At 43.1% G+C, this 1153433-nt stretch overlaps 6 protein-coding genes, 1 long non-coding RNA gene, 1 other non-coding gene and 1 pseudogene across 17 annotated transcripts; 5 read left to right on the forward strand and 4 right to left on the reverse strand.

The window, feature by feature from the left end:
* Positions 1-3587: 3587 nt before the first annotated feature.
* LRPPRC (leucine rich pentatricopeptide repeat containing) lies at positions 3588-113624 on the reverse strand. Its single transcript, XM_062209360.1, has 38 exons — positions 113438-113624; positions 99998-100197; positions 97830-97952; positions 92931-93052; positions 92760-92818; positions 91946-92032; positions 89832-89958; positions 89362-89506; positions 88925-89070; positions 88577-88682; positions 88388-88495; positions 79395-79513; positions 75036-75129; positions 71194-71260; positions 62954-62981; positions 60268-60325; positions 59241-59347; positions 58949-59026; positions 58563-58607; positions 58093-58206; positions 56979-57109; positions 56203-56288; positions 54588-54795; positions 46375-46499; positions 45485-45591; positions 38786-38854; positions 37950-38040; positions 30069-30211; positions 29829-29937; positions 25905-26031; positions 19089-19177; positions 16228-16429; positions 14109-14248; positions 13872-13987; positions 11380-11454; positions 9562-9646; positions 6831-6973; positions 3588-5807 (listed from the first exon to the last, which is right to left on the reverse strand). Exons 1-38 carry the CDS (start codon positions 113584-113586, stop codon positions 5751-5753), a joined length of 4185 nt encoding a protein of 1394 aa, XP_062065344.1. The 5' UTR covers positions 113587-113624; the 3' UTR covers positions 3588-5750.
* Positions 113625-284548: 170924 nt separating this feature from the next.
* On the forward strand, positions 284549-362889 carry PPM1B (protein phosphatase, Mg2+/Mn2+ dependent 1B). 2 transcript variants are annotated; one of them, XM_062209362.1, is made up of 6 exons: positions 284549-284966; positions 334602-335461; positions 343714-343831; positions 351744-351855; positions 352251-352308; positions 361139-362889. In XM_062209362.1, the coding sequence occupies exons 2-6, from the start codon at positions 334616-334618 to the stop codon at positions 361166-361168; spliced, it is 1164 nt and encodes a 387-aa protein (XP_062065346.1). In that variant the 5' UTR covers positions 284549-284966; positions 334602-334615; the 3' UTR covers positions 361169-362889. The 2 variants fall into 2 exon arrangements, with proteins under 2 accessions (XP_062065346.1, XP_062065345.1); XM_062209361.1 differs by lacking the exon at positions 361139-362889 and adding an exon at positions 359243-360370.
* A 34831-nt stretch (positions 362890-397720) lies between these two features.
* SLC3A1 (solute carrier family 3 member 1) lies at positions 397721-439260 on the forward strand. Its single transcript, XM_062209374.1, has 10 exons — positions 397721-398154; positions 402975-403154; positions 403301-403455; positions 408493-408618; positions 420530-420649; positions 423675-423799; positions 425278-425473; positions 433031-433198; positions 434418-434534; positions 438819-439260. The coding sequence occupies exons 1-10, from the start codon at positions 397749-397751 to the stop codon at positions 439257-439259; spliced, it is 2034 nt and encodes a 677-aa protein (XP_062065358.1). The 5' UTR covers positions 397721-397748; the 3' UTR covers position 439260.
* On the reverse strand, positions 434499-436005 carry LOC133772640 (uncharacterized). Its single transcript, XR_009867797.1, has 3 exons — positions 435780-436005; positions 435355-435480; positions 434499-434582 (listed from the first exon to the last, which is right to left on the reverse strand). It is a non-coding gene; the product is annotated as an uncharacterized LOC133772640 (long non-coding RNA).
* PREPL (prolyl endopeptidase like) lies at positions 437315-491691 on the reverse strand. Of its 8 annotated transcripts, none has more exons than XM_062209364.1 (15): positions 491298-491399; positions 488799-489318; positions 472422-472544; positions 471276-471342; positions 469882-470088; positions 467446-467581; positions 458107-458323; positions 457341-457526; positions 450791-450988; positions 447403-447578; positions 445866-446082; positions 442124-442273; positions 441267-441390; positions 440371-440444; positions 437315-440044 (listed from the first exon to the last, which is right to left on the reverse strand). In XM_062209364.1, the coding sequence occupies exons 2-15, from the start codon at positions 489015-489017 to the stop codon at positions 439955-439957; spliced, it is 2184 nt and encodes a 727-aa protein (XP_062065348.1). In that variant the 5' UTR covers positions 489018-489318; positions 491298-491399; the 3' UTR covers positions 437315-439954. The 8 variants fall into 8 exon arrangements, with proteins under 8 accessions (XP_062065348.1, XP_062065350.1, XP_062065351.1 ...); XM_062209366.1 differs by lacking the exon at positions 491298-491399 and adding an exon at positions 490925-491055; XM_062209367.1 differs by lacking the exon at positions 491298-491399 and adding an exon at positions 490542-490767.
* CAMKMT (calmodulin-lysine N-methyltransferase) lies at positions 491019-958642 on the forward strand. 2 transcript variants are annotated; one of them, XM_062209372.1, is made up of 11 exons: positions 491019-491272; positions 507680-507852; positions 521212-521276; positions 895645-895705; positions 897683-897737; positions 898809-898872; positions 907048-907114; positions 933747-933821; positions 942848-942911; positions 952340-952471; positions 958037-958642. In XM_062209372.1, the coding sequence occupies exons 1-11, from the start codon at positions 491135-491137 to the stop codon at positions 958112-958114; spliced, it is 972 nt and encodes a 323-aa protein (XP_062065356.1). In that variant the 5' UTR covers positions 491019-491134; the 3' UTR covers positions 958115-958642. The 2 variants fall into 2 exon arrangements, with proteins under 2 accessions (XP_062065356.1, XP_062065357.1); XM_062209373.1 differs by lacking the exons at positions 897683-897737; positions 898809-898872; positions 907048-907114.
* On the reverse strand, positions 578839-578945 carry LOC133773121 (U6 spliceosomal RNA). Its single transcript, XR_009867895.1, has one exon. It is a non-coding gene; the product is annotated as a U6 spliceosomal RNA (small nuclear RNA).
* Positions 958643-1036337: 77695 nt separating the features above from the next.
* On the forward strand, positions 1036338-1036454 carry LOC133773098 (small nucleolar RNA SNORA40; annotated as a pseudogene).
* Positions 1036455-1123254: 86800 nt separating this feature from the next.
* SIX3 (SIX homeobox 3) lies at positions 1123255-1126998 on the forward strand. Its single transcript, XM_062210194.1, has 3 exons — positions 1123255-1124275; positions 1126032-1126191; positions 1126533-1126998. The coding sequence occupies exons 1-3, from the start codon at positions 1123458-1123460 to the stop codon at positions 1126620-1126622; spliced, it is 1068 nt and encodes a 355-aa protein (XP_062066178.1). The 5' UTR covers positions 1123255-1123457; the 3' UTR covers positions 1126623-1126998.
* The last annotated feature ends 26435 nt before the right edge of the window (positions 1126999-1153433 follow it).

A 1153433-nucleotide genomic window follows, 5' to 3' on the forward strand; every position in this document is an offset into this window, starting at 1 on the left:
TTCTTGTCTTGATCCCAGATTAAACAGCTAGCAGCAGAGATATTTAAGCCTATGTCAAACTTGGGTGTTCACAGACAGGGGGTCCTGCTGAGATGCAAATTAGCCCCTTGGCAGAAGAGCTGAGGGAGCCTTCTGGAACCACTTTCCTCGGGTCTGACGCACCCATCAGCTCCCACGAAGTTTGCAGGGGGCAGGTCATGAGGCATTTAACTGGTTGGCCTGCACTTGTTGGGAAAAGAGAACCAATGCTCGTGCCTGAGACAAGGCATCTTCCTTACTCGCAGTCTGAGCTCAGCTGATCCAAATCTCAGCTCACCTGTCATCCGAGTCTCAATTCAGCTGTCATCTGTATTTGGTAAACAGATGGGCTCTCAATGAAGAGAAGTGGCCCACGCTCTTGCATGTCCACCTCCCGTGGCCTGTCGTGAGGCAGCTCCAGCAGGGGCAGTGGGTGGAGTTCAGGCCATTTCTTGCAGTGCCTTTGAGGTTAGCAGGTAACGATAACAACAGTTTATGCCTGGGGTGAGATTTTTAGGCACATACCAGCTCATTCACTGGAATAGAACTACCATGTATCTTGTATATGATTGTAAAATCCGAAGTACTCTCACTTCCCAAATTGCTGAAAAGCTCCACTCTCCTATGCTAAAAAGAAAGCTCTCTTAATTCTTTCACTAGTGCACAGAAAATTTGCCCCGTGCTGGGGCTCAGCCTGACACTGGCTGACCTCACCTATACAAGAGGCCTCCTTCTTTTCTTCCCGACAATGAACTTGGAAATGTTCTCATCTGGACCCTTAGGGATTTTTTTTTTTTTTCTAAATTTTTAAAATTTAGTTTGACAGGCACACAGAGAGATTAAGAGAGAGGTAGAGACAGGTAGAGATAGCGTCAGTTCTCATCCACACACCAAATGTCCACAGCTGAAGCTGGGAACCTGGAACTCATCTGGGTGGCAGGGACCCAAGCACTTGAGCCATCACCTGCTGCCTGCTAGGGTGCACACCGGCAGGAAGCTGGGACCCAGGCACTCTGATATGGGCCACAGTTGTCAACCGTTAGACCAAACACCTGCCAGGAGCACTCGGGGTTTGAACTCTTTGGGCTTCAATTCCTAGCGCCCTAGTTCTGAGCTACAGATGAATGACTGGGAAGTGGCATCTTTGAATCCCTTATGGAAGCGAACATGCACACACCATGCACACACCACACACACAGCGCAGACAGAACAAGACCTGCAAGGGGAAAGGCAGCCATGTACCCACCAACTCCTTCAAGGATGCCTGATGGGTGCCGCCCAGTGCCAAGCTCTGTTCTAACTGGGAGGGCTGGCGGGCACTAGGGAAGGTCCCTTCCTGGGGGAGCAAGCAGAAAACAAAGATATAATGCAGAGACTTTCAGCAACTGCACCCCCACCCCCACCCCCACGGGGCCAGAGCGGGGAAGGCACTGGCTTGCAGAACTCCATAATGCCTCTCAACGGCCAATCGTTGTCCGCACAGACGCGTGGGGGCAGCATATCTGGGGCTGATTCAGTGCTTTCACGCTACCCGGACCTGATGATGTTTTCTTCATGCAAAAAAGGGAAAAAAGAGAAGTGCCTATTTTGGATTTGCTAATGCAGACATTTCCTTTATTTGCAAGAAGCCTGCATAATGCATGCTTTGTAAAGTCCCCAAGTCTGAAAGCAGGATACATTTCTAATGGAAGTACTCCCTCACAGGCTTGTACAACAGCAAAGCGATAAATTACCGTGATTTCGTACCCCCTGCAGCTACTAGTCCCACCATACTTTAGGAATGTTGAGAATTTCTACAAATATTGGTTTGTCAAAAAGACAAATAGTCAGTGAAAATTGTGTTTAAAGACGAGAAAAGTGTGCAGGTACACACATTTCAAGTCTGAGAAATAAATTGTACCAGGAAGAACAATTTGCTATATAAAGCTTGCTCAGTAATTTACTGGAACCATGAACTTGGTGATTGTGCCAGGCACCGGGGATTTGATTAAACAGAAGAAAATATCCTTATGGTGTAATGTGTCCAGAAACCAAAGCACACGTAAAATGGGAAAGGTTTTTGGGTTTTTTAAAAAACATACTCTTCGATTCCAATTTGACTGCTACTTGGGATTTTAACTGACATAAAAATGGATTGTTTCAGTCCTAATCACGTGACTCACAGCTAGGATTCTGGCTGCAGACTCCCCTCTGAAAGCCCATTTTCTCATGTGAGTGCTGGACAGGAGGATGCCTGACACATGGCAGCCACAAAATCCACTGGAGCTGCTTCTCAGTTACTGAGCCTGGAGCCAGGATCGGGCTCGGTCTGAGCACAGATGAGCGCAAGAGCTGGTCCTGAGAGTTCGCTCTGCTTGAGTGCCTGTGGGAACCCGGAAGCGGCAGACAAGTCATGAGATGGGGGCTTTGGTGAGCACTCAGAAACATGGGTGAAGAGACCCGGGACCCTCTGTGCAGACAGCAACCCACAGAGACCTAACACACGAAGCTGACGTCACACGACACCCATGATGGAATCGCAGTCACTCAGGGGTCAACTTACCACACGCCGTAACATGGGAATGTTACCAACCTCGTCCCTCAGGGACCTCAACACCTGCTCGTCCTTAAGACAGGTAAGCAGTGACTTCACGGGTTCCCCATAAGCCTCATATAAACTGTAAGACACTTAAGAAGGGAATTCTGGCCACACCAGAGGTCACCACGTACTTTAAAATTGTAACACTGAAAGACAGGTGTTGCACTGTGGGTTACGCTGCTGCTTACAACACTGGCATCCCACATCGGACCACTGGTTCCTGCCGCCTCTGATCCAGCTTCCTGCTAATGTGCCCAGGCCACCCACATGGGAGACACAGGTGTTCCTTGTTCCATGGCTTTGGCCTGGCTCGTCTAGGGGAATAAGCCAGAAGATGGAAGAATGAAAGATTTCTCTCTGCCTCTCCCTTTCCCAAATAGTTTTAAAAGAATAAATGAAATTACAAGAGCAGGGCGAGCATTTGGGGCAGAGGCTGACTGCCACTGGGGATGCCCACACTCCGTGCTGCAGTCCCTGTGTTTGAATCCTGATTCTGCGTCTCAGTCCAGCTTCCTGTTGATGCGCATCCACAGAGGCAGCAGTGACGCGCAAGTACTTGGGTCTTGGCTTTGGTCTGGCCCAGGCCTGGCTGTTGTGGGCATCTGGGGAGTAACCAGCATATGGAGGACGCATCTGTTGCTCTTTCTCTGCCTTTCAAATAAAGTGAAAATTAAAAAAAAATCTTAAATACGGACTCCAGTTTGAATCCTAGCTGCCCCACTGCCAATCCAGCTCTCTGATAACGTACATGCCTGGGAAAGCAGCAGAGGATGGCCCAAGTGCGTGGGCTCCTGCACCCACATGGGAGACCTGGATGAAGCTCCTGGCTTCAGCCAGGCTCAGCCCTGGCTGTTGTGGCCACTTTGGAGAGGTGGAGTGGGGTGAAGCGGATAAAAGCTCTGTCTCTCCGTTTCTGTAACTCTTTCAAAAAACAACAACAAAAAAGGCAGCCCACAGTTAACTGAGGTATACTTTATTCAAAGCATTTCACATTTGTATTAGGTTCAAGTGCATTAACATACAATTACATATAAAATACTATACCTTCCAGAAGTTTACAGTGACAGTTTTACTTTGAAGAATTAGTTTTATGCTTATAATTTAAGTCTAGTAAATTGAGCTGTATTATTTTATTTATATTGCTAATGTTTTCAGTTTAGCTATTACCTATTTAGAAAGCATTTAAACTCACTTAGAACATACAGTTTCACTTTACACATTTACATTCAAAAGGGGAACCCATACAGTGCTAAGGATATTTGACCAGTCAGTCCCTTGTAAACAATTTGCTTCGTGCCCCATCTGCTGTTCAGAATGCTAGATGGGGGTTTTGAACAATCTCTTCTTTACTGCATTCACCTTTTTCAGAGTCATAAGCAAGCAGTCACTTCATGCAAATCAGATTTTTTACTTTCTGCTTTCCCTAAATTGACTGGCAAATTCAGGTTATGCCCCAAGGTTATGTATGCCTCACTTCAAGGGTTGATTTTAACGAACATCAATAAAACTTAGCTCAACTAATTTGTGGTTAGCATGACCGCAAAAAATAAGGCTGGCTTCAGTGCAATCACGAGTGACAGGTGAACAGGAGGGAGGCTCCCAGTGAATCAGTAGTGAAACCTGTACAGGTGCTGGGCCTGGGTTATGTCTCCTAAGACACAGCATTGGCCAAGGCACCTGCCTCCTCAGGTCGAACTCTGAAACAGTGGAAGTAAAGGCAAGGCTAGTGCCATGACGACATGCACTTGTCTTCCGCCATCGAGCCTCCCTTCTCCCTCTCTGAGGCAGGCACCGGATGGAGGAGGGCTGGTCCTTAACACAAGGTCAAAAGCACAGAGGAAAAGGTCCACCTACTTGCCCAAGGCAAAGTCTTCCCTTAACTTAGGAACCAAGTCCACACTGAACCACAGAAGCTGGTCACCAAATTCAAATTGACAAGGAACACCCACAGTGGAGGGTAATCCTCAAATAAAATATCTTCAATATTTTTCAAAATTAATTACCTACCCCACCTTTATAAACTGTCTTGATTTCCCATCCTAAACCTTATTAATGTACTTATGCTATAGATATTAAAAGGCACAAGAGCCAGCATGAGGGTAACTTTTAACCTATAAAAGTGAACACAAACCAGTAGCTCACCCCTTCATACATGGAATCACATATTTACAGGATACAAGCGTAATGTTGCAAGCCTGGGGTAGGTGTGCTTTGTGCTAACAGAGTCCTGGAAGCAAATGAGAGGACCTGGGTTGGTGCCGCGGTACAGCCAGTAAAGCTGCCACCTGTGACAGCAGCATCCCATGTCGGAGTCCTAGTCTGAGTCTCAGTTACTCTGCTTCTGATCCAGCTCCCTGCTAATGGCATCTGGAAAGGCAGTGGAAGGTGGCTCAAGTGCTTGGGTCTCTGCCACCCATGTGGAAGAACAGGATGGAGTTCCCGGCTTCTAGCTTTGGCCTGGCCCAGCCTGGGCTGTTGCGGCCATTTGGGGAGTGAAGCAGTGGATCTCTCTCTCTGCCTTTCTGATAAAGAAATAAAGGTTTTTAAAAAATGGGAGGACATGACCAAGACTCAGACTTCATGGGTGCCCCTGGAAAAAGGGAAAGAACGACCATGTGCTGAACGTGTGCATCGGGAGCTGGCCAACAGCACCTGGCCGAGGGCAGGTGATGGCGACAGTGACTGGACTCTGCTGCTCGCTGGAAAACCACAAATGCTAGATTTGGTGATTTACAGAACTGGAAAGTTATCCAGGACTTCACACACACAGCAGAGTTATAGAATATTAAACAGTGGGAAGCTAAGTATTGTTTCTCTAGCTCCAAAATTTTTCAGATAAACAATACAAACAAGCAAGTTTGAAAGGAATAAGATTTTAATGAAAATAACAAATGAAACAGAGCAGGAAAACTGATGGCATCAGCCGGAAGAACCCTGAAGAGTTACGGCTTCATACAGAGGAGCCGTAAAGAAACAACACAGACGTATTATGACTCAGTGGACACAAAATCAGCAATAAGATGCTGAATGTTCACATTTTACACATGAAAGTATGTAAAAAAGTAATTTTTCACTTTATTTTTTCTAGTACATTTTACAAATAACATTTAGTCCAGAATCATGAACATACATGCAGCAAAGTGCCTCCTTAATCTCACGAGAGCTTCTCTGTTGATTCCTTTAGCTGCTTTGCATAGAATTCAAAGCTTTCCTGTTAATAAGGAAAAAAAAAAAAAAGGGAGAGAAGAGGGAAGTTAGAGAAAGAGTTCACGGCAAGAGGTAACGTCAGGGGCTGGCACGGTGGCGTAGTGGGTAAAGCCGTTGCCTGCAGTGCTGGCATCCCATATGGGCACCAGTTCGAGTCCTGGCTGCTCCACTTCCGATTCAGCTCTCTGCTGTGGCCTGGGAAGATGGCCCAAGTCCTTGGGCACCTGCACCAGGAGGAAGCTCCTGGCTTCAGACTGGCCGTTGTGGCCATTTGGGGCGTGAACTAGCAGATGGAAGACCTCTCTCTCTCTCTCTGCCTTTGTCTCTCAAATAAATAAACACACACATCTTAAAAAAAAAAAAAAAAGAGGTAACAGTATAAAATCTAAAAAAATTATAAAGCAAACTGGTAGTTAAGACTGCTGGTCCTGCGGCCAATGCCACCCCCAAGCTTTGGCACAGTCTTCTGTTTCATGAAATCACAAGTTCAAGTCTCCAAAGCAGAGTTAGCGTCAGCAGCAGAAGCCTCTGCTGTGTGCATGTGTGCACGTGGGTACGGAAGGTCAAGGTGTTTGAAACAATCCAGGTGCAGTGACTTTCGGCTCAATGAACAACAAAAAGGAATTCTGCATATGTGATTTCTCTTACTGAAAGCAAACCAAATTTCCTAGATGAAGAAATCCAAGAAACCCAATTCATTTACAGCAAACAAGTAATTAACAGTGGCATATGTTTGGCTACTGAAGTCCAGGCCATCAAAGCCTGTTTCAAATTGAAACAAGGAGAGAACTGCCCCAAGGACACCGGAGAAATTCCCTCCTCTGGCTGGAGGTCTGCCACAGCCCTGTCCACAGCCTCGCCTGGGGGGCCCTGTCTCCCAGAGCCTTGGCCACCCCCCCCCCCCAGGGCTCCGCGCACAGACCTAATCCTCGCGTAATTAAGTATTCAACTTATGTTCTTTCGCATCACTCGGAGGCACGCGTCGATCTGCAAAGGTATTTTCTGCCCATAATTAAGAAATACTCACAGGGGGCTCCGTGAAAGGGACTGGCTCTCCAGCGCCCTTCAGCAACACCGCGTAGCGCTTCAGAAACAGATCGTTCAGTTTTGTCTTCTTTGCCGTCAAATGTTCATACAGTGCTTTAGCAGACGCGACGTCTTTGTCCAGGACTGACAAAAGTTACAGAAGAAGGTGTTAGCCACAGGCAGAGACCACCTTTCCCCCAAAACTCTCAGCTGCTCAGGGCTGCTGGCCCCTTTACCCCACGGCATGTGACTAAGTAACGACCTGCAGCAAGAAGTCCTGTGTACAATCTCTACCACCCACTCGGCGCCAGGCACTGCGGAGGCGAGGGGAAAGGACAGGTGTGGCTACACTCAACCGCCTTCAGGAGAGCGTGAATGGCACTGCGTGCCCTAGGTATCCCACGGAGAGTCAGTGACCACACTGCCGCCCCTGGTTATAAAGTAGTCAGCACACGCCATTCAAGCCCCTTCTGCTTACAATCCACACTTTGAATTCAAGAAAACCCAGCCTGCCGCGGTGAGGGGCGTGGGAATGATGTAGAAGTCTGCATATCTGCACCCATCAAGATTAACAGCTAAACGTCCACAAAGAGACTTCAATATATTTTCCTATTTTCAAATAAGCAAATTTGGAGAGTATAAGTAGCTACGATGACAAAGCAAAGCTCTAACCAGTCAGACTCATTCTGCACTTGAAGGACACAGGGGCCTAGCAGCTATGACGAGCTGGCCCTCGCCAAGTTTTGAAATATTTATTTATTTGAAAGGCAGAGAGACAGACCAAGAAGATCTTCCATCTGCTGGTTCACTCTCCAAATGCCTGCAACAGCTGGCGCTGGGCCAGGCTGAAGCCCAGGAGCCCCATATAGGTCTCCCATGTGGGTAGCAGGGACCCAAGAACTTGGGCCATCATCTGCTACCTCACATGGTGTGCAGTAGCAGGGAGCTTGACAGGAAGCGGAACAGCTGGGACTTGAACCGGTGCTCCGATGTGGGATGCCATAACCCACTGTGCAACACTGCTGGCTCCCGGGGACTTTGTATGAAGATTGTTAACATCTAAGGAACTCCACCATGAAGCCAGGGTGCACCCACAGGACCGTGGTGAGAAGCTGAACAATCAATTGACAACAGCTCTCCCCCACAAAGGGAACTCATCTTAACACAGATCTGGATAATGTCCATGTCCTTGGTCTACACCTCTGCTCCTCTCCCAAAGGGGCCAAGAATTGCTTCCCTCCTACCCTCAGGGGCTCGAGCTCCATCTTCTAGGAAGCTGTGCTGAAAACTGTAGCTCCGCGTTCTCCCCTTCCTGAACTCCTGCCCTCTGCCCCACGCTGGGTCACCTCATTTGGCAGTCAGGCACATGAATTGTTAAGAATTGACATCATTTCATGCTAGTAGTTACTGGAAATTCGATAAGGTTTTTGACTATAGTTGGAATTTGAAGAACAGTATATTTCCCTCATAAGGGAGGCAAAATGGAGACCCAGTTGACTCATTTTGACGACTGAGTCTGTTGTCATGCCAAAAGTAAAATCAGCAAAGCAATGTTTTCCATACTCCAGGCCCCCAGTGAGCACATCAGTGAGTGGAAGTGGGATGGGTGATTGTGATCACTCAGCAAACCTCACCCTGGCTCTCTGACTCAATGCCATTTCCTAGCAGTCAGGGAAGTTCGACTGGGACTTCATAATTAAGGGGTCTGTTATTTCAAAGGTGTAGGTAGGAGTGGGGGAACTGAGGGAGCAAGAAGATAAATCAAGGACCTGGTGCTGTGGCTTAGTGGGCTAAGCCTGCAGTGCCGGCATCCCATCCCACATGGGCACTGGTTTGAGACCCAGCTGCTCCACTTCTGATCCAGCTCCCTACTATGGTCTGAGAAAGCAATGGAAAATGGTCTAAGTGCTTGGGACCCTGTACCTGCATGAGACCCAGAAGAAGCTCCTGGCTTCAAACTGGCTCAACTCCAGCTGTTGCAGCCATTTGGGAAGTGAACCAGTGGATGGAAGACCTTTCTCTCTGTGTCTCCCTCTGTCTGTAACTCTGCCTCTCAAAGAAATAAATAAAATCTTAAAAAAAAAAGACAACAAATCAAGTGATAGTCTCAAACATTAACTTACTTCATGCTCCGCACCACGTACAGGATCATGGAAGACCCGAATTGGTTTCTACTTTTTTTTTTTTTTTAATATTTATTTATTTATCTTGAAAGTCAGAGTTACAGAGAAAAAGAGTGATCTTCCTCAAATAGTCACAAGAGTTGGGACTGGGCCAGACCAAAGCCAGGAGCCTTGAACTCCATCCAGGTCTCCCGTGCGGGTAGAAGGGCCATCTCTGCTTTCCCAGGCTCACTGGCAGGGAGCTGTATTGGCAGTAGGGCAGCCAGGAATTAAATCGGTGCTCACATGGGATGTGAGTGTCCCAGGCAGGGGCTTAACCTGCTGTACCACCACGCTGGGCCCCCAAACTGGTCTCTAACACATAAATGTAAGTGGAGGTCCAGCTCCTTCAAGGAGCCTGGGATCCTACAACATGCAATATTGTATTTTTCTTAAATACAGCTTTAAAACATACACTCTAGAACTATGTGAATTACTTATATCATAAGTAGCTATCTGATATTTAACCTGGTATTTAGATTACTGCTCTGAGTTGAAGAGTACAACTTAGTTGACTATACCACAAGAATTTAAATCACTTAAATAATAGAGTCAGAATAAAATTATTACCGTAGCTTTTCATGGCAGAAGCGTATGCTTCTTCCTTTTCAGTTAATTCAGGAATCAATTCTAACAAAGATTTCAGAGTTGGTGCCTGGGAAATTAAATAGAGGCAACATTATCACTAGCTCAAAATAGTAAAATAGAACTGATATGTCAGTACTGTATCAGAAAGTCCTGACGGTGATTATAACAGATCTATTTAATCCAGTGGCCTTTTCTTCTGCATATTTTAGTGATTGTGATTCAGTAATTTACTGCCAAAACCAACCAGCAGCTTTCAGAAGTGATGCAATTCTACTTAAAATTCTGTGACTACTTTCCTAAAATATCTAAATATAATAGGATCTATCTAAATACAGTATTTCCTAAACATCTAAAGATTGTTTTTTTGCCGGCTGGCAGGCCATTACCAAGAAGGTACAAGATCTCCAGGGCAGAGGAGATCTGGACTTCAGGTGTCAACATCTTTGACGAAATGAGAAGAATTCAAACATTCTGCCGGAAATGCCACCCGTGTGGCATTCAGAGCGAGCATTTTCAGATCTCACTGAAATCGTTACTCGACTGCTTCCAAGGGCGTGCAGACACACTCCAGTTTTGTTTCCTGTAATCAACAACCGCGGAGTCTTTCCACACACACTCCACTCCTGCTGGAGAGATCACCGGCCGACTTTATCCCACGCACGGGCCGTTCCCATCCCACAGAGAGCCTCCAAATCTGGCTTCACTGTCCTCTCTCAAAGAGCAGGACGCCGAAACTGACGTTTGAAACATCGCAGCTTCCTTTTCGCCGTGGTCAGTCAGTCTACTCCCAGGCCTGCACCTCTCCTCGACAGCTTGCATTTAAAGCCTCCTGGGCAGAAGGTGCCGAGCGATGTATTACTGTACGTCACTGTGCTGACCGTCTCCTGAGAAAGGCAGGAGCCTGGCACAGTCCCACACCTGGCTGGGCACTTTTAGATCTCTCATGCTTTTTAATCACAGAGTTTAAAAAATAGCCTCTTTGAAAACAAAACAAAAACAAACAAGTATTAAACAATATTTCCTAACAGTTGTTTGTTGTGAATAAATACATGTGAGGCTTTTTAAAAAACTGCAATTAATTATTTTAAAAAGCATGTGTGGAGGAATGGGGAGCGTGTGGAAATCAGGGAAAACTAAACCTCCTGGCCTGGAAGCAACCTGTATGTTTCACAGCAAACATCGCTGGCACCCACTCAGGAACTTGAAAGTACCCAAGTAAACTGGAGTTTCTGGTGCTCACCAGGTAAAATCAGATCTAAAATAAATGTTTGGAATATGCTGTTATCTGTGTTTTAGACATCGAAAACAGGACTTGACTCTGTTATACACATGAGCCTATATGAATGAGAACGTTAACTTGGGATGTTAACTGGTCTATTTTAAAAACCAAAGAGCCCATCTACCTGGTGGCTGAAACCTGATAAACGGTCTAAAGGAGGCACCCAAAGGGACAGACATCTGTAGGAGCAAGGCTCCTTCGGCAGGGCCTCCGCACCATCAAATGTACCGGGGTGGCCTACACTTCCGCTTCTGAGGGCCCTTTCTTGGGGCTCTCAGTGCACACTTAGACGAAAAGAGAATTCACTCCATGAGCTTCCTTTTTGTTTCCTTCTAGTCCAACTAAGGAGCTAGAACTCACTCTCAGCTACATTCTACAAAAAGCAGGCGGTACTGACAAGCAAAGTCCTCAATCTCAATAGTGCTTTAGATAAGGCCTGGAACCCCCAAGCTCTTACGTTAATCCATGGAGCAAGAGCGGCTGACAGCATCACTGATTTGATAACAAGGAGAGCACAGTACCTTTCCCGGTTTCTGAGCGCTCCTAATACAGAACACCAACAAAATTGGGATTTGTTCGGCAATTGCGCCACATCTCTAAAAATTAAAACATAACGCAGCAAGTGAACATTTCTGATAAACAAGCAGATCAGGGTGAATATTTCCAATTAAGGAAGCTCACAATAATGCACCAGTGTATCATTAGCAACAGGAAGGCCTGACAGTCAACCACGATTTTTGAAGGGGAGGAAGGAAGAAAACAAGTGTGAGCTATGCCGAGCTTTGGTGAGTGCTGCCGTTGGCACTGCGAGTACAAAGTTTGTTTAAAAAGAAAAGGGAAAAATTAAACTAATGCTTCCACAACCACAGAATAAGGTTTAGGACTGCAAAGAAAGAGGAAAAAAAGAAACACGATTCCTCTCCAATTATACTGCCAAGCATTCACAAGTGAGCTGGGGATCATAAGGTTAATTATACATTTAATAAGGTGTCAGGGAGATAACTGCTCGTTTCTTTATAAAAATTAAAATGTACAAAGCAAGTTCTCTTTAAAGTATAATTACCTACACTTATGCATACAAAAGGACTGATTTCAATCTCTCTATTTTATAAAAGGCTTTCATTGCAACAGACAGCCAGTGCTTGAGAAAGAGACAAAAGTTAAACTCAAAAAAAAAGTTTACATGACAGACCAGATAAATCAAGTGTCTACCCAACCTGAGATGCTATAGTAAAATCAAATATGGCAAGACACTATTTTAGTTTACATTCATCACAGATGTCACTCTCCTAAGTTCCTAAAAGCACACTGCTCTTTCAAGGCTTTAAGACACTGTCAATACTAAAACGAAGGTATAAAAGCACTTTTGGGGACACACAGTACATTTACATTATAAACTGCTGTTTTCGACATCTGCGAATAAAGTACTCTTTACTACGGCAAGAATCAGCTTTTACTGTCTGACAAGCAGGTAGAGGATGGGTAAAGTGTTGCTCATCAGGAACCTCCGTCTGGTAGAGAAAAGCACAAGGAAAGGCTGCGGCTCACGCCTCAACTCAGAGCTGCGCCCAAGAGCCCTTGGGTAGGGCCGCCGTGGGCGCCGTAGCTGGAAGGGGCAGGCAAGAGCCCCAGCGCTTGCACCCAGTGCTGAAGAGCTGGCGGATGGAGCACAAGGGCCGCTGTCAAAGGAGTGCATTAAAATACGCAGCACACAGCGACCGCGTATGATTACACAGTTAGGCACCTGCTCCCCTCCTGGCTGCTGAGACACACGTGGACCAAGATAAAGCTAAGAGTTCATTTCTTTAGAAATAGAACGTTCGCCACTGAAAGCAGCAATGGGAAGATTCCTGCAGTCCCTGCCTACCAGATACTGCCTTTTATCCTTTAAAGAACAATAAAAAGGGGGCGGGGGGAGAAAAAAGTAGACAAACCAAGCCAAACAAAAAAATCCCAATAAACCAGAATCTCTGTTCAGAAACAAATGAAAAACCTTAGAAGCAGGGCCAACTTACAGGTTTTTTTATTTTTAAATAAAAACTGTGTTAATGCTGAGAAAAGTCTTTTTAAAATGGAATGGGTTTCTTGTCAAATCTGATGTGCTTTAAGGATCCAAACAGAAGCTCCAGCAAAGGGGTACAGTCTTACCTTCCCAATCTCCCACTTACGGTCTTGGCAGCTGGTAGACATGTGAGTGAATATAATACTATTTACTATCCGAAATTGGCCCCAGGCCTCAATTTGACACAGGGAGTCTACACAAACACAGTCGTGGGCGGGATCGCGGTGGCTGTTTGACTGCCACCTGCTGGGAAGGGCCCCCGGCGGCGCCTGTTTGTGTACACTGCCAGTGGCAGCTCCGCTCACCCACCGTTCCCTTGCACTTGGCGCACGCAGCTTTATATTTAGTGCTGTTAAAATGGCATGAATGCGGTTGTCTCCCTCCCTGAAGATTGCTAATTTAACTGAGAGTGCAGGCCACAGAGACCTGCATTTGTCATTTAATGTGTCTGTGACACACAAGTGAATGGAAAGCAAATTCAACTCTTAATAAATCTTGAATAAGGCGCTGAGAATGTTTGAGTATTCAAGTGAGGAGCTGTACTTGAAAAGCAAACATTTCCTACTTTTTGTTTGCAAACTGCGTTGCCATGGTGATGCACAGTATTTAGAGCATTAGAGAAATTAAAGTAGGAAATCAAAGGAATTGTTGTTTTACATTACCTATCTGCACGGACACATTTGTCTTTAAATCACTTCACTGAGACCCGTCTTCCTCAGCGCCCACCCCTTGTTAATTATGAGGATATTTCCAGTCCCACTTGGCATCTGGAACACCAGCCGCCTACAACCTACAATGCAGTCCTTGTCAGGCAACCTGGACTCACGCTGAATTTAAATGTGGAGCAGTGCCACACTTCCCTGCCAGTGTTCCACCATACACTTGTCTAGACATTTCTCAACGTACTTCTCACGAGCCGCAAGCCCCTGCTCCACGAGGAGAGGGTCGTACCTGTAGGAGGGCTCTGGCATCATCTGTCTTGCCTGCATCCACAAGCTGAAGGAAGAAATCGGTGACAGGTTTGTAAACTGCAAACTGATTGGCCAGTCTCTCTGCCATGATGCTTACTGGAAAAACAACAGGTAAGAAGACTCCTTCGTCACAACAGTGGTATAACGAGCCCACCAAAGAGATTTGCCTGGGCTCAGCAGAGAGAAAATGTGCTTTTCTGTTCTTTCTTCAACTTACACTTTTCCGCTGCTGGATCCAATCGCTCCTCTATTACTTTTCTGAATAAGTAGGCCAAGCCAAAGAACTGGGGCTCCACGGTCGGAGTCTCTGAAGTAAGCATATTTTCAATGTTTTCAACGACAACATCTACGTTATTGCTATAAAAGAAAGCAAAATAAATGTACAAATGTTTGTTTTTATATTAATATTGCAGGCAGTTTTACTCTAAGAACTTACTTTTAGACATTCTGATAGAAAAACATTGAGGAAAAAAAAGGAACTGTGTTTACAGTTAACTAGATAAAAACACCGTGGAACACGCGTCCACTCACATTTAGGTAGCAGAGGAATCACTGGGTGGTTCATGCTACAGTACTTCCTTACTTTATTCTTTACCACACTTAAAACAGTTGCTTGTTTTAAAATACTGCTCTACTGACAGTATCAAACAAGTGTACACAGAAGAATTAATGGAGATAACTTAGAAAACACTATCTTAAATACTTAAATTTGATTTTGTGTTTCTCTGGATATAAAGTGAATACTTTATATCTCTAATTTGTACTTTATAATCTACAATTGGTCACTAGTGTATCAAGTAGGAACATCTTAGGATTTTTAAAGAGGATGATAATGTCTTCAAAAAAGGTATATGTTTTCATATGAGCCCACAGTTGTATGTTTCTCTTTGTCAGGTACATTTGGGATATACTCAACTTATAGTAAAAGTCCCTGAAGCATTTTCATACTTAAATGTGAAAAAAAATCCAACCATATGGCCTCATTTAATAAATACACTTCATGTGTATCATTTTGGTTGAGCTCATCTGTATCTGATAGTTTATAGTTACAGCATTCCAGATTCAAATAATTTCATGTTAAAAATGAGTGCTCTTGCCGGCGCCGTGGCTCAACAGGCTAATCCTCCGCCTTGCGGCGCCGGCACACCGGGTTCTAGTCCCGGTCGGGGCACCGATCCTGTCCCGGTTGCCCCTCTTCCAGGCCAGCTCTCTGCTGTGGCCAGGGAGTGCAGTGGAGGATGGCCCAAGTGTTTGGGCCCTGCACCCCATGGGAGACCAGGATAAGCACCTGGCTCCTGCCATCGGAACAGCGCGGTGCGCCGGCCGCAGCGCGCTACCGCGGCGGCCATTAGAGGGTGAACCAACGGCAAAGGAAGACCTTTCTCTCTGTCTCTCTCTCTCTCACTGTCCACTCTGCCTGTCAAAAATAAAAAAAAAAATAAAAAAAAAAAAAAAAAAAAAAAAAAAAAATGAGTGCTCTTTTAAAACACATTTTTCTTCTGTGTTTCAGAGAAAATATAGTGAGTAAAAAATACGTTCTCCAAATCATATAAAACTGTGTAACAATTAAAAATTCAACTGGCTCTTACTTGGGTAACTGCCATATCTTGTAACTTAAAAGAATCACATTTTCTTACGAAAAGGGAAAGTTTGAAGTTCTATTTGGGGAAATAGTTTTAAAAAGTAAAGCAAAAATAACCTTCTCTGCTCAAAGAAACAGGAGTAAGCAAACAAAAAAAAATACTGCAAAAGCAAACATTATATTTTAAAGTCATATGCCATTAAATTTATACATTAATTGTTACAGAACATTTCCCCACAAAGGTACTAAAAGTGCCCTTCATCGTGAACGAAATGCCTTGCAAGTGAGGTTACTAAAAAATCAATTTTTTTCATCTCACTTCCTTCTACAGCGGTATTAAGAGACTCCACTCTTAAATATCTCCCCTTTTTGTGGGTGAGCACCCTATGGGAGGTGGGGGATATGGAAACGCATATTTTTAAGAAGCTTGCTCTGTTTCACCATATTCTAGGAGGGGGTCACTCCCAGGACTGCTGACAAACATGAGATTGTTTTTAGCTTTTGTAATGGAAGTGTTTCACCAAGAAACCCAGACAAGAAAAGTGAGTAACTATGGAGCAACTTATAGAAAATTGACAAATGCTGTTCATTCTAAAATTTAACTAGGAAACAATCAGAATATGGAATTTCTAATGCAGATGACGTGTTTTCCAAATGCCTGAAAGAGTTTTTTAAAAAGTAAAAACAGATATTGCTCACTCACTCCAGGGTATGACAGAGGAAAAGAAAGCTTAAAAAAAAAAAAAATACTCACTTCTTTATTTGTGCCAAAGCAATGTTATTGATGAAAACCATCCGCGAAAGTCCAATTGATTCAAGTCCATGCACCATCTTCTGAATTGCTTCTACGCTTTGTACATCACCCTTCAGGGCAAATGCCTGGATGAGGCGGGTCACTGCTAACCTAGAGGGCATCTGCCCCAGGTCCAAGGCAGCTTTTAGCGTCTTCAGAGCCTCTGAAATCAAAGAGCAGAGCACAGAGCTCTTCTCATATGATCCATACTGACGAATGCATTTTGAAAACCAGCTTTTAAGTATGAGCACCAAATGGCTATATATGAAAGACCATGAATAATTTACTCTGGATCACAAAAATATTAAAACTTCATGAGAAATCTAAAAAAATGACATAAGATATTGAGTGCAGAGAAATTTCTACTTTAAGTCACAGAAAAAATACAAGGTTACCAACAATGTGAGTTCCATTCAGGGATAACCTTTTGTAACCAATTTCAAGTAAGTTGACAAGTTCAGAAAAACATAAAAAAGGAAGAATTTAAAAAAATTAGCCATACTTCCCCAGACTTGATTCAATCAGAGATCATGTGATTAAGAAAGCTTTTAATATCCCACAGATTGTTTCTTAAAAACACTGTCTCCCTCTAGTTCAGACAGAATCACTCACACAGGATACAGGCAAACCGGAATACCCAATTTTTACACTCCCAGATTAGATGCCTTGCAGGTATTACTGATTATTTGCTGCATGCAAGGCATGGTACCCAGTCTCACAATCACAATTACCCTTCTAAAGTTAAGAACCAATTATACAAATGAGACATTGAGGCAGAATGTTCAAATATTTCTCCAAAGTCAAGGTCACATTGCTAGCACCAATCCTAGTCTAACCGTTCCAGAGTTTGCACCTAGAGCTGTATGTGTACATGAGAGAGTGGAGGGGTTCAAGAGAACAGATCTTGGTATGTCCATCCGAAGGCAGCATGAGACCCTGTGACCTGAATCATATTCTTATACAAGACTTTCCTTCTGCACAGTTAATATCTTAAAGGACACCATATGCGGTATCCACCCCTCCCTTCCCTGACTCCTTTCCACCCCAGTCACTCACTCAACTACTCACTAGTGATACTAATCACACTGCAAAGGTGCCAGGTACCTTATTAACTCTGCCACAGTGTAAGCTTACAAAATTAAGTTAACATTAACTGGCATTATTTTTTCTCCCTACTTTAGATGGGGTTGAGAAAAAGAAACCTCAAAGACGGGACAGGAAATGGGCCAGCACTGCTCCCATCCTCATAGCAGCTCACTGGTTAGTGTGTGCTGAACATGGGGAGGGGTGGTGTCGCTAGAGGGGCAACAGCGGGTCACTGTGTCTGCTCTCAGACAACCTCAGTCAAGTGGAACAGTTAAGAGCAGGCCAGACACCACACCAGGTACGCCTCCCGTGCCAGTAAGAGATGGCAGTCAGTGAAATTCACATCAGGTTCAGCTCAAAAATGAACTCCCTGAAATTAAGACACTGTCTTTATCTTATCTCCATTTCTACAGAAACATAAGCTACTGACAACAATAGGTTTATTTATGTGGGGGAGCAAGATCAACTTTTCAATGCCTTAAAATTGCCTCTCATTTTTATATAAAATTTCAACCTAATGAAGTCTTTTTTTATGGGAAACATAATGAAGGCTATTCATGTTTTAACAACAAGCATTACACACCACTTCAAGGATGACCTACTGTTGTTCAAAAAGCCTGTCTGGATGGTGTGCTTGGCCTGTAGGGTGCTGGGGTGCAAGGGCTGTAAAGGAAGGAGTTACCACGTCCAGATTCAGTGCGAGTCACTCAGGAGACAGCTAGATGCCCGGCGTGTTCACGTACTGACAGGCAACCCCAAAGCTGCACAGATGCTAACTTTCTCCCTCTCCAGGATGCGAATTTGTTCAACAAACATGCAAACGAGGACTTAAGGCCATTGTAACAGACTGAGAAGATCCAGGTAAATGCATGTAACAGCTTAAGAGCTTCTTCAGCTTCCCTCACAGCTCTCCTAAGAGGGTTTTGTTGTATTAGCAAAACTGTGGTGGAACTATATTGACTAAAATTCAAATGGAAAACTTTACATAAAAAGCTGCCCACCTAAACTTAAGGGCTTCATCATTTCTCCTTGGGAGCTCATTCATCGGACCTTCAGATCCAAGTCTACCCCACTGAGAACCCACAGTTCAACAGTCCCTATCTCTGTCCTCACCAAAGTCACTGCCACATATCACTGTTGTTACCTTAACATTAATTTAAAAACTCTAAACTTCAAACACACACCATATTTTATTGCTGTTGGTATTATGAACTACTTAAAAGTATTGGATTAAGTTTTAAAAATCAATATTATAATCATTTGGTGCATAATCCCACACATTTAACACTCAATTTAACTCATTTGCTATCTCACACACAACCAACACAATATGCAAGAAACAACTGCTGGGAATTGTTTCAGATGCTCTAAAGTATGTTAATTTCCAAAGCAAAATGACTTGCACTGTGAATTTTAACGCACTTGAAAGCCTGTACTTTCTCTCGTTCTGGAACACAAATTTTGCATGTCTGAAGAGCTGTGATTCATCTTAAGAAAACCCATCTTGTGTTAAATGGAATGGAAACTGGACTAAGTGGTCAAATGACAAGTACATTCATATTCAAGCTGTATTATAAATGCATGTACAGTAATTTACGTCTCTCAGCTACCACAAAAGGCTCTTGATAAGCAGGTAATTTGCTAAATGGACTCCTTTATCCAAGTATTCGAAGGGCGTTACAAGAAAAATCTGCAGAGGCATTAATGTGACGTAAAGGTCAAGCATTGTGACATACCTTTCAAATAATCCCGCCTAACTTGCGTTATGATGAGGAGGCTGTTGGCAGCATCGTTCAGTGTGAAGCCCTTGATGTGGGTCTCAGCGCTAAAAGAAGCAGACATTTAGAAAGGAATTACTGACATGCTTCTGATACGATAATAAATGGTTGAGCACCAAGGTGAAATTATAAAAACTACTGTTCGTATGTTAAAAATATTGCTGCAAAATATCGACCTGGAGACAGCTTTTGTGTTATCCTGTCAATGGTTATAGAAGGATAATTTTTTTTTGCATTCTGACAGATGACAAAGTTGGAAGTGAGCAACAAAAGAAACAAAGTACAAGATTTTTTTTAAACAATCGGTTCAGATTCTTGAATGCTGACATATTAGATGACTAAAATAACTGCAGGCCCTGCATTGTTCTGCCGCACCCGAAGCGGGATACTTTTCTCTCTCTTTTTGCTCCATTCACCATGATGATAAAATGTAAAACTATTCTTCCAACAACAAAAATGAACATTTATTTTCAGCACTGTATATTTAAAATATAAACCAAAGCATATTACTAACCAACACCATATCATTTGGTTGATTAATTTTCAAATTTCTGTCAAGTAGATACATACAGTTTTTAAAGCTTTAAAACCTACCGTTGAACTAAAGCTGCTGTTACACGAAAATTAAAAATTTATTATAACAATCTTTCTCAGCCCTTAAATTTGAAACAAAACTCCCAACTTCTTAAAACTTAAGAGGAAAAAAACTGTTTTTCCTTATGACTAAAACCTACAGAATTTAGGAGAAAAAAAGAAGCCCAAACAAACAAAAAAAGCTCAAAACCAAGCTGCGGTGATTTTTGTGTGCTACGCTGCGGCACAGCTCCTGTGAGGAAATTTCAGCATCTCTGATGCCCTCGGGGTTCACCTTCCAATTAGGAAGTCGCCAAAGGCCAAAAGGAGCAAAAGCCATCGCTGCCATTTGTCTTGGGTGGTCAGGGATGACCTTGGTCTGCCAACACGAACACACAAACCGAGCAGATTGTGAGGGAAGCAGGGGCGCTGCTAAATTATTCTCATCAATCCCAAGAAAATCCTCCAGACACCAGGGTGTGCCTGACCTCTCAGTCACTTCCAGTCTCTAGGGTTTACCCCTGCAGTCCCTGGTCACAGGATTTCCTTATTCCGCCACCAATCCTCTTAATCCCACAAAGCACCCCTTGCTCAGTTTGACGTTTTTCCCTTTGTCCCATCTGTCAAAGCTCTTAAGTCAACAACGTATGCGTGAGACTATAAACTGCAGAAAGCAAAGGATTTACTTTCTCAATCTTTGGCATGATTAAATAAAAATTAGACACTATTAAAAGCTCACTTCTTATGGCAATATTATTATACATAGTATGCCATATTTATTTACTTAAAAATATTATCTAAAATTCTAAAACCATGGGATAACAAAACTTGTTTTAAAAGTGATAAAGCGTAACCTACAAAGCTTTCCAAAACTTCAAAACACATAGCACCCTCTTTCAATAATCTCTTCCCATCTCAAAAAGCTGACTATTCGTTACAAATATGAAAGTGAAGATAAATACCAACAACAGAAAACTCCAAATCTATTACATAATCATTTATCTTACATATGTAGAAACTGACCACTCTCAATGAAAATATATTCCAAAGTGGCTAAAGGAGGAAAACTAAACAACCCACTGATAAGAGATCTCTGCATTGGAATCATTAATATGCTATGAGGAAAGAAATGTACTTTTGACTAATTTTGATCTTTCCTTTTGGAAAAAACCTTGGACAGTCTAGAACTGTCAAAGCAAACTTCCTGTGATTATGGGAGTCCAATAGAGCCAGCCACAAGCCACATGGTACTATATGGTTACTGCGACAGGGGAACAGAAATGAATACAGTCTTAGTTATATTGAATTATAACTCATTTAAATTCAAATACTGTCTTATGGCCAGTGACTACTGAACTGGACAGCACAGGCACCAAGACATTTTCTTTCTATCTGTAGAATTGCCAGAATAGAGAGGAAAAAATTATAAGGGAAAAGGGTATCAATCTTTGAACATATAACCCAAGGTAAAAATTAATCCACCTCCATGAAAGAAGACTGTATTACAGGGAGTTTCATATTAGACATTTCAGAGAGATGAATGATGCGTGGATTGTGCATACGTAATACACAGGACACTGGCCAGAGATTATAATTTGTAATAGGTTTGGATAACAAAACTGGGTTGCACAATAAAAACCATCAGGGATACATTCAGCATTATTTCTAGATAGAAGAAATAGAAAGCTAACAGGGACAAGGAAAAATAAAGTGTTACTATCAAAAGATAAAGGGCTGTTGTTGCAGGATTCTCAAAGCCCCTAAGAACATAATATTATCAGAGATTGAAAGCAGCTTCCCTCCTTTGACAGAATCAATCATAGGTAAATTTTGATTTCAAAACATGAAGAAATTAAAAATGAATGTTTCCTTAAATTTTTAAAAGGCAGCTATGTTATTTTTGAGGTTCTATTATTTGTTGGAAAGGTAAACTGACCTTGTTAAAAAAAACCGAAGAAAACTCACGAGAAGTCAAGTGCATCTGAAGCACATTAGAGACATCAAATGTACAATAAAAACAAAGTTGGCATTCTTTATTTCCCAGGAAAACTACTGCTGTTGAGGTTGAACCAGTGACATTAACTAGGTAATTATAACAGGTTGCTATTTATGGACTCAAAAAAAGGGTGCTAGAATAATTCTACTAGTGGAACTGCCACTTGCTGTAGGGGCTCATTTGGTCACCGTGTTACAATAAAGTTACCCATAAAAAACCAATTCTTGTTTACTCTGATCATTGATACAGAGCTGAAGGGGAAACAGATGACCCGGTCTAATGTTGGCAGTGAACTAGGAAATAAAGCTACAGAAGTTACATAATACATTCCCAGCTAACCCAAGATACAATCGTACACAGAACAGATATGAATCCAGTCTCCAGACTGATCTGAGGCTTTAGACCTAGGATTGTCTTGGGCCAACACAGCTACCTGGGGAGGCTGCTACGGAATAAACTTAGACGGATAACACAACTCATATAAAAGTGCCCTCAAGATACAGAAAGTCTCACTTATATCTGGACTCTAAATAGTGAAACTCAGAAACAGAGTGGAATGGCTGCCAGGGGCCAGGTGGGGAGGAAAAGGAGGGAGATGATGTTTAAAGATCTGCTATGCGATCAATAAGTTCTAGAGATCTATATGTCATAATGCTTACAGCTAATAGCAGTGATAATATACTTAAAATCAAACATGCAAAATTCAATAATATAGTAGTAGCAATAAAGAAGGCGGGGGAGACCCTGGGAGGTGACGCATGTTTATAGCATTTATGGTGGTGACCACTTCATGGGTCATCAGAAAGTTCACAGAGGAGCTGGTACTGTGGCACAGCTGGGTAAGCTGCTGCTTGTGACACTGTGTGCCAGTTTGAATCCTGACTGCTCACTTCCGGTCCAGTTTCTTGCTGGTGTACCTGGGAACACAGCAGAGCACAGCTCAAGTGCTTGAGACCCTGTCATCCATGTGGGAGACCTAGATGGAGTTCCTGGCTTCAACCTGGCCCAGTACTGGCTACTGCAGGCACTTGAGGAATGAACCAACAGATGGAAAAATCTCTTTATCTTTTGCTTCACCTTTCAAATAACTATTTATATAAAAAAAGACCATGGAAAACACTGAAATGAAAAAATTATGCACATATTTCAATTTTTTACACCAAAATAATCTTATCTTTTACTCTCATTTTCTATTAACTTATCCACAAACTCATTGAGATACATACACATTAAATATGTATTTAAATATGTACATCTGTTTTTATGTCAATTATACCTCAGAAAGGCTTCATGAAGATCTAAAGAGCAAGGGAAGGAAAGAAGATAAGCCTACATTTTGCAGATTGTGAATATAAGGGCAAATAGAAGGATCATGCTTATAGCTATCTCCTCTGTCAGCATTCAAACTTATTAGATAAAGATTCACAGTAATCTCTCTCTCTCTGCCTCTGCTTGTCACTCTGCCTTTCAAATAAATAAATAAATCTTAAAAAAAAAAAAAAAAAAAAAAAAAAAGAACCATGGTAAGACTACAGCAGGAATGATGTGACACTATATCCCAGTATACAGACACATACAGGCACACAAACTGATGTCAAAGTTGTGCTTTGTTACATGAAATGCTTTGATAGTTTCTATTTCATTTTGAAAAGTGCTGGTTCTGTCTCACCAAATAGGCCATATGGACCACGAACTGGGTGCGTCTTGCAGTCTGGAAACTACATCAGTGGGGTCTTCAACGAAAGGCATACATACTGCATGAATACACTAGGGTATGTAAAGCATAAACACTTAATCCCGTATTTTAAAATATATTTTGTGGATTTTTTTTGACTACGTATTATACCTACATGTGATATATCAGCACAGTTCATTATTAATAGTATGTGATCAAAATCTTTAACGCATGATTGAATCACTTAGGGATTCAGTAAAATGCACATCCCTGGGTCCTGCACCAGCTGAGAACCTTTGGGGTAGGTTGGGGGAAACTTTTACTACTACTTTTGGGAAGCATTTCAGAGGTCTCTGTGAACAACCTCAGGACTCGGGGCTTCGCAGAGTTTTCCCTTTTTGCGTCTATTGCCTCACTTAGTCACATCCAACTGTCAACACAAAATGCTCCTGTCTTCTTTCTGTCTCCCTTTTTCCCAAGTCACTGTCACTTCAGAACACCTCTGATCATTCTGAGTAATACCAGGATAAAGAATTTCATAATAATTTTCTGAGAAAGGTAGTTTTCAGAAGATAAAACACACCCTTGACCACAGTGGCTACAGATCACAGGGCACTGCTCAATGTCAAATTTTCTAAGACACTAATTGAGGGCATACTGAGTATTGTAGCTTAATTAGCAATTGAGTAAACACACTTGAGACACAGAATACAGGAAAAACCTAAAGTGGGGGCTAGGGGGAGGCACAGCATAGTGGCATGATTCAGCTTCCTGCTAATGTGCCTGAAAAGGCAGTGGATATACTTGTGCCCCTGTTACCCATGTAGCCGACAGGGATGGAGTTTTTGGCTCTTGAATTCAGCTTGGCCCAGACCTGGCTGTTTTGGTCATTTGGAGGGTGAATCTGCAGATAGATCTCGCCTTGTCACTTCACACACCCCCACCCCCACAGTCTCTCTCTAAAATAAATAGATCTGGGGCTGGCATTGTGGCATAGCAGGTTAAGCCTCTGCTTGTGACACCAGTATCCCATATTGGCACTGGTTTGAGTCCCAGCTGTTCCACTTCAGATCCAGTTCCTTGCTAATGTGCTTGGGAAAGCAGCGGATGGCCCAGGTGCTTGGGTGCCTGCACCCAAGTGTGGAACTTGGAAGAAGCTCTTGGCTTTGGCCTAGCCTAGTGCCAGCCATTGAAGCCAGCTGGGGAGTGAACCAGCAGATGGAATCAATCAGTCTCTTACTCTGACTTTCAAATAATAAATCTTGTAAAAAACTTACTGGAATACAAACAGTAAATACAGCTCTATAACGCACAACTTCAACAGCCCCAGTATAAACACCAGGTTTTCTAGTGACCTGAAAGAATGGCATGCACCCATTTCCTATTGAGGATTCTAATATTCCAAAAGTACTATGACTTAACTATTCTCTATAGCCTGGAAATTCTTTAAGAACTCACAATGTATAAGAAAAAGTTTTACTTTCCCATTGAAAATAGAGATACTGACCCATCAAAGACAAGTGTACGTTCCAAAGCAAGTACCCTTGATCTACCCCTTTCTAGGTCCTTTTGATTAGTAACTAGAAACAGCAGTCAGATAACAATACATTCAGAAAACCTCATTCTCATTTTGATTAGTAAAGTATATTAATCTAGGGGAGTAGCCTGAGAAACAAAAACACTACCCATTGCCCCACCAAAAAACAAAAAACAAAAAACAAAAAACAAACAACCTCACAAAGGGCATATAAGATATGCTAAGCACCCAGGTTTCCTTTAAATCCTTCAATATATTATCATGTGTTCATCATGTGGAAGAAACATTGAGGCTCAGAGATGGGACTTCAAATAGGATTCAAGTTGCAATCTAATTCCAAGTCCCAGGGCGAGCATTTGCACAGCGGATATTAAGTCGTCACTCGGGATACCCACATCCTGTATCAGAGTGTGTGGTTTGAGTCCTGGCTGCTCTGCTCTAATCCAACTTCCAACTGACGCATACCCTGGGAAGCAGAAGGTGATGGCCCAAGTACTTAGGTCCTTGCCATGCCATGTCAGAGACCCAGATTGAGTTCTGGAGTCCTGGCTTTGGCTTGACCCAGCCCTGGTTGGTGCAGACATTTGGGAGAGAAGCCAGTGGATAGATCTTTCTCTGTCTCTCTGTTTTTCAAATCAAATGAAAATAAATTAAGATAATAATAATTTAATGTTCCTGGTATCTTCATTGTATCAGGCTGCTCCATTTACCACAAAAGGCACATGGATTCCATTTTAGAAGCAGAATACGTGGATATCTTAAATGACTCAGAAGGGCATATAAAAGAAACGGAATGGACTACACTGTAGGTGGTCAGCAAAGGGAAAATTTTTTATGTGTTACAGAACTCATAAAATTATTTAAGATTTTCCTATGACATTATGAGCAGCTGAGGCTAATCAGGCAACTGTCACTGCAGTAAAACATCATCAGACAAATCCTAATGGTAACCAACAGTGTTTTAAAATAAGAGGTTTAATAAATAATACTTACAAATCTTTCACTTGCATTGCTTGTATAAAACCGTCCTTTGACAACAGTAATTTTATAAGACTGTTGTAAGTTTCACTGTTAAACACAATGTTTTGCCTTTCCGCTTTCAGGAATTTATTATATGCATCTGCAAGAGAAAAATGAAACAAAAAATGAGATGACATTATTCTGGAATGGCTACAAGAAGGGGAGGTGTGGTGGAGGGGAGCCCAAACAAAGGCCTAAACTTACTTGTTTCTTTGAATATCTACCCACGATGACCATTTTACCAACACATACATTGACGTGGCAGGCAGACAAGTGCCACTTTGCAAATCTTCCAAAGACAAAGTTACAATTTTCAAAATGACTATTTAATCCAACTGGATGGTACCAAAAATATTTCTTTTTAGCATTAATTTGCATATTAGCTTTCTTAAGTTGAGAAATTATTTTCATACCAATAAAAAGAGAAATAGTTCTTTTGAATTTGCTTATCAAAAGTTTCAAAATAAACTGCAAAAATGTATATTAAAGTCCACATAATTTAGACTGAGGGGAGCAGAAGACTCACATTAAAGCAATCTTTAATCTCTAAGTGGGTGGTTACAATGGCTAACATCTCCGCACAGCAGCAGTAGAGTGAATATAGCCTATAATTCTAAAATTAGGAGATCAAATTATTTGGCTACGACAGGACTTATACAAAAACATACAATTTTCAAATATACAGATATCTAACAAGTAAACCAAGCAACATTTGTTTGACTGATTAACAGTTTTATTTCACTTGTTCACAATAACTGTCAGTGAATGAAAAGATGTTACCAAAAGAGAAGTAACTACACTTTTCAGTCACTTACTTTTCTGAAATAAAATTGCCAGGCTATAAACAGCTAACTGAAACTATAATCCACTGTTGTGTGCATAAAACAAATGATGATAAAGATGGGGCATAAACGGACAACTATCACGTGTGACCCTTCACAAATATAAGGAAGGCTCCATGTAAGAATACATAACTAGAAAAGAACACGCAATTAAATAATGTTCGAAAGAACGTTCTGAGCTACTAAAGAGTTCTCTGAACAAGCAAAGATTGTTATGATTATACACAGAAGTTAGGGAAATTTGTATTAGTCCCTCAATTGAACTGAAGTGGCAATATCAAAACTTCAAGCTTAACTCTGAGAAAAAATGTATGACTATTAATATTTGCATCTTAACTAAGAAGAACAGTCTAGGCAAGTGCAAGTAACTACAGCACAAGTTCATCATATTATAAACAAGCCTTTCAAAGAACAATATCTGGCAGTCATTAAATTGCCAAGAACTCTGCATCATGGTTTATATTTCTAAAGACCTGTATGTTACAGGACACTGGCAAAAAGTAGAAAATAAAAACACAAACAGTATTTATCTTGGCTAAGTACTTTAAGTCATGCCACAACAGTATACATGCAAATATATTCTTTTCAAGGAGGCTAAGAAATTAAAATATAACACAATCATTGTCTGTTTCCCAACAGCAATGCATACCATTCATTAGTTTGTTGAATGAAGAGAATATACAATAAATACTATTTGAATATTTAAAATTAACAAAATAAATCTATGCAGGCTTATTAGCTGTTTTCTTAAAACTATGCTCTTCACATTAATTGGTATTAAAAGCAATGTGTTGGGGCCAGTGCTGTGGCGTAGTTGCTAAAGCCACTGCCTGCAATGCCAGTATCCCATATGGGCGCCGGTTCAAGTACGGGCTACGCCACTTCTGATCTAGCTCTTTGCTATGGCCTGGGAAAGCAGTGGAAGATGGCCCCAGTCCTCGGGCCCCTGCACCCACATGGGAGACCTGGAAGAAACTCCTGGCTCCTGGCTTTGGATTGGCGCAGCTCTGGCTATTGCAGCCAGTAGGGGAGTGAACCAGCAGATGGAAGATCTCTGTCTCTCCCTCTCTTGCTGTAGCTCTAATTTTCTGTGCATAACCCAGACTTTCAAATAAATAAATAAATAAATAAATCTTAAAAACAAAAAGCAATGTGTTAAGTCCGTTCTCATGGGTGTGTTTCTGGTGGAGTAAGTGCAGTCTCTTTAAGGAAACTGAAGTATCAGCTAAGTCCTCGTGCAAGCATTCAGTTTTAAAACATTCATGTCTGTTAAAAGCATTTGAATCCTGAGATCACAGAAAAATGCTCAGACTGAAGAACTGATAAGATAAAATCGACTGGATAAATGAGAATTACATATTAAATCCTAATAGAGGTATACCTTTATATTTATCCTAAATACTACATCATGTTGAATAAGTAGGCAATTACAAAGATCTATACATTTCCAAACTGATTTTCTTTCTTCCAAAGAGATCTCAAAACTGTTAATACTAAAATGAAAAAATGAAACCTGCTGTATTTATGTCCTTAACAGTTAAATTTTCATAAGCATACTTGAGATCCAGATAAAAGTGGAGGGAATTAAAGCATTTTCTAGAAAGAAATTAACAAACATGGGTAAAACATGGTAAACATGGGTAAAAGATAATTTGGGAAGGATAAAAGGAAATCTAAATAAATACAAGGGATTCAACTTGCAATTTCCTACCAGAGGGTAAAAGGTGGTTACAACAGTTTTAAGGCAGTCTTAGTAACAAGGGTGGCAATGTCCTCATGAAAGTTTACTGAAGAACAGAAAGGAGAGCGAGAAACAGGGCCCACTGTTGAGATACTGCTTGATTGGTCAGCACACATCAGCATAGTAGTCAACGCCTTAAGACATTTTTTGCTTTCAAATAAAAAGATTCTAAAACTGCCCTCATAATTGTGAATGTTATTTTTAAAGTATAATTTTTGATAAAAACATATGCCCAAAATGGGTTTTATTATGAAAAATTTCATGGCTGGCGCTGCGGCTCACTTGGCTAATCTTCCGCCCGGCACCCTGGGTGCTAGTCCCGGTTGCTCCTCTTCCTGTCCAACTCTCTGCTGTGGTCCGGGAAGGCAGTGGAGGATGGCCCAAGTGCTTGGGCCCTGCATCCACATGGGAGACCAGGGGAAGCACCCGGCTCCTAGCTTCGGATAGGCACAGCGCGCCGGCCGTAGCAGCCATTTAGGGGGTGAACCAATGGAAGGAAGACCTTTCTCTCTGTCTCTATCTCTCACTGTCTAACTCTGCCTGTGGGGAAAAAAAAATTTTTTTTTCAAAAGAATTTAAAAACAGTATAATGAACCTCCCACATACTCATTACCCACATCTAATACTTATTATTAACATTTTGTTAGATTTGCTTCCTTTAGCCTAATATTTTAAAATAAATTATAAAAATCTTGATTTTTTTCATCCCTCAATACTTCATATGGATCTCAAAAATTAAGGTTATTTTTTGATAAATTCTTTTTTTTTTTTTGAGAGGCAGAGTGGACAGTGAGAGAGAGAGAGACAGAGAGAAAGGTCTTCCTTTTTGCCGTTGGTTCACCCTCCAATGGCCGCTGCGGCCGGCGCATCTCGCTGATCCGAAGCCAGGAGCCAGGTGCTTCTCCTGGTCTCCCATGAGGGTGCAGTGCCCAAGGACTTGGGCCATCCTCCACTGCCTTCCCGGGCCATAGCAGAGAGCTGGCCTGGAAGAGGGGCAACCGGGATAGAATCCGGCGCCCCAACCGGGACTAGAACCCAGTGTGCCGGCGCTGCAAGGTGGAGGATTAGCCTGTTAAGCCACGGCGCCGGCCTTTTTTGATAAATTCTTAACACCAATGTCGTGTCTTGTAAAAATAAGAGTAAGTCTCCATTATTACCTACCACTCAGGTGATGAATACTGCCAAATGTCCCAAAATGTTGTGAAGGCAAAGTATGGAGAAAAGCAATCCTTATTTGCAAGTTAAGTTCCATCTCTCTTCTAGAGCACCTGGAGCCTGTCAGCCTACCAGAGAGGCACCCCCGGGAGTGCTTACCTTTGTTCTTCTTCATTTGGCAGGCTTTCACCACATCTTTCTGGATATCAGTTTCCAAAGGTGAGGGCGATGAGGAACTCAGGGAACCTGCTTCATCTTCGTACCACAACTTTAAAACACAATTGTTTAGTTAACCCAAATCCAGTAAGTTCAGTGATCTTCCCTGCATGAAAGTGGGCTTGCTAGGCCCCAGTGATATACTGAAAACAACATGTTATGCATACGTTAAAAACATATTACCTCCGGAACATCAAATGGAACTTCCTGATTACTGTTTCTAAGGATATCTGCTAATAATCGTAATGTCTTCTCACGAGGAATAACATTTTCTTCTTGCATTTTATTCCAGACAGCGTCAGCTTTTTGCCAGTTACCATTTATTTCTGTAGAATTCGATTAAAGAAGTTAATGAATACGCTAAGTAGAATTTGTGAAAAATGTTTAGAACTTTTCCTTATTTAATGCTGAACAAAGCATTATTCCAAATGTTGCCTTCAGGGAAAAGTCAAAGTTACTACCTAAACCCAAAGGTGAGGAAGAGAATTTTTTGTACCTTTCAAATTGTTAGCCATAGAAACAACTTATTTATTAAAAAAACCACAAAAACCTGTTACCCCACATTTTATTGAACACTCTAAACATCATGCTGATAATCTTTTTGAAGTAACTGAGAAATTTCCTATCATCAACATAAAAATTAAAAGCAGGTAACAATTCAAGTAAGCCCTTTAATCTTTTAAAGATGATGGATACATGTATACTATACAGTACACAAAACTGTGGGTCTAAAATGATTCAAAGTGTTCAGAATTTTCTTTAAAAGTAACAACTCTAAGAACCCTTTTTACTTATTTGGATAGAGAGAACTGTCTGTTTCCTCTGTTGACTTGACGAATTTCCATGATATCGTGTAACAGGTTATATATTCTTAAAGAAGAAATCGGACCAAGTAAGTATCAAAGGGGGATAGGAAATCTGCTGTCAACCGGCAGATTAATTCATATCGAAAACCCAGCTACTTCTAAGTGGTAACTTGGCCAAGTCCATTTAATAAATTAATTTATGCTTGTGAAAAACTACAGCAAGATATGGAAAATGCTACATGATGCCAAACTCAATAAAGTCCAAAGAAATACTGTTTTAGATATCTTCTTGTGAATTTGCAAATGCATGTGAGAATTATCTCCATTGTATAGGGATGAGTTCTAGAAAGGGGGTTTGCACTACAGGACATACTTTGATAATATCATCATTCCAAAAAATATGAAAACCCCCTAAAATTTACAACCAATTTTCACAACAGGACTCTCATAAGCTAATTTACGTTGTTCCTTCATTCTACGTGGGGCAGGTGTTTGGCCTAGTGGTTAAGATGCTGGAGAAGACACCCATGGATCGTACTGATGTACCTGAGTTTGATACTCAGCCCCACTCCTGATCCCAGCTTCCAGCTATGCAGCCCCTGGGAGGCAAAAGTGATGGCTCAAGCCAATTAGCTTCCTGTCACCCATGTTCTCAGCCTAACTGAGTCCCCAGGGAGGGATCTTGGCAAGCATTTTGGGAGTGAACCAATAGATGAGGGGAGGCTCCCTCTGCCTCTCAATTAAATAAACTTTCAAAAAATTATATAATGCAAAATTCAAGTAATTCAAGTATGTGAAAGTGTAAGACTTATTTGAGTTAAAAAAAAAAAAAGAATGCAAACCAAAGAATCTTTATTCTGAGGTAGGAAGAAAGTGAAACACTTCTGCTCATTGCCAGACTACTTGTGGATTATGGGGAAGACACAGGGATGGTTTCCAAGAACTGGTAACAATCCTCCTAATGTACTTTTAAAAATTATTCATTTTTAAGGGAACAAAATTATTCCAAACAATGAAGAAAAAAGGTGGGTGGACACTCTACAACTCTGTGCCTTCAGACGGAAGAACTCTGGAAGATAATTTCTTCTTTTAAAAGGAGCACAAAATGATATAAAAAGCTTCTACTTTGGGAGGACAAAGACATCACAGAGATGCAAAACTATTAACATAGACAAGCAAACTTGTGAAAAGGAAATATTTCACAATACTAAGGAGAATTCATGTTATATGGCATAAAACAGCTCAGTAAATTAGCTGTTTAAAAGGGAGAACATTTCCTGGAAATGTACCTGGGTTGCCAGATACAAAACAAGAATTTGAGGCAATCAAACCAAGCAGTGTGTCGAAATGTGTAAAACTGACAGAAGTACCAAGGGCCAGATTTTTCTTTTCTAATATCTCTATGGGCTTAAAATCCTTCCACGGAGACAATACTGAGCAGACCTTAGGAGTCAAAATGCCCAGAAAGCTGGACTGGACATTCTGCCCCTGTAACTACATCACAGTACCCTCATTAACAGACACAAGGGTGAAGTGTTCTAAATGCCCTCTGAGAACTCTGGGGCCATGACACCAGATGTTTTGACACTAGTATTGAGTTTTACAAGAACAGACCTATGAAGGGGCTTCAGCAAGTTCATGGAAAACAGAATTTAAAGATAATGTGAGCTTTCCATTAACTTTTCAGAGGCCGGCGCTGTGGCTTAACAGGCTAATCCTCCGCCTTGTGGCGCCAGCACACCGGGTTCTAGTCCCGGTTGGGGCGCCGGCTTCTATCCTGGTTGCCCCTTTTCCAGGCCAGCTCTCTGCTATGGCCCGGGAAGGCAGTGGAGGATGGCCCAAGTCCTTGGGCCCTGCACCCGCATGGGAGACCAGGAGAAGCGCCTGGCTCCTGGCTTCAGATCAGCGAGATGCACCGGCCACAGCAGCCACTGGAGGGTGAACCAATGGCAAAAAGGAAGACCTTTCTCTCTGTCTTTCTCTCTCACTATCCACTCTGCCTGTCAAAAAAAAAAAAAAAAAAAACCAAACAACTTTTCAGAGCTCTAAAGTGGGACTCTCTTTTATGGCTCTCTGACTAGGGTGTAAGAAGGGGGAATTCATGCATGTTCTCTGTGGCTGACAGTTTTTTTTTTTTTTTTTTTAAACATTTATTTATTTATTTATTTGAAAGGCAGTTAGAAAGGCAATGGCAGAGAGAGAGAGAGCGAGCGAGCGCCTTCGATCTGCTGGTTCACTCTCCAGATGACTGTAACAGCCCAAGGACTTGGGCCATCTTCTACTGCTTTCCCAGGCCACAGCAGAGAGCTGGATCGGAAGTGGAGCAGCTGGGACTCAACTGGGGCCCATGTGGGATAACTGGCATTGCAGGTGGCGGCTTTACCTGCTACACCACAGCACCAGCCCCAGGCTGAGAGTTTTTATACTGTATTGTCTCGACACATCTGAAAACATGGAGCTACTACTACAGCTGGGGGGGGGGGGGGGGGGTGCACCAGACATCAGTGGAGCCAATGTGAAGGGGTTCCCACTGGTTAAAGATGGGACAGTTTGGGCCAGCGCCGTGGCTTAACAGGCTAATCCTCCGCTTTGCGGCGCTGACACACCAGGTTCTAGTCCTGGTTGGGGCGCCGGATTCTATCCCGGTTGCCCCTCTTCCAGGCCAGCTCTCTGCTATGGCCCGGGAAGGCAGTGGAGGATGGCCCAAGTCCTTGGGCACTGCACCCTCATGGGAGACCAGGAGAAGCACCTGGCTCCTGGCTTCGGATCAGCGAGATGCGCCTGCCGCAGCAGCCATTGGAGGGTGAACCAATGGCAAAAAGGAAGACCTTTCTCTCTGTCTCTCTTTCTCTCTCTCTCACTGTCCACTCTGCCTGTCAAAAAAAAAAAAGGGACAGTTTGGACAGTTTGAACAATAGAAAGAATAATGACTGAAACAAGTTAAAACACAAATATATTTTTTAAACCCATGAATTCAATTAAAAAAAAAAAAAGGAGTCACCAACTTTGGAGGTTTCAAAGTCATCAGCACTTAAAATTGGCAATTAAAGGGAGAAAAAGAAGTATTTGTCTTTTCTTGTGAATTTATTTCAAATTGTTAAGTGAAAAAAAGGAAGCCACAGAACACAGTGTAGAATACGAAATATGGCGAGAATAAAACAATCCCAACAGAATGTAAAATAAAACGAGGACCACAAAGGTAAAACATTTATGGGTGTAAAGGTGACTGTGTGACACAGTGGCCAGCACGCTGCTTGGGCTGCTCACAGGCTGCCTCACAGGGCATGGGCTTGAGTCTCAGCTCTGCTTCCAGCACCGGCCACCTACGAGAGCACACCTGAGAAGCAGCAAATGATGGCTCAGACTTGAGTCCCTGTCCCCAATGTGGGAGACCCAGACTGGACTCCTGGCTTTGGCCTGGGTCAGCCTTCGTGGCTGCAGGCATCTGGAGAGTGAATCAGCATGTGGAAGATCTCTAACTGCCTTTAAAATAGTAACCTAAACTAAAATAGAGTAAAGTAAAAACTCATATATTTATAAATGTAGAGAGGGAACTGGAAGAATGGCCAATTGACAAAGTTACCTCAGGAAGTTTGGGGAAGGGGTGGAAGCAATGACATTTTCCCATTTTGCAAGTACTCTATTATATTGCTTGAATCTTTAGTAATTACCTTGTGTAATAATGGAGGGAAAAGATCATATGGTACAAAAAGAAATGTCAATGGCTACACATACTTGCAAATTACAAATGTAAGGCAGCTTGATTTTTAACTTTTGCCTTGTATATGTGAAGAAGAAATTTAAATGTTTAGAACATAAGAAAACGTTTGCTAAGATGTCAATATTGTCACTTAGAAAACAATAGAATATACCTTACCTTGCAAAGGCAAGCAAGTTATTTAATTCAGGTAATGTTTGTTAAAGGTTCTAGAAGCTAATTATGCCTGTCACAATGAAAGGTCAAAATGTACTGAAAAGGATAGCACTAAAGTTTGAATTATGACAGATTCTTTTAATAGTTCACGAATGACTACCACATTGTATTCACTCAGTAAAGCCACTGTAGAACAGCTAGTATTTAAAGGTATGGGCGGTGGCTGTGGTAGACCACTGATCTAACTATCTGCTTTGTTTCTGTAGTATATTGTCATTAACAAAAACACTATGTATAGGTTTGTGAGAGGTACTGTTTTAAAATAAACAAACACTCTAAACAATCCAACCACTTTCAAGGACTAAAATCATATCAAGAAAAAGAACAGTTCATAAGGAAGTTCCTGGTGCCTGCACTGCGGCATGGAGGGTTAAGTCAACTGCCCATGACACTGGCATTCTTTATGAGCACCAGTTCACGTCCTGGCTGACTTGCTTCAGATCCAGCTCCTGCTAATGTGCCTGGCCAAGCAGCGGAGGATGGCCCACATATGTGGGAGACCCAGGTGGAGTTCTGAGCTCCTTGCTTTAGCCAGGCCCAGCTCCTGGTTCATTTTCATTGTCGGTTCATTTGGAGAGTGAACCAGTGGACAGAAGATTTCTCTCTCTGTGTCTCTCCCTCTCTCTCTAACTCTGCCTTTCAAATAAGTAAAATCTTTTTTTAAAAATTTTTTTAATTTATTTGAAAGACAGAGTTACAGAGAGGTAGGGACAGAGAGAGAGGTCTTCCATTCGCTGGCTCACTCCCTAGATGGCTGCAATGGCTGGAGCTGTGCCAATCTGATCCGAAGCCAGGAGCCAGGAGCTTCCTCCGGGTCTCCCACGCGGGTGCAGGGGCCCAAGGACCTGGGCCATCTTCTACTGCTTTCCCAGGCCAAGGCAGAGAGCTGGATGGGAAGAGGAACAGTGGGACTAGAACCGGCACCCATATGGGATGCTGGCACTTCAGGCCAGGGCTTTAACCTGTTGCGCCACAGTGCTGGCCCCTTTTCTTAAAAAAAAAAAAATTCTTATTTAAACTCTTTCTTTTAATTCTTTTTTTTAAAATTCAAATAAAACATCTGTCAAAAATCTACAATCTAAAATATAGAATTTTCAAGTATAAGATAAATGCATTTCACATTCCATCCCTTATTATATGTTCCTATTCAAATAAATCAACTTATAACAATATTAAAGTAGTGACCCAAGTCAGGAGGCAAAGTGGAGAGGGGCAGCAAAGGGGACAGCTTACTTTTTCTGCAGTAAGGAAACAATTAGGACTACTACAACCAGATTATCTATTTACAGCGCTATAGGTGGGAAGTTACGAAAAAGACTTCCCTAAAAGTATTCCACTGGCTTCCAGACTCCTGAGAGGCCACCCAAAACCAGCTGAGCTCCACACACTACTGGATCAAACACAGAGCAAGAAGAGATTGGAGGCAGGTGTCTAACAGAGCAGATAGAAGGGATGAAAAAGGAAATTGTATTAACCTTCAGAGACTGCTTATCCTTAAACAAAACTTTAGAATGAATCTAGAAGTTTTCTTTTTTTGTTGTTTTTGAAAAATAAGTTATCATTAATTTCTTCAAAATTGTTATTTTTATATTTGAGAGGTAGACACATATATAGTTCTCATATCTGCTGCTTTACTCCCTAAATGCCCACAATGACCAGGGCTGGCCCAGGCTGGGTCAAAGCCAAGAGCTGGGAATTCAATCCAGGTCTCTCCCATATGGGTGGCAGGAACCCAACTACTTGAGCCATTACTGCTCCCTCTTGGAGTCGACATTTGTAAGTTAGTCAGGAGCCAGAGATGGTTATTGAACTCAAGTACTCTGATTTGGTACACAAGCATCTTAACCACTAGGCTGAACACCAGCCCTCTTTGTTTCTTTAAAACAATAAAGTTACTAAAAGTTCATCTGAATAGAAAAAAGAAGTTTGTGTGGCTGGCTGCCCCTCATACTTCCTGGACTACTATCATGTCCTATACATTCTTACACACTGAATTTTAAGTATTGGTTATGAATCTTTCAGTAGAGCTCTACTTTTCTATCTGTAGAGTCCAATATAACGCCTGGCATTGTAAGGGCTTCATAGACTTCTTCCCCACCCCCCAATAAAAGCTTACACAGGCTACTTTTTGTAACTATTGAAGTTTTTTTGGTTGTTGTAGTAAATTTTTGTGGTGATGACTACTTTAAATGCTAAGACATAGTTGTATATAAAAATTCAGTATTTTTTTGAAGTTTACATAAAACTAGAACTTAAGCATAAAATAATTCCTTCAAAGGAAGAAAAAGTAGATAAAGGGGTGAATGGGTACTCAAACATGGGTTATAACCCACAATTTAAGAAAAAAATGCTTAAAGCATAAGGCTTTTATCCTATATATTTAATACTAGCATCAGCACTGTGTTCAAGAATCTGATCATCATCCAAGAAGTACACTGTGAAGTGCCTACTACAATGTAACCAAAATTTGGAATATGTCAAGATACAAGACAAGTCTTCTAACAAAATATTAAGTTCATAAAGACAAATCAGTCAAATTTTTCACTGCTGTCTATGTGTGGTGAAGTAAAATTTGCCATGACAAAAAGAGAACAAATCTAAGTCAAGTATCTAAAGCACAAAGGGAAAGCTTACTATTTTATGAGTAGGTGTTTCCTCAGCCTCAACACCCCAAAAGACTACAGAGCTCCCAAGTATGTACTCTTCTATAAAGGGACTTGAGCACTATCTGATAACAGAAATATCAATTACTTTTTACCCATAATACCAACACTAGGAATTCATCACAGGGAAATAATTAAGGGTATGAACAAAGGATAAGGTATAAAGTACACACAGTTGGTATTCGTCATTTGTAGGCAAAAGATAAATAAATAAAAGTAATATGTAATTGAATAAAAAAATTGAATAAAAAATTGAGAAAATGAAACTAACCATGAAATCTATATATAGATGTGTACCTTTGTGCACAAAGATCTATACACATGAATATGTTGATGGTTACCAATTTATAGAAGTGCTGATAATTCTACTTGAGGATTTAAAAGAAAAGAAGAAAAAGAACAGTCCTCCACAAAAAGCCCTATTGAACTCTGCGGCTCTGATAAAGATTTTATCTTCTCATTATTACAGTCAGATAGCAGAAATGATGAAGTTTATACAGTGTCTAACGATACAAAAGATTCTGTGGTAAGTTCAGTTTCACCTCCACTTGAGCCTCTGTTGAAGGCTCTACATTGGACAATCCCTGAAGCTTCTCCTTTTCTACCACTGCCTTCAGAAGACTGACTAAATGGAAGCATTAGGAACAGCCACATCACTCACTGTAGAGTTTCAGCAGACTGTAGTACATCTGGTCTCTGTCACATTCAAACAGCTTCTGTGTCAGCTCCACTAATTTTTCCAGAGTTTCAACCTTAACAACAACAACAAAAAACATAAACAGATGGATCTACAATGTATATAAGAAAATCTTAAAGTTGGCAAACAGTCCATGAATAATTCTTCAAATAAGCTTCACCAAAGGGGTAGATTAATTACTCTTCAAAAGGGCAGAACACAACAACAAGACTTTGCTTAATGCCACACTGAAATGTATGTTTGAAAATGCTTCAAAATGACAAATTTTGTTACGTGAGTATATATTTTTACCACAATGAAAAACAATTTTTTTTTAAAGCTGGAGGGCTGAAGGGCTCATTGGAGACAAGAACACAACATGAGTAACTGTGTCATTGAGGAAACAGCACTTCTAGAGATCTCGGAGGCATTTAGGGCAGAGAACACCACTGGCTCTATCTTACATGAATAAAAATACGCCACCCCAATCCTGAAGGTCTTCTTTGGCATGCAGTTAGCAGGTTGGTAGTGGAGAGACAAAGCAGAGTTCACCGGGCTCCATCTAGCTTCCTCCAGGAGCTAAAGTCCTGCTCAAACCCACAAGTGCTATGAGGCAAGTTACAATCTTCAGGTCTCAGGAGAACACTTTTACAGTTTCTGCTACATCTCAGGAATAAGAAATAAGCTATTGCCAATTTGGAAACTCACTAAGATAACACAGTGTTCTCTGTCCCCAAATCCCTCATGTTCATAGAACATGGAGGATACTTCTTTCTGCTCACAGTTTCAGGAGCTGGAGGCATTAGAAATGAAATACAAACCTGATTACTTGAAATACATCTCTCACAAAACCACTGAAGTCTTGTGGGTCGTGCTCTAATACCAGGTGTCTGTAAAAGAACCATAAAGACATGAGCTCAGATGTGGGATAAAAAGGAACTTTTTCTCAAGACACATAGTCTTCCTTCTAATGAATTTGCTGCCAATCAGACATACTAAAAGAAATCACTAACTTAATCCCACAATTATCAAAGACCTTTAATTAGGATTAGGATAGAGCATAAAATACAATCTATTTTTAACCTGCAACTGGAAGATTTGGATTATTTTAAATGCTGCTCTGCAGATCAATGTTCACTCTATAAATCTTTAATTAATAAAAATGGTTACATCTTCTTTAGTTTAAAAAGATTTATGGGGGGGGGCATGGCGCTGTGGCGTAACGGGTAAAGCTGCTGCCTTCAGTGCCGTTATCCCATATAGGCGCTGGTTCGAGCCACAGCTGCTCCACTTCCAATCCAGTTTTCTGCTTTGGCCTGGGAAAGCAGTAGAAGACCCAAGTCCTTGGGCCCCTGAACCACATCGGAGACCTGGAACAAGCTCCTGGTTCCTGGCTTTGGATAGGCACAGCTCCAGCCATTGCGGCCAATTGGAGAGTGAACAAACGGATGGAAGACCTCGCTCTCTCTCTGCCTCTCCCCTCTCTGTGTAACTCTTTCAAATAAATAAATAAATCTTTAAAAATTATACAAAAAAGATTTATGGACTAAATTCCAAATTACATCAAATTAAACACACATGTGCGCGCGCTTGCACGTGCTCTCTCTCTGCACACACATCTTCAGAGATCCCAAAAGATTCATGAGACAAAAATGTAAAATAGAATTATTAACAATTACCATAAAAATAAACCAAGGGCTTTTATTTGGAAAGGAAATATGCTTTGTAAAATTTATAGTGATACAGCTACTTGACTACCACAAATCGAAAATGAAATGTTTAAAAAGGAAAACAAGTGAAGTACTTAAAATCTGTTCAAGACCTAGTTTATTTTAATAATTGATACATACGTTATATCCTCAACTAGAAATTACTAAGGTTTAGTCAATAACTCTGGCTTCAAGTGCTTATTTTACAATTTTGGATACTGGAATAGAAGACAAACCATTTCAACTCAATTCCAAGGAATTGTCACTCTAACTATAGTATTTTCATCATCTGCAAGAGGGTTTCACCACTAAATACTACATTTCAATCACAGCATTATGAAAAGAAAACTACATACTCATTAGCACTGGCTGCTCCAGTCTAGAGGAGGTACCTTTACTGCTTTTACCACTCGGCTCTGTCGATGAAACCAGGTACCCCTTGAATCTGATCTCTTATTTATAAGCCCCCATTATTTTTAATTTTCAAAAATAACATTGTACAATGTTAAATTAAGAACTCGAGCAGAAACTAACAGCTTGCAGTTTGGGTAACATGACAGGAAAATCAGTAGAGTAGAAGTCGTAGAAGTGTTCTCATTCTCACCATGGCAGTATCCACATTTTGGGATATAAGAAATAAAATGTTGAAAAAATTAACTATTGAAATATATTCTTAGGTACCATTAATATCTACATTCAGAAAAAGGATTTTCTCACATCATCTAGTTTGTCACATGCATTACACTGAAAATGAAACCAACATCAATGTATGCAAAAACTAGCAAATAATCCTCTTTAGAACACGGTGAAACACAAAGGCTACAACCACTAACAACTTTCAGTATTACTGCTGATCCAAATGCCACCAATCTCAATCACACAACTTTTATGGCAAACTCTTCCTGTCTGTGCCTGATTAATCTGCCTTTCTGTGGCAGGACAGCTGACTTATACAGCAGATCTCCCTAGGCTGCATTTTGAAATTGAGAACCGTTTTCACATACAAATCTCAATCATCAAAAGAACATCTAGGTCAGATTAACTAAATCTCCTAGGCCGCTATAGTAGTCAACATTCCTGGCTTATCTCTTAACATCTTATTGAATTTTACACAATCCAAGTTGAAGGCAGAAATAGAAGATGTAATAAAAACATGCAGAACAGAATTCTAATTGGGATGTTAAATGTAACACAAACACTAGTTAACATTCATAAAAACAACAAACCCATTGCTAGTTTTGTTTTTTTTATCATTTATTTAGTGGACAGAGAGGATAAAATACTTCTTGTAGTAGGAAAACTGGCATGTTTGTTTCTACCTGGGTTAATGTGCTTCAAAACACAACCTTCTGCAGTAATAGTTCAATACTACATTTACTTATATAGGGGAGGGAGAGGAGAGAAAAGACAATCCAAAATGAAAACTAATTGTCATTACTTGGATTTTACGACATTGCCCTGATGTAAGCTTGCTGGGATTAAAAAAGGCTTCTATGCATATTAGCAAAAATAGACATCGAAAAATCAGTATGTTTTAAGTGAAAGGAAATACAGATTTTCCTATTGTATTTCAAACTCTATCTCAGCAGAGATCATCTTAAATTTGACTCTGACAGAAATCTTTTACCTGTCTGGATTTTTCTTGCTATTATTGCTGGTAATGTAAAATGGGGAGAAATATCATAAAACTCCATCATAGTTTCATATCCTCCAATTACCATAGGAGGAAATTTCACATGCACAAGGACTTTTTAAAATATTTCTTTCATTTATTTGAAAGGTAGTGTTGCAGACAGAAAAAGGGAGAGGCAGAGAGAAAGGTGTCTTCCATCTGTTGGTTCACTCCACTAATGGTCATGACAGCTGGAGCTGGGCAAATCCCAAGCCAGGAGCTTCTTCTGGGTCTTCCACGTGGGTGCAGGTGCCCAAGTACTTGGACCATCCTCTGCTGCTTTCCCACGCCATAATCAGAGAGCTGCATGGGAAGAGGAGCAGCCAGGACACAAACCAGCGCCCATATGGGATGCTCGAGGAGCAGGGAAAGGCTTAGCCTACTACGTCAAAGTGCCAGCCCCATACACAAGGATTTGGAAAGACCAGACCAACAAAACTAAGAACCTGGGGCTGGTGATGTGGCATGGTGGGCAAAGCCATTGCCTACAGTGCCAGCATCCTATATGGCCCCAGTTCAAGTCCTGGCTGCTTTACTTCTGATCCAGCTCCCTGCTAATGCACCTGGGAAAGCAACAGAAGATGGCCCAAATACTTGGGCTCCTGCCACCCACGTGGGAGACCTGGAGGAACCTCCAGGCTCCTGGCTTCAGCCTGGCCCAGCCCCAACTATTGCACATTTAGGGGAATGAACCAGAGGATGAAGATTCTGTCTCTCATTCCATCTCTTTCTCCGTAACTCTGCCTTTCAAAATAAATAAATATTAAAAAAAAAAAAAAAGGAGAGGAAGGAAGGGATGGAGAAATTGGTCATTCTAGGAGACTACTGAAATACTATCAACCACCTTACTTAAAGACCTTCATTCAAGAAGTGCCAAATGAAGAAATCTGCCTCTGTCAACTGTTAAGGGTTCACAATAGGGGGCACAGTATTAGATCTAAGTCAGAGGTTAGTTTATCTCACGCACCTGTTAATGCACTGTCCCTTCTGTTAACCAAGATCACCATCCTTCAATCATCATGTATCATTAGAGATGTCCTAAAACTCCCTATGACCACGGGCCTCATTCAGCTCTCACTCATCTTACTGCCTCAAACCCCCTGACATCTACTGCCACCTTTCTACTGGTGTGAATTTCTTTCTCATACTTATCAGCGCCCATTGTCCTCTGAATTAACCTCAATTTCCTCATTCAGAGACGGAGGGTCTTTAAAATCTGGCAGCAATCAATCCATCCAAAATAATTCTAAGAAATCTTCTGTCTCAAGATGAACAGCTTTGTTTCCTTTCTCCAGTTCTCCAACCTCATCAAACTCGGGAACATTAAAGTGCTACCACAACCATCACACCTCATCCCCCCCAGAATCTCCCCTAATTTCCTATACTTGGAATAAATTCCACTTTTGAATTCTCAGGGCTATGTGTCCCTTTCTTACAGCAGTTAACCCCTGGCGGTCTTAAATGGCAGTTATCTGCACATACTCATTTCAAGTCCAAGAGGCTTCACTTAGCTCTTGAGAGTTAAGTTGGTATGATTTACTTTGTTCTCTTGTTTTCTTTACTTTGGAAAAAAAAATAACATTTTTTTCTGAGTATAAGAATATCTATGTTGGGGCCAGTGCTGTGGTGTAGCGGGTAAAGCTGCCGCCGGCAGTGTCAACATCCCACAGGGGCGCCAGTTCGAGTTCTGGCTGCTCCACTTCCTGTCCAGCTCTCTGCTATGGCCTGGGAAAGCAAAAGATGGCCCAAGTCCTTGGGCTCCTGCGGTCCGCGTGGGAGACCCAGAAGAAGCTCCTGGCTTCTGGCTTTGGATTGGTGCAACTCTGGCTGTTGTGGCCAGTTGGGGAGTGAACCAGCAGATGGAAGACCCCTCTCGCTCCCTGTCTAACTTGGTCTTTCAAATAAATAAATAAATCTTAAGAAAAAAAAAAAAGAATATGTTTATTACAGAAACCTCAGAAAATATAGCGAATATAAAAATAAAATATGCTGAAAAAATTAGACTACATAAATGTATTATGAATATATATTACACCAATTCATTTTTAAACAAAACAAGTCATATCTACATGCTGCATCCTGCCTGTGTCTTTCCTTAGTTAATGTGACCCGTTTATTTTAGCTCCCACAGGGCTTTGAATTCAAAGAAGTTTTGGAAATTCCACTGCAGTTACTCTACCTGTTCACAAGGCACTATTAAAAAATGTTACTCAATGTTTAGTTTTCTTTCATGTGCTGACAGAGTTCAGGTTTATTAATTTTTATTACTTCTTATATTTTCAGTAATCCTTAGCAAATTATAAGAGAGAAATGTAGGTCTTGGATTTTAATGGTTAAAAAAAGCCAAGTTCGTACTTTAATTCATCCCCAATTAACCATAAAAAAAATCCTTGCAAATATGTTTCTCACTGTATTCTCACATATCACCTATGTTGCTATTCTACACCTGGGCCTCACAGTGGTTCTGTAAAGCTGTTCTTTACCCCTAAAGCCGTTTTTTATACATTTACTAAGAAAAGCTCTGTCGTTAGCAGTCAATCCTTAACAAGGCTGCTGCACCTTGGCAGAGCTCTAAAATAATTAAGAAGCAGTCCTCTCCTGTCTTCATGTGGCAGTACGCACCTTATGGAAAGCATCATACTGCGAAGTATGTGCAGTAAAAAGAGACAACACAACCCCGCCTCTAAAGGGCAGAGAGAATTAATGTTATTGATTACTTACTATAATCCAGGAAACATGCAAGCTGCTTTACATACATTACGTGATTGAATCTTAAAGACAAATACTAGATTCTCTTTGAAAGATGAGGAAGCTTAGAAAGGTTTAGTAACTTGTCCATTATCATCCAAGTGGATGGCAAAAGAACTCAGTGTATGCCTTCGGTTCCGGTACATCTTTTTTCCTGTGGAGCCTCTGCTTTTATTTGAAAACTCAAGCTTCATTTCAACTCTCTTAGTGATGCCAGGCACACCTAAGAGCAAAACTTAACAGGCAGACAACTCCCTTCGTTTTCATATTTGCTATGCACTTTGGATGTTAGAATTTTTAGCACATTCTAGAAAATACAAATGATATTTGAGCTATGGGAGCACCTGTCAGAGATACGTATGTCTCTCTGTCATATGACAGATTTGGTCTCATGACAGAAAGGGAAGAAAATTCTGAATTAACTTTACAATCTTCCTTTCTCATACTGAGCTTTTCTTTGAAAAACATCAGGAGAAATGAACAATTTCCTAGGTTGTGTGCCTACATTTTCAGTTTCCTGACAAGCAGTCATCCATAAACAAATTAGGCCAAACAACACCTTTGTGTCCATGGGCATTTCTGGAAAAATGAAATAGAGTAATTATATGGCGTGATCTAAGAGAAAATGATCATATAAGTTAACAGTTTTAATTACAATAAATAAATTTTCCTAAGGTGATGGGTTCCTCTTTTGTGGAATGTTTTGTCAGTGGACACAGAATTGTTTAATAGTGAAATTAATCACAATTTGGACAGACTTTAGGGTTGCCCTTTGCCTTATCAATTCCAGTAAGGAAAATTTCAGTAAAGCCCTGATAAAATATACTAATCCTAAATAGGCCAGGTTTGTCACCTACCATTTTCCATAAGCTGCTTACCATGGTTTAAAAAAAAAAAGAAAGAAAAAGGAGAAGAAGAAAATTTAAATTAAATGCCAAACAGTTGCAGACAGCACTTGTTTGGCTGATTAACTTGTAGACAAGCATTACAAATAAATCTGAGCATGGTTTGCAGCAAATTAAATTCCACTGCTTTTAAGAACAAAGAATTCTTTGGCAAAGAGGATTAGCAACTTTACACCCAGGAATGCCAGTTTAATTTAATTGTTCCACAATCCAAGATTTAATATGCAAATATCATTTTGATATATAATAGTGAATTTAACAAAGTGAGGAAACAAATTCAATATACAACCAGATTGCCTTTTCTGAACTGTAATTATATACAATAAAGAAGCTGGCCGAGTTTTCCCCCCAGCCCCCACGATTGGGGCTGAATTCTATTAAAATGAATCAGAACAAGTGTAATTAAAGGTTAAAAATTTTAAATGTATTCTAGTTAAAGAGTCTACATAGCTGTACAATTAGAATACTATAGTTAAAAAATCATACCTCAATGATCTTCTTGGCCTCTTTGTAATTTCCTGTTTGTAAGAAGGCAAAGAAGAGATCATAGAGCATTGTCATTTCACCTTGTTCTTGGCTCACAAAGTCCATTGCTATATGAGAGAAGAAAATATATGTATTAGAAGAAATAAAACAGGAACACAGTATCACATGAAGTTCTGAACTAATACAAGAAAACTTTATCTTTCAACTTTATACTAACAATAAAGATTATAGCAATATCAACTGATTTTGTCTATATCCCTTATCTAACAGCATACACATATGACATTAAGTACCTAAAGCTAGCTTCAAAAGGCAAATCACAAAGAAGTAAAGTACAAAAAGAACACAGGGCAATTTTTCAAAATAAAGTTATTAAAATCAGACACTTATAATACTGAAAATCTCTAAGACAGTCTCCAATTCACAAGTATAACAAAGTTTTTCTCTGAATGTGCTTGCCTTCTGTTAAATTTTCTCTTCAGAACAGTATATTACCATTAAATAAGCGAGTAAGGAAAAAAGTCCAGGGGCCAGCGCTATGGTACAGTGGGTAAGCTGCTTCCTGCAATGTGGGCTGTCCTACAAAGGCGCCAGTTCGATTCTTGGCTGCTCCACTTCAGATCCCTCTCTTGGCTAATGTGCCTGGGAAAGCAGCAGAAGATGGTCCAAGTACTTGAGACCCCCTGCACCCACGAGGGAGACCAGGATGTAGAAACTGGCTCTTGGCTTTAGCCTGGCCCAGCTCTGGCCATTACGGGAATGAATCTGTGGATGGAAGATCTCTCTGCCTTTGCCTTTCCCTCTCTGTAACCCTGCCTTTCAGATAAATAAATCTTTGGAAAAAAAAAAAAAAGATGCAACTACACGAACACATTAGAAGGTTGCCTAACCTTTCTGAATTAGATCAGTCTCGCCTTTCTCTATCAGTTTACATAAGATATCATGAATCCTTGGCAGTATTTTATATTTTCTATAACAGTCAATGGCGACTTCAAGAGCAGCAGTCAAGTTGTCCCTTGAAAACATAAAAAAAAAAAAAAAAAAAATTAGCCACAAACAAAATATATCTAATTCAAGTTAGACGCATAATAATCAGCAAAAAAGTAAACACTGGCCTTTACCTAAGGTAGAAAACCACAAAGCCAAAATGGGGGGGGAAAAAAGAGAGGAAAACATCCTATATAGATAAATGTTCAGAATATATGCACACCATTAGCAATTCCTGGTTGTCCTGCTTGATGTTTTATTAGTCTCCTCGCTAAAATGGTACTAATAAAGAAATATTGGAACAGATAAAGGCATTCTGATATTATTATATATAAAATCCGATTTTATGTCAGATATAAGTTGCTATAAGAAGACACAAATTATTTCTTGGCAAAGACAATTGTCAAGTATTTTTTTCCAACTACTTATTTGTCTTTATGACTGAGCAATTTCAGATTTAGGAACCTTTCTTAAATATCCATTGATGGCTATAAAGGAATTCTCAACCTCTTTTTAACTTTATAATACTTTTCTTACTGCCACCTTCCTAGATAAATAAGGAAATAATCTCAGCTTTCATATATACAGGAACTCACTAGTGCTAAAATGAGGATATTCCTGTGGGCCTGATGAATTCTAGGAAAACTATAAACATTTCTCACTAGAGGGCAAGACTTTAAAAATTACTTCCAGTTATAACATCAAGGCTTCTTTTATATGGTGATAAAAGGAAATAAAAAAATTAAGTCAGTTTCTTAAAAGGGTGAGAATATATTCTTGTAAGTCTTTAAAAAGTACTTTTTTTCCCTTTAAGAGGAAAACGACAATGTGGGAAACAGTTAAGACCCTGAAAGAGCTAAAGATTATGTGATTCAGTTCTACTTCTACCCTCTTTATCTTCAACAAGATGAGGATGCTGAAGTATCGAGATCTGCCCAGAGCTACTAAGTAAGCAGAGGAAGGGCCCAGCGTCAGGTCCCTGAACTCCCCACTTTCAGTTCGCTACATCTAATTAAAGGCTATGCTCTGGAAAGCACTGTTGTTTGAATAACCTAATAAGATGGTACAGTTTGGAATAAGAAGTTGAAGATTTTTGAAAGGCCAGTGTGAAATATATTTAAAAAGAAGCAGAGTATAAATTTCTCTGATACATGAGAACAGTTTTCAAAAGGAAGAGAGCCTTTGAAAATTTTCTCTCACAAGTATGAACATTTTTGTGCATTACACAAATGTTACATTGTCTTAGACAGAATTGCTATTTTATCTAGATTAAGATTTTAACCTGTACTAAAAGTAAAATATAATGAAGAAGAGCTAATTTCACTATAGTAGTATTGACACAGTGAGAAGGAGCCTATCCTGCCGGAGCTCTACCTTATCCCCTTACTAAGCCCTGTTTACAGTGCATCTTCTGGCACCCCACGGAGTCATTTGAATTTTTGTCATTTGGGGTGAAGACTAAATTACAGGTTAATTTCAAAACGGCAAGTAGATGTTGCAGGCTAGATTACTGTCATACAAGAGAAATGCTACAGGAGCTACCACATATGATATAAAGCTTCATATAATCAGTATTTTCCCTTACTTCAGATGCAGGTTCAGTTATTGCCGTTCCACAATTCCACTTACATGGAAAACTACTACAGCATTTTTAAGAGCAAAACTAACATGTACTGCTTTTTTTTTTTTTCTTAGCAGCCGATGAGCTTCTTCAGATCAATTCCCAAACTAGAATAGTATTATCTCAATTATATTTCCCCTACATTAGGTCAAAGCTATCAATAAATGAATGAATAATTGTTCTGTCAATCACAGCGACAAGTTAATAGTCTTCAGTCTCCAAATATATGCTTCTGAAGATTATACATGCTCAGAACAACAACAGAAAAGACAGGAATAGCAAAACGGAAATAATTCATATATGTGTTAGTAATTTTCAGTGCCAATGTTACTGCTCTTGGGTTGCCAGCAAAATGAACTAAAACTGTAATGAAACACTTCATACAAAGTGGACTGAAGACAGAAATTAACTAAATGACGAGTTGGCTCTTTTTAGGACCTATTATCTACATGCTGACTTATGGGTAGCTTATTTCACATCCAAAAGATATTTATATCCATGGAGCTAGTGTTGTGGTGTAACAGGTTAAGCTGCTGCCTATGATGGTGGCATCCCATATGGGCACCACTTTGAGTCACGGCTATTCCACTTCTGATCCAGCTCCCTGCTTATGCCCTTGGGAAAAGCAGCAGCAGATGGCTCAAGTATTTGGGCCCCTGCACCCACCAGGCTTCAGCCTGACCCAGCCCTGGCCACTGTGAGCATTTGGGAAGTGAACCAGAGGGAGATCTCTCTCTCTCTCTCTCTCTCTCTCTCTCTCTCTCTCTCTCTCTCCCTCTCTGTAACTCTGCCTTTCAGATGAAATAAATACATGTTTTAAAAAAAGATATTTAAATCCTCATGTAATTTGTCATTATTAATCTTTCATGTTAAAGTTTGAAAACCTCAATAATAGAAATGAAAAAAGTATTCTGGGTTTCAATTCCAACTGAGGACCACACATAACTAATCTGTAGCCATGTGATACATTTCTACAAGCAGTGATAAAAAGCAGCTGATCATCACAATGGCTGATCTCAAGGACTTTTGGGTTCCTCTCCAATTCTAATCCTGTGAGGTTCTTCTAGGAATCTGTGCTTATTCATCCATAAGTAGATGAACATCACCAGAGAAAACCATGACATAAAACTGCCACTTTTATTAGGCAAGATGTACTCAATAAGAGCAGCAAGATCCCAGAAGGAAAAGGGGTAGAATACAACCAAAATGTGGGACAACACCTTAGCCATCAGTATTCTTCTGACTTCTGTGACCTAAGATGGTCTGTGATTTCCTTTGTTCACTAGAAATGATTTAAAATCCAACTTGGAAATAAATAATCCGTTGAAGAAATCTTGTTGGTATGTTAATTCTGCATTCAAAACATTGATTCCATGCTTATTTCAGTAGCTATACACGATTCTTAAAACATTTTATAAATGTTTACAAGTCCATTCCTGACAAAAATTCACCTACTGCTTTTAAAAACCTCAAATAAAACAATAAAAAAATTAACTTTACAACATATTATCTTTAAAATAATCCGTTGTGATACATATTTTTTTGACAGGCAGAGTTAGACAGTGAGAGAGAGAGACAGAGAGAAAGGTCTTCCTTTCCATTGGTTCACCCACCACGTGGCCGCTATGGCCGGAGCGTTGCAGCCGGTGTGCTGCGCCAACCTGAAGCCAGGAACCAGATACCTCCTCCTGGTCTCCCATGTGGGTGTAGGGCCCAAGCACTTGGGCCATCCTCCACTGCACTCCCGGGCCACAGCAGAGTGCTGGACTGGAAGAGGGGCAACCGGGACAGAATCCGGTGCCCCGACCAGGACTAGAACCCGGTGTGCCGGTGCCACAGGCGGAAGATTAGCCTAGTGAGCCATGGCACCGGCCTCCGTTGTGATATTTCAAAAAATCAGATTCCCCTCTCACCCCCAAATTTCAACAAACGAGAAAGGAATTTTCATGAATAAAACTATGCTAATACAAAAGGTAGTATTTTATTTGATGCAAAGTAACAATGCAAGCTTTACCAAAAATTCCATGAGCCTATGAAATGAAGAACTGAGGAAAAGAAGATTCTAAAATTTTGTTGGAAGCACCTATATATAAAATGGGCAAGGTCCAGAAAGCAATTTGAAAACTTAAAGACAGGTGGAAGCTTATATGGTCAATGTGAGGTTACCGCCTCTTCTTGTCCTGAGTATGGAATTAAAGAGTGCTGTATGTCAACGACAGAAAAATAAGCGCTAGAGAAGACGTGAGCTTACTGGCCGTATAGTCACGTGAAGCAGCCACCACTGATCACAAAACATCTGTTTCAAGGAACCAGCAAACAAAGTATTCTTAACTCAACTAAATTCCTCAATACTATTATAATACATCTCAGACAATGTTAAACTGTTAAAAAACAAGAATGACCAGTGTTAACTATCTTTCTACCTATCAGTAGCTTAAACGTAGTCTCCTTATTTATGGTAAATAACTTTCCAATGCAGAGTATAGTTAAGCAACAACAACAAAACGACAAATATTGATTTTTAATTGGAATAAAGTGCTTCAACATTAAGCATAAAGTGTTAGTGAAGTAGCAATTTACCTAAAAGACTTCTGATTGAAAAGCTCTCAAATCTGAAATCACTAGGGGAGAAAATAGGGGGCTGGTGGAAGGAGTTTAAAAGGAAAAACAAGAACCAAAAAACAAAGTCAACACCTTAAAAACAAACGATTCCATAAATCTTAAGCATATGTTTTGTGTGGTGAGAAATCATTTCAGGAGAAGTCATCATCTTCACAAAAATTACTCTGCTAAGAGAATCAGCCCTTGAAAGAACTGGTTTTTTTTTTTTTTTTTTTTTTTCTGTTCATCATCTATAAATGAAGAATCTTCAAGGAGACTGGTGTTGCAATTACAACTAATCCTCCCCAAAAAATTAACTGTGTTGAAGGCTTTGTAATTTCCCTAGGTACAATTTAGCTGTCACTTACTTTAAAATTTACTCAAACATGCGTTCCGAACAGCACTAACTTCACATGTCAAGTGCTTTCCAGCCAATTGAGTCTAAACTGGAAGTCGGTGTTAAACAACTGAATGATTAGACAAGATAGCTCATTTCCCTGCTCTTTTGTTCAGAATAAAATGCCACATTTACATTATCAGGCTCAACAGGATTTTCTGACAGAGGGAGAAAAAAACCCTACTGCACACTGTCCGTACTAAGCACATGAAGCCTGTCATTTACCAATCATCCTTCAAAAAGCAATAGCCATGAATGTAACTTAATTACGACCCAATGATCCTTGACGAAAAATCATCTTATCACTGTCCTGTCCCCCTAGGGCAAATGAACCACTTTTTTTGTCCTTTGGCACTGATGATGCTAAATTCTTAATTGCAATAATGGAGTAAAAGAGCCAAACCTCCTTAATTTCCTTTCAGCATATAAAGAGTTTTACTCTAGAAGGCAAGCATTCCCATAAATAATAAAAGTATCTAGTACAAATGAAGATGCTAAAATTGAAGGGGAGTGTGTATGACAGCATAACTACCATTTAAAAAACATTTATGTAACATATTAAAGTAATACAGTGAGTTTCAAAACTTATACTGCCCCAGGTTCATCTTAGAGAAACCTTTATGAAGAACTCCAGATTAGCTTAGCAAGAGTTCTGGGAGGATTATATACACATATACAAAGTCCATGATGTACTTAAATGAAATGCATTATGTGCATATACAGATTATAGCACAAATTAGCACACGTAAACACACACACAAATCCTTAAAGGAAAACAGAAATTAAAGCTGCTTTGATCATTTGCACTAATATAATCCAGGAAAGCAGCTTCAGATATTTTTCACATTCAATGAGACCAAAATGGATCAGCTATAAAACAAGGGAATCTAAAACAGCATTATACAAATTTTTATGCATTTAAATATAATGGCCTAGGTTTTATTAATTTCATTTTCTTTACCACACATGAAGATTAATCAAAAGCTCTTTTAACCTATTTAAAAACATTTCTTTCTTGCCTAATATGAAGGATTCCTGTCATCTCCTCAAATTGGGCATAGTCTCAGAGAAATAAATTTCAAAATGGTTGCAAAAGAAAATGTTTAAAATAACATTCAGTCAGAGTATATATAGATATGCAGCTAACAAATTGTAATGTAATGTAAATGAGACAGGAAAACTAACTCTGCCTATTTCTTTTCTGTTCAGTGCAGTTTAGTTTATTCCTAAAATTTGAAAACCTGTTACTGTTTTACACTTTGCTTGGCAAACAAGTAAGAAAGAAATTGCATTATTTCCAAACACAACAAAGCTTTTCTACACTAACACAAACTGACATAATATTAATTTCTCCTGTGTTTCATCCAATGCTAGAAAAGTTGTTCAAAATTAAGATCTACTAAATCTTAGACTACCTTCCTAACAAAATCAGTCTCACAGATGGGCTTAAGAAGTACAACATGAAAGCGAGACCTGCTTTCTAGAGTCTTTCACGGTGATATGCCAAAAGAGACACTAGCCTTTGAATGAAAGAATGAAGATGTAGGATGTTCTGTAATGTTTTTTGTAACTTAGATCCCAAGTTTGACACACAGCTCAATTCCCAGATGGGTTCATACCTGCTGAGGTCAATTATATGATATTACCAGAGATTAAAAGTACTTAATCAAATCAAATACATGTGGATTTTTTGGCAGGCTAGAGTTAATCCTAGTACTTGTCATGAATCTGAATTAATTAGCTCTCTTCCATCAGTTGGGAGAAAATGCAATTTAAAAAAGTTTCAAAGTCAATGTTTTATTCTACTGTTCCTTGCAATTTTATAAGTATGAAATTTCCTTAATCTTCGTTTTGTCATGATTATTACGATAGATGAAACTGAAAGCCCTTGTCATGGAGATTGCCTCTGTAATGCAAAGGCAGCAAACAAAAAAACAAAAACCTCCCAAAAATCAACAACAAAAACTCTAAACAAATAGAATAGAAGGAAATAATCCTTTTAAGTATCTGAAAGCAGTAAGACACTGTCCGGGAAAAGACATTAATTTAGATCAGGGACAGCCACATTTGCCCGAGGCATACAAGTATCTGACTACTGAGTACTCAGAGGCAGAGGCAGCTTCAGGTCACCCTCTGAATTCCATGCGGTTTCCATTTTTCCTTGGCTAAGCTCTCCTTAGTTCATCAGCCCCATCTGCAGACCTCTTTTGGAAAACTTTCACGTCTTCTCTGCCTTCAAAGTATTTCTATTCGCACAAGACTTTTCCACCATGGCCTCATTTTCATTGTAAATGATTTTACTTTTGCCCAGTAGTGTAGGAGGGCCTAATTCTTCTGGGCACTGGGCCCATTTCTTTCAAATCCCTATGCAGAGTTCCACATGCAATTTGCAGAGATGGGTCTTTTAAACAATCAAAAAATTCTAGTAGGAAGCATATTAATTATAGGATTTCTATATAAAGTTGGCTGTGAATATGAGAACTCAATAACTCAGTAATTGTTTGAATCGCTATTTCTTTAAAAGGAGTGCTGAGATTGTGGAGGTTCAGATTTGGCCAATCATCTAACCTGAAAACTGCTTCTGATTGGATGGCAAAAGAATTATTTTATGTGTGCATGTTTATGTGTTCATATTTGTATACACACATTTCCTAACAGAGCTCGTTAAAAGATATGTGTTTTACTCTACACTTTAAATCCAATGTTAAATTATTCACTATATTCAACATAACCCCTAATAAATAAAGAAAAAGCACAGAAATTTGGAGACAGTATGAGAACCTTTAAAATATAAGTAGACTACAAAGTCCATTAAGCCATGGGAAAGATGACAGGGAGGTAAGATCTAGGAAACTAGATAAGGAAAACAGAAAACACAAACAATTACAAAAGGAAAAGATTAAAATAGAGTGATTAGTCATCTTACTAAAATGCTTCATTCATTACAAACGATTAGATTGTAGGATTTGCATTGTAAATGATATCTTACAGTGGGAACTTCAATGGAAAAACTTTCAAGTTTAGTAAATCTGGCCCTATCAACAAAATTCATCTTTTCCTAAGACAGAGACAGCATCTACAGCATTTATTAAAATTAGAATAATTCTATTCGTAGACATCATTAAAATACCACATAGAAAAGGGACCAGTGAAAAGATATTTCTATATTTATCACCTGTACAACAGTCAAGATGCATAATCAAAAGACCTATCAGATCTTTCTTATTGTAATAATCAATACTCAGGTTCCAAACTGGGAAAAACTGAATTCAATTTTGTGTAATATCGCATGCTCTTACAAAAAAATCACCAGAGACCATTCCATTAAGAAAGCCAGAGGACTTTAAAGGTAACCTAGTCCATGTTATTTTCTTATTCTGTGCCAAATGAAATCCAAGGCTTCCCTGTCACCAGAGTCATCATAAAGTATAATCCTCAACTGATTAGACTCATACTTTCAATGCCAACATTAAAATTTTAAAATTCAATCAACTTACTTTTCCAGGTATACAGTGACCAATGGGGAACTGATGTTGGTGGATGGTTTTGCTAACCCTAGAGTCACGATGGCTTCATGCAACTGTTTTACTGTTTCAATTTCACCTCTTAGAGCTGCGCCATTTAGGATGTGGAAAAAGGACAAGACTGTTGCATCTTTGATAAGAACATCCTTCTCTTTCATCTCCTTTAGAATGTTAATAGCATCTACAATGAAGTAACACAAAAGACCCTTAGGTAATTTCATGTAGGGAAAACAAACTGCTATTAAAACAGCATTTCAAGCCCAGCAGGAATGTAAATTCTAGTGTATAATGCCGATTTCAAGTTAATTACTACTTGCATTTCTAAACGAGACTACAATTATAAATCCACAATAGCATGGTTTTATCATTTCCCTGCAACTTTGACTACAAATTACAGATAGGGACTGTGTGCCCACTCTGCACCACATAACCCTGTACGGTCTGCCCTATAGCTGTGAGATCCTCCTAAATGGATGCTTTTATCGTGCAGAGCTAACATCTGCTAAATCACACCATTGTTTCTTCAGCAGATGGCTTGTCAGGAGGCCAGATAATAAAGATGTGTTTACACTGTATATACAGCCAGACTAATGGTCTGATACCGATAGGGCCTGTTTGCTATGTCGATACTAATTAGCCAAGCAGAGCCAATGAAAGCTTTCCAAAAGACTGCATGCTAATACATTAGATTCATTAAGCTTCATTAGGAAGGCAGAAACAAACATTTTAGGATATGGAATAAGTGCATTTTTATAATGATGTTCTTCATTATTACAGAGACAAAATGTTTTGACCACTTTAGAAAAAGTGATTTTTAAAAAGCATGCTAATCTTTATAAAGAGATTTCTGTGTCAGAAAAGGATTCCTAGGAAAACGTAATGTTCAAATAAAACATTTTCCCCATACATTTATCCCTATAATAAAATTAAGACAGATGGTCTTTTTGAAATATAAATGAAGGTTAAAAGTTTCAAAATAAAGCCAAAGCACAAAGTCAGGAAATAAGCAAATACTAAGAATGTATTATCAAGTGTAATTAGTTATATTAGGTTTAACATTATCTCAAAAATGAGACAATTAGTGTATGCAAATCAGCTATATAATCAGCTTTTATATAATGCCTTTCCCAAGACCTCCTAAATAAAAAATTTAATTAAGGTACTTTATTTTGTTAATGTTATTAAAAGAGAAAGACTGCAAAATTCAGATTCTTAAATATGAGATTCTGTTTATAGGTTTTATGTTCAGCCTTCAGATCTTCTTAAGCAAAAATAAAGCCATTAGTACAGGCATAAAAGCAAATTGTGCCATAAGTCATGATCTTCAAACTCAATTCAAACAGCAATGCTAATAAAAACTAGCTGCAGAAATGCAAAAAGCACTGAGCTGTGCAAATGTAAATGACAAGCTTGCCAATCCATTAAAACTAATGGCCTACACTGTCCATGCAGCTTTGGTTGGATTCACATGCAAATTTGCATGCAAAGTGTTCAAGCACTTTGCATGACATGATACACCATTAATATCAATTCACATGTTATTCCAGTGGCAAGATCCTTGCATCACCTGTTTCCTTTATGTGCTTACCTTGGAGCTTGCCATGTTTTCCCAATACTTTTACAAGGCCTACGTACTTGTTGGTATCAAGGACGGCAGATGAATCTAAACGGTCACTAAAATTAAAACATTTATGTTATAAGTTGAATAACTACAAAAGGACTGCAATATTCATTTTATATCCATTTTAACACTTAACAAAAGCTCATCAGATCTTAAGTGTTATTAACATTGTCCTCTATACCTCAGCTTTATTTTTGAAGCCACACAAATTCATACATAACTGAAGTGACTAGAGAGGTAAAAATCTAAATCTACACACAGATTGTATCATCCCATTTGCAATGAAGAACTCTTGGGCTTTCCAGTACTTTAAATGATTCTAACCTTCATCATGAATGCTGAAACTTCTGAAAAGACACATTTTTATTTGAGAAATCGACCAGGGTAGGGAGCCAAAGATATTTGAGAAATGGACAGAATTTTGTTTATAATACTGAAAGGAAAATGACACAAAGCCTTATAAAAAGTTACCATCACCACTGTTGTAATACACAGTTGTATAAAGCCAATTTTGGGGGGAAAAAACCTTTGGCTTTAATAAGAAGATACCTTATATTCGAAGATACTTGGCTGAAAATGAGCCACAATTAATCTAAGAGCCTTTTATTATGAAATCTCAGAAACACTGACAACAAAAGTATTTTGAAACATCATATAAGACAGCAATACTCAATGCAGGCGAACCATCAGGGACTGCACATCAGCCTGGATGCTGATGACTTCTTTCAGGTCAGGGTACTCACAATTCCCGTTTCAAGTTCAATGCATCCTCTGCATTATCATGTCGACAGCACAAATTTATTAAAGCTGCATAGCCACCAAGAACCATGTCTGATTCATATTTTGCTTTCAATTCAAGAGCTTTTTGCATATTCTAAAAGGATAAAAGAAAAGAAAAAATTAACACAAAGGTAAAAATGTCACATCTGTAGTTTTAACATTTACAGTTTAGAAAAAGTTAATAGTAATTTAAAAATAAATGGTAACAATATTTCACCTTTATCCTGTCTCTCAGTATTTTTATTCACCCTTTAAAATGCAAGCCAGCCAGGTATTTTTATATGGTTTAAAAGATTTTATCTATGATATAAAATAGGCCACTATTTATACCAAATTTGATGTTTAGCTTTGTTTATTATGTTATTTTTAGGACTTCCAGATTAAAAATTTCTTAATTTCCACATGTAGAAATATATATCACCGAAAAGTTCTTTAGTCTAGTCTTGTACCAAAGTAATGTGAAGAAATATTTCAGAATTTAATAGAACTGTGTTACAATCTTAGTTAGTTATGATTTTTTCCCCCTAAAACCAAAGGCTTATGACCAAATCACACTGAATAGAGACTGAAAAAAAAGTCTTGTGATAGCCCACAAATTGCAAACACACTAAAATGCTCACAAAGTACAGCTGGATGCCTGCTGTAAAAAGGCAAGAGACCCTTTATCTCAGAAAGCGCTTTCTTCCAGCAGGAAAATGGAATTTCAATCCCTGCATTAACAACCTCGTAATATTTGACTTGCAAATGACTACTGCATGTATCAGTTGCTTGACAATCTAGATAGAAGAGACCGGAGCCATGGCTTGAAAGGACATTTGGCATGTATGATAAACCTATCACAGCTGTTACTATCATTCACTTTGCAGATTATTGTAAACAAACTACAGTAACCCGAAAACATGCCATTCAAGGTGTAGCTGAAATTAGTTAACTTTTCATTTAATTGCATTCTTTGTAAGCATGATATATAGTAATAAACTGTAAGAATTATAAATTACATTTAGCTTTGCTTCTAGTTATCCATAAAGAATGTTTTTTAACCTTAAAGTTTACTTGAAATATTAAAACAAGCGTTACCTCTTCTGAACAAAGAATTAATATGAGCTGCTTTAGGACATCTCCTATAGGTTGATTTTTGGCTTTCAGTTTTTCAAGTGTAGACTCTAAATCAGATGATGCAGGCTGGAAAGTCTACAGAAATAGGCAGAAAACAAAAACTTGCTATAAAAAGAAAATGCAGATGTTGCCACAGTCCCCTTTAAATTGACATTCCTCTTTACTTTTCTAAATGTCATAAATGGTATCAGGGATACTAATCTGGACATCGAAGGATGGACTCCAGGAGTTAATGAATCTCTTAAGATTATATGTAAATTTCTCAGATGTGGGTTGTTTACTTTTGAGATGAGGAATAGGTTTTACTAACTTTGTAGAGGAACTCAAGATAATAAAATGTTAGCAATCATTTTGTTTATTAGGACATAATCTAAAATTCTCACCAAATGTGTTTGTTACAGCATGTTGAATCCACTCAAAAACCTACTTACTTTTTGAGAGTCTATCTTCTCTCTTTCAACCAACATATTAACATCCTAAAATTGAGATTTAAATTAGCACAGAATTAAAAAAGAAACATTGAAAATATAATAGCAAGTGTAAAAAGCAATTTGGAACTTCCACCACATTTTACTAATTTTCCGCCTTTCTACAGAAATTCTGTTGTCCCTTTTATTAACCATTCTATGCTTTAAGAGTATACTTCAATATATAAACAGTATTTATCAACAATCAATATTCTCATGGTTGTCAATAAAATAAAACTTTTTTTGGCTGAAGCTTCGTATTTAAATATAACTTTAACATGCTTTTATATGTAAATTAATCATTATATATATACACACACACACATATATATATGCTGTTTCCCACACACCTTAATCAATTCAGGAACATGGTAGCTATCCAGGAGATTACGGATGCCTCTGTATATATTTTCAGGAATTTTAACATTCTGTGTGAAGAAAAGGAGGAGGGAAAAACAACCCAGAGTTTTAGACAACTAAACTGAAATTTGTCTAACAGAAATTATCTCAGACATAATTTAAAACTCCAACACTTGCATGTCATTGAGAAGTGGTCTGGTTGTACTTAAAAGCAGCAATTTCAAATCTAATAGATACATGTCAGGCAGGACAGGCATTATATAGCAAAAAATGAAATGGTACCATCTCCTTCAGCTGATGGAAGTATTGTCTCAAACGCTCCTCCTTGGCCTGTACCTCTGAGTCACTCATGCTGTCAATCAAGTTATAAAGAAAATAGCCAACAGCTTCTGTGGAAAAAAACAAGAGAAAGCATTCCACTAAAATTACCGAGACTGTCATGTTATCAAGATTAATTTATAAGAAATCATTTTGGTGTGAGATGTCACCCTGATGAGAGGCTCTGAAATGGCAACAATGATCACTGAGGCATAGAGATTATGTGGTGTGGGAGCACATATCTAACTGGTGAGTGAAAGGAATATTAATTATTTTCAGACCGAGTGACAGCTTTTCAGTACTGAATCTTACTTCATCTATTTTTTTCTACCACTCTGTGACAGAAGTGGTCCTGCCAAAGGCCTTACCCCTCTCCTGTCCAAATCACAAGCCATGAGAATAAATGAACACCTTTACACATTTCTATACTAGTTTTGAGTGTATGGTATTTGGGAAAACATGTAACATTAGAAAAGATTATTACAAAGTTAAATAATTTTAATAGGCAGATACAGTAATCCTGTGGAGAGCTGCCTATTAGCCAATGAAAAATGAAGATTAACAAAGATGTTTTGTAACAACAGTAATTTTCCTATGCATTCAAGCATAAAACGTGTAGGGCCACGGGTTAATACCTAGGATAGAAAATCTGAACTTTCAAAATGGGCACCTACTTACAGAAAACTATATATTCTAAGCTTCGTTATACAGAAAATGAAAATCATGAAGTACCAAAATAATGTATTTTGGTTAATAAATTATATTTATGTGGGAGAAATCCACAAGACCTTTATCCTGCTTCATATGAATAAAACCAAACACTTCATAGATTTCAAAACCTAGAGGTTCTCTGTACAGACATTTATAACCAAATGTTTTCAAATTTCACTTTCAAAAATAAAGTGTTTACTGCTGTAAATCCTCCTAACCCATCATTACTCTGGAGAATGGATTTGTGGATAAGTTACAATCAGCGAAATGGAAACACTACCCGTGGGTCCTGGAGGCTCCTGGCAATACCGTCCATCCTTGTACAACAATTCTGTTATCTGGGAAGACAGAGAAGCGGCACAGGGCAGTGAGAGATGCAAACAAGAACAAACACAACCTGAAACTGGATTCTTGGAATGATAAAGCCCCTCCCCAGTAAGGTATTATTCTATACCACAGGAATTCAATACCTCCCACACCCATCCAGGAGGTGGTTTTGTTTTTAAATAATAGGTTTGTCAGATAAAAAACAAAAATAAACCCATGGCGAAGGAAAACAGCAATGTTCCATGAAATGCCACATAGGAAGCTCTAAACTGACTTCTTTACATATGATTTGAAAAGGGTTGTCATAAATAGGTTAGAGGAATTATCAAACTATTATTTCCCATCAAACTGGACCAGTTTCCTCCTTCTGAAAAAGTTAGTTTCTTTATTTACTTATTTGAGAGGGAGAGACAGAATTCCTATCTACTGGTTCACTCCGTCAAATGCCTGCAACAGCTGGGGCTAGGCTGGGCTGCAGCTGGGAGACAAAGACTACAACCTAGGTCTTGTTTCCTTCTTTTATATGAAGTTTTACAGAAATAATGAAGTAAAATATGCTGGACAAATAAGTAATTTCTTTTTTTAGCTATTCAGTGACTTTTTTTTCCCATTCATTCTAGTGGTGTTGAAACAAAAGAAGTCTAAGTTCTAATGTGTGTTCTTGTGGATTTTCATGCAACATAAGAGATAACTCTTACTTTTCAAGATTAGCTCTATCACCAGCATTAAAAAAAATTCAAATATGTACTTCACGATCAAAATGATTACCTAAGCTACAGTTCTGAACACAGTATCTGACTATATAACCTCAGGCTGATGAGAACAGAAACATATAGCAGTTGTCCAAAGGGATATGGGTTGGGAATTCTGAATTTATGTGTACACCATCATTTAGTCTCTTTACTCCTAGTGCCTGGCATATACTGTAACTGACAACTCAAACTGTAGTTGCTTCTATTATTTATTTGTTACTAGGGAAAATTAGGCAACAGTGATCATACGCCACTATGAAATATCATGCTGTACTTTATGGTAACTCAAAGGGTAGCTAAGGTAGAAAGGTTTGCTCAAAAGAAAAGCAAAACAAATATGAGGAGTCTTTCAAAAGTTTATAGAAAATATTATGAAAAAAATATGCCTGGATTTCAAAATTTTTGTACCAAAATAAATTTACCTTTCAATTATATTTTCCACGAACCTTTTAAAATACTTTCATACTCCATACCTACAAACTATTTTTTAACCAATGCATGCAAGGGACAGTAAATTCTATCATAAATTGTAGCCATGCACTAGATTTAACTGAGTCAAATTTAATAACAAATTTTAGACAAAATGCATTTAACAACGAAAATCTCTAAGAAGAATTACTTCTAAATATATATTGTCCCTACCAAAATTAGAATGGCTACATAGTTTCAATGGCAGTTCTATCAATACAAGAAGAAGTGAGTGAAATTTAGATTTCAAAAGGTATTTAAATTGGAAATTGCAGTTAATACTATACACTCTCAGAGTTGGTGCTGCAGTGCAGCGGTTTGAACTGCCACTTGGGCTGCCGGCATCCCATAATGAAGTGTCTGGTTTCAGTCCTGTCACTCCACATTTCCAATCCAGATTCCTGCTGCCTTTAGGAGACAGCTGATGATGGCCCAAGTACTTGGGTTCCTGCCATGCACATGGGAGACCCAGAAGGAATTCTGGGTTCTTGGCTTTGGTCTGGCCCAGTCCCAGCTTTACGATCATTTGGGAAGTGAATCAGTAGATGGAAGATCTCCATCTCTGTGTCTCTCCCTCTCTCTCTGTTACTCTGCCTTTCAAATATATAAATAAGTATTTTTTAAAAATATATTCTGACTTTATTAGATTAAAAATCATTCTTGAAATTTACTATAATTCTGGCATAAAATCAGTTTACTTCTTTAAAAGGTAGCAGTAAAAAGTTGGCCAGCATTTCATTCAAATATGATAACATACACAAGTATATGTACATAGATTAAGAAAATTATTCAAACTTTAAGGTCATATAGCTTTATACTAATGTAAACAGTATTTTTTTGGAAAAGTTGAAAATCTCAGAATTTAGGACTGAGGAGCTGGCGCTGTGGCAGAGTAGGTTAATCTTCCACCTGCGGCACCAGTATCCCATATGGGTGCTGGTTCAATACCCAGCTGCTTTTCTTCAAATCCAACTCTCTGTTTATGGCCTGGGAAAGCAGTAGAAGATGGCCCAAGCGCTTGGGCGCCAGTACCCATGTGGGAGACCTGGAAAAAGCTCCTGGCTCCTGGCTTTGGATCAGCCCAGCTCCAGGCATTGTAGCCATTTGGGGAGTGAACCAGTGGATGGAAGGCCTATCTCTCTGTTTCTTCTTCTCATTGTCTGCAACTCTACCTCTCAAATAAATAAAATCTTAAAGAAAAAAAATCAGAGCTGTGATCACTATTTAAAAAAAAAGAATTTAGGACTCAGTCAAGGACTACCTTGATCATAAATTTCATGCTGTTTAAAACTAGCATTTTTAAAGTTTCTAAATCGATTAACTTATAATGGTACATCATAAATGTGTGAAGCTATTAAAACTTTTGCTCTTAATGTTTTTTTATATATCACCATATGGTGTGCAGTATTGAGTACTTACCTTGCTCCAAAGATTTACATCCATAGACCTGTAGAGGGCAGCAAAGGATTGAAAATAAACCCAAAGGTTTCAATAACATTTTAAGGTAAAATGCATTAGCAGTTTTATTTTATGAAATATGAAATAAATACATATAAGTGTTTGCAAAAGCAAGTTGAATTACCAGGACAATGTAACTTAGAAAGTTTGACCCTTATTCATTTTGAATCTTTAAAATCAAGACCCGTTTACATAAAAATATCAAAGAACCACCCCTATATCTTATGGGCAAAGTTAAATGGAGAAGATCTGCAAGGTCTCAAAGTGTCTGCCCACAGAATGCTTATTCTTTGTAACAGGAAGAACAGTAACTACATAACAGAGAAGTGAACACTTTGACTGACTGAGCAAAATCAAACTTGACTAGTGAGATGCTGAGGACAGTGAATGCCTTTGGATAAATTTCCTGGGGAGACAATCGCTCATGCAGTACTCCAGGTGCAGGTGCACAGCCTGCATCCCATCATGAGGAGTCATCCCGAGGAACATTCTGAAAGTAACTGACCTGCAGTCTCCAAACATGGTGATGTCTTGACAGACACATGCTGAGGAACTATTCCAGATTAGAGACAATTAAAAAGAAAAACCAACTAACACACACCCCTGGACAAGATTCAGTACAGAAAGGCAGAAGGAGAAGGGGATGTCAAAAAGGACATGAGAATATGAACTATATTACAAAATATGCCAGTGATGTTAAATTTCCCAAATCTGCTAAATGTTCTGTGGTTGCCTAAGAAACTGCCCATTACAGACACATGAAAGGGTAAAAGGGCAGGGCTGGCGTAGTGGCTTAGTAAGCAAAGCAGCCACCTGCAGAGCCAGCATCCCATATGGGAGCCCCGGCTGCTCCACTTCCAATCTACCTCCCTGGTAATGTGCCCAGGAAAGCAGCGGATGATGGCCTGGTGCTTGGGCCTCTGCACCCATGTGGGAGACCAAGAAGCAGCTCTTGGCTACTGGCTCGGAACAGGCCCAGCTCCAGCCATTGTAGCCATTTGGGGAGTGAACCAGCAGATGGAAGATTTCTTTATCTCTGCCTTTCTTTCTCTTTCTCTTTCTCTTCCTCTCTCTCTCTCTGTAACTCTGTCTTTTCAAATAAATAAATAAATAAATCTTAAAAGAAAAAAAAAAAAGTAGGCACCAGTGCCGTGGTGCAGTGGGATAATCCTCTGCCTGCAGTGCAGGCATCCCATATGGGTGCCGCTTCTAGTCCCAGCTGTTCCTCTTCCCATCCAGGTCTCTGCCTTGGCCTGGGAAAGCAGTAGAAGATGGTCCAGGTCCTGGGGCCCCTGCACCCGCATGGGAGACCGGGAAGAAGCTCCTGGCTCCTGATCAGTGCAGCTCCGGCCATTTGCGGCCATTTGGGGAGTGAACCCGTGGATGGAAGACCTTTGTCTCTCCCTCTCACTGTCTGTAACTCTGCCTCTCAAATAAATAATAAATAAATAATCTTAAAAAAAAAAAAAAAAAGGTAAAAGGGCACGAATCACACAACCTAAGCTCAAATAATTCAGAATAGTTTTGTATGTGTTAATTGATAGGTATATGGAGGGATAGGTACATGGGTGAATGGTAAAGCAGCAAAATGTTAGGTTGGCAAACGCGGTACATGTGAGTTCTCTGTACTATTCTTATAATCTGTAAATCTGATACTGTTTCAAAGAAATAAAAAAACAGCTGGTTCAAATGTCAACTACTTAAATGAAAAACCACACAACAGGACAACAAATGGATATTGGTCTTAAATTATTTCTAAGTTTTGTATACTTGATGTATATACACTATGTATACTTCATTCAAACCTCATTTTAAGAAGACTAATTTATATGATTTAATGGTAAGTTTTAATTTACATGTTTTAATGGTAAGTTTGCAATAAACACACAGTAAAATTACGTATGTGTCCAAGGTGTTTTTACACTTGAGATTGAGCAGTCTGACGTGTACCAACTTTAGATATAGTCAAGTTGATAAAAAAGCACTTATTGTTAAAAAACATAATCGGTAAAGTTGATTTGTCACTGCTAACTAATCAGCAGAAATAGGAAGCATATCTGGATTTTAACTGCATTTAAAAAGTTCATTGTGAAAAATCAAATCTTTTCTGTTATTTAAATTGTTTACCTTTTTGGGCAGCTTTGTGTAAAATAAACCCAGAATAATAAAAAAAAAAAAAAAAAAAAAAAAAAAAAAAAACCATAATCGGAATGAACCACTAATAACCTGCAAAAACTTTGAAGGATTTTAGGTGCAATATGAGCAGTGAAAAAGTCAAAAGACAACACCTGCTTTATGTCTATTTGCAAAGTAACAAAAGTATAGAAATTGTTCACACAGGTCCCTGCACCCTGCACCCCGAAGCACTGGCTTCGGATTGGCCCAGCTCTGGCAACTATGCTCATTTGGGGAGTGAACCAGCAGATGGAAGATTTTCTCTCTCTCTGCCTCTCTGTAACTCTGCCTTCCAAATAAAATAAATCTTTAAAAAAATAAATAAATAAAACAACTTTGCATGTGTGTATTTAAAACTCCTTATTTCATAGAAGAGGAAAGAGACTTAGAAAGGCAAAGTCAAATATCTCCACTTGAAATTCCCCAAAGGATTCCACAAAATGTTAATTATCTCTTAATGTTGGCTGTTCCCCATTAACTCTTACTCCCTCCCCCCCCCCCCAATAACTCTCATTCTCATCTCATCTTGACTCGAGGTCTAAACCTCTTAATTGGGAATGAGACCATTCATGAGAAACCCAAGCTCCCATTTGGGCTCTATTCTGCCATTATGTCATGGTTTGCTGAGCTACTATCAACCCACCTTGGGCCCCCAGACACACTGTGCTCTCAGCCTTGGTGCCCCTGCCTGAAATACCCTCTTTGTCCTGCATAAATTCTTACTCATCCTTCAAGATTCATCTCAGCACCTTCTCTGGACACCAGCCCAGATTGATCCCTTCTCCAATCTTGGCAGAAACAGAGTACCTTTTCCTCGAAACATTCATAATTATGAAGATGGGTTTGCACAGAAAGAGTATTCTTATTTTCTGGTCTCCAATGGAGAACAACTTGGGGGAAAGAAATTTCCTGTTCATTCTTGAATTACCTATTATCTAGCATTCCTAGCCCTTAGCAAACACTAATAAGAGCCAATATTTTCTGAGCACTCACAAATGCATTAAGTGCTCTCCTAAAGCACTTTATTTTGTTAACTTCTTTAATGGTCACAATATCTCTGCTTTAAGCACAATTATCAGAGCCATTATAAAGATGAAGAAACTGAGGTACAAAGTACTTAGCTTTAAAACTTACCCAGGGGCTTTCTAAGTTAACTGTGGATGCTAGACTAACAATTTGCATCTAAATTTGCTCCTTTCCCAATATCCCACTTCAATCAAAGGATTTTTTTTCAACAACACATAAAATAAATGGAAGTGCAGCTAACTGAGAATAAATACTACAAGTTAAAAGCAGACAGACAAGTAAAGAGAATGTCAAATCCCAAGACATCAGTAAGGAAACCTGGGACCAAACCCATTTCTACAACGGAATCTGCTTTACCAAGGGAGAGGAAAGGGGGCTAACACAAGTAGGCCTGTAGATGCCCTCTCTCACCTCCACAGTTGGGATGCTGTCCCTCTGATTGAAGAAGAAACCTGAATGACTCTTCTCTGGACTATAAAACAATGAAGCTCTGGACAAGGGAGAAGTCTGTAACCATATGCCCTAAATGGTACCCACAGGGGCTCTCAGCACTCTCCCTCATGCAGTATCCTGGGAGAACACCCAGCCTAAGAGGAAAGCCACACAGACACTGCTGCAGCAGATCTGCAGGTGGCGCAGGGTAAAGCTCCAAGTGTACAAGCCCCACAAATGCCCTTGGAGCAGCTTCCAACCACTTTTACATTGCTACCACTCTTGAGCATAGATCCTCAGACATTTTGGAAAAAGAGAAAAAAACACAACAAAAAGGTATGAAAGCTGGGAGGATGTACACAATAAGCATGGAGTGAAAAAGCATTCAAAAAACCTGTTATTAATAACTTCTGAGATAAATATTTGATACCTATAAATACTCATATATTTTATGAAAGGAACATCTACAGAATCCTAAAGAGATTCAGAAATAAAAAAGTGACAGCAGGGGCAATACACTGTGGCACCGCGTGCTAAGCAGCCACTTGGGATGCCGATATCCCATAATGAAGTGCCAGTTGAGTCCTGGATACTCCCCTTTTAATCTAGCTTTCTACTAATGCACTTGGGAAGGCCCAAGTGCCTGGGTCTCTGCCACCCATGTGGGAGACCAGGTTGGAGTTCTTCACTCCTGGCTTCTGTCTGGCCCAACCCTGGCTGTTGAGGGAATTTGGGCAGCAAACCCAATGGATAAAAGATCTTGCTCCTTTTCTCCCTACCACACTGCATTACAAAAAGAAAAAAAATGATCAAAGAAATGAAAAACTCAACGGAAGAGGTGAAAAATAAAAGCTGAGAAATATCATCAAAAGTAGAACATACAAACCAAATCAAACCCAAAGGAAAATAAAAAAGGAAAGTAGGATAGAAAAATACACCAGTCCAAGAGTTCCAGGAAGACAGTATTTTAAAAATAAATCTTTCCAGGATTGAAAGATACGAACAGTCAAGTTGAAAGGACTCACTAAGCACCCAGAAAATGGACACAAACAAAACCACATTCACAGGGTTGCTTTATAGTGACATGTCAGAACAGGAGTGATAATGAAAAGATTCTTCCCAAATCCCTGGAGGTTCTGGAAATTTCCAAAACACTAATAATAAACATTCTACAAATTTCTAAAAGTAACAAAATAAAGCTACATAGAAGTTGCTTTATTGTCAAATGTCAAAACACTAGTAATAAATAAAGGGAAGATTCTACAAACCTGCAGAGGAAATTCTACGAGTCCCAGCTCTGGCTCCTGACCACAGCTTCCCATTAAAGCAGACCCTGGGAATAACTGGTGATGGCTCAAGCAGCTGGGTTCCTAACAGCCACATGGGAGACTGAGATTGCATTCCCAGTTCCTGGCTACAGTCAAGGTAGGCCCAGATGTTGTGGACATCTGTCTCTTTCTAACTAAATGTTCTAAAAATAAATAAAAAATAATAAAAGATTTTGTAAAAAATTTATCCTCCACATGCTTTTCTCAAGAAGCTATTTAAGAATGTCCTCTACCAAAATACAAGAGTAAACAAGAAAAAGGGAAGAATTAGACACAGAATTAACTTGGAATAAAACAGAGACTTTCCCAGATGAAAGTGGAGGGAGAACTAATTGAAGGAATAACTAGACATGAAAAACTGCCAACCAGTCCAGATTGTGGGCCAGAATCACCAAAATGCCTGTCACACATGATCTGTACTGCTTAGGCAAACTCTAACAGTTATCAGGTTTAGACAATTTAAGTTATAAAACAAAAAACTCTAGAAAGTCCTAACATTTAATTGATGTTCAATTCTCATTTCCTTAGCTTATCAAATTACAGAAATACTAGTTTGCTATTTAAGACCTATTAATATTTGGTAGTTTTAATAAAGGCAGATAACACTATATTACAAGTTGTACTTCAGTAATAAAATGCATATCCAAATTTCCCTTAGGTTTGCTAAGATGACTATGATATCTAAATTGCAACTCTACTGACTACATTTTAAATTTTTAGTAGTTTCGGGGTGGGACAGAAAGAAGAAATCACCTCGTCACAAATGCTTAAGTATACACATAACCTAAAAATTTTCTCTATCTACAATGAGAAAAATTAACCAACAAGATACACTTTTAGAAACTGAATGTTTAAACATGATCTTGGAAGGGATTGGTTGAAATATTTTGACTAAGAATACAGCAAGAACAAAGAAGGATCTGCAAATGTCCACACACTATATGCACCTAGATAGTGAGCTATTTTATGTGGCTATTTTAAAACTCAGAGCAATTTATGCATTTCAGATGCTAACAAACAGTGAAATGACCAAAGAGGATTTAAGTCGCACAAGAAGTAACAAATAAACTGTTATCTGGCATATAATTCAATCATGCTAAAACACCAAGATCTTCAGAGTTTCTAGTCTGGTTTCCTCATGACATTGCCTTCAGAACACTACAGATACTCAATGACTTTCCCAAATCACATAGAATACCCTCTTTCTTTATGCCTATCTCTCCCCTGTGTCTTTATCACTCACACCACTGACCACAATCTCCTTTCTTGAAACTACTTTCTTGGCTTTGAGATTCTCCAGGTTCTCACTCTCCTCTTCCTTCCAATATCTCCCCAGGGTCTTTCCCTTACACTTCCCCATCGTTTCTCTACAATGAAACTAAAAACTAAAGAGCACTTCTAGCTCAGCATCATGATGCAGTGAGCCAAGCTGCCCCCTGCAATGTCGTATCCTGTATTAGAGTACCAGATCTAGCTCTGGGTGCTCCACTTCCAATCCAGCTCTCAGCTAATGCACATGGGAAAGCAGCAGAGGATGGTGCAAGTACTTGAGCAGCTGTCACTCATGTAGGTGGGAGACCAGAACAGAGTTCCTGGCTCCTGGTTTCGACTTGGCTCAGCCCTGGCTTTTGCAGCCATTTGGGGAATAAACCAGCAAAAGATCTCTCTCTATATGTAACACTACCTTTCAAATAAACACATAAATCTTTTTTAAAAAGAGAGAAACCAAACACACACACACACACACACACGATTAATATGTATAATTTTTTTGGTTTTTTGATAATGGCAAAAATTAGAACCAATTTCAGTCTATTAGGTAGTGATTGAAAAATTACAGTATACCCACACTTTTAAATCTTCCAAAGGTATTAAACAATATTAACAATCACATTTATACTGGTAGACCAAGAGGTATCTAGGTAGTATTGTAAAGTAAAAAACAAAGACTGAGGAGTAGAAGTATAATGTCACTCTTGGTTAAAAGCAAACAAAAAACAACTTCAATTATCTTTTACAATTATCTATGTCTTTTTTAAAAAAAAATTATTTATTTTACTTGAAAGGCAGAGTTCTATTCTAAATCCTATTCTCTATCCCCATCTTGGTTAATGTTCTTTCTCCTTACCACCAAACTCTAACATGCAGAAGGGAGAAACGAGAGAGGTCTTCCATCCACTGGTTAACTCCCCAAATAGCTGCAACAGCTGGGGCTGGGCCAGGCTGAAGCCAGGAGCCCAGAGCTGCTTCTGCGTGCAAGGGCCCAAGCACTTGGGCCATCCTCAGCTGCTTTCCCCTGCACATCAGCAGGGAGCTAGATCAGAAGTAGAGTAGCCAGGACTCGAACAGGCACCCAAATAGGATACTAGCATTGCAGCTGGAGGCTTAACCTGCTACACCACAACAGCGGCCCCAAGTACCTATTTCTATACAGAAGAAAACAATCTATAAAACTACTGCCATATGTTTACAATGCACAAAGAAAACCACAACTCACGATGAAGAGTCATTATTCTACACTGCTTTGCTCAAAAGTGACCATGGCTTCAATCACACCCTCACCAGTAACACTGAACTCCAACTCTCAACTCCATCAAATAATACCATAAATACACAAGGGGCCAGCGTTGTGGCATAGGGAATAAAGCTGCTGCCTGCAATGCCAGCATCCCATATGGGCACAGGTCTGAGTGTGGGTTGCTGGCATTAAGCTGCCACCCACAACACAGGCATCCTGAACAGGAACAGTCCCAGCTACTCTGCTTCTTATCTAGCTCCCTGCTAATGCACCTAGGTAAGAAGGCAAAATGCTGACAGTTGACAAATCTAGAGAAAGAGCATGTGGATGTTCCTTTCACTATTCTCTCAACTGTTCTTTAGCTTTGAATGTTTTCAAAATACCAAAACTGGGCAGAAGAAAGCAACAGAACTACTACAGTGAATAAAAATATTCCGTGATGGGCTATTCAAGGACTTAACTGAATATACATGCAAATTTGTCCACAACTCCAACAGTGCTTTCTTCCTGGATCTTTTCCACATCAGTGTGTACTTCTTGGAAAACATGATATAGAAGGCTACTTAAACTCAATTCAACCACTTGGAAGAATAACACTGGTAATGTTATTTCAGGTAACTTATATAATAAGAATATATGTAACTTTCCTCATGCAATAGGTCAAATGGACAGGAGCTATCAGTCCAGATTCAGGCAAAGAGCATTTCAGTTGATTATCTTACCTCCTAAAGCCAAGAATCAGGCTGCCCCTCAAGGAATTAAATGGGAAAGGCGTTGTATTTGACTCCACTGCAAAAGAAAATAAATATCAATAAATCCCACACCAAACAAAAATATATTTAAAGAACCCCTAATGTATCAACTTATTTGAATATCACTATCTTTCAATTTTCATTTTAGAAATTTTTATTTTAAAATGTTTTCATACAAAATTAGATAATGCAAAAATATATCTGCAAAAAACCTAGCTTTTCAAGGTATTTTCACGAATTTATATAACAAATGAATGTATACCATAAATATATGTTTGTGTAAATGGCAATTACTGGCCGGCGCCGTGGCTTAACAGGCTAATCCTCCGCCTTGCGGCACCGGCACACCGGGTTCTAGTCCTGGTTGGGGCGCCGGATTCTATCCCGGTTGCCCCTCTTCCAGGCCAGCTCTCTGTTATGGCCCAGGAGTGCAGTGGAGGATGGCCCAAGTGCTTGGGCCCTGCACCCCACGGGAGACCAGGAGAAGCACCTGGCTCCTGGCTTCGGATCAGCGAGATGTGCCGTCCGCAGCGGCCATTGGAGGGTGAACCAACGGCAAAAAGGAAGACCTTTCTCTCTGTCTCTCTCTCACTATCCACTCTGCCTGTAAAAAAAAAAAAAAAAAAAAAGGCAATTACTAATATGCCACCATACTCAAGTCAGTCTGGTACACATACAACAGGTGGACTCTGGCTCTAGGAATAGAGACCAAGTACCCAACAGAAGTTTTGTTCTTTAAAGATAGTAGGTGAGGGGAAAAGTTCTTTTCTGAGAATGGTGGTGACTTCTGTTGAACTATTTATACTTTCTCATTCCATTTTCCACCATGATCAAAGAACAGCATTCACCTAAGAATGTCAACCTAAAGTCATAATAAAATAGGAATTCACGTCAGTGATATACTGATTTATACTGATCTTTCAATCCCTTGATCATTTCTCTGCTCTCCTACTCATTTTGGTATTTAATAGTTTACAACTGGGGCCGACACTGTGGCTTAGTGGGTAAAGCCGCCACCTGCAATGCCGCCATCCCATGTAGGTGCCGGTTCAAGTCCTGGCTGCTCCACTTCCTATCCAGCTCTCTGTGATGGCCTGGGAAAGCAGTAGAAGATGGCCCAAGTCCTTGGGCCCCTACACCCGCATGGGAGACTAGAAGAAACTCTTGGTTCCTGGCTCCGGATCAGCCCAGCTCCAGCCATTGCAGCCATTTGGGGAGTGAATCATTGGATGTTAGACCTCTCTCTCTCTCTCTGCCTCTCTGAAACTCTGTCTTTCAAATAAACAAATACATCTTAAAAAAAAAAAAAAAAAACAAAACAGTTTACAACCTTATATGTTTCAAAGCTGACACTGTGAGCCTGATTGGCTTTACTGTAAAAAAAAAAAAAAATCAGGCCTTACATGGATTTCTTACATAATGCTTACTGTAACTAGTAAAGGGACCTGTTCAGTTTATTTTTCCCACAATTGTATTAAAGTGGCATCATATTGTAATTGATTTCATCTTTTCACTGAAAGTGTAACGTAGCTACTGAATGACACAGACATCGGCAAAATGTGAGTGCACAGAACAGGCAAATGCAGAAGACAACGGATATACTTTAAGATACCTGGTTTAATTTAGTAGGAAAAAAAAAAAAAAAACCAAGAAAAAACCTCATGGGACGAGTCACAGTCAGTATGACTTGTTCAACCCTCGTAATTCTAAATAAAAAACTACCCTCCACACATAAAGACAATGGTTTGGGATTAACCTGCCACTGTATACTCTGAACAAGGACTTTCTTTCTCAGTAGTTTTATCACATTAGAAAATCTAAAAATAATTTTTTAAAAAAGATTTATTTATTTCCTTACTTGAAAGTCAGAACCACAGACAGAGAGGGAAGGTTGGGGGAGATCTTCTATTCACTGGTTAACAATGGCCAGGGCTGGTCCAGGCTGAAACCAGGAGCCAGGAGCCTCCTCCGGGTCTCCCATGTGGGTACAGGGACTCAAGTACTTGGGCTATCTTCCCCTGCTTTCCCAGATGCATTAGCAGGGATCGAGATCGGAAGTGGTGCAGCCAAGACTTGAACCAGTGCCCATATGGGATGCTGGCACTGCAGGCAGTGGTTTAGCCCACAGCGCAATAGCACCAAGCCTCCTAAAAATTATTTTTAACCCATTAAACCCAAGGTTTTCAATTCTTCAAATATTTCAATGACATTTACTTCAAATTTATAGGTGTCAAATTTTATTGTCGTGCTAGTGGGAAACATTTTCCCACTTGTGTTTCCAGGCTTGGAAAATGAGTTTGAGCAAACAAAATTAAAGATAATTGAGAGATATATAGTTATATCCACTTCAAAACTCTTCGGGATAAATTGTTCTACATTCAAAGAATTTCAAAGTGAACGTAACTATATGCCTCTTAATTATTTAAAAAAATTTTTTTTTCTTAAAGATTTTTATTTATTTGAGAGATAGAGTTACAGACAGAGAGAGGGAGAGACAGAGAGAAAGGTCTTCGGTCCATTGGTTCACTCCCCAAATGGCTGCAGTGGCCAGAGCTGCACCGATCCGAAGCCAGGAGCCAGGTGCTTCTTCCTGGTCTCCCACATGAGTGCAGGGGCCGAAGGACTTGGGCCATCCTCTACTGCTTTCCCAGGCCATAGAAGACAACTGGCTAGGAAGAGGAGCAGACAGGACTAGAACCAGCACCCATATGGGATGCTGGCGCCACAGGTGGAGGATTAACCTACTGTGCCACAGTGCCAGCCCCGTCTCAATTATCTTTAATTGATCTTTAATAATTGATAAATAATTGATATTTAATTAATCTGAGACCAGCCTAAAGCAAATACCAGCAATCAAACAACTGACTGCTCTTCAAAGACCCGTGAATCACAGCAGAAGGGAGGGCACCGACAGGAGTGAGTTCAAATATTCTTTAGTCTTAAAGTTCCCGGCATTTTTCCAAATAAACAATGTCTTGAAAATTTACTTTTATACTATTCCACCAAAACAGTATTTCACAGAATACTGTCAGCTGTTAATCATTAAAAAGGTGACCAGAAACATATCAGTACGCAGCTGACAAAAAGCATTCAGTTTCCTTAGCAACAAACAAGACTTTGAAAACGAAGCGGTTGAGCTGGCATGATAAAAGGAAAAGGCAGCTCTTCTGTATGCACCTTGTGATCCTAGATTCCTCTGCTAATGCTTCTGTTTTCATCCTATCAGTACAGACAATCTATGTCTTATACACAGCAGGAGGCAAAAATCGACACCCCCAGACAGCAGATAGCAGTAAGATTCAACCTTTGACTCATAATTTAACAGTCACCATTTTTCATACTGGACATTTAGTGTTTCCCTAACAATATTTCAACTATTTCAAGTGACATATACATAGATAATATATACCAAATCGGGATTTTATAAAGCTTCTATCTAGATAATTGCAAATACTTTCAGAAATAGTTTCTCAACTGATTTTCACAACACCCATAACTTAGTCCTAGCCTCATTTAATGAAACTGGAGAGGTGAGAGGCCTTTTCCAGGTCACATAATCAGCAAATAAATTATAAATAGGACCCGAGCCTTGTGTGTTTGGGGGTTGCAGGAAATAAGGAGGGTTCCCATTTTATCTCCACTGTAACACTATGTTTTAAAAATTCCCAATTATCCATGAGTTCAGCTCACAAACTGTCTTACCCACTCTGGCTTTAACAAAACAAAAGATTTCCTTGTATCACTACTCCACAAGCCCTCAATAGTTACTAAAATTGATATCTGGCAAGTTACTGCTAATGTTGCATACTTACAAAATGACAAAATAAAGGCTAGGTTCCCATTTAGTGCTTCATGTCTCACTTCAGCTTGAGAAAACGTATCACTTTCAGGTAGACATCCATTTTCCTAGGGATTAAAGCATGTATCAATGATAACATGTCTCAGCTAACAATAGTTTGATGTAACATTCAAATCTCCTGTTTTTTTTTTGTTGCTTTTTATTACCATATTCTCTCATAATCTATCATTTAAGAAGATTATCTTCTAGAACAATACATACACTAAATAACTGAATTTTGACAAAGCTTTGAAAGGAATTCCAACACTACAAATTAAATGCTTATTGCCAAATATAGATAATATTTTACTTTTAGAGTGCTCTATTTCTAGAAGGGTTTCCTACTAAAGACTACTAAAACAATTATCACATTCAGAAGAAAACAAAACTTCAGGGGCTGGTGCTGTGGCATAGTGGGTAAAGCCACTGCCTGCAGTACTGGCCACCAGTTCGAGTCCTAGCTGGTCCACTTATAATTCAGCTCTCTGCTGACGTTCCTGGGAAAGCAGAAGAGGATGGCCTAGGTCCTTGGGCCCCTGACATAAGTGGGAGACCTGGAGGATGCTTCTGACTCCTGGCATCAGATTGGCACAGTTCCAGCATTATTGCCATTTGGAGAGTGAAAGAGATGAAAGACCTCTCTCTCTGCCTCTGCCTCTCTCTGGAACTCTGTCTTTTAAATAAAATAAATAAATCTTAAAAAAAAAAACCTTCAATGCATCAAGCTGAAATGATACTCTGGGGGCATGAATTGAGCTTAGGATCAAAGTTAATTTTACTTAATTCCAAGTGCCCTCACTTGTACCAATATGATTTGTTTGAAAATAATTTCACATGAACCAAAATTTAATTTTTTAAAAAGATTTATTTATTTATTTGAAAGTCAGAGTTACACAGAGAGAGGAGAGAAGAGGTAGGTCTTCTATCCGCTGGTTCACTCCCCTATTGGCCGCAATGGCCAGAGCTGTGCTGATCTGAAGTCAGGAGCCAGAAGCTTCTTCCGGTCTCCCAAGTGGGTGCAGAAGCCGAAGGAATTGGGCCATCTACTGCTTTCCCAGGCTATAGCAGAGAGCTGGATCAGAAGTGGAGCAGGCAGGACCAGAACCAGCGTCCATATGGGATGCCAGCACTGCAGTCCAGGGCGTTAACTGGCTGTGCCAAAGCGCCGGCCCCCCAAAACTTAATTCTAACATATTTTATAACAGCACAATATAAACACCACCCAGATAAACAGCAATAAGCAACAAAAAAATAAACTATAGATGGGGATGGCATTGTGGCATAGCAGGTAAAGCTGCTACCTGCAGTGCCAGCATCCCATATGGCTGCTGGTTCAAGTCCTGGCTGCTGCACTTATGATCCAGCTCTCTGCTATGGCCTGGAAAAGCAGTGGAAGATGGCCTAAGTGCTTGGACCCCTGTACCCATGAGGGAGAAGCAGAAGAAGCTCCTGGCTCCCAACTCTGCATCGGCCCAGCTCTGGCCGTTGCGGCCATTTGCGGAGTGAACCAGCAAGCAGATGGAGACCCCTCTCTCTCTTTCTCTCTGCCTCTGCTTCTCTGTAACTCTGCCTTTCAAATAATAAATAAATAAATCTTTTAAAAAATAAGTAAGTAAATAAACTATGGTATATCTATGCAACAAAACTGGGTTCAAGCATCAAAGACAATTTATAGAATTACTGCTATGGAAAGACATCAAATGAAAAAACCTAAGTTGTTGGGTAATAGAATAATGTAATCCACTTTTTCGTAAAAGAGATTTCTCAGATACATACACCTGAATGAATATACATTAAGCAATAATGATTATCTCAAGGAACTGTGGATGAGTTGTGAAGTCTTATCACTGACTTGTGTTTTCAAATTAATCAATGAATATATTACATAATTTTCAAAAACTAATAAAAACTGCATTTCTTGAGGAACAGCCAAAGATAAAAAGGCAAACCATGAAACAGAGTAGTAATTTCCAAGCCAACAATACATAGTACTGAAATTCCGGAAACAGAGGTGAAGAGTAGTTGAGATGAGAATGAATAAAATCAAATTTAGGGTAAGTATCCAAACTAGATCTGTTTCTCCCTAAAATAAGTCACCAGTGAGATAGCAAAGTTAGTACAACATACTGCAATTTTGGGCTATATTCCTGTATAGAAAGAAAACATTTAGAAAAATAAGAGAATGTGGTAGAGATTTTTTTTAAGATTTATTTATTTAAAAGTCAGAGTTACACAGAGAGAGAAGGAGAGGCAGAGAGACAGAAGGGATCTTCCATCCGTGGGTTCACTCTCCAACTGGCCACAATAGCCGGAGCTGTGCCAATCTGAAGCCAAGAGCCAGGAGCTTCCTCTTAGTCTTCCCATACTGATGCAGGGGCCCAAGGACATGGGCCATCTTCTATTGCTTTTCCAGGCCACAGCAGAGAGCTGGATTGGAAGTGGAGCAGCAGGGTCTCGAACTGGCACACATTTGGGATGCTGGCACTGCAGGCAGCAGCTTTACCTGCTACACCACAGTGTAGCTCCTAAAACTCCCTAAAGTGGAGTTTTAAAATAATAACAGGGGTCGGCGCTGTGGTGCAGTGGGTTAAAGCCCTGGTCTGCAGCGCCAACATCCCAAATGGGCACCGGTTTGTGTCCCGGACGCTCCACTTCCCATCCAGCTCTCTGCTATGGCCTGGGAATGCAGTAGAAGATGGCCCAAATCCATGGGCCCTGCAACCAAGAGGGAGACCCAGAAGAAGCTCCTGGCTCCTGGCTTTGGATCAGCTTAGCTCTGGCCACTGCATTTATCTGGGGAGTGAACCAGCAGAATGGAAGACCTTTCTCTTTCTCTCTTTGGCTCTATCTCTCTTTGTAACTCTTTCAAATAAATAAAATGTATCTTAAAAAAAAAGAAAAGAAACTCTACTAATTAAAAAAAAAAAGTAAAACATGTATAATACAGGCTCAAATTACTCTCCTAATAACTTAGAAGGAGAGGTAAAGACAATCAAAAAATTAACCCTAACTTTAAGAGGATTATAATTATGTAATTACTTCATGGACAGGAAGGAACACTCTAATATTATTAGAAAAATCAACATATCATATGAATAACTGCATAGGGAACCGATCTCTTATTCTGCATTTGGTGCTCTGTCCTGTTGTTCCTAACTGTACAGTGCTTTGTGTAGAAAATGGTAATGTGACCCTTGTTGACCCAATGTGTTGTCCAGGACAATGTCTTCATGTGCCCCTTCACAACACTTTGACTATTCTGGAGGGAACAAGAACTATTTGGCAGGAAAATAACATTCTGTGGTCACACAAAAGATTATTATTATTATTATTAAATTTTTTTTTTGACAGGCAGAGTGGACAGTGAGAAAGAGAGACAGAGAGAAAGGTCTTCCTTTTGCCGTTGGTTCACCCTCCAATGGCCGCCGCGGTAGGCGTGCTGCGGCCAGCGCACCGCGCTGATCCGATGGCAGGAGCCAGGTGCTTCTCCTGGTCTCCCATGGGGTGCAGGGCCCAAGCACTTGGGCCATCCTCCACTGCACTCCCTGGCCACAGCAGAGAGCTGGCCTGGAAGAGGGGCAACCGGGACAGAATTCGGTGCCCCGACTGGGACTAGAACCCGGTGTGCTGGCGCCGCAAGGCAGAGGATTAGCCTAGTGAGCCGCGGCGCCGGCCCAAAAGATTATTTTTTAAAAGAGAATTCAGAATAATGTTCAAAAAATGAAGACTGCTAGTTGCATTTTACCGTGGGATTGAAGAGTGAATATTGTTTTAATTTTTTCTGGTATGGTCAACTTGCCTTTTCAACATAAGAAAAATGCTTTACCTTTTAAGTTAAATCACTATAAATGTTACGCTAATGAATACTTTTTACCAAGCTTTAGAAAACTGTATATAGAAACAGGCATTCGGCCCAGCAGTTAAGATGCCACCTGAAACCCCCGCATCTCATATCTGAATGTTTGGATTCCAGCCTCAGCTCTGCTCCCGATTACTCCTTTCGCTAACGTGCACCCTGAGAGGCAGCAGGTGATGATTCAAGTACTTGAGTTCCTGCCACCCCTGTGGGAGACCCAGATTCAGTTTTGGGTTCCTGGTTATGGCCACGCCCAGCCCTGGCTGTGCAGGCATTTAAGGAGTGAAGCAGCAGTAGATGGAAAAATCTGTTTTTCTGACTTTCAAAGTAGGTAATTAAGAAATTTGAAAAAAAAATTGCATACACAGTTGAGCACCTGCAGTCATCAGCTCACTGGCTTTCTTGTGTGTGACCACTGACCATTAGGGAGGAATGATACTCTCTTTAATTATGAAGTTAAACCATACCTCTACTCACCTGCAAAACAGTACGTACTGACTGTACATTATCAAAGGATGGGAACACATAATTGACGTAAGTCTCCTGATCAGGAACTACTCCCATTTCATGCATTCCTTTGAGGACTTCAATTATACCTATAAGATAAAATTCAGAAGTAAAGAAATGAAGACTAGGGAGTAAACTGACAAAAGACCAGAAGGTTCAATTCAGTTATTTTCAGAAAATCAAAATGTAGGAAAATTACTCAATATTTTGTTTGTCTAAAAGAAAATGCAAACAAAAAAAGCATGTGAACTATAAAATTTAATTTTTTTAAAGAGGCTGCAAAGGGGGTTGTGATACAGAGGGTAAAGCCATCACTGCTGATACCTGCAACCCATTCTGATTGCCAGTTTGAATCCCAGTTGCCCTGTTTCTGAGCCAGGTTCCTGCTAATGTGCCTGGGAAAGCAGAAGATGGGTCCAAACACTTGGGCATCTGCACTCATGTAGGAGACCCAGATGGAGTTCCCAAGTCCTGGCTTCAGCCTGGCCCAGCTCTGGCTGTTAGCAGCCATTTGGGGGGTGAACCACTGAATGGAAGATCTCCTTCTCTCTCTGTCACTATCCCTTCCAGATAATAAAATCAATCTTAATAAAACATCATTTCATGTTTGCAAAGCTATAGTTAATAAACAGCACAAACTGAATTCTTTATATTAGAACCTATCAAACTGTACAGGTTTAATTAACTTGACAAAGGCTACCATTTAATAAAAAGATAGGATATACTTGTTTTCCCTCATTTTTTCTTTAAACGTAGTTATTAGCTTGAAGTTAGAGTTACAGGAAGAGATGGAGAGTCAAAGAGAGAGACATCAATCTTCCATTCACTGGTTCACTTCCCAGATGGCCTCAATAGCCAGGCCTGACCCAACCTGAACCTGGGAGCCAGGAGCTTAATCAGTATCTCCCACATGGGTAGCAGGGCTGAAACACTTGGGCCATCCTCCACTGCTTTTCCCAGGCATCAGCAGGGAGCTGGGCTCAAACTGGCACACAGATGAGATGCCAGCATCACAGGCAGTGGCTTTACCTGCTATGACACAATAGTGGCCCTTTGTTTTCCTATTAAAACTTACATCTTCACCTTCATTACTTTACATTAAAACTTCCCCTACGGGGCCAGGGCTGTGGCACAGTTGGTTAAGCCTCTGCCTGTGGCCCCAGCATCCCATATGGTCACTGGTTCGTGTCCCAGCTACTCCTCTTCTAATCTAGCTCTCTGCTATGGCTTGGGAAAGCAGTGGAAGATGGCCCAGGCACTTGGGCCTCTGAATCACTCTGCACTCATGTGGGAGACCCAGCAAAAGGTCTCGACTCCTGGGCTTCAGATCAGCCCATCTCTGGCCACTGCAGCCATCTGGGGGAGTGAACCAGCAGATGGTAGACCTTTCTTTCTCTCCGTGTTTAACTCTGCCTCTCAAATAAATAACTAAAATCTTAAAACAAAAGAAAAAAGCCTCCCCTAAAAGTATTTTTGATTTACGGTATCACCTATACAGAAAAACTGTATTTCTATAAACTTGCTATGTAATATGCTCTAGTATAAATAATTGGTTGTAAAGTCCCACTGAGTACAGAAAGACCCAGGCAAATCTAAGTATTCCAAGTATCTGCATGTTTCTTCCAGGTAAAATTCAGATTATGGATCAGAGTATTTCATTAAATATTAAACAGTATTGGCATAAAAGTAGACACATAAACCATAATGATGAACTCAAAAATAAACTCTCATACATATAGACAATTTTTACAAAGGCATCAGGAATACAAATGAAGAAATAATGGACTCTTCAATAAATGACACTGGAAAAAACAGAAAAAAAAAAAAAAAAAAAAAAAAAAAAAAAAAAAAAAACCAGAAATTCACCAGCAAAAGAATGACACTGGTTACTTATCTTTACATCAGGTATAAAAATCAACTCCAAGTGGATTAAAGACTAAAACCTGAAACCTTAAAACTTCTAGAAGAAAACTGTGGTCTTAGTTTTAGATATGAAATAAAAGCACAGGAAAAAAAAAACAAAAACAAAAAACAAAACAAAACAAGTAGGACCACATCAAGCTAAAGTTTTCTGCACATCATAGGAACCTATCAACAAAATGAAAAGGCAAAACAGTATCTGCACACTGATTTTCATGCACCATTGTTCACAGTAGCCTAGATGTGGAAAAACACTGTCAACAGATGCAAAGAAAGAAAAATGTGGTGCCTAAATATATATAAAAAGGAAAAAATGTTCAGCTATATGGAACTCTAGTCATTTCCGACAATATAGACAAACCTTGAGGACATTATGCCAAGTGTAATATGCCAGACATAAAGACAAATACTCCATGATCTCATTTACATGTGGAATCTAAAAAAAAGTACTCCCTGTAACTGGCAGTAGAATGCTGGTTACCAGGAACTGGGGAGGGGAGACAGGGCAAAGAGGGTGAAAGGGTGAGAGATTTTGGCTGAAGAATATAAATTTTCATTTATAATAAGTTCTCTAGACTTCATGCACAACACAGTGAGTATAGTTAATACTAAGGTATACTTGAAATTTGCTCAGGATAGATCTCAAGTATTCTTACTATTGGGAAAAAAAATAAGTAAGACTATGGACATGCTAGTTAGCTTGACTGTGGTAATCATTTCATAATATATATCTCCAAATGTTATACTGTAGATCTTAAATACATTTATTTGTCATTTATGTCAGTAAACCTGGGGCAGGGATAAATAAATAATATATTCAGTATCTTAGAGGTTTAGATATATTTTTTCAAGATGGAAAACAAAGGGGGCAGGTGTCTTGCCTAACTGTTAAGATGTCTACATCGCATGTCAGAGTACCTGGATTTGAGTCCCTGCTCTACTCTGAATTCCAGCTTCCTACTAGGTGCACCCTGGGAGCAGGTGATGGCTCAACAAGTTGGATCCCTGCCACCCACATGGGAGACCTGGATTGAGTCCCAAGGTCCTAGCTTGTCACAAGCATTTGGGAAATGAACCAGAAGACATGAGCTCTCTGTCTGCCTATGTCAATAGAATAAGTAAATAAGAATTTCAAAAACAAAGGTGAAATTTACTTATAAAGAAAGATCATCCCACAAAAGCCTGTGCCTACTTAAATTTAGGAGAACGTGCAAGTAGAGTTAATTCACATAGTATAAAAAAAAAAAACCTATAAGCAAAATTTAGAACTATTCCTTTAAAATTCACCAGGAATCAGCATTAATAATTACACTTAATATAAAAGATGGTGGGGCCAGTGCTGTGGGGTAGGGGGAAAGCCCCTGCCTGCAGTGCCAGCATCCCATACGGGCACCGGTTTGTGTCCCAGCTACTCCTCTTCCAACCAAGCTCTCTGCCTGGGAAAGTAGCAGAAGATGGCCCAAGTCCATGGGCCCCTGAACCCAAGTGGGAAACCTGGAAGAAGCCCTAGCTCCTGGCTTTGGATCGGCCCAGCTCCAGTCATTGTGGCCATTTGGAGTAAACCAGCGGATGGAAGACCTCTCATTCCCTCTGCCTCTGTAACGCTGCCATTCAAATAAATAAATAAATCTTTAAAAAAAAAAAAAAAGATGGCAAATCATATAGTCCTCTTCTGCATATGCAAAAATTACTAAGCACTTGATAGGAGGATATAACTAAATTGCTTTTTAGGGCTGGCGCCATGGCACCCGCATGGGAGACCAGGAGAAGCACCTGGCTCCTGGCTTTGGATCAGCGAGATGTGCCGGCCGCAGCGGCCATTGGAGGGTGAACCAACAGCAAAAAGGAAGACCTTTCTCTCTGTCTCTCTCACTATCCACTCTGCCTGTCAAAAAAAAAAAAAAAAAAAAAAAAGATTCTTATTTCTACTCGCAAAACTTGACCCCATCGTCTACGCCTCAGATATTTCATTCTCACTCAGATGATCTCTGTTGCTGGCATTTTTGACCTGCAGGGGAGGAGACTGAACACCTTTGGCACAGCAGTTATTAAATCAGTGCTTGCCACTCCGAGATGCCATATCTGAGTGCCTGGTTCAAGTCTCAGCTCTTCCACTTCTGATCCAGCTTCCTGTTACGGTATGTGCCGGGGAAGCAGCTTATGAAAGCTCATGCCCTTGGGCCCTGCCACCCATATGGGAGACTCAGAGTTCAGGGACCCTAGCTTTGGCCTTGCTTACCCTGGCTGTTGCAGACATTTAGGGAGCTAACCAGCAGACAGAAGCTCGTTCTCTCTCTTTCTCTCTCTGCCTTTCAAATACAATGAAAACAAATAAAAATTTTTAAAAAGAAAATCCAAGGGACTGGCGTTGTTGCATAGAAGGTTAAGCCACCACCTATAGTGCCAGCATCCCAAATGGGTACCAGTCTGAGTCCTAGCTGCTCCACTTCTGATCCAGCTCCCTGCTAATGTGCATACACTAACCCAGAAGATGGGCCAGGTGCTTGGGTCCCTGCACCCACATGGGAGAGCTTGAAGTTGTACCTGGCTCTTAGCTTCGGCCCAGCCTAGCCCAGCCCCAGCCACTACACCATTTGGGAAGTGAACCAGTGGATGGAAGATCAATCTCTATCTCCCTCTCTCTAACTTCACTTTTCAAAAAAATAAATAAATCTTAAAAAAAAAGGACTAAAGTAGTTGAAATTATTGGGAAAGATATTAATTACCTGAAGAACTTTCATGATTACGACTCTTGGCTTTGATTTTTATACTCTATTTAGTGTACTCACTTCATCAGGACGCAATTTCTTTCTCAAAAGTAAGTTTCCTATATTCAACTACTTCTCCCAATTGGCTGCTTTCCTTATATATTTTTCCTTTTCAAAAAAATTTTTTCGTCCTCAACAGCAAGAACAGGTTTATTTAGAGACAAATCTGTGAGAAACTCACTACCAGCAAAGGAGGAAAGTGCCTTCTTCATACAGACTAAATCTTTATATAATAGTCAGTTACTTCTTATCAGTACCCATAATCACTATAGGTTTTTTCATTTAAACTAACTTGCTAAAAATATGTTATTCCATGAGATGACTTTTCTACTTGTACCACAGAAAGAAATACCAGTAAGATGAGCATTGAAGAAATATTTCTTAGAGGCTAGTGACAGCTAAACTTGTAGGCAGAACATTTCAATGGAAATTTGATCACCCTGGTGTTGAAAATTCTTGGCTCAGTTTTATCTGACCTCCAACTATCTTTCTTTGATGTCCTTTACTTATTTTTTATGAAACATTCCTTTACATCTTTCAACACTGCAGCCATGATTTTCTTCTATTACTTCTTTTTTTAAAGATCTACTCAATTTTATTTGAAAAGCAGAGTTACAGAGTGAGAGGGAGAGACAAAGAGAAAGAACTTCCATCAGCTGGTTCATACACCAAATGGCTTCATCGGCCAAAGCTGGGGCAGGCCTAAGCCAGGAGCCTGGAAATCCAACCAGGTCTCCCATGTAGGTGGCAGGGGCCCGAGTACTTGGAATATCCTCCACTATGTTCCTAGGAGTATTAGCAGGGAGTTGGATCAGAAGCAGAGCAGGGAATAGTGCTGTGGCACAGTAGGTTAATCCTCTGCCTGTGGTGCCAGCATCTCTACCTCTCTCTCTCTCTAACTGTCTTTCAAATAAAATAAATATAAATAAATAAATAAATAAATCTTTTCAAAAAAAAGAGAGCAAAGAAGTCTATTAAAAAAAAACGGACTTTCTTTGCAGGAAGTTTTGAAAGATAGTATGTAGTATATTCTACAATCTTTTTTCATGTAACAGTTTGTTTAAACTTCTTACAGAATAAACTTGTTCTTTATTTTGAAATAGTCATATGTGAACTGTTAGAAGTAATAGAAGAAGCAGCTGGCCTTGTGGCACAGCAAGTTAAGCCGCCTGTGATGCCAGCATCCCATATGAGCACTGATTGGAGTCCTGGCTGCTCCACTTTTGTTTTTTAAGATTTTATTTATTTGAGAGGTAGAGTCATAGACAGTGAGAGAGGAGACAAAGAGAAAGGTCTTCCATTTACTGGTTCACTCCCCAAATGGCTGCAAACGGTCAGAGCTGCGCCGATTCCAAGACAGGAGCCAGGGGCTTCCTTCAGGTCTCCCACAGAAAGGGGCCCAAGGACTTGGGCCATCTTCTACTGCTTTCCCAGGCCACAGCAGAGAGCTGTATTGGAAGAGGAGCAGCCAGGACTAGAACTGGCACCCATATGGAATGCCAGCACTTTAGGCCAGGGTTTTAACCAGAATTACAGAGGGTGGGGGGATGAGGAGGGAGTTGGGAAGGGAGGAGAGGAGGGGGTGGGGTAGGGAGAATCTTTGAAACACTGGTTCACTCTTCAAATGGCCATAACAGCTAGGGCTGGGCCAGGCCGAATGCAAGAACCAGGAGCTGCTTCCAGGTCTCCCATGTGGGTGCAGGGGCCCAAACAATTGGGCCATCTTCTATTGCTTTCCCAGGCACATTAGCAGGGAGATGAATCAAAAGTGGAACCACTGAGACTCAAACTAGCACGCCTATGTGATGCTGGTGCCACAGGCGGCTAAGCCACAATGCTGGCCCCAAAAATCATAGTTTTTAAAAATAGTAAAACAAATGACAATGTCTTGTACTCTCAAGTTACATTTTTCAGTAAAGTGTAAGTCTTTGCATCTTTCTAAGTAAAATCTTCATTAAGAAATTGGTGCTTCTTTTTTTTTTTTTTTTGACAGGCAGAGTTGACAGTGAGAGAAACAGAGAGAAAGGTCCTCCTTTACCGTTGGTTCACCCTCCAATGGCCACTGCGGCCGGCGGTGCTTCTTTTTAAAAACATCCTTAATGTAAATTTCTAAATGGTACCTAAGAATTTTTTTAAAAATAAATACAGTGTAATTATTTACAAAAGGTATTATGGCATAAAAAGATAATTTTCCATTCAAATCCCAGCACTATTGACAGCTACATATGGAACTTAAGGTCATTAACTGAATTTCATGAATGCTCTCACTATTCTCCTTAATGTAACATGAGCTTTCAACAAGGCAACTCCAAAATCTAAACTTTCAGATTCCAGCAAAGATCATTCAAGACAAAGCCCACTTGTTACTATTCAATTAGTATAACTACAGAAAGAAAGAAATTAGCTAAATTCTTTCATATTTACTAAGTAGCAAAAATATGGCAACCAATTCAAGTCTAGATACAGTAGTAAGGTTGGGAAAAGAAATTTACATGATAAACGTTTCACCAGAGTACCAAAACTGTTTTGGGACAATACTAACAAGCTGCAAGGGTTTGAGGGAGTAACAAATTTTCAGTGGTTCAAAAACATTGGGTTAAGGGTTATCTCTTGGAGCTTTCAGAAATGGAGGATATACAAAGAGTTAATCAACTAGCATATTGTTTTCACAAAGATTTTTCTAAAAAGGATTTAGAGACTTTTATAGCCGAAACAATTAGGGAATACTTGTTTCACTATTTCCTTTAAACCATAAGACGACTATGTATTTAAAATAAAATTGCAATATGAAAGTCTGCTAAAAGCACTTTTTGTTGTTTGTGCCTTTTGTTTGTCACCCAATGTCATACTAACAACTCTGCATCTCATTCCAAAGCACATTATACTGTGAGGTAAAATGAAAAAGACCATTTTTTGTTTCCCCAAGGGGGAAGTACTTCTGTTAAAAGCATCTTTTTTATGAAACTATTTTTTCTGAATTACCAATAATGCAAACCAAAGAATTAGATACTGTACTCTAAAATTTAATATTTGTTCAATTCTTATTCATATCCTATAGACATCCCATGTGTACAGGGAAAAGTATGGTAAGTGCTTAAACAACTTAAGAACCTGAAAGACTGAACGTTTTTGTCCTTCAATCAGCAGGCTGTCAGGTCAGGAGCCCTCACTTTGCAATAAAAGTTTTTCTGCTTTTCCTATTAAACTCCGTTAAAAAGAAATGCACTAGTCCACAAAGGAAACACTCACACCCTTTTTTGTTTCCATGAGCCTGATCATCTACAACTTTATTAAGGCTAGGCAAACTAATTCCAAAAACTTTATGTAAAATCAAGTACTAAAGAGAAGATTTCTTAAGAAATTAAAAACAGCAAACTGCTTAAAACTACTCTCAAAAGTTTGAATATCAAAATGAGAGGTGAATTAAGTAAGATTAAAAAATCCACTTTCATTTTTGTAAAACATGTAATACTTGAGGCCACTCTTGCAGCATAGCGGGTTAGGTCCCCACGTGAAGCACCAGCATCTCACATGGGTGTTGGTTCGAGCTTCAGCTGTTCTACTTCTGATAGTTCCCTGCCAATGCTCCTGGGAAAGCAGCAGCAGATGCCCAAGTGCTCGGACTCCCACAGCCACGTGAGACCTGGAAGAAACTCCTGGCTCCTGCCTTTACCTGGTCCAGGTCCAGCTGTTGGGGTCATTTGGGGAGTGAACCAGTGGATGAAAGACCCCACTCTTTCTGTCTCTCCCTTTTAGATAAATAAAATAAATCTTTAATATTGGGAGCCAGCACCATAGCACAGTAGGCAAAGCTCTGTCTGTGGTGTCAGCATCCCATATGGGTGCCTGTTCATATCCTGGCTGCTCCTCTTCCAATCCAGCTCTCTGCTATGGCCTGGGAAAGCAGTAGAAGATGGCCCAAGTCCTTAGGCCCCTGCACCCACATAGGTGACCCAGAAGAGGCTCCTGGATCCTGATTGGCACAGCTCTGGCCATTGTAGCCATTTGGGGAATAAACTAGAGCATGGTAGACTTTTCTCTTTGTCTCTGCCTATCTCTGTAACTCTACCTCTTAAATAAATAAATCTGTACAGAAACATTAAAAATAAATTTTAAAAATGCAACACTTTAAAGATTTAAAACCATTTTATTTTCTCACAAGATATAATACTCAGGAATAAGTACATTTTCCCAATGAACCCAGTTAGATGTGTGTACCAATTATTACACTGGCTTTCTAAACTATTATAAATTGGTAAAAGACAAAAATCTAACCTTGAACATTTTTCTTCTTCTGATTTCCAACTAGCAATGGCCAGAAATAGTGAGTTCGCACAGGAAAACCTTCTTCCTTCAAAGCCTTCATTAGAGCTTTTGCCAAATCTGAAAGAGACACCTTAACATATCACCAAGCACCCTCAGCGAATCTTGTTGCCATGGCTGTTAACTGTAAGGAGACAGTACCAGTTTTGTTGGCTACTAAAGCACAATGGAGCGTGAACTGCAAAGGAGATGAGTGCATCTGTGCTTCCTTTAGCTTCTTGCAGTAGTCTATCAGCTTGTCCACAGGCTGGGGAGAAAAGAATCACCATGTTAGCCACACTGGCAAATTGCCTCCTAGCTGACCTTCTACAGATATGCTACCACTTTACGGATGAAAAGTTTGAACACTTTATCCTCTTTCTGCCCCCAAAAATCAAGATTTTTACAATGTTTACAAATGGCTTCATCTTGCAAAATTTCTTGCACTGTTTTAAAGAATCATATTTCATTGCCAATTACAAAGTCTGCAAAATTAAATGAAAAGAATACCGTATCCACAGTCACACAGTGTTTTAAGAAGAAACTGCCAAAGTCAGTCAGGTTGTCTTCCTTTGATATAGGACATGCTAATAAAATTTGCAATGCAGTATCTTCCAATTTTTCAGTGACTAAAAGCAAAATGAGGTTCATTGCATCTGGGAAGAAAACAGACATCTTTTGTTACTAAATTGAACAATATTTTTACACTGCAATCAATGCTAAAGACAAAATTAAGGACTGCAAACACCAAAAGGATGTCTGCCTAAGTAACACTAAAACACTTCCCTATCAAAACATCCCCACGTATCCATAAAAGACATTTCTTACCTTGTTCGTCTTTTGTAAAGAATCCTATGTTTACCTATCACAACCTCCTGTTGTTAGAAAACGCCCTTTCTATCATGTAAGAAAAGCACTTTAGATTTTTATAAAAATTAGAAAACTACCTGGAATATATCTTCTTTCATATGTAATCTTTTCCAAAATTTCTGAGACATACTGAGGATATCCAGCTTTACTGAAGCTAAAGATAATCTGCAGTAAGTCACGGTCCATCAGGTAAAGATCAGATTTTTCCACCTTCTCCAGGGTCTGCAGACAGTTCCCAGAAAGTGGAAAAACAAGTTAGGAAGCTATATTTTTAACATAAGTATTAAGAATTGAAATATGAAGATTCAAAAAATTAGGAACAGATATCTCTGAAAAAGTTTAGGACTTCTTTTCTAAAAAAGGAAACATTCTATTTCAAACTAGTATGATGTACCAAAATGCAAGAATTCTCCTTCAAATTATATTTTCTACAAGGAGACATCTTTAAAAGCATGTATAAATGACACTTTTCTGCTTCATATAAAACATAAAACAAGCTTATACAAATGATTTTGAAGTACATTCATTTATTTCTTATAGGTCATACCTGCTTAACACGGTCAATGTCACCCTTCTCGGCGTATGCATTCAATAATGCTAGGTATGTGTCTGGGCCAGGCTCAATGCCGGCCTCTTTCATCACTGTGAGAATATTTTCTGCATTCTCCATATCTCTGTAAGTTAATTTATTACAGAGTAAAGTATTACTATGCTATGGTCAAATGTAATATAATTATTTGATCTGAAAGATATTATTTATGGTTACTAAAATCAATAACTTTAAATTACCATTTGGAATCATATAAAAAGGCTAAATACATATTAAACTGGTTATATGTCTCTGAAATACTAAACATGAAAAACATGTGAAATTTTTACAGTAACTTTCCTAAAGCCCTAAATTATATAATAATTACAGAGAGTAAATATTGTACCCCGCCGGCGCCATGGCTCACTTGGTTAATCCTCCACCTGCGCCACCGGCATCCCATATGGGCGCCAGGTTCTAGTCCCGGCTGCTCCTCTTCCAGTCCAGCTCTCTGTTGTGGCCCAGGAGGGCAGTAGAGGATGGCCCACGTGCTTGGGCCCCAGCACCCACATGGGAGACCAGGAAGAAGCACCTGGTTCCTGGCTTCAGATCAGCCCAGCGCCGGCAGTAGTGGCCATTTGAGGAGTGAACCTACGGAAGGAAGACCTTTCTGTCTCTCCCTCTCACTGTCTATAACTCTACCTGTCAAATAAATTAAAAAATAAAAAAAAAATAAAATGGCAATAAAAAATATTGTACCCATGTCTACTACATTAAATATGACTCAGAAGGACAGAATAACACTAAGTAACACTTGAAAAATAAAAGTATTTTCCAAAGCAGTTAATAAACTTGACAAATTTGGTTACTTTGGATGAAGCCCAGTATTTCAAATTCAATTATATCAAATAAAACTTTTGTGAAACAAATTCCAGAGCAAGTTATAGATGTTGGCGCTGTGGTGTAGTGGGCTAAACCTCTGCCTGCAGTGCCAGCATCCCATATGGGTGCTGGTTCGTGTCCTGGCTGCTCCTCTTCCAATGTAGCTCTCTGCTTATGGCTTAGAAAAGCAGTAGAATAGTCAACTGCTTGGGCCCCTGCATCCCCATGGAAGACTTGGAAGAAGCTCCTGGCTCAGGATAAGCTCAGCTCTAGCTGTTGTGGCCATCTGGGTAGTAAACCAGCAGATGGAAGACCTCTCTCATTGTCTCTCCCTCTTTCTGTCTGTAACTCTCCCTCTCAGATAAATAAATAAATCTTTAAAAATAATAATAAAGTGGGAACATTAACATTATATAAAAATTTTAAAAAGAGCAAGTTATGAAAATACTAACATGTGGGAGCCAGCACGGTGGCGTAGTAGGCTAAGCCTCTGCCTGTGGTGCCAGCATTCCATATGGCTAGTTCTAGTCCCGGCTGCTCCACTTCTGATGCAGCTTCCTGCTAATGTGCCTGGGAAAGCAGCAGAGGATGGCCCAAGTGCTTGGGCCCCTGCACCCACATGGGAGACCCAGAGGCAGCTCCGGCTGTTGTGGCCATTTGGGGAGTGAACAAGTGGATCTCTCTTTCTCGTTCTCTCTCTCGTCTCTCCCTATTCGTAACTGCCTTTCAAATAAATTAAAATCTTAAAAAAAATTTTTTAAATACTATCATGTTCTACTTTACACACTTCAGATTTATTTGTGAAGGTGTATATATACATGCTTTAAAAATTTGCTGCAGGGCAGGTCATTAAGTCAGCACCTGTGATACCAGCATCCTCTAAAGGCACTGGTTCAAGTCCTGGCTGCTCCACTTCTAATCCAGCTCCAGGCTAATGGCCTGAGAAAGGCAGTGGAGGATGGCCCAAGTGTTTGGGCCCCTGCTACCCATGTGGAAGACCCAGCTGGAAGACGCTCCTGGCTCCTGGCTTTGGGCTAGCCTAGCCCTGGCTATTGCAGCCATCAGGGGAGTGAACTAGCAGATGGATGATCTTTCTCTCTCTTTTTCTCTCTCTGTGTCTCTCCCTTTCTCTCTGTAACTCTCACTTTCAAATAATAAATAAATCTTAAAAAAAACACAACAATTTCCCACAATAATTTTCTATAAATTTAAACCTTGCTTAAGAAACAAAACATTAGGTTGGACATTACCCAGCTCTTGCATGTCCTGTAACAAGAGCACTGAACACAGCTTCTGTAACAGGAAGATCCTTAGTTTTCATAAATCCAAGAATCTTGCTGCAAAGAAAGAGAAATGAAAATACTCTTTGGAAGTATATATCAAAGACACTTCCCACAACATGTACAGAATTAGGCTCCGAGTTCTTTATTTTATTTTGAAATATAAAATCCTTGCTTTAAAAACTACAAAGTGAAAACTGATCTGTTTCCCACGAAATCCCACTCCCCGAGTATCAATAGATTTTAAATACTCTTGTTAAAAATCCAAAGTAATTTTTAAAAATCTGATGGCTCTACTCTACTAATTAACCTTTAAAAAGCATAAAGTTCAATAAGATTCATTAAGTTAAAATCATTTCAATTTGTCTCTTATCTCCCAAGTCTTCAGTCTCAAAGTGGTAATAAGTTTCTTTAGCCCACAATTAACTTTATACTAATATGTGATTTAAGGAGAATACTCTCAGCTTTGTAAATGAGCTGATGAAATACCCTTAAGAAATGTTTCTTTTTTTAAAAAGTAAGGCCAAGCTTATATCTCAGTGATTTTTCACTTCTGCTCTAATAAATCAAGGTTTTAATTAAAACAGCAGTTTTTATTTATCTTTCCTTCTTACACAACAATTTATATTTTTTCTGAGTCTTATTACCAAATTTGCAAGGCTGAAATACTTGTGAAAGAATTTCCTTACGAAGAAGAAATTTTAAAATCAAGGTGTGGATATATTGTGGGTATACAAAATTTACAAATGTGTTTGCTTAAACATAGATTTCTAGAGAGCCATACCTGGCACCTTCAATATCTCCAACATTACAATAAGCAGCAATCAACCTCTGGTATGTTACCTGTCAATGAAATGTGCTGGTTATTTATTTTTTTTTTTTTCATATTTTTCTGAGTTAAAATTTTTTAAAAAGTGGATTTGACCAATAAATATTCTTAACAGGGACCACCTACTCGATTTGGTTGAATATTTGCTTCCTCCATTTTTGACAGGAAATCAGTTGGTGAGAATTTATATTCATTTTGAAGATAGACTTTAAGTAAAGCATTGTAGTGACTCACATCATACACAGTACCTATAAATAAAATTTAAATCAAAGTTTTAGAAAAGCACTTAAAATCATATCTTTATCAAAACTGAAATCATGTACAACTAAATGTAACAAACAAAAAATTATCTATCACCTTAGCATTTCACCCATCTATGGGAACACTTACACCCACTGATAGAGCAAGTGAAACATGGAAGACAGTAATTACTGAATTATTGTAATTACAAGTCACCACGTATTCAGAAACCAAAAGGTCTCTTACTTATGAAGCATAATATTCTATTCCTGTGAGAAAATGTTGACAATACTCCTGCATGTAAAAGTGGCTTAAGGACTTATCTATACAAAACTCATTACTGGCCAGATGGATGGGTTACACCTGAAGTTCTTTTGTACCAGTAGAGCTGTGTTGGCAACTTGATTATTTACTAACCAGGCCACTCTAAACCTTCTTCTTTGAAAGACTCATTCTGTTTTCAGTTGCTAAATATCAGTTCTGATCTGCTATCATCAATTATCTGTCTTCTTATGACTTTTGCTTGCTTTCTGCATTCACACTACCTACAGCCACTATAATGGAAGGTTATCACTCAGCCTAAATCCACCTATTCACAACGTCATGGTTATCCTATTAATCAAGTGCAAACATGCTCATTAAAATTCTCATGAATTAAATTTCGATATTCAATTAATTGCTGGTGGCCACACAGTCCTAGGGTCAATATCTAATGTTAGACTATGAAATTTCAGGCACCAAAGATTTGTCCTAGTATATCAATGCTAACTACTGTAAAAATAGTCTCGGGGCTGGTGCTGTAGCTCACTTGGCTAATGCTCTGCCTGCAGCGCCGGCATCCCATATGGGCACCGGGTTCTAGTCCTGGCTGCTCCTCTTCCAGTCCAGCTCTCTGCTGTGGCCTGGGAAGGCAGTGGAGGATGGCCCAAGCGCTTAGGCACCTGCACCTGTGTGGGAGACCAGGAAGAAGCACCTGGCTCCTGGCTTCAGATCGGCATAGCTCTGGCCATAGTGGCCATTTGGGGGGTGAACCAACAGAAGGAAGACCTTTGTCTCTCTCTCTCTCTAACTCTGTCAAATAAATTTAAAAAATAAATAAAGTCTCTTCACAACACCTCTGAGGCAGGTGCTATTACTCCCATCTTATAGATGAGGAAAACGGATTCTTTCTCATGTCCAAGGTCACGTGACCAGTAAGTGACCACGGATTGGAACCTAGATGGTATAAGCCTTGAGAATCCAATGTGTTAACTACTGTAAAACTTTATGCAGGGCCTTAAAGGGGAACACTGTGCAAGTGAACCTCTGGCATGCAATTTTCAACAATGTCTGAAAATCCATTTTTTTTTTTTTTTTTTGACAGCAGAGTTAGACAGTGAGAGAGAGACAGAGAAAAAGGTCTTCCTTTCTGTTGGTTCACCCCCCAAATGGCCGCTACGGCCAGTGTACCGTGGCCGGCAAACTGTGCCAATCCGAAGCCAGGAGCCAGGTGCTTCCTCCTGGTCTCCCATGTGAGTGCAGGGCCCAAGCACTTGGGCAATCCTCCACTGCTTTCCCAGGCCACAGCAGAGAGCTGGACTGGAAAAGGAGCGGCTCACTTGGCTAATCCTCTGCCTGCAGCGCCGGCACCCCAGGTTCTAGTGCCGGTTGGGACGCCGGATTCTGTCCCGGTTGCTCCTCTTCCAGTCCAGCTCTCTGCTGAAAATTCATTTTTAACAAATCCTAACTCAAGCTGAACTCTGCTAATAACAGTTAGCCTCAGCTCCAGGGTTGCAGGAAATAATATTCTAAAATCTTATGAAAGGTGAGTTCACTTGTTCTATTAGAGAAGCTGAGGAAATTGTTCAAAACCCAAGTAAGTAACACCTATACTGGCTTTTCCTATAGATTTTAGTTAAAATCAGCATTCAATACAACTCTTTCAGTTTTCATGCTTTCTGTTACATTGGAATAACGTAATTCCATATACAGCAAAAATGTTTCTGTAAGTCTCAGTAAAATTTTTATCCCTATACTTACTTATTATATCCCACTAGTTTCATGGGTCATTTCTTTAAAATAAGGTTTTTAAAAACTGAATTTTGTAGTATGAATTTTAAAGTCCAAATCTATAATTTAAATTAAAAACTCAAAGTTTGGGGATATAACCCTAAAACCTGTTACCTTAATAAACAAAAGCTAAAATAGCATCATCACCTAGTGTATTTTACCCCATGTCCACAGACCTCCAACAATCTTTCACAGTTTGGCTCTGCTGTCCACTGTTTTTCAGTGTTTTGCTACTATATTCTTATTCAGTCTTTCATGTGGTAACTTTGTAAATTATCATCCACTGGCATTTATTTTATACTTCTGTTATTAAACTTGAAGGCATGTTCAAAACTCCTATTATTTTGGGTCAAAGTCTTGCCTAGATTGAAGCTTACTCTTCTGCTAACAGTATAACTAGACAGCCATTGTCTCTTCTGCGTGTTGTCTTGGACTTGTCCACATGAAATTTTTGCCCCACTTTTCTATCAGCAGAACTTTAAAAATTATTTCTATAGCTACGTTAATGAGCTTGGCATTTTACAGTTCAGGAAAAAGGTATCACCTGAAAACTTTAACATGTCAATATATAGCTCTCCCTGTCAAAATCATATATAGTTATAACAGAGTGTAATACACTATCTTTCTATGGAATTGTTAGGGCTCTTCTGCATTTTAGAATAAAATCTTTGGCTCTCAGATCTTCACTGAGATGTCCACCTCGTCTGTCAGGTGTATTCTTTTCATTAAACCTGGCTAGCATGCTTACTGCTCCTGTCTCACATCTGAAACTTTTTTCTTGCACGCAGACAAGGATCTCTGAGCAGCTGTCTCCTATAACAATTGGCAGGGCCATCCAGCTCCAGATGGTCATGAAGCAGGGCTTCTAGCCTATCCCAGTGGACTATGTGACCAGCCCTCTGAACCATGCAGGACAATCTTTCCCAGGCTATCCCCAAACACCATAGGACAGACAGCACGAGAAGAACATCCATAATCAGCCCTATGTCCACAAACCAGCTTGAAGAATAAACACAAGAAAGACCTTCACCCATTCTAGCCTCCATAAGATTATGGGTTATTTTCTTTTGAGGGGGGAATTTTAGGCAGTAAGGTAGACAATAACCTATGTGTATAATAGGAGCTGTGGAACAAAAAAAAGAATTTTTGTGTGCCTGAACATTTCAGGAAAGAAATGTAGAAGCAAGCTTTAGAAGCATAACAACATTTACATACCAAAAGTCTTACCCTTTTTCAATAACCTTGTTCAATAACTCCTGCCCATAGCCAAGAGAGCTATTAGATCTAATATTGTGCTGAAAAAGTCCTGGGAGGAATTTCACAACTTAATTCCATGCCCCAAGAAGTCCTCCACACAACAACATCCCAGAGTAGGGGAGGGGAAGGAGAACTGCCTGGCTGTACCCCTATCTATAAAAACAGTAGTCTGAATGCAGAGTGGTTTCTCAGTTCTTTATTGAGATGCTGACCTGCTGTGTCATGTGTATTCTTTTCATTAAATTTGGGTACCATGCCTACTGCTTAAAAACAAAAAACTAAAAAGCAATTTTTCTCACAAATATTTTTTCATAGCTGTATTTAATTACATGACTTAATGGCACATGAAAACTTCTAATTTGGGGTAACTTTTTTATCTCTACTTTTCTAGTGAATTTATATGTATCTACTTTTTAAAACTTATTTTAAAAATGAACTTGTCATCAAAATAAATTATGAATGGATTAAAAACTATGAGGTAGGGTCTACAGTTTTTTTCCTTATAGGCCCTATATATTTTTGAAGGATATAACCCTAGGAATTTTATATATTGTGGCTATATTTAATTGTATTCTTCTATTTTATTTTTTAACTAGAAAAGTGATGGATTCTGAAACATTATGTCCAGCTAATTTTTATAATTATAATTTTTCTGGGATTTTATAATTGTATCACCTAAAAGATAATAATTTCTAGCACTGCTTCATATCATAGATCATTGTATTCATGGGACAGTTGATTTTAGATTTTAACATGTTAAAGAACATCTTTCAATTAAGATTTTTAAAAAATCAGGAAGGAACATCAAATTTTATCAATACTCTATGTAACTATTTTTTTGTATGTACTATATTCATATGGCTCAAAATTGAAAACATATAAAAGTAGAGTAAAAATTATATCCAGTAGTTTTCATTCTATAAGAAATATTTTTATAAGTACATGAATTTTAAAAATATTTTGCTACAAAATGGTAGCATACTATACCCACTGTCCAGTACTTCAATTTTTATTGATACTTTGGAGAACACCTCCCCTCCATGAGCATCTTTCTAACCACTACCATTCTATTATAGATGCTCCATAAATTAGATATCTAATCCCCTAAGTGAAGGACATTAGAGCTGACTCGAATATTGCTATTACAAATAAGCTACAATGAAGATATTCTTTTGCATATACGACTATATTTGTATCTGATTTCTAACAAACAGAATGACTCGGTCAAATTGTTCATTTATAATTTTAACAGAGCAAACATTTTTCTGATTTTCTTTTCAAGTTACCATACTTATACTGTTTTAAAAGTTATTTTATTCTTAATTCCCCTAGATGTCACTGTAACTCACCAAATAAATCATATTACCAAAAATTATGAAACAAGTAGCCATCCCATAAAATTAACAGTATTTATATAAATACTTTTTTACAAAAAGAAAGAACATCTTTTATACATATCATATATTCAGACAATCATACCCAATTTCTGAAGCTTTCCCCATATCCTATGAGCAAATTCTGTTCTCTCTGCGAGAGTTAGTTCAGGCAAGAGAGAACCACAGCTGCGCAGCAGAAGCAAGGCTTGATTACTCCCTGGGCTACCTATGGAAAAGAGGATAACAGACAACGTTGAATACAAAACCAGTTTCATTTTGATAGACATCAAAACTTAAACTGAAGTCTATAAATAGTAAAAAATTTTGGCCCACCAAATAGCGATAGCATCTGTAAATTAGAAAAATCCTAATTCACAATGTTAATAACAATTAAAAGCAGAATAATACTGAACATTTTTCCGCTTTTTTAAGGAATCTAAGGTTATGAAATCCATGTAATCTGCATGGTTGTACTGAAAACAAAATATAAAGAACCCAACTTATAAGCAGTACTTGCTGCAATTCAGACTAAGTTTCTTAGTATCTTTTTTTTTTTTTTTTTTGACAGGCAGAGTGGATAGTGAGAGAGAGAGACAGAGAGAAAGGTCTTCCTTTTTGCCGTTGGTTCACCCTCCAATGGCCGCTGCGGCCGGCGCATCGTGCCGATCCGAAGCCAGGAGCCAGGAGCTTCTCCCGGTCTCCCATGCGGGCGCAGGGCCCAAGGACTTGGGCCATAGCAGAGAGCTGGCCTGGAAGAGGGGCAACAGGGATAGAATCCGGCGCCCCAACCGGGACTAGAACCTGGTGTGCCGGCGCCACAAGGTGAAGGATTAGCCTGTTAAGCCACGGTGCCGGCCAGTTTCTTAGTATCTTATGAAAAGAATACAAAAATGTATAGTCAAAGCTTATAAGCATCAAATTTAAATCTATAATCAGTTATAAGATATAAACTTCCTTCTTTCCATATTCATAACCATTATCTACATGTCCCTAAAAGCTGACTTTAAAATAAACCCCTTATTATATAATTCAACTTACATGAAATACCGAAAATAGACAAACAGTGGCAGAAAACATACTAGTAATTGCACAGGGCTGGAAAGGACTCAGGGCAACAGTTTGGGAGCCAATGCTCGAGGACAAGGATTTCCCTTTGGAACAAAAATGTTCGAGAAGCGATTGTAGCAATGGCTGGGAAACTGGATAAACCTCCTGACTCCAGCTTTCTGCTAATGCAGTGGTGATGGATTCCTACCACCAACAGAGGAAACCTGGATTGGGTTCCTGGGTCCTGGCTTCACTCCCGACCCAGTCCTGGCCATTTTGGAAATTTGAGGAGTGAAGATGGGAGCTCTATCTGTCTCTCTCAATAAAAATAAAAGAAAATATTCAATATACACAACTATAGTTATAACTAATATTTCTTTTATATTCCTCATCATCAGATTCTTAAAAAAGATTTTTATTTATTTATTTATTTATTCACTTGAGAGGTAGAGTTAAAGACAGAGAGAGAGAGAGACAGAGAGAGAGAGGTCATCCATCCACTGGTTCATTTCTCAAATGGCAACAACGGCCGTAGCTGGGCTGATCCCAAACCAGGAACCAAGAGATTCTTTTGGGTCTCCCATGCAGGTGAAGGGCCCAAGCACCTGGGCCATCTTCTACTGCTTTTCCAGGCCATAGCAGAGAGCTGGATTGGAAGAGGAGCAGCCAGGACATACACAAACAAGACAATTTACCACTGAAACATGACTCTAAAACAAACACCTAGGGGTCCACGTTGTGGGGCAACAGGTAAAGCCTCTGCCTGGGATGCCAGCATCCCATATAGGTGCCAGTATGATTCCCTGCTGCTCCACTTCTGATGTGCCTGCCAAAGCAGCAGAAAATGGTCCAAGTACTTGGACCCCTGCCTCCTTGTGGAGATCCAGAAAAAGCCCCTGGCTCCTGGCCCAGCCCTGGCTGTTGCAGTCAGAGCAACAATGAACCAGCAGATAGAAGGTATCTCTATCTTCGTAATTCTGACTTTCAAATAAATAAATATATCTTAAAACAACAACAACAACAACAACCAACCAAAGCAAAATGTTTTAGTTACTCCACACTTTGTCTTGATGACTTAGACAGGGATCATCACTATAGCATAGAATCATGATGATCAACAGAATACAACAAAATTCCAAAGAACAACATACACGGCAATAAGCTTACCCTCAAACAAGTATGTATTTAAAAAGTGAATTTTTTGAACAGAAAATTTTGAAATACCTGAGTGGCATGTGCTATCAAAGACTCTCTGTAGAAGCATCTTTGGAATGCGGCCAGTTCTTCTTACAGAATTATCTAGTCTCATGAGTGCCCAATCAAACCGACTGGCATTCCTTTTGGAAGACAAAGTGGGCTCCTCTTGAAGAACATTCTTTTTTTCAGCAGCAATGGCATACAGCCTGGCTTGGCTCAGTAGACCCCTAGAAAATGAAACAAAATTAGGTATAAACTAAGTCAATCATGCTATATGTCATCTTTCTGAGTAGAATTTATGTAAAACTTTTGGCCGGCACCGTGGCTCACTAGGCTAATCCTCCGCCTTGCGGCGCCGGCACACCGGGTTCTAGTCCCGGTCGGGGCACCGATCCTGTCCCGGTTGCCCCTCTTCCAGGCCAGCTCTCTGCTGTGGTCAGGGAGTGCAGTGGAGGATGGCCCAAGTCCTTGGGCCCTGCACCCCATGGGAGACCAGGAGAAGCACCTGGCTCCTGCCATCGGATCAGCATGGTGCGCCGGCCACAGCGCGCCAGCTGTGGCGGCCATTGGAGGGTGAACCAACAGCAAAAAGGAAGACCTTTCTCTCTGTCTCTCTCTCTCACTGTCCACTCTGCCTGTCAAAAAAAAACTAAAAAAAAAAAACAAAAAACAAAAAACTTTTATTAGTTATTAATACCTTAAAAATGGCAGTACAAAATGAAAAATAATCAGAACAGGAAGTTTTGACTTTTTGCCTAAGACAATTTACATATACATACAAGTCATACACACAGTAACTTTCCTAAATAGCTGAGTGTATCTTGATAGATTTCAACATAAATCATTTCTTTTTTTTTTTTTTAAAGATTTATTAAAGGCAGAGTTACATAGAGGCTGAGACAGAGAGAGAAAGAGGTCTTCTATATACTGGTTCACTCCGCAGATGGCCTCAGTGGCCAGAGCTGAGCCAATCCGAAGCCAGGAGCAGGAGCCTCTTCTAGGTCTCCCATGTGGGTGCAGGAGCCCAAGACTTGGGCCATCTTCTACTGCTTTTCCAGGGCATAGCAGAGAGCTGGATTGGAAGTAGAGCAGCCAGGACTCAAACTGGCATCCAAATGGGATGTGGGCACTGCAGGTGGAGGCTTTAACCTGCTACGCCACAGCACAAGCCCCAGAGAATCATTTCAAACTAAGATGGTAATATGTTGTGTTTTGTATTTTTTTAATCTCCTATAACCAAAACAAGGTTAATGAAGGAAAAATGAAACAATTTATGCTACAAAGCTCATCTCACTTCTATTAATAACACAGAGATCTAAAATATATCCAAAATCTGATAACTTATCTGCTTTCCATCCATCAAGATGTTAGTTTTGACACATTGCTAGTTTTACACATTTCTAATTATTTAAGATAACTATAGCCGTTAAAAATAAATTAGATCTCTGGTGTTTAACATCATTAATTTTAGGTCAAACAAGAAACAAAAATGTTTACAAATTACGTAGTCAGAATAAGTATAAATGTTTATAAAAACATATCGTTTACAAAAATGTAATTTTCAAATTGCTCAATATTTTAGTAAGATAAAACCTAATATATACACCAAATTCTCTAAAACATTAATTCAGAGGTTTTCCTGGGTGTAGGAATATATGCTTTCCCTGATTCACTAGAAATTCCAGCCAGCTTTGTAGCACAGTGGTTAAGCCACAGCCTATAATACCAGCATCTCATATGCACAAGAGTTCAGGTCCTGGCTGCTCCACTTCTGATACAGCTCCCTGCTAATGTGCCTGGGAAAAAGCAGCACAAGATGGTTGAAGTACATGGGCTCCTCCTACCTATTTAGGAGACCTATGATGGAGCTCCAAGCTCTTGGCTCTGGCCTGACCCAGTCCAGCCCCTCTAACTGTACCTTTCAAATAAACCAATCTTAAAAAAATAAATAAATCTCTGACATATGCACAGAGAGTGGTAAGTTCAAACATAAAATTATTGCTGGTTTTTTATGACTCGAAAACAGACACAAATCCAATGGTAATGTGTGTGAAACTGCAGAAAAGGGAGCTAAACCAGAGATTTCCTCACAAGGTTCTGTAAAGCACAGAGGTAGTAATGGATACTAGACTGGAAATTCTATCACAGTGATCTGGGATCAAAGTCATGACTGCGGTGACCCTCAAGATTTCTACCCATGCAAACAGACTGGAAAACGTCAGAATACAAAATAAACAGACAATATCTTATCTTTGCAAACCTAACAATCGGCACATTGTAGATTTAATTGAGCAAAATTTGTGAAATGAATGGAATTAAATTATTACCTATAGAAGATATACCCTTACAGGTATTTATTTTCTAAAGGCTTCCAAAGCCATTTTTTTAGCTACTGTAGCAGTTATTCCTAATACAAAGTATCATTATTTTACCCCCCCCCCCCAACAACATGTCAAATTCAGCTGTGTATAATAGTGCTCAATAACGAAAGCTGATTAATATAGAAATTTCAGAATTCTGGTGAAGTATACCTCTTTGCCAGTTTTTTTCATTTGACCTAAATCTAGTAAGTTGTTAAGAGAACACAAAAACAGAACATTTGCTAAAATGCAGTTTTAAAATGTAAGAACAAACACAAAATTCAGGAAGACAGAGATGTTCATAGCACATCATTCTGAACGTTCTGAGGCCGATTACTCTTGTAAGTCCTTACGGCAGTCAAGCTTCCTTTGCCTAAGTATGCTTGACTTGAATTAGTTAAATAGAAATATGAAGCTACTTTAAAATAAACTGGAATAGGGGAAAGGATCTATCTTTAACCAAAAGATTCTCCATTGCCTTTTCCACTAATTATATGGCCCGGCATTTATTTTTAAATTCACTCTCAAGAGGCAGGCACAACAGTTAGGTCTTGGGATATCTGCATCCTATATGGGGATATCTGATTTGAATCCCAGTTCTGCTTTAGATTTCAGCTGCCTGCTAATGTACGCCTGGGAGGCAGCAGGTGAAGGATCAAGTACCTGGGTCCTTGCCACCCATATGGGAAATCTGGATTGAGTTTCTGGCTCCTGGCTTCAGCCTGGCCCAGCCATACCTAGTCACACCTACTGCAGGCATCTGAGTGAGCCTGCAGCTGGGAAGTATCCATCTCTCCCTGGCTCTCAAAATGAATACTTTTATTTCTTAATTTCCTCTCATATACCTTGAAGGGAACATGAACACCACAGCCTGAAAGCAGTGGATAGGTTATGGCAGAAAGGAAGGGAAGAAACGAGTCTAGGCCTTAGGGTGCTCCATGCAAGGTGGGAACCTGCTTCTCAGGCTGCACAACCTGGAGCGCACTGCCTTGAAACCCTAAGGACCAAAACTGACCCAACTACCCAAGGGAAAACTATTATTTTATCATCTCATCCAAGCATCAGGATGACTCTTTTTTACTTCTGCATTAAACATTTCAGTTCCCTCCTTAGCATACTCACCAAAAATGTTGAAGTTATTCATGAATTTCCTTTGACAAAATGACATTTTTAAAAGTTGTTTTTCTCTATTTAAAAAAACTGTCATGGTGATGATTTTTATTTTTAGTCTTAGTACAAGAAGAAACTAATTTCATAGTTGAGCCACAATATTTTAAAAACAAACAAAAAAACCCACAAGGGCCAGATTACTATAAGCTGGCTTCCACAGTTCTACCCTTTCAGCCTGTATGTATTTTTAAAGATTTATTTATTTATTTGAAAGGCAGAGTGACAATCTGCTGGTTTACGCTGAAGCCAGGAGGTCAGCATTCCATCAGTTCTCCCACATAGGTTGCAGGGGCCAAAGTACCTGGGCCATCTTCTGCTGCCTTTCCAGGCTCATTAGCATGGAGCTGGATCACAGCAGAGTAGCTAGGACTCGAACCAGTGCTCTGATATGGGATGCTGGCATCACAAGTGGCGGCTTAACCCACCATGCCACCACGCCAGCCCCCATCATGTGCCTTTTTAAAAAAATTAACAGATCAGGGCCAGCGCCGTGGCTTAACAGGCTAATCCTCCGCGTTGCGGTGCCGGCACACCGGGTTCTAGTCCCGGTTGGGGCACCGATCCTGTCCCGGTTGCCCCTCTTCCAGGCCAGCTCTATGCTGTGGCCAGGGAGTGCAGTGGAGGATGGCCCAAGTCCTTGGGCCCTGCAACCCATGGGAGACCAGGATTAGCACCTGGCTCCTGCCATCGGAACAGCGCGGTGCGCCGGCTGCAGCGCACCTACCGCGGCGGCCATTGGAGGGTGAACCAGCGGCAAAAGGAAGACCTTTCTCTCTGTCTCCCTCTACTGTCCACTCTGCCTGTCAAAAATTAAAAAAAAAAAAAAGTTCTACATCTCTAAAAAATTAACAGATCATATTTATTTTTTGAAGGCCACCTGACTTCACTGATTTAAAAACCTTTGAGGACAGTGACCATTCTGCTCAAAACGGAGCCAAATGGCACAGACTGGTGAGGGAAGGGTCCAGGAATCCATTCAAGAAAGTAGGAAAACTGTCACTGTGGAACTGGCAGGTGGAAAATGAAGGAGGGGAACTGCATGCAAGAGTGAGAATCCCAGAAAAGGTGAAGTGGTGAGGGCAAGAAACGCCCCCAAAGGCCTGGGAGGACATCAGAGGTGAATATGACAACAATCTTCTCCTTTGATGAGCACAGAGTCCCCACCTAGCTGCTAACTCTGGAAGATCAATGCTGGGGCTGGGGCTGAGGGCTCCGGGACAGCATCACAAGATGATACACCACTCTGTGTAGTCCTGGGATGGCTGGGCATTGGCACCACATGTGTCCTTCAGCCACTCCTGGAAGAGATCTTCATCTTTCTTTTGGACCATTAACTGGCCAAGGACCATGTAGTCTTGTCAAAGCCCCTTTCCTCCAGCTTCTTCCCCAGAACTGTACCAATCCTGGCCAGGCTGCCCAGTGGCTTCTCTCCCATGGGCTCTGCCATGAAGTCTCAGTGCTCTCGGGACATTGTCATCAGGCTTAAGTGTCAGCTCTGGCTCCCGCAAGCCACTAGAACTTTGACTTCCACTCAACAGATAATACTTTTTACAGAAGTTTTAGGTTTATAGAAGAACCATACAGAAAGTGCAGAAAGGGGCTGGCCTGTGGGGTAATAGCCTAAGCCTCCACCTGTAGCACTGGCATCCCATATGGGCATCAGTTCATGTCCTGGCTGCTCCTCTTCTGACTCAGCTCTCTGCTATGGCCTTAGAAAGCAGTAGAAAATGGCCCAAGTGCTTGGGCCCCTGCACCTGTGTGGGATACCTGGAAGAAGCTCCTAGCTCCTGGCTCCTGATGGGCCCTGCTATGGCTGTTGAGGACATTCATGGAGTGAATCAGTGGATGGAAGGCCCTCCTCTCTCTCTCTCTCTCTCTCTCTCTCTCTCTCTCTCTGCTGTAACTCTGCCTTTCAAATAAATAAAATCTTAAAAAAAATAAATAAATAAGTGCAGAGACACTATATACCATATTCTCCCTCTAGGTTCCTCTATTAACAACTTGCATAAGTCCCGGTCGGGGTGCCGGATTCTGTCCCGGTCGCTCCTCTTCCTGTCCAGCTCTCTGCTGTGGCCCGAGAGTGCAGTGGAAGATGGCCCAAGTCCTTGGGCCCTGCACCCGCATGGGAAACCAGGAGAAGCACCTGGCTCCTGACTTCGGATCAGCGCGGTGCGCCGGCCGCAGCGGCCAAAAAATAAAATAAAAAAGAAATGATGAACAACAGGTTCACATGATTATTATCTAAGGTCTTAAGTTTACATTAGGGTTCACTCTTGGTCTATAATATCTCTACTTTTCTTTGATAATTTTTGCTCTCCAAATGCCAAAAAGGGCCAGGGCTGGGCCAGGGTCAGGGGCTCCCACATGGGAGATAGGAACCCAATTATTTGAGCCATCACACTGCCTCTCAGGGTCCACATTGGTGGGAAGTTAGTCAGGAGTCAGAGCCGAGTAACAGACGCAGGCAATCCGATGTAGGATGCTGGCATCTTAAATGCTAGGCTAAACGTCCACTCTAATCCATATATATATATATACATATATTTTTTTTTTTTTTTGATAGGCAGAGTGGACAGTGAGAGAGAGACAGAGAGAAAGGTCTTCCTTTACCGTTGGTTCACCCTCCAATGGCCACCGCAGCCAGCGCACCGCGCTGATCTGAAGCCAGGAGCCAGGTGCTTCTCCTGGTCTCCCATGGGGTGCAGGGCCCAAGCACTTGGGCCATCCTCCACTGCACTCCCGGGCCACAGCAGAGAGCTGGCCTGGAAGAGGGGCAACCAGGACAGAATCCGGCGCCCCGACCAGGACTAGAACGTGGTGTGCCGGCACCGCAAGGCAGAGGATTAGCCTAGTGAGCCGCGGCGCCGGCCATAATCCATATGTTTTGATAACTACATGATCCATATTTACTACTATGGTATCATACAGAATAATTTTACTGCCCTAAAAATGTGCTCTACCTCTTCAAACCTTCTTCCTTTTCTGAACCCCCACAATACCTCTTTACTCAGCTCCGTGACCTTGCCCTTTCTAGAATGTCATGCAGCCTTTTCACAGCAATTTCCTTCACCTGGTCAACAGAAGGGTATTCCCGAAAGTTCATGGAAAATGGGACCAAAAGAGAAATTCATGGGGCCAGAGTTGTGGCACAGCAGATTAAGCTGCCACTTGCAACACTGGCATCCCAGATGAGTACCAGTTCCAGTCCCAGATGCTTCTCTTCCAATCTAGCGCCCTTCTAAAGTGGCTGGGAAGGCAGCAGAAGATGGCTCAAGTCCTTGCATCTTTGCCTCTTAAGTAGGAGACCTAGATGGTGTCCCTGGCTCCCGGTTTCAGCCTGATCCAGCCCTGACTGCTGCAGCCATTTGGGGAGTGAACCAGTAGGTGGAAGACCTCTCTCTCTACTCTTTCAAATAAATCCAGTTTTTCAAAATATGCATTTTTGATGAACATTTGGAAGTACTCTTGTATATTTAAACTTCTACCATGTCTTTTCATAATATGACAATTCATTTTATACTGTTTAATAATATTCCAATGTAGGGCTGCCACCGTAGCATAACAGGTTAAGCTGCTATCTGCAACATCAGCATACCATTTGGGCATCAGTTCAAGTTCTAGCTGCTCCACTTCCCAAGCAGCTCCCTGCTAATGCACCTGGAAAAGCAGCAGAAGATGGCCCAAGTGTTTGGGTCCTTGCCACATACATGGGACACCCAGATGAAGCTCCTGGCTTCGGCCTGGCCTAGCCCCAGCCATTGTGGCCATTTCGGGAGTGAACCAGCGAATGAACATTTCTCTCTTTCCCTCTCTCTGAAACTCTTTCAAATAAATAAAATAAATCTTAAAAAAAAAAAAAAAAAAAAGTCCAAAGTATGAATGCCCACACTTTGTTTATCCACTCACCTACTGAAGGACATCTAGGTTCCTTTCAAATTTGGGCTATTATGAAAAGCTTCTATAAACATTTATGTCCATTTCATGGACATAAATTCTGAACTTATCAGCAGTGAACTGCCCCACATCCTCACAAGCATTTGGTGTTTTCAGCATTTTGGATTTTAGCCATTCTAAGAGGTATGATGGTATCTCACTGTTGTTATTTATAAAAATTATTTATTTTCATCTTACTTGAAAGGTAGAATAGAGAAAGAGAAACTCAGAGCAGAGAGGAGATCTTCTATCTACTGGTTTACTTTTTTTAAAAAAAAGATTTATTTATTTATTTGAAAGTCAGAGTTACAGAGAGAGGAGAGGCAGAGAAAGAGAGAGAGAGGGAGGGAGGGAGGGAGGGAGGGAGGGAGGAGTCTTCCATCTGATGATTCACTTCCCAACTGGCCACAATGGCCAGAGCTGGGCCAATCTGAAGCCAGGAGCCAGGAGTCAGGAGCCAGGAGCCTCCTCCAGGTCTCCCACGCGGGTGCAGGGGCCATCCTCTACTGCTTTCCCAGGCCACAGCAGAGAGCTAGATCAGAAGCGGAGCAGCCGGGACTTGAACCGGAGCCCAAATGGGATGCCAGCACTTCAGGCCAGGGCATTAACCCGTTGCGCCACAGCACCGGCCCCTACTGGTTTACTCCTCAAAGCCCACAATAGTCAGGGCTGGGAGAGGCCAAAGGCGGGAATCCAGCATTCCACCTGGGTCTCCCACATGGGTGGCAGGGGCCCAAGCACTTGAGGCATATCTGTTGCCTTCTACCACATTAGCAGGAAGCTGGATGCAAAGAGAAGGTTTCAGGACCCAAGCTGGCATTCTGATATGGGATGCACATACCACAACTCTCACCCCTCACAATTCCCCAATGATATATGATGTGGAACATTTTATATATGCTTATTTGCAATCTGCATTTCTGCTTTGGTAAAATGTTCAGATATTTCTGTCGTTTTTTACTTGGATCATAAATTTTCTTATTTTGAGTTTTTTTTTAAACTTGAGTCATAAGTTTTCTTATTTTGAGTTTTTAGAGTTCTATGTTTTAGGTAATCTCAGTGTTTATTCTTTCAAGTAAACTTTTTATTTATTTTTCTAGAGAAGATGGGACAAGAGGAAGAGATTTCTCTTATGAAGTAGAAGATTTTTTTTTAAACACCTGTTTATTTATTTGACAGGCAAAGTAACAGAGAGGCAGACAGGGGAGGGCAGGGAGGGGGAGACAGAATCTTCCATCCACTGGTTCATTCCCCAAATAGCCACAATGGTCAAGGCTGGGCCAGACTGAAGTCATGATAGGATCTTTATCTAGTGAATAAATCTGACACCCAATCAACTTTTTAAAAAAAATCTACCAATTATAGTATTATAAAGAAGCAGGGAATTATGATAAAGGAATAACAGCAATACTGTAGACAGAAGGTTCCAGGAAGACGACATCTGAATCTCGCTAAGGATAAAAAGGAATTACAGCCAGCAGGTGATGAGCACACCAAGTGGTGGCAGAACAGTCAGCAGGTCAAGGGAGTGAGGTGAGCAATGTCAGGGCTGGGGCTGAAAAGACTGGGCTAGATCAGGAAGGACGCTGAAGGCAAAGAGTCAAGTTTTATTTTAGGTGCAGATTTTATTCCATGTATAGCACTGAATCAGAACCCTATGAAAGGTTTAGAAGTAGGAGCTGTGGCATAATCTTTCTCTGACAGGAAAAAAAAGAATCAAGTCTAGCTACTAGGTGGAGGAGCTAGAATTAAAATAGATATTGGGGCTGGCGCCATGGCACAGTAGGTTAATCCTCCGCCTGCAGTGCTGGCATCCCATATGGGTGCTGGTTCAAGTCCCAGCTGCTCCTCTTGCAATCCAGCTCTCTGCTATGGCCTGGGAAAGCAGTAGAAGATGGCCCAAATCCTTGGGCCCCTGCATACGCGTGGGAGATCTGGAAGAAGCTCCTGGCTTCAGATCATCTCAGCTCCAGCTGTTGGGGCCATGTGGGGAGTGAACCAGCAGATGGAAGACCTTTCTCTCTGTCTCTCCCTCTCTCTGTCTATAACTCTACACCTCTCAAATAAACAAAACAAATCTTTAAAAAAAAAAAAAAGGGAGATCATGTAGGAAGCTATTGCAGTAGTTCAGGTGACAGAATGACTGAAGTTTAGACCAGAGAAGGCAGTGAAGAAAGACAAACTACCTTTGTGGGGGGGTGGGGGGAGACAAGGTCTCACCTGATTTAATCACAAGTTCTAGGCAACAGGAGCCATCAATATTTGTTATTTCTAGTGTGTATATACTGAAGAAAATGTCAACTAAGCCTAGAGCGGCTGACTTAGCACTCTGTTTACTTCCTACCCACCCTGGTGTTTTTATAAACACTTGATATGGGGCCAGCGCTGTGGTGCAGCGGGTTAACTCCCTGGCCTGAATTGCCGGCACCCCATATGGGCTGCAGTTCAAGACCCGGCTGCTCCACTTCCTATCTAGCTCTCTGCTATGGCCTGGGAAAGCAGTGGAGGATGGCCCAAGTCCTTGGGACCCTGTACTCACGTGGGGGACCCGGAAGAAGCTCCAGAGTCCTGGCTTCAGATCAGCGCAGCTCTGGTCATTGCGGCCAATTGGGGAGTGAACCATAGGATGGAAGACCTCTCTCTCTCTGCCTCTCCTCTCTCTGTGTGTAACTCACACTGAAATTCAAATGCCATTGGGGCAAGTGTCATGGTACCAACAGGTTAAGCCAGCATTTGGGACACCTGCACCCCCTAAGTTGAAAGAGTTACGGATAGAAGTGGAGCCAGAGAGAGGTCTTTCATTTGGCTGGTGCACTCCCCCAAATGACCGCAACAGCCAGAGCTGAGCTGAGCAGGAGCTTCTTCCGGGCCTCCCACGCGGGTGCAGGGGCCCAAGAGTTGCACCATCTTCTACTGCTTTCCTAGGCCATAGCAGACAGCTGGATCAGAAGTAGAGCAGCCAAGACTCGAACTGGCGCCCATATGGGATGCTGGCACTGCAGGCTGGGGCCTTAACCTGCTGTGCCGCAGTGCCGGCCCTGAGAAGTACAGATTTAATGAAATTTGCATAAACTAAGAAGAAATAGTTAGGAAGTAGACATTTGGGATCAGTATTAGTATTGCAGATTAGAGGAGAGTGCACAGAATTGAAGATACTTTCTTTTCTTCTTGAGAGACCAAGACACTGATGCAGGTGTTAGAATTAGGAGGAGCTGGCCGGCGCCGCGGCTCACTTGGCTAATCCTCTCTCTGGCTCTACTTCTATTCATAACTCTTTCAAAGAAATAAAATAATTCTTAAAAAAAAAAATCTGTGCTTCTCAAAATCTTCAATGTCTTCCAACCATCCAATAACCAAGCTTCAAACCAACCATGGCAGCTTCAAGGAATCAAGTGGCCTTTGCACTATCAACTTTCACCACTGCCACATAGCATGGAAGGCTGGCCTCCCCGTCTCTTAGTGGACTTCTGTACCCTTGAAACATCCTGAATATCTGTTACCATGTGTCCTCTGAAATTCAAGCGACTCTCTACCACAAATGCAGTGTGACTGCTCCTCTCTCAAATGCCATTATACAGCAGGTATGCAGGTGCCTGAAAGAGTCTTCTTGTGACTGATAAGCTTATACATATGGGGAGCAGAAGCGGAATCGGATGGATTCCTGACAGCTGTTAAGAAGATTTTTCTAAAATGAGAGGTAAACACTGGAAAGTCTTTCTTCCTGGAACCAATGACAGACACAATGCTTAATTATAAATTAGAAAACAAGATGGTCGGGGCTGGCGCTGTGGCGCAGCAGGTTAACAGCCTGGCCTGAAGCGCCGGCATCCCATATGGGCGCCATTTCTAGTCCTGGCTGCTCCTCTTCCAATCCAGCTCTCTGCTGTGGCCTGGGAAGGAAGTGGAAGATGGCCCATGTCCTTGGGCCCCCACACCCACATGGGAGACCCAGAAGAGGCTCCTGGCTTCGGATTGGCGCAGCTCTGACTTTTGCGGCCTTTTGGGGAGGGAACCATCAGATGGAAGACTTCTCTCTCTGTCTCTACCTCTCTCAGTATCTCTTTCAAATAAATAAAATAAATCTTAAAAAAAAAAAAAAAACCCACAACATTGTCAAGTTACCAGGGAAACTAGTGAATGCTGATGGGGTTGAAGGAAGAGAATGGGATTCATTCCAGATTAAAGAGATCAAACAGTATTTAATCACACTTCGTTGCTTGCTATGATCTAAACATACAGTTATGAACCCAAGTTCCACTCTCATTGTAGCTTACTATCTACTAAGGAAGCAAATAGAACAAACAAGTAATAATATCAGACAAGTGAAATGTGCCATGGGTAAAACCAAAATGGTGGGGGTGGGGAGGAGGGGAGGTGTTGTGGCACAGCAGGTTAAGCTGCAGCATGCAGTGCCAGCATCCCATGTGGGCACTGGCTGGTTCAAGTCCTGGCTGCTCCACTTCAATCCAGCTCCCTGCTAATGTGCCTGGAAAGCAGTAGAAGATGGGTCATGTGCTTGAGCCCCTGACACCCACATGGGAGACCCAGATGAAGTTCCTGGCTCCGTCCCAGCCCAGCCCCAGCCATTGTAGCCATCTGGGAGAGTGAACCAGTGGTTGAATATCTCTGTGTCTCTCTGAAACTCTAATTTTTGAATAAATAAATAAACCTTAAAAAAAAAAAAAAAAAAACCTCTTTGAAAGACAATGATGCAGTTCTCTGAAAGTGGAGGCATGATTTCTGAAGGTTAACTGTTCAGGCCCAAAAAGGAAACACAGGCAGGCTTCAAATAATATGTAGGCCACATCCCAAAGATTTATAGTGAAGGTGTTAGAAATTATAAAACATTTCCTCCATTGCAGAAATCCCATTTCCAGGCTGGTCCGTGGAGATCCATATAACCATAGCCATTACTATTATAGTAACTGATAAAGCACTTACTATGTATCAGGTCTCCCTTTAAGTGCTTTACGACCTTGTGCAATACTCCTCACAACACTATGATCACTCCCACTGTACAGCTAAGCAAACTGAGGTTGGAGGGTAAATGACCGGCCCAGCGGCATAGGGCAATAACTTAAGGGTCTGTACAATGCACACCAGGCATACTCCAGGTCCTTTGCTTTCAGGTCTTCTGTTAGCTCCTGAATGACCTCTATTTATAAGCACCAGTCTTTCAAAACCCGCTTTTCTCCAATGCCAAAACCTCAGCACCTACTTTCTTTTCTCTGGTGGTTAGAATATTACTCAAATTAATATTTGCATCAACATTCTTCATCCCCTGCACCTAAAAGCCTACACCAAACCTATCTTCGGACACACATCAATTTGTGAGGGTATTTATACACACAGTGGACATTCACTAAGAGTGTAACTTGACATCACAATTTCAGGTCCCACGATGCCTTACATTTGTTCGCTTACTGATCCTACTCTGACAATTTCCAGCCCATACAACACCATGAAAAACACTGAAGGAAAACTCCATTGTAAAAATAAATAAATAAATAAAATACCGGCAAAACCCCAAACTGATCATCTCACTTCCAACAGCACTCACCCCAAACTCCCAACACACCACGTACCCTCCAAAACACTAAAGCTCTTGACATCTAAATACGGATGGCTACTGATCACCGGGAGTGATCCCACGTGGGACAACACACAGCTGGCCGACTTTAAAGAGGGGATATCACTCGGCTCCCGTAGCAGCCTTCAAAGCCCTTCTCAGCTTCTCTGACCGTGGGTCGCTCAACTGCAGAAGAGCCAGTCAGAGGTGGCGAAGGCAGGAATCCGGCCGGAAGCAAGCCATGCCGGCGGCCATGACCTTCTGCAGGCGCTCAGTACTGTCGCACGAAAACCACGATCTGGAGCCCCAGGACGCTTGGTCCGGGGGCGGCGAGGAGCGTGGAGCTAACACAGGTGAGACCTGGCCCCCGACAGCGCCGACCACCCCGGGGGGACCCCAGCACTACAGCCTGGCCAGAAGGGCCGACGCACTCACCCTGCGATCGGCCCAGAGCGAGCGGCGGGCAGACAGGGGACGGCGTGCGGCAGGCCCGAGCAGCCCGCTAGGAGACGCAGGGAGAGCGGGAGGCGCGCGGCCCTGCCGGCGCGGAGAAGCCAGCGAGCGGGTCTCAGCAGGGCTGCCATGGCTTGGCTGTCCCCACGGCGGGATGCACGTTCCTCAGAAGGACAGGAGGAGCACGTGACGGCGGGGTCGACCGGCGCGGGACGGACCAAAGAGCCGGCGCGCCAGGCGTAGGGGGAGGCCGTGGTTGTTTGGAATTGCAAAACGGGAAAACCTATCTGTGTGAAGAAATAGTTGGCCCTATTCGGCATGGAGATGAAAGCTATTGTTTGATTTATGGCGGAAGGGGACTCTGTTTTCGCCCTAGTCCCCCCCTCTCAGCATGGTCAGGAACTCCACCCCTACACTTTTCAGTTGGTAGAGTCTCAAGAGGTCGACTCCTCCCAGGTGAGCGCAGAGGCTTGCGGGGGGCCAACTAGCAACAACACCTGGGACACTGGGAGAGAGCCGACCGTAAAGATCCCGAAGTGTGGGACAATTTCTCCGGCGAGCGCGGCCGTCGCTGGCTGACGTTCAGCTGTGCCGGCTCGGCGCCGCCGCCGTCGCGCTCCCTCAGAGGAACGCGCCCCAGCCGTCCGTCGTGCGGGCCAGGGAGAACGTTGAGACCCTCTGCCCCATGCTCTGGGGTCCCCCAAGGTTAAATACGCTGAGACTCGTACTACTGGGGCCTGGAGCCCGTGTCCCGGAATACGCGGTGCTTCGCTTTAGGAAAGGGATGCTCACAAAGGTCGTAGAGTTTAAAGCTGGCCACTCCCGCCTTTCCCCCTCAGTAAGTGCACCTGTCGTGATGACGCGTCTGCACCGGGGTCTGGAGAGAGAACAGGCACAGAACGGGGCGTGGCCTCGCCCCGGCTTCCAAGCCTGCAGGCAGACTCGGGGGGCGTGCGGTGCACGTGGGGAGCGGCCCGCACCCTCGGGTCGGTCCCCTGGAAGCCTCGCGTGGCGGTTGATCCCGGCGGACGACGAGAGCCGGCGCTGTGACCCCTCACTGTAGCCGAAGCACCTCCCCCGTGCCAGGCACACAGTAGGTTGTTTAAGTGTATGCTGAGTTAATGTGTATGTTTACCTATGCGCTAGCTCACCTCTGAGAAATGAGGGGGCTGAGGGTAATGACTTAGTCTGGGTCGTGCTCCTAGGCCTTGGGAATATAATTTATTATTCATTCATCCTTTCTTGCCTGAACAGCCAGTGCCAGGCACTACTGGAGAGTCTAGGGGTACAGCAGCAAACGCCTGGAGTTTAGTTAGGGCAGGTAAGTAGGGGTAACAGGCTGGAGAGAGGCCTGGGCTGGGGCAGAGTGGCAGTTAGTTGCTGTTTTAGGTAGGATGGCCAGAGTATAGAAAAACAGTCTCTTCAAAGAGTCGCCATTTGGGGGCAGGCATTCTGCATAGCTGGTTTCAGAGGGCTTGGCTTTGAGTTGGGCTCTGATTCAGATTCCAGCTTCCTACTAATGTGCACCCCGGGAAGCGGCCATGGTGGCCCAAGGACTGGGGTCCCTGCTACCCACGTGGGAGATCACCCAGATTGAGTTCTGAGCTCCTGACTGGCCTGGCCCAGCCCTTGCCCCTACCATTGTAGGCATTTAGGAAGTGAACCTCCCTCTCCCTCCCCCACCCCTCCCTCTTTTGAATAAAATTAAAATAAAAAAATTTTTTGACAGAGTTAGAGAGAGAGAGTCAGAGAGGAAAGTCTTCCTACCATTGGTTCACCCCCTAAATGGCCGCTACGGCCGGCATGCTGTGCCAATCCGAAGCCAGGAGCCAGGTGCTTCCGCCTGGTCTTCCATGTGGGTGCAGGGCCCAAGTACTTGGGCCATCCTCCACTGCCTTCCCAGACCACAGCAGAGAGCTGGAATGGAAGAGGAGCAACCAGGATTAGAACCTGGGGTGCCGGCGCCTCAGGCAGAGGATTAGCCTAGTGAGCCACGGCACCGGCCAAAATTAAAAAAATTTAAAAATACTAGTAAGAGCTGGTGTTGTGGTGTAGTGAAGCCAGTGACACCAGCAACCCATCTGGGTGCTGGTTCCAGTCCCAGCTGCTCCACTTCCAATCCAGCTCCCTGCTAATGTGCCTGGGAAAGCAGCAGAAGATGGCCCAAGTGCTTGGGACCCTACACTCATATGGAAGACCAGGAAGAAGCTCCAGGCTCCTGGCTTCAGCCTGACCCAGCCCTAGTTGTTGTGGCTATTTGGGGAGTGAACCAGGGGATGGAAGATTTCTCGATCTCTCTCTCTCTCTCTCTAACTCTGCCTTTCAAATAATTAAAAAAAAAAAAAACATTAAGAGTTACTGTTGGAACAGAAAGCTGAATGAAGGGAGGAATTCAGGATTTTCACTTTTACAAAATTGCCCTGGGTTTAGCTAACAGTGAATACCAAAACCCTGAGGCAAAAACAGATGTAGCCCACTCCAAGCACAGTGAGGGGGGAGGCGGGGTCAGAGGGCAGTTCGGAATCCAGACTATGCAGGGCGTCAGAGGGAGCCTTGGAGACTTTGACTTTTATTTAGAATGAGATAGGAAACCATTGGGAAGTCAGGTATGTTGCTGTGGAGTGAATCCAGTTGTATTATTTTATTTTATTTGTTATTTGAGAGGTAGAGTTACAGTGAGAAGGAGAGACAGACAGAAAGGTCTTCCATCCACTGGTTCACTCCCCAAATGGCCACAACAGCTGGAGCTGTGCTGATCTGAAGCCAGGAGCCAGGAACTTCCTCCGGGTCTCCCATGCAGGTGCAGGGGCCCAAGCACTTGGGCCATCTTCTATTGCTTTCCCAGGCCACAGCAGAGAGCTGGATCGAAAGAGAAGCAGCTGGGACTAGAACCAGCAACCATATGAGATGCCGGCGCTGCAGGCAGACGATTAATCTACTGCACCCCAGCGCTGGCACCTCCAGTTGCATTTTAAGGGGTCACTCTGGTTGCCATTTGGGCAGATTTTTTAAGGAAAGAAGAGTAAATAAAAGGGGGGAGCGGAGAAGAGGCTCATGCAGTAACTCAGACTGGAGATGGCAGTGACTTGCTCGAGGAGGTGGCAGGTGAGACGATGAGGAAGAGTCAGGTTCTCACTCACATAGTGGAGACCCATCTGGGTCTCCCATGTGGGTGGCAGGGGGCAAACACTTTGGTCATCTTCTGCTGCTTTCCCAGGCACATTAGGAGAGCTGGATTGGAAGTGGAGCGGGCTGGGACCTGAACAGGTACTCACATGGGATGCTAGTGTTGTAGGTGGTGGCTTAGCCCACTGTGCCACAATGCTGACCTCATTGCTGTGGGGAACCACAGGCTGGCCACCTGTGGGAACCTCCTCTACATAGCTTGCAGCAATCGGTCCACCACAAGTCCTACGAAAATCAACCAGGTGAAACAGTTGAAACAGAATGAACTCTGCATAAACAACTAGGAGGAACCAGGTGAAACAGATGAAGTTGAGGCAGGATGGACTCTGCATAAACAACTAGGAAGAATCAGGTAAAACAGAGGAACTTTCGACCTGAGGCTATACGCGCCCTTTCATCTGATTGGACGATATCAGCATAAAGGGACATTGGGATCTGGGCGGGCGGGGCGCGGCCGCCGCCTCGGCCCCCTCCTCTCTTTTTCTCCTCTCCCCACTTTCCTTCTGCCCCCACAAGTAAAAGTTCCTTGAGAACCGAGAAAGAGTGAAAGTTCCTTGAGAACCGATGAACAGTGACCGTGTCGTGACTGCGTTGGACCCTTGCTGGCGAGGGTCCGACAATTGCTTGCTGTCTTTGTAGCAGCTCACTCTCTCAAGAATTAAGTCACTCTACCAGACTAGCAATCATCTCTTTGAGGGTGATGCACTAGGCCCCACCTCTCATAGCTTCCACTACCTCTCAACATCACCACACTATGGACCAAGTGTTGAGTTCCTGAACCTTTGGGGGACTCACTCAAACCCTAGCATGTCTTAGATGACTAACTCAGGCATTCAGTTAAGTAATCAGCGTATGCAAAGTGCCTGGCAGAATCCATTTCATGGCAGAGGAGTTATGCGTACTATACTTAATGGGCTTAGTTTACAGGGAAGGATAAGACATGCATATTGCACACAGATAACCATTACCTAAGGTCAATGTTGAGACCTACAAGAGGCAAACCAGATGACAGCTGGGTGGGACAGCAAAAGGAGTCCCATGGTAGGAATGGCATTTTAGCCATTGGAGGCTGGGGAAGTCCTAGACTAGCATAGATGGTCAAGATGGAAGTTCCAGGCAGAAGGAACAACAGGAGCAAGGATACACAGTTCCCCTCCCTGCACTATACATTGCTCTTTAAACTGTGGATAGTGTGGTTTGGACACAGAACACCCAGAGCATTTCAAGTAAAGGAGAAGATCACTAACCCAGTGGCTTGCAAACTTCTATGGCTGTGATAAGTGGTAAAAAATAGATTGTATACCTGACACCAAATGCACGCATATAGAAGGATACCTCACAAAATAATAACTGGCCTTACCCAATGTATTGCCCTTGGATATTGTTCATCTATTTTCTTTTATTTGAATTTTTAAAAACACTTATTTATTTGAAAGGCAGAGTTACAGAGGGAGAGGAGAGACAGAGATCTTCCATCCGCTTGTTCACTCCCCCAAATGATCGCAACAGCCATGCCTAGGCCAGACTTTAGCCAGGAGCCTTGAATTCCTTCTGGACCTCCCATGTGGGCAACAAGGGTCCAATGACTTGGACCATCTTTTGTTGCCTTCACAGGTGCATTAGCAGGGAGCTGGATGTGAGGTGGAGCAGCTGGGACTTGAACTAGCACCCACGTAGGATGCTGGCATTGCAGGCAGCAGTTTAACCTGCTGTGCCACAATGCCGGCCCTGCCTTTTGTTTGATTCTTTTTTTTTTTTTTTTAATTCATTTGAAAGGCAAAGTTAGAGGGGAAGGGGGTGGGGGGAGGGGAGGGAGGGGAGGGAGAGGGGGGTGGAGAGAGAGGGGAGGGAGGGGGGGTGGAGAGAGAGGGGAGGGAGAGGGGGGAGGGAGAGGGGGGAGGGGGGAGGGAGAGAGGGGAGGGAGGGGAGTGGAGGGAGGGGGGAGAGGGAGGAAGGGAGAGAGGGAGGAAAGGGGGGGGAGAGATGGAGCTATGCCACACCACCAGCCCCCTGTTTGATTTTTTTTTTAAATAATTTATTTATTTGAGAGGCAAACAGAGAGCTCCCATCTTCTGATGTACTCCCCAAACACCCACAATGGCCAGAGCAGAGCCATAGCCAAAGCTGGGAGCTAGAACTCAATCCAAGTCTCCCTTGTGTGTGGCAGGGACCCAATTCCTTGAGCCATCATGTTGCCTCCCAGGGTTCACCCTAACAGGAAGTTGCAGTCAAGAGCCAAAGCCAGGTGTTTAACCCACATACTCTGACAAGGGATACAGACATCTTTTTAAAGATTTTTTAAAAATTTATTTATTTGAGAGGTAGAGTTACAGACAGTGAGAGAGAGAATCTTGCATCTGCTGGTTCACTCCCCAAATGGCCACAGTGGCCCGGAGCTGAGCCAATCCGAAGCCAGGAGCCTGGAGCTTCTTCCCAGTCTTCCACTTGGGTACAAGAGCTCAAGTATTTGAGCCATCTTCTTCTGTTTTCCCAGAGCATAGCAGAGAGCTGGATCAGAAGAGAGCAACCGGGACTAGAACTGGCACCCGTATGGGATGCCAGTGCTGCTGGCAGAGGATTAACCTGCATCACAGTGCTGGCCCCGGGATGCAGACATCTTCACCAACATCATAACCACTAGGTAAAGATCTGGCCCTTTTTTATGTTTTAAAGTGCTGATTGAACCTAATGTGAATAAACCAGCTAGGGCTGGCATTGTGGTATAGCAGGTAAAGCCACCACCTGTGGTGCCAGCATCCTATGTGGGTACCAGCTTGAGTCCTAGCTGCTTCAGTTCTGATGCAGCTGATGCACCTGGGAAAGCAGTAGAAGATGGCCCAAGTACTTGGTCCCCTGCATCCACATGGGAGCCCCAGAAAAAGCTCTTGGCTTCAGATCAGCCCAGCTCTGGCTGTTGCAACAGCCATTTGGGGATTGAACCAGTGGGTGGAAGATCTTTGTCTATCCCTCTCTGTAACTCTGCCTTTCAAATAAACGAATACATCTTTAAAAAACCAGCTATAAGAAGACATTTGAGATACTTGATGAAGTTTGATTGGTTATAGACCATATTTTGGCATCCCAAGTGGTGTCTTATCCATTCCACCCTGACAATAATCTTGATAATTGTTGAATCTCCTAAATGAGTATATGGAAGTCATTTTACTATTTCTACTTTGCATTTAAATATGTTCATGAAGAAAAAGAATATAGGGGGAGGGTGTTTTGTTCTAGTGGTTAAGATACTAGTTGGGCTACCTGCATTCCATATCAGATTGACTAGGTTTGAGTTCTGACTCCAGGTTTCTGCTAATACAAGCCCAGGGTGGAAGTGGTGATAGCTCAAGTAATTGGGTTCCTCCCACTGATGTGGGATTGAGTTCCTGCCTCTTGGATTCAGCCCCAGCTAAGGTGCATTTGGGCACTGAACCAGCAGAAGGGAGATCTCTTTGTCTCTTCCTCTCAAATAGATAAATATTCAAAAAAGAAAAAGGTTGGCCGGCGCCGTGGCTTAACAGGCTAATCCTCTGCCTTGCGGCGCCAGCACACCGGGTTCTAGTCCCGGTTGGGGCGCCGGATTCTATCCCGGTTGCCCCTCTTCCAGGCCAGCTCTCTGCTATGGCCCAGGAAAGCAGTGGAGGATGGCCCAAGTCCTTGGGCCCTGCACCCGCATGGGAGACCAGGAGAAGCACCTGGCTCCTGGCTTTGGATCAGCGAGATGCGCTGGCCGCAGCGGCCATTGGAGGGTGAACCAACGGGAAAGGAAGACCTTTCTCTCTGTCTCTCTCTCTCACTATCCACTCTGCCTGTCAAAAAAAAGAAAAAGGTTTAAAATCTGATTGCATTTTGATTTCACTGCTCTTTAACAGCTTAGAGTTTGAAAAACACTGCATTTCAGCATGTCAATATAAATATAGACAAGATACCAGGTAGACTGATTTACTGGACGTATCTCAGGACTGGATACAGGAACATATCGTTGATTGCCTTCTTCCCCAAATACTTGCTCAAACATCAACATTGGCTGTGTTGCTAAACCATTTTACATAACATATTATGTATATGAGATTGTAACCATTACACTGTAAGGCAAACATTTTCATTTAAGAGCAAACTTTTTTTTTTTAAATTTAATGAATATAAATTTCCAAAGTACAGCTTATGGATTACAATGGCTTCCCTCCCCATAACTTCCCTCCCCCCCCCCCCCGCAACCTTCCCCTTTCCCACTCGCTCTCCCCTTCCATTCACATCAAGATTCATTTTCAATTCTCTTTATATACAGAAAATCAGTTTAGTATATATAAAGATTTCAACAGTTTGCCCTCACATAGCAACACAAAGTGAAAAAATACTGTTGGAGTACTAATTATAGCATTAAATAACAGTGTACAGCACATTAATGACAGAGATCCTGCATGATATTTTTTTAAAAAAGATTGATTAGTTTTCTATGTAATTTCCAATTTAACACCAAGTTTTTTTTTTTCATTTTCAATTATCTTTATATACAGAAGATCGATTCAGTATATACTAAGTAAAGATTTCATCAGTTTGCACCCACACAGAAACACAAAGTGTAAAAATACTGTTTCAGTACAAGCTATATCATTACTTCACATTGGACAACCCATTAAGGACAGATCCCACATGGGACGTAAGTACACAGTGACTCTTGATGTTGACTTAACAATTTAACACTCTTGTTTATGGCGTCAGTAATCTCCCTAGGTTCTAGTCATGAGTTGCTGAGGCTATGGAAGCCTTTAGGGTTCGCTGACTTCGATCTTATTCCGACAGGGTCATAGTCAAAGTGGAAGTTCTCTCCTCCCTTCAGAGAAAGGTACCTCCTACCTTGATGGCCCCGTTCTTTCCACTGGGATCACACTCGCTGAGATCCTTCATTTAGGTCTTCTTCTTCTTCTTTTTTTTTTTTTTTTTCCAGAGTGTCTTGGTTTTCCATGCCTAAAATACTAAGAGCAAACTTTAAAAAGAAAGAGGGGTGGGTGTTTAAAATCCCAGCTGGGACACCCATGTCCCACATCCATGTACCTGAGGTCAAAACCTGGCTCCAGTTTCTAGCCCTAAATTCCTGCTAATTCACACCCTGGGAAGCAGTAGGTGATGACTTAATAGCATTCCCAGCTCTTGGCTTCAGTCTAACCCAGCCCTGGCAGTTGTAGGCATTTGGGGAGTAAATCCAAGGAAGGAAGCCCTCTGTCTATGTCTTCTCTTTGTGTTGCTCTGCCTCTCAAATAAGTAAAGTTTTAAAATTAGAAAATAAAAAGAAATCTTTCATCTTAAATTCTGAGCTAAAAGTTTGGTTAATACCCTAATAATGAATATTAGTCTTGTTTTTCATTGATCAATGAACTTTTTATTTTTTTGTCTCATAACAATTTATGATATATCACCAAGAATCAGAAAATAGAACTGACCACTCAAAACTGGTTATCGCCCTTTTGGAGTCTTCTCCGATTTTCACACACATTCAAAATAGTATAAGCAGAGGACCAAATGATTGCCTTGAATTTAAAAGCTTGTTTTGCTTAAAAGCTTTAACATGTTTTAAGCAGCAGATTTAATGCTTAACAGTGGTTGTGTTTACTCTTAAGGCAACTTGTCTGATGAATCAAGGGCTTCTCCCATCTGTAACTTCATTTTTCATATCCAAATGTATTCATGTATGTAATTCCCAATTATTCAAAAAACATTGTGCTCAGACACTTATTTGCATACAGCCCCGAGATCCTCATTACACGATTTGTCATCATACCCTTCAGCAACACTTCTGTCAAACACTGATTCTTCCATAAGCACACGAACCAGGAAGACAGATGCTGGATCATTTATCATAAGAAAGTAACCAACTCTGGCAAGAAAGACTTGTTATTTTCCCAATGTTACCATGTGTGAAGGCTGCAAAATTTGTGTGTTTCCCACAGGGCAGATAGTGTCTGGATAAATCAATATGTTGTAGTGGTCAAACATAATGGGCGTTGAGACGTACTATACAACTGGGTCCCTTTAAGACAGAAAATGGTTAGGAAAGACTTAGGTAGTCTTTATTGAAAAGTCCTTGTTAATTCCTAAAATGTCACATGAGCATGTAACATTTTCTATTGATTTTTTTTTGTATATTTTGTTTTTAAGGATCTAGGAGATATATATATTTCTGAGCAATATATAATGTGGAATTTGTTTTAGTTTGTGTCTGTTTAAGGACTGAAAAATAACTTACTTTGGATACTTTATGCAAACTTTATACTAACTGATAATTTCAGATTAATTGGGAGAGGGAAGACAAATAGATTATACTTGGGCTTAGTAATATATGGATTTCCCAGTGCATTAAGTTGCAAGACACTGGTATGGCTTTTGTTCTTAGCTGTTCATCTTGCTTTCTTTTCTACCTTTCCTTCTAATATGCCCTAACCTCTGAACTCAGAGATAGGCACAAGGCCAGGACTGACTAATAAATCACCCTGGATGATTGTGCAACAATCCCAAATATGAGATCCAGTCTAGCCTAATCAAGCTTTCCCCTAAAGGAACCAGTGGGGAAAGTGATTTGCTTGGAGTGTGTGAAGCCCTGCCTGTAGGCAGCCTCTACTCTACCATGTGGAGAGAGCCCATTTGCATGGGAGATAACCTGGTCAGCATACAGAAGGTATGATGAGATGAGAGAGAATGTTCTGATGATCTCTGATTCCCTGGGTCCAGTAGGACTTAAGTTCTATTCTTGGGTTCCTAGTAAAATGAGTTACTAGATTCCTGTTGATTCGCTCAACCACCTTGAGTACTATTGCTGTTATCTACACCTGAAAGAGTCCTGACTAATACAGAAATTGGTATAAACCAGTATAGAGTGATACGATGTCCTTTCAGTGGCTAGAGTTGTAGGGGATTCCTTGGGAAAAAATGTCAGGATATTAGAGTTTGGTTTTAGCCTTTGTCAGAATTCTGAAAGCAAAGAACAAACTCTATTCCATGCAGAGTCATCTGAAAGCAGGAAGAGAGGGGCGTGCAGCTTTCTCAAGCTGTCGCTTTCTCAGTTGCTCTTGATCTCAAGTCAGATGATGCAGGCCTTGGAGAGTTGCCAAAGCTGAAATCTCTGCCTTAGCTTGAAGTTGATGTGGGGAAAAAAAAAAAAAAAAAAGGAAATGGATATTACGAAAGGAAATGACCAAGATCCAAGAGGAGTTATAAAAAATATAGGGAAGCTTTAAGGTTCAGGTTGCTTCCAAACCCTCCTTTTTCTGCACCCCTTACTTGATAAAAGCAGTAATCCCCTTCCCTGTAAAGCACCATCCTCTACTGTTCATCTTGTCTTACATGGCCAGTTCATAAGTGGGGTTCCCAGGGAAACAGATTCTGAGACTCCAATTTGAGCATAGGAGCTCTACTGGAGAGTGGTGTATAGACTACCTCTGAGGAGTGAGGGCAGCAGGAGGGAGACCCGGAGACATCCAATTATGAGGCAGTTGTAAACAGGGTCTCATATCTTACAAGGAACGCTGCATGTGAGAAGACCTTCAAAGATACCCTGCCTTCAGCTAAGGTGACAGGGCCTTTCCACCCTCTCATTGACCAGTCATTAACTATAGACTGTTCTCAGGAAAGAAGATGGAGAAGGAAACTCCCAAAGAACTCAACCTATGGCCATCAGCTACCAACGCTGTCAGCAGGTGAAGAAATGAACAACTCAGTCCCCAAGGAGGAAATCTGCATGATAAACCCTCTCACCACTACCCCCATCTGTTGTGTCACTTCACTCAGAAGGAAAGTTATGTCGAAGCTGTTATGCTGAAAACAAAAGGTAGAAATTACAAGGACAGATTCAAGCACTATGACTTGACAAGATTTTGGCACTGGCTGGTTACTAAGTAATATAAACTTTAGAAATCATGTAGTTGGTTGTCTAGAGTTCTAATGGCAATGTAATATTAGAGAAATTGTGACCCTGATAAATAGGAACTTATAATTGCCCAATGCCTAAGGTAATCCCCAGGTCCTCTGAGTACATCAATACGAATTCTCTCCAATATCGGTCTCAGATATGGTCATGGAGAGTAATGGAAAAGAAAATTGTCCCATCAGGTAGAACTGTTACATACACATTGCAGGTTAAGAAAGTCCCCTCCCTGCCTGAGAACTGGGAAATGGTGTGCGCTCTGTGACCCCTGTGGGTTATTTTTCCCCCTTCCCACTCATAAATGTGAATTTATACATTGTGATTATCTGCGTTCCTTTCCATCACTATGTGGTGGATATGTTGGTGGAGGTAAATTTGTAAGTTAGCCATGTCTTATTAGATCTTGAAGAGCCACACCGAGGCCTGAATGGGGGAAAGACAAGTCTTCCGGAAATGACGTACAAAGCAGGACGTAGAGACCCTGTATATCTCTGGGTTGCCTCCACTGGAGAACGAATGGTGTGCTTTCAGCTCATGTGGTTCAGTTGAATTATGTCAGAATAAAGCACTTTTTGAATTATATGGAGAGAAAGAAACATGTTGATTGCCGCATGTTAAAAGTCAAGGAGTAGACCACGTCAGCATTTTGTTCTGCAGTGATCGCCCTGCAAGCACACTGCTTCTGATGTCCATGATCGCCCCCACCCCGACTTGTGCTCATGGGGCCCAGCACATGACGCAGACCTAGCCTGTAAGAGAATTCCCATCTTTTTGGCATGAGTGATTGTTTGGAGGCGGGGGAGGGGAGATCCAAACTAAACCAGTCAGAATAATTCATTGGATTTTACTAACTGTAGCTAGTAAGGATGTCTGAGTGCAACATGAGTCATAAACCATGAAAACACGAACCAGTAATCGCTGGTGGTCACTCTGCTTATCCCCCAACCCCAGGAAGACTCTGTGTAGGAGGAGAATGAGGACACCATGAACAGAAGCAGAGCTGAGGGATGCAGGGAAGCCTGATGCCTTCCCTGGGTCTCTGTATCCAGTTATACTTGAAGCCACATTTACCACTGGACTTCCCAGTGATGTGAGCCAAGGAATCACCCGTGCACTTAGCTAGTTTGAGTGTGGGTTTGTTGCTTGTACTAGAAGAAGACCTGACTCAAGACATGTTGAGTTTTGCACAGGACCATCATTCTTCCTGGCTTTGGATTCAATTCTTTTTTTTTTTTTTTTAAAGATTTATTTATTTTACTTGAAAGTCAGAGTTACACAGAGAGAGAAGGAGAAGCAGAGAGAGAGAGTGAGAGTGAGGGGGGGGGGGTCTTCTGTCCACCAGTTCACTCCCTAAATGGCCACAATAGCTGGAGCTGCGCTGATCTGAAGCCGGGAGCCAGGAACTTCCTCCGGGTCTTCCCACATGGGTGCAGGGGCCCAAGGACTTGGGCCATCTTCTACTGCATTTCCCAGGCCACAGCAGAGAGCTGGACCGGAAGTGGAGCAGCCGGGACTTGAACTGGTGCCTATATGGGATGCCGGCACTGCAGGCGTTGGCTCCAAGGTTCACTTCTTTTTTTTTTTTTGACAGAGTGGACAGTGAGAGAGAGAGAGAGAAAGGTCTTCCTTTGCCGTTGGTTCACCCTCCAATGGCCGCTGCGGCCGGCGCACCGCGCTGATCCGATGGCAGGAGCCAGGTGCTTCTCCTGGTCTCCCATGCGGGTGCAGGGCCCAAGCACTTGGGCCATCCTCCACTGCCTTCCCGGGCCATAGCAGAGAGCTGGCCTGGAAGAGGGGCAACCGGGACAGGATCGGTGCCCCAACCGGGACTAGAACCCGGTATGCCGGCACCGCAAGGCGGAGGATTAGCCTAGTGAGCCACGGCGCCGGCTTGAGGAATACTTTAAAACTAGAGGGAAGAAAGAAAGAAGGAAAGAAAGTGGAAATGGAAGGAAGAAAGGAAGGAAGAGAGGGAAGCAGGGAGAGTGGGAGGGCACAGATAAAGTATTTTCTGGTGCCCACATGAAGTCTGGATTAGCCTAGTGAGCCGCGGCGCCGGCTGCAAGGTTCAATTCTTTAACAGCATGTTTCCTCTAACCATGAGTGAGTTTTCAATATTATTAATGTTTTAATTAATTTCTCTTTTTCTATAATTTTTGATAATTTGCTCACTATAACTATTACATTTAAGAAAGTCTGAAATTAGTGAAAAATTTATAACTAAATGAAATTTCAAAGTTTCAGCAAAAGGGAACAATTCAATGATAAGTGAGCTTTAAAAAAATCATATACTCTAAATTGAAACTAATATATCAAAAATATTCCATAGCAAAACAGTGCCAGGGTTTCAGGAGGAGATACCTAGAAAAAAGTGACCAACTGACAAAATGCCTTTGAAATGAGACTTTCAACCAGAAAGCTCTCACATTCTACACTACCCATTACTCTGTCTCCCTAATATAATTAGATGCTCTCAAGGGCTTAGTTTCTCTAATCTCTACAAACCTAAGGCATATGTATTTTATATAAACTCCCAGGTGATTCTGTTGCACAAGAAATTACAAATTTATTGGGCATATTATATAAATTCACTCATAAAATTCTACAAAGTGAAGCCTATTAACCACATTTTACAAATGAGTAAACCAAGGCACAGAACGAATAAGTTGCTGGAGATCACACAGCTCAGTGGTTAAGCCGTATTTGAATGACCTCATTGGGGTTCCAATATCCAGTTGTACTTGAAACGTGGACTTCCCAATTCCATGAGCCAGTAAGTCACCTTTGCACTTCAGCTCTTTGAGAGTAGCAGACAGGTTCCAAAGCCAATATGTTTACCCGCTGCCGTCAACGATTTGAAAACAATGGCTTGAATGTAAAGGTACAACTGTAATGGTGGCAGTTGCAAGCAGGCCAGGAAGAGACATTTTCGAGTTCATTTGGGGTCTTTTGCTATTCTTCCTCCCAGGAATTCTTCCACCTCAGCCAACACCAATTTCTCTCATTTCCAGATTTCTTATACTCAAAATCAGTATTTCACAATTTAGCATTTAATCAATTTGCCTTTCATTTGTTTAGTCTTGCCTTCTCTATTGTATCAGAACTTACTAAGAACTCGGGCCAGTGTTACCTCTCCCCTTGTCTGTAGCACCTGCTACAGTGCACTGTTATTGACCAGATTGGGAAGTGCCAAATTGGCTGTTACTTGTGAATTTCAGATTCATTTAGAATTGAAATATTGATATTTACATTACATTTGATCATTTCCTACCCTTCTGAAATTCTAGATGTTTAACCAGATACTTCTTTCCTTCAGCCCCATCAGATATCCTTTTGTTGATCTGCGTTACTCAAAATCCATTTATTTTTGCTTAATCAAATCGATGTAGGAGCATTCTCTTCCTGCAGTTCTTGAAAGATTTTCCTTTTGAGAAAGCTTCCAGCCAGCTCTTTCCTGTTTGACTTTTGTTTGCTTCCTAGACAAGCCCATGCTGGGACAAAATTACTTTACCCAGATGCCAGTGACTGAAAAGACATTCTAATTATCTGTCAATGGTAAATCATAAAACTTGTTTGGAAACCCATTTGTTGGGCTTGTGAATGTTCAGGGGAAAGGGTGGTTTACCTAGTATGTTAAAGTACGCCTCCTATTTGGAAATGCTGTAGGCTTGATTGCATTGAATTATAAATTGAATCCTCTGGGAGGTTTTCTGTGATTGTTTTATTCAGCTTTACTGACTATGCTGCCCATAGCAACTCTGGCAATGATTCCCCCAGCGGCACGAAGGAGCTACCCAGCCTTGCTGCAGAAATTCATGCGGCTGTATTTGCCTACAGAGTTTGGAAAGATCTAAAGTCTTTGGAGACTGGAAATGTGTTTTTTCCTTGTCTTAACGGGCAGTATGAGCCTCTGGCATTTCAAAGTGCAAGTCATTAGTGTCCACCAGGGTGATGTTAATCTGTCTGTATTTCAGTCTCAGGACATTTTCCAGTTGCTTCTGCCACAACAATCTCTGCCATGCCAGTGCCTCCGAGGCCCCCTGTGAATTCAGGAAGCTCTGCAGAAACTGGTCACTGACCCTTCTTTTTCTTTCATCTTTCAAAGGCATTCTTAAAGAAGCCTCCCGGTTTAGAAGGTGGGGTTTTCTTTGGCATTTTCAAATTTGAGCTCAGAGAAACCTCTTGTTGGCTGTTGTTGAATTCTCAGTAGAAAGGGACCCTCTTTTATTTTGAGTTTAGCCTGGGGAATTTAAGCTGGTGTTGATCGCATCCAGGAGAAATAATAAAATACTAGGGAGATGTGAGATTGTCAGAAAGCAAACAAAATAAGGCTTTTGAATGGTTGGAAGGGGCTCGGGAAAGAGAAACCAGGTGACACTTGAAATGGGTGGGAACTGTCACAACGCGGTGTCCTTCTCTGGCCTCCTGAGCTGACCCTCCCACTGTCTGAGGGACCAGACTGGGAGGGTGATCTTCTTTCATCAGATCTTTCCAGACTCCCCAGTGTGTTAATATGACATGAAGCCAAACCGAACTGAAGAGCTCGTTAGTGATGGTTAAGAGCTTGGCCTTTTATTTAATCATCAGAAAAACCAAGGCTCATAGATGCTGGTAAAATGCCAGATTAATTATTCAGAAACAAATGCCTGAGATTGGACCAAGTATTGTCTCATTAGCATGCAGTGTCCATGCTGAAGTCTGGTTAGAAAAGTCACAGAGACTACAGAAGGGAATGGTGGAAAGGGAACCAAAAGAAAAATAAAACTAACTTTCTCTATATTGTGCTGTGAAATCTCACACTCATAGGATATCCTTCCCAAAGCTGAGTACTCTCTGGTAATGTGCCTTTGTCCAGGCCCTGTGTTGGAATATGCAAGACATTTATTCTGTGCAACCCTTTGCATCTGTGCCCATAAACTTGGCCTTCTTTCCTCATATACTCCACTGTGTCTGAGGCCAGCTTTCCCATTTACATTCAGATTTCACCTCCTCCTCCCACCTGCTCAAGGACTCATTTTGCTTCTGAAATCCCGTCTTCTGGGGCCTGTGCTGTGGCATATCAGGTGGGAGACCCAGAAGAAGCTCCTGGCTCCCGGCTTCAGATTGGCTCAGCTCTGGCCATTGCGGCCATTTGGGGAGTGAACCAGTGAATGGAATACCTCTCTTTCTCTCTCTCTCTCATTCTCTGTCTCTCCTCTGTGTAACTCTGCCTTTCAAATAAATAAATACATCTTCTAAAAAAATAAAGAGCCTATGGGGGAAAACTATTGAAATCTTAATATATACTAAACTGATCTTCTGTATATAAAAATTAAATAAATAAATAAATAAATAAATAAATAGCGAGCTGGCACCGTGGCTCAACAGGCTAATCCTCCGCCTTGCGGCCCCGGCACACCGGGTTCTAGTCCCGGTCGGGGTGCCGGATTCTGTCCCGGTTGCCCCTCTTCCAGGCCAGCTCTCTGCTGTGGCCAGGGAATGCAGTGGAGGATGGCCCAAGTGCTTGTGCCCTGCACCCCATGGGAGACCAGGAGAAGCACCTGGCTCCTGCCTTCGGATCAGTGCGGTCTCTCTCTCTCACTGTCCACTCTGCTTGTCAAAAAAAAAAAAAAAAAAAAAAAGAAAGAAAGAAAGAAAGAAATCCTGTCTTATTTCTCCTACACTGGTAAGTTTTCTGTCTCTGCTCACTGACCCTATCAGCAGGCATTCTTATACCTTCTCTATATCAAAAAATTAAACAAAACCAAACCTTTCTAATCTCTATTTCTCCTTCCAGCAACTCCTTCTTCGCTCCCTACCTTACAATGAAATTCCTTGGAGGAGTTTTCTATGCTGGTTTCTCCTCTACCTCATCCATTTCCATTCACTCATGAGCTGCTGCTGCTTTTTTTTTTTTTTTTTTAAGATTTATTTATTTGAAAGGCAGAGGCCGAGAGAGAGAGAGGAAGGGAGGGAGGGAGGGAGGGAGGGAGGTCTTCCAACTGCTTCTTTACTCCCCAGTCTGCCACCATGGCCGGAGCTGTGCCTATCCGAAGCCAGGAGCCAGGAGCTTCTTCTGGGTCTCTCACGTGGGTGCAGGGGCCCAAGGACTTGCGCCATCTTCTACTGTTTTCCCAGGCCATAGCAGAGAGCTGGATCGGAAGCAGAGAAGCAGAGTTCTTGCTACACAAGCACCGGGCACTTATGAACTTCTAAAATTCAGATATTTATCCCCACCATTCCACTTAATGATAACTTTGTGTAGCCAAATCCAGGGGATCTTCCTAAGTCTGTTTTACTGAAATTCTTACTTTTTTGCAGCTTCTAAACATTGCAGTGTCCCAGGCTTCAATGCTTAGGTTTCTATTTTCTTTTCACTTCCTCCCTTACCAATCACCATTGGCCTATGACTTCATATAACATCTTCCTCCCCTTTCCCCTTTTAAAACTTTTTTAAAAAGATAATATTTATTTGAAAGGTACAGTTATAGCAAGAGTGATCTTCCATCTGCTGGTTCATTCCCCAAATGGCCACAACAACCAGAGTTGAGCTGATCCAAAGTCAAGACCTAGGAGCTTCTTCTGGGTCTCCCATATGGGTCCAGGGGCCCAAGCACTTGGGACATCTCTGCTGCCTTCCCAGGCATACCAGCAGGGAGCTATATTGGAAGTGGAGCAGCTGGGACTCGAACTAGCATTCATATGGGATGCTGGTGCTGCAGACAGCCTCTCCACCTGCTATGCCACTGCTCTGGCCCCTTGATAGACATCCTAAGTCTCACATGTGCAAAGCAGAACTCTTCATTCCCTGCTTTCTGACCCTATTTGTTTTTCACATACTCTTCCTTGTCTCATTCAATCCTCTTCCATTTTTTCCATTGCTCCAAGCAGAAGCCTAAAAGCATCTTTTTTCCTCCACTTTTGCACCCCCAACATATCCAATCCATGAGTCAGTCAACTCCCCCCAACTCTCTGAAGACATCTTTCATTTCGACCCACTTCTCCACCTACAGCATCACCTCCCAGCACCGTCAGCTCTCACCTGGACACTGGAATGACCCCCTAACTGCTTAGCTACAGTCAGTCTAGTCTCTAGATGGTAACCAAAGTCATGTTTTAAAAACACAGATGGGGGCTGGTGCTGTGGCATAGCAGGTAAAGCTACCACCTGGAGTACTGGCATACCATATGGGTACTGGTTCGAGTCTTGACTGTTCCACTTCCAATCCAGTTCTCTGCTGTAGCCTGGGAAAGCAGTGGAAGATGGTCCAAGTCCTTGGCCCTCTGTACCCACTTGGGAGACCCGAAGGAAGCTCCTGGATTCTGGCTTCAGATCGGTGCAGCTTTGGCCATTGCAGCCAACTGGGGAGTAAACCAGTGGATGGAAGACCTCTCTCTCTATCCCTCCCTCCCTGCCTCCCTCCACCTCTCTGTAACTTCCTTCAAATTAATAAGTAAATCTTTAAAAAATACTACAGGTAGAGGGGCTGGCATTGTGGAATAATGGGTTAAACCACCACTTGCGATGCTTGCATCACATATGGGCACCGGTTCAAGTCCAGCTGCTCCACTCCAATCCAGCTCTCTAATGCACCTAGGAAAGCAATAGCAGATGGCACAAGTTCTTGGGCTCCTGCACCCACATGGGAGACCCAAATGAAGCTCTTGGATTCAGCCTGGTCTAACCCTGGCCACTGAGGCCATCTAGGGAGTGAACCAGCAGATGTAAGATCTCTTTCTCTCTCTATCTCCCTCTTTCTCTCTGTAACTCTGCTTTTAAATTGATACAATAAATTTTAAAAAAATTAAAACACAGATAAAATAATTTCATTTCTCTAGTCAAAATTCTTGCTCTTCCATCACAGAATCGAAAGTCTTTCCTTGGATATGAGAAATTATGCCTGATATGGCCTTTACTCATTTCTTTATCCTCACCAAGTTGCTAACTGTTGGTCCCTCTTTCCACTCACTTTTTCACTTTCTGTGTTGTTTCTAACACTAGAAGTTCTCTCAGTGCCCTAGTTCCAGTTTTCATTTCTAATAACAGCCTACTTCTTTTTTTTTAAATTTTTTTTTAATTTGAGAGGTAGAGTTACAGACAGTGAGAGAAACAGAGAGAAAGGTCTTCCTTCTGTTGGTTCACTCCCCAAATGGCTGCTGCAGCCAGCACTGCACTGATCTGAAGCCAGGAGCCAAGTGCTTCCTCCTGGTCTCCCATGCGGGTGCAGGAACCCAAGCACTTGGGCCATCCTCCACTGCCCTCCCAGGCCACAGCAGAGAGCTGGACTGGAAAAGGAGCAACCGGGACTAGAACCCGGTGCCCACATAGGATGCCAGCACCGCAGATGGAGGATTAACCTAGTGAGCCAAGGCGCTTGTCCCAACAGCATACTTCTTATTGAGCTTCAACTATATGCCAGGCAATACATTAGGCGCTTACTGAACAAACATACTTTTTAATCCTAACCATGATCCTTCCTCCTAGATATTACTATCTTTGCTTCACAGATTAGTAAGCTGAGGCTCAGAGAGGTTAGGTGATTTGTCCAAAGTAGTAGAGTGAAAGTGGCAGAAGTGGGATTCACCCCTAGATGTCTGATTTTTAAAGTGTGATCTTTTTCCACTGTTCTAGGTTACTTCTGTGTGACCAGGGTACTCCCAGTGCTGACTTAATACTCATTTTTCTTTTCTCTTAGAGGATGGGGAAGAGGTTGGGCTGATGTCCTGGTTTGTGTTCACTATAAAGCTGAGCTAGGGGTGGACTCAGGATGCTCATGTCCCATGAAGGAGTGCCTGGGTTTGAGTTCCAGCTTCCTGCAATATGCACCCTGGCAGGCAGCAGGTGCTGGCTCAAGTACATGGGTCCCTATCATCCATGTGATGGACCCAGATTGAGTTGCAGGTTCCTGGTTTCTACCTGGCCCAGCTTTTGCTCTTGTGGGCATTTGGAGGAGCAAACCAACAGATGGAAGACTTGTATCTTTCTGCCTCTCTCTCCCTGTCTGTCTGTCTCACTCTCTCTGCCTTTCAAATAAAATGAAAATATATTTTAATAATTTAAAAAGTTGGCCTACAAGCTTTGGAAATTGGCCATGTTTGTAAATTCCTTGGCTCTCCAGGAGAGTGTGGAGGAGAGTAGAACATCTTTGCACCTAAGTGATGGGGCCCACTGGACTGGGAGGAAGACAAGCCCCTGGGGAAGGGTTGCAGTGAAGGCTTCCTTTTGTCTCTGAATGCTCATAGTTCTGGATTCAAAATCTTTTCTCTCTTTGACTGGACGCAGATCAAATAAAACAAAAAAAACCTTACAGCATATAATTTGGCATTTTACTGGTATGGTAAGCTCACAAAAATTTTGTTCTCCCTGACAAGGCTCAGCTAATTCTATCAAAATAAATCTCTGAAAGAAAAAAAAAAGCATTCTTTTAAAGTCTATGAGAAGCCTTTTTAAGAACAAAAATAACACTTAAAACTGATATTCTGTGTATCTTCTTTTTCTTCTCTCTTTCAGAAGAAATTCTGCCCTTTCTTGATACTAGAAAATTTTTAAAAATGTCAATCTGGCATACTGCGAGGAGTGGAAATTTCCTCCAACGCTACACTTGGAGTTTTAAGGGGTTGTAGACACAGGTGGTGCAGGAGTCGGGTTTCCATGCCCACATGTCCTCTCTACAGGTGCCCATGCCCATGAATGGCTTCAGTGATGGACACCAATCACTAGAACTTGACTGAGAACAAAACCATCATGAGCATCAAGTATTTCAACACCTTCTCCAGCTGGTCTCCTTTATGTTTGCCCTCTCCACCTCTGTGGACATGTTTCTGTCCAAATTGTGTCTGATCAAGATCTTTTTTCATGCAGGTGGATCACACAGTAAGATTAAGTAAACAAGCTGAATTTTGTATGCATTTTAGTAAAGCCACCTTTACTATGTACTGGGTGGTGTAAAGGCCACAGTGAGGAAGGGGAAGAGCAAAATTATTTTTATCAAGAGCCAATTGTATGCCAAATATTGTATACTGTTTAGGTAATTTTGTGATATGTAGGGTGAATGGTTAGAGAAGAAATAAGGCAGTGAAAAGTAACTCATTGGCAAGCTAGGAGGAGTTAGCATTGAAATCTAGAACTGTCTGATACCAAAACACTTGCTCTCCCATTGAACTACACTGGCACAAAATTCAAGTTGAGTTTCCCTTTCAAATATACTCTAGCAGAAGAAGGTACTTATTTGCCAGATGCCATTGATAAATTCTGGAGGAATTTGGAGACAAGGAAGAACTAAAGGTATTTGGATTTCCAAGGAAGGATTCAGGAAGGAGGCACAGTAAGAACCAAAAAGGCCTCAAAAGCAGAGTGAGGCTTGAATAAGCAGTGAGAAGAGTCAAAGCCGGTGAGAGGAATGACAGACTGGGAACTAGAACGAGCTAAGAAGTAGAAGGAAATGACAGAGGGGTGAGGAAGCCATTTCCCTGGCTGCTGCCAAGGGTGTGTGCTGAAAGCAGTAGGAGATAAGACTATGTAGGTACAAAGACCAGATTGTAAAGCACTTTCAAAGCCAGGCAGAGTTCCAAGAAGAGAGATAGGGGAAGGTGGTACCATGGATTGAATGTGTCCCCACAAAATTAATATGTTGAAATTTAATCCCCTGTGTGATGACTTTTGGAAGTAGAGCCTTTAAAAGATAACTAGGTCATGAGGATGAAGCCCAAAACAATATATTAGGGTCATCTGCAGCCTACAAGAAGGGCCTCACCAGAACCTGACCAGTCTTGAACTCCATTCTCAGAGTTCTAACCTCCAGAGCTGTGAGGAATAAATGTATGGTGTTATAAGGCACTTTGTAACAGTATCCCAGTGGATAGAACATGTGCCCTCCAGAGGGGAATGCTTTATAATTAACTGAAACATGATAGAATTCTCTGTGTGTATGAATCCTCTACATATATTGAGATACATAAATCTTATTTTGTTTTTTTCTACAATATAGTAAAAATTACAGGTTACTATTCAGATATAAAATAAAATACACACAGCTGTGACCATGTTGATATAAATGCTTGATGGGAATCTTTAAAAGAGAAACCACCACGTCTGCTTAAAGGACAGTGATGTGTCAGCACCATGGACAGCAGCCCAGTGATGTCTAGCTCAATTTGGGCTGAATGTGGTAGGTCTGTTGCACCAAACCGATGAAATCCAATCTTTCTCTGAATTTCAATGACTAATCTTTGAGCTTTCCTTTCTTTGGACTTCCACTTCTCTCTGAGGAAGTCCAGAGAGACTTCCTCATGCACACACATACCCATGCACACACACACGAACACAATCCAAAGCGTTCAGAAAATTGCTACTACCTCTTACAAGTATTTAGAGCTCTGGATGAAAAAAAATGGAGATATTTACAGTGGCACTTTTGACCTGTGAACACAGCCTTCCTTGAATACCAAGTCGTGGATCCAAGATGGACATGATATTGAGCATCCTAAAACCAGCTAATCCTCCCTGATCTGAGGCCCCTAGCTTGCTTTTTGCTGAGGACCAGGTCAGAAAGAAACAAAAGCAGAGTTTAGGTGGCCTAATTCTAAGAATGTATTTTGAGTTTTTGATCTTCTTACTATTTATTTCTTTTTTTAAAAAATATTTATTTATGTGAAAGAATTACACAGAGAGAAAAGGAGAGTCAGAGAGAGAGAGAGAGAGGTCTTCCATCTGCTGGTTCACTCCCCAATTGACAGCAATGGCTGGAGCTGTGCCAGTCTGGAGCCAGGAGCCAGGAGCTTCTTCCGGGTCTCCCACATGGGTGCAGGAGCCCAAGCACTTGGGACATCTTCTGCTTTCCCAGGCCATAGCAGAAAGCTGGATTGGAAGTGGAGCAGCTGGGACTTGAACCAGAACCCATATGGGATGCCAGCACTGCAGGCAGCGGCTTTACCCGCTGGCCCCACTATTATTTATTTTTTTGTTCTCATTAGCAAAGCTTTATAAACAGGCTGAGGGAGCCAGGGTAGAAGAGTATTATTTGCCAAAGGAGGTAAAAGAAAAGGATGGACAGAGGAGCGTGAAGGGATTCATGATCTATGAAACAGCATCTGCTGCACTTCTGCCTAAGAGGGGGAGGGCCATTCTGTTATTGGAGACAGTAACACACTGTGATATGACTAGTTTCTAACACTCAACCTTCAATGGATAATGCAGACTTACTGTTCTAAGTCTTTAGCATGGCATTCATGGGATATTTTTCTGTTTTCTAGGCTGATATAATAGCAATTGGAAGGTTAGACTTCTCTCATCTTTGTAGAAGAACAGAGAAAAACAGACAGAACCTGACAGGATTGCCACCGGTCCCCTCCTCTCCTCCACCTTCCTTAAATGTCTTTGTGGCAGAGACTTGCAGTGTTAGCTTCCTCATTTAATCATCACTGTGGTTTTTGAGTCTCTTAAAATTAACTCTACCCTAATGCTTTCCTAAAATGCCACTTGACAACAGTGTACAGGTATTTTACATAAGTACTGTATTTGGGAGTTGTCTTAAATACAATGCAGTGATCAAATCCAGATCATAATTATATCCCATCAGTATTTCCATTATAAGCTCCTCTCAGAAGGGTCTGTTACTCATTTGTTTAATTTGTACCAGGCTTCAGGCTGACATACAACTTCTCAGTCCCACTGAGAATGTGGGAATTCTTTTTTTTTGTCTCAATATATTTTAATAAGGATAGGAATTCTGTATCTGGGATACCATGTCTCTTTGCCAGGGAGACCACAGTTACCCACAGTGGAACCTCATATTGCATCTTTGACCACTTGGGGGCAACTCTGATGGTCAAGGCTGTAGTACTGCTCGGGATCCCCCTCGAACCATCCTATGGATTGGGTGTCATTCCTTTGCCGAAGTGCCCCAAGCAGGAACTTGAGCCACCATGAGTATTTCTCATCCAGAGTCCTGTGGTTAATGTGCTAAAAACAAGGTAACCTCCAGGCATTCTCCGGGCACAATGTGTGGCTTCTTCTCATTTGTTCCTTGCTGGGATGGCAGTGGGTCCTTGGGAAACCCAGGGGCTCTCTGATCCCCTGTCCAGGAATCGGATCTTTTATTTTCCTTCCTCTGGGTTTTCCTTGGCCTTTGGAGGCCCCAGTTTATTATCCCTTCACTCCTCCTAATTCTGAGACCCTTGCCCCTGGCAGAGCCAGGGAAGAAGGAGGAACATGCTCGCTTTTCACAGGTCTGCTTTGAGGTAGAAGCTGTTCCCCACACCTGGTCTTCTTCTGCTCCCTAGTTCCCTACCCCCTCCTGATATTTGATTTTAGGCATCTCTGGTGAATGTTGCCTTCTTCATCTTTACATTGCATTTTCCTAGGTTACTTCAGTAATATCAGCTGGCAGAGCTCTGTGGGTACTGGGAGAAGAGAGGGGAGATAAAATTAAAGTTGGCTCTTTTGTGTTTTTTTTTTGTTTTTTTTTGGTTTTTTTTGACAGGCAGAGTGGACAGTGAGAGAGAGACAGAGAGAAAGGTCTTCCTTTTGCCGTTGGTTCACCCTCCAATGGCCGCCGCGGTAGGCGCGCTGCGGCCGGCACACTGTGCTGATCCGATGGCAGGAGCCAGGTGCTTCTCCTGGTCTCCCATGGGGTGCAGGGCCCAAGCACTTGGGTCATCCTCCACTGCACTCCCTGGCCACAGCAGAGAGCTGGCCTGGAAGAGGGGCAACCGGGACAGGATCGGTGCCCCGACTGGGACTAGAACCTGGTGTGCCGGGGCCGCAAGGCGGAGGATTAGCCTAGTGAGCCGCGGCGCCGGCCAAGTTGGCTCTTTTGTTGATCCTCACAAGCTTGCCATGGGAATTATTCCTAGAACAATTTCCACGTAGGAACTCCCTGCTGTGGGAATCCTGCTGGAGGACTTGCCACAGGACTCAGGCCAGTCCCTGAGTTGTCTGATTTCCTCAGGTGTCGTGGAGAGGATTCATTATTTAACATAATCAACAAACACTGAGCCAGAAAGGCAGGTACAGGCCTGATCCTTATCCTGCTTATAAGCTGACAGGAGTAATGAACGATTAAACAAGCTTTGGTAACACAGAAAGGAAGCAGAGATTCAAAGGGAAATAAAATAGGAGCTGTAACTGGGAAAGGTTTCCCAGAAGAAATAACATTTTGATGGCGGTAACTTGGAAAGAAAAGGAGATGAAAACCAGGCTCAGGTCCTGAGGCTGAGAGAGCCTGGGCTGCAGTAGTGTACCTAGTGCATGGAAACGCAGGGCACATTCTTTGGTTTGCTTTGTTTTCTGAGAGGTAGACAGAGACAGCACACTCCCATCCACTGCTTCACTCTCAGCATGTCTGCAACTGCTGGGACAGGGCTTAGCCAGAGCCAGTACCTGGGAACTCGGTCCAGGTATCCCATGTCAACGACATGAACAAAACTGCTTGAGCATTACATCCCAGAGTGCACATTAGCAGGAAGTTGGAATTGGGAGCAGAGCCAGGACTCAAACCCAGGCACTCCAGTTTAGGATGCAGTTCTCCTAACCTACATCTTAACTGCCAGACCAAACGCACACCCCCAGAGTAAGTTCCTTTTAAATGCCGCCTCCTCTATTCAGCACAATTATTTAGTAATAAAATAGAGAAAAATGCAGATAGTGAAAATTTTATCTAACATTATATTTGAGGTCTGTAGCATTTTACATAAATAAAATAGATAATGCAATACATAAAAGGAAAAAAATTAATAAAATGGCATTTTAAGTTCATAAATGCATATTACAAAAAATAAAGACTTTTACCTTTACTTTTACTTTTTAGTCTGCAGCTGAATGAATAAAAACATTACGGTTTCTGTTTTTGAGATTTAGCTTCTGCATATTTGTCAATGGCTGTGTCAAAACTGGTTTTCTTGGCATATTCCTATTCAACAATCAGGATAACCAGATTTGTCAGTCTATCTTCATTCATAGTTGATCAAATGGTGTTTTTATTAATTTTAATTTAGACAAATTTACACAAAGCAACAAATATGTGAATATTAGGAAAAGTCTTAAAAGAAAATATAAATTTGGCAGAGATTCATAAGAATTCCAATTTAGGGGCTGCCACCGTGGCACAGAGGGTTAAGCCCTGCCTACAGTGCCAGCATCCCCTATGGGCACTGGTTCAAGTTCTGGCTGCTCTACTTTCCATCGAGCTTCCTGCTAATGCACCTAAGAGAAATGGCAAAGGATGGCCCGAGTACTTGGGGCCTCTGCACCCATATGAGAAATGGGAATGAAGCTCCTGGTTTCAGCCTGGCCCAGCCCCTGCCATTTGTAGCCATTTGGAGAGTAAACAAGTAGATGGAAGATCTCTCTATCGCTCCCCCTCTTTCCCTCCTGTCCTCTCCCTCTCCCTCTCCCTTTCTCTGTAGTTTTGCCTTTCAAATAAATAAATCTTTTTTAAGAATTTTCATTTTATAATAAATTTCAGCAGCTAAAGTATTTTCCATGTCTTTTTCACCCTCAAGATGAGCTGTAGAGATTTTTAAATATTTCCATTGAGAAATTTGTGTTTAAAAGTTTGTTTCTCCTACTTTAAAATCACTATTCTGTTATTATTTCAAATCTGGCAAGAGACATTAGTACTTTGTACATCTGGATGACCTCATTTCATTAGAATATGCCATGGAATTTATATCTACAGAAATATGTAATATGATAGCAACTGAAGATTTTTAAAAAGATTTTATTTATTTGAAAGACAGAGTTAGACAGAGGTAGAGACAGAGAGAAAGAAGTCTTTCATCTGCTGGTTCACTCCCAAAATGGCCTCGAAGGCTGGAGTTGGGCCAGTCCAAAGCCAGGAGCCAGGAGCTTCTTCAACACCTCCCACATGGATGCAAGGGGCCCAAGGACTTGGGCCATCCTCTGCTGATTTTCCAGGTGCATTAGCAGGGAGCTGGATTGGAAATGGAGCAGCCGGACACAAACTGTTACCGATATAGGATGTCAGTGCTGCAGGATGTCAGGGCTTTAACCCACTGTGCCATAACTGCCACGTCAAAATTGAAGTTTTGTGAGCAATGGTCCCAAACTGTTACAAAGTTACTCTTAAAGCAAATGCATGTGACTGGGTTTATATGCATGAGACAGGACTATATAATTGAGTGTTCCAAATTGACTATCACACAAAGAACAATGTTTATTAAAGGGTAAATAATAAAAACCAGGTTAATTTGAAGATTATATATATGAGAGAATCTTCAAAAAAGTTCACAGAAAATGCATATTATGAAAAACATGCATGAATTTCAAAATTTTTTGCATCAAGAATCAACTTTTTCATAAGCTTTTTGAAGTACTCTTATATTTTATAAAAATCCCAACATTAACCACAGAAGTTGCTTAGAATTTAGACTTAAAAAGTATTTTTTGTCGGCTGGCGCCGTGGCTTAACAGGCTAATCCTCTGCCTTGTGGCGCCGGCACACCGGGTTCTAGTCCCGGTTGGGGCATCAGATTCTATCCTGGTTGCCCCTCTTCCAGGCCAGCTCTCTGCTATGGCCCGGGAGTGCAGTGGAGGATGGCCCAAGTGCTTGGGCCCTGCACCTACATGGGAGACCAGGAGAAGCACCTGGCTCCTGGCTTCGGATCAGCGTGATGAGCCGGCTGCAGCAGACATTGGAGGGTGAACCAACGGCAAAAAGGAAGACCTTTCTCTCTGTCTCTCTCTCTCACTATCCACTCTGCCTGTCAAAAAAAATATTTTTTGTCTTTTATCAGCGTTCTCTAGCCAAAGATGACCAGAAGCACATCTATGGTTGACCAAATTGTTGCATAGAGGGAGCACATGTGCCATGGGGATCCATGAAATGTCTCAGAAAGTAGGGCATTAGAAAGAACTTATTTGCTTTGGAATTGGGCTTTGCTTGGGTAATTTGGGAAAGCTTCTAAGAAAGCAGAGGCTCACTGTGATTTAGGTGCTATTAGAAAAAAGTGGGGGCAAGCCGGCGCCGCGGCTCAATAAGCTAATCCTCCGCCTGCAGTGCTGGCACACCGGGTTCTCTGGCACCCTGGGTTCTAGTCCCGGTTGGGGCACCAGATTCTATCCCGGTTGCCCCTCTTCCAGGCCAGCTCTCTGCTGTGGCCCAGGAGTGCAGTGGAGGATGGCCCAAGTGCTTGGGCCCTGCACCCCATGGGAGACCAGGAGAAGCACCTGGCTCCTGCCTTCGGATCAGCGCGGTACAGCGGCCATTGGAGGGTGAACCAATGGAAATGGAAAAGGAAGACCTTTCTCTCTGTCTCTCTCTCTCTGTTAAAAAAAAAAAAAAAAAAAAAAAAAAAAAAAAGAAGTGGGGGCAAATCTATGATTTGGCATCTCAGTAAGTCTTATCCACAGTGAGGCTGTCCTGGTCCATTTTCTGTTGCTGTAACAATCCCTAAGACTGGATAATTTATATGAACTAGAGCTTTATTTTGGTTCATAGTCCTTGAGGCCGGAGGGCCAATAGCATGGTGCTGCTCCAACTCATAGTGGAAAGTGGCAAGCCAAGAGGACAGACAAAACATGAAAGGTTACCTTGCTTTGCAAAAATCTGCTCTCCTGGTGACAAATCCTGTCCCACCAGAGCAAGAGGCAGGTTTGATCCATTCATGTGGGTTCTGCCCCCATGACCTAAACACCTCCCACCAGACCCCAGCTCCCAACACTGCTGCTCTGAGGAATGAAGCCTTAATACAAATTTGGGTGGGGACAGACCATAGCAGAGGCCAGAGCTGGAGCTGCTAAAGTAGCAGCAGGGATGTTAACTAGAGCAGGGCATTTTGTGGAGCTCAGTGGCCATGTCTGAAGTAGATGTCCTACAAAGTGTTTATAACCAATAGGAGACTAACCTAGCTTGGCGCTCGGTGTCCAACCTGCCTCCTGAATGATGAGAAATGTGTGTCTTTTAAACTGCCAAGTCTCTTTGTTAGAGTAGTCCAAACTCACCAAAAAAAAAAAAAAAAAAAAAAAACACTCAAAAAAATAACTCTTACAGACAATGCATCCTGCTCTGCCTTCCCCCTGGCAGACTGCTCTCACCCCCATTCCTGGCCAGCACTGCTGATCAGTTGAAGGATGAATTTTTCATCTTGTTGGATCAAGAGGTGAAGTAGATGGGGAGGAAGATGACAGAAGTTGGTCACAAAGGACCCCACCAGGAGCTGGTGCTGTGGCTCAGGGGGTTAAACCACTGCCTGTAATTCTAGCATCTCTTATGGGTGCCAGTTCAAGTTTCAACTGCTCCACTTTTGATCCAGCTCCGTACTAATGTGCCTGGAAAAGCAGAAGATGCTGTAAGTACTTGGGCCAAATGTAAAGGTCATGCCTAGTTCCTCTTCCATCCATGTGTGACTTCCAGAAATACAGGTGCTCCTTGACTTATGATGGGGTAATGCCCTAGTAAACCCCTTGTTAATTGAGAATACCATACATTCAAAAGGTATTTAATGCATCTCAGCTAATGAACACCATGGCTTCATGGCTTAGCCTAACCTAGCTCGCTCGCTCTCTTTTTTAAGATTTATTTTATTTATTTGAAAGGGAGAGCTACAAAGAGAGAGAGGGAAACATAGAAAGAAAGATCTTCCATCTACTGCTTCATTCCCTAGGTAGCCACAATGGCTGGGGCTGAGCCAGGCTGAAGCCAGGAGCCAGGAACTCCGTCTGGGTCTCCCATATGGCCTCCCACATGGGTGGTAAGGGACCAACTATTTGGGCTGTCCTCCAGTGCTTTCCCAGGCACATTAACAGGATGCTGAATCAGAGGCAGAGCAACCAAGACTTGAACTCAGTATTTGGCCATGGGATGTGGGCACTGCAAATAGCAGTTTAACCTGCTGTACCACAATGCCAACCCCAACCTAGTCTATCTCAAACGTGCTCAGAACACTTGCATTAGGCTATGGTTGGGAAAGTGCATCTCCCATGAAACAGTGTTGGATATCTCATGTAGTTTGTTCAATCCCATACTGAGGAAGACAAAATGATTGCATGCGTACAGGAGATGCACTGGGTATTTTGTAGACATGATAGGATGTGAAAATGCGACATTCAGAGTTCAAAAAACACTGCCACACAGCACACTGGCAAGTGTCCATCATTTCCCCTGTGACCACAGGGCTGAGCGGGAGCTGCAGCTCCCCACATTGCCTGGCATCACAAGGCAGTACTCTTTCTGCTGCAAGTCGCTAACCTGGGAAAAGATCAGAATTCAAAGTAGGGTTTCTACCGAATGAGTATCACTTTCACACTATCCTAAAGTTGTAAACTCGAAAGTCAGACCATTCTAAGTGGGGACCATCTCTTGGGGGAGGAGGGGATGAAGAACGTGCCGTGGCTCTCAGCCAGCTCTGTTCTCCTAGCTCATCCTCAGGGTCCCCCTGCTCTAACCAGAGGACCTCCAGTGCAAGCCCAGAGACGAGACAGAGGAAGAAAATTTCCTTTCAAAATGGTGACAATATCCCCAATCTGTGCTCACCCTGGAGGCCTATTTTGAAAATCACAGTGATTTAGCTTGTTAGCAGTTTAATTCACTTTTTAAAAGATTAACCATACTAATTACTCATCAGATTTCACCATCTTTTGTCAGCCTCAATAAGGATCTTTTGTTACAACGATTAATGTGTTTTAATTGTAGCTTCTCTCAGAGCAATAATTCGATCTCCCAGTATTTGCCGAATCTATGGAAATCCTGGAAATGCTTTGACAGCTGAGCTATTCTTGGGAAACGATAGTAAAGGAATATATGTAACTAACAAAAAGTGTCTTTCTAGGCCGTTGGATTTTCCCCTCCCTGCCAGACCTTCTCTGCTGCAGTCCATGAAGCTATCTGCTGGGCAGTCCGTTGTGCCTCCAGGAGCGTCAGGGGATAGAGATCAGTTGATCCGGGTGGCTGGGTCTCCAGCTGGTACCCTCAAGCCTATGCTAGTCCTCATAATTCTCACAGCACATCTGCAAACATCACAGGGAAGGCCAGTCAACTAGCTAGTGCCCATAAGTCGCCATCCAGTGAAGAGGCTAGGCTGAGTCCTGTGTGCTGTCCATTCTGTTTTCCGCCCAGTGGGTCACTGTCATTCATTTAACTGGTGGCTGCTCTGCGAGTTAAGCACCTTTACAACATCAGGAAGGTGTTTGGGGGCAGGTACCGTTGTAGCCGTGAAGACGTCACTTGGGATGCCTACATTCCCTATCAGTGTGCAGGGGTTTGAGTCCTAACTCCGCTTCTAACTAACTCCAATGTCCTGCTAATGTGTACCCTGAGAGGCAGCAGGTTATGTCTCAAGTTCTTGGGTCCCTGCCACAGATGTGGGAGGCCCAAACCGAGTTTCTGGTTCCTGGTGTCAGCCTGGTCCCACCTTGACTGTAGTGGGACTTTGGGGAGTGAACCAGTAGGTAGAAGATATCTATCTCTGTATGTCTCTTCAAATAAAATGAAAGTAAATACATTCTTAAAATAGGTATAGTAATACAATCTTATAATGAGAATTAAAATGAGGTATTGCATTTAAGACTGAGTATACTGTCTGGAGTATACTATGCCTTCAATCAATTAGTTTTGAAAAACTGCAGATCTTCAGTGTTTAAGATTATCATATGTACATGAGCATTTCTGATTCTTACAGTAACGCTCAGGCAAGTAGCAAAAGGTGTGCTGCTGTTATTTGTTGTTTCTGTTCACACAAGAAAGCTAGGCACAGAGATGTGGTAACCTTGGTGCATATCATGTATATGTCCATCAGCTCATTCAAGGACAAAGCATGCTCCAAAACCCACAGATTCTAACTTCTATTCCAGAGCTTTTTTGATGGCAACCTTAAAAGTACGAATAGAATAATGAATTTATTATTTGTTGACAAACATTAGCCCCACTGTTGGGATATATGTGCACCAGCAGAACAAAGCATAATCTCAATTAATTCAAGTACCTACAGATAAATATCACTATCACTCCCCTATTTATGGCTGAGGACACTGAGACTTCCAGGTATTGAATAATGTTCTTTTTTTAAAAAAAAAAAAGACTTTTTTTTTTTATTTGAAAGGCATAGTTATAGAGAAAGTAGAGACAGAAAGAAAAGACAGATCTTCCAACCCCTGGTTCATTCCCAAATAGCTGTAATGGCCATGTCTGGGCCAGGCTGAAACCAGGAGCCTACAAATCCATTCAGGTCTCTGAGGTGGGTTCAGGGGCCCAAGTATTTGGGCCATTGTCTGTTGCTTTTCCTAGGCCTTTAGCAGAGAGCTGGATCAGAAGTGGGGCAACCAGGTTTTGAACCAAAGTCCATATGGGATGCCATAGTTGCAGACAGTGGCTTAACCTGTTGCACCACAATTCTGGCTCCTGGGTGACTTTTTTTTTTCCTCTCTTAAAGACTTATTTTATTTATTTGAAAGACAGAGTTACTGAGATAGGTAGAGACAAAGAGACAGAAAGGTCTTCCATCTTCTGGTTTGCTCCCCAAGTGGGTAGAGTTGGGCTAGGCCTAAACTAGGAGCCTGGACCTCCATCTGGGTCTCCCACGTGGGTGGCAGGCACCCAAGTACTTGGGCCATCTTCTGTTGCTTTTCCAGGCACATCAGCAGGGAGCTAGATAGGAAGCAGAGCAGCCGGGACTTGAACCAGTGGTCATATGGGATGCCAACATCAATCTGCTACACCACAACACCAGCCTCCAAAACACTGTTTTAAAGAAGGCATGTTTAAAAATGAGAGCTATGAGTTCTATATAGTAACCAATTTTCATTCTTTAAATTACTGTCCTAATAGTTCAGGCACCATGACTCAAAAGATGTCTTTAACTTGTCTTTCCTTTACTTGGGCATCATCACTGAGAAAAAGGTGTGTGAGGTCCAATATTAGAAAGTGAGAGTTGGGGCGGGGGTGCTGTGGTGTAGCAGGTAAGGCAGCCTCCTGCAGTGCTGGCATCCGCCTGCTCCACTTCCAATCCAGCTCCCTGCTAATGTGCCTGGGAAAGCAGCAGAAGATAGCCCAAGTGTTTGGGCCCTGCACCCGTGTGGGAGACCTGGAAGAAGCCATGGCTGTTGCTGCCATTTGAAGAGTGAACCAGCACATGGGAGCTTGCTCTCTTCCTCTCCTCTAACTCTGCCTTTCAAATAAATATTTTTTAAAAATTGCAACAAAAAGTAAGACTAGGGCCAGTGTTGTGGTGTAGCAGGTTATGCCACTGCTTGCAAAGCCACATCTGAGTGCCAGTTGGAGTCCCAGCCACTCCACTTCTAACCTAGCTCCCTGCTGATGTGCCTGGGAAGGCAGCAGATGTTCCAAGTACTTAGGCTCCTGATACCCATGTGGGAGATGCAGATGGAGTTCCTGGCCTCTAGCTTCAGCCTGACCCAGCCCTGGCTGTTGTGGCCATTGGAGGGGGTAAACCAGCAGAGACAGGATCTCTCTCTTTCTTGGGTCTTCCTAATATATATTTGCATAGAGAAAGCCCAGAAAAAAACACTATGATTAGGACAAATTGTTTGTGTTAAATCTGGTTCCTCAACTTATTTGAACATTGAAACCTTCTTTTTAGTACAATCATTAAGATCCTGCAGGAACCCAGGCAAGTTCACTTAGTAATCAGGGCCAAATTTGTTTAGCATTTAGGATACCCCAGAGACTGTTCTTAGAACTTTCTGCATTTTAACTCGTGTTGTAATAGTCTCATCAGGCAAGTGTTTTTGGAATAATCTCCTGACAGGGCTATTTTTGTTAAACAGTTTCCTAAGATCAAACACTGTGTAGTAAGTGGCAGAGCGGGGACCTGCGTGTTCTCTCAGCCTCGATGGAGGAGCTGACTCAGCACTTCATGCTCCAAGGTATGCCATTATTTCTTTCTAACTTAAATCTGGGACAAATGTGCTACACAGCATTGCCATTTGATGACCTTGACCCAACCAAGGGGAAAAAAAAAACTGACAAAACCTCTTCTCTGATTCAGATACTCCAGTTAGATTTGTCTCCCTGATCTTCATAACTACAGATTTTCCCTAGAGTGCTATTTAGATATTTTCATTTGTTCTAGTTCCAGACATCTACTTAGGTTTTATATCAGAAACAAAGATGAAATCTTCTTATTGCCACATCTCTTTCCAGGTAACATCACTTCAGTTTTCCTCCAGGCCAAATGGACCAAGATCAGAGAGAAAAGAATCCTCACATAGAAATAATGAGATGAGGTTGAGCGTTCGACAGAGCAGTTAAGATGCAGCTTAAGATGCCCGCATTCCATCTGAGTGCCCAGGTTTAAGTCCTGGCTCTGCTTCCAGTTCAGCTTCCTGCTGGGAAGCAGCAGATGATGGGTCAACTGATTAGGTCCCTGCAACCCACCTGGGAGACCTGGGTTGAATTCCAGGCCCCTGGCCTCAGCCTAGTCCATCTCAGTTGTTGCAGACATTTGAGGAGTGAACCAGTAGTTGGAAGATCTTTCTCTGTCTCGCTGCCTCTCTTGCTTTCAAATAATATGAAAGTAAATAAATAAGCATTTTTTTTTTAAAAAAAAAAAAGAGAAATAGCCAAGTGATCACTTACCTGAAATAACAAAATACAGTTTTCTCCAGTCTGGCAAAAGGCACCAGAATTTTCTTCTGGATTTGTTGCTTTTTCTTTCCTTTATTTGGGATTAGATGGAAAAATGACTGATGTGATGAGGAGGTTTTGGGAAGGACCAGGAAAAAAAAAAGCACCCCCAAAGGTGCAGAAAGTCCCCAGGAAACTATCCAGGACTATGTTGCCACCTTCTTTTGATCCTCTGTCCCCATAGATAGAGTGGCTTTTTTTTTTTTTTTTTTTTTGGTACGTGTGTGTGTGAAGCATACTTTTCCAAGTTGTTACATTAACAAATCTGCTCTGGTTTCTTTATCCTTGTCCTCTAAAGACCACCTTGTCGGGGGACAGTGAACTTTCCCTTCATGCCAGGCCTGCTGCACCATCTAATGTCACAAGTGTCTGCTCACATTAGCTCCTGGAGACTGGAGCAGGTTCTGCAGCAGGCCTTTCCAGCAAGTGGATTTGACAGAATGAGTCCCCATGCTAGCTCATGGCACTTATCAGTTAGTCAGTCTTCCTTGGGGACGAGAATTTAGAGTGCACCATATTCAGTTTCCAAATCAACTGCTGTCGCCTCAGGAAGCTGGGTGTTGCATTATTAAAAGAGATGCCTTCAACTACAGTACCTGCTTAAACATTCATCCACATTAAAAAAAAAAAAAAAAAAAAAAACGCTAGTGGTAGCGGGGAGACCACACAACAATGCCCCCAAACCTTTACTGTGTTAACTCTTTCCCCCCTGACTTGCATGTCTCCCTGGAACTTTGGTGAGAACAAATACTTGCTATTTTGTGAATCTTAATCTTTATTCAAAGCCAGATGCTTTTGTTTAACTTCAGATGGCTATGAAATGTTACTTTATGTGATAAGATTGTGGGACTGAAGTCCACAAATTTTCCAACCTCTCCTTTTCACTAAGTACCCAATGCAAAATTAAATCCAACAATTTAGCTGCAAAAAACAGCAGTGACTTTGCTTTACCTGTTACATACCTCTCCCAGGGATTCACATGAAATGAAAGAATTAGTTCTCCGTGCAAATCAACGGATCTGAAACTCACACTTTAGGAGTTATAACTTCAGGTTTCTCTAAGTTTTGAAAAATACGGTTTGTTCATTTTTATCTTCCCAAACCAGAAATCGACAAGATTGCTGGAGAAAAGGAGAGATCCTTTTTTAAGACTGCATGTTGATATAAATATGAAAATGGCTTTAACTCTGCTTCCAATTTCCGAACATGTGTACTTCAATGAATATTAAATAGCAGGCTCCTATCACCACCATGATTTATTTATATACCAGCGTTTTCATCAGGAAGGAACTGGAGTTGCCTGTGGAGGCGTGAGAGTCTCCTATAATTGAGTTTCGAGTGGCGAATCCACTAAACAGGCCACGGCCCCAGAGACACCCCCGAAACCCACCTGTCAGCTGGTGTTAGATCACAGCTCAAACAAGGCATAGCTGCAGCTCCTCTGCTAAACTGCTGTGGCCCGGAAAAAAAAAAAAAAAAAGTTGTTCCCTGGGGGATGAAGGAAGGCTGGGGGCAAATCGTGGGGGTTGGGAGGGCAGGCAGAAAGCTCTCATCTAACAGCTGCCTGATGTCAGCAGGAATCACGATCTGAAACCCAGCCGGGAGGGGGGCTGGGGGGGACCTCTGACGTGGAGGTGTCATTTGCTTACTTTAACAGCCGTTACATAGGGGCGTAATGGAGTGGACAAGGAGCTGTTTCATCATGGTTGAGCCATGGAAATCAAAGCCCAGAATTTCAGTGGGGATCAAGATACAGCAGGCTTCAGACATGCAGACAAGTGTATATCTGGAAGCAGAGGGAGACAGGCTTTGGATGGAGACAGGCTGGACCAGCCAGGGCTGAGGGAGTCAACATTTTAAACCCAGGAACCAGTGTGCATCCAATAAGCATCTGTTCAGTGTTCACTAGTGCTGATTACTATATCTGTTGTTGAGTGCATGAAGATATAGGCTTAGTCCTGAAGGGGTGTAAAATGTAGCTGGTAAAACATTTAGGTGGGTCCATTCATATTATGGTGTCAGAGGCCATGAGAACCAAAATATGTGCTGAAAACAATCAGTTAGGGGAGCTTCCCAGAGGAAGTGACATTTGAGCTGGGTTTTTTCAGAATAAGTAGGATTTAGCCAGGCAAAGGAGCAGAGCAGGGAGAGTGAGGCATGGTGGTAGGAGTGAGGGGGTCTCGCTATGAAGAACAGAGACCCTCTCGAGAAGGATAGAACATGACATCCTCACAGGGCTCCCAGAGACTTGATGTGGCAACAGGCGTGGGTGATGGGTGTGCATGGGAGCCCAAGGACGATGGAGCTAAAGAGCTAGAAAGACAGAAACCAGATGATCGAGGACTTCATGAGCCTGGCTAATAAGTCAGGTTTATTTTCCTTAGCCATTGGGGAGCAATGGAAGGATCTGAGGCAGGGGAATGATGTGGCCTGATTGCTTTGTAAAAAGGCCAGTCCACCTGCCTTGTGTAGTGTGAATCAGAAAAGGCCAGGCTGGGAACAGGAAGGCCAGGTGGGAGGCGGACAGATACAGGAGTCTTTGAGGGAAAGGGTGGTGGCCTGAACCAGGGAGGGTTCAGTAGGGATTCAGAGGAGGGGGCAGATTGAGCAATCATAAGGAAAAGGACAGTAGGACTTGGTAAGCAACTGAAGATGGGGAAGAAGGGAGGAATCCAGGATGACTCCAAGGTTTCTGGCTTGGGTGTAGGGTTTCTAGCTTTAGGAAAGAAAAATACATGGAATATTTGGGACATATGGATGCTAAAACGTTATTCAATGTTTATCTGGAGTTCAAATTTAGCTGGGAATCCCAGACTTAATCCGGCAACCCTACTTGGGTGATTGGGTGAATAGTGGGTCAGTGGTCAAGGTGGCGATTGAGCAAGGCACCACTGTGGGAGAAGGGGCCAAGAAGATGATTCTACTTTGATTTACATTGTGTGTGAGGATACAGCAGGCCTCTGATTTTCTCCCTATTCCTTTCTGCCCTTCTGTGTAAGGATAGCTCTATCTGGCATATAGCCAGTCAGCTACTTTACTTCCCAGTCTCTACTGTGGAAAGTGCAGCCAGGTGGCCAAACTCTGGCTAATGAGATATGAGAGGAAGCAGTGTGTGTTTTGTTCTTAAATTCTGACTGTGTCCTCCTTTCCACTGGATGGAAGGTAAATCACAACTGAAGTAGCCTCTTGGGCCCAGAGGTGAAAAGCAGCAATTGCAGATGGCACCTGTCTGTGTCACCTACCCCCGAATTGTTCTGTGAGAGAGAAATAAGCTCAACCTGCACCCTAACTACAGTAAAACACCCAAGCAGAAATGCCCGGTGGGCCACTGGATATGCTGACTTAGTAGGGAGCAGACTGGGGGGAGCTGAGAGATGGAAAGCACTGGGGGTGATTCCTATGTAGGCACGGAATTAACATGTATGGGCTCCAGTTTCGATGCGATCTCTTAGGGAGAATGTGTGGTGTGAGAAGAATTGAGGACAAGAAAGTCACATGCCATTTTTTCTTCTTGTGACACCCATCCTCTTTGGAGACTCAACCTTAAGCTTTATCCTCAAGTAAACAAAGCAGTTCTAGGAGTGCTAGAATGCTGTTTCAGAGTGTTATTTTCATTCCCCCAGACTTTTTTTGTATATAGCCGTGCCTTATTATTTAGTGCTGTTGAATCCATTTGTTTCTATCTGGAAGTGTATCTCAGCACTCTCTGGGAAGTGGGTATGTTCTCATGTCCTGTGGGTATTTTTTGGACATTTGAACGTGTCCTGATGGCTGTACTGGGGCCTATGCAAAGTCATTTTACCTGTGCGTGACTGTTCTTGTTGACTTCTATGGGTAAGGCAGCCCGTGTGTTCATCCAGGTTCCAGCCCATTGGTGTGAGGCCTGAGGGTGGCTTTACAGGGGTGTCTGTGGGAGATACTGGTTGTTTTGGCTTTGGTAGTAGCCAATCCCCAGCACTGGCAAGACACAGCCTTCAAGATTCCTTACTTAGAGGAGTCTTCTGGGTCATTTTGGAGACTAGAGAGTATTTTTTTTTTTTTTTGACAGGCAGAGTGGACAGAGAGAGAGACAGAGAGAAAGGTCTTCCTTTGCCGTTGGTTCACCCTCCAATGGCTGCCACGGCCGGTGCGCTGTGGCCGCGCACTGTGCTGATCTGAAGGCAGGAGCCAGGTGCTTCTCCTGATCTCCCATGGGGTGCAGGGCCCAAGCACTTGGGCCATCCTCCACTGCACTCCCTGGCCACAGCAGAGAGCTGGCCTGGAAGAGGGGCAACCGGGACTAGAACCTGGTGTGCTGGCGCCACAAGGTGGAGGATTAGCCTATTGAGCCGCGGCGCCGGCCTTAGAGAGTATTTTTTGAAGATTATTTCAATTGTCTTTTCAAATCTAAAATATTTGAAGGAAGAACATCTCCCAAACTTCCCTGGGGGCATTCCTTGCCTCTTCTAAGTCTACCTGCTCCCCAGACACCAGACTGAGGCTGAATTTTACATGATATGACATGAACTGTGATCTACATGACAGTCAAGGGCACCACAGTGTGTGTGTGTGTGTGTGCATGTGTATATGGAAATTTCTAAACATACTCACTGTCAGAAGAAAAAGAATCTCCTTATATTACCCAGCTTCAGTAATGATCAACATTTTGCCTATTTCGTCTTCCTCTCTCTTTTTCCCTGCTAGTATTAGGCAAAAATTAGACAGATTGTCACTTTATATGAATGTGTCATTTGTATCTCCATTCCACGATGGCAGTGTTTACATAACAAAATCAACAGTTCCTCAGTATGGTCTAAACTGAATCCATATTCATATTGCCTGACTATCTCAAAGACATCTTTTTGTCAGTAGGTGTTTTCAAAACCTGTGTAGGGCGTACGACTGTGTCTCTGTAGCCCCTCTCACTCTGAAGCAGTCCGCCCTTGCTGTGGATTTGAGGAGGGACCAGTTGATCTGTTCTCATAGCCTCTTATATTCTGTGTCAGTCCGACTGCTCCTTGGGGAGTTGCTTAACGTGTTCCACCACCTCCATGCTTCCTGGCGGTTATATGTAGGCCTTGGTTAGAGTCAAGATCTGTATTTTCAGAAACCAGATCTCCTTAGGATGGTGTTACTATGAGGCATACGATGTCTACTTGTTTCGCTTTTAATAATGTCAGTGAGACTGGTCATAGGGATAGGGTCATCCCGTAAGGTTCCCTGTAAACTTTCACTTGACAATTCTAGCAGCCATCACTTTTGGAGCAGCAGAACATGATATGTCTCACCCAGATTTCTTGGTTCTGGGCATGGCAGCTGCTCAGAGCTCAGGTCGAGCTTCCCATGGATCTCCTCCCCCAAACTCCCCTCCTCCCCCAGCTTCTGCAGCCCTTCAATAGAGCGGAGGGTGTTGAGCATGACTAGTACTGAAAGTCTGGTTTATGTCTAATAAGAAATGGTGATGGAGGCTGGCACCATGGCTCACTAGGCTAATCCTGTGTCTGCGGCGCCGGAACCCCGGGGTTCTAGTCCCAGTCGGGGTGCTGGATTCTGTCCCGGTTGCTCCTCTTCCAGTCCAGCTCTCTGCTGTGGCCCGGGAAGGCAGTGGAGGATGGCCCAGGTCCTTGGGCCCTGCACCCACATGGGAGACCAGGAGAGGCACCTGGCTCCTGGCTTCAGATCAGCTTGGTGCACCGGCCACAGCGGCCACTGGGGGGTGAACCAACGGCAAAGGAAGACCTTTCTGTCTGTCCACTCTGCCTGTGAAAGAAAGAAAGAAAGAAAGAAAGAAAGAAAGAAAGAAAGAAAGAAAGAAAGAAAGAAAGAAAGAAAGAAAGAAAGAAAGAAAGAAAGAAAGAAAGAAAGAAAGAAAGAAAGAAAGAAAGAAAGAAAGAAAGAAAGAAAGAAAGAAAGAAAGAAAGAAAGAAAGAAAGAAAGAAAGAAAGAAAGAAAGAAAGAAAGAAAGAAAGAAAGAAAGAAAGAAAGGAAAGAAAGGAAAGGAAAGAAAGAAAGGAAAGAAAGAAAGGAAAGAAAGAAAGGAAAGAAAGAAAGGAAAGAAAGAAAGGAAAGAAAGAAAGGAAAGAAAGAAAGGAAAGAAAGAAAGGAAAGAAAGAAAGGAAAGAAAGAAAGGAAAGAAAGAAAGGAAAGAAAGAAAGGAAAGAAAGAAAGGAAAGAAAGAAAGGAAAGAAAGAAAGGAAAGAAAGAAAGGAAAGAAAGAAAGGAAAGAAAGAAAGGAAAGAAAGAAAGGAAAGAAAGAAAGGAAAGAAAGAAAGGAAAGAAAGAAAGGAAAGAAAGAAAGGAAAGAAAGAAAGGAAAGAAAGAAAGGAAAGAAAGAAAGGAAAGAAAGAAAGGAAAGAAAGAAAGGAAAGAAAGAAAGGAAAGAAAGAAAGGAAAGAAAGAAAGGAAAGAAAGAAAGGAAAGAAAGAAAGGAAAGAAAGAAAGGAAAGAAAGAAAGGAAAGAAAGAAAGGAAAGAAAGAAAGGAAAGAAAGAAAGGAAAGAAAGAAAGGAAAGAAAGAAAGGAAAGAAAGAAAGGAAAGAAAGAAAGGAAAGAAAGAAAGGAAAGAAAGAAAGGAAAGAAAGAAAGGAAAGAAAGAAAGGAAAGAAAGAAAGGAAAGAAAGAAAGGAAAGAAAGAAAGGAAAGAAAGAAAGGAAAGAAAGAAAGGAAAGAAAGAAAGGAAAGAAAGAAAGGAAAGAAAGAAAGGAAAGAAAGAAAGGAAAGAAAGAAAGGAAAGAAAGAAATGGTGATGGATAATTAAAAAAAAAAAGCCTTCTTTCTTCTGCATTTATTGGCTGGTATTCTTCCAGCTTCAGAATTTGCTGATTCTGGGGAATAGTGGAGTTGTCAGATACTCAGAATCAAGTGGGAATCCAGTTTCCCTAACTTCCTTGTGTACTTTTTAAAAAATATATTTATCTATTTGAAAGTCAGCGCTACAGAGAAGGTGGGGGAGGGAGGGAGGGAGGTCTTCCATGCACTGGTTCACTCCCCAAATGGTCGCAATGGCTGGAGCTGTGCCAGTTTGAAGCTGGGAGCTTCTTCTGGGTCTCCCATGCAGGTGCAGGGACCCAAGGACTTGGGCCATCTTCTATTGCTTTCCCAGGCCATAGCAGAGAGCTATGTCAGAAGTAGAGCAGCCGGAACTCGAACCAGCACCCATATGGCATTCTGGCACTGCAGGCGGCAGCTTTAGCTGCTATGCCACAGCGCTGGCCCCCTCCTTGTGTATTAAGACAGATAAATCCACCTCTCCAAAGGGATCAGGCCTAAATCCTGGCCTCATTCCAACCCACGTGAACTTTTATGCTGACACTGTTGAAATCGGCAGGTGTGCTGAGAGAGAAATCTACTCTTTGCTCCAGGATGAAGGGGCTCCAGGGATAGCAGGTGAGGCTTTGTCCCAGAGCCCAGGGGACTCAAGGCTGCTTAGGCATGGCTGTCTGACCTCTAGAGACTGGTTTGCTTGGAGAAGACTCTCTTTGGCCTTCCCCACTCCCACCCCAGCCAGGCTGTGGCTCTCCAGCTTTTCTCCTGTTCAACGCCCTTCCCAAGGACCCAATATCAGTGTCTCTTCTGCTTTGACTTTCTGGTGCCCCTCTCTCTGTCCTCAGGTGGGCCTCTGCCTGTGTCATCCCTGGCCCAGGCACTGGGCTGCTGTCACCTGCAGGTGTTCTTTCTGGAGGCACAGAGACAGAGTTCATCTCCTGCTTGGTGTCCCTCCATTAGCTCTTTTTCAGATCTGAAAAACATCTATAAGACAAATACCCCACAGCAGGGCCCAATTTCTGGGTTTTGGTGCTCCAAGGGATCCTGGACTCCATCTTGGGGCTGTGTGGCCAACTCTGCACTTAGCAGCTGACTCATCTAACAGACCAGTCTTCATTTCTTAAAAAAGATGGGACTGTGTGGAAAAGGTGATATTGATACTAATTTCCAAGAGGAAACATAGTTTAAATTCTGGATAAAATGTCCTTTAGGGGTTTGTGTGTTTGGGTTTAGCTATAGCTGAGGGAACCCCCATCAGAGTGCCTGGTTAAGTCCCAGCTCCTCCTCTTTTGATCCAGCTTCATGTCACTGTGCACCCTGGGAGGCAGCAGGTGATAGCACAAGTACTTGGGTCCCTGCCACTCACATCACTCACATGGAAAACTCGAATTGATTTCCAGGCTCCTGGCTCAATTTGATGCAGTCCTGGCTGTTGGGGGCATTTGGAAAGTGAACTAGCAGGTGGCAGATCTCTCCTCCCCCCCTCTGACTTTTAAATAAAATGAAAATAAATAAATAGAAATTTTTTAAAATGTGCATTACTATGGTTCCCTACATATTATTTGCATTAAATGGTGAGACTCTTAATCCTTCCCGGGATGTTAAGTATACATATTTGTTCTTCAAAGCAGTCACCTGGTTACAAGTCACAGGAGAAAATGTGTGACAAATTCTAGATTATTTCTTTGTATTCCCACCAAGAACTGTTTGCCCTAGAATTACATTTAGCTGTTACTAAAATCCAATCAACTTGAAAAGCAGGGTAGTTCCCCCTCCTAGGCGGCAGGCAAAGAAGACTCTGGCGCCAGCTGGGTGAGGTCCATGGCTTGTTTGTCCCAGCACAGCACGAGCTCCGTCACTAGATGGCAGGCTTACCTTCCAGATGGAAGCTTCTGTCACCTTCCAGATGGAAGTGCCCGGCCTTGGCAGTCCTAGCTTAGCTTCCAGAGTTCAAGTCCCCCAGCAGAGCTCAGGGGCATCCAGTGAGCTTCCCAAGGAGGGGGACCCCAGAGGTATCTGCTTTAGGAACACCTGCCTGTCCTTGACAGCAGGGTCAGGATCAGGGTCAAGGCCTACTGTAACCCAGACTTCGTGGCTGTGGCTATGGTGACCCCTGGGCTGCCAGCCACACCCTGGGCTACCTGCCTGCACCAGTGTGAGGCTTGGAAGTGTCTCCAGCTTTTCTTGGTCTAGCTGAAAATGTAAGCTCCCAAACCTGAGGAGGTTGCTTTTTTTTTTTCTTTTTTAACATTTTTTTAAAGATTTATATTATTTATTTGAAATACAGAGTTACAGAGAAAGAGAGGTAGAGACAGAGAGAGAGAGGTCTTCCATCCACTAGTTCACTCCATAGATGGCCACAATGGCCGGAACTGAGCTGATCTAAAGTCAAGAGCCAGGAGTTTCCTCTGGATCTCTCACGTGGGTGCAGGGCCCCATGGACTTGGACCATCTTCCACTGTTCTCCCAGGCCATTGCAGAGAGCTAGATCAGAAGAAGAGCAGCCAGGACTAGAACTGGAGCCCATATGGGATACCTGTGCTTCAGGCCAGGGCTTTAACCAACTGCGCCACAGCAGTGGCCCCTCTTTTTAAATATTTTTAAACATTTTTTAAAAAGATTTATTTATTTATTTTTGGAAGAGTTACAGAGGGAGAGACAGATCTTCCATCCACTGGTTTATTCCCCATATGGCCACAGTAGTCAAGGCTGGGCCAGGCCAAAGCCGGCAGCCAGGAGCTTCTTCTAGTTCTCCCACATGGGTGACAGGGCCCAAACACTTGGGTCATCTTCTGCTGCTTTCCCAGGCACCTTAGCAGGGAGCTGGATTAGAAGTGGAGCAGCCAGAACTCAAATTGGTGCCTGTACAGGATGCCGACATTGCATGCAGTGGCTTAACACAGCACCAGCTCCTGAGGGGGTAACATTTTATACAAGCTTTTGTCAAATAGAGCCTTGCCCCTTGCCCTGCATGTTGGGATTGCTGAGTGCCAGGAAAGACATGTACACAGCTGCGCGTGCACACACTTGCGTTGGCCGCTGGGCACAGGTCATTCTTAACCCTCCTCTGCTGGCTGCCGTAGCCCTCCTCCCATCCCAGCAAGGGCTTACATAGCAATATGTGGAACTCTGCCTGGGAGCAAGCCCCTTCACCAGTTTGCCTGTGGATGCCTGGTGCGTGGCACACAGTGAGGACCCAGTGAATATTCGCTGTGTGAGGGATAGGGCAGATGGGACATGATGAGACTGAAAACCCATTTGGTTCAGCTCTGAATTCTAGAGGGATCTCAAACGAACGGGGAGGTATCATATCTTCTAGAATACCTGCTTTCTTTTTCACCTTTTTTTGACATCCACACCGGGATCTCAAATCGGGAGTCCCTGCCTTTTCTTTTTTTAAAGATTTATTTATTTATTTGGAAGGCAGAGTTATAGAGAGGCAGAGGTAGAGACAGAGACAGAAAGGTCTTCCATCTGCCGTTTCACTTTCTAATTGGCTGCAATGGCAAGAGCTGAGCCGATCCGTATCCAGGTGCCAGGGGCTTCTTACGGGTCTCCCACATGGGTGCAGAGGCCCAAGGACTTGGGCCATCTTCCACTGCTTTCCCAGGCCATAGCAGAGAGCTGGATCAGAAGAGGAGCAGTGACAGGCCGGCACCATGGCTCAACAGGCTAATCCTCCGCCTTGTGGCGCCGGCACACCGGGTTCTAGTCCCGGTTGGGGCGCCGGATTCTATCCCGGTGCCAGCTCTCTGCTGTGGTCTGGGAGGGCAGTGGAGGATGGCCCAAGTGCTTGGGCCCTGCACCCCATGGGAGACCAGGAGAAGCACCTGGCTCCTGCCATCGGATCAGCGCGGTGTGCCTACCACGGCGGCCATTGGAGGGTGAACCAATGGCAAAAGGAAGACCTTTCTCTCTGTCTCTCTCTCTCTCTCTCTCACTGTCCACTCTGCCTGTCAAAAAAAAAAAAAAAAAAAGAGGAGCAGTGGCACCACAGGCGGTGGTCTTACCTGCTACACCGCGGCGCCGGCGCACTGCCTTTTCTTCCATCCAGCTGAAGTCCCACACACCGCGGTTCGAGGCAGAGCTGTTTTGTCCCTACTTCAGTGCCAGTCAGGCTGGGGCTGAGGAATAATATTGCATGGGCTGCATTGTGTGTGCACTCCCACCCTGGGCCCTGAACTTCTCCAGACTCCGATGGAGTCCCAGCCAGTGCCTCCACATGCGACTGCTCAGAGAGGCGTTCAGGCACTGTGAGGCCATCGGGCTGGGCTGTCATCCAGTGTGATTGGTGCCCTCATGAGAAGAGGAAATTTGGACACACAGAGAGGCCCTGGGATGCACATATATAGTCCATGTGAGGACACAGGCGAGGGGCCTCAGAAGAAACCAAACTTGCTGAGATCTTTTGCTCACACATTTCTCTTTTGTTAAAGATTTATTTATTTATTTGAAATGCAGATTAACAGAAGGATACACACAGAGAGAAATATATTCCTGCTTCACTTGCTTCACTCCCCAAAAATGGTTACAACAACCAGGACTGGGCCAGGTTGAAGCCAGGAGCCAGGAACTCCATCTTGGTCTCCCGCATGGTTGGCAGGGGCCCAAACACTTGGGCCATCAACTGTTTCCTTTCCCAAGCACATTAGCAGGGAGCTGGACTGGAAGTGAAGCAGCCAGGACTCAAACCGGCACCCCTAGGCCAGTGCCATGGCTCACTTTGCTAATCCTCCGCCTGCGGCGCTGGCACCCCAGGTTCTGGTCCCAGTTGGGGTGCCAGGTACTAGTCCCAGTTGCTCCTCTTCCAGTCCAACTCTCTGCTGTGGCCCGGGAGCACAGTGGAAGATGGCCCAAGTGCTTGGGTCCCTGCACCTGCATGGGAGACCGGGAGGAAGCACCTGGCTTCTGGCTTGGGATCGGCACATCACCGGCAGTAACAGCCATTAGGGGAGTGAACCAATGGAAGGAAGACCTTTCTCTCTGCCTCTCTGTCTCTGTCTCTGTCTCTCTCTCTCACTTTCTAACTCTGCCTGCCCCCCCCCCAAAAAAAAAAGAAGCAGCAGCCAGGACTCAAACCGGCACCCCAATATGGGACGCAGGCGTTGCAAGCACCGGCCTAAGCTGCTGTGCCACAACCCCCTGGCTCCACCTACCAAGATCTTGATCTTAGACTTCTCGCTTCTGGAAGAGGAAACACATTCTGTTGTTTAAGCCTTCCAGTGTGTGGTGTTCCTTTTTGACAGCCCTAGTCAGCTAATACAAATGTGAAATGATAGATAATACAACAGACATGCCATGTGTGGGAAGAGGAAAGGAAGACCTCCTAAGAAAGGAGAGATGTTCACAGTATTAGCAATAGTGGGGGCTGCCCCTCCAGGTCCTTTTTAGCAAAGCAGCTTCAAATGTGGTGACGAATGGCTTGCCAGGGCCCCAGGAGGAGTTAACTTACCGCACACTGCAAAGCCAAGCTCCCCAAATAGGTCATCTCAGCCTCAGTGGTCCAAAGGTCAACACATCAAAATAAATCAGATTTGTCAGAGAGAAAGCAGCAAAAGAGGCTGCTTGTCAGAGATTAGATTAGACCAGAGAAGACCATGTCAAGGCTGCACAACCTGGGAATTGAGGACATGGGATGTAAGGAGGGAGGGCGCAGGGCGTGCTGAGGAAGCCAAGAGGAGAGGCCGAAACTCCAAAGCAAGAATCAGCTCAGTGAACACAACGCCTCGGGGTCAGACACGGCTGAGCCGGGAGCTGTGAAGAGCAAGGCGAGGTCTCCCTCCTGCCTCTAAGAATCAGCTGAAAGCAGTTCACTCTATGTACAGAAATTCCAGGCCATGCTGGAGGTGGAGGGGCCAGGATGGACGAGTGGAGGGAGCTAAGCTCTCCTGGGGTCACGGCCACAAAGATGCTCCTGCACTGTAGTCAGGTCCTGCACCCCAACCTCTACCCCATCCTGCTAGAGATCATCTCTCTTCTCCCACAATGCCCTTGTAAGGAGCTGTCATGGAGGAACAGAGAACTTCCCTAACAGGAACACAGGGAGAAGGGAGACCAGCATCCACAAAGAGTGGCTCCTACCTTGGCATTGGCATGCAAGAAGGGATGTGGGGCACAGGGCCCGCAAGGTCCATCTTTCTCTTCTGCTCCTAGTTTCCAACTTGGCCTGGCTCAGACAAGGGAACTAAGAATGAATCTTGGTCCTGCCTCTCTTAGTGCTGTGATCTCTTGGCCCTGGACTCAGAGGACAGCCCCCTCCCCCACCCCGCCATACACATGCTTCCCCACGGTCTCACCACACCCTTCACTTAGAGAAGAGGTGGGGGGGGCAACTTTGAAGCTCTGTGTGTCCATGGATGGCTGAGCTGGGAGTTTGCACTTTAGAAGTGGGTAACACTTGAGACCCTAAGAAAGAAGAACCAATCATGAAAACCTTTGAGATCATCACATTTACACTCCCATCTTCCTGGTGAGTTTGTTGCAACCCAGAATGGGGAAAGGAGCAGCTGAGGGGCACCCAAGACTGATCAAATTTTTGAACAATCTAACCAAACAGATCAAAGCCATGTAGGTTATCTAAAAGCACATCCCACACAGTAATAGATGAAACCCAGCCCATTTTTAAAAAGCTAGTTCTTAAAGCACTTCATCACCCCCAAAACGACTTTATGTCAGATAAAATTCTAACACGTTCATGAGAATAGGTAGCATGTGCTTCACTGTAACCACATCAAGGTAAATGATCACCTCTGGGTCCTGGCTTTTGTAAGGCATGTCAACACTGTAGATGAGGGACGGGCTGACTATGGTGGTGAGGAACCTAGACACCAGCTCGTTCAAGGGCAGGGGAGGGTGCACATGGTGGTGCTGTAGGTTAAGCTGCTGCATGGAATGGCAGCATCCCACAGCAGAGTGCTGATTCGAGTCCTGGCTACTCTGCTTCTGATGCAGCTCCCTGCTAATGCTCCTGGGAAGCGGTAGATAGTGTCTCAAGCACTTGAGTTCTTGCCCAAATTGGAGACATGGATGGAGTTCCTGGCTCCTGGCTTCAACCTAGCCCTATCCTGGCTGTTGCAGCATTTGGGGAGTGAACCAGCTCACAGATGGAAGATTCTCTCTCTCTCTCTCTCTCTAAAAGATATAATTTATTTGAAAGGCAGAGTTATAGAGAGGCAGAGAGATAAGTCTTCCACCTGCTGGTCCACTCCCCAAATGGCTGCAATGGCCAGAGCTGGGCCGATCCGAAGCCAGGAAGCAGGAGCCTCCTCTGGGTCACCCACGCTGGTGCAGGGGCCCAGGTACTTGGGCCATCCTCCACTGCCATCCCAGACCAGCAGAGAGCTGGACTGGATGAGGAACAACCAGGACTAGAACCCGGCACCACAGATGAAGGATTAACCTAGTGTACCACGACGCCAGCCCCCACTTATTTCTTAACAAAGACGCTTTCCACTCCCAAGAGGAATGAGGAAGAAAGAAAATTCTATTTTGTCACACTTTAACCTGGGAAGTTTTTTTTTAAATTGTTACTAATTTATTTAATTAAGAGGCAGAAAGACACAGAGAGACAAACAGCTCCCAGCTGCTGGTTCACTCCCCACATGCCCACTGTAGCTGAGGGTCAAAGGGAACTAAGGCAGGAACCCAACTTCCTGAGCCATCACCACAGCCTTCCACAGTCTGCATTAGCAGGAACCTGGAGCCAGGAGCCAGAGATGGGTATCAAACTTGGGTACTCTGAAGTGGGACAGGGGCATCTTCACTACCAGGCCAAATGTCTACTCCTTTTTGCTTATTTTCCTCTGCATCTGACATCCAGTAGGCTTAGATCCTAGGTAGCTCCAGCCATTGCGGCCATTTGGGGAGTGAACCAACGGAGGGAAGACCTTTCTGTATGTCTCTCTCTCTCTCACTATCTGTAACTCTACCCATCAAATAAATAAAAAAATCTTTAAGAAAAAAGAGATAAGTGATATGCACAGAAGAATGGCCATTACCTTGTAGATGTTTCCCTTTGAGGGGCCAAAACTGTCTCAGGGACCCCAAGGAGCTGAGTTACTCCCCATGCTGGAGCCAGCGTTCTGTGCAGAGGGCAGCAGAGGAGTGGGGAGGGGAGAGGAGGGGATAGGGCTCCTGGACACGTGGTAGTTGTGGTATTGCTTAAGCAGCAGGAGCTGGTGGTTCAAACTCAGCTGAAGGTGTGCAGGCTGTGGCTGTTCTGGTGATGACGAAGCTCTGGGGCTCCCTGTGTGGAGCACGGGAACCATTTTCTGGGGCCTGTGAAAGCAGAGCCCACCCTTCTATTGTGGTTTCCACGGTGCATCATGGTTAGGCGTGCAGCAGTCAATGTCATGCATGGATATTGTTGAGCAGGTTGATGATGTCCTCAGCCCTTTGCAGTGGAGTAGACAAAAAGAGACTCAGTGGGGGCCAGTGCTGTACAATGCCAAGTTAAGCTGCCACCTGAGTACTACTAGCATCCCATATGGGCAGAGGTTCGAGTCCCAGCTGCTCCATTTCTGATCCAGCTCCCTGCTAATATGCCTGAAAAACCAACGGAAGATGACACAAGATCCCCGGGCCCCTGTCATGCACTTGGGAGACCTGGAAGGAGCTCTTGGCTCCTGGATTTGGCCTGGACCAGTCCCGGTCATTGCAGCTATTTGGGAAGTGAACCAGCAGATGGAAGATCTTTCTGTCTCTCCTTCTCTTTCTGTTTAACTCTGCCTTTCCAATAAATAAATAAATAAATTGAAAGAAAGAAAGAAAAAAAGAGAGACTAAAGCGACTCAGTGGCAGTAAAGGCAGGACCACTGTTGGGGGAAGAATCTCAAAGTATTTATATTCTGGGGGCCGGCGCCAAGGCTCACTTGGTTAATCCTCCGCCTGCGGCACCGGCATCCCATATGGGCGCCGGGTTCTAGTCCCGAGTGCTCTTCTTCCAGTCCAGCTCTCTGCTGTGGTCTGGGAGGGCAGTGGAAGATGGGCCTGCACCTGCATGGGAGATCAGGAGGAAGCACCTGGCTCCTGGCTTCAGAGTGGTGCAGCTCTAGCCGTAGCGGCCATTTCGGGGGGTGAACCAACAGAAGGAAGACCTTTCTCTCTCTCGCTCGCTCTCTGTCTATAATCCTACCTGTCAAATAAAAAAAAAAGTATTTATACTCTGTTCTTCTCTTTCACCCATATAAGTCGCATTCCCCGAAGGAGGGCTGCAACATATAGTTGAGTAGGTTGTGCACTGCACTACTCCAAGGGGCACCATTCATAGCCTATGCAGCTCTGCCAGCTCTACATGAAGGTGGAGACCACGGGGAGCCAGGAGCCAACCCGAAATGCCCAAGCTCCTTGCCTTGAGAAAGGCAGCTGACTTGTTCTCAGGGATTGATATGAGACCGACGAGACTGCATCCACACAGCTGATGAAAGAAGAGTGGCCCTCGCGGTTATCTCCGCGTTTGGAGATGAGCTTCAGGAAAATTGCAGGGTCCGTTGTTCTCAAGTTGTCACATTCGACAATTGATTTTTTTTTTCCTTTACCTTGCTCAGAAGCAACTTAACCAGTAAACTAGACTGGTGGGAAATGTTGAGTACTGCATCCCAGAGTATAAGCTATTGTCCTAGTTTTAGCCTAATGCGATTTGAAATGGGAAACATTGTAAGTAGCCTAGAATGTGAGCAAACACCAGTGGGGGTTGGGAATAATGGAGACATGACCGCGCCCTCACAATAGCTCTCTGCACACAGTAGGCTAATGAAATTATGTACCTGGCACACAGCATATTTTCTGAAAACTGAAAATGCGCTTAACATCTCCAAGGTTGATATGCCAGTTATTTTTTTTCCTATGGAGAAGAACATTAACTTTTTAAAAATTATTTGTTGTATATTTTTAACTTGCCAGGAAAACTTCTGGGATCTGCCAGTACTACTTACTAGAGAATATATTGTTATCCTGAATAAAGCCCCCTTCCTGTACAAGTTAATAAGAAAAATGTAGAAGGAAGAATATAAATTGGCCATGATGTTTAGAAGAGGTAATGCTGGTATGGTATTGTGTGTGTGTGTGTCTGTGTGTGTGTGTCTGTCTGTCTGTCTGTGTCTGAACGGCAGATGAGAAAGAAAAAAAGAGAGAGAGACCTTCCATCTGCTGGGTCACTGAACAAATGACCACAATAGCCAGGGCTGGGCCAGCTTGAAACCAGGAACCAGGAAATCCATCTGGGTCTCCCACATGTGTGGCAGGGGCCCAAGCACTTGGGCCGTCTTCCACTGCTTTCCCAGGCACCTTAGCAGGGAGTTGGATAAGCAGCAGGTAGTCAGGACTCAAACTGGTGCTCTGATAGGGGATTCCGGGGTTGCAGGGTTTCCAGGAGGCCATTTAACCCTCTGTGCCACAACACAGCCCCCAAGACTGAGCTTTCACTAAGGAGTAGCTGGCCTGGTTTTCAGAAGAACTTGTGATGGAAATTCCTTCAGCTGCTGGAAGTTCAGCAATAGACTTTCTTTGGGTACAACCCTGACATGCTGCTTGTCTCTGGGAGAGAAGAATGGAAGGAAGTAGAGGGTGTCAAAAAAAGGTTTTTGAAGACAGTTCTTTTTCTCTTAAAAATATCCTTTTGATTCCACTACTCAATTTCATGATCTGCTTCTATTTACTTATTTATTTACTTGAAAGGCAAAAGACAGACAGAAAGAGATCTCCCATCCACTGGTTCTTTCCCCAAATGTGCCTGGAGGTGGGCCACATGAAGCCAGGATCCTGGAATTCAGTGCAGATATCCTATTTGGGTGACTGGAGACCCAGCTACTTGAGCCATCATCTTCTTCTACCTCGTAGGTTCTGCATTATCAGGAAGCTAGCATCAGGAGCAGGGCTGGGTTTGAACCCAGACACTCCTATATGGGATATGGGCAAAACTTCCCTTTATTGCAAAACTCCTCAAACATGTACTATTCCTTCTCGAAACCTTTCCCTTCAAGTTCTTGCCTTCACTGCTTCACAATAACCATGCTTGCCAAACTCACCAAAGGCCCCCATGAAATGAAATGTCATGGTTAGTCTTCATCCTACTAGAACTATGAGGGGATTTCAAAATATTCATGGGGAAAAGACAAGTTTATTTTGGTTAAAAAAAGAAGTTGAAATCTGTGCATAGATTTTGCATGAACATCTGGAAGACCCCACGGGGCATAGCAGATATGCTTTCCTCCTCCAAAGACCTTCTCCCAGGACCCTGCCCTCTCCTTGTCTTCTTCCACCTGACTAGCCATTCTCCATCTTGACATCTCCACTTGGATGCCCAGTAGACAACTTTAATGTGTCCCAAATAGACTTAAAAATTTGTTAATTTATTTGAAACTCAGGGTTACATAGGGAGGAGGAGACAAACACACACACACACACACAGAAATCTTTCATCTGCTGGTTCACTTTCCAAATGGCTGCAACAGCCAGGGCTGAGCCAGGCTGAAGTCAGGGCCCAGCAGCTTCATCCAGGCCTCCCACATGGGTGGCAGAGGCCCAAGCACTTGGGCCATCATCCTCCACTTTCCCAGGCACGTTGCTAGGTAGCTGGATTGAACAGCTAGGACGTGAACCAGCACTCATACGGGATGCTATGCCATGCTGCCGCTCCCCCAAATCGACTGTTAATATCTACCATCTAAATTTGTTCTTTCTGACTGTCAGTTAATGCTCGGGCCAAAAATCCTGTAGTCATTGATGACTGCAACAGTCTCCAAACTGCGTTCTGCTCCCCACCTCCACCTTCCAGATTATTCTCAACACTACAACCAGAGTGAGCTTGTTATGATGCCAGACTTGAGTTCTTTCTCTAACATCCTCCTGCCCCCCTCCTTCTAAGGAGGGTGCGGTCACCTCTAACTGGAGCACACGGAAAGGATTGGTGTACTTAGGACTCAAGCCAAGCCTTGAATAACAGGTAGGATTCAAAGGGACGAGGGAGTAGAATGCACCCTGGGAAATGCCACAGGCAAAGTCCCCAAAGCAGCGAGTGTGGCGATGTGGTGAGGCGTGCACATCTGGCCTTCTTGTTGAGGAGTGCCTGGAAAGCTAGATTTGGGTCAGATGGTCTAGGTCTTTGAATGCCACACTCGGGAGTTTGGCTTTTGTCCTGCGTTTTCCAGTAGGCTTAGGCAGAAGGGGAGTGGGAGCAACTATGAAATTCAGTTAGCATAGTTATCTCAGCTGCCTGCCAAGTAGTCTATTTAGTGCAATTCACGGGCAGAGCTTTGTTGAGCATTGAGAAGTCACTTGCTCCGTGTGAATCCAATCACCACGGCAGGCACACCTCAAAGAGGGAACACACAGCCTCTCTGAAAAGCCTGCCCCACACTCTGGCGACTCAATTCATGAATATGCTTTTCCAATGTCTGACGCCGCTGCTTAGCAAAGATATTATGGGACAAATCCTTGATTTGACCTTTTGTATCTCTATCCATCCCACTGTGCTAAAAGCAATTATGTGCATCTTGTGTGTGGCTGTTGGAATGGGGAGTCACTTAGCCACGGGTCCTTTTCACACTTCAACTGTCCTCTCGCTCATTCCTTTCCCTCTTTCACAACGGCCTGCACAGCAGGTCTCCCGCGCTGCTTGGCAGCGCCTAAAATGGCATTAGGGGGAGGAGAGCAGGGATGTAAACAGGTGGAAACAGCTCCTGTCATGGCGATTAGCATTCCCCTTGGCCAGGCACAGCTACTGAGGAAGAAATGGGGCCATAAGGGGTCAGAGAGGAGAAAGGTGGCTGGGGTCAGGAGCCGGAAGAGAGATGAACTTATTGTCAGAAGCAAAGGCAACTTTCTACAAAACTCCCTACAAAACAGAGCAATCCCAGTGTCTGGGTGGTGGGTAATGGGCTCTGCTGAGGGCAGAAGCCCTGCCAGCTATCTGCTTTGCCCATAATGGATCTATGTGTGCTTAGGTATGTGCAAGAATGGATATCAATGTGGGTGAGGATGTGCAGTTATGGCCGTGGTGTTGGCGTGATGGCCACCGTATTCTCATGTCTGTGTGTCATCTATGTGTGTATGCCTACACGTATGGCTGCCTCAGAGAACCCATGCTGCTGTGTCCTAAGTTGTATATATGGAGGTGTGTATGTCTTTCTGGAAGATTCCTGTGTCTGGGTACAGGCGGGTGGGGGTGTACGTGTCGACATGTATGAGAAAAGGATTGTGTAGAGACAAGCTCCCGTGTCTTCCACATTAATGGAGCCATTGCACATGGCTATGGGGGCCACTCTGATCCTGGCCAAAGACAGGCACCCTGGTCTTACCAGACAGTCTGAGGATCTGGCTCCTCAGGAACCAGGGACTTTCATCCCACTCCCTACTTCCCCCAAGCTCCAAGTCTAAGGGTAGTGAGAGATCCCAGAGCTAGAGAAGATGTGTAGGAAGACAGCAGAGGGAGAGAGCCAACTTGCTGGTGATAAGAACCTGAAGGATTTGGAGGGAGGAGATCAAGGATTTTTTTTTTCCTGAGCTTTTGAATCTAAATAATTTACAGTGGAAAAGTGAGCTAGACTCTTGGGCAGGAGGTAAATGCAATCAATGAAATAATAGTGAGTAAAGTGATCTGCTCCCAGCCCAGGCTCACCCCCGCCTGAGGTGAGACTCACCTACAGAAGGGGAGGAAATAGAACGGGCAGGTGGGGGAGGATTGTCAGAGCTGGGCCAGCGCTGTTGCCCAGAAGAGCTGAGGACCGAGTAATCCATCCCAGGACAAGTCACCTGATGGGGACACCGGTGACTCTGGAAACTAGGCAAAAAGAGACACTTAGCATTAGCTGCAGTCGGAACTACACCTTGTTACCCAGAAAGCCTTCCAGATACAGCCGATGTTTCCTGCAGTTGGGAGCTTCCTGCCACACCAGCTTCCAACCAGCCACAGGAGACCTGGCCTGGTCTTGTCACCCTTTGCACGTCACCTTTCAACCTCTCAAATTATTCTCAAGGGAGTGGGGCGGTGATGAAAGCTCAGGGTCAGGCTGCTTGCTTTTAAAATCATCTCAGAGACTCACTCAGACCTTTTATGATTACTCATTGATTGCACATTGTATGCAAATGAAGAGTGAGAATAAAAAATAAAAATTAAACATGAGGACAGAACCCAGAAATAACCAACATTTAACACTTTGATGTGTATCTGCCTAGGCAATTTTTTTTCCTTTCTCTCTTTTCTGTACACATAGCTATCCACATGTACATAGACATCTGAAAGCTATTTTATAATTATTTTTCACTTACTAGTGTGTCTTAAATATCTTTTCATGTCAATAAAAATCTACACATTTTATTTTGTTTTATTTTTTAAAATTTATTTATTTATTTGAAAGAGTTACTTCCATCTACTGGATCACCCCTCAGATGGTCACAACAGCCAGCGCTGGGCAAGGCCAACATCAGGAGCCAGGGGCTTCTTCCAGGTCTCCCATGTGGATAGCAAGGGCCCAAGCACTTGGGCCATTCTCCACTGTTTTTAAAGGCCATTAGCAGGAAGCTGGATGGGAAGTGGAGCAGCCAGTACCTGAACTGGCATCCGAATAAGATGCAGTATTGCAAGTGGCAACTGCACCCACTATGCCACAACGCCAACCCCTACGCAATCATTTTAAATGTCTGCTAAAGGTGCAGGCATTGTGGCTCAGCAGGTAGAGCCACTGCTTGTGATGCTGGCATCCCATGTGGGCCTGGTTCAAGTCCCAGCTGGTCTACTTCCCATCCATCTCCCTGCTAATGGCCTGAGAAAGCAGGAGCCCAAGCACTTGGACCATTTTCTGCTGCTTTCCCAGGCATATTATCAGGGAGCTGGATGGGAAGTGGAGCAGCTAGAACTTGAACTGGCATCATACAGAATGCCAGTGCTGCTACCGCTATACCACTAGACTTTTTTTTTTTTAAAGATTTATTTACTTATTTATTTGAAAGTCAGAGTTGCAGAGAGAGAGAGAGGAAGAGAGAGATCTTCCATCTGCTGGTTCACTCCCCAGATAGCCATAACAGCCAGGCATGAGCCAAGCCAAAGCCAGGAGCCAGGAGCTTCATCTGGGTCTCCCACATGAGTAGCAGGACCCAAACACCTGAGCCATCCTCTGCTGCTTTTCCTAGGCCATTAGCAGGGAGCTGGATGGGAAATGGAGCAGTTGTTATGAGAACCAGCGCCAATATGGGATGCCAGCTTTGAGGGAGCAAGCTGCCACAACACCAGCCCCTTTAGTCTGAACTTCTTAAATAATGAAAATCAGTGAGTTTCTTTTTCAAGGAAAAATGAGATCTTTCAGAATCCTTTAGGTGGTGCTAGTGGCAAGATGACAGAAAAAGCAGAGTTTGGGCATGAACATTTGGCCTAGTGTTAAGCGTCCGTGAAAAGCATTGAAATGCCTGGGTTCCGTTCCCGGCTCTCGCTCCTGACTACAGCTTCCTGCTGATGCAGACCCTGGGAAGCAGTAGTGATGGCTTTAGCTGGATTCCTGCTGCCTCCTTGAAAGACCTAGGTTGTGTTACTGACTTAGCTTTGGCCCTGGCTCAGCCCAGCCATTGTAGGCATTGTAGGCATTTGGGTAGTGAACTAGTGGATGGGAGCTGTGCATGTGTGTGTGCACCTCTCCAGTTAAAAAAATAGAAGCAGAGAATTTGACCCTAAGGTCTCATCACCTAATCCCCACCTTGAGCATAATCCGGGGAGGTTGGCAGGTGACCTGTGTTGGGTGAAAAGCTCACGCAGGTCCCACACAGCTGCACTTGAGTGAAGCTGCCAGACTTCGTACAATCCGTGATGTTGCAGGGTTTTCTGGAAGTGACATGTGTTATCTGATCTCAGGCACTGCTAACTTTCTCTTGGAAACAGCCTCCCTGCTCACTGATTCCAGACACAATGGCGACAGCATGGAGAACCCCCTGGGGAGTAACTGCTCTGCCTTCAGGCCTTCCAAACAGCAGAGAGGGCCAGGCCAGAGAGCTGAGACTTCAGCAGATGTGTTCAATATCCATAGAGACTTAAACGTTTTCATGATTTTATTTATTACTTTAGATTTATTTGAAGTCAGAAAGAGAGACCTTCCGTCTAGTGGTTCACTCCCCAAATGTCTACAACAGTCAGAACTAGGAGAGGCCAAGCCAGGAACCCAAAACTCAATCCAGGGCACCCATGTGGGTGGCAGGAACCCCAGTATTCTAGCCATTACCTGTTTCCTCCCAGGGTGTGCATTAGCAGGAAGCTGGATCAGCACCAAAAGAGCTGGGACTTGAACCCTGGCACTCCAATATGGGATGCAGGCATCCTAAGCAGCATCTTAACCGCTATACCAAAACGCCCAACCCTTTCATAAGTTTTAAGTAACTTATGACAATGTATTATTATAATTGACGTGTTGTGATTGGTTCATGTGGTTTATCTCTTACTGTGCCTGATTTGTAATTTAAACCTTAGCATGCATGTATACTCACCTGTATGCGAAAAACCTAGCATGTTCGGGTTCAGTAAAATGCATGGTTTCAGGCATCCACTGAACACCTTTAGGGTACCCCCACAGATCAGAGAGAACCATGGTGCACGTCTTTTGCCTCTGTAAAAGTAGCCCTCCCCTTTGAGCTGCTCTCTTCCACCCGGCAGAGAGCTGGACCACGACTCCCTGGAAGTTACGAAGCACAACACGACCTGTGCTGAGCTCCTGGCCTCCCTTGCTGTCCTGCGTCAGACAACATTCTTGGCCTCTCTCAAGCACATGTTTCAGGGACCAAAGGACGGTCTGTGCCCTCCCACCCTGTGTAATTGGGATCTGACCACTGGCTGCAAAATCACCTTGAAAACTTTTCCCCAAGGACCCTAGAAGCCCCACTCATGACAAGGTGGTGATGGCCCGCAGTGACACCGAGAGCTTCTGAGGCAGGTGCGTGGGCTCAGTGTCGCACTGACTCGCATCAGAAGAAAATGACATGTCTTCCAAGTTGTGTGCCGAGGCTTGTGTGTGGGCTGCATGGAGTTGTCCATATTTTCAGAGTCCTTTGTGATGTCTGGTACACTGTTTAGCAGGGATTTGGCTGGACTTAGAAAAACTGTGGGACTCAGGCAAGGTGAGTCCTTGACCACATGTGAAGGAGCTCAAGTCTGGCTGCAGTCCACTGATCCATCCATTCAGGCCCTGATTACTGATTCCGGCAACACTTTTGAGTGACTGCTGCATGCCAGGCAGTGCCTGACCCTGGGAGAATGAAAAGTCCAGCATGAGACCTGTGCACTAGGGGCCCACAGGCAGCTGGGAGATTCAGGTAATGAGCACATCTTACAATACAGTGCATTGTGTGTTCAGGGAGGGAAGTTCAAGGAGCTTGGATCATAGATGTCAGGGGCATCAAACCTAGACTGAGATGAGCAGGGAAGGCTTCCTGGAGGAAGTGGTACCTGAACTGAAATGTGAAAGATCAAAGGAGGCAGGCAGCCGAATGCACAGCACAACATCTTTAAAGTCCAGAAAGCAAAAGAAAACAATGAACGGGTGATGATGAATGTGAAAGATGTTGAGTGCTGCAGGATCTTAGTGGGCAAGAAAGGTGAGAGGCATAGCTGGGGAGGCAGGCAGGGTCCCAGGGAGAGGAGGGATATTGTGAGCTGTGTTGAAAAGTGGGGTTGTAGTCCTTGTCCCTCTGGTACTTGCCTGGGTCCCCTTGGCTCCTGATTCCCAGCTAAGGTGTCTGATGAGAAAACCTGGGTCTGGCCCAGCTCTGGGGAGTGAACCGGCACATGGAGGACCTTCCCGGCCTCTGATTCTTCCCCTCTCTAACTCCACCTTTCCTATAAATAAATCTTTTTATGTAATAATAATAATAAAAAAAAGCATACAAAGGGTATGGCGCTTGGCACACTAGCAGGTGGTAAGGTGGAAGGGCTGCATCTGAGGGAGGAGGGGGAGTGAAGTCAGTGCACTCTCTGGCCTAGAGACTGCTCCTCTCCCTATACCGCGGGCAGGGGCTGCCCTAAGCAAAGCACATGATCTTCCTTAAACTGAAGCATGGGGTTGGGGAGGGGGTGTCTGCCAGGCCCCCCACAGCCTGCCCAAAGTGGATATTAAGAACAAGGGGTCCCCAGATTGAGAGGAAACTGCTGTGAGAAAGCAGCCCGTAGGGGGCTGACTGTGACTGCCATGCAAGTATGGCGCAGAGGCACCGGCTGAAGGGAACAGACGAAGCGGGGGGTCACATCTGGATTCACTAAGGTGTGTTGACCTGGCGATGACGAGAAGGTAATGGGGATTTCTACTGGGAAGTTTACCGTGGATCTAAATCCAAAATGCAAGAGTCTCCTCCTGTTTTCTAATGCAAGACAGCTCACCGATGTGAAGACTTCGATGACTTTATTTTTCTTCTTAGGGAAAAGATTATAGCAAGTAAATTTGAAAGCAGAAACCTGTGCTTTTCGGTTGGGAGAAGCCTGGATCAGGTCTGGGTAGGTTGGAGGGGGCAGAGCCCAGCCTCTGCCTCCACTTAGCTCTGCCAAGTGCCAGCTGCTACCTGAAAAAAATAACTTTCATTAATATACTTATTTATCTTTGTTTGGCTTTTACCCTAAATTGTTGAATACTTTCATTTTAAAAAATAATTTTCTGTTGGTTATTTTTAAATATTTTTTAAAGATTTTATTTATTTATTTGAGAGACAACAGCCACAGAGAGAGAGAGGACAGAAAGACAGTGAGGTCTTCCATCTGCTGGTTCACTTTGCAAATGGCTGCAATGTCTGGAGCTGAGCCGATCTGAAGCCAGGAGCCAGGAGCTGCTTCTGGGTCTCCCAGTGCCTGCTGCATCCCCAGGCCATAGCAGAGAGCTGATTGGAAGTGTAGCAGCTGGGACTCGAACCAACATCCATATGAGATGCTAGCACTGCAAGCAGCGGCTTTACCTGCTCCGCCACAGCGCTGGCCCCTGTTGAATACCTTCTAATGTGCTAGTGTTGTGTCAGGTTTTCACACTCTATTGGCAAATATGGATTCTTCTACAGTGAAACTGATTACAAGTGATAATTGTTTCAGTAGTGGAAGAAACACAGTGAAATGGGGGAATTTTTTTAAAGTTTACTTATTTATTTGCAACACAGAGTGACAGAGACAGAGACAGAGAAAGGTTTTTCTACTGATGCATTCCCCAAATGCCCACAGTAGCCAGGGCTGGCCTAGGCTTTGGCCTAGGCCAAAGCCAGGACCTAGGAGCTTTGGTAGGAACCAAATTACTTAAAAAAAATTTTTTTTTAAGATTTATTTATTTTTTTACTGGAGAATCAGAGTTACACAGAGAGAGAAGAGGTAGAGAGAGAGAGAGAGGTCTTCCATCCACTGGTTCACTCTCCAGCCGGCCACAACGGCCAGAAGTGCGCCAGTCTGAAGCCAGGAGCCAGGAGTCTCCTCCAGGTCTCCCACACGGGTCCAGGGGCCCAAGGGCTTGGGTCATCCTCCACTGCCTTCCCAGGCCACAGCAGAGAGCTGGATAAGAAGTGGAGCAGCCAGGACTAGAACCGGCGCCCATATGAGATGCCAGCGCTTCAGGCCAGGGCATTAGTCCACTGTGCCACAGCGCTGGCCCCCCCTAAAAATGTATTTATTTGGGGCTGATGCTGTGGCATAGTAGGCTAAGCCTCTCCCTATGGAACTGGCATCCCATATAGTTACCTGTTCATGTTCCTGTTGCTCCACTTCCAATCCAGCTCTCTGCTTATGGCCTAGGAAAGAAGCACAAAATGGCCCAAGTACTTGAGCCCCTGCACCCACATGGGAGACCTGGAAGAAGCTTCTGGCTTCAGATTGGCCCAGCTCCAGCCATTGCGGCCATTTGGGGAATGAACCAGTGGATGGAAGATCTCTCTATCTCTCTCTCAAATAAACAAATTAAAATTTTTTTTAAAGATTGATTTATTTATTTGAAAGACAGAGTTACAGAGAGGCAGAGAGAGATAGAAATCCTCCACTCAGTGGTTCCCTCTTCCAAATGGCTGCAACGGCCAGGACTGGGCCAGGCTGAAGCTAGGAGCCTGAAACCCCATCCAGGTCTCCCACATGGATGGCAGGGGCCCAGACCCTTGGGTCATCGTCCTCTGCTTTCCCAGGCTGCATTAGCAGGGAGAACCCAAGTACTTGAGCTATCATCTGCTGCCTCCCAGGTGCACTGGTGGGGAGCTGGATCAGAAGTGAAGGAGCCAAGCCTTGAACTGGAACTCCAATATGGGATGTGAGTGTCACAAGCAGCAGCTTAACCCACCATGCTCACAAGGCCTGCCTCAGCAATAGGAGTTTAAAGGAGAGGCTGCAAGCTACGCAGCAGAGTGGAGGGCCGACACTCACTGCCTCTCTCTCTCCTGAGGCCAACCCTGGGGGGCAAAGCAGAGTCGACCAGGAAAGAATACCGCCTCTAGAGGGATACGGGGAATCAGACTTGGGGATGAAGCCTGGGTTAAGTATCTCAATCTATTGGTGTGCCCACAAATAGCAGCCGCATTCACATCATGTGTGAATGCACACATATGTCTGCTGGATGTTTTCATGTAGGGATCAAGAGTGAAAAAATAAATGTGTGGGCTGCCCCAGGGAGCAGCCTAACTGATCTAACTGAAGAGGTCAAAAAGATGACAAACTTCCCATTGCTGCTTCTTGGGGTTGGGTGCATGACAGAGGGGGACAGACACTTTTTAGCACGATTGGGTACAGGGCCAGTGGACAGCCATGCACACTGTGCACCGCACAGTTTGAGTAGAAGCCACTGACACAGTGGGTGATGCTGCAGGAGGAGCTCCAGGCAGTACAGAAGGTCAAACAACATTACAGGTACCATATATATATATAGCTGTTCTCGTTCCCCAGTTCCACTCTTCTAACTGTTGGCTGGACTGACCTTACTTGTTTTCTACCTCTCAAAAATCATTGTCTTAGCTACTCTGATTTCAGTGTCTTGGAAACCATAGTTTCATGTATGCATGTATGTGCATATACACATACGTGTGTACATGTGTAGACATATACACATTTTCTTCCCACATGTTATTCCATCTTGGTCAGGAACACAAGACCTAAAAGGACAGCCTTCTAGGAAACCTTGATAATATTAAAATATATATATTTTTTGGACAGGCAGAGTGGATAGTGAGAGAGAGGCAGAGAGAAAGGTCTTCCTTTGCTGTTGGTTCACCCTCCAATGGCCGCTGCAGCCAGCACACTGCGCTGATCCGATGGCAGGAGCCAGGTGCTTCTCCTGGTCTCCCATGGGGTGCAGGGCCTAAGCACTTGGGCCATCCTCCACTGCACTCCTGGGCCACAGCAGAGAGCTGGCCTGGAAGAGGGGCAACCGGGATAGAATCTGGTGCCCCAACCGGGACTAGAACCCGGTGTGCCGGCGCTGCAAGGCGGAGGATTAGCTTATTGAGCCATGGCGCCGGCCCTTTCAATTGTTTTGAATAGCTTGAGAAGAATTGGAATTAGTTCTTTAACTTTTGGTAGAATTCAGCAGTGAAGCCATCCAGTCCTGGGCTTTTCTTTGTTGGGAGGCCCTTTATTACTGATTCAATTTCTGACTTGGTTATGGGTCTATTTAGGTTTTCTATGTTTTCATGACTCAATTTTGGTAGATTGTATGTATCTAGGAATCTATCCATTTATTCTAGTTTTCCCAATTTGTTGCCATACAGCTCTTTGTAGTAATTCCTGATGATTATTTTTATTTCTGTGGTATCTGTTTTTACATTTCCCTTTTCATCGCTTTGTATTGATTGGGGTCTCCCCCCCCCCTTTTTTTTTGGTTAGTTGGGCCAATGGTGTATCAATTTCCTTTATTTTTTCAAAAAGTAAGCTCTTCATTTCACTGATCTTTTTTATTGCTTTTATTGTTTCAATTTTATTTATTTCTTCGCTGATTTTAATTATTTCTTTCTTCCTACTAATTTTGGATTTGGTTTGTTGTTTTTCTTGGTCCTTGAGATGCATTGATAGCTCATTTATTTGGTAACTTTCTAATTTCTTCATGTAGGCACTGATTGCTTAAACTTCCAGCCTTAGCACTGCTTTTGCTGTATCCCACAAGTTTTTTTTTTTTTTTTTTTTTTTTGACAGAGTGGATAGTGAGAGAGAGAGAAAGGTCTTTCTTTTTGCCATTGGTTCACCCTCCAATGGCCGCTGCGGCGGGCGCATCTCGCTGATCCGAAGCCAGGAGCCAGGTGCTTCTCCTGGTCTCCCATGCGGGTGCAGGGCCCAAGGACTTGGGCCATCCTCCACTGCCTTCCCGGGCCATAGCAGAGTGCTGGCCTGGAAGAGGGGCAACCGGGGTAGGATCCGGCGCCCCGACCAGGACTAGAACCCGGTGTGCCGGCGCCACAAAGGTGGAGGATTAGCCTGTTAAGCCACGGTGCCGGCCCCCACAAGTTTTGATATGATGTATTGTCGACTTCCTTTGTTTCCAGAAATTTTTTGATTTCCCTTTAGCTTTCTTCTATGACCCACTGTTCATTCAGGAGCATGTTGTTCAGTCTCCATGTGTTTGCATATGATCTAGAGATTCTTGAGTTGTTGATTTCCAGCTTCATTCCATTGTGGTCAAAGAAGATGCATGGTATAATTTTGATTTTTTTAATTTGCTGAGACTTGCTTTATGGCTTAACATATGGTCTCCTAGAGAAAGTTCTATGCACTGGTAAAAGAATGTGTATTCTGCAACTGTGGGGTGAAAAGTTCCATGGATATCAGTTAGGTCTATTTGGTCCTTAGTGTCAATCACCTCTGTTATTTCTTTGTTTATTTTCTGTCTAGTTGATCTGTCCATTTATGAAAGTGGGGTGTTGAAGTCCCCTGTTACTATTGTATTTGGATCCCGGTCTCCCTTTAGATCCATTAACATTTCTTTTAAATAGCCAGGTACCTGTGATTTGGGGGTTGTGCATTTATTATAATGACATCTTCCTGTTGATTTGATCCCTTAATCACTACATAGTGCCCTTCTTCATATCTTTTAACAGTTTTTATGTTAAAGTCTATTTTGTCTGATATTAGAATGGCAACACCTGCCCTTTTTTGCTTTCCATTAGCATAGAATATTTTACTATTCTTTCACTTTCAGTCTGTGTGTATCTTTGTTGGTGCAATGTGTTTCTTGTAGGCAGTAAATGGATGGGTCTTGTTTTTCAATCCATTCAGTGAGTATATACCTTTTGGCAGGAGAGTTAAGGGCATTTACATTCAAGGTGACTACTGATAATTAATGTCTTGGCCCTGCCATTTTTCCATAAATATTCCTATTATTTACTTTGAATTTTTTTACTGGGGGATTTTCTGCCTTCATGTTCTTGCATAATGATGGTATCTTTCTGTCTTTCTGTTTGTAGCATATCCTTTTCTTTTTTTAAAAAAAAAAGATTTATTTTTATTTATTTGAAAGACAGTTACAGAGAGAGGAAGAGACAGACAGGAAAGAAAGGTCTTCCATCTGCTGGTTCACTCCCCAAATGGCCTCAGCGGTTGAAGGTTAGCCAATCCAAAGCCAGGAGCCAGGAGCTTCTTTGGGGTCTCCCACATGGGTGCAGGGGCACAAGGACTTGAGCCATCTGCTGCTGCTTTCTCAGGTGCATTAACAGGGAGCTGGATTGGAAGTGGAGCAAATGGGACTTGAATCAGCACCCACATGGGATGCTGACACTGCAAGCCAGGGCTGAAACTCGCTGCGCCACAGCGCTGGCCCCTGTAGCACATCCTTAAGCATCTTTTTTAAGATTAGGCGAGTGGTGACAAATTCTTTCAATTTCTGTTTGTTGTGGAAGGTCTTTATTTCACCTTCATTCATAAATGTGAGCTTTACAGGGTGCAGTATTCTGGGTTGACAGTTGTTTTTTTCTAAGACTTGGACTATATCTCACCATTCCCTTCAAACTTCTAGGGTTTCTGATGAGAAATCAGCTGTGAGTCTAATTGGAGATCTTCTGAAAGTAATCTGGTGTTTTTCTCATGCACATTTTAGAATCTTTTTTTTTTTTTATATTTTACTGTGGAAAGTTTGACTACAATGTGTTGTGGTGAAGCTCTGTTTTGGTCATGTCTGTTAGGAGTTCTATGTGCTTCCTCTGTCCTCCCTTTCTTTCTCCAAATTGGGGAAGTTTTCTGTAATTATTTCACTAAATAGGCCTTCTAGGCCGGCGCCACAGCTCACTAGGCTAATCCTCTGTCTTGCGGCACTGGCACACCGGGTTCTAGTCCCGGTCGGGGCACCAATCCTGTCCTGGTTGCCCCTCTTCCAGGCCAGCTCTCTGCTGTGGCCTGGGAGTGCAGTGGAGGATGGCCCAAGTGCTTGGGCCCTGCACCCCATGGGAGACCAGGATAAGCACCTGGCTCCTGCCATTGGATCAGTGCAGTGTGCTGGCCGCAGCGCGCCTACCGTGGTGGCCATTGGAGGGTGAACCAACGGCAAAAATGAAGACCTTTCTCTCTGTCTCTCTCTCACTGTCCACTCTGCCTGTCAAAAAAAAAAAAAAAAAAGGCCTTCTAGTCTATTCTCTTTCCACACCTTTAGGAACTCCCAAGACCCATATATTGGGTCATATGAGTATATCATATATAGCTCCAACACTGTTTTTAAGTTTTCTGTTTTCTTCTTTTTTTAATTTCCAAAGATTTGTCTTCTAGTTCAGATATTCTTTCTTCTGCCTCATCAAGTCTACTGTTAAAACTTTCCACTGGATTTTTCATTTGATCTATTGAATTCTCATTTCCAATATTTCATTTTGATTTCTCTTTAAAATCTCAATTTCATGGGAAAAATTTTCATTCATGTCATGCATGGTTTCCCTCAGTTTGTGGATTTGCTTCTGATTGCTTTTGAGTAGTCCTATGAGTAATTTTTTGAATTCCATTTCTGGCATTTTTTCAGCCTCTTCATCTTCACATTCTAATATTGAAATGTTGATGTGATGTCTTCCTTATTCTTGTTTCTTGAATTTCTGTGCTTGTTTTTAGGCATTTGTGGGGTTAATTTTGTTTTTTTTTTTTTTCTACTAATGGGTTTTATCTTTGAGCATGTCTCTGTGGCTTAGTGAGATGTCTGCACTTTGAATATCAAGAGGCTTGTGGTGGGTGTGGCCACAGAGCTCTGGTCAGTGCTCCAGGGTGGGGCGAGTATCCAGGGTAACACCCGAATTGGGCGTGGTAGATCTCAATGCCCAGGTGTCAGCCCCCAGTATGTTTCGTGTCACTGTATGGAGATCTCTGCAGTCCTAACTGTGGGCACAGTTTGTGTGTGGACCCACTCCTGGTGATTGCCCAAAGACCCAGCCACTCCCCGCACCTTGTCATGTAACTACTAAGTCCCCACAGTCTCAGAGCGCAGGGCTCCTGCAGACACTAGGTGCAGAAGTTTCTGTCTTCCCTGCCAGCCTGCCCAGTCAACAGAGAGGCAGATGTTCCCAAAGACAGCTCCTTCTATGTGCCTTGATCCTGGGAGGGTGCGGGTGCCTCATCGTCCTACCTGGTTGCCCAGCCACCTCCCAGCTAGGCTCTGAGTCACTGGGGACTGCATATTGTTCCGTCCACTAGAATCACTGGATCACATGGGTACACAAGGGCCACTGGCCGAATGTTGCTCCGCCACTGCTGCCAGTACTGCTGTGAAGGTGGCGTCCTGCTTTGGCCAGGTGCTGTGCATGAGCCCATTTCCCAGGTAAATTAGCAGGGAGCTGGATTGGAAGTGGTGCAGCCAGGACTTGAACCAACGTGCATATGGGAGACCGTGTTGCAAGCAGCGGCTTTACCCGCTACACCACAATTCCAGCCCCTGTAACTCTGCATTTCAAATAAATATTTAAAAACAAATGTATCTGTTAATTCCATTTTCCGCAAACTTCTTTGAAGATCCCTTCACATAAGAAGGTCAGCTCTGGCTGGCGCCGCGGCTCACTAGACTAATCCTCTGCCTGTGGTGCTGGCACCCTGGGTTCTAGTCCCGGTCGGGGCGCTGGATTCTGTCCCGGGTGCTCCTCTTCCAGTCTAGCTCTCTGCTGTGGCCCGGGAAGGCAGTGGAGGATGGCCCAAGTGCTTGGGCCCTGCACCCGCGTCGGAGACCAGGAGGAAGCACATGGCTCCTGGCTTTGGATCGACACAGTGCACCACCGGCCGTAGCGGCCATTTGGGGGATGAACCAACGGAAAAAGGAAGACCTTTCTCTCTGTCTCTCTCTCTAACTCTGCCTGTCAAAAAAAAAAAAAAAAAAAAAAAAAAAAGAAGAAGGTAAGCTCTGGCCATTTGCAAGCATTTGTGGAGAGAACCAACAGATAGGAACTGTTGGTCTCTGAAATTGACAAAAAATAAAAAATAAATAGATAAGTAAATAAGCTGTTAAAGAGTATATTGTCCATCTTAAAAGAGCCGTATAGGGTACTTTTCACAAGCATTATCTGGTTTCATCCTCGCCTGAGATTAACTGAGGGTCAGAGAAAACCTTGTTCAGTATCAGACAGGTGTTAAGTGGTGGCACACTTTGACTCCGAATCCCATGCTATTTCTGCAGTCAAAGCTGTCTCACATACACACAGGAAGCGCAGACCACTGGAGGATTGCATACTTTCATTAAAGAAAAAAATGTTTTAAAACTATACTTATAGGATGATCCTCATCTGATCAAAGTATATTTATATGTGCACATGTGTGCTCAGAAAACAGGGCACAATATGTGGTAATAAAGGACTTTATTTGGTGATTTTTTTTCCAAAAAAAGTTTCATTAATCTATTTGAGAGGCAGAGTTACAGACAGAGAGAGGGAGAGACAGAGAGAAAGGTCTTCTATCCACTGGTTCACTCCTCAAATGACTGCAACAGCTAGAGCTGGTCTGATCTGAAGCCAGGAGCCAGGAGCTTCTTCTGGGTCTCTAACGTGGGTGCAGGGGTCCAAGCATATGGGCCATCTTCTACTGCTTTTTCAGACCAAAGCAGAGAGCTGGATTGGAAGAGGAGCAGCCAAGACATGAACCAGCGCCCATACAGGGTGCCAGCGCTGCAGGTACTACTCACAGTGCTGGCCCTCACTTTTTTCTTTTTAAAGATTTGTGTATTTGAAAGGCAGAGTGATAGAAATAGAGGGGAGAGAGAGAGATTTCCCATCCACTGGTTCACTCCCCCAAAGCCCACGAAAGCCAGGGCTGGGCCAAGCTGAAGCCAGGATCTAGGAACTCCATCCAGGTCTCCCACCTGGGTGGCAGAAGCTCAGGTACTTGGGCCGTCATCTGCGGCCTCCCAGCTGGATCAGCAGCAGGAAGCTGGATGGGAGGTGGAGGCGGAACTCTATCCCAGGCCCTCTGATATGGGATGCATGTGCACCAAGCAGCAGCTTCACCCACGGCACCACAGCATCCTGTCCAGTGACATTATCCTCGTAACACTCAGTGTAATCTACAGCAGTGCCGTTCAACAGAGCTGTCTGCCATTATGTTCCCTCTGTGCTGTCCTATGTGCTAGCCACTAGCCACAGGAGCCCACCGGACACTTGAAATGTGACCAGTCCTAAATGAGATGTGGTCTAAGTATAAATTACGCCCTGGGTTTTTAAGATTTAGATGAAAGGAAGCATATGAAATATCTTACTTGTTTTTTATATTGATTCAGTATTAAAATGATATTATGTTGGCTATATTGGGTCAAATGAAACATCATCAAAATAAATCTCACTTGTTTATTTTTACTTTTATTTTTTAAAAGATTTTTATTTTATATATTTGAGAAGCAGAAATACAGAGAGAGGGAGAAACAGAGACAGAGAATCCTCCATCTGCTGGTTCACTCCCCAAGTGGCTGTAACTGCCAGCCAGGGCTAGGCCATATGGAAGCCAGGAGCCAGGAACCTCTTCCTGGTCTGCTACATGGGTGTGGGGGCCTGAGTCCTTGGGCCATCTTCCATTATTTTCCCATGTGCATTAGCAGGGAGCTGGATGGGAACTGGAACAGCCAGGACTCAAACTGGCACCCATGTGGGATGTCGTCGTCCAGGTGGTGGCTTTATCCACTAAGCCTTGACACCAGCCTGTCTTTTTACTCCTTTTAATGTGGCCACTAAGGAATTTTAAATTATATATGTGGCTCACAGTATATTTCTACTGAACAGCACTGGTCTAGCGTTTAAGAGCATGAAATTTGTTATCAAACAAATGAGTTTAGAGGTGGGCGCTGTGGTGGAGCAGGTAAAGCCACTGCCTGCAGTGCCAGCATCATATATGGAAACTGGTTTGAGTCTGAGTTACTCCACTTCTGATCCAGCTCCCTGCTATGGCCTTGGATAGCAGTAGAGGATGGCCCAAGTCCTTGGGCCGCTGCACCCGCGTGGGAGACCCAGAGGAGGTGCCTGGCTCCTGGCTTCTGATCTGTGCAGCTCCGGCCTTTGCAGCCAATTGGGGAGTGAACCAGTGGATGGAGGACATCTTCCCCCTGCCCCGCCTCTGCCTCTTTGTAACTCTGCCTTTCGAATAAATAAATCTTTAAAATAAATAAGTTGTAACTTCCAGTCTTCATTGTTCTGATTAGGTGACCTTGGACAAGTTACTTAACCTGTCTCCTTTCAGGTACAGAACAGAGATAATGGCTGTGCCTAACTCAGATAGTTATTAGGAGGATTAAGTGAGTTAGTCTCATAAAGCTCCTGCTACAGACAGTGCCTGGCACCTAGCTGCTCAATAAGAATAGAAGCTATTCTGATTTCTAAATTTGCTAAAGTGCATACGCATTTCTTATGTAATAAAACTCTACAAAGAAAATTAATTTTTTTTTCTTATTAAACTTTTATTTAATGAATATAAATTTCCAAAGTATAGCTTATGGGTTACAATGGCTTCCCCCCTCGCATAACTTCCCTCCCGCCCGCAACCCTCCCCTTTCCCGCTCCCTTTCCCCTTCCATTCGTGTAAAGATTCATTTTCAATTCTCTTTATATACAGAAGATCAGTTTAGTATACATTAGGTAAAGATTTCAACATTTTGCCCATATAGCAACATCAAGTGAAAAAACTACCATTGGATTACTAATTATAGCATTAAATAGCAATGTACAGCACATTAAAGACAGAGATCCTACATAATTTTTTTCAAATTAATTAATTTTCTATGCCATTTCCATTTTAACACCAGGTTGTTTTTTTTTTTTCTTTTTTTTTTTTTTCGTTTCCAATTCTCTTTATATACAGAAGATCACTTCAGTCTATAATTAGCAAAGACCTCATCAGTCTGCGCCCACACAGAAACGCAAAGTATAAAAATACTGTTTCAGTACCAGTCATAGCATCCCTTGGCTTTAGACGACACATTAGGGACAGATCCCACATGGGGTGTAAGTACACAGTGACTCCTGTTGCTGACTTAACAATTTGACACTCCTGTTCATGGCGTCAGTAATCTCCCTAGGCTCTAGTCATGAGTTGCCAGGGCTATGGAAGCCTTTAGAGTTCGCTGACTTTGGTCTTATTCCGATAGGGTCATAGTCAAAGTGGAGGCTCTCTCCTCCCTTCGGAGAAGGGCACCTCCTTCTTTGATGGCCCCGTTCAGAAAATTAAATTTTAAAATAAAAGCAATTTATTTTTAAGCAAGTGAGAAGCTGAATGTTTATTTTGTTTGAAAGCTGCAAAATAATGTTTGCTTTGTTATGGGAGTTATGTGTATGTGTGAACCAACAAACCTTGGATGAGAGTGGAGCTGGGGACCATGACAAGTGACCAATTATTAGGTAATTCCATTCTTGCCTTCTGGCCCTGGTCCCCCCCTCCCCCGCGAGGGGAGGGATAATTGCATCATCATCTTCCCTGGCACTCACAGCACACTGAGTGTTCGTCTATATTTAGCCAACATGAAGTCACTGAAACTCTATGCCCACTCAATGCTCTCTTGTTTGTGGCTCACATGACAGATATCCTGACTCCTCTGCGTAGTCTATGTCCTTAGATGAATTTAAAAGGACTTAAAAACCTTTTGTTGCTGGAAACTGTACTTGGGGAATAAGAACTGGAGTCCAAATCAATGAGCCCCCCTGGAGAAGGAACCCTGGGGTGAATAACTGATGCCATGCAGGCCAGGGGGACCTCCACTCTCCTCTGAGTGGCTGGGGAACAGGGACTGTCTACACTGTGCTGAACTGGTCAAGGCAGTGGGTCCAGTCAATGGCTCCCAGTGGTGGCCCTGACTCCACTCTCCTTCCAGCAGTCAGAAGTGACATGTGGACACGGAAGCACAGGGCAGCTCAGCAGAGTCAACGTCACAGGGACCCACGGGTGTGCGTTCAGAGGTTCCACTGTTGGCTGTCGCCTGAATTTTATACTTGTAGTCTCCTTCCTTGTGTGTGTGTGTGTGCGTGTGTATGTGTGTGTGTGCATGTGTGTGGTTGTTTACTTGGGTTTGGGAACATTAGCTGAGTCTCAGTCGCCATTTGCTTTTCTCACTTTGGATGGCAATTACAGGAAAGATTCACTATCAGAGAATCTAGTGTTGTTCTGTTTAACAAATAAAACAACTGCAGGAGAGTGAGCAAAGAAATAATGTAAATGCTGTTAAAAATAGCTTTAAAGTAAATAGGTATTCAAAAAATATTTTGCGTGGTAAAATTTCTGAGGCCAGTGGCCACTTCGTACCTTCAAGCACTACTAATCCCTTGTTTTTCTGTGCTTCATTTTGTGACTTTGCACTTATGCTGTGCTCCCCCAAATAGATCATTTTATGAGGAACAAAAGGGATGTTTTAAAAGAATTTTAAACTTTATTCTGAAGAAAAGCCTTTGAAATTATTGTTTTAACACCACAGATTATTATCAAAAGTTGAGTAAGTCTTTCAGAATAGCATAAAAAACTCTGTCTCATTTATGAACTAAACAAAAATAGATTTTAATGTTCTTAAAATATATTTTCTTTATTTGAAAGGGAGAGAGAGAAAAAAAAAAGAGAGAGAAAGAAAGAGAGAAAGAGAAAGTGAACCATTTCCAAAAAGCCTGCAATAGCGAGGGCTGGGCCAGGCTAAAGCCAGGAGCCGCCACTCAGTGTGTCTCCCATGTGGGTGGCAGGGATCTAAGCACTTGAGCCATGCCCTGCTGCCACCCAGGGTATGTATTATCAGGAAGCTGGAATTGGGAGATGACCTGGACCTCGCACCCAGGCCCTCTGATATGTGATTCTGGTGTCCAAAATGGTGTCAGCCACTGTGCCAAATGCGTAGCCTAGATTTTAATAAGTTTTAAATATTCATTTATTTATTCATTCATTCAACAAATACTAATTTAGTGTGAGTAATACCAATACACACCAGTTTTGCCATCATTTATCTCTCTCATTAAGTGGTCATAATTTTCTTTATTATTTCATTACTTTACATCTTGTTATATTGATAATTGATTACAATGGATTAAGTTGACAGTTTATTGTATATATTTGTGAATAACATAGTGATGTTATGATTTACGAGCACAAATGGAATAATTAAATCAAGCAAATAACATATCCACCAAATGCCTTTCTTTTGTGGTAAAAGCATTTAAAATTTTTTCTCCTAACAATTTTGGTGAAAAATGTATTTCCAGCATTATTCTCCTTTAGTTGCAAGGTAGATTTGATAAACTTATTAAAAATTTATCCTTGGACAATATTAAAAAGAAAGTGAGGGGTGGGTATTTGTCCCAGCAGGTAACATGCCAATTTAGACATTCATATTCCATACTTGAGTACCTGGGTTTAGTATCCAACTCTGGCTCCTGACTCCAGCTTCCTGCTAATACAGACCCCGGGAGGCAGCAGTGATGGCTCAAGTGATTGAGTTCCTGCCACCCCATGGGAAACCTGAATTGAGTTCCCAGCTCCCAACCAATGTGGACTTTTGGAGAGTGCACTGTGAATGGTAGTGTCTGTCTCTCTCATTTTGTTTCATTTTTCTTAAATATTTATTTATTTCTTTGAAAGGCAGAGTAAGAGAGTGAGATCTTCAGTCTGCTGACTTAGTCCCTCCTTCCTGCCTCTGGAAAAAAAAATGAAATGAAATGATAGCAACCTGTAAGCTCGGCCCACAACACAGTCTGCAGTGGCCGTACAGCAGGCCCATCCCTGTGTCCCCACGGGCTGTGGCGGAGAGGTCACGAATACTAGCATACCTTTCCTTTCACAAAAGAAGCATGCAAACAAAAGTCAGGTGAATTCATTTGTGGAGAAAAACTGGCTTAACTTGGATTTACTAGAAAGCAAATATTTTGAGCTTCAGCCCTCTATTTTTAGTAGCAAGTTAATTACCTTGTTCTCTAAGGAGCACGGCTGTGTTGGACAGTAAGCAGTCATCAACACCTCACTGTGAATGAATATCTGTGAGTGCTTCTGAGAGAAAAAGCAAAGTAGAGAGAAGGAGAGGACGTGGGCAACGCAGGGAGAAGACGTTTCTAACTTTCCCACTTTCACAAGAACTGTGGTCCCAGGAACAACTCCCAGATTCTAGTCCAACTCGTCACAAAATCACAGACAGGAAGTCCTTCAATTCTGTGATTCAGCACAGGTATTTGGCACAACTGTAAAGACGGCGCTTCAGATACCGGCCGAGAGCTGGGTTTAAGTCTCAGCTCTGCTTCTGACTCCAGCTTCCTGCTAACGCACCCTGGAAGGCAGCACATGATGGCTCAATTCTCGGGTCCCTGCCTCCCATGGGGGAGCCCCCAGTGGAGTACCCAGCTCCTAGATTCAGCCTGGCCCAGCCCTGGCTGTCAAAGCATATGGACAATGACCCAGCAGACAGAAGATCTCTCTCTGTCTCTTTCTCTTTCAAATAAATACATTTTAACAATTGTGATTTTAAATTCCATTTTCTTCCATTAATTTTACTTGTATTAATTGCTATGATTCCCACTTCTAAATAACCATCATAGTAAAGGAAGTCCATTCTTGCTGAAGCTTTAATGTTGACAGTTATTATAGTGACTCTTCATGACCAGGAAAATGATGGTATTGAGGTTGGGGGTATGTATTGAGGCTACAGCTTTAAAATATAAGTTCACAAAACATTAATCCTATTAGTGCAGCAGTTAAAATGTGCAGAGTGTACAAATTTTTACTACCACTGGCATGTAATAGAGTGATTCTCTAAAAATTTTGTAGAGATGACATTCTTCAAATCTGGGTGGGAAAGGTAACATACTCATTAAATGGAGACCCCACTTGAAACAGAAATTAAAGATGACTCTCCATCTCTCTCCTCCTATAACATACGTTTCAGTCTATGACTTATGTATGACATAAATGAATCCATTAAATTCCAGAAGATAAATGAGTATTTTTATCAACTTGAAGTAAGCACCGGTCAGTCAGAAGTCCCCAAGGACCAGATTATCAGGGAATTTCAGTTGAAATTTCTCCACAGCAAAAGACATAAGAAGCAAGATGGCAGCATTACCTCATAAAATATTCGCGATGTTGATGACAGGGAGATAGGACCCGGTATTCACAAAACCTTTACATGGAGTGCCGTAGTAACTTCTGCACTTCAGAGCAAACAGTCCTGATTTTTAAAATGGGCAAAAGACATGAAGAGGAGTTAGAAGAAGGAGCACGGGGTCCCAGAGCCTTTCAGGCCAGTGAGACTCTACAGCCTCGGGGCAGCGCTGTGGAGACCCCCAGAGCCTACCACCCGCTCCGCTTCACACAGGAGGGGCCTGGGGCTCCCAGGTCTTCACTGCTGGGCGCCTCGCAGCACCCCGACCGACTGGTTAGTGTAGAATCAACTCAGCCTCGCCTCGTAAACAAGAGAAGGGCAGGTGGTGGCCCTGCAGGTCCATGCGGGCCGAGGGGCTCTTGGGGAGGCATCAGGGAGCCCAGGGCGGGAGAAAGTGCAGGTTCCCGGTGCCCTGCCTGCGCTCTGGGCTGCGGCATGGGGGAAAACGGGCTCATCATGCTCGCGCTGCTCGTGTGGTGGTTTCAGAGGCTGGGATGTGAGACACTGAGTTAAAAAGACATTCCGGGTCAGCCCCATTTGTTTGCACGACCGCCTCCAACCGAGCTGAGCGAAAGGTCACACCTGCAGGGCAGGACTGTAGCTGATGGTGAACGCAAAGGCCTGGCCTGTCATGCAGCGCTGGACACTGATACATTGTGAACAGAACCAAGAGTGGGCGCAAAGACAGCAAATCTGTGTAATCGTGGTGGCTCGAGCCAGCATCCTGCTCAGGGGTTCCCTAAGCCTGCCCTGCACGTACCTGAAGCAATGGGAAATACGAACTTTAGGTATCACACAGAATAATGTTAATTTCAATTACTTTGTATTTGTTTCAATATGTATAAACATATAACTGGTACATCAAAGTCATGATTTCACACATACAATGGGTCTTCAAAAAGTTCACAGATGGGGCCCGCGCTGTGGCCTTGTGGGTTAAGCCGTGGTCTACAATGCCAACACCCATTATGAGCACCAGTTTGAGTACCGGCTGCTTCACTTCCTATCCAGACTCCTGCTAATGTGCCTGGGAAAGCAACAGAAGATGGCCCAAGTCCTTGGACCCCTGCCATTCACATGGAAGACCCAGAGGAAGCTCCTGGCTCTTGGCTCCTGGCTCCTGGCTTTGCCTGGCCCAGCCCCAGCCCCAGCCATTGCAGCCATTTGGGGAGTGGTTAGAAGATCGATCTTTCTCTCTCTGTCTCTCCCTCTCTATCTGTAACTGCCTTAAAAAAAAAAAAAAAAAAAAAGATGTTGGAGGGGCCCCCATCGTTGTGGCACAGCGGTGGCAGTTTGAGTCCTGGCTGTTCACTGCTGATCCTGCTCCCTGCTAGTGTACCTGAGCAGAGAGCCCTTGTTAGCCCAAGTGCTTCCACCCTGCCACCCATGTAGGAAATAGGATGGAGTTCTAGGCTCCTGGCTTTGGTCTGGTCCAGCCTATCCTTGTGGCCATTTGGGGAGTAAACCACTGGAGAGAAGATCTCTCTCTTTCTTTCCCTCTTCCTCTCCCTTTCTCTCTGTAACTCTACCTTTCAAAAATAATGAATACATATTAAGAAACCTCCAAATGGAAAGGCAAAGAGAAAAAATTTTAAAAAAAGTTCATGGAATATGTGCAGGTTTTGGTTGTTTTTCATTTGAAAGGCAGAGAGAGAGAGAGAGAGAGACAGACAGACACAAAACTCCCATCTACTGGTTCACACCCTAAATGCCTGCAATAGCCCAGGCTGGGTCAGGTAGAAGCCAGGAGCCCAGAACTCAATCTGGGACTCCTGCACAGGTGGCGATGGCCCTAGTATTTGGGTTGCTACTGCTGCCTCCCAGGATGTACATCAGCGGGAAGCTGGACTGAGGAGTGGATCGAGGCACCCGACATGGGACACAGGCATCCCAGTGACAGCCTAGCTACTGTGCCAAACAACTTGCCCTATGCACGTTCTTTTAATTCTGTTTCCTCACTAACTTTTAAGTACCCTTGAAGGTTTTATATATATATATATATATATATATATATATGAAGAATAAGCCTGCAGCAGGTAGGTTTACACATTGACTCCATTTAAGGAACAGCACAAAGTAATTAGTGGTGCCAGATGAGACTCTACAGCCTCATCTGTATGGTAGAAATTGTGAATTCAGTTTTTCAGTTTGCAACTGATCTGTTTGGGAAGCAGTAATTTAGCCCATTGTGTGTGTGTGTGTGTGTGTTACCATCTCTGGAGATAAATACGCCTCCTAACACTGCAGCCCCATGCCTGTATCTCCACCGCCGCAGTGAGGAGCCCGTGATGCAGTGCTTGCTTCCTGTGTGCCACACTCTGGGCCCTACACTTACCCTTTAAAAAACTGTATTTATTTGAAAGGCAGAGTTAGAGAGAGGGAGGGAGAGGAGAAAGAGAGGTCTTCTATCTGCTGGTTCACTCCCCAAATGGCTGCAACAGCCAGGGCTGGGCCAGGCCAAAGCCAGAAGCCAAGAGCTTCTTCCTGGTATCCCACCCAGGTGCAGGGGCCCAAGGACTTGGGCAACCTTCCACTGCTTTCCCAGGCACACTAGCAGGGAGCTGGGTCAGAAGTGGAGCAGCCGGGACTAAAACCAGCGTCCATATGGGATGCCGGCATTGTAGGCAGTAGCTTAACCTACAATGCTATAGCACCAGCGCCCCCCCCCCCCCCAACACACACACTTACCCTTGGCTCCTTTCCCCCTTATTTCCCATCTCATATTTTTTTAAAAATTTATTTAAGTTATACAAGTTTCATGTATTTCACATGTACAGATTTAGGAACATGGTGACACTTCTCCCCCCTCCCTCCTCACCTCACGTAATTGTGTCTACATCCTTTCTGTCTGGTCTTGTTCTAAAGGCTCTTTTTGCGTCCTCCTTTCCCGTCTCCGGAGCTTCAAGCCTACTCCCGTGCTCCCATCACCTTGCACCTGTGCCTTCAGCCTGATTCACCTCACTCTGCCCTCCACACCACGGTCAAAGGCTTGGATCCGGTCCTGGCATGTCCTAGTGCCCAAGGTCAGGTCCTCGCTTCTCAGCAAGACTCCCAAGGCGCTTGGTTGTGGCCCCTGCTCACCGTTCCAAACTCAAACACTGGCAGAGTCGGCAGTAGAGGCGCAGCTTTCTTGTGCCCAGTGCTCTCAGAACGTGGTGCTGCATCCCCAAAGGAGTCTCTCCCTGTTGTTTTCACTCCACAGAGGGACCTGCACCTGGGAGTCTTGCCTCTGTGGCACAAGATGTCTTGAGGAAACCCCGCCATGAGATAGGATGTCACAAAGTGGACTAGACACGGACATGGGTATCACTGAGACCCTGAACACAGACTGGATCCATGGTTGTCATACAACGAGCGAGTGGCTGATGCTAATAGGAAAGGGAATGTTTCTAGGCGACATTGTATCGGAGACCGGCAGTGCTGCAGAGCCAGGGTCCCAGTCATCCTCACCTTGCACTTCTCCCTCTAGAAGCAGACGTCTCCAGTGAGGAGACAGTGACCCATCAGCTGGATTCCAACCTGGACCCGCTGACAACTAAGCCGTCACCTCCAGTGTGGTCTCCAGGATTTGAGCCGCCCCTTGCCAAGGACAGCAGGGTGAGCTCGGAGACTCCAGGCCTGCGCTCTCCCAGGGGCCCTGAGTATTTTTGTTGCAAAGGGCATGAGTGTCAGAAACCTTTGAGCTTGAAATAGCCACAGCTCCTTTAGGTTTAGGTTTACTTTATTTGAAAAGAGAGAGAGAGAATTTTCCATCCATTGGTTTATCCCCTAAGTACCAGCCAGGAAAGAGTCAGGCTGAAGCCAGAACACTGGAACTCAATCCAGGTGTCCCATGTGGGTGGCAGGGACCCAGGCACTTGAGCCATCGCTGCTGCCTCCCAGCGTGTACATCAGCAGGAAGCAGGAATAGGGGCAGAGCTAGGACTTGAACAGGCACTCCAATATGGGATACAAATGTCCCAAGCAGTGTCATATCTGCTGGGCCAAACACCCAACACCCCCACCCCCACCAACTCTCGTCAGGCTCCTGAACCTTCTCCTCCACCCGTGCATGGAAATTCTTGCAAAATCCAATTTTGGCAAAGAACCCTGATAAGTCAATTTAGCAAGACTCCTCTGCCCCCAGTGCCTGGTCACCCACGGTATCTCCGCAGGTTCCTCATGCCCAACCACCCCTCAGGGATGGCTGGCCGGTCTGGCCTATCTTCAGCAAGATTCCTTCGGGCTGGTTTCACCACAGTGCTCCTCCTCCCCGTCCTTTCATCTAAGGAACTTTCCAGCCATTGACATTGACCCCCACATTGTTCCTTGGCTGTCCATGCCCGCTTGCCCATGCTGTGGTTAAAAAAACAAAACAAACAAAACCGCTGTACCCAGCTCTCTCTGCTGCAGTGGTCCCATCCCTGGTACAGCGGTCCTGAATAAAGTCTCCCTTCCCGGCCTTTAACAAGTGTCACGGAAGAAGTCTGTCTCGGACCAGAGGGCAAATCTCTCCGGTGGTTTCTGGGAAAAGCTTTCCTCTGTAGATTTTTCCTCCTCAGTGAAAAGCTGCCAGGGAGGAAGCGTCGTTTTTTGAAGCTACACATAGTCACGTCTAAATGTGATACGTGGGACCCAGGCAGCTGTTTGGTGACTTACCTAAGGGCAAGGAGGTTAAGGACAATGAAGAGGAAAAGGTCCCCTGTCTTTGGTTTTGTGTTGTAGGAGATCATCAGTATTCTTAAAGTCACTTCTACTTGGGTATGCTGTTACTTGTTGCATAACAAACAAAACCCCTCATCAACGAACCCTTCAATGTTTGCAGAACGAGCATCAGATACTTCTGTGGCCCACAGGCCCTGTGGATTCATCCTGAGCTGTGCCCTTCCATTCTCACATTGAAGCAGCATCACCTTTCAACTCATCCTGCCATCACAACGAGGCTTTTTTTTTTTTTTTAAAGAGAGATTTATGCATTATTTGAAAGGCAGAGAGAGAGAGAGAGAGAGAGAGAGAATCTTCCAGGCATTGGTTCTCCCCAGATGGCTACAACAGCTGAGGTAGAGTCAGCCCAAAGCCAGGAGCTGAGATTTCATTCAGGTTTCCCACATGAGTGGCAGGGACTCAAATACTTGAGCCATCATGTGCTGCTTCCCGGGTGCATTAACAGGGAGCTGGATTGGAAGCAGAGCAGCCAGGACTCATACCAGCACTGTGGCATGGGATGCCATTGTCCCAAACGTCTGCTTAACCCACTGTGCCACCACACCTGCTGCACCCCACCCCACGCCTGAAACCCCTGTCCTTGGCTCTTCTCCTGGCTGATTTCTCCTCCTTCAGACCATTACCTGCTGTCCTTCCTCAGAGCTCTCTCTCTGGGCTACAACATCTTAATTACAAGGCAGTAAGAGAGGGACCAGGTGGGATGCAACTGGGCACCTGGGTTGCAGTCAGTGTGGACATGAGATGACGTGCGGAAGGGACCCGAGTCTGTCTCTGGCAGCGGGGTCACCACGACGGGGGCTGGGCAGGCAGCGAGGCAGGTCTGGTGAGCTGGAGGTACCAACAGGGCCGCACCCACCACCACCACTCCACCCCCACCACGGGTAAGTCTATCCTCCTTGTCAATCAAAACTCCCTTTCCCAGGATGCATCCGCTTCACCCGGGAGTTGGGGGAAGACGCCATGAAAATATGGAAACTGAGCTCCACGTGGAGCTTGTGAAGGTGCCCTGTGATTGCCGGGGTGGTTTCATGCCAACAACAGGGAGGGCTCTCTCTTGTCTGCAGACTGTGGCTGGAGAGGCTGCCAGGTGCTCTCTCTGTCTCCCTTCTCCTTTTGGGCAAATTTCTTCTGCCCCACTCTCCCTTCGTGACGGGTATCTCTCTGTGTGGGGCAACCTATGCTCACGTGTGTGTGTGTGTATGTGTGTGTGTGTGTTCGCCTTCTCACCTGATTACAATTCACCTTATATATGTCAGCACTTAGAATTCTGGCCTCTGTGCATGACAAGAGCCTGGGAAAAAAACTGAATGCCCCTTGCTTACCCACATCAACACAGGGACCCAGACAGTGAGACCCTGGAACCAAGATGGAACCTCTGGGCTTGCCATGAAAGCTGGATTCTGGTGGAGCTTCTAAAGATTTATTTTACTTATTTGAAAGAGTTAGAGAGAGAGGTAGAGACACACAGAGAGGTCTTCTATTGGCTAGTTCACTCCCCTAAATGGCCACAATGGCCGGAGCTGCACCTATCTGAAGCCAGGAGCTTCTTCTGGGTCTCCCACGTGGGTACAGGGGCCCAAGGACTTGGGCCATCTTCCACTGATTGCCCAGGCCATAGCAGAGAGCTGGATCAGAAGGGGAGCAGCTGGGACTCAAACGGGCTCCTGTATGGGATGCTAGCGCTTCAGGCTAGGGCTTTAACCCGCTGCGCCACAGCGGCGGCTTCTCTGGTGGAGTTTTTAAAAATGTCTTACCCACATAGAAGACCCAGACTGAGTTCCCGACTCCTGGGCTGTGGTCAGGCCCAGCCTTGGCTGCTGAGGGCATTTGGGGAGTGAACCAAGGGTTCAGAGTGCTCTCTCTCTCAAAGAAATAAAATTTTTAAAAATGTCAAACATATACCTGCTATATATTTGTACCCTTACTTGAGGGCTTCTCTAATTAACGTCGCCCCCTCCCCCACGGGAACTCCTAACCCGGCACCTGCTTCAGGAGGCGGGGCAGAGGCTGTGTCACTGGCCATTGTGTGCCCAGCACCTGGCACACGGCGTGTCTGCCGCAAGCTGAGTGAGCCAACAAAGAACTGCACATTTAATCTGGCTTAACTTGAGGAAGGGGAGCTGGGCTTTGAGGGAGAGGCTGGAGAGGTAATCCTGGATCAAGAGGTTCAACCCTCCTCCGGAGCACAATGAGAAGTCATTTAAGGCTTTTAAGGAGGGAAATGGGGGTTCTGAAATATGGGACTGCCTCCTGTGAGAGTTCTTGGGCCTTGAAAGCGGGGCCTCCCAGTCAGTACTGGTGCCTGGAGCCACACTGGCCCAGCCGTGACCCTGAGACTTCCGGTGGGAAGGGAAGGCGGTACTCCCGTGGAAAGCAAGGAGCGGCCTGAGAGACCCGGCATCCTCCATCGGCTTTCCTGAATTCTGTAGCCTGCAGGGAGCTGGGTGGGGACAGGAGACCAGTGCTGGAGGGGAAGGTGTGAGAACAGGCGACCCTGTCACTTGTGCCCAACCCTCCAGAGCTGTGCACTCTGAGGACCCAGCTCCAAGACAGCAGTGGCTCTGTCAGCCAGGGCCGCTGAATGACAGGTGCACCAGCCCCCTTAGGACAAGAGGTAGGAGTGTGCCTTTGTGTGCTGATGGGAAGCCTCCTGGAGGGGAGGAGAAACTGGCCAGGCAGGAAAGCAAAGGGACGCCTCTGGGAGCAGAGGGGCAGAGCCGCTTAGTTCTCCCAAGGTGCGCTCTCTCCCACAACATTATAGGCCCCCATCTTTTGACAGATCTCTGTTGTGTGCGCCCCTCAGTGGCGGCCTCATCCAGGACGGACCAAAGGTACCAGAAGGATCCCATGCCCTGACCTATACTCTGGGGTCCAGGCTGTGGCAATCTGCTCCAATTGTGCTTCCTGACACCCCAAGATCCCTCTGCCCTTCATTTTCTAATGGTCAAAAATTCTACATCTGAGTGCCCTCGTTTAAATACGTATGTATATGTATATTCCTTATGTGTATATATGTATATATGTATGTATGTATGTATGTATATGTATGTATGTATGCACACAAAGGCACACTCCTACCTCTTGTCCTAAACTCTCCCTTGATTGCTCATCCTCCTCATCCTCTTCCATTTCTCTGACACCCTTCACAACTAAACTTCTTTTAGTCATTTATTTTGCAAGGGAGAGGAGAAGAGGGGGAGGGGTTGGTGTTGCAGCACCATGGGTTAAGTCACTAAGTGCAACAACATCCCTATGAGCACAGGTTCGAGTCCCGGCTGCTCCACTTTATTTTTTTTATTTTTTATTTTTTTTATTCTTTGACAGGCAGAGTGGACAGTGAGAGAGAGAGACAGAGAGAAAGGTCTTCCTTTTGCCGTTGGTTCACCCTCCAATGGCCGCCGCGGTAGCGCGCTGCGGCCGGCGCACCGCGCTGTTCTGATGGCAGGAGCCAGGTGCTTCTCCTGGTCTCCCATGGGGTGCAGGACTCAAGGACTTGGGCCATCCTCCACTGCACTCCCTGGCCACAGCAGAGAGCTGGCCTGGAAGAGGGGCAACCGGGACAGGATCGGTGCCCTGACCGGGACTAGAACCCGCTGTGCCAGCGCCGCAAGGCAGAGGATTAGCCTGTTGAGCCACGGCGCCGGCCACCGGCTGCTCCACTTCTGATCCAGTAACTTGTTGATGTGTCTGGGGAAGCAGTGGAAGATGGCCCAGGTGCTTGGGACCCTGTCACCCACACAGGAGCTCCAGATGAAGCTCTTGGCTCCTGGCTTAAGCCTGGCACAGTCCCTGCTGTTGTGGCCACTTAGGGGTGAACCAGTAGATGAAAGATGCTGTCTCTCCTTCTGTCTCTCACGCTGCCTTTCAAGTAAGTAAGTAAATAAATATGTAGAGATAGAGTTCTCCCACCTGCTGGTGCGAATCCCAAATGCATGAAACAGCAGGGTTGAGCCAGGCCAAAGCCAAGAGCCAGGAATTCAATGCAGGTCTCTCGTGTGAGAGGCAGGGACCCAAGTCCTCAAGTCACCACCTGCTGTCTCTCAAGGCACTCATTAGCAAAAAGCTGGGATCCGGAGCGCAGCCAGAACTCAAACCCAGAAGCTCCAAGCAGTGTCTTAACCGCTGTGCCGAAGGCCACCTGCAGCTGAACTTCATGAGAGCGTTGTCTGTGGATGCTTCTTCCTTCGTGTTCTCAGCACAGTCCCTCCTCATTTCAGTCCCTACCCAAGCTCCTCTTTTCAGGGTCAACCACACGCTACACGTTGCTTCATCCCGTGGTGGTCTTCCTACAGTTCTCTCAGCCACATTCCGCCGAGCGGGACACTCTTCATGTTCACATGTCTTCCTTCCTTGGCTCTCTGGATCTTTTGGACAGATAATGCCTGGGTGCTCAAGAGCCTCCAAGCCTGGACTGGCTTCCGCTGTACCAGGTTGTCAGCCTATCGTGCCAGTGAGCCCCTGGGTGCTTGGTGCGCAGAGATCAGCTCCTGACCATCACGGTGTCTCGGGAGATGTAAGGTCTTTGGGGGACCCTTAGCTGCACGGGGCTGGGGGAAGCTGAAGAAGGGGAGGTGTGGGTCCCAGGGGAAAGCCTGGAGATGTGCCAGGGTAGTCTCTGGTCTGCCTTGCCCGGCAGCATCTGGGACCTGGGAGGTCACAGAAGTCAGATGCCAACATCTGCTCTGTGCTTTTATTATTCTGTTTTACAAGAGAAGGAAATAGAAGCAGAGAGCGGACAGGATTTATTAATTTCTTTGGTCAGGGCCACACAAGGGGAGGCACAGGGCTTGAGAAAGACAGGAGGGCCCGCACCCTTCCCCGCCTCTGCCTGGCAGGGTCTCCAGGGAACAGAACTGAAGCCTGTGCCCCATCAGCCCTCTCGTGCACGAACAAAGTGAGAATGGGACAGAGCTGAGTCCCACGAGCTTAGCAGCCCCGCGTCCCCAGTCTCTACTGGGCACCATCGTTTGAGTTTTTTTTTTTTTTTGGGGGGGGTACCGTGAAGGGAGAGCAAACAGGAAGCAGAATTCTTTCTGCTCTTGTCCACAGAGACTGTGCTAGGAGTGGGAGAGCCAGGATTTCCCTCAGTGAGAAATGCCTGCGCGAAGCCAGTGTGGATCTTTTTTTTCATTATTATTAAAGATGTATTTAGTTATCTGAAAGTCAGGATTACAGAGAGAGAAGGAGAGGGAGAAGGAGAGAGAGAAAGAGAGAGAGAGAGAGAGAGAGAGATAGAGAGAGAGCCTCCCTCCACTGGTTCACTCCCGAAATGGCTGCAATGTCCAAGGCTGGGACGCGTTAAAGCCAGGAGCCAGGAGCTTCTTCTGGGTCTCCCTCCTGGGTGCAGGGGCCCAAACACTTGGGCCACCTTCTGCTGCTTTCCAGATGCATTAGCAGGGAGCCGGATCCGAAGTGGAGCAGCTGGGACTCTTAACCTGCGCCCATATGGGATGCTGACGTCACAGGAGGTAGCTTCACCCGCTGAGACACGGCACCGACCCCCAGTGTTGATCTTGAGCCCCACAGACTTTCAGTGCGAGGGTCTGTCTGGTGCCCTGATATCAAAGTGGGTGAGGCTGTGTCCTGCTCCTCCTTCCTGCTCAGGTGCAGCGACCAGGACCCCGGCAGTGTTTACTTGGGCAAGGAGAGTGATTTCATCCCTCCCACTCCGCCCCAGGCAGTTCCTGTAGTTTCTGTTCCTTTAGTCCTTCCACCAACAGACCAAGCAGTCTTCCTCTGCTAGCTTTTCCTTGTGTCTTCCACTGCGCCTTTGGAAAGCTAATGAGAAGAGGAAGGCGGAGAAAAATGTGGAGTGAGACTAGATCTGGGTTTGAATGTACGCTGCATTGCATGTAATCGGGTGATGAATGTGAATGTACTTATGCTCTCAGAGCCTCAGTGTGCTCATCTACATAATGCAAAGGACAAAAGTCACCTTGGAGGGGCTGGTGCTGTGGTGTAGAAGGTTAAACCTCTGCCTGCAGTGCTGGCATTCCATATGAGCACCGGTTTGAGTCCTGGCTGCTCCACTTCTGATCCAGCTCCCTGCTAGTGCACCTGTGAAAGCAGTAGAAGATGGCCCAAGTCCTTGGGCCCCTGCACCCACTTGGGAGACCCAGAAGAAGCTCCTGGCTCCTGCCTTCAGCCTGGCCCCAGCCGTTGTGGCCATTTGGTGAGTGAACCAGTAGCTGGAAGACTCTCAATCTCTCTCTCTCTCTCTCTCTCCCCCTCTCTCCCTCTCTCTCTGCCTTTCAAGTAAATGCACGATGTTTAAAATTTAAAAAATCACCTTGCAGAGTTACTCTGGTGATTAAAGTCAGCATGGCCCTGGGCATGGCTGGTGCACGGTAGGCAGTGACTGTTCTAATACAGCACCCACTAGGCTGGCCTTTCCCCTCAATGCATGCAAAAAGATCTAGCTAATCACTTTTGTCAATTAGGATGCCTTCAGCTATAAGAAACAAAAAAGCCAACTGAGAACGGCTTAACAATAAGGAATAAGTATCAGCCCTTTAGCAAAACATCTGGAGGTAGCCTCAGGATTGGCTGACAGTGTGGTTCTTCCATCTCTCTGCCCTATACCCTATCCTGTCTGCCTCGGCCCCAGCTCGTCTCCTCGTGGGCACAGTTGTAGGTGTCACATGGAGACACAACAGCATCCACTAGCAAAGGAAGAGGTACCTCCTCCTCCTCTGTCTGCCTACTTCAGCAAGGACATATTTCTGCGAATCCCCCAGTGGACTTCCCATGTTATCTGCTTATGTTTGACTCAGGGGAATAGTAGGACTACAATTGGTTGTTTTACTCAGGTTTTATTCCTGAAGCAGGAGGATGGTTGTTGGATTCAGCGACCAACCAATAATGTGCTCCACTACTTAACAGCATCCTTCCCCAGAAAATGTTTACTGAGCACCTATTACGTGCTCAGGCTTTGGAGGCACTGACAGCACAGTTTGCTGTCAGCTGCTGCAAACTTAGAACCTCAGTGCTGGAAGCCTTAACGCACAGGCTGGAGGTGCCAGGAAGCGTTCTCTGAAGTAGAGAGCTAAAGGGGAAGCCCGAGGTGTCTGGGCCCAGGTTCATGAGCAGCTCGGGCCGGGAAGCCGCTGTCTTGGAAGCAGCCTTGCCGAGGAGGGACGGAACTCGCCGTGTTTCAGGCTGGCGCTCAGCTCTCAATTACGATTGCAGAGTTATTAGCTTTGATTCTGTGAGAAAGGAACACATCAAAGCCAGAATCCTATGAATTAAAACATTGACTAATGGAGCTAATTACAGCCCAGTCATCCGAGTTTTCACACAATGAGCTGAGTTCTCATGAAAGCCTTCTCTTGGGCAGGAGGCTTTGAAGATGAAGAGCTGTGTGTGTCGCAGACCCCAGTCTTCCTCTCTCTGGCCAGGGAACCCTCGCTGCCGTGCCCTTTGCCCACTCAAACCCCTCCTGGGCTATTCTCCATGTTTTCTGAGAGCTTGCAAGCTCAGCTGAGGTGGAGATTATGAAGACATTGAGAGCTTGGTTCCTCTCCCTGGGGAAATATTCATCCAGTGTGTCAGGATGTCATGATGGGATTCTTCTCATTTTCAATTTTATTCCAGATTTTAAAATACTTAGGTGATTTACATAGCCTAATTATACTTTAGGGAGAACCTTCTCACTTAACATGTCTCAGTTATCAGATGCACAGTGGTATAATAAATTTTAATCACTGTTTAGATGTTCTTTGCTGTGGAGTTAATAATATAGACTAAGCCTAAATCCTTGATGAATTAGACTAGGTGAACTCCAGGTGGAAGGCAGCTCTTTCACCCTATGTTCAAGGGTGAAAGTTTTCCATTCAGCACTTGTCACACCTTCAAGGGGATAATATCTTTTTTTAAAATAAAGATTTATTTGAAAGTCAGTTACACAAAGAGAGGAGAGGCAGAGAGAGAGAGAGAGGTCTTCCGTCTGCTGGTTCACTACCCAATTGATGGCTGGAGCTGTGCTGATCCGAAGCCAGAAGCCAGGAGCTTCTTCCAGGTCTCTCACCCAGGTGCAGGGGCTCAAGGACTTGGTCCATCCTCTACTGCTCTCCCAGGCCATAGCAGAGAGCTGGATAGGAAGAGGAGCAGCCAGGTCTCGAACTGGCACCCACATGGGATGTCGGTGCTTCAGGCCAGGATGTTAACCTGCTGCACCACAGTGCCGGCCCCAAGGGGATAATGTCTTTACTAAAATAGTGTTACTTTCTCCCAAAAGGCATATCTGGGCAGGCTCCTTTACATCTAGCATTTCATAAAGACAGCAAGGAATAAAGAAGTGGGTTCAATGCATGACAATCCTAGTCTCAAGTCGTGTGGAAGACCATTAATTTCTACTCTTCAGTTGCGTGTTCTCCAGGTAGCTGGTGATTCAGAATAACAAGAGATCTGCTGGGACCAGTGTTGTGGCACAGCAGGTTAAGCTGCTGCTTGCAACACCAGCGTCCCACATCAGAATGCTGGTTCAAGTCTGGCTACTCTAATTCTGATCCAGCTCCCTGCTAAAGAGCAGCAGAAGGTGGCCTAGGCAGTTGTGCCCCTGCCGTGCATGCGGGGGACCCGGATGGAGTTCCTGGCTCCTGACTTCAGCCTGGCTCAGCCCCTGCCATTTGAGGAGTGAGCCAGCAGATGGATGATCCTTTTGTCTTGGTCTCTCCTTTTCTCTCTGTCACTCTGCCTTTCAAATAAATAAAACAGTTTTCTTGAAGTTGCTCCAGGCTTCATTCTTTTCTTTTTTCCAAAGATTTATTTATTTATTTGAAAGAGTTACACAGAGAGAGAAGGAGAGGCAGAGAGAGAAAGGAAGAGAGATCTTCCATCCGCTGGTTCACTCCCCAGGGCCGAAATGGCCAGAGCTGCGCCTATCTGAAGCCAGGAGCCAGGAGCTTCTTCAGGTCTCCCATGTGGGTGCAGGGGCCCAAGGACTTGAGCCATCTTCTGCTGCTTTCCCAGGCCATAGCAGAGAGCTGTATTGAAGTGGAGCAGCCAGGACTCAAGCTGGTGCCCATATGGGATGCTGGCACTGCAGGCGGTGGCTTTACCCACTATGCCACAGCGCTGGCCCTAGGTAGGCTTCATTCTTGAGAAAAAAACCTAACACACTAAAAGTGATACAGTTCAGCTCTTTCCTTCATGATTCCTTCCCTGTCTCCAAATCTTCTTTCTTCTTCTGACACTTAGACATTGCCACATTTTAAATAATATGCATATACAATTCTCTTTTTCTTATTTAAAGATCTATTTCTTTATTTGAAAGGCAGAGTTACAGAGAGAGTGGGAGAAACAAAGAGAGAGAGATCTTCCATTGGCTGGCTCACTCCCCAAATGGCCAGAATGGCTGGGGCTGGGCCAAGACAAAGCCAAGAGCCTAGAATGCCATCCAGGTTTCCCATCTGGGTTCCAAGGCCCAAGCACTCGGGACATCTTCCACTGCTTTTCCCAGGCTCATTAGCAAGGAGTTGGATCAGAAGCAGAGCAGCTAGGACTGGAACCAGCTCCCATATGAAATACCAGTATCCCCGTGATGGCTAACTCGCGGTGCCACCATGCCAGCCCTACTATTCTCTTTTGATTCAACAATTTAGATATTATTTTCCCTTTGTGGTAAATGAAAATTTCACATTCTTTTCAGCCATTCCCTTTGTTTTCCCTCTCTATACATAATTATATCATAATTTTGAGTTAAGTCAGCATTTGGTGTCCACTTCATCATACACATGCAAACAATGCAGAGCGATTTTAGCAATTTCTTTGTTACTTTTGTTTCTCCTGAAGTTAATGATTGCCTTGTTTTTTCATCAATGGCTACCCCAAGTTTTCTTCTCCACGGTCACCTTTGGTCCAGAGTATCATTCATATGACCTCACTTCTCCCTCCTTGTGGAGGCCAAATGTAGCTGGCATTTTGAGTCTTCAGCCCCTGAATGCCATCCACTTTGTGACTCACCGAAAGGACACTGACCTAGAGATATAGCCCATTTCCCGTGATCAGTTTTATTTTCCCCAAATGGGCCAGTCCACAGTCAGAGGTTTTCATTCCCACGTACAAGCCTTGCTCTAGCTAACCTTCTGGACTTCTTGTTGGAGACAATTAAAAGTACGTGTAGCCTCAACACTACAGTTTACCCAGTAACTCATCGAGAGGAGTTCTTACACACTCAGCACTGGTTCCTCAGAAGGTCCCAGGGGCAACACTGGTTCCATTGCAGGTGAGCACAATCCAAGCAACTTCTAGACACTCCGGCAGGCGTCATTCACAATTGGCCACCTACAGTACCTCTAATCTTTTCCTTTCCTTTTTTTTTTTTTTAAGATTTGTTTATTTATTTGAATGGTAAGAGTTACACGCAGAGAGAGAGAGAGAGACCTTCCATCTGCTGATTCACTCCCCTAAGAGCTGCAACGGCCAGGGCTGGGCCAGACCGAACCAAGGAGCTTCTTCCAGATCTCTTATGTGGGTGCAGGGGCCCAGGGACTGCTTTCCCAGGCACATTAGCAGGGAGCAGGATTGGAAGTGGAGCACTGGCACCCACATGGGATGCTGGCACCGCAGACAGCAGCTTAACCTGCTGTGCTACAGCATTGGCCTTTCTCTTTTCTTTTCAATCCTCTTCCCTTCTTCTTTTTTTTTTTTTTCTTCCCATCTCTTCTTGATTGGGTTCTTCTTCTTTTCATTTATCAATTATTGCTAAAACAAAATCTTCGTTTTGGTGTATTACAAAGAATGAGGTTAGATATTTTCAAAGGGATCTAGCATCAGATTCAGCTGAATAATAAACATTTGTTCTTGGAAATAAAAAAAATATTTATTTATTCACTTGAAAGAGTTACAAAGAGAAAGGGAGAGACCTCCATCTGCCGGTTCACTCCCCAGATGGCTGCAATAGCCAGGACTGAGCCAGGCCAAAGTCAGGAACCTGGAGCTTCACCTGGGTCTCCCCCAAGCATGACAGGGGTCATTTTCTGCCACTTTTCCCAGGCCTTTAACAGGGACTTGGATTGGAAGTGAAGCAGCCGGGTCTCAAACCAGAACCCATGTGTGATACAGGCATTGCAGGCAGCGGCTTTACCTGCTATAGCACAATGCCGGCCTCTAGCTTCTCCTTTTTGGCTTTATGTGTTAGAAGATGTCCTTTGGTTCCTTGGGGGCCAGCGCTGTGGCGCAGTGGGTTAATCATCTGCCTGAGGCACCGGCATCCCATATGGGCGCCGGTTCTAGTCCCAGCTGGTCCTCTTCCCATCCAGCTCTCTGCTATGGCCTGAGAAAGCAGTAGAAGATGGCCCAAGTGCTTGAACTCCTGCACCCGCATGGGAGACCAGGAAGAAGCACCTGGCTCCTGGCTTCAGATCAGCCCAGTTCCGGCCATTGCAGCTAATTGGGGAGTGAACCAGCAGATAGAAGACCTTTCTCTCTGTCTCTCCTTCTCACTGTCTGTAACTTACCTCTCAGATAAATAAATAAAATCTTAAAAAAAAAAAAAAAGTAGATGTCCTTTGGTTCCAAGACCCAAATCATCCTGGACTTTGAACAGTCCGGGAGTTTGTTTAGAATAGCAACCTCTTCTGGCTTCTGCTTTCACTGAGTGTGGGTTATCACATACCAAGGATGTACCGCCTTATTCCTGGTCTGTTAGTATTTGCAACCCCAGGTTAGTATCTAGCTCTGCATTTTCAGTGGATTTATTACCAGTGATGAGGACTCCAATGTTGGTGAGAGCAAAGCTAATAAAAATATGTATGGATGAGGTGGAAACTATAGCACAGTGGCTCAGATTACCTCTTGGGACACCCTCATCCTATATCAAGGGCCAGCTTGAGTCCTGGCTGCTCTGCTTCCAATCCAGCTTCCTGCTAATGGATCCTGGGAGGTAGATTATGGCCCAGTAGTTGAGTTACTGCCACTCATGTGGGAAACCTGGGTGGAGTTCCAGGCTCTTGCTGCAGGCATTTGAGGAATAAACTAGCAGATGGAAGATTGCTCGCTCTCTCTCTCTCCCTCTCTCTCTCTCTCTCTCGCTCTCTCTCTCTCTCTCTGTCATCATGCCTTTTTAAGTAGATGAAAATAAATAAATGAACATTTTAAAGCATACACATGACTTTGGGGTGAGTGGTGCAACAGTTAAGACACTGCTTGGGAAGCCCACATCCCATATCAGAGTACCTGGGTTCGAGTCCCAGCCCTGCTCCCAAATCCAGCTTCCTGCTAATGCACACCCTGGGCGGCAGCAGGTGATGGCTCAAGTAGTTGGCTTCCTGCCGCCCACATGGGAGACTTGAACTGAGTTCTCCATTCCTGGCTTCAGCCTGGCCTAAGTAACCCTGTTGTTGTAGGCATTCGGGAAGTGAACCAGCAAAGGGCGATCTCTACCCCTACCCTTACGCCTTTCAAATAAGTGAAATAAGAAATGCAGGGTTCACTTCCTCCAGAGAAAAGGCTCCACTCGGCAGAGTGTCTCCGTCCAAAGACGCCCTCTCCCAGAGCACGCAGGCCTCTCCAGGTGCTGATGGAAGCTTCTTCCCCTCTCTGGTCGAGCTTGGGCCATCACCAGGAAGCTGCTATGTTCTTGGAGGATGCCTACCCATGTCACCACTGTCCTACGTCTATTCCTGTACTCTTTCTTATACAATTTTTCCCCACCCAAAATTAGGCTGTTGAGGACAGAAGTCAAGCAACCCACCTTATAAAATCTTGCATCCTCAGATCTCTCCCCCTACTCAAAGAGGAAGAGAGAGGCACGCACGCACAGACACTGCTAGTGCCACAGTGTCTTTTCCTCAAGGACAGCACTGGCTCTATTTCTATGTCTCTGCTCAAGTCACAACACGGGACAAAGGTATTTTTGTGGGGATACACACATCCCACATTTCTCGTTTACAAAATTTGTTTTTAGCCAGAGCTGCATTTAGAAGAATATGAACAACTCTGCTAGTGATAAATAGGAGGAAGAAGAGAAGGCGTGTGTGTGTGGATTCATTTTCCTGGAGATGTGTGGCTCAGGTTAACATTTCAAATGGTCTCAAATTCTCGGAGCACACATGGTCTGTCTGATGGGGGAGGTGGTGAAGAGAGGGACAGGTGGCATCGGGAAAGCTGACCTAGGATTAAAAATTAATTGTGCTCAACTTTCAAATTAGGTCTTTTGTAGGCAGATGGCTATGCATTTTAATGTGATTTTTGCATTTAACTTTTCTTTTTTGGAGGGGATTTAAACTCTATTATTCACCAACTAGGCAATTTATGAACTCACATTTCAGCTTTAATTCTACCTTATCACAAGGAGAATTACAGGGCTGGAAAACCTCCACCAATCATCCTCCGTCACACAGAACCACACCCAGAGCCAACCAAAGCAACAGGGATGCTAGCACATTTTTTAAGACTTCTAATTTAAGGTAGTCCACAGCCAGGCTCCCTTAGGAGCAAATTCTGGTGTTGCACTTTTCCATTCTGTCAGCCTCTGCTGGAGTTCTTCTCCTTCTCCATGTCACTGGAGAGACACCGAAGCCGCCACCTCCCACCCCAGGCTCCGTCAGCTTCAGCCTCAGCCTTCCCCTGTTCTGTGGGCTGTGAAGCCAGGCTGGCTGGGTCGAACCACAGCCCTGAGTAGATGACGAGGGCCTGCCCACTTGGTGTCTGGGGTTTTGGATGGAAGGAATGAGCCCAGTTCCAGGGGTTGACCACAGAGGATTCGTGGTCTGCTCAAGACACACTTCCTGGAGGGAAAAGGAAGTCTGGGCAAATAGCAGCTCTAGGGAGTCCTGTCTGGATGGTGGTGCTGGGCTCCGAGATTGTAGGCGGCCCAGAGAGTGCAGGAACTGGATGCAGCTGCATTGTGGGTTGGAAGAGTTGTACACTCATGGAACGCAGAAATGACTGTGCAAGAACAAGGCAGGAGATTAGCGCCCTGAGTAGGTAAGGTGGGGGTCAGAATGGCCTTCGAGGTCTGGCGGGAAAGCGGGGTCTCTTCTAGCGTTGCTTACAGATGCAGCTCTCCTCGTGCGCCTGCTGTCTCTGAGCGCCTGACTGCATCGTGGAAGTCAATGACCACCTCCATGAGTTCCGTTCCTACGGCTTCAGTCTGGGCCCCTTTCCTGGACTCCAGACCCTCCCTTTCAGCTGCCCACGAGAACGCTCCATTTATTTGAAGGCATGTCCAAAATTCATGAGAGATGCTTATTCTGGGGCAGGCATTCCGCCCAGTGGGGAAGTTGTTGGTCAAGGCACTTACTTGTATTACACATTAGAGTGCCTGGGTTTGAGTCCCTGACCCGGCTCCTTGCTAATGCAGACCCTGGGAGGCAGAGGCTCAAGTACTTGAGTTCCGCATATGCACCTGGGAGACGTGCATTAAGTTCCTGGCTCTGAGCTGCAGTTGCAACCGTTTGGGGAGTGAGTCAGTGACTAAGAGCACTCTTGCTTTCTCTTTCTCTCTTTCTTTCTCTTTGCTTCCCTCCAGCCCCCCCAAAAAGGTATGCTAATAGGCATGCTACACATCCCACGACTGGGGTCCCTGCCTGTACAACCCCAGCGCTAGGAGCTCAATTGTTGACCAGCACTTTGTTACGCAGTACAACTCTGACATCAGCTGTTGGCAGTTGATGGACTAAGGGTGGAGACTTGCTCTAATTATGGCGTCTGGGGGGTGGGTCTTTAGGTCATAGGGGGCTTGCCCTCGAAGGTAGTTCTTGGGAGCGGGCTGCATATTTAAGCTGAGTTTGGCCCAGCCTCTCTCTCTCTCCGCTTTCACCGTTTGCTGTTCGCCGTGTGGTTGTTTCTCCTCACATGCTCCGCCTTTGCCAGCCTCACAGGGCCGCCGGATCCTGAGAGTGAACCTCCAAACAGTAAGCTGGAAACCCCACCCCGTCCTCCCCAAGAAGCTGCTCCCAGACGTTTTAAAGTCACAAAAAGCTGACTTCTACATTGAGTGTCACATTCCATTATCTTTACCGTCAACTAAGGCTTTATCTTTCTGCACCCAGATAAGCCTGTCCCCTCATTCAACTTTTCAAGAACTTTGTGAAGTATTCTTGTAGGCACAAAGAAACTCGCTAGTTTTCCTTAACCTACTCCTATTATTATTATTATTATTATTATTATTGACAGGCAGAGTTAGACAGTGAGAGAGAGAGAGACAGAGAGAAAGGTCTCCCTTTTTCTATTGGTTCACCCCCCAGTTGGCCGCTACTGCCGGTGCGTTGTGCCGATCCGAAGCCAGGAGCCAGGTGCTTCCTCCTGGTCTCCTATGCGGGTGCAGGGCCCAAGCACTTGGGCCATCCTCCACTGCCTTCCTGGGCCACAGCAGAGAGCTGGACTGGAAGAGGAGCAACCAGGACAGAATCCAGCACCCCAACTGGGACTAGGACCCAGGGTGCCGGCACTGCAGGCGGAAGATTAGCCTAGTGAGCCACGGTGCAGGCCTTCCTATTATTTTTTAATCTCAAGGACAAGAAACATTTTTAACTACTCCTTCTTCCCTTCCCCACTGTTAAAACCTCTTAACTCCTTTATGCATCCTTTGCAAACCCGTCCTCCTCAATACAAGTACGATTTGATGTCTCTTTTGTTTAAGTTCCTTCGCTGGCACCAGGGTAAAGAGAGGACCTTATTAGCACAACTTATCAACTCTTGCCCTGTCCCAAGTGCCTGCCCGTCTTCAGGTCTTGCCCCTCCCTGCCTTTTCCGTGTTGGTGTCCTGACACTTTGAACTTCTGGCAGGTCCTTGAAGAAGTTCTGTGTTCGCTGCGTGCCGCAGCTATGTCTGGGGTTCTTAGTCTCTTCAGCTGAGTAACTTCTATACAGCTTGTGGGATTTGATTGAAAGTATCACTTTCCCCAGGAATCCTGCACTGATGAGGTGCCCCTGCTAGCTGCTGCTGTAGCCCCAAGCCTCCCTCCAACCTCGTGCTTATGCCCCGTACGGGTGATCAGCCTAGGCTGTGAATGTTTTTGAAGCAGAAACCAGGTGTCGTCCATAAAGAAGCAGCTTTGCAATGGGGAGACCATGGCTTTGGAATGAAGCAGACCAGTGTTTGAAAACCAAACCTGGAGTACGCCGTGACGGGCAGCGTTAGCGTTGCAGGATCTCTGTGTGCTTAACTGTAAAAGGCCAACCCTTGCTCCTATGAGCTGTTGAGAAGATTAAACACAACATAAAGCACTTTACACTGAGCCTGACTCACAGATCTCAGTATTATTGGATGAAGAGATGCTCTAGGTGGCCTATGGGCTCGTGGTCATTCATGAGGGAGGCCCATGTGTGTCACCGTGGCCTCAGCCACCCAGGCAGAGAGATGGCCAAGGCAGGTGGACATAGAGCAGGTTTCTTGTCTGGAGAGGATGTGTGGACTGTGAGTAGCAGCCTGGCAACAAGAGGGCCACTGAGGAGCAAGACGGGAGGGGTGAAAGTGAGTGCAGGGGACCTCCATGGACCTGAGAGTCGGCGTTGGTTTGGGACTGTCCCTATGGCCCAGCTTGAAGGGACGGACGCGTTAATTGATTTAAGTTGGTATCGGGCTTGAGGAAGCATATTTTTGCCTTCATTGTTTTTTGTTGTTTGTTTTTAAAGACTTATTTGAAAGGAAGAGTTAGGGGAGACAGACCTTCCAACTGCTGGTTCACTTTCCAAATGGCTGCAGTGGCTGGGACTGGGCCAGGCTGAAGCCAGGAGCCTAGAATTCCATCCAGCTTTCCCACGTGGGTGGCAGTGACCTGGGTGCTCAGGCCCTCTTCCACTGCTTTCCCAGGCGGGTAGCAGGGACTTGGTGCTCATGTGAGATGCCGGCATCCATGGGAAGCGGTGGCCCAAGCCGCTGCATCACAACGCTGGCCCCCACGGGGCAGCTTTGAAAAACACACCTGCCTCGTCCCCATCTCCAGGGTTCGGGTTCCAGAGCTCTAAGGCAGACTGAGGACCCGGCACTTTGACAAGTTCTGATGCGGCAAAGACTGAGGATTCTGGCTCCCGAAGGTAGCCTGGGGCCGGGGTGGGGGCGGAGGCCCACCTCACAGGCTACACGGGCACTGCGTTTACCCCCAGTGCCGAGAATGTTCTGGCTGAGCATCACCGATAGAGTTGGGTGGGCGGTGGGGGTCGGGTTCGTCCTTGCTCAGGTGCCCCGGCGAGGAATGGCTTAGCACCAGGGCTAACCCATGCACAGATCAAGCGGCAGGGAAAGGTGAGGCGAGAACAACGAAGCTGGGATGGACACACAGTTGTCTTCTCAATCCAGCCCACTGCCCCAACCCCCTGCAGAGCCTTCCCTGGGAGGTTTGGGAGGTGACAGGGTGGAGGCCGCCTTTTCCTCTATGTTTCAGTCCAGTGGCAGTCGGGGACAGAAGCCCCTGGGGAACTGCGCCTACTTCTCTCAGCTCAGAGACAGCAGCCTAGAGCTCAAGGCCAGTCTAAGAATTTAAAGAATTTTCTTAAAGATAAGAAATGAATCCCCAGCCAGCTGCAATGAGCTTTTAATTTGAAGAGGTCATAGAACAAGAATGAAGGGGGTGGTGTGTGGGAAGGAAGGTAGGAAGTCTTTAAAGTTAGACTCAACTGACATTGACTTGAAACAAACCTACTTTTCTGGGTGTCTGCCATCTTTGTTCCTGTTCTTTTAAAAGGTAATCAGGGGGCAGATGTGTAGCACAGCGGTTAGGATGCTGCTTGGACACTCATGGCCCATGTCAGGGAGCCTGGGTTCAAGTCCCGGCTCCACTTTCAGTCCAGTTTTCTGGGAGGCAGCAGTGATGACTCGGGTATTTGGGTCCCTGCTGCCCAGATGGGAGACCTGGAGTGAGTTCCAGTGTCCTCACTTAAGCCTAGCTCAACCTCTGGGCTGTTGTGGGCTTTTGGGGAGTGAAGCAGCAAATGGAAAGATGAAATCAATCAGTCAACCTCTTTCTCTCACTGCCTTTCAAAATACATAAATACATTTTAAAAATCAGGATGATGATACCTATATAGTTCATAAGGAACAGGCCCACCGTGAGGTGACATCATGAAGTGACATTTCATAAAAACTGTCCTTTGTTGTGTCACCTTGGTCCTCACTATGCCCGCCGAATGTTCAGTGGCACAAACACAACCAGAAGTCATTGATCACCAATCTAGGAAATGCAAGCAGCCTGTTTCTTAGCCCTGGCCTGGAAGACAATAAAAATAATATGACCATGAATCAGTAAGGAGTACAAGTGGCATCTCCTCCCCTCAACTGACAGTGCAGGGGCCAAGCCTGGGAAAAGGTAGCAGACAAAAAAAAAAAAAAAAAAAAAAGGCAAGAGGTCTGCCTGTTTGTGACCTTTATGTGTCCTCTGTAGGTACAGCTAACATGCAAGTGTGAGTGCAAGTATACACTTAAATATGTTATTGAGATTATTTAAGGTGTACCTTGGCACTTGACACCATGAGCATGTTCTACCCAAAAGCTCAAGCTTTGGGTCAATAGAGCACCTGCCACCCAAACCAAGAAACTTTATAAACTGGTTCATGCTCTTCCTGGAACTTAAAGACCTAAGACCCAAGGGACTTCAGTTTTGTATGGGCAGAGAACAACATGGACTCTTTGTACTCAATGATCTGGTCCCTTTTGGAAATCAGCAGCTCCAGTCTCTCTTGATTTAATAGGCTGGGCCTATGATTCACTGAGGGTTTCACACAAGCAGTGAGGACAGGCCGTTCCGCAATTATTTCATCCTCTCGTGCTTTGTTTGTGTCATTTTCTCTAAACGATAACTCCAGTGCTGCTAGAGGGAGGGGGCCCAGCATCTGCATTTACTTTAATTCTTTGCACATATAGAAATGTGCTGTAGAAACAGGGAACTTCTGTGTGTCATTGCACCATGCTTCCAAGCCACAGATATTCTTGTAAAAGAACAGGAGCAAGAAGCAAGGGGCTGGGCAAGGAATAGAGGCAGGAATGAATATACTCCTTAAATTGCTGTCTTGGGCCGCTGGCCCTTTGTCTTAGAGCAGTCAAGGGCTGTGCTTGCTTGCGATGATATCAGCTTGCTGTGGGTAGAAATGATGACGGTGGCCTAAATTAGGCACCATGACTTCAGTGTCAGAACAAGGAGGAGGAGGAGGAGGGAGGGAAGCCGAAGCTGCTGTTTAAAGTACAGTAAATAAAGTCGCTGTCACACCGATCAACTGCTTTACATAAAGTTGAATGGACAGGGGAGAGACTCCCCTTTGTTTTGAGGAAGGAAGAAAAAAAGTCCTTTATTTTTCATGATTCTGAAGGCAAGGAAAAGTCTTTTTTTCTTTTTTTAAGATTTTGTTTATTTATTTGAGAGGTATAGTTACAGTCTTCTGTCTGCTGGTTTACTCCCCAAATGGCCACAACAGCCGGAGCTGGGTGATCTGAAACCAGAAGCTTCATGTGGGTCTCCCACACAGGTGCAGGGGCCCAAGCACTTGGGCCGTCTTTGACTGTTTTCCCAGGCCATAGCAGAGAGCTAGACTGGAAGAGAAGCAGCTAGGACTAGAACCAGCTCCCATATGGGATGCCAGCCTGCAGGTAGAGGCTTAGCCTACTATGCCACAGCACTGGTCCCAGTAGTCTTTTAAATTATGAAAAAGGGAGAAGATGGCCGGCGCCGCAGCTCAATAGGCTAATCCTCTGCCTGTAGCACCGGCACACCGGGTTCTGTCCCAGTTGCTCCTCTTCCAGTCCAGCTCTCTGCTGTGGCCCGGGAGTGCAGTGGAGGATGGCCCAAGTGCTTGGGCCCTGCACCCGCATGGGAGACCAGGAGAAGCACCTGGCTCCTGGCTTCAGATCAGTGCAGTGCGCCGGCCACAGCGGCCATTGGAGGGTGAACCAACAGTAAAGGAAGACCTTTCTCTCTCTCTCTCTCCACTGTCCACTCAAAAAAAAAAAAAAAAAAAAAAGAGAAGAAAGAAAAGTCTTATTACTCAAGTTGCCTAGCAAATGTTCAGTGAATACCTACAAAATGTAGAGGCCTAGGCTGACAAAGGGGGACACCTTGTCCCCTCTGTGGATTAGGGAGTTACATGGGTGGAGAAGTCACTGTATGTTATGGTTTCAATGTGGCTTGTCCCCACCCAAACTCCTGTCGAAACTTGATCCCCAATATGGCAGCATTATGAGGCAAGGGCCTGGAAGAAATATCAGAGTCATGAGGGCTTCACCCTTATGAAGAGATTAATGTAATTCCCCCAAGACTGGGTTAGCTATCACCAGAGCAAGTTGTAGGGCATCCAACTCCATTCTCCTCTTCTTGCTTTCATATGCACCTGCTTGCCTTCCAGTTCCCACCATGAACTGCAGCAACATGAAGCCCTCACCAGACATATGTGCCCAGTCTTGGACTCCCCAGCCTTCAGAACCATGAGCCAAAATAAACCCGTTTTCTTTGTTAATTACCCAGTCCAGGACATTCTGTGACAGCAACAGAAAACCGATTCAGACACGGCATGGCATCTCAGTTTGTGCCCTGCTTAAACAGTGTTTCAGCCTCACACACTTCAAGTTCAGTAAAACTTGGCTCCAGCACTCTCCTGCCCATTGTTACTTTGTCTGGGGGTTGTCCCTGTGTGATTTGTCAACTCTGCTGACTTGCAATCTAGACCCTTCTCTTTCGTTCTCGCCTCCCCAAGTCCATCTGAGTTCCTCCTCTCACTTAAACTCTGAATGGGGCAGTGGAAAGAGCACTAGTCTACCCTCACTGAGTCATTCCACTTTGAGGACACTCAAGTTGTACAGTAAGTAACAACAGTAACACTTACATTATGGATGTTAAATGAAGTGATGGATGGGAAATTCATCACAGTTCATTTTCACTGGGGAAGGAGCCCACACCAACACTGTCACTGTGTGAGATGCTCTATGTATAAGATCTCATGTTGTCTACCAGCAGCCATCCTCCATTTTTTAAAAAAGATTTATTTTATGCAGCTCAATTTGCAATAGCTAAGATATGGAATCAACCCAGATGTCCATCAACTGATAACTGGATAAGGAAATTATGATGTATATACACACTATGAAATACTACTTAGTGGTTAGAAAAAATGAAATCCTGTCTTTGCAACAAAATGGATGCAACTGGAAACCATTATACTTGGTAAAATAAGCCATTCCCAAAAAGACAAATGCCATATGATTTCCCTGATCTGTTAGTAACTAATAGAGTATCTAAAATGTAATATATAGGAGTAAAATTGACATTTTGAGATTTTATGATTGTTTACAGCCCTTGTCTCTACTGTTGAGGAACAGGTTTTTTTTTTTTTTTTTTTGACAGGCAGAGTGGATAGTGAGAGAGAGAGAGACAGAGAGAAAGGTCTTCCTTTTTGCCATTGGTTCACCCTCCAATGGCCGCTGCAGCTGGCTCATCGCGCTGATCCAAAGCCAGGAGCCAGGTGCTTTTCCTGGTCTCCCATGGGGTGCAGGGCCCAAGCACTTGGGCCATCCTCCACTGCCTTCCCGGGCCATAGCAGAGAGCTGGCCTGGAAGAGGGGCAACCGGGATAGAATCCGGCGCCCCAACTGGGACTAGAACCCGATGTGCCGGTGCCGCCAGGTGGAGGATTAGCCTGTTAAGCCACGGCACCGGCCACAGTGTTTTTTCAATACTATTTGTTGAACTTTTAAAAAAAAAAAAAAAGATTTATTTATTTATTTGAAAGGTAAAGTTAGAGAGGCAGAGGGAGAAAGAGAGCGAGTGAGCGAGTGAGAGAGGTCTTCATCCACTGGTTCATTCCCCAAATGGCTGCAATGGCTGGAGCTACACCAATCCAAAGCCAGGAGCCACGAGCTTCTTCCGGGTCTCCCATGTGGGTACAGGGGCCCAAGGACTTGAGCCATCTTCTACTGCTTTCCCAGGCCATAGCAGAGAGCTGGATTGGAAGTGGAGCAGCCAGGTCTTGAACTGATGCCTATATGGGATGCCAGCATTGCAGACTGTGGTTTTAACCCACTGCACCACAGTTCCAGCCCCTTGTTGAACTTTTTATTACTGTAGGGTTACTCTTATGAGTATAAAGGAAACTAAAACTAGATCTCTGTAAAAATTTAGAGTGGGAATAGGAGAGAGGAGGAAGGGTGGGAGTGCGGGCAGGAGGGAGGGTAGGGTAGGAGGAATCACTATGTTCCTAAATTTGTATATATGAAATCCATGAAGTTTGTATACCTTAAATAAAATTTTAAGAAAAGATTTATTTATTTGAAAGGCAGAGTGATGGGGGAGGGGGTGATCTTCCACTCACTAGCACGTTCTCCAAATGGCCACAGCAGCCTGGGGCTGGGCCAGGTTGAAATCAGGAGCCTAGAACTCCATCCAGCTTTTCCATGTGGTAGCAGGATCTAAAGCGCTTGATGTATCATTCGCTGCTTCATGGATGCATTAGCAGGAAGCTGGATTGAAATACAAGTAGCCCCGACTCAAGATGCCACTCCAACGTAGAATATGGGTGTCCCAAGCAGCAGCTTAACTCACTGCACCACAGTACTCACCCCGGCCATCCTTCTCATCCCTGTGTGCAGTGAGGAAGCGAGGCCAAGATGGATTAAGTACCTTGCTCAAGTCACACAGCTGATTTGTGGAGGTATCTGGTTTTGTCTTAAAGTCTGCGCTGGTAATGAGGACAGTACCCTGCCTTTGTGAATGACCCTATAAAATACTGTGTCATTACCGTTCCTTATTACACAGATTTGAATATGCCAGAGATCAAGTCACAGAGCAGAAATGCAGGGAACCACAGACTTTGCCAGGTGAAAGGGACCTTTGAGATGGCTTTGACCTGTGCTTTCCAAAGTGTGCTTTTTGAGGTCCCTCGCTAAGTTCTGCTTTGATCTGCATTAACGTTATTATTTCTAGGCAGCATTTTGTCTGGCGTGTTCTACGGCTCATTCTCCTTATTTACTCGCTGTCATTGCACGGTAACCTTTCTGCGAGGCATTTTCCTAAAGGCTTCAGAGATGAAGAGACTCAAGGTTTCCTGACTTCTACCCTGGGCCCTCTTCACACCTCAGACCTGTCACTGGCACAGTCTGTCCAATGTCAGAAAGCATTGAGAACATTAAAAAGAAGTGATCAAGGGAGACTTTTTCAAAGAGCTATGTGAGCCTGGGGGACCCTCCAAGGCATTCACCCATGCAGCCACCCAACTGTCCTTTATGAGAGATCTACTGTATGCCAGGCTTTGCTAGGCAGGAGGACCACCAGGTGAACAAGACAGGGTCCCTGCTCTTGGGGGCTCACACACTGGTGTGGGAGGCAGCCGGGTTGCAGAGGGCTAACACAGTGGAGCAATGATAAAGAATCACAGAAAGTTCTTTTTAAAAAAAAATTTTAAGTTATTTCAAAGGCAAAATGACAAATGACAGAGGAGCAACAGAGAGAAAGATTGAGAGATTGAGAGATACTCTATCTGCTGGTTTATTCCCCAAATGGCCACGATGGCTGCGTCCAGGCCAGAGCCAGGCCATAGTCAGGAGCTCCATCCAGGTCTCCCATGTGAGTGGCAGGGGCCCAAACACTCGAGCCATCTTCTGCTGCCTTCCCAGGCAGATTAGCAGGGAGCTGGACGGGAAGTAGAGCAGCTGGGTCTTAAATCAGCACTCAGAAGGGATGCCTGTGCTGCAGACCCACTGTGCCTCAACACCCGGGCCCTCACAGAAAGTTCTAGGAGTACTTGGAGAAGGGGCCATCAGTGGGGAGAGAGGCTTTCCTGGCAGACATACACCTAAAAGGACTTGAACCGAGAGAAGATGGTGAGTAGCCTTGTTCTGACCTTGAGAACTGGACTGACTTTCTCTCTCCTTTTTCTGGGGAGGCAGGGATGGGCCATCCAGTGAGACTCCCTGGCCACAGCCCCAAACCACATTGTTGCAGAGCTGCTGTCAGCTGCAGGTTCTGCTTTCTGGAACCGTGAACTGTGCCTTAAGGTGGTTTCCTCGCAGGTTCAGAGCTGCGGAAGTTTTCCTGGGTGAGCCCTTAGGTCGTCTCCTCTGGATAACTCCTAAATAAGCATATGGCATGGTAGCCACACCGCCTGTGGGATGCTAGTAAGAAAGAACACAAGAAGGACTAGCTCTGGGAATGCTGCTGAAACAAATGGACTCCAGTACGGTGGAGTTGACTGCTTGGGAAACGGGGCCAATGTTCCAAGTCACCGCCTGGAGCATCATGGCCCCAGGCTCCTCCAGCGCAGCCTCGGCTTCCCCAGGGCCTTGATATCTGTCGGGGTCCAGTTGGAGGAAGAGGGGAGGAAGGTGTGGGCATCTTCCTACAGGGCTGCACTCGGGACGGCGCACACAATTTCCTGCAGATTCTGTTGGCAAGAATTAGTCACGTGGTCATGCTTGGCTGTAGGGGTTGCTGGAAAACTTAGCCCCAGGCTGGGCAGCTGCTTCTAGTCCCAGCTCTATTGCTGTGGATGAGGAAGACTTTGATGAGCAGCTACTGTCATCTTCATATAAACTGAGGGAAGGAAAAGGGGTAAAATGGATAGTCCCAGAAAATCCAAATCAAAAAGTTGGTCATCGTTGGGACAGACATTGTGGTGCAGAGGGTTAAGCCACCACTTGCGACGCTGGCATTGTGTATCAGAGCACTAGTTCAAATCCCAGCAGCTCCACTTTGGATCCTGCTCCCTGCTGATGTGTCTCAGAAGGTGGCCCAAGTGCTTGGTCCCTGCTGCATACATGGGAGACCCAGGTGGAGTTCCTGGGTCCTGGCTTCAGCTTGGCCTAACCCTGGCTGTTGGGGCATTTGGGGACTGAACAAGTGGATGGAAGATCTATTTCACCCTGTCTCTCCCTCTCTAGCAACACTGCCTTTCAAATAAATAAATCCTGTTTTAAAAAGTTAAGAATATCTTTCAACTCCAGAAGGTTTTAGAATTGTTTGCTTTGTAATATCAATACTTGGCAAATGTACCCATCTTAAAAGCTTCACATGGAAGCCTATTCATGAATGGGCCAAGACCAGGTGATTATAGAAAGTTTGTCCGTTAAACTGCTGATGAGAGCAGAGGGCATTGTGGCACAATGGGTTAAGCTACCACCTGGGATGCCTGCGACCCATATCAAGTCCGGGCTACTCTGTGCTTCCGATCCAGATTCCTGCTAATGTGCCTGGTAGGCAGCAGATGACAACCACAGTGCCTGGGCCTCTGCAACCCCTCTGAGGGCTGTGGTCGGGGTTCCAGATTCGTGTTTGGCCTGGCCCAACCCCCAGTGTTGTGGGTATTTGGGTAGTGAACCAGCAGATTGGAGCGCCCTCTGTCTCTTTCTGTCTTCCAAATAAATAAAAATAGATTTAAAAAGAAAATATCTTTAAAAATTAAATATTTTTGAAAAGATAAGTTCACCGAATAACTATGGTAGGCTGAATTCTAAAGATAGCCGTCACGATCCCTGTCCTCTGTTTTCCAACCAAACAATCTAGCAATGCTGTGAAGAGCTTCTGCAGATGTACTCACAGTTCCAAGTTAGCTGGTCTTAAAATACGGAGAGCCCTCTAAAGGGCAGGCGTTTTCTCTGGCTGGAAGCAAAAGAGGACATTAGAGAGATACGAAGTGTGAGAAGGACTCAGTGAGGGTACTGCTGGCTTTGAAGGTGGAAGAGGTCTCTGAGGCAGGACTACGGGCAGCCTCCAGGGGCAGAGAGTGGCACCTCAGCCGCAAGAAGGAGATTCTGCCAACAATCCGAATGAAGTTGGAAGCGGAGTCTCTCCGAGAGGTTCCAAATACAAGTCTGGGTTTGGCCAATGCTTTGATTTTGACCTTGTGAGAGTCTAAGTAGAAAGCCCAATGGGGCCTGCCCAGACTTGTGACCCACAGAACTGTGAGCTAACAAATAAATGTTCGGAGCTGCTAGGTGGGTGGCAATTTGTACAGCAATAGGAGACTAATGCAGACGATGCATGAGTTCAATTCCAGGAGAGGTTCTGGAATTCAAGACCCCGTTCCAGCCCTCCATGAAAGCGTTCCTGGCCGCCCCAGGCTGCTGCTGCTGCTGCTCTTCTCTCTGCTCCAGGGGGATTTGATCTTGACCGCTCTGGGGTCAGATCCCACCTATTACCTGGCACTTTGTGTGCATAAATTGTATTATCCACCTAGATGGTAAAAATAAACTCTTCTCAGTTTCTGTTCTGAGAGTGTGAGCGCACAGGAGGAGGCGGCGCGCAACCCTGGTGTTCAAGAATTTTCCACCAACAAATGTGGTTGAAATGGTCTCAAAGTAAAAGCCCAAGGCTACTTTTTCTCTCAAAAAGGAAGAACCTGGGACAGCATTCAGTTGCTAAGATCAAAGTTAAGTATCTATGAGTGCTGACCTGACCAGGGTGCTATCACTACTACATTATGGGCGGACCAGAATGGCTGGTTTGGCTCATAAAGGTATAATTGAGATCTTCCAGTTACGAGTTTGTTTTATTCTTAGTGCCAGCTATTCCTCCATGACCATCATCCTCTCAGTCCTTGCTTACCGCCGAAGCTGTGACCACAGCAGGGGCATGAAAGCCTGGCTTCCACGCTCCAACGTTCTTCCCTTAGACACTCACCAGCTTCTCCAGGCAGTGGAGATGTGGTCTTTATTTCTGGGCCACTCCTGGATGCACATCGATTCAAGATCTGAGTGAAGCCTCTGATACAAATCATTTGGATTTTTTTTCTTTGTTTTGTTTTTTGACAGGCAGAGTGGACAGTGAGAGAGAGAGAGACAGAGAGAAAGGTCCTCCTTTTGCCGTTGGTTCACCCTCCAATGGCCGCTGTGGCCGGTGCGCTGCGGCCGGCACACCGCGCTGATCCGAAGCCAGGAGCCAGGTGCTTCTCCTGGTCTCCCATGGGGTGCAGGGCCCAAGCACTTGGGCCATCCTCCACTGCCTTCCCGGGCCATAGCAGAGAGCTGGCCTGGAAGAGGGGCAACCGGGATAGAATCCGGCGCCCCAACTGGGACTAGAACCCGGTGTGCCGGCACCGCAAGGCGGAGGATTAGCCTGTTGAGCCGCGGCGCCAGCCCAACTCATTTGGATTTTAAAAGTGGTCAGCATGGGTTATACACCTGTGGATAGGTTCGATCATGTGTTGGCAATGTGCTCATAGAGATCTGGAAGAGGTCTGGGAGCCTGTTTCAGGACCCAGTACCAAGTCTTCCTTTTCGCATGAGTAGCAAAGGAAGAACATTTTCCTTCTGATGCACCCCGCAGTGCTAGAGGAGTGATCAACCTTTAATCTGAGGTTAGAATGCCTGGTTTTAGGAAACTGACATGACATTTGACATGGTGACTTGGTGTGGTCAGTGTCAGAACATAAAGTGGTTTTCTGGTGGCAGGTCTGATGCAGTGGTCAACATGCTGCTTGCAATGCTTGCATGCCATGTCAGAGTGTGGATTCAACTCCCATCTCCACTTCCAGTTCCAGTTGCCGGCTAATGTGTACTCTGGGAGGCAGCAGAAGATGGCAAATGCACTTGGACCCCTGCCGCCCATGTGCAAAATCCAAATGGAGCTCTGGGCTTCTGGATTTGACCTGGCCCAGCTCCAATTGTTGTGGGCATCTGGGGGGTGAACCAGCAACCGAGGGAATCTCATTGTGCATGTTTATGTCTCTATCTGCCTTCCAAAAAATTTAAAGGTATTTTTTAAAAATGTGGCTTTCATTTTCTTTTTGTCAATTAAAGTTTTAAAATTTACAAGCCACATTTTTTTACTGGATTTATTCAATACGACATATGCCACAGTTATCCTTTTGTTTTTTGACTGACCTATCCACTCCTTTTCCAGTAATTCACAATGAATCCTCAACTACCCATCCCCCCTGCATCTCTATCACATTCAGGTATTGAACAAACTCAGGATGTTGTTTCTCCAAAGTGTCTTTCTTTTTCTTTCTTAAGATTTATCTACCTGAGAGGCAGAGTTAGAGAGAGGGAGAGACACAGAGGTCTTCCATCTGCCAGTTCACTCCCCAGATGGCCACAATGACCAGAGCTGGGCAGGTCTGAAGCCAGGTGCCTGTAGATTCCTGAGTCTCCCATGTGGATGCAGGAGCCCAAGGACTTGGACCGTCTTCCACTTCTTTCCCAGGCACTTTAGTAGGGAGCTGGTTAGGAAGTGGAGTAGCCATGACTCGTATTGGCACCCATATGGGATGCCGGCACTGCAGGTAACAGCTTAACCTGCTATGCCACAGTGCCAGCCCCATGATTTGCCACTTATTAAAGTGACATTTCTGGGGCTGGCCATCCCATATGGGTGTCGGTTTGAGTCCTGGAAGCTTTACTTCCAATCCAGCTCCCTGCCAATGTGCCTGGGAAAGCAGTGGAAGATGACCTAAGTGTTTGGGACCCTAAGCCCACATTGGAGACCTGGAAGAAGCTTCTGGCTTCTGGTTTTGGATCAGCCTAGCTCTGGCATTGTGGCCATTTGGGGAGTGAACCAGTGAATAGATCTCTCCCTCTGTGCCTCTGCCTCTCTGTAACTCTGCCAACAACAACAACAACAACAACAAATGACCATTTCTTAGGCCTTGGCTGAGGTCTATGGAAGTGGAACCCATGGTGGCAAGAGCCAGAAATTGGCATCATTTCTTTTATTATTTATTTTTATTTTTATTTTTGACAGGCAGAGTGGACAGTGAGAGAGACACAGAGAGAAAGGTCTTCCTTTGCCGTTGGTTCACCCTCCAATGGCTGTCGCGGTAGGCGCTGCGGCCGGCGCACCGCGCTGATCTGAAGCCAGGAGCCAGGTGCTTCTCCTGATCTTCCATGGTGTGCAGGGCCCAAGCACTTGGGCCATCCTCCGCTGCACTCCCTGGCCACAGCAGAGAGCTGGCCTGGAAGAGGGGCAACCAGGACAGGACCGGTGCCCCGACCAGGACTAGAACCCGGTGTGCTGGCGCCGCAAGGCGGAGGATTAGCCTAGTGAGCCGCGGCGCCGGCTAGAAATTGGCATCATTTCTAACATCTGGAGTGATTCTCAGGCAGCATGAACGTTGACAGCTGTCTGTGGCCTTCCCAGAGTATTTTAATATCCCACATCGTCTCCATGCCTTTGCTGGGGGTTGGGACACGTGCTCACAGAACGTGGTACTTCAGCATTTGAGGAACCAGGTAGAAGTAAGCCAAAGAGACCAGAAAGAAGCCCCCTCATTCCACCTCCCCTGCAACCACAAAACCTACCTGAGCTCCCCGGAAGTAGCTCAGGAGACCTCAAGCCAGAGGGGCTGCCCCTACCTCTGGAGGAAGAGAATGCGCCTGTTTGCAAAGTCACAGAGATGCCGAGAAGAATCTCAGCAAGCAGGCCTGGCTTATTCCCCCGGGGTGTGTTAGCATCCCGCCATACCGTCTGTTTCCAATCACACTTCCGCCCCCCATCCATGATAAATAGATTTCCCTGTTTCTTTGATTCTTCACTTCTAAAGACTCCTGTGTCATAGAAAAACTTAAATAAGTTATTATGCTTTGCTCTCGTTAATTTGCCTTTTTTTTTTTTTTTTAAATTTGAGAGAGGGAGCACATAAGCCATCTTCTGGTTCACTCTCCAAATGCTCACACAGCCAGGGCTGACCACAGGCCAAGAGTGGGAACAAGGAACTTAATTCATGTCTACCATGAGTGGCAGGAACACAACTACTTGAGCCATCATCACTGGTTCCCAGGATTTACATTGGCAGGAAGCTGGAATTGGGGGCCAGAGCCAGGTTCTGAACCCAAGAACCCTGATAGAGGAGGCCAGTGTCTTAACCATTAGGCCAAACACCTGTCCTTGCTGATCTGTCTTTTGTTATGAACTGTGTGGTGAGAAGACATCACTTCTCTTCCATATTTTGCTTCGTGCCCTGCACACACATACTACTTTGCCTGAGTTTGTACTGTGCTTCTTGAATAGTCTAAAATTCTCCTTAAGGAACTTGCATTGTGACACCGTGGGTTAAGCCACCATTGGGGATGCCCACATCACATGTTAGAGCACCAGTACGAGTGTCAGGTGCTCTGTGCTTCCTATCTGGCTCCCTGCTAATGTGCCTGGCAAGCAGCAGGTGATGGCCCAAATACTTCAGTTCCTGTCACACATGTGGGAGACCCAGATGGAGTTCCAGGTTCCTAGCTGTGGCCCGACCCAGCCTCAGCTGTTGCCATCATTTGGGGGGGTGAACTGTGGATGGAAGATATCTCTCTCTCTCTCTCCCTCTCTCTCTCTCTGCCTTCCAAATAAATAAATCTTAAGAGTGCCCTATGGCAAGCCTTCCCTGCCTCCCATGAGCTGGCTGAGGAACGAGACTTTGCCTTAGCCTCATCTCATGGTGCTTGTGTTGAGGTTTGCTATGGTTTCAGTTTTTCCTCATCTGTTTTCTTACCTACAAATCAGGACTGTTTTTTCATCTCTGTCCCCAGAGCCTTGCAGAGGGTTGGAAATGTAGTAATCCTTAATAGATATTCGTGAATGTGTGAATAAATAAAAGCACAACTTTCAAATCATAGTAAGAAAACACACTCAGGTTGGTGTTGTGGTGCAGTGGGTTAAGCCATTGCCTGCAATGTGAATGCTCGTTCAAGTCCCGGCTGCTCCTCTTCCAATCCAGCTCCCTGCTAATGTGCCTGGGAAAGCAGATTTCCCAAGTACTTGAGCCCCTGCCACCCATGTGGGAGACCCAGATGGAGTTTCTGGCTCCTGACTCCAGCCTGGACCAGCCCCAGCCATTGTATCCATCTGGGGAGTGAACCAGTAGATGTCAAGATCTTTGTTTCCATCGCTCCCCTTCTCTGCCTTTCAAATAAATAAATCTTTTACAAAAGGAAAACACATTCTGCTTTAAGAGTCAAAAAGTTAAGTTTCTTAAGCTCAGAAGCTTTTGCCTTTCTCTTGTAGACAGTCACAGGTTGTACTAATAAGATCGATGACTCTAACAGCAATCCCAGGTAGATTTCAGGCTTTTTTTTTTTAAAGATTTATTTATTTATTTGAAAGGTAGAGTTAGAGAGATGTTCTATCTGCTGGTTCACTCCCCAAATGGCTACAACAGCCAGAGCTGGGAGGGTCCGAAGTCAGGAGCCTGGAGCTTCTTCCAGGTCTTCTACATGAGCACAGGGACCCAAGCACTTGCGCCATCTTTTGCTGCTTTTCCCAGGCACATTAGCAAGGAGCCGGATTGGAAGTGGAGGAGCTGAGTCTCGAACCAGCACCCACACAGGATGCCAACACAGCAGGGCACAGCTTAAGCTGCTACGCTGCAGTGCTGGCCCCAATTTCAGTTTTATGGGTTGATATACCAGCTTCTCTGAACACATGCCCTCCTAATAGTGTCCTGAGAGTTGATGTAATGTTCGTAGGAAGACAGATGGATCTGGGAGTTGGCAGCCCTGGGTTCAAATCAGGGCTCTGTCAAATACCAGCTGCAGCACACGTGTGATTCACGAGGCTAAGAAATTCTAAAGTGACCTATGTTTAGGCCAAGAATAGAGGTTCTGGACCCCATGGGTATTGCCAGACTGCGAGAGCCCCATCTAATTTGAGAGTTCTGGTCAATCGCTTGTCACTTCAGACAAGAACTTCCCTGCCACTGGCTGGAGTCCTGGGCTGAATTTCAGAATCAGGTAGCCCCAACATCTGAGTGAGGTTTTTCACCTGTCGAAGCAAGAAATGACTTTCTACACATGCATAGAGAGAATATTATGTACTTGTAGAGGAAGAAGAAGGTAAGTAGCAAAGCAGAGTGTGTATGACATAGCACAGAGTGAAGAGGCTTTTGTTCTCTTTCCATTATAGTAAAACAGGAACCTAGATTGCTAGTGAGTTTCTGTTGTACGTCAAGTGTTTTATTAAATGTCGGGGGTAGAAGAGGAATGTAAAAACTGTGAAGAGAGACTTTCTACTTAGAGAGGATAAGTGACTGAGTAATATAAGCAAATGGGTGAATCAACTTCCTGAATTTTTATGGGAAAAAAGAACCCAGCTACAAGGAGATTGCAAGTTGTGCCCCAGAATCCAATCCATTCTCCCCTTAGTCAATAGTTGACCAAACCCTAGTTTTAAGCCACAAATTGGCCACGGGAATAAAGATTCCATTTCCTAGCCTCCCTCACAGTTGCATGTGACCCTGTACCTTGGTTCTGGCTGATGAGATATGAAGAGAGTGAGACAATTCCAAGAAGCCTCTTTAAAGACAAAGACACTCTCCTGTTTTCTCCTTTCTTCAGACAGGCTGTGGACTTGGTCATCGGAGCTAGAGAGGTGGTTTGGGGCCATAGTGTAGAAGCTGTGTGTTGAGTGTGGGGGAGCAGCAAAATCGAAGAATCCTGGTCCCCAGTAGTCCCATGATACCATCAGCATATCAACCCTACACTGCCCACATTTGTTTGAGAGACAAGCAAACTTTAATCCACTCTTTGAGGTTTTCTCTCATTACATCTGAAGTTAACCACAAACTAATAAACTGTCAGCTTGAGTTTTTAGTGGAGAAAGGTTTATGTCAGAATGGTGAGTGAAAACAATGCAGGAGTCACAAACATACATGCAAAAACACAAAGAAGATATATAGCAAGGAAATATACCAAAATATTGGTTTAGGATATTAGAATAGGAAATTTTTGTCAAATTTCTCATGTTCCTGTTTTTTCCCAATTTTTAAATTTAAAAAATCACATTTTCAATCTTTTTGAATGAATATATATTTGAGCTCAGAGGGTAGTTGCCACTGTACCTACCTAGTGTCTTTGTTTAATCACCTAGGTGATTTCTATCATTTCCTAGATCTGTAGTAGATAACAGCAGCGTGATCAAGAGCATGACCAACCAATCAGCCAGCCCTGATCCGCAATTGCAGGCTGCTTCCCCGTTTCTTCATGGGCAAGCTAGGCGCGATCATTTTGTCTATTTCACAGGATAATAGTCTGGATTAAATAAGGTAGTGGATATAAAAATCACTTAACACCATGCACATCGTAAGCAGGCAATAAATCCTACCTGGTATCATCATTGTATCTGCACCTAGTCACAGTGTGCACCTGCTGGCATTTTCATTAGCCACTTAATGTCAGAATTTTTCAGGTTGCCTAGCTGTGCTCTTACCATTAGAAATGGGCGTTGTTTTCGGTTTTCTCCTAGTTGATGAGATAGACTTGAATTACCCAAGAGAAGAAGCTCTCCCACACGGGAGGGTCATGAACTGTGACAATGAGAAAACCACAGCGTTTATAATAAGAACTGTTTCAGAAAACCTGGAACAGTATCACTGCTCACAGCTCTGCAAGCGGCTAAAAACACATGGCGTAGTGTCCCCATCCGTGTTTATTAATTTGTTTTAAATTAAAAATAGTTCTAGCGGAAACAAAATCCACCTCCCATCCGTTTTCAGAGAAGTCAGGTGATAGACTGGGCGGGGTGTGTGTGTGTGTGTGTGTGTGTGAGTGAGTGTGTGAGTGTGTGATGAGAGGGGTGAGATAATGACTGAGCGTCTTGAGCAGCAGTCCGAAGGGCTGGGTTGGATATACAAAGTGTTCTAGAATACATATGAATTCATTTTTTCCCTAATGTTCCCCTCAGGGTGGTCAGGGCTTTATTTTCATTGGAAATTATATTTTAACAGAGCATAAAGTAATAAATGCTCAATGATGAAAGCAAAACCGTAAATGTGCTCTCAAGAGGGCTGAAAGTTAACACAAGGAGAGAAAGCACGTGTTTTCTTTTTAACAATGGAGAGCATTCCCATTTGTCGTTCATTAAATACTAATGAAGTCTTGCTTTATAGATAACTTGCTCTCTAGTAAGAGAACCCCACGAAGGGGGAGATACCCTTGTTTGTTTTATGGAATATAAGGAAAAATTATAGAAAACCTTAAGTGCCAAGTACTGTTATAAATAGTATATTGTTCTAATGCATAAATCTCTACATTAATTAAATGTATTATCTCATATCCTCAGAATAACCTTGCAGAATGACTATTATTAATATCCATTTTATAGATGAGAAGACTGAGGCACAGGTGGGTTAAAGATTTTCCTAAGATTACACAGATGATAAATGCCAGAGCCAGAATTTGAAAATAGGTAGCCTGACTTCAGTCTTTCTGGAGCAAGACTTAGATCCTTTGCCAACTACAAGCCAGAAAGATTTTTTTTAAAGATTTATTTGTTTATTTATTTATTTGAAAGGCAGAATTACAGAGAGAGAGAGATGGAGAGAGAGATCTTCCATCTGCTGGCTCATCTCCACAAATGGCCACAATAGCCAGAGCTGGGCCAATCTGAAGCCAGGAGCTTCTTCCAGGTCTCCCATGTAGGTGCAGGGGCCCAAGCTGTTGAGCCATCCTCCACTGTTTTCCCAGGAGCATTAGCAGGGAGCTGCATTGGAAGTGGAGCAGCCGAGACCTGAACTGGCACCGACATGGGATGCCAGCACTATAGGAAGTAGTTTTACCCACTATGCCACAGAGCCAGCCCATGCCAAAATGTTTGTTAATCTATGAATTTCATGGTTGGAGTTGTGTGATTTGCTTTTAATCCCTTATTTCTTTCATGCAGAGGTTGAGTCATGCTTCTTTGATGCTTTTCAAGAGTGACTTTTATTTTGTAAACCAATTAAAACCCTTGCCCTAAAAAATTATGTGCTCCAAAGCATGAATAAACATGTGTGAACTGAGGATCAGTACTGTAATTCCAACCAACTCAATTCAAAAGTATTTTTTTAAAAGAGAAAAAGCAAGATTTATTTAAGTCAGAGACCTCCCCTCAGAGCGGCCAGGAGGGAGGCTCCAAGAGAGGCAAAATCCGAAGGGGCTGCTGGCAGTGGGGTTTTTAAGCACAATTTTGGGGAAGAAAAAAAAAAAACTTGACAGGTTGACATTCAATTACAAGGCAAGGACAAAACCAAAAGACCTGGTCCATAATCTTATTTGTTAAGGGGTGGGATAGGTAACTTTTTTTTTTTTTTTTTTTTTTTTTGACAGGCAGAGTGGACAGAGAGAGAGACAGAGAGAAAGGTCTTCCTTTTTTGCCGTTGGTTCACCCTCCAATGGCCGCTGCGGCCGGCGCATCGAGCTGATCCGAAGGCAGGAGCCAGGTGCTTCTCCTGGTCTCCCATGGGGTGCAGGACCCAAGCACTTGGGCCATCCTCCACTGCCTTCCCGGGCCAAAGCAGAGAGCTGGCCTGGAAGAGGGGCAACTGGGATAGAATCCGGCGCCCCAACCGGGACTAGAACCTCGTGTGCCGGCGCCACAAGGCGGAGGAGGATTAGCCTGTTAAGCCACGGCGCCAGCCAAGGTAACTTATTTTTACAGTAAACTGTGAGCTCAGAAGGATGGAATCAACACTCCCTTGCTGTACTCATGGTAAAATTGGAAATTCTAAGAAATGCGGTAGGCACTTTTGAGCTTGCTAAAGGTAACTTTTGGGGAAAGCAAGCACTTTGCACCCTAAATTTCCACCTGGAACTCGCTGACTGCCTATTAGCCTGTCTGACTCCTCACATTCCCTCCCCTTAACTTCCCTTAACGGACCTTAACTTCTATTAGGGAGTATGAGACGATGACCGCTCTGGCTTCTTGAAGCTGTGTAGGGGCGGAGTAGGGAACGGCAGTCAAGACAGGGTTCCAGCAGGTGGCCTCTCGAGGGGGACGCAGTGCCAGTTTGCAGAAACTGCTTCCATCCGAGGTTTCATGTGTGTGGCCATCTAGGATTTCAGTGATTCAAGTCTGGGGGGAATGAATCTAATAAGCAGATCAGACTCACGGGGTCTAAAACAAAGGACAGAGTCGTTAATCGAGGACTAAGAAAGGAGCTCCCTAACCATGGGGAAGTTTTCCCATTGAGAGGCAAAGAGAAACTGACGGAAGGAGCCTGATAATAATCAGGTGGGCTTTAAGGCCTGGTCAGGAATGAGGCCCAGACCTATCTATCTCTTCACAGGGGATGCTGGAGACGCATCATAAGGGAGATGTGAACCTCCTTAGGGGAGGCACCCTGCTGACTTCCATTACCTATAGGCCTGGGAGGAGAGCTGGCCTGAGTGGAAGGCAGGTGGCATCTCTAACAGGAAATTTACAGTTCTGCCTGCAGTGTTACTGACCATATTTGGCCGTCCCCTCAAAAGTGGTGGTTACTTTGGAAGCTGGGCCAAATGAGGGCTTTTTTCAGCTTTGAGCCAACAGTGTCTGCGGCTCTGACCCTAGAGTCCTTCAACCCCCAGGGCAGTTCCATATCCAGTGACCCAGCTCTTGGCTGGCAGAGCTGCCAGAGCCCTTCATGAGCTGACTTCTGTGTCCATCTGAAGCCTTGGCTTTCCACATTGAAAATCAATGCCATTTGTGGTAGACTGGCCTGTTGGGTCTCCTTGATGGCAGATCACTGTGTAAAGCAGCCATTAATTGGCCCGTCCACCTATCAACAAAGTATTTTCTAAGGAACTACTATGTACCAGGCCTTTTGTGTGCTGCGAAAACAGTAGAGATCCTGTCCCTTGCCTTGTAGGACCAACCTGCCATTGCTGAGATTATCATATTGTTCTTAGGTATGCTGAAGAATAAGGAGGAACTTTGAAAGTTCAAAACTCTGTGCATGTATTGAAAATAATGATGAATCCATTGCATGTTAAGAAAATAATACATTTTTATGAAAAACAATTATTTAAACATTTGATGAGAAGAATGACATTGGTTTTCCACCTCTCCCCACCACCCCCCTTTTTGGGGGGTTGATCCCCCTAATGTCATACTTAATAGAAAATACATAGCTTCTCATATCTTCTTCTACATCCAATCTTTTTCAAAGTGTTATTTGAGGTGAAAGATATGAAGAAAATCTGGCTTTTCATGGGCAGCTGGGAAAGGAAAGGTTTTTAATAGTCTTTCAAATAATTGTGGTTATTCCCTTTGATAGTCCAACAAAACTTGACAAGCAGTAGTTTCTTAAAAGTTGGTTGCAATCTGAGATCTGACCACTAGATACTCTCTTTCAAGTAAATCTTTTTTTGTTTTTGACATGCAGAGTTAGAGAGAGAGGCACAGAGAAAGATCTTCCTACCGTTGGTTCACCCCCCAAATGGCCGCTACGGCTGGTGCACTGCGGCTGGCGCACTGCGCCAATCTGAAACCAGGAGCCAAGTACTTCCTCCTGGTCTCCCATGTGGGTGCAGGGCCCAAGGACTTGGGCCATCCTTCACTGCCTTCCCGGGCCACAGCAGAGAGCTGGACTGGAAGAGGAGCAACCAGGACAGAATCCGGTGCCCCAAACAGGACTAGAATCCGGGGTGCCAGTGCTGCAGGCGGAGGATTAGCCAAGTGAGCCATAGCGCCGGCCTCAAGTAAATCTTAAAAAATAATTTATACTGCTTCAGTGAGGACATTCTTAAGTTAAACTGAGATTTTTAATTTAAAGAATTAATTTTATTTACTACTCATACTTGCGGTGAACATTATAATGACTGTTGTTACAGTTTGGTATGACTGCCTTTGTTTGCACTTATGTGCCAATAATTGTTCCTGCTACAGCTTTGGTACCATCAGTGCTAATGTCGACAGAACCAAAAAAGAGCAAATAATGCCTAAAGTTGAGAGCTTTCACCCCTCGGACTCCCTGAGTGGGGTTTGGTGCCCCCCAGGGATATGCAGCCCATACCTTAAGAACTGCCACCATAGAGCATAGCTGTATTTCCTCACAAAGACACTTTGATATCTGAAATTGGAGACTGGCGTAAATCACTGATGATGATATCTGCCCTTTTCATAGGATAACTACTATAAAATCACGGATGTGAGAAGACTAAAGGATTAAGTACTAATTTGGCTCTTCTAATGAATGTGCTTAGAAACAAACTTAGGATCAAAAAGTTTTCCATGAACTTTCTAAAGTTCATCTTGATGAGGATGAAGCAAAATCAGACTCCTTTCAGCTGCTTGTAGAAATCTTCTATGTTGGAAAACAGCCCAACAATTCCTCAAATTATTAAATACAGAATTGTATCATCCAGCAGTTCCACACATAACTATACACCCAAGAGAATGTAACATGTGTTCACACAGAAATTTGTTCAAAATGTTTATAGTGACATTATTCATAATTGCCAAAATGTGAAAACAACCCAAATATCCATCACCAGACGAATGGATAAAGATACATGGTGTACCCATTCAGCGGACAGCCATTTAGCTGGAATGAAGGGCTGATTATGCTACAGCATGGATGTTCCCTGCAAACATGGAACTACTTGAAAGAAGACAATCACAAAAGACCACATTCTACATGATTTCACCCACACTTAAACCCAAAACAAGGAAATTTATAGAGACAAAAACAAGATTACTGGTTACTTAGGACAGGACCAGAGAGGGAAATGTGGGGTAGGAGGTGGTGGCTAAAGGTTAAGAGATTTCTTCTTGACATGATAGAATATTCTAAAATTGACTATAATGATAGTTGTACATAACTCTGAAATATATAAAAAACCACTGAACTATATACTTTAAAGTGGGTGAATTGTGTGGCATATGAATTATATCTCAATAAATCTATTAAAATTTGTTACATTATAGAAAATCATGAAAAAATTTTTAACAAAATCGTTTTATATTTGGGTAGACAGAAGCTCCAGAAATATGCAGGGACTAACTTAAAATCGCATAAAGCTGGGACAAGAACGCAGGTTCCGGTTCCTGCAGCGGAGTGCTGCTCAACCTCTAGAAGAGTGGTGCAATGCCCCTTTCACACAGGGGGAGAGAACTCCAGTGACCAAACCAAACACATTCAAGCTGGAGTGAGCCTAGCAGGAGAAAAGAAAGTATCAGCAAGCAAAGTCCTCGCTCTACAGTTCTGCTCTGAACAATGTTGCTCTTTGTGGAAAGAAATAGGAAACTGCAGAAAAGCTAAAGGCAGTAAGAGATGAGAATAGAATTCACCTTCTTGAAACACAGAGCCATTTTTAGGCAGGCTTGTAAATGTAGTCACACCGTTTGCAAAGGCTTTTGCCAACTCCTTTGAAAACAACTACCCGTAAGAAATAGTAAACAAATACAGAGCTAAAGTTTCAGTAGGTTTACTGGGCTAGTGAGTTTCACTCCCATGTATGGTCATTTTTATAGTGGATAGCGTGATTCTTTTCTCTCAATGCTTTGGCTCCAATGCTAGACAGAACTATAGTAATACCTTTGATTTGCGTCATACTTGGAGTTTCAACCCGCTTTTACATAGTATCACGTCTGATGCTTAAAACAGCCCTGTGAAATCAATAGGGCAGATAGGAAACTATTTTTAGGTAAGTAGGACAAGGTATTATTACCATCTTCATTTTATGAATGAGGAGACTTCTCTTACACAAGCAGTGTGATATGAATAGCTACAAAAGAGAACTTAAGCCAGTAGCTGGTACATGAAATTGGGGAAACTATTTCAAATTGGAGAACAAGCAAACAGAGTGCACAGTTGGGATACTCATGAAAATGACAGGTTTATTGCTGCTTTCCATTTATTACGCTTTTGTAAACTGCTTTTGGCAGGTAAGACCCTGGGCCTCTAAGCCCTGGTATGCTAGAGGATGATTGACAGGGCTGTCTCTTGCATAACTCCAGGCGACACCATTCACATGGAGGTGACACCATCCCCAGAGCATTCGTTTTGAGTGGCAGGTGCTGCCTGGAGTTGACAAAGCAGAGTCTTGACCCTAAATCAAAAGTGCTATGTAGCTATCACAGGTTCGAATCAGGTGAATCTCAAGATATGTCTTAAATCCCATCTTCTCCATGTAACCTTCTCCAGGAACTTATTCCATCCCTAACAGTCCATTATGCTCTTTTATTTTGGTATGGATGTATAGACCATTTTAACTGGAATTTATTCTTTTATATTATTCTTCTCTTTCATACTTAAGTATTTGACTTACCGAAGTTTTATGTCCTTCAAAGGATAGTGACTCTTGGAGGTTAGGACCCACACTCTTTTCCACTCCTTTATGCTTCACACTTTCTTATGCATTGTGATAAGCACAGTAGTTAATAATTTAATTGAGCTAGCCAGTTTACCTTTAACAATTCAAACCATTTGGTTTATAAGGACAATAAAAGAATCTGAGTGGGGCAGACAATGTGGCCTAGTGGGTTAAGCTGCCACTTGGGATGCCCGCATCCCATATTGGAGCACCAGTTTAAGTCCTGGCTACTCCACTTCAGATCCAGCTACCTGCTAACATGTCTGGGAAGCAACAGATAATGGCTCAAGGGACTTGAATCTTTGCCATCCGTGGGAGACCTGGATGGAGTTCTTGGCTCCTGGTTTCAGCTTGGCCAAGCCGATGCTATTGTAGCCACTTAGGGGAGTGAATCAGTAGATATAAGATCCCTCTCTGCCTCTGTGTCACTTTGCCTTTCAAATATGTACTTACACACACACACACACACATGCATACATATAAATCTAGTTACCCCATGAATATTTCCCTTTGAATGTACTAATTTACTTACATTCCATGTATGTAGCCTTCTTTTTTCTTTTTCTTCTGGATATGTATCTTTAAATTTTTTTTATTTAATGAATACACATTTAATAAGCACAACTTTAGAGATATAGTGGTTCTTCCCCACATACCCACCCTCCCACCCCTACTCCCATCCCATCTCCTCCTCCCTCTCCCATCCCATTCTTGTTTAAAATTCGTTTTTAATTAGTATGTAGATTTCTGATGTTTGAATTATTGCCTTGGATTTTTGTGCCCTAATTTAGTGAATCACATGGGCAAATGAATTTGAATTCTATTTACCAAGACCATCCATTTTCAAGAGCCTGCTACCAGTAAAACAAATACTCAGTCATTGAACGCTACATCTGGATTTCACTAAGAAAGAAGACATTATCTATCTAGCTTACCATTCCAGACAATTTATCTAAAAGTTAATGCTTTAAGGAAAAGCCTAAATTAATTTAACACAACTATTTTTTTAAAAAAAAAGTTACATCAGTTAGGGGCCAGTGTTGTGGTGCAGTGGGTTAAGTCACTGCCTACAATGCTGGCGTCTCATATCAGAGCACCGGGTCAAGTTCTGGTGGCTCCACTTCCAATCCAGCTCCCTGCTAAGGTGCCTGAGAAAGCAGCAGAATCTGGCCCAGGTGCTTGGGCCCTTGCTACCCTCATGGGAGAACAGAATGGAATTCCAGGCTCCTAGCCATTTGGGGGAATGAACCAGCAGATGGAAAATCTGTCTCTCCCTCTCCCTCCGTAACTCTGCCTTTCAAATAAACAATTAGATAAATCTTTTTTTAAAAAAAGTATCAGAGGTTGTCTTCAGTAATATGTAACAGAAACAGCTATGGTAGTAGCTTAATCGAATACAGTTTTAATGTTTTCAAAGAACAAAAAGTCTGTAAGTAGATAGGGTTGCCAGTTTAACAAGTAAAAATACAGGGCACCCTGTTACGTTTGAATTTCAGATTAAAAAATTTAAAAACATTTAAGCATCTCTCATGAACAAAATGAGGTAGGCAACCTGCATTTTTCTGGCAATCCTAGAAGCAGGCAAGGCTATTACAGCTGCCCAAAGATGCCTACAGCTTCCTTCATCCTATTCTAGTATCCTTTCTTCATGATGTTTTTCCTCAGAGCTGCAAGATGGATGCATCAAGCCCATTTCTTAGGTGAGATGAATGGTGTGTATGGATTAAACAGGATTTGGCTCCCCAAATTTGTGCACTTAAACTCAAAGTCTTATATTGGCAGTTAATGGATTAATGATACGCTTGCTGGATTAGGATGAAGAGTTGATCTAATTATGGCTCCTGGGAGATGGGGCCAGCGGAAGGTCTAAGGGTCATTGGGGGCAAGCCTGTGGAAGGTAGTTCTTCAAGACAGGGGGGTACTTATGGTTCCTCTCTCTGCTTCCTGGCTTACAATATGAACCTCCCTCTGTACCTGCTCCACCATTGCCAGCCTCTAGCAGATGCCAGGGCAAGGGGCTGCCCAATCTTGAGCTATGGACCTCCAAAGTATAAGCTGAAATAAATCATTTTCTTCATCTGACCCAAGCCCTTCTCGGGAAACTCCCTTTGAATTGGGAAAACAATAGCTTTTCTGCAAAGCCCACCCAGTTTACTTGAGCTTACGTTTTCTGTGCTAGAACTGGGTTGCATGGCCAGGGTGCTGAATGTTGTTCATTGAGTACTCTGCCACTTGGAAAAAGTGGGTTTCTATTAAGAAGGGAGAAGAGGTTAGACATGGGGTAGGCAGTTTGCAACATCTGCCAGAAAGATAAATGTAATTTTTGATGTCTATTTTGAATTTTATTTTGACCATATAAATGTGCACTGTGAATTCGGAAGATGATAGAAACCCCAAAGTTAAAATTTCTCATTGTTAGTTTTTTTTTTTTTTTAACAGGCAGAGTTAGACAGTGAGAGAGAGACAGGTCTTCCTTCTGTTGGTTGGTTCACCCCCAAATGGCTGCTACGGCGGGCGCCCTGCGCCAATCCGAAGCGAGGAACCAGGTGCTTCTTCCTGGTCTCCCATGTGGGTGCAGGGCCCAAGCACTTGGGTCTCATTGTTAGTTTTAACTTACTTAGAGCCTTAAGGATGGCCGGCGCCGTGGCTCAACAGGCTAATCCTCCGCCTTGAGGCACCGGCACACCGGGTTCTAGTCCCGGTTGCCCCTCTTCCAGGCCAGCTCTCTGCTGTGGCCCGGGAAGGCAGTGGAGGATGGCCCAAGTGCTTGGGCCCTGCACCCCATGGGAGACCAGGAGAAGCATCTGGCTTCTGCCATCGGATCAGCGCAGTACTCCGGCCGCAGCGTGCCGGCCGCAGTGCGGCCATTGGAGGGTGAACCAATGGTAAAGGAAGACCTTTCTCTCTGTCTCTCTCTCTCTCACTGTCCACTCTGCCTGTCAAAAAAAAAAAAAATTAAAAAAAAAAATAGAGCCTTAAGGATATCCTTGACCCTAAAAAAGTTGTGGGAAAAACTAATAGTTTTGGTGGTAGGTATGACCAAAAAGGGGAAATGAATTCTGTAGAATCATAGCCCAAAGACTACTGCCGGGAAGCTGTATCTCTGAGCTGGAAAATTATAATGACTGTGTTAATTTGCTGACATCTTTAAGCAAAATTCACCTACACACCAGTTAGTCAATCTTATCTCCATGTCTAAAAGCACTCCCACCTGACAAAACTAAAGTCCTTTCACCCTACACAATTTTATAATGAAACTATGTCCATGACCCTAAAGTATTATGTACATAGTTTTCTTGCCAAGAGATAATTAACACCGGACAATATCCCCTCTCTCAACCTTTCTAACAATTAGCATCAGATTATTTCTTCTCTTGTGGAACTTAAAAAAGAGAAATCACTGAAAAATCATAATCAATTACAAGGTTTTTTTTTTTCTATTTAATAGTGATTTTAGAAATGTTCTTATGTTTTTTGTTTTGTTTTGTTTTTTTTTTTGTTAAACCAGGAGAAATTTCACAATTTTGATAGGACATTTTCTGTTAATAACAAAACCATGTGTTCATCTAATTTGGCATTATCAAAAGCAGTGTTATGTGGTGACCTTAGCTTGTTTCACCTTTTTAAGCAAACAAACAAAAAAAAGATTTATTTATTTATTCAAAAGGCAGAATGACAGAGGGAGAGCGAGCCAGAGAGAGGGGAAGATTGATTTATTTTTCATCCACTATTCCATTCCCCCAAATGCTCACAACAGCTAGGACTGGGCCAGACCAAAGCCAAGAACTAGGGAACTCCATCTGGGCCTGTTAAGTGGGTGGCAGAAACCCAAGTACTTGGCCATCATCTGCTGCCTCCCAACTGCATTCGCAGGAAGCTGGATTAGAAGCAGAGGCAGAACTGGATCCCAGGCACTCCGCAATGAGATGCAGGCGTCCCAGACAACAGTTTAACCCAGTGCACCACAATGCCTGGCTGTGCCGCAACACTGGCCCCATTTCACTTTTCTATACTAATAGAGAATCATTTGTAAAATAAGAATAAAATCTCCATGCTGACTATTATAAAGATAAATTCTCAGGGGTGGTGTTGTAGCACACAGAGTTAGGCCACTTGCAATAATGGAATCCCACATCTGTGGGCCAGCTGCAGTCCCAACTACTCTCCTTTATATCCAGCTCCTTGTAACGCACCTAGGAACGCAGCAGGTGATGGTGCAAGTCCCTGGGCCCCTGCTACCCACGTGAGAGACCAGGACAGAGTTCCTGTCTGCTGGCTTCAGCCTGGCCCAGTCATCCTGGCTGTTAGGACCATTTGGGGAGCAGGCTGGTCAGTGGTGGGACATCTTTTCTCCATCTCTCTCTGTCTCTCTCTGTCACCCTGCCTTTCAAATGAATAAACAAATCTTTTTTTTAAAAAAAAAAAAAGATAAAATCTCAGAGAAAAATAGAAATTTAGCTTTAGTAAGTGTTTTTTTTTTTTAGTTTTGTTTTTACAACTTGGATACTTTGTCTTTATTACACTTATTTGATGTCTAGTTAAAATGTTTATGTCTAACTGAATAGACAGCATAATTGCTTTGTTAGAGAGCAATGAAAATGAAGATTGCCTCCGTTTTTGGAGAGGTATCATTTTTAAAAGTTCTGCAGAAGGTATCAGATAAGGTCACACCAAATAGGAGTTTCGCTCATTGAAGTAAAAATAGATCAGCTCAGTGACTCAGCAGGTAGCTTATTGCAGTTGCCTTTTGAGAACATCCTAATTCTTCCCTCTAATGCATCACAGCGAGTACTCATGTGGCTTTATGGGGATTAGCTCATTTAGCTATTAGAAATAAGATCACAGTATATCTAGGACATTCTGTGAGATGCGATGACACAGTATTACGAGTCAAATTCTGGGGAAGTAGCATGTAAGCACATATTCATAGACATATTTAATTTAATTTTCTTTTTCCTGCAAGTATTAAAGACCAGATTCAGGTTAAGTATAAGTGAGATACTCAAAATGATTAAACTACTTTTAATAAACTTATAGTAACTCTATAGCTAAGTTGAAAGTGAAGAGTAGAATCAGGTTACAGAGAGTCCTTGCCTGTGCTCTGATTTCTAGAGCAAATGCCTGCTTTATTATCCCATGAGCTTTCCTGCCTGACTTCCCCTGCTGTGTAGGGAACCTGAGTAGGGGGTAGGGGACTTTCATATATTTCCCTTTTTTAAATACAAATGAAGGGGATTAAAAAATGCCACTCTAAAATATGCCACTTTGTCATAAGGAGTATGTTGCGCTCAGCACCATTGAGAAACAAGATGAGCTGTTTGCTCTTCCTTTGCCTAAAAGTACAGCATACATTTCCATTTGTTAAGAGTCTGCCACTCGCACACACCAGAAAGAGGAGGATGATTCCAGAGGCAGCCTGGGTGTGCAAGACAAATGGTGCCAGGCAGCCCTTAAGGACCAGACATTTCCGAAGCAGCGTCCTGCAGGTTACCTCCCTTTTCTTTCTCTAGTCACATCTCCATAATTTATTGCCTTTTGTATACATAGCATATAAGCCCCTTAGGTCTAATCATCTCTTTGGATTGTCCTTTCTTTTCTGTGAAATCAGTCTGCCTTTTCTCCTGTTAGTCTTTCTTGTCTGTTTAATTTGCAAATCCCAAAGTAGCGAACACCACATTCAGGCAGTGACCAAGAAAAGCCATCCCCAGCTCGTGCGTAATCTGCCGTGGTCTGATGCGCAATGGAGCTGGGCATTCTTCTGGAGGGAAACGCGAGGAATAGAAGGTGCTGTGGTTTGAATGCGTCCCCTGAAGTGCTTGTGTTGGCTGCTTAGTCCCCAGTGTAACAGGACTGGGATGCGGGGCCTCCTAAAAGGTGTGTTGGTCATGAGGGCTCGCACCTCATCAATGGATGAGTGTCACCATTCGAGAACTGGTCCCTTATGGAGAGACGGAGGGTCTGTTATAAAATTCAGGTTAGCACTCTCCTGTTCCCGTGCCTCTCTCGTGGCTTCACCATAGGAGCAGGCAGCATATGGCCCTTGGCAGGTGTCATGGTGTTGAACTCTTGTGCTTCCCAGCCTCCATATCATGAGCCAGATCAAATTTTTTTTTTTGCTTATGAAAGTGTAATCTGTGTATTCTGTTGTAACAACACAAAACAGAAGACAGACATTCCATCTTCCTTCCCAATTATTTGCCATCAACTGGGAAACATTTATTTTTTTTTTTTTAAAAAAAGGATTTATTTATTTGAGAGGCAGAGTTACAGACAGAGGGAGAGACAGGGAGAGAGAGGTCTTCCATCTGCTGGTTCACTCCCCAAATGGCTACAACAGCTAGGGCTGGGCCAGATAAAAACTAGGAGCCAGGAGCTTTTCCTGGGTCCCCTATGTGGGTGCAGGGGCTCAAGGACTTGGACCATCTTCCACTGCTTTCCTGGGTTATAACAGAGAACTGGATCAGAAGTGGAACAGCTGGGACACAACTGGCCCCCCATGGGATGCTGGCATGGCAAGCGGAGGTTTAACCCACTACGCCACAGTGCCAGTCCCTGGGAAACACTTTAATGGACGATAGAAATCTTCCATCAATGTCTTAGTAAACCAGTATCTCCTTAAAAATCACCCGTCGGCGTCAGTGCAAAAGATAGAGATCCCTAAAATTAAGTCTTGATCTCTAGGAGCTTCTTTTAGCCCCTCACCAAATCCCTGAGCATGCAGACTGGTAAGGAAAAGTCAAAAGCTGGGAAGGTGGGAGAAGGCAGGTCTTTGGCAGCCCTGCCCCGGGAGTCAGCCAGGGAAGCAGACTTGGGAGAAGCAGCAGCTTAAGGGACCTAATGGCTCTGAACGGAGGGGAAGAAACCATGGCAAGAGCTCTCAGAGGTGCAAACAATGAGCAGTATTCTAATTTGACCTAAATCTAACGTTGGAAACACTGCCTGGTCTGGTCTGTTAAACCAAAACTCTTGAGCCCATGGGTCTCTGAAATAAAGTGGTTTATTTAGCTAATCATTTTTATATTTCATACTTATTAATATTCTATATTAATATTATGATTAATACATTAATAATTTTAATTTTTTATTCAATACTTTAATATTTTCTATAATATTATATTTATCTTAATGTGTTTATATTAATATATTAATAATTATTAATATATTGCATTTTGTGTTTATTATTTTTATATTAATTTATTTCTGGCTAGCCCTTACAGATGCTAGCCAGAAAGAGGAGGAAGTTCAGGAACAACTTTCTGCACCTTCCAGCTGTACAGTTAGACAACAGTTGGAAAAGTGTCCTTTAGTTCTAGGGCTAAGAGTATTTTTATAATCAAAATTTGAGGAAGAAAAGCATAAGTTTTTTACACTGAGTCTACATTGGCTACAGATACGAGGGGTGGGATAATACAAATCAGGGAAAGCTTTGGGCTCTGAGGACAGTCCATAGACAGAAGAAGGACTTGTTCCTTCTGCATTGATTAATAGCCCATAAAGTTTATAAATAAACACGGTACAAAGGCCCTGGTGGTTCTCCGTGATGGGATTTTTAAAAAATTTTGTTTATTTTCTTTTATTTGGAAGACAGAGGGAGATAGAGATATAGACTGAAAGAAAAAGGGAAAGAGAGAGAGATCTTCCATCCAGTGTTTCACTCCCTAAAAAAAACCTGCAACAGCCTAGGCTGTGCCACTGAAGCCAGGGAGTCAACCTGAGTCTCCTGTGAGTGGCAGGGACCCATGTACTTGAGCCATCCCCTGCTGCCCTACAGGGTGAGCATTAGCAAGAAACTGGATTTGGAAGCAGAGGCAGGACTAGAATCCAGACACTTTTATATGGCATGTGAGCATTCCTAGCTGTGGCTCTTTCTTTCTCTCTTTCTTTCTCTTTCTTTCTTTCTTTCTTTCTTTCTTTCTTTCTTTCTTTCTTTCTTTCTTTCTTTCTTTCTTTCTTTCTTTCTTTCTTTCTTCTGTTAAGATTTATTTATTTTGAAAGGCAGTTACTTACAGAGAGGCACAGGCAGAGAGAGAGAGAGATAGGTCTTCTATTCGCTGGTTCACTCCCCAAATGGCCACAATGACCGGAGCTGGGCAGATCCAAAGCCAGGAGCCAGGAGCTTCTTGTAGGGCTCCCATGTGACTTCAGGGGCCTAAGGACTTGGGCCATCTTCTACTGCTTTCCCAGGCCACAGCAGAGAGCTGGATCGGAAGTGGAGCAGCTGGGATTGGAACCAGAGCCCCACATGGGATGCCAACACTACAGGAAGCAGCTTTACTTGCTATGCCACAGTGCCACAAACCACCCCTCCCCCAGCTTTCATGAAAGATGTTTATTAGCAAAGGAGCAAGGGGTAGATATGGGACATGGACATTATATTGGCTAACTAAGAAAGGGAAGTTTTTGGGTTTTCTGCATAGGTATGTGTCAGCTACATGCCTCTTCCTGCCTAACATGTTCAAAAATGGCATCCTTAGCATCATGGACAGGGGAAATTTTATCAGTTCATCTAGCAATCAGTGGATCATCAGCCTTTTTCTGTCTCATGGTTCTGATTGGTTTGGACCAGTTTTGTCTGGGAGTCTCAACAGTGCAACCATGCTCCGCAACATCATCCCAAGATTTGGGTTAGTTCCCTTTTTCTTAACCCTTTAGGATACAATGTCATTGACTATCTCAAGTCTCTGTCCTAGGCTACCTTATTTTACTTCTTTCAATATTATCCCTGTAATTTTCCATGTATTTTTCAGAGTTAATACTGTTTTTTAATTATTAATACCATTGAGATCATTTTTTAAAAAGTTTTATTTATTTATTTGAAAGAGTTACACAGAGAGAGGTCTTCCATCCACTGGTTCACCCCCCAGATAGCCAAAATAGCCGGAGCTGCGCTGATCCAAAGCCAGGAGTCAGGAGCTCCTTCTGGGTCTTCCACATGGGTGCAGGGGCCCAAGGACTTGTGCCATCTTCTTCTGTTTCTCAGGCACATTAGCAGAGTGCTGGACTGGAAGTGGAGCAGCCAAGACTTGAATGGACACCCATATTGGATGCCCACACTGCAGGTGGCAACTTCTGCACATCCAGTTCAGCTTTGGGAGGCAGTAGTGGACAATGGCCCAAGTACTTACAGTCTGGCCACCCATGTGGGAGACCCAGATGGACTGTTGCAGGCATTTAGGGAATGAACCAGTGGAAAAGCACTTTCGTTCTCTCTCTTTGTCTCTTCTCTCCGTATCTCTCCCCTCTGGTGGCCATTTTAGGGGATGAACTAAGGGGTGGAACATTCTCTCCCCCCGCCCCCACCAGTCTTTACCTTTCTCTGTCACTCTGCCTTTCAAATAAATAAATAGATCTTTTTCAAAAAAATAAAAATAGGTTATTCTCAAAAGGACATCATTCTTTAGAAAGTTTTTTTTTTTTTTAAGATTTATTTATTATTTGAAAGGCAGCGTAACAGAGAGAGAGGAAGAGACAGAGTGAGAACTAGCTTCTACCTGCTGGTTTATTCCCCAAATGACCACAACAGCCAGTACTGGGCCAAGCCAAAGCCAGGAGCTCCATCTGGGTCTCCCACACAGGCGGGTCCAAGCACTTGGGTCATCTTCTACTGCTTTCCCAGGTTATAGCAGAGAGCTGGATCGGAAGAGGAACAGCCAGGACTTGAACTGATGCCATTATGGGATGCCAGCGCTGCAGGCAGAGGCTTAGTCCACTATGCCACTGTGCCGACCTCTTTGTGTTTTAATATCTATCTATTTATTTAAAATGCAGCATGACAGAGAAATCTCCCATCTACTACTTTACTCTCCAAATAGCCCCAGCAGTCAAGATCGGGCCAGGCTGAAGTCAGGAGCCAGGAATTTAATCTGGGTTTACCACATGAGTTGCAGGGACCCAAGTGCTTGAGCTCCCATGCACATTAGCAGGGAGCTGGATCAGAAACCAGAGCAGCGGGAACTCCACTCAGCACTCTGATATGGGATGCAGGCCTCGTGGCCCAGCAGGTGAAGCTGCCACTTCAGATGCCTGCTTCTGTGGAAGCCTAACCTGCTGCACCATGATGCCTGCCCTTGCAATTTGCTTTTTTGTTTGTTTTTAATTTTTTTAAAGATTTATTTATTTATTTGGAAGGCAGAGTTACAGAGACTCAGAGGCAGAGAGAGAGAGAGGTCTATCACCTGCTGGTTCACTCCTTAAATGGCTGCAATGGCCAGAGCTGGGCCGATCTGAAGCCAGGAATCAGGAGCTAATTCCAGATCTCTCACAAGGATGTTGGGGACCAAGCTCTTGGGCCATCTTCTACAGTTTTCCCAGGCCATAGCAGAGAGCTGGATCAGAAAAGGAGCAGCCAGGTCTCGAACTGGCACCCATATGGGATGCCGGCACTGCAGGCAGCGGCTTTACCTGCTATGCCACAACACCAGCTCCACAAATTTGCTTTTCAGTCCTAATATTATGGGGTAGGTGTTGTGGTACAATGGGTTAACTCACTGCTTGCATCCCCATACTGGAGGACCTGGGATCAAGCACTGCCTCTGCTTCTGATCCAGCAGCAGGTGAAGCTCAAGTTCCTTGGTCACTGCCGCCCATGTGGGAGACCCAGATAGAGTTCTAGGCTCCTGGCTTTGCCTCAGTCCAGCCCTGAATGTTGCAGGCATTTGGGGAATGAACCAGCAAATGGAACATCTCTCTGTGTCCGCCTTTCATTTAAAAGAAACATCTAAACATATCATTGATATATTTCTGTGTCAAATAATATAGAACAATTTCATTCTTTATAAGTACATGGTATCTAGTAACACGGATTGCCTTGATTTATTTAACCATCCCTTATTGACAGATATTTAGTTTATTTTCAAATTTCCAGTCATTACCTATTATTTTTAGATGCTTGAAAGAGAGATCTTCCATTTGCTGGTTTACTCCCCAAATGGCTTCAGTGGCCAGCGCTGGGCCAGGCTGAAGCCAGGAGCCAGGAGTTTCTTCCAGGTCTCCTACGTGGGTGCAAGGGCCCAAGTATTTGAGCTATCTTCCACTGCTTTCCCAGGCCATTAGCAGAGAACTGGATTAGAAGCAGAGTAGCTCAGTCTTGTACTGGCACCCGTATGGGATACTCATTGAGCAGGTGGCAGCTGAACCTGCCATGCCACAATGCCAGCCCTGTCATTACCTGTTTTAAAACCATGGTGCTCTAAGCCTTTGAAGCTTTTGTCTATTTTAGTTTGCAAGTGGAGCATTTAAGAATTTGAAAACATCTGCCAAATTTACACACCCCCAAACAGGGTCATTTTTCTTATACTATTGCCAATATGTGATATTTATTTTCATTGTTGCCAATTGGAAAGACCAATAGTATTGCCTAATTTTTAAAATTTATATGTTTTTGATTCTTCATAATTAGGGATATTTCTATATTTTTTGGTCATTGGTATTTATTCTGTGAAATGCTTGTTTCTATTATTTGCTTCCCCTCTCTTATGTTTTGTTTGTTTTTTTATTGATTCTTAGGATTCTTTATGTAGACTACCATCAGTGTTTTCTCTATCCTATAGCTCTGTTATGGACTCTTTAGCTCTCCTGGCTTTGGATCTGTCCTCACCCCTCTAACTTTGCAACCTGCTTCTGGTTTCTATTCTGCATACCTGCAGCTCTGGTGTCCTAACCCTCCCCTGTTTGTCCTGTCTGAGGCACTCTTTGTGAATTTCCACTTTTGATCTGAGCCTTGGACTTTTCCCACTGGGAGCCACGAAGACTGGGGAAAGCGGAATTAAAGAAGGCGGAGGAGAGAGAAGACAGAGATTTCCTGGAGCTCTGCCTCAGCTTACGTGGATTCCTTCTCCGGTTGTGCCCTTTCCCACACTTGTACTTAACTTTCAGCCAGACACGACCTCCTCTGAGAAGTCTTCCGTGGCATTTGCACTTTCTCCTCCATCAACTTGACCATTTGCTCCTTTGCTCTTTACCAGACCTAGACTCATCACACCTTTGAATCTCTATGACACCCATTGTCAGCCTGGACTCTCAGTTGTGCGGGACAAAAAACTACAAGTTCAATTTCAACTGACATTCATCCTACAATCTAAATGGCTACTCTCCACCAGACACTATGTTAGGTAGGGAGGTATAAGAGTGGGCAAAATCACAGACAGCCTCTGTCCTCTGAAGCTTACACTCTATCAGGGGCACAGTCATTTATAAAACGCATGCCTCTCATGTCACCTGAAAACTCATGAGGCAGCTATAAATCTTAACTCAGAGAAATACTACAAAGGAGAGGTGCACTGTGCTAAAAAGTTTACTAAAGAAAGGTGAAAAGCCATTCATTCATTCATTCATTCAACAAATATATATATCAAGAGCCAGCTCAAAAAAGATGCTAAAGAGTTAAGACATCAGTTTCCCAACTGCCAACTCCAGGACACCTCTGCCTCCCTGGTGCTCTAGAGACTCACGTTCAGGAAACAGGTGGTCCCAGGAATGTGCCACCTTTGCTATGATTTTGGGACATCAGAAAGCCCCTCCAGAGCCTATAATAGACTTGGGGGTCATATTCAATGAATGAAGTAGACGAAGATGCCACAGAACTCACATCCTAATAGGATGTGGTAGGATGGAGACAGTAAACAAATATATAGCAGGTGATGGCAACGGCTAATAATAAAATTAAGTAGGAGAAGTGGACAGCTGGTGACAGAGGAGGTGCGTGCTATTTTAGATAGGAAGGTCTGAGAAGATGTCACTGAGAAGCTGTCATTTGATCAGATACCTGGAAGGAAATGAGAGAAGAAACCCTCATTTGAGAGAATGTATCAGGAAAAGCTTTCTAGACCAGGGAAAGAGCAAGGGGAAACCCTTTAAGCCCTTGGCAAGTTCAAGGAATATGAGGAGACAAGTGTGGTGGGGCAGAGTGGGCAGCAGGGAGAGAACCCGAGGAAATAAAGGCCAGTTCTTGTGGATCTTTGTAGACTGTGGACGGTGCAGTAGACCAGATGGCTCAGCAGCTACTCCTCCTCTTCTTCTTCCTCCACCTCCTCTTCCTCTTAGCATACCATTCTGTATTTAACAATTTAGAAGCATTAAAGACCTAATTTCCCAACTCCTTGTTAGCTGAGGTTCTAGTTGTGGCTTAAATTTTACCAGTCAGACCCAGGTATGCCAAACTTGAACATGAAACTGAGTTGAATGGACACAAAGGTGATATGAGAGGCATCTGGTTTGGTGAAACCAACAAAGGGGTTGTGTTCATTTGCTAGGCCAGCCATAAGAATACCACCAACCAGGAAGCTCAATTAAGAGAAATGAATTGTTCACAGTTCTGGAGGGTGTAAATCCAAAATCAAGGTGTTGGTGGTGTTGGCTCCTTCTGAGGGCTTAGAGGAAAGATCTGTTCCAGGCTCCTCTCCTTGGCTTGTGGAAGCCTGGCATCTGCCCATATCTCTTTGTATCATCTTTTCTCTATGTTTCTCAATGCCCAAATAGCCCCTTCTTATAAGGATACCAGTCAGAGTGGATTAAGGCTCACTCTAACAACCTCATTTTAACTTCACTGCCTCTATGAAGATCCTACAACAAAATAAGGCCCATGGGGTGGGTGTTTGGCTCAGCCCTTCAATTGCTAGTTGAGATGCCTTGTATCCCAAATTGGAGCAACCTGGTTGCTGATTCCAGCTTCCTGAGGATAGTGATTCTGGGAGGCAGCAGTGATGGCTCAAGTGGTTGAGTTGCTGCCACCCACATGGGAGACCAGGACTGAGTTCCCAGTTTTTGGCTTCAACCTCAACCCAGCCCTAGTCCTTGTGGGCATTTGGGGAGAGAACTGGTAGATGAGGGTTGTGTGTGTGTGTGTGTGTGTATTTGCCTCTCAAATAATTTTTGAAAACAATTCGAAATAAGGTCACCTCTGAGGTACTGGGAGCCAGTCCTTCAAATAAATGTTGGGAGTGGGGGGCACAATTCTACCCATAATAAGGCTCTAACACCAACAGTTCTGGAAGAGCTTTCTGAAGCCCCATATCAGAGCCAAGGTGGCATGTCCCTGGAAACATCAGCTTCCTGATCTCAAGTCCCCAAATTGTTACTGAGGCAGAGTGGTCCTGGAGTCAGCAGTTGGGAAAGTGGATTCTTTTTTTTTTTTTTTTTAAGAAAAGCAAAATTACAGAGAGGCAGAAGCAGGGAGAAAGGTCTTCCATCTGCTGGTTCACTCCCCAAATGGCCGCAATGGCCAGAGCTGGGCCATTCCAAAGCCAGGAGACTGGAGCTTCTTCCAGGTCTCCCACTTGGGTACAGGGAGCCCAGGACTTGGGCCATCTTCTATTGCTTTCTCAGGCCATAGCAGAAAGCGGGATTGGAAGTGGAGCAGCCAGGATTTGAACAGGCTTTATCAGGTATACCATGGTGCTGGCCCCAGGAAAGTGGATTCCTAACGCCCCAGCATCATCACAGTGGTAGATTCCTGGTGGGACATTTCTGAGGCATTGTTCTGAACTGTGTCATAGTTCATTCCTGCTGCTTCAGCACAATACCCTAGGCTTGGTAAATTATAAACATCAGAACTTTATTGCTAACAGTTATGCAACCTGGGAAGTCCAAGATCTAGGCTCTATCAGTTCAAGGTCTGGTGAAGCCTTGCTCTTTGCTTCAAAAATGTAGGCACCTTGTTGCTGTGTCCTTGCACAGTAGCAGGGATAAACACTAACTATGTCCTCCCATGGCAGAGGGATGGAGGGGGCAAGGGGATTTACTTGAGTCCCTTTTATTATTTTTTAAAGATTTTTTTTATTTTAAAGGCAGAGTATCACAATAACTGGGATATGTTAACTAGGATATGTTATACATAAAACTGAAGGCTGAAACCAGAAGCCAGGAATTCCAGATGGGTCTCCCACAGGGGTGGCCAGAATCCAAGTACTTGGGCCATCATCTGTTGCCTCCCGGGTACATTAGCAGGAAGCCGGATCAGAATTGTGGAGTAGCCCAGACTTGAACTAGGCACTCCAGTATTGGGACGCAGTGGCTTAACCCACACTGAGCCTGCACTGAGCCCCTTTTATTAGTCCCATTTATAAGGGTGGATTCCTGATGACTTAATCACTTCCCAAAGTCCCTCCTCCAGACCACAACAAACTCCTTCCTGGAGGCACAGCCTAGAATCTATTTGACCAATCCTTCCAGTATTTTTGTAGGCACCCAATTCTTCACAGTATGTTCCATCCCATCTACTAGCCATTTACTTCCTCAGACTACTAAACACTCTTCAGTTAGTTATATGCATAACATAGCCCAATTAACTCATAGGCTAGGGCAAGAATTTGGAATTTATCTAGGCAAAGAGAAGCTTTGATGGAGGAAAGCTTCTCTGAGGAAGTGAAGTATGAGCTGAATTCTAAAAGATACAAACTGGTTAATTAGAAAAATGCAAGTGGGGTAGAGTGTTCCAGGCAGGGAAATTAGCATATGCAAAGGGCCTGTTGTTTCTGAGGAAGCTGGGAGAGAAAAACACAGATTGAAGAGGCCCACCCGCCGGGAGCATAGTGAAGAGGAGGGCAGTACTCCATGAGGAAGAGAAATAGGAACAACAGAAAGTAATAAAGGGGAAGCAAAACATTGGATCCTCGTTCCATTGTGAAAATGTTTCTCTGGCTTTGGTGGGAAAAGAGATTGGACAGGAACTGGAGAGGATGAAGACGTTATCAGTCTTAAAGTCTCCCGGGAAATACAAGACGAGATCTTAGACAAGAGGATCACTAATAGGTGAACTCACGCATAAGAGTTTGGTAAGGCTCGGAGATGGTAGTGAGGGAGTGACAAGTATTCAGGCTAACTCCTCGGTTTCTAGTTTGCCAACTGGGCGAAGAGTGGTGACATTCACCAAGAAGGGAAACCTTTCAGTAGGACAGGGTTACTAAGATGGCCCAGGTTCTTGGGCCCTGTACCTGCATGGGAGACCAGGAGGAAGCTCCTGGCTTCGGCCCAGCCACTTGGGGGGTGAACCAACGGAAAAAGGAAGACCTTTCTCTCTGTCTCTCTGTCTCTCATTGTCTAACTCTGCCTGTCAAAAAAAAAAAAAAAAAAAAGCATTTCATGCTTAAATAAGAATTCTAGGAGTAATTTGGGGATTTGCTTCAGGAATGATGCAACCAAAAGTTCTAAAAATTCCATCAGGATATACTTTCTCCATTCGTAAGATAGGCTCTCTGTGCACGTGACAAGGACTATTGTCATCAAATGTCTAAGACTATGTTCTGACAACACGCAGCAGGCAAGCTCAGTGTTTGCATCCTGATGGGCCCAGCTTGGTTCACATGGCCCCCTCTGTAGACAGAGAAATGACATCCTTGACTAATCAGTCCTGGGTAATGTGTTCAACGCTTTCATGATGGGGAGACAGGAGTTCAGGAAGGTAGCCCTACGTGAACCTTGTAGAAAGGGCCCCCAGAATAAAGAGAGGCTCTTCTTCAATTGCTAGAATTACAAAGGAATGCTTGGCAAGACAGAACAACTGATAGCCAGACCACTGTTTATCATCCACTACTCAAATGCTAACCTTGAAGAATTAGACTATATCTTGCTTTATAAATGTAGTGTCCAATATAGTACCTGACACTCAATAGGCATTCAGTAATGTGTGTTGAGAAGGAATTAATAAATATAATAAGCAAAGTTTCAAAGATCACAAAGCTAGAACGTAGAATATAGCAAGGGATGGCATTGTGGCATAGTGAGTTAAGCTGCTGCCTTCTATGCCAGCATCCCATATGGGTACTGGTTCAAGTCCTGGCTGCCCCACTTCCAATCCAGCTCCCTGCTAATGCACCTAGGAAGGCAGTGGAAGAGGGCCCAAGTACTCGGGCCTCTGTACCCACATGGTAGTCCCAGATGAAGCTCCTGTCTCCTCGCTTCAGCGTGGCCCATCCCTAGCCACTGAGGCCAGTGAATCAGCAGATGGAAGATTCTCTCTCTCTCTCTCTCTCTCTGTAACTTTGGATTTCAAATAAATAAATCTAAAAAAAAATCATTGTTGGGGCTGGTACTGTAACAGAGGGCTAAGCCTCTGCCTGCGATGCCAGCATCCCATATGGGTGCCAGTTCATGTCCCTGCTGCTCTTCTTCCAACCCAGCTCTGCTGTGGCCTGGGAAAGCAGTAGAAGATGGCCCAAGTGCTTGGGCCCCATACCTGCGTGTGAGACCTGGAAGAAGCTCCTGGCTCCTGGCTTTGGATCGGTGCAGCTTAAGCTGTTGCAACCATTTGAGGAATGAATCAGTGGATGGAAGACCTCTCTCTCTGTCTCTCCCTCCCTCTGTATCTGTAACCCTACCTCTCAAATACATAAATAAAGTCTTTAAAAAAGAAAGAATCATAGCAGGAACTATGCCTGGGCTGTAGGTTAGGGCCATATGAGAAGACATAAAAACTAAGCTGAGGAATGTGCGCGTTACTCTGCACAGTTGGAGGGCAGGAAACAATATGAGCCGAGCAAAACCTTCAGAAAAGTAGATCAGTGGAATGTCTGGGATGAATTTGGTGGTAGGATTAATACAAAGGGACTTCAAAAAGCTTGTTGGAAGGAGGGGTGCTGCCGCTGGGGACACCGCGTGCCATATCAGAGTTCCTGAGATTGCATCCTGACTCCATTTCAGGTCTAGATTCCTGCTAATGTGCAACCTGAGAGGCAGCAGGTGATGGCTCAAAGAGCTGGGACCATGTCACCCATATGGGAGACCTGAACTGAGTCCTGGGCTCCTGGCTTTGGGCTGGCTCAGCTTTGGCTGTTGCAAGCATTTGCGGAGTGAACCTGCAGATGGCAGATCTCTGTCTCTGTCTCTGTGTCCATCTCTCTGTTTTTCAAATATAAATAAATGAATAAATACAAATTTTAAATGAAGTTTGTTGAAAAATGGAATTAAGATTGGTTTATTTTGAAGCCCATGCATAGCTTTTTCATAAGTACATTTTTCAGAAACCCTATGAAGATCCCTTCTAGATAGGAAGATAATCCTAACAGAGGGCTACAGCAACCATATAAGTTGCATGGCTGGGGAACATCAGGCCTGCCCGCAGGCCATACAAGGTCCAGGAAATCACTTGATCTGGCCCTGCCAAGGCAACAACAGGCAGGACTTGAAATTCAATACATCTATAGCAGGCTAATTTTAAAGCTGATCATTTTGTATGGCCCACCAATGATGTTATAAATATCCAAATGGCCGTGGACAGAAAAAAGTTTCCCCACCCCCGAGTTAGAACAAGTGGTTCTCAGCTGGGCTGGCTTTGCCCCTCAGGGGACATTTAGCAATGTCTAAAGATGAATTTGATTTTCACAACTGAGAAGGTAAAACTACCTAGTGTGTAGGGGCCAAGGATGCTACTAAGTACCCCGCCTTGCATATAAAATGAAAATAAATAAATAAAAATCCCAAGCTCTGGCAATATGCAAGCCACCCCCATAACAAATAGTTTTCCTGTCCAAAATGATCATAGGGCCCTGTTGGAGGAATCCCGGGTTAGAGGTAATTAGAGAGCAAGAAAAGAGAAGCTGATGTAGATCTGAGCAAGATTGTGAAAGTAAAGCACACAGAACTGTGAAAAGGTATGGGGCAGAGGAGAAAGCAGGATTTAAAATAAAAAAGACAAGCTCAGGCATTTGGTGCAGTGGTTAAAACTCATTTGGGAGGCCTGTGCTGTGGCATAGCAAGTAAAGCTGCTGCCTATGGTGCTGGCATCCCACATGGGTGCCAGTTTGAGTCCCAGCTGCTCCACTTCCGATCCCGCTCTCTGCTGTAGCCTGGGAAAGCAGTTGAAGTTGGCTCAAGTGCTTGGACCCCTGTGCCGGTATGGGAAACCCAGAAGAAGCTCCTGGCTCCTGGCTTTGGATTGGCCCAGTTCCGGCCATTTCTGCCATTTGGGGAGTGAACAAGCAGATGGAAGATATTCTCTCTCTCTCTCTCTCTCTCTCTCTCTCTCTCTCTCTCTCTCTCTCTCTCTCCCCCTCTCCCTCTCCCTCTCCCTCTCCCTCTCCCTCTCCCTCCCTTCTTCCCTTCCACCTCTCCATAACTCTGTCTTTCAAAAAATAGACCTTAAAAAAAAAGACTCATGGTGTTGTACAGCAGGTTAAGCCACTGCCTGTGAAGCTGGCATTCTATATGAGCTCTGGTTCAAGTCCTGGCTGCTCCACCTCCAATCCAGCTCCCTGCTAATGCTCCTGGGAAAGCAGAAGATGGCCCAAGTATTTGGGATCTTGCCACCATGTGGGAGACCCAGAAGTTCCAGGCTCCTGGCTTGGGAGACCAGGATGAAGTTCCGGGCTCCTGGCTTGGGAGACCGGGATGAAGTTCCAGGCTCCTGGCTTCAGCCTTTGGCAGAGCCCAGCCCTGGCTGTTGTGCTGAGTGAACAACAGATCCCTCCCTCTCTCTCTCTGTAACTCTGCCTTTTAAATAAATAAAATAAATTAAAAAAAAGAAAAGACAAAGGCTTGCTTGGGATGCCTACATCCCATATCAAAATGTCTGGATCTGCTATTTCAACTTCTGCTAATACACACTCTGGGAGGCAGTAGATGATGGCTAAACTACTGGAGTCCCTGCCACCCACATGGGAGACCCAAAGTGAGTTTCTGTCTCTTGCATTTGACCTAACCCAGCCCTGGTTGTTTTGGGCCTTTGAGAAGTGAAGCAGCATGTGAACACCTCTGTCTCTCTCTCTCTCTCTCTCTCTCTCTCTGTCTCCTGCACCCCACTCTGCAGGAGGATGTCAGGAACAGGAACAGAAAAGCCAGCACGGGGAACAATGAATTTGTTCTGAGTTTGAGATGTCAATTGTACACCTTAGGGCAGTTCCCAAGGCCATTGAAAACATGCTTTTGAAGGCTGGGATCTTCAGAGACATTTGCATTGAGTTACTGAGTGGTGGGCTGTGAGGTGCAGGTTCTTCCTTCCACACATGAAAGAATTCAAGGTGGGGGCATAAAGGGATCCAGGAATTCAGGATTCACTTAGAACAAAGCAACAGTGCAAACTCAAGAACTAAGTCAGGCCAGAGAGAGAGAGAGAGAATGAACAAATGAACGAACGAACAGCCAAAACACAAAAATACCAGAAACAAGAAAACCCCCTCAACAAGGTTAAAAAAAAAAAAAGAAAAAGAAAGAAAAGCTGCCTCAACAAGGTAAGGCCTTCCTTTACACCAGCAGTGGCAAAGGTGCTGATGTCGAGGAGGGTGCCCAACTGAATACTCAAAAGAAGTAGAGTTTGGGGTACAGCTTGAACACCACCCATTTCTATGCCAGCTTTTAGAAATATCAAAAGTGTCATAGTGTCAGATGCATGATGGAAGTGGGAGTGCCCCCCCCCTTGTAATTTTATTATGACATTATAATGACCTTGTGGTCATGGTGGTGGTCATGGTGGTGGTGGGTGAGGGGCCACATCTTGCAATCATATTGGATATTCCTGGCTAGCAACACTGGGCAACTGGGGGTTTCCACCACACAGGAGATAAGCGGAGGGGCTTGGTAGTGCCTGCAAGGCAGGCCTGATAATGCCCAGAAAAGGAGGGGAGTTTGGACAGTGCACAGAGAATTCTGCAGGCTGGGGCTCAGCTGTCCCATGGCAGGGGAGGGGGTTCCATGGCCATCAAACCATGGATGGTCTGGAGCTTCTGACAGTGAACCTGCTGGGGCTGTCAGACCTCAACTCCTCCCACTATCTACCTACCTTCCCACGGCAATTAAAGCAGAGCAGATGAGATGGGAATGCTGAAAAACAACAAATAGAAAAGGCGTGAGAACAGTTTTGAAAGACTGGGAGGGAAATGCTAAGGTCTGTTACTCTAAGAACATGGCTTACATAAAATCATCTTATTTTTCAGACTATTTCTCCACTTCAGCAATTAATTTACACCCACAAATCCATCCTATTAATTAGGCTACTTGGAAGTGAGCCTTTCCTAACTGTTCCTGAACTCTTCTTAAATTCATATCAAAAAGCCTCTTGTTCTCTTGTTTTTAAATCACTTTTATTAAATCCTCAAATCCTCTTATAAATCCCAAACATATTCTAAAGCTTGACTCAATAGAATAGTGTTTTTAAAGCATTCTTTTCCTTTTATTGTGTGACTATCTCTAGCATTTAAGAATATTTAAAATTATTTTCAGGGCCAGCCCTCTGCAAGGCTGAGAAGTAGGTTATTTGATTTCAGAGCATGGCAAGCCTGTGGCATTTTTCCCTTCTTCACAGAGGCAAGGAGTGTCAGCACGGGAGCATCTATCTCCATTCTGCCACCACATAATCTTTGGTGATTTCTTTTTCACTCATTAAAAATTTTTAAATCAATATCCCTTCCTCCCTCCTTCTCTCCCTCCCTCCTTCTTTCCTTCTTTCCTTCCTTCCTTCCTTCCTTCCTTCCTTTATTTCAAAGAATGAGGGATCAGAAAGTAGAGATCTACCTTCTGGCTCACTTCTCAAATGACTGCAACAGCCAGAGCTGAACCAGGCTGAAGCTGGGAGCCTAAAACTCCATCTGGGTCTCCCATGAGGGTGGCAATGACCCAAGTACTTGAACCACCATCCCTCAGGGTGCACATTAGCAGGAAGCTGGATGGGAAGTGGAGGAGAGGGGAATCAAACCTAGTACTCCGATATGGGATGTGGGCATCTCAAGTGGCAACTTAACCACTCTGCCAAATACCTGCCCCTGATTTTTAAAAATTTTTATTGACTTATATCACTCCTACAAAAATGACATGAGTTTAAAAAGAAATTAACATAAACATGTAACTTGGTGGTTGCCCGCAGATCTGTTGTAGTGTAATTCGTTGCCTTTACCTTCAGTGTAAATTCCTAGGCACAATTCGGAAGCCCTAAAGATTGTTTGAAAAATTTCCCAAAGCTTTTATTTTTAAAAATGTCAAACCTCCAAGAAGTTGGAAAAAAATAGTACAAAGAGTATTCAAATATCGTTCACATGTGTTAGGAAATTGGCGCAGTTTTAGCCAGGTGGCCACATGGCTCAGCTACCTGTGCCAGGCTCCACCCCCATCCTAATGGGATTTGCTGCTCCTGCTTCCCTACCCGCCCTTGGGTGAAGTTTTAAAAGGGCCTGTTCCTGAACACGTGGCTCTCTTGGCTCTTCTCTCTAGCCTCCTCCTCTGGTCTCTTGGCATGTCTCTCTGCTCTATCCTCTTTCCTCTCTCTTCTCTCCTTGCTAGCTCCTCTCCTCTCTGTTTCTCTCTTATACTCTTTCTCTCTCTTTCCCCTCACCGCCCCTTCATTCTGGTCTGTAGGGTGTTCCCCAATAAACCCTTTCCCTTACTCCGGTGTTTGGTGTGTTTTGTGATGGCTAACATTAATATATAACAACATAGACTCATTTATTAACTTATAACATTTGTAATGTTAATTTAATATTAATATTGTAATATTATTAACTGTATATTCAAAATATTAATATTGTTCTTCAAATGCCCTTTAAAAATCATTTATTTCTCCAACCTGGTATTTAATTAAAGTCCATGGCTTTCTAATCTCCTTTAATTTGGCAAAGTCCTTTGCATATTTTGGTTTTTCATGGTATTAATACTTTTGAAGACTATAAGCAAGCTATTGTATAGAATGCCCCACAATCTGGATGTGCCAGACTACTCTGAGTAGTCTCAGGTGAAACACTATCACAGATATTCTACACAGATGGCCTTGTGTCCTCCCACTGTGTCACTTCAGGAAGCTCAGTAAAGTATAGCTTTACCTGCTATTCCACAGCGCCAGCCCCTCCTTTTTGCTTTTAAAAATGTGTTTATTTATTTATTTGAGAGGCAGAGTTACAGAAAGAGAGACACAGAGAGAGAGAGATCTTCCCTCTGCTGGTTCATTCCCCAAACAGCCCCAACAGCCAGGATTGGACCAAGCCAAAGCCAGGAGCCAGGAACTCTATCTGGGCCTCCCACATTGATGGCAGGAACCCAAGTACTCAGGCCGTCTTCCACTGTTTTCCCAGGTACACTAGCAGGAAGCTGAATCAGAAGCAGAGTAGCTGGGAGTCAGACCAGCATGGCGTCACAAGCAGTGCTTAAACCCACTGTGCCAAAACGTTATTCCCTCAGATCCCTCTTTTGTGAAGGTAGCTTTCCCCTTTTAATTTTTTTAAAGATTTATTTGTTTATATTTGAAAGGGAGAGGGATAGGACCAGAAAGAGACTGGTTCCCTCCCCAGTTGAACGCAACAGCCAAGGCTGGACCAGGCTGAAGTCAGGAGTTGGGACTTCTGTTTTTATTATATTTGAAAGGCTGAGAGTCACTGGTCTCCCACATGGCTGGCAGGAAACCATGCCCTTAGGCCCTCATCTTGCCTTCTAGGTGTATTGATGTGAAGCTGGAGCTGGACCAGGGAGTGAAAGGGCTAGTCGGGACTCAAGCCAAGCCCTTCGATATGGGAGTGGGCATCCCAGGTGGCAGCAGCTTAACCCTCTGAGCGATAACATTCAGCCTTTGGTGAGTTTTTTAAATTACACTGTTTATTGTATCAACTTTAAACACATAGCAAGAAGCAAGGGCAAAAAGCATGGAGTAAGTCGCCACTCTTGAAATAAGACACAGGTTGCATTCTGTGTGCTGCAGCACTCCTATACTCTGGACCTTTTTCATCTCAACCTTCCCTGCTGGTGTGGCTAAGCAGAGGCGCTGAGCAGATGGAAGAGGTGGTGCACACTGCCACTGTGGGAGAGAAGCAGGGGCAAGTGCACCTGGCCTTCAGCCGTAGCTCATCAGTGATGCGGGAGGCTTTCTTGGGTTCTGTCTACCTGTGAGGGCCAAAACCACACTTCCACATGAGAGAAGCTAGGAACTATGGTTTGGAACCTAAGTGACACAGCTTTGGTAAGCAGTCAATCATCTTGTCCCACCAAGGCTGCACGGGGCTTAGGAACTCTCCACTGGCTGCTGTTTGCAATGCCTAAGGGACTCTGGAGCCTGAAGTCTTCTGCTGTCTTTGGCTGCTTTGTCCCCACCACTGTAGACTTGCACTTGAATTAAACCTATGATGGTGAGTGCTGTACATCACGCTGGCCTCACACACCCTTCCTTGGCATTACTTCAGTAATTTAACAGTGTTCCCACTACTTGTGTGACGTTTCTTTAGAAATGGGAAAGGCATCTCTGGCTAGCACCTCACTGTGCAGAGCGTGTGAGCTGTTCATTGAAGAAGCAGAGCTCAGGGGTGCACAAGTGAGAAAGTAACCTATCCACTATCGCCAGTCTCAGTTCAGCATCCCTGTGCGTGTCACCTCCAGAGAACAAAAGGTGCTGTGCTGCCTCTCAAACAAGAGGGGGTGCAGTCCAAATTTCCAGAGGAATGTGCACCCTGGAGGAAAGTGACACAGTTTGGTGAGCAGACAAAAGGCTGCAAGATGTTTGGTAAGCAGCCCCTTGGGTTACAACTAGACTGAATTGTATACATTGAAAAGGGATTTCAAATATCTGGCTGACTGGCATGCTACCAGGCAGTGACTGAAAACCAACATGAAATGAAAGCAAAAATTCTAAAAGGTAAAAAATTCTAAAAGTAAAAAAGATGGCTTAGCCATAAGATTTCTGCAGAACTCTGGGGACCTTGACCTTCTACTTTGATGGTTGCACAGAGCCTACTTAGTAGATTTTACCAGAAGATTCCCCAAAGATCCCAAGCAGAAATAAACTTACAACTCCAAAGTGGACAGCAAGATATCTTGCCTGTCTTGGAGTGAGCATGTGGCACAGCGTGTTAAGCCCCTGATTGGGACACCCTTATCCCATAGCAGGGTGCCTGGGATTGAGTCCTGCGTCCACTTCCGGCTCAGCTTCCTGGTAATGCACAACCTGGGGGTAGCAGATGATGACTCTTGGGTCCCTGCCACTCATTTAGGAGACCCAAATGGAGTTCCTAGCTCCTGGCTTTGACCTAGCCCAGCCAGGGCAACTTTAGGCATTTGGGGGAGTGGAACAGCAGATGGAAGATCTGTCTCTGTCTCTCTATCTCGTGCTCTCACTCTGTCTTTCAAATACATTTTAGAGAGAGAAATCTTGCCTATGTTGATTTTGACCCTGACTAAGGAGAACAAGATAGAAAAAGTTCCCTGAGAATTTGTTACCAAAAGCTGGCTTAGCATAGTGAGTAAAGCCGCTGCCTCCCAAGCCAGCATCCCATATGGACATTGGTTCCAGTTTGGCTGCTCCACTTCTGATCCAGCTCCCTGATAATGCTCCTGGGAAAGCAGGAGAGGACGGCCCAAGTGCTTGGGCCCCTGAACCCAAGTAGGACACCCAGAAGAAGCTCCTGGATCCTGGCTTTAGCCTGGCCCAACTCTGATCGTTGTGGCCATCTGGGGAGTGAACTAGCGGATGGAAGATCTCTTTCTCTCTGTGTCTTTCCCTCTCTCTTTGTAACTCTTTCAAATAAATTAATAAGTCATTAAAAAAAAATAGCTGGCCTCCCCATGGATATTCGTTCCAAAACTGTGCTCCATCCACATGAGGTTTGAAAGCCTCACGTGATCATATAACTTGACATAGTCCCATGTTGGTAGCGTCCCCAGGCAAGAGGACTGCAGTTTCAACCTGGACCTCAGGAAACCTAGCAATGAAATGCTAGGGCTAATGGTTCAGCCCATAGTAAAACAATTAACAACACAAGGGAAAAAGACACTCAAGAAGAGGAACAAAACAGCAGAATCAGATTTGCAAAGATTTCAGAAGTTATAGCTGTCAGTCCTAACATAGAATTGCCATACTTAACATATTAAAGGACATAAAAGACTGGCTTGAAAATATGAGCAGGGAACAAAAAACTAAAAATGGTTAAGCAGATAGGATAGCCAGTCAGATGTAGTTTCTAGAGATGAAAATTTGAAATTGAAAACTCAGGAGCAGGCATTTAGCCTAATGGTCAAGACACCTGCATCCCACATCAGACTACCTGGGTTTGATTCCTGCCTCTGGCTCCTGACTCCAGCTTCCTGCCTGTCCAGTCCTTGGGAGGCAGTGGTGATGGCGCAAGTAATGTTGGGTTCCTGCCTCCAATTAGGGACCTGGGTTGAGTTCTCACCTTTGGCTCCTGGCCATTGTGGGCATTTGGGAACTGAAGCAATGGGTAGAGCTCTATCTCTGTCTCTCTTCCTCTCAAGTTAATCAGTTAAATAAAAAATAAAACCAGTGAAATCAAACTTAAAAAAAAAAAATGCAATTGGCAGGGGCAGGGTGGTGGTGGTGTGGCCCTGTGTAGTGGGTTAAGTCACAGACTAAGATGCTGGCATCCCATATGGGTGCTTGTTTGAGTCTTGGCTGCTCCACTTCTGATCCAGATTCCTGCTGATTTGTCTGGGAAAGTGGTGGAGGAGGGCCCAAGTACATGGGACCCAGCACCCACATGGGAGACTGAGTGAAACTCCTGGCTTGGCCTGATCCAGTTCTGGCCATTAGACACCATTTGGGGAGTGAATCAATGGCTGGAAGATCTCTCTTGCTCTGTAACTCTGCCTTTCAAATAAATAAGTAAATCTGAAAAAAAAAAAAAAATGCAATTGGAGGCTGGTGTGGTGGTGCAGCAGGTTAAACACTCTCTGGTGATGCCAGCATCCCACATGAGACCACTGGTTCCCCTCCTGGCTATTCTGCTTCTGATCCAGCTTCCTAGCAGTGTGCCTGGGAGGCAAGAGAAGATGGTCCACCCCACCCACCTGGTAAATCAGGCAGATGCAGCCGTTTGAGGTGTGAACCAGCAGACAATGTCTCTCTGTCTCTTCCTCTCTCTGTCACTCTGCCTTTCAAACAAATATTTTAAAAATAAATCTTTAAATAAACATAATAAGCAGTGGAAAATTCACTAGTTAGATTAAGCATCAGAAGAGAAACAGTTGAGGAGAGAGCTTGTAGGCCAGCCCAGTCCACATTTACAATCACGTTCTCACTGAGGGCAGTTTCAAAATCCAACATGTGTTCAAAGCTAATCCCCCCCCCCCCCCCCCAGCTCAGGCCCCTCGCAGGCCTTGGAGCTGATGGCCTCAGGGGCAGCCCTGGGTCCCGCGTAAGCCCTCCCCCACCTGCCAACCACTGCTTTCTGCCTTCTCCAGCCGTGCCACGAGGAAAAGATTCGGGGCAGGAGGAGGGGAGAGACAGTTCCAAGTATCTGGGACGGTGACACCTGGCGTCAGTGCCCTCTGGGACAAGGAATGTCCTAAGCTGACGCTTTCCTCAGAAGTCGTCCTGCCTCCCTGCATGCACCCGGGGCCACCACTCCCTGAGGCAGCAGAGGTTTCTCCACTGCCTGATTCCTCCCTGCACCTGCCAGCTTCCACTGGTTCTTTCACCCCTGGGGGACCAGGGAGCAAATTCCTTTTCAGATGATGTCCGGCCAGCGCTTGTGTGGGTTCCACTGTGTTACCCCAGGACCCTGGACACGCTAACACTCAAGGTGACTGCGCATATGGCCACTCTCCAGTTTCGTGCTTGGTAAAGAGCAGACCCAAGCACTCTGCCTGAAACTCCAGGAACAAACTCTGGGAGGTCTCCCTGAGGCACCTCTGCTTGGCTGGAGATGAGGAGAGGGCCCGCCCACCTCCCTGCCCCCCACATGAAGGAGAGAGGCTGAGAGCACACTTGCCAAGGAGATCCTTATTCTCTATCTTTTCTCCTTACGTTTTGAAGGTCCATGGTGGATTTGTGAAGGCCACAAATGTTTATGTGCTCCTAGCAGGTCCACAGTGACTGGGAATATTGCTCACTCACTGGGCTAGTTTCAGCACTGGGGGCCTGATCCAAACACAGAGAAGCATAGATATCAGAGATGACCCCCTAAAATCTATACAAAAATGTGACCCTTTAAAGTTCCCCAAAAGCACCATCTGGGATGCCACATATGCTACCTGAATTTGGGGTGCCATATGATATCACCATATGCTTATTAATAAATCCCCAATATTAATAAGCCCGGGATGGTTCTTGCCTAATATTTAGAGAAGAATTCTAAACACCAGCATAAATAAACGAGGCAGCATGGTACATTTTAAGCTTTTATTTAGTGTGAAAGATGCATAGGAGAGTGAGAGCTTTATCTAAGAGAGAGAGGTAAATCTGGGTTCATACCGAGCACCAGGAACCAGCCATGTGAGGAGCATCTAGGCCAGGAAGCCTAGGCCACATGCCCTGAAGGTGCAGGGCTACAGCCAGCCCCCTCCTGGCAAGAGGCCAGGGAAGAAGAGAAGGGCGGGATACACCTTGTCCCAAGCTTTTAACCCACTTCCAAAGGGGAGTGGTTAATTAACCCGATTGGCTGGTGGGCACCCAGGTGTGGCCAGGTAGGGGCATGAGGTCACACAGGGCGTGGTGAAGGCGTGGTCTTCCAGCTCACAAACCTCATCGATTTTAACCTATATGCTTGCCTACTTTAGCATCATATGGGGATGCTGCCACATTGGATATTGTCCCAAATCATTTAAATGATCAGGTTTTCAAAAGAAGAAGGAAGATGCAAGATGTCACAATTTCTTTGGCGTCAAAAATTCAAGGCTGGAAATACAGGCAACTTGGGGCCAGTGCTGTGGGGAAGTAGGGTAAGCCTCCACCTGTGGCACTGGCACCCCATTTGGACACCAGTTCATGGCCTGGCTGTTCCACTTCTGATCCAGCTCTATGCTTATGGCTTGGGAAAGCAGTGGAGGATGGCCCAACTGCTTGGGTCCCTGCACCCCCATGGGAGACCTGGAGGAAGCTCCTGGCTCCTGGTTTTTGATCTGCTCAGCTCTCGCCATTGTGGCCATTTGGGGAGTGAATCAGCAGATGGAAGAATTTTCTGTCTCTCCCTGTCTCTGTCTGTAACTCTACCTCTTAAATAAATAAATGTTTTTTTTAAATGTAGGTCACAGAGGAGAAGATACTTACAATACACATTATAATGGGCTTGTATTCAGAACACACCAAGAATTCCTGCAAACAGAAAAAATGGAGGTGCTTTGGATTAGTGCCTCTCTGGCCATTGCAGCCATCTGGGGAGTGAACCATCAGATGGAAGACCTCCCCCCCCCCCCCACAACTCTCTGTCACTCTGCCTTTCTAATACATAAATAAATCTTTAACAAAAAAAAAAAAACACTTCCTCAGAGGGTCACTGTGAAGGTGAAATGACAGAAAGTCTATAAATATACTTAGAAAACTGTCATAAGCATCAGTTTTAAAGACATATATTTAAATGACAAAAAACTTCCAGTCAAATTTTCTTTTATAACTTGTTCTCTTTCAAGAAATTATCTAACAGCCAACTGAGAATCAGGTAACCAAGGCCTCCTATACTATTTAATCCTCATGAGTCAGCAACAGATGTGTTATATTGCCACACGGATATGTGAGTCTACAGATAAATTTAGAAGCTTTTCGTGGCAACCAAATACTGGCGTCTTACACAACTGACTTGTCTCAATGGACAGGCATAGCGAAGGCTCGCTCTTACTTTTCATCTGGATGTCTCAGTTACAACTGTTTGGGCTGCAAATAACAGAAACCAACTCAAGCTAATTTAAGCCAGAAAGCACATGAGATGTGTCACAGAATTCAAGGGCAGAAGAGTAATTGTGCTTCTGGAATCAGAAACTTCCCAGCTTTGAAGAACTCAGGCAGAGCCTGCTGCCTTCTCTCAGCACGGCTTCCTCTCCCAAAACAGACTGGCCTTCTCTCCTCCCCATGACACAGAAAGGGGAAAGATGGCTCCCAAACAGTAGAACTGACAGCCCTTCCTTTCAAAAGAAGAGCCTAATCAGATGGATGGGCATTTTCTTGGCCTCAAATTTGATTTCCTGGGAGAAAACTAGTTTGGCCTGGGGGAAGAGTGACCATGCTGGTCTGATCAAACAGCCATAGGCACCATGTCATTTAGTGCTAATGTAGCTGTTCGAGGACGCTGCTTTGGATACGTGCATTCCTACCCAAGTTTGAGTCCTGGATCTGACACCCAATTCTAGTTTCCTGGTAATATGCACCCTGGGAAGCAACAAATAATGGCTCAAGTAGTTGGGTTCCTGTCACCCAAATGGAACACCTGGGCTAAGTTCCTAGTTCCTGGCTCCCACTTGGCTTAGCCTCAGTCATCGAGGGCATTTGGGGAATAAACCAGTGGATGGGAGATTTATCTCTCTCTCTTTGTCTCTTTGCCTTTCAAATAAATAAAGTTTTAAAAGAGCTTTTATTGCAATTTCCTATACATTTTTTTTTTTGACAGGCAGAGTGGACAGTGAGAGAGAGACAGAGAGAAAGGTCTTCCTTTTGCCGTTGGTTCACCCTCCAATGGCCACCACGGTAGCGCGCTGCGGCCGGCGCACTGCGCTGTTCCGATGGCAGGAGCCAGGTGCTTCTCCTGGTCTCCCATGGGGTGCAGAGCCCAAACACTTGGGCCATCCTCCACTGCACTCCCTGGCCACAGCGGAGAGCTGGCCTGGAAGAGGGGCAACCGGGACAGGATCGGTGCCCCGACCGGGACTAGAACCCGGTGTGCCGGCGCCGCAAGGCGGAGGATTAGCCTGTTGAGCCACGGCGCCGGCCAATTTCCTATACATTTTTAAAAATGTTAAATTGACTTACATTTTTAAAAATGTTTCTTAATTTATTTTCATTTTATTTGAGAGAGAGAGAGAGAGAGACAGAGAGGAAGGGAGAGAGATGGAGAAACAAGAGACTCCTTCCATTTGCTGGTTCACTAGCCAAATGCTGGTACCAGCTAGGTTTGGGTCAGGCTGAAGCCATCAGCCTGGAACTCCATTTGGTTATCCCATGTATGTGGCAGGGACCTACATACTTGAGCCATCATCTGCTAATTCCCAAGGTGCTCATTAGCAGGGAGCTGGATCAGAAGCTCAACAGCCAGGACCTGAACCAGGCACTCAAATATGGCGTGCAAGCCTACCCAAGCTGCGATTTAACTGCTGTGTGAAAACCAGTCCCTTCATATAGATTTTAACTGTAGTAGTTTCATCAATCAAGATGACTATCCACTTTGTCTTTTCTCTTCTTTGACAGTTGTTCCCATAACCCTGCAGAGAATGGTTATAAGGCCATATGATCCTGGCTGTCTAAGTGACAGCTGATTGGGCCAAAGATTGATATCTAACCCATTACAGGCCAATCACAGTTTTTTCCTGCTAGAAATGTGGAAATGGAATGTTGGCCCGGAGAGTTAACTAAGGGTCCTAGATTTGTAAGATCATGGAAATCTGGTGCTGGAGAGTCACACTGGTAAGTATACAGAGATGGGAAACTGGCCTCCATGTACACAATGAGATAAAAGCAGTTGGACAAAGAAACAGAAAAAAAAAATCATGCTAACTTTTAGAAAAAGAGAGTGACTGCTTTTTTTAACCTTCCAATTCCCAGTTTCTGTCCCATGTGGTCTTAATCACCAACTTGCAATTGGGTTCCCTGAAATCCTCCTGTCTGCTTATTATAGATGCCTATCTAGCTAAACCGACTTAAGTAGATTTATGTTCACTGTAACCAGAGGATCTGAACGAATTTGAAAACATCCAGGTCCAGTCAGAATCCTTTCTACTCTACAAAGACATGAAGCCATTTGCTCTGAGCTCTGGCTACAGTTGTATAAAACCAGTTGCTCTTTTTGGATTTGGCTATAATCAACAAGACATAACCAAACAAGTGCCTTCCTTGTTTAGCATAAAAGCAGCGGAAATGTGACACGTAGTCTAGCTTCTGGGATTGTAATCTAGTTGAGAATATATAACATACCTAAAGCAATTAGAGACCAGCAACAAAGAGTATATAATTAAGCATTCAATTGCATGGTCCACAAACATTCCTGTTGTAGTTCGAGAAAGAAAGAGGAAGATCCTTGAGGCTATAATCAGTAGGGATGAGAGATTATGAGGAAGAATTCCAGAGTCAGCAAACCAGCAGGAGGGGGGAAAAGCATTCAGGTTGCTTATAATTGGGAGGAAATTTTCTTCAAATGAATTCTCTTATTTCTGATTACTAGCGTTTAGTTGGTGTTGAGTTCTGTTGTAATATTGGGGAATTGTAGAAGCCCACTGCTTTAATTGAAGCTGCTGTTCTCTGTAACTGTATAGTATTTTCAGTGCACTGTACTCTCACTTTAGCTTGGTATAAAGAGATTAGATTTTCTGGGGTCAATCAGCTATTTGTCCTACTGGATAAAGAATTTTGAAATAAGCATTAATAATTATATCCAGTGCCTCATGTTTGTTATTCTACTTTGTGCTGCATGATCATGATTAATAGCAAACAAATTATAATACAGTCATCTGAATATGAACAAGGGTGCATTCATAAAGCAATTGGAATTCACCTAAGTGCTTAACTATAATATAATCACCTTATGGTAAGTAAATAAAAGTAATGCTATGAAGTTACAGTAAAAAAAAAAACCATTATACTAATTATATGTTATTTTCTAAAACATACAAAGAGTATATCCAGGAAAAAGAAACAAAATTATACATAATTCTTTAATGACTAATTATTATAAAATTATTATTATAGTTCTAGAGTTGACCTATATAATTGTGAACAGTGACCTGTATTTGGTGTTTGCATGTCACAGACTGTAGGATGAAGAAACTGTATTTATTGTTAACAAAACAAAATAGTTGTTCTTCATGGATAGATAACTATTAATATATAGTTTGAAAATTATTTTATTGTTGATAACCAATTATGGTCCGAAGTAATAGAATGAAAACTATTCTTTATAAGATGCCTCTTTTTTTCCTCACTGCATAGCTATTTACTGTGTCAAAATTAACCTTAAAGTGTAGTGATGAATGAAAGAGAAATCTAAATAGAGAATTTTCACAACTCAGTCTAACCATTGTGTATCCTTTTTCATAGTAATATGGTTATGTTAGTAAGCTTTTTACTACTTTAACTGAAATACCTGAGAGGACCTAGTTAGGAAGAAAGGTTTAATTTAGGTCAAGGTTTTGGAGGTTCACAGTCCAAGATCAGCTGCCCTATGGGTCTGGTGTCTGCAGATGGTAGTGGATGGCAAGATGCATGCAGAGGGAGAATTGCCTGGTGATCCAGGAACACAGAGAAAAGTGTGGCTGAACTTGGTTTCAATAACTTATCCACTTGCAACCAGCTTCCTAGGGCAAGGCGCCATGACTAAAGACCTCCCATTATGCCCACCTCCCAGGAGCCATAATTAGATCATATGTCTCCACACTTAATCCATTAATCCTTAACATAAGACTTTGGACTTAAAACATCTACATGCATTTGGGGAGTCAAATCCTGCTCAAATCATAATAGTGCTCTGAAAAGGATAATTTTCTTTTACTCTTTAGTGTCTTATTGATTTTCCCATTCAAAAATAATCAGTGTGCCGTTATCCTGACAGGATGCCTGTGTCCAATGTTGGAGTACCTGGGTTTGATGCCCAAACCTGACTTCTTTTTTTTTTAAAGATTTATTTATTTATTTATTTGAAAGAATAACACAGAGAGAGAAGGACAGGCAGGGAGAGAGAGAGAGATCTTCCATCTGCTGGTTTACACCCCAATTGGCTGCAAAGGCCAGAGCTACGCCAATCCGAAGCCAGGAGCCAGGAACTTCTTCCGGGTCTCCCACGTGGGTGCAGAGGCCCAAGGACTTGGGCCATCGTGTATTGCTTTCCTAGGCCATAGCAGAGAGCTGGTTAGAAAGTAGAGCAGCTAGGTCTCAAACCAGCACTCATTTGTGATGCCAGAACTGCAAGTGGTGGCTTAACCAGCTACGCTACAGCGCCAGCCTCCAAATCTGACACTTAACAATAGCTTTCTGGTAAGACACCACCTAGGAAGCAGTGATGATGGGTGGAGTGCAACGTGGGAGACCTGGTTTGAGTTCCTGGTTCTCAGCTTTGGCCCAATCCTGGCTGTTGTGGGAATTTCAGGATTGAACTGATGGATGAGAGATCTCTTTCTTCTGTCACCCACCTTTCAAATAAATAAATACATCTTTAAAAAGAAGAAAATTAGAATTATGTTATGTATCTCTTTAAATTTTTTTTTGACAGAGTTACAGACAGTGAGAGAAAGAGAGAAAGGTCTTCCCTCCTTTGGTTCACTCCCCAAATGGCCCCTACGGCAGGCGCTGCACCAATCTGAAGCCAGAAGCTCTCTTCAAATTTTTTAGAAGGAACATGTATCAAAGGTTTATTGATTCATTAATCAGAGAAACAGCAAGATGGTAAGTTTGTTTGAAGTATATCTCTTTAATTTTCAAAAGATGCCCAATTAGAACTACATCTATACTTTCGTGCAAGTAATTTGAAATTGTAGGGGCCGGCGCTGTGGTGTAGTAGGTAAAGCTGCCGCCTGTAGTGCTGGCATCCCATATGGGTGCCGGTTGGAATCTCAGCTGCTCCACTTCCAATCCAGCTCTCTGCTATGGGCCTGGGAAAGCAGTAGAAGATGGCCCAAGTGCTTGGGCCCCTGCACCCACGTGGAAGACCTGAAAGAAGCTCCTGGCTCCTGGCTTTGGATCGGCACAGCTCTGGCTGTTGTGGCCATTTGGGGAGTGAACCAGCAGATAAAAGACCTCTCTCTCTCTCTCTCTCTCTCTCTCTCTCTGCCTCTGCCTCTTTGTAATGCTGCCTTTCAAGTAAATAAATAAATAAATAAATCTTTTTTTTTTTTATAAAGGAATTGTACTTTTAGAGGCCACTGCTGTGGCGCAGCAGGTTCAGCTGCCGCCTGCAGTGACAAATCCCATATGGGTGCTGGATCTAGTCCTGGATGCTCTATTTCTGATCAAATTCCCTGCTAATGTGCCTGGGAAAGCAGAGAAAGATGGTCCAAGTGCTTGGGTGCCTGAATTCATAAGGGATACCTGGGTGAAGCTCTTGGCTTCGGCTTGGCCCAGACCTGACCATTGTGGCCATTTCAGGGGTGAACCAGCATATGGAAGATCTCTCCCTGTCTCTCCCTTTCTTTCTGTAACTCTGACATTCAAATACTTAATAAATAAATCTTAGAAATTATACTTTTATGATTTTTAGATGACATATCGTAAAGACATAATCCTTGCAGAAATATAATTAAGAAAACTGAAACATTTATATTAAAATGTTAATTTGAAGATACAATTTTTTCTTAAAAACTTTTTGGAAGTGCTTTTTAGAAATTATTTTACGTAATAAGATAAAAATGAAGGTATACAGGTACTACTTTCCAAACACAAGACCAAAGCAAGGTACACACAGTTTGGAGTTTGTAACATAATGTTTTGCAATTGACTTAGTAACAAAATAGTCAAATAATCAATCTTGGAAAGTCTTTTTTAAAGATATACTTTATTTGAAGGTAGAGTTACAGAGAGAGGTAGAGACAGAGAGGTCTTACATCTGCTGGCTCACTCCTGAAATGGCCCTAATGACAAGGGCTGGGCCAGGCCAAAACCAGGAGCTAGGAGCTTCTTCTGGGTCTCCAACATAGGTGCAGGGGCCCAAGGACTTGGGCCATCCTCTGCTGCTTTCCCAGGCACATTAGCAGTGAGCTGGATCAGAAGTAGAGCAGCGAGGACTCGAACTGGTGCCCATATGAGATGGCAACGCTGCAGGAATGGGCTTTAACTCACTGTACCACAGCACTGGCCCCAAGCTTTGAAAATTTACTAATCTGGAAAATATCTGTTTCTTAGACCAAAATTTGAGACTCCCAGACAGAGGGAGAAATTAACATTTATTAACTATCTACTTTATGCTAGATGTTCCCATAATTGTTTGATAATTTTTACTTATTCTGCCTCTTAATGTATCAAAATTAATCTCATAGCAGCTAAATAACTTGTCCAACAAGTTGTAGCTAGTGATTGTTGGAACCCATTTATTATCCTGTAAATTCACAAACTTTTCTTCTTACCCTTCAGTGCCTAATTATCTTATTTAGTATTTTATTTCATTTTATTTGAACAGAGGTATATAGAAATATCCTATCTACTAGTTCACTCCCCAAATACCAGAGGAGCCATGCCTGGACCAGGTCAAGGCCAGGAGCCAGGAACTCTGTCTGGGTACCCCCGTAGGTGGCAGGGACCTGAGTACTTGAGCCATCACCTGCTGCCTCCCAAGATGCTCAATAACTAGAAGTTAGAATGAAGACCAGAGCTGGGACTTAAACTCAGGCACTATAATATGGAATGCAGACATCACAAGCAGTTGTTCAACTACTGTGCAAATGCCTGTCCCCTTGGTGTATATTTTATTTGGGACCATTCAACTGATAAGGAGGTGAAATTTCAAAATCTTATAGAATCTCAGAACAGGAACTTTTTTTTTTTAGCGAGGAAAATAAATTGAAAAATGCACTCTGGAACTGGTGTTGTGGCTTAGTGGGTAAGGCCACTGCCTGCATTGCCAGCATCCCATATGGGTACCAGTTTGAGTTCTAGCTGCTCTATTTCCCATCCAGCTCTCTGCTAATGGCCTGGAAAAAGCAGTGGAAAATGGCCCAAGTGTTTGGGCCTCTGTACCCGTGTGGAAGACCCAAGGGAAGCTCCTGGCTCTTGCTTTGGCCTGGTGCCACCCTGGCCATTGTGGCCACTTGAGAAGTGAATCAGCAGATGGAAGACCTCTCTGCCTCTATAACTCTTTCAAATAAATAAATAAATCTTAGAAAGAAAGAAAAAATGTCCTCCCTGTAAAGTTATTTAATGTCATTAAAACTGTTTCTACAACAGCTTATGTCTTTAAAAAAAAGTCAATGTCATAAAAAAAGGAGGGAGACTGTTTTAGATTAAAAGCATATAAAGAAAAATCATAGTCAAAAGCAATGCCTATAACCTTATTGAATTTCATTTTGGAGGAAAAACATGTAAGAGACATGTTTTGGATAATTCAATAAGAATTGGATAGTAAGGCCGGCGCCACGGCTCAATAGGCTAATCCTCCACCTTGCGGCGCCGGCACACCAGGTTCTAGTCCTGGTCGGGGCGCCGGATTCTACCCCGGTTGCCCCTCTTCCAGGCCAGCTCTCTGCTGTGGCCAGGGAGTGCAGTGGAGGATGGCCCAAGTGCTTGGGCCCTGCACCTGCATGGGAGACCAGGAGAAGCACCTGGCTCCTGGCTTTGGATCAGCGCGGTGTGCTGACCGCAGCATGCCGGCCGTGGCGGCCATTGGAGGGTGAACCAACAGCAAAGGAAGACCTTTCTCTCTGTCTCTCTCTCTCACTGTCCACTCTGCCTGTCAAAAAAAAAAAAAAAAAAGAATTAGATAGTAGATGACATTATTGAGTCATTGTTAATTTTATTTTTTAAGTTTATTTACTTTTTAGTTGAAAGGTAGAATACAAGAGAGAGAGGAGGGGGTACACAGAGACAGAGACACACACAAGGACAGAGAGAAAGAGAGAGCTCCCATATGCTTGTTCACTCCCCAAATGCCCACAACAGCCAAGGCTGGGCCAGGCTGAAGCCAGAAACCTAGAACTCCATCCTGGTCTCCCATGTGGGTGGAAGGGACCTAAGTACTTAAACCAACATCTGCAGCCTCCTAGGGTGTACATTAGCTGGAAGCTGGTTTGGAAGCTGAGATGGAAAGAAATCCTAGGCATTCTGGTATGAAATGCAGGCATCCCAAGCAGTGGCTTAATCCATTGTACCACAATGTGCACCCCAATTTTACTGGGTGTGATAATGGCATTATAGTTATATAGTAGAACCATGCGTGCTGAGCTATTTATGGGGTTAAGTGTTGTGATTTCTAAAATTTATTTTTATTTTTTAAGGATTTATTATTTTTTTAAAGGCAGAGTAACAGACAAGTTAGACAGGTAGACACAGAAAGAGAAATCTTCCATCTGCTGATTCATTCTCCAAGTGATCATAACGGCCAGGGCTGGGGCAAGTTGAAGCCAGGAAAAAGTCTGGAATTCCATCTAGGGCTCCCACAAGGGTGGCAGGAACGTAAGCACTTAGCCATCTTCTGCTGCTTTCTCTGGAGCATTAGCAGGGAGCTGGAGCTGAAAGAGCAGCTGGAACTCAAACTGGCACTGTGATATAGGATGTTGTATCAAGTAATGGCTTAACCCACTGTGCCAGAGCACCAGCTCCTCCACAACTTAATTATTGTTATCTAATGATAATATAAAATCTATATAGATAAATGATTGGAGAGTAATGAAATACGTCAAGATGGTAACAACTGTTAAATCTAGGTGGAGGGTGTACTGAAAGATATTCATTGAAATTTTATTTCAATGTCTCTGTATAGGAAAATATGCATAACAAAAAGTTTGTAGAGATAAAAATTTAGGCTGTAAGCTCCTGCTTACCTTCAATTTTTTGTAAAAGGACACTATATGTCTTGTACATTAAATAGATGAGTTTCCATTAGCAACTGTCCTATAAATTCAAATCAGCTCTATTCAAAAAGTGAGTTTCATTTACTTGAGTGTTCAAGACATTGAAAACATTGTCAACATCACTAACCATTAGGAAAATACAAATTAAAACCACTATGAGATTTATATCACACCCTTTGAGATGGCTATTATGAAAAAGACAAAAGATAACAAGACTGTGGACAAAAGGAAATTTTAGTTGTTGGTAAGACTGTAGATTGGTTCAGCCTTTGTGGAAAACACTTATAGAAGTTCCTGAAGAGATTAAAAATAGAGCTATTATGTGATCTAGGAACCCTTTTTCTGCATAGATACCCAAAAGAGATTAAATCACTACCTCATAAAGCTATCTGCATTCCTACATTCATGGCAGCACTGTTCACAGTGGCTAAGAGATGGAAACACCCTAAATATCCATCCATGGTGAATGGATAAAGCAAATGTGATTCACACACACAAAAATATATAAAACAGGAATGGAAAATCTTTTTCTCCCTTTCTGTCACTCTTTCAAATAATTTAAAATATTTTTAAAGATTTTTTACTTATTTGAAAGGCAGAGTGATGCAGAGATAAGGACACATACATACACGTGGGGGGAGAGAGAGAGAGAGAGAGAGAGAGAGCGAGCTTCCATTTGTTGGTTGCCTCCCCAAATGGCTGCAACAGTCAAGGCTGGGCCAGGCTGAAGCCAGGAGCCAGGAGCATCTTCCAGACATGGGTAGAGCAGCCCAAGCACTTGAGCCATCTTCTGCTGCCTTCCCAGGCACATTAGCAGGGAGCTGGATTGGAAGTGGAGCAGCTGGAACTTGAACCGGTACCCATACAGGATGCCAGGACTGCAGGCTGCAGCTTAACCCACTGTGCCACAGCACTGTCCCCAATAGATAAAAATCTTAAAAAAAATGGATAACAGGAATTCCCACAATTTTCAGGAAGGACATTATTGTTATCAGTATTTTGTTGTTTTGTTTTACACTGATTGTGGTTTTGCAAAGTTCCTATTTTTACTTTTCATGCTCAGTTTAGCTTCATCACTATCAATTTGCTCTAGGGTTTCAGTTAACTTAGTACAGGTGGTAGTATTTATTTCTTCAACAGCGTTTTTGCATGGACTTGTCCAATATTTAAATTTTAGGATATGTACACATTGTTCAAATATAAATAAGCCATATTACAATTGTAAAAGTAGATACATATAAAATCTCCTTAGATTTGCCATTCATCATTGTTATCATTAGCTCTTGTTCCACTGGAAAATAAGCATGAGTAGATAGGGAAGCAAGTATAGGCTGTAGGCTGGTCTAGTTTTTGTCCTGCCTAAAGCTGTCATTGGAAAAATCGTTTCAGACCAACTACTTTATTCAAATTGCCTGCTATGAATGCCTGCATATTTCCTCTTTTTGTCCAAAGAGTGGTCTAAATTGTGCAGGGTAATTTGACAAATACTTGATCTATTAAAATATCCATCTGCTTACATTTCTTTGGTATAGTAGAAAATTATTTATTTATTTGAAAGTAAAAGTTAAGGGAGGAGTGGGGAGACAGAAAGAGATCATCCATCTATTGGTTCACTGTCCAAATGGATGCAATGGCTGGAGCTGGGTCAATCTGAAGTCAGGAACCAGGAGCCAGGAGCTTCCTCCTGGTCTCCCACATGGATGTAGGAGCCCAAGCACTTGGACCATCTTCCGCTGCTTTTTCATGTGCATTAGGGAGCTGGATTGGAAGTGGAGCAGCTGGGACTCAAACCATAGGATGGGATGATGGTGCACCATGGGATGCTGGTGCCGCAAGCAACGGCTTTACCTACTTTGCCACAGCAGTGGTCCTGAAAATTATTTATTCAAGTTACACACTGATGGCACCCAAAACCCAGAATTCTTCTGAAAGGATTATTCTGATTATTAACCATTAAAAAAAAAAAACCAAGCCATTATAGTAATGTGAGAATTATTTGTCATGGTAGTGGTTACAAGCAACAGGAGGATTTACTCAGGATTCATATGTTGACTTAGTATTTCTGGGTAGCAACTATTTAAAGTGTTGGATTGTGGACTGGGAGTTCAGTCTAATAGTTAAGATGTCAGTTAAGATCCCTGCATCCCACACTGGAGTACCTGGGTAAGTTTCCCAGCTCTGGCTCCTGACTCCACCTGCCCTCTAATGCAGACCCTGGGAAGCAGCAGTGATGGTTCGAGTAATCAGGTTTCTTCCACTGCATGGCAGATCTTGGTTGCATTTCCATGTCCAAGCGTTGGCCCTGCCCAGTATTGTGGGCATTTGAGGAGTGAACTGACAGAAGGAAGCATGCTCTCTCCCTCCCTCCCTCTCTCTTTCTGTCACTCAAATAAATAGAAAATTTTAACAAGTGTTAAACCGCAATTTTATATCTGAGCATGTATTTTTCATAAATATATAAACTACACATGATATTAACTGTTATATACACTGGACAAATGTCTTTTTTTCTTTCATTATGTATTTTATGATCCCTAAGTTCTAGAAAATTCTTTATTCAGGAAAGGGTTAGGGCCATGAAAATTCTGGATGAATAACTTCTCACTCTTGTATATAATCTGCATTTATAACTGTTTATAAAGTTAAAAGGATGGGCCTTAAATGATGTTATTGATAAACTAAGTGATTTAAGACTGGCAGTCCAAGATGTGTGTTAGTCCAGGCAATGTTTTATTGAAAGTTTAAATAAATATCTAATATTGAAGAGCCATGAAATTTGCATAAAAATCCAGATTTGAGACATCTCTTTCAAAAAACAAAAGAGGAATGTTTTGGCCACAATGGGCCTATGTTCAGCATTCAGCCGAGCCCTGAATCAGCTGGCTGTCATTCACATAAGGGTCTCCATTATTCCCTGACAAGGACACTGAGGATCCATTGCCATTCAGCATTGCGCTAGCACTGTATGTTTTCTACACTCATTTACTTCCTTACCTCTGCAGGCAGATGACTGTGTGATTTCTGAGTGAACCCACAGAGGCTCTGGGACATTTATGGAATTTCATCGACAGTAGTATCATATAATATCATTACCATGCTCAGTTCTATGTAAAGGAGACGGGGTTCCAGTCTTAGAATATTGCCTGTAGCCTTGTGAGAAAATTCGTCCCAAATTGATTTCTATTCAAGTATGATTTCACTTGTTAGCCAATGGTGTCATGTTCATTGAAAATTACATCTCCTTAGCACTTCCTCAGCTAGGCTGTGGAAATGGTGGCTGAGAAGCATACTGAAGGCCCTGAGAAGTCCTAAAGCAAGTTTGTTCGATGGTTAATGAAATATACAAACTTAAGTGGCAGATTTCTTTCATTGAATAGTTATTCCCAGCAGCCAGTGTTGTCTGCACAGTGTTTTAAGCTGTAGCCTACGGCATCAACATCCCACTTGCAAATGTCGGTTTCAGTCCCAGCTATTCCAATTCTGATCCAGCTCCCTGCTTCGGCCCCTGCCACCCACGTGGGAGATTCAGGCTTCTGGCTTCTGCCTGGTGTAGGCCCGGCTGTTGGAGCCATTTGGGGAGTGAACCAGCAGATGGAGGATCTCTCTCTCTCTCTCACCTCTCTCTCTCTCTCTCTCTCTCTCTCTCTCTCTCTCTCTCTCTCTCATAACTGTTCCTTTCAAACATAAATAAAGCCAAAGACAAAAAATTACTTCTTGAAAAATCTTCGTTTGGGAAATGCCTCATCCATCCATCCATCCAACAAATTTGTACTGCATGCCCACTGTATGCTAGATTCTGTGAATAAGACAGAGATGACCATGGCCATGACCAACACCTTCACATTGTGTGAGCCCCTTACTTGTCACAAGGACTTTTGTCTTGTCACTAATATAAATTTTACTAAGGAAAAGAAAAAAACTGGAAGAAAACATTGCCAAAAGGCAGTGGATATGGGGAATTAATATTGTGATGCCTTAACAGATCAAAAAACTTGAGTGAGCTCTAGGGAGAAGAAATTTGGTTTGAGGCATATACATTAATCAGGCTGCTTTGGGCTGCAAGTAAGAGGAAATTCAAAGAGAAGAGGCACACACAGTAAAGAAAATTAAATCACTGGGTGAGCAATTCAGGGGGAGGGGAAAGGGTTGTCCAACTTAGCAGCTTGACGGCATCCTTGATGATTGAGTTCTTCTCCACATGTCCACTCTTTCATACATGGTCACTTGGTCTTTGTCCTCAGGCTTGTCCTTTCAAGGTCACAGCTCCAAGTATCATATGGTTGCAAAGCAGTAACAGTCATCATAACTTAAATTTGCGGAGCACTGTTGATAAGCTGGACACTATGCTAGGCACTTTACCTATATTGATTGTTTTGATGCTCACATCAACCCTTTGAGTTGTATTAGCCCCACTTATAGAGGGGGAAACTGAGGCCCAGGACATTTAAGTAACCTGCGTGGAGTCATTTGCTGGCCGATGGCACAAAGGAGGTAGAACTGTGGGAATCTGGAATTGAGGAAGGAAGACAATGGGGATCTTTTTCATCTTCCTTTAAAAAGTAAGGAAAACTTTTGGGAATGCCACCCCCTCCCCCCAGTTTATTTCCTGTCAAGTGTCATTGGCCTGATTTGTGGCACATGCACATTCTGAAACCAGTCATTAGGAAGGGGGAGTGAAATGGTCAGGGATAGCTTAAACCAATGAGGCTTAATCTCTGGGGGCCAGTGCTGTGGCTTAGCAGGTAAAGCCGCCGCCTGCAGTGCTGGCATCCCATACAGCCGCTGGTTCAAGTCCCGGCTGCGCCACTTCCAATCAAGCTCCCTGCTAATACGCCTGGGAAAGCAGTAGAAGATGGCCCAAGTTCTTGGGCCCCTACACCCACATGGGAGACCAGGAAGGAGCTCCTGGCTCCTGGCTTCACATCAGCCCAGCTCTGGCCATTGCAGTCATTTGGGGAGGGAACCAGCAGATGGAAGATCTCTCTCTGCCTCTACCTCTCTGAAACTCTGACTTTCAAATGTATGTGTGTGTATACACACACACACATTATATATATATAAGATTAACCTCTGGGGCCAGGATTAATTTCTGAGGCCAGCCTCCCTCAGACATATGCCTTCCCATACCTCAATTTACGTGAGGTTGGGAGCAGAACAAGAGGCTGCCAGGAAGGGCCACCAACAGTGTCTGCCACAGTCTGAAGAGCATGGGACATTGAAATGAATAAATCCAGTAGGCAGCCGAGGACACCTCAAGAAGATGGGACAAGTGCTTCGCACTTGGGCTCCGATGCACTGAGGCAGTAGCTGAAGTTGTGAGAATGGGCACATTTCCAGGGAAGATGGTATAGAAATTGAGGGATAAAAATGTAACCTTAAAAAAATTGGTGGCGTGGGGGAATGGTTGAAGCCATATAGCAAAATGTTGAGAGTTGTTTAAGCTATGCGATAGGTATATGAGGTTCATTATATAATATTATTATCTCTATGTGTCTGAAAATTTTCTAATAAAATATGTTTTGGGGAAGAAACTCACCAACACAGAACCTTTAGAAACTCTCACTGTGAAGTAGCTACCAGTCCTTGGGCCCCAATCCCTCTGTAGCCTTGTAACTTAACCCTTGTATAAGGGTTTTTTTTTTTTTTTTTTTTAAGATTTATTTATTTGAAAATCAGAATTACACAGACAGAGAAGGAAAGGCAGAAGGAGAGAGGTCTTCCAACCACTGATTCACTCTCCAATTGGCCACAATGGCTGGAGCCGCACCGATCCGAAGCCAGGAGCCAGGAGCTTCTTCCAGGTCTTCCTTGTGGGTACAGGGGCCCAAGGACTTGGGCCATCTTCTACTGCTTTCCCAGGCCATAGCAGAGTGCTGGATGGGAAGTAGAGCAGCTGGGACTAGAACCAGCACCCAATTGGGATGCCAGCACTGCAGGCAGCGGCTTTACTTATAGGGCTGGCCCTGTAAGGTTCGAATCTACCCCTGTGCTTTTGGACAAGGTCTGGTCTCAGGCAGCAAGAATATAGGAAACCCTAGTTTGGCTTCTCATAGCTCATTTTCTCAGACATTTCTGTCATTGCTCTGTTCTGACTGATCTACTAGGGAGTCTCTGGCTTCTCCCATCACTGTTTGTCCCTGCATCTCAGATCCTGAATTTTTCAGCCCTGATCTCCACTCTTCCAATGACCAGGTCCCGATAAGAAACCCACCTCCAGGCCAGTTATTTGAGTGCTAGGGTCTCTGCCATTTGCCAGAAACATCAGCTTTAACTAAAGGACATTCAATCTGGACTTTATTATGAAGCCTTTTAAGCTAGCAGTGCTCAAGTCCTGTATGTCAATTTCGTGAATTTCTCATTTGCAAGTTTTCTATCTGACTTTATTTCAATGCTCACCTCCTGAATGTCCACTCCAGCCTCAAAGAGTCTGCCTAGATTCTTAAAATCAGCCCTCCAGCCAAGCTTCAACAGCAGAAGAAAAAGCCCTTTCAGACAAGGAAAAAGGGAAAGAGACTTTGCAGAGGAACAAGAAAGTAAGAAGGAGACACAATGTTTCCTTTAGGTTTCTGAATCATGAGCTAACCACCATTTTGCATGAGCAGGTGGCAAGGCCACTAAGAAGCGATATATAGTTTATTGTTAAACAGGACAGAACAAAGCAGAGTGAATAAATAATGTAAATGAACTTGGGCATAAATGCTAACCTGCAGACATAGCTAGCTGTTTTAGAGTTTTCCACAGCCAAGCCTATTTTGCAGTGCTTAGAGCTGCGCTCCCTGGGAAAGGTTTTTCTGATACCACCTGCTGTGCTATAATCATCATCTCAATCCGCCTTGTGCATGCCACGCACAAGGAGGATCTGGCCTTGAGGCAGTCAGTCTGGGCCTGTTAGGCTGTGTGGACTGCATGCAGGATGGTGATCCTTTGATGGACTTCCTCCTCTTAGGGGGAAGTGGAGTTAGATGGCAGGCCCAGCCTTGGGGTGGTGACACTGAAGAAAGGCAACCAACTACTTGAGACCCTCAGCTTGCAGTTCAACACTTACTGAGTGTCGTGTAATACAAACAGAAGAAACACTGAGCTTGCTGAGTTGGAGGTTGCCATCCAAAGCAGGGCCCGATCCCATCCTTCCCCTTCTTTTTTTTTTTTTTTTTTTTTTTTTTGCAAAAGGTCTCCAGTAAATCCTGTGTGCTCCATTTCAGAATGTTTATAATTACATAAAGTTTGGGCCGGTGCCACAGCTCAATAGGCTAATCCTCCGCCTTGCGGCGCCGGCACACCAGGTTCTAGTCCCGGTCACCCCTCTTTTTTTTTTTTTTTTGACAGGCAGAGTGGACAGTGAGAGAGAGACAGAGAGAAAGGGCTTCCTTTTTGCCGTTGGTTCACCCTCCAATGGCCGCCGCGGTAGGCGCGCTGCGGCCAGCGCACCGCGCTGATCCGATGGCAGGAGCCAGGTGCTTATCCTGGTCTCCCATGGGGTGCAGGACCCAAGGACTTGAGCCATCCTCCACTGCACTCCCGGGCCACAGCAGAGAGCTGGCCTGGAAGAGGGGCAACCGGGACAGGATCGGTGCCCCGACCGGGACTAGAACCCGGTGTGCCGGCACCGCAAGGCGGAGGATTAGCCTAGTGAGCTGCAGCGCCGGCCCTGGTTACCCCTCTTCCAGGCCAGCTCTCTGCTGTAGCCTGGGAGTGCAGTGGAGGATGGCTCAAGTGCTTGGGCCCTGCACCCCATGGGAAACCAGGAGAAGCACATGGCTCCTGGCTTCGGATCAGCGCGGTGTGCCGGCTGCAGCACGCCGGCCACGGCGGCCATTGGAGGGTGAACAAACGGCAAAAGGAAGACCTTTCTCTCTCTCTCTCTCACTGTCCACTCTGCCTGTCAAAAATACATAAAGTTTGTAGGATTATGAAGGAAATCAATTATATTGAACGTTATCAAACTCTTAAATTTGTGATGGCAATAATACATATACTCCTTCATTAAGGCACTAATTACCAAGATCTAATGGTGGGTCTAATAATTCCCATAATTTCAAAATACTGATGAGTGTAAATGATATTTTGAGACATGTGATATGAAAATATCAGTAATTTCTATTGGTGGCAGAGTCATAGGTGCTACTAATGGTATTATGTATTGTTATATATTCCTGATTAAAATACCTAGTTTCAGCAAAAAATTAACGTGTAACTTTTTTCCTGCCCACCTTTAAAAATTCTTGAGTGTATTTCACTCTGTGGTCCCAGGCTAAAAACGTCTCATCTTGAGAATGTGCACACACTTGCATGCGTATGTTTATGTGTGTGCATCCACGTCCCCATACATATGTTGGAAAAATAAAATTACCTAACAACTAAAACAAGATGTCAAATAGGACAAGTGATCTAGGATTGGGAGAGGAAAGTGCTCTAGGCTTTTAAAGGAAATCAAGGGCCGGCGCTGTGGCTTAACAGGCTAATCCTCCGCCTTGAGGCGCCGGCACACCCAGTTCCAGTCCCAGTTGGGGCGCCAGATTCTATCCCGGTTGCTCCTCTTCCAGTTCAGCTCTCTGCTGTGGCCAGGGAGTGCAGTGGAGGATGGCCCAAGTGCTTGGGCCCTGCACCTGCATGGGAGACCAGGAGAAGCACCTGGCTCCTGGCTTCAGGATCAGTGAGATGCGCCAGCCGCAGCGGCCATTGGAGGGTGAACCAACGGCAAAAAGGAAGACCTAAAAATCAAGGAGAGGAAACAATAGACAAGGCTTCAGATGAGGCAAAAGGGAAGAAAACATACAGGAATGACAGGTCTTCCTTTTCTTCCCTCCCGCCTCCCCTCTGGCTCATTAAATGACTAAAAAGCTGTCTTAGCTTTGGAACCACACTGGGCAGTGTATGATTTAGGACAGTTTTTGGGACATTTTGTTCTGCAGACCCCCTCTTACTATTAGTGAGGTTCCCAAAGAGCTTCTATCTATATAAATTATATTCATAAACATTTGTGGTATTAGAAGTTAAAATAGGGGCTGGCGTTGTGGCATACCAGGTAAAGCCACCACCTGTGATGCCCACATCCCACAACAGCGCTAGTCTGAAACTCTACTGCTCCACTTCTGATCCAACTCCCACTAATGTGCCTGGGAAAGCAGAGGAAGATGGCCCAAGTCCTTGGGTCCCTGCACTCATGTGGAAACCTGGAAGAAGATCCTGGCTCCTGGCTTTGGATGGGCTCAGCTCCGGCCGTTGGGGCCATTTGGGGAGTGAACCAGCAGTTGGAAGATCTTTCTCTTTCTGTAAACTCTGCTTTTCAAATAAATAAATGAAAAAAAAATTTTTTTTGACAGGCAGAGTGGACATGAGAGAGAGAGACAGAGAGAAAGGTCTTCCTTTGCCATTGGTTCACTCTCCAATGGCCGCCGTGGCCGGCCCACTGCGGCCGGCACACCGCGCTGATCCGAAGGCAGGAGTCAGGTGATTCTCCTGGTCTCCCATGGGGTGCAGGGCCCAAGGACCTGGGCCATCCTCCACTGCACTCCCGGGCTACAGCAGAGAGCTGGCCTGGAAGAGGGGCAACCGGGACAGAATCTGGCGCCCCGACCAGGACTAGAACCCGGGGTGCCAGTGCCGCAGGCGGAGGATTAACCTATTGAGCTATGGTGGCGCCGGCCAAATAAATGAATTTTTAAAAAAACAAAAAATTAGGCCGGCGCCGCGGTCAGTAGGCTAATCCTCCACCTGCGGCGCCGGCACCCTGGGTTCTAGTCCTGGTCGAGGCGCCAGATTCTGTCCCGGTTGCCCCTCTTCCAGGCCAGCTCTCTGCTGTAGCCCGGGAGTGCAGTGGAGGATGGCCCAAGTGCTTGGGCCCTGCACCCCATGGGAGACCAGGAGAAGCACCTGGCTCCTGCCATCGGATCATCGCGGTGCGCCGGCCACAGCGCGCTGGCCGCAGCGGCCATTGGAGGGTGAACTAACAGCAAAAGGAAGACCTTTCTCTCTGTCTCTCTCTCTCACTGTCCACTCTGCCTGTCAAAAAATTAAAATAAATAAATAACAATAAACTCATTTGTGTCCACAAAATTTTTTTTAAAATTTATTTATTTGAAATGCAGATTGAGAGAGGGAGAGACAATGAGAAAGAAGTCTTCCACCTTCTGGTTCACTCCCCAAATGGCCGCAACAGCCAGGGCTGTGCCAGGCTGAATCCAGGAGCCAGAAGCTTTATCCGAGTCTCCCACTTGGGTGCAGGGGCCCAACGACTTGAGACATCTTCTGCTTCCTCAGGCATATTAGCAGGGAGCTGGATGGGAAGTGGAGCATCTGAGACTCCAACCAGCATCCAAAAGGGAGGCAGGAGGTGGCTTAACCTGTTATGCCATAGTGCCCCCCCCCAATATTTTTTTAAGATGAAACAACTGTATTTTCCAAAACAAACAAAAAATTAGGAATGCAAATTTAACAGCCGGCTTAACAGAACATAGCTGAATTCCCATAACTGTTTTTACATTCAGTCTGTTAAACACACACATGCTATTGTAGCCTCTGGAAAGCTACACTGTATCTTGTGAGACAGTGTGAATCAAACAGGCAAATAATAGCAGTGTTGTTATGAAAATAGTGTTGCCCTTTGGACTCTCAGGGGGCCCCCAGACTATGAGATCTGCTGACTTTTTCTACATAGTTCTCTTCTTTCCTTTTACAACGTCAATATTATTTAACTACACGGAAAGACCAATTTGGGGTTTTGGCACAGTGGTTAAGATGCCATTTGGGATGCCTACATTCCACATCAGTGTCTTAGGTTTGAATCCTGACTCTGCTGATTCTGGTTAATGCACACCCTGGAAGGCAGCAAGTGTTGGTCCTAGTGCTTGGGTCTCTGCTGCATACATGGGAGACCTGGGTGAAAGTTTGGGCTCCTCAGCTCCTGGCTTTGGAGCCTGGCCTACCCCTGGCTGTTGTAGGCATTTGAGGAGTAAGCCAGCAAATGGACAGTATCCCTAACTCTGCCTTTCAAATACATACATACATAACTCTGAAACAAATAAAAAGCAACTGCTTTGAGACCCTTCTGTGGTTGCTTGGAGTCTCAAAGACAAGCGTCCCCAGGTGTTCACTTTTTGATCTCTAGCATGGTTCCTATTTTGGAAGTTGAGGTACTAGATTTTCTTCCCCTTATAATGAGCTAAGTCAGGCAGAGAGGTGCCATTTAAGGAAATATATCCAAAAAATCATACTATTAGTACTTCATGACAGTTGTATGATCCCATATTGATGATAAATACTACTTTTTCACTCAATGTATAAATGTGGGGAAGTGGAATTTCCACTCATGGCTGCCTCTCCCATTCCAGTGAGTTTCAAACGTTAGTATGATAAAATTCATCTGGGGAACTATTTAAAAATTTACCTTTCTGAGCCTTATCCCCGAGTCTCTGATTTTGTGGGCATGAGTGCATTTGAGAATTTGTGCCCCAGCTGATTCTGATGTTGGGTGTTTATTCCACTTGCTGTAAGAAGCACCATCCTTCCTCATACAAACCTGAGTAGGTTAAAAAACAGCCTGAATTGAAATCAAGACTTAGTTTTTATTTCTGCTATCCTCACCATGGGCCTGTGCAATTGTCTATTCCCAGATTTGCTCTTCTTCCGAAAACACGGACAGCTCCTAAGTGGAGAAGCCCTTTGTTGCATCTGAGCATCTGCCAAGACCAACTTACAAGAAGGTGTGACTGAGGTTTAAATCCTTTTTCAGGGCATTTGCATAAAAAATAGCCTAAGGGAAGTACTGAAATGCCTCTTTGGGGGAACAAACTTGGCAGCAGCTTCTAGTCTGAGTCGGCCGCAGGAGGAAATCACCGTCACTTCCATCTTCTGCCTACTGAGCCCCACCGCCATTCGTTCTGGAGCTCTCCTCGGCAAACCCATGCCCAGGATAGGATCCTTTATGCCGTCACCATCCTTGAAGGGTTTCAATTATTACCTATCCTCTTGCACCGCCTTTGCCTAATTTACTTTCCTATCTCCGGCCCGGCAAACAGCAGGCGTTCATTAACAGCAGAAGGAACTAGTTAGTCAACGTCAGAGCCAAGCTCAGGAGTTCTCGCTTAAATCCATGCTGATTGGAAAAAAAACCAAACAAGGAAATGTCTGGGGGTGAACGCCAGGCATTAGGGGGCATAAGAAATGAAAGTAACCCCTCGCAGCAGAGACTCCTACTGACAGGATCACCTGCCCCACGTTCTCAGCTGGCTGCTCCTCAATCTCCCGCCCACTGCCTTCCCTTCCGGAGACAGGTCCGGCAGGTAGCCTGGCCGAGCGGCTCTGATTGGTCGGCGATGATTTCATTGTTAGGAAACATCCGGGTCTTTCTCCTCCCCGCAACACCTCCCCAGAGCCCTGCCTTCCCCGTTTCCCACCCTCCACCCGCGGCCGCAGCAAAACAACCGCCTCTTCCCAGCCCACTTCGGGGCTTCGTCTGTGCGGTCGCTTCCCGTCTCTGCGCCGAAGAGAGGCGTTTATTTCCTCCAATGAGGGGCCTAGGAAGACTTTATTAGCCAATCACTAGCCAGCCCCCTGCAATTGCGGGTGGGTCTAGGCCTCCACACCTATAACTGGCCAGCCCGTCGGGTCCTTTATGGCGGTTGTTTAACTCAAGGCTTAGAGGTCAGAGTTGAGGGGGCACGGCTCTGGCAGAACGGGAAGGACCCGCACACTTTCTGGGGTTGACCGTTTTTGACGGCCAGCCAATCGCTTTCGGATACCTCCCCGCCTTTTGCGCGTTCATTTAAAAAACGTCTGTGTGACGGACTTGGAAATTGATTCAGTGACGGACACACACAGAAAGCCAATGACTGAGCGTTCGGACCACCGTTTGGACCAATAAGGAAAGGGAGCTGTTGAGGCTCGGGCTGTGAGGGGCGGGGCGCAGGTGGGCGTAATTTGATTGACGGAGTCCCTCGCGTATGGGCGGTAGGGTGGGCTGGTCCACGACGTCCGGGAGGTGGTGCGCAGCGGAGGCGGGGCTGAATGAAGTCAATGGTAATGAAGGGTTGGGTCTCACTCAGTGGGCGGTGTTTGATGGATAGTTGGCCTTGCCAATTGAATGTGGTCACTGATGTCCAATGGGAAATTAGGAACTCAGAGGCGGGGCCGTGTAGGCGGGGAAACTAAGTCTGGAGGTACCAGGTGAGCCGAATAGGGAGGGGAGCGGTGATTGACAGGCCTCTCAACAAACCGGAGGCCGCGAGAGGACGCGTGGTGTCCCAGTGGCGGGCGCGGGGGGCGGGGCTCGCCGAGGGGCGGGGACGACCGGGTACGGGGAGGGGGTTGCAGAAGGAGCCGAGCGGCTGCTGCTCAATGGCGGAACAGCCGCCGGTGCTCTGACCGCCTGGTCCCCCTGGCAGTTGCGGGGGAGTTTCCTGCCGGCGCAGCTGGAGTCTCTGTTTCTCAGTGTTCGCTGGCTGGAAGATGCTCCAGAGAGACGAGGCTGCGGCGGAGGAGGTGGCGGCGGCCGAGTCGGCAGCGGTGCTAGGGTGGAGAGAAGGCGGCAGCGGCGGCGGCGGCGGCGTGAGGGGCCGGGCGGTGTAAACAGCCCCGGAGGCGGCGGAGGCAGCGGCCGAGACCCCGAGGGCGAAGCGACGGCTGAGGCTGGGCCGTGCCTCGGTTGGACACCTGGGCCGAGAGCCGCAGGGGGCTCGGCGGCGGGCGCGAGCGAGAAGCCCTAGACTTCGCCTCCCTCCCTCGCCCCAGGTAAGGCCGCTGGGCGCCTCGCCGAGGCCCGGGTGCGTTCCTGGGTGCGCCGGGCTGCGGGCCGGGGCCTCCGTCCCCGCTCTGCCGCCGGGTCCGGGCAGCGGCATGCCGGGCCTGGCTGCTGGGTAGGCCCTTCTCCCCGGCCGCCGCCTCCGCGCTCTCGGCGTAGGGCGCGGGGAGGGCACCGGAGTTTGCTCGAACGCCGGGAAAGTCAACCGCTGCCCGGTGTCCGCCGCAGTCTGCCGGCCTCTCGTGGGCGAGAAGGCGCTGGGCTCCCGCTGCCTGGTGCACGGCTGACCGGGGGACGCTCGCTCAGCCCGAGCCTCGCGCTGCGCCCCGCCGCACTTCCTCGTTCAGCCCCCGCTCCGGGCGTCCCCCCGTGCCCTTCCTCCTGGGCGGCCCTGAGCCGGTCTCTCATCAGCCTCCCGGCCTTCCCAGCCCCGTCCTTTTCGATGTCATTCTTAGCAGCGGAGTTCCTAGTTGGAGCGGCTGTGGTCAGGACCCCGGTCTGCCAGGGTCCCGTGAACAGGAGGCTGATGAGCTTTGTCGATCCGTTTTATGTAATGCTTTAAACCTGGTGTTCTGTACAGACAGTAGTATTTAACGTGGGGTGTGTACATGACACTGAAGTAATTTTAAAGATGAAGGACCCAGCGAGTGTTGCAAATAGTTGCTTCTTCGTTGTTTTTTTTTTTTTTTTTAAAGTTGCGTGACCTCTCGTGTCAGCTTTAGCAGATCTAGGACGTTGGCCCATCCTATTTGGCAAAAGTGTTTCCTTAAGCGTTTGATAGCAGCCCGAAGTCGTCGGGATTCGAGTCTTCCAAAACTTAAAAAAAAAAAAAAAAAAAAAAAAGACTGTAGGCTAAAGCTAGAAGCTGTTTGGATAAAGTCGCCGTTAAAGAGCCTTTAAAATAGTCTCCACATGTTTAACCTATCAAAATAAAGTTGGCAGGAGTCTTGTCGAAGGATTATTTAGGAATTCTAGTAGTCTTCGTGTTATGTAGCTATTTTGGGAAAAACATTCTTTTTCTGTCAACAAACGTTTACAACTCCTGTGATGTGAGAATTACTGCGGTTTATTGTGGGATTAACACAGGAACTCTTTTTATGTGAGCTACTGCATGGATGGAGAAGTGGTAGCTGGTTCAGGGAAGACATTGTAAGTCACGGTATGTCCTGGGAGATGGAGAAACTTGCCATGGACGCTGCATGTTAATAGATATTATTTCATTTACTTTCTCTGTTGTGCAATAGCATAGTCCTATTGTTGGCCTACTTTTAAATGGAGCATTTCTTGATAGTGAGGCAAGTTGTTCTAATTATTATAATGGACTTTTTCAAGAGTACAGGTTTTTAAAAGAAATGTTTAGTTGAAGTAATATTAAAATGGTGATTTTTTTTTTAAAGATGAGATTTTGTAGGTCTCCCAAATGGACTGTGTATTATTATAGAAGTTTTAAAAATTAATGTTTGGAACAGAATTTTTTTCAGGATTAGCTTTTTTTTTTTTTTTTTTTAGCTGTGCTTGCTTTCTCTCAAAGCTGCCTTTGTCTTTTTTTTTTTTCCTTTTAATGGTTGTTGTTTGTGTTTTCCTCTCTCCATTTGTTTTTGCTCTCATAATGTCTTATCACAGTTTTCTGCAGTGGTTTTTATGTTGATGTATTATTAGGAGTAGTATATTTTTATTTGAGCTTTTATATCAATTTTTAAAAAATTTCCCCAGTTTTGTACCTTAGCCTTTGGATTTGTTTGCATGTATGTTTTTGTTTTTTTGTTTTGTTTTGGTTTTTTTGACAGGCAGAGTGGACAGTGAGAGAGAGACAGAGAGAGAAAGGTCTTCCTTTGCCGTTGGTTCACCCTCCAATGGCCGCCGTGGTAGGTACACTGCAGCCGGCGCACCGCGCTGATCCGATGGCAGGAGCCAGGTGCTTCTCCTGGTCTCCCATGGGGTACAGGGCCCAAGCACTTGGGCCATCCTCCACTGCCTTCCCGGGCCACAGCAGAGAGCTGGCCTGGAAGAGGGGCAACCGGGACAGGATCAGTGCCCCGACCGGGACTAGAACCCGGTGTGCCGGCGCCTCAAGGCGGAGGATTAGCCTAGTGAGCCGCGGCGCCGGCCTGCATGTATGTTTTAAAGAGTATTTTTTTATTTACTTGAAAGGCAGAGTTACAGAGAGGGAGGGAGAGAGAGATCTTCCATTCATTGGTTCACTCCCTAAATGGCAGCAACGGCCAGGCTTGGACCAGGCACAAACTAGGAGCTTCCTGCTGGGCTCCCACATGTGTGCAGGGGCCCAAACACTTGCGCCATCTTATGCTTTTCCATGTGTGTTAGCCGGGAGCTGGATCTGAAGTGGAGCAACTGAGTCTCAAATCGGCACCCATGTAGGAAGCCTGCCTTGCAGGCTCTGGATTTGTTGGTGTGATTGTTTTCTTAGAAGTGACCAGCAGAGCTTTAAACACACTGGGTGTCTGATTTCTTTCTTCTTCTTTTTTTCTTTTTTTAAAGATTATTTATTTGAAAGTCAGTTACACAGAGGGAGAGAGAGAGACAGAGGTCTTCGATCCACTGGTTCACTCCCCAGTTGGCAGCAATGGCCAGAGCTGCGCCGATCCAAAGCCAGGAGCGTCTTCTAGGTCTCCCACACGGGTGCTGGGGCTCAAGGACGTGGGCCATCTTCTGCTTTCTCAGGCCATAGCAGAGAGTGGGATTGAAAGTGGAGCGGCTGGGACTTGAACTGGTGCCCATATAGGATGCCAGCACTGCAGGCAGCGACTTCACCTGCTACACCACAGCACTGGGCCCCCTCCCCCCTCCTTTTTTTTTTTTAAAGATTTATTTAATTGAAAGAGTGAGGAAGAGACAGACAGATCTTCCATCCGCTGTCACTCCCCAGATGGCTGAAATGGCCAGGACTACTGGGTCAGGAATCAGGAGCTTCTCTGGGTCTACCACATGGGTGCATGGGCAGGAGCCCAAGCACTCGGGCCATCTTCCACTGCTTTCCCAGGCACGTTAGCAGGGAGCTGGATTGGAAGTGAAGCAACAAGGACTGGAATCAGTACCCTTTTGGGATGCCACTGTCACAGACGATGGTTTTACCAGCTGTGCCACTGTGCCAGCCCCTCGTATCTGATTTCTATGAGTACTCCAGGAACTAGGTGAGAAAGCATTTGCAGTTTGGTGGTCATGTCAGTAAATAACATTTTATGTTAGTAATTCACATAATTACTAAATCCTGTAAGATTACATCATCTGAAGGAGTGGTGTAGTGTCTTAAATAGCCAAGCTTCCAAGAACTGCTGATTCACAAGTTGAAAGGTAGAAAAAGTGGCTCTTGTGAAAAGTTACACTTTGCTGTAGTTCATGTCTTTTAAATTCAAATGTGATGCTGATTGTTTTTTGGCACTCTTGAAAGAGGAGAATTTGCCAGAGTATACCTTGGTGCTTATGGAGATTCATTAAAAGCTGACTGAGCCACTAGTGGAGAGATTGCAGACATGCCCTTGTAAGTAGGCTGGTGAACATTTATTGTACATGATACCGGGGTGATATTTCTTCTACCTCACATTGATGCTAGTTATATATATATATAATTATATTTTATTAATATTTACATATTATGTGTAATTGTTTTAAAGCATTTTTTATATTAGTGTAGAGAGAAGTGAAATAGTTTTCTTTTTAATTTATTTGAAAGGCAGAGCTATATAGAGGGAGGAGGAGAGGCTGAGAAAGAGAGACATCAGTCTTCCATCCCCTGGTTAACTCCACAAATGCCTACAGCAGCCAGGTCTGGGCCAGGTGAAAGCTAGGAGCTAGGAACTCCATCTTGATCTCCCATGTGGGTGGCAGGGGCCCAAGTACTTGGGCCACATTCTTGCTGCCTTCCCATTAGCATTAGCAGGGAGCTAGATCTGAGGCTGAGACTCCAACCAGTATTCTGAGATAAGGCATTACAGTGTCACAAAAGGGGCAGCTTACCCGGCTGTGCTGCAACGCTGTTCCCTGAAATAGTATTCTAACAGTGGCCCATCAATAAGCTATGTAACTCCTTAAAATACAACACAAAATATTTTACATTTTCTGTGAAACAAGCCTTTCTGAATTCACTGATTTAAAGAAAAATTAGTTGGCAAACAAACAGTGGTATCAGAGAGTAGAAGTTTCTTGAATTCTAAATTTTTTTTTGACAGGCAGAGTGGACAGTGAGAGAGACAGAGAGAAAGGTCTTCCTTTTTGCCGTTGGTTCATCCCCCAAATGGCCGCTATGGCCGGCACGTTGCACCAATCTGAAGCCAGGAACCAGGTGCTTCTCCTGGTCTCCCACACGGGTACAGGGCCCAAGCACTTGGGCCATCCTCCACTGCCTTCCCGGGCCACAGCAGAGAGCTGGCCTGGAAAAGGGGCAACCAGGACTAGAATCCGGTGTGCCGGCGCCGCAAGGCGGAGGATTAGCCTATTGAGCCGCGGCGCCGGCCTTGAATTCTAAAATTTTAATATCAACTTTTTTTGAGTAATAGCTTTAATTATATATCACCTACTGGTAAGGGAATTTTTTGGTATAGACGGTATTTCTGGATTTTCAGTGATTCTTCACATTGTATTTAAATTTTTCCTTTTAGTGAGCTAATTTCAGAATTTGAATGAAACTGCCTACTGCTATTTATGTTAGCATCCTAAAGTTTAATTGAAGAATATATCTTGCATACCATGTCAACAGATTTGTTGATTAGGAAAATTGATTATTTGGGGATATGAAATAAGATTCCTTGAAACTGGGTAGATCCCAAATATATTATCTTGACTACTTCCAATTTCACTACCCTGTATTCCAACAGTGAAGGTAAAATAAGTAGATGTTGTGAATATTTGGGTTTTGTAGTTTATACTAAAGTGATAGGGCTTGCCATTAGCTACTGGCAGCTGATCTAACAAGTGTACAGGTAAAGAAAAAGGTGTACATGGGACCTGCACCATGGCGTAGTTGTTAAAGACGCTGCCTGCATTGCCAGCATCCCATATGGGTATCAGTTTGAGTCCCGGCTGTTCCACTTGCCATCCAGCTCTCTGCTATGGCCTGGGAAAGCAGTATAAGAGGCCCAAGTCCTTGGGCCCCAGCACCCACGTGGGAGACCCCAGAAGAAGGTGCTGGCTCCTGGCTTTGGATTGGTGCAGCTCTGGCCATTGCGGCCAATTAGGGAATGAACCAGTGGATGGAAGACCTCTATCTCTCTCTCTGCCTCTCCTTCTCTCTCTATGTAGCTCTGACTTTCAAATAAATAATAAATAAATCTTAGGAAAAAAGGAAAAAGGTGTACATTAGCTTTTATAATCTGTATTTTAAGACCTTTTATTTTCATTTATTTGAAAGGCAGAGGGAGAGAGTTATTACCATCTACTGGTTCACTTGCTCATCAAATGCCTATACCAGGGCAGGGCCGGGTTAAAGTCAGGAGCCTGCAACTGGAATCTGGGTCTCCCATGTGGGTGGTATGGACCCAAGTACTTGAGCTATCATCTGCCTTCTGGGTGCACAGCAGCCAGAAACTGCATGGGTAGTAGAGGAGCTGTGACTGAACCAGGCACTTGAAATGGGATATAGGCATCCCAAGTGGCGTCTTAACTGCCTTGCCAAATGTCCGCCCCCTAAACTGCTTTGTTTTTGTTTTTGTTGTTGATACTTTGTTACATCAATTCATTGTTTTAAAATAACAGAGTAACTTTTCATCCTTTTGACTGAGTGTGCTAATATGTATGACTAGTTGTCTTGAATTTTTTTTTGTGAACATTTCTTATGGATTAGTTTCTATGTAGACTTGAGTTAAGAAGATTAACACTTTTCATTATTCCATCTATAATCCTTGCCTGAAACACAATCACTGCTTAGACTATCCTGATTTGACCAGATAGTTCAGTGTTCAGATGTAAAGAACTCCACTAAATTCTTGATAATGTATTGCAGTTTTCCAAAAGTGTAATCTATATATAGTACACATTTATTTCTCAGGTTGTTTAAAGATTTTGAGATTTAGTTTAGTAACATCTAGCATTCTAGGAAATGTAAATACTATGATAGTTTATAATTTTTTTAAGTTTTCAAATTTCAGGGTGCGATATTTCTCCTAGTAATTTTTTTCTTAAATTTATTTACTTGAAAGTGTTACACGGGGGAGAGAGAGAAAGAGGTCTTCCATTTGCTGGTTCACTCCCCAGTTGGCTGCAACGGCTGGAGCTATGCCGATCCAAAGTCAGGAGCCAGGAGCTTCTTTCAGGTCCTGGGTGCAGGGGCCCAAGGACTTGCCATCTTCTACTGCTTTCCCAGGCTGTAGCAGAGAGCTGGATGGCAAGTGGAGCAACTGAGACTTGAACCGGCGCCTGTATGGGATGCTGGCATTGCAGGTGACATCTTTACCCGCTATGCCACAGCACTGGCTCCTCCTAATGAATTAGTAGCAGACATAGACACATTACTTCTGAATTGTGGTAAATCATGATACATGAGAGTTCCCCACTAAGCTTTTATCTTTGTATTTTACTACAGTCAACTTGTGACTACATCTAGGATATCTTAGCATAACGTGTGTCTTCTATATTAACTTTTGTAATAACTTGGAGAACACAGTAGGTTGATCAGTGGTAGTGCAGTCTTGTGCTACTTAGTGACAGGGACAGGTTCTGAGGAATGCATCGTTAGGTGATTTTGTTATTGGGAACATCTCTGAGGGTACTTAAACCTAAGTAGTGTAACCTACTATATACCTGCACTGTAAGGGATAGCCTGCTGCTCCTCAGCCGTAGCCCTGTAAAGCATGTCACTGCATGCAATAGTGTAGGCAGTTATAGCACAAGTATTTGTGTTTCTAAATATAGAAAAGGTACAATAAAAACAGGAGGCAACAGGAATTTTTCAGTTCCATTATAATCTTAGGAGCCCACTGTTGGATATGTGATTCCTCACTGAAACATGTGGCACGTGACTATTTTAATTTGTTAGTGCATTTATTAGATATACATTTTACATGCTTTTTATTCATTTATTGACAGAGTTAGAGAGACAGAGAGAAAGGTCTTCCTTTTTCCGTTGGTTCACCCCCCAAATGGCCACTACGGCTGGCGCTGCGCCAATCTGAAGCCAGGAGCCAGGTGCTTCTTCCTGGTCTCCCATGTGGGTACAGGGGCCCAAGCACTTGGGCCATCCTCCACTGCCTTCCCGGGCCACAGCAGAGAGCTGGACTGGAAGAGGAGCAACCGGGACTAGAACCCAATGCCCATATGGGATGCCGGCGCTGTAGGTGGAGGATTAATCAAGTGAGCCCCGGCGCCGGTCCCCTTTACATGCTTTTTAACACTTAGAGCACAGCTTACCAATTTAAAGCTTTTTCTGGCTTACCAAATATTTTAATATTAACTTGCTAAAAATAGATTCAAAGTTGTCTTTTGGAGTGTTTTAAAGTACCAAGATTATGCTTATTGGCATTAAATTGATTTGTTTCTTGGAAATTTTAAAGTTTCAAAATATATCACTACTTGAAAGCATTTTAAATTCTGTGAACAAAAGATGTGATCACATATGATTTGATACTAAAGGAGAGACACATAGGAAGGTATCTGTTGATTATTAAGGAGCTTGTCTTACAGTGATAGAAGGAGGTTAAGACCTGCTCTAGGGTGGTTGTTATTTTTGTCTTAGAATGCTCTTCACTTCAGAATAGGCTTGAATGAAAAGTATATTTGTATGACAGAAATAGAAAAAACCCTTTTTCTTTATGGAAAAGTTTTTTTTTTTTTTTCATTTTTTAAAAAGATTTATTTGATAGATTGGCTGACTCTCCACCAATGGAGAGTTTACCCTCCAAATGCCTGCAATAGCCAGGGCTGGGCCATGTGCCAAAGCCAGAAGCCAGAAACTCCATCCAGGTTTCACATATGGGTGGCAGGGACGCAAGTACTTGAGCCATCATATGCTGCCTCCCAGGCACATTAGCAGGAAGCTGGATCGGAAACAGTAACAGAGCCTCGTACTGCCACTCTAGTATGGGATGTGGACATCCCAAGTAGTGGTTTAACCCTCAGTGCTCCAACACCCATCCTCTTTACAGAAAATTTTTAGAATGTATTATTAGGTAGAATCAAATTTTGTAATGTAAAAGAAAATAAACAAGTGAATACATTTTGCTTGATAGGAGGTACATACCTGAGACGAATCATGTTTGATAAAGGACAATGTAGAATGACCTGTAAAGCATTTTTAAACTTGAGAGTAATGTCATGTATTCTTTAATTGCATTTTCTTTTCTTGATACAGGTATCAGGAATACTCCTAACATTGGAAAGGGATGGTTAATAGATTTTTAAAAATATTTATTTTTATTTGAAGGACAGAGCAACAGTGAGGGGGAGACAGATTACTTCTCAAATGGCTGCAACAGCCAGGGCTGGGCCAGGACAAAGCCAGGAGCCAAGAACTCCATCCTGGTCTCCCACGTGGGCGGCAGGGGCCCAAGCACTTGGGCCACCTTCTGCTGCCTTGTCAGATGCATTAGGAAGCTGGATCGGAAGCAGAGCAGTTGGGACTGCAACCAGCACTCGGATGTGGGTTGTAGGTGTCACAAGTGGAAGGGTAACCCACTGCACCACCACACCAGCCCCTGGGTGCTCATGGGTGCTTCCTCTGCTTAGGCAAGATGTTTTTATTTTCTTCTGCGGGGGTGGGAATATCTGGCTTCAGGTCCATGAGGCCTGCGAGGTCATCTGGTCTTGCTTTGCCAGTCTATAGTAGACTAGTTTTTAGGTTGAAAATTTGGTATGGCCTGTCAATGATGTTATAAATATTCAAATGACCCTTGGCAGAAAAAAGGTTCCCCACACCTGAAAGTTTTCAACTCAGAGGTGAGGAATTGTCATACTCTGTTGAACACAAGTGTCCCCCTCCCCCCGCCTTTTAATTTACTTATTTGAGAGACAGAGTGGCCTTCCATCTGCTGGTTCCCTCCCCAAATGGCCTCAATGGCTGGAGCTATGCCAGTCCTAAGCCATGAGTCAGGAGCTTCTTCCGGCTCCCCCACGCAGGTGCAGAGACCCAAGGATCTGAATTCTCCACTGCTTTTCCAGGCCAGAGCAGAGAGATGGACCAGAAGAAGAGCAGTGGGGACACGCACCCATGCCCATTTGGGATACCAGCACCGCAGGTGGAGGCTTAACCTAGTACACCACAGTGCTGGCCCCCTAGTTCCTTGTAAAGAAGGAATAAATGCAATGCAAGCTCCAAATGATAGAATGCATGGGAGATGAAGTTTAGATTTTGGGAGGCTTTCTGTTACTTTTGTTTACTGTAGGCTGCCAACCCACTGAGGAGTAAAGAATTAAGAATAATCTAATAGTGTTTGGTCTATAGCATCCCTTACCCTGTCTCCAAACCCCCAGCTATTCTTGCATTCACTGAGTGCCTTCTGTATGCCAGGCACCATTTCAGGCTGGAGTCTGAACAAAACAGACAAAATCCCTGCCCTCAATCTGAGATTCTGATGACTAACAGCTCTTCCTCAATTTACATTACAACTCTGCTCCCTTTGTGTTGTCTGGCTTAAAAAATTGATGGGGAATTTGAGATGTATGCATTTAAGTGCTTTCTATACTATACTTAAAAGCTGTGGTTAAGAGCTTTATTTTTAACAAAAGGAAAGTAAGAATAATGTTTGTGTAATTGAACAAAACCTTGAGTGTGAAAGGAGAAAGAGGAAGATTGTTGTAACTAAGAGAAGATATTGCTTTTATTTTATTTGTTAAAATACTTGAGGGGCTGGTGCTGTGGCACAGCTGGTAAAGCTGCCGCCTGCAGTGCTGGCATCCCATGTGGGTGCCGATTTGAGCTCTGGCTGCTCCACTTCTGATCCAGCTCTCTGCTATGGCCTGGGAAAGCAGTGGAGGATGGCCCAGGTTCTTGGGTCTCTGCATCTGCGTGGGGGAACCAGAAGCTCCTGACTTCGGATCAGCCCAGCTCTGGCCTTTGCGGCCATTTGGGTAGTGAACCAGCAGATGGAGGACCTCTCTCTCTCCTTCTGTCTGCATCTGCCTCTCTGTAACTCTGCCTTTCAAATAAAATAAATTAAAAAAAAAAAAATTACTGGAGAGGCAGAGAGAGACAGGCAGAGCTCCCATCTATTGGTTCACTCCTAAAATACCCACAACAGCAAGGGCTGTGCCAGGTGAAACTAGGAACCAGGAACTCAATTCCTGTCTCCTGGCGGGGAGGCGAGGAAGGGACTCAACTACTTGAGCTACCACCTGCCACCAGGGTTTGCATTAGAAGGAAGCCAGAAAAGGGTGCAGAGTGTGAACCCAAGGGCTCTGATAATGGGATGGGGGCATCTCAGATGTCATGTTAACTGCTAGGCCAAACGAGGGCTCTGAGACATTGATTTTCGCCTAAAAGTTGACCCAAAGAAAAATGACCCCTGAATACATTAGGAAGACATGACAGAAGTCCAGGAGCTTCATATGTTTTCATTTATTCTCCAACCTTGGTACATGAATTCCTGGAAGGGAGGATGGGAGAGATGGTGGAATCATAGGAGGAGGGTGAATAAGACTTTGAGCAAGTCTGTTTTAAATATTTTTAAAATTTTTTTTAAAGATGTATTGATTTGAAAGGCAGAGTTAACAGAAAGGCAGAGGCAGAGAGAGAGAGAGAGAGAGAGAGAGAGAGAGAGGGGTCTTCCATCCACTGATTCACTCCCCAAATGGCTGCAACAGCTGTAGCTGAGTCAATCCAAAGCCAGAAGCCAGGAGCTTTTTCCAGGTCTCCCAAGCGGGTGCAGGGGCCCAAGGACTTGGGCCATCTTCTACTGCTTTCCCAGGCCAAAGTAGAGAGCTGGATCAGAAATGGAGCAGCCTGGTCTAGGTAAAGCATAGCTTTACCCAGTCTGCCATAGCACCAGCCCCACTTAATCTCTGTTTTCATTTATCTGAAAGGCAGAGAGACAGAGATCTCCCATCTAGTGGTTGACTCCTCAGATCCAGGCTGAAGCCAGCATCCAGGAACTCAGTCCAGGTCTCCCATGTGGTGGCAGGGACCCAGGTTCTTGAGCTATGACCTGCTGCCTCCCAGGGTGTGCATTGTCAGGAAACTGGGGTTAGGAGCAGATCTGGGACGTTAACCCAGGCTTTCTGATATGGGATGTGGGCAATACACGTGGCATTTTAACCACTACACCAAACACTTGCCTGTATTTAAGTAATTTGACATGTACCTATAAAATGCATATTGTCATTTGTGTTGGGAAAATACCTTATTGCTATTTTTGCACTTCCATCAGTCGTTGACTGATAGTGTCTGATAATACTGTCAGTACTTTTCTTGCCTCCTCTTCTTCTCCAGTTATTTGATAGTTCTGTTAAAAGATGGCTAATGGTGCCCATTTGTCTCTGGTTTATTGTGATCTGATTAGTCTGTATATTACTGCTTTTTATCTTGTTGCTGTCACATTACTTGTTGTGCTTTTGTTGTTTCTATATTGTGAATTTCTGCATGAGGTTGTATTTCACAGGGATGTGAAGCAGGTGCTTAGTTTATGCTTTTTGTTCTATAGCTTTCCTAAGGATGATCCAGTTTGATGAAGATGCCTTGATTTTCTATAAACATTGCACACTTAGGTACGAGAGGTCTTTAACCATTTGTTTTTAATTCTTCTTTTGCTTTCATTTATAAGTTTCATGTGATCTTGATTTCTGCATTGAATCAATGTTTTATTTTAAAGCAAATTGACTTTATTTTAGTGCCTCAGTATAAAAAAAATACATTAATTGCATTCATGACCTGAGACACCCATTTACTGCACCCAAATAAATCCTCAGATGACTAGTTTTATTTTTTAAGGTTTATTTATTTATTTGAAAGGCAGAGAAAGACAGATCTTCCATCTGCTGGTTCATTTCCTAAATGCCTGCAACCGCCAGGGCTGGGCCAGGGCTGGGCCAGGGCTGGGCCAGGGCGCAGCCAGGGCGCAGCCAGGGCGCAGCCAGGAGCTAGAAGCTACATCCAGGGTTCTCGCTTGATGGCATGAAGCCAAATACTTGGACCATTCACTGTCTTCCCGGGCACCTTGGCAGGAAGCTAGATTGCAAGTGGAGTAGCTAGCTGGGACTTTAACTTCCTCTTCGATTTGAATGTGGATGTCTGAAGCCTTCTAAATTGTAACTCCAGTTGTAAGGGTAGCAGAGGTTTGGAAGCATTTGTGATTTACATGATGTTATTGTTCTTATTCTGTCTTTGACTCTTTCTTAGTGATAAGTTTGTGTTTTGGTTCAGGTTATTTGCTCTTCTCCTGTGCTTTTGCTTTGTGTTGCTTCTGCCTCTGTGGTTGTTTGCTTGATTTTATTAAAATACAGGGTGGCCACCAAATTTAGAAACACAGATGGATATGCAGTAAATTGTTTATGGAAGTTACACTGTAGAATAGGTTAACATAATATGTATGTTTTCAGATTCTATAACCACCCTAAAGAGGGGAGTTCATGTAGGTGTGGCTGTCTTTGTTCAGATTTATATTACATATCCAAATTATGTGTAAGCTATATTTTGAATATAAAGGATTAGAAATGAAAAGTTAATTGTGGAAAAGTGACTGTTATCACAGTGGCTCTGTGTTTTATTCAAGAGGATTGAAACTGATCTGACAATGTAAAAATAAATGATATCTAGTTGGTTGTCAGTTTGGCAAAAAAGTTTGGGAGATGCTAGGTAACAGTAGTTTCAGAAGTATATGTGAAAGACAAAGGGAGGGGCCAGCGCCGTGGCTCACTTGGTTAATCCTCCGCCTGCGGCACCAGCATCCCATGTGGGCACCGGGTTCTGGTTCCGGTTGCTCCTTTTCCAGTCCAGCTCTCTGCTGTGGCCCGGGAAGGCAGTGGAGGATGGCCCAGGTGCTTGGGCACCTGCGCCCGCGTGGGAGACCAGGAAGAGCTCCTGGCTTTTGGATAGGCACAGCGTGCTAGCCTTGGTAGCCATTTGGGGGGTGAACCAATGGAGGGAAGACCTTTGTCTCTGTCTCTCTCTCACTGTCTAACTCTGCCTGCCTAATAAAAAAAATTAAAGACAATGGGAGAGGTTGGCAGAATGTGATGACGTTGGTATTGTTTTACAAATGTGAATGAGACATCTCAATAGATTTAGATAAATATTTCTGAATAATTGCCACTCTGTACTTTCAGGTCATGCTGTAAGATGCTTAGCACTGTTTCCTGCTGTATGTTTTTAAGTGTGTGTTAAGTGTAAGAAGCTTTATACTTGCAGTGAATGATGTTTCTGGAAAAGCTCCAGAATGGTGGTTGGGAGCCTTGACTCTATCTAAAGTTAGATACTTCTATTTGAATCCTTGTTCTACCACTTTTTTTTTTTAAAGATTTATTTCTTTGAGAAGCAGAGTTAGAAAGGGAAGGGGTGTGAGAGAGAGAGAGACAGAGAGAGAGAGAGAGAGATCTGAGAGAAAGAAAAAGAATGAATTATCTTCCATCCACTTGTTTTCTCCCTAAATGGCCACAATGGTCAGGGTTGGGCCAAGCTGAAGCCAGGAGCTGCATCCATGTGGGTGGCAGGGTCCCAAGACTTGGGCCATCTTCCACTGCTTTCCCAGGGGCATTAGCATGGAGCTGGATTGGAAGTGAAGCAGCTGAGACTCGAATCAGTGCCCATAATGGACTCTGGCATTGCAGGCAGTGGCTCATCCTGCTATGCTGCAATGCCTTCCCCAGATAGGTAACTTAAAGCAAGTTACTATTTCTAAACATCATTTCTCATTTGTAAAGGTGATGATAGTGTATTTCTTAAGATTGTTGGGTTGAGATAATCCATGTAAAGCTGTTAATGTAGCATCTGACACATTGTGATTGATAACCTTTGCTAAGTGCTTTCTTGTTGCTTTTACTATTATTATTACTACTAGTACTAAATGACCTATGGTAAATTGCAGGAGTACTAAACTCAGGACCAGAAGACTCTGAGAGTCCCTCTCAACTGCTTAATGATTCCGTGGTTTATGAGATACTTACTCCATGGTTGAGTAGCCTTAAACTGTAACCTAACATTTTGATCTGAGGTAAGGCAGAGTTATGGCAGGGGGCTGGACCATATGATATCTTGAGGTCCTTTTGACTCTAAATTCAGAAGTTCTAGTCTACTAGAGTATAAGCTAAATAAAGGTAGTCACTGTTAGTATTGTGTGCTGATTTACACATGCACCTGTACTGTGTTCCATAAATATTGGCTAAACAAATTTTTTTCATAAAAACAGTGCCTTTTAGGGAGCAAAGGGGAGTAGGCGATAAGAAAAGGGAAGTTTACTTGCCAATGATATGAGCACAAATATCCTGCTGTTCATTTTTATTTAGCTAATGAATATTGTCTGTTAGCATTAGGTACTGTAGAGAACAAAAATTATTTAAGACTGCCATCTGAGGGAGCAGGTATATGAATGATCCTACTAGATAAAAATTAAAAATACTGTGGCCGGCGCCGTGGCTCAATAGGCTAATCCTCCGCCTTGCGGCACCGGCACACCGGGTTCTAGTCCCGATTGGGGCACCGGGTTCTGTCCCGGTTGCCCCTCTTCCAGGCCAGCTCTCTGCTGTGGCCCGGGAGTGCAGTGGAGGATGGCCCAAGTGCTTGGGCCCTGCACCCGCATGGGAGACCAGGAGAAGCACCTGGTTCCTGGCTTCGGATCAGCGCGATGTGGCCATTGGAGGGTGAACCAACGGCGAAAGGAAGACCTTTCTCTCTGTCTCTCTCTCTCACTGTCCACTCTGCCTGTCAAAAAAAAAAAATTAAAAATACTATTTAGGAATTACAGGCATATTTTATAAACAATCTCCCTAAAATGAATAAAAAGCAATATATTTTTAAAGATTTATTTGAAAGGTAGAATTTATTAATATTTAGAGAGAGAGAGAGAGAGATCTTAACATCCATTGGCTTACTTCCCAAATGGCTGCAACTGCTGGGACTGAGCCTGGCCAAAACCAGGAGCCTGGAGCTGCTTCTGGGTCTCCCATTGTAGGTTCAGGGACCCAAGCACTTGGGCCATCCTCTGCTGCTTTCCCAGGTGCATTAGTAGGGAGCTGGATCGGATGCAGCCGGAACTTGAACCAGCCCTCGTGTGGTACGCATGCGTTGTAGGTGGCGGCTTAACTTGGTATACCACATGCCAGCCCTCCAAAAAGCAGTCTTAATCAGAGTACCAAATACTGTAATTTCCAGCTAGTTATTACTTTCAGTAGAAGTCAGATGCTTAAAAGGAAAAATTATTTGCTGGCATTATGACGCAGCTGGTTAAGTAAATGTTTTAAAAGAAAAAAAATTAGGGCCATGACCTTCTGGAGGAAAAATTTTTTTTATATTATTTATTTGAAAGGTAAAGCAACAAATGGAGAGACAGAGAGAGATATCTTCATTTGTTGGTTCACTCCTCAAATGACTTCAACAGCCAGGCCAAAGCCAAGAGCCAGAAACTCCATTGTGGTCTCCCCTGGGGAATTTATTTAGGGTATTTATTTATTTATTTATTTTTTTGACAGGCAGAGTGGACAGTGAGAGAGAGAGAGAGATAGAAAGGTCTTCCTTTGCCATTGGTTCACCCTGCAATGGCCGCCACGGCTGGCGCGCTGCAGCCAGCGCACCGCACTGATCCGAAGACAGGAGCCAGGTACTTATCCTGGTCTTCCATGGGGTGCAGGGCCCAAGGACTTGGGCCATCCTCCACTGCCTTCCCGGGCCATAGCAGAGAGCTGGCCTGGAAGAGGGGCATCCAGGACAGAATCCAGCGCCCCGACCGGGACTAGAACCCGGTGTGCCAGTGCCACAAGGCGGAGGATTAGCCTATTGAGCCACGGCACCGGCTTAGGGTATGTTTTGATGTGCAACCTTAACTTGGGGGAGACTTAGGACTACCTTAATATGATGTGGGAGTGTAATGAAGAAAATTTAATAAACTAAAAATCATACTGTATGTATTTTGCCCTTTTATGAAAAATTTTAATCCTACAGAACGTAATAGCACACTGAGCACCTGTGTGCCAACAACCTAAATTCAACAGTATTTTGTGTCTTTATGTCTTAGTTTTTTGGGCTGCTGTAACAAGCTACTCAGTCTATGGTATTCTAAATGATAGAAACTCATTTCTCTCAGTTCCGGAGGCTGGAAAGTTCTAGATTCCAGATTCCAGCTGATCTGAGTCTGAGGGCCTTCTTACCGCTTTGCAGGTGCTGGTGTTCTAGTTGTATCATCTTTTGGCAGAAAGCTGGAAGGCTCCCTGCCTCTACTTTTATAAGGACCTAATTATCTCCCGAAGGCCCCACCTCTTAATACCATTGTGTTGGGAGTAGAATTTAAGCATACAGGTTTTGGGGTAGGAGGAGGATAAACATTGAATTTGTGACATTGCTCTATTTGCTTCATTTATATAAACATAATCTTTGCTGACTCATCTAAAATTAATTATAAACATCATGTCACTTTACCCATAAATATTTAAGTATAAATCTCCAGAAAATGACATTTTCTTCTGTACCTACAATATTATTATCTCGCGTAACAACATTTACTTCTTTTAAGTACTCTGGTCCCCATCCATATTCAGATTACCTCAGCTGGGTCAGAAATACGTTGCTTCTCTCTAGCCAAACCAAGGATCATGAGTTACTGTATTTGAATGCCTACTTTTAAAAAATGACTCATTGAAGAGGTTGTTTATCTTGTAAGTTGTTCTATATTCAGAATTTGTCTGATTATTTCTTTAATTTCTTGTTTAAAACTTAAGCTTTGACTTCTTTAATTTTTTGTTGTATCTAATGGCTGTTAAATTCATGTTAAATGTTTTGGTCAGGATACTTCTGTTCTCTTACATCAGGAATCGCAAATGCCTGTTGCAGTATTAGCAGTGCTAAGCTTGAACTCCGAACTGTGATGATTGACAAATGTCTTCACAGAGATGGGACATTGTTTGTTATTACCAAGTAATCCATGGAGTTATTTTGTTACTGTGCAGTTTTATTTCCTCTTCAGATTTTTACCTAATAGATTTACTGATTCTTTTTCAAAGACAGATCTAGACAAATGTTTTCTAGCTATAGTCCATTGGTCAAATTTGGCTTGTTGCCTATTTTTGTAAATGAAATTCTACTGGAAGATAGTCAAGTTCATTTGTTTACATATTGTCTCTGGCTGCTTACCTACTACCATGGTGGAAGTGAGTACTTGGGACAGGGACCATATGATCCTGAGAGCCAATAGCAACTACTATGTGACTATGCAGAAGTTTAGGGTGGATATTTGGCCTAAAAGATGTTTGCATCCCAAATCAAAGTGCCTGGGCTTGATGCCTCACCTGTGGTTCCTGACTCCAGCTTCCTGCTAGTGCAGACCCTGGGAGGCAGCAATTGCTGGCCCAAGAAATTGGGTTCCTGCCACCTCTGTGGGAGACCCGGATTAGGTTCTCAGCTACTGGTTTTGGCCTCAGCCCAGTTCTTGCTATCTCAGATATATGGGGAATGAGCCAACAGTTGGGAGCTTTTCCTCTGTCTCTGTCAAATAAATGCATAGTTTTAATTTCAAAAGTCATTTATTGACCTCTGATCTGTAATTTGTGTTTTTTTCCTTCTGTCATTGTAGTGGTATAAAATTGGTATTGTATTTATATAGTTGGTGCTTATATTATTGGTATTTTTATAATTTTTTTAAAGATTTATTTATTTGAAAGAGAAATCTTCCATCTACTGGTTCACTCCCCAAATGGCCACAACTGCTAGAGCTGAGCCCTTCTGAAGCCAGGAGCCACCTCTAGGCATCCTGCGTGGGTGCAGGGGTCCAAGGACTTGGGCCATCCACTGCTTTCCCAGGTGCGTTAGCAGGGAGCTGGATTGGAAGTGGAGCAGCTGGGATTTGAACCAGTGCCTACATGGGGCTTTAACATGCCACGCCACAGTGCCAGCCCCTATAATTTTTTAAAAAGATTTATTTTTATATATTTGAAAGGTAGAGTTAGAGGGAGACAGAGAAGTCTTTCATCCATTGCTTCTCTCCCCAAATGGCCGTAATGACCAGGACTGGGCCAGGTTAAAGCCAGGAGCTTCTTCTGGGTTTCCCATAAGTGTGAGGGACCCAAGCTTCTGGGCCTTCCTCTGCTACTTTCCTAGGCGCGTTAGCAGGGAGCTGAATCAGAAGTGAAGCAGCCAGGACTTGAACCCATATGGGATGCCAGTGTTGCCGGCAGTGGCTTAACCCACTGTGCCACAATGCCAGCTCTTGTATTTATATATTCTCTTCTATCCTGATACTATTCAAGGGATAAGTGCTTTTTAAAAAATATATATATATTTATTTATGGAGAGGCAGAGTGATAAAGAAAAGGCAGAGAAGAAGATCCATCTGCTGGGTCACTCTGTAAAGGCCTATAATGGCCAGAACTGGACCAGTCCGAAGCCAGGAACTCCTTCCAGGTCTCCCACATGGGTGGCAAGAACTCAAGTACTTAGACCATCATCTGCTGCCTTCTCAGGAGCATTAGCAGGAAGCTGGATTGGAATCACGGAGTAGCCAGAACTTGAGCCAGGCACTCTGATATGGGTGCAGCTGAACCTGCTGCACCACAGCACCTGCCCTGGTAACCGTCTCTGTCTTTCCTAATCTCTTTCTTTCTGTCACTGTGTGACAGAAAAATCTTAAAAAAAAAATTTTTTTTTAAAGATTTATTTATTTGAAAGAGAGAGAGAGAAAGAGAAAGGTCTTCCATCCACTGGTTTATTCCCCAAATAGCCATAATGGCCAGAGCAGCACCAGTTCGAAGCCAGGAGCAGGAGCTTCTGCTGGGTCTCCCACACAGGTGCGGGGTCCCAAGGACTTAGCGCATCTTCTGCTTTCCTGGGCTATCGCAGAGAGCTGGATCAGGGTGGAGCAGCTGGGACTTGAACTGGTGCCTATATGGGATGCCGGCACTGCAGGTGATGGCTTTACCCAAGGCACCACAGTGCCGGCCCCCAAGTGTTTGGATTTAAGTGAATGCTCGTAAGGTTAGTACTTGAATGGTAATACGGAGGTGGAAGGATAGTGACTGTTTTATGCTTAAGGTAAATAATCCTGTATATATAGTTCTTTTCCTCCATATGTGTCTCCCTTTCTTCTATTTGATCTTGCTCTATCTTTCTTTAGCCCTAAGCCTAAGTACCCTAGAATGAGGTATGCTGAATAGATTCTGGCTTAGGGCCAAAGATGTTCTCTAAAAAGGCTAGGGCTCCACTAACATAGGAGTTAGAGATCCTTTATGTAAATCATCAGGAAACAAATAAATGACATAAGTTAATTAGTGTACCCTCTGTCTTGCAGCAAGAGGGTGTTTTAAATGTGAATTACCAAAAGTAAAATAACTGGAAATCAAGGACTGCTTGTATTTAATAAATGTTACAGTAGATTTTTAGATTCTTCAGATTTAATATTTCTGGGATGATTGCAATAGCTGCTTTAGGATATCCTTTCTTGAAGTATCTTTCAAGTAAACATTTTATTGAATACTTGCTATGTGCTAAGGTCACAAGTTAGAATTAGAGGGTAAAAAATGTTGCAAGGAATGTGTATGATTGTCTAGGAGTGATGAGAGGGTGGGGTGAAGGGTTGGGGATGGTATCAAGGAGAAAGGGTGATTTTATATGTACCTTGAAAGATTTGGTTCACTTAGCAAAAGAAAGTAGGCAAAATTTGACCGAGGAGGGTTTGAGTATTATATTGTTGAGCTGTGTGGGCCTAGGCAGGGTATGTTAAAGTGGAAGGTTCCTGATAAGTAAATCCAGAAATCCAGACTGTATACTTAATGTGTTTTGGGAAGTGGGAAACAATTATATCTTCTTGAGTCAGGATATTAAATTTCTAGGGAAATTTAACCAGTAATAATCTGCAAGGTGGATTAGAGGAAGGAGATTGAAATCAGGGAGACCAAGTAGGAAGCAGCTGTATAATCAACGTATTAGGTTATGATGTTTAAGATTAGGATGATTAGGATGATAGGGTAAGAGGCAAGATGGTTGGAATGTAGGGACTTAATGTGTAGTGGCTAGATTTTCATCAGAAGACTTGTGGTTTCTGCCCTGGGTCACTAGAAGAGGAATTCTGTTTTGTTTTTTAAGATTAAGGATCAGTAAATTTTGTCTTTTATTTTTAGATTTATTTATTTATTTGAAAGTCAGTGATGGAGGGAGGGAGGGAGAGAGATCCATCTTCCATCGTTTGTTCACTCCCCAAATTGCAGCTGGGGCTGGGCCTGGTTGAAGCCAGGAGCCAGGAGCTTCATCCAGGTCTCCTACATGGGTGCAGGAGCCCCTTGGGCTATGTTCCACTGCTTTCTCAGGCACATTAGCAAGGAGCTAGATTGGAAGTGGAGCAGCTGGGACTTAAACTGGTGCCATATGGGAAGCCAGAACCTCAGGTGAGGCTTAGCCTTCTATGCCACAGCGCTGGCCCCAGGAATTCTGTTATTAATACAGATAGATTAGGCTGTGAAGATGGTTTGGGTCCAGAGGTGACGTATTCAATTATGTTTCAAGAGATATATAGCATAGTCAAGTTCAATGTTTGAAATGTAGACTAAGGGCTGGCACTGTATTGCAGCAGATAAAGCCACTGCCTGCAGTGCCAGCATCCTATATGGGTGCTGATTCCAGTCCCGGGTGCTCCACTCCTGATCCAGCTCTCTGCTATGGCCTGGGAAAGCAGTAGAAGATTGTCCAACTCCTTGGGCCCCTGCACCCACGTGGGAGACCCAGAAGAAGCTCCTGGCTTTGGATCGGCCCAGCTCCAGCTGTCGTTGCCAGTTGGAAAGTGAGCCAACGGATGGAAGACCTCTCTCTCTCTCTCTCTCTCTGCCTCTCCTTCTCTCTCTCTCTTTCTGACTCTCCTTCTCTCTGTGTGTAACTCTGACTTTCAAATAAATAAATCTTTAAAAAAAAAAGAAATGTAGACTAAAATTAATCCCAGAAGTCATTATAGAATTGATAGCTGAAGCAGTGAAATGGCACTAGAAGACAGATACCATGTTTTGGGTTGAAGGTGAATTGTCTGGGTGGGCCCACTTCCCTCTTTGGGACACTGAAAGGAAGAGAATAAAGGTGAGTGGGTTAAAGCCACCATCTGTAGTGCTTGCATCCCATATGGGCATATGGGAGCCAGGAAGAAACTACTGGCTCTTGGCTTCAGCTTAGCCCAGTCCCAGCTGTTGCAGCCATTTGGGGAGTGAACCAGTGGATGGACCATCTCTCCGTGTCTCCCTTCCTCTCTCTCTGTAACTCTGCTTTTCAAATAAATAAAATCTTAAAAAAAAAAAAAAAAAGGTGAATTATTGTGTTTTGAAAGTCAACATACATGTAGTTTCCAGAAATGAGATGATCAGCTCTATCAAGTGTCAGAAAGTACTTAAGTACCTATTACTAATTCTATCAAGTGAAACATTGGTGTTTGAAGTGTTTTACCAGGAATATTAGTAATTTGGATACTGAAATGGCCATAATATGAGAGGCGGTAGTGCTGTCACGCAGTGGGTTAAGCCGCTGCCTGCTAGTGCTGGCAATCCCATATGGGCTCTGGTTCAAGTCCCAGCTGCTCCATTTCCAATCCAGCTCTCTGTATGGCCTGGGAAAGCAGTGCAAGATGGCCCAAGTACTTGGGCTTCTGCACGCACGTGGGAGATCCAGAAAGAAGCTCCTGGCTTCTGATGGGCCCAGCTTTCTCGTTGTGGCCATTTGAGGAGTGAACTAGTGGATGGAAGTCATTTCTCTCTCGCTCTCTTCTCTCACTCTCTGCCTCTGTTGCTCTGTAACTCTACCTTTCAAATAAATAAATATTTTTTAAAAAATTAAAAAATTATGAGAAATAGCCTGCAAATGAAATATTCTAGCCATGTTGGACATACTATGACCATATTCCAGAGTAAATTTCCTTTTATGATTATTAGCACTGTGACTGTACATCAGGGTCATGTTTATCATATTGCACTAAGTGCTTTTAACAGCACTAACATGGCTAAACAGTAAGACCTATAATTAAATTTTCCTCAGAATACCACATGAAACCTTTATTATTCCTTTCTCCCCTTTTTGTATAATCTAGTTCTGTTCATCTGAGAGAGAGGAGGGCAGTGAACAACTAGAAGTTAAACCATATAGTCCTGAACTCACTTTATTCTCATTGCTAATTGAAAAACCACTGGGAGTTGGAAGAGCAGTTATTTTATTCCTGGGGTTCTTTGCAGAAGTTAAAAAGGTGATTCTCTCTCTCTCTCTCTCTCTCTCTCTCTCTCTCTCTCTTTGTTTGGATCAGTCTTGTAGAAATAATAAGATCAAGCATAAAAGTGTGGTGGCATCCAAGGTAACCCTACCCTTTATTTCATCATTCAGGTAGTCACATAAGAATGGGAACTTGAACTCCAGCTGGTTTCAGCAACATTAGCTAAAAATTTTAGTGTTTTGATTAAGGGAAGGAATTCTTTTACCTTATAATAATAAGCTGTTAAAATTTTCATTTTAGAAACAGGAAGACAGAGTTCCCACCTGCTGGCTTTAATGTTGCCGATAGCCAGGACTGGGGCAAGCCAAAACCTGGAGTAAGGAACCCAGTCCAGGTCTACCACGTGGGTGGCAGGGATCCAACAACTTGAGTCTGTTAATGGACGTATATGTAGGTAGCTAATGGTATTGTTCTGTAATCTTCCTTCTTGAAGGCTTTGCCCCAATCTGTGTTATGATCTGTTAAAGTTTGTGTGTGTGTGTGTGTGTGTGTTTTAAGATTTATTTATTTGAAAGGTGGAGATAGGGGAAGAGAGAGTGCGAGCGTGAGAGCAAGCTTCCATCTCCTGGTTCACTCCCCAAGTGGCTGCAATGGCCAGGGCGGGGCCAGGCCAGAGCCAGGAGCTGCTTCTGGTTCTCTCACATGGGTGGCATCTTCTGCTGCCTTACCAGGCAATTAGCAGGGAGCTGGATCAGAAGTAGAGCAGCCAGGACATGAACTGACAACCATGTGGGATGCCGGCACTGCAGGTGGCTCCTTAACCTTCTGTGCCACAGCACTGACCCCCAGATCCAAAGTTTTAAACAGCCATGGAAGCAGTAAAAAGGAACCAACTAATGATAAACACTACATGGATAGATCTCAAAGACATGCTAACTGAAATTAGCCAGACAAAGGAGGGCAAGTACTGTAATACTTTTGTGATTCCACTTCGATGAAATTATCTAGTAACAGCAAAAATACGGAAAGCAGACCAGTGGTATAAGTCTGGAGGGGCCAAGAGAGAGTGACTTCAAATGGGCACAAAGGACTTCTGGAGTGATGGAAATGCTCTTGATTTTTATTTGGTGGTAGTTATACAAGGTACACGTTCGTCAGTACTCATCAAGCCATTTTATTATACGTTAAAAAGCAAAACCAAACCACCAGGGATCTTCAGCAACAGAGAATAGTTGGACAGCACAGTGGAACTTTATGGATTGGGCTCACACAAAATAATCTGTGATTTTCAAAGTGAATTAAGCTTTTTGATAGTAAAGCTATTTAATGGTTTGATAACCCTTAGTATTTCTTTTTTTTAAAAAGGGAATGCATTTTTTTATGTTCATTTGAAAGCAGAGTTGGAGGGAGAAACAGAGGGATCTTCAGTCCACTGGTTCACTACCTAAATGGCTTCAATGGCCACGACTGGGCCAGACCACAATCAGAAATGCATCCAGGGTTCCCCTGTGAGTGGCAGTGGCACAAGCACTTGGGCACTGCTTTCCCAGGTGCGCATTAGCAGGGAGTTGGATTGGAAGTGGAGCAACTGGGACCTGAACTGATGCTCATGTGGGATGCTGGTGTTGCAAGTGGTAGCTCAACCTGCTGTACCACAATGCCAACCCCAACCCTTAATGTTTCTGATAGGTGATTATAATAAGAAAAGGTACAATAAGAGAAGGTAGTTCAAATAAATGCAGTGATTTTATTGCACTTGAAATAAAAGCAAGATTATGTATATGTGTGAAGTTATTGACAGGATTTCAGAAATGAAAAAACGTTGAGGGGTAGAGTTGTGGCACAGCAGGTTCAGCCACTACTTGAGACATCCTCATCCCATATCAGAGTGCTGATTCAAGTCCTGACTACTGTGCTTCAATCCAGCTTCCTGGGAAGCAGTGGATGATAGCTCAAGAAACTGAATTACTGCCACCCATGAAGGAGGCCCAGGTGGAGTTATTGGTTCCTAGCTTCGGCCTGGCTCTGTCCCGGCTATTGTGTCCATTGGGAAGTGAGACATAAGTGGAAGATATCTCTCCCTCTCTTTATTTCACTATTCCATTCAAATACATCTTAAAGTTAATGGGATATTAAATATAGTTGATCCTAATTGGAAAAACAAAGTACAAAATGTTGTTATAGCATAATCATTCTAAACATCAGATATTTTCTCACATGTCACTATATATTTGTTTTTATTTTTTTATTTTATTTTATTTTATTTTTTTATTTTTGACAGGCAGAGTGGACAGTGAGAGAGAGAGATGGAGAGAAAGGTCTTCCTTTTTGCCGTTGGTTCACCCTCCAATGGCCACCGTGGTAGGCACGCTGCTGCCGGCGCACCGCGCTGATCCGATGGCAGGAGCCAGGTGCTTCTCCTGGTCTCCCATGGGGTGCAGGGCCCAAGGACTTGGGCCATCCTCCACTGCGCTCCCTGGCCACAGCAGAGAGCTGGCCTGGAAGAGGGGCAACTGGGACAGGATCGGTGCCCCGACCGGGACTAGAACCCGGTGTGCCGGCGCTGCAAGGTGGAGGATTAGTCTATTGAGCCATGGCGCCAGCCTATATATTTGGATAAATAATCTGGGACACAAAGTATAAATTTTTTCCAAATCGAGTACATCTGATTTTATTTATATACTGTGTCATCTATTCTAGATTAAGATATAATTTGTGGATTATAATGGTAGTTAATCAGACACTGATCTGAGCAGTTAACCCGTGCTATCTGGTTTGGTTACAACTACTTTGGGATGCAGGTGTCTTTATTACTCCTGTTTGTAGGATGAAGCATCTAGGTTTTTAGAAATTAAACAGTTAGGCCAAGGTTACATAGTAGTACATTGTTGAGCTGGCTTTTGAATTCACATCTCTCATGCTAAAGCCCAGACTGCTCTATTTTTGTTGTTGTTTTGCCTTTTTATTTTTTTTAAAGTAAAGATTTATTTATTTGAAAGGTAAAGTTACAGAGAGAGAGATCTTCATCCGCTGGTTCACTCCTCAAATGGCCACTTCGGCCAGGGCTGTGCCAGACTGAAGCCAGGAGTTTCTTCCACATCTCCCATGTTGGGTCAGTGGCCCAAGCACTTGGCCATCTTCTGCTGCTTTCCCAGGCGCATTAGCATGGAGCTTGATTGGAAGTGGAGCAGCTGGGACTTGAACCTACACCTGTATGAGATGCAGGCACTGCTGGCAGCTTAACCCACCACACCACAATGCCGGCCTTGTTTTGCCTTTTAAAAAGAGATTTTGGAAAGGAAGGTTGTAATTTGAAAGAGAAAGGGTATAATTAATATTTCTGCAAAATCTATGATTCACAATTAACGGTCATACCATGGAATTTGGTACTTCTAGATTTCCACAGCCCGTGATAGCAGGCATGGGTTGTGAGCTCTCATGCTGGGTGTTGGAAGTAAGGTTTGTGCTATTCTCAAGGTCATTTATGCAACAGTCTGGCTCTTTGCCCTCTGTACATCCCTTTTCTTCCTCTTCCATAGCCTCCTAGATGTCTCCCTGTCCTCATGTCATTGTCTCAGTCAATGTCCTTGTAAGGACTCCTGGGAATAATTCTTCGAGTTCTTGCATCTTCACAATTCTTGTTTATGCCCTTTTATACTTGAAAATCCATTTTGCTCGATGTAAAATCTGTAACAAGTATTTTCTTTCATTACATATCTTTCTGGCATGGAACATTGCTGTCACAGTTTGACTATCTGATTTTCTTTCCCAAATATGTGACTTGATCTTTTTGCCTGAATGTTGAAAAGATTTTCTTTTTCTTAAGATGCAGTGGTTGAATTAGGACATGTTTCGGTGTTGTATGCACCAGTTTCTCTTAGATGCATAGTATGCTCTTTCAATGTGTAGGTATAGGTTTTATTTCAGGAAAGTTTTCTTGTCTGGTTTTTAGCATTTGTGCCATCACTGCTTCAGTTTCTTTTTTTGTGCTGTTTTTTTAAATTTAAAGATTATTTATTTACTTGAAAAAGAGAGGAAGAAAGAATGATTCCAAATACTGGTTCACTCCCTAAAATGGCCTGAAACACCCAGGTCTGGGTCAGGCTGAAGCCAGGAGCCAAGAACTCAATACTGGTGTCTGACATGGGTGGAGGGCCTCAGTACTTGGGTCATCTTACCCCGCCTTTCCAGGCACATTAGCAGGAAGCTGGATTAGAAGCAGAGTAGTTGAGATTCAGACTGGTACTCTGATATGGGATGATGGCTTAACCTGATGTGCTACAATGTTTTCTTATTTTGTCCATATTTTATATTCATCTCTTTCCCTCAAATTCTTTTTGATTTTTTTTTAAAGATTTATTTATTTATTTGAAAGAGAGAAGGAGAGACAGAGAGAAGTCTTCCATTCTGAATTAGGGTTCACTCCCCAATTGGCCGCAATGGTTGGAGCTGTGCCAATCAGGAGCCAGGAGCTTCTTCTGGTCTCTCATGCAGGTGCAGAGGCCCAAGGACTTGGGCCATCTTCCACTGCTTTCCCAGGCTATGGGAGAGAGCTGAACCATAAGTGGAGCAGCCAGGACTCAAACCGGTGCCCATGTGGGATGCCAGCACTGCAGGTGGTGGCTTTACCTGCTACACCACAGTGTCGGCCCCTCTTTTTGATTTTAAAATTTTTCTTTCTGTATTTTTCTCATGACATTATCAGTTACTGTTCTTGTATATTCTCTAATTTTGCCTTTATTTTGGAAATATTTTTCTAATTCTTTTCACTCTTTTTTCTTCATTACCTAATGTCTTTCTTTTTTTAGATTTATCTTAGAGGCAGAGAGGAAAGAGAGAGTGTGCACAAATGCTCACCTATTTGTTGGTTTACTACCCAAATGCCTGTGATGGCCTGGGCTAAAACCAGAAGGTAGAAGTCTTCTGTCCAGGTCTTACATGTGTGTGGCAGGAACCTGAACCCAATAACTTTAGCCATCACTTCTTCCCAGGGCCTGGCATTAGTAGGAAACTGGAGTCAGGAGCTGGAGCTAGGAACCCAGGTACTCTGATGTGAGATAAGGTCATATTAACCATGGGCTTACTGCACACCCCTTTATTACTTAATTTTTGCATTTTAAAATTGTGACTTGTTTTTGTTTCATAACTTTTGTTTCCTTTAATTTGTTTTGAACTAATAGGTTAGGGTTTCTTCTGTTTGGTAGGTACTTCATTTGACTCTAAGGACTTAATTTTCTTATCTTTTTTGTTAAAATTACTTTGTATAGAATTGCACTTCCTGATTTTTTTTGTTGTTGTTGTTGCCTATTCCTGTGGAAAATTAGGAAGGGGAAGTATGTGCTGTCTTTTATAATTTGGATTCCATTCCTTCCAATTTCTCTTTAGTGTAGAGCTTTATGTAACATGCCTTCTTGTTTTCAGAGTTTATAGGACATAGCTGGCTTCAACACCGTCAGACCTTGTCAGACCTTGTGTTGTGGTTTCCTTTCGCCAACTCACCTCTTGGATCTTGAGGAATCACCTCCTAGTTTTGGTTATTCCATTGTTCTGTCGCACCTTCCAGGGACTAGTGAAGTTGGGGTCTTATCATCTCGATCTTTGAAGCTTGTTTGCCTTATACTTTTGCACAAATGCTTCGCCACATAGGTCTTATAGCGGTTGGTGGCTTACGGGAATACAATACCTTTGTCATTGAGATTTAAATATTGTTTGTGGTGTGTGTTTTGAGAAGGATGTTTTAAAAATTACTACTGTTACCACAATCATATTGGAATTCTCTGTGTTCTCAGCTACTCTGGTGTACTTCTTGCCAGGTAGTATGATGAAATTCGGCCGTTTCAATAAAGAATATCCACATTCTGTCCTTGAATATTCTTCCCACCTGGTTTTGTGGCCATAGAGTAGATAAGACAAAATAATAGATAATTACTAGTTGGAGATTTGGCCTCCAGAATCAAGTATAGCATTTTTGAGCGAATTCTGAGAGTCAAGGTGGTGATTAACAGATCTGATATTGGGGATGGGCTTTTGGCGCTGTTTGACACTTTTCATATCCCATGTTGGTGTCCTCGAGTTTGAATTCTAGCTCCACTTCTGATTCTAGCTTTCTGCTAATATTCACCTTGGGAGACAGCGGGCGATGACACAAATATTTGGGTCCCTGCCACACACATGGGAGGCCCAGGTTGAATTGTAGGCTCCTGGTTTTGGCCTGGTCCAGCCCTAGCTGCCATGGACTTTTGGAGAATGAATCAGAAGATGGGAGATCTCCATCAATCTGGCTTTGGAATTGGGCCACATTAGTTGGTGTCTTAGTTTTACCACTTACTAGCTATTTCTACTTGTCAAATTTCTTAACATGTTTCTTCATTTGTAATGTGAATATAATAGTGTTGTGAAGAGTTAGATTGTAAATATGCAGGGACTTCAAAAATTCCTGGGAAATGCAGTTATCTTTTAATTCCATTTTCCTGTGAACTTTTTGAAGTCTCCTTCAAATTGTTGCTCTGAGTTCCACAGTTGTTCTGACAGGACTCTGCCTTAGTGTTTGGCACAGTTGATCACTTCTCTTCCATGAACACATTTTTCTTTTGCCTTCCGAGGTACTGCACTCCATATTTTCTTCCCACAACTGGTGGCTGGCTCTTACTGACTTTTATCTTTTTCATCTCTTGGCCTTTAGATATTGGAGTGCCTATAGAACTTAGTTTTTCAGTCTCCCTCTTTTTTTTTTTTTTTGACAGGCAGAGTTAGAGAGACAGAGAAGTCTTCCTTCCATTGGTTCACCCCCCAAATGGCTGCTATGGCCAGCGCACTGCGCTGATCCAAAGCCAGGAGCTTCCTCCTGGTCTCCCATGAGGGTGCAGGGCCCAAGCACTTGGGCCATCCTCCACTGCCTTCCCAGGCCACAGCAGAGAGCTGGACTGGAAGAGGAGCAACCAGGACAGAATCCTGCACCCCAACCGGGACTAGAACCCAGGGTGCCCGTGCTGCAGGCGGAGGATTAGCCAAGTGAGCCACTTAAGATTTATTTATTTATTTGAAAGGCAGAGTTAGAGAAGCAGAGGCAGAGACAGAGGTATCTTCCATCTGCTGGTTCACTCCCCAAATGGCCACAATGGCTGGAGCTGGGCTGATCTGAAGCCAGGAGTGTGGAGCTTCTTTTGGGTCTCCCACATGGGTGTAGGGGCTCAAGGATTTGGGCCATCCTCCACTGCTTTCCCAGGTGCATTAGCAGGGAGCTGGATTGGAAGTGGAGTAGCTGGGACTTGAACCGGTGTCCATATGGGATGCCGGCATTGCAGGTGGTGGCTTTGCCCACTATGCCACAGCACTGTCCCCTAGTGAGTATAATTTAGATGTGTGAGACTGAAGAACTAGGGCCAGACTGTGGTGTAGCAGGTTAAGATGCCATCTGCAGTGCCAGTATCCCACATGGGTGCCAGTTCATGCCCCAGCTGCTCCATGTCTGATCCAGCTCCCCAGTAATGCATCTGGGAAAACAGTGGAGGATGTCCCAAAGTGCTTGGGCCCCTGCACTCATGTGGGAGACCCAAATGAAACTCCCTAGCTCCTGGCATTGGCTTGGCCCAGCCCCTGTTGTTGTGGGCATTTGGAGAGTGAACCAGCAGATAGAAGATCTGTCTTTATTCCTCCCTCCCTCTCTGTAATTCTGACTTTCAAATAAATAAATAAAATCTTTAGCAACAACAAAATTCACTCTGTGCCCATGGAATTTAATTACTAAATGCTTCTAGGATTTCATCTTCAGCTTTGATCCCACTCCTGAACACCTTATTTCTATACTTGTCTGCATTATCTCCTCTTGTATCTGTGCTAACCTCGTATTCAAATCTGACCACCTGATATATGGAAGTTCCTACTTTCTGTCCCACTGTTCTTGTCGCAGACTTACGCTGGGGCCTACAGGCAACTCATGGGGGAGCACGTTTTCGTTTTCACTAATCTCTAACTGAAATTTATCATTATCTTCAATTACCAAATCACAGTAGTATAGCAGCACTTTTTGACTTGTCTTCTTTAGAAATCAGATATTTTTGAATCATATTGTACTTGTTGCAGGCATCTCAAAATGTTGTTAAGCTCATCAGTGTGTCAGAGTTATGATGTTTAGATCTGCCACTAGACATTGTTACTGTTTTGAATATACATATTAATTTGTCAAGTTTTTCAAGATATTTTGATAAGTACTTTGACATAATTGGATTTGTCATTATCCTAACTATTGTATGCATTGTATGCTCTTTAAAAAATTTATTTTAAATGGAATCATACATTATATACTTTGATGTCCACTTTCTTTCAGTGTTGTTAATGAGATTAATCCATGTTATTGTCTATAATAGTATCCTTGTAGTTTCAAGAGTATATGTACAACTTTAAAAGGTAGGCCTAATCTCACAGAATTTGAAAAAACACCACAAGTGATCAGGAATTACTTCCTCTCTGTAGGGTATCTTGTCTGATTGAACAGCTGATTGAAAGTTTATTAAACCAGGGGAGGGCATTTGGCTCACTGGTTAAGGCATAACTTGAGACACTGCATTGCATATCAGAGTACCTAGATTCTGGTCTTGGTTCAATTTCCTGCTAATGTGCACCCTGGAAGACAGCAGGTGATGGCTCAAGTACTTGGGTCCCTGCCACCCACGTAGGAGACCTGGATTGAATTCCTCGTTTTGAACTGGCCCAGTTCTTGTTGTTGCAGGTATTTTTGGAAGGAACCAGGGAGGGATGATACCTCTCTTTCTGTGTTTCAAGTCAATGAAAATACATAATTTTTTTTTAAAAAATTCCTCCTTTTTGGGCCATCTTCTGCTTTCCCAGGCCATAGCAGAGAGCTGGACTGGAAGAGGAGCAGCCAGAACACAAACCCATATGGGATGCTAGTGCCACAGGTGGAAGCTTAGCCTACTATGCCACAGCGCTGGCACCAATACACCCCCCCCCCTTTGTTTTAAGGTTTATTTTATTTATTTGAAAGAGTTACAAAGAGGGGTAGAGACACACACAGAAGTCTTCCATCCACTGGTTAATTCCCCAAATGGCTGCAATGGCCAGAGCTGAGCCGACCCAAAGCCAGGAGCCAGGAGCTTCCTCCAGGTCTCCCACAAGGGTGAAGGGGCCCAAGGACTTGGGCCATCCTCTTCTGCTTTCACAGGCACATTAGCAGGGAGCTGGATTGGAAGTGGAGCAGCTGGGACTTGAACCGGTACCCATATGGGATTCTGGGTGCTGCAGGCCATGGCTTAACCTGCTGCACAACAGTGCTGACTCCAAGAGAGGACTTTTGATTGAATTTGAAAACATTAAGAATGAGAAGAAAGGACTAGAGCCAAATGCTCTGTGTGTTTCTTTGAGTTTACTGTTATGGCAGAGAGTGTTCTTTTTTCACTTCTCATTCAAGTCATTGGTATCAGTGTTTAGAATTTGATGCCAGTATTAGTGAATGAATATGTTCTTTATTTGAAAAGCAGAGTGACAGAGAGATTGAGAGGTTGGGAGGGAGAGAGGGAGAACAGGAGTGGGAGAGATCACTCCCCAGGCGACTGTAATAGCCAGTTTCCTACTTGGATGGCAGAGACCATCTGCTGCCTGCCCGGGCACATTAGCAGGAAGCTGGATTGAAAGTACCAGGCATTCTGATATGGGGTGCTGGCATCCCAAGTCGAGGCCTAATCTTAATCTGTGCCAAAACACCTGCCCCAATGACTATTTTCATTTAAAAAAAAAAAAAAAAAAAACAACCTCACAAAAGAGTAGCTACTGGAGGGCATTTGTAAGTAGGTTAGGTATAGAGAAATTTGAATACATTTTGTGAAAATGTGAAACTCAAAGTCTCATATCTCACTTCCTGTATTACTTTTGAAGCTTTTCTCCCCTTTGCTTGCTCCTGTTTTTTAAAGTACTTTTTCTCATTTCTTTTGAAAGTAGCTTAAGAACTCCCAGAAAATTTAGTAGACAGACAAATTTAAATGAGTTGGTCTTTTATTTGCAAGTGTTAGACCAGGCATCTGTTAAAACAGAAGTGACATTTATTTTGGCTAAACAGTTTCTGTTCTACATATGTGTTTATGTAGCATTTTCACACTCCACAAATTGAATAGAACAAGTACTCATATTTTGGGGTTGACTAAGCTTTGCTATGTTTGTCAAGGAAATGGGTATTGATGACCATTTAATAGTAAGAAAAATTGGTACAGAATTACTGTGTTGAAATTATATTTTTCTGAGATATGAATTTTATGTCAGTGTATGCAGCTTCTCAGTAGTTTTATAACATGAAAATTCTTTTTTTAAGGTTATTTTATTTATTCGAAGGAGATATAGACAGAGGCAGAGACAGAGAGGTCTTCCAATGGTGTTTCATTCCTCAAATGGCCACAATAGCCAGAGCTGAGTCGATCTGAAGCTAGGAGCCAAGAGCTTCATCTGGATCTCCCATGTGGGTGCAGGGGCCCGAGGACTCGGGCCATTCTCTGCTACTTTCTCAAGCTCATTAGCAGGGAGCTGGATCAGAAATGGAGCATCCCATATGGGGTGCCAGCACTGCAGGCCGGGGCTTTAACTCTGTGCGCCACAGCACCAGTCTCATAACATGAAAATTCTCAACATAAGGATCCATGTTCCCATCATAAAGTTTAACAGACACTAGTGTTTTGCTGTTTGCTTCAAACTGCTTTCAAAAGAAGAAAAATATTACCAACTTTATCCAAATATTATCACTCTATCACTTTTCTTTCTTTAGTTTCTCAGATGTACCTCTTAGAAAAATTGGTCTGAATGGTATTTTTCACTTTTATACTATACAATCATATTTTTAATACTTCCCCTACATACTCCTACATCAAAACTAATCTGTTGTTTTATAAGTTTTGTAATTTTACATAATGGTATCACACTGTGTGTTTTCTTTTCCAGTTAGCTTTGTTTTTAAGATTTAGTCATGGTGATAGAATTATAATATGTACTTTTAACTCTTGTAAGGCATAATGATATTGCATTAGCATCTTTGTCTGCTTCTCCTTTTGCGTGTGTGAGAATTTCTCCAGGGCAAATACTCAATAACCAAGAATTCCACAGAAATTATGCACATCTTTATCTGATACTACTCTGGAGACTTCTGATACTGTTCTGGTTCTTGATTATCTGTGTGTGACTTATTTTTTCCCCTCTGGAAAGTTTTAGTGTTTTATCACCGATGTTTTGAAATTTCAGTTACTTTTTGTTGTGGTTCTATTTTCAAGATTGATACTCATATTGTTCGGGGAAACCTGTCTGAATCATTTCCTTCTCTTTCCTTTTCTTCTCTTTCCTTTTCTGTACTATTAGTTGGAAGTTGTTCCCTGGACTGATTCTACAGGTTTCTTAGTTTTATTCTGTTATTTTGAGCTTCTTGTGATATTTTTGAGGGTAGGATGGTAGTGAAGAGGAGGTAGCAAATTTGTCTCTTTTTCATTGACACTATATTCATATTTATGGAATACAAAGTGATCTTACGATGCATGTATAGTGTGTGATGATTGAGTTAAACTATTAACATTCCTTTTCTTAAGCCCTCAATCACTTATTCTACCTGTCTGAATTGCAACTTTGTATCCTTTGACCAGTATTTCCCTCTTCTTCCCACCCCCAGCAACCGCTGGTAATCACCATTCTACTCTCTGCTTCTGAGTTTAGTTTACACTTCCACCCACAGTTGTTCCTTCATATCTACAAGTTTTGCATTCATGGATTCAATGAGCCACAGATCAAAAATGTTAGGGAAAAAAATTCCAGGAAGTTTCAAAAAACAAAACATATTTACAACACACCAAGCGCTGTGCTGAATTGATGCGAGTGAAGTGATAAGTCAGCATCCTGTGCTGTCAGTTTCTGCTGTTCCAGAGGCACTCAGTCTCTGGCCAGCATTTGTTTGAGCATTGTTTGCCTTGTGTCTTGTTCTTTGGTCATGTCTTTATGGAACATGTGCAGGCTATATTTTCAGTCATTCCCTAAACAATATAGTAATACACCTTTGTGCATAGCATTCATATTATATTAGGTAGTATTAATAATCTCGGTGTTTTAAAGTACACAAGAGGATATACTTAGGTTTTATGCAAATACTATGCCATTTCCTATAAGGATCTTGATTATCTAAGGATTTTGGTATCTGAGGGGGTCCTGGAACCTGTCCCATGTGGAAATCAAGGGATGACTGTGAAAGTAAGAACATGGAGTACTTGTCTTTCTGTGCCTGGCTTATATCCCTTTAGCGTGATGTCTCCAGACCTAATTTTGTAAGTGACAGAATTTTCTTTTTTAAAAGGTGAATAGTATTTCACTGTGTACAAATACCATATTTTTCTTATCTATTTGCTCTTTTTTTTTTTTTAAGATTTATATTAAAGGTAGAGTGACAAAAGGGCCAGCGCCGCGGCTCACTAGGCTAATCCTCTGCCTTGCGGCGCCGGCACACCGGGTTCTAGTCCCGGTCAGGGCACCGATCCTGTCCCGGTTGCCCCTCTTCCAGGCCAGCTCTCTGCTGTGGCCAGGGAGTGCAGTGGAGGATGGCCCAAGTGCTTGGGCCCTGCACCCCATGGGAGACCAGGAGAAGCACCTGGCTCCTGCCATCGGATCAGCGCGGTGCGCCGGCCGCAGCGTGCCTACCGCGGCGGCCATTGGAGGGTGAACCAACGGCAAAAAGGAAGACCTTTCTCTCTGTCTCTCTCTCGCTGTCCACTCTGCCTGTCAAAAATTAAAAAAAAAAAAAAGTGACAAAAGGGAGAGACAGGAGAAAGAGAGCTTATTATATTCCTTAGATTAAATCCTGGCTTCCTGGTTTCGGCACAGCGCCAGCCGTAGTGGCCATTTGGGGAGTGAACCAACAGAAGGAAGACCTTTCTCTCTGTCTCTCTCTCTCTCACTGTCTATAACTCTACCTGTCAAATAAATAAAAAAATTATATAAAAAATAATGCTGCAGTGAACATGATCTCTTTGATATATGGATTTCAGTTCCTTGGAATATATATACCAAAAGCAAGATTGCTTGACCATTTAGCAATTCTAATTGTAGCTCTTTTGAGGGGTCCTCCTTACAGTTTTCTTTTTTTTTCTTTTCTTTCTTTTCTTTTTTTTTTTTTTTGACAGGCAGAGTGGACAGTGAGAGAGAGACAGAGAGAAAGGTCTTCCTTTTTGCTGTTGGTTCACCCTCCAATGGCCACTGCGGCCGGCGCATCTTGCTGATCCGACGCCAGGAGCCAGGTGCTTCTCCTGGTCTCCCACACGGGTGCAGGGCCCAAGCACTTGTGCCATCCTCCACTGCCTTCCTGGGCCATAGCAGAGAGCTGGCCTGGAAGAGGGTCAACCGGGATAGAATCCGGCGCCCCAACCGGGACTAGAACCCGGTGTGCCGGCGCCGCAAGGCGGAGGATTAGCCTGTTAAGCCATGGCGCCGGCCCTTACAGTTTTCTATAATGGCTATACTAATGTATGTTCTCACCAACAGTGGAAGGGCACCTTTTCTCGACATCCTTTTCAACACTTATTATCCTTGTCTCTTTTGATAATAGCCATTTTGACAAGTGTGAGGTAATGTTTGTGGTTTTAATTTCCATTTCTGTAATGACTAGCGATTTTGATTTTGAGCAATTTTGCATGTGTCTGTTGACCATTTGTGTGCCGTTTTAATTTCTAAGAGCGCTTTTTTTCTCTAAATATTCTTTTTAAAATAGCATCTTATTCTTGGGTCATGAACACAATACTCTTGTTTTTTTATTGAGGATATTTCTCTCCTATTCATTGCATATTTTTCCCTTTGATCTTTTAATTTTCTTTGGTTTATTCTTCATGTTGAACGTTTTCCTTCAATATCTGATGATCTTTGGATGTTTATATAATTTTTTTTTTTAATTTGAAAGGCAGAATTACAAAGAGGCAGAGGCAGAGAGAGGGAGAGAGAGAGAGAGAGGTTTTCCATCTGCTGGTTTACTCCCTAAATGGCCACAATGGCCAGAGCTGGGCTGATCCAAAGCTAGGAGCTTCCTCTGGGTTTCCCATTTGGATATAGGGGCCCAAGCACTTGGGCCATTTTCCGCTGCTTTCCCAGACCACAGCAGAGAGCTAGATTGGAAGTAGAGCAACTGGGACTTGAACTGGTGCCCAAAGGGGATGCTGGCATGGCAGGCAGTGGCTTTATCTGCTATGCCAGTGTTATAATTTTTATATATAATTTAAAAATTTTTTTAAATAATTTTTTTAAAAGAGAAGATTAATTTATTTTGAGAGGCAGAGTTACAGAGAGACAGAGATCTTCCATCTGCTGGTTCATTCCCATGGCTGGGGCTGGACCAGGCCAAAGCAAGGAACTTGGAACACATGGGTGCAGGGTCCCAAGTTGTTGGGCCATCCTCCACTGCCTTCCCAGGCACTTTAGCTGGAAACTAAATCAGAAGCAGAGCATCTGAGGCTCAAACCAGCACTCATATGGGATGCTAACATTGCAGATGCCAGCCCAACCCACTGTGCCACAACACTGGCCCTAGATGTCTTTTTATGTTTAAGTTCAAAAGTTTTGTGTGGGTGAACAGAGATGTTATTTGGTAGGTCTTACTATTGTACCAGGTGATTGTGGAGACCTGAGCATTTTGTGGAGTATTCCTATATGTAAATGATCTATAAGTACTTCAGCTGAAACTATTAAATTTTCTCAGAGAGCAATTGAATTGCCTGACTGAGGCTTCTAAAATTTCTGGCAGTTGAGTTTGTGCAAGAAGGCTGATCTTTTCAACATTTACTATGCATACTTGAACTTTAAGTCTGGTTTGCAGTGAGACTTCTCACCCTCGTTCTCAGCTAAGCCTGTTATCTCTAAATCCAGAGCCTCTGTGGTTTATCCCTTTCGAGGTAAACCTGAAGAGTTTTGCTCTGTATGGTAGTCTCCATAAATTCCCTATTAGTATTCCCCTTTTTGAGATGGGGCCTATGTCCCTTCCCCTTGAATCTGGATGATCTCTAGTGACTTGCTTGTAACCAACAGATACAAGTGACACTTTGTGGCTTCTGAGGGTAAGCCAGAAAAAGCCAGGTATTGGGCTTGGAACATTCCCTCCAGGGGAAGTCAGGTGCCATGTAAGAAGTGTGATAATGTGCAGATCGTCAAAACTGGAGAGGCCTCTAGACCTATATGTGGCACTTGTAGCAGCCTATAGTCAACAGCCTGTGTCAGCTGCCAATCATGTGAGCTTTCAAGTGACTCGCTCTAGCCAGTATCTGTGTGCAGTAACAGTAAAAACCCAAGTGAGAACTGCCTAGTTGAGCCCTTATGATTAATAGGCCAATATTGATAACATTGTTATTAACTGAAGCCTGTAATTTATGCACATTTAATACGTTTTAACCTAATGTCCTTTTTCTGTTCCAGGATCCCATTGTATTTGGTATATTACATAAATGAAATATATCACATTTACATATTATACATTTACATGATTTGGTACACATGTAGCTGTACCAAATTATATAAAAGCCCCATATTATATTTAGTCATCCTGTCTTATAGGCCCCTCTTCCTGTGACGTTTCTTGGACTTTTCTTTGTTTTTTATGATCTTGAGAGTTTGATGAATACAGGTATTTTGTAGAATATCCTTTTTTAAAATTTCTTAAAGATTTATTTATTTGAAAAGCAGAGGGAGGGAGTGCTGTCTTCCATCTGGAGTCTGCCTCATGAGTGGCAGGGGCCCAACTTTTGGGCCATATTCAGCTGCTTTCCCAGGTGCGTTAGCAGGGAGATGAATTGGAAGTGAAGTACCCAGAACTTGAACTGGTGCTATAGTATGGGGTGCAGGTGTCACAGACTGTGGTTAATGCACTGTGCCACAATGCCAGCCCTGAGGGGTCTTTATTTTATATTTTGGGTTATAATCCAATGGTGCTTTGTTTTGTTGCTCAGATTGTTTGTTCATTAAAAGAAATGTGTATCTACCACAGGCCTACAGTGGTGATAACTTCTCAGAAATAGAACTTCTTGGTCAGAGTTTCCAATTATTATTTAATTTTTTTTTTTTTTGACAGGTAGAGTTAGAGACAGAGAGAAAGGTCTTCCTTCCGTTGGTTTACCCCCCAAATGGCCGCCACGGCCGGTGCGCTATGGCCGGCGCATCGTGCTGATCCGAAGGCAGGAGCTTCCTCCTGGTCTCCCATGCAGGTGCAGGGCCCAAGCACTTGGGCCATCCTCCACTGCACTCCTGGGCCACAGCAGAGAGCTGGACTGCAAGAGGGGCAACAGGGACAGAATCTGGCACCCCGACCGGGACTAGAACCTGGGGTGCCTCCGCAGGCGGAGGATTAGCCTATTGAGCTGTGGCGCCAGCCTAGTGGTATATTTTTAAAAACAAAACAAACTCCATCTCTGTTACTGTTCTAGGTAAATTCCAAACTCTATTTGGATTTCATCTGTTTTTATAGTAATCCCCCTTATCTCTGTCAGTTTCAATCCAGAACACTTCATGGCATTTGACACCTTATCTTGGGAGCCTCCTGAGCATTTATTAACTATTTTTGATTTAAAAAAAAAAACAAAACAAACTTATGCATTAACCACTTAAACCTAAAGTTTAAACCTTAAACTTAAACCTAGCTCTAGGGTAATCAGCTTTGGTTTGAATCTTGATTTGCCAGTTAATTGTATTATCTGGATATACCAACTTTCTCAGGAGTCTCAGTTGTATAACGACAATGTTAATAGTGCTAATCTTACCTTTTAGGTTGTTAGTACATATTAGTCTTTGGAAACGTTTGGGAAAAATCTTGTTCACGAACATGAAGTACCCCTGGGACCACCTCCTTTTGATTAGAAGCAGTTGGGATTGACAATTTAAGCATGGCTTGCTATGTCCATGTGCCCCTCTAACAAAAAGTGTGCCAGATATTCTAGGGAGGAGAATTCTGCAGAATCTGAATGTCCTTTGAAGTTCAGTGGTTTACCTTGTCTAAAAGATTTTTGGTTAAAGGTCTTTGAAAATTGCTTGCTTGCTTTTTTGATGCTTCTTTCCTTTTTCATTTTTATTTGAAAGGCAGAGAAACAGCAAAAGAAAAAGAAAGAGATCTGGTTCCCACTTCAAATACTGATAACAACCAGGATGGGACCAGGCCAAAGCCAGGAACCTGGAACTCCATTTGGCTCTCCCACATGGCCAGCAGGGACCTAAGTACTTGAGCCATCTCCTGGTACTACTTAGGGTGGTGTGTTTCCAGGAAGCTGGATCTGAAGCAGAGTAGCCAGTACCCAACCCAGGCCCCCTGATACGGAATGTGGGTATCCCAAGCACAGACTTAATGGCTGTGCCAGATGCCCTGCAGTTGTTTTCTAAAGGATAGAATTTAAGTGAGTTACTGTTAGTAAAGCATTTAAATCAATGCATGCCATGCAATAAACATTATAGAAGTATTTGGTTACCCCTTAGCACCTCAACCAAGATAAAAATGACATTTTGATTACTTGTTACAATGATCCTCTCGCAACAATTAAATGAAACAATGAGGCAGAAGACCTTTAACTCTCAGATTAGCCTCCTGGTTGTTCCTGTAGGGGCTTAGGGTCAGACCAAGCCTCTCTGCAATGTAAGTATTTCAGGAGACCACTGACTGGAGGTTCTTGTTATCAAGCAAGCAGGAATTCAGACCTAAGAGTTTGGCTGTAAGTGAAGTAGCAGAGTTTGATGAACAAGAACGCACCTGACAGACCAGGTGGGCATCTCAGGAAAGGACTCAGCGCAGTCTGTGTTCAGACTGGAGTGTTTGGATATGAGTATTTGCCCCCTCCTCCAACCAGTGTCTTCTCCCTTTCCTGCCCTTTCTGGGATATAGCTGGGTGGAGGGCTTCTTGGGCATGAAATTCTTGAAATCATTCCTAGTATTTATCAGCACAGTGTCATTGGACGTGATATTCTCCCTGTTGCAGGAAGGGAAGAGTCCCCAGATTGCCAAGGGCTGGAACCCACCTAACAAGGCTGGCAAGGTTACCCAACAAGAGTGATACTTTAGATGTGTAATTGCTGGGCTGCTTTCAAGGCTTGTTCCACCACACAAAAATTCCCATTTTTTTCATCCCCTCTCACATGCATGAGCTAATCTCTGTGTTGCTATCTAATGTAGCCATTAGCTTTGGCAATAGGGATGGTAAACCTCAAATAATACCTGATATTAGTGATTATTGGGAATACATGTCCTGAAGTTCACATTTCATTGCAATCAAAAGTATCCAAGTGTTTTTGTGGTCATTAAGGAAGAAGTGGACCTAATTTTGATAGAACTAAGAAGCACAACATTGGTTTCTTTTCAAAAATTCTTTAAAAAGTTTTGTTTATTTGAAAGACAATAAAAGAAAAAGTGAGAGACTGAGAAAGAGTTATATTCCATCTGCTGCTTCACTCCCTAGATATTTGCCTGCAACAGCCAGGAGTAGGCCAGGCACAAGCTAGGAGCCAGGAACTCTGTCGTGGTCTCCCACATGGGTAGCAGGCGTTAACCACTGCCTGCCAGGTACATTGTGGGAATCTGGATGGAAAGCGTGGGCTCTTCTGATATGGAATGCAGACTTTTAAACTGGCAGCTTAACCTGCTGTTCCACAGTGCTTGTCCCCAAATGCTTGTCCCCTAATTTTTCTATAGCAAGCCACAAGTGTCTGTGATATACCTGCTATGGCCCAAGTATTGTTTATTAAATTTGGCAGTGAAAAAGGAAGATGTAGTTTTCTGTTCTCATGGAGCTTACATTCTGGTTAGGGTAAATAAAGGAATTTTAGCAGGCTTCGAACAAAGTAAAACAGGAACATTAGGTGTGATAGTGTTTGGAAGGTAGGTTAAGAGATTTCTTTGTGTTGTCATTGAGGCTGATGTCTAAATGTCAGGAAAGGAAAACAGTGAAAACAGGATCCACAGATGGGGGAACAAGCTCGCCATATTGGGAGAACAGACAGAAGGCCACTGTAGTTGGAGAATAGTAACCGGTGATGGGAAACTTAAAGCAGTGAAGTTCAAGAAGTAATCAGGGGTAAGATCATACAGAGCCCTAGTAATTTTGCAGTTTCCTTTCAATTCAATGGGAGTGAGATAAAGAGACTCTATGTTAGCTTTTATTATTCCGAGGATTTTTGCGTGGGTAATTTTGAGTCTGCTTGTTAGTCATGTGGAAACATTGTTTTATGTTTTCCTCGAGGCATATGTTGCTGAGTCAAGTCTGCATTAATACTGTGTATTAAGCTTCTTTGAGAGTATGCTTATATTGCAGTGCTTTCAACTTAAGAAATGTCTTGCAGCAGTTATCAGACATGTTGGATTTTTGCTACATGTTTCATGTATTGATACTGGTATCTGTTAGTTTTATTCACTTTATCTCTTACAAAATTTCAATTCAGTTACTTATGGTGGAACAGCACTATATATTTTGTCCTATTCTAAATTGTTTCCAGAAAAGTTTTTCTGTTACTGCAGTATATGCATCACTTCATGAATTTATAATATCCTTAGTTTGCTCTTGACTTGTAGAAGTCATTGTATCCCAGTTCTCATTCTGAGTTAGGTGTAAAGACTTCATATTTTTTATTGATTTTTAAAAGTTTTATTTTATTTATTTGAAAGGCAGAATGATAGGGGAGAAGGGAGAGAGATCAAGATCTTCCAGCCTCTAATCCACTTCCCAAATGACTGCAGTGGCCTGCCAGGGCTGGACCAGGCCAAAGCTAGCAACCTGGAACTCCATCTAGTTCTCCCATATGGATGGCAAGGGCCCAAATACTTGGTCCATTTTCCTCTGCTTTCCCATGCACTGGATTGGAAGTAGAACAGCCCATACTCTAAACAGTGCTCCAGTATTGGATGCTGGCGTTGTAGGTAGTTGCCTAGCCTGCAATGCCACAATGCCAGCCCCCATGCTATTTTTAATAGTAAGATTTTTAGTAGCTTTACTTTATCAAGGAAATGATGAAATATTTTAAGAAATACGTTCTTATGATCACTGATGTCATAAATAGGGTCAATTGTTAAATCAACAACAGGAGTCACTGTGCACCTGCTCCCCATGTAGGACCTCTGTCCTTAATGTTTTGTACTCTGAGAGTTAATGGTAAAACTAGTCTTCAAACAGTATTTTATACTTTGTGTGTCTGTGTGGGTGCAAACTGTTGAAATCTTTACTTAGTATAGAGTTGATCTTCTGTATATAAGGATAATTAAAAATGAATCTTGGGCCTGGCACTGTGGCACAGCGGGTTAATGCCTTGGCCTGAAGTGCCGGCATCCCATATGGGCGCCGGTTCAAATGCCAGCTGCTCCACTTCCAATCCAGCTCTCTGCTATGGCCTGGGAAAGCAGTGCAAGATGGCCCAAGTCCTTGGGCCCCTGCATCCACATGCAGGAAGAAGCTCCTGGTTCCTGGCTTCAGATTGGCGCAGCTCCCTCTGTTGCGGCCATTTGGGGGGTGAACCACTGGATGGAAGACCTCTTTCTCTCTCTCTCTCTCTCTCTCTCTCTCTAACTCTGACTTTCAAATAAATAAATAAATCTTTAAAAAAAAAAAAAATGGGGCTGGTGCTGTGGCGCAGTGGGTTAACTCCCTGGCCTGAAGTGCCGGCATCCTACGTGGACGCTGGTTCTAGTCCAGGCTGCTCCACTTCCTGTCCAGCTCTCTGCTATGGCCCGGGAAAGCAGTAGAAGATGGCCTAGGTCCTTGGGCCCCTGCACCCATGTGGGAGACCCAGAAGAAGCTCCTGGCTTCGGATCAGCACAGCTCCGGCCGTTGCGGCCATTTTGGGGGTGAACCACTGGATGGAAGACCTCTCTTTCTCTCTCTCTCTGCCTCTCCTCTCTCTGCATAACTCTTTCAAATAAATAAATAAATCTTTAAAAAATGAATCTTAGAGAGGGAGTAGTAGGAGGTGGGATGATTTGAGGGTGTGAGGGTGGGTATGGGGAACCACTATAATCCAAAAGTTGTACTTAAAAAATTTATATTAATTAAATAAAAGCTTTCTATAAAAAATGTTCTTCATGGTTCACTCAATATGTATGAGTGATTGTTTCTTTGTAGAGAAAAAAGACGATTATCAGTATATTGAGATTTGTAATGATTTAGATTTTTATAGGTTACAGCTTCTGATTGCTAAAATACAATTCACTCAAGGAATTTTCCTGGTTGAATTAATCATTAAGTGGCACTAAATTTTTAATTATTTTTATTATATTCAAAAGTATAGATGGAGTATATAATGGAAAGTCTCCCTGTCACGCCTGCAGGGAATTGAATCAGAAGTGGAGCAGCAAGGGCTCAAACCAGATGCCCATGCTGTAGGTGCTGGCTTTACTCACTGAGCCACAGTGCCAGCCCCTTAGGTTTGTTTTATGGTTATATTTTTATGTTATAAAAGCTGTTTTATTCCTCTGTTATTTATTTCCTTTTAATAATAATCTGTTACTTTGAAGATCCAAAATATTTTCTTATTTCTCTGAAAGGTGTTTGCTTGTTTGCATTCTCACCTCTTCCTATACATGTTCTTTCCTTGTAGTTCCTTTTCTCTTCTAGTATGCTTCTTTCTGGCTTGGGTTGGTCTGTGAGTCTTGGGAAATTTCTTCTCTAATTGACCATGGACTGTATGCTTATATTTTAAAAGGGGTGAGCTTGTCTGTGGGACTTACTGGCCATGATGTTCACTGCAGGATGATTGAGTAGCCTCTAATGTCAGATGGGTTTTTTGTTTGTTTTTTTACTTTTTTTAAAAGTTCATTATTTTCATCTACTTGAAAGGCTGAGAGAAAGATCAATCTTCCATCCACTGGTTAACTCCCCAAATGCCTATAACAGCCAGACTGGGCCAAGCCAAAGCCAGGAGTCAGGAGTTCCATCTAAGTCTCCTATATGGGTGGCAAAGGCCAAAGCATTCGCACCACCATCTGCTGCCTCCTAGGATGCATTAGCAGGAAGCTGTATTGAAAGTGGGACCACTGGAATTCCAGTATGGGATGGGAGTAACCCAAGCAGTGCCTTGACACAGTGTATCACAACACGAACCTCAGTGTCCTTAGATCTTTGCTTTAGGGCTATTGAGAGTCTCTAAAGACTCTTCTCATTTTTTGTTCAGATGGTATGAATTGGATTGCCAACATTTTGAGAACCAAGTGTCTGCAGAAGTAGATCATACAATAAGTATATACTCCTTCACTTAGCTAACTTTTTTTTTTTTTAATTTTTGTTTATTTATTTGAAAGGCAGAATTAGAGAGATTCTATGTGGTAGTTTTCTCTCCAGATGGCCACAACAGCCAGGTCTGGGGCTAGCCAAAGCCAGGATTTTCTTCTGGGTCTCCCATAGGATTCAGGTCATCACCCTCTGCTTTCCTAGGCTATTAGCAGGAATCTGGATCGCAGGTGGAGCAGCCAGGACACAAACCAGTGCTTTCATGTTTTGTCAGTGTTGCAGGCAGCATCCCCTAAGTTAATGTTTAAAATCTGATTTCCTGCCTTCATCTCTGCCCAGTGTTTCCAAATTCAGAAAGTCTCATTTTACCTTCTTTAGAAATAAGCTACATGTCTTTGGGGCTGAAGGAGTGGCATTCATTCATTGAAGCTGCACTGCATGGGAGGGGAGAATGTGGGCAGTCAACTGCTTTTTAAATAGACTTTCAGTCCGTCCATCCTAGTTTTAATCCCAGTTTTACCTCTACTTCCACAGATGCCACTAAAACCTGTGCCTTCTGGTATGGTCTACAGTTTAAACTTGGTTCTGGCTTTCCTCATAGCTCATTTAGTATGGTAGCTTCATATTTCTGTCCAATCAGTTGGTCTTGGTTCTTCTGGTCTCCTGTCTTCAGAATTTATATCCAGAAATTGAGATGTATAGTTAGAATCTTTAAATCTTTTTTCAGATAAACAAGTGTTATTTGGGTATTTCATATGAGACGGGAACATCCAGTTGAATTGTATTTGTCCCTTGTGAGCCATATTCTGATTTCACAGTGTCATTGTATACAGTGAAATAGCTGTTAAGTGCAGTTGGTAATCCAACCTTAAAAGCAGAGTTTCAGAACAGGAAGGAGCAGCTCTTTTTCTAGGAAAACAGATGCATGGTGTAGAGCCGAGGAATCAAGCACAATGCTTGAGTCATTTGTTTCCTTGTTTCCCACATTTCATTGTTAGGATGCTATGTTTATCCACATGTGTTTGTATTTGGGATTCAGGTTACTGTGCTTTTATTTTTCTGGACACTATGGATTTCTTGTTTGGGGGAAGGACCAATTTGTGTTTTTTAAAGTCTAGTTCTATGTGTATATTCAAACACATCATTTGTTTGCTGAACTCCCAGTAGTATAAAACTTTTCCAGGTCATTTTTAAAAAATAAGGCTCTTGATTCTAAATAAGTTTCTCTAATAGATACTTGGTATTTCTTATGCATAAATTTTCATGACCAAACGTGATACACAATCCTATGAAATGGACTAAACAGTGAAAATGACATTATGAATGTAATTGTAAGCAATTCTTTTAAAAAGATAAAATCCAAGGGGCTGGCACTGTGGTGTCGTGTTGTGGTAAAGCTGCCACCTGCAGTGCTGGCATCCCATATGGGCAACGATTTGAGTACCAGCTGCTCTACTCTGATCCAGCTCTCTGCTATGGCCTGGGAAAGCAGTAGAAGACCTAGTCCTTGGGCCCTGCACCCACTTTGGGGACCCAGAAGCAGCTCCAGCTCCGGCCGTTGCAGCCATTTGGGGAGTGAACCAGCGGGTAGAAGACTTTCTCTCTCACTGCCTCTGCCTCTGCCTTTCTATAACTCTGCCTTTCAAATAAATAATAAATAAATCTTTAAAAAATAAAATAAATCTAGGTTCAAGCAGGTGGAAGTTTCCAGACCTCTCATTCCAAGCTGTTTTGTTGAAGCCAAGATCTCTTTTTCTTATGGGGCCCTATTCCTTATTACTGCTGCCCCTGCCACCAACAACAACTTAAGGGAGACAGATTGATTTTTCAGTGCCCTCTCTGGAACAAAGACATGAGACTTCCTTCTTCATTTGACTCAAGATAATTAAGATAAATTAAGAACTTTTAAACTTTATTGAAGGGCAGAGGATATCCAAGAGGAAATAAATGTAGATTATAGTAACTGAATACAGAAGCTAGTCTGTGCTTGTTTTCTGGGATACCCGGCTTCCTTTGTGTCGTTCTTGTTCCTGGATTGCCTCCATGTAGCCGGTACCTTTTTAGATTCATTACCCCAGATCCCATTCGTTGTGTTTTACAGCTCAACTTTAGGGGCTTGTTTGTTCCTGGATGATTTTCCAAGCTGACCTTCAGGCTCCCTTTGACTTTTAGGGTCTCTTGTTGCTTTCTATTGAAGACTCCTCCAGCTCCCCTCCTCCTTTATTCCTATATTTAAAGAAAATTTGAGAATGGCTAAACTTTTTTTTAAAGAATTATTTATTTGAAAGAGTTACAGAGAGAGAGAGGGAGAAACAGATTGATCTTCCATCCATTGGTTCATTCCTCAAATGTTTGCAATGGCCAGGGCTAGGCCATGTGGAAGTCAGGAGCCAGGAGCTTCTTCCCAGTCTCCCACATGGGTGCAGAGGCCAAGGACCTGGGCTGTCCTCTGCGGCTCTCCCAGGCACATTAGCAGGGAGCTGAATCAAAAGTGGAGCAGCCAGAACGCAAACTGGTGCCCGTATGGGAGGCTGGTGTCACAGGTGACTGCTTTACATGCTGTATCACAGCACCAGCCCTATAAACTGTTTTGTTTTGGTTTTTTTAAAGATTCATTTATTTACTTGAGAGGCACGGTTACATAGAGAGGGAGACACAGAGACAGAGAGGTCTTCCATCTGCTGGTTCACTCCCCAGTTGGCTGCAACGGCTGTAGCTGTGCCAATCTGAAACCAGGAGCCAGGAGCTTCTTCCGGGTCTCCTATGAGGGTGCAGGGCCCAAGCACTTTGAGCATCTTCTACTGCTTTTCCAGGACATAGCAGAGAGCTGATCAGAAGTGGAGCAGCCAGGACTCGAACTGGCACCCATGGGGGATGCTGGCACCTCAGGTGGATGCTTAACCTACTATGCCACAGCACTGGCCCCTATAAACTGTTTTTAAAAAACTTCTAAATGGGGCCGGCGTCACAGCTCACTAGGTTAATCCTCCGCCTGCGGCGCCGGCACACCAGGTTCTAGTCCTGGTCAGATCACCGGATTCTGTCCCAGTTGCCCCTCTTCCAGGCCAGCTCTCTGCTGTGGCCCGGGAGGGCAGTGGAGGATGGCCTAAGTGCTTGGGCCCTGCACCCACATGGGAGACCAGAAGAAGCACCTGGCTCCTGGCTTCGGATCTGCACGGTGGGTCAGCCACAGCACGCCGGCTGCAGCGGTCATAGGGGGTAGGGGGTTAACCAATGGAAAAGGAAGACCTTTCTCTCTGTCTCTCTCTCTCACTGTCCACTCTGCCTGTCAAAAAACAAAAAACAAAAAAAACAGTGCTGTGGTGTAGCCGGTAAAGCCGCTGCCTGCAGTGCTGGCATTCCATATGAACACTGGTTCAAGTCCTGGCTGCTCCACTTCCTATCCAGCTCTCTGCTATGGCCTTGGGAGAGCAGTAGAAGATGGCCCAAGTGCTTGGACCCCTGCCACCCATGTGGGAGACCCAGAATGATGCTCCTACCTTTGGTCTGGCCCAGGCCCAGTTGTTTAAGGCATTTGTGCAGTGAACTAGTGGATGGAATCTGTCTCTCTGTAACCCTGCCAAATACATAAATAAATAAAATCTTTTTTTTTTTTCTTTAAAGACATTTGCCCAAGGTCACACACAATATATAGGAAATATGCCAGGGAACTCTTATTCTCCTTTTTGAGAACTACTACTCTGGTCTGAAGCTGAGAAAGCTTTATAATAATGATGGGATGGGCTGGGGTGGGGGGAGGAGCTGATGCATAGTCATATTTTATAGGAACATTTTAAGTCTGTCGGCCAACATTGGATAGCTACTTTCTGGGTTATAAAACTCAGCAATATGAAATAATTTTTCTTTCATTATCAATTTATTTATTTATTTGAAAGGTAGCATTACAGGGAGGGAGACAGATCTTCCATCCACTAGTTCATTCCCCAAATGGCCCCATGAGTTAGTGCTGGGCCAAGGTGAAGCCAGGAGCTTCATTCAGCTCTACACATGGGTGCAGGGGTCCAAGTACTTGGGCCATCTTCTAGTTTCCCAGACATTAGCAGAGAGTTGGATCAGAAATGGAGCAACCAGGGCTTGAACCAGTATGTGATGCTGGCACTGCAGGCCAGCTCTTTAACTTGCTGAGCCACAGTGCTGACCCCAGGAATTTCTTTGGCACCGTATTAAAATTGTTTGTTCTGACAGAATATAAGTGATGAGTATGTATTTTTTAATTTCATGTGCACTAAAGCTTTGATAAAGCTGAATGTTTATAGAATGGAGATTTATGTTCTAGTTGAATTTTGAAGTTGTCTTTAAGATCACTAAAGTTAAAAATTAATTTCAATAGTTAACTTCTGGAAGTCTTTCTAAAATATATTAGCAACTTTTCAACCTTAATTTATTGAACAAGATTACTCGTTTATGAATTCTCTTATTGTCCGGTCTTGTATTGGTAGGCTTGTATGTTGAATATGAGACTGATATATTGAATTTTATAAAATTATTGAAGTTTCTTGGCTTTCTTTTCTCCTAGAACTATGGTCTTCAATTTGGCTACACATAGGAGTCACCTGAGAATTTTTTTTTTTTTTTTTTTTTTTTTTTAAGATTTATTCATTTGAAAGGCAGAGTTACAGAGAGGCAGAGGCAGAGAGAGAAGGTCTTCCATGTGCTAGTTTACTCCCCAGATGGCTGCAATGGCCAGAGCTGTGCCGATCTGAAGCCAGGAGCCAGGATGTTCTTCCCGGTCTCCTACATGGGTGCAGGGGGCCAAGGACTTAGGCCATCTTCTGTTTTCCGAGTCCAGAGCTGGATTGGCAGTGGAGCAGCCGGGACTCGAACCAGCACCCATATGGGATTCCAACACTGCAGGTGGTGGCTTTACCCACTAAAGCCACAGCACCGGCCCTGAGGGTTTTATTAAAATACTTATATCTGGGTCCTACTTCCAGAGTTGTTTATTTGATTTATCTGATGATTCTAATGTGCTAGAGTTGAGAAATCATTGTTCTAGAGGAAGGATGAAAGAGGGGGTGGGGAGGGAGTGGATTTCTTGATTGGTCTTTTTGTTGTTGAAAAACCTGCTTGAGAAAGGAGTTATAAAGAGTAGGTAGATTATTGTAGGTACATTTTTGTCAAACTTAAATATTTAACAGCTATGGTTTTTTTCTTTCAGATTCATTACTAAACATGGGTGCATTTTTGGATAAACCCAAAACTGAAAAACATAATGCTCATGGTGCTGGAAATGGTTTGCGTTATGGCCTGAGCAGCATGCAAGGATGGAGAGTGGAGATGGAAGATGCGCACACAGCTGTTGTGGGTATTCCTCACGGCTTGGAAGACTGGTCATTTTTTGCAGTGTATGATGGTCATGCTGGATCCCGAGTGGCAAACTACTGCTCGACACATTTGTTAGAACACATCACTACCAATGAAGACTTTAGGGCAGCTGGAAAATCAGGATCTGCTCTCGAGCCTTCAGTGGAAAATGTCAAGAATGGCATCAGAACTGGCTTTTTGAAAATTGATGAATATATGCGTAACTTTTCAGACCTCAGAAATGGGATGGACAGGAGTGGTTCTACTGCAGTGGGAGTTATGATTTCACCTAAGCATGTCTATTTCATTAATTGTGGTGATTCACGTGCTGTTCTCTATAGGAATGGACAAGTCTGCTTTTCTACCCAGGATCACAAACCTTGTAATCCAAGGGAAAAGGAGCGAATTCAAAACGCAGGAGGCAGCGTCATGATACAACGTGTTAATGGTTCATTAGCGGTGTCTCGCGCTCTGGGGGACTATGATTACAAGTGTGTTGATGGCAAGGGCCCAACAGAACAACTTGTTTCTCCAGAGCCTGAGGTTTATGAAATTTTAAGAGCAGAAGAGGATGAATTTATCATCTTGGCTTGTGATGGGATCTGGGATGTTATGAGTAATGAGGAGCTCTGTGAATTTGTTAAATCTAGGCTTGAGGTATCTGATGACCTGGAAAATGTGTGCAATTGGGTAGTGGACACTTGTTTACATAAGGTATGTAAGTTTTTTTGTTTTAATTAAAATACCATATTATAAAAGGCACAGTAAGTAAATTTAAGCAAATTTTAAGTTTTTAAAACTGTTAATATTTTCTTTAGGGAAAACATACATTTTTGAATACTTCCTCAACAAGAGTGAAACTACTTTTTGTCCCAAACTTCTAGTTTGCAGATTAAGTTTGATATTTTGAGACATTTGTTATTAAATACTTGATGACTTGGTGTGGCAGAGGCACCTGTACAGAATTGTGGCATTTGGTTCAAATTCTCAACACTGACAACTGCTATCTTGTGACTGATGATGAGTAGCTTGACAAAATGTGCAGATGTGTGGGTAGTAGAATTGTGTACTTTATACACTTAAAAAAAAAAAAAAACAACAACCCGCCACATAAAATATTGGAGGATGTTCCAAAAGTATACCTAGGTAAAGTTTGCTTCTGACCTCATAGCACCAAAGACAAAACCTGAAAAAAAAAGTAGGAACAGTGCATGTCTCATGGTCTAATAAAGGGAACTCTTTGTTAGCAATACAATGTAAAGGGTATTTTCATGTAACTCTCCATGTAAGTAGTATAGGACTTGATGGATCGGATCGTATTTTTAGAAGATTTCGAATCTTTTTGTGGAGATGTTTTTATTATCACTGATTAAAAGCCAAAGGCTTATATAAAGTGTAATCCCATGAAGGATGCCTGTGGGCCACTGAAATTTATTTAGATTTCTAATTTTTTGGTGAATTAGAATTTTATGCAGTAATGGAAAAAAAAATATCCAGAATAACAGATAATTGGCAGTCCCCTTGAATGTCTTTAAAGTATTCAGTTGTTTCAAATGGGTTCTTGACAGCATCTAAATAGAAATTGATTAATACTGGCCGGCGCCGTGGCTCAATAAGCTAAAAAATCCTCCGCCTTGTGGTGCAGGCACACCGGGTTCTAGTCCTGGTTGGGGCACCGGATTCTGTCCCGGTTGACCCTCTTCCAGGCCAGCTCTCTGCTGTGGCCCAGGAGTGCAGTGGAGGATGGCCCAAGTGCTTGGGCCCTGCACCCCATGGGAGACCAGGAGAAGCACCTGGCTCCTGCCTTCGGATCAGTGCGGTGCGCCGGCCACAACACACCAGCCGGGGCGGCCATTGGAGGGTGACAAATGGCAAAAGGAAGACCTTTCTCTCTCTCTCTCACTGTCCACTCTGCCTGTCAAAAAAAAAAAAAAAAAAAATTAATACTTGAGTTATCTGGCCAATGCGCAAATATTCTTTGACTCTCTAACTAAACAGATACAAGGCAAAACTGACCATTAGTTTTATGAAATACAGTTTGACTTACTCTATCTACACAAGGAACCATTTTGCCTCCCTGTCACATAAGTTGTTGTGGAAGGTACAGGCATAGCCAGAGGCTTTTCAAGAAGGATCTCTGGGTCTAAATAATTGCCTAGGTTTTGGTGAATATCTGTTAGAGTTACCAGTGGGCAGCTTTATTCTGAGAGGATTTTAATGATGGTACCTCTGGCTGCACTGATTTTTTTCTTTAACACACTATTCAGGACAGAGCTATTGGCGATTGGCAATGATCAAATAGTAAGTGGCTCTGGAAATTTCTTTATCCTTGGACTCCAAATGGAGTGATTCTGACCTGCAGCTTTTTGAAATGAAAACAGGCATGCACTTTTTTTTTTTTTTTTGCTTCTAATTACCAAAAACAGAGTATATGCTATTGAAATAAATCCATATAATACAAAAACATTTTAAAAGGGCTCAAAATTTTGTTACACTTTATCAGCTACTTTCATTATTATGATATTTATCTTTCTAGTCAGTTTTGCCTGCCTGCCAGTGTGGTGTGGATGGTTTTTATAAAAAATGAGCTGATTATACTTGTGCTACAGCCTGCTTTTTCCAACAATATATTGTAGTGAGATCTCCATTTTTATAAGTATTGATCTGCATCATTTTTCATGGCTGCATAGTCTTCTGTTAAATAGATAACATACAGTTGTGAAGAAATAGCCTTTTAAAAACCTATTAAGTCTCTAATTTGGACTAAAGAAAGTTTGTGTAGTAGATAAAATTGCACTCCATTGAAAGGATGCTAGTTTTCAGGAAAAAAATTTATTGTACTATTCCACTTATTACTTATTTTTGAGGGACACAGAGAGCTTGCTCTCATCCACTGGTTCATTCCCTAAAATTTGCTCATTCACTCCCAAAATGCAGGCAAGGCATGGCTTGTGCAGAACCAACGCCAGGGACTGCACGCTGAATTCAGGTTTCTGGAGTGCATGGCAAGGATTCATCCACTTGAGCCCTCACTTTTGTATCCCAGGGTCTGCATGAGCAGGAAGCTGGAGTCAGGAGCCAGAGCTGGGTATTGTATGAGGCACTCTGATAGGAAACATGGACATTCCAACCTGCATCTTAACTACCACGCCAGCTACCACCCCGGTTTCTGGAAATTTTGCCTCTACGCTTCTGAATGAAATTTTAAATTTTCTGATGACATATCTTTACTTGATAATTTTTGCCACTTTAAAATGGTTAAATGTTCATATTGATGATGTTAAAAAAATATTCTAGGGACCAGCATTGTGGCACAGTGAGTTCTGCCTGGCCTGTTCACGTCCTGGCTGCTCTACTTCCTATCCAGCTTCTTGCTGATGCACCAAGGAAAACAGTTGGAAGAAGGCCACCTCAAGTACTTGGACCCCTGCCTCTCATGTGAGAGACTCCGATGGGGTTCCTAGCTCTTGGAGACAATTTGGGGAGTGAACCAGCAGATGGAAGATCAATCCCTTTCTGTAACACTCCTCCTTTCAAATAAATACATCTGGGAAAATAAAAGATTCTAGATGGACTTGTAGAATCTCAGAAGTGAGCAATAACAACAGACAAGAGGTTGGGGCCTGTGACCAACTCAATTTAACTCCATAATTTTGTCATTCCACTCATTTGTATTGTATTACTAAGGATTAGCAGTATTATAACATAGAATATAATTATTTAGAATTGAATCTGAAAGGCTGAATGTAGATTCTGAAATCCATGGAAAGCACTAAGTAGTTGCTCAATAGGTGTTAACTTGTTGAAGAAAAGAGGGAGGGTCGGCACTGAGGTGTAGTAGGCTAAGCCGCCTCCTGCAGTGCTAGCATCCCATATGGGTACCAGTTTGAGTCCCAGCTGCTCCACTTCCGATCCAGCTCTCTGCCTATAGCTTGGGAAGGCAGTGGAAGATGGCCCAAGTCCTTGGGCTTCTGTACCCATGTGGGAGACCTAGAAGAAGCGTCTGGCTTAGGATTGGCCCAGCTCTGGCCATTGTTGGCCATTTGTGGAGTAAACCAGTAGATGGAAGACCTTTATCTCTATCTCTCCTTCTCTCTGTCTGTAAACGCAACCTCTCAAATAAAAGTCTTTTTTAAAAAAATCCAGTTATTAAGTAGATGATTCCCTAATAAAAGATTTCTGGTACTTGTCATACCTTAGTAGTTTATGAGCACTTTTATATGTTATCTCCTGAAATACTGGGAAGGTGTGATAATCATCGTTGCTGCAGTTGTATGAGGCTATTGTTGGTTTCTTTCTTTCTTCCTTTCTTCCTTTCTTTCTTTCTTTCTTTCTTTCTTTCTTTCTTTCTTTCTTTCTTTCTTTCTTTCTTTCTTTCTTTCTTTCTTTCTTTCCTTCCTTCCTTCCTTCCTTCCTTCCTTCCTTCCTTCCTTCCTTCCTTCCTTCCTTCCTTCCTTCCTTCCTTCCTTCTTTCCGTCTTTCTTTCTTCCTTCCTTCCCTCCCTCCCTCCCTCCCTCCCTCCCTCCCTCCCTCCTTCCTTCCTTTCTCTTTCTTCCTTTCTTTCTCTTTCTTTCTTTTTTTCTTTCTTTTCTCTCGTTTTCTTTTTTCTTTTTGTATTTTTTTTCTTTGTTGTTAGGAATTATTTTATGTGAACCAACTAGTGGTCCAAGCAGTTTACCCATATTTAACTTTCACGACAACTATGTGAAGTAGTTAGAATTATTCTTATGAATAAACTGTAAGTGTTAGGTGGTTCTGGTCAGGTATTACCTTATTTTAAAAATTAGATACTTAATTCTAGAGGAGAATGGTCTCTTAAAGCAGCTTTCCCTCTTCATTGCCAGTGCTAGCATTCATGGTACTTACTGCCAACTAGTTACATGTTTCATAAAATGTGTAGCTGCTATTTACCACAGCTTTTCATAACTTATAAATTACATATTCTCAAAGTAACCTTCTGAGGTAGACAAAATAAAACTTTATTTGCAAGTAAAGAAATGAAAGTTGTTTGATATTAAACGGAAGTTGTAAATCTAAGCTTTCTGATGTAAGTTTATATTTTTTGTTATCAGTGTTTCTCAGAATGGTCTGATAAAGCATATTGTGTGTGTGTGTTTTGTCTTTGGTTCTGAAAAAATTTTCCCCAAGGGAAATATTAAGACATTCCCTTTTTTTAATTGTTACAAATTAATGCATATTTTTGGTAGTAAGTACAAAGATGCTTTATGTAAGACCGTTTACATTTATGTTCAGCCTTTCCAGCCTCATTGCCTTAGGTACCCACTGTTCACCGTTTGCTGTATCCTTCCAAGAGACTCTCTGTGTTTGTTAATATAAATATAAGCATTACAGCAGGCTTTTTTATTTAATTTGCTGACTTTTTTAATTTGCTAGCTTACAGAAATGGATCATGTTATGCTTCTTACTTTGCCATCTGCTTTAGTTTTCCTAAATCAAAAAAGTCAGTATTCCTTTAAATTGGTCTTTTAAAATATTATTTAATTTCCCTAAATTTTGTATGCCACCTGTCAGAAGCTTATTTACTTTGTTTTTATTTATTTTTAAAGATTTATTATTTTATTTGAAAGGCCCACAACAGCCAGTATGGGGCCAGGCCAAAGCCAGTAGCCCAGAACTACATCCAGATCTCCTGTGTGGTGGCAGGGACTGAAGTACTTGATCCATTTCACATGCTGCCTCACAGGATGCACATTAGGAGGAAGCTGGATGAGAAGCAGAGTCCCTCAAACCAAGGACTCCCAAGTGGGATCCAGGTATCCCAAGGGGCAGTTTAACCCTGTACCATATGCCTGCTCCCCTTCTCTGTGTTTCAAATAAATAAATAATTTACTTTTTAAACCTTGAAATCCTTTAACACTGCTACCTTCATTTCCTGTATCACGTTGATTTTTATGAGGACTTGTTTTTATCTGAGCAACCCCTAAATCCCTACTTTCACAAACTTGCATGTCATTGAGAGAAACGTGGCATCTAGTGTTAAAGCACGTACTCTCTCAAACTAGGTTATGGCATGTTCACAGAAGTTGAATATTGCTGTTTGCCTCTCATTTAAAATATTGCCGGTGAGCACAGTGTGACACCTTAAGGCTTCTTGGTACACTGTTTGAGAACCATGGATTTAGTGTTAAGAACATAGTCTTTTGAGCCAAGCAGTTAGATTTTACATTATCCTATGCCCCTTGTAGGAATTTGGGCAAAGCCTCAGTTTCTTCATTTTATAAAAGAAAGATAATATTATCTTCATGGAGTTGTTAAGAACAAAGCTCTTGGTGTGTGCCTGACAGATCTGGTTTATAAGTTTATAAAACTTATTGATAAGTTTTAGTTAGGAGTGACATTGTGGTGTAGCAGGTTAGGTTGCTTGTGCCACCTGTATCCTATAGGAGTGCCAATTCAAGTCCAATCTATTCTGCTTCCAATCTAGCTTCCTGTTGATGAATCCAGGGAGGGAACGAGAATGGCTCAATTATTCTTATTCGGGCCACTGCCCCACTTGGGAGACCTGAATGGAATCTCATGGCTTTGGCCTGCCCCATTCTTGGCTATTGGGGTGCAAATCTGAAAGTGGAAGTTCTCTCTTGGTCTTTTTCTCTTTGTTCTGTTTTTCTGCTTTCCAAGTAGAGGAAAATAAATATTTTACATATGCTGTATTGGTGGTTAAGAAACAGGTGAATTTATATAAAGGAAAAATGCTTTTAAGGGATGAGAAAATGGGAACAGCAGTGACTATTCTTGGAAAATAGTTATAGGCTTTGTGTTTCCATGGATAGATGAAAATTTGGTCTGTTCAGCTTGACTGGTTTCTGAACTGTATGTAAATAATACCACTACAGTGAGTGCCAAGTTAAGCAAACTGATATTAAGAAATGAATATTGATGATTCATTTATCAGGTATTTATTAATAACCTTGGCAATGATAGAGATTCTATTCACAAGCTATTTCATATGTTGTGCTGGACACTTCTTTGTAACCATGCAATATTCACCTTTAAAACGATTTTCAGCCGGTGCCGCGGCTCACTAGGCTAATCCTCTGCCTTGCGGCGCCGGCACACCGGGTTCTAGTCCCGGTCGGGGCACCGATCCTGTCCCGGTTGCCCCTCTTCCAGGCCAGCTCTCTGCTGTGGCCAGGGAGTGCAGTGGAGGATGGCCCAAGTGCTTGGGCCCTGCACCCCATGGGAGACCAGGAGAAGCACCTGGCTCCTGCCTTCAGATCAGTGCAGTGCACCGGCCGCAGCGCGCCTACCGCGGCGGCCATTGGAGGGTGAACCAATGGCAAAAAGGAAGACCTTTCTCTCTGTCTCCCTCTACTGTCCACTCTGCCTGTCCAAAAAAAAAAAAGATTTTCAAATTATTTACTGTTTAAATTTAGATGCCCATACTTATATCAGGGCTTCTTTGATCTATTACTATTACTTATTATTGCTCTAATCATTATAGTGTTACTGTGCTATAGGAAAAAGCAACAGGACTGTAATAATCAATTTTTAAGTAACTAGGTAGTTGCTTTAGTTGTCCAACCCGGATTTTTTTTAAAAAATGTGTTGGATTTCTGGACTTAATGAAAACTTTATAGATTATGCAAGGGTGATTTGTCTCTAGGAAACTGAAGAGACAGAAAAGGAAGGACATTTTTTAGTTGCTGTATAAAAACTGTTGGAACACCCTAGTACTTTGTATTTGGGGAAAAGTCATCTTTATAGGGAAAGAAGAGTGATATTGAAATCACACATATCTGAAGTTTAAATTTAAATTACTCTACTTAAATATCTTTGAGGTCCATAAACGTTTTGAACCTATCTTGCAGCTGATTTTCCAAATGGTAGGATCTGTGATCTATAACTTTTAAAAGTCTAATAGAAAAAAAAATCTAATGGAAATTCCATATATATAGTATGCTGATTAAGAATTGTTAAAACAGTGTTCATGCTGTTACTGAAATAGAAAATAGTTGGAAGAAACTAATTTCTAAAAATGTTACCTGTTTATTCATAAAATTGTTTTTAAAAATATAAAAGAGGCTTTTATTTGGTGTAGCATTAAGGTGCTACTTAAGACACCCAATTCCACATTGCAGTGCTTAGGTTTGGGTATTGGCTGTGGCCCTGATTCCAGCTTCCTGCGAATGTGCATCCTGGGAGGCAGCAGGTGATGGCTCAAATGATTGAGTCCTTGCCACCCATGTGTATGTCTTAGATGGAATTCCTGGCTCCTGGTTTTGGCCAGACCCAGCCCTAACTGTTGTGGGAATTTGGGAAGTAAACTAGTGAGTCAGAGATCCCCGTCTCTACCTTTCAAATAAATATCGTTAATTAATTTTAAAAATGACTACTATCCTGATGCTTGATTTTTTTTTTTTAAATATCCATGATATAGTCCAAATTTTTGTGCGCTTTTGCTTGACCTACACAGTTATATCTCGGCTCTCCGGTTCCTTTCCATTGTTTGGAGGTGTACCTCTTCTCTGCTTGTAGTTGTGCAGTTTTGCTTCTTGGTTGTCCTGCTGGTCAACAGTATTTTAGCTATGTTAAATTCAATAGCATTGTGGCATTTCTCTGATGGAAGTTAATTAGCTGGAAAATGTTTGCACGTGTTTGAAAGGATGTGTTTTGGGCTTAAGCCGCTCTGGGAATATACAATCTGGAGTGAGACACAGAGCATAGAAGATTTCATATGAATGGAGATGTCTTCATTTTTCAGGCTGTGGAATGGTGGTGGGTAAGAACCGTAAAGCAGAATTAAAAACTCAAAAATAGTAACAGACGTACCCATCCCTAGACACCTTGTTTCTTCAAGTTGTACTTTTTAAATAGTTCTTTGGAATAAAATGTTTTTAATGTGTGTGTTCTGGATGATTAAATAAACTATTAATTAAGGTGATTAGCTCTGTTTTGAAGTGATTATAGAAAAATACTTTTTTTCTTTTTCTTTTGTTAATATACAGGGAAGTCGAGATAACATGAGTATTGTACTAGTTTGCTTTTCAAATGCCCCCAAGGTCTCAGATGAAGCAGTGAAGAAAGATTCAGAATTGGATAAACACTTGGAATCACGGGTTGAAGGTAAGAAATACGCCTGTTTTTTAATTTGAAGAAAAGGAAAAGTATTCTTTCTTGTTTATCAAATAATTCTTTTAAAATTCCTTTAGGAGAAACAATTACTTCAAAAAAAAAGGCCTAAACAAATATCTATCTGCATAAGATTTACTATCTTGAACTATTATATGGGGGTTAATTGACAGAGAAATGACAGATATGTCTGTAATCCCACCAAAGAGAAAGGTAACATTCTGTTGCTCTTCTCTGTCCATTTGTTACTATTTTTTTCCCAAATGAATTGAGAGCAAGTTGCAAATATGATACCCCAATAAAAGGACACATCTTCATAACAAGTTAGCACTCGTGAAAATTGGAAATTACTATTGATAACAGCATTACTGGTAATGCATAGATCCCATTCACATTTCCCTAATTGTCCCAGTATTATTTATAGGAACATGGTCCAGTCCAGAGCACATGCTGCATTAAGCTGTCGTGTCTCTTCAGTCTCCCTCACAATTTAAGAAGTTCCATATTCTTAGTTTTTACAGACCTTGGCGTCTTTGAAGAGTACTCATTGGTTAGTTTGTATAATATCCTGGATTTAGTTTATACACTAGCAGGACTACCCTAGAAGTGATTTTGGACTTCCCAGTGGTTTGTTATCAGTACAGGCATGCAGTCTTGAGTATTTCCATCATTGGTGATAACTTTCATCACTTGCTTGAAATAACTTTCAGATTCCTCTACAAGTGGGGTCAGACTTAATGAATAAGTATGCGACCCTTATTAGTAAATATTGTGTGGGAGAAACTTGGAGATTGTTAATAACCTATTCCTGTCAGTTTTAGCATCCATTGGTGATTCTTACCTGAGGCAGTTGCTACTAGGATGATAGTCAAAGGGTGATTTTTCTAATTTCTTCCTTTTGTGTTTATTAGCATTTTTTTGCAAGGAGCAAATGCGTAGATTCCTTCTATATTCATTGTGTTAAAAGCTATTGTTAGATTATTTTGATGCTTGTGTTACCCTAAATTGGTTGCTGAGAGCTTCTTCAAGGTTAATATAATGACTTTTTGTTCTATGTCATTTTTTTTTTCTTATAAAAAGCTTTATTTGTTTAACAGGCAGAGTGAGACAGGCAGTTGGAGGAAGGGAGGAGGGACAGAGTTGAGATTCCATCTGTTGCTTCACTTCCTAAATGGCCACAACATCCGTGGTTAGTCTAGGCATAAGCCAGGGCCCAAGGCTCAGGCTGGGCCATCCTCTGCTGCTTTCCCAGGCACATTAGCAAGGAACTGGATCGGAAGTGGAACAGCAAGGACTTTGATCTGACACTCCCATATGGGATGCCAGTGTCAACAAATGGTGGCTTACCTTGCTGTGCCACAACACCCCTTCCCCCAAACCCCAGTCATTCTCTGAGTATTTCCTTTCATTATGATAATGAGTTAAGACAGGCTCATCTTTAATTGCTCATAGTACCCTAATCCTTCAAAGAACTTTTTTCCAATGATTCCTCTGTACTTTAGGGAAGAGCAGTATTTAGTAACTGGGATTTGGGTATTAGGTGGGCTATTGGTGTTTCTATTCTGAGACCCACTGAGGAAATAACTACACATGTATCTGTAGTTATTGTATTATCCTCCTGTCATCTTTCTGTTATTCCTATGATATGTTCAACTCTTCTACAATACTGCAAGATTTATTCTAGTTTTCTCTTTTCATATTTGTATCTCCCCTTTCTGCAGTGAAAAACCAGGCTTCTAGTGGTCAAACAAACCTGCTGATAACCCTGTGCAGATGCCTTCCTCACTGTACACTGGCTTTGATAATGCATTCTACACCAGTCACCACAGCCAGTGCTAAACCATGTGCCTAGGCACGATGCCCCATGTTGGTCCCTCATGCAGCTACTGGTGTTTCCTCTGTTTCCTGGAAGATTTACTTTGCTTAATCTTATCTAATGATTTTGGACTCAATTATTCAGAATGAGGGACGAGAGAAGCTAGTCTGTAGAGTTTTAATGTAGTGGCAGATAAACTTTGATGTAAGTCTACCATCAATTATTTTCTATATGTTTCATTTATTCCTTTTTACTTTTTCTCATTTCTTTTGGATTAGTCAAATATTTTCTATTACAATTTATCCTAGTATGTGTGTGTTTGTTATATATTCTTTAAATTCACTTAGTGGTCACCCTGATAAATTGAGAATGCATGTCATAGTCTTAAGGTCGTAGAGATCAAGAGGATACCTGACTTAGGACTACCTGTATTAGTTAGTTACTACAATGAAATACTTGAGGCAGGCTAAGTTTATAAAGAAAATAGGTTTATTATGGCTCACAGTTGTGGAGATGCAAAGTCTGGATGCCTCTTGGTTTTTTGTTTTTGTTTTTTTGTTTTTTTTGTTTTTGACAGGCAGAGGGGACAGTGAGAGAGAGAGACAGAGAGAAAGGTCTTCCTTTGCCATTGGTTCACCCTCCAATGGCCGCCGCGGCCGGCGTGCTGCGGCCGGCACACTGCGCTGATCCAAAGGCAGGAGCCAGGTCTCCTTCTGGTCTCCCCTGGGGTGCAGGGCCCAAGCACTTGGGCCATCCTCCACTGCACTCCTGGGCCACAGCAGAGAGCTAGACAGGAAGAGGAGCAACCGGGACAGAATCCAGTGCCCTGACCGGGACTAGAACCTGGTGTGCCGGCGCTGCAAGGCGGAGGATTAGCCTGTTGAGCCACAGCGCTGGCCGTCTGGATGCCTCTTGTGACCATGACCTTCTTGATCCCAGAGTCCTAAGGCAGCACAGAGCACTGCAAGGCAGGAGACAAAGAGCCTGTGTGGTCTCTGTCTCCCTCACTAAAAACCACTAGAAGGACTCACTTTGTGGTGCAGCAAGTTAGGCTGCTGCTTGTGATACAGTTCGACTCCCAGCTGCTCCACTTCCAATCCAGCTCCCAGTGAATGACCCTGGGAAAGAAGCATAAGGTGGCCGTGGTGCTTGGGCCCTTGCCTCCCTCGCAGCAGATCTGGAAGAAGCTCCAGGATTCAGCCTGGCGCAGCCCCAGCCAATGCAGCCATTTGGGAAGTTTACCAGTGAATGGAAGATCTCTTTGTCTCTCCTTTTGTCTGTAACTCTGCCTTTCAAATAAATAAATAAATCTTTAAAAGAAGCAAACAAACAAAAAACCCACTAGATTCAGTCACGGAGACTTGACCCCAGTGACCTGATCCAATCTGTTCGTTTTCCAAAGGTTCCACATCTAAACCATAGAGGGATTGAACTTCTACTTTCTTAATACCATTAATATAAAACTCTGGGCTTAAAGTCCTGCAGCATTGGGGTGGGGAAGAATCAAATTATATTCAAGCCGTGGTACTACATTTTGATTTTGTGTGTGCTGTTTTTTTATATTTAGGTTGAATATCCCTTATCTGAAATGCTTGGGACCAGACATGTTTCAGGTTTTGGAGTCTGAAGTTTTGGAATATTTGCATAGACTTTACAGTTGATTGTCTCTAATCTGAAAATCTGAAATGTTCCAAAATCAAAATACCTAGAGCACTGATGCTCTGATTTTTGGACTAGGGATGCTCAACCTGTGTGAAATTACTTTTTCTGAAGTTACATTTTCAATTCTTTCTCTTCTCCTTTTCTTTTCTCCACCCTTTCCCCCATAAATATAATATAGAGTTCTTTCCCCATCTCAGGGTTACGTATTGATCTATGGAGAGTCTTCAGGAAGTTTGTATAAGATATGTAATATGAAAAAAGATGCATGGATATAAATTATCTGCACCAAAGTAAACTCTTAATTCTATTTCTTTCACAAGTTCTTGTAGTACCCTTATCACTTATAGCTTGGTTCTTTTTATATATTTAAATGCATTTGAGTGATCAAATTTGTGGTTGTGATGTAATAGGCTTGTTGAATTTGGCCAATTATGAATCATTTTGTACAGAGTAGCCATAATAACTAACAAGGATTTTAAAATGTAAAGATTCATGATTTCAAATGTGTGGTTACCATAGGAAAATGTCATTTTTGCAAGTTTGGGAAGAATAGATGAATCTTTTTTAGCTTTATAACTATCCAGCCGCATTGCCTAAATGCTGCTTTTGGTGTATAATTTCTTTAGTTCTCAATGAGTCCTAAATAGGTTTCAGTTCAGTGCTTTTTTCTTTTCTTTTTCTTTTTTTCTTTTTTTTTTTTTTTAACAGAGAGGGAGGTCTTCCATTGGCTAGTTCACTCCCCAAATGGCTACAACAGCTGGAGCTGAGCCGATTGGAAGCCAGGAGCTTCTTCCCGGTCTCCCACATGGATGCAAGGGCCCAAGGAGTTGGGCTGTCCTCTGGTGCTTTCCTAGGCGCATTAGCAGGGAGCTGGATCAGAAGTGAAGCAGCTGGGGCTTTAACCCACTGCACCACAGCACTGGTCCCTAGGTTTCAGTTCTTTTTAGTCTCAGTGAACACTGTTTTTTTGGTGATGGGAAGATGGGAAATAACGTGGGAGCACATTGAAGACCATGTCATAGGAACTCATTCCTTTTGATAATTACTAAGGGAGTTATTTATAAGAGTTATTAATATAAATTTTAGATGAGCTATAGTGTATTGAAGTGGTGGATTGCTGACTATAGTTTATCAAAAGGCAGAAAGAATTTATTCATAAACTGAGTTTTGGAAGTTCTCCAAATTCATCAGCTGCTTGTTATGTGATCTTATCCAACTTGCTTAACTTCTCGAGACATCAGTTCCTTTATTGGAACTAAAGATAAAAACACCAACCAAAGAGGCTGCTTTAGTAAGTTGTGAAAGAAAACAGTTTGTACATGACACTTGTTAAAGATGGTGAAGTGGAATTTATTCAAGGGATTCCCTCAGATAGATAACAGGGACCACTAGGTAAGATCTTTCAATGGTGGAATGAAATTGTAATAAACATCAATAAGGACAAATGGTGATTAAATGGATGGAAAATTACTAAGAGGAAACGTCAAGGGGTAAAGAGGTTGTGGCTAAACTGACTTGATAGGATTATCATTAAGGGTAGGGTAGGGTGTTAAAGATAATGTTGGTGGGCTAATACTAGTTGGGAGCAGGGTACTAAACTGATGACTTAGCAGGATTCTTGCTCAAATTGAGTTCTACAAGGACAGAGAGGGAAGCTCAAAGTTAATCTAGTCAGGACCTAAGAGCCTGACTAAAGTTTTGATCAGATGAGGGAGTCTGTCAGAAAGGCAAATGAGAAGGGCTGGCATTCTTACCTAGTGGGTTAAGCCTATGTCTGGAAGACCTACATCCCATATGAGCAATACAGCTCCCTGCTAATGTGCCTGCGAAAGCAGAAGATGGCCCAGGTGCTTGAGCCCCTGCACCCACCTGGGAGACTGGAAAAAGTTCCTGGCTTATGCCTGGCCCAGCCCTGGCTGTTGGTGGCCATTTGGGGAGTGAAACAGCAGGTGGAAGATTCTCTCTCTCTCTCTCTCTCTCTCATTTCTCTTTCTCTCTGTACTCTATTTGAAATCTATTGAATCTTTAAAAAAAAAAAAAATGAGATATTTAAGCACCTAGTACAAAACTTAGCAAACTGTAGCTGTTAATAATTTTTAAACTGTAACAGCTAATTTGTAGCTTTTTAAAAGTGTGGTCAATTCAGTTCAACGTGGATTGTTAACATTTAATACTTGTATTTTTTGTAACTTTCTGAAGTAAATTTTATGTGGCAGAAATCACAGATTTGTAATATAACCTCTGAGATCTGGAGCAAATGCTTGATTATGATCACTCAATCAAACATTTAAAAATCCTTAGCAAGGCAGCCGCTACAAGTCAATTATACTGAAACTTAAATTGTCTTATAAGTCAGTGTATTTCAAGGGTGTTGTTTTTCTATTGGGATTTTAAATTATGTAATCTGATACTAAATTTTTGATGTAAAAATATTCTGTTGTATTGAGTAAGTTTTTTACTCAATGTAAAAAATTTGTTTTTTACATTGTATGTTTTTAGTGAGAGTGTGCAGGTGGGAGAAGTGTGATGTTAAACTACTATATGAAATAGTATTGAACCAAAGGTGATCGCTTAGATATTTAGTGAACACTTTTTACATATATTCATTTATTCAGTGTGTGTTTGGCATATTTATCATGAAGGTTATAGTGAAAACTAGAGTAGTCTCATGGAGTTCATATCCTAGTAGAGACAAATAATTTTTAAAAATAGAGAAAAAAACAGAAGTTAGTAAGGAATGTTGATTGGGAAGGTCTCTGTGAAGCAGGATGGAGAGAGCACATATCTGGGGGGAGATTGTTCCAGACAAAAAGAACAGCATAGGTTGAGTAGGGAATGCTCTTAATAAGTATTACAGTGAGTCAGTAGAGAAGTAGAAGAGGATTAAGAGAGGATGCTTAGAAGCATATCATGTAAGATTCTATAGACCAAAATAAGGACTTCAGACTTCATTCAATTTATGATGATAATCCATTGCAAGATTAAAGCACAAAACTGACTTGATGTGACTTCTTTCAAAGAATGTCTTTTAGTTGCTGTATGTATAAGATTGTAGAGAACAAGAGAAGACAAGATAGCAATTAAAAACCACTCATGACTGCAGGTGGTAGATGATGGTGGTTTATTGGACTAGAATGGGACTATTGGTGAGGGCGCTATACAAATTGGTAATGTTCTAGACTGCAGTGATTCTCAGTTGGGAGAGATTGGTCCCCGAAGGACATGAAGCAGTATCTGGAGACATTTTAAGTTTTAGAACTGGTGAGATTCCTCTTCTGGTGAGTAGAGCCCAGGAACGTTACTTAACATTCTGCACAAACAACCCCCACAACAAACAATTGTCTAGTCCAAAATGTCAGCAGTGCAGAGGGTGAAAAACCATGTACTATAGAGATAGAAGTCTAAGGTAGAAAAATTTAATCCTGCTTTCATGAAGTTTGCGGTCTGGGATATAATAAACTTGGTATAAATGGGAGTATGTAGCAGTGTGGTATACACTAATTGTATGGTACCAAGTATAGCAGTGTACTTATTCTAGGCTTGATCACAGAAGGATTTGAAAAAGTTGAAGTCCAAAGATGAATTAGGAGTTAACCGTACAAAAAAGTTGGATTGGTGTGAAAAGTGTTCTAAACCAAGGAAGATCTCAAAGCAGGAGGCAGCTTCATTGATTGGAGCATTTGGAGATAAGCAAAGTTAAAAGGGAGTTGTGAGCTCTAAGACCAAAGTCAAGGTCTTTTTTGGTAACCAATTTGGCTTTTGTGTCTTGAGGACTGCTTATTATATTGCTTTTTTTGTTATCTTAAAAGTTAGTTGCCACTGTTTGATTTTTGAGGAGTTTGCCTTGCCAGTGTTCTAATAATCATACTTTTAACTAAATCTTGTTTTTCACAAATTTTAAATAGAAATGGAGATTAACTTTTTGTTAAGCATTAGCAAATGCTATGATTTATTTTCCTTCATTTCAATTGTAAAACACAGTAGAACATAAATATTTAATTATCACAAAACCTGAAAATTGGTTTTTAATGTCCCTCTTTCTTTATAATCCTTGTCATCCATTACTTTTCTTTTCCCGTAATTGTGGTATTATTTATATTATTTTTACTTAATTAAAAGATGTTTTTTCATGTATCTGTTAATGTTTATTGGGATCATTTTTAGTGATAATCAAGTGTTTTACTCATTGACTGTACTGAAGTTTTCTTAACTGCCTCCTTATTGTTAGACATCTAGTTTGCTCTGTTTTTTGCTTTTATAAATAATAATGGAATGAACATCTTTGTGAAAATAACTATTTCTTTTTGTTCCTTCTTGTGACAGTGTTTGTCATTTATATGCTAAAGTAATTACTGCCAAATTGTACCTCTTGTTTGTGAATATTGCGTTAACACATTGATTTAGGAATTTTTTTTAAAAAACCTGCAGAAATTATGGAGAAATCTGGTGAGGAAGGAATGCCTGATCTTGCCCATGTCATGCGCATCTTGTCTGCAGAAAATATCCCAAATTTGCCTCCTGGGGGAGGTCTTGCTGGCAAGTAAGTAGAGCAAAAAGAGCTAATTTTGAGTTCATTTATAAATAGTAATTAAATAATTAGGGGTATGAAAAGTTAAATCAGAAGTACATCAGTTATCTAGAGAAGAAATGGGTTCATTTTTTGTTTAATACTAGAGAGGAACTCTAAAACTTCATCCAAAAATGTTTTTAAAAAGGAATTATTTATCATACACTTTGAGGATGAAGGTCCTTTCTTTGCTAATTGATAACAAATAGGTTTTGCAGGATCATATTATGAGTAAAATGTAGAAACTATGTCCTCTGTACGAATTTGTGTGACAGTTAAATTTTTAGTGTAGTCTATATACTATTTCAAATACTCATGAGCTTAATATTGTGTGTAATTTAATGAAACAAAGGCATAATTTTTTTTAGGCGCAATGTTATTGAAGCTGTTTATAGTAGACTGAATCCACATAGAGAAAGCGATGGGGTGAGTTTTATTTTACTTTTCTATGCATTTGAAGTGATTTTATCATAAAGTGCTAGATATGAATATGTTCGTGTAGTAAAATTTCTGATAAATTTTTACTGCTTTTCATTTTAAGAAGTCAGTGAAAAACTTAAGGAAATAATTGAAATGTAGGTAGAGATAAACAGCTATGTTGTAGACAGCTTTGTTCTCACTTTTTCTAGGCATGTTTGGGATGTCCTTACCTTTTCCCTGTACATCTGCCTTTTCTTCCCCTTCTCCCTTAAACTTTAATTTTGAAGTGAGATTGTGTTTATAAATATCTCAGTTTCTCTATCTTGCAGCAGACGTTAGTGACAGTGATTATTCTAACAACCATTCTCTTTAGTTTCCCTGTGTACTCAGTTTGAATACCCGAGGGAAGTTTTTTTAATATTATTATATTTTTGGTATATGAGTATTGAACTGAAATTACCATGTCTGTTGTACCTTGTGATACTTGGAACAATACTCTTTATCTCCTTACCTTTCACTGTGCTATCCTTAGAGATACTAATGAACTGCCAAACGCTTCTTTATGTATTGTTTTTGTATTAGTGCCAAGAGACAAAACAGACAAATTATTTTTTAATTACATTCAGTTTCACAGTAATTCAAATATAAGTATTTTCTCATGAGGTTTTCAAATTTTTGGACATCTGAAAATGAATGACCTAATTTTTGCATGCCCCAAAGCTTTAAAGAACTTCGAAACTTAGTAATGAAGTTCACTGGAGGAAAAAAAAATAGGTTCACCCTACAAGTCTCAAACTCCTCTTGGCACACCTTAGGAGAGATAGCAGTCATTGGGTAGAAATTATGTGTTATCTCATTTGTGGTGTTTTCCAAGTATTCATTAGTGCACAATATAATTTATTTTCCTTAACAATGAAATACATCCTGGCAAAAAGGGAAGAATTTCACAATTAATAAAATTTTAATGAGTCAAGTAAAAGTGGTGAATAACTCACAACAGAATTTATATCATCTAGAGCAATGATTCTGAATCTTCCTTTTGCAGCTAGTACCTCAAAATATTAAGAATTATGTCCAAAACTGTGAAGGTTAATTTTAAAATGTCGAGTGATACATTTGGAGAAGCCTCACTCAAGCAGATGTATATAGGTTGTTGACATAACTAAAACTATGCTGATAATTTGGGAGGTAAAAGAGACCTCTTTGGCTAGATCATAGATTCCACATGGTACCCACTGCCTTGGTTAGTCCTCAGAAGGTATTTATTGATTCATGATGAACCATAAAAATACTCTAGTTTCCCCCAATATTTCAAAATGCAACACTAAGTGTGTAATCTTAAATTATTATTTCTTGTTGAATTTCTTGGTCCATTAAAGCAGTCAATTTTTACTTCAAACATGATGTAAAAAATGTTGAATAACCCTAAATGTTCATTTAGCATTTAACCAAGGATTACCTTTAAAGTTTTTAAGAGAGAAAACAAGTATACATAGTACCTATAGAATAGTGAAGACACAGAGAAGAGCTGTGGAAATGAGGTTAGATGCCTATGTTATAAAACCTGCCTTGATTAAGATGATTATATGGCTATATAAATATGGGATATAAACTCTTAATTACCATCATATATATGCTGTTGCACTAGCAGATCATGCATGGGCAATCTGTCATGCAGTAAACTGATAGATGGAAGAGACAGCCAAACATAAGGCCTTGTCTCATCTGCTAAGTGCAGTGTACAGTGTAGTTACAAACACATCAAGTAATACAATGTTCCACATAGTTTAGTAAAGAATGAAATCAATGATAAAGTACAGAATGTGGAAATCACCATGTGAACTATACAGTGATTGCCGTGAAAGTTCAGCTAAGGAGGGAAGATCAGATTCCCACAGAAAAGAGAAATTTGAAGGATTTGAATGACAGAAATGAGATGAAGAAAATAACATTTCAAGTGGATGAGAGAAAAGAACAAAGTATAGGATGTCTTTGAGAGAAAGGACATCTTTGGCTGAAGCAGAAAACTGCTGGAGTGAAAATAAGAATTTAGCTTGCAAAGTATTTGCTGAGAGATTGGCCTTTTGAACCTTATTGTAGAGTGAGGAATCACCAGATGTTTTGAGCTTACAAATGATAGACATACAGGGATAGCTATGGCATTTTAATCTGCTAGAAATGTTTTCAGTATTATTTGAAGAGATGCTGGAAGTCAAGTAATTGTGGAATACTTATAGAGATCAGTGATAAATGTGTAAACTCATTAGTAGGTGTGTGTCTAGATTAGAGAAACTTCTGTGTATACTATAAAAACTCACTCTGTAGCCCAGAATCTTATTTTGGGAAACATTACCATACCCTTTAAGAATAATCACTGCCTTAAAAAAATATTGAACTATGGCCGGCGCCGTGGCTTAACAGGGTGATCCTCCGCCTTGCGGCACCGGCACACCGGGTTCTAGTCCCGGTCGGGGCGCCGGATTCTGTCCCGGTTGCCCCTCTTCCAGGCCAGCTCTCTGCTATGGCCCGGGAAGGCAGTGGAGGATGGCCCAGGTCCTTGGGCCCTGCACCCCATGGAAGACCAGGAGAAGCACCTGGCTCCTGGCTTCGGATCAGCGGCCATTGGAGGGTGAACCAACGGCAAGGGAGGACCTTTCTCTCTGTCTCTCTCTCTCTCTCTCTCTCTCACTGTCCACTCTGCCTGTCAAAAAAAAAAATTGAACTATAATCACAAGGAGCAGAAATGTCCTATGAGGAGCAACCAGGACTAGAACTGGTGCCCATATGGGATGTTGGCAGTGCAGGTGGAGGCTTAGCCCACTACTCCATAGCACCGGCCTCCTCCCCCCAAATTTAAAAAAAATGTTTGTGTGTATACACATATTGTGTAATGAGGAGATCATATCTTTGGCTTGCTTTCATCAGTTTCTCAAAGGGATAATTTCTGAAAGAACTCCCTCCATCTACCACAAAATCTCCAGAAAAATTAAAACTGCATTTTGCTTTTAGTTGTTCTTATATTAAGCAGGAACCTGAAAGCATACATTCTGTGAGATACAGGACTTCATCTGATGAATTTTTTTATGTTTATAGTCCTAGCACTGACAACAATCCTGCTGTATAGTGAGAACTCAAAAGAACTTAACTTGTTGAATAGGAACTGCTTTTACTTACTCATATCTAGTAATTTTCTGAGACTGTCCTTAAGTAGTGTATTTTAAAAAATAAGTTGCAGTTGCTAATTGGTATGAAAGTGTAGTTTTTAGAGTTTATATTTTCCATGCACAAAGTTTGTTCTTCTAAGAAGATTCACAGTGCTTTTGAATTCCACTGATCAAGCAGCTGTGTAACTTGACGATTTTCCAAGGGTAAAGGGAGAACTTGTACTTGCCCAACTCCTGCTTGTGCCAAGCTGTGTGTGTGTGTAGAGTCATAGGTGGTCTCTTCAATAACCCTTCTTTTACATGAGACCATGATAGTAAGAGAGATGAAGCAGGCTGACTCCAAAACTGTTCTCTGTATGTTCTTCATTTCTAAGTTATTTTTAGAGATTATACATGTCTGTACCCAGTTTCTCTTTGCTGTCCAAGAAAAAACATTTTCCATTCTTTTTGTGAATCTCATGCAGAATAGTCTTAAGATATTCTGTTTTTGATAAAGAATATTAATAAGATTATTTAAGCAAAATAATCAAGCCTGGTAACTTATTGGTAGTTTTCATTAAAATATACAGACTTATTTATCTTAATCCAAAAACTTTTAAGACATGGGAATTTTTGAAAAGAGCAGGAAAAACTGAACAAATTGGGTTCTTCTTAAGCCGCAAAGAATTTCCATGTTGTTTTCACATTATTCAGTTTTATATGCAATCTTTTGTTTTATAGTAAACATATAATTGCAATAGAAATAGTTGGTTTTACATTTTTTTAAGATTTTTTAAATCTTCCATCTGTTGATTGACTCCCCAATTTGCTGCAGTGGCCTGGACAGGGCCAAGATGAAGCCAGGAGCTTTTTCCAGGTCTCCTACAAGAGTGCAGGGACTCAAGCACTGGGTCCATCTTCCACTGCTTTCCCAGGTGCATTAGCAAGGAGTTGGATTGGAGAGCAGCCAAGACTCCGTTAAATATTACATGACCCTTTAAATAACACCTGATTTGGGGCCAGTGCTGTGGTGTAGTGGGTAAAACCACCGCCTGCAGTACCAGCATCCCATATGGGCGCCGATTCAAGACCTGGCTGCTCCACTTCCAATCCAGCTCTTTGCTGTGGCCTGGGAAGGCAATAGAAGACGGCCCAAGGTGTTGGGCCCCTGTGCCCGCATGGGACACCTGGCTTCAGATGGGCACAGCTCTGGCCATTGTGGCCATCTGGAGAGTGAACCAGCGGATGGAGGACCCCACCTCCAACTGTGACTTTCAAGTAAAATAAATAAATCTTTACAAATAAATAAATGGCCAGCACCACGGCTCAACAAGCTAATCCTCCGCCTGCGGCGCCGGCACACCAGGTTCTAGTCCCGGTCAGGGCGCCAGATTCTGTCCCGGTTGCCCCTCTTCCAGGCCAGCTCTCTGCTGTGGCCCGGGAGTGCAGTGGAGGATGGCCCAGGTCCTTGGGCCCTGCACCCGCATGGGAGACCAGGAGAAGCACCTGGCTCCTGGCTTTGGATCAGCGTGGTGCGGCGGCCATTAGAGGGTGAACCAACGGCAAAAAAAAAAAAAAAAAGGAAGACCTTTCTCTCTGTGTCTCTCTCTCACTATCCACTCTGCCTGTCAAAAAAATAAATAAATAAATAACACCTGATTTGTCAGGGTCCTGATTCTTTAGTCATTGGTAATTGTGTCACATATTTGAGAATTTTCAGTTCTAAAATTTTTTATTAGCTGATAAATATAGCATTGGACTCCACAAGCATCATATTTTTATTAGCATTCTTTTTCGCCAGTGCTTTAACTAGTCATTTAAAGAATTTTGCACAAGAGACGTGTGTTTTAAAAAAATACATATTGTTACAAATACATATCAGCTAGTTAAGTTTTATTTTTACATGTTCTCCCTTCTCTGTTTATCTATATTCCTATGTCTATTTTGTATAAGCCGCTGTTTGCATAGTGAGCATTGATCCTAAAGTTGTGTTAGTCTAGCTGACAATGCTTTCAAAAACTGGAGCAGAAGAACTAAATTCTCATCTCACTAATTATCTTAAATTTATTTTACAGAATAATTGTGTATCAAAGAAATACATTATAGATTTCAGTATAAAATAACCTGTGTTAACAGTCCTACAATAATTTTCACCAATATTTCTTTTATAAGAGTCTACTTATATGGAATATTTCCTATTCAAAAACTGTTTCTACCGTAATATATTCAATGAACATTTAAATAGACATACACATTCAAAAAATGTATTTATTTGAAAGGCAGAGTTACAGAGTGGTAGAGGCAGAGAGGGAGAGAGATCCATTTTCCATCTGCTGGTTCACTCTCCAAATGGCCACAACAGCCAGAGTTGGGTGGAACAGGAGCCAGGAGCCTCCTCCAGGTCTCCCATGTGGGTGCAGGAGCCTAAGTAAATACTTTACTTGGGCCATCTTCCACTGATTTCCTAGGTGGTAGTAGGGAGCTGTATTGGAAGTGGAGCAGCCAGGACACAAACCAGCACCCATATGGGATGCCAGCACTGCAGGTGGTGGCTTTACCTGCTATACCACAGCATTGGCCCTATTCCCCCCCACTTTTTTTTAACTGAATCCTTTGAAAACAAATTGTAGACATAATATTTTATTTAAAAACCTTTCAATATGCAGTGCTTAAGAATGAGATTTTTTGAAATCATAATATCCTTATCAGGCCTAGGAAAATAAATGTCTTACTGTCATTTAATATCAAGTTGAGGTTTACCCAGTTATTCCTAGAATTACTGTTATAATTTTCTTTTGAATCATGGTCTAATGAGGTTAAGTCATCCGCCAAGCACATTAAACAAGTCTTTAATCAAACCCCCCCCACCCCCACCCCTTTTTTTTCTTGACACTGGTTTTAAAGAGTCTGAACCAGTTTTTTAATAGGATGTCCTACATTCTGGAGTCATATGATTATTTTCTCTTGGTATCCTTCAACATGATCCTTTATTTCCCGTTTCCTTATAAACTCAGAATTAGCTTTACTAGATTGATATTAATGTTTCTGGCTGGAATATAGAACATGACTCTATACTTCATAATGTAGCATATCAGGAAGTATATAAGGTTGTCTTTTATTTTGTCAGGAATAACTATGACCATACAGCTTATGCTGCTAAGAGGGTTAAGGTGCTGCTATTGTAGAAGCCTGTGGATTTTCCAAAGGTTAATAAAATATAAAAGGATTGAACAATTGATTATTCATCTTATATTTAAAATAATAGATACTTTATTAAAATATTGTTTAAAGGCATAAGTAAATTTTTTATCCACAAAAGCTTTAAAATATTCCAAAAATCCATAGTTTATCTTTTCTATCTTCTACTTACCACTCAGCAGAAATGAAGAAACTAATATTCTGATGGCCTCCTCTTCTATCAGTTTCCTATCACTTTAAACATTAATTTTCCTTTGTACTAAATCATTATAGCCAGTTACTGTTTTTTTTTAGTTAGCCACTTTTAGGAAATGGTTATGTTGCTGTTGAATTCTAAAAGCAGAATAAATTTGCAGATTAAACTTCAAATGACATTAAACTAGTTAATGGTAATTTGCTAAAGATGACTTTTGAGATGCTACCATTACAAGTTTTTTTAATTGACACAGGTAAGAATTGATGCTTTATTCATAAAATGTTTTCATGCTTAGACTATATTACTTATAATAGAAAATTAGTGTTTTGCTGTAATTTGTTATGAAATACATGTGATATCCTAGTTTGTCTACTGACACTGGGGTCTTGAATCTTAAAAAAAGGCCTCCGATGAAGCAAAGGAAAGTGGATCACAGGGAAAATTGGTGGAAGCTCTCAGGCAAATGAGAATTAATCATAGGGGAAACTACCGACAACTTCTGGAGGAGATGCTGACTAGTTACAGGCTAGCTAAAGTAGAGGGAGAAGAAAGCCCTGCTGACCCAGCTGCTGCAGCCACTTCTTCGAACAGTGATGCTGGAAGCCCAGTGACAATGCAGGAAAGCCATTCTGACTCAGAGAGTGGTCTTGCTGAATTAGACAGCTGTAATGAAGATGCAGGGACAAAGAGGAGTGGTGAAAAAATATGACTTTTCTTTTGGGGAATAGTTTTGTGATCTTTGGTTTGATGCCTTTTACTTAGGAGGTATAATGTATGCATTTATATATAACTGTTTTGTTATTTGAATCTTGGAAAACTAGTTTTATTATATTCATATAGCCTTGTTTTTTAAAAAGGCCTTTGCATACACCTTTATGAGAGTTTTAAATTGACTATTTATAGTACCTTTGAATTTAATGAAATTATATGTCATTTCACACTGTATGCCAGAAATTAGGCTACCAGTTAAGAAAGTCACTAGTTAAATTAATACTGGATAGGATTAGAGATTACTGATTATAGAGATTACACTATATTATGGAAAAACTTGTTAATGTAGAATTATTCTGATTCATATGATTTTACATATAGTACATTCATAGTTAGCTTTGTAATTTGTGTTTTCTTTACTAATTTTAGTTCTTCAAAGAATGGTTGATGCTTACCTGTAATTTTTCTTTCAAGGATGATAATTTGTGTTGTTTGATTTGTTTATATTTCCTATTTCTACAGTTTTATTTTTAGAAGTTGTTAGATAATGGATGTGTGCTTATTTTTCCTTTCTCTGTATTCTTTATGAAACATAATTTTTGAAAACCTATGTATTACTCATACACCTTTGGTTTGTATATTCTGTATAGTCTACCCATACATATCAAAAATGTATGTCAACAAAGTGTTTAGAATGAAATTATAAGTGTTTAAGTCCAAATAAAGCATGTAATGTGGAATAATCTATGCATGTTGTACTTATTTTTTAATTTTTTTAAACAACCAGCCTTGGGATATTGGAAAGACACCCTTTGAAGTTCATTTGTATTTATTTAAAAGTTAGCACACTTTTGGCTTACCTTTTTTCATGAACAAAAAAGGAAAAAATTTAATATTAAACACGAGTTTTGTTCACTTGAATTAAATCTAGTCTTTTTCTTATGTCTTGTATGTGGTACAAAATATTATTCTTTGGACAGTATGAGCACATGTAGACATAAAAAATTGCCACATGAGTATTTTAAAGATTGTAACATCTTTTTTTGTTTTAGTATTCATTAGTTATTAATAAATGCAAGAATTATGAGCTATTTTTGAAATAGTGGCAGATAGGAGTTTTTATTTTTATTGCAACAAGATTTTTAAGTTACAGATGGCTGCTAGTCATGGGAAAATATTCTTTAAAACAATTACTTTTATAAATATAGAACATTAACATATCTTCTGTATATTTTATATAACATGTTTAAAATTGCTTAAGGTACCATATAATTTGAAATTTTGGAATCTTCAGATCTGGTAGCTGATGTTTTGATCTATTTTTTCAATGCCAGAATATTTTTAAGCGTTTTGAGAAAGAGGAAGGCATTTGGTGGAGAAGGGAGGAAAAAAACAACCATTTTTATCTGTCTGTAATAGATAGATACATGTGTATACACACAGTGCACAGCACACACATCTCTGTAAAAGTACCTTTTCAGACAAAGGAAGGTAATTGGTTCATTTAACTTTGTTTTCTTTTGAAATTCAATCCAACCTGGAAGTAGTATAGGTAAATAATAATATTCTTCCTTTTCTCTTCCTGTAGGGTGCTGGAGATCTAGAAGACCCATGGTAGCCTTAGAAACCTTCTAAAATGCTTTTGATTCTGAAAATTGGGGGAAAAAAACTTATAATCACAATTTTCTTCAATACAAGGGAAAACTACTCTTGTGGATTCCCAACGTTTTGTGATACATGAGCAGAAAATCATTAGCATTTCCCATCATTTGTTCATATTTGTGTTTTCTGATAATTGCCATTTGTAGCATTGCCTGTACTACAGTATTTTTTGCCAACCTCAGGCATACTGGTTACATCTGTATTGAACTTCTGGCCCTAGAAACCAATGAAGTTATTTTAACACAAATCAATAAATGTGCCTGAGGTGCATGGGAATATAGTTAGCTATACTCTGAAGATACATTATGTTTTTTTTTTTTTTAACAAAACACACAAACATATAAGCATGTAAGAGTAAAGAATTGTATGATCAGTTCCTTTTTTCCATTCACCAAGTTGGAAGCCTTTTGCAGCTCTGTGGCTTGGAATTTCATTTGAGCAATTTACTATAGGATATATATTTATTATTAATTGTTATTTAATTTTTTTCCAACTTTACTTGTATTACCAAACTGGGTTTTCCAATAATGTCCAAATTGTCATGTTACCTTGCTTCAAGATAAAGTGTATTTGGCAATAATATAAACCCTTACAAATTTTATGCATGTTATCTACAACATCCTTCAACTCTCACAAGAAATCTTTTGAAACAAAATGGATTAATTTATGGCTACTTATAATTTGCTATGACATCTCACTGCTGCAAATTATTTTAAATGATAAGATTTGCCTTTATAATGTAAATTGTGATTTTTATTTTACATGTGGGTTTCTATAGTTTTTCAGCTTTTAAGATACAAGTTTTGTGTAATTTGGAATAATTTTTAATTGTTATTTTAAAAGCTCAGAATATCACATTGAAATGACTATAAATACATTTTAAATTATCTATTTTAGATCTAAGGAAATATTACAGAGATATTTTCATGGGTTCAGTAAACCTTTCATTTTCTAACATTGGGCACGGTACAGAGTGGCTGTCACATAAGGTACTTGAAGATTATTAGTTTAATTCTATTTTTACAATAACCTTGGATTCTCGAATTCGTTTGAGTTTTGCATGTATTAAATCCAGTCGATGCTGAACATGAAGAGTATAAAGTATTTATAAGAAGTAACTGGGCTAAGAGAAGTAATGAATGTATCCATTTGTACATGGTTTACATGTTGTGGATGCTTTTGTAAACATTTTCCTATATGTTTCAGTTGTGTTGCAGCAGGATGTAATTGCCCTTGTGTGTAGTTAAAATGAGTCATCGCCTGGTCCTGTGTGAAATGGAATTCATGGTATTTTCTGTAACATTTTCCTGAAGCTGTTTCTGGAGAGCCACACTTTAGAACACAGGCAGCTTTCCTGATCGTTTGATTTATTGTGCACCTGATTTTTGGTCTAAAAAGAATTATTGCCACAATATATTTTATTTATTCTTAGATTTTAGCCTTGTAAGTTAAAGTGCTTTACATAATGATGTTAAGAGCTATTTGTCCCTTTACTGGGTTTTAGGGGGTGGTTAAAAGATAGGGAATGAAAAATGCAAAATGGTTTATTGTTCAGACTGTCCACTCTGATCCAAATCTGTACTGCTAATATCTTTCCAGTATGATATTGTGATGTTTCATACAATGCAGTGAACATAACCAACTTGTTACCTAAATAAAGAATTGATTTAAAAAACAGTGTGACATATTACTATTTGGTATGGTTTTCAAAAATAAAAACCCAGTTTTGAATGTTACTTTAAACATTTTGTATAGTTAACATACTTGTGAAAATTTTCTTACAAAACCATGTAGATGAATTATAACTCTAAAGAATTATCCAAACTGTATAAGGTAATACAAATAACCCCTTCTGTACTCCAAATACATTTTTTTTATTCTACAATTATTCTACCATTTGGAAAAAGTTTTCTTTGGCTTGTGGTGGTGGTGGTGGTGGTGGTGGTGGTGGTGGTTAGTGATCCTTGAAGTACAAATAATGTATGACTTAGCAAAGGAGAAACCCATGTTCAGTGTTTACTCATTTGAATTCCTTAATCTGTTTGTTCTCAACCATTTGGATCTCAGGACCCATCTATATATTGCTATTTTAGAAATTAAAACAAAAATGTTACTGTACTGTTTTAATTCACTAAAAATAACCCTTATGTTCTTATGAGTAACATTGTTTTATGAAAATCAATTTTCTAGGTCTGAAAGTTTTAGTGTACAAGTGGTAGTGCTTTTCATTTACGTAAATGCTTTAATGTTGGACTAGATTCTCTGATCAGATTCTGCATTCAGTCTGTCACAGTGAGGCACATTGATTAAAATATATGGAGAAATCTGGCTTCATGCAGATATGTAGTGTGAAAGGAGTATTTTAATATCTTCAGGTAATTATGAATATCAAAATTTAACAACTGGTAGTCTCTTAATGGTTAATTGCAATGTGAAATCTGAAACCTTATTAAAGGACTATTTGTACTATTAAATTAAAATCCACTGGGTCTATCTTGCATTTTAAATGGATTTTCTACCTATGCATGATTTTGTAACACCATGAATTGGTTATTTGGAAAATTCTGGTTTGCTGAATTACGCAGTTCTTCTGAATAGTGACATGTTAATAAGTAGTGATTAAAAGTTTTTTGTTAATTGATCTTGTCAGAAAAATCTTTTTTTAAGTATTAGGAAGCTGTCAAGTTCATGATGGATACAGAGTTTTCAAAATTCTATATTCCTTTAAAAGGTGAAATTTTATCATTGACAACAAATATTGTCAGTTGTTTTCTTTAAGTGACAGGCTCATTTAGTTTATTTTAGAGAAAATGTCTAATGAGTAACCATAGTCTGTCAGTCATTCCAGTAACCATGGTATTGCATGAAAAGTGGCTAGTTGTACGCAGCTCAAACAATAGCACTGGAGACAACTGTCAAGCTTTGATATGTCGTGGAACTGGGACATCTCATTTGGTCATACAGGATATTTGAAAAATGTGTACACTAGGTAGACACTTAATAAAATTTTCTGTTGCTTCATCCAGGACAGGACATTGTTAACTGAGGCTGGCTGAGTGTGTGGCAGCAAAGATCAGTGATGACTATTTCCAATGGTGCCACGGTCTTACTTTTTGCTCAGGTGCCTGCACTTTTACTGTTTTGGAAAATTAGTGCAAATGTCATCTTGAAAAAGACTAAATCGTAGTATGGAAATTGTTTTGACTTTATGGACCTCCTTAAAAGATTCTTTGGAGCCCCCCAAGAATCCCTGTCCTACTCCTTTTGGACAGATTTACAATTTGTTCATTTTTCCAAAACCACAGTATAATAATAGTGAGTCTTAAGACACGTAGGGATCTGCTAACAATTTCCTCAGTGTCTGTGTGGAGAGGGGACTAGCTAAATGATCAGTGTAACACCTGAACTTTGAAAACAACATAAACAAGGTAGATAATGTATTCCCTTCCCCCAGAATTTTCTGTGATGTGTTTAAATATGGTAAACTTGTAATATTTAAGGTTAAATGTAATAGTTTAATTTTCATATGCATATATGAGGTTACATGAAAATAAGTTTGTTTTGGTGCCAAAAAAATTGAAATAATGTATGCGGGATTTTCACAAAGTTCTTGGAAATGCATAATAAAAAGTATGCATGGATTTCAAATGTATCAGAATAAATTATATTTTTCCATTTTTAAAGTAACCTCATATTCAGATTGTTGAACCTTTCAGTTATTGCTCAGTAGACTGTATTGCTTCTTTGAAGATGTCTCATTATAATTGATTTTTTAAATTCGTATTTTATATATGAATTTAATATGTGTTGCTCTTCAGATGTCATGTCCGGTTGGCCAATTAAAGGCAGGACTTCTGACTTACAAAAATCATAATGAAGTGAATTAGAGCTGTATGCTGACTTTTGTTAGATTTTTCCATTTTTTTGAACAATAATAAAAAGATTGAGGAAAGCTTTCATGGAGGTGTAAATTTTTTTAAAAATACTCAGTTTGTCACATATTGATGTTTTTTGACCAGTGATGAGTCTGTGTTTCCTCAAAATTCTACACTTGTTACTAGGATTGGGGGTTTTAAATGTTTTTTATTTCTGATTTCTCCTTATGTTAGTTCCGATTTCAGATGTGTGGAATTTGTTTGGGGTTTGATGTCTTGTAGCGTGGTTCTCAGATGGTTAGTCATTATATATAACTAGCAAAATTTAAGATGGACACTTCCCGTATAGAAGCAAAATACTCAACTATCTAAAAGCTTCGTTTACATCATCTCCTTTAACATAGCAGATACTGAAACATCCAGTTGCGTAGTTTCTGAGATTTAGTTTTGTAATAAATCTTATTGTGAAAGAAAAATGCCTACGCGACAAGAGCTTCCCAGCTTCCGCCTCATTACTTTATTTACCTGAGCTCAGTTTATGACCGAGGGTTATAATTTCTTTATGCAAAAACTAGAAGTTCATTGAATATCATTTGGAAGCAAATGTTTCTAAAATGTTAAACTAGAATATAGTCTCATTAGTTTATATTTCAAGCTGATTACAAAATTAGATTATTCATAAATCAGTAACTAACTCTTCTGACATGTATTATGGGTCATGTTTTTGATTCCAGATTACAAATTAGTTACACAGACAACATGTATTTTCAAAAACCTTGGCAAATGCACTCAGTGACACATGTTTGAGATAAACTGAGTTTGTATTCGGTTTGTCATTGAACTTAATCTGAAGGTATTCATCAGATTTCTTTTGGTAGCCAAATGTTTTTGAGATCCAGGGTGAGAGATCTCACTCACTTTGACTCTCCAAATGTCTGCAGTGGCCAGGGATGGGCTGTGCCAAAACAGCGGAACTTGAGCCATCACTGCCTGCCTCCCAGGGTCTGCATTGGCTGGAAGCTTAGGGGTCAAGAGCTCAGAAGCCCAGGTACTCATGGGATGCTGGCATCCTAACCACTCTGCCAAATGCCTGCTCCCATAGGTTACGTTTTAAAATGACATTTCAGGTTTGCATTTCCTCTTCAAGTTGACTTCGTGTGTCTTTCTAAATTAATTTGGTTTAGGTAATGAAGCCATTTGGTGAGATTTGGGGCGGGGGGAGGGAACACATGATTTTGGGCAGCTAAATTGTATTTATTGAAAAGTAAAATACTTTGTTTTTGACATTCTCTGGGTGTGCAGAAAATCCACTGTGTTGTAAGATTGTCAAATGCAAATTAAGACTAGAACAGTGATGATGCCCTTCCAGAGTAATTCTGACGTTCCCTTCACTTTGAGTAATTCTTAGTGGGCTTTATAACAATGTTATGCTAAATTGCTTTAAGATTTCCTTTCTGTTCAACTTTGGAATTATGTGTATCTTAAAGTGCTGAGTAGGTGTGGTTTGGTTTGATTTTCTTGCCCATTGTTCTGGTGATTTGTGTATGTAGTAAGGTCTGTAGCAATGTTTGAATTTTTAATAAAATTTTGAATTTATAAAATAAAATGTAGAAGCAAATTCATTCAGTAGTCCTGAATTGCCTTCCAAGATGAGAATGCCAACTTTTAATACCAATAATATTCAAAAATGCCTTTTTTTTCTTTTTTTCTTTTTTTTTTTTTGCCAGTCTGGAAGATAAAATATTTTCTGGTACTTTTCTTGATTTAATTTTCAAATACATGATTTCTAATGAGTGAACACTTTTCCCATATTTGACTAGTTCTATGTCTTATGAAAGCCTGTTTACATACGTTGCTTGTTTTTTGTTAGAACATTTTTCATTTTTGTTGACATGGAATTCTTTATAGGAAATTAACTATTCCTCTGTTCACAAACATCATGCATTGTTTTCCCCAGGTCACCATCTTGCTTTTCAGTACCGTAAGACTGGTGATGGTTTTTAAATGAAGGATCTTAAGGGATGGGACTGTGTACAAAAGGCATTTAACCTGAGATGTCCACATTGAAAAACCAGACTTGACATCACAGGTTTCCTCCCTTTCCAAAAAATTCTTTGTGCCTGTTTCTGTGCATCTTCCTAACGTGACGGCTTTTTGTTTCTCTTCCAACTTTTCCTAAGTGCAGAATAGGGACTTCCTCTTTGCTTTCTGGGAAGGTTCTGGAGGAAGTTAAGACGCTGAGGTCTGAAGAGTATCAGATAGACCCCCTTTGGTGAAAAATACTCTGTTTTCTTTCCGTATAACAAAGTAAAATTTGAAAGAGGGGTGCCAGCATTGTGACACAGTGGATTAAACTGTTGCTTGCGTGGCCAGCATCCCATCTCAGTGCCAGTTTGAGCCCTGGCTGCTATGCTTCTGATCCAGCTCCCTGCTAATGGGCCTCAGGAGGTAGCACGTGATCACCCATGTGGGCCCCTGCCACCCATGTTGGAGAGCCAGATGGAGTTCTAGGTTTCTGGCTTTGCCGTGGCCCAGCCCAAGCTGTTGGTGCCATTTGGGGAGTGAGCCAGTAGATCTCTGTCTCTGTCTCTCTCTCCTGTTTGTGTCACTCTGCCTTTCAAATAACTAAATCTTAAATACGATAGATTTATTTTGTTGAATTTTTAAGAAGTTGAAGTAAAATTTACATACTGTAGTTTGCAAAGAATTTTAGGTGTTAAGATGAATTTCTACAAGTGCTGTTTAATATTCAAGATTTAGAATTTTATCATTTTCTTTAACAGTTTCATCAACCTTCAGTTGCATACACAGACAATTTTTTCACATTTTGAGTAAGTATTTACGTGTACTTTCTTTTATACCTTTGGCCATTTAAATAAGCACTTACAAATATTTAATGTAACTGGAACTTACTACTGTCTGCCAAAAGTCTAACATGACTTCTCCCCATGACTTTCCCATTATTCCATTATAGCTTTTGTTACATAAACTGTTGTTGGAAATGGCCCTTTTTAAATGCCCCCAGTATAGTTTTATAGTTTTCTTCATATGTTCTACACCTTTCTGAAATTAGTTTCTTGTTATTTCATATTTCTTAGTGCCGTTACGAATGAGCTACCTTTTCAGCCCCTCCCCCATGTACTTGTAATGTATACCTTAGTAGACAACTGCCTTTATTCACTTATTCTCCCCTGCCCCACATCATTTCAGTTTCTGTCATTTCCACCAGATGGCAGTCTTGGGCACATCCATTTGTAAACTGGCTGAGAGCTCTGGTGACAAGGCTGGCAGACCTATGAGGAGCACAGAAGTACAGGACAAAAAGGTTTTTTTTTTTTTGTAAACCTGAAAGAAAAATGAACCCAATATTATATAATTATAGTATTTATGCTGCTGTTAACCTTTAATCTTATAGTGCATTAGAGGCAGAAAAGAACTGTCAGTGTGCGCGTCGCAGTGTTTTTCCCTTTCCACGCGATAAACACCTGTGGCTTCTTGGCAGTATTTCTGGTTTTATCCCAGGGTCTTCCATGGTTATAGGCAGCTGTAATCTGTCATTGTGTCGTCTCCTAAAAGCACCGTTTATCTCAGAACTTACTGGATTTCTAAACATTTGTGTAAGACCGTGTTGGGACTCTGTTTTTTATCATCCCCAGGGCCCTTCTGAAATGAAAGTGTGTTTGTGATGAACATGAAAGGAAGTAAGTTTCTAACTGACTTGTTCTTCATGAATCAAATTTAATAACTTTTTAATTAGACCCCTTTGGGCTTAATTTAGGTGACTTCCAAGGCCTCTGTTTAAATTCATGGGAAATAATGGATTCTTGGTCAGGCAAGGAATTGGCTCCAGTATTTTCTCAGATATTCTTCCTGTTGGCAGAAATTAGTATTTTTGGATAACAGTACTTCACCTAGGCAAGCTACCCTCTTGTAGTTTTTACTGTTATTCCATGTTTAAATCATTTTGCTTTCTGACCAGAGAGTGGCAAATAGCTGTAGCTGTACCGTTACTCTCAGTGTTCACAATTTGAAAGGTGTTTGACCCACTCAGATGGAAAAGTGTGAAGTTTGTTAAGAAAAAAAAAGGAACATATTTTTGGTCCTTGAGCCAAGGGATATGTGCCAATGGTAATTCTTGTTTTTCCAAAGAAAATTGATGTAAATGCTCTAGGAGATGACATAACAAACTTTGAAGGCTAGTAGCTAGGTAGTGTCTTTAAGAAAAACCATGTTTCCTCTTGTTTTGGATTCCTGGATAATTCTCTTATCTTCTGTGGAATGGCAAGCCTCTTTAATGTGTGTTAGTTTAATCTGAGAGTGAGTGTTGAAATTGCCAACTGGAATCTCAACTGATTTGTATGTACTAAACCATACCTTTAATTGGAGTTGGACAGAATTGGAGTTGATTAGAATTGGGTTTTTCCCACACATTGTAGAGTATGTATGCATACATCCATTTATTTTGATGGCTTTTGGTTTTTTCAAGAGCTGGAAATTAAGATGGAATTTCCCATAATGGCACAGAAGTGCACCACACCACACATGTGAAATATCTTTCACCATTAAAAATTTACATGCCAATCTTGATTGCTTTCATACTAGAAAGGAAATAGGCTGAAATACATGACATGTTTTAGATTTACTTCACATCAAAAACACAGCACACAGCTGCCTGTGCATTTGAGAGAGAAAAGAGTAGCCAGTGCAACCTACTGGGCATGATTGTTAGTTTTACATCCTCAGTAGTTTTAACATCATCTCTGAAGATTTGTTAGTTGGGTGTCTTTCAAAGACAATAATAAGTTTATAGATGGGTAGATCTTTACTATGGGATTTCAGAGCTGGAAGAAACTGCACGCCACAGGGCCTTTGAGCAGCTTCTCGTCGACCCAGGTGGGAAGTCCACTTCTATCTTGGGGCAGCTGTGCCTGTCCTGGTCGTGTCTTCTCATTTGTTTCATTATCCCTTGGGGTCAGCCACTTAAGCACAGCTGTGATGAGGACGACCACCATCTGCTGTTTTGTAGTTTTATTTGAGTCAGTCTATTTTGTGACATCAGCTGCATTTACCGTTCAGGACGTGAGACACGTTCCTCCAAGTGTGCACTAGTGTTCTTGATTTGAGTAGTAGAACTGTCTCCTTTGTACTAGGTAGTACTCTTCTGTTCTCTTTAACATCCAGATCCTGGACTGACTGTTCTGACACCCATACAGTGCAGTGCTGTTAAACATTCTTTTCCCATCCCACGCTTGCACACATGGTGTCTTGGTGAAACTACTTTGCAGGACCTTTATTCCTAGTTAAGTGTGCTTGGGTTAAATTCTTCGACCTTTTGAGTTGGTTTTGGATGCATCTAAGACACAAGCTATCCAATCAAGCCCAAATGGGGTAGATAAGCCTCTTATATTTCATGAGAGAAATTTGATAATTAACCAATTAATAGCTATTTGGTAAGATTTTCAACAATAGATTGATCTACCTATCAGCGGTGTCTCCAGGCTTTTTGTAAGGATAGCATGGGATTTTACATTGTCTGCTGAAACCACTTGGATATGACCCAACTTATTTGGAGTTTTCACTTTAACCCTATTCCTGCAGGTTCATGCAAATTTCTGAGGTTTTGTTTTGTTTTGTTTCTTGCTTATGCTGTTCCTTGCATCATTTATGCATTTTTGAAATGCTGAGCATGTTGGGTTTTTTTTTCCTATACTGCTGGTGGTTTCTTTTATTGTTTTTTAGGTATATCTCTATCATCTGTGTATGTGATACTTCATAAAACATTTTTTTAAAAGGTCTCTTAAGTTTTTTTAATTTTATTTTATCACGACTACACCTTGGTCTGCTGTCTGAGGTTCCCGTGGAGCCATGCAGGTTTTCCAGGGCAGAACAGTGCCTCAGCCAGAACACATCCCTCCAGACCAGGGGACTCGCCTGTGACAACTCTCCTGCAAGCAGCAGGGAGGTGTTCGTTTTCAGTAAAGCTGTATAGCTACATTGCAGCGAATGTCTAACAGATCCGAAGAAAAACAACGAAAAACGAGTGGTTTGGGGGCAGTATTTTTTCTAACTTATGGGCAGCAGTCCTAGAGTCTTAAATTGCACTGGGAAAGGAGATAGTGTAGTTTTTTTTTTTTTTTTAATATCCTTTTTCTTAAAAAATAAAGAAAAGGAAGGAAGGAAGGAAGGAAAGAAAACATAGGAGTGTGTCAGAGGAGTTGAGATGCTTCCTGGTGAGTGCACACTTCCTGGAAGGACCTATGATTTAATTCAGGGTTCCCTTTTACCTGTTATTGTCTTGACTTCCTCAGTCCCCACGGCTCAAAAGATAAGCAAGTGATTAAGAAATAGTGGAAAAGAAGGGAATGCCCCCGATGTGAGCAGCTTTGTATATTTCTGCAGATATATGTACCACATATGATGTACACATCAATAGTATATTTATGTGTGCCTATTTCTGTATTTGTGGTATACTTCAATAAAATTTTAAGAAAAACCTTGACTGATGCCAATGGAATACATGAAAATGGTTGGATAGATGTGCCATGCTTTGAAGAATATGAACTAAAATTTAAGTTACATGTTTTATGGAAAAATTTTCAGCGGGGGGAGACCTTTAAGAGATGGGCAGCAGATTAGTCCGGGTAAGCTAAACTGTAGCAGCACCAAACCTGCAGTGGTTCAGACACCATAAGAGTTGGAGATCTTGCTTACATGTGCTCCAGTCAGGGCCCTATTGTCTGTTCTCATCTGCATCCAGATGGCAGAACGGGAAAGGTACCCCTGCTTTTTCAAAGGTTTGCCTTTGTTTTCATGGACAGTTAAGTGGTGTGAATGAGTCACATGGCCCTGCCCACCTGTTAGTGCAAGATGTGAGGCTGAGAAATTGTTAGTCCTGGTTGGGTATCCCAGCTACAACTCAATTACTGAAAGATAGGGAGCACTGTTTGAGAAAAACAATCTACTTTGGGCATGGGCAGCCGTTTTTCAGAGGAGCTAAGACAGCTTCCGCTGTTTGGGAGCAGTGTGATATACCTAGTAAAGATACCATGGACAGAAAACAGAGTGATGCAAATATAAGTTTGAAAAATGACACACCTAGAGACTAACAACTCCATCTTGGCAAAAGTGTCTAACTAGAATTGTCAGCATCGTTGGTGGAAGTGTAAATGATACAATCATTTTGAGGAGTTTTGAAGTTTCTTACAAAAGAAATTCTATACCTACATAAGTCCCATTAGCCCAGGTAGCAATCTATAGGATGATGTCAAAAGGCAGAATTCCAAAGATTGAGTTATAAAACTTGGCCGGCTTTTATTTGCAATTTTAGAGTAAGCGTTGTAGTAAGCTGAGCAGAGGAGATTGGCTTTATAGACAGAAGGCAAGAAAGCAGAAAAAACAAAAAGCAGATCCATTATTTAAGAAGACTCTTGTAAGGATTAAAACAGAGGGAATTTCATTATGCCAGTGAAGCGGGAGTTGGTTATTCATCCTCTTCCTTTGTTCTCCCTCCCCCCATTTCTTGGAAGATCAGATGAATAGTTTATTTTCATCCTGGTGACATGGAATTTAGCCTGAGTAACTACATTTCCAGCTCGTCTCTTGGGCCTAACGCATGAGCTCAGTCCAAGCCAGTGGCCTTCTATGAAGTTTATTTAACAATGGGTAAAGTATGTTGCAATCATAAAATGGAATGCTACTCACTGTTGGAAATGAAAGGACTATCAGTACATCTCAAAACATGCTGAATAAAAGGAACTTTACGCCAAGAGTATATATCATGATTACATGAAGTTTCAGAAGAGGGGGAGGGAAAATCAACAGTGGATGTGGGTGTGGGGGGGAGGGATTTGGAGGTTGACCCAGAAGGAGCATGAAGGAACTTTTCTGTTAGGAATGTTGTGTATCTGGATAAGAAGTTTGAGTTACATGGGTCTATGCACTGGTCAAAGTGCAGCACATGTTCAGTTAAGATTTATGTATTATATGTAACTTTTACCTGGAAAGATAAAATTTAAGAACAAATATTGAACTTTAGTTAATGATACCCTGACTGAGTTATTTAGGGAGAAGTGTACTGTTATCTTCTACTTGTTTTGACATGCATAAAAAAATAAGGTAGATTGATGGACCATATATACTTATCAGTCCATTTATCTGAAATCCTGGAAAAGGCAAAATTACAGTGATAGAAAGCAGAGAATTTGTTGCTGGGAGTTGGGTTGGAGGAAGGAGCACATGGGATTTTTAGGGAATGATTAAACTGTTCCATATCATAATTATGGTTACCTAACTGTATACATTTGTCAAAACTCATCAGATTATACACCTGAAATGGTGAGTATGTATTTCATACCTCATTAAGATTCCTTTAAAAAGGAAAAAGGTGTTATACACTTTGGATGAAAGCCGTGATAAAAGAATACTCAAGATTGTATGTCCTGAGTTCCTTTTCTCATGAATGCCTGTATGTGACCTGCTTAGGGTAAGTAAGATGAAGAATTTACCATTTATAGATTTCTTTAGTAATTGTGTGTGTGTGACTGGATTAATCATCAGAGTGATTTACTTATTTTGTTTAGTGATTTTTTTTCTTGAACAACTGCTGGGATGATGGTGGATTTGGAATGAGGATCAAAACTAGTATAAAATGCTATGTCAGGTAACCCATTTGTATAGGCTGGATTATATGAGATTGATCAAGATTGCTTTATTTTACAATCCCATGTGCTGCCATCACTCAACAGTAAGGAAGGCCTATTAATAGGACCTAACTTTACAATGTAAAAGTAATTAAAATGCTATTGAAACCAAATGGTAGGCAATCCTTACAGTTAATTTCTTTTAATCTCTTCTGCATGGTATCCTCACTAATGCAACATTGCCAAGCCTAAAAACGCTTTGATTTTGTAATTTATATGTATCTTCAAGTTTGGAGAAGTGGGATCCTGCCTTTTAATCAAAGATTACTGTCTTGTAAAAATGTACTGATTTAGTGTAGCACCCTTTGAGGTTTTTGGAGTGAAGAGTTTTTGTGGTGTTCCTTTAACATACATGCTAATTCTTTATTCTGTAGATCAGAGGTCAGTAAACTTTGTAAAGTGCTAGAGAGTAAATATTATAGGTTTTGAGGGCCATTTGGTCTCTCTGTATTCTGTTGTCACATAAATGAATGAAAGTGGTTGTGTTCCAATATAACCTTATATGCCAAAAATAGCTTTGGGGCTGGATTTAACCTGGGCTAACGTTCGCTGACCCAGCTATAGATCATAAATACCATCCAAAACAAATGTGCAACCTGCTGGACCAAATGTTTAGTCAACTAACATAGGTACTTCCATGAAGAGAACTAAGGTGTATCAGAAAATCATGTGTGTGCGTAGTATAGAACCCTGTGTGATTACTGTTATACAGAAATCTCTGCAGAAATGTTATAAAAATTATGAAAATATTTAGAAATATTTCAAAATATTTAGAATATTAGAAATATTTCAAGATAGCTTAGAAATGTTCCATGAATTTGATTACCATTTTGATTGATAAAGTGTACCTTAGGCTGGTCCCCAGTGCAGTACTATTTAAACTTAATTGGCCGGCGCCGCGGCTCAATAAGCTAATCCTCTGCCTGTGGCACCGGCACACCAGGTTCTAGTCCCGGTCGGGGCGCCAGATTCTGTCCCGGTTGCCCCTCTTCCAGTCCAGCTCTCTGCTGTGACCCAGGAGTGCAGTGGAGGATGTCCCAAGTGCTTGGGCCCTGCACCCGCATGAGAGACCGGGAGAAGCACCTGGCTTCAGATCAGCACGATGCGCTGTTAGCAGCGGCCATTGGGGTATGAACCAACAGAAAAAGGAAGGCCTTTCTCTCCGTCTCTCTCTCTCGCTGTCCACTCTGCCTGTCAAAAAAAAAAAAAAAAAATTTGATCACAATCAGTTATAGGTTGCATCCTTCACTTGCCTAATCTTAAAAGAAAACAAAATATACTTTAGTTATAAATGTAAAATTCAGAGAGTAGATAGGTCTTTCTTTATAGGATTATACATTTTTCTACTGAGCAAAGCATCTCAGGTGGCCATTTTTCTTTTTAAAATAATACAGTAAGTTCACTCCTATTGAAGATATAGTTCTGCAGTTTTTTATTCTTGGTTGTAAGGAGTAGGTAAGGATAGTGATGAACATCTGTGACTAGAATTCATTCAAGTTGTGCTGTTCCCTATATTTAGATCATTTTCCCTAACTCAGCAGACTTACTAAGGACTTCCAAATGATCAGTCATGTAAGCAAATGCACTGTCATTAGGTAGAATTCAGAAGAGCTAATACTTCTGGTTCTTATCATTTATATTAAGTATGTTTTAAAGGTGGAAATAAGATCAAAAGGATACTATGGTAAATATTCTGCTTCTAGTCTTTCTACTCAGCATTTACTATCAAAATTAATATTTTTTTCTTATTTAATGAATGAATTTTCTAGCTGCCTGTTAGGTAAGTGAAAATAGAAAATTTACTTACAAGCAAACTGTTCTTGTTTGGTGAAGAATGATTAGAGAAGCCCACTTTAGTTTAATTGTAGTGACAAGACCCCATTGTTCTGAGAGATGGACCTTAGTAGTAATTTTATAATCATAGTATTTTTATTTTTACTATTACAGTAATTATATTAACAATAACGATGACATAGGCTTCGCTATGCTAAGCTCTTCACTAAAGCAACTGACCAGTTTTTCCAAGAGGAATCCATTACCACTGGTAGGTAGTCTTAAATGACATTATGTTTAATCCTCATAACAATGCTATAAAGTAAGTATTACAAATGAAAAGTCTGAGATCCAACAAAATTTACTAATACATCCAAGACCACAAAGCTCAAAAGTTGTTAATCGAGAGTGACAACTGTGCCTATCTGGGCCAACACCTGTCACCATGCTGAGTGAAGATTAATTACCAGGAACTGTAACTCCATCAGCAAGAACAGTGGGAGCCCTGGGCTGTGCCACTAAAGCATGAGACCAGGACCAAGCTGTACAGCTTTTGTGTGTCTTAGTTTTCTCATCTGTCAACAGCAGGGATAAGGTAATCAATCATTTCTCCCAAACCAAATTTGGGTCAAAATTTACTCTTGTCCACTACGAAAAGCAAGAATGATAAAGTACTATTCTTTGATCTAAGATTATGATCTTCCTTTTGATGTGATACAGTCTTATAATAACATACCAGGAGTAGAAGTCGATGGTAAGTTATTTTTTTAATTTGCACTTAAACCAAAGCCAGTTTTAAGGAGTATTCTCTCCTGTTGGTTTACCTTCATCTCAGAACTACAAGAATATTACAATGCATAGGAAATAATTGTTTATAACATTTCTACCAGTTTCAATTGCATATTAGTCTTGGCATTTCTTGACACTATGGTTCTCTGTGATGTCTTATTGTTTGCGAGGTTTTTTTGTTTTATTTTTAATAACTAAGTGGGACTATAGATGTGTTTCAGTACTGAGTTCTTTTCTCAAATCCCCAAATTTCTGGTTTCCATTCAAGTCTTACTCTAAATTTTTTTTTTCTTGCTGAGTAGCAAAGGGTTTTTATTTTCCACTTTTCCTATATACCTACAAAGGATGGACAATGTGTTTCAATTGACTGTACTGCATACTTTTTGGCTGCAAACCTTTTCTGTAAACAATTGCAGTTTTGTTGTGAACTGACTTATCATAAGATGTACTGTTGATATGCTTTCTGATGTGTGTTTGATAAGAGTGATAAAACAAAGCTTAAAGAAAAGTTTTTTTTATTGAAAGTGTTAGGGAGAGATGAATATCTTCCATCTGCTGGTTCACTCCCCAGATGGCTGCAGCAGCCATGGCGGGCCAGGCTGAAGCCAAGAGCTTCTGAGTCTTCCATGCCGGCTCGGGGCCCATGCACTTTGCTCTCTTCTGCTGCTTTTCCCAAGCCGTTAGTAGGGAGCTGGATCGGAAGTGGAGCAGCCAGGACTCCAACCAGTGCCCATATGGGATGCTGGCATCACATGTGAAACCTTTACCCTATATACCACACTGATCCTTGTAAATTATTTTTTACTATCCTTACTGAATAAAATAAAATGTTAGTACCCTGTTTTGGTTTCTAAAATACTGTAATGGGATCTTTGGGTTTGTTTTATGCTTTGAAATTTTCCTTGCCTATGAAATCCCAAAGTCTGAGAACCAGTATTCTAACTGCACATAAAGCAGCCAATTAAATATCTATCACTTAGACAACAATTATTTTTTTGTTAAAATTTTATTGGGGCCGGCGCTGTGGTGGAGTGGGTAAAGCTGCCACCTGCAGTGCCGGCATCCCACATGGGCGCTGGTTTGTGTCCCAGCTGCTCCACTTCCGATCCAGCTCTCTGCTATGGCCTGAGTAAGCAGCAGAAGATGGCCCAAGTCCTTGGGCCCCTGCACCCCCATGGGAGACCTGGAGGAAGCTCCTGGCTTCTGGCTTCAGATCGGCTCAGCTCCAGCTGTTGCAGCCAATTGGGGAGTGAACCAGCGGATGGAAGACCTCTCTCTCTCTCTCTCTGCGCCTCTCCTTCTCTCTGTGTAACTCTGACTTTCAAATAAATAAGTAAATCTTAAAAAAATTTCAGTTTGAAGAAACCTGCTCTGGGGTGGGCATTTCATAGAGTATTTAAAACCCTGCTTGGACACTTGGATCCCATGTAGAAGTGCCTAGGTTTGAGTCCTGACTCTGCTTCTGATCCAGCTTCCTGCTCATCCACAGCCTGGAAGGCAGCAGAAGATGGCCCAAGCAGTTGGGTTCCTGCCACCCACGTAGTAGACATGGATAGAGTTCCTGGCTCTTGGCTTCAGCCTGGCCCAGCCCTGGCTATTGTAGGCATTTGGGGAGTGAGCAAGTTGGTGGAAGAGCTCTTCCTCTGTCTGTTCCTATCTCTTTACTTCTGTCTTTCTGCCTTTCAAATAAAATGGAAATAGATAATTTTCAAAGTTTATGGAAAATAGAATTAAAAATAAGCTTGTTTTTAAAAATCCTGTTCTATAGATAAAGCTAGCTATATAAAGCTAAAACAAGAACTAAGTATGAACCACCCACACAGAAGGCCCTTTTAAATCAATTCAAACATGGATTTGCATGAATTGCCAACATTTAAAATTGGGGAAGTTTATGTGCTAGTACAGACTGCAGGCTTCTCTGGGAACTGAGCTCTGGCAGCCTGGACTTGAAGGAGCAGGCTAGCGGTTGCCCGCAGGGCATGGCCTGAACCTTTTGGACTTCCACCTTCCCCACTGTTCTCTGCTGCAGCTGCCCTGCCAGCTACCCTCACTCATGTGGGTCATCCCAATCCTGCAGGCAGTGTTTTCAGCCTCACACGCGTATGGTCCAGAGGCCACAGCACTGACATCACCTGGGAAATGGTGCACACACAGCATCTCTGACTCTGCTCAGAATTGACTATATTAGAATGTTTGGTTTTTAACCCAGATTTCCAGGAGATTTGTATACATATTAAAGTTCGAGAAGCTGTGCTCGAGTTGATCTTCAAGGTCCTTTCCCCAACAAAACTACTGGTCATGAGCTAAGCCCCAGACTTTCCACTTGGGTAATAGGTACAAATCTCAGATGGAATAAAATATATTAAAGTAATCCCCATTACAGGGGTGACTGCACACATGGACAGCACAGACAGGGCTGGATCAGAGTCCACTGGGGTGATGATGGGGGGTTGGGGGGGAAGGGGGCTGGGCTTCACAGAGAAGCAGAAACACAAATCCGCACTGAGCTGTTCACAGTGCACACCGCTAACTGGCTGGACACAAGGCCTCATTCTGGAGATAGTAAAAAAGAAATGATTGGAAATACTGTAACTCAGACTTTTGGCTAAGGTATTTGGACTATGCTCTTTATAATGAAAAGCTATTGATAGCTTTAGAATTGTGATAATTTGTGTTCTAAGAAGATCAATATTCTGACAGATTATGCCATGTAAGTGGATTTTATTTTATCTTTAAAGGGTGTCTCCCTTTAAAAAAAAAATTATTTGATAGAATGACAGAGACAGAGAGCTTCTGTCTGCTGTTTGACTCCCTGAAGGGCCAGGGACAGGCCAGGCTGAAGCCAGGAGCCTAAAACTCAATCTGGGTTTCCCACTTGGTAGCAGGGACCCAGCTGCTTGAACCATCATCTGCTGCCTCCCAGGGTGTGCATAGCAGGCAGCTGGATCAGAGGCAGAATGGGGACTTCAGCTCAGGCATTCTGATGTGGGACGCGGGCATCCCGGGTAGTGACATAACCACGGTGTGAAACACCCACCTCTGGGCTTTATTTTAAAGAGAAAAATTCAGAAGGATTTTATGTACAAGCCCGGTGGGTAAAGCAAATTCCTTAAAATGTGACACATTTTGTGTCTTCCTACCTTTATTGGCATTTGTCCTCTGAAAAGTTTTCAGAAACCCCGTCCCAGCACCCAGAGCCAGGCTAAATATTTCTTGACTTCATGTAGGCCTTGCCATGAGAATGTCCATTAAAGGTCAGGGAGTCATAAAGCCTCTCCCAGGGATTCTGGGTCTAGCAGGAGAGTTGAGGAATTCACTCAATATCATTTCCCTGGCTGTAGAAGTCAGAATAGGATGTTTGTGTCTCACTGAGATTCTAACAGTGTTCTCAGTTGACTGGCAGCATTTTGTTTTAAAAGATTTATTTATTTGACAGAGTTACAGTGAGGGAGAGGCATAGTGAGATCTTCCATCTGCCTGTTCACTCTTAAGGTATCTGCAATTGCCAGAGATGGGCCAGGCCCAAATCAGGAGCTTCATCCAGGTCTCCCGTGTTAAGGCAATTGGGCCATCTTCCTCTGCTTTTCCCAAGCCATTAGCAAGGGAGCTGGATTGGAAGTAAAGCAGCCGGACACAAACTGGCGCTCTTATGGGATGCCAGCATCTCAATGGTGGTTTTACTCACTGCACACAACACCAGCCCCAACTGGCAGCGTTTTGAAAGTCACTTAGGACTGCCATTCGTGCCTTTTGAGTTTGCAGTGAGACTCTTCATGGAAGTGAGTGTGTAATCAGAAGTTTTCCCTAACAGCTCATTGTGTCTGAATTTGAAATATTTGTCACAGGCTGGATGTCTTGATCCACTTTGTGCTGCTGTAATAGAATACCTGAGACTGGGTAACTTTAGAAAAGCAGACTTGTTTCTTACAGTTCTGGAAGCTGGGAAGTTCAGATTTGAGGGGCTGTCATCTGGAAGGGGGCTTCTTGTTGTGTCTTCCCATGGCAGAAGGGCTAGACAGCATGCACGCACAAGCGAGAGCGAGCCAGGGTCACTTCTATAACAAACCTCTCGGGATGACCAAGCCACTCCCATGGTAGTGATGTTCACATCTTGCATGTGCTAGTCTCTTCAAGATATCTTAAAACTATTGCACTGGGAACTAAGTTTCCAACACATGAACTTTGGGGGAACATGCTCAAATGATATTAGTAGGTAGCATGGCATTTAGCTATTGAGTAGTTTTTTTGTTTTTAATTAAAAATTTGTAATATCTAAATACACTATGGTTTTAAAAATGAAATTGTAAGTATATATCTGTGTTCATAAAGATGAGTATGTTAAATGGAAAGCTATAGGGGCCAGCGATGTGGCACAGCTGGTTAAAGCCCTGGCATCCCATATGGGCGCTGGTTTGAGACCCTGCTTCTCTACTCGCTTCTGATCCAGCTTCATGCTAATGCACCTGGGAAAGCAGCAGAGGATGGCCCAAATCCTTGGGTCCCTGCACCCATGTTGGAGACTCAGAGGAAGCTCCTGGCTTTGGATATGCTCAGTTTCAAGCTCCAGCTGTTGTGGATATTTGGCAAGTGAACCAGTGGATGAAAGACTCACTCTCTCTCTCTCTCTCTCTCTCTCTCTCTCTCTCTCTCTTTGTCTCTACCTCTCTCTGTAACTCTGTCTTTCAAATAAATAATTTTTTTTAAATGGGAAGCTATACAGCAATGAGCAATATTAGTAGCAAATTCAACTGCAAGTGAAGATGTTATCAGTGCCTGTTGGAAATAAAAATTACGACATTATTTCAACAACAGAATAAGCTAATGAAAAGATAGGTGTAAGCTTTAAATGTGTTCTAAATTGAATAGGACCTGGCTGCCCAAACTCATGTAGATATTTGAACCCCAAAGTTTTATGTTAAGAGTTAATGAATTGGGGCCAGTGCTGTCGTGTTGTGGGTAAAGCTGCCTGACGCCTACAGTTCCAGCATCCCGTATGGGCACCATTTTGAGTCCCAGCTGCTCCACTTCCAAGTCCAGCTGGGAAAGCAGTGGAAGATGGCCCAAATCCCTGGGCCCCTGCACCCAAATGAGAGACCCTCAAGAAGCTCCTGGCTCCTGGCCTCGGATCAGCACAGCTCTGGCCATTGCGGCCATCTGGGGAGTGAACCAGCGAGTGAAACTTCTGTCTGTCTGTCTCTCGCTCGCGCTCTCGCGCGCGCTCTCTCTCTCTCTCTCTCTCCTTCTTTTCCTCCCTTCCTCTGCCTCTCTGTAACTCTGCCTTTCAAATAAATAAGTCTTAAAAGAAAAAAAAGTTAATGGATTAACTATAACAGCTGATGGTTTAGGGTGGAAGTTTGATCCAATTACAGTGTCTCCAAGGTGGAGTCTTTAGGAGGTGGCTGGATTAGGTTTCTGGGGTGGAGCCCCATGGTGGAATGATGATGGCATTACAAAGAAAAGCTACGTGGAAATTAGGAGAAGAGCATGGAGATTAGGAGAAGAGCGTGCTTGTTCTGCTTGCTGTGTGATCATTCCTTTACACCACTCCGCCATTGCCAGCCCCCACAGATGTCAAACTGATGGGGCCATCTGATCTTGAGCTGTGAAACTCAAGCTTTGTAAGCCAAAAAGCAACCTTCTCTCCTCTTAAGTTACTTCCATCAGGTATTTAAAGTAATGAAAAGCTGACTCGCAACATGAATAGAAATTTCTCCAGGGACTGATGCTGTGGTGTAGCCAGTAAAGCCACTGCCTGCAGTGCCAACATCCCAAATGTGCACCAGTTCCAGTACCAGCTGCTCCACTTCTGATCCAGCTCCCTGCAAATGCACCTGGGCAAGCAGGGGTGCCATCCACCCACGTGGGAGACCTGGAAGATGCTCCTGGTTTCAGATCAGTTCAGCTCCAGCCATTGTGGCCATCTGGGGAGTGAACCAGCAGATGGAAGATATTCTCTCTCTTTCTGTCTCTGTCCCTCCCTCCCCCCCCCCCACTCTGTAACTTTATTTCAAATAAAATAGATAAATCTTCAAAAAACATGTCTCCAAAGATGATATACAAATGCACATGAAGCATACAAAGAGGTGCTCAACATCACTAATCATTAGAGAAATGCAAGCTAAAACCACCAACTCACACCCATTAGGATGGCTGCTATCAAAAACAAAAACAAAATGACAAGTGTTGGTAAGGATATGGAGAAACTGGAACCCTTGTGCGTTATTTGAATTGTAAAATGGTACAACCACTATGGAAGTTCCTCAGAAAATTAAAACTAGAATGAGCATATGATACAGCAATTCCACTTCTGGGAATATATTCAAAGAACTGAAATCAAGATCTCTCTGAGATATTTGCACACTCACATTCACAGCAGTATTTGTCACAATAGCCAAAAGATAGAAACAAACCCAAATGTCCAACAGTTGAGTGGATACGCAAAACATATTAAATACATACAGTGAAGATTGTTCAACCTTAAAAGAAGAAACCCTATGACAAGCTGCAGCATAAATGAACCTAAACACGTTATCTAAGTAAAACAGCCAAGCACAAGAAGACAAATCCTGAATGGTTCCACTCAGATGGGGTCTCTTCAGTGGTTACAGTCATAGAAACAGACTTACAGATATGGGTTGGGGGGAAGGGAAGTGGGGAGTTCAGTGAATATCCAGTTTCAGGTTTGCAAATCAAAAATAGCCTTAACACTACTGAACTGTATAGCTTAAAGTGGATAATATAGTACATTTAATGTGTGGGTTTTTTTTTATCATAGTAAAATATAGTTTGGGCCAGCATATGGTACATAGATTAAGCCCTTGCCTGCAACAGTGGCATCCTATATCAGAGTCCTTGGCTGTTCTACTTCCAATCAAGCTCTCTGCTAATGAGTCTGGGAGAACAGTGGAAGACAGCCCAGGTATTTGGGTCCCTGCCACCCATGTGGGAGACCAGGATGAAGTGCCTGGCTTCAGCCTGGTCCAACCCTGGCTGTTGTAGCCATCTGGGGAGTGAACCAGTGGATGGAAGATCCCTCCCCCTTTCCCTCTGAAATAAGTAAATCATTTAAAAGTAATTAAATTACACAATAGATTGCTTGCATTAAGTGTCCATGTAATTTCTTAGTCCTTTCATACACTGACTCCATGCTTGTCAAATACTAAGAAAAAAATTTTTAAGGTTTTTTTATTTGAAAGAATAGCCAGGGCTGGGCTACGCCAAAACCAGGAGCTTCATCCATGTCTCCCAAGGAGTTAGGCCATGCTCTGCTGCTTTCCCAGGTGCATTAGCAGGGAGCTGGATGGGAAGTTGAGCAACTTGAACCAGTGCCCATATGGATTGGTGGCACTGCAGCCTGTGGCTTAACCCACTACACCTCACACCAGCCCCTGTCAAAACTTTTCTATGTGACTTAGGAATTAGGGCTCAGAAAGAACACAGTTTCTGCCTTGCTTCCTCTCTTGATTGATCCATTTGCGACCAAGCCAGCAGGCTGTGAAGAAGCCCAAAGTAGGTGAAATGGAGACGCTGCATCGGAGAGATTTAGGTACAACCGGGGCCTCCCAGCTAGTTGCCAGCATCAGTGCACCAAGGAGAATACATGGATGGCAAATAAGCACAGGGGAGATAATCAACCTTGTTACTGGAGAAGTACAAATTAAACCAAAATGAGCTAACTACTACCCATCTACCTACTAGAATCCTAAAACAGACTTTGCACAGCAAATGCTGGCTAGGAACAGCCAGTACCGTCATGCACCATTGAAGGTGTAAAATGCCACAGCCACTTACCAAGATAGTTCTTAAAAGACTAAACGTACGCTTAACCATATGATGCAGCCATTCCACTCCTAGGTATTTAAGAGAAAAGGAAATTAAATCCTTATAAAGACTTGTACATCATTGTTCATAGCTGTCTTATTTATAATAGGAAAACTAGATTAAAAAAAAAACACAAATGTCTACTTATAACCTGTGGTATGTCCTTAAAATGAATACCACTCAGGAATAAGAAAGGAATGAAACAGTGAGATACCACTGCACTTCTGTTAATATAACTGATGTCCAAAACGTTGACCACAGTAGGTGCCAGCAGGGCTGTGGAGTAAGCCACCTTAGGGGGACAGCCTGGCAGTTTCCTATCAAGATGAATATAGTCTTGCACATGACCATGAGTCATGGTCTTTGATATTTACCCAAATGAGTTGAAAATTTTATGTCCACAGAAAAACTTGAACATGAATGTTTACAGCGGCTTCCTCATCATTGCCAAAATCTGGAGCAACTAATAGGGCCTTCAGTAAGCCAGTGAGCAAACTTGTCCATCTGTACAGTGGAATGTTCTTCACTAAGGAAAGGAATACTCTGCAAAGCCATAGACACGTAAGAAGCTTAAATGCATATTACCAAGTGAAGTCAGCCTGAAAAGGCTAATACTGTCTGATTCCAACTGTACAGCATTCTGGAAAAGGCAAACTATAAAGACATGGACTAGAGGTCAGCAGTTTAGAGGTGAGAAGAGCGAGCTGACAGGTCAAACACAGGATTGTTAGGGTGGTGAAACTGTTTTATGTGATACTGTAATGGGGGACACATCACTGTATTGTACAACACTGAGCCTCAGTGCAAACTTGAGCGTTAGTTAATTACCATATCAGTATTCACAAATTGGACATGATCTGCACCACACTGATGCAATATACTAATAAGGTAAACTGTGAGAGTTGGGGGAAACAGTACATGGGATTTCTGTATTTTCTAGAAACCTAAAACTACTAGAAAAAAGGCTTATTAGCCAATAAAAAAGAATGAACTAATGGAAACCATAAAATGGGAAAGTCTCAGGATAGTGTTCCTAAGTAAAGGAAATCAGGCCAAAAAAGGGAAAACTATTAGTACTTTATATGGAATTCTAGCAAATACGGACCATATTGATAGTAGATTAATGATTGCCTGGTGGTGGAGAGGGTGTCGTGCATGAAAGGGCAAGAGGGAAAGATGGAGAAGGGGCATGAGGAGCTGGCATTGCAGTACACTGGGTTAGCATCTTTGATCAGCTGGCAGTTTGGCTGGAACCTGCCTGATTCTGGAAGACTCTGGTTGGGAAGGCTCGGCACTCCCTCCCACATCCTCAAGCTGGCTAGCCAGAGCACAGTCTCATCGACAGGGCTGCAAAGGAGGGGCAGAGATGAACAAGCACTTTTCGAGCCTTTTTTGTGTCACTGTTCCATTGGCCAAACTCAGGCTCAGTGTATGAAGGACTAAGAGGTTATGGGCAAAAAGCATGGAAAGATTAATTGGGCTATTGATGTAGTTATGTATAGTGTGCCTTCATAATTTTTTTTTGACAGGCAGAGTGGACAGTGAGAGAAACAGAGAGAAAGGTCTTCCTTTTCTGTTGGTTCACCCTCCAATGGCTGCTGCGGCCAGTGTACCGCGCTGATATGAAGCCAGGAGCCAGGTGCTTCTCTTGGTCTCCCATGCGGGTGTGGGGCCCAAGCATTTGGGCCATCCTCCACTGCCCTCCTGGGCCACAGCAGACAGCTGGACTGGAAGAGGAGCAACTGGGACTAGAACCCAGGGTGCCGGTGCCACAGGCGGAGGATTAGCCTATTGAGCCGCAGCACCGGCCTCATAATTTTTTTTTTAGAAAACTTTTATTTACTAGATATAAATTTCTAAAGTACAACTTTTGGATTATAGCAGCTTCCTTCACCCGCAAACCATCCCATCTCTTACTCCCTTTCCCATCCCATTCTTCATTATGATTCATTTTTTTCATAATGTTTTAATTTGTGTATCTTTTATTCCATCAAGAAGGTACTTTTTTTTTTTTTTTTTTTTGACAGGCAGAGTGGACAGTGAGAGAGAGAGAGACAGAGAGAAAGGTCTTCCTTTACCGTTAGTTCACCCTCCAATGGCCGCTGCAGCCGGTGCACCTCGCTGATCCAAAGCCAGGAGCCAGGTGCTTCTCCTGGTCTCCCATGTGGGTGCAGGGCCCAAGCACTTGGGACATCCTCCACTGCCTTCCCAGGCCACAGCAGAGAGCTGGACTGGAAGAGGGGCAACCAGGACAGAATCCGGTGCCCTGACCAGGACTAGAACCCAGTGTGCCAGTGCCGCAAGGCGGAGGATTAGCCTATTGAGCCGCAGCGCCGGCCCAAAGAAGGTACTTTTATACAGTGATGTTATCAGTACATACACATTCCAAAATTTTTTGCACCAAAATAAACCTATCTTTTAAACTTTAGTAAATATAAATTTCAAAAGTACAACTTTTGGATTATAGTGGCTTTTTCCCCCATAACCTCCCTCCCACCCACAACCATCCCATCTCCCACTCCCTCTTCCCATCCCATTCTTCATCAAGATTCATTTTCAATTATCTTTATATACAGAAGATCAACTTGGTATATACTGAGATTTCAACTGTTTGCACCCACACAGATACACAAAATGTAAAGTACTGTTTTAGTAGTAGTTTTACTGTTAATTTGCATAGTACAACACATTAAGGACAGAGATCCTACATGGGGAGCAAGTGTACAGTGACTCCTATTGATTGAACAATTGACACTCTAATGACGTCAGTAATCACTCGAGGCTCTTGTCGTGAGCTGCCAAGGCTGTGGAAGCCTCTTGATTTCACAAACTCTGACCTTATTTAGACAAGGCCATAATAAACCTATCTTTTAATTCAATTTCTACAATGTTTTTGAAGTTCTTCCATATGTGACTTATAGATAATTTGACAGGCTCTTTTTATGTCTTAGTGGGATTTGGCTATTGATTTCTGTTTGCATTAATTCACATTAATTAATGTAGGTTTTAGTGACATTTGTCACATTTACATTTTCTATTTACATTCTTGGCAATTTGTTCCATTTGGTTACCAAAATGTTTTAAAACAGCTTAACTTTCAGTAAAATCATGTTTATTCTTCTTTGATTTCACTGGCTGTGTAAATTTAAGTTCCTTTTCTAAGTTGAGAAAGTCTTTTCTGTTTCAAACTGGTTTTAAAGATACTTTATCGTCAACTGTATATAATGTTAACCCTGAAACCAAATTAAATTTTATAGCTGAAGTCATAGTGGCTTAGAAAACCAGATTTGTCCAAGACCACTCAGAGAGCAAGTGGTGGAGGCAGGGCTTGCATCTCACTTCCTCTGCAACCTCAGTGAGCCAGTTTGGTATGTGCACACAGTTGTTTAAAATATGGTATAAAATTAGCTTCAAGCTATGTCTAAAAGCTGTGTATGAAACATAAGTGAATTTCATGTTTAGACTTGGGACCTTTTCCCAAGATAGCTCATCATATGAGTCATATGCAAATATTCCAAAATCCAAAAAAAGTCTCAAATCTGACGTACTCAGATCCCAAGCTTAGCAGATAAGGGATTCTCAGCCTGCATTTCATCCTGATTTAACACTTTTTTAGAAAAGGTTTTATTTACTTAAAAGGCAGAGTTACAAAGAGAGGAGGAGAGGCAGAGCTTCCATTCACTTGTTCACTCCCCAAATGACTGCAATGGCCTGGCCTGGCCAAAGCCACAAGCCTAGAATTCCCTTTAGGTGTCTTACATGTAGGCCATCTTCCACTATTGCAGACTTACTAGCCCAGAGCTGGCTACAACGCAGAGCAGCTGGGACTCAAACCAGCGCCCATGCGGGTTACCTGCTGTGCCACAGTCCTGGCCTCCATGTGTTTTATCATGGTTGTGTAACTCAGGATTAGAGTTTGCTGAGCTGCTTTATCTTTATTATCTCTGATTCGTTTTTCTGATTATCTAAGTCAGCTCTTAGGACTTCCTTAGTGTTTGTGTTCCTTCTTAGTACTTACAAGTTTTAACAATGCTGAGTTCAGGTTTCTGTAATCAGTATTTCCTTTAAATAAATCTCTTTGAAAATGATACTGTACCTTTGTACTTGCTTGCAATTCATAGTTTTGTGAAAGTTTTTCTCCAGATAACTGCCAATTTCCTCTTCCCTTGCAGTGTTTCAATATTTGCCAATTGAATTTGTTTTCGTTCTTTTCTTCAGCTTAGATAGTAATGTGATAGTTTGTGAATTGGGAAAAGCAGTAGAAGATGGACCAAGTGTTTGGTCCCCTGCCCCCATGTCTGAGACCCAGAAGAAGCTCCTGGGTTTGGCCTGACCCAGTGCTGGCTGTTGAGGTCATCTGAGAGTGAACCAGTAGATGGAAGATATCTCTCCCTCTCTCTCTGTATGTCTTTCAAATAAATTAATAAATTTAAAGAAAGAAATATAACACCTGCCTGGGAAGTGCTAGGCCGACTCCCAATCCGGGGATCCTAACTAATGAAAATGACCCACTGTTCATTCAGGAGCATGTTGTTCAGTCTCCATGTGTTTGCATATGTTCTAGAGATTCTTGGGTTGTTGATTTCCAGCTTCATTCCATTGTGGTCAGAGAAGATGCATGGTATGGTTTCAGTTTTTTTGAATTTGCTGAGATTTGCTTTATGGCCTAGCTTGTGGTCTATCCTAGAGAAAGTTCCATGCACTGGTGAGAAGAATGTGTATTCTGCAACTGTAGGATGAAAAGTTCTACGGATATCTGTTAGGTCCATTTGGTCTATAGTGTCAATTAACAAACTCTGTTGTTTCCTTGCTAATTTTCTGTCTGGTTGGTCTGTCCATTGCTGAAAGTGGATATTGAAGTCCCCCATTACTATTGTATTGGAATCTATGTCTTCCTTTAGATCCATTAACATTTCTTTCAAATAGCCAGGTGCCCTGTAATTAGGGGCATATACGTTTATGATAGTCATATCTTCCTGTTGAATTGATTCCTTAATCATTATATAGTGCCCTTCTTTGTCTCTTTTAACAGTTTTTGTGTTAAAAGTGTATTTTGTCTGATATTAGGATGGCTTTTATTTTCTGTTAGAATGAAATATCTTTTTTCCATCCTTTCACTTTCAATCTGTGTGTATCTTTGTTGGTGAGATGTGTTTCTTGCAGGCAGCAAATAGATTGTTTTTGTTTTTTGTTTTTTTTTTATTTTTTGCCAGGCAGAGTTAGGCAGTGAGAGAGAGAGAGAGAGAGACACAGAGAGAGAGAGTTAAAGACAGTGAGAGAGAGACAGAGAGAAAGGTCTTCCTTCCGTTACTTCACTCCCCTAATGGCCGCTACGGCCGGTGCTGCGCCAATCCGAAGTCAGGAGCCGGGTACTTCCTTCCCTTCTCCCGTGCAGGTGCAGGGACCCAAGCACTTGGGCCACCCTTCACTGCCCTCCCGGGCCACAGCAGAGAACTGGACTGGAAGAGAAGCAACCGGGTCTAGAACCCAGGGTGCCAGCACTGCAGGCAGAGGATTAGCCAAGTGAGCCACGGCACTGGCCGGGTTTTATTTTTTAATCCCTTCAGCCAGTCTGTGTCTTAACTGGAGAGTTGAGGCTGTTTACATTCAAGGTGACTATTGATAAGTAACGAGTTGGCCCTGCCATTTTTTCATAAATATTCTTATTGTTTACTTTAGATTTCCTTTGTATTTTTACTGGGAGACTTTCTGCCTTCACCTTCTTTCATAGTGATGACCATGTTTCTGTGTTTCTCTGTGTAGCACATCCTTAAGCATCTTTTGTAAGGCTGGATGAGTGATGACAATACTCTAGGTTGACAGTTTTTTTCTCTTAAGATGTAGAATGTACCTCGCCATTACCTCCTAGCCTGTAGGGTTTCTGATGAGAAGTCAGCTGTGAGTCTAATGGGAGATCTTCTGAGGTAATCTGGTGGTTCCCTTGTGCACATTTTAGAATCTTTATGTTTTCCTGTAGGGATTTGACTACAATGTGTCATGGCCAAGTTCTTTTCTGGTGTTGTCTGTTATGAGTTCTGTGTGCTTCCTGTCCTTGGATGTCCCTTTCTTTGTCCAAATCAGGAATGTTTTCTGCAATTATTTCACTAAAGGCCCTCTAATCCATTCTCTCTTTCCATGCCTTCAGGAACTCCTAAAAATTGTATGTTGGGTCATTTGATAGTTTACCATAAATCTCCAACACTGTTTTTTAGTTTTATTATTTCTCCTTTTTTTTTTTTTTTTTTGTCTGACTGTAAAAATTTCCAGAGATTTGTCTTCTAACTTGGGTATTCTTTCTTCTGCCTCACCAAGTCTATTGTTAAGGCTTTCTACCGCATTTTTTATTTGTTCTATTAAATTCTTCATTTCTAATATTTCATTTTGATTTCTCTTTAAAATCTCAATTTCATGGGAAAATCTTTTATTCATGTCATGCATGGATTTCTTTAGTTCATAGATTTGCCTCTGATTACTTCTATGTAATCCTATGATCAGTTTTTTGAATTCCGTTTCTGGCATTTCTTCAATTTCTTCCTCTTCACATTCTATTAAAGTGGTGTGTTCTCTTGGGGATGTGATGTTATCTTTCTTATTCTTGTTTCTTGAATTTTGCATTTATTATTAGGCATTTGCAGAGATACTTGTTGGTTTTATTTTTCCTCCATGTGATGGCTTTTCTCTTTGGACTATTCCTCTGTGGCTTAGTGGAGTGTCCATTCTTTCAGGGAATACTCAGAGGCACGTGCTGGGTATGGTCAGGGAGCTCTGTTCAGTGCTCCAGGGTGACAGGACTGTTCAAGGTGATACCAAAGTTGGGTGTGGTAAATCTCTTTTATATATATATTTGAAAGGCAGAGTTACAGAGAGGCAGAGGCAGTGGCAGAGAGATCTTCCATCCTCTGGTTCACTCCCCAAATGGCTGCAACAGCTGGAGCTGAGCCAATCTGAAGCCAGGAGCCAGGAGCTTCTTCTAGGTCTCCACATGGGTGCAAGGGCCCAAGCACTTGGGCCATCTTCTACTGCTTTCCCAGGCCATAGCAGAGAGCTGGATCGGAAGTGGAGTAGCCAGGACTTGAACTGGCGCCCATGTGGGATGCTGGCACCACAGGTGGTGGCTTTACCTGTTACACCACAGTGCTGGCCCCTCTTTTTTTTTTTTTTTTTTTTAATCAGGGGAGATTTGTTCTACTCTGTAAGGAGTAGTCTCATGCTCACCTCCTCTCCTCAAATGAGACCAATATCTGAGCACTAGCCCCAGTGGGTACAGTATTCATCTGCTCTGCCACAAGAACCACACAAAGGATCCACGCAGTCCTTGGTGTGAGCACAGATCCCACAGCAGTGACCCTCACCAGGAATCAGGGAGAGCCCTATGTGTGTGGAGCCACCTACAGTGACCGCCCAAAGTCCTAGCCACACCCTGCACCCTCCCATGCAGCCCCAGTGTTTTCATAGTCCCAGCACTCAAGCCTCCCACACTCACAAGCAGCCAGCCCCCTGTCAGTTATCCCAGTCAGACTCAGGCTTCTCCTCTCGGCTTGTTGCTGGGTGCTTGGACACAAGCTGGCACAGCTGTTATATATGTCCAAAATGGTGCCTGCCATCTCTCAGCTAGTCGCAGGATGCTGGTGCTGGGTAGTCAGGGAGAGAGAAACTTGCCCCATTTTCCCCCCTCTCGGTTGGCAGGTACACCCTCTCCGACAGGGCTCCGAGCCAGACACACAACAGGCTCTTCCCACAGCTTTATTGCCAGTGGCTTAGGCTGTTGCAGTCTGGTCTCACTTCACTCCAAAGCTGGTGCTGAGGCTCTCAGCTGCCGGGGTCCTGAGCTGTGCATGGCCACACCTTCCACATAGGGCCACAGTGTCTCTCTGATTTGCGTGGAGTATCCTCTGGAGTTTTTCTCCCTAACTTTTCCCTGAGATTGCACTCTCTCCACTTTTTTAAACTATCTTCATCTAGACTAGAGCAATAAGCTCCCTCCCTACTCTGCCACCTTGGAAACTCTCAGATTTCAATTTTTTTTTTTTTTTTTGGTACCAAAATAAACTTACCTTACAATTCATTTTTCCGGAAACTTTTGGAAGTACCCTTGTTTATCTTGCTGGGTACATCTCCAAGATAATTTTTATCAGTGGAGTTTCTGGGTCAAAGGCTGTGCAATTTATAATTTTCTACTATATGTACTCCCAATTATTCAGTGCAAAGGTTGTGCTAGTGAACACTCCCGCCGTGGCATGTGTGATAGTATTGTTCCTTTATATGACTTTGATGCTGAATATTATAAAACTTATTTTTGCCGGCGCTGCGGCTCAACAGGCTAATCCTCCGCCTTGCGGCACCGGCACACCGGGTTCTAGTTCCTGTTGCGGCACTGGATTCTGTCCCAGTTGCTCCTCTTCCAGGCCAGCTCTCTGCTATGGCCCGGGAGGGCAGTGGAGGATGGCCCAAGTGCTTGGGCCCTGCACCCCATGGGAGACCAGGATAAGCACCTGGCTCCTGCCTTAGGATCAGCATGGTGTGCCGGCCATGGCGGCCATTGGAAGGTGAACCAACGGCAAAGGAAGACCTTTCTCTGTCTCTCTCTGTCCACTTTGCCTGTCAAAAAAAAAAAAAGATTATGCAAAAATAAGTTTTTGTTTGTTTTTTGACAGGCAGAGTGGACAGTGAGAGAGAGAGACAGAGAGAAAGGTCTTCCTTTGCCATTGGTTCACCTTCCAATGGCCGCCATGGCCGGCACATCATGCTGATCCTAAGGCAGGAGCCAGGTGCTTATCCTGGTCTCCCATGGGGTGCAGGGCCCAAGCACTTGGGCCATCCTCCACTGCCCTCCCAGGCCACAGCAGAGGGCTGGCCTGGAAGAGGGGCAACTGGGACAGAATCCAGCGCCCCAACCGGGACTAGAACCCGGTGTGCCGGTGCTGCAAGGTAGAGGATTAGCCTAGTGAGCCACGGCACTGGCCTGCATAATCTTTGATTTTTGATTTCTGTCTCCAATTTTTAGTGAAATTTGCATATTATTTTTATTAAACACTTGTGTCCTTTTTTCTGTCAGCTCTTTATAGTCATTGCCTCTTGTTTTTTTTTTTTTTAATTAATTAATTTATTTGAAAGGCAGATTTACAGAAAGAGAAATATCTTCCATATGCTGGTTCACTTTCCCAAATGACCACAATGGCCAGGGCTGGGCCAGACTGAAGCCAGGAGCCGGGAGCTTCTTCCAGGTCCCCCAGGTGGATGCGGGGGCCCAAACACTCGGGTCATTTTATGCTGGTTTCCCAGGCACATTAGCAGGGATCTGGATCCAAAGTGAATCATCCGAGGCCGGCGCCATGGCTCACTTGGTTAATCCTCTGCCTGTGGCGCCGGCATCCCATATGGGCGCCGGGTACTAGTCCCGGTTGCTCTTCTACCAGTCCAGCTCTGTGCTGTGGTCCAGAAAGGCAATGGAGGATGACCCAAGTGCTTGGACCCCTGTACCTGCGTCAGAGACCAGGAAAAAGTACCTGGCTCCTGGCTTCAGATCGGCATAGCTCCGTCTATAGCGGCCATTTGGGGGGTGAACCAATGGAAGGAAGACCTTCCTCTCTGTCTCTCTCTATCACTGTCTAATTCTATCTGTATTTAAAAAAAAAAAAATGAATCAACCAAGAATTGAATTGATGCCCATATGGAGTACTTGTTTTGTAGCTGGAGGTTTAATCTGCTCTCTCTTACCCTCTGTCTCTGTAATTCTGCCTTTCAAATAAATAAGTAAATAAATATTTTAAAAATAATTTTTTTGCCAGGCAGAGTGGACAATGAGAGAGAGAGAGACAGAGAGAAAGGTCTTCCTTCCGTTGGTTCACCCCTCAATGGCTGCTGCGGCTGGTGCACTGTGGCCAGCGCATCGCGCTGATCCGAAGCCAGGAGCCAGGTGCTTCTCCTGGTCTCCCATGCAGGTGCAGGGCCCAAGGACCTGGGCCATCCTCCACTGCCCTCCTGGGCCACAGCAGAGAGCTGGCCTGGAAGAGGAGCAACCGGGACAGAATCCGGTGCCCCGACCGAGACTAGAACCTGGGGTGCCGGTGCCGCAGGTGGAGGATTAGCCTAGTGAGCTGTGGCGCTGGCCTAAAAATAAATTTAAAAAAATAAATTACCTTGTCATATATGTTATAAAAATTTCCCTTTAGTTTGTTATTTGCCTTTATCTTTGTCGGTTTATCTGTTCGTTAGTTTTTGGACTAAAATTTATTGGTCTTTTCCTTCATGATGTCTGTTTTATATTTTTTGTTTTATTTAGGAAAACTTTCCAGGATGATTGTTTCTTTTTTTCCCTCTTTTATTTTTTTTATTTTGCTCACAATTATCTTTTCAAAGTATACAAACTTCTGTCACTTTTAGTTTTGTTTTATACTTTTAACTCTGACTTAAATAGAACTCATTTTGGTATAGGGAATGAGGTAAGCTATATAATTTTGTCTGTCAACTAAATAATCTTTCTCTCTGATTTGAAATGTTGTTTTTCTGTGTTTTAAACCCTCATATATTCCCTTATATTGGAGTCTGTCTTTGTCACTTCATTATATTTAATAGGTCATTTTGCTCTATCATCTTTAGTATCAACTCTTTTTGAGAGTTTTTGTTTTAAAATATGGTGGGGCTAACCTTACCATATTACCATGAAACATGTTAACACTTATGATACACGTTGCCAAATTACTTTCCAGAAGGATGTAATTTATATTGGTCCTTCTCAGCACTGCTATCTTTTTAAAACAATTTTTATTTTTGAGAGCAGAGACAACAGAGACAGAGGCAGAGAGCTCCCATCCTCTGGTTCATGCTCCAAACGCCTACAACAGCTGGGACTGGGCCACACTGAAGCCAGGAGCCTGGAATTCAGCCCTGGTCTCCCAGGTGGGTGTCAGGGATCCAAATATTTGAGCCATCACCTGTTCCCTCTTATGATGAACGTTAGCAAGAAACTGGAATCCGAAGAAGAGCTGGAACTGGAACCCAGGAACTCTGATATGGGGTGCAGGGATCCCACATGGCTTCTTTACTCCTGTGCCAAATATCCAGCCCCCAGTACTATTCCTTTTTTTTTTTTTTTTTTAAAGATATATTGTACCTAGTTCAAAGATAGAAGGAGGGATCTTCCATCCACTAGTTACTCCCCAAATGGCTGTAATGGCCAGGGCTGGGCCAGACTGAAGCCAGGAGCTTCATCTGGGTCTCCAACATGGGTGTAGGCAACCAAGCACTTGGACCATCCTCTACTGCTTTCCCAGGCCATCAGTAGGGAGCTGTATCAGAAAGTAGAGTGGCTGGGACTCAAATTGGCACCCAGATGGGATGCTGGTATCCCAGGCAGCAGCTTAACCAGCTATGCCATTTTTGAGTTTACAGTTCAGTGGCATTATGTACATTTACAGTGTTGTATAACCATTGCTTCCTATCCATCTCCAGAATTCTTTCATCATCTCAAACTGAAATTCTGTACCCATCTACACAGGCCAGGAAAAAGCCAGGAACCAGGAACTGTCCAGGTCTCCTGAGTGGGTGGCCAGAACCCAAACATTATAGCCATTGTCCTCTGCTTCCCAGGTGCAGTAGTAGGGAGCTGGATCGGAAGCTGAGGAGCTAGGCCTCAGTACCTCCTTGCTATCCCTTTCCCTCAACTCAGGGTTCTACCTTCCTACTGTTTGTCTCCATGAATTGGACCATTCTTGGTACTTTTTAAGTGGAATCATGCAATGTCTGTCATTTTCGTGGCTCATTCCCCTTAGCATCATGTCCTCAAGGATTTTCTATGTTGTGGCATCAGAATTTCATTCTTGGGCCAGTGTTGTGGTACAGTTGTTAAGCCATGGCTTGTACGCCACCAAAATGACAAACAGTACTGTTTTGGGTCCTAGTTACAACTGCTTCCAATCTGGCTCCCTGCTAATGCAACTTTTTGAAGGCAGCAGAAGATGGCCCAAGTACTTGAGGCATGAGACTAGGAAGGAGCTCCTGGCTCCTGGTTTTGGCTTGGCCCAGACCTGGCTATTGGCAGTCATTTGGGGAGTGAAAAATGTGGATGAAAGGTCCCTCTCCCTCTCCTTCTCCCCCCCCTCTCTTTTACTCTGCCTTTCAAATAAATAAATAAATAAATCTTTTTTTAGAGAATTTCATTTTTAAATTTTTTTTTTAAAGATTTATTTATAGCCAGTGCCGCGGCTCACTAGGCTAATCCTCCGCCTTGCAGTGCCGGCACACCAGGTTCTAGTCCCGGTCGGGGCACCGATCCTGTCCCGGTTGCCCCTCTTCCAGGCCAGCTCTCTGCTGTGCCAGGGAAGTGCAGTGGAGGATGGCCCAAGTGCTTGGGCCCTGCACCCCATGGGAGACCAGGATAAGCACCTGGCTCCTGCCATCAGAACAGCGTGGTGCGCCGGCCGCAGCGCACCTACCGCGGCGGCCATTGGAGGGTGAACCAACGGCAAAAAGGAAGATCTTTCTCTCTGTCTCCCTCTACTGTCCACTCTGTCAAAAATTTAAAAAAAAAAAAAAAGATTTATTTATTTGAAAGGCAGAGTTACAAAGAGGCAGAGAGAGAGAAGTTTTCCATACACTGGTTCACTCCCCAGATGGCCACAGCAGCCAAAGCTGTGCCAATCTGAAGGAGCCAGCAGCCTCTTCCAAGTCTCCCATGTGGGTGCAGGGGCTCAAGGACTTGGACCAGCTTCTGCTTTTCCAGGCCTTAGCAGAGATCTGGATCAGAAGTAGAGCAGCTGGGACTCGAACTGGCGCCCGTATGGGATGCTGGCCCTGCAGGTGGCGGCTTTACCCGCTGTGCCACAGCACTGGCCCCAAGAATTTCATTCCTTTTTAAGGCCAAATATTATTTCACTGTTTGTATACTCCATATTTTATTTGTCTACCCATTCATGTTGGACATTTGGATTGTTTTCACCTTTTTTTTTTTTAAAGATTTATTTATTTATTTGAAAGAGTTACAGAGAGAGAGGAGAGATCGAGATCTTCCACCTGCTGCTTCACTTCCCACATGGCAGCAATAGCCAGGGCTGGGCCAGGCCAAAGCCAGGAGCCAGGAGCTTCATCCGGGTCTCCCACATGGGTGCAGGGGCCCAAGTACTTGGGCCATCTTCTACTGCTTTCCAAGGCACATTAGCAGGGAGCTTGATAGGAAGTGAAGCAGACAGGATTTGAACCTGTGCCCATATGGGATGCTGGCATTGCAGATGGTGGCTTAACGTACTACGCCACAGTGCAGGCCCCTGTTTTCATCTTTTGACTAGTGTGGATAACATCACTGTGGATGTTTGTGTACTCATCTGAGTATCACCTTAAATTGCAATGGAACCCTTCCTCCTCTGTGCCTTGGCCTCACTTTGGGACTAACCCTGTGAGTGGTGTTAACTGTCAGCCTGACAGGCACAAACTCCCTTGACCTTTACCCTTTCTTTATTGGCTGGACTTTGTCCAGCCAGGTTTATTTATAAACCCCTGTAGTGCTCATTAACAGGACAAAGCACTCAGCAAGCCACTTGTCCTTCCTCACTGTAGGAAGACAGGAGGCTCAAGCAGGTGAGACATGGCTGAGGATGGAAGCAAGAGAGACTCCATCCAGATGAATATGAAAGGATGCCAGACAAACAATGGCTTTGTGCAAAATGAAGACATCCCAGAGCTGGACCTGGATCCAGGCAGCTCAGAGCACATCCTTGGGCCAGAGGAGCCCAATGCCAAGAGCATCCAGCCCTATGCAGGAATGCCCAAGGAGGTGCTGTTCCAGTTCTCGGGCCAGGCCCGCTACCGTGTGCCCCGGGAGATCCTCTTCTGGCTCGTCGTGGTTTCTGTGCTCGTGCTCATTGGGGCCACCATAGCCATCATCGCCATCTCTCCAAAGTGCCTTGATTGGTGGCAGGCAGGGCCCATGTATCAGATCTACCCGAGGTCATTCAAGGACAGCGACAAGGATGGCAATGGAGACCTGAAAGGTGGGTGTGGGACATAGCTCAGGGAGGCAGCTGGGAGAAGGTTGATTTATTGTTTTCTCATTCCTTGAAAACAGACTGTGCCTGGGTTGTGTGGTAAGCACATTCCAATCTGACTGATCAGCCAAGTTTCTCCTTGCTGATGGTATTAAAATAAACATCAACTCAGCAGCATCCAACAGTTCTCTTACTTGATGAAAGGCTATTTGCTGAAGGACTCTGAGCCAGAGGAGTTGTTTAATTTATTGCCCACCAGGTCCATTTGCTTGTTTGGTCATCGGCTCTGACTTCTCATGCAAAGCGGGTTTCTTCCTGTCGTCTCTCCTCTGCTTGTGTGTGCTTTGTGATTGAATATCAGACCGATGACTGTGGATCCCTCAGTCATAGTGTAGGATGTGGCTTGTTTAGCAGTCTGGCCGAGAGTTTCTTAACGAGTAAAGAGTAAATAATATTGTAGAAAAAAATCAAGTAGTGTCTTTAAAAGGGTGTAGACTGTCTTAAAGTGTAAAACCTGAGAAATGAAGGGAAGAAAAAAAGGCATAGCAGTGCATTGTTCTCTATATGAGTTCAGAATGTTTGAAACAGGGGGCTGCATGGTGGCACAGTGGGTTAAGCTGCCACCTGCAACACTGGCATCCCACATGGGCGCTGAGTCCACTTCTAATCTGGCTCCCTGTTAATGAATGCACTGGGAAAGCAGCAGTAGATGGCCCATGTGCTTGGCCACCCACATGGGAGACCTTGAAGAAGCTTCAGCTTGCTAAAGCCTTTGTTGTTGTGGCTGTTTGGAGAGTGATCCAACAAATGGAAGATCAACCTCTTTCTCCCTCTCTCACTCTAACTCTGCAGCCTGGACTTGAACCAGCACCCATATGGGATGCCCGTGCTGTAGGTCAGGGTTTTAACTCGCTGTGTCAAGCACCGGCCCCAATACATCTTTTTTTTTTTTGAAAAAAGAATGCTTAATATCTGTATTAGTAGGAAAATAGAAGTGAAAATATATTTTTTAAAAGTTAAGCTAATAATTCCCTTAAGTGTTATATGTAGACCATCTTTATAATTAATTGCTCAAAGAAGAACACTTTAAAATTTAAAAAAAGATTTTTTTTTTTAATTTGAGAAGTAAACAGAGACACATAGCAGTCAGACTAGAGAGAAAGAGAACTCCAGTCTGCTGGTTCATTTCCCATACGTTCACAAAATCCAGGACTGGGCAGGAGTACGCGCCTGCCTTCCTCCCACCTTCCCACCCGGCTCTGGTGGGGCTTTTACTTTTTTCTTTTTGTAAAGATTTTATTTATTTATTTGAGAGGTAGAGCTACAGAGAGAGAGAGAGAGAGAGAGAGAGAGAGAGAGAGAGAGAGAAAGGTCTTCCATCCACTGATTTTTCTCTCATGGTTACAATGGCCAGAGCTGAGCTGATCCAGATCCAGGAGCCTGCAGCTTCTTCCGGGTCTCCCACGCAGGTGCAGGGTCCAAAGAACTTGGGCCATCTTCTACCATTTTCCCAGGCCAAAGCAGAGAGCTGGATCAGAAGAGGAGCAGCTAAGACTAGAACTGGTGGCCATATGGGATGCCTGCCCTGCAGGCAGAAGCTTAGCCCACTACACCACAGCACCAGCCCCTGCTTTTTTTTTTTTTTTTTTTTTTTTTTTTAAGAGTGAAACAGCCAGACAGTAGGCAAAAGCTGGGCCTGTCCTGGGCACATTGATTGCTGCAGCATCCTAATAATGGACCACAATAAGAAACAAATACATAAACAAGCTGATTTTTTACACTGATAATTGAAGAAAATGAAACAAGATGCTGTAAGTGTGGGAGGTAGGAATGGGCTTGGACTCTCTTTACCGTGTTATGCGAGAACTCTTGAACCTCCAAATTCCCTGCAGAACTAGGGACAGACTTGATTCTCTTTCACATTCCTGTTGTTTCCACCTCACTCACGGGGGCATAGTCTGACTGTGGGTAGGGTGCAGCTCAGACATGGCCTTCACTGGTCTCTTATCTCCCCAGTCAGAGCGTGGACTCTCCTCCCTGCATTCTTGCCGTGTGCTGGCCTGTGTTTATGGTGCTCTCTGAAACTGCCTTGTTTCCTTCCCCCCGGCGGGTGTCCCCAGCACCTGCTGCCTTGACACAGAGTGCTTAACAAAGTGAGGTTTTGACTGAATAAAGCCGAAATCTGTAAATCCAGAGATACGCTCCCCATTGCTTGGCCCTGCCTTCGTGATCTCCTAGATAGACCCCAAATTCCTAGATAGACCCCACATTCCAGCAAAGATAGCTGTTTCTCCTCTCCTCGTCTGTGTGTCCCTCCTGTTAGCTTGTCCTTGAGGGGCTGGCTGCTTCCTGTAATCAGCAGGTAACTATCTTTGAGGATTCAGGGGGATTTAAAGTGCAGCTTCAGTTTGGTTTTGGTTATATCCCCCGCCCCCAGATTGTGGGGCCAGGACCCCTTGTTTACTCTGTGTCTGCAGCAGCTGTTTTATCATCTTCTGTGCCTGTTCTTAAAATCCAGTGCACTGCTGTTCTGGCTTCCGTCACAACCTTTTTTTTTTTTTGCCTCCTGCTGATGCTCCAAAACCTCCTGGGCACCACCAAGAAGGTAAAAATAGCAGACACAAGTCTCTGAATCTGCATTTAGGGCTCTGAACTGGAAGCGAAGCACAGAGTATTTGCTAATTATCCTACCAGGTCCCAAGTACAAAGAGTTTGACTTCCATAATCTGTCAGGCGAGCCTCAAATTCTCCTCTGTACAAATTCCTGGCTTGCTCTGTGTGACAGCCAAAGAAAAAAGATCCACATTCAGCTAGTTTACAGACAGTCTGGGAATGGGAGAAAGTGTTGCTACAAACTTACCGTCTGTGTCCTCGCTGTACTCCGAGCAGCATTTCTTAGCCTTTTTTAGACAAGCCCTGTCTGCCTGGCTACTCCTTTCCTTTGCTTTGTCTGCAAACCCTTCACTTTGGCCCCCTTGGCCCGCACCCTCCTGTGGCTTTTTCTGTCTCAGCTCTCAGCTCCCTCTGCTCCAGGTGGTCAGAGGCTAACTTCTTGGCGTCCTTAAAGCGCTTTTTGCAGCTCTTCCAAAAGTGTTAACCTTGTCTGGTCAGCATCCCGCTCCTGTCCATTTACACATCCTGGACCGGCATCGTCCAAAGGAAAAGCAATGTGGGCCACATATGAAACTGTAAGTTTTCTAATAGCCACATTTTTAAAAACTAAAAAGTACATAACTGAAATTAATTTTAATAATGTATTTTAATCCAACATATTCCAAGTATAGTATTAACATGTAATCAATATCAAAATGTAAATGAGTTAGTTTACGTTCTTTCTTTCTGTATTAGGTCTCAGAGCCTGATGTGTGTCTTACCCTTAGAGGCTGGTCACATGGCAAGTGCTCATTCACCACATGCGGCCGAGTCTCGTAGCCCCTAGGATGTTAGCCCGCAGCTTAGACCGTGTGAGCATTCAGGGGCCATGGGCGAGTCGTCTTTGGTTTTTGGCACTTAGCCTAATAGCTGATCTAGATCAAGTGCTGGAGAACCATGTATAGAATACATTAATAATAATGTGGTCTTGGTTTTCAATGTAAAATATGAAAAAGCCATAAATTTAGAAAACTATTTGTTTGATAGAAAGAGACAGATAAACAGAGAGCTCCCATCTGCTGATTCATTCCCCAGATGCCTGCACCAACCAGAGCTATAGGCCAGGCCAAAGCTAGGAGCTGGGAACGTAGTTCAAGTCCTCCACATGAGTGGTAGGAACTTAGCTACTGAGCTGCTGCCTCCCAAGTGCCTATCAGCAGGAAGCTGGAATTAGCATAGCTGGGACTTGGATCCAGGCACTGTGACATGATAGGTGCGCATTTCAGCCAGTGTCTTAACTGCTAGGCTAAACACCCATCCCTGCAGATGTTTTTTTTTTTTTAAAGATTTATTTATTTATTTGAAAGTCAGAGTTACACAGAGAGAGGAGAGGCAGAGAGAGAGAGAAAGAGAGAGGTCTTTCATCTGCTGGTCCACTCCCCAGTTGGCTGCAGTGGCCAGAGCTAAGCCAATCCAAAGCCAGGAGCTTCTTCCCATGTGGGTGCAGGGGCCCAAGGACTTGTGCCATCTTCTACTGCTTTCCCAGGCCATAGCAGAAAACCGGATCAGAGTGGAGCAGCCAGGTCTCGAACCGGCGCCCATATGGGATGACTGTGCTTCCCGCCAGGGTGTTAACCCGCTGCCACATTGCCAGCCCCCCTGCAGATGTTTTTAATGTATGGCTGTGTTGAAGGGCAAAGGTTGTTGCTAGAAAACTTACTTGATGTCATTTGTAGAGCTAGACCTTGCTATTTGCATTTTACTCAAGTTCAATAAAATTCAAAGTATGTATGCCTTTTATACAAACATTTTTATTTTTTAAAAAATTATTTATTTGAAAGGCAGAGTGACAGAGACAGAGATACACACACACACACACACACATATACCAAGAGAAAGAATATGTTTCATCTGCTGGCTCATTCCCCAAAAGGGCTTTATAGCCAGGGTTGGGTCAGGTGAAAGCCAGGAGCCAGGAGCTCTTTCCTGGTCTCCTGCATGGGTGGCAGGGGCCCAAGCACTTGGGCCATCTTCTTCTGCCTTCCCAGCTGTGATTCAGGGAGCTGGATCAGAAGCAAGCAGCTGGGACTCCAGCTAGCACTCTGCTACAGGATGCTGGCATGGCAAGCAGTGGCTTCCTCTGCTGTGCCACACCGCTGATCTTTATTTTCAACCCTTCAACTAAAAAAAGCAAACACAGTAGGATATATTTATAGCCTTGAATTTTTCTTCAGGTATTCAAGATAAACTGGACTATATCACAACTTTAAATATAAAAACCATTTGGATTACTTCATTTTATAAATCATCCCTCAAAGATTTTAGATATGGTGTTGAAGATTTCCGAGAAATTGATCCTATTTTTGGAACAATGGAAGATTTTGAGAACCTGCTGGCAGCCATCCATGATAAAGGTAAACCTCATGGAAGATGGGTGGGTTCCAGGTGAGAGATGGAAAAGAATTCCTACTCCCAGTGCATACTTAAAACATTTCCCTGTTGACTGCATGTGTTATTCTAATATCTTTTCCTGTCATTTGCAATGTTTTTTACTTATTAGGTTTAAAACTAATCATTGATTTCATACCAAATCACACCAGTGATAAACACGCTTGGTTTCAGTTGAGTCGGACACGGACTGGGAAGTATACTGATTATTATATCTGGCATGACTGTGCCCATGAAAATGGCATAACCACTCCACCCAACAACTGGGTAAGTACCAACCTACCTCATTTACAGAGAGAAAGTAGAGAGATTGGCAGCGCTGAAACTGGTTATTTGTAAAAAGCCCTTTTACGGAAAATCTTGAATGGTTGTGGTTTCTGGGAAGGGAAAAATATTTCCCAAGGAAATAGAAAAAGTTTCCCAAATGACATCTAGGTTTCAGATTTCATTGTATGACAAATTAAAACCTGTGTACTCAGGGCTTGCGCTGTGGCATAGCAGGTAAAGCTTCTGCCTGCAGTACCAGCACCCACTATGGGCTCTGGTTCGAGTCCTGGTTGCTCCACTTTCAATCTAGCTCTCTGCTGTGGCCTGGGAAAGCAGTAGAAGATGGCACAAGTCCTTGGGCCCCTGCACCCGCATGGGAGACCTGGAGGAAGCTCCTGGCTCCTGGCTTCCGTTTGGCCCAGCTCCAGCCCTGCAGCTATCTGGGGAGTGCCAGCAGATGGAAACTGCCCCTCCCCCCGCCTCTCTGTAATTCTGCCTTTCAAAGAAATAAATATTAAAACAAACAAACAAACAAACAAAAACCCTATGTGCTCTGCTGGCCTCTTCTTCCCTCACTTCTGTCCTGCCTACATTTGGTTCTCTGTCCCATGTTTTGCTACTATTCTGAACCCTCTGCCTTGCTGACAATCCCATCAAAACCTGAACTGGCCGGTGCCGCAGCTCACTAGGCTAATCCTCCACCTGCGGCACTGGCACCCCGGTTTCTAGTCCCAGTTGGGGCTCCGGATTCTGTCCCGGTTGCTCCTCTTCCAGTCTAGCTCTCTGCTGTGGCCCAGGAGTGCAGTGGAGGATGGTCCAGGTTCTTGGGCCCTACACCCGCATAGGAGACCAGGAGAAGCACCTGGCTCCTGGCTTCGGATCAGTGCAGTGCCCTGGCTGCTGCGGCCATTGGAGGGTGAACCAACGGAAAAAGGAAGACCTTTCTCTCTGTCTCTCTCTCTCACTGTCCACTCTGCCTGTCCAAAAAAAACCCTGAACCATAAATGAACTCAATTATCTACATTCTTTTTGATCAAACCTTGGTATCTGAAGAGGCCACACATTCATGTCCCCACCAGAAGTGTCATTCAGTCTTAACAATTTTACTAAGTCCTGCTGAACAACTCACCCTCCCTCCATTTCTTTGAACACTGTACCTGCCTCCTCCTCCCCTCCTTCCACACGCAGCAGCAAGCTGCACTCTACAGAGAACAGAAGCTGTCAATCTGCCTGCCCCCTTTCCTTCCTTCTTCCTACACGCATGTTATACAACAGAGGCCTTGTCCTTCCTGCTGGGATAACTGGGCTTAGCAAACAAAAATTCAGGATACCCAGTTAAATCTGAATGCCAGCTAAGTGATACACACTTTTTAATATAAAATTCCGCATAGATCATACTTCTAAGAAATTATGCATTATGTGTCTGACATTCAGATTTAACTGGCCATCCTGTATTTCATCTGGCACCTCACCTCTGACCTGGCCCGATCTTCCACCATTTCTGGTTTGCTTTCTCTGTAGCCTTTTCTCTGGACTCTCTCTCCCCACTCCAGTCCCTTGTCCTTTCTTCTTGGCCTTCTGCATAAACATTTAAGCATGCTGGTCCCGGGCATCACGTTTTAGATGACTTAGAGACACTTGGAAAGACCACATTTCAAGGCCGACTGTATGATCTTCTCCCCCAATCTCCTGTCTTCCAAATTCAGTGAAAGGGGCCAGCAGGGAGCCTGAGGGTAGGCCAGCAGCAAGTCCTGGCAGTTTTACTGGTTTCATTTTTCTTTCTCCAACTAATCACTTGTTAAAATAATAATAATAATAATAGCAAATATTTACTCAGCAATCACTGCATTGTTTATTACTTCATTAATCCTCACTTTGCTCCTCCCAGGTTAGGTCTTTTTTTTTTAAGATTTATTTTATTTATTTGAAAGAGTCACAGAGAGAGGTAGATTCAGAGAGAGAGAGAGAGAGAGAGAGGGAGAGAAAGATCTTCCATCTGCTGGTTTACTCCCCAAATGGTTGCAATGGCTGGAGCTGAGCCGATCCGAAACCAAGAGCCAGGAGCTTCTTCAGGGTCTCCCAGATAGATGCAGGGGCCCAAGGTCTTGGGCCATCCTCAGGTGTTTTCCCAGGCACATTAGCAGGGAGCTGGATCAGAAGTGGATCAGCTGGGACTTGAACCAGCTCCTGTATGGGATGCCGGCACTGCAGCCCAGGGTTTTAACCTGCTGCACCACAGCACCAGCCCCCAAGTTAGGTTTTAATCCCTATTTTGCAGATTGGCAGATGGAGGTCGCACAAGTAGCAATTTAAAGGTTAAAGACTGGGTGACGTTTGTCCAACTCGCTAGTCTGCTTTTGAAAATTGCCACCCATACTTCAAACTACATTATCTCTTGCCCATAAGACAGTAACAGCTGCCTCTTCTGGCATCTAGTTTCCCATCATTCCATCAGCTCATTGGGTTGTGTTTTCTAAGATAATAGTAAACACATACAAACCTAAATGTAATGTATGATAAATACCCAGTGGTGGGACCACACGATGGAAGGCCACTCAGCCGGGAAAAGGAATGAACTCTTGGTGCCTGTGACGACATGGGTGACCCTCCAAATATGCATGGGAAAAGGAGTCTGGCAGAAGAAGGATTTGTACTTTATGATCTCACTTATGTGATTTTCTAGAAAATGCAGATTAATCCATTGTGCCAGGAGGCAGATCCGTGGTTGTTAAGTGATAGGATGGATGTAGGGACAGGTGAGAGGAAGGGAAGGGCCACAGGACAGATACGTTCACTACTTGACTGTGGTGCTGGTCTCACAGGTGCACATATGTCACACTGGTCAGACCATAGACTTCAGATAAGTGCAGGTCATTCAGTTATACCTGAATAAAACTGTTTAATTGTGTATCTCACCTGAAAGATAATGACATAGCTGGTATTAATCAATGCCCAGCCCCCTGCCCCAGTTGAAAGCTTGAGCATTGCCAATACTGTTGGTACCACCTGCGCACACTCCCTTGTCCCTCCTGTGCTTCCTCTCAGAGGCAGTCACCACCTTGAATTTTGGATTTTTCCAAGTCTTTGGCTTTTGTTTTGCCTATATGTCACGTATGTTGTATAAGTTTTAAGGAATTGTGTTTTAGTTTGCCCTGTTTTTAATTTTATGAACATTTCATGCTACATGTAGTCTTCTGGAACTGGCTTTTTCCCACTCATTGTTTTTAAGATTGATTCATGTAGTTTCCAGTAGCTGTGGTTCATGCATTTTCATTGTTGTATGATATTTCATTGTGTAAATGTTCCATGATTTACTTTTCTTTTTCATTTGTGGGCATTTGGACTGTTCCCAGTTTTTTCCTGTTATTAATAACATCACGTGAACATGTTCATTCTTCTGCTTATCTCGGGGCCCATGAAGGTAGATAACTAGGAGTGAAATGACTACTCAGGATACTTTATGCTCATCTGTAACAGACAATGTCAAATTCATTTATCAAAGTGTTTGTTCCCGTTTCCATCCACTCCAACACTATAGAAATGCAGTCTTGTTAATTTCTAATATTGCTAGATTCTGCGATTTTTGCCATTCAAATGAACTCAAGGTGGTACCTCATTAAAGTCTTAATTTTACATTTCTCTAATTACCAATGGTGATTTATCTAATTACAAATGTAGTAATTATCTAATTACTAATGATGTTGAACATTTATTTGTGCTTATTCACTGGAACCTCCGTTTCTGTGAAATACCTGTGTATGATTTCTTTCCTCGATTTTCTTTTACATTGTTTGTCCCTTTGAAATTTAATTTCTGGAGTCTTTTTGTATTCTGGATACCAATTTGTTATATTTACTGTACATATCTTCTCCTGGCGTATGCCCCAGTGGGCCATGTGGTGATTGGCGAGGATATATTTCCTTGAAAAGCAGCAGCTACTACTCAGTTTCCATCAGTGGTTGTCATGGAAACGTCCCAATATGACTAGGTCTTCCAACTAAGATTTGTGCAGAACACCCCAGTTTTTAAATGTTTTCCAGATGTTGCCTCTAGTGTGAAAGACAGAGCCCCAGTAACTCTCACTCATAAGAGTCTGCAGAGGGGACAGAGAAGTAGGAGCCAGAGAGAATCATGTCTTGGAGGAAGTGAGAATTTCTTTCTTTTTTTTTTTTTTTTAATTTTTGACAGGCAGAGTGGACAGTGAGAGAGAGACAGAGAGAAAGGTCTTCCTTTTGCCGTTGGTTCACCCTCCAATGGCCGCCGCGGTAGCATGCTGTGGCTGGCGTTCCACGCTGATCCGATGGCAGGAGCCAGGTGCTTATTCTGGTCTCCCATGGGGTGCAGGGCCCAAGGACTTGGGCCATCCTCCACTGCACTTCCCTGGCACAGCAGAGAGCTGGCCTGGAAGAGGGGCAACCGGGACAGGATCGGTGCCCCGACCGGGACTAGAACCCGGTGTGCTGGCGCCGCAAGGTGGAGGATTAGCCTAGTGAGCCGCCGCGCCGGCCCGAGAATTTCTAAACAGAGGGCGTTTCAGCCACAGTGGCATGCTCTGCTGGGTGGCAGCACGTGAAGTTGCTAGGTTTGCTTATTCCTGAGAGCCAGTAGTTTTTAAGTGAAGGATTCTGATAACTTTTCTGGGGGATACACTTGAAACGTTCAGTGGATCTGGGTTCAAGCTCCAAGACTAGTGGGATGTATTTTTCTCCCAAATTCCCCCCATCATTTGTTTTTCTTCATAAACAGGAGTCAAAAGCTTGGACAGGAAGTGGAATACAAATATGTTAATAATGTCTGTTTCTGAGCTTGGTCTTGTCTTGAATTTGAGAGCATTGGTTTGCTGTTCTGATGGTTGTGAGCAGCTTCTACTGTTCAAATACATCACAATCACTTATGTGGGACGTTACTCCTCCCAGAAGGAGGACTCAGGATCCACACACTCTGCCCGCAGGGGGCCGGGTAGGACAATGGTAGCTCCTTTGTGGGCAGTTCTAAATAATTGCAGATAACTGATGTGCTGTTTTCGTTGTTTGCTAGTTAAGTGTTTATGGAAACTCCAGTTGGCACTTTGATGAAGTGCGAAACCAGTGCTATTTTCACCAGTTTTTGAAAGAGCAACCAGATTTGAATTTCCGCAACCCTGATGTTCAAGAAGAAATAAAAGTGAGTATAGACACCACACAGACTTCTCTATTAGTGTGAAGATAAATGGTTGCATTGAGCAGTCATTATGTAGGCAAAATCATTAAATTCTGGGATAAATTGTTTTGATGCCAATATAGACACTTAGCTGTGTAAGTGGCTCCTGCCTTCATCTAACCCAGAATGATCTAAATGGAAGAGAGGCAGAAACTTCTACTCTAGCTCTGGATTACCTCTTGGCCTATGACACGGAGCTGGTATAGGGAGGTAAGTCACACTGTGGGCTTTGGCCTCAGGCTCCTGCATCTCATCTCTGGGTGTGTACTTTGGCTGTTCTGTGTGTCTGGTCTCTCACCTGGGAAACAAGTTGATGGCCTTATTTGTCTCAGAGGGCTCCTGGGAAGAATAGCTGAGATAACTCATACACAGCACTTCTGTACTCACTCAGTAAATATTAACTTGTTGTCTACTTGATGCCAGATCCTATTCAAGCACCCAGCAGACAGCAGGGAATAAAAGAAGCCCCACCCTCAAGGAATCTCCAGTGTCTTGACAGGAAAGCAGATGGCTAACAGATTACATCTCAGGTGGTGGTGAATGCCAAGGGGAAGGGCATCGAAGTGCCAGTAGAAGGATCTTTTCTTTTTCTTTCTTTTTTAAAGATTTGTTTATTTGAAAGGCAGAGTTACAGAGAAGCAGAGGCAGAGAGAGAGAGAGAGAGAGAGAGAGAGAGAGAGAGAGAAGTCAGTCTTCCATCCTCTGGTTCACTCCCCATATGGCTGCAATGGCTGGAGTTGCAACTATCTGACGTCAGGAGCCTGGAGCTTCCTCTGGGTCTCCCACACAGGTGCAGGGGCCCAGGGACTTGGGCCATCTTCCACTGCTTTCCCAGATCATAGCAGAGAGCTGGGTCAGAAGTGGACCAGCCGGGACTTGAACCGGCACCTGTATGGGATGCTGGCAGTGCAAGTGGCGGCTTTGCCCACTACACCACAGTGCCAACCCCAGTACTTTTCTTATATTTCAGGTAAGTAACGAGTTATGCAATATTTGGGACATCCTTCCACTAAAAAATTTGCTCATTGCTTGCCTGAAATTAAAATGTAACTGGGTGTCCTACATTTTTATCCTGCAATCCTACCAGTATGATAGCTGGAGTGAAGTGAGGATGAGAGTCAGGGAACTGAGGCCCGGGAAGGAGAGGAGGGCTGACCCGACAGGCCTTGAATGCTGCTGTAAGGGGCATGTGCTGAGCTGCTGCAGGTCTCTCTCTTGCCCACGTGAGCTCTGATGGGCTCCCACCTGTATGATGGTGGCAGTTCCAACATTACCTGGTGCATAATTCCCGATAAAGCTGTGTGGTGGTGGTTGTCATCCTGCTGCTGGGGCTGTGGTGGGGGGGTGGGGATTTAGGTGAGCGAGGCAGGCTCTGAGGTAGGTCTGTGGGGAGGAGACACAGGCAGAATGGAGCGCAGGGCCGTGGCTGTCTTTCTGCAGCTCCCAAAGGGAGCCGAAAAGAGGATGCGAAGTGGCCAGATCAGAGTCAGCAGGGGCACTAGAACTCTTGATTTTTTTGTTTCAGTTTTGAATGTCAGTTTTATTGAGATACAATTCACATGCCATAAAATCCACCCTTTCCAAGTGTGTAATTAGTGCAGTCACAGAGTTGCACAACCATTACCATGTTATCATTACATTTTTATCATCCCCCAAAGAGACCACATGCTTATCAGCGGTCACCCCCCAGGGCCCCTCCACTTTCTTCCTACGGGTCCCCGCAACCACTAATCTACTGATTTGCTATTTAGGACGTTTCATGTAAGTGGAATCATACACTATCTAGCTATATATCTGTGTTTATGTAATTGTGCCTGTTTGTTTGTATAACTGCCGAACTCTTTTTGGCATTCCCACTAGCAACGTACAAGGGTTTCAGTTTCTCTGCCTCCTCACTTTGAGGCACTTACTGTTGCCTTCACGGAAGTCGTCCGGTTCTGTGTGAAGTGATGCCTCTCTGTGGCTGATATTCACGCTTCCCTGATGGACAGTGACGTGCACCATCTTTTCCTGTGCTTATACTTTATTTGTATATCTTCACTGCAGAGGACTCTAGTCAAAATCATCTTTTGTCTTTTTATTTTTGTTGGGTTGTAAGAGTTCTTTATATAGCTTGAGTATATGATTTGCAAATAATTTCTGTTTTTTTTTTTTTAAGATTTATTTATTTAATTGAAAGGCAGTTACAAAGAGACAGAAAGAGAGAAGCCTTCCATCCACTGGTTCACTCCCCAAATGGCCACAATGGCCCGTGCTGCACTGCTCTGAAGCCAGGAGCCAGGAACCTCTGGGTCTCCCACACGGGTACAGGGGCCCAAGGACTTGGGCCATCCTCTGCTGCTTTCCCAGGCCATCTCAGAGAGCTGGATTGGAAGTGGAGCAGCCGGACTTGAACTGGTGCCCATAAGGGATGCTGGCACTGCAGGCGGAGTCTTTACCCACTGTACCACAGTGCCGGCCCCCACATAATTTCTGAGTTTCATAGTTTTAGCTCTTACATTTTAGGTGATCTCTGATCCATTTCTTCGTTAGTTTTTATGTATGGTCTGAGCGTAAGGAATTTGCTATTATGATGCACATCTTTATTCTTTTGCATGTGGCTATCCAGTTACCTCAACCTATGTCAATAAAAAGACCATTCTTTCCCCATTATCTTTCAACTCTGGTTGGAAATAAGTTGACTATAAATGTATGGGTTTATTTCTGGATTCTCAGTCTGTTCCATTCATCCATATGTCCTTCCTTATGTCAGTATCACACTCTCTGGATTATTATTATAGCTTTGTGGTAAGTTTTGAAATTGAAAAGTGGGAGTTCTACAATTTTGTTCTTTTTTTTCGACATTTGACTGTTTTGAATCCTTTGCATTTCCCTATGAATTTTCAGATGAGCTTGTCAATTTCTGCTGAGCCTGCTGCAATGTTGATAGAGATTGTGTTGAATCTGTGGATCAGTTTGGAGAGCATTGCCATCTTAACAATATTATCTTCCAACCTAGAAACATGGGATGTCTTCCCATTTATTTACATGCTAAATATTTTGCAGTTTTCAGAGTAAAAGTCTTTCTCTTCTTCTGTTACAATTATTCTTATAGATTCCTTAGTTTTCAAACCATTTTACTGACTATGTTGGAATTTTCTAGGATTTAGATGAATTGCTTTGGGATCTTTTCTTGAAATAGGTACCAGTTATGTGGTGGCCTTGTGTTGGCGAGCGGGGGAAGGTGGGATGAGCACTTGCCCCTTCTCCACCGCCAAGGCTCATTGACGTGCCCACCACTTCCTTTCCTCTCTCCCCACGCACTTACTGGAACTCACTGTGTGCCAGGTGCTTTATCTGGGTGATGTTGTGTTTGGAACAACTCTTACTTATGCCGTTGTATGACCATTTTAGAGGGAAAGAAACTGAGGCTTAGGGAAGTAGAGTAACCCACATGGAGAGTTACAGAGCGGAGTCAGACTCCGTGTTTGGAACTTGAATCTCCCCTCTCAACAGCAGCCCCAGGCCTGCTTTGAGGCAAAGTTTCTTTTTGTACTTCCCTCTTCCGGGGCAGTTTTATCAAGGAGGTTTGCAGTTGGTAATTCACAAGTAAACCTGTTGGTTTATCAGCCAGTGGTTTCTCCAGGCTGCTTGTGGCAACAGTGCTGCATTGTCTGGAGATGTGTAAGCCTATGTGATAAACGCTGCAAAAATGTGTCAGTCAACACATTTGTTGCTCTGTGGATGAACCCAGCTGTTCTGCTCCACATAGCCCGGTGAGGGAGTGTGTGAGGAGGGTGCTTCTTCACTAGTCTTCCAGCATGGATCCCCTCTGGAGATGGCCCAGTACTGGGTTAAACATTCTCTGTTGGGCTGCTTTGGCGGATTTACCATTAGAAGTGACTAAAAGCTGCGGCCAGGCGGGAGCAAAGAGCTCCCAGAAAGGGACCTTTCACACGCAGAGGACTCTGACACCCGCTGCCCACCCCCAGCTGTGTTTATCTCTGCCAAAGGGTTAAACAGGTTAACAATCTGCAGCCCAGTGGGGAGAGTTCCTGGGAGCATTTGGATAGTAAGTCCTGCCCACACACCAGCTCGTGCTCAGGGAGCCGGCGCCTTCCTCTTCACTCCCCGCAGATTCCAGTAGGTCTGCTCAGCGGGAGGCTGGCAAGCAGAGGTCACCATGCCTACAGCACCCCCTCTCCCTCTCTCCTCCTTTTCCCAGTGGCCCGGCCTGGGCCGTTGGGGCTTGAATGCTTTCTGGTAGAAAAGTCAGGACACCTTCTCAGAGGGATCGATCGATCGACTGCTCCTATTTGTATGTGTATTTTGTACTTTTCCAGTCACTTTGGTTGTTCCTTGCCCTTCAGAGCCCTCATTTGGTAAGCGAGGAAGCTGGGGCTCTGAGGGTTGGGGAGATCCCGCGAGTTACAGCATGGCAAGGACTACTGCTGCCTGCTGCTGCAGGGCTCAGCAAAGCCTTTTACCCAGACCTCCGTTTCCTTTCTCTGGCTGATCAGCAGAGGGCAGACACAGGTCTCTCTCCACGCCTCTCAAATCTTCCTCACGCCTTCCTGAGCTGGACAGCCCAGGCGCTATGTCACTTTCCATAGGATGTCTTACAGACTTGGCTTTTTAGGTAAATGGGCCCAGTAACTTCAGCCACCTCAAAAATAAAGGCTTGTTGACTTGGTTCTGTTCTCACTCAGCAGGGTGGTGTTTTAGGAGAAAAGAATTCAGACATTCCCAGTGGAAACACCAGGACTGTGATGTCATCGGAGTTAGACAGGAATCACAGACACATTGTTCTGTCCCCAGAGTCCATGACGCCTCCATGGGTCACCTACACCTGGCGGAACTGGTCTCTGCCCATTTTCACATCCAGCATCCCAGGAGAGCTTAACCAGACCAAAGAGAGTTAGCAATTAAAATCCGAAGTTCTCTTTTCTCACCTGATTGAGGGAATAAATAGCACAAAGTAAATATTTTTCAAGAGCAAACTTTGGATTTTCTGGGTGAGAAACCTCAGCATTCAAAATGACTCTCAGAAGATATCCATGCGGCTTTCACCCTTACTGCCTCATCAAACAAATGAAGAGACAAAATATGATACAGTTTCTGATCGTGGCAGGGCAAGGCCATCTACCTTGGTTATATACTTAACCTTGGGTCAGTATCTATCAGTGCGGAGATCTGAATGAAGAAAACATCTAGTGTTCACCTAGAAAGTCAGAGCCCCAAAGCTTAATGTCACAGCAGCTCATTGCGTAATGTTTGCTCACGTTGTCAGAGATCGCTGGCTGGTTTTCAGCTGAGAGTGCTCTGCCTGGCCAGCGTTCACACTTGTAAAATCAGCAGGCCCTGGGGGTGAGCTCAGGTTGTGTGGGGTCTGAAGCTCATGAAAATTGGGGGCCTCCTTCAAATAATGAGAGTGGAAAAGGCAGTACCTAAAACAGAGCACTTATTTAGGATGAGAAAAGAAGGGAGGGGAGAAGGGGGTCTCGTTCAAGGGAGAGGTCTGGCAGCTTGAACTTGCCTGGCTTCCCGAGTTGGCCCCTGAAGCCGTGGAGAATGCTTTCCACAAATAAGGTGCTTCCTGCGCTGCGCCAGCCTTTGGGTGTTTGGCATCTGTCGATTGACTTCTGGAGCCCAGCCTCTACCGAGCGTCCTCACCCCCTGCTCTCCTGCGGCAGGCTCTCCTCGGGGACATTGCTGCTTGTTTTACCTGCTTGTGATCGTGTGTGCTTACTCTGTATCACAACTCTCACCCTCCGAGATTTCAGTAGTTACACATTTTTTTTCTTAAGGAGGTTTAAAAAAATGTTTATTTCTTTTTTTTTTATTATTTTTTATTTTTGACAGGCAGAGTGGACAGTGAGAGAGAGAGAGAAAGGTCTTCCTTTTGCCGTTGGTTCACCCTCCAATGGCCGCCGCGGTAGGCGCGCTGCAGCTGGTGCACCGCGCTGATCCGATGGCAGGAGCCAGGTGCTTCTCCTGGTCTCCCATGGGGTGCAGGGCCCAAGAACTTGGGCCATCCTCCACTGCACTCCCAGGCCACAGCAGAGAGCTGGCCTGGAAGAGGGGCAACCGGGACAGGATCGGTGCCCTGACCAGGACTAGAACCCGGTGTGCTGGCGCCGCAAGGCGGAGGATTAGCCTAGTGAGCCGCGGCACCGGCAAAAATGTTTATTTCTTAAAAGGCATTGCAACAGAGGGAGGGAGGGAAAGGGAGGAAGAGGGGGGAGAGAGATTGATTGATGATTGATTCCATCTGCTGGTTCACTCTCCAAATGCATGCAGCAGCCAAGGCTATGTCAGGCTGAAACTCCATCTGAGTCTCCCACATGGTTGTCAGGGGCCCAAACATGTTAGCTGTCATCTGCTGCCCCCTAGGATGCATTAGTCTGAAGCTGGATCAGAAGTGGAGTAGCTGGGGCCTGAACCAGTGCCACGATGCCCACAGAGATTGAACTACTTTTCTATTACTATGTAATTCTTTAGCTAGAGAGTCTAAAATAATGCAGGATTCCTAAGGCTGTGGCAGTTGTATTTTGCCCTTGATTGTAGTTCTGGGGCTTAGCTAAGTGCCTGGCCAGTAGAAGGAACTCAAATACTCACTGAATGAATTTATTTGGTAAGAAGCATCCATGCTCGTAAGAACAAATGTATGGTTTCCATTGCATGGAGACCTCTTTAAGTCATTTGGGTCACCTGTGTCCACACTAAGGGTTATCAGACAGAGTCTGCCATACTCTTTGACATGAACAAGGTGTTCAAGCTTTGCCATTCAAAATCTTAGTTTAAAGGGAATTGACACCAGCAGTGTTAACCCTGGTGTTTAGAAGCCTTTGAGCCTTCAACTTGCAGCATGCTAGAGACTTCCATATTGACTTGAAGATACAATAAACACTTTTTTTCCATATGTTGTTTGAAAGTCAGAGTTACAGTGAGAGGGAGGGAGGGAGAGAGAGAGATTGATTGATTTATCTGCCATCCACTGGTTCACTCCCCAGATGGCTGCAATGGTTGCTTTTCTCAGGCCATTAGCGGGAGCTGATAGGAAGTAGAGCAGCTGGGACTCAAACGGGCACCCATATGGGATGCTGGCACTGCAGGTGGTGGCTTTACCTGCTACTCCACAATAAATACTTTCCAAATCAATGAGTGATTTGTGGGAGAGTTGCCATTTGGGACCATCACCAAAGGTGCAAATTGGCTACTTTAGTTCTTTAAGTAGGAGATGGCTTTGCTCTAATGGAATATATATCTTCTAAAATCTTGCTTTCAGCAGGAATGAGCCAAGAGGAGAGGGGAGAGCCACTGTTCCTTGCAGAGGAGTAGCTTGTGGTCAGGTATAGGAATAGGCCCATCTGGGAGGGGTCAGCTGGCATTTGGTGTGCTGGGGGGAACTGAGGCCCAGGTCATCTGCTTTTCAAGGTCGTCTGGTCCTCCCAGCAGTCCCAGCATACAGCAAGCCTTTGTGCTTGGCTCACTGTCCCAATCCTACTGCCTGATGAAATCCCACCAGCCATCAAGGCCAAGTTCAAGCTTTGGCTCTCCTTTCTCTGGCTGTGTCTACCCATGTTAATTTGGTCTTCTTGGGGCGCCTACAGCCCTGCTAGCAGAGGAGTCTCCTCTCATTTCCTGTCTTGCATTGTTAGGTAACACTCTCATGTCTTATGTCCCCAACCATTCTGTTTACTCCTTAAAGCCAGGGAACCTGCTGCACTACTTTCGTGATTGATTGATCTTCCATCTACTGGCTCATTTGGGCTCAGTAGTTCATTCTTTCATTCCACAGGTGGTTCACTAAGTACCTGGCTCTTAGAGGCAGAGGAAACAGAAATAAAAGCCAGTCTTTCCCTTAAGAACCTTCTAGTCAGGTGGGAGAGTCCTCCATGGCTGAGGACTTACCCATTTGATCTGCTCCAATGTCTTCTGTTCTCTGTTCTTGCCTCAGCCACCAACACTGTTAAAATTAGGGGAAATCTACTTAGTAATCAGTGTATTGAAGCTGGTAACTCCCAAGTTTTCATTTTTTTAAAAAGATTTATTTATTTATTTGAAAGTCAGAGTTACACAGAAAGAGGAGAGGCAGAGAGAGAGAGAGAGAGAGAGAGAGACAGAGGTCTTCCATCCGCTGGTTCACTCCCCAAGTTGCTGCAGTGGTTGAGTTTGGGCTAAACTGAAGCCATGAGCAAGGAGCTTCATCCAGGTCACCCATATGGGTGCAGGGGCCCAAGCACTTGGGCTGTTTTCTGCTTTCCCAGGCCCTTAGCAGGAGGCTGGATCAGAAGTGGAGCAGCCGGGACTCAAACCAGCGCTCATCTGGGATGCTAGTGTCATAGTCAGTGGCTTAACCCATTGTACCACAACACTGACCACAAATTTTCATTTTTAACTGCATATTCTACCCCACTGTCCAGATTTAACGAACCACCAACCTCTTCTGCATTTCTACCTATGCGTTTGGTAGACTCCTCAAACTTCACGTGTCCAAGCACATTTCTGTTCAACCTGCTGTCTCCTCAGTGAGCAGTGCACCTGCCACTCAGGCCAACAAGCTAGGGGTCACCTTAACTCCTGTTTCTTTCACAACCTTGTGCAGTATCATCAGGTCTGTGAGCTCCACCCTCAGAGCAGATTCAATATTCGATCATTTCTTCTCACCTCCACCACTGTCTCCCTAGCCCAGGCCACCGTAGCTACTAAAGGAACTCCCCGAATTCATTCTTGTGCCTTAATTTATTTTTTTTATGATAATGCCTTTTTTTTTGGGGGGGGGGAATAATATTCACATACCATCAAATTTACCTGAACTGTTAAATTAAATATTTTAATAGGTTCACAGAGTTGTACAACCATCATCATCATCTAATTTTAGAACATCTTCACCACCCTGGAAGCAATGTTTGTGCTCCAGCCATCACCACCCACCATGCCTCGTATTCTCACCTTTCATCCCCCCTTCCCCTAGCAACCACTAAACTCTGCCTCTGTGGATCTGCTTATTTGGGCCATTTCCCATGAATGCAGTTAGAGTATGGAGCCCTCCGTGTCTATTTTTTTTTTAAAAGATTTATTTATTTGAAAAAGAGTGGGAGAAATATCTTCCATCTGTTGGTTCATTCCCCAAATGGCCACAACAGCCAGGGCTGGGCCAGGGCAGAGTCAGGAGTTTTATCAGGTCTCCCATGTGGGTGCAGGAGCCCAAGTATTGGCCCATCTCTTGCTGCTTTTTCCAGGCCATTGGCGGGGTGCTGGATCAGAAGTGGAGAGCTGAGACACCAGCTGGAGCCCATATGGTATGCCGGTGTCGCAGGCTGTGGCTTTTCGTGCTGTGCCACAGTGCCGGCCCTAAGATTCATCTGTATTATAGGACTGATCAGTTATTTCATTTTTTAATGACCAAATAACATTCATTGTGTGCCTATAGCATTGGAATTGTTTCCATTTTTTAACAGCTTTCAGTCAAGCTTTGACCATTCAAGTGCAAATTTTCGTATGGACATAACGTTTTCATTTCTCTTGGGTATGTACCGAGGCAGGGCATTGCTCGATCGTATGCTTAACTCCATGTTTACAGTTTTGGAGGAACTGCCAGAGTCTATGGTTTATTCTTTGTACATCAGATCTTTTAAAAATGTAAGTCAGACCACAGTCCTTTCTTTCTTTTTTTTGACAGGCAGAGTGGATAGTGAGAGAGAGAGAGACAGAGAGAAAGGTCTTCCTTTTTGCCGTTGGTTCACCCTCCAATGGCCGCCGCATCTTGCTGATCCGAAGTCAGGAGCCAGCTGCTTCTTCCCGTCTCCCATGCAGGTGCAGGGCCCAAGCACTTGGGCCATCCTCCACTGCCTTCCCGGGCCATAGCAGAGAGCTGGCCTGGAAGAGGAGCAACTGGGATAGAATCCGGCACCCCAACCGGGACTAGAACCCGGTGTGCCGGTGCCGCAAGGTGGAGGATTAGCCTGTTAAGCCACGGCTCCGGCCCACAGTCCTTTCTGCTTAAAATCCTCCAGGGATTTCTCATCTTCACTTCACGTTCCCACTCCCATCCCCAGGTCTTCCCCGTCTGCTACAACGCTGGGCGTGAGCAGCACAATCTTACCTCCTTCTGTTGCTTAGGCCCCCATAGCCACAGTCTCTCCTCTTAATTGCTTGAGGAGCTCAGCTCTGTCTCCAGTGCTGTTCTCTCTGCCTAGGATGTTGCTCCAAAGGGACTTCTCAAGGCTCTCTCCCTCATTTCTTCCTCCCTGCTGAAGTGTTCTGTGCTCGGTTTAAACAAGCCCTCCAGTCCTCTTGCCGCACCCATCCTTGCATCCCCTCACCCTGCATTGTTTTTGCACATGGTACCTGTAAATGACCAGCTACATAATTTGTGAGGCCCCAGGAAAAGTGAAGAATTTCAAGACAGTGAAGCCAAGCTTAGGGCCCTTCTGAGCTGGGAGCTGGTGTGGCTTCCCAGGTTGCGTGACGATTGAGCTGACTCTAAACCCTGGACTACTTAGCTAGAAAGGAAATCCCATTCTAACACCTCTGTTCCTTCTCCTATCCATTCCCACTGATGTTTCACTTCTACTTCCCTCTATTTGAGCTCTTTCCTGGAGGCCCTTTGCTTTCTGGTCCATGCCCAGAAAATGTATTTAATCATGTCTCTAGACCAGTCTTCATCTCCCCAGTCTTTGGATTCAGCATTAAAAATGCCTGGGAGCCAGGCAGGCTCAGACCATGCTCTCTCCTTAGCAAGTGCTCCGTGACTACCTTCTCTCCGCCAGGGATGTCTGAGAGAGGGGCAGGGGTAGAGAGCAGCCAGCAGCACTCACACATGACTCAGGTCCTCATCACACATCTGTGGGAGAAATTCTACCATCAAAGATGACGATAAAATACATGAGAATCTGCATGTTTAACTATTTGAGGCCCAAATTGTGAAATTAAAGACAGCAGACTAGTACCTTCTTTGAATAATGTACAGTTAATCTTCTATTACCTGATTGTATTCAATGCAGTGCTTACCTCTGAATTTTACCACTGTATCTTAACTATTCCTCTTATTTTCTTGGCTGATGGTTGATTCCATTTAGTCAGTGTTCTTTCCATCTTATCCTAATAGGAAATCCCTTAACACCTCAGCATGTCACCTCTCATTTACCTTCCTGGTAGAGTGAAATATTTAACTTTTCATCCAGGCATGAAGGAAATTAAATACCTTCTAGGTTTCTCCCAAGTCCTATCTTTCATTATGGTTTCATATTTATTTTGGAGTGACTCCATGAACTTTGGAGACATGCTCACAGTATTAATTACAAATGTACGGCCGGCGCCGCAGCTCAATAGGCTAATCCTCTGCCTAGCGGCGCCGGCACACCAGGTTCTAGTTCCGGTCCGGGCACTGGATTCTGTCCCGGTTGCCCCTCTTCCATGCCAGCTCTCTGCTGTGGCCCGGGAGGGCAGTGGAGGATGGCCCAAGTGCTTGGGCCCTGCATCCCATGGGAGACCAGGAGAAGCACCTGGCTCCTGCCTTCGGATCAGCGTGGTGTGCCGGCCGCAGCGCGCCGGCCACGGCGGCCATTGGAGGGTGAACCAACAACAAAGGAAGACCTTTCTTTCTGTCTCTCTCTCTCTCTCACTGTCCACTCTGCCTGTCAAAAAAAAAATTACAAATGTAATTGTAATTCTGGATCTAACTACAAAAGAGGTGTGGAAGTCCTTAAATATAGTCACCTAAGAGTTGAATCCATCCTAAATAGATAAGAATAGGCTATGTGGATACTATACTTTCTTTGTATGTAGAGATGTCTGTTTGATGCAAGGCTGTTAGCATACAAAATCTTTATTTAAACATGATAGTAATGTGTAGGTATTGTAACCAAACATGTTGCTTCTTCCTTTTTAGGAAATAATGCAGTTCTGGCTCACCAAAGGTGTTGATGGCTTTAGTTTCAATGCTGTTAAATTTCTCCTAGAGGCAATGCATCTGAGAGATGAGATTCAAGTAAACGCATCACAAGTTCCGGTAATATTTAAAAAGTTTTTTATTTTTTTGCTTTTTCTGAAAATGTCAGCAGAGTGCTTTCTTTTCTAGGCTGAGATACCATTTATTTATTTTTTAAGATTATTATTTTTTATTTGAAAGGAAGAGGGAGAGAGAGAGAGAGAAAGAGAGAGAAAGAGAGAGAGAGAGAGAGAGAGAATGAATCAATCCTCCATCCTCTGGTTCATTCCCTAAATGGCTCTGTCAGCTGGAGCTGGGCCAATCTGAAGCCAGGAGCCAGGAGCTTCTTTTGGGTGTCCCACGTGGGTACAGGGGCCAAAGGACTTGGACCATCCTCCACTGCCTTCCCAGGTGCATCAGCAGGGAACTGGATCAGAAGCGGGGCAGCCAGGACTCAAACTGGTGCCCATATGGGATGCCAGCACAGCAGGCTGCAGCCTCATCAGCCACACCAAAGCGCCAGCCCCTGAGATACCATTTACCCAGACAAGTTATGTCTGCTGGAGGAGGCACTTTGAATCATTTTCTTTAGAAACAGGGAAGTCTCCTGAATGTGCCCAGTGTTCCCTTGCATTGTTTCTTCCCAGAGTGAGGGACTCCTTGAGGACTCCCTCAGTGACAAGGTTTTCTAGGGACAAAGACAGTAGGGAATCTACCAAGGACCACAAAATAAGGACCACACTGTGAGTTTTGCCGTCTCACTCAAGCTCAAGCAAGGAAGGCTAAGTTCCCCATTCCTTCTCTAGCTGTGAAAGTGCACGTCATTAGCGGGAAGGGGACCTGCCGGTGCTGAACGTCTATTGTGTGCTGTAGGCTGTTCACTTGATACGGCATTAACGCAATCTCCTGTGAGGGACGTTTCATGATCTCCATGGAGCAAATCCTAAGAGAGGTTGCCTTACCAGGGATTCCAGAGTTCCAGAGGAAGCCTGTCTCACTACAGAATCTGAGCTCTTGGGCTTCCACACCAGTGATTCCACCACTGCCTCAGGTCAGCTGTGAGATAGTCACCGTCCGCCCGATTCCTCTGGTTGGTCACCATTCTCTAGTCCCTCTATTGCCAATGCCCCGGGCAAGTAGCCAGTAGTCCTAAAATGCATTGCAAAATGATGGATTCGTGTACCTACCCGTGTACCTACATTTTAGTCACAGTAGGTGGATTACAGTGACGCACAGTCCTATGAGTAAATCTTGGCAATGGAACACTTAGTGAAGAAAATTTTACATTATTATATATAATTTAGTGGCTGGCGCCGCGGCTCACTAGACTAATCCTCTGCCTTGTGGCACCGGCACACCGGGTTCTAGTCCTGGTTGGGGCGCCGGATTCTGTCCCGGTTGCCCCTCTTCCAGGCCAGCTCTCTGCTATGGCCCTGGAAGGCAGTGGAGGATGGCCCAGGTGCTTGGGCCCTGCACCCCATGGGAGACCAGGAGAAGCACCTGGCTCCTGGCTTCGGATCATCGTGGTGTGCCAGCCGCAGCGCCCCGGCCGCGGCGGCCATTGGAGGGTAAACCAACAGCAAAGGAAGACCTTTCTCTCTGTCTCTCTCTCTCTCTCTCACTGTCCACTCTGCCTGTCAAAAAAAAAAAATATATATATATATATGTATGTATGTATGTATGTATATAAATATATATAATGTGAAATCCTTTTAACTAAAGTTACAAGTTCAAATGAAATCAGTATAGCTAGTTTCTCTTTTTCTTTTTAAAAGATTTATTTACTTATTTGAAAGCCAGAGTTACAGAGAGAGAGGAAGACACAGATCTTCCATCCACTGGTTCACTCCCCAAATGGCAACAACGGCTAAAACTGGGACAATCCAACAAAGCAGGAGCCAGGAGCTTCTTCCAGGTCTCCCATGTGGGTGCAGAGGCCCAAGTACTTGGGCCATCTTCTGCTGCTTTCCCAGGTCATAAGCAGAGAGCTGGATTAGAAGAGGAGCAGCTGGGACATGAGCTGGCACCCATGGGATGGAGGCTTAGCCTACTACACCACAGCACCAGCACCAGCCCCAGCTTCTAGGTTTTGTCTGGAGTAGACTTATGGGTACTTACAACTTCATTAAAATGAATCAGTTAACTAAAGAGAAGCTGATATGTACAAGTCAATCATCAGAGCATGTCACAAACCATATGTTAGGATTATGGCATTTTTTTTGCACAATTTCCAATAAAAAGGAAAAATAAAAAGATGTAGTACTCTGGAAAATCTATTCCTTGGAGAAATGCTGAAATGGCCTTGCTGATCATAAGGAGTTCCCATAACTTAGGCATATGTTTGGAGTCATGACAAATGATCAGAATGATGGGTTTTGTGTGCTACCCAAGAATAACTTAAAGAACACGTAACTTCAGGAACAGACCCAGATTCCAACAAAAATGCTCACTTTATCTAGCAAGGGAAGTTCTCAGACACGAAGGGAGCCTCCTGAATGGATAGCTCAGGTCTCACTGTCCAGCCAGTCCAGGACCTCTCACGGTGGCTTCTGTGAGTGCTATGTTTCGCTTTTGATGCAAGGAAACTATCGTAATCTTAGAAGGACATAGAAATGAGTATCAGGAAAAACTACTGACATCCTGAGAGAAAGTGTAACAACAAGATTAAAGGTTAGGGATGGTTTAGAGAAAAATTTAAATGCATGATAGGCTAATAACCAGTTTTATAATCCTTAAGATAATTTGTTTGCCTTGAAGAGTCTGAAGCTTTTAGACAATGAAATGTTTAGGAGGACTGTGTTAAATGCATTTGTAATCAGTGTTTGGATGTTTCGTAAAATTTAGCTTGCTAAAATAGGTATGTGATGGTTAGCAATGTATGTTTATTAGATTTATAAGGTTAATAATTTAAGCACTAATTAAAGTACTAACAGTTACATTTTCTCTATCTATAAACCCTTGGAGCGATGAAGGTCCTAGGATCCTCTTTGAGTGTATGTATTGCTCTGCTGAACCCCTTTGAGGAGACTATCTGTATTCACACAGAGCCAGGTGGGGGTAGGGGACACAGGAGACGATGGTAACCATGCTGTCCTGGTTTTTCAAGGACACGGTCACACGCTACTCAGAGCTGTACCATGACTTCACCACCACACAGGAGGGGATGCACGACCTTGTCCGCAGCTTCCGGCAGACCATGGACCAGTACAGCAGGGAGCCCGGCAGATACAGGTAACCACCGGATGCGCTTCTCTCACATGCATGGGGTCTGAGCTGCAGTTTATCCCTTAAAACCAGACATACTCAGGGATTCAAGTTATGGCTTATTTATTTTATTTATTTGAAAGGCACATTACAGACAGAAAAGAGAGGGAGAAAGAGACAGACACAGAGGGTGGTGGGGAAAGAGAGAGAGAGAGATATCTTCCATTCACTGGTTCATTCCCCACATGGCTCCTCTAGGAGCCTGGAGCTTCATCTGGGTCTCCCATGTGGGTGTAGGGGCCCAAGCACTTGGGCGACCTTTCATTGCTTTCCTAGGTACATTAGCGGGGAGCTGGATCGGAAGTGGAGCAGCTAGGACTTGAACTAGTGTCCATATGGGATGCCAGCCCTGCAGGAGGCAGCTTTACCTGCTATACCAATGCCAGCCTCTCAAGTTACAAAATCTGCACTGTTAGAATTCTTTACAGCTTTGTTATGCCAGGGCCTGGGATGTTCATGTTGTTTAACTTTATTAATTTTTACTTCCCTCTTTTGTAAAATGTTAGTAATCACAGTATTATTTCACATGAGTTTTGTGCACATTTAATTGTGTACATTAATTTTGAAAGAGAGGGAGAGAGAAGGGCTGGCACTGTGGTATAGTGGGTAAAGCCACCGACTGCAGTGCCGGCATCCCATATGGGTGCCAGTTTGAGTCCTGGCTGCTCCTCTTCCGATCCAGCTCTCTGCTATGGCCTGGGAAAGCAGTAGAAGATGGCCCAAGTCCTTGGGCCCTTGCACCTGCATAGGAAACCTGGAAGAAGCTCCTGGCTCCTGGCTTCAGATCGGTGCAGCTCTGGCCATTGCGGCCATCTGGGGAGTGAACCAGCAGATGGAAGACCTCTCTCTCTCTCTTTGCCTCTCCTTCTCTCTCTGTGTAACTCTTTCAAATAAATAAATGTATAAAAAAAAATAGGGCGAGAAAGGGAAAGGAAGACAGTTATCTTCCATCTGCTGATTCACACTGCAATTGCTCACAACAGCCAGAGCTGGGTTGGCCAAAGCCAGGATCCTGACATTCAATCTGAGTCTCCCATGTGGGTGGCAGGGATCTGAGTACTTAAGCCATCACCTGCTGCTTCTCAGGGTGTGCATTAGGAAGAAGCTGGATTGGAAGCAGAGGAGTTGGGACTCACACCAGGCACTCTGATTGGGATGCAGGTATCCCAAGTGGCGTCTTAACCGCTACACCGAATGCCTGCCCCATCAAATGTATTTCCTGTTAGACACTACTTGTGTTACATTAGTCGTTGGGTTTCTCCGAGTTGTTGTTCAGGTGACCCAGCGTGACATTTTTTGGCCATGTGCTTTCTCAGAAGCCCTGGCCCTGTGTGGTAAACAGTGTGCAGGTAGACCTCCCACATCCTGTGAGGCGTAAGGAGCTAGAGCGCTTTCCCAGTGTCCTGACAGGTCCGGAGGATGCTGAACGCTGCCACCTCTTCCAGGTTCATGGGCACAGAAGCCTATGCGGAGAGCATCGACAGGACCATGAGGTACTACGGGTTGTCGTTTATCCAAGAAGCCGATTTTCCTTTCAACAATTACTTCACCACTCTAGACACTCTTTCTGGGAACACCGTGCATGAGGTTATCACAGCCTGGATGGAAAACATGCCCGAAGGGAAATGGCCCAATTGGATGGTGAGTCTACATGCCCAGCACGGCATGTATCGTGCTGCTGTATTGTTGGCTAGTTACCTCTCTGCGGTCCTGAACTCTGCTTCATTTGGTGGCTGCGTAGTGGTCAGCCCTGGCCAGGTCCTTGACATAAGGAGACACTGTCCATCCAGTTGAACGAATATTTAATGAATATTTATCTGTGCTTAAAACTCTACTAGCCTGTGTGGGGGGTGGATAGGAAGCCATTCTTTCCACACACCTCAGAGCTATGATCCTAACTGGAATAAAGAGGGCTTTGGAATGTGGAGTGGGTGCACAGTGCCGGAACACCATCTTGTTGGGAAGAGTGCAGGGGAAAAGGCATTGAAGCCACACAGACTCTGTGAGGAAGATGTGACTTCCTTGTTGACTGAGAAGGCCTAACATTTTGCAAGATTGGCAACTTCAGTGAAGAACAGAAGATACAGTAATGGGAGGACTTCAGAGAGTTTGTGGAGGGGGCATTAGCCTAGAGCCTAGCTGTTAAGATGCCCACGGTCAATTCCTGGCTCCGGCTCCTGACTCCAGCTTCCTGCCAATGCAGATCCTAGAAGGCAGCAGTGATGGCTCAAGGATTTGGCTGCCTGCCACTGACATGGGAGATCTGGATTGCATTCCTGCTTTATTTCTTTTTTTTAATTAAATATTTATTTATTTATTTATTGAAAGGCAGAGTTACAGAGAGGCAGAGGCACAGAGAGAGAGGTCTTCCATCCATTGGTTCACTCCCCAGATGGCCACAACAGCTGGAGCCGCATCGATCTGAAGCCAGGAGCCAGGAGCTTCTTCCAGGTCTCCCACATGGGTCAGGGACTCAAGGACTTGGGCCATCTTGCACTGATTTCCCAGGCCATAGCAGAGCTGGATTGGAAGTGGAGCAGCCGGCATCCGAACTGGCGCCCATATGGGATGCCGGCACTGCAGGGGGCAGCTTTACCTACTACGCCACAGCACTGGCCCCCTTCCTGGTTTCTAACTCTGGCTCTGGCCCAGCCCTGGCCGTTGCAGGTATTTGGGAAGTACAGCAGATGGGCGCTGTGTCCTGTGCTGCATTTCTACTCGTCTCTCAAGTAAATAAAAAAATAGTTTAAAGTTTGTGGGAAAATATTGAGAAGCTTATTGTGGTACAAAAATTTTTTAATGAGATTTATTTATTTATTTGAAAGTCAGAGTTACACAGAGAGAAGGAGAGGCAGAGAGAGAGAGAGAGAGAGAGAGAAAGAGAAATATGTCTTCCATCCAATGGTTCACTCCCCAGATGGCCACAACGGCTGGAGCTGCGCCGTTCTGAAGCCAGGAGCCAGGAGCTTCTTCCAGGTCTCCCACATGGGTCAGGGACTCAAGGACTTGGGCCATCTTGCACTGCTTTCCCAGGCCATAGCAGAGAGCTGGATGGGAAGTGGAGCAGCTGGGACTCGAACCGGCACCCATATGGGATGCAGGCGCTTCAGGCCAGGGCGTTAACCTGCTGCGCCATAGCACTGGCCTCACAAAAAATTTTTTAAAACATTGATTTGAGGGCCGGCGCCGTGGCTCAATAGGCTAATCCTCTGCTTAGCGGCACCGACACCGCTGGTTCTAGTCCCGGTCGGGGCGTCGGATTCTGTCCCAGTTGCCCCTCTTCCAGGCCAGCTCTCTGTTGTGGCCTGGGAGTGCAGTGGAGGATGGCCCAAGTGCTTGGGCCCTGCACCCCATGGGAGACCAGGAGAAGCACCTGGCTCCTGGCTTCGGATCAGCGCAGTGCGCCGGCCACAGCGCGCCAGCCGCGGCAGCCATTGGAGGGTGAACCAATGGCAAAGGAAGACCTTTCTCTCTGTCTGTCTCTCACTGTCCACTCTGCCTGTCAAAAAATAAAACAAACAAACAAAACATTTATTTTAAAGGCAGAGTTACACAGAGGGACAGATAGATCGTCCATCCACTGGTTCACTCCCCAAATGGTCGCAACAACTGGGTCTGGGCCAGGCTGAAGCCAGGAGCCACATCTGATTTTCCCATGTGGGTGCAGGGGCCCAAGACTTGGGCCATCCTCCGCTGCTTTCCCAGGCACATTATCAGGGAGCTAGATAGGAAGTGGAGCAGCTAGGACTTGAACTGATGCTCATATGGAATGCTGGCATTGCAGGTGGCAGCTTAACCTGCTACACCACAATTCCAGCCCCACAAAGAGAATTTGGAGATTTTATTTTTATATATTTATTTTAAAGCAGAGTTAGAGAGATCTTCCAATCTGATAGTTCATTCCCCAAATAGCCCCAACAGCCACAAATAGGCTGATTTGAAGCCAGGAGCCAGAAGCTTCTTCCTGGTCTACCATGTGGGTTGCAGGGACCCAAGTGTTTATTTGAAAGTTATATAGAGAAAGAGATCTTTCCCATCTAATGGTTCACTACCCAAATAGCCACAAGGGCTGGGGCTGGGCCAGGCTGAAGCCAGGAGCTTCTTCTGGGTCTCCCACCTGGGTGGCAGGGACCCAAGTTCTTGGACCATCTTTCACTCCTTTCCCCAGGCATATTAAGAGGGAACTGGACTGGGATCGGAACCAGCTCCCACGTGGGATGGTGTTGCAGGCGGCAGCTTAACTCACTATGCCACAATGCCAGCCCTAAAATAAACTCCTTTAAAAAATGTATCCAAGAGGCAGAGGGAGAGAGAGGAGGAAGGAGAGTGAGGACACCCATTTGCAATGGCTTGGGCTAGGTTTGGGCTGAAGCGGGGTGCTAGGAACTCAATCTGGGTCATCCATATTGGTGGCAAAGACCAAACTACTTGCGCCATCACCTGCTGCCTCCCAGGCTCTGCGCTGGCAGGAAGCTAGAATCAGGACTTTTTGAATTACCCTCATATAATTGTGGTAATAAGCCAACCTTATCACTTCCAAACCCATCAAGGTTTCTTTGCCTTCTAATTTTGTATCTTTGGATATGGGTTAGTAAAGGGGACACATTGGACCCCGTCAGTAAGATATCTGAAGTTCTAAGGGTACTTTAAAAAGTGAGAACATTTTTAACTTCCCCCACCATTTTTGGTGCATTAGATCTTGAAATCCACAAAGTTCTTTCAAATTACATATTTCTATGAACTTTTGGAAGCCCCCTGTATGTATAACATTTTATCTATTCACCTGTTGACGAGCATTTGGGTTGTTTCCTCCTTTTCATTATTAGAGTGCTGCTATGAACACTGGTTTACAAGGGTCTCTTTGAGCCTCTTTTCGGATATATACCCAGGATTAGAGTTTCTGACCACATAGTACTACTTTTTTGTTTTGGATTTATGTGAAGGGAGTGACAGAGAGAGGGATAGGTTTAGAAATAAACGGACATCATCTATCAGTAGGTTCACTCCTTAAATTGGTTGTAAGAGCCAGGCCTGGGCCACGCTGAAATGATGAGCCAGGAACTCTAGCCTGGTCTCCCGCTTGGGTGGCCAGGACCCACGTACCTAGGTCATCTTTTGCTACCTCCCTCAGGAGTATCAGCTGAAAGCTGGATCAAAAGCAGAGCAGTTGAGGTTAGAACTGGCGCTCTGATACGGGCTGCTGGACTTGGAAATGCCAGCCCTAGAATTTCTGTCGACCTTTCTTAGGATCTTCCAAACTGTCTTCTGCAGTGACTTTCCCATTTTACACACCCATTAATGAGTTTACAAGAGTTTGAATTTCTCCATTTTCTCATGTTTCATTTAAAAAAATTATAGTAGCTGTGGAGTAGTATTTCATTTTCTTTCATCGTGGATCTTGAAATCAAAATCTTGGTTGAGGTTTTTAATTAATTTGAATGTTTTTATTTCACTGCCTTCTGGCCTCCATCATTTCTCAAGAAAGTCAGTTGCTAATCTTATTGAAAATCCCCTATATGTTACGCAAACTCTGTATTGCTGCCTCCAAGGTTCTGTGCTGTTGGAGTTTGGTATGTTGAGTGTAGGTCTTTATTTTCTCCTACTTGGATCCATTGAGATTCTTGTCTGTTTAAATTTGGAAAGTTGTTGGCCATTATTTTTCTAATGTAATTTATGTCCCTTTTCCTCTCTCCTTTTGAGACCCCCATTATGGATGTGTTGGTATAAAAGATGTCACACAGGTCTGAAATTTTTTTTCTTTTCTGGTTTTCAGACTATATTCTCTCAATTGACCCATCTTCAAGTTTTCTGATTTTTGCCAGTTCAAGTCTGTCAAGCTCCTCTACTGAATTTTTCATATATTGTACTTTGCATCTCCAAAATTTCTATTTGGGGTTTTCTTTCTTTTTTTAAAGATTTTTTTTTTTATTGAGAGAGAGAGAGAGAGACAGAGAGGTCTTCCATCCACTGTTTCATTCCCCAAATGGCTGTTACGGCCAGAGCTGCGCCAATCCAAAGCCAGGAGCCAGGAGCTTCTTCTGGGTCTCCCACATGGGTGCAGGGGTCCAAGGACTTGGGCCATCTTCCTCTGGTTTCCCAGGCCATACCAGAGAGCTGGATTGGAAGGAGAGCAGCCAGGTCTCGAACAGGTGCCCACAGGGGATGCCACCACTGCAGTGGCTTTACCCACAATGCCACGGCACCAGCCCCACTGTGTTGCTTTCAAAACTCTGGCAGGCAGTTTACAGCTCTGCCGTGGCCTTCAATTTCTGCTCAGGGTTAGCCAGACTGAGAGTAGAGCCTTTCCCAGTCTTTCCTGGGCATCTGCACAACCCTCCTCACGTGCACAGGCCTGTGCTTGGCTGATCTTCTCGATTCCCAGAGATGTCAGAATTTTTCTACATCTAGTTCCCTTCTCATTTCCAAACACCTTGGTATTTCTATCTCAAGTTAGCCCCAAGTGGTAACATCACAGGCAGGTGCAATGGTAAACAGAGTTAACTCTGAAAAAGAAAACACTGAGAAAGGCAAGTTGTGGCAGTTCTCTAGGGTCGGAGCTGTAGGTGAACTCTACATCCTTTCTGCCTGTTCAGTGGTTGCGAGGCTGCTGGCTGTGAAGGCGATCCTGGATCTGAGGGGAGGGGCAGGAATTTAGGGTGAGTTAAGGTGCTACAAAGCTTTCTGTTCTGAGACCTTTTTTCCTTTTCTTTAAAAAGATTTATTTATTTGAAAGAGTTACAGGGGCCTGTTTGAGTCCCAGCTGCTCCTCTTCCGATCCAGCTCTCTGCTATGCCCTGGGATAGCAGTAGAAGATGGCTTAAGTCCTTGGGCCCCTGCACCCATGTGGGAGACCCGGAAGAAGCTCCTGGCTTCAGACTGATGCAGCTCCGGCCATTGCAGCCAAATGGGGAATGAACCAGTGGATGGCAGACCTCTCTTTTTACGTAATTCTGAGTTTCAAATAAATAAATCTTAAAAAAAAAAAAAGTTACAGACAGAAGTAGAGACAGAGAGAGAGGTCTTCCATCTGCTGGTTCACATCCCAAATGGCTGCAATGGCTGGAGCTGAGCCAGTCTGAAGCCAGGGGCTTCTTGCAGCTCTCCTACACCAGTGTAGGGGCCCAAACACTTGGGCCATCCTCTACTGCTCTCCTAGGCCACAGCAGAGAGCGGGATCAGAAGAGGAGCAATTGGGACTAGAACCAGCACCTGTACGGAATACCAGCGCTTCAGGCCAAGGCGTTAACCCACTGCACTACAGTACTGGCCTGCCAATTGTTTTTCTTGAATACATTTAGTTACAATAGTTTTTATGAATAAAAAGCAATTTTTACAAGTTTTACCATTCTTATTGCTTTTATGGAGATTCCTTGCCATTCTGGAATTGTGGTTTTATCATGTTTTTCAATTTTGAAATTCTCCAGTATCACAGGTGACTGGCACCTGAGCCTGTGACAGACAGCGATCTGTGTCCATGGCTGTAAACTACTATAAACTACTTGCAGAACTATTTCCTGATTTCAGTTCTGAAAGACAGGGTGGGTGTCTGGCACAGCAGGTAAGACTTTCACTGCTTACAGTGCCTACAGCCCACACTGGAGTGTCTGGGTTTGAGTCCCACCTCTTCCTGCTCACATGTACCCTAGGAGGCAGCCGCTCATGGTGCACACAGTCTGCTGACCTGGGTGATCTGGACTGGGTCCTCAGCTGTTGGGAGCATCTGGGTAGTGAAACAGTAGATGGGCAATCTCTCCTTTTCAAATAAATTAACTGGAAAAGAGAGGGAAAGGAAGGAACAAAAGAAAACAGTGCCATATAGCCAGAACACTCGAGAAATCATAGATTTCTTTCAGAAGAACTCAAGATAATGAGAAGAATAAGAGTGGAGGCAAAATTTGACCTAAGTTTCTGGTTGTAAAAACAAAAAATAATGATCTATAAAAATACGAAAGCCATTTTAGGGCCGATGCCACGGCTAAATAGGCTAATCCTCCGCCTTGCGGCGCCAGCACACCAGGTTCTAGTCCCGGTAAGGGCGCTGGATTCTGTCCCGGTTGCTCCTCTTCCAGTCCAGCTCTCTGCTGTGGTCTGGGAGTACAGTGGAGGATGGCCCAAGTGCTTGGGCCCTGCACCCCTATGGGAGACCAGGAGAAGCACCTGGCTCCCGGCTTCGGATCAGTGCGGTACGCCAGCTGCAGTGCGCTGGCCGCGGCAGCCATTGGAGGGTGAACCAACGGTAAAGGAAGACCTTTCTGTCTCTCTCACTGTCCACTCTGTCCAAAAAAAAAAAAAAAAAAAAAAGCCATTTTAGTACATGTAAGTGAGGAAATCAGCCTCCCTTTTCCTACGTTGTAGCAATGTTCTGATTAGGATTTATCTGATAGGTGGAGACATAGATCTTCCATCTGCTGGTTCACTCCTAAAAACAGGAAGGGATAGGTTAGGAGCCAGGAACTCATCTGGGTCTCCCATACAGGTGGCAGAAACCCAAGTATTTGGGCCATCATCTGCTGCCTTCCAGGCATATCAGTAGGAAAATGGAACTAAGTGCAGAGTAGCTGGGACCTACTAGGCACTCCAGTATGGGAGGTGGATGTCCCTAGTGGCAACCTAACCTACTGAGTCAGATGCCTCCTCCAAGTTCTAGCTCTAAGACACAAATTCAAAGGCAGGTTCTTCTTTGAAAGTTGGAACTTAAATAAATGGTACAGTTTCTCAGGGCTTATGTAATCATGTGTAAAGTGCAGGTATTACCTGATAGCATAATTGTGGAAGAAGGAAATTAGATAAAATAGAGGTGTGAAAGTACTTAAATTCTACAAAGTAAGTCAAAACAACGTAAAAAGGAATACACCATCTTTCTCCCACCCATCTCTCTCATCTTGTTTCCTTGTCCTGAGGGAAGGATTTTTTTTTTTCTTTTCCTGTTAGTATTCTCTTATTCAAATGTGAGAAAATAAGAATATGTACCTTCTAAATTTTATTTTTTGCAGTATCATTGGGAAGTAAATTGTTATCACCATTTTGCTGTTTATCAGTAAATCAGTTTTGCATTAAATAGCAAGAATCCAGGCTTGCTAGATGCCAGAGTCCCAAGTCCCCATTTACCCTTCTGGCTGGTGAACTTTCTGTGAAATAGGGTAAGGTTTCCAGAGAAATGTGGATAGAGAGGTGTTCTTACAAACATCTGCCTTTCAGACTGGTGGACCAGACATCACGCGGCTGACTTCTCGTCTGGGGCACCAGTATGTCAACATCATGAACATGCTGCTTTTTACGCTTCCCGGAACTCCCATAACTTACTATGGAGAAGAAATAGGGATGGGAAATATTTTAGCCACAAATCTCAATGAAAGCTATGATGTGGTAAGTTTAATGCAACTTATCTATGCACCAAAGCTATAAAACCAAGGACTTGTTTTGTTGTTAAATCAGGGAATTTACTATTTTCTGTTGTTGAAAACCATGGTTATTTTTCTTATTTCCAGACAGTAAGAATTCCCAGTTTTCTTGCTGATTGGGGGAATTTATTTAAATTGCTGGTTCCCCCCCCCACCCCCAGATGTTTTCCAGCTGACTCATGGGCACACTAAAATTTGAGAACCAGTGGTTTCATTTTGAGTATTATTCATTGCCTTTTACCTGAAACATGGAGAGGAAGGTTTTCTTTTTTTTAATTAATTATTTATTTTGATAGGCATAGTGGATAGTGAGAAAGAAAGAAAGGTCTTCCTTTTTGCCATTGGTTCACCCTCCAATGGCCGCTGCGGCCGGCGCATCGTGCTGATCCGAAGCCAGGAGCCAGGTGCTTCTCCTGGTCTCCCATGCGGGTGCAGGGCCCAAGGACTTGGGCCATCCTCCACTGCCTTCCTGGGCCATAGCAGAGAGCTGGCCTGGAAGAGGGGCAACCGGGATAGAATCCGGCGCCCCAACTGGGACTAGAACCCGGTGTGCCGGCGCCGCAAGGTGGAGGATTAGCCTGTTAAACCACGGCGCTGGCCAAGGAAGGTTTTCTTTAGTTCTTACTTGGTCTGGTAGATCCTGTGTGACCCTACCACAAAAGCTGCTTTTATGTTATCAACTGCAATGCACAACTTCCGAGTGTTTGAGGCTGTGGTTCTCACAGCTGTGCTGCTGGGTGGGGGACTGTGATTTCCCTCATATCTGGTTAAGGTGAAATTTTCTTCATCTGCTTCCATCTGGGTGTACATACCCATGTGCAGTACTCTCTGGTTAAGTGACTAGGAAAGAATGCAGGCTCACTGGTAGATAGCTGCTCATGGCCTCACCATCACCATATCCCACAGCAGGTTGGAGCAGCATGATTGTTAATGGCACATTTTGGATGGAAAAGCACAGATTCCAAGCACACTGGTACAGTCTATTCAAACTCAGGATGTTCTGAGCTATTTTCCAATTAAAAATATGAATCTGGGTTATATATTGAATATTAAGGCCTTTTAATCATGAAAAGTAATGAATACAAGCATCATTTAAGAACTACAGGGACCTAAAGAGTTAGGATGTAAATCAGGACCACAGTGCATTTCTTCCAATAAGCAGACGACTGCTTTCTGTCTGACAGAACACCCTTCTCTCCAAGTCACCAATGCAGTGGGACAACAGCTCAAATGCTGGTTTCTCTGAAGGCAATCACACCTGGTTACCCACAAGTTCAGATTACCACACCGTGAATGTTGACGTAAGTATCAATGAAAATTTTGTTCATTATAGAATCGTGTTTCTTTATCTGAGAGAAAGAGAAAGAAGAGAGAGAAATATCCCATCTGCTGGTTTACCCATCAAACACCCACAACGGATGGGGCTGGGAGCAGGGAACTCCATTTGGGTTTCCTATGTGTGTGGCAGAAACCCAAATACTTGAGCTACCACCACTGCCTCTCGAGATGCACTTTATTTTTTTTGACAGGCAGAGTTAGTGAGAAAGGTCTTCCTTCTGTTGGTTCACCCCACAAATGGCTGCTACGACCAGCGTCCTGTGCCGATCTGAAACCAGGAGCCAGGTGCTTCCTTTCCTCCTGGTCTCCCATGCGGGTGCATGGCCCAAGCAACCAGGATAGAATCCGGGTTGCCAGCGCCGCATGTGGAGGATTCGCCTAGTGAGCCGTGGCACCGGCACTTTAGCATGAGGTAGGAATCAGGAGCAAAGTCAGGACTTGAACCCAGGCACTCTGATATTGCACGTAGGTATCACTAATCCAAACGCGCATCAGGAAACAGGTTTCTGAGCCAATGACACCCTCGCCTTAAGTGTGTCTAAAACTAACTCCTTCAAAGACTTCATTTCCTTGTGGTTTTCAATTTGTAAGGAGTTTGCAAATCATGTTTTTGTGTAAACATGAACTAGTACATAAAATGACCACAATGAATACAAGTCTTCACTGGAATGGAGATGGAGGGAAATTTTTCGGAAGCCTTTCAGCAAGCCCCGCTCTGCCCCTCTACCTCTTTTATACTCAGAAAGCAAGGAGGCAGGCAGGAGGGTGATTACTCTTGGGTACCTGAAGAATGGAAGACATGAATAATCCTTAGAGGCGCTGTCCTGGAAAAGAACACCTTTTGCCATCTTCTTAATTTTCTCTTCTCATGGAACCAAGGATTAATCCCCTTCACTAGTGATCATTTCACTGGAAAACAATCCAAATCCAATTAAGGCAAAGAGAAATCATTGCCATCCCCAGAGTGTGCTAAGTAAGAAATTGACAGTGCCCTTCTACCCCGATCTACTAAGTAATCCCTACTGCCCGTACCACCAAGAATTCCTGGATACCCTAAGCACAAAATGTTCAAGCATTTATGTTTATTCAAAAGGTTCCTACAGACCAGTCTGAACCCAGTATGTGAGAAATCCTAGATAAAATGCACCCAGTGGGTGGGCATTTGGCCACCTATATCCCACATCAAAGTGCTTGGGTTTGAGTCTCACCTCTGGCTCCTGCATCCGCCTTCCTGCTAATGCACACCTGAGAGGCAGTAATGATGGCTCAAAACGTTGGGTCTCTGCCACACACATGGAAGACCTGGATTGAGTTCCTGGCTCCCAGCTCTAGCCTGGCCCTGGCTGTCCTGAGCACTTGGGGAATGACTGGGAACCCTTTCTAATAAATCATAAACAAACACAGCAAAATGTCAGTGCAAATTAAAACAATGACATTGCTAATCTAATAGAAAAAGTCTTTAAAAATGATGCTTCAAAGGAATAGTATTTAAATCACAATCACAAGTCCTAAACAATTCCATTTTAATAAAATATATCCATAATAGCCCCAGAAAGGTCTGATGCCACTAACAGATAAGAATTCATGTTATTTCTAAAATTATTATTGCAAGAAACAAAAGCATAAGACCTGGAGTTAATACACAGGAGAAAATAGTTCTAACAGCTACAGGTCAGAGCACTATAGGAACTTTATAAAACAAACCAAGCAACCCAAGGCCAGCTGGAATGAAATTTCAAAGCCTCAAATAGTGTCAAACTTGTGCAAATGCAGAAAAAAAAAGAGAAAGAGACAAGACCTAATTCTGATGTGCCCTGATTCAGCTGGAATGTTCTCAGAAATGCAAGTTTCTATTCAGACCCAGGAGGCCATGGAATTGGGAAAGACTTGAGCTAGCTCATCACTAAAGAAGCCTGAATCCCCAAGACAAACCAGCTTGGCTGCTCACAATTGTGACAGGCAGGCAACTGAAGGGGAGCAACCAAGGAAGATGAAAATACAAGAGCAAGATCATTCTCACTACCTTTGAGAAAAGTCAAGACCATAAAAGAGACACCATTCATAACAGAACACTGTAGGATGCAAATAAACACTCCCAGAAGACTGGTCCATGGAGCTTCTTGATACTCGACAAGAATGATGAGGTGGGGATTGAACCAGCAGATGGGAGATTTGTTTTTCTCTGTCTCTTCCTCTCAAATAAATATATCTTAAGTAAGATAATCATTCATTTAGACATAATCCTGAGGCATTTTATCACAAATAAAAATGGGTTAAATTTAAGGCAAAATCTGGACATAAAGTAAAATATATCCAGCAAACAGTATCACAAAGAAAGCCTGTAACCCAGCTCTAGCTATCTAAATAAAAAAATGCATATACCTTGTGACCTAGCAGTTCTATTCCAGGATAATTAGACCCAGATAATTTGCAAAGCACCTGCACTGCAGCACTGTTAGTTTTTCACAGCAGAAGACCCTAGAAATGATTTATCAATAGAAAACCTGTTTCATCAATTCTGGCATTAGTATGCAGCTTTTAAAAAGAAAGACTATGAGAGTGTCTGTATTGACATGAAACCATTTCCTAGTATTAAATAATATGTATTAAATAATACATATGGATTAAATAATAAAAGTGTAGAATGGAAACATGCCAACATCTATAGAAAACTTTCATATATGTAAGTGTCTGCATATGCACAGGGTGATTATTTAATATGATATATAAAAATGAAAACACAGAAATAGCAATGCCATGCCTCTGGGAAGAGAAGTGGGAAGCTAGGAAATGACTGGAGAAAATCTGTTTATTGTATATATTCTTCTTGGAATTGACTTGTATACAGTATGCATGCAATTCCCAGTCAAAAAATAAAGTTACAAAATGCAGGCTTGGAAATATTTAATAGCAGACAAAATAGAATTCAATATGAAAAGCATTATATGAGACAAAGGCAATTTTCAAAAATTGAAAAAAGAACATTTCACTAAAAATCAGTAATCCTTTATGAACCTAACAATAGCTTCAAAATATATAAAACAAGTACTCTGAGAAATGCAAAATCAACAAACCCACAATTACAGGGAGACTTCAACATACTTCTAGAAAGTGACAAATTAAGTAGACAAATATAACAACTAATACTTACTGGGCACTTCTGAGTGGCATTGAACTATGTGCTTTTCATGCATTATCTAAGGCTACAGACAATGAGAGATAAATACTTTTGTACCTGGTAAACAGAACAAACATTTTTTTCAGACATGTATTAGATATTTACTAAAGACCACACATGAGGCACCCACCTCTAAAGAACAATAACAGCAGCAACGACAACCTCCCCAACCCCAGGAAACATGGCTGGCAAGAGTACAATGCAATGAACATTACCACTGATTTGGCAACAGCTCTCATGAAGAATAATTTGGCATTATTCATCATGTGTCCATATTCTTTGACGTAGTAATTGCCTGACAATCCTCGATAAATTCAAAATATGGGGAAAGAATAAAAAAAATAAGAACATTAGAAATGCAAATGTAGGGAATGGTGAAGTATGGTACAACCATTCAGGAGAGTATATCCTGCTATTAAGGTAACATATATAGAGGTGAGATAATAATGGGACAACCCTTGAGATATTTAACAAAAAACAAGAAAAAAATGACACTAAATTATGCATATTTTATATAAGCCAAACCACCTTTCATGGAAAAAAACAGAAAAATGTACAATTTTGGCAGTGTTTTTTAACTTTCCATTTCATCATTAGGTATGCAAGAAATATACATCTGCTGAAGTTACATGATCTTTGCATAATAGCAACTACAAATAATCTAACAAAGAGAACAGATAAGTCCGAATCCACCCGAAGTTCTGAGTTCACTACCATGGCAGCTGCTTTCCTCTCAGTCATTTGGCAGTTACGATACAGTGTAAGAGTGACTATATTTAGGCAAGTCAAAAACCCTTGTTTTAGGCTTCCTAAATTGGAGTCAAATTTGGTCTCTATGGTAGCTTTCCAATGTAAGAGTACTGTGCGTACTGCACTGACTCCGAGACAAGTTGAAAACCTGAAAATTTGCCATTTCTATCAGTTTATGTACAAACTCTTATCTGCTAATTAATGCTTACAGTTTGGTATTTTAAGGGATAAAACTGAAGCAAGTTTTGGGAGATAAAAAAGCATTTTAAAAAATTCCTTAAAATCAAACATTTATGTAAACATTCTTTTTAAAAAACAGGTCCAGAAGACCCAGCCCACATCAGCTTTGAAGTTGTATCAAGCTTTAAGCCTACTTCATGCCGATGAACTGCTTCTTAGCAGGGGCTGGTTTTGTCTTGTGAGGAATGACAGCCACGTTTTGGTGTACACAAGAGAGCTGGATGGCATAGACAGAGTCTTTATTGTGGTTCTGAATTTTGGAGAATCAACACTGCTGAATCTACAGGAAATGATTTCAGGACTCCCTGTAAGACTGAGCATAAAATTAAGTACCAATTCTGCCTCCAAAGGCAGCCAGGTTGATACGAGAGGCATCTTTCTTGAGAGGGGAGAGGGAGTCGTCCTTGAACACAAAATGAAGAACCTCCTGCACCACCAAACAGCTTTCAGAGACAGATGCTTCATCTCCAATCGAGCATGCTACTCCAGCGCACTAGACATACTGTACAGCTCCTGTTAGGCACCGAGAGGACGGAGACACCGGCACCCGCGGCACTGTAAGCATTAGCAGCGTGTGGCTAGGGCAGCACTAGGAGTGGCCATTAGGTACTTCTGCGTTAGGAAAGCTTCCCAAATCTTTTCAAAGAATAATAAATATGTTTCAAAGGAAATTACTAATTGTAGAAACTTGTAGCTTTATCGATAGCATCAATACGTGATGAACAGAACACTTTAAGACCTCAGATTATTTGAAAGCTCTACTGACTTTAAATGTGAACCTTCTTCCTTAAAATACAGTCATGGAAACTGGAGAATGACTCACTGCCACAGTATCTAAAAATGCTCACGGGCACAAAGGCACGACATTGATTTGTAAACGTCAAAGAAAATCCTAGTAAAATAGGCACAAAACAAAGCCACTCCAATTGGAAGGGAGGCCCAGGGGTGGGCTGTCCCCAACCCTTTCCTCGCCTCCTTCTCCATGCTTCTGAGGAGCATGGGTGAACCTGCCTAGGTTGAGTGACATCAATGTGCATCAATGGAGAGCACAGGATAAGCCAGTGAGACCAGACTAAGCAAAATCTGGATGGAGAAGCAAGTTTTTAAAAATTATTTAATAACTGAAAAAAAAAAATCTCACTTTTGCTAATCTAAGTGGAAATAAGACTATAAAATATTTCAGTGTGTTTTCAACCTCCAACTGAATGTGGCATTTCAGAATTTTAGGTATTTCTTGAGATCCTCGAAAACACGGGTGCTGTCAAGTCCAAGTTCCTCATACAGGAATTTAATTTGGGCTGTAATCTAAAAGAAACATTTAAAAAATTAGAATGGTTTTGTGGTAAAACTCCAGTGTTCAAGTTTTTCTTCTTCCCAAATTCACCTAACCCCAAAGCCAGCAATTTAAAAGAGTATTGTATTTAGGACAGCGTGAAAAGGCTCTAACAATTAAGATTCAGCCACACACTTTAACAGAGAGCTCATGACCAAATATGAGAGAGTGCCTTTTCTCTTGACTGATTTAGGGTCCCTCTCCTCCCTCCTGGGTCTCGGCCACAGAACCCTGTGAAAATGTAAATACAACACAGCTCTACCTGGGACACCTCAGCTGGGGGAACTCAGTAACATACCTTTTTGTGAGAATCCTCAATCACATGATTGCCTCCAGGCTGAATATCTAAAATAATATTCGGGGCCTGATAGCCTGAAAAAGTGAAGGTATAAAACAATTAGAAGGTCTTGGAAAGACTGGGACCCATTTCTTCCCTCTCCTCTCGGATACTCTGTTCAAAGATTAGCAAAGAAACCACCATTAGCAGCAGTGACAAGGAGATGGGAGGCGCCCAGGAGCAGAAGACCCACTTCTGACCCGGAAAGCCGGAGGCAGTGGCTGGTGGCTGAGGAAGCCACGTGAACAGACTGTGGCAGCACGCTGGCAAGGCTGTGACCGGGGAGGGAGTCCGTCAGCCGTACAGCAGCTGAGTCTGGTCATTGGAAACACCAGCCACAGCAATGGATGACGTGAGGACGGGGGCTGAGGACAGGGACACTGTCTGACTTGTATTTGGGTTCCTGCCACTGCTGAACCCAGAATGTCCTGACATACAGTTCCAAGGCAACAAGGAAGCGGTCTTATCTAATGAAAGATCAAGAGGAAACTGAAGCAGCTAGTTGAGGCATTGAAGCCCTAAAGGAAAAAACCTCGATCTGTCTGAGAGATTCCTAGGAAAACTGATTAGTAAATATTGCTAAATGATTGATTTATGATCTAAATTAGTGCATCTAAACATTATACATGATCATTAAATTTATATTTTTGTCCTGCTTACTGTTTTAATATTGTCCTTTGAAAACAAGGTGAGGTGGTTAGCATTGTATGTACTCCCACTGGGGAGTCAACATAGGATCACATTACTTGCCCTAAATAGGGCCAAGAGTTGGTCTGAGCATGAACCGTGTTACTCCAAGCAGCGTGCTGGGGTACCAGTCGCTTAGCCATGCTCCCTGCACCCAGGCAGTCGCCTACCTTCACCCGTGTCCTTGGCGTGCTCTGCGACAGCTTCCTTGAGCTTCTCGGTGTAGTTTACGATTCCTTTCAGAGGTACACGCTCATCATTTTCATAAGCTGTGATGTGAATTGAAGGATAATGCTGGAAGAAAACAGATGTAGGGTTTACTCCTTATGGTTTCTTACAGATCGGGGAAAATAATTACCTCCAGTTTTCCTCCCAGGTGCTACAAGTGTTTTCTCATTTAATATTCTTAGGAGAGCCTCTGCAATTGTAGTACTAGAGTGCTTGTTACCTGAAATAGCCTTTTCTTGACTAGAGAGACCACGACGGGACATAATTTACTAATATCCTGAGGCATTACGCTGAAACAAACATGAAGCATGAGCAGGGGTGGGGCTGAGGATGTTGGCCTCTGTAAGCAGAAACACTTCTACAGCTCTGCTGCTCTCCCCTCAACCCAGGTTTAGAATCCTTCTCATTGGGTATCTTCTCCATCACTTCAGGACAACTTTTTTGTTTAAAGATTCAGTTATCTATTTGAAAGGCAGAGCCACAGAGAGGCAGAGGTAGAAGCAGAGAGAAAGGGTCTTCCATCTGCAGGCCCACTCCCCAAATGGCCACAACAGCTGGAGCTGCACCGATCTGAGGCCAGAAACCCCCTCCAGGTCTCCCATGTGGGTGCTGGGGCCCAAGGACCTGGGCCATCTTCCACTGCCTTCCCAGGCACATGAGCAGGGAGCTGGACTGGAAGTGGAGCAGCCAGGACTCGAATCAGCGCCCACATGGGATGTTAGCACTGCAGGCTGGGGCGCTAACCCTCTGTGCCACAGTGCTGGCCCCAGGATAACATATTATAACCATCTTTCACTACCTGAGGTTTAATATTTTGATAGGGACAGTAATGTTTTATGTAGTTCTTATGTTTTTCATCAGATGAAGGATTGCCCCATTCTTCTAATTCTTCTAATGTCAGAGGAAGTGTAGTGTCCATCATGGTGTTGAGAACATCCATGAAAGGTGCCTAAAAAAAAAAAAAATTCCGAAGAAATTTATACTTCAGCTAAGAAGTTTCAGAAATATACTTCATGCATATACATACTGACATGAGAGAACACAGCTCAGGTACCCAATACAGAGTCTTAGGAGCCAGACTAGCTACTTAGTGTTAACACAGACTTGTGGTTTATAATTGGCTTTTAAAGTATTCAGATTCCTTAACTGACATCTTTGTAACAAGAAATGGTTTGTCTTCTAATTTTACAATTTTTGTTTCCAATTTGGTACCTTTTGATCAATATATTTAAAGACTTATTTATTTGAAAGGCAGAGTTAAAGAGAAGGAGAGGGAGATATTCCATCTGCTGGTTCACTCCCCAAATGGCAGCAAGAATGGAAACAGGGCTTTGAAGAGATCTGCACAGATGTTTATAGTAGCACTGTTCACAATAGCTAAAAGGTAGAAGCAACTCAAATATCCACCAGTGGATGCAAAAATAATGAAATGTAGTGTATACGTACAATAGAACATTATTTAGCCTTGAAAAGAAATGGCAGTCTGACACATACTAAGTATGGCTGAGCCTCATAGACATAATCCAAGTGAAAGAAGGCAGTTACACACAAAAGACATTCTAACGATCCCTTTTATATGAGATACCTAGAGCAGTCACATTCAAGAAAGCGGGGAGGCTTCCAGGGACTTGGGAAGAAGAGCAGAGTTGTTTAATGGGCAGAGTTTCAGTTCTACAAGATAAAAGTCATGTCTGGAGATGGCACAGCAACGTGAATGGATCTCAACACCAGTGAACTATGTGATTCAAAATGATGGTAAATTCTGTATTATTTTTACCCAAATTAAAAATTTAAAATATGGGAAAAGGCCCTAATAACAGGGGTAAACTCTTCCTCACCAGTTACACATTTTACATCAAAGGTAATAAATGCTAACTGAATAAAATCTGGGGAATAACCAAGGTGAATGAAGAGAAAACCACCCACTGACTCATAACCAGTGCTGAAATATTTAGTAGAGCAGGGTCTGCATTTTTCATTAAGCCTAAAATTGTGAACATGCTTTTCAGCTTTCCTGCATTTTACCATTCACTTAGCATTATGGTGAGCATCTGTAATTCCTTTTGGCTGCCTTGCATCTAAGCTCCTTTTCTGCATTTGCAAAACCCCCAACCTATTGGACAGAGCCTGCCTCTCAGTTCAGATAGTAGATGTCACCAAGTCCCCATCTCTCTTTACTCAGCAGCTTGGGAGCAGCTCCATGACTAAGGTCTGCTTGTCAGACACGTGTGCTCCAAATTTTGAATGGCAAGTTAGTGATTCAAAGTAGAGACTGTGCCACAGCTATGTCCAGTTTCTTTTTTTTTAAAGATTTATTTTTCACTTGAGAGAGTTGGAGAGAGAGAGGAGAGAGAGAGAAGTGAGAGGAGAGAGAGAAGGAAGAGGGGAGAGAGAGCGCTCTTCCTTCTGAGGGTTCAATCCCCAAATGGCCGCAACGGCTGGGACTGCGTCAATCCGGAGCCAGGAGCCAGGAGCTTCCTCCAGGTTTCCCCCAAGGACTTGGGCCATCCTCCACTGCTATCCTAGGCCATAGCAGAGAGCTGGATTGGAAGTGCAGCAGCCGGGACTAGAACCAGCGCCCATATGGGATGCTGGCGCTTCTGGCCAGGGCGTTAACCCGCTTTGCCACAGCGCCAGCCCCATATGTCCAGTTTCTAAAAGCAGGACTAGTAGCAGTGTGAGGTCTTCTGTGCTCAGAAGGGGTGGTGCTGATAGATTCATTGGGCTACTTCCATGTTTCCGGCTGTGTGGTCTCTAACACGAGTTCTGAACATATTGTTATATTTTTCATTATTTCCTAGAAGTCAAGATTAGTTGTATTTTTTTGCTGTAATAATTCTTTCATTATTATCTTTGTGCAAAGATTTTTCCTGTATCCCAAGTATTTCTATTTTTAAAAAACAGATTTACCAGTTAGGGTTAAAACTTACTTTACAAGCACTAACTCTCACCCTCAAAATAAAAAAATAATTTCTGTGCCATCCCAGGCATCACTTCCCAGTGTCTAAGTAGGAAGCAGGAGGACAGAAGTGCTATCAGCTGCTTCATCATACTTCATAATTTTCAAAAAAGTCTAGAACATTTTCAGAACAGGATATTTCAATCCAAGTACAAGAAAACTGTACCTAAAAGACCATGAATACGATGGAGTATTTATTTAAAAGCAGCCCTCAGGGTCTGGCACTGTGGTGCAGTAGGTTAAGTCACCACATGCAGTGTCGGCATCCCATATGGGCACTTGTTCAAGTCCCAGCTGCTTCACTTCTGATCCAGCTGCCTGCTAATGTGCCTTGGAAGGCAGAAGAAGATGGCTCAAGTCCTTGGGCCCCTGCACCCATGTGGGAGACCTGGAAGAAGCTCCTGGCTTTGGATCAGCCCTGCTCTGGCTGTTGCGCCATTTGGGGAGTGAACTGGCAGACGGAAGATCTCTCTCTCTCTGTCCCTCTCTCTCCTTCTCCTTAACTCTGCCTTTCAAATAAATATATCTTTTTTAAAAATATTTTTATTTATTTATTTGAGAGGTAGAGTTACAGACAGTGAGAGGGAGAGACAGAGAGAAGAGTCTTCCTTCCGTTGGTTCACTCCCCAAATGGCTGCAATAGCCGGAGCTGCGCCGATCCAAAGCCAGGAGCCAGGAGCTTTTTCCTGGTCTCCCACGTGGGTGCAGGGGACCAAGGACTTGGGCCATCTTCTACTGCTATCCCAGGCCACAGCAGAGAGCTGGATTGGAAGAGAAGCAGCCGGGACTAGAACTGGTGCCCATATGGGATGCTGGCGCCGCAGGCGGAGGATTAACCTACTGTGTTATGGTGCTGGCCCCAAATAAATCTTTAAAAAAAAAAATGTCCTTCAATCCAGGACTGAAATGTTGATGGGCAGAAGTGAGAGGACGCAGGGCACTCCAGAGTCACGGCGTGACCTATCTGCCTTCCTGAACTGCTGAGTCACGCAGGCGGCGTGGCGTCTCTTTTCCACCAATTCTGAATGTGCTTACAAATAAAAAATCCCATCAGTGGGAACAGCCACATATTACAGTGCAAATATTTAAAAATTAATAAGGGACATGCTCAAAGAATAAAAAGTTGGATTAAAATTATTTTAGAAGGGGTGCGATGGGTGTTCAGCACAGTTCAGATGCGGGTGTCCACATCCCGTATCAGAGCGACATTAGCTCAGCTTCCTGCCAGTGCACACCCTGGGGGGCAGGAGGTGATGGCCCCAGTACTTGGGTCCCTCTACCCATGTGGAGCCTAGAAGTTCGGGATTGCTGGTTTTGGTCAGGCTCAGCTCCAGCTTTTCTGAGTATTTGGGGAGTGACCCGGTGGATGGAAGATCTCTCTTTCTCAGCCTTTCAAGTAAAGGTAAGTAAAAATTAAAATAATGTAAGAAATTTTCGTAAAGCTACCATTCTGTGTTTAAAACTTAAAAGCTTTGTTATACTCCTATGCCACAGTAAAACTGTGAAAGACATTTTCTTCTTAGAGAAGCCCATTGCTTCACACTTCTCCCATTCTGAAGGCAGTAGAGAACAGTGTACTTACCTCCAAAGTCACAGCTCTGAGGAGCTCCGGATTAGAATTGCACAATGCTCCCACAAGCACCCCTCCAGCACTGAAAGCGGTCAAGGTTGTTAGGCTTGGCTGAGAAAAGCCTTGGCTATGAAGCGTCTTAATGCAAGCCTCTAAGTCAGCCAGGCCATTGAGTTTTTTAGTTAGGCGGCCATCAGCATGCCACTGGAGGCCTAGCTCACCACCACCCCTGAAATTAAAGGGCAAAAAAGTTTCAGTGGAAAATAATGTTAATGATGTAGGTCAGGTTGGCAAACTATACAAAAAACAACAAATACGCAACAGAGACTACCTATGGCCTGCGAAACCTGAAATGTTTACAGTCTGGTTCCTTAAGAGAAAAAACTGCCAATCTCTGATACAGAGACTCAAAATTTGATTAAACAAAGCACCTGCCTACAATCCCTATCAGGGATTGTGCTAAGGGTAGACCTTAAAAATAAAAGCAAGCAGAGGCTGGTGCTGTGGCATAGGGGGTAAAGCCACCAGCCTGCAGTGCCGGCATCCCATGTGGCCACTGGTTTGAGTCCCAGCTGCTCTACTCGGATCCAGCTCTCTGCTATGGCCTGGGAAACCAGTGAAGGATGACCCAAGTGCTTGGGCCCCTGCACTCGTGTGGGAGACCCGGAGGAAGCTCCTGGCTCCTGGCTTCAGATGGGCTCAGATCCAGCCATTGCGGCCTTCTAGGGAGTGAACCAGTGGATGGAAGACCTCTCTCTCTCTGCCTCTCTGTAACTCTTTCAAATAAATAAATACATAAACCTTAAAAAAAAAAAAAAAAAGAAATAAAACAAGCAAACATTCCCTGCCTTGGAGAAGTTCATAATTTTGTGGGGAAAGAAAATAAGGTAGGTACTTCATGTATTACAGAAGAAAAGCAAAGAACCTTCTCCACTGTCAGGTTAAGGATAGGTGCCCATGAGTCAGAAGCAAACATGCTTACAGAGAGGATACCTAGGCTGCGCTGTAGAACAGTTTCCAGAAGGCAAGAAGAGGGATAAATCAGATACAGAGAAGACAGAGCATGTCCAAGGGCACGGGGGTGACAGGGTCTGCCATCAGCAAGGACGTGTGGCAGACTCCACTGCAGATAAGCCGGGGCATGGGAGTACTCGCATCGAAGAAAGTCAGACTTTGTTCTCGAGACAGGCAGGTGAAGAAGGATTTTAAACAGAAAATCATACTGTGTCTTGAAAGCAAGTAAAATAAAATGGAATCTGGCTTAACGGGCTATTTAAGAAAACACATGAACTCAGGAGAATTAAATGGAAATAACATAATTAAGTACATACAGAGACTGGTATAACTATTGGAAGAATCCTAAAAATCTACCCTGCTCCTTTATGATCAACTGATTTGTTACTGCATCAGGTTCTATAAGCACAGGTTCAAGAACACATAAATCATCAATACAAGTGAGAACATAGTCTTTGCTCCCCAGTATACTGTATTTGGGATATCTGTCACAATACTCTAGTAATCGCATGCCAGATAAAACGTGCTGACTCACCGAACATGGCAGTAGGCTAATATCCATCCGTCATCCACCAAAACCCGTCTCTCAGGTCTGAAATTCATTTTCAAATCCATCCCATAAGCTCCATACACATGAACCAAGAGAGGTTTCTGCTGCAAATCCTCGGAGTCCGTTTTGTGGAAAACAGTCATTGGCACTAATTTTCCATCCTGGAAATGAATTATGATGCATGTAAAGAAGAGTCACTGAAAACAGTCTTTTCTGCAATTTAAAATACAAAGCGGTACACGTTCCCCCTTAGGTTCTCTGCTTGATACTGAGCATAAATGTGGTTTAAGATAAAGCAGTCACGGTAGTCTTTGCTTTTAAGCCACCTTGCTAACCTACAGTATTCATCAAAAAAGGAGCAAGACCGGCTTGAAAACATCTTATTAAAATGCAGCTTTTAATGACAATAAAGCGAATTCTTCACCCCCTACTAGTACTGTAATTTTTTTCTCTCCTGTCAAGCCAAAATACCCATCAAGGTTAAAATCTGAGTACAGAATTCTTCCTAAGGCTAGGGTTAGATACCGGCATTTCTCATCCTGGAATGCTGGCAGTGATGACAAAGGCGTCCTAACCAGCTCAGTTCTGTCCTTTATGGTCCTAGTTCTCTACCATTAGGATCTGAAATCTCCTACTTTACTGGTATCTACTTATATCCCATTCAGGGGCCTATTTCATTTTACCTAAACTTTACTGAAAAGTAGTTTAAGTCTTATAAGCTTTAACACTTAAATTACCTTTAGGTCCTATAATCACCCCCCAATGTTGCTTAAATGCATTAATCCCAGCTGATTAGAACTAGGCACTGTCTGGACAGATTTCAATTAACCTGAACTACTTGTGATCTTCCTTTCAGAAAAAAAGGATACAGAAATTGGTTTCCATTCAGATTAAAGAAACTAATGAAACAGTATGAGTTTACATAAGGAAAATAATGTAACCAAATTGTACTATTTTTCTGTTCTTATATTTTGTTGACAAAAATCTAGAAAGTGATAACAGAGTGGTTAACAATGATTTTTTTTAAATAAAGATTTTTATTTACTTATTTGAGAGGGAGAGTTAGAGAGAGAGGGAAATAGAAAGGTCTTCCATCTGCTGGTTCACTCTCCAAATGGCAGCAATGGCTGGAGGGGCTGATCCAAACCCAGAAGCTTCTTCTGGGTCTCCCACATGGGTATGGGGGACCAAGCACTTGGACTATCTTCCACTGCTCTTCCAGGCTACAGCAGAGAGCTGGATTGGAAGAGGAGCAGCCGGGACACAAACTGGCACCCATATGGGATGCCGACGTTGCAGGCAGAGGCTTAGCCTACTACACCACAGTGCCAGCCCAAACAATGATTTTAAAAAAAATGTTTCATTTTCACCCACTTGATAGGCACAATGACAATAGAGTGAGAGAGAGAGGAAAACTTCTTTCATCCACAGGTTCATTGCCCAAATGCTTACAACAGCCAGCACTGGGCCAGGCTAAAGCCAGGAGCCCAGAATTCAATCCAGGTCTCCCACATGAGTGGCAGGGTTCCAAGCACTTAAGTCCCCTTCTGCTGCTTCCCAGGATGAACTGGCACTCCGACATGGGATGTTGTGTTGCGAGGGGAAGCTTAACCCACTGTGCCACAATGCCTGCCTCAACGACGATTACTTCCAAGAGCTACAGTAAATGGGACTGAAAAGCCATTGAAACTCTCCATTCTGTATTTCCGCATTTGTTCTAACAAGCATACACTGCTTTTGTAATATGAATATTTAACGAATTAAAAGGAAAAAAGGGCTACATTGTAGTTCATTCTTTGTTAGCAGAACGAAATGATCTGATATATATTAAGGTCTGAAAATTCCTTAAATACAAGGCTACAGTTTATGTATTAATTTGTTTCATAGTCACACAAATTTATAACCTCTATTTATTGAGTATACCTGGAATATGGTACATTATTCCCTTTCTACTTCTCATCTTACTCTATTCCTTTCTCTGCCAGTCACCATTATATTCTGGCCAGTATCGTCTCCTTCATACTTCTTTGCGTTTTTAAAGATTTTATTTATTTATTTGAGGGGCAGAGTTACAGACAGTGAGAGGGAAAGACAGAGAAAAAGTTCTCCCATCTGCTGGTTCACTCCCCAAATGGCCGCAACGGCCAGAGCTGAGTTGATCTGAAGCCAGGAGCCAGGAGCTTCTTTCCAGGTCTCCCACATAGGTGCAGGGGCCCCTAGCACTTGGGCCATCTTCTACTTCCTTCCCAGGCCACAGCAGAGAGCTGGATAGGAAGAGGAGCAGCCGGGACTCAAACAGGCACCTATATGGGATGCGGGCACCACAGGTGGAGGATTAACCTACTGCGCCACAGCACCAGCCTCTCCTTCATACTTCTGGAATTATATCTTTTCTCCCCCAGTTCAATCACTCTCCATAAAATGAAATCCCCTGCTTCCTTTTGGCTTACTCATGATCATCTTGGAGGTCCTGGCTTAGTCATCACTTCCTCAGACGCGTTCCTGCCCTCTCCAGACCCAGTGAGGCCGCATCGCCATGTTTTCGCTGTGCCTCGAGCATCTACCTTAGCTGCAGTCAGTGCCTTCGTAACGACTTCTTCAGCATCTGTCATCTCCTCTGCTAGTTCCACGCTCCCTGAGGGCAGTGACTGTGTAGTCTCGTTCACTCTGCTCAGCTGCTCACCACCTTCACAATTTTTACTACTGCACACCAACTCTAACCTTTTCTTTAAGCCAACAATCAAAACTCAAACATAAGCAACTTGTGAAATCAAGGACCTGATGTGCTAGTATAAATTTTGTAAGCCAAGTCAAAATAAATACATGGGGGCAGGCATTTGGCACAGTGACTAGATGCCGCTTAGGCTGCCTGCATTCCATATTGGAGTGTCCAGGCTCAAGTCTTGGTTTTGCTTCTGTTTCCAACTTCTTGCTAATACACATCCTGGGAGGTGAGGCAGTGATGGCTCATATACTTGGGTCCCTGTCATCCATGTGGGAGATGTGGATGGAGTTCAGGGCTCCAAACCCTGGCTTAAACTTGACTCAGCCCTGGCTGTTGTAGGCATTTAAGAAGTGAACCAGCAGATGCAAGATCTTTGTCTATGTCTCTATGCCATTCAAATAAATTTAAAAATTAAAAAAAAAGATGCTTACCTCTTGTAATAAATAGGTACATGAACAAATACATGCATATTAAAGTAAAAAAAAAAAAAAACAAACCATGTATTGCCTAAAATCATTTGAGTTTATTATGGTAGCAGGGCTCTTCTTTGGGAAACTGTGCTAAAGTAATCCCAGCAACTGTTCAGTATCTGGCAAACAGTATGCTTTCAGTAAGTGAGAGGTGAAAGTGGAGGTTACAAAGACATACCTTGCTTTTGGCCTCTAGACGTAAAACACGACTAGTCTTTGTGATGGGGTCTTCATGTCCAGTTTCCTCAAACAGTTTGCCTTCTGCAAACTTATACGTATAATATTTTGGGGGACGTATTGGAGAGCAAAGCTGAAAGGGGCAGTTCTTTGGATCAGAATTTGTATCCATGATGAATCCACAGGCCCAAGGAGGGAGCTGAAGAAATAAGAAGTTATTTTTACTTTTTAGCCACTAAATATCATTCATCAATTTCTGAATTTGTTCCAAAAAATAGCTGATGGGCACACCTAGTTTACTTTCTGTTACCACATGCTACCTCATTTAAGAATTCTTCTTTACCACAAAATAAATTTCAAATAAAAACAAATAAAAGTCTACATTAGTTATCAATACAATAAAGAACAAGTATAGGAAATGGTTTATCGTAGTCCTAGACTTACATGAAACCACTTTAACATAAAAGCCTACTTTGGGGTATATACCTGGGAAATGAAGTAGTAAAATGTTAATAAGAGCACAAATAGGGCAGCCCTTATGGTACAGCAGGTTAAACCAGAGCTTAGGACCCTTACATCTTGTATCAGACTGCCTGGTTCAAGTCCTGGCTGTCCCCCTTCTGATCCAGCTTCCTGCTAATGTACATACACTCTGGGAGGTAGCAAAGGATAGCTCAAATAATTGGATCCCTGCCACCCACATAGGAAACCCTGATGGAGTTCTGGGCTCCTAGCTTTGGCCTAACCCCAGCTGTTGCAGTGTGGGTGTATTTTTAATTTACTCACCAGGCCTTACCCTGCTGCCTGGACAGCCATGGTGATGAGAGTTGTTATTGCAGGGCTACAAATGGGGCTCAGAAGCAATAAAGCATTTAAAATTCATGTCTAACTTTAGCTGCCAGGCTAACCATTGTGCAGAACAAAACCTTTCCTGGCACATCTACTCTGAGAGAATCAGCTATTATTATATAGAATCAGCTATTAGAAAAAAGGACAGGAATCAAAGTTTATTCTTTTTTTTTTTTTAATTTTTGACAGGCAGAGTGGACAGTGAGAGAGAAACAGAGAGAAAGGTCTTCCTTTTGCCGTTGGTTCACCCTCCAATGGCCGCCACGGTAGCGCGCTACGGCTGGCGCACCGCGCTGATCCGATGGCAGGAGCCAGGGGCTTATCCTGGTCTCCCATGGGGTGCAGGGCCCAAGCACTTGAGCCATCCTCCACTGCACTCCCTGGCCACAGCAGAGAGCAGGCCGGAAGAGGGGCAACCAGGACAGGATCGGTGCCCCGACCGGGACTAGAACCCAGTGTGCCGGCACCGCAAGGCGGAGATTAGCCTAGTGAGCCGCGGCGCCGGCAAAGTTTATTCTCTTAGAGCAGCAGGGTCCAGCTTCAAGTCTTCCACTAACATCCCTCTTACACCTTTTAAAGAACTTGGTTGACAGAGTGTTAGAAATGGTACTCAGAGTCAGAACATTGAGAGAAAATTGCTGTTCTTGTCCTGAGTAATTGTAGAAAGAGCAAATTCCTAGGAAAATCAGAGTCTTGGCACAGCAACACCAATGGTGGTCACCACTGGAAAAGTGTAGATGGGGGATGTATGCACGAACAGTACGCCATTTAACATGCAAAAACTACAGCCCAAGAATTTATGCTCACTGAGAAAATCTCCCTGAATCAGTCCAAAGGCTGTGTACAGACACACATTTGCAATGTGTCTCGATGAATTCCTGATTCAGTCTCCTCGAATTGAAGACTGTTTTAAAGTATGGTTTGTCTATTTAAATGCAAGCTACAACAGGAGGAAACATAAAAGTTGTAGGAATCTGGTAGCATGACTGCAAGTGAGCAAACTGAGATCAGAGAGGGGAAGAAAGCGGCACTGCCACACACGCTGGGACAGGCACCAGAGCGAGGGCCTGAGGTTGCAAAGTCCTTTAGTCCCCAGAAGCACAGGTTTTCTGCTTTTTGGAGAGACTTTAGGACAGCTTCCATGTGACCATGTAGTAGACTGTCATGGTGTTAGACTAAGTGGTTCCAATATATCAAAAAGTCTTGGGTGTCTTGCTAAAACTAATGAAACCAAAGTGAAACCTTTCATCAAAATAAAACCTGTTCCAAGGCTATGGACTTTTACAAACTTTCCCAGTAGAGGTGGAAATAAGTATTAACTATCTCAAGGATATCTTAAGCTGCATTTCATATTGCAATAAACCTGCAATGTTTATGTATATGTTACTGGGTTGTGACTGAGACAGGCCAGATGATAGGTTGGCCACTCCTTAGATACCTGGCTGAAACAGGTTCAGCTTTAGCACCTACCAGCATACTACCGTAATTGCACTGAAAGGAGGAAGACAAAGTATGCTGGAAGAAAATCAGCCTGGGTCTGCAGAATTCTCCAAATAAAATTTCTGAGAACAAAGAGATAAAAAAAAAAAAAATCCCCAATCTGATTAAATTCAATATAACATCTTTTTTGTGGAATGAGAAACAGCCCTCCAGAAAATACTGATGACAGGTGAAGAAAGGAAACAGGTATATGAAGGGTTTTACATTTCTATTGCCAAGACTGAGTTGAGTCTAAATAGACCTTTTAGTGACTACATTTTAGTGTTACATATAGATTTTAGTGTTACATATAGAAACACTTTACAACACAATTTGGTTCTTGTGTATCACATTATCTACAGATATTAATCAGTGTTATTCAGGTTCATAAAAAGGGTCAGGATCTATAAAATTCTCTTTAAATAGCACCTGGTACATAAAACAATAGATGATAGGTGCTACAGTTTGGCCAAGAGTCAGGAAATCAAGAGATATGGAATAAATCAGGATATTATGTTTGTGCTAATGGAAATAAAAACGGAAAGTGATGCAAATTTTTGAAGTAGGAATATTTATAATAAATATAAAAGGTCACATTTACTTAGAAGTCAAATCTCATTACAGTAAAATCCACACGACATCTCTCATTTTCTTGACATGAAATTTTGTGGCAATAAATGAACCATTAGAAACTCTAGCCGGCGCCATGGCTCAATAGGCTAATCCTCCGCCTTGTGGCACCGGCACACCGTGTTCTAGTCCCGGTTGCCCCTCTTCCAGGCCAGCTCTCTGCTGTGGCCCGGGAGTGCAGTGGAGGATGGCCCAAGTGCTTGGGCCCTGCACCCCATGGGAGACCAGGAGAAGCACCTGGCTCCTGCCTTCGGATCAGCATGGTGCGCCGGCCGCAGCGCGCCAGCCATAGTGGCCATTGGGGGGTGAACCAATGGAAAAGGAAGACCTTTCTGTCTCTCTCACTGTCCACTCTGCCTGTCAAAAAAAAAAAAAAAAAAAAAAAAGAAAAGAAACACTAGGCTGGCGCTGCAGCTCACTAGGCTAATCCTCCGCCTGTGGCGCCAGTACCCTGGGTTCTAGTCCCGGTTGGGGTGCCGGATTCTGTCCCCGTTGCTCCTCTTCCAGTCCTGCTCTCTGCTGTGGCCCGGGAAGGCAGTGGGGGATGGCTCAAGTGCTTGGGCCCTGCACCCGCATGGAAGACCAGGAGGAAGCACCTGGCTCCTGACTTCGGATTGGCTCAGCGTGCCGGCTGTGGTGGCCATTTTGGGGGGTGAACCAACGGCAAAGGAAGACCTTTCTCTCTGTCTCTCTCACTGTCTAACTCTGCCTGTTAAAAAACAAAAACAAAAAAACAAAACAAAACAAAACAAAAAAAAACCTATATCCTGGGGCTGGCACTGTGGTGCAGCAGCTTAATCATCCACCTGTGGGGCCAGCATTTCATATGGGCACCGTTTCTAGTCCTGGCTGCTCCTCTTCTGATCCATCTATAGCCTGGGAAAGCAGTGGAAGATGACCCAAGTGCTTGGGCCCCTGCACCCACGTGGGAGACCCAGAAGAAGCTCCTGGCTCCTGGCTCTGGATTGGCTCAGCTCTGGTCATTGTGGCCATTTGAGGAGGGAACCAGTGAATGGAAGACCTTTCTCTCTGTCTCGTCCTTTCACTGTCTGTAACTCTACTTCTCAAAAAAATAAAATAATCTTAAAAAAAAAAAAAAAAGCTTAAATTCTATATCCCTTCCCATCCCTACTCACACACTGTAATAGGAATAGATGTTCTGCCAGTTTCCAACCTGAAGATGTCTGGATCTGGCATCAATTAGCAAGTGAAAAGTAATACTCTGACTCCAGCAGAGGGAAGCAATAAGAAAACCCTGGAGTTAAATGCCAGTTGTGTTTTCGAACACCTACATGGTCTGAGACTAGCCACCACATTTGGTAATTTGATTTTAAGTAGCAGCTGGGAAGCCTGACTTGTTTTACTTCCTTATTACTTGTTACTTATACCAATATCACAATCTTGGAATGTACGTCCCCGCCCCTTACCTCTTTCCACTTCAGTCTGCTCTAATGTGGCTGCCTGATAACCCCAGGAAGAAGAGAGCTCTATCTCAGACTTCTGCTCAACAACTTCCAATGTTTCTCTTCATAATTTGTGCATAAATCTCCCCATCAACAATGTCAAATCACAGCTTCCTCCCCTTGAAATGTAGTTTTAGTAACACAGAACTATTAGCAGCTCCCCGACTTCTTTCTCAACTCCAGTTTACAGCTGTTTGATGGTTTCCTCATTCTAGTATACCATACCCTTCCCCACCTGCCAAAATCCTACTCATCCTCTGATTTATCTCACATTCAAATTCAACTTATTCTACAAAAGTTTTGTTGAACTTGCTTCCTTTGATCTCCACAGCACATTTAATGTTTTGGTCACCACTTATTTAAGTCCACCTCGTAGTAGTCTAATATCACAACACTAGTCTAATTTCATGATAAACTGGATCCTCCTTGCTAATACACCAGCATACTAGTTTACTAGGTTTACTGACTGTATCCTCCTGATGGCCAGATATTCTGTCCTATTATCTTTCTATTATGTAATTTCCAACATGATATTTTACATACAGAAGTTCAAAAACAGCAGCAGAGCTGACTGGCCTGCACTGTTAACAGGTGTTTTGACAATGCTGGAGTTCGGGAGGTACAAGTGGTCTGTGTTGCTTGCTGGTCAACTGCCTCAATAATTCCTTCCAAATCAAGCAAAATGAAGCCCTTCCTCTTCCCTTTGTTGCCTGCTATGTTAACTCACAAGTAAATGCTGCCTTAAAACTGGACAATGAGGGGGGCAGGCACTATGGTGTAGTGGGTAAAGCTGCTGTCTGCATGCCAACATCCCAAATGGGCACTAGTTTGAGTCCTGGCTGCTCCACTTGCGATCCAGCTCTCTGCTATGGCTTGGGAAAGCAGTAGAAGATGGCCCAAGTCCTTGGGCTCCTGCACCCATGTGGGAGACCTAGAAGACGCTCCTGGCTTCAGACAGGCACAGCTCTTGCCATTGCAGCTAATTGGGGAGTGAACCAGCAGGTGGAAGATCTCTCTTATTCTCTGCCTCTCCTTCTCTGACTTTCAAAAAATAAATATTTCAAACAACAACAAAAACCTGGGCAATGAGGCTGGTGACATGGCACAGTGGGTTAGGCCACCATCTGCGACAACGGTGTCTGATATGGGTGCCAATTTGTGTCCTTGATGCCCTACACTTCCAATCCAGCTCCCTGCTGGTATGCCTGGGAAAACAGTGCAGGATGACCCAATGGGCCCCTGCCACCCATGTGGGAGACCTGGATGGAGTTCCTGGCTTCGGCCTGGTTGGGAAGGCTGTTGTGGCCATTTGCGGAGTGAACTAGTGTTGGAAGATCTCTGTCTCTCCTTCTTTCTCTTAAATTCTATCTTTCAAACAAAGAAATCTTAAGAAAAAGCAAAACAACAACAACAGCAACAACAACAACAAAAAAGCTGGGCAATAAGGTTGCTATTCACCAATTTTAGCAAGTTCACTTGTGATGGCAGATTATCATTTCTAGCATCACGGTCATTATCAAGTAGCCAGCCTACTAAGCAGACATGCCACCGTCACCCTATGCTGCTGTGGAGACCCCTGCCGCCCTCATACTGAAAGAAACCAAAACTGAGTCCTCTTAGCGCCCCTCAACGGCACGAAAACTGGCAAAGAGAAGATGCTGCAGACACAGCACACAGCAGCAGAATCACAATGGGTGCAACTATTATACTTCCTGGGGACGGGAAACGGGCGAGCAGCAGCCAGTAGTTAGGAGCTAGTTGCCAAATGATCTGTATTTATCCCTAAAGTTTTAGAAATATTTGATAAACAGAGACAAGCAATGAGAAATATAACACCTAACTCAACTTTTGAATTCCAGGCTGTCGGACAATATTTTCAGTAAAACTGCATTAAAAGCAAGGTCCTCCAAGTAACTCCGAAATAAACCTTCTAAAGCTAATAGAGCGCCAGTATATTAAATTGTATTTAAATTAAATCCTTAAAAGGATTTTAAGAAAACCTGTAATGCTGGGATGGGTGCTTGGCACAGCAGTTAAGAAAAAGTATACTTCTCTTATTCAGAATCTGATGTTCTTTTGAACTGAAAATATATTTTGATCATAGTACTGTTGTTTGAAAATGAAATATACCTTTAGAGACCGAACTGAATCATCAGCCAGACCAATCACGTTAACGTACAGTAGGTTGCTGTGCTTCAGGAAAAGAACACAGTGATCCTTAAACATGTCCAAGTCTACCACTTTGGTATTTCTCTTCATCGTGAAGAATAAATCCCAATTCATAATAGCAGGGGCATCAGCTGCTGTTCTCATTAGCTGTGTGAAACAAAGTTAGAGATTTAGGTAATGAATCATGACGGCTACAGCATTTAGAGACAAAACCAATGAAAACTAGACTATACTCGTCATCCCAATTTTATGAAGTGCTGAAGAAAGCAAAACTGCATCAGGGATGAAGCATGACTGTCACCTTGTCAACGAGCCCAAGCTAGTCCCCCATGTGCGGAGGCCGTAGGGCCCCGTGTTTAGCTGACATATGAGGGCACCGACGGCCAGCTGACTCTGAATATATCAGTAAGCCCAGCTGAAGAACCGCCTGAGATCAGTCAACTGCCAACTCACAAAGTCACCAGTTTATAAGTCTGCTTTTTTAAGTCACTAGATTTGGATAACATATAATCAGAATAATATTTCACTTACTAGCCTTTGGGCATGATTAAAATATGTAGGGGTATTAGCTCTAAGGGAAGAGAGATGGAACTGGTTATGCTCAGGAAGGGAGCAGCAATTTCTACACTTGAACAAAAGCCTACAAAACAACAGACTCTTAGAGCAAGAAACGTTAGTGCAAACCCTTCTTAACAGTCCAATTAGGGGAAGGAGAATCCAGCATTACCTTGAATTCTGTAGGCTCTCCTACATTAGTGAGAATGTACAGTTCATCATCTCTGTGTTCAACATAGTAAAGGACCCCATGAATTCGCTTCTGGATAAGTACTGGTGGGTCCCAAGGGCTCAGGCCATCTATCAGCCACACTTCAGAAGTGGTCTTGTTCATAATATTTATGGTGAGGAAACGACTGTCTTTTGTAAGATATAGGAAAACAAAATAGCTGGAGAGAAAGAGAGATACAGAGACATGAGATCCTAGGCAATTTCAAAAGCATGCTACCTTGTTAATGACCATTATCTCAGAGGTGGTCCAGTATACACATTAATTTATAATGCAGGCAGAAAATAAATTTCTTTTAAAAGATTTATTTATTTGAAAGGCACAGTTAGAGAGAGAGACAGAGGGAGACAGAGAAGACTTTCCACCTGCTGGTTCACTCCCCAAATTGCTACAATGGCCAGGGCCGATCTGCAGCCAGGAGCCAGGAGCTTCTTTTAGGTCTCCCACGTGGGCGCAGGGGCCCAAGTACTTGGGCCATTTTCTACTGCTTTCCCAGGTGCAATAGCAGGAGCTGGATTGGAAGTGCAGCAGGTAGGAGTTGAACTGGCACCATATGGGATGCTGGTGCCACACGTAGTGACTTTCCCCGCTACAAAGCCAGCCGCAAAAATAAATTCTTAAAACATTTTTATTTATTTGATAAATATTTCCTATTCACTGGTTCATTTTCCAAATGCCTGCAACTTCCTGAGCTGGGCCAAAGCTAGGAACAAGGAACTCAATCTGGATTTCCCATGTGGGTGGTGAGGGCCCAAGTATTTGAGCCATCATCTGAGGCCTCCCAGGATATATTAGCAGGAAGCCAGACAGAAGTGGAGTATCCAGGACTCAAACTGGCACTCCGGTATGACATGGGTGTTGCAAGTGGTGGGTTAACCTGCTGCACCACTGTGCCTGTCCCTAATGATTCTTATTAATTGTACTGGTTGCAGATTTTATGCTTGCACATGTGGCAAACTCTTAATTTCCTATTCTGCAGTATAATTTGAATATGCAAGTGATGAGTTTGATATCATTTGCAATGATTTTACTCTAAGCTGTATAAATAAATTCTAACAGAGGTGTGCCCAAAAGTATAAGAGACCTGAAATATATTCTGGAAGACATTTAGACTCAATATATGAATGTCATTATCCAATCTTAAAGCATCCTGGATAAAGTATTAAAATATACAGAAACTTAGCAAGAAATGACTTGTCCAAAGTCAACCAATCTATAAAATAAACAATACTAGAACCATTTGCCAGAGAGAGTAGAAGGTTCCAGGCTAACTCCATTTCTTAGACAAGGATTAGGTATTACTACAAATGAAGAGCAATGGGTATAAAATTAGAAGGTGTCTATTTTGCTATTAACCAGCCATACAATTCTGAGTAAATTTTTATCTATAGGCTTCAACAAATTAATTGCTCAAAAAAGTTAAATATGTACCTCTAAAATTCCTCTTACTTGAACTTTGTAAATTGTCAAGTTTGGTGCAGCTTACTGTGTCCCAGGTTACTCTGAGCCTGCCTTATTGGGATCTTCAGGGTTTGGATCACCAGAGCCTTCCATCACCAGGTCGTCTCCTGTACTTTCCCAACTGAGCCCTGTCCCTAGTCTTGCTGACAGTCCTACACTGTCAGTGGTACACTGAGTAGCATTTGAGCCAGGAAAAAGAAAGGAGGATATGGTGGTGAGGGGGTACGTGGTAATCTTCAATGACTTAAAAATGAGGCCTTTTAATTCTGTCTATATTCCCCCCCTTAGAATCGTCATTCTACTGCTCTCCTTAGAATGTATAAATTAAATGGCTCTGGAAATGTCTGAAAATGCAAGAGTTAACATTCACAATGTACCAATCTTTTTTTTTTTTCTTTCTTTTTGGACAGGCAGAGTGGACAGTGAGAGAGAGACAGAGAGAAAGGTCTTCCTTTTCTGTTGGTTCACCCCCCAATGGCCGCTGATCCGCATCGCGCTGATCCGAAGCCAGGAGCCAGGTGCTTCTCCTGGTCTCCCATGGGGTGCAGGGCCCAAGCACTTGGGCCATCCTCCACTGCACTCCTGGGCCACAGCAGAGAGTTGGACTGGAAGAGGAGCAACTGGGACAGAATCTGGCGCCCCGACTGGGACTAGAACCCGGTGTGCTGGCGCCACAAGGCGGAGGATTAGCCTATTGAGCCGCGGCACCGGCCTCACAATGTACCAATCTTTAAAGGTAAAATAACAGGCATTTTTCCTTAACATTACTTACTCTGTCAAAAAATAACATTAGCCTTGAATAACTGAAGGAATCTGGCTGGCGGAGGTAGGGATGAGAGGGAGCTCCCTCTGAACATATTTATAAACACCTCTTTCAAAATTAGTTACCTAAAACTGGGCTAAGGAGAGCAGATAATCTGAAATTACAAAGTGAGTTTGGCAAACTTTACTTGGAGGTTAGTTCTATGGGTTATAATGAAATAATGTAACTTCTATAGACTTTCATTTCTTACTGTAAACTGGGGATTTTGCCATTTTCTTAAAGATCTTCTTCAGCCCTGAGACCTTCATGAAATGAAATGTTAGGTTTCTTGTTTTGGGAACGAAGTTATGTATCACCATTTTATGGTTAAATTCAATTTTTTTTTGCCCTGTAAAACATACTCAGATATTGTCCAAATGACACTGTTTACATGATGTATGAGGTGACAAGATCTTGAAAAACAAAGGAAGGACTATGTTTTTTTTTTTTTTGACAGGCAGAGTGGACAGTGAGAGAGACAGACAGAAAGGTCTTCCTTTGCCGTTGGTTCACCCCCAATGGCTGCTGCGGCTGGCGCACGGTGCTGATCCGAAGCAAGGAGCCAGGTTCCTTTCCTGGTCTCACATGCGGGTGCAGGGCCCAAGGACTTGGGCCATCCTCCACTGCACTCCCAGGGCCACAGCAGAGAGCTGGACTGGAAGAGGAGCAACCAGGATAGAATCCGGCACCCCGACTGGAACTAGAACTCCGGTGTGCCGGCGCCGCAAGGCAGAGGATTAGCCTATTGAGCCGCGGTGCTGGCCAAGGAAGGATTGTTTCCAGGAGGTGGAGAAATTTTCAGTGGGGAAGTGAGAGAACAGAACAGAGATGCCATGGGACAGTGAGGAGAGAGGATGCACTGCTGTGGCTGGCTGTGCGGCATAGCCAGCTGCCATCTGGGAGACACTATGTTCCCAAGTAAAGGCAGGAAGAAGCTGCTGTGTGCCCCCCTACTGGCAGCCTTAGGTGAGGGAAAATTCCACAGTCCCCCACTGACTGTAACTCCAGTCTGAGGTCTGAGTAAATGCTTGGATCTGAGAAGAGCAGCCACACTGCATCCCTCCAACCACAATGAGCAAAGGAGTCAGTTGTGTACACAGTGTCTTGGCTTTCCATGCCTGAAAGCTCTCATGGGCTTTTCAGCCAGACCAGAAGCCTTAAGGGCTGATTCTGAGGTCAGAGTGCTATTGAAAGCAGTTATTCTCTGAGTCGGAGTGTGGACTGCTTCCCATGTTGGAACATTCTCTCCTTTTAAATTTTATCTATTGTTATTACCAGACACTTGATCTTATTTATATGATCCACTTAACATTCAATCGTGGCCTTAATGCAGGACCTCCTATCCATATGATCAATTTAACAATAATATGATCACTTTAACACTTAGGATGGCACTATTACCACCCAGCTTAATGGGATTTGGAGTCCCACGGCAAGTTTTTAGCTGTACCCTTAGAAGTCAGCCCGTAGGAATGTATGCTGAACTATTTAGCTTTACAAACTTCATTAAGAAGAGGGGCTGGCATTGTGACGTAATAGGTTAAGCTGCTGCCTGCAATGCCAGGGTCCCATATGGGCAATGGTTCAAACCTTGTTAAGGACGAGAGAAAAATATCAAATTACACAAAAAGGAAAACTAATTAGACTAACAGAGGACTTCTCAACAGAAATCCTACAGGCCAGAATAGCATGGGATGACATATTCAAGCTCTTAAAAGAAAAAAACTGGAGGCCGGCGCTAGTTCAAGTCTTGGCTACTCTACTTCCAATCCAGCTCTCTGCTATAGCCTGGGAAAGCACTGGAAGATGGCCAAACTCCTTGGGCCCTTGCACCTGCGTGGGAGACCCACAAGAAGCCCCCGGCTTTGGATCAGCCCAGATCCGGCCGTTATGGCATTTGGGGAGTGATCCAGCAGATGGAAGATTTTTCTGTTTCTCCCTAACTCTACCTCTCAAATAAATGAATAAATCTTCAAAAAAAAAAAAAAAACCAACAACAACTTTCAAGAATATATCCAGAAAAGCTTTCCTTTAGAAGTGAAAGAGAATTTTCCAGATAAGCAAAAACTGAGAGGATTCACAACCACCAGATCAGCATTACAAGAAATAATGAAGAGAATTCTACATTAGAAGTAAATATCATTAGGGTCAGCATTGTGGTATAGTGGGTAAAGCCACTGCCTGCAATGCCAGCATCCCATATGGGTGCTGGTTTGTGTCCTAGCTATTCCACTTATGATTCAACCCCCTGCTAATGGCCTGTGAAAGGCAGAAGACAGCACAAATATCTGGGCAGCTGCCACCCATGTGGGAGACCTGGAAGAAATCTCCTGGCTTCAGCCTGGATCAGCCCAGCTGCTGCGGCCGTCTATGGAGTGAACCAGCAGATAGAGGATCCCCCCCCCCCCCCCCATCCTACCCTTTACTCTTTCAAATAAATAAACCTTAAAAAAAAGAGTAAACTTCATGAAAACACGTGACTACCAAATTCAAGCCCAGAGCAGGTACAATCAGGAACCAATCAACAAAATGACAGGTGTTAGTTCATTTTCAATGCTGACTTTAAATGTAAATGGATTAAATTCTCCAGCTGAAAGCTTTAGGTTGGCTGAATGGATAAAAAAAAAAAAACAAGACCCCACTACATGCTGCCTACAAGAAACTCATTTCACAAATAAAGATGCATATAGAGTGAAGGGCTAGAGAAAGATATACCAAGAAAATGGAAACCAAAACAAGCAGTTGTAGCAATATTCATATTAGATAAAAAGACTTTAAATAAAAAACTGTAAAAAGAGAAATGTCTCAATAATCTAATAATGCATCTTAAAGACTTAAGAAAATAAGAACAAACCAACCCAATTTAACAAGCAGAAATAATAAGGATCAGAGCAGAAACAAATCAAATTGAAACTTAAAAAATAAAACCAAAAACAAAAGATCAACAAAAAGCTGTTTTTCTATGATTAAAAGAGGTAAATCTTTAGCCAGACTAACAAGAAAAAAAGGAAAAACTCAAATAAAATTAGATATGAAAGGAGAGTCACCATAACCAACACCACTGAAATACAAAGGATCCTAAGAAATTACCGTGAGGGCTGGAGTTGTGGCAGGATGGGTTAAGCTGCCATTCTATATGGGCTGGCATCCTATATGGGCAAGATCTAGCAGCTACAGTTCCAACCCAGCTCCTTGCTAATGTGCCTGGGAAAGCAGCAGATTACTGAAGTGCTTGGGCTCCTGCATCCATGTGGCAGACCCAGAAGCATCTCTGGGCTCCTGGCTTTGGCCTGGGAAAGCCCTGGCCATTGCAGCCATTTGGGGAGTGAGCCGGAAGATATAAGATCGATCTCTTTCTCTCTCTCTGTAAATCTACCTTTCAACTAAATAAAAGTAAATCTGTTTAAAGACAAACGAAACTACTATGAAAACAAACTGGAAAACTTTGAAGAAATGGATAAATTTTGTTGGATACATATAACTTACCAAAACTAAATCAAGAAGATACAAAAAACATATCACTAACAAGCAATGAGATTAAAGCAGTAATAAAAGTTTTCCATCAAGGCAAAGTTTAGGACCTGATGGCTTTACTACTGAATTCTATAAAACATTTGAAGTGGGGGCCGGTGCTGTGGCGTAGTGGGTAAAGCCATTGCCTGCAGCACCGGCATCCTATAAGGGCGCCATTTTAAGTTCTGGCTACTTCACTTCTGATCCAGCTCTCTGCTACGGTCTGGGAAAGCAGTGGAAGATGGTCCAAGTCCTTGGGCCCCTGCACTAACGTGGGAGATTCAGAAGAAGCTCCTGGCTTTGGATCAGCCCAGCTCCAGCTTTGCAGACACTTGGGGAGTGAACCAGCGGATAGAAATCTGCCCCCTCTCCGCCTCAAATAAAAATAAATAAATCTTCAAAAAAATTTAAAGATAAACTACCTCCAACTTTTTTTTTAAAGATTTATTTATTTGAAAGTCAGAGTTAAAGAGAGGAGAGGCAGAGAGAGAGAGAGAAAGTCTTCTATTTGATAGTTCATTCCCCAGATGGCCGCAATGGCTGGAGCTGTGCCAATCTGAAGCCAAGAGCCAGGAGCTTCTTCTGGGTCTCCCACATGGGTGCAGGAGCCCAAGGACTTGGGCCATCTTCTACTGGTTTCCCAGGCCATAGCAGAGAGCTGGATTGGAAATGGAGCAGTCAGGTCTTGAACCAGTGCCCATATGGGATGCTGGAGCTTCAGGCCAGGGCGTTAACCTGCAGAGCCACAGCGCCAGCCCCTCCAATACTTTTCAAACTGTTCCAAAATATTCAACAGGATGGAACTCTGCCAAACTCTTTATGAGGCCAGCATCACTCTTATACCAAAACCAAAAACAACACGAAAAGAAAGCAATAGGGGCCACTGAGTTAAGCTGCAGTCTGTAGTGGCAGCATTCCATATGGGCACCAGTTCAAGCTTTGGCTGCTCCACTTCTAATTCAGCTCTCCCGCTGCTAATGTGCCTGGAAAAAAGCAGCATAGGATGGCCCATGAGCTTGGGCCCCTGCAGCCACGTGGGAGACCTGGAAGAAGATCCTGGCTCTGGCCTGGCCCAGCCCTGGTCTTTGTGGCCATGTGGGGAGTGAACCAATGGACAGAAGATCTCTCTCTTCTCTGTCTCACTGTAACTAACTTTCAAATAAAAACCTTCAAAAATATATAGATCTACTTCCTTGAATCAACATACACACAAAAATTCTCAACAAAATGCTAGCAAAATGAAATCAAAATCACATCAAAAACATCAGACATCATGATCAAGTGGTACTTATCCTAGACATGCAAGGGTGGTTCAACATCAGCAAACCAACAAATATCATCAATTAGATCAACAGAATGAAGAACAAAAACCATATGGTCACCTCAACAGATGTGGAAAATCCATTTGATACAAAATTCAACATCCCTTCATGATAAAAATCCTCCACAAATTAGGTATAGAAGGAATATACCTCAAAATTATAACAATTATATATGACAAAGCAACAGCAAATATACCGAAGGAGGCAAAGCATTTCTCCTTAGATCTGGAACAAGGAAAAGATGTCTACTTTCACCACTCTTAATTTAATATAGTACTGGAAGTATTTGCAAGAGCAATTAGGAAGGAGAAAGAAATAAAAAACATCAAAATTGGAAAGGAGAATTTAAAAAAAATCTGTTTGCAGATGACATGTCGTTATACTTGGAAAAACCAAAACACTCCACCAAAGCTGTTAGAACAGATAAACCAATTCAATAAAGTTGTAGGTTACAAAATAAACAAAAAATATTTTTATAACTAATGATGAACTCACTAAAAAAAGAGATGTCAAGAAAGAAATCCAGGGCCGGCGCCGCGGCTCACTAGGCTAATCCTCCGCCTTGCGGCGCCGGCACACCGGGTTCTAGTCCCAGTCGGGGCACCGATCCTGTCCCGGTTGCCCCTCTTCCAGGCCAGCTCTCTGCAGTGGCCGGGGAGTGCAGTGGAGGATGGCCCAGGTGCTTGGGCCCTGCACCCCATGGGAGACCAGGAGAAGCACCTGGCTCCTGCCATCGAACAGCGTGGTGCGCCGGCTGCAGCGCGCCTACCGCGGCGGCCATTGGAGGGTGAACCAACGGCAAAAGGAAGACCTTTCTCTCTGTCTCTCTCTCACTGTCCACTCTACCTGTCAAAAAAAAAAAAAAAAAAAAAAAAAAAAGAGAGAAAGAAATCCTATTCACAACTGCCACAAAAGAGAAATAATCAAATATTTCTGAATTTAATAAAAGAACTGAAAGATCTCTACAATGAAAATTATAAAACACTGATGGAAGAAACCATCAAGGATACAGATAAAAAAAGCAAAGATATTTCTTGCTCATGGATTGGAGAATTAATGTCATTAAGATGTATGTATACCTAAAGTAATCTATAGAGTCAGTGCACTCTCTGTCAAAATACCAATGATAGTCGTTACAGAATTAGGTGTCATGGTCTTGACATTAAGGCAAAATTTATTTTTCCATAAATCATTTCAGAAAGTATGTCTGGGGCTGGTGCTGTGGCAAAGTGGGTAAAGCCACTGCCTATGGTGCCAGCAACCCATGTCGGTGCCAGTTCGAGTCCTGGTTGCTCTGCTTCTGATCTAGCTCTCTGCTATCGCCTGGAAAAGTGTGTAACTGCACCCACATGGAGACCTGGAAGAAGCTCCAGGCTTTGGATTGGCCCAGCTCCAGCCATTGCAGTCATTTGGGGAATTAACAAGCAGATGGGAGACCTGTCTCTCTTTCTCAGAAGATAGCCCAAATCCTTGGGCCACTGCACCTGCATGGGATACCCAGAAAAAGCTCCAGGCTCCTGGCTGCGGATGGGCCCAGCTCTGGCCATTGTGGCTATTGGGGAGTGAACCAGAGGATGGAAGACCTCTCTCTCTCTCTGCCTCTCTGTAGCTCTTTCAAATAAATAAAATCCATCTTAAAAGAAAAATTAGTACATTTGGTTAAGAGACAAGGGATAAATTTACCACCACTTCCTCGCAACCCTGGTTAAATAGTGAGGCATAAGTCCTGGAAATTACAAGGAGCTGGAGGAAATTTAAAGAACTACCAAAGTACTAGGAAAGTAAATTTTAAGACTAATAAACAGTTCAAAACAATTTATAAGTCAGATAATCTACATGAAATGAATAGTTAATTTTGGGCAACTGACACCATGGCATGTTAGTTATGACTTATGGGAGATTTATGATTGCTATATATGGCAACCCCACTAAGTGTTTAACTAACAACTCTTCTCATATGTTATAGTCCAGACAGAATGTCTGCAACTTGGCAATGCAATGTAGGGATGTATTAGTGCTTACTCTAGAGTCTGATTATAACCAGACTCCACTTTTGAACCAAGTAACAAAAGAAATGACCATCCCTTAGCCTTATAATAAGTGATTACAACCAAAATCAATATTTTAAGTCAATGTAGAATGCTTCAAGTAACTGGAAAAGATTTAACTGCACTATTCTAGTACCTTGGGTCTTTTTCTGTGTAAAAACGTTCATTACGTTTGTTATCACCAAAAGTTGCTCGATAAACATCATGACAGCGAAGATTCCTCTGGAAGGTGTAGAATAAAACATCTTCATCTTCTTCATCCTTGACCCATTCTGAAAGAAAATAATTTAAGAATTATACATAGCCACATACAGATGAAGTGAAAAAGCATGTAGTACATTCTAATTTTGAGTGCCAAAGTGCAGAGATGTATAAGTTTATCAATGAATACCCAAATACAACTATCCCATACATTTAATTCATATGTGTATGAATGGACTTCAAAATATTTTTGCACCAAAATCAACTTATTTTTTAATTTCATTTTCCACAAACTATTTTGAAGTATCCTCATATATAAGTCAAAGAGTTTTCTGGAGAATAAAACACTGATTCTTCAGTTTGAAGACTTCAAGTAGTTATCAGTCTCAGGGTATTCAAGTTTCTATACGAGAGTATAGAAACGTTTGGTATTTAGGTAAGATGTTGGTAAAGTCAATTTGCTTTCAGAAGATGAATTCTTTTTAAATCTACAAATTGTAACTTGAAGTTTAAAGAAATACTGGACCCCTTTTTTCATTCTGGTGGTTTTTTTTGTCTTTCAACCCATATGATGATGACATCTCAAAGTGAATATATTAGATTTATTTATTTAATCAAGTTGAGACACATTAGAGACAGGAAGAGCTCCCATCCACTGGTTTACTCCCCAAATGCCTGTGACCATCAAGGATGGGCTAGGCCAAACAAAGAAGCCAAAAACTCAATTCAAGTCTCTCATGGGGTGGTAGGGACCAAGCTTCTTAGCAATAACCTTCTGTCTCCCATGGCTGGCATCAGTAGGAAGCGAGAATCAGTAGCAGATCTGGATCTCATACCAGGCACTCTGATACGGTATGTGGGTGTCCCAATCTGTGGCTTAACTATTACATCAAACACCTACCCCTATCAAACACATCTTAGTGCTGGTTCTCGATTTCATCAAAAGCTGTCAATGGAAGCTTGCCCACAATTACAACATGACTGCCACCTGGCTGCAGTGACTGTTAAGTCATCATTGTAGAGCATAATAAGCATTCTTAGTTTAGAGGTTAAAATGTAAAAATGTAGGTGTTAGAATCCATTCAGTAAGGTGTAACTTAAAAGCACTTAAATGATGGGGAAAGTGATGGCACAAAATGAAGAGGGAGAATGGATAAATATGTATGTACCACTCAATGACAAATGCTAATAGTTAATTGGTTTTATTATTAAAAATGTCATGGTTTCCACTGATGAGTTACTTCAACATGTTCCAAGTGACATGGACTTTTGGATAGTGACTTTTGGCAAATTTCCAGTATTAGCATGGTGAGACAACATGGAATTAAAAAAAATCCAAACTATTAAGATGCCTCTCATATGAAAAATTTATTCTAAATAATTTTAAAGAATTTTCTCAAGGGGCCAGAACTGTGGTGTGGTGGGTAAAGCCACTGCCTAAAGTGCCAGCATCCCATATGGGCATTGGTTCAAGTCCTGGCTGCTCCACTTCCAGTGCAGCTCCCTGCTAATGTGCCTAGGAAGGCAGTGGAGGATGGCCCAATTACTTGGGCCCCTGCACCCACGTGGGAGACAGAACAAGCTCCTGGCTTCAGATAGGCCCAACTATGTCCACTGCAGCCATCTGGGGAGTCAACCAGCAGATGAAGACCTCACTTTCTCTGCCTCTCTATAACACTTCCTTTCAAATAAATAAATCTTAAAAAGGAATTATCTCAAAATATACTATATATATGTATATATATTATATATCTGAATACACTGTATAACTGGACTCCGATAACTTTAAAAATGAGCATTTAAAAATCACCTATTTATATATATATATAACTATTTTTTTTTAAAGAACTCACTGCAATTAGTGCATTTGAAAGTGACCTCATAAGTTCATTTTTTAAAGTTTTATTTATTTATTTGAAGGCAGAATTACAGAGACAGAGGCCGCTGGGTCACTACCCAGATGGCCGCAATGGCCAGAACTGTGCCAATCCGAAGCCAAGAGCCAGGACCCTCGTCTAGGTCTCCTACGTGGGTACAGGGGCCCAAGGACTTGGGCCATCTACTGCTTCCTCAGGCCATAGCAGAGAGCTGGATTGGAAGAGGAGCAGCTGGTAGTTGAACTGACATCCATATGGGATGCCGGCACTGGAGGTGGCAGCTTTACCCGCTATGCCACAGTGCCAGCCCCTATATATATAATTAAAGAATTATAAGCATAAGAAGCAAATAAAAAGATATGGAGTTCACATGGATAAATCAATCAGGTACTCACCATCTCCCTCACTCACATGGACAAAAAAAAGATTTCAAAATGTGAGCATCTCCTACTGCTGCCTTTTCAACGTACAGACCATTTTAGTTGGGGGCTTACCAAAACTGGACACATTTGGGAAAGAAGCTTCCAGTACAGGCTGATCGCTAAGCTTCACAACTATACAGGTAGATGCTTCAGAATCCTCAGTTCTTATCTTGGCAGCCACGTATTTCTCATCTGGAGCAACTCTGATACAATCAATGAAGGGCTGGTCTAGTTTAAGTTCTTCCAAATTGAATAAAACTTCATAATTCTCATTGTCTGCTGTATAAAGAAAAGAAAGAAATTACTTCACAAGTTATACTTAAAAATATTTTAAACTGTATCTCATTGTTTTAAATTAGCATTTCCCTTGTATATGCCATTTCCTGGCTTCCCTCAATACTTGGCAATTTGTGCATAAACTGGCATCATTTAATATTATCCTATGCTATTAATTATTATTTTTTTGACAGGCAGAGTGGACAGTGAGAGAGAGACAGAGAGAAAGGTCTTCCTTTGCTGTTGGTTCACCCTCCAATGGCTGCCGCGGCCGGCGCACCGCTCTGATCCGAAGCCAGGAGCCAGGTGCTTATCCTGGTCTCCCCTGGGGTGCAGGGCCCAAGCACTTGGGCCATCCTCCACTGTACTCCCGGGCCATAGCAGAGAGCTGGCCTGGAAGAGGGGCAACCGGGACAGAATCCAGTGCCCCGACCGGGACTAGAACCCGGTGTGCTGGCGCCGCTAGGTGGAGGATTAGCCTGTTAAGCCATGGCGCCGGCCACTATTAATTATTATTCTATGCATCAACCTATGAGCTAATATTCAATTAACAATACAGTCCAGTTTATTATAGACTACATAAAACCTAGAAAGCAACAGAGTATAAACAGCATCAAATAATATCTATAAAGTGCCTACTACTAAATGCCCAACCCTATCTCCATTCTCCCTCCCAAAGCTTATGAGTATAGTTGTTAACTTTACATTAAACAAACTTAATATTTCTAAAAAGCTGTTTACAAAGATAACTAAGGGGCAGGTGCTGTGGCGCAGTGGGTTAAAACCACAGCCTGCAGCTCTGGCATCCCTTTTGGGCACTGGTTCAAGTCCCAGCTGCTTCACTTCCAATCCAACTCCCTGCTTATGCACATGGGAGAGCAGCAGAGCCAGGTGCTTGGGTCCCAGCACCCACATGGGAGAACAGGAAGAAGCTCCTTGATCCTGGCTTCGGTCTGGCCCAGTCTTCATTAAGGCCATGTAGGGAGTGACCCACAGATGGAGAACTCTGTCTCTACCTCTTTCTGTAACTCTGCTTTTCAAATAAATAAAACAAATCTTAAAAGAAAAAGATAATTGAGAAATAATCACTTACAGAACATTCCTTATATCTGAGGAATACAAAATTCCCTTTTCAAAAAAGTGAAACCTAAAAAAAATCAGAACATGCTAAAAGCAAAATCGTGTTGTACCTTCTTCATCTTTGGAACGAACCAAGCAGCAACCTTCCTGATAATACACAAAACCACCATGCTTAACCTGAAAATGAGAAGACAATGTTTTCTTTAATATTTCAACTTTTAGGTTAATTTTAGGTCTGACTATCCAAGATGAAGAATGAGATCTCTCATATAAAGCAGATCTGTTGATATCTAAGAAGATGTGTTAAATATAGCAGACTCCTTCTTACAACATAACTGCTAAGAAATCATTTCCATATGCTTACAATCTCGGCAATAAAGTCAAAGTATCATGAAATATGTCAGTTCTCATGTCTTCAGACATAGTTCAGGAACTAGACCAAGTGGCGACCCTAAGAAAATCCAAAATGATTCAGGTGAGGTGATTGAAGCTTTCATACGCCTGAAAACTTCCTGAGATTCTTTCCTTCAAAACCTGTTGTCATTACTACCAATGCAGTCTAGTCTGATCTTATACACAGGCCCTTATCCTCTGCAATGATAGATAGTGGCAGTTTGAGATGGCACGAATGAAGTACCAACATGTGAGTAGCACTCTTCCTCCATATTAACAGCAATTAACTGACTCAAATGATTTCAGCTGGCTTAAGACATACTCTTTACTACATAGTGGCATAAGTTAAATCTAGAATTCCTGGTTCTTAACCTAGGACTATTTCCATTCTGGTATGTACATGATTTTCATTTATAATCTGTGGTTCCTTTTTTAAATGTTATTGAAAAATTTTCAATATGTACAATATTTCAGTTAAGCATTTATAACTGTGGTAACCATATATGTAGTTATCATGGTATTACTCAAAAGTAAATTTCCTTTTTTAAAAAAAGTAGATACAGCAATAAAATACATTTTAAATGAAAAAGATATGTGAATAAGTTTCATTTAAACTTCTCCTTAAAATAATTACAAAATTTTTAAGCAGAATTGATTCTTCCAAAAGCTCAAAATTTAATAATGTTTGGAAATTCACCTTAGCTTTTATCCTAAAATGTGAGGATCATACTCTGCCTATAAAATTTTGTAGCATATCTGAAAGGTCAAAAGCAGTATTGTTTTCATGTAGGATTATGTCTACGAATCACAAGGTTTCCGAGAGGTAACATCAATGATAGAAAAAAAGACATGGTATATCTTACCTCTGCGTTGATGATCTCGTATTCTTCTTGTGGCTGTGTTTCTAATTTTGTTCTCACTTTTTCAAATGCATCCATATTTTCTGAAGGGGATTTTTCGTTTTCTTGTTTAATAGGCAGATTATCCTAGAGAAAGTTTTACTGGTATGTTTACAATATTTCAAATTAGGAGGGGAAACCTTTGCTTTTTTAAAATAATTCTTACTACTTCATTTTCAATTAAAGATTACAGTGTTAGGTCCATACCTGTGTAATAACATGCATTTTATAGATTTTAAATATTCTTAAGTTTATCAATAAAATGATTTTTTTACTTAAAAACAAGACTTTTGATGGTCACATATTAAACTATTATTTAAAAATAGTTCTTAAAATGTAGTATTAAGATGTTTTAGACAATATTCATTTAGTTTTATAAATAATGAATTACCTCCTAAAAGGAGAGAATTACCAAAGGAACAGAAAGAGATTATCTTTACCAACAAATGTTCACTGCTATTCTATCAGAATTGGATGAAATTAGTACTACTTCATTAATCATTTTTTCTTGTGGAGATAACTCCTCAAACAGGACTGATAAAAACATGAATTTCATTCTTTAAGGAAAAAATTCACTTTATGAAAGGAATTCAGAAAAACAGTGGACAATGAACATGATTAGAGATACAGATGAGGGTGAGACAAGCATTTATGATAATTTATTGGGAATATGTACAGGCTAAGAGCTTTGGCCTATGATAAGCAACCAAATACCCTATGAATGATTAAAATTTAGGTAAGGCAGAATCTCAATTATCAAATAAAAAAAGATGTTCAATAATTCAGTACTTCACTGGCTTGCCTTGTTTTAACAAAAGAACTCTAGCCAAGATTTTCAACTTCAGCCCTCTGCCAAAGATGACAACTGCACAGTGATGTGTGCCAGAAGGGGCACTAAGCCTTTGGTGAGGACCTCCAACAGCTGGCAAATATTTATTGCACAAGTACATACGTGATACTTTACAATGCTGTTGAGAATGTAAGCTATAAACATAGTATTACAAAGCATTTACTATCTAAAATTATACAGAATAAAATAGAAAAATCACCAAAACAAGATGGAAAATAATCATTTCCATAAAATTTTCCTGATACTTTTGGACTGTTATGATTTGTATTAGATACAATTAGTATAATGGTTACTATGTAGCCTCATTCAGCCTCCACATCTAATAACACTCAAGGGTACTTCAAAAAGTTCATGGAAAAGTGGAATTAGAAGGTAAGTTTATTTTGGTGCAACAGTCCCCGAATGGAGGCTTAGATGTTTATTTTTTCAGTTTTCAGGTTTTTTTAGTTTTTTTTTTTTTTTTAATTTGACAGGTAGAGTTACAGACAGTGAGAGAGAGGCAGAGAGAAAGGTCTTCCTTCTGTTGGTTCACTCTCCAGATGGCCGCAACGGCCAGAGTTGTGCTGATCCGAAGCCAGAGGCCAGGAGCTTTCTCCTGGTCTCCCATGTGGGTGCAGGGGCCCAAGCACTTGGGCCATTCTCCACTGCTATCCCAGGCCACAGCAGAAAGCTGGACTGGAAGAGGAGCAGTGGGGACTAGAACCCAGCACCCATATGGGATGCCGGCGCCACAGGTGGAGCATTAACCTAGTGTGCCATGGCGCCGCCCCCCCCCCCCCCTTTTTTTTTAGGATTTCTACAAAATCTGATTGTTCTTTAGAGTAGTGACTCAAAATATCCATATGAATAATCCAATAATTCCATGATATCACTGAACAGAAACATTACATTTTAAATCAGAAGTAGAAATCTATCCTAAAAGTATAATCCAGCAATAGGAGTTGCCTTTTCATTTCCAGATAGAATTTTCTGTGTCCAGTAATCCCCAATGGAACTCTGAAGTAGAGCCAGGAGAGCTATGAAAAGTACCTCACTCTATTCCATGCAGCTCCTAGGACATTCTAGGTCATGGAGCTGGGCGCTCTCACTTTTTAGCACCTGTTCTGAGAACCATGGCCAACATAAAACTAAAGGCAATAGATCTGGGTCTCATGCTTGTCCTTTTATTTTATATTACTGAATAACTTTTTTCTGAGTCAGAAATCCCAATCAGCTGAACTTATCTGAACCAAAATAATTCAGAAACCAGAATTTGTGACTTCCTCTTACTGTGCAATGTGTAGCAATTCAAGCTTTATAATTTCTGAAAAGGAATTACTCCCATGGAACTTGAGATTTTACATAGTGTTCATAAGCTATTCCAAGTTGTTTTGGGTTTTGTTCTGTCCCATCATCTTGGGACTCTGAATGCTTTAAGTTTCATTTTCACTCCCAGCTAGCATTATCTTGAAGGTACATAACTAAAGGTATCCATTTCCACCAAGCATCTTAATACTTTAATACTCCAGTTGTTTAAAGAACATATATGTACCTAATGAAGGGGAACTAAGGAACGCTTCATCTTTAACTATTAAGAAGACTACAGGTGAGTATCAACCATGAGTGGAAAAAAAGGAGCACTCCTTCTCACCTTCCCACTGGCCCTTAACAAAACTATTTTAACAATGGAAGTTGTTATAAAATAGGAGAATGGAATGTGTAACTTTATTATGACAAAAAGGCTGAAATTTAAAGACAGAAAACAATAGCAAATTAGAAAACTCCAGCAGCCTTTTAGAGATGGTGCTATTATTAAGTGGCTAACTCTAAGGCAGAGCAGGAAATCTTGTGCCAGAGAGTCAGGAAGTCCTCAGGGTTAAGCAGATATGTCAAATGGATGCAAAGCTAGGTTTGAAGGGATTCCTTCTGGTTACATTTGGGATAACTCGAGCATTAGAAAGAATTATGACTGTAATTAGTTATAATACATTGGGGGAAAAACAAGTATCAGAAAAACCAAAAGATAAAGGGGGGAAAAACAAGAAAGGATCTACCCCTCTTTATAAAATATCAGCTCCATGTGCATTAAAAATATTACAAAATAATATACCAAGCACCCAGTAAAAACAACTGATCATCGACAGTTCTAAACTGAGTTACACAATATTCACAGAATACCAAAGTATGGTATTGAGTATCCTTTACTCAAAACACTGGGACTATATTGTTTCAGATTAGATTTTTTTTTTTTTTCATTTTGACATACTCATATACATGTTCTCTAGCAGCATTCCTAATCAGATAATCTGAAATTCAAAATTCTCCAAAATCAAAACCTTTGAGTGCCAACATGATGTTCAAGAAGTTCCAGATTTTATAGCATTTTACAGATTTTACATTTTCAGATTTCATCTTAGGGCTGCCCAACCTCTATTACTGTGCAGATTACCTACAGATTGACAAAGGGAATAAAATTAAGTCCCTTTAACAATGGTTAAGAATTATGAATTATAGCGGCAGGTATCTTGGCATGGCGGGTAAAGCCACCATATGGGCACCGATTTGTGTCCTGGCTGCTCCACTTTCCATCCAGCTACCTGCTAGTGACCTGGGAAAAGCAGTCGAGGACGGCCCAAATGCTTGGGTTGCTGCCACCCGGATGAAGCTCCTAGCTTAAGTCTGGCTCAGCCCTGGCTGTTGAAGCCACTTGGAGAGTGAACAGCAGATGGAAGACCTCTCTTCTGTAACAGTGACTTCCTTTTTTTTAAGATTTATTTTAAAGTCAAGAGTTAGAGAGAGGCAGAGGCAGTTATCTCCCATATGATGTTTCACTCCCCAAAGAGCTGCAGCAGCCAGAGCTATGCCAATTTGAAACCAGGAGCTTCTTTTGGGTCTCCCATGTGGGTGCAGGGGCCCAAGGACCTGGGCCATCTTCTACTGCTTTCCCAGGCCATAATGGAGAGCTGGATCGGAACCGGCGCTCATATGGTATGCCAGCATTGCAGACAGCGGTTTTACCTGCTACACCACAGTACTGGCTTCAACAATGACTTTCAAATAAATCAATCTTAGGAAAAAAAAACCTTTGCCAAAATAGGATATATGTGTATGTACATAATATTTACATATGAAATAAATGTGGTAAAATGTTAAAAACTGTCACATCCTAAAATCTAAAAAATAAAATTAAAAAAAGAAAAATAACAATAGCCGGACTTTAAGTTGTATAATATTGTAAAGGATTTTACTTGATTTTTCTTAAAATATTAATTTATAGCATTTTACACTTAATAAAAATCCTGAAATGGTATGAAAACCACATTGAAAACAACAACAAAACAATGGTTAAGAAATAGCAGCTAAATGGGGCTGGCACTGTGCTGCAGTGGGTTAAGCCACAGTCTACGTCACAGGCATCCCATTGGAGCCTGTGAGTCCTGGCTGCTCCATTTCCAATCTAGCTCCTGCTATTGTGCAGAAGATGGCTCAAGTACTTCTGCCCCTGCCATCCATGTGAGAGACCAGGATGGAGTTCTGGACTTCTGGATTTGGCCTGGCCTAACCCTGTATGTTGTGGCCATCTGAGGAGTGGAAGATCTTTGTCTGCCTTTCAAATAAATAAATCTTAAGGTAAACAAAACAGTAGTTATCACTAACTAAATTAATATCAGTTAACAGTGGGGCACCTAGACATGATATGTTTCCTGATATTAAGTAATATGAAATGCTTCAATTTAAGAAAGAGAAAAGGGGGCCAGTACTGTGGCACAGTAGGTTCACCATCCTCTGCCTGCGGCACCAACATCCCATACGGGTGCTAGTGACCTGGGAAAAGCAGTGGAAAAAAGAGGAAAAGATTCTCTTCTGATCCAGCTCTCTGCTATGGCCTGGGAAAGCAGTAGACGGCCCAAGCACGTGGTACCCTGAACTTGCATTCGAGACCTGGAAGAAGCTCCTGGCTCTTGGCTTCGTATTGGCTCAGCGCCAGCTGTTGTGGCTACTTGGGGAGTGAATCAGCGGATGGAAGACCTTTGTCTCTCCCTCTCCCTGTAACTCTACCTCTCAAGTAAAATCTTAAAAAAAAGAGTAAAAATCTAAAGGAATAGAAGGAAATACATGTTTCAATGAAGTTGTTAAAATAGAAACTAGAGAGACTCAGCCAAATAGAGTTGGTTCTTTCAGAAAATAAAAATGAATAGCAATATTGATAAGAAAAAAATGACATAAGAAACAGTAGCAATGAAAAAGATGGCCAACGTGTTTGGGCTATGGCATCCATGTAGGAGACCCAGGTAGAGCTCCTGGTTCCTGGCTTCCACCTGGTCCAGCCCAAGCTACTGTGGCCTTCTGGGGAGTGAACTGGTGGATGGAAGAGCCTACTTAACCTTCTATGCCACAGCGCCAGCCCCTAAAATTTGAGCTATATTTGTAAATGGATTGTTATTTAAAAGTACTATTGGCCGGCGCTGCGGCTCACTAGGCTAATCCTCCACCTACGGCACCGATATCCCGGGTTCTAGTCCCGGTTGCTCCTCTTCCAGTCCAGCTCTCTGCTGTGGCCCAAGAAGGCAGTGGAGGATGGCCCAAGTGCTTGGGCCCTGCACCCACATGGGAGACCAGGAGGAAGCACCTGGCTCCTGGCTTTGGATTGGCGCAGTGCTGGCTGCAGCGGCCATCAGGGGGTGAACCAACGGAAGACAGACCTTTCTGTCTAACTCTGCCTGTCAAAAAAAAAAAAAAAGTAGCTATTAAACTCAAGAAAGTAATTGTTTCCATTATTTATTGCCTGAAATTTCTCTCCTCCTTTTCTTGAGTCCATTTTTTTGTCCTTCTTACACCACTAACCACTTTGTCAAAGCCACTGAATGGGCCACTGTACTGCAAAGTACACAGTTAATTGTCAGTATTCGTATTTCGTGCCCTATAGCATCATGACACGGTTGATCACATCTTCCTCCTAAAAACTGTCTTCCTCACTCTGCTTCCAGGACATCTCATTCCCCTTGTTTCCCTCCTTTTTCACTGTCTCTCCCTTCAGTCTTCTTAGCTGGTTCCTATTCCACTCTCCAGCTTAACACCGGGGTGGTCAGTGCCCAGTTCCTGGACCACTTTTCTTCACCATCTGCACTAATTTCCCTGGTGATTTCACCAAGTCGTGACCTTAAATGCTATTTATATGTTTAGGACTCCCAAATTTATAACCACCAGAACAAGCTGAACTTGTGTTTACAGCTGACTGCTTAACATTGCTATTTGGATTTCTAGTAGGTATATCAACAATATCCAAAAATCAACCTTACGGTCTTTCTGTATACCATTGTCACCCAAAATCCTACTCTCCAGGCAATCTTTTGTATTTCTAAAAATGACAAAACAAGTCTGCACTGCCAGTGGTTCAAGCTCAAAAGACTTTGAATCTGCTTTGCCTTGCTTTCCTGCCACACCAAGTGAACAGCTTACACCTTTCAATTCTATTTAAGATGTATCCGAATGTGATCATTTCTCTTACCTTGACCTGTACTACTCTGGTGGACCACTGCCATCTCTCCTTTGGATTACAACAAAGCCAAAGTGCTCTCTCTCCTTCTGGTCTTGCCTTCTAGTTAAAGCAGCTAGAGCAAGTCTAGTCAGATTGCTACAACGCAATTCAGAATAGCAAAGATATGGAATCAACTCAAATGCCCATCAACTGAAGACTGGATAAATTATGGGGGGCCAGTGCTGTGGCACAGGTTAATTTTCTGCCTACAGCATCAGCATCCCATATGGACACCGGTTCTAGTCCAGGCTGCTCCTCTTTGATTCAGCTCCCTGCTATTGCCTGAGAAAGCAGTGGAAGATGGTCCAAGAGCTTGGATCCCTGCACCCACATGGGAGACCTAAAAGAAACTCCTGGCTCCTGAATAGCTCAGCTCTGGCCGCTGTGGCCATTTGGGAGTGAACCAGCGGGTGGAAGACCCTTCTCTTTGCCTGTAACTCTACCTCTCAAATAAAATCTTATAAAAAAATTTTTTGGGATATGTACACCATGGAATACTACATAGCAGTTAAAAATATGAAATCCTGGCCAGTGCTGTGGCTTAACAGGCTAATCCTCCGCCTTGCGGTGCCGGCACACCGGGTTCTAGTCTCGGTCGGGGCGCCGGATTCTATCCCGGTTGCCCCTCTTCCAGGCCAGCTCTCTGCTATGGCCCGGGAAGGCAGTGGAGGATGGCCCAAGTGGTTGGGCCCTGCACCCGCATGGGAGACCAGGAGAAGCACCTGGCTCCTGGCTTCGGATCAGTGCGCTGAGCCGGCCGCGGTGGCCATTGGAGGGTGAACCAATGGCAAAAAGGAAGACCTTTCTCTCTGTCTCTCTCTCTCTCACTATCCACTCTGCCTGTCAAAAAATAAAAAAATATGAAATCCTACAGTTTGCAACAAAGTGGGTGCAATTGGAAAACATTATACTTAGTGAAATAAACCAGTCCAAGAAGGACAAATACCGTATGTTCTCCCTGATCTAGGGTAACTAATAGCACCTAAAAAGTAATCTATAAAAGTGAAATTGACATTTTGAGATGTGATGACTCAACAGCCCTTGTCTTGACTTTGAGATTTTTTTTTTTTTTTTTTTTTTTACTCATACTGTTTGTTGAACTCTTAGTATAGGGTTAATCTTATGTGTATCAAGTTAATTGCAAATAGATCTTAGTAAAAGACTGGGAATAGGAGAGGGAGGAGGAAGAAGGGTGGGGGTGAAGGTAGGGTGCAAAGAATCACTATATTTCTAAATTTGTCTTTATGAAATGCATGAAGTTTGTATACCTTAAATAAAAGGTTTCTGGGTTAAAAAAAATAAAAAGATTGTATCATTCCTCTACTGGTTTCCCATCTTGCTCAAGAGAAAAATCAAAAATCTTCCCACTGGGCACCTGCAGCGCCAGCATCTCATATGGGCACTGGTTCGAGTCCCAGCTGCTCCACCTTCTGCTATGGCCTGGAAAAATCAGTAGAGGATGGCCCAAGTCCTTTGGCCCCTGCATCCACGTGGGAGACCTGGAAAAGCTCCAGGCTTCGGAGAGGCCCAGCTCTGGCCGTTGCAGCCATATGCGGAGTCAATCAGCAGATGGCAGATCTCCCTTTCTCTCTGCCTCTGTAACTCTACCTTTCAAATAAGTAAATAAATAAAATCTTACCATATGTTTACTTGGTTCTAAGGCTGTCGCCTCACTACTTTGCTGATAGTACTACATACTAACTACAACACTGTACATTCTAACAATGCTCAGTTACTCCAACCGAGCCACACCGGCCTCCTTGATGTTTAATGTAACAAGCATGCCCTCACCTCAGTTTTTGATACACTGTTGTGCCTTCTGCCCAGTAAGTCCTTCAAGTTATTGCTCAAATGTCACCTTCTCAGCTGGGTCTTCCCTAACCATTTTAGTCAAGTAACAACCCTCCCTCTCCCCACACTGCTCGTTTCTCCCTTTCCTGTACCTATCACTTCTGACATTTTGCTTTTCCCTCATGTACTTTATTCTTTTTCTCCGTTCTTCCAAGTAGGATAAGCTCCATGAAGACAGGGATTTCTATTTTATTGACTGCTATATCATCAATGACCAGAATGGTGCATATATAGTTTAATGGTTCAACGAAAGTTTGCTGAGCTGAAACACAAAGCTCAAATCATAAAATTTAAGATGACCCATTTAACAAAAGTCATCATAAAGTCATAGGATACAGAGAAAATAACTACAGCACATATAAGAGAAAGAAACATGTTAAAAACTCCCAATCAGTATGCAAAAGACCAACTCATTAGAAAAAATGGTCCAAGTATTCACACGAATAAGCAATTCAGGAAGACAAAAATCCTCAAGATCAATTAAGATAAAAGATGCTTACTTCTTTATTGATCAAGGTAATGACAATTAAGTAACACTGACATACTATTTATCTGTCAGAAGGCCAAAAATGAAAAGGTCTGAAATACCAAGTGTTTTCCAGGATACAGAGTTCCACCTTTCATTCATTCCTAATTTGAATGTCTGTTAATACTATCAATTGAGAAATTAACTTAACAAGAAACATTAGGATGTGTACACAATCAGAAATTTCAATTCTAGGGATATACTCTAGAAACAATCTAACACTTATACAGTGAGGAGATACATGTAAGACGGTGGTTTGCAGCGGTTTTTACATGTTTGTTCACAGAAAATGAATTGTGCTATAAAATACAAAGCAATACTACTTAACAGCTGCAAAAAATGAACTAGAGATTCATGTATTATGTAGACACTCAAAGTAATGTCCAGAAAAACAGTAAGTCAAACAGTTGTATAAATATCTATATAGTGTTTCCAAACACAATAATGGGCTGGTGTTATAGCACAGTGGGCTAAGCTGCTTCCTGCAATACTGGCATGCCAAATCAGAGCACCAGTTTGAACCCTGGTTGCTCCACTTCCAATCCAGTGCCTGCTAATGCACCTGGGAAAGCAGATGTCCCAAGTGAGCAGGTCCTTGCCACCCACGTGGGAGTCCTAGATGAAGTTCCAGGCTCCTGGCTTCACTATGGAGCAGCTGTGGCCATTGCAGCCAGTTGGGGAGTGAACCAAGGGATGAAACATCTCTTTTCCTGTCTCGCATGCTCTGTCACTCTTTCAAATAAATCTTTTTTAAAAAAACCCAAACATAAGACTAAATATTACCTGTGAGTACAAATACACATGTAATTTATACACAAAAATGTACAGAAGCAGACAGGAGTCTTCAAATACATGTTATTTTCTTAGATAAGAAAAAAGTCACACTGACTATTAGATACATAGGTAGTTGTTATTCTGTATATATTTGTAATACTTTATACTAAAAGGAATTAAAAAAAAAAGGTACTGTGAATCAGGTTAACTGAGGTCTAGTTCTAACTCTACTAATTTTCTTATTCAACCTTAAGCACTGTGGCTTTAGCTTCCTCATTGGTAAAGAAAAAGCTCACACACATCCTGATTTTAAAACTTACTATAATGCTACCATCATAAGGAAAGAAATATAGATCAATGGGATAGAACTTGGAGTCCAAAAATAAACCTTTGCATTTATAGGCAATTGACTATCAAATCCAAAGATAATTCAATGAGAAAATAATGAGCTTTTTAGCAGATGGTGCTAACTGGATGTCCAAAAGCAAAAAAATAAAGTTTAGCTACTACTCGCAAACCATGTGCAAAAGAAAACAAAATCAGATCACAGGCAGTGGGTGTTGGGCCTAGGGGTTAATACACTGTGTCCAACTGGAGGGCCCAAGTTCCATTTCTGGCTCTGGCTCCTAATTCCAAGCTTCTCAACGACGAAGACCGAGAGGCAACGGTGATAACTCAAGTAACTGGGTCCCTGCTACCCATGTGGGAGAAGCCTGATTGAGTTCTAGGCTCTCAGCTCCAGCCCCAGAAATGGTGGGCATTTGGGGCGTGAACTATAGGTGGCAGCTCTCTCTTCTCCAAAAAAAAGATCACAGTTCCAAAGAATGAGCTCAGAAGAGATGATTTCTGGTAACTTTTTTTTCCACTAAAACTTATGGTTATATTTTTAAAAATTTCATTAACTATTATTTAATAAACATTGCTTATCTATTATGTGACAGTTACATTATGTGCTGGATAAGATACATGTAATAAAATCCTGTCATTAAAAGCCTCCCAAAATAATGATCAGATAAGAAAAGGTTAAAATGATGTAATTACGTCACACAGAAGTAAATATAGTTTGTGTCTTCAATTACTAACAACTTTCCCAAATTTCAGACTCAGCCGAACACTGTTGTAATTTCCACTTTAGTAGGAAGTTATATTTATATATTCTCCTTTCTCAGTCTTAAAATCTGAATAACAGCCAGGGCTACACATGTGAAAAAAGTCCACTTGAAAAATGAAGATGAGGGGCTGGTGCTGTGGTGTACTGGGTGAAGCTGCCACATGGGTGCCAGCATCCCACATGGGTGCTGGTTCATGTCCCAGCTGCTCCACTTTTGATCCAGCTTTCTGGTATGGCCTGGGAAAGCCAAAGATGGCCCAGTCTTTGGGCCCCTGGACCCACATGGGAGACCCGGAAGAAGCTCTAGGCTCCTGGCTTCATATCGTTCCAGCTCCGACCATTGAGGAGTGAACCAGCAGATCAGACTCACTCTCTTTCCCTGCTTCTCTGTAACTCTGCCCCTCAAGTAAATAAAATAAATCTAAAAAAAAAAAAAAGAGAGAGAGAGAGAGAGAGAGAGAGAAGTGAAGATGATCCAGACATGTTTTAGAATTTTGTGGTTTGGGACTGTTGTTAACATGTTAACAGGTTTGCCTCTACCTCTATCCATATTTAAAAAAAAAAAAAAAAGCAAAACAAAAAAACCAAACTTCAGTTTTGTAAGAAGCCTTTGGGCTGCAGAACCCAGATGAAAGATTATCATCCTACACATTCTAATCTTCCATTAAATGTCTCAGAGAAAAAGCAATCATTAATATTGAACTTCACTCCATTCTTATGGTCTTGTTTAGGCTCTTCACTCTTCTGAGTTACTGGCAGGGTTTCCTACTTTCAATCTGTTCTCTGCAACTGTCACAATGCATTTTCTAAAATGCAAATCTGGTTGTGCCTACATTTTTCAATAGCATTCAGCTGCTTTTAGCAGGCAGTTCAGATTTCTTGGGAGATTTTACAAAAGTACTTGTAAATGATTTGACCCTGCTCACCTTCTGACTCATCTTCGACCACTTTGGCTACATTACTTGGAGGCATGCACACTTTACTACACTAGTTGCAGGGAGGCACACCTCAGAACTTTCATATAGCTGCTGCTTCTACCTGGATCCTTGGACTTTAGATCTCGCTTGTTACTTCCTAAGAAAGAGTGTTTCTTTTTTAAAAAAAGGTTTACTTATTTGAAAGGCAAAATGAGACAGAGTGAGTGACCTTCCATCTGCTGGTTCACTTCCCAAATGCCCACAACAGCCAGGGTTGGGCCAGGCTGAAGCCAGGAGCCAGGAACTCCATGTAGATCTCCTAAGTAGGTGGCAGGGACTCAAGCACTTGGGCCATCATCTGCTGTTTTCCCAGATGCATTAGCAGGAAGCTGGACAGGAAGCCAAGCACCAAGGACTGGAATCAGCATTTAGCTGGGTTGCCAGTGTCCTAAGCAGCTGCAGGGTATTTCTAAACATGGTAACCAAAATAACCTCTCAGGTCGTTACATTTAATCAAAACTCTAAAACAGGAGAAAGAAATAGTCACATAGTAGTGAATAGGATTAGGAAATAGTAATATAAAGGTCATGAATGGGAAACAGTTATGTTCTTTAATCTGGGAGATGACCACTGTGGCTTAACCAAAGTAAATGGGGGCAAAGTAGCATGCAATGAGAGAGGGGCTAGATCTTGCATGACTGTGGAGGCCATGATTAGAAAACTGGATTTTCTAGTAAGTTCTGGAAGGGTTTTAAGCTGGGGAGTAATATTACTTCATTTGTATTTTAAGATCATTCTTTTGATTGTATGCTAAATGGACTGGAAGGGAACAAGAGGGTAGGCAAATAGGAGTTTTTCCCAGCAGTCCAGGTAAAAGATAACTAGAGTGGTAACGATAAAGATTGAAAAATACGGCAGATTCAACACATAGCTCAGAGGTTGATGTAGTACTTCTAAAAGGGTATCATACATGATATATATATGTGAACTTATTAGAATAAGGAGAACACCAAACCAGTGATTCCTGAATATCATCCTTTGGGATGAGACAAGCTGGTTAAACTCAATATGGCAAAAATCACAAAACCAGTTTGGCTTTCTTGTCAATGGAAGTGATGGCAGGGAAAAGGAATGGGAAGAATAAACAGTTTTTTCCAGTGTTCCAGCTTGAACAGCTGAATACACAGCGGGGAGATATAAAAGAGTTGACTTTCAACCGGGAGCAGAATTTCAAGCTGGACAGTTTGTCCCAGAAGCCAGTGCCATGTCCAGCTGGAGACTGTTGGGCAAAGGGCAAATATTGTGTAGCTCAGAGGAAGAGTCTGGCATGAAGAAATAATTGCTAGGGTACTTAAATCCTGTGATAAGATTACTTGGGAAAAAAGTAGAGAATAGAGGGCCAGGAGCATCTACATGTAGAGGTAAAGTTGGATCTGAGGTAAGAGGGAAGTGTGGAGACATGACGCCCAAAGGAAAGAGTGTCTCAGGGAAGACTGGTCAGGGCCATCAGACCTGCCAAGAGGGTTGGTGAAAGAGAAGTATCTACTGGGTAGGAATAGGTAACACCTTTGGTGACACCAATAGAGATTTTAATGAAGGAGCAGATTAAAGAGTACACTAGAATGTGGAGAAACAGCCAATAATGAAGTTGTACCTATAAAGCAGCCCCACTTATGAATTATTATAAAAAAATTGTTGAGACTACAACCTTTTTTGAGTTCTTTGCTAAAATTTTTCTCCTTTCCCAGTGGTGTTTGGAATCCATAAGAATTCGAAGAAATTCAAAGAATCAAAGGATTCTAAGAATCTGATTGGTACAAATCACAGCTCAAAGTCCAGTGCATAAGACAGCTGCCGACTTATTAGGAGATTGGTACAGGGACTGCTCATCTGTAGAAACAGGCAAAAGACACACCTAACTGAAGGATTTAGTCCTCTCTCGATTTTACTTTTCATATCTTGTTCAAATTAATATGATCAAAGATTTTAGGAATTATTTTTGCGGGCAGCGCAGGATTATAAGAAATGTGGTATCTGATTTAATGCTAGTCTGGCTGGCACCTGGGTCTCATAGAGTAAGTTCATCTTGCCATCTATCCAACATAACGTGCGAGGTTAAGCTGCTTGCCAATAAGAATTTTGGCCCTGAATTAGTTTGATTAGGTTTAAATCAACAACACTAGGTCGCCAGGTATCTCCAATTTCTAAATACAGGTCTACTGTTAGTGGCTAGGCGTTTCAGAATTCCCTGAGGAACTTTAATAAAACAGATCCCTAGGTCTCCATCAGAGATTCTCACCCAGTGGGGCGAGATTCATGAATTGACATTTCTAAAAAGCTCCTCAGAATTTCTGGATTACAGCCATCAGTACTGAAGATTCCAAATTTACAGGTGATACTCTGATGCTAAGGTAACAAGGCAGAGGTAGACAATCATAAAATGTCAGCACTTGGAAGACTTTTAGACAATGCTAAATTCAAGCTCGTCACTTTAAGTCAGGAAAATTAATAAGAATCCTGACCAGTTCACAGTCACACCAATTTTTTTTATGTGTGTATATGTGTTTATATAAAATCTTGTCTTGCATTCCTATTACACATGCTGTTTTTGTTCCTAAGTTAACTTAGCGAGTTAGTTAACCTTACGTTAAGCAGACATTTTAATTTGCCTAAAGACACTAACTACCTTTTCTACTTTATCGGAACCTGTGAGAGTAGCCAAAGCTGAAACTCAGTAGACGCTGGCTAAAAGAATGAACTGTGCATCCTGGCTGGGGGTCTCTCCACAGCTGTAGACTATCTTTACAAAGCTTCCCCAGGTCTCAGTGATCAGAGGACATTCCAGCTCCTAGACCGAATCACGTCCCCGAGAAATGGCTGACTGCCAATCAGAAATGGCTGATTTTATCAGAGAAAGGAATTACAAAAGAGGTACTCTTAGAGTCACTGAGTCAGATAAAAGTTTCTGGGTACTGGGAATCTGAGAGAGAGAGAGATTTGAAAATCTGTCTCAGAGACAAATGGAAGGAAAAAAAAGTCAACCTCCTTTAGAGTGTGAGCTCACCTCACAGCTGTTACCCTGATGGCAGTAATTCCTGCCTACTATTTATAAGCTAAGAGTTAACAGCACAAGATGATGCACTATTCTAAACACAATACAAAATAAAACCATCTCCAAGTCCAGAATTTGGTCCAGTAGGTAAAACTTAAACAATTTTATTGTTCTAAAATAAGCATGTGGAGGGAGAAAAAAACCACAAGAAATTTAAAAAGATCAAGATGAAATTAAAAGATGTAAGGATTTTTAAGTGAATCAAGTAAGAAAGTGTTCAACTGAGGCAAGGTGCCATAAAAGGTAAGCAATTTCAAAGACCCAAACACAAGAATCTAGGGCAGCCACAGGACTAACAGATAAAAAGTTACAGGCAAAACAAAAAAGCACACTGACATACCAGAGGTATGAGCTAGGAAAAGAGAAAACGCTGGGTAAAAGCCAGAGCCACGGTGAGACTAAAGTTTTAGAGAAGCAGCTGCCCATCATTCAATCGACACACACATGGATTAAAATGTGGTTTAGGCATACAATGAAATATTATTCAGCTTAAAAAGGACTGCAGTTCTGATATGTCCTCAACATGGATGGACCTTGAAACCATTAGGCTAAGAGAACCAAACACAAAAAAAGGATGAATATTTCATAGTTCTACTTATGTGAACTAGCTAAAACAGGCAAATCTAAACCGAAAGAAAGTAGATGAGAGGGACTAGGGGTTGAGGCAAAGGGAGGGCGGAGTTATTGTCTAACAGACACATTTTGGTGGTGATGACAGTGTTTTGGAAACAGTGGTGATGGTTGCAAAACAGTGTGAACGTTAGGTGATACCACTAAATTGTACACTTAAAATGGCTAATTTTATATTTTATCACAAAAATATATTCTTACAATTAAGAGGAAGTCCCAACAGACTAAATGAAAAATCAGTATGAAACAAAAATTAAACTGGTAAGATAAAGTACAATATAACAAAAACAACTTACATTTAAACCTGAAATTAAAATAGCTTAATTTCAAATAAGTAGGAGGGCCATATAATTTATCATTCTAACCAGGATATTTTGAGGAAAGGAGAACACTATTAATAATTGCAAAGTGACAACAGGTGTAGACTGGGACCATCCCAGGCAGCCCTGAGTATGTGACTGCTTGTATTAGGGCTTTCAGGTCCCCCACTGTCTTATTAAAGATCCAAATGGTTTATGGTTTTTGCTTTAACAGAGAAATAACATACAGTTATATAGCTTTTAGTGAAGTTTACTAGTTTGGGATTCATAAGACACTTGGCGTATTATTAATTTCTATCAGGAGCTGTAAATTGGCATTTAGTCGTTTCAGAAAGCTGGATTATATTTGGGAACCCAGTGGCAAGCACATGAAGGAAGCCCTGAGGAAAGTCACTTTCTGTAAGTCTACGTTTTTGTATTTTACATTAGAGACCTATAAATATGTATGAGGGATCTTTTAAAAGTTCTTGGAAAATATGCATGATGAAATAGCTGTGCATGAACTTCTAAATTTTTGTACCATAAAAATGTTTTAATCCTATTTTTCCATGAACTTTCTCTGAAGTACCCACATAGATATTTTCATACTGATATTTTGTACAATTGAGTCTGAAAATTTTAAAAAATCAAATTAGATTTATAAAATTAGTAGCTCTGATCATCTACGCATTTATTTTTAAGCTAAAATTGATCTTAATGTCCTACAAATAGGTTAACTTCAACAGTCCATACCTTATGCGAGAAGCTCCGCCTTGGGATGTTTCTTGCTAACTCTGAGATCTTGGGTTTACTCTGCAGACACTCGTTTAGGTGGTACTTTCTCAGTTTTACTCTACTATAATAGTGATCAGCGAAGGGACAGTGATTCAAATGCTGCTTCTGCATGCACTTCCCAAGGCGAGGAACACTATACATGAAAGCTCGGAGAAATAACTGGGCCTTCTGCTGCATGGCATCAAAGTCCCTGGTGTCTGCTCCCTTTGGGGCTGCCAGCACATGAACGCTTCCCAAGGTATACTGCACAGCAGTGGCTTCTCAGAGTCCCTAAGATCTGCGGTTCTTAGCCCTCCCCTTCAGGGCCTGGCCCCTTCAGTTATCAAACATTGGTAGCAGCTGCTAGGACAGGTAAGTCTAACACCTGTGTAAACTAACGTCTCACGCAAATCATACTTCTTGGCAGCTGTGACTTAAGTGTCTCGTGTGAAGTCAATTCTATCAAGCACCACTGATTCTCCAACACATAGGGGGCAAACTAAAACAACAGAAAACAAGAAACAAAACAAAAATTTACAAGTAAATACACAGACTTAATGGAGCATCCAAGGAGTTTTCAGGGGTTTAACAGGTGTAATTCTGAATTTATCTCTGGTACCTAAATGGATGAAAAACTGGAAAAACCTAATTACTACACGAACACGGGGCAGGAGAGATTAATAGTTGCTGAGTGTTGGCTACATGCCAGAGACTTTCATCTAATTGAAACTTCACATAACTTGATAAAGGAGCTATTACGATTCACATTACAGGTGAGCAAATTGGCTCTTGGTGGTTTAAGTAACCCCACCAGATCTCCTGGGCAGTAAGCAGTATGGGAAAAAAGTCCAATCTGGCTTCATACTGGACACTAACGTTAAACAGGTATTCAGCTCTTAAAAAAAAAAGAGAGACTAAAAAACATGGCGAGATGCATAAATGAAATGTGAAGGCGTCTCGACCCTGCTGGGTGGTGGGTTTTAATGGACCCGATAGCTAGTAAATCAGAGACCCAGGTTCACATGTGGCTCCTGCACTTAACCATGTCTCTGGGCCTCGGTGTCTCCACCTGTAAAGTAATGACATCATTTACCTTCCCGGGTTGTTGGCTGTAAGAATAAAACGATAACTTATGGTAAACTTCAATACAGTGTCCGGTAGGAGAGGAACCACCGAGGCAGCTGCACACTGCTGAACCACCCAAGTCGTCCATAAAACGCCCCCAGGTAGCAAAGGCGGACGGCGGCGTCGCCGCGACGCCCTCGCCCCCCCACCCGGGTCTTCTGTGTCGCAGCAAAGCAGCGGGAGAGTTGGGCTGCGGAGCAGCAGGCGATGCTAGCAAACAGGAAGGAAGGAAGCAGAGGGGCCCCTGACAACCGGGGTCTGCAAAGGCCCTAGATCACCACATCTGCCACCCGCGTCTCCATCACGCACCCGCAGACCGCCCGGCAAGGCTAGGGACGGGGAGGGGGCAGACAAACGGGTGTCCCCAAGGGAACCTATTCGTTTTTCCTGGGCAACCTTGCACCCAGAAATGGGAAGGTCTGAGTGCGAGAGGGAGTGGTACTAGGGAACCCACAGTCAAGGGACAAGCGTCAAAAAGCGGGGACCCATGGGTTGCGGGGTAGCTGGATGAAAAGGGAAGAGACATCCCCCCCCCCCAGCACAGCACCCCCCCCATACGTACGCAAGTTGAAAGTGAGTCTGGCTCGCGACACAAACCAGTGAAGGCAGGTCGGAGAACCTGAAGCTCTCAGACAGCAACAGCTGCGCCCACAACCCCGTCCAGCCGAAGTCTGCGTGCTGCAGCCCGCAGAGCGACAACCTATCCAGAGCAGCCCCGCGCTGGTTTGCAGCACGCCGGCTTACGTAACCCCTATGTAGCACGAGCTCTAAGCAGATTTCGCCATCTTTGTTGTGGTCATGGAGCGGCTTTTCCCTCCCTAGGCTATACAATCTTCAAAGATATGAGACTTATAATAAAGAATTGCTAGTCTTCTGAGCTCTAGAAGAACTAGGAGGGTAGAAAACAAGGAGAAACAGCGTCCTATTTGCTCGGCCACCGCTCCCTTACCACCTGGCGTGCCCTCACTCAAGATGGCCACCTGCAAAAATGGTGCAATGACGTATCGGCGCTGCTCTGGTTGTCAAGGAGACGCGAATACCGGAAATGCGGAATTCGGGGAGGGCGCGCGCGCGCAAGAGCCTTGGAAGAGAGGCCGGCCATCACAGGTCCTGACAGGGAAGAAGTAGGCAGGTCCTGACAGGGGAGAGCTGTGGTGGCTGCACATCCGCGTATAGGCGGGTCCAGTGAGATGGAGTCCAGTGTCACGGACAGCGGGGCTGGCGAAACTGAGCGAGCCACGGGTGGGGACTCGGACATTGGCGGCGCCGCTCAGGGGTCACCAGTCTCGACGCCCCTGGGAGCTGCCCGGTGGAAGCTCCTGCGGCAGGTAAGGGAGAGCCCGCTCGCCTCACCTGTGCGTCTGGCCACTCCCCTCACAGGTGCGGGGCCAGCGAGCGAGCGACCGCTGCGCGCTCTCCTGCGCAGCTCCGCTTGTCGGGAGAAGTGCCCTCTTGCTTCACCTGGTGGTCTTTCCAAACAGGAGGACTTCAGTGGGGTTGGGCGGCTCGGGGAGCAGCCATGGGGAAAGTCGGATCGAAGTAGAAGACCCCTGTCGGGACTTCGGCCGGCGCCGGGGGAACTTTCCGCCTTGCTCGCCAGTCCGCTTCGCGGGCAGCGCTCGGGTCCCGCTTCTGTTCCGTCTCCTTCCCTGCGACTCTGGCTTCTGAACTCCCAGCCTGGTCCCCGGCGGCGGTCCCGCCGGCCCGGCGGCTCTTGGCCGTCGGCGCGGTCGGCTTCCGCGCGATGCCTGGGTGTCTTCCGGGGATGCAGGGAGTGGGCCGGGCTGCCGGCTTCCTCCTCCCCCTCGCCCTCGGAGGGGGACGTTGCACGTTTCTGTTGGCGTTTGAAGCGATCGGCAAGATACTCGTCAGGGTGTGCTGTCTTTACTTGTTAGTGACGAGATCGTCCCGTGCTCCAGGGTTGCTGCTGTTTCTGGTCACTTCGCCCCTATGCAGATTTGACGGAAATTCTGATTTGTGCAAACGCTCCTTCCAAACCGCTGGAAACGAAGACTGTTTATTGGTTCTACACACCAGTGTCATGCCTCTGCCTGAGGTTTCTTGCAGGAAACTTTTCTCAAGACTACACTTTCCGTTTCTTAACTACTTGGAGAAGCATCTCCCAGCTACGGCCCGCCTTGCTGGAGGTCGCACTTTCTGTATTTTGGGGATGGCTTTCTCTGATGTTGTCGCGTTTTTTGCATACTTTGGCCTTTTTGTGTTGATAGGGACTTCGGTGAGATCATTTCTTCGCTGTGCATTGACAGTCTTCTCGAGTATTGATGATCTGGTTTTGCTATTCATGTTATAAATGATAACAAACTACTCTCGTAGATCATTGTTATTGGAACTGTCTGTAGTGAAGTAAACATCTTCTAAGATAGAATTATCGACCGGTGAATAAAGAAGGGCCTTAGATTAGTCATGCACGGGGCCAGCGCTGTGGCCTAGCGGTTAAAGCTGCCCCTGCAGTGCCGGCATCCCATACGGGTGCCATAAGTCGGATGCCTGTTCGAGTCCCAGCTGCTCCACTTCCAATCCAGCTCTCTGCTATGGCCTTAGAAAGCACCAGAGGATGGCCCAAGTGCTTGGGCTCCTGCACCCGTGGGAGACCCGGAGGAAGCTCCTGGCTCCTGGCGTCAGATCCGCCCAGCTCCCTCAGTTTCAGCCATTTGGGGAGTGAACCAGTGGATGGAAGCTCGCTTGCTCACTCTCCCCCCCACCCCCACCCCCGCCTCTTTTGTAGTTCTACCTTTCAAATAAATAAATCTTTAAAAAAAAAGTGAGTCATACACACACTGAGCCTCCTTAATCCAGAAATGTGCAATCTGAATTGCTCCCAAATCTGACACTTTTTAGTGTGACATGAGGCCAGAGTGGAACGTTCCACACCTGACGTGTGACAGTCACAGTGAAAATGCATGTGCAGTAAAAGTATTGTAAAAAGTGATCTTCAGGCTATGTGTATAAGTTATTTATGAAACAGAAATGAATTTCTTGTTTAGACTTGGGTGTCGTCCTCAAGATAGCTTATTAGGTATAAGCAAATATTCCACAATCTGAAATATGAGACACTTCAGGTCCCAAACATTTCAGAAAAGGGAAGGGATGTTCAGCCCGTACCTGTACATCAATGCTGAGATACACACTACTTCTTTTGCTACTCAGTGACACGACTTCACTGTTTCTTAGTACAGTAAAACCTCGAGCTGATCAGCACTTGTATTCACTCTGGGTTGCTGCCAAAGTCAGAAAGTGACAAGTTTCAACTATGGTACCAATTGAACTCCACACATTCTGACATTTCACCTGGTGAATGACTGTTCATCCTTCAGACTCCCATTTCAATTTACTCTTCTGCAAAGCCACCCCCAAATCCTCAGCTGGCAAATCCCTTATCACGTTGTTTTATGATCATTTGATTAGAGTCTGTTTTTTTCACTAGGATAGGAGTTCTCCCTTGGAAAAGATGTATTATTAACCTCCATCCTCTGCACTAGCACAGATCCTAGATAATTGCTTTTTAGTAAATACGATTGTTTGTGGACAGGTTGAGAGTAGGGGTAATTTTTTTTTTTTTTTTGACAGGCAGAGTGGACAGTGAGAGAGAGACAGAAAGGTCTTCCTTTGCCGTTGGTTCACCCTCCAATGGCCGCCGCGGCCGGCGCACCATGCTGAGCCAATGGCAGGAGCCAGGTGCTTATCCTGGTCTCCCATGGGGTGCAGGGCCCAACCACTTGGGCCATCCTCCACTGCACTCCCGGGCCACAGCAGAGAGCTGGCCTGGAAGAGGGGCAACCGGGACAGAATCCAGCGCCCCAACCGGGACTAGAACCCGGTGTGCCGGCGCCGCAAGGCGGAGGATTAGCCTATTGAGCCACAGCACCGGCTAGAGTAGGGATAATTTTTAAGTGGCCCATGGCACCTATTCCTTAGGGTATTATATCAGTTATCTATTGCTGAGTAACAACCAACCACCCCATTGTAATGATATACAACAGTGAGCCTTGATTTATTTATGCATCTGTGGACCACCTGGTTGTGTACTGACATAGGCTGTGAACAACTGAGTGGCTCTGGGCTGCATGCTTGGTCCACATGCCTCTGATTGTTGGACTGGTTGACATGTTCTCATGGTGATGGCAGAAGTGTAAGAGGGCAAGCTCAACCAGTCTTCCCTTGACTGGTTTACCCTCCACATGCCTGTAAGAGCCAGGGTTAGAGCAAGCTGGAGGCAGTAACCAGGAGCTCAGTTTGTGTCTTCTACTTGGGTGACAAGTCCCAAGTACTTAAACCATTATCTGCTGCTTTCCCAGAGTGTGGCACATTAGGAAGCTGAATTGGAAGCAGAGCTGGGATACTCTGATACCAGCTGCAGACATCTGAAGTGGTGTCTTAACCACAGCTTCCAATGTCTGCCCCCCATGGAAACACATGTTAAGTCCCTCTTGCATCCTGTTTTTACATCCTTTTTGTCAAGGTAAGATTCATGGCCAAGTCCAAAGTCAAGGGGCAGGGAAGTATACACTTTCCTTGGACATAGCAAAAGAGGCAAGGAGGAAGTGAATATTTATCTATAATAACATACTCTATCACAATTATTAGACATTTTCAGGCTATTAATTTCTAAAAATGAATGACCCATTCTCTTTTTAATTTTTATTTATTTGAGAGGCAGAGTTACAGAAGGTGGAGGGGAGAGAGAAAGAGAAAGAAGTCTTCCATCCTCTGGTTAACTCTGCAAATGGCCACGTTGGCCAGAGCTGGGCCAATCTGAAGCTTCTTCCGGATCTCCCACGTGGGTGCAGGGCCCAAGCACTTGGGTCATCTTCCACTGCTTTCCCACACCACCAGAATGGAGCTGGATTGGAAGTAGTGCACCTGGGACTCAAATTAGTGCCTATTTGGGATGCTGGTGCCACAGGCAGAGGCTTAACCTACTAAGCCACAGTGTTGGCCCCAACTCATTCCCACATGCACTCAAAACTGGGGAGAATCTAAGCAGTGCTGGAGATACATGGCTCCCTCTCTTTCTTGTGGGGGACATCTTCATAACATCTGTTTCTGTCTTCACACTCGTAATTCTTTTCATGACTCCACAGAGTGCCAGTGCTGTCTCGTGGCCCTTTATGTTAACTGTTCAGTATTTCCTGTGTTTGTAATTTACATTTTTAAGAAATTTGAGAGGCATAGAGATTGAGAGAGAAAGAGCACAGCCCATCTGTTGGTTCATCTCTCAAATGCCTGTAGTGGCCTGCGCTGGGCCAGGTTGACGCCAGGAGCCAAGAATTCAGTTCAGGTCTCATGGGTGTCAGGGACCAACTACTTGACCCATTCCCTGCTACCTTGCAGAGTCTGCATCAGCAGGAAACTGTAACTAGAAGCCAGGGCCAGGTGCTCTGATAGGGGATGCAGGCATCCTAAATAGTTTGACTGCTAAGCCAAACACCTGCCCTTGTAATTCTCATTTTTGAGAGAAAATCTGGTTGACTTAGTTAATCATTTGTGCTCGGTCATGTGATAAGTCTGACATTTTAGTCTAAAGCCTATTTTAATTAGATGAAGCCTGGAAGTCTCTGGGTCAATGGATATTGTTCAGATACAAATGAGGTCATCGTGATACTGTTTACAACATTGAAAAATTAAAAATTAATCTTAAACACAGGATATAAACAATATATATAAATAATATATGAGCCCTTTAACTTGGGGGTGAATTTTTACTGATCTGAATTTAAAGTTATTTTATAGTGATTATTTTCAAAACATTTTTCATCCATTCCAAGGTGGACATTTTAGATTTTAACATATTTGCAATTGGGATTTGTTTTTCAGTTGATGGCATGGTGTAGTCAAATGGAAACATGTTTCAAATAACTTCAAATGAAAGAAAACAAATGGCTCACTTAGTTAATCCTCCCCCTGCTGTGCCGGCATCCCATATGGGCGCTGGTTCTAGTCCCTGTTGCTCCTCTTCCAGTCCAGCTCTCAGCTCTGTGGCCTGGGAGGGCAGCGGAGGATGGCCCAAGTCCTTGGGCCAAGGACCTACATGGCAGACCAGGAGGAAGCACTTGGCTTCTGGCTTCAGATTGGCACAGCACTGGCTGTAACGGCCATTTGGGGAGTGGACCAGTGGAAGGAAGACCTTTCTCTCTGTCTCTCTCTCTCACTGTCTATAACTCTACCTGTCAAATTAAAAAAAAAAAAAAACTTAAAAAAAACTTTGCAGTTTATAAGCAGTAGTATCTTAAAGTCTTTTTTTTTTTTTTAAAGATGTTTATTTATTTGAGAGGTAGAGTTACAGACAGTGAGAGGGAAAGACAGAGAGAAAGGTCTTCCATCCACTGGTTCATTCCTCAAAGGGCCGCAACGGCTGGAGCTGCACTGATCCAAAGCCAGGAGCCAAGAGCTTCTTCCAGGTGCAGGGGCCCAAGGACTTGAGCCATCTTCTACTGCTTTCTCAGGCCATAGCAGAGAGCTGGATTGGAAGAGGAGCAGCCGGGACTAGAACTAGTGGCCATATAGGATGCCAGCATCTCAGGTGGAGGATTAACCTACTGTGCTACAGCAAAGGCCCCAGTGTCATAAAGTTTATGAAAAAGTCATAGGGAGACAAGACTTTTTTTTTTTTCTTTTTGAGGAAAAACACTAAAGATGGTTGACTATCAGAAAAACATTTCCCTATGAGTAACTAAAATTATTACCAACAGAACCTGCTATACTATAGAAGACCTGTTACCTGGATTGGTTAATTGAAGAAGTTGGTTAAAGAGGTGTATTGTAAAAATGAATTCTAAAGTGAAGTTACAGGGACCTGTGTTATAGTGCAGCAGACTGAGCCACCATTTCTGATGCTGGCATCCCATATCAGAGTGCTGGTTCAAGTCCCAGCTTGTTCCACTTCCCACCTGGCTTCCTGCTAGTGTGCTTGGGAAGGCAAGTACTAAGGCCTTTACCACCTGGTTGGGAATCCTGGATGGAGCTCCTGGCTCCTGGCTTTGGCCTGGCCCACCCCTGGCTGTTACGGCCTTTTGGGGAGTGAACCATTGGTTGGAAGATCTCTCTGATCCTGTCTCTGTCAATCTACCTATTCAATAAATAAATACACAAATAAAACTTAAAAAAGTGGTGAAATTACAATCTGAGTGCTAAGTCCTTTTTGATGTCTATAATTGGTCTCTACGTTTTTACAGTTGGCTTCCCACACCTAAAGTTTCTATTTTTAAAAATTTTTTTAAAAAGATTTTATTTATTTATTTGAGAGGTAGAGTCATAGACAGAGAGAAGGAGAAACAGAGGGAAAGGTCTTCCATCTGTTGGTTCACTCCCCAAAGACCACAATGGCTGGAGCAGGGCCAATTCAAAGCCAGGAGCCAGGAGCTTGTTCCAGGTCTCCCATGTAGGTGTGGGGGCCCAAGTACTTGGGCCATCTTCCATTGCTTTCCCAGGCCATAGCAGAGAGCTGGATCAGAAGAGGAGCAGCTGGGACATGAACCAGTGGTCATAAGGGATGCTGACACTGCAGGCGGAGGCTTAACCTACTACACCACAGCACTGACCCCATAAAGTATCAATTTTTAAGTACGGAATCTTTATCAAGCAAATTTCCTTTTATCTTTTCAAAATATTCAACTTAAGTTTTAATGGAAGTAACAACTCTATTTTAGCATTATTTCATTAGTTTTGTTTTTTTAAAAAAAGATTTATTTATTTGAAAGTCAGAGTTGCACACAGAGAGAAGGCGAGATAGAGAGGTCTTCCATCCACTGGTTCACTACCCAATTGGCTGCAACAGCCAGAGCTGTGCCAGTCTGAAGCCAGGAGCCAGGAGCTTCCTCCGGGACTCCCACATGAATGCAGGGGCCCAAGGACTTGGGCCATCTTCTACTGCTATCCCAGGCCATAGCAGAGAGCTGGATCGGAAGTGGAGCAGCCGGATCTCAAACCAGTGCCCATATGGCATGTCGGCACTGCAGGTGGCAGCTTTACCCGCTATGCCACAGCATCAGCCCCTCATTAGTTTTTTTTTTTTTTTTTTTTTTTAAGACTTAATTACTGACAGTATTCTCATGATGAGAATTTGAACAACTGGTATAATGTTTAAAAGGGGCTGGTGTGATGATGCAGCTACCAGCATCCCATTTAAGTGCTGATTGGAGTCCCAACTGTTCATCTTTCGATCCAGCTTCCTGCTAGTGCTGCTGGGAAAGCAGCAGCAGATGTCCCAAGTGCTTGGGTCCCTGCTACTCACATGGAAGACCCGGATGAAGCTCCTGGCTTCGGCCTGGCCCAGCCCTGGCCATTGCAGTCATTTGAGGAGTAAACCAGTGGATGGAAGATGTCTCTCTCCCTCCCACTCTCTCTATTTGTGACTCTACCTTTGAAATACATAAATCTTTAAAAGATAAATAAAGATTGAAAAGTTTCTGGAGAAGCACAATTGACAAGTAGGGAAGGGCAAGAATAAGATATTGGCTGCTATCTTTCAGCTCTCATGGTACATTCTGAACTTTTTTTTTTTTTTTTTTGACAGGCAGAGTGGACAGTGAGAGAGAGAGAGAGACAGAGAGAAAGGTCTTCCTTTGCCGTTGGTTCACCCTCTAATGGCCGCCGCGGTAGCGCGCTGCGGCCGGCGCACCGCGCTGTTCCGATGGCAGGAGCCAGGTGCTTCTCCTGGTCTCCCATGGGGTGCAGAGCCCAAACACTTGGGCCATCCTCCACTGCACTCCCTGGCCACAGCAGAGAGCTGGCCTGGAAGAGGGGCAACCGGGACAGGATCGGTGCCCCGACCGGGACTAGAACCCGGTGTGCCGGCGCCGCAAGGCGGAGGATTAGCCTGTTGAGCCACGGCGCCGGCCCATTCTGAACTTTTAATAGAGGGAGTGGAGAATGTCTGTTACTCCCAAGTCAGTTAAGAGAGCTGCTGCTGTATTTTGTGTTCTCTTTGGGCCTTCTGATTCTATTATTGAAAATGGAAAGCAGACTCTGGTCTCCGTGTCTTAGCAGTGCTTGTGTGGCTTCCTTCAGCAAGGGCTGAGCAGGTGGTGAGTGCTGCTTCATTCCTTTTTGAATGGAGCTGTCAAGCAGCCTCTTACTTTGCACTTTGTCTACCCATTTTTCATTGCTCTCTTGGTCCTTTTAAATCCCTGCCAGAGAAAAGAGGCAGCACTGCTCTTTCATCTCTTGTTTTTTTGTTTGTTTGTTTGTTTTGTTTTTGTTTTTGTTATTTTTGGAAGCTACTATCCCTAGGTGCTCTCTTGAGCTCATGGTCCTACCTCAGACCCCAGACTTTATTTGTAAGATTTATATCCTTGGGCCTAGCATTGTGGAGTAGTGGGTAAAGCCACCACCTACAACACCGGCATCCCATATGGGACTGGTTCATGTTCTAGCTGCTCCACTTCTGATGCAGTTCCTTGCTAATGACTTGGGGAATGCAGCAGAAGATGGCCCAAGTACTTGGGCCCCTGCCACCCACCTGGGAGACCTGGAAGAAGCTTCTGGCTCCTGGCTCCTGGCTTCAGCCTGGCCCCACACTGGCCATTGCAGCCATTTGGGCAGTAAATCAATGGATGGAAGTTCATTCTTGCTCTCTGTCTTTCCATCTCTCTCCGTAACTCTGACTTTCAAATAAATAAGTAAATAAGTAAATATTTTTTAAAAAGCTTATATTTAGTCCTGGGATGCTTTCTAACCCCTTTCCTTTTCTACCTTTATATCATTACTTTATCTCAAGTTATTTATTATTGAATCATGTGAATGGAATAAGGGGAATATCTTAGTGTTTTGAACTCATTTTAGGTATTATTACAGAATTATAAAATATATATCTTAGCAGTGTTCTTGTACTATGGTAAGAGAGCATTGATATCAGCCACATCTGTATCTTATATGATTGTAGGCCTACCACTTACTGTGAGGCTCTTAATAGATCTTCTATGTCAAGATCTGTATGGAGTATACTTTTGTTTCACCTTTATTCTTTTTTTGTTGTTGTTTAAGATTTATTTATTTTACTTGAGAGGTGAATTACTGAGAGGGAGAAGCAGAAGCAGAAGCAGAGAGAGAGAGAGAGAGAGAGAGAGAGGCAGAGAGACAGAGAAAGAGAGAAAAAGAGATCTTCTATCTACTGGTTTACTCCTTGACGGCTGGAGCTGGGCCAGTCTGAAGCCAGAAGCCAGGAGCTTCTTCTGGGTCTCCCATGTGGGTGCAGGGCCATCTTCTGCTTTCCCAGGCCTTTAGCAGAGAGCCATACTGGAAGATGAGACCTGGGACACAAGCCAGCACCCATATGGGACGCTAGCACCATAGGCAGAGGATTAGCCTACTATGCCACAGAGCCAGCTCCAGTTTATTCTTGGCTTTATTTTATAGCTCTCTTGGCTTTCCCTTTTTCTTTCTTATCACTTTTTATGAATGTTACCTTCATGTATATTTTTTAAAGCCATCTTAAATTCGTTTGGTAACAAGTGTGATGTAAGTTTAAGTCTCCTGTAAACCGTAGGAATTTGTTCAACTTTCTACTAAGACTCATTTAATAAATGGAAACAATAACACACACTTCGCAGGGTTGCTTTGAAGATTTGAGATAATGTGAATATATATAAAATGTTTGGCTCAGAATTCTGCCATATCATAGACTGACTATTAGTAGTAGCTATTATTATCATTCTGACTCTTTGTGGTAATTCCTCTGGGATTTTTTATCTTTGCTTGGATGGTGAACCCTTTTATTTGACAGAGAGGTTAGACTTTTCTCATTTTCATTCCCTCTCTTCATCATAGTTGAAGTAATGTAGAATCTTAAGTGCTTTTCCTTCTGGTTTTGTTTGATTCTTTTTTGATCTGTCCTGTATCTAGAGACTGTACAGAACTAATTCTTCTTACATTTTCTTGGAATTTTTGGAGAAAGTCCTAAACTTGCAGTTTGTTGTTGCCTATTGACTTCTCTTTCATGCTTCCCTTACTTTATTATTCTGGGGCTCTGATGCTCAGAGGGGAATTATTTTCCCATTTGAATGCCAGAATTAAGCACCATTCTAGTTACAAACCATCCTGATTGAATTCACTGAATGGCAACTTCCACCTAAACTGGCCATTTTTTTAGGGATCCCAAATGTTGGTATCTGTTTTTGTCTTCTTCTAGTGTCTTCAGCAAGGACTACCACAGACTCCTCTCTGGCAGATGTAAGTCTGGTTGCCTGAGATCCAGACACTAAGTGAGTGGAAGGGATATTAATCAGTGAGGAGCATCTTTTTTCTTTTTCTTTTTTTTAAAAAGATTTATTTTATTTATTTGAAAGACATGGTTACAGAGAGAGGAAGAGACAGGGAGAGGGAGAGGGGTCTTCCATCTGCTGACTCACTCCCCAGTTGGCCGCAATGGCTGGAGCTGAGCTGATCCGAAGGCAGGAACCAGGAGCTTCCTCTGGGTCTCTCATGGGGGTGCAGGTGCCCAAGCACCATCCTTGGCTGCTTTCCAGGTGCACCAGCAGGGAGCTGGATTGGAAGTGAGCAGCTGGGACTCAAACCAGTACCCATATGGAATGCTGGCGCTGCAGGCTGAGGCTTTAACTTGCTATGCCATAGTGCCACCCTTCAGTGAGGAGCATCTTATACTACTGTAGGGTATGCTTGGTGTTTGGCCAGAACTTCTGTGATTCATCTTTTCTAGAAATTTATGCTTCAGAGTTTCTCTGTGGGCAGGAGGAATAGTTGCATGGTAATGCTAGTGGAATCAGGGTGTTTTAGTCAGCTTTTCATGACTGCAACTAAAATACTTGAGCTACTTATGAAGGAAGGAGTTTTTTTCAGCTTACAGTTTTGTAGTAGTGCAGCATCAGGCAGCCCATTTGTTTGGTGTCTAATGAGTGCAGTGGATGGCAGAATGAGTACAGAGGAAGTATTACATGGTGAGTCAGGAATCAGAGAGAGCTGCCAGGCCCAACTTGCCCTTTATAACCGATTCTGTTGTGAGAATTGCCTTCCTGTAGCATACCCCCAATGACCTAAACAATTCCCACTTGGCCTGCTTCCTAAATGCCATAATTTATCAAGTCTGTACCTTTAATCCATTGTGCATCAATCCATTAGCCATTGACATAAGACACTGCCTGTGATGCCAGCATCCTGGTTCAAGTCCTGGCTGGTCCACTCCTGATTAAGCTCCCTGCTAATATGCTTGGGAAGGGAGCGACAGATAGCCCAAGTCCTTGGGCCCCTGCACCCATGTGGGAGACCCAGTTGAAGTTCTTGGCTCCTGGCATTGGCCTGGCCCAGCCCCGGCCATTGTGGCCATTTGGAGAATGAACCAGCAGATAGATCTCTCCCTCTCTTTCTCTGTAACTCTGCCTTTCAAATAAATAAAATAAATATTTTATGAAAAAAAAAAGACTTTAATATATGGGCCTTTGAGGGGCACTCAAACTATTATTCAACCATATCTAGCTACTCTTTTAAAAGATTTTCCACCAGTACATTTATGTTTAGCCTTACTGTCACCAACAGCTGCATCATAGCCTTCATGGGCTCTAGTAATTGAATCTTCCCTACTGCTTAGATTTCAGTTTTCTTTCATCTCCCCAATTACTTATTCGTCATTTCCCCTTAGTCTCTTTGTCCATCTAATTTTTGTTATATTTGCTCCTTAACTGGTATTTTAGTGACTTTGAGGAAGGATGGGAGATAACTGCCTTGTTTGGTTGGAGGCGAGTTGACTATTGAGTAGCAACTCTAAGCTGACACTTTCCACATAGCACATATTGTCTTATTTAATTTTCACTAAAGCCTTTTAGGCCATCTGTAGGTATGTGTGTCAGGCATTAATTTTGAAGCTGCATGGTATACAGTGTAATTTCCATCTTATGGAGGAAGAGACTAAGCTCAAAGAATTACAAAGGTACTCCTGTAACTTTAATAAAAGATCTTCTACTGGGGCTTATGTTGTAGCACAGTGGGTGGTTGCAGCCTGTGATACTGGCATCCTGTATAGATGCTGTTTTGAGTCTTGGCAGCTCCACTTCCAATCCAGATCCAGGCTAATACACCTGGGAAACCAGTGGGAGATGTTCCAAGTGCTTGGGCCTCTGCCATCCAAGTGGGAGAACCAGATGGAGTTCCCCAGGCTCCTGGCTTCAGCCTGGCCCAGCCCTGTCCATTGTGGCCATCCAGGGAGTGAACCAGTGGATGGAAATTCTGTCTCTGCCTCTGTAACTCTGCTTTTCAAATAAAATAAATAAATAAAATAATAATGAACTATTAAATATTATCATTAATATATTATATGTTATATTCTTTATATATTATATAAATACAAATTATATAATAAATATTAATTCATATCATATATTATAATAAATATTATATTTATTAAATAATAAAGAAATAGATTAAAATAAATTAATTAATTAAAAAATAAAATTCTTTAACTTATTTTCATTTTATTTGAAAAGCAGAGAGATTGACAGAGAACTCTTCCATCTGCTGGTTGCCTCCCCAAATGCCCTCAACAGCCAGGGCTGGGCAAGGTTGAAGCCAGGAGCCTGGAACTCCCATCTAGATCTCCCATGTGGGTGGTAGGGACCCAAACACTTGAGTCATCATCTACTGCCTCCCAGGGAGCATTTGCAAGAAGCTGTATCAGAAGCACAGTATCCAGGATTCCAACCAATACTCTGATATGGGATGCCTATCTTATTTATTTATTTGAAAGGCAGAGTTACACAGAGAGAGAAAGAGAGTCAGAGAGGAGAGATCTTCCATCTGCTGGTTCACTCCCCAGATAGTCGCAATGGTCAGAGCTGCGCCGATCTGGAGCCAGGAGCTTCTTCCAGGTCTCCCATGTGGTTGCAGGGGTCCATGGACTTGAACCATTTTCTACTGCTTTCCCAGGCCACAGCAGAGAGCTGGATCGGAAGTGAAGTAGCCAGGACTTGAACCGGCGCTCATGTGGGATGTCGGCACTGTAGGCGGCGGCTTTACCCACTACACCACAGCACTGGCCCCACATATTTTTAATTAAAAAGGAACATAAAAAGTAAATTTGGCCTGCTTTCCAATTTTAATTAAATTTACCTAACATGGATTATACAAAGAAATATTTTATTTATTCTAAATGTGAGAATACTTTAAAAAATTGTGGAAAATGGAATTAAAAGATACCATTTATTTTGGCACAAATTTTTTTTATAAAAGATTTATTTATTTGAAAGGCAGAGCTAGAGAGAGAGAGAGAGAGAGAGAGATCCTCTGTCCTCTAGTTCACTCCCCAGATGCTTACTGGAGCTGGGCCTGTCCTAAACCAGGAGCCAGGAGCTTCTTCTGTGTCTCCCATGTGCAGGGATCCAAGTACTTGGGCTTGGGCCATCCTCTGCGACTTTCTCAGGCACATTAGCAGGGAGCTGGATCAAAAGTGGAGCAGTTGGAACTCAAACCGGCACCCATATGGGATGCTGGCACACAGCGCTGGACCCACAGAAATTTTTTGAAATCCATGTAAACAAGGGGTTGTCAAAAAGTTCATGAAAAATGTGCATTATGAAAAAAACTATACATACATTTAAAATAGTTTTTATACCAATTAGATTTTGGGGTGGGTGTTGTGGCATAGTGGATAAATCTGCTTCTGCAATGCCAGCATCTGATATAGGCACCAGTTAGTCCTGGCTGCTCCACTTCAGATTCAGCTCCCTGCTAATGGCCTGGGAAAAGCCATGGAAGATGGCTCAAGTGCTTGGGCCTCTGCCACCCACATGGGAGACCTTAATGAAGCTTCTGGCTTCAGCTTGACTCAGCCCTGGTTGTTCCAGCCATCTAGGGAGTGTACCAGTCGATGGAAGATATCTCTCTGTTTCTCCCTCCCACTCTGTCATTTTGTATTTGTATTGTCATTATATATTTCAAATACATAAATAAATTTTTAAATAACAAGCTTGTATTTTAATTTATTTTCCATAAATTAGTGTATGTGCCCTCATGTTGCATGTTATTTTCCTTGAGTATCACTTTGGGTCATATTGTAAATCCTGAGATTTACTAAACTGCAAAAGCTCTTTCCAATATTATCCATGTGTTAACTCAGTTTTTTAAGCTACTGATTTATGGTCCCATTACCTTGACATAAGACTAATTTGTTTGTTATAAAAAGAAGTTTGCTTTTTGGACTTTAATTGGACAAGAACCAAGACAACTTATAATGTTTTTATTTTATATATATATATATATATATATATATATATATTTTAAGATTTTATTTATTTATTTGAGAGGTAGAGTCACAGACAGTGAAAGGGAGAAACAGAGAAAAAAGTCTTCCATCTGCTGGTTTGCTCCCCAAATGGCTGCCATGGCCGGAGCTGCGCAAATCCAAAGCCAGGAGCTTCTTCCCTGTTTCCCACGTGGGTTCAGGGGCCCAAGCACTTGGACCATCTTCCACTGCTATCCTAGGCCACAGCAGAGAGCTAGATTGGAAGTGGAGCAACGAACCGGCATCCATATGGGATGCCAGCACCGCAGGCGGAGGATTAACCTAGTGCGCCACAGCGCCGGCCCCTTTATTTTATATTTTAAAAAATTTATTCACTTTGTTTTGTTTTCTGATAGTATGCTCTGCTGAGTTTATCTTTCTCCCTCATGGCCATAGCTGACATAATAATAAGACCTTATTTCTGGGAAAGTTTTGTAAAACAGTTTATTCCTCTCTCTCTCTCTCTCTTTTTTTTTTTTCAACCTATTACAGATAGGCTACCTTTTCTGATCCACTATTTAAAAAGCCAACCTTCTGTATAATATAAATTTTGACAGATATTTTCCCTTCAACATATGTTCATACTGATGTGTTTTCTTGCTTGGATCTTATCTTGGTTTGCCCTCTACTCATGAGGATTATAGCATTTTTGGAATAAGCTTTCTTTTTAGATAATATAAACCATTGTAGCTACTTTGAGCTGAAACAACTTTAATAGAGTTAATTTATCTGTAGAGATTGCTGTGATTTGAATTTTGGCTAATTGTACCTTGATGGTGACATTTAATATGTTCCTCTATCCTTTGTATTTCCCATTTTCTACAAGTTAGTAGATATGGAGGTGTGATCAGATTCAGATCTGATGTTTTTGTTTTGCTAGATGATCAACATAGTGTGTTTTTTTTGTGAATAATTGCATTAATGTCTGGTTACTTATCTTTTTAATGATAATTGCCTAGGTTCATGAATTGAGGGTGTTGGAAAATGGTAATACTCTAATTCTTCCTGTTTTATTTGGGATACTATTATACAATATAGAAAAACTTCTCTCCTTTTCTATTTGGATACCTTCAGTTATAGATCATGTAGGAAAGACAAATATTTGGTTATTTTTCCTTATTTATCAGTTTTCAAAAATATCTTTTCTAGAATTCTTGAATGGGTATTATGTGGCATTAAAAAATGCCATCATGAACTAAAAATGTATTTTGATTCTATTTCATTTGTTATCTTGATCAGTTCTCATACTGTCTTGTCTTTGGCCACTGAACCCTATTCAGATCCTCTCTGGAATCCTTTTGACATAACCCATAATTTTTTATAGGTTTCTTATTTTCTTCTGTACAGGGTGTTTCAGTCTCTTTTGTACAATTCCTACCATTTTTTCCAAAAGCCTTACTTTATTTTAATAGGAAATGGTGTTTATAGATAACACTGTGTTCACTAGGTGTGCCCATTGATTTTGGCCATCATTTCTAGCCCTTTTTAGTGGTCAGATGGATAGTTTTGAAAAATGAAATGTATCCGGGCCAGCGCTGTGGCGTAGTGGGTAAAGCTGCCACCTGCAGTGCCGGCATCCCATATGGGTGCCGGTTTGAGTCCTGGCTGCTCCACTTCAGATCCAGCTCTCTACTATGGCCTGGGAAAGCAGTGGAGGATGGCCCAAGTCCTTGAGCCCCTGCACCCATGTGGGAGACCCGGAAGAAGCTCTTGGCTCCTGGCTTTGGATCAGCTCAGTTCTGGCCGTTTGGGGAGTGAACCAATGGATGGAAGACTTCTCTCTTTCTCTATGGCTCTGCCACTCTATGTAACTCTGTCTTTTAAATAAATAAAATAAATCTTAAAAGAAAAACGATATATATCACTAGTTTGTATTACACTTCCATTTACATTTAGAGCTACTGAGTTTTTGCTTAACCTCATTAGTCATAACATCTGTATCTCCTTATTCTCAAACTTATAAATTTTGTTGTCAGTGACACCAGCATAATTATATATTTGATTTATCTTAAGTAGCACACATGAGTATACACACACACATACACACATACAGTCCAAACTTAATAACAAACTTGCTCCTGCCTGGGTTTGTTATTGACCTTACCTGCAACTATAAGTAAGCTTTAAAATTCAAATTTTACTCCCTAGTTCCATGGGCTATTAAAGGTACTGCTTATGTTCTCATTTTTTTCTTTTGGGATTGACAGATGTCCCCAGGAGAAAGTAGTTTGAAAAGCCAGGCTTACCTCTGTAGTTTTATCTCCTTTTTCATACTATAAATTGATAAATCTTCACTATCTTCTTAACTCTCTGTTGCCTTCAAGTGATATTTTAAAATATTTTGTCCATTCTTTTTGAGTTGTATGCAGTAGGTTGGGCTAAATGATTATCATTTTAAATGATAAAAATGAGAGTCCTTTTATCGCTTACATTTTGAACAGTCAGCTTGTGTTTATATAATATGACCACAATATTTGGTTTTATTCCAAAGGTTCTGAGGCAGAAACACCTGGATGGTTGTCTGCGACACATATCTGTAAGAAGATTTGAGTCATTTAATCTATTTTCAAAAACAGAAGCTGAAAAAAGGGAAACTGAAGAGGAGGTTGGTGCATGGGTCCGGTACACAAGTGTCTTCTATCCTGAATACAGTGTCTTCTTAAGGTAACCATAATTCTGGCTAAGAGTTTTAAAAACTGTTTTTCTCTTATGGAAGAACAACAGTCTACTAAGAATTTCATTATTCATTCTATTGAGTTTGCAAGCAATCTTTATCAGAATTTAGATTTTGCAACTTTGTGTTAGGAAATCCTGCTGCTTTAACTGAGTCTTGTTGTATCGTCAGATTAAAGATTAAAAAATCCTCAGGAATAGACTAGCATTTGAGGATAAAGAGAGTTACAAATCAAAGGGTTCATTTAACTGTTCTCCTGTAGCATTTGATTAGGGTAAAAAGCCAAGTCTTCTTGAGACAAAAGCAGCTGAAAGTGAAGAATTTTTCCCAACTATTCTTCAAGTAGTAGTTATCCGAAAAATCAGGCTTTGGTATTTTTCCCATTCATGTTTTGTCACTTTCAGAATAGAATCTGAAGAATAGGAGAAAATTCAGTGAAAACACTGATATTGTGAGAAGCATACAGGCTGTTCTGGCTTTAAAAATTGTTGGAAAAGAGATGAGAGTTGCAAACTGAAATAACAAGATAACACTTTCTGTAAAATTTTCTCTCACAGTTGTGCTCTAGCATGTTGCAATAATACTGTAGTTGTTTCATTTTCTAAAACCTGCTTTTTCTGACAGGATTTCAAATTTTTGAAAGGGAGGGAGGAGCACATTTACAGTAACTGTTAGAAGAGCAAAAAAACATGTTAAGTGAAAATGTGACTGAATAAGGTTTAGGTGAAGGTAGGGATAATTTTAACAAAAAAATTTTCACAAAGGATGTCTATTTATAGTGTATGTTTTTTTAAGTATTTTAGCTTAGCATATCTAAGTTGTAAAAGACACTGTAATAGTTAAAAATTTGGAATTTCAACAAAAAATGACTAGGATGAGCAGGGAAGAAAAGTTAGCATCTTTTTTTTTTTTTTTGGACAGGCAGTTAGAGAGAGAGACAGAGACAAAGGTCTTCCTTTTCCGTTGGTTCATCCCCCAAATGGCCGCTACGGCCAGTGCGCTGTGCTGATCCGAAGCCAGGAGCCAGGTACTTCTCCTGGTCTCCCATGCGGGTGCAGAGCCCAAGCACTTGGGCCATCCTCCACTGCCTTCCTGGGCCACAGCAGAGAGCTGGACTGGAAGAGGGGCAACCGGGACAGAATCCAGTGCCCCAACCAGGAACAGAACCCGGGGTGCTGGCCACAGGTGGTGGATTAGGCTATTGAGCCGTGGCACCGGACAGGATCTAATTTTTTTTTATAATAAAGCAATAATAATATTGTTTTATTGAAAATGCCAAATAAGGGAGTAAAATGTAATGATCTGTGAGTACCTTCATAGGAGATTCAGTACCTCAACTGACTTGCCCTTTGAGCGAGGTATTTGGGTTTGTCTTTGGTTAGGAAGGAAAGAAAAGTACATGAAATACTTCTTATGTATCAGATAGATACAGAGATTGTTGCTTTAGTGTGTTCTATTTCACAGAAATGAAAATGATTAAATAGTTGGTAGATAGTTTGTGTAAGGAAATTAAGAAGGAGAAAGGATCTGTGTTGTAGTACAGTGGGTTAAGCTACCACCACTTGTAATGCTGGCATTCCATGTGGGGAGTAGTTTGATTCCTGATTGCTCCACTTCCCATCCAACTCCCTGCTAATACACAGGGAAAACCAGCATATGATGGCTCAACTGCTTGGGCCCCTGCTACCCATGTGAAAGGCCCAGATGAAGCTCCTGGCTCCTGGCTTTGGCCTGGTCTAGTCCCAGCCCTTGCAGCCATTTTGGGAGTGAACCTGCAGATGGAAGATCTCTCTCTCTCTCTCTCTGCGCATTTCAAATAAATAATAAATCTAAAAAGAAAGAGAGAAGAAGGAAAAAGAGTGATCCTGCAGGAGTCTTCAGGTATAAGGTTCTGAAAGTTAACTCTGCATCTACTGGTGACAAGAGACAATAAGTATAAATTGTAGCAAGAATAATTCCTGACACCTTCAGGGCCCTGGTAAAGATTAGCCAAGTAGAGTTCATAATATCTTTCCAAATAAAGCAGGGTTATACACCCAGTGGAGATGATCCTGATGTAGCATTATCTGGAACCTATGTGAGAATAAACTGAGGTGTTCTTCAGCAGTGTGGTTCTTTGTAAGTAAATGCAGTAGACACAAAATACAAAATAAACACCAGTATATCTATTTAAATATGACATTGAATCCTAAGCTATGGGAAGGAGATATGTAACTGAGCTAAAATTTGGCCTTGGGGGGCTGCCAGTTGTTTTTCTTAGTTTCCAGATCACTTAGTATCCCTCTAGTTAGTAGTACACAAATAGCAATAGCTTTAAGATAGAATTCTAAAGCAGTTGGTCTTAGATTAAATTTCATAAAATCTTAACACTGATAATCAAATGCCTGCTATGTGACAACTATTGTTGTGGGTGATTTCCGTGGTTTAATTTATTTATTTGGTCCATACCACGGCTTATGGGTTAAATACTGTTGTCGTCGTCTTCATTGCACAGATGAGGAAATAAGCACAGATTAAGTAAACTTGTTGAAATCACACAGCGGTAAGCAGTTGTGTCTGTACTCAAACCCAGTGGTCTGGTTCCACTGCTTATACTTTAAAAAATTTGTTTATTTTGAAATAATTATGAACTCATGGGCAGTTGCAAAAGTAGGACATTGGCTTCCATGTGACCTTCACCCAGCTGACCCCTTGGGTAACATCTTGTATAGTGATAATCATAGCCTTTAATTTTAACTTCAATCCTCTCTTTCCTTTAGTGAAGTAATCCTATATCCATTCATTCATTTCACTGATGAAGGAATTGAGACATTGATTATTCTTTTTTTTTAAAGATTTATTTATTTTTTATTTTATTTTTTTTTGACAGGCAGAGCGGACAGTAGAGGGAGACAGAGAGAAAGGTCTTCCTTTTTGCCATTGGTTCACCCTCCAATGGCCGCCGCGGTAGGCACACTGCGGCCGGCGCACCACGCTGTTCTGATGGCAGGAGCCAGGTGCTTCTCCTGGTCTCCCATGGGGTGCAGGGCCCAAGAACTTGGGCCATCCTCCACTGCACTCCCTGGCCACAGCAGAGAGCTGGCCTGGAAGAGGGGCAACCGGGACAGGATTGGTGCCCTGACCGGGACTAGAACCCGGTGTGCCTGCACCGCAAGGCGGAGGATTAGCCTACTGAGCCGCGGCGCCAGCCTAAAAGATTTATTTATTTATTTGAAAGTTAGAGTTACACAGAGAGAGAAGAGGTAGAGAGAGAGAGAGAGAGGTCCTCCATCTGTTGGCTCACTCCCCAATTGGCTGCAATGGTCGGAGCTGCGCCGATCCAGAGCCAGGAGCTTCCTCCAGGTCTCCCATGTGGGTGCAGGGGCCCAAGCACCTAGGCCATCCTCCACTGCCCTCCCGGGCCATAGCAGAGAGCTGGAACGGAAGTGGAGCAGCCGGGCCCTGAACCGGCTTCCATATGGGATGCCGGCACTGCAGGCCACAGCACCACCCCCAAGACATTGATTATTCTGAGCATTTCATTTCTTCTATACTCCTGTTAAAGTAAAGGAAATTTCTGAAATTATTGCAGTCACTTAGGTAGGGGATGACTTCTGCCAAGAGTAGTTAATTCCTTTCCATTGCCAAGTTTGTTCACATTGATTTCTTTCATGTTTACCACTTTTTCTTGTTTTCTATTACCTGCCCAGTGTGGATCTCCACTGTTGTTCCTTTAGTATCTCATTTCTTCTCCACATGTTCTCATGAAATTTCTTTATTTTTCTTTTAAGATTATTTATTTGAAAGGTAGAGTTACACAGAGAAGGAGAGAGACACACAGAGAGAGATATCCCCTATCTGGTGGTTCACCTGCAGGTGGCTACAACAACCAGGGCTATGCCAAGCTGAGGCCAGGAGCCAGAAGCTTCTTCTGGATCTCCCACATGGGTTCAGGAGCTAAGGGACTTGGGCCATCTTCAGCTGCTGTCCCAGGCACACTAGCAGGGTCTGGATTGGAAGTGGAGCAGCCAGAACTTGAACCAGTGCCCGTGTGGGATGCCGGCACCACAGGCCATAGCTTAACCCACTGTGCCACAAAACCAGCTCCCATGATAGTATATAAGATCTACTATTCTCAAGGAGCTTAAATATATAAAAAGTTAGAATACAAGTAAGCAAGAAGGAAAGTTATCCCTCCAATCCAAGTACTCTTATCCATTTCCAAATGAGTGGAAGAGCTCACATTGTTAGGAGCTGAGAGGAGCAGGAGCTTAAAACTGGATGTAGAAGCATTTGAAAGTACTAGAGGCAAGGGAGAAAGCGTACGAGAAGAGGGCAAAGGTCCTGGGAAGTACAGGGTGGAGAAACTGCAGCTAAGAACGATTGGAGGCTGCTGAGAAGGCCAGCGGCACTGCCAGGGGAGGAGCGGTCATCCACACCTGTTACATGTAGATCTGCTTCTGGGTTCTCAAAGGACTTCAGGGAGGCCGTGGATTCCTCACAGCTCGCAGATATAAACCCCACATTTGCTTTCTTAGTTGCCGTTTAAGACCACCAGCCACAACTCAACACAGATGACATGAATGGTTGATTAGTAATTGTTATTAGTTTTGCCTACCTGAAACCTTTCTTGCACATTGATTTCTATCCCTTTAAAGTTTTATTAGATTTGAAATGAATACTCAAAAATGATAAATGTCTAGATATGTGTGATTTCAAAGTACATGACTTTATCTTGTTTAAATCATTAAAATATGTTTGACTTTATTATTTTCTGTCTTATGATGATACTTGATGAAGAATTAAAAATTTTTCAGTAGTGACTTCATCAGAAGTACAAATCTGGACAACATAAAAGTTAATTATGAAATACTAAAGTCCTGTTTTCTGTATATCTGAGGGTGATTGACACTTCATTAGAAAGTAAGCCTTAAAAGTTAAGAAATTAAAATCCAGGATATGGCTCCTACTTTAATTCTTTGGCAAAATCTTCTCTTTTTTTTGGTGCTTTATTTTTTAGAACTTTAAAGAGGTTCTTGCTATTAGATAGATACATGTATACAAAACTAAAATGTATTCAGAGATGCTTATAGTGTATTGTACTGAAAGTCTTTTATTGAAAATGTTCTCTTCCTGTCTTTTTAAGAAAAGATTATTTATTTATTTGAAAGGCAAAGATACAGAAAGAGAAGGAAAGAGAGAGAGAGGAGAAATTGAGAAAAAGAGAGAGATATATGTTCCATCCAATGGTTCATTCACTCCCAAAATGGCTGCGATGACCAGGGCTGGGTCAAACTGAATGCAGGAGCCAGGAGCTCCTTCTGGATCTCCCATGTGGGTACAGGGGCCCAAGGACTTAGACCGTCTTCTGCTGCTTTCCCAGGCGCATTAGCAAGGAGCTGGAACAGAAGTAGGACAACCGAGACTTGAACTGGTGCCCATATGGGATGCTGGCACTACAGGTAGAGGCATAACTTTCTATAGCACAGTGCCAGCCCCATCTCTTCCTGTCTTATAAGCTGTATTTTGTTATTGTATAGGTCTTGCTGTGTAGATACACAGATATTGCCTCTATACTCCATATTTCAACTTAATTTCAGTATAGCAAAAATTTGCCTATTCTATAAGCTTTAAATTGCTTCCATCATATTTGGAACTATATAAGTGCCCTTTATCACTTATAAATGTATATGTGCCTTAGGTATAGAAAAATCTGAGAATAGTCCTTTCTTTGAATAAGACTGCTTTTGCTATAGTAATCAATGAGTTAGAAGACTAACCCTCATCATGACTTCAGGCTTGTCCTGGGAGAAAGGGCAAGAAGGCAAGAATGACTATGTCTTTGACTTTGTGTCTTTCTGGTACCACAAATACACACTGCAGGGAGATGTTATATTGCTTCTCTGAGGAAAGAAGACAAACCATTACTCCACTAAGTTTAGTATGTGCATTGTGAGTGCTAAGTAAATAAAAACCAGTGATGTGTGGGAGACCCAGATGGAATTCCAGGCTCCTGGTTTTGTTCTGGCCCAGCCCCAGTCATGGCAATCAATTAGGGAGTGGACCAGCAGGTGGAAGATCTCTCTCTCTCTTTCTCTCTCTCTACCTTTCAAATAAATAAAATAAACTTTAAAAGAAGTGATGGGAATGATATGCTTATGAGATTAGTTGTATGGCAGATTATCCTTAATATGTATGGTATATTATAGGTACCTATTGAGAGCCTGACAAGACTTACATTAGAGGCAAATATATACCTGAATTTATATTTAAAATATTAGGTTTAAGAACTGGCATTGTGATACAGTGAGTTAAACCATTACTTGTACATTTGCCTCCCATACCGAAATGCCAGTTCAAGTCCCAGCTAGCCTGCTTCCAACCCAGTTTACTGCTTGTGTATCCTGGGAGGCATAAGATGATGGCCCAAGTACTCGGGCCCTGCCACTCATGTGGGAGACCCAAGTGGAGTAGAGGCATTTGGATAGTGAACTGCAGATAGAAGACCTCTCTTTCTCTGCCACTTTGCCTTTCTTCTTTTTTTTATTTAATGAATATAAATTTCCAAAGTACAGCTTATGGATTACAATGCCCCCCCCCCATAACTTCCCTCCCACCCACAACCCTCCTCTTTCCCACTCGCTCTCCCCTTCCATTCACATCAAGATTCACTTTCAATTCTCTTTATATACAGAAGATCAGTTTAGTATATATTAAGATTTCAACAGTTTGCACCCACATAGCAACATAAAGTGAAAAATACTGTTGGAGTATTAGTTATAGCATTAAATCACAATGTACAGCACATTAAGGACAGAGATTCTACATGAGATTTTTAAAAAATTGATTAATTTTCTATGCAATTTCCAATTTAAAACCAAGTTTTTTTTTCATTTTCAATTATCTTTATATACAGAAATCGATTCAGTATATACTAAGTAAAGATTTCATCAGTTTGCACCCACACAGAAACACAAAATTTAAAAATACTGTTTCAGTACTAGTTATAGCATTACTTCACATTGGGCAACCCATTAAGGACAGATCCCACGTGAGACGTAAGTACACAGTGACTCCTGTTGCTGACTTAACAATTTGACACTCTTGTTTATGGCGTCAGTAATCTCCCTAGGCTCTAGTCATGAGTTGCCAAGGCTATGGAAGCCTTTAGGGTTCGCCAACTTTGATCTTATTCTGACAGGGTCATAGTCAAAGTGGAAGTTCTCTCCTCCCTTCAGAGAAAGGTACCTCCTTTGATGGCCCCATTCTTTCCACAGGGATCTCACTCGCAGAAATCTTTCATTTAGGTCTTCTTCGTCGTCTTCTTCTTCTTTTTTTTTTTGCCAGCGTGTCTTTGCTTTCCATGCCTAAAAATACTCTAATGGGCTCTTTAGCCTGAGGCCAGAGTGCTATTTAGGACATCTGCCATTCTATGTGTCTGCTGTGTATCCCGCTTCCCGTGTTGGATCATTCTCTCCCTTTTTGATTCTATCAGTTAGTATTAGCAGACACTAGTCTTGTTTGTTTGATCCCTTTGACTCTTAGACCTATCAGTGTGATCAACTGTGAACTGAAGTTGATCACTTGGACTAGTGAGATGGCATTGGTACATGCCATCTTGATGGGATTGTATTGGAATCCCCTGGCACGTTTCTAACTCCACCATTTGGGGCAAGTCCGATTGAGCATGTCCCAAATTGTACATCTCCTCCCTCTCTCATTCCAACTCTTATATTTAACAGGGATCATTTTTCAGTTAAAATTTAAACACCTAAGAATAATTGTGTGTTAATTACAGAGTTCAACCACTAGTACTAGAACAACAACAAAAAAATACTATAATGGATAAAGTATTGCATTGTACATCAACAGTCAGGACAAGAGCTGATCAAGTCTCTGTTTCTCATAGTGTCCAATTCACTTCAACAGGTTTCCCCTTTGGTGCTCAGTTAGTTGTCGCCAATCAGGGAGAACATATGATATTTGTCCCTTTGGGACTGGCTTATTTCACTCAGCATAATGTTTTCCAGAGCTGCAATAAGCATTAATGTGCAGACAGCTTTTTTGTTTGCCAATTTAATTTCCTTTGGGTAAATTCCAAGAAGTGGTATGGCTGGGTTGTATGGTAGGGTTATATTCAGGTTTCTGAGGAATCTCCAGACTGACTTCCATAGTGGCTTAACCAGTTTGCATTCCCACCAACAGTGGGTTAGTGTCCCTTTTTCCCCACATCCTCTCCACCATCCATTGTTGGTAGATTTCTGAATGTGAGCCATTCTAACCCGGGTTAGGTGAAACCTCATTGTGGTTTTGATTTGCATTTCTCTGATTGCTAGTGATCTTGAACATTTTTTCATGTGTCTGTTGGCCATTTGGATTTCCTCTTTGGAAAGATGTCTGTTGAGGTCTTTGGCCCATCTCTTAAGTGGGTTGTTTGTTTTGATGTTGTGGAGTTTATTGATTTTTTTTGTAGATTCTGGTTATCAACCCTTTATCTGTTGCATAGTTTGCAAATATTTTTTCCCATTCTGTTGGTTGCCTCTTCACTTTCCTGACTGTATCTTTTGAAGTATAGAAACTTCTCAATTTGATGCAATCCCAAATGTTAATTTTGGCTTTGACTGCTTGTGCTTTTGGGGTCTTTTCCCTCTTTGCAGATGATATGATTCTTTATTTAGGGGACCTAAAGAACTCTACTAAGAGACTATTGGAACTCATAGAAGAGTTCGGCAAAGTAGCAGGATATAAAATCAGTGCAAAAAAATCAACAGCCTTTGTATACGCAGGCAATGCCATGGCTGAGGAAGAACTTCTAAGATCGATCCCATTCACAATAGCTACAAAAACAATCAAATACCTTGAAATAAACTTAACCAAGGACGTTAAAGATCTCTATGATGAAAATTACAAAACCTTAAAGAAAGAAATAGAAGAGGATACCAAAAAATGGAAAAATCTTCCATGCTCATGGATTGGAAGAATCAATATCATCAAAATGTCCATTCTCCTAAAAGCAATTTATACATTCAGTGCATTACCAATCAAGATACCAAAGACATTCTTCTCAGATCTGGAAAAAATGATGCTGAAATTCATATGGAAACACAGGAGACCTTGAATAGCTAAAGCAATCTTGTACAACAAAAACAAAGCTGGAGGCATTACAATACCAGATTTCAGGACATACTACAGGGCATTTGTTATCAAAACAGCATGGTACTGGTACAGAAACAGATGGATAGACCAATGAAATAGAATAGAAACACCAGAAATCAATCCAAACATCTACAGCCAACTTATATTTGATCAAGGATCCAAAACCAATCCCTGGAGTAAAGACAGTCTATTCAATAAATGGTGCTGGGAAAATTGGATTTCCACGTGCAGAATCATGAAGCAAGACCCCTACCTTTCACCTTACACAAAAATTCACTCAACATGGATTAAAGACTTAAATCTATGACCCGACACCATCAAATTATTAGAGAGCATTGGAGAAACCCTGCAAGATATAGGTACAAGCAAAGACTTCTTGGAAAAGACCCCAGAAGCACTTTGCCTTTCAAAAAAAAGTCTTAAAATTTTTTTTAAAGTGTACAGTTCAGTAGTGGTTTACTGTATTCGCAATGTCACCACCATTCTATGGTTACAGAACTTTTCATCAGCACAGAAAGAAAACCCCATACCCATTAGCAGTATAACTCTCATTTTTGTCTTCCCACTAGTCCCTGGTAACCTCTGATTTACTTTCTGTCTATGAATTTGACTGTTCTAGACATTTCAGATAAATGGAATAAAATAGTGAATCTTGGAACATTTCAAATTTTCAGATTAGGGATGTTCATCCCATATAGTCTGTGCTAACGTTCTAAAATCTGAAAAACTCCAAATCTGAAAATCTTAGAGTCCCAAGCATTTTGGATCAGGAATACTCAACCTGCATGTGGCCTTTTATATCTAGTTTCTTTTGCTTAACTTGTTTTTAATCTTTAAGATTCATCCATGCTGTATCATATATCAAAACTTCTTCTTTTGTGTGGCTGAGAAATATCCCATTGTATACAAAATACCACATTTTGTTTAGGCTTCAAATGTTTCCTTTAACAACTTTTTCACTCTTCTCTTCAACTAATTATTGCTCAATGACTTGCTTTTCAGTCCTGCTGCCATCATCCTTGGGAAAAAATTCAAATGTTCTTGGTTCTCAGATATGTTTAAGTGCTTTTGAAAACACTGGTTGACTTTGCTGGGGGAGAATCTGGCTATTTGGTAATTAAAGATGGGGAATTATTTTTAGTCCGGAGTTTAGGAAATAGATGGAGTGAACTTTTTTAATAAAAAGATTTATTTATTTGAAAGGCAGAGCTACAGAGAGGCAGAGTCAGAGAGAGAGAGAGAGAGAGAGAGAGAGAGAGAGATCAATTTTCCATCCGCTGGTTCACTCTCCAGATGGCCACAAAGGCCAGAACTGAGCCGATCTGACGCCAGGAGCCAGGAGCTTCTTCTGGGCCTCCCACTCAAATGCAGGGGCCCAAGGACTTGGGCCATCCTCTACTGCTTTCCCAGGCTATAGCAGACAGCCGGATCAGAAGTGGAGCAGCTGGGGCTTGAACTGGCACCCATATGGGATGCCAGCACTGCAGGCAGTGGCTTTACCCACTACACCACAGTGCCGGCTCTGGAGTGAACTTTTTATTCTCTGAATATGTTGGCAAAAATGGTTATTGTCATTTAACAGTAATCACCAGTGTAATACTAAGACTTAAATGTATAAAGGTTTAAGTTTGAACATGTTCCTTACTTGTAGGCAATAGTATTTCATCCCGGACTCCAGATAGGACCTATGTAAACAGTTGAAAGATGAGGGGTAGACAAGATCTTAGAGTTGACACGAACAAAGTGTTTGAGTTAGTGAACAAAGAAAAGTCATTGAGATTGGGATAAGTAAAACGGAACATAAAAATTAACAAGATGAATCTTCATTTGTAGAAATTTTTCTATAATTAGCACTAATTGAAGACAACGATTGTTGACATCATTCTTTCATGAAATGCCCAATCTTTTAGGGTTTCTAAAGCCTAATGATTTCACGTATAATTATTTTTACGAGTATATTAATTGTTCCTTTTCTTCTTATCTCAAAGTATAGTTTTCCATTATGTTAGTGTAGCTAACATTCCTGGTATCTTAAATGCACCGACAAGATACAGAATAATTGTGTCATAATGATGAAGGTCTAATTTGTGGTTTGTAACTTCGTGTCCTTAGATACTTTTTAGTCCAGTGCTTATTTTGCCTATCATGGTTGCAGATATCTTTGACAATCTCAGTTGCTCTGTCAAAGATCTGGGTCTCTATGGTAGAGACAAAAAGCTCATTCTTTCTGAAAACAGTAATACAATTTACATGTATTTTCATAGCATATGTATCAGTTTGCTAGGGCTGTCAAAACAAAATATCTCAGATTGGATAGCTTAGACAGTAGGCATTTATTTTCTCACAGTTCTGGGGACTAGAAGTTGGAGATCAAGCTATTGGTAGGCAGGTGGGGTTTCATCTGAGGCCTCTTGACTTTCATATTACCACCCTCTTGCTGCCTTTTCATGTGGTCTTCTCTCTGTGTATTCTGAATTGCTTTCCTTACAAGACACCAGTCATTCTGGATTAAGGACCACCCCAATGACACTATTTTAACTTAATGACATCATTAAAGACCTGTCTCCAGTGAGTCACATTCTGAAGTACTGAGGGTTAGGACTTCAACGTGACTTTTTGGTGGGAGGCACAGTTCATTCTATAACAATATGTATCATTTGTGATGATATAATGACAAAGTTATAGTAGTATTGATGGAGCACTTTTTATTTGTTATTAAAGATTATTACAAACTTATAACATCCTAAAATAGAACCACAGCAGTAAGTAATATGAGAGAGAATGTAGAATACTCTACATGGATTAGCACCAATTTTCAAATCCCCAATAAAAAAGTAACTTGAACCCTATTACCTTTTTACCAGGTGGGCCCATTTCTATTTGATGACTAATATCTTTCATCAGTATTAATAAAATGTTTTATTCATGAGCTGTCAAATGAAGAAGGATTAGTATTAAAGGGGATGGAATTTAGTGGGCAATTCCCACAAATAATTTGTCCACAAACATTTAGGGTTACCTGTAGATGGAATGTGCAGACATGAAGTTTGGTTAGTTTTTTGTTAAAATGGAAATTTATGTATCATTAAGTGTGATTCTGGAAGTGATTTTTCTTTTCTTTTGACTCTAAGAGTCTGTAAGTGTAATGTGGGTCTTTTCCTTCTGTTTTTTTTTTTTTTTTTTTTTTTTAAGATTTATTTATCTTGAAAGGCTGAGTTACAGAAAGAGAAAGAGAGAGAGAACATCTTCCATTTGCTGGTTCACTCCCCAAATGGCCACAACAGCTGGGGCTGGACCAGGCCAGAACCAGGGGCTTCTTTCAGGTCTCCCACGTGGGAGATTTACAAAATAGATAAACCTCTAGCCAGACTACCAAATAAAAAAGGAGATAAAGCTCAAATAAATAAAATCAGAGATGAAAAAGGAGACATTGCAATCCTCATCATTGACATAAAAAGGATCATAAGAAACTACTATGCAAAATTATTTGCTAATACACTGGAAAACCTTGAAAGAAGTGGATAAATTCCTGGATACATGTAACCTACCAAGATTAAATCAAGAAGATATAGCCAATCTAAACAGACTCATAAGAAGCAATGAGATTGAAGCAGTAATCAAAAGTCTTCCATCAAGGAAAAGTCCTGGACCTGATGACTTTACTACTAAATTCTACAAAACATTTAAAGAGGAACTAGCTCCAACACTTTAAGATTTAAAAAAACAAAACAAACAAACAAACAAAAAAAACAGAGTTACATAGAGAGATAGGGAGAGATAGAGAGATCTTCCATCCACTAGTTCACTCCCCAAATGGTTGCAATGGCCAGGGCTGGGTCAGGGTGAAGCCAGGAGCCAGGAGCTTCATTTGGGTCTCCCACATGGTTGCAGGGGCCCAAGTACTTGGGCCATCCTCCGCTGCCTTCGCAGGTGTATTAACAGGGAAGGAGGAAGAGAATGGCAATATAGTCTTAGAATTGTATCTACAAAATATATTGATTCTGTTCAAAATTAATTTAAATAAACCTTCTGAACACTACATTCTATGTTTTCTTTTCCTTCTCCCTCTAGTGGGCAGAATATATTTTAAAAAATATTATCATGAAGTGTTTATTATTATTGAATATATCATAATGTACTATCCCAGGTTTTGGAAAAGTTAAGAAATGTTAGTATTTCAGAATCATTAATGAAAGTACTTTATTCTTTTGTAGGCATAATAGTGGATCTTTGAATGTGGGAGATGTTCTTACCAGCTTTGACAATACAGGAAATGTTTGTAAGTTGTATGCTAATTCTGTAGAAATATATATAATGTTTTAAAATGTAAATTAATATTTGATGTGGTTTTCTCACTAATGAAGTATGTATATATATAATGTATATATATATATATACACACACACACTATATATATAATAGCATATATGTAAGTAACTGTGTGTGTGTGTGGGTATGTGTATGCACACATGGTGGAAACTCATCATTTTTAGCTGCAAAATAAACCTTGTATAAGGTGCATGCTAAGTTGGCTGCAGCAGTTTTTACGTTTTCCAGATGTGTGTGTTTTTTTTGTGTGTAATAGAATATAGGTTAGAAGAAACTCTGCACTCACCAGTATTGTCTCTCTTTTTTCTTTCTCCATTTTACCTGTAGTTAATCCAACAGAGGAACAGTTTCTTCCTTTGCTGTGTTTTGAGTGCTTTCTTTCCTACTCTCTGCTTCTTTGCTTTTCCACTCAGAATAAATTCAGAACATGTTTTCCTTGATGCTAATATCAGAGTGATTTTGTTTTATGTGATATCAGAATATTATAGAATACATTCACTTTTCATCTAAGCCTCTGATTAAGTGGTGAAAGATTTGTCCTCTGAGAGAATCCCTTAAACAATTCTAAAATAATGGCATATGATGAAAATCAGCCAAGAATATCTTTATGGTAGTGAGTTATACAGTATATCATGATAGGACCTGGGTATTCCTTCATGTTTTTTGCATAGGATATTTGTCTTAAGATAGTGAATTATTAGTGAGATAGGGCTATTTTAAATATAGAAACAGAACTCACTTTTTTCTTCAAAGGGATTTTCAGAACTGTGTAAGTACTTATTGTCTACACTTAAATAACATATTTTGTGAATAGTACTGTTTTATCAAATGTATAAATCTATGTAGAATAATGTCCAAAAATACTCAGTATGCTTTTTTCTTATCCCGACATTATGGAAAGCTTTTAGTAGTATAGAAAAATATTTATGTCTTTTGTCACTAAGAAATCTATGAATGCCCTGAAATGATCACAAAGTAGTTAGAATAAGGTGAATTTCCTTTTTATGGAAAGTGACAGATAGACCTTTTACTTTGTATGTGTTGACATTGCATTTGTTCCCACTTAGAGAAATCTGAGTATTTCTATTGGGTGAGATAAGGACTGGGCAAGGGATGCTGATGATGGTGCAGGGGCCCTTCTTTAGTTCTGCAGTCATGTTCGACATCATTAAGTCAGCTTGCACATACAGAGTTTCAACACATGGTCCTCGAGTAATATATGAGGGATTTTTGAAGTGGTGTAAAAATGAAGTGTCATTTCCTGTGACTCAGTATGAAATAGGGCCACTAGCTGGCAGCATCATGTGAAATAAAAATAATTTCCTAAAGGTCTAAATTATTACTTCACACATGAATAACTGTCTTATCTTTCTCTAACATTTTTTCCCCTGTCAACTTATCCCCACATATCCTCACGTTGTTATATTGACAGTGAAGTTGCTTGTTAGGGATTTTTTCTACTGCTCTTTGTTATTTGTTAGGAAATTTGAGGCTTTAGAATGAGAGTGACCTATATTTGAATCCTGACCCTGAAATTCACCTTGAACAATTTATATTATCTCCGTGAGTTTCAATTTTTTCCATCTTTTCAGACTGTTTACAATGTGTAGAGATTATCTGATGTTTTGTATTCCACAGAGTTGACAGCTGATAAATAGAAGCTGTTTATTAAATATTACTGGTGATGAGTACTTCCAACTTCCTTTAGTTTTTTTCTAATAAGATAATATTATTAATGGTTATTCTTATGTTTTAAAATATACTTATTTTGGTTAAACTCACAAAGCAGAAAATTTAGATAAAATTACCAAAATAGTAATTATTTAAATCTCTTGTTTACATATAGTCTTAAGTAAAAATGATAGAAGTGGTACAAAAAATAAGACCTATGTTGTTTTAATGTAACTTTTATATTTATTCATTTTTATTTTAAAAGAAAAAATCTGTACTGATATTTCACTTGATGATAAATTGGTAAAATATATTCCAGTAAATACTGATTACTGCTTTTATGTAATTTTAACTGTAACGTAATCACAGATTGAAAAAGTGATTTTTCACTCTGTGCCTCAAAAATATTTTATTATGCTGAAAGTTCTATGAGGTGGATTGTGATTAGAAAATCCAGCAGAGGGCGCCACAATCATAATGCTCACAGCCCAAAACACTTAAAATAAATAATTTGAATAATAACTGTAAACTTTCACCATGTACACATATAAAGATATTTACATCAATTCATTAATATACACAGTAGATTTTTCCTGCTTTTTAATTTGATTTTTTGTTTTAAATATCAATTTAATTTGTATTTCTAGCTTTAAATAAAAAAATATTTTTTATCTTATTTATCCTGAAAGAGGATGAAAGCTTTATATAAAAGTAACAGCCCCTAAATCATTGCCATGATGGTACACTGAGGATGTTTAGAATGAGGAAAAATGTTTCTCGTAGTATGAGATAACCAAAAAATGTCGTTATCCATTTATTTCAGGAATTTGTTTTCAGATAATAGAAATTATTAAATTATTAAATAGAAACATTTGTTTCCTGGTATTATAAAAAAATTAAAACATTTTATAGCCACAGAAACCTGATCAATCCCAGTATATTCATGTTTTAGTAGAACTATTATTCTCAATTTTAAGTGAATTTTAGAAATCAGGTAATAGGTGCGTATTCGTCGTAGGTTTTCAAAGATGAATAGATCAATCTTACCTTGTCAGTTTGTCCATACTCTAACCAAAATGATATGGAAAAATATGGAAGAATTTCTTTAATTTTGGAAAATTAGTGAAGCCTCTTGATTGTTTTTTATTCCCTGATTTCTTAGAAAATATTCTTTGTATTTACTTTTATTGTGCAGAAGCATTGTTTTTCAATGTATGACCTGCAAAGGGCTTTGTATTCTTGGGGTATCCTGTCACTGCCTGAATTGCTTTGAATCTTGTAGGAAGAAATTAAAATGAATCTGAAGCAGAATTAATCATTTTTACATGATGATTTGGTGCTTATAGTATATGACCCAAAGCTTTTAAAATATTTATTCTTGGTGTTCTGGAAAGCTGTTTTGAAAGCCAGACTCCTCTGTTGCTTACCTTTAGATTGGATAGATGTGCATATTTCATTATTTGGTTTCTATTTCTTGAGAACCCACTTTCCTCTACGAGATCAAAACTGCTTTGCAGAAAGGCTGTGCTTGCCATTGGTTCATCATGCCTAGGAAGAGGTGCCATCAAGCTAGTAGGGAGAAGTATAGGATGACATCCTTCACCTCAAACCAGGTGATGGCCGCTTCTGTGTCTCCGTCAGATGCCACTCAGTTAGACCTTGGGCAGTAAGAGAGTGCCCTGTTTGTGAGCACTGCAGTAGATTTCTTGGTTCTGTTTTGTCAGTGGGCAGAATTGCCTTTCCAGTCAGTCCCCTGTTCAAAGAAGCCCTGCCATGCTATGTCTCGCTCCAAAGCCATTTTCTCTTTCTCCAAAGTTGTCTCTTTCCTCTCTCAAATGAATTTTAGGAATGTTCTTCTCAGGGATTATTTGATACAAATTTGGACATCATAGTATTTAATACAACTATTTGGTGTGTGCAAAATCTCATACATGCTTGGTATGTATAAAATCTCACCTCCTGCTTGGGGTGTAATAGGTTCATTTGTACTTTTTAGCGTATCATCCTTTGTTTAATTGCATGAACAGATGGGTTAATATTTCTCATGCAGTTTATTGTATACATAACATAATGTGTCAACTTTTAAAGGCTAGGAAGTCAATAGGCTTTGTGTATCACTGCAGTAACCTAGTATGAATTGGAATTCCTGGCTAATATTGCAGCTTAAATTTGGGGAATGTATTGATAAAGCCTCTTTGGCAATTCCTTGAAAGTTTTTTTTTTTTTTTGTCCTGCCTGAGCTATATGACAAGACCCTGTGGTAGTTCTTGTCTCCTGGTCTTCTAGAGAAATTTGTTGACCCTTGGCCTTATATACTCTTATATGTGAAATGGTGATCCACCTCCTCCCCCTCCCCCATCCCATGAATCCAAAAATTGTCCTGAACTTTTTAACCTTTTAATGTACATAGCTACAGTTTTTGCTTCTGGATCCTTCTTAGTGGTCTTAATTGCAGGATCTGTTTTGCTATATATTTAAAACTTTCTGTGTCAGGCTGGTAGTCAAATATTATTGAAGGAAAGATTCTTACTAAAATAAAAAGTATTTTTACTTTCTAATTGCATTTGGAAAACCAAAGGTTATGGTCTCAGGAAACATAGTGCAGATTTTTAGTTTTTCTATTTCATTGTATTCTGTTATATAGTTAGGATATAAGATAGTGGAATTATCAAAGCTTCAGAAATGTCTGCTGGGATTTTCGAAATACTTTCCTTATTCAAATAAATGTATATACACACACGTATATGCACATATGCATATATAGATATATAAAGCACATATATACCTTATATGCCTATAAATATAAATATATATGGATATAAAGTTTATATATCTGTATATATGAACATATATAAGTATATATATAAACTTATGTATTATATAATATATAAATTTATAAAGTTTATATATCTGTATATATAAACTTTACATGCATAAATAGGTATATAATATATATACACATGTATGTATAGTATATATGCATATATTCTCTATATCTCTGTATATTTCCATACACATTCATATACACAGTAAAATAACTTGATTTAAAATAGAAAACTGGCTTTTATGACTGATAGTTCTATTTTTAAATTAGTGTGGTCATAAAAGAAGCATGGGATATTTGTTCAGGTTTGAATTCTGCCAGTTATTCGGCGTATGATTATTGTCAGGTCTTTGAATGAATCTTAACTCCTTATGTAAAATTGAATAAGAAACAATAACTACCTTATAATGTGGTGAGCATAATATTAGATAATGTGAAAGCATTATGTAAGCTATAAATATTTATAATTTTTTGTTGTTAGAATTAATGTCTGCTTCACTGAACTCTTTCTTTGTCTCTCTCTCTCTCCCCACCTCACACCTGCCCCCCCACCCCTTTTTGTCTGTCTCTTTCTCTTTCCAAGTCACAGTTACAGAGACAGAAGGAGGGACAGAAAGAGGGGCAGATCTTTCATCTGCTGGTTCACTCTGCAGATGGCCCAATGGCCAGGACTGGGCCAGGCAGAGCCAGGAGCCTCTTTCAGGCTTTCCACGTGGGTTCAGGGGCCCAAGCACTTGGCCCATCTTCCATCGCTTTTCCTAGGCCATTTGCAGGGACCTAGGTCAGAAGTTAAGCCCTGATAAGAACTGCTGCCCATGTGAGATGCCTGTGTTGTATGCAGTTATTTTATCTGCTATGCCACAACACCATCCCCTGAACTTTTTCAGTATCTTCAATATTGGAAAATAACACAAGACAAGAAACATTTTTAAGTACATCTTCTTGTTTTGATATTTTATATTATTTTAGGGGCCAGCATTGTGGCACAGCAGTTTAAGCTGATGCTCATGACCCTGGCATCCCTTATCAGAGTGCTGTATTGAGTTCTTTTCTATTTTATTTCTTTTTAATTAATTTCTTTTTTATTTTTTTAAAAGTTAATTTATTTTTTAAGGAATACAAATTTCAAATGTACAACTTTAGGAATATAGCTATTCTTCCCACCATACCTGCCCTCCCATCCAGACTCCCGCCCCTCCTCCTCTATCTTCCCTTCCCAGTACCATCTTCCATTAAGATTCCTTTTCAATTAACTTTGTACACAGAAGACCAACTGTATACTAAGTAAAGATTTCAACAATTTGCATACACACACGCACATACAAACACGAAAACTGTTTGAGAACAAGTATCACAGTTAACTCTCAAAATACAACTCATTGAGGACAGAGGACCTGCATGGGGAGTTAGTGCACAGTAACTCCTGTTGTTAATTTAACAATTAACACTCTTATATATGACACCAGTGACTACCTGAGGCTCTTGACAAGAGCTGCCTAGGCTATGGAAGCCTTTTGAATCCACAAACTGTCAGTATTTAGACAAGGCCATAAGCAAAGTGGAAGTTCTCTCCTCCCTTTAGAGAAAAGTACATCCTTCTTTGATGGCTACTTCTTTCTGTTGGGATCTCATTCACAGAGATCCTTCATGTAGAATATTTTTTGCCATAGTGTCTTGGCTTTCTATGTCTGAAATGCTCTTACGGGCTTTTCAGCAGACCAGGAAGCCTTAATGGCTGATTCTGAGGTGTACGGAGTTCTAGTTGCTCCTCTCCTGATCTCGCTTCCTGTTAATGTACCTGGGAAAGCAGTGGAAGATGGCCTAATTCCTGGGGCCCCTGCCACCCACTGTGGGAGACTAGGATGGAGTTCCTGGCTCCTCCTTTGGGCCTGGCCCAGACTTTGTTGGTATGACCATTTAGGGAGTGAATCAATGGATGAAGTTCTTTCTCTCTTTCCTTACTTCTCCCTATCTGTCTGTCACTCTACCTTTCAAATACATAAGTAAATGAAATATTTTACATTATTTTTAATGTGAAAACACAGTATAAAGCTATACAATTAAAATTGTGTGGAATTAGTCTAGACATACACATCTAAATCAATGTTTTAGAATAGACTGTTCAGAGGACCTGAATATGTGGTTTGGCATATAAGAGATTTTCATAAAGTTTCTGAAAAATGCATATTATAAAAAAGCATGAATTTCAAAACTTTTTGCACCAAACTTTATTTTTAATTGCATTTCTCTACAGGTTTTTCAAGTACCTTCTTACAACCAAGATGAGATTTTAATGAGAGGAAAGGATGGATTTTTCCAATCAATAGTATTAGGATAACTAGGAATGTTTTTTAAATACTGAAATGACTCTTTCCTTTATGCTATATACTAAACTTAAGTTTAGGATGGGTTAAACATTTAAATAAAAATCAAGGTACTCTTAGGTATCTCAGATATATAATTTTATTACATTGAGATAAAGAGACCCTTCAAAATGTGACCAGGGGCCAGACCTGGGCCAGCATTGTGGTGAAGCTGGTTAAGCTGCCATCTGCAACTCCAGCATCCCACATGGGCACCTGTTGGAGTCATAGCTGCTCCTCTTCTGATCTAATACCTTGCTAATGCTCCTGGGAAAGCAGTAGAAGATGGCCCAAGTGCTTGGGTTCTTGTACCAATATGGCAGACCCAGATGGAATTCCAGGCTCCTGGCTTTGGCTTGATCTAGTCCTAGCCATTGCAGCCATTTGGGGAGTGAACAAAAGAATCTCTGTCTCTCTCTGTCTCTGTAACTCTGCCTTTCAACTAAGTGAATAAATCTTAAAAAAAAGATTTTTTTTGTAAATTAGTAACAAAGGCAAATCTGTAAGAAAAAGATAAAACATAGCCAAAAATTAGGAATAGGTATTTCACAAAAAAAAAAAAACCCCACCAATGTTCTATAAATATATCAAGTGATTATTTTACTAGAAATCAAGGAGATACAGTTAAAACAGTGAGATATAATTTTTGCTTATTAGATTGGCAAAGATGAGAGATGATAAGCAGTAACCATTGATTTGTAGACAAAGGGCATTCTCAAATTGTTGGTGGGTGGTTAAATTTATTCTACTTTTCCAGAAGGAATTTAGCAGTATCTTTCTTAAGTATCCATATAATTTTACTGATAATTCTGTTTCTGAAAAAGAAATAATGAAATTAGTTTACAAAACTATATGTAAGGTCCATGCTGTGGCACAGCAGGTTAAGCTGCAGTCTGCAGTGCTGGCATCCCATATTGGTGCTGGTTCAAATCTTGGCTATTCCACTTCTGATCCAGCTCCCTGCTAATAGAGCTGGGAAAGCAGCAGAGGATGGCCCAAGTGCTTGGGCCCTGCACCCAAGTAGGAGTCCCGGAAGAAGCTCCTGGCTCCTGGCTTCAACCTGGTCTAGAGGATGGAGGTTCTCTGTCTCTCTCTCTGCCTCTCCTTCTCTCTCTGTAATTCTACCTTTCAAATAAATAAATGAATCTTATTAAAAAAAAAACTATATGTAAAAGGGTTCACCACAGCAGAATGGATAGCTGAAAAAAGCATAAATATTTAATTTAAGGTGACTGGCTAACTCTGGGTAGTCCATGCACTGGAATGCTATATAGCCACACAAGATCTACAAAACATTAGATAAGAAAAAGTACAGTATATATGATCTTATTCCTGTAAAGTGCATATACTTGTTCAGTGTGTGTGTGTGTGTGTGTGTGTACATATCTGTATCTGTATCTATATCTGCAAAGAACTGTCTCAATGATCAAGATTTAGTTGGGGTATTAGGATTAGGAGTGACTTTTAAACTTTTTTCAATATTGTTTGAATTTATCTGGCAAGTATTACTTTTATAACTGGAGAAAGCAATGCTATTTTTATTTTCAGGAAACACTAACTTTTTAATTTATTTTTTTCTTTTTGTGCAAAGCAAGATTTGTTTAAGTCAGAAACCTGCTGCTGCAGCAGCCAAGAAGGGGGCTCCAAAACTGAAAGACCCAAGAAACTAACTGGCTGGTGTCTTTTAAGCACAATTCAGGGAACAAAGAACAGGGACAAAACACACCAAAAGACTTGAATTTTAATCCTGTCTAACCTGCTCAAGATAAAACAAAAAAGCCACCTGAAGGGTGGGATAGGTAACTAATTATTTTCTGTTCTCAGATAAAACTAGAAACTCAGAAGGGTGGGGTTGGCTCTTTTGTCTTGCTAAAGATAGCTTCTGGGGAGAAGCATGCATTTTGTACACTCTCAAAGAGACTTCTCCTTTTCTCATTCCAACAGACCTGACCTAACTACCTACTAGTTCATCTAACTCCTCACATTCACTGCCAACCTCCCCTCACCCAAGAATGGACCCAACTGCTGTTAGGGATATGGGGGTTAGGACACTCTGGCTGCTTCATTCTGAAAGGGGATGTCATTGAGGGATAGCAGTAGAGCATTCCTTTGAGGGTTGATCTAAGGGTCCCTGGTAGAAGGCAGATTTGCTCAGGGACGTTGACTGAAGTTTGGCGCCTTCTAGTTGTTTAGTCCTGGATAACACAAAGCATAAGGCAGTTACTACCTCTCCCAGTTGGCAGCCTCATCTTTTGAGAGTTTCAGGGATCCAGCTGGAAGCCTCAAGGTACAAGACTCAGTTTTAGAGCTTTAGATGTAAGCTAATTTTCAGAGGTTTAAACCTTTTGTTCAGAGCCAATTAAACCTGAACATCTTCACCAAAGCTGCTGACCAGATCTAATCAGATAAATCTAACTCCTTCAAAATTCGGATTTTTGAAGCAATTATACTCAATAAAGACAATAGGAAACAGGAAATTTCCATGAAATACATAAAACTTTGTTACCTAGGTCAGTTACAAGACACAGAAAAACCTTAACTGAAAAGATTAGCATGTGATTTCAGCATATGAACCCATCACAGGATAGGTAAGCACATCATGTGACAAAGAGGCAGAGAATTGGGTAATCCTGCTGTCTTTTAGAGGAGCTAACTTTTAAGCTAATTTTCTTCTAATCTCACCCAAACTAATTTTGAACAGCCTTAGACTTCTACAAAACTTCCACGACATGCTTGTTTCTTCAGTTCCTCTTCCTACCAGAATTTTTTTCTATCCAAAATCTTGCTTAACCTCCTGTAACTGAGGATATATTCTCATGCTTATAACGCCCACCATAACTTTCTTATCTACTGGTTTCTTCAATTCACATCCTAAAATAGTCCTCCATGCCTCTAAATTAAGTAAAAGAAATATTTTAAAAGGACATACAGAATTTTAATCCATAGTTACTTTAAGGCAGTTTTTGAATTTTGAAAACATTAAAACAGTTTTTGAATCCAAGTAGGAAATAGATAAATGATTTTTACACAATTATATGTTACCAAAGTGTTGTAAACCCTAGGAGTCCCTGGGAAATGTTTGGCTTAGAAGATAAGACATTTAAGCACAGTACCAACAGCTCTTTGTTAAAAGAGAATCACATTGTGGATAGCAAAAGATTTAAACCAGTTATGATAACAATAACAATGGATTTTAGCATCTTAGGAAGTATAACAAGGTTCAAAGATCTTTATACTTTTTAGGGCATTGGCCATCAATTGGAGAACTCTATGGTTTAACAAGGCATATATTGATAGTTGGACAACAGAAGAATATTAAATAGGTGGGCAGAGAAACTTCTATAATTTAGCAAGTGAGAAAAAGTGAACTCTGAGTCAGAGTGGCCAGAGTGCCCACCCTTGGTATTCTAGGAAATAACCTAAGAGGAAGATTGGGAAACATGAGAAACATTGGGAAACACTCCTATGGGGAGTCTGGTTGGTGGTGAAAAGTGGTTGAAAATGAACCCTGTTGTGACAAGTTCTTCCTAGTGTCTTTTCAAAATGGTGACTAAGGAGGTAGGGAAAATGAGACACATGGCATCCTTTAATAGGGAGGGCCAACTTAGACCTGGGACCTTGGAGAGTTTGTTGACTTAGGCCTCTTTTAAGATAATCCTTCTGCATGAGTGTGGATGAGAGACTTTGGCTGAAAGAGAGGTTTTGTCTTCACACAAGAAAGAATTTCAGTGTGAGATGGAGAGTAGCAGTAAGCAAGACAGCAAGGTATTGGAATTATGAACATAGAATGTATGGGTACCGCTGCCCCATTAATGGGGCAGAGACCCTGTACTAGTCTCCATTCTCTATTTGGCTTCTGAACTCTTCGAATTGGGGTGTCACAGGGACTATCATATGCCTTTCAAAGTCCCTGTACCTTGAGATTGTCTACATGGGTCTTGGTTCCTTCTGAGTCTCAAGCTTTAATGGATATTGTCTCTAATGGGGAAAGAAGGATGGATCTTCAGGATGTACCTGGACAGGCTGAGCAGTTATAGCCTGACTAACTTCTCCCTGGACACTCCAAGCTTCAGGATTGATGTCTATCTCTGGCAGAGGGAGCTGTAAAGTCTCCTCTGCTCCTATAAGAACTGTGGTCTTCATCTTGGCCAGGAGTCACTACCAAGTAAAGGTGCTGGGCTCTCTGGTGTGATCAAAAAGCAGTGAGTAAATATCATGTCACTCCAGACACTACTCAAAGGTTGGGTGAAATATCTAACTCCTGAGACATCCTTTATGATTGCCCTGAGAAGAGGGGGTGCCAAAGCTAGCGTGAAGAATAGAGAAAGTTGCTGTCCTGTTAACTTATATTTTGAGAACTACCCAAGGATGTTGGGTACTGATATGATGTGCCACTGGAGCCTGTAAGAGAGCCCTGGGCCCCTTCATTCACTTGTGGGAGGTCTATTGGAAATGCCTGGGCCTGGAGTTCTTGGCCTTTGGGGCCGTCAAATCTACAGTGATCTCTGCAGATAGGACATCACCCTGGAGGACCTTTTCGGCAGTCCTTGGTGAGGTGTCCACTGCCTTTGCAGCAAAAAACACTTAGGAGGTCCCTGGGGGTCTCACTGGAACTAAGATGTCACTGGGAGTGCACTCCTCCTCTTACCTTTTGTTTTGCTGTTGGGTGCCCTCCTGATGTGTTATAAAACACTGTAGTGGCCACCTTTAAGTGGTTGTCCAGGGTGTTTTCAGGTCACACTGTGAGTCTCTTTAGCTTTTTCCTAATATTTGCTGCAGACTGAGTTAGGAATCTGCCTTTTAAAATTGCTTGCCCTTCTACAGAGTCAGGACCTAGTGGAGTGTATTTCTTTAAGGTCTCCCTCAAATATTCTAAGAAGGTGGGGGGAAATTTCCTGTGGCCCATGAGCTGTCAGGAATTGTTTCAGAGGTATGTACTACATAGGAAGGAGTTCTCAGAGGTGGACACAAAAGAGAGACCTGAGAAATGAGGGGATACCAGAGAACATGCTAGAGGACTTGTCTCCACAAGTTCAAGTTACGAGGGGATCTACCCCTAATGAGGAGACTAGATGGAAAAGTTGCCTGTCTGCAAAAGGGATACCTAAACTGACCCAGAACTAACCAGATGTCTAGAGAAATACCGGCTAATGGGACCAGGACTTTGAGTTTGTAAGAATTGAGGAGATTTGGCAGGGTAAGGAGATCATCTAGAGGAGTGAGGCAAGCAGAGAAAGAGAGAAGAGAATCATTGTGGGCATAGAGCACGGAGCCCAGGGCCTCACTCCAAAGCCCACTCAATCTCCCTGACCAATTGATCTCTAGGAGAGAAGAACAGAATGTGGTTTTCACCTTGACACCGTATGGGCTGTCAGGGTCTAGTCAAGGAGCCTTTGAAAAGCACCAGGATGCTGCCCTGATCTGAATTCTGCAATTATTCCCAGACCTTCTTCCAGTCCTTCGTGATGGGCTGATCCCTGAGAAAAGAAACTGAGTCAGACAGGACCAGCAATCCCGGGGCTGAGATGAGAAGCATAGAGCCTCAGCTCCAGGGGATTGCTGCAGCCTAGTCAGCAAGTCTGACCTCTGAGTCTTAAGACTGGCAGCCGCACTAACTGTGTTTAACTGACTGACAGGGACCTGGTGTTCTTAAGAGAGTGAGATTTATTATGGAGAGTGAAGCTGCCTGAAAAGCACACGCAAGAACAGTCTGTGTGCTCACCTATCCGGTGAGATGATCTAATGCTGGCTGGAGTTGAATTTGAACTGATCCGAGTCACGGTGCCAAGCTGTTTTGGAGGAAGTAATGACAAAGGAAAGCAACCTCAGTTCTTTCCTCACATGGAAGAAGAATTTCCCCATGGACACGGCAGTGAGCAAAGCAAAATTTATTTAAGTCAGAACTCTCCTGCTGCAGCAGCCAGCTCCAAGGAAGGAAGACCCTCAACTGCTAAATTTTTTTTTAAAAAATGTTTATTTATTTATTTGAAAGATAGAGGAGGGAGGGAGAAAGAGAGGGGGAGAGAGAGATATCTTCCATCCACTGGTTCATTCCCCAAATGGCCACAACAGCCAGGGCTGGGTCAGTTCAAATCCAGGAGCCAGGAACTTCTTCCCAATCTCCCATGTTGGTGGCAGGGGTCTAAGCACCTGGGCCATCCTCCACTGCTTTCCCAGGCACATTAGCAGGGAGCTGGATTGGAAGTTGAGGCCCTGGGGCTCGAACTGGTGCCCATATGGGATGCTGGCCCTGTAAGCTGAGGCTTTTAACTTGCTGAGCCACACGGCTGGCCCAACTTACTAGCTTTTTGATTGAAAGTTGTGGTAAGATTTCAAATTGCTTAGAACAGCACTGTGAAAAAAATACAGCAATTCATTTTACCAATGGAAAAAATATAAAATATTTATATATTTATTTGAAAGGCAGAGTTACAGAGAGGCAGGGGCAGAGGAAGAAAGAGAGAGAGAGAGATCTTCTATCTGCTGGTTCATTCCCCAAATGGCCACAATGGCCAAAGCTGGACTAATCTGAAGCCAGGAGCTGGGAGCTTCCTTCGAGTCTACCACCTGGGTATAGGAGCCCAAGCACTTACTGCTTTCCCAGGTCATAGCAGAGAGCTGGATCAGAAGAGGAGCAGCCGGGTCTTGAACTGACACCCATATGGGATGCTGGCCCTGCAGGAGGCAGCTTTGCCTGCTCTGCCAAAATATTTTGTTTTTAAAATAGTACTTTTCTCCAAGGAGCTCCAGCATGTTAGGTGTTGATGAATTAATCTCCCAATACACTTATGAGATAAGAAATTAGATATCAAACATTGTAACCCTATATTAGGTGAAGGGAGTACAGAAAGGTTGAAGTTAGTGGCAGAATGCCGAGCTTTGGGCATAATTTATAAGTTCTGTTAGAAAATAATTTGTTCATATAGTGTGAGTGCAGTGTGTGGTTAGGATGCATGGATAATGGCTGAGAGCCTTTTGAAAACAGAGTACTCCAGAGCTACAGGGGGCTGGTGGTACATCGCATTGGCACTGGAACTGGCTCTTCAGCCCTTCTTTAGGATCACGCTGTTGGTGAGGTCTTTGATTCCTAGTCTGTGTTGGGAAAGATTTCTGGGAGTTAGGTTAGTTTGCTTAGATGAACATTCCCCTAGCCATATATCTCCATCTCTCTGACTTCCTACCTCCACTGTTGTGAGAGCAGTTTTTTCTTTTGGTCCCAATGCTCATATTTGTAGGCATGACTCCAATGCATATACAACACCCTCCACATTTGCTGTTACTGTTTACCAAGGAAGGAACATTTAGAAGATTTTTTTCTAATACTTTAGATTTTTTTTTAAAATTTGAAATAAGAAAACAGGGCATTGGAATTATTCTATTTGATAATAGAAGGTAGTGCTATCCTGAGAAAAGACTGAAATAAATGTATTATCCTTTCTAGATTCATATGTGGTCATCATCACAGTAATAACAAAAGGTTGTGTCTTTGTTATGAACCTGATGGTTTCTTCTCCTTTGAATATCTAAAGGGATGTTCCTAATGTAGTTGCCTCCAAGTTTTAGCAGAATATATTCCTGAGCAAATACCCAGATAGTGTATCTTTGCTTTTAAACAGCTGCCATTACCTTCGCATCCTTTACAACATCTATCAGAAAGTTTGTAAATATTATCTATTTTAATAATCTTAACTTTGCAAAGGGTGAGGAAACTGATTCTTAGAACAAAGTAACTTGCTTAAGTGTTTAGTTTTTTTTTTTTAAATAAATATTTAGTAAACAGTGGCATGGAAATTTTTAAGTATTCTACTCTAGTTCTTGAATGTTACATTTTCCCAAAATGATGAGAAATGAATTTTAAAAGTTCATGATGGGAGTAGAAACTAACAGTGGTAACTTGGAGGGCTAGAAAATGACTTTGGCAAATGGAAAAGAATTCTGTGCAGCAGATTGTGTCTCAGAGGAGACTGATTAAAGGTCACTGGAAAATGGGCTCTCCAGGGTTTCTGAATGGTAGTCGACAATCTAATGGAGTGGGGATTTGGGAGTGAGGATGGGGGAGAAAGAATGCATTTTCCTTTTAATAGTCTTAAACCAAATGTGGGTTTTGTTTTTGGTGTTTTTTTGAAAAATGCTGCTTTCTGCAACAAGAATACAACAGCAATAGCGATTTGTATTTTTACAGTCTTTTTCTCTCAGGTACTTCTCAAGCTTATGGCTATGTTGCTATTTTTAAATGTCTTACATAAACATAAGTCATATAAAATCCTCAACTAAAAAGATATTCTTGTCTTTAGCAAGAGTGGTTTGATTGTGGACATCCTTTCCAAAGAGAATTGTTGTGGATATTTAGACATCTGTATGGCCTGTATGTATTGCGCTAATCTTATGAATGCTTAATGGGAACAAGATATTTGATGATTCACTGAATTTAGTGTTTGTGTATATATGTACTTCTTTTTTTATATTCTCTCCTCTCACCCTTTACTGTATACTTACAAGCCCTGAACCTGAATGCTTGCATTATATCCTGGGGAGGTGGGAAGGAATGAGGAAAAGTTTCAAATCATTCTATCTGTATTTGTGAGTCTGAAAACGCGGATGAATTATGTATATTGCAGATGCTCCGCGTGCTCACAGTCTGCTTATTGTAGTATGCTGGGTCAGGTGAAGTCTGCTGCGGTGATAATTTCATAGTTTTTCTGAAGCCTTTGCCCTGCTAAGTTGTTGGAGGCCATACATTTGGGACATCGCCATTTCCCAGGAGTCCTTGACAAATTGACTTCTCAATTTCTGACTGGAAGGTGTGGTGGAATGCAGACTTACAACCGAAACAAAAAATTAAAATATCATTTCTAATTGTTTGATAGTCAAAGACAAATAATATTTTGATTAATCCTGGACTTCTAAAAAATTTTAGTAAATAACTTAATCAATTTAGTAGCGATAGGTTGGTCTGCCATCATGTACAATTGAAAATTCGCATATGTTTGTGAAAACCACAGGTTCTCTGCTTGTGCTTATCCCCTGGATTCCTCTAAATGGGAAATTAGAATAACAAGTTTGTGGACAGGCCAGAGGAATTAATTCATGTTGCCCTCTTTAACCTTTCTATCTTAAGTCCCACAGATTTGTACTTTGTATTAAGTTAGTACTCAATTATGTTTCATTTGTATTAACTATTTGTTAAACATTTTCTCCCAAATTAAAATTAACCTCCCTGACTTAAAGGCTGTGTCTATAATTTTGTGATATTTATTAAGCCTGTGGTTCAGTCTCAGAGGGTGTTGGCAAAAATTATTTTCAAATAGCTTGAGTTACTTTACCTCTCTAGATTAAATGACATGAAGGCAACACATAGTCTTTGGCAGTTTTTCTTATCATATCCCTTATTTTCCCCTCTCCCGTCCACAGCCATCCCACATTGCTGCTTGTTCTGTACCTCTCAAATATAAAAAATCACAAACAAACTCAGGAAACAATTCTAATTCTTGATGGGGACAAGACAACCTCCACTTCCATTTTGCCCCCTTTCCTTCTGACCATCATAGCACTGAGGAACAAGCCTGTCAGGGCAGGGTCTTGCCTGGAGGGTAGGAGCCTGCATGTGCAGAGTGGAGGGAGGGGAAAAAGCTAACGCAGCCAGATTCTTTTAGTTAAGACAACTGTTCTGCCTTGTTTGCTTGGCATGATCTTGGTTTTCTCAGCACAATTACTAACAGTTCCTCCTTTTAGTCTTCAACATGTTTTGGTTTGGGTGATATATTATATATGTATATTTAGAAGAAAAGGAGAAAGATTGATCACATTAATTGTTAATATCCAGTCATACCTCTTTATCCCACCATAGTGCCCCATACAAGGCCTAGCCCATGTGGTATGCAACAAGTATGCATTGACTCATTTGTATCCCAAGTCACACTCAAACAAATCTCTTCATTCTACCCAAGCATATTTCTAGTTGATGTATTATGCTATATAACAGGGGTAAATCTGGGTCTGTTTTTAGAATATATATGCCATAGGCCCCATAAACTAATAAAACTGAATTCAGAACACATATATGGTGTGTGTAGCTAATGCAGTAAGTGCAAATAAATTATTTCCAGTATTTTAAAATAAGGAAAATCCACATAAAAACCTACATTTAAATTTTCTGTTAGAGAAAGAAATTGATCTAGTGACCTGAGCTCACATAGTAATCATTATTTGGAGTCACTAGATTCTTTTTTTTTTTTTTAAAGATTTAATTATTTATTTGAAAGTCAGAGTTACACAGAGAGAGAGGGAGAGGCAGAGAGAGGGAGAGGGAGAGGGAGAGGGAGAGAGACGGGTCTTCCATCAGCTGGTTCACTCCCAATTGGCCGCAATGGCCGGAGCTGAGCCAGTCCAAAGCAAGGAGTCAGGAACTACTTCTGGGTCTCCCACACAGTTGCAGGGGCCCAAGGGCTTGGACCATCTTCTACTGCTTTCCTAGGCCACAGCAGAGAGCTGGATCGGAAGAGGAACAGCCAGGACTAGAACTGGCACCTATATGGGATGGACTTGAACTGACGTCCATATGGGATGCCAGTGTTGCAGGCAGTGGCTTTACCTGCTATACCACAATACCAGCCCCTCTAAGAAAACATATTTTTGAAACGCCCTCTTTTGAATTAAAATTATGAAATGTGCTTAAGAATTTTAAATATTTGTTGAGTATCTGTGTGTGCATGTATATATATACATACACATATATGTATATATGTATGTATATATACACATATGTATATATAAACACATGTATGTATGTATATATGTGTATATACACACACATATATGTATGTGTATGTAAATACACACAAAAATATGTAGTTAACTTGATCTTCATTTGCCTTTTCTTGTTTGTTTATAGATTGGAAAAGAAAGAACAATCTCAGCAAGTGTTTATTAAGTGCCTGTTCTGTGCTGTCCTCCATTTCCAATTCTCAAATGATTTCTCAACTTTGACTCTACTACTACAAAGGAATAAAACATTCATTCTACACATGTTGAAGAAACTATACCATGTGTTAAAAGCTGGATAAATATTTATGTTTGGTGCATCCAGGTACTTGGATGATTTCTGTAAACTATGTCTTAAATCTCACCAGCAAACTTCTTTTCCCTGATAATAATTGATAGAATATTGACAAGTCAATGGTTTGAATTTAACTATGTTAAATGTAAATTTAATGGCATGAACATATTGTCTTAGGATTTAATTTTAATTACTTATTTTTCAGGGTTAGCATTTTTTTTTGCTAAAATGATATATATTTGTAGAGCATCTGTTTCATGTTCTTGAAATCTTTTCAGAAGCCTTTTGACCTACTTGAGTCTAATCTCTAAGCCTGCCATGAAACTTTCATCTTGAAATTTTCCTTTACTCTCATTCTGAGGATTCATTTAATCTCTTTTATGTTAGATCACATTCCTAAATCCCAGGGCTTTTTTTCATGCTGTCATCTTGTTTTGTTTTAAGATTATTTTATTTATTTGAAAGTCAGAGTTAAAGAGAAGATGAGGCAGAGACAGAGAAATCTTCCATCTGGTGGTTCACATCTCAAATGGCCACAACAGCCAGGACTGAGCCAGGCTGAAGGCACAAGTAGGAGCTTCATCCAGGTCTTCCACATGGGTGGCAGGGGCCCAAGCACTTGGGCCTTTTTCCAGTGCATTTCCAGACCATAGCAGAGAGCTGGATCAGAAATCGAGTAGCTGAGACTCTAACCCATGCCCATATGGAATGTTTGTGCTGCAAATGGAGGCTTAAACTACTATACCACAGTGCTGGCCTCTACTCTGTCATTTTGTAGGATTGTACTTTCCAGCAACTTCTATAGAAAGTAAGGGAAGGAATTTTTTGGGACCCTGTGATACGTTGGCTGGTTATAAAATGATAGTTTAAAATATTTTCCCTTTCACAATTTTGCAGCAATACATTGTAGCTTCTAGTGTTGGATTTCAGAAGTCCAGTACTATTTTTTATGAAACTTGTTATTTCTCTCTGTTAATTCTCTTATTCCCAGTGTTTTAAAATCTTTGATATAATATCTTATTATGGCTTTACTTTCAAATGTTGTGTTAGACATTTCAATTTCTATTATAATTGAAATTCATTTCAATTTAAAGTCCTATATTTCAGTTCCAGGAACTTTTCTTGAATTATTTCTTGAATAATTTCCTCCCTTCTTCTTTTCTATTGTCCCTTTCTCAAACTTGCATTATTCAAATGTTGTATATCCTGGACAGGTTTTCTAGTTACCTTTCAATCTTGTGTTTTGCATCTTTTTAATATTTTAATAATGTCATCTTTCAACCTGTATATTGAATTTTTATAAAGATTCATTTATTTGAGAGCAGAGGTACAGACAGAGGGAGAGTTAGAGAGACAAGTCTTCCATCTGCTGTTTTTTCCCAAAGTGGCTGCAATGGCCAGAGCTGGGCTTATCTGAAGACAGGAGCCAAGAGTCTTCCACTTGGGTGCTGAGGCCCAGGCACTGGGAGTTGGATCAGAAGTGGAGCAGTTGGGCCAGGAACCAATGCCCATGTGGGATGCTGGTGCTGTAGGCGGAGGCTTAACTTACTATGCCATAGCACCAGGCCCTGAATTTTTCATTTCTATTTTTATGCTTTTTGAAGTTGAAAAGCATATTTTCTTTTTTATTGTGTTTTCCTCTATATTATTCATTTTGTATTTCTTGATCACTTCTCCTACCTATTTAAAGATATTACTGTAAGTTTTTTTTTCTTTTATCCTTCTAGTCTCTGCTTCCTTATTTTTTCTGTTTATTTTCTTTGGTTTTAGTCTTTTATAATAGAGGTTTTCATCAAATATCTGATACTCCTCAAAAGTTGTGTTCTACAGAACAGATTGGAAGGTACTTTCAACTTTTGAAAAGGGTTTCTCTGTGGCATGATCTTTCTTAATGAACCCTGGGTGTCCGTTTATTTAGGTGTTTCTCTTGAGTGTTGGGTTTCCCAGAGAGCTAATAAGTGGATTCACTCGAACATCTTTAATTGCCACCTTTAACAAATATGCCTGGATATACAGATACATATGTAATTTTCACATAAATGCTGTAACAATTTAAATAATTCAGCAAAAATTTTTATAGAAAGCTTTTATTTAATAAATATAAATTTCATAAGTACAACTTCTGGATTATAGTGGTTCTTCCCCTCATACCTGCCCTCCAACCCCCAAACCATCCCACCTCCTATTCCCTCTCCCATCCCATTCTTCATTAAAATTCATTTTTAATTATCTTTATATACAGAAGATCAGCTTTATACTAAGTAAAGATTTGAACAGTTTGCACCCACACAGAAACACAAAGTATAAAGTACTGTTTGATGACTAGTTTTATTTGCATAGTACAACACATTAAGGACAGAGATCCTACATGGGGAGCAAGTGCACAGTGACTTCTGTTGTTGATTTAACAGTTGACACTCTTATTTATGATATCAGTGATCACCTGAGGCTCTTGTTATGAGTTGCCAAGGCTGTGGAAGCCTTTTGAGTCCACAAACTCTGACATTATTTAGACAAGGCCATAATCAAAGTGGAAGTTTTCTCTTCCCTTCAGAGAAAGGAACCTTCTTCTTCATGTAGGTCATTTTTTGCCACAGTGTCTTGGCTTTCCATGCGTAAAATGCTCTCATGGGCTTTTTAGCCAGATCCGAATGCCTTAAAGGCTGATTCTGAGGCCAGAGTGCTGTTTAAGGCATTTGTCTTTCTATGAGTCTGCTTTGTGGCCTGCTTCCCATGTTGGATTGTTCCCTCCTTTTAAATTCTATCAATTATTAAGAATAAATTATTAATAATAAATTATTAAATTAATTATTAAAAAGAACTTCTATCAAATATTATTATTATTATTTATGTGATCCCTTTGACAATCCTATCTTTATGGTCAGTTATGAACTTAAACTGGTCACTTTAACTAGTAAGATGGCATTGGTACCTGCCAACTTAATGGGATTCAGAGTCTCATGGCAAGTTTTTAGTTTTACCCTTAGGTAAGTCTGAGGGAATGTGTGCTGAACTCTACATCTTCTCCCTCTCTTATTCCCACTATTATTTTTAACAGGAATCAATTTTCAATTGGATTTAAATACCTAAGAATAATTCTGTGTTAAGTAGAGTTCAACCAATGATATTAAGTAGAACAAGAAAATACTAAAAAAAAAAAAAAATAAGTTGTTCCTCAACAGTCAGGACAAGCGCTGATCAAGTCATTGCTTCTCATAGTTTCATTTTCACTTCTACAGATTTCCTTTTAGGTGCTCTATTAGTTATCAGAGATCAGGGAGAACATATGATATTTGTCCCTTTGGGATTGGCTTATTTCACTCAGCATGATGTTTTTCAGATTCCTCCATTTTGTTGCAAATGATCGGATTTCATTTTTTTTAACCATTGTGTAGTATTCCATAGAGTACATATCCCATAATTTCTTTATCCAGTCTTCTGTTGATGAACATTTAGGTTGATTCCATGTCTTAGCTATTGTGAATTGAGCTTTAGCAAACATTTTAATACTTTGTTGACTACATATAATCTTTGTCAGATTTATACTAGAAAAAATATTTGTAGTTCAAATATATTGAGAGACATCACGAAGTCTTTTCAAGTTTTCTGTTCACTTGCGAATTCCTCAGCCTTTAAAATTCAATCCAAATGTCATCTCTGTAAAGGTAATCCTGAACCACTTAAGCTATATATTTAATTGGTCCTTTCTATAGACTTTTAAATTTAATGTGCCATTAATATATATCACGTTAAATTATACCTAAATCTCTCACTAGATTGTAAGCTCCTACAGGGCAGGGTGATATCATATGTATGGACAATGTCTGTCATATAGTGAATATTCAATAAATGCTTTGTGGATTAATGAATTTAATATTTTAAAAAGGAAGCCGTACTTTCAAATAAATCAAATATACTTCTCTGTTTTAGAAAATGTTCGCTGTATGAAGTAATGCATCATATATCTTGTATATTTCAAAGTTTATTTCATACTCCCTCCAGGATCTCAGTTATGTTTGTCTCATTCTGCACATGTGAACATATAAACACATTCCGTATTATTCTTTAGTAGGGATGTTACTTACATTTTAAAAGAATTAAATGTTATAAATTAGTGCTGTTTTCTCCTCCAAATATCTTTTTCTGGCAGAGCACCAAGTGGCTATTCATCTATATTTTTGATCAATGCAATATATTTTAAGCAACTAGGTCCAAAATACATTCAAATAGCATGCCCTATTCCTTGTAAATCGCTTTCTTTGCTTAAATTTCCCTCTCAAGTCATTGGCAATCCTTTAAGTACTTTTCCTACCTGCTAATGCTAGCTTTTAAAAATCTACTTAATGTTACTCTTTTTCTTTGTTGCCTGTGTCATTTAACATACCTCTATGCCTGCCTAATACTGTTCCTTCTCAAGGTCTTTTTATGCTTTTAGGATGATCTTTCCTGTTTTATTTTTTCCTACTGTTTTAGATGCTTTGATTCTTCTGTGTCTTCATTGTAAAGAGCTTAGTGGAGGGAGGAAGTGAGTGTTATGCATGACTTTTTAAAACTTTTAGAGCCATTTATAGCCACAGATCTACTAAAGTGGGATTTGTTTCAATTTTGTAGCCACAGGTAAAAAAGAAGCATTGAAACTAGACATTATTATTTTAGGCATGGAAAACCAAGACACTCTGGCAAAAAAAAAAAAAAAAAAAAAAAAGAAAAAGAAAAAGGAAAAGAGGACCTAAATGAAAGATCTCTGCGAGTGAGATCCCAGTAGAAAGAACGGGGCCATCAAAGAAGGAGGTACCTTTCTCTGAAGGGAGGAGAGAACTTCCACTTTGACTATGCTATGACCTTGTCTGAATAAGATCGAAGTCGGTGAACTCGAAAGGCTTCCATAGCCTTGGCAACTCATGACTAGAGCCTAGGAAGATTACTGACGCCATAAACAAGAGTGTCAAATTGTTAAGTCAACAACAGGAGTCACTATGTACTTACTTCTCATGTGGGATCTGTCCTTAATGTGTTGTCCAATGTGAATTAATGCTATAACTAGTACTCAAATAGTATTTTACACTTTATGTTCTGTGTGGGTGCAAACTGATGAAATCTTTACTTAATATATACTAAATCGATCTGTATATAAAGATAATTGAAAATGAATCTTAATGTGAATGGAATGGGAGAGGGAGCGGGAGATGGGAGGGGTGCGAGTGGGAGGGAAGATATGAGGTGGGGGGAAGCCATTGTAATCCATAAACTGTACTTTGGAAATTTATATTTACTAAATAAAAGTTAAAAAAATAAAATTATAAACCAAAAAATGAAACTAGACATTATTTAAATGTAATGATAGGTAAATGGTAGTTCATTGTTTTCTATTCTCTTTATTTTTGTGTATACTAAGTTTTTTCCAAATACAAGGTTGAAAAAAATTTAAGTATCATTTTTCATTCCTTTTGACTCAACAGTCTCATTTTTTGATATTTTTTTGTCCTCTGGTTTACAAAGGCATATATATACACAGATGTTGATTGCACCTTTCCTTGGGTTGAAAAGGAACATCAGCTGGAAACAGTCTGGTGGCTCTACTCTCACCGCAGTGGAATTGTTGAATAAATGATGTGTCCGCACAAGGGATTATTATGTAGCAATTGAACAGAATGATTTGAGTTATATGTGCTATATTCTAGAAGGATGCCCAAGATGCATTGTTAGTTGGGAAATGTTATAATGTTTTTTCATTTACTATAAAAATACTGAATATATAAAAATCTTTGAAAGCATATAAGTCAAGTTATCAGTGTTAGTCATATCAGGAAAGTGGGATCTGAAGAGATGGAGTAGAGGAAAAGCTGAGTTTTTAATTTATTAATCTCTGTGTTTGATTTGTTTCAAGTTTATGTTAGTTTTGGAGGAAGATGTACTTTTTTAAATAAATGTAAAAGTAAAATTTTTTAAAAGTGAATGTCAATTCATCCATGATAATAAAAACTTACTTTTAAAGCTTTAAAGAGAAGCAGGAAGCAATATGGTCAGAAACCTAATGAGGAATTACATCATGATTTGCCTTCAGAAAGAAAAATGAATAAGTAGATAATTCATGCCTATAGAATATGTATTAAACTGTGATTCATTCCCAAATTTCTTCTTCTTCTTCTTCTTCTTCTTTTTTTTTTTTTGGACAGGCAGGGTTAGAGAGACAGAGAGAAAGGTCTTCCTTTTTCCATTGGTGGAGCCAGGTGCTTCCTCCTGGTCTCCTGGGTCTCCCAAAGACCTGGGCCATCCTCCACTGCCTTCCCGGGCTACAGCAGAGAGCTGGACTGGAAGAGGAGCAACCGGGACAGAATCCGGTGCCCCAACCAGGACTAGAACCTGGGGTGCCGCCACCAAAGGCAGAGGATTAGCCTAGTGAGCCACGGCGCTGGCCTCATTCCCAAATTTCTGACAAATTGCTTGGTTAAATTTAAAGAGAAAACTTTGATCTTCTATGTGTTAACTAAGTAGCCCCTAAAAATTTGTGCCTGAAATTTAAGCTTTTTTGTTATTGTACCATCTATTTCACGAAAAAAGATACCCCATTTCTTTCTTTCTTTTTTTTTTTTTTTTTTTGACAGGCAGAGTGGACAATGAGAGAGACAGAGAGAAAGGTCTTCCTTTGCCGTTGGTTCACCCTCCAATGGCTGCTGCAGCCGGTACGCTGTGGCCGGCGCACCACGCTGATCCGAAGCCAGGAGCCAGGTGCTTCTCCTAGTCTCCCATGCGGGTGCAGGGCCCAAGCACCTGGGCCATCCTCCACTGCAATCCCTGGCCACAGCAGAGAGCTGTCCTGGAAGAGGGGCAACCGGGACAGAATCCGGCGCCCCGACCGGGACTAGAACCTGGTGTGCTGGCGCCACAAGGCGGAGGATTAGCCTATTGAGCCGCGGCGCCATCAAGATACCCCATTTCAACAGGCCACATTTACCTTAAAACTTGGACAAGTAGTTGTATGAATTAAGGTTTTCTTGGTCGTGAGCAAGAAAAGCTGGCACTGGACAGCTTAAGCAAAAAGGGATGTATTGAAATGATGCTAAGCCGATAATAGAATTAAAATTTCACTTGACAGTTGGATTTTTTGCTTTGTGTTTTAGTATGTCTCTAATTATATTCTCTGCTTTTAAGTAGAGTGTTGCACCAAAAATTCCTAGCCAAGTACCATTATCATCTTGCCTTTTATGAATTAAATTCAGTGAAGTCTTTTTGAAAATTTTTCCTTTTAAAAAAGTGACACATTTAGCATCTGTTGTTTAAATTGTGCTCTCATAATGGTGAGTTTGGAGTTGTAATTCATATTATTTATTGTAAGAGGTATAACATTATTCTAATCTTATGGATAGTTTCAGCCTACATATATTATTTTAGAATTGTCACCTCTGAGTCACACCCTTCTCACATTAATGTCAAGCCAGTGTCTTTGTGTTTTAACATATTTTTTGTGTTTATCTTTCAGTTTCTTGGTTTAATGGTAAATTTCCCAGGGAGATAATTGCACATGATTTTTAATGTTGGACTATCACTTTATACCTATGCTGTTATTTATAATTCCTGTGCTTTTTACCGAAACATGAATTTTACATTATTATGATTTTTTAAAAAACTATGGAACAAATTCTCTCAGAGGTTTCTTATGTACCCTTTAGAAACAACACTGATTTTGACCATGTTTTTCTTTTTTTAAAGGTTTATTTATTTATTTGAAAGGTAGAGTTACAGAGAAGGAGAGGGAGAGGCAGAGGAGAGAGAGAGGTCTTCCATCCATTGGTTCACTCCCCAGATGGCTGCAATGGAAGGGCTGGGCCAGACCAGAGCCAGGAGCCAGGAGATTCATCTGGGTCTCCGATGTGGGAAGTGGAGCAGCCAGGACTCGAGATGGCCCGCATATGGAATGCTGGTGCTGCAGGAGACAGCTTTACCTGCTATGCCACAGTGCCAGGCCCTTGATCGCATTTTTCAACTTAATTATCTGTCTAAGTTTCACTTATACTTCCTTAAGAGGCTTAACTCTATTTTATTATAGGATATAATTGCTTTTACTATAAACTTGGCATATAAATTTACATAAAAATTGTCTTTATTAAAGATCAAGTCAAGCTTTTTTATTTAAAAAAAAAAAATATTTATTTGGGGGCTAGCACTGTGCCACAGCAGGTAAAGCCACTACCTGCAATACTGGCATCCCATTTGGGCACCAGTTCTAGTCCCAGCTGCTCTACTTCCAGTCCAGCCCTCTGCTGTGGCCTGGGAAAGCAGTAGAAGATGGCCCAAATCCTTGGGCCTCTGCACCCATGTGGGAGACCTGGAGAAGCTCCTAGCTCCTGGCTCAGATTGGCTCAGCTCTGGCTGCTGTGGCCATCTGGAGAGTGAACCAGTGGATGGAAGACCTCTCCGTCTCTCTCTGCTTCTGCATTTCTGTAGTCTGCCTTTCAAATGAATAAACAAATCTTTAAAAAATATATTTATTTGAAAGGCAGAGATATGGAGAGAGAAGGAGAGAAAGAGAGATAAAGATCTTCCATCCACTGGATCACTCCCCTAAATGGCTGCAACGGCCAGAGCTGGGCTGATCCGAAGCCAGGAGCCAGGAGTTTCTTCTTGGTCTCCCACATGTGTTCAGGGACCCAAGGGCTTCGGCCATCTTCTACTGCTTTTCTAGGCCATAGCAGAGAGCTGGATGGGAAGTGGAGCAGCCGGGATTCGATCTGGTGCCCATACTGGGTGTCAGCATGGCAGGTGGTGGTTTTACCTGCTACGCCACAGTGCTGGCCCCTTTATTATTATTTTTTTAATTTATTTTCCCCCAAAAAACCCTTTATTTAAGGAATACAAATTTTATAAGTACTTTAGTAATATAGTGATTCTTCCGACCATACCCATTCTCCCACCCACACTCTTACCCCTCTTCCTCCTCCCACTCCCATTCACAGTCTCATTCTCCACTAAGATCCACTTTCAATTAACTTTATATACAGAATAACAACTGTATCCTAAGTAATGATTTCAACAATTTTTTCCAAAAAAAAAAAAAAAAAAAAAAACACACACCAAAAACTATTCTTCAACAGTTGAGACAAGGGCTGTTCAAAGTCATTGCATCTTAAAGTTAATTTCACTTTTTTTTTGAAACTTAATTAACTTTAAAGAAGCATCCAAGAGTGACACATCTTTTGCAAGCACTTAGACAAAATTATAATATAACTCTTTAAGGATAGCAGTCCTGCATGGGAAGTTAGAGCACAATGACTCCTATTGTTAATTTAACAATTAACACTTTTATGTATGGTATCAGTGATCACTGGCGACTTTGACATGAGCTGCCTAGGCCATGGAAGCCTTTTGAATCCACAGACTCCATCAGTATTAAGAAAAGGCCATAAGCAAAGTGGAATTTCTCTCCTTCCTTCAAAGTACTTCCTTCTTTGATGACCACTTCTTTCCACTGGGGTCTCACCCACTGAGATTGTTCATGTAGGACATTTTTTTTTTTTTACCACAGTGAAAGACATAATTTTAATCCACTCTATATTCACAGGATTAATTTGCCACTAATCATAATATTCATCAAGTAGAAAGTAGGAAGACTGGACTGCAGTTCCACAGGGATATAAACAAAGGCTATAAGTAACAACCATATCGCAATGTGACCATTTCATTCCTACGCATTTTTTTTGCTATTCTATATAGCTGCCAATAACAAAGAAAACATGATGTTTGTCTTTTTCAGACTGGCTTATTTCAGTAAGCATAATAGTTTCCAGTTACATCCCTTTTGTTGCAAAAAACAGAATATCATTCTTTTTTATAGCTGAGTAGTTTTATATAGTATATATGTCTTGGCTATTGTACTTGAACTGCAATAAACATGGGGTTACACATAACTCTTTCACATGTTAATTTCATTTTGTTTGGGAATATTCTCAGGAATGGGATTGCTGGTGCCTCTATTTTTCAGAACTCTGAAGAATCTCCATACTATCTTCCATAACAATTGTACTGGTTTATATTCCCACCAACAATGGATTAGAGTCCCTTTTCCCCTATGTCTTTGCCTTAATTTTTGGATGATAGCCATTCTAACTTGGGTGAGGTGATAGCTCATTGTGGCTTTTATTTGCATTTTCCTGATGGCTAGTGATTTTGAGCATTTTTCAATGTGTCTCTTGGCCATTTGAGTTTCACCCTTAGAGAACTGCCTATTCATTTCCTTTGCCCATTTCTTAACTGGATTGTTTATTGTGTTATTGTTAAGTTTCTTGAGCTCTTTATATATCCTGGATATTAATCCTTTGTTAGTTGTAGAGTTTTCAAATACATTCTTCTATTCTGTCTGTTGCCTCTTCACTTTGTTGAGTGTTTCCTTTGCAGTTCAGAAACTTCTTAGCTTGATGTAATTCTATTTGTATATTTTTGTCTTTATTGCCTATGCTTCTGGAGTCTTTTCTCAGAAGTCTTTGCCTATGCCATTGTCCAATTTTCCCAGCACCATTTGTTGAAGAGACTGTACCTTCTCCAGTGATTGAGTTTAGCTCCTGTGACAAAGACTAGTTGGTTGTAGATGCATGGATTGATTCTGGATATTCTGTTTGGTTCCATTGGTCTATATGTCTATTTTTGTGCCAGTACCAGGCTATTTTGATTATAACTACTCTGTAATATGTCATGACATCTGGTATTGTGATGCCTTCAGCTTTGATTTTGTTGCTTAAGATTGCTTTAGCTATTTGGGGTCTCTCGTGTTTCCATATTAATTTTAACATTATTTTTTTCTAGATCTGAGAATAATTCCCTGGTTATATTGATTGGGATCACATTTCATCTATAAATTGCTTTGGGTAGTATGGACATTTTGATGATATTAATTCTTCCAATCCACGAACATGGGAGATTTTTCCATTTTTTTGTGTGTGTTTTTCTCTATTTCTTTCTTTAATGTTTTGTAATTTGCATTGTAGCAGTTTTTTTACCTCCTTGGTCAAATTTATTCCAAAGTATTTAAATTTTTTGTAGCTATTGTGAATGGGACTTATCTTACATGTTCTTTCTAAGCCATGACATTGTGTATACAAAGGCTTTTGATTTTTGTGTGTTGATTTTATAACCTGCAACTTTACCAAGCTCTCTTATGAATTCCAACAGTCTCTTAGTGGAGTCTTGGTCCCTCTATGTATAGAATCATTTCATCTGCAAATAGATATAATTTGATTTCCTCCTTTCCAATTTGTATCCCTTTGATTTCTTTTTCTTACCTGATGACACCGGCTAAAAACTTCTGGGACTATATTGAATAGCAATGGTGAAAGTGGGCATACTTTTCTGGTTCTGGATCTTAGTGGAAATGCTTCCAGGCTTTCCCCATTCAATATGATGATGGCTGTGTCTTTGTCCTACATTGCCTTGATTGTGTTGAGGAATGTTCCTTCTATACACAATTTGCTTAAGGTTTTTATCATGGAAGCATGTTACATTTTATCTAATGCTTTCTCTGCATCTGTTGAAGTAGTCATAATAATTTTATTCTTCAGTTTGATAATGTGTTGTATGATGTTTATTGATTTGCATATGTTGAACTATCCCTGCATACTAGGGATAAATCCCTCTTGGTCTGGGTGAATGATCTTTCTGATGTGTTGTTGGATTTGATTAGCTAGTATTTTATTGAGGAGTTTTGCTTCTTTGTTCATCAGTGATATTAGTCTATAGTTCTCTTTGTTTTATCTTTTTGTGGTTTTGGAATTAAGATGATGCTGTCCTCATAAAAGGAGTTTGGGAGGATTCCCTCCCTTTCAATTGTTTTGAATAGTTGGAGAATAATTGGAATTAGTTCTTCTTTAAAATATGGTAGAATTCAGCAGTGAAGTCATCCGGGGCTTTTCTTTGTTGGGAGGGTCTTTAATACTGATTCATTCTGTCTTGGTTATTGTTATGTTTAGGTTTTCGGTGTCATTGTGCCTCAATTTTGGTAGAATGGAATCTATCCATTTCTTCTAGATTTTCCACTCTGTTGGCATATAGTTGTTTGTAGTAATTCTGATGATTCTTTTTATTTCTGTGGTATCTGTTGTTACATCTCTTTTTTCATCTCTGATTTTATTGATCTGAGTCTTCTCCCTCACTCTTTTTTTTTTTCCAGTTTGTTGGGCTAATGGTGTATCAATTTTATTTTTTTCAAAAAAATCAGCTCTTCATATTACTGATCGTTTGTATTTTTTGTTTCAATTTTGTTTATTCTCTAATTTTAATTATTTCCTCCTAATTTAGGTTTTTTTTATAGGTCCTTGAGGTGCATTGTTAACTCATTTATTTGATGCCTTTCTAATTTCTTGACATAGGCACTAATTGCTATAAATTTCACTCTTAACAGAGCTTTTGTTGTATCCCAAAAGTTTTGGTATGTTGTATTGTCATCTTCATTCATTTCCAGGAATTTTTTTATTTCCATTTTGAGTTCTATGACCCACTGTTCATTCAGGAGCATGTTATTTAGTTTCCATATCTGTTTGCATATTTTCTAGAGATTCTTTAATTGTTAATTTCCAGCTTCATTCATTTGTAGTCAGAAAAGATATGATATGATTTCAAAAATTTTTTTAATTTGCTGAGACTTGCCATATAGCCCAGGATATGGTCTATCCTAGAGAAAGTTCCAGGCACTGATGAATGCACACTCTTCAATTGTGGGGTGATATGTTCTGTAGATATCAGTTAGGTCCATTTGGCCCATAGTGGCGATCAACTCTGTTGTTTCTCTTTTTATTTTCTGTCTAGTTTATCTGTTCATTGATGAAAGTGAAGTCACCCATTGCTATTGTATTAGAGTCTATGTCTCCCTTTAGATCTATTAACATTTATTTTAATAGCCAGACACTCTGGCATTGGGTGCATATACATTTATTAGAGTCACGTCTTCCTGTTGAATTGATCCCTTAATCATTACATAATGCCCTTCTTTGTCTCTTTTAACAGTTTTTGTGTTAAATTCTATTTTGTCTGATATTAAAATGGCCATACCTGCTTGCTTGTTTTGCTTTCTGTTTGTATAGAATATCTTTTTCCACTCTTTCACTATAAGTCTGCATGTATTTTTGTTGGTGAGGTGTGTTTTGTGTAGGCAGAAAATAGATGGGTCTAGTTTTTTAATCCATTCAAGCCAGTCTGTACCTTTAATTGGATAATTTAGACCATTTACATTCAAGGTTACTATTGATAAGTAACTACTTGACCCAGACCTTTTTCTGTAAATATTCCTATTGTTTGCTTTGGATTTCCTTTATGCTTTTACTAAGAGATTTTCTGCTTTCACAGTCTTTCATCGTGATGACTGTCTTTCTGTGTTTCTGTGTGTAGCACATCCTTAAGCCTCATTTGTAAGGCCGGACCAGTGTTGACAAATTCTTTCAATTTCTGTTTGTTATAAGGTCTTTGTTTCACCTTCATTCATAAATGAGAGCTTTGTTGTATACAGATTCTGGTTTGACAGTTTTTGTCCTTTCAAGACTTGGACTATGTCTCTCCATTCTTGCCTTGTCTGTAGGGATTCTGATGAGAAATCAGCTGTCAGTCTAATTGGAAATCCTCTGAAGGTAATCTGGTGTTTCTCTCATGCACATTTTAGAATCTTTATATTTTCCCATTGAAAGTTTGACTCTAATGTGTTGTGGTGATGATCTTTTCTGGTCATGTCTACTAGGAGTTCTATGTGCTTCTTGTATCTGGGTGTCTCTTTCTCCAAAATAGGGAAGTTTTCTGTTATTATTTCACTGAATAGGCCTTCTAATCCATTCTCTCTTTCCATACCTTTAGGAACTCATAAGACCCATATGTTGGGTTGTTTGATAGTATCCTCTAAGTCTAGAACACTGTTTTTAGTTTTCCTAATTTCTTCTTCTTTTTTTGGTCTGAGATATTTCCATAGGTTTGTCTTCTAGCTCAGATATTCTTTCTTCTGTCTCACCAAGTCTGTTCTTAAAGCTTTCCACTGTATTTTTATTTGACATACTGAATTCTTCATTTCTAATATTTCAGTTTAATTTATTTTCAAAATCTCTAGCTCACAGGAAAATTTTTCACCCATGTCATGTATAGATTTCTTTAACTCATGAATTTACTTCTCATTGCTTTTGACTAATTCTTTTTAAGGCAATTCATCAATCTCTTTGTCTTCACATTCTATTATTCAAAATCTTGTTGTTCCTTTGCGGGATTCATGTTGTCTTCCTTGTTCTTGTTTCTTATATTTCTGCACTTATTTTTAGGCATTTGCAGAAACACTTGTTTGTTTTCTCCACTGATGCATTTTATCTTTGAACTATGCCTCAGTGGCTTAATGGAGTGTCTGCTCCTTCAGTGACTATCCAGAGGTGTGTTCTGGGTTGGACCAGGGAGCTCTTCTCAGTGTTCAAGTGTGGGGCGAGAATCCAGGGTGACATCCAAGTTGAGTGTGGTAGATCTCCTCTATTGTCAGCAGGGTGAAGGGTTTGATCATGTCTGTTGGCATAATCACACCCTTACCTCCTCTCTTCCAAGGTGATCAATGCCCAAGGTTATCCCAAAGTGATCATAACCCCACCCATGCAGGCACATGAACCATACAAAGGATCTGTACATTCCTTAGTGTTAACACAGAACCCTCTGCAATGACTCATTCCAGGCAGTCAGGTAGTTCTGAGCTAGAGACCCAGCTACACCTCATGCCCTATGGTCACATATGGTCACAGGATTTTCACAAAGCATGCAAGGCTGCCACAGTCACAGGGTATAGGGGAATCTACTCTCAGCCTTGTAAGCCTATGCTGTCCACAGAGAGAGCAGAGGTGTTCCCAGAACCATCTACCTGTGGCTGCTCCACATTGGCAGTTTAAGCCCAAGAGTCTGTGTCAGGGTAGAGAAACGTGAGTGCCTCACAGTCCTAAGTTGGTCCTCAGCCCTCTGATAACCCTCCATGCCAGACTCAAAGTCAGTAGGCAATGCGGATTTATCCCTTTGATAAAATCCCCTACTCATGCAAGAGCCACCATAGCCATATACTGGTGTTAAGATGGCACTTTCTCTCTGTTGGTTTCTGGGTGCCCTTGTAGGGGGATGGGTGAAAAAGGTATGCTTTTCTTTCATGGGATTAGGTGGGTACCCTGTCCCTGGCTAGGGCTTCAAACCAGACTCAAAGTCAGTGTGGTCTGCAAAGTTCTCCCTCAGGCAGTATCCCCAGTGACACAGGCTGCCATAGTCTGCTCTCACCTCGCTCTCAGAAGCTGGCATCTCCTCCAGCCCTTGGCTGTGGGAGTCCTGGCTGGTGTCCCTGCCTGCTGCTGCATGTTGGTACTGTCCACGCTTCTCCACAGTGTCGCTCTTATTTCTGTAGACTTCCCACTGCAGGCTCTTTCTAACTCTCCCCTGTGAATGCAGTTCCTCCTCTTCTGTTATCTTCCCCTGGTCAAAATCAGCATATGTTTTCCATAGGCAGCCATCTTGGAATCCCCAAGGCCAAGTTTTTAACTGGCAGTAGGAGTCAGGGTATAGGTGGCATAACCAGGGCAAAACTTTTTAAACTAGCTTTTCTTTCTTCTTTGTTGGAGCAAGATTTAGGCTTGAATTTGAGCAGAACCTGGGAGATGGGAGGTAGGTGCATCTGGAGTTGAGTTTTCTGCTTTGCAGCTGGGAATTTGGGTGCATATCAAGGGGTGGGCAGATTGAACTAATGAGTAAATTCATTGAGGATAAAGGAAGCAAGTTCTTAATTGTCAACTGAAGAAATTACAGGTGGAAAGGTGGAGGTGAAAGCGAACTCTATGAAATCGGATTGGAAATGAGGATATCAATATAAACCCATTACTTACAGACAAATGGCTGTGGAGGTGTGTGTAATGTTTGGAAGGCTCTCAGTTTCTTAACTATTTTCTTGGTTTGATAGCAGTGACCTTGCCTAGCACTCAGATCTTGGTTTCTAAGTATCATTCTCTGGTAATAAAAAACAAAGCCCTTTGAAGGAATGACTGACTCCAGGGCTGTGCATTTTATTTCATTAAGTAAGGAAGTGATGAAAAAGTATATAATACATCCTGAAGGACGTGGAAGCTGGTTTGAAGGCATCACTGTTAACTGATTTGAGACAATTTGAACATAAAAATAATGATAGAAACTGATTGTAATCCCTTGAGTAAAATGGTTTTCCATGAATTCATGCTAATATGTACACACACACACAAATATGGGGGAGCAGAGAATTCTACCTATATTAGATTACATTTAATCTAGAACAGGTGCTAGATAATTCTAGAACATTGGCAGTAAAGCTTTTTGGGCAGTATAATTCTTTGTTTGGTCCTGTGCATTGTAGTATTATCCATGGCCTACACCTAGTAGATGCCAATACTATCCATCCCCATCCCTAACCCTTAGATATGAAAACCATAAATGTCTTCATACAGTGCCTAATGTCCCTTTCAACGAGAGTGAAATAGCTTCTACCCCTATGTGAGAACCCTACTTTAGAAGGAATGATTGAATTGGAGAATTACTATTTGGCAACTATCATAGTAGTAACTGGTGCATGAATTATCAATGGATGATAAAACAAGTTTGTGACAAATTGGTTATTAACTTAAAGTATCCACAAAATACTGACTACTCATTAGTACACACAGCATGCTTGTAATTTTATAAACCCAACCTATACCACCTTTACCAAGTGATAAAAATTAACATCACCATCAAAGGAACAAACTAACATTTTGTACTCCCAATATGATGCACCAAGTGAACATAGCATCACTTCTCTGATATTCCTGCCAGAAATCATAGGTCATTAGGAAAATCTGATGAACTGAAACTAGGGAACATTCTGAGATATACCTGACCTGTATTTTTCAAAATCATCAAGACTCATGGAAGATAGAAAAAGGCTGAAGAACTGTTCCGAATTGAAAGAGACTAAAGAGATGTGACAACTAAATGTCACATGTCATTATGGATTGGATCCTGGATCTATGAAGGATATTATTGGGGGAAGTTGGAGAAATTTGAATGGGGTTTATGGGTTAGAGGGTAATATTGTATCAATATTCATTTCCTGATTTTTATGATTAAACTCTGTGTAGACAGTGTGCTTTAAGATTATTTTTCAAACACACTGTACTTATTTAACTCTCAGATGGTTCAGTGATGGATTTCTGTGTCTTTTTCAGTTATTGATGTTTGGGTGACTCCATCTAGGACTTAGTTGTCATCTTTCAGAGAGGCTATCCTTGCCTGTCCTACCTACAATGCCACCTTTTTAAATTGATTTTCTTAATAGCATTTATTGTTATCTGTGATTGCCTTCATTTTTCTTCTACACCTGCATCCCTCTACTGAAAAGAAGCTATGAGAGCAGAGGGGCCTTCTCTGTGCTGCATCCTCAATCTAAAACAATTCCTAGTGGGTTCTCAGCGTGAAATCCGACCTTCCGTACCAACCAGTTGTGTCAGTGTAACCAATCTCTGTATGTTGAGATGGGCTAGATGGCATTTGTAATATTTTGCAGAAGTTAGTAGTTCATAAGAAAAGAGATAACTGTGTGGGTTAGGGTATGGGAGTTGAAAGGGAGAAAATGAAGCAGAAGGGGAGAAATACAATTGTGTAATGTAACCTAAAATAGGGGGATTGAAGACTTTGTCTGAATACTGCTTCTCTAGGGCATATGTAGCCCAACCATTGAGTTAAAATCCAATTAGAACCTGATAGAAGGGGCTTGATAATAATCTGGTGGGCTTTAGGCCTTGTAAGTTAAGAGGCCCAGACCTACCTATCTCTTCAGATGGGGTATATCCTAAGGGAGGTGTGAACCTCCTAGGGGAAGGCACTCCGTTGACTTTTATTACTTGGCTGGCCTGCGAGGAGAGCTGGCCAGGTAAAGGCAGGGGGCATCTCTAACAAGAAATTTACAGTTCTGCCTGCAATGTTGCTGACCCTACTTGACCATATCCTCAGCTGCAGTGGTCACTTTGGAAGTTGGGCTGAGTGAAGGGCTTTTCAGCTTAGAGCCAATAAGATCTGTGGCTCTGACCTGGGCATCCTTCGACTCCAGGGCAGGTCCATTTCCAGTGATCCAACTCTTGGCAGAGCTGCCAGGGCTCTTCACAAGCTGACTTCTGCTGAAGCCCAGGCTTACCACATTGAAAGCCACTGCAGTGGACTGGCCTGTTGGGTCTCCTTGAGGGCAGATCACTGTACAGATCAGCCATTAATAGGCCTGCCACCCATTACTTCTGATGCCTAGCTTTCTTTTCCTCCTGGTTTGTGTTAAAGCAGACCAGAGGATGCAAGTCAAGGGAGTGCCCAAGTCCCATCTCTAATCTTCGGTGGCCTGAACTACAAGTCTATAGTCACAGGCATGTTCTGTAGTAGTTTTTCTAAGGTAGACAATGCCTATAAGGAAAATTATATTCTCACTTTAAAACTTTCTTTCTCTTTGGTCTGAAAGGGAGGTTTTTTCTACTTACTGTATACTTCGCTGATGGCGAAGTGAATCTAGCTATGAGATTATTATTTAAGTTCTTATTTTGGCTATGCTATTACAGAAAAATGTTAGCCATCTCTTTTATAAGGTCTAAAGATTAAATTGTGCGTCCTACAGATTCCTTCATAATGAATTAGATTATTATCAAGCCCCTTCTATCAGGTTCTATTTGCCTCTCAATCAGAAAACTTAATTGTAGCTTAGACAGCACCTTTCTTAGCTCCTCTAATAATGACTCTGTCCTTTGTTCTAGACCCTGTCTAGCGTACTTGGGCCTCATTCCTTTGTAATCATAACCTCTACTCTACCACCAATGGCTCTACTCCCAACCTGTGTGTACTGATGGTCCTCTTCCCCACTTAATGCTGTATAATTGTTCAAACCTGGTAAATGCCACTCTTAGGATCATTGGTTACTATCCTCACTCTGTCTTTTATGATGACCTTGTCTAAATATGATCAGAGTCGGCAAACTTGGAAGGCTTCCATAGCCTTGGCAACTCATGACGACAGCCTAGGGTGAATATCTTTTGGAAGTAGAATATGGGTTCAGCAAAAGTTTTTAGGAATAAAGTCTTGAACAATCTACAGGAGCACTTGAAATAACAAGTGAATGACAGCACCGTGTTCTGAGGATTCTAGTCAGTGTCCCTGAATTACAAGGTCTTTTCACTATGGCCCATGGAATCACAAAGTATTCCCAGCACTGTGTGGGAATTTTGCTTACTCTTTCCTAGTGTGTTTTCCCTTCCTATGAGTTTCATCTCCTGCATATACAGGTCAGTTCTCTGCCAAAGAGAGCTCTTAAGAACCTCTCCAGGGATTTCAAGAGTTTTTCTCTGTGCAGCTCTCTCGTCTGTGGTACTTTTGTCCCACACATTCTAGCCACTCAGACTTCCTCAAAGATCTCATCATTGTCTTCTCAACTCGGAAGGACTGTTGTTTTCTATTTGTGTCCCTCCTGCTTGTACTATGGCCTGGAAACTTCTCCAAGCAATAAATTGGTACAGTTGTAAAGCTTTGTTTCTACTCTTGGGAGATCACAGTCTGTTTTTTTTTTTTAATATTTATTTATTTACTTGAAAGACAGAATTACACAGAGAGAAGGAGAGGCAGAGAGAGAGAGACAGAGACAGAGAGGTCTTCCATCCGCTGGTTCACTCCCCAGTTGGCTGCAGTGACCAAACTGTGCCAATATGAAGCCAGGAGCTAAGAGCTTCTTCCAGGTCTCCCATGTGGTTGCAGGGGCCCAAGGACTTGGGCCATCTTCTACTGCTTTCCCAAGCCATAGCAGAGAGCTGGAGATCTCAGTCTTATCGCCTGTTCAATGTCTGAAGAAAACTGCTTCATTTGTTGTTCTCTGTTTTCCTCACTGTTTAGGGAGCGAGTGTAAATACAGTCCCTCTTGTTCCATCTTGATGAGAAGCAGACTTTTCTTGCCTTCATTAAAAAAGACATTTTCATGAGCGTAGAATTGTAGTTTGCATATTTTTTCAGTACTTTTAAAGATACTGGACTGTTGCTTTCTGGCTTGCATAGTTTACGATGAGAAGCCTCCTGTAAATTTTTTTTAAAAAATTTGTTTTCAATAGATAAATAGAATGAGAGAGTGAGATACATGAGAACAAGCCCCCATCCACTGGCTCATTCTGCAAATGCCTCCAATGGCTAGAGCTGGGCTGGGGCCAAAGCCAGGAGCCTGAAACTCAGTCAGAGTCTCCCATGTGGGTGGCAGGGACTCAACCACTTAAACCAACTGCTTCCTCCCAAGGCTTGTATTAGCAGGAAGCAGGAATTGGGAGCCACAGGTGAGAATTGAACCATGTACTCCATGTGGGATGCAAGCATCTTAATTGCTAGGTTAAGTTCTCCTTTGCTCTTTTTAATTGAATGTCAGACATTGTGTGTAGAATAGCAGGGACTGAAGTGATAAGATTCATGCCCAGAAGTGGGTCTGTCTCTTCTGCTGTTAAGCCATTAGTGCGGTGAGTTAAGCCAATCCAATCAGTAGTTGAGCTGGGTTTGGTTTCATTGTTGCTATAGTTATCATGAGTGTACCCCAACTTCAAGTTTTTTGGGTGGACTACCGTTACCTTGTGCTTAATTTAAATATGGTGTCCTAGTATTTCTGCTTAACTCACAGCTTTCTGCAGGCTTTTTACACCCATACGACAGAGGAAATTTTTCTCTATGCTCTTGAGCCTCCCAGTGGTAGGCAGCTATTCTTAGTTGCTTCATGTTTGTGATGGAGACTGAAGGGTTCAGTCTTAGGCAGACCCTGTGCAGACAAGCCACAGGAGTGGGGCTTTTAAAAATGTTCCTGTGGTCCCCAGGTGGCAGCATACCTTTGCTTTACTGAAAGATCCTTGGCGTGAATGGGTTTTCCTCTTTTCTATCAGGTGCCTTTTGCCTAGTGTCACTGCAGAATGGGGATGAAGTAAAGGGAGGGTTACTTTGGCCAAGTTAATCTTAATGAACCCCACAGTAAAATGGAAATGATATTACTGTCTACCTCAGAAGGTGTTGTGGTGAAACATTTTACTCCCTTTAACTATTTGGTACTATGCAAAGTATTTGTTAATTGGGTAATCAATATAGAAGATACACATTGACCCTCAAAAGGCAAGAGGACATTTTGGGTAGGGTAGGTAAAGACAATGACAGCCATCCACATTTTGACTTGAAGGTACTTTTTCTTACAACATTAATTCCATACCTTAAAATGGTATTCATGTGTTCATGTGTTGAGTCAGTCAGTCATGGTTTCCTGTTATGCTTTGCCGGAAGCTGGGCTTCAGAGGTGCATGACTCAACTGTAGTTGCAGATAGTACCTAGTACATTTCTCAACACAGTGAAGATGAGCAGAGACATTTAATTGAGATCAGAGTTGGTTTTGTAGGCATAGGACAAGTGAAGATGTCTCTCATTTTTATTGACATATTCTTGACATTTGGGCTCCATTATACTAATGGCATCAATAATGATGAATGCTAATTTTGGTTTATAAAAACATTGTTTTTTTCTTTTCTGGCTAGAGTGTTGCCTAGGTGTTTTATAAGGTTCTTTAGTCTTTATTAGAGCTCTGCAGTGCATGAATTATTTCCCATTTATTGTTTATATCTGCAGTTGAATAAACTGAATTTCATGAGTTAAGTCAGTTACTCAGGGCCACTCAACTGGTTTAAATCAGAATCTGACTTTGACCAAGCTTTGTCTAATTTCAATTTCTGAAATCATTCCATTACATAACTCTGCCTCCCAGGACTCAGAGACCCAATAGGAAAGCTGCTATTTAGAAACCCCTAATCAAAAAGATCCTATATTTTATTTTTGGGTGATAATCATTTTTTTCTAAGTAAGGACAAGCAGCTACACTTCAGTGAGGTATCTGTTAAGTGCTTTATTATGTATCCTCTTAATAGTAGGCTTTTGACCCCCTCAGAGACAAATGCTGATTTTTAAAACAGATGCATGCTTGTATGTATGTACTATGTACATATGTACGTACGTGGACATGTGTGTACATCCATGTGTGTATGTATGTATGCATGTATTTGAATGGCAGAAGGACTGAGGAGAGATCTTCCATCTGTTGTTTATTCCCCAAATGCCTGCAACAGCCTGGGCTCAGCCAGTCCTAAGCCAGAAGCCAGGAACTCCATGTGGATCTCACACATGGCTGGAGCTACCCAAATACTTGAGCCATCATCCATTGCCTTGCAGGCCCCAAATACTGATATTTAACTGGGAAACAGTTTGAAGACTCATAGACATGCCATAAAAGGGGTGCATGTCATATAGTTTTAAAATTTCCTGTCTCAGATGAGTGAGACAAGTATATTTCAGTGGCTACAAATATGGGTTTATTTGAGTTTAAATACATCTTAATTGTTTGACCTTAAAGAAAGTTGCTTACTCTCCCTGAGGCTGAGTTTGCTTATCTGTTAAATAGGGGTAACGATCATAATTTCATCGGTTTGGTAAAGTTAAATGAGATCATGCATATAAAGACTCTGCCCAGGACTTGGCATAGAGAGCTCTCATTAAATTGTGGCTATTTTTATTTTATATTTAGTGCTTTAATGATTAAACTCAAGTGCTTTTTATTCTTTCCTTCCTCGCTCTGACTTTGTATTCTATTAGGTCACTGTCACTGTATCTAATCAGTACCTTTAATTATTTGTAAACCTCCCTAAACTCTTTTTTTTTTTTTAAGATTTATTTATGTTTTTTTTTTTTTTGAAAGACAGAGTTACAAAGAGGCAGAGGCAGAGAGAGAGAGAGAAAGAAAGAGAGAGAGAAAGGTCTTCCGTCTGCTGGTTCACTCCCCAAATGGCTGCAATGGCCGCAGCTGGGCTGATCTGAAGCCAGGAGCCAGGAGCTTCTTCTAGGTCTCCCATATGGGTGCAGGGGCCCAAGGGCGTGGGCCATATTCTACTGCTTTCCCAGGCCACAGCAGAGAGCTGGATTGGAAATGCAGCAGCCGGGACTTGAACTGGTGCCCATTTGGGATGCTGGTACTGCAGGTAGTAGCTTTACCCACTAAGCCACAGCACCGGCCTCCTAACTCTTTTGACACTGAAGTAAACAAGCATTAACTCAACCAAGAAGAAACACTTTTATTCTAAAAGTCCAATTTGGAAAGTAATTTAAAACTAAGTTAAAGAAACTAATGATGTTCTCCATTCTGCATAGTTCTCTGGTGCAGGTATTGAATGGTAGTATCGTCCTTGTTTTTCACTTGAGTGATTGTGTGCATTGAAGTCCTAGTGTACATCATTGTTCTGCTTGACTTCTCATCTCAAAATCTAAATTTGATAGGTGAACATTTAGAGAAGAGCATTGCAATCTAAATATAAGCTATAATATTCTGTTAGTGAAGAAATAGGTCCATAAGAAATATTTAACATTTGTTGAATTGAAAATTACATCACTGAAATCTGCTGTTTTGTATATTTTAAAGGCAAGTAAACGGAAGATGATGATTTAAAAGGAGTTACAGTTAGAAATGTGAAACTATTATGATATTCTGAAAGACTTTTATTTTTGGTCATGAATTGCACAATTAGTAAAATTTAGACCTTATTAAATATATTCCTTTGTTTGAGTCATCCCTGTTTGGGAACCCAATACAAGATTCATACAAATACTTTTGATTTTTTAGTCAGGATGTTTAGTAACCAAACTTATAGTGACGTGGTATTGGCATGCCAATTGCTTCAGGCCTTTTCACTACACGTTGGCAGAATTACCTGAATGATATTCTACCTCACTTGTGCCCCATCCTCTATCTTGCAATTGCATTTTAGAGAGTGGTTAGCTGGGGTGACTATTTACAGAGGAATATTGTAGCTATTTTCTGGTTGTTCCAAAGGAAATAGAGTAATACCTACATGTATTACCTGTTGCTATATAATATTACCGCAAATGTAGCAGTTTAAACCAAACATTTATTATCTAACAAATCTGAAACACATCTGTTCCCATGTATTTTGCAACTCAACTTGGAGACTTCAAATAGCAAGGAGGTACATAGCAAAAACATGACATATTTTTGGATTTTGCTTCTTTTTAGGATTCAAGTTTAATTCACTACAGAGAATAATTTTCTGTTTGCTTTGCAAAACACCAGGCTAGACATTGAATTTTTTATGACAGTACACGGTTACTAATCAATCTTGCCAGACCTATATTAATTAGCTATTTCCTCTATTTCCAGTCTATGGGGATAGTCATATAAATTAAGGAAACTAGTGGCTGTTCTTTCTTTGAGTCTTTTTCTTTGGCCTTTAAATTGTTCTTCACATTACTTACATGAATTTCTAATGTAAACAGAGAGCAAACTGTGTGTGTGTGAGTATGTGTGTGTGCATGCATGTGAAATCTATAATGAAATCACAGTTTAGAGAAGGAATTATACGTTTAAAGTCTTCAATTTTATGAAAACAATGATTCCACATTTCTTCAAGTGGCTGCCATAGAATGGAAATTGAAATCCCTAGGTGGGAAGTGTGCTAGAAATCATAGTATTCCTTTTCAAAGTATTTTGCATCCCCTTATATGTATATTCAGTACTTCATTTCTAACCCCTACACACTGAATCATGCTGTGATTCATAATACTGTGTTATGTTTTAAATTCAAATATTGTTTTTAAAGGGAAATTGCTACTAATGTTGGCTAAGCTGCACATAATAGTTTAGTAAATGGTTGTAGGTTTGATTCTTCTCATGTCAATCTAAATGTGAACTAATATTCAAAATCCTTTCAAGATGTTGAATAATTGTTTCAGTTAACCAAATGCTTTACCAAATAATATCAATTCATGAAGTGTAGTTGAGTTTAATGCACTTATTATTTAAAGAAAAATAGTAAGTGCGTATATACATAATTAAATATTAATGGATATCTTTTGAGTGCCCATGTATTTGAAAAAAGAGGAAATTCAATTACAGAATGTAAGCTATATATAGATTATTAAAAGTTTTTAGAAGTGGATTATAAGACTTAGTTCTTCTTAAATTTAATTTGTTAGAAGATCCACTTCATTGAGATATAAAGTACATAAATAAAGTACACATATTTAATGAGTTTTGAAAATTTTATATCCTCATATCACCACTATCACATCTCTCCAAAAAGTTCTCTTATGTCCTTTATCAGACAATTCCTACTTCTTATGGGTAACCACCTATTTACTTTCTATCATGATATACTAGACTAGAATCTTCCAGTTTTTGTATAAATGCAGTCTTATGTGCACTTTTTTTCCTCTAGTGTCTTTCATTTAGCATAATATATTTGAGATTCATTAATGTTGTGTGTATCTGTTGTTCATTGTTCTTATTCTTGGTCAGCATTGTATTGTAGGAATAGGTCCTCAATTTGTTTATCCAGTAATCTGTTGATGAATGTTTGGGTTGCTTATAGTTTTTGGCTATTTTTTAAAGAAGTTTTATTTATTTGAAAGAGTGACAGTGGGGGAGAGGCAGAGAAGGAAGAGTTCTTCTATCTGCTGCTTCATTTGCCAAATATCTGCCAAAGTCAGGGCTGGGCCAGGAACTATCTGGGTCTCCCACCTGAGTGTCAGGAACCTAAGTATTTAACCTATCATCTGCTGATTCCCAGGTGCACTGGTGGGAGACTGGCTCAAAAGTAGAGTTGTCAAGACTCAAACTGGCACCCCAATATGTAGCTTATTTTGTAAATTTTGTAAATTTATATTTTGTGATGAAAGGATGTAGATAATTTTTAACAGGGTAAACTTACGACTATTCTATGATGTGCTCCTTTCAGTAGATACATTATTCTTTGAATTTGTGTATATTGAATGCAATATCAGCTAACAAAATAAGGCTGTTTTTTTACTTTTGTGACTTTTGTAATTGTGAAACCTGACATGTACTTCAAATTATTATATTTAGATATAGTACTGGTTTTTAACACATGTAATTTAAGTTCTTTATTATAGATCTCATCTTTTCTATTAAATGAAAATATAAAATGTTTACATGATCCCCTCTCATAAATCATCTAATAATTAAATCCTAATAAGCCACTTCCAGAAATTACCAGAATCTTCAGTAATAATAAATTATATGCCCATATTTGAATGTAATGTAAATGAAAAATCCAGTGGTTTTATATCAAAGGCTAATAAGAAAATATAAAATTTTAAAAGTTATTAGCATACTGCCTTGGAATGATAATTGTGAGTCCTTTTTTCTTTCACTCAGTATTCACTTTTAACCCTAAAATAGTAAGGCTTAAATGGATCTTTACTTTTAAATGAATGTGTCTATATTATTGTGAGCATGGTTTCACACAATAACCCTCTATGTTTTAGATTCTTTCTCCTTGGATGTCTTTCTAAAACTTGAGGGAATCTAAAGATTTGAGGATTGCTCTTTTAATATTTATACTCTTATATTGAACTAATAGGCCTTGAGAGCTCATTGACTGAAGCCTTTGATGAAGGACAACATTGTCTGGACTCATGTTGAATTTAGCATGTACTCCTCAGTGTAAGTCAGCTGTTAACAAATGCTCCTGTTCAGTTTCAACAGACTGATTATTTTAGTACTGTGATTCTTTATCAGCTTACTGTGAACACAGTATTACTGCATTTTTTGCTTTAGAAAATTTAGAAAAACTGCATTTGACTAAGTAGTTTGGCTCAGTACATTGGTAGAGTATTGAATCACTAACATCAGAATTAAAATATTACTACATTTGAGTAAGATTTAGAATTGGTATGCTCAATGATTTATATTTAAATTACATAAGTATCACAAAAATATTAATATAGGGTAAGACTGATTATATTTAGCTATATATTTGAAAACAGAAGTATAGTTATTACTTTTTTGTATCCTACATTTGATTTAAAAAAAAATCTAGCAATACAAGAATCTGAAAGAACTCTTGAAACTATCCCTTACAGATAGCTTTTGTTAGCATTTGGTAGATTTCTTTGTAGACTTTTAAATATACATATGAACACAATTTTAAAACCATATATCAAATCATACTATGCATATATTATTCTGTACTAAATATATAATGCATATAAATTTTTTAAAAGATTCATTTATTTATTTATTTGAAAGTCAGAGTTACACAGAGAGAGGAGAGGCAGAGGCAGAGAGAGAGAGAGAGAGAGAGAGGTCTTCCATCCAATGGTTCACTCCCCAGTTGTCCGCAACAGCCGGAGCTGCGCCGATTTGAAGCCAGGAGCCTCTTCCGGGTCTCCCACGTGGGTGCAGGGGCCCAAGAATGTGGGCCATCTTCTACTGCTTTCCCAGGCCATATCAGAGAGCCGGGTCAGAAGTGGAGCAGCTGGGTCTCGCACCGGTGCCCATATGAGATGGATGCCGGTGCTTCAGGCCAGGGCGTTAACCTTCTGCGCCACAGCATTGGCCCCGTATCCCCCCCCCCCTTTTTTTTTTCTTTTTAACAGAACAGATTAAATATCTTACCATAGCAACCCACTAAACTTCTAGATCACCTTAATAGTTTTTTTTTTTTTTTTTTTTTTTACTGTTTATTCTTTAATTTGAAAGAGATAAAGCTCCCAGCAAATTCACTCCCTGAATACCCAAGGTGGCCAGGGCTGGGCTGGGGCTAAAGCTGGGAACCGGGAACTGAATTTTGGTCTTCATATGGGAGACAGAGACCCAACTACTTGAGCCATCACCTGTCCTTCAGAATCTGCACCAGCAGGAAGCTGGAGTCAGGAGCAAGATTTGGACATTGAACACGTGCGCATCTTGTGGGATTTGGGCATCTCAACCTGTGTCCTGACTGCTGGGCTAAATGCCTGCCCTGAGCTCATCATTTAATGGTTGTATCATACTGCATTGTGAACTATCTCATACTTACTTAGTACAGTACAGTCCCCATTGATGGAAAGGTGGGTTATTCCTTGACTTTTTGATATTTTAAACAGGGCTACCAAAGATGTATTTTGTATTAATTTTCTAATGCTTTCATGACAGTTACCACAAATATAGTGTCTGAAAACAACAAATTTATCATTATTATCTTACAGTTTCATAGGCCAGAAGTCTTATATTGGTCATAGTTATCAAACCAAAACATATGCAGGTTTCTCTTCTTTCTGGAGGCTTGGAGGAAAATCTGTTTCCTTGCCATTTCCAGCTTCTAGATGTTGACTACATTCCTCGGCTCATTGCTCCTTTCCTCCATCTTTAGTGTGGGGAATCAGGAGGTCACCACCAGGACTGATGAATTACAGAATACATAACTCATAACAGGTTACTCGTTGTGGCTGGCACTATGGCGTGGCGCGTAAAGCCCCCACCTGCAGTGCCAGCATCTCATATGGGCGCCGGTTCTAGTCCTGGCTGCTCCTCTTCCAATCCAGCTCTCTGCTATGGCCTGGGAAAGTAGTGGAGGATGGCCCAAGTCCTTGGGCCCCTGCACCTGCATGGGAGACCCAGAAGAAGCTCCTGGCTTCTGGCTCCTGGCTTCGGATCGGCACAGCTCTGGCTGTCATGGCCAATTGGTGAATGAACCAGGGGATGAAAGACCTCCCTCTCTCTCTCTCTCTCTCTCTCTCTCTCTCTGTGCCTCTCTTTCTCTCTCTGTGTGTAACTCTGACTTTAAAATAAATAAAATCTTAAAAAAAAAAAAAAAGACTACGTAATTCAGATTAGGGGATCAGGAGCCTGCTGTGGTATCTTCTGCTCTCACACAGGGATGCTTTAGCAGAAACACTCAGGGTATCCGTCACTGTGCTTTCCTGTAGAAGCAGCGAGTTAAGTGTTATGTTCATATTTCAAATCTCATGTACGTGTGTCTACGTGTTATATCCTAATTTATATGTAGAACCTTATTTGCAATGGAATCTGGGAAAGTAGTTTTAGTTTTCCTGCTTCAGCAGTATAAGAATTCAGTACAGAAGAAGTTGGAATATATGCTCTCTGCATTTTACCATATCCAACACAGTAGACACCTAGCTGTTGTGCCAAAAGTTCAATTATAAATGTGTATTTGCTGCATGGGGGTTGCCTGGGAGTAAGGAAGGAGTCCTTTTATTTTAGCTCTAAGATGCATTGCAGGGTTGCAAACAATAGAATCCACTCTACTTGATTTAACCAAGAAGGAATTTATTAAGGCTTTAAGAAATTCATGGGATTTTAGGGGAGTCAGAAAGTCAGACTTTGGGGGGGATGCATCAGATATAATGCCCAAATTACACTGGGAAGTGGTTTCAGTGAAGGAAATGTTGGTGCTGCCACTTGCCACCGCATCTAATGAATGATATATGCTTTACCACAGTTCAAAAAAATGAACTCTCTCACTACCACTCTCAGTGGATCCCCTAAGACACCTCTCTCTTTCCTTTGCTCGCTAGTAAATTGGAGTCATGGGCAAGTATGTTTGACTGGATGTGACTGCTTTATTAGCAAGGTAAAAAAAAAAAAGGAGATTAGTTTGGGCTTTTACTTTGGAGAGAAGGAATTCACAGTATTGAGAAAATTTCCATACTCAAAAAAGAATGTTCAGAATATGTGGACCATCCACAAATATGGAGATGTTCACTATAGTGAGAAATAATTGAAAACAAATAAGCTATATTCTGTAAATGGAATTATCTGATTTCACATATATTTAAATTCTTCTTCTTTATTTTTTTATAGAAAAAATTTGTTTAGTTTGTCACAGGTAGGTGATGCAGGCCTGTATAATTCTTGATTTTGGAAGCAAACTCTATTAAGAGCATTAAGTTTGGGGCTGGTGCTGTGGTGTAGTAGGTTAAGGCTCTGCCTACAGTGCCAGCTTCCCATATAGATGCCAGTTCGTGTCCCGGCGGCTCCTCTTACTATCCAGCTCCCTGCTGATGGCCTGGAAAAGCAGTAAAAGATGGCCCAGGTGCTTTGGCCCCTGCACCCATTGGGAGACCCGGAAGAAGCTCCTGGCTCCAAGCTTCGGATCGGCCCAGCTCTGCCGTTGTGCCATTTGGAGAGTGAACCAGTAGATGGAAGATCTTTCTCTCTCTGTCTCTCCTCTCTCTTTCTCTCTCTGTAATCCTGCCTCTCAAATAAGTCTTTAAATAAATCATTAAGTTTATCCATATCTTACATTAAATGCGCTTTGAGTATAGCCACGTGTTAAACTGAGATTTACTGTTTGTCATGTTTCGTAGAAATTAGTTTGAACTTTTAAAAATTTTGATCCTTCAGTTCTGTTGTTTTTATGGCACAGTATTTTTTTTTTTATAGATACATATATTTTCTTAGGTCTTTGGACAACTCATTAGCCTTAAGCACATTGTCTATAGTGCCTAATGCATCAAATAACCTTAATGCTCTTTGTTGTGTGGAAGAACCCATTGTCCAAATGTGGACAATTAGTAGCTTCCTCTAGGAAGACAGTGTTGGCAACAATAATATTAAATTATGAAATTCTCAACATTGAAAGAAGATATGAGTCAGGCTGTGAAATACCTGTATATGTATTGCATAATATAAGGAACATACTACCCATTGATTTTAGTCATGGTTTAGAAGATGTAACTTAACACACTGTATAACATGCTGCAGAAGAAAGAATATGCAGATATGTGAAATGTGGGCATACCATGAATCAAATCAAACCAACAGAGCCAACATACATATTTCTGAATAGGTAGTAAATAATAATTGTCTCCCATGGAATCCTTTTATCAAGGATCTACTCAAATAAATCATTCCTTTAATCAGCCCTGTTAGTCTAAAGTGATAATTTCATTAGAACATTTTTTGTGTGTCTTATTAATATTGAAGTATCTTAGTACTTTTGTGAATGAAGAGTTCTACTAGTTTCTATTTTAAGTTTTTTTTTTTTATGAGACTTATACATTGGTTGTGTGTATTTTATGAGTTTCAGAAAATGACCTTACAATGTTTTATATTCCATGGTTGGTAATAACTTTTTCAAAAGTATTTATTTAATTTAAGGTAAAGCAACACAGACAGAGGGTATCTTCCAACTGCTGGTTCACTGCCCAGATGCCCACAGCAGCTGGGAGTAGGTCAGGCTCAAATCAGGAGTGAGAAATTCCACTTAGCAGGCCAGCATTGTGGCATAGCAGGTAAAGCTATCACCTGTAGTGCCAGCATCCCATATGGACACTGGTTCGAGTCATGGCTGCTCTATTTCCGATCCAGCTCCTGGCTAATGTGTCTGGGAAAGCAGCAGATGATGCCCAAATCCCTGGGCTCCTGCCCCTCCATGGGAGACCTGGAAGAAACTTCAGGCTCTTGGCTTCAGATTGGCCCAGCTCCAGCCTTTGTGGCCATTTGGAAAGTGAACCAGCAGATAGAAGACCTGTCTGTCTGTCTGTCTCTCTCTCTGCTTCTCTGTAACTGTGACTTTCAAGAAAATAAATAACTCTTTTTTAAAAAATAGAAATTTCATTTAGTTCTCCTACATGGGTGACAGGAATCCAAATACTTACTGTCTCCCAGGGTGCATATTAGCATGAAGCTAAAATTGGAAGCAGAATCAGAACTCGAACCCTGGCACTCTGATAAGGGAGGTAGGCCTCCCCAGCAGCAGCTTAACCTGCTGCACTACTACCCACCCAAGTAATGAATGTTTTTCAAGGTGCATAGTCATCAGACCCAGTAGATGTGGTGGTGTTTTGTCCTTTTAGTGTTTAGAGATTTTTACCTTCTGAAAAATACCCAAAGTCACTAATCACCAAATTTAGCTGAATACTCAGGAAATAAGAAAATTATTTTAGGTAATTATATAAAAAGACTTTTTAAAATAACTTTTTGTTTTTTTAAAAGTTTTATTTTTATTTGAAAGGCAGAACAACAGACATGGGAGGTGGGGAGAGAAAGAGAGAAAATTTTCTGTTCTCTGGTTTACTTCCCAAATACTGCAATAGGCGTGGACTGAGGCCTGACTCAGTCAGGAGCCCAGAACTCCATTCCGATATCCCATGTGGGTGGCAAGGTCCCAAGGACTGAGCCTTTACTTGCTGACTGTCAGGGTGCACATTAACAGGAAGCTGAGTGGGGACTTGCACTCAGGCACTCTGATATGAGAGGCATTCCCAAGTAGCATCTTGACCACTCATGGAGAAAGATTTATTAAATGTACAACTCTAACATAAATTTAATAATAATAACATATAGCCTTAACCTCTAGCTTCTAATTTAAAAATTTCCAAAGATCACATATATGTATGAAATTTAATATTAATCTGTGTATAAATTGCATATGATTGAATAAATCATACCCTCAAATCTCAGACTGTTTTCTAATTAGTATTTATTCTTGTTCTTATGATTGTCTTTAGTTTTCAAACTCAACCAATGCTTTTTCCACAGTTGTGGGAGATGAAATATATTCAAGAGGTCTTTGAAAATTTCATAAAAAATACATATTGTGATAAAATTGTACATGGATTTTAAGACTTTTTGTGAAAAACAAACTTTTAATTCTACTTTCCATGAACTTTTTGAAGACCCTTCATGTGTGCAGAGAAAGTATATACAAAATCTTAGAACACTGAGATATATTCAAGATATTACTGTAGTATAACTAGGCCCCTGAAAGTAGTGTGGGTAATTTGGTACTAAAAATATTTAATTACAATTTTAAAGATACTAGTTTGATGGATTGAATTCAAGTCTGTTTTTCAGGATAGAATATCATTTATTCTTAGCCTACTTTCTGCTGGTACAAGCTTATCTTTTTTTCCCCTCTTTGGTAATTTTTTTTTTTTTTTGAAAATTGTCTAAGGGATTAACTGTCACTTAATTTTCTTTGTTAATCACTTCCAGAGCTTTCTGCTATTATCCATCACAGTGGTCAAGAGATCACTAAGAAAGTGGTAAATCTTTATTCACAAAGAAGGTTGATTGCCAGCTGTTGCTTGTATCGGCCCTTATTTCCTTTGAACAGGTGCAGGGTGGTACTGGTTAGACTTAAATATCTCTCAGGCAGTGATTCTTAATGTTGGAGTTGTGGGAGAAGATCTGATGTCAAAGCAGTATTGGATATCAGAAACGTAAAACCATCAAAAACAAAACACACATTGCTAAGACACACAAATGTTTCCTCAGACTTGTTTAGAATATTTTCATTTTCATATAGTTTTTTAAGTAGTTTTCTTGAAAGTTTTGCAGTAAGTAAAACTTTAATCTTGTTTAAAATGTTTGAAATTTTGGCAATGTAAAGAAATTTTATTTATGTGTTTGATAAGTATACTCATAGATTTTTCTTTGAATGATAAAGAAAAAAACTTCAATATAAAAATTGATGTTATGAAATGAAGATGTTCTCTGACCTAAAAATTCATCTCTAGAAATGCATAATTATTCGTTAATAAATAACCATATCTTCAAATTTTCTCAATAATGTGTCAGTGAAAAAAATTAAAGGTAATATTATTCACAAGAACAGTACAAAATAGGAAAACAGTTGAAATATAGATCAAGGGTATTAGAGGTGGGTAAAAGATGATCTTTTTGTGATTTGTTAGATAGTGTAATATTTATAACAGGCCTGTTGATTTCTTGATTGTCTCAGGTTAAACACATAATGTTCTTTGTTTTGAAAGCATTATCTTTTTCTGCCTAAATCAAAAACAGAGAAAACTTAAAAGTACTCTGTTATACTCTGACTCAGTAATAGTTTTTCAGAATGACAATAGGTAAGAGTGTTATAGAGATTAAGGAATCCTTTCGTATCTCTGATTTTCTGTCATATCCAGTCTGTGTCAAGTTCTTGGCTGCAAAATAATAGAAACTGATACTGACAAACTTGAATAGAAGTAAAATTTATTTACTCCCAGGATCTGTGGGGTTAGGCAGGAAAGTGGAGCTTTGGAAATGAACAGGAAACAAAGCAGGCTGGGCCTAGGACCAATGCCTTGATCAACCTGCAGGATCATCTGGTTAGCATGCTGCCTTTGCATGCACATCACTGCTGTCATCACTAGATTCTTTTTTTTTTAAAAGATTTATTTTTTTGAAAGAGTTACAGAGAGAGGTAGAGACAGAGACAGAGAGAGAGAGAGAGAGAGAGAGAGAGAGAGAAAGAGAGATCTTCCACCTGCTGGTTCACTCCCTAGGTGGCCGCAACGGTGGGAGCTGAGCCGATCTGAAGTCAGGAGCCAGAAGCTTCTTCTGGGGCTCCCACATGGGTGCAGGTGCCCAAGGGCTTGGGCCATCTTCTACTGCTAAACCAGGCCATAGCGGAGAGCTGGATGGGAAGAGGAGCAGCCAGGACTAGAACCGGCACCCATATGGGATGCCATTGCTTCAGGCCAGCCCTATCACTAGATTCTTGATGCTGTTTCTGCTGTTGCTGCAAATAATCTGTCACCATGTCTGTTCTTTGCTTACCTTCTCAATATTTAAAGTCCAGGATTTGAATATCCAGTTGGTGAGAGTACTGAAGTGTATGGGTGAGTTCCTTGTCTTCAGAGTTTTTGAGGTCATTAAGTATGTTGTGGGAGGCCTTCTCACTTCTCTTCCTTGGTCTCTAGGCTTTTATGTATTGGTTCAGGGAAAAAACAAGTACCACATTTTGGTCATTGATTTGGAGCATACATTTTATCTTATAGATCAGTGTTTTACTCTTACAACATATCTTTGCCCAGCTGACACAATGGAGTCTTCGATTGAATCTCTGTAAGAGGTGATCTGCTGCCGGCGCCGTGGCTCAACAGGCTAATCCTCCGCCTTGCGGCGCCCGCACACCGGGTTCTAGTCCCGGTCGGGGCACCGATCCTGTCCCGGTTGCCCCTCTTCCAGGCCAGCTCTCTGCTGTGGCCAGGGAGTGCAATGGAGGATGGCCCAAGTGCTTGGGCCCTGCACCCCATGGGAGACCAGGAGAAGCACCTGGCTCCTGCCATCGGAACAGCGCGGTGCGCCGGCCGCAGCGCACTACCGCGGCGGCCATTGGAGGGTGAACCAATGGCAAAAGGAAGACCTTTCTCTCTGTCTCTCTCTCACTGTCCACTCTGCCTGTCAAAAATAAAATAAAATAAAATTAAAAAAAGAGGTGATCTGCTGTTTGAAGAATTCATAGGAAGAGTGAATGCACGGGTAATCAGCCCTAACCTCTATTTTTTTTTAACTGTAAAAATGAGCTCCTTTTTTAGAAACAATGTAGTATGGTGCACCAAATGTCCATTACACTGTCAGTCTCAGCTTTTCTTTCCTCCTTATTTTTACTCAACCTGCAGTACTAATCAAAGTGTCATAAACAATTCTCTTTTAGCACTCCTCAAGAGGAATAGGATATCTCCTACTGATTATGCTGATTTTAATGGAATTATCCCAGGAGTGGCTCTAGATGTGAGGGCGAGTCATCTTACACACAGGTTCAGACATCAAGACTCTGATTTCAAATAGCATTTCAAATATCAGTCCCCTGTTTCTTTTTATCCTATGCTGTAGCGATACCATCTTGTAACTAATTCTATGAGCACAGTTATCACTCAGAATTGTAATTTTGCTTACCTATCTGACTTCCCACAGACTATGAACTCCTGGAGAGCAGGAAACAGGTTTTAATTATGTTTTTTCTTCACATAACACTACTTTTGGGACAGAGTAGTGGCTCAGTTTTTAAAATCAAAATGGCATACAGATATGGTTAAAATAGAATATGTTGAAGGGTTTATATTGAAAATTAACAGTGTCTTTACCTATTCTGTCCTGTATGTCAGAAGCCAACTCTTGAATTTTCTAAGTCTTTCTTCTGGTTATTTTCATATTTCTTAATATTATGCTTATTTTGATATCCTCATTCTTACATGTGATGAGACAAGTGAAACTCTACAAATAGTATTGTAGCAGGGAGCAGAGTCTGAATCAGAATCTAAAGGAGTTTGAAGTTGGGAAAGAAAGCATCCCTCAACTTTAAGCCATGATATCGAATGTGTTTATATTGTAATTTTGAATAATATTAAAGGAGCATGTGATATTTTATTACACACTTAGCAAAGAGGACATAAATTTTTTTTTTTTAATTTATTAGAGAGTGCTCTCATCTGCTGCCTCACTCTGCAAATGACCACATAGTGGGAAGAGGGTGAAGCCAGGGACTCAATTTATGTCTCTTTTGTGGGTAGAAAGAACCTACTAGTTGAGTCATCACTATTGCCTGCCGGGATTTGCATTCATTGGCAGGAAGCTGGAATCAGGAACTAGAGCTGAGGATTGAACCAGAGCTAGGGATTGAACTCACATGCTGATATGAGTGCCTTAACTGTTATATTAACCACTAGGCCAAAGACCTGCTCCAAAAGGATTAAGGATTTTTTTTTTTAATGCTCTCAATCATCTATTTTAAAAACAAAATCCTTCAAAGTATGCCATGTATTTATACATAAATACTCACATACATCTTGATTAAATTCGCTTCTGTGCCATAGAATAATCAGAGAAAAATAACTTCTGCCTCATGTACACAGATCTTCTTTGCACCTTTGTTAACCATAACAAATACTGTTTTTTAAATTTCTTTTTAAATTATTTGAGAGGCAAAGAGACATTTTAGCTGCTTTCTTCAAACAGAAATCCTTTAAAAAATGAACATTAAAAATAATTTACTGGAAGAATATTTTACCTAATCTTGTAATTTTTAAAGTCATTATTTTATAATTTTTTGCTTTGGTCCCTTTAAAATGTAATACTCATAATAATAATAATAGGATGTATCACCAGCAATTTGTTGGCTAGTGTACCTGGTCTCATAGAAGCAGATTGAACCTCAAGCTAATAATGAAAATAATACTTTTTAAATAATGACTTCATTCATATTAGTTATAAAAATAAAAAATAATTAAAAAGAAAAGAAAGCTATTTAATGGTAGAAAATGTCCAGGTTTCTAAGTGAATACCATTTTGTCTTATCAAAAGACAACAATATTTCAAATCTACCTATGAAGTCAGTAATTATCTGCCTATCTAGCATCTACTAACCATTGTTATAATACCCATTTTGGTGGGGAAGATTTACTTACATTGTAAGAAGAAGAATATCATGACTAAATGAAGAGAACAGCAATTGCAAATTATCATGGAAATATAAAGATGAAGTCATTTTAGACTCTGATAGAGCAATAAAAAATAGAGCAATCAAAAAACAATGACATTTTATATGAACTATTTTGATTACTGGAAAAGGCTGTGATTCATTTTTACATTGATATAACTATAAAAAAATTTTTCAGATTTATAATATTAACCCTTCAATTATTCTCTCTCTTTGCCTTTGTTAATATAGAATGAGTAAGTGATGTTACATCTTTCAAAGAGCAAAATGATTGTTAAGTGAAAACCCAGATGTATAAAATAGATACTATTTCAAGGATCCTGATTTAATTCTCTGGTTCTATATAGGATTGAATCCATTAAGAAGAAAACTTAATAGCTTTGCCCATGGCTTTAAGAGAAAAACTGAGAATTGTTTTACCAAGTAATTTATTTTTTAAGAATAATTGAAAATTATGCCAACTCTAAAACATTTTAAATTACCTTGAAAATAATTTACATGTTCGTATTAAATAGAATTGGGTAAATAGCATAATTGGCAAAAGGAAATTGTACTTAGTGGAGGAGTTGCTTAACAGTAAAATGATTTTTGAAAATATTTGAATTTATAGTTTTAACATTGAGATTAGTTACCTAGCAATTTGGAAAACCTAAATACTTAGCAATTAAATTACCTGGTAAAATATTTGATGTAGCATAAAATGCCAAGAATTTGTGTTAGTACAGATTATAATCACATACAATCACAATAACAGTTATTTGTTGAGACTGAAGAGTATCACTATCTGTGATCCTGAGTAGTAAGATTACCAACAATTATCACCAAATTGAGATTTTATAAATATTTTAGTGGATGAAGCATGTATAACTAGGAAGCAAATGAATAACATTCTGGCATAAAAATGTTGCCCACAAAGTATTGTTAGGCCTCAAATGTAAACTAATATGGAGGTTAAGGTGCTATAAATCAGTGCTTAAATAGTATAAAATATTCTGGAATATAATATTATATATTATTATGGGTATATGGCCAACATCAGATCATGTATTTTCATGCTTGTCACACAAATATGTGACAGAGTTTATAGATATAGCTAGTTGTTTTAGTAAATACAGTCTGAGATTTTTCCAGAATTCTTTTGTGAATATGTTGTATATATGCATAAGTATGTTTGTATCTCTTCAAGTTTCTCAGGCTTTATACCACTTAAGCAGTATGGAGTCACATTAACCTTAAACTAATAACTCAAATTCCACTCTGGATGCAAGTTTTTGATAAGACTGTGAGTTTATAAAGTTGATACTAATTTTCACAAATGTCAAAGCATAGGCAGCAGGCATTATTCCTTGTTCTATGGGCTGTTTCCTCACAGGGGTGGAAAGAGGATGATTCCTTTCATGACCATCATAAAAGGTCATGGCTGACACCCTATTAACAGAGGGGCAAAGGAGAGAAAAGCACAACAAATATATTTTATTATAGTTTTACTAGACTTAGGAGCCTTTAGAATGAAGATGCAGAGACCCAGGGTGCTGTGTCTACTCTCATCCTTTAGGTTCCATAGACAGCCATGTAGAAATATGAACAAAACTGGTAAGATCTAATGCCAGTAGACGGAGTGGTGAAGCCCAGAAAGGCCTGTCTAGATTTTTCCTGGCCTCTCTAGGCAGCATTCCTTCCTCCCCAGTATGGGGTAGAAACCTTTCTAAAATGGGGACTCTTGATCCACTGTCAGTCATTGGGGGGTCAGAGAATTTCTTTATGGACATCTCTAAGACAGAAAGAGAAGATAAGAGTAATATTCTTATGTGGCTTGCTTTGGGGGAGAAAGGTTCTAACTTCAATGACCTACTTTGGGAAAGAGAAGCTACAGTTTCTATAGCTTGCCTTAATGAGTGAGGCAGTGGGAACAGAGGAAAAGAGCATGGAAGCAGATAAGAGAGAAACTTTGCTTCTGAGGCCTTCACTCTGGCCTGCCACAATGACCTGTCTAAATGTGGGCATGGTCAAAACAAATTTGTGGAATTTAAGAGTGCTTTGAGAAAATCCCAGGACCAGATGGCTTTACTTCTGAATTCTACTAAACTTTTAAAGAAGAACTAATTCCAATTCTTCTCAAACTATTCAAAACAATTGAAAGGGAGGAATCCTCCCAAACTCCTTCTATGAGATCAGCATCAACTTAATTCCTAAACCAAAATAGATGCAACGAGAAAGAAAACTATAGACCAACATTACTGATGAACATAGATGCAAAAATCTTCAACAAAATATTCACTAACTGGATCCAACAAACACCAGAAAGATCATTCACCTAGACCAAGAGGGATTTATTCCTGGTATGCAGAGATGATTCAACATATGCAAATCAATAAATGTGATACAGCATATTAACAAACTGAAGAATTAAAAAATGATTATCTCAATAGATGCAGAGAAAGCATTTGATAAAATACAACATCCTTTTTTTTTAAATTAAACTTTTATTTAATGAATATAAATTTCCAAAGTACAGCTTATGGGTTACAATGGCTTCCCCCTCCCAAAACTTAAAAATATGGAACGCTTCACGAATTTGCGTGTCATCCTTGCGCAGGGGCCATGCTAATCTTCTCTGTATCATTCCAATTTTAGTATATGTGCTGCCGAAGCGAGCACACAACATCCTTTTTGTGATAAAAATCTTAAGTGAGTTGGGTATAAAAGGAACATTCCTCAACACAATCAAAGTAATAAATGACAAACCCACAGCCAGCATCATTTTGAGTGGGAAAGGCTGGAAGCACTTTCAGCAAGATCTAGGACCAAAAAAAGGATTTCCATTTTCACCACTGCTATTCAATATAGTTCTGGAAGTTTTAGCCAGAGTCATCAGACAAGAAGAAGAAATCAATGGGATACAAATTGGAAAGGAGAAAATCAGATTATCCCTGTTTGCAGATGACATGATTCTGTATGTAGGGACACCAAGACTCCACTAAGAGACTATTGGAACTCTTGAGAGAGTTTGATAAAGTGGCAGGATATAAAATCAGCACACAAGAATCAATAGCCTTTGTATACACAGACAATGCCATGGTTGTGAAAGAACTTGTAGGATCAGTCCCATACACAATAGCTACATAAATATTTAAATATCTTGGAATAAATTTGACTAAGATCTCTACAATGAAGATTACAAAACATTAATGAAAGAAATAGAAGACACAAAAAAATGGAAGAATCTCCCATGTGGATTGCAAGAATTAATATCATCAAAATGTCTATACTATCCAAAGCAATTACAGATTCAATGCAATCCCAATGAAAACACCAATGACATTCTTCTCAGACATAGAAAAAAAATGGTGCTAAAATTCATATGGAATCATAAGAGACCCTGAATATCTAAAGCAGTCTTATACAGCAAAAAGAAAGTTGGAGGCATCACAATAACAGTCTTTAATACATGCTTTAGGGCAGCTGTAATGAAAACAGCCTAATCTGGAACAAAAATAGACATGTAGACCAGTGGAACAGATAGAAACCCCACAAATTAATCCATGCATCTACAACCAACTAATCTTTGACAAAGGAGCTAAAATCAATCCCTGGAGAAGGGAAAGTCAACAAATGGTGCTGGGAAAATTGGATTTCTGCATGCGGAAGTATGAAACAATACCCCTATCTTACACCTTATACAAAAGTCAACTCAAAATTAATTAAGGATCTAAACCTAGAACCTGATACCATCAAATTACTGGAGGAGAAAATGGGGAAAGCTGTGCAAGATATTGGCACAGGCAAAGAGCTCCTGGAAAGGACCCCAAAGCACAGATAATAAAAGCAAAAATACATCAAGCCAAAAAGCTTCTGCACTGCAAAGGAAACACTCAACAAAGTCAAGAGGCAGCTGACAAAATGGAAGAAAGTATTTGCAAACTATGCAACTGATAAAGGATTAATATCTAGAATGTATAAAGAGCTCAAGAAACTCAACAACAACACAACAAATAATCCAGTTAAGAAATGGGCTAAGGATGTGAATAGGCAATTCTTAAAGGATGAAATTCAAATGGCCAACAGACACATGAAAAAATGCTCAGGATCACTAGCCAACAGGGAGATCATATAAATCCCACAATGTGTTTTCACATCACCTCGATTAGAATGGCTTTCATACAGAAATCAACAAGCAATAAATGCTGGTGTGAATGTGGGGATAAAAGTGCCCTAATCCAATGTTGGTGAGAATGTAAACTCATGTAGTCATTATGGAAGACAGTATGAAGATATCTCAGAAATCTGAAAATAGATCTACCTTATGACCTAGCCAATACATTCCTATGAATTTACCCAAACGAAATGAAATCAGTCTATGAAAGCATTATCTGTACTCTGATGTTTATTGTAGCTCAATTCACAATAGCTAAGATAATTCAATCAACCCAGATGTCTATCAACTGCTGGCTGGGTAAAGAAAATGTAGTATATATACACTATTGAATCGTACTTAGCCATAAAAAATAATGAAATTCTATCTTTTGCAACAAAATGGATGCAACTGGGAACCACTATACTTAGTGAAATAAGGCAGTCTGACAAATGACAAATTTGACAAATGACAAATACATGTTTTCTCTGGTAGTTAATGTAGAATACCAAAAAATGTAATATACCTGAGCAAAACTGACATTTTGAGATTCTATAATTGTTTACAGTTCTTGTCTCTACTGCTGAGGAACTGTTTTTTTTGTTGTTGTTGTTTGTTTGTTTCTTTGTTTTACTATTTGTTGAATTCTTTACTTAGTGGAGGGTTAAGCTTATGATTATAAAATAAACTAAAAGTATGTCATTTTAAAATTGAAAGCATAGGGGCCAGTGCTGTGGCGCAGCAGGTTAAAGCCCTGGCCTGAAGCACTGGCATCCCATATGGGCGCTGGTTCTAGTCCTGACTGCTCTACCAATCCAGCTTTCTGCTGTGGCCTGGGATAGCAGTAGAAGATGGCTCAAGTCCTTGGGCCCTGAACCCACGTGGGAGACCTGGAAGAAGCTCCAGGCTCCTAGCTTTGGATCAGTGCAGCTCTGGCCATTGCAGCCATCTGGGGGAGTGAACCAGCAGATGGAAGACCTCTCTCTCTATCTCTACTTCTCTCTGTAACTCTTTCAAATAAATAAAATAAATCTTTTTAAAAAATTAAAAGAATAAGGAAGGAAGGAGGAGAGTGGGTAGGAGCATGGGTAGGATGGGAAATATCACTATAGTCCTAACTCTGTATATATGAAATATATGAAATTTTTTCACTTTATGTAAATAAATTCTTTTAAAAAAAGAGTGCCTTGAGTATAAGGAATAGGTATGAAATGTAGGTTGTGAGACTCTGTTCCAGCCATTTTGAACTTTAGGTTCTAGTCAAAGAGCCTAACTCTTTAAAGCGCTGCTGAAACCCTGCCACCAAAATCGCTGTTACAGGAGCAGTAGAAATGTCTGAACCCATTTAGATTCAGCCTGCTGGCCCTACTTGTAAACTATGCATCTCACTTTGAAGCATTGTAGAATGTGATAGCTTGGTGATCCAGGAGGTTTCATTTAAAAAAGGCTTTTCAATATCTTATGGATAGAGAATTATCACATATTGTTAATTCAGACTAATATTTCTTTTTTTTAAAAGATTTATTTATTTATTTGAAAGAGTTACACAGAGAGAGAGAAGGAGAGGCAGAGGGTGGGGGGGGAGGTCTTCCTCCACTGGTTCATTGGATGCAATGGCTGGAGCTGTGTCAGTCTGAAGCCAGGAGCTTCTTCCAGGTCTCTTATGTGGGTGCAGGGGCCCCAGGACTTGGGCCATCTTCTACTGCCTTCCCAGGCCATAGCAGAGAGCTGGGGGGACTCGAACCAGTGCTCATATGGGATGCCAGCACTGTAGGCGATGGCTTTACCCGCTATGCCACAGCAATGGCCCCGGGACTAATATTTCTTAATATGTATTATAGTCTCGCTACAATTTTGGTTTATTTTCAACATGAAATAACATTAGCCAGCCCCATATATCTGCCCCTCTCTTAGCCTTTATCATACTGACTTTCTCATCATTTACCAGAGTGGAACTACTAATGATCTATTGTGTTGCACTTTCAAAATTTTCTATGCTGTTATTTTTTAAAATTTATTTATTTGAAAGGCAGAGTTACAGATAGAGAAAGAAATCTTCCATCTACTGGTTTACTCCCCAAATGGCTGCAACGTCCAGGGCTGAGTCAGTCCAAAGCCAGGAGCCAAGAGCTTCAGCCGGATCTCTCACTTGGGTGCAGGGGCCCAAGACTTGGGTCATCCCCCAAGACTTGGGTGCATTAGCAGGGAGCTGGTGATGGGAAGTGGAGCAGCAGAGAGTAGAGCCAGTGGACCTATGGGACGCAGGTGTTGTAGGTGGCAGCTCAACCCTCCATCCAACAGTGCTGTTCCCTGAGAATATTGTTTAATATATTTACACATATGAGGCCCCTATCACCCATGTGGGAGACCCAGAAGCAGCTTCTGGCTTCTGGCTTTGGCTCAGCCCAGTGCTGGCTGTTACAGCCATCTATGGGGTGAACCATAGAAAGGAAGATTCTGTCTCTCTCCCTCTCTCTCTGTAACTCTGACTTTCAAAATAAAAATCTTAAAAAGACCATATTCTCTGAACAATAAAAATAGTCACCAGGGGAATTCTCTGTAAAGTGAGACCATTTTGACTTTCTTGAATAGTTGAGTAAGCTTTCAGCTATGAATGTGTGAGAGCTTTATATTGTAGGATCAAGTCAAAGTATTCCATCTAGAAAGAGCTACTGTTCATGGAGCCTAAGGAATAACCTGCCTTGTAGTCTCTGATGTTACAAAAGAATCTGCTCAAACCTATGATCTCCATCAAATGTAAAGTTAGGGCCTGGAATCACACCCTTCATTTTCTTTTTGTCTCCTTTAGTAGCCCTGAAGAGTTTTCAACAAATTGCAAACTGGAGTCAGGTAATAATGTTTGTTTCTGAGCTCTCGGAGGAAGCTGTTTATTTTAGTAGGCAATTTTCATGTGTGATAGAGTGAAATGTTGGGAAGGCAGCCTCTCATCAGTGGACAAACAATGCCTAAGAATTTAGCTAATGGCCCCCCTTCAGTGCAGAGAATAGATGGTGACAATTGTACTTGCCGACTAGACCCACAGCTACTTGTTTGGCTGCTAGGTGTTAATGCAAATTTGTTCTTCAGCTCATTCAACCCTGGGGCTCCCATCCTTTGATTTAATTAAATGTAATTGGTTACATTGCTCCTCCCAGGCCCCTGAGGTGTTTTTGTTTATTGCTTACTCTTTGCAATAAAGCTTCAATTCATGGCACAAAATGCTGGATAAATAAGAGTCTTTTTTCCCTATGTTGGATTTGCTGGGAGATTATTTCCTTCAAATAGTTTGGCTTTACTGTTAAAAATAAATGACCAGTGAAATAAACTCATTGGGTGGCAAGTGTGGCAAATCCAGAAGCAAGGAATTAAGTAGGATAAATTATATGAAATTGGGAGAAGATATGAAGTTGAAATGTTAAATTAGTAACAATTTTAGAGAGTATTATAAGAACTATCAACATTTAAAAAGGCTTTAGAAAGTGAGATTGTCATTGTTGTAGCACATTATTACTAAAAAGTTACTTTAAAATGTCAGTTATGAAATAATCTATAAATTCATTTTTTAATTATGCAGAATTTTCTTTCTTATAAATATGCAAGTGGCATTACTAGGGACAAAAGTGAGAATGATACAGCCATAAATTAGGCCAGCACAATTAACTTAGTCTTTTTTAATGAAAGACTTCTTTTCCCTTCTGCCTTCAATTTTTTTTGTTCTACCTGAAAATACTGTAAATAACATTGGTAACATGATACTTTTTTTTCTCTTTCAAATTTTCCTCTTATTTAGAAAAGTGGGATAAATTATCTTTGTTTTAACTTCTGAGGATGAGTGTGGAAACTTAGGAAAATGAAGAAATCAGCATGAGCACTTCCCAATTCAGTACTGAGAACCAAAATGTATGAATGAGTTTTCCCCTTTTTGTCCCTTATAGTGGAATAAAATAGCCTTCCAGAAACTGGCATTTATTATAGAGTTGCCTGGTTAGTTCCTTTATTGCTTGCTTCTTTTTTCTACTCTTTATTTCTCCCCCTTTCACTGTAGAGGTGTAAGATACAGCATCAATGATATTTTTGATAATGCAATAGACTTTCTAAATCTTGCTGTGTCACAGGCCTAACTCATAATCTCTTCTGATGGAAAAAAATGAAAAATCCATGATAAGAACACAGGTATTCTCAATGCAATACAAAGCTTCAATCTTCACAATGGGATTGCTTTGTGGAGGTTTTTTTTTTCTAGGCTCCTGGCACACACTGTTGCTGAGGTGCTGGCTTATCATGTTGTGCCGTCAGGTTAGACCTTTCTTCTGGAGGACGCCCCTGGTGAAAGCCAAGTGGGTAATTATGATAGAAAACACTCTCTCCTTGGGAAGTGAGGAACGGTCTCAGAAGTCAGCTCAATGGTAGGTGTCTAGAGAAGGCATCAAGTACCATATTCACATCTCCGAAATGAGCCGATAAAAGGCCTCACTTCATGTTCAGAGAGAGCTTTGTTTAGCCCCTGTCATCTCAGGTATAGGCAGAAAACCCAACTGTGGTCCTAGTTCCCAAAACCTGGGGTGGGAATTCCTGCTTGCTTTCTCATTTGGGTACAGGATGACTTAATTTCTTGCCTAGTTTTCATGAAGTCACTGTTTAAAATACCACTTGCCCCACATGCAGGCAAATAAGAATGTGTAACAGATTATAATGTGGTATATATCGAGGACTTCTTTTGTAAATGGAAATGTCATAGACAGGAGGGAAGGAAATGTTCCAGAAATCTTTTAGATAAAACCAGATACTCTTCTGTTGTACTTGAGTAATTTTCCTCTCTGCGCACTGGTAATAATAAGCCTATTGCCCGTCCCCTGACTGTGGCTCTCCTGAATCCACAGCTTTGATTGGAAACTCTCAAGCCCTGACTGGCCTCAGGAGCACTGATTACCAAGGCACCCCACACGCTTCGCTCATAAACATTTGGCAGATCAGGAAGTGCTGAAAAGCAATGCCCCTGGCTCTCAGAAGAGGGTACTGGTGGGAGAAGAAATAGAACATTTTCCCTGCTGCAGCTGTCAAGGAGTGATTATGTCAAATGGGTTTTCAAGGAGCCACAAAGTAATTACAGGGTAACTTCTTGACATTATTTTCCAATGTTTGACTCAGCAGATGATGATGATTAATTGATGTGTATTATTTTATGGCTCTCTGAAACTTTGATACTTTAGATAGAGGTCAGGCTAAAGTCTTCATTTAGACTAATAGCAAATGTGCCTTAAATTGTAACATGTTAGCCTCCCATTTGTAGTAGATCATTTCCAATACTGAGGAGGTTTCTGGTGGCTAATAAAGATTGCACTTTTTGTGTAGATTTTTAAAAAAAATATGTGCTTTCTAAGTAATACTTTATTCCTTTATTAATATGTTGCTGTTATTTTCTGTGACTACTTTGAGAATTAAATGAGTTCATGAAAAGCGTGTGGTATTTGGCATGGTAAATGTATAGTAAAATCCTATCCTCATTAAACCATGACACAGTGATCAGTAAACATCAGTAAGGTGTTTCCTGGTATGCTCTCTCACTAATGTTGTGGGACAGTTGGCAGAGAGAAATCTGCTCATTTTCTTCTGTGGTTATTTTATGTTAGAGTTGGTCTCTCTTTTGAGTTTTTAATCTTTTGTTAGCTTTATTTGAATGAAAAATGATTGGGAATATTTGAATATAATGGACTTGAAATATATATATTCACATATCCTTTTCCAGGGTATGTCTTCTATATGGATACCTATATTAATTAATTCCAAGAAAGGAACTGAACACTTATGACTCATCAGTAATAGAAGCTAAGAAAGATTAATTCAAATGGTAATAATTATTGTAAGAAGAATATTATTTATAAAAAATGGAAGTGTCTGAATTCCTTCCTTCCTTCCTTCCTTCCTTCCTTCCTTCCTTCCTTTTTTGTCAGGCAGAGTTAGATAGTGAGAAAGAAAGAGAGAAAGGTCTTCCTTCCGTTGGTTCACCCCCAAAATGGCCGCTATGGCCGGTGCACTGTGCGATCCAAAGCCAGGAGCCAGGTGCTTCGTCCAGGTCTCCCATGCGGGTGCAGGGACCCAAGCACTTGGGTCATCCTCCACTGCCCTCCCAGGCCACAGCAGAGAGCTAGACTGGAAGAGGAGCAACCGGGACTAGTACCTGGTGCCCTAACTGGGACTAGAACCCAGGGTGCAGGTGCCACAGGTGGAGGATTAGCCAAGTGAGCCATGGTGCCGGCTGGAAGTGTCTGACTTTCTGGTTAGCTTAAATAGATAAAAAAAAAATCAATTTATTTTTGCCTTTGTTCCATATTAAATAATTTCTATCTGCTGACTCTAAACTGTTCATAAAAATTATTCTATTGAGCATGTTAATGTCATATGAAGGACTTGGTATCACATAAAACTAATATTTGATTAAGTTTTGAAAATATGTTTAAATAGTCATCTGCATGCTTTTGAGTAGAATTTTTTAAAAAAGTTCTCAGATGTTACTATTTCATTCAAAATAATATTTCTTCATAAGTTTAAGGGAAGTATCTTAGAATCAAATAGGTTGCTGTAATGGGATGCTGCCATGTCCTTTTACATGTTGAATCCATTCATTTATGTGGTGTATCTGTGTACTGTGGGCATGTGTGTTTTGTAAATAAATGAAGTAGGTGAGCTATTTATTGGCTATGCTGCTTCTGCCTGCCAACTAGAAGTATCATCAACATTCCAGGTATAAAGGATGGTTTAACCAGTTCAACTGAATAGACCTCCTTTGTCTCCACATGTGTCTCACAAAGAAAAGATATTGCTCTCATGGTAACAGAAGGATAGTAGTCTAGGGTTTGCAGTGTCATCTTTATTATGTGTATGTGAATGAAAAGAAATCAAGTATTCAACTGAGGGCTGTGTGGTTGTGAGGGATTTTTTTTTTTTTTAATTTGGTTTTGGTTGAGGTTTCCATTGATAGGATATTTTAGACTTTTAAAAAACCATCTGTTTATAGGAAACACAGGGGGCATACCCGTCTGTTGAATTTATTATGTGTACTGCAAATAACAGATGGCTTAGCAATGGGTTTACTCTTCTGTAGGAATTTGTTGCTTCTAAGAGTAACAAATCTTTGTCTTTCAGTATTAACACATCTTAGGACATTTTGACTGATGTTTGATTTTGTTCTAAAATAATGCTGTCAGTGGCAATTTGATGTACAAATCTCTCATAAATGGTCTAATGTTCCCAGGTTGCACTACATCATCAGCTACCTTGCTCTGTTCAAGGTTCACCTTTGATGTGTCGATATTTTTTATTTTCTGCCAGAATTATCATCAGGGAGCATTAAATGCTCAGGACTTGGCCAAATCTGAAGTTTGGATATATTTACTCTCTATGATTGTAGTTATAACCAATTGAGCTGTGTAACTCACATAGATAACTATATTAATGTGTACATAGCTTTTCTTTCTTTCTTTCTTTCTTTCTTTTTTTTCCTTTTTGACAGGCAGAGTGGATAGTGAGAGAGAGAGAGACAGAGAGAAAGGTCTTCCTTTTTGCCGTTGGTTCACCCTCCAATGGCCGCTGCGGCCGGCGCATCGCGCTGATCCGAAGCCAGGAGCCAGGTACTTCTCCTGGTCTCCCATGCGGGTGCAGGGCCCAAGGACTTGGGCCATTCTCCACTGCCTTCCCGGGCCATAGCAGAGAGCTGGCCTGGAAGAGGGGCAACTGGGATAGAATCCGGTGCCCCAACTGGGACTAGAACCCGGTGTGCCGGCGCCGCAAGGCAGAGGATTAGCCTGTTAAGCCACGGCGCCGGCCTGTACATAGCTTTTCTTACAATCTTTCCTTTATTTAGATTTTCTACAGCTTTTGTATTTTCTTGATTTTTTTATGAAAGCATGCTATTCCCATTTCATTCTGTAAACTCATTTAAGTATATTGTTTTTATTTAAAATGGTGACTAAGAGCAAAATGATAATTATAACCTATATAAAAGATAAAGGTGAACAGAGCAACATATATGCATGAAACCTCTACATTGAATGAGTGAATTATCCAAGGCAGTAAGAAGCAGACATTTTATGGATAGTTGAGGGATAAATGGATAATGTGTCTAACTTGATTTGGGGCAGAAAACTCATTCTGGAAGTGTTTACTTGTTCCAAGTCCAGCTATGTCAAGAAGCCATGGGGAATATCCCTTTTCTTTGCACAAAGTTTTTGGCCATGGTAGGTGGGCAGCATGCTCTCAGGTAAGTCTGACTGTTACAAGCTGGTTTTTGGCCAACATTTCAAATATTGAATAAGATATAAGCACATTCTATAGCATTCCACATACTCAGATGGATGTCTAGTGGATGCTGCCTATTAATTTGATTGTGAGATAATTATTTTATTTTATTTTATTTTTTTGACAGGCAGACTGATCAGTGAGAGACAGAGAGTCAGAGAGAAAGGAATTATTTATAATTATTTCAATCTTTGCTTGTTAGCTGTTGTTTAAATGTATATTCTAATTCCCTCAGATCCTTATTTTTTCTATCATAGCTTGTCCTAACATTTCCCATGTTTTTTAATTTGAGGGTCAGAGAGAGACAGAGAGACTTAAAGACAGAGTTCCCATCTGTTGATTCACTTCTGCAAGTGCCCATGGCTAGGGCTGGGCCAAGATGGGAGCTAGGAACCAGAAACCCAATCCAATCTTCCACAGGAGTGGCAGGAACCCAATTACCTGAGCTATTACAGCTATCATCTAGGGTAGCTTAAGAAGAAGCTGGGTGAGGAGCCAAGGATGTCTATGCAATCCAGTACGCCAGTATAATATTCCCCTGGGAGCCATTAAGCTAAATGCCCACCTGGTCCCCAAATTTTAAAGCAAAAAAAAAAAAAAAAAAAAATCATGGTTTAATTCTTTGTTTGACATGTCTACATTTAGTCTAGACTTCTCTGGAAGTATCTAAAAATTTCTATCATATACATTTCTTTTAAAAATTGTTGTTTATGGGGCCAATGCTGTGGTGTAGCAGGTAAAGACGCTGCCTGCAGTACCGGCATCCCATATGGGCGCTGTTTCGAGTCCCTGCTTCTCCTCTTCTGATCCAGCTCTCTGCTGTGGCCTGAGAAAGCAGTAGAAGATGGCCCAACTCCTTGGGCCTCTGCATGCATGTGGGAGACCCGGAAGAAGCTCCTGGCTCCTGGCTTTGGATCAGTGCAGCTCAGGCCATTGCAGACAACTGAGGAGTGAACCAGCAGATGGAAGACCTCTCTGTCTTTCTCTGACTCTCCTTCTCTCTCTATGTAACTCCGATGTTCAAATAATTATATACATCTTTAAAAAAATGTTTATCTGAAAGGCAGATAGATGAAGAGCTCCCCAAATGCTTGCAACAACCCTGAACTGTGGCCAACGGTGGGAGTCAGAAACTGTCCAGCTCTGCCACACGGGTATCAGAGAACCAACTACTTGAGTTATCACCACTTCCCTCAGGGTAATAGCAGGAAGCTGGAGTCAGAAGCAGATTTGGGACTTGGAACCCAGGTACTATACAGATTCTCCAATTTGGGATGTGTGTATCTTAACCATTAGGCTAAATGCTTGTCCCACTATGATATATAAAGTTCCATGTTTAATGAAATAAAGTTTTTAAATTCATTTTTTAAACACCACCCACACACACCTGTCTCGCCTTATCTAGTATTTACTGAATACAAATATAAGTTATTAAAAGCAAGCTTATGAGGGTGAGTATTTGATCTACCATTTAAGATGCTGGTTAAAATGACCGCATCCTGTGCTGGACTGCCTGAGTTTGAAGCCTGGCTTCTCCTGATTCCAACTTCCTGCTAATGTGGACTCGAAGGCAGCAATGATAGCTCAAGTGGTTGGTCCTACCACCATGCAAGAGACCTGAGTGAGTTCCCAGCTCCTGGCCCAGCCCTGGCTGTTATAGGCATCTGGGGAGTGAACCAGTCATGAGGGTTGTCTTTCTCCCTGTCTCTCTTCCTGTTTCTTTCTGCCTCCTGGAAAGAAAAAATAAAAAAATAATGTAAGCTTCTGTATAAAAATATTTAACCTAATTCATAGTAACCTCAATTTTTGTAAATCTCACTAGATTTAAATGAAATTTGAATCCTGCTTTTTTTTTTTTTTTAATTAGAAGGATGTATAGATGTCTACAGATCTCTAGATTTTACCATCCCTCCCTGGTTCTCTATTCTTATTCCTTATTGTACCTGTCAGTCCATCTTCTCAGGAGACTGGAATTGTAAACTCTTACTTCCTCTGTGAGGTTTATTCCATGTTCCCCGACAGAGTTGGTAGCTGGCTTCTCTATTTATATACCTAATTATAACACTGTCCTATATTATTATAATTATCTGCTTACTTACCATGTCCTTAGCATACCAGGTAGTGACTTTGGTTTATTTACTGTTGACTCCCAAGTTTAATAAACACAAGTTTGTGGAATGAATGAAGTAGTTATATGTATATGTGTGAAAAGTCAAAAGAGGCCACCCAGAAGTGGTGCTAATTCTCATCTTTTAAGGATTTGGTGAAATTTAGCTATTTTGTGAATGCCCTCTTTCTCATTTTAGATAAGGCTACTACTTTTGTTTCCTACAAAAATGGAAAAATAGACTGCTAATTTACTGTTTATGTTTGCATGTATTAAACTAAGACCCAAAATGAAAATATTAGAGAACATGAATCACAATTTGAGCTCAAATAAGCTATGAAACATTCTAGGTAAGTTTGCTGCTATTTCCAACATCACATAATGGCATCATGTTGTCCCTGGGGCACATATATTGTGGAGTATGAGCATCGTTAGGTTCTTTTGAACAACTAATGAATTTACATACATAAATACTACTGATTAACATTTGTTTATTATTTTGCATTTCACTGCTATTTACTAACAGATTTCAAGACAATAGACAATTTTATAACCTCAGCTTTATAAAAACCAGCAGTATTTTTGGTCCTTAGCAACCATTTACTATGTAAATTAGGTATTCTCAGGCTTAATGTACTTCATTTTTATAAAACAAATACATCATTAATCTGATTAAGTTCTTGGATGGGAGTGCTGTCCTCACATCATTGTGAATCGTTTATTGTTGGGCATGCATCCAAAAAAATTCAGGCATGGCACTTACAGTCTAGGTTTAGGAGAATTGTTGAAACCTCCTAAATGACATTTTCTAGAAGAATAGAAAGGCAGTGCTTGCTTACAATTGCAAGAATTACCTGAAACTTAATGATGTTCTTATCCTTAATTGCAACTCAGTTTGAGGATGATTCAGTGCCTGAAATTATGCTGTGTTTTGCTTTGATGTTATAAAATGTATAATGAAATAAAGGTGATCCAAGTGAATCGAAAATAGATTCTGGCTTTCCAGTAGTGACTTAATCACTATGTTTCTGAATTCAGAAGTTGCTTCACTGTCATGGCTATTATTTGGAATGTCTTTAGCTTTTAGACAAATTTACAACTTAAGAATTAAGAATGATTTAATACTAAGGTTAAGGAAAGTTCATTATGTTCTCATTCATATAGCACAAGGACCTTTTCGAGAAATTGAAAACAGGGGTAGGTTTTGGTTTAGTGCTTAAGATATCTGCATCTGATATTGCAGTGCCTGGGCTTGATTCCTGAATTTGGCTCCCATTTCCAGCTTCCTGCCAGTGCAGTCACTCAGAGTCAGCAGTGACGGCTCAAGTAATTGGGTTCCTCTCATCCAAGTGAGAGACTTGGGTTGAGTTCCTGCTTGCTAGCTTTGGCCCAGTCCAGTCCTGGCTGTTGTAGGCATTTGTGCAGTGCATCAGTAGATGGGAGCTTTCTCCATCTATCTTGCTCTTTGTCTCTTGAATAAATAAATCTATATAGGTATACGTACACACACACACACACACACAGGATTACTTGACTTTTGCCTTCTTAGTTCACAGTTTATAGTCAAATATCCTCATTTTGGAGATAGTTTTTATTTAATATAAGTGAGATATAGTAATGTTTTTCATTTATTGAATGTCTACCGTAGTACTTCATTCATTTGCCTAGAAATCCTGTGAAGTTGCTATGTTTATTTCTCTTTGACAGATGATTAAACAAAGGCTGAGAGAGGTTAAGTAGGAATCCAAGGGCATATAGAAAGTGTGTGGTTAATCTGGGACTCAAACATAACACTCACTCCAGTGCTTCTGCCTCCCCAAATAGAGGAGAGAGAGAAAGAGCACACTGACTTACAGGCCCGCCAGACTAGGATCATCTCTGATGGCGGTAGAAAAACTTGTTCTGTAAAGGGTCAGACAGTAAAATTTTCAGCGCAAAGGGCCTTCATCTCGTATTATTTATTTATGTTTTATAGACTTTTGACAAAACAAAACACACTTTCAGTTAGATCCCCGTACAAAACCTGCCTGAAGTCTGGGTTTGACTAGAAGTTCTTATTTTGTGAAATTTTGATAATAGGACTATGTCAATAAACCCTATATATTCTCTCAGAACTAGGTAATTACAGATATCTGTAACTATGACTTTAAAATATAAAAAAAATGGATAAATGATGTTATCCCTTATTTAAGAAGGTATGAACACATCACATCAAAGGAATAAAAATAAAGTTTTGGTTTTCATAGTGATGTTTTAGATATTTGGAATGTTCAACTTTATGAAACCCTTCATATCAAATAAAATGAAATGTTATTAAGTAGATTTTGACAGTTACAGAATTTACAACATACTATTTTAATTTAATACCTGAGTGTTTAATTGTATTTTTAAAAAACTCCCCTCCTTGATATTTGAGTGCATACTGTTCAGTCCCTAAATGTTTGATATTATAGACTATTAGTTCCTTTTTACCCACAGTATATGTTTTAGTAAAGAGTATAAAGATTAGCTGAGAAAATTATCCTTTAGCCTTAAGAAAAAAGCATATTTTAATAGGAGGTATCAGGTTTCTGAGATCTTAGTTGATTGATTAATGTTTACTCAGATGTGAATTTTTTCTTCCAATTCCTTATTTCATCAACAGTCTATTTTCAACAGGCTAAAGAAAACAGTCTCCTGTTCCAGTTCTTTTCTAAAGAGACCCAAGCATTTATTCTTCTGATGGGGCATAGGGGATGGCAGGGTACCTGGGCTGTCAAACAAATGGCTGAAAACTTAAAAAAAAAAATATTCAACTTGCTTGTGTCCATGATTGTCTAATTTTTGCATTTTCTTCAAGCCATCATTAGTATTTCTTTTGAAGAGTTCAGTATTGTTTTGGCCATAGTTAGAGAATCAAAGGATGTTTGTATGTCTTACCAGATTGGAGAGAGGGATCGTGTATTCCCAGGAGGCAAAGTGCACTGCTGAGCACAGGGACTTCCTGGCCTTCCAGTTCCTTTTAGGGTGCAGCTTTCTCAGTGCTTCTCTCCCAGACCTCAGATGGCTGCAAGGACAAAACCAGTTACGTGGAGCCTCATTAATTATTATGATCACTATTATTATTTATAATGTGGGGTTATAGAGATGTATATTTTGAGTCATGATTTAGGTAGTGAGGGTGGATTTTTGTTCATATCTTCCCTTCTTTGTTTTGAAGTCATATTCAGTGGACCAAACACACAGTCCTACAGTAGTAGGGATATTGAATTTTTTGACATTTAATCCACTCACTAAACCAAACTGCCAAAGTCTGATATAAGGATAATTTTCAGATGACATTTGTTTATCATGTGAACTTCTTATGTTCAACTTCTGTCCACAACATGATATCCTCATCTCAGTTGGTCTTTGCAGTCACTTCCAGAGAGAATCCCAGAGGGGTTGAGTACTTGTTTATGGTACTACAACTAGTAAGAGACAACAACTGAACACAGAAGAAAGGATACCAAACCCATGTTCTTAAAAGAAGTATGCTTTTGTTTTTTATTCTTCTATAAAACAATCCTCGTTTTAGTAGGTTGGAAATGAAAAGAGGACATTTTTAGCTACCAAAGGAGGCTACAAAAACCCAACACAGAGTCTGGGAAATTCTGTGACCCATTTTAAGAATAAATAAAATAACGGGCCGGCAGTGTGGCATAGTGGGTAAAGCTGCTGCCTTGCGACACCGGCATCCCAAATGGGCACCAGTTTGAATCCTGGCTGCTCCACTTCTGTTCCCTCTCCCTGCTAATGAGCCTGGGAAAGCAGTAGAAGATGGCCCAAGTGCTTGGGACTCTTCATCCACGTGGGAGACCCAGAAGATGCTCCTGGCTTCAGCCTGGCCCAGCCCTGGTTGTGGTGGCCATTTGGGGAGTAAACCAAACCTTCTTCTCTGTATCTCTGTCTTTGAATAAATAAATAAATCTTAAAACTTGTCTTCAAGCAGTACTTTATACTTTGTGTATCTGTATGGGTGCAAACTGTTGAAATCTTTACTTAGTATAGAATTGGTCTTTTTTTTTTTTTTGACAGGCAGAGTGGACAGTGAGAGAGAGAGACAGAGAGAAAGGTCTTCCTTTTGCCGTTGGTTCACCCTCCAATGGCCGCCGTGGTAGGTGCGCTGCGGCCGGCGCACTGCGCTGATCCGATGTCAGGAGCCAGGTGCTTCTCCTGGTCTCCCATGGGGTGCAGGGCCCAACCACTTGGGCCATCCTCCACTGCACTCCCTGGCCACAGCAGAGAGCTGGCCTGGAAGAGGGGCAACTGGGACAGGATCGGTGCCCCGACTGGGACTAGAACCCGGTGTGCCGGCGCCGCAAGGCGGAGGATTAGCCTAGTGAGCCGCGGTGCCGGCCAGAATTGGTCTTTTGTATATAAAGAAAATTAAAAATGAATCTTAATGAAGAATGGGATAGGAGAGAGAATAGAAGGTGGGATGGGAGTGGGGGTGGGAGGGTGGGTATGAAGGGAAGAACCACTGTATTCCAAAAGCTGTCTCTATGAGATTTATATTTATTAAATAAAAGATTTCTAAAAATAAATAAATAAATCTTAAAAAAAAAAAAGAATAAGTAAATGAGATGAAAGTTCCTGTGTTGAAAGCAGCAAGTCAAATTATTGGAATATGTAGTATGACTGCATTAACTTATTTGTGTTGTTTTTTGTTTGTTCATATGAAAACTAATATTCTAGAAAATTTTAGTAAGATAAAGCTACATGCAAGATAAATTAATTCAGCCAGTATTTGTTGATTGCATATTGTGTACGAGAAACCATTAGACTCTAGGATGTGGCAAATAGGACACAGCCCTGCCTATGAGCAACTTTTGGTCTAATGAGAGAGATCCTTAGAGAAAGACAGGATTAGGTAGGGGTGTGGCCTTGTAGAAGTCAGAAAAGGCTTTTCATATGTAGGGGAAATCTTAAACCAGGACCTGGAGAAGCAGAAGTTAGTCTGAGGATGAGGGAAAGTGTGCCTCACACACACAAAGCCCAGAAGTGAAGAAGGGGAGCTCAGTGAAAGTTGCTACCACTTGCTGTTTAGTGAGCCTTGAGTTAGAGCACTGGGGACAGAAATGAGGAGAGGCTGGAGATCAGAAGACCCAAATTGTGAAAGGCCTTTTGCACCCTATCCCAAAAGCAGTAGGGAGCTAATGAAGGTGATAGGATCAAATCTTTGCTTTAGAAGCATTTTCACTCTGTGACAAATGGAATGGAGTTGTAATGTTGGCAACTGGTTAGAAAGAAGCAGTAGGATAAGGAGATAGAACTAAGAAGGGAGAATTGAAAAAGGTGTACAAAAATTACTGGCTTCGTGAAATATGGTATATCCAACAAGAGGTGTCCATCAATGGGATTGTCACTAAAAACTTTGGTTTTTGTATCCAACTCATTAGCTATCATTTGTGTCCAATTTGATGGTGGTACTGTTCATTTGCCCAGTTAATTTTTACAGTACAGCTTCTAGGAAAGCTATTTTAGGTTTGTGGGGTGACTTTATCTGCTAAGTTTTTATGGACTAGTAATTCTAAAAATTCAAGGGACAGACCTCATTAGCTTAATGTTTTAAATATCATGATGTTATTGCATTTTTTGGATAAAGTTGTAAATTACTAATGCTTGATAATAGTATCACTTGAGATTAATTCCTCCAACTCTGTGTATGTGTATGTATGTATGCATTTTTGTGTTATTTTAAAACAAATTCCAAAATGAAGCTGAATGAATATGACAGAGTGATAGTGTTGTTATGCAGTGTTTGCAACAACAAACCTGGAATTTTTAAAGCTTGCTCATTTTTTTATATTTTTTTTCTCTGGAACTTGATAACCTTATGGTAAGAAATGTCCGATTCAGGGTAGTATTTAACTCAGTACATGATGAAAAAAAATCAAAGCTCCTGGAGTATTTTAAATTATATTTAGGGTTCATTATGTACCATACAATGTGTATTATTCTACTTTTTGGTTCCATCATAAAATACCTGAAGTAGGCTGTATATATAAAGAAAAGAGGTTTATCTGGGCTCACAATATTGGACATGCAAGGCCTTTTCTCATTATGGCTTTCTTGCTGGCAGAATCTCAAGATGGTGCAGAGCATCCTGATGAGGAGAGACCAGGGAGTGTGCATGAGTCTAGGAGTCGCTCTCCCTCTGCCTTTATTGCCACCAGGATCCAATCATGAGGCTCCACACTGATGACCTCATCTAGTACTTATCACTTCCCAAGACCCCACCTTTAAACTCCATAGTCAGATTAGTGTTTCCATCCTTTCAATGCCTTACTGTGGGGATTTAATTTCAGTAATTTTAGTACATGAAGACTTGGGGGACACTCAAACTGTACCCAAACCATAGCACCATGGTTAACTGATGGTTAATTGATATTTTTAATTGCTATATTTAGGAGATGTAACCAAATAGGAATCAGAGCATGACTGTCTTCTCCAAATTTCTGGTTTCGGGGACTTCTGGGTCTTTTTTTTTTTTTTTTTTTTTTTTCCTTTAATGTTATTTCCTCCAGAGATCTGCCAAAACATGTGCATTTTTTTTTCCTGCATTCTGTTGGGTTTATTGAAATTTAAAACACAACTCAAATTTAGGTAAGATTGTTCTAAGCTCTTTCCATGTATCAGTTCCCATTATCTTGACAGTAACTCTAAGAGGAAGTGACTTTTAGTCCAATGAGAAAACTGATAGGTTAAGTGGTTTCCTGACTCGATAAAGGACCTTCAACCAATATATGGAGAGCTGGTATTTTCACTCAGGTGACCTGTGTCCAAAGCTCATGCTCTTGACCATTTTTCTATGCTCCCTAAATGTAACACTAGACTTTGGATGTTCTTATCATTAAATTAAGTGTCAATGAATTAGTTTCACTATAATATTATTTATGACATTAAGTTGATGACCTCAAGTGGGATTTAGTTGGTCTTGAGATTTTGTCTGTCTTTAATTTGTAAACTTGTTTGGATTTCCTGGTTGTATAAATGTTATAAATATAAGGAGGTTATCCTTACATGTAGATGTAAATAACTAAAATTATCACATTGATTTAAACCAACAATTAGAGCAGTCCTCAGATTTTTTTTTCCTTATTTATTCATTTCTTTAGCATTGATTAAGTTTAAGAAACACTAGCCTGTGATACAAAGTCAGGCTTGTAATATGGCAGAGAATCTCTTGTAGACATTCTCCTTACTGTGTTGGGTTGATTTTTCATCATTTCCCCCTTTCCACTATATACTTCTAGAACACTAAACTCTACTCAGGAATGCTTTTTCTTGTCTCAGCTGTCATCTTCGCATGAGATTATCTTTTTTTATCTCTCCCCCAACACAGATCAGATGCTACCTTTGTAGGGAGATGGGCATGGCATCCCCTCACTCCTTCGCTGTGCTCAGCTGGTACCCATTTTCGGAAACCCCACAGTCTTCATCATTTTAATCACTAGATTGTTTTGTAATTGCCAGGCCTACTTTCTGGTGAGATGTTGATCTGAGCAAAGGGATCTGTGCTGAAAGAACAAATAAAATCAGAAGTACCCAAATGTTCTTGGCCCAATTGCTGTCATTTTCATGAAACCACGATATTTTTTTCCAGCTGTTGTTTAGAGCCCCAAATTGAAACAACCATGAGCTGTCATTAAAGCATGAAAAACTTCCACTGAAGCACAGTTTACTACATTTATTTCTTGTATGGCTGGATCTTTCTCATCATTCCAATAACTTTGTCCATGTTCTGAATTTCTCCTTCTCTGTAGAATTATTCCTGTCAACAGATACACATGTTGTAGCACCTTCCTTGTGAAAAATAATTCTCTTGATCTCATTTCCAGTCTAGCTCCATTCCGCTTCCCTGCGACCCACCTCCTCTTTTGCTTCCTTTTCATAGAGAAACTTCTTGGTGGAGTTGGTTCTGGTTGCTTCCTTGCACATCTGGTGCTAGATTCAGGAGAGGCAAATATGCTGGGAGTACAATGATCCATCTGACAAATTTCCCAGGGCTTGTAAATGCTCTGAGTCAGGAAGTGTCAGGAGCCAACAGCCAAATTACTGACAAACTCCTGAAGATGAACACGTTTCTAACTGGAGGCAAACATCTCTTTGGCAGGCTCACACTTCTCATCTTTTCTGGCAATGCCTCCATATCCTCGGATTGAACGGTTTGTGCTGCTGGTCAGAGTAAGAATGGGGAGTGATTGGAGGAAAAGGGGCCTAAACTGGAAGGGAAAGAAAGGAATTTTTTCTAAACCTACGAAAGTTTTATAAAAAAATACTGATTGGGTTGGGCTTGGGATAGTGTATCCTCTGGTGCCATGATTCAGTGCATGCTCCTGATTTCCTTGATGTTTCCCAATCTGTTTTGTGTTTCTGAAAGCCAAACTGGACTCTTCGAGTTACTGCAGGAAAATAATACAAAGAGTGAGTCTTGGTAGCAATGATAGAAAATACAGTGTCACTTGCTTTTTTTTTTTTTTTTTTGGACAGGCAGAGTTAGAGAGAGACAGAGAGAAAGGTCTTCCTTCCATTGGTTCACCCCCCAAATGGCCCTGCTATGGTTGGCATGTTGCGGCCGGCGCGCTGCGCTGATCCAAAGCCAGGAGGCAGGTGCTTCCTCCTGGTCTCCCATGCAGGTGCAGGGCCCAAGCATTTGGTCCATCCTCCACTGCCTTCCCAGGCCACAGCAGAGAGCTGGACTGGAAGAGGAGCATCCGGGACAGAATCCAGCGCCCCAACCGGGACTAGAACCCAGGGTGCCGGCGCTGGAGGTGGAGGATTAGCCAAGTGAGCCGCGGCACTGGCTATCACTCGCATTTTTTGAAATGAGGAACCTGACATTCAGATTGCCCCCATGGTACTATGCCATTACATGCTAGGAATTGCCAGTGCTGGAATTTGAAACCCAGACCTGACTTTATAACACATGCTTATCCCATTGATTCATCCAGAAGAGATTTCCAAATCATTAAGTCTTAAGCTACACTACTAAACCCGTGGCCTTCTAACTTTGAATTACTTAAAATCAAATTTAAATATAAATAAAATTAAATGAAAGTTTCACTTCCAATCAGGCCACTAGACACATTTCAAGTGCTTAGTAGACACATGTGGGTCATGGCTACCATTTTGGACAGGAAAAATATAGAACATTTCTTTCAGAAAGATGTGTTCAGATGGTGCTACTTCCAAGACATTCATTTTCCACCGAAGTATCCTACACTCTTAACAGTGTATACTCTCAGTGCTGATCCTGATTGTGGAGTCTTTGTTCCCTTATGTTTTTTCTCATCCATTTAGAGAGAGGGGAGGATAGTGTTTTCATCTGCTGACTCATCTTCCCAATTGCCCCCAATAATGGGGGCTGGGTTGGACTGAAGCCAGGAGATTGGAATTCAATTCATGTCTCCCACATGGATAGCAGGAACGTAATTACTTGAGTCATCATCACTGCCTCCCAGGGTCTCCACTAGCAGAAAATTAGAGTCAGGGTTTATAGCCACATAGTCTGGTGTGGGATATAGGCACTTTAATGGTTAGGCTGAATGCACACCTCTCATTATCAAATTTTTATTTATTTATTTTCATTTTTTTTTTACTTGAAAGGTAAAGAGATAGAAAGAGACAAATCTTCTGTTCGTCAGTTAACTTTTCAACTGCCCACAATAACTGAGGCTGGGACTGGTTGAAACCAGGAGCCCAGAACTCAATCTGGGTCTCCCACGTGGTTAGGAGGAACCCAACACTACTTGGTTCATCACCTGCTGCCTCCAAAGGCACACATTAACAGTAAGTTGGAATGGGAAGTGGAGCCAGGACTCCACCTAGACACTTTGATATGGGTTAGAGGTGTCCCAAGACGTGTCTTAGCCACTGCATCGAATGCCCACTGCTCAATATTCATTTTAAACATCTTCTTTTTTTAAAATTTTTATTTAGTAAATATAAATTTCCAAAGTACAGTTTATGGATTACAACGGCTCCCCCCCCCCATAACTTCCCTCCCACTCACACCCTTCCCATCTCCCGCTCCCTCTCCCATTCCATTCACATCAAGATTGATTTTCAATTACCTTTATATACAGAAGATTGATTTAGTATATATTAAGTAAAGATTTCATCAGTTTGCACCCACACAGAACATAAAGTGTAAAATACTATTTGAGTACTAGTTATAGCATTAATTCACATTGGACAACCCATTAAGGACAGATCCCACATGAGAAGTAAGTACATAGTGACTCCTGTTGTTGACTTAACAATTTGACACTCTTGTTTATGGCGTCAGTAGTCTCCCTAGGCTCTAGTCATGAGTTGCCAAGGCTATGGAAGCCTTTTGAGTTCGCTGACTTTGATCTTATTCCGACAGGGTCATAGTCAAAGTGGAAGTTCTCTCCTCCCTTCAGAGAAAGGTACTTCCTTCTTTGATGGTCCCGTTCTTTCCACTGGGATCTCATTCACAGAGATCTTTCATTTAGGTTTTTTTTTTTTTTTTTTTTTTTTTTTTGCCAGAGTGTCTTGGCTTTCCATGCCTAAAATACTCTCATGGGCTCTTCAGCCAGATCTGAATGCCTTAAGGGCTGATTCTGAGGCCAGAGTGCTGTTTAGGACATCTGCCATTCTATGAGTCTGCTGTGTCTCCCGCTTTCCATGTTGGATCATTCTCTCCCTTTTTTATCCTATCAGTTGGTATTAGCAGACACTAGTCTTGTTTGTGTGATCCCTTTGACATCTTCATATTTTATTTCACAGATTTCCTCTTTTACTTGGGGTAGTCAGAATGATCCATTCATCTGCTTAACCTACATTTTTTCTTTTCTTAAAATGGCCTCTTCTGCATTAGGTTTGCCACTTCCTCTGTTTGGAATTTGACATCATTAGGAGAATGTTAACATTACACTTTGTGCTTGCCTGGCTGGCACATCAAGGATTCACCTACCAGATCATCTTCTCCCTCTTGAAACATTCCTTTGGTTCTACTTCCTTAACATCCCCCACCCCTAGCCCAACTTATTTGCTCTCTGTTAAATGTCAGAACACTTTTCTTGTGACTCAGTACATGTTTATATCCAAGACTCTTTTTCAGTTTGAAGCATCTGCATACTTAAGTTCATGCCTTTTGATTTGACTTGCTGAAAAATATTCTTTCCCTACATCATGAGTTTTCAGGATTAGAAAGTTCTATGACCTTTAAATTATGACTAATAATTTGCTTAAATCAGTGTTGGTGGAGGATGAGATCCAGGTTAAATCATAGATGAGTTATGGGGTCAGAATGATGACCCTGGGGAGGCCAGTTAGCCTAGCAGTTAAGACACCTATGACCCCTATGGCAGTGCCTGGGTTTGACTTTAGCTCCCTGCTCTAATGCAGACTCTGGGAGGAAGCAGCAATGGCTCAAGTAGTAGTTGGGTTCCTGCTACCCATTTGGGAGCCTGGGCTGAGTTCCTGGCTTCAGGCTACACCCCTTCCCTTATTGTCTACCCGTCCCTGCACCATAGCATTGTGGGCATTTGGGGAGTGAACTAGCAGATGGGAGTGTGTGGTCTCTTTCAAATGAATACATTAACAATTTTTTAAAAAAAAGAATAATGTTTTAATACTGAGCCCATGCCATTAAGTTTGAAAATAGAGGATTCTTGAGAACTAAGGCTCTACCTTTGCTTTCTCCCATGGTACCTGCATAGTATCCAGCAAAACATTTCATGTATTCAATAAATATAAAATCTTAACTGTGTAAAAAGGCATGTTATAATGTTAACTATTTCTTGACTTTGTTCTTTTTATTTAACACATCACTAAATGAGGAATAAATACCTTTGTGTACTCCTTAATTTAGTGATTTGGTACAGCCATAATTTAAATTTAGAAAGTGCCTAGTCTTGGGGCTGGCACCATGGCTCACTTGGTTAATCCTCTGCCTGCGGCGCCAGCATCCCATATGGGCGCTGGGTTCTAGTCCTGGTTGCTCCTCTTCCAGTCCAGCTCTCTGCTGTGGCCCGGGAGAGCAGTGGAGGATGGCCCAAGTGTTTGGGCCCCTGCACACGTGTGGGAGACCGAGAGGAGGCACCTGGCTTCTAGCTTCAGATTGGCGTAGCAGCCATTTGGGGGGTGAACCAACGGAAGGAAGACCTTTGTCTCTCTCTTTCTCACTGTCTAACTCTGCCTGTCAAATTAAAAAAAAAAATTTAAAAAAAGAAAGTGCATAATCTTGAAAAAAAGACAAAAAAATTTTAAAGTGTTTAGTCTTCTACTTGATAACTTTGGAAATAAATATTATTATGTCAACAGATTTAACTGCAGAAGGTGATTTGGAGACATAGTTACCAATCGTTCTTGCCTTTTTATATCTATTCTATATTGAGTCACAGTTTTCTATATTTTAACATGGGAGCTTTTATACCAGAAATAGTGTAAAGGCAAGGAAAATATTTTCTTTTATCTGGACTTCTAAGCCTTAAGCAATGCATTTTTTTTTTCTTTTGGCACCTGCTATGTGCAATGCTATATGTGGTTGATGGAGAGCAAAGAGGCTACAGCATACATAGCACTTTAAAGAAAAGTCATTGGGCTGCCTTTCAAACTGGTCCTTGAGAAGCAGGTAGCCCTTGCTGCTGAAGGGATGTACCGCTAGCAGCTTGGGGACAGAAAGCATCAACAGATCCCGGCCCAAATACTCATCTTTAACCAAGAGGAACTCCAGTCTTCTCCCATAGATGAGGTAGATGAGGGAAAATGTGTGTGTGACTCAGCTCTCCCAATTGCCTTGCGAAGAGCATCAGTGACCCTAACAGAGGGAAAGTCAGAAAGTGTGCATGTGTATACATTGCACTAAATAAGCATTTTAACTCCATATTTGCACTGAAGTAAACATATTTTAATTCCATTTTCCATGAACTTGAAGTACCCTCATATATACGTATGTATAAAATAAAACAGGGGCTGGTGCTGTGGCTTAGCGAGTAAAACCACCGTCTGCAGTGCACACATCCCATATGGGCGCTAGTTCGAGTCCTGGCTGCTCTACTTGCAATCCAGCTATCTGGTATGGCCTCGGAAAGCAGTAGAAGATGGTCCAAGTGTTTGGGCCCCTCACTTGTGTTGGAGACCTGGAAGAAGCTCCTAGCTCCTGGCTTTAGATTCCTGCAGCTCTGGCCGTTGAGGCCATTTGGGGAGTAAACCAGCTGATGGAAGACCTCTCTCTCTGCCTCTGCCTCTCTATAACTGACTTTCAAATAAATACATAAATTGTGTGTGTGTGTGTGTATAGGTGTCTTCTCATTTTGCCTTGATTAGTGCAGTGCCTTGGTTTTCATTCTCATAGCACCCTTGGTGTCTCTTTACAGAATAGATGAATCCTGTGATTTCTAGGCACTAAATGTTGCCAGTAAGCCATGCTGTATTTCTTACTCTCCAAGAAGGAGGTCAAATCTTTTGGCAGTTCCGTGCCTTTCAATACGTTGTTTTCACTGCCTCCACAGTTTTCTAATGTTTTGAAACAGGACTGAGATGTCTACTACCTGCTTGCTGAATCCTTTCTAGAATCCTTCAGGCCAGAGGCTCCTTCCCTGGTCCTTCTCCTCTAGCACTGGGCATGTGTTAAATTTATCACTCCCTATGTGTAGCATCCCTCTGTCTGGAGAGCTGCCGAAACAGAGGTTGCTTTTATATCCTCAGCATCCAGCACAGACCTAGACTTACAATAGATGCTCAATAAATGTTAGGATGACTTAAAGAATTGAAAGAATGAATAAAATATACCACCTTGAGTTTGAAACTTGCTTGAGTTATTCCATCCAGCCATTTCTTTTGTGCTGCTTCTCTTTATCTTCTTCCCCGCCACGTGTTCTTCTGTCCTACCTGCTCGATTTGAGAGCTTAGGAAATGTGTGTTTGAAGATTTAAAATATAGTGCTTTGAACTCCTTAGAGGAAAAGTCTATGAATAAATAATTAGACTCATTTCACATCAAAATCTAAAGTGTAAAAAAATGTTCGTATCATTTGGTGCTTTATTCACTTGTATGATAATCTAATGGCACATCCATTGTTAACACTGAACTATACTGAAATATTTTACTCTCAGGCTTTTCATCTGACAAAAGAAGGCTTTTTGAAAATGAAAAAGCTCCTTTCCCTCAGATGCAAAGCATAGCTCCTATCCCTGGTATGCTAAAGGGAAATTTATTAGTTTTGTAACGCATGGGTTAATACTGCTGTGTTTTATATTGAACATTACTTGAAAAAAATACTATTAATATATATAAGTATATATTAGCTATGTAAGTCCTGTCATCTTAGGGGTATGTAAATCAGGAATATTGCTGAAGAACTACTTAGCATTTTCTTGGGGGTGAAGTGCTTAGTTTTGGAATTTAATTGTAGGTTTTACATTTAAGCTGTTCAGTATTACTCTTATAAAGGTTCTATAAATTTCTTGCTTTGTAGTTTAACAGGTTTAGTCACCACAGTTGAAAGGCATCATCCTCATAATGAAGCCAGGAAAGAATAAAGGTTGATCATGCAGGGCTGGCTGGCTGTGACACTGAACAATAGAGCTTGACTTCTTCATGTCTGTTAAATTAGACTATGGGGTGTGCTTATCTTGCTGCAATGATACTGAATTGTAATAAGCAAATGCTGTGTTGTACAGCTCTGCAAAGGGGGTGTGCATCTACTCTCGCTTACTATGCTTGGCAAACGCTTACAAACTATAGAAGCTGCCTAGTGGGCTTAAAGTCTGATTGCAGAGAACTGGGCAAAATACTGAAAACAGAGATAAATAAATAAATAAATAAGTATTGCAAGGGCTTTTAAGTATCCTGTAAAGATTTATCTGTTGCAGCCTTTCTTCAAAGGGCCTGAGGCAGCTCAGGAAGGGTATGCTGGAAAAATTCCATCTTGTACTGGTCAGTCACATGGCCTGAAGGGAAAGTAAAATGAAAGCATTATAGGTAACTGGTTTCTTCTAAATTTTCCACATTTGTACTTGATACGGTTCAACACAGTTCTCCAAATATTAATGAAATACTTACTATGTTCCTAACACTGTGTGGGATACAAAGGGAGGTTTTGAAAGAGGCTGAGATTCAGGCCTGTCTTAAGGAATTCAGTTGTTATTTATTTATTTATTTATTTTTGAGGAGACAGAAATCCATGAAATACTTTCTTAGAATTGTTGGATGTATGAATGACATTATTGTAAGCTGTCAAGATCATTTAAAATTTTGATTCTCTTATTATATGTATCATTCCCAGACGTGTCACATGTGCATTTGATAGGCATGCCTTTTATGTCTTTAAGTCACTGCTGAAAATCTTGAAAAGTCATGGCCAAGGTCAGGGGCGAGAAAAAGTCTTCTGACACTTCCCACACTTGTGACCACGGCATAATTTTCTAAACATGTGTAAACTACCTAATTAAAAGCCTAAAATGAATAATTTTGCCATAGATGTTAGGCTACTGTTAAAATTTTTTATATAAACATTTATATCCCTTTTCCAAAAAATCAAAGTAGTATTTTAATCAACACATTCCTGGTTCTCTCTCTTTTTTTTTTTTTTTTGATTTCTCACAGTGATTACTAACAGAAGATTATAGATAGAAGTTTTAAATTTAGTTAGCATATTAGCTTCACATTACCCGTCTGGAGATTCAAGCCCTCTTATTGAAAATCCTGGGTCCTCTGTTGTTTCCTTACTTAGTGTAGGTTGCATTTTCTTTTTGGTATCTTTCTTGTCCTTTATGAAGGCTATTTTTCTTCCTGAAGAAGGCTGAACTGCAACTGAAACAGTTGAAGTGTTGCAGACCTGATGTCTATTTCCTTTCGCTTGTTACGAGTTTTGTTTAGGGTCTGAATGTGCCCAGTGACAATACTGTTTAGACTGTCTTGATGCAGTGGTTGGCCTCGTGCAAATTTTGACCAATGAGATACAAGGGGGAGTTGCTAGGTGGAGCTTATTAGTTATCTGATGCTATGTAACTAAGTACCCCAAAAGTTAGTGGTTTAAAACAATAATAAATATTCATTATTTCACACAATTTTTCAGGTTAGTAATTGATTGATGAGGAGGGTGCTTTAATCACTATGCTTTGTGACTTTTTTCTAATAATAACAATAATAAAAATGAATTATAAATATTTCCCTAGGAAGGTAAAGGTGCAATGTGTACAGCATTGTTATAGCCTGAATGCTACTGTGAACTTCAGGATGTTGGTTAGAATTAAATCCATATTGGCCGGCGCCATGGCTCAACAGGCTAATCCTCTGCTTTGCGGCGCCGGCACACCAGGTTCTAGTCATAATACTTCCTCAGGGGGGCTGGGTGGATAGCAGGTAAAGCTGCTACTTGCCGGCACCGCGGCTCACTAGGCTAATCCTCTGCCTGCGGTGCTGGCACCCCAGGTTCTCGTCCCGGTTGGGGCGTCGGATTCTGTCCCGGTTGCCCCTCTTCCAGGCCAGCCCTCTGCTATGGCCCAGGAGTGCAGTGGAGGATGGCCCAAGTCCTTGGGCCCTGCACCCGCATGGGAGACCTGGCTCCAAGCTTTGGATCAGCGCGATGCGCCAGCCACATCGGCCATTGGAGGGTGAACCAACGGCAAAAAGGAAGACCTTTCTCTCTGTCTCTCTCTCTCTCTCACTGCCCACTCTGCCTGTCAAAAAAAAAAAAAATTAAATCCATATTAGTAATCCCATTTACTTGTTTCTCTAATTTTTGGAATGTTAAATTGCTCTGAATCCTCTGTCATTTCAATAACTTGCTTTCCTTTTTAAACTTTCATATTCTTAGAAAACATTCTTAACCTCCATTTGACCAAAGAGTCCTTGCATACACTCACAATGTGACCTAAAACAAATATAAAATAGTAGAGGGTAATACAACAGTAAATGTTAAATGGACTATCATCAAATGTAAAACCATCCAAACAAGGCTGCATGTGTCAGAGATGGGGGAAATCAACGATGGCTAGAGGCTGTGAGGAACACATCATTTTGTGATTGAAATGTGACTAACCCCAAAAGCAAGAGACACCTGCATGAAGAAAAAGAGACTAAAGAAAGTGAGGATAACAGAATATCCATTGTTATGTACAGGTTTTAGACAAGAATTCATGTTGCTGAATTGTGAATATGCATTTATACACAAATCTCTTCAGGTAGTATTTCTCCCTTATGCACAAATATTTAACATAAATCACATGTAAAATTCTCAAGAGGATGCTAAGCATCACATGTAACTAGCATTACAGTTATGTACCAGGATTGGCAATGGTGTGGGCCATTGGCAAGGGGACAAGATGAAGCACATGCGGCCTCAACTGACATTAAATAGCTTCTTCTCAAGCACATCCTGTTTTTTTGCCTGGTGGTAGAAAAACTGAAACAGCTGTTTGGGGTCTTATTCTCTTGGGATTTGCGGTTTTCCCTGAAGACAGACTCTTGGCAATATAACTCGTCAATAAGTTGATCTTCATGTTCGATTTGTGAACGTTTGGGGAAAGTAAAATGTCTGAAGTTGAAAGGTTGTAGGATCGGTATTAGAGTCAGCAGATGTTTGTTGAATGTCAATTATGCATTGGGTTCATTGGTGTTGGTTACTCATTCTCAAAGCCTCATGCATTTGATCTTTCTCTTATGCAAATATTATCATTCCTTTCAACAACTTTGATTCATACCCTTCCACCGTACTGTATTTATCTTGTCTGGCAGCCATAGAGCTTGTGTTATCAAATCACGTGCCTTGGTCCAATATTGAGTTTGTTCATCAGTCATAGTGTACCTAATGTCTGCAACCACAGATATGGCCACACCTGTGTCCTAACCTTCACTGTCATACATAGGACTATTCTTTGAAAAGTTCATTTAAGGGCGGATGTTTGACAGAGCAGTTAAGATGCCATTTCTGGGGGGCCAGCACTGTAGTGCAGCAGGTTAAAGCCATGGCCTGCAGTACCAGCATCCCATATGGGCACCGGTTCAAGTCCTGACTGCTCTATTTCCCATCTAGCTCTCTGCTAATGCACCTCAGAAAGCAGCAGAGGATGGCCTAAGTCCTTGGGCCCCTGCACCTATATGAGAGAAGCTCCTGGCTCCTGGCTTAGGCCTGGCCCAGCCTGGTCATTGTAGCCATTGGAGGAGTGAACCAGCACATGGAAGATCTCTGTGTCTCTGTCTGTCTTCCTCTCTTTCTCTATAAACCTGCCTTTCTAATACATAAATAAATAAATCTTTAAAAAAAAGCCATTTTGGACACCTGTATCCCATATTCAAGTATCTGGGTTTGGGTCCCTGCTCTACTTGCAATTCCAGCTTCCTGCTAATGTGCACCATAGGAGATGGTAGGTGAGTTTAAGTACTTGGGTCCATGCCACCAATGTGGGAGACTCAGATTAGCTTTCTGACTCCTCACTTCAGCTTGGCCCAGACCAGCTGTTACTGGTATTTGGGAAGTGAACCAGTGAATGGAGCTCTCTATCAGTTTTTCTGTCTCTCCCTCTCTCTCTCTGTTGTTCACATAAGTTAAAATTAAGAAAAAAAGTTTATAGCAGAATGGAATTAAAAAAGAAGTTTATTTTGGTACAAAAATCTGAAATCCATGCATAGTGTTTCATAATACACATTTTCCATGAGTTTTCCAAAGACCCCTTATACATAGTGATGATTCCCCCATCCGGGCCTTTATTTATTCCATTTCCATTTTAGCATTTATGGAATAAAAGCAGACTATTCTTGATCACTTTGGTGTTCTTTATTTGATATAATGCATATTGCTGACACATTTATGTGTATGAAATATTTTACATTGAGCCATTTAAGACAATAGTAAATAACCTATTTTAATTTATCTTTGTTTGAAATTCAATTTTTTAATTAGTGGATGTATGGCACATCTACTTTTTACTGTGTTATAGAAATATGGAAAAAACTTAGAGCTAAGGGTGCACTCCCATCCCTTACTTTTTTAATAAGAAAACTGAAATATATGATGATTAAAGGAGTTGATATAGGCCATTTGGCTAGCAAATAGAGAGAATAGGATTAAAACTCAAATTTTATAATTCCAGTCAAGTGTGAATTCCACTGGAGTAATTGTTTCCTTGTATTCTCTCTTGTTATGGTAAGAACTGTGTTTTCTGTCACATCTACTTGCCCAAATATCTATAACATTATTGCCATTTAGTCATTTTGGGTAAACTTGGGAGGGATGTAATTGTAGATATATGTGAATATATCAGCCATAATGGGATGGGTTATGCTGCAGTAGTAAACAGCTCACCCCTCAACCTCAGTGGCTTACAACACCAGTGTTTCTTTCATGTTGCATGCTTACCTGGGGTTTATTGAGGCTGTATTCCATGTTGTCCTCAGTCTGGGATCAAGAATGATGAAGCAACTTCTCTGTTGTAGTAGCTAGAAAAGAGACAAAGTACACTATATACTACTGTGTCTCAAATGATTTGTTTTCACAGCTCATTATCAAACCAACTTATATGACCATGCCTAATGTCAGTTAAACACTATAACACTTCTCCAGATAGGGACAAAATAGTTTTGAAAAACTCTCCCCACCCCCCAAAATATCTATGTTTGAATAGAGAGAGTTGAACAACTCCTATACCTTCAGTTTCTGGCATACTATCATTATTGGTCCCTAAATGGCCACTTTCTTTTTATTCATTAGTTTGTTTTCATGTGTTCTTTCAAAATGCATATGGTTGTTTATGGTATGTATTTTAAATGTAAGTAAGTGGTATTAAGCTAGAGGTTCTGCTGTGCTTCTTGATTTTTTTTTCACTCAACAACTTTTTAAAAGATTTATTTATTTGTTTATTTGAAAGGCAGAGAGAGAGAGAGAGAGAGAGAGAGAGAGAGAGAAAGCGCATGCAAGTGAGTGCAAGATCTTCCATTTGCTGATTTACTCCCTAGTCACAAGGGCTGGAGCTGGGCCAATCCGAAGCCAGGAGCTTCTTCCGGGTCTCCCACATGGGTGCAGGGGCCCAAGGACTTGGGTCATCCCCTGGTGCATTTCCAGGTACTTTAGCAGGGAGCTGGATCAGAAGTGGAGCAGCCAGTACTCAAAACAGTGCCCATATGGAAATGCCAGTGTCAAAGGCACTGTGCAATAGTGGTGGCCACTCACTCAACATTTTACTATAAGATTTATTCACATTATCATATATTCATAAAGTTTGTTGTGTTTGGTAATTACATAGTGTTTCATGATAAGCATCCACCATGCTTTACATGTCTACTCCCTTAAATTGCCTTCAATTCTCTACTAAAATAAATAATAATTTGTGAGAATTTCTTTGGGTTGTACACTTGATTGTCAGATTACTGGATCATGGAACAGAGGTACATTTAATTTAGCTGTTTAATTATTTCTCTGTATATTATATATTTGTATATAAATGTATATATATATTTGTATATATGTATGTATATGTAATATATTTCTCCATTTCTTCAGAACTATTTATTCTTGGTGTTGAGTTTTGCAATTATGTGTTATATCTTTTGAATCAGTGTAACTAATTGTTAAATTAATTAAATCCACCCAAGCAAGAACATACATCTGACCAGCCTGACCTGCATGAGCAAGTTTCTCACTAATGGTATCCATAGACATGTTATGAACTGTCATTCTCAGGCACTCTTTTGTATTATAAAACTCAAGTAGTGAATGGGTAAATAAAATATGGTATTTTTCCCAAAAACTTTTTAACAGTAAAAAGGAATGAATTATTGATACATGCTACAACTTAGTTGAACTTCAAAAATATTATGTTGAATTTAAGAAGCCAGTCACAATCACCACATATTTTAGGGTACTATTTATAGGAACTGTCCCAAGCAGGCAATCTGTAGAGAGAAAGATTAGCGGTTGCCCCAGGCAGGGCACTAGGGAGGATGCGGGGATGAAGTTTCTTTTTAGGGTGATGACAGTTTTCAAAAATTGATTGTGACAACGATTAAACAACTCTGTAGATATCCAAAAAAAAAAAATCACTGAATTGTAGTGTTTAAATAGCTGAGTTGCATGGCATGTAAAATTATATCTTAATAAAGCTATTTAAAACCAAGCAAAACCTCAATCAGATCATTTTCCTAGAACCAAGTTGGAAATGAGTTAAAGCCTGGGCCGTAGTTTTAGGGGAAGATTTTTTTCTCTGTTGGAAATCCAAAGGGGTAAAATCAGGACAGTTTTGTCTGCAAATTGTGTCCTCAAGTTATTTAAAAATAAAGCCATGGATATTATTTCAGTGAACATTGTCTATGAGAATATACCCCTAGAACTGATCTTTTGTTTAATTGTTTACAGTTGTCTTTAGGATATTTTTACCTGTGTTGCCTGCCCCAGTTTCCTCCTCATACATCCAACTTCCACTGTACCTTTGGTTTTTCTGTATCCATGATTAGAATTCTTGGAGATCTTTTTCGGTTTCCTGTTTCCAGACCCAACCTTATATCATGTCATTGTATTATCTTAAAATTACTTTTCTGATAGGCTTCCTTTTATTCACTAGGTTTTACCCTGTCTAGAAGAAGAAAATAATTTCTTACATCAGCATTTTAGAAACAATAGGATGAGCAGATTTTTGCTAATTAGTAATTCCTTTCAAACAACAAGAAAAATTCTTCAACAATACTAACAAATACCTGACATAAAATTTCATTTTCTGAGGAAAAAATGATTGTGATATTTTATGTTTCTTAATAAATCGTAGGGTGCAATTACTACTAGTAATTTTTCTCCTTTGGAGGACTAGAAAATTCAGTTCTGATTGTTGTTTTGTTTTACGGCTGTCCTTCTGTGGCCACCATAACATTTTTGTTTGTCAAATGAACTACGGTAGTTGTTAAGTAAAGTATCAAAATGCATGATAACTACGGGGTGCTCAGGATGACTTGAATGCCTCCGCTTGTGATGGGTCAGCTTTCGGGGTGAAGTTGTGAAAAGAAAGCCATCACACACACTTCATCAACACTGTGGAATGAGAGGCCAGTGCATTTCCTGAGCAGTGGATTTCCAGTGAGCATAGAAACTAATTGGTGGATGAACATGCCCCAGGAGCAATGATTTTAAGGTCATAGCAGGCTCAGTGAATAGTGCTGACTTACACTGGGTCTCGCTGATAGCTGATCTTACCAATGAGCAGTTTAGAAGCATTCAAGCCTGAACTCTCTTCCATGTGCCTTGAATGGCATGTCAGCGGTCACTGTTTTTGACATCCTTTATATTTGTCCAGTCAGCTCTAAATCTTTAGGTTGGGCTTCAGAGTACTCAGGAAAGAAAAGAGAGAAGCAATTATTTTCAGTCATTGGGTTTTGAAGATCTTAGCGTTAATTATGCCAAACATTGTTGGTTCGTCAACAAATAAAAAACGTTTAAAAGGGGGTATGAAGCATTTCAGTCTTGCTTCAACACAGTTTATGGTGATTAAGGATGTCTTGTATACATTAACATTTTTATATACACTTTCACTGCTGAGATTTCATGTAGAGCTTCAAAACCAAATATTCAAATTAAGGCTAATTTCAATTTTGGGAAAAATACTGAAAAGCCTATTCTCTTTTAATTGGCATATACTTTCTTATCATTTGCAAAAAGAAAAATAAATAGTACAGTTCACTCTTTTTGTATGTAGCCGAGATTTACGTGGGGTGTGAAAGATATTTTAATACAACAAATCACCATTTTATTAGCTCTAGTAATACCTTTAAAATTATTTGAGAAATAGTAGGCTTTGAGATTTGGGGATTTTCTTCCACTTAAATCTTTAATATCTCAAGGATTATTTGGGCATTAAAAACGTGCTTTGCCTATTGTTTCTCAACTCTCTCTGCTCTCTGACCTGCTGAAGTTTTACAGGAAGTGCCCAATCAAAGGATCTGAGGAAGCAGTACTGAACATTCTTTTCAAGTATTCATCTGAGAAATTGAAATGTAGATGCTAAGCAAGAATTATTTTTTGTGACTTTTATTTTATAATGTACTTCCCATGTAAAGTGAGTGAAAAGCAGAAAGGAAGTAAACTCCCTAAGTCTATTATAATCTTATGTGTGTTAGTTAAGAATAATTTTCTTGTAGCAAAAAAAAAACCAAAAAAAACAAAAAAAACCCACATTTAGTTCCCTGAGAGAGTACCGTGGGTGCAGCAAAAATTTGAAGTAAAATAGTGTTTTTCTAATATACATGTATTAGAGTAGATACAATGTTGAATTAGGGTAGTTTTAGTTTTTGAAACATTAATGATTAGAAAAAAATCATCCCCTTGTTTGTAACTCGACAACAAAAGTTTTTGTGTCTCAGAGGTCTGAATTCTTCCCGAGTGACTGATCTACTGTTACTGTCATAACCTTGTCTTTTAGATTAGGTCTACTGATGAGTTAGAAACTAATTGAGAATTAATTTTGACTCAGTTGTCTCTATTAATTCAAAGTGATGTCATGGTTTTCTAAAATGGACTTGATCAGTTATGAGAATCTGGCCGTAATGAAAAGCAGTAACTCTTATCCTCTAAGTTCATTATTCAGGAAAGCATTATCTTTTTGCTATTCTTCTTTTCATTTGTTTCTGTGGAATATTTACCTTTTACTAAGACTTTTATTTTAGATGGATGGATATGTGATGAAATAAACATGGTAAATGTTAGCAATAGAATCTACGTTTTGGATAGCTGGGTCTCCCCTGTAAAATTCTTTCATATTTGCAGTGTATTTGATATTTTTATAATGCAGTTTTAGAGAAAAAACCTTTCAATATTGATTGTCATAGTCAATATCCAAAATAATTTGTACCATTTTGGAAGAAAATATAATAAATATTTTAATCTTAATTGTAATCCTGTATAATATACCCTATCCATATTTTGCTTTAAAAAGCTAATTTTATAGCTGAAACAGGCCAATTAAGTTAAAAGCAGTTTTTTTTTTCCAGCCAGAATAATATTCCATTTTGTTAAAGGGTCAATGATGAAATGAAATATTTGGAGAGTTTTAGGAACAAAATGGATGTATATGAGCATCTGAATTAATGAACAGAGAATTTTCTTTCCAGTTATTCTCAGTATACCTTGGAGTGTGAAAAGCAACAATAAATAATGCTTACTAAGCCTCTAACTAGAGGTACTGCTGATTATGTCAGATTGTACATTAGATTTTTTGTGCACACATACATACACACACACGTTTGCCTTTAAATAAAGACAACAGCTGCATCTTTGGGATGCTTTTCTGTTTTTTATTCAACCATTTGCCACATGTGTGCCTAAAGTATTTCTGACTCAGAGAAACACTGTTAAAAAGAATATATATGCCTACCTACCCATATCTACTCCTTTTTAAAATGTACTTCAAACAAACAAACAAAAACCAAGTATTACTTTTTTTGTTCCTGGCCCCAAATCTTTCTTGACTGACTTAACTTTTAGAGTTTTAATCTTGCTGAAAAACTGAAATTTATTTTGCCTTTACCAACAAGTTTGTAAGCTGTTTTACCTTTGATACTCCAAGAAAATAATCTAGAGATGATATTTTAAAGTTAAATTTATCTTAACCTGAGTATTAGAATCTCTTCTTGTGTTCTACTAGTAGCAGCTGTTTATCAATGAAAATAAAGACTAGTGAAAAAAATTTTAAAACATGAACCTGGGTCTTGCATTCATTAGGTATATTTACAAGTCATCTGCGATCAGTTAGTCATCATCTCTTTGATATCCCGTGACTGTTATTGCATGCCTTTGGGGTTATGATATCATGCTGGGGATGAATAGATCAGCTGTAAGTTTTATGTGCCTTTTTATAGTTGTTCACAATGTCTCATGCCAGATTATATAGTGAATTATTATACTAAATTAGCTAGTTAAAAGGATGTCTAATTGCTGCAGTGTGCTAAAATATCAAAGACTATATGCTGCAGGAGTGATGGCTCCGGTTAACAACCTATCATGTATTCATGGAGACAATGCTTGTTCACATATTGGCAATATTATCTAATTTGATGTGCCTTGTGTTGTAATTCAATCAACTGTTATTTCAAATATAAGACTGTAGGGAGCAAAACCACAATGAACCTATAAACTTTCATATGTGCATGTGTACTTACACTTGCATAGATCCTCAATGAGTTTTTTGTTTTACCTGCCATTAATACTTGAAATAGTTATAAATGGAAAATATCTGTTAGCTTTAAGGTAAAGTAAAATAGATTTTGATTTAGTTCAAGTGAACCACCTCATTTAAAATTAGCCCAGGGGTCTTGTAAAGAATGCAAGTAATCTAAACATAATAATGCACATTGCCCAATTGCTTCTGTGAGTGATACAGGTTCAGTGCTGTAGTGCTTTGACAGCCCATTACTGAATGTAATGAACAGCTATTTTTAAACAGAAGAAATTCAAGTTGACAGCTTGGCACTGAAATTCAGCTAGTGGGATAATTTTTGTCATCTTTAGTATAGAGAATGGATTCAGTTTAGTTTAAGGAAATTTGTATCATAGAGTTTATAGGACAAACATTTTTATTAAAAGATAATTTTGTTGTTCATTTCAGGGGGAAGCATCGATGGTATTGTTAGAACATGGAATCAGCTTTCAATGCAAATTTTAATGAATTACTGAAAACACCATCCCCAGAACCTAGGTTTAAAGTCAAATTCCTTATTTTTCTTTACTGCCCTGGGTGAAATAGATTAATAAGATGACTATAAGTGTAACTAGAAGAGTTGTTTTTCAATACTCCTTTTTAGTCATCAGAGTTTAAAAGATAGCTTTTTAGAAATAAGACAGATTGGAAATGGACATAAAGCTTGAGGGGATGTTGACTTAATGGAACTAAAAATTAGAATAGCATGGTGAGAGAGAGGAAAATATGTGTCTGACTGTATTTTACAGAAATTCTATTTCCAGGGGTAAGGAGATGGTAGCGTGATTTTGACAACTCTAAGAAAAGAAAGTTGGGGAAGCTTGTTCTCTAATTCTTAATATAAATAAGGCAATTCTTTAATTTTTAAATAAGAATTTTTAAACTTGTACCAATAAAATGTAATAGGGTAAGGCAGAGTGAATCATTTCATTTTTTTTTCTATGTATAGCAGAAATTGAGAAATTTAATTGCTATTTTTTTCCAAAGCCCATCTAATGAGTAGGACTTTTAGGATAGAAATTTTAAGTTCTCCATTGAGGATTGTATTCAATGTGGTTTGCAAAACAAAACAAAACCAGGGGTACGTTAACCAGTGAAATGTGCAAGTAAATTGAGTATTTTACTTAATAGCTAATCACTGACATAACCAATAAAATAAAGTAAATCTGTAGCAGTGGTAGAAATTTAACCATTGTCAGTGTTACCCTTTCCAAATAGTATCACCAAGTATAGTAAATACCAAGGAATTTGATTAATAAAATAACTTACTTCCATTGGGATATTGTTCCCTGGGAGTAAACTGTTGACAAAATCAAAGCAGAACTTCAGCCTAGAGATTTATTTTTTGAAGGAGGCATACCTCTAAAGATGAGCAAGTTGTTGGAAGTCACCAGTGATTCTATTGGATGATTTCTGTATCATGTAGCTTTATTATTTTTTTCAGAGGATTATTTGTTTATTTGAAAGGCAGAGTTACAGAGAGGCAAAAGGCAGAGAGGGAGAGAGAGAAAGAGAGAGAGAGAGAGAGGTCTTCCATCTGCTGGTTCACTCCCCAAATGGCCACAACAGCTGGAGCTGGGCTGATCTGAAGCCAGGAGCCAAGAGCTTCTTCCAGGTCTCCCATGCTGGTGCAGAGGCCCAAGCAGAGGCCCATCCTCTGCTGCTTTCCCAGGCCATAGCAGAGTGGAGCAGCTGGGATTTGAACTGGTGCCCATATGGGATGCCAGCACTGCAGCCGGCAGCTTTACCCACTACGCCACAGCAGCAGCCCTGCAGCTTTATCTTTCTTTCTGTTCACCTTTTGAACTGTACTGTCAGGTCTGAGCAGTGCTGGAAAAGGAAGAGATTGTATTGCTGTGATACACTGTAGAGGGCTTGGGGAAAATATGGTACAGCAATGGTTTGCAAGACACTGAGGTTTCCAGCCCAGTTATCATCCATTGCAGTTGGAAGAGTTAAACTGGGTATGATCCTATAAAATACAATTATTGAAAAGTTCTTAAAGAGAGTTAATATTGCGTGGTAGTTAAGAAGACACATTCTATCCAAAGTCTGACTGCCTAGATTCGAGCCTCATAACTTACTAGCAGTATAACATTGGCCAAGTTATTTCATCATTTTGTGGCACAGCTTCCTTATTTGTAAAATGACAGAAACCATGCTAAATGTCCGCGTTAATTTATTGATCACATCAGTTAAGCATTTAAAATTCTTGGAATAAGACATTTGGCCGGATGAGATGCCAGATGGGATTCCTGCATCCCTGGATCAGAGTGACTGGGTTTGATGCCTAGCCTCCATCTCCTGACTCCAGCTTCCTACTGATACCCGGGGAGGCAGCAGGTGATGGCTTAAGTGGTTGGGTTCCTGGTGTGGGAGACCTGGATTGAGTTCCTGGCTCCTAGTTTCAGCTTGGCTTAATCCTGGCCATTGTAGACATTTGGGGCATGAATCAGCAAATAGGAACTCTTTTCTTCATCTGTCTCTCTCTTTCTCAAATAAATAAGTAAAATAAAATGAATTTAAAAAAAGAAAAGTCTTAGCTCCTTACATTTAAAAAAAAGCAAATTCTTTGAACAGTACTTGATGTAACTTATTATGGTTGCATATTCTAATTATACTTAGATCTTTATAATTAAAAAAATTATTTTCAGAATTTACTACAGTTGTAGTGCTCTGTGTTAAAGATTTATTTATTTAGTTGAAAGGCAGAGTTACAGAGAGAGAGAGAGAGAGAAACAGACATCCATCTTCCACCTGCTGGTTCACTCCCCAAATGGCCATTACGGCTGGAGCTGGGCTGATCCGAAGCCAGGAGTCAGGAGCTTCATCTGGATCTCCCATATGGGTACAAGGGCCCATGTATTTGGGCCATCTTCTGCTGCTCTTCCAGGAGCATTAGCAGGGAGCTGGATCAGAAGTGGAGCATCCAGGACTCAAGTTGATACCCATATGGGATGTGAACACTGCAGGGGATGCCTTTTCTTTTCTTTTTTAAAAGTTTTTATTTAATGAATGCATTGTTTTATAGATACAACTTTAGGAATACACTGGTTCTTTCTCCCATATCCACCCCCACCCCCAACTCCCATCCCACCTCCCTCTCCCTCTTCCATCCCTTCTTTATGGTTCATTTTTAGTTTGACTTTATATACAGAGGACCAACTCCATACTAAGCAGAGACTTCAACAGTTTGCACCCCCCTCCCCCAAACATAGAGTACAGCTTGGCCAATCTACCGCAGCGCTGGCCCATGCGTTAAAGATATATATCCATATATGTAAAGGGTAAAGTTATCAGAAACCCTAACATTGAAAAAAGAGTCAAAGTGAGGATTCAGTTCAATTTTATTAATGTTTATCAGTAATAAATATTAAGTAGTATGGGATGATATTTATAAAATAATAAAATCACCGCTTTTAACCTTTGGTAAACTCTTTTGATAAAAAGGCACTCCTCTCAGAAATGCAGGATTCCAATCAGTAGTCTTAACTTCTAGGCCAAAGGCCCACTCTACACCCAGAATTTTAAGTGACAGATAAGAAAATTGAAAATTCATTAGCACTTTTGAAATTTTAATTCCCTTAGTTCATGTGGAATGTGGACAGTCATTAAACATTTGTCCTCAGAGTCCTTCTGAGTGAAAAAAATGAGAGTAGGGTACATGCTTAGTGTCATCTATCTTTGTGACCTAAATTGTTGACTCCTTGTTTCATTCAAATATTTGTTCAATGAAAGTTAGGTTAACCTGTATCCTATTGCTAATAAGTATTACGAACCTGATAAGTTCTATAAACATATGTGTGTGTGTGTGTGTGTGTGTGTGAAGATAAATGTTCTTTATTTTCACAAGTGTTAGAGGACTTAAATTATAACAGAAAGGTTTTAGGTTAGATGCAATTAGAAGTATCCTGATATAGGGTGGGGAAACATTCTAGTTCTTTACTAAGAAAAATCACAGGATCTATATAATTGTAAAGAACAAGTTCAACCATATGATTATCTCAATAGATGCAGAGAAAGCATTTGATAATATACAACACCCTTTCATGATGAAAACTCTAAGCAAATTGGGTATAGAAGGAACATTCCTTAACACAATTAAGGCAATTTATGACAAACCCATGGCCAGCATCCTATTGAATGAGGAAAGTTGGAAGCATTCCCACTGCGATCTGGAACCAGCCAAGGATGCCCAGTCTGGCCATTGCTATTCAATGTAGTGCTGGAAATTTTAGCCAGAGCCATTAGGCAAGAAAAAGAAAACAAAACGGATTCAAATTGGGAAAAAGGAAGTCAAACTATCCCTATTTGCAGATAACATGATTCTATATATAGGGGATCTAAAAGACTCCACTGCCGTTGCCGCGGCTCAATAGGCCAATCCTCCGCCTTGCGACGCCAGCACACTGGGTTCTAGTCCCGGTCGGGGCACCCGATTCTTTCCCAGTTGCCCCTCTTCCAGGCCAGCCCTCTGCTATGGCCCAGGAGTGCAGTGGAGGATGGCCCAAGTCCTTGGGCCCTGCACCCGCATGGGAGACCAGGAGAAGCACCTGGCTCCTGGCTTCGGATCAGCACGATGCGCCAGCCGCAGCGCGCCGGCTGTGGCGGCCATTGGAGGGTGAACCAATGGCAAAGGAAGACCTTTCTCTCTGTCTCTCTCTCTCTCACTGTCCACTCTGCCTGTCGAAAAATAAATAAATAAAAATAAAAAATGAAAGACTCCACCAAGAGAATATTGGAACCCATAGAAGAGTTTGGTAAAATAGCAGGATATAAAATCAATACACAAAAATCAACAGCCTTTGTATATACAGACAATGCCATAGCTGAGACAGAACTTCTAAGATCAATCCCATTCACAACAGCTACAAAACAAATCAAATACCTTGGAATAAATTTAACCAAGGATGTCAAAGATCTCTATGAAGAGAATCACAAAACTTTAAAACAAGAAATAGAAGATACAAAAAAATGGAAAAATATTCCATGTTCGTGGATTAGAAGAATCAATATCAAAATGTCCATTCTTCCAAAAGCAATTCATAGATTCAATGCGATACAAATCAAAATACCAAAGACATTCTTCTCAGATCTAGAAAAAAATGATGCTGAAATGCATATGGAGACACAGGAGACCTTGAATAGCTAAAGCAATCTTGTACAACAAAACAAAGCCAGAGGCATCAGAAAACCAGATTTCAAGATGTACTGCAAGGCAGTTATGACCAAAACAGCCTTGTACTGGTACAAAAACAGATATGTAGACCAATGGAACAGAATAGAAATTCTGGAAATCAATCCAAGCATCTACAACCAACTTATATTTAATCAAGGAGCTAAAACCAATCCCTGGAACAAGGACAGTCTCTTCAACAAATAGTGCTGGGAAAACTGGATTTCCACATGCAGAAGTATGAAGCAGGACCCCTACCTCACACCTTACTCAAAAATCCACTCAAAATGGATTAAAGATCTAAATCTATGGCCTGATACCATCAAATTACTAGAGAACATTGGGGAAACCCTGCAAGACATTGGCACAGGCAGAGATTTCTTGGAAAAGACCCCAGAGGCACAGGCAATGAAAGCCAAAATTCACAAATGGGATTACATCAAATTGAGAAGCTTCTGTGCTGCAAAACAAATACTCAGGAAAGTGAAGAGGCAGCTGACAAAATGGGAAAAATTATTTGCAAACAGTGCAACTGATAAAGGATTAATAACCAGAATATATAGAGATCAAGAAGCTCAACAACAACAAAACAAACAATCCAGTTAAGAAATGGGCAAAGGACTTAAACAGACATTTTTCAATGGAGGAAATCCAAATGGCCAACAAATGCATGAAAAAATGTTTGGGATCGCTAGCTGCCAGGGACATGCAAATAAAAACCACAATGAGGTTCCACCTCACCCCAATTAGAATGGCTTTCATACAGAAATCAACAAACAACAAATGCTGAGAGGATTGGGGAAAAAAGTACCCTAATCCACTGTTGGTGGGAGTGCAAACTGGTAAAACTACTATGGAAGTCAGTTTAGAGACACGCAGAAATCTGAATATAGACCTACCATATGCCCCAGTCATCCCACTCCTGGGAGCTTAGCCAAAGGAAATGATATTAGCAAATAAGAGAGTTACCTGCATCCCCATGTTCATTGCAGCGCAGTTCACAATAGCTAAGATATGGAATCAACCTAAATGCCCATCAACTGAAGACTGGATAAAGAAATTATGGGATATGTACTCTATGAAATACTATACAGCAGTAAAAAAAAATGAAATCTGATCATATGCAACAAAATGGATGAATCTGGAAAACATCATACTTAGTGAAATAAGCCTGTCCCAAAGGGACAAATACTATATTTTCTCCCTGATCTGTGATAACTAATAGAGCACCTAAAAGGAAAACTGTAGAAATGAAATTGACACTTTGAGAAGCAATGACTTGAACAGACCTTTGTCTTGACTATGGAGAACAGTTTTTGTTTTTGTTTTTGTTTTCCTGAATGGAGAATGGGACTGGGAATGGGAGAGGGAAGAGGACGTTGGATGGAAGTGGGGGTGGGAGGGGGGTTTTGGTGGGAAGAATCACTATTCCTAAAGGTGTACTTATGATATTAATACTCATTAAATAAAAGGGTTCTTTATATATATAAAAAAAGGTTCAGTTGATTTTTAACTTTGCTTTCTGTAGAAGACTAGTTAGATCTTTCTTGCCTTTCTTAGCCCTCTTACTCTCTAATTCTCCAATTTATTATGCAGATATTTATACAAGGAGAAACAAAAACATCTTGGAATAAGAATGACTACAGTCAAGTTTACATTTCTACATATCAACCCTGTGTCTTTTTCTGTCTTTTTAAAGATGTGTTTATTTTTTGAAATGCAACTATATAGAGAGAAGGAGAGATAGGAAGAGAGGGAGAGATCTTCTACTCACTGGTTCACACCCCAGATGGCTTCACTGCTAGGCAGGGCCAGGCTGAAGTCAGGATCCTGGAACTTCATCTAGGTCTCTCCCATGTGTGGCAGGGGCCCAAGTACTGAGGATGTCTTCCACTGCTTTCCCAGGTGCATTAGCAGGAGCTGGATCAGAAGTGGAGCAGCCAATCTCAAACCAGCACCCTTATGGGATGCCAGTATTGTAGTGGCAGCTTAACCCACCATGCCACAATGCTGGTCCTTCAGATTGGGTTTTAATTTCTTGATATGAAAATAAGAAAAATAATGAGATTAAAAACATTTCCTGAAATTTTTAGAGAGGCAGAGTGAGAGAGACATAGGGAGAGGCACCACACTCCCATCTGCTGGTTTACTCCCCAAATGCCTTCAATGGCCGGGCCTGAAGCTAGAAACCCATAAATCAATCCAGTTCTCCTGTGTGGGCATAAGGACCCAACCACTGAAACCATCACCTGCTGCCTCCCAGCGTCTTCATTAGCAGGAAGCTGGAATCAGAGTTGAGCCAGGATTTGAAACCACATGCTCCTATCAGAAATACAGGCATCCCAATCAGTCGTCTTAACTGCTAGGCCAAAGGCCCACCCTACATCCTGAATTTTAAGTGACAGACAAGCAGACCGAGAATCCACTATCACTTTTGGAGTTTTCATTACCTTAATTCATGTGGAGTGTGGGCTAGTTGTTAAACATCTGTCCTTAGAGTCCTTCTGAGTGACGAAATAAAAAGGGTGAAGAGTGGTACCCTTTTCAGATTCCCTTAGAATTATAGCTGTAAACACTATGTAAATTCATAAAAAATAGTTTTGAAGACAAGCTTTAGAGTTTCAATAGTTGCTGTATATTGAAAACAGCTACAGAAGCACTTTTCATTTTAAAGATTTACAATTAAAGTGATTTTATGTATACCTCAAATGCCTGATTATATACAAACCCATTACAGCGTTTATGCACACATTAAATCCCTTCTTATTATGGGGTTTTGTGCACATTAAATGCCTGGTTGTTATAGATTGTTGTTTTTCTTGTTACCATTAAATGTAACATTTCCCTAGGTGATGAAATGTATTATTATTGGGAACATTTATTTTAGTGTGTGTTCTGTATTTTAAAAGAGAAAGGTATTTAAGCAGAAAGACATAGCTGTTATGAAATTTATTTTTATAAATAGCTTTCAGCAGAAATCAGAGCAGTGCCTTAAAATTACAGTTAAAAAAATCATTTAATCATCACACTCCTTGTTGGCTAATAGGGTAGTAAGTGACTTTTTCCCCCCCTGCAATGGGCTATTCTTGATACACTCACTAAGTGGACCTGAGAGTACTAGTATATTTCATGTTAGCAAGCCTTGATAGCAAAGTGCTGAAAGTTCAGGGGGCATTTGTCTCCTTTCTCACAAATTCATTTAAGTACCAGTCTTGCTGGAGCTTTAACTGGGGCAGACAGCCACACAAATGACTTGAGATAAAATGAAAATAATGGACTGAGCTGGGTGCTGGGGATGGTAGTTATGCTGAACGCACATCAATAAGCTTCCAGTGTGATTCTATGCTAATGCAAGCCTGATGGATCAGCTTTCTCTTTCAGCCTGGAGGACCATTAAGCTCTGGAAGCTGGGTCAAACTGAGAGTCGGCAAATAGAGCCCATCAGTTAGCAGCAGTAGTTAACTGACTGTGATTCCTAATGTGTGAAACTAACATTGCTTAAAAACCCTCCATGATCAGGACATAGATCAGGAAGGAGATAATAGATTCTGCTTTAATTTGCATAATCAAAGCTTCTCATTTTCCACCTATAGATAACATAAGAGGGGAAAAAAGCCACTGTGACTACTTCCATTATGTTGTTAATCTTGAATCACAGCAAATATTTCCATAAAAATGTAAATAACTTGTTTCAAAAGAAAAGCATGTAATTGAAATATTTTCTGTGTTATTTCTTTGGAATTAGACTGTAGGCATAGTTCTGCAGGTTAGGTAATAAGGATCTTAGGGGTATGAAAACATAACAAAGTTTTTTTAAAATTGTAAGTTTTTAGTGATTCCATCCAGCCATAAAACTTTGTGCCTCAGCCCAAATTTCTTTCACGGTATGGATTTCGAAATAGTGGAAATTAGTACTGTAACCACAATGGCAGAGGACTTGATCATTTATTTTCTCTAAAGCAGAGAAAATGAAATTATTTCACAGAAACAATTAAAATGAACAACAGTCAAATGGAAAAAGTAAAGATACAGTATTTATTTTCATGGAGTACAGATGCTAAGAGGCATCTGGTATTACAGAGGAGAGGATCTTGTACCCACCTATAGTATTCTTTATTCCTTTACTCCTTCCTTTTTGTAGCTAACTATACACAAGTGGAGTGAACAGCTCTAGTTTTGACTGATGATAATTTTCATGTATAATTTTTAAATTTCTAAACCTTATACTGAAGGATATTGGCTTTGCAAGCTTATCAAAAATGTGTTCAAATTCCACTGAATTCTTTTTCTGCTGTTGTTGTGCGTAACCTCTTTGATCATTTAAGAAATATTTCTTGGCATCCACTTATTTCAGGCATTGTCTTGGGCCCTGAAAGTATAGTAGTTCTCTGGTTGCTTGCTTGCTTTTTCTTTTAAGGGGAGATAATAAACAAGTAAGCAAAGACACAATATCATTCCAAAGAGTGACATGTTCTTAATGGGAGCCTTCTCCAGCTGAGAGTCACCTCTGACCACATTTCTGCCAGAAATTCAAATAAAAAAACACTGTTTTTTAACCACAGCCTTCCAGACTGTCTCAAAAATCTCTAAAGGAAAAGCAAAATGATAAACAGTTTTTTGAGGGGAAGTTATTCTGTGTACCTTGTTGTAACCCAGACTGACATTTTAGTGGGAAATCCTAATCGCTTTGTATATGCATGGCTTTCCGAGTGCTTAGTATGTGCCAGCTCTCTTCCAGACACTTTACTCATTTAGCAGCTTATTTGAAAGCCTTAAAAAAAGGAAGTGCCGCTACTCTAGGTCAGGAAACTGAGGCCAAGAATGTTAAATGACTTGCTCAAAGTTGTTCAGCTTATAAATGGGTGAGGTGGGATTAGAATCTAAGCAGCTTGGCTGTAGCGTCAGCATTCTTCTGTTACTATTTGAATTATTCATTTGAGAGGCAGAGAGGCCAGGGTGGGGGAAATGAGAGAGAGCACCCATCTGCTGGTTCACTCCTCAAATCTGTAAGAAGAGGCTCAGATTGTGGCCCCTCACGTGGGGCACCAAATGTAAGAAAAAAAAAAACCACACAGAACAGAAAGGCAGAATATGAACTCTCAGCCAGATCAAATTTATCCAAAGAAAATAAAGTCACAGAGGTTGACCAACTGCCAGTGTGCACACAAACCGAACACGTGGCAGAAGGCCCAGACCCCAGTAGGCTTGGCCTTTTTATATCTTAGGTAGGCCAGGGGTGGAGATGGGGGGCAGTAGGGGGAGGTGAGCTTCTCCATACAGGTTCTTCAAGTTTGACCTGGTTTTCAAATCTAGAGAAGAATGCAGGGGATGGGGTGGGGAATAGGATGTGAAACTGAACTGGTTTCTTGAAAGAAGACAGGGGTAACAAGAACCTAAAATGTCTGAGGCTTATGTCCTTGTTCCATCAAAATGCCCACAAATATAACTGAGATCTGGGAACTCAGCACAGGTCTTCCACATGGGTGGCTGGAATCCAATCACTTGAGTGGTCACCACTGCCTCCTAGGGTCCACAGGAGCCGAGCCTGGTATCAGGACCAGATACTCAGATATGGATTGTGGGCATCTTAACTGTCATCTTAACCAATAAGCTAAACACCCACCCCCGGTGCCAGCAATTTATGGTTATATAGTAATCTGAAGACATTTGTTTAGCTGGAAATGTGTTACTATTTTAAAATGTTATTTCCAAGAGGGCAGGGAATGGGTCTGTTTTGTTCACCCCTATCCTGCACTTAGTAACTGATTCCGGGCTATAGTGGATGCCCAATAAGTACTTGTTGAATGAATGAGTATAAATGAGCATTGTATGTGAAAATTCACAGTAATATTCCCTATCTGATTCTTTTCAAAATGTATTTCACTACTTCTGTTGGTGCTGTAAGTTAGAGTGTGTATAATCCAGCACCAGTTGGAATAACTATATATGATCAGTTACTAAAGATAAGGCAAGGATAGGGCCAGAATTCTTTGACAGAGCTCAGCTCTGTACTCTGACTACCCTAGGTATATGTGATTTCCTGGTGGATCACATCATATGAGCTTATGTTGTGTCCTTGCATAATAATTGCCACCCTGTGTTCTCAGCTAATTCATTTACACAAGGTGAGCTGTTTTGTTCTGAAAGTCAATTTACTAATAGATGCGATATTATCTGGATCCCAAAATGTTTGGAATAACGTGGAATGGCAGAGGCTTGCATATTCTAATTTCAATTATGTTTCTGTTACTCTCTGTCTTTGGAGAAGATAGTATAACATTGTTCTATAAATATCAAATTGATTTTAAGTGATTGAATGAATAGAGGGTTTCTCATATTCCATGGTTTATTTTTAGGAGATAAAAATAAAACAAAAGCATTTTTTCTAAGTATTATACATATGCAAAGTATTGCAGAAAATTTGCACAGTAAGAAAAAGACAGCAAATTATATCACTTTTACCACCTAAAATAATTAATATTCTTGTCATGAAAAGATGTTAATACTCTGTTAATATTTTGGTAATGATCCTTCCAGATATCTGTATATATTCATATAGATACATACATAATTTTAAGCAAATGAGTTTATAATATGCATATCTTTGGGTAACCTGCATTTTTTCACTTATCAGTATGATTTGGAGAATTTTATTGTGCTAGTGAACATTATATAAACATAATTTTTAATAACAACATCTGTTTTTTATTTATAATTATTTCATTAACTTCATATTAATAGACCTAATTCCTTCCTGAATTTTAATTTTGATGTTGCATACAAAATTGCCATGAAAGTACATTCATAGGACTAGCATTGTCTTGCAGATGGTTATGCTGCTGCTTGCCATACGCAGGCATCCCATACTGGAGCACCAGTTCCAGTTCCAGCTATTTCGCTGTGATCTAGCTTCCTGCCTGGGGAAGTAGCAGAAGATGGCCCCTACCACCCACATGAGAGACCTAGATGGAGTTCTTGGTTCCTGGCTCAACCTTGCCCTAGCCTGGTTGTTGCTGCTGTTTGGGGAGTAAACTAGTGGCTGGAAGACCTTTCTCTCTGTCTCTCCATCCCTGTCTCTGTGTGTGTTTCTACCTCTCTCTCTATCGCTCTGCCTTTCAAATAAATACATAAATCTTTTTAAAAAAATGAAATTGTCCTAGGACTGAGAAGGTTATTTTCCAATTATTAAAGAAATAAACTATTGTTTGCTGAGATGTGGGCAAGAAAAACACATAAAGCAAAGAGCCTTAAGGTAGATTTCATGCAAAGGGATATACATTTATCATAATAAAGATTAAGTAAAATAAAATTCAAAAGAAAAAGAAAATATATTGACATGAATTGTTGCTGGGTCAAAGGCTATAATTTATATGTCACATGTGATCTGATATATTGTTTAAAGTTATACCAAAACTTGGGAAATTCCTTGTGTTTTATTGCTGAGAGTACCTGTGTGTAAATGGGACATTATATGACTGAATAGAAATATAACTTAGGTGTCAAAATTTTTTTAAGATGCTTTTAAGTCTCTTAATCCATGGATTTCTTCTGTATTTCTGTTTGCTTTTGCCTTTGAAGAAACTGAATTATTTATTCTATAGATTTTCCTGTAGAGTCTGAATTTTGCCGATTATATCTCAATATTGTCATTAAACATGAGCCTCTTTTTCCTATATTCCCTATACATGGATATATCTAGATGGTTGAACCAATTCAAGCTTTAGTTAATAAATTTTTTTCCCTCCTTCCTAATTAATAAATTTAAAAGCTACTTCTTCGGAAGAATTGTTCTCTGTCAGGAGGCACACAGTGTCTGGTTGGCTGTCTTATTGTAATGTTTACAACATCACAAATCTCTACCATGTTAATGTCTTTTCAGTCATTTAGGTTGTTGCTCCAATTTGTCTTTTTTTTTTTTCCAATTTGTCTTTTTAACAAAATACTTCAAAACTTAATGCTTACAGTAATATCAGCAAGGTGGCAGAACAGGAAGTCCTAGGCCTTGTTTCCACACAGAAACACTGACTTAACAATAATATATGATCCAAAGTCTTATTTTTTTTAAAAAAGATTTATTTATTTACTAATTTGCAAAGGCAGAGCTACATAAAAAGAGAAGAGAGGTAGATAGAAAGATCTTCCATATGCTGGTTTACTCCTGACATGGGCACAAGGCCAGAGCTGGGCCAGGCTGAAGTTAGAAGCCTAGAACTCCATCCAGGTCTCCCACTTGGGTGGTGGGGCCCCAAAACTTGCCATCTTCTGCTGCTTTCCCATCAGCAGGGCGCTGGATCAGAAGCAAAGCAGCTGGGACTTGAACCAGGGCTCACATGGTACTGGCATCATAGGTGTCAACTTAACCCTAGATTGAATAAGTATTTATGGGGGCTGGCGCCGTGGCACCATTGGTTAATCCTCCACCTGAGGCACCGGCATCGTGTGTGGGCGCCAGTTCTAGTCCTGGGTGCTCCTCTTCCAGTCCAGCTCTCTGCTGTGGCCTGGGAAAGCAGTAGAAGATGGCCCAAGTGCTTGGGCCCCTGCATGTGCATGGGATACCAGGAAGAAGCACCTGGCTCCTGGCTTCGGATCTACGCAGCTCCGGCCATTGAGGCCATTTGGGGAATGAACCAATGGAAGGAAGACCTTTTTCTCTGTCTCTACCTCTCATTGTCTGTAACTCTACCTCTCAAATAAATAAATAAAAATCTTTTTTAAAAAAAGAAAAAGTATTTATGAGAACTCCAAAACCCCATTAAAGTCCCAGTACTCCAGGCCAGATCAAAACCAGGAATCACTGAATTAAAAAGTGTTTTCATTTCAACTGACTCTCTCAAGCATGGTTTCCTCCTTGGTAGGAAAAGGGAATGGAATGTACTTCTAACATTCAGGCTTTTCAGAGGGGTACAGATAAGGAATGGCATGAGAGGGAGACTGCCCAGAAAACTGACCCTAAGTGCTGCCTGAACTGGCACACCTTGGATACCTTCTGCATAAAACAGGAGGACACAGTAGCTTACTGCAGCACTACAACGAGGCACCGGGGGAGAAAGCGACTATAAACTCCTTTAAACAAACAAACAAACAAAAACCAAACTTCTCTAACTGAGAAGTTATGTGCCCAAGGCTGGAGAAGACAATCTTCATAAGAGGATTGAGAAGATTTCCTTCCATATGAAACAAGTACATGAAAACTGAAAGAGGCAGCAGTTTTTTTCAATGCAGAAATCACAACAACAACACAAAATAAGGCACATGAAGAAAACAGGGATATGGCTCAACCAAAGGAAGAAAATATACTCCAGAGACTGACCAAAAACGAGCTATGAATTACCTGAAAAAGAATTAATAATAATCATCTTAAAGAAGCTCAATATATTAGAAGAGAACAAGGACAGACAACTAAATGACATCAGAAAGACAGTGCATAGAACAAAATTAGCATAACTTCAAAGACATAGAAACTTTTGAAAATTTATTTGACAGGCAGAGTTAGTGAGAGAGACAGAGAGAAAGGTCTTCCTTCCGTTGCTTCACCCCCCAAATGGCTGCTACGGCCGATGCTGCACCGATCCGAAGCCAGGAGCCGGTGCTTCCTCCTGGTCTCTCATGCGAGTGTAGAGCCGAAGCACTTGGGCCATCCTCCACTGCCCTCCCGGGCCACAGCAGAGAGCTGAACTGGAAGAGGAGCAACTGGAACTAGAACCAGCGCCCATATGGGATGCCGGCACCACAGGCGGAAGATTAACCAAGTGATCTATGTTGGCGCCGGCCCCAACATAGAAACTATTAAGAGGGAACCAAAAGGAAAATATAGAGCTTAAGAATACAATAACTGAATAGAAAAATTGACTAGAGAATATCAACAACAGAGTTGTTCAAGCAGAAGAAAGAATTAGTCAACTCAAAAATAGGTCATTTGAAATTATTGATTCAATAAGAAAAACAGAATGAAAGAAAGTGAAGGAAGCCAGGGCCCAGCGCTATGGCGCAGCGGGTTAACACCCTGGACTGAAGTGCCGGCATCCCGTATGGGTGCCAGTTCTAGTCCTGGCTGCTCCACTTCTGGTCCGGCTCTCTGCTGTGGCCTGGGAAAGCAGTAGAAGATGGCCCAGGTGCTTGGGCCCCTGCACTCACGTGGGAGACCTGGAGGAGGCTCCTGGCTCCTGGCTTCTGGCTTCAGATCAGCACAGCTCCGATCATTGCGGCCAACGGGGGAATGAACCATTGGATGGAGGACCTCTCTCTCTGTCTCTACCTCTCTCTGTAACTCCGTCTTTCAAAATAAATAAAATAAATCTTAAAAAAAAAAAGAAAGTGAAGGAAGCCTAAGAGATTTATGGGTCATCATAAGTCAGATCAGTATGTGCATTATAGGAGTCTCAGAAGGGAAGAATGAATGAGCCATTGGGGTTATGAAGAAATTATGACTGAAAGCTATTTGAAGAAATTATGACCAAAACTTTCCAGATCTGAAGGAAGAAGTGGAGGACATCCAATTTTGAGAAGCTCAAAGGAGTCCAGATACAGTAAAATCAAAGAGGCTCACCCTAAGACACAACATATAATGTCAAAAATCATAGACAAAAAAAAAAAAAAAATTGAAAGCAGCAAGAGAAAAGGGCTTGGCACATACAAGGGAACTTCCATAAGAGTATCAGTGGATTTTCCAGCAGAAACATTATAGGTCAGAAGGTAGTGGGAAGATTTATTAAAAGTAATATAAGACAAAAACTGCCCAGAATACGATATTTGGCAAAACCGTCCTTTAAAAATGAAGAAGAAAGGTACCTTGGAGGTACCTTTCTCTGAAGGGAGGAGAGAACTTCCACTTTGACTGTCGGAATAAGATCGAAGTCAGCGAACCCTAAAGGCTTCCATAGCCTCAGCAACCTATGACTAGAGCCTAGGGAGATTACTGACGCCATAAACAAGAGTGTTAAATTAAATCAACATCTAGAGTCACTGTGTACTTACGTCCCATGTGGGATCTGTCCTTAATGGGTTGTCCAATGTGAAGTAATGATATAGCTAGTACTGAAACAGTATTTTTACACTTTGTGTTTCTGTGTGGGTGCAAACTGATGAAATCTTTACTTAGTATATACTGAATCAATCTTCTGTATATAAAGATAATTGGAAATGAAAAAAAAAAAAAAAAAAACCCTGGTGTTAAATTGGAAATTACATAGAAAATTAATCAATTTAAAAAAAAATGTCATGTAGGATCTCTGTCATTAATGTGCTGTACACTGTTACTTAATGCTATAACTAGTACTCCAACAGTATTTTTTCACTTTGTGTTGCTATGTGAGGGCAAACTGTTGAAATCTTTATATATACTAAACTGATTTTCTGTATATAAAGAGAATTGAAAATGAATCTTGATGTGAATGGAAAGGGAGAGCGAGTGGGAAAGGGGAGGGTTGCGGGTGGGAGGGAAGTTTTTGGGGGGGAAGCCATTGTAATCCATAAGCTGTACTTTGGAAATTTATATTCATTAAATAAAAGATAAAAAAAATGAAGAAGAAATAAAGGCCTACCTGGATAAACAGAAAGCTGAGAGAGTTTGTTATCATTCTATCTGCCTTATAAGATGTACTGAAGGAAATCCTTTAAGTTGTAACAAAGGATACTAGACAGCAACATAAAAGCATCCAAAAATATAAAACTCTCTGGTAAAGGTAAAGTGTATAGGCAAATACAGAATCCTTTACACTGTCTTGGGGTAAGACACTGTGGCCAAAATAAATAAATTAATTAATAAAGACCTAAATGAAAGATCTATGTGAGTGAGATCCCAGCGGAAAGAATGGGCCATCAAAGAAGAAGGTACCTTTCTCTGAAGGGAGGAGAGAACTTCCACTTTGATTATGGCCTGGGTGATTAGTGGGTGGGAGGGTGGTTATTGGGGGGGGGGCACTATAATCCAAAAGTTGTACTTTCAAAATTTATATTTATTAAATAAAAGTTTAAAAAAATACTATCTTGCGGTGCATAACTGACTTCAAATATAGATTTTGAAAGATAAAAGCATAAAAATAGCTAGAACCATGTTAAAGAATACAGGTTAAAAACAAGATGTAATTTGCAGCATTGATAACATAAAATTGAGAGGAGAGTTATAAAGGTGTAGAGTTTCTGTATGTAATTAAAGTTAAGTTGTTACCAGTTTAAAATAGATTATTAGAACTATATGATATTTTATGTGATCCTCATTGTAACCACAAAATTTAAAAAAAAAACACTTTTAGAAGATTTGCAAAAGAAAATGAGAACAAAATCAAAACATGTCACCACAAAAAAATCAAACACAGTGCAAAGCTATAAGAGAGGAAAGGCGGGACAATATAACCAGACAACAGAAAACAAGAGGTTGGCATAGTGAATCATATCAGTAATTATTTGAAATGTAAATATTTACTTTAAACTCCCCAGTCAAAAGAAAGACAGTAACTGAAAGGATGAGAGAAAGAGAGAGAGAGAGAGAGAAAGGGAGGGAGGGAGAGAGAGAACCTCCCAAACAATAAGTGCAACCAAGGCAATCAATAAGAGACTTACTCTAGGTATGAGAATATAGGAAGACAGTTTAAGGATGGGAAAAGATACTGCATGTAAATCGCAACCAAAATATAGCAGGAATGTTTGTATTTGTATTAGAGTCAAGATACTTTAAATAAAAAAAAATTGTCACAAAAGACAAATACATTATGCAATGATGAAATGGCCAGTTCAAGAAGGGAAAAGAAATGTTAATATAAATACACCTAAGAGCAGGACACCCAATATTTGAATCAAACACTGACAGAATTAAAAGTGGGAAATAGTAGCAGACTAACAAGAAATTCTAGTGCCCTACTTTTTCAGTAAAGGGTATATCAACCAGATAGAAAATCACTGAAGAAGTAGGAGACTTGAACAACATTGCAGTCCAAGTGGACCTTAATGACACACAAAACACCCAACCATAGTGGAACACACATTCTTCTCAATCACACATGGAACAATTCTCCAAGACAAAACATATATTAAAGCATCACAAGCAATCATAACAAATTTAAGAAGATTGAAATCATATCAAATATGTTTTTGACCACAAGGGAGTGAAACTAGGTGTCAACTGCAAAAGGGAAACTGAAAATTCACAGATATGTGGAAATTAGTCAGCATACTCCTGAACAACACATGGACAGAGATTAGATCATAACAAATTTGATAATTTAGAAGAAATGGATGAATTTTTAGAAACATACAGCCCACCAAGACAGAATCATGAAGAAATAAAAGTCTAAACAGACCAATAACTTGTAAGGTGATTAAATCAGTAATCAAAAACTTTTCAGCATAGAAACACTCAAGACCAGAAAGTTTACAAGAAAATTCTGCTGGATATTTAGAGAAGAATTAATACCAGTCCTTCTGAAACTCTTCAAAAAATCTAAAAGAAAATTCATTAGGTCCACATTACCCAAAGGTAGTACACAAAAACTGTAGACCCAAGTCTCTTATAAGCACTGATGCAAAAAGCCTCCAAAAACTAGAAAGCTGAATTCAACAACAAATTACAGGGGTTTTACTTCTACATCATGGCTCAGTAGACTTATTCCTGAAGTGCAAGGTATGGTCAGCCTATGAGAATAAAATCAAAGCCAGGGACAAAAACACAAGATCATATCACCTGATACAGAAAAACATTTCACTCTTTCATGATAAAAAAAAGAAAAACCTCAATAAACTGGAAATGGAAGGAAATTACAATGTAATGAAAACCATATTTGAAAACCCCACATTAAAAATACTGAAGACTTTCTAAAATCAGAACACAGCACATCAAGTATCATCACTTCCATTTGACATTGTGCTGGGTATTCACATGTGAAAGAAGAAGTTGGATACAACATATGCTTCATACTAAAACCAACTCAAAATGGTTTAGAGACCTACACGTGAGAGCTGGCACTGTACACCTCCTGGAAGAAAACACAGAAAACTTTATAACATTGGATTTGGCAACAATTTTTTTGGTTATGATAACCAAAAGCGTAGGCAACAAAAGTAAAAATAGCAAGGTAAAAGGTCAGCAGAATGAAAAGGCAACGTATGAAATGGGAGAAAATATTTGCAAAATATTTATCTGATAAAGGATTAATATCCAAAATATATAAAGAATTCCTGAAGCTGAATAGTAATGCCAAAAATAAATTTTAAAATGGCAGAAGACTTGAATAGACATGCTCCAAAGAAGATGTACAAGTGGTTATGAATGGATGAAAAGGTATGCAGCATTGCTAATCACTAGGGAAACACAAATCAAGACCAGAGTGGGAAATAAACTTACACCCATTATGATAACCACTATCACAAAAACACAACATAGCATGTTTGAAATCACTGAAATTTAAAGATAAACTGAAATACTGATCATGGAAATTCCTGAGCCATGAGGCTTCAAAAATTCTACAGAAAATTAAAGATTAAAAAGTTAATATAAATGTAAAGATAATGCACAATAACAAGGAGCCATTAGAAATCCTAAATTAAGGCAATAATAGGTAACTGAAGGAATTGAGATGTTGTGGATTATATACATGGATAGCGGTTTGAGGTGTAAAGTATGGAGAGGTTGGTGAGATCAGTGGGAATTATTTTTAGCTGACAGTCATATTTAGGTATACACATGTATGTATAAACATACATGCACATATTTTTGTGTGAGTACATGCATACATATAGTCTGACATCTAATAAACAGAAATTAAGAAGAAAACGAATTTAAATAAATGAAGTATATATGAAGACACTTCAAAAAGCTCATGGAAATGAAATTTAAAAATAATCTTTTTTTGGTTCAGAATTTTTTTTGAAATTCATGCACACAAAAGGTGTTCTAAAATTTCATGAAAAATATGGATTATGAAAAACTGCATATAAAAACTGACAGGTATAAAACATTACATAATATATAGTAGATATATATTTATATACTATAATATAGTAGGTGTTTGTTGGGTATTACATCTCCTTTAAGCAAGGAAATCATTTGGATGTCAAGGGAAGAAAGCTAATATATAGACATTGTTAACTCTGTGGGTAGCTATTGTGTTTTCATATATTTTTCAAAAAATAAAGTTAACGATTCTGTATGGAAGATATTATCTCCTTTTTAAAGGCATTTTGGGATGTAAATTGGCATATTAAGAAGAACATGGACTTTGGAATCTATTAGTTAGATGGAGTAAGCTTAAGCATTAATTTAAGCATTCAACTTCAGTCAAATCACTCCCCTCTGAGTCTTGGCTTTCTTGTATGTAAAATGAAGATGAAAACAGTACCTACTTCAAGGGATTGTTGTGAAGGTTTTCAAAAAGAACTATTTACGATTTTTCTCATATGAATAAGTAATCCTATTTTAATCAGTACATAAAATCTGCTTTTGAAGTTCATTTGGATAGCTATTATTTCTTGTTGTGAAGATTAAATGAGATAATGTATATAAAATGAATACATAGTAGTCCCTTAATAAGTAGTACCTATTACTACTGTTGTTGTGAAGCTCAGTTTAATAACTTATCCAAAGTTTGAACCTTTGTATCCACTTTAATTTTTTTTTTTTTTTTTTTTTGGACAGGCAGAGTGGATAGTGAGTGAGAGAGACAGAGAGAAAGGTCTTCCTTTTTGCCGTTGGTTCACCCTCCAATGGCCACTGCGGCCGGCGCATCACGCTAATCCGAAGCCAGGAGCCAGGTGCTTCTCCTGGTCTCCCATGCGGGTGCAGGGCCCAACCACTTGGGCCATCCTCCACTGCACTCCCGGGCCATAGCAGAGAGCTGGCCTGGAAGAGGGGCAACCGGGATAGAATCCGGCGCCCCAACAGGGACTAGAACCCGGTGTGCCGGTGCTGCAAGGCAGAGGATTAGCCTGTTAAGCCATGGCGCCGGCCTGTATCCACTTTAAAAATCTTATTTGTTCTGTAAGACATCAATAATACGAGTATTCCATATTTTTTCTTTCATTTTGACAAATATTTATAGAAGATACAAAAAAAGTTAAGACATCGTTCCTGTAATGTAGCAGCCCACGTTTTGTAGAGAGGGTAGGCAGGTATAGGAAAGAAATTCTAGAAGCCAGAAAACAGTATTCTGGAGCCTGGTTTTGAGCAAACTCCCATTCTCTACATAGCAAAACACAGGTATTGATGAAATTAAATGTTCATGTCAAATAATAAAATATATCTGTTTAAATACACTTAGTATCACTATCTAATTATAAAGTTGCATTTTTTCCTAGCTGCCTTTCCATCTGTGTGCATTTCCTTCCCACTTACAATAAGAACCACCTCATTTCATTTACTGTCCTGAGGAATGAACCAGAGGAAAGGACAGAGGGAGAAGCTGCTGATTTAGCATGTATACTTCCAGTACGATGTGTTTAACGTATAGCTCTACCACAATGTTTCTTTCATTTCCTCCTGGATTTGGGGGAGCAGGGCAGAAAAAAGGTTTCCATTTGTGAAATGTTGAACTACTGAATTGTACATCCTACTATTGACACTACTAAAAGAAAACCAGAGACATGGATTATAATTGATAATGCATGCTTTTTTTTGGTGAGCATTTCCCTTCTATTTCATTTTATGAAAAATGATAAGTATTGTATTAAGAAACTTAACAGTTCTATAGGTTAGTATTTTCAGACACTAGTCTTGTTTATGTGATCCCTTTGACTCTTAGACCTATCGGTGTGATCAGTTGTGAACAGAAATTGATCACTTGGACTAGTGAGATGGCATTGGTACATGCCACCTTGATGGGATTGAATTGGAATCCCCTGGCACATTTCTAACTCTACCGTATGGGGCAAGTCAGCTTGAGCATGTTCCAAATTGTACATCTCTTCCCTCTCTTATTCTCACTCTTATATTTAATAGGACTAAGAGTCAAAGGGATCACACAAACAAGACTAGTGTCTGAAAATACTAACCTATAGAATAAAAAAGGGAGAGAACGATCCAACATGGGAAACGAGATACACAGCAGACTCATAGAATGGCAGATGTCCTAAATAGCACTCTGGCCTCAGAATCAGCCCTTAAGGCATTCAGATCCGGCTGAAAAGCCCATGAGAGTATTTCAGGCATGGAAAGCAAAGACACTCTGTCAAAAAAAAAAAAAATAACCTAAATGAAAGATTTCTGTGAGTGAGATCCCAGAGGAAAGAACGGGCTATCAAAGAAGGAGGAACATTTCTTTGAAGGGAGGAGAGAACTTCCACTTTGACTATGACCTTGTCTAAATATGATCAGAGTCGGCAAACTCAAAAGGCTTCCATAGCCTTGGCAACTCATGACGAGAGCCTAGCGTGGTTACTGATGCCATAAACAAGAGTGTCAAATTGTTAAGTCAACAACAGGAGTCACTGTGCACTTACTCCTCATGTAGGATCTCTGTCCTTAATGTGCTGTACATTGTGATTTAATGCTATAACTAGTACTCAAACAGTATGTTTCACTTTGTGTTTCTGTGTGGGTGCAAACTGTTGAAATCTTTACTTAATATATACTAAACTGATCTTCTGTATATAAAGATAATTGAAAATGAATCTTGATGTGAATGGAAGGGGAGAGCGAGTGGGAAAGGGGAGGGTTGCGGGTGGGAGGGAAGTTATGGGGGGGGGGAAGCCATTGTAATCCATAAGCTGTACTTTGGAAATTTATATTCATTAAATAAAAGTTAAAAAAAATAAAAAAAAGAAACTTAACAGTTTATAATAATTGAAACTGCATAGATAGCTTTAAGATTTTACATTTTATTTACCAAAATGTTTTTCCATGTTTTAAAAATTAAACATTGAATCGCCCACAGATTCAAACTAAACAGATAATTCCATTGTTAGAAAAGAATCATGATCGTTGATTAAATTCCAGAACAATTTTAAAAGAGCACTATATTTTAGAACATTTTAGAAATAATTGCATCAAGTACTCTAAGTTTTAAAAATGTGCATTTAGAGAGGTACGTTATTTATAGAAAGTGTAAGTTGTATAAAACAAATGACATTTATTATGGAATAATCACTGAGGGCAGTGGAATATTCCCATGGTGATTTTACTCTATACGGATTTTTTTTTTTAGTAGATATCTAAACTTATGAAAACAAAAACAACTCTTTGGGGAATTTACAGCTGAATGTGTAGTAAGTGAACTATGTCGTAGAAACTTACATGACGAAAGCTAAAACAGTTTATGAAGAGAAAATCCAAATACTGGGGAGGCTGTAGACTTCCTAGGCTCGTTGTCTTCTGTGCCTGGTCTTGGTTGTTACTGGGCACACATCTCTGCCTTTCTTTCACAACCACCTTGCAGTCAGCAAACTGGAACCAATTGTTCTATTTAGAGATTATCCACGGGGGCACCATCCAAATTTAATAATTTCAAGTAGCAATTACCGAACTTCTAGAACAAGTGTTCTGGCTCCTTGCAATACAAATAGGAAAAAAAAAAGAAGAAAATGATTTGTTTTGGATCTCCATTCACACATGCACATTTGCAGTGCTTGCTACTTGAGTGTCATAATGGACATCACAGCTCTTCTTTGGGATTGTGACCTATCCTTTGAACTTAATAGAAGTTTGGGGTATAAAAAAAAATAGGTGCTGAGGGGAAAACAAAACTGGTCATATGCCAGAGTAATTTTTTCAAATAAAATATAACCAGATCAACATGGAAATCACTCTTACTATTTAATTCTTAGAGGTCAATCGAAGTAGACACTGAATTTCCCATCCAAGTACTAACCAGGCCCGACCCTGCTTTGCTTACCAGATCAGATGAGATGGGCCGCATTCAGGGTGGTGTGGCCAAAGATGTCACTGAATCTCTAACACAGTGACTGCTTCCTTCCAGGTTCAAGTTTAGCAAACGACTATGCAGGACATCTTTCCTGACCTTCCTCATTACCAGATCAAGTGTCGGCCTCTGTACTCTGAATAACACTGTGCAACATCTCTCTTAATTGCGCTAGCATCACTGTAATGCCTTCAAACCCTCTGTATTGAAATGCTCTATTTCTAGGCCGGCGCCGCGGCTCACTAGGCTAATCCTCCGCCTTGCGGCGCCGGCACACCAGGTTCTAGCCCCAGTCGGGGCACCGATCCTGTCCCGGTTGCCCCTCTTCAGGCCAGCTCTCTGCTGTGGCCAGGGAGTGCAGTGGAGGATGGCCCAAGTCCTTGGGCCCTGCACCCCATGGGAGACCAGGATAGGCACCTGGCTCCTGCCATCGGATCAGCGCGATGCGCCGGCCTCAGCGCGCCAGCCGTGGTGGCCATTGGAGGGTGAACCAACGGCAAAGGAAGACCTTTCTCTCTGTCTCTCTCTCTCACTGTCCACTCTGCCTGTCCAAAAAAATTTTTAAAAAAATGCTCTATTTCTATGTTTGCTCTTCACCCTGCTAAAATATAGACTCTTCGGAATATAACATTGCCTTACTCAGAGCCTGCTACATAGAAATCTCAATACCTTCAGTCAGCTGAAAATATTTATGACCCTCAATGTGAAAGACTCACCAGGCATGAGAACTGATAAGAAAATACCTAAGACATAGTAATAGATGCAATTTTGAATGTATTATTATTATTTGAACAAACTTGATTCTAGTATTTACCAAAATAGTATAGTTGAAAAGAGCCAAAATGTAGTCTTTTATAGCATAAGGCATTAGTTTGATATCCTCTGTGTTCTCTATTTGTTTTGTATCTGAGCACTTAATAAATTTTATGAATATCTGACTTAAAATTTAAAGTAAGCAAATGAAGGCTAAACAAAAATGAAAGTCTTAGTAAATGGCAGGGCTTGTCCTGAATTAGGAAATACAGAATAGGCCTTATCTGAAAAGTAGGATTTTTTACACATAGATAAGAATAGGTAGAAATTTTTGAAAGGAGTAACTGGTGTACCCCAAAGCAAAGTCAGTGAGACTGTGTAAATTATAAGAATGGCCCCCAAAAGGAAGAGAAAAGGGAAATTCCATTTTCAAAACCTCATACATAATCTCATTTAGAGTTTGATTTACTAGAAGCATATGGTGTGCATATAAACAGTACCCCTCCCAAATGCATCATTGTTGGGAATACTCTGAAGGGGAACAGTGGCTGACAGTACTCTCTGAAAACCATCTGCTAACCTACCTTTGTCCCTTAAAACTGAAGCTTTAGGGTATCCTTTGAAATCTTTTGTTTCTTATATACTGCGTGGTAACTGAATGTCATTGCATTTGAGTTTTGTGTGAAACAGGACTAAATCACTACATAAAAGAAAAGAATGGAGTTTTCTTGCTTGATGATTTAAAGAAAAGACTTCTTCATAATATATTTAAGACATCTAAAATGCCTTTTGTCCTCAGGGTAGCTCTGTAGTTCTTTGGTGCTTGAGTCGATATTGCAATTTAATTCTGCACCTACAAAGAAAATTACAGTTTTTAAACTGTTTATTCTAAGTGCTTTCAAAATGAAGACACTACAAAAGTGGTAAAAGTACGTAGTTGAAAAAAAAATCAAGTGGGAGATTATTAATTCCTTAAAGATCAAGAATATTGCAAATTCAAATGATCCCATTCATTATCAATATGGGGTCCCTCTACAGGTTTCCATATTATAATATATTCTTAAAATGGGATACATAATGACTTTGTAGCATCAACTATTTATACTTTATACCTGCTAAAGCCTTTTTTTGCTGTGAAGTATGTTCATTTTATTATGTGATATATTAATGTCTGTCAAGAATTTAAATGAAATGTTACATCTTGTCACATTCAGATTTTTGTGGTACTGTATGAGTTTCAAAGACTTTTGCGTTGCACAGTTTTATGAAATGTTATCTTGTGAAATCAAATGCTCAGCATCATTGAGTTTCAGATGGTAATGGCTCAGTAATTTTCAAAATAAATTATGTCCACAGTTTAATAATGGAAAGGGTACTTAATTTGTAATCCACAGAGCTGGTAGCAAGTCACATAATTTCCCTGTCCTTCACTTTTCTCATCTGTCAAATGGGTACAAAAGATTTATTAAGGATAAATTCTAATGAATAAAAAGCATCTGGCACATGAGACATGGTGGATAGTAACTATATAATAGCTACTATTGTAATCCGAATGGTACATTACTGAATTAATGAAAGAGAGTCCTTATACAATTATATAAAAGGTAGTTGTGGGTCAGAGATTCTGTGAAATCACTACAGTGAGGATAGAGAATTTAAGAAATAAAATAAATCTGAAAAATTATGGAGATGTATTACCACAATTTATCTTTCTGTGTAGTCACTGTCTTTTGAAAAGCACATAAGAAAAATCTCATTTTCTATAGCATAATTCATTATTGAATTAAAATAGGAACTTGGAGATTTGATCTAATAAGGCTTGTGTATACCACAGTAGAGCAAACCTATAATACCATCATAAAGTTCAGAGAAGCCTAGTATTAGGGTATACAATTGAATCTACTTTGAGAACCAGAGAATGTTTGTACTGCTGGTATGTTAATTTCAATACAATGATGTTGTTTATACAAATATGTATCAAATAAATTTGCTTATCCCTATGTCAAATAAAAACTATTTTTAAACCATATTTCCCCATACTGGTTTGAAAATTGATAAAATTTAATGCTGAAAAGCCTAAACTATAATGGTTCATTAAACCATTTAAAAATAACTTGTATAGGCAGCTGGGAAAAAAAATAAGGACTTGAAATTATAGATTTAAAATAAAGCTCAGGTATCTAGAATTCTAAGGTGCCAGTATAGTTCTTGTTGAGCACATTTAGCTGCTTCTGTTCCTCCACTTTGCCCCCGTTGCCTTTTCTTAACTATCAAATGGAAAGAGTCCATCAGAGCTTTTGTCATTAGCACTGAGCTGACATTTGAAGAAGGTGCCAAGCCAGACACATAACTTTATGTAAAGAACTTTCATTAAGGGATAGGACTGTTAGCATGTTCATGACAGTGGAGGTGTGGGTCCAGCCTGATCAGAGGTGAAAGAGGTGTTAAGGCGAGAACTCATTGATGTAACAAAACTACCACACAGGAACAACTGGTGGCACCTCCTCCTCCATATACAGTCCTCACTGGCAAATACAGCCTATCTAAGACTGAAGTGACCTTAAGAAATTCCTACATGTACCATACATAGATTTAGCATGTAAAATTAAAAGCAATGGGTATTAAATATTTTCTAGGAATCTGTGATTTTGTCACCAAAGATCTGAAGAATCCTTAAAAAGAAATCCTAAATATTTTTCTGTAGAAACATGATAAGCATCAGGATACTTGACTCAGTTTTTCAGTGTTTATGTGATATTTCAGGAATAGTCAACATTTCAAAAATAATTCTATATGCTTTTCCAGAGCTATCTTATTTATTTCCTTGTTTTGTCCGAAGTGTGTATTTCTTTCATGCCATTTGCTATGATTCCAGGTGGAGGTTTGGAGTTTAGCATTTGCAATATCATCCGTTGATGGTATGTCCATAGCAATATAGTGGATGACATTTATTTATTTTCATGGAACAAGGACTACTTGACTCTCGACTGAATGGTTTATTCTGTTACAAGACTTGCTTTGGTTTGTGAGCCTACTTTACCGTGGCTTCTCAGTAGGCTGAAATCCTTTACTTCTGCCCTTGCTTATAACATCTTTTATTTGTTAGCATTTAAAATGCTCTCAAATCTTTAACAATAATGAAAGCATTGGGTATTTTAATTTTCTAGTGTGGACAGAATGAAATCAAATGGAAACTATCATTGCACAGTTACAATAAAAAGATATAAAAAGTGAACTATTTTCCTTTTGCAGGAAAATTATGTCTGTATCTTTGATACATGTTGCTACCACTAAATGCTTGAGTTCACGAGTTTTAAAGAGTAAACATCTTTTAGGATGTATAAGCTTATTTAGTATTACTTAAGAATGGTTCAAGGAACTGTCAGCTTTATGGTTATTTCATTATAGACTAAAGTGAGTCCTAGGAAGACATGAATAATTATGGTAACAAGCATTTTACATTCAAAAGGTTCTTTCCCTAATGTCTTCCCTTTGTGGAGTCTCCACAGAATCTCTGTCTTCTGTGACCTGTTGAGTACATCATGACACTAAGTGACATAATTAGCAACTGGGAAACAAATTTGTGAAACGGTGTTTGTGGAAGTGAATTTGCAGAGTTCAAGGCCTTGAGTTTGTTTTTTTATTCCTTGTCTCAAATCACCTAGCAACTTTAGATTCAGGCAGAAGTTGGATTTTATTTTACAAAACACGGAAAAGCTTTTAAACCATCTCTGAGGTAAATCTGTAGCCAAAGTGAGGCCACCTGCTGTTAAGAAAAGTGCTTACACAGTCAGCATTTTCTGTCCCCAATAGAGGGTACTGCTGAGTAAAACGCTGCCATTATCGTTCAGATCCTATAGGTGGCAGCAGTTCCTGCCGTTTCAGAGCATAACAATGGCCCGATTTGTGGGTCTAAGAATAAAGCTGTCATGAACTCATGGGATCTTTATACTGTAAGGGCTCTTCTTTGAAATGTGATACATGAGAAAATTGCCGTTAGTTTTTAGTCTCCCTTTTAAGATTTAAGTAGCTTATCTTTCTTTTAAGTTCCATTTTGTATTTGAAATTGTGTCCCCAAACAAGCACTGACAGCCATCACTCTATGGTGTCACATTATGAAGCAGAAATCTAGGTAGTCTGAGGGAAAGATAGGGTGCAAGCATTTGTTTGTTTCCTTCCCACTCCCCACCCTTCCGCCCTAAGTACAAGGAAAATGCATTGTTAATTTATTTTGTTTTAAGTTTTTAAGTATACGAAATTTCATGTATTTCATATATATACAGATTTAGGAACATAGTGATACTTCCCACCCTACCCTCCCTCCCACCCTTGCTTCCACCCTTCCTCCCCCTTCTTCTCTTATTCCCTCTCTTAATTTTTACAATGATCTACTTTCAGTTCACTTTATACTCATAAGATTAACCCTGCACTATGTAAAGAGTTCAACAAATAGTAAGAAGAAAAAAACCCTGTGCTTCGACAGTAGAGACAAGGCCTGTAAACAATCATAGAATCTCAAAATGTCAATTTCACTCCTATACATTACTTTTTTGTGTTCTATTAGTTACCACAGATCAGGGAAAACATAGACAGCTGTCTTTTTGGGCCTGGTTTATTGTTCGTTTTGACTGTTACTGCAGTCTTGACAGAAATCATAGTTGCTGTACAAGTATAATTTTCCTCCTGTTCAGAAGCTGAGTGGTTAATGGCTTAACGTTCCCATTCAGCTTTTAGGAGACTCAGAACCAAACTGTAGCACCAGTAAAAGTGATTTAGTTACTGTCTTTAATAGAAGGGAATTTTGAGCAACACTGTGGTTTCTGGTAGTCTACTCAGGACTGAGGAAGTAAGAGCTCTTAGAGCAACTTGCCCTGTGCAGAATCAAAAGAAGCAGCAGAATTCTTGTTACTTTGGTGGTCACTTGCACACATTCACACACACACAGCCACAAACAACCACACACAGAGCCACAAACAGCCTCCACCCATCCAAAGGAAGCTTTAGGTGTAAAGAATTGTCATTCATTCCTTTTTATGGTCAATGTGGTTATTTAAAAAATTTCTCTGACAATTATTTTGCGTAATTCAGAGGGTTGCAAAACCTTAAATTAAAAAAGATTTTTTTTAGTTCAAGTCAGAATAGAGTTAAGCCAAAAAAAAAAAAAAAAAAAAAAAAGAGTTAAGCCTACCTCTTGAAACGTTCATTCAGAAATTCAGTAACCCTTGTTTTATTACTCAAATTAACTGTCTGGAAACTTTAACATGATAATTTATTTGAGTTCATGTGAAAATCCTATTTTTTAATTTAGGGAAGACTAGGTTATTTTTATTTATCATTTAAGATAACAGTGTAGCAAATTCATTGCACTAAATGAGTATTCTAGAATATTTGGAAGGAAATAGGTTAAATTTTCTTTTGGCGCTAATCTATTTTTTTCAGTTAGATACATTTTAAAACTATTGAATTCTGGTTTTTGGAATTAATCTTCTTCTATTGAGTAAATACATTAGTGAACCTGTGTTTCAAATTCAAACATATTATAAATTTTATCTAGAGAAAAGAAGTATAGGTTTTTGGATTGTGGAGCAGTTGGATCATGTAAATATAAGATACATGCCTAGTAGTACCTCTTTCTCACCCATATATCACGACATTTATTCAACTATATGTTCAGAATGATGCTTTTTGTAAGGAATGGTGAATGTTACCATATTCTATTTGGTGCGCATGAAAGGAAACAGCATTAAAAAGCAAAAAAAGTTTGCTAGGAACCTTACCTGCTCTTAATGGCTTTATTATGCATTGTGTGCTGCTTAACAAATGATGTTTTTAAATAGTTGCTATGCATAGAAATACAAATTAATTTATTTTTGAATAAATTTAATATTATATGTTGAAATGTTAAATTTAATATTATGTTTTCATATAAAATCTATTTATGGTGGCATAATGACAACTTAATTATGTGAAGTGATTTTTTTCCTTGTTGTTATTTTATCATATTTAGAATTGCTAGCTGAATAGCAAAAGTCCTAAAGCAAGACTCTGTAGGCATTATATACCCTCTTTAAAAATATTTAAGCCAGTTAAACACCATAAAGTATCAAAATAATTTCAATTTTTTCCATTTCTTTTTCAGCACCTTATATTAAAATTAACTTGAGTTTAAGTTCATTTCTCACATAAATTGTGACAAGTAAGGGTGATCAATTTGCTCTATCTTATACATTTTATAAAATATTGCAGTAAATGATATATGTACTTCCTTGAATTTGTATTGCTTTTTAACAAAATATTCCCTAATGTTAAATTTGATATTGACTTTTTGTATGGAAAATCATTTTGTTGAATGGAAAGCTTTTGATGAGTCAGATACTATGAAACCTCAAAGCTGTTTCCAGCAGCTAAAATGTATATGGGTTTAAAAGATGAAGTTAAAGGGATTTTAGGCTTCATAAATATGGGAAAAGAAAGTGTGATGTTTGGTTAAGCTTGAACAATTCAGACTCATTTAAGTCCAACTTTTAGTAATTTCAGTCCTTATAACTGAAAATTCTGTTTCTCTTTGAAAAAGAGTATACATTTAATTTTATCATATTTAATAATGGTTAACTTGTAACAGTAAAATATTATATAAAAGATGTTCAGAGAAGCTGTTGACATGTTGAAAGTGTAAGATAAGATTAACTCACTTATTTTAAGGGGTATTTTAGGGCTTAGAGAATAGAATAATAGACTCATAGAGAAAAAATGTTTAGGAGAGAGAGCATAGTGGCTGAAAATACCTAAATTTGAGAAAGCAGGTAAGATAAACCCCTGATTGTATGTAATGGGTGGTGAATGGAATTTTCTAATTGAATTTTTATGTTCAAGTTATTTATCCATATATACCTATTGTATGTGTTTATGACCAGTTTTGTGAGTATTGGAATATAATAAAATAAACTTAAGTATACTCCAAAAAATAGTCACTTATAAAAAGGGGTCCATTGGGATGATTCTCCTCATGATCAGCTATTGCTATTTTGGAGTCCTGGCTTCAGCTCTGCCCAGCCCTGGCTATTGTTGGCATTTGGGTGGGAGCAAGAGGATAGAAGGCCTCTATCTCTTTCTCTCTGTCTCTCTGTGTTCCTCTCTCTCTCTGTCTCTCTAACTTTCAAGTAAAATGTGGAAAAAATTGGAAAGAACTTGATAATGATTAAGCTTTTTGGTTGCTTGGGATCCAGATCAATGAGAGTTTGTTAATATTCTATACATTTAAGTAGGCATATTTATTTAAAAATATCTAGAAAAATATTATTGTATCATCATAGTTCTATTCTGAGTAGTATAATTTAATATACCAAGGCCTCAAGCAGTTTTTCCTGGATCTAAAAAATGGTTTTATATCTGTATAAGACCATTCTGTATATGAGAGAATGATTATTGTCAAGGTGACCAGTAGCATTAACATGCCAAGTAATCCAACGTATGTGAGGGACATAATTCTCTTCCTTCATGGTATCTACCTCTTCTTGTTCATTTTGCCTCATGAGCCATGTACATTGGTCTTCTGAGCCACAGGTACATAAAATCAAGATTTGTCCAAAGTCAACGCTTCCTACAAAGGAACCAGTTGTATCAAAGTATCATGATGGCAGTGCGACAGCTTTGGGTACCCTTAAATCAGGTCAACAGGTATATGTAGCATGCATGAAATGGAGCATGTATGTAAAGTATGTAGCATGTATGACAAGACAAAAAAGGCTCTTGCAACTGACTAGCATTCAGGCCTGACAGATTGGCCACATCTGTACTCTGTCCTAAATGGAGATGTTACCTTCAGTCAATATGGGGAGAACAAAGCTGAATGTGAAATTTCAATCCCTCACTTAGAACATTTTTTTTTTTACTTTTTGAAAACATTTTATTTAAGAGTCACTTAAAACATTTAAGTCAACTTCCCTTTCAATTTAAGTATGTTTTTTCTTAGTCTCTTATGTCCTTCCAGAAAAACAAAGATGTGACCAAAATTAGTTACTCATAAATTCAACCAAAATTATTGAGTTTTACTATTTTTAAGGTGTAGGAATCCATCAGCCCCTGACCTGAAGTCCATTATGGTCTAATGGACTGTATTAGCCATAAAGTCATTGGCTAGATAATGCAATATATCAAACACAGGCAATAGAATTTTTCTCATATGTATAGAAAATCTGTGTTTGTGTTGCTATAAGTTCTTGGTGGCACATCCCAAACTGGAACTGTAAATTCTTGACCTCTAATTTTAGACCATTCTTCTTCTAAAGTTTGCATATATGCTAGGTGTTAAAAATTCAGAGTGTGGCCGGTGCCATGGCTTAACAGGCTAATCCTCCGCCTTGTGGCGCCAGCACATCGGGTTCTAGTCCCGGTTGGGGCACTGGATTCTATCCCGGTTGCCCCTCTTCCAGGCCAGCTCTCTGCTATGGCCCAGGAAGGCAGTGGAGGATGGCCCAAGTCCTTGGGCCCTGCACCCACATGGGAGACTAGGAGAAGCACCTGGCTCCTGGCTTCGGATCAGTGAGATGCGCCGGCCACAGCGGCCATTGGAGGATGAACCAACTGCAAAAGGAAGACCTTTCTCTCTGTCTCTCTCTCTCTCACTATCCACTCTGCCTGTCAAAAAAAAAAAAAAAAAAAAATTCAGAGTGCAAGAACATTTGAAAGGCAATCTTGTGGCTATGATTCTAAGGGAAAATAATGCGGTTGCAGTTCTCATAATCATATGAAACAAAAAATAATTTTATGATAAGTTACTCATTTTAGACATCAGTATTTAAGTAAAAGTGAGCGCTATGTTTTAAATGTGTCCCCCAAAACTCATGTTTTGGAAACTTAACTCCCAAAATAACAATGTAGGTCAGTGGAGCCTAATAGGAGATGTTTTAGGTCCTAAGGACTCCAGCCTCATGAATGAATTAAAGCTGACTCTAAAAAGGCCTACAGCCATGAGTTCCATCTCTGTCTCACTCACCTGATGCCTGTGCTGTGATATGGTGCAGCAGGAAGGCCCTCACCAGTTGCAGCCCCTCAACCTTGGAGTTCCCGGCTTCCATATCTGAGCAAAATACATTTCTGTTCTTTATAAATTACCCAGTGTGCGGTATTTTATGAGAGCAGCATAAAACTGACTACATTACTGGGCTTAATAAGAAAAGGAGTAACCCCTGAAGACCCTTTGCATTATAAAATTCTAACAATGTTATGATTCTCATTGATTTTCAAGGGTGATATGAATGGAACTTCTGAATATCCTCTGAGACTTTCAAAGTATATTATGCTGGCAATTATCATAAAAATATATTTCAAGAGAAGTCTGAATAGTTGTCTCTTTAAAAAATATGTTTCTGTGAAAAGTCTCTCAGGGACTGAAGCAAGTTGCTAAAAATCAAGGCTTGCTCCTTAAGCAGAGCCATGAGCTTTCACTGTAAAACACTTTCCATGGATTGCAATGTCTGCTATACAGGAATGAGTACCTAAATTCTAATGGGAGACACACATTCCAAAATGACCTGAGGGTATTAGAAGGGAGGTGAGGGACTGGGAGCAGAACAGAAACAGAGTTGGGTAGAACCACAGGTCTTTCTCGGTGTGTGTGGAAATTGACAAATGGTTCTAATATTTATACGTAAATGCAAAGCACATGTAGTAGTCAAGAGAATCTTGAAGAAAAAGAAGAAAGTTGGAGGACTTACACTGCCAGATATAAAGGCTTCTTATAAAGCTATAATGATTAAGATAATATGGTATTAGTGTAAGTTTTTATGAGAGTCTGATGAAGCAGTATAGAGTCAAAAACAGTTTCACACATTTGTGGAAAGTTGATTTTATAACATAGCTAATTCTGTAAAGTCATGGAGAGTGGCATTTTCCATAAAACATTGTGATCTAACTTAATAGCCCGGTAGAGAAAAATAAGTCATGATCCTCCACCTCATATCATATACATGTATCATTTCCAACTGGATTGTAATTCTGAATGTGAAACTAAAACAGTAAAGCTTCTAACCAATATGTAAGAGTAGTTTCATGACTTTGAGGTAGGCAAAGATTTTTTTTTAAAGATTATTTATTTGAAAGGCAGAGTTACAGGGAGAGAGAGAAAAGAGAGACAGAGAGAGAAAGAGAGAGAGACCTTTCATCCACTGGTTCCATCCCAAAGTGGCTGCAATGGCCAGAGCTGGGCCAGTCCAATTCCAAGAGCCAGGAGCTTCTTATGGGTCTCCCACATGGGTGCAGGGGTGCAAGGATTTGGGCCATCCTCCACTGCTTTCCCAGGCCATTAGTAGAGAGCTGGATCCAAAGTGGAGCAGCCAGAACATGAATTGGTGCCCATATGGGATGCTGGCATCACAGGTGGTGGCTTGACCTACTATGCCACAATACCATTCCCCAGATTTCTTAAACAGGACAAAAAAACATAGCCATACAGAAAAGTTGGCAAATTGGTCTGCATTATAATTAGTAACTACTGCTTCCAAAGGACATGGTTTTGAAAGTGAAACAGCAAGGTACAGAGTGGGAGGAGGGATTTGCAACACATACAGCCTAAAGACTTGTTTTCAGGATGTAATATATTCTTACAAATCAACAAGAAAAAGAATTTACTTTCACAAATTAAAGGCATGAACATTCACTTCTTAGGCAGGATATCTAAGTGACCAATAAAAATAGAAAAGATACTAAGCCTAAATAGTTATCAGGGAAATGCAAATGAAAACCAGAGCAAAATGCCAGTGCATCTCCAACTGAATGACTAAAATTAAAAAGACTGACAAAATCATATGTGATAAGGAGGTTGAGCAACTGAAACTCAATGCCCTACTCCTGGAAATGGTAAAACCATTTCGGAAAACTGTTTGACAGTGGCTATTAAAACCAAACAAATGTGTACCCTGCTACCTCACAATTCTACTCTTGGGTGTAGTAAACCCTTCTGAATTGTGTGTATATGTGCACCAAACATGTACGAGAATGTTCACAGAATTATTGATGGCAGCTAAACACTGGAAATAAGTGTCCGTCAACATTAGAATAGACAAACAAGTTGTGGTGTATTCAAATAACAGAATACTATAAAAGCAAAGAAAATGAATAAATTACTCCACACATCTTGGATAAATCTCATAAACAGTGGTCAAGGAAGATAGGCTTGAAATAATGCACCCTATAAGATTCCATTTCTATCAAGTTCAAAGGATGGCAAAAGGACTCAGTGGTGGATAGAGATCAGGATAACGGTCACACCTGGGGCCACGTGAAAGGGCACAGGGAAGCTGCAGCGATGCTGGGGGCATTCCACTTCCTGAACTGGGGTGATCACGCGGGAGGGTTCACTGTGTGTCAGTTCTTTCAGTTGTGATTTCATTTCGCCACTTTTCTGTTTGTTAAGTTGCACTTCAGAAAACAAACTTAAAAAGCAGTGACAGGAGTTTTCTCCAAGCTTTTCAAGTTGAGATGAGAGGAAAAGCAGTCCAGGTGAGGATAAGGAATTCTAGAGATTCTTCTTCTGTCTGGGGGGAGGTGGTTCAGTCTTTAGCTGCCACAGACTCAGAGTCTGTACTGAATGACACAGTCTGCGGATGCTGCGGGCTGTCGTTCCTCACCGACGTGGGATGGTGTCTATGATGAAGGCCAGGAGCTTAAAGCTCTTGAGTTTTGAATACAGTTGTTAGGCATAGATACCACTCCCTCCAGAAAGCCTAGCCTGTCTCATCTGTTTGTGACAGAAGCTTTCCATCTGTGTGGCCACACTACTAATTCTTGGTGTACTCCCCTTCACTGTAAGCTTCCTGAGGGAGGGACATTGTCCGTCTTATTTACAATTAAAATCCCAGTGCCTTATGCACGGTGCCTGGTACTGAATGAAACAAGTACTTGAGTGAATATAAATCAGATGTTCACAACACATGAAGTGCCTGTGTTTATTTCATAGACTTTATCATGTTGAAATCTGTAATTCAGGGCCGCCCACAGTGCTGGCATCCCGTGTGGGTGCTGATTCAAGTCCCGGCTGCTTCACTTTCAGTCCAGCTCTCTGCTATGGCCAGAGAAAGCAGTAGAAGATGCCCCAATCCCTTGGGCCACCACACCTGAGTGGGAGACCTGGAGAAGGCTACTGGCTCTTGGTTTTTGTTCAGTGCAGCTCTGGCCACTGTGGCCAATTGGGGAGTGAACTAGTAGATGGAAGACCTCTCTCTCTGCCTCTCCTCTCTCTGTGCAACTCTGACTTTCAAATAAATAAATCTTAAAAAAAAGAAATCTATAATTCTTGTTTGCACTAAAAATTGTGATGAAGGATTTGGGAATTTTCATAGGCACTTGCCTTTTTGGTTGTTGTAGTAAAGTTTTACAATAAAGTAAAAATTTGAAAAGGCTTGGTATTCCTGGTTCTAGAACAAATACTTTCTTTTCACAGTAACGGTCTGGTTGCCTTGAAGTTACCCTATGGAAATGTGAAATCAGTTCTTTTTCCTGATAGTGATATCTTGAACTCATTCTTGAATAATTTATAACTGAAAATAACTTAAAGTTATTGTAGATAATAGTTTCTCAAATGTTTTGAGTTTTTGGTGTTTCCTTTATTATATACAGCTGAAATGTGGACTATAATGGTAATTATAATCAAATAGAGAATCCAGCTTGACTTTCATATTTTTACATTTGGTATACTTTCTCTCAAATTGTGTTTTTTAAAAACTGAAGTTTTGACATGGGAGTCATAAGAACAAATGTCTGTATCATGCCACAGGTATAAACTGGTCAATGGCAATGCCAAAAACTAGATAACTAGAATGAGAACAAATGTAATTCTTTTATTTACCATGCGTGAAGGCAATCAGATCTAAAATCTATTGTGGGATGAGATATGTGAAATGGATGCAAGTCTGTGTATTTCATCATTTTCTGCATTCAAATGGATGGGCAGAAGACCATAAGGCCTTTTAGGTTAGAAATTCCCACAGTTCTCCATTCAGTAGCTCTTTAGTGATTTCAGTGGTTGCCTTTTCTCAAGGCTTTAACTCCACATCTCTGCCTCAGCAGGTAGATTTTCATATTCATGGCCCAGAGGCCACATTCCACTCTCCAGTATTTTCTTTACATTGTGCCTCATGTTCATGTTAGCTTTGTAAAACTTTCTGTAGTATGTAAGAGAGCTCTAAAATAGGCTTTTCATACATATGACTGTATGAGAAGTATTTTTGATATATTAAAGAATGGCATGAAACATGAGGGGTCTTTAAAGAGTCCATGAAAACGCACATTGTGAAAAAACTGCATGGATTTCAAGATTTTTTTCAACAAAATAAACATGTATTTTAATTCTATTTTTCCAGGAATATGTATTTATTTATTTGACAGGCAAAAAGATACTTAGACACACACACACACACATACACACAGATGTAAGAGACAGAGAGTGATCCATCTGTTGGTTCATTTCTCAAATGCCTGCAACAGCCAGGCCCTTCTGAATCTGGAAATTGGGAACTCAATCCAGGTCTTCCATGTGAGTGGCCAGGACCCAATTACTTGAGCTGCTGCCTCCCAGGGTTTGCATCAATAGGAAGCTGGTATCAGGAGCGAAGACCAGGTATGAAGCCCATGCATTCTGGTATGGGATGTGGGCATCTTAATTGGTGTCTTAACCTCTAGGTTAAAAAGTTGATGCTTTCCATGAACTTTGTGAAGACTGCTGTATAAGTTTCATGCCAATATATATGATATCTGATCTCCATTTTTCTTATTTATCAGTTGTCTATCTTTAGGGTTATGAAATGTGTAAATTTGTGAGTAAATAATTAAAACATTTGTGCTTTTAATAACTACAGATACTTAATTGTGTTATGAAAGATAGAGATAGGTTACTTTTTAAATGGAAGGATACTTATTTCAAATTAGAGAAACCTTAGTTTTATTAAGTTTTACTTACTTTTTTGTTGAGGCACAGAGGAACAGAGGGTGGGAACTCCCACCTGCTTCCCAAAACCCCCCAGTGGCTGGGATTGGGCTGGAGCTGAGCTAGGGCTAAAGCCAGGAGCTGGAAACTCAACCCAGGTCTCCCAAGTGAGTGGCAGAGGTCCAGTTACTTCAGCCGCTGCCCCCAGGGTTTGCATTAGCAGGAAGCTGGTATCAGGAGCCAGGGCAGTCGGGATTGAATCTCAGTTCTCCAGTATGGAACACAGACATCTTCAACACTAGGTTAAGCACTAGTCCCATTCTGTGTATTTAAAATATTTAGTGACATCTCATATTTTTATAAAATTGATCTGATCTCACTAGGAAGTGTTTTCTTGTTTTGATGTATGACTTACTTTGGAAAGTGTTTACTCTTTCTCTAATCTGATGTTTTCAGATTTGTTTGTCCATGGAATACTTTTTATGTAATGATGTGGTAGAACTCTAGAATGAATTAATGAGATACAAGTATAATCGTGGGTTGTAATACTCCAATTAAAACTGACAGGAAAACAAACTGAATTTTATAAATGAATTGCTGGGAGGAGTATGAATTGTGAAAAATTGAAAAAATAATGGAAATTTTTAGAAAAATTGGACTATTGGAAAAAAACAAGAATTTAAAATGAAGTTAAAAACTTTCACAGATAATGGCTATGTCTTATTACATATCCATTTAACATAAGGACAATGTTTTTTTAGTAGAATCTACATACAAGATGCACGTCTAGTTATATTATTGAATTTTGTTTTTAATGCAGAGAAACATGAAAAGCCCTTTCCACACAGATTTGATGAATGAAAAGGAAAAGTATACAGCCTGTTTTGTGGTAGTTAGGTACTCTTGAATCAGACTCTTCCAAGTGTTCAATTATTTAATTTTCAACAGCTTACTTATCACTTTTCTAGAAACTGAAAACTCTGAATATTTGCATTTTAAGGTATTTTGCTTTTCAAGTGTTACAACTTTTTCTGAGAACAGTATTTTACTAGATGAGTCATATTTTAGTTTTTCTTCTCCCCGTTCCTGGTCTAACTTTCAATAGATCCAAATTCAGCTTTACCAATTATTTTATAAAATGCTTGAAATTGAATACTCACAAGGAGTAAAAGGAAGAAAAGGAAACAGTGTTGATGTTGCTTAGGAATGATAAGCAAATACAGAATATGCCAGAGCTCATGAAAAAGTGTTAACTGTTTCTGTGTTTTAAGATTTCCAGCAGGGCATACGAACAGCTGGAAGGGATGGTGGCAGAAGTCCAGTTTAGAGTGATAATGTATGTGTTAGAGAATTAAAAATAAATAAAATTAAAAGTTGACAAGTTTTTAATTATCATCATGTGCCAGCAATTAAAATGCCAATATTAAAAATACTTCTCCTGCAGCACTGGTTTGAGTCCTAGCTGCTCCACTTCTGATCCAGTTCCCCGCTAAAGTGCCTGGGAAAGCAGCTGAAGATGTCCTAAGTGCTTGGGCTCCTGCCTCCACTCAGGAGACCTGGAAGAAGCTCCTGGCTCCTGGCTTCAGCTTGGCCCAGCCCTGGCCATTGTGACCATTTGGGGAGTGAAAGCAGATAGAAGAGCTAGCGCGCGCGCTCTCTCTCTCTCTCTCTCTCTCCTCCTCTCTTTGTAATTCTTTCAAAAGGTAACTAAACAAATCTTTTGAAAAATAAATCAAAAAAGTACTTCTCCCTACTATGGTAGACCACTCCTACCACATCTTACCTCTTGTTATGCCATTGAATTAACCAACATATTGAAAAAAAGAAAATGCCAAAAAGAGGGCTACACAATTTTTTTTTTTAACTTTTATTTAATGAATATAAATTTCCAGTATACAGCTTATGGATTACAATGGCTTCCCCTTCCCATAACTTCCCTCCCACCCGCAACCCTCCCCTCTCCCGCTCCCTCTCCCTTTCCATTCACATCAAGATTCATTTTCAATTCTATTTATATACAGAAGATCAATTTAGTATAAATACTTCAACAGTTTGCACCCACATAGAAACACAAAGTGAAACATACTGTTTGAGTACTAGTTATAGCATTAAATCAAAATGTACAGTACATTAAGGACAGAGATCCCACATCAGGAGCAAGCGCACAGTGGCTCCTGTTGTTGACCCAACAAATTGACACTCTAGTTTATGGCGCCAGTAACCACCCTAGGCTGTCGTCATGAGTTGCCAAGGCTATGGAAGCCTTCCAAGTTCCCCTACTCTGATCATATTTAGACAAGGTCATAAAAGACAGGTTGAGGATAGTAACCAATGATCCTAAGAGTGGCCTTAACCAGGTCTGAACAATTATACAGCATTAAGTGGGGAAGAGGACCATCAGTACACACAGGTTGGGAGTAGAGCCATTGGTGGTAGAGTAGAGGTTATGATTACAAAGGAATGAGGCCCAAGTGGACTAGACAGGGTCTAGAACAAAGGACAGAGTCATTATTAGAGGAGCTAAGAAAGGTGCTGTCTAAGCTACAAGTAATTTTTCTGATTGAGAGGCAATATTTTTAACTTAATACATTAACTTTTTTTTTTAATACGAAAAGCAATCTAATTAAGCAAGTCAAGGAATAATTGTATCATTTATTCATTTCAGTGCACTATGATAAGTGACTGTCCCTCAACCCAGTGGATGTATTACTTTTTTTAAAAGATTTTATTTATTTATTTGAGAGGCAGAGTTACAGACAGAGGGAGAGACAGAGAGAGCTTCCATCTGCTGGCCCACTCCCTAACTGGCCACAATGGTCAGAGCTGGGCCAGTGGGAAACCAGGAGCCAGGAGCCTCTTCCAGGTCTCCCATGCAGGTGCAGGGCCCAAGCACTTGGGCCATCTTCTACTGCTTTCCCATGGCCATAGCAAAGAGTTGGATCAGAAGAAGAGCAGCTGGAACACGTATTGGTGCCCATATGGGATGCCAGTGCCACAGGTGGAGGCTTAGCCTACTATGCCATGGTACCGGCTCCTGTGAATGTATTTCTTGTGACTACACATATGACTTCTTTTTTATATTCATGTGATAGTAAGGCCTGGACCATACACTTGTCTTACCACTCTTGTTTTATTCATTATGCCCCCTAAAGTAGAATGGGCTCTGTTTAATTGGTAACCAGTTGCCTTAAAAGTGTCATGAGAATAAATCATTATTTGAAACTATCAATAATTTTATAATAAAATCTTGTAAAGTATAAAAATTCAGAAAATGTTTTCTTTATTTTTTTTCCATTATGTTGCCAGAATTAGTGCAACTAACTTTGATTCATGTGAAGTCCAGGTTTTACATGACCGAACTTTTGAAATGTGATGTACTAGTTAATAATTTGAGTAATACAGGTATGAGGCTTAGCATCTAGATCATTATTATAATTTTTACTGTTCACTTAATTTTGAAGGGCAAGGAAAAAAGGCAGAGGTTGAACATTTTACATCTCAAACTAATAAAGGTTCTTGAAATGATGCTTCTTAGAAAGTACTTGAATTGGGGGTTGGCGCTATGGCATAGTGGGTAAAGCCACTGCCTATAATACCAGCATCCCATATGGGCACTGATTCAAGTACCAGCTACTCCTCTTCCAATCCAGATCTCTGCTAATGGCCTAGGAAAACAGCAGAAGATGGCCTAAGTCCTTGGGCCACTCCTCCCACTTGGGAGACCTGGAAGTTCCTGGCTCCTGGCTTTGGATTGGCCCAGCTCTGGTCATTGAGGCCATTTGGGGAGTGAACCAGTAGATGAAAGATTTCTCTCTCTCTCTCTCTCTCTCTCTCTGTCTCTCCCTCTCTGTCTCTGTAACTCTGACTTTCAAATAAATAAATTAATCTTTTTTAAAAAAAATTTATTTATTTGAGGGACAGAGTTACAGACAGTGAGAGGGGGAGACAGAGAGAAAGGTCTTGCATGCATTGGTTTACTCCCCAGATGGCCGCAACGGCCGGAGCTGCGCCGATCCAAAGCCAGGAGCTTCTTCTGGTCTTCCACACAGGTGCAGGGGCCCAAGGACTTGAGCCATCTTTTACTGCTTTCCCAGGCCATAGCAGAGCTGGAATGGAAGAGGAGCAGCTGGGACTAGAACTGGTGCCCATATGGGATGCCAGCACCTCAGGCGTAGGAATAACCCACTGTGCCACAGTGCTGGCCCCATAAATGAATCTTTAAAAAAAAAAAAAAAGAAAAAAGAAAGGCCGGCGCCACAGCTCAATAGGCTAATCCTCCACCTGTGGCGCCGGCACACCGGGTTCTAGTCCCAGTCAGGGCGCTGGATTCTGTCTTGGTTGCCCCTCTTCCAGGCCAGCTCTCTGCTATGGCCCAAGTGCTTGGGCCCTGCACCCGCATGGGAGACCAGGAGAAGCACCTGGCTCTTGGCTTCGGATCAGCGTGGTGCGCTGGCTGCAGCGCATCGTCCGCGGCGGCCATTGGAGGGTGAACCAACAGCAAAGGAAGACCTTTGTCTCTCTCTCTCTCTCACTATCCACTCTGCCTGTCAATAAAATAAAAGAAAAGAAAAGAAAAAAAAGAAAGAAAGCATTTGAATTCTGCTTTGTCTATAATCAGGAGTGGGGATCCTTTTTTCTGCTAAGGGCCATTTGGATATTTATAACATCATTTGTGGGCCATATAAAATTATCAACTAAAATTAGTCTGCTCTGTGCCAGTGCTGTGGTCCAGTGGCTTAAGTTGCTTCATGTGGCACTGGCAACCCATCCATATGGGCGCCAGTTCAAGTCCTGGCTGCTCCACTTCTGATCCAGCTCCCTGCTGATGTACCTGGGAAAGCAGGATAAGATGGCCCAAGTCCTTGACCCCCTGTACTCATGTGGGAGACATGGAAGAAGCCCTTGACTCCCAGCTTTGGCCTAGCCCAGCCCTGGCCCATGGGGCCATTTTTGGAGTGAACCAGTGGATGGAGGCTCTCTCTGTCTCTCTCCCTCCACCCCCCGCCCCCGCTCTGTCTCTCCCTTTCTATAAATCTGCCTTTTGAATAAAATCAATGTATTTTTAAAAAAATTAACCTGCTATAGATTTATTGAATTCCGAGTCTCACCTGCCTTGGTAGAGCCAGACCCAGTGATTTTGCCTGCCTCATTTGGCCTGCAGGCTGGACATTCCCATCCCTGGTCTATATAGATGCTGGCACATGAGAATAAAGGAGTATGTACACCAGTATGTTCTAACACCTGTTTGAAAAGTTAACAAAGGCAGATCATATTTGAAAATGAAGCTTAGTCAACGATTTATAGTTTGTTTCCTCTTAGAACATTAGCTTCCATAAACTTAAATTGTACTTTTAAAAATTTTTCTATGTTTTGATGGTTAGTATTTGTTTCCAACATGGACAATATTAAAGTTTCAGAAGTATTTCATGTTTCTCAACTACTTTTATTCCCAGATAAGAATAGAAATGTGAGAAATGTTCTAGAAATTAAAAAGAAAATCATGGTAAGCAATGTAGCTAAGGTGTTTTACATCTGAGAGTATTTTGGACCAACATAACTGAGGGCAAAAGGACTATTATGATGATATCTCTTGGGACCATCACTGTGTTTCGGTGTGTTAAGCTGCTGCCTGCAGCACCGGCATCCCATGTGGGTGCTGGTTCAAGTCCTGGCTGCTTCTCTTCTGATAGCAAGATGACCCAAGTCCCTGGACCCTTGCCATCCATATGGAGACCCAGAAGAAGCTTATGGCTCTTGGCTCTGGCCTGGCCTGGCTCCAGTTGTTGTGGTCATTTAGGGAGTAAATCAGTGGATGGAAGGTCTCTCTGCCTCTCCTTTCTCTCTCTGTAACTCTGCCTTTCAAATAAATAAATAAATAAATAAATACCATTAGAAATGATATCTCTTGATGAATTTTCCTTGGAGCTGATGTCAGTAGTGATAATGTTTCAAGAGGTGGCTTTTCTTCACCACAGCATCCATCTACACTGCCAGTCAGTGGTGATGGTACAATTCACAGTAAAGTATTTTTTATTTAATATCAATCAGCACTTAAATTAGGATACAATTCTTCACAGAATACATAAAGACATAGGCATTCCCTTAAGGGTTTTGGATCTACTTTAATGATTTATTTTAAAAGTATATGCTTTTTTAAATTTTAATTATTTGAGCCGAGTTACCTGATGTTTTGAAGACATCTTAATTTTCTAGCTGTATTCAGCAATAGCCAAAAAAAAATATGACTTACTTTGAGTTATAAAATCTTATAAGACTTTAGAAGAAAAGTGATTCTTAGGCCTAAGAATCAAATATCTCTGGTTATATTGTCCAAAACTTTTAAAGTTTTAGTTATAAGCTTCTACTCTTCCAACTTGTTTAAAAAAATCTATTCGCTCTTTCTTTTGAGTATAAACAACTTGATATTGTATTCTTGTTTTTGTTTTGCAGAGTGCTAATCAAACTATTGATGGCAAAATAATTGTTTGTTAATAATGATATTTTCTTTTGTTGATGTTCTTTTTCATGAGACTTTTTCCCAGGGTAAGTTGATGAGGACATTTTGACCATCTGATATTTACCTGCTGCCATTGACTTTTCTTTGAAGTGTGACTAAGCTTTTGACAGCTCTTTCTTTGGTAATTCGTAGAAGAAAAAGCCTTCAGGAAAAAAATATTTGTACTTGATTTTAAGGAGTAACTAAATTTCTTTGTTGTTTGTTTTTTGGATTTGTGTTAAAGAAAATTGTGAAATTGTAATGACTAAGTGCATATTTTCGAAGGTTTTTACTTTGTTTATTTCCTTCATCAAAAAACAAGCAAACCAGTAACTGTTAACCCTAATTTATTTTTACTCTTCAAGTGACATTACTTTTAACTGGCTACATTTGGATAATAAAAGCCATGGATTTTAAACCACTTAGTAATTTGGTTTCATTTTTAACACAAATAACACCTTTTCATCCATTTTATATAAACTTCAAACAACATATGTTTTAACTTACTGCCAAATAAGAAGAAATGTGTTATATTAAAGTGCATGTTGTTTGCTTGCGCATTTGGAAATACCATTCATTTTATAGCAATTTTGAGTTATTTTTCTGTCACTTTGTATTCCTATTCAAAGAGACATACAGAAACCCTCACTCAAAACAACTCCCTTAGGGTTTACTCCTGGATGTCAGTAGACATAAGTGAGAGGTACCGTACACAAGCTTAGGTCATGCAAATGTCAGCTCTTGGTGACTTACATTTATTAGTATCCTTTGAGTTGTGTCATCTTGAAATTCTGTGAGTGATATGTTAATATATTCTTAAATGTTTTTTTGGGTGGATAAGAGAGAGATAACAAAATCATTTTTTTTTTCTCTTAAATGTGTTACTCTGAAAAATTAAGATACTCTCATTCTCTAAGATCTGGCCTCTTTTAAAACTATAAATTGCTAAGGGTTGCTGGTCAGAAAGAATGCAAAATGTTAATGACATTAAAAACTGGGAGATAAGAATGGAAACTTTTTCAAAGTTAATGTGCAATCAAAGTGATGGTTTGTTTCTAGATTAGTGAAGTAAAACCCAGATACAAGGTTACTTCAAAAACTCATGGACAAATTTAAAAGACAAGTTTATTTTGGTTCAAAACATTTGGAAATCCACACATAATTTTTTTCATAATATGAATTGTCTATGAACTTTTTGAGGGCCCCTGCTGTTAGAAAATATCAAGCAAACTAGATTTTGTTGGACTCTTGTTGTCACTGAGGACTGGAAACAGTTGTCTGGCTGGGAATTCTAATTTTTTTTTGTAAGATTTACTTATTTATTTGAAAGACAGAATTACAGAGAGGCAGAGGCAGAGAGGGAGAGAGAGAGAAGTCTTCTATCCAGTGGTTCACTCCCCAGATGGCCGCAATGGCTGGAGCTGCACCAATCTGAAGCCAAGAGCCAGGAGCTTCTTCTGGGTCCCCCACATGTGTGCAGAACAAAGACTTGGGCCATCCTCTACTGCTTCCCAGGCCATCAGCAGGGAGCTGGATCGGAAGTAGAGCAGCTGGGACTAGAACCGGTTCCCATATGGGATGCTAGCACTGCAGGCGCAGCTTTACCCACTATGCCACAGCGCCAGCCCCTGCTTGGGAATTCTGAGAAATAAAGAAATTAGCAAATGTGGACACTCATACTTTTTTTCCCCTCTAATTAGTGACCTTGATCAAGCCGTGTTATTTTATATGTTTCAAGTTCTCCCTAGCCATAAAGTTGAAGGGTGATGGCAAAGTCAGTGAAAGAGTAGCACAGGATGGTATTGGTAAACTCAGGGTCCAGGAGGGAAGACTTGCATAAGTATTGCCTCAGATTTAGAGTCTTGGGTAGCATAAAAGTGTTTGGGATATTTGGGGTACAGCGGGTTAAGCCACCACCTGAGATGCCAGCATCCCATATCAGGAGTACCAGTTTGAGTCTTGGCGTCCACTTCTTATCCAGCTCCCTGCTAATGTGCCAGCAGAAGATGAACTGAGAAGGTGGGTCTCTGTCACCCATGTGGGAGATCCAAATGTAGTTCCAGGCTTTAGATTTGTGCCTGGCCCAGCTCCCGCTGTTGCAGCCATTTGGGGTCACTGTAGTGGATGGAAGATATTCTTTCTTTCTCTTTGTGTGTGTGCATGTTTAACTCTGCCTTTCAAATAAATAAATCTGGGGAAAGGGGGATATTCTACCTCTTTTACCTTTATATCATTTAAAAATTACAAGTTCAATTTAATAGTCATCAACAAAAAAGTAGTTAATATTTTTCTCAAAGGGAAAACAGCGTAACTAATATATTGGTGGTATATAACTATTTTTTACTGAGGTTTCTTTATTTGCCTATAATTTGAAAAGCATGTTAGAGAATGATTTAAACTTCTAATGTTCTGCAGCAGATTAAATGGCAAGCTCTTTGTCCTAAAAAGGTGTGAGATGTTGGAGATGTTTTGTAATTTGAGTGGCTAGTTTGCCAGTTTTCTCTCCATACTGCCTACTTGTCTCTCTTCTAGATTTGAAATGATTGAAGAGCATCACAGGATAAGATGTGGAAGAATAATAGAAAACAACTCTTCCACAGCTGCTTTGTAATTCTAAGACAATAGCAAGCTGAAAGGTTAGAAAGGATCACTTCTTGCAATAAAAAAAAAAACTAGAAAAAAATTTAAAGACTTTTTCCTTTACCATCTTAAATTTTACCAAGAGAATGTGGTGTGTGTGTGTGTGTGTGTGTGTATGTGTAAGGACTACAAATTTACTTGAAACATACCAATTTTTAAAGGAAAGATAGGCTCTATTGCAGCAGATAATGTTCAGATAAAATTTATAATTAGTAAATTAAAATGTCCCCAGGAAGCTTTCTCTGAGCCATTTCTTCTGCTTCTGCTGGGTTAGGTGCCTCTCTGTGGAGCTTGTGTCTTACTCTGCTTAGCAAATCACCCATAGTCAGCGAGCTCCTGTAAGGCAGGGACGATGTCCTATTTGACTTAGTTTTCTCATCCTTGTCACATGGTAGTTATTCAGGAGATATCTGTTGAATGAATATCAGGTATACAGTGATGACGGGTAGATCCAAATTTGTCCATATGTGTCTAAAACCAAAATGAGTAGTATGTTTAGGTTTGAAATAATCTCACTACTTTTTCATTAATTAATAAATAAATACTAGTGTTGGTGTTTAGGAGGTTAAGATCACAGTTAAGATGCCTGCATCCCACATCAAAGTACCTGATTCAAAAACTGTCCCTAGTTCCTGATTCCAGCTTCCTGCTAATACAGACCTTGGGAGGCAGCAGTGAGAGCCTACGGATGCGGGTTCCTGCCACTCAGGTGGGAGGCCTGAGTTGAGTTTCTGGCTACGGGAGTTGACCCTGGCCTGGTCCCAGCATTTGCAGGCATTTGGGCAGTGAATTGGTAGATGAAAGCTCTGTCTTTGTCTTTCTGCCTCTCAGTAAAAGAAATGTCTCTGTAGCCTTCCATAAGAATTGATTTCAGGGGTGGGCGTTGTGCAGTGGGTTAAACAGCCACTTGGGATGCTTGCATCCCATATCAGAGTACCTGGGTTCAAGTTCTTCCTCTACTTTTTACCCAGTTTTCTGCTAATGCACACTGTGGAAGGCAGAAGATGATGACTCTAGTACTTGGGTTCCTGCCACCCACGTGGGAGACCCAGATGGAGCCCTTGGCTTCTGGTTTTGGCCTGGCCCAGCCTCAGCTATTGTGGGCACTTGGGTAGTGAACCAGTGGAGGGAAGCACTCACTCGCTCTCTGTTTCTCTGGCACTGCCTTTCAAATAAATATAAATAAACATTTTTTTAAAAAAATTGACTTTATTATTTTCAAGAACTATTTGGCAGGGCTAATACAAAAACTCCAGAACAGTGATAAATCCTGAGCAACTTGGCTACAAAGAATGCTCCATGCCTAGCCTCCTCCTGTCTTTTCCCCTGCCTTGTGTAGTGGCATCTGAAATCTCCTTGCTGATAACTGAAACCGTTTTGTTGTTCTCTCCTGTAATGTGTTATATGTGTGTACATATTGTATACCTATGTGGAAAATTTATTAATAGCTCTATTTGAATTGGATTAAACTTGTGTTAGATATTCAAGAAATACTTCCAACTATGTGCAATCTTAAAATATATGGAAGGCATTTGACCTTTTGATAAATGTTTTCATGTTATTTGACAGCTAAAATTGTCCACTGAAGTTTTCACTTGATGTTAAGTTATTGACAGTAAGCAATCCAGGAAGCCTGACTTGTTTCCTTATTTCTCCTCTATTCTCTCCAAGATGGAAAACTGATTTTATTCTGTAGGACTCTCTATCCGGATATATAGTTTGATCTTTAGACCTTATATAAGACAGTTGGGTAAGGTGGTCTTCATGTTCAGTACCCCTTGGCTGACATTCCTAAAGGCTTCCTCTGTGTTCTACTTTAATAGAGACCAGGAAAAAGAGGAGTTGAGGCAGCAGGAGCAATGTAATGATAGGTGGCAGGCCAATTAATGGCTGCTTTAAACAGTGATCTGCCATCAAGGAGACCCAACAAGGCCAGTCCACCCGCACATGGCACTTGTTTTCCATGTGAGGAGTCAGGGCATTGGGCAAACAGCTGTCATGACAGAAACCGGCTCCTGAATAGCACAGTCAGCTCTGCCAAGAGCCAGGCCACTAGAAATGAAACTGCCCTGGGTGTTGAAGGACTCCTGGATCAGAACCACAGACCCTCTTGGCCCCAAGCTGAAAAAGCCCTTCACTCTGCCCAGTTCCAAAGTAACTACCGCCATCAGGAGGACAGTCTAGGGTCAGTAGCAATCAAGGCAGAGCTGTAAATTTGCTTTTCGAGATGCCACCTGTTCGATACTAACCTGCTGCAGGCCAGCTCTCTTCCTAGGTCAACTAGGTAATGGAAGCCAACAAGGTGCCTTCCCTCAGGAGGTTAACACCTCTCTTATGATGTCACGCCCAGTACCACATGTGAAGAGATAGATAGGTCTGAACCTCATATATCCCTGGCCAGACCTTAATGCCCACATGATTATTTTCAAGCCCCTCCTGTCAGTTTCTGTTTGCCTTTCGATGGGAAAATTCCCTCCTGGTTTGGATAGCACCTTTTTTTTAAAAAACACACACACACACATTTATTTTATTTATTTGAAAGGCAGAGTTACAGAGAGAGGCCTTCCAGTCTTCTATCTCCTTGTTTGCTCCCCAAAGCTGAAGCTGAGCCATTCCAAAGTGAGGAGCCAGGAGCTTCTTCTGGGTCTCCCATGTGGGTGCAGGGGCCCAAAGACTTGGGCCATCTTCTTCTGCTTTCCCAGGCACATTCGCAGGGAGCTGTGTTCATGTGGGATGGCAACGCTGCAGGCTGGGGCTTTAATCCACTGCGCCACAATGCCGCCTCCTGAACAGCACCTTTCTTAGGTCCTCTGATAATGAGTCTGTCCTTAGTTTTACCCTGTGTTTTTAATCTGCTTGTTAGATTCGTTTGCTCCAGGCAATAAAATTCTGGATGGTCACGCACATGAAACCTCGATTGGAGACAGTTTCTGTGAGCTAGTGCTGCAGCCCCCTTAAAAGGCCACCTGCTGTAACCCTGGCTAGATCACTCTGCCCCTACTTAGCTCAAAGAACTCAGCTTCAGTCCTCACCCAAACCCCTGAGAGCAGCCTGGGCTTCTATAAATAGAGAGGAAATGAGGGAGCCTAGGACTAGAAGCAGGTCAAGGGGCCGGCGCTGTGGTGTAGTGGGCTAGGCCTCTGCCCGCGGCACTGGCATCCCATGTGGGCACTGGTTTGAGTCCTGGCTGCTCCACTTCTGATCCGGCTCTCTGCTGGGGCCTGGGATAGCAGCAGCAGATGTCCCAAGTCCTTGGGCCCCCGCACCCACGTGGGAGACCCAGAAGAAGCTCCTGGCTCCTGGCTTCGGATCGGTCTAGTTCTGGCCGTTGCAGCCACCTGGGGAGTGAACAAGCAGATGGAAGACCTCTTTCTCTCTGCCTCTGCCTCTCTGTTACTTTGCCTTTCAAGTAAATGAATAAATAAGTCTTTTTTTTTAAAAGAAGAAGCAGGCCAGACTAACTCCATCCCACGGTTCCTTGTCAGTAGTTACACACTAAACAAAATGGGAGTCTTCTTTCGCTGTGGCAGCCAGGCACACACCTCTCCTCCCACTATCTGGACAGGACCCTTGCTGTCTTTTTTCCCTTTTGTCCTCCACATTTCAGTCATCCTTTCCACCACGAGCAATGTCTCTAATATCTCCTTTTGTCCTCATAATCGTAGTGCTCCTGTTTCTGCCACATATAATTAATTTATTCCAAAGATTCTTGCAGGAACGAATGACTGCGCTATCTCAAGCCATCTTGCAGGAATAGCACAAGACTGCTCCTCTTCAGTCATTCTGATCCTGAGCATAGACCCTTGCCCCACGTCTACGCCCTGGATCAGCAGGAAGCATCCACAAAGAAACCAGTGCCCCATCTCCTTATCTATACTGAGTCAGGATTGGTGGCCCAAGGACATAAGCCTCAGCCATTCTGGGTTTCTTGTTACTCCTGCCTTCTTCCACCCCATTCCCTGCATTCTTTCCCAGGTTTGAAAGCTGGTAGGCCAAACCTGAAGAACCAGTATGGAGAAGCTCATCTCCACTTACTGCCTCCCACCCCCACCCCTAGCCCACCTAAGATATAAAAGGGCCCAGCCTGATGGGGTTGAGGCCTCTGCCATGTGTTTGGTTGAGTATGAGAGAAGTTGGTCGACCTCTGTGGATTTGTTTTCTCTGAATAAATTCAGTCTGGCTGTGAGTTTGTATTCTGCTCCTCTCTGTTCTGCACCCTTTTTCTAATATTTTGGTGCCCCATGTGAGGAGGCACCAGTCTGTGCTTCTTTTCCTTACAGAAGTGGTACATAGATATAATAGTTTTTTGTGACTTAATTCTAGTTGCCTGACTTTGCTTTTTTTTTTTGAAAGAGTTACAGAGAGAGAGAGAGGGAGAGACAGAGAGAGATCTTTCATTTGCTAGTTCACTCCCCGAATAGGCCAGGAGCCCATGGGCCAGGGCAAAACCAGGAGCCAGGAGCAGAAGCTTCTTCGGGGTCTTCTATGTGGGTACAGGGGCCCAAGGACTTGTCCATCTTCTGCTGCTTTCCCAGGCCATTAGCAGGGAGCTGGATAGGAAGTGGAGCAGCCGGGACTTGAACCAGCACTGGTATGGTATGATGTCAATGCAGGTGGTGGTTTTACCTGCTATGCCACAATACCGATTCCAGCTTTGGGTTTTTAAAAGCATTTTCTTAAATTCTGATACTGTCCTTTGTTGATGAAAAGGGTTTCAGGCAGAAGCAAGAATTACTTTACTAATTCTTGTTAGTTATTGAGCAGTCACAGAACAAGGTACATGAGGACACAGGCTGATGTAATCTGGCCAGGCTTCATTTTTTAGCAGTTGTTAAAGTGTAGTTTAAATCATATTGTGTATCTTTCTCATTCCTCATTAATTGTGAACCCACAAGAAAGCCACCAATGAACAGGACCAGCTCAGAGTTTTTCTATTTATTGGTCATTATTGTTTAGATCCAGCTTCATTTTTTATTAATGATTACAGTAGGTCTATTTGGCAGAATCACTCATTTTCTTAAGAAATCTAACCTAGCACCTCAATTCAAAGAACAGTAAATAATCCTACGCCTTAAATTGAGCAAAACTTTTTTCTCTCCTGTACTCAAAATAAGGTCATGGTTATACTGGACCATAACCAAGTTTATGATTCTTAAAATGCCTAAGCAGTAGGAGTTTTTCAGGTTTCTGTTGTAAAAGTCCTTGCTACAATTTTACGTTATCCTTTATATTGACTGATCTAAAGATTTGACTATTAATTTAAACAGCATTATTATGCTTTTCCTCTAGAATAAATCAAGGCTTTTTAAATAAATTGATCCCTTACTGTCCTATGACAATAAAGTGAATTCAGCAGTCGTATTTTCCAGATACTGTTGCACAATATTATCAATACTAAAGGGAAGAACAGCTGTTGCCTAGTGAGTGAGGGTTGAAGGTAAACACTCCCTACTGATTCAAAGAAACACAGGCACCCTACTTGATTATGTATGTGCCAGTGGAGCTTAGTAGAAAATAGGGTCAGATTTCATGTATCATTCGTTCATTCATTCCTTTTCATTTTATCTGAAAGGCAGAGAGACAGACAGGGGTCTTCCATACACTGGTTTACTCTCCAAATGCCTGCAATAGCACAGGCCTGGCCAGGTTGAAGTGAGGAGCTCAGAACTCCATTCACATCTCCCTTAAGGGTGGTAGGGACCTAAGGACTTGAGCCATCACCTTTGCCTCCTAGAGTGTGCATTAGCAGGAAGCTGGATCGAAGGCAGAGTAGCTGGGTCTAGTGAACCAGGCACTCTGCTGTGGGATGTGAGCATTCCAAGCGGCAATCTAACTTCAGAGTCACATGCCCACCCCCTTCATGTATATTTTAGAATAACCACAGCATTTTCCACTTTAGGTTAATACAGACTTTGGAGCTCCTTTTTTTTTTTTTTTAAGATTTTATTTATTTATTTGAGAGGTAGAATTACAGAGAGAGAGAGAGAGAAAGGGAGAGAGAGGTCTTCCATCCACTAGTTCACTCCCCACCTTTCTGAAATGGCTAGGGCTAGGCTGGTCCAAAGCCAGGAGCCAGGAGCTTCTTCCAGTCCCTGATGCCAGTGCAGGGGCCCAAGCACTTGGGCCATCGTCCACTGCATTCCCAGGCCATAAGCAGATATCTAGATTAGAAGAGAAGGAGCTGGGACATGAAAGGGCCCCCATGTAGGTTGCCAACACTGCAGATGGTAGCTTTACCCACTATGCCATGGTGCCAGCCCCTCAGTTTTCTTTAAAATACTTTATTTCAGAATAGTTTTAAATTTGCAAAACAAAAATTGTGAGGTCGTAACATAATTTGCATATACTCCTCACTCTTGTTTCCCCTATTAACATCTCATTTTACTATGTTTGTCACAATTAATGAGTAGATCAGCTTTGCTAAGTATTAACTTCATGGGTCAGCACCTAATACTCCTCACTTTCTCCCAAGGAAACCCACAGGACATCTAGATGTATAACCAGGAAGTGGGGAATTTTATGCTGGTAGAGCCATTGATCAATGGAAGATGAGAACTGATGAACGAAAGTGTCTGCTTTTAGTCATAGAGAAGAATACAGTTCTGAAACACAATTTGTTAGCTTGCATGGAATGAAACTAGTTTTCTGTGGTGATGTTCAATGCCTTCCTCAAGTCAACTACTGCAAGCAAGCCTTTCAGGTTCTGCTGTTTTGGGAACCAATCCAAGACACACAAATAACTATATTTCTAATAACCATCATGGAGTAAGACATTACTAGATTTAAATGACTTTTTTGTGTGTTCAGTGTATTTTATTGTATTTTAGTGTTTTTAAAATTGATACCATTTGTGTGATGTTTCTTTTTTTATTCTTTTTATTTAAGGTCTACAAATTTGATATATTTTATATATACAGATTTAGGAACATAGTGATATTTCCTACCCTCCCTCCTGCGCATCTTCCCACACTTCCTCCTCCTTTCTCTCTTATTCCCTTGCTTAATTTTTACAAGGATCTACTTTCAGTTTACTTTATAATCATAAGATTAATCCTATGCTAAGTAAAGAGTTCAACAAAATAGTAGGAGGGAAAAAAAAAATCTCTATTCCTCAATAGTAGAGACAAGGTCTATAAACAATCGTCAAATCTTAAAATGTCAAATTCACTCCTATACATTACATTTTTGGTACTCTATTAGTTACCACAGATTAGGGAAAACATATGGCATTTGTCTTTTGGGGACTGGTTTATTTCACTAAGTATAATGGTTTCCAGTTACATCCATTTTGTTGCAAAAGACAGGATTTCATTCTTTTTTTACAGCTGAGTAGTATTCCATAGTGTATATATACCATAATTTCTTTATCCAGTCATCAGTTGATGGACATCTGGATTGATTCCATATCTTATCTATTTGGAATTGAGCTGCAATAAATATGGGGGTACAGATAACTTTTTTTTTTTTGACAGGCAGAGTGGATAGTGAGAGAGAGAGACAGAGAGAAAGGTCTTCCTTTTTGCCGTTGGTTCACCCTCCAATGGCCACTGCGGCTGGCGCATCACGCTGATCCAAAGCCAGGAGCCAGGTGCTTCTCCTGGTCTCCCATGCAGGTGCAGGGCCCAAGGACTTGGGCCATCCTCCACTGCCTTCCCCGGGCCATAGCAGAGAGCTGGCCTGGAAGAGGGGCAACCAGGACAGAATCCGGTGCCCCAACCGGGACTAGAACCCAGTGTGCCGGCACCGCAAGGCGGAGGATTAGCCTGTTAAGCCATGGTGCCGGCCACAGATAACTTTCATATTGCTGATTTCATTTTGTTTAGGTAATTCCTATGAGTGGGTTTGTTGGTTCATATGGTAGATCTATTTTTAGGTTTCTGAGGTATCTCCATATTGTCTTCCACAGTGGCTTTACTAGTTTACATTCCCACCAACAGTGGATTAGGGTACCTTTTCCTCACATTCTTACCCAGCATTTATAGTTTGTTGATTTCTATATGAGAGCCAATCTAGCTGGGGTTACGTGAAACCTCTTTGTGGTTTGGATTTGCAGGGAAATTACATGTAAGGAGTTATGGTTAAACCAAGGTAGTGTATGTGCTTAGTTCTACTAGCTGTTTAATGTATAGTCATCTGGAGGCTCTAGTACACTGATTTATTGATGCAAGTGAGCACCTTGGTGTTCCTGGCATCTTTGGTATATCATTAGTGCAACAGTGAATTTAGAATTTTGATATCAGCATTTGGCTGAAATTATTTTCTAATCAAGTACCTTTGACATTTTCAGATTTAATTTTTTTATCTGGGAAAGAGGGATATCTCCATCTATCATTCATAGCCCTAACATTTCTGAGGATTATTTTGTTCAAATGAGTCAAAAATATGAATTAAAGACAAATATCTTAAAGACTATAATTAAATTAGAAAGTGGATTTTCTTCATCTCCAAAAATTATGGTTCTAAATCCTATTAGCTTACTAACTGATATAATTAAAAAGGAGAGAACGATCCAACATGGGAAGCGGGATACACAGCAGACTCATAGAATGGCAGATGTCCTAAACAGCACTCTGGCCTCAGAATCAGCCCTTAAGGCATTCAGAGCTGGCTGAAGAGCCCATGAGAGTATTTTAAGCATGGAAAGCCAAGACACTCTGGAAAAAAAAAAAAAGAAACCTAAATGAAAGATCTCTGTGAGTGAGATCCCAGTGGAAAGAACCGGCCATCAAAGAAGGAGGTACCTTTCTCTGAAGGGAGGAGAGAACTTCCACTTTGACTGTGACCTTGTCTAAATAAGATTGAAATCGGCAAACTCAGAAGGCTTCCATAGCCTTGGCAACTCATGACAAGAGCCTCAGGTGATTACTGATGCCATAAACAGGAGTGTCAATTTGTTAAGTCAACAACAGGAGTCACGGTGCACTTACTCCCCATATAGGATCTCTGTCCTTAATGTGTTGTACAATGTGAATTAATGCTATAACTAGTACTCAAACAGTATTTTTCACTTTGTGTTTCTGTGTGGGTGCAAACTGTTGAAATCTTTGCTTAATATATATTAAATTGATCTTCTGTATATAAAGATAATTGAAAATGGGGAAAAAAACATCATCTATGCATTTTCTGTTTGTGAGAATCTCTTTTAAGTGGGTGTGTTGTGTTTGCTGTGGATTCTGCCATCTGAGGGTCCCATTAATGGTCCAAGTACTCCTGTGCCTATTCAGGAGGAAGGAAAGATTTCTATGAAGAGATAAATTGTGATGTTCCATACAATATGTAGTAGAAATGATGTGATATGGGGCTGGCGCTGTGGCTCAGTGGGTTAACAACCTGGCCTGAAGTGCCAGCATCCATACGGGCACCAGTTCTAGTCCCAGCTGCTCCTCTTCCGATCCAGCTCTCTGCTATGGCCTGGGAAAGCAGTAGAAGATGGCCCAAGTCCTTGGGCCCCTACACCCACGTGGGAGACTGGGAAGAAGCTCCTAGGTCCTGGCTTTGGATCAGCCCAGCTCCAGCCATGTGGCTATTTGGGGAGTGAACTAGTGGAGGAAGACCTCTGTCTCTGTCTCTACCTCTCTCTGTAACTCTGGCTTTCAAATAAATAAAATAAATCTTTAAAAAAAAATCCTATTAGCTGATTGAGAATTTCACCTCCATGAATATTGAGAATGTTGACAAATATTTAAATACCTTTATTTTGCTGGAAATACTTTGTTTTTCATTATAAGAAAAATAAATAGCATGGTATAGGACAGTTCAGTTTGCAGAAATGGAAAACAAATGGTATAGTACTAGGCAAGAGTGGGAAAAATTACTTGGGAAAAGAAATATAAAGTGGCTGTGTACACTTTTGCATGGGGTTGGTTGAATTCAGGGAATTCATCTTTCACATTTAATTATTTGACTCAATTTTTTTCCATGTAGACGTGGCAAAAAGTAGAATATAGTGTAAAAAAGTTTCATTTTTGTGAATTAAAAACAAACATATTTGTTTAGATGTAAGAAAAATATCTGAAAGTCCCACACCAAATTATTAACCATTCCCTTGAGGAACAAGCCAATAACCAGAGGGCATTTTATTTTTTAAAATTTTATTTTATATTTCCCCATATTATTTCAGTTGATTTTTTTCTTTATAAATTGAATAGCAAACTTTAAAATTTTTATTTGAGAGATACAGACAGAGGGAAATCTTTCATCTACTACTTTCATCTATTCCCAAATGCCTATATCAGCCAAGGTGGAGCAAGGCTGACGCCAGGAGTCTAGAACTCAATCTGAGTCTGCCACATGGAAGGCAGAGTTGAAAGTGCTTAAGCCATGAGCTGCTGCTCCCAGAGTGTGCATTGGCAGGAATCTGGAACCAGAAGTGGAGCTGGGACTCCAACCCAGGCACTCATATACAATGCAGGCATTCCAAATGGGGCTTTAATTGTTGTACCAAAGGCAAGAAAGACGAAGATTCCAGCATCATTGCTGGATTCTGACATGGGGGTCAATTCAAATTCTTGCTGGTGGTGAGGATACAATGCAGTGTTTTTGCCAGGACAGAAATCTGGGGCCCAAGCCAGTGTAAAATGGGGGCTTGAATGGAGACAAAGTGGAATGTTATGGCAGAATAACGTTAGGAAGGTAAGGCCATTTTTATTAAGAGTCTGCTGTATAGACATTAGTGATCATGGCATGGAGTTAGGATATAATGTTTTATGACATGAATTTGTTTGCTTCCTTAAAAGTAAAATTTTGCTCTTAGGGGCCTTTGGGAGTTCAAGTGTGCCTTTGTTGAGAAAGATTAGTCATAGTGAGCTTTTATTTATTTTTACTATTTATCAAAACATGAGCAGTGTTTTATCTCTGTACATACCTTCAGTACAGTGATTTGACTTCATATTGTGGAGTTGGCCAGGTTGTATCAACATTTAGAAAGGTAGTTATTTGGGGCTGGGACTGTAGAGTAGTTGGTAAAGCCACCGCCTGCAGTGCCGGCATCCCATATGGGTGCTGGTCACTCCACTTCCTATTCAGCTCCCTACTAATGTGCCTGGGAAAGCAGTGGAAGGCTGTTCAAGTCCTTGGGCCTCTGCTCCCATATGGGAGACTCAGAAGAAACTCCTGGCTCCTGGCTTCGAATCAGCCTTGTTCTAGCTGTGGTGGCCATTTGGGGAATGAGCCAGCAGATGAAGATCTCTCTCTCTCTCTCTCTCTCTCTCTCTCTGTCTCCTCTTCTCTCTCTAACTCTGCCTTTCAAATAAATAAATTAATCTTTAAAAAAAAAGGGAGAATATTCATTTTTCTCAGTTTTGGTTATGACCCACATGAAATATTTTTTTAATTGTCATGTGAGGTAAGACTCTTACACTTAGAAACTGAAGTAAAAGAAGCTGTTTATTAGCTCACAGAATAGCTTGATTAGTCCTTTGCTAAAGTACACATCCGGGACGACATCGGTGCAGTGTGGACTGAAACACACACGTACACATTATACACATTTTCTGTGTAAGGTTAAGATCTGTGTAGCTAAGCCTATTCATTAGCATCACTCAAGAGATACTCTCTCTTTTGTCATAATTCTTTGGCAAAAGCTATCAGTTCTGTTAGCAATGGTTCTGATGATAAAAATTCTGTAATTCAAGAGGTTGGTTTATTCAACTAAAAAACTGCTACCTTGGTCAAAGCTAGACCAACTGTGAGGGGTCTGTTTTCTTGAGACCTGGAAAGCTGTTCTGTTTGCTAAACAAAAGAATTGTTGATTTCAGTGATTTAATTCCGCTTTTGGCTAACAGTGCTTATTTGGGAAGGAATCTGTTGCTAAGGCAACTGATATCTCCTTAATTATTGGCCAATATTCCCATATGAGATTGGTCTCTTTTGATTTTTGGAAATAACCAAATTATCCTGAGCATTTTCAAGTCTTGCATTTGGTGGTGATTATGGGGGATGAGAAAGGTTTTCTCTCAATTGTATAATCAGATATCTCCCTATTTGGGTCAGCAGAGTGAAGATACTATATTTATGGGAATAAAAATATAGCTAACTGTGTGATATTTACACCATCTCCCTTACTATAAGAGATCTTATTACTTAAGTTCTGTTCTGAGATTTATGACCCATGCTTGATCTTTTTTAAAAAAATTGAATTCTTTGATGTTTTAAAAAATATGTGTAATCTTTTATTGTCAGGAATAGATAGATAGAGGAGAAACTAACAAGTCATATTTGAGTAATTATGCTAACAAGGACTGGCTGCAGCTGTTTATGTGAAGCTCTTTTCTTGACTATTTCTAGTGGTGCATATGCTGACCTTGGAGAGTGACCTCTCCCTGCCTATTACTTTGTAAGATCACGTAAGAGACCTATGGTTTCTAGTCTCTTGGCAGTACAGTTGTTTGATCATTGAAAATTAACTGAAGCTTTGAATACAGTCAGGCTGAAGTTCTCGTGTATTCATATCATACTTATGTCATAATTGTTCTCTTACATGAAGGACTTACCAAGAAGTTAGTACAATTCATACAAAATTGGAGTTTGTCTTTATAATTTTATTGTACGTATTTAAATACTTATTGTGGATTATGGAGATCACACATTATCACATGTCCTTACAACAAAATGGGAACTTCTCTTCTTTTTTTTTTTTTTAACTTTTATTTAATGAATATAAATTTCCAGTGTACAGCTTATGGATTACAATGGCTTCCCCCTCCCATAACTTCCCTCCCACCCGCAACCCTCCCCTCTCCCGCTCCCTCTCCCCTTCCATTCACATCAAGATTCATTTTCAATTCTCTTTATATACAGAAGATCAATTTAGTATAAAGATTTCAACAGTTTGCACCCACATAGACACACAAAGTGAAACATACTGTTTGAGTACTAGTTATAGCATTAAATCACAATGTACAGCACATTAAGGACAGAGATCCCACATGAGGAGCAAGTGCACAGTGGCTCCTGGTGTTGACCCAACAAATTGACACTCTAGTTTATGGCGCCAGTAACCATCCTAGGCTGTCGTCATGAGTTGCCAAGGCTATGGAAGCCTTCCAAGTTTGCCGACTCTGATCATATTTAGACAAGGTCATAAAAGACAGGTTGAGGATAGTAACCAATGATCCTAAGAGTGGCATTTACCAGGTTTGAACAATTATACAGCATTAAGTGGGGAAGAGGACCATCAGTACACACAGGTTGGGAGTAGAGCCATTGGTGGTAGAGTAGAAGTTATGATTACAAAGGAATAAGGCCCAAGTACGCTAGACAGGGTCTAGAACAAAGGACAGAGTCATTATTAGAGGAGCTAAGAGAGGTGCTGTCTAAGCTACAATTAAGTTTTCTGATTGAGAGGCAAATAGAACCTGATAGAAGGGGCTTGATAATAATCTGTTGGGCTTTAGGCCTTGTAAGTTAAGAGGCCCAGACCTATCTATCTCTTCAGATGGGGTATATCCTAAGGGAGGTGTGAACCTCCTAGGGGAAGGCACTCTGTTGACTTTCATTACTTGGCTGGCCTGGGAGGAGAGCTGGCCAGGTAAAGGCAGGTGGCATCTCTAACAAGAAATTTACAGTTCTGCCTGCAATGTTGCTAAGATACATTTTAATTTGTGTGACCTGAATCTGTGTATCATATGTTTTAAACGTGTTGGTGGAACTTCTCTTCTTCATACTTGTCTCTGAGAAGGCTAGTGAGTATTGACGAATTTCTTCCAATAAAACTTGGGGTGGCTCAGGTCTTCCAGTTGAGTGAACGTGAGGTTCTGAAATGTGACTGTTGGTGATTTCTGTGCTGTGGAACCATGTGGATTTTTCAGTAATTTCACATGAAAGGATTTTGGCACAGCAGCACTGAGTAAAATCTGTTTTGTGATACTTTGTATGGTTATAGTTCTGATCGAGAAATAATCTTTCCATGTTTCATTCAGAGGGAAGACATTTGTACCTTGGGTTGAATCGAGTATAAAAAGCTTTGCACTATGTATTGGAACAATACTTGAATTGAATTTCATGTACGTATTTATTATATATTCTAGACTTGTGAAATTTCACTCTTCATTTACATAGCTTCAAGAAGTAAATATAAATAAGATTCATCTGAGGAAAATATTAAAATACATGCACAAGGACAATAGCCTGAAACTCTGTTGACTAAAACATAAGCACAGTTCCACAGAATAAAGGTTCAAAGTGCTCCTACATGTCTCTTCAAAATCATTAGTCTGGTTCTCAGGTGTGGAATTTGCAGTATCTCCTGAAGTTCTTCCATCTCAGGCTTCAAATATAAGCATCCAGTGAAATCTATGACATATTTGAATCAACTCCTTTTTTTAGGAACTTTTGAGCTCATGTCTTACCGAAAATATGTGAAGTCTGAACTATCAGACGTTCTTTGAAAAGCTTTGTGCTTTATTTTTCAATTCAGTGTTTATAAAATTTTCAGAGATTTTAGTATTAGCTATCCAGTTTAGGAGATTACTTTTCTTGGATTATGTTGGGGAAAAATAACTTTAAAAATTGTACAAAGAGAATTTATTCTGTGTGTTGATTAGATCATAAAATTGTACATGCTAGTACATATGCTAAATTCTGTGCATATCAGTCTGTGAGTTTGTTTTGTTACATTATGATTGATTCTATTTTCTCACAGCAATATAGCATTTCACCATTTTTTTTCAGATTTGTTGAAGATCAAAGATGCAGAAAAAAATTTTTTTAGCTTCTTGTCTGTTATTCTTAAAAGTTTTTACATTTTTTTTCCTGGAGACTTGTACTTAATACTAGCTTTCAGCTTTTATAATAAATATTTATGTATTCAATGTGAATTTTTTATATACAAACCTATGATAAATCTTAATCATTATATACATAAATGAGATAATATCCTTTTCTTCCCATGATAGTGGCTAGTGTTTTTTTTTCAAGCAAAGCCTGGTTAATCCTTTGGTCAGTATTTTACTTATCCTTATTTATAACCACATGTAGCATCTTTCTTTCTTTCTTTCTTTCTTTCTTTCTTTCTTTCTTTCTTTCTTTCTTTTTTTTCTTTTTTTTCTTTTTTTTTTTTTTTTTTATAGGCAGAGTAGACAGTGAGAGAGAGAGAGAAAGACAGAAAGGTCTTCCTTTTCCGTTGGTTCACCCCCCAATGGCCACTGCGGCCAGTGCGCTGTGGCCAGCACACCGCGCTGATCCGAAGCCAGGAGCCAGGTGCTTCTCCTGGTCTCCCATGTGGGTGCAGGGGCCCAAGCACTTGGGCCATCCTCCACTGCCTTCCCGGGCCACAGCAGAGAGCTGGCCTGGAAGAGGAGCAACCGGGAAAGAATCCGGCTCCCCGACCGGGACTAGAACCCCGGGGTGCCATCTCCGCAGGCAGAGTTTTAGCCTATTGAGCTGTGGCGTCAGCCTGTAGCATCTTTCTATTGAGAAAGCATTGGCAGTCTATGCTACCAGACACTTTCATTGGGTGAGATAGACTTGTTGACTGTACGTTATGTGTGTATTCACCAGAGAATGTACAAGAACAAAGGAAATGTGGTCCATCACAATTTTGAAAGGATCTATTTAAAGTGCTACGTATTTCCAGTAGAACCCAGAGCTGTAACATGGAGCAGGAGTGAGAAAAGAGACTTGTAGCATTTATGATGTGTTATCTTCTGTTCTGTATGGCCCTTCCTGTTCCATCTTTCTGTTACTTTCCAATGAATAGAGTAACTTCCACTTGAGCTATAGCTCAATCAAGGACTTGGACAAAATGAAACACTAGTTCTACTTGGGGATTTTTATAATGAAGTTCAAATATCTGAGTTAGGTTGTACATTGGAAAATGTAGAGGCTATGTAGGGCTTGCCTTGGGAAAGACTTGTCAGAACTCATGCATTGATCTTTGTAGCCTCCCAGCTTACCACCATATCTCATCATTTGAATTCTTTCCCTTTCAGTAAGCCCTGTCCTGTGCTCTTGCACCTCCTCTGACTGACAAGGATCTTCTTACCCATCATTCCCATGGTGTGTTCTCCCTCTCCTGTTTTCTTTCTGTATAGTAAGCCTTTCCTGCCTTCTATGCCTTTGCATCATTTATATTTTATTTAAAAATGACCATTCTTTCATTTCAATCCTACCATATTCCATTCTCCTGGAAATTAATTGGATACAGTAATCACCATTAAATTAATGCTGGTTGCTAATGTGGTATACTTTTCTGATTTCCATGTTACTTAGAATTTTAACTTATTTAGCTTTTTGGTGAAGAACCATTAAAATCTTGATTGCTGCATCTAGGTTTAGATAGTTCATTAAGGTATTTATTTTAGGGATGGTGGGATAGGAAGAATCACTGTGTTCCTAAATTTGTATATATGAAATGCATGAAGTTTGTATTACTTGAATAAAATTTTAAAAACAGGTATTTATTTTAAGGAGAAAAAAAAGCCACTGAGAGATGAACATGCATACCCACTTTCAAATTTAATAATCTAATTTTGCGATTTTAACTGTCCCTTAAAGCCTGATTTTAAAAGAGAGAAGGCAAAACTTTATTCAGTAATCATGACCCATAATAAAATATATTCTAGTTTTATATTCTTAGCCAATTAACTGAGAACAATTAGGTGAAAAATATTGTTTATTAATGGTATATGCAATTTGGGAAGACAGAAGGCATTTTTTTCTTTGTAATTTTACTTATTTATTTGAAAAAGACAGGGAGGGAGAGGAACAGGGAGAGGGAGAGAGACACTATCCTTAAATGCCCACAATGGTCCTTGGCTGAAACTGAGGCCGGGAACTAGGAACTCTGTCTAGATCTCCTATGTGGGTAGCAAGAACCCAACTTCTTTAATCATCAGCCACTGCCTCCCAAGGTCTGCATTAGCAGGAAGCTGGAATCAGGAGCAGGAGCCAGGTAGCAAACTCAGACACTCAGTCATGGTTCATAGGCATACTAACCACTGGCCTAACTGCTAGGACAAGTGCTCGCTTTTTTTTTTTTTTTTTTTTTTTTTTTTTTTTTTTTTTTTTACTCTTCTAATTGTTTATAGTCTTTGTGATGATGACTGTCAGAGTTTTTTTGGGAGGGCATATATTGTAGGTAAACTCTCATCATTAAGGGGTCATTTCTATTCTGTTCATGTTTTTTGCTTTTATCTAAAAAATGCAACAAAGAAAAACCTTGTCTATTCATAGAAGATTATTTCGTATTTAAGAAATCCTTTTCCATGTCCAATATTTCTTTTGTTAGTGTAATGATAAAAAAAAATTTTTCAGATATTTAATTTATCCATTACTTGTATCATTTAGATTTGATCCAAGGCAAGTCGTGGAAATATTTCTGACCTGCCTTCATTCAAATCTCTGCATATCAACATTAATACTTGTCAGAGAGTGAGGGAAAAATAATAAGGGTATAAAATATAGGATAGAGTGTTTTTTCCTAAGACATTTGTGGCCTATTAAAAAATCAGATAACAACATATGAAGAAACCTATTAGCAAGCCAAGCTAATGTTAAGTTCTAAGATACATGAAAAAAATGGTATCAGTCTTCAGAGAGAAAAGGGAAATTACAACCAGCTTGTGAAATCAGAGGAGTTTTAGGCAGAATTTGATGGACAGATGAACAGGAAGAGGACTTGTGAGATGGAAATGGTAAAATGCTCCTATCAGAATGCTCAGCTCAAAGATGATACATGCAACAAACTGATAAAAGAGGAATAAAGATTAGCTCCTAGGTTTCCTCACTGATCTATATGAAGCCTGTCCACACCTGGGAGATAGGCTTCTCCAGTTTCCAGATGCCGGTTCTTAGTCAGCTTGGGTTGCTATAACAAAACACCATGGCCTGGATAATAACAGAAATCGATTTCCCATAATTACGGAGGCTGGGAAGTCCAAGGTCAAAGAGCCAGCAGATTTGGTTCCTAGTAAGATTCCTCTTCCTGCCTTGTTGCAGAAGACTGTCTTCTTATGTCCTCACATGGCTTTTCTTTGATGTGTGCACACACACACACACGCAGAGAGAGAGAGAGAGAGAGAGAGAGAGAGAGAGAGAGAGAGAGATTGAGATGGAGATCTTGTGTATCTTCCTCTTTCCATAAGGGCCCCTTTCTCATAACCTCTAAACCTTGTTACTTCTCAAATGCAGTACCTCCAAACATCATCACATTCGAGGGTGGGGTTTCAATATATAAATTTGGTGAGGTGGGAACAAAGATATTCAGACCAGAACACACCCCAGAGCTCATATACATATATTATGATCTATCCAACTGTTGCTTTGATTCCCTGCCACCTATTCCCTAGTATCCTGGGAGGTGAGAAAACTGCTCAGATGACAGCAGCACTTAGTCCAGACTTACTTTAGGGCCTCTTTTTAGGGTCATATTGGTTCAGATTTCAGATATCTATAAATGTTTTTGATTTATGCATAACTCTCCTCAAAAGTAGCTTTTTTGAAGTAATTGGCTTACCTTATGACCCCATAAAAGTAAACCTTTAGCTTTAGATAAGCATGGTGTTTCAATTTATTTTTACAATATTAACAAACATAAGAATTGCACATATTTATGGGGTACTGTGTGATATTTCATTATATGAATACATTATAAGATATCCAATCAAGGTAAATACATTTTTCTTTTTAAGCATTTAGCATTTCTTTATAGTGAAAGCATCAAAACTCTACCTTTTGCTTTTTAAGTAGAGAAATACACAGTATATTAACATTACCTAGAGTCACTCTACTGTGCAATAGAATCCCAGAACTTCCTCCTCCTGTCTAGCTATAACCTAGAACATGTCAATCAAACCTTTTCCCATCCTATTATGTAGTTCCTTTTGATTTTTGGCGTAGGAGTTTTTTCATTTTTCTGTCCAAATTTCTTACAAGGACAGAATTGAAGTGGATCAAAAAGCATTTGCTATAGAATAGTTGTTAATGAATACATATTTATTCTTGCCCCCCTAGATTTTTTTATTGTGCACGTACATTATATTATATGCAAAGCATTGTGCTAGGTCCGGATTTACAAACTTTTCCTTAAAGGAGCAGATAGTAAATAATTAAGGTTTTTGTAGGCCTTATGATCTCCATTGCAGCTCTGCTGGCGTGGTGTGAAAGGAGCCATGGATAATATGTAAATGGATGGCCATGTCTGTGTTCTAGTGAAGATTTATTTATGAAAATAGGCAGCCAGCCTGAGGGCCTAAGTGGGGCTTCCAAGACAGATGGGACGTGATCTCTGCCATCGAGGCATTTAAAGTGCAGCTAAGGAGACAGACTGATGAGAGATAATTTCAGTGTGTTGATAAATGCCATGATCAGGGTGTGTCTGGGGTACTCTGATGCACAGGGAAAGGCACTCACCCTGTTTTGGAGATTCGTGGAAGGCTTTTTGGAGGAGGAGATTAAAGAAATGAATAGAAGCAGGAGGTTAAAAGAGGCAGCATGAGCACTGGCACTCGTTGAAGTTGGGTGGCACTGGGCACCTGCTCCAGTGTGGTATCTCTAAAGCATCAAGAGCCGGTTGTAGAGTAGTAGAGAGAGAAAGGAAGAGTTAGATGGAGCCCAGTCATAGGGCAGCCTTGTGAGCTATGCTCAGGAACTTTTGATGTCAGGTTAGAAAACGTTGAGTTGCAGGAACTTCTGGGCCAGCCAAAGGGATATACCCAGCTAGAAGTTTGGAACTGATTTAGACTGGGACTCATTAGCACATACATTGTAGTTAAAACCATGGACATAAACGAGATTACCTTAGGATTGGCGAAAAGTAGAAAGTAGAAAGCAACCAACTAAGGACGTTGCCTTGGCAGACCATCAACATTTAGGGAGTGGGAGGTGGAGGGTTGGCCCACCAAAGAGTCAGAAACGGAGAAAGAATTAGTGGAGAGCATTGTCATAGTAGTTGCTAAGTGTACTCTTCAGGATACAGTGAGCCGTAGCTGCAGTAACTGCAAAAAACCACAAACAAGAAATATGGAAATTTCAGTGCTGACACACAAAGGCTTATTTTTCCTCAAGAAAGTCCTGTGCAGGTCTGGCTAAGGATCTTTGTCCTTTAGCTGCAACCAGTTGAAAGTTGTGGGCATCAAGTTTGCCATGCAACATTGGCAGGAATCAAGGGAAATGAAGGATGGACACCAGATCTTTGCTGCTGTGGCCTGAGCTACCTGAGCCATAGACAGTAACAGGGGCCTAACCTAAATGCAAAGGAGGCGCCTGCTGTTACAACAGTGCCTGTCTTATCCTGAAAGCACTGGGCTGCAAGAGGCGGTGGGCAGTCAGCACTTACCAATGTAGCAGAAAGGTCTGCCTCAGGAAAGAATCCAGCAAATTTTAAGAAATGTGAGAATATTTCATGTTAATTAATGTGAAAAGAAACATTCCTATTTCCAAACAGCAAAATGTGCTATTTCCTTCTATTTAGAAGGCATCTCTGGAAAATTTTTATTTTCTAAGCTTTTTTTTTTTCCTAGTATGCACCTCTATTTTTCCTGTGTTTTTTTGTTTGTTTTATCAAATGTTTTGTGAATGGAAGAAAGAAGCAGCAAGGTTTACCTTAGTGCCAAAATGGAAACATATTGTCTGCTTAGCAAGGGAAAATGACTCAGCCAGAGCCGCGGCTCACTAGGCTAATCCTCTGCCTGCGGCGCCGGCACAACAGTCCCTGTTGGGGTGCCATATTCTGTCCCAGTTGCTCCTCTTCCAGGCCAGCTCTCTACTGTGGCCCAGGAAGGCAGTGGAGGATGGTCCAAGTGCTTGGGCCCTGCTCCTGCGTGGGAGACCAGGAGGAAGCACCTGGCTCCTGGCTTCAGATAGGTGCAGCGTGCTGGCCGTGGCGGCCATTTGGGAGGTGAACCAATGGAAGGAAGACCTTTCTCTCTGTCTCTCTCTCTCACTGTGTAACTCTGCCTGTCAAAAAAAAAAAAAAAAAAAAAAAGGAACAAAAGTGACTCATGGGTCAATTTTTCAATTTTGTGTTTCCTTTGGAGTCGCCATTTTAGATGGCCAATGACTATCCTTTCTCTCTTGTAAAACAGATTAAATGTGTAAGTTTCAAGAAAGTTACTACTAAGAGTATGTGGTAATTTTATTTTGTCATAGTGTGATAGTTATGAAGCTATCATTTATTTAAAGAAAAGAAAAGCTTTGACCTAGTAGTCATTGCTTTTTGAAACTTTTCTTTCAATTACAGGTGTTTGTGTGAGTTTACCTATTTTGTTCTTTTTACTTGGTAAAAAGATTTATTTATTTGAAAGGTGGAATTACAGAGAGGGAGAAGGAGAGAGAGGGGAAGAGAGGGGGAGAGAAGGAGAGAGAAGAAGAGAGAAGGAGAGAGAGGGAGAATCTTTCATCTGCTGGTTCACTCCTCAAATGGCTGCAACAGCTGGGGCTGGGACAGGCTGAAGCCAGGAGCCTAGAACTCCACCTGAGTCTTCCATGTGAGTAAAAGGGACTCAGATACTTGGGTCATCCTCTGCTGCTTTCCCAGGCGCATTAGCAGGGAGCTGGATTGGAAGTGGAGCAGCTGGTACTTGCAGCACCCTCATGGGATGCTGGCATCTCAGGCAGCAGTTTAACTTGCTTTGCTACAAGGCTGATCCTACATATTTGTTCTTTTATAGACATATTTCTTATTGGAGATCAAAGACACAAAAAGTTTGAAAAGCTCTAGACTAGTTATCTTGCTAGAATTCAAGGTTGTGGGCTTTGGCTTGTGACTAGGGCAGTGCCTCAGATAGAGCCTAGAGCTAAGTGAGAGAGGAATCCAGGAGAGAGGAGATATCAGAACCAGGCAAGGAGAGGTGGAGGTGTCTGCCCTTGAGTACAGCAGAGTTCCTAGGAAGAAGACAGATGGGTGCCAGGAAAGAAGCTTATCCCAGTCATCTTGAGCCCAGCCTGCTTGAAGGAAGTGATCCAGGCAAAGGACATATGGTCGTTGGTTTAGAATATTTTCTACTTACATAGCAAGCAAACTGCTCCAAAACTTAGTAAATTAAAGCAACCATTTTATTTTGCTCATGATTTTGTGTGTTGAGAACTTGGAAAGGGCTCTGCTAGGCAGTAGAGATGGCTGTTCACTCACATGCAGATGCCTCACTGCTCCTTGGCCACGTGTGCTGTCATCTTCCAGGGTCTCTCCAGGTGGCTTGACCTTCTTTTCTTTTCTTTCTTTTTTTTTTTTTGACAGAGCTAGACAGTGAGAGAGAGAGACAGAGATAAAGGTCTTCCTTCCGTTGGTTCACCCCCCAAATGGCTGCTATGGCCAGTGCACTGCGCTGATCCGAAGCCAGGAGCCAGGTGCTTCCTCCCGGTCTCCCATGTGGGTGCAGGGCCCAAGCACTTGGGCCATCCTCCACTGCACTCCCGGGCCACAGCAGAGAGCTGGACTGGAAGAGAAGCAACCGGGACAGAATCCAGTGCCCCAAATAGGACTAGAACCCAGGGTGCCAGCGCTGCAGGCGGAGGATTAGCCTAGTGAGCCACGGCGCCGGCTGACCTTTTTTTCTTAGTGCATGGTGGTTTCTGGGTAGGCACATTTTTTAATGGCAATTGACTTCCAAAAGTGAATGTTTCAAGAGACAGGAAGTGGAAGCTTCCAGTATGTTAGGCCCTGGGCTCAGAAGCTGTCAGGGTCATTTCCACCATATTCTGCTGGTTGAAGAAGTCACAGAACCTACACAGATTTAAGGAGAGCAGAAACGAACCCCACTTCTTGATGGGGTTTCAAATGATTTGAAGCCATGTTTAATGTGCTGCTTTGACCGATATGTAGTGATTATTTTGCAAAGGCTAGCCTGTCCTAAAATAATCTACTAAGATTTTTTATTGCTTTTATTGGAATGTTTAAAATAGAAAATAAATATTTTGTTCAATAATTATAACTTCTCATTTAATGATTTTTCCTTTTTCTTTCTACTTACTTTATTTATTTATTTTTTTTGACAGGCAGAGTGGACAGTGAGAGAGAGAGAGACAGAGAGAAAGGTCTTCCCTTGCCGTTGGTTCACCCTCCAGTGGCTGCCGCGGTAGCGCGCTGCGGCTGGCGCACCGCGCTGTTCCGATGGCAGGAGCCAGGTGCTTCTCTGGTCTCCCATGGGGTGCAGGACCCAAGGACTTGGGCCATCCTCCACTGCACTCCCTAGCCACAGCAGAGAGCTGGCCTGGAAGAGGGGCAACCGGGACAGGATCGGTGCCCCGACCGGGACTAGAACCCGGTGTGCTGGCGCCGCAAGGCGGAGGATTAGCCTAGTGAGCCGCGGCGCCGGCTTTCTACTTACTTTAATTTCCCCTTTGAGATGATTGAAGATTCACATGCAGTCTAAGAGCTTATATAGGGGCCAGTGCTGTGACACAGCAGACACAGCCTGCAATGCCAGCATCCCATATGGGCACCAGTTTGAGTCCAGGCTGTTCCACCTCTGATCCAGCTCCCTGCTAATGCGCCTGAGAAAGCACCAGAAGATGGCTCAAGTCCCTGGTTTCACTCCCATTTGGGGAGTGAACCAGCAGGTTGAAGATCTCTCTGTCTCTGTCTCTCCTTTTCTCCGTAACTCTTTCAAATAAATAAATAAATCTTAAAAAAGAAAAAAAGAACTTATGCAAAGAAAGAGAAAGCCCATGTACCGTTTATCTAGTTCTCTCAACCTTTGCAAAATAGTGGTAAATATCACAACCAGGAAATTGCCATTGACCAAATCCGCTGGTCTTATTTAGATTTTTTCAATTTTACTTGTAGTCATGTATGTACATATGTGAATTTAGCTCTGTGCAATTTTATCACACATAGGTATCATGAAGCAGGCTCTCTGTGCCCTTGTTACCAACTTGGATGAGTTCAGTAAGAGAACACATTCATGTGCAGCTGGTTAAATGAAGCAAATTTGTTCCCTACAGATAGACAACAGAAGCCTAGAAGTCATTACTAGCCAGTCTCCCAAGGCTCAAGAAAACTGTCCAGGGATGGTAGAATCTTGATTTTGCATGTCTCATGTGCACTGTAGCTGAAGGACCCTGAAGAGCAATCCGCTGTGAGTTCTCTACCTCCTTGTCCTGGGAGTAACTGGGCTGAAGCACTCTCCCTGGGGGAACCGGAACAGAGTTCATGCTTCTCTGGCCATCCAAATCTGTGGATGCTGCATTCCCAGCACATTTTGCCATTTTTCTTCAGTACCACATGTGAAAAAGGTGGGAGAACTGGGTCAGTCCAGGATTACCTGAAGAACTGTGCTACAGGTTTGTGTATTTACAATCACAGTTCAGATACAGAGCAGCTCCACACTACAAAGACCCATTAGGTCACTCTGTTATAACTGTAAACACCTCCTCTCGTTCTTAACCTCTGGCAATCACTCATCTGTCCTCCATCTCTGTTATTTTATTATTTCAAGCCTGTTATATAAATGCAAGCATGCAATATGCAACCTTTGGTACTGGCTTTTTTCACTCAGTATATTTTCCTTGCGATCCATCCACATTACCTGTGCAACAATAGTTTGTTCTTTTTTATTGCTGACTGGTGTTCTATGGTATGGATGGATGTACCACAGTTTGTTTAACCATTTACCTACACAAAAACATTTAGTTTGTTTCCAGTTTCTAAATAAACCTGCCATGAATGTTTGTGTACAAGTTTTGTTCTGAGTCTGAGTTTTCATTTCTCTGAGATAATGCAGAATAGTTCAATCGTTAGAATATTTGGTAATTGCATGTTTAGTTTTATAAGAAATGTGTAAATTGTTTCCCAGAAAGACTATAACATTGTTCATTCCTAATGTATGAGTGATACAGTTTGTCTGCATGCTTGGCGGTGTTTAGTTTTGCCACTATTCTTTATTTTAGCCATTTTGAGAGATATGTAGTCATATCTCATTATTGTTTTAATTTGGATTTCTTAATGGCTAATGACGTTGAAGTTCTTTTCATGTCTTATTCGCCATCTGTATATCCTTTTTGGTGAAATATCTGTTAATATCTTCTGCTGATTTTCCAATTGGATTGTTTGGGTTTTTTTACAATTGAGTTTTGAGAATTTTTAAGTATGTTTTACATACTGGTCTTTGTCAAAAATGTTGTTTACAAATATTTTTTCTAATCTTTTCCTCTTCTTAACAGGGTCTTTTGCTGAGCAAAGATTTGTAATTTTGGCCAAGGCCAATTTATCTCTTTTTCGTTGTAGGTTATGCATTTGGCATTAAGTCTAATAATTCTTCCTGAAGCCCTAGATCCTGAAAATTTTCCCCTGTTGTTGTTGTTTATTTTTTGTCTAGAAGTTTTGTGTTTTAACATATTAAGTCTGTGATCCAGTATGTGTTAATATTTATATCAGATATGAGGTTTTGGTTGAGATTCACTTTTTTTTTTTTTGCTGATGGATATCCAGTTGCTTCATTCTTTCAGTTTTAAATATAGTTGCTCTTAAATGTCAGCTTGTCTCAGTTAAATTATGGGAAACAAGAAGTTTTAATCTGTGCTTGTTCCAAGGAAAGAGGGAGCCAAAATGACTAATTGCTAAGTGGTAGGGGGTATAGAAGTGAAAAAACTTGAATAAGAAAAGTTGAAATTCAAGAAGAAAAAATTGAAGACTGTGGCCTCATTCCTGCTGCAGAATATTTGTATCTTGTTCAAAAATTGTCCTCATTTCTTCAGGACTTTGTAACATAAAGAAAATGATTTCTTCCTTATAAATGAGACAGTGACTTTTATTTAAGTATTTTTGATTTGTTCCTGATTATACTTGCTTTTAGACATTTGAAGATAATGATGATTAGTTCTAGTCAATATCTGTGTAGTTTATTCTTTGTTATCTGTTAGGATTAATATGTTAAAATTCTGATTTGTGGTGAATGTTTGGCAGGCACAGTGGCTAGAGACACCCACACTCCATATTAGAGTACCTGGACTGAGTCCCAGCTACTCCATTTCCTGTCCAGCTTCCTGTTAATGCACACTCTGTGAGCCAGCAGCCAGGTCAAGTATTTGAGTCCCTTTTACCCATGAGGAAGACCAAGATGGAGTTCAGGGCTCCTGCCTTTGGTCTAGCTCAGCAGGCATTTAGGGGAGTGAACCAGAAGATGGAAAACCTGTCTGTGTCTCTGTCTCTCTGCCTTTCAAATAAAGTGATAATAAATAAATAATTTTTAAAAAATCCTGATTATGAACTGGTCAGGAATAAACTCCAATCCTCATTGTAGGGGGATTCTAAATGTAGACACCCACAAACACAGAATTTTCATACAAATCATGAATGATTAGGTATTTCTCATAGTATAAATACAGTTCAAGAAATGTATCTCCTTATACCAAATTGGATTTCTGTAATAAATGTGCTCTCCTGACTAATTTTCTTCCAAAATTAACACTGTTTAAACCATTTTTGCTTTTTGTCATATTTCAAAATGTGTTAGCTAATATTACTTTAAATAATCAAGGTATCATTTTTATCTTGCAAATTTATGCGATCAGAGAATCTTCAAATTTGAAATGTTTATAAAAATGACTATGTGACAGAATGGCAAATATACCCTTTAAAATCTTTTAATTCTACAAGCTCATGAGGCATTGAGAAAGGTGGTGCCTCCAAAAAAAAAAAAAGCATTATCTTCAATATTATTTACCTGTTCATTTGGAATTTGTAAAATTTGTTCACTCTCTCCCTCTCATTCTCTCTTTAAAATTTGAATATGTGGGTCCTTTTCATCAGAAAGGAATAGAAAATTTGAAGGCAGTTTAGAACTGAATAGAAGTTATTAATGAGTTTAGCTTTGACTGAAATGACAGATTAATGGCTAAATTTTCTTCTACTGCAAGTCTGTTAAAACTTCAACCTTGCTCCAGTAAATTCTTTTTTGTCATTACAAATTGAAGGCAAAAGGCAGGGTAGTTTTAATTTCAATTTTGAAACTCAGACCTTAAATCTTTAGTGACCTTGGGGACTGGTTGTACTGCTTTGGAGCACTTTAAAAATTTTTATTGATGTATGAACTGTGTAACACATCACATTTTCCTTTTGTAAAATTGACTGCTAAAAAAACCAAACCAAACCAATCAAACAAACAAAATCAATCAAGAACCGAATTTTTAACCTACCTCTAACTGGTGTATTTGCCCTGGTTTCTTCTTACTTTTTATGTCTATTTTCTCTTTGCTCTGATTTTCTCCTCATTTCAGAAATCCTGGTGTGATAATTCATTTATTTAGTCTCCTTTATAGGTATTCTACATGCTGTGTTAAGTTTAATGTTTAACATCCCCTTAAGATAGATACTCTCATTTTTCCCATTTTACTGATGAAGTGTAGAACAGTACTGTTCCAAGTCTTGTACTGCTTTGAGTTTAAGAGTTAAAACAACTTACTGCTTCCTACATCAAGAACATGATGCTGTGGTAGGTGTTTGGCATAGCCCACATACCAAAATCCTTGGATTCAAGTCCTGGCTCTGGATCCTGACTTCAGCTGCCTGCTAATGCAGACCCTGGAAGGCTCAAGTAATTGGGTTCCTGCCACTCATTCACATGGGAGACCTGGATTGAGTTTCTGGCTTCCAGTTCTGGCTCTGGCGCTGCCATGGCAGTTGTGAGCATGTGTTTAGAGAGTGAAACAGTGAATGGAAACACTCGCCCTCTCCCTCTCTCATATCCCCCCACCCCACTCTGTCTCTCAAACAAATAAATTCATGCTATGGAAAACATTACTGTCAGGTTAAACTAAACTGTGCTTAATGATATAACTGATTTGTATTTAGATGCAAGAAACTTAATTTGGTGACGGCCAATTTTTTGTGTGTCAGTCTAGAGACCACGCTTCGAGTAGTACTGTTCTAGAACAGTGTTTCTCATGCTGTCTGTGGTGAGGATCTTTTTGTCTACATTTCTTGTTAAGTGTTCAACACTCATGGACTAAGACCACATAAAATGTGATAAAAACATTGTGGTACTATCACGAGTTTCTATGTAATTTATGTGATTACTTTCTCTTAGACAAGTAGCAATTTAGAAACTGGCATGCAGACTATGCCTTTAGTACAACTTTTATAGTGTGTATATCAGTTGTGATTCAGGGTCGTGAGAATCAGTGTCTTATTCAGCATCCATAAATGAATCTTGCTTTTGAGCAACCCTATGGACACATTGGTGGGGAACAGCAGAGTAAACATCTAGGCATCGATCCTGTCTCCCAGCTTGAATTAGCACCAGTTTGTGTATAGCCAGTCACAGCAAGGGAGTGAGTTGGCAGTATAGCTGTGGGAGAACCAGTCATAACAAAGGAGTCCCCTACTACGGAGTGTACAGAATGTTGAGCTTTCCTGTGCAATGGACGTGCTTTTGCAGCAACGGGAAGGCCTGTTTCTCTGCTTCCTTCACACTCAAAGGTTGAGTGTCAGGCTGAAAGTTCTGAACTTCACCCGATGAACGCCCTCATGCAAGGTGTTACCCACAATGACTACAAGGGCTTATCCTAGACATCCACCTGGAGGTTCAAGGACAGGGTTTTTTACCTCACCCCAAAGAAATATGTGTGTATGTGTAGTAACAGGAACACTTGGTCTGGATAGAATGAACAATTTATATGGGATGTTTTCCTTTAATCAAACACAAATTCTCTAGATAGTCTTTCCTGATCCATTTCTACATTATTGTGTTAAATGCAATGGAGCAAAAATGGTGTGGCTCATTGGAAGTCTGAAACTCCTGTAGCTTTGATGGGAAACAGGAAGGTGACAAAAGCCAGTGAAGGTTGGAGGTAGTGTTTGAGCTCCAGCTGAATGCCTCCAATAGCCCAATTCTTCTTTGTTTTTAACTTTTAATTTTGAAATGATTTTAGATTATTGTAACAGAAAAGTTGCCAAATGATTCCAGCTCTTCAGTACCCCCTCCTCCAGCTTCCCTTGTCTTAACATCTTACATTGCATAAAATAACAACTAAAGTCATGAAATTAACATTGGTGCAAAACCATCAGTCCTCTATAGACTTTATTTAAATTTTACCAGAATTCTTGTTTTCCCACTGATATATGCACATTATATCAAGGGGTGCATAGATAGCAAGGATATGACTTATTGTTATATGATTTAAGTTGATGGTAACCTTGATCACTTGGTTAAGGAGGTGGATTCTCCAATGTAACATGATTATTTTCCCTTTTTGATTATCCCTATTTTGATTTTCCCTTTTTGATTTGATTTTTGGGAAATACTTTGAAACTATGCAAATATCCTGGTTCTCATCATAGCTTTTTGAAAAAATTAATTTGTTTGAAAGGCAGAATGGCAGAGAGAGGGAATGAGGGAGGGAGGGAAAGAGGGAGGGAGGGAAAAGAGAGGGAGAGAGAGTGAGAGCACGAGAGAGAGATCTTTTTTTTTTTATTAAACTTTTATTTAATGAATATAAATTTCCAAAGTATAGCTTATGGGTTATTCACGGATTCACTCCCCAAATGACTGCAATAGCCAGGTCTGTGTCAGTCCAAAGATAGGAGCCAGGAACTCCAACTGGGTCTCCCACATAGGTGGTAGGGACCCAAGTACTTGAGCCACGTTCCACTGCCTTCCTAGGCACATTAGCAGAGCCCTGGATCAGAATCAGAATATAGGACTTGAACCAGCGCTTTGATACAGGATGCCAGCATCACAAGAGGTGGCTTAACTCACTCTGTCTCAGTTCCAGCCCCTATCATACTCTTCTTCTTGGAATGTAGCATCTACCAATTATGTGGCCTATACTCTTTTTAAAAAATTAATTCAAATGCAATTTTGAAGACTACAATTATTTATATCTTAGTTTTTTTTAAAAGTCTATCTGAAATGAAGAGGGAGCAAGAGAGAAAGAGATCTTCCATCTACTGATTCACTTTCCAAATGTCCCCAGGCCAAGTTGAAGCCAGGATCCAGGAACTCAGTCCAAATCTCCCTGGACTTTTCTCCTAGATTTTAGCCCTTGACTGGGTCCCTCACATCAAATCTGTACCAACCTGACCTTTTTCATGAGACTTTCTTGAACAGTCTATTTAATAACACTGCCACCCACCCTCTCCAGCCTCCTCACTCTGCTACCCCCAATGCCCTGGCCTTGCTGATTAAATTTTAAAATTTTCAACACATAAAATTGTACAGATTCGTGGGGTACTATGTGATGTTTTGATACAAGTTTACATGTGTAACATCCAATCAGTTGAACATATCTATCTGTGCAAACATTTCACATTTCTTGATGGTGAAAACATTCAAAATCCTTTTTGGTGGGGGGTAGCTTTTTTTTTTTTTTTTTGACAGGCAGAGTGGACAGTGAGAGAGAGAGAGAGAGAGAGAGAAAGGTCTTCCTTTTTGCCGTTGGTTCACCCTCCAATGGCCGCCGCGTAGCGCGCTGTGGCCGGCGCACCGCGCTGTTCCGATGGCAGGAGCCAGGTACTTATCCTGGTCTCCCATGGGGTGCAGGGCCCAAGCACTTGGGCCATCCTCCACTGCACTCCCTGGCCACAGCAGAGAGCTGGCCTGGAAGAGGGGCAACCGGGACAGAATCGGTGCCCCGATCGGGACTAGAACCCGGTGTGCTGGCGCCGTAAGGTGGAGGATTAGCCTGTTGAGCCGCGGCGCCAGCTGGTAGCTTTTTTTTTTTTTTTTTTTAGAGGAAATTTACAATACATTATCTGTTGTCACCCTGCTGTGTAATAGAACACCAAAACTTTTACTGCTATCTAGCTATAACTGAATATCCATTTATCACCACACACACACACACACACACACACACCATTATACTGTAAATTCTATGAAATGCACATGTTTAAGGTTCCACATATGGGTAAAGTCATTCAGTACTTGTCTTTCTGTGCTTGGCTTTTAACATACTGATCTCCAGTTGTTGAAATGATCTCCATGTTGTTGAAATGACAAGATTTCCTTTTTTTCATGGCTGAGTAGTATTCCACTGCAATAAGTCTTGCCCTTCTTTTCCTTGTTTTCATAGCATTCATCTTCTAATATTACTACATAATTTGCTTCCTGAGGCTGTGCCTCTTAGAATTTCAGACTTTAGAAGACTAAGATGAGATTGAAAATATTCTGAGAACCTCCTCTGCTTATGTGCTGATAGAGAGCCCAGTGAGCACCTGGTGTTGTTCCCGCTGAGTCCTACTTAGCCATGGCAGTTGTGGTTACTGCTCTGGTTCCCAAGTTGCTCAGCCTCCAGGATGCCACTGCCTTGCAGGACAAAAATCATATTGCTTGACTCTTTCTGTGTAATTTTGGACATAAACAAAATTTCTTACAATTAAATTTTTTTTTCTTCTTTGGGGAAGCAAAAGTATAGTAGTTAAAAACAGGGCATAAAGTTACCAGCTCCTCCATTTTCCAACATTTTGACTTTGGACAAATAGCTTCACCGTTCTGTGTCTAATTTTCTTTATAAACTAAGGCTAATAAATCAGAGGTTTGCTGTAGAGATGAAATAAGAAAGCATACATAAAGCACTTAGCATGGCACCTGGCATGTGGCAAGCATTCAATGAGTGGCAGCTGTTATTATTATTATTGAGCTTTCATGGATGCATTTTAAGCGTGGTACAAAATTGTGCTTTCATTTATCTCATTTTGACAGTATTCCTCTTCTTCTGACCTACATGTGCCTAAATTTTAAAGAACAGTTTTCCTACCCTTTCATTATTGCTAGTCTTTTAAGAGTTCCCTACCTTTTTGTTCTGTCTCAGTTCCTGGGATGTGATGTGTCTGAACTACAATAAGAGAAAGCTAGCAGTTTCTCTATATTGAAATACCAACTAGTAAAAGACAACATAAAATATATATATACCTAAATCTGTATCCATGTAAGATTTTGAAAGATGCAATGTGTAAGCCAACTTAAAATGGGCTTCCTTATACTTAGGCAAAATTACATTTTATTTGGTTTGTGCTTTTCATTGCTTTTTCTTAAGAAATATGCACGCAAACTTCCTTTCTCAAAGCAAACAAAGTAAATGTCAACATTCCTAGAATCTCCTGAGGAACTTGGAGTGATGTGGTATGAGCATGCATCAAAAATTAATGGAAAGAAAAACCTCCCTTTCAGACCAAAGGGAAAGAAAGTTTTAAAGTGAGAATATAATTTTCCTCATGGGCATTGTCTACCTTAGAAAAACTACTACAGAACATGCCTGTGACTATAGACTTGTAGTTCAGGCCACCGAAGATTAGAGATGGGACACGGGCACTCCCTTGACTTGCATCCTCTGGTCTGCTTTAACACAAACCAGGAGGAAAAGAAAGCTAGGCATCAGAAGCAATGGGTGGCAGGCCTATTCATAGCTGATCTGTACGGTGATCTGCCCTCAAGGAGACCCAACAGGCCAGTCCACTGCAGTGGCTTTCAATGTGGTAAGCATGGGCTTCAGCAGAAGTCAGCTTGTGAAGAGCCCTGGCAGCTCTGCCAAGAGTTGGATCACTGGAAATGGACCTGCCCTGGAGTCGAAGGATGCCCAGGTCAGAGCCACAGATCGTATTGGCTCTAAGCTGAAAAACCCTTCACTCAGCCCAACTTCCAAAGTGACCACTGCAGCTGAGGGGATGGTCAAGTAGGGTCAGCAACATTACAGGCAGAACTGTAAATTTCTTGTTAGAGATGCCCCCTGCCTTTACCTGGCCAGCTCTCCTCCCAGGCCAGCCAAGTAATGAAAGTCAACAGAGTGCCTTCCCCTAGGAGGTTCACACCTCCCTTAGGATATACCCCATCTGAAGAGATAGATAGGTCTGGGCCTCTTAACTTACAAGGCCTAAAGCCCACCAGATTATTATCAAGCCCCTTCTATCAGGTTCTATTTGCCTCTCAATCAGAAAACTTAATTGTAGCTTAGACAGCACCTTTCTTAGCTCCTCTAATAATGACTCTGTCCTTTGTTCTAGGCCCTGTCTAGCATACTTGGGCCTCATTCCTTTGTAATCATAACCTCTACTCTACCACCAATGGCTCTACTCCCAACCTGTGTGTACTGATGGTCCTCTTCCCCACTTAATGCTGTATAATTGTTCAAACCTGGTAAATGCCACTCTTAGGATCATTGGTTACTATCCTTACTCTGTCTTTTATGACCTTGTCTAAATATGATCAGAGTCGGCAAACTTGGTAGGCTTCCATAGCCTTGGCAACTCATGACGACAGCCTAGGGTGGTTACTGGCGCCATAAACTAGAGTGTCAATTTGTTGGGTCAACAACAGGAGCCACTGTGCACTTGCTCCTCATGTGGGATCTCTGTCCTTAATGTGCTGTACATTGTGATTTGATGCTATAACTAGTACTCAAACAGTATGTTTCACTTTGTGTGTCTATGTGGGTGCAAACTGTTGAAACCTTTATACTAAATTGATCTTCTGTATATAAAGAGAATTGAAAATGAATCTTGATGCAAATGGAAGGGGAGAGGGAACAGGAGAGGGGAGGGTTGCGGGTGGGAGGGAAGTTATGGGAGGGGGAAGCCATTGTAATCCATAAGCTGTACACTGGAAATTTATATTCATTAAATAAAAGTTAAAAAAAAGAAAAAAAATGGAATTAAATATTAAGTTTATTTTGGTTCCAAAATTAAATTCATGATAGTGTTTTCATAGTATACATTTTCAATGAAATTTTGAGGATTTCTTATATACATGGATTTCTAAATTTTTGCACCAAAATAACCTTATCTTTTAATTCCATTTTTCTGTAAACATCTTAAAATACCCTCATATATACTATCTCCCACCTATATGTAGGGAACCATTTCAAGGAGGGGTAAAGTTGATTTAATTATAATAATTACATTTGATGTTAGTCTTGTTCACAAGAAGTAAGGTATTTTCATAGAATTTGAAGGCTTTTTGATGAGAGCTTTGATTATTTGCTATATGCATTTATTTTCATGGCTGATGCTGGCCCTTGATCATAATTTCTAAGCCATGGCGAGGGAGAAATGCCCTCAGATAGCTCTTTGTGTGGCCTACCACAGATAGCCAGCTCACTCCACTCCAGGACCCTGCCTGCCTCCACTGCCCTTGTTCTTTACACAAAGTTAGATGGAAGACACAGGGGAGGGGGACTGGAGTATATGTTTGTGACGAGTACATAGTAGTCAATCAATAATTGCTGTTGAATTAATGAATCAACACATGAACGTAGTGCATTTCCAGTTCATTATGACTGCTAGAACGATCAAAGCTAAGTTGATAATTCAGTTGTACCTACTAGGATAGTTGGCTGATATATCTTACTGTTTTTCTAAATTGTTTTAAAATTTGATTATTTCACTTTAATACCATAATCCCCTCCCCTTAATTGGATTATGAAACTAAGCAAGACTGGTGTCAAGATATTGATGCACAGGCAGGGAGAACGCCTATGGGCCGGTTCCAGAACTCCCTTCCTCTAACTGCGGCCCAGTTCCTGCTCTTCTCTCCCTTCTTGGGTAGGTAGACTTTTTCCCCAAATTCCCAGACAGGACAGGAAAGGTTAATAAAAATCCCTTAGCACTTAGAGAAATCAGAGTGTACATGTTTACATAGAGGCCATCAGGAAAACACCACAAAGCAAGGGGAAGATGCTGAATTTGTTGTCCAGGGCTAGGGCCAACATCCAAGAAGGACAAATGTGCGTAGGGAGTATGATGAGGTTTACTGAGTGTTTGTACCAGGCAATGTGCCCAGAATATCTCCAGCCATACTTTGGCGACTGACTAGATAGAGAGTTTGGTAAAGAGGCAAGTCAGGTGAAATGAAGGATTTTTTGGACGACTTGTCATGGATAGCCCCAAACATCCAGTTATAGCCAAGATGTTACATCTTTAGGAACTAAACAAGCCTGGTGCCGCCTTGCTGTGAGAACAAGTGAGCAGTGTTTTAAGGTTGCTAGTCTGTGTCAGGTAGAAAGGCAAAAGAAGGAGTGCTATACAGATTCATCGAAGTTGTCCAGTTCCCAAAGAATGGAGAGATGGTTAGAAAGGCAAACGCAAACAGTGATACTGTAAATGCCACAAGAGCAGGGGTCTTTCCTGTCCTCTTCACTGATCTGATTCCAGCTCCTAAACAAGGACCTGACACATGGTAGACAGTAAGTAGGTTTGAACGACCACATTAAAGAAGAAACGTCTAGTGGATGAAGTACAAGGCCTATTGGATGCAATGATTATTGCCATAGCAATGATATTAATGCCTAGATTCCTTCCCATATCCTTCCTGAGTATTTTAAGATAATTAAGTATAGATGAAAGGAATACATTGGATAATCATAAATCATAGATACGGTTGCTGTAAGTTATGGAAAGAGACGAGGGACAGCTTAGTATATTCACAAGTGATGGAACTGTGAGGTGTGAGGCCTGCACAGCTTCTGTGAAGTTGGATAATCAAACATGATGGATCAAAGATATGATTGAAAAATTGAGGATATAATGGCACCAGTGGGTGAGTCAGTGCTTGGAAGGGACAACTGGTTTGGGAGGAAGGACAGTTATTTAGGTTTTAGAAATTCCGACTTGAAAGGCACATGCACACTGAAATGTGTAGTAGATAATGGGGAGAAATAGAGGGGAGTTTAGGTGTGAATGCAAGCTATGGGTGCTTAGCTCTTTGTTTCCTTCTTTGTCCAACTCCTCCAAGAAAGCCATGAACTAGAAATACCAGACTTGGCCTGTGGCTCTTTGGGTTTTAAGGCCTTTTATCTATTTGTCACCTAAGAACATTAGAACATTGCCACAACAAAGGATGCTGCGAGAGCACAAAGCTCTGGCTTGTAAGGAACCAGAGTCCCAGAGAAGCAATTTTCCCGGCAGTATTTTGTTCTTGAGAACGTTTGTTATTTCCATGGTTTACTAAGGAAACACGTGCTCAAATCTAAACAGAAAGGTTTTACTGCTTATGATGAAGTATGCTGAATGGCTGATAGGTGAACAAGAGAGCCTCACCTGAAACACCAGATGCTCCAGTTATCCTGCTCCAAGCCATGCGGGTTCACTGAAAATTTCTTTCACAGTTCTAGTTAGACTTATGCAGTAAATAAATTGAGTACCTTTCCCACTGGGAATTTTTTAGAAACACTTAATGAAGTAAATGCCACAGTATTAGGCCAGAGGGGAGCCATGCTATTGAATTATTTTTAGCATGCATTTCTAGTTTAATTTTCATTGGTTTCTTTTGATCTGGGCTTGAATCTTAGCCAGATGGTGTGGTTCAGGGGACAGAGGACATGGGTGAGAGAGGTGTGGCTTCAGTGTTTAGTGCGTGTAACCAAGGGGCTCTCCTTTTTCCCCAAAGGTTAGAAAAGATAGTTTTATAGGATTGCCTCTGTAAATAGCAAAATAGCTTTATTTGGGTTAGCTAAAGAAATATATTATTCACTCATTACCCTTGAATGCTTAGGAAAATATTATATGTTTAATTTTAATTATATTGCCTTTCAAAAAACATATTATGTACTATTTAAAGAAAATATACTTAACAACACTAAATTATTTTTACATATTATTTAATCTTTATAGTTAAGAAAACTTCTCATAATCTTGAAGGACCTTGAATCATTATTTTCAGAATTAAATGATTATTATGTCATAAATATACATAGTATTTGTTAATCAGGCTTTTGATTAATAGAATGCCTTAAAAAACTATAATCATTTTCTTTGAATAACTAACAGCAGTTGCTAAAGAGATCAAAAATATTTTTTTCAAAGTTTTTTTGAGGGAAGACAATGCAGAAAAACTCAAAGATGTATTGTGTCTGGAAGGAAGTCTCTAGTTTTGTTCACTATACTTTTACAGCAATTTAAGAATTCATGAAAAATAAAGATAGGTAATTTATAGCAATAATTTCCCAGTGTTGAATTGTCCAATAGACCCTTGTAATTTTCATAGGTGCACTGTCAGGAGTATAAAAGAAAAAAAAAAAAAGAAAACCAAATCTAGAAAGATTCTGTGCGTGTATGTGTGTGTGTGTGTGTGCAGAACTTGCTAATACCTCTGTCAATATCTCAACAGGGAATGGTGTACCTCATTTTAACTTGCAGCCTATAGTGAGAACTGTCCAGCGTTTTTGCAATCTCCAGGGAATCAAAAAGTATTTTAAGATATAACGGGAACAAAGTAGAAAATGGCAGTATCCTAAGTTACAGGCCAAATGGGTAACCCTAAGGAAAAGATTTTGACAGCCATAAATATTTCATCTCTCAAGGGCCTACTGCCGTTGTGTAAGAAGGGTTTAGTTAGAAAGATCATCAACAATTAGGTGACATCTCGATCACACCTATTACTGAGCTGAAATTTCACTGACATGAATAATAATGGGTCTTATTTGACATTTAACAGTTTAATTAATTTGTTTCCTAAAGTGAATGATGTTTTACACTGTGATTTTTCAATATGCTGTCTCCATATGCTTAGATTTTTTTCTTTTTCTTTTTAAATGTTGCATTTATGTTTCCTTTTAACTCAGCAGCTTATAGAGCCATCCTGGCTCTGGGGCCAGCTAGTGTTTTGTGGGACTTGGAGGGTGGGGATAGGGATGGGAAAGTTGGGAAGTGTGCAGCTCTTCCTCCACTATTCAGTTTTGGAGGAGAGACAATATAGGGATATGGAAAAGGAATAAGAAAACACATATTTTTAGAAAGTGTAGCAGTTTTTATTTTATTGTTAACCTCAAATATGAGCATTATCCCTCTGGTCACTCCAGGTGTAGAGGGTCACCAAGAGCCATTGTGTGCAGTTACCTCTGATGTGTGGCATAAATGTTTGCAGTAGTGCAGTTGACTTTATTGGTTTCTGTATACCTTCAATATATGTTGTATATTAACGTGATGTCTGCAGTGCTATTTTTGAAAATAAAACACATAATGTTTACTAAAGGTCACTTCTCAAACAGCTGCTGTGAAAGTAGGAGGAATAATCCAATGCGACAATAGAACCCCTGAATCTACTATGTATTCTTGGAAACTGAAATAGACTTTTGAAAAATTAGTCAACCCAATTAAATTATTTACTCTAATTGCCCCTATACAAACCTCAAAATCCTCTACCTTAAACTACTCCCTTTTGCAAAGAGTTTATAAAAAAGCAAAGATTTGTGGAGAAGCTGCTTTTCTCCCACTCAAACTTGTAGACCTTGAAGGTAGATGATACTCTGTATTCTCCAGGGTGCAAGTGTCCTTACCTGTCTGATTATGATGTATATTTCTGGTGGATGGAGCTTAGCTAGGTAGAGGTGCCCAGATGAAATCAAGTGAAGTGAGAGCTTGTTCGTGACAAATGTGTGTGGGAAGAATGTCTTAGAACATGTCATACTGAAGAGACAATGCTGTCATGCTGAAGGTTGAATACTGGAAGGGGAAAATAGGTTGCAGCTTTGGGGTAAAGCAGTCTGGTATTCACTTGCTGTGTGATACTTCTTTCCTTGTTATCTGTTCTTCTTTGATAATGGTGTCTTAAAAAGTAAAACAGGTGCCACTATTTTACTTAGCATTTTGAGGCCAAAAGTAATACAAGTGATATGGTGCTGAATTTTAACTATTACACCTCTAGGATGGATAAACTTCTACTATCACAAAGTACCCTGAGATGTTTCAGATAATAGAGTGCTAGCAAAGTTGAAATTGCTGTTATTGTGTATCTCAGACTTGTTACAGCAGTTCCAGATGCATGGTGAAATAGATTGGTTCTTTCCACTGATGGAAATTGAACTCCCCCCCCCCTTCCTCCTGTGCATGTGTTTATAAATAAGCTGGGTCATAAACTTTCCTTTCAGGATGCGTTTTGAAGTAGAGATGCGTGTTTGCAGAGAATATCATATGTATTGCTGAAATATTTCTTTTTCCAAAGCAGTTTTCCTGCTCCTAATTTTGAAACTATATAATTTTCATCGTGATTTTCTCATCCTCTGAACTAAAAGGCCATCCAATAAGTTAAAAATATTTTATATTTACTTTATTAAGTGTTTCATCTCTGCTTAGTACATGCATAGCAAAGGGTTAAGAGTAATACTTTTATGCAGATAATTAAACATAAGCCTTGAGGACTTCCTTCTGTCATGAACACTTCAGGAATGAAAGAGCTGAAGCAACATGGTGTGTCTTTAAAAACATTACAACCAGGGACAGACATTTAGCTTAGTGGTTAAGATGCCTGTGTTCCATATCAGGGTACCTGGATTTGAAACCTCGTTCCAGCTCCTGCATCCAGCTTCCTGTCGAAGCTGCCCCCGGGAGGCAGCAGTGATGGCTAAGTAATTGGGTTCCTGATACCCACCCACATGAGAGAACTGGATTGAGTTCCTGACTCCCTGTCTGGGCCAGGCACAGTTCTGGCTGTTGCAGGTAATTTGAGAAGTGAACCAGGAGATGGAAGCTCTCTGTCTCTCTCACTCTCTCTTTTTTCTTTCTCCCTCTCCCTCTCCCTCTCCATCTTTCTTCTTCTCAAACAGAATACAACCAAATTGACATTAGGCATAGTATATATACATTTATTAGTTACTTTCACTATGAGCCAGGCGTTGTGTATAGAATTCAACAAGCATTATATCATTTGGTTCTAATAACCCAGAGAAGTAGCTATATTGTCTTCCTTTTGTACATGAGGAAACCAAGGCATTTTAATTGTTATACAGTACTTACATGCATCAACAGTCTACCATTAACTGGTTATGTCATCATGGGTGAGTCATTTAGGTTTTAATTTCTTTTTTTTTAACTTTTATTTAATGAATATAAATTTCCAGTGTACAGCTTATGGATTACAATGGCTTCCCCCTCCCATAACTTCCCTCCCACCCGCAACCCTCCCCTCTCCTGTTCCCTCTCCCCTTCCATTTGCATCAAGATTCATTTTCAATTCTCTTTATATACAGAAGATCAATTTAGTATAAAGGTTTCAACAGTTTGCACCCACATAGACACACAAAGTGAAACATACTGTTTGAGTACTAGTTATAGCATCAAATCACAATGTACAGCACATTAAGGACAGAGATCCCACATGAGGAGCAAGTGCACAGTGGCTCCTGTTGTTGACCCAACAAATTGACACTCTAGTTTATGGTGCCAGTAACCACCCTAGGCTGTCGTCATGAGTTGCCAAGGCTATGGAAGCCTTCCAAGTTTGCCGACTCTGATCATATTTAGACAAGGTCATCATAAAAGACAGAGTGAGGATAGTAACCAATGATCCTAAGAGTGGCATTTACCAGGTTTGAACAATTATACAGCATTAAGTGGGGAAGAGGACCATCAGTACACACAGGTTGGGAGTAGAGCCATTGGTGGTAGAGTAGAAGTTATGATTACAAAGGAATGAGGCCCAAGTGCACTAGACAGGGCCTAGAACAAAGGACAGAGTACCAATTAAGTGATGAACATAGTACCTGCTCCTCATATTTCAAATGTAACAGGATACAATGGAAAGAGCACTTGACTTAGAGAATGTGGATTCAGAGACTTATTCCGTTAGTTATGAGCTTTGTGATCCCAGATCATACACGTAATCTCTCTAAATTTGTTTCTTAAATATGTATCATAGGAGTAATAATACCTGCATAACCTTCTTCCACAAGGTTTTCTTGACACCCAAATTGCTAGTGACATGATGTAGGTGAATGTTCTTTGAGGTTAACCATATGGGTCTGCATTTATTAAATTCTCCCCCCGTAAGTACTGTTGAAAGCATTTTATACTTTTTTATTTTGCACAGCAACCTCACTTGTTAGGAACCATTACTATTCCAATTTTGTAAATGAAAATAGGGAGGTATGGAGAGATTAGGCAATTTACCCAAGATTACATAATTATGAGGTGGCAAAGACACTTGATGTGAATGTAGTGATCTGTCTAGCAGCCCATGCTTTCAAACTTCCATAAATATAGGTTTTCCTGAGTTGGGCATTTGGCCTAGTGGTTGGATGCCAGTTCAGATACCTGTATCCCATATTCCAACAGTACCTGGGTGTGGTGCCCAGCCTCAGCTCCTCCTCCAGCTTCCTGCTCATGCAGAAGCTAGGAGGCAGCAGTAATTGCTCTGGTAGTTGGGTTCCTGCCACCCATATGAGGGACTTAGATTGATTTCCTGGCTTCGGACTGTGGCCTGGCCCAAACCCAACTACTGGGGGCATTTGGCAAGTGAACCAGAGGGTGGGAGGTCTGTCTATCTGTCTATCTCTCCAATAATTTTTAAATAGTTTGTCTAGGAATAGCTCTCGTAATGACAGTGTCTGAAAGAATGTGGAATTGCTCTTTTTAAAGGAAGAAGAGGGTACCCAGGAAAGAAGTAAAAGGATGAAAAGCCAGAGCCAATGATTGCCAGAATATGGTCCCTTTCAGCTGGTCTCTGTCAGCGATCCGTAGTGGTGTGTGGATGGGGTAGGGAGGACTTGTGGGGCTGAGGTTTGACTGAGACTCCATAGCTCTTTCCTACCTTCTGCAGGAGTTTGATGTGCTACCTTTGGAAGGTCACCGTTGTTGAGAGCACTTGGGAAATCATTTATAGTTCTCTCAGACAAAACACACCCATGAGGCTTCCTTGGTCCTCAAAAGTGTCTTTCCATCATCACAGCAACTTCAAGCCCAGGCTCGACGCACGTGTGATTCCTCAACTATGGGCTTCCTTGAGTGTGATTTCTCTTGGTTTGAAGAACTGAGAGCCAAAAGGAGATGTTATCTGCCCCCTACCTTTAGTGGTAGGAAAGGAATCGCATAACTGCTAAGGATGCTTGTACTAAAAAAGCAGAAAGCAGGTGGAGCAGAAGGCACACAGCAATTTAGCGGCATTCCTTCCCCCTGGGAGTCGTCCTTTGTGGCTGAGGGCACTGCCCTGTGGGGTTCTTGGTTCCATTCTCTGCGTTGTCCTTTCGTTTCTGTTAGAAATTCTCCATGTTCACAGGCTTGTCATCCTTCTTCCTCTTTGTATAAAGTTAGGGGTCCAAAGCCCGGTTTTCATTTTTAAAAATAAGGCAAAATACTCATAACATAAAATGTACTGTCTTAACCACTTTAAGTATACAGTTCATAATGTTAGAAACATGTGTGCCATTTTGAAACTTTTCATTTTAAATTCTATCTGTGCCTTTCAGTTACAATTCCCTTTAAACCTTTGTGGAAGTTATTGTGTATGTTATCATCTTTTTCCTTAGACAAAAGTCACACTCACTAATAAGCCCTTCTCTCCCTTGGGCTCACTATGAGCTTCTGTGGACAACACCCTTAAAATATTTGGAAGCCCTAATGTTTATCAGAGAAGGGTTCTGGGCATGGCCTTAATGTCTTTCCTTTTGTTTTTCCAAAAGAATTTATGATGCATCACCTTAAACCTCTCGGTTATACTCCGAGAAGCTTTTACTCTGAGATGCTGTCTTGACAACACCATGGATTTGAGCTTTACCTTGAAGGACTTTCTTTCTTTCTTTCTTTCTTTTTTTTTTTTTAAGTTTCCAAAAGTTGAAACATGTGGGACACTTTCTTTTTTTTAACTTTTATTTAATAAATATAAATTTCCAAAGTACAATTTTTGGATTATAGCGGCATTTTCCCCCCATAACCTCTCTCCCACCCACAACCATCCCATCTCCCACTCTCTCTCCCATCCCATTTTCCATCAAGTTTCATTTTCAATTATCTTTATATACAGAAGATCTACTTAGTATTTACTAAGTAGAGATTTCAACAGTTTGCACCAACACAGACACACAAAGTATAAAGTACTATTTGAGTATTAGTTATGCCATTAATTCACATAGTCAACACATTAAGGACAGAGATCCTACATGGGGAGTAAGTGCACAGTGACTCCTGTTGTTGACTTAACAAATTGACACTCTTGTTTATGGTGTCAGTAATCATCTGAGGCTCTTGTCATGAGTTGCCAAGGCTATGGAAGCCTCTTGAGTTCACCAACTCTGATCTTATTTAGACAAGGCCATAGTCAAAGTGGAAGTTCTCTCCTCTCTTCAGAGAAAAGTACCTTCTTTGATGGCCCATTCTTTCCGCTGGGATCTCACTCACAGAGATCTTTCATTTAGGTCATTTTTTTTTTTTTTGCCCCACTGTCTTTGCTTTCCATGCCTGAAATACTCTCATGGGCTTTTTAGCCAGAACCAAATGCCTTAAGGGCTGATTCTGAGGCCAGAGTGCTGTTTAGGACATCTGCCATTCTATGAGTCTGCTATGTATCCTGCTTCCCATGTTGGATCGTTCTCTCCTTTTTAATTCTATCAGTTAGTATTAGCAGACAGTTGTCTTGTTTATGTGATCCCTTTGACTCTTAGTCCTATCATTATGATCAATTATGAACTGAAACTGATCACTTTGACTAGTGAGATGGCATTGGTACATGCCACCTTGATGGGATTGAATTGGAATCCCCTGGCACGTTTCTAACTCTAGCATTAGGGGTAAGTCTGAGTGGACATGTGCCAAACTGTACATCTCCTCCCTCTCTTATTCCCACTCTTATATTTAACAGGGATCACTTTTCAGTTAAATTTAAATGCCTAAGAATAATTGTGTGTTAATTAAAGAGTTCAATCAATGGTATTAATTAGAACAAAAAATACTAAAAGGAATAAAATAGTAAATTGTTCCTTAGTATTTTCCATAAATTTCTCTTGAAAACTAAATAGTTCATTCTACAGTTCATCTTTCTCTTCTCTAATTTTGTCATAGGCAGCAAAGTAACAGTTCTGGTTGTTAAATTGCACACAACATATAAGTGTATTTCTTATTTTCCATCCCACCACAGGCAACAGTTCTATAGCCACAGGACAAGTATCTTCTTTCTTCTAGCTTCTAGTAACATCTTTGCAGCATTCTTCATTTAATGCCTCAGTGGTAGCACCTCCAGAGACCTGTTCTAAAATCAATGCCATGTATTTTAGGTTTTGTTAATAACTTCCAATAATGAAATTTGTTCTGGTTACATTGCTACATTTGAAAAAACCCATTAAAATATTAGTGGTGTAGAACTATGTATAAGCCAGCTTTTCATTACTACAACAAAATACCTGAGAGAAGCTAACTCTATAAAGAGAAAAGGTTTACTTGGGCCATGGTTCTGGAGGTTCACAGTCCAAGATCAGACATTGGTTCAGCATCTGGGGATGATGCCCCTATATGCAGGGTCCTAAAGTGGCACAGGACATCATATGACATGACTCAGAGAATCTCTGTGCTTAGAAAGCTACCATGATTTGGTCACACACATAACAACAGCCTTGTCCAATATATTAACTTCCCACAGATTCTACCTCCAAACACCATAATTGAACTAAGTTTCCATCCTCTGAGTACCATTGGACAACAAATCGTTAATATATTGCTCTTCAGGAGTTTGAAGATGTTATTTTATTAAGGGTGAGGCCATTTTGATCTAAGGTGGTTTATTATTATTGCTTTCCTTTTTTCTAATGGTCTTCTTCCCCTTATTTTCTCTTTTTCTCCTTCCCAATTCTCTTCCTCCTCTTTCTTTCTCCATTCTTTGTTCTTCTTCTTCATCAAGCAGAGCACATTGGACTTCTCTTGGTATCTGTTAGCACTTTGTTGTTATTTTGATTGTGGTTAGTTCTACTGACATTATCTCAAGCTGAAAAATCTAAAAACAGGGCAAGGATTCAATAGAGAAAATCAATAGAATAAAAAGTTAGAGAATATTTTCATCTTAAGAATTTGTTATTTTACTTCCCAGAGAGAGGAAGTATAAGAAGCCATTTGGAATCCCCAGTTCCCCAATAGTGGCCAGTATGTAGTATTCAGGTACAAATGAGAGAAGGAAATTGCTAACCTCACATGCATCTTGCTGTCAGTAGAGATCACTTAAAACATGAAAGGAAATGAGGGAGGTGTATTAGTCGAAATTATCTGTAAGTATCCCATGAGTATAGAAAAGCATGAGTTTATGGTGTCCCTTTCTTGAGCTCTTAACTGAGTTAGTTGTCAGTAATGCATGCTCTTACTTAAGGAAATATGATGATATACGTAGTCAAAAGCATTGTTTTAGATTCTATGAGTGTTGTGCTTTGCTTACATTGTACTATTTGAGCTCATACCAATTAGTAAAGTAAGAAATAAACTAGAACTTATCTGGATAGCATCTTTAGAGCAGGTAAATCAGCAATCAGCTTAATATTGAAAACTTTGAATACGTAATTCACTCAGTAGACAATATCTGTGCCAAAAAACGGGGACACTTTGGAAATGAAGTAGAAGAGTTAAGATGTCTCTGGTGAAATTAAGCAGGGATCTTAAAACTTTTGTTGATGTTTTTTGTTTTTGTTTTCTTCAGTAATTCATATAATTTGTCTCAGATTTACTCACAAATACTCACAGATTCCATGATGATTGAAGATGTCAGTGCAAACTTCCCAAGACTCTCTTGTCGTGTACTCTCATTAGCACCCGTTATGTACCTTCACATTGTATGAACTTTATGGAGACATTGTCCACTCTGGCCGTTAGATTGGAAGCTCCACAGGAACATGAAGTCTATCTTGTTTACTTCCCTGTCCTCAGCATCTGTGCATATTTGGTGAACAAATGACCTGAAAATCAAGGTTTGAGAATTCTGTCCTTTACCTAATCATTGACACCCTGTGGTACTGAAGGATTCATTAATGTTGTAGTTGGCCATACCTTACTTTATGCTACAGAAATATTTTTACATAGCCTCTATTAAGCTTTATTTCCTTCTTTTGGAGTTATTTGCTGACTGATTTGTTTGTGACAATGCTTGGAGATTTCTGATGGTGTGACCAATGTTCTTCAGTAACCAGGCCTGGCACAAGACTTGGAATCCAGCAAATGTTTGGGGAATAGTCAAATGAATGAATGATTTTTTTTTCTCTGCTTTTGTTTGAAACAATAGATGTTGTACCTCTAATATCTTTTCTTTTAATTTTAAGTAATTCAAGAGTGCAAAGTATCATAATAAAAATCAATTTAACTTATGTTACTGTATTATTATTTTCTTTAAATATTCATTTAAAACCTTTTTTATAAGAAAATGAGTGAGATTAAGATTCTCATCATATATTGGTAATTATAGTGGTAGTAATAAAAATATTAGACATACAAATGTCTAATGTTATATGATATAAAAATACATTAAATTAGATTATTTTTAAATGGTCTTTATTTAGCTTTTTAATGACAGAAATCTAACTACAACCATTATTAAATTGTCCTAATAAATATTAGAAACATATTACCATCTCTTGAAAATATTATAATATTACTACACATATTTATAGAATAAATTATAATTATTTCCATTTTTGACTGTGGGGTGCTTTATGCCAATGTAATGCCGTCCTTATCATAAAATATTAGGTAGATGTTATTGTACTTACTTTACAGGGGTGAAGCTGAGGCTGAGAGAGAATGCTTTGCCTGTGGTCAATACCTAAAAAATAGTAGAGTTAGAGTCCAAGCATGGATCATACACTAAAATCTGTTGTCTTAAGCAGTGTGTTTCTTTACTCAGATTTAAATTTTTTTCACATATTTGTTTATTTTATTTGAAAGGTAGAGAGAGAGAGAGAGAGAGAGGGAAATTGATCTCCCGTTTGCTGGTCTACTTCCCAAATACCTGCAACAACTGAAGACAGGCCAGCTCAAAGCCAAAAGCCAAGAAGGCAACCTGGGTTTCCCATGCGGATGGCAGGGATCCACCTACTTGCTGCCTCCCAGTGTGCACAGTAGCAGGGAGCTGGAATCAGGAGCAGAGCTGGGACTTGAGCCCAGGCGCTCTGATATGGGATGTGGGCTTCCCGAGTACTGTCATAACCACTAAGCCAAATGCCTGCCCCCTCTTGCCTAAGATTTAAAAATGAAATTTTATCCTCATAAATTGAATAGAAATCTAAACAATCATATGAAATGAATAGCTACTATGTCAAAAATGTATAACTGCTAAAGCCTTTCACAGGCAACTTTCTTTTTTTTCTTCATATTTTTAGAAAAGCTGTATTTGTTAGGGGTCTCCAGAGAAATAGAACCAATTGAGTATATACAGATATATAGAAAGTGGCTTACCATGAAGACTGACGCATGCCGTTACACAGGCTGAGAAGGCACACAACCTGCCATCTGCAAGCTGGGGGTCCAGGAAAACCTGTGGTATGGGTATCATCCAGAACCTCAGGCCCAAGAACTAGGTGAGTCCTAGATGAGTCTGAAGGTAAGAGCCAGGAGTGCAAATGTCCGTGAGCAGGCAAGGACAGATGTCCCAGCTCAAGCAGAGAGAGTAAACTCAGCCTTCTTCCATCTTCTAGTCTGTTCAAGCCCTTGCTAGATTGGTGAGGGCAGTCATGCCCACCCACAATGATGAGGCCAATCTTCTCGCCTGTCTGCTGATTCGAATCCTTATCTCTTCTGGAAACACCTTCCCAAACACATCCAGAAATACTGTTTTGTCAGGAGCCTGGGCATCTCTTAACCTGATCAAATTGACATATAAAATTAGCCACCACAAAAGCCCCCAAAACTTTTGTTAAAAATAAGTTTTATTAAGGTGTAATTCATATACCATACAATTCACTTCTTTATATAATTCAGTGGTTTTTAGTATGTTCATAGGGTTGTGCAACCATTTTTAGAACAATTTTACAATTAATTTTAGAACATTTTCCTCAACCAAGAAGAAACCTCATACCCATTAGTAGTCACATTTCATACCAGTCCCTTGTCCCCAGGCAACCACCCCAAGTCTCTTAGCATTCTAAAATATTTTAAGATTATTTACACTCAGAGACAGTCACAGAGCTTTACACAGCAGCAATCGTCTGCTTCTGTGTAGCATGCTCATGAGTGTCTTATAGTTCCTTTTTCCCTTTGTTAGAGCAGTCTCAGGTTCACAGCACAACTGAACACGAAGTACAGAACCGTCCCATGCTCCCATTCCCCAACATGTGCACAGCCTCTGCTCCATCAGCACACCTCAGTGTTTGCTATGATTGAGGACCATCGTAGACACATTATCCCCCAAAGACCATAGTCGACATTAGGGCTCACTCTTTGTGTTGTACCTTCTATGAGTTTGCATAAATGTGTAAATGACATGTATTCACTATTATAGTATCATACAGAATAGTTTCATTGTCCTAAAAGTCTTCTGCATTTTACCTATTTTTTCCCTTATTGTTCTTTTAAAGACTGGAGAATTACAGAAATTCACAGTATTAAAGGGATTTAGAGATTATTTGTGTTACCAACTAGTTGGGAAGGATCTAGTAAGAATTCTCAGGGTGGGCATTTGGCATAGAAGTTAAGATACCATTTGGGACATCTGCATCCAATAATGCCGATACTGGAGTGCCTGGGTTCAGTCCGCAGCTCTGCTCCTAATTACAGCTTCCTGCTAATGCACACTTGAGTCTCTCCCACCCATGTGAATTGAATTCTGTCATTCCAGCTTCAGACCTTTACCCAGAGGTCATTGCAGGCATTTGAGAAGTGAAACAATAGATGGAAGATCTTGCCCTCTCTCCTCACTCCTTGTAAATAAATTTTAAAAATTTTTAAAGAATTAGTTTCTTCAGATGAATTTATGCCTTCCTGTCTACTGCCATAGATATAAGCATTTTATTGGCTTTTTTTTTGTAGTCCCCCCTCACCAAAAAAGGTCATTTTCTTTTTTTTTTTTTGACAGAGTGGACAGTGAGAGAGAGAGAGAGACAGAAAGGTCTTCCTTTGCTGTTGGTTCACCCTCCAATGGCCGCCGCGGCTGGCGCGCTGCGGCCAGCGCACCGCGCTGATCCAATGGCAGGAGCCAGGTGCTTCTCCTGGTCTCCCATGGGGTGCAGGGCCCAAGGACCTGGGCCATCCTCCACCGCACTCCCTGGCCACAGCAGAGAGCTGGCCTGGAAGAGGGGCAACCGGGACAGAATCCGGCACCCTGACCGGGACTAGAACCTGGTGTGCCGGTGCCGCAAGGCGGAGGATTAGCCCAGTGAGCTGCGGCGCCGGCCTAAAAAAAAGTCATTTTCTAATTTATAATGAATCAGACTACAAGTTTTAGAATTTAGCAAGAATATAGTATTTCCATATATGTAATACATTTTGAAATAGAAAATTTCAAAAATATGCAAATAGTAGAGAGCACAATTGAACCCCCATATAGCTACCCATATCTAATTATCAACATTTGGTCAATCTTTTTTCATCAATTCCTCTAGCCATTGCCTCTTGCCTCCCCTCCAGTTGAATTGTTTTTCAGTAATTCATAGACTCCATATCATTTCATCTGTATATCTATTACAGTGTGTATTTTTTAAAAAAATATTTATTTATTTATTTATTTGAGAGGTAGAGTCACAGACAGAGAGAGAAACACAGAGAAGTCTTCCATCTGCTAGTTCACTCACCAACTGACCACAACAACCAGAGTTGGGACAATATGAAAGCCAGGAACTTCTTCCCAGTGTCCCTCATGGGTGCAGGGGCCCAAGCACTTGGGCCATCTTCCACTGCTTTCCCAGGCCATTAGCAGATAATTGGATAGGAAGAGGAGCAGCTGGGACAGGAACCATTGCCCATAGGGGATGCTAGCACCGCAGGCAGAGGCTTAACCTACTATGCCACAGTGCTGGCCCCCTACAGTGTGTATCTTCATAGACACATACTTTGAGAGAAAAAAATACATTAACACAACACCATTATCATGTCCTAAAAATTGCTAACAGTTCCTTAATATGATCAAATATCTAATCTTTGTTCAAATTTCCCAATGTCACGTAGCTTTTGTTGGTTAGTGTCAGTTTGTTTGACTCACAGCCAAACAAAATCCAGGCATTACATTTGTTTCCTTTAATCTACACTTTCCCTCCCTTGTGTTACCCTCTCTTTTGCTGCTGATTTGTTGAAAAAAAGTAGGTCATTCCCGCTGTTGTTTCTCATACTTAAGACTTGCTCATTTCTTCTCTGTGCTGTTGGCTAGTGCATTTTTCTCCTGTAAACTGGTAGTTATCTCAATAAGCTTAATCTGATTCAGGGTAATTTTTCAAGTAACAATGTTTCATCTGTGGTGTCCTGCATTTTCTTTTCAACCAGGTATCTGATTGTCACAGTATTGTGATATTAGTGGTCATTATTTCATTAGGAGTTTGCAAAATGGTGACATCTCAATGCAGTTATCTTTCTTCATTTATTAGCTGAAACGCTTCTATAAAGGGAAACTTTTCCTTATCAATAACCAGAGGTAAAGTTCCTATACAAAAGGCAGATTAAATGCTCGCTTTATTTCCTTTTATCTACCAGTTTTCAGAAAAATGAATTGGTCTCCCAGCATGCTCAAAGGCGATCAACCAGCTTTTGTCTGGTTTGTTTGTTGGGTTGTTTGTATTATTATGAACAGATTTTTAACCTATTTGATGTGTTTTATTAATCCATTATAGTTATTTGAGTCACACTTAAACTTGAAAATGAACATAAAATTTAAAAATTGGATCAATTCACGGTGGCTATATTACAAATGATTTCTCCACTGAATGTTTACATAGGAAGCTTCCCTGTGTAGTTACACATGATATTTCAGGGATATATCTACTACATAAAGTGGGCTCATCCCCCCCAGGCTTGTTCATGCATGCATTTTTATACTTAAGTGAATGTGTTTTTATATATCTCTAAGACTGTATGATATCCTAAGGATTGATTCCATGTTCACCCTTAGAAAAGAATTCCTAATAAATCTTAAAAAAATAATAATAAAACAAAGCAATTAAAGGGACTGGAGTTTTGGCACAGTAGATTAAGCTGTTGTCTACAACTCCCCCATCCTACAAGGGCACTGGTTGGAGTCCTTGCCTCTCATGCACCTGGGAAAGCAGTAGAAGATGGCCCAAGTGCTTCAGCTCCTACCACCCAGGTGGGAGACTTGGTTGGAGTTCCAGGCTCCTGGCTTCAGCCTGACCCAGTCACAGCTGTTGCAGCCACGTGGGCGGTAACTCAGCAGATGGAAGATCTGTCTCTCCCTCTCTATATAAAACTCTGCCTTTCAAATAAATAAATCTTAAAAAAAAAAAAAAAAAGAAAAGAAAAGAAACCCCGAGTCATCTGCTTTAGGGTTGTTTGTCAGGTGACAACTATTTACCTTTGGGCTCCTTGGAGTAAGTTCTTCAGCTCTGACCACAGGAGGGGAGCTGGGCTAACCACTCTGTGGTTTGTCAGGCTTACCTGCATTTTCATAGTATTCCTATCAAAGAAATTTGTCCTAAGTGTCAAATTGCTGATTTTTCCAGTGACTGAAAGGTTTCACAGGGACATCTGTTGTTATTTACATGTAGATGGAGAAAATTGCAATCTGTGAGTAATTTGAGAAATTTCAACAGTTTCAGCAGTAGTGATCTAGAAATTGAATGGGTTTCAAATACAATATTCCAGTGCAGTGCTGCATATATAATATATGTGCAGCATATGCTGAGGTCTTTTTCAAAACATTTACATTAAACCTGTCAGGTATTTATGAATAGCAAAAATTAATTTCCCCTAGTTCTGTCATCAGTTAGAGAAATGGATTTTAGCATAGAAGACTGTCAGTATTTCCTGCATACCAGAACAGCTCACTTCAATGTCATAGTATTACACCAGGTGGCCTTCTAAGAGTCAGCTTAATGTGATTTCAAATGATAGGGTAGAGAATGTGAGGGAAATTAAAATAGTATCATACTTATGATTTAAAAGCAAGTTAATTACAAGGGCTTGTTAATAAACAAAGAAAAATTCAGAATGTATTATCTGTTATATAGCATATCAATAACAAGTGTGATGCTTTGAAAACAAAAAAATCTACCACTATGTGACTTTGAGATGACTTAAAAATATTTAATTAAATTGTTGACAAATGTGTTAGTCTACTAATGGTCTTATAGCATTTGAGAGAGTTTTTAGATATTCATTTTAGCTTGTAGGGCACTTCTAAAAGCATTGTTTAACCAGAAGATTAGCTATATTGTTGGCAATTTATCTAGAAAATCACTGATGATGTGTTTGATGTGAGTGATTCTAACAGCACTGTACTTTGTCAGCATTCAGTCAATACGTTTTCCCCCAACTGGGTTATTTTAAGGTTCTTAAAGGGACAAAGCACATACATTATCACTATTGCTAGAACAAGAAAATTCACTTGATGAACAATATAATATTTTTTGATGGTCATGGATGATATACCTCCTCAATGTTCCTGTCCAATATATTCGGGAAAAGGAAAGAGAGAGTGTTTGATACATTTAAAGAAACTATTTAAATTTTGATTTGGGGACCAGCACTGTGGCATAGATTAAGCCTCCACCTGTAGCACCAGTTCATGTCCTGGTTGCTCCTCTTCCAATCCAGCTTTCTGATAATGGCCTGGGGAAGCAGCTGAAGATGGCCCAAGTGCTTGGGCCCCTGCACCCATATGGGAGACCTGGAAGAAGCTCCTAGATCCTTGCTTTGTATTGGCCCAGCTCCAGCCACTGTGGCCATAAGGGGAGTGAACCAGCAAATGGAAGACCTCTTTCTGCCTCTCCTTCTCTCTATCTGTAACTCTGCCTCTCAAATAAATAAGAAAATCTTTTTTAAAAATCTCATTTTTAAAAAATCATTCTGAAATTTTAATGTGTAGAAAGCATTGAAAATGTTTTCTTTTTTTTGGACAGGCAGAGTTAGACAGTGAGAGAGAGAGAGAGAGAGACAGAGAGAAAGGTCTTCCTTTCCGTTGGTTCACCCCCTCCAAGTGACCGCTATGGCTGGCACCTTGTGGCTGGCGCACTGCGCTGATCTGAAGCCAGGAGCCAGGTGCTTCCTTCTGGTCTCCCATGCGGGTGCAGGGCCCAAGCACTTAGGCCATCCTCCACTGCACTCCTGGGCCACAGCAGAGAGCTGGACTGGAAGAGGAGCAATTAGAACAGAATCCGGCTCCCCAACTGGGACTAGAACCCGGGGTGCCAGCGCCACAGGCAGAGGATTAGCCTAGTGAGCCACGGCGCTGGCAGAAAATGTCTACTTTTTAAAGTCTCTGACATTTTACAACATTTTCAAGTCTAAGTTCTTTGTGAAAATAACTTATCACTCAGTAGTATGGTAGCCTTACATAGCTTATGAAAATCTGATTCTCTAGTCACAAGACAAATAGGACAATTCTTTCCTCTTTGGATTATATTGTTAGGAAGTTAACCTATCCTCTTCAAGATTTTTCCAAAGAATTTTATAAAGATTTATTTATTTATTTATTTGAAAGGCAGAATTAGAGAGAGAAGGAAAGACAGAGGTCTACCATCTCTGGTTCACTCCCCAAATGGGCACAATAGCAAAGACTGGGCCAGGCTGAAGACAGGAGCCAGGAGATTTCTTTTTTTTTTTTTTTTTTGACAGGCAGAGTGGATAGTGAGAGAGAGAGACAGAGAGAAAGGTCTTCCTTTTGCCATTGGTTCACCCTCCAATGGCCGCTGCGGCCAGCGCATCACGCTGATCCAAAGCCAGAAGCCAGGTGCTTCTCCTGGTCTCCCATGTGGGTACAGGGCCCAAGCACTTGGGCCATCCTCCACTGCCTTCCCGGGCCATAGCAGAGAGCTGACCTGGAAGAGGGGCAACCGGGATAGAATCTGGCGCCCCTACTGGGACTAGAACCCGGTGTGCCGGCGCCGCAAGGTGGAGGATTAGCCTGTTAAGCCATGGCGCTGGCCAGGAGATTTCTTTAGGTCTCCCACATGGGTGCAGGGGCCTAAGGGCATAGAAATGCCCCACTGCTTTCCCAGGCACATTAGCAGGGAGCTGGATCAGAAGTAAAGCAGCCAGGACTCGTACCAGTGCCCAAATGGGATGCTGGCACTGTAGATGGTGGCTTAACCAGCTGTGCCACAGCACCAGCCCCCCAATGAATTTTAGTAGCTTTTGTTCTACTCTGTTTATTGGTTAGGAATTAACTCCAGTCCTTAATAAGTCTCCTTTTAAACATTTTTTGAGCATCAAATATATATACATATATATAAAATATATAAACACATATAATATTTATATCTATAATATATATTTATAATGTTTATAATGTATAATAAATTTATATGTAGCATATATATATTGAGCATCAAATATATATATATAAAATATATAAACACATATAATATTTATATCTATAATATATATTTATAATGTTTTATAATGTATAATAAATTTATATGTAGCATATATAAATATATATATTGAGCATCAAATATATATATATATATGTATATATATATATATATATATATATATGGAGAGAGAGCGAGAGCGCTCCCATGTGAGTTACAGGTACCCAATTACTTGAGCCATCTCCTCTGCAAGAATAGGAAGCTGGTTTCAGGAGTGGGAGCCAGCTATCAAACTCAGGTAACCCCTAGATGGGGAGCAGGCACCTTAACTGGTATCTAATAGCCAGACCAATGCCAACCTCTCTCCATTTAAATAATGGGTCTAATACAACAGGGTTACATGGAGTTCAAAAACCTAGAAATGGATGGCTGTATCTACACAATATTTTATGTGGTTTTCTGTTTAAAATTTTCTATATTTAATATATCATGAAATAATTTGAGACTGTATAACCCCAGTATAAAGGATTTCTTCCTAAAATCCAGCTGTTTTAAAGTTCTATAAATGTCTAAGCTGACAGCTCACAACTAACACTGATGTTCTGATGTGGATACAAGAAATTTCATTTGAATGAGAAAGACTGCTAACATTATATTTATAATTTTATCAGAGGCCATAGTATTATTAATCACAGGAGCTAGTACTTTGGTTCTAGTCTTATATCCCTTTTCTCATACAGCTTTCCCACCTTATCATTATTATTTATTAACATTATATATGTATATTTCTGTTTTGTGTAAAATGGTAATAAGGTGAATATCTTTGGTACAAATCAAAATCTATTTTATTTGGAATTTGTCTATCTGACAGCAATTTTGGTAAACCTCTGAATTTTATAATATTACACGTGTATTTCCTCAGTTACCTATAGGTTCCCTTTGGGAAAAATAAGCCAAATGTTTGGAGTATGTTTAAGAAGAACATAATTTCTATATTTTTGGTCTTATCACAATGTTAAAAAGTCATGTTGTAATTCTAAACCATTTTCTAGAGGAGTCTGAGCACTAGAATAGAAGGTATCATTTGATTATTGTTTGTAACCCTTGGCTATATTCCTGTGGAATAGTGGTCTTTCTGCTTTTTTACTTATTGAATACTATGCTTAGTGGAGTATTAAGCCTGTGATTATAAAGTAAATTGAAAATATGTATCCTAAAAATTAAAAGAAGAAATAAATAAAGAGGAGGGAAGAATGGAAGTATCCTTATGTTCTTAGAATTATATCTTTGAAATACAGGAAATCTGTTCTCTTATATTAATAAAAATATTTTTAAAAAGAAATTGAATCACTTTTCGGCCTTGTGGCTTAGATCAAATGTAAAAGGAAATAGAAGGTAGGGAAGGACACTTTTAGGGACTACTCATCTAAGTTAAAACAAATGTATTATGGTCATTGAGAACCAGGTGTCTTAATCCAGTTCCCTCAGTGCTGTCCTCCAGTTCTGTGTGTAGTGGGGATGGCTGTCTGTCAATGCGTTTTCTGACTATGGCTCCTTACTAGTCTCATGTCATTGTTATCAACAGTTTGATCAAGCAATCATTTAAAAAAATGCTACTTGCAGTGTAGAGACAAGGCTGTTTGCTTTTGACGTGTCAACATGCTGGAACAATAAGACATGTTGTTGATCAAAGTCAGAAGACACAAATGTCTGCGAGATCACAATGATTACTTTTACCACATATAGCTTGTGTTGACAAAATATATGAGCATGTGAATTCAAAAGGAACGAAATCTGATGATCTGTTGATGTATAAATAGAGAATAGTTACTAAAATAGGAACTGTGGGTTGGAGGGAATCCAAAAATTCGAGAGTTTGAGCATCTGCTTGTATGCTATAGCACTTAGGATACAGTTAGACCTGTGACACACACATCTGCTGAATTCCTACTCCATGTCAAGTTCTATGCTGGTGCATGAGATGAGTGTGACACTTTGCCTGCCTCAATGAAGCTTCAATGATATTGGAGAAAACTGGCACACAAATAAATATGGTGATGCCTCATAAATAAAATAGGATGTGTATTTTTCAATGGGAATACAAAAAAGGGAAAGCATCACTACTAAGGCATATTTGTAAGGAGGGCAGAAATGGAGGTCGTAAAGCTGAAAATATTTATGAGGACTTTGTAAAGTCCTAGTAAAGAATTTTACTTTGATCCTAAAGGTAATTACATACCATTGACGATTTTCGAGCAGGGTGATTTCCCTTTTGTATGTTAGGCAAAATTTTTTTAAAGATTTATTTTATCTATTTGAAAGAGTTACAGAGAGAGAGAGAGCGAGTGAGAGAGAGAGAAGGTCTTCCATCGACTGGTTCACTCCCCAGATGACCGCAATGGCCAGAGCTGAGCTTATCCAAAACCAGGAGCTGGAGGTTCTTCCAGGTCTCCCACATGGGCACAGGGCCCAAGGACTTGGGCCATCCTCTGCTGCTTTCCCAGGCCATAGCAGAGAGCTGGATCAGAAGTAGAATAGCTGGGACTCGAACTGGAGCCCATATGGGATGCCAGTGCTGCAAGCCATGGCTTTAATCCACTGCGCCACAGCAGCAGCCCCAGAAATATAATTTTTTAAAAGATTTATTTATTTGAAAGTCAGAGTGAGAGAGAGAGAGAGAGAGAGAGGTCTTTCATCCGATGTTTCACTCCCTGGATGGCCGCAACAGCCAGAGCTGAGCTGATCTGAAGCCTGGAGCCAGGGGCTTCTTCCAAGTCTCCCACATGGGTGCAGGGGCCCAAGAACTTGGGTCATCTTCTACTGCTATCCCAGGCCACAGCAGAGAGAGGGATTGGAAGTGGAGCAGCCAGGACTAGAACCACTGCCCATATGGGATGCAGGTGCTTCAGGCCAGGGTGTTAACCTACTGCGCCACAGCGCCCCGCCCAGAAATAGAATTTTTAAATGGCTGAGTACAGATGGAAGATTTCTCCATCTTTACTCTGAGGGGCAAATCCAATAATATCACTTTTAAAATTCAGGAATGGATGCATAGACTGGTAGTAGGAGTTCCCTTAAAAAATTTTGGCACGAAGCCTAGAATAGCAGGTAAGGGGATGCGTGTTGTAAGAAGCTGACCTTCAGGAAGGTGGCATCAAAGAGAGGCTATCCTGTGAGTGCTATGCTTATTTGGCTCAGGCAAAGGAAAAGCTCAGGGAACCTACTAAATCTTATGTCCTATTGGCAGTCGTAATGGCTTCAACTGTGTCTCTGTCTTCCTCCAACATGAATGTTATGCAAACGTCTGGGCTTGGAAAAATTTACCACACTCAAATTTGAATAATAATTTAAAAACTGAGTCAGGATCAATACAGGAAGACTATACAGCAAATAAAAGAAAAAAAATTAAAAAAACAAGTGGCAAATAAACACCAGAAAAGTGTTGCTGTAGAGGAGAGGCAAGATAAATATCTGGTCATGAACTTGAAATATAAACAAGCAAACAATTGAATAAATGAGAATACAAACAGAACCCCAAAAATTGAATGAAGTAATTACTTCAAATAACAAAAGAGCATAATTAGAATATTAAAAAATAAGGGAAGATATATATTGTGAGTCAACTAAAGGAAATGAAACATGAGTTAGAAAAGCTCAGAAAATAGGAAGAAGAAATAATAAGCAATACATAAAAGAAAGCCATATGTGGCACAGAGTGATCAAATGATTTATCATCCAAACCCAGACACTTTGGATCCTGTTGATAACATGACAGGACCACAGGCATTTGTCAGGATGCCCTGGGTAAAGTCATATCTAAGGTTACCCATTATTCAGCCATTTTAAAAGTGAAAATTTCTTGTCTTACTAATAATTTGCTTTCATTCTACAAAAAGGGACCCCATAAAGGGTGACTGATTATCTATCCAGCCATTTCATCTCTTGGGTTCTCATGTGCTTTATTTTTTATACTAACACGAGCAGTATATTCTGATGATTTTCCTTTCCCTGGGGATAGATTGGTCTTTCCTTCAAAGTTATCTCCCAACTGACCCTGAGTCTTCTCATTGGGAAATATGCTCGTTGTCTGTGATACCATCAACAGAGAAGTTCTGTGTGGGCTGTGTTTTTACAGATACACATATGCACATATTTATTTACACACATGCACCTTAAAACATCTTTAGGTTCAGACTTAAATAAAAGTTGCATACAACTTTCTTGTACTCACATACCTTTTACTTGGAAACACCAGTTTCCAAGATTGCCCCATTTACTCTCTCCCTCCCCCTCTCCTCTCCATATATCTCATTAAAAGTTATCTGTCAAGCTATTGGTCTATCAATCTACTGATCTTTCTCTGTCCTTCTATCTGTATTATTTTTCTGAATTTTTGCAACTAAGTTGCAGACTTGTGCTTCAGAGTGAATTTTTTAAGAATAAGAATATCCTTTTAAATAACCACATTTCAGTGATCAAAATCAGGAAACTTGATGTTGGTATAAAATTATTATCTGCTCATAAATTTTATTAATTGTCTCAATGATATTCCTTATAGCTATTTTCCCCACACCATTCTCCATTTCACAATCATGCATTTCATTTCCCTTCTATTTTTTTTTAAGATTTTATTTATTTACTTGAGAGGTAAAATTACAGAGAGAGGCAGAGAAAGGGGTCTTCCATCTGCTGGTTCACTCCCCATATGGCTGCAACAGCAAAAAGCTGAGCGGATATAAAGTCAGGAGCTAGGAGCTTCTTCTGGGTCTCCTACATGGGTAGCAAGGACCCAAGCACTTGGGCCATCTTAACGCTGCTCTCCCAGGCCTTTTACAGGGAACTGGATTGGAAGAGGAGCAGCTGGTACATGAACCCGTGGCCATATGGGATGTCGGCACCACAGGCAGAGACTTAGCTCACTACACCAGAGCCCCAGCTCCTCAGCCTTTCTTTGTCTCTTTTGACCTTGACGGTTTTGAAGAGTAAAAGCCAATTATTACTTGGTGAATGTCCTACAACTTTAGTCTGTCTTCTGATTCTTCCTTGTTGCCTAATGATTATGTTCCATAGCCATTACTTAAGAAGTGCCCAAGGCTGCCAGTTGGCTGAGCAATCACAAACATGTGAAATGCCTCTCAACAGAGGTTGAGCAGTCCTGTGTATAACAAATAGAAAATGGTCCAAATGACACTGCTGCATTTTTAGATTTGTTTTACAGTGTAAATATACCACAGTTCGTTTCTGTTTGTTGATCTTTTTATTTTGGCAGACATATCACGAAAGTGATAATGTCTATCAGTGTGTCATGTCAGGAGATACGTGATACCGATTTGTCTCAGTATTGGTGGTGCAGACTCTGATCAACCTGTGATGACAGAGATGTCTTCCAGACTTTCCACTGTATATTTATATCTCTCCGTTTATAATTAATAAATAGTCTATCAGAATTTATTTCAAGACTACTTAAGTATACTATTTCTCACTAAACTTTTACTCTCCAGTCGTAGAATAGCTTGCGGAATTATGATTGAATCAATCATTACAACAGTGGTTCCCAAATCATTCCTTATACTTTTATCAGTTGGCACTCTTTTAAGAATTTTTTAACATTTTGCAGGTAAAAATTTTTATTTTCTGTATCATTTATTTGAAAGGCAGAGAGACTCAGAGACAGACAAAGAGGGGTAGCTTATCCACTGGTTCACTCCCTAAATGCCTGTGATGGCTGGGACCAGGCCAGGCAGAAGCCAGGACCTGGGAACTCAGTCTGAGTCTCCCACATAGATGTTAGGGACTCAAATACTTGAATCATCACCTGCTGCCTCCAAGGGGATATGTTAAAGAGACTCTGGAATTGGCAGTGGAGCTAGGACTCGAGTGCAGATGTTCTCACGTGGGATGTGGGATCCCAAGTGGCATTGTAACCACCATGCCAAACACCCACCCCTTTTCTTTTACAGTTTTTTAACTGACACCAAAAAATTGTACATATTTATGGGGTACCATGAGATGTTTAAGTTCATGTTTACGTTACATAATGTCTAATCAGGGTAAACATATCTACCTCAAACAATTTAACATTTCCTTATGGTGAAACATTCAAAATCCTTCTTCTAAGCATTGTATTTTAAATAAAAGCGTCCTATTTTTCCTGTCTTATGTATGTATATATGTATGAATGTGTTTTAGTATGGATTCATGGATTCTTGCTTTAATCAGTAGATTAAAATCTTTTTATTATTTATTCTGATGTGCAAACTGTCCTAGATTTTGTTTATGGGAGCCCTTTCAAGCTGCTTTGTCCTTTTGACATGGCCCTATCCTTTGTATACTTTTTAACTTCCTGGTACAGCAAAGTTGTCTAGGCTCATCTTGAACTTCCCTACCTCAACCATGGAACCAGTCAATTCACCAAGGAATACTTGTTCTTTTTAGTGGAAAATGTTATTTTTTTTTTGTTTCACTTTTTTTTTTTAACTTTTATTTAGTGAATATAAATTTCCAGAGTACAGCTTATGGATTACAATGGCTTCCCACCATAGCTTCCCTCCCACCTGCAACCCTCCCCTTTCCCGCTCCCTCTCCCCTTCCATTCACATCAAGATTCATTTTCAATTCTCTTTATATACAGAAGATCAGTTTAGTATATATTAAGTAAAGATTTCAACAGTTTGCACCCACATAGCAACACAAAGTGAAAAATACTGTTGGAGTACTAGTTATAGCATTAAATCACAATGTACAGCACATTAAGGACAGAGATCCTACATGATATTTTAAAAAAATTGATTAATTTTCTATGCAATTTCCAATTTAAAACCAAGTTTTTTTTTTCATTTTCAATTATCTTTATATACGGAAGATCGATTGAGTATATACTAAGTAAGGGTTTCATCAGTTTGTACCCACACAGAAACACAAAGTGTAAAAATACTGTTTCAGTACTAGTTATAGCATTACTTCACATTGGACAACACATTTTAGGCATGGAAAGCCAAGACACTCTGTCAAAAAAAAAAAAAAAGAAGATCTAAATGAAAGATCTCTACGTGTGAGATCCCAGTGGAAAGAACGGGGCCATCAAAGAAGGAGGTACCTTTCTCTGAAGGGAGGAGAGAACTTCCACTTTGACTATGACCGTGTCGGAATAAGATCGAAGTCAGCGAACGCTAAAGGCTTCCAAAACCTTGGCAACTCATGACTAGAGCCTAGGGAGATTACTGATGCCATAAACAAGAGTGTCAAATTGTTAAATCAACAACAGGAGTTACTATGTACTTTCGTCTCATGTGGCTTCTGTCCTTAATGTGAAAATGTTATTTTGAAACCAAAATATGCATTCTGGGTATGTTCATTGGTACTGGATGTAACTATTGGCTCCCAGAGAGGATGAATCTAAAATTATATATATATATATATATATATATATATAGATGTAAATATATATATATTTTCAATCCCATCCCAGCACCACAGTGTCTATTCTTGTATTCTTGATTTTTCTCCTTTCCATATTTGTAATTCTCTCCTTTGTCAGGAAGAAACCTGGCTCTCATTATCGTTAGTATGTTTATTTACTTGTTGGATCCTAGAATACATAGATAATAGTTTCAGAATTGGCAACCCATAAACACTGCTAAAATCAAGCTAATTTAGTAGAATTCAGTCTTTATTTACAGGTGTTTTTGTCTTTAGATTCAAGTATACAGTCAAAATAATGGTGTTCAAAAGTTATCCAAGTTAATCTCCTTCACCTAAAATTTATTACATCTGAATTTGAGTCATAGTCTTTTCCTACACCTAGTTTGTAGAGGAATTCATCCATTTTTATATGGTACTTATGTGGTTTAATTTTTTTGTTAAAGATTTATTTATTTATTTGAAAGGCAGAGTTACAGGGCAGGGGGCAGGGAGAGAGAGAGAGAGAGAGAGAGAGAGAGAGAGAGAGAGGGAGGAGAGATTTTCCATCTGCTGGTTCATTCCCCATATGGCTGCAATGGCTAGAGCTCGGCTAATATGAAGCCAGGAGCCAGGAGCTTTTCCCGAGTGTCCCACATGGATGCAGGGACTCAAGCACTTGGGCCATCTTCCACTACTTTCCCAGGCCATAATCAGAGAACTGATCAGAGAGGAGCATCCGGGACCTGAACTGGTGCCCATATGAGATACCTGCACTGCTGGCAGTGGTTTTGCCCACTATGCTATAGCACCGGACCCTGTGGTTTAGTTTCTAACATTTAAATATGATCCATTGGAAATTTATTCTACTAAATTTATTTTTCTAAATTTAAGCCTACTCTTGTGTATGATGTAAGTATCAAATTGTGTTTTTTTCTAAATGCTCTGCAATTATCCCAGCACCATTTACTGAAGAGCCATCTTTGTCTCAGTGATTTGACATGTCATCTTTGTTATATACCAAATTTCCATAAATGCTTGGGTCTGTTTCTGGACCTTTTCTCCTTTCTATTTGTATTTTCCAGTGCCAGCTTCACAATGTTGAAGTTACAGAGGCTTTATCTATATGGCTTAATACCTGATATGGCCAGTCTCATCACATAGCTTTCATTTCTCAATGTTTTCCTGGCTAATCTGGCATTTTACTCTTCTCTATGAACTTTAGTCACAATTTAGCTACTGCCGTAAAAAGTGTTGTTTCTTTTATTGGGATTGCATTCACTTTGTAGAAGGATTTAGGGAGGACAGACATCTTTATGACATTGAACCATCCTGTCCTAGATAATGAATTGTCTTTCAGTTTGTTCAAGCCTTGGACTTCTCAGGAGTGTTTTAAAGAATTTTTCATGTAGACTTGGGACATTTTTGGTCAAATTCATATTTTATCTCCTTTGTTATTATTAGAAAAGAGATTTTCCCCACCATTATATTTTTGTACTTGTTCTTATGAGTGTATATATTTAACGGCTACCAATTTCTATATATGATTTTATGTCCTACCATCTTACTGAATTTTCAGTGTTTAAGCACATGTATCTTGACTGGCAGTCCAAGGCATTATATTGAGAGAACAAATTTAGTTCATTAAAAGACAAATCAGGGGAAGGAGGATTCTCTTGGAAGAAGTGGGACCATATTCAGGGAGACCATGAAATCTAAGCAATTAGAGAATACATAACACAGGGACCAAATGAAAGTTCATCCTCACCTGGCTTTATCTGGTGAGCTGCATATGTGAAATAAAACTGGAAACCTGGACCAAGGAGATAGTGGGGGATCGTGAGTGCCAGGTTAGACTTTTACTTCACATCATCTCCATCCCTCACCCTCATTAAGCTTTTAAAAATCATACCTTCTTATTATAATAGAAAGAGCAGTTTATGTGCCATCTAACTTCTCTGATGAAAATTATACTTGATTAGTTGGTAAAAAAAAAAAGAGTGAAATAGGAATAATATGTACAAATTATGTTGTTTATATGTGATTTTTCCAATTGTTTAATTAATGCTTTGAAGTGATTGGGGACAAACTTTCTCTCAATTAAAGAGAAAAACCTTAGCACTTTCTGAAAACCTTTAGAGAAAAACTGAAAGTCAACAGAAATGCCTTCGTTCCATGAAAAGAAGTGGCTTGAAGAACCTCTCTTCTTTCTATGTGATAAGCCAGCTGTGTAGCTGTGAGCGCAGAGAAAGAGTCTGCGAAGACATTCCCCTGTGTTAAAACAGTGAATTCAGGAAGAAGGCTGCTCTCTGGAATAGCAGTGCTTTTCATTTTCATTTAAGAAATAGTTCCTTTGGAGCCAATGCTCTCCAGGTCTGGTCGCTATCTAGAAGGACAAATGAGCCCTCAGGTTGAAAGTTGGGAAGCACCCACTGTGGAGCTCAGAGTCACCACTAGCAAAGCTGAACCATGCTGGTGGTTCTGCTCGGATTGATGTTATTTTCATTCATATTCAGGTGAAAAAAGTTTCAAATGGTCTGACCCAACTCTCTTTGTTCTCATAAGCCTTATTATGTTTTGTTGCATAGTTTCAGCAAATGCAAAGTTATTAGGAAAGACTGTGTGGATGGCTTTACAACATGATTGCACAAGGTGGTAGCAAATTGCAGGAATCTTGTACTTTATTTTTCTCAACACTGTATCCTCTCTTATGAGAAATCCGAACATTATTTTAGTCTAGCATCTTACCTAGTTAGCTTTCATTATTTGTTGACTGATGTGTTTTTATTCATTTGAAAGGCAGAGTTACAGAGAGAGGGAAAGAGAGAAATCTCCCATCTGCTGGTTCACTCCCCACATGGCTGGGCCAGGCCAAAGCCAGCAGCCAGGAGATTCACCTGGGTCTCCCATGAGGGTAGCAGGTCCCAATGACTTGAGCCATCATGCTCAGCTTTCCCAGGCACATTAGCAGGGAGCTGGATTGGAAGTGGAGCAGCGGGGACTTGAACCAGCATCCTTAAGGGATGCTGGCGCCTCAGGCGGCAGCTTTACCTGCTACACCACAGTGCCAGACCAGACTGATGTATTTTTAAATGAAAATCTATGTAGGATAGTAATCTGGTTGTGTTAGCATTTGCAGTATTTTAGTTTCAGTTCAGAGGGTAATGTATACTGGTCAAACCAAATCTGAGGGGCCAAGGTAGGCCAAATGAAGTTTATGAGATCCCATAAACTTGCTAGACATAATCTACAAAGCTACTGTTTTGTGCAAGATCTGTTTTGTGCAAGGCTTAACATTTTTAATTTAGTGACTCCAAAAAAGATTTACAAGCAAATAATTTCAATTTTAGTATTTCCTTAAATACATCCTATATTTATTCCTAAAATGTCAATGAAATTATCTTCTTAGGTAAAAAAACAATCTTAATGATTACCTGGACATTTGGGAAACTTGGTAATTAATGTCAAGGTTTGTTTATTCTATTGCTGGTTCAGAAATGCCTGCTTTTACAAATCAAGAGGGATTTCCAGCAGCTTGATCTTTTTACTTTTCTTTTCAAGCCGGTAGAGTCAATGGTTAAAGGACAAAAATTCTAAACTGATTGAGTTACAAATGAATACAGTGTTAATTAAGCCAGACCATTGTCTTTAAAGTGGAGTCAGTACATTGGAAGTCAGATTTCTCTTGCTGTTTAGTCAAACTGCCTAAGGCTGTGACTGCTTCCTTATTAGGTTACTGGCTATGGGGCGATGTCATTGTTTGCTGCTGTAGCTAGGCTTTCTGTTAAAAATCACAGCATGAGGCTTAAACCACTGCAACCATTATCCAGTGCTAACGTGTCACTGAAGGTCTGCTAATAGAACAGGAGGGGAAATATCAATCTTTAATTTTAGAACAGCTGAGTAACCTGCAGCACCTGTTCATTTTCTCTCATCAACCCATTTAAAACAAGTCTAGAGTGATCCTTCTGATAGGTAAGCTATACGATCCTAATACCATTTCCCCCCTTCTCTTTTCACAGAGGAAAATTCAGAATTTATGTAAAACTGAAGAAAAGAAATAATGAACAATAAGGGACTTTCTCTTAAAATTTTATTTAAAAGGTAGCATGATCTGATGTCATCCAATGAGGACTAGGTTGTTCTAATTTTTTTTTTAAGAATAGTTTTGTTTAATTTCCTCAATTTGCTTTGTAGGTAAAACTAAGCAACAAGGACATAGTACAGTGATCAAAAGAGCAAATTTTCTGTAGAGAGCAAAAACGTTTTCATGCTTTAGATAACAACCAACTTACATTTACCTATTCAAATATAATAAACAGAATTAGAACTTAGCAGCTGCTGGCTTTCCCTTATGCACAGCTCAAGACCCCGTCACAGTATGGGGCAAAATTAAAGAAGGCATTGTGGCATGCTCTTAGGAGAGGCAAGAGGAAAAGATTGCTTCTGCAAACCTCCATTAGCCATATGATTCCAAAACATTCCCAGTGATGCTAGACTAGGAACTACACACTTAGCAAGTCAACATATAATAGTAAGAGCAACATGCAATTTAGCCAACTTTTGCAGTCTGAAAGGATACTCATCTCTCATTTAGTTAAATTAACAAGTAAAAAAATTAGTACTCTGAACCTGTTGCTTTACTAGGTATTCAGAATATCAAAATGAGTCATAATATGTGGACTTTGTCCTCCTTCATGGGACTTGTGATCTATTATTGATTCTCCGTGTAAAGCTTTTTGTCAGAGCTAGCACGCAATTCCAGTTTTTCCGCTGATGAGGAAATGGAGACGCAGGGAGGTTTTGAAGAACCCAGCATTGTGACTTTTGTTCTAGAGCTTTCAAATCAACCAAACAAGCAAGCAAGCAAGCAACAACCTTCTTGAGATGACTACCCCAGAGTGGAGAGGGGATTAGGAAGGCTTAATTTTGTTTGTTTTGTTGGTGGGTTTTTTATTTGAGAGATGAAGGTTCGTAGACAGCCAGAGGGAGAGCTCCCTTCTGCTGATTCACTCCAGAAATACCTGCTTTGGTTGAGGCCCTGCCCAGACTGGAGGGAGGAGCAGGAACTGCAGCCAGCTCCCCGATGTGAGTGTCAAGAACCCAATTACTTAAACCATCACTGTTGCCTCCCAGGGTCTGTGTTGTCGGGAAGCCGGAGTCAGGAGCTGGAGCCGCAAATCAAACCCGGGCACTCTGATAGGGAACACGGGCATCTTAACTTCTGGGCTAATTGTCCACTCCCAGAGGCATGGCTTCAGTGGACACCTTGTGGGATAATATGAGAATGGAGTAACATTTTGGGAGTATTTGCCTCACAAATTAATAGCACTGCTGGAAATACACAAACCCGGTATAATGTGAGTATCTTCAAAATGAGGTGTCAGTGAAATAGCAAATTACAGTTTTCTCGAGAGAGCTGTCTTTGGTCTGTAGCGTTCATCAGCATCTGATCACACATTCTTTTGTATTTGACCATCTAAGTCCTTAAACTGGTGGAAGACACAGACACACACACACACACACACACACACACCCCTCTGTATACCTATGACCAATTTCACACCTCAGATCTGACATTGACCCCTAAAATCGCCTGCTTAGACCCAACTGCTGTTGTCCTGGTCCTGTGTATTCCAACTCCCAGCATTTTCTTCAGTGGTCACTTGTGTGATCCATCTCTCCTGAGGTCTACATCAGAGCAGGCTCAGCCTCATTCTGCCACGACCATTTCCATCATCACAACTACTTGATCTGTTTCACGTTTTATGGAATCGATAAATCTCATCCCTAAAGAGTCCAGCAGGCCTTTGATTCCTGACCTGACATTTGCTAATGCTATTCCTGATGACCTGCCACGACGGATCTGCAGCACTGCACTCTGTGTTTGACAACACTCATAATATGAATCAATATTCAGCATTCAGTAAGTGAGCTGGGGAGTCATTTCACTGCTGCAAAAGGCTGCACTGCCCCTGGGCAGCTGTCAGAAATGGGCAGTTATTAATAGCCCTCTCTTTTCACTTAGCATAGTCAGTAGGGGTCAGGCATGAAATGATTTAATCAGTTTATGATATCTGTGACAGAGAGCACTTAAAATGTAATCACAAAATTTAGGCAGAAGTGTCCCTGGGCTGTTGTAATGTTTTTTCTCACTTAATTTTCCCTAATGCTGATACAGTGTAGTGCACACTGAGAGACTGACCGTACAACAAAATGACACAGGACTTGGTGTTGCTTTCATTTCTCACTTGGTAAAGTTGCCTTTTTTGGTTGACTTTTTCGCTTGAACATACAGACTATACCTCCCTAAGGGCAAGTGAAGATAAACCCATCGGGCTGGATTCCTGCTCTGCAGTGCGCGTCTGGTGTTGAGGGGTCTTGAGGGCCGCCAAGAGAACCTGATAGGGCAGAAGACGCTCAAGCTCATCTGTCTGTGTACCTAAGGAAAATATGAATGCACTAGAATTCAGAGAACCTCATCAGGTTAAAAATCCTCCACTAGAGCAGGCCTGAATCTTGTTGAATCCTTGGTCTGCCACTTGCAGGTTTTCTCTGCAGAAGCAAGAGTAAAAGCTGTTCTAGTCTGGTAGTTGAAAAGACAGTGTCTTCGTAGGGACTGGCCAAGCTGGAAATTCAGGGTTTGAGAAGAATGAGTTAAGAAATGGTGGATGGAGGGGTCAGCGCTGTGATGTGGTAAGTTAAGCCTTCACCTGCAGTGCCGGCATCCCATATGGGTGCTGGTTTGTGTCTTGGCTGCTCCTCTTCCAATCCAGCTGTCTTGCTCATGGCCTGGGAAAGCAGTGGAAACTGGCCCAAGTGCTCGGGCCCCTGCCTGCATGGGAGACCTGGAGGAAGCTCCTGGTACGTGGCTTCAGATCCGCCTAACTCTGGCTATTGTAGCCATTTGGGAAGTGAACCAACAGATGGAAGACCTCTCTCTCTCTCTCTCTCTCTCCCTCCCTCCCTCCCTCCCTGTCTTTGTCTATAAATAACTCTGCCTTTCAAATAAGTAAATAAAATCTTTAAGAAAAAGAAATGATAGATGAAAATAATTTTAAAACTTATGAAATCATGATGGGTTAACATTTAGCAATAATCGGAACAAGATTAACACAATGTTTGGGGCTTGGAATCAGAAACACCCATGTTCAAATCCTATATCTGTACTATATTTTCTTCACTTGAAATAATACCCATTTCATAGAGTTATTATGAGAGTTTATGTAATATTTTAGCACATAGAAGATGCTCAGATGATACGACTTCTCCCTCTCTAATTCCTCATCTTTAAAAGCTACATTTGGTTAATTATAATGTAACAGAGGGTCAGCTTTGAACAGAATCTCAGGTGGAAAGTGACCACCACTAGCTGTGTGCCTCCTGAAGTGGTATCTCTACCTCTGGCTGTTGGCCAGCAGAAGCACACTGATCACTCTCAATATCCTGGTGGAGGAACTGGAGAAAAATCTTAGCTGGGACATCTTCCTGCTAATTTAGGGGTTGTAAGAAAGTCAAAAGCACAGAATATGCTGAGTTTATACCTGATTCTAATATTAAGTAATAATAGTACCCAACTATGTGGTTTCTCTGTGTTTCCATAGTTAGTGGGGGCCTCTAGCTCTAGTTCCCATCCTGCCTCATTTCTCTCTTGGACATCATAGAATGACTGTTAAACAAAGATGTGTCCCTTCTAGATTTGTCTATGAATCCAGAATCTTAAATGCTCTGCCATTTCCTAAGACCCATTTCTCTCTAAGTGCTTTGTTTTTTACTGGTGCTTTGTGTGTGTTTCCATGTGAGGAAGCCATGTTCTGATATGAAACCAAAAGCCCTGATAACAGTGTCTCCTGTGGTAGGCAAAATCCAAAGATGCCCCCTACAACTCCTGACCTCACTGTAAACGCACCTTCTCCCAGGTATTCAGCCAAACACTGTCTAGTTACTGCTATGGAAGGATTTTGCAGACATAGTAATGTCCCAGTCAGTTGACCTAAGGCAGGGATATTTCTGGGTGCACCTGATCTACATGAACCTGAGTCTGGAAGTCAGAGACAGAGGCAGTCAGAGATGGAAGCAGGAGAGCAGCAGAGCTTGCTGGCTTGAAGACAGAGTCCCTGGTGAGGAACATAGGTTGCCTCTAGGAGCTGACAGTGGTTCCCAGATGACAACCAGCAAGGAAATGGGGACTTCCATCCTACAACTACAAGGAGCTCAGATCTGCCAATAGCAAGAACAAACTTAGAAGCAGATTTTTCTCCAGAGCCTCCAGATGAGAACTCAGTCTGGTCAGGCATTGATTTCAGCATTGTTTACCCTCTGTAGAGATCTCAGCAATGTTGTGCCAGTCTTCAGTCTAGAGAACTATGTGCTAATCAATGGGTGCTGGTTTAAGCTGCAGGAATGGTGGAAAGTGGAAACATCTCCTTTCTTTCAAACTTGCCTGTTCCACATCAGTTTCTTTCTAGATCAGAAGAAGACGTGATCACCTTTTTCTAGTTTCAAATCTCATATCTCCTTCTGGGTTATCACGATTGGCTTCTCTCTGTTGGAGAGAAATGTTCTCAGTTCACCCGCAGAAAGAAATATTTGTGAGCTTCTGAAGCTTGTGAATCCTAAGGCTTTCTCTCTATCATCTCTGTCCACTTCCTAGGACTCACTTTAGAAATGAATCACTCAGGCACCTCCCCCTCCCACTGGAATTCTATACAAAAGTACTATGATTATCGTTTTTTTTTTTTTTTTATCCTGAAAACATTGACAGTGTGCATTGAGTAGCAAACAGAATTCAGTCTGAGGGAAGAGAAGAATCCTCTCAGAGCAGGAAGACTCAGTTTTTTCCTGTCAATCCACCTGCCACAACCTCTTCCACTACAAGTATTTTTAAAATACTTCTTTGGGCTGGCATTGTGGCACGGTGGAATAAGCTGCCTGCTTACGATGTTGGCATCCTATACTGGAGCACTGATTTGATTCTGAGCTGCTCCACTTCTGATGCCACTCACTGCAAATGCACCTGGAAAGACAGTGGAAGATGCCCCAAGTATTTGGGCACCTGCCACCCATGTGGGAGACCTGGATGAAAGTCCTGGTTCTTGGCTTAGGCCTGGCCCAGCCTTGGCCATTGTAGCCATTTGGGGAATGAAGCAGTGGATACAAGATCTCTCTCTCTCTGTGTCTCTGTCTCTCCCTCTATTTCTCTCTGTGTGTATCTCTGCCTTTCAAATAAAATCATTTTTTTAAAAAACTACTTATTGACAGGAGAGTACTTTATTTTTGAGTATTGGTTTGTCTTAAGGACCCCCAAAACCTCCGATTCCAATCAGCCCATGTTTGATGTGATGTCTATGAACCTCCCTTTCTCCTGCACTTTCATCCCAGTAAGATGGATGGATCTTCTTGAACTCTGGTCATACATTTTTGTCCAGATCCAGATCTATCACGTTAAAATTCATAATGTTATATGAGAAGCATCCTTGTTTCACTGAGTGTATAGTTCTGATTAGCTTTAAATTCAAAGATTTTTAATAGGTGAGAGGTTCATTCTGATCTTCCTGAATTGGAACTAACATTGTTAGGTGGGCAAGGAAGGAAGAAGGCTATAGAGAAAAGGAGTGCATATAAGGAGCCATCCTCAAAAAAAAAAAAAAAAAAGAAAGAAAGAAAGAAAGAAAGAAAAGAAAAGAAAAAAAGGAGTCATCCTCAGGACCGACACTGTGGCACAGTAGGTTAATCCTCCACCTGTGGCACCAGCATCCCATATGGGTGACGGTTTTAGTCCTGGCTGCTCCTCTTCCAATCCAGTTCTCTGCTATGGCCTGGGCAAGCAGTAGAAGATGGCCCGAGTCCTTGGGCCCCTGCACCTATGTGGGAGACCCAGAGGAGGCTCCTGGCTGCTGGCTTTGGATCGGCACAGTTCTGGCTATTGTGGCCAACTGGGGAGTGAACCAACGGAGGGAAGACCTTTCTCTCTGTCTCTCTGTCTCTCTGTCTCTCTCTCTCTGTAACTCTACCTGTCAAATAAATAAATAAAATCTAAGAGGCAGAGAGACAGAGCTTCCATCTGCTGGTTCACTCCCCAAAGGCCTGCAACAGCTGAGACTGGGCCAGACCTAGGCCAGCATCCAGTGTCTCATCCTAGGTCTGCCATGAGGCAGGCAGGGACCCCAGAACTCTAACCATTATTTGGTGCCTCCCAGGATGTGCATTAGCAGGAAGCCAGAATCAGGAGTGAGGCTGTGACTCAAAGACAGCAACTCTGATATGTGATGCCACTGACCCAAGGGTTGTCTTAACTGTCATACCAAACACCTGCTCACCAATTGTTCCTGAAGTGGTTTCTTCAGTGTTTTGTCTTGTGAAGAGTCCCATCTGTCCCACTTAGCCACACTATTCCAGGGGGTATTCCTGGGTTCTGGGTAGAGTACATGGCAGTATTCTAATCACAAGATTTTATGGTCTTATTTGATTGCTGCAAGGTTTTTATTTTCTCTTAGATTTTTGGAACAAAGAACTGGACATAGGGCTTTGCACAGTTTCATGCAATAGGTGAACATGCCTTATATGTTACATTTATTGAACTTGTACATTTACTCCAGAATCCTGAGAAACTTAACTTTTCATTGTCCAGGTAACTCTTTTTTTTCTTTTTTAACTTTTATTTAATGCATATAAATTTCCAAAGTACAGCTTATGGATTACAATGACTTTCCCCCCCATAGCTTCCCTCCCACCCTCAACCCTCCCCTTTCCCGCTCCCTCTCCCCTTCCATTCACATCAAGATTCATTTTCAATTCTCTTTATATACATAAGATCATTTTAGTATGTATTAAGTAAAGATTTCAACAGTTTGCACCCACATAGCAACACAAAGTGAAAAATACTGTTGGAGTACTAGTTATAGTATTAAATCACAATGTACAGCACATTAAGGACAGAGATCTTACATGATATTTTTTAAAAAATGATTAATTTTCTATGCAATTTCCAATTTAAAACCAAGTTTTTTTTTTTCATTTTCAATTATCTTTATATACAGAAGATTGATTCAGTATATACTAAGTAAAGATTTCATCAGTTTGCTGTCCAGGTAACTCTTAGCAGATGGCTTATGCACAATATTGGAAGGGTTGGAAGTTCTAAAAGGATTTGTGCATGTTTCCCTTTGTGTTCCGTTAGCCATTACGGATAGGCCTTGAAACTCCCTGGAGTTTTATGTGTAAGAAAGAAAGATGTCAAATTTGCCTTCTTGAGTAGTTTTAGCAGGGTCACCTGTGATCTGTACTTAACATTCAGTTGCAGGAGAGAATTCCCAACAAAAAGATGCTGGAACACAGCCAGTCCATTAGCTTCGAGGCCATGCTTTTTTTAAAACATTCTGGCTGGGCTCTAAACCAAAGAATGCTTTTTAAATGGCAGCAATGGAAAAGATTTGTTGAAAACTCATGTCACTGTGGATGAGTTTGCATGGGAGACTGGAGATCATTATCAGCCCAGTAAACTTTAGGACATCACAGTGAGGCACTGTGCTAAGTGCTTTTGTTCATGTTATTTTGTTTATGCTTAATAACAGCCCTGTGAATCACATTATAGCATTCCCATTTTACATAAGAGAAAACTGAGGCCTATATAGGACCTGCCTTTTTACAGTATATAGAAAGAGCTTTCCATAATTTGATTTATTAGCACTGTGTCAAAACTCAGGATACAGTATTATGTGGGTTTCCATCATGCAGTTTAGACTATCTTGACAACGCTAAGCAATGGTGTTTTTGTCTGAAATCATTACTATTTCTGATAATTTTCAAATAAAATCCAGGAGAGAAATTTTTTAAAAGCTATTTTTTCCTGTCTTTCTCACTAATCAGCCTTGCAAACTGAGCCAAGTCACTTAAGTATCTAAAGCTTGACATTCTTTTCTAAATAAGAAAGATTTTATGTGGTGATCTTTTCTCTCCATAATAGCTCCAAAACTCTGGAACTGTATATAATGAGGGTCCTTTCATATAAAACATAGTCATCACTCAGTGTCCAGGGAGATTGCTCCAAGGACCCCTTTTGGATACCAAAATCTGTGGATGTTCAAGTCCCTTGCATGGGACATATGCACACCCTCTCAAATGCTCGAAATTAGATCTAGATTGCTTGTAACTAATGTAAGGTTAAGGCCATATAAATAGCTGTTATAATGTATTGTTAGGAAATAATGACAAAAAGAAAAGACTGTATATGTATAGTGCAGATGTAATTTTTTTCCCCAAATATGTTTGGTTTGTGGTTCGTTGACTCCATGGTTGTGGATCCCATGGATATGAAGGGCTGACTGTACTGAACAGCAGTACTTAGCATCTGGTGTGATATCTGAGTGGCTACTCACTTTCATGTTGTCCATTTTCTGAGCATTTATTATGTTCTGGGAACCATGCTAAGCAATTTACATACACCACCTCATTTAATCCCCACACTATCCTACTATAACGTTATTTCCATTTTACAAATAAGGCAACTGAAATACCAAGGGATAGAGTATTTTGTTCAAAGTTATACAGTGGTAGAGCTGAGATATGAAGACTGGTCTGTTTGACCACATAGCTGGGCTTCTACCTTTGTATTATTTACTTTTCCTTATTTAGCCTTACAGACAGAGTAAGTTTGTATCAATTAGGCAGGATGTTTTTCTCTGATAAGTCAGCACATAAATCATCAATGATTTTAGAAGAAAGAGATCCATATTTTAGAGGAAGAGAACAGAAGTGGAAACAAAGTAAGGGGGCACTGTTAATAATGTGCTAGGACAAGCAGTATGAACCAGGACTGTCCCAGGCATACCAGGTTAAATAGTCACCCTGGAATTTTGAGAATGGGTTTGCAATTCTTATTTGATTTACAAGAAGACAGAATTTTTCAGACCTTTAGCTTAAAAATTAAAGTTCTCTTTAGGACTCATTAAAATTTAGTAGATCTTCATGATACACATTTGTTGGGCAATGTACTGATGCCAAATTGTGCCTGATGGAAAGTGTACATACATGGAGTTAAATGATACTTAGCCAAAGAGCTCAAAGCAAGAATACTTTCTTGTCACAGACATTAAGCATCAGATGTGTACTATGATTTAAAATTTCATGGCACATCAAAAGTCTTTTGTTGAAAAATCTGTAGCATCTTCAGTAAGTAGCAGATAGCATTCAAGTACCTGTGATTGACCAGTACAATACAGTATTGCTGACACTCTGTTGACCACTGACCCAGGGGCTGCCTGTGTTCACAGCACATGGGACCTTCTTCATTTTACACTCTGTTCTCTCATACAAATGCTGGGATTTCTGAGTAACTGCCTATAAGTACTCAAAAAAAAAAAAAAAGAGAGAGAGAGAGAAATTGACTTTTAACCTCTGTTATTTATAGTTTAACTGTCAGAAGGACCTAGCATCCTTTTGTTCAGAGTGAGGCATGATTTTTTTAAAGTTAAAAATGTGCTCCTGAGAATGGTGTTTTCTCTTTGTGATTTAGCAAAGTCGGCAGGTAAGATATTCTTTTTTTAAAAAACTTTTATTTAATCAATATAAATTTCCAAAGTACAGCTTATGGATTACCATGGCTTACTCCCCACCCATAACTTCCCTCCCACCCGCAATCCTCCCCTTTCTCGCTCCCTCTCCCCTTCCATTCACATCAAGATTCATTTTCAATTCTCTTTATATACAGAAAATCAGTTTAGTATACATTAAGTAAAGATTTCAACAGTTTGCCCTCACATAGCAACACCAAGTGAAAAATACTGTTGGAGTACTAGTTATAGCATTAAATCACAATGTACAGCACATTAAGGACAGAGATCCTACATGATATATATATATATATATATTTTTTTTTTTGACAGGCAGAGTGGATAGTGAGAGAGAGAGAGAGAGAGAGAGAGAAAGGTCTTCCTTTGCCGTTGGTTCACCCTCCAATGGCCGCCGCGGCTGGCGCGCTGCGGCCGGCACACCACGCTGATCCGATGGCAGGAGCCAAGTGCTTCTCCTGGTCTCCCATGGGGTGCAGGGCCCAAGGACCTGGGCCATCCTCCACTGCACTCCCTGGCCACAGCAGAGAGCTGGCCTGGAAGAGGGGCAACCAGGATAGAATCCGGCGCCCCGACCGGGACTAGGACCTGGTGTGCTGGCGCCGCAAGGTGGAGGATTAGCCTGTTGAGCCACGGCGCCGGCCCATGATATTTTTTTAAGAATTGATTAATTTTCTATGCAATTTCCAATTTAACACCAAGGTTTTTTTTTTTTTCATTTTCAATTCTCTTTATATACAGAAGATTGATTCAGTATATTCTAAGTAAAGATTTCATCAGTTTGCACCCACACAGAAACACAAGGTGTAAAAATACTGTTTCAGTACTAGTTGTAGCATTACTTCACACTGGACAACACATTAAGGACAGATCCCACATGAGACGTAATTACACAGTGACTCCTGTTGTTGATTTAACAATTTGACACTCTTGTTTATGGCGTCAGTAATCTCCCTAGGCTCTAGTCATGAGTTGCCAAGGCTATGGAAGCCTTTAGGGTTCGCCGACTTCGATCTTATTCCAGCAGGGTCATAGTCAAAGTGGAAGTTCTCTCCTCCCTTCAGAGAAAGGTGGCAGGTAAGATATTCTACAGTTCTTTTCTTTTCCTCTCTAGTCTAATAAGTGATACAGTTATTCTCATGGTTCTGTTAGAATTTCTATTATTTTACATGGAAATACAAAGAATAATTTATCAGAGTGAAAATATTGTAATAAACTTAAAATTTATGATATCCCTCTCATAAAGTAGCTTTGATTTAATAGCACATTGCCTACTTTTATTATTTGGTTAGGTGTTCTAGTTCTGTAAAATACAAAAAAATTTAAAATGTTCTAAATGTAATATTAAGTGACTTGCATATATGGAGAATCATCTCTTCCAACAACACAATTTTAGGAATGTTTGCTTATCTATTATGATCTTTTTTGCTATGTCATTAATGCAGTCAACAAATATCTAGTATCTATATGCTCAGTAACTGTTACTGGGATAGTCATTAGATATTCACAGACTAGTCAATATGGTTCCTGCCTTCATGAATTTGACTTTTTCATGGGGCAGAGGTAGGGGAAGGGAAAGGGAGTAGGAAAGCCCAGTAGTTAGACCAGCATTCTGATAGACATATGCACAGGATGCTGTCGGAGCACAGTCTCCCTATTATCTTCAGCTGGACACAGTTCACCTCAGCTTGAACACTGGCTTTGCCACTTGTTGGCTGAGTGACTTTGACAAGTTACTTGACCTTTTTGTGCCTCATTTTTCCATCTGTAAAATAAAGGTAATAATTGTAACTACTTCATGAATTGTTATGTGGACTAAATGAGTTAATATTTATAAAACCCAGAACAGCCGGCGCTGTGGCTCACTAGGCTAATCCTCCACTTGCGGCACCAGCACCTGGGGTTCTAGTCCCAGTTGGGGCGCCGGATTCTGTCCTGGTTGCTCCTCTTCCAGTCCAGCTCTCTGCTGTGGCCCAGGAAGGCAGTGGAGGATGGCCTAAGTGCTTGGGCCCTGCACCCGCATGGGAGACCAGGAAGAAGCACTTGGCTCCTGGCTTTGGATCGGCACAGTGTGCTGGCCGTAGAGGCCACTTGGAGGGTGAACCAACAGAAAAGAAAGACCTTTCTCTCTCTCTCTCTCTCTCTCTCTCTCTAACTCTGCCTATCAAATAAAAATAAATAAATATAAAACCCAAAACAGAGCCTGGTACATATTAAGTGGTGCATTTGGGCCTGTTAAATACGGACAGTTAAAAGAGGACAGTAGGTGGGAATTAACCAGATGAAGAGAGTTTCAGTTAGTGTGGGCGTAGGGAAGATAGGAAATTGCTGATGTAGAAGAACGAGGCAAGAGCGGGTTTAGACCTGCCAGGAAGAATAGAAAAGGAGCAGCCTTCAGAGGAGGAACTGGAAGGGTAAACAGGGGCCATATGTGAAAGCATGACCGTGATTTACACGTGCAGATTCACAGTTTTACAACATTTGCAGGGAGAATAGATTGGAAGAGAGAGTAGACCAGAGGCAGGCAGACTAGTGAGAAGCCTGTTGATGTAGTTTAGATTAAAAATGATTGAGGTATTCGTAGTGAGGAGGGAGGGGAAAGGAACTGATTAGAGAGCTGTTAAGAAAGGAAAGTTGTCAACATTTGGTGACAGTATGGGATAAAGGACAAGCTGGAATCAGGTATGATCCTGGCTTGTTTGATAGATAATGCCAAGGCAGGGAAGATAGGAAAAATAGACTGTGGTAGGGGTAGGGAGGGAGGGTAGGCATCGTTTTAAATGTTTTGAGCGCATGTGGAGCCTGTGAGACATTTAGCAGAGTTGTCCCTGTAGGCCTTTGGCTGTGGAGAAGGTCTGGGTTTAGCAGAGGGGTTTCAGCTGGAGAAACTGATTTGGGTGGTCTTCTTCTAATATTAGTTTAAGCCGTGAGAGTGAGTGAGATTAGTTTAAGAAGAGGAATAAAGAATTGAATAGAATAGAATTGAGGATAGATACCGAGTGGTCACTAATTTTACGGCTTGATAGTAGCAAAAAACACATGGGAAATAGACTGAAAATTAATGCCCAGAGAGGAGGAAAGCCGGGAGAAGTTGTTGTCATAGAAACAAGGGAGGAGAAACTTTCAAGAGCGAGAGAGTGGTCAACCATGTCAAATCCTGCAGAGCTGTTGGGTAGGACGAGGACAGAGAAGTATCCATTGAATTTAGTAACAAAGAGGTCATTATTGATTTCGGCCAGAGAGGCTTCCAGTGGGGAATACGGACTGGCAGCCAGATTACAGTGGGTTGTGGAGTGCGTGAGTGGGAGGAGGGCAAGTATATAGCTTGTCTGTAAAGGAAAATCAAAACATGGGGCAGCAGAAAGGGGAGCTGGGTTATACCTGCCTCTGTCGTAGGTTGCATCTTCATTGCAAAGTGAAGGGCTATTAAAACGTAGGCACAAGTTAGGAGGATGTAAGTTTATTTCAGGGAGGAAAACTACAGAAAATATGCTCCCCCAGCCTCGACTACAACAGCAAAAGTTCATCTTTTTCGCTCTCCTTTATGTGATTGGCTTCAACTCTTTTTGCTGAAGAAATGCCTTATTTATTAATTTTTCTAGATGTAAGAGTCATTCATAATTGATAATAATGTGGTTTGTAAGTACTATTTGTCACATAAATGTCCAATGGAAATGATCATGGCAATACTGTGTCCTCTTTCTGGCATCTCTTATTCATAACTGAAAGATAAGCATTTGGAACATTTTCTGGTTTTCTTTCTGGCTATTTTCTTTGGCCTGTGTTTAAATGCTAGTATATTCTTTTATTTGAGAAAATAAGTCTAACATGTGAAAAAATAGGAAACCATACAGTAAGACCCCTTTTTCTTGCCCAGGAAGACCCGTTTTTCTTGTGACGTAAGGGTTGTCCTTTTGTTTGCCTGCCTTCCTCCCTTCCTCCCTCCTTCCCTTCCTTCCTCCCTCCCTTCCTCTCTTCTTCCCTCCCTCCCTCTCTCCTTCCCTCCCTCCTTCCCTTCTGTATGTGTAAAGTAGAAACAATAGCAATGGAAATAATCTCTAGGAAAGACCTGAGAAAGAAAATATCTCAAAATAATTCAAAGGATAGTTATTATCATATTCCCGAGTCATTGTCCATTTGCTTATTACCAACAGGTGATTACTTTATGTGGGGAGACATTTTTTTAATTTTTATTTTTTTTATTTATATAAGGTGAACAAATTTCATGTATCTTACATATACAGATTTAGAAGCATGTGATACTTCCCACCCTACCCTCCCTGCCTCCATGCTCTCACTCTCCCTCCTTGTCCCTTTCTTATTCTTTCTTTTAATTTTTACAATGCCATACTTTCAGTTTATTTTATAATCGTAAGCTTAACCCCTCACTAATAAAGAATTAGGGAGACAATTTTTTAAAGGTACTTTTAATTGTTTTCTAGATTTTTCCATTCCATGCTGCAGTTTATAAAGGATAGATAGTGGAGGAAGTTTAAGAACTTAGTTAGCTGTTGTTGGAGAGCAATGATTTACAACCAGAGAACTCTGGACCAACATAGTTTGCCTTCCCTCCGCAACCCTACATGTCAGTCAACTAGAGATATCTGTTAGCAGGGCCCTGACTGACATGAAAGAACTTCCATAGTGAGTTTGTCCTTGGGGTGATCAACCACAGGACTAATGTCAGTTTTTTATTTTGTTTTGTTTTTGAGTTCTGTTGCTCTGCCCTGATGCCTGCCAAGTTTAGACCTAGGCTAGACCAATTTACATGTGTGAGAAGATATACAGAATGCTTTTATCATCTGTTCTAGCTTTTATCTTCTGTTGTAGCCTCAGATAATGTTTCCTAAGGTGAAAGTCCGTCTTCAATAAACAAAGTTCTGAGAGGCTCTTTAATTAATTTTCAGTATCTACAACTGATGACTCTTCAAAGACAGAGCTGCTCAAGTCACCTAGCTTGAGCCCTGTGGGTTATTAGCACAACCTAGGGGTGGCATCATTTTGATTAGAACGTGCTATTCACTGAATTATGCAAAGGTGCTGTTGGAAGGAGGTGTGTGGTTATCTATTCCAGCTCCCCCACCCCAACCTCCTGTGGAGGAGCCCTGTTCTGGGCATCTCTGCAGATTTGCAGGCATCTGCACTAATACCAAGTGCATTCATTTTGAAGTAGTGCACAGTGAAAGCGCTGCAGGTGTGAGGAAATGTTCCTCGTAAGGAGCCCAAATGGGCCCCTCTGTCACATCCTCTTTCTTCTGCTCTCTAGAGCGTCATCTCATTTTCATGAGAGTCCTTTGAGACTCTCATGAGTCTTTATTTCTTCAGACTCGGCATTTCTATTTCATCTAAGTACTTTTTAAGAACATGGTTTTAGATTTCTTATGTTCTTCTCTACAAAATCTGTCACCTCCTTGAAAGATGTGTTTTGCCCAGGGTCTAGGATGGCATGCTGTTAGTTCTGTGGATCTGGACCTTCCATCTATTTGCTGAAGCCTAACTGAGGAGTAGGTGAAAGATGGTAGCACACTGCCTGAAATAGTTGTTTGAATTAGAATTACAGAAGTGGCTTGTTATGAAACACCTTACGCTGTTGCAAATAACCTTCCTTTTTTATTTGAACTCCAGAAAATCTTCTCCAGTGTCCACACAGGATCTCATTTTTCTTTAAAAAATAAATAAGGTTCTCTATGCTCATATTTCTCCTTGTTAAATTTCATTTGAATATTTGTTTAAAAGTCATCCAAATCAATTTAAGCCAGGCAAAATCCATTCACTTGCTTATTCATTATCAAGATAAGTAACTAGTTTTCCTTCACTGACTACTGGAAAATGTGATGCTTGCCTTTAAAGGTTGTTTTTTTTTTTTTTTTCCCAAGTTGTTGACAAAACTCTTGAATAGGCTATATCTAACCACATCAAATTGAGAGTTTATACTGAGACTAGTTGACATCCATCACTTCTCTGGTTGTTCTTGCTCCTGTCCATAAGGATTTTCTGGAGGCTTAAATACCTTCATGAAATTAAGAGATACTTAGTGGCATTTTCCCAATGATGGCCTGATTGATTTGTCTGAAAGGAGAGAAAGGGGGAAAAAGATATGAGTTGGGCATACTCTCTACAGTGTGGTAGGGGGTACACTTAAGCCCCTTGGGCTATAGCTATACCTCATCTGCTTTGTAAAAATGTGAACAAAGCCTATGCTCATCTCCATTCCCCTGACACCTCCACGGTTCTGGGGGATGTCTCAGAGTTACTAATATTGATTCTATGCACTTGCCCTCTAGTTCTTTCAGTACCCTGGGATGTAATTTGTCTAAGCTTGCAAACTCAAATTCACTTGAAGTGGCTTCATGCTGTTTGCTTACTATCTTACATCTTAGTTGGGGCCTTGAGTCCTGTTTTTTGATTCTTGTCCTACCCTTCCCAGAGAAGAAATTAACTCAGGACAAAAAAAGGAATTGATGAATACTTCTGTCATCCTTTATTATTGCATTACATATCTGAACACTTGTTCAATAACATTCTTGTTGCAAGCAACCTTCTTGTAATCATAGCATTTTCCCCTTCTGATGAGGCTTAGCAGTCTGGAATTCAACCTTTCTTTATTTTATTTTATTTTATTTTATTTTATTTTATTTTATTTTAGAGGTAGAGTTACAGACAGTGAGAGGAAGAGACAGAGAGAAAGGTCCTCCATCTGTTGGTTCACTCCCCAAATGGCCACAATGGCTGGAGCTGCACTGATCTGAAGCCAGGAGCCAGGAGCCAAGAGCTTTTTCTGGGTCTCCCACATGGGTGCAGGGGCCCAAGCATTTGGGCCATCCTCCACTGCCTTCCCAGGCCATAGCAGAGAGCTGGACTGGAAGAGGAGCAGCTGGGACTAGAACTGGTGCCTATATAGGATGCCAGCACCACAGGTGGAGGATTAACCTACTGCACCATGGTGATGGCCCCAAATTCAGCCTTTCTGACACTGTGGTTTTTTTTTTTTTTTTTTTTTGAGGTTTATAGGAGAGATTTATTTGAAGAAATATCACAACATATAAAAACTACATATAGTCTTAATTTCCACTTGGACAGTCTGACACTGTGTTTTATCAATTCCTATCAACTTCACAGCCTAAGTGAAGCCTGGCAACATTACCACACCTTCTCAAAATGCCAATTTCATATGTAGGTTTAGAAATAGGTAATCTTAATTCTCCATCTGGATGGTGGTTTACTGTTTATTTATATGTGCTCCCACAGGCTAACAGTGCTGTTTTCCTTTCTTAATATCCACTGTATTCTTTTGTCCTTTGTGTTCAGTTTTCATGAAATTGAATTTTTTTTTTTTTTGACAGGCAGAGTGGATAGTGAGAGAGAGAGACAGAGAGGAAGGTCTTCCTTTTTCCGTTGGTTCACCCTCCAATGGCCACTGCGGCCGGCGCATCTCGCTGATCCGAAGCCAGGAGCCAGGTGCTTCTCCTGGTCTCCCATGGGGTGCAGGGCCCAAGGACTTGGGCCATCCTCCACTGCCTTCCCGGGCCATAGCAGAGAGCTGGCCTAGGAAGAGGGGCAACCGGGATAGAATCCGGCGCCCCAACCGGGACTAGAACCCGGTGTGCCAGCGCCGCAAGGCGGAGGATTAGCCTGTTAAGCCACAGCGCCAGCCATGAAATTGAATTTTTAACATATGATATTCATCCCTATGAATTAGGATACAGACATTTGACTTGCATTTTCCTTGTTATTTTCTCCTAAGATTGCCTTGTGGCCTTTCCCAATGTAATTCTTCTAAGTCATACCGAAAGGCCTTTTTATTCCTTTCTATGAATATTCCCATTTTATCTCCATGAGTTCAGCATTTTTTTTAATAAACATCTTCTGCCCCCTTTTCAGGAGGTGAATTATATCCCTCCTGAGGAGTTTTTCAATCTGTTAGCTTAAGCTACAGGTCGATAGAAAGCAATGTTTGGGGTTTAGAGCAAGTAGCAACCAAGACTTCAATGATGCACCTGAAGTCCTGGTCACATTGAATCCTGTCACTCATCTGTATCAGAGCAAACAAATGATGCTGCTAAATGAACAGGAATGTGGAATTAGCTTTGAAGGCATGGACTAGTTTGGTAAAATCTGGGAGATCACCAAGCAACAGCCAAGTAGAGAAAAGAGGCCTGGACAGAGCTAGAGAGTATTAGAGGGAGAGAAAACGGAGCCTCTTTTCAGAGTGGTGGTGGTGGTGAAATTACAGGGGTGGTGGAGTTGCTTACTCCAGGTGGTGAGCTTGCACGGAATAGCATGCAAGGTCATGATGATGCCTGGACACTGAGAAGGAGATTGACTGGAGTATTCTGCTGCACCTTGCTGCTGTCTTTCAGTAGAGATTTCCCTGACATGTTGAGCTAGCACCACCTCCCTACCATTTCCCCTTGTGTTTTACATAAGAACTTCAGAGCCAGAGCAGTTTTTATAGCAAAATAATTCTGTTTTTCTTGACATTATCCACCATCTCTATCGTCCTTTCTTTTCTGATCCATTTGTTTAGGAGTATAATAATTGGGGCAGGATAAGTATAAAATGATAACTCAAGTATGGGCTTCACAGTAGACAGTTTTTTCTTTTCTTTTTTTTTTTTTTTTAGCAGATATCCTATTAAATCCAAACAATTTCTTGTGCTGTAACTAATATTATTCCTATTTTACAGAAAAGAAAAATAAGACTGAGGGATTAAAATAAACCTCAGAAAGGTTTACTTTTATTGAATTAAAAAGTATTTTTTTCCTGTTGTAAAAATAATCCTTCTGGTGTTCTATTGCACAGTAGGGTGACAATGGTTAATAATAACATATTGTATATTTCTAAATAGCTAGAAGCAAGACTTTTGAATGTTCTCAGTACAAAGAAATCTTGAATATATGAAATGATGGATACTAATTATCCTAATTTGATCATTACAATGTATACATGTATTGAAATATTACATTGTACCCCATAAATATGTACAACTATTGTGTGTCAATAAAAACAAATAATCTTGGCCGGCGCCGTGGCTCAACAGGTTAATCCTCCGCCTAGCGGCGCCGGCACACCGGGTTCTAGTCCCGGTCAGGGCGCCGGATTCTGTCCCAGTTGCCCCTCTTCTAGGCCAGCTCTCTGCTATGGCCCGGGAAGGCAGTGGAGGATGGCCCAAGTGCTTAGGCCCTGTACTCCATGGGAGACCAGGAGAAGCACCTGGCTCCTGGCTTCGGATCAGTGCGGTGCGCTGGCCACTGCGCACCAGCCGCGGCGGCCATTGGAGGGTGAACCAACGGAAAAAGGAAGACCTTTCTCTCTGTCTCTCTCTCTCTCACTGTCCGCTCTGCCTGTCAAAAAAACAAACAAAAAAACCCAAATAATCTTATAATCCCACTGCTTAGAGGTATATATTCTTAACTCTTTGGTATGTATTGCCCATGAGTACATGTAAAAATTCACATTTCTTTTTGTAAAAGAGGATTATACTATGTGACTATTTTATAATCTGACTTTTTGAACATTTTTACAGCAACTACATATTATTCTGAAATATTATTTTAATACTTATACTGCTTTTCATTATGTGGATATTGAACTTTGTGCTCCTGATACTGTCTCATGGGGCAAATGATAATGATAATAAATAAAGGGAAAGTACAGAATCAGTAGTTCCATATTATTCATAGGTGAGATTCTAAGCATGTTAGTTGATTATAACTTTCTTCAGAGCGAGTAAAGACCTCTATTTCTATTATTTATCAAGCAGATAGCACTTTGACTTTTGCTTGAACTTTATAGTACCATTACCTATAGGCAAGTATCCACCATTTTCTGTCAGTGGGTCTCATGAATCCATACCACAGATTGCTGTTGGGGTTGTACAGGAGCAGATTTATACAATCGTCCAAAGACCTGTCCCTGAACTATCCGTTGTCTCCTCACCTGGCCTCCCTGGTGTCAAAGTCGTGTGTGTTGTGCTAGTTTTCTCTACCTGAATGAGGATTCTTTGGAGAAGGTGTCATCATTAGCTCATCTTTGTATCTTGCATTTGCTAGCATTGTACTGGTCAAGGGGACTACCTCGAGTGGTTTAACTTTAATTTCTATTCATGTAATATGAAAAAAGTGGCAAATGGCAATGTCTTCACACATCTTTATAAAAAAATTGGATCAAGAATGCTAACAAAACAAAATAAAGCTTTTGTAAAATATAAAAATAAGTAGTTAAGCAATGAGGATTCTGGGAAAGAATACTGGGTTGGAGCAAGAAGATGTAGCTATAAAGATTTATCCCTAACTTGCTGAGAGAATTTGGCAAAGTCACTTGTCTCCTGTGGTTTCCACCTCCCCTTTTGGAAAACAAAGGTATTATATGACATTATTTTTTAGATACTTTCCGGAAGTGATGTGTGAGGATTCCGCAATTTAATATCATTTGAGCTTGCACTTACTTTACAAGAAGAAGAAAAAAACCGCCTTGAAATAGATAGTAAAGCAGTTCTTCTGAATTTGGTTGTATGTTGGAGTCATTTGGGGAGCTTTATAAAAAACAAAACTGTTGCTGAGATCCTACTTTAGCAACTCTGATCTAAGTGAACTGCAGTGTGGCCTGAGTCTGGAATTTAAAAAAGCTTCCCATGGGGCCAGTGCTGTGCTGTAGTAGGTTAAGCCTCCACCTGCAGTGCCAACATCCCATATGAATGCCTGTTCAAGTCCCAGCTGCTCCTCTTCTGATCCAGCTCTCCGCTAATGGCCTGGGAAGGTAGTGGAAGATGGCCCAAGTACTGGGGCCCCCACACCACATGGGAGTCCTGGAAGAAGCTCCTGGCTTTGTATCAGCTGAGCTCCAGGCATTACATTCATTTTGGGAGTGAACCAGCAGATAGAAGACCTCTCTCCTTCCCTATCTCTCTTCCTATCTCTCCTTCCTGCTCTCTCTCTGTAACTCTGCCTCTCAAATAAATAAATAAATAAATATTTTTTTAAAAAAAATGAATCACTTGGGAAGCCAGTTCCACAGGTGGCAGCTTTGCCTGCTATGCCATGGTGCGGGCCTCCCCAACCCCTAAGTGATTCCGTGTGCAGCCCAAACCACTGTTTTAAAAGGCTTCTCCTCTGTAATCAGTTCCTGGTCATGCCATGGTTGTTATTATTTTGATCCTAAAAATAAGTAGGAAGACTGAACTCTCTAAGGTCACTGATGCTATTTCAACTCTATACAGAAGTAGTGTGCCATACAGTATTGTTTTGTCATGCCACAACACGTGACTACATGTGAGTGTGTGTATTTGGCCTATAAATCTGTTGGGTAAATTAGATGGGGCTATAAAGGAATTCAGGATTATATATTATCTCCACCGGCTTTTGAATATTTCATGTCAATTAAATGTTTACAAAAATAAAATATAGTATTATGATCCACTCGTAACTGTTATGAGACTGGCACATCTCCATACAGCAATAGCCATTGCTGAGGCTACTCTACTATTCTGGCATGAATCATAATAAATTGGGATCCCCCTGGACATAATGAACAGTAATATAATTTTGTAGTTATTCTCCTAGCATGATGAAGCAGCAAGCCAAATTGAGTTTCTAGATAAATTTTGACATATGGGTCTTATTCCTAAAGAAAACGAGCTATTGTTGCTTTGGCTTTGTTCCAGAATTCTGCAGCAATCCACATGGTAGCTTATTGTTGTATTACAAAAAGGTACTACAAGTGTTTTTATGAAAAAGAATAAATTGCTAAGTTCAATTAGTCCTTTGGGGCAGAATTTGGAATTTCTTTTCAGTCTGGCTGCTGGATCCAACATGAACTATTGTTTGATTCACACAGGGGCAGTCTAAAGGCCTATGAGCCACGAGGCCATGGTGGGGGTCTCCAGCTGATGGTGGAAGGATCAAGCAGCCCTCTTCGCCATAGCAGCAAATGTGATGTTAACATCACTTTTCAAAAAATCAGCCATAGGGAAGGAGGTTAAGAAGTTGTGGCAGAATCAAAACAAATCTAGACCTTTCAACTGAGAATCTGAGAACTCTAGTTGACATTTATGAGTAAATGCAGTTGGAAGAATTTTGCAAGAATACTTAAACTGTGCTTCAATTGAAAATAATTAAGATAAACTGAAAACATACATGTAAAAGCATCTCAGGTGATGTCTCTCTGCTAATAACAAGTACTAATGTATATTGAAAACTTGGATTATAATCTGTAAATATTTCTTAAGGAGAGGAGAGTCTAGGGTTGAACACCAAATTGTAGCAGAAAGCAGAACTGGGGTGTCATATGGTCAAATCAGAAGCTAGAGATAAAAGGACATCTCCATAGGTACTAGTAGTCCAGTCCAAATTCTGCTGATGAGAGCTATCAGCCAACCCAAAGATTCCAATGTGGGTATATAAAGAATGTCAACTGTAGTGTTCTCAATATGGAGTTGCTAGGATGATGTAATGGAGAAATTTTTCAACAGCTCTTCTTGTAGTATTGGTTTGGCCGTGGGTTGCCCAAAGAATTCTCCGATAGTTCTAATTAACATTAAGTCAGCCCCTCTGTCAGGCTTATGTGACATGCAATCCAACCATCAGTCAGTGGCATATTAAAATGCTCTCCACAGGACCACAGAGCTGTGGGTGATCTCTGCACAGACGTGATGCTTGCCAAGCAGGATACTCACTGTCCTGCCCTAAGCACAGAGCAACAGCTATCAACTGTGATGGAAAAATTATGTTCACTCAGGAGTGTCTGGAAGCATCTTGTTGCTCTCCCATGTAATAGAGCCAGGAAAACAATACAACGCACATATACCTTTGAGTGGCCGTCTTCAAGCAAATACACTGATGGAAGTAGGGTCTGCTTTGGAAGAAGCTCAAATTAGGACTCAGGGTGTTAGGCAGACATGTCAAGGATGAGATTGAAAGAAGACAGAAAGAGAGAGGCCTTTCCATGTCAGGTTTCTTCTGTAGTTCTATCTGTTGTCCTCACTCATCCTGCCAGCGCAGCTTTTGGCACAGTACAAAATTTGGGAACCAAACTAGGTATTTGCAGTATTTGTTCAACAACACAGCCATGCAAGCTGATTTCACAGTTGACAGTACTGTGGATCTAGAGTCATGCATTCAAATGCTTACTGAGTGCTCACTGCTCACTGTCGGAACTGATTAAGGGAGAAAATATCACTGCTGCCCTTGTAGAGTTAACAAGTAAGTCCAGGAGAGCAAGGTTAATTGTTTACTGTGATAAAGGGTTCTGTTAGAGTTTGTACTAAGGTAATCTAACTGCTGGGGTGGAGGTAGACTGATGAAGGCAGGCATCACTGAGGAAGTGATAGTTAGCGTGAGTCTACATGATGTGCTCTTGGGAAGGTGAAGGGGTGGGGCAAGGTGTTCTAGACAGCAGGAAGAGCATGTGTAAAATCCTTAAGCTGATAAAGGGATTGGTTTTGAAGGAATTAGAGGTGTAAAAGGGACACTGTGGCTGGAGCAGGCAAGCAAGAGAGGAAGAAGGAACCAGATTGTTCAAAGCTTCATGGATTGTGGCAAGGGGAGTTGCCTTTATCTTAAAAACGATGGGAAGGCATTGAAGTTGAAAAGCTGGGGAAGGGACATGTGCAGCCTGGTACTTTTAAAGTACCTTTTGGGCTGGTGCCGCGGCTCACTAGGCCAATCCTCCACATGCGGCGCCAGCACCCTGGGTTCTAGTCCTGGTCTGGGTTCCAGATTCTGTCCCGGTTGCTCCTCTTCCAGTCCAGCTCTCTGCTGTGGCCCGGGAGTGCAGTGGAGGATGGCCCAAGTGCTTGGGCCCTGCACCCGCCTGGGAGACCAGGAGGAAGCACCTGGCTCCTGGCTTCGGATTGGTGCAGTGTGCCGGCCGCAGTGCGCCAGCCGTAGCGGCCATTTGGGGGGTGAACCAACGGAAAAAGGAAGACCTTTCTCTCTGTCTCTCTCTCTGTCACTGTCTAACTCTGCCTGTCAAAAAAGCAAAATTAAAGAATCCTTTGGCTACAGAGTACACAAAAGACTGGGGTTGACCAGATGTCCATCAGCTGATGACTGGATAAATAAAATACAGTTTATATACATTGTGGAATATTACTCAGCGATAATAAAGAACGAAGTCCTGTCTTTTGCAACAAAATGTATGCAACCGGAAACCATTATGCTTAGTGAAATAAGCCCTCCCCCAAGAAAGAGAGAGAAAGAGAAATATCATGTTTTCTCTGAAACATGGTATAATATAGAATATCAAAAAATGTATAGGAATGAAATGGTCATTTTGGGATTTGATTGCCATTTTCAGCCCTGTTTATACTCCTGTGGAGCTGTGGTTTTCCTATTTTTACTTGTTGAATATTATGATTAGTGGTGAATTAAACCTGTGAATATGGAATGGATTAAAATTATGGTTTTGCAAAAACTGATGCAGAGAGGGGAAGGAGGGAATGGTTTGGAGGGAGCAGGGGAGTGAGGGAAGTGTAGTTATCTTCTTGGAACTATATCTATAAAATGCATAAAACCTGTTCTCTTTCTATTAATTTAAAAATTTTAAAAAAAGATGGGTTGAAATGGGACATGGATTCTGAGACCCAGTGGAGGTTATTGCAGAAACCCAGACCTGGGAGCTGGAATGAGGGAGATGGCAGTGGAGCCAAGAAGTGAAAGCATTCAACATGTATTTATACGATCGAATTTCAGGTCTTGACGGTGATGAAATGCCATTCTCTAGGGCACTCTCAGTATTTTACCTGACGTCTCTGGCCATCTTATCTCAGTTTCTGAATTATTTGGGTTAGTGCTAAATCAGTAGAGCCCCAAACTAAGTATATGCTCCAAGAGACTGTGCCTCATGAATAAAAATCATGCTCTCCTGTGATTTTTATTCATGGAACAATTGTTCCTAGAGACAACTCAATAGGAAAACTATTAATAACTGGTGATAATATCATCTCAATGCTTCAAAATAAATGTTTTTCATTTTCAAAAGTTCTAAGTTCAGTTACTTGCAATATTTCTGCTTACATGTACAGGTTTATAAATTAAGATGCAAATATCATGAGCTTCTTATAGCTTATTATAGGAATGGCCATTTTCTCGGAGTTATTTCACTGAATTTGCATGTGTAATCCAATGGATAATATTCCTTTCAAATGGTCCTGAGAGGCATTTCAGTTTTTTTTTTTTTTTTTTGACAGGCAGAGTGGATAGTGAGAGAGAGAGACAGAAAGGTCTTCCTTTTTGCCGTTGGTTCACCCTCCAATGGCCGCCGCAGTAGGTGCGCTGCTGCCAGCGCACCTCACTGATCCGATGGCAGGAGCCAGGTGCTTCTCCTGGTCTCCCATGTGGTGCAGGGCCCAAGCACTTGGGCCATCCTCCACTGCCTTCCCAGGCCATAGCAGAGAGCTGGCCTGGAAGAGGGGCAACTGGGACAGGATCGGTACCCTGACCGGCACTAGAACCCGGTGTGCCAGCGCCACAAGGCAGAGGATTAGCCTATTGGGCCGCGGCGCCGGCCAAGGCATTTCAGTTTTTTCCCATCTTAAAAATATTTTGTTTAATAACCTTACATTCCCAATCTATATACTACTACTATTGTATACAATTTCTTCCAACTTTCAAATTCCAGTTTTACTGTATTTCTCCTGCTTCTGTTACTACCTTTCATCCCATCCAGTTTCCCATCTGCCTTTGTGGAGGTAGTGGCTGGCGTGATGGATGTGAATTAGAATGTTCGAGGAGTGTAGTTATCAAGGGGAGCTTGGGCCCCAGTCACTGCCCATCCTCCTTCCTCAATTTCCTCTGTGCATTAGCTTCAAGTGCAGTCATTACTCTGAGTCCTCAAATAAAATACTCTTTGTTGCAATGACAATTTTTCTCTAGCCTAAGTCAAAATGGCATATCAGTCTGATGATGTGGATTTTATAACAATTGGCGGATTTTATCGTGAGGGGAGTTTTATAGTTGTTGGTTGCCATTTTTGAAAGTTATCTTTTGGATCAAGGAGGATTTTATTTCTTAACTAGGATTATTCCTTTCTCAGATATTAATTTAGAAACTTTTTTTTCAAAATATCAAATTCATGGAGATGCTACATAGTTAATTTTTGCTTTTTAACTAGATTATCCCCATATCAGGTATTTCAGAAAGCCAGGATAAATGTATTTAAGAGCAAATATCCATCTTATAGTAATATTTCTCCCAAATAAAGGTGCATTTAAATGAATACCTGAAATAAAAAATAATCCTAATGATAGATCTAATGCACTTTGTATCAGACCCATTGAGTTTCTGTAAACCCTATTCAGTAAATGCCTGATTAATAAATAATCCTGTTAAATGAAGAAAACCCCAGTGCGCCAAATGGAACCATACAAAGCAATCATGATCAGACTTGTTATGGGAGAATGATAGATGAATAAATCTACTGTGCAATTAATTTATGACTGAACTATGATGAAATCCCTGTGGCAATACTAAATCTGTTAGAGGAATAGATTTATCATCTTCTTTCAAACAATTGCATTGCCAGAATTTAACAAAAATACTATTATCTGAATCTCATCATAACCAAGATATCTATTCATTTATGAGGGGAAGAAATTCCTTCTCTACAGTCAGGGCTAGATGAATATTTATTGTTATTGATACAAACCACAACAGGAGCAATAGATGATGGAATCTACTAATGCTGATAGCTATTCTTATCTGCTTCTCTTTAAGCTCAATCTACATTTCCTAATTTTTACAGAGTTTCTTGTGAATAATACTTTTTTAAAAGATGAAAAGCAAACCAGTAAACCAGACTATGGGGTATTATGGAAACAATCTGTACTGCTGAATAATGTAGTTCCACGTAGATTATGAAAACACAAATTTGACAAGCCTATGTTAAGATCATTGGGCGTATCGGATTATTGGTACATATTTCAGTGCAGAAACACAGTATACCTTATTTTAGTGATGATTAGGCAAGCATTTATTGACACCCACAATAACAAAAAATAAACCACAAAAAACAAAGCCCCAAACAATGGAAACTGCTTTGAAATAAAGGTTAGATAATCTGAATTCATGAGTGCATGGATTCAGTGCATGGCAAGGTTGTAAACGACATCAGAGTCCAGAAACAAAATCATGTTTAATGCAACCCTTCTTTTGTCTGGGGGGAACTAGAGCTGATATTTGAAATGAAATCCTTTTTTACCATTGTATGGGAATTTAAGAGATAAGAACTGAATAACTAAGTAGATTTGTGTAGTGATTAGAAAGATATGTTCTTCAACAGAGGATGTTGTGTTTGTTTGAGATAGAAGAATAAAGAATTTGTAGGGATGAGGTAGAAGTGCCTTAAAACTTGAGAGAAGAATTTGTTCTATTGAGATAATATTTGATACCAGGTTTTATTTAAGTTTTTTTTTTTTTTAAGATTTATTGTTTGAAAGGCAGAGTTACAGAGAAAGGAAGACACACATACACACAGATCAAACTTCCATCCACTGCTTCACTCCCCAAAAGGCTACAATGGCCAAGACTGGGCCAAGCTGGAGCCAGAAGCTGCATGTGGATTCTCCATGTGGGTGACAAGGGCCCAAGTGCTAGGCAGTCTTTCACAGCTTTCCCAGGCACATTAGTGAGGAGCTGGATTGAAAGTGGAACAGCCAGGTCTGGAACCAGCACCTTTATGTGATGTTGGCATTGCAGGTGGTGGTTTGGTGGTTTAACCTGCTGTGCTACAACACCGGCCCCTAAAGTTTTAATATGCATTCAAGTAAATGATCTATGCAAATGTAACTAAAAACTTTAGTTTAAATCTAGTCTGCTTTGATTGTTATTAGCAAGGCATAACAAATTTTTTATTAATAAAATTTCTGGTTATAGCAATCCTATGAAGTCTTTCAATTCTAAGACTTAAGAACAAATATGTACATTATGAATCTGTATGAGGGAACTTCAAAACTTCATGGAAAAATAGGATTAAAAGACAAATTTCCTGGGGCTGGCACTGATGTGTAGTGGGTAAAGGCGCTGCCTGCAGTGTCAACATCCCATGTGGGTGTCGGCTTGAGTCCCAGCTGCTCCACTTCTGATACATCTCCCTGCTGATGCACCTAGAAAAGCAACAGAAGATGACCCAAGTTCCTGGGCTCCTGCACCCACATGGGAGACCCTAGGGAAGCTGCTGGCTCCGAGCTTCTGATTTGCCTAGTTCTGATTGTTGCAGGAACTTGGGGAGTGGACCAATGGATGGAAAGTATCTCTCTGTCTCTCCCTCTCGCTCTCTCTAACTGCATGTCATGTAAATAAATAAGTCTGTTTTTTTTAAATTTTGATGGAAAAAAAATTTTAAATTCTTGCATATTTTTTTCATAATATGCATTTTCCATGAACTTTTTAAAGACCCCTTGTATGTATAATGGGTTTCGTTCATTTGTACAACTTTCCATGATCAATATTATGTATTTATCATTGTCTTAAGGCATGCTTTGATATGATCTTGGGTATAAAAAAGCAGAAGTTATGACCTATTGAGTTTATACTTGAAATGGTATTAACATACTAAACAATTCATTAGAACATTGTGTCTGACTCATCACTCACTTATGAACTACCTTTAGTAATTATTGACAAATCCCCTGCTTTTTAAAAATATTTTACATTAGAAAATACTTACTTATTTGAGAGACAGAGGAAGAGAGAGCAAGAAATATCCCATGTGCTGGGAGATTTTGCTCTCCCAAAATGCCTGATCCAATGGGCTGGGACAGGTTGAAGCCAGGAGTCAGAATCCCATTCCAGGACTCCCATGTGGGTGTCAGGGACTCATTTATTTGAGCCAGCACCAGCTGTCTACCTGGGTGTGCATTAACAGGAAGCTGGACTTGGTAGCATAGCTGGGACCCAAACCCAGGCACTCTGATATGAGATGGAAGCATTCCAAGTGGCATCTTAACCAATGGGGCAAAGACAAGCCCTGTGTTTTCCTGTTTTTATTGTGGTAAAATGTATTTGACATAAAACTTACCATCTTAACCATTTTTCAGTGTACAGTGCAGTAGTACTAAATATGGTCACATTATTGTACATCCTTCAATGCCATCTAACTTCAGAACTTTTTCATCTTTCCACACTGAAACTCTTCTATCCTAACATGGAGAATGTGCTTAGCCCATGGGCCAGGCAGTCCCTTGAAATCATCAGGTCTGGCCCTGCCAAGGTAAATCCAGGCAGGACTTGAAATTCAGTCAGTCTGTAGCAGGCTGATTTGTAGGTTGATAATTTTTTATGGCCTGCAAGTGATGTTACAACTATCCAAATGGCCCTTGGCAGATAGAAGGTTCTCCAGCCCTGAAACAATGACTACCCATTCTCCTCTCCCCCAGTCCCTTGTAACCACTGTTCTACTTTTGTCTATGAATTCCATATAGATGGAATCAGACAACATTTTCCCCTACTGACTGATTTATCTCACTTAGTATAATGGCTTCAAGGTTCATTGATGTTGTAACATGTGTAAGAGTTTCATTCCTTTTTCAGTCTGAACACTGTTCCCTTGCATGCTATGTTTTGTCAATCCATCCACTCATTAAGGGACATATGAGTTATTTCCATCTTTTGGCTATTGTGAGCAATGTTACTATGAACAGGATTATACAAATATCTGTTGGAGTCCATGCCTTCATTTCTTCTGGACATAGGACTGCTGGATCATATGGTAACTGTGTTTTAGAAACCACCATACCGCTTTCCACAGCAGCTGCATCATTTTACATTTTTTCCACCAGTTCACAAAGTTTCCTGTTTGTCTATGCCCTCACTAAGTTACCTGACTGGTTTCTATAATAGCCCTCCTAATATTCGTGAAGTGGCGTCTCACTGTGGTTTTGATTTCCATTTCCCTAGTGATTGTGGATGTGTATCTTTTCACAGGCTTCTTGGCTGTCTATATAGCTTCTTTGGAGAAATATCTATCCAAGTTCTTTGTCCAGTTTTTAATCAACTCATTTCTCTTTCATTGTTTTTGAGCTGTAGCAGTTCTTTTTATATTACAGAAACTCATCTCTTATCAGATATATGATTTAAAAATATTTCCTTCCACTCTGTGTGTTGCCTTTCACTCTGTTGACAGTGCCTCCTAAAGGACCAAAGTTCTTTATTTTGATTTTTTCATGCATATTGATTCACATATATTTTTCTTCTTGACTCACTTTTTAAAAATTGAGTTTATTTGTGGCATAACAGGTTAAGCTGCCACCTGGGCTGCTGGTTCCGGTACTAGATGTTCCACTTCTGATCCAGATCCCTGCTAACGCTCCTAAGAAGGCAGCAGAAAATGGCCCAGGTGCTTGGGCCCCTGCTCTCACGTGGGAGACCTGGGTGAAGCGCATGGCTCCTGGCTTCGGCCTGGCCCAGCCCTGGCTGTTGCAGCCTTCTGGAGAGTGAACCAGCGGATGGAATATCTCTTGATCTCTCTGTCTCTCTTGGTCTCTGTCTCTGTAACTCTGCCTTTCAAGTAAATAAAATAAATCTTTTTAAAAAATTAAATCTATTTTAAAGGAACATATTAAATCACTACTCAAATAGAACATTAATATCAGTTCCTGAAGATGGACTATAATCATAAACTAACATTATATTAAAATCGAAATGCTCATCCATCACGCATCCACTGAGTGGTATGTACTCTTTGGGAAATACGGCTGTAGAAACAGTAGAGAACATAAAATGACAGGAGATCCAGTTTAGGCCTTTGGCAAGCCATAGGCCTAATAGATGAGCGAGGTGAGTGTAGAGCATTCCTTTGTAACAGTGCTCCTCAGAAGAACAAAACCGCCATAGCAATTCAGAGGTACAGATTGATTCCTGTCTAAAGAAGGGGGAGGAGGGAACTTAAAGTGAGATGTCGGAGGAAAGGTACTTTCGAGATAAGCTTTAAAGGTCCAGAAAGGTCTTAGCATGTGTAGATACAGAGGAACGTGAGCAAGTATGAGGCATTAGGGAAGCAAAAAAGAACGTTTAGTGAATGGTCAGCTTCAGCGGCCCTGACTGAGCTCGAGGAGCAGTAGGAAATCAGGCAGGGAAGGCCAGGAGGTCCCTCAGGCCTGCTGCGCTGCGTGCTGCAGGTGTATTCCCTCAGCTGTCTGGCTTTCACGTTCTCCTGCAGTCTTCCTCAAGGCTTCTGGCTTTTAAGTCTTGTTAGGAAGATCATCACCATCATAAGATTATATAATTATTCTCTTAAATTTTCTCCAATATTTACATAATTTTAAAAACATTTGGTTCTGTAATTCCATCTGGAATTTAGCTTTATATGGGTCATGCAATAAAATTCCAAATATGTTTACTGTGCAATGATTCATTTGTTCAAATAAACTATATCCAATGGATTAACATTTTCTTCACTGTTTTACAAATACAACTCTTATCACATACTGTATCCATATATGTGAGTGAGTCTACTTCTGGATGTTCTACTGTGCCTCGCCGATTTGTCAGGTTCTGATTTTTTTATGTTTATATTTTTGTTTTGATTTCCCTATTTTGTGGTTCTTTAATTTAAATTTTTTGACTATTCTTACACATTAATTCTTCCAGAGGAACACTTGAATATGCATATTTGATTTTAAAAACCACAATGGCATATTAAAATGTCTTCAAGAGGTGGGCATTTGACCTAGTAGGTAAGCCACTAGGTTGGGAACCTGTGACCCACATTAGAATGCCGGGGTTTGGGTCTCAGCTCCATTCCTGATTCTAGTTTCCTTCCAATGCACACTCTGGGAGGCAGCAGGAGGCGGGTTAAATTGTTGGGATGCCTGCCACCCCCGTGAAAAACCTGGCTTGAATGCTGAGTCGCTGGCTTCAGTCTGACTTGGCCCCAGCCCTTGTGATCTTCTGGCGTCATGAACCAGCAGATAGGAGTCCTGTCAATCTGTCTGCCTATTTCTTAAATAAATAAATAAAAATTTTAAAAGTGGACGCAAGATTTGTTTGTATCAAAAATGGTGAAATATATAGATACAGAAATGAAGAAATATATTCAAACATCATTAGAGACAATTGGTAAACAATACCACACAAAGGCACATGGGAAAATACCAGGGCTGATTAGGAGGCAAAACGAGGAATCATGGCTGAGAAGCATTATTGGGCTTTTCATGGGAAAGAACTGGCAAGGTAGGTTACATACACTGAGTAAGTTCAGGATTGAAGACTTTGAATAATTTTGGCAGGCTCTGAGCTATAGTGATGGTCCCTATTGTCCAATGCCAAGTTCTGGAGTGATATAGGGCAGGAAAAATACTGGCTTGGCGTGTGAGTGTTAAATACAGGAAATAGGGTTGGGGGGAAGCTCTGGATTGCTTGCTTTGTGTATCACACTTACAAGGAAATCATTTGTTGTCTCTAGGAATTAGCTAGCCCCCAGAGGGGTAGTCTTTCAATGATAAAGACCCCAAAATGCCAGCATATCAAGAATACAGAGAATAAAATATAGTCAAAACCAGTTGTAATTTTAATTGTGGTGACATTGACTTACAACTTGGTAATGACATCATTACAATATTGAATGCTCCCATCTAGGAACATTTTACTTAAGTGTTCTTTTATGTTTTCAGTAACATTTTTCTTCCTATAAGTCTTGCTCCATTATTTTTAGGTTTATTCACATAAATATTCCTATAATTTTTATGGCAATCCTTTTCTCTATGGCTTCACATAGTTGAAACCCTTACAGAATTTTCTTTTAAAGATTTATTTTATTTATTTGAAAGGCAGAGTAACAGAGAGAGAGGAGAGAGGGAGAGGGAAGGTAAAAGAGAGAGAAAGGTTTTTCCATGTGCTGATTTGGACCAGGCCAAAGCCAGGAGCAAGGAGCTTTCTGTAGGTCTCCCACGTGCACGTGGGGGCTGCTTTCTCAGGCCATTAGCAGGGAGCTGGGTCTGAAGTGGAGCAGCCAGGACTTGAACAGGCTCCTACATGGGATGCCAGCACTGCAGACCACAGCTTAACCACTATGCTACAGTGCTAGTCTCCATTATAGGATTTTATTCAGTGTTCAATCATTCATTCATTTTCTCACAAATATTCGTGTTTTTTTTTAAAGATTTATTTATTTATTTGAAAGTCAGAGTTACACAGAGAGAAGAGAGGCAGAGAGAGAAAGGTCTTCCATCCGTTGGCTCACTCCCAAATTGGCCACAATAGCCAGAGCTGCGCCAATCCGAAGCCAGGAGCCAGGAGCTTCTTCCGGGTCTCCCATGTGGGTACAGGGGCCCAGGGATTGGGGATATCTTCTACTGCTTTCCCAGGCCATAGCAGAGAGCTGTATTGGAAATGGAGCAGCCAGGTCTGGAACGGGTGCCTGCATGGGATACTGGTGCTCCAAGCCAGGGCATTAACCCACTGCACCACAGCAGTGGCCACAAATATTTGTTAAATCCTTGTGAAGTAAGGGTCTGACTCTAATCACAGGGCAGCCCCCTCCCTAGTAACTTCCTATATCCAGATCTGGAAGTTCTTTCTGTGCCGGTAGTGGTGGAACTAGTCTCAGAGAAGTTGAGAATGGATGATACCAAGAACATGGGTAGGAAAAAGGAGAGGCAGGAGAGAAGGAAGAGGCAGGTCATCTGAAATAAAGAAGATAGAAGTTACACGCCATAGTGTTGAGTAGCCTCGATATGTTTCAGGAACTTGGGACGCTGAATTTTTATATATAAAAATAAGAGGGTGAAGCAAATTTGAATAGTCATGATAAAAATAGAAGGCTTGTTGTACATGAGAGTCCAGCGTGAATGGGATCAGTGGGCAAAGCCAACGTGATTGTGCGGTATTTGTACACTGGCTGCATTCAACAACCTCAGGAGCAGGTGAGATTATCCAGACCTGAGGAGTTGCATGTCAGGATCGGTGAGAGGGGGTCATGGATAATACTGAGTGCACTGTTGAGGCTAGAGAGTCCTTCCTGTTTGCTCAGAAATAGCCTTGCTTGCAGAGTTTTCAAAATGCAGCTCAGAAGATGATCATTGACAGTTAAATAGCCCCACAGCCTCAATACTGATTATAGCCCTAACAAAAATAGTTCAAAAATTCATTCACTCAGTTTCTGTGGAAAGAATACCCATGTTAGATACTGGACCTGTTTTCATAGAGTGAGTTTATGAATGATGTACTTTGTTGGACCACTTATTAACATCATTTCTTCAAAGGCATGTGTCATTCAAATCTGCAATCTCTCTTGTAACCATTCTAGCTAACTGTTACCCTAGGGATGGGCCAAGCATTTTGATTCTGGTTCTACCAGGGAATTGTCATGAATTCCCAGATGCTTTTTAAATACAGATGAATTATGATGACAAAAAGTAATGAGACTTTTTGGATGTCTCATTTTTTATTATAGCTTTAAATAAATTCAGCATATGAATAATGCTTGAAGGTAAATTAACATTGTTAAGAAGGATATACCATAGTACAAAGTACTTAACATTTATAATATGAGACCATTTATTAAAGAAAATACCATTATGTAATAATGAGGCTGATAATTTTGTATGGAAGTAATACTGTATTAATTTGATGTATTCATACTAACAGTGAACATGATATTTTAAATTTTGCTGTCACATAATTATGCTGCTACTTTGTGAAATGTTATACTGTCACCTAGAAAAACCCTTCCCTGGATGTGGATCTGTGATCTTCCGCTGTAGATGGCAGGTTGTAATGTGTTCCTGAGGTATTTTTAAGTGAAGAGGTGGGAAAAACTCCCGGCTGAGTCATGAAGCTGAGGATTCTTCCTTTCCTAATCTGCCCAAGTCAGGCCCTCTAAGACAGCACTGGCCCTTAGCAAAGAACTGAAGCTCCTTCCTAGTTCTCGGAGACAAACTGAATAACCAGGTGTGGTGTTAGGTCCAGAATGAGGAGTTAGCCTGACGTGAGGAGTCCTGGCCTCCCTGGTTGTTGCTTGAAAACAATAGCAACAGCAAGTTTGGGGCAGGCCTCTGGCTAAGATAGCACCTGGGCTCAGGATGCTTGCATTCCATATCTGAGTGCCTTGGTTCAAGTTCCAGCCTGGCTCCCCTGCTAATACAAACCCTGGGATGCACCCAGGAATGGCTCAGATGGTTGGGTCCCTGCCATCCAGGTGGGAGGCCTGGATTGAGTTCCTGGCTCCTGGCTTTGGTCTGGCCTAGTGCCTACTTTGCGGACATTCAGGAGTGTGAACCAGCTGACAGGAGATCTCTGTCTGCTTCTCTCTGCCTGTCAAATAAACCTAAAATAATATATTTTTTAAAAGCATTGAAAGGAAAGTGAGGGCTAGAAGGATTTGAAGACAAATAATACTGTACCAACCCACAAATGGCAGTATTATGACTATGAATGAGTACCTGATCAGGTCTCTTAGCTGCTCCACACTGTCAGTTATCTGTCCTGGTTAAAGGAGTCTATTTCTGTAAGAAAAATGAGAACATATTAAGGCAATTGGTTCAGATTTTAGAAGCTGACTCTGCATTTGAATAAATAATTCCTCAAAGTTTACTTGGTGGTGGAAATGTAGCCAAAATACAAAGCTACATCTTTGACTGAAGTTTGCTAACATTTCAGGAAGTAGGTTGAAGTGATAGTCAGGAATACGAAAAGGCAGACATATTTCTTGCCATGATATTTCACAGCTGTCATTGGCAGTGTGTTTTCTTAAACTGATATCAGCTACTATTTATACACTTACAATTTCTGGTCAGATTAGGGTGGAAGGTTGTGGTACCCACATATATAAAATAGTATAATAATGTTCTATTCTTTTTGGAACAAATTTGTTACATGAAATGTCAGATGAGTCATTTTGTTCATGTCAGATCTTTGAAAGTAATGGAAAGATGCCAACGTGGAAGCCCAGTAATTCATGCACTGGTGTAATGGAGCAAATGAAATGCAAAGCTCTTGTACAGGTCCAATTTCAGCACCAAACGCTTACCTGTCAGTCAGCAAAATTGTCCCTGAATAAAAATGAACCCCATCTGAGAGGCAAAGCATTTTAATATACATCACATTCTTTGACTGTATTGCGAGGTAGAAGCCGCATGGAAAGAAAGAGAATGCTGTTGAAAAAGACATTTAACAGCAACCCCTGAGCACGCTGAAAATCTTGCTCGCACTGCTGCCCACAAAAGGTTTTTGGTTTGCCCTTTCTCTCCTGGGCTATTGACAAACTCTTTAGCATTGTGCCCCTCCTCCCCTCTGTATCTCTTATCTACAGGGAAAGGCAGCTGATTTACCCCAGACAGGGAGAGATCTGGCCACTCAGGGATGTGGAGACCAAGTTTTAGACAGGTAACTGTATATTGCTGTCTGGGTGCAGCTGGGGGATGTATTTATGGAAGCAACAATTAAAAATGTGTGCCGCACAAATCCAAAGTCAGACATACCCTCGTGGAGATGATGATTATGGCCCAAAGTGACTGCCATTCTTTTGCAAAGCCTTTCATTTGGAATTGGCTCCCACTTTTCTATATGAGCAAGCATCTTACAGAAATGAGGTGTCCTAGTTTTTTTAGACCCAATTCCTTGTGGTTTTTAAAAGCAAATGGGAAAGTTAAGAATGTGTGTGCTTCAGTGCCCACGCACGCAGGGTTTCTTGTACCCTACCTCTAGGACTCGTGATTTGTTCTACCTTTGAAATGTCTGTTTTCCATTTCTGTGTTTTAAGACTCTAAGTGCTTATGGGAACCCAAGCAGCTATTGAAAACCAGTAATGACTAGTTCTTCTAAATGCTAATGATTGAGAATGAACTAGCAATCAGGGCTCAAAAATAAAATAAAATAAAATAGAAAAATAAAATAAAATAGTGTGCTGTATTAGAAACGATAGTAATTAAATCAGGCCAGGGTACCCTATACTTATGACTGCACTAATGCTTGAAAAATTATGAGCAGAGAGAAAATTTACATAAATCCTCTTTAAATGATGTATTTGGAGGGAAAAAAAGAAAGCAAAACCATAGTCACAGAACTGAATTTTTATTAATCCCCTGGTTCAAGTGGCCCTAGAAATAATCATACTTGTATCAATCTATATTGCATGACTTTTCTCAGATGTGAAAATAGTGTTTTTCACTAGATTGTCACTTATTATTGTTCATTTAGGGCCACTAACATAGAAAAATTTCTCAGCTACAGTGTCAAAAGAATAGGGACAATTTGATGTTTTCTTTTGATGCTGTTTGTTGATATCTAGACCACTGTAGCTTGATTGCCTAACATTAAACCTATAATAACAGTGCAATCATAGCAGTATCATCATGAATGTTGTTACAATAGAAACAACATTTACACGGCTTCAGAATTGTAATTATCAAACTTTTTGTCATGAAGCACTTATTTGCCAGCATTGATCTGCCCCGGTCAGTTGTTAGCTCTTCTCATCTGAGGTGTATTGATTGTATAATCAGTAGATAGAGGCTGTGGGCAGATGAAATTCAGTGTTGTTGGGCAAATTATCGGCTGCTTGCCTGTTGACCTGGACCCTGCTGGTTGTACCTTAGATGCTGGTGGGATTATTACTCATTTCGGTGACCCTACTTTATGACAGAGCGCTCCGTATCATTATAAAAGATAAATGCCATCCTGCTTGCTGTGGTTGTGGGTGACTACACCAACGTCAGAATATAGCAAGTCTGAAAACTAGGCAGTACAAGTATGCCTCAGATGAGATCAAAAGGAGAAATTTTTTAAGGATTTTACCTTTTCTGGATTTGTCCCTCCATAAGAACATAATGATAAAAAGCCTATGTGTGCCTAGTGCTTGGTATCACTAATAATAAGATCTTTCCTGCACATAGCATTTTCTTGTGTGCTAAGGATTGTGACAACAAGTCAGTGAACATTGAGGTCTAGGCGAAGCTAAGGAAGTGGACTAAGAACACATGGTTGATACGTGGCAGAGCTAGGGATGAAATCTGTTTCCTTTAAATGTAAGTTGAGCTTGTTGTGTTCCATTGCTCTGCTTTATTACATGATCCAGTGTCTATTAAAATATGTGTATACCAAAAGATCAAAGATTTCATTTAGTGGATTTAGAAAGAGAGAGATAAGTCCCCAATGTTATTTAAATCAATTGTTGCATTGGATAATTTTTTGAGGCTATTTGAGCTCTTAAATAATGATGACATTTCAACGGCAAATGTTTAACATCAGACTATTGTTCCGGACAAGGTGATTTTATATAAAGAGCAATATGGATTTATAACTGGTGACTGTTGTAGAATGTATCACTTATATGTGAAGATATTTCTTTTATTGTCTCACTGTCCTTGGTCTGCCTTCTCTTGCATTTTGGTGTCATTCAACCTACTATAGGTGACTACAGGATGGCATCATATCCTAATACTAGACAGAGCCTTTCTGATACTATCTGGACACACAGAATGTTGTGAGTTTATTTTAAAATTCAAATCAGCCCACAAATATATTTTTTAAACCTGACAGTGTTCACAATGGCATATTCACCCTTTCTCTCTGAAAAGGGCATAAAAAGGGTGCACCTCACTCACAATGCAATGCTCTAAAAATACAAATGTTTTGGAATTGATAAATCAAATCTGCAAATAGTGATATATATGAAAGGGTACTTACAGCTCTGCATTTCTAAATGTACTTGGTTGTGCCTAGCAAGCTGTCTCATTCTTTCTGCCAACTCATTGACCATTGTTTTATAAAGGTCAGTGGTTACCTGCTCATTTTATTTTAAAGGCATACTCACAGCAAGTAGTCTTATAAGCAAGTCTGGCAGTACCACATTCTTTGGTCTCAAATTTTGCAGCTGTTGAATCACGATAGGGCAATGATTTTTTTTTCTCCTTGAAAACTTTTGTATTCTCATTTTTAAAAGACCCAATGACTGATCTCTTACTCAAAATATTGCAGAATATAATGAGTGAAGTACGTGGAAGTGACTTGGACTTGAGCTATTCAGTGGCTTCTATCTCTGTGAGCATCAAAGAAAGGAGCTGTTTGAGTACTGCTTTAATAGATTGCTTACCTAAAGTCAGCAAATAACTTAAAAAGTAGCTCCCACTGTTCAAAATTTCAGGCTACTAAGCAAGAATTATGGGAGGCTATTGTTTTGGACTGAGTTCTTACCCTAATCCCCAACAGATCATACCAAACCAAAATGGAGTCACTCACACTAAGTTCCACATAATCAAACTAAAACTTTAAGGAAGCAGTTAGATCCCCAAATATACCAGTTTTTCATGGAAACAAGAGATTCCAGCTGACCTGAGCTAGTGATGAGGAAGTCCCCTCTGCTTTAACCCTAACAGTAACCAATCCACTTTGTTGTTGTTAGCCAGTCCTTTTTTCTCCCTATTGTTCTGTTTCCTTGTTTCCACCTTAAAGAACCCACTGGTCTGCCATTGCCCTGTGGGAACTCTCTCTCTCTTTTGTAGAATGGAGGCTTCCTTGATTCAGGAATCATAAATAAAAGCCAATTAGATCTGTAACTAAATTTTGTAAATTTGTCTTTGGAGAAAACCTTGCAAGGGAAGTCTAAATTTGTGTGCATATTCTTCCCCTTTATCTGTGGCTACTGCAATACACGCTACCAAAGAAGTATTTAAAAGAATTTGCATAGCTTTGTCAGACGTTCTCATTGCCCTGATATCCCCCCAGAGAACTAAAGTATGTGTAATATTTATGTATCAATATTTTGTACTGATGGGATTGTACTCTTAGATCTTCATGTCTGACCTATTGTAATATTCCTTGTATATAGGAGGAGCTTAAGTGTGGACTGAACATTCATTCAAGTATTTAATGAGTGCCTACGATGTGTAAGGCACAGTGGGATGCATCAGCTACAGCAGTCAATAAGCAAGACACACATGGTCCCTGCTCCTGAATTGCTCATGATTGGAAAGGGATCAGAAATTATGTGGTTAATTATGTAATTGATTTTAATGTAATTTTTGCTCTAACATTGTGAGCCTAAACCAAATACAAAACATTAGAGACTTTGCAAATAAGAAATCCATATGATTCTGTGGAACAAAGGTATTTTAAAATCAACCCTTAAAACTCAGGTTAGGAGCCAGTGCTGTGGCGTAACTAGTTAAGCCTCTGCCTGAAGTGTCAGCATCCCATGTGGGCACCGATTCGAATCTTGGCTGCTCCACTTCTGATCTAGCTCTCTTTTATGGCCTTGGAAAGCGGTGGGAGATGGCTCAGGTCCTTGGGCCCCTGCATCTAACCAGGGAGACCCAGAGGAAGCTCCTGGCACCTGGCTTCAGATTGGCCCACCTCTGGCCGTTGCAGCCATTTGGGGAGTAAACCAGGGGGTAGAAAAGACCTCTCTCTCTCTCTCTCTCTCTCTCTCTCCACCTCTGCCTCTCTGTAACTCTGCCTTTCATATAAATAAATAAATCTTAAAAAAAAGACTCAGTTTATGGCATTTAAAAATAAAAGGCACACATATAAATATGTTTCAATGAGTTTTTAGGCAAGTATGTACACATACAGTATTCATATAATTGTTTATATAAATGTGAACATTTACAAAAGTGCATATATACATGTATACATGTCTACGTATGCAGACGCCCATCTAGTACATTAATCCAAATGTAGGGTAATTATATCATTACAAAAATGGCTCCTTTGTGCTCATTTCCAGGATGTAACCTGCAACTTTTCCTAGGTTTCTAAATTTGTCTTTCCTGGATTTCAGATAAATGAAACTATGCAGTATGTACTCTTAATGTCTGACTACTTTTGCTCAGCCTAATGATTCTAAGATTCATCTAAGTTTCTGTATATATATATATATATATATATATGCAGCATTTTTCGTGCAATTGCTCATTAGCATTCTGTTTTATGGGTATACCACGATAGGTTTATTTACGTACCTGTATTTGGCAAAACTTCTCCTTAATCTGTCACCTATTAGATAAGTTAAAAGTAGTGATACAGTTTTTTTGTGAGCTGTGAAACTGTGCCGAAGTACCTGAGATATTACCTTATATTCACTCTATACTAATATGATAGTATTGACTCAAAGTGAATTTTATCCTTAAATGAAAGTCTGTTACAAAGCCAAGTCCTACCTATAGAAAGCACTTAATCGATAATTTATGGATAATATCATATGTTCTCCAAATTATTAAGTGGAGTGCTAAACTAACATGAAACACTGAAAATACCTGCTATTGTCTATGGTGGTCTACTTACGGAATGCAGCAATAATTAATGGAATTCAAATTCAAGTCAACAGATATTTGTGTGAGTATCTTCTCTACAGTACTCAGTTCTGTAATGGAACAGAAGAAAAGCAAGGTGGAGTTCCTTTCCTGGAGGTCCTGTGATCTAGAGTAGGAAGTTGGGTAGCTTCATGAAATGATAAAAATAGGAGCCAGCTCTATGGTATAGTAGGTTAAGCCTCCACCCGCAGAGCTGGTATCCCATATGGGTGCCAGCTCAAGTCCTGGCTGCTGCACTTCCTTTCCTGCTCCCTGCTTAATGTGCCTGAGAAACCAGTGGAAGGTAGCCCAAGTGCTTGGGCCCCTGCATCCATCTGGGAGACCCAAAAGAAGCTTTTGGCTCCTGGCTTTGGATTGGCCCAGCTCTGACCATTGTAGCTATTTGGGGAGTGAACCAGTGGGAGGAAGATACCTCTCTCTCTTTCTCTCTACCTCTCTCTCCTCATCTGTCCATAGCTCTGCCTTTTAAATAAGTTAAAAAAAAAAGATAAAAATAGCAAAAAGGCTTGTTGATTAGACCAGAGCAGTTTTAGTACCCAGCTTTTTAAAAGAGAAGCAAATTATACCTCCTATTAGCCAGTCAGGTTAATTTTGATGCCTTTAAAGATTCCATGCTAGATGAAATCATTGAACAATCAATTAGTCCCCACGTAGGAGAGCGTGAAGCACTGAGTAGTCAACTCTCTTGGCTTTGCAAAGAGCAAATTGTACCAGATCGATTTAATTTCCTTCTTCAAGAGATTGACAGTTTATACAGACATTTAGGAAGCTGGATGTGTAATTTATCTGAACTTCAGCAAGGATTTTGACTCAGCCACATATGACATCTTAGCACTAAACTCAAATGTTGTGGTGCAGTCCAGATTGTAGTTGTGTAAGAAGGGGCCCATCTCCTGTTGGGCTGCATTTGAAAAGCTTTACTAAGGGCTCAGTGTCAGTTGTGTATCTTATTTTATAAATGCACAGCCTAATGCTGGAATTACTCTGAGTGTCTCTCCATGTTATATGTTGGCAGAGGAAAGCCTTGATGCAAGTACTTTGGGAAATTTCTACAAATTAAATGAAAGGATCTTAAACCGCAAAAGTGAACCTTTATGTACTCTATGGAGAGCTATAAGACCAAGTTCAAAACAACATGGTGGCCGGTGCCGCGGCTCAATAGGCTAATCCTCTGCCTGCAGCTCCGGCACACCGGGTTCTAGTTCCGGTTGGGGCGCCGGATTCTGTCCCGGTTGCCCCTCTTCCAGGCCAGCTCTCTGTTGTAGCCTGGGAAGGCAGTGGAGGATGGCCCAAGTGCTTGGGCCCTGCACCCCATGGGAGACCAGGAGAAGCACCTGGCTCCTGACCTCGGATCAGCGCGGTGCGCTGGCCATGGGAGGGTGAATCAACAGCAAAAGGAAGACCTTTCTCTCTGTCTCTCTCACTGTCCACTCTGCCTGTCAAAAAAAAAGAAGGAAAAAAAAAAAAAAAAAAAAAAACCATGATGAATGAGCACCGCCAAAGAGAGATGCAAGATGAGAGCAGGTTGGCCACAAACGTGACAAAGAAAGACAGGTGGGAGTCCTAGTGGAACTCCATCCATGTACCACTGAGCAAGCCTGTGTTATTATTTATCAGAAATGCCTAATTTTAAGGTATATAAAGAGGAATATGATTTGTAGCATGAGCAGCCCTAAAGTCATTACTCTACAATAGTCGGTTTTAATCACAGCTCTCAGACTATTCCAATTTTACACTGCAGGAGAGCGAGAAGATCCAGAGAAAAGTATTCTAAATATGTAAGAAGATGAATAGATGTTTCTTTAAAGTTCAGATTAAAAAAGAGAGACCACTCTTCAAGCTGTACAGAGGCGTCATTTCATTTCACAGTCATTTATTGAGTAGCTTGTCATCCTGTCATGATCACTTATAGAGCAACTGCTTGGCTTTGTTTTAACTTTCACAGGGAAGAATATGTAGCAAGAGTTTAGCGAGCTTGAGGAAGAACTCATTTACTGCCGAATTTATTTAACACTAAAACATGTCATCAAAGAGATTCTGAAATAATTTCCTCTTTGAAAGCTGTTTGAAAACAAAATAGACAGCTTTCTGCCCAAGGTGGTGTAGGTATTGAAGAATTTGGTTTAGTCCAGTGGTTCCAAAATTTGACAGAGTATCACTGAATAGAATTAAAAAAAAAAAAAAAAAGCTTTGCTGAAGTACAGTTGACTGTTAAGAATTGCAGATATCTCAAGGGGCAGTTTGACAAGTTTTGCTCTATGTATGCTCCCTTGAATTTACCACCACAATCAAGGTCATGAACATATTCAGCACCCCTAAATGTTTTCTCATACCCATTTATAGTCCTTCTTCCCACCCCTCCCTAGGCAAATGTTATCTGCTTTCTGTCACTATAGTTTGCATTTTCTAGAATTTTGTGTAAACAGACTCAAACAATGTGGTTCCTTTTCATCTCACTTACTTCACTGGCATAATTTGTTGAGGTTTGTTCATGTTGCAGTATGTTTTAATAGTTCATTCCTTTTTTATTTCTGAGTAATAGTCCATTAGATATATATGATGTGTTTATTCATTTATTCATTGATGGAAATTTGGATTGTTTCCCATTTGGGTTTGCGACAAGTAAAGCTGTTATGATATTTATGTACAAGCTATCATTTATAATAATATGATGGCTATTTGCTTGACTTTTAAAGAAATTAAAAAGTTATGTTATGCTGCTCTAAATTTTATTATTTTAAAATTTTAATTTCTAATAATTTGTTGGTAATTATACAACTGACAACTGATTTTTGTACATCGACGTTGAATCCTGTGACCCTATGAAGATTACTTGTTAGTTATAGTAGGGTTTTTTTTTTTTTTTTGTAGATTCCATAGAATTTTTTAAGTAGATGATCATGTTGTCTGCTAATGGTGACAGATTTACTTATTCCTTTACCATCTGGATGGTTCTCCAACTTTACCTGCTATAACCTATAGTAAAGTATTTAACAGAAGTAGTACAGAGGATAGCTGTGTCTGTGGGGGATATTGGACTGTTGTTTTCTTATAATGTCTTTGGTTTTTATATTAGATTGTTGCTGTCTCCATAAAGTGAGTTGAGCAATAGTCTTCAATGTTCTGAAAAATTTAAAAAGCATTGGTATTATTTCTCCTGCAGTGTTTGGTAGGATTCACCAATGGAAAGAACTGAGCCTAGTTGTCTTTGTGGGAAAGTTTTTTAAGTACAAATTGGTTTTCTTTCATAGATACTGGGTATTCAGTTATCTTTCTCTTCTTGAGTAAGCTTTGGACCTTTGTATCTTTCAAGGAATTTGTTTCATCTGACTTGTCAAATTTATTGATGTAAAATTATTTATAATTTTCTTTTATTACCCTTTTACTTACTTATTTTTAAAGATTTTTAAAAATCTATTTGAAAGGTAAAGTTACAAAGGCAGGGCAGGAGCGGAGGAGACAGAGGCAGAAAGAGAACTTCTATCTGTGTTTTACTCCCTAAATGTTCACAACAGCCAGAGTTAGGCCAGGCCAAAGCCAAGAACGAGGAACTCCATCCAGATTTCCCACATGGGTGGCAGGGGCCCAAGCACCTAGGTCATTACTCCCTGCTTTCCCAGGTGCACTGGAGGGAATTGGATTGGAAGTGGAGCAGGAGCAGCTAGGACTCAAACTGGCACTCCAAAAAGGATGCCATTGTCGCAAGTGGTGCTTAACCCATTGTGTGGCAATGCCGGCCCCTACTATCCTTTTAATATCAATAGATTCGATGCCACTTTTCTTATTCCTGCTTTTTTTTTTTTTGTCTTCTCTTTTTCTTGATCAGTATGGTTACGTCTTACCAATTTTACTTATCTACTTAAAGAATCAACTTTAGTTTCATTCTTTTTTGGATTGTTTTTCATTTGAATTGTGCTCTATTCTTTATTTCTTGTGTTAACTTTGAATTTCATTTACTACCCTTTTCTGCTTTATTTAGTACGAAGCTGAGGTCATTTATTTGAGGCTCATCTTCCTTCCTTATGAAAAGATTTAATGCTCTAAATTTCACTCTAAATGCTGATTTAGTGCCATTCCATAAATTTTATGTGGTGTTTTAATTTATAATAAGTTAAAAATATTTGACATTTCCGTTAGATTTTTTTTCTTTGACTCAAGGGATATTTAGAATATAATTTAGTCTGAGTATTTGGCAGCTATTGTAGATCTTTTTTTTTTTGTTAGTGATTTCTAATTTAATTACATTGTGGATAGAGAACATATTTTACTTTTCTTAAACATTTTAAAAATCATCAAGATTTATTTTATGGCCTAAAATATAGCCTAGATTGGCAAAATTTCTACTGGCTTTTTAAAAGTGTGTTTTCAGCTCTGATTGGGTGGTATGTTTTGATGATTGTCAGGTAGATTAAGTTGGCTGGTGAGTGTTTCAAGACTGGCCTTATTGGTATCTGTCTACTCTTTGTATCAACTAAAACCTGTTGAAATCTCTGACTATAATTTTACTTATGAGAAATATTCTTGTGTTTTGTTTTGAGAAGTAGATGAGTTACTGGGAAACAGCTTGATGCATTCAGATCTTGCTTTTAATATTTGTCTAGTGGGACCAGAGAAGCATTTTGTGTGGGGCTAATGAGTTCCTAAGGCTAAGCCAGTTCTGTGAACGCAACTCAGTGTGCAACCAGTTGGGAAACTTTTCCTGCCAGGAGAGCGGCAGCAGGCAGACTCCCTGTGTCTGTGTTGAGTGCTGGATCCTGTCTTCTCTAACCCCTTCAGCCAGGTCTCGCCCTGGCCTCAGGTAGTCTTCTCACACACGTGTGCTGCTCCGTACTCCGTTAAGTGCGCAAAGTGGGTGCCTTTCAGATCTCCTGACTTCCCTCTCTACACAGCGTCCGAAGATTCTGTGAACTCTCGCCACTTCGTGTTTCCCAGACTCTCAGCTCTGTCTTCTCAATGCGAGTACTCTGAGTGCTCACCTGAGTTCTCTGGCCCCGTGCTGCAGCTTGGAAACTCTACATTCCTGGGCTCACGCCATCTGTTTTCCACCTCTCAGGGATCAATGTCCTTCAAGCCTGATTCCCAGTGTCGTAAATACCCTAGTTGCATTGTTATGTTTGACTTGTAGTTCTTCCAGGTGAGAGAGGAAACCCGGCCCCTGTTACTCCATCTTGGTAAAAGCAGAGTCTTCTTGGGAAACGTTTTAAAAAGATGAATTCCTGAGTCCAGCACAGATGACTAAATCTCAATCTGTTGGTGGTGAATCCAGAAATCTGTCACAAGCCACCCACCTGATTCTGTGGTACATCCTCTCTCTCTCTCTCTCTCTCTCTCTCTGTGTGTGTGTGTGTTTGTGTGTGTGTGGTGTTTCTCCCTTTCTCTTAATCTGCATGATCCAAGGAAGTCTCTCTCCCCCCTTCCCTCCCTCCTCCCTTTCCTCCCCCCTCCCCGCCCCCTCAATATGCATGATCCAGGGAAGTTGTTGGGGCTTGGCACCAGCAGCAGCCCATACACAAGCCCAGAGGACCATACCTAAGGGACTCTCCTTCTGCATCTTTTGGCACAGGGTGCTGAGTGGCCAGGGCATGAGCCCCAGCAACACTCTTGCGTGCCCTGTGGGAGCCGAGGACAGTCCCTCCTGTGTCCTGCAGCTCCGGACAGGCGTTCAGTTGTTACAATCCCTAGAGCAACTTGTGCTCAGTGTGGGACCTGGTGGGCCTCGTCTGCATTTCTCTGCTTCAGGCTGGTAGTTGCCAAGTCCACAATCTCCAGCATAACTGGCACTTTGCTTGTGAGACCTGGGTAAGGACCCCACTGCAGGCTGTAGCTCCAAGTCCATGACTATTGGTGTGTTAAGTCCCCTGTGCTCCTCTGTGGCCCTGTCTGCTCTCTTCTGCTCTAGGCCTACACCTGCTGTGATCACCACGTGGGACCCGAGTGACATATCTTCTGAGTTCTGTACCTCTGGCACAGTGGCTGTGGGAGCTATAATCCACAGAGTCACTCGAATTCACCCCAGGGGATCTCAGTAAGGACCCACTGCATCCTGCAGCTTTGAGTCTGTGACTATTGCTCTGTAGGTCCTAGAGAAACCTGTGCTTACCTCTGGAGCCTGGAGAAGGCCCGATCTGCATTCCACTGGACCAGGCCTGCACACGCTAGTGCACAATCCCCAGCATCCCACAGGTGGGATGTGTCTTCTGAGTCCTGCAGCTCAGAGACTGGAACTCTTGGGGTTACATTCCACAGAGTCACTGGAATTCTCCTGATGGGTTCCAGGGAGGACCTTATCTATAGTCCACTGCTCCAAACCCATGCCTGCAGTATACAAGCTCCAACAACCACAGCATAATCCATGCATGAAATGTGAGTCCCGGGTAAGGTCTCCACAGCATCCTGTAGCTCTGGGATTGTGCCTTTTGGCTCCAGAAGTCCTGGGAGCACCTGCACTTTCCCGTGGGACCTGGGGAAAGCTCTGTCTCCATTCCACCACTGAGGTCCTGAGGTTGCCAGTGCACAATCTCCAGTGTAACCCATACTTTTCCCGTGGAACTTAGACAAGGTGCTCTCCCTGCTTTGCAGCTCTAGGACTGTAACTATAGTATTACATTCCTCAGAGTCACCGTACCCACCCTCCTGGACCTAGGAAAGACCCTACCTGCAACCCATTGTTCTAGCCCCAAACTTGCCAGTGCCAGTGCACAATCCTGTGGAACAGGAGTAAGTTCATGTCACCACTGCTAGGACAGGGACTTTTGGGGCTACAAGCCCCAGCATCACCCATGCCCAACCACTAGGACTGGAAAGAGGTTCCATCCATACCCTGCAGTTTCTGCACCACATCTATTGGTGCCACAAGCCCAGCATCCATCAAGTTTGACTGGTGGGTAAGATAGGGAAGTGGCATTTCTCAAGAGGCAACAAGGTCATGAGCAGCTCATGACTTTCAACTTTTATTAAATTAAAAATGTGGGAATACAAAAAACCAATCACATTAAAACACAGTTATCAAAATAATTTTAAACTAACTCATAGAATTAAAAAGGAGAGAATGATCCAACATGAGAAGCGGGATACACAGCAGATTCATAGAATGTCAGATGTCCTAAACAGCACTCTGGCCTCAGAATCAGCCCTTAAGGCATTTGGTTCTGGCTAAAAAGCCCATGAGAGTATTTCAGGCATGGAAAGCCAAGACAATGGGGCAAAAAAATGACCTAAATGAAAGATCTCTATGAGTAAGATCCCAGCGGAAAGAACAGGCCATCAAAGAAGGAGGTACCTTTCTCTGAAGGGAGGAGAGAACTTCCACTTTGACTATGACCTTGTCTAAATAAGAGCGGAGCTGGCAAACTCAAGAGGCTTCCATAGCCTTGGCAACTCATGACAAGAGCCTCAGGTGATTACTGATGCCATAAATCAGAGTGTCAATTGTTAAGTCAACAGCAGGAGTCACTGTGTACTTACTCCCCATGTAGGATCTCTGTCCTTAATGTGTTGTCCAATGTGAATTAACAGTATAACTAGTACTCCAACAGTATTTTTCACTTTGTGTTTCTGTGTGGGTGCAAACTGTTGAAATCTTTACTTAGTATATACTAAACTGCTCTTCTGTATATAAAGATAATTGAAAATGAATCTTGATGTGAACGGGATGGGAGAGGGAATGGGAGATGGAATGGTTGTGGGTGGGAGAGAGGTTATGGGGGGAAAAAGCCACTATAATCCAAAAGTTGTACTTTGGAAATTTATATTTATTAGATAAAAGTTAAAAAAAATAATTTTAAAACAAAATTGTGATATAGGAATCTGTGTGCTTCCTGGTTAATACAATAAAGTAATAAAGCCTAGTCATAGCTTACCTCTCTCATAGTTTTTCATTAAGAATAATATATTGAGACAGATGCAGCAACTGTTGATGAAGGTATCATTGTTTGTAGCTCACGTTGATAACAGAAGTTAATGCTAAGTTTCAGCTAGTTTAGTAAAAATAATAATTTTTTTTTTCTTCTAAGGTCATGGGCTCCTTGAATTCTATGAAGTCTAAGAAACCTTGCTGTGAATTTTCAATGAAACTTAGTTTTGAGTAACAAAAACCAAGTTATGCAAACATAAATTGTGAAAGAGTATGGGAGGAAAAAATGAAGTTCCAGTTTCCTTGTGGAATTGGCAGAAAGACTTTATTTAACGTTATGATACATGTTCTTTCACATTCCATTACTTCCTGCTGGAATTAGTATTGTCCTCTTCAGTGAGCTACTAATGAACAGCCTGACAAGTATGACTTAATCATATAGCACTTTTAATCTGTGAAACCTATTTAGAATGTTAGCATAAAATAGGAATATAATAATATAAGGAGAGAATTATATACCATAATGAAATCTCAGCTGAGTAGAACCTAATTGGTCGCAAGATTGGGACCCTTAAAATCAGAAGTCCTTTGGGTCATGCCTTAGAAATTTACTTCGTTAAAGCCTCTGGGAGATGAGGTGGTGGTGAGAAGATATAAACAAAATGAAAAGAAAGAATACATAGAGTTGTAGCCTCAAAATACGAGGTTAAAAAGAGGTACAAACCATCACAGGTGTTCCGTACATATGCCAAACCTTGTATCTGCAAGTTATGAACTGGAAATGCATGATTAGATTGGGTAATTGCACATGTCGGTAAAAAGCCATAATTACATAAGAAAAAAATGTATGCATTTGGTATGTGCGGGCTCACCCATTTAGTATGTCTTTTAAGTTTTGACCAGTTATAAATCTGGTAGCAATGTAGAAAGTAAAACCCTGTATATTTTTTTTGAATCCTAATGCATGTGAGTTTTTGGTCATTGTTTACTAAAAAATTAGCTTTAACATTGAAAATGCATTGGGAAAAACACTTAAAGTTTGCAAGAATTGCCTGTGTATGAGAAAGCTTTGGGACTTTATTAGAAAGTTCTCTTGTTCTCTATCTCTCAGAGACTGTGACAATAACTCATAGTTTATTTACAAATGAAAAGTAACACTTCATAATACCTAGCAGCTTTCAAAACTAGATTTTATCTGTCCTTGCCTGAAGGGCTCCAATAACACTATTGTAAGATATTTTCCTCTGACCATCTGGCAGTTCTGAGGAACCAATCTCTCTCAACGTTTCATAGTTACTGCACAGGTTACAGCTAATCCTTTCAATGAATGAGCTGGAAAATGTAGATACATCAATATCATATTCTTTTAGAGCCCATTTAATCCATGCCCTATTATTATTTCTTTTAATAGGGCCATTATCTTCTGTGGCAATGAAAAGTAATTTGTCAGAATCATTTCTTAAATTTTGAAGATCAATCTATGTAAATTTTTTAAATAAAAGAAACCATGGGTTTTTAAAATAATCTCAAACATACTTATTAAAAATCTCAGAAATGGGGATCTAAGTCTTAGACACCAGACACATTTCTTTTCAAGATTTATTTTTTATTTATTTGAAAGGCAGAGTTAACAGTGAGAGGAGGAGAGACAGAGAAAGAGAGATCTTCCATCATCTGGTTCACTCCTCAAATGGCTGCAATGGCCAGGGCTGGGTCAGGCTGAATCCAGGAGCCCGGAGCTTCTTCCGGGTCTCCTATGTGGGTACAGGAACCCAAGCACTTGGGCCATCTTTTTCTGCTTTCCCAGGTGCATTAGCAGGGAGCTGGATTGGAAGTGGAGCAGCCAGGTCTCAAACTGGTGCCCATTAGGATACTAGTGCTGTAGGCTGAGGCTTAACTTGCTAATGCCACAATGCTGGCCCCATCACACACATTTTTAGGTCTTACTTCCCAATCTGGGTTCAAAAATGTTTAGTGTAATAACCAAGTGTGGGCTGGGCTGACAGTAGTCCTGAGAAAGAGTTTATGTTTTTTTTTTAACTTTTATTTAATGCATATAAATTTCCAAAGTACAGCTTATGGATTACAATGGCTTTTCCCCCCATAACTTCCCTCCCACCCATAACCCTCCCCTTTCCAGCTCCCTCTCCCCTTACATTCACATCAAGATTCATTTTCAATTCTCTTTCTATACAGAAGATCAGTTTAGTATATATTAAGTAAAGATTTCATTAGTTTACACCCACACAGAAACACAAAGTGAAAAATACTGTTTGAGAACTAGTTATAGCGTTAGCTAGTCTTGTTTATGTGATCCCTTTGATTCTTAGTCCTATCATTATGATCAATTGTGAGCAGAAATTGATCAAATGGACTAGTGAGATGGCATTGGTACATGCCACCGTGATGGGGTTGAATTGGAATCCCCTTGTATGTTTCTGACTCTACCGTTTGAGAGTTTATGTTAACATTGGAGTTGACACCTTGGAAAGGTCAATGAAAACAACTTTTGTGATTCTTGTAATTGTTTGCTTTAAGAAGAGAGCTACTCAGAATGAACTTTTTAGATGCTGGCTGGATTCACTGTAATGAGTATCTATTGGTGAGGCACTGAAATTGTAAAAGAAAGAAATATAAGATGTTACCTTTTATTTTTCAGGAATTTATAGTCTAGTTGATAATATAACACCAATGTTTGTAAAGTAGTCAAATTGAATTTTGAGATCTATTATAATTGGCAATTTGCTTACCTCTCTCTTCTTTCTGGAGGACAGACTGTGTTACTTGACATCTAATAAGTATTCAATAGCTATTTTTTAGTGATTATTATTGAATTTCAGAGAAGGGCTGACTTCCAAGTCCTCTGGACAGGAAGGGTTTCGGTCACAGAAGCAGGACTTGACAGGGGCCTTGAATTAGAGGTGTAACTGAAATAGACTGAGGCTGAGTATCCAGATTTAGGAATCTTTTGCTTAAAATCTGTTTTATATTGTACCCTTCAAAGAATATGTATGATTAGAAATTACCTTTATTATAAACACAGTATTTTACACTGAAATGTTTACCAACAGAATCTGTAATGAAGATTGTCAAAGTGCTTGTTTCAGTACCACATTTTTTTTTTCTGACCATCTTTTATGAAACAAAGTGTAGGCCGGCGCCGTGGCTTAACAGGCTAATCCTCCACCTTGCGGCGCCGGCACACCAGGTTCTAGTCCCAGTCCAGGCGCCGGATTCTGTCCCAGTTGCCCCTCTTCCAGGCCAGCTCTCTGCTATGGCCCGGGAAGGCAGTGGAGGATGGCCCAAGTGCTTGGGCCCTGCACCCCATGGGAGACCAGGAGAAGCACCTGGCTCCTGGCTTCGGATCAGCGCAGTGCGTTGGCCACAGCGGCCATTGAGGGGTGAACCAACAGCAAAGGAAGACCTTTCTCTCTGTCTCTCTCTCTCACTGTCCACTCTGCCTGTCAAAAAAAAAAAAAAAAAAAGAAAGAAAGAAAGAAACAAACAAACAAACAAATGTAACTAGAAGGGACTCAACCAATCTTCTCAAAATTTCAGGAACACTTTCTAATCTGAATATCCCACTCACTAGGAGAGTTCAAAGTCGGAATATTTACGACATATTGGAGGAAATACATTGGGAGAGTTTTTGTGGGTACAGGCAAACCTATGAAATCCAATCTAAATTTTTTACATTCACTAAAATAAAATAAAATGAAATGAAACAAAATACTGATTTGTGCCCCCTAAATACAGATATTAAAATAGTTATGATGAGTTTCTGAGCATTTAATATTCATTTCCTATTCTTTATTCACTGGAAACTTTTTGGTCTCTTCATCTGCCTTGACTTCAACTCTGTGCTCACAAACTCAGCTTGCTTTGTTGTTGAGACTGCTCGGACTAAGTTTTTTATTTTTTTTCCTGAGAATAATTGTGAATCCTCCAGCAAATGTTGTGATATAGAGTTACTTCCTTCCACTGTCTGATTCCTACCACAATCCTAGGGACAGAGAAAACTGGACAGATAAGTTATTCGTGGCTTATTGTATTTAACCATCCTGAAGTAGTATTACTAGTATTTCCTTTCTCTAATTTCTCTTTCTACCTCTCTCTTTAAGATTTATTTATTTATTTATTTGAAAGGCAGAGTTACAGAAGGAGAGAGAAAGAGAGACAGAGAGATCTTCCATCTTTTGGTTCACTCCCCAAATGGCCACAACAGCCAGAGCTGGGCCAGGTGGAAGCCAGGGGCCAGGAGCTCCATCTGGATCTCCCACATGGGTGCAGGGGCCTAAGTCCTCAGACCATCTCCCACTGCTTTCCCAGGTACATTAGCAGGGAGCTGGATGGAAACAGGCACCCAGATACCGGCTTTGCAGCAGTGGTTTAGTCCACTGTGCCACAGCGCTGGCCCCTCTCCAACTCCGATACAAGTGTTATATTGCCTTTGTTCCAAACTTGGTGCTTGCAGCCCCTGATAAATTCAAATAAAAGTTAAGGAAGTGCAATTCCAAGGCCTTCGTATACTTTTTCTCACCTTCCTTTTCCTCTGCCAAGAGATTCATGGCAATAATTCTGCTCCAATACCCTGCAGAAACCAACTCACAGAAAGACAAAATAACCCATTCTAGGTCTCATAGCCAGTGATGTAGAATTTTTGAAATATCAGTTTCTTTGTCTATGATTATACACCTCATTTGTCCTAATTCTTTATCATGAGGTGAGTTCTGAGGAAGTACAGAACACCATCATATAAGAAATTATGGTGCCGGGGCCGGCACTGTGGCATAGTGGGTAAAGCCACTGCCTGAAGTGCCGGCATCCCATATGGGCACCAGTTCAAGTGGAGCGGCTGCTCCATTTCCTATCCAGCTCTTTGATATGGCCTAGGAAAGCAGTAGAAGGTGGCCCAAGGCCTTGGGCCGCTACACCTGCATGGGAGACCCAGATGAAGCTCCTGGCTTCTGACTCTGGATCGGTGTAGCTCCAAGCATTGCGGCCAATTGGGGAGTCAACCAGCGGATGGAATACCTCTGTCTCTGTCTCTCCTCTCTGTGTGTACCTCTGACTTTCAAATAAATAAATAAATAAATAAATCTTTTTTTTAAAAAATTATGGTGCTAATGATAGAATAACCCACTTTTATACATAGAGAGCTTCATAAAAATAGCTCAAATTCTATTGATAAAATAATACTTCACAAGTAATATTTCATTTTAATCAGAAAAATATCAAAAGAAGATTGCTATACAGCTCATGAACCATTTGAAGAACTGGAGACTACATTCAGTTTAATAGCTCAGATGAATATTGTTCAGAATGAAGCACTCAGGAACATCAGCTAAATGTTTTTCCTGTTTCATGAGTGTTTGGATATATCTTTTTCCAGCATATTTCTTTTACAAAGTAAACTGTCTACTATTTTACCAAATGTGTACTTTAAAAAAATTTCTTTTAAAGATTCATTTATTTTATCTGAAAGGAAAAGTTACAGAGGGAGAGGTTAAGACAGAGAAATCTTCCATCTGCTGGTTCATCCTCCAAACGGCCACAGCAGCTGGGTTGGCCATCATTCACTGCCTCCTCCAGGCACGTTGGCAGGGAGCTAGAATGGAAGCAGAAGTGACAGGCTTCTAACCAGCACTCCTACATGAGCAGTGAGCTTCCCAAGCGGCTACTTAACCCTTTGTTCCACGAGACCCACTCCCAAATGTGACTTTTCGGGTGCCCACTAAAATATTAGCCAAAGTGATTCCCCACTGCTATCATACACTGTGTATCTCAAATACTTTGTAAAGTTATTTTGGGTGGAGAAAAAAAAATCCGGTGAGGAAATTAAATGATAAAGCACAATCGCTCAGGGAAACAGATCGGAAGAAATTGCCTCTCAAAATGACGAAAATCTTTTTTCTATTTAACTAACTTAGAACTCTGATATTTAAGGAGTCAAAGGGTCTTAGAGGATCTGATTGTCAATCAGTGTTAGAAGAGACTGTGCAGTAATGGTATCTGAACACCAGTCTGCACACTTGCACCAGTCTACGACAGTCAGTGGCACCATTTTAGCCTGCCAGCAGAGAAATAAGGAAAAGTAAGTTGAGGTGGTGTGTTATAAAGCTAACTACATCTAGCTTTTTATTGTTGAAATGCCATTTTTTTGTGAAAATTTTTTTTAACTTTTATTTAATGCATATAAATTTCCAAAGTACCGCTTATGGATTACAATGGCTTCCCCCCCCCCCCCCGCCCATAACTTCCCTCCCACTCACACCCCTCCCATCTCCCGCTCCCTCTCCCCTTACATTCACATCAAGATTCATTTTCAATTATCTTTACAGAAGATCAGTTTAGCATATATTAAGTAAAGATTTCAACAGTTTACACCCACACAGAAACAGAGAGTGTAAAATACTGTTGGAGTACTAGTTATAGCGTTAATTCACAATGCACAGCACATTAAGGACAGAGATCCTACATGAGGAGTAAGTGCACAGTGACTCCTGTTGTTGACTTAACAAATTGACACTCTTGTTTATGGCATCAGTAATCACCCTAGACTCTTGTCATGAGTTGCCAAGGCTATGGAGGCCTTTTGAGTTCACCGACTCTGATCATATTTAGATAAGGCCATAGTCACAGTGGAATTTCTCGCCTCCCTTCAGAGAAAGGTACCTCCTCCTTTGATGACCTGTTCTTCCCACTGGGATAGCACTCGCAGAGATCTTTCATTTAGGTCATTTTTTTGTTTTTTGCCCCAGTGTCTTGGCTTTCCATGCCTAAAATACTCTCATGGGCTCTTCAGCCAGCTCTGAATGCCTTAAGGGCTGATTCTGAGGCCAGAGTGCTATTTAGGACATCTGCCATTCTATGAGTCTGCTGTGTATCCCGCTTCCCATGTTGGATCGTTCTCTCCCTTTTTTTGTTCTATTGGTTAGTATTTTTAGACACTAGTCTTGTTTATGTGATCCCTTTGATTCTTAGTCCTATCATTATGATCAAGTGTGAGCAGAAATTGATCACTTGGACTAGTGAGATGGCATTGGTACATGCCACCTTGATGGGATTGAATTGGAATCCCCTGGCACGTTTCTAACTCCACCATTTGGGGCAAGTCTGATTGAGCATGTCCCAAATTGTACATCTCTTCCTTCTCTTATTCCCACTGTTATATTTAACAGGGATCACTTTTCAGTTAAGTTTCAACACTTAAGAATAATTGTGTATTAATTACAGAGTTCAACCAATAGTATTAAGTAGAACAGACAAAAAAAAAAACTAAAAGGGATAAAGTATTAAGTTGTTCATCAACAGTCAGGGCAAGGGCTGATCAAGTCACTGTTTTTCATAGTGTCCATTTCACTTCAACAGGTTTCCTTTTTGGTGCTCAGTTAGTTGTCACCGATCAGGGAGAACATATGATATTTGTCTCTTTGGGACTGGCTTAATTCACTCAGCATGATGTTTTCCAGATTCCTCCATTTTGTTGCAAATGACCGGATTTCATTTTTTTTTTTACTGCTGTATAGTATTCTATAGAGTACATGTCCATAATTTCTTTATCCAGTCTACTGTTGATGGGCATTTGGGTTGGTTCCAGGTCTTAGCTATTGTGAATTGAGCTGCAATAAACATTAATGTGCAGACAGCTTTTTTGTTTGCCAATTTAATTTCCTTTGGGAATGGGATGGCTGGATTGTATGGTAGGGCTATATTCAGGTTTCTGAGGGATCTCCAGACTGACTTCCATAGTGGCTTAACCAGTTTGTGAAATGCCATTTTTGAAAGGTTGTGAGAATAGATCTTTGTTGTAGCTGTTTGTCTCTATGATGTTCCTGGCTAAGCAGAGCTGGATTCTCAAACATTAAAAATCATCCAGGTCAATGGTCTGCCCTTTCAGAATACAGATAAAGTGCTTGTTTTAGAATTTGAATTGTTTTTTAAAAGTAGGAAAGTGACCTAGAAGTTTCTTCATGTGACCTCCTAAGATTTCTCTGCGAGTCTGATCTTGTATAATTTATCTTTTAAAAAATTTACTGCAATTGTTTCTAAGGAGTGACTTTTTTTTCCTTTCCATTTTTGTGTCCATCCTGAACCTATCCCTGAAGCTCAGTCTACTTTTACAGATTCTGAATTGTTTTTCAGTATTAGTAGCTCATAACTAAAGTTATGATTTGGAATGTAGCACTTCTTACTGTACATTTCTGTGGTTTCAAAAAATTATGTTGGTAGCAGTTCCTTTGTGATCAGAAGGAATATGTTGCCTCGACAGGAAATTCACCCTGTGCAAACAGGCTGCAAATTCCCACTACATGGCAGGCTCATCCCCTTTACCTTAGATTACATTCAGTAGATCCTAATAATTCTAATAAGGATAAGAATATTCTTCTCATGTTTTTATCATCTACAATTACATAAGAAGGTTTAGCTCATAGTAGAAATGGTAGACAAATCTCTATTTTTCTGTTTGGGAAGCTAATTGGGGGAAGATTTATATATATTATCTTGAAAAATATTTCTAAAATTAGCAGCACCCTATTTATTTTGTTTTTCAGGGGACTTGCAGCTTGGATTTCCCTGTTTTTTTGCTATAACATTTTAATTACAGTTAATTTCATTATAAGTAAGTTAATTATAGTCAAAGGCTTAATGTTCCACTAAAGAGTTCAACTAGTTTTTTTTTTAAAGATTTATTTATTTACTTGAATGAGTTACACAGAGAAAGGAGAGGCAGAGAGAGAGGTCTTCCGTTCGCTGGTTCACTCCCCAGATGGCCGCAACCGCCGGAGCTGCACCTATCCGAAGCCAGGAGCCAGGTGCTTCTTCCGGGTCTCCCATGTGCGTGCAAGGGCCCAAGGACTTAGGCCATCTTCTACTGCTTTCCCAGGCCATAGCAGAGAGCTGGATTGGAAGAGGAGCTGCTGGGACTAGAACCGGCGCCTGTATGGGATGCCGGTGCTTCAGACCAGAGGGTTAACCCACTGCATCACAGTGCTGGCCCCAAAGAGTTCAACTAGTAAAAAGACCATAGTTCACAGGAATATAGGCAAGGAACTTTAAGCGATAATCAAATAAAAATATATTAATTTCTGGGGCTGGTGCTGTGCACAGCGGGTTAACGCCCCGGCCTGAAGCACTGGCATCCCATATGGGTGCTGGTTCAAGACCCGGCTGCTTTACTTCCGATCCAGCTCTGCTATGGCCTGGGAAAGCAGTAGAAGATGGCCCAAGTGCTTGGGCCCCTGCACCCACGTGGGAGACCTGGAAGAAGCTCCTGGCTCCTGGCTTCTGGTTGGCGCAGCTCTGGCCGTTGTGGCCAACTGGGGAGTGAACCAGCAGATGGAAGACCTCTCTCTCTCTCTCTGCCTTTCCTCTCTCTGTGTAACTCTGACTTTCAAATTAATAAATAAATCTTTTTTAAAAAAATATATCAATTTCACTTACATACAGTAACTTTTAAAATAATCATGGCTCATTAAAACTATTGTAGTATTACCATTCTTAACAATTCGTCTGACAAAGACACATGACAAAGTCTGCCCAGACTATATTTGTGGCAATGCTGATTCACACAGGCATTCTTTCTGTATGAAAGCCATGTATGACATACCAACAGCCAATATCACACTGAATGTGGACAGCAGATACATTCCCCCCTAAATCTGGAACAAGGCAAAAATGTCTGCTTTCACCACCCTTATTTAATATAGCATTGGAAATACCAACAAGAGCAAGTAGGAAGGGGAAAGAAATAAAGGACATCAACATTGGAAAGGAGGAAGCCCAAGTGTCCATGTTTGCGGATGTGGATGTTTTCTCATGTAAAACCCTAGACATTCCATCAAAAAAGCTGTTACACCCGGTAAACCAATTCAGTCAAGTTGCAGGTTACAAAATAAAATGCAAACATTAGTGCCTATTTTACATACTAATGATGAACTAAATGAAAGAGAAATCAAAAAAGAAATCCCAGGCACAATAACTGTACAAAAAAAAAAATCAACTATTTAGGAAAAACATTAACCAAAGAAGTGAAAGATCTCTACAGTGAAAATCATAAAACATTGATGAAAGACATTATCAAGGACACACATAAAAAAAGGGAAAGAAATTCCTTGGACGTAGATTGTAAGAAAATGTCTACACTACCTAAAGCAACCTACAGATTCAATGCAATTCTTATCAAAATATCAATGACATTTTTCGTAGAATTAGAAAAAACAATCCTAAAATTCATATGGAATCACAAAAGAACCAGAATAGCCAAAGAGATTCTGGGGAGCAGAGGGGAATCAAGCTGGAGGCATCACAACACCTGACTTCAATGCACACTACAAAGCTATGGTAATTAAAACAGCATGGAACTGGCATAAAACTGACACATGGATCAGTGTACAGAATAGAGAGCTCAGAAATTAGTCCAGGTAGACCATACATTGGGGAAAGGGTAACATCTTCAGTAAATGGTGCTGGCAAAACTGAACATAAATATGTAGAAGAATGAAATTAGATCCCTACTTCTCACCATATACGAAAATCAACTCAAGGTGGATCAAAGGCCTAAGTGTAATACCTGAGATTATGAAGTTGTTGGAAGAAAATATAGGAGAAACACCTCAAGACATTGGTATACGTGATGACTTCTTGGATAAGACCCCCAAAGCACAGGCAACAAAAGAAAAGTGAGACACATAGGATTATATCAAACTCAGAAGCTTCTGCACATCAAAGGAAATAGCTCAATAAAGTAAAAAAGACAGCTGGCAGAATGTGAAAAATATTTGCAAGCTATTTTTACAACAAAGAATTAATATCCAGAGTATATCGCCAACTCAAATAACTCAATAATAAAAACAAAACCAGTCAAGAAATAGGCAAAGGACCTCAATAGAGTTCTCAAAAGAAGAAATACAAATGATCAACAAATATTTGAAAAAATGCTCAACATCACTAGCCATCAGGGAAATACAAATCAAAACCACAGTGAGGTATCACCTGAGCCCTGTCAAGAGGCTCTTACCCAAGACAGTAACAAACGCTGGTGAGGATATGGAGAAAGGGGAAGTCTTATATACAGTTGATAGGAAAATAAAGTAGCACAGCCACTGTGGAAAACAGTTTGGAGATCTCATAAAAATACAAGAAGCAGACTTGCCGTATGATCTAGCAATCCCATTACTGGGTCTATACCCAAAAGACATAAACACATTGTATCAAAGAGATACCTGAACCACCATATTTTCAGCAGCACTCTTCAAAGTAGCCTATATACACTATCAACCAAGGTGTCAGTGATGAATGGATAAAGAAAGTGTAATATATGGATATATGGATTAATATACAATGAAATATTACTCAGCTAGAGAAAAGCTATTAAAAAGAATGAAATTCTATCATTTGCATCAAAATGGTTGCAATGGAGGACATCATGTCTAGTGAAATGTCAGACACAGAAGGACAAATACTGCATATTCCTTCCTATGTTTGGGAGCTAAAATTTTAAAAGTATATTAAAAACCATGTTTAATTTCTTAACACCAAGTTGCTCGTGCATAGATCATATTTGCATATACTAAGTAGTGAACATAAAAGCTTCAGTGATTGACACAAAGGAGATATTTTCTGTTTATTTTAAATTCTACTTAAAATGTATTAATAAGAAATATTCTGAATTATTGATTCATTTTAAGTGAAGTGTCATGTTCCATGGACCATTATAAGAACCAAAATAGGTAAATACTTGGCTATTGTGATTTTGGTACAGAAGTGAGTAATTGATGTAACTATAGACCTCACTGGCTTTCTCTTCTTTAAGATTTACTTATTTATTTGAAAGTCACAGAGAGAGCAGGAGAGAGAGAGAGACAGAGAGGAAGAGAGAGAGAGAGAGAGAGAGAGACAGGGAGAGAGGGGAGGAGGAAGAAGGAAGGGAAAGAGAACGAGAGCGAGAGCGCTTCTATCCCCTTGTTCACTCTACATGGCCACAATGACCCATGGCTGGGCCAGGTTGAAGCCAGGAGCCTGGAGCTTCTCCCAGGTCTCCCATGTGGGTACAGGGGCCCAAGCACTTTCACTGCTTTTCCCAGGCCATCCATCAGGGAGCTGGATCAGAAGTGAAACAGCTGGGACACGAACCAGCACCCATATGGGATGCTGGTGTTATAGACAGAAGCTTTACCTGCTATGCCATAATGCCGACTGCCTCATTGGCTTTTTAAATGAAGTCTATATTTGTACATATATAAGCAATTATAATTTGAAAATATTCTAGTTTCTTATTCTCTGTTTTCCAAATTATAGTTTTTTATATATTCTCAGTATTTTTTGAAAATTATGTGAAATAATATGAAATTTAAAACATTCACAAAAATAAAGAAAATATCAATTGAGCATCCCTAATTTGAAAATATGAAATCTGAAATACTCCAGAATCTAAAACTTTCTCAGTGCTAACATAATGTTCAAAAAGTTTGGATTGGGGAGCATTTTAGATTTTGGATTTCCAGATTAGGGATGCTCAACCAGTAAAGTTTAGGTAAACATCCCCAAATCCTGAAAAACTCCAAAATTTTAAACACTTCTGATCCCAAGCATTTCAGATAAGGGATACTCAACCAATAGTATGATGATCCCAGTGTATCCATCACCCATTTCAATAATGAAAGCATGAGGGCCGGTGTTGTGGCCTAGTGGGTTAAGCCACTGCTTGTGATGCCAGCAGAACATGTGAGCACAGATTCGATTTCTGACTGCTTGATTTCCAACCCAGCTCCCTACTAATATGCCTGAGAAAGCAGTAGAAGATGGCCCAAGTATTTGGGCTGCTGCCACCATAGTGAGAGACCTGGAAGAAGCTCCTGGCTCCTGGCTACAGCTTGGGCCAGCCCTGGCTGTTGCAGCCATTTGGGGAGTGAACCAGCAGACACAGGATCGATTCTCTCTCTCTCTCCCTCCCTCCCTCCCTTCCTCTTTCTCTTTAGTTATATCTTTCAAGTAAATAAAAGATAATGAAAGCATGGCTGATCATGTTTCATGTATATCTCCATTTACCACCCTTCTCCCACTGCTAGATGATATAAAATCAAATATCAGATAGCATTTCATCCTTCAGTGCTTTCATCCAAGAATTATATACAAATAATACATCTAAAATATTTTTAAGAGCATTATATATAGAAAGACTTTAAGTTTCCTCCCTCTTGATTATTTCATAATGTATTTTTGCAGTTTTTTGAATTTGGATCCAGAGTTCATATATTGTACTTGGTTAATATTTTTAGTGAATCTCTTAAAATTAGGTTCCCTCCTTCTCTTTTATTTTGTTGCCAGTTACTTTTAAGGGAAACTGAGTCATTTGTCCTGTAGAATTTCTATCAACATGTCTTCATTTCTGCATTCAAGTCAAGTGCAATCCAAACCCTTTTTCTTACCATACCAGTTGGTCTCAAGTATTTTAGTAGAGACAATAATATAGAAAAAGAATGTTTTTCCACTCAAAAAGAGATTTTGAGAAAGATTAATTAACTAAAGAGACACCAAAAAGAGATATTAATCAACTAAAAAATGCATGGGGTGGGTGCTTGGCACAGATTGGGTTGTGATGCAGCTTGGGATCAGCGTTAGTTCAGACCCTCTTTTGGATGACCATGTCCTGTATCACAGTGCCTGGGTTTGAGTCCTGACTCCACTTCTGATTCCAGCCTCCTGCTAAACCAGACCCTAGAAGCAATAGATGATTGCCAAGTAGTTGGGTTCTTGTTGCCCACGTGGGAGACCTGGTTTTCGTTATATGTGTTCCCAACTTCAGCCTGGCACAGCCCTGGCTGTTGCAGGTATCTGAGTAGTGAACCTGGGGTTGGAAGATCCTCTCTGTGTCTGTATATCTTCCATTCAAGTAAAAACGAAAAATAAAATTTAAGAAATTTCAAAAGTCCAAAGAGGAATAGAGGACATTTTAAGACCTGTCACTCAAAGTCTTCAAAAGACTTCTAATGTGGCCATAAATTCTTACATACTAAGTAATTGTTGACCATTGTAAGTTTCACAGGATTTAGTTTCTGAAATTACAAAATTTGACCTGATGGACCAATTCTCTTCACTAACTCTTCAATTTAGTGTTTTTCTGTTTGCTGGAGAGGAACGAGGGAGAAAGGGTTCCTTTTTAGAAGGTTGGATCAGAGTCCATCATAGAGCTCTTAAGGATCCCTGTCCCACCCCATCTCCCTGCTGAATTGAGAATTACTGTTGTAGTGACGTCTGCTACTTGTGGAATCATAAAACATCCTTCAAACCGCTGCCAACAGTATATTTACGTAAGCCTCTCAAAAGCACGTTGTTATATGAATCTGCAATGCACCTAATTGTCTCTTCGCCTAAGAAGCTGTCACAAAAACAAAAAGTTCACAGAAAATAATAGCTTCTGTTTCCTCACCGAGGTAAGTAGACATAATTTATATAAATGGGATAGACTAGGGATGAGGACACGTTTCTGACCAGAGAAATGTGCTGAGGCGTTCAGTGGGGACTTACTGAGCACCTACTTGCTATTGTGTGAACCACGTCTCTGAAGAGGAAAGGAAATCTCAGAGCATGAGGCCTCTGCCTGTCCCTTGGGAGTTTATTGTCTGTCCTTTGAGAGGCTGTAGCCTCATTGAAGATAAAGACATATAGACATAAGAGAGTTAAGTAAAAATGACAGATAATATTTGACTAAGCATTAGAATGAGATAAGAAAGTCTATAGAAAACAGAATGAAGGTACGCATAAGGACCAATGGATTTCTGAGGAAGTTTGAGGCCTCTCCTGTTTTGGAGGTGGTAATATTATCATGCGAAGTGAAATTGATGACCCTCTCCAGAAACTCTTTATTTCCTCTGCGTTAGTGATTCACACCAGAAAATTACACAGATTGCTAAAATCTGCAGTTCCAATGAACAAAAACTGTCAGTACAACCAAAATAATGTAACCCTTTCAATTAAACTGACAAGCTACATTTGCAACCTGTTTGCTAAAAATAAATGAAATATCTCAAAGTAAAAATAATGTGTGAGTAGTAAGCTCCCATTGTGTTCTAATATTTAAGTGAAGGTGGAGAAGAATTGCTAATTCTTAAACTTCTTGAGTTGGAACTTCTGTGAAGAAGTGATGAGCGCTATAGAGCCCTTCCCCTGGAAAACGCTTGTATTAACATATGGCGCATTGTACGTATTTCAGGCATTCATGGGCCTCCCTTCACAGCTGATCCACTGGCTCCATTTACGAAAATGCTAACAAATACTAATAAAGCAGAACCTAAGTTTGCAATTCCTTTCAAGTGGTGAGGAGGACAGAAGGCTTAAAGCTGTGGACATTTAACATGAGTCTGAGAAACAGGCTAATGGGCAGAGTGAAGAGAAGTTGAGCAGAATGGCTTATAGGGGTGGGGGATGGTACAGAGAGGATGATGAACCCAGAAGATTATCTAAGTTGGGGGGGGGGGAATTCCATGATTGAGCTAAATTCATTTAAAGAGTGTGTACCCACTCTTTAAATACTTTTTTTAAATTTGGGTACTTTAAGTACCCAAATACTTCAAGGGAAATTTTGACTAAAATTAATAGTGAAGCATGAAGAAACCCCCAAGTAAGCCACACTGCCCTCAGCAATTTTATTGAGAAGCTGTGTTCTGAAGGGCCCACCAAGAGGATTTTGAGTAATTGCTTTCTTCAGCTCTTTAAGCCTGGGTAACTTTCAAATAAACTTAGTATGTGGTGCCTCAGTCATACCATGTGTCCTTTTAAAAAGCTTTCCCCTAACTTTCTTTTTTATTTATTTTTATTTTTTATTTTTTGACAGGCAGAGTGGACAGTGAGAGAGAGAGACAGAGAGAAAGGTCTTCCTTTTTGCCATTGGTTCACCCTCCAATGGCTGCCATGGCCGGTGCACCACGCTGATCTGATGGCAGGAGCCAGGTACTTCTCCTGGTCTCCCATGGGGTGCAGGGCCCAAGCACTTGGGCCATCCTCCACTGCCCTCCCGGGCCACAGCAGAGAGCTGGCCTGGAAGAGGGGCAACCGGGACATAATCCGGTGCCCCAACCGGAACTAGAACCCAGTGTGCCGGCCACCGCAAGGTGGAGGATTAGCCTATTGAGCCATGGCACCGGCCTCCCTAACTTTCATGTACCAGAATTGTGTTTTAAACCTAACAGTAGCTATTGTCGTTAGAAAGGTCAAAATTGGATACTATTAGACAAACTTAATTCATAGAAGTGATAGAAGTGATCATTTGGCACATTTCTAGAAATGTGCCAGGGGATTCCAATACAATCTCATCAAGGTTGCATGTCCCAAATGCCATCTCACTAGTCCAAGTGATCAATTTCTGTTCATAGTTGATCACACTGATAGGTCTAAGAGTCAAAGGGATCACATAAACAAGACTAGTGTCTAAAAATACTAACTGACAGAATAAAAAAGGGAGGGAACGATCCAACATGGGAAGAGGGATACACAGCAGATTCATAGAATGGCAGATGTCCTAAACAGCACTCTGGCCTCAGAATCAGGCCTTAAGGCATTCGGATCTGGCTCAAGAGCCCATGAGAGTATTTTAGGCATGGAAAGCCGAGACACTCTTGCAAAAAAAAAAAAAAAAAGGACCTAAATGAAAGATCTCTGTGAGTGAGATCCCAGTAGAAAGAATGGGGCCATCAAAGAAGGAGGTACCTTTTCTGAAGGGAGGAGAGAACTTCCACTTTGACTATGGCCTTGTCTAAATATGATCAGAGTCGGTGAACTCAAAAGGCCTCCATAGCCTTGGCAACTCATGACTAGAGCCTAGGGTGATTACTGACGCCATGAACAAGAGTGTCAATTTGTTAAGTCAACAGCAGGAGTCACTGTGTACTTACTCCTCATGTGGGATCTCTGTCCTTAATGTGCTGTACATTGTGAATTAATGCTATAACTAGTTCTCAAACAGTATTTTACAATTTATGTTCTGTGTGTGTACAAACTGTTGAAATCTTTACTTAATATATATTAAATTGATCTTCTGTATATAAAGATAATTGAAAATGAATCTTGATGTGAAGGGAAGGTGAGAGGAACATTTGGAAAATAAAGAATATATGCAATATTGCCACTTGAAAGAGGAACAGCTGTCAACATATGTTATAAATAGTTCAAGATTTCCAGAAAACTTCTCTCTCTCTGCCAGTCTATAAAGATAGCATCACATTCACCACAATAGCTGTAGTAGTCAGATAATGTATTTATTGACTAAATGCTGTACTTTGAAACAGCAAAATGAGAATTAACCTTGAAGAAGTACTGATCATGGAATTTTAGCTGTAGTAATATCCTCTTACTCTGAATAATATTACAGTTAAAGATATAGCCCTAATAGGAGGACTACTTACCTATTTTGTAGATATACATCTGTGGAATTATAATGAAATATTTTATTAGTTACTATTAAATAAGACTCATTACTTATAAGGCCTAAACCCCAACAGATTATTATCAAGCCCCTTCTGTCAGGTTCTATTTGCCTCTCAATCAGAAAAATTACTTGTAGCTTAGACAGCACCTTTCTTAGCTCCTCTAATAATGACTCTGTCCTTATTTCTAGACCCTGTCTAGTGTACTTGGGCCTCATTCCTTTGTAATCATAACCTCTACTCTACCTCCAATGGCTCTACTCCCAACCTGTGTGTACTGATGGTCCCCTTCCCCACTTAATGCTGTATAATTGTTCAAACCTGGTAAATGCCACTCTTAGGATCATTGGTTACTATCCTCACTCTGTCTTTTATGACCTTGTCTAAATATGATCAGAGTTGGCAAACTTGGAAGGCTTCCATAGCCTTGGCAACTCATGACAACAGCCCAGGGTGGTTACTGGCGCCATAAACTAGAGTGTCAATTTGTTGGGTCAACAACAGGGGCCACTGTGCGCTTGCTCCTCATGTGGGATCTCTGTCCTTAATGTGCTGTACATTTTGATTTAATGCTATAACTAGTACTCAAACAGTATGTTTCACTTTGTGTTGCTATGTGGGTGCAAACTGTGAAAGCTTTATACTAAATTGATCTTCTGTATATAAAGAGAATTGAAAATGAATCTTGATGTGAATGGAAGGGGAGAGGGAGCGGGAGAGGGGAGGGTTGCGGGTGGGAGGGAAGTTATGGGAGGGGGAAGCCATTGTAATCCATAAGCTGTACACTGGAAATTTATATTCATTAAATAAAAGTTAAAAAAAAAAAAAGAAAATGGCTTACTTTCAATTGGACCGGTCCATCAAAAAATAAATAAATGAAATAACACCATTGACCAAGTGCAGATGAAAATTTGATTCAAGAGTTTAAATGCAAAGTTTAATAAGTACCATGGTTATTGAAGTCAGGGACTCAAAAGTGATATTGAAACTCATTGAATTGATAAGTAGTTAGACTTTTAATTCTTGTCAAGATTACATTTTAATCTCCCCCCAATCCCATTTATCCTTCCCTCCCTCATCCTCTCATTCATTAACAAAATTGATTTTTAAAACCTAAATTAAAAATTCCTCTTTATATGAATGGGTCTTTACTGATCTGCTGTCTCTATTGTCTGTATATAAATTTCTTCCAGACATTGTATGAATATGGAGCAATGGTGAAAAAGAGAAAGGTGGATGCATGTAAGAACCCATCTTTCTCCTTTTATATTTAATGAGATTTAATTAGCCCTTCAAGGACCAATGTAAGATTTCTGTATTTGAAATTATTTTGATAACATAGATGTGTCGTTGACATGGAATAGTAACTCTCATGCCTTTGTTATTTATATAATTAGCAGTTGAAGGTTTACTATTTGCAGTGCAGTCTACTGGTACACAGCAGACCAAGCATAATGGTTGTTAAAGTATTGCAGTATTTCTGTAATGGTTGGGGAATAGCATTACCCTGAATGCCATACTCACCCTCTGTGCTCTGGAAGTCCCAGATTCTCCTCCAGAAACATCCAGATCTTCCTATGATGCAGTCAATAAAAAGGGATTGGCACAGGAGGGGGTTGTCAGGCCCCTAATATAACACCTGGGCATCATTTTATCAGGACTCTATGCTGTACCAGTGTTAAAATATTTAATACTTAATATCACCTTTGGCTATATGCAAAGCACTGCACTTAACTCATCAGAGAATAGACGGGTGAATAAGTCACATCCCCTGCTCTCAAGGAGCTCACCGGTGAATCAGTGGTAATGATTATAATAACGGCTGACATTTACTGAGCACTTACTAGAAGCTGGCATTGCTCTAAGCACTTTTCATATATCATCTCATTAGCCTTCATGATATCCTTAGGAGTTTCTTTTCTCTTTCACAGATGAGAAAGCTGGGCTTTAGGGAGATTACGTTGTTTTTCCAAAGTCACACAATTAGTGATGGGGTTACAATACATGTAAAGCAGTCTGAATCCTTTAAGGGCCCTATAGGGCGCATATAGAGTTCTAATTTGTCCCCAGTCATGCAGTCCCCTTGATTTTCATGTCCATCATCTGTGAAATGAAGATGACGGATTACCAGATGACTAACAATAAGAAAAATCTATGATTCCATAGGAGTATAGATAAATATAAGTATATGGAATATGGAAAAACCTATAAAACAGATATATGCAGCATGTACTAGAGGTTCAGGAAATCTATAATGCTCTTCTTTTTTCCATTCCTTTTGAATCTAAATCATTCTTAGAAGAAATCATAGACTTTTTATAAGGTGCTATTTGAATGAAATCTTGAAGGTGAAAAAAATGAAAGAGAGGGCAGTTAGGGCAAAGGAGACAGCATGAAGCAGTGTCTCACTGGCAGTGTCTGAAATGGGTTTATAGAAATGGGAGCATCTCCTGTTTGAGGGTCTGTGTTAAGTACCAGGAACACAAAACTGACTAAACCAGACTTCCTGGCCAATGAGCGAAACAGAGATGTAAATCAAGAGTAGTAATATGGTGAAAGAGAAAAAGATGAGCTGCATTATTCATATTTACATTTTTAAAGACTTATTTATTTATTTGAAGGCAGGACAACAAACAGAGACAGAAAGATCTTATATCCTCTGGTTCACTCACCAAATGCCCACAGAGCTGTGCCAGGCTGAAGTCAGGAGCTCAGAATTCCATCTGGGTCTCCCATGTGAGTGGCAGGGACACAAGTGCTTGCACCATCACCATCATCTTCTGTCTTCCGAGGTGTCTTAGTAGGGAAACTGCATTGGAAGTAGAATACTTGAGATTCAGTCTGGCAGTCTGATACAGAATGCAGGCATCCTGAGTGGTAGCTTAACTCACTGCACCACAATACCCACCTCATTGCAGACACTTGTTTTATGAATATGCCTATTTTCCAGACACATTGAAGATGCTGAAGATATACTAGGGAGCAAAACAGACCCCAAATCTCTGCCTACATAAGCCTATATTCTTATGAGCAAGATTAGCAAACAAATTCAAAAAACAAAAGCAATATGACATATAGTGATCAGAGCATTGGATAAAAACAGGGCTGGATTTGCTGGTCATGGGAGGAATGGGTTACAATTTTAAAAGTCAAGAAGGTCCTAGTCGAGGAAAACTTTGAATAAAATGTAGAACATCGTGAAGGGCACATACCCTATGACTTTCTAGAGTGTAAGAAAGTTCCAGGCAGAAAGAAAATCAAATGCAAAGCCCCAGAGGTGAAAGTCACCTGGCATGTTCCTAGAATAGCAAGAAGACCAAATGATTGGTTGGAGTAAGGGGACAATGGTATCTGATTGATGATACAAAAGAAAGGGGCATTTGGGGAGCATACAGAGACCATGTCATGATGGGTCTTGTAAATCATTTTAAGGAGCTTGATTATATTTGACAGTAGTGGGGTACCAGTGAAGAACTTCAAGTAGAGCAGTGGCAGATCTGGCTGCCACCTGGAGAACGAATTAGAAACGGACCTAACAGACATTTACAGAACAGCCCATCGAAGAAGCACTAGAACAGCAAGAACAAACCTAATTCAAAATTAGTAGAAGAAAAGAAATAACCAGAATCAGAACAAAAATAAAATGAGATGAAGCAACAGTACAAAATATTAACTAAATTAAGTTATTGAGTTTTTTTGGAGAGGTAAACAGAATTGACAAAACTTTTAGCTAGACTAACCAAGAAAAAAGAAACAATACAAATAAATAAAATCAGAGATGAAAACGGAAAAATTCCAACAGGAACTCTTATGACCAACTATTTTCCGGAAAACTGGAAAACTGAAAAGAAATGGATAAACTTTTGGATGCATATAACCTACACAAATTGAACCATGAGGACATAGACAACCTGAACAGACTAGTAACAAGTAATGAAAGTGAATCAGTAACAAAATGTTTCCCAAAAAAGAAAAGCCCAAAACTGTATGGATTCACTGCTGAATTTCACCAAACCTTTAAAGAACTAAAGCCTGTTCTTCTCAAACTATTCCAAATCATTGATAAGGAGAGAACTCTTCCAAAGTCGTTCTACAAGGCAAGCATTACCCTGATACCAAAACCAGACAAGAACACAACAGAAAACTAAAAACTAATATCTCTGATGAACACAGATGCAAAAACCCCCAACAAAATATTAGTAAATTGAATACAACAGTACATAAAAAGATTATACATCACGATCAAGTGGGCTTTATGCCAGAAAAGCAAGAATGGTTTAACATGTACAAATCAGTACAGGTAATAAGTCACATTAGGAAAATAAAGGACAACCATATTATCTTTATAGATGCAGAAAAAAGTTCAACATCCTTTCATGGTAAAAACTCTCAGAAATTAGGAATAAAATGAACATGACAAGGTAAAGGCTAAATGTGACAAACCCACAGCTATTATCATACTGAATGAGAAAAACTGAAGTTATTTCTTCTAAGATCAGGAACAAGACAAGGATAACTACTTTCACCACTCTTATTCAATATAATACTGGAAGTCTTAACCAGAACAATAAGGCAAGAGAAAGAAATTTTTAAGAATCCAAATAGGAAAGGAGGTGGTCAAATTATCTCTGTTTTCAGACTACTTGATTTTATAAATAGAAAAGATTTAAAAACCATTAGAATGGATAAAGGAGTCCAGTACATATTCTGGATGTAAAATCAATTGTTTTATAATACACCAATAAAGAAGTTGCTGACAAAGGAATCCCATTCACAACAGCTTTTTTTTTAAAAATAAAAAAAAAATACCTAAGGATAAGTTCAACCAACCAAGTGAATGTCTTCTATGAGTCCAACCAAGGAAGTGAATGACCTCTACAATGAAAATTACAAAACACTGCTGATAAAATTGAAAGACCATGCATGGCTTGCAAGAATTAATGTTATGTTGTCCACTCTCCCTACAGCAATCTACAGATTTAATGCAATTCCTATCAAAATATCAATTCTTCACAGAACTAGACATAATAATCACAAAATTCAGATGGAACCACAAAAAAAAAAAAAAAAAGAAAAGAAAAGAAAAAGAAAATCCCAAATAGCCAAAACATTCCTGAGCAAAAAGACCAAAGTTGGAGACCATATAATACTTGACTTCAGAACATATTACAAAACTGTTGTAAGCAAAGTGCATGATCCTGGCATAAAAACATAGACATAGACCAATGGAACAGAATAGAACACCAAGGAATAAATCCATGTATTGATAACCCACTGAATTTCTATAAAACAGCAAGAACATACGTTGGAGAAAGGAAAGTCTTTTCAATAACTGGTACTGGGAAAACTGGATCTCTATATGCAGAGGAAGGAAACTAGACTCCTCTCTCTCACCATATCCAAGAATCACCTCAAAATGGATCAAAAAACTTAGATATAAGACAGAAAACTAACAGAAGAAAATATAAGAAACATACTTCTAGACATGGGTCTGGGCAAAGACTTTTTGGAAATGATCCCAAAAGCACAGGCAGCAAAAGCAAATATTGATAAATGGGATTATATCAAACTGAAGAACAGCAAAGGAAACAATCCATAGAGTGAAGAACAACCTAAAGAATGAGGAAAATATTTAGAAATTATTCACCCAACTAGGGGCTAGTTTCCAGACTATATAGTAATTTAAACAACACAACAGAAAAATAAATAAATAACTAAACAAGCAAACTGACTAACATGTGGGTGAATGACCTGAATAGACATTTCTCAAAAGAGGGTATACAGATGGCAAACAAGTTTATGAAAGAATGCTCCGTGTCTCCAACCACCAGAGAAATGCAAATCCAACCCACAATGACGCACCATCTCATTGCATCTAGAATGGCTATGAGCAACAAGACAAAAAATAACAGATGCTGGCGAGGATGCAGAGGGAGGGGAAGTCTCATACACCGTGGGTGTACAATCACCGTAGAAACCAGTGTGGAGGTTCCACACAAAGCTAGAAATATAATCCCCAAACTGCACTACAAGGGATGTATCTGAATGAAGTGAATTCAGTGTGTCAGAGACATTTGTATTTGCATATTTATTGCAGCACTAGTCACTAGCCAGATTGTGTGTATTATGCACATATATTATATACATAGATATTAATATATGTATATATATACACATATATACATAGTGTGTGTATAGATGTGTGTGTATATATGTATATATACACATACACACCAGATTGTATATATATGGATACACACAAATATTATTTATCCATAAAAGGACACAATTCTGTCATGTGTATCAATGTGGAGGGACCTGGAGGGCATTATATTAAGTGAAATAAGTCAGTCATGGAAAGACAAATACTTCAAATATTCAGTTATATGTAGAATCTAAAAAGTTGATATCAAAGAAGCAAAGAATGGCCTAGTGACTACCAGAGCCTGGTAAGATATGGGGACAGGAGGGATGGACAAAGGATGATTAACAAGTAGGGAGATGCAGTTGGGAATAACTTCTAATATTCCATAGTGCAGTGGGATGGCTGTGGTGATAACAATTAATTGAATTTTTCAAAATAGCTAGTAGAGAGGACTTTGAGTGCTCCTACCACAAAGAAATGCTGCCTATCTGAAGTGACAGATATGCACTTACCTGATCTGAACACTACACATTGTATGCAGGTATTGAAATGTCATGCTGTACCTCCATAAATATGTGTAATTAATGTGTTTAATTTTTTTTTTAAAAAAAGAGAGAAACAGTTAGAAAGATGTAAGCCTAATTGTCAGAGACAATTTGAGGTGGGAGAGGAGCTATTATCATGGTAGGAAATGATTAGCACTAAGTTGGGCCTGTGGCCAAGGGAATGCAGAAAAGTAGACAGATGAGATTTACAAAGAAAAAAATTCATAAAAACTTAGTGAAGAGAGTGGAGACTCAAAGTAATTCCTACATCTCTGCCTTGGGCAGGTGGATGGATGACGATGCTTGCCTGGGACCGCCTGGGTGCCCTCTCGCAGTCTCTTAAGGAGAGACAGGAACATCATACCTGCATTCCTTGGAAGGCCAAGGATGCTGGGAACAGTCCTCTTGTGCCTTAGGTCATGGGCAGACTCACACCAAAGACGCCTTGAACATCTTGTTCCAGGATAACAGACAAGAGTCTGTTTATCACACCAGATGCTCCTCTCCTCCTCGTGAGAGAGCCCTATGCACACTGCCACACAGGTGAAGTCGTGCAGATGTGAGTCAATACACACTTGCTGACACAGCAAGGCTGAATGTTATCAGAGGGAATTAAAGCTTTGGGGCAAGGCAGAGAGCCGTACCCTCTCCACTCACAGAGAGGCTCCCTCTGGTCCCCTGCTTTTCCATAGCTTTTGTCTTTGTGTTTATTCACTGCGCACCGTCCCCTCTTCGCCCTGGAAAAGTTGCTGTGCAGGTCGCAGCCATGCTGTAAAGATAGTTTTAGAGGCATTTAAGGGGACAGTGAACGTGGGTAGGGGCACATGACATCTGAGGGGCAGTGGGCTTGATCCAGGAAAGCAGAGGCTGAAGAGGATAACATCCACTTCATTTCGTGTTGCTGTTGAAAAGTGCTATAATGTATTTTTTAACCACACTTTGCAGTTTAATGTAAGTAATCATAGGACCTTGAGAGAAAGAGAATAAGAGGGAAACACGTTCAGAGAAGTCCTCTACAAGGCAGTGGCCTTTCAGTTGGATCAGAAGGATAGAGGCCCCACTGTACAGGCAAGGAAGGACTCTGAGCAGGGGCAGCTGGCACACAGGCACTCGTCCCTTGTCTGCAAAGCATCCCGTGTAAATGCTCAAAACTGAATTTACAATCCATACTCTGCTCCTGCCCTCCAAGACAGAAAGAATCCTCCCTCACGATAGCCACATACTTCCAAAACCTGGAAGCAAACTCACCCCTTCCTCCCCACATTTCCAGTCACAAGTCCAGAGGATTGTCCTTGGAACCCGACTCTTCTTCTTTCTCCTTGTGCACTTCCAACCCAGTCTCCATATTCAGCTGCATGATCTTCGAAAAACACAAATTGTTTCTCATATACTCCCAATGTATTTTTATAAACACACCCTGAGATATTTAGTCACATACTAACTTTAGACCTTTAAAATTCTTTGCATTTATCTGCCAAGAAGTTGTTCCCTGTGGAAAAAGGGCTCAAGTGACTACCTTGTTCTTTTGGCATCTCTGATTCTGATATTCCATAACCCATAACCCATATACATACTTTTTACCATTATCATTTGATTTAGATGACTTAAAAGCTTTTTATTTTATATATACTAATGGATCAAAAATTAACAATTTTTTTTTATTCACCAGAGAAGGGTATCATTTCTTGATCATAGGCAATAATGTTTCTTGTCCTCAGCTCAACCTCATTGTAACTATACATTTGAGCAAACTAAGATAGCCTCTGAAATGAGTCGCCTCATCCCAGGGTTAAACCGACAGAAAGATTTACCTTATTTTAGTAAGAAAACCTGAATTAGATTAGATTGGCCTTTCTGATCTTTATGTGTTGCTACCTACAGGAGTTAAAAAAACTTTGATCTATGCATATCACACAAATCAGGAGAAAACAAATGAAAGCAGAGACGAACTCATGTTTCTGTAAGCAGCTGCTTTGATGAAGACGTTTCAAATAGAGACCAGAAAACCAGAAGCACAAAACTAAGGAGATAATAGCCAACGAGGGGGAGACGTGATTAATTCAGATCAGGAAAAAGCTGCAGAGTTCAAAGAGACTATGATGAAATTATTAGGGGCTGTTGGAGATGTAATCCATATCTCCTTGTCACATGTGTCCTATGTGATAGTGCCGCGAATGTCATGGGAGAAAATTAATGCCTTACAAAATAAACATGTTTAAACTTTGTGAAAAATACCCACACAAGAGACTGATACACATGCATTCAGAAGTGGACACATTTGCTTCCACAGGGAAATTTATCAGCTACATGGTGAGAGTAGCTAACAATTAGGGAATTCAAAGTTGCATGCTAGAAGAACCTTTTATTAATATTGACCTATAATTGTGGCTCTGTAAAGTTTTTATCTTCTTCTGTTTCTACAATGTCCTGCATAATGTGATCATATGTTTCACAATTATTATTATTACTATTGAATTGCAAACTAAAATGTATCCTAAGCATATGCTCCTTAGGTTAGGGAACAGGAAGATTTTATGCTGTCCTCTGCTCTTGGAAAAGAGCAAAGAAAGAGTTATCCAATGTTCTTTTTCTTAAAAAAATTATCTTCACAAAATATTTATTTATTTGTAGAGAAGGATCGAGAGAGAGATCATCCATCCTCTGACTCACTCCTCAAATGGCCGTAAATGCCAGGATTGGGCCAGGTTGAAGCCAGGAGCCAGAAGTTTCATCCGGGTCTCCCATATGGGTGCAGGGGCCCAAATACCTAGGCCATCTTTTGTTGCTTTCCAAGGCATAATAGCAGGGAGCCGGATCAGAAGTGGAACAGCCAGGACTTGAATCAGTGCCCATATGGGATGCTGGCACTGCAGGCTGAGGCTTAACCTTCTATGCCACAGTGCCAGCTCTGACAATATTTATTTTTAAATTATTTTTTAAGTCTTAACTACTATAAGAGTTTTAATCTGAAAAATAGGAGGCTTGGAGATATAAATATAAACATTTCTCTCATTTTGCCAATGATTATGTTGCTTCCTGGGCTCACTTAACTTTGAAGTTATCTGAAATTCCCTCTGGCCTCTCTGCCTTACCTGATGAGGATGTGGGTGAGTGAAGAGCATAACTGAAATCAAAAGACTTTTGGGGATTTCCAGAATGTGGTGCAATTTTCCTGAATGAGCAGTCATGATTTTCTGCAGGAAGGTAGATGACATAGGACAGCAGATTACTTTGTTTTGATTGAGGACTGAATTAATGTTATAATTCTAATGCTTTGTCTGTACACAGGCAACAAATAAATGTGTGTGCATGATATTGAAACACAAAAGTGAAATAAGATGGCTTATATAAGATACAGATCCAGCAGAAGCATGTACCTACCCAACTTTTCTTTATTCAGACATCAAGAAAGCATCATATCTAAGCTATCCTTTCATCTCATTCTTGTTTCTCCAATGCATTGCTTTATGGACACTTCTAATAGTTAAACTGATTTTCATGGATGAATTTTCATTTAAAAGTGAAAAAGGATGTTCTCTGCTTCAAGCAGCAGGTGTGTTTTTAATCTTTAATAGGTCACCTTCCCAAGTGCAAGTAGGCAAGCTGTTATTGATCAAAGAGGTTTTGTTGGGTAGCTCTCGGATTATTGAGTGACAAACTTTATTGAATTTGACTTAACAGAAGTCAGAAGACAGCTGAAGCATAAGAGCTTGCACTGCCATCAGAGTCATTTTACGACAGCCAGGGAGCAAAGCTCAGAGATGGATACTGAGCTCTCTGCTGGCCCTTGGAGATTAACTGAACAGCCTTCCTACCAATTCCCAAGCCTGTCAGCAGAACCAATTAGATTTTCAACCAGTAGACAAGAAGGGTGGCACTTGGGGACCTTTTTGCTTTAGGTCGAAGGCTTTTCAGACTGCGATGAGATGACATTGATGATGACACGTTGAGCATTGGTTGGTTTTAAGACAAGTTAAATTAGCAGTCTTGAAATGATTCCAACTGTCTCCTGACTTCTCACTGTTGCCATATTCAGTGGATCCTGTCAGGAGCAAGTTGATGACTTAATAGTCTTTCTTGAGTGGATTTGAGCACTTTGGCTGTGTGTTTATGTGTAGTTGTCATGCTTAAAATATTCATATGAAGGTTTGAAATATTTATTTGAAGGCGCCTTCTGCAGAGTTCAGCAGTAAGGTTCTCGGTGCTTCTACCTGCTCTTTATTTTTTTATTTTTTGCTTCTCTAAGCAGTTACTGTGTACAACCCCCTTTTATTCTATTTCATGTATAAATGATGGCACTATTTCATGAAACTATTGATAACTTCATTTATGATCAGGTTAAGAAGACTTTTCCTCTGAGACTACTGTAAATTAAGATCTATTTCTCATAATGATTTGGGGACCATTGCAGATTGGGAAGGGCGCTGTTGTTTTCTCCTTGTGACCTTTGATCCAAAAAGACTGAGACAACTTTTAATAGAAGGAATATAAACAGGAGGATAGAAGCGTGGATGCAACGCGAATGCCATTAAGACTTTCTTAAATGATGGCGGTCTTTGAGAAGCTTCATTTCTGACCTTGAAAAATAATAAAGGGCGCTTATTTGAGGTATGGAAAATATCATTACTCAAGCCCACATTTATACTGCAAGATTGCTGAATAGTAATCATCTTAGAAAATTGTTAGGAGTGTACCTATACCTTATATAGATAATTGAGATTTTAAAATTACCAAACAGAATTTTTGGTATATCTCATTTAAAATAATTTACTATCTGTTGCAATTATTTTATATTTTTATAATTGATTATGATATTATGGTTTTATCCAAGGTTATTTGTGTGTGTTTATGTGCATCTGCAAACACATATGTATGTACGTATATATATAATTCATGTTTTGTAGCAGAATTCTTTCTACAGTAACATTTTGTGTACTATCGCTTGGCAATTGATGACCCCTCAAAAGGAGTAAGTTCTTTTAGGCTACTAATAGAGAATCCTTTGCTGAATTATACTTGAAGTTTTGTAGCCAGCTCCTTGGTGACCTACAGTGGTGAAGTCCTTTTTGAAGAGTTTAAGTAACAAACAGGGCACCCTTGGTGTATGTACTTGAAATTGAAATTGGAAGACTGACCCAGTGGTTTCACACTTAACGGTGCTCTGGATGGTGATCACAATGTGCAGGAAATAAATCTTTCAACTTCAGAATCATATTATCAGACACATTCTACTAGATACTTTTTAAGATAGTCATGTTTGGTCAGAATCCCCCCCCCCCCATGTAATTCTCACTGAATCCCAACAAACAAAAACCCATAGCAAGTTTTGTCCATTGAAAACTCCATTTACTACTCATATTATTTTGAAGCAAATTCAAAATTATCATATAATTTCATCCATAAATATTTCAATGTCTGTGAAAGCTAACCACAATACCATTAATATACCTAAAAAGATCATAAAATAAATACTTCCTAAATATCATCAAAGATAGTATTCATGTTATTTTTTGTTACTCAAAATTAACAATGCTTTAAAAAATCACACATTTTTCCCCTCAAAACTATCTTCCTGTTGTATTTTTTAAAAAATTTTTATTCACTTATTTGAGAAGTAGAGTTACAGACAGTGAGAGGGAGAGACAGAGAGAAAGATCTTCCCTCTGTTGGTTCACTCCCCAGATGGCCGCAACAGCCGGGGCTGCACTGATCCGAAGCCAGGAGCCAGGAGCTTCTTCCCAGTCTCCCTTGCAGGTGCAGGGGCCCATACACTTGGACCATCTTCCACTGCTTTCCCTGGCCACAGCAGAGAGCTAGATTGGAAGAGGGGCAGCCGCAGGCGGAAGATTAACCCATTCTGCCACGGGGCCGGCCCCCTGTTGTCTATTTATTTTTGCCTCCTTTTCATCTGGTCCTGCCAGGAGCCGTTGTTGGGTGTTTCAGCTACACTCTCCTCAGTACCTTTAATTCAGTCCAATCACCAACCCCACACCAAGCTGAAGGAGGTTTTATCTGCTTCAGTGCTGCTGAAGAAAAATGCACAACTGTTGGTGGCACCAGTATGCATTTATGACTTTCAGCCCCAAGTGGCCCCTTGAAACCACCATGTCCCCTGTGAGCTATTTCCAACCCAAACCTCTTTCCTCAATTCTTTAACCTTCCCTCCTGCAAGGTTACTGTCAGGTACAATAGATGACTTGAATTTCCATTTCTCTAAGAAAGGACAATAGTCATGAGTTATTTCAAATTTCCCTCCTTTTTTTCATATTTAAAGGCATCTTTTTTTTTTTTAATCTGACAGAGTTAGTGAGAGAGAGACAGAGAGAAAGGTCTTCCTTCCGTTGGTTCACCCCCCAAAATGGCCGCCACGGCCAGAGCTATGCCAATCCGAGGCCAGGAGCCAGGTGCTTCCTCCTGGTCTCCCATGCCGGGGTGCAGGGGCCCAAGGACTTGGGCCATCCTCCACTGCTCTCCTGGGCCACAGCAGAGAGCTGGACTGGAAGAGGAGCAACCGGGACTAGAACCGGGATGCCGGCGCCACAGGCGGAGGATTAACCAAGTAAGCCACGGTGCCCGCCCCCTAAAGGTATCTTAATTAAACTTTATATACTACTTTCTGTTTGATAGAAAACAGTTCCATCTTTCAGTAGGGACACTTATGACCATGGACTGTGGAGGCAGATTGTGTAGAAATCAGGCTCAGTCCCCAGTTAGCCATGTGTCCTTTGACAAAGTGGTTGACTCCTCTGTGCTTCCATTTTCTCATCTGTAAAATGACAGTTAGCATAGTTCTTGCTTCTGGGAGCTTCTAAGAAGATTGAGTGACTTAATAAATGATACTTATCACAACCAGGAACACAAGTGGAACCCTGGAAAGACCTTGAGAAAAGAACCCAAGTGGAGTCTTCGTAAGATAACAATATCAGCTGCTGCGTATGCTGTACTGTCTATGTACCAGGTTCCCTTAGAACCAATGTGTTTAATGTTGATGAGGTCTAGCCATCTTCTTGTATGGCTAGTGCGCTTTGTATCCTAACAAATATCTGCTCACACAACCACCATGAAGCCTTTTCCCCTGTGTTTTCATATGGAAGGTTTTTTTTTTTTAAATAATTTTTTAATTTATTTGAAAGGCAGGGTTACAGAGAGACAGAGACAGAGAGAGAGAGAGGTCTTCCACATGCTGATTCACTCCCCAAATGTCTGCAACAGCCAGAGCTGGGCCGATCTGAAGCCAGGAACAAGGAGCTTCTTCTGGGTCTCCCACACGGGTGCAGGAGCCCAAGGACTTGGGCCATCTTCCACTGCTTTCCCAGGCCATAGCAGAGAGCTGGATTGGAAGAGGAGCAGCTGGGACTCAAACTGGCACCCATAAGGGATGCCAGCACCACAGGCCACGGCTTCACCTGCTATGCCACAGCGCCAGCCTCTCACATGGAAGTTTTTAAAGCTTTGGTTTTTCTTTTTGGGAATATGATGTATTTGAATTTTGTTTGCATATTTTTGAAGACACTCCAAAGACCTTTTTTTAAAAAAAAGTTTATTTTTATTTATTTTCATCTATTTGAAAGGCAGAACAATACACACACACACACACACACATACAGAGAGAGAGAGAGAGAGAGAGAGGAGAGAGAGAGAGAAAGAGTGGAGAGAGGAGAGAGGAGAGAGAAGATAGAGCAGAGAGAGAGAGAGAGAATCATTCATCTGCTGGTTTACTCCCCAAATGCCAGCAACAGCCAGGCCAAAACTAGGGTCTCCCCTGTGCTGGCAGAGACCCAAGCACTAAAGCCAACATCCTCCCAGGATGGGTTAGCAGGAAGCTCAATCAGAAACAGTATAGGCCGGCGCCACGGCTCACTAGGCTAATCCTCTGCCTTGCGGTGCCAGCACACCGGGTTCTAGTCCCGGTCGGGGCATGGATCCTGTCCCGGTTGCCCCTCTTCCAGGCCAGCTCTCTGCTGTGGCCAGGGAGTGCAGTGGAGGATGGCCCAAGTTCTTGGGCCCTGCACCCCATGGGAGACCAGGAGAAGCACCTGGCTCCTGCCATCGGATCAGCGTGGTGCGCCGGCCGCAGCGCGCTACCGCGGCGGCCATTCGAGGGTGAACCAACGGCAAAAAGGAAGACCTTTCTCTCTGTCTCTCTCTCACTGTCCACTCTGCCTGTCAAAAAAAAAAAAAAAAAGAAACAGTATAGCCACGACTTGAACAAGCACTCCTATATAGAATGTAGGGGTCCCAAATGGTGATTTAACCCACTGCACCACAATGCCTGCCTCTGGATTTTGTTTTTATTATGGTGTGGGGTAAAGGTCAAGGTTCTTTCTTCTTCCCACTGAAATCCGGTTGTTCCAGCATTATTTGTTGAAAAGATTGTCCTTCCATGCACTGAATTATCTTTTCATCTTGTTTCTAATCAGCAGAATGTAAATGTGTAAGTCACCCTGGAATCTGTTTTCTTTTCTATAATTGTCTCCTTACACCAATACCACACTGTTTTAATTACTATAGATTTAGAAGTCTTAAAATCAGGTAGTGTATGGCATCAAATTTTGTCGTCCTTTTTTTTCTAAAATTGTTTTGGATATCTTAGGTCCTTTGTATATCATAGAAACATTGGAATCAGTTTATCAATCTCTTAAAAAATAAAGCCTGTTGTGATTTTTATTGAGATTACACTGAATCCACAGATAAATTTGGAGAGAATATCTTAATAATATTTAATCTTTCAATCCATAATCATGAGGTGTCAATCCATTTATCTAGGTAGTCTTTTATGTCAATTGGTAGTGTTTCTAGTTTTCAGTGAACAAATCCACCCTGATATGTGTCTACTCTAACATGCATACTTATTCCTTTTCTATTTAAAGTGCTATCATTAATAGTATTATATTTTACTTTATTTTCTAAATATTTATTGCTAGTATATAGGAATACAATTGACTTTTATATATTGGCATTGAATACTGTGATATCGCTACATTTACTTAATTCCAATAGCTCTTTTGAGGTTTTCCTGGGATTTTTTTAACATACAAGACTGTCTTACTTTAACTTCCTGTTTCAAAATACCAGAAATTAGGTAGCTTAAAACAACAAAAATTTATTCCTTAGTTCTTTTTTTTTTTTTTTTTTTTTTTTTTGGGACAGGCAGAGTGGATAGTGAGAGAGAGAGACAGAGAGAAAGGTCTTCCTTTGCTGTTGGTTCACCCTCCAATGGCCACTGCGGCCAGCGCATTGTGCTGATCCGAAGCCAGGAGCCAGGTGCTTCTCCTGGTCTCCCATGGGGTACAGGGCCCAAGGACTTGGGCCATCCTCCACTGCACTCCTGGGCCATAGCAGAGAGCTGGCCTAGAAGAGGGGCAACCGGGATAGAATCCGGCACCCCAAATGGGACTAGAACCCGGTGTGCCGGTGCCGCAAGGTGGAGGATTAGCCTGTTAAGCCACAGCGCCAGCCTATTCCTTAGTTCTTAAACCTCAGAGTACAAGATCAAGGTGCCAGCAGTTTCGGTGTTTGGTGAGGGCCTATTCCTCTTATATGGTGGAAGGGGCTAGCTATCTCTCAGTTCTCTTTAAAAAAGACACTCATCTGGGGCCCGTGCTGTGGCACAGTGGGTTAAAGCCCCAGCCTCCAGTGTCAGCATCCCATTTGGGCACCAGTTCCAGCCCTGGCTGCTGCACTTCTGATCCAACTCCCTGCTAATGTGCCTGGGAAAGTAGCAGAGGATGACCCAAGTCCTCAGGCCCCTGCACAGACGTAGTGTTATGTATTTCTGTTAGGCCGTTATAAAACACCAAACACCAGAGTAAGGGAAAGGGTTCATTGGTGAAACCCAGCAGGCTGGAGGGAAGGGACGAAGAAGGAAAGGAGAGAGAAGGAGAGTATAAGAAGGAGAGACAGAGAGGAGAGGAGCTAGCGAGGAGAGAAGAGAGAGCAGAGAGAAGAGAAACGAGAGGAGAGCAGAGAGGAGCCAAGAGAGCAGGAGAGAAGAGCCAAGATGAGCCACGTGTTCAGGAACAGGCCCTTTTAAAACTTTGCTGGAGGGCGGGCAGGGAAGCAGGAGCAGCAAATCCCATTAGGATGGGGGTGGAGCTTGACACTGGTGGTTGGGCCGTGTGGCTACCTGGTTTTCAGCAATGGCGGTGGGAACCAGGGCATAGGATGTAAATCAGGTGTAGATCACGCCACAGATAAAACTGCACCATTTTCCTAACACATACAAGACCTAGAAGAAGCTTCTGGCTCCTATCTTCAGATCGGCTCAGCTCCAGCTGTTATGGTCATTTGGGGAATGAACCAGTGGATGGAAGACCTCTCTCTCTGTCTCTACCTCTCTCTGTAACTCTGCCTTTCAAATACATATAATAAGTCTTTAAAAAAGAGAGGCACTCATCTCATTCATGAAGACTCTACCCTCACGACTTAATCCCCAAAAGACCCTACTTCTTAATACTATTACCTTGGAGACTAAGATTACAACATATAAATTTGGGGTACAAAACACTCAGAATTACAACCCAAGATTGTGTCTTCTATGAATAAGTACCTTTTACTCCTTTGTATGCTCAATTCCATAATTTCCTTTTTCTTGCTTTATTGCAATGGCTAGGACTTCTTGTATAATACTGAAAAGAAGTGTTGAGGGTGAATTTACTCGTCTTGTTTCTGATCTTACATTAAAGCAATAGTGTTTCAGCGTTAATTAATAGGTTAAGTATAGGTTATCTATAGATACCATTGATCAAAGTGAAGAAATATATATTTTTATGATTGTATTTTTAAATAAGTAGTATTTTTATTTGAAGAATCATAATTATATACATTTATGGAGTACAGTGGGATGTTTTGATATGTATACACACAAAAAATGTGGAATAATTAAATCAAGCTAACAAATATATCAGTTCACTTAATGTGCTGAGACATTTAAAATTTATTCTGTCATTTTGAAATTTTTAATGTCGTTATTCACTATAACCACCCTGATATGTCTGTAGTTATTCTTCCTGTCCATCTGAGACTGTGCCCTTTAGCTAACAACTATCGTTTCTAACCCTTTGCTACTCCCATCACTCTGTATTTTTCTTCTAGACGTTCAACTCTTTAAGAATCCACATGCATGTGAGCTCATGTAGTATTTGTCTTTCTGTGACTTATTTGACTTAACATAATATCCTTCAGTTTTATTCATATTACAAATAACATTTCTTTTTTGAAGGCTAAATAGTATTCCATTGCATATATGAGTGGATATCACTTTTTCTTTGTCAGTTCAGCCATTGATAGACACATAGGTTTATTCCATATGTGGACCTTTGCCGACAGTGCTGCAGCGAACATGGGCATGCATCCCTGTAACACATTGATTTCAGTTCCTGCAGATATATACACAGACATGGGATTGTTGGATAACAGAAACTTTGTCATGAATTTATGTTGAACCCCATCAAATTATTTTCTTCTACCCTTTAAGATGATGATATATTTTTTCTCCTTTATTTTATTAGCATTTTAAATTTCGTTGATATTATAGAGCTAATCCAACCTTGCAAAATAAGGATAAGCTTAGTTTTATCATAAGGAATTATTGTTTTAGGTATTGCTAGGTTTGATTTGCTATTATTTTGTTCAGGAGTATGCCACTTATGTTCACTCTAATCCTAGTAGTTAGTATTTTTCTTGAAGTTTGAATGTAGCTTCTTTGTCTGTGGTTTCAAGGTATTGCTAGACTCATAAAATAAATTGGCAGATGTTCTTAGCTCTTCTCTTCCTTGAAAGAATGTGTATAAGAGTGGCTGTTGGTTCTTCCCTCAATGGCTGATAAATTAATCAGTGAACTCATCTGAATCAGGAGTATTCTGGAAAAAAGTTTATTTGCATATTTAATTTGATAAATATAGAGTACTTTAGATATTTTATGGCGACCGTGAGTTTTGACAATTTATGTCTTTTAAGGAGTTTGTATATTCCCACAATTAAAATTTATTGGCATTGATTAACTCATAGTATTCTCTGACTGTCCTCTTAACATCTATAGGGTCTGTAGCAATGTCCATTATTATTTTCAACACTGAATTTGTGTTTTCATCTCTCCTTTTTTTCCCTTGAGTAGTCCAGCTAGAGCTTTATTTATTTTATTGATAAAAATCACATTACAAATGAAAAAATTTCCTTCTTTTCACAGAACTGACTTTTGATTTCATTGATTTTTCTCTATTGTCTGTATATTGCATTGCTTTCTATCACTTTTATCTCTAATAATTTTGAATTCTACATGCTCTTCTTGCTTCTGAAAGCTCTTCTTTTTCTAGCTTCTAGAAGCCTAGGTTATTATGGTGAAATCTTTCTTTTTTCTAAAATAAGCACTCAAGATAGACAGGGAGAGAAAGAGAGCTACTATCCACTGGTTCACACCCCAAATGCCCACAACAGCCAGGACTAAGCCAGGCCAAAGCCAGGAACTGGGGACTCAATTCAGGTTTCCCGTGTGCGTGGCAGGAACCCGGTTACTTTAGTCATCATTGCTGCCTTTAGGACTCTGCATTTGTAGGAAGCTGGAATCAGAGGCCAGAGCCAGGTACTGAACCCAGGCATCTTGACTGGCGTCTTAACAGGCCAAATGCTTGCCCAGAGAGTTGTTTTATGACCCATAAAATGATGTTTCTTGGTGACTATCCTATGTGCTCTGAAAAAAAAAATTATATATAGTGTTCTATAAATGTCAGTCAAATCAAGTTGGTTGATAGTGTTATTCTTTTTTTTAAATATGTATTTATTTACTTGAAAGAGTTACACAGAGAGAGAAGGAGAGGCAAAGAGGGAGAGACAAGGACTTGGGCCATTTTCCACTGCTTTCTCAGGCCATAGCAGAGAGCTGGATCGGAAGTGGAGCAGCCAGAACATGAACCAGCGCCCATTTAGGATGCCAGCACCTCAGGCAGCAGCTTTTACCAGCTATACCACAGTGCCAGCCCCAGATAATGTTATTCTTATATTCTATATTCTTACTAATTTCCTACTTATTTGTTCTAACAATTACTGAGAGAGGACTTATGAAATCTTCTATTATAATTATGTATTTGTCTATTTTTCTTTTAATGTTCATCAGTTTTTGGCTTATGTATTTTGAAGCACATATTTGTATGTATGTTTTTGATTATTGTGTCTTTTTGATGAATTAGCTCCTTATCCTTGGTAATTACTCCTTACTGGAAGTCTACGTGGTCTAATATTAATATAACTACCCTAGTTTCTCATAACCAGTGTTCACAAAGCATTATCTTTTACTATCCATTTATGTTTTACCTACCTCATCATATTGTGTATGCACTTTTTTGGATAGTCATATAATTGAGTGTTAGATTTTGAGTTCCACCTGGCAAACTTTGTCTTTTAATTATACTGATTTTTAATTTTTTATATTTTTATGTTTAAGTTTATTACTTTGCTATTTATTTAATGGCTATCCCTGTTCTTTTAAAGTTTAGTGGTTCCTCTAAGGTTTAAACTATCCAACTTTGACTTATGCATGCCTTCAAATAAGATTCGACCATTTTACATAAATGTTAGAACCTTCCAGCGTGTCTCTCTACTCGCACACCGTCTCCTTATGCTACTGTTACCACGTATTTTACTTCTACAGAGGTCATGAATCTAGCAATACAGTGTGGTAGTTTTTGCTTTAAACACTTTACCTTTTAAAGCAATTTTTTAAAAGAAGAAAGATACTTATATCAATCCATGTGTTTATCATTTCCAGTGCTCTTCACTCATTTCTGTGTACCTGAGTTTCACTCGGAGGGTTTTTTAAATCGTCTCTGCTTATTCAGGTCTGCTGGCAATGATTTCTGTCATCTTTTATTAGTCAGGAAAAGGCTTTATTTTTCCTTTATTATTGAAATATCTTTTCAGTGAACATAGAATTTCAGGTTGACAGCATTTTTTAAGGTCATCATTGAGTTCTTATTGGTGTTGAAAATCAGTACACAGACATTTCGATTTACATACCAAAAATCTAAAAAGCCGTGTGTTGTCATTCTTTATTCAAGTTATTCCAGTGACTTCCCAATTTCAAATTTGGAGGCAAATCTTGCTTCAGGGGCTATCAAGAACCAGTCTCTTCAGATGTTGATAAGCTGTTACACAAATCCCACCAAATCAGAATTTAATATCATATACACTATATATCAGACAAGGTCAGGCACGTCCAGGCGGCATGGCCATAGATTTATATGTTCAAATTTTTAATTTCTTATAGCATACTAACAAAATTATTAGCAAAACTAGACTACCACAACCAAAAGATGTTACAGAGTACGTACGGTTCTCACCGGGCAACAAGGAGTGCTTTTTCTGAAGGAAACAATTCTACTAAACAGCAACATTAAATCACAACTGTGACTCCAAATTGTCATTTAGTGTGCTTTCCATTGTGAAATATAAAAACTACCCCTCACTTACAGAATGTTAAGCTGACACCCAAGAGAGTCTAAGCTTCCCATAATTCAGTATCCCACTATTTTCTGGTTGTGTTAAAAAAGAAAAGAAAAAAGAAAAACCCTGCAAATGATTTTAAAAAATCATTTATATTTTAAAAATGGAATGAGGTAGGATTGATTCTTTTCTCCCTAAAAATTTTTCTAGAGCTTCTCCAAAAACTTGTGTTTACAAAATGATTGACAAAAATATTCCTCTGCACTGTACAACAAGGGAGACAAGAGACCTCCAAGAAGATGTGGTGAATGATCCTAATCGGACGTGGCTTCTTTCCATCTGCTTCATCAGAGAGGCTGTGCTCTCTTCATTTTTAGTTTCTCTGTTCTGCAGGCCAATCTTCAGTTTTTTTGGTGAGCCGCTGCCACCTGTTTCCTCTTTGCTCTTCTCTTTCCCCTTCTGTTTACACTCTTTTATGTGATGGCTTATCCTTCTCTGCTGCCTTCTTTGGCTTTGTTTCTGCTTTGGTTGGAGCAGGTTTAACCAACAACCTTGCAAATCTCTCCCCGGGCTCTTCTTTCACTGCCTCTTGGGGCACTGACCTTCCTCTTGGGCATGTTGGCAGTGGGGAGGGTGTGTGCTCGGTGTCTGTGGGCCACGGTTCTCTGAGAGCCTTCCCAAAGCTGGGGGCCTGGCCACTGCTGCTCCTCCTGCCTGATGGCATTTTAAAAAATATTTATTTATTTATTTGAAGGGCATAGAGACAGAGAAGAAGGGAGGAAGGGAGAGAGGAAGGGAGGGAGGCGGAGTCAGGGAGATAGCTTCCATCTGCTGGTTCATTCCCCAAATATCCTCAATGGCTTGGCCATCAGGAGCCTGGAATTCCATTCAGGTCTCCCATGCGGGTAGCAAGGGGCTAAGCAGCACTTTCCGCTGCTTTCCCAAGCTCATCAGCAGGGAGCTGATCAGAAGTGGGGCAGGCAGGACTCCAACTGGTGCTCCTATGGGATGCCAGTGTCACAGGTTGCAGCTTAACCCCTGTGCCACAATACCAGCCCTGTGTTTTGTTTTCTTTAACATTTGAAAAATGTCGTTCCATTGTCTCCTGTATTCTACTGTTTCTGATAAAAGTCAAAGATGAGTCCTACCTTTGTTTTTCTGAACACACTGTGTCTTTTTTGGAAGTTCATTTTTAAGATTTTTCCTCTGACTATGACCCTGTCTGAATAAGATTGAAGTCAGCGAACTCAAAAGGCTTCCATAGCCTTGGCAACTCTTGACTAGAGCCTAAGGAGATTACTGACGCCATAAACAAGAGTGTCAAATTGTTAAGTCAACAACAGGAGTCACTGTGTACTTAATCCTCCTGTGGGATCTGTCCTTCATGTGTTGTCCAATGTGAAGTAATGCTATAACAGTATTTTACACTTTGTGTTTCTATGTGGGTGCAAACTGATGAAATCTTTACTTAATATATACTAAATCGATCTTCTGTATATAAAGAGAATTGAAAATGAATCTTGGGCCGGCGCCGCGGCTCACTAGGCTAATCCTCCGCCTTGCGGCGCCAGCACACCGGGTTCTAGTCCTGGTCGGGGCACCGGATTCTGTCCCGGTTGCCCCTCTTCCAGGCCAGCTCTCTGCTGTGGCCAGGGAGTGCAGTGGAGGATGGCCCAAGTTCTTGGGCCCTGCACCCCATGGGAGACCAGGAGAAGCACCTGGCTCCTGCCATCGGATCAGCGCGGTGCGCCGGCCGCAGCGCGCCAGCTGCGGCGGCCATTGGAGGGTGAACCAACGGCAAAAAGGAAGACCTTTCTCTCTGTCTCTCTCTCTCACTGTCCACTCTGCCTGTCCAAAAAAAGAAAATGAATCTTGATGTGAATGGAAGGGGAGAGGGAGCGGGAGATGGAAGGGGTGCGAGTGGGAGGGAAGTTATGAGGGGAAAGCCATTGTAATCCATAAACTGTACTTTGGAAATTTATATTTACTAAATAAAAGTTTAAAAAATTTTTAAAAAAATACTTTTCCTCTTTATGACAGATTTTCAGTCATTTAATTATATGATATACCTTCATGTTTTCTTTCCATGTATCCTATTTGCAATTTGCTGGCCTTGTGCATCTGTGCATTTAAATTCTAATCTGTTTTTTAACATTTCTTTGAATGTGTATGATGTACTTAGATGAGTATGATGTGCATGATCCTTGCCTTCATAAAACACGTGGTCTAGCAGTTCAGGATGAACAGAGACTAGGGTGCCTAAGAAGGTATACTACTGTGGGCAGGGGTGGTAGCCAGGCAAATTGTGAGCTGCTGCACATGCTGCACTAAGGGGCTCAGGATTGTCCCGAGAGCCACTGGTTTCCAAACTTCTTTCTTGCAAAAAACCGTATTCATATTAACTCTAGCATGTTTATTCATGTACTAATAAATTATATTCATATGTATACTACTATATTGATATACCAAAAAAGAAAATCCCAGGTTCAACATTTTCTTTGTAGATCCTGAGGGAATGGGGGGGGGGGGCTATCAAAATTCTTCTGCAGGAAAACAATTGATCAAAATATTGTTTTATAAAGATTCTGAACGTGACTTTCATTCTGGTCATGCTGAATAATACTTTTTAAAGAAGAGAGGAAGCTGGATCAACATGATTCCTTCATGTTCCAGGGTTATGTAGCTGGGACTGCTGCTTAGAAAATGCTAGAAATCTAACCTAGTTTTATCATTTGTTCATTACTAATATGCTACATACTAGAATGACTAAGTGACTTAAGTGGTAGACCATCCAGTATAGAGTTAGCATTGTTTGCAATGAAATTGACTTTTTACATGCAAACCACCACCCCATAAGCAAGAATTATAGCTCACACAATTCTGAGGTTCCTATACAGATTTCCCAATGAAGTAAGCATGTTTTCTATCTTTCTTGTTTAGGATTTTATTTATGTATTTGAGAGGTAGAGTTACAGACAGAGAGAGGGAGAGACAGAGAGAAAGGTCCTCCGTCTACTGGTTCATTCCCCGAATGGCTGCAACGGCCGGAGCTGAGCCGATCCTAAGCCAGGAGTCATGAGCAACTGCTGGGTCTCCTACTCAGGCTTCTACTGCTTTCCCAGGTGCATTAGCACAGAGCTGTTTTGGAAAAGAAACAGCTGGGATACAAAGTGGAGCCCATATGGGATGTTGGCACCACAGGTGGAGGCTTAGCCTACGATGCCACAGCACCAGCCCCGCTATGTTTTCAATTTGCCATGCTATTATTATTTTTTTTTTTTCAAAAAAAAAACCAACAAAAACAAGAAGTGATTTGTGCAAGTCAACTCTTCCCAGAATTGGAGTGATAATTTTGACACTACTTTTTTTTTTTCTAAATAAACTTTGGCGAATTACTTTTTGATTTACCTCCATTATGCCAGAAGTAGAGTAACAAAGGCTAAACAAAAGCTGAACCAAGGATTGCAGTGCTGAGCAATATGGGAGGTGCCAAGGAGGAAGGGTATTGGCTAAGCAGCCAAGCCAAGAGTAGGGCAGCTGGACACGTCTGACAAGGGGAGCTAGGTATTGTAGAAGGCATACAGTAAACAGGGAGACAGTATTGCCAGAGTTGGGATCCAGAAGTGCAAGAGGTTGGAGAATGGATGGAAGGAACCAGCCCTAAGGAAAACTCAATGACTGAAGAGGCGGCTTGCTCTGTGCAAACACTGAGGCCGTTACCAGGGTAACCTGAGTGCAGCTGAGAACTTATGGGGTAACTTGGGTGCAGCTGACTGGGGTGGGACATAAAAAGGCTGAAAGAAAGATGGATGCAAGCAGTCATGTGCCCCCAATTTATCCTCTTAAAGAGATATTTCTGCCACTTACTTCTAAACTCCTAACAGTGCTATTATGGTTTTAAAGATATTCTCTCATAAAGGAAAGCATTCTTCCTAAATTATATGAGAATGCATTAACCATCTCTTCATATATACATTTCCTATGCAGTGTAAGAACAAAGATATTACAGATTGGAAAACCATGCCCAGAAAGCATGTCGATGTCACATAGGAGAGAGTTCAGTTTGCTTTTTTCCAGCTTTGCTTTTGATTTTGTTCCCTGCCTAAATAATTGTTTCATAGCAGATGCAGCTTTCTCTTTTCCATTTTACCTAACCTATCTCAAACAGCTGAGGTAACATCACATCACAAGCCAAGAACATTTTCTATTCTGAGTTCACCTGGCATTAGAGCAGTTCTCCAAGTTGACAGGCATTGTAGCAGGTGAGAAGGAAAAAGCGAGTTACCAAAGTCCTTGACATACTGCTGTTGAAAGCTGTCCGAAGGCTGGTGGGTGTTCACTAAACCGAAATGGGCCATGGCCAGGGGCACCTGTAGAACGGTTAATGGCAGTCATTTAGCTGTCACTCATTGTTCAGTTCAAATTATTTTAAAATACTTTGTTAGTTCAGAATATGTTTGCTTAAGTCATTTCAGTAGTAATACTTTTCTCCAGGAGGCAATTAGGTATTCTTCATTTTACAGCTCCTGAATAATAGCTCAGAAAGCTGCAATTGTACAAGCAAAGCGCAGATAAACACCAGATTATCATATTAAAGTCCTTATTAGTCTGTCAGAAGAATTTTTTGTTTGAATGCTTTTTAGTTTTTTATTATCCAGTTTTTTAAAAATCAGAATTTTCCCCAATGCTAGTTTAGTTTTTAAAGAAATTACTCAGGTCTCTATTTTTATTAGAAACTAGTCTTTAAATCCTTCAGTATAAAATTGCAAATTTTCTTTTCAAAATTTTAAGATATATATAACTTTTCATTTCTCCTCCGAGCTATGCAATGGCCTCTTTACTTCCGGTTTAACTGCAGTGTTAAGAAGCCTATTATTAGTCCTAAACCTAGGATGACAGTGGTTGTTTAAAATAATTTTAAGTCTCCCATTATTTACAGAAGAGTTTTGTATTTGAAAATCCACCACACTGAAGTATTCTTGAATTTACATATATACTCGTGAAGTTGCAGATACAAAGTGAAGTTACTGATACAAGGGTCTTCAGAAAGTCGTAGAAAATGCATATAATGAAAAAATGCATAGATTTCAGAAGTGTTTTATACCAAAATAAATATTTTTAATTCCATCTTCCCATGAATTTTTTGCAGTATCCTCATACTTCCTTTTCAACTATGTTTTCATACTCAAGGAGAGAGAAACCATGTCTGACGCTTTTTTCTCTTCTGTTTCTTTCAGTGTTCAGGGCAGCATTAGGAAAGTTAGGTTATCACTCAACATTGTACAATATTTCTATTTGAAATAGGATTTTATCACTCAACATTGTACAATATTTCTATTTGAAATAGGATGTTTTTCCCAAGATTTGCAGAGAATATACACAACTTCCCTCCAAGAAATCTAAATGCTACCTTTCCTCTACTGTAGTCATTATTGCAGAAGGAAAGAAACTGAAGTTACTCCAAAGTGTCAGGAGAAATTGCTGAGAAGTTTAAAAGCCTGCTATCTGCTTTGGATAGCGAGAACCAAGGCAAAAATTGTGGTTTCCCCCGATTCCCTACAGAAGGGTATCTGTTATCTTCCAAATGGAAACAAGCCCTCTCAAACAGAAACATTCCCCTAAAATCAAATGGTAGGCTGCAACATACTCTGTGATTTGTTTTCTTGTATGAACAAAGTTACATGGCATCCTGACGCTGATTTGCTATCACATGGGCTCTCCCATGAGGAATGTCATTTTGGACACAGGAAAACAGACATGCTCTACCTTTTCACGTCCTGTCTAATTGCCTCTGACATTCCCTGACCCTTACCTGCTCTGGCAGATATGGTCAGTGACAGAGGCCCTGGACTGCCAGCCTGGCTTTGTTAGTTGCCAGAGGGTGGAACCCATAAATTTTAGCCACTGGCAAGACCAAGCTCTCAAGTGATGGACATTACCTCTGGGTTATCTAAACTGCTAAGTTAGCTTCCTAAATTGTTCCATAGCCAGTATGGTCTTCACATTACAATCTGAATTGCCTTGATTTCCTTTGGCTTTTTGACATGGAAAAAACATGATGACACAAGACAACTGATTCTAAGATTGATTTTTAATGTTTAAGAAATATTTCTATCAGATTTAGATAGGCTGGTTATATTAACAAAGCTAACACAGAATATTAGTAAAGTTAATTCGGGTCAGAATATCTAACTAAAATGGCTAGTTGGCATCTGAACTTCCAATGGGTTTTTATTAATATCAAGGTGGTTAACCTATATGGATTATGATTTGCCTGTTGCATGAAAGTATGTACCATCTTTTAGACTTGCCATGGGGATTATATTCAGTTCATGGATAGTTTAGCATGGTAGGTTAAGTCCATTGATGGCTGGAGTCAGACTGCATGAATTTAAATTGCAACTCTTCCACTTTCTAGTATACCTAGGCAATTACTTAATCTTTGTACTTCAGTTTCTTCATGTGTAAAATGGGTATAATTAAGGTACCTGCTCAGTAAGGTTGTAATGGGCTCTAATAAATGACTTCATCCTTGTAAGAGCACTTAGAATGGTGCCTTGGTGCCTGCTATAGCGAGAGCCATGGGGAAGAGTGACTGTCGCAGGGATACATTTTATGCACGGCACCCATGTCAGGGTTTTGAATATCCATATTGAGCCACAGACAGTTTAAGTCATTTTTATTTACTGATGTGTCCTCAAACAGCAATATGACTATCAATAATATGACTTTTGGTAAAATGGAATGGAAAGAGTACTTTAAAAAGCACCATTAATAAAATGAACAGTAGCTCTTAATATTTTTAAAACATCATTTTCCACAATGCAGTACAAAGAAATACCTCTGGGATTCTGTCCCCCTCCTGTGTGAGGCTTTATCTTGAAAGGTACCATTTGGAGTTCCTGAGAGACCGAGTTCCTCTGCCTGTTCAGCCTCCACGTGCTGAGTGTAGGAATGCCACAGAATACACATGGGCTGCACATAATTTAAGAGCAGGGGCCTTGGAGTTGTGCTGCATGGCTTCTTAGCCTGGCTTTGCCACTTCCTAGTCCTAGTTTCCTACCTCTGTAAGAGCTCCATTTCCTCCTAGAACTGTTATGAGAATGGAGTGAATTAGTACAAATAAAACGTGGCACACAGTGCCTAAATCTCAGTAAAAATTAGTTGTTGCAGCTGCTACCAGTACTACTATTTCTATTTTACTACTACTAATGTCATTATTCAACCCAGGTTTTTGGCCCTAACAGAATCACCAAGTACTGCAAGGAGTGCATACTTCCTGTATTGGAAAGATTGGTAACAGTCCCAAGCTTCCCTCATATCCCAGTATGAACCCATCAGCAATGACTTTTCCCTAAGCCTTTTTGGACTTCTTACCATACCCAGCCAGTGCCACCTCTTGGAAATGAGTCCGTAAGCTCATCCTTTGCTGTCTATACCTGACATGAAGTGACCAAGTGACCACTTGTTCCAGCTTCTGCAGTGACACCGGCCCCTCCTTTTCTGTTACAGATTTGATGAACATATCACTGTTGATCTTCTTCAAACACACAGATGGTGATTTTTAAATTTCTGTTGCTTTCTTTATCTCACATATTATCTTCTAAATCTAAAGAATCTTTGAAGTAATGGTATGAGAATATAAGTATCTCTGTAAATGTCAGCCTCTCCCCTAGTAAGACCACTTTCAAGAGTAAGACCATAGTTAACTTCATTATCATTATTGTCTAGTTTCTAGCATAGGTAGCACATAGTTGCATATTCTTTTTCTAATATTCATCCTTTTCAACTCCTTTCAAAAAATTATATTGGAAGATGGTCTCATGAACCCATTCAGTCTGGTCTCTTGGTTGGGCAAGCACCATTTTGCCATCTAAGATGAGAGCATATCTTTAGTCTTGCAGAAACAACCCCGGACATAAGCCAGGAGACTCAACGACCTACATCTAATAATTATTTATTGTTCCTGGTGTCAGGTCAAGCTCTATTGCACACAATGTTTGTAACATTGGATCTTTCTTGGCTCCAGACATGAAGTTAGTGACAAAGGCCATCTTTGTATTGCTATTAGCCATCCTGTTTCCCAGCTTCTACTAAACTATCCTCACCCATCTTGCCACCAGGCAGCTTGAAATTGGGGTGGAAGACTTCTCTCTCCCATTATTCTTGAAGAATTGTGTTTTTCCAGACCTTCCACTTTAATAGTTTCTGCTTTGACATAAAGACACAATAAAATGGTAATGATACGTGTTTGTATTTTTTTTCTACCTCCCATACAAAAATATCACTGGGAAAGGGTACTTCAAAGAGTTTGTGGAAAATGCACACTATCTTTTAATCCCACTTTTCCATGAACTTTTTGAAGTATCCTCTTACTTTTACCTTTGTTGGCTAAAACACTTTGGGGAACCAGTCTGAAGAAAGCCACGCGTAAGGCTGGCAGGCCGCAGGAATGGACGGGGGCAGGCCTAAAGGATGAGTGCAGAATGGGCAGAGGGAAAATAAGGGTGTAAAGGAGCGAGAGGCTCATCTGGTGGAAAGAATTAAAGTGCCGTTTGAAAGTGTCTCAAGTGCTTCCTGGTGGCACCGGTGCCATAAGGCAGCTGTGTTGAGTCTCGGCTGAGTGTCCTCCTGATCGCCACTGTTTCCGGGGGGGGGGGGGGGGGGGGGGGCTGAAAAGGGGCCAGGTCTTTCATGCATGTTTATTCTAAGGGGGGGGGGGGCTGAGTGTGATCCAGGTATCGGCAGCAAGCGTTCCTTCTGCTTCCTGGCATTGTGTCTGTGGTCACGGAGGTGACTTGGTGAGAAGTCTCTGACTTTCTCCCTGCACAACCCCTCCCCACTGGCGAGGTAAGGCACTGCCCCAGCCAAGCTGTTGGAAGCGGGAGGATTGTACCTGGACTTGGCTGGGACCTGGGGGAGGGGCCTGCGGAGAAGGATGAGGGTGGGGAGGGGGCGCCCTGGGCTCCAGTTTTCCCAGAACACAAAAGGAAGTGCCGCTCTGGGACCCAGCTGCACCGAGGCTCAGGGAGGCACTGTGAAGGACTTTACCCAGTACCTGAAACAGTTCATCTTTGAATAAACGTAGACCATACAATTACTGGTGGATGGCTCTCAAGCGAAAGGCTCGTTTTGAGTGTGTGCTGTATTCATGGCATGGCTGTAAACCTAACAGATCCTAACGTGAAGACGCCTAAACCTTGCTCTGCAGGCCCTGACAGTGAAAGGGCTGGGGGTGGGGGTGGGGGTCGGACAGACTGGCAAAGAATACATGCATAGAAGCCCACCTAGGAATATTAATGTACCACATGGCAACATGTCTCGCTACCTTACTTTTGTTTAGCACCTGTCATCCTTTTCAAGAAACTTCCAATGAAATTATTCCCCATGAATATACCAGAGGTGGCTCTTCCATTTCCCTTGTAAAATTTAGGCTATTTAATAATCCTTAGGACGCACTAGTGAAAATAACACCTTTCAGTCTATCAAGTGTATTTGGGGGCACTATGTAAGACATGGAGAGGCAGAGAGATGGGGAAATGACACAGTTAGATAGTATGAGAAGATATAAACTTAGATGCTAGTATAAGGAATGGGCAATGTTGCGCTATTTCAGCTGAGAAGGATAGTGTGATTGGTTGGAGAAATAAGGAGCTAGATGGAGGAAGAAAGAGCATGAGCCAGTTCTTTAAAGGCAGAGTTACAGAGAGAGAGAGGGAGACAGAGAAAGTGATATCTTCCATCCATTGTTTCACTCCTCAAATGGTCACACCGGCTGGAGCAGTGCTGATCCAAAGCCAGGAGCTAGGAGCTTCTTTTGGGTCTCCTATGTGGGTGCAGGGGCCCAAACACTTGAACAAGCACCCATATAGGATGCTGCACCACAGGCAGTGGCTTTAACCATTATGCCACAGCACTGGCCCCTATGAACTGGGTAGGAGCTGGATTGGTAAAGATGAGTGTTTCTAGTTAAAGAAAATAATACTCAACTTGCAAAAATGTTTTTAAAATTCTACTAGAGAAAAACATACTCATTTACTACCTGGTGAGAAGGAATAAAATATTTCCAAGGAAATTTAAGGATTTTTAAAATCATAAAAGTTTTCTCAGAAAAGATAAAGAAATAGCCTTCAACTTCAAAGTACCTTTAGGGGCAGGTGTGGTGCAGCAGGTTAAATCATTGCGTGGGACATCTCCATGCCATTTTGGAGTGCCTGGGACTGAATCCTGTCTCTACTTCTGATTTAGCTCCCTACTAATGTGCACTGGAGAAGCAGCTAGTGATGGCTTATGTTCTTGGGTCCCTGTCACTCATGCGAGAGACACAGATAGAATTCCTGGCTCTTGGTTTTGGCCTGGCCCATCCCGTCTGTTGTGGGCATTTGGAGAGTGAACCAGTGGATGAAAGATTCTCTTTCTCTCTCTCTTATACCCTGCATTTCAAATAAATAAACGTAAATATATAAACTTTAAAAAAATTGTTTAAAAAACGCCCTTTACCTGTTCAGATAGGATTCAGAAGTGTTTCTGTGTTTGAACGTCACTGAGACTTTCCAGTTAAACCTTTTCTCTGTAGCCAGAAAAGATGAGATGCCAGTATCATACCTAGGATCAGTTAATATTTTTATAGTGTATAGATATGATTGATGCTAATACATTATGATAAAGCAGACTAGGCAGAGACAGTGATGGAGTGCTGAGATGGCAGTATTGATGAAATGCTACCTGCTCCCCTTGCAGGAGAGGTACAGTAATCCTCTCACAGACTGATTACCCCTCGTGACAAAAGAGAGTGACTTCATCGTTCTCCATTGTTAAGTCAAAACATAAATATAGGCAGAGATATTTCTAACTAACATGACTATGATCATCTCTCGGCCACGATGTAATTGTTCTTGGGGATCAAATAGTACTGGTACAGAGGACCCTGAATCTGATCTCCAGCTGTCAGTGGGAATGTCAGTCATTGCCTTCAACCGCCCGCTTCGTGTGATGTGTGAGTCTTTAGTTTTAGGCCTGGAAAGCTATGAGTGAAACATTGTGTAAAATACCCCGAAAAGCACTATCCTGCTTAATACATTTCATCTCATGCTCAGAGATAAAAATGGACCCTGGACATGTAAGCCTGTAAGTTGACTTTTTCAAGGTGCTCAGATGGAGTGGTAACAATTATCTAGGTTTCTGTGTCCTTCAGAAAATCATCACATTTTCAAAGTATGTATTTAACTTAACCTATCTTAACACATGGAAGTTTTTGATGTAATTTCCTTTCCCAATCAATTCCAAAGAGTCAAAAGTGATTATCAAAGCTGAAAGGGCTTTTTGTGTTTTGTTCAAGTGGTAAAGCTGTACATGTGAACTCCAAGGCTGATGAATTTGCTGTTTTATTTCGTTGACATTTTAATTCAAAACGTAAACTGGAGTTTCTTTTCATTTCTTTGCACTCTTAATATTGTTCTGGTTCTGGTTAGCTTGGGCAAATCCGTTCACTGGTGTCATTTTTGATAATTAGCCTTTTACATCTTGGGGTTTTTGGTAAGCAAATAAATATTTTAAATGTAATTGGTGCAATTACTGTATGTGCATTGAACAACTTTATATTGAACTTCATGTCATGTCGCATTTTTATGCTATTGGGTTTTTCATGATTTTTTTTAATTGTATGTGGTATTCTTCTGAAATATATAATTACCAGCTCAGCCCTGAGTTGGAGAATCAAGAGTTCTGTCGTTCTCACAAACAGACTTGTATTGAAAGATATAGAAAAGCTTTTGTTTCCAACATTCTTATCCCATCGATAAAAGTAGTTTGTATCTGAATGTTAATGCTATTTTTACATCGAATGCAATCTCAGTGTCATATTGTTCCACCAGGAGTCCAAGCAAATCCAGATTTGATACGGGAGAGGCCAGAGGCTGGGAATGAAAGATGGTGACTAGGAAACCAGGGAGCAGGGACGGGGCGGGGGGAGGGGGAGAGGGAAGCAGAATGGCCTGAGAGCAGTGTAACTATGACGTGAATGGGAAGTTTTATCCCGGGTCCTGCTTCCATGGAGTCATGTAACACAGTTTTGTTTCGTTTTGTCAGGCAGAGTGGACAGTGAGAGAGAGAGACAGAGAGAAAAGTCTTCCTTCACCGTTGGTTCACCCCCAATGGCTGCTGTGGCCGGCGCATTGCGCTGATCCGAAGCCAGGAGCCAGGAGCTTCTCCTGGTCTCCCATGTGGGTGCAGGGCCCAAGCACTTGGGCCATCCTCCACTGCACTCCCGGGCCATAGCAGAGAGCTGGACTGGAAGAGGAGCAACCAGGACAGAATCCGGCGCCCTGACTGGGACTAGAACCTGGAGTGCCGGCGCTGCAGGTGGAGGATTAGCCTATTGAGCCGCGGCACTGGCCACGTAACACAGTTTTAAGATGGTGGAAATATTCTTGCTCCCCGTGTCTTTTTTTTTTTTTTTTTTAAGATTTAGTTATTTATTTGAAAGTCAGAGTTACAGAGAGGCAGAGGCAGAGAGAGAGAGAGAGAGAGAGAGAGCACACCTCCGTCTACTGGTTCATTCCCCAAATGGCTGCAACAACTGGAGCTGGGCCCATCAGTAGCCAGGAACCTAGAGATTCTTCTGGGTCTCCCACACAGGTGAGGGGCCCAAGGACTTGGGCCATCTCATCTTCTACTGCTTCCCCAGGCCACAGCAGAGAACCGGATCGGAAGTGGAGCAGCCGCAACTCGAACCAGAGCCCACATGGGATGCTGGCACTGCAGGCAGTGACTTTACCCGCTATGCCACAGCGCTGGCCCCTGCTCCCTCTTGTCTTAAAATGCCACTTGGCAGCATATCCAGGTCACATAAAGCCAGCCAAGAGGCATAGGGAAAGGATTAGTGTGAAGTGGAGCAGAGAAGGCGAAGCACAATGCCCTAGGCTCTAAGAAGTTGAGGAAAGGTTTTAGAATGGCCTGACACAAAAGAAATGTTAAACAAACCAAAAGTGTATGGAGAAAGGTCATTATTAACAAAATCCAAAAGCCGGGCCAACATTCAGAGCAGTGGTGAAGACGCTGCTTGGGATGCCCATACCCCATTTTGGAGTGCGTGGGTTTAAGTCCCAGCTCTGCTTTGATTCCAGCTTCCTGCTAATGCAAATCCTAGGAAGCAATGGGTGATGGCTCAAGTAGCTGGGTCTCTGCCATCCATGTGGGATTTCCTGGCTCTTGGCTTTGGCTTGGCCCAGGCCCAGTTTTTGCAGGCATTTGAGGAGTATGCCAGCAAATGGAAGATTGCTCGCTTGCTCTCTCTCTCTCTCTCTCTCTACCTTTCAAGTAAATGAATAATTATTTAAAAATCCATTAGCAAATAAAAAACTAAGGGTTAAAAAGAAGAATAAATAGAAAGATGATACAATTTTGGACACCTACTGATACTTTCATCCAAAGGGTAGAAGACCAAATATGATGAAGGCCGCTGTGTTATCAAATGGCCAGAAAGCAAATTATCTTTTCTTAGAGGCAGACTATTCTGTTATAAAGCAGTGTAATCATTATAGCAACACTTATGCCTATTTTAACCCACATTATGCTCCTATCGCATGGTTTAAGAAATTTTCTAGGTTTTTTTAAAGATTATTTATTTGTTTATTTATTTGAAAGGCAGAACAACATAGACATAGACAGAAATCGTCCGTTTACTGGTTCACTTCCAAATGCCTGCAACGGCCAGATCTGATCCAAGCCAAAGCCAAGACTCAGGAAGTCCATCCAGGTCTCCAGGGACTGACGTCCTTGGGTCGTCACCTGCTGCCACCCCCCAGGGTACATGTTAACTGGAAGCTGAAGCAGAGTGAGGTGCAACTCAAACTCAGGCACTCCAGTGCGGATGTGGCCATCCCAGGCAGTGGTTTAACCGCTGTGCCACAATGCTTGCCCCAGAATGTTTTTATTTTACAAAGAGATTGATTGAGAGCTGGCTTTAGAAGAATGATTATGGAACATTCAGAGAGCCTCATCCTGGTGAACATCAGTTGTGTGAGCTTTGCCTGGTTCACGATGAAGTCATGGGTGGCATGAGCGCCAAGAGCAAGTCGTGGGCACTGTGTACAGTTCATCATTTCCAGCTGGTGTGAGAAGCAGGATTCCGTCTCCTAAAGGGTATGCTTTAGCCTAGATTGGCTACGAAGGGCAATAGCATGGATTTTAGCTTTGTTCCTGTGTGCTTAGAACTTTCCAAGGTTAGCCATTGCTGGATGGTGTGTGTATGTGTGTGTGTGCATGCACACGTGTGTTTGTGTGTTTGTCAAAAACAATAGTAAGATCTATGCTGGTTCTGAAACTAACCTTAACAGAATGGCTACTTTGCCAGTTTCACAGCCTTACAGAAAAATAAGACACTGAGGGAAGAAGGATCATGACCTAATTTCTTACAATTCCATCCAGAGATTCTGAAGCTGAATTAGTCCTAACCGCAATAAAACCCAGTAGATAATTTTGAATCTTCACAACCTGGCTGGGTGATTTCCTGTCCAACTCTCTCCCCTACATCTGCACCTTTATCCTAAGGTGAGCACTGCCCAGCCTGCTCTGCTAAGCTAGCTCAGAAAATTCTTCCCTCAAGAAACTTTCTACCTTGTTTTCCCCTAAAACCATGGAATCGGAATAGCTTTACATCTATTTTAATTTGGAGATATTTATTCAAACTGCTTTAAAGAAAGCACCAAGCACCAAGTTTCCTTAGTGAGAAGCCAAAGGCTTTAGAAATACTAAATTCTCTGGGAAGGTATATATGTGCTGTTTAAAGATCTGAGTCATCTGGTGGGCACTGTGGCACAGCAGGACAAACCACTGCATGGAAACCGCGCATCCCATATCAGAGAGTCCGGGATCAAATCCCGCCTCTGCTTCAGATCAGGTTCCTACTCCTGCATACTCAGACGCAGCAGGCGATAGCTCTAGCCAGATGGGAAAGAGACCCAGTTAGAGTTCCTGGATCCAGGCAGGAAGTTCACCCAGGTCTTCCACGCGGGTGGCAGGGGCTCAAGTACTTGGGTCTTTTTTCACTGCTTACCCAGGCACATTAGCAAGAAGCTGGATCGTAAGTGGAGCAGCCAAGACTCAACCTTGTGTTCATGTGGGATGGCAGTGTTGCAGGTGCTGGCCTAACCTGTGACAGCTTAACCCCCTGTGCCACAACTCCAGCACCAATAAATAAACCTAAAAACTACTTTCAAGTAAAGAGCTGAATATTACCTCTCATTGGTACACAATCGGTTGTGCTTGATAGAAGGGTGAGGGCCAGTGGGTCTTCGCTGCTTTCCAGCAGGAAGGTGAGAGTCACAGGAAAGGCTGTTAAGCAGAATATCTTTCCTGGTTACCTCTTTATAACAGTGTAATTTTAAAGTATAAGTTCTCTTATACTTAATTGCAATGAAAAGTACATCTACACATATCACATTACCACTTCATGCCTTTTGCTATAAAAGTAAATGATGTTAGCCATCGGACTTGGGGTCAGGAGATTTACCACTAAAGCTTTTGCCTTCATTAAAAAAAATGAGAGAGAGAGCCTGAGCTTTGGAGTTAAATAAATTTGAGTTTGAGCCTCAGAGTTGCATTTCATAAGCAAAATCTGACCTTGAACAAACACTTAACCCCCGCAAGCATTGCATTCCTCATCTATCGAAAGGAGAAAACAATTCTAACTGAAAAATGTTGTTTTGAGTTTTAAACTAAATGATACATACAGTTGTAAATACCTGTCGGTGCCAGATGAAATAGACTGTAATGTTTTTCTTCCTTTTCATTTATTCCAAGGACACTATTGAGCAGGTTTTTACACTAAACACTGTAACAGACACTAGACGTGGGAAAGAGCCCACGATCTAGCCCCTCATGAGCTCACAATTCAGGGTGCAAAGTGCCACAACCGAGTGGCATGGGAAGAGCCATGTGAGCAGCGGGGAAGGTGCTGTTTCCTTTAGTCTGGGGAAGCTGGGGGAGACTAGAATAGGTAGTTACAGTGACTGGGCTTTAAAGGGTGAGTAGGTGGAAAGAGGAAGAAAGACACCATAGGCACAGACATAGACTTCTGATGGGTAGATTCAGTAGGGGCTTAAGTGTATGGTTTGGGTAGGAGGCTATGGCATAAGAAGAATCTGGGAAGTGATATGTGGACTTTGAGTTTATTAAAATGTGAAGGCACAATATCAAATTGTGATGTAGCACATTAAGTCTCTGCTTACAACACTGGCATCTTATATGGGCACTGGTTTGAGACCCAGCTGCTCCACTTCTAGTCTAGCCCCTTGCTAATGTGCCTGGGAATGCAGTAGAAGACGGCTCAAGTCCTTGGGCCCCTGCACCCATGGGGGAGCCCCGGAGGAGGCTCGGGGCTCCTGGCTCCTGGCTTAAGCTTGGCTCCTCTCCAGTTATTGTGGTCATTTGGGGAGTGAAGCAGCAGATGGAAGATCTCTCTGTCTCTCTCTCTCTCTCTCTCTCTCTCTCTCTCTCCTCTCTCGACTCTTTCTCTGTCTTTGTGTCTCTGCCTTTCAAATAAATAAAAAATAAATCTTTCAAACTCTGCACTTGGAAATCTCCCTCTGTCAGTGACGTGGAGGACAGGTGAGAAGGCAGGTCAGCAGGAGGGAGTCTGGGGAGGAGGCTCCGACCCCAATCCAGAGCAGAGACAGTGGCCTGGGCGAAGGCAGGGGCACAGGGAACAAGAGGCAGTGAAGATGAGTGCACACCTTAGAAGAGAATGAGAATGATCTCAGAACTGAAGGAAGGAGAGAATTTCCCATTAGTGTGCAGAGCAACACACGGTGCTGCGAATCCTCAGGTAGAAAGAAGGCTGGAACACAGTGCTCGGATAGAGGGTTGGTGATGATCTTAGGAAGAGGCCTTCAATGCAGAAGTGAAGGTGGAAAATATTGCTTTGAGTGAATTCAGACATACAGGCAGCAATGTCATAACTGAGGCAATATGAGTCATCTTTGAAAAAAATCTTTACGAAATCATCAAGGATAGAAGTGCCCCAGCACTGAAAATGGACAAAGCCGTCTTCATTCTTGACAGCGGATGCAAGCTTCCACTTCATGGCCTCTTCCAGGACCACAGAAGGGCCCAGGAAGACCCATGAAACTTAAGTCCAAGAACTTCACTCTAAGTCTAGCCTCTATCTAAGATAATCAGATCCTTAACCAGTTAGTACTGTGGTTCAAAGTTGCAGTTCTGAAGGTAGATCTAGGTACAAATCTGTACTCAATCTCTTTCAACCTGAATTCAAGTCTAGACTCAATCTCTTACCATCTCCAGGATTTTAATGAAGCTTATCTAATCTCTTTGAGCTTTAGTCTTCTCATCTGCAAAACAGAAAATCTCATAGAATTGTTATAAAGATTGAATCAAACATAACCTGAAAAACATTGGTACATGTTGAAAAACAGTACCCACTGTGATAGTTGTATTATTTGCTATTTTTATGTCACCATACTTAGAGGTGCTGAGAGGATCCTAGCATTGTGTCTTACAATATCTTCTATTCTAATTAAAAGTTTTATTGATGATGATAAGAACACACAGGCATTCTCATCTAATATACAGATCATGAGAAAATGAGCTGGTAAGTAGGACCTGGTTTCTGGATAAGCAGTGGGGCAAAAGACCAAACATAGGACTACATTTAAGAGCTACAAATGTCACACTGGAAGCTAGGTCCTCCAGAACAGGCTTTGCCAAAACTAGATAAATATGACATGGTTTTTGGTGAGAATACAAGTCAGCATATAGCACTCTTCTAGCTGCATGAATCAAAGTGTTACATTTCATAATCCCTTTTTGCTACTCTGTACTCGTTATGATTAGCTCATATTTGGAGTATTGGCTTTGGTCCTTAGTGGCACACCATAAGAGAAATATGGAGAACCAGTTTCAATTTTGCTTGATTAAGGCAATAAAAGGATTCAATTCCATGTCATTTGGCAAAAAAATAAGAAAATTTTTGAGCTACCATTTTTAAGGATGTGGGACTCTGCTACCTTTTGGATGAGAAAATGACTTTCTTAGAAAGCACCCTGACAATACCTATCAAAATAAATAAATATGCATGTCTTTTGACCCAATTCCATTTTTGAGAATCAATCCAATGGAAATATTCACATTAAGTAAATATGTATGAATATAAATACAAGAAGTTGTCATTTTCTTTAGTAGTATGGAACCAGTGCACTACTACAAATTGAAGCATGATGCAAATTGAAACTTGAAAAACAATCTTAAGATCAATGGGAAAATTGTGGTTGTTTTTGATCTGTAAAAATTTTGTTTAAAACATTAAAAAACTCTCTGGGTATAATACTATAGAAAAGTGGGGAAAACGATAAAACTAATATTTATTTGATTCACTGTAATTAAAAACACTGAAAATTAAGCTGCTTTATTTCTTTGCCAAAATTAAAATAATAATAATAAACCCTATTAGGAGTTGTTTGGTGGTCAGCATTGTGGCGTAGTGGATTTGTGCTCCACTTTGGCTTGAGCTCCTATCTAATGGCCTAGGAAAGCAGCAAAAAATGGCCCAAGTTGTTGGGTCCTGCCACCCATGTGGGAGGCCTGGAAGAAGCTCCTTTCTTCGGCCCAGCCAACTGAGGAGTGAACCAATAGATGGAAAATCTCTCTCTGTCTCTCTTTCTCTCTCTCTCTCTAACTCTGCCTTCCAACTATATAAATAAATATTATAAGAAATAAAATATTAAAAATAAATATTAAAACCACATAATTTACTATATGAAGTAGGCATCTTTTTAAGCAGCTGCTGTCATACTCCTTTTTAACTTTGCATTAGCTTCCAACATTTTATCCTTTGTTCTTTCAGTGTTGTAAAATATCTTCAAGAGTTCTTTTATTGTGAAGTTTTTACTGGTGTTACTTCCTCTGGGAGATGTTCATCCTTTCTGTCACAACTACCTTCCTCATTGTGTCAATCAGTTGGCCTCTACTAAGTTCCTCTAGCCACATTCCCAACTAGTCTCTCCAACAGCAGCAGTTGTCAAAGTGTCCATGGTCAGCTACTTCTCAACAACTCCATTGGTGTTCAATTCAGATTTTACTTCTGTTATCACTCTGTCTTCCTCTGTTACACCTTCATTGGGGTAATTTCTCTTTTCAATTGTCCTTTTCTTTTCAAAAGTATCACATGGGTTTGTCACCAAGAGACAGGGAAACCACACAGCTGCATGCTTTGCTGTCTGCGTGAACTCAATAACAGATGTACAGTTACTGAGGTTAGTTAGTAAGGTATGGTGCAGGAGACGTTGAAAGAATGTGGTCACTGATCATCATGTATATGTATTTTCTATGCAGTGATCTGTGCGTTGGAGAGAAAGCAGAAAAGTTTGTCCTTTCTGCAATTACTCAGAGTTAAAACATTGTGGTAATGGAAATTTGTGCATAGTAGATCACAAAAAGCAAGAACGGCTTATATAAGTCTGTTCATTACACCATTCTTTGTAATAGAAAAAAATGGAAACAAATAACCTCAATGAAGAAACAGTTAAACGAAAGTTAGCACACCTATGTGATACAATGAGATGGGGCAGATGGTTAGCCTAGTGGTTAAGATGCCTGAGTCTCAAATCACAGAAACCAGGTTCGATGCCCAGCTCTGGCTCCTAACTCCAGCTTCCTGCTAATGTGGACTCCAGTCTAGAGTGGAGGTGGCTCATGTAATTGGGTTCCTACTACCCACAAGGGAGATCTGGATGGAGTCCCCAACTCCTGACTGGTCTGGCCCAGCCTTGGCTGTTGAAGGCTCTTGGGGAGAGGGCTGGTAGATAGGTACTCCTCAGTCTCACTGTCTATTTATCTCTTTATATCTCAAATAAATAAATAAATAACAATATTAAGTATGTTGAGATTGAAAGGGTGTCTTTTGTTAATTGGTAAAAGTAAAAAATTTTAATATTTCATGAGGAACCATTTAAGATTTTTATCTTACATAAACCCTAACTCCAATAAAATATGATGGGAGGCTGGCATTGTGGCATAGCAGGTAAAGCCACTGCCTACAATTCTGGTATCCCATGTGGGCACTGGTTTGTATCCCAGCCACTCCACTTCTTATCCAGCTCCCTGCTAATATGCCTGGGAAAGCAGTGGAAGATGGCTCAAGTCCTTGGTCCCAACACCCACATAGGAGGTCTGGAAGAAGCTCCTGGCTCCTGGCTTTGGCCTGGCCCCATCCTGGCCATTGTGCCCATCTGGGGAATGAACCAGCAGATGGAAGATCGATCCCTTTCTCTCTCTCCACCCCCCCACTGCCTCCCTCCCTTCCTCTCTCCTTCTTTCCCCTCTCTCTCCCCCTCTCTGTCTCCCTCCCCCTCTCTACCTCTCTCTCCCCTCCTCTCTCTCACCCTCCCTCTCTCCCTCCCCGTAACTCAGACTTTCAAACAAATAAATAAGTAAACCATTTTTTAAAAATATGATAGCATTCTTTAAATATTTGAAAGATTACCACTGGAAGAGAGATTACATTCGTTCTGAAAGATCATGAGTTGTAGAAATAGGACTGACAGGTGCAATAAAGAGATAATTTTTGAAACTATAAAATATTTATGATGAACAGACACAGCAGGCCTGAATCATTTTAAATAACAGCAGACTTAAAAGACTGTTGCAAGACTCATAGAATGGCAAACGCCCCAAACAGCACTCCGGCCTCAGAATCAACCCTTGGGACATTCGGATCTGGCTAAAAGGTCCATGAGAGTCTCACAGGCATGGAAAGCCATGACACGGTGGCAAAAAACAATCTAAATGAAAGATCCTGGTGAACAAGACCCGAGCAGAAGGAACAGGCCATCAAGGAGGGAGGCACCTTTCTCCAAAGGGAGGAAGGAACCTCCACTGTGATACGGCCTTGACTAAACAAGTTCAGAGTTGGTGAACTCAAGGAGCTTCCATAGCCTAGACAGCTCATGGCAAGAGCCTCGGGTGATTGCTGACGTCATAAATAAGAGTGCCAATTGTTAAATCAACAACGGGAGTCACTGGGTACATGCTCCCCACGTAGGATCTCTGTCCTTTATGTATTTTACTATGAAACTTAAAGAGAACACTTCTAGTCGAACAGTACCCTATGCCTTGAGCTGTTGTGTGAGTGTAGCCTGTTGAAATCCTTGCTTAGCATATACTAGGTTGGTCTTCTGTATATGAAGGTAATTGAAAATGAAACTCGATGAAGGGCGGGATGGGAGAGGGAGTAGGAGAGGGGAGGGCCGCGGGAGGGAGGGAGGTTGGGGGGGGAGTCACAACAATACAAAAGTTGTACTTTGTAAATTCACATTTATTAAATAAACAAAAAAGAAAAAAATGCAATCTAAAAAAAAAGAAAAAAGACTGTTGCGAACAGAACTTTATGTGTGCCACTGTATTGACCTGGCCCAATCTATTTGTTGGGAATAAATCTCTCAGTCTCACTTGGAAGGCTTTGGAGTCAGTTACTTTCAGGCAGTATGTGCAGGCATCAAAAGCAAGGTTCTGGGGTGGGCATTTGGCCTAGTAGTTAAAATACCACTTACAATGTGCACATCCTGTCTTGGAGTGTCTGGGTGCAATTTCTGGCCCCCGCTCTTGGTTCCAATTCCAACTTCCTTCCAATGAACTGGAGTGTGATAGCAGGTGATGGCTTCAGTAGCTGGGACCCTGCCACCCAAATGGGAAATGGGATCCTGGCTCTTGGCCTTGACTTAGCCTAGTCCTGGTTATTGCCAGCTTTGGGGAAATGAACCAGCAGATGGGAACTCTGTTCTGTCTGTTTCTGTCTCTGTGTCTCTCTTGCTCTCTGCCTCTCAAATAAATTAAAATAGGAAAAGAGAAATGAAGAAGAGAACAAGGGACTAGGTCAAATTGTCTAAGTTTGACTCCTGCACCATCCTTAACCTTTCTTTTTAAAATTTTTATTACTTTATTTATTGGAAAAGGGGGGAGAGATAGATACCTTCTATCTGTTGGTTTATTCCCCAAGTGTTCATAACAGCCAGCCAAAGCCAGTAGGCCAGAACCCAATCTGGATCTCCTACAGAAATGGTAGAGACTCAGATACTTGAGTTATCACCTGCTGCCCCCTGGAGTGCACATTAGCAGGAAGCTAGAATTAGAAGCAGAGTTGGAACCTGAACCCAGGCACTCTGATGAAGGATGCCAGAACCCCGGGAGCATCTTAACCACTGGGCCAAATGCCCACCCCTATTTTCTTTAATTTTCTGGGTCTCAGCTTTTACATATCTGCAAAATGGACAAATTCCTACTACCTTTGAGAGCAGTTATATCTCCAAGGTGGAGCTAGGGTTGCTTCATATCTCCCCCCACCCCAAACAAGCTTCGTTACCTTGTTTGGTTAGGCCACTCCAAACAAATACACAACATTAGTTTTCAAATGTGCATCAGCTGGATGAATACAGCTTCCAGACAAGGACTTTAACCATTCACTTCTAACCAAATGACCGCTACAAGTCTTTCTGTATAAAACAACGTCTAGAGCCACTGACTGCTTCAGAAGGTTGTTGAGGGGATTAAATGAAATCACAAATAGACTTTTACTAGAATGTAGTAAATATTAATGAAATAAAAATTATACACACATATCCCACTAAATCGTAATGTTGTTATGAGTGAGATGACATTTTTAGGGGTGCTGGGGAGGTGAGCCTCAGGCTCTCAATGAGTGGAGTAATAATGGTTTTTTGATTATTATATTCTTGGTGCGCTTGGGCCCTGTTTCCTCTAAGTTTCCCTGTTCTTGAGTTTCAGAGACTTCTCATTCCCTTATTCATTCAATATTCATGTGCTGAGTTCCAGGTGCAGCCCTAGATGCTGGTAGTTCTAAGGTGAAAAAGTGGAGAGCCCAGCTTGCAGGCATCGTGGTGCAGCAGGCTAAGCTGCTCTTAGGATGCCTGCATCCCGTACCAACGTGCCTGGGATCAAGTCCACTCTGCTTCCTGCTGAGGCACACCCTGGGAGCCAATAGATGAGGGCAAAAGCAGTTAGGTCCCAGTCACCCATGTGGGAAACCAAGATGGAATTTCTGTTTCTGGCATTGGCCTGGGCCAACCCCAGCTGCTGCAGGCATTTGGGGAGTGAAGCAGTGGATAGAGAAATCTCTCTGTGTGTGTCCCCATCACTTTCAAATAAATAAAAATAAATAAACTTTTTTTTAAAAAAAAGTGCAGTTTAGGTGTAGACATTTTGTGTGGTGGTCAAGACATGACTTGGGACACCCCACGTTCTGTGCAGGAGCGCCTGGGCTTCAGTCCCAGCTCCACTTCTGCTAATGCAGGGTACTTGGGTCTTTGCCACACACATGGGAGATCCAGACTGAGTCTTGGGTTTCTGACTTTCCCAGAAAGCTCATTTCCCAGGAAGCCCAGCCTTGTCTGTTGTGGACATTTGGGGAGTGAGCCAGCAAATGGAAAATCTCTTTCTTTCTGTCTCCCTGCCTTTCAAATAAATAATAAATAAATAAAAGCTTAAATTTCAAACTGCAGTATAATTGATGAATTATCAGATTGCTGATGGTGATATAAGTTGGTACAATCCCTTTGAAAACTATTTAGCAAATACATCCAGAGTTATAAAAATGTTCATGTAATTAATATTTCTGGAAATTTAGGTTATATAAATAAGCCAAAGAAGAAAAAAGACTGCGTTTCTGAATCTCTTAGTTACAAAGTCATTTGTCAGTGACAGCTTGGGAGCAGTCTCATCTGATGGAGGCATTGCTGACTGAATTGTGCTGCAGCCTTTTATTAAAATGTGCAGCCATCGAGAGGTATGATAATGAAGACCTGTGGCAACGTGGAGAAGTAGGAGTACACTGCACAAAAAAGTTTGTGGAAAACAGAATTAAAAGATAAGCCTATTTTGTTGCAAAGACTTCTGGAATCCGTGCATAATTTTTACATAATATCCGTTTTCCATGAACATTGTGAACTTTGTACTTACAGAGTTACGAGTTTCTTTAAAGTGTTATGTGTGACCGCAGCTGTGTGAAGCAGGAAGCATGCATATGGGAAAAGGAAGCCGTGCTGTCGCGGTGTGTGCAAGGCGCTAGGGAGCGTGGAGTTGTTTTCAGGTGATGTGATTATGAGTCATTTTCCCCTCATTTCCCAAACTTTCTCATCATTTCAAAAATATTCAAACACATTCAACTTACTCAGGGTTTGAAATCCTCCTGTACTTCTTGCATGTTAATGAAGCCATTAGGAGGCAAGGATAATTTAATGAGCTTCCTGGGAAAAAATAATTTTGCTCACAGTAGTGTTGTAAATCACACCAGATGTTTTTCTTGCACAAATACGTCTTACACTAAGTGGTGGGATTATGCTGATATGAAACAGTGACATTTGAAGAAAGCTTTTTAATATAGTATATGTGCATTATATGATTAATGGTGATGCGTTTGACTAGGGGAGTAATTATTTTAATCTCGTCTCATCGTTCGCTTTAGTTTTGGTTTTGCGGCTGAGATTTAAAAGCTGTGTTTTCAAAGAAGATAACGCACCCATAGGCTAGAGGGATTAGTTTTACCTTCACCATGACAAAGGATCTCCTCTGGCTTTGTGGTCATGACTTAGCAGTGTAGATTCACTGCCAGGTGATCAATGCAATTGCTGCTTTTCTAGCAATCTATGTATATCCTTATAGACAGGACCTGCTCCTCCCTTCTCAGGGGCAGAGTGTACAAAAACTGTGAAAACGTGATTGTTAGCCCTGCTCCTTGTTCATGGAGAGGCGTCCCCTAGCATGTTCCCTAGGCTTGCAGGACTGCCTGCTGTCCCCAGGGGAGCACACGTGCCGTGTCTCTTTGGGGGTGTAGCAAATAACCAGGGATGACAACCCCTCTGGGCCCTCCACAGCTAAAGCTTGATTAGATTATGCCCCTGTGGTTGACTAGCCTTTGAATCCACCAGTCTGAATTCCCTACCTGGAGATTAAAGTTGGATGGTAGCACAACTCACCACCCCAGTGCTCCTACAGTACACACACACACACACGGGTGTGCTTAGTGTGAAACAACCAACTTACATCCTTTAAAGAGAAAGGAAGGAGTCTGAGGAGGTGGGGGTGGGGGTGATGGTGGAAAGGAGTTAATCCGTGTCTCCAAAGTAAAGACTGGACAATGGGAATCCTTGCCCAGCGGTGCTGGGCAATTGACATCCCCTGACTCCCTAGTGAAACGCAGCCCGCCCTCGCTTATTCAGAGGCTGATCATCCAAAGTGTGGATTATCCAGGCCATATGCTTCTCCTCCTTTGCCATCTGGCTCGTTGCCTGCTTCCCTTCTTATTAACATGGAAAATACTCAAAATACCTCAGTCCGTTTCTGCCAAACCATTTCTATTACCTCTATCAACCCTCCCCTTAAGCTTATTCAGCACACATCCTGGTCAAATCTGGTCACTTGGCGTCTTCCGATTCCCCACAGGAAACATCAGTTAGTTTCTAATGTACGGTCTTGAGCATGTTGATCTTTCCTTTATGAGAGTTCTTCAGTATCTCTTGTATTTATTATTTATCACTTCAGTGAGCTAGTGAGCTCCTGGAAAGAAAGGGCACCTCCTCTCCTTCAACATCCTCTTCAGCAGGCCCGGGAGCACCTCTTCATGAGGGGGTGGGAGACAAGTACTTCTCATCGTCATTTCAACCACAGAAGGCACGAGAACATCACAGCGGTAAGGAGCTGACGTGTCTTTGGCTATAAACACCCACCCACGGGAATCCCAGACTTCTAGAATTGGAAAGAACCCTAGAGATCTTTTTTTTTTTTCTTGTTGATGGAGAAACTTGGGCCCAGGGGAGCAGAGTAACTTGTCTTTGGTCTCCCAGAGCATCTGTAGCAGACCCAAGACGAGAATTCACATCTCTTGACTCCTTTTTTAATTCTCCAGACTTCTGAGAAATGGAGTTAGCAGAAGGAATGCAGGCAAAGAGAGTGGCTCAGACTGCCAGGAGGAGTCCCTGCTAGTGACAGAAATCAAGATGAAGCCAGGAGCCAGGAGCTTCATCCGGGTCTCCCACATGGGTGCAGAGACCTGAGCACCTAGACCATCCTCTGCTGCTTTCCCAGGCCATCAGCAGGCAGCTGGATTGGAAGTAGAGCAGTCAGGACTCAAACCAGTGCCCACATGGGATGCGGGCGTTGCAGGTGGCGGCTTTGCCCGCTATGCCATAGTGCCCGCCTCACTTTTAGTCATTTTAGAGACTAATCTAAGACAACAATTGATGATTTTGTCCAAGTGCCCACAACGAAACTGGCACTTTGTAGGCATCAATCGGTACTTCAAAAAATTCATGGAGGAGGGGCTGGCGCCGTGGCTCACTTGGTTAATCCTCTGCCTGCAGCACCGGAATCCCATATGGGCACCGGGTTCTGTTCCGGTTGCTCCTCTTCCAGTCCAGCTCTTTGCTGTGGCCCGGGAAGGCAGTGGAGGATGTCCCAAGTGCTTGGGCCCTGCACCCAAGGGCCCAAGACCAGGAGGAAGCACCTGGATGGGCACAGCAAGCTGGCTGTAGCAATCATTTGGGGAGTGAACCAACGGAAGGAAGACCTTCCTCTCTGTTTCTCTCTCTCACTGTCTAACTCTGTCTGTCAAAATAAAAAATAAAAATAAAAAAATTCATGGAGGAGTGCACATTTCATCTTATAGCTAAGCTGCCCACGTCCCACGTAAGAGTGCCTGGGGTCTGACTCTTTTCTCTGGTTCCTGACTCCAACTTCCTGCAAATGTGGGCCCTGGGAAGTGGTAGTGATGGTTCAAGTACATGGATTTCTGACATCCTCGTGAGAAACCTAGATTGCGTTCTCAGCTCCTAGCTGTGCCCCAGCCCAACTCCTGCCACCCCAGGCATTAGAGGAGTGAATCAACAAATATGTGTTGGATACGATCATTCCTAGAGCTGAACCTACTGCTGCGCAGCTGCAAATACGACAAGAGTAGTGGGAGCCACTCTGTCTCTCTCCCTCTTTCTCCTCTGTCTCTCTGCCTCAAAAAAATTTCTTTAAAAATTTTTATTCAAATTTTTTTAAAAATTGTCTTAAGCTTGTGGGAAAATGGTACTAAAAGATAAGTTTGGTGAAAAAAGCTAAAATCCCTTCATAGTTTCTTCATAATAATCATTTCCCATGAACTTTCTGGTGTGCTCCCCTATTTGCTGAGTGAAAAGGGTAGAACCAAAATTTTCTTTTTCTGAGGACTAGGAATATTCTTTAGTTCCAGTATAATTAAATCAATTTAAGGAAAATATTAGAGCCTCTTTCTGAATCTAAAGATCCCTGGTTTTGCCATGCATTTTAGTTAATTCTGGACAAACAGGTTAACCACAAATTACAATGCACTTATTAAGTAGCTGTTTGTAGATGTCATAAATTACCAGAGAAAGTTGGTGTCCTCTAACTAATGAAATGTCCATGGGACATTTTGTGATCTTGGTCTGAACATTTGAGATATGACTAATGTAAATTTCCAAGGTTAATCTCAAGCATCAGATAATATTTCTAATTCCAGTTAGAGTAAATAAAATGATATAATTTCAGAAAGAATTTAGGTTTACCATTTTATAATTCGTGAGCTTTTATATTAGAGCAAAATTGAGTTATATTGCTTTAAGAACTTTCTATTGTACCCAAATAATACAAGTTTATTGTAGAAAAATTAAAAAAAACACAGGTCTCCATAAGGAAGAATAAAACTATTACTAACCCTAGAATCTAATATTAACTGTTTACAACCAGTTGCATGCTGTCTGGACCTTTTCTCTCTATGTATTCAGAGTCATCTGATACATACCATTTTAAAACCTGACATTTTTCATGTCTCTGGAACATTTTTAATTATCGATCACTATGTCTAAGTACTGTTCTTAATGGCTGCAGGGTACCTCATATTTGTTTTATTAATCTCTTGTGTATTTAGATTTTTTTCCCATTTTTCACTTTCATAGACAATGCTCTGGTGAATTTCCTTATTTATACATCTTTATCACATGTTCAGTGATACTGTTAGTGAATTCTGAGGAGTACTGTTGCTGAACTTAAAATACACTCAGTAATAAGGGTGAGAGATGTGAATTTTTAGATGCCAAAGACATTACTTTCACAAAGACTTCAAAATGTTCGCTTTTAGAGACTTAGTACATCATTTTGGTTCTTCATGGCAATAATAAACACTTTAAATTTTTTTTGCCTTAATCCAATTTTATTTGACAAATGACAAGTTCCCAAACACATTGCTTTAGATAGTTTTCAGGTATTTAAATACTTTATATGGTTATCTCAGTAATAATAATAAATTACGCTGATTGACTTCCTCTTCTATTTTCGAAGCCTGGATGCTTTGTTTGGCTGGTTGACATGAGGCAGTTTCTTGCTGGAGGCAAAATGTCATTGGACTGTGCACTAATCACCCACCCACCCATTTTGCCCATTTCTGGGCTGATGTATAAACACCAAGGTGTTGTCTTCTTAATTAAGTGAAAGTGACTCGTTACAGGTGCTTTTCAGCCATCTGACCTGTGTTCTAACTCAGCCTTGCGTTATCCCGATGCAAAGGAGCATGTGATTGTGCAGGCAAGGCCACTGTACAGGAGAGTTTAAGGCAAGGAGCTGAGAGGATGTGAGCGTGGCTCTGTCCAGTGAGGCTGGAAGGAGACACAAGGGGAGGCAGGGAGAGAGGCCATGCTTACTGAGCTTGTTCAACTTGATGACATTATACTTTTCATGATAAAGTCAGTAATAAACCTTTATCTTTTTATATTTAATTTAATGGCTTTGGAATCTGGAGAAGCCAGCAGGACCTCATTTATTATATTGCAAACATCAGCTGTTCTGGTACAATTTTTTTTTGTGCTAACTAGGAGAGACATGAAATTAAAAATAGGTCAGAAGACTTCATTGCAGTTTTGTTGATTTAAGTGGGGCAGTGGGGAGGCAGGCAAAACATACTTTCTTTTAAGTGATATTATGGAGAAAATAATCTCTTAATGACCAAAAAGAGATTAGAGCACTGTGAGACCAATAAAGATTCTGTTTTATGAAATGAGTTCTTTCAAAAAGGAAATATAATTATGAAAACTACTTTAAGTTATCTATAAGTGCTTTTTGCTTGAAACTAAATGCTGTTTGTTTGAAATACTTTCATCTGTCTATGTAAAGCTGTGATAAAAGAAGTAAATATATATTTACTAAATCAGTCATTCATAAGATGATAAATTTAAGTCCTATGAGAAATATATATTTTTTTCTTAAAAAAAAAAAAAAAAGAAGCTGAACAGGGCCTGGTGTCATGGCACAGCAGGTTAAGTCACCATTGGCAACATCCTATTTCAGAGTGTTGATTTGAGTCCCAACTTCTCTCTTCCAAACCAGCTCCCTGCTAGTGTGCCTGGGAAGGCAGCAGAAGATGGCCCAACGACTTGGGCCCCTGCTACCCATGTGGAAGACCAGGATGGAGTCCCAGGCTCCTGGCTTCAGCCTGGCCCAGCCCCAGCCCCAACCAATGGAAGATCTCTCTCTCTCTCTCTCTTCCTCCCTCCCTCCTTCCCTCCCTCCCTCCCTCTCTCCCTCCCTTTCAAATAAATATATCTTAAAAGATAGAGCAGTGAACAAAAATAATAGTACTTTCAAAATAAAGTATACTCAGAAGGTCATGGTTTATAGGTGAGATTGATAATGAATGTAGATCAAAGACATTACAACTCTTCTCAAAAAGCCATTTTTTTTTTCTGGAAAAAAATGCTAAACAAAAAAATAGCTAGGGGCTGGCACTGTGGCATAGTGGGTAAAGTCGCTGCCTGCAGTGCTGGCATCCCATATGAGCGCCGGTTCGAGTCCCAGCTGCTCCACTTCTGATCCAGCTCTGTGCTATGGCCTGGGAAAGCAGTGGAGGATGGCCCAAGTCCTTGAGCCCCTGCACTCACGTGGGAGACCAAGAAGAAGCTCCTGGCTCCTGGCTTTGGATGGGCACAGCTCCGGCCGTTGTGGCCATCTGGGGAGTGAACCAGCAGTGGACCTCTCTCTCTCTCTCTCCCTCTCTCTCTCTCTCTCTCTCTCTCTCTCTCTCTCTGCCTCTGCTTCTCTGTAACTCTGCCTTTCAAATAAATGAATAAGTAAATCTTAAAAAAAAAAAAATAGCTCATCTTTAGTTGTCTCTAGAAGGTCTATGCTTAATTATAAGAGTGGACAATAAATGTAAATTCTAGGACACTGTTGCACATGTGCTGTGGTTTGGATATGAGTACAGTAAATCCCCCCAAAGGTTCATGTGCTGGATGCATTGGACATTGTTAAATGGTGGGGCCTTTAAGAGGTGGAGCCTATTAGAAAGGGTTGGACCACGAGTGCCCTGCCCTCAAAAGGGATTAATTCTGGCCTCGATGAAGTGGTTAGTTCCAGAGAGAGCTGGTTGTCTTCCGAAGAATGAGCCTGGCCCCTCCCTGGTCTCTTGCCTCCTGTGTTACCCTGTGGCTTCTCCCTGCCACCATGATGTCATCTGCCATGCTGTGGTAGAGCCAGAAGGCCCTTGCTATGTCTCAGCAGATGCTGGCATCAGGCTCTTGGACCACAGGACTGTGAGCTAAATAAACCTCTTTTCTTCATAAAATACCCAGCCAGGAGTATTTTGTTATAGTGACTCGAAATGGACTAAGACACCATGGCTGCATGGCTGCAGTGAATTGAATCACAGAAACACAAACAGCCAGCGAGTTCTAGGTGAGCTGCTTCTCCCTTCTCCGTGCTGTGTGACAGCGGCTGAGCTTCCCCGAGTGACCGAACCCCATTTTGCTCTCTTATTATGACACCAAGGAATGCCTCCAGAAAACATTTTTCCTCTTTGTTTTTGCCACAAAACTCTCACCATTGCCCTCAAAATAAGAAAAAATTTCAGATAAGAATCAGAGTGAGCCGAAATGACCTCCTGACAGCAACACTTCCTATTTGGAATGATGCAGCACACTTAAACTTCTACTCAAACACTTAAAACAATTTGATAGCTTTCCCGAGCACTTCTGCTTCAGAGGAAGAGGGAAGGCGAGCCTCCCTGGACCCCAGTGCCCACAGCGCCCTAGTTACTGTCACAACTGAAACGGTGGGGATTTGACAGGGACATCCCGACAGCCAGAGGAGTAGCACTGCTGTGTTCAGCAGGTTACCTCTTTCAGATATCCGAGGACCCCAGCCCTGTGCGGTGGCCTAGGTGCTGTGTAGTAGAGCTGCCTGTTTGCTCAGCTCCATGCCAATCCTCTGAAGAGCTTCTTCAGAAAAATGTGATATTACACGAAGACCTTGGCAGAACTAGCAAAGTGGTTGACACACACACTCGGGAGTCAGACAGGCTCTAAATCCTCCCTTGGCTTTGCAGGACCCTTGGGCAATCTGTTTATCGTGTGGTAGACTGTGCGCTCTCCGTTATAAGAGAACTTGTGGAATTCCTTCCGTCAGGTGTCTGTTGCTGTTATTCTCCTCATCACCCTTAGTGTAGAGCCTCGTGGCAGATTACTCGATTGTGCATCCTCAAAGGTGGTCTCTTTCCTTCCAGTCTGTGGGAGCCATTTTGCTCGTGCCATTTTCCTCTTCCCTTTGACTTCCTGCAGACGTGGAGCTGAGTGCTCATGCCTCATTGTGTGGTTTTCCGCTGTGAGGGCTGCTCCGTGGGCTGTCCCCATCTCATTCCTTCCTCCATGCCTTCCTTTCATCTTGTCTTATTCGTTATTGGTCTTGTTGCTCCTGTGGTTATAGTGTGTTTGTCCCATGTTGTTTTCAAAGTAGGTGGAAAATAAATAAGTAAAATAAGACAGAAATAATGAGACTGCATTTTCTTTATGGTATTTCTGTAAGTGGCAAAATCCCTTTTATTTCTCTTCCATTTATACTATCTGTTCATGGTAGTGTTACATCACTTAGGAAAATATGACAATATTATCATGATATTTTACCAAAAATACCCATCTATAGAGTTAGTCTAATGTAAATTATTTGATTGCATCTTTTTTAGCAAAAATCAGAAGAGGGGTTGCTAATGCAGCTGGGAAGGCATTAGCAGTTGCTAATGCAGTGGATGATGACCCAAGTGATTGAGCCCCTACCATTCATGTGGGAGTCCTAGATGGAGTCTGGTACCTGGCTTCAGCCTGGTCCACCATGGCTCTTGTGGCTATTTGAGGAGTAAACCAGGAGATGGGTGTGTGTGTGTGTGTGTGTCTCCCCCACTCTGGCTTTCAAATAAATAAATAAATCTTTTCTAAAAATCTGAAGAATAACACACATTGCTTATCTTACCACGTTATTGTAGAACGGTGTCCCTCAAGATTTTTGGTTTCAGAACCCCTTTGCACTTTAAAACTTATTGAGGACCCAAAGAGCTTTTGTTTATACAAAAGTATATCAATATTTTTCACATTGGATATTAAAGCAGAAATTGAAGAGATACTTACAAATAACACTACAGGGCTGGCATTGTGGCGCAGTGGATTGAACTGGCACCTGCAATGCCAGCATGCCATATGAGCACCAGTTCAAGGCCCAGCTGCTTTACCACCAATCCAGTTCCCTGTTAATGTGCCTAGGAAAGCAGCAGAAGATAACCCAAGTTCTTGGGTCCCTGCCACCCATGTGGGCATATTATGTGTCATACAGCCTTATGAGAGAAAGAGAATGAAAAGAACAAACATGGGGGCAGTGTTGTGGGGTTGTGGATTAAGCTGGCGTTTGTGATGCCAGCATCCCATGTTGGAGTGCCAGTTTAAGTCCCAGCTGCTGCATTTCCAATCCAGCTCCCTGATAGTGTGCCTGGGAGGGCAGCTCCAAGTACTTGTGCCCCTGCCACCCATGTGGGAGACCCACTTGGAGTTCCTGGCTCCTGGCCCCCACCTCTTTGCCTCTGTGTATGTGTGTGTCACTCTTGCAAATATATAATAATTTTTTAAAAAACAAAAGAATAAATATGTGATGTTATTAAGATAGTTTGGATCTGAAAAAGTCTTAGGGATACTTAGAGGTTCTAGTCCACACTTTGAGAACTGCTGCTATAGAACATAGTCAATGAAAATAATAACATAATAAACAACTAAGATTTTGCTTACATTTAATTTTTAGTGGTTTTAGTGAGCCTATGTGATTCTTAACCCTTCTCCCAAAGTTTATAGAAACAATGAGACCAAACTGTTGGACAGAAATGCTTGGATTTTCCTTCAAGATCTGACTGATGTATTTGAAAAGCTGCTAGCAGTATATAGAATCAGTATTATGTTTTTGTTGATAGATTTTCTTAATGTATGTATTGAACAGAGATGATCCTTTTAGTTGGGGCATATAGGAAGACTTAGATTTTTTTTTTTTACTCTTTCAATCTATAATAGTAAAGCTAGTTTTATTAAATCATTATTTTTATTTGTGTGTGTTGCTTGTTATATCATCTTCATACTGTTCAATAATGAGAGTAGAACAGATTGATTTTTCTTTTCCTTGCCACGAGGTGGTTCATAATGAAAGGTAGATGGCTTGCCTAATTTACAGAGTGGCATTGGATTCAGAATGAGTTAGTTCAGAAGAATGACACTTTATTTTACTCTATTTTTCTTTATTTAGGTAATAGCAATAACGTTTATGAACAGCTTTTAAAGCCTTGGTATTTCTATAAGGATGCTCTAAGGATATCAGCTCTGCTTTCAGTGTGATGGAATCTTCATTACAGTGTGATTTTACTCATCCCAGTAATTACTTCAGTTTTCTATTTCTATTTACATGAAGAACAATCTGAAACTTTCAGGCATTTCAATAGGAAAGAATGGAGGCTGCCAATATATAACTTGCCCACCAGTGGCAGTAGAGTCAGGTTTAGGATATTTTGAAGTGGCAGAGTAATATGCAGAGGTTTTTGTTTTTTGGTTTTTTTTTTTGTTTTTTGTTTTGTTTTGTTTTTTGTTTTTTTGTTTTGTTTTGTTTTTTTTTTGCTTCTAGGACACATCCCCAATCTCTTTAGCTTTCCAGAATTGGTGGTAATATAAACAAAGTCAGAAAATGTCAACTACTACCTCCAGTCATAGCATATGCCCTGCTGGGCCCTGTGAATCCCTCTCCTATGCCATCATACTTTCTACAGAAGATCATATTATACCTTTGCCTAAAAATAAGTAGCGCACATATTTATCATATTTCCCCCAAAATTTTTAGACATTAAATTAAGTATTAGAGGTTTTCAAGGTTGTAAAGGAATTTTAAAGATAATCTACCACACCCCCACCACCTGCCCATGTTGAAGCTATTCACAGTATCTTAGATGAGTGGTTTTCCCGATAATTCCAATGATAGAAACCTAAGGCAACTCCTTATGTTTTTTGAACCCTCAAGTTATTGGGAAGTTTTTACACAGTTTGACCTGAGATAGACACCATTTTCCACACTGCAGCACTGCAAATGCTATAAGACAACTCCCGGGTTTCACTCCTCTATCTGCAGGAGCCTCCGCTTCTCCGGACTCAACTCTGTCCTCCATCTGAGAGCTATTCAGCCTCTTTGCTCCCCTCGTTCCCACTCCTGTTGTCCTGTTTCTGTTTTCAGGGTCCACTGTAAAAGTGTGATGTCCAGAGCCACACTAAGTCCTTCTGGCCAGTGTGGGAGGTGGGGCCGTCCTCACCCTGGTTGCCAATTTCTGCTTATGGAGTTGATCTTCTAGCTTCCTTGGCAGTTGTACCACATGAATCTACACTGTACTTACTATCAGTGGAAATTGTATTTTAGCCATATCAACTGCTATTAAGCTGTATTTTCTGCATCCTACACTTGTACAATTGGATATACACATCCAAACTCAACTCACTAAAATTTGAAGAGAAGGGTTTTATTCCCTAAGATTTATTTATGTATTTGAAAGGCAGAGTTAAAGAGTGAGAGAGATCCACCATCTGCTGGTTCATTCCCCAAATGGTCCAATGGCCAGGACTGGGCCAGGCCAGAATCAGGCACCCAGGATTCCATTCAGTTCTCCAACGTGGGTGGCAGGGGCTCAAGCACCTGGACCATCTTCTGCTGCCTTCCCAGGCACATCAGCAGGGAGCTGGATTGGAAGTGGAGCAGCCAGGACTTGAACTGGCACTGATATGGGATGCTGGCACTGCAGGTGGAGGCTTAACCTGCTGCACCACAACACCAGTCCCGAGAAGGTGCTTTTTCCTGTTGGTTTTTGGCTTGGAAAGTAACTTTTTAATTTGATAATTTTTAAAATCTACAGGAATATTTCAAGAATATTTCAAAGGATTCCCATATATTATTTACTTTATCACGTTCTAGATACAAATATAGATTAAATATTTCAGCATGTTTTTGTTGTGCCAATTATCCCAGTCAGGTTCTTTACAGTTTTCTGGGTGATGGAAGAGGTTCTGGATCTGGGATCCAGTTCAGGATCATGCATTTCATCCAGATGTCAGCTGATTTCTCCACCTGAGAAGCAATGTTCTTCACACTCAGAAGTTGGATCATAGCTGTGGAGACGCCCCAAGCCTTTGTTCATAGCTTCCTCATGGTAGATTCCCACAAATTCAACTGCCATCTTCAAACAAAAATGAAAATAATTCAATAAATCAGCTCATCTTTGAGTTTCCCCTGCTGTGTAATTGTGTCCAACATTTTGACTATAGACATTTCAGTGCTGACATTAGAGGGAAATAACTTTCTTAAGGTTTTTGGTCTTTTTTCACTCAGGTTCATTTTCGTAAGCTTTGTATTCAGTAAGCCTTTCTTCGCCTTCCTGCAGCCACAACAGAACTGTTAGATTGGTCTTCTTATCCTGAGCATGCCATGTCAGTGAGGACCCCCGTGCCTACACACTTGAGGTTTTACTCACTATAGTATCTTATTGTTCACTTCCTTAGCCACCTAAACCCTTAATATTCTCCAAGGTACCATCTTGGCCATGAGTCTTTTCATTTGCTCATGAAAGACGTCTAAACTGATTAACTTCTTTGTGGCAAACAAATATTGTTCTTGGGAGCTAGGATATAACAATGAGCAAAACAGACAAATTTGAATTTTAGTTGGAGAAGACAGCCAATAAAGAGTTAAATGCAATTCTTGGTAAGCAATATGGCGGTAGCTCTAAGGAGAAGAGAGCATGGACACAGGAGACAGAGAAGTGACGGGGAGGTGCTGGTTGAGTAGGGTGGCCAGGGGCTGCCGCAGAGGTCACCACTGCACCACAGCCTCTCAGCCCCACTTTGTGTAAGTTCTTCAGTCCAGAAACTGGATAATAGTTGTTTATTGGAACAGAGTACAAAGCACTTGGATTCTGAAATTAGATATAAGTTTGAATGCAGATGTAGTTGCCCTATGAACTTGGATGAATTACAGAACCTATTTAAGACTATAATTTTGGGATCACAAACTGAGGCTAATGATACTTAGTTGGTTTGTTAAGAAGATTAAATGAGAGGGCCAGCACCGTGGCTCACTTGGTTAATCTTCCACCTGCGACACCGGCATCCCACATGGGCACCGGGTTCTAGTCCTGGTTGTTCCTCTTCCAGTCCAGCTCTCTGCTGTGGCCTGGGATAGCAGTAGAAGATGCACCAAGTCCTTGGGCCCCTGCACCTGCATGGGAGACCAAAGAAACTCCTGGCTCCTGGCTTCAGATCAGCTTAGCTCTGGCCATTGCAGCCTTTTGGAGAGTGAACCAATGGAAGGAAGACCTTTCTCTCTGTCTCTCTCTCTCACTGTCTGTAAACTCTACCTGTCAAATAAATAAAATAAAATAAATTTTTTAAAAACCTATAAAAAATATTAAATGAAATAGCAAAAATGAAACACCTATTGCTTTGTACATAGTAGGTCTTTAACAAATGTTAATAATCTTCCTATTGTTTCCTCTATGTGGAGTGCCTCTTTGATCTCACCTACAGAGGCTAAAGCAGTGCTGGGCATAGAATAAATGTGTAATAAATGTATGGGTTAATCAATGTCCCATTATTGGCTCAAACTTCATTTCATTAATATTTAATCACATAACATTTTTCATCTAACATTTACTAAGCCCTTATTATATATAAGGTGCTATGAATATTAATATTGTCATAAGATATCTACAACTTAATAGAGGCGATAAGACATATATAAATTAAACTAGAGGGCTGGCTCTGTGGCGTAGCAGGAAAAGCCGCCACCTGTGGTGCTAGCATCCCAAGTGGGCACCAGCTGAGTCCCTGCTGCTCCACTTCTATTTTTTTTGTGGCAGATTTTTCTTTTCTTTTTTTTAAATTTTTATTTAATAAATATAAATTTCAAAAGTACAACTTATGGATTATGGCGTTTTTTCCCCCATAACCACCCTCCCACCCGCAAACCATACCATCTCCTACTCGCTCTCCCATCTCATTCTTCATCAAGATTCATTTTTAATTATCTTTATATATAGAAGATCAACTTAGTATATACTAAGTAAAGATTTCAACAGTTTGCACCCACGCAGAAACACAAAGTATAAAGTACTGTTTGAAGACTAGTTTTACCATTAATTCCCACAGTACAACACAGTAAGAACAGAGATCCTACATGGGGAGTAAGTGCACAGTGACTCCTGTTGTTGATTTAACAACTGACACTCTTATTTATGGTGTCAGTAATCACCTGAGGCTCTTGTCATGAGCTGCCAAGGCTATGGAATCCTCTTGAGTTCACAAACTCCAACCTTATTTAGACAAGGTCATAGTCAAAGTGGAAGTTCTCTCCTCCCTTCAGAGAAAGGTACCTCCTTCTTTGATGGCCCGTTCTTTCTGCTGGGATCTCACAGAGATCTTTCATTTAGGTCAAACTTTTTGCCACTGTGTCTTGGCTTTCCATGCCTGAGAAACTCTCATGGCTTTTTAGCCAGAACCGAATGCCTTAAGGGCTGATTGCTGCTCCACTTCTGATCCAGCTCTCTGCTATGGCCTGGGAAAGCAGTAGAAGATGTCCCAAGTCCTTGGGCCCTTGCACCCATGTGGGAGACCCAGAAGAAGCTCCTGGCTCCTGGCTTTGGATTGGCGCAGCTCTGGCCTTTGCGGCCATATGGGGAGTGAACCAGCGGATGGCAAACCTCTCTCTCTGTCTCTGCCTCTCTGTAACTCTGCCTTTCAAATAAAAATAAAAAATAAAATAAACCTTTAAAAAAAAAACAAAAACTAGAATATAGAGATTGTATAAGAACAGTAAGAGAGGCAAGCACAGACAGACATTTATACGGAATTCAGATGTGCATACCCCCTCAGAGGAGGGGAAGTTCCAAGAAAGGCAACATGGGCATCACATCCTAAATTCCTGCTAGGATGTTAAAGGGGATGTCAGAAGGAAGAGCAGGCAGAAAATGAGTAGCAACTTCCGATGGAGATGGCCTTCAGAACTCAGGGCTGGCAGGTGGTTCACTTTGGCTCGCAATGATTCTCAACGCTGGCTGTGGAAAAGAATGAGTGGGGGAGCCCTTTGAAAAGTACTGATGTCCAAGCCTACCCTCTGGGAATTCTGCAGTAGTTGATCTGGGATGGGACCTAAACATTATTGATTTCTTTTAAAGCTCTCAAAATGGTTCTAATGTGCTGGGCAGTCATGGCTGAGAACACCTAGCCCAGAATATAACACAGCAGAGAGCTTTAACAAACTGAAAGTACGCTGAGGCCCTATCATGAAGCCTTATTTCAAGTTAAGGAGTTTGATTTTAATTTAGTGAGTTATTGAGCCAGGCAATGACACTTAACCATTTCTGTACTTCTTCATCAGATTTTTGAGGTATTTATCCCTTACGTCCCTGCCTACATTTTTTACCTAAATATTTTGTATTTTTAATGAACATCTACTTGAATGCAAATCTTAATTTTAATATCTTATATGGTTTTTTATCCCAAATATTTTATATTTTTAAGGGGCGACCTGCCTTCCTATATTGCTGTTATTTGGTTACATTTCTTATGAGTGCTGTTCAAAAAGTTTGTGGAAAATATGTATTATTGAAAAAATTGTGCATAGATTTCAAATTCTTTGCACCAAAATCCTGTTATCTTTTAATTCCATTTTTCCACAAATGTTTTAAAGTTCCTTGAATGCCCTAGAAGCATCTTGAAGGTGAAATGGGGATTGTACACTCATCATTCTGTTTTTTGGTACCTACTATTATCTTACGTATGTGTACCCAATAAAAGCTTCTGGAATGAGAGAATTTGTCCGGGATCAGAGCTGCAGTTGGATTGGGAATTCATAGGTTAAATTGGGAAACTGTTGCAATATGAGAGCCTGAGTGAGACCATTCACTGAAGGGATGAAAAGACACACAAGAGAGCTCCTGCGGTGGGAAAGGTTTACATTTTGGTCTCTAAAGGTGGCCGAGCCACTCACCCATCAAAACTGACTCAGAGTCTAAGAGATTAGGGAACATGTGGAGATAACTGAAGGCGTGGGCCAGGCATGTTTCAGACAGTTTCATTAAATCATTGATTTCCTAGGAACTACTGGAAACGTGAGGCTTTCTAATGTTATTTACCCTAAACATGACTACATTCTGCCACTTTTTCTTTAACAGCATTTTCCCAATAAACCACCTACTCACCTCCCAGATTTTCTGGCCTCAGAATGTGATAAGCAGGTAAGCCAGGTCTGCTATCCTCAAACTTCTTACAAACGGGATGGATAGACAGACCCCGAGGTCTAAGTTCAGGAGTTCACGTTCTCCAGTTCAACCTTACTTGTGGTAAAGCTGACTTTCACTTTGGTATTCTTTTGTTTCCTGGTATCTTATCTCAACTCATTAAGAACCCATAGAGAAAGAGAAGTAACTGATTTGCCTACCCTCCAACCTTCTGCACCCGTGAAACTTAGATCTTGGGATGGTGGTCTCATCATGTATGGAATGCAGAGATGGAGCCACACTCATCTTGGCGTTTCATAAAATGCTCTGAAGTGCATATTTTAGCTGACGGAAAGGCAAAACCCTAGAAACCTTTCAATCAGCTTGTGTTCTTGGGAAGAGAGCCTCCAATTCAGACCACCCATCACTGAGGACTTTAGGATCCAGCGGGTCCCAAATGGCCCCCACCTGCTAGCTAAAGCGTCCTCAACACTAACTTCAACAAATTCCCCATCTTGCCCTATGGGACTGTGTTGACCAGTTTCCTCGAGACTCACACCCCAGTATACGTCTGTCACCAGCAAATGGTATCCTCATCCGGCTCCCTCCTGAAGACCCTCCTCTTAGCAGCCGGAGGCTCTCTTTCATCCTTCTTACCAGCATTCCCTCGGCCACTTTCACACATTCCTTCTCTCTCAAGAACTGTAGCACCTTTGAAGTACAACTTGTGATTATCTGTTGATCCCTAGGACCACCTGCTTATCTCTTGAAGATTTCAGAACTTAACTCACCATCTTCCTCTTCGTCGCTACTCTGAACATCTTCAGCATCCATGTAGATAGATCATCTATTCCCAGCTTCTCTAATTCTTGACCTCATCTCCTCTGAAGTTCTTTTCCTCCACACCATCTTAGCTACTAACTGCCAAGGCCGTACCTGAGACCGTGTCATCGTCAATAACCACATCGCCTCAAACTTTGCAAGTCAAGGACCACATTCTCTGGTTCTCCACCTTTTTCTACAGTTCAGTTACTGGGATAACTCTACTCCAACAATGTGTAGCCTTTAGAGCTCTGTTCAGTTCATCCTGTATATTTTTCATCACCTATCACTGCTTCCTCCGTGCCCAGCTCAGGTTCTCATTTCTCTTCTTACCTATTTATGTTCCATGGTCATCACTATGTAATTCATACTCAACATGCTCCTTCCTCTCTCCCTTTAATGAAATCACCCAGCTCTAATTAGACTCTGGACCTGCACCTGGGCAGCTGACCATAGCAATCAAATCCAGCTACATTTCCCTAGTAAATTTGCTCTCTGTATACCTCCAGCATCTCTTCTCCTTGTATTCTCAATGGAGATCTGAAATGTACGTCACTGGGAGGACGGAAGCCCAGGAACTACTTCATCTTCTCATCACCAAACATCCCCACCACCGGCGTCCACCATGGGGCCCCTTCCTCCCCTTTGGTCAGAGTAGTTGAATGAATTATCCTTGCTCATTTCTTAAGTTACTCTTTAGAGCCAGCGCTCCTCACAAGCTTAAGTATTTTGCTCCCATAATTATTCCCTTTCCTTCACTACCAAATTTCTCTCTGCTAATTGACTCCCAATGCTAGAAAAGCATGTAGCAATATCGCTCATCTTAAGAAAAGCACACTCTTGACTCCACAGCACCCTCTATAGCTGTCTTGTTGTTTTGCTCTTCTTCACAGAAGACTCAATAGCTGTCAATACTGTTGTACTCTCTCACCTCCTGTTCACTCTTCTTTTCCTGTTTCTTTTTCCTGACATACATGTACGAGAGAGCATATGTAAAATGATGTTTAATTTAAAGAGAAATAAATTAATGCCTGTGTTTCCACCACCTGGGTTAGGATTACCAATGTTTTTCACACCTCCTGTGCATCCCTTCCCTCTACTGCTTAAGTAGCTACCATCTTGAATTTTTTCCCATAATTCTCTTGCTTTTCTATAGAATTTTTTGATGTAGTTAGTATTCTTAAATAACTTGTTTTGCTTTCCATGTTTTTTAATCTTAATACAGATGGAATCTTATTAAATAACCCTTCTATGACTTGTCAATCACCTTCAGATTTAAAAAAAAATTGTGTTGTTTGTAGTTCATTCATTTTCACAAAAACATAGTATCTTACTATATGATTACATCATACTTTATTTTTCAATTTTACTGTTGAACATTTGGGTCACTATGGATTTTTGCTATTGCTGACAACACTACTGTGGCCATTCTTATACTTGGTTCCTGGTGGATGTGTGTAAGAATTTCTTTAAAAAAAAAACTTTTATTTAATAAATATAAATTTCCAAAGTACAGCTTTTGGACTATAGTGGCTTTTCCCCTCCATAACCTCCCTCCCACCCGTAACCATCCCATCTCCCACTCCCTCTCCCATCCCATGCACATCAAGATTCATTTTCAATTATCTTTATATACAGAAGATCAGTTTAGTATATACTAAGTAAAGATTTCAACAGTTTGCACCCACACAGAAACACAAAGTATAAAGTACTGTTTGAAGACTAGTTTTACCGTTAATTCCCACAGTACAACACATTAAGGACAGAGATCCTACATGGGGAGTCAGTGCACAGTGACTCCTGTTGTTGATTTAACAATTGACACTCATTTATGGCGTCAGTAATCACCCTAGGCTCTTGTCATGGGTTGCCAAGGCTATGGAAGCCTTTTGAGTTCGCCAGCTCCAATCTTATTTAGACAAGGGTGTGTAAGAATTTCTACAGGGTGTATACTGAGGAGTGGAACTACTGGGCTAATTTGCTAGATATTAACCTAATTATTTTCTGAAGAACTTTACCAATATTAGTACTAGATGAAGATTCCTATCATACAGATCTGTGCCAACACTTAGTACTATCTGATGTAAAGTTCTTGCTGGACTGACAGGTAATGGCATCTCTTGGCATTAATTTGTGTTTCCCTATTTACTAGTCAGCTACTTTTCAATGAATGCAGGCTTTCATGTTCCCTTCTCTGTGAAATGCCTATTCCCATTTTGGGCCCATTTTTCTACTGAGTTTATTGTGTTTTTCTTATTGATTTGTAAGAATTCCTTATATATCTTGAATTCTAATCCTTGATCAGTTATCTTGTCCCAATTTTCTGCTTGTCTTTTATTTCTATTGTTACGATGACTTCATGAACAGTTTTTAATATTTATGTATTAGGTTGAACTTTAAGAAATTTGTGATGAGTGATGATGTAGACATCCACAAATAATCCCTTGTGGCTCTAGAGTGTCTGCTTCAGTGGTCTGGGCTGGAGCTGGGGAGTTTGCATTTCTAGTCAGTTGCCAGGTGATGTGCATAATCTAGTTGCCACACTTAAAAAAAAAAGTCTGCCTCACCTCAGCCAGGTCAGTCTGTCAGCATCTTCTCCAGGCAGTCCTCTCGGTGGTCCCTTGGAAACTACACTTGAATGTCTAAAGCGCAGTTCACCTCTCCTGCTCATCAGGCATCCTTTTTGTCCAGGAAGTTCTTGACCTGTCAATCTTTTCCAGACCCTGTGGCACCTTAATTGACTCTTTACCAGGCCTTCCCAGTCTCCGGAGCAGATGGCCACCCAGGCATCCTTACAGTATTAATAATGCTGCCTATTCATTCAAAGTTAACAAGTAGCTTTTAAAATGTCCCAGTGTTATTGATTAGCTGACTTTGTTGTCTCCTTTAGGAATATATGATGAAGTTTTTCTGATATGTTATTAAATCCTCAGTTTTCTTTGTCATACTCCAGTATACCAAGTCTGCTTCCCAAAAACCCTACCCCTTTTCCTTCCTACTAAATTTCACTTAAAATCTACATTTCCAGTTACAAGTTAGTCCCCTACATCTCCATGTATTTTTGTGAGACATGCATAACAACCTCAAACCTTTTAATAGTAAAGCTTCGATGGGTAATGGGAATACGGTGTAAAAATTAAATCAAAATATTGAAGCCTTCCTCTCGGCTTCTTTGGAACCAGATTTCCGAGCAGTGTGACACTGTTGACTTTTTTGCATGAAATGACTATCTGTTGTGTGGCTGCCATGTGCATGGAGGGTATCCTTAACAGCACCAATGTTTTCTACCAACCATGCCTGTAGCACTCCCCCCTCCCCACCATGCCCAATGTGGCAACCCACGATGTCCCTAGACATTGCCAAACAGTCCCTGAGAACAAAATCTCTTCTGGTTCAAAACCTTGATTTAGAGACATCTCATGGTTAGCTTGAGTTTTCGTGGATTTGTGTGTGTATGAAATATTGTCAGCTGGTTTGACCTTTTAAAACTCCAACCCTTTTTAACCTTCTCCATTCCTTTCCTATCATGTATTTCTCTTTTGTTTCCAGCTCAAGGTTTTTTGTTTTGTTTTGTTTTGTTTTTTAAACTGGTTCTTAACCACATTGCTCCAAGACAAAAGGCAGCTCTCACCAAACACACAGAGGCAGACCCCAGGACAGACTTGGGATTTCTTTTCCTCGCCTTCCTGCAAGTATTACTCTCACCATAGGATGGTGGTAGTTACTGTGATTAATATACTTTTAACTGTAATGCAATTATAGAAAATCATGCCAAAATTGCTAGAGCTAAAATTTGACCTGCCCTGACAGGATGATGAAAACTCAATACCGTTCTCCCTGACCCTCCCCACCCCCACGCTCCCCAAATAGTCTTGCTTCTTAATGAGGAAGAGTAGTTTAAGCTGCAATTATTTCCTCTTACACTGACTGTCCTTTTCACCCTGATTACTCTTTGGATGTATAATGGGGAGATAGCTACTTGCAGGCTAGCAAGGAGGTCTGGTGAATGGCAGCAATACACACATACTGGGAAGCGTGCATTCCACCCTCAGAACAACCTGCCCAAGCTGAATGCAGCTCACAAGTGGACGGGAGAGAGCCTTAGACAATTCGGATTTGAAATGCCACTTTTCTAGTTTCTGTGGCTAAACCAGTAAGTAATTTTGAGGGTTTCTTTCTTTTTTCCCGTTGCTCTTAGACTGACGTTGGCTGAGCCCCCTTGCAAATCTGCATTTGCAGAACGACCATTTGTGCCATTAGGCCACTGCTCCTTTTTAGCTGCATGTAGGGACCTGCAACCTAGTCTCTCTGGACGTGAGCAGAGTACCTGTTCATTGGAAAGGAGCACCGTGACACGGTTGGGGAGCGTGCCCCGGGGTGTAGAGGGCATTGTGGTGCTGTTTTCCTGTCTCAGGAGCTCAGAGCGGCTTTCATTGCCAGGCTATCCACCAAGCTCTGGGTCACCAGACATTTTATACATTTAGAGCTTTATCTTAGTCGAGATAAATGACAACCTTGAAGCAACTATAAGATCTACAAGTACTTGAACAACTGAAAGATCTCTAAGTAACTTGTGAATCAGCCTCAAAAAAAAACAAAACTAAATCACATAATAAAAAGTGTTTTGTATAACGAGGGTACCTCAAAAAGCTTATGGAAAATGAAAGGAAAATGTAATCTAGAATGCAAAGAAATTTAGAAGCCCATGTATAGTTTTTTTTTTATAATATGCATTTTCCATGAATTTTTTAATGATCCCACATAGTTTGAGGGTTAGGAGAATTCTCTTTGTAGCTTTTTTTTAAGTAATGGTTCTTATAAATAGGTATTTCACAACCATTGACCAAATTATTTGTAATTTTTCTCTTACATCAACTTTAACAATGGAATAGCACTGAAACAAGGAGCAGTGATCTTAATAAATTGTGTATTAAAGGATCTTCAAAAAGTTCCTGGAAAATATGTATTGTGAAAAAAACTATGCATGAATTTCAAAGAAAAAAATTTTGTACCAAAATAGACTTACCTTTTCATTTTCCGACAAACTTTGTTAAATACTCTATACTTTGATTTTAGAAGTTGATGCTGTGGGCAAAGAAAGAGCCCCTGGGTCAGCAAATGGTTATAAAAAAAATAGCCAGTGATGAAAGATCATCCCTGGCCAGTGTGATTGGTTGCTTTGCTAATCAAAGGGGAAAGACTGGTTCTGATTTGGTGGTACACCAAGGCATTTGCTGCAAGACCTAAAAACATGGGAGGATGAGAGATGAAGGAGCCAGGCAAAATGAGAGTGAAGGAATGGGAGAATATGGAGACTGGAGGACCAGGGAGGGAGGGCATTGGGAAGAGAAGCAAAGTTTTGGACACTGATGTGAGAAAACGAGAGCATCAATTAAAAAGGAGTTGAGAGAGGTAAAATGCTGTTTCATGGGGCTCCTTTTAGCAACCTGGCCCAGCAGTCAATGAGCTTCTCTGTAGATCTCCTTCAAAACAAATGGGGAAAAGTTGGAATATGTTTGCTACTTTTGATGCCCCAAAACCTGCAGTATTATCCAAAGAAAAGAGAGGTTGGCTGAATTTTCCCTGCAGTGGAAGTCTGAGCGGAATCACTCAATGTCTGACAGTGTTCACAAAATTTGTCGTTGCTAGCCTGGATTTATCAGGATACCTCGTCACTCCATTGATCTGTATGTAAGCATTGGCTAGAATATAATCAACTCATCATGATTGCAACTACTTAAGAAGGACAGGTTGAGGGGTGGGCATTTGGCACAGCCGCAAGGACTCCTCTGAGACACCTGCATCCCATAGAGGAATACCTGGATTCGAGTCCCTGCTCTGCTTCTGAGGGTGTGTGGAATGACCCAGCCGTCAGGAAGGCTCTTCTCTCTTTCTCTGTGTGTATGTATGACTGTGTGTCTCACATAAGATAAATAAGTACAAATTTAAGGGGCAGACATTTGGTGCAGTAGTTAAGATGCAACTTGGGACACTTGCATCCCATATGGGAGTGCCTGGGTTCAAGTCCTGGCTCCACTTTGACTCAGCTTCCTGCTGATGCACACCCTGGGAGGCAGCAGGTGATGGCTCAAGGACTTGGGTCCCTGCCACCCATGTAGGGAAATTCCTGGCTCCTGGCTTTGGCTGGCCTAGCCCTGGCTGTTGTGTTGTGTGAGCAGTTGGGAAGTGAATCTCTGCGTCTGTCTCGCTTGCGTCTCTGCCTTTCAAATAAAATTAAATGAATGATTAAAAAAACATTTTTACAAATAAGAAGATTCACTATTATGGGGGAGGGGAGAAAAGGCTGACAATCCAAGATGGTATGTAGCTCACTGAGATTTCCACTAAGCTATTCACATTTGTATTTTGATATTATTCACTTACTCCATAGTATTTTAATGATCTGTTTATCCATCTGTCTCCCCAACTAGCAGGGACCATCTTAGTATCCGAAACTCAGAGCACAGTCTCTGGTATATAAATGGTGGTTGAATAAATGACTGAAGAAATAGATACCTGATAGAGAAATCCCTGTGAACAAAGTAATGGCTCTGCACAATGAGAACACACGAGGTAACACCTGGGCAGCTTAACTGCTTGTCTCTCAGACTGCTGCGAAACCCCAGCCTCCACCTAAGTGCCCCACTGTAAATCCTTCCCCAGAACAACGGAAGTGGTTAAGTGTTCAGGTGTCAAAATGCTACCCTGCTGGGCTGCAGGCCACATACAAAGTTATATTACACCGAGTTTGAAATGCTAACAAAGCAAGTAATTAAGCTGAGTAAGTGCTAACTTGCTTGAAAGCAAGATTTGAAGCTGATAAACCAAAATGCTGATAATTAAGAGTTGATTATACAGCTTTGTTGTTTCTCTACCCTGCTAATAGCCTCTCATTCTTGGCTCATAATGATTTCTTCCCCACAAGGAAAAAAAAAAAAACAAGTATCAGTCTTCTCCACTTCTCTCCCATCCTAAATGTGACTCCCTCCTTTCCTAAACAAAATCTTCCACCTGTGGTTTTGATCTGTCCTCTCCTTTTTCCTCTATCTGTTGCATCATTTACTGCTCTTCTCCACTAATTTATTTTCTTTTGTTTACAAACACACTCAAGATTTACCATTCTTTAAAAAAAAAAAAAACAAGTCACCAAAAGATAGTGAGAGAATCTTGCCTTAGCTAACATCCCCGGCATTCCCTCAGTCTTCCATCTTTCTCTTCTGTATTCCCGCACCTCCTCGTCTGGTGGCTGATTCCTTTTTATTGCCCTCAATTCTTCGGCTGGTGTCAGCACTCTCATTAAGCTCTCTCAGATTCCAGAATATTCCCTTCCCTCACAGCATTTCACATTGTTGACCACTTTTTTACAAATATGTACTTTTGTGACTTCTGTAACATCTTAACGTTTCTGGTTTTCTTTGCTCTAATCTTACTACCCCTCTCCTACTCCCTCTCATCTCTCTTCTCTCCCTTCCTTTCCAGAAAAATAGAGGAAAGTGATATTTATTGACATTTCAGATAAATTATTGGCCAGATTTTCAAATATTATCTCATTTTCCCATCAACCTAGGACATACATGTTCTTATCTCCACTTTAAGAAATTTGTTTTGATTGTTTTCTAATTATAGTAAATTAACATAAAATCTACCTTCTCAATCATTTTTAAGTGCACGGTTCAGTGGTGTTATTGTTCAACGATCACCACCATCCATCTCCAGAATTTTCCTGTCTTCTCTTCCCAAACTGAAACTCAGTATCCAATAAATACTAATTCCCATTCTCTCTTCCCCCCAGCCCATGGAAACCACTATTCTACTCTCTGTCTCTGTGAATCTGACTCTTCCAGGTAGCTCATCCAAGTAGAATCATACAGTATTTGCCTTTCTATGACTGATTTCACTCAGCATGGTGGCCTTAAGGTTTATCAATGTTGTACCAGGAGTCAGAACTTTTTTCCTTTTTAAGGCTGAATATGACTCCACTGTATGTAATTACCACATTTTGTTTATCCATTCATCCCTTGATTATCCCTGTGACTCAAACAAGTGAAGTAACTCATCAAGGCCACACAGCTTTTCCCTATGGAAACTCTTCCTGCTTCTCTCTCTCTCTCTCCACTACTCCTATTTTTTATTCTAATATCTCAATAGCTGTTTCTTAAATTTATATCCTAAATTTAACCTTGGCATTGAATCTAGTTTCATATTTCCAGTAGTTGTACCAAGAATATTTCTTTAGAACTTTCAACTCACTATGTACAAAAACAAGGCCATCATTATTTGGTCTTCAAAACAGGCTGTCATTCTGGTACCCCTGTTGTTGTTAAGGACACCCAAATTCCCCAGTCACCTGACCCTATACCTGTCAGTCATCTGTGAGGCTCTTTCTCCACATCCCCCAGTTCACTAAATCATAAAGTGCTGTCAGTTGTGTCTCCCTAATCCTCTTTATGCCCATTCCAGTCTTGCTGTCCCTGTGGCAGGGGTCCTACAGTCCAGTAGATCTAAGAGATTGGAGTGGATTCAAACCCAACTACAGCCATTCACCCCCTTGGGTATCACCCAACCTCCAGTAGCCTCAGTGTCCCTGTATGTGGAAGACAGCCTAATGTGCAAGATATTTTGAACATCAAAAGAAACAATATTTATGAATAGTCTGGCACAGTATCCAGGATTTAGTATATACTAAGTAAATGGCAATTCTTCTCTCTTTTTGAATTCTGTCTTCGCACTCCCAATTCACTAGGCTTCTGCACGTATAAGGATGTCTGCAGGAAGCACAACACCCTGTTTTAGCATGATGTTTTATGTTACGATGGCCTGGATTCTGTCTACCAGAGGACGGTGACTATGTCGACCCTTCCTATTTGAGATATGATCTCACATTTAGAACTTCTAAAATAATCTTGGAGGGAATTTCCATCTCCTGAACTGCTTGACCAGAATTGTTTTAGACAAAAGAATTGCAACCTGCGAGATTTAATGGGTCCAACTTCATTTTTAAAAGGACTGCCATGAAGTCAGTGAAGTGACATTTCCATGTTTCAGAGCAGTTACAGGGATTAATGGAGAGGTGGACCGAGCTTATTCATAATTTCAAGTGTGCCAAGAGTTTTAACTGGGATAAGCAGAGTCAGCAAATATAACCCACTCCTTCCCCCACCCCTTGGTTCTATTCAGCAAGAAAACAGGCAGACTTGTGCATTTTCAGCGGGAGGGACACCTGGCTAGAAGATTGCCCTCAGTTCATGGAGTAAAGGCATGCAAGCAAATTAAATCCCAACTTCCTGATCAACAATCTGCACCCCAGGGAGCTGTCCAGAGTAGCCAGGTCACGTCCAGCTTCATTGAAGATAGAAATTCCATGTGTGGACTGAACTAACTGTGTTCTTTATAGAGCTGCGTTGCTGGGTCTCAGAAAACATACAACAACCACAAGTGAAACAATCTTTATGAGTAGCTTGGAGAAATATTTACTAACAACTGACGTGGAAAAAGTAGATGCACGGCAGTGCCCTGTAGACTGATTCTTCCCCTTAATGTTTTGGAGTGTTGAGTAAATAGGTAGTGAAAACGGGAGTGGTCTTAGTTCCCCATCCTGTATTAGACATCCAGGGATAGCCACGTACAGTAGATAATTCTCTAGCGTTCCTGAGGGCTCCCTGAGACTGCTGCAGAGCCCCCCTGAGCACACGTGGCTCCTTGCTCATCAGCAAACAGCATGACCACTCCTGGCACCCCACTCCAACTTCCAGCTAATGGTTCAGTCATGTTTAAAATGGCCAATCTAGCCAAACACTCGGGTGGGATTCATTACTCCTGTCTCATTCCTGAAGTGCGTAATCAAATTCTAAACACTGATCACTTGGGTGTTCTTATTTTTCTCCCCACAGCAGGCTTAACTCAGCAAAAACAGACAGGCAGTACTGCCCAATGGCCAACTAGGCGTTTGCAAGCTCCCCTGTGCGGTCTTGTGCTTGCTTTTTCTCTCATGAGCAAGTCTGCAAGTGTGAATGTTGTTTATTGTCTTCGAAGTGTTTTCTCCTTCTGATGGCCTGCCTGTATTGTCTCCTAAGTGTTTTCTCCTTCTGACGGCCTGCCTGCCCGCCTCGTCTCAGCCTCTCTCTTAGGAGCTCTGGAAAGGGAAGTCGCTGCTGTTGTGAAAATGGCAGGCCACCATTGCCTTTTCTTCACCCATAACTGATTTGCCCCAAATTCTATTTTCCTCTTGCCCTGCTTGACCATTTTTGTTCTCTGGTCTCCACGTTGGGTTGGAAGCCCCCTGGAGTCCAGTAGCAGACTGGTGGGTTTTAAGTTGTCTTGGTCCCATTGTGATCTGAGAGGAGTGGCACCTCTAACTGCTTTATGAACCAGGTTCCCCAGACTCTTTTCAATAAATCATCCTGGTTCCCTCTAGGCTGACTATGGGATGGGGTCCAGGATGAAACCGAGAGAGACAAGCTAAGAATATGGTAACCATTTGTTTGACCATTTCCTTGTGCCCCTGCCCCAGCACCCTAATGTAGTAAAATCAAATTCTGTAAATGTGGCTCAAAAATTCAGCAATCACACTGGGCTGCTGCCACGGCTGTGAGCTCCTACCACACTCTCTGCCATGTCTGCCCTCATTTTTTTTTCCACTCTGAGTACTTTGCTTAGAGCAGAGGGCTTAAGAATAAATGCATTATCAGAATGGAGGGGAACAGTCTTTGAGCTTCTGAGTGAAGAACTGTAAAGTGACCAAGACTCTGATTACTAGTCAGGCTTCTAGATGGTTTATTAATGAAGCATTGCATTATCCACCAGGGGAAGAAATGCCATTAGTGTTACACTCTAAGCATGGAAGTTCCTGTTTAAGGAAAAGCAAATGCATAGCATGTACCATATCAAAAAAAAAAACTAATTTTAATGTTCACAATGAGTTGAGTATTCTTGTAGTTATGAGAAAATATTCCAGCCTTCGTTGCCTTCCACAAATAAGTTGCTGGAAGTAAATGAGGTGTGCTATTTCAGTACCAATTTAGCAATACCTCTGCCCTATTATCAGCAACATGCACAGTTGGCTCATGGCAGAATGCAAGCCACTCTTGTCTGTGAATAAGCATCAGGCTGACTGTGCAGGACGATAATTGCTCTGCCTGCACTTCCTTTGGCACCTACTGATCTCCGCTAAGTGGTGAGTAAAACATATTTTTGAAGGAATGTCAAGCACTTCTAAAAATCTGAAGGACTCAGTCCTTGATTGTTCTGTCCCTTCTTTCGAAGTTTGAGGAAAGTTCACGCAAAGCCGCTCCACCGCTGCCATCCCTCCCAGCAGGTTTCTTCAATCGCAGGGTACCAGCATGTCTGCGTTTGGCATCTTTTAATCATCGGCGTTTGCTTTTGCGTTGCACTGTGACACTGGCTGCATGTGTTGGGATATCAAGTGACTGACTTCAAATGGACGGCAAATTCACTAAAGTGAAAATGATTGTGATAGTTTCCTCATTTCCCCCCGCCGTGTATGTAAAACTGACTTTTAAAGTGTTTAGTGGATAATGGATCATGTAAGGTCAGTACTAGCCATGGCGGCCGTGCCATTATTTTCTCTTTTCATGGGAGGGTGCTCAGCAAAATGAGATTGTCACACTCTTTTTTTTTTTTGAGAGGACAGCGACAGACAGTTAAAAGCCTCTTCATGTAAGGATGTTATTTCATAAAGACACCAGCACTGGATTATCCCCTTCACTTTAAACTTCTGCCAGCTTGTACAAAGAGATAAAACAAAATAGCCCTGGTCCCAGGGGTGGGGAAGTGCTGGCCAGCTCAGCCTGGGTCCACAAGCTTTCATTCTGATTAGTCACATGTGAGGAAAATTCACTTAGGCTGAGAGGTAAATTTAATACCCGTTCTGCCCATGCTGTTCATATCACAACCATTTTCACATGATGCCACTTAATTCCCTAAGAAGCAGAAAGGTAAATCGGTGGCTGGCCAGCAAGGGTGTCACAATGCATTAAGACCAGGGCTCGCTGCAGGGGATAATGGTTCTGATTGCTGTTGACTCATGTCTCCACCAACTGCCTCATGTAAAATAAGTGACATTTAAAAGACATCAAGATGTGAGAAGAGGTAAGGGAGAGAGGAGGAAAGAGAGAGGAGCGTAGAAAGTATGTGCTGCGAAACTTGCCACCCGAACGTGCCGCCGCTTCCCTTCCACCCTAAGTGGCAGAAAATGATAACTCGACATGCCATGGGTGACCTGCACTAAGCTTTTAACTTCCTGTCTTGTGTTTTTAGAGGAAAAAAAAAAATCCGTAAAATTGCTTCTGGGAACTACTCCAACATGTTATCATTTATTTCCAATTTAATTTTTTTTAACTTTTATTCTTTTGCCCTCACATATCAGTCTATTCATCTCTTTAAAAGCTGGAGGCTGAATCAAGTTAGGCAGTGGTAGACAACAAGAGGCAGTCTACTTTCTGAAGGCCCATTTATGTCTATTTTTATAAAGAGAATCAAATTCCAGTTTACAGTAAGCATATGCTTCAGTTGACATCTGTTTCTAAGACTTGGACGCTTTGTTTGCATAACAGTCACCAATAAATGGCCTTGTTTTAAGTCTGCTCACTGAGTTGTATGTGGGTTGTTCAGCTGGGGATTTCAGTCGCAGCTGATCCCCTACCGCTCATAGCTGATAGGAAGGGGGAAAATCCGAGAAGCCCAGTCCTATTTATTAATGCAGATTTTAACATTCTCAATGAACCACTTATCCAGTGTGATTCGGCGACCAAATCCTTATTTGCTCAGGCAGAGGAGGGGGTGGTCTTCAAAGTGCTGAATTCAAGCTTACCGGCACGGTTTTTTTTTTTTTTTTTTTTGGAGGGGGAAGGGAGTGGGGAGGAAGGAGAAAGGAGAGCAAAGGCCTTTCATTAACCAGTCTGATATTTCGGAGCACAATGAGATTGAATCTTTACAGGGGACATCATAAACCAAGCTCAATTTTAATGAATTGACTGTTAACTAAGACTATCAGATGTATGTAGAGACCTAAAATGTTGGCCTTTTGTGTAAAGTCTTGATGATTTTTATTCAATGCCACTTAACTGCCAGTGTAGGGTTTGATGGAACAGGGTTGCCTTTCCTTCATTCAGCCGGTCTTGTTTCATTTTCAAGCGTATCTGGTGGCACATGCCTGGGAAACAGGCACAATGTTCAAATATTGCAAGGTGCACACGTGACTGTCTTTAGGATCCCTACTGCTAATTAAACAAGTTACCACTGGCATGGAGCTGCTTCAAATACAAAGCTAATCCGCAGTCTCCTTAAGTCTGCCCTTTCTTCCCCTGCCCCCAGAAAGCGTGCCAGCAGTTAAAATTAGGAAAAGTCCAAGGATGGGGTCTACGTGTCTTAGAAAGAAAACCTGATTAATAGGAGGCTTTCCTTTAATTCTCATTTTTGCACGGAGGAGAACTTACTTTAATGTATTTGAAAATATAATGTTCACTGATTTAAACATACTGAACTTTTCCCCCTGAATTATCGTATAATATTCAGTAATCGTTTATGGAATGTGTAACATTTTTTCAAGGGGATTTACATATCAACTTTTCCTAGTGGAATCAACAATAGGAGCATGAAATGTATCTACTCCATTTACTCTTATCCAGTGCTCCTACTTTCTTTTTCCCTTTAATTTTTATATATGGTAAAAATTTCATTGAAGAGAGATTTTAGATGACAGGACTGTAATTTTAAACCCAATAGAAGAGGTGTAAGCAATTTGAGCTTAGCTGAAGCATAATCTTAGGTTGTCAAGAAGAAACCCATTCTCCCTATGCTAATCAATCAGTGTATCAACCAACCAATCATCTCTTCAGCTTAGCATATATCCTAAGGTTTGATATATCTATTAACTGCCCATCATGCAGCTGGTCTCTGGGTGATGAGATTCCCCCTATCTTGGCATTTGGCGGCAGACGACTGAGCTATCACAGAGTCAGATAAATACCAAAGTGGAGATTTCAATCCTGCTCCTGAGTGCAGAGACAATCCAGAAATATTGAAAATATTCTCAGACGAGAATACACAGAAAATTACATTGCTCAACACCGCGCTATGTGGGAAAATTGTATATATTACATGATTCTCCCTCCTTGGACACAACAACAATGTAAAATGAAATCACTGTTTTATTATGATTGGAATGCTGGCAATCAAAAGAATTGTTGCAATCTGCTTCAAACTCTTAATTGCAAGCCAAATGGCAAGTAGACATTTGAATAAGTAAGACTAATGACCGTTTAGATGATAAAGTCCCTGAAAACAAACAGAAACCCAATTATATAAAGCAAAACACACAATCATTGTAATTCTGGGGAAGGGGGTCACTATTTCTGAAGATTATATATTGCTTCCTGGCTCAATTCAGAGATTCTGATATTTGGTGAGCTGCAACTGAAAATATCTATAGCCTCTTCCCCCAGCCAGTGTGCTGGGGCATAGTACGCAGGCAGTGTTTCTGTAAAGCTGTCTGTTGAGAAACAGAAACCAAAAGTCCCTGAAATTTAATTGCTAAGCACCTGTGAATATGTTGTAATTAGAAAGAATCTGTTCAAACACTGATTCCCACCAGGAAGGTAAAATCTGCCCATAAGATGCAAATTCACATCATGATGTCTTCCCTGTTCTGCTGTCCATGTCTCTTACTCTGAAAAGAAAACCAAAGAGACGTATTAGGGAGCTGACATCCTAGCCCAAAGTCAGCCATTCGCTAGCTGCTATGGGATAGGGAGGTTTCTTAATGATTGAAGACTTACGTAAGTTGAGATTTCTCTGGCATGCCCATGGAAAGCTGTAACTAGGGATGGGTCTTTGGCACAGTGGTTAAGAAAGGCAGCACTTGGGATGCCCACATTGGATTGCCTGGATTCAAGTGCTGGTCTACTACCAATTCCAGCTTCCTGCTGATGTACACCCTAGGAGGCAGTAGGTGATGGCTCAAGTATTTGAGTCCCTGCCACCCACGTAGGAGACTTGGATGGAATTCTGGGGTCCTGACTTAACCCTGGCCCAGCCCTGGCTATTGCAGGCATACAGGGAGTGAACCAGTAGATGGAAGGTCTCTCTTTCTTTGTCTCTTTACCTTTCAAATAAAATTTTTAAAGTAGTAGCAAATTTCTCTCGTGACATGTAAACACTCTCCTATTCTTCCAAAAGATTGCTGTTGTTTATAACAATATGACTGTGAATTGAGACTTCGACTATAGTATTTGCTCAGCTGAAATCTCTTCAGTGCATTTGGGTGATGTTAAGAGTAAAGAAATATGCTCTAGCCTACCTACAACACTCTGGGTTTGAAGCCATTGTTTCAATCAATCATTTGCTGGGGGTGGAGTCGAGGAGGAGAAATGATGGAGTTCACTATAACATGAACTCTTTGCTGCTGGAGAGAGAAGAAAATCTGTTTCTGTCCCGAGAAGTCCAGCATGAGTCCACAGACACCATGATGACTTCTCTGCTCTCAACAACTCAGTCTGTGCACTTTGATCTCAACTTACAAACACTCGTGTGTCCTGGTGTGAACGGACCAGTGACAATATCACAGCTCTAGAATTTTTGTATTTTTCCCAACAGAAAGATAATTGCAGTGTCAAGTTCAGAACAGTGACTTGGTTTAGATAGTGTATTTGAAGGCCCTTCTCAAGGAGCTGTGATTCTCAGAGAAAATACTCTGCTGTATGGTTAAGGTTACAAATTTTATCGTAGCAAAGAGAAGAGGACAAAGAAAACGAAAAGCCCACAGAGAATCATTTTCTCTCTCTCAAGTCACTTAAAGAGCCCATTCTGGGACTCATTGCAGTCTTCTATGATTAGAGACCTGCCTATTTGTAGATATCCACAGATATTTCCCAAATACAAGTGCCCGTGACATGAATGGAGCCTAAGGATTGATTGAGAAAGATGGCCTATTGAATGTGGGTCGTGTGTTGCAGGCCAGGAAACTTGTCAGCATGTACCTTTCAGGCCCAGGACAGCCTAATTCCTGCAGGCATCCCTCCTGTCTTCTGTGGTCATTGTCCCGCTAGGCCTGCAGATTGAGGATATAGATTTGAAAAGCCCATGAAAGTGGACTTAAGGCAGTTAGAAACTCATCCACACAGCACTGGCCTGGGCTTGCATTTATAGGTAGAATCAGGTCCTGCGTAGATGCAGCGTATAAGCTCAGTAGTTAGGTTTTGCAAAAGAAGACGGATTCATCTGCATGTTGTTGTCATTGAGGTGAGTTCCAGGTTAGAACAGTTTGCTCCTGTTCCACATGAACACAACATGCCTTCAATGCATCGTGTAAACGTGCCCCCGGGAAGGAAGGAAGCCAGGAGTGCCCTCCCCTCAGGGAGTTCAAAGACAAAGAAACAGATCAAAGTATTTTTATGAATACTTGAAGGTGATGTCAAGAAAGTTTCCTTAATAAAAATTTGCCTCTCTATTATGAAGTCTTTTTTTTTTAAGATTTTTATTTATTTTTGGAGAGGCAGAATTGCAAAGAAAGAGAGGGAGAGGGGCTCAGTGGCACAGTAGGTTAACGCCTGAAGCTCCCACATCCCATATGGGCGCCGGTTCGAGTCCCAACTGCTGCTCTTCTGATCCAACTCTGCTATGGCCTGGGAAAGCAGTAGAGGATGGCCCAAGTCCTTGGGCCCCTGCACCCACATGGGAGACCCAGAAGAAGCTCCTGGCTCCTGGCTTTGGATCAGCGCAGCTCCAGCCATTGCAGCCAATTGGGGAGTGAACCAGCGGATGGAAGACCTCTCTCTCTGCCTCTCCTCTCTCTGTGTGACTCTTTCAAATAAATAAATAAATCTGAAGGAAGGAAGGAAGAAAAAGGGAGAGATAGGAAGGTCTTCCATCCACAGGTTCACTCCCCAAATGGCTGCAATGGCCAGAACTGAGCTGATCTGAAGCCAGGAGTTTCATCCAGGTCTCCCAGGTGAGTGCAGGGGCCCAAGCACTTGGGCCATCCTTCACTGCTTTCCCAGGCCATAGCAGAGAGCTGGATAGCAAGAGGAGCAACCGGGACACGAACCAGCGCTCATATGGGATGCCGATGCTGTAAGAGGAGGTTTAGTCCACTATGCCACAGCACCAGCTCCTGTGAAGTCTTTTAAATAAAAAAGGGGATGCTAACCCTGAAGTGAAGATTAAAGTGAAAAAAAGAGAAGATATGAGGTGGATACAGGGAAAACTGAAGGAATCAAGAGAGGGAAGAGAGTAATGGACAAAGTGAGGGGCTCTGTCTGTTCTTTGGGCTTTGTCCACATTTTGTGGGGAGGGGGGTGGGGTTATTTCAGCTTAGAATATACTAGGCTAGAGAGGGAGATTCATCCAAACGTCAGGCACCAAAGGTGGCTAGAATCTCTCCGGAGTCCTCTTTTCCAGCTTGCTGCTGGAGAGACCACCATTCCCCAGTGCACAGCCCATGGAGCCCTGCAGGATTCTGGAAGCATTGTGCTCAGCCATTCAGCGGTGGAGCAGAGGAGGGAAGAAAGCAGGCCGAGAGAGGAGAGGGCACATAGTGAATGCTTTATAAACACTCTAAATGGGTGAAAATAATGACCCCTGACTTCTTTGTGGTTCTTAACTCACGCTGCCACGAGATTGGTTATAAGGTCCATATCATACTGTGATATGAAAGTATTAATTGAATAGGGGCAATCAGAGCTTCTAGGTGAATAATGACTTAGAAATAATATTCTGCCCGGTTCAACAATGGACTGGGGAACCAAGGCTTTCCTGGGCTACAGTTTTCTTGATGAGGTCAGACCTTTTTTTTTTTTTTTTTTTTTTAAACCACAGGTATGTGCATTTGGTATCCTATTTTAACTCTTAAATCTGATATGCATTTCTTTATGGTAAGTTAAAGAGGAAGAATATTAAGGGAAAGAAGGATAGGGCAGATGCTAATACTCTCCGCTAGGTTCAATTTATGACTTTCGAGTAACACTTTCATTGACTCTTGTTTGAGTTTGAATGGTAACCTTTCCATTAAAACAAACCCTTGGTGGGGAGTGTAGGGAAAGTGTTGTAGCACAGCAGGGTGAGCCACCACTTGGCTTGCCCACGTAGTGGAAGGCCTGGTCGAAGTCTCACCTCTGCTTCCAGTACAGCTTCCTGCTAATTCACACCCTAGGAGGCAGATGATGGCTCAAGTGCTCCAGTCCCTGCCACCCGCAAGGGAGACCTGGATGGAGTCCTGGCTCCTGGCTTTTTCCCTGTCTGTTGCATGCATTTAGAGTGTGAACTAGTTGATAGAAGGTATCTCTCTCTCTCTCTCTCTCTCTCTCTCTCTCTCTCTCTCCCTCTCTGTGTGTGTTCTTTTGCCTTTCAAAAAAATAAAATAAACTGCAAAAAAAAAAAAAAAATCAACATGAGTTTAAGCTTGTTGAACCAATGGCAGGTTCCTAGTTTTGAGAAGTGTAGGATGTTAACAATGGAAGAACCTAGGTGAATTCTAGAAACTTTCTGCTTTGTCTTTGCAACTTTTCTCTGAATCTAAAACGATTCCAAAATGAAGTTTAGTTAAAGAAAAAGCTCCAACCGTGTGGGTATGCTTTGCACCGACCGTATTTGAATAAGAAAACCTTCAGCCCTACATTGATGGGAGTATGTTCCTAATGTTCCAGCCACTGCATGTCCACTTTAATTTGATGATTCTGTGAAGCTTAGGGCTAACCCTGCTTTCACGGAAATCACCCAGATAGGCCCCTGGGTGATCATGCTGAGATGCCTTACTTATCCAATATTGCATCAGCAGAAGAGGTGGATTTAAAATTATCTGACTTCTTGGAATGCCACCCAGCATTTATTCCAAATAAAATAATCTTGTGGCACACTTCTTAGCCGTAGCATACTGTATCATATCGCCAATTTCTTTACAGTTTGTGTTTTCTGTTGGGCTCGCTGAGTGGTGTATTCGTCATCAAGTAAAAGTATCTAATGGTTACTGTCAAATTAAAGGCTGTCCAAACAAAACTTAAAATCCTAAAACTTTCTTCGCAAAGTGTGATCATTCTTGGTTACACTAGTAAACAGTTTGACATGTGTTTAAACATAATTCAGTTTTTTTTTATCAGATCATCTTTTCTTAAAGGTATGTCTAATGAAGTGTGTGACTGTATAATAGAGGAGACAGTATTTGATTTTTTAATTTTTCTGTTAAATAGTTTCCACTGTATTGAATACCCATTTGAATTTTTTAAAATAAAAGGCTAATGTAAAAGCACACATCTGTATTGCTGTGCTCACCCTATTGCTTTTTCACTCATGTTTTTGTGTCTGTCCTCTCCTCTGAAGAGTGAACTCTTTGAGATTAGGGGCTGTGGCCTCTACATCTAGCCCAATACAATAAACAGTAAGATTCAGTAAATATTTATTTGAAAGAATAAACAAATGAAATCACATGTAAATAAATTTCTTCCATTTTGAAGGGGAACAGATAACTGAGCCTCGATTTGCTCTCTTCCCTACCCTTGTTTTAGGATGGCCTCACAGTTTGTTTTTTATCATTGCTATCATTCAGCTATGTATACTAACCTTTCAAATCAGTACAAAGTATTTAAAAGAAAGAGAAATTGTTCGTGTTTCAAAACCTATTATAATGTATTTTCAAATATGTCAGACACATCTTTGTTAAAATTAAACCAGGGATTGGTTTTGAGCGACTAGCCCTATATCCTTACAGAGGCCGTGGATGGATGCATCTAAGCTGCTTATTATATTGATGGGTTTTGCTGCTCTGCAGCAAATGAAAACAGGCAGCTGCTTCCTCCATCAAAGCAAAAAGCAGCCTGAGTTTTTATTAACCGAGTGTTCATTTCTTCTATTGCCAAAATTCTTACACAAAACAAAAGAGCAGTTTTAGCACATTATTGCTTAACTAGACATGAACAACTGACAGCAAGTGATAAGCCTGGCTGCTTTTCACAACTGGTAATCATTTTTGGAATAGATGTTTTAATATAGTTGAATATAAATTTTGTAATTTACATCTACAATGGTACGTAAATTTATAGATCCAGTTTGTTGCCGGAGAATGAAGGCTATAATCACAAAAGGCTTTTCTCAGTGTTGTTTAATTTTTAATGACTATTTGAAAACTGGGGGAAGGAAAATGAAATCAAATTCATTTCTTTAAAAAATAAAAAGTGGTGTTAAAGACAATCATACGAGTTGGTTGGGGACATTGTAGACGGTCCAGACAGAGCAGGACGGCTGTGTTCACAACCAGGGCATGCTTAGCACTACATTTCTACAGTAGTAGCAGTGAGCTACCCAAGTTGGTGCAGCCATAGAAATTTCTGGAAAGCAATCCACCATTTTTCTGTCCTATCAGGGATTAGTGATAAATGAAGAGACAGAAGGGACATAGCCCTGGCCGTGTGGCACAGTTGAGATCCTCATCAGCTTTCATACCTTTATTTATTTATTTATTTTTTGAGCAATCTGAGTACCATGTATTTATTTCAGATTAAATGGCAGAGAGGGGCTTGTTTAAAGTGAGTTTAGAAGGAACCTCAGGGAGATGTTTTATTTACCAAGCCAATTTGCTAGGTGGTGTCCTGTGGAACTTGCTAATTGCACTTCCTGCTGTGAAAGGGGAGAGTTAGCCTGTCAGATCAAATGACCTGGCCGCATATCAGATTGCCAGAGCCTGAGTCCCTGCTCTGGCTCCTGAATCTGGCTTCCTGCTAATGCAGACCCCGGGAGGCAGCAGTGAGGACCCAAGAGATTATGTTCCTGCCACCCACGTGGGAAACCTGGGCTGGGTTCACAGCGCCTGGCTTCATTCCTAGCCACTGCAGGCATCTGTGGAGTGAACTAGTAGGTGGGAGTTCACTCGGCTCCCTCTGGCTCTCTGTCTCCCACCCCTCAAACAAATTACAAAAAAAAAAAAAAAAGGGAGAGGCAGTTCTCCTCCTTCCACCTTCACCACACAGAAATAATTTTCTCCTCAAGACCTAAGAGGCAGGGCAGGCATTTGGTGGAGCAGTTAAGAAGCCACCTGGGATGCCTGCATCCCATGGGAGTTCCAGGTTCAAGTCCCAGTTCTGCTTCCAATTCCACCTTCCTCCTGATACACACCCTGGGAGGCAGCAGATGCAGGCTTATGTAGCTGGGTTCCTGCCACCCACTTGGGAGACCTGGACTGAGTTCCTGGCTCCTGGACATATGGGTAGTCCAACAGACAGAAGGTTTCTACCTGTCGGTCCCTGCCTCTGAAATAAATAAATTTAAATAATAAAAAGAGCCAAGAGGAGAATAAAGGCAGTTTTGATAAAGTACATCAAGTTGCCTACCAAGCCTAATACCTGGGGTGTTTAATAAATGTGCACAGCTTTAGCACCTGGAATATGCACCTCCAGAGTACTACCTTCTCTCCAGGGAGGCTTGCACACGTGTGTGTGGCATGCAATTCCACACGGAACTTGCGCCCTTCTGTTTGTTTGGAATTCAACTGTAGTGTTTACCTGGCGGTGAGATAAAGCTGGACCCCAAGGCAGGAGCCTGCATTAGAAATCAAACTGATGGGGGCCGGCACTGTAGCGCAGCAGGTTAACACCCTGGCCTGAAGCACCAGCATCCCATATGGGCGCCAGTTCAAGTCCCAGCTGCTCCTCTCCTGATCCAGCTCTCTGCTATGGCCTGGGAAATCAGTAGAAGATGGCCCAAGTCCTTGGGCCACTGCACCCACATGGGAGACCTGGAAGAAGCTCCTGGCTCCTGGCTTCGGATCGGCGCAGCTCTGGCCATTGCAGCCAATTGGGGAGTGAACCAGCAGATGGAAGACCTCTCTCTCTCTCTCTCTCTCTCTCTGTGTGTGTGTGTGTGTGTGTAACTCTTTCAAATAAATAAATAAATCTTAAAAAAAAAAATAGAAATCAAACTGATGGATCACAGGTAGCACCGAGGAGGAAGCTGCCTCTGGTGATAGGGGTATGCCATGTACCAAGTGGGTGTCTGTGCTGGTCAAGTGGCCCAGTTCCTAGGATGAGCAATAATAACAATTACTCCTAATCCTTTCTTCTTTGTTCCACTCCATTTGACATATTGCTGTGCTTATTCCTATCATAGTCCTATTTTCAAGGGGAACAGAGAGATCTCATCCAAACAATGGCCTGATCGTCCCACCCTGAGGACTCCCAAGCCCAGCAAGGTCTAGCCATGGGAAGGGGCTACTTGGAGGAAAACTGGCCATGAAAATCTTGCTCCTCCCTCCTTTTTCTTGTCCTGTGTTTCTGGGGAAGTCCGGGCCAGGTTTTCCCTGCTGCCAGGAGCTCTCTGGTCTGATTTTTCTGGGTCTTCCTTTCTCAGAAATGAACCTTCTCGCTTGCTGACTTCCTCCCCAGCCTGTGGAGGCTGAGCGTGTGGTCACCTGGACCCAGACAGCTCCCACCAGGAGGTGCTCTTCTACTTGTGCTTTGAGACCTCAGGGAAATCTTTGCCAGAAAGTTAGTGTTGCTCCCCAAGGAGGAGGAAATTCATCCGCAGAAAAGATGCCGCACCTGCCTGTGGTCAGCATTGGAGAGGGAAACGTTGTCCTTGTAGAGGTTTCAGGTTACTACTATCCTCAACTAAATCAATCAAAACTCTACCTCCTACTCCATAAAGAAATACCATTATTACTTGCCAATTAAAAATAAAGTAAAACTAGGCCGGCGCCGCGGCACAATAGGCCAATCCTCCGCCTGCAGCGCCGGCACCCCGGGTTCTAGTCCTGGTCGGGGCACCGGATTCTGTCCCGGTTGCTCCTCTTCCAGTCCAGCTCTCTGCTATGGCCCGGGAGTGCAGTGGAGGATGGCCCAAGTGCTTGGGCCCTGCACCTGCATGGGAGACCAGGAGAAGCACCTGGTTCCTGCCTTTGGATCAGCGCACTGCTACGGCCGCAGTGCACCGGCCACAGCGGCCATTGGAGGGTGAACCAACGGCAAAGGAAGACCTTTCTCTCGTCTCTCTCTCACTGTCCACTCTGCCTGTCAAAAAAAAATAATAATAATATAAAAATAAAGTAAAACTGAAAAGAAAAATCACCTGCAATTTGTGTATAGAGGTATAGAGCAGTTCTTTTTCTTTTCTTTTTTTTTTTTTAAGATTTGTTTATTTATTTGAAAGGCAGAGTTACAGAGAGGCAGAGGCAGAGAAAGAAGTCTTCCATCCGCTGGTTCACTACCCAGATGGCCACAATGGCTGGAGCTGCACCAATCCAAAGCCAAGAAACAGGAGCTTCTTCTGGGTCTCCCATGTGGGTGCAGGGGCCCAAGGACTTGGGCCATCCTCTACTGCTTTCCCAGGCCATAGCAGAGAGCTGGAAATAGAGCAGCCGGGACTCAAACCGGCACCCATATGGGATGCCAGCACTGCAGGTGGCAGCTTCACTCGCACCACACCACCAGCCCCAAGCAGTTCTTTTTTGAAGCTGGGGGGAGGAGGGTGTTAACAATGGCAGCTCTAATTCAACCCAATAAGATATGTTGTGAAGATCTGACTTCTAGCACCATTTTGAATCCCATCTAAACCAGCTCCTGATGGAGGTTTAACTTTGAGGTTATAGTACAAATAAAATATTGTAAACAATCTAATTTCTTTACAGTGTCACAGGTATACAGCTTTCATTTGAAAATACACAAATATAATGACGCACGGCCATCAGGTTGAGAGTTGGAGGAGGCCTTAGAAATCAATTCAACTCTTGCATTTCCTTCTTGAAACTAGAGCCCAAATATGATTTGTCTGGAGTCCCCAAGTCAGTTATTTACAAAGCCATGAGATCTAGAAGCTAGTCCTCTTGGTTTCAGAAGTGGCCTCCAGGTTTGGGGACAATATGGTGTAGTCACAGGAGTCTGGCTATGGAAGTAGAGCGTGTGGCCCCAAAGCCTGGCTATGCCACCCCTTAAGTTTGCCATTCTTTAGTCTGCTTCCTTGTGCCTATTAACTGCCCATAATGATAGGACATATCTTCCAGGGTTGTTTTTAGGATTAAATGAGCTCATTCATACAAAGTACTCAGCCTGGTGCTCGCTACCAAGAATAATAATCGCAAACACTAATTGGGCACCTAGCAGGTACTCTTCCAATGGAATTCATCTTCAATCTCTTCTATGGATTAGATAATAGTATTACTCTCAGAATGATTGACTCAGAGGAGGAGTGAGACCAGGAGAAGTGAAGTGACTTGCAATGTTCACAGAACCAGCAGGTGTCAGAGCTGTCCTCCCAGTTCCTGTCTCCACCGGATAAGCCACCATGGCTGAGGTGCTCTTCTCTGGCTCAGTGGTGCTTCAGCATCTTCCTCGTCCTGTTTCTCATGCGTCATCACTTGCTGTAAAACTGACCCCCGGGCCGAAGGCCGGGACCTCTGAACACTGTGCTCTGAAGACTGATGGCTCCCATCGGTCCCTTACCTCATAACCACATTAACAGGCATCCGAATTGAGATTTAAGTTTTACATTCTTCTGAATTAAGATTTGAGTTTCACATTCTTCTGAATTAAGATTTCAGTTTTACATTCCTATTGCATTTTTAACCAGATCACATCCATAAGTGAGCCATCTTGGAGCTCTGGAAGAATTTATGGTTGAAACATTGGGCAATTGTTTGCACCTTTTCACTTCCCCTTCCTTCCACAGGCTCATTACCTCCAAGAACCAGAAGGAACAAAGTCACAAAGCACTCACTGGGACCCTTGCTACTGTAACCCAATGGAGGCAAATTCCAGCTGTGTCACGCAGCGTCTGTCTGATCTCGGGGCAGATTCCTAACCTCCCTGTGCCTGGGTTTCCTCAGCTGCACCACGGTGCCTCGGCAGCACCAGCGTGGTTTCATTTTGGTTTGTTTTGTCTATTTACTTTTTATTTATTTGAAAAGCAGAAAGACAAACAGAAATCTTCTGTTCACTGGCTCACTCCCCTACTGCCTGCAACAGTTGGGGCCTGGCAAGCCAAAAGCCCAGAAATCAATCCAGGTCTCACACATGGTTGGCAGGAACCCAAGTACTTGAGTCATTGCCTGCTGCCCCACAAAGGGTACATTAGCAGGAAGCTGGAAACAGAGCCAGGATTTCAACCCAGGCTCTCCAATATGGTGCACAGGCATCCCGCGTGCTGGGCTAATACCCTGGCCCCACCTTCACAGGCAAGCTCCCACCTGCTCACTGTTCCAGACTATGTAGACATTCCCTTCCACCCAGATGCACCCGTGTTCTTTGTGACCACAAACACAGGGAGGCCTGCATTTAATCATTTCCTGTGCAGACTGAGTCTGTCAGAGTCAGGACCAAGAAACAGGTATGAGCAAGTATTGTCCATGTATGTGCAATTCTCATTTCTGATTGATTTTCAGAGCACATTTCAGGCACATTTTTTCCCCCCAAAGTTCAGTTTGGGTTTGACTTTGTGAATTATCAGTTAGGAATAAGAATCTCAAAGAAAAGTATTATAAAAATGCAATCAAAGTTCATAAAATTCCCTGAAGAGGAGCATGTAAAATAATAACAACAGTAGCTAGCATTATAAATAGAAAATGTACCATGAGCCTGGCTCAGCTCTAAGTGCCGTGGCTGCCTTGTCTTACTTAGTCCTTACGGTATCCTATGAGTGTACTTTCATTGCTTGCACTTAAGGCAACTGAGGCATTATCCAAGAATGCTGGCTAACATAGCAACACCCCCACCTACAGTCATTCTCCATCTCATCAACATGTTTTATTTTCTTCACAATACCAATCAGTATCTGAAATTATCTTATTTATTGTCAAATGCCCCTATTAACGTTATTTAGGCAAGAGCTTTGTTTTAATCATGGCTGTACCCCCAGCTTCTAGAACAGGCATGGCTGCTAATAATTGCATGTTGCGTGCGTGAACGAAGGGGCTTAAAAACGTTAAGTATCTTGCCCAAGGTTATACAACGATAAGAGCCAGTATTCAAGCTGAACTCCATCCAACTCCACAACGAGACCTGGTTTTTCTACTGTAGCTTTTTATAGCTTGAAAGCTCCCGGGACGTAACCTAAGCCAAGCCTACCATTTTACAGATGAGGATACTGCAGCTCAGAAAGATGAAACGCCTTCCCAGTATCTTCCAGTTTGCCGGGGGCACAGGGATGATCCAATCCCCAAGCGCTGGGGAGTGTTGTTGTGCCTCTTCAGTTCCTATAAAATGGAAGGGAATTCCTCTATGTGCCTTCTGCACATCGTCCACCCACTTATTCTTGCCACAAAGCTGAGCTGCGGTTGAAACTTCTCTCTTTCTCACCACCCCTTCCTCTAATTCACTAGGGAGTCTTTTCAGTGCACCTTCTAAATGCATCTCCAATGTCGCCACTTCTCTCCCTCCCCAGGAGCCATCCACCAAGCCGTGGTCAGCTCTCCCCTGGGTAGTTGTAGCTTCCTACTTAGTGTCTCCAGCCTCCCTCCCTCCTTTTCAATCTGTTTTCTTCAGAGCAGCCAGATTCATCTTCTAAAATGTAGACCGGGTTGGACCACCCTGGTGCTTAAAGCACACCATTCATTTTAAGGGGTGACTTTGCCCCTTATGCTTAACATGGGCCTTTGAGCCTGTGGGGTCAGGCCCTTAACCACCACCCGCAATCATCTTGTTCTGCTCTCTTCCTTTCTCGTTTGTTCTACAGCTCCACTGGTCTAGAACCCTTTTGCTGCTCCTCGAACATCAAGCCCTACCCTGATTCCAAAACTTTATTTCATGGGGTTCCCCTTTAAGGACCACACTCTTCACTCTCGTCCCCTTCTTCCTTGTCTCCTTGTCTCTTCATCCTCTGGGTCTCAACTTACATGGCCACTTGTACGGCAAGTCCCCGATGGACTCCCCCTAACCCCTGCCTGTCCCACCAGGCCAGGCCCTCTGTGATATGCTCTCAGAAGCACCTTCCATTTTTTCCTACATACAATTTTTCTTGGACAGACTATCAATGTAATAATTTATTTAATGTCTCCTCCGACTAGACCAGAACCCTGGGGGCTGTGCTGTGTCATTACCTGCTGCTCTACAGGGCGGGAAACTTGCCCGATCCCTACTTGTGAAACATCCTCTTGGCCTCTTATGGATTCCCATGCTTGGTTGACACGTCAGTGACAATGCAGAAATAGAAGCTGGATTTAAAGGAAAAGGAGACAGGGTGCAAATGTGAAAACAGTCCAGGAGACTTACCGAGCCATTCCAAATGAACAGCTTTTCAGTTTAGTTTACTAAAAAGTAAACTGGGGCACAATAACATTTTGAGTGTGAGTAAGAAGTCATTCATAAATTGGCAAACACTGGAAGCAAGTATTCATGGGAAGAGGCTGAAGAATAAATTATTTGGTTATAGTTACAAAATTGTGTTTTTTAGGGTACTTTGTTTTAAAGTCTCTAATCATATTTGCATATGATAGTTGGATGCTTATGATTGGCTGGCTAAGTTTAAGTCTTGTTTCTGTCTAATATAAGCACTTATCAGAAATGATCCAAGCTAAGTTTCATTTATGTTTGCAAATCAAGCAATGTTGAGACCATTTTTTTTTAATACTCAGTTGGTTTTATTTGCTCAGGAGTTTCTCTTCATTCATTAAAAACAAAAATATTTTCTTATTTGAGAGGCAGAGAAACAGACAGCTCCCATCTGCTAGTTCATTCCCCAAATGCCTACAACAGCCGGGGCTGAGATAAGCCAAAGCCAGGAGCTCAGAACTCAGTACAGGCTTCCCATATGGGTGGAAGGAACCTATTTGAGCCACCCCTGCTGCATCCCATTGTGCACATTAGCTAGAAGCAGAGCCAGGCCTTCAACCAAGCACCATGGTATGGGATGCAGGCACCCCAAGCAATATCTTAATTGTTACTCCAAATGCATGGTGGCAGTAACATGTGCCAATGCATTTCTTCCTCTGGACAAGTTCAGTGGGGGACTGGCACTGTGGCATAGCAGGTAAAACCACTGCCTGTGGCATTGGCATCCCGTATGGGCACCAGTTGGAGGCCCAGCTGTTCCAATTCCAATCCAGCTCCCTGTTAACATGCCTAGAAAAGGAGTGGAAGATGGCTCAAGTCCTTGGGCCCCACCAATCACATGAAGACCCAGAAGAAGCTCCTGGCTCCTGGCTTTGGATTGGCCCAGCTCTGGTCACTTCAGCCAGTTGGGGAGTGAACCAGAGGATGAAAGATCTCTTTCTTCTGTCTCTTCCTCTCTCTGTAAACTGTATTTCAAGTAAATAAATAAATCTTTAAAAAAAAAAAAGCAAAAATAAGATTCAATGGCCCCCTCCATTTGAGTCTCAAGTTTGAGAGAGGCTTTTCCTCTGACTTTTGCATGATGGACACAGTCATTTGGTTTGAGGAAGACAGAGAAAGTTACTGCTTCGGTGGACATTGGTTGAGCCCAGGAAACTGTGTCTCTGCCTTGAGAGCTGGCTGTGGTGTCATCCTGCAGCAAGTGCAAGCTATTAGGCTGAGAGGAGGGAGCCCACAGTGCTGCTTGGTGGACGCTGTTTGTCATCCTTCTAAGACGAGCTACGGGGAAGGAAAAGCTCTCAGATGGAAGTCATCTAGAAGGCCCCATGCCTAGCTGGATACTCATGTCACTTAACTTTAGAGTCTGCTCAGCATTCAGGTTAATAATGGATGTGTTGTTTATTCCTAGATTGACTGGAAAACTTGGACATTTAAAATAATTCTAAACCAGTTGCTTCCACAGCAATAATAAGAGCAACAAAGTGGTTGCATACCTTGAATAGATCACACTGCCAACCTTCCCCTTCACCATGGCTACATGGAGTGCTAGGTTTTCATATTTTAGTATTGGCTAGCTACTAGCTTCTTGAAATCACAGAAACATCTGTGTGGGGAACTAACCAAGCCTTTTTTCGAAGGAAAATGCAATGAAACCAAATGACCATGGAAACACACAACATAGTATTCTTTCAAAGAGAATCCGTGTTTGGCTAATGCGTTTATGGAGGCCCAGTGGATGAAGGAGGCCTTTTCTCCTCTGAAATAAACATGGTTGATCTCTACAGAAAGTACCAAGGAATAGGAAATGGCAGGCCTCTGGATAACTTTTAAGAAGTGTCCTAATTCATGGCATGTGTTATTCAGAACAAGTGAGCTAGAATAAGCTAGAATAAGCTATTCATTAAAATGTATTGTGATGCTCTTTTTTAAAATCAATACTTCAGCTACTCTAAGTGCTACTTTGGCCATTCTATTCTACTTCATTAGATGATGTCAAGAACGTAGCAGAAGTATCAGTAACTGACTAACAAAGCCCTACAATATTATAAATGAAACATAAATCTTGAGACATCACCATTAGTATTCTTGGCTTGAATGTTCTAAAAATGATTCTCATCACTTTTCTAATACATTTCTCTGTTCCATGAAACCCTTCTGGAAGTCACGATTCTTCCAGCAAGTGTACCAAAACCCCACCAACTCAGCTTAGAGTTCTTGGTCTAGAAATGTAGTCTTGGAGAGATAAGAAGAGTCCTTGTATGTCTTGGATTCCAGAGCTATCCCACAGAGCTATATTCAAAAGAGTGTACATTTCTGGAGGTTGAACAATGAATTTATTTGAGAAACTTCACAAAACCACTAAAACAAAAAGGTGTGTTTAAGATTTAAACTCATATGGATGTTAGAGTGTGGGAGCATATAGCAATGTAAGTTTGGAATCAGGAAGGCAAGTGGAGAACCAGTCTGACCTAGCAGATTTGAGAAAGCTGAGAGCTGGGAAAGTTGAGAACCAACTCAATTTATACTTCCAAAAACTTGAAAGGCTCAGGAATTGATGGCGCTAGGTATTTCTTAGAGTAGGAGCTGGAAGGGACTATATAAAGAGAATTGGTTGAAGGGCATTTAAGCCACTATATCCCAATCCCAAGCTACTGGGCAGCTATCCCTCCTTGGCCAACAGAAGAAGGCTGGAGTTTTATTCCTCAGAGAGGGTTAAAGCAGGGTCTTTGGGATTTGGGGGGATGTCAGGCACCACTGAAAGCAGAAGGAGCACTTAGAAAGCAGGGTGAACAAATGCAGAGTTCTGGGCCCCCTCACCCCTACCTCACCCACCCATACTCACCCTCTTCACCTTCAATCCATGCTTTAATGCCCTGTGCTCACCTTTAAGCAACCAAAAAGGAATGACCAGAGACCTGAGGAAAATTTTAGTATGACAGGTACCAAAACCAATAAACAGAAGAAAGCAACTTGAAGATAGCAAACTGTATAAAGATAAGACAACTTAAACTATAATTATTATTTTCAAATAATTAAAGGATATTGCATTCAGGAAACAGAAATAGGATGCTTTAAAATGGAAATATTCAGAGGACCACCACCAACAATAGTGTAAATAAATGATAAAAAGACTAGGAGATGAAGTTGAGGAAATTCCTAAAGGCTGGAAAGAAAAAATAATTAGAGGAAGAGTTCAGGAGATTCAACATCCCGGTAATAAGAGTTCCAGGGAAAGAGAACAGAGAGTGATGGATGGAAGGAAATAATCAATGGAACTGTGCAAGAAACTTCCTAAGTGAAGAAAATGGAGCTTCTGGATGGGACTTACCCATGATGGGGCCGGCACTGTGGCACAGCAGTGCCAGCATCCCATTGAGTCCCGACTGCTCCACTTCCAATTCAGCTCTCTGCTATGGCCTGGGAAAGCAGTAGAAGATGGCCCAAGTCCTTGGGCCCCTGCATCCACATGGGAGACCCAGAAGAAGCTCCTGGCTCCTGGCTCCTGGTTTTGGATCAGCTCAGCTCTGGCCATTGTGGTCATTTGGGGAGTGAACCAGCAGATGGAAGAGTCTCTCTCTCTCTCTCTCTCTCTCTCTCCCTCTCCCTCTCTCCCTCTCTCCCTCTCTCCCTCTCTTTCTGCCTCTCCTTCTCTCTCTCTCTATAACTCTTTCAAATAAATAAATAAATAAATCTTTAAAAAAAGAAAAAGAAAATGAGGAAGTGAGACAAGCAGAGGAGAAGAAAGAGAGAGGAAACAAGAGATGACATGGAGGAGAAAGAGAGAAGCCCCGTGGAACAGGAAGATGGATTCCAGGCTCTCTGCTGTACCCCAGGCATGTGGAGCGTTCAATCCAACTAAGCAGATTGGAAGATCCCAGGAGAGAGTTACTCATGACGCTGATGGAATACTCATTGTGAATGAATGTATTGAGGGGAAGAAATTAACACCTACAGCAGAGCAGGTGTTGTGGCACAGTGGGTTAAGTCACCACTTGGGATGACCATATCCCATATAGAAGTGCTGATTCGAGTCTGGGCTACTTCCCTTCCAGTCCAGCGTCCTGCTAATGGTGCTGTGAAGGCAGTGGATGATGGCCCAAGTACTTGGGGCCCTACTCTCTCCGAGGGGGATCCAGATGGAGTTCCTGGCTCCTGGCTTCGGCGTTGCCCAGAGCTGGCTCTTGGTGGCTATTCAAGGAGTGAATGAGAAAGATCTCTTTCTCTTTCTCTCGCTCTGTCACTGTGCCTTTCAAATTAATTAAGTTATTAAACCTTTAGCAAATGAGAAAAACAGAGATATTTTACTCCAGGGAAAACAAAAGTTTACACATGAGAGAAAAAGCATGGTTTACTGCATAAGCTCCAGTTCTCCTACATGGTCATAATGAAATCAATAGTGAGAACTGATCTTTCCAAAATTACAATATCCTACAAGGTACTTCAAAAGGCATATTGGGAAATGGAATGAAAAGATAAGTATTTTGATGCAAAATTTTTTGAAATCCATGCAAACAAAAACTTCATGAAAATACATATTTTGGGGGGAAAAAACATGCCTCAATTTCAAAGTTTTTATGCAAAATAAATTTATCTTTTCATTCCATTTTTCTATGAACTTTAAAAAATAATTATTTGAGAGCATCCCAGCTGCTGGTTCACTCCCCAAATGCCTGCAATGGCCAGGTCTGAAGCTGGGAACTCGGAACACAATCCCATTATCCCACATGTTTAGCAGGAACTCAATTACTTGAGCCATCACCTCTGCCTCCCAGGGTCTTCATTAGCCGGAAGCTAATTCCTGCAGTCAGGAATTGAAGCCAGGACTCAAACCTGGGCACTCTAATGTGCAGTATAAGCACCTTAACCACTAGGCTACATGCCCACTTCTCCATAAACTTTTTTAAAAAAAATTTATTTTATTTATTTGAAAGACAGAGAGATCTTCTATTTGCTGGTTCACTTTCCAAATGGCCACGATGGCCATACCATGCCGAAGTCAGGAGCTTCATCTGGGTCTCTCACATGGGTGTAGGGACCCAAGCACTTGGGCCATCTCTTCCTGTTTTTCCCTAAGCACTATCAAGGGGCTGTATTGGAAGTGGAGCAGCCAGGACTCAAACTGGCGCCCATATGGGATGCAGGCCTAGCAGGTGACGGTTTTACCTGCTACACCACAGCACTGGCCCCCTCCATGAACTTTCTGAAATACCCTTATGCATATTACAAATATTATTGTGAAATTAAAATATATATTAAGCAGATGGTGGAAGGCAGGTAAGGAACATGGGATGTGAGAAGTAGAAATAAAAGTTTAAAATATTTACCTTCCATAGTGATAGTCAATAGATTTTTTTGTACTTATAAAATTTATATTTATTAAATAAAAGCTTTCAAAAAAGTTAATTAAAAACAAACCTTAAAGAAGAATGGGATGGGAGAGGGAGTAGGATGGTAGATGGTGATGGGGGTTGAAGGAAGAACCACTATATTCCTTTTTTTAAAATTTTTTTAAAATTTTTTTTATTTTTTATTTCATAAATGTGAATTTACAAAGTGCAACTTTTGTATTGTTGTGACTTCCCCCCCAACCTCCCTCCCTCCCGTGGCCCTCCCCTCTCCCTCTCCCATCCCGCCCTTTATCGAGTTTCATTTTCAATTACCTTCATATACTAAAGATCAACTTAGTATATACTAAGCAAGGATTTCAACAGGCTGCAGTCAATAGATTTTTACCTAATACTAAAAAGCCAAGAAAGAGCAATAGGAACATATTATGTAGAAATATGGAAGAAACTACCAGAAGAATCAACTAAAAGAGTCGAAAGGAGTAGTTTCGGAAGTGGGACAAGATAGGAGAAGGGTTGGGTACCACTGTGATATTTGTCTGGACCATGCTAGTAGAACTCAGAGGCTCTTTATGCCATGTGTCTGTGCAACTTCTTTGAAAATAAAATCACTTTAAAAGACCATTATAATTCCAGAAAATAAGAATGAGGAAAGTTTTTAAACCATCAGCTTTATCGAGATAGAATTCACATGCTCTGTAGCATGTGAACCCAGGGGTTTTAGGAGAGCCAGCGTTGTGCAAACATCAGCACCATCAAATCCAGAACTTTCCTCACTTCGAGAAGAAGCCTCACAGCCCGTGGCAGTCATGTCCCGTTCACATGGCACTATCCCAGCCCTCGGCAACCACCACCACCCTCTGTGGTTATGGATATGCCTGTTCTGGACACTTTACATAAATGGAAACATACAACATGTGCTCCTTTGTAACTTGTGTCTTTTACTTAGTATAACGTTTTCAAGTTCCATCCATGGTATAGCCTGTCTCAGTACTTTATTTCTTTTTATTATCAAGTACTAGTCCATTATATGGATGTACCATATTTGATTTATCCATTTATGAGTTGATGGACATTTGGGTTGTTTCTTCTTTTTGGCTATTATGAATAATGCTACCATGAACATCTGTAAACAAGATTTTGTGTTGATTTCTCTTGGGAGTGGAATTGCTGGGTCACTTGGTAATCCATGTTTAGCTTTTCTAGGAACTACAGGACAATTTTTCTAAGTGGCTGAATCAATTTACAGTCCCACCAGCAGTGCATGAAAAGTTCAATGCCTACCTATCCTCGTCAATGTTTATTATTGTCTGACTTTTTAATTATAGACATCCTAGTAGATGTGAAGTAGTATTTCCTTTCAGTTTTGGTTTGCCCTCAGATAACTTTTTTTTAATTTTTTTAACTTTTATTTAATAAATATAAATTTCCAAAGTACAACTTTTGGATTACAGTGGCTTTTCCCCCCCATAACTTCCCTCCCACCCGCAACCCTCCCATCTCCCGCCCCCTCTCCCATTCCATTCACATCAAGATTCATTTTCAATTATCTTTATATACAGAAGATCATTTTAATATATTATTAAATAAAGATTTCAATAGTTTGCACCCACACAGAAACACAAAGTATAAAGTACTGTTTGAAGACTAGTTATAGCATTAATTCACATTGTACAACACATTAAGAACAGAGATCCTACATGGGGAGTAAGTGCACAGTAACTCCTGTTGACTTAACAATTGACACTCTTCTTTATGGTGTCAGTAATCACCTGAGGCTCTTGTCATGAGTTGCCAAGGCTATGGAAGCCTTTTGAGTTCGCCAACTCTGATCTTAAGACAAGGTCATAGTCAAAGTGGAAGTTCTCTCCTCCCTTCAGAGAAAGGTACCTCCTTCTTTGATGGCCCCATTCTTTCCACTGGGATCTCACTCGCAGGGATCTTTCATTTAGTTTTTTTTTTTTTTTTTTTTTTTTTTTTTTTTGCCAGAGTGTCTTGCCTTTCCATGCTTAAAATACTCTCATGGGCTCTTCAGCCAGATCCGAATGTCTTAAGGGCTGATTCTGAGGCCAGAGTGCTGTTTAGGACATCTGCCATTCTATGAGTCTGCTGTGTATCCCGCTTCCCATGTTGGATCGTTCTCTCCTTTTTAATTCTATCAGTTAGTATTAGCAGACACTAGTCTTGTTTATGTGATCCCTTTGACTCTTAATCCTATCATTACAATCTACTGTGAGCAGAAATTGATCAAATGGGCCGGCGCCGTGGCTCAACAGGCTAGTCCTCTGCCTTGCGGAGCCGGCACACCGGGTTCTAGTCCCGGTTGGGGTGCTGGATTCTATCCCAGTTGCCCCTCTTCCAGGCCAGCTCTCTGCTGTGGCCCGGGAGTGCAGTGGAGGATGGCCCAAGTCCTTGGGCCCTGCACCCGCATGGGAGACCAGGAGAAGCGCCTGGCTCCTGGCTTCAGATCAGCGAGATGCGCCGGCCGAAGCGGCCATTGGAGGGTGAACCAACGGCAAAAAGGAAGACCTTTCTCTCTGCCTCTCTCTCTCACTATCCACTCTGCCTGTCAAAAAAATAAAAAAGAAAAAGAAAGAAAAAAAAAGAAATTGATCAAATGGACTAGTGAGATGGCATTGGTACATGCCACCTTGATGGGATTGTATTGGAATCCCCTGGCACGTTTCTAACTCTCCCAGATAGCTAAGACCTGGAATCAACCTAAATGCCCATCAACAGTAGACTGGATAAAGAAATTATGGGACATGTACTCTATAGAATACTATACAACAGTAAAAAAACAATGAAATCCGGTCATTTGCAACAAAATGGAGAAATCTGGAAAACATCATGCTGAGTGAAATAAGCCAATCCCAAAGGGACAAATATCATATATTCTCCCTGATCAGTTACAACTAACTGAGCACCAAAAAGGAAACCTGTTGAAGTGAAATGGATACTATGAGAAACAGTGGCTTGATCAGCCCTTGTCCTGACTGTTGATGAACAACTTAATACTTTATCCCTTTTAGTATTTTTTGTTCTACTTAATACTATTGGTTGAACTCTTTAATTAACACACAATTATTCTTAGGTGTTTAAATTTAACTGAAAAGTGATCCCTGTGGGAATAAGAGTGGGAATAAGAGAGAGAGGAGATGTACAATTTGGGACATGCTCAATCGGACTTGATTGAGTTAGAAACATGCCTGAGATAACTTTTTAAAACCTAACATCAGCAAAAAACAAAATAGGTTGTCAAAAACCTATCTTGGCAAGACTTTGAGAAAACAGGTGCTGTGGCATAGAAGGTTAAGCCTCTACCTGCAGTGTTGGCATCCCATATGGGTGCCGGTATAAGTCCTGGGTGCTCCACTTCCAATCCAGCTCCCTGCTAATGCACCTGGAAAAGCAGTAGAAGATGGCCCAAGTGCATCTTCTACTGCCCTGCACCCACTTGGGAGACCCGAAAGAAGCTCCTGGATCCTGGCTTCAGCCTGGAGCAGTTGCAGCCATTTGGGGAGGGAATCAGCAGATGGAAGACCTCTCTCTCTCTCTCTCTCCTTCTCTATCCTACCATTTCTTTGACCTCTTTTTCTCTGCCTTTCAAATAAAAAGAAAAAAAACCCACTCTTACTAGCGGTGTAGCTTGGTATAAAGTTTCTAAAAGACAATTTGGTATATCAAAATAGAAAATATACTTAACCTTTGACCAGCTTCCTCATTTCTAGATATTTGACTTAAGGAAAAAATGATATGCTAGGAAAAGATACGTCTTTCTTATAGTATTGTTTATAACATTTTAATTGAAAAAACTTTGAAACTCACTTAACTGTCTATCAGATGGAACGTGGTTATGTGAAATCTGATGCACACCTAGAAGATGTAGGCCATCAGTACAGACAATGATGTCTGCATGCAGAGCAGACCGGTATTGTCTTGGGAAGCTATCTACCATGTATTGAGGGAGCCAAATCAGGTTTTTGAATGCATGAGAAGATCTCATTTGTGAAAAATATTTTTAAGCCTAGAAAGATTTTTTTGGAATAATGTCCAAAATGTTAACAGTGATTATATCCTAATGGCAGAATTTTAGGTGATTTTTTTCACTTTGCTCTTTGTAATTTTTTTTGTATATAATTTAGTTAAAAATCAGCCTCTATAATTTTTTAAGAAAAATTATAAAACTATTTCAAAAGAATATGCATTTTAGAAGTCACATTTTTATACTTAATCAAGGCTTAAATTTTAGTTCCTTCCCCTATCATTATTTTTTTTAAACTTCAAAACCACCTACTAAAGGCATAAAGAAATTCATTCTTATATAGATTAGATCCACTTGGTGTGAAACACTGTCTTAGTCTCTTCCTTCAGAGAGTTCTATTATGTACTTGAGTCTTTATGGAGCTCTTTTACATGGAGGTATGCCAGGTGTTTTTAGGACTTGGATATCTTGCCAAAGCCCAGGAGTAGGAGCAGGTCAAACGGTTCTCCCCACGTCCTGGTGACTGGGATCATTGTTCTGAGTTCAGATATTCTTTCTTCCACTCCCCTATCCTCCTTTGAGGCAGAATAACTCTTAAAAACCACAGCTTTCTGTCTTTGAGTTTACTGTGGACTGGGGAACTGTTCTCAGTACATTGCTTGTATTTTAGCCATTTAATCCTCTCAACCATCTTGTGAGGCTGACACTGCAGTTATAAGATTTGACAGATGAGGAGTCCAAGGCACAGAGAGGTGAAATAACCTAGCCAGGGTCACTCAGCCAGGGAATGGCAGAGCTGGGACTGGAACCCAGCAGGTTTCCTCCCAGAGCACCTGTGGTCTTAATGGCTGTGCTCCACTGCCTCTCTGACTTTTATCCTAAATCAGATTGCAAACACTTCTTACTGGTTTCCCTTGTTTCTCACCTAAGCTGTCACTTCTTCCAGAAATGCTGGAGAAGCTGAGGGAGTGAGTTCACCTGACTGAGCTTTCCCTGAAGCAAGGGGTCCCTGGAGTCACCTGCTAGCTGTTCATCTACTTACCACTGATTCTCCTGGGATTTTACTTGCCATCTCTTTGACCTCTTTTTCTCTGAAATGTGTGGATTTCTTACTCCTCAAAGTTGGAGACTCATCTGGGAGGGAAATGAAGCCTTTTTAAGGTGTTTCCATTTTGATCCAGATCCATCAGCAGAGCACTGAGAGTCTGACGAAGAGCCTTGGCTGCCCTTCCCCAAGCCTGCACGGCGTCTCAGCCTCACACAGTGATCAAGGCCCTACCTGGTCTTTGAGTAGGATATTTAAAGAGCAAAACATAATTTGTATAAGGCTATAATTTATTTCAAGAGTAGTAGATACACATTATAAAATTTTCAGAAAATTCAAAAAAGTATACCAAAAATTACCTAAAAGCACTTATAATCCCACCATCCTGTGATTACCACCAAAAATTATAATTTTCAAGCATGTTTGTCTTTTTAAGCAAATCATATCTATTCATGAAGACTAATTCTTCTAAAGAAATGATTTATGGATGATAATTTTAGAAAATGCCCATTCATGCCATTTAGTGGTTAGGATTTATAGGTAAATGTAAAGATGTTCCAAAGTTGGTAAAATAAATATTTTTAAATTTTACACATTAGCTTGATGATTTTTTACTGAAGAAAAGAAATAATTGTGCATATTTAAAAACATTAGGTACAGTGACCTCAGCAGTTTTGGTATTGTTGTTGTTGTTCCCACCCTCCCTTATTTATTTTTATTATTTTTATTTTCCCTACCAAGGGTTGCATATAAGTAGACCTTCAACTGATGCTTATCAAATTTATGTGACCAAGATTAAGATCTACCTGAAACACCATCAAATTTTAACTTTTGATATTTGTGATTTTAGTTGGTTATTTATTTATTTATTTTGGTATTTTGTTGTGACTGAAGTTTGATAAAGTGTATATAGAATATTCATCTATTATCCTGGAAAAAAAAGGTTATAAATTTCACTATTGTAAAACAACCACCACCACAACAAAACTCATGTGGTATGATGTAAGTAATAATAACTATGTTACGCTTGGTTCAAGTGGAGCTCACTTGTGCTGAACACTGCTTTAAAAAGCCGTTTCTTAGGGTAATGACGTCTAAGGTTGAAATGTCTCTTCCTGTGTTTTCTAGGCATTTGGCCATCTGAAGAGGTTTTGGCTTACTACTGCCTCCAGCACAGTCACACATTCAGGTACAGACTGCACTAAACAGATTTTTTTTTTTTTTTTAGCCAATACCGGATATTGAATCTGCATATTAAAAGTAGCCAAGAGTACATTCTTCAGATTAAAATTTGTGGAAGAAAGGAAGGAAGGAAAGAAGGAAGGAGGGAAGAAAGAACAGGAGGCAGGAAAGAACTTGACAGCGAGCACATGTTGCTCCTGAGCAGAGGCCTGACTTGCCTTTGGGCACTAATACTGCACAGCAAGCTGTTTGCTGTATGTCAAAGGCTTTTGATTTCCACTCAGGGCATTTTATTTCACTTTGATTTGGGGGAAACAAAAGTGAAGCTTCCAATCAATTCCTACTGATTGTGAAGGTCAAAAAAAAGAAAGAAGCCCCACAAAACAATAGACATTCTTTAAACTTCTGCCAGAGAAGTCCATGCAGAATATTTGATAATACCTTCCAGCTATTATTTAAAGGTGCCATCCCAGCCCTGATTTTAGAGCTATTTTTATACACCAACAATGCGTATTTGTGAAATATAAATTACTGTTGCAGATTCATGCTACCCAAATGTCTTCAACTTGTCAGTGTGCGTTATAGATCAAATCCATGAATGAGATTTAGGAAAGAGGAGAGGAAAAAAAAAACAAAAAACACTCCTTTTATTTAGAAATTCTAAAGAGGTTTGGTAGTCCCAGAAAATATAGGTTTTTCATTTTATTTCTCATTTTACAAAAGTCATCCAATATATACTTCCTGAATAGCCCATTATGAACCCAGACAATCCATTAGTGATCATGATGTGTGTTTTAACAATATGTACTTACAGGATTGGGTCAATAATATGTGGGTGTTTTTTTTTTTTTTTTGAAGCGCTGTGGACCCATATTTACCAACCAGTCTATAATTGCTTTGAACAACTAAATACTCATTGAGTGAATTTCAAAATATGAACGCCCTTGGCTAGGCTTCTCCCCCTCCCCAGTCCTCCTTCCCTTTTCATTTTGCTGCTGGTTTCTTTTTTTGTTTTTGTTTTTTCTTTTTCCTCCTCTTGAGGTGGTAAACTTGCCGAAGTGGGAAGCAGCAGCAGTCTGAAGGGGCCAAGCACATAAAGCAAGCCCAGGGCAATTCTGAATTTGGGCTGCAAGTCTGGCACTTGCTCATCCCACGTAAGCTTGACTGGCGCTCCAATCAGCGGGCAGCATGTCACACGTTGCAGGCTGATATTTAGGCACAAAGGGGAGGGTGAGTGCAGAATGCCAGCCCAGACTGTCAGCTTCAACTCTGAGCTGCTTTACTTTGGAGCAGCAGAAGCTGGAGCCCAGGCATCAGTGTGGCCCGGGTTTGCCGGCTCAGCCACACCATGGCCCTGCATTGTTTGTTCACTGTGTTGTGCTGGGGTCAATTGTGGTTTAAGTGTTAATTGCTAAATGCTCTTTGTGTCATTGTCCTTTACGGGGGTGGTTCAGCTTCCCCAAATGTTTCCGTCTGTTTCAGATTTTTCTTTTTTAAGGCAAAATTCAGGCTTGCATTTATTTGTGTGTGTGCTCTGTGGCGGTGACTTTAAAATAGGTATATCCGCGCTAATATATATTCTTCACTTACTTGGCTAACTGTTTTTGAAGGCATGAATGTGGATTAACAGTGTTATCCTTTCCTAACAATTATCTTTCGCTACTCTAGCTAGTTTAGTTCTAAAAGACAGCACCATTGACAAGGGGAAAAAAGGGAACCTTCTCAGGTTTTTCAGCTCAGCGGTGGTGGTGTCGCAGTGAACACTAATGAGGGAACCCCCACTGATTTGCCTGCTTTGTGACTTTTCTATTTCATAATTATTTTTAAAACGCAAAACGACATGCGGTAGCCTCGTCCGGTCTCCACAACTTCCTGGTAGCGCCGTTCTCCCCGCAGATGGCAATTTGTTCTTGTAACATATATCTCTCTCGGAGCATTTTCATCTCATTTGTATGGGTTCTACCGTTTCTTTTCTCTCTTTCAGGGACCTTGCTGTGTGTGAGCTAGGGGGTGGCATGACATGCTTGGCTGGGCTCATGGTAGGTCTTTTCTCAATTCCAATCCCATTCAGAGGGAGGAACAAAAGGAAAAATGTTCCAGGGCCTCCAACTGCTGGGTCAGAGAACCGCCAGCAGCATCAGCTGCGGTCAAGCTGCCGGGTCTTGAGAGACCTTCTAGATTGACTTGCTTTCGGATCATATTGATTTTATGGTTGCCTCGATGAGCAGAAGCATTTTACCTCCGTGTCGGCAGGATCGCTTGTTGTGACATTCCAGGCCTCGCCCGGTCTGTCTTCGCCATCGCGAAAGCGATTTTTTTCTTTTTTTTTTTTCCGATTCTAGTCCCATTTGCTAAGATACAGGAATAGCCTGGCAAATCACAGTTGGAGCACCATGATATAGCTGCTAATGTTTTGCCTGCATTATTACACCAACAAACATGATCCAGAGCGCTCAGTAATTAGATTCTTTTGAATTAGATTGGCCATTCAGGAACGTCTTTCCCATTCTCTGGGTTCTGAGTCATGTATTCAGGAGATATTATGTAGCAGCACAGTGCATTAGACAAGTTTTTATGTCTCTACAAATAAAAGCATATTGTTACACTGATTGGCATTTGACAAACCTGTCGCTCTTATACAATGTGTCGAGGTTACAGCCCAATGTGCGAGCATGTCAAAGCTCACAAAAAAATTACCCTCACAAAGCCATCTGCCTGCAATGCAAAGTTATATGAAGGGCATCAGGCAGTCAGACAGAAGCAAGCTGAAAGGCAGAGTGACAGCCTTGTATGATGGCTCTACTAGATAAACAGAAGCCCGCAAATGAAAGGCTCTCAGAATACCATCATCCGCTGTCACAATGCAATTACCGAACAGAATGATAGCAAGATAGAGGCTCCCGCAAATGGAATGATAAAAGTATTGACTGATTTGATTGAATGATTAAAATAATGCAGACATAAAATGAAAAAAGATTGAAGATTGTTACAGAGAAATAGGTGAGGAAGCATGATACTGAAGGCTTGTCACTCCTGTCTTCACTTCCACACAGACAAGCATATTTGCTCATTGTTTGCTGTGCTCCCTTTTTTTTTTTTTTTTTTTTCAGGTTGCTATTTCTGCAGATGTCAAAGAAGTTCTGTTAACTGATGGGAATGAAAAGGCCATCAGAAGTATCCTTATTCAGATAGAAAACGGGTTTGTTGTGCTCATTCCTTTTTCCCGGCTGAGTAACAATTGATAGAAAGAAAGACAGCATGGGGTATTAAAAAAGAGTTTCCCCCACACACAGATGATAAGTAATTAAGGAAAAGTAGAAATATATGAATTCACGGCATATGGCTACGTGGTCTTTTTTCCCTTTTCGATGGATTTTTATAAACACTTCTCATTAAAGGGAGCCTATATTTGGGGAATCCTCTCAAGGCAATGAGGAAATTTGTTTCCTAATCCTTTTGGGGCCCGTCTTGTTCTTTTCTTTCCAAGAAAATTTGCCAGTATAAATTGTTTCATATGTATTGGATGTTGCTTGCAAATATCAAGTGTCCCGGTTCGTGTCCATTATTTCCCTTCCTGCATTTAATGTGGGGCCATGCCATGTTAATGCTGCACCTGCTGTAACTGCCCAGGAGTCACCTGTACCCCCACTGGAAAGAACTCTCCATTTTTCATTATTTCCTCTTATTTAGGATTACAAAAGCTGCCTCTCTCTCTCTCTCTCTCTCTCTCTCTCTCTTTCTCTCTCACTCTCTCTCTTTCCTGCTATGCTATCACAGTTCAAACCCCATTATATTAGATTATGCTTTACTAATATGTACACAGAGTTCATGAAAATTGAACTGTACTTTAACTAAGAAAGCAAGCATAATTTGTGGCTACTTTAGCAGTCGAGTTGATTTGTTCAGGGGCAGTTAACAGCCGTTAGAAATTGAGAGGAAAGGTGGAAGATATGTTTGCTCTGGATTTTTTTTTTTTATGTGCCTTACATTTACTTTATGAGGGAGATTGTCTCCTTATCTGAATTTTAGACCCTCGAATGCCAGAGCAGCTTTGCTTTTTGTGGCCTCTTACATAAAACCTGTTTCCGATTTTCTTTTTCTGCCTCTGCATGGGAATTTTTTTAAGCTAAGATTTGCAGCAGCTCCCTCAGGCTGCTAGAACAGGAGACAGGAGGTACAAGAAGCACAGCCGCTGATACTGCCAGCAGCACTCCTGTGCTCCGCAGAGCCCCACCCAGCTAATTGCCTGACAGACTTTAAAAAAAAAAAAAATCAGTAAGGAAAAACAGCCAATCACAATCTTGGCCTTTCACACAAGGGAAAGAGATCACAAAAGGTGCTTCCTTTTTTAAAAATGCAGGATTTTAATCATGATCTTGAGACTGTCGCAAGTTTTTCAAAATATGCCTGAAGATGAGCGGATGTTATTCCACTCTCTGTGCTTTATTCAGAGTGAATTCTGTGCAGGTATCATGTCACTGCGCCCCTCCTCCTGGTGTCAGGGAACAGAGAGGAGGAGGAAGCCCAGGTACGCAGGCTCAGCCCATCTCAGTGGATGGGGGCAAGAAAGCAGGACTGTTGGGCCAGAGAAGGTGATTTTAGACACAGGCCCAGTAACCCAAGGTTGCTCGTAAGTCAGCAGGTGTCTTAGTTAACAGCATCGGAAACCCAACAGAACTTTGCTAGAACTCTAGGAAGCATCTGTGGCCCGTATGTAAATTTCATTGCACCAAAATTATTACTGAGCTAAACTACAGGGCTCCCAGAGAGGAGAAGCCTTGCTAACGTCGCTAATTAACGCACCTTTGCTTCAAACGGCGAAGATGCCAGGCCAGCTCTTGCAATCCGAGAGGAAATCTCCGATGCTGTATTCACTCTGCCGGCCTTTCACAGAAATGATTGGTACAAGCCCCCTCCCAAGAAAATGGATTTTTAACATTTGGTCCTCAGAAGCTCAGCCCTGAGAGTGCTTTATTGTGCTGGGTTTTACAATGGGTTTAATATAGCGGGGCGCCAACGGGCAGGAGGGGAAGAAGTTTACAATGTAGATAAAGTAGGTCCTTTCAAAGGATGCAGGTCCAAACCAGCCGTGTGTTTTATTTCATCTCTTAGGACTTCGCTGACAGAGCTCAGTTTTTATCATGCAGTTGTTCTGTGTTTGTGTGCCTTTTTCTGTTGTAACTAGATCTAATTTTTTTTTTAATTAAGAGGGAGAAGCATGCATAAAGCCTTAAAATTGGCAATGTGTTTTTCCTGCTTTTAATACTAATGTTGTTCTTGATTTGCTAACAGAGCTTACAATGGGCATCCATTGTAATCTGTTGTACTGAGTGAGCTTAATATGAATGAATTTTTTTCCCATTTGCGTGCCCACTTTCTGTAAGAATAATAATTCGCTGATTCACATACTATGGATGCATATAGATCGAAACAAACTTATTTAAAAATGACTATTTTATGTCTTTCCCTTAAAATTTTAGGAAGCCTAAATTATACAGCAGTTGTAAGATATGATCCAAAAATTATTTTCTATAAAGTAAAAGTGGATGTCAACCAAAAAAAATAAGGTGGGGGGGGCATTGCCAGAAGCCAGAAAATCTCTAAGCAAAGCTGCTAATTATTCTTAATGGGCAAGATGAGCACATTAAGAAACAAATGAATACATCAGTGAAATGTAATTGAAAATCGACCTGGCAATCGCACATCCCATCTGAGTATTGGCCTGTAGATTATTCTCATCATTTAAAAAATAATTTTCTTGTCCTTGGCTTCTAAATTTCATGAATCCAGCTAAATCTTACTTCCTAGTCTCAAGCTTCTAAGATTTTGATTTTTTACTTCTTTTTTTCTAAAGCATTATCTGAATTTCCTTTTAATCTTCTGTTATTTTCTATTTTAAAAAAAATGTGAGGCAATGAATGGATTTGTGCTGAATCTTTATGGCACAGAAGTATGTCCACCAGTTGAGAGGTTATTTATTATTTCTCTCAAATGTAGCAAGTGATTGGCTCTGTCTTCTGGAGCCCTCTGCCTTGACCCTGAAAAGCTAGATGTTGACCTGAGATTTATTAAACAGAGATATCTGAAAAGAGATTAAGACTCAAGGCAAAAATGAGTTGTGCAAGTCTTGGGTGTTTTCTCAGACTCTGGGCAGGTTTCCCTGAGGTCTTCCTTGGTGCTTGAACTGCACCGCTGGGGCGAGTCTGACCCAGAAGCCACTGCCCTGAGAGCAGTCCCTCCCGACAGATGTCATTCTATCTGTACACTGAGAACAAGGGATGAAGTGAGAATGTTTCCGTTTGGTTCATCCACTTCTCAAATTTAGTCTGAAATAGTGTGAAATGCATTCTCTCTCTTTTTTTTTTTCCTGGCATTGCCCTCTTAGTGTAGTCACGGAGGAAACCTCTGAGTGCCCCATATACCATAAACACTCAATAATGTGCATAGCTAGAGATGACAGTGACATAAGAAGGGGCAAGAGACATGGCACACTGAGTTGTTGGTGGTGCTAAATTTCTTGCACATCACAATGGATAAATGCAGGACAAGGCACTCTGCCTTGATCCGTCCTTAGTAAACAGCTAGTGTGTTAGCTGTAGAATATTCCAGTGCATGGTCACCTATTTCTTTGTACTTTTACTCTTATAAGATCTTACCCCATGGCAGATATGTAGTCTGGTCATGACCTTGAGCCTGGGGTTCTCCAAAATTTAATAAATCTCCTTGTGCTTTTTAAAGAAGATACCCCTAGTTCTATATTACTTCATTTAACAGAATTCCTGACTTGAGTATCTGAGAAATGAAGCTACCCATGGCCTGTTCAGCCTGTGCTGTGGAGAGGTTGGGAGTCGCAGGGCACTTTCTCCATAGCCAGGCCAGCCTGGACTCTACTGGACAAGTTGTAAGTTAATTCTGTGTACTTCGTTGGGTTAGGCCTCAACAAATAACTTTTTGAATTAAATTACTTATTGCATGGCATTTCAGGTGACAAAGATGCAGCAGTGGCCCAGGCAGATCTAGCCCCTGTCCTTTTGAGACACAGATTACGCCTAGGCCATAGTACAAAGGAATATACACATGAAAGATGCTGAAAAACCACCCAGGAGAAGTTCTGTGATTCCTTCTAGTTATTTCAGTTCCGCAGTGTAGCTGTTCATGTAATCAGTCCCGCACAGCTGGGAAAGAAAACTAGTTTTAGTTACCATCACGAGTCTCACCATCCTTCCAAAGCTTTTCCCAGGATTATCCCAAAAGATGATGAGTTCCCGTGGGTCAGGCGCCCACTCTGTGTGGGGCCCATAATGGTGGTCTCCCTTAAGCCTGCAAAACAGGCACCATTATTTTGCCCTCTAATAGGCAAGTGGTCTCAAGGTCACAGGGCCACTTAGGATCTGAATTAGCACTGGAAGCCAGGTTCATTTGACCTTGGTGCTTATGTCTTTTTCCCATTAAACTATTCTGTTTCACCAAACACTAGAATGATTTGGGGAGTGTCCTCTTGGATCTCCTCAGCACCCTTTGGAAGAAAAGGCCTCCAGTGCATGAAGGCAACCACTGGCATCGTTAACAAAGAACTCCCAGAACCTCGAGGTCACCCTGGATGTCGAACTGGAGTAATGAACACATACCTTTAAGAGTGGGATTTTTTTTTAAGATTTTATTTTATTTATTTGAAAGGCAGAGACATAGAGAGAGTGGGATCTTCCACCTGCTGGTTCACTCCCCAGATGGCTGCAACAACTGGGAATGGGCCAGGCTGAAGCCAGGAGCTTCTTCTGAGTCTCCGACATGGGTGCTGGGGCCCAAGCACATGGACCATCTCCCATTGCCTTCCAAGGAGCAATAGCAGGGAGCTAGATTGGAAGTGGAGCAACCAGGACTCAAACAAGTGCCAGTATGGGTTGCTGGCGCTTAACCCGCTGCATCCAAACAGCACTCCCTCACCCCCCTTTTTAAAGATTTTAGTTTATTTATTTGAAAGAGTTACATAGAAAGGAAGAGAGACAGAGACAGGGCTCAGGGAGAGAATGTTTTGTAGGGGCTGGCACTGTGGCGTAGAAGATTAAGGCACCATCTGTAGCACCAACATCCCATATGGTTGTCGGTTTGAGTCCCGGCTGCTCCACTTCTAATCCAGCTCCCTGCTAATGTGCCTGGGAAAGCAACAGATGATGGCCCAAGTGTTTGGGTCCCTGCACCCATGTGCGAGACCCAGAGGAAGCTCCTGGATCCTGGCTTGTTGTGGCCATCTGGGGAATGAACCAGCGGATGGAGGATTTTTGTAGCCTCTCTCTGTATCTGTGATTTTCAAAATAAATAAATCTTTAAAAAAGAATGTTTTGTAGCCTTAAGTTAGCAAATATTGCCATATCAAGCATTTTTTAAAAGGCTCTAGAGAGAAAATGAATAGGTTTTATATTATAACCTCATAGTTCCCTATCCTCACCTGAATAAAAATAAAGAGAAAATAAGCCAAGAAAAATAATGCCTTGTGATTCAAGGGTGTTATTTTTCTTAAAAATATTTTCTTATTTAAAGAACAATGCCACCACTCAAAATGTGTAGGCAATTATTTGTAAACATGATGGTCTCTAATTAAAAGAGAAGGCTAATATTTTTAAATAATATCCTATATTCATATATATGGGGCTTCAAAAAGTTCATGGAAAATGACATGAAAAGATAATGGACATTTTCCATGAATGTTTGATATATATAATATATATATCATGTATAATATATATGTAATTATATATATGATGAACATATATGTATATAATATATATGATGAAAGACTGTTATTGCTCTGAAGTAAAAACATTTTTAAGAATAAAAATCAGTGGAAACAAAATTACAATGGAGCCCCACTCCTGAATCGTGCTTTACTTGAGAAGGAAATCTAGATAGAATTCTGATTGCCTTCTAGCCACAAGCATGTATCCTGTAGCTCTGGACGTCTAGTTTCCAAACAAGGGGGTTGGAGGTGATTGTCCTGTATCCATTTAATCAGAAATCCAGTAAGGCTTTCCTTGCACCCAGCCCCTCCCACTGAAGCCTCCCAGAAGGTGGGTGCGTTCAGAGGACACAATCTGGCTCGTTGTGTTGAACACTATCCTGGACATATTGACTCGATTTGATTGGATTTCCTTTATTACCCTGAGGTGACACAGAAGAATGATAAAATCTGTTATTGGACACAGTGCCATCCAGAAGAGCCATCAAAATCTGACCTTATGTAAAACGGTGGGGAGCAGAGTATCAGAATGTATCTCTTACAGTAATATCTTTAAATGCTATTGTCATTTTTTTCTCTTTGTACTTGTTTTAATATTTTTTTAAAAATCCCTGCTAAACCACAAATATATTTCCTGCCCAGTTTTCAAAATAAAGCAGCCTAAATACTATGGTAGATTTTTTTCATTTAAAAAATTGCTTCTAGAATATAAATACATGTGCATGCTTCAACCTGACCACCTGGAGTCACAGGTTTATAAATTGTATAAAAGTATATAGTGTTAAGATGTTTACTAAAAATTATTAATAGGTCTTCTGAGTTATATAATTTAACTTCCCTGTGACTATTTTATAAAAAGTATTACCTCCACCAACAAAATAATATGTTTTGCTTGATAGATTAGTCATGTACTCATACGACGCTACAGGTGTACCGGGCGCATTACGGAGTGTGGTTGGATGCCATGGCAACACTGAGTAGGGTGTGTCCAGAGTGTGGGGGAACTTCACCAAAAACAGTTGTCAGTTGACTCTTTACTAATTTTGTTCTTCTCCAAATAAAGATGTCAGCTGTCCTTTTCTACAAGACATCTCATTTAGAAGACTTTCCTGAAATACTTTCTTCCTGAAATAGACAGAACTGTAGGCCGATGTGTCATTTCAGTTAATCAAAACAAGTAGGCAAATTAGTCTCTTTTATTTTTTTAATGAATGTAATTTAACGGTATTTAATTTGCATACAGGAAAGTTCACCCAGGAAAAAAAAAAAGTCTGCATTATAGCACTTTTGTAAACCTTCACAAAGCCCTTCATTAGGGGACCTAATTGATTTTTCCTACCCACTCCCAGGGGAAGAAAGCTATCACAGTACCTGCTTATTCACTCTGAGAAGAAATGGGTGTGCCTGGTGATTCAAGCAGAGATTTGGGTTAAAAAGTCCTGTGGCTCTGCTTGTGCAGGGAGACCGTGGCCAATGCTTGCTTTGAGTGTTCAGAAAATCTGTTTTTCCGAGCAATAGGGGAACATCGCTTGTCTGCTTGGTGTCCTCCCCATGGGCCCAATTTAGTTCAGCTTGCAGCTTTCTCGGGAATTATTTCATTTCTTATTTATTTAAACCTGCCTTCTTGCAAAAGAGGGGTTTGGAGGCTTCTTACAGTGACACAGAGAGTATGCCACATAAAATAAATGAAAGGTGAGGGAGGGCAATTGGAAATTAGGAAGCCAGGAAAATATGATGCAGCAAGTTCAGGAAATATATGCCGTAGGATGCTGCGTATGGTTGTTAGCGTGAGGTCGTACGTTTGGCTCTGAGTTGCACAGGGGCCAGAGCAGAGAGAAAGAACAGTTATATGATATATAGTGTCAGAAGTTGAGGCAAAACCAGCCGCTCTGAAGTCCATCCTTCCTGGTGTTGAAACCTGATGTAGTTCATCCTGGGGCCCTAGTGGATATGCTGCAGCATGATCCAGTGAACTCACTACTCAAAACATCACTTCAGCAAACATGGCTCCTTTGAACAAGTCCAGCAGCTAGCCTAAGGCCACAGCCTGAGTCTGAAAAGACTGTTTATCGAAGGTGCTTAACAGTGGATTCACTTTCTTTGTCAGTAATTCCTTGTCTTTCCCATCTTTTCCATGCTTTTCTCCATCTCTGCCTTTTCATGTCCTCCCAGGTCTCTCCCTGCTGCTCCTCCTCTCCCCGCCCACTAGCATGTAGGAGACGGGAACTCTTCCACCTGGGAAGTCTCAGAAGACGGGCCTTGCCCTCCCCACCAACAGAAGGATGCCCACCTTCGGGCTCCTAGCTGTCTTAAGCAAGTGTGGCATGGCGTCTGTGGAGCAGCCTGTCCTCCTACCAGCACCCCTAACTCGGGGCCTGGCCTGGATGCTACTGGAATGTCCATTTCACAGGGGACGGCCCAGGAAATTCAAAGAGCTTGTGCTTGGGGTGAGTCAGCATTTGGTGGTAGAGCCTGCCTCACACCCTGCAGCTCAGCTCCTCACCACAACCATTGCATGTACAATAAGAAGATCACTGTGTGGGGGCCTTTGCTCCTTTTTTTCCTTCAAGTCCGTAGGCCATCACCGCAGAAGCTTTCTTAACTGTGTCCTCCAGACGTGAGAGACATCATCACGAGAAACCAGAAGGCTGGTGTGTTTAAAACGCAGAAAATATCAAGCTGGTAAGATACCTTTCTCATTAAAACACTCTGGTTGTAATGATTTCTCTAATAATCTGGTTAGTTATTAAAAGTCAAAACAGCTAACGTTTATTGAGTGTTTACTATGCGTCAGGCACTGTTGTAAGCACCTCACAAGATTATCTCATTCAATGCTTATCTCATTTAATGCCTGTCATGTAGGCAGACACTCTCCTGATCTCCAATTAACAAGTGAAAAACCTGGAGGTAAGCACATTAAATCCCGAGGGTGGCGATGATTTAGGAGTTGAGATCGTGCGATGTGGGGGTGGGAGCAGCTCAACCTGGCACCATGATAAGTGGCTGTAATTCCAGTGGTTCTCGAACTGGGGCCGCTTCTGCCTCACCCACTACTGGGGGCGGGGAGCTTTTGTCATTCCCTGTGGACATTTTTTTTTATTGTTGCGACTTGGGGTGGGGGGTGCTGCTTCTGGCATCTGATGGGTACAAGCCAGGGATGCCACTACACATCCTACAACAAAGAAGCATCTGGCCCCAAACGTCATAGTGCTGAGTGCTGAGGCTGGGAACCCCTGCTGCGTGCCATGAGGGCAAAATGGCCAGGTATCCATTCCCTCTTAGATCCCGTTCCCTCTCACCCACACTAGGAGAAATGCTTGCCCTCAACCAAAACAATGGTGGGTTCTGTGCTGCTACAGCTTGTTTTGGTTCTTGCTGGTAATGAATCTAGAGGAATAAGTGTTTTTTTGTAATTTTCACACGAAATATCTGTATTTGTGCATTCTTCGCTGGACGTCCACCCCAACTGCTCAGTTTGGGGGAAACAATGTGGATTAAACAGCTACAGTGCTTGAAAACCAAAATAATTGTCATATTGGGGTTAGGAGGAGCTGTAATTTTTTTTTTCCTTTTCTGGTGACTGTGACAAAGTGTCCATATATTGTGTTTGTAAATCCTGCATTAGTGTGTTCGGAGCAGGCGGATGGCACGGGGACAGGATGCTCTGCGTTCCTCGTAGACACGAGCAAACCTGTCTCCCAGCGAACCTCAGGCCTCTGCCATCACCTGTGCCCGCTTCGCTCCCACGGTGGCCTTGGCTCCTTGGCACGGGCAGCCCCACCCTTCCGGAGAGGGCCTCATCTGGGGGCAGGATTTTCAGCCTGGTCTTTTAGTTATCAATCAAGAGCGCATTTGCTATGTTGTGCTCATTTACATTTATTTAATGCTTAAGGTCATTTGTGACCATTTGAGTGTATTTCAGCATATGGAATCAGGGAATAATAGATTTCAGCTTCATGCTGTGAAGAGAGATTGTGTTTCTACAAGACATAATGTTGTTTACTGGGTGTTAATAATCACTAATTAATAAACATATCTAGACTTCTAAAATGTTGCATTTCGAGGAATAAAAATGTCAAGTGTTTAACTGATGGAGTGCAATAGTATTTTCTAGCATCTCTTCATAAAATAATTAAGCTGCATCAAGAAGCAAAATGGCATTGTTCAACACAGGATATAGCCCAAACGCTGAACACATGGCTTTTGTTTCTATTTTCCTTTTCTCTAAAATACCATTTCTAAATATCTTGCTGCGATTTGTACCTGGACATCTGGTCTAGGCTTCAGTAGTCCTACAGGAACCGCCAAGTTCCCATCGTTAGCTCATAGTAATTGTGGTCAGTTTCTTCTCTTGTAACCACCGCAGGCTTTCTGCCCAAAGTCGGCTAAAGCACTTGCCAGGAAGCAGGTGGGTGAGTCAGTCCTTGAAATTCCTCGATCTTATATTAAGGAGCTACTTGACCACTTAACCTTCAAGCAACTAAGAGAAACCGCCAACCAGGGAAGTCATAATCAGCATTCCCCTTCCATCCACTGCCTTCCCACCCACAGTCAGTACAATGTGATGAAAGTATTAGTTCCATGAGAGAAGAAATAAAAGGAAACCATTCACAAAAGAGCTAAGATATAGTTCAATATTCCTTTTTAGTGCCTCAATGCATATGCAGAATTTCTCCTCCAAATTGGAGGTGTGGAATAACAGTAGCGACAGATAACTAAGAGGTATTTACCATAGCTACAAAGCCCACACGTGAGCCAAATATTTCTGCTATTAAAAAGCACTTCAAAGCTTGACATGCAGTTTCTAACAGCTGAATGTCTCCTGTGACTTCATTTGTGAAGAAGATGTAAAAGCTGAAAGGGAAGTCGTGATATGAGAACTGTGAGCTTAAGAAATGATGTGGTTTTTTTCTTTAAAAAAAAAATAAATAAAGGAATGAGAAGCTGCCCCCAAATTTGACTGGCACCCCAAATCCCTCCCCCCCTCCTTAGGCAGTGTTCTCAATAACTCTAGCATTGCTCCTGGCCTCTCTCACACCTGGTTTGTGTGGGCCTGAAACTTATTTTGAGGGCCCTCTGTGTTCTCTTATCCCTTACTTTGGTAAGTTTTACGAAAGCACACGGCCGTGTGAACAAGGAACCAGTGTTTTTTTTTTTTTTTTTTGCGGGGTGGGGTGGGGGGGCTGTGCAAGTGATGGGCTCTGACACTCAGGCTTCTTCAGCTTGCCAGGAAATCCACCTTGCTCTCGTAAACACCCCGCCCTTGTCTAGGGCAACTCGCTTTCTTGCTCCCTCTGGTTTGTCTTAAACCCTGCCTGATTGCGGCTAAACGTGGAAGATGAGTGTATATGAAAGACTGAAAGCCCTAGCCCTGGCCAGATCTAGGGTCCATACATGCAGTAAGATCTTACGACAGTCATTCGATGGTTCCAGTCATTTGTCCATCCATGCAGCCATCCATTCAACGAACAAGTTAAATGAACACAGAGTTACTGAAAGTCATTCTTGAACAAAGGAAACCGTGCTACTAAATATAGCTAGAAATTAATGAAAGAGCAAGGATATTTACAGCATCTCAATTGTTAGGTTTATGTGAAGCTGTCTTCAGAATTGTGACTGTCTAACAAAGAACCATTGGGAGCTTTTGACGTCTTACATATTTCTAGGTCTTCCAGAATTAGTGAATAGCATCATTCTCTGGTTAATGTTAGTTAGTTAAAAGTTAGAATTAAAAAAAAAAATCTATTAAGTTTACCCTACTGTGATATTAAAAATGAGTTTCACTTAGGAAAAGAGTTTATTTTTTTATGATAGTTGCTGAATTTAGGCAGGTGACTTTTTTTTAATTTATTTGAAAGGCAGAATTACAGAGAGGCAGAGGCAGAGAAAGAGGTCTTCCATCTGCCGGTTCACTCCCCAGATGGCCACAATGGCTTTACCTGCACAAATCCAAAGCCAGGAGCCAAGAGCTTCTTCCAGGTCTCCCACGTGGGTGCAGGGGCCCAAGGATTTGGGCCATCTTCCACTGCTTTCCCAGGCCACAGCAGAGAGCAGGATTGGACGTGGAGCAGCAGGGACTGGAACCGGCGCCCATATGGGATGCCAGCACTCAGGTGGCGGCTTTACCCACTATGCCACAGGCTGGCAACTTTTACTACTCTTCAGTAAACCATGAATTTTAGTAAACTATGGGACATTTTTTAAATCTTATTTTATTTAAGGTATACAATTTTCACATATTTCATATATACAGATTTAGGAACACAGTGATACTTCCCACCCTACCCTCCCTCCTGCCCATGCTCCCACACCACTCATCCATCTTATTTCCTCTCCTAATCCCTCTTTTAATTTTCACAATGAATCTACTTTCAGTTGACTTTATACTCATAAGATTAACCCTATACTAAGTAAAGCATTCAACAGATAATAATAAGAAAAAAAAAATGCCATTCAGGGCTATAAACAATCCTCAAAGCTCAAAATGTCAGTTTCACTCCTATACATTACATTTTTGACCCTCCATTAGTTATCACAGATCAGAGAAAACATATGGTATTTGTCTTTTTGGGACTGGCTTATTTCATTAAGTATAACAGTTTCCAGTTGCATCCATCTTGTTGCAAAAGGTAGGATTTCATTCTTTTTTATGGCTGAGTAGTATTCCATAGTGTATATATACCATAATTCTTTATCCAGTCATCACTGATGGACATCTGGATTGATTCCATATCTTAGCATATGCTGATTTCATTTCCCTTAGGTAAACTCCAAGGAGAGTGATTGCTGGGTAATACGGTAGATCTATTTTCCGCTTTCTGAGGTATCTCCATATTGTCTTCCATAATGGCTGGACTAGTTTACATTCCCACCAACAGCAGATTAGGGTACCTATTTCTCCCACATCCTCACTAGCGTTTATAGTTTGTTTATTTCTATATGAGAGCCACTCTAATGGGGGGTGAGGTGAGACCTCATGGCTTTGATTTACATTTTCCTGATGGCTAGTGATCCTGAGCATTTTGTCATATGTATTCTGGCCATTTGAATTTCCTTTTATGAAAAATGCTTGTTCAAGTCCTTTGCCCATTTCTTAACTGGATTGTTGTTTTGTTGTTTTTGAGTTTCTTGAGCTCTTTATAGATTCTGGATATCAATCCTTTATCAGTTTCATAGTTTGCAAATATTTTTTCCACTTTGTCAATTGTCTCTTCATTTTGCTGAGTGTTTCTTTTGCAGTGCAGAAGCTTCTCAGCTTGATGTAATCCCATTTGTCTATTTTGGCTTTGATTGTCGGTACTTGTGGGGTGTTTTCCAAGAAGTCTTTGCCTATGCAAATGTCTTGCAGAGGTCCCCATGTTATCCTATAGAAATTGGATGGTATCAGGTCATAGATTTAGATCTTTGATCCATTTTAAGTTGATTTTTGAATAAGTTTTAATGTAAGGGTCTTGTTTCATGTTTCTACATGTGGAGATCCAGTTTTCCCAATACCATTTGTGAAGAGGCTGCCCTTTCCCCAGGGATTGATTTCAGCTTGTCAAAGATTAGTTGGTTGTAGATGTATGGTTTAATTTCTAGAGTTTATATTCTGTTCCATTGATCTACATGTCTATTTTAGTGCCAGTACCAGACTGTTTGGTTATAACTACCCTGTAGTATGCCTTGAAGTCTGGCATTGTGATGCTTATGGCTTTGTTTTCGTTATATAAGATTGCTCTAGCTATTTGGGGTCTCTTGTGTTTCCATATGAATTTTAGCATCATTTTTTCTAGATCTTAGAAGAATGTCATTGGTGTTTTGATTGGGATCACATTGAATCTGTAAACTGCTTTTGGTAATATGGACATTTTAATGATATTAATTCTTCCAATCTACAAACATGGAAGATTTTTCCATTTTTTGTGCCTTCTTCTATTTCTTTAATGTTTTGTAATTTTCATTATAGAGGTTTTCGCCTCCTGGTTAAATTTAGTTCAGGGTATTTAATTTTTTTCTATAGCTATTGTGAATGAGATTGATCTTAGAAGTTCTTTCTCAGCCATGGCATTTTCTGTGTATACAAAGGCTATTGATTTTTGTGTGTTAATTTTATATCCTGACACTTTACCAAACTCTTTTATGAGTTCCAGTAGTCTCTTAGTGGTATCTTTTGGTTCCCCAATATAAAGAAGCACGTCATCTGCAAAGAGGAATAATTTGACTTCTTCCTTTCCAATTTGTATCCCTTTGATTTCTCTTTCTTGCCTAATGGTTCTGGCTAACATGTCCAGGACTATATTGAATAGCAGTGGTGGCCGGTGCCGTGGCTTAACAGGCTAATCCTCCACCTTGCGGCGCCGGCACACCGGGTTCTAGTCCCGGTTGGGGCGCCGGATTCTATCCCGGTTGCCTCTCTTCCAGGCCAGCTCTCTGCTATGGTCCGGGAAGGCAGTGGAGGATGGCCCAAGTCCTTGGGCCCTGCACCCGCATGGGAGACCAGGAGAAGTGCCTGGCTCCTGGCTTTAGATCAGCGAGATGCACTGGCCGCGGCAGCCATTGGAGGGTGAACCAATGGCAAAAAGGAAGACCTTTCTCTCTGTCTCTCTCTCTCACTATCCACTCTGCCTGTCCAAAAAAAAAAAAAAAAATAGCAGTGGTGACAGTGAGTATCCTTGTCTGGTTCTGGATCTTAGTGGAAATGCTTCCAACTTTTCCCTATTCAATAAGATGCTGGCTGTGGGTTTGTCACAAATTGCCTTGATTATGTTGAGAAATTTCCTTCTATACCCAGTTTGCTTAAGGTTTTCATCATGAAAGGATGTTATATTTTATGAAATGCTTTCTCTACATACATTGAGATAATCATATGATTTTAATTATTCAGTTTGTTAATGTGGCATATGACATTGATTGATTTGCAAATGTTGAACCATCCCTGCATACCAGGGATAAATCCCACTTGGTCCTGGTGTGTGATCTTCTGATATGTTATTAGACTTGATTAGCTAGTATTTTGCTAGGATTTTTGCATCTATGTTCATCAGGAATATTGGTCTGTAGTTCTCTTTCTCTGTTAGATCTTTTTCTGGTTTAAGAATTAAGGTGTTACTGGCCTGATAGAAGGAGTTTGGGCAGATTCCCTCCCTTTCAGTTGTTTTGAAAGGCTTCAGAAGAATTGGAATTAGTTCTTTAAAAGTCTGTTAGAATTCATCAGTGAAGCCACCCAGACCTGGGCTTTTCTCTGTTGGGATAGTCTTTATTACTGACCCAATCCCTGTCTTAGTTATTGGTCTATTTAGGTTTTCTATGTCTTCATGACTCAATTTTGTCCAAGAATCTGTCCATTTTTTCTAGATTTCCCAGTGTTTTGGCATATAGCTCTTTGTAGTAATTCCTAATGATTCTTTTTATTTCTGTGGTATCTGTTACATTTCTTTTTTTCATCTCTGATTTTATTAATTTGGTTCTTTTCCCTCTTTTTTTGATTAGTTGGGCCAATGGTGTATTAATTTTGTTTATTTTTTCAAAAAGTCAGCTCTTCATTTCACTGATTTTTTGTAATTTTCTCAATTTTGCTTATTTCTTCTCTAATTTTAATTATTTCTTTTCTCCTACTAATTTGGGGTTTGGTTTGTTGTTTTTCTAGGTCCTTGAGATGCACTGATAGCTCATTTACTTGATGCCTTTCTAATTTCTTGATGTAGGCACCAATTGCTACAAACTTCCTTTTTAACATTGCTTTTGCTGTATCCCATAAGTTTTGATATGTTGTATTGTCATCTTCATTCATTTTCAGAATTTTTTTTATTTTCCTTTTGATTTTTTTATGATCCCCTGTTCATTCAGGAGCATGTTGTCCAGTCTCCATGTGTTTGCATATGTTCTAGAGATTCCTGAGTTGTTAATTTCTACCTTCTTTTCATTGTGATCAGAAAAGAGGTATAATGTCAAAATGGCACCTTCTCCCAGCCAGTTGCCAGGCACCATTGTGGGGAGTGGGGAGAGAGAAACTTTCCCTGTTTTTGCTGGGTTAGGCTGGCACCTTGTCCCCTGTAGGGCTCCGGGCTGAACTCCAAAGACAGTGTTCTCTGCCAGGCTCTCCCTCCTGTTAGTGGCATGGGCTGCTGCCATCTGGTCTCATCTCGCTCTTCAAAGTTGGTGTTTCCTCTGGCTCTCGGCTATGTGGGTCATGTGTCCATACTTGTTGCTGTGTGTCCACACCTTCCACGCTACTCCATGGCTTCCCTCTTCCTTCCATAGAATTTCCACTGCAGATTTCCCTCCAGCTCTCCCCTGGGAATGCACTGCCTCCACTTTTTTGCTGCTATTTCCCCCTACCTTAAAGCAGTACATTCTTTCCCTATTCTGCCATCTTGGAATCTCCAGAAGCATGTTGGTTTTGTTTCCACGTTTATTTTCATTCATTTGTTGACCAGTGTTTTGACCACCTTGTGTGGGCCAGGTCCTGTTCTAGCTGCCTCCTTGAAGTTTTGACATCCTAGGGAGGGAGGCAGATCATTTTCCTGAAAAGCAAAGATTTTGCTTAATATGGTTGTGTACTTCCTGAAGCAATTAGTGTGTGAAAGCCTTGGTGTGTGAAAGCCTTTACGATCTGTGTTTGGAGCACATTTGGGAAGACATGAATCCGTAAGACTTCTGGAACCAAACCGTTTTCCACAGGGGCATGTCAGATACCTACTTTCATTTCAGGATTGGGTTCTTCCCAGGCATGCGCATGCAGTGTCTGTAGATGGACTGACAGTGTGAGTAGGCATTATCTGTTCTTTGTCAGGCTGAAGAGGAAGGTTAGTAGAAGGTAACAGAGATAAGGAAGCTGAAGGCTCCTTTTAAGAAATTTTCTGATAAAATATACCTTTAGTGAGTTTTGCTGGAATTACGGTAACAGACTCTTGTGAACTGCTGAGAATTCTAGTGATGCCAAGCCCTGGTTTCTTCTGTTGCTATCTTGGACATCAGAAAATGGAATTACAACATGTATTTTTTATAACTAAAGTAACGTTGTTGAATATTTACAGAAAGGCTCATGTCCTTACTGTTGTGAAAAAATTAACTCCATGGCCGTGTTCTCCACTTTCAGATATTTTTATGTGTTTCTCTCTTTTTGTTTTAAAATGAGCCAAAATTTAAAAGTTGGGGACACTGTTTCTTAGGGGCCCTCTTAAACTGCAGTAAATTAAAACTGCAGTAAATTAAAACTACAGGCCTTTTCTTCTACCATAACACTGTATTGACTCTTTGGACTTGCCGATCCCTACTCTTCACCAACATCAAAACCCCACTGCCGGAAACAGGCCAGGGTCTATGTCGATAGCCAAGTATGTGTGTCAGACTAGCACACTCTCTGTGAACGTGTCATCATTTCAAGAGGAAAAGTTTTTCCTTCTTCACAGAATTTTATATCATAAAAGTTACATGTCAATAAAAATGCCTATTTTTTTTAAGATTTACTTATTTGAAAGGCAGAGTTATAGAAAGGCAAAGGTAGAGAGAGAGGTCTTCCATCTGATGGTTCACTCCTCAGATGGCCACAAAGGCTGGAGCTGGGCCAATCCGAAGCCAGGAGCCAGGAGCTTCCTCTGGGTCTCCCATGTGGGTGAAGGGGCCCAAGCACTTGGGCCATCTTCTACTGCTTTCCCAGGCCATAGCAGAGAGCTGGATCGGAAGTGGAGCATTTGAGACTTGAACTGGCACCCAAGTGGGATGCCGGCAGTGCAGGCGGCAGCCTTACCTGCTACGCCACAATACCAGCCCCGAAAATGCCTATTTTTCAATGGAGCTCTTCACTTTAAAATTGACAGGGATAATCAAAAGTTTTTAAGAGAATGGCCCCTCACAATCCACTGCTAATCAATAACTTAGTTTTTAACCTAATCATGGACTTTTTTTTTCCAGTGTTTTGCTATACCAAGCAATGTAACAGTGAAACACATCTGTATATAAGTTGTGCATTTTCAAGCTTATCTGCAGAACACATTTTCAGAAGTAGGTTTTATCAATTCAAGTGGTGTTATTTAGTGTAACTTTGCAATATTTTCATAGCTGTTAAGATTAATCCCTTGCCATTATTTTTTTTTTCAGAAACTTCTAAAATTCTGCTGGTATTTTTATCATGGTGGCATTCTCATTGTGATTGAAATAAATTTACAAATTAAGTTACTAAGATTACTGAGATGACATTTTTAAAACTTTGAGTCTTCCTGTTCAAGAACAAGGTGTCTTCTTGTAAGTGTTTTTAGGTCTCTCAACAGCATTTTCATTTCTCTTGATAAGTTAAATTTTGGAAGCAATCTTTTTGTTGGTCATAGAAACAGGATCTTTTCATCAGTTATGTTTTCTAACTGGGTGTATTTTTATATACAGCATGTTTTAAGAGCTATAATGTTTGTATAGTGTATGTTGAGTTTAGAGCTCAATGAGTTATTATTTCTAATAGTTTGTCAGTTTATCCTCCTGAGTTTTCTAAATAAACAGTCACATCACCTGCAATTGATTACAATTCTCACTTCTTTCTGATTCTTTTTTTTAATGTTTATGTATTTATTTGAAAGAGTTAGAGGGAGAGAAAGACATAGAGAGAGGGGAAAGGAGAAGGAGACCTTCCATCTACTGGTTTATTCCCAACATGGACACAATGGTTAGGACTGGGCCAGACTGAAGCCAGGAGCCAGGTGCTTCATCCAGGTCTCCCACATGGGTGGCAGGGGCCCTAACACTTGGGCCATCTTCTGCTGTTCTACGGAGGCCGTTATTAAGGAGCTGGATGGACTTGAACTGTACCCATATGGGATACTGGCATTGCAGGTGGTAGCTTTACCCATTCCGCCACAATGCCGGCCTCTCTTTCTGATTCTTATATTCTTTTTGTTCTTTCTCTTCTATAACTTAATTGAATAAAAATTTCTATAACAGTTATTAAATAATAAAAATCTTTGAGTCTGACTTTGCTGGGAACCCTCTAATATTTTACCATTAAGCATGCATAAGTTTTTGAATTGATATATATTAATCTTTTGTTAAGAGATTTTAATATCAATTCTTATTTTTGAGATTTTCATCATAAATAAACATGGCAATTTTTTTAAAGATTTATTTATTTATTTGAAAGTTACACAGAGAGAGGAGAGGAAGAGAGAGAGATATTCCCTCCACTAGTCTACTCCCCAATTGGCCGAAACGGCCAGAGCTAAGCCGATCTGAAGCCAGGAGCCAGGCGCTTCTTCCAGGTCTCCCACGTTGGTGTAGGGGCCCGAGGACTTGGGCCATCTTTTACTGCTTTCCCAGGCCACAGCAGAGAGCAGGATCAGAAGAGAAGCAGTCGGGACTAGAACCGGCAGCCAAATGGGATGTCAGCGCTTCAGGCCAGGGCATTAACCCACTGCACCACAGCGCCAGCCCCGAATAAACATGGCATTTTAACAGTATTTTATAACATAACAGTCTTTTCAGCATCCATAGAAGGGGTCAAATTGCTTATTTCATCTCTATTTGTAACAAATCATATTGACAAGTATCCTAAAACTAAAGCAGCTCTACATTTCTAGTCATTTGATCATTGTGTCCTAATTCTTCTATTAATATGCTGTTGTATTCTAATAATGTTATCTGGGATTTTTGTAACAATTTTATTGAGAAATAATTCACTCACTCTGCAATTCACTCATTTAAAGTATATAATTCAGTGGCCTTTAGTATAGTCACGGAATTATTCAGTTATCACAAGCAACTCCAGAATATTTCATCACTCCCAAGAGATGCCATACCCATCAGCAGTCACTCCCCATCCTACCAGGCCCTCTGATCTATATTCTGTCTGTATGCATTTGCTCATTCCAGACATTTTGTATAAATCCAGTGGGATCATGGGATTTATGTGGTCTTTTATGTCTGCCTTCTCTTATATGACAGCCACATGGTCAGGGCTGGATCCAGGCTGAAAATAGGAGCTGGGAACTCAACCCAGTTCTCCCACATGGATGGCAGAACCCAATCACTTGAGCCCTCACTACCTCTCCCAGGATCTGCATTTAGCAGGAAGCTAAAGCCAGGAGCCAGAGCCAAGTATAGAACCCAAGTTCTGATGTGGGACATAGGCATCTTAGCTGCTAGGCCAAATGCCCACCCCAGAGGAAGTTCTTATAGAAGTCTGTCTTTAGGACATGCTTCTCTTGAGTAGTATCCTCTTTTGGAAGAAATCTGATGCATGGGAATAAAGTCTAAACCTGTGGCTCTAGAATGTTCTAAATATAAATCCATGTAAGTAGTAATTTGTTTCAAAGTGGTTTGTGACCCATCCTTGTGGAAATTACCTGTGCTACTTAACTTTAAAAATACAGTTTCCTGGGCCTCAAGCCAACCTTGCTGAATCAGACCCCATGGGATTGAGGCTCATGAGTGAAACAGTTTATTTATTTTTAAAAGATTTATTTGTTTACTTGAAATTCAGAGTTACACAGAGAGAGAAAGAGAGGCAGAGAGAGGTCTTCCATTCGATGGTTCACTCTCCAATTGGCCGCAATGGCTGGAGCTGCACCAATCTGAAGCCAGGAGCCAGGAGCTTCCTCCAGGTCTCCCACGTGGGTGCAGGGGCCCAAGGACTTGGGCCATCTTCTACTGCTTTCCCAGGCCATAGCAGAGAGTTGGATTGGAAGTGGAGCAGCTGGGACTCGAACCGGCGCCCATATGGGATGCTGTCACTGCAGGCAGCAGCTTTACCCGTTATGCCACAGCACCTGCCCCAATGAGTGTAACAGTTTAACAACCCCTCAGATGATTCTAGTATCTCTGTAAGCCCATTTTACAGCCCTAGGTTGCTGCTCAGTTTAATATACTAACTGAAAGTACCCAGGAAGTCTCTGGATTTCCTCTGTCAGTGGAGAGGTATTTTTTACCTTCCATGTGAGGACTTCATTCCCCACTTTGCATCTGGAATTTCTATGGCATCCTCTTTCTGAAGATGTGACTGGCAGTGGAAAGGGGAAGGTTGTTCAGATGAGAGAGCAATTCCAGTTTGTATCTTGTATCTATCACAGCCTTTAGTTCTCGGAATTCAACAAGAGGCACACATCCGAGGTAGAAGAGGCCTCAGATAACCCAACAGTGGTTTTCAACCAGATCAACACTATTTGTAATCATATGGGAACTTTTATTTGGTTCTCACAGGACTAAGTGTTCTTACTGTTACCGAAGGGAGCAGGAATTGCAAACATCTTTCAATGGGAGGGACACAGGGAGAGTCCACTACAGTGTCCTTCCCCAGCTGCCAGTACCACCTTGGTTAAGAAACACTGGGTGCAGAGTAGGTGAGAAATGGTGATCCAGAAATATCACTTGCAGCTCTTCTCTAGCTTTGCTTTCTCTGTGTGTGTTGGGCGGGGGCGAGAGGGGGGAGAATGTGTCTCACCTATAGTCTTGTTAGAATAAGGTCATAGAAATAATTCTTCCGCCTGCGGTGCCAGCACACTGGGTTCTAGTCCCAGTCGGGGTGCCGGATTCTGTCCCGGTTGCCCCTCTTCCAGGCCAGTTCTCTGCTGTGGCCCGGGAGTGCAGTGGAGGATGGCCCAAGTGCTTGGGCCCTGCACCCGCGTGGGAGACCAGGAGAAGCACCTGGCTCCTGCCATCGGATCAGCGCGGTGCGCCGGCCACAGCACACTGGCTGCGGCGGCCATTGAAGGGTGAACCAACGGCAAAGGAAGACCTTTCTCTCTGTCTCTCTCTCTCACTGTCCACTCTGCCTGTCAAAAACTAAAAAATAATAATAATAATTCTGTTAATTGATAACTGTTTTTTGCCCAAAATATTTCACTGTCACTATTCTAGTCTAAATTTTGCTATTCAGTTCAGAACAATAAAACTAAAAAAGGTTTTGGCTTTTAGAAAAGCTAGGGACTTGCACTGTGGTGTAGCAGGTAAAGCTGCCACCTGTAGTGCTGGCATTCCATATGGGCACCAGTTTAAGTGCTGATTGCTCCACTTCTGATCCAGCTCTTTGCTAGGCCTAGGAAAGCAGTAGAAAATGGCCCAAGTGCTTGGGCACCTATACCCCTGTGGGAGACCTGGAAGAAGCTCTTGGATCCTAGCTTCAGATCAGCTCAGCTCCAGCTGTTGTAGCCATCTGGGGAGTGAACCAGCAGAGGGAAGACCTCTCTCTCTCTCTCTCTCTCTCTCTCTCTCTCTCTCTGCCTCTGTAACTCTGCCTTTCAAATAAATAAATAAATCTTAAAAAAAAAAAAGACAAGAAAAGCTATTTCAGTGGTTCGAGAAGAGAGAAACAGATAGTTCAGGACTGCATCTGAGTGGAAAATGGTGAGCAAAAATGGGGCCATTCCAGAGAAGCAAATGTATGCAAAATGTAAAGAAAATAGGGTGCCGGGTTCTAGTCCCAGTTGCTCCTCTTCCAGGCCAGCTCTCTGCTGTGGCCCAGGAAGGCAGTGGAGGATGGCCCAAGTGCTTGGGCCCCTGCACCCACATGGGAGACCAGGAGAAGCACCTGGCTCCTGGCTTCGGATCAGTGCAGCTCCGGCCGTAGCAGCCATTTGGGGAGTGAACCAATGGAAGGAAGATCTTTCTCTCTGTCTCTCTCTCTCACTGTCTATAACTCTACCTGTCAAATAAAAAAAAAAAAAAAAGAAAGAAAAAGAAATGTAAAGAAAGTAGAGGAGGAAGACAGCAGTTTGGGACTTGCTGCATTTGAGATGGCTGTTACTCTGGAAACACATCTTCTTTGTGCTGCTGTTACAGCACCCAGTGAGGTTCATTAGCACTGCAGAGATAGACGACCCACTAGTTAGGGAGTCAACTGAGTGGTAGCCCCTCTCAGGCTCAGATTTAGTTGTGGGTTTAGATGCTGTCCTTTTCCCCATTAACGCACTTTATTCTAACATATCAATCCTAACTTCTAACTGCATAGGGTTTCGAACATATAGCAATTTAAAACTATAAAAGGTCAGGGAAAATGTAGGGACAAGTGGCGAGGAAGGAACCACATGAAAGCAGTAGGGCAGGCATTTGGCCTAGGGATTAAGACTCCATGTTGGAGTACCTGGGTTCAAGTCCCAGCCCTGGATCCTGATTCCAAGTTCTTATAGTAATGCAGACCCTGGGTGGCAGCAGATAATGGCTTGAGTACTTGGGTCCCTGCCATCCATGTGGGAAACCTGATTGAGTTCTCAGCTCCCAGCTTCAGCCTGGCCCAGATCTTGGCCATTACAAGCATCCGAGGAGTAAGCCAACAGATGGGAGGTCTTTCGGTGTCTGTCTCCCTGTCTCTTTGTGTCTCAAGTAAATAAAAAAATAAAATAAAATAAATATATTTGGGGCCAGCATCATGGTAACAGCAGATTAAGCCACTGTCCACGATGCAGACATCTCACATGGGCACCGGTTCAAGTCCCAGCTGCTCCACTTCTGATACAGCATCCTGCTAATGTGCTTGAGAAAGCAGTAGAAGATGGCCCAAGGGCTTGGATCCCTGCACCCACATAGGAGACCTGGAAGAAGCTCCTGGATCCTGGCTTCAGATCAGCTCAGCTCTGATTGTTGTTGCCATTTTGGGGAGTGAATCAGCAGATGGAATATTCATTCTCTCTCTCTCTCTCTCTCTCCCCCTCTCCCCCTCTCCCCCTCTCCCCCGTCTCTGTTTCTCCCTCTCTCTGTAACTCCAACTTTCAAATAAAAATAAAGAAATCTTTTTAAAATAAATAAATAAATTTTTGAAAAATAAAGTGATTTATAATATTAGAGGCTATAAATAACTTGAACAGGCCCTCTGTTAAGAGTGAGCTGTGCTCACATGGACTTTAAGTGAGATGCAAGACCCTGTGGGAAAGGTGACTGGAATGTTCCATAAAGAAGACTGTGTCTGACACTTATGCAAAGAAAACTGCTGCCTTCCCTGCTTCAGGTCAGATCACTTGTTTTTGAAGTACTCTAAGTTCATTGTATTTAGCAAGTATAAGAACTCCATCAGTATGCTCCTTTCACAAACACACAGGGGACCGCCTTTCTAGAACCAGAGTTTAAAACTATGACCTATTCCCCTGCAACCAGGGGTCTGCAAATATGAAGATAAATAGAGAGAAATATTCATCATGGGAGTATGAGAAAAGCAGTGTTTTAAAGATGTATATGGGGGGGGGGAGGTTATCTGTGATCACCACAATAAAATACAAGTTATGTTGAACCTGTTTGATGCTAGGGCTTATTACAAACTTAAAACAGATACTTTCTGTTTAAAAAATTCTCTTAGTGTGGGTTTTACATCATAAGGTCGGAATCCTTTCAGAAATGGATTTATTTTAAAAACTATTTATTTAAGCCAGCGCTGCAGCTCAATAGGCTAATCCTCCGCCTTGCAGAGCTGGCACACCGGGTTCTTGTCCCGGTCGGGGCGCTGGATTCTGTCCCGGTTGCCCCTCTTCCAGGCCAGCTCTCTGCTGTGGCCAGGGAGTGCAGTGGAGGATGGCCCAAATGCTTGGGCCTTGCACCCCATGGGAGACCAGGAGAAGCACCTGGCTCCTGCCATCGGATCTGCGCGGTGCGCCGGCTGCAGCGCGCCAACCGCGGTGGCCATTGGAGGGTGAACCAACGGCAAAAGGAAGACCTTTCTCTCTGTCTGTCTCTCTCACTGTCTACTCTACCTGTCAAAAATAAAATAAAATAAATAAATAAATAAATTAAATTAAAATTTAAAAAAAAGAAAAAAATCTTTAAAAAACAAAAAAGCAGGGCCGGCGCCGTGGCTTAGCAGGCTAATCCTCCACCTTGCGGTAAGGGCACACCGGGTTCTAGTCCTGGTTGGGGCACCAGATTCTATCCCGGTTGCCCCTCTTCCAGGCCAGCTCTCTGCTATGGCCCGGGAGTGCAGTGGAGGATGGCCCAAGTCCTTGGGCCCTGCACCCGCATGGGAGACCAGGAGAAGTACCTGGCTCCTGGCTTTGGATCAGCGAGATATGCCGGCCGCAGCAGCCATTGGAGGGTGAACCAACGGCAAAAAGGAAGACCTTTCTCTCTGTCTCTCTCTCTCACTATCCACTCTGTCTGTCAAAAAAAAAAAAATAGATTAATAAAAATAAATTTTAAAAAAACTATTTATTTAAAATACATTTTTTTCCTGATCGGTCTGGCTAAAGGTTTATCAATTTTGTTGATCTAAAAGAACCAGTGTTTGGCTTCATTGGTTTCTTTCTATGATTCTATTTCTATTTCATGCATTTCTGTTCTTTATTACTTCAATTTTGCTCTTCATGTTGGGTTTAACCTTATTTTTTCACACTTGTTTAGATAGAAACTGACTTCACTGATTTGAGACTTTTCTAATATAGATGGGCATTTAGAGCTGTTAATTTCCTTCTAAGTACTGCGTTAGTGTCCAACCATACATTTTGATATGTTGTACTTGTATTTATATCTTCATTGATTTAAAGTACCTTTCAATTTGTTTTGATTTCTTTGTACTCTATATTATTAGGATTATATTTATTTTTCAAATATTTAAAGATTTTATGAAAAATATTGATTTTTAAAAACACTTATTTTCATCTCCTTAAAAGACAAAGAACGAGAGCGAGATCTTTCATCTGCTGGTTCACTCCCCAAACACGCACAACAGCCAGGGCAGGGCCAGGTGAAGCCAGGAACCCAGAGCTCCATATGGGTCTTCCACATGGGTGATAGGGTCCCAAGCACTTGAGCCAACATCTACTGCCTCCCAAGATCCATTAGCAGGAAGCTTGGTCAGAAGTGGAGTTGCCAGGCATTCTAATATGAGATATGGGCATCTTAACCCACTGTGCTACAATGCACACACCAAGAATATTGAGTTTTAAATTTACTATTGGTTTCTAACTTAATTCCATTGTGGACAAAGAACATATCTTCAATACAACTGAAGTTCTTTGAAATTTATATTCTGCCCAAGAATAGATATACTCTACTTGAAAAGCATGTATATTCTACTCTTGCTGGATGGAGTAATCTATAAATATCAATTAAGCATACTGTTTGAATATCATGGTGGATACTTTTTCTACTTGAAAAACATATGTATTCTTCTCTTGTTGGTTGGAGTATTCTGTCAATATTAATTAAGTCAGGTTGGCTGTAGTGTTATTAAAGGCATTTAGAGGGGCTGGCATTTTGGCATAGAGGGTAAAGCTGCCTCCTATGATGCCTGCATCCCCTCTAGGCTCTTGTTCAAGTCCCAGATGCTCCACTTCTGATCCAACTCCCTGCTAAATGGCCTGGGAAAAGCAGCAGAGAATGAATGGCCCAAGTGCTTGGGCCCCTCCACCTATGTGGGAAACCTGGATGAAGTTCCTGGCTCCCGGCTTCAGCCTGGCCCAGCCAGGCATTGTGGCCATCTAGGGAGTAGACCAGAAGATGGAAAATCTCTTAATCTCTCTCTCTCTCTTACTGTGTGTGTGTGTGTGTCCTCTCTGTAACTCTTTCAAATTAAAAAATAAATTTAAAAAATTACCTATCACTTTGCTTATTTTATGTCTACTTGCTCAATTACTGAAAGAAGAGTATTGAAACCCCTGACTATAATTGTAGTTTTGTCTATATTTCCTTTCAGTTCTGCCTGTGCTTCATGTATTCTAAGCTCTGTTATTCAGTGCTTAAACATTTAGAATTACTGTGTCTGCTACTTGGATTGACCTTTGGACGTTATGAAGTGATCTTCTTTATCCCTAGTAATAGTCTTTGCTGTGAAACCTACTATTTCTGGTGTTAATATAGCTACTCCAGCTTTCTTTTGACTCATAGTGTTTGGTGTGTCTTTTTCCATCTTTTTATTTTTAACCCATCTGTGTCCTTATGCTTAAAATGTATTTACTGCAAGCCACATGTACTTGGGTCTAGCATTTTTATCCATTCTAACATCTTTTGCCTTTTAATGGAGGTGTGTACGTTTTTTTAATTTGGCACAATTACCAATATGGCTAGAGTAAATCTATTTGCTTCCTGTTTGTTCTATCTATTCTTTGTTCTCATTTTTTCCTACCATCTTTCAGATTAAATGAATTCATTTTATTGTTTTATTTCCTTTGTACTAGCTGTAATTCTTCATTTTGTTATTTCAGTGTTTACTTAAGATTTTATCACAATCTATCTTCAATACATACTATAAAAATTCCATGCATACTAGAAAAACACTTTAGTAGTATACTGTCATTTCTCCCCTCTCAGTCTGTATTCTGTTATCTAATTTTATTTCTGCATGTGTTATAAATCCTACAATATTTGTTTAACCAGTCAATTATATATTAAAGACATTTAAGTAATAAGAAAAAAATCTGAATTGTTTATCTATACGGTTATTATTCTTGATTCTCATCATTGCTCTATGTAGTTCCATATTTCCATCAGATATTTTTATTCTGCCTAAGGGACTTCCCTTAACACACTTATCTTAAAACATCTATTTCACCTTTTTTTAAAATATATTTTCACTGGCTATATAATTCTAGATTGACAGGTTATTGGTTTTTAACTCCTTTCAGTAATTTGACTGTGTCATTCCACTGTCTGCTGACTTGCATTTTCTTACCAAGAAATATGCTGTCATCTTTGTACCTATGTGTCTTTTTAAGATTTTCTTTTTAGCATTTATTTTTGGACAATTGGATTATTATATGCCTTGTCATTTTCTGTATGTTTTTGGTGTCTGGGGTTTGTTGAAATTTCTGGATCTGTGAGTTAATAGGTTTCATTAAATTAGGAAAGTTTTCAGTCATTGTTTCTTCAAATATATTTTCTGTTTTCTCTTCTGTCTTTTGAGGACTCCAATTATATAAACATAACTGAAGTTTGTCCCATTGCTGACTCATTACTGCTCGTTTTATTTACTATTATTCCTGTTTTCTCTGTATATTTCATTTGGATATTGTCTATTGCTGTGTTCAAGTTCACTAGTCTTTTTTTCCCTCTGCAATATATAATCTGTTTTTAATCTAATCCAATGTGTCTTTCCTCTCAGATATTGTAATTTTCGTCTTCCAGAGTTTGATTTGGGATTTTAAAAAGCATTGGCCGGCGCTGTGGTTCACTAGGCTAATCCTCCGCCTGCGGTACTGGCACCCCGGGTTCTAGTCCTGGTTGGGGCGCCGGATTCTGTCCCGGTTGCTCCTCTTCCAGTCCAGCTCTCTGCTGTGACCCAGGAAGGCAGTGGAGGATGGCCCAAGTGCTTGGGCCCTGCACCCACATGGGAGACCAGGAGGAAGCTCCTGGCTCCTGGCTTCGAATTGGCGCAGCGTGCCAGCCGCAGTGGTCATTTGGCGGGTGAACCAACGGAAGGAAGACCTTTCTCTCTGTCTCTCTCTCACTGTCTAACTCTGCCTGTCAAAAAAAAAAAAGAAAGAAAGAAAGAAAAGCATCTTCCATGTGTTTACTTGACTTTTGAAATATATTAAATACCAATATAAGTCTTTTAATGCCTTTGTCTGATAATTATGACATCTGAATCAGGTTTATATTGGATTCAGTTGTTTGATTTGTCTCCTAATTTGGGGGTTTATGTTTTTGATTCTTTGCCTGTCAATTTTTTGGTTATATAACAGACATTTTTAATTTTATCTTGTTGGGATATGAATATTTTTGTATTCCTGTTAATACATTTTGAATTTTGTTCTGGGATGCTATGAAGTTACTTTGAAATAATTTGATACTTTGGGGTCTAATAAATCTAAAAAGATTTATTAGAAAGAACCAGAGTAACAGATGATTAGTCTATGGATAATTATTCCCGACTACTGAGGACTCTACCCAATGCTTATAAGTTGTGAGGTCTTCTATTGAAGCTGATGGGATCAAGCGCTATTCCTGACCCTGTGTGAGCACTGGCCCAGTACCCTCCAGTCCTCTCAGATGAGTCTTTTTCCACCCTCAAGTAGTTTCCTCACACACATACACAAAGCCATACCCTGCAGAGTACTCTAGGGGACCATCTGCAGATTTCCAGAGTTCTCTCTCTCTGTACCTCTCTCCTGAACCAGTATTCTCTCTTGGTTTCCTCAAGCTCTCAGCTCCAACTGCTTAGTTCAGGGAGTCCATCTAGTTCTACCTCACTTCCCCCTTTCTGTGCCATTACCTGGGAACTCCCTCAAGGCAGTAAACTGGCATAATGGCAGGGCTTACTTCATTTGTTTCTTCTCCCCCAAGGGTCACTGTTCTTTGCTGCTGGTGTGCAGTGTCTTAAGAAATATTATATGTTTTGCCTAGTTGTTTCAAGCAAAAGTGTAAATGATGTCTTCATTGCTCCACCTTTGCTGGAAGCAGAAGTCCTCAAAAAGCATATTCAGTGTTCTTCCGATCCGGCTAATCTAGCCAGAGAACTTAAAAACAGGAACCTCTCTTTCGAATCTCTCTTTCCTAGGTGTCTTCTGTGTGCCTTAACGCCGTGCTAGGTACACTCACACATGATTCATTCATAGATTTACTGAGCAGCTTCTTCATGCCAGGGACTTCTCCAAGAGTTGGAAACACATCACTGTACAAAACAGATTTTTAAAATATCTATCCCTATGGTGTTTATCTTCTAGGGTGACATAATTTAAAATTAATAATTTAGTTACATAGCATATTAAAGGATAATAACTGCAATTAGAAAATGAAGAGCAAGATAAGGGGTTTCAGAAGTGTTGAACTAAAAGGAAAAGAGGATGATCAGGCAATGTCATCCTCAGGCATCTGAGCACACTTGAAGGAGGGGAGGGACTGAGCCGTAAGGATGTCTGGAGGAAGAGCAGGTGGGCAGAGCAAGCAGCCAGGACAAAGGCTGTTGGATGGAAGCATGTCTGGTGTGTTCAAGAAACCATAAAAAGGGGTTGGCTTTGTGGTACAGGAGAGTTAAGCTACTTCCTGCAGTGCCAGCATCCCATACGAGCACTGGTTCAAGTCCCGGCTCTTCCACTTCCAATCCAGCTCCCTGCTGATGCCTCTGAGAAAGAAGCAGAAGATGGCTCAAATGCTTGGGCCCCTGCCACCCATGTGGGAGACCCAGATGGAATTCCAGACTCCCGGCTTCTGCCTGGCCCAGCCCTGGCCGTTGGCCACTTTGGGGGTGAACCAGAGAATGGAAGCTCTTTCTCTCTGTCTCTGTCTCTCAAATAAATAAATAAATAAATATCAAGAAAAGAAAAAAATAAGGCCAATGTCACTAAAGAGAACAAGAGAGTCAGAGGAGATGAGATCAAAGGGGTAACTGGGCCCAGCTGGACAGGGTCTTCCAGGTCATTGTGAAAACCTGGACTTTTACTCTGAATGACAAGGGGAGCCATTACAGAGAAGTCAAAAACGTCTGTGACCTATGTTTTAAAAGGATCATCCTGGCTACTCTCTTGAGCAGAGATTGCATGGTTGGATTTTTATATTTTTTAAAGGTAAAACTAACTACATTTCTGTCATATTTAGTGTGTAATTAAAAAAGGGGAGGGTCAGAGTATATTCAAGGTTTTTGACTTGAGCAGCTAGGAAGATGGAATTATCATTAACAAAAACTGTTAAATGCAATGAATCTGGGGAAAGAAGCCCAGGAATTCAAATGTAGACATGTCAAGTTTGAGATGTCTATTAGATGTCCATATGGAAATATTAAAATAGGAAGTTGGATATATGTATCTGGGGTTCATGGGAGAGGTTCAAGAGGATAGATGAAGACTAAGACCTGACCTGAATTTAGCAATGAATTTGACAAGAACATTTTGTGGAACGGTAGGGACAGAAGCCTGATTGGAATGGATTTAAGAGAAACCGGAAGAAGAGGATTGCAAACCAAGACTTTGCATGTTTTCAAGGAGATTTGCTGCAGGGGAAGAATAAAGAAATGGAGCAGTAACTAGAGGGGAAGGTGGTGTCAAGAGAGGGTGTTTTCCAGGGAGGGCAATAACTGCGTCATTGAATACTGATGGAAATAATCCAGGGAGAGGAAAGCGATGGGAAAGCGCTAGAGGTACATCCTAGAGTAGATTAAAGTGGGTGGGCAGGTAGATAGAGCGAGCCAGCACATAGGAGAAAGTATTGGCTGTGGACAGGAGTATGGATATGGATAGTTCATCTCCGACAATAGGCAGGGAGGCGGGGGAGGCAGGTGCAGGTGCTGTTAGGAGCGTAAGTATGGTGGTAGGAGTTTATGAAAATTCTCACCTGATTGATGCAGTCTTGACAGCAAAATAGTAAGCAAGGTCATCGGCTGAAAGTGAGGGTGAGTGTTAGAATTTTGAAAGAAGATAAGGTGAAAATAATGACCTAGGAGCGTGGGAGAGTAAATGGCCAAAGGAAATGTAAGTATGAAAGCCAGACAGCACTAACAGTCCACTTGAGATTCAAGGTCATAAATTTAAAGGGAAGCCCGTCAGGATGCTTGTGCGCTGTCTGCAGCCACACTCAGGTGCACAGGAGCAGTCAGGGATCAAGCAGAGAGCTCGATCCAAGAAACAAGTGGCCGGAAGGAAGAGACGGAGTTGAGCGTTTCTGACCAGAGGAATTAAAATGGTGGGCTCTGGGGACAGCTGGAGATGAGGGACAGTGCTCTGTGGCACAGTAGGATAACAGTTTGGCAAGAATCAATATTCTGAAATTGCTGATAGGAGTTTGACCACAAAGAATTGATATATGTCTGTGGTGACAGATGTCAGTTAGCCTGATCTGATCATTACACATTATGTACATGTATTGAAATTCCATACTGTACCCCATAAGTATGTGTAATTACATGTTGATTTAAAAATACATATAAAACAATAAAATTCTAAAAAGAAAAGTACACTTAAAACCGGGCACATTTTTATTGCACATGTCTTATACCTCAATAAAGTTGCTTTTAATAGTTGCAGACTCTCTTTTGAGGAGGAAGTAAAACAAGACAAAAACAGATCAGTCCGGCCTTAGGTTACACATTGGTCCAACAGGTCTATAATTTGTAATGGGAAATATCCTACTCATGAGAGTTAAGACAGAAAACTTCTGTTTTTGAAAAATGGATGCTGGAAAAATCCAGAAATCTTTGACTTCTTATCTTTTACCATGAGAAAAACTCCAAGACAAAATCTAAAGAGGTATGATAAAAAATATATATATATACAATCCTAAAATCTCAAAGCCTTAATTTGCTTTATCAGGGAGAAGTAGACCTTGAATTTTTGGGCTGCCATTGGTATAAATTTCTAAATTAACAAGAAAATAAGAACATTTCAGCTGTCTCTTTTTAATGTTTTTTTTTTTTCAATGTGTGGCTTCCACACCCACCCCCAGGATTGTAAACTAGTACCACAAGTAGCCTCTTCATGGAAGATAGCTCCCACTAAGTTTAAATTAGCAGGTTATGTGGCCAGCGCTGTGGCACAGCAGGTTAAGCTGCAGCCTGTAGCGCCAGCATCCCATTGAACACAAGTTGGAGTCCTGGCTGCTATACTTAATGAACCTGAGAAAACAGCACAAGATGACCCAAGTGCTTGGGCCCCTGCACCCATGTGGGACACCAGAGGAAGCTCCTGGCTCCTGGCTTCAGCCTGGTCCAGCCCCGGCCATTGCAGCCATTTGGGGAGTGAATCAGCAGATGGACGATCTCTCTCTCTCTCTCTCTCTCTCTCTCTCTCTCTAACTCTTTCAAATAAATAAATAAATAAATCTTAAAAAATAGAAAAGCATTAATTTAAAAAACCAACAGGTTATAGGCCACAGACAAGTAGCTTAGAGAGTCATTCTGCTACAGGTGAAGCTAAACTTCTCTCTCTACCCTCTTTCTCACAGCCTCCACTATGATCTCCATGGCATTAAATATAAAATCATAGGGATATAGTGTGGCCAGGGACACCTGCTCCAGAAGATGGTAATTCGCTTATGTTCTTCTAGAAGACGGTATTTTGTTCTAGAAGAAAATAATTGGTAATTTGAGGTGAAATTTATGTTTTGATCTGCAACAAAGAAAGACTAAAAAACTGGAAAGTAAATATTTTGAAACACCACTGCAACATCCATACATAATCAGTAGGCTTGTATTTGGAATGCCTTTGTTCTTTAAAGCTCATTTGTCCATTAATTTTTTTAATTGATCTGCAACAAACTGGATACAAATAAACAAACAAGAATCTAGTCCTCCCCTGGAGCTGGAGCTGGAGCATTGTGCTCATATGCATGACATGAATGGGTGCCTCCAGAGGGAAGGTGGAAGCCAAGAGCAGTGGAGGGGAGCGGTTGGAAGGAGCAGCTCCTTAGATCCTGAAATCACCATCTTCTCTAGAGTTCTGTGAAAGAGGGCTGCCTGACTGTGCAACTCGGGGTGCACCATGCTCATCGCATGCTATGCTATGCAGCATGAATGGCACCCTCAGAGAGTTCAAGGAGGCACCATGGGTATCCCCATTTTACACATCAGAAGACGCAAAGAGGTTCAATAACTGTCCACACTCACACAGTTACTACAGATAGGAGGCAAGATGGGAACCTCAGTGTGTCTGTTGTGCCCGGCTGACCTCTGTCCACTACACCAATCTCAGTCACATGCATACGGTCATAGGGCCAGCCTAGCCACAAGCCTGGTAAGAACCGGGGGGGAAATGCCTCTTGGGAATGTGTCCAAGTGACCAGGCCAAGCATTTCCTTTCCTAACGAGGCAGGATTTGTTCCAGCTGCTATGGTGAGCCATTGCCGATGGCTGCCCTGTCTCTCCAGTTTGTCTTTATTGAACCAACAGGCTGAAGCACTTCGGGATACGATATTTAATATCACCACAGGGTTTCTTGCACATCCTTGTGCTCTGGGAATTGCATGTGTGCTAAAAGCATCTTCTAAACAGCCAGCCATTTGTGGAATGGCACCATTATGAGTAATTTTAATACTTTTCTCATTTGGGTAGCCGCTCCTCTGCCCCCTCAGTGCACTGAGCCTGTGTCCCAGGCACACCCAGAGCCCCAGCACATCCAGAAAACTTGCTGTGCTTGCCACTCTCCCAAGGTGCGTGGGGTTTCTGAGAAATCTAAAAACAAAATGAGCTTTAATCTTTTGGAGGTGTCCTGATTTTCTTCCTCTCTGGTATCTCCAGTGGGCCAAGGTGAATATAACACCAGAATTAATTCATAAAGCTCATACCTATGTCACAGGCCCGGTGAGCTCCGAGGTAACCCATGGTGCCCCAAAGGGGTATGTGTGCTTACACAACACAGAGGACACAACACTTAGGGGTTTCTGTCTGCATGGCTCACCAGGCTGCCTCTGTGAAGAAGGCCCAGTGTGTGGTGCAGCACAGGGCCCGACACGTGGGAAGTAGGTGCTCAGTAAGACGAGGTGAACAATGAATGAGCAACCAGTGCTCATCCTGTAATAATATTTTCAATCTTTTCTACCTTAAGAAATCTGGGAGCATTAAGGTAGATTCATGTATACAAAAGAGAACTTTTGGACCAAGCAGGTTAAGATTTGTTTTTATATCCAGACACATGACTTTTTGCCCAGGAAAGGCATAGAAGAAATGAAGCACTCTCCAACGTAAGCAAATGCAACCAGACAGGCTGGGAATGATCACCCCATTTTACTCTAAAGAAACAAAAGAAAAAACAGAAGCAAATTTTTCCTTTAGAAAGTTGTACTGCAAATCATAGCTTTGATATCAGGAGAGAAAACTCATTGAAGTACTGTAGTATGGTGAGATGCTAACGATCAGCACAGTTACCAGCGGAGACTGTGGTTGGTTTTCTATAAGCTTAACTAGAGTTTTCAAATGTGTGTTACTAATGGCTGCTATTAATGTGAGCTTTATAATCTGAGCTGCTTTTGGAAATTAAGTATCACTAAAGGTGAATTTTTCAATATGCCTAGAAACTGAGAACTGCCCAGTAGAACTTAGCTATTCCTTGTCTTTCTTCTTGCCAGATTGCTCATTTTGTCCATAAGAAATGCAACTTCTGTGCCAGGCAGGATAGGCATACACTAAGTTTCACCTCACTAATTTTTAAAAATGTGTATTCCAATCAGATGAGGAATACTTTGCTTTCAATGTGTACCTCTTTGTTGTTAAGGGGTCTGGAATCATTCTAATGACCATAGTAAATATGGCACATTTCTCTCTAGTTTGTCTACAAAAGCCTATAAGAACTAGCAGAAGCTTAACTGAAATATTTAAATAGAATTCTTCTTCTAGATTTGAAGACTAAATAAAATCTAGAAGACAGTTACATCCTGGTTTTTTATTACACCTTTTGAAATAATTTGTATATACCTTTTAAATAATTTCAAGTGCCACAAAAAATAATGTTAATAGCTTAAAATCAAAAGTTAAAAAAAAACTAAGTATAATTTTTAAAATCTTTTTCTCTTCAAGCGTTTTACGATGGGATAATGAGACAGATGTCTCTCAACTGGAAGGACATTTTGACATTGTTATGTGTGCTGACTGGTAAGTACATAAAAATCATAAAACTCACGTTAGGAAAAAAAATAGCTTTGCTGGAGTAATTGGGCTGTGCTGCTTTGCTGACGGCTAAGCAAAGTCAACAAATGAAGCACAAAGCCACCTTAACCTCAACAAATTAATATTCATCTCCATGTGACAGTTATAAGGTAGTCTTCTATCACACAGTAACTTCTACCACATTATTTCCCAAAGATTGATTTTGAGAAGCATTTCCATTTTCTGGAATTGCCTCTGTTTCATGCTTGACGTATCAGTAAATGGACGACTTAGGCAAATTGCAAATAATTATGGCTCGGAGAGGAATAGTCTGGAGAAAAAGGAGTTTATCAACACAAACAGCTCAATTAGCTTACTTCTTAGGAGAGATCTGACTATTGATATAAGGGAATATATGGATGTGTACACACACATGTATCTCCAGCAAATAAACCTATCTATGGAAGTATCTTTGGGGAAATAGCTTTTCTTAAAATGTGTATTTGCTAGCTAATATTTTCAGCTCATTCAATTATGATAGTTAATTATTTATAAAACAAAAATTATAGAATTACATTGTATTCTTATGCAAATAAGAACATTAGAATCTCTGTCAGGTGCCTACTTCTAAAAAATCATTTACATTAGAGATTTTGTCATCTCTTATGGCCCAGTCTACTGACTTGTTAATGAAAATCTGATCCTAAGTTATATAGTAAATATGCATCAAACCTTAATAATTATTTCAACTACTCCTATGTATTTCTCCATGCAACTTGAATGATGATTATTTCAGCCTATGGGAAACATTGGCAACTGACAAGTATTTTCCCTGAGAGTAAAATGTTATTGTTAGTTTTATCGTGATGCTGATTATGACACTTGAGAGTTGAAAGCACAAAAAGTTCAGATTTGGAAGAAGCCCTATCGGACTGATAAGCCCTTCAGAAGATCCAGAACCCAGAGATGACTTGCCTGGGCGAGAGCTGAATGAGACTTTGAGGAAATATTTTTATTATTGTTATCATTTTATTAAGATTCCCCATGGGTAACTTTTCTAAGGAAGTCAATGGAATTAGGTTTGCAATTTCTGTTCTGCCAAAAAAAGTACTTCTCAACAACAACAAAAAAAAAGTAAGTTTTTTTTCTATTTTTGGCTGAGACTTTCTGGTTTTCCATGGCTCTTTTAATCTCTTTGCACCCAATTTCAAAAACCTTCTTCCAAAAAAATGGGAGAAACCTAGATTTCTGACTAATCATTGATAATGTGCTTCAATGCTGCATCCCCCCCCCCCATCTAATCCAAAATAAGGAGCTAAACCTCACCGTATGATTTCAGCAAGTAATTTAGTAAATGCCTTTCCTCACCAAATATGAGAAAGGATCCTCCAGGTTTCATTGCACAGATGAAGATAATGCGGGCAGGATTAGATCAGATTAAGCAGCAAAGTCAGATCAGAGAGCAGCGGCAAGAGGGAAGGGGCAGCCTGCTCTTGATGCCTTCGACGAGGGTCACAGGCAGACGGGCTCTGATTATGTGGGGAGAGGCAGGTCTGGCCAAGAGCTTTAGAGTTAAATTTGTCCTTCACACAAATATCAAAACCGCCTGGCTTTGTCATACCTTGTATTAGGGACACTCACACCATGTCATCCTATTTGTACCAGACAAGTAGAGGAAGTAAGATTTAAGCTCTTTGCTGATTAATGCTCTCAGGTTAAAAATAGCTGTACAACATGTTTTAAAAAATGGTCTTTTTTCCCTGGCCAATAACAAGGTTGTATAAACTGATATACACAACGCACATTCAGTTTAAAGCTTTCATTACAGATACATAGCACGGTACAATAGTCTATGCACACAGACACATACATCTGGTGGCTATATGAGAATTTATGGACGCAAATGAGCTAAATACGCCAAGCTTTTTTTTTATAAATGGCTTTTCTATGCATGAATTGTTAAGGTTTTTTTTTCCCCCTGATGTTGTAAGTGCCAGAATGTCAGCCTGTTTATAATTTCCCATTTGTAAATGTGAAACATTAAGCTACACTCACTACGATGCTGATATTATTTACGAAAGAAATGCTTTGGTAATGGTGTCTCTTCATATTCACAGGGATGGGGAAGCTGTCTAGAAACTTAGAAAGCACAGTAACGTTTATAACATGCACATTGTGCATACAGCAGGGAAGTCCAGGAGCCGGTGACCGCTTTACATCCTGAGTGGCTCGGCAGGAGTTACTCCCTGGATTCTGTTCCTAGGGCCAGGCCGGCAGGCGGGCAGACCTTGCTGCGGTTCTTTGAGACTGTCACAGAAGAGGAGAAGAAATCTCTCTCTTGACACCCCCTCCAAGAGGAAACCTGAAACACTCAGTGCTGGAAAGAGGCGCCACACATAAACAGATCACGTTAGGTCTCACAGCATCCTTCAGCCATTGTCAGTCAATGAGATCTGGATTAGGCCACAGGCATATGAAGCCAGAGTCGGAGTTTAAAAATTAGGTACACAGATTAAAGTCGTATTGAAGCGTTTCCAGCAAGGGTGGCATTGTCTGATTCCCTGAACAGCGAACCAGTGGTACTGCTTGATCCCATTTACATGAAAACAACCTCTATTCACAAACCTATTCCAAACCACACTGTGGTTCAAGCAAAATGCACATGATTACAACAAGAGGTGATATGTTTGTGTCCTTAAATCATTCATGTATTCATATATTTACATTCAAACATTCATAAACCTATGGACATTGGGGGAAATAACTTATTCCCCAGAAGAGACAGTCTGTTCGTTCACATCCAAATTTAGTAGCTCAACTAGATTATAAAATAAAGAGGCAAACTGAAAGCGAGTCCTTATTTCAGCCTTCAGTATCTTTGACAATGAAAAAGTTTCATGGTTCAACAGTTCCTAAATAACCTGTGAAGTGTCAACTTTGAAATAATCAGAAGAGGAAAAAAAAAAAATGCAAGGTACAATCACACCTGCTGTTGATGAACATCAAACTCTGAGACTACTTAACCACCGGAGTAGGGAGAAGACGGCCCTGCTAGGTTCCTGAGTGCTGTGAGTCCCTTTCTGCTGCCACGTAGTCTGGCCCGGTCCTTGCTAAGCCTAGCACAGCAAGTAATGGTTAATTCAAGCTGGTCTTTCCAGACTCCTGTTCAATCACAACATAATCCAAGGGTCTGGAAATAAGATGTTTTCTACCCAGTGAACGCTTCTATTCACTGCTAGGTGACTCTCCAGCTTATTGTAGCTGCGCCGAAATAGAAACGCCTGGGCACCTCCGAATTGTCAAAAGGCTGAGAACGCCGGGCTGAAATGCCAGCCTCAGCCCAAGCAGCTCAGCGAGCTGGGGCGGCTCCCCGGTGAGAAGCGGGGGAGGGCACAGGGCCCGGGGCACCTGCAGGGCTTGCACTCTAGGCATTTGCACACATGCTGAGTGCTGTGGCTTTTTATTCCCATCTCTTTTCTTTCCTCTGAGTGATGAAAAAAGATTGGTTTTTAAGCTGTTTACATGAAAATGTTGTGGGTTTTTGGCCAAACTAGAAATACTAAAGGCTCTAGGTTTTGTTTTCTTCCAGATGCTGTAATCGTGGATAGCTCTAAACCACAACTCACAGATCTTTACACCGGAAAGAATCTTTAACCTAAGCATTTTCACCTCAACCTCAGGAGACTCAGCCCCAGAGAAAATACGCAAATTGCCATTTGCTGGGGATCTCACCATTTAAGGGGTGGAAGCAAATAAGACCACAATATAGAATCACCCTGAGCTACCACGAAAATCAGCTGATAAATACTGAAAGCAGCCGCTCTTCCATGGAAGTTAAATCTGAAAGAGTGAATTTAACTTAGCACATCCCACCTCCAATAAGGACATAGGGGTCTTTCTTTTTATGGATATGGACAGACAGAAATATTTCCTTGTTCATGGTACTAATAAATGTCCCTGTGAGAGGAATTACAGACTCTCTGTGCTCTGCATAAAACTCTGACTCTAAGGGAGGAGATGAAATGGCCCAGCACCTTTCCTTTGTCAGAAAAATCTGTGATGTAGTTCAATAGAACAAAGCAAGTGTTGATGCCACCATGAATTATATAAAGGTGTGTGTACGTGTGTGTGTGTGCGTTTGTTCACAGCCAAACCAGACTGTCAGTGTATTCTGATCAGTAACTGAAGGGAGAGTTGAAGTGGTACCTCCACCCTCATCACTGACCTGCTCAGCTTTTTAAAATAGATCCACTTAAGCTGCTGCTGTTTTCTGAGCCCATTAGGACTTGTTTAAGGGGTGAATTTTCAGGAGATTATAAATCACTCCCTCTAAAACACATAGAAATTGTTCATGTGACTCTACAAGGCATTATAAAGTCTATATTGGAGCTAAGTAAAAAAGTGAACTTGCCTGGGATGAAGACCAATTTAGAGAACTACAAGAGTTACCTTGAGGAGATGCGATTTGGAATGATGGAGGAGACACCATTGCCTTTGAAAGCAGCTTGTTTGGACTGTGTGCTGTGTGTTCAGCTGTATTCTCCAGCGAACTGTGATGCTAGCATTTTTGTCACTGTTACCAGCATTAGGTAGAAATAGGACTTTCTAAGGGCTTGTTTTAAGCTCAGCTGCTAAGGTACTGTTCCTTTTTTCCTAATAATCCCCCCTGGCTGTCGGGATGCCAGGGTTTAAACCAAGATGGTCCTCTAAGGCTGCATAACCCAACCAACCTGGTTTCCCACAGGCCTGAGTGATTGACAGATATTTGTTCACAGTGATAGTCTTCTATAAAACACACAAAACAGAATTTGAAATTTTTTTTTAATCTATTTATTTGCAAGGCAGAGACACAGGTCTCACATCCACTAGTTCACTGCACAAATGCCTGCAACAGCCAAGACGGGACCAGGTGGAAGCTGGGAGCCAAGAATTCAATCTGAGGCTCCCACGTGGGTGGCAGAGACCCAAATAGTTGAGCCATCACCTGCTGCCTCCCAGGGTGCACATTAGTAAGAAGCTAGAATTGGGAGCAGAACCAGGACTTGAATTCAGGCACTCCAGTATGGGCTGTAGACATCGGAAATAGTGTCTTAAGCATTATAACAAACTCCCACCTCCCAGAATTTTTAATGATTAAAACTTCAGATACTATGATCTCACTAAAGAAGGTACAGCATCCTGAGCAGCAAAAAACTCAGTCACGATTTGATTCCTTTCCCTTCAATCCTTAATGCTTATTAGTCACTGCTTACTTGATGGCAAATTTGCGTAACATGTGAATTAGACATATTCTGTAATCCAAGACTTAAGGCTGTACTTTATGAAAGATAAGAACATTTTCCCATGGATAGTAAGCAGGATAGTCTGATGGACAGATGGAACGAGGAGAGGTTCCCGTTCTAGACACGGTTCCAGCTCACATTCAGAGTATTATTTTTCCCTTGCTGAAAGCAAGCTTCCATAGAAGAACCTCCCATGGAACATACAGGGACCAAAGAAACCCTAAGTGCTGACTTCCTGGAAATTCTCATGCCTCACTCTCCACGCTCCTCTTTCTCAAATGACAGAATTGCCACATCAAAGAATGCCTTGTCCATGAAACACCCTACCTACACGTGGATTCATCCTTAACACCACCAGTAAAGAAATGTGTACAACCTGCCTTAGGATCATTGAAACTAGCACCCTATATAAGTTCCTTGACCTCCTTCAAGGACTGAGATGAGCTGTGATGAGTCAGCAAATATTTATTGAGCACCATCCATGTGTACCCTGTGCTGAAACTGGAGAAGCACAAATGAACACAAAGTGGAAGCTCCTGGAGGGCAAGAACTTTGTCTTGCTCATAACTTACCCCCAGTGCCTAACACAGTGCCTGGTGTATGTCCTAAGTACTCAAAAAGATCTGTTAACTTGCAAATATTAACTCAGTGCTCCTAGCAGTCACACAAGTGGGTCATAATTAGCAATAAAATAGACCTCACAGGAAGTGACTTGCCCAGGTCACATGGCAGACAGGTAAAAGCCAGGGCTCTGTTACATCCTGAACCATATCCCTCCATTATCTGAAGTGTAGCCCCACACAGCAGCCCTCCTACTGACAGCTAACACCCACTCACCCTTGGCCCAGAGAAGGATGAGGAGGGCCCTAGAGCAGGTGGTGTCAACTCATGCTGCATGAGGAGTGGAGAAGCCGAGTCAGCGTGCTGCACCACCTGCAGCATCTGAAATGGGAGTGGGGGCTTCATTTAGGCTCATGGGATGGCTGGTGCCCAGGATTGCTGGGTACTCTAGCTTAAGGTGTAAGAGTCCCACTGTAAGAGAGATCCAGGTTGTAAATGGACCGGCTCTCCACATTGCTTTTCAAACAAATATGTTTGTCATTGTGTTATGGATCAAGATGCCTTTTCCAAAGTTGCTCTATTGCCCTACTTTAAAAAAAAAAAGTCATTGTCTGTTTTTATTATGGAGAAGATAGCACCTTTTCTTTCCCTTTGCCTTGAAGTGCAAGCCCTGAAGATGAAGCCGTATGCTGCCATCATAATGACCACCTCCAGGGTGCTGCTGTTTTTCCCCAGGAATTAATCAGCCTCGGAGTCCCTGTGTCCTCAACTCTCCTCCAAATGGCATGGAAGAGGCAAAGGAATACAAACAATGTTCCCTGATCTCAAGAAATCCAGAGTCAGGGTGGGAGGGCAACTTTGGAGTGCTGGAAACTGGGATACCTTCCAAATGCTCTCCTTGTGGTACTGAGCTCAGAAAATCGAGAGACTGCTATGGATGCAAGAAACTAGAAATATCATGTTAGACAAAGCTTGCCTAATTCCAGTCATCCAACATCCTACTTCTGCCTGAACCTATCACTGCTCTTCTTCCATGTATTACTTTCTGTTTAAGAGTAACTGAGGGCCGGCGCCGTGGCTCAACAAGCTAATCCTCCGCCTTGTGGCGCCGGCACACCGGGTTCTAGTCCTGGTTGGGGCGCCCGATTCTATCCCAGTTGCCCCTCTTCCAGGCCAGCTCTCTGCTATGGCCCGGGAGTGCAGTGGAGGATGGCCCAAGTGCTTGGCCCTGCACCCGCATGGGAGACCAGGAGAAGCACCTGGCTCCTGGCTTCGGATCAGTGCGATGCGCTGGCCGCAGCGGCCATTGGAGGGTGAACCAACGGCAAAAAGGAAGACCTTTCTCTCTGTCTCTCTCTCTCTCTCTCTCACTGTCCACTCTGCCTGAGTAACTGAGGTTAGATAGGAGGGGCGGTACAGAGCAGTAGCTCAGAGCACAGACCCTGAAGCCACATGGGACAGATGCGAATCTAAGGCCTGCCAATTGGTAGCTTGCTATGCTTCAGCTCCTATTAGCTGTGAAATATGGATAATAACCACCACCTCATAGGAATAAAGTGAGAATAAAACGAGACAGGCCACAAAAAGCTCTGGAAAGGTACCTGGTACCTGGTGCTCAGCTCAGGAAGTGTTGATGGTTTTGTTAACGTGTGTGTGGCATTTGTATTTAATTTGTATGCACCTGTGCCTGGCTCACCTCCCTCTTGCATTATAAGCTCCATATTGATAGGCACAGTCCCCCTCCTCCTTCATCCTTTACTGCCTGCCTGCCAGTGTTGCATGTACAATGGGCTCCCATGACTTTGGCAACAAGGCATCCAGGCCTGTCCAGATTCAGAGGTTCAGCTGCATTTTCAGAACTCCAAAGTTCATACTTCTCAGATCATGGATCCCAGCATGGGTTTCGGAAGAAAGTGGTGCCCACCAGCGGTTATCCTTGGTGGGCTTTGGCAGCACTGTGCTCCTATGGCAGAGCAGCCCGGCAGTGCTCGGGAGCCCTTCTCTGGGGGCTTTGGAGGCTCCCCTGGTGTGTGGCAGCCAGCTCCTCTCTGTGAGCCTTCAGCACTATGTGATTTCACCCCCACCCTACCCCAACACCCCTTCTCCCACAAGAAACCTTTCAATGGCTTTAGTCACATCCCAGGTGTCACAGTCTGTTTTGTGCTGCTTTCAAAAAATATACAGACTAGGCCACTTACAGAGAAAATCATTGCTTACAGTTCTAGAGACTTGGAAGTCCAGGCTGAAAACTCCAGCAGGTTCAGCATCTGATGAGAGTCTGGTCTGTTCTTCCAAGATGACGCCTTGAATGCTGAGTCCTCTGGAGGGGGGGAAAGCTGTCAAAAAGAGGACAAACTCCACATCTTTCCACACTTTTGCATTGGTGATTAAATTTCCAACACATAAATTTGGGCCAAAGCCTCAGGTATGGTTAACTAACTTGCCAAATATTGCTAAGCAGCCCAAACTTACAAATCTGGGACCTGCAAATTTGGATAAGAAAACCGTCCCAAATTTCTAAGGGTCAGACTGACCCAAGCAAAGGAGTGATGGTGCCATAGCAGAAATTCACAAAAGACTGGAGGATGAAATAATATATATATATATATATATAGATAGATAGATATGTATCTCACAGTACACTGGAACAAACATGGTGGTCAAGTGGGGAAATCCAGAGACACGTTGCCTAAGCCTTTTTGTTTTTAGACATGTTCACTTCTAGGCTTCTGGTTGAGCCCAATCTCAGTGCATTTCCTAGTCACTAAAATAATCATTATCTTCTGAGATCTCTTCCATGGTTTAGGTACAGTAGGGCTGACGGTTTGTTTTAAGAGAGCAGCCTCCCAGTCCCCTTGGTGGGCAGGGGACCCAGGTCTACAGGAGCATAAGCTTTAGCAACAGGAAGCACAGAGAGTGCCTCATTTCAACCTTTAACCTTATCGCACGGACCAGTGCAGGTGAACCCTGGCCTGATGCCCGTTGTCGGCTGAGTTTCAGGCAGATAACACTGACCACAGTATCTTCTCTTTTTTTTTTCCTTCCAGTAAGACAATTGGGTAGAAAAACACAATTTCTCTTTTTTAGTGTTTAGGAAACATGTGTAATTAGCCTTGTATTTATCTCCATTAGAATCATTAGACTTGAAAACCCAGTTTAATCTGGATTCTATTTTCTTCTCAATGTCAGCCTGTTTCTGGACCAGTACAGAGCCAGCCTTGTTGATGCAATAAAGAGATTACTCCAGCCCAGGGTGAGTATGTTTCTATTTCCTCCTGAACACTGGCTACAGAATAATTAGTCTGTGCACAAAGATGGAGAGAGTAATGGAATGGCAGGATTAATGTCATGTAATACTTTAATACTTATTATGTCCAACTTCAATTGGGTCTTCTGATCTATCAGATTCTTTCCTAATCATAACTAGGAAACTTCTTACCCTTGGCCTTCTGATAAGGAACACAGTGGGTAGTAAAATAAATGAAACTGCTTCAAAGATAGTGTGAGATTATTTTTATCAAAGAATTTCTTGAGTCTTTTCCTTTGATAGCAATATCTTCATATTAAAGTAGAAGTATGATATTGAAAGTTTCTGTTGACTTCTGTCATTTTAAATCCCTTCAACGCTAACCTTTGTCATTGGGCATTTATTTGTTGCAAAAGAATACTTTTTTTTTCTTTCTATTTCAGTTCATGTGAAAGGAAAAGGACTCCAGATGAATCTGTATATTAAAAGTTCTTTGCTTTAAAAGGAAGCCATTATTTACATATTATAAACATTAGGTCACAATGAAGCCAAGCATGCCATAAAATATTGTGCACATTTTTACATTTATATATCCATTTATGCCTGTGAGTAAATTACAGAGTTTGTATCCACTCTTATTTTGTTGGGCTGTTATACCAAGCTAGGAGGTCCTGCAGCCTAAACGGAGAGTTAATATACATCTATTTAAAGTAAGAAAACGGGTTTAAAGCTCATGCATTAAAAAAAGAAAAAACCTTAAAAGTATATAAGACTCTTGCTGAGCCATAGGAATTTAAAACAGGTTAACAATATTAGTGTAATCTAAGATAGGCACTCACATTTGTCTCAGAGGACTGCAATGTGCGTGTGTGTGTGTGTGTGTGCATTCATGTGCTAAAGTTTTGTTTCTAAAGTTTTTTTCTTAAAGGGAGGTTTGCTCTAGTTTCTGACCTCAATGAGACTTATAGACTAATACCTCTCAATCTTTCTTTTCTATCTTTTTCATGTAGAAAGTTCCCAGAGCAATTTGATAATCATCCTTTGCCTTACACAGTCGCTTTTTACTTTGTTATCTCTTATAGAGCTCAGGAACTTTAAATAGGCCTCTGCCAGGAGTAACCACAGCCTTGTAAGTGGCAATCAATTCAATTAAATTGGCCTTCTCAATTCCCCCTGTGAAGTGGGTAGTAGGTCTCCCAGCAAGCTCTTGGTGGCTGCTGCCATGGCTGGGGTGGCAGCCCAGGCTGGCGGTAGAGGGAGGAACTTGGGGCCTCGTCACCTCACCATCACCCCCACCCCTCCGTTATCCGTGTGTGATTCCTGTGAGCTTTTGCTAGGCCAGGACTTCCAGGGAGGGCACTGAGACTCCCGGATGTCAGGTGCTGTGCAGATGCAGCCTCCGTAAACACAGCGCTGTCAGGGACTCGTAGGCCTCACTCGTCACCAGTACCTCTTCAAAGCCAGTCTATGGCAAACACAACATTTGGGGGCAGATTCGTGTGGTTTACCTGGGTTCTGTTATGAATCATTCGCATGATTTACATAAGAAAACTGCCCAAGCTATGAATGGACCTAAATGCGGATTGGACTGGAATCTCTAGCAGCTCTTCCCTCCCCTTGGCTAAACCATGAAGTGTGGCTCCACACAGCAGCCCTCCTGCCGGCGACTGAGATCACCCTTAGCCCAGAGAAGGAGGAGGCACAGCCCTAGCGAGGGTGGTACTCACCCAGACCGCAAGAGACACGAGGGACAGGGAGGCTGAAGCCGAGGGACCTGCACCAAGATGCCAGATTAGAAATGGGAGCAGGGGCCTTGTTTAGGCTCCTCACGGAACGGCCAGTGCCCAAGGCTGCCGGGTCTTCTATGTAATGTGCAAGGGGCCCATGGCCAGAGGGGAAATCCAGGAGGCAGATCGCACACTGATGTACCAAATTTAGCACCCTGGAATCTCCCCCACCTCAGGAGGTGTGGGGAGGCAGAGCGCTTGCACTCCCTGGGCCTCTACCCAGACGCACCACAGGAGCAGCAGGTGGACATGGCAGGGAACAGCAGCTGGAAGGGTTCCCACTACATCAGGGTAAGCAGAGGAAAAACTGTCCTCATCTGCTTCTTCGCTCTCAGGGCTGGCTGTCCTGATTCCAAAGGCCCTCCCCTGCTTGTTGGGAAAGTCGTGGTCCAAGAACAAGACAGCACTCAAGGGTTTGCTATCTTACACTGAGAGCTGGCTTTAATGTTCTCTGGGGCCCAGGGGCTGAGGCTGCCGCAAGAGACCCACAAGGGAACATGGGGGCCTACCCTGATGCATCCCGAGTTGTTGGTGATTCTGAGTGACAAGCAAGTGAGTTTTTGTGGTACTCAGCAAAAGGTGCGCTTCAGCCAAGTGCTTCAAGTTCATAGGCTCACTGACTCAAGGTAAAGTGCAGTGGGTGGAAGGAAAAATCTGATACAAATCCCCAGTCTGCTCTTACCAACCACCCAGCTTTTTGGAGCTTGAGTTTCCTCACCTGTAAAAAGACAGGGTGAACTACACCCACCTTGGGGGCTGCTAAACTCACCTGTGCAAAAGCCTTGGCACATGCCTGGCACCCAGGAGGTGCTCCATAAGGACAACGGTTTCCTTTTTAAGAGAAAGAGAGAGAGAGAGAGAGAGAGAGCGCTATTCCATCTGTTGGTTCATTCTTCAGATGCCTGCAACAGCCAGAGCAACGCCAGGACAAGGCCAAGAGCTGGGACCTCCATCCAGGTCTCCCACTTTGGTGGCAGGGACCCATCTACTTGAGCCATCACCTGCTGCCTCTCGTGTTGCACATTAGCAGGAAGCTGGAATTGGGAGCAAAGCCAGGACTTGAACCCAGGTACTCTGATATGGGATGTGGGTGTCCCAAGGAATACCTTAACCACTGTGCCAAACTTCTGCCATCCCACACCCTAGCTTTTCCATTTTTATAATGAAATCATAAATAAGAGGAAGCAGGGCTCCCCCCAGAGAGACAGCATATAGCCACCGGAGTGGGTTCTTCGCTTGGCCTGGGGTTGATGTCAAATCCCAAAGCAAAACTTAGATTCTCAGCCGAGTGCCTGTGGAGTCATTACAGGGCCCCCCCAGTACCAGCAGGAATATTTGTCACCTGCCCCAGATGGAAACTTCTCCACTAGCTGGTTTAGAGACACTGTGAAAGCAGCTGACCCCTGCCAGATACTGCCAGGGAGTCTCCAGCGAACTTACAACATCAAAAGAAAAGAATGGATACTGTAGAAGAATGAAGCCAGCCGGCTTTACTCAAGAAGCAATGCCCTCCCTCTCCCCCACCACTTGCCCTCTGATGAGCGGCTTCTTGTTGCTAATGATTGATAAGGTGACTCTACGTCGTTGTGGCCCTTCAAAGTCAGTGACAACAGCAAGGCCCAGGATCAGAGGACCCAAATGTAATTTAAAATACAGCTACAGCAGCCTGCAAGTTGAACTTTGGTCCAGAAATGACAACCAACAAATGGGTTCTACCAATATTCCTCTGAAGTGGCCATGGCCCAGGGAGGACGGCCAGACCGGCCAGGCAGCAAGCCTTAACCCAGGACCACGAGGGAAAGGCTGTGAAGCAATACTGACAGCTCTCCCAGCTATTATCACCGCCGACCACATGTCAGGAATTCAACAATATCACCGTGCAGTTGGCTTAGGCTGCTTCCGCCACTGGAGGAGGCCCTCCCTGCTCACCAGTTTCCTGCAGCCCTGCCTTGTACCCGAGGGGTGCTAGCGATGTAAGTCGCAGAGCCTCCTCTTAGAAGAGCAGTTCCTTTTCACCTGCAGGCTGCCTCGTCTTTCCCCTAAATAGGCCATCTCTGCCCCATATGCATAAACTGTTCCCGCTGATCTCTGGGGAGCTGCCTCGTGAGGCTGGGCTCAGTCGGTGAACAGACTGGGTGCTGATGAACACTCGGGCTCCTGTCTGCTAGTCGCGTCAGAAGCCAGCAAGTCCTCACCCGTTCTTGGTAAACTGCTGCATCCCACCACATGCGGCTCACTGCCGGAGAGCTCTGGAAGCATCGTCCTAGCAATAGAGAGCCCCAGAGAAGTTCTTGGCTAACCCCCACCTGGCTGCTGATTGAGCGCCTGCAACACGGGGAGACCCTTAGTGTGGCAGGGCAGGTTAGGGCATGAGCTCCCAGGAAGTATCACGCACTTGGTGGGTTCTGGGAAAGGGACGCCAGGAGAAGGCAGGAAGGAAGGGTGACTCACTGCCTGAGAAAGCCTTCCCCAAAGGCAGTGGTTTTGACTTTGGCCTTGCATAGGAAGAAGGGCATTGTAGGAGTCAGAGGAAGACCACAGATGGAGCAGCCCTGGTGGAAGGAGCGGAGAGTCACGTATGCAGACATTTGCTCTGGCTGGCCGTGTGAGAGTGTCTCTCTGGCTTGCAGGAGAGGGGTGAAAGGCCAAGAAAGGCCACAAACACTATGGAGAAGAGACTGGGCTTTATTTATCCTACGGGAGATAGAGAGCCACTGAAAATTTGTGAGCAGCGATGTGGTCAGATGTGGGCTCTAGGAGAGGCTGGTCTGGAGCCAGGGCGAGCCTGAAAGCAGCAGGGCTCCCGAGCAGTCCACCATGGGCTGACTTCTACCTGGAGAAGAGGGGAGTGAGTGGGTGTGCCCCGAGAGTCATTCGGCAAACATGCGTTGAGTGCCTTGTAGATGCAGGCACCATGCTTGCACCTGGGGTCCAACATGACCAGCCTGAGAGGGATCATGGGTGAGTGAGCAGTGACCTGAGGATGTGCTGAGGGCACAGGAGAGGTGTGGACAACCCAGGGAGGCAGGGAGGGGATGTGGCTCCCTTTCAAAGCACAGTGAGGAAGCCAGAGGTAGGCAAGGGCATCACAGGGACAGGGTGTCCAATGTGGCTGCTGAGGGATGAGTAAGTTCACCAGGCAGACAAAACACAGGAGGTAAGGGAGGCATTCCGCCCTAAAGCAATGTTCACATGTTTGAATACACACGGATACAAGACAAAACATACCAGGGGGCTCCGATTGGGTTGGTCTCATTAGAGCCAAGGTGAGCACCAGAGAGCAGCAGGAGACAGGGCTGTACACATAGGCATGGTTCAGGCCACATGTGGCTTTGCCAGCCATTCCAAGAAGATGAGACTTATGTCCATGGTTTTCTAATGTTGTTTAAATAGCAGAACCATTTGGTCAAAAACATGTTTAGCCAGCACCCCAATTATGAAACAGAACAAAGAGAATTAAATGAAAATTACGTTTGGTATGAGAAGACCAGAGCGTCCTCTGTCGTGGTCCCCCTTGTATCAGCCATTTAGAACACAGTTCGAGAAGCATCTGCAGTGAGTGACAATGATGCAGTGCAGAAGGTGGGTGTGGCATTGAAAAGGTTTCAAAGACGATGCCCTGATTTCCAGGTCTCCAACTTCATTTTGAAGTTGATGGATATAGAACTTCTTGATACTTTGCAGGTATGCTCTGTGTGTGTGTGTGTGTGTTGTTTGATGGGTAGTGCCCTGGGAAAGGGAATGTATTGAGTTTCATTTTAAACATGATGGGTATTTTCAAAATATCCACATGCAGAGATCAGTGGGCACTTGAAAACATGGATATGAGCTCAAACGTCATAGACTGGGAGTTGTGGGTGCGCAAGTGTGATCGTTGAAGCTTTGGAGTTTAGTACATGCCTGGAATTAACAAAGATCATGAAGAAAAAGGTGGACAGAACCCTAGGGACACGGACAATTATGGGGCAGAGGGAGAAGAGAAGCCTTGGAAGGAGACAGAGGAGAGCTGGTAGGAGAGGAAGCCAGTGGAGACAGCATCATAGAAACCAAGTTTTAAAATAAGCATAAACTTAAACATGTAATTGGTATTTAACAGTTGGTTGCCTGGAAATGAAAAAGAAATGAAGGTATTTCATTGGCATAGCATATTCCTTTTAAAATAAATCTGAAGCATGTTTATTTTTCCAGAAGTACACACCCTTTAATATATGCGTATAGAGTAGTCTCACAAAATAGCAACCACCGAGCTCACAATATAAACAGTGTCATTTGGTGGAACTTCTCTCCTCTCTCCAGGGAGAAATGAATTTTCTCAAATTTCTGCTCATCAGTCAAAATTTTACATTCAATTGAGTGTTCATTCTGAGTTTAAAATGATTATGTGACTGAATGCTTAGAAAGTTGTGCTTTGGTAAATTGAAAATAATTTTTCTAAAGTGATGGGCTAATTTGAAATCTATATTGCTTTGCTTGTTCTGATTTTTGCAGCCTAAGTTGTAAGGCTTTCTCCTCTGAGTGTACTGCTCCACAGATGAAGTGTCCTGCTGTCCAGGCAAACTGAGGGCCTCCAGAACCACCCATTGCTGGGTGGGGCAGACACTGGCACTCAGGAAGCCTTGGTGGATGTTTGTGGAATGAATGGATGGCATATTGTTGTTTCTCATAAATATCAATCCATGTCTCCAAGGTGTCTGTAGTCCACAAATAAAGAAGAAAACTTAAAACTCACCACAGAGTAATTAGAGATTAAAACTACTGCCACCTTTTCTCTTTCTTATGGGTACAGAGTTGTGCACAGAGTGCTGCCCTCTGCAATGACTTCTTAGCGGCTGACTCTGTAAAAGCTTCCTGGAGAAAAATCCTTTCATACAATAAGCAGGAGAACGTGGCCTTCAACTTCTCAAAGACTTGCATTTTTCTGATCATCCAATGCCTGGGTTTAGTTTATTCTCTCTGCAGATATTGACTGAGTGCCTACTATATGCTAGGCACTGAGAAAATGCAGTGAATAAGACGTTAGAAGATCCGGTTGTCATGGAGAGAACATTCCAGCCGAAGGAGACAGGCAGTAACTAGCAGGGATATAATGTGTGTCAGTGGTGATGAGTGCTAAGAACAAAAATAAAGCAGGGAAAGGGATGGAGCCCTTGGGGGCTGGGGGTGGGGAGGGTGGCTGCTATTTTACACAGGGCAGTTAGGCAAGCACAGGTGAACTTCGACCAGAAGGAAGGAGATGTCTGGGCAGGGGGCACTGCCATGTGCTTCAGTTGTAGTCCCCTTACGGCTCACCCCAACCCACCCATCGGTGGGATGTGGGAACTCACGTCTTACGAACGCAAACACCAGCATAGCCAAGAAACCTATAGCCCTGCAAACATTACGATATAGAGCTTAGATAAGGGCTGTAAAAAACAAACAAACAAACAAACAAACAACAACAAACAGCTCTTCAGTTACAACTATACAATAATCCTTGTAGTTGCCTTTAAAACAATTCCCATTATTCAACAATCCAGAATGGCAACCAGCTCTCAGAAATGACTAAAATGACCTACCAGTCTTCTCTCTCTCTCTCTCTTTTAATGGAGACTTTTGCTCTCCTGCTGAGACCACGTATTATATCTAGTTTCACGTAAAAATGAATTTTTGCTGCTAAGTTTGAAAACTGCCTGAAAATAGCAATTAATATTGGAAAGGCTGACAGAACCTTTAAGTGTAGTGGCGTGACTGGTGCTGCTATAATAATGTACGTGTCTATGTAAACACAGTGTGAAAACGCACTGATGGCCAGGACAGTGTATCCGTGTATTTTCTTGCAGGTGAGAGAGGGAGAGAGAATTGATAGAATTTTTATAGCACTGTGAGGTAGTGTGGGTTTTTCTAACCTCACATCTGTATAACCTTGTTTTTCAAATTATTTTCACTTTCATCACCTAATTAGGTCCTGGGGAGAAAAAAAAAAAAAAAAAGGCAGGATGGGCTTTGTTCTTCCCATTCGATGGATGAGAAAATTCTGAATCGGTGAGGCTAGCTTCAAGATTCTTGTCAACAAAAATGCAGAGATGGGACCACGTCACCTCCCAGGTCCCTTTAGCTCAAGAGTTCTATGATTGCTTTTTCTGATTGTCCTGAGGTGACCCACAGCTGTTTAATTGGAGAGTCCCTTTAAGTGCAGAATCCTTTCTATCACACAGTTCCTCCTTATATCCTTCAAACCCTTCCCTGCATGTTTAGTCATCTGTAAAATGCAGTCCACCATCCGACGTTGCTGAGAAGGTGGCTGAGGGGATTAGAGGGAGGGTTTGCGGTGCACGCAGCAAGCGGTAGCTATCGTCCTTACCATCATCACCATGACTAATAAGAAGACTATGTGGCGTAGTGGAAAGAGCATTGGTGTTGGAGTCAGGTAGATGAGCTGCTGGTTCTTTACCACTTGTGTCAGCTTGGCCAATTAGACTTCCTGAGCATCCCGTAACGTGGATCTGCTAGTATTGATCAGAGGGGGTGGTTTGGAGACTAAAGGAGCTGGTGTAGATGTGAATGCCCAGCCCCGTGCCTGACACACACCAGCTGCTCCAGAGATGGGTGACAGGTGTGAGTGGTAAACTACTTTTCCTAAGAAACTGGGCTATACTTTCATGATTCTCTCAACACCTGTGGTGGCAATGCAGTGCGGTGCAGTATAGCCTTGAAATTAACAGAAGCATATAGCCATCTTAAAAGAAAATAGAAAGAAAAGAAGGTCCGGCAGTTTGCCCATTGTGTATACATCTGGGAGGGAGAGGAAAAAGCCACACACTCCCAGTAGGTGCCAAATGTTTGTTGTGGAGTTTCATATCAGAGGGTCTTCTGCAGTCTGCCATATGGTTTCCTCAAGCCCTCCCATTCTCCCCATTGTAACAATCTCATAAGATTCTGTGATTCATTTAGAAAAGCCTGTTTACCCTCATTCTTCCACTTTCTTTGAAAAGCAATCATTTGAGTACTGTGAGGAGCTGCTTTGCTATAGCAATGACAATTCTGAAGGACTGAATGTAGTCAGAAACCAAAACCCCATAACCTTGCCTCTGACGGCAGGGTCAGGGAAGAGGCTGGTGGTGGGATGGAAATGTGAAAGCTCTCCACTAGGGATTGTGGTTCCTTGCTTCTCGGGAGGACTTCTTGATACTGAATTTTCAAGACACAATAAACTAACACTTACAAGCGCATCTGTTGCCACCTGCTCTGGAGCTGTGCTGTGGATATGTTGGCAGGTGCTATCGAGACACAAGGTGAGTGGTACTGCCCTGAGCCAGTTACTCTAACATCTAGCCAGTGCTCGCACCCACTGGACCCAAGACAGTGAGCATTTTTCAGAACATCAACTTCCCATCACAGTTTCTTGCATGTGTTGTTTGAAAAGGATTAAACAGAGCAACTGGCCATTTGAATGTGAACTTTTCTTTTTTTTTTTTTTTTTTTTTTCTCATTGGCTGGATCTCTAGCCTTGAAATCATTCTTCCTGTGAATACCCGTCCTGTGTGGACGTCTCAAGAACAATCAAGTTTTTCTACCTGAGAGCAGAAAATCCAGTGCTTTGACCAGTTGCTGTTATGTTTGGTTGTCTTCCAGATTTAAAATGTGTGAATTTCCTTTTGTATGTTCCAGGGGAAAGCAATGGTATTCGCCCCACGCCGTGGGAATACTTTAAACCAGTTTTGCAATCTAGCTGAAAAAGCTGGTTTCTCTATCCAAAGACATGAAAATTATGATGAACACATTTCAAACTTCCACTCCAAGGTTAGTTTTCTGCTTGTGTTAGATAACACTTTAATCCGCATTGCATTTTGAAGAGATCATGGTCTTTTTGGCAGGTACCCTAAATATTTGATTAAAGTCCTCCTTAGGTGTGTGGCTTCTGAACAGCTATTTGTATCTGATTATTTTGTGTGCTAAAGCCATCTTTTATCTTTGCATGTCTAGTAGGATTTCTACAGAAACCATTCCTGTTTACTCCTTTCTCCATAACAAACTAATCTTTTCATTCATAATGGACCAATTTGTAGGATGCAAGGGGAGGTGGCATAGAATGAATGATAAACATGCATTTATGTTTTAATGAAAAACATTGGGCTGTTAAGTAGGTTAAACGCTTAGCTGCACTGAATTAAATAGAAGGTGAATGTCTAATTGTATCACGTTGGACTGTAAATCTTTATCTCTGCTTGCTTTACGGCTGGGTCAGGTGACAGTTTGAGACTGTTAAACCTCATACAGAATTTCACAGTTGTGGGGTTACATGTCAGATCGAGGCGCTACAAGATTTAGGTCAAAAGCACTTATCTGAGAGTGATTTCTAAGCCTACTTACATAAAGCAATGTTATCAGCCTTTTTATTATTTATGGGTATAGGGCGATATAGGACACGGCGAGGCAAGTGTTCTGCAAACTTTTTAGGGTTCTCACACTTGCTAATTCGTGTCACAGTGACTAGTGTAGCAAGTATTGCTTCCATAACTGTGTGCCCTAAGGAAATCTGCCTTTGCTGAGCTGGTCTGACCTCGGTAGGAGACTTTGACTAGCCATGATTTCACAAGTTGTGACGGCAGAAAAGTAAAGGCTTGACCTTAATTTTCTCCTGGGACCATGTGAACAGCATTCTTTATTACCCAGGACTGTGATATAATGTAGGAGTACATTAGCTTTTGAAAAATTATATACAAAGTAAGTCTGACCTTCCAAGTAAGAGATAGGAAACCTTCCGTTTCTGGAAATGGGCTCACTTCTGTGGATCTCTAGGGTTTTATCCAGCCCCTGGTAGGGGGAGAGGGCTTTGTGAACTGAAAGTGTTAAATCCCACCCTCTCCCGGGGGGGTGAGTGAGGCCCACTGCTCACAACCAAATGATTGAAAACAGAATGGTCTTCCATTCAAACCCTGGCCACCTTCTCCAGGATGTGGTTTTCAATTCCCCCCTCCTTGAAGAGAGCGGTACCTGGTGAGGGAAGGCCCTGTCCCGGCACCCTGGGCTCCTCCACCCAAGGGGACAAGGTGGCCTTCTCTCCAGGGTCAGGCTGGAGCTATGGGGATCAGTGGATGGCTGCTTCAATGGCACGTCACTCACTCTTACCCTGGAACAACACATGCTTTTAGTTTCTCAATGACAGCTCAGGAGAGCAGAGGCAGGAGTGTTCCTCCCGCACAGAAGTTCAGCGCTGTGCCTGATGCCCTCTCTCCTCCTGCCAAGAGCTGAAGGGTGCTGGGTCATGCAAGACATTCAAGGGCTTGGTGCCCACCTGTCCTTTGTCTAGAACTCTAGTGGAGGGCAGCCGCTGCTTCTCATCTCCAACGCTGAGCACTACCTTGCCTAGCACAGCACATTCCAGACCCTCTAACACATGCCCCTACATAAATGTGTGTGTGTCTATACATACATGTATGTATGTACATGGTGCATCACACCCAGCTAGGACTCATCAACAATCATTGCCTGATTGATTGGCCCCTCAAAAATAAATCTCCATAAATACCAAGTGGCCTTAGTTTTTCTCTCTGCAGAATTGCTTAAATGCTGACATTGGCCTAAGAAGATAGTTCTATTCCTTTTTTTTTTTTTTTTTTTTCAATGAAGGGTGACTTGCATTTCACTCTCAGGGAGCAGATCTCTCCGGGGATATTCCACAGAGTTGGGGTGCCCTGAGTAAAATGAATCAATGCGTACCTGTGACATTTACTTTGGAAGATGAGAGCTCTTTCTGCTGCTAGCAAAAAAAAAAAAAAAAAAAAAAAAAGAACGGCTCTGGTCCCTCTGCACCTGCTCCAACGCGGGGAAAACTGGGAACAGACTGGACAGAGCCATGCGCCATGACCCAACTGCAGCTCCCACGTGGATTGCTCTTCATAAGAGGAGGCCTGGCACGGAGCCGGGGGCCGAGCTGGAGCGCATGGGGAGCGGCCCACTCCTGGCTGAACCTGCGCGGGGGCACCGGCCGAAGGCAGCAGCCGCGTCCCCCTGTCCCGCCCGCCACCCCCACGGCCAGCCGCCCTGAGCTGCGGGGACTGGAAGAGCCGGCGCGGCCGCGGGGAACTCCACCCCGACGCCTTTTGTTGGCCGCGTACTAATAGCCAGGGCTTAAAAGTTTTCCATCTTGAGCGGCAATCAGCTTTCTTCCTCTCCGTCTCTAGCCGGAGCCCCGTGGTCCCTGGGACGCGCCTGCTCCCCAACGGAGGAGCAGCGTCTTCCTCGGGGCTGCGTGTTATCCTCTTAGCCCTACTGTGTTGGAATAGAGTGTAACCAGCTGGAGGACTGTAAGACGCCTGATAATGCCGCTCTTTTCCGCAGTCCCGTCTTAATCTTGTTACACAAATGGTTGTGAAGAGATTCATGAATTTTAATTTTGCCCTCTGCATTAGTGCCTCCCGTCACTCATACGCAGCTGCCTTGTGTGCCGAGTTTTCACCCTCCTCTTACAACAGGGGAAAAAATTAGTTACGATCTTGGCAGTAGTGCAAGGTAAAAAAAAAAAAAAAAAATCTACAGATTTAGGCAACCACCCATGAAGCTGATTAACAGTCAGTGATCAGGAGGAACGGCTTTGCCTCTTAAACTTTTCACCTCTCATTGTTAACTGTGAAATTTTATTTCCGTTAAAAAGCAAGCCTGTAATCAAAACGGTGCCATTCTGCACTCTTCTGCCAGTGCTTTTGTTAAATGGTGCCCACACCACGCAGCCAGCGTGCTTGGGGACCAGGCAGCCAAAGGTGCAGGGTGTTTAAAAAAAAAAAAAAAAAAAAAAAAAAAAAAAAGAGGCATCGTCTTTCTGTTCATCCAGGCAACACGAAGAAAAATAAAAACACTTGCCTCTGCTCCTGAGCCCCCTGGTCTCCCCCAGGCTGGGAATCAAACGCCTTGCCTCACCGTGTGGCTCAAAACCCTCCCCATGTTCAGATAGCAAACTGTTTAGCAAGGTAGTGGACGTGGCTGCGAGATGACAGCTGGCTTGAAATAAGTTGATAAAAAAAAAATAATGCTCTTGTTCATGCAAATGTTCCTTGAAATATAATTTTACTTGCCATGGGTAGTTGTTGCTTTTTTTTTCCCCCTAACTTTTTGCAAAAATCACCCGAGTGTTTATTTTCTATATTTTTGTACTCAGCCAGAAGAATAGGCTTGGGCTTGCCTGTGAAGGCAGTACATTGTGTTAAAGGCACGGCCGTATTGCACTTCTGCTTATCTATTCAAAATGCCACATTACAAGTGGCTGGTGCTTATAATCTGTGTGGTGTGCTGTTGATAATTGTGGATACTGTAAAGGGTAAACAGTCTGAACTCCGCTCCCGCTGCTGCTGCTCGCGCCGTAGTGAGGCTGAGTGTGTTACATCCAATTATGAAGTAAAGCATAATGCTAATAGCTGCTATATAATTTAGCACAGTCCTCAAAAGACCTTGTTTTAACCTGTGAAATTGAAAAATTGTTTTATTCACAATTTGCTTTTTGTTTTTGTTTCCAAGGTGCTTTTTTATTTCTTAAAATTATAATTACGAATTGGGCAAAGCAGTACAGCCTGGGTACATGGACTTATTCTTCAACCTCATAACGTGCCCTCACTGAAGGAAGTGTTTCCTAGCAGCTTGTGTGTATTTGGGTCCTCTCGCATAACAGACCTGCTTGATTCCGACACCGGCAGCCCTGAGTGATAGTGCTTTGTGTTTGGTTTGGTTTTGGGAGTTGTCAGTTCTTCTGACTCGCACAGGAAGGGCTCACAGTCAAGTCCGGGCGACCCCAGCCCCTTCCGGCAACCAAGCCCCCTGCTTTGGCCTCCAGAGGTCAGCACAGAATTCAAGTTCAAAGTGATTTCTAAGCCACATTTGCAGAAGAATGATGTACCCCACATATTACCTCAGGGACTTCACGAAGAGCTCACTTGAGCCTCTGTATATGAGTGCATTGTGACTGAGCAGGTCAGCTGACACACACTGAGTGACCAACTTTCCCTCAGCCCCGGTCCCCAAGGAAGAAATTTCACAAGCTTGACCTCTTCTTTCCCATAGCACCTTTTGTGGAGCTCCCTCTATCACCAGGGCAACTAACGACAAAGGTGTTCACAGTTGGGAGGTCCTGGTGAGTGGGTACAGATTGGCAAGTTTGTGATTTTCTAGGCATTGAAAAAAGATGATTAAAGAGTGGTGCTGAGGGACCTGTGTTTAACTTAGGCGGCAACAAAAATCCGTGAGGCTCTTTCTAAACAGAGGACGAATCAGCTTTGAACAGAACACACACGGCCTAAGCAAGCAGAAGTTGCATCCTCAGGTCACAGGACCAGGAAGCCCGGCCTGCCTGCTCCCCGGTGGAAGCGGAAACTTGGGCTTATGGCTCCTGTCCTCAGTAGCGAGGGCATGTCATACTTTGGGAATCGGATTTAGAAGAAACGTGTAATTTGCAAAAATTCAGGTTAACATGCCCCAGACACACCAATCCAGGAAAGTGTGATGTTGGAGCCAATTTGTGTAGCTTTAGGGTAGGATGGGGGTGGAGGAGTGTTTGACTGATCTGAAACAATAAAGGAACTGGTTCCACATATAATTAAAAGAAATATTTATCTCTGATTCCTACAAATCAAAAAGTGAATTAGCAGTTGGCTCGGAAACACCTATGTCGAGAACATGAGTTTTATCTTGATAAACAGCAAATGACTATTTGCCAGAATAAACATAAGTATGACCGTCAAAATTATTCTAGCCGAATGAGGAAGAAAAGGTGAACTTTAGACTTGAAGACTCTGACAGGATTTTCAAATCTTATCACAGAAAGGCCCTCAGAGTTTCACCTGGCCAGTATCAGATGTGGCTGCTGAAATCGTGGGAATATGTTCTCTCCCTCAGAGAAGAGAAGTTTTGAATTCCTTATCACTCACGTGAAATCCCCTAAGAAGCACCCGGAGAGCCTTCGAACAGTTCTGGGCCCCACCAGCCTGTCCCTGTGCCTGGGGTTGTCTCCCAGTCCTCAGTGCTGGGCGGGCAGGGAGAGGAGGGAGCGCCCAACGAACGGCTGGGCGGCGGAGGACCAGGCCAAGTCCCAGATCTCCCCGCGGTCCGGTGGCTCACAGCTCAGGGAGGTCACAAATGCAGTTTCAGGGTAATTATGAAGAAAATACCCTCCCCTCACCTAAAGAAAAAAAAATCCTAGTGTACAGTATTGTTATGCCAATGCCACTGTGAACTACTTTGAGTTGCTTTTTTTGTGTGGTTATTTTCGCGAAATTATATATTTAGGTAAAAAGTCATCATTATATTCGACATTAATATCGACTGGTAAAAATTGCTTGTCTGAGTTCCCTTATGCTTCTCTTCTGTTATTGTTTTCAGTTGAAAAAGGAAAACCCGGACCTATATGAAGAAAACCTGCATTACCCCCTTCTGCTTATTTTAACCAAATCCGGGTAGAAGATTAAGCTTCTCAGAAGAGGAAGAAAACATCCAGTACATAGGGCCAAGGCTCACAAAAACAGAAACGTGTGACGGGTGTACTTCGCAACAAGCCACCAGCTCCCTGAGTCCTGCAGGCTGCCTCCAAGACATTCCACGGGTGGGCCCCAGGCCCCACCTGTCCTCACCCACCCTCGCCCAGCCCCCTGGCTGCCTCCCCTTTTCACGTTGTGCTGGCTGCTCTGCCTGCACCACAGCCTTGTTGGTCTCCAAGTCTCTATAAGCAGCCGGGCTGAGATGTGAATTTGACTCCTGAGCGACCTAAATATTTTCCTGTCTCACTGAGACAGAATTTCTTTTGGTGATTCCCAGTCCCACTTTAAAAAAAGAAAAAAGAAAGAAAGGTCTTTGTTCTCTTTTGGTGGTGGCTTGTTCTCTTTCGGTGGTGGGAGTTTTTAATCAGCAAACACAAAAACATCATGATTCCTTCCTGGTTAAAAAATAAATAAAGCACATCTCTCTGATCTCCCTCCAGTTAATTGTATTCCATCTGCCATCTCTTTCTGCGTCTCTTTCTCTCCTTCGTCTTTTCCTTTTAAACAGGATGTTTTTTTCCCTATAGATGTATAAGAAATGACTACATCAGCCCAAAGCCTCATAAACTGACCGTTTGTCCTCTGGACACAATAGCGTGGCCAGCCCTCTGCTCCTCCTCTCCAATTATGTGTGATTAGTCTCAGTGTGCTGTGTCAAGGAGGGGGAGTGCGCTGAGTGCTTATTATCTGTTTAGGTACAAGAAGAGCACATTTAGGCTCTGACTATGAATGAAAAGTGAGCCTTTATCAGAGCTTAAATCTAACTGCTGCTGTTCTCCAGGCCTCTTTCAAAACAGGTCCTTTCCAGAGAAATTGTGAATAAATGGTTGATCCACTGGATTGCAACCAGGGGGAGTTTTTTTGGAAAAAAAAAAACAACAACAACAAAAAACACCTCAATCACACGCTTATCTTATTTAAAATAAGTATATATTGTTAGCTGCTGTGATTCAAATGAGTAGTAAACAGTTAATGGGTGCTAGGTAGGATGAAGAGGGAACTCCCGTTCTGCAGGGAACCCAAACCCCATCCTTGCCTGGCGCACCCACAGGCGGTGCTCTGATGCCTTTTGTGGAAATGCAGATGATTATCCGTAAGGAATCACCTGTGCCCACTTCAGCAGCATTGTCATTAGCAGGTTAGCTGTTGTAGCCTCATGTCTTTAGTCCAGGCAAAGCATGCATTCGGTGGGATGCAATTAGAGTGGTAGGTGGGGGACTGGGGACACATCCTTTGCATGTTAAACAAACTTAGCTGCCACGCAAACAGCGACTCTCAAATATCTTCTCTGCTCTCTTCTATCATCAAACAAATTTTTCACCATCAGTTTGCATGTCCTTGTATTCACTACTTTTTCTGCTCCATTAGAGCACCTAGATGGATCTGGGAAGGCATAGGTCAAGTCGCAGTTAGATCATACATTGCTTTCTCACAAAAACTTGAATTGCAATGCCAAGTGATGGGCTAACATCACAATAACAGCAATTTATTCCTCTTTGGATAAAACAGCAGTCTATTCTCAGTGCTAGATAAAGACCAGGGCAATGCAAACCAGCCATTTAGCTGAGTAGTTCAGCTAGTGGCAGCTCTCCTTTGGCGACTGTATAGGCTGCACACTGGCTTCATATTTTCTTGTTTAAAAAATTAGAATTTGGAATGTTTTAAAAGGCTATGCAAGTAGTTCCATTTGTACTGCTGGAAATACAGCAAAAAAAAAAAAAAAAGAGTTCTTCTGTAAGACTTGCAACTAAATCTGACAAAACTCATCCCTCCAGTAGCACCTAAGATATTGTCTATTCTTCTTTTTTCCTTTAAAATATAGAACAGCAGGACCATGAGACTATTTCCTTCTTTCTCTCATGAAAATACATGAATTGGCAAGAATTCAATTTGCATTTGTGTGTTGTCAGTGTAGAAACCCCATGTTTATTTCTCTGGCAGAAACTGTATTTTGAACGGTAAACTAGTGATGTGTTTATTTTTAAATACCTGAGAACTATGTGTCAGAATTGAGCTATTCCTACCCAAGAGGTACCTACCAAAGAAATATATTTATGGTGTGATTAAAACCTAGGAAATCTGCAAAATGGTAAGGGTTTGTTTCACAGATCCGCTGTTCATGGACTCTCCACACGAAAATATCTTTAGTCCAGGCTCCTTGAAAGTTTGTAAGAAACTGGTGTTGTATATTATTGAATGATTTAAGCGTTTTTATCTTCTCAAATTTTAGTCGAATGCCAATATTGAGAAAGGAAAAATAATGGCAGCTCTAAAAAGCCTTACTCATTTACATTTATTTCAAACTTTATGATTATTTCTGTGCATCAGTATTGGCTTGTATAATTGCAATTGAAATGGCCCCTTCTGTAATTGTCTACATAATCATGCATGTGTTTGTTTCAAAAGGAAGCCTGTCTACATAGGAAATCATAGGAATTATTATGATATTCCGCTAGTTGTGAACCTTTCTCTTCTGATAGAATGCAGGATTTTCCTTTGTCATACTAAGTAGGTTTGATTGGATGTAAGAATGTTCCTACTGTCACCCATGGTCAGTTTTAATGCGGTGATGTGAACAGCCACATACAAGTTGGTTATAAGAAATAGATTTTATTTTATAGCAAGACATATGCTGTGAATTGGGATAAAAGTGCTAGAAAAGACTACCTAAGAGGTTGATGCTATTTTGTATAAATTGTGTATTTTGTTGGCTTTTTGACTGAGCATGAAAATGTAACTTCCATTAGGGAAGGGTAATTTAGGTGCTCAGTATTCAGCAGAAAACTTGTCGGGGCCATAAAAGCTTTTCTGGCTGGTTCCTCGGGTGTTTTCAGAGAAGCGCTGCCCACCCCTTGCTGATTTTCCCTTTGGCTTCAGTATGGGCTGAATTTACCACTGCATACCTGTTGAATCAATGTGGGGATCCAGCAGTTAACTGAGTGAATGGAAGGATTAGTGGCCCTCTGGAGCCCTATTTCAACAGCCAGGTGTCCGTCCTAAACTAGTTAACTGCTTTTGACTTACCTGGTCTGAATGCCGTCGGCGGGAGGCCGTGGTGGTTTCTATCCTTTTCCCCACTGCCAAAGAGGGGCAGCCCTTCTCCTGAGGGTGAGGCGTCTTGGTTTTGGTCTTAAAATAGGGATGGACTGGCATCCCCTTCCCTCACCTCAACCCAGCTCCCAGGGGTTTTGTCTTTGTGCTTACTCAGCCATTGACTTGGTTGCGGTCTGGGCCAGTCTGGTAGCATCGTCCAGAAAGACCCTTTCACTGGACCCTGGCGGGGCAGGGTGGGGGGCAGGGTGTGTCCCACCGCTGGTACCCACTCCCTCTCACGAGGGAGGTGAAGCTGTGTAGACCAGAGGTCCTGGGCTCCAGGTGCACCCCCACCCCAGCTCCCAATCTCCTGGGTGGAAATACCAGGAGTGACGCCCAGTATATCGCAGAGAGAAAAGGTGGCTTGGGAAGTCGGGCTGATTTTAGACAGAGCAAATATGTTTTCCTGAGTGGCCTATTTCCAAATTAGGCAGGAGCCCATTTGTGTCCAACAAACCATTAAGCCTGAAATGCCGCCTTTCATTCTCAGATTTCATTTTGCCCAGGGAGCTTACTGCCCAGGCTGCGGCTAAATCCTCCCTGTGTTCCCTGCCCTGGGAGTCTGAGCGTTTGCAGTCTGAATCTTGCCTTTTTTGTCACCCTGACTTTTCAATTAATACATTTTTTTAATAGATAAAACAGATCATACTGTGACTTTTAAAATGTCAACAAGCCTGTAAACAGAAATGTAATAAAATGGCTAATGGGAGATTCAATAGTTAATGGAGGGCCTGAAGTGTGAGCAAATACAGTAGCTGTATATTGGAAACTGTGCAAGTGAAGATGGCTTTAGTATTGCAAACTGAGGAAGAAAATTGTTTTTAATTAGCACCTTCATAAGAACTGCTGATTAATACTGTTTTGTTTGGTGAAAAGCTTTCAGCTGAGTAATTTGTACAGCCATTACAACAGTTTTGTTAGAGCGGGACTCCTGTTGTTAAACACAAACAGCAGATGATAATGGTGGAAGATGAGTTTGTCATGTAACAATTTACCTTATTGAAAAAAGCTTTATATAAAACCCAATACAGTAGGTACCAGCAGAAATCACATATTTTAAATCCTTCCAAAATTGCAGCGTGCCATGCTTGTGGTATTTTTTTTTCAGAGGCTAGAAGCAGATTTTATATCATTTATAAAATTATATACACAATTCAAAGGTGGTGTGGCGTGGACAGACCACTTTCTCGGCAGCGGTTTGCATTGGAACGGTAAACTGGCCTTGTATTCAAACACTTTCTGACTACACAAAGCAGGTTGAAAAATGGAAGCCTAATTAAATAATGTTACTCACATGTAAATTTGCATTGGTGGTAGGGAAATAAGAAATGGATGGTATTTCTGCCTTAGGTGGGTTTATCACACACAGGATCTTCAAGAAAAAAAAAAAAAAACTCTGTCAATGGAAGTTTAATTAACCTTTTTTTTTTTTTTTTCCCCTGGTGATGATGTTTTAACCGACCACAGGAAATAGCGTCCATTCAGTGAGAGCTGACCTGGGAATAAGAGGCCGATTTCAGTGAACTCCTATCAAACGGGTCTTTCGCCAGCCAGCAGCATGGGGACTTAAAAAAATAAAATGCAATGCAATGGTAAAGCATATTTGCATTAAAATATTACGCTAGCCAAGGCTGGTAAGAACTGTAAATGACTGGAGTCGCGCAATAGAGCATAGGATTTTTTTTTTTTTTTCAAGACAGGCCTTCGGGGTAATAACAAGGGTTGAGGCTCACGACAGCGCCAAATAAGCTTTAGACAGCGTAATAGTCCGCAAAGAAAGCCACAGAGCGCTGATGTGAAGGAAGAGCTGTCCGCCACATGCAGCAAAAATCACCAAAGGTCATTTTATGGTAGCAATTGTGACATAAAATTGGTGGTCATGCTACATGTCTAATACTCAGCACAGCTTTATAAATGCTGGGCCCCTAGCGATGGCTGTCATTAAGTGCTTTCATCATAATAAACTTTAAACTGTTGGCTTTATGAATCGCCAGCCAGCTTCAGCTGTTCGGCGGAGGGAGCTTGCAGTGCCTTAAGTGTGACAAGACCTATTAGGAATTGCAACCGTGTTTCAAGCGTACTTGGCTTCCCCACTCCTGGGGTGATTGCTGCCTATTAAACGGCGTCTGGGAAGATTTTCCTCCAGCAATCTCTGATCAAGGGCTTTTTTGGGCTTTGACCTGCATTTCCTTCGAGACTTTCTCTGAGGAGTTTTTTTTTTTTTTTTTTATAAGAGCAAAACTCCAGAGGGATTTATAGCCACTTCTGATTAATACCTTTCCAGTTTCTCTCGCAAACGCTCCCACTGCTGCATAGAGAAAAAGCTTTCATTGTTCCTGAGGTGCTTATTCGTGACCTTTTCTCCGCTCGCGGAGTCCCGCTAACGCGCTCCCTCCGCGAAGTCCTCGGGCGGAACCCAGACGGCCGGCGCGGCCGCCCCAGCTGGGCAGACGCGGGGCGCACAGGGCGGCTTTTATCCCGCCCACGGCTTCGGCGCGCGGCAGCGGCCCCGCCCACGCGGGCCCGCCGTGACGTCACCGCCGCCCGTCACGGCCCGCCGCCGCCGCCGCCGCCGCCCAGATTCCCTGGTTCCGATTGCGCTCTCCTTAACCTGAAGCATGGGCAGTCTCTTGGTTTCTGTGAATCTTACGGCGGCTTCCCGTCTGCCCAACTAATGTACATAATGGATGTTTGGAGAATGGCGCTTTAAAAAAAAAAAAAAAAAAAAACCAGAGTATCTCATTTACGAGGGCTAACTATGCATCGCGGACTCCCTCAGGGCCTGCTCGTGGCGAGTTCTGGCGCAGAGGCCGCCGCCGCCGCCGCCGCCGCCCCTGGCCGGTTCCCTCCACGTCCAGGTCCCTGTCTTAACGCTCGGGTTTGTCTTCCGATGCGCTCAGTGGCGTCCTCGCGGCAGCCCGGGGACTGTCTCCGGTGCGGGCCGCTACACCATTAATCAGCAGACCTCCGAGGGGGCTGCGGTAGAACTCGGCTAGGGTGCACCTGCGTCCGCTCGGGCCGCGCCGGGGCCCTGGCCGTGACCCCCGAGGGGCCTCCGCCTTTCTTCTCGGGAGGAGTCGGCACCGCGGGGCGAGCCGACCCGAGGCCCATCCGCCACGGTGTCCGCGCGAAGAGAGTGCGGGGGGCCCGCAGGCTCGCGGCTTTGCCGCCCGCCGCACCGGCGAGCCCGGGCCTCGCGCGCACGAGCGCAGGCGGAGGCCGTGAGCCAGGTGCACCGGCCGCCGGGAGGCTCCCGGACAAAGGCGCCTCCGGGGGCCGGTGCACCGCTCACCTGTCGCCCCCGGGGCAGATTAGGGAGAGGGCCGAGGAGGGCCTTTGGGAAATCAATTCGTCCCGCCCGTAATAGGGCATTTTGTCTTCCCTCTTTGGGAGTCCCGGGCAAAGGTGCTAACAGGTCTCGGCAAATCGGCTGTGGAGAGACCCCCGTCGGAAGAGGCGGCACCTCGCGCTGCCTGCGTGCCTTCAGTGGCCCGCGCCCCCCTGGGGACCCCTCTCTTGCCCTCCGGGCCCCCGCCCCTCTACCCGGGCCGCTTTCATCCGGAGGCCGAAAGTGGAGCTGCCCCCACGTCTTTTCTCCGGGTGACCTGGGCTGCACTTTGCCCCCACTCCCCGTCTGCCAATCTCTCCTCTCCCCCCACCGCACCTCTCCCTCGCCATTCCGGCGGCTCCCCCTCCTAGAGAGCCCCGGGAGGCCTCGCCTCCCCGAATCCGACCTCTTTCCTACACGGCAGCCCCCTGCGGAGCAAGGAAGAGGCCGCCTCAGAGTGAATGGCGGGTAAGGAGGTTTTTAATTTGTCTGGAGCCACAGGAACAAGGCCTCGGAGCGGCGCCCCTGCCTCGGCTCGCCTGGCAGTCCCCCGGGGTGCGAGCGGCGGCCGGAGCCCCTCTGCCTTCCCGGTGGGCGCCGTCGCCTCCCCACCGCCCCAAGCCGGGTGCGCAGCGAGCAGGGGCGGAGGGCGCGGCGGGGCCTGGGGACGGGCTCAGGAAGGGCGCGCAGGCCTCGGCCGCTGCGCTGGGCCCGACACAGAAGAGTGGGGACGTTTGAAGGCTACACCCACGCGACCCACGGTTGCACTCCAGGCGCATTAGCCTTCGCCTGCCTAAGCAGGCTTTATTTTTAGGAGCGGGGGCCGCGGCCTTGACCCAGCCTGTGTGTTTGAGGGCATCTCTCGCCCTCTCTCTGAGAAGCTCCTGGGCCTGAAGCCGCTCGCGGCTCCCGAGTTGAAGGAGCTCTGTCCTGCCTTGGCTAGCTCTGTTGGTCAGCCCGCTGCAGCACTAGAGCCCCAGGACTGGGGCAGGGGGTGGGGGGTAGCTCTGGGTCTCCAGCTTGCATTTCCCCTGCCTCTCAGGGTTTTCCTCCCTCACAGCCCCACCCCCACTCCCAACAGCCTAGCCAAACCACAGGGTGGCTGTGATGTTCCCAGCCTCAGGCCCAAGGGGCTTACCCAGCGCGGCCCTCCTGCTAGAATGGAGAAGTAGCCACGCTGTCTTCCAGTTTGCCTCGCCCGGAAACGGTGCTTTCTGACCGTGGCTCGGCTGGCTTCGGTCCATGTGGCCTGAGTAAAGATGAGAACAGTGGAGATCTGGAATTCACTGGCCTCACTTGATGCTTTTGGAGCCCAGCTCTCCAGCGGAAAAGCCCTCGGCAGCCCTGCTGGGTGCTGGCAACACGTGACCCAGTCCCCACCCCATCATCCAGTCTTTTGGGAAGGCACCCAGGGCCAAAGGAGCCGTAGAGGACCCAGCTGCTGACTGTAGCTGTGGGACTGAGCCAGCAAAATACCTGCCCAGCTGTCTACTCACAGAATCGTGCACTTTTGGCCATTTTTAAGCTACTAACTTGGGGGCAGCTTGTTACACAGCAGCAGATAACTGATGTAAGCCTTGATGTTTTCTGTCTGGCGTACTTTTCTGTATCCTGCAGTGTTCCTTGAAGTACCAAACCCTTGGGTACAGAATTGAGGTACTGTAACTTAGTATTTCAAAACACAAGCCCGCCGGCCTCACCCACGCTTCAGAGAATCAGCTGAGATCATCTGGTTTCCCCCTGCATACTAACTTCTGAAGTATTCAGGGAAAAAAAAAAAAAAAAAACTCTATTATCAGGGCCAGAGATTTGGGTTACCTCCAAGAATGAGAAGTCTCTGCTACCGCCAAGACAAAGCAGTCAGACATTACTTGTCCCTAGAGAATACTTTGGTATTCTCAGGGGAGGCTCTGGGGTGGGCCAGCGTTTTACCCTGCTCTGCCCCTAGCTGAAGGCGCAAGAGCTGCCTCAGGTACACCTGGAGCAAGGGAAGGAGAGGGGACGACGGGGACCTGGGTTCCTTTGTTTCTTCCTTCAAAAAGAAAATAGGTGCTATTTTATTTATTTGAAAGGCAGAGAGATTTTCCATCTACCAGTTGACTCCCCAAATGCCGCAACAGCAGGTGCTGGGTCAGGCAGAAGCCTGGAGCCTGGAATTTGATTGGGACCTCCTACATGGGTGGCAGGGACCCAGGTACTTGAGCCATCACCCACTGCCCCCAGGGTGTGCCCAGTAGGAAGCGGAGCCAGGACTCAAGCCCAAACACTCTGATACAGGAGGCAAGGGTCCTGGTCCCAAGCTGCACCAAACACCCACCCCTGAGTTCCTCCATTCTACTCACCTGTTGTGCGCTGGGCACCCTGTTAGATGCTGGGGATGTAACAGTGAACATGAAAGACCTGTTTGGTGCCAGTCAGATGCCTACTGAGAAAGATAAAAGGGCTTTCTACACCTAGCTTCCATGTGAAACAATGAGCAAACGTGCCAGTCCATTTATAAAATTAACGTGAGTTACAATAAAGTCTATGGGGAGCAGGTACTCTCTTGTTGGTAGAAAGTAATAGAGGGGCCCTCCCTCCGACAGGAAGTCAGAACCGGCCTTCCCTGAAGGCAGTCTCAGCAGGGAGGGGACCTAGTCCTGCACAGAGAGGGGGCAGGGTAAGGCGTTCAGATGGAGGGAACAGGGTCCACCTGGAGCAAGGCCCCAGCCTGCTGGCCAGTGTGGAAGGACTCAGGCAGGGGCAGGAGTGAGAGAGTGTACTTTGTCTCTAGAATGTGGTCAGCCATTGAAGGATTTGGAGTAGTGAGATGTACATTTATTTATTTTTATTTGCCAGATAGAGTTAGATAGTGAGAGAGACACAGAAAGGTCTTCCCCCAAATGGCTGCTACCCAAAGCCAGGAGCCAGGTGCTTCCTCCTGGTCTCCCAAGTGGGTGTAGGCGCCCAAGCACTTGGGCCATCCTCCACTGCCTTCCTGGGCCACAGCAGAGAGCTGGACTGGAAGAGGAACAATCGGGACTAGAACCCAGCATCCATATGGGATGCTGGAGCCACAGGCGGAGGATTAACCTAGTGAGCCGCAGCGCCGGCCCGTGCAATGTACATTTAAACAAACAGAAAAACAAGACTTATTTTTATACTTGAAAGGTAGAGTGACAGAGATCTTTCATCCTCTGGTTCACTCCCCAGATGGCTAAACAACAGCTAGGACTGAGCCAGGCTGAAGCCAGGAACTCCATCTGGGTCTCCTAAGTGGGTGGCAGGGACTCAAGTACTTGGGCCAGCACCCGCTGTTTCCCAGGTGCATTGTCAGGGAACTGGATCAGAATTGGAGTAGCTAAGACTTGAACTCTGATATGGGATGCAGAATAGTATTCTAAGGGTTAGCTTAACCCACCTAGCCACAGTGCCTGCACCCAGGTGTGTGTGTGTGTGTGTGTGTGTTTAACAGGCAGAGTGGATAGGGAGAGAGAGAGAGACAGAGAGAAAAGTCTTCCTTTTTGCCGTTGGTTCACCCTCCAATGGCCACTGCGGCTGGCGCATCTCGCTTATCCGAAGCCAGGAGCCAGGTGCTTCTCCTGGTCTCCCATGCAGGTGCAGGGCCCAAGGACTTGGGCCATCCTCCACTGCCTTCCTGGGCCATAGCAGAGAGCTGGCCTGGAAGAGGGGCACCAGGATAGCATCTGGCGCCCCAACAGGGACTAGAACCCGGTGTGCCGGCGCTGCAAGGCGGAGGATTAGCCTGTTAAGCCTTGGCGCCAACCCAGATGTGTTTTTAAAAGGTGACTCTGGGGCTGGCGCCGCGGCTCACTAGGCTAATCCTCTGCCTTGCGGTGCCGGCACACCGGGTTCTAGTCCCGGTCGGGGCACCGGATTCTGTCCCGGTTGCCCCTCTTCCAGGCCAGCTCTCTGCTGTGGCCAGGGAGTGCAGTGGAGGATGGCCCAATTGCTTGGGCCCTGCACCCCATGGGAGACCAGGAGAAGCACCTGGCTCCTGCCATCGGATCAGCATGGTGCACCGGCTGCAGCGCGGCGGCCATTGGAGGGTGAACCAATGGCAAAGGAAGACCTTTCTCTCTGTCTCTCTCTCTCACTGTCCACTCTGTCAAAAAAAAAAAAAAAAAAAAAAAAAAAAAAGGTGACTCTGGGGGCCAGAACTGTGGCTCACTTGGTTAATCCTCCGCATGCGGCGCTGGCATCCCATATGGGCGTCGGATCTAGTCCTGGCTGCTCCTCTTCCAGTCCAGCTCTCTACTGTGGCCCGGGAGGGCAGTGGAGGATGGCCCAAGTCCTGGGGCCCCTCATGGACACCAGGAAGAAGCACCTGGCTCCTGGCTTCGGATCGGCACTGCGCCGGCTGTGGTGGCCATTTGGGGAGTGAACCAACGGAAGGAAGACCTCTCTCTCTCTCTCTCTCTCTCACTCTCACTCTCACTGTCTATAACTCCACCTGTCAAATTTAAAAAAAAAAAAAAAAAAAGGTGACTCTGAATGCATAGATTAGAGGAAATGGAGAGGCCAGTTAGGACGTTTCTGCAACATAGAAGTCCTGGTGGGAGAGATAGCGATCCGATGACCCCGAGATAAGGGGAACAAACTGATCCCAAGTGTGTGTTCGGCCCCAAATTAACAAGATTTGCTAATGGCTTCCTCATAAAATCTCAGATGAAGATGTGGTTGGTCAGCTTAGGAGTCTGAACTCTGCTGTAGGAATCCAAGTCTCTGCCCCAGTGATCTGCCTCCCCCAACCCCACCTGCAAGGCCTGGAGAGGTCAGAGTATGGGAGGACACGCATGGAGAGGATGGGACCTCTACTTGCTCTCACTTCCAGTGCATGATGTGTGAGCTTATGGACTCACAGATGGGAATGGGAGTCTTCATGTCTTGATGCCTGCTGGCTCCCCAGGCTGGCCCTGCCCCTGCCTGATAGCCTCTGGGAATGTCAGAGACACAGGTGGCAGAGGCTGGATAGGTGAGAAGTCGTCTTCTGTCCTTGTCATGGACATGACCACCAGGTTTTCATTCCTAGGCATCCGGCACTGCTGTGGAAGTGTCCACTCTGGGGGTCAGATCCAGGGAGGTCAGAGACTGACCAATGTCCAGGTCAACATATCCCGCAGAGCCTGATAGGTACAGAGCACTTGAGTGCTCATAGGTGGGAGAAGATGCTCATTGAGACTAAATTCTACCAAGAGAACATCTTCCCTTTAGCACCAGGCTCCCCTTGGGAGCGGCAGTGCTCTCATGGTGCTAGGTACAAAGGACAGGAGAGCTCTTAATGGGGGTGGGGAAGTAGGACAGGACAGGAGGGGAGCAGGGGACACTGGGGATCTCCACGAGGTAAAGGGGCCCCCAAGAACTGGGAAGAGTGCCGATGAGAGAATCGGTGTCAAAAGCCACTCCTCAGCTTCACATGTCACCTGGGATCCGGGAGGGTTGTCCCCATCCAATTGCACATGCCTGCATGCTATGCACAGGAATGTGACAATGAATCGGGGAGGGGGTGCCTGCCCTGCCCACATGGAGCTTGTACTCCAGCAGAGGAGACAGAACATGTCCTCACATGACAGACCCCTGGAGAAGGACTGGCAAGGTGCTAGTAGAGCTAAAGATGAGCCACTACATTACAGGAGGGAGGCAGCATTTGTATCTGGCCCACCAGGGCACAGAGCTCACCGGCGCAGGCACGGAGTAAGATTCTGGGAAGTGTCTGATTGAGCAGGAATGTGGGGTTAAGTGAGGGAAAGGTTAACCCATTCATTCATCCCACAGACATGCATTGAGTACCTAACAGGTGCCAGCCGCTCAGAGTGCAGTGAGGGAGATGGCAAGGCACGGATCTCAAGGAGCTGACATCCGAGGAGGAGGAAGGCCATTGCCACATCAACAAAGAAGACTGCTTAGAGTCAGGATCGATGCAGTGAAGACGATAAAGCAAGTTGGTAATTCAGAACACGACCAGGCCTCCTTAGGACTTCTCTCCAAGGAGGCAGCACTTTAGTGGGAAACTGCATTACAAGAAAGTGCCTTCCCGGTGCAGGCAGCAGAGAGTGAGGAGGTCCTGAGGCTGGAGCAAACCTGTGGAACCTGACAGGTGGAACTCAGCAGAATGTGGCACGAACCAAGGAATGTGCAGGCCATTCATACGGACCTCAGAGGTCACAGAAGGAAGCTGGAGTTCAGTTTAACAGGTAGCTGCTGGGGGATCTTAAGAAAGGGTGTGGCTTGAGGGGACTGGGGCGCAAGAGAGGAAACAGGAGGCAGTTATGGTGGTTCCGGCAGGAGGCGGTGGATGACAGGAGGACACAGGGAGCCCTCTGAGGCCCGAAGAGTGACAGAGCTGGACTTCATCTGCAAGTGGGGCGGGGCACTGGGGCTGCTGACCCAGTGCCACCTTTCCAAGGAGCTAGAGTGCCAGTGCTCCCACACCAGTGGATGTGGCTGGAAGCAGAGTCGCTGGTGTCAGCTCAGGACCCCTTCCAGGGCTCTCTGACGGGTCCCTGAGAGCCCAGGGACTATGTGCTGACCCCGGAGGGCAGGGGCAGTGCTTAGTGTGGAGATGTCCTGGCACACAATGGGCACTCAGTGCACAGTGGTTGGTGGACAGGAAGGCCAGGAGGAGGAGGCTGGACAAGGCTGCTCTCTCCTCCTTTCCCAGCTGCATCCAGGAAGTGATGGGAATGTCAGAAACCTCCAGACTGCAACTTGAAACATTATCTTCAGAGATATTTCCTACAGTTATAGGCCTGTTCAAAGGACAGAAAACCCCCAAGGAGGCCTGGGAGAACCTTTCCACGCACAACCTCATTTCTTGTGACAATAGCCCCGTGACATTACTCCCCTGGTTACACACGGGGAGAAGGAGCCTTGGAGAGAAGTCCAGCGGACTGCCGGGATCTCGGCACAGGTTCCATCTCTGCTAAGGGAGTCGCGTGCCCCTCTGGACCCTGGCTTTGCTGCCTGTGGTGCTGGGACCCACCTAGAAGGAAGGAGTTGAATGCAAAGGAAAAAGAGGGTAGTGTTGCCTGTGGCTGGGTGTTAGGCAGCTTTGTCACGACAGACGAGCAGTGGAAAAATACAAGCACAGAGCCCCCAGAGCTGTGACACATACAAGTGATGCCAGACACGCCACTCCACCAGATGGCCTGGGGGTGAGCCAGCACCGGAAGTGGTGGGAAGGGCTCCATGCCCTGCCTCTCACACCTGGTGCTGGTGTGCATACCCCACGACAACCCGAGAAGCACTTTCCCTGGACTCTAGGGTTCTGGCCTCCCAGGACCCTGGGAGGTAGCCAGTGGTTGGGATGTCCTGCTTTCTGGGCTCTAAATTACCCTCAGTCTCCTTAGCCTGGGGACTTGATTGGCAGCCCAGCAGGTGCTAGGAGTAAGTTAGCTTTTCTCCAGTGATGTCAAGTACCTGAGCCACTGTAGCCACTCCTACTCGGGTCCCTTGTGGCCTGCACAGTTGGGCTGAGATGAAGCCCAGTGATCACCAAGCCAGCAATGCCATGTTCCCCTCCTCTTCTTCATCGACAAGGGAGAACCCGAGCTTCCGATGGAGAAATTCCATGTGTCACTGTGATTAAACTGCTTCTGATCACCTCGAAAGAAGATGATGAAAATGAAGGGAAACCAGAGTTGAGAAGACAGAGTAAGCACAAAAATGCGCTGGGTGTACTTACTGTCCCTGGGAGGACAGACCCAAACCAGGGAGCAAGGGGCAAGGCAGACCCAGCAGAGGGTGGCTTGCTAGGAGTCGGGGCAGGGAAACTGTGCAAGATTCATGGTGCTACAGACGCTGTCTACAGAGGAGCCACAAGCAGCTCCTTCCGCAGGTGGCTGTGGCCTGGCTGCTGGACTGCCAAGACGACCAGGAAGACACAGAAAAGTCTGTTCCCTTACAATGCATTTGACATCACTATATCCGTTTTTTAAAAAGCCACGCATATTCAAAGATCTCCTCCCCCTAGAGAGTCTCCTTGAAGAAGTGAAGCAGGGGGGAGCTTGGGTGTTTTTTGTAAGGTTTATTTGAAAGGTAGAATTAGATCGTGCCTCCATTGATCGACTCTCCAAATGGCCACAATGGCCAGGGCTGGGCCAGGCCACAGCCAGGAGCCAGGAACTCCATCTGGGTCTCCCACACATGAGTGTCAGGGGCCCAAGCATGTGGGGTATCTGCTGCTGCTTTAGCAGGGAGCTGCATCAGAAGTGGAGCAACTGGAACTTGGACCATTGCTCATATGAGCACTTCTATGGGCTGCTGTGCCACAACACCATCCCCACTTGGGTGTGGTTTGAGGTTTGGGATCCTGAGGACCTCCAGGCTGGGTTGCAGACCCTGAGTAACTGGAATGGGGAGAGTGCTCCTCCTAAAGGTTGCATTGCTTGTAAGGCTCAGAACAAACAGACTTGGGTTGGCTTATCTGATTCGTATTCACAGCCAAGAATTTTTTCAAAGTTCAGAATCAACAACAATGTTTAGTGTCAACTGGAAACTAAACATTGGGATTTTTCCACATTTGACGCTGGCAGCAACAGCTGCTAACCCTGAGCAACCCAGGGCTTTGCTTTGGGCTTGCTGCAAGAGGACTCCAGAAAGGGGCCTCTGAGGGGAGCGAGGTGTTTACTCAGCTCCTTCCAACCCAAATTAAATATTCAAATTGGGTTTGTTCTGGGGCATTGTTAAGGCTTGAGCTGTAATTTAATGGAAATGGCATTGTCCCCTGGAATAAAGGTTTCATTAGGCCAGCCCGCAAACTTTCCCCATTATCCCCTGGAGGAAACAATCCGGGTGACAGCCTGCCCGTCATAATCCCCCCGCTTCAGATTTATGGGACAAAAGACTCCTAATACTGAAAATGTTCGGGGGGAGGAGAAACACTTCCCAAACAAGAATTCTCTCCCTTCCAGGCCAGGTAACAAAGGGTCAGGAGGAATTTGAGGGGGCCTCCTGGCCACCTGCTGGCTAAGCCCACCGTCAGTAGATTAACTGCGGCTCTGGCTGAGTGTTTAGAAAGGCAAGTTACATGGCAGAGCAAACAAAATGCAGCCCGTGCTTTACACATGGTAATCCCGAATTTAATAAGAGCCTCACCACTGGGAAGCCAGAGCCCAGAGGTAGCTGAGGTGTGGGCCTCCACTGTTCCCGCCCAGAGCGGCCACGGTCCATTGGGTGTCTGGGCAGACTCTGGGCCCACCCCCTGGGGGAAGCTGTGGCCTCAGCTAAGAAAATTCCTCCTGGGTCTTTGGGTGAGGCTGCTGTTCTGTCTCCTTCCAGGCCTCACGGGCCTTGTCCAGAGACCAGTCACTACTTAGCTTGTTCTGAACACAGTCCCTGCGAAAGCCTTGGGTGGTCAGAGCCATCTGAGCTTCAAGCCCTGTGGGCTGCTGCAATGGAATCTACTTCCCTCACCCCTGAGGTTCCCTTCGGGGGTGCTCAGGCCTCAGACAAGGACCCGGAAGGTCTGTGATGCAGGTCTTGGTCAAGATGGAGGAGGTCCTGGATGTCTCTGCCTGGTTGGCTATCGGGCCCCTAAGGTGTTTCTCAAACTAATTAGCTGAAGGAATGTTTCTGTTGTGGCCCGTTTCATGATCATTCATTCATCCAGACATGCCGAGTGGCCGGCACTGTGCTCTAGCACTTAGATGTCCACATGAATGGAGTCGCCCTGGTCCTACTTCGCAGGAGTTGCCATCTGGAAATGTAGCTGTTCCAGTGGTGGAACTGATGGGGTAGGAGAACAGGGAAGACTTTGCTGAGGAGACGCTGCTGTAGCAGAGCTCTGAAGGGCACCTGAGGGCTAGGCCAGGCTGAGATGAAGGGCAAAGGAGCCTGCAGGGTGTTGGGGTGCATTGCAGGCCCTGTGGTGGGAGAGGATGGGAAGTGCCATTCTAGTTCCTGGGGACCGCAGAACTACAGGGGAAGAAATTTGGAGAAACTAGGCCCAATTTGGTGTATGCCATTCATAAGGGGGCCATAAGATGCTGAAAATCTGTGGATAACAACCCATCAGGAGACCCTAAAGCTCAGGTGGACCATTTGGCTTAGGGGCATCAAGCTACCGAAGGATAAAAGTGACTGAAATTGCAAATAAAATGTTAAAATAAGATTTCCTGAATCTCCTTACAGTTCAAGATGGCAAACACAGTATTTACATTTGCCCCCGACTTTCCATAAATCTTATTGGTATACAATTTTGGAATTCTATAAAGATATAAATCCAAAATACTAAGGAGAGGAGGAGATCACCAATAATTAAGAAACACAAGCAAATTTTATATATAAAGCATACAAGAGGAGTTACTACAGGAAACAGTTGAAGAAAGCCACACACCATGTCCTGTGAAGGAAGGGTCAGAGGAGATGAGAGCCAGTTCACCAAGAAAACCTCCTCAAGCTTCAGGAAAGCCCATTCAGAGAAGATGTGTTCACAGGTGATCAGTGTATCTGCACCATCTATAGTTCTGTGCTCAGCGTCAAGAAGGCACCTGTGGGAAAAGGAGACCATCAGCAAGGAAGAAATATATGAAAACAAGCAGAAAGATCTCACTCCTTGAGAAACAGAATTCAAGAGACAGGATCATCACTTTGAAATTATTTTTAGACTTCTTAGGGCTGGGAAGGTAATACATTGTAAAATGGGATTTTTGAGAACAACAATGAGTTCTTGTAAATTAAAAATGCAACTTGTGAATGAAATAAGACTAAAAAGTTGATGAAATCTCAAAGCATAATGCAGAAAGAAAAAGGAAATGTGAGAGGGAAATGATAGAAGACATAGGGAATTACCCAGTATCTAAAGAAAAAGGGATCCAGGAAAGAAAACACAGTAAGGAGAGAGGGTTGTTGAAGGAGGTACAGGACAAGGTTTCCCAGTGCTGAAGGGAAAGCAGTCCAACACTGGAAGAGCTGCTGGGCTCAGCACAGTAAAAAGGACCCACAACTGCACTCATCATGGCAAAATTTCTAAACACTAGCAGGAAGTTGTAAAAGGGCCATCTACAAGTGAACAGTACTTAGAATGCCATCGTAAGACTTGTCAGTAACACTGGATGCTAGAAGGAGTTAGGCCTTCAAAATTCTGAGGAAGTATTGTCAGCGTAGAGTCTCATATACAAACTAGGAAGTGAAGGACAGCATAAGGGGCTTCAGAAAGGCAAGGGAACAGCATGCCTGGTCGTGAGGGCACAGAACACCAGGATGAGGAAGCGAGAAGGAAGCATGTCTGGACAGTGTAGACAGTCTCCAGACAACAGTTGCCCAGAGGGAGCAGGACCAGAGAGGACTTTGAGGAAGGGGAGAGAAGCAATTCTCAATAGGTTACATATGAGGCGTTTTCTAAAAGATCATAAAAAGTATCTTATGAAAAATTATGAATGTATTTCAAAAGTTTTTGCAACAAAAGTTACTCCATTTTCCATGAACTCTTTGAAGTTCACTCATGTAATTCACAGATTTTTTTTTAAAAGATTTATTTGAAAGGCAGAGTTAAAGGGAAGGCAGAGAGAGGCAAACATACACACACAGATAAAGAGATCTTTCATCCACTGGTTCACTCCGAAAATGGCCCTAACAGCTGGGGCTGGCCAGGTTGAGGCCAGGAACCTGGAACTCCATCCACGTCTCCCACATGGGTAGCAAGGACTCAAGCACTTGGGCCATCTGCTGCTGCTTTCCCAAGGACACCAGCAGGGGGCTAGATCAGAAATGGGACTTGAACTGGCACTCAAGTGGGATGCCAGCATTGTAGGAGGAGCCTTAACCTGCTGCACCACAATACCATTCTCTCCCCTTCCCCTCGTTAAAGACATTTATTTGAAAGGTAGAGTTAGGGGGAGAGAGAAATACAATGATTCATAGGCTTAACGTAACATAATTAAGTAATAAAGGCAACTCAAATGTTAGGAGGAAAAACTGGTCCAAAAAAGCACCAGGATCTGAGTATGAATCAAAAAGTGATATGTTATGAAGCATATAATACAGAACTAATTTAAGGAAAGAGAATCCATTTGACTTGGAGCTGGAAACATTCTTTTCATCCTGAGAGGTCCAGGTACTGGACTTGAAGGGTAGGCAATATAATTCTGACATTATTACTATTGAATAAGAATTACATAAACATAAATATGGTCAGTTTTCCATTTGATGAGTCAACCTTTAGACAGTTTGGATGACTAGGTCGTGTGACAGGACAGGAAATAAAGTTCAGAAACCTTAATATAAGAAGTATAAGTACAGTGGCACAAGGTACGGTGTGAAACAGGAAAGAACAGATGGAGGAGAGGACATTAGTAATATTCCTAACTCACAAAGAAAGACAGGAGGCACTGCTAAAAGTTGATAGATCTGTAAATGCAGGTTTAAACATTGTGTTAGTTACAAGGGCAAACCACACAAGAATGGAATACGTAAATATTGAACACTGAAATTCTTTCCCACTCAGAATTTCATAGATAACTCGGAAAATTAATAAAGGTACAAGTATGTAAGTATGAGTGAGCCTTAAAAAGTTCACAGAAAATGCATATATGAAAAATCTGTACATGGAATTCAAGTCATTTTTGCACCAAAATAAACATCTTTTAATTCAAATGTTTCACGAACTCTTTGAAGTACCATCATACATTAGAGGGTGCCAGATAAAACACAATATTATGCATATTTGAGATACTTTTGTCTTTGTTTATCTGGAATTCTAATTTTCCAGGGTATCGTGTGTATGTCTAGCAATCCCGGAAGCATCAGAAGAACTAAAAAGTCGATCCAAGGTTGCCTCTGAGTGGTGGACTGAAGGTAGGACAAACTCCTCCTTTTACTGTAAGTGCATATATACTATTTGACATGTAGATGTATGTGTGTTATTTTGATGAGTGCAAAATATGGCCAAGGGGGCATTTGGTGCACAGTGGTTAAGCTGCTGCTTGGGATGACCACAACCCATATCAGTGTCCCTAGGTTTGAATCCCAGCTCCACTTCCAATTAAGCTTCCTGCTGGTGCACACGTTGGGATGCAGCACATGGTGTTTCAAGTAGTTAGTTATGTGGCACCCATGTGGGAGACTCGGCTGTAGTTCCTGGCTTCTGGCACAGGCCTGGCCCAGCCTCAACTGTTTGCGGGCATTTGGGGAGTGAACCAATGAATGGAAGGTCTCTCCCTTTCAATGTGCCCTTCAAGTAGATGAAAAAATAAGCATTTTTTAAAAAAAAAAAACATACATATAATCTTACATTAGGACCTCATATCTGTGAGAAATCAGTGATAAGTGCACATTTCAGTAGCTCCCTGCAGTGAGCAGTCCATTTGAACCCACTTTAGCTCATCTGGGCCCTTCTCAGCGTGAGGCAGGTGGGACCCATAATGTGCCCGGTCAGCCTTCAGAAAACCTTCACACAGCAGGTGACTTGCTCAGGGTCACACATTAACGGATAGTGGAGCCAGCAACAAAATGGATTCCTATGCAGTCTAGAAATCTTTCCAGAAAGAACTCTGTGTACTCTGGAAAGTACTCTGTACTTCTGTGTGTGTTGGGTCCCCATGGACCTGAACCAGAACCTACTGTGGACTCCTCCAATAGGCAAAAAGAACCTCTCCTATCACCGAGGACATGGCTAGTCTTTATTTGGAATGAAATCCCCTCCTCCATATGATTGTAGGTATCCGGAGTCACTGACTACACAGAAGGTAGGAGAAAGAAGGCAGAGACATACCAGTTCTGTGTCCACTGTGGCACTCACTAAGCGCTGTGACCTTGGACAAATCACTAAATCTCTCTAAACCTCTCCCAAACATCAGGCGGCCACAACCACCTTGACCAGGCCAGCTGTTAGAATCAGCAGTAACACACCTGTAGCCATGAAGCAGGCATTCACCAATGGTAATTCAACCAACCAACCAAACACCAGTATGGCTGACACAGCCAGTCTGTTTTCTGGAAGGTGCTGGCTCGAAGCAAAGCATATAGGTGACTCTGGGTCATGAAACATCTATTCTCACCTTGAGCATCTGCTGTTTTTAATGACTAAATTCTATCCCCACCCCCATACAGCCATCATTTAGCAAATAACCAGGAATAGTTATTTAAAAACATGTTCAGCTTGGACTTAAACTGCCATCGCCCCCCCTCCCCTTGGGAATGAGTTTTTAGTTATGTTTTTAAAATTAGCTGGCGCTTGAATTTCATTTTCTATCCAAGCTTGCCTGTTATCTGTAAGGTCACAGAGACACGTAGGCTGCGGACAGTCCAATCCCAGATATTAGGCTCCCGGAATTAAAAACCGAAATAAGTAAATAAAGAGAGAAGGCCCGGGGATTTTTTTTTTTTTTTTCTTCTTCCAGAGCAGAAAGCTGGTCCCAGCGTGAGGCAGGAGCCGGGCTGTTCCTCCTTAAGTGCCTCTTCCTTCCACGTGGCGCTGAAGGCCGAGGAAGAGAAGGCCGGCCGGTGACCTCCGTCGCCAAGGTCGGCTGCTTCCCCGCTCCTCGGCGACAGCACAGAATCAGGACGCATTCTGGAGGAAGAAAAAAAAAAACAACAACCCAGTGCTGATTGTCGCCCTAAGCCATTCCAATCACAGGCGCGCCGCTAAAATGGAGCTCACCTACTGCGCTCCCAGCCGGGCCAGCTACCTCCTCCGCCCGCGGGCTCGAGCCCAGTCAGGCCCCGGGCCCGGCGACACCTGGTTATCACCGAGTCGCTTCCTCGCCGGCTCCGCTCCCAGCTCGGGACCGGGCGTTCATTAACCCGGCCAACAAGCCGGCTCCCATTCTAAATCAGAGCTGCGGGCAACGCCGAGACGACTTGCAGGGGGATTCTCAGTCAATGCAGGGAACCCACCGTCACCCCTCTCTCTGTCTCTCTCTCCCCTCTCCCCACCCTGGAGCCTCGCCTAGCGGGGAAACGGAAGCAGACGGCCATTGTCTGAACACTTCTTTCTGCCCAGAATATCTTCATTTTTCTATTCGAATGTGTAGTAGTGTTTGGGGCCGCTGTGTGCGTGCGGTGGGACCGCCGCGCCCCTCACGTCGCGCGAGCCCAGCCACGCGCGGCCGCCGGGCACCGACCTTCGCTCGTCTCTGCCCCCACGCCGCGGTCGGCGCCCGCCGTCCTCCTCTCCGACTCCGGGCCCGGCCGGGATCCCCGTCGGCCCTGGGGCCGCGCCCCGGCTCATTTGCGGCCGCCGCCGCCGCGGGGACGCGGCGCCACCTCATTAATGTCTCCCGGGAGGGGGCTGTGCGTGGCTCCCGCTGCCAACGGCCGTCTGGAAGCCCTCCGTGGACGTGGGGAGCATATCGAAGCGGCGGCTTCCGCGCGGTTACGGGCAGTCCGAGGAAAGCCCCCACCACCACGCGGGTCCGTGGCATTTCCCACGTAAACCTTCCCGCAACCCCCCCCCCCACTCCCCGAGAGCGTCTTCTGCATCTTTCTAGTGAGCGTGCTTTTCCGCGCGGCGCAGCCTGTAGTCATGTCGACAGACAGCTGTGCAATAAAGATCTAAGACTGTGCAGCGCGTTGTCATGAGTGGGGTAAAACAAGAGGAAACTAACGTTCACTTAATTCGAGGTGCTGCCACGTCCGCACGCGCGGGAAGGGGCGCGCTCGCGGCGGGCGCGGCGTGCCAAGGGTTAAGCGGCGCCGCTCGCCCCCCAGCCCCGGCTCCCCTCCCGGACGCGCCGGTTTTCAGGCCCACCGAGGCGCCCAGGAAAGTTTTCAATTCGACGAGGCTGGACCGTTTCAGGGGCTGAGCTCCTTAGAAAGCGCCGGGGCCCCCGAGGGCCGCCGTGCAGGGGAGGGGGCGGCCTGCCGGGTCCCGGCCACGCTAATTACAAGGATTCGGTTTCCCGGCTCTGAAGGAATGCATTACCTGCAGCAAAGGAGGCACGGCCTCTCAGGAAGGCCCCGAGAGGCCGCTGAATGCCCCAGTGAATTCCAGCCCCATCCCTAGGTTTATACCCACAAGCCCAGCCCATGCTGAGAGACTAATCGCTTGGCCATTGTCAGGGCTGTTGTCCAATCAGCCCCTGAATAGCACAACTTCACAATGGCGAGTATGAATTAGCGGGGGACAAATGTGGGTGCAGACTTTTTTTGCAACAATACCTAACTGAGCCTTTCAGACTGGACAACGGATGCACAAAAGCTCGACGGAAATTGGAGTAACTTTTGGAAGCCCTTGTAGCTCCTGTCAATAAGCGTTAGCTCCATTATGGCGGCCTGGGCCGCCTCCCCCAGCCCCCTTTACTGGAGGCTGGATCAATTGTTCGTGGGGTGGGGGGGAGTCATAAAAAGTGGACATTTTTGTTTTCTTCATCTTGGGAATGGTGGCCCGCTCTTGAACGCAGCCAAATGGATCTCTCTCCCTCTCTCTCTCCCTCTCTCTCTCTCTGTCTCTGTGTGTGTTATGTGTGTGTCTCTCTCTGAATTGTAGATTTGGTCGTTATTTAGCCCACCATAAAGTACTGACAACGTCGCCTCTTTTTGTCTGCCCACCCCCAAAAGAACAGAATAGCTTCTTGAGCTATACAAATGTCAGGTCTCTGTTTTAAAATTTAGCTTTGTTTACCCAACAGAATGGAATTCATTGCGGTGTAAAAGTGGTTCCATTTTCTGATCTTTTTATTCAAAATGTTGAGAGTATCAAAAAGCTCATTTGAAGGTCACAGGTTTATGTATCTATTCTCTTAAGTGTTTTAGAAATTCATATAGAGGACACAAAAGGTGGAAAATGTGAAAACACACTGTTCATTGTTTATCCTAACCTTGCCATGGTTATTAGATAAATGAGTGTAGGGAAAAATGGCATTAAAAGCCATTGTGAACTGGGGATTTTTTTTTTCCCCTGAAGACTGTTAATTTTAGCCCTTGATCTATAAAGGTCAATTTCTAATTCTTTTTACTGTGCAGTTTATATAACTTCTGCATTTCAAGTCTATAAAAAGCTTTTGCAGACTTTTCATAATGTAAGTAGCAATTTATTTCATTACGGTTTGAATTTTTTATGTAATTCCTATGGACATTTTGATGAAATTGTCAGGCTTAAAAGCTGGAGTGCTTTTTATTGGGGGGGGTGGACTTTTTTTTTTTTTGCTCTGATCCATTCTTGCTGGATAATTTAAAATTAGTAAGATTAATCAGTTCAGTGATTTAAAAGACCACACTTTGGTTGGAACAAGGTCTGAGACAAAATCATTTTATTTTTTTCTGTATTAGTAAATGATTTAAAAGGTCTTTTCAACTAGTTATCAGAAGCCGATATTTAACTGTTACTTATTCCACTAATTTCTATCTTTTGTTAAAAGAACTTTCCAGCCTAAATCTCCTCGCTCTGTCCCATGCTAATTGCAGCTTACATTATATAAATGGCTTTGTAAAGAAAACTATAACTCTGAGCCCTGAAAGTTGCGTGTTTCTATTTGCTCAAACTTGATGCACTTGTTTGAAGAGGGTCATTGCAGGGAGAGCTGTGTAGCGTGTAAGAATGTCCTGGATAACAAGCTTAAACAGAACCTTTTGTTGTGCCTAGTATTCTCAGGACTCCAAAATGAGGCCTCCTTTTTCTAACTGCGGGCTGAAGTGGTTCATTACTGCTGTTTCCTCCGCCCGGCCAGGGCTCAGCCATTCCCACTACTGAAGGTCTGTAACTTCCTTAAAAAGGAAGAAGGAAAACATGGCCCAGAAAGGTCTTGTTAGCACTTCCTATGTGAAATTAGCAGCTTTCTAAAAGGTACAACTCCAATTACCTCACATTGTGGAGGCGAGCACAAACTCCACAGTCTGCACAGCCCAGCCAGTGACATTCTGTCTTTCTGGAGTTACTTCCCTAATTAGGAATGAAGAAGCTCTATTCTGCTGAGTGCATCTATTTACAGTGGCCACAATGCTTTAACTTGAGCATCCTTCTCAAAGACCAGTGTTAAAAAACACAAGTGCTCTTTTCGCAGAGCAGGCAATGGTGAGGCGACACATTCCTAACGGTTACGCCCTGGGGGGGGGGGGTGTCGCAGCTTTAGCAGGATTGTTAACACTTCAGGGTTCATTTTCCACAATGACGCCCCTGCCCAGAGAGCTCTGGGAATGACAGTGGACAATGGGGAGGCCTTCTTAGGAGGGTCTAATGATGGAATCAAAAGAAAAATATTTATTGCTTTTGACAGTCCCACAAGGGGCACAAATCCTTGTCGTGGCTAAAGTTCCCCTAGCTGTTGCAGGAAGGCGACTCCCAGGGACTCAAACAGTCCCACTTCCTTTGTTAGGAGGCTGAGTACCAGGGCCAAGCTGGGAAATTAAAGATTAAGTTCATTAAGGTAAGATAATGGTGCGGAGGCATTGTTGTTGATACAGGTGGAGCGGTGGGGGCTGGGGCAGGACGCCATTTACATGTAGGGACGGCCCATTAAACAGGCTTAACAGACGGGCCACGCAAATATGTTTATTATTTGCCTGATGGCTGACCTGTGCGTCGGCTGTTTCATTAGTCAACAGCCCCCCTCCTCCCCCAGGAGGGCCGGGGCTCCCCGCCGGGAGCCAGGTGGAGGAGCCGGCGAAGCTCTTCGCTGAAGGGAAGCAGCCAAGGCCGCGGCCTGCCCTCGGCCTCCCGGCCGTCCCCAGCCCCCTCGGCCCCCGGGGAGAGGTTTGTCTTCGGATCGAGCAGCGTGAGCCCAGAGTTTTCACTCCGGAAACTTCTCCAGGGCTTGCTTTCCTTCCCCCTGGGACCCGACAGCCCTGAGAGCGTGGGCCCCACCCGCGCGGGCACATCTTCCCTGCTTTGTCCCTGTAACCTGCCCCTTGCCTGGCCCCCTCCCCAACGTGGAGACCCACGGAGACGGAGAACTTTGGGGCGGAAGGGCGGCCTTCTTGGGGGGTCTGGGGTCCCGGCCGTCTGTCGGAAGAGAGGAGGTGGCGAGGACGTGCCCGGCCCGAGCCTGGCCTGGGGCGGCGGAGTCAGGGGCTCCCTGGCAAAGCCCCCGGCGGAAGGGCCGGGCTTCGCCTCTGGTGGAGTCAGTGGTTCGCCTCTGATGCCTCCACGTCTGTTTTCTGTTTCTGGTAAGGAACTGAGAAATGGAGTTGGGATCGGAGATCCCGAGAGAAAGGCGAGAGCGGTGGCTTATCACCCGACACAAAAGCTCACCTGCTTCCCTCCCCTGCCACTCCGTCCCCTGCTCCTGACCCCCTCTGGGGAAAATAAACAGTGTCATCCTGATTATGGTCAATAGAATCCTAAAAACCGCCCGAGCACGGGGACACCTTCTGAGAAGACCCTGGGGTTTAGTTAGTGTTGGTGTGTGGGGGGAAAAGGACTCAGTTTTAGAGTGGTTTAAAAAAATGCGCGGATCCACTCACGTGGGGAGAATCACAGCAGGAAGAATGAACTCGTTTGGATCCATCCCGCCGGTGTCACGTCTCCGAACTTGTTGGTGTTTTCTTTTAAAAGCAACGCTTGCGTGAGATTGTTGATTCCCTTTAGCCTGTCAGGCTTGCGCCATGTGGAGTGGAGCCGCGAGGTATTTTCATACAGTCTGTAAGGGAAGTTTTTGAATCAAGCATTTTCAACAGAATGTGTCCATTGGTTTGGGCAGAACTTGAAATAATTCACAAGCAAGCAACATTTACCAAACATCTTGGTGCTTTGCGCCTCCCACGCCTGTGTCAGAACTTCTTTTTTATTTATTTCTATAAAGTGTTCTTTGTCCTTGAAAATGTTGAATAGTCTTCTTTCAGAAGTTATCAGGGACCGGTCTGATAAATCAGACGAGAAATTAGGAACATCTGAGTTATTTTCTAAGATGGGTTAATGAAGAGATGAGGATTTGCATTTTCTTTTAAAGACCTAATGAGCAAGTAAAACAGAGGAGGAAGGCAGGGGGCTTGGCTGTCACATTGTGATTTATCAGAAAGCAGAAAGGAAAATTTGATACAGACAGGATTCCAGGCTGCAGCTTGCTGGGAATGTGTTAACTTTTTGAGAACAACGGTGTAATCGCTGGCCTTTCACAAAGGCAGATACAGTTTGAAAACTGCACACAATGTCCTCAGAATGTCTGTGTGCACTTCAGCAGTTATCTCCATAAGCCGAAGAGAGGAACAGTTCTGTCAACAATCAGGAGAGAAGCCTGCTGCTCCCGGCACTGGGAGAGGCAGCAATTGTGCGTTCAACTCTCCTGAATTAAGTGGCTTTTTTCTTTACTGCCTAAAAAAATAAGTAAATAAACAGCCCGTCATGGCATTGTCGTAAAAGGGAGGAAGCCTTGTTCTGGAAACTACGGATGAGCGTGGCTCTTAAAATGTGGGGCTGAGATTGCGGTTGGCGACAGGAGGGAGTGCAGGCAATGTCTGTCTTCTGCACTTGGGACATTTCTGATTTACTTTTCCTTTCCTTCTGCAAGGCTGCGCTCCTTCCTCCCCTTTTACTTGGTAGCAGGAGTCTGAAAAACCCCTTAAACACTTCTCACTGAGCCTGGAGTGAGCGCTTGAAATAGTTCAGGTTATTTACATCGCAATTTCTGGAAATTCTGTTGTAGCTTTTGTATTTTATCTGTTTAATAAGGATTTTAAAAAACTTCCTTCTCATAAAACATTATTTATGACCTCTTTTGTACTCTATAGTTGATATGAAATTATGAGACTATATCATGTTGAATTTTAATGGAAGCTTACTATCCCCTAATTGCTGTAATTTTTTTGCCTTATATAAGGAAGCAAAATTCATATAGCTTAAATTTAACCAATTTAAGGTGTACAAGTCAGTGACATTCAGTACATTCACAATGTTATGACTGTAGTTTATTTTTAGTTATAATTTCTTTCAGTCGCAGAATCATAAGACTTAGAGAACAGTTATTTAATGCTAATATTCACTCAACAAACATTAATTGAGCAAATTCTTACAAGAGAAGCACTAGGCTAAGCCTCCTGGGGATTTTAAAGATGACAAAGGACTGTCATGCCCTTGAGACATTATCTTTTTAAATCTAGGAGAAGCAAAGCTTGTGCTAAAGGCATCAATAACTTTTGGAAAATTAATTGACTCAATAAACATTATTCCACCCCACAGAGTTTTATCAACCTAAAAGCATCGTGGTATTGCTAAGTATTTCGCAGTAGCAGTAGCCAATATAATTAGGCTGCAAAGATTGGAGAATATTTATTGTGCTGTTTTTCTCACAGTGATTTTCTTTTCCCTGACATGTTCCTGAGTTCTCAAAACTTACACTCTTTAAGCTGAACTTTGTTCACACGTCTGCATTCATACTTTGTTGGGGGTATGTCTAGTATTTGGCTTTGGTGGGCAAATTTCAGCATATGTGACTATAAAAGGGTAAGTGGAGTCTCCAAAGAGAAACAGAAATGCTTAACTTTGCTGAAAAGTGATGTTTCTCAAGGGAATTTTAGACAACAGTTTTAAGCACCTTAATAGGTACTAATAAAAGTGATGAAGCCAAGAATATGTTCAGCTTAAAAGTAAGTTTTTTTTAAAGAGTGTGCTTTTTTTTTTAAGTTTATTTATTTATTTGAGAGGTAGAGTTACAGTGAGAGGGAGAGAGAAAAGTCTTCCATCTGCTGGTTCACTCCCTAAATGGCCACAACAGCCACTGCTGGACCAATCCGAGGCCAGGAGCCAGGACCTTCTTCTGAGTCTCCCAGGTGAGTGCAGGGCCCCAAGCACCTGGGCCATCTTTCACTGCTTTCCCAGGCCATAGCAGAGAGTTGGATTGGAAGAGGAGTAGCCAGGACTAGAACCGACGCCCATATGGGATGCTGGCACTACAGGCGGAATATTAACCTACTGCACCACAGTGCTGGCCCCAAAAGTAGATTTTAAAGATTAAAATTGTTTAATGTAAAAAGAAAGGAAAGCGTGATCTGTTAAATTATTTATCTTTCCTTGAAAAACATTTATCCTTCAAGTAAAACCCCTATTTTGAAAATGATGATGATGGTGATGGTGATGGTTGGGGGGCAGGTTTGGGGTGAAAGAACGATCACGGAGGAAATGTGACAAAGAACTTATGGTTTGTATGAGGGAGCTTAAGAGGTTGTGGAAAATGGAACTAAAAGGTAAATTTATTTTTAAAGATTTTATTTATTTATTTATTTATTTGAGAGGTAGAATTACAGAGAGGGAGAGACAGAAAGGTCTTCCATCTGCTGGTTCACTCCCCAAATGGCAGCAACAGTTGGAGCTGGGCCGATCCAGCCTGGAGCCAGGAGCTTCTTGTGGGTCTCCCGTGGGGATGCAGGGACCCAAGCTCTTAGGCCATCTTCTACTGCTTTCTCAGGCCATTAGCAGGGAGCTGGAATGGAAGAGGAGCAGCTGGGTTTCAAACTGGTGTTCATATTGGATGCCAGCACTGCAGGTGGAAGTTTAACCTTTTACACCACAGTGCTGGCCACAAGGTAAATTTATTTTGGTGCAAAAAAGATTTGAAATCTTTGCATAGTTTTTCATAATATATGTTTTTCCATGCACTTTTTAAAGACCCCTCATATAGCTGTGTGTCATCAGTTAACAAAGTATCTTTTTTGGCCTAGAATATTGCAAAAGAACAAACCAACAAATGTTTATTGAGTCCCCTTTCATCAAATGCTGTGTGTAGCTTCTTTCATGGGGTGAAGGGAATCATCAAGAGCTTGATTGTCCTCACTTCCAATCCTAGATCTGCTACCTTCCAGCTCTGTGACTTTTGGAAAATTGCTTGCTGCTCTGAGCCTCGATTTCCTCATCTGTAGGGACAGTAATAACTGACATGGTCTCCTATGAGGATCAGAAGTAGTAGGATGCTAAATCACGAAGCCAGTAGTTGCTCAAATCCATCGGTCCTGCACAAAGTGTGACTTTCTACAGGGGTGAGCAAAGTACCTTTGGGTGTGAGTTTTGCAAGTCATAAAACCTCAAATTAATTTATCATAGTATGCATGGCTTCTGGGAGATTATTCTAAAAGCTACCCATGGAGAAAGGGAGATGTCAGAATTAGTCCTTTGAATGGAAATGTCTAGAATCTGGAGCTCTAGATTTAGTTGAATACCATCTCTTGCTGCCAGTGACAGCTTACAAATATCACATGAGAAATTATTTCAATTTGCCATCAGACTGAAACCATCCATTTATAGCTGAAGTGTGTCAAAATGTTGAGTATTTCCATAAAGATAAAAATGATTGGAATTGCCATGTTTAATTAGAATATTAATCTTCTGTCATCTTACATGATCTCGATTTATAGAATTTCTTATTTGCTGTTAAGATGTTTTATTATTAAATGAAAACCCTGCTGCTTATCCAATGCCTGATACTAACCTAAAGAAGAGGGTACAGTCTTGCCAGGGTGGGGAGAGGTGACCCCTGTCTCTCCTACTTTGAAAAAGAAGTCATTGCCAGGGCAGCCAGAAAGACCAGCACCCTGTCTTTAAAGTCCTCCCCAACGTCCAAAACATTTTAACAGTAGATCTGGCTGGAATGCAAATGCTTCTGGAGAAGGGAACTCACAAAAGGGTGTGAGGTGTCTTTTACCAATTCCTTTTCTGAGAATGAGGGTGTGAAGCTTGAAGGTTACAAACGGGCAGAGGGAATCCATGTGCTGATTTTGTCATTTTGCTGAACCTGACCATGAATCCAAGGAAAACTGGATTTCCTCTGTGGGAAGAGCCTGAAACTTTGCCATTAAGGAACTGATTGCTTGCTGGTGGGATGACTGGGGGTGACAGAGCTACAAGAGCAGGCCCCCGGGGTCTATGCACTGGGTCCTTGGAAAGCACCTGGAGTAACCTCACGGGTCCTTGCTTGCTACCACTGCCTTCTTCGCTTTGATTCAGCCCATCCTGCCTGGTTCCTCTGTCCAGCCAGCCTCCCCAGGTGACTCCTGCAGTGTTCAAGGGATGCCTCTTCCTGCTGCCCTCTCCCCTCCACCTCCTGTCCTCACCTTTGTCGGAACAGCTTCTGGCTTCAGCTCCCCTTGCACTGGTGAGCTGCCCCTATTACTCCTTCAGCATGGTTCAGGTCCTGGTGTGACTGACACTTTCCCTCCCACAGAGTGATCCTGGCGCAGGGGTGAGTGGGGGGTGGCTCCATAAAGGGCTCCGCACGTTTCCCATCCAAGCCTTTGTTGCACACCACTCAGTGGATCGTTAGCACTTCCTTGGCTGTGTTGAAGGTCAGCTCTCTAGCAGCTGGTGTGGTGGCACCTCAGCCTCAGGCCTGTGGGTCTGGACAGCAGCTGCTTGCCCTGTGAGGCTCCTAGAGGCCTGCCTCTCCTGCACTCAGCCTGTCTTCCTGCTTAGAGCTGTGTTCTCTACCCCCTCTGCCAGATCCTGCCATGCCTTCCCTGCATAATAGGGTTTTTCAAAAAAGATTTATTCATGTATTTTATTTGTAAGGTAGAGTGACACAGAGAGAGAGAGGGACAGAGAGATCTTCCATCTGCTGGTTCACTCCCCAAATGGCTGCAATGGCCAGGGCAGGGCCAGACCAAAGCCAGGAGTACAGAACGCAATCTGGATTTCCATGTGTACTTGAGCCACCACTGGCTACCTCCCAGGCACGCTGCTCAGGATGCAGGCACCCTGAATGCTGAGCCCTGCACCCTCCGTGCAGAACGTTTCATCATCCCAAACAGAAACCCTGCACTCGTTAGGCACTGACTGCCTCTCCCTGGCCGCAGCTCCAGGTAACCTCCATTCTGCTTTCCGTCTCCAGGATTTTGCCTGTTCTCGACCTAACATAAGTGGAATCTCAAAAGATTTGTCCTTTTGTATCTGGCATTCTTGGCACCATGTCTTCAGGGTTCCTCCGTGTTGTTGCAGTGCCCGGGCTTCACCCTGCTGAGGGGTCTGATTACGATCCCATTGCCTGTGTACACCACCTGTTTATCCACTTGTCTCTGACAGGCACTTGGGTTGTTTCTGCCTTTTGGCTATTGTGAATTAATGCCACTGTGGACATGGGTATAAGTGCATCTGTGTGAAAAGCTGTTTTCAGTCCTTTGGGATAAAGAACTAGGGGTGGGATTGCTCGATCCTATGGTAATTCTATGTTTAACTGATTAGGGGGTTGCCAAACAATAATCATTTAAAAAAAAAAAAGATTGATTTATTTGAAAGGCAGAATGAGAGAGAGAGAGAGAGAGAGAGATCTTCCATCTGCTGGTTCACTCCCTAAATGACCACAATGGCCAGGGCTGGGCCAGGCTGAAACTGGAGCCTGAAACTCCATCTAGGTCTTTCACATGGGTGCAGGGGCCAAGCACTTGGGCCATCTTCCACTGCTTTCCCAGATGTGTTAGTAGGGAGCTGGATCAGAAGTGGAGCAGCTGAGACTTGAATCAGTGCTCACACAGGATACTTGTGTCGCAGGTGGTGACTTAACTCACTGTGCCATGACACCGGCCCCACACTAATCAGGTTTTTTTTTGACAGGCAGAGTGGACAGTGAGAGAGAGAGAGACAGAGAGAAAGGTCTTCCTTTTGCCGTTGGTTCACCCTCCAATGGCCGCCGTGGCCGGCGCGCTGCGGCTGGTGCACCGCACTGATCTGAAGGCAGGAGCCAGGTGCTTATCCTGGTCTCCCATGGGGTGCAGGACCCAAGCACATGGGCCATCCTCCACTGCCTTCCCGGGCCACAGCAGAGAGCTGGCCTGCAAGAGGGGCAACAGGACAGAATCTGGCGCTCCGACCGGGACTAGAACCCAGTGTGCCGGTACCACAAGGCAGAGGATTAGCCTATTGAGCCACGGCGCCGGCCTACAATAATCAGTTTTATAGTGAGTGCTAATTCACATTTATATAACGCTATGGTTTATCAAGTACCGGTTGTTACATTAGCTTTTCAGAGCAAGCCCGTGAGACAAGTACAGTCAACTGTGCCACCTTTATTCAGGTGAGGAAAACAAGACCTAACGCAACTCAGCAACTCCATCACTCGGTTGGGTCACTCAGCTTGTCGATGGGGACTTTGGCCTCAAAACACAGCCGTGTTGCTTTCTGATGCTGCATGGCAGCCCTCCAGTGACTCCCACTGCTTTAGCAAAGAGTGACCCTTAGGGCACGTTGATTACAAACATGTCCCCTGCCAGACTGCCAACCTCATGGATAAAGCTGTGTCACAGTGATCTTTGTCTTCCCCCTACTGTGCAGCGGCTGGTCCCTGATAATTGTCAGCTGAGTGCATAAGTGAATGTATGGGTTCTTGGTGAAGACGGAGGTGACAAGAGGGAGGCACCATAGCAGAGAAGTGGGCCAGAGGACCTCGTGGAGACTTCTTACTCTGCCCCAGAGGCATAGGCAGAGCAGGTGTCTTTACATCAGAGGTGGCCTCTGCTCCCTGACTCATCTGAAACGTTTTTAAGATTTATTATTTAAAAAGCAGAGTTAGAGTGGGAGAGACAGAGAGATCTTCCATCTGCTAGTTTACTCTCCAGATGGCTGCAATGGCCAGCACTGTGCCAGCTGAAGCCAGGAGCCAGGGGTTTCATCTGGGTCTCCCATGTGGGTGACAGGGGCCCAAATGCTTGGGCCATCTTCTGCTGCTTTTCCCAGGCCATTAGCAGGGAGCTGGATGGGAAGTGGAGCAGCCAGAACTCAATCCAGTGCCTATATGCAATGCCAGTATTGCAGGCAATGGCATTACCTGCTATGCCACAACACTAGCCCATCACATCCCATTTAGATGATTACTTCACACCTCTGCCTCCCCAGATGGACTGTGGATTCCCTAAAGTCCAGCATCAGATCCCTGAACAGTGGCAAGTGCAGAGCAGGCCCTCAGTCTGTAGTTAGTGACCAGGTGCATCGTGGAAGGACTGTGCCTCTGGAAGTTGTTCCTTTTGACTGCCCCTTGCGTCAGTGGGAGAGCTGTTAGAACACAGGACGCCCAGTTCAGTTTGAATTTCAGACAAATTATGAATTTTTTTAAAGATTTATCTTATTTATTTGGAAGACAGAGTTGCAGACAGAGGTAGAACCAGAGAGCGAGAGGTATTTTATCCACTGGTTCACTCCCCAAATGACAGCAATGGCCAGAGCTGAGCTGATCCAAAGCCAGAAGCTAAGAGGTTCTTCCATGTCTCCCATGTGGGTGCAGGGGCCCGTGGACTTAGGCCATCTTCTACTGCTTTCCCAGGCCATAGCAGAGAGCTGGGTCGGAAGTAGAGCATCTGGGACTTGAACCAGTGCCCATATGGGATGCCGGTGCTGCAGGCAAGGGCTTTAATCTACTGCACCACAGCACTGGCCCCAAGTGATGAATTATTATCTTCGGTATAGCACATGCTCATACTAGGAATTATTTGCTGTTTATCTGAAATTCAAATTCAACTGGGTGACCTGTATTTTTATTTGCTCATATGGCAACTCTCATCCATAGATACTTATTATTTACTCTCACGTCACCAAAAGCCTACTGAGAAGAGCGTAGGAAATGGGTTTCCCAGGTCAAAATTGTTAAATACTTTTTAATTTGAAAAATACACATGGGGAGTCTTTCCTTCTAAGTGGAAAAGGGTCCCACAGCCTGCGGCGATTCTGCTCCTGTCTGAAGTCACAGCCCCTACGTGCTCTCAGTGCTTTTCTGACGTCACAGTATTTCCAGTGTCCACTCTGGTTCTGGCTCGTCTGGACACCCAGGCCAGATGCTCTAGGGACTTGCCTGCTGGAGGCTACTTGGAACATTCCCTGAAGGCTGACACATCAAAGACCTGCTCATTCACAGGCCAACCATCCTCATGTGTGGAATTCATTACACTTCTGTTTCTGAAACCCCTTTTGGGTTGACTGGTCTATAATCCAGAACTTCCCACCTGACTCGGTTTCTCCAGAAGCCTGCTTTTCACTGTGGCACCAGCAGGAGACTGCCCAGTGTCCTAGAGAGTCCTGCCTGCTCACTGGACAGCCCTGGGATCGGCCCTCCTCCCGGATGTGCTACAGACTTCTGGAGACAGGAGGGGAAGGCGCCCCAGGTGGAGCAGGCCACTGCCTCCTCCACCAAGATGGAGATGGTGCTGGAAGGAACGAAGAAAGGCCATGAGCACCGTCTGTTTGGTGTTCCCCATGTGATTTTCCTCCTAAGCACTGGATCGCAACACGCCCCTGCTGCTTTTCTAACTCAACTAATTTAATCTTGCCAGGACGCAATTATGCATGTGTTTGCTGATTTGGGGATTTAAAAAAAATCTATTAACTTTTCAGCTTTAGATTTAAAGCCACAAATTGGGGTGAGGCAGTGGTGGACAGGAGTAGTGGACAGGAAGTGGCAGGGGCTCAGCCCCTGGTGACCAGCAGCTGTGTGAATGGAGGAACCAAGAACATAGATGCTGTGGAACTGGGCTCTTTCGAATCTTTGGGGTTCCACCAGACAGTGGGGGAGGCAGGGACAGGAGATGGGCAGAGGAAGTCCTGCAACCCAGAACGTCCAAGACTTGACCTACCCAGACTTGACCCCTGGATCTTAGGTGGTTCTTGGCTGAAGAGCCCGAGGCCTGTGTCTTTCCAGAGCCTCCATCCCCTCTCCCTGCCAGCACTGAGGGCCACCTGGCTGGGATGCCTGGAGGCTGCAGGAACTGTCGAGGGCCCAGCACCATGCATAGTTAGGAGAACAGGTGTCGCCTGAAGTCTAGGCTCAGGAAGTCCAGCCCGAGCAGCCCTGTGGGGGTGAGGTGGCCGGAATGTCCAGTGGTGCCATGCAGGTTGAGTTATTTTCTGAAAGCTCTGCTCTGCACTGAGAAAGGAGATGGAACTTGCCCCAGAACCTGAAATCCCAGTTCCCTGGAGCTGTCCCTCATTTGATAGGAGCTGGTGGAACCTGACTAACATAGGGCCAGGCAGTCCACAGGAAATGAGCCTGCTCTGGGCTGGGCACGTCTCATACAGAGCACCCCGCAGAGATCTCGCCACTTGCTTCTCCATCCAGTCCCATCTCTGAAGAGTGAATTCTATGGGGTAGAGGAACCCAAGGCTGTGTTCTAGAGCCCATGACTGGAAAAACCTCAAAACCAAGAAGAGGTCCATGGAGGTTTCATCCTCCCATGATAGCCTCCACATGATCCTCTAGGAGGACTGGCGTGCGAGTTGCCTGCGGCCACCCAGTCAACAAGGAAGAACCAAGAGAGGGGGTGGGGGTGGAGAAGGGAGAAGGCAGGTTAGGGTCAGTGGGGACCATAAGCCCCATCATGTGGGGCCACTGTGGGCACAGAGAAACCATATGGAAACTTCTTCTGAACCCTCAGAAAGAGACAAAGAATGGATCAGGTCCAATCATCCAGAAGTTTGAGTCCAAAAGACATCCCCTGTCCTCTTCCTAGCCAACACTGTATGATCAGTTTGCAGACATCTAAGAAATCAGATGCTGGGGTTTGATTGTCCCTACTCCTCTACCTTTTGTCACAATGTGGAAAGTTACGTTCATTCCAAGTAGGCACCGTGGGTGAACCCACTGGGAATGGTGCTTTTCTGGTGACACGTGGGACAGAAAGAGCTGAGCTGGCACTGAAGGGTGTGAGAGCAGGTCAGGTCTGTGGTTGGGGAGTGGGGAGGTGGGGCCCAGACCCCCATATTTTTTTTTGAGAGGCAGAGTTAGAGAGAAAGACAGAGAGAAAGGTCTTCCTTCCCTTGGTTCACCCCCCAAATGGCCGCCATGGCAGGTGCGCTGCGCTGATCCGAAGCTAGGAGCCAGGTGCTTCCTCCTGGTCTTGGGCCCTTAGGTGCGGGGCCCAAGCACTTGGGCCATCCTCCACTGCCTTCCTGGGCCACAGCAGAGAGCTGGACTGGAAGAGGAACAACCAGGACAGAATCCGGTGCCCTAACTGGGACTGAACCCTGGGTGCCAACGCCGCAGGCGGAGGATTAGTCTAGTGAGCCGCAGTGCCGGCCCCCATATTGTTTTATGAACAAAATTGGGGTGGGGCCAGGATACTGAGCAGTGGGAAGGAGTGGACCCTTCCTCTCGGAGGTTCCCCCTCCTCATTGCCCTGGGCCTGGGCCTGGGCCTCTTTCCCAGGTCCATTACTTCTTGCCATTTGTGTGTTGATGTGAGGATGGCTGGGGGCAGGGGTGGGGGGGGAGCTGCATGCTGGCCTCTTGTATAATCCGATAATTGGCTGTAATCCGTGTATGAAATATTTGGAGATCTGCCTCCCCATTAACTCCTACTTGAAGCATAATCGGATCCCCACATACAGGCCTTGGGGCCACGTTCTCCCCTGACGTCGCTAAAGCTCCCATCTCGGCTCTGACTCTACCCAAGACTTTTGTAATTGCCGCCCCTGTTTGTTGCATTTTTAACTTTTCTACACATCTTTAAAAAAAAAAAATCCCTATTCAAGGAGAAGGGGCAGCTCTGATGTCTCTGAGTAAACCTGGGTGTAAAATGCACAGAAGCTGATGCCAAGGGCGTCTGTGTGGCAGAATATGCGTGTGCTCCGTGGGACCAGGGGCAGAATGTGCGTGTGCTCCGTGGGACCAGGGCAGAGTGTGCGTGTGCTCCGTGGGACCAGGGGCAGAGTGTGCGTGTGCTCCGTGGGACCAGGGCAGAGTGTGCGTGTGCTCCGTGGGACCGGGACAGAGTGTGCGTGTGCTCCGTGGGACCAGGGGCAGAGTGTGCGTGTGCTCCGTGGGACCGGGCCAGAGTGTGCGTGTGCTCCGTGGGACCAGGGGCAGAGTGTGCGTGTGCTCCGTGAGACCAGGGGCAGAATGTGCGTGTGCTCCGTGGGACCGGGGCAGATGTGCGTGTGCTCCGTGGGACCAGGGCCAGAGTGTGCGTGTGCTCCGTGGGACCGGGGCAGAATGTGCGTGTGCTCCGTGGGACCGGGCAGAGTGTGCGTGTGCTCCGTGGGACCGGGGCAGAGTGTGCGTGTGCTCCGTGGGACCGGGGCAGAGTGTGCGTGTGCTCCGTGGGACCGGGCCAGAGTGTGCGTGTGCTCCGTGGGACCAGGGGCAGAGTGTGCGTGTGCTCCGTGAGACCAGGGGCAGAATGTGCGTGTGCTCCGTGGGACCGGGGCAGAATGTGCGTGTGCTCCGTGGGACCAGGGCCAGAGTGTGCGTGTGCTCCGTGGGACCGGGGCAGAATGTGCGTGTGCTCCGTGGGACCGGGCCAGAGTGTGCGTGTGCTCCGTGGGACCAGGGGCAGAGTGTGCGTGTGCTCCGTGAGACCAGGGGCAGAATGTGCGTGTGCTCCGTGGGACCGGGGCAGAATGTGCGTGTGCTCCGTGGGACCAGGGGCAGAGTGTGCGTGTGCTCCGTGGGACCGGGGCAGAATGTGCGTGTGCTCCGTGGGACCGGGCAGAGTGTGCGTGTGCTCCGTGGGACCGGGGCAGAGTGTGCGTGTGCTCCGTGGGACCAGGGGCAGAGTGTGCGTGTACTCCGTGGGACCGGGGCAGAGTGTGCGTGTGCTCCGAGGGACCGGGGCAGAATGTGCGTGTGCTCCGTGGGACCAGGGGCAGAGTGTGCGTGTGCTCCGTGGGACCAGGGGCAGAGTGTGCGTGTGCTCCGTGGGACCGGGGCAGAATGTGCGTGTGCTCCGTGGGACCGGGACAGAGTGTGCGTGTGCTCCGTGGGACCGGGGCAGAATGTGCGTGTGCTCCGTGGGACCAGGGGCAGAGTGTGCGTGTGCTCCGTGGGACCAGGGCCAGAGTGTGCGTGTGCTCCGTGGGACCGGGGCAGAATGTGCGTGTGCTCCGTGGGACCGGGCCAGAGTGTGCGTGTGCTCCGTGGGACCAGGGGCAGAGTGTGCGTGTGCTCCGTGGGACCGGGGCAGAATGTGCGTGTGCTCCGTGGGACCGGGCCAGAGTGTGCGTGTGCTCCGTGGGACCAGGGGCAGAGTGTGCGTGTGCTCCGTGGGACCGGGGCAGAGTGTGCGTGTGCTCCGTGGGACCAGGGGCAGAGTGTGCGTGTGCTCCGTGGGACCGGGGCAGAATGTGCGTGTGCTCCGTGGGACCGGGCCAGAGTGTGCGTGTGCTCCGTGGGACCAGGGCCAGAGTGTGCGTGTGCTCCGTGGGACCGGGGCAGAATGTGCGTGTGCTCCGTGGGACCGGGCCAGAGTGTGCGTGTGCTCCGTGGGACCAGGGGCAGAGTGTGCGTGTGCTCCGTGGGACCGGGGCAGAGTGTGCGTGTGCTCCGTGGGACCAGGGGCAGAGTGTGCGTGTGCTCCGTGGGACCGGGGCAGAATGTGCGTGTGCTCCGTGGGACCGGGCCAGAGTGTGCGTGTGCTCCGTGGGACCAGGGGCAGAGTGTGCGTGTGCTCCGTGGGACCGGGGCAGAGTGTGCGTGTGCTCCGTGGGACCAGGGGCAGAGTGTGCGTGTGCTCCGTGGGACCGGGGCAGAGTGTGCGTGTGCTCCGTGGGACCGGGGCAGAGTGTGCGTGTGCTCCGTGGGACCGGGCCAGAGTGTGCGTGTGCTCCGTGGGACCGGGGCAGAGTGTGCGTGTGCTCCGTGGGACCAGGGGCAGAGTGTGCGTGTGCTCCGTGGGACCAGGGGCAGAGTGTGCGTGTGCTCCGTGGGACCGGGCCAGAGTGTGCGTGTGCTCCGTGGGACCAGGGGCAGAGTGTGCGTGTGCTCCGTGGGACCGGGGCAGAATGTGCGTGTGCTCCGTGGGACCGGGCCAGAGTGTGCGTGTGCTCCGTGGGACCAGGGGCAGAGTGTGCGTGTGCTCCGTGGGACCGGGGCAGAATGTGCATGTGCTCCGTGGGACCTGGGGCAGAGTGTGCGTGTGCTCCGTGGGACCAGGGCCAGAGTGTGCGTGTGCTCCGTGGGACCGGGGCAGAGTGTGCGTGTGCTCCGTGGGACCGGGACAGAGTGTGCGTGTGCTCCGTGGGACCGGGACAGAGTGTGCGTGTGCTCCGTGGGACCAGGGGCAGAGTGTGCGTGTGCTCCGTGGGACCGGGGCAGAGTGTGCGTGTGCTCCGTGGGACCGGGCCAGAGTGTGCGTGTGCTCCGTGGGACCGGGGCAGAGTGTGCGTGTGCTCCGTGGGACCGGGCCAGAGTGTGCGTGTGCTCCGTGGGACCGGGGCAGAGTGTGCGTGTGCTCCGTGGGACCAGGGGCAGAGTGTGCGTGTGCTCCGTGGGACTGGGGCAGAGTGTGCGTGTGCTCCGTGGGACCAGGGGCAGAGTGTGCGTGTGCTCCGTGGGACCGGGGCAGAGTGTGCGTGTGCTCCGTGGGACCAGGGCAGAATGTGCGTGTGCTCCGTGGCACCAGGGAGGGTCTTACTGAGTGTCCTGAGCATGGGGGTAAGATGTCAGAGGTTGCGGGGCTGCTGCTCTGCAAAGAGGCCATTGCTGAGTGAAACGCATCAGCTGAGAGACCCCCGCGCGTGGGGAATGGAGGGGCTGAGGAAAGGGCTGCTCCCGCTGCCGGGCCTTGGTAGCCCTGTGAGGAGGGCGGCCGCATTAAATACAGGATGTCCAGTTATACTGGACACTCAGGTCAACAACCAATGATGTTGTTTAGTGCAAGTACATCACCTCTATTGCAAGAGACGTGATTATTATTATTCATTGTGTCTGAAATTCAGATTTAACTAGGTGCTCTATATAGTTAACTTGCTGAATGTGCTAGCCCTGAGAGCCTCTGGGAATCCCAGGACCCTGTCTTCCCTTCCTTAAGCCATAGCTTCTATTCCTCTCCTTCTCCTCTTCCCACTCCTGCTCCCTGTTCCCTCCTTACCCCTCGCCTCCCCCTTCAAGAACAGAAGGTCTAGAGTCAGACACCCCTGCGTGCAGTCCTCGCTCCATTGTTTACCAGTGGAATGACCCTGAGCAAATGCCTTAGCCTCTCTGAGCTGCAGTCCCTCAGGTGGCATAGGCATGATATCAAGGCTTCATGAGGCCACTGCAAGAATGAAGTGAGCTCACGTGCAGGAAGGACCAGGTACAGCGCCTGACATCATGAAACCCGCAAACAGCTTTGAGCTGCCAGCTCCGGTGTGCATGAGTGCAGGCACTGCTTGCGTCCCTGTTTCAGTCCAGGTGCGCACACCTCTTCAGGCACCAAGAGAGTCCCCCACACAGCAACACCTGAGACTTCACGCTCGCAGGACTAGCTGTGCCACACACTTCACAGCCCACCGAGAAAAACCTAGAGGCTTTTTTCTCTCCTCTGTCAACTCTTGGATATCTCACTCCTGCTTTTTTGCTTTTTTTTTTTTTTTTAAGCGTGCCCTATCCATGGGAGGTGGACAGCCTCTCTTTCTCCCTCTCTCAGTGGTAATATTAATGGGCTCTGTGTTGTTTGCAGCCATGTTTGGCTCCTGAGTATCCCTTTCCTACCTCACCCTCCTTTCTGTGTTATCCAGCGCAAAGTTTCCCCCATGCAGGTACGATGTTCTCCCCCAGAAATTGTTCTGGGGAGAATAGGGTTCTGTTTCTCCCTCCTCTGTGGAATGGGGGCTAGGGACTCCCCACATGAGACGCTCATTTGCACTCATTCTTACAGCATCTCTCTGAAACGGACATGATTAATATTGCCACTGACAGATAAGGAAAGTGAGCTCAGAGAGGTGTATCTGTCTGGTTTTTGTTGCTATAACAAAATACTCGAGCTGGGTAACTTACAAAGTCAAAGTGTTTGTTTGGCTCATGATCCTGGTGGCTGGGCGTTCCGAGTGGCAAGGGCCCCCTTGATGTCATCGCAATGCTGTGGAGAAGCAATGATGAAACTACTGCCTATAGAAGGCAGGTTTTCAAGCAGGGATGCAAGGGACTGGGGAGGGGTCAGGCACTCTTTTTCCAACAACCTGGTCTCTTGGGAATGAATCCATCCTACCCAGTCAGACCCATTCCAAAGAGATGGCAGTGATCCATTCCTGAGGCTGGAGCCCCCACGACCTATTCACCTGTCCCTAGGCCCCACTTCTTAAAGATCCACCACCACAACACTGCCACACTGAGGACCAAGCTTCCAGCACGCGAATCTCTGAGGGACAAGCCATCTTCCAACCCACAGCAAAGGAACCCCAACCAATCAATTGAGGAAATGATAATCCAATAGAAAAATGGGCAATGAATATCAATGGGAAACTCATTATGGAAGAAAGCCTGGTCAGTAAACATTTGGAAAATTTTCCCACCGATTAGGGATTGCACATTAAAACAAGAATAGGATATCACTCATCACATGCTGCTGTTTGGCCAAAGAGTGGTTGTGTCTGATGATAGCCGTGGGCCTGTAGGAATGTAGATGGGCAGAGAACTCTGGAAGGCAATTAGAAAGTACCTGGTAAAATTGAAGACGTGCCCCGGGATGCCACAATTCCGTATCTGGTGGAGAAATACCCATCTAGCGCTCACGAAAGTGCAGGATCACCACTGTTCATAGAAAGAGCAAAGTGGAAACAGCCCACCAGGCTCTCCAGGACAGGAGTGGCAAAGCAGCATGCAGGCCGAAGCTCACCCACCTCCTGCTCTCACACAGCATGCGAGCTGAGGATGGTTGGAGTAAAAGAATATTTTGCGACACATGAAGTTATACCAACTAACAAATTACCCTATTGGAACACAGCCACACTCATTGGTTTCCAGGCTATTTATACCTGCTTCCCCTCCATAATTGTAGAGTAAAATCATTGCAAAAGACCAAATGGCCTAACATATTTGACATCCAGCCCCTTACAGAAAATGATTGCTGACCCCTGCTCTGGGACTTGGGACAGCAAATAATGGCTTGACCTCAGAGCAGAATACTATAAAGCAGATCCCAAGGGGGTAAATCTCAAAATATAGAAGTATGGAAGTAGGGGAAAAAGGAAATTTCATGAGTATCCATAAAATATGGTACCCTTCACCCAAAATGTTAAGCCCAGGAAAGCTGTGTAAATTATATATACACGCACACACATATACACATGTGTGTATATATACACAAATGTATATGTAGTAAATTTTCTAAAAATGCACTGTATTGGTAAACACCAACTTTAGAAAACTGGTAACCTTTGGAGAAGAAGGCAGAGGGGGAGATAATAGGAGAATTTTAACTGTGACTATTTCATTTCTTCTTTTAAAAAGGTGACAAATAACACCCAGTACGATGTTTATGTATTTAATGCTGAAGGTCCACTTGAAAACCCAACCTCTTCTAGGAAGTCTGTCCTGTGTCCCCTCCCCCACCGTGACCTCTCACCTCAGAACTTCCCTAGTGTGAGGGGTCTTTGTGGTGGAATGAGAAGGCCATGCCAAGATGGCCGCTGGCAAGCATCAGTTACTCAGGAATGGCTTTGAAACCCACCTGACAATAGAGCCTGCCTGGCAACAGGCTGTGATTGGATGGCTTTGGAAACCGCATGGCAACAGAGCCTGCCTGGCAACAGGCTGTGATTGGTTAGGGCATAAACCACCCCTTGACCGGATTGGCTGCCTTGGCTACTTAAGCTGCTGTACCAACTGAAATAAATGATTCTGTGGGCTGCTCACCTCTGGCCGGCTTTCACCTGACTCCCCAGGGTCTGTGTGGTGACTCTGCGCCTCTTGCCCCCACTATGCTGCTCCTCTCAGAATGAATCCACAGCAACAGGTCTTCATAAAGTTCATGGAAAATGCAGATTATGAAAAACTATACATGAATTTAAAATTCTTTTTGCACCAAAATAAACTCAATAAACTTGTTACAAATGTCTGAATAGGATCTAGTTTGAGGCCCTAAGAAGGATAAGACACCAGTTTAAAAACAGCGCCTCTCTGAGCAACATGAACCCTGCTAAAATGGAAGCAAGAACAAACATCAAATTAATGGTGAGACTTGGATGGAAGAAAAGTGGACTCGTCCATCCTCGATGGAGAACTTATGAGGACAATGCTGCAAAGAATCAGCAGTTTACAAATAGGTAACTCATTTTGAGAAGGGACCAGGTGATGTTGAAGATGAAGTCTGCAGCAGCCTTTCTACATCAAATTGCAAGGAAAAAAGTCTTCGTCCTTGTGCCTTAATTGAAGAGTTCCAATGATTACCAGCAGAAACAACAGCCAGTGTCATGGACATCTCAACTGGCACTGGCTGAAAAATTAAAGTGGAACAGACTTCGTGCTTGATGGACTCTGAAACTATTGTGCCCAGATCAGCTGCAGACCAGAGGGAAACTTTCCATGCGAATTTTCAACAAGCAGGAACAAGATCAAAGCATTTCTTGCAAGCATTGTAACAGGAATGAAACATGGCTTTACAGGCGTCATCCTGAAGACAAAGTACAATCAAAGCAAAGGCTACTGAGAAATGGAAGTGACCCAAAGTCAAAGTGGACTGGCCAAGGACAAAGGTCATGGCAACAATTTTTATGGGATGCTCAAGGCAGTTTGCTTGTTGACTCTGCTGGTTAGGAGGGTGTCTTCCGAAAGTTAGCTAAAGCTTTAGCAGAACTGCCCCGCCGCCCCCAGGGAAAATCCCACCAGAGTCCTTCTCCATCACAACAAAGTTCCTGCTCATTTCTCTCATCAAACAAGGGCAATTTTGCATGAGTTTTGATGGGAAATCGTTAATCATCATCTGGTCCTGTTTGGCTACTTATTTTTGTTTGTTAATATTAACAAAAAATTCTCTAAAGTGCATTCATTTTTTTTTTCAGTGAATCATGTAAAAAAGACTGCACTGACATGGTTAAATTCCCAGGACCCCTAATTCTTTAGGGATGGTCTAAATGGCTGGCATCATCACTTAACAGCACTGCCTTCTGATGGAGCTTATATTGAGAAATAAAGTATGCATTTTGGTTTCCATCTTTGAATTCCACTTCCAAGTGGGATTTTGAAGTCCCCTCAGGTTTGTTATCCAGATTCCTGACGCAGTGCTTGGTTAGATGCCTTTTCACCTCTGTTTGGTCTGTGAGTGATTCGACCTCAAGGCCTGTACCGCATTTGTAGTTTCCCACAATTCCTAGCACAGTCAGTATTCAATAAGTGTTTGCGAATAAATCAATGAATGAATGAAGAAAGGAAGCAGATTTGAAGATGCTCCTAGAATTCTGTTCCCGAGGGGGGGGGAGAGCCCCAAACTAGGTGGAGTGAGAGTCAGATCGCCACCCTCAGCCTGGCTTTGGGGGAGACCTGAGAGACCCTCTGCAGGGGGAGGGGCTGCTTGCCTGGGCGCTGACCTCGGAGGGTTAGGAGGGAGAGGGGCGTGCGGTGCCCGGGCTGGATGTGCATGGAGTAAGTGCAGGGGTCACTCAAGAATGGCGGGGAAAGACCTTGGCATTGACTTCCTCTTGTGATATTTTTATTTTTTCTGTTTTTGCCCAATTACCTTAGACAATGCCTCCACACTGGCTAAGAAATGTGAAAACAGCTGAGGAAGAAATAAAGCAAAAGGGAAAAACAAGGAAAAAGAGTGTAAACAAAGATAGAATTCACCTTTCACTCCCCTGCAAAGTCCTCAGTTGGAGAATGAAGTTAAGACACAAAAGCTGCACCACAACAACGTTGTGGGGGAAGGCAGAGAGGGAGGCTGAACAGCCATTAAAGCAATTAAGAAAAGATTAAGGTCGCTGGTGGTGGAGAGAGAGAGAGACCCATTAATCAATAGGCCAGAAATCGCAGCAGGCTACAAAATTATAAAACTAGGCAAACTGGAGAACTACACAGGCTCGCCTCAACCAAGATGCCCAAGGAACTCAAAAACAAACATTATATTCATTTCTCAGGCTGGGGGAGAAAACAGTTCTTAGAGGAACTCTTTCCTTTTAATCAGCTAATGGAGACATCCTGAGGCGGGGGTGAGAGCCACATTGATTTCAAGGAAATTCTAAAGCATCGTGGTCTAAAGAAAATTCGTGGTAACACATGATGAGCAATGTTACTGGGAGGCGGACCTCGTTGCAGAAAGCTGTGTGGGGGCCGGCGCTGTGGTATAGTGGGTGGAGCCGCTGCCTGCAATGGCAGCATCCCATATGGGCGGCGGTTTGAGTCCCGGCTGCTCCACTTTGGTCCAGCTCTCTGCTGTGGTCTAGGAAAGCAGTGGAAGGTGGCCTGGGTCCTTGGGCCCCTGCACCCGCTTGGGAGACCCAGGGGGAGCTCCTGGCCCCAGCTGTTGTGGCCAGTTGGGGAGTGAGCCAGCAGATGGAGGACCTCTCTCTCTCTCTCTCTTTCTCTCTGCCTCTCCTCCCTCTGTGTGACTCTGAATTTCAAATAAAGAAATAAATCTTTAAAAAAAAAAAGGAGGAAAGCTGTGTGGTCATAGTCTTGGGGATGCTGGTGGGGGTCCTAAAACAACCTGGTACATTATTGTTCCAAAATCTTTGCTACCCCACTGACAGCAGCCTTGCCCCCCCCCCCCCCCCCCGCAGCCAGTGCCACGTGTATCCTTTCCTAGCAGAACCGTTAGGAACCACAGCATGTGGTTTGCCGTGTGTGTTTTTCTCTATTTGCAGCACTGGCGCAGTAGTGTTCAAGATAGATTTCCCCCAAGAGAACCAAGATGGGACCTGTACCTTGAGCAAGAAATAAACTGCATGGTTTCATGCTTCCGCGAAATGTTTTGTTACACAACTTAATCCTGATGGATGTATTTCTTTACAATATGTCACTGCTGTGTGCAACCCTCACTGGCTCCCTATTTCTTCTTTGTTTTTTTTTTTTTACAATTAGGTTTATTTATTTATTTATTATTTATTAGAGAGAGAGAACATGAACGTACTCCCATCCTCTGGTTCACCCCCCAAATGTCTGTGATGCTCAGGGCTGGACCAGTCCAGTCAGGAGCCAGGGGACCCCATGCAGGTCTTCCAGATGAGTGGAAGGGATGAGTGAAGCCATTACCTGCTGTCTCCCAGGGTCTCCTTAAGCAGGAAGCTGGAATCAAGAGCAGACCTGAAACTCAAACACTCCAAGGTACAACATGTGGATCTTTCCATGGGTGCCTTAACGCTGTGCCAACCACCCACTCCCACTCCCTACTTCTCACAGGATAAATCCTGAGCTCTTGGTCCTGCCATCAAGACCTGCCAGCTGCACCCATTCACCTTGGATTCCCCCTTTCCTTTCCTTGCCATGCTTGTTTCCTCCCTTTGCCCTGTGTCTGCTTGGCTGGGCACATTTGGTGGAGAAGGTCTCCTAGGTGAAGAGACCTGAACCACTCAGGCCTTTGATCATGCTCTCGACGTCCGCTGTATGAAGTCATCTCTCATCACCTCCAGCTCAAAGCCATCTCTGGGCCACTCTAGATTATGACCTGCACCATTTGAATAGCATTTAGTTTTGCTTAAGTACCTTATGTAACACTAGCGAAGTGACAGGCTCTGTTCTCATAACATGGTAGCATGTTTAGTTCCTGCACAGCGCTACAACACGGTCCCTGACTTAAGATGACTTGACCCATGATTTGGTGACTTTGTGATGCTACAAAACTGATAGGCATTCAGTGACAACTATGCTTGAAATTTCAGAGTTTGGGGGCCAGTGTTGGTGGCACAGCCTGTGGCGCCAGCATCCTGTACGGGCGCCGATTCAAGCCTCAGTTGCTATGGCCTGGGAAGGCAGTAAAAGATGGCCCAAGTGCTTGGGCTCATGCACCCATATGGGAGACCTGGAAGAAGCTTCTGTCTCCTGTCTTCAGATGGGCTCAGCTCCAGCCATTGTGGCCATTTGGGGAATGAACAACAGGTGGATGGAAGACCTTTCTCTCTATCTGTAACTCTACCTTTCAAATAAATTTTTAAAATCTTTAAAAAAAAAGAAATGTTGAAATTTGGGCTTTTCCCCGGGCTGGTGCCATGTGGGATATGTGGTAGGATGCTCCCTTCTAAGGCCGGGCAGCAGCAGTGAGCACAGCTCCTGGTCAGTGATGCGGTCAGGAGTAACAGCCAGTGCCCTGCAGTGTGCTGTGTTGCCAGCATTTTTTGGATGCAGGCATTCAATAAATGATACAGATATTCAGCACCTTATTATAAAATAAATTTTGTGTGCGATGACTTTGCCAGCTGTAGGCTAATGAGGTGTCCTGAGCACATTTAAGGTCAGCCAGGCTGAGCTCTGGTTTTCCATTGGCCAGATGTGCTAACTAAATTTTTTGACTTAACAGTGTTTTCAACCTACAATGGGCTTATGCGATGCAACCCCCTTGGAGGCGGAGGAGAATCTGTATTCCCATTTTATAGGTGGAGAAGTGGAGGCAAAAAGAAGTAAAGTAAAGCTAGGAAGTACAGAGCGGGATTAAACCCAGGCAGCTGGATTCTGTGCTCCTTGTATCCCCACCACGCTCCTGCCTTAACTTGTGCCGGACCTGCCTTATCTTCCCCGCTGGCCTGGAGGGAACTAGAAGGGCCCTTTTCAGCCTAGTGCATCTTCCCTAGCATTTAGCCTATAGCCGGCTCATTAGTTCCCTGCCAGTATTTGTTAGTTGATTAAAAAAAAATCGAGTGAATTATTTGATTTCAGCCATTCCCTTGCTTCCAGGCAGAATTTTTTTTTTAAAAAAAAAGCAAAACTATTTTTTAAAAAAAGATTTATTTCTTAATTTGAAAGGCAAAGTGGGGCTGGCACCGTGGCTTACTTGGCTAATCCTCCACCTGCAGCACCAGCATCCAATATGGGCGCTGGGTTCTAGTCCCAGTTGCTCCTCTTCCAGTCCAGCTCTCTGCTGTGGCCTGGGAAGGCAGTGGAGGATGGCCACATAAAGTGCTTGGGCCCTGTACCCACATGGGAGACCAGGAGGAAGAACCTGGCTCCTGGTTTCGGATCGGTGTAGCTCCGGCCGTAGCGGCCATTTGTGGGGTGAACCAACGGAAGGAAGACTTTTCTCTCTGTTTCTCTCTCTCACTGTCTAACCCTACCTGTCAAATAAAAAAATTTGAAAGGCAGAGTTACAGAGAGGCAGAGGTAGCGAGAGAGAAGTCTTCTATCTGCTGGTTCACTCCCCAGATGTCCGCAATGGCCGGAGCTGCGCCGATCTGAAGCCAGGAGCCAGGAACTTCTTCCAGGTCTCCCACATGGGTGCAGGGGCCCAAGGACTTGGGCCATCTTCTACTGCCTTCTCAGGCCATGGCTGAGAGCTGGATAGGAAGTGGAGCAACTGGGACTCGAACTGGTGCCCACGTGGGATGCCAGCACTGCTACCTGCTATGACACAACGCCAGCCCCACAAAATCATTTTGAGAAAAACTCTTCCCTAGAATGCCTGTTCCATTGTGTGTGCTGGGGGAAGGGGCGTGGTTTCTGATTTCTAGCTCAAGTTGCTCCTGCTCCAGCACTGCTTCTCCTTTGTGTTAGGAGTCCATGAAGACGGAAAGCGCTTGACTGGTTCACTCTTACGACAATAACTATTATATCAGAACAACATTATTTTATTAATTCCCTATTTATTTGATCTCTGCCTTGATCCATAAAGGACATATGGCAGCTAATAAAGGACAATAAAACATAGCAGACAAAGCAGGCATTGGGGGCAGCAGTTAAGACACGGCTTGGGACACCCACATCCAATATCAGAATGCCTGGGTTTGAGTCCAGACTCCACTTAGATTCAAGCTTCCAGCTAATGATTATCCTGGGAGGCAATAGGTTATGGCTCTAGGACTTGGGTCCCTGCCACCCACATGGGAATCTTGGCTTGAGTTCTGTGCTCCTGACTTTGGCCTGGCCCAGCCCCAGCTATTGCTGGCATTTGGGGAGCAAGCCAGAAGATAGAAAATCTCTCTCTCTCTCTCTCTCTGTGTGTGTGTATGTCTATCCCCCTCTTTCTGTCTCTCTGCCTTTTAATAAATTTTAAAGTACAACAGAGAATACTTATAAAGAATGTAAAAGGATGGCCAAAACATACTGTTAGATTTTAAAAGCACATCACATAATAATGCATACTGTGTGAACCATTTATACAATACAACAAATAAATATACCCACAAATTTATGTAAGTATCTGTAAATATTTGTTAACATTTTAGAAAGAAATATTTGAACCAAATCTAATATTGAATGCGGCTAGGGTTGAGGAGCTTAGGAGACAGTCCCAGCAGTTGTTCAATGTTTTGTGGAGTGTTTCACTGGCTGGAAGCTGATACAATAAAATATTAAGTTGTCAGTTTTGTAGAGCAGGTGTCAAGTAGAGTACCATTTTCTGTGCTTTTAGAATTTTAGAAGTTTCTCAAAACTTTCTAGAAAGGGAAAGAAATAGGGGCAGATTTGGATGGGTACTTCAGAGTTGCATTTACTAGCCTAGGGTGCCAGTAATTGATGGCTAAGCTTTCCACCAGCCAATATGAAAGGAGGAAGGTGCCAGGCCAGTTACACAATTCCTGGTGTCTTCAAGGTGAAAGCGGATCCAGGCTCTCGAGGAGCCTGGCTGTCCTGGCAAGCTCAGAAACAGTGGCTGCCCCGGAGCGGCAGTGGAGGGGTGGGGCGGTGACACAAAGGGCTGGGAGCTGCACGGGGTGTGGTAGAGGGGCTGTTTGTCCTGAGTCTGCCTCTGTGCAGCTCTCCACCTAAATTTGCATGGAAGAAAGACTTGGGTAGGGGGCTGCCCTTGGCCCCAGTGCCATGTGATGTCACCAGCAGCCTCCCGTGAGGCTTGCCATGGACCAATGACCACTTTATCTAAATGGCATCCCAGCAAGGCCCAGTTCCTAAAGTGGTTCTGGGAGGAACCTGACCTCTGCAGGGCAGGCTTGTAGCTCCCTGCTCACCTGGCCTGGCTCTAGGGGGAGTTTTCTAGACATTGGAAGAGTAAAGGGGATGTTCATCCTTAAAGCAAATAAACACCAGCTATCCCTTCCTTTGGCCAAGCCTGTGACAAATACAGAGGAGAGGGAGCTGAGGGGGTGCTGCCAGCCCGGCCCCTGGGGGGAGCACCATGTCTTCTTCCCCTTGAGAGGTATCAAGGCAGCCAAGTCAGGAGCAGGTGGGGCTGACCGCTGTGGAAGTTGAGAAGATTGGTGGTTCATCCCTCCACAGGGGAGCCCAGGACCCTCGCTGCTCCTCCCCAAGCATTTAGAGTGGGCTGCAGCACACAGACACGTGGTGACGCAGGTGTCTGCCTGGAGTCTGCTCCAGCTGGTGTGCCAATCAGTCTAGCCTGAAAGATATTTAAGGCAGGTGTAACTGGATATCCACCCCCAACCCTGCCAAGGAAGAATTTGAGAATGTTTGCCCAGACAGCCTGCACTTCCTGGTGTGTCCCCTGGATGCACTCCTTGGGAAATGAACTCCACAGTAACTCCATGGGCTGTGAAGCTGATGGCTTCTAATCGGTTTACGTGGCTTTCAGAAAAGTTGCTCTATTTCCTTTCTTTATGACAATAATCATCAAAGAGAACCAATCTCCTGTTCAGGCCTCCCTCAGAATACTTATTTTCAGGGCCGGCGCTGTGGCATAGCAAGTAAAGCCGCCGCCTGCAATGCTGGCATCCCATATGGGTACCAGTTTGAGTCTGGCTGCTCCACTTCCAATCCAGCTCCCTGCTGTGGCCTGGGAAAGCAGTAGTAGATGGCCCAAGTGCTTGGGCCCCTGTGCCCATGTGGGAGACCCAGAAGAAGCTCCTGGTTCCTGGCTTCAGGTTGGCGCAGCTCCAGCCATTGTGGCCATTTGGGGAGTGAACCAGCGGATGGAAGATCTCTCTGTCTCTCTCTGCCTCTGCCTCTCTGTAACTCTGCCTTTCAGATGAATACATAAATCTTAAAAAAAAAAAAAAAAAAAAGAGAGAGAGAGAGAGAACACTTATTCTCTAAATAACCACACTGCAGAGCAAGTGTTCTGGAGCCAACATCCAGCCCCTCCACTTCCCACGTGGAGAATTACTTCAGCTTGCTAAGCGTCAGCATCCTTATCTGTCCAGGGCACAGGGTAACGTCTTTGCTGTGCTAGGCTGCGGTGGAAAATTGCATCAGTGTTCATGCTAATCACAAACAGTTGTCAGCTGTGGGTTTTATTACTGAGGTGGGCGAGGTGGCCTTTCCACCATGGTCTTCTCTTGCCTTCTGTCCTCCATTCTTTCGTCACTCGGCCCTGCAGTCCTGGAAGGGCCGTAATTGATCTGATGCTGAACCACGCATTTTCTGCCTTTCGTGGCCACGTCGGTTTGCACACATTTTCCTTCAGTCTGGGTGTTCTGGGGTGGCTGTCATGGCAGCGCCAGGACCCTGGGCCCGGCAGCGGCCTTTGGGAAGTGCTCCCCTTCTTCCCTCTCCCCATCCTCCGGCTGTGTCCAAGGCAGGATGAAACTTGGAATTCTAGCTAAGCCTCCAGAAACCTCTCAGCTCTTGCTTTGTGAAAAGGCTCTGTGAGCTGAGAAGGAAGGGCCGGTTGTTGGACGGGTCTGGTTGTATGGGGAGAGACCAGTCATTTCTGGGGTGATGAGGGCACTCGTGGACCTCTACAAAGAACAGGAAAAGGCCTGCTGGCCATTGCCAGGAGACAGATAGCCTGGGGACCCCGGCTGAGCTCCCTTCTGCATGCAGCTGGTCTGTCCTCATTAGCAGACCGCCACTGAGGGCTGCTGGGAGCCACACTTTATGGATTATCTGGAGCTGAGCGTAATCCCCAAATTCATGAACACAGGCTTCAGGAAAAGAGAAAGAGAGGTGGAAATTGGGTGGGTGGGAAGAAGGGGCACTGTCAAGCAGACAAGCAAATAATAATCATATTTCCATTTCCATTTTCAAACTTTTGGTTTTAGGATACTATCCCGTCTTCTTCTATTTTTAAAGTTTTTATTAAAATTTATTTTTTATTCATTTGAAAAACAGAGATACAGAAACAGAGTTCTTCCATCTGTTGTTTCACTTCCCAAATGCCCACAACAGCTGCAGCTGGACCAGGCCGTGGCAGGAGCCTGGAACTCAGTCTGGGTCTCCTACATGGGCAGCTGGGGCCCAAGTACTTGAGCCATCCCCTGCTGCCTCCCGGGGTACGCAGTAGCAGGAAACTGGGATTGCAAGTGGAGCGAGAACTCAAACCCAGGCGCTCCAACACGAGATACAGGAGGCATGTTTTTTAAAAGCTCTATTACATTTTTGCAAATGTCCAGTTTCTGTCTGCAGCAGAAGGCACCAGATTCTTGCATCTGCTGCTGCCGCTGGTCTTTGTGATCCACACAGTGTGTGTCCTCCTGAGAGTGCAGGGGTGAGAGGCAGGTAAGCATGTGACTCTTCTTGTGAAAATTTGTGCCTCGCCCCCCCGCCCCCGGGGTCACTGAACCACACTCTGAGAACCACTATTCTAGTGAACACTGGAAGTTTCCTTTCTTTCTGTCTAGGATTTCAAAAGTTTCTTTTACCTTTGGGGCTTTCCTCCTTTCTATTCATTCTCTGCCCCTAGAGCCTCATGAAATAAAAACCCTCCCATGTGCTGGGCCTGGCCTACGTGCTAGAGACACAAAGAAAAAGTCAAAGGCTCTGACCCAAAGGAGCTGGCAGCTCAAGGGAAGGTGGACATGCAGCTCCCTTGGGTGAGAGAGAAGCTCTATGCCCCGCCCCCAGGGGGTCAGAGGACACTGGGCTTGGCCAGGTTGAGTGCTGGGGATACAGGTGGAGGAGAGGCGGGGGTCATCTAGGGCAGACCTGAGAGAGATTCAGAGCACAGTTACTGAGCCCATCAGGGCTGTCTCATGAAGGGCTTTATAGGCTGGAAGCACTGGATTGAAGCAATCGGGGAAGTCTTCATGGGGGAGGCAGGATTAAGATCCTAAGATAGGGGCTGGCACTGTGGTGTAGTAGGCTGAGCCTCCACCTGCAATGCCAGCATCCCATATAGGCACCCATTTGTGTCTTGGCTGCTCCTCTTCCAATCCAGCTCTCTGCTGTGGCCTGGGAAAGCAGTGGAAGATGGCCCAAGTGCTTGAGCTCCTACATGCAACATGTGAGACCCAGAAGAAGCTCCTGGCTTCAGGTGGCCATTTGGAGAGTGAAACAGCGGATAGAAGACCTTTCTCTCTGTCTCTCCCTCTTTCTGTAACTCTGCCTCTCAAATAAATAAATAAAGTATTTTTTAACAATCCTAAGATAGTCTTAGCAGCACCCTTCAGCCCAAGAGGAGGCAGGGCTGAATGTGGGGGATGTGAGAGGGAGAAAGGAAACTGGCCTAAGCCAAGGGTGAGGTAGAGGAGAAAGCACAGGCAACTGCATGGGGGAAAAAGAGGGTGGAGGGCCAAGAAGGGGGCTCGGTGTGCAGGACTCCTGCCTGGGCCTGGCATGTCCTCCAGGGCAAGAACTCTGGGTTCTTGTGGATTGGCAGAGCCTGGTTGGCACCTTCTAGACAGAGAGCTCCCCAGTCCCACCTTGCCATTAACGCCTGGGCCAGGAGGACTCTCAGGACTGGAGACCTGAGCTCAAGGTTTGGCCCCTTGCTGCTGGGTTCAGGGGGCCTACAACAGGCAGGGCTGGGTCAAGCTAAAGCCAGAAGTCAGAATAGGAACCCAAATACTTGCAAAATCATCTGCTACTTCCCAGGTGAATTAGCAGGAAGCTGACTCAGAAGCACAGTGTAGTGAAGACTCAAACCAGGCACTCTGACATGGGAAGCGGGCATCCGAGGTGGTGGCCTAACCTGCTGTGCCATAACACCTGCCCCAAGAATCTTTTGGTAATATTTTTAACAGATTGATTGGTTTATTTGAAAGACAGAAGAAGAGGGAGAGAAAGAGGGGGGGGGGGGAGAGAGAATCTTCCATCCGCTATTTTTATCCCCCAAATGGCCGCAAAGGCCAGGGCTGGACCAGGACAAACCAAGGAGCCAGGAACTTCTTCCAGGTCTCCAACATGGATGCAGAGGGCCAAGCACTTGGGCTATCTTCTGCTGCTTTCCCAGGTTGTTAGCAGGGAGCTGGATCAGAAGTGGCGCACCTGGAATTGGAACTAGTATCCAGTGCTGGCCTCACAGGTGGCTGCTTAACCTGCTGTGCCATAACACCAGCCCCTCTTTTGGTAATTTTAATCATCAGTTTCTGATACATTTATTTGGTAAATTTAGATTCTCAGGATTTGATTTTCCTAATTCATTTTTCCCGGAGGCATTTATCAGGAAGAGAGTTCAATTTTGCCTTTCTGAGGAAATGTAAGAATCACCATGACTGATGTGATAAATGCCATCTTACGTTCCTTGAATTCTAAGTTGAGAGTGAATTCCTGAGCCAAGTACATAGGCCTTCCACTGTGGAGCTACCAAACAAATGGACACAAGGGAGGGACAGACAGGCTGGGCCAGGTCGAGGCCCGTGGGGAGGAGTTGGGCACGGAGGGGCTCCTGCAGTGGGAGGCATGAAGGGCCAAGTCCTGGGCACAGGCCCCTAGAGCATCTCAGACGGGGATGAAGACGAATGCCTGGCTGAGACACAGGAGACTGAGCCATCTCGGGCCCACTCCATGCAGCCTGAGAGGTAACCGTGTGGGTGTGGTGTGGTGGCACTTTCCAGGAAGCACGGAGATGGCCCTGCTTCTTACCCTCCTCAGACCCCACATGGGGAGAAGAATGTGCCAGTGCCAGGCTCCGGAGATGCTGTGTTGTGCCTGAGTTCTGCAGCCGATCGGTAGCAGGAACAAAATGAGAACCTAGACGGACTGATCCCAGCGCCCCCTCCACCAGCCCACGTCCCTCAGCTCCCCTCCCTGTAACCTGGGAACGATGCTGGTGCCTGTTTCTAGGGTTCCGGATTTCCCTTTTCTCAGCTGGGTCAGCGACCATCTGTTTTCTTGCCGTTATTTTACAGGTGGTGAAGCCAAGCCCAGAGATGCCAAGTGACTTGTCTAAGATCACGTGGCTACAACTCAAGTTCGGCACTACTCACTTCTCTGGACAACTATGAAAAAGAGAAAGGGAAGGGCGGGGGAAGGCAGGGGATGTGAAATGACACAGATGGACAGCACCCATCTTTCAGGGCTCTCCAGCTCTGGAGCAGAGCAAATCTCATCGAAAGTGTGCTGAGGGCCAGCCAGTGCTCTGGAGCGGTTCCTGGTCATCATGTCCCCAGTCAGGTGCTGCTACCTGTTCCGGAGAGGAGGCAGCTACCTTCTTGGAACGTTATCCTATAGAGGGGAGGCCCCAGAGATGCTGCTAAGGGTTCTAGCACGTCCATAAGATGTGGCTGGGAGAAACTTCTCTGTAATGAAAAAAGAACTAGACAGAGCCACTCCCTTCCCTGGTGAGACTGGACACCTGTCCCTTGCCGGTCTGCTGCTGCAGCTCTGCCTTCCCAAGCCTGAGGCCAGAGTCCTGGCTGGAGAGAAGTCTCCATCCAGATCAGTCCCTTCACATCTCCTTGTGCAAGGTGCAGGAGTGCCTACTGTCAAGTGAGTGGTCAGCGGTACACGACATATAATGCATTATATCCAGGACTAATCGGCTCAGGCAACTAGAAGGCAGCGCTGAATGACTTAGGAACTGAATGGGAGTGGATGGAGAGCCCAGAGGGCTGCAAGGAGGCTGATTGAAATCCATTCCCAGAAATCAACTGCCTTCTATGTGGAGGCTTGAGTGTGAGCAGACAATAATATGCAGATTGACAGGGAAGCTCTCCTTCTCACAAGCTGGAGAGACACTGTTTTTTGTGGCACAAGATAAGAAAGAGCAGCACAAAGGGAGAAATAGATCAATGGAACAGTGGGAGCCCTTTGCTTTTCTACCCTGTTCTATTTCCTCCACGTTCTGTGGTCTCTGATTAGCTCTGTGGCTTGCTGGGTGATTTCACAGATTTTTTTTCCTAACTTACTGACAAGGAAGGGGCCAGACCTCCAGTAAACCTGCTATACGAAGCTGGGTCCCAAGGAGGCAGTCACGAGAGTGACCATGAGCACTCGATTCTCTGGGGAAGCTGCTAAGATATCTGGGTTAGGAATTCTGGCTTTTCAAAAGCTTCCTGCTCTAGGCTGGACAGCTTTGACTTACCTCTGAGGGCGGCGGGACTGTGAGCAGGAGAGTCGGGAGTGCAGACAGGAGTGCAACCTTGTCGGGGTGTAGGATCAGCAGCTCAAGATTTGGTCATCGTTGGCAGCCTGACTCCTTGGAATTAGAGTCAGACCACATCTGGGCAAGCCTGAGGTCATGGGTCAAGTTGCTAGAAGATTCACCTGTTGTTGGGCCCACCCAGTTATTTTCTAGAGGAGACTTGGGCCCAGAGGAGAGCCAGGGCTTGCCAAGGTCAGAGCCAATTCCTCTGTCCATCTCCTCCCATACATATGTGATTCTTCAACCACTGCCATAAAGGAACAGAGACGAAGTCCAACATTGCCATGCATATGGGGAAATGAACTTTGTCTTACACTACTGCAGAAGTGTGACTTGGTAAAGTCTCATGGAGGGTGATTTAGCAGAATACCACAAACGTCTTAAACATGCACTCGTGCTCTGTCCCAACAATGGTATTTCTAGGAACATGTTCACAGGAAATAATTAAACACTGTTCGAAAGTGAGTGGGCAAGGATGCTAATTGTCCTGCTGCTTACAACAGCACCACGACGCTGGACATCCACTGATGGGATTGGTTAATACTGAGAGTGTTCCTTGGAGAAATGTGCAACCACCCAGGCAAATGCTGTGGACCCATATATTTCAACATGGACATAGACTCACACTGTATTGTTGGAGTTAAAGAGACACATTTCAAAAGAGCATTGCATAATATGATTCTTTTTTGGGGTAAATAACAATCACATATATGTGTGAAAAAAAGTCTGAAAGGATACATGTCAAAATGTTGACCACAGCGGGGCCTCAGATGGTTCTTCTTTGCCTGCTTCTTTGTTGCTCTCTATAGAATAAGCATAGATTGATCTGTGCCAGGTCTTTCCAAGTGAGAAAACTGGGTCAATGGCTATGAGCCGACCGAGGATGGGGCTGGCTGCCCGTTGGGTCACAGTTCGGCTGTTTGTCATGAGTGAGCACAGCAAGACAGGGCTGATTCAGGGGAGATACAATCTCAGTACACAAGCAGCTCCAGGGAGGGCTCGGCCCAAGTCCAGAAAGCCCCTCGAGTCCCAGAGTCCCCCTCCTCCTCCTCTTTCCCCTAGGAAGAGAAACAATTCACAGACAGGGCCCTGAACCCACTTGCCCCACTGCCTAGGGAGAAGCCCTCCCAGCTTCCCATCCTCTGCCCAGGTAATGTGAGAATGGCAGGTGGGAAGAGGAGAATAAATTACATAACCTCCATTTGTCTGATATTACAGCAAAGAAGAATCTCTTGATGACACTGACAAGCAATAGGAGAAAAGTTTTAGCATATTAAGAACAAAGCATTTCAATCCTAATGCCTCTCTTAATGTTTTCATTCCTTCACCAAGGAAAAACCAAGACAGAAGTCTCTGAGGCATCAAGCCTCTTTACTTATGACAGTTTAGGGACCCTGCAGGCCAAAGTCAAGACAGAAATAAATCTATGGCTCCCTTCCACATTTATCATGCCATTAGATTCTTGGTCCCCCAATCACATTGCAGATTCTAATGGATTGAATGGCAGCCCCAGGATCTACGGTTTTCAATTGTGAAACAAAGCACAGTATTAAGATTCTCTGGGACAACACTGGACACCCCTAAATCAGGACTCTCACAAATACCAGAGAACCTCTAAACAGGCTGGAGAACACGGTGCAGGCTTCATGTCCAAGTGGCAACTGCTTAACTCCTTTTTCCAAAACCTCTGCTTTTTGCATCCCCAGAACTTAAGGATGGAGTGCCAGGCAACGCCAGCGTGAAGCACGTTCACTAGAGAAAAGAGAACAAGGCAGCATGGTAAGCATGGCCCCTTCTCTGGAACCTCAGGGTCACAGCCCTCCGAGGGACCGGGGTTAGATGCTGGTGATGGTTACTTGCCCCTCCCCTCCTGCTGCGGCTGATTGATGGTGAGCAGGGGCACCAGACCCAGGCAAGCTTATATAAGCTAGTGAGCTCAGCCAATCAGATTCTCTCTTGCACGGACAAACTAAGGGTGTTCAGTAGTGGGCATTTGAGATTAAGGTGCTGTAACACGAGGGTCAGCACTAACGCATGGGCAAACCCAAACGACAGGAAAGTCAGTGTTAGAGGGGAGAGGGTGGCCAAATGGCCTGCGAGGAGAATAAAGCAGACCCCAGGAAAGGCTAAGGGTGGGGAAGGAGAGGTGGGAGGATGGAGAGGGACAGGGAGAAGCCCGCAGAGGAGAAGGATGCCGGGGGGAACTCTCCTCCGACTCCCTGTTGCTTCCCCGCTGCCGGTTCCCGAGAGACGGCTCTTTATTTGTTTCCATGAAGAGCTTCCCATTCCCTTTGCTTCAAGCTTTGCTTTCTTGTGACCACTGAGCTCTGACTCATGCTATGATCCCTAGCTGAGGGGGTGGAATGAGGCCAGCTTGGACTGTTGGAATCTGCCGTCGCTGCACTCCCTAGGGTGGAACAGAAACTTGAAGGCTAAGGCCAGTTGCAGGGTTCAACAGAATCGGAGGCAGGTTGCAAGTGGAAGCCTGTGCAGAGAAGCAGTTGGCACCTGCAGAACAGGGTCCTTGGACTGTGAGACAAGATGGTTAGGGAGAAAGAACTGCACAAGTAGGACAGCTGTCTAGTCCTGACTGACGGGGTGGGGGCGGTGCTGTGGCATAGCGGTAAAACCACCTGTGACTCCAACAGCATACTATATGGGTACCAGTTGGAGTCCCAGCTGCTCCAGATCCCATCCAGCTCCCTGCTAATGCACCTGGGAAAGCAGCAGAGGACGACCCAAGTCCTTGGGCCCCTGCACCCACATGGGCGGCCAGGAAGTTCCTGGTTCCTGGCTTCAGATCTGCCCAACTCTGGCCATTTGGGGAGTGAACTAGCAAATGGAAGATCTCCCCCCGACTCCTTCCTCTCCCTCTGTCTCCATAACCCTGACTTTCAAATAGATAAATAAATCTTAAAAGAAAAAAAAAAAAGATTGACAGGGATTCTCCCAATTGGATCCCATAACTAGCAGTGGGGGCCAAGATCTTCGGCCTTGTCTTTTAAAAACTGCTATAGAAAATGAACATCTGAAAAACAATAAAGAACATTTTTTTTCTCCAAAGGCCCCACAGAGTTTGAACCTTTTTTTAAAAAAAAAATATTTTGGGGCCAGTGCTGTGGCATAGCTGGCTAAGCCTCCGCCTGTAGTGCCAGCATCTCCTGTGGATGCCAGTTCAAATCCCGGCTGCCCCTCTTCCAAACCAGCTCTCTGCTATGGCCTGAGAAAGCAGTAGAAGATGGCCCAAGTCCTTGAGGCCCTGCACCCTCATGGGAGACCCACAAGAAGCTCCTGACTCGGTGGCTTTGGATTGGCCCAGCTCTGACCATTGCCACCTTTTGGGGAGTGAACCAGCAGATGGAAGGCTTTTCTCTCTCTGTCTCTCTATCTTTGTGTTAGTAACCCTACCTCTCAAATAATTAAGTAAATCTTAAAAAAAAAAAAGATTTATTTATTTGAAAGAGTTACAGAAAAAAAGAGGGAGAAACAGAGATCTCTCATCGCTGGTTCACTTCCCAAATGGCCTCAATGGCCAGATCTGAGCCAGGAACCAGGAACTCCATCATGAGTGGCAGGGGCCCAAACACTTGGACCATCTTCCACTGCCTTCCCAGGAGCATTAGCAGGGAGCTGGATAGGAAGTGGGGCAGCTGGGACTCAAACATGCACTCATATGGGATGCTGACATTGCAGGCAGCTATGCCACAGCACTGGCTCCTTCTTGAGTATTAAAGGAGTAGCTATTGCCAAACCATTTCCTGCAAGCTTTGGAGGACCTGAACTCCAGCTCCCCAATGTCTGGGACTTCTATCTAATTCCGCAAATTCTTATCCTATTTACAATTGGTTCTAGTCATTTGCAGCAGCTATGTTCTATAAAGTTGCTTTGCACTCTGAATTAGCAAACATTGGAGCATTGCTGTAGGGGAAGTACAGGGTTAGATTCCTATGAACCTCTCGTCGCATTTTCATCAAGCAATCAACACGTGAGCTTGTTCCTGTGTGTTTCTGCATAAGTGTGCCTTATTTAATATATACTGTTGGCTCGTGAGCATTGAACTCAACAGCCAACAGCATGAGAACTCAAGCCTGAACAACGTTTCTCCAATCCATGCAATTTTCTCAGTAAGCCACCAAACGACAGCCCAGTGGAATATTGGGAACTCCTGCACCTTCTCCATGCTGTGCTTCTGGGCGTTGCTACAGGTTCTTTCTGCTCCCCCGAGCTTCCTTTCTGGCCTCCCTCCCCACTCTCCTTCTACAACCTGCCCTGCCCCCAATGCCCTGACACCCAGTGTCTTCTCATTTTCTAAGCTTGATTCCTTGCTGACAATGCAGAGAGGCATGGATTCTCCCTCACAAGCTCTTTCTGGGGGCAGCTGTGGAACCCTTACCACACTGGGAGCATCATTCTTTACATCTGCTTCTTCCCAGAACAATGAGAGTGCTTCTGGGGGAAGAGAGCGGCAGGTAGTAGTCCCTGTAGCCAGAGTGCCTGGTGCAGTTCCTGGCTCCTCACAGTTGCTCAGTAGATATCTCATGGAAGAATCATCAAACCAGGGAGGAAGCCCAGCGACAAGGGACTGCTGGACTCAGAGCAAAAGGGACTTCATCTGGTTTTCAGCCAAGGGCACTTGCTCACTGCCTTGGATCTATCAGAGGCTGAGCTTGCAAGAAGGGATCCAGCTGAGATGAGAAGAGATGGGGCCTCACCTGTCATTGCAAACAGGTGAGTATGGGTAACTGTGGCTGTTAGTGGAGCGGAATCCGTGTCCACTCACCACACAGTCAGCCAAGTTCCAGGCCTCCAGTGGGAGACCTGGCTGCGCTGAGCTGGGAAGGAGTCAGGAAGGTTTCTCAGCTTGAAAGGGAAACAGGTCCCGCATGCATTTGCACTGACTTACATAAAAGTGCTGAGGGAAAATTCATTTCATTGCCATCAGATTAATTCTGCTAGTGGTAATGTTGGTTCAAATCAATAGCATATACAAAAAGCCATACATACAGATGGTTGTTTTCCTAACTTTCTGTCTTCTTCCTTTTCTTACTCCTCAGCCCCTGGGTCTGGGAAGATACCATGTGCTCAACAAATAATACTTTAAGTAGTTACTTTCCCGTTGCTACTAGAGGCACCCACCTGCCAATCGAACTTCCCACCACCAAGGAATGTCATGCCCTGGCGGAAGGAAGGGTGCTTGACATTTACTCTGCTTATGGTGGTTAAATGGATGATTTCTATCTGACTTTTTAAAATATTGAAATAACTTCATTATACCCATCACTGAGAATTTCACTGGCCTCTTTGGAAACCTCAGGTTGAACATCACTGAAATTGAACTCCGAATTCACCAGCGGTTCACGGCAGCAGCGTACATACCTGGCAACCTAAGAGGACACCTTCTGGGATTGCGACCATGACGCACCTCGTCCAGGTGGAGCGACTTTCGTTGTCTTTCTTGGGCACTGATCTCAACAGAGCTGGGCGGTCCTCTTGGACTGCCTCTGCTGCTGGTGTCGGGGTGCTGTGTGCCTTTATTTTTCCCCATGCTCCTGACAGCTTGCCTACAGTGACCTCAGTGTGCCATCAGTTGCCATGTTTTCTCTGTGTGCCTTATGTGGTTCCCTCTCTATGCCTGGAGGAGTCTCTGAGCCCTTTCCTCCAAGAGGAGATATAAGCAACGGCCAGGCTTGCACCAGAGGGTTCGCAGAAAGAGTCCTGGGAAAGCTGAGGCTAAGAGGGTGGGTGCAGCAATGGTGGAAGAGGTCAGCGCTTTCTTGTCTCTGCTCTGCCTCGAAGGATGAAGTGACTTAACTGTGTGTCCAGTGCTCCCAGGGGCTCACAAGAGTAGGTCCCCTGGCAGACCACTGAGCGCCCCTGCCTGGGAGTCCTTTGCCCTGGACCCCTCCCTGTCATCTGCCTGTGCTGTCACAGCGGTCAGCTCTCCCAGGCTCCTGCCAGATAGAGAGCACTGAATTAGGAGGCAAGTCCCCCAGCTCTGCTTCTGCACCAATCGTCTGTGCACTCCTGCAAATCACTTACCTGCCAGGCCTCAGTTTCCCCACCCGGGTAGATGCAGTCCCCATCTAAATGGTCCCTTGAAGCTGGCTGGGGAACACACGTGGGCTCACCGTCAGCTTCTCACCCTGCATCTCGGGTGGCCACGCAGCTCTGTCCAGAAGTGCTGACCCACTTCCGCAGGCTGCACCCTCTCGCTCTTCCAGACGAGGGTTTTTCACCACCTCTGCTCTCCTCAACCTGCCAACGCCCTCCTTGCTCGTTCCTCTCAGAGAATATGATACTCTTTATTTCACTGAAAAAGTAGATGCATCAAAAGGGAACCACCTTTTCTTCCTGTCACTGATCACTGAACCCACGCGCACTGCAGCCTGTGCTGCGCCTCCCCCGTCCCCGCACGCCCTGTCTCTAAGGCTCACCCTCCAGTGGGGTAACCAGGCGCTCAGTCTGCTCCCCTCTGACAGGCATCTGGGGAGCGGAACTTCCAGAGCCAAACTCGGGCACGTCCTGGACCAACCAGATTGTGCCGGGCTTACCCTTCTAGGGTACACAGACTCCGCCTCATCGCATAATCTGGGGCTTCACCTCTTTCCTGCCTGCTATTTTTTTCTCCTCTGAGTGAGTCTCATGAGCACATAAAAATGCTGTGAACTTGCCCATCTTTAAAGAAAAATCCTGGGGCTAACATTGTGGCCACCACTTGCAACGCTGCTGGCATCCCATATCTCTGATGGTTCAAGTCCCAGCTGCTCCACTTCCTATCCAGCTCCCTGCTAATGTGCCTGGGAAAGCAGTGGAAGATGGCCCAAGTGCTTGGGCCCCTGCATCCACATGGGAATGGAATATACCTCTCTCTTTCCCTTCTCCCCTAATTCTGCCTTTCAAATAAATAAAATAAATCTTAAAATTTTTACAAGATTTTATTTATTTATTTGAGAGGCAGAGTTACACCGAAGTAGAGACAGAGTTCTTCCATCCGCTGGTTCACTCCCCAAATGACCACAATGGCCAGAGCTGAGCTGATCTGAAGCCAGTAGCCAGGAGCTTCTCCCGGGTCTCCCACATGGGTACAGGGGCCCAAGCACTTGGGCCATCTTCTACTGCTTTGCCAGGCCATAGCAGAGCGCTGAACTGGAAGAGAAGCTGCCTCATATGGATGCTGGCAGCTCAATCTACTACACCACAGTGCTGGTGGTGTAATAAATTTTTTTAAATCCTTCCTTTGCTTTGCTTTCCCCTCAAGTGATGGCTCCTTCCCTCTGTCTGCCTTTCTAGCTAAGTCAACACTCGGCCAGTCTGATCATCAGCAAAGTCCCCCCTCCATCTCCAGCAGGTTCACAGTACCCAGCATCCATAGGAGGAGCTGCAGGTCCTGGGCCTCCACTGACTCACTGTGTGAGCCACAGCTTCCATCTGCAGGTGCCAAGGGCCTGCGGCGTCAGGGTCACCTGGTTATGTGTCGGCTGCTCCTCATTACCTCCCCCTGTGGACTCCTGGACACAGAGGCCTCATTCTACTCACTGCTGCATGCCCACCATCTACGACATTGCAGGGACGTTGGAGGGGCACAACACTGTTGAGTGAGTAAATGACTAAACGCACGAATGAGTGATAGGCCCCCTGCCGACTCCCTGGCCGTCTGGGCCACCTTCTCTGAACTCTGAAGTGCTTCTTGCCTTGGTTAAGTAGTCAGCATTTGGCCATGCCTCCACATCACAGTTCCCCTCTGACTGTGTGGCCATTTATCTGTGTAGTGCACCCAGGAACTGTCGAGTGTGACTCCTAGCTTTCCCCCGCAAAGCCTTGTAGGCAGCCCTACAGCGTCCACGCATTCGGCAAATGCATGGTGGACACATGAATTAGTTGGTATGACTTGGGAAGTAGCTCTTTAAACCTTTGCAGGCACTGTGGGACATTCAGACAAAAGACATGGCTCCTTGTGGGAGTTTATGTTGTAATAGAACAAGGAACTGGAAAAGAGAATGATGGAGTCTATTGCTACCAGGGAGGAGCCTCAACGTTTCCCCTATGCCAGCTCTCAGGAGACAGGTGTTCTGGGGTGCAAGGGAGGGCTGACAGTGAGAGCCCACTGAACAGTGCATGGGAGGTGGGTTCGTCCAGGCTGCCTCGTAGCCCCGAGAGAAAGCAAACCTAAGCTTCAGAAAGGATCACCACCCAGGGCGCCTGCTTATGGTGCGTTCCTCCTGTAGTGTCTCCTTCTCTCCTGTGGTGGTGTCACAGCAGAGTTCCTATCACAAACATTGCAAGCCCTACGAGAGCAGCACAGCTGTCTCTAGGTTGCTTCTACGATTATTTGAAGCAGGGGGCAGAGTAGGGGCCAGGGAGGGAGGAGAGAGAGAGAGAAACAGAGAAAGCCCCCACCCACTGGTTTACTCTCCAAGTGCCTGCAGTGGCCATGGTTGGGCCAGGCCAAGACTGAGGGCAGGGAACTGACGTGGATGGCTGGGACCCAGCCATGGGAGCCATGACCGGATGCCTCCCACGCTGTGCATGATCAGGAAGCTGGAACTGGAAACAGGGCCAGGACTCAGGCACTCCAATTCCAGCATTTCAGTTCCACGCCAAGTGCCCAAACCAGTTGTCTTTAATTTCGATCTCAAAACGCCCCTCTCTCGGACCTGAGTCTGCCCTTCCTCCCCTGTCTCCATAGGAGACCCAGCCGCTCACTGGGGACAGCCTCTGGCAGCCTTGTAGCCTTCCCCTTCCACGCCCTGCGTTCCCTGTTGCCCTAGAAAGGCCCTTGTAGCCTTTGTAGAAACGTGGAAGTCAGTGTGTATGGCTGCTGCAGGCGTTTCAGCAGATGGAGTGGTCCAAATATTTAGGTATCTATGATACAGGAAGTGTGGAGCACATGAAAAACCATTTTCTCCCTGCTGCTCGCATGAGAGGAAAAAGACATAGTCCCTGCTCCCCTGCACAGTTGCAAAACTGCTGGCCCAACCACATTGTCTATGTAAAGAACCTCAGCGGCCTCCTCTAGTCTGGCTTTAGGTTGCATTTACTGTAAACAAAGATGTATTTTCAGGCGGGGGGGGGGGGGGCGGAAGCTGGATTGAGTTTATTGTTTATGTAAATCTCTCAGAATGTGACATAGCAAGATAGCTTCCTATGTTGCGTTGATCCACATTTTAGGCCAACAGCCAAAGTATTTTATCTTTTCCTTCATTATAGTGATCTTCCAATTAGCCGTGGTCTGTAATATCCTGATTTGGTGGCGGTGGTTTGGACAGGATTGTTTGATAGTTCTGCTCGAGAGGCAAAATAAGGGGCCTTATTATAGAAGTGCAGGGGTTGTGCAGGAGCTGAGTTCTGTTGCAAAGTTTGCCGATAAGGGGAAAACCGGCCCTTAAGCGTCCATTCTGTTCTGTATATTAACACTTCTAATCTGCACTGCTGATAAAACTGCAAGCCATTTGCCTTTGGAGGAATTAGTTCTGCCTCACTTGTGTAACCAGGCGATGGTGATTAACCTTTAAACTGTCCAATATTCCCAGCAGCCTCCTGCTCCAGATTAGAAACTATTTAGTTATGACCAACTAAATTAACAACACTCCCCCCTCTGAAGAGTGAGATTTGGGAGGTGGATGCGTTTTAAGGTGGAATTGTATTCTGGACTGGTGGTCCATCCTTCCACAGTGTTTATTTCCTTGTCCTTAAGGTCCAGGCTGCCACAGAGGGGACGGAAGGCTGGCTGGGGGATGGGGAGGTGTGGGGGAAGGAGGGAGGGACCAGTTGTCCCTGGTTGGGTTTGCAGATGCAGGATTTCATGGGCACAAAGGAAACCTGGCCCGGGTTTAGATTTCCTTCCTCGCTATCCTCCCAGGTTAGCTCTTCTGCCAGATCCAAGCCAGGCTCACAGCGGGGTGGAGCAGTTGTTCCTAATGGGAAGATTAAGGAATAAATAAGGTGGCTCCCTTACTCCCAATTTCTTCCTGGAGTTCAATGTCAGAAAAAGACGCTAACCAACTTTCATGTTCCAGACACAGGGATCTGCCCACCGCAGGTGGGTCTGCCTAGCCGAACTGCAGCCGCGCCTGCAGTCCCGGGGCCGCGCTCTCCTATCTGCCCATTTCAAATGTGTAATTTATCAGCTGAAACATCCCCTCGGTGGTGAGGGCCAGGCAATTATGTAATCGTGTCATGCCTTAAATCCCCAAATTGTTGGTGCTCCCCGGATAACAAATAAGATGGAGCAGCAATCCTCACTCACCACCACCCCCACCACCACCACCCAACACTGGTAGCAACCTTCTCTGTTTTACCAGTTTCGTATTAGCTACCTCCTTAAGAACTGCTAATCTAGATACTGCATTAGCAGGATGTCAGTCAAGCCGCAGTCCACGGCGAAGCCTTCTTCATATACCAATTTAAATCATTCATGGTCTTTTCTTTGGCATTATTCAAAAGATCATAATAATTTTCTTGTGCCCACAGCACAAAAAAATCAATTATTTCCCCACAAAGACTTGAAAGTACTTAGCGAGTGCGGCAAGAAAAGCTGAGGGTGATATCAAATTGAAATTGCACTCATTACATACAACACAATTAGTTGCCACTAGCCTGGCCGGGCTTTAATTCTGAATGGCATATCTTTATTATTACAGAAACAAGCATGCAAATGGCATTGTTCAGGATTTGCCGAAATCAATAGGATATAGTGCTGTGTGTTTGGTGGCCACTGTCACTCACGCTGCTGTGGATGCGAGATAATGTGTGTGTTTGAATTAATGAAGGGAGCAGGCAACATCATAAGTGACACCCAAATAAAAGAAATGGGTACATGATATTTGTAATTATTCTACTTGTGTTTTTGTTGTAAATACTTGTGCTTTTTGTTTTTTAATCAAAGGATTAATTGCATTTTAATAAGGCATTATGATTTGCAGAGCTTTAGTTAATTAAAACTTGTAGTATATAATTATGAAACGATGCTGAGATTTTCTAAAGATCACCCATATGTTTAGAATATGTATAATTTTTCTGTTAAGCAGTGGCAACCTCCACCCATCTAACCACTTTTTTTTTTTTAACTTCGCTCCCCCCCCCCCCCCCCGACACCAATGGAAGATATGATGATTCATGTGACACTGTGGTAAATTGGTAATTCCAACTGGATTCCTCCAAGTGGCAACTAGAACCTGATTTAGGTTATTGCACAAATTAGAATGACTCTGAAGCAGCACTTGTGTGATAACCAGTGACAGAAAACTTTCTTTGTTGACACTTGCCTTGTGGTTAATCCCCCTGAGGTGCAGCTCTGCAGGGGTTTTAGGGAGCAAACATTTAGATGGTAGACCTAGGTTGGGGATTGCCCCTGAAAGTTAGGCCCTAGTGGGTTCTCTGGGGCTAATGCTAATATCCCAATGGAGTCACTGAGTCCAAAACCTGTCCTCTGTGACACACAAAAACTTGAACTTGTTTGGGAGGTGTGGGAAGGGGAGAAGGGATGCTGAAAGTAGAGGGAGCTTGGAATTCTCTAGTGTTAGCACATTAGGAATTCACTGTGGAATCCAGCCCGGAGATGTGTAGTCGCATTTCCTGTAGGTGTGTATTATGTGAAGGCTGATGGATTAATTGCTAGATAGATGGAATAGAGCGAAGGTAAAACATTATTAAAAAGTTTTAAAATCTTAATGTAACATTTTGAAGTTTGCTTTGGGGAATTTTTTTTTTTCACTTCAGTTTCCTACTTTTCCCTTCTCTCTGGGATCCGGAGGGTTCGTTGTCTTTTTCAGAAGGAGAGATCCATTTGCTGAGAGCTGAGGTGTCCTTTGTTAGGGCTAGGTGGTCCTGTGTGGGCAGGCGGAGTCAGGAGCTGCAGGCTGCCCAGTGATCTGATGGCATAAGCTGCCTGCAAAAGGCTGGACCCCAGTTATCCCTTTAGGGTATGATCTGGGCACTCAAGGGCTAATTTTGTCATCCCTCCAAATGCTCTCCCTCCCCAAGGCAAAGTGCATAAAGTTGAGATGAAGAAGATCCTGCAATGTCCATGCCCCAAGCCTGGTTTTCCTGATGCCCACAATAGTGCTCTAAGTAGGGTGGCCCAAAGCTGATTTAAAATCTCATATTATTAGGACGGTCATGGCTTCCTATTTTAACTCTGAAAACCCAGAGCTTGAAAAGGTGGTTCATTCAAAGCTTGCTGAAATATTTGCTGAGCAGCACAATGGAGTGTGATGGAAAATAAACTCTTGTGGCCGGCTTCGTCCTATCAGTCGCGGCCTGCAGCAGGGGAAGAATGAGGCAAGGTCAGTCAATTATGTGTGGTAATCACCGTAAGCATATTATCTGAGACACGGATGTCTTCCCTGACCCCACACGACATGGCTATTAACCTCGGAGCAATATAAAAATGGAGTGGGCTCGGGGGGGAGGAGCAGAGGTAAACCAGACTTCCAGACTCGGCCTTGTCCACAGGCTCAGAAAAAAAAAGAGTTCTGGACCTGAATCCTGTTTTCAGGAACCCATGCGACAGTCTGGCCCCTGCTCACCCCAGCGTGGTCCTCTCACCTCTCCTGCCCAGGGGTCTTTCTGGAGGCCTACTCATGTGCCTCACACGGAAACAAGACAGACAAATTGACTTGGGAGGTACCTCGGACACATAATGGCCCTGGGATGCTCCTCTCTGTTCCCCAGGGCAGGGTGGGGGGAGCAATTCATGTGTGTGTGTGGATAAGTAAGTCCCCTGTACTCTTGGATGCAAGTGGGGAGGGAGGCCAGTGAGGTCACCCAGAGGGACCCAACAGGGGATGCAGACAGCCGGAAGTCAGCGTCATCCCCCTGGCTCTAGTCCTGATTCTGTGGTCTCTCTGAAGAGCCTGTCATGGGCAGGGCACAAGGGTGATGTTGCAGGAAAGCTGTTGATGCTCTGTTAACTGGTGCAAGCTGCACACACATTTAGGCAAAGGCCTGCCCTGTGAAACACCCTGGCCTGGGCCAGGCATCGTTTATTTTGAGGTTGCAAATATCAGTAAACTTGGCTCCTGTTCTCCAGGAGCTTACAACGTCTGGGGATGAAAATGAGGTGGCGGGAACCATGAACATACATGAGTATAAAAAATGTGTTTCAGATGGTGGAAAAGGGCTGCGTTTCTTTGTAGAAATGAAGAAGGGACGGCTGTAGCTCAGGGCCTTGGAAGATTTCTCTCAAAATGATGCTTGAGCTGAGAAGAATGACTGTCTTTTTTAGATAACTTGTCGGGAGCAGGGCACTGTTCAAGGCGCTTCCCTTGCATGCTAATTCTGACAACACTGCAAGCATGGGTCTGATCAGGACCTTGAAGCTCAGAGGAGTAAAACTGCTTGCCCAAGGTCTCCCAATGGTTGGTGGTAGAGCCAAGATGAGAATCCAGACCCAGTGGACTCCAAACTCTGCTGCCAAGGAGAATGTGTTTGCTTGTTGGGCGAGAGGACAGCATCTGAAGGGCAGGGAGGAGTGAACAAGAGTGCGAGGCACCTCCCAGGAAGCACAGGGACAGCTGGGCAGTAATGGGCAGGAGGTGTGTGGCTAGCACACGAGACAGGCTGACAGCCCCGCCACCAGGGCCCCCGGCTTCCCCATGTGGGTGGCAGGGGGACAGCATAGTCAGATGTGTTTCTGAAAAGTTCCCTTCAGAGTTGTGGGGCATGCTGAAGATGAGAGACAGCCAGTTAGGGAGCTAGTGCAGCAAGCCCTGGTGTACCTGGCAGGGCGGGGTAGAGAGGCAGAGCTGGGTGAGCAGGGGTTGGAAGGAGCCTGGATGGTTTGGCAGCTGCAGGGCTACTGTGAGCAGGGGGAGGGAAGACCCCAGAGTGGCTCAGTCCCTTGCAGCCCCGATTCATCTCAGGAAAGAGAATCGTTTCATCTCTCTTTTGCAACAAAGAAATCAATGTTCAAAAAGATTAAGTCACTTGCCCAAAGTCAATTGGTTCATCTTCTGTCCAAACCAGGTTTGGGATGGAGTCTCTGGCTTTGTAGCCTGGGCTGTCACTGTGCTGCAGTGTTGTGTGTGTCAGGGTAGGCTGTGGGGATGGAGAGGTGTTGCAGTAAATTGCTCCTTTAGGACATTTTTTTAAAAAGATTTATTTTATTTATTTGAAAGACAGAGTTACACAGATGAGAGGCAGAGAGAGAAAGAGAGAGGTCTTCCATCCTTTGGTTTGCTCCCCAGATGGCTGCAATGGCCGGAGCTGCTCCAATCCAAAGCCAGGAGCTAGGAACTTCTTCCACGTCTCCCACGTGGGTGCAGGGGCCTAAGGACTTGGGCCATCTTCTACTGCTTTCCCAGGCCATAGCAGAGAGCTGGATTCGAAGAGGAGCAGCCGGGACTAGAACCGGCGCCCATATGGGATGCTGGTGCTTCAGGCTAGGGCATTAACCCGCTGTGCCACAGAGCCGGCCCCTTTAAGACATTTTAACCCATGTGCACCTGCCATTCTTCCTTGTCCATGGGCTTTCTTCATTGAGAAAGTTCAGTGGTGTATTACTGAACACGCAGAACTAACTCAGCTGCTTTATATTTTTAAGCTGCTATGAGAAGATGATTTGCCAGGTGAAGTACAGGAGAGATTGTGTTATAATACAAACAAATCTTAAAGCTCAGTCTAACAGGTTTTAATGATATGTGTTTTGGTGAGTGTGCCACAATCATAGTGAGCATGACTTATAAATGACCTTATTAAGTACTTTTTAAAAAAGATGTATTTATATATTTGAAAGTCAGAATTACAGAGAGGAGGAGGCAGAGGCAGAGGCAGAAAGAGAGAGGTTTTCCATTCTCTGGTTAACTCCCCAAATTGTCACAATGGGCAGAGCTGGATCAGGCCGAAGCCAAGAGCCAGAAGCTTCATCTAGGTCTCCCACATGGATACAGGGGCCATGCACTTGGGCCATCCTCCACTGCTTTCCCAGGCGCATTAGCAGGGAGCTGGATGGGAAGTGGAGCAGCCGGGACTCGAACCAGTGCCCATATGGGATGCCAGTGCTACAGATGTTTAATCGGCCATGCCGCAGCACTGGCCCCTGTAGTACTCTTTCATAAAGACCTAGCAGACTTGATTGGCATTTTCTCATCCACCGCACCCCCACTGGACGGTTTTGTTCAGGTGTCTTCTCCACTCCATGTGGCCTCTGCTTCAGGGGAAGGCTCTGGGTCTCGGCCCCAAAAGACAAATCCTGGTTGATCGGCACCCCCAAGGCACGGGCGGGGATGTACTGAAGTGGTTAGTGAAACGCGGATGGTATGCTAGCAGCCTTCTGGGGAACGTTTCCTCTCCTGCAAGTGCTGGTGTAACCAAATTACAGAGCAGTCTATAAACCATAGAAATGTGCTGCTCACTGTTCTGGAGTCTGGAAGTCCAAAACCAAGGAGCCAGCATGTTCAGTGTCTGGTGAGGACCACTGCCTCATAGAAGCGTCCTCAGTTGGTAGAAGGACAGAAGCGGCATCTCAGGGCCTCCTTTTTTTTTTTTTTTTTTTTAATTAATTTATTTATTTGACAAATAGGGTTAGAAAGTTAGAGAGTGAGAGAGAGACAGAGAGAAAGGTCTTCCTTCCATTGGTTCACCCCCCAAATGGCCGCTACGGCCAGCGCTGCGCTGATCCGAAGCCAGGAGCCAGGTGCTTCCTCCTGGTCTCCCATGTGGGTGCAGAGGCCCAAGCACTTGGGCCATCCTCCACTGCACTCCCAGGCCACAGCAGAGGCGCTGGACTGGAAGAGGAGCAACCAGGACTAGAACCCTGTACCCACACTGGATGCCGGCGCTGCAGGCGGAGGGTTAACCAAGTGAGCCCCGGTGCCAGCCCATCAGGGCCTCTTTTATAAGGTCCTGTAGGCCATTTGTGAGAGCTCCACCGTCGTGATCTAATCACCTCCCAAAGGCCCCTACCATCACTCTGGGACTGGGGTTTCAACTTATTTTTTGGAGATTTACAAAATGCTGACCTTAGCAGCAGAAAACAATGGTATCTTTTTTTTTTTTTTTTAAGATTTATTTACTTATTTGAAAGTCAGAGTTACACAGAGAGAAGGAAAGGCAGAGAGAGAGGTCTTCCATCCGCTGGTTCACAATTGGCCGCAATGAGGGGAGCTGCACCAATCTAAAGCCAGGAGCCAGGAGCTTCCCCCAGGTCTCCCACACAGGAACAAGGGCCCAAGGACTTGGGCCATCTTCTACTGCTTTCCCAGGCCATAGCAGAGAGCTGGAATGGAAGTGGAACAGCCAGGACTCGAACCAGCACCCATATGGGATGCCGGCACTACAGGCGGTGGCCTTACCTGCAAGGCCACAGTGCCGGCCTCAGCAGTGGTATCTTTTCCCTCTATAGTTTGTCATATCTGGATGTGATGTCTCCAACTGCAGTAACCTCACCTGACCATGGGTACAATAGGTTCACATCCCATGATGGCTGAGCAGAAAGACCTGAGGCAACAATGACAGAGCAACCCACACCAGTGATGGACTTGTCCCAACTCTGGACCTTATAGGCCATGTGATAGTTTTAAATTTCCTTAGTAAGTCACTTTTTAAAGCAAATGTGGGGAGCAGCATTGTGGTGCAGTGGGTCAAGCCACTGCCTACAACGTCCAAATCCCATATGATTCTGGCATTCCAGTCCCAACTGCTCCACTTCTGATCCAGCTCCCTGCTAATGCACCTGGGAAAGCAGCAGAGGATGGTCCAAGTGCTTGGGCCCCTGCCACCCACATGGGAGTCCCAGATGGAGTTCCAGGCTCATGCTAGGCCATTACAACCATTTGGGGAGTAAACCAGCCAATGCAAGATCTCTCTCTGTCTCTCTGTCTCTCTTTCACCTGCCTTTCAAATAAATACATAAATAAATCTTTTTTAAAAAAGGTAGTATATATAAAAATTGCAGTAAATATTTACAACATAAAATTTACCATTTGTATCCTATTTACGTGTCCAGTGTCATTAAGTGCATTTCCATTGTCACACAATCATCACCTCCATTCATCTTTAGAGCAGTAACTCTGCACCCAGTGAACCCTAACTCCCCATTCCCCCCTCCCCCAGCCCAGAGCTAGGACCATTCTACTCTCTGAATCTGTGAATTTGACTACTCTTTGTGCCTCAGATAAGAGGAACTGGACAGTAAATGTCCCCTGTGACTGGCCCATTTTATTTGGCAAAATGTCCAAGGTCCTTCCATGTTGGATGTGGAAGTCACTCTGAGATGAGATTTTTGCTACCGGTGACTGAGGACATCCCAGCCCATCAACGTGAGGTTGCAATTTTCTCTTGCTGTCATTGGTTCTCGAGTGGAATGGTTGAGTTTGGAGTTTGAAGCCTAAATCCCCAGACTTAAGTCTTCACTCAACCACTTTCTAGCTGTGCAAACTCAACCAACATGCTAACCTGTCTGTGCTTCAGTTTGCCTTACTGCCAGGCACTGACGATAATATTTCCTCCTGCTTTGGGTTACTGCTAGAGTGAGGTGTGTTATTGCATGAGCCTAACGTACTTAAGAGGATGCCTGTGCCCTCACTGGTACTGCTATTACTAGCTGTGAGCAGGCAGCAGTTTGAACGGGCCTCCCTGAATGCCATGCCCGAGTTTACCTAGCACCCAGCCACCCTGGGGGACTAAGGAGCTGGAACAGTTTGCCTCTCCCCCATTGATTCTCAGCCTAGAAAAAGATGCTGGCCCTTCCCCTGTACTTCATGGCCTTTCTCTTACTTTGAGTCTTTCTCCTCCCATATAAGCCATGTGTCCAGCTTCTTCCTGTTCAATTCCAGAAGGGACACCACAGGGCTTCAGGACCCAAAGGCCCAGAGGCAGCTGTTGCTATGACCAGAAGACCAACTGACAGCAAGACCAGCCCTCCAGGAGCTGGAGCTCACTGAAGGAGGTACCTGAGACATGGTGTGGGAGCTGGGTGGCATGGATGGGGAAGCTGGACCCTTGGTTCTCTGTCTGGGAATCTGAGGAGCTGAGATGCAGTGAGGACCTGGGAGTGAACTGAGGGAGATTCGCAGGCACAGAGAGCTCCAGGGACCACATGGGGACCCAGGTACACTTGCTGGGCCCCAGGAGTCCTGGGGAAAGAGTACAGCAGCTGCTGTGAAGCCCCCCTCTGTGACTGCAGAGGCGTTCCAGATGTGGTCAAGCGATGAGGAGAGAGGAAGATTGCCCGAAAGGGTAGTGGGGAGAAGTGAGAGCAGATTTGCTTAGAGGTGGAGACAGGTGTGTGTGTGGAGGGGGTTGAGGGGCCTCAGGACTTTATCTTAGTCTCCCCGTGTGTAGCAAAGGGCTAAGAAAAATGGCCATCTTGCTATATGAGGATTTAGCCAAGAACAAACGAAAGGATGCATTTAAAAGTGCTCTGAAAAGAACAGGGACCTCAAAGTAGATTCTTATCAATGTGCCTTTCAAGATGACATTTGGAGCCAACCTCATGGTGACAGCAGGTGATTTGCTCTTTCAGTGTGGCCAGAATACCCCCTTGTTGAATGCACACACACTTCAGTAAGCATCTGTCCTGTGGAACACTCTGGGCATAAAAAAAATCCAAGAGCTCCTGGTGTGTGAGGGTGAGGATGGGGCAAACCTTGAACATAAATGAGCATCAGCAACAGGGTACAGGTGTGGGCTAGACCCGTGCAGGGCCTGTGTTGAAACGAGGGAGGCATGTGCCACATCTGGCTGCCAGGGGATGGAGGCACACACAGGCACTTAAAATTTTTATTTATTTGTTTGTTTATTTGAGAGGCAGAGAGACAGACACAGAGAAAGAGACAGATACCAAGAGACAGAGTTCCTAGCCAGTGGTGCACTCCCCAAATGGCCCCAACAACCAGGTATGGTAAGCCAACCCAAGCCAAAGCTGGGAGCCAGGGACGTGATCCATGTCTCCCATGTGTGTGGCAGGGACCCAACCTGCCACCTCCCAGGGTACCCACTGGCAAGAAGCTGGAATGAGTAGATCTGGGACTCAAACAAGGCACTGTGATGTAGGGTGCAGGCATCTCAAGCAGCATTTCAACTACTGTGCAAATGCCCACCCCACAAAGGCATTTTAGGAGACCTAGCTGCTGGTCCCCTGCTGTCTCCTTTTCAGAAACGCTCGTGTCTGCTGTCTGCGGCGTGGGCCCTGGAGGACGAGGTTAGTCTGTAGCCCTCAAAAATCCAGCTGGACGGAAAGGAAGACAGATTCGGATGTATGTGAGTAGCAGAGGGGCTGAGAAGGGCCGAGTGCCCCCAGAAAGCAGGGTGGCTGCTTGATAAACTGTATATTTAGTGGAGGGACAAGGAGGAGATAAAAGATTTAAAAAAATGCAATAGAAGATTTGCTTACACTTCTTGGAATCATAATTAAATTTATTTATAGTTGTGTAAAATTTGGGGAAGGGGAGGAAAAGCAATTTAAATGCAGAGTTTTCACAGGGCAGCTGCAAATGGCTTGCTTTAACGGAGCCCTGGAAGGTTAACAGAGTGCCAGGGAGGTCGGAGCGAAGTGCGCATGATAAGTGACAAGTGTGAACGTGGCAAATCATGTATTTAAAATTACTCTGAGCTTTATCAAATGTTTCCTCTCGAAAATAAACTATCCTGGAAGGAAAGGTTAACAGAGAAAAGAGTATTACTCCAATGTCTCGCTGATGACTTGGGGGGGCAGGGGCGGGGGCTCTGTAATGCAGGAGAAGCGGCAATAAACATAAGTAGGTTGGGTTGTTCTTAATGGCGAAGACACAAATATTCCAAATTTACACCGCGCTATGAGGAGAGGCAAGCAAATGTTCCCCCTCCTCTGATTCTTCCCTTTTACCATTAGCTAAGTGGCTTCCCAGGACTCCCACAGGCTGGAAAGGAGGCAACCAGCAGGTGAGGTTCCATCGAAAGAGTAGTGGCTACTCCCCCACAGAGCTGTCCCAGTCCATGGGCAGCCATGGCCACTAAGAAGATTTCATAGGATTCTCTGAGGGCCCCCGCCTGCGGCCTCCTCTGCTGGTGTCTCGGTCTGTTTTCTGCTGCTGTAGCACAATACCACAGACTGGGTAGCTTACAAGCAGAAGTGTGTTTGGCTCATGTCTGGAGGCTGGGCAGTCCAGGATCAAGGGACCACATCCGCTGAGGGCCTTCTTGCTGCACCCTAACATAGCAGAAGGCATCACATGGTGAAAGAGCACGGGAGACAGACGGCTTTCTTTACAGCAAAGCCTTTCCTGTGATCCCTAACCCCAGCCTGCAGTAAAGTAAAATATCCCTGAGGACTGAACTCCCATGAGCTAACCACCTTTTAAAGGTCCCATCTCCCAGGATAATCCCAGTGGTGATTCAATTTAAACAGGAGTTTTGGAGAGGATAATCAAACCATAGTACCTGGGTCGCATCTCTCACAGGCTTCCTCTGGACCCTGCCTGGGGGAAGGGGCACAATGGGCAACTGAACCAAGCAGAGCCATGCTGCAATTTTAAAATTGACTTATTTATTTGAAAGGCAGAGTTACAGAGGCAGAGAGAGAGAGATCTTCCATCTACTGGTTCACTCCCCAAATGGCTACAACAGCTGGAGCTGGGCCAATCCAAAGCCAGGAGCTTGGAGCTTCTTCTGGTCTCTCTCAGGTGCAGGGGCCCATGGACTTGGGCTACCTTCACTGCTTTCCCAAGCCATCAGCAGAGAGCTGGATTGGAAGTGGAGCAGCCGGGACTCAAACCGGCACCCATATGTGATGCCAGCACTGCAGGCAGTGGCTTTACCTGCTGTGCTACAGGGAAGACCCTGAGTCTGGGATTTTAATGATGGTTACAGACTTTGCTACTACCTTTTCCCTGCTGCCTCAGCTTTCTCCAATTTTTTGGAGCAAAACTTCAAGTCAGGGGTGTGGTTTGGGGTGCAGTGAGGTAGACTGCCACTTGGGATGCCCACATCCCATATTGGAGTGCTGATTCAAGTCCCAGCTTCTCTGCTTCCAATACAGCTCCCTGCTAGTGCATCCAGGAAGCAGTGAATGATGATCCAAGTACTTGAGTTGCTGCCTGCCTTGTGGGAGACCCAGATGGAGTTCCTGGCTCTTGGCTTCAGCCTGCCCTAACCCTGGCTGTTGCAGCCATTTGGGGAGTGAACAAGCAGATACAAGTTTCTCTCTCTCTCTCTCTCTCTCTCTCTCTCTCTCTCCCTCTGCCTTTAAAATTAATAAATAAATCTTTTAAAAAGCCCTTAAGTTTGATGAAACAGAAGAAGCAGTCTCATTGAAGTCAGTAACAAGTCAGGAATGATCTTTTGGTCACTGTTATTTAATATTGTTCTTCCTAGAAGTACTAATATAGCACAAGAAATATATGAAATTATCATTTTTTGCATTATGATGTGATCATTTTCCCAGTGGAGGGAATATAAGAGAATAAACTGAAAACTACCACAATTCGGGAACATGGCAAGGTTATAAAATTGATGTAAATAAATTTGTAGTACTTCTAAATAGAAGCAAAAGATAATGGAAGAGATGAACCTTGGGAATAAAACAAGGAATGAAGTTCAAGAACTGGATCACTTAACATGCTAATGAATGCCAACATAAACCAAAACAGACTTGAGTGAAAAAATCATATTCTTGAAAGGAAAGATTCAGCATCCTAAAGATGTTAATGTTCCTAGTAAGAGTTTTTTTGGGGGCAGACGAAAAATAAGCAACCATAGCCAAAAAAATTAAAGGACAGATGAGGAAAGGTGGTCCATCTAGATATTAAAACATAAAGTGACATAATTAAGTCAGTCTAATATGGCCCATGAAGACACAGATCAATGGAACTATGTATAAAAGTTAACTGGTGTCCCTGTAATATCTTATAGATCTTACATCTAAAGACACTCCAGAGAAGTTCAAAGATGTAAGAATCATGAATGAACTTGAAAGAGCAGAAAGGAATTACACCTGTGTATGTTTTTATGGCCAAAGACCAACATACGGGTGTAAAAAATAAATTCTTTTGCAACCCAGGGCTTTTTGATCAGTATGAGTTTTGATACATGCAAGCAGGAATAGGATTGCTAACACAGTTAAAAGTGATGGGTGGAATATTTGTAACCATAAGGGTTGGTTTTAGTATTGAAGATCTTAGTATTCCAATTTTCACGTTGAGATGGTATTAGAATATCCCACTGATAGTTTTATTTTTGAGTGATGGTTTATGAAGAAATATGAACTAATTCACATGTGAGGGTGTCAAATTAGGAATCAGGCGAGTCCATCTACTCTATAAAATAAAGACCCAGTAGTAAATTGCTTGAAGAAATTATATCCCAAAGATGTTAGGTGGGGAATTTTGAAGTTATTGTTATATAATTCAAGTGAAGATTAACAAAGGCCAGATAATTGTGGGCTGATAAGACAACAATGAAGTAAGCATCAGTTTGTTCAGAAGGGCTTGAAGATTTAAAAGAACCAAGTAGGTGACTTTGATGGACAGTGGAAGGAATTGCAACATGGAGAATTCCTTAAATAAAAATGTATTAACTTCAAATATTTTTGCCTTATGTACACAGTATAAAAAATTAAACTCTACCTTTGTTTGTAGAAAGTCTTCATGTATCTTTGGCTAGGAGTTTCTGTAGTATTTTTAATAGATGAAATAAAAATTAATTTAGCAGTTCTACTGCAATATATACCACACTTGAAATTGGAAAGGATCCTTGCTCACCTTAGGAAATTCTTTTGCTCTCGCTCTGTTTTGGGCATAAGCTTCTTGCTTTCTCTTCCTTTTGTTATTTCACTTCAGCTAATTGATTGTATAATCTGCTTGACATTTGTGGAATGATTAAAAATATTATTAAAAAATTTTAGAGGCCGGCGCCGTGGCTTAACAGGCTAATCCTCCGCCTTGCAGTGCCAGCACACCAGGTTCTAGTCCCGGTTGGGGCGCCAGATTCTATCCCGGTTGCCCCTCTTCCAGGCCAGCTCTCTGCTATGGCCCAGGAAGGCAGTGGAGGATGGCCCAAGTGCTTGGGCCCTGCACCCCATGGGAGACCAGGAGAAGCATCTGGCTCCTGGCTTTGGATCAGCGAGATGCGCCGGCCGCAGCGGCCATTGGAGGGTGAACCAACGGCAAAAAGGAAGACCTTTCTCTGTCTCTCTCTCTCTCACTATCCACTCTGCCTGTCAAAAAAAAAAATTTTTTTTTTAGAAAGAGCAGAAAGGAAAAGGGGAGAGATTTTTAATTATCCCAGAGTGAGATTTCTGAGTATGCCATGAAACCCAGAAGTTGCAAAAAGGGGGGAAAATGATTAACTTAAAGTTTATTTATTTGGTTATGAAAAAGAGAGAAAAAAAGAGAAAACTTCCATCCACTGGCCCACTTCCCAAATGCCTGCAATGTCCATGACTAAGCAGGGCCAAAGCCAGGAGCCGGGAACTCAGTCCGGTTCTCCCATGTTGGTGGCAGGAATACCACTACCTGAGCCATCGCTGCCGCCTTCCAGGGTCTGCATCAGCAGGAGGCTGGGATCAGGAGCTGGAACTCCTGATGTGGGAGGTGGGCATCTTGACTGCCAGGCCAAATGTCTGTGCCCCCTGATAATTGGTTTACCCATAGGAGAAAATAAACAACATCAGAAAACTGGGGGAAAAGACTAATAACTCATATCTCCTAAAAAAAAGGACTAATTAAACAACAGTTTCCATAAGTCAGTGAGAAGACCAACAGAAAAGGAACTACCATTTTTTATAATGCTTCATTCTATTTATTTATTTATTTATTTATTTATTTATTTATTTGAGAGATAGAGTCACAGACAGTGAAAGGGAGAGACAGAGAGAAAGGTCTTCCATCTGCTGGTTCACTCCCCAAATGGCCACAATGGCCGGAGCTTAGCAGATTCGAAGCCAGGAGTCAGGAGCTTCCTCTGGGTCTCTCATGCAGGTGCAAGGGTCTGAACACTTGGGCCATCTTCTACTGCTTTCCCAGGCCATAGCAGAGAGCTGGATCGGAAGAGGAGCAGCCGGGACTAGAACCAGTGCTCATATGAGATGTCAACACTGCAGGCGGAGATTTAACCTATTGTGCCACAGTGCCGGCCCCAGAACTATCGTTTTTAAAAGTCTAAAAAGGCTTAATCACTCTTAGAGTAAAAGAAATACACAATGAAATAACCCTTTTCACTTATACAATGGGAAAATATTTTAAATGCACTGGAGAAGGGGTAGGGAAATAGAAACTGCTGATGGGAGTAAACATTAATACAGTCTTTATGAAAAGCAAGTGGCAATGTCTATCAAGGGTACAAATTGAGCATCACCTTTATCTCAGGGTTTTAGTGGCTAGGAATGTGTTCTACCAATGAACTTGCCCAAGTAAATATGAGGATAGTTATCAAAGCATATCTGTAATGGCAAACATGGGAAAAATCTAAAATGCTCACCAGCACTGCCTGGATAAATTATTGTTCTTACCTGTACTGCTGTGGAACAATCTCCACGTCTGTAAGCAAAGTGCCCTATATTCAACAACACAAATGAATCTTAAAAATCTTCAGCAAAATTTTTAAAAACAAGACGCACAACAAAGAAAGCATACAATATGATTCTATCAGTATAAAGCTTTAAACAGGCAAGGCTCAGCTTTATTGTTTGGAGAAACATTCAGAGAAGGTAAAACTGTAGAGAAAAGCCAGGAAAATAATACCACAGGAGTCAGCGTGATGGCTCCCTCTGCAAGGGGTGGGGAGTAGATGATGACAGAGGGGCCGACAGGAAGCTTCTGGAATGCCGGCAGTGTTCTGTTCCTCGATCTGGGTGCTACTGACGCTGGTGTACACTTGTAGTTCTTGACTATGCTCTGCATATATGTTTATGGCTTTTCTATGAGTTCTATGTTATTTTCCCTGATAACTTTTTCACAAAGGGTAGATGCAGAACTATGGAGGTGGTACGAATCATTTGTTTCTGAAAAGAAGATGCACAAGCTCCTATGCATGTGCATAGAAGTGATGGAGAGGATGAGCACAAAGGGACTGCAGCGTTTTCCTCTGGGAACCGAGCTGCCTGAGGACAGAGGTCCCTCTGCAGGAAGAGGGAGACCTACTTTCCAGGGTGCTCTCTGGAGCCCTTCTTAATGTTTACCATGTGCATCTGTCACCTTTTCAAAAACAAGTTCCAACGCTCTGAAAAACTTTAAAGTGACCATCACACAGAAAGTAAGTTAAAGAAATAAAGCAGACTTCTACAGAAAGGAAACTGAAGGCTTAATGCACCCTGATTCTAGGGAAGCCCATCATAAAAAACAATGAATCTTCTGGTTGGGACATTGCAGGAAACAGAATCTGCTCTAGGCAGTTCAGTAGAAAGGAGTTCCTTGTAGGAGAGTGAGTAGCTCACAGAATCATTGCAGCCAGAAAGCACACTCTAGGGTAAACTTCCAGACAGTTATCAAAGCCACTGGAAGGGCCACCAAGGCCTTGGCAGTGGTGCAGAGCCAGCACCGTCTGGAAGCTGCCTCCATGATCTGCACCAACAAAATGGAGGCTCTGTCCCCTTGAGACCAGTGACCTGGCCTGGGACCCCTGCTGATGAGGCCACAGAAGACAAACCCTCCAGAGACATATCAGTGCAATTTACTGTTTGTCAGGTTAAAGGAGAAGAACATGATTATCTCCATAGATGCAGAAAGTATTTTATAAGATGCAGTATTCAAGGTGAGAGTTGTGGTGCAGTGTGTTAAGCCACTGGTTGGGATGCTTGCATCCCATATTAGAGTTCCTGGTTCAAGTTCTGGCTACTCTGCTTCTGATCCAGCTTCCTGCTGATGTGCCTGGGAAAGCAGTGGGTGACCCCGTTGTTTGGGCCCCTGAACTCATGTGGGTGACTCAGATGGAGTTCCAGGTTCCTGGCTTTGGCCTGACCCCATCCCTGCCATTGCAGCTATTTGGGTAGTAAACCAGTGAATGGAATATCTCTCTCTTCTCTCTCTCTCTCTTTCTCTCTCTCTCTCTCTCTCACAAACACACACACTACCTCTGCCTTTCAAATGAATAAATAAAAAAAGACAATACTATTTCATATTGAAAAGAAAGTGCTTATCTAACTAGAATTAGAAGGAATTTCTTTTATTCTCATAAAGGATATCATCTAGAACTCTACAATAACATCTTACTTCATGTTTCAATTATCAGGATTTCCTTTGAAACCAAGAATAAGATATGAGTGCCCATTGTTGCTTCTCTTATGCAGCATTATATTGGAGATCCTAGGAATGAAATAACACAAGGGAAAAAGCAGATAGAAGGAAGGAAAGAAAAAGAATTATTGTTTGGAGACAATATACTTATCTTTACAGAAAAGCTGAAATCCCAACTCCTGGAGCTAATGGGAGCATTTGACAAGTTCACCGATGTAGCATGAGCATACTTGTTAGCACTTGTAGACATAAATAAGAATCCATTAATCAAGATTGATATTCGTTGTAATTTCAAACAAATTTCAAATCAGATTTCTCACCAGACTTAATCTGATTCTGTGATTCATACATAAAGTATAAATGCACAAGTAACCAAGAGAAATATGAAAAAGAAGAATGATAAAGGATGTTCCATAAGCTATCAAGACATATTATGGAACTGTCCAACTCAGCAAATACCAATTTGTTAAATGGCCAATTCAAAGAATGACCAGTTTGCCTGAAGCCAATTTCCCAAAAGTCAATTTGTTGGAGGATTAATTCCACAAATGACTGATTCGCAGAATTTGCAAAATGAACTGAGAAGCCACAAATGTGTTTTAAGAAATATTCTTGACTTCAGTTGTTCTTTAATTAGAATTCCAAGCAAAGTATGTTTAAGACTGTATACTTCAGAAATATATTCTTCATGAATATAATATATGAATATAACCAATAGCTTTATAAGATAGTCTGCATTAAATAATCAGTATACACAAGAAGACATCAAATATATACATGAATATATTCAATATTATATTAAATATATCTAGGAATATAATCTTCATAACTTAACATTTGGAAAATTACATATTCATTCAATTATTGCTAAGAAAGTGGTTTTATATTGTGCCTATGGGTGGGAGACCTGTGTTGTGGCCCAGTGGGTAAAGCTGCTGCCTGTGATGCTGGCATCCCATATGGGTGCTGATTCAAGTCCTGGCTGCTTCACTTTAGATACAGCTCCCTACTAATCTGCTTGAGGGAACAGATAAAGACAGCCCAAGTGCTTGGACCCCTGCATCATATGGGAGACCTGGAAAAATCTCCAGGCTCCTGGTTTCAGATTGGCCCAATTCCAGCTGTTGTGGCTATTTGTGGAGTGAACCAGCAGATGGAAGATCTCTCTCTCTCTCTCTCTATCTCTAAACTCTGCCTTTCAAAAAATAAATAATTCTTAAAAAAAAAAAAAAGATGTGCAGATGTATATTTATGAAGTTCTTAAAAAATTCATGGAAATGTGTATTATGAAAAAGTATGCATGGAATTCAAAATTTTTCTACCCCAAAATAAACTCACCTTGTAATTTCATTTTTCCATGGATACTTTGAAGTACCCTTGTGTAATCCCCTGTGACTCTAGTCCCATTAAACATATTGCCATACTTTAACATAGTTGAGAAGGCTGTTTCTTAAAATATGTGATAAATTAGTTAACATGATAAGTTTAGCAAGTCGATATTAGGTGGATTCACTTAGAATCGGCTTTCGCAGATGCAAAATACTACATATTATGTGATTCCACTTACGTGGCTTGTCCTAGGCAAGCAGAAGATCCGCTTGCCTAGGGCTGGGGCGAGGGTGAGGAGGGTGGGTCTAGCTGCAAAAAGGCAGGAGGAACTTTCTGGGTTGATGGAAATGTTCCCCATCTGAATTGTGGCAATTGTACAACTCTGCCAATTTACTCAAGTCATTGAATTGTGTACCTGCAATGGGTGGATTTTATGGTATGTAAATTATAACTCAATAAAGCTGTTAAAATGGGGGAAAATTGGCTTTCAATAAATTGATTGCCAGCATATTAACCTAGAGCCATTATTACAAAAATACAGTAATTAAGATGATGTGGTATTGGTACAGAGGTAGATGAAAAGAACAGTGGAGAAGAATAGAAATCTCAGAAACAGACTTAGACATGAGGGTACTTCAAAAAGTTGGTGGAAAATGAAATTAAAAGAAAAATTTAGGGGCAGGTATTGTGGCGCAGCAGGTTAAGCTACCACTTGCAATGCCCATGTTCCATATCAGAGTGCCAGTTTGGGTCCCATCTACCCTGCTTCTGACCCAGCTTCCTGCTCCGTGCCTGGGAGGCAGCAGATGATTGATTGCTCTAGCACTTGGGTTTCTGCCACCCATGTGGGAAACCCAGATGGAGTTCCTGGATCCTGGCTTGAGCCTGGCTCGGCTCTTGCTGTTGTAGGTATTTGGGGACTGAACCAATGAATAAGGATCTCTTTTTATCACCCTGCCTTTCAATTAGATGAAAATAATAAATAAATTTAAAAGATAAAATGTTTGAAACTACAAAAGAAAAACAAAAAACAATTTTGAAATCCTTGTATAGTTTTTCCATAATATGCATTTCCATGAAATTTTTTGAAGATCCTTTATATTTGTGAGCTCTTGATATATTACAGAGGTAGCACTGAAAAATAAATAGAGAAAAATGAAGCATGGAATGATTGGTGTTGCACCACTCAGCTAACCATATAAAAATAAAATAAAAGTTGCTATCTACATTATATTACAAACAAAATTAAACTCTAACTGTTGAAATCTTTACTTAATATATACTAAACTGATCTTCTGTATATAAAGAGAATTGAAAATGAATCTTGATGTGAATGGAAGGGGAGAGGGAGCGGGAAAGGGGAGGGTTGCGGGTGGGAGGGAAGTTATGGGGGAGGGGAGCCATTATAATCCATAAGCTGTACTTTGGAAATTTATATTCATTAAATAAAAGTTAAAAAAAAACTCTAGGTTTCTTAAAAACTAAGTATGAAGAATAAAACTTTAGACCTCTGGTTTCCAGTTCAGCATCTTAGCAACTTAGAAATCTTCACTATATCCTAAAATTTAAGAAAAGCTAAACAAACTGAGAAATCAGCAACTCTTCTCAGATCCATCAGAAAAGTGAGGTTGCTGGCCAGTCTCTGCGGGCAGAGTTGGAGAAGCACACAGACAGGCAAACACAGAGAATCCCAGCTTAACTGAACAGAAACCTGGCAGCAGAAACCCCTGTGGGAACAGTGTAGGAGGAGGAACCTCTCAAATGTAACTGACAAGATGCTGCAGGCTCAGCCAGGGCAAACTGAGAGGAAAAGGCTGCAGGAGCATGGGGACATCACATTTTTTTTTAACATTTAAGTAATTGAAGAAGTGGTAACACATACATACACGTGTAATGAGAGGCAGAGATCTTCCATCTGCTGGGTCACGTCCCAGATGCCCACAAAGGCCCAGGGTGGAGCCAGGCTGAAGCTGGGATGTGCGAACTCAATTCAGGTCTCCCACATAGGGGGCAGGAACCCAAGGACTTGAGCCATCACCTGCCACCTCCTAGGGTACACATGAATGGAGCTGGGACTCAAAGCCTAAGCACTTCAGTGTGGGATGCCGGCATCCCAAATAGCATCTTCATCACTAGGCCAAATGCCTGCCTCTCTGCTTTTTGAGTTTTACCTCCAGCAGTTCTATTAGGTCCTCACAGTGAATATCAGAGAAAAATCCCCGCATGGTGCCAGCCATGGGAGAGGAAAAGAAACCACTTTGAAACATGGCAGCACACTCCTTTCTTAACAAGGCCTATCCTCAGGAGAAATTGTTTGCCAAAGCTAATTGTGGAGAGAAAAATGCAAGGATGCTCCAAAAAGTCTCTGGAAAATGCAGTTAAAAGATGTTTATTTTGGTGCAAGAGAATTTTGAAAGCAACACAGTTTTTTTGTAACACACATTTTCCATGAACTTTTTGAAGATCCTCACCACCAACCCTTCTCACAAATCTAGCCAGCATTGTCCCTGCACATGGGGAAGAGAAATGTACAACTCCAGCCCCTCCTGCAATTTGTCCCATTTAAGGGGAACTCCTAAAACCCCTACTGTGTAGTCCATCACTAATTCTTTATTTCATGAGTTCTTAGACAATCCACAGCCAAGGAATCTGAAGCCCATGAGGAATGCCATGTGGACAGGGACTCCATGGGTAGTGCCTGGTCCTGTTTAGATGGGAACACTGGGGAGAGCAACCCTTTTGGATTGGGCTGACCTTTGACGAGCCCTCATCAGTGTGTGTATCTAGCCTGCAGCCATCAGTCCCCAAATCGCAAGCCCCTGATTGAAAGATGGCCCCACTGGTTTCCTGGCTGAGAGTGTGCAGCTGGCAGAAATGGGCCCATCTGCCACCGTTCATCAGGTCCGGCTCTCAGCTCCGATGAGCCCCAGTCCCCTCTGGACGCATTTTCCTTTTGTGTGGTGTATGTAAAGCACTCCTAATGCGAGGCTCCTCGGAGAGAGCTCACACTGCACATCTAAGTGTTTTTTAAAGAATTGAGCTCTTACCTTTTAAAATTACACTGGGGTGGTATTGTTCAAATATGTAAGACTGACTACTCCAGAAAGCAGCAACAACAGGATACAATGCACTAATTTTACCCCACTTTGACTTAGAAAATATAATCGGTACTTAGAAAAATTGTAAATACTAAAGAATCAAGGGAATAGGATTATTCTAAAATAGGGCACTAATACATCAAGCAAAATAGCTTTTGCTAGTCTTAACTGAGGCCATTATCTATCAGAGAAGATACACCTCTGGCCTTGATAATGTAAAGAAACACAAATGACTACAGATGCTTGCCAGTATTTCTGGGAGGGGAGAGAGAGAAAAAGAGTCTGAACTTGGAAAAGCTGAGTATTCAACAGGGTAAAGAAATAGCATTAAGCATGCCAGCGAGAGTACAAACCCTGCCTGGGGCAAATAGAGTGATTTCCAAGGAGCCTGCACCCTCTGCTCTGAGATTTGCTGTGGCTGGCACACAGTCCTGGACTTCCTCATCCTGGGGTGTGTCCAATCATAGCATACGTTTCCCCAACTGAGAAACAGGTTCCTGGGGGTAGAAACCGAGCCCTATATGTCTCTTGCATCAGCTCATGTCATCCCACGACCCATCCCAGAAAGCCAGCACCTACTGAACCACATATAGACTTGAACTTGAGCGCTGCCTACTCCCTCACCCTGAGGTAAAGGGAAAGGCTTTTGAGGCAACCACCGTGTGGCCCTGATGGCGGAACAGCCACACTGTCCTCCTAAAGACATGCAGAGATCAGTAGGAGGTGTTCATTTTGGACAACATTCCCATAGAAAAGAGGGATATCCTAGATTTAAAACATTTCATTCCGGCAAGCACTATTGAGGTGCATCTAAGATTTAGTGTTCAAATGATACAAGTATAGTTGTAGTAAGGACCAAAACTGTTGGGAAGTTGAGAAACAAGTATGGGGAGAAAGGTCCCCAGTCACCTTTTTAGAAATCATAGGCCAGGGGCCAGCGCTGTTGCATAGCTGGTAAAGCCACCGCCTGCAGTACCGGCATCCCATGTGAGTGCAGTTTCAAGTCCTGGCTGCTCTGCTATGGCCTGGGAAACCAGTGGAAGATGATCCAAATCCTTGGGCCCCTGAACCCAAGTGGGAGACCTGGGAGAAGCTCTTGGCTCCTGGCTTTAGATTGGCACAGATCTGGCCATTGCAGCCATCCTGGGGGGTGAACCAGAGGATGGAAGATCTCTCTCTCTGCCTCTGCCTCTCTGTAACTCTGCCTTTCAAATAAATAAATAAATAAATAAATAAATAAATAAATCTTAAAAAAAAAAAAAAGGAAATCATAGGCTAACTGGCAGCCACCAACCAATGCACATTATGGCCTTCTTCACTGATATCCTCACTTTTATGAGACTCAAGTAATGGGATCCCTGCCACCCATATGGGTCTCAGAATTGAGTTCTTGGTTCCTGGCTTCCATGCAGCTCAGCTCCAGCCATTGCAGGCATTTGGGGAATAAACTAGAGGATAGAAGTGCTCCCTCTCTTTCTCTGATTCTTTCTATTCTACTCAAATAAATACACAAAAAATTTTTTTAAAACACACAAAAATGCACTTAGTAAACCTAACTCATCAAGCATCCTAGCTCACCAACAGAGCACCCTATAGAGGCTTGGCTGTTTCCCGTTGTGACTGCAGACCACTGCCCAACATCACAAGAGAGTGTGGTACTATATACTGTTATCCCGGGTAAAAAGCAAAATTCAACATTTGAAGTACAGTTTCAACTGAAGGCCTATTGCTTTCACATCATCGGAAAATCCTAATTTGAACCATTGTCTGTGGAGAATCATATGTACAACATAAAGGTTGTCTTATTTTCCCCAAAGAAACCTTTTATTTAATGAATACAAATTTTGTAAGTACATATAGTTATTATTTCCACCATACCTGCCCTCCCACCCACAGCCCCACCCTTCCTCCTCCGCCCTCTCCCCTTCCCAGTCCCATTCTCCATTAAGATTCATTTTCAATTAACTTTGTACACAGAAGACCAACTCTATGCTAAGATTTCAACAATTTGCACACACGTGTGCACACACACATATACACACAAACTGTTTGAGAACAAGTTTTAGAGTTAACTCTCATAATGCAACTCATTAAGGACAGAGGTCCTGCATGGGGAGTTAGTACACAGTGACTCCTGTTGTTAATTTAATAATTAACATTGTTATGAATGACATCAGTGACCACCCGAGGCTCTTGACATGAGCTGCATAGGCTATGGAAGCCTTTTGAACCCACAAATTCTGTCAGTATTTAGACAAGGCCATAAGCAAAGTGGAAATTCTCTTCTCCCTTCAGAGAAAAGCACATCCTTCTTTGTTGACCACTGCTTTCCATTGGGGTCTCACTCACAGAGATCCTTCATATAGAACATTTTTTGCCACAGTGTTTTGGCTTTCCATGCCTGAAACACTCTCATGGATTTTTCAGTCAGTCCAGGATGCCTTCATGGCTGATTCTGAGGTCAGAGTACTACTTAAACCAATTGTCATTCTATGAGTCTGCTGCATGGACTGTTTCCCATGTTGGAACATTCTCTCCATTTTAATTCTATCTATTATTATTGCCAGACACTTGATCCTACTTGTATGATCACTTTTATACTTAATCATCTATATGTTCACTTTAAGACTTCATAGGATCACTTTAACACTTAAGATGGCAATTTTACCACACAGCTTAATGTGATTTGGGGTCCCATGGCAGGTTTTTAAACTATTCCCTTAGAAGTAAGTCTGTAGGAATGTATGCAGAACTACACAGCTTTACAGTTACAAACTTCCTCCTCCCTCTCTTATTCCCACTCTTATTTTTTTAATGAGATCCATCCTCAATTGACTTTATACACATATGATTAACTCTATGTTAAATAAAAAGTTCAACAAATATAAAGAAAAAAAACCTGTTACTCAACAGTCAAGACAATGGCTGCTCAAGTCATTCCTTCTTAAAGTGTCAATTTCACTTCTTTTTTTTTAAAGATTTATTTATTTATTTGAAAGTCAGAGTTACACAAAGAGAGGAGGGGGAGGGGTGGTCTTCCATCCCCTGGTTCACTCCCCAATTGGCCACAATGGCTGGAGCTGCACCCATCTGAAACCAGGAGCCAGGAGCTTCTTCCAGGTCTCCCACATGGGTGCAGGGGCCCAAGGACTTGGGCCATCTTCTACTGTTATCCCAGGCCATAGAAGAGCTGGATCAGAAGAGGAGCAGCTGAGACTAGAACCGGCACCCATATGGGATGCCGGCGCTTCAGGCCAGGGCATTAACCCACTGTGCCACAGCGCCAGCCCCTCAATTTCACTTATACCGATTTCATTTTAGGTGCTCTATTAGTTCTCACAGATCAGGGAGAACATATATTATTTGTCCCTTTGGAACTGGCTTATTTCATTAAGTAGGATGTTTTCCAGATTCATCTATTTTGTTGCAAATTACCAGATTTCATTATTTTTACCACTGTGTAGTATTCCATAGTGTACATATGTCATAATTTCTTTATACAGTCTTTGGTTGATGGATATTTAGGTTGATTCCATGTCTAAGCAATTATGAATTGAGCTGCAATAAACGTGGGGGTGCAGGTAACTCTTCCCTATGCTGATTTCATTTCCCTTGGGTAAATTCCCAGGAGTGGGATGGCTGGGTTGTATCATAAGTCTATATTCAGATTTCTGAGGTATCTCCATACAGTCCTTCATAGTGGCTTTACCAGTTTACATTCATACCAACAGTGGATTAGGGTACCTTTTCCCCCAATCCTCACCAGCATTTGTTGTTTGTTGATTTCTGTATGAAAACCACTCTAACTAAGGTGAGGTGAAACCTCACTGTGGTTTTGATTTGCATTTCCCTGAAAGCTAGTAATCCTGAATAGTTTTTCATGTGTCTGTTGGCAATTGGGATTTTCTCTTTTGAAAAATGTCTATTTAAGTCCTTTGCCCATCTCTTAACTGGGTTGTTTGTTTTGTTGTGCAGTTTCTTCTTCTCTTTATATATTCTGGTTATTAACCCTTTATTAGTTGCATAGTTTGCAAATAACTTCTCCCATTCTGTTGGTTGCCCCTTCACTTTCCTGTTTCTTTTGCAGTACAGAAACTTCTCAATTTGATGTAATCCCATTTATTAATTTAGTTTTGATTGCTTTTGCCTCTGGGTCTTTTCCAAGAACTCTTTGCCTGTGCCAATGCAGGGTTTCCCCAGTGTTCTCTGATAATTTGATCATGTTGGGTCATAGATTTAGATGTTTAATTCATGTTGAGTGGATTTTTGTGGAAAGTATAAGGTAGGGGTCTTAATTCATACTTCTGCATATGGAAATCCAGTTTCCCTAGCACCATTTGTTGAAGAAACTGTCCTTGCTCCAGGTATTGGTTTTAGCCCCTTGGTCAAATATAAGTTGGTTGTAGATGCTTGGGTTGATTTCTGGCATTTCCATTCTGTTCCATTGGTCTATCCAGCTGTTTTGTACTAGTACCAGGCTGTTTTGATTATAATTGCCTTGTAGTATGTCTTGAAATCCGGTGTTCTGATGCCTCCAGCTTTGTTTTTGTTACAGAAGATTGCTTTAGTGATTCGAGGTCTCCTGTGTTTCCATATAAATTTCAGCATCATTTTTTTCATTATCTGAGAAGAACGTCATTGATATTTTGGTTGGTATCACATTGAATCTGTAAATTGCTTTTGGAAGAATGAACATTTTGATGATATTGAATCTTCCAATCCATGAACATGGATGATTTTTCCATTTTTTGTGTCTTCTTCTATTTCTTTCCTTAATGTTTTTGTAATTCCTATCATAGAGATCATTGACGTCCTTGGTTACACTTATTGCAAGGTATTAATTTTTTTGTAGCTATTGTAAATGGGATTGATCTTAGAAGTTCATTCTCAACCTTAGCATCGTCTGTGTATACAAAAGCTGTTGATTTTTCTGTATTGATTTTATATCCTGCTACTTTATCAAACTCTTCTATGAGTTCCAAGATTCTCTTAGTGGAGTCTTTTGGATCCACTATATATAGAATCATGTCATCTGCAAATAGGGATAGTTTGACTTCCTCCTTCCCAATTCATATCCCTTTGGTTTCTTTTTCTTGCCTTATGGCTCTGGATAAAACTTTCAGGACTATATTGAATAGCAATGGTGAGAGTGGGTAGGCATCCTTGTCTGGTACTGGATCTCAGTGAGAATGCTTCCAACTTTTCCCCATTCAATAGGACACTGGCCATGGGTTTGTCATAAATTGTCTTGAATATGTTGAGGAATGTTCCTTCTATACCCAATTTGCTTAGAGCTTTCATCATGAAAGGGTATTGTATTTTATCAAATGCTTTCTCTGCATCTATTGATATAATCATATGGTTTTAATTATTCAGTTTGTTAATGTAGTGTATCACATTAATTGAATTGCGAATGTTGAACCATCCCTGCATACCTGGTCTGGGTGGATGATCTTTCTGATGTGTTGTTGGATTCAATTGGCTAGAATTCTGTTGAGGATTTTTGCATCTATGTTCATCAGAGAAATTGGTTTGTACTTCTCTTTCTCTGTTGCATCTTTTTCAGCTTTAGGAATTAAGGTGATACTGGCTTCATAGAAAGAATTTGGGAGGATTCCCTCTTTCAATTATTTTGAATATTTTGAGAAGAATTGGGGTTAGTTCTTCTTTAAATTCTGTTAGAATTCAGTAGTGAAGACATCTGGTCCTGGGCTTTTCTTTGTTGGGAGGGTCTTTATTACTGATTCAATTTCAGTTTTGGTTATGGGTTTGTTTAGGTTTTCTGTGTCTGCATGGCTCAATTTAGATAGGTTGCATGTGTCCAGGAATCTATCCATTTCTAGGTTTCCCAGTTTGTTGGCATATAGCTCCTTGTAGTAATTTCTGATGATTCTTTTTATTTCTGTGGTGTCTATTGTTACATTTGCTTTTTTCATCTCTTAATTTTATTGATTTGGGTCTCTCCCTTTTTTGGTTAGTTGGACCAATGGTGCATGAATTTTTTTTTTTTTTTCAAAAAAACCCAGCTCTTTGTTTTGCTGATCTTTTGTATTTTTTTGTTTTTATTTTGTTTATTTCTTCTCTAATTTTAATTATTTCTTTTCTCCTACTATTTTGGGGTTTGGATTACTGTTTTTTTTTTCTAGATCCTTGAGATGCATTGATAGCTCACTTATTTTGTGCCTTTCTAATTTCTTGATGTAGGCGCCTATTGCTATAAACTTTCATCTTAAAACTGCTTTTGCTGTATCTCATAAGTTTTGATATGCTGTATTGTCATCTTCATTTGTTTCCAGAAATTTTTTTATTTCTATTTTGATTTCTTCTATGACCCACTGTTCATTCAGGGGCATGTTGTTCGGTCTCCATGTGTTTGCATATGTTCTATAGATTCCTTAGTTGCTAATTTCCAGCATCATTCCATTGCAGTCTGAGAAGATGCATGGTTGATTTCAACTTTTTTTTTTTAATTTGCTGAAACTTGCTTTATGGCCTAGCATATAGTCAATCCTAGAGAAAGTTCTATGCACTGGAAAGAAGAATGTATATTCTGCAACTGTAGGATGGAAAGTTCTGTAGATACCTGTTGGGTCTATTTGGTCTATAGTGTTGATTAACTCTGCTGTTTACCTTGCTGATTTTCTGCCTGGTTGATCTGTCCATTGCTGAAAGTAAGGTATTGAAATCCCCCGTTACTATTGTATTTGAGTCTATGTCTCCCTTTAGATCCCTTAGCATTTCTTTTAAATAGCGAGGTGCCCTGTAATTAGGTGAATATATGTTTATAATAGTGATATCTTCCTGTTGAATTGATCCCTTAATCATTACATAGTGCTTTTCTCTGTCTCTTTTAATAGTTTTTGTGTTAAATTCTATTTTCTCTGATATTAGGATGGCTACACCAGCTCTTTTTTGTTTGTTTGTTTCTGTTAGCATGGAATATCTTTTTCCATCCTTTCACTTTCAGTCTATGTGCATCTTTGTTGATGAGATGAGTTTTTATAGGCAGCAAATATATGGGTTTTGTTTTTTAATCCATTCAGCCTATCTATATCTTTTAACTGGAAAGTTGAAGCCATTTATACTCAAGGCAATTATTGATAAGTAACAAGTTTGCCCCATTTTCCCATAAATATTCCTACTTTTTACTTTGGATTTCCTTTGTACTTTTACTGGGATATTTCCTTCCTTTACCTTCTTTCATAGTGATGACCATGCTTCTGTGTTTCTGTGTGCAGCACATCCTTAAGCATCTTTTGCAGGGCTGGGCCGGTGGTGACAAATTCTTTCAGTTTCTGTTTGAAATGGGAGGTCTTTATTTCACCTTCATTCATAAATGAGAGCTTTTCAGAATATGGTATTCTGAGTTGACAGTGTTTTTCTCTTAATACTTGGAATATATCTTGCCATCCTGTCCTAGCCTACAGGGTTTCTGATGAGAAGTCCGCTGTGAGTCTAATTGGAGATCCTCTGAAAGTAATCTGGCATTTCTCTCATGCACATTTTAGAATCTTTTCTTTATGTTTTATTGTGGTGAGTTTTATTACAGTGTGTCATGGTGAAGATCTTTTCTGGTCATGTCTTTTAGAAATTCTATGTGCTTCCTGTACTTGGATGTCCCTTTCTTTCTCTGAATTAGGGAAGTTTTCTGTTATTATTTCACTAAAAAGGCCTTCTAATCCTTTCTGTCTTTCCACGCCTTCAGGAACTCCTAGAACCTGTATGTTGGGTCATTTGATAGCATCCTGTAGATTCCCAACAGTATTTTTTAGTTTTCTAATTTCCTCTTCTTGTTTTTGGTCTGACTGTATAATTTCCTGTACTTTGTCTTCTAAGTCAGATACTCTTTCTTCTGCTTCACTGATTCTGTTAAGACTTTCCATTGTCTTTTTTTTTTTTTTTTTGCTCCATTTAATTCTTCATTTCATTTTGATTGCTCTTTAAGATCTCAATTTTATGGGAGAAATTTTCTTTCATGTCATATGCAGAATTCAGTGGTTTGTGCATTTGCATCTGATGAGTTCTATGTAATCTTATGATAATTTTTTGAATTCCATTTCTGGCATTTCTTCAATCTTGTCATCTTCATAATCTAGTATTGAAGTGTTGTGTTCTTTTGGGGGCATTATGTTGTCTTCCTTATTCTTGTTTCTTGAATTTGTGCATTTGTTATTCAGCATTTGTGGAGATACTCATTGGTTTCTTTATTTTTTCCACTGTGGCAGATTTTATCTTTGTTCTATACCTCTATAGATTAGTGGACTGTCTGCTTTCAGTGAATATCTAGAGGCGTGTAATGAATGTGGCCAAAGAGTTCTGATTAGTTCTCCAGGGTGAAGGGCGTGTCTAAGGTGACACACCCAGATTTGGCATGGTAAATCTCTCTCTCTTTTTTTTTTTAATCAGAGGAGAGGTTTATTCTACTCAGCTGAGGTCCTCTCCCCAAAGGAGACCAGTGCCTGAGCTCTGGCCCCAGTGGGTATAATATTCATCCGCTCTGCCACAAGGCTCACACAAAGGATGTGTGCAGTCTTCAGTATAAGCTCAGATTTCCCAGCAACGTCCTTCACCAGGTAATTAGGAAGCCCTAGGCATGTGGAGTCTTCCACAGTGACTGCCCAAAGTCCCAGCCACACTGTGAGCCCTCCACATAGCCTCAATTTTTTCACAGTCCCAGCACACAACCCTCCCACAGTCATGAGCACCAAGCCCCCTGTTAGTTCTCCCCACCAGAGTCAGGAATCTCTACTCGGCTGGTTGCTGGGCACAGACACGAGCTGGCACAGCTGTTACATATGTCCAAAATGGTGCCTGCTCTATTGGCTTGTTAGAGGACACCATTGCAGGATGATTGGGGAGAGAAAAATATGCCCTTCCTTTTTTTTTTCTGCTCTCGTTTGGCAGGTACACTGTCCCCCTTGGGGCTCCAAGCTGGGTTCACTTTGGGCTCATCCTGCAGCTTTGTCACCAGTGGCTTGGGCTGCTGCAGTCTGGTCTCACCTCACTCTCCAACACCGGTGCAGAAGCTCTTGGCTGCTGGAATCCTGAGTTGTGGGCGTCCACACCCTCCTCCTAGGTCCACTGTGTCCCTCTAATTTGCATAGAGTTTCCTCTGCTGTTTTCTCCCTATCTGTTCCCTGATACTGCACTCTCTCCACTTTTTTTTAAACTATCTTCTCCTAGAATAGAACAGTAAGCTCCCTCCCTACTCTGCCATCTTGGAAGCCTCCTAAGGTTGTCATTTTGACCATCCCATTAACTTGTAAAATAAATACAAAATAATATTTCATGGCCTGTATCTTTCTTTTGGCCAGTTGGTCATTTCTGCTGTGAATGGTTCTGTAACTGACTTAGGTATCTGGCCTTGTCTCTAAAATGGTAAGCTTTTGGTAGTAGAGTAAGTAGCTTCTTCTCTCCCACAAGTTACAGGACTGTTAACAGAGCTGAGTACTTAGGGATTAAAAAAACATTCATCTGTTCAGTGAATAAATATGTGAGGAAAGGAGGGAAATATTGATTAGACCCTTGATTCGGTGTCATGCTGTGCCATATACTGGTTTTCAAACTAGTTTGTCTGGAGAAAACCAGTGTATCTGACTATTATAAAGGTACTCTGGGTAAGGCGGGGTAAAGGAACTGGTGCCATCTCTTCCTCCAAGTTTCTGGGAGCCTCCTTAAACCACTCTAGACTAAACAGAGCGTCCTTCCTGACTACAGAGCATATCTTCATGTCTAACTTCCACCTCTGCCCTGTAGCAAAGAGTTGAGCACAAATCATAAAATGTTCCCTTTCCCAACATAAAAAATTCCCATCTATTTACTTTTCCCTTGGTGCTTGTCCTAAACCCTTTAACAGATATCTTAATTTTTTTGTTATTTATTTAAAAGGCAGAGAGAAACAGAGATCTCCCACCTGCTGGTCCACTCCCCAGATGCTCATAGTGTCTGGGGCTGAGGCTGGCCTAGGCCAAAGCTAACAGCCAGTAACTCTCTCTCTCTCTCTCTTTTTTTTTAAGATTTTATCTATTTACTTGAAAATCAGAGTTACAGAGAGGCAGACAGAGAAAGAGAGAGAGAGAGAGAGGGAGATCCTCCATCCACTGGTCCACCCCCCAGATGGCTGCAACAGCCAGAGCTGCTCCGATCTGGAGCCAGGAGTTTCCTACAGGTCTCCCACGTGGGTGCAGGGACCCAAGGATTTAGGCCGTCCTCCACTGCTTTCCCAGGCCACAGCAGAGAGCCAGATTGGAAGTAGAGCAGCCGAGACCCGAACTGGCGCCTACGTGGGATGCCAGCACTGCAGGCGGCAGCTTTACCCACTACACCACAGCACCGGCCCTGAGCCATCTGGATCTCCCACTGTGGGTAGCAGAGAATCAAGTACTTGAGCCATCACCTGCTGCCTCCCAGAGTGTGCATTTCCAGAAAGCTAGAACTGGTAGCAAAGCCATGACTTGAATTCAGGCACTCTAAGATGGAATGCAGATGTCATAAATAGCAACTTAACCACTGTGCCAAGCACCTATCGCTACTAATAGATATTGTGCCTGCCCCAACTTCTTGCCTGGTTCTCAATACCTGTTTGTATTCTAGGACCAGTATTAGTGCAAGTGCCTTGGGGGGTCCCAATGCTAGCTTAGTCACCGGCTATATGACCTTGAACTTAACTTCTTGACTCTCAGTTTCTGCCTTTGCAAAATGAGGTTGATAATAAATACCTTGCCATGACTGGATTAAATGAGATAATGAGATAACATACTTGAAAACACCTAACACACAGTAGATGCAGGATCAGAGTTGTCAGTCACATTGCAACTTAGTTACTGCTCCTGCTTCTGATTTTTTGGTTTTCTGCTGTCACCTCTGGATCCCCATGGTTATTCCTGGGCACATTATTACTCAGTGGTCAACTCATTTACGACTCCATGTGGTTCTGAAACATTTATTTATGTATTTAGTCATAGGTTTTCTGCCTCCTTACAGATAGAATCCGAGGTGGTGTTTAGATTGATGCCTTTTTCCAAAGAGCCCTTGTGAACAAGCTGTAAGATGAACTTGTCTGACTTGGGAATGTGTTGTCCTTGCCTTGCCAATTGTTCTCAGTGGAGTCCTCCTTTTCTTTCCTGTGTCACACGTGACATGAGGGCAGAAATGCATGAGTTCTCTGGGGAACAATGAGGGACTTCACAGACTCAATTTGTCGGAATACACAAGTGTTGTTACAGAGTGATATTCCTGTGACACTTGCAAGAGGGAAAATGAACTGGACGCCAGATGAAGTGAGAGAAGTTTAAGGGCAGACAAATTTGCTTCCCCAGAGAACAAAACAAAAGTGCCTGCAACCAGGAAGAATTGAGTAGAGGATTCAATAGATGGGGAGTGCAAAGTTAATTAACCATCACTCCTCCCCCACCATCTAACTTCCTTTTTGTTTGTTTGCTTGTTTGTTTGGAAAACACTGACAAGGAGAGAGGGAGAGACAAAGATGTGCCTCCATCTACTGGTTCACTCCCCAAATGGTCACAGCAGCCTGATTTCGGCCAGGCTGAAGCCAGGTTGAACTCTATCCTGATCTACATAGGAGACACGGGCTCAAGTGCTCGGACCATCTTCCTCTGCTTTCCCAGGTACATTAGTAGGGAGTTGGATTGGAAGTGGAATAGTTGGGACTTGAACCTGCACTCCCATATAAGGATGCTGCCATCACAGTTGGTTGCTTAGCCCACTACATCACAACATCTACCCTTTGCACTGTAGGTAATGGCTGTGAACTCCCCAGGACAAGATCAGTTTACTGAAATGATCTTTTTTCTTTTCATTCTTCCTTTTTACTTCTTATTTTATTTGGGGATGGAGTTAAGAGTAAAGTTCCTGAAATCTCTAGTAGCTTTCTTTTTTTTTTCTTTTTTTAAGGTTTTATTTATTTTATTTGAGAGGTAGAGTTATAGACAGTGAGAGGGAAAGACAGAGAGAAAGGTCTTCCCTCCACTGGTTCACTCCCCTCATGGCTGCAATGGCCGGAGCTGTGCTGGTCCAAAGCCAGGAGCCAGGCACCTCTTCCTGGTATCCCACATGGGTGCAGGGGCCCAAGGACTTGGGCCATCTTCCACTGCCCTCCCAGGCCATAACAGAGAGCTGGACTGGAAGTGGAGCATCCGGGACTAGAACTGGCACCCATATGGAATGCCAGCACCACAGGTGGAGGATTAACCTACTGCGCCACAGTGCCAGCCACTCTAGTAGCTTTTTAATGATAAGTTCTTCAGCAAGTATGTACTGAGTCACTAATGTGTGAAATAGGCAATTCTGAGTCTCCCAAGTAATCAGCCCCTAACGTGAAAAACTGATTCCTTGAACACTTGGAGGGAAATTCTTTGCCTCCACTTTTCAAAAAAAATTTATTTTATGTATTTGAAAGAATTACTGAGAGAGGTCTTACATCTACTGTCTCACTCCTCAAATTGCTGCAATGGCTAGATATGGGCTGATCTGAAGCCAGGAGCCAGTGGCTTCTTCTGGGTCTCCCATATGGATGCAGGAGCCCAAGGACTTGGGCCATCCTCCAATGCTTTCCCAGGTGCATTAGCAGCGATCTGGATCAGAAGTAGAATAGCTGGGACTTGAACCTGTGCTCATATGGGATGCCGGGCACTGCAGGCAGTGGCCTTACCTGCTAGGCCACAGAACTGGCCCCTGCCTCTATTTTTGACTCCATTCATTTTCTTCTTATTCAGATGCTATAGTGAATAACTCAGTTCCAAATTCCAAATCAATTCAATTCCAGTCTGTGTGAGTGTATCCAGTGAGGCAAAATATAATTCATATCCAGAACACTCGTTGCAAAAACATTTCCAAAATGCAGCTTTCAGCTTTCTAAGCTGTTCAGCTGCAAGGACATAGGAAGGAAGGTTATAAGCCAATACAGAATATATGGTATATTAGTATACCAAAATCTCATGAGAAGATGGGTTTTGAAATAGGCCTCAAAGTGTATAGTATTTGTCTTAAGAGGGAATCTTTCAGAGAAGAGCATTCTTGGATAGTCAAGAGGAAAACTGAGCAGGCATTGATTAGAAGGATAGCTTGGGGCCAGCACTGTTGCACAGCTAGTAAAGCCACCACCAGCAATGCTGACACCCCATATGAGTGCTGGTTCGAGTCCTGGCTGCTCCGCTTCTGATTCAGCTCTCTGCTGTGGCCTGAGAAAGCAGTAGAAGATGGCACAAGTCCTTGGACCCCTGCATGGAAGACCCAGAAGAAGCTTCTGGCTCCTGGCTTCAGATCTGCACAGCTCCGGCCATTGAGGCCAGTTGGGGAGTGAACCAAAAGATGGAAGACCTCTCTCTCTCTCTCTCTCTGCCTCTCCTTCTCTCTGTAACTCTTACTTTCAAATAAATAAATAAATCTTAACAGCAAAAAAAAAGAAAGAATAAGTATAGCTTCTCTGAGTTGGAGTGCAGTGAGCATGCTAGGATGATGGGAGGTGGGTAGAAACTTTGAGGACTAATTAGAGGAAGTTGAACTTGATCTTATAGTTGATCTTACAGGCAGTAGAATAGGGAAGACACTGGAGGTCATTAAGCAAGTGAGTTTGAAGAAGGTGTTATTGCACTATCCCTATTATCTTAATCAATATATACCTATTATGTGGTAATCTTCTACCCTTCAAATTTTTTCCAGCTCTTAAAATCTACCAGTAGGTTACCACAGTGATAATCACTGATATGATTTTACTAGTTTAATATGTTCAGAATTAGTATGCAATCTTGAGAAATAGCTGGAAAAGCTGGAGGACAATTATTTCCACCCTAAATTCTATACCTAGCTAAACTATCAAGTATCAGTATTGAATGACATTTTCATTTTATACAAGAGCTCAAAACAATTCACCATCCCTTTATCTTAGTATCTTTCTACCATAAAGCTTTTGAATAAGTAAACCAAGAAAAGGGCCACAGTGGCTGTCAGAAGTGGAGTATATAATACAAGAAAAAAGTTGATAATCATAGAAAAGATCCCAATGCAATTAACTGTAAAATAGCCCAGGAAATAACTGGTCCAGATTAAAATAGAGAGGTAGATGACTATGACATGGTAGTCTCTAGGGAGGATATAAAATGGGTAAAATTCCTAATATTTTGAAAGAAGATTTATATTCATTTAAGAATGAATTAGTGGAGGGCACCACTGTAGCATAGCAGGTAAAGCTGCTGCCTACAGTGCCAGCTTCCCATATGGGCACTGGTTCAAGTCCTGGCTGCTCCACTTCCGGTCCAGCTCTCTGCTATGGTCTGGAAAAGCAGTGGAAGATGACCCAAGTCCTTGGGCCCCTCTCTGCAGGGGAGACTACAAAGAAGCTCCTGGCTCCTGGTTTCAGATCAGCCCAGCTCTGGCTGCTATGGCCACTTGGGGAGTGAACCAACAGATAGAAGATCTCTCTCTGCCTCTGCCTTTCTGTAACTCTGCCTTTCAAATGAGTAAATAAATCTTTAAAAAAAATGAGTTAGTGATAAATGCATTGAAAAGTGAACAGGAAAAAAACAGAATAATTAACTTTACTCAAAACAAAGAAAGTAAATACAATAAAGGGAATATCATCATAGAATAGAATACATATAACTTATTATAGAATAATAAGTTCATAATCATACAATATAAACACTAAAGTAATAGTGTAGCAAGCTGGGGTCACTGGTGTGGCACAGCAGGTTAAAGCCCTGGCCTGGAGCACTGGCATTCCCTATGGGCACCAGTTCTAGTCCCGGCTGCTCCTCTTCTGATCCAGCTTCCTGCTATGGCCTGGGATAGCAATAGAAGATGGCCCAAGTCCTTGGGCCCCTGCACCCACGTGGGAGACCTAGAAGAAGCTCCTGGCTCCTGGCTTTGGATCAACGCAGCTCCGGCCATTGTGGCCAGTTGGGGAGTGAACCAGCAGACGGAAGACCTCTCTCTCTGTCTCTACCTCTCTGTATAACTCTGTCTTTCAAATAAATAAAATAAATTTTAAAAATAGTGTAGTAAGCTTACGGAAAGTTATGAAGTGCCTATATTGTGGGCATGGAGGGCTGAGAAAGTGTTAGTAAGATATAAACCAGGTATAAATGAGGTGAAAGAGGAAACATAAGAAAGCCAAATCCAGGGCAGGCATTTGGCACAGCAGATCTGCGCTGCTAGTTGAGACACCTGCATCTCATATCAGAATACCTGGGTTCAAGTCCTGCTCTGCTCCCATTCCTAGCTTCCTGTTAATGTGCACCTTGGCAGGCAACAGGTGATGGCTCAAGTACTTGGGTCCCTGCCACTCATTTAGAAGACCTGGGTTAGTTCCCACCTCCTGACATCAGTCTGGCCCAGCCCCGGCCATTGTGGGCATTTGGGGCGTGGACTGGTGGGCGGGAGATCTCTGTTTTTCATATAAATAATTTTTTTTAAAAATTCATTGCAACCATGTTGAGGAGATGGAAGCAAATTACCTTGGGAATAAAGAGGAAGGAAAAAAATGTCAGTTCCTCATGTTCCCTAGTAGGAAGTTAGTGGATAGTGTCTAAAATGAGAAAATCCAGAAATAACAGAATTAGCAGGATGGATCAGAGTATATAATAGGAGCTGCCAAAGAAATGTGGTCTCTGGGGAATGTGAAAAGGGAGTTTGGTGTAAGCCTTGTAGAAGTACATATTTTACTTTTAATCGATGTGTAACTAGTATTTTTATAACCTATATAACTAGTTGAAAAATAATGTTGCCCAAAGCTGTGCAGTAAATGCTTAGTTCTCTGCTCACAGTTTTCCTGTCACCAAATCCCCACAAATGCTTCTCCCCATCTTTCTAATACAGCCACCAGGGCCATGCTGGTCATTTATATCAGATCACACTCTCCTGCTGGCAAATGGGTAGGTAGCTCAGCCTTGGTAGAATTCTGCTGGCTGCAAAATCAGAAGCTTCAGCAAACTCTTAAAATATCACCATTGTCTGTGGCCTCAGCTTGTCGTGTGTAGCCCAGGGAAGCCCACGGGGGCAGCAGATCTTTGCCTTCTAAAGGGTTGCTTGGGCCGTGGTTCGTTCCAGCCAGGGACAAAGCAGTTCAGGAACACTGCAGATGTGGGAGGGGCAGCGCTCTGACTTCCCGGGATGCATTCTATACCTTCAGAATGGGCTGCAGAAAGAGTGGGAAATTGCTTAAGGGAACCAAGGGCTAGAGTTGTTCTGGGAGGAAGGTCAGGGAAACACTGGATACCGTTCAGACCTTCCCTGGCTGGGTTTTCGTATGTTCCCTTTGGGCTCCATGGCTGTTGGCGCTTTTTTATTGTCATTGTTGTTCCAGAGAGAGGGAAAGCTATTTGTTCAATATCAGAAATTTAGAAAGTGTCTCATTTTCCGAACTCCCAGTTACTAACATAATAACTTCTCAGAAAAATTTTCATGATTTTCTGTGATTTTTTTTTTCTTTTGAAGCAGCATAAAGCTCCAGTAGAAGGCAAAGACATTTCCTCATCTGAATTACTGCCACCATGAAGTAGATTGAAAAAAAATAGATCATTTTATATCAACCAGTAGCATCCCCGTCCACGGAGGGGTGTCTCCCAAAGCCGTCCAGATAGGATCAGGGTATTAATCATTTCTGGAACAGTCAGAGCCCCGTCACCAGCCAGCACCCACAAAGGCTGCAACTCAGGGGCCAGCTGCAGCCGCCCAGGATAATCTCTGAGCTCTGTGGCAGAGAGCACGTGCCGGCTGGCGCCTGCTGTTTGGCTAAAGGGCTATGGCTGGGCACAGCGACAGTGGGGCTCCCGACTCCCCAAAGCTGCACTCACCAAGACGCAGTCATTGCTAACTGCTGGCAAGGCTGGGACTTGCCACACACACACACACACACACACCACACACACTCATGTGCACTAAATACGCATAATCAGATATTCCCTTGGTGGACACACACTTCGATCATGCAGGCTAACCCCCTGGGAGGCTCCAAGACATGGCAGTGGGAAGCACAGCTTAGAATGAGACTGGTTTTAGTGTTCACAGGACAGTGACTTAATGCCCCAGGTCTGTTTCCTATCAGCAAAATAGGGAAAATAACAGTGCCCACCCCAGAGGGTCTTGTATGATTAAATGAAGTTGTGAATCCCTGAATAGGAAACAAACAGATCCACATAGGGAGTGCCTGGGCTGTTTTATTCCCTGGGAAAGCCCTCAACATTCCACTCTCTGCCTGATGCCAGCCCCCACAAAGATGCTGGAGGGACTCTCCCAGTTCTCCCAGAGCCCGGCTGTGGTTCCCTGGAGCCCTTTCCCTCTGTCCTGCCTGAAGCTCAGTGAGTGAACAGACTCAGCGGCCGGTGGCATAGCGTGAGAGGTTTTCTTTTTGGTGTCAGCCATCAAAACTGAGCTCAGAGTGCAGAAGGTACTGGAGAAGACAGTTACTTTCCAGGGCTGCTGAAGCCGTTCTCATTCCTTATACGATCACTGCCGCCCTGCATCCCTCAGTTGGCAGGGTGGGTGTCAGTGGCCCCACTTCACACAAGAGGCCATTCGGGTTGTGTGATGCGAGCTGACACAAACCAGTTAGGGCTCTGCAGTCTCTCAGCCTCCGGCCCAGAGGTTTCTCTGCCACATAGGATACCCCACAAGATACAAGGATATTTCCAAAAGTTCATGGTAAATGGGACTAAGAGACAAATGTATTTTGGTGCAAAAAAAAAAAAACTCTGAAATCCATGCACGCAAGGAGTCTTCAAAAAGTCTATGAAATGGGTATTATGAAAAATTATGCATGGATTTCAGAATCTGCCAGGTGAACTAGAACCTACTTCCGGTTCTTACTCAGCCAATCCGTTGAGGTCTTCAGGTGAATGAACGGCACGGCACTGGGGATGCAGCATGGAGCCACTAGTGTGGCCTTGCGTGTGTTCTAAACTATCCATGGCGGGTGCTGAGAGAGGGTCAGAGAGTGACAGCACAGCAGCTCCGCGGGGCTTGCTCGGGGGCTGGGAGGAGGCAGTGCAGTCTGAACTGGGCTCAGCACACAGCGAGGGAACAGAAGCCTCCAGGGGTTCAGGTCAGAGAAGGCGGGGTCCCTTTCATTAGCTGGGGAGAAAGAGGTCAGCCTCTGGGGAGATAACAGATAGGGGTCTTGGAGGCTCCCCAGGAAGAGTGCAGCAGGAGAGGGGCTCGGAAGGACGGTGGCTGTCACCGCAGGAGCTGAGGAGGCAGAGGGTGGAGAGTGGGACTTAGCGGTCAGATCAACTGAGCGGCACCCCCAGGTGTGGTCCTGGGCAGGCTCCCTCACCTGTATGAGCCAGGCACCTGTCTCTCAGAGCTGCAGGGCCATTTCTGTGGGAGAGAGCATCGAAGATGCTGAGGACAGCGCCTGGCATGCAGGAGCTGTGGCGGCCAGTACCACTTGCTATTGTCATTTTCTCTTTCTCTTAATGTATGGAGATGGAAGGGTTAAAGGCCCAAGACTGAGTCTAGGAGCCATGGACAGGACACAGGCTAGGGACAGGGATCAAAGCCTCATGTGCCTTTGGGGGTGCTGGGGTCATGTGGACCACAGGTCGGTGCCCTTGGGGTGCCTCAGAAGAGGAACATCCCCTCCCTGGAGCTCTCCTTGCCACACACACACACACACACACACACCCATCCTGTGTGCCACCTGCCTCCAGACTCTAGAAGTCATGGTCCTTCCCAGCAGGATGTACATGTGGCCCCTGGATAAGGGGGGGTGGGCCTCTCCCCTTCTTCTTCCTCCTCCCCCACACAAGGCTGGGAGTGGCAGTGAGGAAAGGCACCGGAAGGGGCCGTGCAAACTCAGAACCAAGGCCGCCCCATACCCGGCAGCACCACGCTCAGAGGCAGCTGGAGCGCCAGGCCGAGGGCTTTCCCTGTGAGAATCAGTTTCAAATATGAGGTTGATTTTATTTTCCCCCGTTGCAATTAACTGAGAAAAATATTTCAAAGCTGTATAATTAAAGGCCGGTGTTTTATTAGGGTTTAAAATAGTCGCTATGAAATTTGCTCCTGCCACCGGTAATTACAACGTACGTCTTAATATCCCCTGCTTGCCTGCCCTGAGATAAGGGCCCTGTGTGCGCTGCATTTGGCTCTGCAGAGAAGGTAAAATCCTTATCTTATCTCCATCTGCACACAACAACCAGCCTCTCTTCCAATTCAACCCTAATCTTCTTAGTAAATAATACTGATATTTTTCACCATCACAAAATGGAGCGGGTGCCAGATTCTCCCTGATAACACCTCTCGGTTACACACCATTCTCTGTCAAAATCGGCCCGGTTTTCCTTAATCTCTTTAACTTATCAAAAAAAATACTTTTTTACATTTGGCCATAGTAAGTTCTTTTCTACCAAATAATAATATTATAAATAAATCCCTCTGCCTACAGCTGACTCGCTGAAAAGATACTCAGCCTCCTCATTTTCTTCATGAATGGAAATTGTTGTGCTCTTCAATTTCCCTCCAACTTTGGGATCTGCACCCAGGGGATGGCTCCCAGGCAGGCCCTGAGCCATCTTTGCATCTCTCAAGGGGGTCAGCTCGGTCCGAGGCACGTGCACACTTGCTATTTATTTTCATTGTCCTGGCCGTGGTGGGCTGCCCCCACCACCCACTCCCACCCACCTCCCACTGGGGCGGCCAGGGAAAATCCAGAGATTTCAGGCAATTCTGGCAGGCTCTTCCCCAGCCTGCAGCTTGTGCCCCACGCTGGGGCAGGCGCTTACTCAGAGCCCCATCCTGGCAGAAGCCTGGACCCACTGCCTTCTCCCGCTGCCTTTCAATGCGAATCACAGAATTGTCACACAACCGGGGGGGGGGGGGGGGGGGGGGAGGGAGGGACAGCTAAGACGTGTTCATCACACAGCAGGTACTTATTGAGCACTTACTGTTTGCCCATTCCAGGCTCAGCCTGGTAGGGTCGCAGGGATGGAAGAAAGCATAATTGTGGCCTGCCAGGAGCACATGGCGTATGCAGTAGGCTCCCAGGTAGGGGGGTGGGGGTATAAGGAATTTAAGATGTTATAGGAAAAATGGGATTGGGGCAAGGAGGCTGAGAACGAACCCTTGGAAGCCTTTTTGATATTTGTATAATCACTCAGATAAGGCAGAAAGGAGATAGTAGCAAGGCACTATCAATAACATTTTATGCAGTTCACATTAATAGTGATCGGCACTGTACTGGGAGATTCCCATTTCCATTTCCAATTTCCTTGTTCACCAGAAACTTTCTGTGATTTCCCTCTCCCACAGTTTCCATAATACGCGTGTAAATTTGCTTTGCTTTGTTGCAGGTAACGCTTGCCCAGGAGAAGTTTTATTCTCTGTGTCCGTCCTTGCAAACGTCTCGCGCTTTCCCTTCTCTGACTCTCCAGCCAGTAGCAGCTGCCTCCTGTCTCCAGGGCTTAACTCCCCTGGCATAGGGTTCTTCTCCCCCTCCTCCCGAGACCCCGACGAATCCAGATGCTTGAGACAGCCAAGACTGGGGTAGGGGTAGCCTGTGTTGACGCATTTCTTGGCCCCCCGTGGCTCCTCAATATACAGGATGAGCAGATGGGGGCTCTGTCCATGGTGATGGCCTTGCCAAAGCCCATGGCGCCAGGGCTGACCCCTGGGCCTCCTGCCCTCTCCACACAAGCCAAGAGAGTGCACTTTGGTGGCTGAGTTGGCTTCCCTTGCCTTTCCCAAGATGCCATTGACAACTCCTCCATTCGTTTCTCATCCATCCTTCTTGCACGCCCTTTTAACTCCTGACACCCAATCGCCTCATCGTCTCGGAGGCATGAGAGCATAGCTATCAAAAGTCACAATCAGGCAGGCCTGCACCTTCGTTCCAGCTCTGCTGCTGTCTGTGGCTATGGCTGTGTGTGTGGCTTTGGGCCAGTTACTTAACCTCTCTGGCTCTCAATTTCCTTATCTGACAACTGCACATCACAAAGGCCCCTATCTCTTAGGACCAATGCAAGGTGTTTGATGAGTTGATGTAATAAGCTACCTGCATACTGGATGATAGCAGAGGCTCCACAAATGACAGTTACAGTGAATCATAATATTGATGGGAACTCACAGATGAGAACTCTCAGTGTGAATGCCCTCACCAGGGAATCTACCAAAGCACAGCTGGGAGAGCTGATCTCAGAAGCCCAGGCAAGAGCTCTCCAGGGGCCCCGGGGCATTTTGGTTTGGGGACTCTTGGGAGACTCTGTTTTCTGGACCCGTTGACCTCTTGAGAGCAGTATGAAGGGTGCAGATGGCTCAGGAAACAATTTTGTGCCCTGGTTAATAATAACAAAGAGAAAAAGGTGAAAGTTTTGCCTTTCAAAATGAAGCTCTTCTTACTCATGCCAAGCGGCTGGTGTAACCCTGAACTTGTCCACAGAGCCTTCTAGGGTCTCAGGGCTGCTGTTCCTTGGGCCTCTGAGCAATCTTATGCAAAAATAACTAAATAGAGATAGGTCTTAGAGCCAGGCCTGCCCCTTTCTCCATCATTTTGAGATGCTCAACTTTCAGTCTAGCTGCTCTAGGGGCTCCATTTTTGCTTTTCAATGTTGGGAAAATTTTTTTACGATTTACTTATTTTTATTTCTTTGAAAAGCAGTGAAAGGAGGCCGGCACTGTGGCGTAGTAGGCTAAGCTTCCACCTGCAGTGCCAGCGTCCCATATGGGTGCCAGTTCGAGTCCCAGCTGCTCTATTTCCTATCCAGCTCTCTGCTATGGCCTGGGAAAGCAGTAGAAGATGGCCCAAGTCCTTTGCACTCGCATGGGAGACCTGGAGGAAGCTCCTGGATCCTGGCTTCAGATCTGCTCACTCCAGCCATTGCAGCCATTTGGAGAGTGACCCAGCAGATAGAAGACCTTCCTCTCTGTCTTTCCCTCCGTCTGTGACTCTACCTCTCAAATAAATAAATAAAATCTTAAAAAAAATTTTTTTTAATGAAAGAAAGGCAGAGAGAGAGCGAGCGAGCGAGCCAGGGAGTTCATTCTTCCATCTGCTGGTTCACTCTCCAAATACCCAGAACAGTTGGGACCAGGCCAGACCAGACCAAAGCCAGGAGACCAGAACTGAGTCCAGGTCTCCCATGTGGTGGCACAGATCCAATTACTCAAGCCATTGCCTGCTACCTCCCAAGGTGCATGTTAGGAGGAAGCTGGAATTGAGAGTCGAGCCAGGAGTTAAACCCAGACACTTCCGATAGCGGATGCACGTTTCCACACAGCATCTTCACTGCTGGATCAAATACCATCCCTGATTCTAGTCTGAGTCCCTCTCTAGCTGCTCACCTGAGAGTCCCCCCTCCTCACACCAACATGATTTAAGAGGGAAGTAAGCCAGTGTGAGTCACTCAGCAGCTGCCGAGCTTGGATGTGTAACCTGTGTTCACCACACACCAGGCACTAGAGTAGGCCCTTGACATTGTCTCGTCACTGCTAGTCAGCCAACAGCTTTGTGAGGCAAGTACCATTAACCAGTTTGCAGGTAAGAAGGCAGATTCCAGGGGAAGCTACTGCCCAAGATTATAGGGCTAATATTCGCTGGAGTTTACCCATAAGGAGGTTCAATGCCATTCTATTGCAGCAAAGTCAGAGCCTCTCTCTCTCTGTCAGGTAAACTTGGACCTGGGGAAGAAATCTGCCCAAGAGGCCTCCCAGCCATTGCCAGGGCTTGAGAATGACCCCACATTCTCTGGGGTCTGATGAAACCCAGTTCTTCCAGGCAGCCTTCCCTGCTTAGCCACAGTTGCCATCCGCGGGCCTGCTCCCTCTGCAAACTTTGGAACACCTCAAGTTCAGTTCCTACTCAAGTGTTTTGCACTTGCTACCTGGAGGTTATTCCCTCCTATTTCATATGACTATATTTTATTTACTCAACTAGATCATATGCCTAATAATAATAAAAAATATTTGTTAGATGACTCTTCTGGGGCCAGGCACCATGTATTGCACTTGGCATACTTAATCTCATTTAATACTCAGACAACCCAGAAAGTAAATATGAGGTTTCCGTTTTATAGATGAGAAAACTGAGGTTTAGGGAAGGTAAGCAATGGAGCACTGCACTACACTTTTGTCCCGCCAAGTCCGCAGGAGCAAGGTCTGAGCCTTTTTGCCTTGCCTCCCCATCATGGGCTCACTAGCAAGTGCCACTCCCAGGGGCCAGACTGTGTCCTCCCATCCAAGGGCCTCTGCACCCAGATTCAATGATGTCAAAACATGTCCTCGTGTGGCCATAGCTGAGTTATGGAGCGTGGGCCTCAGCACTTCTTGTGCACCTGCCTGCTGAAAGTTCCTGGGGAGTTAGGGTAACAGGGCAAAGATGTGGGAGCCCAGGCACTCCCAGAAAGCTATGCCTGCTTCCACCTAAGAAGCACTTTGCAAAACGCAAGGTTGCAAATGGCTGGAGTTGTTGATGCTTCATCTGTGGCAGGTGCGGCTGCCTGAGTCTGAGAATGCTGGTGAGGGTGCTGGGGCCGCTCTCAAAGTCAAGGGCAAAACCTCCTGAGCACCAGCTTTCCCTGCCAAGTATGGACCCGCCCTGCATGTGGCAGCCTTAATTGGACCCTCGTTTATTATTGTAATGAGGATCCCTTTTCTAATGTGTTTTCCTAGCCCTCATGTGGCTGAACTGTTATTTTTCTCACTTGACTTTTTTTTTTGCCTCTGAAATGTTTTGGATAAATATGCAGCTGAAATGGCTTGTTACTGACTGTGTACATTTTCAGTTGAATGAAAAGTAAAGAAATACAGCATTTCGCATATAAAATATTCTGTTAATGTTATATAATTTGGCTGTGGAGTATCATTTTGCTTTTATGAAAGGGTTTGGTGAAACCCTCGGGACTAGCAGATGGCTAACACGTAGTAATTATCGGTTACTAAATCTCACTTACATCATACTGGTCTATTCATACAAGTATAACCATATTAGATGTATATTTTTTAACAAGACAACGTGCGATGTGAGCGAGCCTGAAACAATGACGGGCCTTCACTCGAGGGTGGAACTGGGCTGCGGCGTGAGCCCTGTGGAACCAGTCTCAGCTGCTGCACGCCCCTTGCCCCCCAGCCCTCACCCCGCCTCACGTTGGCCTCTGTTCTGGATTTTCACAGGAAATGGGCTCTGCCTGCCCACCAACAGCTGGCCAGGGCGGGGCTATGAGGGGGCTCCGTATAGAGGTCAGTGCTTGAACAGCTGTTTTGAATTCCCTGCTTGGAAGCTGCTGTTTAGGACCAGCCGTGACTACCATTCTTGGCATAATTTCTCTGGCCGTGAGTCAGTGGCTTGAGTTGTCTGGGTGATGTGTGGTCCACAGCTGGCCTTCATCCCCCAAACAACCCCCCTCAGAGTTCACACATCTTCCAGTTCCCCGGCCCTTCCCTGTCACTCGTTCCCAGAAAATGGAGACCTGGTTCAGGTAGCCCAAGTAACTATCGTGTTGGAGGAGCAGACTGCTCCATACAGTAAGTGCCCAAACAACAGCTACTGTCTCACTGTCATAGGGAAGGCCCTTCAAGCTACATTAGAGTAGTTTTAGGTTGCCTGTTCCTGCAGGATTAGCAAAACCCAGGGTGACAAATAGGTTTTAACTTTTGGAATAGTCCTGACCAAACTGTAGGGACTTCTTGGGGTGCTCTTCCTGAGGAATCTGAATTGAGTCCCCATCTGAGAAGAATTCTGCAATCAATTAGTGATGTCTGCCCTGAACATAGGCATGAGGGAGCAGTAACATGTGTTACACATTTGAGAATTCAGCTCTTCTTATCCTTAGCTCTCTTCTCAGTTGCCACCTCCTCAGGCAAACTAGTGCTGACTTCTCAGCAACAAGGCATGGAGTTTGAGAGCACAGTACCCACTGCCCAGGATTATTGTGAACCTTAAAGACATTGAGACATCAATGCCAGACATCTGCAGTGTCAGACCCAGAAGTAGATCCTCTGTGAGATTCAGCTACTGGTTATGATTTCCAGGCCAGCTGAATACTGCTACTCTCCTCCCAACAGAGCTCCTTCTCCTTAATTACACTAATGCAGTTGCAGCTTTCCATCTGTGGTATGGGTATTTGGTTAATGCTTGCTTCTACTCATCCACGTGTGCCTGGATCTGGCACTACTAAAGTCTGGGGAACATGCGTTGAATGCGTGATAACCGCCTGGACTGGGTGATTCGAATGCATAGGAGTAAGAACCAAAGGTGGCTGGAAACTCCCTTTGTCCTCCTCCGGGTGATCTTCCACTCCAACTGAGGGCCAGTGTCACTGCAAGGGGAAGGGAGAGATGGTGGGTGGAAAGGAATAGGGGAATAAAAAAGGGGTCCAGGGGGAGGAGACATTTGGAGAAGTGAGAGAAAAAATAAGGTAAGAAAGGACGGAAAAGGGGAAAGGCAGAGACTACCATTTTTTTTTTTTATTTTTGACAGGCAGAGTGGACAGTGAGAGAGAGAGAAAGGTCTTCCTTTTTCCGTTGGTTCACTCCCCAATGGCCGCCGTGGCCGGCGCACCACGCTGATCCGAAGGCAGGAGCCAGGTGCTTCTCCTGCTCTCCCATGCGGGTGCAGGGCCCAAGCACTTGGGCCATCCTCCACTGCACTCCCGGGCCACAGCAGAGAGCTGGCCTGGAAGAGGGGCAACCGGGACAGACTCCAGCGCCCCGACCGGGACTAGAACCCAGGGTGCCGGCGCCGCGGGCGGAGGATTAGCCTAGTGAGCCGCGGTGCCTGCCGGGACTGCCTTTTAAAATAGAAATAGAAAGGATAAGAAAATTAAATAAATAAGTGACAAGAGGAAGCGCAAAGGAAGAGAAGGAACGCTACCCAGTGCTAAAGGCAGGTGAGCCTGTGGATGGAGGTGGTGATCAGCACAGGGAGCAGGCAAACCAGAAGCCTCAAGCGGGTGAGAATCCCCTCGGCCTTGGGACAGATTCTCTGTGGAGAGACCTGCTTAGTGGCTGGGTGTGGCCTCTGGACTTAGACTGCCTGAGCCTGAATCCTGACTCCCCGACGTCGCCCAGTAATCTTGGGCGAGCCACTTCTCTGAGCCTTACTCTCCTCCGCTGTGAAACAGTGATTTAAAAAAAAAAAAAAAAGGAAAAAGGAAAAAGTACCTATTTCACAAAACCGTTGTATTATTGAGATAATCCATGCAAAAATTTCCAAGTTGTTGGCACAAAGGAGGCTCTCCATGAATAAAGCAATCATAGGTATCATGATTGGAAAATGCCAGGGCAGCTCCAGGGTCTCTCATCCCTCCTTGCTGCTCCCTGGTGCTCCCCCTTGCCGGAAGCTCGGGCCAGCACCCTTTGGGTGCAGGTGCCTCTCTTTCAAATCCTGGGCTGGGCCCTGAGGGTCCAGAGACAGCATCAGAGGCCACTCTGGGCCACTGATGAGTGCTCTGCCCAGTTATAGCAGCGACCTCCCTGGTGATGCAGGCCTTGCCTGCTCCATGGCGAGTCTGCATCTCCAAAGTTGGGGGAGGAGAGTTGGGGCTAGCAGCTGATCACCAGTCAGAGGGAGCCAAGGAGAACAGGGGAACGTGCTCCCAATCAGGTCGCTCACATTCCAGCTCCAGCACCTCCAAAGGAGCTGAGAGACCTTGAGAGGGGCCCTTAACCTCTCCGAAACCCTGTCCTGCACTTTTTTGTTAAAATAGGGGAAATATGCCTGCTGTAACCTATCTCAGAGGATCACAAGAAAGGTTTTGGAAATAGCAGAGTCCATCCAGATGTCCAAGGTTTTTATTATGATGATGATAATCATTTGTTCTGAAAATGATGAAAAAAATTCAAACCAGGATGGAAAATGCTTTTGGACAGCTTGTTGTTGTTGTTCTTGTAACCAGTCCTGCCTGGTATCGGAAAAACAATGAGAAGAAGGCTCAGGCCCGTGGTGGAATCAGCTGTCACGAGAGACGTGCTCAGGGCACGGGGTGGGGGTGGCCGGATGGTCTGTAAATGGTGAGACTGGGTTGAACCTTTGCCCCTCTCTGAACTTCCTCCTTTAGGGACTGGACAGGAAGGTAGGATCCTGAAATACCGTAAGAATGGTGTTTCTCATTCCTTTCCAGTCCAAACAAGGAAGCCGGGAAGCCGTGCAAGGGCATGGTTTAGTTCAAAGGCTTCAAGTCCAAAGAGCAGAGTAAGTTCAGCTGGAGTCAACAGCCAAGGCCATGCATGTGCAGATGGTCAAGGCCCAGGTCTCTGAGCCTTCCTAGATGCCTTTGCTTCCGAGAAGGCATTGATGTTCTGGATCTGACCTATTGCATCTGAATCGCTAGCTAATATTGTGGTTGGTTCAGATGTCAGTCAAATCAGAAATAGGAGCTGGCCAGCCAATGACTTGTTTCAATATAAAGCTCTTTCTTTCTGTTTTTAAATTATTATTATTTCTTTATTTGAAAGGTAGAGTGAGCTACAGAGAGGGAGAGAAAGAGAGAGAGATAGTTTCCATCCACTGGTTCACTCCCAAATGACCACAAAAGCCAGGTTTGGGCCAAGGCCATGGCCAGGAGCTAGGAACTCCATCCTGGTCTCCTACATGGATGGCAGGGGCCCAAGCACTTAGGCCACTCTTTGCTGCCTTCCTGGGGGCTGAATCAGAAGCTGAGTGGCCAGGACTCAAACTGGCCCTTTGATATGAGATGCTAGAGTTGTAAGCAGTGGCTTAACCACTGTGCCACAAAACCAGCCCCTCAGTATAGTTATCTGAAGAGTTGAAAAGAACTCATTCATTCATTTGTTCCTTGAACAACAATCTATCAATGAATGTTATGTATGGATTGCTAGAGCCTGATGATTTAATGGATATTAATAAGAAGACAGGGCTTCTCTTAGAGTCAGTGCTCACATGACCACAGTTAAATCTTTTTGGAGATGTGAAATCACAGAATTAGAAGAACTGTTTGGCTACTTTAGATTTATTTCAAGGACAAGTGCTGGGTCTAGTGGTTAAGACATTGCATGGGATGCCTGCACCCTGTATTGGTGTCCCTGAGTTTTTGGATCCCAACTCCACTCCCAATTCCAGCTTCCTGCTGATGTGCACTCTGGGGAGCAGTGGGTGAGGGCTAAGGTAATTGCATCCTGGCCACCTATTTGGGGGACCTGGACTGAGTTCCCAGCTCCCTGGCCCAGCTTCAGCTCTTGTGGGCATTTGGGGAGTCAACCAGCAAATGGGAAGGGTGTATGTGTATGTGTGTGTGTGTGTGTGCCTCTCAAAAGTAAATAAAACAAAATAAATGTTAAAACTAGAGTAGGGGCAGACATTAGGGTACAGCAGTTTATACCACAGCTTGTGACACCTACATCCCAAATCAGAGTGCCAGTTTGAGCCTTGACTACTCTGCTTCCAACCTAATGCATTCTGGGAGGCAGCAAGTGATAGCTCAAGTGCTTGGACCTCTGCCATCCACGTGGAAGACCTGGATGGAGTTCCTGGCTCCTGGCTTCAGCCTGGCACAGGCCTGGCTGTTGCAGGCTTTTGGGGAGTGAAACAGCAGATTGAAGATCACTCTTTCTCTATCTCTCCTCTCTCTGCCATTCTAACTTTCAAGTAGATGAAAATAAAATAGGTATTTTAAAAAACAATTTAAAAAGGAGGTAGAAGGTCTCTCACAGCTTTCAACTTTGCCCCTTGATTCTCCACCTGTCTCTCCTTAGTAAGAATTTGTTCAGCTTTGACTTCCCTGGGGGTTCACATTCTAAAGTTTCTTTTACTAGACCAGTTGCATCTAAAAGTAAAAGATGACTTTTTTTTACCCTTATTTTAAAGTTGCCTTGAATATATGAACATGTGTGAATTCAGTCATGTGGTCTGAATATTTGTGCAACATAGTATACATTTTTCCTGAGTATGTGCTAGAAACACTTATCTCTGAGAAAAATGGATTTCAGATATGTAAAATAGAATAAAAGCCATCCTGGCAAGTCTTTGAGTAGAAGGGCTGCGTTGACGCTTGATTGTAAAACTAGTGGAATCCAAAGGTACCTGCCCTCAGTTAGGAATACAGGCCTTGCTTGAATCAAATGACCACAAAAACCACCTCAACTTGGTAAAATCAGTGAGTGTGTACCTTACATAAATGAGTATGGTAACAAGAAGATGCATACAGGAATATTCATAGCAGGTCTATTCAAAATAGTCTCACATTGAAAACAACTCCACTGTCTATTAATAGTGGAATGGATAAATAAAATGTAACCTATTCACTGGATGGAATATTACATAGCAAAAGAAGCAAACTGCTGATACACCCGACAACATAGTGTTGAGTGCAAGAAGTCAGACACTGAGGATACATTCTGTCTGACTCATTTATAAGTAGGTACATAACAGGCAAAATGAATCTGTGGTAATAGAAATTACCTTCTGGTCAGTGGGGCCAGTATTGATTGACTGGGAATGAATTTCCTGATGCTAAATCATAAATATATTGCCTTCTGAAAAGTGTTTTGGAAATGGAATAAGTGTATTTAATTTCATTTTAATTTATTTTCCAAAGACAGTGACAGGCAGAATTTGTTCCCATCCTGTCTGGGTGGGTGGCCCAATTACTTGAGCCATCACTGCTGCCTATCAGAGCCTGTATTAGCAGAAGCTGGAATCTGAAGCAGAGCTGGTTGTCAAACCCAGGCTCTCTGATATGGGACTTGGGTGTCTTAACTGGTATCTTAACTGCTAGATGGAATGCCTACCTTTCCTCTATCCTCTTGAAGCAAGGCTCTCACCCACTTGAAATTCTGTCCTTTTATATTCTATCATTATTATTGAATTCATTGTGGTCACTGTCCTGGACACTTTCCCAAGGACAGAGGCCTCACAGACAACTCAACGCACCTGCTCTGGTCTAGAATACAGACCTGATACAGAAAATCAGTTAATCTCTGTTAATGGCAGATATGTAACTGTGTTCTCCTCTACTAGTGAGAAGGGGACTGTAGACCATGGTTTAAGGGACCAGCAAGAGCAGAACTGGAGGCAGCTTTCGCTTGCTGTACCTGGGCCATTGAGCCAAACATCTCACATTGGTGATCTCCAGTTTCTTAGCTCCAAGACTCTGCAGGGCTAAGGAGCTTGGACAGAATCAAACCATAGTCGTCTGCAATGCCTGGAATCAGAACCAGGAGTGCCTGGCTACAGAACCCAAGCTGCAAGCTTGGAACCCAAGTTCTTTGACACCAAAGCCAGTATTCTTTCCATTCTATCATAACCACCTTCTGATGGAAACCTTCTCCCAAAGTTCCTAGGATAAGTCTTTTTTCAAGATGCTGTTTGATTGTAATCCAAGTTACTAGAAAGTGAGCACAGAAATTGCTTGTTTGGGGACTGTCATTTGGCATAGCATGTTAAGGCAACACTTGTGATGCCAGCATATCATATCAGAATGCTGATTTGAGTTCCAGTTGCTCTGCTTCCAATCCAGCTCCCTGTTAATGTGCCAGGGAAGGCAGTGGGAGATGGCCCAACTACTTGAGCCTCTGCTACCCATGTGGGAGACCAGGATGAATTTCCTGGCTCCTGGCTTCAACCTGGCCTAGCCCTGGCTGTTATGGCCATTTGGAGAGTGAATCAGTGGATGGAAGATCTCACTGTGTCACTCTACATTTCAAATAAACAAGTAAATAAATATATATGTTTTAAATAGAAGAATACGAATAAATTGTTTATTTGAGAGTGTGATACCTTAAGAAAATTCTAGGCTCTCAACTGTGTTGATGGTTGGTGGACAGTTGTCCCTGCTTGGGCGTAGGAAAACAGGGTAGTGGCCTAATCAAAAGTGTCTGGACTCAAAGTAAATGAGGTAAACAACAGAAATAGATTTCCCTTCCTCAAGAGAGATACAAAAGTGATAGGGAAAAAAATCCTAGGGTACGTGTACTACTACCCAGCCTCCCTACCCCAACCAGAAGTTGTTCCTCTGACATAGAGTTCTGTTCTCATGCTTGGAAAGATATCATGTGTTATTCATTGCAAGGTGCAGCTCTTTGAAAAGTGCAAAATTCCATGTAAAATGCAGGGCGGATGACGTCATTATTGTTAGCATGATTAGGTCTGCAGGGGAAGAAGAGGAGGGGCTGGGGAGCAGAGGTTTCTTCCTCAGCCCCATCCCTCCTGCCGTGTCTGTAACTGACCGGCAGGATGCCTCTGCTAGGTGTCCAAGGAAGAATCAGACCAAAAGTGTTGTCTGAGGACATCGCAAATAAAGCAGGCAGAATGATTTAAAAAGAAAGCAATGGTCCCAAAAATAGCCAAGAGTCCTTCCCTGAATTATGTCTTAATGGGTAAAAGGGGGTTGAATGACGTGTTGCATTGTAAAAAGGCAAGCATTTAAAGAGTGTCTATACAGAAAACAAGCAATCAGCTTATCCTAGGGTGACGGCCCGGCTGCAAGGTCCTTGGACTCCAGCCTGGGCAGGGTCCACTGTCAGAGTACTCACCTTTCTCCATTAGCTGCAACTCCTCCCCAGTACCTAGAGGGAAAGAAACGTAAAGGTGGCAATCTTCTGATAATAACAGTCACCCAGCAAACGAGGAGCATGCAGACTTAGGTTCATTTGTATACACACTCGCTCTAGGTTTGGTGGTTGAGTTCATTGTGTTGTATTACATTGTGTTGCACTCATTCCTGGGGGTTTGGTTGGGAACTGATTAAACTATGCTGAATTCATGATTGTACTCTGTGGGTAAAGCAGGTGGATAGCCCCAATTTCAACCAAAGGGGAGGAGTGAGTCTATAGATAAGAATCTTGAAATTCCAAGCCAGTGTTGTGGCATAGTGGGTTAAGCTGCACTTGCAATGCCAGCATCGAATATAGGCACCAGGTTGAGACCTGGCTGTTCCATTTCCAAAACAGCTCCCTGCTAATGAGCCTGGGAAAGCAGCAGAAGATGGCCCAAGTATTTGGGTCCCTGCACCCACGGAGGAAGCTCACTGGCTTCAGTCTGGCCCAATTCTAGCTGCTGTGGCCATTTGGGGAGTGAACCAGTAGATGGAAAATCTCTTTCTCTGTCTCTCCCTTTCTCTCTGTAAACTCTACCTTTCAAATAAATCTTTTTAAAAAAATCTTGAAATTTGAAGAAGTACCAGCTTGCAAAGGCTCTTCAGAACTTTCTCTGACCTTGCTCTCATGGATAATGAGAATGCTGATTGTAGTCCCTAGTCCCACCATCACCACCTCCGTGGTGAGCCTGTTTATCCACTGTGGGATGTGGATTCAATTCCATCAGCATGTTCTTAATGCATCACTTGGGACACCCACATCCCATGTTGGCATGCCTGAGTTCAAGTCCTGGCTCCATTTCCAGTTCCTGCTAATGTACAATATGGGAGGCAGCAGGTGATGGATCAGGTCCTTGGGTCCTTACTGCCCATGCAGGAAACCCAGACTGAGCTCTTGGCCCCTGGCTTTGGCCTGGATGACCCCTGCTGTTGTAGGCATTGGGGGAGTGAACCAAAGATGGGAGATTTCTCTCTCTCTCTAAGTCTGTGTTTCTGTCTCCCTTGTGTGCACACTCTCAAATGAATAAAATTTTTCAAAAATGAAATGTTGCAGCTAAATTATTGATCATTACTACAAGATCCTTCCAGTTCATACTCCAGTTCATACAATATTTTTGTTGTCAGACTCACTAAGTAATGGACTTGAGCTGGCACTAGTAATATAATGACCAAACAGAGTTGGGTGATTTGTGGATAAGATGTAAGGTGTGTGCTGTTCATGTGGAGAGGCATTTTAAGGTGCAACATGAAAGACCTCTACATCAATTAGGAAGCTTCAAGCTTCAAGTAAAAGGATAACTAGCAGAAGTTTATAAGTATATGGGTGCTTATTATTTATTTCAAGTAAATCCAGAGGTTGGTGAAGTAGGGACTGGTTTAGCAACCCAGTGCTGTCATCAAGGGCCAGGTTCCGGGCATTCTTTATTCTGTGGCCTTGAACGTCCTCACACTTACTGCCATTAGATGCCTACCACTGCTCCTCAACAAGGAATATGAAAGGAAGGGAGAAAAAGAGGAAACACTTTTCTCCTTTCGATGCTTTCTTATTTCTGGTCAGGGAGGAAACTTCCCCCAGAACCCCCAGTGGATTTTGCATGTCTCCCGGCTGGATGGGTGAGGAGAGGACAGACGATCGTGTTCTTCCACCTACGACTCGTGTGACCTGGGAAAGCTCTCTGTGCTTCATCATCATAGAGCCTATGTCCTCGGTCACTATGAGAACTGAAGAGCAAAGGTCTCCAACTGTGCTGAGACCCTGCTTTTCAAATAAGCGAATAAATATTTTTCACAATAGCTTACAAACAGGAGCAATTCACGTGGCTCACGGCTCTGGAGGCCGAGAAGTCGGAGAGAGACGGGCACCGGCAGCTGCTCAGCATTTGGGAGGACCTTCCTGCTGCATTCTAAGAAGGTGCAGGGCATCCGTGGTGAGACAGAGCAAGTGTGCCAGCCCGGGCCTCTCTTCCTTTCTTACAAAGCTACTAACGCCATGAAGGGGCCCCACCTGTTGACCTCATCTAACCCAAACTACTACCCAAAGGCTCTGCCTCCTAATACCAGTAACATGTGAACTTGGGGAATTGAGTCTTCCACACATGAACACTTGGGGGAATACATTCAAACCAAAGCACCACCCCTCTTCTTCCCTGGAGTGAATAGAGAGGACATTGCCTTTGTTGCTTCTGCAGCCATCTTGTGGCCATGCAGGAAGCCAACCTGTGAACCACACCAACGTGCAGAGAAGTGTCAAGTCCAGAGAAATGCAGAATCGCAGGGTCACAGCCCCACTCAAACAGCCTCAAAAGCCCGCCCCCTCCAGGCTTTAAATAAGACAATGAGTGGACTGGCATACTTTTCCCACCAGCAAGCAAAAGCATCCAAGGTGATATTTTTGGCTTACGCACTTACTTCTGGGTTCAACCTGAAGGAGGTATCAGTCCTGGTTTCCAATATCTGAGGAAGAAACGTGATTATCATGTGAAAAAAGAGCGGACAGGGAGATGGACCCTACTGGACGGGAGGGGACTCCCTCTTTCTGTCACTGTGAACTGAACAGAATGCAGTGTGGGTGATCCTGTCACCTGGACAGTCCATGAGGCCAGGTGCAGGGGGTCCAGGCTGGTTGTCTGCATAGGGATGCTGATCTTTGGGGCTACAGGGAAGTTTCCTGAGACGCTAGGTGGAATGAGAACGAGAACGCTACTGTACTGTGTGTTTTAGTTCCTTGCACTGCCCGTGTTTATTTGCCCTTTTCCTCTTTTCAGATGGAGTAAAGTCTCTGGAAGGCTCCTGTCGCAGCCTTGCTCACTGGCAGAACAGGAAGAGATGTGGCCAATTGCTCTCAGCACCCACTCTTCTTTCTTCTTTTGCCATTTGGATTCCTTTGCAGGCGGGGTTCTGGATGTCAGTGGCACTCTGTCAATCACACGCACTCCCGTGAGATGCTTGCTTGGGGCAAGCACGGGCACAGAGGCCCTAGGCTTTCCAACAACAGATCCCCAGGGAGGGTTCGTGGGCTGTGGGAGGCGTGGGGTTGGGGGTGGGGAGGGGGGGCTTCCTGCTTCCCAGGCCTCACCTGGGCTGTGTTCTTGTAGTGCTTCTGGCACTGGCCTCTGGTCCCCTGCTCCCAGACGCCTCCTCAGCCCTTCTCATGGTTTCATTAGCACCTGTGTAAGGACCCTGCTGCTTAAAATACACCGAATGGCTTGTATCTGCTGCCACTCACCCTGTCTGGCAGAGGACATAAGGGTGAACGTCTGGTCCCCACAGAGGACAGCAGGGAAGGGCAGAAGTGTTCCTCGGGCCAGGGAAGGGCCACATGGAACTCTTATGAGACAGAATTTGTGCTTTGAGGTAGGCCGGCAGAGTCTCCTTCCTGGATTAAATCCAAGGAAGTTGTAAGCTTTGCCCATTAAGCAAAACCCAACATCCTATAGTAGAGAATGACCTGAGAGAGCACATGTTGCCATTTGGTGTGGCACTTCACCTGCATGCCCCCAGCTGGTCACCACTTGCTTGCTCTTTGCCAGAAGTAAGACCTAGGCCTGAGAGAATCCCCATTTTACCAATGAAGGTACCAATGTTCAGAGCATAGGCCCCAAGGAACCCTCACAAATATCTTGCCAGGGTTCCAACATATCAGATCTTTTCAGTAGCTGCAATTCCACCCTTAAAGACTCAGTCCTCTCGATTAAGCACTGATCTCCACAGGTTCTTGTTTTAAAATCAAATTCTCAGAGCCTATGCTGTGGCACAGTGGGTTAAGCCACAGCCTGCAATGCCGGCATCCCATATGGGTGCCTGTTAGAATCCCGGCTGCTCCACTTTTGATCTAGATCCCTGCCAGTGTGCCTTGGAAGGCAGCAGAAGATGGCCCCAGTCCCTGAACCCCTGCACCCGTGTGGGAGACCCTCCGGGCCCCTGGCTTCAGCCTGGCCAAGCCACAGTCGTTGAGGCTGTTTGGGGACGGAACCAGAAGATGGAAGATCTCTCTTTCCCTCTCTCTCCTTCTCTCTCTGTAACTCTGCCTTTCCAATAAATGAATGAATCTTTTTTAAAAAAGTCAAATTCTCTAGGATCAAGGGCCATATACTGAGTTAACAGGCCACTGGAAACGAGTCTGAGGTCTCGATCCTAATCAAGGGATGTGACATCCCAGGAGCTCTGAGTATGTACAGAGCAGGGGACAGGGTGAGCTCGGGAGGGCACTGCGGGCCAATGCCAAGGTCACACTTCTTGAACATCCTAACTTCCAATAGCCAACCCTGCAGCCACACGTCTTTTTCTCTTCCAGCTGGGAGAAGGCTGCACATCTGCCTCCCTCGGGGCCAGCCTTTGCCCCTGGAGGGATGGAGGTGGGTGGGATGGAGGATTGGAGAGGGTGGAGCTGGCACGGGAGCCAGGAAGTTGGGCAGCATTGGGCCCTTACACAACCCTACGTGGTCCAGGACCTCTAGCAGCAAAGCCGCCAGCCAGGACGTGCTGTCAGCAGATTGGCGGGCGATTCCCGGCTTCAGACAACTGCAGCCAGAGCAGCCTCGCCCACCGCCCGCAGGCCGGGCCCCTTCCTTCCGCAGACCCCCAGGGCCGCCTCGAGGCCCACAGCTCAGCGAGGCCAGCCCAGCACGGGCCAGGCGAGGCCGCCCGGGGAAGAGACAATGGCAGAAGGCACGGCCAGGTGGGAGCAGGCGGGACTTCATGTCCCCCTTCATTAGAGCTTGCCAAAGGAGGCAGCCGGCGGAGGGCAGCTCACACGGGCCTCTCGGAGGAAGCCGTGACACCTCATCTCAGCTCGCTCGCCGCGTTTCTAAAGCTGACGGCGGCGTCACGACGCGAGGCCGGTGAAGCGCGCTGTCCGCTCCGCGCCGCCTAATCAGACGTGAAGTCTTGGCGAGAGATAACCAGGTTCTGGAAGAGCCAAAATGACATCACATCAACTCCATTTCAGGTCCTGTACACCCCGGTGCCCATCACGGCTCCAGGTGGCCGGCACCGCGACACACAAGAGGGATTTTCAGTCCGGGACGCCCGGCCCCCTTGACCCTGTAGCTGTCACTCTGGGGCACGCTGGGAACACGTTTGTCACTCTGCATCAAGCCACACACGTTAGGGGGCGGTGGCTCTGGAGGTGAAGCTGCTCCGCACTGCCCAGAGGCCGGGGGCTGCGCCTTCCTGGCCCCACACCCGAGTAACAGGGCCGGGCTTTGCGCAGGAACGGGGGCGCACGGTGACGTCCAAACAGCGCGTTCCCTTCAGCAGCGAGTGGCTGCCTTTCAGCCCTCACCACTGGCTTGTAGAGATAATTGATTTCGTGTCGTTTAAAGATGGGGCAGAGAAACAAACGGCAAGTGGAGCTGGTTTGGAGGCAATTGGGAGCGACCTATCAGTTTAATTACAGCTCCATCTTTAGCTGACATGGGTTCTTTCCTCTTCGAATTAAAATATCCAAGCAACTTGAAATGTAACAGTGATGAATTTTTCATGTTCTGCTTCCGACTCGCATCCTGGCTCAGGGCACCGTCACCAGCCCACTTGGAGCTTGCTTCAATAGATAGTTAAAGTGACATGCAGGCGTCGGCTGCGTGACACAGATAACTCAGGGGAACAGCACAAAGTAAATGAGATGCATTAGTGTCTGGATGGGAACTGAAGATAGAAGTTCTCAGAACTTCTTGTTTAATTTATAGAAACGGATTTCCCTCCTGTGCTTAAGATTTCAAAATAGTAATCATACTCTGCAGAGGTGATGTTCCCACTCCAGGTACTAATATCAATATGTAAAAGAAAATCATTAGCTGGAGGTGGCTCTCAGCAGCACCTATTATATGTCAACAAGCTAGCCGAGGTGATAAAACAAACTGTTAGTGGAAATTTAATTACTAGCCATTGAGATTTGGGCAAGGGCTGGGGATTCGAGATTCCTGACTCTGGCACCAGGGCCTGCTGGAGGCAACCATCCGCCTGGAACGAACATTTTTAATAGGTGTCTCCCTTCCCTTGGAAGCTCACTGCACCGGAGGCCAAGGCCGCAGGGCAAGGAGACTTGAAAAAAAAAAAAGAGAGAGAGAGAGAGAGAGAGACAGAGAGAGTGAGAACGAAGCTGTCTGTTTCCAACCTCCATAGTCCAGTCGACTTTGAGGATGATTGCGGGCCTGCAAGGTCGTTTCGTAAGTGATTTCTGCACATTTAATTGTGACCGGTTCCTGGCCAATGACCGCTTTTCCAGCTGGCATGACTCAAAATTTATCATATGATATAAAACGGGGTTGCGCCCTCTACGAAGCTGGCTAAGCTACTTCTCTTCTCTGGGTGCCTGATCTGTGCCAGCCCAGCCCCCTCCAGCCCACACCTGCCCCAGGTGAACGCTTCCTGGGGCCTTCCCTTCAGAAGCCCAGGCTCTCTGCTCCCATACCCACCACCTTCATTCGCCTTGGCTACAAGTGCAGGCACAGTGTCTGACCAAAGTGTCCAGCGAAAGGCCAAGCATACAGTGGAGATGCTGTGACCCGGCATCACCTGGGAGCTGCCTTGCTCCCAGGCCCAGGTAAAACAGCATCAGACCACGCCAATCTCACTGAGCCCATTTCTTCTTTTGCACCTTCTGCAATTTCTGTAATTCTTAGGGTGTGCATCATCTCCAGGCCGCTGCAGCCTCGGGGGACTTGCCAGTGCCCTGTGCTACTTTAACCCTAGGATGAAGTTGGAAAAAAGTTACTCCTATCGAGTATGCTTGATCCTATGGCCCTTCATGAAATTTATACTTTGGAGGGACGACAGCCCCCAGCCCTGGGCTGACTTCCCTCTTCACTCTCTTCGCTGCTTCCTCCCCCCACCATCCCCCCCCCCCGACTATGAGAACTCCTGCTCCCCACCCCCTCCTCATCCACTATGCAGAAGAACCAAGCCAGCCTAGGTGCAGTAGAGGGTAGGAGGGTGAACGACCTTCTCAGTTTGGCTGGAATTGAGTGATTCCCTGAGCTATAGGATGTTCTGTGCTAAAACTGGGACAACAGGGGCCCGTGCTGTGATGCAGCAGGTTAAAGCCCCGGCCCGCAGCACTGACATTCATTCCATATGGGCACCAGTTCAAGTCCTGGCTGCTCCACTTCTGACCCAGCTCCCTGCTTATGTGCCTAGGAAAACAACAGAGGATGGCCCATTGGGCCCCTACACCCATGTGGAAGACCCAGAAGAAGCTTCTGGCTTCGGGCAGCCATTTGGGGAGTGAACCAGCAGATGGAAGACTTTCTCTCTCTCTCTCTCTCTCTCTCTCTCTCCCTCTCTGTCTCCACCTCTCTCTGTAACTCTGCCTTTCAAATAATTTAAAAATAAATAAATAAATAAAACTGGGACAACAAAGTAGATGGAGGTGACTGTCCCAGGACGGAGAGTGCAAGCCAGCAAGGAAAGGACATTTCTCTTCCTTGCTACCTTGCTCCCTTCCTCCCTCGCTCACCTGCAATGGCCCCTTAGGGATCACTGTTCTCAGTCTCAGCTGAACCTTAGAATCATCAGCAGATTTGAAACCTCCAGGAGACCAGGCTTCATCCCAGAGTCGGCTCTGCAGGCAGGACTTGGGCCGCTGTACTTTGAAGTCTCCCCAGATGACTCTGCCGTGCAGCAGGGGGTGAGGACTGATGTACTGGGGGAAGGGGGTTCAGGAGCTCTCAGGCCTGGGTCCCTTTGGCTGTGTCCGTTCAGCAGCCTGAGCTACTTTAGAAGCCTTAAAAGGAATGTGTGTTTGGGGAAAAAAAGAACGCTATGAAAATGTTTCTCTCTGAAACTATTATAGCATTGTTGTTCAGCTCCATTAAGATAGCTCGACTGGTTTGATTGCTCCCCTTCTCCCTCCTCACAGAATAAGAGTCTCAGGCGTGTGGCTTTCCTCGCAGGTGGTTAGAACTGATGGACACTGCAGAAAGTCCAAGTGCAAGTGAGGTGAAGCCCCAAGGTCCTGCCGCCGGGGACCTTTTGTAAAAGGCGGATGACGCCTGCCCTCCAAGTAGCCGCTTAACCACAAGATGACCTCGACAAGGCCGGGGAGGTCTGCGGTCTGGTTACCGTGCTGCAGACCAAGGCTCGCTAATCTTGTTAGTCCCTTCCTGGGTAACAGTGCTGGGTTCGGGGCCTGTCAGCCCCCTGCAGGAAATCCCACTAAGCCTGGGATTTGAGATCCTTAACTCAGATGTCTTAAGCAGAGAAATATCCACCTTTGCGTCTGTCTCTAAAAATTTGATGGATATTTCTACTGCTGCTGTGAATGCAGGAACCAAGAGAAGTTTCCCGTCAGATCAGGTGGACCTGGGTAAAGACTGCAGGTCTCTCAAGTTCCCAGGGCCTGTTTTCTCATCTGAGGTTGGGATGCTAGTAATGACCCTGCCCGCAGGAAATGGGGTGTGGGGAGAAGGGCTGTGATGGGGATAAAACTCTGCCCACAAACATTTATCACGCCCTTGGTATGTAGACAAGCATGAGGAAGAAATGGTCCCTGCCTGCCCAAGGGGCTTGCGACCTCATGGATGCCGCGTAAATGCTACCAAGGAACTCTGCGTGGTGGAGTGCTCTACACAGAGTCGAGGAATGGAGGCGTCATTGAAAGCAGGTGCTGGGAAACTGATATTGTCCTTGACCGCCGCACCAGGTGAACTAAATCCGGACAAGGAGGCCGAAGTGGCTTCCTCTAGCTATCTTCATAACATCATTCAAAATAGGAAGTGTTTAATATTCCCTAACTGTCTGAAGAATCTGCACGCCCGTGCTGGCATGTTCGCATCACATGTCTCTAACCCTTCTCTGGTCTACAGGGAGCCCTGCGGTTGAAAGTGTCAGTAACAGTGAGTGACACCATTGTGTCCACTTCACAGATGGGCCATCTGAGGCCAGCACTCTGGTTCACAAGATGACGCCCTCTCCTTCCACTCCTCCTTTCAATCTGCAGAGATGAGAAAGGCCCATAGCTCTATTAATTTGCTGGTATTTTGCATTTGCTCCTCCCTCTTCTTTACTCTGCTTTTTATTTCTTTTTTCTTTCTTGAAAGATTTTTTTTATTTGAAAGGTAGAGTTACAGAGAGAGAGAAAGAGAGGCAGAGAGAGAGAGAGAGGTCTTCCATCCGCTGGTTTACTCCCCAACTGGCCGTGATGGCTGGAGCTGCACCAATCTGAAGCCAGGAGCCAGGAGATTCTTCCGGGTCTCCCACATGGGTGCAGGGACCCAAGGATTTGGGCCATCTTCTATTGCCTTCCCAGGCCACAGCAGAGAGCTGGGGAGCAGCTGGAACTCAAACTGGTGCCCATATGGGATGCTGGCACACACAGGCGGCTTCACTCACTCTGCCACAGCACTGGCCCCTCTGCTTTTTCTTGACATTCAGGCAACTTCTTCATATTCAGGTCTCAGCCCAGACGTCAGCTGCTCGGAGAGCCTTGTTGGCTCCGGAGCCTCCCCAGTTCCTCTCTGTCAAATCATTCTGTTTCGTTGTCTCCATAGCACCTGCTGCCACCTGCAGTTATCTAGACCGTTTGTGTGTTGTCATCTTCTCCCATTAAAATGGGAAGATGACTTGGCCTCATTCACTATTGTATACACTCTGCCTAGAACTGCAACTGGCACATAGTAGGTGCTCAATAAAAATGTGTTGAGCTCTTGGAGATCTGTGTCTCTGGCTGATGGGAAGGCTGACGGAGAGAAGGGAAATGTGTGTTCCAGCTCCCACAGCGAGGCAAGCCAGCCGCCAGCTGTGGACCTCAGCTTTCTCGCCTGTAAAATTGGACACCTGTGCCCACGAGAGGATCCGAGAAAAGAGGTGTTGAGGACCAAACAAGAAAATAGTGGCAAAAGTACTTTGACAAGTGAAAATGTGAGTTAAGTGGGAGATGTTATTATCTTCTGCCATCTGTCTGCTTGACTTTAATCTTTTTTTCCTCAGTAAGCGGACCTATTGATTGTAGCTTGCTGGAGGAAGCTCTCACTGTCTAATTACTGCCCCGGCTCAGCCTGTCACAGTGTCCTCTGCAGTCAGCACGTCCTGACACTGACCCCTCATGCCACAGCCATTTGCGGAGCAGCCACCCGGGCACTCTGTGCCCAGCACAAGGGGAGCAGAGCTCTGGGGCTGCGAGAGGGCACTGCTGGGGAGAAGCCGAGGCTCAGGCACAGTGGCGGGAGCGCGTTGGCCCCTGTGGCCAGTGTCCCACTGCTGCACAGTGTTTTTAGCATTTCAGACTGCGGTTCCCAGGAGAGCGATCCCGGCAGGTGTTTTCTGGCCTGTGATGTGATGGGGGAGGGAGAAGAGGTTGTGAAGAAGTCATTTCTAAGCGTTTACCAGGCAATACTAATTCCTTTCCCTTGTAGCTGGGATGCTTCAGCATGTCCAGGGTATTGTTCTCCGCGTTGCCTCACAAGACTCACAGCCTCCCTGGGAGCACTGCCCCTTTCTATGAGAGGAGGACGTGTGGTCTTTAGAGCTAAGGACGATGACTTGTGTAAGTCCAAGCACTCAGGAGGTGGAGAAGGGAATTCGAACCCATGTCTCCTACCTCTCAGTCTATACTGGCAGCCCCCCTCCTCACGGGGCTGGCCCAAGCCAGGCCACATGTAGCTTCAATTGAAAATGCTCTTTGGCAAAAAAATTCCCAGAAGGCATCAGGACTTTTAAAAGTGTCTCAAAGGGTCAAATGCAGGCCCGTGTTTGGCACAGTGGTGGAGCCACCTCATGGACACCCACATCCCATCTTGGAGTACCTGGTTCCAGTCCTGGCTGCTCCACTTCTGATCCAGCTTCCTACTCATGTGCGCCCTGGGAGGCAGCAAGCGGTGGCTCAAGTCCCTGGGTCCCTGCCACCCAGGTGGAGACCTGGCCCAGCTCTGGCTCTTCATTCCCAATTTGCTTACAAGATTTCTCTCTCTTTCAAATATAAGTAAAAATAAATAAATAAAATTTTGAAGAAAAATAAAAAAGGAATACTTTTTTGGCCAGCAAAGGAAACGAGAATGTGCTTGAAAATGCATTTCCATGGGGACGGCGCTGTGGCGCAGCAGGTAAACGCCCTGGCCTGAAACGCTGGCATCCCATATGGGTGTTGGTTTGAGACCCAGCTGCTCCACTTCCTGTCTAGCTCTCTGCTACAGCCCAGGAAAGCAGTGGAAGATGGCTTGTTTTCCCACGAACTACTGGAAGGACCCTGGGTGGGTCCTGGACCCCTCTCTGGTCGTGGCTTACTCACCACCCCCCACCCCACTTCCTGCTGCCCTAGCTCAGGGAAAAGCAAACGCACCCATCCTCCTCCTCCACGCCCTGAGCGAAGTGGCCACAGCCACGCACAGGACTCTCGCCTTCTCGAGGCCAAGCTACGCATAAACTTGGCCTTGATTTTCTCTTCCCTGAAATGGGGTAGCAGCGTGGGCCCCTGCACCCACATGGTAGACCGGGAAGAAACTCCTGGCTCCTGGCTTCGGATCGGCACAGTTCCAGCCGTGGTGGCCATCTGGGGAGTGAACCAGCGGATGGAGGACCTCACTCTCTCTCTCTCTCTCTCTCTCTCTCTCCCTCTCCCTCTCCCTCTCCCTCTCCCTCTCCTCTCTCTGTATAACTCTTTCAAATAAATATTTTTTTAAAAAGAAAGAGAATGCATTTCCATTTATGTCTGTCATTTAGAAGGAAGAAAAAGGATCCATCAGCAAATCAGATGAGGCTTTTTTAAAATTATTAAATAAACCAATTTTGTCTTGGCTTCAACCTGCCAGGGACTAATTGGATCAGGCAACCCCTAGGCTACGAAACTGCCAAAGAGAAGTTGGTTGGCAAAAGCTTGTTGAACGAATAGATGAATGTCAGCCTGGCTTGTAAACACCCTGTTCTCACTTTCTTCACTCATCATAATGAAGATCATTGGCCACAGAGTCATAAAATTCTCTGATATTGGTATGCTGCTTTGCTTTTTAGCTTGAAAGATCCTTCTTGGCAGAATCTCAAGTGATCCTCAAATAATCCTCAGAAGCACACAGTTGTGTAGGGGAGGAGACTGGGGGATCAATTGATTGCCCAGGTTCAGATGAAACAATGTTGGGTGTGTTTTTTAACATTCTGATGATTTTGTAGAAAGAAACAAAGGAATATTCAAAATGCAAAATCAGATGAAAATGAAAATCCAAAGAAAGAACCAGAGCACTAAATTTGGCCTTGGCCTTGAGGTATTTGCCAAGTCAGGCAAACTTTGGTTTCAGTTTTCGTGATTCACAGGCCATAGGAAAAGGAGAAAGACCCTAGAGCTTACCCAAGGTGGAGATACAGTAGACATCCCTATGCATGAAGCTGGCACCCCAAATTACTGCGACATCAGTGTAAAGGTGAGTGAGAAATAAACCAGATTCCACTCTAACTACAAGCACAAGCACATGCATCAACTTGGACACTGAACAGAAGGGGAGAGTTATGCTGAGAGTTTGTAATCATAAACCAGCCCTTCATGGGTTTGCACCTCAACTTCACACTCCCTGAGGAGGCAGGGCATCCAAGAACCCTCAAGTTAGACATTTGAGAAAGTGAATCTGAATTAACAGTGGACCCAGGGACTTAAAGAATAAGAAGATATCTCTCTGAAGGAACTGAAAGCCAAATGTCAAAGAATTCCCATAGATAAACTTGAAAAGATACAAACTCACAGGCCAGTGCCGTGGCATAGCAGGTAAAGCTGCCATCTGCAGTGCAGACATCCCATATGGGAACCTGTTCAAGTCCTGGCTGTTCCACTTCTGATCCTGCTCTCTGCTATGGCCTGGGAGAGCAGTGGAGGATAGCCCAAGGGTTTGGACCCCTGCATGGGAGACCCAAAGGAATCTCCTGTCTCCTGGCTTCAGATCGGCACAGTTCTGACCATTGCAGCCATCTGGGGAGTGAACCAGCAGTTGGAAGACCTCTCTCTCTCTGTCTCTCTCTATATTTCTTTCTTCCTCTCTTTCTTCCTCTTTCTTTCTTTCTTTCTTTCTTTCTTCCTATCTATCTATCTACCTCTACCTCTGCCTCTCTGTAGCTCTGCCTTTCAAATAAATAAAACAATCTTTTAGAAAAATACATCTGAGTAAATAAAGAAAAACATTAAAAGAAGACAAAGAAGTAACAAACTAGAGAAATGCCCAAGCAGATTGGAAAAGGATTGAAGAAGAACTTTTCATCAGTAACAAAATATATGTAATCACTGAATGAAAAACTCTATACATGGCTTCAACAGATTACACAATGCTGAAAGTAGAATGACCTAGAATGTGGATCTGAAAAACATATCCAGAATGCATCTCAGAAAGACAAAGAGAAGAAAAAGTAGAAGAAATGCTAAGAGACAGGTAGGGAAAGGTGAACATGTCTTCCATGAGTCTCAGGTGAATTATAGCAAACGGGAGAAGCAGAGGGCAGGAGCAGTATTTGAAAAACAAGAATTTTCCACAGATTCTCAAAGCTCCCCAAATCAAGAAGGACAAATAAAAGATAAAACTAGATGACAGAGTAGGCCCATGGCTAGTATGACCTACAGAGATATTTGGGACCCCAGCTTTGTTCTAATTCTGTACCACAGGTTTAGGACCACGTGAGGCGTGTTTAGTGAAGATCATGTTCATGCACAAGAAAACCGTATTACATTCTACTGGACTAGGCATCCATTCTACATGTTGTGCCAAAGACTAGAGCTGTGATCAGTCTTAGAAGGGGAAGATCTTTTTTATAGAAAGTTGGATGTGATCCTTGTTCACTTTGGGCTTGCCATCTACAACCAAGTACAGACCATCCCTGATTTATGATGGTTTGACTTAGAACTTTTTGACTTTTAAAACATGCAAAAGTGCTGTCCATTCAATAGAAACTATACTTCAAATTTTGAATGTTGATCCTGTCCCAGGCTAGCGACCTGCAGTAGGATACCTTTGTGTGATGCTGGGCGGCACAGTAAGCCCCTGAGGCCTGTCTGTGAAGCCGTCATAACTGTAAGCATCCCGTACTCCACGGCGCACCGTGGGGCTCAGCGTGGATGCTCACAAGGGTTGGTGTTTTAATGCAGCTTTTACTTACACTATTTTCAACTTATGACAATTTATCAAGATGTCACCCCACTGTAAGTAGAGCATCTGGACTCCTTTGTGGAAACTTGCTTCCAGAAGCTTTTATCTGTCCCTCTTTGTCTCTGCTCAGTATTCTCACTGAGCTCACTTGCACCTGTATTACTGAGAGAAGCAAACCTCTTCTGAATTATGCAAGTGGTGTCCATGTCTAGGTTTTCCACCAGTCTGAACCTACTATTAACGTTTACCAGTGCAGTAGCCTGCACTCACCCAACATATCACACTGCAGAACACAAAAGACAAAGACATATCTAGGAAACAGTCATAAAAAAATATTATTTCCAAAGGACTGATCATTGACGCAGCAACTGGTTTCCAAAATACCAACAATAGAAGCCAGAAGATGGTAGGGAAAATATATCTTCAGTGTGCTGAAAGAAAATACTTAGCAACCTAAAAATCTATGCTTAGGAAAAAAAATACATCTCAATGCATTTTCAGACAAACTGACTTTCGTATCAGCAGGCTTTTCACAAAAGACAATTAGAAGATTCTGAACATGGACAGGCACTTTAGCCTAGTGGTTAATTTGCAGGTTAATATGCCCGCATCCCACATCAGAGTACTGGGTTCAATCCCTGGCTCCAGCTCCTGATTTCAGCTTCCTGTTAATGTACACCGTGGGGGCAGTGGTGTTGACTCAAGTAACTGAGTTCTTGACACCCATGTGAGAGACCTGAAGTGACTTCCCGGCTCCTAGCTGCAGACACATGGGACATGAGTCAGCAGATGGGAGCACTTGCACTCCCTCTGCCTTTCAAATAAATTTTTAAAATAAAATTCTGTATTTCAGAAATTGTGAGACACAGACAAAACAGGACTTAGAGGGAAACTTCTAACTTTAAATTATCAGAGCAAATGAAGAAATAAAGACCAACAATCAGTGAGATAGGCATCTAACTTAAGAAGGTAGGCGCTGTCCCAGGTGCTTCAAGAGCTATAGATGACGTGGCCAAGTCCAAGAGCCATCCCCTACACAGTCCTGAAAATAGCACAGAAGTGGCACCAGGAAGCCTACATCTCAGAGACATGGATCTCTTCAGGGAGTGAACTCCAAGGTGCTGGGAGCATGCATTTTGCCAAGAAGCACAAGAGCATGAAGGAAATGCAGGCCAACAGTGCCGAGGCCGTGAGTGCACCAAGGTGGCCAAGGTCCTCATCAAGGCCAAATCACAAAGTGGGTCACCCCAAGCTCAATCAGCCTGCCCACATCATCCACCCCAAGCTCAGGAAGCATGTTCATGTCCACATTGCCAAGAGTCTCGGGCTCTGGTGGCCAAAGACCAAAGCCAGGTTTAAGCCAAGTCCCAGGCCCAGGGCCTGGCTCCAGCTCTGGCTCCAGCTCTCACTGGTACCAGGCCCCTTTGAAGGCTCCATAGTAAAGCCCTCTGTCTAGCAATGGAAGAACAGAAGGATGGGCACTGTTGTCCTTCTGTGCCATTTGTACAAATAAACCCGAAATGGGAGAAGAAAAGAAGGCAGGCAGGGGCCAGCTCTGTGGCATAGCAGGTGAAGGAAGCCACCACCTACAGTGCCGGCATCCCATATGGGTGCTGGTTCAAGTTCCAGCTGCTTCACTTCCAACCCAGCTCTCTGCTATGGCCTGGGAAAGCAGTAAATGGCCCAAGTCCTTGGAACATTGCACCTGTGTGGGAGACCCGGAAAAAGCTCCTGGCTCTTGGCTTCGGATCAGCGCAGCTCCAGCCATTGCTGCCATTTAGGGAGTGAACCAACTGACGGAAGACCTCTCTCTCTCTCTGCCTCTGCCGCTCTCTAACTCTGCCTTTCAAATAAAAAATAAATAAATATTTCAAAAAAAAGAAGAAGGTAGGCAGAGCCAAGGATCTAACTTCAGCCTGACTCCTTGCACAACCCAAGACAAGTATGTCTGAGAGTGAACTGGATCTAGGAGCACTTAGAGTAGCAATGAAAGGATTAGAGACCACACAGCAAGAGAGGACCCTGTGTGTTCACGTTCCCTGAGATTTGGGTTTTGGGAGTTGGTTTTGCAAAGATGGACATGAGGGCAAAACTAAGTTGCTCCTTCCCTAGGGGTGAAGAGCCTAGGGGTTGGGGTCTGTGTCCAGACCTCTTTCGGCCCAGTGTCCCACTCTGCTGGAGTCGGCAGAGGCCATGGAAATGAGCCCAAAGAGCACTCACTAAGCACAGGATACAAAATACAAAAACAAACAAGGTCCAGTCCCCAAGGGGCCAGAAGTTCCTTTAAAAGAGAGAGAGATTTTATTTATTTGAAAGGCAGAGTTACACAGAGAGAAGAGACAGAGTTCTTCCATCCGCGCTGGTTCATTCCCCAAATGGCCACAATGGCCAGCTCTGGGCCAAGCCAAAGCCAGGAGCCAAGAACTTCTTCTGGGTCTCCTACATGGATGCAGGGGCCCAAGCACTTGGGCCATCCTCTGCTACTCTCTCAGGCACATTAGCAAGAAGCTGAATTAGAAGTGGAGCAGCCAGGACTCGAACTGGCACCTATATGGGATGCCGGCACTGCAGGCTTTTCCCACTATGCCACAATGCCAGCCCCTAGAGTCCCTATTTGAGGTAAGAATTGAACAGCCAGGGGGCTGGCGCTGTGGCATAATGGGTACAGCCACCACCTGTGGTGCCTGCATCCCATATGGGTACTGGTTCGAGTCCCTGCTGCTCCACTTCTGATCCAGCTCCCTTCTAATGCATCTAGGAAAACAGTGGAATATGGTCCTAGTGCTTGGGCCCCTATACCCACATGAGAGACGTGGATGAAGCTCCTGGCTCCTGGCTCCTGGCTTCAGCCTGGCCCAGCTTGGTAGCTGTGGCCATTTGGGGAATGAACCAACAGATGGAAAACACTTCTCTCTCTCGCTCACTTGCTCACTCTCTCTCCCTCTCTCTGTAATTCTGCCTTTCAAATAAAATAAGCATATCTTTATTAAAAAAAAAAAAAGAATTGAACAGCCAGGAAGCTAACATGTCTTCACTGCTCTGGAAAACGTCTACTTCTGGTCCTGTCTGAAGTGTGTGTAGGGGATGGTACTGTGGCACAGAGGGTTAAGCCTCTGCCTGCAGTGCTGGCATCTCACAATGGACACCAGTTCAAGTCTTGACTGCGCTGATTCCTGTCTAGCTCCCTGCTAACGTGCCTGGGAAAGCAGAGGAAGACGGCCCAACTGCTTGGGCCCCTGCACCCACGTGGGAGACCAGGATGGAGTTCCAGGCTCCTGATTTCAGGCTAGCCTAAACCAGCAGGTTACAACCATTTATAGAGTGAACCAGGAGAAGAAATTTTCTCTCTCTCTCTCTCTCTCTCTCTCTCTCTCTCCCCCCTCCCTCTCCCTCTCCCTATGTAATTCTGCCTTTCAAATCAATAAATCTTAAAAAAAAAAAAGTATGTGCAGTTAAGTAGCACAATAGATTCTATTGTGTGTCCACAGCAGTGGGGTGCCTCTGGTTCACAACTGTGTGGTATATTTGCTGTATATAGGACTAGAGGCTCCAAACGTGGAGGAAGGTGGGGAGGAGAGGGTGCTGGTGGCCTGATTGGAGCAGTTTTCACTGTGTGCATCTGTGGAAACATTGCACTGGTCCCCACAAAGGTGTGAAGTGCTGCATGTTAATCCAAACATGTGAAAAGTAGAGTAAAGAAACAGGAAGCATGTGACGTTGCTGCCTGCCCTCAGATGGAATCCACAAGTGGGTGGAAAGCACCCTGACACGATTCACTGAGACCGATGGCCACAATTGCCAAGGATTCTTGATTCATCCAATACCCAGCCTCCGGGCACTTCAGTTTTGTGTCTCACACCGATTGGCGGCATGACCTTGAGCAAAATTGCAGTGCCTCCCTGAGACGCCCCATCTTAGCCTGGCTGGTGTTGGCACCACGACCAAGCTGGAAAGGTGATTTGGTGGGAAGGTGTTACCAAAACGTGAGTTGATTGTCAGCAAGGGCCAGCCTGGTAGGAAGCCCTGGGTCTTCTCTGGAGACAGTGGTCTGCTCCAACAGCTGGGATCAAGAGTGGACTTAGGAGGAGGGAGCTCTGTGTGCTGGGATGTAATTCACATCGCTCTGAGTCTCTAGTTATTGTTGATTTGCTCCTTAGTTTACTTTTTGATTTTTGTTGAACATTTCCTTCTTTTTCTCCCTCCACTGAAAAAGGGTTTAACTTTGAGGAATGATTTGTTTTTATTTTTATTTATTCATTTTCATTTTACTTGAAAAGCAGACAGACAAAGAGATCTTCCACCTGCTGGTTCACTTGTCCAGAAGCCCACAATAGCCAGGGCTGGGCCAGGCCAAAGTCAGAAGTCAGGAACTCCATCCTGGTCTCCCATGAGGGTAGCAGAGGCCCAAGCAGTTGAGCCATCACCTGCTGCTTTCCAGAGTACACATTAGGAGGAAGTTGGTTTGGGAGTGGAGCCAGGACACAACCAGACACTGATATGGGATGTGGTATCCCAAGTGGTATCTTAAGCACTGCACCAAACTCCTGCCCCAGAGGAGTGATTCTTAACTTTGACTACATTTAGAATCACTTGGAAGACATTAAAATGTGCTGTTCCCTGGGTTGCTACCAGGCTGATTGAATTAGCCTCTGGGAATGGGGTCCTAGCCCCAGCGCTTTTTCTACGTTCCTAGGCAACTCTGAGGCTTGAACCACCCCCCGCACCCCAGAGGATACCTGAAGTCCTCTCCAGTTCTCTGACTCTTGGGCATCCTAAGTAGCAGCTGACCCTGCTGCACCACACCTGCACATATCCCCATTTTTAAAAGGAAATGGGGGGGCAGCACTGTGGCATGGCGAATAAAGCTGCTACCTACAGTGCCGGCATCCCATATGGGCACCAGTTCAAGTACCGACTGCTCCACTTCCGATCCAGCTCTCTGCTATGGCCTGAGAAAGCAATAGAAGATGGCCCAAGTAAGTCCTTGGGCCCCTGAACCCATGTAGGAGACCCAGAAGAAGCTCCTGGCTTCAAATCAGCTCAGCTCTGATTGTTGCGGCCATCCGGGGAGTGAACCAGCAGATGGAAGACCTCTCTCTCTGTCTCTGCCCCTGCCTCTCTGTAACTCTGCCTTTCAATTAAATACATATTAACAACAACAAAAAATGAAATAAGGGGCAGGCATTTGGAATAGCAGTTGAGTCGTGGCTAGGGATGCCTACATCCCATATTGGAGGGCCTGGTTTGAGTGCCAGTTCTCTCTTAATTCTAGTCTCTTGCCAGTGCAGACCCTGGGAGGCAGCAAGTGATAGTTCAGATACTTGGGTCCCTGCCATCTACAGGAGTGGCCTGGATTGAGTTCTAGTTTTCCAGTTTCAGTTTGGCCCAGCCCTGAGTCATTGCAGGCATTTGGGGAGTGAACCAGCAGAATGAAGATCTCTGTTCTTTTCTCTCTCTGCCTTTCACATAAATACAGCAAATACATAAGTTAAAAATTGTTTGAAATTAAAAGGAAACCAGAGGAGGCTCAGGATGGTTAAGCAGCCTGACTAAAGTGGTGGCTGGTGAGTTGGTGGGGCTGAGATTCAAGGCTGCACGTGGGGCTGGATCCAAACCCTACATTCTTTCCATTGCACCCACGTGGCCAAAGCTGGTCCATTCTGTGGGCCAGGAGAAGACAGGGTTACCCAAGACAGAACCACGGGAGCTCAGCTGGGTCACTGGCTCCCAGAGGCCCCAAGGGAAGACCGTGCATTCTGGGGGAGCTGAGTGCGAGGTTCTGCTCCGCCGCCGTTCCACATGGGAGACAGCGCTCCTGACTAACACACATCAGGCTGCCAGCCTCAGTTTGTATTTTACAGTCCACTAATTAGGCCATTTTAACTAATTTGTTTGCATTTTGTATGAGCAAGTTGGGCTTTTGGATTGACTAATGTAATTGCAGCTGGGTTCTGCCAAATACAAATTACTCAGTCTAGCGTGGGCTAGAGAGAAAAGCAAATATTTAATAGACATCAATACCCTGGTAGCTTTTTAGTGGAGCCTTTTTTTCCCCTATGGAAAGTTAAAATAATTTCTCCAACATCTGATTGAACTTTCATGTTGGGGAATTATTTTTTAATCATTTTTTTAAAAAAATAATGAAGCAAATGCTTTAGTGCCGCTGTTGGGGTTTATCTCTGATCCATTTACCCCGAGCTCAGGAAGCTCACAGGACTCTTCCATTTCCAGGCCAGCTCCCCATGATCCCTTTCTGCTCGGGCTACCCCGGTGACCACCCAGCCACCCGCAGCATGGTTTGTCACAGTGAGCTGCAGCCCGAGGGTCATCTTGCCCAGCGGTCCTCAAAGTGCAGCCCTGGGCCAGCAGCAGAGGCGACATCCGGAGCCTTGTTAGCAAGACAGTTTCTCAGCCTTGCCCAGTCGGCACCTCTGGGGTGGAGCCCCACAAGCTGTGTTCTAACAGGTCCTCCCGCGATTCCCGTGCATGCTGTACTTGAAGAGCCACTGAGCTAATCCAGTGGTCTCACTTCACAGACAGGAGACCGAGAGCCAGAAAGAGCCCGTGCTTCTGCTCAGGGAGGCTCTGTGCCTGTGTTAGCCACATGCACCACCCACGGCTAGCCCCGAGCCTGGCTTGGGGTAAGCATTCAGTGAGTGTGCTAGATGAGTGAATGGTGGAACCAAGGAGCCGGAACTAGAGACAAAGGCTCCTGATTCCGCTTTGCTCCATCAGAGCTTTCTCTGGCTCTGGGAAAAGATAGGGAATGGGGGAGAGCTGCCTCTTCGTTGTTGCGTTGTGAGACAGGAATTAATCGGAGATTAAAACAGGATGTCCTGAGACCCAGGCTGCAGGGGCTGGGCAGCCTCCCCCCACAGCCTTGTTCCCAAGCTGGGCTGGTCTCCTCCATTGTCCATAGCCTAGTAGACTGGCCAGGCCCACACTGTCAGGAATCGTTTCCATTTTCATAAACTCTGACGTCATCTGATGCAGACTGGGGCCCTGTCTGGGTGTTTTATTCCCTGGGTAATAACCTCAGCCTGGCTAGCGAATGAGGAGGATAAAGCCAGGATCTGACTCTCGGATAAAGGGGTTCCCAAAGGGAGGAAGCTAGGAAAATGGGTTGTTGAGATTAAAATCCTGGGTCCCGTCAAAGAGGGAGGGAGGGGGAGAGAGAATGGATGCCCATAACTCTCAGCGACAGACCTGTGGAGCCTGTTACCTGGATCTGAGATCTGAACTCAGCCCCCTGGGCTCCCTGGATCCTCCAGGCCTGGCCTTCCGACCCACCAGGAAATAGAAGGGGAAGGCGAAAAATTTGCAAAAAGAGACTTTCCCGGGACGTGAGGAAGAGGTTCCAGGGAAGATCCCAGGTCTCCAGTCCTCTGAACTTGTATGAAGGAAGTAAACATCTCAAAGTACTCAGCACCCGAGCCAGGTCCATCCAGCCCCGGAGTTCCGACTGAACCTGTGAACCCTGGATTTGTATTCCTGCCACGCTCTCTCAGGCTGAGGAAGTCCCTGAGAGCCTTACCTGTGTGCTCTGGAGTTAAAGGTACTATCGTTAAGGCTAACTTAATTAGCAAGGAATTATTTGGGTACCCAGTAGGAGCAAGGCAGTGTTCTAGGTGCTAGGGATGGAGCAGTGAAGCAGACAGACCAGGGCCCTGCTCCCAAGAGCTTGTATTACAGGTCAAGGAGACGGGACGTAAACAAATTGCCAAATAACACGGAGAAGATAATTTCCAGAGGCAAGAAGCACCGTGAAGACAATGAAACAGGATGATGCAATAGAAGACGTTAGGAGCCACGTTAGATGGGATATTTCAGGAAAGCCCTGGAAGCAGGTGCCACTGGAGCTGATTGCACAGGAAAGAGCCAGTGCTGGGAAGTGAGGAGAGACTGGGGGAGGGTCTGTAGGCAGGGGCCTGTGTGGCTGGGACACGCATGGCCTTGAGAAGAGCTGTGCTAGTGCAGTGGTGCAGTGGGAGGCAGGCCGTGACAACAGCATCTTCAGTTCTTTGGAATTGTTTGATCGTAGGCAAGTCAACGTGGCAGTACCTGGAGGGGGTCGGGGAGTTCAAGGGAGGAAGCCGGGTGGGGGTGGATGGGAATGACAGCACGGGCGCCGTGTGAGTCTCCCCAACCCCAGCCTGCGGAAGGGCCAAGAAACTGCCATGGCCCTCCAGGCACCCACCGTTGCCATCGATGCACCCAGCCGGCACCCTCAGCTGACAACAGCACACCTTGAGAGGAGACCCTCCCTCCCCCGCCTGCATACCACCTCGAGCTGCCATAGAGGACTGCAGCTCTAGGTGAGGATGAGGCATTTTTGGCGACCCAGAGACCTGGAAGGATCCACACATCCCAGCCAGCTTGGTCAGTTCCAGACGCTCAAGCCTCCTGGTCCGTGTTCCAGAATTTTCCCTGTACAGCTCTGTGCATCCTAATCTGATTCAAACTCCGCCCTCCCCAGCCCTTCCATTTCAGCACATTGGAAGCCAGTGCAGCTCCTATGTCTCCAGTAACCTGCCTGGCTACTGCTCTCCTATTTTTACATTAATGGAAGCCATCCCACCCTGAGGGTGAGCCTCACTGCCTTTAGAGGCTGGTTTACCTCCCCCTGCCCTGAAGCAGCAAGCCTGGAGCTGAGATGGAGCATTTGTCCACCTTGCTACTCCACCACCCTCTGTCTCTGAAACCCCAGCTGCGGTCCCTGTGTTGTTCCTGTATCACCCATTTCTCCTCCCTGCCACTGTCTTAGTTTCTCCTTCCTTGCACTTGTTGATGACTGTTTCCCTCATTTCCTCTTGCCTGTCACTCTTTTGGTAACCATAGGTGGCCTCCCCACCTTCCCCACATCTCTCAGCCTCCCACTCCCATGGCCCTACGCTGGACCCTGCCATTACCAGGAACCGCCTGTGCTCTGGAGACTGGCTGTCAGGCCCTCCACCCTCTGACTCCCTGCATCTCCAGAAATGCCTTGTCATCCAGAACTCCAGTCTCTCGCTGGGCCCTCCACTCTGTCTACCACCCTTCCTGTGGACTCAGATGCCATGACCCACCATTATCACGAGTGGCTCCCACTGTCCCCTCTCCAGCCAGCATACTCACCCGGCGAGAGCCCAGCTCTGATGAACCCAACCACTCACCTTCTCTGCACTTGCACTGGAGCCAGTGGAAAGTGAGGGGATCCCACCCCTGAGCTCTCTGCCTTCACTGTCATTTCATGAGCACGGCACTGTCCAGTCATCCTAGGAAAACGTCCCCGTGCTCATCTCCCATTCTCTACAAGTTCTTTGCCTTAAACTTCCATCACCCCCAAGACTTTCTGCTCATGGCCTTGCTTCACATTTTCTGAACACAAAGCAAATAGAAGCAAGTGGTAGGCATGCCCTTGCTTTCCTACCTGCCCACATCTGTCCAGACACCACCTTCCTCCCTGTTGCAAGAGATAAAGTATCCTCACTCTTTTCAAAGCCCACTCCTTTACTTGGCCTAATTCCTTCTCTGGGATTTTGCTCCTACAGTCTTGACCCCTTCCCCTCTAGCCCTAGTATCATCAGTCCCTCTACTTCACAGGGGTCATATATCCTGTATAATCTAAAGTGGGACCAGCAGTCTCTCAGTAAAGAGCCAAGCAGTACATATTGTGGGATTTCCGGTTCTTAGGTCTCCGTTGCTACCACTCACCTTTGCCGTTGTAGCAGGAAAGCAGCCATATGTATCAATGAATGTGTGTGGCTGTGTTCCAATAAAACTTCATTTACAAAAGCAGGTGGCATACGGGTTTGGCCCGTGAGCCATATTTGCCTACTGGGTTGAGTAGTAGCCTGTTCAGTCAATAAAATGGCAGTGGGAGTTAAGGTAGGAGGCAGAGTCCCGAAGGTAGACAGGGGTCAGAAAAGAGAAAGCAAAACATGAAGCAGATGGGGTAGTCAGAGTGAAGAAGAGCCTTGATGGCAGAGCCACAGGACAGAGAGGCAACTGAAGTGTGTGGGAGATGCTACTTGACCTGAATCAGACTCGGGCCCTAAGCTGCTTGCTGGAGGAAGCACTGTAGGGAGAAAAACGAACAAAAGGAAAACTTCCTGGAAATGCTAGGAAGAAAGGACCTGGGGCTGGCGCTGTGGTATGGCGGGTTAAGCCCCCGCCTGCAGTGCCGGCATCCTATATGGACACCTGTTTGAGTCCCGGCTGCTCCACTTCTGATCCAGCTCTCTGCTATGGCCTGTGAAAGCAGTAGAGGACGGCTCAAGTGCTTGGGCCCCTGCACCCATGTAGGAGACCTGGGGAAGCTCCTGGTTCCTGGCTTTGGTCTGGCTCAGACTCTGGCTGTTGTGAACCAATAGATGGAAAACCTCTCTCTCTCTCTGTCTCTACCTCTCTCTCTGTAACTCTACCTTTTAAATAAATGAAATAAATCTGTAAAAAAAAATAAAGAGACCAGATTTCATGTATTTCATAGGTACAATTCTAAGAAGATAACCATACTTCCCCCTCTCCCTCCATCTTTTATAATAAGAGCCACCTCTTGTGATGCCAGTATCCCACATTGGAGTGCCAATTTCAGACCTGGCTATTCTGCTTCTGATCCAGCTTCCTGCTTATGTACCTGGGAAGGTAGCAGGTGATAGCTGAAATACTTGGGCCCTTGTCACCCATGTGGGAGACCCAGATGATGTTGCAGGCTCCTGTTTTTCAGTCTGACCCAGTTCCAGACATTGAGACCACTTGGGGAGTGAAGTAGCTGATAGACAGTCTCTGTATCTACCTTTCAAATAAATAAATACATAAAAAAAAAAAAAAAGCAGTGCACCTGCTGTACAACCATGGCAGAGACATGACCCTGGTTGTGAGGAACTCGCCATCTGCTGGCAAAGGGAGTGCCCAACATGGACTGTGCACTTGACACAGAGAGAGGTTGCAGGATGTGGGGATGGAGAAGGGATGCCTGAGGGAGCTTGGAAGACAAAGGTGCAGACCGAGGGGTCAGAGGAACAGATGTAGGAAGTGTCTACACAGAGACCAGCACCAGTGACAGCCAGGAGGTATGCAGAGGGCTCTGGAAGGGATGTGACTGTTCCTCTCGACCACAGCACCTTCGCCCTGGAGAGACCGTTGGGGGAAGGGGTGACAGGAGATAGCCAGCCAGGCTGCACTTATGCTGCCCATGGTTTCATAAGACAACATGCCCAGCTAGAACATCAGCAGAGCTCTTTCTAACCTGCGCTCTGAAATGGTTAACTAGAGAGAAGAATACACAGGAGAATGTCTAGGAAGGCAACCTCACATTCACTACTCCATGCAGACTGTAATTATGGACTAAAATGATGGCTGTTCTATTTGTCAGGTGGGAGAACTGCATGCCAGGCACCCTTCCAGCTTCTTGGGCTCTGAAAAGGTTTCCCCCAGCTCCACTCCCCACCCTCACACAGCCACCCCTGCCCGCGTGCACTCACACACTCTCTCACTGTTACACGCACTCACACTCACACTACCTGTGGCCTTAGAGGATCCAGTAGTCACAGAGCTCATCGGGCAGGAGTCTCAGCACCAGCTCAGGTGGTGCTGTGATTATCAAGTTAGACACGATGGAGTTGCCATTGATTTTTGCAAGTATTCAAGCTTTTGGTTATTCTTTGTTTTTAGAAATTATGAAAAAAATTGAACAGTCAATAATGAAAATAAGACAGGGCTGTCTCCTATCTTTTGCCCTTTGTACCCTCAACAACTTACAGCCATGCACCATATAACGATCTCCTTCCAAAGTCACTGCCTTCAGTATTTTAGTGGGTTCCAAAACTATGACACATTTTCCCCTCCTCAGCTATCCAGTATGATTGTCAACCCTGTCCATATTACATGGACAACTGGCAAATCTTCTCTTCTGTGGTGTCTCAGCCTGCTAAGAACAGCGAGTGCAGGGTCTGAGATGTTTTGGTCCCCATCCTATGCCAGGGAGTTAACCCAAGACCCTCCCAGCCCTTTGCCCTGGCTGGGCAGGTTGTAGTAAGTGTGAACAATCTTGCTGCCCAGCCTTGCCTGCCTCCTGGGAATGCAACTGATTTCCCTTCTGTATCCTAACTAGGGGAGAAGAAAAAGAGAGATTTTAGCTAAGTTCTGGCATAACTAGAAGATTTCAAAAAGAACTCAAGTGGAAACGTAGTAAATGCAGTCTTTGAGCTTTTGTTGAGACTCAACAACACAGAAGGTTCAACTTATAGATTTTCAATTTCTATAAAACTGTTGAAACTCCATGTGACCAAAGTCTTGTGCCTGTTGGAAAGGCCCCAAAAGGCTGGGAGCCAGAGGGGACAATGATTCAACCCAAGCAACAGGAAAGCAATCCTGAGAGCAGAAAAGCCAAGGACATTGTCAAGAGAACCACAAGAGATCCTGGGAGGTGCCCAAACTACGGAATCTAGAAGCAGGCATTCAAATTAGAGTTGAAAGGGCCAGAAGTAAGCCAAAACACCTGGGGGCCAGCACAGTGGCACAGTAGGTTAATCCTCCACCTGTGGTGCCAGCATCCTATATGAGCACCGGTTCTAGTCCCAACTGCTCCTCTTCCAATCCAGCTCTCTGCTATGGCCTGGGAAAGCAGTAGAAGATGGCCCCAGTACTTGGGTCCCTGTACCTGTGTGGGAGACCCGGAAGAAGCTCCTGGCTCCTGGCTTCAGATTGGCCCAGCTCCGGCTGTTATGGCCATTTGGAGAGTAAACCAGCAGATGGAAGACCTTTCTCCTCTCTATCTCTCCCTCTCACTGTCTGTAACTTTACCACTAAAAAAAAAAATCCTTAGCATTTGGCCAAAGATGAACCTGGCTGGCACAGTGCTTGGTAGAACAGTTCTTTTCCTTGGCTTCAGGGCTCCCCTTTCCCAACTCCTTTGGCCTTCAAACATGAGTTTTGCAGAATCCCAGTTAAATGACTATGGTGTTTTCATTAGGACACATCACAGACGCATGCAAATGGATGGGCTGTCAACAACATGCATTGATTTCTCACAGTTGTAGAGGCTGGGAAGCCCTGGATCGAGATGCTAGCAGGTTCACTTTCTGGTGGGGGCCTGTTTCCTGGATCACAGATGGTGCCTCATGTGGTGAAAGGGGGAGGCAGTTCTCTGGGGCCTCTTATGAGGCTCCACCCTCATGACCTGTCACTCCCAAAGGCCCCGCCTCCTGCCACCCTCACATGGGTGGACTCACTTCTATAGATGAATTTGGGGGCACACATTCACGCCACACTAGGTAGGCAAGAACTAATTACCATTTAAGACACCTTCTAAGGAAAGATAGAAGCTGAGCCAACATGCCCTGCTTGAGGGTTAGTGAGTGGCTGCACACCACGCAGAGTGACAAGCAGCCTGGTGGTGGACAGGAGAGGAAAACAGCAGGCCTGCAGGGTGCCCCATGAAATGAGCCCTCTGGACGGATGGCCATGCATTCTGCACAGGAATGGCCAGGAGGACAAGAGAAGGGACTCTCCCAGCCAAGCATCTCAGATGCCTCTCAGCTACCCCATGCTGGCCGGTGCGTGTGGGCAGGATTCGTGCACCAGAATCGGGGTGTGTGGAGAGGAGAAGTCCTGACGACTCTTGAGTCTCAGAGCAAAGGGGACAGCTCTTTTGGAGAAGGCAGTGTGGACGAGCTCCCCTGCTTGGGGGGCGGAGGGCGCTGTCACCCCCTGACTTAGAATAACACAGAGTGCTCATACCTGGCATGTTCCGAGTAGCATAGGAAGGGGCAGAAACGGGATGAGAATAATAATAATAGTAATAATAAAGAATTAGCTGCTCTCAGATGTTCTCTCCTTGGTTTCTGCTTGCCCGGGTCTGACTGGTGTAGCTTGTAATTAGTCTCTGCTTGCAGATGTGTGGTTCCAAAGACTTGTGGATTAAGGAGAAACTCTAGAATTTCTCAGGACCTGACAAGTTGTAACGTGAAAAGCTACACTTAGTCCATTAAAGATTTTTCACAGTGACATTTGAGTGCAGCCTGAGAAATATGCCACCTTGCCATTTATCATTTTCAGGGCACGGGTGTCGGCAAGGAGGTTGCTATGAAGAACAAAACAAAATGGATTGCATGTGTAGAGGTGAGCTGGCGAATACTGATAAATGTACTTCACTGAATGTCAGCAAATGTCACTTGAGAAGCCATTTGCAGCTACCATAACAGCTCCCAAACCCAACAAAGAGTAGCAAAAACAGGCAAAATGAACTGGGCGTCTTGCTTCCGCATGAATAAGCAATCAGCCCTCTCAGAAGTTACACCAGAAAGTTGTTAAACTTGATAGAAGAAGCTTTTCCAACCACACCGATGCATACTATAGATTGCCACACAGGGCCGGAGCCCTTCTGAGGGAGTCAGTGCTGTGGCTCAGAGCAGGACTTAATAAACCCTTCTGTCCAAGGTGGGTGCCTTCCTTTTGAATGGGGCGAGGCTGGCTGTTTCCAAGGAATGCTCCCCGGGGTCCTTCCTGCCCCCGCTGGCTCCTTTCACTGATTCTGGAGCCCCCTCTCCCCCTCCCCGCCCCGACCCCCTCCTCATCAGTGTCCCTTGAACATGTGACCTGGGTACCCAGGCTGCCGGAGGTGGCCCTTGCATTCCTTATCAAAAGAAGACCGGAAATAACCATGTGGTTATCTGCTGGGCTTGTAGTCCCTCCCTCAAGAAAAGGACACTCAGTGCGTGTCCCTAGTTAGTCTGAACATCTAAGCAATAGACTCCGGCTCTTGGTGACCTGGCCAGAATCTTGCTGCGAATGATGTAGGCTTTCTGAAAGCTGGAGTCAAGTTTTCTTCTGGAATCAGCTTAGCTGGAGAAGTTTTGCTCTACCTTCGTAGCTTGCTGGATCCCCACACTTTGCCGTGGAGACGTACCTGGGGAAAAATGCCTCACTCTCAGTAAAACTCTCCCCGGAAATGTGAAACTGATTGCATTCGAATTCCAGCCCCTCTTCATTTCCTACTCTCTGAGTGCTCCTCCTCCCCAGCGCATCCACAGGAGGTCATCCAATGCTTGTCTCCCTGCTTTGTGCCAAGAGACCTGCAGGGGAGCCTTGTGCACACACGACCGGCACACCTACACCCGCATGCATTGAAGTCAGCTCCGCTCGCACTGGAGCTATGCTGGGGTACGGGGCTCCCTAGGGTGAGCGTCCATTCCTGGCTCTGCCTTGAGTGTGCTAACGGACAGGACTTGCCTCTTCCCACTGCCCTGCAATATGGTTAGCCTGTGTACATTGGGACCGAACATATTTTGCAACCAGGAAAAGATGGGCTCTTGGGAAACCTGGCAGCACAGCTCCTGGAGGAGGGGCTGGGGGTGGCTCCTCTCTGGCCAAACTCACTGCGGAGAACTTCATAATCCTTGGTGTTTCCTCCCTTTGAATTAGGTGCTTCCCGAGGAAGGGCCTTCACTTGGGTCTCCGGGAACTCAAAAGACATCTGTTTATTATTGAAATTGAATTGCCCTCAGCTTGTTGACTTTCATGCTTAATTTAGGAAGAAACAGTGGTTTGTTTAGGAAAAACAAAAGAAGCAGCAGCAGCAAGGCAGATTTCTGGATCGGAGGTGGAGGTGAGGGCCAAGTGGAAGCGAGCCTCCAGGGAAAAGGGAGATGAGGGATGTCCTGCCTGCCTGGGACCCCTGCTTTCTGAAGAGCAAATCCCTACTGTGTCTCAGTGTGGGTGGCAGGTCCCAGGCCGGAAAACCTGTGACCCATCAAAAGACACTGAAGAAAAGACGAGCGGAGAGCCTCATCTTGCCAGTGCCACTTGTTTTTCTGATTGTCACAACTGTTAAATGTGTGTCTCGAAGTTCCAATGATCAAGTGTTTGTCCCTGGCAGGGGCGGTGAGAGGAGCTGGGGGTCACTGATTAATTTCACCTGCATCCCTTCAGTGTTGGAGGGCAGGGTGCAAGGAAAGTACACCTTCCTCCTCTTCCTCTTCCTCTTCCTCCTCCGGCCAGTGTTCAGGACGGTGAGGAAGCTCCAGCATTTGCCGTCTGCCACCGGCTTGCCTCCAGTGGACGGCACGCACGCTGCCCTGACCTCCGAGTCACAGGATGGTCCGCCTTTACACCAAGAAGGTTGGGAAGACACCGAAATGTGCACGTGGCGCGTGCCCAGGCCAACTTCGAGGGGTTGGTGCTGCGAGACCTGAAGTTCTGCTGAGGTTGTCTAAACCGAAAAGCCTGTCGGGGGGCCAGGGGCAGTCCTGGGTGTGTGCTTTCCTTATCCCGGAGCAGGAAACCGTGAAAGTGTGCAAGGTACAAGCACAGAGTCAGAAAGCTAAATAAAAAAATGAAGCTTTCAAGTGATTAAAAACAAAACAAAACAAAAACAAACAAACAAAAAAAAACTTCCTATTGGATTGTCTTGTAGGCAGGAGTAGCCCACGCTGTCCCCTTCCCTGGGATGACAGTGAGCTACACTGGTCTGGGTGAGCTACCTCATCGACCCACTAATTAGTGGCAGAACCAGGTTTCCTGGTTTCTAATCCAGATGCTGTTTTCAGTGGACTCTGCTCTGCTGTGTGCACAAAAGCCTAACAAGTCCCCTTTAACCACTGTGCATTCTGGGCTGTTTCAAACAAAGTGTTAAATTGGTACCATAAGAGGAAGATTTGTTAAAAATACAAAACTCCTTAGAATTGCAGTAATCCCCTCATTCTCAAAAGAATGTAAACAGGACATCAATACAGGGTGCGCTGGCCCACAGGAAGTCTCCGAGCCAGAAGCCTCACCTACTGCCTGCACCAGCCCTGGACCTCATCTGCAACCGAGGGCTGAGTTCCCTTGGCCTTGAGAGAAGAGCGGATACAAGATGCAAATGGGAGAGAAGCAGGCAAATTTCAGGTTAACACAGTAGGCAGGCCATGCTAAGGAGAAATGTTTAGAGGAATATCAGACTTCTAAATCATTTTGTCCATCCACTTACTCGTTTAAATGAACACTTTTATTTGCCTGCTTTATGTCAGACCTGACGCTGTATCTTAACTGGATTATCCACTTTGCTTGCAAATCATGTTCCTCACATCTAGAGCGTTTTCAGTCTATATGGCTCAGCTCAAATGCCACTTCTTCCAGAAAGCCTCCTGAGATTCCTCTCAAGCTTCCCTCCTGTTCTCCCAGCCAGGACACCCGTGGGACAGTATGATGAGCTGTGTACATCCTCTCCCCGACAAGTGTCAGCTCCATGGGAAAAGGATGTCTTTTACCTCTGCGTCACTGAGAGGGTCCCTCCTAATCAACTCTTTGAAAATGGGAATTAAAGCAACTGGGTTATTGCTCACCCACATTGAGATTTAAGCCATTCTGGTTTAAATATATGGGAAAGAAGCTTCTCTTCCTTGGCCACTGGTAGTGTCTGGGTTTGGTATTTAACGAAGGGAAAAGATGCAGGTTAGGGAGAGGCAAATGCGTGACTCGCTTGGATTCACTGGGCACTCCTGGTAGTGGAGGTAAAGTCAGACTGTAATCTGGGGTGAGAGGAGTGAGCAGATCCCCTCTGTCCTGGCAACCATCCCCTTCCATGATACACTTGGGTCTGGAAAGCCATTTCCCCTGCCTCTGTATGGAATCTGTGTTACAGACACGGGCCTTCAGGTCGCCCAGATGTGAAGGGGTAGACACGCCCAGATGTGAAGGGGTAGACATGGAGAGCGCTCACTCCCCGTGTGGAGCCACCAGCATCGAGGCACCGGCTGCTGCTTTCTTAATGCTGTCCTGGAGAAGTTGGATGCAGGAATCTCTGTACCTTCCCTCTTATTTCACAGGGGGGAAAGGGTCTGCCTCACCAACACACACAGCTAATTTTACCATTGGAAACTAAGATTTTGTGGGAGATTTGCAAATGTTAATGACTTTGGGTGGAGATATTTTCTTTTTTCAAACCTGGGGTCCAGGAATTCCCTTCCTGCCTTTTGATATCTGTTATTTTCACCTGGGCCTTTCAAGGAAGTACCTTTCTTAGAAATTTCCAGCCTTTTAAAGGCAGAGAATCTACCCCCTCCCCCAGCAGGCAAAATACAACCGGACGTGGGGAAACATCAGGCAGGAGGAAACCTGTGCTCTCGGCCAGTGGCTCGGCAGGGTTTATATGCTCCTGTAACTAATCTGCCTGCACAGAACTCACCTGATGGAATTGAAAAGAGCCTTTCCTTATCCTTTGAAATGTTGCATTTCATTTACTGTAAATTTGTTTCCTTGCCCAACTGGGGGGGGGGGGGGAGGAATCTGCCTGGATTTTAGGAAGAAAAAGATCTTTAAGGTTCCCGAAAGTGAGCAGAGTTGGAAAGTTTTTCTCCTCCCAAGTGGGCATTTGGACAAATACATTTATTGATTCATTTACTTCTAGCGGGAGAACAGAATGGCCGCTTTGGCTCAAAGGAAAACGTTTTGGAAATGAAGCAAATCTCTGTGTGCCTGTTTTTAGAATGAACACGGGCGTTCGTTCGCTGCCGCAGTGGGATTTCCTGCTAGGGGAATCCGCATGGGGAGAAGTACCCCCATCTGGGGAGCATTTAGGGAAATCTGAACACCCACACAAAAGCTGTATTACCATCGCTATCCACACTCGGGCCCAGAGGAAAAACAATTAATAATTTGCATATGCTCATGACACAAATTAAAGACAAAAGGCCCCTCGCAGGCTTCGGCTATCACGCAGGGCTCAGCACGCGCCGCCCCAGCCCTGCACAGTTGAAGCTCCCTAACTAAAAAGAGGGTTTCCAGGTCCTCTGGTCCATTCCCCTCCTCGAAAGTGTGTTACCCCAGTCCGAAACATCTCTTGATCTCTCCAGGAGCTTCTAGGTGAAGAAGAATGTATAGTTCCAAGAGAAAAAGAGAGGGATACTTGTATATACTGTGCCCTTTTTATTTTAATGGCCAAACATTGTAATGCTAGCTAAACAGAAATTCTTGTCTGTTAATAGGTTTCTTTAGTTTGTAATAAATAGGAATGTTAATGACTAAAATTTGGTATTTGGTATGCATTGGCTTTTGTGAGCTTTTCTTTACTGTCCTCATTGACATGCAATATTGCAAGCTTCCTTTGAAACATATTTATAAAATAACTACAGTATAATTAAACCAACAAAGCCATCTTTTAAGTAAGCTTAATAGCTCAGGTTTTTTTCACCTCAGTAAAAATTTATTTTAAAAAGAAAAATAGTCATGCCTCAATCCCACTGTATATTTTATTGTGTGCATCTAATATTTCCTTTGCATCTACAATCTGTGCATATCTAATTCTTTTTGACAACTATGATTATTAATAAAGTGCTTGTGAAAGATATGCTTCATAGCTTCTTCAACAAGAATAATGTTTTTTGTTAATGGAAATTGTAACATATCTTGACAGATACAATGTATAAGATGTGCCTTTTTCTTAATTGTTAATATTGCTGTGCTGAATACATAAGGAACAGATCAACAGATATGGCAGGTAATAATCAGAGTGGATGCTATTTTACACAATGTAACTAAAAATATTTTAATGATATAAAAGCAATAGATAAATAAAAGCAATTATGTTTAATTTTGCTTTCGGCGTGCCGGCAGTTGTGGCTGCTGTGGCGGGTGTGTCTGCGGCAGGAGGAAGCTCCAGCACAGAGATCCGCACAGGCAGAGGCGGCTCTGCAAGCCGCGCTCCGCCTGCGGTCCGCGGCCTCCGCATCCCAGCCGCACGTCCGTTCGGGATTCACGGTGGCTCCAGCTCCGCCGAGTTGCCCACAGTTTTAGGGACAGTCCGCCTCTCCCCAGGCCCCGCGGTCTAAGACCCCGCGATTTCCCCAAAGGAAGAACTCAAAAGGCACCGTGCGCTGGACCCGAGCTGCTGGAGCGGACGCCCCCCGCCTCGCGGGCCCCCGGCCGCCATGCGCTGCCCCCGCGCCTTGGCGCCGAGGGGCTGCCTTGCCCCCAGCGCGCCCCCCGCGCGGAGAACACACGCGGTTGACATCACGGTTAGAATCTTTATTTAAAACTGTTTCCAAGGTGACAAATTACCGTGCCTCGTATGCAACAGGTTCCTCCAAAGCGGTATCATTGCAGATTAACTGTCATGTGTGGGATTAGAATAAAAGCATAAGGGATTGGGTAAAAAGGGGCGACGCTCGAGAACTAACGCCCGAGCGGGTCTCGACCGCGAGGCGGCCAGGGGCGCGGCCGCCAAGACACGGAGCGGGCCCGGAAGCGGCCAAGGGGCGCCGGTGCCAGAAGAGCCCCCGCGGGCCTGGGGCTTCGGGGCGCAGCTTCCCGGGCGCCTGGGACATGGGACGCTGCCTCGGGGCTGGGGAAGGCGAGGGGCTGCGAAGCAGCTCAGGCCGAGAGTGCAGGCAGCCCCGCGGCCGAGCTGGGGGCTGCGGGCCGCGCGGAGCTCCGGACACGCTTCAGCCGAGGGGTGAAACTCCCGGAGGAGGCCCGCGCGGGAGTGGCTGACATCCCAGCCAAGGCCTAGACCTGGCGGCGTCCTGGGAGCCCCCACACTGCCTCCCGGCCCCTGCCGGGCCGGGACCTCTGGCGGCGGGGTGGGCAGCAGCATAGGCCGCCCTCGCCCTCCCGAGCCCAGGACTGGGGCCCTCGCTGCCGGTAGACGCCATTCGCCCCACTGGACCACCGGCCCCCGCCTGGCCGCCCCCTGCTCTTCTCACTCGGGGAGTGCCCCCAGATCTCCCAGTCCCCTCACCCCGCTTCCTGAGGGGCCAGAACAGGCCGCGCTGGCCCCAGCGGGCCTCGGGCCTGGCCCGGCCCCCGGCCCCAGGCCGCTGACGCAGCCCCGAAGTCGGTTTGCGTGCCGGGGTGGAGGGCGCGGGGCTGGAAAAACAAACAGGGCCGGGGCGCCGCGGCGCGGGGCGGGGGCTGGAAGGAAGTGCGCAGTGCGGCGAGAGCGCCGAACAAAGCCCTCTCGGGAGCCCGTCACCCCGCGCTGACCCCAGGCCCGCCCCGCCGAGTCCTGGGGCTCCCGGGCCTCGCCCCGGACAGGGCCGCACCGCTCGGCGGGCGCGCGCCTCCCCGGTCCCGGCGGTCCGAGCCTGCGGCCCGCCCCGAAGGCGCGAGGACACGGCGCGGCCGGCGGCGACGAAGCCTCACGCGGCCACGAGAGCCCTCGGGGCGAGGCTGGGCGGAGGCGCGGTGCTGACGGCCTGTGTCGGGAATCGGGGCGACTCTGGGGGCGCCGGCGCCCCAGCCGTGCTCGCCGCCAGGGAGGGGCCGGAGCTGGGCGACCAGCGCGGCCGCGCCTCCCGCCTCCCGGAGCAGGGCCGTGGCGGAGGCACACAGCTGTTCCTCTCATACATATTTCATTACACAATCAGATAATGCGTCCCACCACCTTCGCAATTATTCACAGATAAACATTTTCAAGACGTTTTGACATCTGTCTTAGTGCCTGCTATTAATTTAGTAATCACTGTAGTTAAAAATGTATGGGATTTTTGCCGTCGGAGCGCCCCGTCTCCGGCGCGCGGGCCCCGGGTTGGGCGGCGTCAGGGAGCCGGGCCCTCCGGGAACGCAGCCACCTTGGGAGGGCAGCCGGCCTCTGGAGCGCGTTGACACTGCGAGGATTAAAGGGGGTATCTGGTTATTTTGATTTCTTGTGGAGGATGGTGGCTGTCCCCCTCCCCCACCCGCGTACCCTCCCCACTCTCCCCACCCCAGCCCTGCACCTCCACCTCACAGAAGAGCGTTCAGCCCTGGGCGCCCGGGCACAGGACTTGGTCAGGTCAGCTCCAACTGGGGCGGGGGGTGGGGTCTGGAGTTGTCTCATTTGGGGTAGAGAGAGGGAGACAGACCCGCAAAGAGAGCCGGGCCCTCATGGTCACTAAGAATTTCTCAGTCCAAAACGCCCTTGACAATAGGAGAGTCAGCCCTACTCAAGTGAGTCCCCAACGTGGACACTGCTGCCCAGAGCCCCGTGGCCTCGGGCAGAGGTGACCTGGGTGCTGGGGAAAGACAGAGGGGGAAAACGTGAATCAGCTCCAGTGACTGCACCGGGCAGTCGGGGATGTGAGAAACCCAATTGCTTTTCCGCTTGCGTGATAAACGTTGCAACGGACACGGGCATGGCCATGCCCAGGCAGTTTCTGAAATCAGACAAGCAGAATGGGAAGCAGCCTGTGGAGCTGGAAAGGAATAGCAAACATTTCTAGCTCTGAAAGGCTATTGTTTGTGCTCCGAAAGAGCTTAGATAAAACTCTCCAGAGGGAGAGGAGCGCCCAAGGCAGAGGGCATCTCGGCTCCAGGGATTTATGAAAGTTACTTGGGGTTTGAGAGAGGGAGTCAGTGCCGGGACAGACAAGTGTGGGGAAAGAAAAGCGGCCTTGGGGGGGACTGCATTTCCCACAAAGACTATGTGACTCCAAAGTGATTTTCACTCTTTATTGTTCCAAACACCCGCAGCAACAAACTCTTAACAAAATGGCCAGGAATAAGAGGTATCTTGAAAAAAGAAACCGGCGCAGTGCTTCTCCCCAAAAGAGAAGGAATGCTTTCCCCCCACACACCCTCCACACCCTCTGTTTCTAGGGCAACTGCATCTGCTGAGCCGAGTCCTGCTGTGGCATTTTTGGGGTGGTTCATTTCTTCCTCACAAAATGGACCCCCTTGGCCCCTTGGAGGGTGGTCATCCGACTTGCTGGCCCAGAAAGTCGCCTTTCTTCTTCTTCTTCTTTTTCTTTGTCTAAATGAATCTTCCAGAACTTACCCTCTTCTTTCAGATGAGAGAGAGGGAGAGGCTCAACAAGAGAACTCAAAAGAGAAAAAGTAGGGAAAGGAGATGAAGTGGAAGGAGGGCCACTGCCTGTTCCGCCTGAAACCCCAAGGTAGCCTCTGTCTGGGAAAGTTCTTAGGCGGCGGGCAGGCAAACAAGCCAGCAGCGGGACACAAGCCTGTGCCCTTGCCATGCCCAGAGCAACTCTGGGAATCTCTCTTTGCAGCCCCCCAGCCTGGGGGTGGGAAGCAGATGGCAAGAACCCCCCAATATTTCACAAAGACAATCAGTATAATAAGCTAAACAATTGCACTTGCTTTGGGGAGCTCTCCAGCAGATTTATTTGATATGCGGGGCATTGGGATAGAATTAGGGGTGGTCAGCTGGTTGTTTGTGACAATTAAATTTGGGATACCAGTGAAAGGGCTAAAATACAGGCTCTCCCACTTCTGGAACCCCGGTTAGAGCTGAGCGTTCCCCTCAGGTATTAGGAAGGGTCTCATTAGGAATGCTGTCCACCCGAGCCCTCCTGTAGAACACAGTCCCTGGGGCCGAAAATAACAAAACCAAAAGAGTCCCAGTGGAAATGAATCTTCCCTGCATTTCCCTCTTCCGGGTGTCTCCAACAGAGTAGAGGGGAAGGCATAAATAAATAAATAAATAAATAAATAAATAAAGGTTGGCTTTGGGGTGGAGGAGGCTGTTGGTTCTTTCCAGTTGCTAAGACTCCACAGAAAACCATTCACCCAGTGGACACAGCACAGTTTCTCCCTACAGGGCAACGTGCCTCTGAACGGAAGCCCTTGGCCAGGCGGCCAGGAGTCCTCCTCTCCCTCTTCCTATACGTTTGCTTGTGTGTCGGAGACCCTCCGTGAGGGCACTGGTTTTTGCCATCATCGGGACAACAGGATGTGCAGCCATGCGCTGGGATAGCTTATCCCTGCGGACATTGTATTCCTCAAATGCTTCTGTTAGTCCCCTTGATTCCCCCATGTGTATCCAGGTACAATTACATATACGTTTTGTGCACAGATGACTCAGCTTGAGTCTGGGCAGGAAGCCCTGGTCCGCGCGGGGGAGGTGCGCGAGTTCCTACGTTGTGCTTTGGGTGGGGTGCAAGGTTAACGAGGTTTCCCAGACCTCCGTGCTTTTACGTACACCTTCATCAGCCCAATTCACCTTTGCCGGAGAGACAGGGATCTCCTGAGACGATCCTGTGCCCTGCAACTCTTTGGAACCCTCCAGGGTCCTAGATTAGCGGCAGGACTGAGCCGAACGACGGGCTTAAGGACTGGGGTTGGGAGGCACCTCTCAGCTCAAGGCTGAACCCGCCACCCAGGCCACCTCGCAGTCGAATGCCCCCTGGGTCTCTGGGGGAGAGTGGGGACCCAATTGTGGGAGTCATGCGCCTCGGGGCGAGTGATACGCACTTTCGGGGACAGAGCTCGCCTCCTCGGCCTCCCGGGAGCAGAGCTGTATTTGTAACTGGGAACTGGCCTGGGCCCGCCCCCTCGGCCCCTCCTCCAGCCCCCTCCGCGGCGCGCGGCAATCAGCCGGCTGCCGCAGCACGCGTCCTGGCCACCCCCGAGCGCCCCCGGGCCGCGCGATCCTGCAGGGTCCCTGGCGTGGCCTAGGGAGGAAGGGGATCCGGAAGACTAGCCTGCGGCTCTCCGGGGCGGTCTTGCGGACTATTCCTTCGCGGATATCCCGCAGGCCGGCCGCGCGCCTGCGGGTCCTCGCCGGACTGGAACGCTGACCTCGGGCGTTCTGGGGGCGAGGGGTGGCGTGTGCGCGCGCGTTCTCCTGCGACGGGAAGCAAGTCCTCGTGTCTTCCTGGAATCTTGTAGCTGTGTGTTCTTGCGGGTGTGAGAGAGAAAGAGGCGGACTCTCGGCTAACTTCAGGTCAGTTTGTGCACAAAGGGCCAACGCTAGCCCGAAGGTCGGTCGCTGTGTCTCTCCGCACTCGCCCAAAATGAAGTCACCTCTCCCCAATCCCCTTGCAGCCTCCCCGGTCGGATCAAAGGGCCAAGGCCCCAGATGCCTGGAGGACTGAGGCCCTCCACGTGCACTCTGGTGTTCCGACACCCCAAGGGCCAAGCTGCCCTGGGGCCCCGGCTCAGGATCAGGTTAGAAGCCCTACGTGGGAAAGGAAGACCCGGAGAGCTACCCTCAGATCCACTGCCCGACCCCAGTGCATGGGACCTACCGACCTGCTGACCCCGTCGGGGATCCAGATTGGCCGCGGTGGGTGGGAGGGACGGAGAGTTGGGTTGGTACTGGAGGGACGTGGAGATGGAGAGGGAAGAAAAATCAAAGGGTGAGGATGGGGTGGAGATGAAGCCTCGGAGACCTCCGGCTTTTCACCCTGCCATGGGGAGGTGGGTCGAGCGGCATTGCTGCCACACCACCCCAGGAAAAATAAAGCTAATGATGTAGTAATTTAGGAGGGGGTGAGGGGCTGGACCCAAGGAGGGAGGGGGAGAGAACAGAGGAATGCGCGCCCCAGGAGCGAAAGCAAACAGCTCGCTGTGGAGGCGCTGCCTGCGGCTCAGGCTTCCCAACAGGTTAGCAAGACAAGGATCCACCCGGCATTTCGCAGGAAGGGGGGGGGGGGAGCAGAGCGAGAAGGGAAGAGAGCCTTGATAGAGGACAGAGAGCGGGAGGGAACGAGAGAGGAGCGAGAGAGCGCACCGCGCCGTTTAAAAGGAGACTTACTCTTCCTAATGAATATTTATCCGCCGCTGCTCCACTCTCCCGGCTTCCCTTACCTTTCCGCAGGTAAGATCCTCCCTGTGCCCCAGTCCCAGGAGCCCTCCCGGCTCCCCTAGGCGGGGCGCGGGAAACTGGGCGGGAGGGCTCCTGGCAGGCGGAGTGGGGGCTGCAGGGGTGGCAGCTCTACTCCGCGCTTGGCTTGGGCGCCGGGGCATGCGACCCCACACGGCCAGGAGCCGCGTGCGTGGGCTACCTGTGTGGAATGGGTGTGAGCGCGCGTGTAAGAGCGAGAGAGCGAGAGGATGGGGTGGGGGAGGGCGGCGGGAGGCTGTGCGCCCGCGAGCGCGCGCTCCAGTTTGTGGCGCGCTCTGGGGACATTTTCCCGACTTTTCACTGGGACGCCTCGGATTTCTCGCCTTTGCCTCTCTCTGCTTCCCTTCCCCCTCTTCTTGGCCCCCTCCCCATATTCCCCCATCTCACCCCTACCCCTGGCTGAGATGCTCTTCTGCGGGCTATTGTACCGCTCGCGCGGGCTCCCTCGGACCAGATCTCAGGTCTCATAAAAGAGGATGAATAGTTCGGTTTCCGCCGTCAACCTCCACACAAAGACCGCCCGCCCAACGGGTCCCCTGTCTCGCTACCTGGCAGCTTCACTTTGGAGGTGCTACGGCCCTCCCTCCTCCCCCCACAGCCCTCTTGGGGTGCCAGGGCTCGCATCAAGGAGCTAAGAGTGAACCCGACCTGGGGGTACGGTATGGAACTTCGCAGGCGCTTCCTGCCAGCTTCCCTGGGTTGGAACCCCGAGCCTGAAGACCCTCAGGGGGAAGGGCACTGCTTCTTACCCCAACTCCCTCATCCTGGCCAGCACTGGCCTGCTGGGGGGAGGGAGGGGAAGGGGTCTGGGAAGGGCTGACTATGTAACCCGAATTCTTTAAACCGACTTACCCAGACACCTGTTGAGAATCCATTTGGGGTTGCGGCTCCGAAGCTGCGCGAAGTGGGCACCCAAAACCAAAAGCCAGAGTTGGGACAAGAAAATTGTTCCTCTGACCAAGCCTCACAGGGCCAGTCAGGCTCATGTCGGCTTTGCCAGGTCCCCGCCCCGCCCCCAGTGCCCCCCTCAGCCTGGTGGCCCCGGACTCAGAGCCCGCAGACTCCGCGCTCAGGGCCGGGCCCTGGCAGCTCTCCTTAAGCCGGGACAGGCTTTCTAAGCCCTGCTCAGAAGTCAAGAGCAGCAGCGCCGCCGCACCGCCTGGCCTTTCATGCCGCAGCCGCTCCTTATTCTTGTGCCTCGGCCTCTCCGGGTGCCCCGGGACAAAGCTCCCAGAGCCCGATAGCTCCCTTCCCGCTAAATCCCCTTCGGGGTCAGTGCTTCACCAGCACCGGGCCGCGCGCCTCTCCTGCCAGCCCTGTGGCTCTTAAAGAGCCGCAGCCCCCCCCCCCCCATACACACCCTTGGCGATCCCCCACCCCAGCCTCCCCGCCCCTCTCCTCTGGATCTAGCTCCCCACGCCAGCCTGCTGCCCCAACGGATGCCCGCAGGCTTCTGGCCCCCTCCCCTCGCCTCCTCCCCTGAGCAGTCGGTGGGCCTGGCCTCGGGGCCACAGGGTGAGTGCTACCCTCCGCCTCAGTCCTCTTTTCTCTCCACCAGCGTCCACCTTCACTTCTCTACCTCTATTTTTGCTCTTTCCCTGGACATGGCCTGGATACCTGCCTTTGACACCAGCTCAAAGGTGATCCCTAAAGATGGTCAGTTTGGGTTGTGGGGCAGGGTCTTTGCCGGTCCAGCTGAAGATGGGATTGGGGTGAATAGACCAGACAGACTTGGAGGGTGACCCTATCAGAGGCTCCTTGTCTTTTTGGCACATGGCGAAGGCTGGTTTGTTCCACTCCCTCCTGGACCTGGGCACCCTGGAATGGGGCTGTGAGGTTACTAAATGACCAGGCTAGCTGTGTGTCTGAGAGCTTGTGGGTATACGCAAGGAGGTGGTCCGGAGGACCCTTAGGATGGCCTGCTTCCCAAGCCCAGGGCACTGACCCCTTCCAAAGTAACTTTTAAGAGACCAAGCACTGGAGGTGCACAGATGGTGTGAGAGGGGACCTTGAATTCCAGTTGTGCAGGAAAAGGGGCAGCAGAGGACAGAGGGGACAGAGAGAGAAGTCAATTCCTTCTGAAAACTGAAGCACGATTTCGAATATGGTGTCTCATGTTTACTGGCCAAGCAGGTCACCTGCTCCAAGAACAGGGGCAGCAGATGGTCACTTGGGTTTGCTACCTTCCACAGCTCTGCCTCTCATCCTCTCACCAGGGCCTAGACTAGGTCCAGTCTCCCCCAGGGAGCCACGTGGTCTAGGCATAGGGTGGCCCTGCCTGGAGCTCTGTCTCCAGGCCTCCCCAAGACTGACAGCATGATTAAAGACAGGCCAGAGAAGGGCCGGGCTAGGTGGGACACACTGCTTCCCTCCTGCCCACATGTGCCTATGGGGGCTCTGTGGATTGGGGGAGAGGGGGCAGTGATGGGTCAGGCGGCTGAGCCTGCCCAGCCTGTCTCAGAGCCCAGCCCTAGCACACCAGTTTTGGCTATGGGAAGAGGATTGGTGGAGGAAAGTGTGTGGCCTCCTGGGTGGTGGAGACCAGAGGGACATGGGGAGGGGGAGGAAGGCTGAGGGCAGGCTGACCTCCCCTGGGCACATTCCCTGTGCCATTCCAGCATTAGTCCAGATGCACCTTTTAAGGAACTGCGGTTTCTAATTGATTTACAATTGGCCCTCCTGGGAGAGGCTGCCAGCGCACCCCCTGGGCTAGATCCCGAAGCCACAGAAGCCACTCCTCCAGTCCCCAGCCAGCGTAGCTCCACAGCCCCCAAGTCTGCCGTTCCCCCTCGCTTTTGGGGGGCTGGATCCTCACCGCCATCTAGGCTGGGCCTGTGCCCACCCCTCCCTGGGCCTGGCAGTGGGAAGTGCCGGGGCCCAAGGCAGAGCCAAACTTCTCTTGTGTGAGGATGTGGGGGGCGGCGGCGGGGCTCATTAGGCAGAGCGGGGTGCCGAGAGGTGCGCGCGGCCGGCCCCCGAGGCCGCCTTTGAGCCGTCGGGGCGGCTTCATTAAGCGGCGCTAACAAGGCATACAAACGCCGGGCCCAGCAGCTTTCTTGCAATGCCGGGGCCTTAGCAGGGCGCCAGGCTAATGAGGGTCACTCAAAGGGGCTGATCAAATATTCAAATTTCCCCGCACGCCGGGAACTTTTATGCACGGAGAAAGTTGAGGCAACTGAGCTGTGTTTACTGTCCGGGGCGACAATTGCTTGGAGCGCGGGTCCCCGGAGGCTAAGGCAGGGGGCGGGGGCGCGGGGAGGGAGCAGTTGTTTTTGAAAGGGAAGTAATGGGGTCCTTGAAGGGCTTCGCGGCCTCCCCGCCTGCGTGCGGCGCTCCCCGGCGCCCTCCCTGGCCGTCCGCGCCAAGCGCCGCAGTTTGCAGCTTGCGGGGAGGCCCAGACCTCGGGCCACCCGGCCAGCCTCCCGCCTCCGCACGTCCAGGGGGCCGGAAGGGGCGTTACCCCCAGGACAAACCTTCCCGGGCAGCTCTCGGGCCGAATCCTTGTCTCAGCCGCTCTGCAGATCCCCTAGCTTTCCCTTGAAACGCGAACGAAGAGCGTGGGGCTCGCTCAGGCACCGCTGACGTCTGTAAACAAATGCCCGCTTGGTCCAGGTACGAGGGGGCACACTCTGCAGTCCAAACGCGCTCTCCTCTCCCTGCGCCATCTGAACGCTGCCTTTCCTAGCACCGGGAACGGTACTGGTGCGGGGACAATAGCGGCGATTTTGTTTTGCACAGGTGACCTCGGCCTGTACGCAGAGTCTCAGTCAGATCTTGGAGTCTTGAGCGGCCGGAGGGCAGTGGAGGGGCCCAGAGGCCCCGCAGGCTGGCCTGTTCCCCCACTGCCTCGCCGCTCTGAAGGACCCGGGCGCTGGTGCCCTCCGCGCGCCACCTCCGTGTGGAGTGGTCCTCGCGCCGCCCAAAGGCTTAGGCCCAGACCAGGGAGCAAGGCGGCTTGGGCCTTGAAACCCGAGGTCCTTCTGCTCCTACTCCTTCCCCCAGTGCCCAGTGCCTCGGAATTTGGGCGGGGAACTCCGGTGCTCCACAGTCTCCCACGCTACCCGAATACACTGAGCGCCCCTAGAGAGCGAGCCTGCCCAGCCTGCGCTCCTAGTCCCGCCAGCAGCCTGCAGCCGGTGTGGCCAGCCGCGCCATGGACCAGCCGCCCCGCCTCCCTGCCCAGCGCTCGGGACTCAACTTACGGGCTCCAGGCGGCGGGCGTGGTACTTCGGGCCAGAGCCCAGAGGCGCTGGCGGCCGCAGGGCTGAGCGGTGGCGGCTCGGTGGGCGGCGCGGAGCTAGGCTCTGCGGGGAGGCGCGGACAGCCGCTCGCCCCGCAGCGCCGGGCTGGCTCCCGGTGCACAAAGCTGCGCGCCTTGCCGCCGCCCTCCGCCTGGCTTTGCGCTCCGGAGCCGCAGCCGTCACCGGAGCTGGCGGGATGCGGCAGGTCCGCGGGCGCCCGCACACAGGCTGGGGGGCGGTGATGCCGCCGAACTGAGTCTTAGCCGCGCTTGCCTCAATTCTCCCCGAGTGACGACGGTTTTCGATTTCAGCGCTTTCGGCGGAGCCCCGCGGCACCTGCCCAGCCTCCCTCCGGCGCGGGGCCGGCAGCGGCCGGGAGAGGCCGGGTCTCCCCCTCCCGGAGGCGGGGGTTGCGGGGACGGGAGGGGACTGGCCGGGTTCACCCGCCCGCCCGGCGCCTGGATCCCCAGCTCCGGGAGATGCAGTTTCGGGGTCACGAGCTGCTTTCAAAAAGTTGAACACAATATTCGGAAACCCACCCGTAGGAATTCTCCCCCCACACGCGGCACAATACCCACTCCCCTCCCCTTTTTCATTCCTTCCTCCCCCGCTTCCTCCTCCTGCCCCTTCCCCCTCCCACCTTTCAGCCTATAATCCTTCCCCTACAAGAGAAAGGGATCGGGAAGAAAAGATGATAAGTGTCTGTTTTTGTGTCCCAACCTTCGGGCTCTTTCTGGGCCCCGCAGTGAACGATTGCCCAGAGCTTGGAGGCTGAGCGCAAAAGGACTTGGGCTCGGGAGGAAGGCCCATGGAGGGGAGAGGCTCTGGAAGCCGGCCCTGACCAGCCTTCCCTTTGGGGGAGCAGTTCTGTGCCCCAGTCCGCGAGTTTAGGACCCGCCGCCCCCGGACTGCCTCCGCTGCGGCGAGGCGGAGTAAGCGCTGGGAGCTCGCTTGACCCGGAGCGGCTTGCGCTTCTGGGCCCTGGCCCTCTGAGGCCTGGCACCCCTGGAGTCGAGGCCTAGGTAGGGCCTCCGCTCTGGGTTTAGGGGCTGGGACACTCGCCGCCCCAGTCACGTTAGGTTTCCCATTTAAATTCTCAGTCTCTTTTCTGCTCCCTCTTTGAGATCTCCAAAGTGGTGTGGACCCGGCGCTGCGCCCCCAGATCTGCATCGGAATGCAGAAAAGATCTTTAAAAAAAAAAGTTTTGAATTCCTCAATGATTTTTCTTCTGGAAAGGCAGCTTAGGATAATTATTTCAGCTTTATTGAGGGCAGATTAGTTGAAGTCTGGGCCCTGCGTTTCAATACGCGTTGTACACGGGCCCACAATGTGAGCATTGTTGGCTGGTGTGTGTGAACCCATTCAACATATACACTTTTTAACACCAAACCGAGTCCTGTCTAAATATACACAGTGTGCCGGGAAAGACGCCTCTGACCCGACAAATCTGCGTAAATCACACTTCCATAGTTACCGAAGCTTCACAAAGGGAGGCCAGCCCAAGACGCTGATTACCTCTTCTTAAAAGCAACCTACCTAAGAATAAACACCCATGCCTGGCCAGAGGGAGGGAGGCCCTCCATGCTCCCTGGACCTTCCGGGGCCCGGCTTAGGCGTGCGGTGTCACTTGCCCTACAGAAAGCAGATATTATTTTTATTCACAATACAAACACACAAGACCGTTCAGGCCTCATCCGCTTCCCTGGGGTGGTCTCCAAAGTTTGAGCTTTCTGCTGGTCTTGGGGGGCAGGCCAGAGCTCCTTTCTGCTGTGTGTGCGGGGTGGGGGTAGGGGTAGGGGTGGAGGAGCCTGTCCATCTGCAAGATTCCCTGGGGTCCAGAAGGGCTCTCCCCAGCTCCTGCACAACTCCTCTGGGAGGCAGCTCAAGTGTGTGTGTGTGGGGGGGGGGGGGACAAAGAATCTGGTGGCTGTTTGAGATAGAGGAAATGTAGTGTTGTTTCCTGCTTCAGAAGAGAGTGATGGGAGAAGTGAAGTCTCCTAGTCCTTGGGCAGAGTAAAAGGAAGGAAGCACCATCACTGTCCAGAGGCAGCTGGGTGAAGCAGCCCACCAGCACCAAGTGCGGAGGTCGGAGCGGCCTGCTGCACCCCGGTCCTGGGCTCGGGCTCCCTGGGGTCAGAGGCCCACTAGAATCCCAAAGCCCTGGCGGGTGCTGAGGCTCAAGAGGTCGCTTCACAGTGGGCCCCATGATCTCATCTGTCCTTTCTTCCTGCCCACTGTTAGTGCTCACATAAGCAGAAAGAGCAGGCTCGACGTGCGCACCAAGTCCAAACCGGGCCGGCTCAACCGACTCCCGGCCTCTCCTGGCAGCCACCCTGCCGGCCCTCGGCAGGGCTAGGGAGCTGCTTGCCTGCTAACGAAATCCCCCATGTAACTGCTCATCCCATTCAAGTATTCTGTGCCCATGGCTTTTAGAATTTCTGGATCAACTTCTTTAGGGCAGAGGGAAGAAGGAAAGAGGGAGAGAGCAAGAACGGGAGAGATGTGGGGGAGATTTAGAGTTGCAAAGATTTTAAAAAATTCTCTTTCCCCCTGTCTCCCTCCTTCCTTCCTTCCCTCCTCTCCCCCTCCCCCTCACTCTGGCTAAGTGGTAAAACCGTCCTTACGTTCTCGGTATTGATTGGCAGGGCTGACAGTGATTGGCAGCGGTTGCCGTGGCAACGCCACAACGACACGCCGCAGACCAATAGAAAAGCGAAACAAAATGTTTCAATGCTGCACTCACTGTGGATTTAGGGGAGATATTATGAGGCTGTTGTCATTAGGGCGATTGCTGTGGAATCGCTGAATCTTGACTCGGCGGTGGTTGGCTCTCGCTCGCTCGCTCCCTCTCCCTCTCCCTCTGTGTCTCTGGTGCTGTCTGCGCGCGCGCACCGGGCCGCTTTCCTTCCTGCCTCTCTATGTGGCTGCGCGGGTGTGTGTGTGTGTGGATGTGTGTGGGGTGTGGGTGTCCCTTACGTCCTTCCTCCTCCCCCTCCTCCTCCTCCTGCTCCCCCCTCCTTTCCCTCTCCTCCTCCCCCCTCTCCTCTCCCTCCTCCTGGTCCTCTTCGCCCCTCTCCTCCTCTTCCTCCCCTCTCTCTTCCTCTCCCTGAATTTTCTCCTCTCCTCTCAGGTCAGTCCATGGTATTCCGCTCCCCCTTAGACCTCTATTCCTCCCACTTCTTGTTGCCAAACTTCGCCGATTCTCACCACTGCTCCCTACTTCTGGCGAGGAGCGGCGGCGGGAACGGTGCGGGCGGCGGCGGCGGCGGCGGCGGCGCGGGCGGCGGCGGCGGCGGCGGGAACCGTGCGGGAGGCGGCGGTGCTGGCGGAGCAGGCGGCGGCGGCGGCGGCGGCGGCTCCAGGGCCCCCCCGGAAGAGTTGTCCATGTTCCAGCTGCCCACCCTCAACTTCTCGCCGGAGCAGGTGGCCAGCGTCTGCGAGACGCTGGAGGAGACGGGCGACATCGAGCGGCTGGGCCGCTTCCTCTGGTCGCTGCCCGTGGCCCCCGGGGCGTGCGAGGCCATCAACAAACACGAGTCGATCCTGCGCGCGCGCGCCGTGGTCGCCTTCCACACGGGCAACTTCCGCGACCTCTACCACATCCTGGAGAACCACAAGTTCACCAAGGAGTCTCACGGCAAGCTGCAGGCCATGTGGCTCGAGGCGCACTACCAGGAGGCCGAGAAGCTGCGCGGCCGCCCCCTCGGCCCAGTGGACAAGTACCGCGTGCGCAAGAAGTTCCCGCTGCCGCGCACCATCTGGGACGGCGAGCAGAAGACGCATTGCTTCAAGGAGCGGACTCGGAGCCTGCTGCGGGAGTGGTACCTGCAGGACCCCTACCCCAACCCCAGCAAGAAACGCGAACTGGCGCAGGCCACCGGCCTCACCCCCACACAAGTAGGCAACTGGTTTAAGAACCGGAGGCAGCGCGACCGCGCCGCGGCGGCCAAGAACAGGTCAGTGGAGGGGTCCTAGGCCTGGCTGCAGCTTCCGGGCCCGGGGGAGAAAGGGGCGAGGGTTGAAATGGGGGCGAACGGGACGTGGTAGAGAGCCATCCAGCGCCCGAGAAGCGGCTGCTCCCCGGCCAGTTGGAGAAAGTTTCCGTCTGCCCCGGCGGGCGCGCGGCAGAGGGGGCGGGTTGTGGGGTTGCCGGGGTTGCCGTTTGCCGTGCCCGACAGGGACTTTAATCCGGGCCAAAAGGGTGTGCCTGCGGCCCCGAGTGCCCTCACCTCGCGTCCCCGGGCCTCAGCCCCTGGGAGCCTCCGCGGCGAGCCGCCCCCGCGCCCTCAACCCCGGCTCCTGCCCCGCGCTTCTCCGAGTCTGGAGACAGCGAGGGAAGGAATGTACTCCTTGCCATCTGGTGCTTATTTCCATGCATTAAAAAAAAAAAAAAAAAAAAAAAAAGGACTCGCCATGAACACCAGGGAAAGAAAACTATAACTGGGTCTTCGTCACAAAGGGAAAGGCCGGAGGCCCGCTGCGGTGGCCTCCTCCCCGCAACATTGCGGGTAGCCTATCCGGGAGCCGGAGAGCCAGGCTGGAATGGAGAGGCCGTGTGGGCGCGCAGCAGCGTGCACGGGGCATGCACCTGCCAGGGAGCATCCCTGTGGTCTGCTGAGTTGGGAAGGGGTCAGGAGCAGCTTGCTTCGGGGAAGTTGGCCACAAAGTCACAAAGTTGTATTGGGCTTGACCGTGAGCCGACAAGGCCTGGGGGAAACAGGGAGAAAAGGGAGTAGATGGAAAGGGGGCAGGGGGGAAGGAATGGGAGGCAGAGGGGGAAGGAAGGGAGGAAGCTGGGTGAAAGCCCTTGTTTTGGAACCTGTGTCTCCCGCAGCCAGGGCTGCTCTGGGCCTGCTATACCGGGCAAGCATGGCCGCCCCCTGCTACTGACAGCTGTTGGTAGCCAGAGGGTGGTGGGTGAGTTGCCAGAGTGTGTTCTGGTATAGGGAGCCCATGGCCCTCTCACCCCTGCCTGAGGAGCCCAGTTTTCGCCTAAGGAGGGGAGTGCCCAGGGCCAGGGGGAGGCATCCTAGTGGGAGACCTGGAGCCGCTGGGGCAGATGGTGACTGCTCCATGCCTCTCTCTCCTGCCTTCTCCATCATCCGGTTCTTTCTCCTTCCTCTTTCTCCACGTTCCCATTTCCAGCCTCCCTAATTTTCTCTTCCCCTGATCCTGCGCTCTGAGCAGGGATCCAGAGAGCAAAGCCAGTGTGCCCTACCCGAGAGGAGCTGCGGGCGAGAAATCCGCAGCTGGCGATGTGTGGGGGGCAGCAGGGGCGGGAGGCCCTCCGGAGGCAGCCTGCTTAGGGAGAAGAACCCCCGGGGACTAGAGGGAAAGGCGGCCCCAACCCCAACTTCCGCGGCCCTGGGGCTCAGCGTTTTTTGCTGCGCTCCCAGGCCTCCGCAGGCGGCCGGGCCCGGGTGCTACCTTTCCGCTGAGGCCCACCCCACACCCCGGAAGCCTCGGGAGGCCCACGGAAAGCCGCTGGGAGCCGGGACCCGCGCTGGGGCGGCGGGGAGGCGCTCTAGGAGCTGCCGGGACGAACGCCCAGAGGGCAGTCGGGGATGGCGGCGGGGCGCGCGGGACAGGGCAGGCCGGGAAGCGCGGGCGGCGGCAGGCCCGGCTCCCGGCGGCGTAGGCGCTGGGCGGCGGCTCGGGGGAGCCGGGTGCGGGCCGCTGTGTCAGGGCGGGCGCGGCTCTCTCTCTCCGCAGGCTCCAGCACCAGGCCATCGGACCGAGCGGCATGCGCTCGCTGGCCGAGCCCGGCTGTCCCACGCACGGCTCGGCAGAGTCGCCGTCCACGGCGGCCAGCCCGACCACCAGCGTGTCCAGCCTGACGGAGCGCGCGGACACCGGCACCTCCATCCTCTCGGTAACCTCCAGCGACTCGGAATGTGATGTATGATAGCCAAGGCCGCCCTCCTCCCCCTCCCCTCCTCCCCCTCGCCTCCCCTCCTCTTCCTTGCCCTCCTCCTCTTCTTCCTCTTCCTCCTCCTCCATCCCAGAACGAACCGAAATCAGGATACACAACCACATACACATGTCCACACACTCCCGCCCCAGTCAAAAATATACACAAACCAAGCAAAATAACAAATTAACTACAAACCATCAACAACCCCCGACCACCATCTCCGGCGAGGCCAACAGACGGTCGCAGACGCTGCTGTTGGGCAGAAAACATAAAAGAGGTGACAATTGTGTACTTTCCAGGACAAGCGCGGCTTCTCCTTTCGGTTCCCACGGACCCGGCACCCCACCTGCATGACGATTCATTTGTATCTGGGAAAATATTCTCTCTAGTTTAAAACGGTTTAAAAAGAGTCGACTGTACAAAAACCAACCACCACCGCGACGGAAGACGACAAAAGCGACACAGACAAAAAGAAAAAAAAAAAAAACCACCATCTCCTTTCTGAATTTGTTTAAAGAAAAAAAAAAAACTCTTTAAGAGGGAAATAGCAAATGTTTCTCGCCTTTTGTTGCTGTCTCTCTCTCTCTCTCTCTCTCTCTCTCTTTTCCTCCTTGCTCTCTTTCTTTCTCTTTCTCCTCTGTTTTTAAGTCCAAGTATTGGTCCAACAAGATGCAATCTTCTGTTTTTTGTTCAGCAGACAATCATTTTCTTCGTAAGCACCTTTTTCTCTCCACTCTGTCACTGCCTGTGTGGGTACTGGTTATAAATGTGGAAAAAGAATAGTTATGACTGTAACAGATTTTTATTTTTATTTCAAAATTTTATATGAATTATGTATATCTTAATGATTGGTCATTTTCCCAGTTTGTAATATATGTGTAGAAATTGCCTGTATATGATATTGCTTTTTCTCCTCTCCCTTTCTCTTTCTTTCTTTCTTTCTTCTCCCACTTCCCACCTCCCTCCCTGCTCACCTGTCTCTTTCCTTTTTTGGGGTTCGCCCTCCTGGCTCGCTGGGTGTCCGAGCCTCTCCGGGCCCTTCTGGGGCAAGGCAGGGCAGGCTGGGCTGGGAAGAGGGACCCCCGCCGCTAGCAGAAGGGAGAGTGAGACCGTAGTATACTTATGCAAAAGCTATTTCAAGTATTTCTTAGCTGCTCTGGAGGTATCTCTCACCCCCCTTAGGGCGCTTCTACTGTTATCTTAACTGCGTGTTTATCTATATGTAAAAACTTTCTAAAGCAAATACAGTATTCTCCATTTTCTTATCACTCCCACAGACTGGTGCTTTTGTTCGCCTTGGCCCTGGGCTCCTCTCTCACTCGGCCGCCCCGCCGCTGGAGCTGGGGCGAGGTTGCCAGGCTGGGGCCGAGCTTGTCGTGGGAGTTGGGTGGGAAGATGGACACAGGCCCTTTGGGGAAAGAGCCAAAGCAGAATCCTGAGTGAAACGGCGGAGAGGGTGCGGCGGGGAGTGACCAGGTCCTGCAACCCCACAGGCGCGCGCTCTGCCTGTGGGGCTTTGCGGTATGTTGGGGGGCTTTCAGTCATTGCTTTGTTTTTTAAAAGGAGGAGCACACAGGTGGCCAGACCGAAAGCATCCGACCCAAGCAGAGCTGAGAGGGTTTGTCTTTCTCCTCTCCAGGGAGGGGGGCGTGTTGGGGAGGGACTGGTAACTGTGGCCTGGTGGGGACCGTGAGGAAGGAGGTCCTGGGCAGAGTTCAGGGCCTCCTCACTCACTGCCCCATGCCTCTGCGACTGTGAGAGTAGCTTTTGGCTGCCTATCTGTCTCTGATATTTCCTTTCCCAGCTTTTGGGATCAGCCCGAGTCTCTTGAGCTCCCTAACATTTCCAAGTAGTTCTATACTTTAAAATGAAAGCTGAACAAGAGGGAGAGAAAAGAAAAGAAAGAAAGTCACCACCTCTTGCTAACCACGTTGCCCCCAGACAGTTCCCCCAGATGGCATGGCTGGAGGCACTTCCGCTACTCAGGGCAAGGGTGGCCTGTGTCCCCCAAGGAGGAGCCAAAGAGGTCATTTCAGAAAACTTGCCTTCACTCAAAAGTCCAGTTTCCAGGCACAGAGGATTAGGGAGAAACGTGCCTGGAATTTCACGCTGGTTTCCAAACCAATTTTGACTTCCAGTGTCCGTTTGTCCCCCTCCCAGGCTGCACCAGGGGAGCCACACCGGCCTGAGGGTGCACTGCTTTCTCGCGTGGGCCCTTGTGTGCCAGGCGGGCATTTCCGTGAGGCAGATGGCTCCAAGGCATCCAGCCATCCTCTGGGGCTTCCCACTTCTGTAGCCTGGCACGCGGCATCAGAATCTGCACGTGTTCACAGCCGGGGAAAGCATCCCTTGTACGGGCACGTTTCTGGCAGTAGGGACCCAGGTGGTAGGGGTTTGGGGAGGAGCTGCCTGGATTCTGCCTGGCTTGAGCCTCTGTTCCCAGATGAGGGGCCCTGTCACACACTCCCATCGTTAGACAGCCCTGCACACTTGACCTAGAGCTCTTGCCTGGACATCCAAAGAGGCTGCTTCGGTGGAATCTGGCTGGATGTGTTCCTGTCAACCCACCAGAATTGGTGGGTGGCAGGAGAGGAGTGGCTCTGTTGGAGGAAGGCCCTGAAGGTCCTCAGCCAGTGACACCTGGAGCAGGTACTTTTTTTTGTCTCACGACAGAGGACAAACCTAATTTTAAATGCTTCCTTTCTCAACATACCTGGCAGAGAAAGCAGGTTTGGGGTATCTAGTTGATGCCCACTCCACTGCAGAAGACAGGGGACCAGAGTCCACACAGCTTTCAGCCTGGAGGGCTTGGGCCCTGTCTGTCTTGCTATCATTTATCACCTAGGTCATGGTTATGTTTCCTCCTAGTTCTGCACAAACACTTACTGGCAGATTGCTTGCAGTGGGTGGTGTAAATGTGTGCAACACCGAATGCTAAGGTTTTCGCCAACCAAGGTCTGAGTACAAAATGGTGTGTGTGTCTGTGAGTGTATGTATTTGGTACAAATGGATGCCTGGTATATTTTCATTATGTTGCATAGTATTTTATATGTATTTGTATGGGCTTAGACAGTTTACACCCAGTTCTGCCAGGCGTATTAGGGCACACATAGGACGCTGTGTGTGCAGGACCTTTCTGTGCGGTGGACATGGGTCTTGTGGGTTTCCCTTCTGGTCTGAGCCACGGGGTGAGTTTCCTTGCAGTCAACCCACTGCGATGGCCTTCAGGTTGTCCATCCCAAACAAGCTTTCCTGTCCCCAGAAGAAGTGCAGGATCACAGGGGTATTTATTGACTGGAGGGCAGAGGAAAATTGGGCTCTGGTTTTCCCAGTCCAACATTTATCCTGATACACTGGGCATGGTAGGGAGGATTTGACCTCTGCCCCTTTAAACATCAAAATGAAGGAAAAGTCCCTTTCCCAGCCAGATCTGGCCTTTTACTGTCCCCTGCTCATTCTCCTTATTTTAGAGCCATGGTCAAAGCAGTCGACCTCCCAGGAGTCGCTGGGGGCGCAGGGCTAGGACAAGGTCGGTGAGGCCTCACTCGAAGAGAAGCCGTCTCCGCCGTGGTTCGGAGCTCTCACCTTCCGGGAGCATTGTGGGTCGTGGCTGGGCCTGGGGAGTGTGTGCTCTCGCGTGGGCCTCGTGTCCCTGGCTTAGGGCTGACGAGCCATGGGCCCCCACGGCAGCCGGTATCTGGCTCCCCTCCTGCGTACTAGAACCTTCGCACACTGCACCGCGCGCACAGTCGCCACCCAGCACACTCGGGCCCCAGCCTTCCCAGTGTGCTCAGGCCCCCATTTACCTGGGCCACCTCCTGCAGGGCCTGAGGGGCTTGAGGAGTGACCGCTAACTTGGCCATATTCTCTTTGGGTCTGCCTCCCTCCAAGAAAAACAGCGGCACCCCAGGAATTGCATCGGAAACTTGGATGGGCAAGATAGGATGTGCAACGGGGAAGGCGCGCGTCCAACTCCCATCTCTTGGAAGGTGCCAGCTTCAGGAACAGAGGCTGCCCTACCCCCTCCTGCCTGCCTACCTCGCCCCGCTCTGTCCCTGCCCCCAGGTCGGGCCGGAACTCCCCTGCACCACCTCTCTTCTTGCCCTCCTAGTAAACCACAGAGTCGCCTGCCCAGTGCCAGCGCGGTTGATTATCTCCGGCGAGACGCACAATTGATTAAAATGAAATGACCCGGAAGCTGCCACGGCGCAGGGTGGGGCCCCCGATCAATGGTGGGGCTAGAGGCACAGGAGCCGGAACAGTCGGGGCTGGGATTGGGGCTGACTGCCAGGGGTGGCCCAACGTTGGGCGGGGCATTTCTCTCCCATGAGGCTCTGGACCCAGGTGAGCCGAGGCGGGTGACCGTAACCCTAACTGCCCCCCACCCAAGCTTCTTCTGAAAGGAGAATGGGACAGCCTGGCACTTTGTGGGTGCATTGAGCGTGGCCCAGGTCAGCGGAGCACACAGCCCGGTCCCGGTCTCTTCTCCCCCTCCCTGTCTTCCTCTGCCTCCGTGGCCCTCTCCGTCCCCGCCTAGGCCTTTGTGTGACTGTCATCTGCAGCGCCGCTGCCGCCTCTGGGGCTTTCTCGGGCCCTCCCCTTTGGCCCCTCTACTCCCACCCCCTCCCACCCCAGAGCAGTCTGAGATGCAGGTCGGGCCAAGATCGGAGGCCCCAGGTCCCCGCTCTCAGGCCCCCTCAGCATCCCACCTCCCTGGCCCTTTCCGGCCCCAGCTGAGCGGAGCTCCCCGCCCCAGTGTGCTGCCGGGCCGGCGTCTGGCCCCAGGGAGGGCTGGGGAGGGTGAGGGGAAGCCAGGGAGGAGGGGAGCAGAACTAGCCCAGCTCCAATTTCTCCGGTCAGCTGAGCACAACTTTCCATTCGAGTGTATTCATGCAGTGGCTGATTGAGCTCTGCTCTGCCAGGCGGGGCTCGGCGGGAGGGGACAGGCACAGCCCGGCAGACAGAGGCTGTACCACACACACACACACACACACACACACCATCTACATAAATATACCCCCACACATCACATACACCCTCACCCAAGCCATTCCACCATAAAGGCAGTCCGGGCTTGCCCTCACTCACAGACCTTCTTCCCTATCCGATGCAGCACCTGCTTTTCCAAATACACGAGGATCCCTCACCCTCCTCCTTACAGGGCACACTCTCAGGACCCACACACCCTGAGCCTGCACAGTGACACCATAAACCTGCCCAGCCTCACAGCCACACCCTCCTGCAGAGCTGCCCAGGCTCACCTGACAATGGAAGTACACCACCCAGAAATTCTTCGTGTGTAGCCTTGGTGGACACAGTGGGCAGGGGTTCCCCAAAATTCACACACAAGGAAGGCGGCCAGTAAACAGTTAAGTTCAGAGAAGGTAGCCACTACATTTCACCAAGACAGACAGACACACACGTGTGAGCCCACCCAAACCCAGACTACACTGCTTGACTCTAGGCACTCAGAGGCCACTCCCACCCATTCCCAGAACACACACACACACACACACACCAAGAAAGAGAGAGCACCAGATAAGCATCTTCAGAGAGACATGCCTACTCTCCCGAGTGGGCAAGAGAGCCGAGGCCTCCATTCCAGATCCAAATGCCCAGGGTGTGCTGTTCTGCTGAGCAACAAGGCAGAGGGAGAAGAAAGAGGGAGAGACAGGCTGGTGCTGTGGTGCGACTGGTAAAGCCACTGCCCGCAGTGCTGGCATCCCATTTGGGCGCTGATTCTAGTCCCCACTTTTCCACTTCCGAACCAGCTCTCTGCCATGGCCTGGGAAAGCAGTAGAAGATGGCCCAAGTCCTTGGGCCCCTGCACCCGTGTGGGAGACCTGGAAGAAGCTCCTGGCTCCTGACTTTGGATCAGCGCAGCTCCGGCCGTTGCGGCCAATTGGGAGAGTGAACCAGCAGATGGAAGACCTCTCTCTCTCTCTCTCTCTCTCTCTCTCTCTCCTTTTCTCTCTGTGTAACTCAAATAAATAAATAAATCTTAAAAAATAAAAAAGGGGGAAAAGTTGTAGAGTAGGGAGGCAGCCCAAAGGAGAAGCAAGAGAAAGGAGGCGATTCGAACCAAAAAGGAGAGCGGGCAGGAAGGATTAAAGAGAAAAGGGAGCAGCTGTTTCCCAGGTTGGGGGGGAGGCGGCTGCGGGGAGCAAGCCTGCCTGGGAGAGGGTGCCACTGGAGTGGAGATCAATTCATTCCTCTAGAAAGGGAGCACTGGCCTGGGAAGTGAAGTGAGCACTGCAGGAGTACTGCACCTGTGCCAGAGGTGCCCAACTCTCCTGGGGAGCTGGGGGGCTCCAGGCAGTTCCACTGCCCAAAGGCGCGCCCACCTCCGCATGCCACCCCTCCCTGCACTTGCAGCCGCCTCTCCCCTGGCCCCACACTCTCAGAGATGTGCCCTCCAACACGGCTCCATTCGCAAACACACACACGCGCGCGCGCAGCGCGCACACACGCGTCCCTCTACCTCCGATAGTGAGCTCAGGGCTGAGCTCCTGAACCGCACAACGGCGACAAAGCACGTCTCCACTCCTACCAGTACGACTTCACTTTTTACAAGGAAGCCGCGGGCTCTTGCCGGCTTAGTCTTTTTGGAAAACGAAAAGGCCTCAACCTGCAGGAATGTGATTCCTCCGACCGCGGGGACTGTGCAGAATGTGCTGCACGAAAGGAACCGCAGGCCAGTCACGTCCACGTGCGTGTCCCTTCCACCTAGGTCCGCCCCGCAGCACCACCACGCTGCTCTCCGCGGGCCCTGGGAGGAGACGCTCTGGGAGGCAGGCGAAGTGGCCGCGCGCTGAGGAGCTGCGGGCCAGAGGCGAGCACCCAGGCTGTGCTCCTCCTGTGGGGAAGAGGGGTTTGGGACGGGGTGGGGGTGGGGGCAGATCTCTGAAGGCAGGGAGAGTGTGTGCAGCCCAGGAATCCAAGCGGAAGGGCCTGAGGGGCCGTGGCAAGGTCCAGAGGTGTGAGGAGCGCGGCGGAGTGTGGGGGAGGCCATGCCCGGGGCCGGGCTCGGGGAGGAGATGGACGCGCTCCGTGGCTGTGCTTCCCCCGGGGCCCTGCTCCCTGACGGCTTGTGCGGCGCGCTCTCGCCCGGGGCCTTTGTCCCGCAGTCTCTGGCTAGGACTGTCTTGTTTCCGGCCGCTGGGAGGCGCTGCGGCCGCAGCCCCGGCCTCCCCTGCCCCTCGCGGCCTGGGGCTCTGGTCCTCCTGCGAGGCGGTCTTTCCCCGCGCCGGTGCCCTGCAGTGCTGGGCAGCCCCAGGCGGTGGCCGGGCCTGTGGCGGGGGGCGGCTGGAGCTCTTCCAGGCTGGCACTGGTCTTGGCTTGCTGCATTCTGAGATGGGTATTTACCATCATAATTAATTCGCCACCATTATTAAACCGAAATTCTTAGCAAGGCCCCATTAATGACTGAACGCGATGCTCATTACTGGCGCGCGCGCCTCTGGCTCTGCAGCCCGGGACCGGCGCTGCCGCCTTCTGCCTGTGCCCACCTCGCCCGGGGACGCACAGACGCAGGGGAGCAGCCTCTTCAGGGCCTGCCAACTGCAGCTGACCCGGCCAGGCTGGCCCAGGAGGACGAATGGAGGAAGGACAGACACATGTACATACGTGGGCGAGGGCACCAAGGCCTTTGTCCTCCCCCGAATCTGAGCTGAAGCGGGCAGGGGGAACAGGGTCAGCGAAGACCACCACGTGGCCACCGTCTCAGACCAGACTGCGTACTCGGTGCCCTCCAGGCTTCTTCCACCCGTGCGCTCTCGGTAGCCGGGTGAATACGTGGCGGACGTCCTTCCTTGGGTGCGCGAGAGGGGCTCTGCCCGTCGGGCGAGGAGCTGGGGTTGCTGCGAGCTCCCATTCCAGGGTGGACAGGCCTGCGCTTGAACCACCAGCGCTGCCCGGTGGGCGGGTCTCAGAGTGAACTTTATTGAGTGGCAGGGAGTGCGCTGTGCAGATTCCCGTGAGACGCAAGGGATTTACCTCGTGCGGGTGACAGGAGCTACGGCCGAACCCGCGGGCCCCTGGAGAGCGCTGTGAGCTTCTGGCGATGACGCGTCCACCCTAGTCCCAGCGTAACTGAGTTCGCTGAGAACCGAGGGGCAAGCGACAGGCAGAAGCAAGGGCGGTCGAGGTCACCACTTGGGAGTAAACCCATCCCGCCAAGGAGCACGCCGACTTCCGGGATTGGCAGCATCACCAGGACTTGTAACTGGGGCTGTGCGGACCGGAAAGGCTTCTCCGAGGTGGTGGCATGGACCCAGAGGGGTGAAGTGGCTGGAAGGGAGGAGACGCCCAGGGGCAGCGGTATGGTGCGGGCCCACGGGTGTTGAGAAGTCGTTCGTCATGGGGTCTGAGAGGCGCGGGGCGTGGAGGTCGGTTATCAGGGCGGGTTAGTCGTGTGGCCTGTGCGCGCACTGCAAAGGCTTCAGCGGTCACCTCCCGGCCTCCACTACCGACTGCAGTTGGAGGAAGCGGGGCCGAGGCCGGAGACAGGGAGGCCCTTGGCAGGCCAGCCGGGCAGGCAGACCGGAAGTAACCACCGAGCTAAGGCGACAGAACTGGTTAAAGACACTGCTTTCCAAGGAGGACCGGCCAGCCCGTGACCAGCTGGAGACCTATGGGCTCCTGGACGACCTGATTTCCGTGTCTGTCCCCGTTTCACGGTTACGGACTCGGCCCTGGACCCCACATCCCTGAACCCTGTTCATCCACAAGCGTGGTGACGCTCACAGGGCTCCCGGGAGGGGTCTGTCTGGGCGTTCCCGTGAGCCAAACTCATGCCCCCTGCTGTGAAGGTTCCTCCCCAGAATGGCTATTTCTGCATTAGCTCCATTGCGCACGGGAAGGGAGGCCGGGGAAAGCTCAGGCCCTGCAGGAGCAGCGGGGCGGCCTGAGGAGAGACCGGAGCAGCAGGGTCAGGGGTGGAGCCGGGGACCCAGGACGCGCGGGCAGCCTTGGTGGGGCACGCGGCCTTCCTCGCGGCGGGCTCCTGGGCTCCAGGCAGCCCAGCACGGGAACCTTCTGTTTGAACCATTAGGGCTTTGGGGGGATGAGGGTGGGGGTACGAGAGGGACGTTACAGGTGGTGGAAACTCTTCCACGTTGAGGAGCCACCGGGCAGCTGGGCACATGTATTGACCGAGAGGAGAGCCGTGAGTGAAGGTCACACCCAAGCTTCTCGGTCCCTCGCCCCGCAACTCTGGCTCGCACACCTACTCTCGGCAGGCGGGAAGTTCCCGTGGGTTTCTGCGCGCGTGGCCCGCCCGCACGTCCTGGAAGCACTGGGCGCGTGTGGCACGCACCAGGGAGCAGGGCAGGCGAGCCTCGGCTTCCAGACCGCTCGCGGGTCCTCGCCGGAGCGGTGAGGGGCGCAGAAAGGACGTGCGGAAGACGGGGAGCCGGTCTGGGCTCTGTCCAGTCCCGGCGTCCAGGACGCCAGCCCGCCTTCCGGGAGAGTGGGGAGGCCGCAGAAAGCGCCGATGTCCCGGGGCGGGGACGCGGTGGAGGGCGGAGGTGAGGGCAGCGGGAGGCACTGACGCCCTCGGGGAGTCTCCAAATCTGTTTAGGCGCTCTCAGGAGCTCGAGACCCAGGGAAGACTCCTGGTGCGCCTCCAGCGACCCCGTGAGTCCGCCGTCCCCAGGCTCTCACCGTGCGCTCCCTAGCCGCAGGCCACGCCGGATCCCAGGCAGACTGTCGCGCGCTCTCTGCGCCATCGGCGGGTTTTTGCTGCCACCTCGCGGCGCTGGCGCGCAGCATCCGAACCCTCGGCGCCGCTGGCTTTGGCCTTGCACGTGGCTTGCGTGGCGGGGCTTCGTCCTGCCGGCCCATCTTTTTCCGCTAGGACTTTCCGCAGCGCCGGTCCTCCCAGGAACGCCCCCTTCTAATCTTTTTAAAGAGGCCTGCGACAGGCCAAGCCCTGTCGTAGACCAAAGTCTGCATTTGGGCATCTGTACGACCCTCCATCCTGGTCTGCGGGCTCAGCTTTTTAACTCCTGGCTGTTGCTTTGCCTGGTGCCGTAGTGTCGGCGTCTCGCGCGGTGACCTCCTTACCCCCGCACAGTCGACTTTCCTCCTGCGCCTCCCGGCTTGTTCATCGGCGGCGGGCGGCTTCCTGGCATGACCGCAGGAAGCCTCGCCCACCAGCACCCTGGCAGCCCCTCCACGCCCTTCCGCAGAGCGCCCCCCGCCCCGGTCCTGCCCCTGTAATCATAGTTGAGTGGAAGCAGAGACACGCAGTCCAAATTGCAATTTAAATGGCCACGAGGATGAGTCAACACAGAGGCCTTTGCACAGTGCTGGGCGGGTGAGAGCCTTGCAGGCTGGTGGTCCGCAGATCCCAGATGCAGAGGCGTGGGGGGATGCCAGGGCCAGCAGCTTTCCTGAGGCCGCCCAGCGTCTGACGGAGGAGGCACGGCCGGCTGTCTGACCTCCTGAGTGGAATTCTGCAATGTTGGGTTCCTTCTCCCACTTACACAGATAAGGGAAGGGAGGGTGGAAGGAGAGAGGAGGGAGGGGCAGCAGAGGGCGACAGCACAGGTTCTTTGCCTTTTCTCAACCACGCTTTTGCTCACCTGATTCTTTCTTAAGTGTTTATTTTTCACCCACTTGGAAGGGAAAGAGAGGGAGAGAGAGAGAGACTGACCTTCCATCTTCTGAGTCTCTCTCCAAATACCCACAACAGCCAGGGCTGTGCCAGGCCAAAGCCAGGATGCCAGGACACAGTCTGGTCTCTCACGTGGGTGGCAGGGGCCCCAGCACTTGAGCAGGCTTCCAGGATGCTGTACAGGAAGTGTGATGGGGACAGAGAAGCGGGGACTCCAGTATGGGATGTGGGCTTCCCCAGCCGCACCACAACGCCTGCCCCCAGTTCTCTCTCTAACGCAGGCTAAGTGCCCATCTTCGATCTCTTCTCTATAACCCAAATTTCAAAAAGCTTTTTTTAAAAAGATTTATTTATTTACTTGAAAGTCAGAGTTACACAGAGAGACAAGGAGAAACAGAGAGAAAGACAGAGAGAGAGAGAGAGAGAGAGAGAGGGAGAGAGAGAGGTCTTCCATCTGTTGGTTTACTCTCACAATTGGCCTCAATGGCTGGAGCTGTGCCAATCCGAAGCCAGGAGCCAGGAACTTCTTCCAAGTCTCCCACATGGGCACAGGGACCCAAGGACTTGGGCCATCTTCTACTGCTTCCCCGGGCCATAGCAGAGAGCTGGATCGGAAGAGGAGCAGCTGGGACTCAGCGCCCATATGGGTGCCGGCACTGTAGGGAGTGGCTTTACCCACTACACCACAGCGCAGGCCCCATAGCTTTGGTTTTTATTTTGTCTGTTTGCTGCCGAAACGATTTGGGAGCGAAACCTGGCCTAGCCTGTATGAAGCTATTTGTAGTCTTTATAAGTCCCACTAGGCAGAGACATCAGATGTGTCACTTCAGAAATATCAGTGTGTTTGTTGAAAACACTCACCTGGGCCCACTAAGGTGGAAGTTTGTAATACTTAATATACATCCCACTAGATGTCTTACCTTCCTGAAATCTCTGACATCCTAAATTCCCAAGGATTGTGGGAAAGGGATTGTGGTCTATCGGATTGAGCCCGTGTGGTCTGAGAAGAAAGGTTCACGGTGGGAGAGGAAGTTGGCAGAGCCAGAATTTAATGATGGAGATGGATAAACTGTTAAAAGCAAAGTGCAGAGGAAGGGCAGCGTCCCAAAGCCACCAAAGAGGGTGGCACACATCCCATGTGGGTGCCGGTTCAAGTCCCGGCTGCTCCATTTCCAATCCAGCTCTCTGCTAATGGCCTGGAAAAGCAGTGGAAGATAGTTCAAGGACTTGGGCCCCTGAACCCACATGGGAGACCCAGAAGAAGCTCCTGGCTCTTGGCTTCGGATCGGCTCAGCTCTGGCTGTCATGGCCATTTGGGGAGTGAACCAGTGGATGGAAGACTTCTCTGTCTCTCCCTCTATCTGTAACTCTGCCTTAAATAATAAATAAATAAACCTTAAAAAAAGGGGGGGGTGGCATTCTAGAGGGTTTCGGGGGCTGGGGGCTTGATTTCTGCACAAGGTGGATGAATCTCGGCTCCTGGCATTGGGGTGAGAGAAAAAGCCTCTGCCCTTCCGTAGTATTTATTTCTCTGGTTGTCTTCCTGTAGTCTGTATGATTGGAGGACGTGCCCAGGCTCTGACTTGTGAAAACCAGCGTAGCTGTCTCTGGACATTTCGCAGTAAGTTAGCCTGGCAGACAGGCCAGGTTTGGACCCCAGAGGGAAGGAGATCCACTGGGGGCTTCCCATGCTGCCAGCAGCCACTGGTGCCTGTCTCCAGGCATAGGGCTGCTCCTCTGGTCAGCTCCAGGGGCCTGGGCTGCATTCAGACCTGGTGAGCTGCTGGGGCCTGTGGGTGTGGTCTTCTGGGTGAACCTGCAGATGATCCTCACATCCTGTGAGCATGGACTCCATCCTGGCCACCCTTCTGGGCCTGGGAGCCACAGTGTCCACAGACGTGGAAAGCGATACACAACCTCTGCTGGGGGACCAAGGGGGAAACTCAGAGCCACAGTGGGCTGGGCAGCCAGGCTGGCGGCGTGGGGCCTGGAACGAGTCCAGATATTCCTTCTTATTATTTATCTGGGGGCTCCAGGCCCGAGGCTGACAATTCCTGCCTCAGTCAAGGCCCCCTGGGCCATCCTCCATGAGCTGTGGCCCGTGGACATACCTCTCCGACAGAGAGTAATGCAACGCTTACTCTGTCACTCAAGTGGGAGCTAGAACTTTCCTTCCAAATGAGGAAAGGTCAGAAGGATGGAGGTGGAGGAGGAAATATTAAGGCCTGAAAAGTTTTTATCTATAAAAAAAATTTTTTTTTAAAAGATTGTGGGGTTTGGTGCTGCTCGCTGAGGCCACTCGCTCCCTGAGTGGGACCCTCCCTTTGATGCCAGCATCCATCCTGACTGCCTCAGCAAGTCTGGCAGGTGGATAGCCAGGGGCTCCCTGTCTTTGGGAAAAATCCGTCTGTACAACAAAGCCATGGGCAAGTGCCTAAAACCTGAAACCTTTGCGCGAGAGACACAGCCCCAAAGGGAGGAGGAAATGAATGTTTGTTTGTTTGTTTTTTAAAAAAATATTTATTTATTTGAAAGGCAGAGAAACAGGGAGGCGGGGTGGAGGAGGGGAGAGAGATTTTCCATCTGCTGATTTATTCCCCAAATGGCTGTAACAACCAGGGCTACACCAGTCCAAAGCCAAGCCAGGAACTCCATCCTGGTCTCCCACATGGATGACAGGGACCCAAGTACTTGGACCATCCTCTGCTGCCTTCCCGGGTGCATGAGCAGGCAGCTGGATGGGAAGTGAACAGAGCAGCGGGGACTCACACGGACACTGATAATGCTGGTGATACAAGTGGTGGCTTAACCCACTGCTCCACTCCACCGGCCCGAACGCTGTTGTCTGGCAGTGTGCTGGCTGCTCCCACACCTCTGATTGTCATCCTCACAGCACCCTGGGAGATGAGTATTCGGTCCCTGTTTCACAGTGCAGGAAACAGAGGGTCTGCTGGTCCTCTCCATCAACCCAGTGTCAGCCTGCAGCAGGGCCAGAGGTCCCATCACAAGCTCTGCTTTTGTCTTTCTTCCAGGAAGGTGGAGAGGCTGGAGCCCTGACGATGTATGGGGTGCAGGTCCCTTCAGGAGCCGGAGGCTCTGACCTCTGGGGGATGACCCAGGAGGGCCTTGCTTCAGGGTAACTCAGTGGAGCACCTGTCCCCCGTGTCCCTGTCAGAGACAAAGGAAATGATGTCACTTCTTCTCCCTCCCCAGCAGGACTCATCTCCCGCGCTGTTCAACACTTCCTTCCGTGCCTGCCCCCCACCCCCGCCATGAGAACTGGGGCAGTGCTGCCTGTGGTGTTTATTTAATGTATTGTAGCCCCTACAGTCTAGTGCTAAGAGCCCAGAGCTGCTCTTCCCTGGCATGTTTGGGCTCCTGAGTCACTAGAGAAGGGCTTAGAGACAGGGCAGGGTCGGCAACCCGAGCTGGGGAGAGTGACTCAGACCGCTGAGTCATCCAGACCTGTCCAGAAGCAGAGGAGATGGGAGCCCTGCCGGTGGTCCACAGGAGACTTGGGATTTCCAGGTGGAGGAGGAAGACCTAGCTCGACTGTAGGGGGAAGTCACAGAGCAGAAAGTGCCAGGCAAACACAGTGCCTCCACTGAGACAGTCAGGCCTCCCAAAGAGCCCAAGACCACGTTCTGCGTGGCCCACCAGGGATTTCCATGTATGACTAATTTCCCCTACTGGATTGCAGGCAGGGCTGTGCTGAAAGCACTTTTGTAATTCCCACAGCACCCAACACAAAGCCAGACTCCAGTTGTTTGAATCGATGAGTGAGAAAATGAATCAGCACGGGCTCAGCGCCATCAGCAAAGAAGCCAGGCGTTACCAGCCGGGCGCAGAATATGAACAGGGAAACCAACAGGTGTTCCAGCTGGGACGTGCAGGACCTGAAGCCTCAGATAGGAGTGCCCAAGTACAGTGGGGTAGCCTGGAACCGACAGGGGGGCTCTCTGGGCACAGGTGTGAGGGCAGATGCCAGGGAGCTTGCAAGGAGAAAGTGCTACCCAGATAAGGGCGGGACAGCACAGGGTGGGCATCACTGAGGGCACAGCTGGGCATAGGGGGCCAGGAAGGATAGTGGTCTTGGAGATGCTGGCACACTGAAGCACTTGGAATCAAGACTCAGAACACCCATACCTAGGGGTGATTTGGAAACTAGCACAGAGAGTTCTTCCCTCATGCTACCTCCACCCATCATATTTTGATGAACTTCAGAGTAACCCCCTCTGATCTTTCCCTGTTTCTTTATTGAATTTCTTTTATTAACTCATAAGAATGTATTGCTCTTCAAATTTTTTAAGTTTCAAATGTTTTATCTATTTATTTGAATGAGAGAGACAGAGAGACAGAGAGAGAAGGCACTCCCATTCCCTAGTTCATTTCTTAAATGCCCACAAGGGCTGGGACTGGGCTGGCTGAATCCAGGCACTGGAACTCCACCATGGTCTCCCACATGGTTGGCCGGGACCATCTCCTGCTGCCTCCCGGGTCTGCATTAGCAGGAAGCTGGAGTCAGGTGTCCAGCCCAGGTACTCCCAAGTGGGATTTGGGCTTCTCAACTGGCGTCTTAGCTGCCAGGCTACACACCCACCCCTTTTATTGAATTCAAAAGTCAATCACTTGGACCCAAGTCTTCAGGTCCATTCATTTTTTTTTTTTAAATTTGACAGGTAGAGTTATAGACAGTGAGAGAGAGAGAGAGAGAGACAGAGACAGAGACAGACAGAAAGGTCTTCCTTCCGTTGGTTCATTCCCCAAATGGTTGGTACAGCCAGGGAGTGTTGATCCAAAGCCAGGAGCCAGGTGCTTCTTCCTGGACTCCCATGCGGGTGCAGGGCCCAAGCACTTGAGCCATCCTTCACTGTCCTCCCGGGCCACAGCAGAGAGCTGGACTGGAAATGGAGCAACCGGAACTAGAACTCGGTGCCCATATGGGATGCTGGCACCGCAGGCGGAGGATTAACCAAGTGATCCCCAGCGCCAGCCCCCATTCATCTTTTTTGTTAACATGGGAGAAACAGAAGGGACCAAGCTGATGTTTCCAGTCTCTCCACACAGACACATGGGTTGAGCTGGCTTTGCGTGGTAATTTCTATTTAGTGAGTGTGGCCCACAAGAGCAGGTGAAGCCATGGAGTTAATTAGAAAGAGCAAGAGAAAGAACTCACTGTGTCTGGGTGTCCTCGGGGAAGACCCTCTACTGTCCATCTGCCTCCGCGGGTCCCATTGAACAAATGGAGAACCACAGCCCAGAGTTTCTGTAGGTCACTATCTCTGCAAAAGACCCCACCCAGTGCTGCAAGGCCAAATCTCCATCCCCTCTACAGCTCCTTTGGATTTGTAGCCCACGAGGGAGGGAGCTCCACCTTGGAGGTCAGAGGGATGTCAGACAGAGGCCCAGGTTTGAACTCCAGTTCCATGCAAAAGCTCTGCACCCTGGAGCAGCCTCAGTCTGCTTTGTGTACCTGTAAAATGGGTACAGCGCCATTTGTTTCACTAGCATTGATGGGACATAAATGAGAAAGTAGATACTTCTAGCCCAGTGGGTGCAGCCTATGGAGAAGACCCAGGTATGGTGGTGGCAGCTTTGGGTGGGCTGGTGGTGGCCAGGACAGGTGTAGAGTGAGTGAGAAGCTGGAGGTGGGGTAGCGGGGTGGTAATGGTTAGTTTCCTAATCGCCCCCAGGCATGGGTGTTCTAAGTCTTCATTCTGAGTGCTTTATCTCCAAGAACACTCTCCTTCCTGGCTTCCTACGCCCAGCTGTGCCTCCAGCGATGCCCGCCCTGTGCTGTTCCACCCTTGTCTGGGTGGCGCTCCCTCCTGGCAATGCCCTCAGGTGGCTGCGCCACCGCAAAACGCCCAGGTGTACCTGCTCTGCTCCTCTGTGATGCAGGGTACCTGAGTGATGGCCTTTGCAGACTTCAAGTGACACAGTCCAGGGTGCTCTTGTAGAATCCCCTCTCATTCCTGCTCCCTTTAGGCTCTGCCTTGGTTGTGTGGTGGCAGGTTTTCTACTGCTGCATGGTAGGGGCAGGGCAAGGTGCCTATCCCGTGCCAGTGGGGCCCCCTTTGTTCCTTTACACCCAGTGCACTCTTCTTCCCCCTCCCTGCTGCCTTTCACCCACCCCTCTGCCTCGTCCCAGCCAGCAGCCCCCTCCTCTAGCCATCCTCTTCCATCACATCTGCTGGGCGCCTTGGCCTTCAGCCGCTGGTTCCACATTACAGGTGAGAAGGTGGAGGCAGAGAGATGGCAAGAGGGCTTGCCCACCGCTGAAACCAGAGCAATGCCAGGGCCAGGAGGAAGGAGCACCTGGTACACCTCAGAGGCCAGTGCCGAAGGGCCCCTTGCAGGCCTCGCTGAAGCTGTCCATGGTAGCTGCATCTCTCCCACACTTGGTGCCCAGGGCACCATTCCCCAGACTTACCTGCCACAAGCAGCACCCGAGGCTCTGGTCAAGAGGTTACAATCCTCAGAGCGGTTTGACAGAAACTCCAGGTGCTCCAGGTGAGTCTTATGAACATGCAAGGTGGGAAAACACTGCTCAAGGATCTTGCCACTCAAAGAGTGTGTGTGTAGGGCATCGCCATCACTTGGGGTCTGGTTAGACATACAGGGCTTAGGCCCCACCCCGGTATGCATTTAACAGTCTCCTGGTGATTTGCACGAGTGGCTCTGGATCTGCAGTTCTTCCAGGTGACCCAGTGCTAATCTCAGCCATGGCATTTCAGTAACCTGAGCTCTTGGTAGTACTAGCACCTGCCAAGTTGTGACGACCAGACTGGACGCAGAGCTGAACACATGTTGTCAAGTTTAGAAATGATGACCAATGCTGTCATCTGGCCTTTGCCCTTGTGCATTGCTCCTTTGACTCTGGTCACCCAGGACTCCCCAGCCTGTCCTGTCACAGGTGCCGGCCTCCCCACCTTGCCACAGTGCCAGGCTCAGTGTGGGAAGGGGGTGAGGAGCCCCTCGTTTCCTGCAGGGAAACTCCTGAGGAGGGGCCAGCCCTCAGGTGGGTTCTCACCTTGACCGTTTCCACAGCCCCTACCTCTGGCCAAGCGACCCAAACGCCAACATCATTCAATGGACAGGTGATGCAGGAAAACAGGGAGAACAACCCCAGAGAGCCCCATTACTGGGGGACATGCCCAGAATGACCTTGCTGGTCCAAGAAGTTGGTTTGCGTGATGGACAGGCCTTGGAGGGTGGCAGGACTGGGGCCAGCAGCTGGAACATCACAGGGGTGAGGACAGGAACCAGAGCAGACACGTGTGAGTAGGATGGTTGTGCCAGCAGCAAGGCATTCCCTGGTCAGGAAGCTGACATAGCCAGAACCTTGGGCACTTCCTGGCTCCAGACAACCCCTTCTCTATCAAGATTTGTCCAGTAGAGCTGCCCCAGGTGGGGCTCCAGAGCACCTGCACCTGCCCTTGGCCCTGTGTATTTACAATAGCCGGAGGTCCTGTATTTGCCAGTTCACCCTCTTCAACTTTACGCTCTGTCCTGTTTGTGCCCACAGATGTCCTCCCTGCATGAGGTCACATGTCCCCTCTGTGTGTGTGTGAGAGAGGGAGAGAGAGAGGGAGAATAGGGTCACTATTTTATGTGACTCTGTTGAGGTTTATTCTATGGAAGGCAGAGTTTATCACACTTTGCTGTCCAGTTCATTGTGTGTGCCAGCTTCCCAAATGCAAATATTCAGTCTACAATAACCTGCAAAAACAATACGCAGGTTTTCAGTCCTTGGCTCTGTAAGTCCCATACAACCAAGAGCCGAAAACTCCCTCCAGCAGGGGGAACTGACAGTTTTTGGGGGGCACAGCCCACACAGATGCTTTAGCGGAGTCTTTCCTGAAGAAAGGGAGATCTTGGCCCCCTGCGATCTGGTTCAAGTTGGCCTCTTGGAAGGTATTCTTCTGAGCAAGCCAGGGCTCCAAGACCCAGAGGCTTAAAGTAGATGAGAAATTCCGCACGGCAGGGGCCTCCACAATTACAGCACCTGTGGGGCCTCTGAGATTTGGGGACATCCTTCCCTGGGTAACCTGGGGGCTCTAACCTTTGGAGGTGACATCCAGGCCCACACTGCTGCTTTCCCTTTACGCTGGCTGTGGGGCCCTTTGTCACAGCAGCAGTTTGCAGCCAGCTGTCTCCGAGCTGGGCTGTGCACTGGCCTGGCCCAGGGGCTCGGTTTCTGCGTAAAGCTTTTCTACAGGCCTGCGTCCAATTCCCTGTGCACGGCCTGGCCCGCTGTCCCCAGCAGATTTGCTTTTCCTGCTAACTCCTCTCTCCCTTCTCCTTCTCCCTCCAGCTGGGCTCTGTGCCCTGAAAGACAGGCCCCTTGCAGGTGGAGGAGCCAGCGCCCCACAACCTCGCCCCTCGGCCTCTCCCCTCCCAGGGCCGCTGCCTCCCAGCCTGGCCCCGCCCCCCGGGGCACCTGCATTGTTTCCTGTTGGGGAGATGAGCAGCTGCCGCGCTAATTGCCACCAGCAGGGGGTCCGGGCTGTGGCTCGCAGTCCTCACACCGATTAGGTGGCTGCCCAGGGTGGCGGAGCGGGGGTGGGGTGAGCGGTTGCTCGGGAGCCGAATGAGCTGAGCCAGGGCTGAGCATTATTCCAGGAATTTTAAACACTCGTTAAAGGCTTTGCTGTGTCTCACTTCAGTACACATCATGCTCCAGTTACTGCTCGGAACCGCGGGGGCAGCACTTATCAATATTTTAGCAAGAGAAAGGCAAATGATGTTGAAACATTGGACTATATTTCCATCTGTTCAAGCTGCAGTGCGACGAGAGCAGCTCCTCCCCAGCTGCCTTGGGAACAGCCATACCCACTGGTTGGCCTCTATGCCTGCCTTGGTTTCTCCTCTGCCTCTCCCAACTGGTCCCTAGTAATCAGGTCTTGTGGCCTTGATAGGGAGAAGGTGTTGGGTTTGCTAGTAGAACAGGGGGTGGTGGCAAAACAAAGGATCTGAGCTTGGGCCTGTGCTGTGCATAGCAGGTAAAGCCACCACCTGCAGTGCCAGCATTCCATATGGGCACCAGTTTGAGTCCTGGCTGCTCCACTTCCAATCCAGTTCTCTGCTATGGCCTGGGAAAGCAGTGGAAGATGGCCCGAGTGCTTGGGCCCCTGCACTCACGTGGGAGACCTGGATGAAACTCCTGGCTCCTGGCTTCGGATTGGAGCAGCTACAGCCATTTCAGCCATCTGGTGAGTGAACCAGTGGATGGAAGACCTCTCTCTCTCTGTAACTCTGTCTTTCAGATAAATAAATAATTTTTTTTCCAATTGTTAGCTTATTTTTCTTATTAATTTATTTATTTGAAAGGCAGAGTTACAGGCAAAGAGAGAGGGGGAGAGAGGGAGAGAGGGAGAGAGTGCTTCCATCTGCTGGTTCACTCCCCAAATAGCCGAAATGGCTGGAGCTAGGCCAGTCCAAAGCTGGGAGCCAGGAGATTCTTCTGGATCTCCCACATGGGTGCAGGGGCCCAAGCACTCGGGCCATCTTCTACTGCTTTCCCAGGCACATTAGCAGGGAGTTGGATTGGAAGTGGAGCAGTCAGGACTCAAACCAGAGCCCATATGGGTTGCCGGCACTACTGGTGGTGGCTTTACCAGCCAAGCCACAGTGCTGACCCTAATAAATAAATCTTAAAAAAAAAAAAAAAGAATCTGAGCGTGAGCCCCACTTGTTAAAATGTACTCTCCCTATCAATTCACAAAAAGGAGACTAACATTGTCTGCCCCTTTATTTATTTTAAATATTTATTTATTTATTTTAAAGGCAGAGTTACAGAGAGAGGGAGACACACACACACACACAGATACTTTTCGTACACTGGTTCACTCCTCAAATGGCCAGGACAGTTGGAGCTGAACCAGGCCAAAACTAGGAGCTTAGAACTCCATCTAGGTCTCCCACATAGTGACGGGAGCCCAAACACTCAGATCATCTTCCTCTGGTTTCCCAGGAGCATTAAAAAGGAGGTGGATCCAAAGTGGAGCAGCCAAGACTCGAACTGGTGCTCATGGGAGATGGCAACGTAGCAGGTGGCAGCTTAAACTTCTCAACCACAACAGCCCCAATCTGTCCCCTTTGAAGCCAAGAGACACCACCCTAAACCTCCACATGTACCTGGCTGAGTGCTTGCAAATTGTCCCTCCTTCAACAACACCTAGGAGTCAAGGAATAAGGAGCCCTTTTGTCCTCTAAGACAGAACAAGACACTGTTGCTTCCTATTTCCCATGAGACTGACTCTCGGTCACTCCTCCCTGCAAAGCTATTTAATATGATTCACCTGCAGAGACATAGAACTAGGGTAGAGGAAAGGCCTGAGAGGTTAAGACTAGCACCTGCAGGGGCTGGTGCCGTGGCTTAGCAGGTAAAGCCGCTGCCTGCAGTGCCAGCATCCCACATAGGCACTGGTTTGAGTCCCAGCTGCTCCACTTCCAATCCAGCTCCCTGCTATGACCTAGAAAAGCAGCAGAAGATGACCCAAGTGCTTGGGCTGCTGTACCCATGTGAGAGACCCAGAAGAAGCTCCAGGTTCCTGGCCTCGGCTGGTGGTAGCCTCCCTTCTGGGTTTCTACTGTGGTAGCTGTAGCAGCAGCAGGGAGTAGAGGCTCACATTTCCTGCAAGATCTTGAGCTGCAAAAGCCAAGTGCCCACTGATTCCAACCGGCTTCTGTGTGCAGACAAGGCTACTCTCTTCTAAGCAGCTGGAGGAGCAGAGCCTTCCAGAGTCTTCAGAAATGGGCTCCCCTTCCTCAGTCAGCCTTTGTAGCCAGGAGAGGGGACAGAGCACAGGAAATAGATTTGGCACCAATTACCCCAGCACTGGATGCATCAGAGTCAACTCTGAGAAGCAATATGACATCCACCGTGTGAGAGGTCCACCCCAGTGCTGACACTCCCAGAGAAGAAAGTTCTTTGCAGGCATTTGTGTCTGGTTGAGGTAGTGGGAGGCAGCCAAGCACCCATGTGGATCTGTGACATCAATAGACAAATGGGATGGTTTATTGTTATCAGAGAGGTGTGCTTTTTAGCTGCACTGTCTCTGGGAGACTCAGGATTAATGTCAGCTGTATGGGGGAGACCCAGCCTCTCACTTCTCCCTTCCTTTGCCCTAGAAGGCAAGGCTAGTAAGAGGGAGAGAAAAGGGGGCACCTTGAAAGATTTGGTCATGAAGCTTAGGCAGGGTCATGGTCAGCCCCGGTCTAGGCAAAATTCTAAGGCATGAGGAATCAATTAACACATTGGCTGTGGTTGAAATATGTGAGTCTTGATTGGAAAATCACATGAGTTAAAATGGACGCCAAAGCCCCTCCCCGCAAAACAGCACTCACACTTATTAGGGAAGAATGGCAGGGTCAGGGGAAGCCTAAAGTTAAGCGAGCACTTACTCTGCACTAGGCGCTGTCCAAGGTACTTAACATGAATTACTTCTCATCAAACCTCTAAGATATAAGTATTATGATGAAATCTATTTGACCAACAAAAAGCTGAGAGGCTAAATGACACGCTCAAGGTCAATGAGATAGTGTTCTATTCAGAACTGGAGCCTAAACTCATACACCTCCAAGGCTCAGGTTCCTTTAATACTACATACAGTGTGTAGTTCCAGTGTCAAGGGCCAGGGAGGGGAAGGGAAGCAGACAGAGGGCAAGAAGGGACTTCCTGGAGGTCCAAGGGAGGGGATATCTTAGTGTATAAATACTCTGTCTGCAAGGTTTCTAAGATGTGGCTGATCCATAGCCTGGTGAATTTGGAAGTGCAGAAAAGATGGCTTTTATTTTGTTTTAGTTTTGCTTTTTAAAAACAGGAGCCAGAACAAGAATTCCAAAGAGTGCAAAGACAGCTGCAGAGTGAGTGCATGTTATCCTGGAATTGAATGTGCAAGCTCAGAGTCTAAACTAAAAGGCCATTCCAAAGATGGGAGACTTGTGGGCCATCAGCATTCCTAGGTCTTAGCATGAGTGCTTGCAGGGGATGAGAGCACGTGGTGAGGATGGGGGAGAGGTAGGCAATTTCCTTGCTTCATAAGAATATCTGGTGCTGTGAGGATGGTAAGCTAGTTAGTCAGGAGACAGCACAAACAAGACTTTTAGAACTCTGACTCTGTGGAACTTCAGACTGGCTATAGCAGAACACATTTGGTGTGCTCTGCCCACTGTGTGCATAGCCCATGAGCAAAGGGATCCCTAGTCAGAAGATAAAACAGGAGTCCATGGTCTATCCACCAGCCCTGTCTTCAGAAATGACAGAGAAAACAGGACCTGGAACGTGGAGCAAGACTGGATGCAGTTCTTCTGACATCACAGAGTTGAGATGCTTATGATTTCCTCAGAAAGCAGGATTCATAGTGCAGGTGCAGGTGGAAATGAGCATAAGAAGTGCCTCCATTGTGAGGCTGGGTCTCTGGGAACCTGAGAAAAGTTGGCCAGCCAGACCTTGTGGACCCTGGAGGGTGAGCTGCTCACACATCAGAAGGTTGTTCGGGACTGAAGGCATCTCCAGCATCGAGATTAGATGGCTGTTCCCTTGGCAGGTAGGTTAGGTCTACTCTTGTGCTTCACTGCTCTTCAGACCATTTCTTTTTCCGTAGGTATCAGAACTTATGTGGGACCCATGACAATGTTTCCCATCTTGAAAATGCATCCTGTCTCCAAGATATGAAAAGAAGCCTACAAAAAATCACAGCAAATTGATATTTAATGTTTGCCAAAGATTTGAAATTTAATTGTAAGCTAGGCTCTCATACTTCTGAAGACTCACTAAACACTTGTATGCCCAGTGATTGAGACAGCAAACCCAATCATATGTGAAATGTGTCAAGATTCTACAAAAAGGAAATTTTTAGTAGGAGACATATTATGAGTATGGTGACACTTTAGATTGCTTGGTGTACAGTCTGAGATTCTTCAAAGTGTCCTGAAGGAGATTCAGCTTGTGCCTCCCAACTCAGCAGCATCAACTGAGCTCTTAAACAGTCAATGTTGTTCTAGGAACTTGAGCAATACTCATGGGCAAAGGATCTCAAGATCTCAATGGACAATGAAAAATAAGGAAAACACGCTGTGTGTCAGAAGATCTCAAGAAAGAAGAGAAAGTAGAGCAAGGGAAGAGGACCAGTAGGAGTCTTGGGGTGGAGTGGGGGCAGATTGTAGCAGCAAAAACACAAGGCTGTAAGCTTAGTCCTCAGTGAGTTGTGAGAGACTCAGAGGAGCGAGCCAAGGACTCTTTGGAAGAAACGTGGCTCACGGAGAGAGAATGGCTGCCATCGAGGCCCCAGGGTATGTCTTCTGAAGGACAGCAAGGAGCTCAGTGTGACTTGATGCTGGAGGCAGTCCCAGAAGTGAGGCTGACACCTCAGGAAGTCAGGACATTATCCTGCTGGTGCCTGGGTTTGTCCCCATGCTGGGCTTCTCAAAATGACTCCTTGGACCCATGAAGATATCTGCCTTTCATCTGGAGATTGGGTCCTCTTGCAAGGCTGCCACAGATACATGGATGGGGCAGACTCAGGCACCCTCTGATGTGACAGCTCCCTGATGGTCTCTGCCATTACTAGGAGGAAACAGCTCCTGCTGGGTTCTCTAAAAACTCATCAGCCTGGGTGACCACCCAGCCAAGATGCTCCAGCTGGTGTAGATGTTGAGGAGTGGCTGAAATGAGACAGAGTGCCGATTCCAGCAGAGCCCCAGGAAGGGCCCCAGAGAATGGCTGATTCCCCACAGAGGACATCTCTGGAGGTTGGTCTGTGTGCGGTTGTCTGCTGGACCCTAGAGTGGTGACAGATGGGACCATTTTGGGACCCAGACAATTGGGTGAGTCATCAGTGTGCTGGCTGTCTCATGAGGCTGCATCCACATGTCCTCAGTAGCAAACTCAGCGCATGTTAAATTTCAGATTCTCATGAAACCAGGTACACACCGGGCTTCTCACCTGATTCCTAACCCTACAAAGCAAAACCTCTGGCAGGAGCAGCAACTTCCCTTCCAGCTCTTGTTCTTGAGGTTGTCCTTGTGCTGTGGAATTCTGTGTTTTTCCTGAGATGATTCTCAGGGGCAAGGATCTTAACAGGGAGGAGATTGAATTTTGTAAAAAAAGATTTATTTATTTGAAAGTAAGAATGAGAGAGAGAGAGAGAGATATCTTTCATCTGCTGGGTACACTCTCCAAATGCCTTCAACATCTGGGGTGGGACCAAAGCCAGGAGCCAGGAACTCCATCCAGGACTCTCATGTGTGTGGCAGAAACCCAAGCACTTGGACCATCTTCAGCTGCCTCCCAGGTGCATTAGCAGGGAGCTAGACCAGAAGCAGAGGGAAGACAGAAACTAGGCACTCCAGTGTGGGATATAATATGGCATATGAGCATTCCAAGAAGTGACTTAACCAGCTGCCCTGCAACACCTGCCCAGGGAGTGTGAGTTTTTACCTGCCTGAAGGGGGTTCTCATGCAGACCTCGCCCCTCCGTCACACACAGCCCCCCTGTCTGGGCAAACACCGGAAGGCAGTTTCATTGATTATTCTGTAGACCAAATGGGTTCCCAGGTGGGACAGACAGAAGTGTGGAGAGGAAAAGTGCCAGAAATTTCTCTCTGCCCCCAAAGATGCCCTCACCTGTTCTGCCAACCCCACCTTCCATCCCATCGTGGAGCTCATTCAAGTCTTTGGACTGTGGGTTGTCTCTTCCAGAACCTCTTCAAATTGTAACTTCTCTGCAGAGCCCATCCCTCTGCCCTAAGGCGAGGCTGCTGAGGGCAAAATCTGCTCATTTCACTTGGCCCCAGACCTATCTGCCTATGTGGAAGGCGGCACTCCTGTCCTTACCATATCCTGGAAGGCTAGTGTCCACCTCCTCCGCCCACCGCCCAGCCCAGGGCCATCAGCCCTCAGGTTCTGAAGCTGTCCTTGGAGAGGGTGAGGGTGATACGTCTTCCCTCTGTGCCCATCCCATGCTAGCATTTAGGGTAGAGGCACAGGGAGCCAGTGTGTCTGCCCCCACCCAACACTGTTGCCAGGACACATTTGGGAGAACTTGGCTGCCTTGCAGTAAGGGTGAAGAGAAATTCCAAAGGGAAGTAGGGGGATTATCCCTTGCCCTGGGCCACAGAGGCTCCCTGCAAGGTTATGACTCCTTCTCAGGGAGCTGCAGCTGCTCCTTTAGGCAATTTCTTCTCTTCTGGAAATCTCCTAACCAGCAGTGCACCAGACTGGGAGTGCCTGTGCACAGAACACAGTTTATCTTGGAGCACGCTGGGATGGGACACTGACCACCTCCAGGGTCAGTCAATCCATCTGTAATTGTGCTGGAAAGCTCTTCCTTGTGCTGATTCAGAAGCTGTGTCCCTATGGCTTCATTCCAGGGTCATGGAGCAAAGCCTTCTGCTTCTGCTCCTCTTGGGGACAGTAGGGACACCAGGTGCACCACTGTGCTTGCCCTCAGCTCTTCCTCTAGGCATTCCGGAGCTGCCATCGTCTACAGGATGCCCTTTGGACACAAGGACTGCTTCTTAATGGGAGGACACTGACAGAAAGGCTGCCCCAGCAAGCTTCCCATTCCTCCTCCCTCAGCCAGAGAGACCCTGCAGTATCCTCAGGCACCTACCGATTGCATGCTGCAGTCAGCCCTCGCAGCCAGGTTCGCCAGCATCCGTGCTCCCGCACTTGCCGCGAAGCAGGGGCTCCAGGTGCTTCCTCTGGACCCTGACACTGAGCAAGTACCTGCTCTGGGGCCCCTTCCCTTAAGCTCTCTTGGAACCAGCTGCCCCAAGAACACAAGGCCCGGGTCCTGGCTGCTGCACCAGGCCCTGGGGGCAGTGCTCAGGTCTCCGTGGCAAGGAGAATCCACAGTTTCCCTCATGGAGCCCTCTGGACCCCAAACTCCAGAGTGTGTAATTTTTTTTTTTTTACCGCAGTGAATGCCACATAACATGAAATTGGCCACGTTCATCTCTTCTGGGCAAACAGCCCAGTGACACTAAGGATGGTCCCCCTGTGCTGTGACTGTGACCACCCTCCCTCTCCAGTTTTCTTATCCTCTGTACCCACCAAATACTCACATGCATTTTCTCCACTCTCCCAGCCCCTTTCCACTCATGAACTTGACGGCTTTTGAGTTCTCATGTAGGTACATTCTATTTTGCCATCTTCACATTTGTCCTTTTTTGCCTGGACGATTTCAGTTGGCATCGTATCCTCAAGGTTCGCTCATGTTACGATGCATCAGATAATCCCCTTCGTGTCGAGGGCTGTCCACTACTCCACTGCATGTCTGTGCCACACTTTGATTACCCAGTCACCCAGACACCAACACTTGGTTCGTATTCACTTCCGGCTGCTGTAACAAAATACCTTAGACTGGATCATGGGCAGACAACAGAAACGTGTGGCTCATGGTTCTAGAGGCTGGGTCTGGCATGTGGAGATGGTGACATCAGGTGTCTTCACTTGGGAGCAGGGCGGAAAGGATTAACATCTCCCTCACCACCCAAGTGCCCCCCAAAGGCCCCGCCTCCTCATGCCATCACCTTGGAAACTAGGTGTTGGGGTCAACGTGTGAGTTTTGAG

The sequence above is a fragment of the Lepus europaeus genome, chromosome 13 (assembly GCF_033115175.1).
Source record: "Lepus europaeus isolate LE1 chromosome 13, mLepTim1.pri, whole genome shotgun sequence".
Lineage (NCBI taxonomy): Eukaryota > Metazoa > Chordata > Mammalia > Lagomorpha > Leporidae > Lepus > Lepus europaeus.

Coding starts and splice junctions, on each gene's coding strand:
- LRPPRC (XM_062209360.1), bottom strand. CDS start 113,586: ATGGCAGCCCTGCTGAGACCCGCTCGCTGGCTTCTCCGCGCCGGCAGG. Junction 88,496..88,576: donor TTTAGTAGCCAACAAAACTG/GTACTGTCTCCT, acceptor TGTCTCTTTCAG/ATTTGGCAAAAGCTCTAATG. Junction 19,178..25,904: donor GCAATGCAAGTGAAAGATTT/GTAAGTATTATT, acceptor TGCTTCTTTTAG/CGCTGAGACCCACATCAAGG.
- PPM1B (XM_062209361.1), top strand. CDS start 334,616: ATGGGTGCATTTTTGGATAAACCCAAAACTGAAAAACATAATGCTCAT. Junction 343,832..351,743: donor CTTGGAATCACGGGTTGAAG/GTAAGAAATACG, acceptor AAAAACCTGCAG/AAATTATGGAGAAATCTGGT. Junction 352,309..359,242: donor CACATAGAGAAAGCGATGGG/GTGAGTTTTATT, acceptor TCTTAAAAAAAG/GCCTCCGATGAAGCAAAGGA.
- SLC3A1 (XM_062209374.1), top strand. CDS start 397,749: ATGGCTGAGGATGGAAGCAAGAGAGACTCCATCCAGATGAATATGAAA. Junction 398,155..402,974: donor TGGCAATGGAGACCTGAAAG/GTGGGTGTGGGA, acceptor ATTTTTCTTCAG/GTATTCAAGATAAACTGGAC. Junction 434,535..438,818: donor ACCACACCGTGAATGTTGAC/GTAAGTATCAAT, acceptor TTTAAAAAACAG/GTCCAGAAGACCCAGCCCAC.
- PREPL (XM_062209364.1), bottom strand. CDS start 489,017: ATGCAGCAGAAGGCCCAGTTATTTCTCCGAGCTTTCATGTATAGTGTT. Junction 458,324..467,445: donor TACACAGAAAAAGACCCAAG/GTACTAGAATAG, acceptor CTTTCTCTCCAG/CTATTTTGTTTTCCTATATC. Junction 457,527..458,106: donor GAGAGCCTACAGAATTCAAG/GTAATGCTGGAT, acceptor TGTTTCACACAG/CTAATGAGAACAGCAGCTGA.
- CAMKMT (XM_062209372.1), top strand. CDS start 491,135: ATGGAGTCCAGTGTCACGGACAGCGGGGCTGGCGAAACTGAGCGAGCC. Junction 897,738..898,808: donor CATGCTTGGCTGGGCTCATG/GTAGGTCTTTTC, acceptor TTTTTTTTTCAG/GTTGCTATTTCTGCAGATGT. Junction 933,822..942,847: donor ATTGTTATGTGTGCTGACTG/GTAAGTACATAA, acceptor TCTCAATGTCAG/CCTGTTTCTGGACCAGTACA.
- SIX3 (XM_062210194.1), top strand. CDS start 1,123,458: ATGGTATTCCGCTCCCCCTTAGACCTCTATTCCTCCCACTTCTTGTTG. Junction 1,124,276..1,126,031: donor GCCGCGGCGGCCAAGAACAG/GTCAGTGGAGGG, acceptor CTCTCTCCGCAG/GCTCCAGCACCAGGCCATCG. Junction 1,126,192..1,126,532: donor CCGGCACCTCCATCCTCTCG/GTAACCTCCAGC, acceptor TGTACTTTCCAG/GACAAGCGCGGCTTCTCCTT.